The sequence below is a fragment of the Falco cherrug genome, chromosome 15 (genome assembly GCF_023634085.1).
Source record: "Falco cherrug isolate bFalChe1 chromosome 15, bFalChe1.pri, whole genome shotgun sequence".
Lineage (NCBI taxonomy): Eukaryota > Metazoa > Chordata > Aves > Falconiformes > Falconidae > Falco > Falco cherrug.
Window position 1 is genome coordinate 21892289 of NC_073711.1, and position 1135309 is coordinate 23027597.

Genomic DNA, 1135309 nt, shown 5'->3' on the forward strand with positions numbered 1-1135309 from the left:
GCAAGGCAGGCAAAACCATAGGCAACTGCATAGAAGCAATTACCTTTACAAAAGTTTATAAACTATTTTTTTAACAGCTAGGTAGTCTGGCCTTAATATAGCTAAGACACTTATGCCATATCACTTCTAAATGATCACTTATGTTCCATCTGTAATGCAGAGGCAGACTTGTGGCTTACCCTCATCCTGGGGAGAAACTGCTTTTATTGTGAACTATTAAAATTTTCTGTATGTATGAAGGAGACTTAACAGTCAGGATATTTTCTTGGAATTTGCAATGACTGTATGGAGATGTTCTTACTGCTATGACTTTGTGGGACAAAAATATATTCTTCTCAAGGAAGGAGCGTTGTGGTGAAAGCTTTAAGATCAAATCAGTACTCCATCGCTAAGTAGGGGACTAATACACTACGTCTACTCCCAGCAATTCACAGCTATGTTATGTCAGATTCCATGGTTTTGTCGTTTTTGGGGAATTCTGTAGCCACGACATGAGGCAGGATGGTCCCCCCATGTATGGGGATGGGCTCTGCCTCGAGCCACAGCCCACTCCTTGGCCGGTGAGAGCAAGGCAGTGGTGTTTACTCGGGTCAGATTGCTTGTCTTATGAAAGGTTGAACAGGTATGTTGTAGGTGCTAATCTGATAAAACAAATTTTGTATTAGCTGCAGGCTCCAGCCACTATTTTCTTTATTTTTGAGAAGTGTACTGAACATAGGGTTGTTGTTTTTTTCAGAAATCCATGTATTTTTGGACCAATCAGTATGTTAAATATTTTCTAGCATTCCATCCTTTTTTTTTTTTTTTTTTTTTTTTTTTTTTCCTTCCTGAAAGCACCACTTATGTTAGTTGGAGAATACTGCTGCCTACCAGAATGTGAAAATAGGTTTCATTTAATTAATGAACTGGAAACAGGAAGACATTACATAGTAAATGAGGTTTACATATGATAATGTTGGATTTGTCATGTAAAAGATTGCTTCCTTTCAGCTCCCTGAAAGGACTAAATTTTGCTTTTGTACAGATTGTACAATGCTAATAAAAAGAGAAGGCTCTGTGGAAGGTATAACAATAAACTAAATCTATAATTCTAATGAGCAGAATAGAAAAAAGATGATGATATTTTAATACACACACAGATCAGAGTTGGGTAGTAGCATCAAAAGCTAAAGGCTCAATCGCAGCTTTGCAATGGGCTCCATCCATAGAGCAGCATCTTTCTCCTACCCGTGACTGATGCACGTTGGCTGGGATGGGTGTGGAGGAGGAGCTGAGGTTTCACCCCCTCCTTGCCATTTTGCCCCCGTTTCAGTGGGAACAAATGACATCCAGTGACTAGAAACCAATGAGCCCCTACCCAGCTGGCTGAGAGCTGCCTGCCTGGCAGGTTGCACCAGGCTGGGCCCAAACGCTGCCCACTCCCAGGCAAGGAGCAGCTTGGGGTTTATTCCTTGTGACTCTCTTCAGTAATACATTTTACCTTTTTTTTAATCAAGCCAATTAAACTAAAGTAACAATGGGTAAATGCTCTACAATTAGTCCAGTATCATCACCTGTTATAACCCAATTTTAACTCTTGTACAGTATGTTTAGTTTTTTGAAAGTTCATATCATGAAAAGGGGTGTTAGAGAACCTTGATACTTCTTAATGTGGAAGCAGGGGAAAGATTGAAAATGTGATTTGAGGATGAAAACTCACAAAGTAGAAGGAAAATAAATCTGAAAGGAAAGTCTTACAAGATGCTGTGAGTTTCAGCTAAGTCTCACTGTGCTGGGTGCTCCAGCCTACCCCTTTCTCAGTGCATGTTGGCGATATTTCTAGGGAGTTTTGATGCATGTGTTAACCAGCATGGTAGCTAGATGAGTTTAGTTTAGTTTAACATTCATCTCTTGCTCTGCAGGAACTGTACTCTGTTTCTGTCTTTATCATTAGTAATTCTCCGCCAGTGTTTCCCATCTCTGACCTCACCGCTCCTCCCACCGACCCGGAGCACGTGATGCTCTGGTAGCCCCCGGCACCGGAGCTGTGCTGACCCTGCCCCCCTTTCTCCAGAGGGAAAGAAGCTGATGCAAGTAATCTTGCATATGTTTTTATGTCACGGAATTGCCTTCAAACCTTAAAACAAATGTGCTAAACTTTGTATACAAAATCAACAAACAAAAGGTCTCTTCTAATGGAAGACAGTTACCAGCGTGCTTGTAACAGTAGTCTTTCACCAACTGGAAGATTGTTGATGATATCGCTCCCAAATTTTCTCTTCATTAAACTGAAGAGCATCATCTTACTCCTGCAAGCCATACTTCAGCCCTGACCATGCTTGCTATTCCTAGCTGGGCTTTGTTCAATTTTTCCCAGTTTCTTCGCTCCTTTGTAAAAAATATGGGCTCAAGACTGGACCCAGAGTTCTAGCTGAGGCCCCATCTTAATTGAGGGTAGGATAATAACCACAGTGGTCTCATATAAGATGCTTTTGTTAACAAATCCCTGAAATCACCTTTTCTGGAGCAGTTTTGTTCCATGTGCTGAGGTCGTAGGCCACTATAACTTTGAAACCCTTCTCCGTGGTACAGCTCCCTTCCTGGCAATTTCCCCTTTGCACTTTTCCTCTGTAAGTATAATGCTTTACACTTGGCTTTACTGAATTTCATCTTAATTTCAGACCATCACTCCAAACTGTTAATATCTTCTTGGATTTTGATCCAGACCTCCCATGGGTTCCCACCATCCCAGCTCCTCAACATTGCAAATTTTATAAATGTAATCTCTTTTTCCCTTTAACTGAGTCATTATGAAAATATTGAATACTGCTGGAGCAAGGACAGATCCCTGAGGAACCTCACCTGAAATTTCCTCCAGATTTGACAGTGAACTATTGATAACTACTCCGTGAGAGCAATTTTTCAACCAATTGTTCCCTCCACCTTATGGTAATTTTATCTAGTTCTAGACCATATTTTCTTAGTTTTATTATAAGAACGTCATGTGAAACAGTATCAGAAAGCTTACTAATAACAAGATGTATCACATCCACTGTGTCTCCCTTATCCAAGAGGCCAGTTATCCTGTCAAAGAGGGAAATTAAATTGAAGAGCTCGGTGCATGATACTATTTTTTTTTTTAATAAAGGCATTTGAGTTATGACCCCTGCAATATTAGATAAATTTTTCAGAAATAACAAACGTGCTGGTTTTTTTCTAGGCTACCACTGTAAAACAGTTTGCTTGTTTGTTGGGTTTATTGAAATAATCTGGTGATGTGAGATTAAGAATAAATGGTTTGAAAGCCAAAAGCCGTTACCCGAGTGTCACCAAAGATAAAAACTAGGGTGGGAGAAACAAGCCTTCCTCCATAATAGTGTTTTCTCCATTTCAAGCTGATCAGTAGGAAGTGGATTTAGAAGTGCTTTAAATTATTTCACATCATTTACTGGTAATCTAACCAGCATGTACTGCGTGTACCCTAAGTGCTGATTTTTTTAAAAGCATAAGAGGAAGAGCAAAAGAACTTTTTATTCTAAGTCATTCTGTAATTTACACATTTTTGTATCAACCCACTTACTAGTGCCATACATAAGTGTTTCCTCTGAACAGATTTAATTTTTAATTTTCCTGAATCAGTGTTAACCAGGAAAAAGGTAATTGTTGTCAAGAGTATTCAAACTGTCAGAATATCATTCAATCTAAAAGCTGTTAGAATCTGTGCAAAAGTAATTACTGAAACTCTATTCAACTGTAATAATAACCTGCCACTGATGACAGCAATTACTGGGGAAAGTGTAATAGAAATCAAAGGCGCATTTTTCTCTGACAAGTACATTTCTAACTAAGGTTTACATTGGTTGAATAGTGTTGACAATGATGATGTGCTGTATCACTCTTAATCACGGTTGGCATGATGTTACAGTTTGAACTGCTCACTGTTAGAGAGGGACTAATTGCCTGTTTCATTTGACACTGTCCATGCTTTCTGTACATAGGGCTGTATATTATAGATGAGCAGAGTTTAAGTGTTGTGCCTCATTGCCTGACTCACATCCTTTTTAAGTGTAGGTTATAAGTACTTTTGCAGTTAACATAAAGGCTCCAATTAGAATCGGGATGAACCAGTTAGGTCAACTCCTTGTATGTACAAAACAGAGAGGGAGAAGAAGGAGCACGGTGGCAAAAGTCACCCTTCTTCTCCTTCCTGGCTAACAAAGGCCGCACAGAGCCCTGCTCCTGGATTTACCTCCCCAGGAGGTATAGCGTTTGGCTCAAATAGGCTTGAGAAGATGGTTCTTTGGTGCTTCACCTTAGTAAGAGGTCGCTGAGGCCAGAAGTTTGCCATTATTGTTATTATTGTCAGAGCTGAGCATCAGTGTTTCCCTTCAGCTCGGATGAAAAACAAGACCTACATTGGTACACACAAGGTGCCAGTAGGGGTAGTTTCCCTGGTTTTGGTGGACTTGTGTTGGGAGACCTGGCTGTATGCATTATTTGGAGAGGGAGAAAGAATGGACATCCTTCTTGACAGCACTTATTCCTCTGTTGGCAAACTTTGCTCACTTTTTCAGCAACAGGTGCAAAGGTTCCTCCAGAATCCTTCCCCATTGTAAGAACTCCTCAGGAACAGCTCAGTTTCAGAATAATCCATCTACAAATCTCTGTTTCAGCATCCTTCATGTGTGCGTCCCTCAACAACGCCTGTCACTGGGAACGAGCTCAGGAGAACTGTCCTTTGGGAGCGATACTGGGGCACGTGTCCAGTGCCATGTGTGTTGGTCCTGCCCAGTCATTCTCAAAGTCCAAAAACATGTTGAAGCATCACAGAAGGAGCTAAATTTAGCAGGTTTTTCAGGTTTATCAGAGTGACTTTAAGGATTGAACACATGCAGGAGATGATGCGGGGGTCTGGAGCAAAGATGATGAGAGCAGTTTCAGAACACACTGATGATCAGGTTTTTGCGCAAGAGCTTAGGTCCATTGATTTTTACGGAGTGGAAGAAATGAAGATAACTGGGTGACAATTGTACAGTTAATCGCATTGCTCTTGTGAGGGGCTGTTCTGTCCTTCCTACACTTCCACAATCCATCAGCTCACATTCATTACAAAGGCCAAAACTCATTGTTATTTCATGGCAGAGCAAGCTACATCCACCACTGAGAATCAGCAGGAAAACACAGTGTAGGATTCAGGTGTGGAATAGGGAGAGACAGAGGTACACAGTCTTTCCAAGGGCACCAGATAGGCTATGTCCATTAAAGTTAAACCCAACTACGTGCAGAACTTTTCTGCTGCTGCCAGGAGGTTTTCCAAAACAGCTTTTGGGTGGTGCCACTTCACCACAGATTCATTGACCGTCCCTGCAATGCAGTTTCCCCAAGATATTTCTAAGCTTTTTACAAACCGCTTGCGCTAATGTGTGAGTAGTCCCAGTAGACTCCTAGGATGATCTTGGGGACTTAAACACATGCCTAATTGTTCATCAAATTGGGGCCTTGCTTGGCTCCAGATAGGAGACTTCCAGGAGGAGTTCATTGTATCGTTCTACTTATCACACTAATTGCTTGTTTATGTTTGTTTTCTGACAGCCAACACTACCCAATAATTTTTATAAACAGAGGTTCTTTCACAAAATCTACTAAATAGAAGTCACAGCTCTTGAAAACCAAAATGATTTTAAAGGAAACTTGATGTTTCCCCTCTGAATTTCCTATTGATGTGTAACGGTTGTATCAGGCTGGGTCCCTGGTGTTCTGTTAACATGTGGCTCTCTTTTATTATAACATAACAATAATGCAATTCAGCTGAAAACATGTGTTAAAACACTCTTGGATTTTGTGCACACCTTATTAATTATACTAACTGCAAAATGATGGGGTCTTTGACAATCTTTTCTATAAACTCTTTGGGTTTCTAAAATGATGGACTACCTGAATGAAGGTAGTGCTTTTCTGGTTTATTGAACGGCTGCAGGCAAGTGTTTGCATAACTAGGCGATACGTGTATTTATGTACACCATGCTGATGAGCAGTTGCACTTCATTTCTTATTTGAAATAAAGACACGAGAGTGACTGAAAACAAAAACATGCCAGGACCTCCTCCCCGATCAGAGTTTTCTAGCTAAAAGAAGAATAATGTGAGCTACAGCTGAACGAAGGGAAGAAAGAGCCCGTGCAGATTCCATGCTCAGCATCACTCTTTGCTAATTACAGATGCTGGATTTTTTTTCTTAGAGGGTTGCAAAGGGTGGCAACCACAGCAAGGTGGCACAGGGTATGTGCTGTGCACAGGGTTTCTGTATGTCTCTTTCCATAGGGTGAAAGCGCCCAGGGCAGAGCAATGTCTCTGTGACAGTCGCTCCGCGGGTGCTGTGGCTGGTGTGACTGTCGGTCATCCTTTTCACAAGCTGGCAGGGGACAACATAGTGTTTGAAAACCTCATTCCTTACTGAGTGCAGGCAAACTCGGAGTCTGTGTGCTTGTGCAGTTTGCACTCCTGCGTCCGGGTGGAGAGATTAGGTGTCTGTGGGACTTGCAAAGGTGTGAACTGCGTATATAGTGGATTTTATGAAAGGGTTACAACCTCTTCCATGATACCCAAGCAAATTTGTTTGGGAATTTAGAGACTTTATTTCTACTGATGGTTTTCCCTTTATGCATTTGCCTTTCCAGCACTATGCTTGCTAACAGCATGGAAGAAATCCCCATCATCAAGTGCTTAGAAATTATTAATCAGGTCTCCCCTAGGTTAGGATCGTGGCTTAAAAGAAAAAAACAGTTGCTTGCTTTCTCTTTTTCCATGTCCTTAAAAGTTTATCTTTTAAAGCTTTTCTCTGAAAACCTGAGAAGCTTTACTTAAAAAAAGCAAAAAAGCTGAGCTTAATGAAGATCATATAGATAACGTAAACCCATTGTCTCAAGAGAGCTGAGACTTTAAGAAAAATACTAACAATCACAACTTTCTGATAATTTTATCAAGTCTGACAATCCAGTGTGTTTGCTAGAAAATTGTGAAGTGTAAATTATAAGGCTTTTCTGAAAACAGCAGATGCAAGAGACCGCATTTGAACCCTGAATCTCTTCCACTCATTCTTCCAGCTCTTTCCCCTCTCCCGCTTTGTTCTGGCTCTATGGGTTTGGGGGGAGTGTGTGGGGTGTTGTTGCATTTCACCACTGCCTTCTCTATCTGCTGTGGCAGCAAACAAAGGAACTGGTAACTGTCAAAAAAGGGTAGGAACAAAATTTGAGAGAAGCCAGAGGAAGGTGGGCAGTGACAGCACAACTGCAGCTGTTTCTCTGGCCCAGCTACGGCCGCTGCGGGCCAGCGCTGCTGCTGGGTGGGCTGGGGACACGAGTGCTTGGCTGGGTGGTCTTCTCCGGTTGTGCCACCCAGGCACCACTTCACAGTGTCTGGATGGCAGCTGTGCCCTGCCTGGAGCTTGTACCCTCCTGGTTTTGTTCAGTGGGGAAAAGAACAGGAAAACAGAGGAGCTGTGGCGGGGCTCCAGCGCCCTCCATGCAGCGGGTGTGCGCCTTCAGTTCCCACCACTTTGGGCTCCAACCTTGCTCAGAATTTTGCATTCTTTTCTTAAGGTTTTTGTTCTTTGGTTTTGTGGGGTTTTTAAAAATATTTATTTTATCTGGCGGTTAATATGAGATTTCACCCTTACAGCAATTTGTCGCTGCTTGCTAAATTCATTAACGCTGGTTGAAGCTGCCCACCTGACTCTTGTTCCAGGTGTGCCAAATAGAGACATTTTTACTGCTTGTTACTGAAATTTCTTGTCTAAGCTGAGGCCCAAAGCTGCTATGAATGAATATTTGTCCACTGATATCCGATAATGCTATGCAAGTTTACAAGAGCTGAAAATCTGCTCAAAGTAAGAGAGCAGTGGTGGAGATTCGTTATTGGAAGCCATCTTCTCCAGAGGCTTCTCTCCCTACAGGAAGAGGCTGAAGAGTAATTGAAAAAAAAAAAAACAACCCTGCCTAAAAAGCAAAACAGTGAAATGGAGTGAAAGTTGCCTACTCTATGATTAGGCTTCTGGAGACCTAGAGCAAACTGTATCCAGTGGAAAGGAGATGAGATGCGCTTTGACTGTAGATCACTTGAACAGCAACAGCCCGTTTTCTCGTGTTAAATATCACACTGGCTCTGTGGAGCTGAGGTGTCCCTAGAGCTTTACTTTCTCTTCCTGCAGAGATACACCATCACGGATGTTTTTGCTTTTATACCAAGCTTACATTTAGTCGAATTGAACACCTAATAAGCAGGAGTACCTGACTTAGACACATCATGACCATCTTCTCTGGGGTGCCCACCCACCTCCAGTGGGCAATCGCAGAGGAGGTGGCGTGCGGGCCAGCGGCGAGCTGCAGCGTGGGCAGGACGGACAACATCTGCCTTGCATACTTCTACTTGCCCACATAATTATGCATAGCTTTCTATTGTTCCAGGAGTTACTCAAGCATATAATAGAGTTTCAATGAGTTCAAACCTCCTGTTTTAGATGGTGTTTCAGTGAGCTGTTTTTCTGCCTCAGCATAAATTAGATATTAATTTATTTATTTTTTTTTTACCAACCCTGTCAGACACAGGGAAGCACATGGAGAAAGCATGAAGGAAATCGTGGCTTGTAAATGTTGACTACACAGCTGTATCACAAATTTTAAAATGTAGGGAAACCAAATATTACCTGAAATATACTTGTGACTCCTGCTCAGTAACTCTCTGTCTGTCAGTGAGAAATAACCCTCTGGCCCCCAGCACCTCCTTTGCCATTCACAGATCCTGCACCTGCAGGTGGAGTTTCAGCCTGGTGCAGATGAGCTTGCAAGGCAGAGCGAGGGCTTCACCTCGGGAATGGCAACCCCAGGCAGGATTCACACCCGGGGCTCTTGCCTGGTAGTTTGGTCTGCAGGTTTGTGATGACAGTTCAAAGATTCTGTGCAATTTTGCTGGGGTCATGTAACTAGTCCTGTGCAGTGATGCTGTACCTAAGGGATCCTGTCTCCTGGGCCACGTCCCCTGGAGATTGCACAATTTCAGTCATAATAATATAATGAGGAAAAAATACTAAAAATAACATATTAAGTGCTTCTGGGCCCATGTTACACTAAATACTTTTAATTCAAGTACACAAATGATAGACTCCTGTGAAACTGGAATGGGAAAGTGGGATGTGTGCTGGCTGAGGCAGAGCCCACACGGGCTGGTGGATGCTCCTCCCAGGCTCCGTCAGCCTGCTGGTCAAGTACTGTGTGCTCATGCTCCTAATTCCTCTCAGCCAGCTTGGTTTAAACTGTTTGAATTGCTAGTCCCAGCTAACCCAGATGAGGTTTCCTTTCTTTTTTTTTTTTTCTTTTATTTTCTTTTTTTTTTCCTGAAGAGAATTAAAGTGCTCATTTGAACTGCTTTGCCAACAGATCTGTTCAAAACCTCCAGCAAGCGGGTTTTAATGAGCAGCTGGGGGAGTAACTTCTTCCCGGCACAGGCTGCTCCTTAAGAGGCTATCTGTGCATTTTCTTAAGACATTTTAAGAGACTGAACGTTTTTATAACTTTAAATCATATTAGAAGTGACTTCAGGTGTTGCACTGCTTCAAGTCATTTGATTCCTTAAGACTGTGTGGTGCCCACATCTGCCATTAGTGCATCCCTTTAATGATCAAGGCGGGACTCTTCAAACGAGCTTAAGCAAGTTAGCGCTCAAATCCCTTGGGTAGCCAGCGGGACAGATCTGAACACATCAGTCCTGCTTCTTAATTAGATCCCAAAATCTCAAAGTAAAAATCAAGTAATGTTTTAAACAATTCTTGTATAATTGCTATCTTAGTTAATTTTTCCTAAGGATTTTCAGCCTTGATTTAGAAGATTACATCAGTTGTGCACTTAACATTAAACTTGTAAATAATCTTGCCTCTCCACAGCAATAATTTCAGCAGCCATATGAACACCTTTGGAAGTTAGGTGAATGCTTAATGTTTTGCTCAATAGATGTCTAACATTAAGCAGGTATTTATGTGCTTTGCTTCGCCAGGGTCTTAAAGATATAATTTAAGTAGATGGGTGTCTTCTTCTAATGACTATAATAAAGGATCAGTGAGGGAAGGTGGTGGGGAAGTGTCAGATGCAGTGGTGGTTCTGGAGAGTGCAGGAATGGATTAGAAAATTTTCCATCTCTCTTACTTTCATTTTCCAAGCACATAAAAAAGGAATCTCATCCTTTTCTGCAGGTGAGTAAATGAAAGGACTGCTTTCAAAACAGCTGCATGTAAATTTTCAATTTCTTTCTGTGTGTTTGGTCACTTGAAGAAAAAAATCTGTCTGGCAGGCAGATGTGAGAGACTTCTCTGTGCTTTCTCAGAGGGAAAATGTTTAAAAATAAACTCGCTGAGGGCCATACGATGCATGGTGGTTTATTAGCCATTGTTCTATTATATGACCCATCATTCTGCCTTAATACATGCACAACAGCAAGTACCCGTGTCTTAGAAACAGCAAACCTGTGCTGTTTGTCTTGCATTTTCTCCAGTGGACAGCATGCCATTATTGTCACACTCTCTGGTTATATTTAATGCAAGGAGGATACAAGTCCTTTAAAAAAAAAATGTCACTTCAGTGGTACTCTATGCATTTTTATTCCTGAATATTAAGTCTCAATTTTTATAGCCTTAGCTCAGTCTGTGGCTTCATAAAACATCATAAATTGGAGCTTAGCTTTACAGGCAAGCAAGATGATTTGATAAGTATGGGATTGCCCCTACTACATCAAATAACGTTTCCTCTCTTAGTATCCAGCAGCACTGAGTTATGGCACTGGTTCAATAGCCAGCCAAGAGATATAAGAAGCCCTATGCAATTAACTTCTTGCATCTTGTCTTTTTATTTTCCAAGGGGAAAAAATGAGAAAAGTTCTTTTAACCAGGTATTTTCTTCCAATTTTACCTCATAGTGGAGTCAGCTAAGTGCAACCTCTTGTCAGCACAATGATTATCTGTAATTTACATGCAAGAAGCAACAGAAACTTTTAGGATGAAATGAATGTAAAACCAGAAACCTCTGCCTGTTCCATCATCCAGCCTTGCAAGTACAGTAGCTATGTCAGTGACTGTATTAAGAGCTATTAAAATGGCTTTGATGTATTGCTGGGTTTTGGTATGATTTTCTAGGTTTTATTATTCCTCTGACTATCATTTGCTATTTTTAAATGGAAACTACTATTATGGGATACGAGCAGTCTGTCCTTCAGAGGAGACTCTGCACCAGTAGCCCTTCTGCTCATCTTCAGTGGCATGTACAGGGGGACGCTAATGATCCCCTGGTATTTCTGTGTCCTAGCCACCATTTATACTATTTATCATCAAAGAAGATTCTGATATTCAAGGTTGTGTGCAGGCACAGGAGCTGCATACATAATGGCTCTGCTGTTTGGTGCTGCAGCCAGAGAGCTGTGTGAGCTTAACTCTGTGCAGATCTCCATCGGGGCTTGCAAACCACGGGGTTCCCTTCGGCTCTGCCCCCGCTAGCAAGTGGTGTGGCCCAACGTCGGCCGAGGGAAGGAGCCGGTGCTGGCCTCCCCCCATTCTTTTCCTGCATCTGACCTTATTTCCTTTAGATAAACCACCTTTCTCCATCCATGGCCAGGTAGCACTCTCAGCCACAGCTGCTTTGTGGGTCTGCTGCGTGGGGGTTTGGCAATCTTCTTCCACAAAGACCTGCACAGTGCTTTAAGGCTAATTCAATACCTGGGTGACATGTAGTGGTGAGAAAAACAATGGGATTGTTGAGAAAAGAATAGCACTTAATGAACAGTAAAATGTATTATTCCCTTTTTAACAGAGCTGCCTAAAAACTATTGATTTCACTACCCACAGATTTCTAATAATAAAAATTTAAAGCCTTACTATCGTTGCCCCCAAATCAGGTTTATTTCCAGCATGCCTGAACTCATAAATTCACCAGTTAGAACTATGGGACTCGGATCCTCCAAATTAACAAATTCCTCTTCAAGTCTAACGAAATGTGCTGTTCATCTGCACCCGCATCCTGGGAGTCGGTGCTGCTTAGTGAGAGAAACAAACCGCAGCTAGATTGCCTTCTTCGTCTTTGGCTGCTGCTCTTTTCCCTCTGGCTCAGCCATCTTAACGAACCCCTCCCCGTGCATACTTATTTTTGTAACTATTTACAGATATTCTTCTGTTACATCTCTTTGACTAAAGTTAATGATAATAGGCTGTTTTATCCCTGCCTGTCACTCTGGTTAACCTCCCGTTAAACCTTTTGGGTTGCATCTGGAATGACAAGGCTCTAGTAGCAATATCAAGGTACCACACCTGGCCCTTGAGCCACTCTGTTGCAGCTACATCTGCATTCAGTTTTGTTATTCATTTGGTGCTTTTTTTTTTTTTTTTTTTTTTTTTTGGTCCTTTTCACCACTGATAAGATGCCACAAAGAGACTTTTGGCCAAGCTACTGGTTTTCCTTGCAGAGTGGTTATCCAGTGTATTGCTGGCAGTGCCTTTAGGGGGAAATACATAAGTTGGAAATCAAGCTTCCAAGAAAACAAACAGCACTTCTGATTAGTATCTCATATTGTTATCCTTCCTGCTTCATTTGTTTTCCAGATGGGCGAAATAAAGGTCAACAACCCTAGGGCAACGATCTGATTTGAAAGAAATGTGATTTCTAAAGGGAAATTTGCAAAAATAGCCATAACCAAGAAATGAGAAACATTTTAAGAAATTGGCAGTTCAGACTAATCTTCCATGTAGTTTATCTTCATGAATTGGTGATATTTTATTGTCCATGCAAATACACTGATAATCCAATCCTGTTCTTTTTGTGGCATCTTTAAATCATTTTTCTTTATTCAAATTTTGGTATTGCCATCATAGTGAGTGAGGAGATAAAGGAGACCATCATGCACTTAGTCGCCTACAACATGCCCCTTTTTTTTTTTTAACTATAGCTATAGTTTCCCTGGAGGGAGAAGTTGGAGCTGCCATGTCCCCAGGTTGGCTGGGAACTGTTCTTCCCACCACCCATCCCCTCCCGTCCCCGTGCGTGCCTCCCAGTGTGCTTGGTCCAGTACATCATCACGGGATGCGCTCTGCCGTGGGCTCCTCCTGCATCCTGGGTGGCTGCTCATAGATCAGGCCAGCACTGCCCACCGCTCCTCCAGGAGCTCCCCCAGTACCACGCATTCTTGGCAGGGCGGGGAGGGCTCACGGCAGAGCCATCGCCCGGAGCATCCCTCTGCTGGGAGCATCCCTCTGCTGTGGCTGACCGCTCGGGCACGCCTGGGAGCTGGGATCCCGTGCCTGCCGCCTCCTAAAATCTGGGTCATGTCTCCCCCTAGGGGCTCGCAGTGAGGCTGAAGCCCACCTCCCCGGCCCGAGGCGGCTTCACCGCGCGCTGCCAGTCCCCCGCGGGCAGCGAGCCTGCCTTAGAGGGAAAACGGTGTTTAAGCTTGTGGAGGCTGCAGTGTAATACTGAGGGTGTACCCATGGAAAAAACAGGTTAAAAGTTTTATGTTAATAAAATTTTCTGGCAGAAATGAAATTCCTGCCTCCTGTCACACTATAAGGAGGCTGAACTATAGGCCGAGGTGATTTTGCCGTGTGGCTAAAGGTCCAAGCAGTCTTGTCTTTGCTGTGCGCCGTGTCCCCAGGCTGGGCAGCAGTGACACTGCTCCTGCAGCCCCCGGGCAGGGCAGCGCCGAGTGCTGCTGTACCCTGTGCCCCAGACCCGCGGGGGTGCCCCTCGCCCTCCTCTGCAGCATCCTTAGGCACCTTGGAGGTGGGTGTTGCTGTCTGCTCTTCCAGAGGGTGCTGCCGGGTGCTTTGCTGATCACTGATGCATGTCCCCCCCCATGCAGGGGAAAGGATGGGGACACAGACGTGGTCCCCAGGAGTAGAGTGAAGAAGAAAACTGGGGGGGAACATCAGACTTTTATTTCAATGTTGTGTTGAAATGGAAGCCCAGAAGCATCTAATTGGTGCGATGCAATATTTAAACATAATTCATAGAGATGAATTTTGAGTTTGCAGTTTAATTTGACACCTTTGTGGACTTTCTGGATAGTTTGTGTTTTCTGTTTTTACAGTAACAAGAGCAGTGGGATTTTTTTCCCTGTTTAGTGGCCAGCCAGCCGTGGTAATTGTTCTGTGCCACAATTGACCTAATATTGATCGAAAAGTCTAGGAAGAAAAGAGGTCTAATAAATAAATATAAATCAATAAATTCAATCAAAATATAAAGGATAGTCTTCCTAGAGGCACAAGTGGGAACTGCAGAAATTGAAAGCCAGCCGATGTAATTTGAATGACTTTGCTGGTTTTGTGTGAGAAATCAAGTATGGCTCTTGAAGGTCTGGCTTTAATTAGGGGACAGAGAGATTCATTTCACTAGCTTTAATCATCTAAAATTTAAACTAAGGCTTCTTCAACAGTCAGCTGAGAGATGGGATGAGTCATCTTCTGGAGGAGTGTGCTCATCAGCTGCGGTACAGGATCAGCTGGGCAGTCAGTGCCTCATTTTTAGGTGGCCAAAGTTAGGTGCAGTTCATCTCATCCCTCTTGACAATGTCTTCGTGGGCCTTTACAGCCACTCCCTGAGAAGCCACGAAGAATCCTGTTTACCACAGCAATTATTTACATTGAGATGATTTCCCACTGCCTGAAAGTAATTCATCTTTTTTAAATTATGGTTGTTCAGTCAGCAAAACTAAGGATCTCTATAAAGATGTAGTGGCAGTGTTGCTGATAAATAATCTAACAAACTTTTGAAAAAGCCGAAAACAATTTGGGTACAATTATTTTTTTCATTGACTGCAGTGTAAATCAGGAATAGCTCCTGAACACCCAGCTTGCATACCAAAGACTTTGTGTGCCACTCATATAACACCTACCAGCTTTTGGTCTCGCAGAGTAACGTCGCTGATGCTATGAAACATGGGTATGTCAGGTATGTGCAGTTCTTACATAATAATTACTACTTGCTTGTTTGTATTAACCCTAATTAAAGATTATAGTTACACTCAAAATGAAGCTGAAGGATTTTGCTGATTTGGGGGTCTGAGGATATTATTGTAGATTCAGCCTGGTTTGGGCTGGGAGGGAGCTGACAGCCCCCCGAGCCCCAACCCCCGCCAGGGGCAGGGACACCTCCCACCAGCCCAGGTTGCCCCCAGCCCCGTCCAGCCTGGCCCTGAGCACCCCCAGGGATGGGGCACCCACAGCTGCTCTGGGCAGCCTCTGCCAGCGCCGCCCTCACGGGGAAGAATTTCTTCCCGGTATCTGCCCTAAGTCTGCCCTCGGTCAGCTTAGAGCCATTCCCCCCCGCCCTGTCACTGCACCCCCCCGTACAAAGCCCCTCCCCAGCTTTCTTGTCGGCCCCTTCAGGTACTGGAAGGTGCCACAAGGTCTCCCCGGAGCCTTCCCTTCCCCAGGCGGAGCAGCCCCCACCCCAGCCCACCGGGACAGCAGAGGGGCTCCAGCCCCCCGTCATTCTGTACATGTCTGTGCTGCCAAATGACTTTGCTCCAGTGCGAGCTCTCGCAGTCTAATGGGGAAGACAGATAACTGACTGTAAAAGCCTTGTACTGGGGCTAGAATAACAAAAAAGTACTCCATGATTACCAGAAAGTCAATCCCTATTTGCTGCTTTTGCTGAATAAGCATTATTGGTATAAAAGCAGTGTCCCCTTACCATCAGCCCTGCAAGATGCAATGGCTTTGCCCCGAAGCACCGTGTTTAGCTAATTGCTCCTGGGAAAGCAGCGACCTGCGGACCATGGGGCAGGGAATGTGATAAAGGTGCTGGGAGAATCGTCCTCATCCCACCCCAGGTGCCATCCTCAGCAGAGCCCTGCCAGGCAAGCAAAGTGTAGATGCAGGAGATTTTACTGGGCCACTTGTGTCTCTTCTGCCAGTTCCAGGGAGAATAGCTGAGGGTGAGTTTAACTCTTAAATGTCCCTTTCTTTCATTTTGACTCTTCTGCATGTGGATGCTTTGGCTGAGGTCCCCTCTCCAGGGTGGCAGGACCAGCCCTGGCTGCGAGGTCTCAACCTGGGTGTCCCCGTGGCTGCTGGTGTGCCCTGACAATTGAAAGAGAAGTATTAGAATTGACGTTGTTCTCTTTATATATCAGCTAAAGAACATAATAGAAGGATATGAAAACCTTTAACGACAAAGACCCAGGGGCTGGGGGTTTGTGAAGGGGGAGAGCTGATGGGGCTCGCGGCAGCAGGCGGCAGGCAGGGCACGGGCAGGCAGCCTGTGCTGAGCCAGCCCCAGCAGCAGCGCGGGGAGCCAAGCCTGTGCCCCGAGCACTGAGTGGAACGCCAGGCACGCGTGTGGGCATGCTCGGGGCCGCAACCCAGGGGGGAATAAATATACGCCAGAGAGAAGGATGCTGATGTTGCATGAGGGGAGGAAAGGTTTTAGGTTTTTTCCTTTTGATTGTTATTTACAGAAATTCAGAGCCAGATCTGATGAAAGGCTTCATATCTAAACTGGGTTTGGTATCTGAACTGGGCTGTCCCGCTCGGCGGTGACATTTGCATCCAGGCCTGGCAAGGACAGCGCTGGGGCTCAGCAGGGTAAGGGGACCCTTGTGGTCCCTCTGACTGATCAGGGCCGAAACCAGCCTCCGGTTGTGGTGGGCACAGAGTCCCTGTGACTTCGAGAAGGTGGCCCCAGTCCAAGTGTCTCTGGCGGTGTTTTGTGGCTGCTGTGGGTGCTTTCTTAGATTTTCTGCTGATTATGCTAGAGCAATATCACCAGGAATTTATGCATAATGGACATAAATCTCGCTATACGAGCCACCTGAGAGGCAAGAAAAATGGTCTCTGTCAAGGATCTACATACAGAAATACATTAAACAACAGCTCTCGGTAGAGCAGGAGCTTCGGTTTCGAATGTAGGTTTGAGGGAACAATGAGGAATAAAATTAGTGCTTTTATAATGCATTAAGCCTTTTGGGGAGTTTTCACTGGCAGATTTTTATAGCCTTAAAGGATAAATGGTGATAAATTTTTCTAACTTTTAAACTGATCTTCCAAAGGAAGATGCAGAAAGCTTTTCCTGCATGGTTGTGGAGCTGGAGAAGCTGTTTGGCTGGGACCTGAGACCACTGTTGTAACTTCCCATTAGCAAAACATACGTTAAAAGCTGCTACCTGCCACGACAGGAGGGCTTCTGGTGGCCGTGATGGATGGCCCTGCACCCCGCGCGATCGTTCAGATTTCTGCACGGGGTCTTAACAGGGCGGTTTGTGACTCGTCCACACAAACTTCGTCAAACCCATCAGATGGGAGATGCCTTTTAGCATGGGATTGCATCTGTTAATTACACTGCCTGTTCTCTTCCACTAGGACAGGCACGGTATTTTTTTGCAGTGACTGAGAGCTGCCAAATGGTGTTGATAAAAGGAGTTTAAAAACAAAATTGTAAAATGAAAGCACGCTTGTTTCTTTCAATGTGTTAGTTATTACAAAGGGAAGCGTGATGTTATTAAAGTGCGTACGAGCCTTTTCCCATCACATTTCTGTGGCTCTGGCTTTGTTATACATATTCTCATAAATTATTTTGTTGCTATAGCAATACTTTTCTGTGGGCCTAATCCTTTCTTATTTACAGTGAAGCCCTTTGCTTTGCTCTCTCAGTGCAAGGGGGCTTTTACTTCAGCAAATTATCTTTCAAATTACATCTTGAGGTTACGTTTGCTTTTGCTTTTCAGTGTTAATCTGGATTAAGGAATTCTTAATTTAGGTTAAAATGGATTTAGAAATTCTTAGTAAAATAAGTGCCAAGAGAACGCATCTGTAAAACTACAATATACATCATGTGTGCGTGTGTGTATGCATGTATGTGTGTCTGTATCTTTGGAATCAGAATGGATGTCATCCTATAATGTCTCTTGTTATGGAGAGGGAAGTGGTGGGGAAAACAGAAACATATGATAAGAAACTCCCCATGCTTCACATTTTACAGATTTCTGAATTGCATTCTCACTATAACTCAACTCAGCATTTAAAAATTATCTCTCAGTCCAAAAAATTTTTCCCAGCCCTGAGGCAGGAGGAACAATGGGGAGAATCTCAGATGGCACAAGGCAGAGGCAGTGAGTTCTGATGGGTCCTAGCACTAGTGGCCAAGTTCTAATCCATCATTTTTCTTCTTTTTATTTCCTCTTTTTTACATCAGTTATTTGCTTGGGTTTTTGGTTGGTAGGGTGGGTTCTTTTGCGTGTGTATATAAACGTCTGTGTGTGGGGGGTGTTTGGTTTTTACAATGCTCATGGACCAGGTATCTGCTGTCCCTCGCGCTGGGTCACTTGCAGCACTCAGCAATCCTTTGTTGTGTGGTTCATGGATCAGCAACAGGGGTGACAAGATTTAAATGACAAAATAAATACTTGTGATTACATATGTATGAAAGCCTAGTTCAAGGTGAAAGGATTAACTTGCTTGCTTTGTATTAAGTAGTACTTATTAAATAACGTTCTCTTATATTAATTTTTAAATGGGCAAATTTAGGAATGAGACCAGACTCTGGATGCTCTTTCCTTAATACCCTAAAAAAGTAATTATAAAACCAGCTATGTTGCCACAAGCATGCAAAATTAGTAATCATGAAAGGTTAATAAATGTAACTCAAGTTGTTAAGCAGCAGAAAGCTGCTATTGAAGGGCAATAAGGGGCTGGATTCTGATACTGTTACTTCAAATAAAGGCATTTAAAGTCCAGCACTACATTCATTGCAAAGGTCTGAAACTCAGCCCAGAGGGCTGTGGGTTAGTGAGGGGTAACTACCAACCACAACGGCCTCGTTAGGCTCGCAAATATTGGCATGCATTTGAATTCAACCCAATTTACTCATGGTTGCTCCTATAGGCAAATCTATTCAGATGCATCAACTCTTTCAACTATTCCCACTGGGTAAAAGCTTCCTAGCTGACAGATGCAGGTGTCTTAGTTTCTGCTGCGCTGCTTTAACACCCTCATGTACTTCTCCTGTTATGAATAAGGTCCCTTCCACCGTGAAATGAAACGCCGATATCTCCCTGTTCGAATGCTCGCGGTGACAGTGGGGTAGGATGGACGAGGTGGGCGCAGTCCGGGTGAGTGAGAGCCATAGGCACAAGGAAGGACAATGAACTTCTCAGTTCAAGAAAGAGAAAATACGGGGGGGGGGGGGGGGGGGGCGGGGCATGAGTTCCAGGCTGTTTTTCTCCTGAAGTCTGTTGTTTGTAACTTCCTCTGACTTTAAAGAAAAATGCCACCATGTAGAGCTAGAGAACCTGACTCCCATAGTGGCTGCTGAGTCCACACCGGTCTGTCCCAGTAGAGCTGTGTCTCAGAGGTTCACTGTGATTGATGTCTTTTCTGTCTTTAAATGCTATTATTAGTGTGCCTGAACATTTCACAGAATTTTAAAATTTCTTTTTCTTGCCCTTTCAAGAGACCCAGCTGGAATTATTCTGTCCTTATTTTCTGTGCATTTGTTTTTGTTCACATTCCATAACAAGTAATGCTAGATTATAAAAATCTTCCTCAGGCAGAGATATGGTTCTCTATCATTTTTCACTGAGACTGCTTTCCGTAAGTCACGTCTCTGTGCTACTTATAGTGGAGAGCTCTGCTCTTCCATGACTGAGCTATTCACATGGTAGTCCCATGTGTGGTGTCCTTGGGTCCCTCTGTAAAGCATGAACTCTTCTGGAGCCACCATGGCGTTCTCTGAAGATCTTAAATTCCCAAACTCTATTTGTTATTTAAGGCCATAGGATGTTCCCACTATGTATACAGAATACAGTTTTAATGTATTGCCTTAAGTATGATTGGAGGGAGCTCTTTCTGATATCTATTGTAATAATTTCCCCTGCTGGGGATGCATGATTGATACAGACTTTGATCAATTTCTGGATATTTGCCTTCACTCCTCCCCATGAAATGATGTATGGGTTTTGTTTCTACAATCTTAAAATGCGGACATTTTATGTAAGATTTAAATATTGGTTTAGTTTGATAAAAAGTCTAAGCAGGTACGTAAATATTCCAGAGGAATTACTGTATTTGCATTCGTTTCCCTCCTTTTATCATGCTGGTTTGTCTGGCTTTCTCTTCTCAATGTTGTATGTATGCATGGAGTGGGGGAGCTGCAGGGACCCTATTGCTTCTGAGGGCTGGAAAACAGAAGGGAGGAGAAGTCAGTGCCACGCGTGCCAGACCCGGGATCTGAGGTATCATACTGACCCAAGGCCCTTTCTGAGGTGGTACAAACAGGTTAAGTGAAAATCCAAGTGTGCTGAGTTCATACCTAAAGTCCTTTTGTTAAATTTCTGCTCAGTCTTTGCTCAGGCTCCCGTGGTACCTGATCTTGTATCCATCTCCATCAAGTACCTTAATAATACCTTAGTGAATCTGGTGCTGTGAATGGTCTTTCTAGAATAAGATCTCCAAACGTACATTTTTTGTAGAAATTTTAGCAGTCTGTTGTTTTCATACTGAGTGTTACATGTTTTGAATGCTAATTTTGGTGACCAATTAATTTTTATCATGGCCATATAAAAAACCTAAGATAAACATCATTTTTTGTTGTTTATTTCCCAACGCAACAAATCAATTTTATATTTTGAGTAGGAGGAAAACTAACTGAAGCTAGGAGAAATATAGATAACTATGTATCTTTGTTAGGCCCCAAAAATAAAGATATCTCACAGCTTTTTAATCATGGATTCTCAAGGTCTACATTTAATATCTGGGATTTAGCATAATTAATTTCATAGCAGAGTTTATCATCAAATTCATTAATATTTGTCAGAATGCAAGTGATAAATTGTTCTGGATAAATAATCATCCATCTATGCCATTGTCGAGAGAGCAGCCCGAAGCTGGGCTTTGGGGCATTGGGAATCTTCCTCCATCCAGGCTTGTCAGATGAAGGCACTGGTACCCAGCAGCCACCCCCACTGCCACCTTACACACCTCCAGCTGCTCCAGCTGCAGGTAACCCCATGCCTCGCCAGACACTGGGACATCTTCTGACAACGCAGGGGAAAGCCACCCAAGGTAGCTGAAGTCATTGCAGAATGGGGTATCTTGGTCTGACCTTCTGTTACCTCTGAGCAACGAATACATATGCATGTTGCATTATTTACTAGCAGCAAAATATAGGCCAGCTTTGAAATGCAAATAAGCTTCCTCATCTACCAGCCAAAGCATGCGGTAGACTGAGTCTACCAAAATGTACCATTTTGTTGTTCGGACAGTTTTGTTATCACTGGCAAGCCAAGCTCACTGAGACACCGCACTTTTCTTTGGGACTTCCAGGGGAAAACAACCTCTGCTTTTCATGTGGTGTTCTTCCGAAGTCTCGGGTTTCTTGCAGGTACCCTTTGCTGGTCTCCATTTGATCATGAAATCAATCCATGTTCCCACAGGGCAATCGCAGCCATTTGCTGCGTCTACTCCCTGAAGTCTCATACGACAACATCTCAAACACTAACCGTTCTCAGGTGGTGGGGCAATGTGCTCTGCACATGGGCTCAGTTGGGACTTTTCACACAGCCATCACATTAGTTTAGGAAGAAAGTTCCTTTCCAGAGCAGAAACACAGCATCGTCCTTTCTTGTGCCATCTGGTAAGAATAAATGCTGTAGCAGAGTAAATGTATTGTGCCTGTACCTCCAGGCAGAAGTTCCCACCTTACTGCACCTGAAAACATGTCTGCTGTCACGGCCATCAAATAATTTCCAGCACGTGCAGACAAGCCAGTAAGTGTTACTCTGATTCCATGGTAACTTGAGCAAAGAGTAAGGGAATCCGACAAACAGGGAAGATAATCTTGCTAACAACATGAGTATTGGAAAAGAGGGAAAATATATCCAGCAGAGCAGATGAAGACAGATTAGGAGAAGACTCGACTGGAATCTGTAAGCACAGCTTTCCAGCCTTGTAGCTCAGTGGTATGAGAAAAAAATCAGCTCCTTCCACAAATCTCATTTTACTCCCAAAATAAAATTATTTATCAGTATTATCACATCCAAAATAGTGTGTCACACTCTTATTCCCAAATGCTTAACATTGCAGTCCCAGATTTTTGGCTACACATTTTTTAAAAAAGTAATAGAGAGCCTTCCTAAGAAAATCAGTTTTTATAGCCCTGTTTCCTTACCATCCTTCATCCTGGGTGGTATTCTTGGCTGAAAATCCCAAGGAATGTCAAAATTTAATTGTATTTACATTTGACTGTCCTAATCTTCAATCGGCAAGAGCCCAGCTGTGATGCTGGATCCCCCGCAGGGCCGCGCTGCTGGAGGCAGCAGAGGAGCTGGTCCAGCGGGGCTGCAGGGCAGGGTACCCCCAGCGCCCCGGACGCGTCCCTTCCTCGCCGGTGATGCGCAGCCAAGGTGAGGTGCGGAGAAACAAACTGGGTGATGCTGCACCAGCACAATGCACCGCAGCTCAGTGCTGGAAATTAAAAATGCTTGGTGGTTAAAGCTAGAGGAGGAATTAAAGAATGCAGATTTATTAATCCCAGTTGTTCAAACCAAATTCCAGCTCGGATAACGTCTCTTTTCTCATACACTAAGATTTTTATGCTAAAACTCCTCTTTTGGAAGCGTCTGGAATATTTTTCTATTACTTAGTTGTTCATGCTGAGCTATTGATTTTTTTTTTCTTGGCTCTAATCAGATGTTATTGCTTTCTCTAGATTTAGTTTTATAGTGTTTAATGAGTGCTGTTCCTGAATGGGGGAAAAAAAATAATCCAGAGGTTTTAAGGAGCTAGAAAAACTCTTGGAATCTGATTTGTGGTGTATCTCAGGTAGGAGGGGGTGACTAATGCTAGCTCTCCAGCTTTGATAAGGCTATACAGCACTGCAGATGAGATCATTTAGTCAGTTAAAAGTCATCCTGAAGCAACAACAGCTTCCAGATGTTTCTCTAATTTTGCAGGATGCTGAACTGTGAACAGTCGTTAAACTTTATCCCTTTTGCTTCCTGACTTTTCAGAGAGAGAAACAGATAAAAGAAAGTGGAAGGGGGGGGGGGGGGGGGCAAAAAACCCAAAGCACTGTTGAGAGATAATTCTGTAAGGGAAAACTCTGGACTAAATATGTTTCTTGTGGGTATGGCCAGAGTGGAGGAGAGGAGGCAAGGTACAAGAGCAAGGCCTGGCAGCACGGTCATTGCACTAAGGGCAAGGTTAACGTCGTGTCTTGCAGCAGCTCAGTGTTGGTAAAGTCAAGTGCTGGAAAACTGCGCCGAGGAATTTGTTTAACAGTTATCACTTTCTCTATAAGTGGCTCTGATTGAGACTATGAGATTGAGATCTGTCAGCAAAAGGGGTTTTGCTTGCAAAATTCATTTTTACTTGCTGAAGAACAAGCTCCTGAGTTGCAGTCCTTCCTAGCGCTGCTTAACTACAGTGAGAATCAAGTACATATTCTCCTAAAATGCTATTTCCAGGACTATGAATTAAATCCTTCATAAAATTTTGATAAAGATCTTGAAGCTTCAACTTTAGAAAGCATGTACTTATTAAAACCCCTCTTACTAGATGTTTAATAGTATATTGACATCCAGTAATTAGTTTATCCATGATAGCCTTCAATTCATTTCTGCCAATTTGTGCTGCAGTATTCACTTCTGCCTGTCAGAGAAATAAACAGAGAAGACACCCTTAGATTTTATTCTGTTACTTTTTTTGATGTGATTTTCCTCTTTCTTTTTCACCCATTTAATTCTGGAAGCTGTACTGAGATGTGGGAATTTGCCAGTCACCCCAATGCATACCCTGCAACACCTCTTTTTTTGGGGAGAAACACGTTGGCTCTCACCTGCCCAGGTACTGCCCGTAAATCAGCGCCTGCTCAGTTTGAGTGACTTGTGTTGTTACTGCTTCAACTTCTCACATGGCTGTTGAATGGAAAACCAAGTGGGTTTTTAACATCTCATTTGTATTTAGCAATTAAGAACCGCTAAGATCCCTTCATGTGGTTGCAACACTGTTTGGAAAAGACCCAATACAGGCTTTTTCAACATTTTCCCTGTAAATGGTGTCATTTTACATTAATATCGTCTCTGGTTTTGTTGAAGCAGCTCCTGTGTTTTTTTGTCGGTTCTTTGGATTAGACTGGCTGTTATGAATTTGACAACAGTTATCAAATCTCCCCTGAAGCGGACTGACTGTCAAGGATATGATGGTCAAATGTTTCACATATTGCAATCAAACCATTTGTGTTTGGTTTGAAAAATTCCAAAAGAAAGCTGTCAGCTAAGAAATGAAGTTGAAGTAGCCTGAAGCTTTTGGAGCATGTTGATCCAATTATGATGATCCACTCATATCCTTCAGCTTTTTTTTCAAAATCAATTTTCATTTTAGCTCAGGGGACGGGTTTTTTTTGGTAATGCAGAGAAACATCTGTAAGGGTATTTCAGATGTGTTGTTTCAGGAAATTTCTTTTTTGTGCAAGAGAGCAGTGAACTCTACATGTATTTTGCAAGTGTCTTTTGTCTCCACTACACACACACGTACATTTATACTACAGGTTTTCTGCCTGTACATATATGTATATGCATGCAAGCATTATATACTAATTTGAATATGAATCTGAAATTAATTTACACATGTTCAATGCAGTTGCTTTAACACTAGGGGAAAAATCTACTGCAACATCCCAAGGGGTTAAAGGGCCAGGATATAGGGATGGATGTAAAGAAACCTAGACCACGAGTGCTGTGGACCAGATTCCCAGCTGGTGTTTAACAGCAAAGCAGTTTGTCACCAGCAAGGCCACGTCCTGGAGAGACACTGCTGCCTGTGACACATTGACACAATGAGTCAGTGGTCAGCTATCTCCTTTCATTCCTTTGGCTGAAAAATAACATTTGAAACTGCTTAACATTTGCTATTCTGCTGCCAGGGTGTTGTTGCTGGTGTGTCTTGATGTCTTTGTACCTAGTGCAGGCTGAGCGCGATGCCGCAGTGTGGCTGATGGGATGATGAGTACCAGAGCCTTGCTCACCCACATCACCTGCCCGCCATGGCCATACAACACTTACGAGTCAGGACAACAGGGCTGATCCAAGACAGCTGTGCTATTCTCAGCCTATATATGTGTTGTCACTATGTTTTCACGTTATATGGCAAGTCTTTAATAAATGTAATTAAATAAGGAGATATTCCAAACCTTTGGCCATGGTACTAGGAAGTAGGTCTGGGCACTGTCTTTGTGATGACGGACGTTGCCTTTGGGACGATAGACTCTCCAGTGTCCAGCAAAGGAAGAGGAGATCCCTGCTGCTGAGAGGGCAGCAAGATGCAAAGCAGGAGCTCCATCCTTTTGGTCAGTTTACCTGATGGATCCAGTTCTGCTGATGGTTCCCTACAGCCACAGCTAACCATCAGCGCCCACAACCCGATTCTCTTCTTGGACAGGAGCTCTATAAATTCTTCAAACTGGCAATTATTTCACAAACAATCTATACACCCAGCAAGCTGTGAGTCTGGTGACCTTTCAGAGATCCATAAATGCTGTTCAGAAACCACCTGTATAAAATCTCGATCATTTAACCCAACAGTAAGAAATATGTAAGTCCTCCAAATCTCCAGGAAGTGAAATTTGACCTTTTCTTCGTGATTCATCTTCGAGCTTCATTTAATGATGATTCTGTTATGAAAATGCACTACTGTGAGATAAGGAGAGGGAGCCTGTCTATAATATCAAGAAATATTTCCAAGTTTAGCATTGATGTTCCCAGAGAGAAAACCTATCTTAGTTTTAGTAACGACCGGGTAGGACAAAAGTTGTTTAAGGGGTACAGGTCCCCAGACACCACAAACGTGCTGTGGTCAGCAAAACCCTAAAAACCCACACCTGATACAACTGTGCCAGGGTAAATAGTGAACGTTGCAGTTCTCATCTGGCGCCTGATTCTTTCAGCCATCTCACTGCAGGGGCAGAAGGTCTTTTATGCTGTTTATCACCCATGCTGTGGGGCGTCCTGCTCGCTCACCCAGCACAGCGAGCTCGGGACGTTGTATCTCCTCTTTTGGCTTGTGATTTCCTGGAGACTGCAGAAAGCTGTTCAGTATTGTTAGGTTTGTTAAGGATTTTAAGATTTTAGATGAGGTATTTATAGAGAAGTTCATCTTCTTGACTTTTATGCCAAAGGTACCTAGAGCTGAAGGGCAAGTTTAACCACTCTTTCAGCCATGTATTTGATTAGATCCAGATATTAATATCAATTGGATTGCTTATATTTTCTGTGGTATAATGTAAGCAGAGGCATAGCTGATGGTACTTAAATATCTTTGCACCTTGCAATACTGGACTTTAAGAACAATCTTGACAAATGATGGCTTTCAGCAGAAACCAGATCTATTTTCATTTGGTTCTGAAGTCCTGGCATTTCTCAAGGAAATGAAGAGTTTATTTGATAAACCCCAAATACCCAGGAACAGGCTCCAAGTGCTGACTTTACCAGAACGATGCGGATTTGCACCAGTTGAGACATTCAGCCCTTTCTCATACACAAAATTTGCAGTAAGGCGGTGCCACGTTCCCTGACGATTTTACTGGGAAGTGGATTAGCCCCATAAAGGCAGATACCTGGACAGGAATAGACCAACAGATACTGAATACCTTGTCAAGTATTTTTATTAACTGATGATGGAGAGCTCACTAAGATCAGAGATCACCTTTCAAACCTTTTGGCCTAAATGTCCTTTATCTTGGACTTAGAGTATATCCATCAAACTTTGAAGTTAAAAAAATGAAACAAGTTAGTTTTTTGGAGTCCTTTCACCTTGTACACTAGCACTGCTGTTCAAAAGAATTATTCAAAAATCATTTAAGGTTTTATTTAACTGAAAATATTTATTTTTCGTCAAAGGAAGGGAGTCCCAGAGGTGGGCTAGGCATCCAGCTGGCAGGTTTTCAACAATGTATTAATTTTTTGTATGCATTTTTCCAAGCTGTGCAGTCAGCAAGAGTCAAGTCGCTGTTGAAGATACGGCCTCCTGCAAAGGCCAGGAATGAGGGTGAGTTTCTCATAGGTTAACACGAGGGACTGTATTCTGCTCTAAAAAGGATTTATCCCGATTTTCTTTTCCCCCCGAATGAAAGGCTTCAGTTCTTTAGAAGGCAAAGCAAAACAATGGTTTCCAGTCAAAACAAAACATTTTGTAGGCTCCTGAATATTTAATTATGAAATCATTCCCTAATTTAGGTAAATTTTGAAAATATTTTTACCGTACGATAAGAACAGAAGCTAGAGTTCAATGCTCCTCCAGGAGACACTAAACCTCTGTGTTTGCAAACAGGGTAACGGCACTGCACAGATGTTTCAGACAAGCACGGACCTGCATAAACACAGAAGAAAACCTGTCCGATCTCTCTAGGTACTAAATTGTACAAGGAGTAAAGCATGCAAAATTAATACGGCTCATGATACTGAAATAAGGAAAGTGCCAATCAAAGTCTCCAACTGCTGATATGAAGTGTCCCAGAAACACAGGATTTGGACTAAAGCCTATGTCAGCAGTTAATGACTCACAAAACGATGTGATTAGTTATTTTTCAGTGTTGCTGCGCGTGGGTGCTCTAGCTGTGGCCCGGGACAGAGCTGTGTCAGCGCTGCGTGAACGCAAACTGTAATCAGGGATGAAATACCGGGGTGCCATTAGTGTTGTACGAGGAAACACTGAGGAAAATATTAATTGCCTGCACACCATAAATCTGACCTGTGTCAATTTTTTCTGCAGCTCTTCCAAGAAAGGAAAACTTTACAGAATGTTTTGAAGAAGAATCCTGTCGCTCTCCCCACGCTCGTAGGGTGGTTTGGGTGAACATGCAAATTGCTTTTTGGAACCTGTTGGCCTTCCAACACTGAACTGGGTGAGTTGGAAAAAATCAGGTTTGATGTTTTGATGATGAGTTCCTCGGCAGCCTGCTCTGACTGGAGCTGGTGTGAGCAGCAGATGGGCCTGGGTGGCTTCTGGAGGTCCGCAGGGGTCCTGTGAAGACACAAAATGCTGGTGGTTTGCTGTATGGATGAACAGAGAACGTGTATTAACTGTATCAGGCAGGGGAAAAAAAAACAACTGAGACTTAAGAATAGCCTGGAGGCTTACATAGGAGGAAGATTTGCAAGTGAGTATAAAGTCAGTATTACATAAATACAAGCTAAAGGATCAAAAGGCAGATAGCATGGCAGTATTTTCCACAACTGTTAGGTGCTCATATGTCTGATCAGGCTCGGGAAGAAAGATGAATAATTCCGTTTAAATCATATTGAACCAGAAGAGGTGTCTCAAGATCTACAAGAAGACTTCAACAAGGAGAGAAGCAAGACGAGGAGAAGGAGGGTGTGAGGCTCAGGTGCACCCATCCTGATCTGCGCTGGCTGAAGCTCAGCGCCACGGCAGGTGCTCAGCGCCACAGCGGGGAGTGTCTGAGCAAACGCTTTGGGGTTATTGCATCGGGTTTATCTTCTGAACGAGAGCAGGAAGACCCCTAGTGCTGTCTGTATCCTTGACCCTTCGTGCTTTCTGCTCTGAGCATAACCCCCTTATCAAATTCATGCATATAAATACCGTACAACTTTTAGAGTTGTGTTTAGCTGCTGAAATTTCAGACCTGAGCAAATGGAATAATTTTATTTATTTATTTTTCACTCTGCGCTGTCGCTGCTCAGGGGCAAATACATAAAGATGATGCATTTCAAAATCGAAGCTTTTGACTCAAAGTTTAGCAGAGCCATTAGTCATGTCACACATGCCAAGTCTGGTGGAATTTGGCGTAGCTGTTTAAACTTTAACAAGGGGTAAATTAAATGAACCTTCACCTAAGATATACAGCTGAGGACAGAATGCCTATGGTTACAATACCGGTGCTAATTTGTCAAGAAGTGTTGAGTACTCAGCTTCATATTAAAATACCAGTGTCAGCCAGGATCAATCCCTACAAATCTGCCAAGAAAGATACAACTTGGATCAAACAATAACATTTTTACTCAGGCTGCACAGACACAGCTTGGCTCTGATGTGTTTTCCTGGGTGAATTACAAAAGCAGGATTTGGAGATTCTTCCGTCTCGGGAATTAAATGCTCAGAACTATTGGCTGTCAACTTGAAAAATGTTAGATCTGCATCTCTCCACAATTGTCTTAAGTTTCTTGGAATTGAGCCCAGCTATTAGCAGGGGGTAAATAAGACAAAAATTGACAACAGTGTGCATTATAGGGCGAAGCAGTGAAGGATGAGTTTTAGATGTGAACGGTTAATGGATTTCTTAGAACGGCAGTATTTGATTTGAAGCTTACTATGTTTTTGAAGCAGGTTCACCTCAGTTGCTCTCCAAAACTTAAAAATATATATTATTTTTTTTATTCCCTTTGAAGTACCACAAAAATGTAGGGTAGTGTTTATTAAAAATATGTTTTAAATGTGCAGCATTATAAGTTTGAGGTCATCCGGCTTCAGTTTGGCTGTTGGTGTAGACCAGCACAGTAAAATGGAAATTGCTTGTTGAAATAAGGGTTAAGTATCTATTATTTCCAAGTGTATTCACATTATTTCCAGACGCCTCCTTTTGTTTTCATAATATACCATGCCCATATGAGTACAACGTTGTAAGGTCAGACTGGGAGCGATTATGCCTTTTCAGAGAAATGGTTTTCTGCTTTATTATTTCTGCTGACTTACGTGTTCGGACAGTAAGAATCCTCCTCCTCTTCCATGTGATGAACTGGGCTTTCTAACCTACATCACCTTTACTAGGGTTGAAAAGCCCCAAGAAATAAATGATAATTTTACTGCAGAGCCAATGAGTAAATAGCACAGTTAGAATATGGCAAACTTGTAAGGCATCCCATTTCAACAGATCCACTCAGTTGTATGCGAGAAGCAGGGGTACGGATACTTTGACACGAGCTCCAGGCAGCATGAACAAACCTAAGTACATATTAAAGCTTAGTTCAGCAAGGTACTTCAGCCTGAGGTTATTTAAACGCACATGTAGTCCCATTAAAGTCAATAGGTATGTTTACCTCCCCGCACAGTTGTGTGTGTACAGAAACACTTTGCCAAGCCGAGGGCTGACAAGCAAAGCCAAACCTTTATTCCCTTCCCTTTCTTTTACCATTGAAGCAAATGAGTGATTTTCTGTCTCTTTCTGGGCTTCTTTTCTTAAGAAAATATTTTCAGTGGTATTTTTCTTTAGGTTCTGGACGTGTTTCTGCAATGGCAGCAAGTTCCCCCACCCATGCCCATGGCAGTGCTGCCCGAGGCTCCGTCCAAGCTGCTGGTGGAGGCTTTGGGTAGAGCCTGGCTGCATTTACACCAGCTCCAATTCTGTCCTGATGGAAACACCAGGTTTCACTTTGGAACTTGAGACAGGTTTCTACTCAGAACTCGGGTAAATCTGCAGGCAATAACGATGAATCGGGGCACAGAGGTTCTAAAAACAGTGTGCAGGTTATGCCTTTAAAAACTGACTTTACTCAGTTGGGAAACATCACCCCCCTGCCCTGTCCTGTCTTTAGTAAACTGATGTTATGTCCCAGCTATCACATTTTATACTTGGAAGTTTGCTGGCTTTTCCCATATATACAAACAACTCTTGATTTTCTCAAGAAGGAAAGGAGGATTTTTTTTAAACGTTGTCTTTCCATGATTACAGGTATGCATTATGGCATTTGAAAGGAAACTACCTCCACATATATTTGGTTGATGGAAACCATTCAGGGGTCACGACGTGTAATAGAGAAACTTCCAAACAATTTGTCAAGGCACAACTTTACTAAGAAACATAAGCCTGGGGCTGAATGTAAGCATCTGGGTTGTTCCATTTGGTGAGACCATACAGCCCACAAGGGATGGGCTGAACTGAAGTAACTTTGTCTTCTGTTTTTACCAAAATATTACCCACTTGGGACTAAGACCCTGTACCAATATAATCTCATAGCTTAGATTCAGTAGCTGCATTAACATTAGGTCACTGGGTTAGAGAAAATGTTACATGGAAACTATCTGAGTGCAACAGCAAGTCCCAGCAAAGTACAGGAACAGACAGGTTAGGTGCAGCTTCACCAGGGTTCCTGTAATCGAGGAGTTTACAAGTTCCCATTGATCATTCCTCTTTGCAACATGTGTATAAAACAGCAATCTGAAGTTTCAGGAGGTCATGTCTGGGTGATGGGTCCATCAATTTTCTTTGGCTGCAGGTTTCCCTTCGGTGACTGGAAAGTAAATTATGAGAAGCTGAAGGAGAAAGCTGTAAATTATCGGGCTCTGCCAACTTCAATATCCTCAGCCTGATGGATCCTTGATTTGACAACAATCTGCTTGTCAGTCACTCTTGCAAAATATTAACACACTCAATTATCAAATGTGTTAGCCAACTGTTAAATCTAACGGATAGAGCAGTCGAAAGTCCAGAGATGCAAAGGCTCGGTCAGACTCTGCTTCCATTCCTGCTGCAAAGCATCTGCTGGAGCTCAGGTGCTCGTGGTTGGCATGTGACAGCAGTTTCTTTAGGGCATACAGTATTTTTTAGGACATTCTGGCTCTTTCTAAAAGAAAACTGGAAAGAAGACCACAAACATTGCTCAGTTTCCCCAGGTGCAGTCCAAGTTTCTGCTTATGGTCAATGGGAATGGGGCAAGCCCATTGCTCCCAAAACCCAGCGTTTTCGAAGATGCAGAAAACAGATTATGTGCCTAAACAAAGTCCCCAAGTTGGGAGGAAGAGCCAGGTTACCGTCACTGAAGGGTATTTTATAACTAGTAAATCAGCTGTTAAGGTGTCTCCTAATAGCCAGTCAAAAAGGTCATCTTCATCTGAAAGACCCTTTGGGAAAACCGTGGGGGTTCACCGTGGTTTTACCTGTCCCTCTGTATTTTCCAGCCTGATCTGCCAGCAGCCATGGCAGCAGCGTCCTTCACTGCCTGCTTCTACAGCACCTGGGGCTGCAGTTTGCACGTGGACCGCTCTGGGGGATGGCAGGGCGTGCAGGGAACTGAGCACCAGCTTTCCCCAAAGGTTGTGTGAGCACAGCAGAAAACTTTGCTCTCTTTGGAAAAGCAGTAGCTGACAGTGCCTCTGGGAGAGCTGTGGGAGTGCGGAATAGCAAGAGGGGAAGGAGGTGGGACCACAGGGAAGGGGCCACCAGTCACTAGTTGCATCGCTCAGAGATGGGAAACAGGCATGAGGTGTTGGAGAGAAACCTGCAGTGAGGTAAAGGTGGGTTTCCTATCCCCCTCCCCCAAAAAAGTATGAATTTTAGGAATATTTTACCGGCAATAACAGAGGGAATCCCCTCTAGCATTACAGCGCAAAACGAGAAAGGTACGTGGTAACAGCCTCCAGCAGCTCATGGAGCTGCAGTAGCGAGGTGGCTTGCAAACACCTACTAACAGGAGCACTGGTCCTTAATAGGCACGGTTAGTTTAATTGCCCCCATTACAGATGTTATCAGCAGCAGGAAGAAGAAAGGAATCGCCTGTCAAGCGGAGCAGCAACACCAGGGCAGTCAGCAATGAGGACTGCTGCGCTCTGCTGAATGCATAATGAAACTGCCAACCGGCATGTAAGGAATTATGCATTTAAGCCATAAGGCCTCTCTTCAAAGATTCCCACAGCTTTTTTTGGAATGACTATATATATATATATGTAAGTCCTCCTAAAATAACGTGCCTGCAGAGCTGGTTAAATCAGCACCGACCATTGGTTTAGTAAGCTCTGAGATACATCCCACCAATTCATGTTGGCAAGCTTTTTAGAGATGTGGCATTGATCAATTATTATATTTAATTGCTTGTGTGGAATTTAAAAAGAAAGTCGTACCTTTGAGCTTGCTAATCTGCCTCGGGAAATGATGATGGGCATTAGTCTGTCTCGTGCTGTAAACTGTGATGGGCCACTGTAGGTACGGGTGTTGTGCTAAACTTTAAAAACAGTTACCTGGAAACAAATAAAAGTATGAATAATAACCAAATGCAAATTTATCCCCTGTTTATAAGGTGCTAGTAAACGCTGACATTCCGAGAGAGGGAATGCAGTGCAGGAGGATGTTGGGGTTTGCAATTACAGTTCCAATCCATTCTCGAAAGATTAAAGTTTTACACAGTGGTGGTTCTCAGGAAATTTGCTGAATCCTAATATTTAAGATGAAAGCATAATAAGAGATGATTTTTAAGTTGTCTGATAGGTTTGATTTGCCCGTTCTCACTGAAGCAAAACTTCCCACTGGCTTCAATTATCAGTAAATTGTGTTGACCTCAATAAGGGTTTTTGCAGAGCTGGACCCGGAGCATGAATAGGCTGTTCTCACTGGAAAGTGACTGCATGAAAATGGCATCTTCTTACTCATCAGTTCTGCTTCCTGAGGGCACACCGAGCCGCTGCATCTGACTCTAGTGACAAAAATGAGGGTTTGCTGCTCTGCTCTTTCCTCCTGCAAGACCTTCAGAGCTGGTGGAACCAGCTGAGAGCTGGCACAACAGCAGCAGAGTCTGGGTGAGAGCCACTGTGCAGAGTGCTCATGCCCCCCTGGCCCTACATACCCGGAGGGGTGTGAGCCCCAAGGTTGTCCTTGGGCCCCCTCCCCATGTGACAATGAATCAAACATCATTTTCCCAGTGCGCTACTTCAGTCTGGGAGCTTTAAATGCTCTCTGTTTGACATCCTCCTGATTTATTGCATTTGTAAAGGTGACCTTAAATATTTTAATGGTAATAATTCTTTCAAGGGCTTGAATCAGTAAATGTGCTGTGTTCATATTTTGGCATTATATACTGTAGGCAATTTAATCCATATAAGCAGTTTCAGTGATATTAACACTGTAGGCAAACTGATACTAAAGTTTAAATGTCAGAGAGAGTTTTCATATTACATCTAGTGCAAACAAAGCATTTTTTCTCCAAGTACTGAGGCATAAAATACCAGGAGATAGTAAAGACAGAGAGTGCCAATGAATCTGAAATAAACAGGAGGTGAAATTTATAGTATTTTCAAATATGTGCCCTATCCAAGGACTGCTGCAGCTGCACAGATCTATAAAATTAGAGATAAGAGAAAAACCTTGTAGTGCTCCACAATAAATGCACCTCCACCAGGGTATCTATCTGGATTTCTGTAACTCCTTGGAGATTTACTATTTCACTTTGGATTTATTACCCCACTGTGCATACCATAGATGGCATTTTATATTTCTTCCATTGCCTCACTCATTATTTAATGACAGGTCCCAGTTATAATCAGCGTGCAGGGATGTGCCGTCAAACCATCGCCCACCCCTTGCAGAAGGGTACGAGCAGAGAAGCGCTGGGATGATCCCACCAGTATGTATCCAGTGATGCTATGGGAGCTCTAGGATCAGGCAGCTTTCCACCCTGTGGCCCCGAAGCTCTGGGTGCTTTCTCACACTCCAAGTCTCTGCCTTATTAGGGAAAAAAGCATGGACTGGTTAAAATGAGGTGTCCTTCATGGTCTCCAGCTTGCGGTGAGGTGCCGGTGCTGCCCATGCTGGGGTAAGTGATGCCCGTGGCAGGGACGCCTGAGCCGACCAAGTGCCCAGCGGCACTGGCCCATAAACCCTGTGACAAATGGTCAAGAAGTTTATTGCCTGTGTACTGCTGCTTATGACCCCATAAACCACCAAGGATAACGTGCGTGGAAACACGGGCTGTTTGTTAGGATGTTTTCTTGCTAAATAACCTGACCAGCTCTGAAACCTCCTGCTGGCATCCCCAGGCAAAAAAGGAGCGGCTGTAGGGTGCAGCCCTCTAAAAATAGGTAAAAATAGGTAAAGCAGCCCATGTGCACGCTTAGTAGGGTATGTAAATAACATATCCTTGGTCCCATGGGAACGCTTACCTGACTTCAGCTTCTGCTTTTTGTACAGGTAAATAATAGAGGTTCAAATCAAGATAACTGCCTGTTCTGTACTTTGGACATCTTCCTGCTAAAGTACTTCTTGAGCTGTGGACATCTCCCTTTCTGCGTTCCCTTGGCAGGACACGCATCCCTGTCATGCTGTGTCTGCCTCCCCCGCCCAGCCAGCCCTGGGCCATTCACCAGCACCGCTTCAGCTTTGGAGAGGCACTAAATGTAAGCTTTTCTCTTCTTTTTCCATCAGAGGAATTGTGCATATAAGCACAAGGTAAATGGGGATGGACAGGAGAAGAAACCTGTTCCTACAAGAGCGCTCATGCCAGTATAGCCACTGTTGATGCAAGGGAGATGGGCTCCTCCCAACCAGGTTTCTACTCAAGGAGGAGAACATGAGCGTGGAAACAACCTCTAGGTCTTCACAAAGCTTAATCATATTTCAGTACAATTAGTCACAGTTTCCCAAACTGTAGTAATAGGAGTCCTTGACCTTGGACAGGCATGGGTGGTGAGATGGTGGCTGGATAATGAGGTCTGGGTGTGTGGTGTTGGTGTTGTTTCCCAATCAGCCTGCACTGTGCAGCACCTATTTCTCTCCTTTCTTTGAGACTTCGCCAGTCACTCTTATAACACTCAATACAACCGTTGATCAGATTTTTTAGAAGTGGGATGAAGCTGGCAAGCTGTCTCCCTCAGAAAGCCCACAAACATGGTGTGGAGTAAATGGCTTTGTGGGAGGACAACTCAAGGACTCAGAAGTGACAATTTTGGAATCATTTCTCCATGCTACCCCAGCGAATGATGGGTATGAAATCACAGCAGGAGGAAGCACAAGTGCTGCCACGTGGGAGGTGAAAGTGGGAGGGGAAGGACCACTGAGAATCAAAATGTGTGAGCTAATGACGCTCCTTTCTCTGACAATTTTGTCCTTTCCGTCAAACGCAGAAGGTTTAAACCCTCTGAAGGTTTGGTACAGCTGTGGTGACTGTGGCTCCTGGGTGTGTTCATCGTTACCACTTTGATATATAGGACCGTGGTACTGGACTTGGCAGTACCCCTTTACCCCAAGATATTTTGAATGTGCCTCAGGCAGCTTTAGGCATCTGTACTTAAGAAGGCAAATCCTGCCTCTGTTGCAATGTCAAAAAGGTCCTCAGCCTCCACCCTTCCCTGGCTCCTGGGGTGCCCAAGCTAAGCCCCACTACACCCTTCTGAGATGCCCCAGACCAGAAACAAAAAAAGCTCAAGACCCCATGGGTGGGAAGGAAGAGACAACCCCTGCCAGGAGTAGTTTCCTTCATTTTTAAGAAAACTTACACATAAAGAGGATCTTCCCAGCAGTGTAACTGTATCAAGGTGAACTTTTTTTGTTCCAGGCTGAAGGACTTATCTGGAACGGCGCTTGCTTTCAGGAGCCCCCAACAGCAGATGTGACCGTCGCCTTTCCTGGCCATGGAGCTTAGTTGAGCAAGCGACCTGTGCACAACTTGCAAACTGCAAGCCCTCTAAAATTGGTAAGAAAATGAATGTGCTGAACAGCTAGTTAGACATTTCAGTCTTCTGCTGAAACAGAGCCCAGATCTTTAATTAATATTCAGATCTCTAATCAATATTTCAAGAAAATCAAAGTGTAAAGATCAACCTGCATTTTCGTACTCTGTCTTCATCCTGGTTGCACTTAATTTCAACAGGGTCACGCTGAAGAGCACAGGCTTGCTTAATTCTAAGCTCCAATAACAGTCAGAGGAACCCGATTTTAGTTGCCTCTCCTTTTTTAGTCAAAAGCAATTCTTTAGTTTTCTTTGGCCTCTTTAAATTGACAAGCGGTAAATAAGGTGTTATCACGGCTTGTTTCTCCATAAAGATGCTATCGCTATACTTAAAAACATACATAGAATGACTTGTGATAACTGCTACTACATCAATAGATGATAAACCAATAAATTAAAGTAACGATGCATAAAATGATGAATTCTGATAGACTTAAGGCAATATAAAAATAATTGGAGACTTTATTGCTATTTCCATTTTTAATGGGGTACTATGGCAGTACATTCTTGCAACAGGGCTGGAAAGGTAAATTAATCTTCATGCATCATCATCAAGCAGTGTAAACATGGCCAAACTTAATTACGATATAATAGATTGTTAAGTGTCTGCCCCACAGAGGTGTGATTGCTCTCAGGCAAGTGATTACAGCAGAGATGACTATCAGACAAGGTCTTCTTTAAAAGGCTGGTAGGAGCTTTTGCACGCCTCTGACAATAAATCCGCCACGAAAGCCGTGCCGGAGAGGTAGCTTCCCAGGTTCCCAGCTGCAGCAGAACTGGATTTGAGGGACGAACACAAATTTATAGTGGAGTGTTAATGACAGGAGGCCTGAGATTGCAGTACCTTGCCAGTGAAAACTCTCATTTCACTATAAAAACACCATGGGAGCCATTGAAAGTGCAGCCTGGGAGCAGGATGGAGATGCTGAGCATCCCCAGCCGGTCTCCCTGCACCCATTGGCACCCTGTCCCACTGGCTGGGGACCTGCAGGGAGGAAAACTCATGGAGGGGGTGACTGGGATGAAGTACTTGTATGAAAAAGGCAAAAATCTTACTTGGCATATGTGCTCTTAGAGATTATAGCACATTAAGGAGAGAAATGCAATACAACGTGTATTTCTCACTTCTGCCTCAATATTGTTCTCAGTCACTAGCAGCTCGTTCCTGGCACAGATGTGTGAGTTTATGAACCTGTCGTACCACTACCTCTCTGTCCATGGTAGCAGTTTACTTTATACATACATATATAAGTATCTATTTATACTTACTAGACATACTCTGCAGTGATCTTGCTTCTTTAATGGACTAAGTTCACTAAAGGAACGCAAGGTAATAATTTATGTTTTAAACGTAGCTGCAAAATGTGGTTCGGAAGTCTCACAGTACAGGGGTTTGTGAGACATTTTGGGGAACTAATACTGCCAAGAGAATATGTTTTATCGAATAGTTTCAATCAGTCTAGATTTGAGGTCTGTACAGGGTGGGCAGCAGAAAATTCAGGTCAGGGAATATCTTTTAGTCTCAGGGAAATTGTAGTGACGTCTGCTTTGAAGCTCATGTTGTTTCATGTCTCAGCAGCACGATGCTGACAGTGGTATGAACTGGTCAGACACAGGGTGGCAGGTCTTTTTCACACTGTCAAACACCAAAAGGTAACTTCCTAACTGGAAATCAAACAGCATGATCTTGAATTCCTTGATTACTCTAAGCCACTTTTTGGAGTTGAACATACTTGTGTTTATTTCCTGATAATTGTGCTAAGAGTTTTCTGCTGCTAAATTGCCTCAGGAATTAGGATATGCTTTTGAGAGCAGTGGAAAGACTCCCCTGCTAGCACACCTCTCCAGAGCAGAAAATATCTCTCATTATGGAAATTATCATAGATGGTGGGTGAAAAGGCTGGAAAAGTCATTTTAGAGGTATGGCAATGGCCCACTCCAAATCACCGAAGAGGTCACTTGGACCCTTCTTGATAATCAGAATAAAACAGCAGAGAAAAAACAAAATATTAACATCCCAAATTATTTAGTCATTAGTGTATCTTGCAGAGGCTTTTTCTGCATTTTAATTTCTATTTTAAATTTTAATTCTTTTTTTTTCATTTATGACATCGCTTTTCTCTTTGTTTGCGCCACCTAAACCAGTTTAATCCACAAACATCTCAAAGTCAGACTGCATCCCTGCATCTTGCTTTTGCATTTCCACTCTTTGATAATAGCTTTTACTAGCAGCCCAGTTTAAATTCTTAATTTTGTCTAATTCCTCTAAATGCACAATGATTCTTCAACTGGAAAGGAAAGAGAGTAGCTCTGAATGATCCATATGTTGAAGTACTGTATTTTCATCATTTAAATGATAAACTTCCCATCAAATATCCACAAATGTACATTCATGACTCCCATCCAATGATCTATTGGCCAGAGGCACATACATTGTTTTAATTTATTTTGGAGTAAAGGTGCTTTCCTGCCGAGTTTGAATAAGCTTGCTATGTACCAAACAGATGTTCAATAAAAGAGAGACTTTACTGAATATGACATATAAACACAGGGAAAGAGGATGAAGGAAGGAAAATTACAGGATGTATGGATTCCTGGTTCATCAAACAACAGGCCACAGCTTTAATCGGGGCCCTTTTATGGATGGTGCAGTAATGAAACAGAAGGACCGGGGATGTCTCGGAAGAAGGTAACATCTATGCGTTGCTTGTGGTGGAATTAACTTTGGTGAACCCACTGTGACAGTGCACGGTTTCCCCGCCCTCCGCAGCAGCACGATGGCTTCTCTGGTTGCTAAACTGTTCCTCCCATCATGAAAAAAGCCCTAAAAAAATACAGTTGCATGATCTAGGAGAATTAAAGGTTCTGGAGATGGGCACATGAGGGTTCCTTCCCACTGTATAAAATACTCAGTTTTGCTCTTGCCAGGGAAAAGTGTTTCTTAAAATGCCCAAGTCTTGCATCTCTTCAGGCTTTTCCTATCTGGAGAGAGGTGCTGTTTAAGGAGGCACCGAGGAGAGCAAAGCTGGCCCAATTCATCATTGGGAGATCAAAGAGGGAATGCTGCCTTAGAGATAAAGATGTCTTCTCTTTGAAAGGTTTCTCCTTTGTGCAGGAGTGTTGCAGCAGGAGGTCCACCTACCAGGGAATGGCTCTCTGAGTGGGACACCTCCTCCTAAGAGAGACACAAGAGGAGAAAAGTACCTGTTCTGCCTGCTCCCGGTGAGTTTAACCTCAGAGGCAAGGTGCGTTTTTGGATGTTTCCATCAAAGCGAGACTTTGTGCCTGACCTTCTCCAGACCCACCCCAGCTTCACGGCCAGATGTGAGCAGGGCAGCACAGCTGTGCCTGTTATCTGTCTCCACCTTCTTGACAGGTAATGAGACTCAGAGCTGCATAATTTGACACTGGAAACTTTTAAAACCTCGCTGAAAACTTCCTTATTGGCAAGTGATCACAGGTGTGAATCCTGATACTGATGCACTAAGGAAGTTTTATTGTCATTTGAAGCCAAATACCTCATTTGAAACCTAGTAATTTGCTGTGCTTGTCCAGGGCAGTTCATAAACAGTTTTTCCTCACTCAACCTTCCTGTACCGATGTGTCAAAGTGATGAAAACTTGAAGTATTTTAATACTTTTGTGGGTATTTTGGTAAAATCTGATGATACAGAAGACGGACTGGTGCCTGCAGATGTCACCATGCGCGCTCTCCATCTGCATTACTTGATACTTTCAAAATCAATCCTAATAGCAGTGATAATGTCCTGACCACCTAGGTGAGCATCGTTAAGCTGCTTGAGGCTTTCAGTATAATGGAGTGGAAAGAAAAGGTAAGAAAGAGTTACTGGAACAAAGACCTTTCTCACTGGGTTGTATATTCAAGATGGGATCAGCATTCTCCATGACCAGTGCTTTGGGAGTTCGGGCAGTATCCAACTGCTTCGGGCTCAGGTGATTTTCCCCAGGGCTGTGCTCTGCAGTGGGAACTGGGTGTTGCAGGATGGGTTCCAACTATTTGCAAGCAGGAGTGACAGGGAACTAGAATCCATCAAACTACAGCCTGTCTGGCTTGAATCAGCAGGCACGGAGACTTTGGCATCCTCATTTCTATTTATTTATTTACTTATTTCAAATCGTTGCATCCATCTACAGGACTTCAAAACTCTTGAAGTTGCCCTAACCCTAGGTTACAGCATTCCTAAGCCAAAAGGAAGACTGTCGTGAGATATTTGTTGTTTGCTGTTTGATTTTTTTCATGTGATCTTTTTGAGAGTCTCGTGCTTGAACTAGAGAATATATTTGCTAGTATCTTAAGAACATAACCGCTCACTGAGTGGGAGCGGCATGTAAATGGCTGAGGCTGTTTTGGTGGGATCTGTAAGTGGCAAAGGCAATTGCTTCCGGGAGCAAAGGATTCAAACAGAAAATTGTAATGATGAAGCCAATCAGCTTCATTAAAGCTGTTACTTTAATTCCATCTTACATGACTGAGTATATTTAAAACAGCCACGGCAGAGGGACCGCTGCTCTATAGGTGAATGAAGACTCTTCTGAGAAGCCTTTTAATTCCAAAAAAGAAAAACTAACTCTGCACATTCTGAGCTTGTCACTGATACTGTTGAAGATTTGCTGCTGCTGCTGCTTCTTCCCAAAGGTCAGGCTTCTGTCCTGACTCAGAGTAAAACCATTATTATTTATAGTTACGGAACACACAATCTCAGTGTGTGTTATTGGGGTGGGAACATGCAGGCACTTGCAGTGACAAACTTCCAGTGAATTCTCAGCTTTGCTTAACTCCCCTACATTCACCTTTTGTAAAAGGAACTTCCTTTCTACAACCTACACAATGTCCATTTTCATTTAGACGTGTAAAACGATGATCAGATAGTGAGTACCTGCACCTCTGAGTTTTTCAGGGGCGGGTGCTCACCCAGATGCGTAGTTCTCAAGGAATAGCTGCTCTTAAAAAGAAAAGACTTGCCTCCTGAATAAGTCCTAAATACACTTGCTTTTTCCCCCTCTAAATCACGTGCCACTGCAAGGCCAGGGAGAAAAAGAGCATCCTCAGGCAAACAGCTTGCTGCATGTGCAGCGGTCAGTCCCAGCCAGTGTCGCGCAGGGCTGCGGGCCAGGCACAGCAGCGCACCAGTGCCTGCTGTGGTGACAGAGCTGGGCAGAGCAGGGGGAAACGGGGACAGCAGCTCTGGCTGTCGGCATCCAGCAGAAACTTCAGTTTCAGCCATTGTAACGCCGTCTCTTTTCCCTCTTGCTCCTTCCTTTTCACTTACAAAAACTCCCGTAATTTATCATGGTGTACAGATAAAAGTTTAGGTGTCAATTTAGGGCACAAAATAGCTCAAGTTGAAAAACACTTAATGCTCTGTTTGCTGGAGGGTCTGGCCAAGTGGCTGTGCTTGACAAGCTGCTCTCCCTGCTGGGAGCTGGTGAGGGGCAGGTAAGGGACCACACCAATCCGGACCAGATCAGTAGGCAGGCTGTGGTGCTCAGCATGATGAGCAGGCAGTGTCACAGCAAGGAAGATGCATGAGAACCATCTGAGGCCAGAAACAAAGCTTATTGTCAGGTCTCCTTTGTGCTATATATCAAATAACATGCCACAAAACTGCACAGAAACCGCAAATGGGTGAGTGAACCCTTTCAACCTTAGTTGCGGCACGTTGGGATGAAAAAATGGGAACACTGGTAACAAAACCCAAAACTTTTAGAAGTCTTTAAGGGATGATGAGAGGTTAAGAGAGAAGAGTTGAGGTTACTGTGAGGTTCAGAGGTTCAAGGAAGGCATTAATCAGTCAAAACCTCAATAAAGAAACACCACCTCTGAAAAAAAAGTCACCCCATTGTGGACAGTACGTCAGAATATTCGAGTACCAATGAGACAGTAAACGTGCAGCTGAGAAGTGAGTAGGATATATGGGGAAATAGGATGGTAAGTATTAACAGCAGAAGAAAAGCTGAAGGAAATAAAAAGTCCAAGTGATAACAGGCATCAGACAACTGTTCTTTTAAAGGATCCGCTGAGATGCTAACCTGGGGATCTAGAAAGCCCTTCCTTGGCACAACATGCTAGCTACCTTCCAGCTGAGGTGAGAAAGTAACTCAGCTGTAGAACTGTATTGGTTTCTCCAAAATACACTGCAAGATTTATTAATTTGCAACAGGGAAGCAATATTGCCCTTTCAATGATAGATTATTTTACATCCCAGTCCTCAGCACCACCAGCCATTCAGAACCAAGCAGTGAATAAATAGGAGTCTGCAACATGAAGTATGATATCATGTAGATAAAAGCCTGTGTAGACTTATTGCGTTGTTACTATGTGTAAGTCCCTACAAGCAGGAGCGCCAAGTCTTCTATGCCAGCTGAGGAATTCAAGCGTGATGCTGAAGTTTCAAAACACTGAAGCCTGGGAAATATTTTTAACAAGACGGATTGGCAGTTTTAATAATTCCCAGATCCCAAACACATATGAAACGAGCCCTTGATGAGAAAGGTCTGATTACAAATAACCTGCAGTGAGATGAAAGTTCGTTTTAATATCTGTTTTTTCAAGTCTGCTTTAGATTTTCAAGAGGCTTCAAAAGAAGGCAAAGACTAGAAAACAGTTTGATTTAATACTGTTAGATGAAATAAAATGCTGGACAATAAGAGATGTAAAACTAGCAACAAGTGCAAATGACTTAAATTAAAGAGCTAATTGAAAATAATGGAATTAAAACCTTTTTTGGTTGTTTTTATTCATCTGTTTTTCATCGCTGTTTGCAACAGCGTTTTTTTTTATCTTCTTTACTTTGAAGAACAAACTTTCTCTGCCATAAAAGACAATGATTTTAATCAGTATCTGAAATGTCATTTTATGGGGATGTAGATGCTAAATGCCAGTCAGGAAGAGAAGCACCATCAACATAAACCAGCAGGACAGCCAGAGAGCTATATGGCCCTTGTCTATAGAGCTTCCTGATATAACATCATGATACTGAGTTACTGGAGCTCCCATTACAGTGATCCTCACTAACATGTCTTTGTTTCCATTCTTTCTACTCTCCAAAGGAAACAGCGGGTTTTGCCCTGTTGTGGTTTGTAGCTTCAACTGTACAAGCCTCTGGCTCCGGTGAGCAACCACAAGGTAAGGGCAAACTGATGCTCGTTTCTTTTCAGAACAGTTTTTGCACAAATCGCCCGATACAAAGTTAGAACTTTTTTAAAAAAATAAATAAATAAAGGACTTCAGAGTGCGTTTAAACAACTAAAGAAAAATGAGGTTTAGACTATGCATGTGGGTTTATTTTCATAATAGCAAAGGAGTGACTCCTGTGCAGTGGGAGTGGTGTGAACGCAAGCCTGCCTGTGCTGTTGGGATGGGCTCTTCTGTGTTCCCGGTGCAATGCCACTGTTGGGCAGGAGACCAGGTGTCCCAGCAGGAATGCAGCTATCTTTGTGGCTCTTTGGTGTCCCACTTCTCCTCCCCTCTCCAGTGCCATTGCCCAGCCAGGCTGACACCTTCTTGCACTCCTCCTCCTCATTCCCCCAGCCATTTCTGAGCTCCAGGGCAGGAGTTGCTCAGCAAACGTGCATTTGTCCAAAGGGTCTGTGAAGGCCAAGACTCTGCAGTGCTTAGAAAAATGCAGTTGAGTGGCACACGATTGCAGAGTGTGTCTGCACGGGGACGTTACCTACAGCCTTTGAATGAAGCTTTGCTTTGCGAAGCAAAACTAGCCCTGAGCCCACCACCTTTAAATGCATTTTATACAGAAAACTCCACCACGAATCCCTGTCATCAGTGTTCAGAAAGTGTCCTTCTTTTCCTTGAATGGAAGCTCACAGAAATAACTTCCCTGTGGGTATCAGAGCCAGGTGGCACAGTGGGTTCAGTTGCCCCGTGGCTTTAGGGGCGATTTGTGCTTTACTCCATCCTGCACGTGAGCAAGCTGTGCTGCCTTTCTCGTGGGCAGCTTCATTTTAAATCTGCAAGAATAACGAGGGGAAAATCAACTGAGAAAGCATAAGGACAATTCCCCCGCTTGTGGGAACAGTATTTTTTAAATGAAATTATTTCCCCTGTGTACTGCTACGCTGCTTCTTCATTAGAAGGAGAGGAGAAGTGTGTGCGCTTGCCCGATGCTGAGCGCTCACGGTATGCAGGGACTGCATAAAGAAATCATTTCTGGTGCTAAAAACCAAACCGTCACTGCTCCTTAAGTTTGGTGAAATATCCAATCAGTCTCAGTGGGGTTTTGCAGGAAAAGGAATTAACGAAAAAAAAAAAAAGAGAAAAAAAAAGAAGGGGGGGCGGGGGAGGAGGAAGAGCAAAAACCCACCAACCCCAGTGCGTTCCCATAATGAAGGGTCTAAAAATGCCCCACTCATTGATGCAAAATTACAGTTATTGTTTATCCTCCTTCTACTTCACACAGCTTTATACAATACACACCACGAAAAATACAAGCAAACAACCGACACATTAGTTAAGAGACCTTCCATTTTACTTTGGCAGTTCACGATAATGGAATTTAATTGTGGAAAAAGCTGAATAATTTTAGCTGAATGTCATTTGGTTCATTCAAACTGGGAATCAGGGACATTTTTAACAAAGGTTTTCAAACTTCTTTTGAAATCAGGAAGCTGCTGTGCACAGATAAGGGGAGAGGTTTGAGGATTCTCTATCAGAAATTTCAAGGTTTTTTCCATCTGCTTTTTCACATTAACTGGTAATTATCCAGAAAGGCACATAATAGTGCAGAAATGACAGAAGCTGACAAAGGTTTTCCTAAGATATGTAAATTGTCAGTGATAGGCAAGGTGCAACAGAAAGGCTTTCTACAGCACAATTATTTATGCCAGTTTCATTTGCTTTTAGGTAGCACTGATGGCATACCGCACCGCCGCGTTTATCACAGGCGCTGCACATTCCCTTCACCACCAGCACACAAGAAAGATGGCAAAAACTGAGCTTGAAGGTTGGTGGTCTCCTCCGACTCTGCTATTTTATGTTAAATGCGTGTGTACGTGTGCCTGCGTGTATAGATATTTCTAAGGACTGTCTTCTTTGTTATAACATTCCCCTTCATTTCTCATGCTGCATAAATAAATAAGTGGGACCCTTCCCACTGAAACAACTTCCACATATTGATTACAGCTGGTCTACGAGTCCACCTTCCTCGCAGCAGCGTTATTTGAGGGAGGAAGCGTTAAAAAAGACAGCTGTCTGCATTTGGTGTTCGTTAGTCCTTTCTGCTGATTGCATATTTTCAGCGAATAGGTGAGCCTGTTAAAGATGCTCAGATAAACTCCCTCCCCCAGCTGAAGCGCCCAGCTACTGCCACGCACTGCTCCTCTTGCTGGGGTTGGAAGGGCGGGTGGTGGGACAGCCCCTCCATCTGCTTTTAAAAATTCAGTGACTGGGTTGGCCGGATTCAGATACTCTTTGCCTGTACTCCTTCGGGGAGAAAAGACCATCTCTCCTTAAATTGCCCATTCAGATAATTCAGGAATTATTATACATAGGAATGCAAAAATGCCACCCTCCATGACATGTCCCTCCATAGCATATTCTTGCAGGTCACCAGGGTGGGCTCCAGGTCTTGAACAGGGTTCTACACAGGTGTTCAGAGAGGTGGAGGATTGATAAATACCCCCTCCCAAAAGGGGAAGCTGAGCTTCTCAGTCCTTCTGGGAAGTTCATTTTTATTTAAGTAAGTGTAAGGGGCTGTGCACGGGAGAAATTCCTGCCTGACCCCTGCCGCATTCAGCTCATACCGGAATTACGGGCTTTAATTAACCTTTTCTGGGAATAGGACTTCATATGTAGCTACATATGTAACAAGAGGTTATAAGATCTTTAATGGATGAAAGGACTTAACCTATCGGTCCCTGATGTAGCTGCACCAGTGGTATCATAGTGGTATAATTACTTTATATTACCGTGTGAGTGATGTTAAGTTACTCTGATAGGAGGTGTTTCCACGTGTGGGAGTGGAATTTATTTCCTTTATGGTAATATTAACTTGTTAGTGGGGGCTGTGAGAAAGTAAATAAGGATGCAGCACAATAGATTTATAGAGAGAAAAAAACCCACCAAGATTGCATTTGAAAGTCAATGGTCTTAGCTATTTGCTATAAAGACCTTGCCTCCTATCTCAGACTTTGTTTTCGCAAATCAGGAGGCTGGTGATCAAACCCATGTAAAAAGCTTTGGGGTGGAGGGGAAGGGTTGGACCCACCAGAGTGGTGGGGCTGCAGGCTGCTGCCTGAGGAGGGTCTGTCCCTGCAGGAACCAGCCCAGGTGCTTGCTTGTTTGCTCTCTTTGTGGTTTTTTGTTTGTGTTTACTTTAAGGACATTTTCTCTTTTAAGTGCTTTCATGCTATAAAAAATAAACAGAAACCTTCAAAAGCTGCTTTATTTGGTCAGTACTTAACTCCACCAGGAGGTGCAGGCTTGGAGGCTTTGGGTGTAAGGTTCCAGCTGTTGATTTTGGGGGCTGCAGCTCCTGTGCTGGATTTTGTTCCCCCTCCTGTTATCTCACAGGACTCCCTCCCCTCCTGCCTTTCCCTGGCAGCCCCTGGCAGCGCTGGGGAGACAGAGCCACCAGCTCCAGCTGCTGACACTGGGCTGGAGCTTCACTGCGCGCTGGTGACGCCCTGACCCTCTCCTTTGCCTCTGGGCTTCTCCCTTTCATCGCAGGTTTGGGCTAAGTAGTCGCATTAATGTAAATCAAACATGCCCTTTTTTTTTTTTTTTCTTTTTTAAGTAGAAGCTGATATGTTATTAATTGCAAGGGGAGGGAATCCCCAGAGGAGACCCCAACTCAGCCCCAGGTGAGACCCTGGGACAAGACAAGGTGGGGGACCAGAGCCTGAGCCCAGGCAGGGATGGATTTGGGGACTCCCCAGGTGAGTTAAATTAGGTGTCTGAACCCGCAGCATACGTCTGGTGTTTCTATGTTTCTTTATGATATTAAATTAGAATGTTCATTTGGGATATTAAAAAAGTTGCCTGAGTGTTAATTATTTCATTAAACATTCTGGATTTGCTTTGGTTTTGCTCTTTAGTTTTGGGGATTTTTTTAATTAAGTTTAAATTAGTTAAAAACACCAGGCCTGTGAAGAGGGTCTTGGGTGTCTGCGGAGCAGAGCTGAGGGCTTCTGCTGCTGTCATGCACAGACGTCAGGTCCGAGCTGGCAAAAGGGCTTTGAAAAGGCACGAAGGCACATAAGGACAGAAACCTCTTTTACTGGGTGACAGATAGAGCTGGGCGAAGCCCTGAGGATGATCAATAAACAGTCATGGCAGCGGTGGCGTGGCTGCGGTTCCGCTGTCATTACATGTTGCTGCATTTGTTTGCAGTGACGTTTTGGCCACCAGCAGGCACGCTCGTGCCAGCCCCCAGCCCTGGGTCCTGCACTGAAAGCGAGTCCTGAGCAAAGTTTCTAAGCCTCCAACTACCAGAAAAAGCCTGAAAAAACGACCGCAGAGGACCATCTGCCTAGGTCTGCTGCCAGCCTGGAGACTGGCCCCCTCCGTCAGCCAACGCCACACGTCTGTGTTGAGAGTAGAGCCGGGAAAAAGCACCAACACAACTCAGGTGAGCAGTTGCACTTACCCAGCAGAACTTAAATTTTGACCATTAAATAAATATGGCAAAACACTCACCATCCATCTACAGCCAGAGAATTATTTACTAAAGCTATTCAGCAAATAATTGGGAGTAATGAATCCATCAAAGTAAATTGTATACTGAAAAAGAGGTGAGATTCACTGGAAGAATTATTCACTTCAACTTACTCACTCAGCCCTGCTAGTAAAGAGTTGAAATACGGGCTTCAAGGAGGCTGCACAGGCATGGGGGACTGTGTGCAATGGAAGGAAAGAAGGGTAAGAAAAAACGCTGAGGCTGCAAAAAGCACTGCACCAAAACATAGCCGTTCCCCTGGCTCTTGCTGTCGCCTAATGACCCTCATGGTGCTCAGCAGCAGCTCTGGAAGAGCCAGTCTTCTGGCAAAGCAAGGCATGGCATTAAGCCCCAAATGTATCTTTTGGTGCTTGACTTTAAGGTTGATCATAATAAGTAGAGACAAGAGCGTATGTTGGCATCCCGGCTCTCAGCAGCATCTCCCCGCAGCCTCGTTACGTAGCCCAGGCTGAGATCTGTAGTGATACAGCAGAGGTTCGTTCGCCTGCATCAATTTTCTCTGTAATGAGGTGCCAGTGGCCGGTCAGTTTGGCTCTTACGGGATTTCACTCTTGCAGACTTTCTATACATCCAATGACCTTTGTGTTAAAAAAGGAGGAGTTCAGAGTACACAAAAGCTTTGATTAAGTAATGTGCTAGAAAACCAGCCACTCTTTTTAAAAATAATGTCCCAGTGCCCAGTGTCTCCTATAAAATACCCCGCTCAGTTTTCCTTGGTCTGTTTTAATCAGAGCCCTTGAATTTCAGAAGCACTACTGATTTACCAGCATGGCAGTGGAAGGTTTGGAGCCAGAAGGGATTTCTGAAGGTGATGTGTTTTGCCTAAGTCCCTTGCTGCAAAATTTTGGACGCGCTTTGAGCAAGTGGTGCCCCTCCTGAGATGAGTCTCCCAGGGATGCTGAAAATCACAAAGTAAGTGGTCACTAGGGATAGCAGGAGCTCTGCATCCTTCTAGATCATAAAAAGATGGAGGAAAAAGGCACTGTAGAAAAAAAATGCTTTAAAATTTTATGTTTTCATTGACCAAAACCTTCCAGTTTCTGTGATGCCAGAGCTCCCAAACACCATGCCCAACATTTTGGGGGCAAAGGGGTGGGAATCAGAGCAGGCAGATGTGGGGGTCTTAAATACACAGAAATGGCCTGAATGCACCATCCGGATTATCTGGATTTTTTTTCTACAGCCTCTTGTTAGACTTCGAAAGAAAAAAAGAAAAAAAATTAAATATATTTCAGAGTAATTGAACTGTGTTCACATTAACTTACACTAAAATTATTTTTAATTAAATGAACTTCCCCTGTTTGTAGCTGGAAGGTACTTATGTGAGATAAAAACTCCATTCTAATAATGCTGAGACTCACCACCACTTAATTAGCATCACAATTCAAGGCAGACCAAGCAGGAAGGTGAGTGGGGAGGTGGGCTTGTGCTGCTGGGTGGGATTCTGGGGAGAGAGGCTCCCTCCTGGAGCAGCCCCCATCCCAGAGCCCACCCAGTGCTGCGAGGCATGCCGGGAGGGGAAATCACACCTAGTATTTGACACAGTTTGTGGCAAAAGCAATTATAATTAAAATTATATTAAATATTAAGTCAAGATCATAAAACGTTGATTGGTACTGATTAGCTGTATAATCCATAATTAGAAATCACTGCACCCTTCACCAGGTACTGTAGTGCTTCGCTTATGATTTCACCGCTAAATTAAGCGAGTGATTCAGCTTTTGCCCTGAGTTTTACTTTTGCATTTAATTTAGGGCAGAACTGCATCCAGGCAAAGAAAGGCACACGACCTGTTCCTGCTGAGGCTGTCTCCAGCCTTGCCATCCCGAGGGCAGCCCCCCCGTCACTGCCGCTCCCACGGGGGTGATGGTCTCCAGCAGCGAGTCACTGCACCGGCCGCCTGCGCCGGCATGCCGGGGTGAAAGCTTCTGCTGTGCCACCCTCAAAAGGGCAAATACAGAAGGTGGAGCCGAGGCCAGACGTGCCTCCTGGCTGTCCTCAAGACAAGGCAGCCCTAGGCAGCTCCCGGATAATGATTTATTGCTAGCAGAAACTGGGAGTGCACAGATACCTCAGCAAGGAGGGAGCGAGGGAAGACTCTTTAGTCTGGTTTGGGTTTAGAAGACCGAACCCATCTGTGCATCGCTCGTTAATAGGGTGGAAACCTTGAGCCTTTGGTAAAGCAGTTTGGGCAGGATGGTGGCCCTGGGCTGGCAGCTGCTGCGGGAGGGTGGGTTACCCCCGGTGCTCGGGCAGGCTTGCTGCAGCGCCCTGCCTCCCCCAGCCGGGCCTGCCCCTGGTTTTGTGGCCCATTCATCATAGGCAGCCACTTCCCAAGGATAACGTCACCATTGCACACTGGGAAGCACTCGAGTTTTGTTAAAGGAAAAAACAAAATCCACCAGCCATAAAATTTTATGTCTTTGCTACTAACTTCAGTCAATGCCTTGGCTGGAGACCCATCTGTGATTTTCCATAGTGTTTCTGGATAAAAATTGGTGGTTAAAATCCCAAACCTGTGGCAGCCTGGCTGTACCTGCTTGAACTCGGCAGCCTCCTTGCAGTGCTGCAGGCGAGCTGGTCCAGAGGGACCTTCACAGGCTGAGCTCGGTGCCCGCTGGCAAACCCAGGGCTAGAAAGAGAAAAAACACTCTCATAATTTTTCTTTTCTGAGAGCACTCTTTGGAGTCCTGGGGAAGAAATCTTTTCATTCCTTCTGCAACTAGGGCATGCGCTGTTATCTTTCGCACCGATTAATATTGCCTGGGATTGGAGATGAGGTGCTGGACAGAGCCTGATGCTCTCAATCAATTAAATCAATGCAGTCGTGATGCTCCACCAATTTTCCCTAACCAAGGGTTTGGCCTAAAAGGCAGCGTGCGCAGCGTTACAGAGGATGCATGGAATGACAGATAATGCGGCTGCTGGTCAGGCTGAGAAAAACAGGAGAGCTGTGCTCTGGATCTGCATTTCCCTGCAAGGGGCACCGTGGGATGCAGTCCTGGACCAGGTCAAGGAAGCGCTGTGCCCCGTGATGTTAATAAACTTGTTCTCACAATCTTTTAATTATTCTTCTTATTATATTAATGATTACATTTTTATTTAAATGATGGCTTTAAGACTGCATAGCTCATCTCCTTCTCTTTGGTTAGTCCAGGAAAACTGCTGTGTTCTCTCCTGCACAGGGACTGCCCTGGCTGAGCTCCTTGAGTACCCATGTGTCCTAGGGAGATGTTTACCTGTCCCACTACAAAGCATCCAAACCCCAGGGTCACCCACATCCTTCCCCTGGGCTTCTGGCAACCTGAAAAGAACAGAAGAGAGCACCAGCAAGCACTCCCAAAACTCCTGTACTCTTTGTTGAAATGTTTCTAGTCTTAAGTCAGGCTAAATAGGCAGCTATTAAAGAAGATTCCCATGCCACGACTATTCAAAACCAAGATATTTCAGCACTTTCATTAGAAAAAAAAAATGGTGGGGGAAAAAACCAAACAACAAAACCCCCAGAATTTCCTCCCTTACGTGGGCAGCATCAAGTGCAGGAGGCTGCCGCAGTGCTGGGCACAGGGTGCTTCGTCCTGGTATAACACTGCATTTGCTTCAGCCCTCATCTCCTATCTGTGATGTACAACAAATCTGTCCATCCAGCAGGAAGCCTTTTGGATTTTGTAATATTAAAAATGTCTATTTTTTTGCCTGCAGAACCAATGCATTAACTCGGAGAAGAGGACCAGAATGAAAGTCCAGAGATGCTGCCCACCCTGGACCTGAAATGTCGCTTGAGTAACAGTGGTGGCATTGCTGTAAAATACAGAAAAAAACCCTCCTCTCCAAAATGGCTGCAAAGAGTACATCTCTGCAGTCCCTTCTTAAACACTGAAGGTATTTTTATTTTAAAATATCTACTTAAAGGCAGGTTTAATCTCAAAACAGCGTTTCCCAGGTGTTTTTTTTTAAAAAAAAAGAAAACAACTTCAAAATGTCTCAGGTTATTTCTCCTTCAATTTTTTTCCAATTAGATTAATTTAAAATGAGTGAAAAAAAATTCATGCCCTAAGATCCTGAAACCTCTGGTGTCAGCTGAAACTGGCACTTCTGCTCTCAGCTTCAGCCCTTGCTGCAGGCACCTCTGCTTTGAAGCCTTTGAAGTGTTTGTGGCACAGGCAGAGGCTCTCTGCAGAGTAAGACAGTCATTTTATATATATTTAATGTGTAAAGTGTGCATGCATGTGCTTGTGTTGGTATATCATGGATTTTCACAGTACATGTGGAAAGGTGTAGACTTCTTGACTTGCAGAACAAAATTGCAGGAAAAAACACCGTCTTCCTCGATGGGAGCATCCATCGGGACCTTTGCCTCAGCCCAGGTCACTTCAGCATCATCCTGAAGGTGTGACTGGAATTATCTGCAGACCTTCAGAGACCGAAACAGCTCATGGAGTTGTGTCTATAGGATTCACTCGCTCTTGCCTCTCCCAGCATCAGGATTCACTCTTTTAAAGCTTAGATGAAATAATGTCACCAAGAAAGCACGGAAACAGTGGGAGCAATGTGGCAGTGGCTGCCCGCCCAGCTGGGAGCTGCAAAGCAGCTGGCGTAACTACCCTGTGCTTCTTTGGGGGATGTGATGGAAGAGCAACACGACCCATTTGATCAGTGGTTGGATTCTGGAGCTAATTATTTGACCTGCAACATAACGACCTTAATTGTGAAAGTGAGGTGAGTGGTTTGGGAGACGGCATCTCTGCCCACGTACAAAATGATCTGGTGCGAAGGCTCCACCTCGGCAGCCTGTGGGACTAATTTGGCGCCTGATTTGTCTATATTGTTAAATCTCCCTACTGTTTTGGCAAGGAGAGGTTCAAAATTGATGCCTTTCAGAATCAGCCTCATTTGTTCACCATGCACTGCAATTATTCCAGCCTGTAACCGATGAGGTTTAATCAGTAATAAGAGCTTCAGACCTTACAGCGGCCCGTTCACCCTGTGTTGTTTGAGCAACATTTCTGAATGTTTTGGTGAGCAACTTCTCCCATGGTCTGGTTTTGAGATAGAAGTGTGAAAGATTTCTTACAATGTCTGAAATGGAAAAACAGTTACATTCTGTACCTTTGCAAAAATATTTCTGAGGACACATAATATATTTTGCCAGGATAACGTCCCCGTTCTAGGAGTCATTCTTTCTTCTCAACATTTGTTGCTTTTCTGTGTAAGATGCACAGGGAAATACTGGAAAATGGGTAGGGAAAATAGAATTAACCCTGTGTTTTTCCCAAAATTGCCCTTTGTGTCGCTTTATTTTTATTTTTTTTCTAGCTTTTATGAAGCCATTATTAATCTAGTCAGCCAAGGTCAGGCGAGACTTTTTTCTGCTTTGCAGATCCCGAAGCTTATAAAGCTTCAATCTACCCTGCCATAACCAAATGTTTAGTACCCACTGGCTGGGTTAATTAGAGTGCATTCTTTACAGCTCCAATAATAATCACTACTACACCGTCATAGCAGTGGCTGAAGACTATTTTTCCTTTTGTTATTTCTTTTTAACAGTAAGCATTTACATAGTCACACTGTCTAAACCACTGGTTCTTTTGGGTTCAGCCAAGGGTTCACATGCTTATACCTGGAAATACCAGGTTCCAGAAGGTAAGAGCATCGCCTGCTCTCGTGATCTCAATGCAGCACAGCATCCTGGGTATGCCTCAAAAGGGGGTGACTTTGTGTTTTTTTAAGAGGAGGAGGCAATATTCATAGGGGGTGGGAAAGATGAGATTAAAGACCGAAGATCACTGAATGTCTGGCACTGATTTAGAAACAGGCTTTGCCAAGCAGGGTGAGAAGGAGCCTTCCCTGATCCATCCAGTGTATGGCTCTTAGTATTGGTAACAGGGCTTTGGCTCCTAAAACAAAGAGTAGGGAATGAATTAGGAAACAAATACATTTCTGTAAACAAAGTTTTCAGATTTTTTTAGGAAATGGGAAAAAAAAATCTGCTTCTCAAATGTCAAGTACTTGAAAGACTGAAAATACATCACCGGAATAAATAAATTAACCCAGAAGACAGGACTGATGCTCTGCAGGCATCAGGGATTAAATAAATGCACTAAATTCAAAGTGTTATTCCAGATAAGAGGTCTTTGTGCTGCAGCATGTACAGCTTATTGATTATAGGCTTGAGGTGCTGTGCACTCTTGTAAAATGTACTCTGGCTGATATGACTTAATCCTGCGGTAATGTACAGCCCCTTGCACAAGGCATGGAGCTGGCTTACATGTGATGTCCGGTTGATGTAGGAGCCTAGGGGAGCAGCTCAGATGGAGATATTGCTCTGCAGTTATATACGTATATGCATGTTATTTCTTTTTTTCTTTTTTAATATAAGCCCACCAAGGCAGCAGAAGTGTGTCTAACCAAAGGGAAAACACTACCTGTCCAGGTAAGATGGATTTTTCCTGATTAAAAAAAAAGAAGAAGAAGGAAAAAAAAGTTTGGTAAGTCCCAGAGGGGCGGTTACACTCCTAGCTGGATTTTGGTTAAGTCCCGATTAACCTGTTTTCCATAGCAGAGGGTGCTTTCACCCTCCTGCTCAGCTGTTGAACTGCCAACACTTCACACTAATACAAAAAGATCTTTTTTTTTTTTCCCTCCTTTGAAGCTCTCCTGCCTCTGGTGGTCAGCTCAGCTCTCTGCTGGTTGCTCTGAAGAGCCAGCAGACCTCTCCAACCATGGAATTTCAGCATGAAAAAGGAAAACCTCCGGCCTCTGGGGACGTGAGAAAGCAGCTGGGCATGGCAGTGATGTTCCACAGCCTACTGGTCTCCTGGTCCATCGCTCCCTGGGGCTGCTGCCCAGCACCTTCCCAGCCTCGGGGCATCCTTGGGTGCTGCTTTTCTGAATCACTGGTAAAAAAGTTGATCTGAGCAAGGCGGTGGGGGGGGGGGGGGGGAACTTTTATCATTAATTGTTGTCTCCCTGGTATGAGGGAACAGCTGAACAAAGGTGCTGCAGGGGCTTGGCTTTTGGGTAACCTCCTCCAAATCTCCGTATCTCCCACAGGTTTGGCAGATCTCCCGATATCTTGCTCCATCAAAATCAAGCTTCTTAATCTTAAGACATATAACCTCTACTACATAACACTGCCTCCTGAGCATGATCCACGGGGCCTGTATTTCAGCACCCGAGATTCATTAATATTTCCTGCAGTGTGCAGCGGTAAGTAGCAAATAAAGCAGGAAGTGTCCCAGATGTTGGAAAGAAAAAATGGAATTATTCATTGCTTACTAACGTCAAATGCTAATGTGAGAAAAGCATCCTTGAAGAAATCCTTGACTAAAATTCATCAGAGTGATGTGAAATCACTGTTTTAATTATGCATTTTTGAATGTATTTATTAGTCCTGGTTCTGATCTGACTTACAGATGTTTAACAGTGATAAGGGTCTACTGCAGTCTTTGGAATTACTCATGATTTATAATGACAAACTTTGGATCAGAATTAGGTCCTTGTCACCACTCTATAATATCCTTTCATCAAACTTCTTCACATTCAACAGATGAAAGAGACCGCGGTTTCTGCAATTTCAAAGCCTACCACCAAATCCATTAGCTGGTTTTTTGAAATTTCTGCTCCAGAAATGACGAATTTTTGCCACAAAAATTTTGTGGCAAACTGCTGGAGTTATAGTTGCCGCAAGAAGCTTGAGAGCAAAGGAATTAGGCTTGTTGGTCCACCAAAATTATGTGTTTGGTTAACACTTGTGCAAGCTACAAATGTTGCGTTTAAACAGAGCTGCTAATTGCTGTGGTTGTGCTGGTCTATAATCTCATCAGCTGTAGCCTTACCGTTGTGCCTGGCAGGGTATGCTCATCATCAGATAACTGTTGGACAGACTATGCTCAATACTAGATAATTTTTTTTTAAACTCCTCTGTTCAAGAATGATTCCAAGTCCTGTGTTTTTTCAAAAGAATGATGGAATTTTAAACTCTTGCTTGTTCTAGAGCTGATCCAGAATGAGCAAGTCTCCAGGGATGGTTTACTCCCTAAGGCATGCATGCATGATTAAGCTAAATGTATTCCATAAATGCCTTGATGACATTAAACTAAATTTTTTAAAGAACAGATGGAGAAAGTTAATAAATATTTCATTCTATAATATAAAACTCACTTCTATATTCACAACTTCAGGGATTCTCAGCTTCACAGATATCAATAAGTCTGATGGATTTCTTGCTGCATTCTCATTCTTCTGCCCTGGTGTCTCTTATGGGATCATCATTCCTGCATGCTTGGATTGTTTTATGGGATCAGTGAAAGGCAAGTGACTGTAAATCTTGACCTCTTCTGCTCCTGGATTATATACTTTTATTCTTTGTGACCATAAGTGTTCATCTCTACACTGAATAGATAATTAAATGACAAAAATTATTCAAAGGGAATTTATAGTGAGAAATTATCACTAGAAGAACTGATGGGGCACAGGCATAACCCAAGGAGATATCATGGGGAAAAAAAAACGTTTAGAATGGCCAAATAAAATACTGAAATATCTCTGTATTTGTAAATGTCACGAAACATCTGTTCACTGGGAAATAACATGGTTTTTTTACCTGTATATACCAGTGCTATTCAAACAAAATTTCTATTAAGGAGAAATAGTGTGAATTTTTCTTAAGAACTGTAGACCAAGCCTGGTATTCATATAAAAGAACTAATCTTTACATGTGGGAATTACAATTTCTCACTCTATGTATTCCATGGATCTTGTAAAAGAATAATTAGAACTTGCTCCAAAAGGAAAGAAATGCCAGGCTTGAATAATATTTTAGAAAGGGCATTAACAAACATTTTTATACTGCCAACAATCTTCACTGCTTTCTAGAAGAGATTTACATTACATTATTAATTAACTATACCGAGTCAAATAGCATGATATAAAGCTTGGAAGATGTATGTTTAGCACAAACTCTGACATTCATGAGAACAGCATGCATTTTTAGGAAGTTTGATTTAAAATCTACGTAAATGAGTTGAGCAAGCAAGGGCCTAACAAACTACTTCAAAGCATCACGATCTGACTCAAAAAACATGACAAGGTCAAATCTTTGTCATTTCTCAAGTGTCTTTACAAACCTCTGCATATTCACCTCCGTCACTGCGGTAGCTGTAGGTAGACCTGGCATGCATGCGCAGGACCACTGCTATCTGTCAGGCGAGGTATACCTCGGCAAGTGCAAGAAGTTAAAAATATCCAAATGGTATATAATTTGTCTTTTTGGAGCTGACTTTTGTGCTCTGTCTAGAGAACAGAAGAAGGTCCTTCACTGAGCTGGCTGACAGGGTCTATTATAACAAACAAAATAAAAATAACAGGGCAATTGTTCCCACCCCTTTCCCCCAGCCCTGACCAGCTTTCAGGTTTGGGGTTGAGAGTCCCCACAACACTGTGTCCAGGGGAAATAGTAAATGCAAAGTAATGTGGTGCTGTAAAGAAATACTAATTAATTCATACTATGTTTCATGCCACGGAAACTGGTTTATTCACTTATTGAAAGTTAGGTTAGGTCCAGGTACACTTGTATTTTCAGAATCAGGGCTTTTTACAAAAACAGAGAAAAAAATTTCTCATGTTTCCTGACATCCCATTAAAATGGTTGTCCTTTGACGTCAATTAGAGTCAGCTAAAAAAAAAAATCATCCTTAATTGCTTTTCAGAAATAGACATTACAGCGTACACTGTCACAGCCAGATTCGATTACCTTTTACAAGAAACAAAGATGCTGGGAATGCCATAAAACTCAGGGGTTTTGACTGTTTGCAGCGAAGGCTCTTCCATGGGCTGCAGAGAAAGCCGATGCAAAACCCATACACATGTCTAAATTTTTCCAAAGTATAAAAATGCTGAAGCTGGATGCTCATCTGGGGCTGGTTTTGGACTGAGAGGTTGGATGCTCACTGCTCCATCCCTGCCTCCATGTAAGGGTGTAATCACGCACCTATGCTGATGATTGTAGCTACAACAATCATCTAGTCCTCAAAACTTGTGTATATTTCATCAAAAGGAGCATTACCAATTTTCTCAGAGGCCTTCCCCAAACTTGTCTTACTCCAGGGACTTCAGAATGTCTCTGCCGACCAGGTAGAAGAGGAGTCCAGACAGCAAAACGAGGGGTACCCCCGCTGCGGCAAACATGAAGGACCACCCGTAGTACACGTGCACGGGTACGTCGTCCATGCACTTCTCACTCCTCTCCAGAAGGATGTACTTCTGAAAATCAGCGACAAACTCCTTCCACATCACGAAGAGAAATATGAGCAGGAGAAATAAACCTCCTGGAAAGAGAGACAAAGGTGAGTTTTTCTCTGCATGTGAAACACAGAAATAAAATTGGAAATCGGTTGTGAACTTTTCTCATTTATTCTTGCGGGTCCTTTGCATCAAAGCTTAGTGTTGCAGAATAATAATTTGTGACGTTGCTCTGCAGGTTCCTGTGCAAGCTAAGCCCGCGTGCCACGGGAGAGCCCCACAGCACCACGACCAGCCCCGGCCCCGCCACCGGCGCCTCGTGCTTTACCCGCCGGCGCTACCGAGAGCTCCGTTCCAGCCGGGACAGCCATGAAGAACGCGCCAGGCCAGGCTGATGGGCATGGTGGGGACCCGTGGGGGGCGAGCGCCTTGCTCCGCTCTTACAGAGCGGTTGGGTCGCCTTTTTGAATTTGTCTGAGGTGTGAGACGAGACACTAACTCTCTTTTTCCTTCTTTATATCTGCCCTTCCAAGTAGTGTCAGATCCGATTCCCAGCAGAAAGGCAAAGGTAGGGGGCTCAGTCCTGCTGACGGCGAGCGTTAGCTGGTGTGGGGCCACCTACCCCCAGCAGCAGCACGAGCAGAGCCCACCCAGGCACCGAGCGGCGGCTGCAGCTTGTGGCCGTTCCCCTTCACACCTGGTGCCCCCCTTCCTTAAACTGAGCTCTGCAACCAAGTATTAACACTCGTGGTGAGGAGTACAGACGATCCTATTTTGCAGAGAAATAACACATAATAGAGTGGAAAAGGCATGTAGCCATGAGATATTAATCTCAAACGGGCTACTAAATAACAGAATAATAAAAAGAATAATAAACAGCTTATACCATGAGGCTAGAAAGTCTATTACCAGCAAGTGAGACCTCCTTTGCCCTCCCCTGGAGCCAGGTGGGAGGAGGCTGAGGCCACACTCAAGCCTGAGCAGTAAGTGCAAGGTCAGCATCTTGCTCAGCGAGGGTCCGCTCACCTCGGAGCTCCCAAGCCTTGCAGGATGGCTGTGACCCAAATAGCAGATCTCCCATGAGACCTCGTGATCTTGTATTTCCAGACGCATACCCCTCGAAGGTCAGCGTTTGCAGGAAGAGCTCGGTCACATCTGAAAAGCACGTGGGGAACAGGCATCCCCCGGCCCTGCCGCAGCCCCCAGCAGCTCTGGGGGCTTTAGTGCCTTAATAGGAACCTCCTTTCCTTGCGATTCAAAGTGATGGTGGTCAGAGGCTGCAGGTCTAGCTCCCCCGTATGAAGCAGATGACAAAAACTAGAGTGGCCCAAATATTCTTTACCGTGTCACATTAAAGAATATATATAGTGCATGTTAAAGTCAACATATATTAAAACTGAACAGTGATGGTGTGCTGGCAGATCTGAAACCAGTAATATCTGCTCTTGCTACATCATAGAATCATTTAGATTGGAAGCTTGCTATTTTTAAGTGGTGCTGTATAACATAGATATATGCACATACACACACATATATGAAAGAAATAAATCACAGATTCTAATATTTTTTATAGTAGCAGTGAACAGTTCAAAATTAATGTACTTGAAAAGTTACCGCACAGTTCTGTGGATGTGCTGTGGCTTCTGCTGGATTTAATTTCTCCCCTTGCAATTTTTAAATCAAAGGTAGCTTGTACTGTATTTAATTATTCTTCCTGGCAGCTCATACACTACAAAATCCAACTCCCATGCTAAGCAAAGGAAGCAGGTAAAGCTTGACATTGATATGTGTTAAACATGTCAGTGTTTCACTGTGTTTCTGCTTATAATGGATATAAGCACATCTGCTGCTACAAACTTATGTGAACGTATAGAGGGTTCAAAGTCCTTCCTACGTGTTATACAAAAGTTGGAGCTACCCCTCCTAAGCTGTCATGTCTACTATACTGCCTCCTATACCCCAAGACTGCAGATTGAATCTTAATAATCAAAAATTGGTGTAACCATATGAATATAATTTACATCACCATACGCTGCTATTTCCAGCCATTCTTCCTTACATGGGAGAGTCCTTATGTTTGCTGGGAAGGCAGGCTAGGAGTTAAATAACAGCTGTTGTAACATTTGCATGTTCATTGAGATTTTGATACCACTTGAAATTAAGTGCACAAATAAATATTTTACACTTAATATGATAGTTGTATGCTTAAAATACCAATTATTCTACTATAAGAAAACGATTGCAGGTTTAAATAGTCACATGTCCTTTACAAAATACAATATATTGATAAGACGGCAATTAAGTCTTTATTACTGATGTAATTTAAAATTAAATTAATTAGATAGCAACTGAACCTTGGAAAGTGCTCTTTTAAAGAGCAATTTCTATTTCATTAACTTAAAATACCTACCGTAAGAGACGCAAATAAAACCATAGCCCCAACGGGACAGAGGACACGGGTAGGGCAGCGTACTTTTGAATTCTCGTACTTTTGAATTCTCATACTTTTCTTTAACCCAGCTGCAGGGGGTTGCATTGCACTGTCCCAGGAACAATTTAGATGGCATAAGCCTCAATGGTTGAAGAAATCGGATTAAAACCTACCAGTTCTTCCTGAGGAGGGTGCAGGGAAGCCTCACAAGCGGGTGGCACCATCCCTGAGCTCGCCAGGAGCTAAGGATGGGGAATCGGTCCCTCTCCTCGCCCCAGGAGAAGCACCAGGTCTCAGTATGGACAGATTTATTATTAAACAGGTACTGGAGGTGATGGCTCGGCCGTGGCATCTAAATTAAGAACATTTTCACACTCTGGGAAAATGACAAGAAAATGTAAAGTAAGCAGCCGCCTTCCCTGGAATAATTACAGCTGAGTGGCAAGGAGTCCCTGGGATTTACACCATCTCCTCGGCGAGAAAAGAAAATCAAAAGGCCAGGTGCAGCCGGAGAAGGACGGTGGAAGTGCAGAAAGAGCAGCTCACTGGAAACTGTTCAGCAAAAAAATGCTTATTTGGAACAATCACAAGTATTCATGAAACTGCCTAAAAATTGTCACATTTTTAGACATTAATGGACTCTTCATAATGAGAACATCTCCATATTCCACTCCCATATTACCAAAGTAAATATTTGGTGGTTTTCTTTTAAAATGCTATTTTATTTTGGATTTTTCATCTTTTGAACAGATCTCACTCTACGACCCCCTTCTGGTGGGGGGGTTAGTTTCAGCCACAGTGGAAAGGCAGCTTTGCTTCCTGCCAGCCCCCAATGGTTTTTCATGTACAGAGCCAGATTTCTTCCTGCCTTGGGCAACAAAAGGAAAAACTGAACATAATCTACTTTTTTGCCCTAGAAATGAGCCCAGCATCGACCCACATGTCCGAGATGCAGGATGTGTGTTGGGTTTGGGTAAGCGTAAGCAAAGACCTCATCACAGCAGACCATCCCCACGCTCCTCTCAACATCCCTGTGGTTTCTACTACTGAAAAATTAGCCAAGTGATCTCTTTCTTTCTCTCCCTTTCCTCTTTGCCTCTGTTCATTACGACGGGATGGAAAAATCCTTTTTTCACTTAAGCCTACGCAGCTGGTCCAGAAGTATTAGGGCAGCACAGCAAGCTCAATGATTGCCCTAGGTCTGGAAGAAGTGTGTGCTCACTTCTAAGCCTGGTCTCTAAAATGTCCAAAAGAAAAGAAAACAGAGGAACACACACACAGAAAACCAAGGAGCACCAGCAAAGTTGTCTCAGCGATTCAAACATTTCCAGTGCAGTGTTCACCCGGCCCTCTTGGTGACATTGTAGTGATAATTAATCATATTGTCATCTGACTGTTGAAACAAGGGGACAATTAGTCACCAGGCAGTATCTGCCTCCCCCTTGCAAGCGCTGGAGCTAAGTCTGGGATGGCAAACGTTAGAAGGAAAGCAGCAGGCTGGCTCTTTGCTCATGCCGTTCGGGGGCTTTGGGGAGCAGGCTGGCAAGGATAGCAGCTCAGCTGGGGCAGTAGATGTGCAAAGGCAAGCAGCAGCAAATGTCAGATGGGCTCTGGCTGTATTCCCCGAGTTGCCCAGCAGAGGAAATCAAGGGGGATGGCTCTGATCCTGTGAAAGCGCTCTCAGAAACACCCCCCACCGAGCATGTTATGGTAGCTGGCAGACAGTCAGATTTGTCCTCTTGAAAGTGCAGTAACTAAAAGGCATCTCAGAGAGGAAACCCAAAGGGATCTAATTGAGCAATAACAATCCTCACCCTTAGGTGCTGAATTCCACCACCACCACCCCGGCGACAGAGGGGCACACTAACTCCTCAAGATCATGTCAGGCTGGTTACCCATAAAATGCAACTAGGAGCGCATTTGCACCAGTAACATCTTCAGAGCCTTTCAGTGGCAAGTGGTGCATCGTTCTGCAATGATCAGCCACAGCTGTGATTTAATGGCCCCAGCGTGGGCTGCTACCAAAAGGGACAGAGGGGGCTTATGGATGGAATAAAGTTGCATATAAAGGATGCCCTGAGAGTCTGGGACATCTTGCAGCCATGGTGCTCCATCTCACCATCCAACTGCCAGACCATGTTCCCACTCTACAAATTGCCAGCATTTTCACACTTCCTCAAGGAGAGATCATTTCTGCGAGGGAGGTTAATTAACACTGACCCACAGGCCATGATTAGAAGACAAGACGCACTTTCTCCTGCGTTGTCTCTCCGCTATCCGAAGGAAAGGGATGGCTAGGGAGTTGAAGCTGTGTTAAATCTATTCTTCCTACTGCTTAGCGCAATTATGCAAAATATTTTTAGAAGGGATACCGAGAAAAATAACTATGGAGGGATGCATCCCAAATCCATCAGGAATCCAAGCAGGATCCAGAGGTCTGAGTTCAGGATACACATCACACACACACACACACACACTGAAAAATAAGGGTCAGCTGAAACTTTGCTGAAATTGCTGAAATAATATTGCATTCTCCTAACTCTCACTGAGACTGAAAATGCAGCAGGAAGTCTCTTCCAGCTGAACTCATTCCTCCTAATGGCAGTTAATAACAATGATTGCTGTTCAGATTGAAATTGCATTAATACAAACTTCAGTTTAAACAGCAGCATCTTTGTCTAATGCCAAGAGATATGATGGATAATCAGATCTTCTAAAAAGCGTCACATTCTATGCCCCAGCTTTTTAATCAAGAAGTGCAAAAACAATTTGAAAAAAGGAAGAATACAGTGATTCACTATTACTCAACACCCTTTTCTGTGGGATATTTCACTTCTCTAGCCACTGTCAGAAGGTGACTGATCTCAGTTTTTCCATCTGGGCTGAAAGCTGAGTATTTTGAAGGGGTAAGCCTTTAACTGAGGTAGGCAGGGTGTCACATCTGAGAGGATTCAAATATTTGGCCCTAGTCTCATGAGAAGAGATGGGTTCAATACACACACGTGTCGGGTGGCCAACACTACTCAGCAGAAGGCGTTGGTACCTGCTGGAGACCTCATAGCTAGACATCTTGCCTTCCCAAATGAAATCCGTGTGTATAAAACCATGTGAAATTTGCCCTTAGAAAAATTAAGCCCAACCAAGCCTTTATTAAACTATATAAGAGAGAGATAAGCAGATACCCGCAGGCTTGCTGCCCTCACTTCAATAACTGAAGACCTGGAGGCAAATGGAAAATTGGACAAAATGCAAAGCAAATTAGCAGAGGCAGGTAGGGCCAAATTGATTTAGTGCCTTCCAGAGTTTTTAGACAAATAGATAGATGTCATCTAGTTTTGTTTTAACAAGCAGCTCAGCTGGCATCACATGGTTAATTATCAGTACATCTGGAGGAGACAGAAATTAGGAAAGGAGCTATAAAATGGATAGGGAGCTAAATGATGGGGGGAAAGAGTAAAAGATAGTAATAGCAGGGCACAGTGAGACTGGAAGTTTAGGTGGAGCTCTTCCAAGGGCAATGTTGAGACCTTTCTTATTAAACACTTTCATGGATGCCTGCAGCCCCCCAAAACCTGGGCACGCCTAAAGACCAAACTGGAAGCAAAGATACTGGCTCACGTTTGATTCCTGCTGTGTAAGAGGAAGCAGGACCTGGTGCAGGACCCCTAATTAAGCAGTGGGTGTTCTGAGAAAGGCCTGACTTCATTACGAAGTTCCTCACTTGGCATGGCCCAGCTGAGCGCCAGCCTTCAGCTGCCTGTGTCGCAAAAAAGCTTTTGCGTGAGTTTGAGCCACTACTATAAATCAAGTATTTCTACTAGTTAAGCCAGTTATTCCTTCTCAAATACAGAGAAGGAAGAAGCCCAAGTGATAATTCAGTGGAATAATTTGTAATGGCAGAGGGAATAATGAATAAATGTCTATTTTTAATTCATTTTCCTGCTGTGCCACTGCTTTATCTTTTCAGGTTTTATTAAGGCAGCCCTCCCATTTTGCGTCGCTGGGTACGCCTTTCATCACTCAGTGGGTTTCCAGCGCTGCCAGATGTTAACAGCAGAGACAGGAGAGCCCAAATCCAGAGACTGACTTAGGGGAACAGAGCGTGGCTGATTGCTGCCCAGGGTTAACGCAGCTACAGACTTTACTAAAATAAAAGTAGTAAATAAAAAAACACACAGCTACGGAATTTACTAAAATAAAAGTAGTAAATAAAAAAATGCAGCTACAGAGTTTACTAAAATAAAAGTAGTAAATAAATAAAAGAAATGTTCTGTTCCTCTGGGTTGCATAGAACGGGGCGGGAGGGGGAAGCAGTTTTTGCAGATTCCAGCCTTCCTAGGACTAAGGACTATCTTGCTAAGGCTTGACTAAGCACAGAAGTTTAATTCCAGCAGGGGAAGAGGGAAATCATTTACTCCAAGTCAGTGCAGCTCCCGTCATTTACTCCAACCCAGTGCACCAGTCCCTCGCCTCCCCCCGCTGCGCCTCCCCCCTGGCTGCCTCCCCTTCCCCGGCACCACGAGGCAGAGCGCGGCTGCTGCGTTCCTGCCCGGTTACATCCTGTTACCCAGCTCAGAGCTTACCCGAGGTGAGGAGGAATCCGCCTCCCACTTTGTAGGACCGGGGGCTGACGAAGGGCACGCCGCACACCAGCAGCAGCCCTCCCACCAGCCCGGCGGCGACGGCCAGCATGATGAACGCCGTCCAGAAGCCTCTGTACACTGGGAGGTCAAAAAGAGCAAAGTCAGGGGAAAGAAGAGCAAAAGCAGTTTTCTTCAGTCCGTGCTTAACTCCTGCACCAGCAACAGCAAAAGCAATAACCTGTAACACTGCTTGTGTTAGGCAGAGCTGGAGCACCCGCTTTGCTAACTGCCTGCCGCAGCGTGGGTGCAACGTGCCTGGAGCCATGCAAGTTCAGGTTGAATGTCATGCCCTACAGAATGGGGTTGGAATGAGTACAAGTGGTTGGAAGGGTCTGCCAGGGAAGCGTGCCACAAAGGGGGGGGGGAGTAAAGGACACTGTGCTTAGCTGTGCCCTTGGGGGGTGGAAAAGCTTGGCAAGAAAGGAAAGAAAATAGCAAAATTTGGAGAGATGGAATCAGACCACATCTTTGTTCCATTTTAATTAACACTTACGGAAGGTGCCAGTTTCCTGATTTAAAATAAAGGTGATTTTTGTTAGCAGGACAGTGGGAAGAATGGGAGCTAATGATTTCCCCCATTAATGGCCTTACTTGACTCCAAGTAAGAGAACAGGGCAGGAGAACAGCTGCCTCTTCATCCACAGGGTTCAGGGGGGTTGCTGTCACTTCATGCAACCACACCAGCCCGAGCTGAACAAGCTTGTATCCATCACATCCCATGGGATGGGACATAGCCCACGGACTTCAGCCTCCCAGTAACCAAGCCTCTTCCAGTCACTGCCATAAACCTTGGCCAGAGGTGGTGGTCTTCTGGCAGAGACCCTCTGGTACCTGCCTCCTGCTCCTCCAATTACCTGGATCCCCTCAGACCCCTGCATCTCACCCTGCCCCTTGTTTTTCAGAAGTGCTAGTTAGAGATTTAAGCTGAGCACGAGCAAGTTGGTAATGCTGAAATGATTCACACTTGAAAGAAAAATGATACAGAGAAGATGCGTTTTGCTCATTTGAAACCATTTTGTCAGGAGAGCCACTTAGGGAGAGATAAGTATCTTGAACTCTCCAAAACCACAGAATTCATTTTCATGTTTAACCTCCCGTCACCCGTTTCTCTCAGGGAGCCTAAGAGGATGCAGATAAGGCAGAATTATCTCTGGAGCAGGTAATAGCTGGAGAACCCCTCTTCTTGGATGGCCTCCTGTTTTGTCATCATTTGCGTATGAGGATAGACTGATTTGAAATAAAATGAGCATTAACGATGGAAGCATCTGCTCGCTGTAGATGTCCAAAGGCTTTGCAGCCAGGACAGCGCAGCAAAAGAGCCCTGTGCTCCCTCTGCCCTAAATGTGGGTGCTTAGACATCCTCATCTCCCCAGGGATCATAGCTGGGTGACTGCCGGGACCCTCCAGGCAGAGTTCCCCAGCACCTTCCTGGGACCCAACGGGCATTTCTGAGAGGCAGCTGGAGAGGGTTTCATAGCAAGGGCTGACACGCAGGAACAGATGCCTCCAGGGCCCTTTATTTGGTAGGGAAAAAATAGTATGTTTATCAGCCAGACCATTCAGAAACTAGATGCCGTGTCTCTCCTAAGCAGAAAAAATCCCACCGCTGAACCCACACGTTAGCTGCACACAGCCTGCAACGAGCTCCTCCTCCTCCTCCGATTGACAGGTCCCTCGTATCCATTTTACACTACGGCATGCTCCCCGAGGCAGGAATCCTGCACAGCACAGCAAAAGAAACTAGCTGCTCTCCCTCACATGCTCCGACTGACAAATGTTGGGGGTTTTTTTAATTAATTCCTCATAAAATAAAAAATAAAAAATAAATAAAAAAGGTACTGCTAAAGGCTAAGGAAAAGGTCAAGATGTTTGTTTGTGCAGTACGCCTGCCCTGATCCCCAGAGGCAACGCAGAGTGATGCACACTATTTAAAGAAATCAATTCATTTCAAAAAAGATCATTGAATTAATTCTAGCTGCTGCCACCAATTTAGCAAATTAAAATTCCTAACAGCAGCTCATTCATTAAAGAACTCAGAAAATATAGAGAAACATAAATAAAAAGGGAACCAGTTGAAAGGAGAGCTCTCCAACTGTGTCATGTTCGCTGTATTAAAACTAAGCCAGTCACTTACGTGGGTCTTCTAACAATTTGGTCTTTAACTGATTTTCCAGTGTTTGTTTATCCTGTCTTACAACAAATCAACACCAGAGCTCTCCCAGGAAGCCAGGCTCTGGAAACGAGTCAGCACTGGGCTGCCACAAGCCTACAGCCCAGGAGAAATTATTTTCCTTGCTCGCCTACGGGGTCTGGAATTGGCCACAGGGCTGAAGCCCTCTGCCTCCAGCTCCTCCCAGTGAGCAAGGAGGTGGGGGAGAGTGGGTTTAGCATCTTCCCTAGCTCATAGGTGCCAAGCACCCAGCGGGAGGGTGCACAGCTCATGGCCAGGCATAGCAGGCTCTGGAGAAAGAAGATGTAGGAGAATGTCCTGATGTGCTCACAGCTCAGCTCAGTCAACTAGGCAAGGCCGTTTTGTAAGGGAGCTTTGCAAAAGTCTTGGTCATGCTTGGCCACGTGCATTTACAATGGGAGAACCGCAGCCCTGACACGCGTCGTAAATCTCTGCCCCAGCGCTTGGAAAGGAGCTGCTGGGGGAGGAGGAAAGGAACCCACCTGCGGTCGTGTCGTAGGTAGGGTGGGGGAAAGGTCCAAGAGCGATGGGCATGGGAAAGAGGTAGCCATGCATGCAGAACTTGGGGTGTGCTTGGCTGGCTGAAAAAGAACACACAAAAAAAAAAATAAATCCCGGTTTGCTTTGCTTTTCTGCAAAGTCACAGTGAGAGTATTAAGATGGCAACGTACTATTCTGCAATACCTACAAAACCCTCACTGAAAGCAGAAGGCTGGGGAGTAAAGACAGACAGTAAATTCTGGCTAGAAAGAAAAAAGAAAAAGAAGAATTATGAGAGAGGGGAGATATAACAGGATCTGAGACCGCTACCCGTACGTCTTCTCATCTTCATAACCTGAGTCTGAGGTGGACATAAATCATGAAAGCCACAGCAACTGAAATCAGTGTAAATATCCCCATCGCTGTTTTCCTCCAGAAAACATGTCAGACCGCCTGGAAGGGGCAAAGGCATTCAGGTACCCAAACAAGCTACCTCACAAGACCTCCAGTTTGTGAGAAGGGAAAGCACAATTAGAATGGAAGTGCCCCATCAATATTAATACCACTGAGGCTTATCATGATTAACGGTAATAGAATGAATGTTAAATGAATTAATTAATGGTTGGCCACTTATTTAAATATGTTCCCCAGCTCAAAGGAACACTTTATAATAGGTGGACATTAGTTCATGCTAAATTGACTATGGAATACCTATTGAATTAATTATTACATCCACGAGAGCAGCAAATTAATTTGCCATGATCAATCCTATTATAATAAATACCTAAAGAAGTAATACAAATTTGCCAGTTATCAGAGTCATCTTACTTCAGGTAACATTATATTCTATCATGTATTTTCATATAATGTAATTAGATAGCAAACTTCCTCTCGCAAGCCTGTCCTTTTTTATCAAAAATTCCTGTGTGAAAAATCTCACATTGTTCTGTTGAAAGGTGGCAGTAACCGTCCCTGCAAGATTTTACAGGAAACACAGGTCAGGGACCGGGAGACAGCAAAGTCATCTGAAATTTTAATCAGCGCAGAGTAAATTTATTGTGAGAACCTGCATTACCTGCAGTCCAGTGCCCTATGCAGCGATCACGCTGCTCCACAGGCATCTGAGCATCCTTGAGCGGATCGAAGCACCAGCGAGCGCAGGTCAAGGCCTTTGCAGTGTTTAAAACCTTTGCAGAACTGATTTAAAATCTCTTTTTTTTTTTCATCCCCAGTACTTCTCTAGGGTTGTGGCATCCCAGGGAAAGGATGACCTCTAATTACCCACCGTGCATTAACGCAGGTGAGCTGGCTGCTGGCTCGGCTACCGGCTGGTGCTGTGGGGTGGTCTCACTCCTCTGCTCTTTCTGGTGGGAGCACCTGGTTCACTGGGCCAAGACCCCACGCTTCACTGCACGTGGGCCACCAGTCAGCACCAACTGGTGTCTCAGAACAGGTTTCTCTTTCTCCTTCAATTTATTTTGAAGAGTGAATGCACTTTCAGAAAAAAGAAAAAAAATGCATCCGTCTGTGTTCATCCACACCTCTAATTTCAATGACCTTTGAAAAGAGGCAAGTTCTTAAAATAAAGGTCTTGTGTGCTTAAGAGCATAAACACATGTGGTTACAGCTCTCCAAGGTCCACCACTGCCCGCTGCTCAAGGTCCTGAGCACCCAGGGAGACCACACACGTGCATGTGCAGCCTTCCCCATGCTGAAATCGGTAGGAGCTGGCAACGCTCAGCACCCCGGTGGCTGAAAGCACTGACAGAATAGCAATGCCAATGGTCAGCCAAGGTACAGGCTCAGATTTAGCCGACCTTAGTTGAGCACAAACATGAAGAGTTATGGGAGAGAGAGCTGGTCTTGCTGGTGGAAACCACCTCTACATAACACTTTGTAGGTGATATATCAAATGGCGTCAACAGGATCCTACATTTCCGTGACCAACCCTCCAAGAGCAAAATCCAAGTCAAAAAAAGAGCACAGAAAGGGCGGGCCAAGTTTGCTTTTGATAGAGAGATGATGTGAATGAAAAAAAAATTAAATAAAGGCAACTGTCTCCTCATCCCTGGGAGCCCTTCTTGTGCTTATTTGCAATTCAAGCTGTAAGAGAATGCTGTGGTGGCACTGTACTCACTGTACCAGAAGGTCCAGATGGTCTCTGGGTGGCCCTCGCCGAAGAACCAGCACCGCCAGAAGAAGCCCTCATGATGGAAAGTGAGGATCTCCTTCCTGACCTCAGTCAGTGTTTCAGCCTGAGGAGGAAAGAAAGCCCAAGCTGATACAGGGATGATCATGGTGGAAAGGTGAAAAGTGAAATTATTTTGCTTAGACAATTGTTGCTTTCATTCTCTGTTGGGGTTTTCATTTGGTGGTTGAGTTGGTTTTGGAGGAGCTGGGGAACACAGACACAGCTGCTATCCTTAATTTTTTGTTGTATCACAGCTACAAAATGTTCTGACAACAAATTGTCCTGCAGACCTTCACAAAACAGTTCTTTCCCTGATATCTTTAAACCACTGATGGCCAGAACTGGACAGGCACGTCAGGGAGCAGAGCATTCTGGGTGATTTCTACTTCTTAAACGCTTTCCTTATGTAAATGTTATTGCTGTTGCAAATGGTAGGAAGCAGGCTGATTAACAGGTAAGCAAGTTTAGGTGTGACCCAATGCAACCATTCAGATGTCCTTGCTACTCTGCAAGATCTGTGCAAGATCTGGCTTAACCCTAGAAGACATCCCAACTGGAACACTCCCAGTGAGCCTCTTCCAAACTCCAGCCCAAAAGTTTCCTTCTTTCTCTCCCTCCGCTGAGCCTGGTAGAAGTTATGCTAAACTTAAGTGAGACAGAAATTACTCTTTTTTTTTGTACGAGGGACCACACCAGTCTTCTCATAGACCACAACAGGGATGTTGGCAGTTTTCCCTTTTCTGTGAGCCCACCTCAGCCCCCAGGCCAGACCTGTGAGCACAAGGTTTAGGCCTTTCCACAAGGGAGGATGCGCAAAGTTGAGTTGTGAACTATCTACCAAAAAACTTATTAAAACTATAGCCAAAATAAATTTTATCTTGATCACATACAGTTTGGTCAAGGAGACGTGACTGCTATGAAATTACATTTTGTGGAGGACAGAGAAACTCCATACAGGATTGGACCCTGTGAACTAGGAAAAGGAGGTGGGACTCAGTGAGGAGGTGCTAGAGGAAACTGCCCTCCCCTTGGGGTTTTTATGCATCAAATTATGACTGCTTCCAGAGCTCTGACCTGAATCTCCTTTCACTTTTGGGAAAAAATGTGAACTATGGCAACGGTAGGATGCAGCCCTCAAGCTTCATCAGCTGGGTGGCTGCTGACTGAGGGCATCTATGGCACATTTAATCGCTGTTTGGCAGATGCTCGAGCCCATCCTTATCTGTAAGGGACAGGATTTGCCAGTTTAAGAGAGGGAAGAGAAGCTAAAAACACAGCCTGTTGTACACAACGGGTAACTGAAATAGAAATAATAGAAACAGTGTCTGAAATAGAAATAAAACAGCTCAGAGGAAAGAGCAAGAGCAGTTCCTAATTCTGCCTGGCACTTCTGAAGTCACCTCTGCCTTAGCGACAGGCACACTAACAGCTGGCCAAGAGTATAGCTCAGATATTTGAGGTGCTTATTCACACGTGCCGTGCAGCATCTCTAGTCTCTCCACTTTAAAAGACAACAGCACAAACAGATATCTGAAACAATTCACACTGTCATTTCCCAAGCGCACCGACCGAGCGGCACTCCCCTGTCCGTGGCGCTCTGCCATCTCCGGGGCTTTACTGCACTGCTTGAAACAGCAAAGACAGTGTCTTCTGCCAGGCAGTTTTTCTATCATAATTTTTTTTTTCAAAAGTAATTTGGAAACATGAGTCAAGCAAACAGTGTCCTACATTTGATTATGGGATTCTGAAATGAAAGAAAATGTTTCTTGCTGGCATCATGATGCTTGCCCAGTGTGACTCACCACACCAGAAAAAAATCAAACTTAATTGGATTGAACTTTGAAGTAACAAAAAGTCTGCACACAACAAGGATCTTCCTGTCATTTTGTAATTGAAACCATACATTGATCGGCACAAAAACATTTTTGAAGAGTGGGAGGCTCAAGGAACTGATCTGGTTGTTATTTCATGGAGGAGTTAGACAATAGCAAGTGCAGCTAAAATCAAACTTTTGAAAGGATCTATAACCAAGTGACACCAGCAGTTAGCCTTAAAATAACAAATTGTCCTTTCAAAATGACATTTCCTGCTAACTAAAATCCTATATAAATCCGAATTTGAAAATACATAGGCCTCTTCTTGCGAGATGGCTGGAAACTCTTGTCTACTCTGTTCTGCCTCTGATACTCACTTTTGTTTCCTGCCTGTGCTGTAGTCGTATCACCTCAGATGGCAATGATTGCCAAGTCCTACACCTTAAAATATGAACTATTTTAAAATGAAGAAATGACAGAAGAAATCTTCTAATGGGAAATATCAGAAGATAGTGTTTGTGTTTAGAGGTGACTGCTGTCAACAAATACATCTCATTCTTACATTGTTGCCTTTCATTCCCTAATGTTCATCTCTGCCAGATTACGGAGGTGCTATCTTCACATTTCCTAGACACACCTTACATCAGTCAGAACGCTAGATAGCATGGAAAAGCTGGTTTGGATTTTAACACTAGCTCAGGCTGATGTTTGACATCAGCAAGACACTCTCAATGAGTATGCATATTATCACAGATTTAAAACTTTTTCTTCAATTACTTAAGTAAGTGAATTCTTGCAAAGGGAGACAAGATTTCAGAGTTTACCTGCCCAGTCTGCAGAGTACTATTCCCATGCTCAAAGACCCCGCAGGACTCCGTCGCCAGAAGCCAGTAGTCTGTCCCAAAAGCGACGAGGAAGAGCAAGATGCCGGTGCCACCGAGGATGCCGGCTGCCAGGGCGGCCACTCCAGCCTTCATCGGGCAGCAGGTAGGCAGCAGAACTGGAAATCAGGAAAGAAGAAAACCACTGAAGATTCCAGGATCACTGGAAGAGGCGGATGAGAGGAGCGCTATTTTTGGCCACGGATAATAATCTCCTGTCTGGTGTGAGTTTCAGTGGGCGGTGGGAACAGGACTAATAAAAGCAGATGACCTGGCGTAACCAAACAGCTGTGGCATTAAGGAACATGATAAATAGCTATTGAGACAGAGCAGGAAAATTTCCAAATAAACACATGGCCGTTGGTTTTAGCAGAGCGGTGCAGAGCCCTGAGCCCAGGCCGGCCCCGCAGCGGCTGGAGGTCATGAGTGGTTACGATGCAGAACTGCCCAGGACACGGGGGAGTTTTGGAAACCCCATTTGGGCAGGAGATCAGCAGAGAGGCTATGCGTGGCTGGAGCAGATCTGAACTCAAATATCTTTACCATGTCACAGAGTGCAAAGTTCCGCAGCCATTGCTGTGAGATACCTTTAGCCGTGCCCTCACAAGCGCAGTATGGAAGCTGCATTTCTGGAACATGCGGCTCCTTCAGCTCCTGCTTCCTCTGAACAGAGCAGCTTTCACACAAAGGAAGCCCCGAGATCCGAGCAGTAACATTAGCACATTGGCGATATCTTAAATGCCTCGGTGCTCTCAGAAGTGATACGATCGACCTATGCAAACACATTTAAATCAGGCAGGTCCACATCTGGCTAGACAAGGAGCATTAAATCAGGTGTACATACCAACATACCTGGAGTGTCTTGCTATGGGCTTGTAGAAAGGTGTTCTCTCTCCTGCTGGAGAGCTCTCCCACTGCCCAAGCCTGCTGTGGAAGAAGTGTCTCAGGGAATGAGGACATTCCTGCACATAATTTTGTTGCCATTTGGTTCCTAATGTTTTTGTCTTCTGCTGGAGCATCTGCTGTAGATCACTGCCAGGAATGGGATGCCAGACTAGGAAAATTATAATTTCTGTAGGGCAATAACTGTATTCCTACAACTTGCCAGGAGGCTGGGGGAGGAAATTCAAATTACAGTGAAAACTCAAGTTCTGATTTTCTAACCTTAGCCTAAGTCATGACCTGTTCAAAAAAGGAGGGTAGATGAAGATGTTGACTTCCTTATCCTATGGGATTTTGTGTTGCCAAATTAATTTCCAAATCAATTTAATAGATAAAGTTAACTGTGAACATATGGGTATCTCAGAGAAACTGCACACTGGTTAGGGAAACTAGAGAGGGTTGGGTAAAATTTTGACTACATTTCCAGCCAACTGTTGAGACATATGGACCGATGAATATGCTCGCTCTTATTCTATAAGCACAATAGACTTTAAATTATAATAATTCATTCAATCCTCTGCATTGTTCTTTCTTAAATGTTGCAGGGATATTATTTATATAATACATTAGCCCTCTCTTCCTCACCGTGGCAGTGGCAGAGCTGCTGTTTGTTTAACCTGACCGCAAGCACATGAAGCATCCCATAGGATCCAGGAGAGAGGTCCCTGCCTAGAGGAGTCCCTGCGCTGACACATGGAGAAAGGAGAGGTGGGACAGGTTGCAGACTTACCATCGTACAAGGTCGAAACTCAGCCCCAGTCCCCACAGCCCCATTAGTTAGAGCAAGAGTGGGACTGCCAAGGGCAAGAGCGCAAGGAGGGCAGAAGATGTCATCGCGTCTGGGATGGTAGGGCAGATGGTGGGTGAACAGGGCGACAAAGAGCTGCAGGACAGGGCCAGAGGGTTGTGTCAAAGGTCAGGTTTACATCTTGGTTGGCTGCTAAAAGTGAAGGATGCCTTCTGATGTTAGCATGAGATGAAAGTCCCCAGGGCAGGGCTGAACACTGCTCTCGGCAGGTCGGGACATCACTGTGTGGCCTTCAGACAGGGAGCGGTGGACGTGCATCTGAGGGGAGGGCTGTTCTACAAAGGCCATTTTCAGGGAAGTGAAAACATGCATCGTGCCTCCAGCCTGCTTAGCTATTCCGTTTCTTCCAAGTGAACTATGTTAGTCAGCTAAGGGAGAAAAGAAATCATTCTGACATAACACAGCCTCCCACCAAAAACCCTTGGCATGCCCGTGGGGGAACAGCAAGCAGCTCCACTCCTCCCACACCCTTTTGGCAGTGCCACCTGGGAAACGTGCCCTGCTCAGCCCTGTAATTCTGCATGGATAAACACGACCTGTCCCTCCTCGGCCACTTACCCTCCCGCATTTAGCTGCCTGCACCCTGTTACTTCAATGGCTTCGCATGTAGGTGCTTGTGGCCACCCCCCCTACACCTTCACTCGTCCCTTTCCTACACATATTAACCCTCTCCCAGCTCATCCCCGGGCAGCCCAGCATATCCACTCTTTTTCCATAGTTTTGAACTGCAATAACATACCCATCTCACAGTCGTCTGGTTACTTTGCAGGCAACGATTACTGCAATGAGATGACGTCTTTGTATTGAACATAAAATGGTTAATTAAATACAATGTGCAATATGTCTGCCACCTAAATAATCCTCAATAAGTGTAATTTCAATCAGTTACTATTTAACTAACATGTAGTACTGGTTAAACCTGGCTGAAGTGACAAGGAAAATCAGTTGCCATCTATCCTTGTGATCTATATCTCAAGGCTGAAACACAACCGACGGGGGGGCTTTGGCAATGCTGGAAGGAGCTCGGTGAAGACAAGTGTTTGCACACCAGAAGTGAGGCCTTTTTTTCTGCAGATTGCACTGCAATCGCATAAAATTAAAATGCAAAGTGGGCACTTGTGTATTTTTAAAAAAGGGATTAATGCACACTTCCACATTGATGTGTGTGCGCTTTTTAGTCAGCTGTATTTGGCATTGCTGTATTTATGCTAATGCGTATTCGCAAGTTAGCGCTGTTTGCCATTTGGAAGGTGTCCTCAGCAATTCTGGGTCCCGCTGGCAGGAAAACCCCGGCGTGGCTGAGGCAGAGCACTGCTGGTGCCCAGCCTTGGCTCCTCGCGGGCTGCTGTGCGCCCAGCCAAACCTTTTCCAAATTCTTCGGCTGTGGAATAGGAATTGAGTTTGCAAGGTCAAAAACACCTCTCCACGCAACAAACTTTCCCCTTCTCCTTGGCACACCCCCATGCACGTGCTCATTGCTATTAGGATCTGAAAAATTCCTGGACACGATGGACAATGGGGCACCGGCAGCTGCAGGGACGGGGCAGCTGCGCCAGCAGCATGTGGTGGGAGCACCCATGCTTGCTGAGGACAGCTAATGCACTTGCGTTTCCTTCCATTCTGCTTGATTCTTTTTTTTTTTTTTTTTTAATTAGACATCAGCCCCATTGCAGCCAGCCAGCCCAGAAGGTGCTGGGGCCTGACACCAGCACGCACTGGGAGCTACCAGAGGAGCAAGCTTCTGCAGCCCCGCTCGGCCAGGGTCCACCTAACCTCTGCACACCCCTTGCTCCTCTATTTCACCCATGCTTGGGGGAAAAAAATTATAAAATTAAAATTCTTGTAACAGGACTGGTTTTTTCGTAAGACTAATAAAAAAACCAGCTCCTTTACTCTTCAGTAAAAACATCTTTGTTAATTATAAGACTCAGACCCATTCTGGTTTCAAAGCATAAATTAGTTTTCTGATTTTCTTCTGTGCAAGAATTTTGTTCGTATATATTTCCTACAGTGCAATAGACAGCCTTGTTACTAGACAGGACACACATATACTAGAAGAAAAGAAAGGGATAAAAAAGAAAGAAACAGCAAGAAAGCCACCAATAAATCATTCCAGCCCCCTCTCTTCCTCTGCAGTTAGAAGGGGCTGGGGATTTTTTGATGAACTAATCAGAAAACGTGGGCTTTAAAAACCAAATCATTTCTGAGGAAGGGCTGGGTGAGTTAGTACCTCTGGAAAAAAATTTAAGCAAGCCGTTTCTTAATTTTGAACATTTCATTTCAACATTTTTAAAGAAAAAGTTACGTTCTGGATGGAAAACCATCTTTTGATGTCTATCAAAGAACTAAAGCAATTATTAAAGAAGTATATTGACGTAAAATTTTTATTAAAATAATTTTTATTAATCGTGATGAGCTCATCTGTATTTTTTTCATCTGATTGTTTCCTGGGGTGCTTTATGATTCCCTTGCATCTGAATTCTGTGTGGAAATGATGCCCCTGTACAGCATGTGTAGTGTTGGGGGCCAGACCGCAACCTGGGGTGGCACCATTAACATCCAACACCCAGCACCTCTAACTGGGAGGTTAGTGCAGTGGGGCTGTATGGCTGGCCCAGCATCTACCCAGCCTGAGCTCCACCACCCTTTGTGTGTTTGCAACATATTGTGGGACAGGGGGGAGAAAATGGGACTAAAAGGGCTGTTATTGTACAAAAACACATAGACAGTGGGTTTCTCAGTTTCACTAATGTAATGGGATTTCACTCTCCATCTCTCAGCCTTATGGAGGGCTCAGTGAGCCCTGATCTTACTTTTCTAGCAGAGGTGACCTTTAATCTAGGAGAAGGAAAGAAGAAGTTTCCCAGCCAGGAGCAGCAGACCCTGGTACCAGCACTCGCCACCGTGGCCCCAGGTCCCACAGATGCTCTGCCCGGTCCATCCCACCCCTCAGCAGGAGGTCCAGGAGGCCCCTCCAGATGGTGATGCAGCTCTTGGTTGGCCCAAACGACCATTAGGACCACACTTGTTTCTGAGTGGAAACATTTCAAACAGGCTAACGTATACACGGATGCTGGGCAGACCAGGAGCTCCTCTGCCTGTCTCCCCAGCCTGGGGCAGGTGGTTGTGTGGGGAAGCCACGAGATCATCCCAAACTAGTCTACAGCCTCCTCCCATCACTAGCCAGTGCCTGAGTTAACGTAACACCCCTGGAGCACTATAGCTATAGGCTTAGGACCTCCATCCACCCAAAAAAACCCAACAACCCCCCAAAAAAGTGACATTCTGCAACAATTTCTAAGCCTATAGAAAATAGCAATGATGTTGGGTGCCCTTTGTAGCTTGCGCTGGGATCTCTGGAGTGCTACACCAAAGCTAGGTAGGTGTATTAACTGACCATCACCTTGATCCGTGTAAAAGTCAGACACAAATACCATTTAATTACTGAGGAAAACCACCCTCCCCATCCTCCCTTACCTCTTCTGGTGCCAGGCAGGAGCTGCCTTCAGGGTCCTCTCTACCCAGAGAGGTCAAACGAGGTGCCACCACAGACAGCCCAGGACCTGGATGGAAGGAAAAGGAAGTTGTATCCTGGGCAGTTTAGTGACCTTTATTTCCTAATTGACCCTGATGATTTTTTTTCCCCTTAAGCTTTTAAACTGCAATTGTGACTCTCTCAAGCATACAAACTCTAGCCAGGCGCTGGGGCTAGCCAGCTCAGACTTTTCACAGAATCAGTGTTTTACCTTTTGATTGATCAAAGACTCCATCAGCACGCTCTGAGTTATTGCTATTTTTTGAGGTTTGATCCATGCTTGCAGAAAATAATTACATATTATGTAGATAGATCAACATATTTTCACACTCTCATGCTGAAAGCAGAGGATTTCTTGCAATTTTACAAACAGATGTGATTTCAGGGCTGCCTTCAGAGACTTCCCCGAATCCCTTTGGAGTTCTACATACCTTTCTGCCTTGGAGCTTACCCTGACAATCTGTCATGCTCTGAAAGATGTTCCATGTAACGTTTCTTTAGGAAGATGGGGTTAATATCTCTCACGGGTCTCTGCCTTTACTGTTGTCTCCACAAACCTCAGAACAAGAAGAAACCAAGGAGGAGAGCAAAGCCATCCAGACCATGACAAGCACTACCCAGGCACTACCAGCTTCGCCTTGGAAATGCCAGCAACATCCCCCGGACGGTTTTGCAAAGAGCAACCCCCCAGTATGAACAGCACGGGAAGGGAGAGGAATAGATATCCATATTGACATTTGCCCCTTTAATTCGGCAATAAAATTATAATCACCAGTTCATCTCCATCACATGGTCCTTTTTCATCTCTCCCGTCTCCATGTCTCTTGGAAGAAGCACAAAAGCCTGGATGATGAAAGATCCTTAACGTTTCTTAGGAGGTTGGATACCGCCCAGTACTTGACGTCAGGAGAGAAAAAAGCTCAGATTTGCCTCACCTGCTTCTTAAGCGTTGCCAGTACTTTCCAGGATTAAGCCATTACAATCTCCTTAAGCAGTCATGAAATAAAATAAACACAAGTGTGATTTTGTGGTCAAAGTTAAAAAAATGTCCCCACGCTAAACACCAATGCTTTTCAGAGCTGCGGGTGCAGGGGAGGTTTAGCCTGATTTTTAAATGCAGCTGCTTGACCTATGTGCCCAGACTTTTCTGATGTAGTTTTTGGGCTCTCCATTTGCCATTGAGCTACTCTCCATGGTTACAACTTTTGCCTGTTTCAACCTTAACTTTCCAAAGACTCCTGTAAACTTCCAGAGTAAGCACAGAGCAATAACTCTCTGAACTACTAAAGGAATCAAACTGATGCAATTTATTTCCACAGAACCATGCAATATTCAATGATACACTGAATCCATGTTTTTAACACTTTTTAAAGGACTAAAACCCTGGAAAGAATTAATTAGGCATGCTCCAAAGCCTGAGCATTTAACAGTTTTCCACTCGGTTGTAGAATTTTAAGACCACCAACACTGGCTACTGGCAAAGATTATCAAAGGTATTCTGGGCTGAAATACATACTAGTCAGAGGGCTTGGCCACTAAGCAACTGGAAAATACTTCATGAAAGCTTTAGCTGTGCTATTATATTTTGTAAAGAAACTTTAAGAAAAAATCCATAGTATCTAGAAGGTTAAATTTGGGGCAGTGTGACTCATTGGGGAAATATGTACTGCACAGAATATTGTCTTCTCTGCAGATCAAGCAAATTGTTAATACAGCAGAGAGGTATTTATGGTCCCAGCACTGCAAAGCAGGGTTGAAAGTGATTAACGGGCTGGGATCTGCGCAGGATGCGGCCAGTTCGTGTGCACAGGGATGCGGGGCTGGCTGGAGCAGCCTCTGCAGGAACGAGCCACCGAGATGCACACCTGGAGCCCAGCAACATCTGCAATTGCTCAAAGCATTGAAATGTCTCTTGTGCTAAAGCGAGATGAAAATGTACAATTTTGAAAAAATACAAGGAAAATGGTTGTTTTCTTGCGCCCCCTCCCCCCCCCCCCCCATCAGATAAAACATCAATTCCATTTTCTGGAAGTGCCCTGATTTATCTAACCATTTCTGTTGCCTACTACAACATTACAAAGAAATCGACACATGCCAAAACAGCCACCATTCGGTACGGTCCTTGGTAGCCCATAACAATATTGCAGAGAACTCATTTTCCATGATGGAAAACTCAGATGGAAAAAAATCATGATTTAAGTACCTGGTGCCCAGAAGCATGATGGATGCTGTACAAGCCAAAGACAGTACAGACATCCAGATGTTTCGGACAAAAGCAAGGCAGTTCAGAAGCCAAAAGGGGGGGGGGGAACAAACCAAAAAACCAAACCCAAACCAAAAACCACCACCCACCCCACCCCTTCCCCCCCCAAAAAAAAACAGTATGCAGGAATTGGCCAAGGGATTCACAAAGTATCTATCCTTGATTTTTTAAAAAAAAATTTAAAAACTCCTTGGCAAGCAACTTGATTTATTTTCATTTTTGCTCTCCAGCTACAGGATAAAAGCGACCCATCTTAGTAAATCTTTCTATAGCTATTTACTCTGCAGAACTTAAAGAGAAATTTTAAACACAGTGGACACTAAACTGGAGGTAAAGGGTGGACATTCCATCCCCAGATAGCCAAGGACCTTCAGATTCAGGGGGTTTTTCCCTTGAACTTGTATGCAACTGCTTACGCCCATGAACAGCCCATTTTTCTCACTGGTTACAACTGCTTGCCTTACTGGTGATCTTGTGATCGCTGCGCAAGGGCTGCACGGGGCAGAGCTGAATGCGCCACTGTTCAAAGCGGATCGGCCAGGCTTGCTGTGCCGGGGCGGTGGCACCCAGAGAGACACCCCCCGTGCCACTGCTACCCTGACGTCAGCCTGAGCGTGCTGCGGGTGCGAGGAGGTAATAACTGAGGGGATTTCATAATACAGCATCTTTAATTGAAATAGAAACGTAGTACATTACAACACGTTCGTGTAAGTTGTATATTACAACATATTGAAGCACAGGCAGTTTTCTAAACTGTGTAGTCAAATCCACACGACTCCCGTGCAAGGTGAATTAAACTAAGGAACAAGCCAACATTTCAATAAAGTCATAGAAGATGACAATGGACTTACACTAAAATCAATAAACACTTATATATAAGCGTATACACACACAAAATACACATATAAGGCTAAAAGGTCCAATTTTCATTTGCAATGAGGTGAATTTCCAGCAGTGGGGCAGTGAAGAATGGCCTTCACGTCAAAGCTAACTACATCAGCTTATGTCAGGACACTAAAGGAGTTTGTTCAAATGAAAATGAGACCTCCACATCATTGCAAAGCAAGTACACACAATTTTGTGTCTTTAATTTAAAATTAAAGCCCCAGAGTACTAGGCAGTGGTCTCCTCGAGTATTTCTGCAAACAGGAGATCGACTCTAGAAGTCTAAAAATATCATGGGCAGGAGCACACAAATTCCTACAGTTGCTTTTACTTTTATTTCAGAAGGAACCACTTGTTCAGATTAAATATTCTTGGATCCTTCAATGCAGAGGAAGGGAAATAAGAAAAAGAATTTCGACATTTACAATGCTAAAACTTACCCTATCAGGTTCAGCTAAGGAGGAGGATTCAAAGTCTTGAACACTTACCTGGAGTTTCAAAGAGCATTACCCAAACGCAGAGGTACCCGTCTCCCTCGGGTACTACCCCTGGAGGTCACCTGCACCTGCCCTGCAGAGGGGATGGCACCTTCCTGGCAGAAGTGCTCCACAGCAGTGAGGGTTTGGGTCCCTCTCTCTGCCGCATCTTCTGGGCAGATGCATCCAAACCTCGCCGCCCCTGCAGCTCTGGGCCACAGCAGCAGAGATCATGCAGTGAGCCCTTGCAGGCTTCCTGCAGCCAGCCAGCCGCAGCGCACGAGGCTTGCACAAGTATCACCAGCGGATTTGGAGCTTCCCTGATTTACTTTTTGAGGCGAGCCGTTCCTTAAATATTTTTTTTACAAAATCAGTAACAATACATTTCCCCCTTTTAATGCAGCTGTAGTAAGTTTTCATTAAAAGAACACCATGTCTAGGTGCAGGACAGTCCCTCTGGTATGACACCCACTTAATTACATGATTTGGCTTTGGATTTCAGGTGATGAGCATTCATAGTCAGGAGCCATCAGTTCCTGAGGAGCAGGAAAGATCTTTCACTGTTTCTGCTGCCTTTCAGATGGCATGCTCCAGCGCCCCATGAAACCCTCCTCGAGACCACAGTTTCCTTAACGTATAACCTAAACGCTCCCTGCTGTTTACTCCATCCCTGCTGACTAATGAGAAGACCCGATATCTCACCTTATTAAAACACCCTTTCTTGCAGTCATAGACAGTTTCAACAATTTTCCCAGATGTTTCTAAGAAATTCTCCCTCGGACATTACCTTGCCTTGCTAGTGCTCAGCTGTGCCCCTTTTCCCTCTAGAAACCCAGCACTGTGCAACGAGAGCACGTTCGATGCCAACCACTCAGGATGTTTTGCCCTGTCTGTGCTGTCCTTTTCAATATGCGTCTTATTTACATTATCTACATGTATAGTAGCCAGCCACGAGACAGCCAGATCCCTCGTGGGAAGCCATCTACCAGTGTTTTCACATCTCCAACGTCAGCTCTTTCTCCGTTTCTTTCTTCTCAGCGCAGGCCGTCCCGCTGGGCTGCGGCGGTGGGATGACACACACCGACTTCGACCGGTTCTCTTTCACTTCCCGGACCTTTTCCACATTCCCCACTGCAGGAAGAGAAAAACACTAACTTGTGTGAGAAATGTTCTCCTTTGTGCATCAACAGGAATGAAGAAATACCGAAAACTACGGAGGTGGCCGTTTCCTCATTGGAGATGAGCTATTCCACCGCAAGGATCACTTTTCAGTTATAAAACAAAAAACAAAGATCAGTATTTCAATGGAGGAAAAAGAAAAATAAAGACAATTCACACCCTGTTTCGTACTTTGAAATCTATTACGTATCTTGACCAGTATCATCATTCTTTTGTCAGTCCCCATCAGCAACTTTACAGAACAAAAATTCACATCTGTGACTACCTTAAAAGAGCTTTTAAAGATGCAGGTGTCATGCTGGAGCACCTACGATTCCATGTCACCACATTAAGTGATTTTTTTGCAGGGGATGTATGTGCAGTCATGATGGAAGGGTTACGGTCTCCTCCAGCCCTGTCACCAGGTATGTCAGGGCGTTGTGCCCACATTTTCCCTGGGGCAAAAAAAAGCCCAACAAACCCCACCTAGAAACACCGCTTTTTATCACTTCACTCTGCTTACACTCATGTTTTTCTTCCAGAAGAAGATAGTTTAAACATTTATAATACACTGTGGATTAAAATAGCTGCATTCCCAGCAGATGTCCATGTTATGAACACACAAATGCCACACGGTTGTGTTCCTTCCATCCACTCTTGCAAACCCATAGTAAGATAGCATCATGCAGACGACCTGCCAGCTGTTCTACGGCTCTTTACTTAGCAAGTTTTTAGTTAATTGTTTAAAGAAAATTACAAAGGAAGAAAACATTAGAAATAGAAGAACACAAAAAGATTGAAAGGAAACTTTCTCCCTTCTTAAATATTTTTCCAGTACATATATAATAAAGAAATGTTCTGTATGTTAATGTCAGACCCAGCCCCTTAAGCTATCTCAGCCCATATTGGGAGGCAACATTATTTTTTTGGGTTTTTTTCAATGAACACTGAATCTTTTCAACCACCATTCTTACAGATGAGATTGTCCTAAAAGGTGTGCCAAGCATCATAAAAATTCAGTGCTCTGCTTCCCACTGATGATGTCACTGAGGTTCAGAGGCTGAAACGACTCTGCCTACAGTTTTGACTGGCTATACTTTGTGTGACGCTTCATTGACCATTTTTAATTCATAAAAGTTCAAAAAAAAAAAAAAAAAAAGGTTTATAAGTGTGAAAACTAAGCTTTCAGTTATCTGAGTTTGGGCTTAAGAAAACATGAGGCCCTGAGCCACTGATCCTTCTGTAACAGATATTCAAAAGATAGTGCTGCTAAGGGGGCACTCAAAAAGCATTTTAATAATAGTTAGCAAGAAAAAAAATATAATTTTTTGAAAGAATTTGAGCACAAACTTCATGTTTTGAAATATCATTAACTTTTAGAAGGTTTTAGTCTATTCAGTAGCGTCACCATGGGCAGAATGACCTGCAATTACTGCCAAAAATCTTAGCACTTCATGGAATATGAGGAATGGTACCAGTTTCAAACGCTGGCCTGGCTGGACATGGGAGACAAGAAAGCTGCATGAAAACTCCCACACACCCCCTTGCAGCACACAGGTAATGAGGAGGTCAAACACCTGGACCGGGACACACTTCGCAGCTGCCCGGAGCACCTCCACTGCCAGCAGCGCATCCCAGCGCTCGGCACACCCGGCCTCAGGTGGGGCCGAGGTGGGACACTGGGGGGTGGGGAGGCTCGAAGCTCTGCTCGCTCACTCACGATGCTCGTCACGGTGCTCATTTTCCCCTGCGCCCGGCACTGGGGGGGCCCCGCGAACGCGGGGTTCAGGGCTGGGCCCCCGCTACAGGACAGACCCTGAGGGGCTGCAGCGTGTCCAGGGACGGGCACGGAGCTGGGGAAGGGGCTGCGGCACCGGCTGGGGGGGCTGGGGGGGCTCAGCCTGGAGAAACGGGGCTCGGGGGGGCCCCATCGCTCTGCGGCTGCCTGAGGGGGCTGGAGCCGGGGGGTCGGTCTCTTCCCCCAGGGAACCAGCGACAGGACAAGAGGGAACGGCCCCAGGCTGTGCCAGGGGAGGGTCAGGGGGGATCTCAGGAGAAATTCCTTCGCGGAAAGGGTGGCCGGGCAGGGGGACAGGCTGCCCAGGGACCCGGTGCTGGCACCGTCCCCGGGGGGGCTCAAAACCCCCGCAGGCGCGGTGCTTGGGGACACGGTTCAGCGGTGGGCTTGGCAGCGCTGGGTTAGGGGCTGGGCTGGGTGGCCTTAAAGGTCTTTTCCAACCTACGTGACTCTGTGACTCTGTGACTCTGCGATGTAAGGAGCCCCGCTCTGTCCCCCGGGCTGCAGCAATGGCCCTGCCCGCAACACAGAGCCCAGGTCTTCCCGCTGCTGCCTGCAGGGTGGGCAGGGGGCTTTGCCTTGACTGTCTCCCAAATCCCAGCCCTGCAACAGACACACCGCAGACCTCAGCACATCCTCGCTGTCACCCGTGGGGCCATCCCTGGGGATGCAGCAGGGTGAGTGAGGGGGGGGCAGGAAATCGCTGCCAGCACCCACCGGCTCCCCAGCTTACCGGTAAAGGAGCGGCACAGCTTGGGCTGCGTGCTGGAGTCACCCTGCGCCAGGTAGGAGTCGTCCTTCTGTGATTAAAGAAGAAAAGTACTTTAATGCATTTACGAAGATTGCTAGCAAGCCTGCTAATGACACTCCTGCTTCATAAACAAGCCATTTGCAATCCCCAAGGACTCTGTTTCCATTTGTTTTACTTTTGCCAAGAAAAACAAAAAGAACTATCACTAAAAATAGACCAAATAGATGGCAGGAAATATTTACAGACAGTGATTTGTTTCCAGTTTGTGGAAGAGGTCTGAGCTCTCCAGGAGTGATTCAACAGACAGGATGGGACGGAGCAGCCCTGGAGCTCCGGGGAGGACAGGGCAGGCGAGCGTGGGGGGCAAAGCCCATCCCCAGGCCACGGGCGCCTCTCACCTTGGCTGTCCCCCACCTCGGCTGCAGGCCAAGGAGGCAGGTAATGAGCTTGCACTAACGAGCTCCCTGTCCTTTCACTCCAGTGCTAATCTCCACCCTTCAGGGGGGAAAAAAAAATAAAATAATCAGGTGTCGTAATGCTGCCTGAATTGTTCAGTGCTTCTGTAAACTGGGAACAAGTCTCTTACGCAGCTCTGATTTGGCACCTCGGTCCAGAAACCCAGACTGCCAAAATAACTCTGGACACCTCCCAGCCTGGATTTCTGTTTTGTTTCTGTTCGTTCCCTCCCCTAACGAGGACTGATGCTCTCCATCCCTTGTTCACACTTTTATTGACCATTTTAATAACAATGCCTTCCCGGCTCCAGCAGCAGCGGCCAGCTCCCTGGAAAGCCATTCCCAGGGGCATTTAATGATTCTCAGAGCATGCTCCATGAAAGGGCTCCGACATAATTACCAAAGGCAGTATGTCATTTACGCACATGGCTTACAGGCAGCTCCAAATAAGCTCCTTCTGGGGGAGTGTGCTCATGTTTTGGCAGAAGAAAAGAGGATGAAGTTGCCTGGCTACAGGTGCAAGGATTTTCTGGGTGCTCGGTGGTAAATAAAAGCTATCCTGGGTCTCAGAAACCGCTCTGCCAGCGTACGCTGCATTGGACCCCTGCCTAAAATAAGGCAATCTCAAAATCCGGACAGCGTTTCAGAGCCAGCGTGATGCACAGCTCCAGGAAGCAGCAGCCTTCGGCAGGAATTTTGTCCTTAGGCAGAGGAAGGCGAACTTTCTGCTGGAAATAGATAGTCTTGGAGTTAATCCTCTGGGCTGCGATTCAGATCTGAAGTCACCTCGTAGTCTTGCCAAGGTTTTTCTGCCTGGTGTAAATCATTTAACCTGCGCCGTTGACTCGAGAGGGATGAAGAGTGCCCTTCTCCTACCTCCTCTCTCTGCCTTCCCTATTGACCCTCACACCTCTCCCTGGCGGGGGCTTCCAACGCAGCCTAGGAGCCATCCCTCACCAAGCGAAGGCAGACACCTCAAGGGCACCTGAAGCCACCCAGGTCAGAGAGAAGGGGCGAGTCGTCCTGGCTGAAGCCTGCTGTTGGCCACGGAGCTGTGCCTGTCCTGGTGCAGGCACTGGTTTCTCCCCACCAACTGGGGAAGGGGATGGATTGTCCATCATGAAAGGTGAACTTCATGCTCGGCTCCCGCCAAACCTGGTGGAGCCACAGACCTATGGAAAGATGCTCTTCCAAGCATACCTTATTTCGTGGTGACTGACACAGGGGGGAAAAGACCAACCAGCACATAATAAACTATGAGGTGAATCTAACTGAGCTGTAACAGCTTCGTGTTTTAATAGCAAAGCACTAACCAGCTTCACTAAAAAAGAAAAATGTATGCACGGACAGCCAGCGAGCAGAAGCAGCACTGTTTCCACTATCCAAAGGGATTTTTACATTATTCATTCAGCTTGTAACAACCTCACTGATGGAATGTATCACCAGAGCTTTTTCCAAAGACTGGCAGTAGATGTGCAGGTGTTTCAGCAGCACCAAAGGGTTTGCAGTGGCCCTTTGCTTGAAGTTTGTTTGGCAGTTCCTTGATTTCCAGCTGGCTTTACAAACACAGTTGTAATGCTTCCATCTCGTGGTGAAATGCAGAACAGGAACGTGCGTGGCCGGAGAGCATCTAGTTTTTTCTTGCTGACTCAAAACCTGGAAGGCCAAACCCTTCCTTTTGGGACTACGAAAGATGGAGTAGCTGACAATTAGAAAAATCTCAAACACTAACCAGCTATGTTTTTCATTCATCTCCTTTTTAAAACAGGAAAATGCCGTTTGCTTGTCAATCTGGCATGAAACTAAATCAGAGTGGCTAGATTTTTTCCCCCAAAATTTAAAATATTGAGCTGCTTTTAATGGGATGAAATCTACTTTTCAGCACACTGTTCCTTCTTCCTGCTGACAAATTCTGCGATCTGTCCTCCTACAGCATAAAGTAACAGCATTCACCCACCCTCCCACCTCGTGTTAATATTCCAGGGCTCTTTCAGAACATTATCCCATTGCTTTTGGGTATCGCCTTATTTCTATTTGCAGTACAATGAGGCAGCTATTCTAGAACATTAGCAAATAAGCTGCCGATCACACAGAACACGCCTGGGTTTTCCTTTTGGGTGCAGAAGGATGTTTCTTGGGCTTAGAGTCATGCCATTTCGACGTCAGAGATGCCATGGGATTGGGCTCTCAGAATTTACATCTGCTTCACTCAGAGTGGCACAAAGCAAAGGTAGCTGCTGTAAAGAGGCGTGATTAGCACCAAGAGATGGCTTCTACGACACAGCAGTATTCAGCATTAAATTGGCATTTTGCATAATCCATAGAAGCGCTCACCGCTCCCATAGGGCACGAGCCACCATCCCTGAGTCAGTACAGAAACAGAGTGAATTCTGCGGCTTTTGCAATTCCCCTCAAAATATTCCACTCCCTGAAAGGCCAGCTGTAAGCAAAGTAACAGGAGAAACCATCTTCCCAAAGGTGCTACGTTTCCTACCAACTGCACTGTAGTGCCTAAGGGGAGCAGCAGCAAAGGGGAGAGCAGGAGCGCAAGGGTTAACAATCAAATGTCCTTAAAGTCTGTAACATCGTGCTCAAAATCAGCCCTAGTTTGATGTTGTTCTTTTGAAGTTTAATTATACCAAATGTTCTACAGGAACATGCCATGTTCTTGCCTATCTATTTTGAATTCTAAGTACCAATCAGCATGTAAATGATCAAATTAAATCTTTTAAGTTGTTTGCAAGAGCCGGAACACCTTTCTGTGAATGAAGGGCTGAGAATCAGCAGCATTTGGTGCGTTACTGCCGTTCTCGGTGGGCTCTTCAATGACTGGCATTTGAACAAAGAAATCAGAGTGGAAGAAAGCCTGAGGCAGTCCCAAGTTCTTCTGCTGTTGTGGAAAATTACTATCTAAATAAAGAAAGATAAATTATTTCTTTTTAAAAGGTCATTCTGTTCTCCTCCACGAGGGAGCCTTGCTGCCCAGACTAGAGGCTGCAGTTCGCACTTGGACCGTGCTCTAGTCCAAGCCATCAAAACCTAAGATGCAGGGAAGCGGGTGAAATTTAGGAATGGCTCGGCAATTACTGCTGCTGACCTGGGGGGTGAGAGCAAAATACTGGGGGAGCTAATTGCTTCTCCTCCAGAGCAACAGTTACAGAGGATAGGAGGGGTTGAAAAGACCAAGCCTGCTCCTTCTGCACCATTCCTGGAACATTTCATCTTTCCACTGGGAAATGTTGGCCCAGCTTCTCTTGCTGATTCCCAAAGAAGCCAGCAAAAGTCTTCACCAGCCACAGACAACGTATTTACCTTGTTTCTCCTCTAATTCAGAACATGAACAGACGTGGAGCTGTGCCAGCAGTAAATTTGGACTCAAAGTGGTTCTCCCAGGAATCCAGTATGCAACACTTCCCTCTATTTTACTTTCTCCAAGTCAGCCCAGAACTATAGCTGCTTTTAAAACCAAAAAAAAAATCACCTCTAGAATAAACAAGAAAGCTCGCAGTAATGTTTCTGTCCTTTCAAAAGGGTTGGGGCAGGGGGGAAATCACAGAACAGTTTCAAATATTTACAGTCCATCTGGACCGCTGACAATGGGCGAACCACATTCCCGCCTTTGACAAAATCTCCCAGAAAAGAAAACATGGGAAAAACAGGCCTCTGAATGTACAGACTGAAACCAAATTAATAACATTTGCTCAGTAAATAACTTTCCTAGCATGGATGGAAGCCTGTGTTCACAAAGCACTGAGCAGCGCAGCATGTAGGATGGTTCATTTGTCTGTCAGGAGTTGGGTTGGGTTTTGCTTTTTTCCCCTCGGTATTTCCTACTCACTGGAGCACAACTTCGCATTGAAAGACGCTTTTTTTTTTTTTTTTAATATAAGATACCGGGATTTGCCTTTAGAAGGAAATAGCACCAGCAATAAACAGCACTATTCCTAGTGCCAGTTACACCCGCGGGGAAAGGCAGCCCGTGCACGGTCTCTGCAGGTCCAAGCCTTCCCTGCTCCCTCTTACCTCCTTCCTGCAGCTGCCCGTGCCGTCTCCACTCACTTCCACCCGCAGGCTCTTGTGCCGGAGGATCAGGATCTCCTTGGCATGCTCCGCGGGCTCGGTCTCCCCGGGCAGGGTATGCCTGTTGTACGCCGGTCCCTGCACGTTGCACCAGAGAGACCACGTTGGCCGCAGGACCATCCCTCGCTCCTAGCAGCATTCCCTCACTAGTGCCTGTGTCTGTCAGGGGTCTTCACACCCTCTAGCCATCCTGCCCAGTTATGGGGAAAAACTGATCTACCCCAGTACTGGAGGCGGGGATGGAGGGAAAGAGCCAAAGAAGGAAGACAGGACTCCAGCCTCTGCTTCTTCATGCAAAAGTGCCCAAGCAATCGCTGAACGACAAGACTGAGATGCATCTCTATTAGCCCAGGTGACACACCAACCTAGCATTAGCTACTCTATTCAAGGTGTCTTTGGCCTCAGTGCCTCCGCTCCAATGTTTTTTATATCGACCCCACCTTCATATATTAATCATACAATCAACAGGAACCATAAATCCTCTCCAAAAACCATAAACCAGTCGAAGTTAAATCTCCCACTAACATCAGTGGGAGCTGGGATAACTGTCACTAAAAGGGGTGAGGCTGGATTTAGGCAGGAGTAAGTGTGAAGAGGAGGTATTGCCTTCATCTTCATCCCGTTCACCATTTCTATAGTTGTCTCCCAGCCTTATCTATTCGCTTCTCCCGGCTCAGCAAAGGGACAGGAGGGGGTGGTTGATCTCTCTGTGCTGAGCTGCCCACACCAGCTGCACCCCCAAGGACTCAGTATTTCATGTGTAATCCATAAAACAAAGGCTTAGGTGGATTTTAAGGATAAGGCTCCATGTACCGCCACGTGAACAGCAATTATAATGCACAGTCCTAGGTGCTGCAGAAAACCTCAGGCAGATAATTCAGGAGTTGTTCTGTAAACAGCAGGTAGCTTCTGCGCTATTTAACTAGTTGTACCAGTTTCATGGCAAGACTGCCAAGCGGTTTTAAAACCTCTGCAGATTAATTCTCACTTGCAGCTCACTGACTGTGTTCTCTTCTATGGGAAAAAATGCAACATGAGGATAACCCCATCCCTGCTCTGCCCTGTAGGCAACCAGGAGCTGCTGCAACTGCTGGATCTGCTAACCTGATGCCTGAAGATCCACGTGCTCCTCCTTTCTCCTTTCTGGTTCTGGGTACTGATGCCTAAAATACTTCATGAAATTATAGGCTGACTAGGTGAACCTTTCAAAAGCTGTCATGCTGAAAACAGAAATGTGCCACTGACTTGGAAACTGGATCTGGCTTCCACAGCCAACTATTCTCTGCTCACAAAGAGACATCATTAGTAATTATGTAAATATTCATAACATCTGCTCAGGCTGTTCAGATAACTGAGATAACTTTTGTTATTGGACATCTAAAATACAGATTGAGGGAAGAGTTATACCGTTCTCCTTATTCGGTACAGGTTCCTTGCCAATATTTCCTGTATGTTTTCCAGGACATCCGGATTCAGAGCATCCACCAGTTTTTTGTCCGATATGACAGTCCTGTTGTTGCTGCAAAAAAACCCAGAACATCTTAGTTCGGTAGACGCACAGCAGCGCAACCAGCACATCCCCAAAGGCCAGAGCTTGCAGCAGCCCCCTGGGACCCCACCACCCGTGGGCATAACCCTTGCAGACAGAGCTCGCTGCAGAAGTGGCATGCGGTGTTTGCACCGGGGCTGTGCCGTCCGTCCCTGTGCTCCCTGGTAGTTAAAAGGGCTGTGGGGAGCTGTGACCGAGCAGAAGCCTCAGTGAGGGATGAGACGGCCGTTCTGACATGCAAATACTTGACGCCACTGTCTCAGCTGATGCTCACGCTCACTGTTGGTCCCTTCAGTAGGCGTGATGGTGCAAAGGCATTGAAAAATGGTGGCAGAGCCTCTTCTACAGAGCACTGTTCCTGTGTAACTCTGGGGTATACAGGTGAGCCTCCACATACAAAGTCAGAATCTGTGTCCATCAATGCCAGTAGGTTGCTCAGCCACCTGACCGTTTTTAATACCCACCTACTAATCTTTATTAAATAGCATTTACTTTGCATTTGTCCAAGCTACCTTGCTCGTTCCCATGGGCTAGCCCAGCAGGGAAGAGAAGAAGAGGCAGAGAAGTTTGCAAAAGTTTTTCATACCCGTTCCCTCAGGCAGGAGGGTTGGGAGGAGTGACGGGAAGGGGACGACTGCAGGCGAGCACTTACAGCAGGGACGGGTGAGAGGCAGCATGACCCAGCTGCCCTGCTTCTGCCAGCTCAATGGCGTGTTTCCTCTCCAGCTTTTCATAGAGGAGCACGATACTCGATTTTGGCTGGTCGTATTCTCGAAGTAGGATCTTCTGCAGGTATTTGCTGTTGAAATATTCTAATCTGTTTGAGAACAAAACAGGCTTAGCCTCTTCCCATGACTCTCCGACACCAAAATGGACCTGAGCAAGCCAGCAGGTTCCTAGCCCATGACTGCCTCATATTCTGTTATATTCCATTACCTTCTTTCCAGAAATCAATGGTCCAAGAGGTCAATCCCTAATTATTTCTGCATTATAGCACACGAGCTCAGATATTAAAACTTTGCCAAATACAATAAAAACTCCCCAAAGTGCCAGGTTTATCATGAACTCTAAGCACTACAAGTACATACAGTAGCCCCAGGGGATGCAACAGGTTTAAACACTTCCAGATTTCCTCTTGAGTCATTTGCTCTCGCTTTCTGCTCAAATGCCGCACAACATTTGGCAAAAAAGTAGCCAGTACCAAATACCGATGCTCAAGTTTGGCTGGTTTCAGCTGTTCACAAACCTGCTTGCAAGGAGCCAGGACACTCCGCAGCACAGCAGCAGTTCCCATACCCTCTAGTGGCACTTCCAAGCATGGGCATTCCTAAGAAAATCCCTACCAGCTGCATCAATCAGTCCTTACCATTAAGTTAGCTGCATATTTCTGCACAGCCATGGAATTGAACCTGGTAATTTCCATTAGTATATTTGATGTTATTTGTATTTATTTAAAAAAAATATATATCTCCTACACGTGTAATCTACCAGAGCTTAATGAAAATTGAGCACTTTGCTACATAAATCTGTAGAGAACCTCTGTAATTTGTCAGTCCACAACAAGCAGTTGCCCCTCCAAGTGATGCAAGCTCATATATTTAGTGTTAATTGTGAACAGGCGGGGCTGGGGTCCCCAGCCTGGCCGGAGGGCAGGGGCAGCACCGCTGCAGGCAGCGACAGGCTGAAGCCACAGGGGCTGTGCGCTGTGCTGGCATGGCCCCCTCGCTTCCAGCAGCTTTCTTTGTATAAGAAGGGGCAAACACAACAGGAGAAGAGAAAGGAGTGCCCCGAGAACCTGGTCTCACCTTGGCCAAGGAAAAGCTGCCCCCCTGTCACCAGCCTTGTGCCACAAGTTTGAACAAGGCTCAGCTGCCCGCAGTGGAATCTTAGGGGATAGAAACCAGCCTCACTTTTTTCTACACATGTACACAGTTGCATTTTGGCAAATCCTTACTTGTCTTTCCAGTAGTACTGTCCCCAGTGTCCAGATATATCTTCGATGCCAGCCAGCAAATGATCCAAGAACTAAACAGAAGAGAGGATTTTGCTATACACCAGTTGCACGCATCGCATACCTGATGAATTCAGTCAGCAAACATCAAAAGCCAGCAGACAAAATGGGAGATGCTTTTAGCCCAGTACACAGTGCCGGCAAACAAGGAGAAGGGATGTCAGGCTAATTCCCAATCCAGTCATCCACGTGTATCCCTTAGTCCTGGAGTACAATAAGGGGTTTGGCTGCTTGCTTTCAGGTCTGTGCGAGCAAAAAATAATCGCTGAGGGACGTGGATATGCTCTTTGTGATATGTATAGGGTGGCCGATGGCTTGCATGTCCTGCATATCAGGCCTTGATAAGCAGGAAATGCTCAAATTGTCCTCAAAAACCTCAATATGTCTCAGGAGATCAGTTATCTTCAGGATGTAGATGCAGATAACATACAAATGATGCTTTGACTTGAATAAGAAATACTGCCTTCCCCCAGACACTTCCCACTAAATGAAATCATTGGTCATATCACGCCTTATACAAAAACATTATTATTGTTTAAAATTACATTAAAAATCCCAGACAAGTCAATTTTTTCACCTAGAAGTTAAATCTCTAATTTCCCAAATTGCTTTCCCTCCTACTGGCATTTCTAACCTGGGAGAGGGCTCTGCTCTACTACAGGTCAATACCTCTCCACACTCAGGCCCTGATGTCCCTGGAGCTTCCTCCAGGTCTGATTTTTTAAAAGATTATTTTGGGGGGGTCAGAGACAGAAAAATTTCAGAGTGGTTCGCTCAGCCCTGCAGCCTGGTACAGGTTTAGAGTCCTCACATTGCAGAAATTACCTGCCCCCCTGCCTCCCCATCACTGATGATCGCTTTTGCGAGCAAAAATATCCCGATGATGTGGACAGAAAAATAAATTTGAGGAAGAAAGCTGTTTCTGGCTTCTGCAGCCCTGATTTCCAGCTACCTGCATTGATGCCTTCGCAGCTTCATTGGTACATGGGCCATTTTCAGCTCACATTTGCTAATAAACACGTTTGCAGAGATAATGTACTATTCACACACTAACAAAAGAAAAAAAGTATTCTCTGTTCGTGATAGGGAGAGACTCTTCAGCCTGTTGAACTGTTCTGAACCTCGGACAAAGCCCCGCAATACAGCCTAATTGTGAGGGTGCCAAACAGTTTTTATAAAAGTCTTCAGACCCGATGTCTTCATTTCTAGCTACCCGAAAAGAAGACAAAAATATTACTGAAGGATTCATACCTGCAGAAATGTGACTGGTGAACCAGTGTGGAAACAAAATTTTCCACTGGATGCAGATGCAAATGCAAAGCCTCACCCAGGCATGCAGAGCACCCCGCTTTCTCCTGCTGCTGACATGCTCTCTGAAGAAGTCCTCTATGACTAGAAAGGCCAATGTTTGGATGGCGAGAAGGTGAACTAAGTTCCACCTTTGGGTTATGAACTCAGAATCATGGAATCACAGCCTGGTTTGGGCTGGGAGGGAGCTGACAGCCCCCCGAGCCCCAACCCCCTGCCAGGGGCAGGGACACCTCCCACCAGCCCAGGTTGCCCCCAGCCCCGTCCAGCCTGGCCCTGAGCACCCCCAGGGATGGGGCACTTCAGTGGTTCCCTCCAACACGGTGCTAACCTTGCCCTCCCTTTTCTAAACTTTCTTGCAAAAATATCCACACTGGTGGTGGTGATGTGACTCACGAACACATGGGAGATCCCAACCCTGAAAGCAGCCAAGCCTTGTTTTCTTTTTCACTCCTTCCAGAGAAGCAGAAAAGTTGGAGTTTAGGTTAGAGTACAAACTTTTGGGTGAGTAATCATTGTTTTCTGTCATGTTTGTGCACCATTTAATGCAACATCAGCCTGACTCAGTCAGTGCTTTCTAATCCAACACAAATAACAACCCATGGTTCGGAAGCTGCATAGGACTTAAAACCTGGAAAGGGACCGAAGGGCAGAAGATTCAGGTAAAACTGCAGATCTGCAGAGTCCCTGGAGGTACCCACACTTCAGAAGGACCATACTGCTACCAGCAGAGCCTATTGGAAAGCTCTGGCCACATGTTGGCAGAGGTATCACTTACCCGAATATGGATCTGCTCTCCCACTGTGGGAGCACTCTCTCTTTTCCTCTTGACAGCCAGCAAGTCAACGAGAGGACGGATGGTCATCCCCTGCACACAATGACAAAAATCAGCCTTTCTTTGCATCAGGCTTTCTTAGCGGTACCTGCACTGGAACAAAACTCACCCACATGGCATGGTATGAGCCACAGCTTGTTTGCCAGAACAAGCCCTGGTGTCTGAGTGTCTCCCTCTGTTCCGTTTCATTAGCAAGATAAAAACCACAAAGCTTCAACAAGACTAGAAACTCTGTCCTCCCAGTTGTGAGCCAAACATTTTGTTTTCTCGTGGTAGTAGCCTGTCAACAGGAGCTCACATACAGGCTTCGGGATGGGGGTGGGCAGGGAGGGGAAACACTCTGCTCTCCTCATCTGGCATCGCACAGACCACAAAACATCAACCGCTAATTCCAAGGTCAGGCCTGCGGCTCGCTGTCGCCCGTGGCCCCCCAGCTGGAAAGGGGCTTGAAACCTTCAGAGTTCAAATGCCTGGAACAACGATAGCCCCGGCGACTTCACAGCACGCAGCCTCCACCAGCACCTGTCTGCTCACTTTTTGAGTATTATGTGTCACAGATCATTACTCCAGTGATCTTTGATGGCCAGCCGGTGGCTAAGTTTACTAATCAAAGTATCCACCTGGTGGGAAGGGTCAAGGGAAGAGTTTTAATGTCCTTTGAACCTCATGAGAGAACTTCTAAAATGCTGCTGTGGTGCATTTCTTAGCCCGACTTCAGTATGAAATGGCTTTTCTAGGACATGTTTACAGCAAAAACGATGGAGTAGTTGAAGTTTATGACTTCTGAATGTCACAAATGCTGGCAGAGAGGAGAGTTGAACACATTTTTAATTGCAGAAACAATTAATATGTCATTTTAATAGCTAATAGCAATAAAAAATGCATCACTATTCAGAGTAAACAACATAAAACCCACAACTTCAGAAATAACAGATATTAAAAAAATTAAGTAGAGACAATATAATTTGGTCTCTTGCCTTCACTGGATAATCAGCTGCATTTTAAAGTGGCACTTTGGAGTTTTGTGACCAGGACTCCCAAACTTAGAAACACCTCTGGCCCTTCCTGACCTTGGGAACGTTATGGGAATCCCACGAGTCATTTCAAGCCACAGGTGACTTCACAGCACACCTGTAGGTACCCTGTGATGCTCCTGTACCCACCAAGGATAACTCATCTGAAGTGCATCACCACACGCTGACGGCTCTGTGATGGCTCACAAAGTTTTTCTACCATCAGCAGACCAATAGCTGCTGAGTCAGTGTAGGCAGCAAACAACAACAACAAAACCTCTTCACAATTGTTGTATTTGCTAACAATTTCATGGAAGGGGTCAGAGGCCAGCAGGCTGAGAGAGCAAACTTCAAATGGAGAACATGGTATTTCATTTTTAAACCGCACTGAAAGGCGGAACAATGAGGGCTTTTTGTGACATTCCAGATGAGCCCACAGCTCCTTGGAGGACTTTCTGGTCTACATGGCACATATCCAGGCCTGCTTCGAAGTGCTGAGGACCTGACAATTGCTCAGTCAGCCTTCTCAAAGTTATTAACCAGGCTTGTTGTGGGAAGAGCCTTATGCAACCGAGTTAGAAAGGCCAAAGTAGATGAGTTTCCTGGGTTGTGTAATGCACCGATAGACCAAGGTGTACGGACAAGCCCAGCTGCTTCCACATCGGTCATTATTCTGTGCAGCGTGAGGCTTTTCAGACAGCGTGGTCAGGGTTTCCAAGAAAATGAAGTGGGTTTGTGCTCTGACAAGATGTCTTTGCTGGCCTTCATCAGCTTAAAAGGGCCCAAATCATCTCACCCAGGCTGTCCCTCCTGTCCTCACACTGAGACACCCCCCCCAAGTCTGTACTGGTATCACTGTGACTATAAAGAAAACTTACTGCGCAAAATAGCGACACTCCACTATCTACAGAAGTTATTTTGTAGTCAACATTTTGCTTGTCCTTTTCACCCAAAGTGCCCTGCACCATGAAAGATGCTGGGATGGGAAAGATGTCCACACTTCAACCCTGCATCCACCGATGGGCTGGAAGCAGTGACACAGGCTTCAGAAGCTGCAGGAATCATTTGCAAGCCCAGGTTTCTACAGGTCCCTCTTAATACCTGCTTCTGTTATATTTACCTATTTTTTCCTGTGCTGAGCTACAGCAACATCTTTCTGGTTCTGCTTTGAAGTAAGTTTACTCCCCCTGCCCCATCCTCAGGCACACACCACGCAGGTACCTGGAACCAGGTGAGAGCTGCCTCCAGAGATGCTGCGCTCCCACTGAATGGCTGAAGGTCAGGGGGTCGCCCCGCTGACACATACCCACGGGGGACCCTGTTTAACTCTCACCCTTTCGCACAGAGATGACATCATCAGTTGAGCTTTGAGGTGACACAAAAGCCCTTTCCCCAGTCCTGGGAAGGACTTTCCGAAGGCTCGGCAGAATGGAGCTGCTGCCTTAGAACAACCTTTGTCTGAGACTCAAGAGCGTCTCTGCATGAGCGGACGTGCCTAGTGACCCTATCTTTTCAATTTCTGACCCACATTTGCATCTTAAAACTTGTCAACCTCCACCTAAGTGTGCTCCCCCCACCCCGGCCCCTGCTCGCTCCTTTCAGCCTGAAAACAGTGCCCAGTTCAGCTGCCCTCAGGTCTCAGCTCCGAGCCCATCGGCACGTCACACTTGCTGACCATGTTTTGCAGCTCGTGGTGAGGGTTCGGTGGATGTGGGGATGCACAGCGTCAGCCCCAACCCTCCACATTGCCCGGGTACCCAACACCCCCCACCTGAGGGGTTCGGGGAGGCCACCTGGAAGGGATTTGCTCTTGAGGGTGATGCTCAGCCATGGGCCATGCGGCAGCTGTCACTGTGAGCTGCCGTCTCCCAAAGCCCCAGCAGCTGCTCTGCTCCCCCCATCCGAGGGCGGGAGGGCAGCCCCGGGTCCACAGCTCTGCGCGGACCTCACGCCCTGCCGCAGGAGCTCCCGGCAAGCTCTTCCGCACGGTGCCTTTCCCAGACCTCCATCCCACTTGCGTCAGCCCTACAGGGACCTCCTCTTAACTTTTTGGGATAGAGCACACCAGGCAGACATCAGCCTTGCTCACTTTGCAACCGGACAGCCCCAGTTTTTCCATCCTCTGCATCCTCCTTCGCATATGACAGCATTTGCCAGGTGAACTAAAAGGTGGATTTCAGGGAAGGGATCCTTGCCCCTACAGGCTCGCTGCTGGGCAGAGGGGAGGCACATCCACAGCCTCCAGCCCACCGGAGGAAGCACGGAGGCTTTCACCACTAGATGTCACAGCAATGCCGAGAGCTGCTGCCTGCTCCTCCCCAGCCCTGCAGCACAGGAACTCCTCACAACTCGGGTTCTCCCTCCTTTAGGCACAGCCTTTCCCCATCATACACCTGGAGGGTGCTAATTAAGAATCCGTGACAAAGGCACGTTAGTAAGGAGAGCAGTACCAGCAGCAGGCTGGCCAGCCTGGGACCCTGTCCGCTGTGTGACAGCAGGCAGGGGCAGATGTACCACCTCCCATGGGCTCCCCAGGAGCAGCCCAAGCTGCAGGTGCTCCTACAGCCTTCATATAGGATTGTGCTTTGCAAAACACACCCACGGCAAAAAACAGTCTTTAAAAAGAAAGGAAAAAAAAAACAGGAAAAAAATAGTACATTCGTGCTTGAAACAATAAATCAAATATCTCTGAGCAACAGTGCTGTGAAGGTCCACCTCCCTCTCCTACCCTGGCAGATGAACACGTCCACAACCACTCCGTGATGTGGGCAGGTTGCACTCACTCACAGAAGTTTTCCCACTGGGTGGGAAACAACCCAAGAATCGCCAGGGCAGAAGGAGAAAGAAGGTAGACACAGGGCTTAGGGTTCCTTTATAAAAGAAAAGTTAGAGGCAAATAAATCAAATGTGCTATGACTTTATTTGCTTCTGATTTTCCTTGCCTGGTATAACAAGTCACACCCCCACATTTTTTTCTCCAGTTAAAGCAATCCCCTTCCTGCTGCATCATCATAAAATAACCGCAGCTGCTTTGCTGCATGAACTTAAAAACATCTCAGATGTATATATAAAGTATTTTGATGAACAACTAAGGACTGTTGTGGCTTCAGCTCTTGGATGCCCCAATAAAATGGAACTTCTCAGAAAACATTAGGAAGTCACTCCTTCAAAATTAGGTCCCTTTACATTGTCCCGTTTGTGAGCTACCAAAACTGAGATGACCAAACCATAAACCTCTTAAAATTCTTGCTGTCAATGTTCAGAGGGTTTGGAGTGTTTCCAGTCATCCTCCACCTTCTCACCTTTGGGATCAGCAAAACTGACCTTCATTACTGCACGGCTCAGGTGGCATTTCAGTTCATGACAAGATCTACAATAAAAATTAGTTCTTACCTTGCTCAAAGAGCAAACTAGTTGTAGAGATTGGTTTGCATTGGCTTTGCTCTCCCATAGAACACGCAGAAGCACTACAGCACTACTCCAGAGAGGAAACCTATGCCAGCAACATCCTTCACCGTTTTCACCACTGCTACCCCAATACGGGTGGACCAGATCAAAGATGGGACAAGTTATCATGGAAAATGATACAGCACACGTTGTAAGTCAACAACTGCTAGCCAGCCTCATGAATGTGTGACACATTCTCACACTTCTGCCTCTTTCAGTAATAATTTTAGATTTTTACATGCCTAGCCACTCAACGGAGGGAAAGTTTTAATGACTGGTAAACCCTAATATCCATCTAATGGCTTAGTACCAGTTATTTGTCTGGAAAATAAGTCACTCTCATTCTTTACATCTCCTGGTGACACCGAGATTGTTTTACCTGTACAAACACAGTGAAGAGGATGACAACAGTTGTCGCTGCAATGAAAAGCTTCTTTCTGTGAAAGTCGGGGAGCAAGAAAACCAAAGAGAAACAAATAGCTCCTCGGAGACCCCCGTAGGCGATAATGAATTGGTCCTTGCTCGTGATGGTGTTCACATTAAATCTGTTCACAAAGAAAGTCAGCACAAGAACCCCTGAAAAGCAGGAAAGAAGATGGGAGCACATCAAACAAAAGGAGCAATTTGATAAAACTCAATCCTATGATGTATTTCACAGTGAAACATCACTGAAATGGTAAACACGGTCACAAGGAACCAGGGCCCAAAGTGGAAAGTTCCCAACATCCCACTGGAAAAGGGCTTTGCTTCCAGCCTGGTCCAAAAGGTTTGCATGTGATTTGTCCAGATAAAAATTAATCCCCAACACATTTCTGATTTGGGGGATTGCAAACACCATTGAATGGCCACAGTTCTGGGGGTTTGTACGACTGTAAGTATTTAGGTAGCACATATTGTAGCAAATTCTCCTGGTTTTTAACTCAGCCTTGTGCTTACCACAGTCCGGCTGGGAAACCAGAGTGTCTTTCGGGACTCAGCTCCACAGGGGTGTTTGTGTCATCCTGCTCCCATGACCGTGGGTCCCCAGAACACACCGTCCACCTGGTGACTCGGTGTTAAGCATCAGCTAAATGCTGAACAAACAAGAACTACTGGCAACAGAGGATGTATGAGCACATTTATTTTGATGGTAATTAATTAAGGTTTATAGGGCCATTCTATGGTCATGTGTCAGCTGAAACTTTACCCATATAATGATACGGCACCAGATCCTCAGAACCTAATTGAAATATTAATTGATTTATTCTAATTGGTGATAACAAACTATTTGATTGCTTGGGTTAAAAATGCTCTCGAGGCAAACCATCAGCAACAGCTTAGCCACAGGTTACCCTCCGATTTCCAAAAGTTTCTAAGCAGCAGCTTGGATAAGTAGCTATATTCTGCCTGCATTAATGATGTTTCTTCACAAATCTTTCACTCAAAGATTTACACTGTGCAAATTTAAGACTGCGCAAGGTGACATGGCAATTGATTTAAATTATAGTCATTTGCAAATACATAAACAGATGCAGAAAGGTACAAAAAGTCAGGCCATAAATCAGTAAGCCATGATCTTAATACCAACGGATACAATAAACATCTTCTTTCCTGAAGATATACGGCTGTTTTGAGAACTGATGACACAGGCCGTCACTGACTTTTGCTAGGAACCAGCTGGATCCACATCACTATGGTTTTTCTAAAGGGTGTTTGTAAAACAGTGCACTTGTACGTATCCAACATCTTCCCACACACATACAACTAAAAATATCTGAACTCTGACTGCATGTCAGCGCAGTTTGAAGAAAACAAAAAGCCAGCGCTGTTTAGGAATAGGGAACTCACTAACTGAACCTTGCAACACCTTCCCCAGCTCTGGAGCTCTGTGGAAAGGGCGCCCAGACCAGCAGGCATGAAGTACTTCAGTGTCAAGGTTCTTTGTAACTTAAGAACAAATAAATACGTTAAATAAAGCATACCTCAGATCACATCTGCGGCTATGGTAAAGCTCACACAGTGCCAAGGATTTAAAGGAACAAAATTTACAGGATCTGATATCCTGGCCTTTGTCTTAATTTAATCCTTCCTCATAAATTATTATTAGCATGCCCTAAACTAATTCAAGGCCAGTTTGCTCCAAGAAATTACATACAATTAATCATTTTGAGCAGATTATATCTTCTTCTAGAGAGATACCTTCAGAAAGAGCAGAAGGAAGCCTCGTTGGTGCTTGGATAACAGTTGAATGTTAGTGCTGTCATGCAATTAATGTATTTTGCTTTTTAGATGATCTCTCTGATATCAGAGTAATTCCAGTCCCCAGGCTTCAGCAAAATCATTTCTTGTTTGAGAGGAGAGGGAGAATCCAACCAAGGACCGGGGCACAGCTGACACCCAACCCCAGCACCATCATCACAAGAGTCCCCCATTCCTGCAAGCAAACTCCCTGGGCACCTCCCAGCTCTGGACCAGTGCCTCCAGCAGCTCCAGAGCTGCTGGGCACGTCGAGCAGGTAGGGCTCTCCTCCCAAGCACCATCTCCAAGGCAGGCGTTTCCCAGCCCGGCTTCATGCAGCACCCTGCCCCGCTCGCATCCTCCCGGCATGCTTACAGCTCTCCAGGAAGGCGCTGCAGAAAAGGCACAACTTACTCGGCATCAGCTGTGCAAGACTATCTTCAGCCCTGGTTTGCGTATTCTCATTTAATTTAAGGGGAATTTTGAATGGAAAGAGTGGTTTCTTTCCTGGCTGCAGTGCTGAGCCCTGCGCTAATAATGTGCTGCATAATTAGAGGATGCAATCAGAAGAGCAGCGTTTGGAGAGCTGCAGCAGTCTGGTTGCACTTTCATAATGTTACTGTGTTCCTTATGTCTTGCAATAAAGACATTTTGAACTAGAAAAAGTCAGACTCACTCAGAACTTGTTTCATTGAGCAAGTCATTTAAGAGCAAACCACTTAATCATAACAAAACATTAAAATGTACACATAACTGACTAATAAGCATGTTTCCAAGCATGTTTATGGTGCAGTTACTAAAACAAACCCTGGCCTGTATTACCAGCTAATGAAACCCATTCCGCTATGTGTTGCTAATCACGGCCTGGCCTATTTAAGCAATTTCTCGAAATGTCTATCAAATTTGAGTTCACTCTCTTTGTGGTTCATAAACATAAATCCCGTTGAATACTTTTAGCTCTCAAATTCTTTGCCAAAACGCGAGCTCTGTTCCATTTGCAGACACAGTTAATATACACAACCATCCATAACTGAGGAGCTAGGCACTCCACTCCGCACCCATATAGGTGACAGTAACTGCACAATGTTAGAGGCACTGGAGAATCAGCCTCTCGGAACACTAAACCAACTGGTACAACTGGGGACAATGGGAGAACACTGCACCTGGTGTTCTAGTCGTTTACAATGAATGAAATCAGGATCCCAGAGTATTCCGGGACCAGGACTCAGATTTTCATTGTAACTCATCTCAAGAAGGTTATCGTTAGCCATAATTATCAGAGGAGTATTTTCATGCATAGCTCTCTTCCTCTTGAGAGATAGATATAGATATATATACATATACACATATATATACATTCACACAAAAACCTTGGTCACTTTTTTACCATGAGGCTGGTCAAGGGCTGCAGTAGGTTTCCCGGGGAGGTTGTTGAGTCTCCAGTCATGGAGATACTCAAAAGCCATCTGGACACAGTCCTGCCTAGCTGACACCCTGCTTAAGGGTTATAGATATAAAAAAAAAATAAAATCTGTAATTTCACCATACCTAGTGCTCTCCAAATGAGACAGAAAATGACAGTGAAGCAAATGTATGGCCAGTTCCACTCGTGATTTTCTCCAATGGTGGAAACTCCAAGAAAGATGAAGATGAGGGTATCGCTGACACTGCTCCACATCTTCATGAAGTATTTGACTGTGGTGTGAGACTTCAGAGAGATGTTGGCCTCCACGTAACGTTTCATGCCCATGGCACAAGCAATGATGCTGAGAAAATGAAAACAAAACAATAAAATTGACACATTGTTATTTATTTAAAAACAAATCGGCTTCGTCAGGTCTTAGGTATTTGCAGGTGCTTCAATTCCTACATCAGCCCAATGGTATCAGGAGGACCACCAGGATGATAAGATACTATGCAGGTCGACCAGACTGTCTGAATCTGATTTTTAACAGATAAACAACTTGCCGTCTATTGCGCTTATTATAGCTACACAGCCATACCTACAATTAACTGCACCCAGCTCTTCCCATCACAACAACCTATTTTCAGCCCTTTAACTCCAACCACCTGGGCTGAAGAGTTTCATGCTTAGCAGTCCCCATCCCCTGTTTTGCCTGGCTGAAAGACATTCGAGGGAACGGGAGAGTTGTTTCTCAGCATGAGACATGTAAATAGGACTCCTGTGAGTTTGGATGGTGTCTGGTCACTACAACAGATTCTTGCAGGACTCTGGATCAGCATAGTCTAAGAGCAGCCCCAGTGCTGTACCCTTCACACAAGGGACCGAACCCAGTCTAAAGCTGGAGAAACTCACGACATAGCTCACGCTGTGTATTTCTAAGCCTGACGGGGCTGGCACAGTAGGTTATTTGGGCACAGCTAGGAAGCCATCGACTCCACGCAACCCACAGACAATAAAACGCTAAAGCACACTCACAAGGCTGCACAACGAGCCAAGAAATGCTGTTGCTATAGTCGGAACATCTGACCTCCTCAGGTATTGAATATCCAAGGTCAATTCAGAAGTGTGCAGCACCAATTAAAACTTCTGCCTTGCAATTTTTCATGGATAATTGGTTCTTCAAGTTGCAGGGTATATGTGGTTAGCCTAATCCATCAGCTTTTCAAATAAATACATTATCAGGCCAGCAGTTTTAAAAGGTCAAAACAATTGAGCACTCGAAGAGCCAAAGTTCCATTTTTTTTTATGTTTTTACCTGGACAGCAACATTTTGTTCTAAATATTTTACCAGCGACAGAAAAGCAGTTTTAAGTTTCTGAGACCTGATTTCCATTGGTATTTGGTAACGCCATCCACACAGTTTTATCACATCAAAAATTCCTTTCACATGGGACACAGCGGTTTCTCTTCATATCACATCAAGCGCAGACAAGGCCACAGAAGATCCTTGGCTTGCAGAACTGCACCTGGGTCTGGCAGACTGGCTTTAAACACCAGCTTTAACCTAAAGCTACAAAGCTGTGACCAGGACAGGTAAGTGACCCATATAGATGCAAATAGGTGTTAGGATAGGTGGTGGCCTCTGCACCACATCATCCATAACATATCCTCTCAGCTAAGAGCTGGTCAGAAAAGAGCCATGCGACTACTGCTTTGCAGCAAAACCATCACATTTAACCGCAGAATTTCACAAAGGAGATTCTTTGGATTTTGGGGGTTGTGATGGAAAAAAAACAGGGTTGCCCACTGGCAAGCCTGCAGATGGGCAGAGCTGCCTGTGCTCTGGTTAGAATCAGAGCATCACAGCCTGGTTTGGGCTGGGAGGGAGCTGACAGCCCCCCGAGCCCCAACCCCCGCCAGGGGCAGGGACACCTCCCACCAGCCCAGGTTGCCCCCAGCCCCGTCCAGCCTGGCCCTGAGCACCCCCAGGGATGGGGCACCCGCAGCTGCTCTGGGCAGCCTCTGCCAGCGCCGCCCTCACGGGGAAGGATTTCTTCCCAGTATCTGCCCTAAGTCTGCCCTCGGTCAGCTTAGAGCCATTCCCCCCCGCCCTGTCACTGCACCCCCCCGTACAAAGCCCCTCCCCAGCTTTTCTTTCTGGATGTGGTTTTATGAACTGTATGAAACCAAAGACCCCGATTCTCTCCTCCACAGCTATGTATTTATTTTGGGAAGATGCTGTCGTCCACTGCATTGCTGCTCCTCACCTGCACGGCCGCTACCTGACGCGGAGTGAGGGCCACTTGCCCTCTGGCTCAGCAGCGAGCCCCCAGCTCACCCTCACCGCCACTCAGCACCCACCGCTGGGCCCAGGCAGCGGAACGGGCAGCAGCGACATTCATTTCTGCTGTACTTAAAGCACTAAGCAAATCAGCAACACTATTACGGGAAAATACTTATCAGATATTTGGTTGGGAAAATAATTAAGAAATTAGAAGGAAAATAAAATCTTTTTTCAAATGAATATCCACTTCTGCCCACTGTGAGTTACTGATTACTGGGCTTTGCATCCAAACAAAAAAAATCCCCAATATGCATGCAACACATTTCTATATCTATCACTTAAAAGTAATTGTTATTTGGTTTTCCTCATTACTGTGAAAACACACCATACTTTTTTTGAAGGAGAAACATCTGGATTTGCCTGAAATTAAAACTGGGCTCCAGGAAGAGGACTTGTACTAAAGGTGCAGGACACGAAAGGTCAGACTCAGGAAAGCCACGGTAACCCTGCTGGGGAAAGAGACCCCGCTTTATCCAGCAGCATGAGTCCAAGACTCAAATCCGTTTTTCACCTAATGCTGTGTGAGTTCACATCTTTCACCTCCTAAAAAAATGTACCAATACTTAAAAATATTCTGAAATCAGTCGTTTTTGATTTACCCTTTTTTGACTGATCCACTTTGCTTAAAGCACTGAGCTAGAAAGAGTAACATGGATTGAACCACAGGCTAAAAAGAAAATAATGAATTCTGTTTCTGTGCTGGCCTCAATAAATAGTGGGTAAAATAGTTCTACCTAGGAACAAAGCAGCCCAACAAATGTTTATGGTCAAGTGAATTCCAGAGCCCTGGTTTGGGAACACTTACCAGAGAATGGATATGGGCTCACTCCGGATTCACGGAGAAGGTATAAACTTGACCTGTCCTGCCACAGCTTCAAAGATGGACACTGCTACGGGGGCAGGGCAGGGGCATCAAACTAAAAACATTTGCAGAATTGTTTAGCGGATTGGGTTGCATTCACAGATTATTTTTTTCTTTGACTACATAGAATTGATTTTTTGGCAATCATATTATTTTTCAAAGAAACAAACTGCCAAGATCTGCTTCTTATAATATAGTATTCCCTGGTCACAAATGAATGAATTGTTTGAAATCAAGATATATGAAAGAGGCATTTATAATGTGGCAATTATAAGGCCAGCGGTGCAGGATTCAGCTGCCTTTGCAATTGTTTTGCTTTAGAAACAATGCATTATTCAAAAGAATGGAAAATGGGTTCCATAATGGGTACAGTAGATTGTGATTGATAGGAGGAGACACCATTAGGATTGAATGTTTTCTGCTCTGTGATGATTATGCAGCATATTTATTTCACTGTTCTGACTTACATCCCTATAAATAGGCTTTCTCTCACCTATTCCCAGAGCTAGAATTGTTTTCAGTAATGCTAGGATATTGCTTCCATTAACCATTCAAGGAAAAAAAATCTGCAAGATATAGGAATGGTTTATATCCAAAGCAGTATCATTAGTTTAAAAATAGATCTTCCAGATACTCTGTGTCTAGTGATACCCAACAGAACAATCAAGATAAAAAGAAAATTAAAAAAAAAAAAGGTCAGATTTATAGTTGTTTCCACTGTAGCTATCAATGCAGTCTAAGTGCACTTTACAGTCTTTTGGGAAATATTAAATAGCTCGTTGTGATCCTCAGCCCCAGCTGACTGAAGTTCAGGTAGGAGAACCAAATGCAACAGATACCAGCCCACAGAAACCAGGACTGAATTGCTCTGGTTTTTGTCTGTCTCTGCTTTCCCAGGTGAGCTTTCTTTGACCATTAGGATTATTGCATTTATTTTTTTCTCAGCACCTGCTCTGCAAGCGAAATGCACGACGAGGTAAGCACGAGGTTCAATTGCATCCCTTAAAAGTGAAGGATCTGACCCAAAATTACTCGTTTTATCAAGAGACCTCCCCAATAAAAAGAAAAATAAATTAACTGTATTGTCTATAAACGACCATTTATGAAAGACTGAATTTACAGAAACAAGTCGTTTGGCTTCACGACCGGAGAAGCTGCCGGGGAGCGGGCGTGGGGCTGGGCTGTGGACAGGGGGTCCCCGTGCACCCCGCGTGCTGCCCTTGCTGCATGGCAGCTCACGGAGACACCCGCCGCACTCTGAAGCCCTTTGGAGACTGAAGAGCGTATGGGGCTGGCTGCGCTGTAGGAAGCTGCAAGCAGTTTGGTTTAGCACCTTTGAAGCCTCTGAGAACCGTGGCTGAAGCAGATTTCCAAGTGGAGATCGAGAGGACGGGTGACACTGTCACTCAGGGGACCAAACTCCAGAGCTGCACCTGAACTGCGGCAGTAAGTCAGACTCTTCAAAGCAGAGGTTTCCTCACAGCCTCCACTCCCAAACAGCAGGAGTATGGCCAGGCTTTTGGCTCTGTAGGGGATACACAGCTCCCACCCCATGACTCGCTTTGCTCAGTCCCCACCTCTGGGGCCACCACCCAGAGCCAGCTGGTGGGGAGGGGTGCGGATGGGGACGGGGGACACTAAAACAGACGTGTTGTACACTGAGACCAAACCCTTCCAAGGAGTTGTTTAAATACTTCTTGTAGCTCTTCAAATCTTGGTTTTGACTAGGCAATGTGTGGACAATAACAAAACATGCCAAGAAAGCTTCGCCTGGCTCTGCCAAATCTACTAGACACCTCACTGCTTGGATGTCCGAGGTTTCCAAACAGAAACCATGGAGCTCAAAGAAGCATTCCTCAACAGCCTCCATAAGCTGACCAGCCATGGGAAGCTTGCCCAGTGGCAGTCATCTGCATGGCTTGTGACTTGCAGCTACTGCCACTGACGTGTAACTGCAATGTGTGCAACGGGGTTACAGCTCTCTGCTCCTCCACAGGCTTTTGGACTCGCTCCTCACTGCCGTACACAGGTTTCCAACTAAGCAAACTTACTTTAAAACTTTTACAATACTTTTCAGTACATACAGCCAGAAAGCTTTCCTGGACAGGTGAGATGCTGGGACATACTTACGCCACGATCCCCGAAAGGTGGAACATCTCGGCAGTGAGGTAGGAAAGATAGCTGTACAGGAAGACAAAGAGCGGTTCGATGACCCGGATATCCTTGGTGAACCGCGTGGTAAAGGCGGCGGTCATCCCAAAAGTAAGACCTACTAACACTCCTCCTAGTCCGACCACAAAGAATTTTCCAACTCCAGCAAAAACATCCACACTTTTGATGGTTGGCATTTCGCAGAAAGATCGAAATAGCTTGTAGAGCACCTGGATGAAAAACAAGAGACAAACAGCCGTCACCAAGTTACTCACTAGACACGGGCATATGTAGCAATGACTAAAATACACTGCTGGGATGGATTTCTGCCAGCCAAGGGTCAGCATCCTTCTCTGGAGGTCAGGCTCCTACCAGGGGAGTGCTATAGCACTTCTGCCTCAAGACATACCGTTGAAGAGATGTTCACCTGAAAGCTTCTCAGGACCCGAGGCCAGAGAAGTGGGCCAGGAGTCCTCTGCTAGAAGAGGCTCTTGATGCCTTTGTTCTCCCTCTGCAGATCCCACATCCCACCTCTTGGCACCTGCCCATCTTCCCTCTAGACATTAAATACTCATAATAAAAGCTAGTCCTTACCACCGTCACCGCATCGTTCAGGAGCGATTCGCCGAAGACCAAAATGTGTAGCTTTTCGTTGACGTGTATCTCCTCAAAGACGGCTAACACAGCCACGGGGTCCACGGCGGCGATCAGGCTGCCGAACAGGAGGTTGTGGAGCAGTGACACGTCCTGCAGGCGAAACGCCTTCACCTGGCAGATCCCGTACAGGGAAAAGCCGATCCCAAACACGTTCCATATCGTCCCCACCACCGCGTACAGGAGGATAGTGCCGATGTTCTCAAAAAAGGGACGGCTGGGCATGAAGTAACCTGCGTCAAGCACGATGGGTGGTAGAAGGTAAAGGAAAAAGATATCGCTGTCCATAACGGGCGGTGACTTGTCATTTAAGCCATAGATGATTCCCCCCATGATGAGTCCTACGAATATCAATAAACAGCTTTCGGGAACAACAGAAGGCAGCTTGTTATAGAGATGGAACCCTGGAAGGGGAGGGATAAATAAAAAAAAATGTATTATCTCACCAGCCCAAACTGGCTAAAGAGCACCAACCACTCCTGGTCGGGGCGAGGAAGACCCCCACGCTCCCGCCCCCATCGGGCTCCGCTCAGAGCACCAGTAACAAACACACGCAATTAAGGTGGAGTCACTCAATCAGATATCAGCTAGAAACATCTGAAAAAGGACTGAAAAGACCAAACTGTTGGTTCAGACTGCTTTTCACCATAGCATAAGGTTAGAGATATATTTTTTAGGTAATACACATATAGAAAAAGGAAATAATCTGCACAAATAAAAAAAGTGGAATTACCTACAATGTAATCTGGTTCACAGGCTACCTTCAGCACTAACATAAAGAGCAACTGCTCATTTGAAACACAACACAGGTTCCTTCCACACATTAAGAAAAAAAACAACACAAGAAGCATTCCTATTAATTATAAATGGTGCACTTTATAATCTTAATATTATTTAATCATTAAAACTTAAAGCTAAAGGCAACACTGAAAAATGTCCAATCAAGCCAGCCTTGTGCAATGCCCAACGTTAGAGAGAAATGCTGAAATGCTGACAACCACCAAAGTACTCAAGGTGATTATTAAAAGTAATTGAAACAAATGAAACTGGAACAGAAATAATAAGGGGGGGGGCGGGGAATAATCTGTGATCATTAATTATTATTATTTCTTCAGGCATGTTAACAGAATTGGGATCTCATCATAAAAGATGAAGAACAGCAAAATAAAAAGACAATTTCCATCTGAAAGAAAATTTTTATCTGACTGAGTCTGAGAGGCTTCTCCCTTCTGAGGAAAAAAAATAAAGAAAAAAATGCTGTAAAATAACTTTTATAGCTGTAATTTAACAGAAGTGAACACAATTCCTGGGTGGCGGGGGGAGAATATATAATTTTGACTTTCCTATGCCCAGTTTTGCAAAGAGAAAAAAAAAAAAAAAGGTCCAAGTTATACAAAATATCCTTTCTTAGGTGTTGTTGCACAGATAACCTCCGCGATGCAAAGGGATTTTATTTTAGGCTGTATAACACCCTGCACACGGACTGAATTACTCCTTGCAGCTGGCCAGGCACAGGACCCTTTTATAAGAACAAGGAGGATTCATTTTAAGATGAAGATGTCAGTGGACAACCTGCATGGAGCATAGCTGGCAAGCTCATCGAGATGGAAGCACACCTGGGCACGTGCTGCACTTAAATAAAATCCCTTCTCCTGGAAAGCCTAATATTTTTTGTACTAACAGAACAGCATGCAGAGGCATGAACTCCTAGACGGGAAACCACCATTTCCAACGTTGCATTCCAAAAATGCAACCGGGTAGTTATTTTCCATGCGTGCAGTACGTTTTACACACAGTATGTGTATCCTTAGGACTTGGCACGTTCTCTCAGGCTCCAAGATTGGAGAAGAGGTGACACAAAGGCCACCCCACCCCTGCCCACCCCATCCCCACAGAGACCCCCATCCCTCTCAAGGTACCTCACCTATTTTGGCCAAGGATGCAAGCATGATCCAGAGCGTGATTTCAAAGGGGACTTGGACATGCTGATAATCCAGAGAGAAAAACGCGTGCTTTGAGGATTCGTTGCCCTGCACTTCCTCGGCAGCCCAGCTGACGTTCTCCAGGATCACATCCTCTAGCAGCGACATCGGTGGGGAGCCCTGCAGGGCTCTGACCCTGGTGGCTTGGAGGATGGAGGAGAGCAGGGACCCAGCTAGGACAGCAGCTGCAGTTTGGCACCTTGGCCCCAGCCCCTCCGTTTGCCCTGGAAGCTGTCTGCCAGGGGATTTGGCAACTGGTTTCTCCCGGCCGTTGGCTCTCGCTGCTGCAGGCAAGTGGTTGGGAGCGCTGCTGGGGACACCGGAGCTCGGCTCGCCCTCGATGTGCGGGTCACTGCAAAGAGAGGAGCAACTGCTCCGCCTCACGCTGACTCCCCTCCCTGGTCCGTTACTTTCCAGCTAGGAGACTGTGCTGGAGAATCACACCCTTTGGCACCGTGTGAGCAAACGTGTGGAGGTTCCTCCTGCAGATGCTTCCCTGAAGGAGCAGCTTGTGTGCCCTTAGCCAAATCGCACGTCTACGCATGCTTGAGAAAGAGACAAGTTGCATTTTAGTCCTAACTCGTGGCATATTTAGGCTTGTGGTCTAAATCCTTCTTGGAGGGGGCAAAAAAAAAAAAAAAAACCCACTAAAAAATCCTTCATCGCTGCTAGAGCAGCCAGGTTTGATGGAACAGGTCCCACATAACACAGCCCCATCCAGAAACGGCCTCACCTTCCAGTGGACTTCACTGGGCTTCTCCAGTGCCCACAGATACCACATGGCAGCAACATTACTGAGAGCTACAGTTTCCGTTTGGTAAATCAAGCAAAGCTTTTTTACACCAAACACAGAGCGGTAATGCTGCGCTGGACGAGTAGGTTTCAACAATTACTTAAAGCTTCTTCCTACAGTAAAGGCCACCAGGAAAAATTACTTTCATCTCCCTTCACCACTAGAAATGGCATCAAAAACTGAGTGAGCTTGCTTCGAAAAGTTGGAGAGACAGAAAAATAAAGTTATTTTCAACAGTGTTAGATGTATTAATAACACAGAGGGGAAAACCCCACACGTATCAGGCCAAATCCCTCCACTGTGGGGTTTCATTTAAGGTGATGATGTTTCAACAGGGATGAACCTGGTCCAAAGAACACATGTAATTAAAATATGAAGGCCCTGGGCTGTTGCTACGCTGATCGATGGCCTATTTGTTCCTCTTCAGCTGCCTAAACGACACCAAAATTGAGCTGCAATAACAAGCTGGTGACCCACTTTGCTGCTGCAGAGTCAGAACCCGGCATCAGGCAGGCAGAGAGCCTGGGATGCTCCGTGCCACGGCAGCTCCCTGTCCCTGATCTCGTTTGTAAAGCAGGAGGGGGATAAACTTTGGGAGACAGGAAAGATGTAGTGGTACACTCCAGGAGCGACTTCTTTCTACTCTACCGTGGTTAATTTAAATTTATAGCGTGCCTTTACCACCCCTGCTGACTTTGAAGCAAAGCAATACTCATCTCATTAGAGCAGTCTTCTAGCAAGTTCAGCTTTTTAAACCTGGTGCCACTTCTCCCTTTGTATATTAAAAAAAAACAAAAAAACCAAACCTGCAGGACAGATGCTTGGAGGACAGAAATCCCACAGGGTCTTTGTTCCATAGTTTGATTCCACAGGGTCTGGGATGGGGATGAGAGGAAGCATTGAGGAGATGGGATCCCTCATGACTCTGAAGGAGGGAGAACACAGTGCTCTTAACAGCAATAAGAAGTATTTAAGATATTACTTAGCCAGAGTTTAGAGCAGTGGAAGCAGTCCTGACCCTGTGCTTGCATGCCAAGCCATCATATTTCCTCTTTCTGCTGAAATGTTTGGTGCTGAATTTGGGCGTTTGAAGACTTGTTCGATTTGGTGGGATGGCAGAGGAGTTCTGCCAACCCCCCCTTCCCCTCCACCCTCAAATGAGCCACTTTGATTTCTGCTATTCTCAGGAAAAAAGCAAGAATGTTAATATTCACTTACATTTACCTTAAGCCAAAATTGAAATGTTTGCACCTTGTAGGGAAAAAAAATAAAGACCTGAAGTGGGGAGCTCAATGGCACCGCCTGGAAAATCTTTTTGTGCGTAGAATCAATATCTACTTGATAATGGAACCAGAAAAAAACAAACCAATAGAATTGGGACAGGATTTGAGGAAGGTCAACAGAGAGGCTAACACTAAAATATGCTCCATTTTTCAAACAAAGTCAGCTTATGAAACCAGGACCTTAAGGACTAAGCCAGTGATCAGCTGGAGCGGACAGACACACATGCGCACTGGTTGACCTCAACTGCTCACCAAAGCTCTCTGAAGGGAGCAAACCAACCGTGGTTCTTCAGAAAAAGATATAAATGTTAACCGAGGGGCACAGAGCCTGGGCCAGCCCCCCGTGCAGGGGTTTTAACGAACCCGTTTCACTTGTTTTCTTCTCCGCTCCTTTCTGTGGCGAGCGTAGCAGCCCACACAAGCTGCACGCAGATGGGTCAGCGCAGCCTCTCTGCAGCCCGGCGTTCATCCTGCAGACCTTCACACACCTCCCTGAATACCCAGTTCTCCTTCTCATCGCTCTAATTGCCGGCTTGCTCTGCCTAGACCTGCGCAAGGACAACAAAAGACTCTTCATAAATATTTTGGACATTGTATTTCATTACAGTGAGAACCTTCAAGTTTGATTTTAGAATTTTGAAACTTTTCATTTTTCAGCTTTGCACTGTTTTACCCTGAAGTTCTATAGAAATGAGCTTGTAACTTCCCTTCAATTCTTATACGTATGCCTGTTCATTACATATTAGTCGTAAATAAACCAAAAGCCAAAGACAAAACGTTTTTCTAGAGTTCTATGACAACAGAATACGTGTTGTTCCTCTTGTAATAACTATTGATATTATTGAACCGCTTTTTAATGTGAGTACCATTTGATCATACATTTATTGACAAGCTTTCATTTTTTCTGCTCTAAAGTGCTTTCCCACATTTCTAGGTTTCCGGGCTAGATTCTAATCCCCATAATTGCATTGATGGGTCCCTTGCTCCTGCTGGAATGAAGAGGATTATGAGAAGAACAAAGTGTCATGTGATACGGTGACAGGGACCAGAATTCAGGCTCCTACAATAAAAACGTTAAAATTTATTATTTTAACTTCTTACAACAAATTATTTTTCTTTACTTACTTTGAGAGCAAAAGGAAAGGTGTGAAATCTTTTCTCTTACCTTCCTGATGTATAATTACCTCTAAGGGCACTCTAACTCGCTATGTATGCATGTATCATTTAACACACACACACAAAAAAGGTAAATCTCAGTTTTCATCACCTCTTGAAATTCATATATCAACTACTGAAAATGATAAAAGATAACTTTGAATAAGTTTGTGCCTTATATAGGGGAAAGGAAAATAATCTGTTGTGTACCTTTTAGCTATGGTATCACAAAGACTTTCCATATTATTCGGGCCTCAAATCAAGAAAGCATTTAAGCATTTACTCAACTACAAGGGCTCAAGGTTTCACAGCTTATGGTTAGTAACACCTGAAAATCCTACATCGGATCGGGGCCTCCCAGAAATACCCAGCACAAAGAATCACAGTATAATCCTCTCAAAAACTGCGCCAAGCTCAACACGCGTCGGCTGTCTTCCCCTCCGTGCAAAGGGATTGCAGGATTTCCCACCACTGGGACTCCCGCCGATTTCCAGTATTCAGTAGGATTCAGGTAATCCTGGTAGAATTACTTCTTCCTTCACAGAAGAAAACCTTGCTTTTTGCATACAAAGAAACGCCAGAGCTGCGGCACCGCACGAACACGGGAGCGCCAGGGCTGCCGTCAGCCAGGGCAGCTCTACCTCTGGATCGCGGTCTGCGCCAAGAACGAAGAGGGTTTCAAACAAGTACTCGCGGTGTTTACTGACCTCAGACAGGCTAAGCATTCCTTTTCTATTTTTATACTAGGAAAGTTTAGTATTTCCAGAAATTATTTAAACACAGAGCCGCTGTGTGCATTCTCAGGGTGGTTTGTGTTTTCTCTTCACGCAGACGCCCCTCAGGGGCCCGGGGCACGCTCAGGGGGAACCTGCTTCCCTAGCGGCCCACGCTCGTCCCCGCGGGCTGCCCAACTTCGTGGTCTCCCTAGGGTGGCCGAGGCACCGCCGCGCTCCTCCGAGCTACTCACCCCCACCCAAACGCCACGGCCACCGCTCCCCGCAGCCCCCAGCCCAGCGAGCTGCTCTCCCCCCCGCCGCACCCCTTCTGCCCCCGCCGCCCCCCCACGCTCCAGAAACAATCTGGGCCCCGACTGCGTTACCACTGCTGGGACAAGCCTGCTCCCCACAGCTCCCCACTCTTCAAAAACCGCCAGCAGACCCCAACCCCTTACCTACCCTACACCCATTCCCAGGACTATTTGGCTTCGACACTCCAGGCACGGCAGAGCAATCAATTTCTCCTCTCACAGTTCTCAGCAGCAACATGGTTTCCACCCTTTCCCCCCAGGGAACGCTCACCTTCCGTCCACCACCAGCCCCAGAGGTAACTCAGTGGATTATCCCTGCGGGAGCTCTTGGCTCCCTATGGGGAAAGCCTTCGTGTGCCATGCCACACTCTGTGTATCTCGTCTAGAGATCACCCACATGATGTTTCAGTGTTATCACCTTTCCCACCCCCTTCTTTGAAGCAAACCTTTTTTTCCCCTCTTACCCAAAAAAACCCACAAAGCTTCCTTTTTGCACAAAGCAGCCAAGAGATTCGTTAAAAGCATCCCACTCCACAAGCAGATTAATAGCCAGAAACTTCTTCAAAAAAGCTAAATAGGGATGGCAGTTTGGTTTTTCTCCATCCCAAGCAAAAATCCAGATACGCATCCTCATCTGAGCTGGGTCTGCGCTGTAACAGATCCAGCGCTCTGACAAAAGCTGAAGGAGGGGCACATAGCAAAGCTCCCAAAAAGTTATCCATACACTTCACCTAGTCAGCTTGTCAAATGATAAAATATAAATGTTAATGATACCTACGTTTGGTATGTGAATATGATTTTTCCCACTGTCATCAGAACAGCCATTTGTTTACATGCATTGGCTAAAATCGGAAGAAGAAAGCCATTCTCATTTATGAACATGCAAAATCTCTTTTTCCCCCCATCAGAATGGAAACTGCTTCTGTTTTCACATATAATCACCTTATTTTTCAGCTTCTCCTCCTCATTGCCTACATTTTCCATTACATTTTAATATGCCCAGTGAAGACTGCGCACAAAATACAGATCTTTCTGAAGAAGCCAGGACAGAAGAGCACATATTGCCACCCATACACAAGCCTGCGAGCAAACAGAGCACGGGTCAAGCAGGCAGGCAGTTTAGCAAGAAGATTTAATCAAAACTGAAATTAACCCAAGCCCTTGTCACACTTCCCTTGCTGGGAAAGATCACACTTGCAGCTATTCTGGACAGCAGGAATGGAAAACCCCTTAAAATCCAAAGCCAAAGCATGGGGGGTGGGGCGAGTGGGGGGGTGGCATATCACAGCCCATCGATGTGTTGAGAAACTCACTTTGCATTGCAGGGAGCTGGATGGATTGACACGCTGCTGAACTCACTGGCACCCCATTGAACCCAGGCAGGAACGTACATTTAATTTAACATCAGCAACTTCATTCACAAATCTGGTTTCAATGAGAACCTGAATTAAAAAATCCATTGAGCAAATGTAATATTAATAAGAAATGAGTAAAGAAGAATAAATCAAAAGAGTGAGACACTCTCCCCCTCCCCACCAGGGAGCTGCAGAAGATGCACACAGTGCTGGATACAAACTCTGTGGTTTATTGCCTAACATTTCTCCAGCTTGAAAATCACAGCTTTACCACTGATGGTTTCACCTTGCCTAAACGGACAGAGTTTAACTAATAGTCCCTCCCATACCAATATTAGGACGATCCAGAAGATCCATAGTCTCCTCACTGAGCACCTACTCTTCTTCCATACAGCTTCCATATACTTCCATCCCGCTCTCCCTGTCAGCACAGCAGCCTGGTTGTGCTCCCCGCAGCAGACTTGCAAATTGGCTGTGTTACAGCTTTACATTTAACAACTGCCTAATTAGCATGGCCTTAAAGAATTCCTATAGGGTAATCCCAGACCAAGTACCACTTTAATCATTTTGGCACCGACTTCTGTTCAGATTGTTTTTGTCAAAACCAGCTTGAGCTCTTTGAGCAATTGCTTAAATGACCGGTACATGGAATGGTCTAATTTTTTCTTCATCGTTATAACAGGAGAAGCCTGTAACTGTGGCCACAATAAAACAATAATACTTGTCCTTTTTGATAATCTACAAACCGCTTTTCTGATTAAAAGTCCAAACTTCTAATACCTAGAGACAAATCCAGAACTCAAACAACTGCAGCTCAGATTCATACTCAAGTGGTGGTATGAGATTTCTTCCACTAAATCATACTTTTAAGACTCATTACTTTTTACATGATCAAACTAAAGTCCTTAAATCTGTACCAAAAAAAATAACTCTCCAGGTCACGGTGTGGTACAGTGGGTCAGTCTGAGACCCAAAGGCTGAGCCCAGCCAGCAGAATCAACAATGACATGGCAGTTGTTCCTCATTAATTAGGTGCCCAAACCAATGGGGCTTCCTAAGATCCTTCAAGCCCTCCTCATGAGGGCATAGCCAAAGATTTTTCCTGCTCTGGCCTCAGGTATTACACATAACAAGGCTGGAAGGTATTTCACGGTGCAAGGAACAAACCCCTTGCAGGAAGCTGTCCTGCTGGGATGAGCTCCATCCTTTCCCCAGCTGTGGTCTGGCTGCTGGGGAGGGGAGGGCTGCCAGCTGCTCCCCCTCCATCACGGCTCTGGGGGCTTCCCCTCACACTCACACCAGCCTCCGCAAGGGTGGAGGGAAGAAATTCTTCTCGCTCACCTTTTTCTGCCAGCTTACTCAACCCTTCCTTCCCCAGTCCAAACTGCTAACCGCCCACTGGGAAAATACGCAGGCCTGGACAAACCAAACGCTGAGTATTACTGCTGTCATGGTGTGTGGTCATGACAGTTCTGTAATCCCAAAATAAAGCAAGAGCCAAAGAGGAAAACGGCCCTGGGGATCACCGTGATTTCAGCAGGCAAACTGCAGTGCCACCTGCAATAAGCTTGTGACTGGCAATAAAGCCATGGGACGGTTTGGGTTGGAAGGGACCTTCAGGATCATCTAGGGAGATGACACTGGTCACTCTTCCCTTACCCACCAGCACTGTAACCCCATCGTAGAAGGCCACCAAATTTTTCAGGCGTGATTTGCCCTTAGTGGAGCCATGTTGGCTGTCACCTCCTTATTTCCCACGTGCCTTGTAATAAAGTCACAGTAGATCATACACACACACAATAATTCTTCACCTCAGAGGGGTGAGCACATTGTGCCTCCTGAGGATTCTGTATTTACTAGCTATATGGATATTTTAATTTACAGAGTTCAACTCTGGGTGGAGATTGGTCCCCATTTATTGACTTACTGAGCACCACACAGCTCACTCTGGACACCCACACTCTGGCCCCACATACTCCAAGGTAGGCTGGAGATGCTCTGTTAGGAGGGGTCTACTTTAGAGAAAGTCCTTTATCTGCTGAACGTAGCCTTTGCTTTCTTTTTGTGGAATAAACATAGGCAGGTGGTTACTTCCTAGGATGTATTTGTTACATAAAAATATTCAATAGATCTGGCCAAAAGCCATTTCGATGCAATGGCATTGCCTGTGACCAGTGACCTGTACTTTATGTTTGATAGCTGGGTTCCAGCGGTGCATGGTTAGCAAGGGGAAACAGAGTTGTGCCAGTTCCTTCTCTGAGCATGCAATCGCCACCAGCAAACACCCAATCATATTATTTTACAGTCTAACTTGCACAATTTTTGCATCTGCAACATTAATGTTTTCATTTTCTATTCCAGTTTTTTGCAATTCAGCTAACAGGAAAGAGGAATAAGAATGAACAAAACTTGTTAACTTAAAACTTCAAGCCAAGATTTTTTGGAAACTACTTTGCAGTTATGTTCCTTGTTCCATTAAGTTCACAAATGTTGCTATTTTGAAACAAATCAGTAACAGTTTACGTACACAAAATGAGCAACAGCAGGCATGAGTCTGGGGTTTAACTCACTCTTCTTTGTTAACTTTTGTTACATCTCAGATTGAAACATCAGCTTTATAAGGTTGAGCAATGGACGGAGCAAGTAAATGGTCAGTGTCTTAGAAATTTGGCAATGGAAAGCAGAAGTGTATACTCACTACAGATGGAGAGTGAGAAAAAAACAGCAGCATCGCATAGTGAGTTATATTATTGCACAAAACAAGAATTTTTTTGAGAAGCATCAAGGAGCACTAAATAGTGAGTCAGAGCTTACACATCAGCAATGCTCTGTGGGTGCATTTCTATCACAGGGAACTCTAAGCATATGCTGTGTCTTAGAACTTGGGAAATCTATGTGGGGCTTCCTACAGCTGGGTACAGCAGGACCTGAGAGTTTGCAGAAAAGCCTGATGCAGAGGCGTGAGAGTGAGTTAGAGCCACACCGTGCTGCTTAACGTAAAGTGAAGCACCTCAGCTCCGAGGAATAACACTCCGCGTTCACAGCAAAGCTCGGAAGTCCAGTCCCACAGAAACAGCAGAGGGACATTAAAGCCAGCAGCCCCCTTTGGGATCAATTCAGCTGCGGTGACACTGCCAAAATAAACCTGTAACCCAGGGCTGGCTGAATTGCCAGCACTGCCGATGGACGGAGCAAACAACCACAGCCTGGTTTGGGCTGGGAGGGAGCTGACAGCCCCCCGAGCCCCAACCCCCGCCAGGGGCAGGGACACCTCCCACCAGCCCAGGTTGCCCCCAGCCCCGTCCAGCCTGGCCCTGAGCACCCCCAGGGATGGGGCACCCACAGCTGCTCTGGGCAGCCTCTGCCAGCGCCGCCCTCACGGGGAAGGATTTCTTCCCAGTATCTGCCCTAAGTCTGCCCTCGGTCAGCTTAGAGCCATTCCCCCCCGCCCTGTCACTGCACCCCCCCGTACAAAGCCCCTCCCCAGCTTTCTTGTCGGCCCCTTCAGGTACTGGAAGGTGCCAGAAGGTCTCCCCGGAGCCTTCCCTTCCCCAGGCGGAGCAGCCCCCGCCCCAGCCCACCGGGACAGCAGAGTTTATATTCCCAATATAGAGTTTCACAGAGTTCAGAGCCACGTATTTCAATTTTACATAGTCAGAGCTATATTTAGGAAAGATGCTGCTTCCACTTACCCTCAAGGAAAAGCAGAGTTAATGAGACATGGAAAAAGCCTGTGAGTCTTAATGCTGCTTCTGCTGCTGCTTTTAAAGACACAGCTCTTCTGGTTCCCCGCCATTATCCTTCACCAGGTGAAGCTCCTCAGCTCCTTGCTCACTTGTCTTTCAGCACTTCAACAAACATCAGCAAATAAACCCCCAAGAAAAGTGACAAGATGCCAGATTATTCACAAGAAACAGCAATTTAACAAGATTTTAACAACAGAGTCAAATTTTCTTCCTGGAAGCAAGCCCCAAACAAGCATCCCAAGCAAAATAAAGCCCTGATAGACACAGTCAACAAAAAAGCCCCAGCACGTCTGTGCAAGTTTCAGCTCCGGACAGTCACGGTGCCGATTGATGCACAAATCACCCCGACTTGTGCTGCTGTACCAGCTGCCCCTCCAGTCTTCCCCAGAGCACAGCCCTCGTGCCACGGGGGAACATCTGCAATCCCTGCCTGGGACAGGAGGCACGAGGAAGGTGGGTCTTTGGCCTCCTGGGATTCACAGGTCAATACCAAACTCTTCCATCTCCACTCGAAGCCTGCAGGCAGCCAGGACGTAGCAGTAGCAGAATCTGTTAGCAGCTCAGCACCAAGTGGCTGCTGGCCCACACAGGTGATTTATATTCCGAATAGATTGATGGGGTTATCACAAATAAATTAACTCAGGCAGGAATTAAGTGGTAAGGATCTTCTGGTAAAGAAAAATGGGTTAATTAAAATCAAACACGCTAAACGTTGGAAACTTGTAAAACAGGAGCAAAACAGAAATTAAAAAATCAGTATTTCGATTTCATGCATAAACTAGCGGAGGAAAAGCTGGATTACCATCTTTCTAGATTTTAACCTGCAGAATATAAGAACATCAGCTGATGGAAGCTGTTATTCTGCACACCTGGGCATCCTTTTTGTGGGAAATAATCCTCCCTCCAAAGAGAGGTGGACTTTAGGATTTATTTGCAAAATGGTTGCAAAGCTCTGGAAATCCTGAACTAAAAGGTACTAAAGGAAACCACCACTAGGTATCATCATTTGACTATTGAATAGATACCAGCAAAATTGTTAACAATGATCTGGCATGTAAAAATCCTGATTAAACACCCAGGTAGATTAAGTCACCTTCTGTAGGGGCTCATTTCCCACAGCAGAGAGCAGGCTGGGGAATGATATCCCAACTACAGGTCTCAGTTAATTGGCTATAATTAGCTAAAAAGCCCAGCTTACTCCAGGGTCCTGGTCCCAGCACCTGATGAATGTTTTTCTGTGGCAACAAGGAATCAGAACCGGGTATGAAAGTAAAAAATTCCCTGCCAGCATTTCTCCTTCAATTTCAGATTTTCTGGCATGTGGATAAAAATAACCACCAGCCAGAATGTGGTTTTATATGTCTGACCTGTAAAATTCGGCACTGCTTTCATTTGTAATAAAACACATCTGCTGTCCTTCAGGAGTCTGGGAAAGCACACCTTTTAAGGGATTTTCCTTATGCAATTTGAGTTCACAGAGCTCTTCCTGCTAGTGAAAACAGGCACAGCTTCAGTGCAGCTGATGGAGTTTTCCTCACTTAAATTCAGAATGGGACTTCGTATCTTTCAAATAGAAATAAATCCAAAGCATCTCATGGATTGAAACATGTCAATTAAAATTGCATTGAAATAAAAATAGTAACTGAGCAATAAACATATGTCTCATCTTTCCAGAAATTAGCAGATTTTGCTCCTAAAATGTATTCTGCAGCAACACTGCAGGTATCTTCCTACAAAGAGAAGTTAATTTTGAGAAGTTATTTAAGTTTTGGATTAAACCAGAGTAACAAACACAGGGTGGAAAAAGTACCCAGACGACACTTTTCCACAGGCGAAACCACATAGCATCCTTAAAAAAATATCATTTGTGGTGCTTCACATTACCAACGTGCATTTATCTACATCTTCCCTTGCACTGCTAAAACAAGTGTTACTGTGCTAAGTACTGTTTATTTATTAAAATTCTAAAAACTAGGTCACCTTATGTTTTTCTGTTAGAAAAATGAAGCCCAGAAGCATGCCTGCAATAAAGCCATGTATTATCCTTACAGGTGCGAGACGTATCCTGGCTTCAGCTGTATCCACGGTACGGCTGGGTTCAGCAGAGCTGCTCTCAGGAATTATATAGCACACTTCTCGCCTCCATCACGCTGTAACACTGGCTGTAATTATAATAAAGGCTACAGATAGCAAGCTTTTCTCATCACATTGCTTGTTGTGCTGTGTTTTCTTTTCATTCTAGCTAAAATTGTCCATGTATTTGAAAACAGTAACTCAAAACCAGGTTCTGTAACCAGTCCTGGAAAGGTGTGGGACGGACGCAGCTTTGCAGTAACCTTGGATTCTGCCAAATACGGAATATTCATTTCCATACTCTCTTCTGTCACTCTGTTTCTTTGATGGTGACGGGAGAAGCAGGGCCACCACCCCAGCAGCTGATGGTGCTCAGCGGCTTGGTCAGTGTTGAAGCCGCAGCTGGCTTCAATATCTGGGGCCGGGGGCTGGGGTTAGCAGGAGGGAGAGCAGGTCTCCCCGAACGCGTTTCTCAGGACAGAAAAACGACCGGAGTCCAGACCCCAGCTTTAAACTCTGACTCGCATATTTCCTGAGGAAGCACCTTGCGCAATTAACTTCTTTTAAGACTTTAGTTCGAACTATAAATACATCCCAGGGGAAATCAAAGGCTAGGGCAAGGCAGCACAAATGCCACAGAGCACTTTATTCTATGGTTAATTGCAAACCCTTTGGTTAGTGATGCCCTTTGGAGTATTTTTCCTCTCACCCTCAGTTAACTTATTCTCTGCCCCTCTACCAAGGAAGACTTCAGAACGCTGCCTACTCTGGACTCCTCCAGAATTTAGTAAAGTCATTTCGCCTCTTCCAAAGGACTCCCAACTTGATTTGGAATGCTGAGAAGGGGATTGAGACACACGTGGAATTAGGGCAATGCACAGTAAAAGCAAAGCATCCTTCCCTATCTTCCTCTTAAAAAACAAGGACTAGTTTCAGTATTACTTTGCTCCTTGCACCACTAAGATCAATGGGAATTTTTGATCAGGCAAGGATGTTCACCTAGGTCTTGGACACGTATGAGTCTGATTTTATTTAATTATTTGCTACATACTCAGCAGGAATTGTGTTTGCCTGTCATTTCGATCAGGAGACAGGTTCTTACTTTGGCCACCCACATCGCTTTTCCCTGCAGGAGCAGGTTCTTCCCAATCCTGCTGGTCACCAAACTACAGCAATCCCTCTTTTCCTTCACCCCTCTGGAAACCCCCATCCTGCCACAACACTATCACAGAAAAAGCTACCTCAGATTGAAGGCTGCCTGCCAAAGTAACCCATTGAAAGCTGGGCACTCAAGATGACAAAGAGCAGGAATAGGATTTTTAAAGGCAGAGAAGAGCATACGCAGCTTTCAAGACAGTTCAAGAGAAGCAAAGCGCCCATCTTCCTACAGCTCCCAGATGAAAGTGTATAAAAAGCGGGGAAACACCCCAAAACCAGGGGTGTTTGCTCCGCTCAGACGCTGCATTGGCTCGACGCTTAGACAGGCTCACTCACCACCACCCATCAGGCTGAGCAGCCTCGTTGGCCAGCTGGTTTCTGTTTGATTTCAGACCTTCGAGGTTTGACCTCAAACTTCAGCACACATACCACACTAAACCCACGTGCTGCCACCCCAGCGTGTGTTAAACGTTACGTACATAGATTCATTGAGCTGTGCGCTTAAGTTCCACCCATCCCAAACGACATTGCAAGGCATCAGGAAAGGTTAAAAAAAATAAAAAATCTTTAAGATACCCAAAAGTTTTGTAGTTCCCTTTCCAGTATGCACAGTGCTGTATTTAGCAGGCTGTTTGACAACACGTGCCGTGACGCACACAGCGGCGGTCGCACCCTCCTCCTCCAAAAGCCCCAGCCACCAAGGTGCAGCCTTTACACAGGTACAGCTGACTACGGGTCCACTTCGCCTTTCCTCTGCAAATTTCCTTCTCTGTATAGGCCAAAACAGACACAATTTTAACCCAAAGCCCCATCACACAGTTCCTATTACAGTAAATACAACTAATTCATAAGCTAAATTACTTGAATAAAGAGCTTCCAGGTGAATCCCTTGTGAATTCCTGTCTTCTCAATGTTCTGAGGCATTCTTTCAAGCCTACGGATATTTTAATTGTAAATGCCAGCTCAGAGATTATTTTTAAAAATGCCCAACAACTTAAGATGCTGGATTTAAACAAACAAAGAAAAAAAGCAAAATAAGCCATCAAAACCCCAACAACTTTGATCTCTTCAAAGGACTGATTGGATGCCAAGGGCCTTCATTTACAAACATGTAAAAAATTGCATTTGATGAATTATTACCTAGAGATCACCAGATCCTTTGCATTCTCTTAAGAGGGTTGACAAACATGTAAAAAAATGCGTATTATGCATCAGAGGTTAAAAGATGCGTCTCAAAGGCAAGGAAGGTTCGGGTTTACATTAGCTGTTTCGGAGCAAGCTTCCCCAAGCAGCTCTGCTTTACACCGTGTCCCATACCTGTGCCTTGAGGGGCATCAGGACCCAGGCAGAATGATGTCACTGGCATGCCAGCGTGCATTTGGGAAGCTTACACTTATAGAAACAGTTTGTTGCTAGATTTTGGATTGGGATTTCACGATTGCAAACTCAGAACTGCAGGCATGTCAAACTACTCAGTCACAGTGGAAGGGAAGAGGTTTCCTTACCAGAAGAAAGCTTCTGCAGACCAGGTAGCAGCCTAAGTAATTCATCATTTTACACTGGTGACAGAGTGATTAATTTCCAGTTGAAATACTGAGAATTAACAGAAAAGCAAGACAATGAGTTTGAAAGCAATTTAACAAAGTTTCCATATCAAAATCTGCATTTAAGTTTCCAAACCAAGGTGAAGAAAGCTTGCACTGGCTTTTCAGGAATGTTGCAGTTGTCTTAGCTTGCTGAGGCTGCAGGTGCTTCACTTCCAAGGAAATAAAAGCAGAGTCCATTTACTAAAAATGCAAATAGAACATAAACCAGCAATGTACTGACAGAAAACCGTGCAGATTTCATTGAAAAGGTCGGGATTTATTTAAAAGAAAAACATTTATTACAGAAAATTAAGTACTTTCACAATGTTGATCAACAATTTCACCTTGATTTTCATGGTAGCATACTCCACCTATGCAGTACAAACATACCTATGCAACAATATCGGCATCTGCACTCATGTGCCATGTTGATATATTTCCTGTGTGTGATAATATATACATAATAATCCAGAGTCCTGAACACCTCCATCTGCTGACAAGATTTTCAAACCAAAGAAACATTTTTTCAGCCACTGTGATCAAGCTTTTCAAGGAACAAAATTTGAACCCGAATATCCAAAACTTGGCCTTCAACTCTATAGCCCAAAGTCCAAAATAGACAACGTGACTCTCACTGGCTGGCTCAGTCTCACAGAGCAAAGTTTTACCAGCACGTCTTGATTGATTTGTCTTGCAGAAATAAATCCGATGATACATGACTACAATTAGTAAGCCAAGGGTCCTAGGAGAAGGACATAAAAATATGGCTGACTAGCATTTTTGAGATAAATTCATTTCAAATTCTTTATTAGAAGAAAAGAAGAGACCTGTACTTCCTTTGCTAACAAAGCATGGTTTAAGCCTTAATATATTTATTTGAAAAAGTCTGTAGTGTGTAAATGTTTTCATTTCCCAACCTAATCCTTAGAGTGAAATATTCATTCCTAACCACATTCATCTCTTCAGCTAAGTACATCAGTCACGATGTAAACTGCATCCTGCCACTCTTTTTCATGCATGCTGGGTTTGAGATCTGTAAGCTTGGAGTACTAAATTCAGAGCTATTTCTATGGGTAGTGTGCAAACTAAACAAAGCTAAAGAGTGCAAGAGCACTTCTCTGGCTTTTGACGTCTCTATACTCTGCTCCTGTGATATCTGAAAGCTTAACTGATACACGTTATTCCGTATCAAACTGGAAGTGAGGAGGTTTGTTACAGAACCACACCTGGTCAAGTTCTCTTCAAAAAACTGTTTATAGAGCTCTGCCACTTTTGTTTCCATGTACTTGTTGAGCACGGAGTTTGAAAGAGGCTCCTCACAGAGAATGATACTCCTATCTCCAGCTTCATCTCCACACAGAGATTTTATATTGGGCCTTTCGGGATGCTCACACAGAGGGGACGGCCCCAGAGGAATATCTATGGACAGCAGAACAGGGCCATCGGGAAGTTCATCACACACATGGTCCAAAACACAACCTGAATCACACGTATGGCCCCCCACACGGTCTCCCCCAATATGTAAGTCAGGATAGTTTTGATAAATACTGTTGCATGACCAGGATCTGTACAAGTCCATCTGCTCAGTATTTTGCTCTCTTTTGGGGATATGTAAAGCTGGCGATACAGTTCCTTTAACAAGTGTTTTCTGATCTTTTGGAGGTGCCTCTTGTATGGATCTCCGCTGAGGACCACCCCTGTGTTCCATTTTGCTACCCCTAGCAGAGATCTCACTCTGCTTCTCACATCCATCAGCAAAGCCTTTAATTTTTGGTTTATCTACAAGTTTCTGTCTCCAAATTCCCTCTTCAACCTTTCTGGATGCATGAGATCTGCGAGGTTTATCTTGATGACAGCTTTCTTTATAGATGAGGCTGGTTAAGATGCCTTCTGCCAGCATGACGACAAGCGTGAGCAACAGTCTAATCACCAGAGTTCCATGTGGTCCTGTAAGCGAAGGACAGGCAGGCAGAGTATCTCAAACATATTTGGACAAAGAGGAATAATAATAAAAAATGAACAACGCACCTTTCATATTTTAGAGAAAAAGGAAAATTAGTCTTTATTTTCTACAATTTTAACCTCTATACCATGTCAACAAAAGTAATTCCGAAGACACAGAAAGGGCATTAACCCGGTTTTTCATCTGTAGTATCACTTCTGTTCCTAAGTATCTCTTCTGCATTGTGGCTAGTTGAAAAGCTACAAAAATCAGCAAGATTAGTTTACTTGTCTATATCACTACCAACAGTTGCAAATCAAGATTTTCCATTGAAAGACAACAATTTCTAAGAGCCAAAGAGGTGACACAGGAAGGAAATCAAGATCAAATTCAGACTTAGAGGTTGATTCTGAATTGGCCTGAGCCCTCCTGCAAGGTGCCAAGGATCTTCAAAAGATGCCAATAGTTCTTCAGGCCTAATAAAACTGCATCCAAAATGCAATTCACATACACAAATGATTTTAGAGTTCCTCTTAATGATGATTTTTAAAGATATAGTTAGTTTGTCTTCCCTAATAGTGAAGTGATGAGTAGTATGTTTCTGTATCTATAGGCTCCACAGTTACACTAAATGCACATGAGTAATTAAAGGCTAGCCAATATGTCTCAAAATAATCTGCTACAGTTAATTATTCCTTAACATTCCTTTTCAATTTGCTTACTGTTAAAATCAATGGGAATCTTTCCCTTCAGAGCCAAGTCCAACCTAGACTCTCTAAGGAAAAGATCATCACCACTCCTCTTACGGAGGAATGGGAAAGGTCAACACAAGAAAACCTCTCTGTTCTTCAAATGACTTTTTAATCTCTTCATAATCTCTGAAGTACCTTCACACACCTCTCATGGTTTGGAACAGGGGAGGCAAGGGATGAGGCAGTTTTACTGAAGAGTACATCATAATTCTCCCAAACAACTTGATGTACTGACACGCTGTTTGAAATTCACCAGAAACGCCGCTTATATCAGGGACAACTAAGGCTCAATACTTTTCACAGTGCTGGCAATTCACATCAGTAGTAATGCCATGCCAGTCACTAGATAGTTCTGTGCACAAACGAAACCACTGCAAATTTAATACGATATCTGATATATAACCAGAAAGATCCTCCTCACTCAACTCATTTGCTTCTATCAGCAACCAAACCATATACTCTGGCTTATTTGTTTTGCAACAAAACTTGATGCACAGGGTCATTTATTTTTAATCCCAGTTCTAAAACTCCGATTACTCGAGAGATGGAATTTCTCGACTTCTCTTCTAAATTTACACATTGCCACAGTACAACCGTTTGGTTTTTTTCTTTTTCGGGGTTTTTTTTGTAGCTTGAATGGCACTGTTCCCTCCCTGAAGCTGAAGGTAACACTGAAATTGCGGTATGTTTGCAAGGGAGACCAAAGCAGACAAGAAAGGCAGTACACCATGCCCTGCCTGTTACATTAGCATAACTGTTTCTCTACAGAATCATTTACATATGTAAAAAGCAGGACAACATTTTCTTAAGCATTTAAGGCATTTAGGAAATCAAGTGCCGTTTTCAAAAGAGACAACAGTACTTGGCAGTCTCAGTCTTGCTGAACCTCAATGGAATTTGCAATGCTGCATGCCTCATTTGCTTCTGAAAAGCAGGACACAGGTACCTAGACCCTTACATGCTAAATAATTTTGCTTTGAAAATGCTCATAGTGCTAGTGTAGAGCTAAAACGTGGCAGTCTTAGCAAAACTGCTGTCTTTAAAAAAAATTAAATAGTGTCTGCATTCTGGAACAAAGCATAAGAATTTTTTTAAAGGCACAAAAAGCTCAGACTTACCGATCCTAGTCGGGTGAGAGAGGCAGATAATCACATAGCCCAGAACTCTCCTACTACAGCTGCTGTAAGAGAATAGATTCTTACATACTCTTTCTTTACTGCTGTCTATGTGGAAAAAAACCTTCCATACACATGATTTAGTTCCCCATTTTTTCGCTTCTAAAACAGAAGTGATCCCACTGGAAAAGTGAGTGGTTTTTGAATACAAAGTGACACTAGATCTAAAAGAGGATGTTAAAAAAAAAAAAGAAGAGATGTTTCCGATTGTGGTGCAACGCTGATGAGTTGCTAACTGCCATAATGTCATTTAAAACCAACAAAGACTACTAAAGGATCAGAGTGCCTGTACTTTGCCAGGCTGTTCAAAACTGAAACAATTCCTCTAAACATTTCCATCTACAGAAGTTCAGTTTTGTTCTAATATCCACCTGACTTACAGAGGCGATGTTATTTACATAATTTCCCCTTTTGAAACAATAAGTTAAATTAATAGTCTTGTGACCTTCTTCTGATGGGGAAGCAGTTGACAACTTTGTTTCATCAAGATTTTGATGAAATATCATTTGTCTAGAAAACACAAATACGAGAATCTGCCTCTGAAAGCAGTAGCAATCAGACAGCTGTGGACGATCACTTTTTTTTTTGCTCATTGACCAAAGCCACTTTCTCTGGGCTCAGAAATTAACTCCATCTCAATGGCACGTCAGACATGCCCCCATGGCATTGCTAGCGTGTCCTTCTCCCACAAGCTGAGGCTGAGCTACTACACTGAGCCACACCACTCCCCCAGCACCAGATCCAGTCTACAGTTTGAAGACTTTCTGTTGATGCCTTTCTAAATTTCCTTATTTGCAGATGAAAAAATAAATAATTCAGAAGCTGAATCTCAACCAAGTACTGGACAAAAGATCTTAAAAAGACACCATTTAATGTAGTGATATGAGCAAGACACAAATGCAAAATAAAACTAGAGTGCAAAGATAACATTACAACAACATTCTGATTGCAACCCATCGTGCAACATGTTTTGGCAATTAAATAATGATGAGTCTTAGAAATGAATTAATGTAAGGTTTGATATAACTATGACCACATAGGTCTAATGAAGTCTCTAAAATTATTCCTCTTCCCTACTTATCACCTGTATTTCACAAAAAAGACTTCTGGTTTTACAGAGCCAGAATGAAAGCCATTTTTAGTCCCGCTGAATTTGTATAAAACTGATTTCATATTTAAAAGTTGTTTAAAATTATTTTTGATCACCTCACACCATTCATTTCTTCTGCATGCTAGATGGGGCTGTGACTTCAACAGAGTACTCCTGCCCCAGTCTTGGAGGGCAGGAAACAGGATGGTTCAAATTCCATGTAGTTTTAAATCTTGCCTCCATCACTGAGCTTGTAATTAGTGCCAGCTGTGGTGGTGTTTTCTGCGAGGTAGTTTCAACAAAACACAAAAGTAACAGAGAGAGGGAGAGGAAGAAATCAAATTAGGTAATTAGTCTTGAGTGATTAAAAACAAGTCACCTTTCATCTCAGTTGTACTCAGGTGTCAAATGCATCAATATGCAAGGAAATGAATGCATTTCTATCAATAAGATCTTGCCAATGTGTTTCTGTTAGTAAGATCTTACCAAAAATAAATAGAAATATTACAAAAATAAAACCAGAGCAAGGCAGAACCAAAGTAATTTCAGAAGCTGGAAACAGACTGCAGCCAGTCAGCAAGACAAGCACGTCTGAATCCCGAGGCTGAACTTAAAGGAGAATGTATAAAGGAAAAAAAAATATTTGACTGCATCATTCATGTATAGGGAAAAAATTAATATAGCAGTGCGTATTACCACACGCACTTGTCACATTTCTGAAATACAGCAGCATGTGCGCAACGCCCCTGACTTCGGCCCTGACACGGTGTTTGATGCACGTGTGGCGGTGAAGCAGCAGCTGCTGACGGTCGCTGTTCCCCAGCACAGCTGTTGCAAGGCTTTGCCACTCGCAGCAGCAGGACTCCATTCCAACAGCCCCGAGCTCCCCGCAGCCCATACGCCCCGGCACAGCGGCTCCCGGGCACGTCCCGGACACGCGCCCGCCCCACCGCCGCTCCTCGGCGCCGCCTCCCGCGCCCGATGCACGGAGCGCAGCCCCGGCCCCGCCCGGCCGCACCGCGGGCCTGCGCCGCCACCTGCCGGCACCCACGGCCTTTCGGCCGGCCGCCGCTCCGGGGGGCCGCAGTGCTTCGTGAACACAGCGCAGCCCAGCCCCCCACACCGCGGCGGGCGGGCGGCACGGCGGGGCCGCGGGGAGCCAAGGCCGCGGGGAGGCGGGTCCGGAGCGCCTCCCCCGGGCCGCACAGCTGCGGCGGGCCCCGGCGCCGAGGGGAGGGCGGCGGCCCGCGCTCGGCGAGGCCGCCGCCGGGAGAACGCTGCGGAGAGGAGTGGGAGAGCGGCGCTCCCGGCGGCGGGGCCGCCCCCGCACGCCTCACGGTAACGGAACAGGCCGCCCGCGCCCACCCCACTCCCGCCGTGCCGCCCCAGCGCCGAGGGAGGGCGGGTCTTCACGCTGACTGACAGGAGGAGCGGCCAATCGGGAAGGCGGGGCCCAGTCGCTGTATGGCGGTTCGTTGCCGCCGCAGCAACGCCACGAGGCGGCGGCCGGTGGGGGGACGCGGCCGCCATGACGGTCTGTTCCCCCGGCGGGGCCGCGGGGGGCGGCGAAGCCCCGGCCGCTCGGCCCAGCCCGAACCCCGGCACGGCAGGGGAGGCCGCAGGCACTCGGGGCTGGGCGCCACCGAGCAGCGGGGCGAGTTCTCCGGCCTGCGGGCGGGTGACGGCCCGGGCCCCGCAGCCGGAGGCGGTGGGAAGGGCGGCCCCGGCGGACGTGAATCCGGGTTTAATGCCGGTGCCTGGTCCAGTTCTGTTTGCATAACGACAAATAACCTGCCCTGCCTGCTGGGAGCGGGCTCGAAAAGGGATTGGAGTGAGAGGGGAATTGTACTGCAGTTGACATTATATTAATGATGTTGCTGGCTGTGGGTTTTTTTAAAGGATTTTGAGACGTTACACCAAGTGACTGAAAATGGAAGTCTCAAAGTTCCTGAAGATGCCTTCAATAAACCAACCTGAGAGAAGGGATTACTGTAGATAGAACCAATTCTGATACTCCGCAAATGCAGCATACTACACGTATTTTACACGGAATACTCATTATTTACAGCAACAGTGCTCACCACCTGTACCAAGAGTGATTACTTCATCGCTTTAAGCTTTTAGAATCCTATTGCATTTTCCAGAGTTTTTCCAAAAGTTTACTAACAGTTCAAAATTGTTACTGATAGAAAAGTTCATTATTAACAATTTTGAAATCTAAAACATTCTACCAAGATCACATAATTTAGACAAATCACAGACTACTTCTGTGGGAAGCTCAGTACAAGTAATTTGAGTGGGATTATTTTGTGTAGGTACAAATTCAGGTGCGTTTCATGGATCTTTTTTTTTTTTCTACACTAAGTGTAATCCATTTCCAGAACAAGCGCAGATGCTGTCATGATCCCGGTGACAAAGGGGAAAAGAAAGTAACATGGAAGAAATGCAGTGCCAGTACTCGGATCAGAAACGGGCTGTATGGATGGGAGCAACGAGTACATGCCTTCATTTTCTGCTTTCCCCTTGAACCAGCTCGACATCAGAGGCTGGGGAGATGCAAACACAGAATACCTCTCTAGGCAGTATTGTGCAGGCTCTCCCACTGTTGTATTTGCATCACACAAAAAATCCTGAAAAAGCAAGAATGGCAAAAGAGGAAAACGCTAAGTCAGGAAACGTTAATGGCTTGGTCCCAGGTAATGAGCTGTCTCGAGTTTCTTTTTAAATTGGCTATTAAAATTCTCTTACCATAATGGGGAAAACACAGGAGAGATCTGGTCTGGTAAAAGTTCTTAACACAGGTTACCGATCAATCTGAATCTATTATTACATTGATAGATTTAAATTAGTCCAAAAAAAATTACGTTGTGCTTCGCAAGTCTTATTTTTTTGTATTTCTCGAACTGTGTGCCTGAGTGCACAGGACTGGCCAATACTTTTTTCTAATGTTAAAAAAATAAACCCGAACAGAAAACCAAGCCACAGAACAGATCTTTACTTACAGCGTGTGTGTGTATATATATGTATACACACACACATAATACACACAACCTCCTACCAGCAATCGAGGTGCTCAAGAGCGACTTGTTACCTGCTTGTGCTGACTGCAACTGTACCTCACGGTAACACATTCTGGGCATTGTGAAGGTAACTGAGCTGCCCTGCTGAACGAAGAGTCTTCAGTAAGGGGCTAGCAGGCACCCATCTCCACTATGCACACCTCCAATTTGTATTGCAAGACACTTCTCGTATTTGAAATCCACGCAACAGGAGCTGAACGATACAATCAGACTTTACAGAATGTTCCATGTCATATTGATTAAGAATATTAAACAAGAAATTAATGAAATCCCACATTAGTTGGTAGAAAAGTTTATTACAGTGCACACCATTGTAAACTGAAACAGCAAGTAAACATATGCGCACACGTGGTTTGTTTTTCAAACAGATTTCTGAAAAGTATTTGTATTGAGCTTTACATTAATGAATAACAAATTGGGCTTTTTAAGACTTTTTTTTTATAAACAGGAAAACCAGAGATTTTTCTGAGTTATACAAGTGAAGTGCATATACAAGGAAAGTAAATGGGATTACCCGTGATTTAGAAATGGCATTAAAAGCCCTTTTCCCTATCTTACATTATGGACCATTTTTTAAGACACTAAAGGGCAATTAAGCATGAGAGACAAGCCACAAACACCATTAGATGACATCGGTGTAACTGACAGTTCTCGGTTGTGCTTGAGGTGGTCAGAGAGAAAAAAGTTGATCCTATAAATGGCAAAACAAGCAGCTTTTTTGAAACCACTCTTTAAAGAATTAAGTTATTGGTTTCCTTCAGAGGATGTGAATTGAAGTCTGGGATTTGGGCAAGTCAATCCTAGTGCAGTTTAGGAGCTGCGGATGCACCTTCCGTAGCTCTACAGATGTAGGTGGTGCAAAGCTTAAAAAGAATGCACCTGGCTGGATCTACCAGGCAAATAGAGGTAAAAGTGAATAGTTTTAGTTAAAAAATTTTTCCTACACTGCCCTCCGGCAACACAGATACTAAATAACATAGTTTCCCCGCTGTGAGCATAAAGCTAATTAATTACGCATTGCAAAAAAAGCAACTGAGACTGTTTGGCAAGCTCTGCAGGCATGGGGCGAAGCCGATTTGCCCTGTCCACTTTCAGTTTGTACCTGCCTTGGGGCAAGAGCAGGAAAAACGGGTTAATTAGGGAGTGTAGTCAGCGCTCTCCCAAAACCCCCAAAACCTCCAATGACTATTTTGGGTAGGTGTATCTGATGTAATCAACACCCATTAGTTGCAACAGGTGAGAGATCCAACCCAAGAGAGTTCACATGCAGCAGCAGCAGATGCATTACGTTCGCTCTGTTGAATAGATCCTGTACTTTTAAAAAAATTTTCATTTGAAAACTCCGTTCAACTTAGGGGACCACCTCAAACCATGAACAAAACATGCAAACAAGTAAATCATGTCAGAAAGCACTCTAAAACAGTTTTATTGGAATGATAAAGGAATGGTTAATATACAGGTTAAATCCTCAATGCCTGCCTTCTACATGGGGGGGGGGGGGCGCGGAGAACAAAAAAAGAACAAACTCAGTTCTTGTGCCCATCATTAAACTAACACAGGTATAGGAAACAGAAAACCAGCATATAGGCAACAGATTCCTAGCACTCCTAAATTCATGCAAGATATCCGCATCAAAATGAAAGGTTTACAAGCAGTCCCACAACAAAGAGCTACTTTCGGTGGTTTTCAGTTTGTGTCGGTGCCTTGTTCCCCAGACAAAGAAATAATTCAGTCTGTCTCAACAGAGCTTTCTTAGGAATGCTGATACAGTTTGAACGCTACCATATGGCAAGGGGGGAGACCAGATGAGGGAAGTGACTCTGCTTTCTTAAACTGGGCAATTTTCTTGACCATCAGAAACAGAGATTGACATAGTTTCAGAATGTTTTGGGTCGCTGAACTGACAGAATTTGGCAGCAACTTTCAATTACAGCTGCTCCAAAATAATTACTGTAATTCACAAAGCTTACACCATACTTTCCTTACACAGGAAACGCAGCAAATTGGCATGAGTATAGCGACCTGTGTGTCAAATTCCAATTTCTTCGCAAGACTTCACTTAGTATTCTTACTTTCTCAAAAATTTGACCACTAGTTTAGACACAGAGAAAGACAAAGCCAATATTAAGAAAGAAAAATCACCTCGTCTGGGACAGACTAAATCAGAACAAACAACAAAAACCAGACAATGGATTTAAAACGTAACTTAGCTTCCATCCCCAAAAGATCTTACAAATAAATTTCACAAAATTGCAGTAATTACTGATAAAGCCTGTTAATGAAAAAGCACAAATGCATGTGTTAAATCTTGAAGGTAAGGCAACAGTAATCTATCCCTTGTGGTACTGCGCTGGCTTTTGTAAGCACAAGCCTCAAACTGACTCCCAGGCTCCCAAATCAGCAAAGATAAAACATCAATTAAATGTAATTTTAAGGAATTTGGCTCCGTGCTTGATCCTGCTTTCTTGGACGTCTGTGACTGTTTCATCACAAGCTGTGTAGAAGCAGAGCTGCTCTCCTACCAAAGCAACTAGTTGCATTTCTTTTCTAACAAATGTTGACAAAATCATCAGTTATAGTGAACAAAAGTGGAGCAAAAGCCCCTAAGAAATGTTGGCGAGGGAAGCACTTGATTACTGCACTTTGGAACACTTTTGTAAACATAAGTTTTTACTTTTATCCGCTTCCTAATTTCAGCCTGCAAAACTATGAACTGTAATCTGTTTCAGAAAGTATTTAAAAAGCTCTGTATACATTTTACAGCATCAGTGTAAAATAACCAAACAGCAATGATGCGTTGCAGGCTTTCTCTGATCTGTACCACCTGCTTCTGTTGTCATAAAGCAAAAAAAAAGCAAGATATGTATGCACAGAGCTATTAGAATGATCCTTTAACTATAGCAAGAACTAATTATCTTTCTTACTGTGTTTTGATGCTTTTGGGGAATAAGTACATTATGTGGTGCAAACTCATTTTAAATGACCCACACACTTTTAAAACCTTTTTCTTACCCTTCAGAGCACTTGCAGTTATTTTTATTTTTGTAGAATATAGCCAAGAAATACATGCTATCTCACAAGCACTGGGGGAACCGACAGGTTAATATTGCACGTGGTAAATTCACCAATACAAGACATTTTAATAGATTTGCAATTCCTGTAACAGCTTCATGATATGGCAATAACAATGGAAAAAAAGTTTTTAAGCCTTAAGAAGTCTTGCTTAATTACAATAGTTCTCACTATTCAAACGTTTCCTCATTTGAAAAAATGCTGTATGAATCTAATGACTACTTGAACATGCAGTAATATGCCTAATGCTATAAGCAGTGTGAACTGGTATTTTTGCAGAGAAATACATTAAAGGCTTTCACCCTTACACAGGTAAGGAAATGCCATTTCTGGCCGTTTTGGCTTATTTGCAACGTTGCCTGGGAATTAGCGCATATGTGGCTGAATCTTGCACACAGACAGGTCACCGAGTCATGCATAGGCAGCTGGGTGATGAACTTGCCAATGCAAAGGCTGTCCATTGCTGAAATCCCTTTTTGTCAAGAGCCCACATGGATCACTTAGATGAGAACTACATGGCATTTTTGTTTTAATCATCTGTACAGTGTGTTACAATACAAATCTTAAATATCCATTCTACAAAAGAACAAACACAACTTCCAAAAGTGACTACAATGGCTGTACTACACAATACCACCTACAATTTCATCTGAAACCAGAAAAGACACTGAAGAATTACTGTGTAATTCAGTAACATTTTTGAGGCAACTCAGGCACTAAAGTTAGTATCTGACAAGGGTTTAGATGCTGTTTTCCATATTTTAAATAGTTGGACCTCTAGGTATAACCCCATCTGTATTATTAGTACTAAAATAGTTTCTTTAAGTTTACACAAAATGGACGGATTGCCAAGACAGTTTAAACTACATGGAAATCATTCATGTCTTAATTGCTTCAGTTTCCTATGCTTCCAACTTTGTAATAATACACTCCATGCTCTCTACCTTTATGTTCACATTTTCATCTTGTGTTCAAATCTGTGTTATGTATGGTGAATGCTGCAAGCACCAATCATATGTTAGAAATCACATCTACGTTTCTTGAAGCAGACAATTGTACTATTTTATAAAAAGCTGTGGAAATTCCCTTTACAGAACATTTAAGGCAGTTGAAATTCATGCTTGCTGCTTTGCCAGTGCTTCAGCTTCCTGAAACGGCAGAAGAGAATTACACATATTAGTACTTTATGAGTCTACATATCTGTGTTTGCATATGATGTAACAAAAACTGCAGCAGTATGTGATTAAGAAGTGAGTAGCACTGAACCCAACTCAGTAGAGAGACCTCGCTGCCTGTGATGACATTATAAAACAAGGCCCATACGGTGCTGGCTTTAGCCCCAATTCTGAGCTAGCTCAAGTAGGACCTACAGGAATATTCCAGCCTGTGCCCACAGCCAGTTTTGACCATAAAAGTTTAAAACAAAGGAAGATCAGATGTAACAAGTGATGCCTCATTTCACATTAGGACACAAGAACTATTTAGAGATCAAAGATTATTTAGAGAACTATGGTTAAAAGGAAAATGAATTCTTAATTAATAAAAGCCCCCACATTAAAAAAAAAAAAAAAAAAAAAAAAAAAGGTCTCAGCAGAGATGCACTTTACTTTCTGAACCAAACCCTATCAAACAGCCAAAAGCCAGCGTTTTGCTTTTGCCTTCCAGAACAGTGATCAGAGCAGCCTGCCAGTCCTTGGGCAGACGCAGCCCGGAGCCGCTCCAGCACAAGGCCACTGCGTGAGACCTGTCCCCGGCTGGCAGCAGGTCTGTCCTGGCACACGCGTTGCTAAGTAATGTGCCAGCTCCCTGCTGCAGAGGCAAGCGAGCCTGAGCAGGATGTGCTCCCTGGGGAGCTCCTGCCTGCCACCAGCTCCCCATGCCCAGGGCTCCCAACCCACACCTCTTCAAGGTGCCTTCGGCTACATGAAAACATCCCTATGAAGCTTCTGAGACGAAGGAACAGCTAAAGCAGTTAGGCAGACATACCAGATAACCTCTTAACAATTCTCAGGATGTTTCAGAAGGAACATTAAAAAATAACAGCCTGCATTTTGCAGTTTTCTTTTAGCCTTTGTAAGATGGTCACAAACGGGAGCAATGACAACAGAAGAAATACAAAAGGATTTTTTTTCGGAAGATGGTTTCTACAAGTGTACTTGTTACTGAAGATTCATTTATTACCTGTTAGCAGCAACATGGCCTACAAGAAGATGAACAGAGTCCCACTGTAGCACTTCAGGGTGGACAGTTGGTTTATTTTAAAGGAAAAAGTTCAACATCTGCTAAACAACTTTCATATAATGGAGTTGTTTGCTTTTGCGACTGCATAGAAATACTGACAATAACAGACTCAATAATTGCTAACATAAGCCAGTATGCTAAACAAATAAAAAACAAGAGGAGGAAGGACTAAGAAGGGAATTTCCCAGAAGCCTGTGAGACTTGTAAAAGAGGGGACACAGAGGGTGACCGCAGCCTGCAGGGCAGGAAGTACCATGCATATCTCCCTTATCTTAGACATGGTGGATCACTCTGGTTTTCCTGGCTATCTGCCCAAGCGCCTCGCATTGTGCTGCCTCTCAACCCAGGGGCGTGGGAACAGCCTCGCGCAGACCGCTGGCTCAGGTCTGCTGTGCTCCTGGCCTGCGCTCTGCTTCTCTGGCTGCACGTCGCAGGTCAAAGAGCAGAGCCCGGGGCATCACCGCACACCCATGCTGCTCATGTGAGGGCATCCTATCTATTCATGGCAGAAAAGGCAGGGGAAGAACAAAGGAAAGATTAAAAAGAACTAGAAAGCCTGGAAAAAACAAGGATGTTTGATATTCTCTAAAGGACAATGTAATTCTTTGCAAGGTAAGAAAGAGGAGATTGTTCCTTTGGCTTTGTAACAACTCCATTGGGCACTACAGAAGTGACATCCAGCTCTTTTTTTTTTTTTTTTTCCTCCAGAAAATGCAAGACAAGGTACTTGTCTTCAAAACAGGCACTGGTAAGCTGGAGAGGATTCCTGGTATTTCCCTCATCACCAGGGAAATGGGTACAAGTATCTCAAAGAGCATGCGAACCTGTTTGTCTTGAAGGTCAAGCTCAAATTTTTCACTCAAAACCTGAAAATTTCCTTGGGCGTGCTCCTGCACGTTACCTGGGAAAGCCTCAGCTCTTTGGATCTGACACCATCCCTCTTTCAAACTTGTCCTTATTTCTCCCTCAAGGCCCCTCACTGAGCATGTTCTCAGTCCTTACATCACAGCCTTTAACCCACAAAATCCTCTCCCTTTAAACCCCACCCATACTGCTTGAAGCAGGTATATTTAAGATAAACTGAATGCCACCCTTTCCCTGGGTTTGTCAGTCCAGTTGCACGCTCAGTGCCCAAAGCACAAACCAAACCACCAGGCCCAGTGAACAGTTACTTGCATTTCCCATGCTCACTCCTGAGCCCTTCTTGGTAGCGTTAATACTGGACCTTTGTGTTCAGAGTCAACTATCTTTCCAGATCTCTCCTAATGACATTTAATGGAGGTTTGCTGTTGAGGTCCTCTCTTGCAATCACACACAGGCTGATCCCAGACTCCTTCCATTTTCTGTAGCAGCATACGCAGGCACAATGTTATTAACGACAATATTATATGCAAGCTGCACGGAGCTATTCTGTAAATACCAATTTCAGCATCTACAAATCAGTTTCTCCTCCTCAGCAGCATGCAATCAGCTTGATTTGACATTGTGTAATTGTGGGACAGATACCAGAAGTCAGACCAACAGCACTGGGTACAAGGTCACTTATGCAAAGCTTATCCTCATCAGCTCAAATGCACCTCCCCAAGTTGCAGCAAGTAATACGGAAATGCAACAGAGAACTGCATTACATTTCTTTTTAAACCTCACCTTAACTTGGGTGAGGACGGACTCCGAGCACCCCTGAGGACAGAATGAGAGCAACTACTAGCCATGCAGACTGCTTCTGCAGTCTGGCAGGTTAAGTAAGCAGGAATGTTTGTAAACATTACAGAGACAGATAACCTGGTTCATTACAGCAGCAACTGCTCCCCAGCACCACTGCACTTCCCAGATCTCGACTGTGAGGGGAAATGCATGAGCTTTCCTGCATCCCATGGTCTCAGGGCTGCTTTCTCACTCCTTGGCTCCATCCTGCATACTCTCGTGCAGTGCCACACAGACGTTCCAAGTAACTTTAGTAAGATTAACGTGACTATTGCACTGTGTGCAGCTGGCCTTCGGACACTGGTGACCCATGATACTAGGACACATATCACAGGTTTTGCTCTCTGAAACCCTGTACGAGGCAGAGTTTCACCATTCACACTAGCAGAGCTAATGCTAGAAATTAGTTTGGCTCCCAAATCTGCTTCAGTCTGACCCATAACTTTTACTGCTCACTGCTGGTGGGTCATCATCCACCTTTAAAATTAGGTCTCTTAGTGATGTGCACAGCATGACCTTCAACTCTTACATGAATGAAGTTGAAAGGAAATGGCATGTTTATCCATTGGAACAAGAAAGCTGGAATTGACCTGGAGGATCCTGCTGCTGCTAAGTGAAACGTACAAAGCAGGCTTGTCCCATCCTATCAAAATCAAAGGGAGAATTCCAGCCCATTGCATCCACAAAGCAGCAACCCAGTTTGTAATTGGCAAAGGGAAACAAGTCTTCAGATAACAAGCTGGAGATAAAAATTACTCTGAAGCAAGACCACATTCTTTCAAAAACAGTGACTCTGGTTTCAAAGTATTTTCTAGTACAAAAATCTTCAAAACTTCAGATGCATGAAGTTTTTTCACTGAACTGAAATAACTCTTCAGTTTTGTGACAAGTTTTTTCACCTAAATTTCTTGTGCATTCTTCAGTGCAAATACTAACTACTCTTTGACTTATTCCAAGCATGTACAATAAACAAAATAATAAAAAAAATCCAATGGTAACATTAGTAAGAGACAATTATTACTAGTGAATAGCTTGACCCAGATCTTCTTTCCAAAGCTTGACCCAGATCTTCTTTCCAAAGCAACAAAAGCTTTTCCATTAACTTAAAAAGGAGCATCATGGCTCTGCAGTGAGAATACCAAAAAAGCATCTGTACCAAACACTTGAATTTTTCTGGTAGAAGGAGGGGGTGGAAAATGCCACCAGGGAACACAGCATCCTCCAAATAAACCAGCACGTAACAACGGTGTGTTGCTGCAATGTTAAAGCGTGAAAGTTAGTCTCTGGAGACCGAACATCAGACTAGGAGGTAAGACTGACTGGGGCAGTCAGAGAACACACAAAAGTATCCTACTATAAGCAGAGAAGAACCAGGTGTAAAATACAGGTTGTGTTCCATGTGAGAAATATGCACACCTACCTTTGAACCAGGTGGTGCAGTCAACCCTAAAAATGCATATACTGCATTGTTCTCTCGCGCTTCAAAGAAAGCTTCGTAGTCCTTCAGCATGGGAGTTGGGGTGGGGTGTGGAAACAAAAGAGAGAAGTATGAATTGTCAGAAATAACTGCAGCTCAATTTGGTGTGTTACCCAACCTACACCGAGCAAACTCCTTCCTGCAGCCAAATGCAAAATTCAGCGTGTCACCTCAGGTATTTAACATTAGCACTAATACCCCGTGAACTGTACTGTCTGCAAAGTGACAAGCTGGGAATTTCACTATCTGTAGCAACAAGATGCTGCTGTGAGGTGCTCCCACCTTTCCCAGAGGGACAGCCTCCACAGCAAGGTAGCTGTCACTGGGCTGGCACGGGTGTCCCTCCTGTGGGAACGGGCTGGGCCTGTACCTTGTCATCAGAAACATGTCATCTCCAGATGTCACTGATAACTACTGATTAGTAATGGCAACCATGCAACTATGGACATTAACTCTTAAACCTGTTAAAAGTTAAATTTAAACCTGTAAATGAGAATACACCTTTTCCCATCATGTTTCCCATTAATGATTAGTCTGTGCAAATAAAGGAAATGGGGGTAGCACTGTTCATCGTATTCAAGGTGCAATATACTTGCTCTAAATATGCACGCAGCCACTTCCCAGGAAAATTAAGGTAAAAACAATGAAATAATAAAAGAAATACCAATGCTTCCCTCTCTGCCCTTTCTTATATTTGAGGCAGAATGCAGTGCTGTACAGAGTACAAACAACTCAGCTTAGTTGTCTAAGTTAGGAAAAAGCAAGTAAGATGCCAGTGTGGCTCAGCAACAGCAGCTGCCAAACACCAACCAAACGAACCCAGGTTTGTGCAAGTCCACCGCTGTCCGAGTTACTGTACTTCACTCACTCTGATTTCCAAACTCAGCACATATCTGTCCTATGACTTTCCTTCTCTCCCTTTTTAACTGAAGCAACAGTACCAGCTTCCTTTGGCTTTACTGGGGAGTGTTTTGATGCAGGAGTCCTGGCTGAGAAACCCAGGGCAAGGCAGCAGCAGATCAGAGCAGGCTCAGTCTCGGGCTGCAGACAGGGAGGGAGCTGCCATTGAGGGCACACTGCTTCACATGCCCATCTGTCTGGTAGGCAAAAACCCAATAAATAGCCAATGCTGCTTGAAAATAGCAGCGTGTTCAGAGTGGGGCAGCTCTAAGAGGCTGCTGCAGCTGGAACAGAAGAAAGTACAGCGAACAGAGGATTCGAGCTGCCTACAGATCAGTGATGTCAAATTCTTGTTCCATTTGTACACACAACATTCAGGTGCTGGTTTGATAAAAACATGTATGATTATGTTAAATCCTCCCTGAAGCCCTTCTGTTGACGGCACTGGGGCTGCTTGATAACAAAGGGGTTGTTTATCTTGCTAGCACATAGTCCAGCAGTCTGCTTTGTGGCATCTACCAGGAAAGGAATGCCTGTGACTAAGGAGCAGGGCTCATGCCAACTTGCACGGCATCTATAGTTACAGCCTTCCTGCTGTGCACAGGCCAATAAAGTCATTTTGCTCATTCCTCTGCCAGTTATGCTGCATCAGATGAAACAAGCAGGGTAGTTCATGCTTGAGATAGATCAGATAGAAGCATAAAGGGGTTCAAGTGTGTGGGCACAGAACTAACTTTTACCTTCCTGAAAGCTAAACTGTACTAACTTGAATCCAGCTACACAAATTGATTGAACTTTGAAAGTTCAGAGTGACACCAACCAAAATTTTGGGGATGAATAAACCCACAGCAAGAACCAATCTGAAGCATTTGTACTCCTCTCTCCAAAATTACTGTATTCAGAACTGTTGTGGGTTGCAGTTGGGGATACAACAGAAACATCTCTGATAAGCAAGCATCCAGATCTAGGTACATACACAGCTTCTCCTCTTCCTGTCCCACACCACTGCATAGTAAAGCCCCGTTCTGCTGCACAGCTGCAGCAATGCAACAGAAATTTGGCAACGTTTCACTGATAAAGGACAACTGCGCAGGGATCTGCTTGCATCCCTAAAGCTGGGACACACCAAGGGGGAAGGGTGATACTGTTGCAACTGGACATTCTATGGTTACAGAAATATTTGCCTCTTTTTGATTGTTTGTTTTTAAAGAGAGATAACGAAACAGAGATCTTCAACTTTTTGTGACATGCCGCTTCCCACCTTTCAGCTGCAACTATTGATCATTACATTTGTTGCTCCAAATCAACCTTTTTCCAGGTCACAACGACAGTAAAATTTTGAGAGGCAAGTGGTACATTAGCTCACTGTGGATAATGTTTCAAGTTCTGCTCTTATTACAAGCAAGAAAAATTCCTGGCGCATTGAGAATAATTTCAGTAGCCACTGCATTGCCTTGCAAAGGTCCAGAACTAGCAGGTTATGACTTACAGGCCTTGCAGGACAGAACCAGGCTGCAAAATGACTCAGAAACCAACACAGCACCAGAAGAACGCATGCTGTGAGCTCTTTTCAGAAGATATTAAGTTTTAAAAATAAAATTAACAGTTAATCTAATAATCATTCAAGCATGGCCTGCTGAGTAGAAGTGCTGCAGGGCAACTTACTTTTGATCAAGGATTAAAATAATTACAAGTAGGAATTGTATTTGCAACATGAGTTTTAAACAGTTCAAGGCACTGGAGTAAGTGGACCGCAACAGCCTTCATTTTGCAATCAGTACATTAAAACTGATCCCAAGAAAGATCAGAAAACTGACTTACGATCGTGGCGGACATCACTTCATATAAGCACTTATTCTGGGAGATGAACAGACTACAGAGCGATCTGGGATCCACACGTATTGGCAAAGCCCAGGTAGACTGAACAGATCTCTGAACTTGCTACAGGAGACAACGTTGGTGCAACAGTACTGGTTTTCTGTGAAGTGTTAGTTCACAATCATGGTGAACATGAGAATTAAAAAACTCTGTAAACTTTCGGAGCCAAAAGAGGAGGAAAAAACCCAAAGGGGAAAAAAAAAAAAAAAAAAAAGTATCTACACTGCAAGGTGGTGGTAGGCTCAATCCAGTACACAGCACAGTGATCTGAGAATCAGGAAGTCCAAATTTTAATCTCTCCTCTATGGCAGAACTAGAATATTCAAGAACCAATTGTTATTAAAAGATCAAGAGGAGGGGAAAATGTCTAACACCTTCCACACCCTTCACGGTTTGCACACTTGAACGTAGAGCTGGCCAGGTCCTTCCCCGCTGATTACAGCAGCAAAGCACAGGCTATGGCAGGGAGTTAGAGGACTGAGAGGAGGAGAAATGGAGACCTGAAGCCACCGCTTACCCCGAGGTACCGGCTGTCATTGAAGAGCCGGGGCGGCAGGGGGTTCCCACTTGCGGGCCGGCTGTCTTCAGGGACGTTCTCACGCATCCATTTCCGATTCTCCTCGTTGGCGGCAATATCCTTTTCCTCAAATTCAATTTTGTTGGCTTCCAAGAAACCTAACACATCTTGTTGCTGCTTTTTAATCTGTCACAAAAGAGGCAGGAGGGGAGAGAAAGCAAACAAAATCAGTCAAACCATTTTTTCCACTGCTGATTATGCAATTCCAGGGTTCAATACAGAAACAAGGGGGTACAAAACAGGTTGAAAATGGAAGTGGTAAGAAACTTCTTAGAACAAATACGTATCTTCTAAAGAGCCATATCTGAGCCTTGACTTGCCTCCTATATAACTGAATAGGCTGAAGTCTAAAGACACTATCAGCATACACATGAGTGTTGTGAACCTTAAAGGTCTCCAACCACAAGCAAAGGTGCGAGTAGCCACCTTGCAGAGGCTATGGTGGTTGGGCTTTAGAGTTAACTCAGGGGAATGTTGTTTTTTAAGTGAAGTTTGCTGGCAGGACATCTGAGATACAACCTGCTTCCTTCACGTCTCTGGAAGCACAGTCTCAACCCACCCTTCTCAGAGTCCAGGTTTTTGTCCCCCCCCCCATCTAGGCTGTGCACCTCACTGCAGGGACTTCCTGACAGGGGTCTCTGAGTTGTTCACAGCAAGATCCCACAGCAATTTTGGCTCATGTTTCTTTGCACTAAAAAATCCCCCTCTTCTGCTACATTCCAGGTTTCAGCAGCGGCAGGTATGGTTTCTGGAGAGCTGTGACCCTGCACTCCCTGTCCTCATTCATCTCCAGAAGTCTCAGGGAGTGACTGCACAGGCCGGATGAGATCTCACACCTGATGCTGCCCATCCTCTGCATACTCACACAGCAACCAAGTGGAAAGCAGGGCCTATGGGGCAAAAACTGCTGGCTTTTTACAGGAAAGGTGGTTTTCATTACTGTCCTATATGAATTACAGACTTCCTGATACGGCAATGTTCTGCTTACGGTCTGTTCTTCCTCTGCATGACTTTTCCACCATAGAGGAAATTATAACCATGCACATCCTGGCAAACAATTAAAAATGAGATTTGATGGGAAATTTGTTCCCTTCAAATTATTCCCTTCAGTACAAAACCAGTCCAAGGCCCGGCTTTAACCTGATCAGCTCAGTCCAACAAAAGCAGCACTTCATACAGATGTGGCACTGCTGCTAATTCAGGTCAGCCAGCAGCCTCCCCGAGCAGCCTCTCCATATAGGGTGAAGGGAAAGCACGCAGCTCCGGCGGCACGGCACGGCACAGCACGGGCACCCAGCCACGGAGAGCTAAATGTGGTGCCTGCGGCCCCGCACGGAACGGGAGCTGCAGGGAGGGCGAGAGGTCCCGCGTAGGAAAAATGCTACTACGGGACAAAACCGGCAAGGGTGCAGTTTGGGAGAGCAGCGTGTGGCATCTCCAGAGCAACCCAGGAGAGCAGCGTGTGGCATCTCCGAGGCGGAGACCGCCATGCCTCGGCAGCCGTTACCCATCCACTGCCTTGCCGTGGAGCAGCTGCTCCGGAGCCATCCCTGCTGCCTGTGCGACAATCCAGGATAGGGGAACCGGCCCAGGTGAAACTAGGACTGGGGTAGCGTAGGGTGTTTTTTAAAAACCTGCATAGCTAGATCTTCTGCATCCAGCTCAGTGTAGTGCAAAGGGGACCAGCCCTGCCCTCCTGACAGAGGAAAAACATGCTCCCAGCTTCAGCGGAGAAGCCACCTGGCCAGGGCTGCGAGAGCCAACTTAAGTCTGGCCAACACATCAGCAGAGGAGCTGCTAAACTCCATAAGTGAGTACTCTTGTACCCTCAAATATAAGAATATTGCTGGGCATTAGCCAATTTTCATCACGGCTAAAAATAAAAATGGACAACTTGATACCACTCTAAGGAAATAATTCATGTTACAGTCTGTATAGAAAAACATTTCTCAGCAGACTCTAATCTACTGGTAAGAGATTTCTTCGCTTGCTTTTATTTTAATAACAGGGGTCACAGCAGGAGGCAACAGTCAGGGCAAGTTTTTCTACATCATGCCATACAGCTCAGAGGTTAAAAAAAGGCAAGCACTTCCTTCATGAATTATTCTGTAGGACTAAAGTAAGGGAAAGATCTTTGTAATTGTAAACTCCTCTGTCAGTGGTTGTGGGTATGTCATAGGCCACAAGTAGTCAGTATCTAAGGCAACATACTGAACTGGTAATAAACAGATATTTTTTTTCCCCAAACTAGTAACATTTTAATTAACCTTTTCCCACCATTTGTAAATGCCAGATCCAACTAGTTTTCATCAGTCTCACTCCAAAATCTGCTGCTTAGTGAAAACACACTTTGAGATGTCCCAGAATTTTCAAGAAAAAAAAAACACCAAGTTTTAACCCAATCTGCTATCAAACTACACGCTCTGCCATGTAAAACAAGAGCTCTAAGTTTGACAGCAATTAGCATTTTGATCTCCTGACAAGTCTCTTTAGTTTTTAAATCAATTTTACTATTCAACTGCCTCCTAGCCATAAAGACATCCTCACATTCCTCACAGCATCTCAGCTCAGGCTTACAGTGCAACCCCTCCACAGGCAGACTCCCCTATCCACTCCTTTCGTGCAGCACTCAGTATGACAGGGCTGTACTACCTCAGCCATTCAGATGCTTCTTCAACAGGAAGAAAATGCCTCTGGCTATCCTATGTTGCCATTATTTCATACGATGAACTTAAACAGAGTTTTCCTCTTACACATACATATGCAAAACATCTCTCTGTACACTGCCACATTGCCTGTTTTGCTCTATTTTTGCTCGTTCTCCCAGCTTCATGAAGCAAGGATAGTCTGGGTTGTTTTTTCAGCTACAGGTAGCACAACCAGATCCCAAGTTCACGACCGCAGCTCCAACGGGCTATCACAGCAGATAACCCTCTCTGCTTGTTTAGGAAGAGCTAGCAAGCTGGAAATATATTTTTTTCTGCTAGAGAAGGCACTGCATGGAAGGCAAGCATGACAGCTTGGTCTCTGTGCTGTTCTCAGCCCATCTGTGGTCAAAGGAGGTAATTCTCTGAAGAACTTTAAAGAAAAGCAACGAGCTGGTGTTGATGCATAAGTAATATTAGTTTGAAATCCTAGTTTTCAGGCCAAAGGAAAAAAAAACAAGTTGGAAGATTAAAGAGATGATGTCTTCCCCCCAGCTCCTCAGACAAGTCTTCTGACCACAGTGACAAGCACTTACACAAGAGTGTTAAATGCTCCAGCAAAACATGGCACCGATCACTGGGCTGAACAGACACCGAGCTGCCAGACTGCATTATTTTATGGGATTTTATTTAGAAAACTTCTGTTAATCTCAGGCAGCAGAATACCACTGGGAGGGAAGTGCCTAAAATAGAGCAAGAGACGGCTGCTGCTGCTTCAGGGGATTTTGTCTTAATCAAAAGGGCATACGCTGTCCTCAGGACAAGAGCCTGGAAGATGGTTCCTGCTGCCCATGTTTGGTAAGGAGCGAGGAACCCTTCTTCAGGATGCGCCTGTCAACATGCAGCACTTGCTTCCCAAAAAACCCTCTCCCAGCTACCAAAGCAGGCATGGACACCGGCCAGCGCCCTCCCTGATACTGCACCTTGTCCTACGCCAACAACTATCATATCTACGGCTATTTTGGCCTGTTAGCTGTAGCTAACCACAGTTTGCAACCATGAAAATCCTTGTTTACAGCAAGTGCTTGCGACACATTTTGCAGGGCAGAGTGTGCCAGTGGAGAGCTGGGAACATGTGTGCAGCCAGCACAGGAGCTGGGGTGCCGAGAGCAACACTGCTGAGGCCGGGTGGTCCTGAGGCTTGGGGACCAGCACTGGTGAGGCAGGACTTGTGGATAGACACAAAAGCACAAGAACAACAGAGAAATCAAGGACAGGCATGGGTAGACAACGACAAGGAAGGAAAGAGGCTACAGGCAGGAGCAGATGGAAGAAGCAAAATGGATAGATGGAGACAGGGGTGAAATCCCAGGGGTGGAGGTAGGATGGAGCCAGAGGGACAGAAGAACGGTTGGGGTGGGGAGCAGCACAATCAGTTCTGCCAAGAGGAAGGGCCGCATCCTGCTGGAGCTCACTGCTACCCTGCTTGGGGAAACAAGTATGCTCTCACGAAAGCCAGTTTTGCTCACAGATGGCTTTACCCCCACCCCAGAAACACACACCTGGTTTCTCAGCCTGAACACACTGACTTACACTTCTCTCTCAAGCCATTCCGGGGGGAAAACAGCTAAAAATACCCAAGTGGAAACATTATACTTTTTGCTGATGTTCCTAAGATAATGTTAAAAGGGAAGCTTTAACCAAATGAATCTATTTCCACTTTGTTTTGCCTTTCAATGTCTGTTCCAGAGACAGAAATAGCTTTATGGTAAGTTATTGGTGGTTAAGTGAAGTCTCACCACCAAGCTGTACTCTTCTGCATGCAGAATCTGCATGAGCAACATCAGAAGCTGATGCTTCCAGATTTTTTTTTTTGTAAGATATCCTTCTGTTTTAAGATTCTCTTCCTTTCTAGTTATAAGCTGATCATAAAACATGAAGCTTTCAACAGAGCATGTGTACAGAATAACATTATGAAAATGAGCAGTTTAGAGTTATGAACAAGTATTGTCCCTCAATTGAATGTACATCAGAAGTTTAATTTGCATCAGTGAATGATGTCAGTAATGCAAGAGAAACTGCGTCAAAGCTGCCAAGAGTAAAAACAGGTGACATTTTCCAAGGAATCACAGTCCATCAAAAATGAAGCTTTCAACCCTAAGTGGGCAGAAAAACTTCCCAGAAAATGCTGGAAACATTTTAGACTCAAGATTTTTTCTCTCCTCCAAATCTTTACTCATTACAAAAAAACCCCAACCAACCAAACAAAAAAAACTCAACTAAAAGATAACAAACAGAACGGAGGCAGGGGGTGATGCTGCAGGACCTCAGTCCAGCAAGCAGGCAATACTTCATCCCCACCTCCAGCCAGGCCTGTAAACTGGCTGACAGCCAGCCTCTCTTAGCACTACCTGCTGCAAGGCAACAGCTGTTGTAAACACTTTATTGAAATTCAAAGAAGTTTCTATCTTATTTTGTATACACAGCCATACACATAGAAAAGAATAGTCTAGTTTACACTGCTGGCCAAGAGGGGTTTGGGGTTTTTTTTAGGTTTTGTTCTTTTTTCAGTTTATAAATACATTCCTTGTTGGACAATAGACATGTTTTGGAAATCTATTTATGGACCACAGGAACCCTAAGTAAGTTTACAGTTTGAATGCTGCTTTTTTGATCCCACAACAAACTGCCCCATGCCGATAATGCAGCCGCAGCTCTGCCGTTCTGGCGCTCGGCATGGGGCGTTCTCCACCAGTTCTGTGGGTCCTGTGTCCTGACCTCCATGCAGGAAAAAACCATGGAATTTTCCCCCCCTCTATAAAGTTCCCAGCCATGGTTATATCATCACTTATAGTGTCCAGCTCCAGGTGAACATGTGGCCTGCACCGCCTCTCCCAACCTCACAGCCAGGAGCAGCAGGACAACAGAGAAGCAAAACCTTACAGCAGATCTAGATCTTGCACACTTCTCAATTTGGTTTAAAGACAAAACCAGCTTTAAAAGGGTTTTTTACCATTTCCAATTCCAACCTTCTGGGTTCTAGATTAGGAAAACCAACTACATCTTTAAAACAGTTGTATTTCAAGCCACTGATGATTTCAAACAAGCTGTTTCATCATTAGGGGGGCAATTCTTTAAACCACAGGGGGTATCCACTTTGTGCGGAAAGGTGAAAGAGTTCCAATCCCCAGATGATGCTACTGTTTGTAGCCAGACTTGTAACCATCAGTTCTTACAATGGTTCAGTACCTTTCTGAAGACTGATGAACTCAAGTTTAAACAGCAGAGTGCAGCATAAGAAATCTTCATCAAATCCCAGTGGCAGCCAGCAGTGCCATCCTTTCACTCATTTCAGCCAAGGTGAAAATATCCAGAAAATGGTTTTCCTTGGAGGGAGCAGGGCAGCACAAGGAATGCTGCACTGCTGCCAAGACAAATTAACTTGCCACAGGGTGTCCCACAGGCTGAGCTGAACACTGACTTCAGGACTTGACCACCTCTGCCACTGCGGCTGGCTAACACCACAGCAATTCACAGCCATTTTTTGAAGGAAAAAAAAAAAAAAAAAAAAAAAAAAAAGTTGGGTGGGTTTTGGTTGGGTTTGGGGGTTTTCTGGTATTTCTCATCAGATTTCTAAAAGGGTAATGTCTTCCTCATGTGTGTTGCTAATGCAGAAGTTAATACTTGCAAATTAGTTGCAAAATGCTTGTCATTTCACCTCCTAGCACAATGTAATTTGTAGGAGTTAAACAGCACAGCAGTTCAGCTATGTATTTAAATGTCCTAGATTCCTGACAGCCCCCTAAAATTGTTCTCCACCCTCAGGACACTACAGCAGGGCTCCCTTCAGAGACAAAACACCTCTGAGCAGGCTTGGTCCTGGGCCTCCATCAGTTTTCTTTGTTTTTACTGTAATATTCAAGGAACCAGATTTTTGTATGAAGTGTGTTTGTTGATTTTATTTGTATGAACAAGCCAGTTTGTTTTTTTTCCCCCCTATCAGCTTAAAAATCAGGAGGTGTCAGTTACGGTGGTGCTGGTGGTCACCATCCACTGTCAACAGTGGACAAAGGGTGGGAAACCAGTAGGCACCTACTGTCTCTGAGGTGTCTCCCAGTGATTCGTGTCTCACTCTCACTCCTCTCTGCCTGGTAGAAAACCTACCTATTTCTAGGTCTGGGCAATTATCATTACAGAACTCAAACCACTTCTTTGTTCTGGCTGTTTTAAGCCAAGCTTTACACATAGTAATGTCGTCATTCTCTCTCCCAGCACTTGGTTTCTGGTCTGCAAGGAATGAGATTGAGGACAAACACAGCAAAACCACCATGAACTTACATGACCTAAATCAAACACAAGAGGCTGGAGAAGCTCACGCTGTATTTGTGCTGCGTTTTTGGATTTGGGTTGTTGGTTTTGTTTTGTTTTTTTTTTTTTTTTCCCCAGAAATCAGGCAGTGTCCAGATGGACTCCATATGTACTTTCTCCCTCCAGGGCCCTTTGGGAAAGCCCATGCAGCCCTATCTTATTGTGGTTTGCTCCCAACAGCTTAAAAGTTGTTTATCTGGATATGGCTCTCACCACCAGGCACCCACTGACCCTGGGCTGCATTAGCATCATGTTCCAGCCTGGGACCCAGGGCAGGAGGGAATGGGCCCCAGCTCACAGTGAGAGCGGCAACCAGACTCCTGTTGCTTGCATGTGATTCTGGAAGCCCCTTTTTAAAAGCAGGAAGAAGTCCTGGAGTGAAAGGATGCAAAAAGAGCAGCACTAAGAGCAAGGTTGGGGGAAACAAATCAAGGCTACTGAAAGGTTTCTGCAACCTAACCTGGAGGTTGCGTCACGTCTGGCAGCACACGGTCTGCCTGCAATGGGGCATTATCCAGGCGTAAGGTACCACACCACAGATCAGATTTTGCAGCACAAGCCAAGAATAAAGCTAGCACAAAGAACAAAGTCTGTACTTCCCAAAACAAATCACTCCAGAAACCACAGAAAGTTATATAAATGGAAAAGCTGATTCATGAGAACAAAAATAAAAGCTTCTCTTATGGATTATAATGCATTGTAAGTGCACTTATTCAGCAACTCAAAGCCTAAAATTTTCTTAAATCCCCCACCAACAAAACCCAAGTCAAAAGATCCTAGTGTATTCAACAAGTTTTTCCTACCAGAAGAACCAAGTATGAAAGTTAATGTCACCTCCATGTACTGGAGTCCTGGGGATCAGGATTCTCAATGGAACCAAAGGCCCTTATGAACTCGACTCCCACTCAGTTTTATTTACTCTTAGACACAGACTGCAAAGAGAATAAAATCCCCAGTGGGAGTTTGGCTTTTAGTCCCCTTAGCCTGCTTTGGAAAGTTCAGCCAGTAACACAGGCTTAGCTCCTCTGTTGGGCACAGCCCAGTAAAGCAGCCTGCTGAGTAGGTTCCTAATTGCTATGGCGCTGACTTGCCATCGAATTCAAGAAATTACTTAGCAAAAACTAAGAAACTTTTTCTCCATTGTTCCAAAGGAAAGAAAAAGTAACATAATCATCATTTTGAAGATACTAATTTAGAAAACTAATCTGAGCCTAATTCTGTTCAGAAGCACAGGGGAACACTAAATGCAGTATCTCACACGTTTCACTTATGCTGTGGAAGCGCATCAAGAGCTGAAGGAACCACGCAGGCTCACTTTTCTGAAAGGCAGGTGAGCTGCCCGCTCCTTCCTCATCTTGGTCGGTGCTCGGCACCCGGATGGACGGTGCCTTTGTACCACAGACGTGTGGTCATGCACCCTGCACGTGTGTAAAGGCCTGAACGGTGGGACAGCACGCATGGCGTATGCTCAAGGCAAGGACTTCTGTGCCTTGTAAAGTATGATAAGCGTTGAGGGAAAGTAGTGGTGTAAATACACTAATGCCTGGTTTCCATCATCACTGGCTGTGCACATGGCAGTGTTACTTCCCACCCACGGGAGATCCAGGTGAGCACCAGTGTCACATCATTTCAGGCGGAGGTGTAAATACAGTGCTATGAAGAGCATGCATCAGGAGAGCAATGGTCATGGAAAGCAACTGCTCAGAAACAGGATCCCAAAGGCTCTTCACAGTTACACTACATGGTGATTTGGGGTATTTGTCATTTGGTACCTACAAAAGTAGACACCTGTTAGCAAGAAGCAAGGCTGGAGCACATTAAGCAATCCCTTAGTCATGCTGTGGGCATAATCACACCAGCACCTGGCAGAAGCAAATCTACAAGAAGTTCACTTTTGTTAGCGTTGCATCGTACCATCAGTCAAAAATATCTGGACTCAAATGGTATCAACTCTTTCATTTAAATGTATACAGGATTCAAGGTCAATGCTGCAGCAGGATTTCTGAATGTCGCTAGTTGCAATACAGCAAATTCTACCAAAGTTCTATTACAGTCAAGTTCTAATAAGAAAGATACTAAAAGGCCAGAAATAGGCCAGAACAGACTCGCCGCATCACATCGAACGTCTGTGTAGCTACTTTCCTGCAGCAGTAGCCAAAAGCAGATTCCTTTACCCAGTAGTCAAATATGAGGACAACTAACATTTCCTTACTTATATCTTCTCATCTTCTGGCAAACAGCAGTAGCAGCACTGCCTAATGAAGCCTTGATAACTTTTTAATGTGTTTTAAGTTAACTTTCTATGAAGGTACCTTAAGGATCAACATATTATCCCAGCTTAAGTCAAATTCTGCTCTTAACAAATACTATCCAAGCATGGGGGAAATGTGGGAGATTAATCCATTCATCCTTTTATACCTGCTTGTCAAGGATTACTGTGGTGCTACCAGGTTTCTAACACAGATCATCTTCTCATCAGCAACACCTGAAGACAATGTATAAAAGAACCATTTAATAAATTGCAGATTTAGTTCCAGTCCATGAAAATGATTCTCCATCAGCTGAAACACCACCCTTTTTCCTACGGAAGCCACCAAATTCAGAAGTAAATCTTTCTCTCTTTTGGCTGCAAGGAGAAAGAGTGAGATTGTGCATTCTCCTTTAACTCTCCTCCCTACTGGCCACTCCCCAGTAATTCAGTCACTCATTTAGCATTTCCTGGCCTGTCAAGGCTCATGTACCACATTGGCAGCATCCTACTCGTTTTGCCCAAGCGCCCAGCTCAGCCACAAGCCCACCAGCCAGATGCGCAAAACTCACAAGAGTGTTCTGCATGGTTGTACAGATCAGATGCAACATGCCTTTAGTCAGGGTATCTGTGTCCTCACCAAAAAAAGAAATTAAACATCCCTCTACTCTCTGCTTTAGATGCTTTATTAATTCTGTAAAGTGCTTAGAAAGAGTCACTATTGCCAAATCAAAGTTATGCAGAAGTCAGGCTGCCAGTGCTCTTCTCCATAGCAGTCACAGCCTACTAAAGGACTAGAACCATAGGAGCAATAGAAAACATTCCAAGGTTTTATCACAAATATGGATTAACTCATTGTGTAACAATAAACATGGCATGTCTCTCACGTTTCGCTTTTCTTAAGGAAAGGTCTTCCCTAGTTACCTGTGGCTCCTCTGCTGGAAATACAGTCAGAGTTCACTCTGGAGGAAGGAGCTACATGGTTAGAACTGAAACTCCAATACAAAGGAATTAAATTACTGTTGTGATCTGGTTCAAATCGCTCCATGCATGCTCATCTTTGCTCTACGCTTATAAGCACTGTGCCCAACACACTGACTTATACTGACAATCAGGTTATTAATTGCGAGGAAAAGAACCACTACACATCACGTGACTCTAAAGTGATCGGTTTCTAAATCCAAGGGGAAAAAAATAAGGCTCTCTGTGGGGTCCGCGTGACAGTCCTTGGCAACCTGGATTTACTAAACCCTGCATGACACTACTTTTCAGTTGGCAGGTAAGTGGCCTTCCTACAGAAAGCTTTCCATCTGACCAACGACTGATAGCAGTGACTAAAGTACAACAGCTAAAAAACCTTGGTTGTGCAGTACATCTGAACAACTCCTACCTCCCACCATGCGATTCAGACAGTACGAACAGTTACAACACATTTTCTGGATTTTTAAACCGTGATGCTTTTGGTATGCCAACACCCCTGAGTACGCTACTGCAGTGGCTGGTGTACTGTGGTGACCACCAGTATCTCTCCAAACACAGATCCCTCTGTACATCAAGAGATCTGCTTTTTGTTTGTTCGGGGTTTTCCATTTCCCCCCCACCCCCCCACCCCCACCCCTTTTTTTTTAAAGCCATGTGAAAAGTGACAGCAATGCCCAGTGGGATTATTTGCCTGGATTTCAAAAACAAACAATCCCCATACCACCAAAACTTCCATTTTCAAGGACTTCAATACAAGTTTTTAACATTTTAAATCTCTTTCCATCATCAGGCAAAAACTAGAGGTGTTTGCAAGCCTTTTTATACTCTGCACTTCCATGCACCTGAAACACAAGACCCCCAGCAGCTGGGCAAGGGAGTAGAGTTAAAACCCAAGAAGTCACAAGAAGGGGCTGGCAGCACCAGAGCTGTTACTAGAAGAGGCACCAAACCTCCCTATGCGAATGTTTTTTGTAGACAACCTAACAGCCCGAACACGGAAATACAGTGAATGCTAATGAAGCTTCCAACTGCTGAACACCGGGTGAAGTGTTTCAGCTCTGGAGAGGTGTCAGACTTAGATTTGTCCTCTCTCAAAAGGAAGGATCTGTGCTTCATGTAAAACAAGGGGGATGCCCGACTACTGCTTAACTCCCTGTTCACGCTGGGCTTCAGGGAGGAGTGACAGCAGCACAATTATCCCCTCCCTTCATGTGGTTTCTGCAAACAGCCCCACCAGGAGCCCTGTTTGATTAAGGATGAACTTTGTACTTGAAGCAGGCTGGTTTCTCTGGGCACTGGCTGGCAGCAGCTTGAAACTCATAGGCCCAGACCTCGCCAGCATCAAAAGCCTGCTTATCCTCACACAGGCACTCCATCTAGGCTGCTCCCAAACTTCACCTCCTCCAGCATGGGGTCCAGGGACAGTTATCCAGGAGAGAGTGTCAGAGAAGCACAGCTCATCACTGGGACCTTACACATTCAACCTGCAGAAATCAGGGTCATGGAAAGAGACCACCTCCTTGAACTCCAAAGGCTTGTCTCTGAGCACGTGTTTGCCCCTTCTTGCACCAGCGTATGCCTTGGTGCAGCTACATGGAGGTCTGAGCTGGAGAAACTCTTCCAGTTGCACAATGGTATTGTTCTGGGGGCCTCAACCCAGCTCACCGTGCTGACATGTGGATACTTGTGCCGTCACAAGGAAAAGCACAGGGCAGGGAAGAAAATGAGGCAGGGGATGCAGCACTGCCTCTCCCAGCAGCCACACCAGCTGAAAGGATGTATCAAACCGTGGCCTCAGGCCACCCTGTATCGGGCCTTTGCTTCATTCAGCAACAGGAAGGATTTGCAAGTGCAAATATTCACTTATCAGTGTTTTTTCTAGTTTCTTTTGTAAATATACTACTGAAGTTAGCCAAAATAAATGTCTTTCAAAACGAAGCTTACAGACCTAAGCCTCCCCTTATCTTGCTTTAGATGAGAATGTAAAGAAACGTTGATGTATTGCAAAGCCACAGCTTTAACCACGTGCACTGACACCACCCACAAACCATTGCAGCACTCAGAACTGTCACAATCAAAAGGAAAACACCACCATTGCAATACAAAATAAATTGACCCTTGGCAATTTTCTAAGTCAATTTTGTGGCATTTGACTTTCATAAGCCTGAAAATTGCTTGCCTGGTCCAAAACCAACAGAGAGACAGCTTCCTACTGCAGGAATACAGGCTCCATTATCTCGGTTATCCGTTAACACAGCATAAGCAGCAGCAGAGTATGAACTCTTCATTTATTACGCACGATTGTTTTCTGTGGCAGGCTTGGAGCTTGGCAGTCTGTATCTCCCTGGACTTTCAACCTGTGCCTATTCACTGCATCCAAATGCTGTGCAGGGTTAAATAAAAACAAACAGATCTGCTCCTCCCAAAAAACAGTACAAAACTAACATAGCTCCTGAACATCACAAACATGAGAGCAGCAGGAAAAGCAGACAAAGGAACCACACACTGCATTATCCTGCAGCAGTCACCAGGCTTCCAAGACTACCAGGGAGAAGGAAATGCAAACCCCAGCATCTGCGTAACAACAACTGCCCCAGGGTCTGGAATGGATGGTGTATCAGCCAGAGCATCTCCAGCAACTGCACATATCTGAGCAAGGTTTATGATTAGCAGGAAAGCAGAAATCTAACAACAAACCTGTCATCACAGCTTCTGAATTTTCCCTCATTAATCATTACTGACATTTGCAGTTGGTTGTGTGGCACAACTCAGGCAGAACAGCAGAGAACTGCAAGCCTCATGAAACCTTGTGTAATGTTCCTACTTGTACACCAACAAAGCCATTCGGGTTAGTGCCAGTACTAAGTGCCTGCTCCTGGTCCATCCCCCCAGGGAGGAGAGACATTCCACCACCACCACCGAACCTGGGAGCAGCCCCACACCCATCCACTCCCCAGCCATCAGCCAGCACTGTAGCCTCTTTGTCCATTTTTCCAAGCAGTGCCAGCTGGGTTAGGCACGACGGAAGGTGAAGTTGTTTATGCTCACTCCCTCCTTTGGGATGGTCACCTGGGATGGTCAATGGACAACTCAGAGAGGCCCTGAGCAGAGAGCAGCCTCCAGCCACGGCCTCTTCCCCTAGCACGACCGTTCAGTGTATTGCCAGTGTCTCTACAGCCTCAGCATCTCGCTCTAACTCTTATCTGAGGCACAAAACCGTCTCAGGAAACAGGAGCTTTTGCTATGTGGAAGAAAAAAAAAGTTCTTAAGTCTAAGCTACTTCTGTCACAGACTCCCTGAACAATTCTGAATATACCCTTTGCCTCCCAGAGCTTCCTTTCCTAAGCTGTTAGTTGGCAGGAGGAATTATTTTTTCAAATCACTGCTTATTTACTTTCTTATTTGGATTAGGGATCATTTTTGGCTGTTTCCACACACAGTATCAAATGCACCACCAGCCCAGCCTCATAGACACGCTTCACACACCGACTATAATGCAATTTAACACAAGACTAATCTCCCGCAAGATAATCAGGCTCAGCATCCTACAAGATGCAGAAAACTCTCTGGAACATGGCACGTTCCTAGATATTCAGAAGTTCTCAATGTGGCTGAGAATAATGGCGGGAAAGGCACTGAGGGTGCCACTGAAAACCTGACTACTTGCTCTAGAGGCTTTCAAAAGGGCTTTAGTCCTGAAAGTCTGAACTTCGCTGTTGTTGTCAGGTTCTCAGTCTGATTTTTTCAGCCAGTCTCTCTCTGAGAGCCAGAAGATTTATTCCTCCTTTACCTTCATTTTCATGGAGGGCTCCAGCACAGGTCTTAGCAGTCCATGCAATGCTGGCAGCAACTACACCCTATGAAAACTGCTGGCTGTTGTGTTACATCAGTTAAAATGGCACAGGTCCCACCTCGTTCCACCCTGAAACTTCAGCCTCCACCATCTGCACAGCATTTGGCTAGTATTTACCAGGGAAGCAGCCTGAGAAGCTAGCCTTAGATCAACATGCCCCACAGACTGCGGAGGGCTACAGTTTGGGGTGTTTTATGGAAACAGCTGCTAAGATAATTATTTCTCAGAATCTGTGGATTTATGCTGGCAATGAGGAGCCCTGCACGGCAGAGAGAGTAGAGAGGAAAAACATTTTTTGTTTTGTTTTTCTGATGAGAGATGAACTCTGGCTAGGCAAGGAGTTAAAAGCACAGGCAAGCATTGCACAAGGCTCCTGTGGCTTGCCATAAAAAGAAGGTTTATTTCCTGTATGGTTTAGCACAAGAGAGGCTAAATTAACTGACAAGACTAAAAGTTTACAGCATTAATAGTTGTTTCACTGCCAGGCATTTATTACCTTTAAATAAGAAACTACTTTAAGAAGAAATATAGTATGACCTCAGGGATCCTTCGCTAAATCCAGGTGCTTCTGATCTGTGTTACTTTCTATCTTTGAAGATCTCATACACCACTGACATTTAGCAAAAGTCTTTTTGATGATCGCTGTTCTAAAACTGAATCAAATAATTTTGTCAAGAGAAAAAAAGCTTTTTTTCCTGAACTAAAATACCTAAATACCATAATACAAAGGAAGAGGGGATTCAGAGAAAAGCTATGGATTAAATATAAGTTTTCCTCCTCTTTCCAAAAAGAGTCAGGCTGTACTGAGACAGAACAGCAGGTCAGTACAGCCACACCAAAGCATCCCAGAGTCGAAAAATTTAGCAGACAACAGTCTCTATGGGCACCAGCTTTCTGACCAGTTAATTTGCCTGGGTAACATTTCAAGTGCATGTCATCCTGGGGGCCCCTGATCCCCTCTTTATTTTAGTACAGACTTGGACAAAATACTGTAACTTCATAAACTGTCTTTAAGGGAGGCAGGGGTAGTGAGATAAATGGAAAGCTCACAAGAATTGGCTGCATTGCCGATTGTAATACTTTCGGTAGCTGAAGCAATGCAGCAGTTGGCCAACTTCTGCTTGCAGTAGCCAGGAATGCTGATGCCTAGGGATTGGCTCTCAAGATTTCTCAGGAGACATCCCAAAGTTATTCTTTACAGGAATTAAAAAAAAAGAAAAAAAGGAGCATTTTCCAGCACAGTCAGGTCCTTCCCATCAACAAGCTACTTTCCCCCGCTGCATCACTGCAGCCCAAAAAGTGCCAGCTTCCACCCCAGCCCAGAAGCACTAATCCGGATGCTGCCTACACCATGGTGGCAGGCACAGCCACCAGCACAGCCCCGACCTGGAGGCCACTTTGCAACCCCCCCACTGTCTTTTCTCAGCTTTTTAGATCACTTTTGTCACCACCGTATCTGTTGGGGGGTGGGTTTTTTTTGTTTAAACCACAAGCTTCCTTCAGCCTTTGTGCATAGCATCTGCTTACCACAATCAGAAACTAAGACAAACACACACTGCATTTTATTTTTTAAAAGACTAAGTCCCCCAGCTGTTTATTTGCTGTAGGATGGAGTTCTCTACGCCTGGGCAAGCAGCCAAAATAGCTTCATTCCCCTGATATTCTTCAGTCTCAGCTTAATGCTCGATGGCTGGCAGTATGAGGTGATGGCTATCCTAAGGCCTTCCAAGCTCCTAATTTTGGTCCCAAATCATTTTATGGAAGACATAGCTGTCTGTTGAGCTGTTCCTCAGTTTATACAGGTGTAAATTCCTGGAAGGAGCATTGCCCCAGACAGCTTTATGGAGCTACTTTGATCCTTTCACAGCACACACAACTCAAACCTTGATCCTCTGCAGGTGAAATGGAGGCTCTCATGGCTACCTCCTAATACATTTTAATGTGATGAAAGGAAATAGAACCTTAGAGAAAGACTGCTCAAGCACAAAGGTTTCATGGGTTTAGCCACCAAAACCACGAGACTTGCTTATCTGCATTACAAGGTGGAAAGGAATTTCCAGTTCATAATCAGGATTATCAAGTCACTAACAAGCAAGTTTGCAAACCTGCTCATTTTTATCTTTTTATTACTCCTCACATATATTTTCTGCCTAGGGGAAAAAAATCCTACACCTATTATCTATAAGTCAGCTTCACTTGAACTTTATTTCTGTTCAAGCCCAGTGAGAACATTTTGGGTTATATTTTTAATTCATTCACAGAGTTATTCTGCTCCTCTCCCATTCTTGCCAGCTGCTCTGCAGCTGCTGCTCTGGCTGAGTACATTTGCAACATGTGCACAGGAATGATCTTGGGTAAGCGGCATTAAGTATTTCCTACAGAGTAAAATCTTGTCCTGCCACAGTCCATGGCAAACCTCCCAGTGACATTAGCAGAGCCAAAGGTGATCCCATGAGGTGAATACAGATGCGCTTTTTAAACCTGCCTAGAAACTACTACTCTCATAAAAATGAGGTTTTATGTGCAAACTGTTATTATTTTCCCCAAAGGCTGCCAGTTTTCTGTTTACATTGGGCTTTGCCAGTTTATTTTGACCTATGCCTAAGGCAGGAGATGTTTCTGATACACTACCTTACTACCTAGGTCTAAACATGATGTATGTCAGCATCTGTTGTTCATGCTGCAAAATCATATTGTTTTTGGAATCACCTGCTGTCCGTATCACCAAATGCTCTTACGTTTTGTATATAGGAAATGTTGAGATTGTGATTGGCAATGAGACACGTGACGAACAGCCACACTCACTCCTGTAAACTCTCATTCACATCTCCCTGTCCACCCAAGAGCCCAGGAAGAGTGACCTTTCAGCTCTGATTAATGGAAACCTCTCCCAGTCACACCCGAGCGCAACATCCAACTCAAACCTCAGATGGAGAGGCTGAATTTCACCTTGCAGAGCTCGCTACATGCTGACTCCCCCAGTTACTAACAGCCCAATCCCGATCTGGATCCCACCGTGCATTTCACTGTATGTAAAAGAAGATCCAATGGCAAATCTTCCCTATGCAGAGTCATACTCAATGTCCAAACCTTGAGATTTCAGTGTTTATCTCTCAACAGAAAATTTTGAGCCTGCCAGCAGCTACTACATAACAAACAGCTTCATACAATACTTCTGAACAGCTACAGTTCGGTTCAGGAGCGGAGGGCAAGGCTGTAAGAAGGAAACCAAAGGCAGAATTACCATAATCTTCTGCTTTCCCCCCTGGTTTCTAAGATACAGGGGACAAATATAATTAGAACTTCCTCTCATACCTACAGTCTCTCACACATCTTCAGACTTTGCGAAGCAGACAGAGGTAAGATTTCAGTCACACCGGTATGTCTGAATATGAAACAGATATAGAATCTGTTGACTTTTCAGACGAACTTTCTAGTTTCGCCTAAATGCCCAGAGCCTAATACTTTTACAATTGCAGGTGTTTGTAATAACCACCAAATTAAAAACAAACCAACACACCCTAAACCCACACATACATTCTCTTCCATCAAACGTTTTTCGCAGACAACACATTCTTAAATGCAAACTGTTAACATAATTTTGGGAGCAGAGCCAATTTCATCCAGGAACAGTAGAACAGGTTTATTGGGTTACATCCAACGCCTGTCTACCCCAGTATCCTGTCTCCCCTGGCCACAGACCCCAGGGAAGAGCACGCTGATGGACTGACTGCAGAGGGCTACATCACATCACACTTTCCCAGACTTGCAGTAATCCGCAATTTTGAGTCAGAGGTGTACTAATTATGTTTAATAGCCCTTAATAGACTTTTCCCCTTAATTTGTTTCACTGCTTTCTGAGCACATGCAGTTTTTGCCATATATGATGTTCTCTGGCAGAGTTTCTCCGTTAAACTACATGTCGACAAACAAAGTACTTCATTTATTCTGAACCTGCCACCTGCTAGTCTCATTGCTCTCCCCACACTGCTGAATTAGAAGTTATGAAAAATCACTTCCTATTTGTTGTCCCATGCCTGACATGATTTTATTAATTATCATACTTTTTCAGCTCTTTCTCAGCTGCAGAATTCTGCCTTATTTGGTTGTTCCTCCTACAGTGATCATCACACCCTACTTAATACCTTTTCTTACTTTTTTTGTATCACTTAAACACAGTAATTTCAGCCTATTAAAGATACAGATTTAACAGTGGTATTGTTTGGTTCTTTTTTTCCTTTGCCTTCTCCCATTCTAAAAATTCCTGACATTTTGTTTGCTTTTTACGATCACTAATATGGTATTTTTGCAGAATTATCTCGTATGGCTCCAAGACCTCTCTGCTAAACAGCATCGGCTAATTTAAACCTCAGTTTTTCACAGGGCGATCCCACCTGGGCCAGCCACAGCAGGCTGCTCTTGTGCTGTGTAACCGCACTTCAACAGCCTCATCACCTCGCTCCCTCTGAATTGCTCAAGGTACACCACAGATGTCTGTAGGCTCTCCTTGTAACTTCTGAATATTGCAAAAAGCTGCCTATATATTCCAAAGTCTTGACCGTTATCTGTTTCACAGAACTGATGTGTAATCAATTATATAAGCCAAAAAATTGTTTTAAAATCCTTTCCTTTTCTCCCACACCAGCTTAGTTTCTTTATGGAAAAAAAAAAAAAAAAAAAGACTTAAATTGACCAAAGCTTGTCCAAAACTTTCTGTGGAAGTCCAGGGATTCAATATTAAGGCATCACCCATACTCATATGCTTGGTGGCTGCCCTGAGTAACTCTGCTGTGAGGCACAGCTTTCTTCTCCGCCTGTGTATTGATTCTTCCCACCACTCTATCTCTGTCCACATGGCTGCTGGGAAAAAGTCTAACAAAGAACAACATCAATTTGTCCAGCACAGGAAGATAGCTTGTAGCTTCCAGATTTCCCTGAGATCTTTTTAAACCGGTGCTGCCTTTGGCTCATTTTTTCAGTCTTGACACCACAGCCATTTAAACAATAGGTCTCCCAACAGGTAATAGTTAAAATTTTACACTCGAGCGCCTTTAGAACTTAAAAGCGAGGCAGTATTCATGCATGGAAAAAAAGCTCCACGAAAACTAAACTTCAGATAGCTAATTAAAGAAATCAAATCACCACATCCACTTCTCATGGGGAAACTTAAGTCCAACAGGAAGAAGTTCCAAGTCAGGATTCCAAAACTACTTCAGCTGTATCCAGAGAGCGTTTGTTAACTCTAGTCAGTCCACAGTCTGATGTTAACCCTTCGCATTTTCTTCTGGTGGCTCAAACCTCGGTCTCACTTTACTACGTTCTGAATCTCAGAAAAGGTTTCAGAAAAGTTTGCATTTAAGAAAAGGTCTCCCCTGAATATGGCTGGGGTTAAACAAATGTTGTTAACACTGTATTGTCACGTTTGAGTAGAAACATTCTTGAATAGCATAATATTGATCTAAGTTGTGGATCTGGTTCAGGTTTCCAGATCACTGATTAGTGCCAGAAACAAAGATCAGAGGTTCCAGGGCAGCTGCTCAAGGGTTGGGGGACACAGAGAACAGCTACATAACGCAGAGCTCATCCATCTCTGGCTACAGCAATGCCACATCCTTAGCTCTTATTTTTATCATATAGGGAAATATTTTAGTTCTGTTATGAGCCTGAACAGCTGAAATCTATCAATGTTTGTTTAGTTCCATTTGTCTCCTCTCTCCTCAATTCCTCCCCTTCTGGGAAGAATAAGAATAACCTTGCAGGGACTCCTGGTTTTTGGCATCCTCTGCTCATTTCACGCATGCCAACTGACTGACTCCTATAGGAATTTTCTCAGTGTAACTCTAATACCTCAGGACAAGAAAAGTTCCTTGCTCAACTTCACCAATATTTATTTCAAAAGCACAAGTGCTTAGCACTGACATGACACTATATGGATCCTATCTTAAAAGATGCTGTGGTTTGGAGTTCAAGCAAAGATTGTGCAAGCTGACAGCATTCACCTTCTTCCCCAAGTCAGCCTTTTCTCCCCAAGCAGTGCATGAGAAAGGCAGGATCCTGATGGACCAACTCAAAACAAACACTGTCATACCTGCATATACAGTCTACAGATATTCTCAGCAGAAAGCCTTTCCCAGCCTTAACTGTGGAGTATAATTTCCCACCTTTCTCATGCTGTCAGGAAACTGGTTTTATTTGAGCACAGTAGAATGTTTTTATTTTCATATATTAAAACTATTGTAGCAATTGCAGCCAATTTAATCTCTGGCTCTACTAAAAACCTGAATGTAATATTTTAAGAAAAATATTTGACTTATATGGATTTTTGAACGACTTTTAAAAAAAAACAACCCACAAGGCAGATGGAATGCATCCTAGCTAAGTGCCTCACTAGATTCACATTACATGTTTTGTCTTTCACCCTGAGAGCTCTAATACAGAACAATTCACGTGGGGTTTTTTTGAGAGAAACTAAGTTTGGTTAACACTGGGTATCCAAAAAGTACTTCATAGATATTATGTTTACACAAGAGATGGGTTTAAAAAACAACAGCAAGCCTAACAAGTCTGTTTTCACCCCCAGTATATATGCATGAGCTAGACCACAAAATCACAAAAATGCATATACACTTGTGAGATTGTTTTTCAAACTACAGGTGCAGCTTGTTTTCCCCATAATAATGGTTATCTAAAGTTGCATCATACTACAAGCCTAATTATAAGAGATTCATATCAGTATTTTCACCTCACAATAACTGCACTGATATGCAGCACCATTCGGACAGAAGGTGGCTCGTTAGCAGCTCCAGAACGTCTGCTGCCACTGCTTGGGGCTTCCGGGATGACAAACGTGACCACATGCATCTGGGCTTTGATAACACATTTGCAATCTTGAACGCGACTGCAGAACAAGGCTCACCTATTATGCACACTGATAAAAACACTGGATGCAAAGAACCACCCAGCTGTAGCTGCATTTGTCCTCAGCAAGGCTCATCACAGAGCCACGTCCTGATGTGGCCCTGCACTCCTGGGGTCTTCACGCAGCAAAGCGCCAGCCGCTCAGCAACCTCAAAGCAGCCAACCACCACAGAAACAGAAAGCATGCAGACTTTACTCGTTCTGTCTTAGGATGGCAATATTGGCGTTTATTGGGAGAAGCAGAGAAAAAAGGTTCTAGAGGGATTTAAATGCTTCCCCCCCCCCGCCCCCATTTCAATTCCTCCATGTATTGCTTCACTAGGATTGCTTCAGAAAGGTGAAGTAACTTCACCAGCCCTCCCAAAGCCCCAAGCTGTTGAACAGGAACAAGAGCTGGTGGTTACACACAACTCTGCTCACTTCCAGTCGCTCTTCTCCAAAGCTGTTCTCCCTCAGTTACAATCTGTAACGCTCTAGAAAGCACTGGCCACTGGCTATATATTCCCAGCAGCACCAGAAAGTACCCCTGTGCCTTGGTGTGTTATGTAGGGGAAAATAAAAGAGTAATTGTGAGCAAATATTCACTCTCCAGACATGGGCCACTTTCCTCTTCATTTCCTGGTGGGTGGGAAGAAGACCTAGATCCTTTCTCAAGCAAGAAAACTATACAAGAAAAAACATGAAGTACCCCACATCCCTAACTTCATGAATGAAAAAATAAACTAAAATTTCCTTTCCTTTCTAAAACCATCCCTAAACAGCGGCAAATCTGATGTGTGACATGGGATGCTGACACCAGCTCTGGAGATCATCTCTTATTTTTGCTATGTCTGCAGTCACAGTAGGAGGCGAGGAAGGAAAACCACCCACGCAGCCATCAAAACAAGTGAGGGGGGAGACCCTGGAGAGACGGAAGCACAGGCTGTAGACCACAAACACGAAGCGCCTGGCTCTGAGGAACAGTTTGAACACCAGTTTCCACAGCTCACAGCACTGGCAGCAGCACATGGGAGAGCTCAGCCCACCATCTCTGTTGCTGGCACTTCCCTTCCATAGCCACCGCCTCCAGGTTCCATCCACGCTCCTGGAGCTTGCAAGGGGACATGGGATGAGCAAACACAATTCTATTGAACTAAGTCCACAGTCAGGATCCAGGCAGTTGCTGGCAACAAATGCACACCCATAAGACCAAGAAGAATTTAAACAGCCGGCTCCTTTCCACATGAGGTCAATAAAACCGGTAACCCAACCGCATTCAGGAAGATGCACACAAGTACTTCTGGTGCTGCAGGAAAGTTGGGGCAATCTCTTACCCAAAAAACAACACAACACCTAAACACTAATTGAGAAAATCACAGACTGCACTTGTGCAATTCAGCTTCTTCCCTCCTTGTATTCTTTTTCTTTCAGAAGCAAGAATCTTAATTACTCTCTGGCCTCTCCTCTTTTCGTCTCCTGAAGGATATGAATAGAAGTCTACAGTCAAATCACTGTCACAGCCTTTACAGTCCCCGCTCAAGTCAACGCTTGGGTGCTTCTGAATGCAGCATTTGCGTCTGTCATTTTATGTTTGTAGCCTCCAACACCATCTCATACTCAGTAATACCGTTCACTTCAACTGTATGTCACACAGAAAGACTCCTGGAGAGAAGCTACACATGCATTTTCCCAGGTTTGCTGTCTACAGCTCATCTTCATAATTACAATCCCTCCTGTGTCCTTGCCCAAGCCCACGACTCACCAGTACAACATTCACATTGATGAGAAAGATGAAAAGAAAGGGCAACTTTCCATACAAGACCTCCAAATACAGCAGGAAAGTGGTGCTGTAACTATTACATTATGATTTGCAGGGTGACACTCAAACAGGAGTACAGACCAAGACTGCAATCATCACATTTGGCCAAGTCCTTAATTATGAACTTACAGCATATTCAGTTATCTCTGCTTGTGAGAACCATGGCAATGAACCACCCCAAACACAAAGTCACCTTTACCTTGACCATACAGAGGTAAAAGCAAACACCCATGACCAAGAACAAATACAAGACTTCACAACCAATGAAGCACACCAAAGATAACACTGCGCACTGAGTCCTCAAGCTGCAAAACCTGTCAGGGGGCAGCTCTACAGTCCCACTTTCGGCTGCAATGCTCATGCACTGATTCTGAATGACACACGTACACAGGAATTATGTGAACTTCACCAGAAATTCCTTGAAACATACTTGTAAGATGTCTTTGCTTAGACATGAGCTTCATAGGATATTTCTTCCTCACAGATACATATTACTGAATATAAGCCTTATGGAAAACAGTGCCTTGGGGAAACATTTTCTATACTATGATGTGGCAAATTATACTGCATAACAAAGTATGACTTTGCCAATAAAAGACCACAAAATTTGGGCACCCTCCAAGACTTACAGCCCCAGGCTGTGAGGTGTGAAGCAATCTCAACCCCTCTTCCCTTCAGTGGGAGACGACACTTCCCAGAGTCTCACAAAAGCTTCACGAACTTACAGAAATGGGGCAGTCATTTCCCAGGAAGGAAGAGAAGAGATTTTACACTTATTTCTGTTTTGCTTCTACTCAAGCTAATTAGGTTTTTAAACACCAAAATAACACTGTGCCGGGTGTCGCTGACGGCACAAAGCCAACTTAGCAGGATTGAGAGCCCTTACAGGGCTGATGTCAGCCAGTTCAGTTACTTTCCTGGGAACAGCTTTGAGACTGTTCCATCCCTCTGTAGCAACCTCCTCTGATGTGGATTTTCCATTCTTAGAGTGGGTTATTTCAAATGCAGCACCCGGAAAGGCTCCGCTGGTCCTCCAAGCAAAGCCTGTCTCACCAACATCTTATGACCCACAAAAATGACTTGTTCCCATCGAGCACATTTCCCTCCAGATAGGTGCCTCTCTGTCTTACTTTAGGTTGAAACATCCATTAAAATTCTTAGGCTAGAAAGAAAACAGCCACCTGGTGAGGTACTTGGCTGATCCCTGCCAACAGAAACACCCTTGATGAACTCAGTAAACTGAGAATGTGCAAGTTCTGCTCATTACCACAAGATTACTTGAGCTACACCAACTTTAAACACAGGCATGAGTGTGTCTATATAGTGAGAGAGACACACATATATATATACACACACACACACATCATAAAACTGGCAATTATGTGCATGGTACACTCAAATTCCACAAAAACAGGCTATACCAACACCATATCCAAATTCCACAGTCAAGGATGCACAACGGAGCTAAAAGGCAGCAGTAAGTCGGAGTCAAGCCTTGTAACACGTACAATCTACACAAGGATGAGATAGCATCGCAGAAACCACTAAGCTAATAATTAAAAACAGGAAAACACAGCCAGGATTCAGATCAGTGGTTGCACGCCTGGAGCTTAGTATCACCACACAGACAGAAATCAATAACTGCCATTAAGAGGTCACTGATAAAAACCTATAGCAACTGAATCAGTCAACTTGAAACCTATTAACAGCTGTACTAGAAAGAATTACTTTTACAATTTGCTAATGACCGCTTCTTTCCTTCCAGACGATCATTTTGTATAAACCCAGCAGAACCTCTGGACCACTCTCATGGATGAACTACTCCAGATTTCAAGAGACTTTCCAGATCAGCACCAGACAATCATCTCCTTTTCACCATCAGCATCAGCACGTCAATGTCAGCATTGACATCAAGATTAACAAAAATGAGACGGGAAGAGAGCAACAGCAGGGACACCCAAGGCACACACTCCCGTGCCATCTGCACTCCACAGCTACAGGGCTCAGCTTCTATCATTAGAGCTAAACGAGGGGTTACAGCATCACAGCCATCAATGGCAAAGCTTACCAAGGTGGTGCTTTATCTGCCGAAGACCACAGATCTGAGACTGCACTCAACCGGAGAAGGAGAATTCAGTGAGGGCTTTTTTTGTCTTCTGTACATCACTGTCCTCTGAAACTTTGGGAATCTGCACCTGAAGTACACAGCCTAAAAAGTGACTTGAAAGGTCATCACAGAGCCACTGCTTAGTCTCTTTATCTACTAGACTATCTAGTAAAAGTCACCGATCATTAACTGCAATAGCTGGCATTTTCTAAGTCTCTGGCATTTTGTATCTCTCCAGCACATTCATATCAGGTGTGAATCCCCTGGATTTTAGACCCAGAGCATCTTTCCAACAGATCAAGCAGAAATCAGATGATCTTGAGGACACCACTGCTCTGAGCTACATCTGAACCTAGGCACGAACCCGCAACATTTTTATTTATTTTCCTTTTGAAAAATACAGTCTTCTGACCGAGTTCTGCCTACAACGCGCTGGGGCCATAAAAAGCGAAACCCAGTATGCCCACACGGCCACGAACTGCGGCTACCCGGTAGCCACACACGCCTGCCACCATTAACGAACGATACGATGTAAGGGGAATCAACTCAGAAAAACCGTTTTAGAAATGAACTTCAGGAACGACAACTAAAATAAAACACACCAAAAAAAAACCAAACAAAAAATGCACAGCAGCACCGCGGGCTTCGCCTTCCCGGCGCAGGACGAGGGGCGCGCTGCGTGCCACCCACCCGGCCCCGCCAGAGCCGTGGGCGCAGCGCACCCAACTCACGGAACAAGCTGCGAAATCATGAAGCGAATGGCATTTTCAATGGCATTTTCTTCTGGACGGCCAGCTGCCGCGCACGCCATCTCCCGACAAGAGCTGGACGCTTCTCCCGGTCCGCCGCGGGGGGCGAGGCGCGGCTGCCCCAGCCTCTCCTCACGCTGCCCGGCCGGAGGCCGCCGCCCCCCGGGCGCGGGGAGCCCAGGGGAGCCGCGGGGAGCCCGCCGCCGGCCCCCAGCCCCGCCGGCCCAACTTTCCCGGGGCGCCCCTTACCGCCGTGGAGCCGGAGGAGGAGGCGATGTAGACCTTGATGACCATGCTGGGAGCGAGGCGGCGGCGTGCGGAGCCGGGCGGGTGGGTGTGTGCGGGCAGCGCGGCGCGGCGCGGCTGGGCTGGGGCGGGAGGGCGGGAGCGGGGAGGCGCGGGAGGCCTCGCCCCGCCTCGCCGCGCTCACTGGGCTGCGCGCCCAGCAGTCACTGCCGCCTGGCCCGGAAGAGGGAAAAACGGTTTAAAAAAAAAAAATGAAGAAAGAAAGGGGCGAGGCAAGTTCTCGACGAACCACGCGAGACATGCGGGGGAGGGGGCGCCGCGCCATAGCGGCGGGAAGTCCCGCTGAGGCGCCGCGGGGCCGCCGCCTGAGGGAAGGGGCAAGGAGCGGGGCGGCAGGGCAGGCCGGGCCGCGGGCCCGCCATGGCAGCGGCCGCCCCCTCCCCTCACGGCCGCCCAGCCGGGGAGGAGCGGGCCGCCCAGGAGCCCGCGGGGGGCAGCACCCTGCCCGGGGGAGCCCGGCCGCCGGCCCCCGGGCCCTCGCGTGGCGCGGCGACGGAAGCCTGCGATGGGCAGATGTTACAGCGCAATGCTATTTAGAATTGAGAATTCCCTTTTAAAATTTATTGCAGCCTGAAAGTTACAGCCAAAAGGCACCCAGTCGAGTTCTTTGCCTTCCCATAATTATCATAAAGTATCTTCCACAGAAATAAAGCATAAAAAAAGCACATGCCAGCACAGGTACTGTGGGCCGGGCCCCTCTGCAGCCCCACGCCTGGCTGTGCCAGGGCCTTCATGCCCGCTTGGCCCCAGCAGAGCCGCGGCGCCGTGCCCAAGGCCCACAGGGACACCGCCATTCCAGGCATGCTATGTCATCACTCGTGCTAATTAGAACACTAGATAAGACCTCAAAGAGTACTTAATTGCTACAGCCAGGGTGACACGTTATTTAGGGAAATTTATATTCAGCACCTGTCTTCCACTTGCCTGTGGTACTCCAAATATTACCTTCTATGTATTCTGTTATCCATTCTGATAGCACCTTCACAGAAGATAAAAAATACTTACAGTGATAAACATTGCAAGCTGAAAGTTTACCACCTACAAGCAAAGATGAAAGGAAGATGTTTGTTCTGCCTTTGGCAAAAAGGGGGGAGGTATTTCTGAAATTATTTTTCCAAACAAATTAAGCCTTCCTGTCTCAAATTCTCAGGTGTTTTTTCTAACTGCAGAAAGGATTTAAAAAAAAAAAAAAACAACACAATACCTGTTGAAGTCTATTGAATGAAGTCACCTGTATTAATTTTACTAATTTGCCAACAGCAGGAGGAAAGAACTATTTTGAGGATGACATAGCTACTTTTGATGTTATTTGTGACACCTGAACCTTTGAGACTGTTACAAGATTTATGTACATTTTGAAAAAGCAATAAACCAAAATTTATTTAGGATGATAGGACACAATAAAAATTCCCTAGTTCAGGGAGTTTTGAGATTTAATAAAAATAAATGGTGTACTTTTTAATCTCTTTAAAACAAACCGAGTTAAGTCCAGGAGATTAAAATTCTTCAAGGAATGTTTCTTCAGATGTGTTTGTACAACCCCCTTCACAGCTGCTTGAGAAATGCACTGGTAATTCCCATTTCCTCCAAAGCACCATGCTACGTGCCAGTCTGTGATCCAAGTCATGGCAAGGAACAGTAGAGGTAGAAACCGCAGCATATCAGAAAGAATGAAAAAATGCAGGCAGAGAACAGGACAGATAGGTTTATTTGAACTTTGGGCTCACTTGTCACTCTGCTGGCTGGCTGCCCGCTCTCTGGCCAGCTCGCCTCTCCTCCTTGTAACACGCTTCAGCTCCTCGGAGCTGAAATTCTTCTGGAGTGAGCTGCATGTTGTCTTTCTGCCTACTAAAAATCCTGATATAATCATTACTCTCAAAAGTGCACTTTAGAAGGCATTTTGTCTTCATGAAAGAAGATTTATTAAGTTAAAAGCAATACATGAATTGGGTATTATTGAAACAACTAGGTTTGCTTGACTCATAATAGTAAATTTTCTGTTCTATTGGCAGAAAAGCACGATGTTTTCTATTCCCAGGCTACTCATGTAAAATCCGTGGTGTTATTTTTGTTTTCACTATTAAACAGTTGTGAAGTGTTTAATTATCCTTCTCAAGGTAGACCAAAACCTCAAACAAAATTAACAAATTGATCTAATGCCTCTAAGAGGAAAATCTCCTGTTCTTGTGCAGCCAACAAAATAGTATGTATATAATACTCAGCGATGATTGTTGTTGCCTCAATTCCCTTGTGCACTTGCTGTAAGGTGTGTTTGTACAAGGCTGTCTTGACAGGATGCATCTTTTATTACTGTCACTCAAAGGAAAACTGAACAGTTGCATTTTGGTTTACATTATTTTATATATTGTGAAGCAGCAATATTGAGCAAGTGGCAGCACTGGCACTGACTTCAGTGGCAGCAGGAGCGTAAGCGATTCCCAACAGGGAACCCAATGGACTGGCTACCCTGGGGTGAAATCTGGGGATTTCAGATAAAAATTTTGCCAGTAATGGCAAAGATCTACTCGCTTTTTTCTGAAACCACACACAAGAACAAGGGCTTTGGAGTACTGGCAAATTAAGCCATTAAAAAAAAAAAAAAAAAGAAAAAAAGGTAGTAGAATCTCACAATGAAAGATATTACAGTAATAAACTACAAAATCCCTCTTGTACAAAAGGTCAGGAAGCACATGTGCTCCAAATGCTCCACGGCTTCTTTGTAAGCACAGAGAGAAATACATCCAGAATTCAACTGCAAATATTTGGCTAGTAATGTGAGACCGTGCCAGGTTTCATTCCCTGATTGCACTTGCACTATTGCTAGAGAAGATGATCTGGATCTGTCTGAACTCCCGAAATGGAGGAACGTGCTATTGGTAAGAGATGTCTGCTCAGCACTCTCAATGGGAAGTAAGGAACCTATTCTTCATCTCCAATCCCAGCCTACCGAGCTTGCAATATTGGAGCCAGACTCAGAGCCTGTCTTCTGACTTCACCCGTGCTCTGCAAGAGCCATGTCCTGCTACAGCCTGTGCCAGTGCACTGCTGATTTATGGTGGGTGGAAACTCCACTCCCCTGCTCCAACATGTCCGTGCAAGGGGGTGGGGAATACCAGGAGATCTGCTTCTCCTCCTCCTTCTCATCTGGAAGCAGAGCAAGGCCGGGTTTCCTTGTTTTTATATCTAATTGTGCAAGACACATAGCAGTTGGTTACATAAGGAAGAAATCCACAGTGCACACAACATGGTACCCTGTTACTGCTTTTCACCTGTTGATTACCTCTGATGGAACTACTGGAGTTATGCTAAAGTCCCTCACAATCCAGAGCTGCGTACCTGTATGACATAAACCACAACATAAACCAACACCTACTCCAGGATTAATGCTTGAACTGCTGCTAGTTTGTGCAGTGTCCATCGGTACTGCATGCAATGCTCAGAATTACCACTAAGAACATTAAAGGAAAGCAGAGAATAATAGAATCACAAAATCATGTAGGTTGGAAAAGACCTTTAAGGCCACCCAGCCCAGCCCCTAACCCAGCGCTGCCAAGCCCACCGCTGAACCGTGTCCCCAAGCACCGCGCCTGCGGGGGTTTTGAGCCCCCCCGGGGACGGTGCCAGCACCGGGTCCCTGGGCAGCCTGTCCCCCTGCCCGGCCACCCTTTCCGCGAAGGAATTTCTCCTGAGATCCCCCCTGACCCTCCCCTGGCACAGCCTGGGGCCGTTCCCTCTTGTCCTGTCGCTGGTTCCCTGGGGGAAGAGACCGACCCCCCGGCTCCAGCCCCCTCAGGCAGCCGCAGAGCGATGGGGCCCCCCCGAGCCCCGTTTCTCCAGGCTGAGCCCCCCCAGCCCCCCCAGCCGGTGCCGCAGCCCCTTCCCCAGCTCCGTGCCCGTCCCTGGACACGCTGCAGCCCCTCGGGGTCTGTCCTGTAGCGGGGGCCCAGCCCTGAACCCCGCGTTCGCGGGGCCCCCCCAGTGCCGGGCGCAGGGGACGGGCGCTGCGCCGCTGCCGCTGGCCACGCCGGTGCTGGCACAAGCCGGGATGCCGGTGGCCGCCGTGGCCGCCCGGGCACGCTGCCGGCTGCGTTTGGCGGGTGCCACCCGCGCCCCCGGCCCTGTCCCGCCGGGCAGCCCCCCCAGCCGCTCTCGCCCAGCCCGTGGGGCTGCTGTGCCCGGGGCAGGGCCGGCGCTGAACCCCACGCCGCTGGCCTGGCCCCCGGGTGCAGCCCCCCCAGCCCCCGCGGCCCCCCGCCCGACGGGCCGAGGGCAGCGCCCCGCCAGCCCGCCCGGCGCCGCCGCTGCCTGCCGAGGGGCGCCCCCTGCTGGCGCTGCGGGGCCACCGGCGCAGGGCCCAGCCCGGCTCCCCGGGCGTGGGAGGAGGAGGAGGAGGAGGGCAGAGCGAAGGACCGGCGCTTCGCTGGGGAGCCTGCGGTGAGCCTGAAGTTTGCAGGAGCATCCAGCAGCCCCCCCTGCGTTTGCCGACCCCTTTGTCAAGTCTGGATTTTGCTTGGGGCGAAAGCGAGCAGGGCTTATGCCGGAGGAGCGGCCGGTGCGCGGGGGATGCAGACCCTGACCCGCAGTTTGACTCTCAGCTCACAACTAAAGGCAGAATGGGTGATTTTAATTTCTGTAATAACGTGATATGGGTCTGACAGCTCAGCAGGTACAGCGCCGAAGTTGCCCGGGGTTCTGTGAACGCTGAGCTGTCCTTTGGGGGAGCAGCAGCAGCTCCCAGCGAGGCTCTGCCTGCAGCAGGCACCACGCTGCCACCCACCCGCCGTCGGTGGGCTCCTCGGGGGGCACTGGGCTGAAGCCAAGCAGGGAGGATCACTCCAGGGCCACGCACAGGGCGCTGCAGCAGCTGGGAAGCATGTGTGGGTCCTCCTCACTGGCCATTCCACTGCCCAGGTGTGTTCCTGCTGCACCCCACTACCTGCCAGGGCTGATCTGCACAACTGAGCCAAGCTTTACTCAAGACAAGGGCTGGACTGCCCTTTCCAGCATTTTCGGCAGACTACATCTTACACATAAAAAAACCTCCACATCCCAACCAAGTGAAGCCAGAGGTGCCAACTGGTCCAAGGGCTGGGGGTTCTGCATTCCCACTGCAGCAACCCATTCGCATGGGCAGTGCGAGGCTGTGCCCCTGCCAGGGCCTAGGTGGCCCAGCTCTGGCCGGCAGTGGCCACACCGCAGGTCCTGCCCCGGCTGCCTGTGCTGCCTGTGCAGCCGCCCCGGCTGCAAAACCATTACGGCAGCCTTACAGGGCTCAGCTACAGCAGACAGTGTGGGATTGTCCCCGTTCCTTGCCCTTGACACCTTCCCGTCCCTCTGCTGACTTCCACCCAGACGGGCTGGCCATGCACAACTCCCAGCTTAGCATTTCGGATCTCCCTTTCCTCGGGCCCCAGGCTGGCCACCCATCGTATGGCTCCGAGCCACCACCCAGCCCTGGCTCGGACAAGCCCTGTGCACCCTCCTCAAGTGCACTTCATTACCCTGAAGTACCCGAGGGAACTACATGGAAGGGAACACTGCAGAAACCAGGATTTCAGCCAGAATAACAGGAATAGTTGCACTTTTAACGCTGTTTTAGGCCAGTTTGTTCAACTGGGCGTTCACAGAGGATTGCTGCCCTGAAAGGCAGAAGATACAATCCAGAAGCCAACACCCTTGCCTGGTCTCTGGCTCCTACTCAGGACTCGGGCTGGACAGAACACATTTTTGTCTTCTGAACACTAAATCCTGCCTTCTCTGAGCCTGTCCAGCAAGTAACCTGCAGCTCTTGCTTGCTGTGAGCTCACAGCAAGCTGAAAGAAGGGGAAGTAGAGCTGCAAATCAGTACATGATGCCTGCCATGCTGCTGTTTGAAGTTTTTACATACTTGGAGATAGCCCTTGCATTCACAGTTGCAGAGGTCTTGGGGTTTTCCAGGACCAAGTCAGCTTCGGCTCACAGGCTTGCTCTCCCCGTTCCATCCTGTGTTCTGGGCACCTTCAAATGGCTGTTGGAAAGACCTGTTACAAAAAAAAAAAGTGCTAAAGGTAGCGCGGCTTTGTAAAATTTTGCCGTCTTTACTTAGTCAGAACCCTCTCGGGTGCTGAGACTCCCCAGGATCAGATTTTAAAAGCTGGTGGCATCAGCCATCTCCTAAGGCAGTGTGTGTGGAAGCAGCTTTAAAGGAAGGCTTACACACTTCTGCGGCGGTAAGGACCATCTGGCAATGGTTAGTTTGTTATTATTTGCTTTGTTGATTTATTCTAACCCTTACCAATGCTTCGGTACAAGACAGATCCTCAGGCAAACTTGTGAGTTCCTGTCTGGGAACTTCCCCAGCCTCCTCCACAATAAGTGCAGATGCAAAAACTTCATTTGGGCTTTCTGCTCCAATATTGTCTTTTCTGCATATTCATTTTACACCTCAACAGCAGACTGGTACTAGGAAATGTCTCTCTGGCTTCCTGCTCCTGACAAGACTGAAAAATTACTTATTATGCTTTTTAGATCTTTTTGCAAGTTATGTGTCAAACTCTGATTTTTACACAACTGTTTTTGCATTTTGCTTGTTTATGATCTTTTTTGTTTTCCACATCAGAGCACAAGTTCAACTTTTTGAAGGATGTCATCTTGCTTCTGAGAGCCTCCCATGTCCCGTCTTTTAGCTGTGTTTTATTTTTTAGCTGTTTTTTTAGCCACGCTTGATTCTCTCACATGTTTTTTTGACAGGTGATATGCATTTGGCCAGAGCTTCCAATGTGATGTCTTTCAGTAGCCTCCATGCTGCATAAAAGCCTTTTACTCTTTTAGCTACCCCCTTCAGCCTTTTTCAGGAATCCTCACTTTACAGAGTTCCCCTTTCCAAAATCAAGAACAGGGGATTTCTTTGGTTTTTGTTGCTCTGATCAGAGTGGTGACCCTTAAATCCATAATGGTCACTGATTCAAAGACTGCTTAGTTAGGTCCTGTTCTCTGCCTTCAACCAAATCAAGAGTAGCTTCTCCCTTCATGGCTTCCCTGGCCAGCTGCTCCATAAAAAGTCACTAACAGTGTCTAACCTCTCACCCTCAGATGTTAGCAGCTATGTGGTCTACATCATGGCACTGGACATTTCCCATTGCAGTTGTGTTTTCTGCCCTTGCTGCCTCCCTCGTCTTCATCATCTCTACTAAGTTAGCTGGAGTTAACCCTGTGTCATGAGGGTAGTGGACTTTTCCACTTATTTCTATGTTGAGAAGTCACCAAACCTGTTAATAATCTCCCTTGTGTTAGGCGAGGAAATGTATTTTCTGGTTTATTATGCCAGGCTGAACGTCTGTCCTACAGTGGGGTGTGCCAGACGCCAAAGGTGCCTGCTTTGCTCTGCCAGCTGTAGAGGGAGTCCAGCCACTGAACTCAAACGTAAGCATCTGCTTTTGCATAGATGAATCCTGCCTGTAGCTCCCTGGACGTCATTCTTGTTTTGCCTATTATATTATTTACATATCTCAGTATGAAATTTGCATTTTTTGCCACTGTGTCATCTTGCAGTAAAGGCATATCCCTCAGACCCTGCTCCTGAGCATAATTCCAGGCAGTTTTGGGGACAGGCTTCCATTCAGTGCTTCATGCAAGGTCAGGCACTGGCAACACTTCGCCCACATGCATGACTCCTGCCACCCTTCAGACTAGCCTTTCTCCTCTCACCTGCGCTACCATAACCTTGTATTTTTTGAGAGAAAGATAATTGTACCATTAATGGTAGTCATTATGCGTTAAGAAACCTGTAGAGCAGTGCATGCTGTGTGAGAATTGTGAGGTAAAAGGCAAATAAAAGACAGCATTGGCAACTGATCAGCTGATGAAACTACTGCTTTTGCTTTTGTGCTTTTTCTGGCTTCATTTTAGTAGTAGTCTTAGATTTGACTGCTTTTCCAAAGTACATCTTCACATAAAGAACCAAAACTGGAGAAGAGAAATAATGATAATACAAATTTGCTGTTGACGGTCAGCTTGTCTGACTGCGATGGACTGAAATGTCTTCTTATCTGTATTTTGTGTGTAATAAAAGTCCACGTTTATTTTGGTGCTTGCAGTCAACCCCTTTACTGTCGGGGACTAGGCAGGAAGCTGTAGCTAAGCCAAAGGCTTTACCAAAGTAAAGATGAGGAAAAGAAAACGGCCTCAATGAGAATCCTAAGACAACCAACAGAGTTAACACCCTCATGTTCCCAGATTAAATTAAACACTAAATGTTTCATTGCAGTCAATACTGAATTTGACACATAAATCAATTTTTACCCAGGACAAACCATAAAATTACCCAGGACAAACTATAAAATTAACCAAGCACAAACATCTTCTATAGATCAATAACCCACTCATCCCAATAGTTATATAAAAAAAGGCTAACGGACACTTTAAATGCCAGGTACATCACAGGAAAACGTGTTTTGCAGTATTTTGCCACAGAACAATGCATGTATTAATGTTATTTGTCATATGTGGCATGACTATGATCACATACAGAACCCTAATTGCCCTGAACTCGGGACTACGGAGCTGTTGCACAGCTAGAGGGGCGCGGCTGAGAGCTGAATGTGTCCAAAGCCCGTGTCGTGCTTGCTTGCTTCTAACAGAAGCTGTCATAGCAGACTTCGGCAAGGTAGCGAGGGCAGCCTCGCCATGCCTTCAGCCACGCCACCAGCACCCGCGGGTGCACCTCATCCACCCCTCTGATCCCAGAGAGAGCAGTGGTGAGGAATGGTGTAACCGCTGTACCTCCAGTAAGGCCAAGTCTTTACGCATTAGAGACAAGTGAATCAGGGAATGAAATGCCTCGAGGTCTGAGCAGCATGACTGTGAGAGCTGCAAGCCTGCTGAGATCCCATGGTGGAAAGGAATCTCCTGATGTTCAAAGCCTACGTGAATTTTAGCACAAAGGAACGGGAAAGCAACATCTATCTAACTAACTGCCTGTTTGGGGAAGGCCAGACGTCAGTCACCCAAGTGTGACTTTGGTATATTTTGACTTTATTCAGCAATATTTTGATCTGCTTCAGTTCAAGAAGAAAACGTAGGAAAACATTGATCAAGTACTACAGATCTTCTCTGATATCAGGAACAGGCTCTCCTCCTCTGCAGGACATTCCTGACTTGGGCAACAGTGGGAATATCTATATGAGATATTGTGAACCAGCAAACATCTTGAAAACCATCCAACATTTCAGCTGTGGTTAACAGCACCATGGAGGATGCTGGAGAGATGTAGATCTCTGGGATGGCTGGTTAATGCACACAGAGCAACCAGGAGTCCAACCACTGGGGCATCAACATCGAGTTGACTGAGTCTTGCCATGTTTTGCAAAGATAAGGGGAAAAAACCTAAACTGACTTGTGACAGTTTCAGTCTGAAAGTTTGTTCTTGTACTTAGGTTGTCTGCAATTTCCCATTTTTCTAAAAGTTTCTCAGCATTTGAGCGTTGTTCTGTAAGTTTAGTGTGGGCCATATTCAGAATGCTAGTTTTGTTTTGACAGAAGTCATATGTTTCTGCTTGTAGACTGGATGTTTTTTACCTCTGGAGTCAACAACCTGGTTTGAATACGGATGCTTGCAGAAGCAGAATTCAAATTTCAGCATGAAGTTTTCTCACAGAAATAGCACAAAAAGATTTCTGGCTTGTTGCTTTGATTTACTCTCTATGTAATCCAGTGATATGATATCATAAATTCAGGTTTAGGTCTTTTTGTACTGAATAAAACCAACCCATTTGACAAAAAGGCAAAAAAAAAAAGGTCACATGGTACAAACTAATGCTCCAGAATAAACTTATTCTCCTAGGCCTAATTTAACAAAAAAGTTTAGCTGGTTAGTTTTGTACCAGCAGTCTATGTGCCAGATTAGGTATATCGGTCCATGCCATTCTAACGTGTCATCATTCCCATTGATTTGATAGGTGACTTCCTATTCTTTCCAGTTACTATTGCATAAAGGAATTAAATATAAAATTAAATATAATTGCACTTTTCACTTGGCCTGAAGGAAGGGTGTTTAGAATATCCATAGGCTACAACCAGGTCTGTAATTTTCTAGAGGTCTGCATAGTAGCAGCCATTTATACTTTCAACATAACAGTATCTCACAGCAGTTTATCCTGTCTGTTCAGAGGGAAGTGGTCTTCTAACGAACAATTATTTAGTTCAGTTTGTGGTTTAATGAACATTTTTAGAAAAGTCAAAACATTTGAAAAAATATGCAGGGGAAAAAGAAGGCATAGCAAATATAATGCAAAAATTAGTAGCAAATTTTAAATCTGTGCTTAATTTGCAGCATGCATTTTGATCCAAGCTTTCAAACAAATTGCTTGTCATGCAAGTTGCTCAGGAGCAGACATTGACAGACTCTTCAACAAATTCCTGTTCCTCTTCCAGAAAGGTACAAAGACTTCTCTCTGAATACAGAAAGAACAAAACAGTAACTGCAAGGAGACAGGCAAAAACCCTCAAGGCAACTGACAAATGCAACTAAGCACAAACCTTGTTGGTAATGGAGAACTTCTGCTGTTAGACACAGACTCTTGAAAGAAGACCAAGAGCTCCTGAAGTGTGTTGCAGACAAGTTTTCGTTCTCAGAAGATGGGAGAAAACTGTTGGAAACATTATTTAAAATCTTGATTAATACAGGAGAACTTGATGGTGGCATGATTAATAGGTAGTAAGAGAAAGAAACCCATTGATGCAGGAGCATGTTCTATTTATACACATTGGAAGTAAGAACAAAACAAAAGAAAATCTTATTACTGACAGAAAAGGAGAACAAATAAAGGAAAATGCGCATACAAAAAAGCTGTGTGTTTTTGCTTCAGCCTTCATATAAAGCCACCCATTACTAAACACAGCCTTTTCAGGAAGATGACAGCAACAGGTAGCAGCAAGAAAAGACAGACTAAATTGTATTTGCCTGTGAGGTTACATGGGGGTTGGCAGTGCCTGCAAAACGCACTCCCTGGTACTTAGGCCAGTCATAGGCATTTTTGAATAATTGGTCCGCATCAACAGAGAAAATCATGTAATTTGATGGCTCTATGTTGACCAGAGGAAGGAGAAGAGAGGCAGACCTGTGGACAGAAAACTTCTTGGCTTAATTCCAAAGTCCAGGGAGCTAATAAACTATTGACATATAAGCACTTTGAGAATGAGGTAATGTAAAAAGTGACAAATCAAAAAGTCACCATGAGTCTGTCAAGAAGAGGGGGAACAGCTGTTCAGGGAGAAGCACTGAAAGGGATCCGGGGATTACAGGGGATCAGAAGAAGAATCTGAACCAACATGGTGATGCTATTGCAAACTCAGCAAATGCCACTCAGACAGGTTACCTAATTAACCTGATTATTGGATATAGATGTAGGGAAGAATGCAAAGTTGAAGAGAGTCCGAGGCAGCCTAAGAATGATAAAAGGTTTAGAAAACATGGCCTATGAGATTGTAAGATCTATGGGAATTTGTTTAGTCTAGAAGAAGGAAGTTTGTGGGAGACTATGGTAGTATTATGTGAAATGATGCAGCATCTAAAATGTTAGTGTAAATCGATGCTTACTAATTGTTCTGTCTGCTAGACACTGGGCAAAGGAACTCTTAAATTCACAACTGAAGTTCTGTTTAGATGCTGGGGAAAACTTGGTGGTTTTAAGGACAGTTGAGAGCTGATGAAGCCTGCCAAATCTCCTTCATTGTAGATTTTTAGAGATGTGACTAGCTTTTGGCAGGAACAGGCACACCTCACAGTGGCAGCTCCTGCTTCTCCAGCCTCAGTTGCTTTGGTCCTAAAGGCGGTATTAGTGAATGCCCTGTGCTTTCCCCTAAGAAACAGAGGTGGTGGAAGGTCTGGCAGAGGCTGCAGCCGGTTATGATGGAAAAGGGAGCCAGTTTTCCTGCCCCCGCGCAGAAGGCCCAGACTGGCACCTCAGGGCCTACCCCCAAACGCCAGCTCCGGCCTGGGGTGCGCTCTCGGCCGCCGCAGCCGAGGCGGAACGGGCCGAGAGGCCGCCGCAGGGCCCTGGGCCCCCCGCACAAAGGCCGCCGGCCGGGCTAACGCGGGGCCGCGACGGCCCCGCCAACAGGTACCGCAAAGGCGGGAGGCGGCGGCTGCCGGCCGGCTGCGCTCCCCGCTCCCGCCCCGGGCCCGGCCTGTGCCGCCAGGCCTCAGGGCCCCGCGGCATGGCGGCCCCCCGCAGCCGGGCGCGGCGGGAGGGCCGGAGCCGCCGCCGCCATGTTGTCGTCCTGCGGCCTGTGGTAACTTTCGTGGAAGTTTCTTTCCCGGCCTCTGGGGGAACGAGGGGGAGGCAGGCGGGGGAGCGGGGGGCGAGCCGTGGCCGCCGGGGCAGGAGGCGGCAGAGCGCCGAGGCGCTGAGGAGAGGCGGCGGCGTGGGGAGGCGGCGGGCCGGAGGCTGACCCCCCACGCCCGCCAGCGCGCCCGGCCGCCGCGGGCCGCGTTGGGGCCGCTGCCGGCGCCCTCCCCGCCGCGGCGGCGGCGCCGTATTCACCGCGCGCTTTAGGCCGGCTCCGCTGCGCAGACAGCGTAGGGCCGCCGTCCCTCCGCCTGCGAGCGTCTCTCGCGCTACGGCCGCCGCCCCGCCCCCCGCCCCCGCCCCGCCTCTCGGGCCGCTGCCCGCGCTCCCATTGGCCACCGCGGCCGTCACTCGGCGGCTGGGCCCATCTCGCGCTCCCCATTCATGCAGTTTGGTTGCGTGTTGGTGTATTTTACTGTTTGCAATAAAAGAGGGGGGGATTTTTTTTTGTTCAGTTTGTGCTGCAATTAACTCTTGGTCCTTTATACATCTCTTTTTTTTTTTTTTTTTTTTTTTTGCAATTTGGCAGAACGGTTGAAACAGTTTTTTGGTGGTTACGTTTATTTTTTATATCTCTCTCTATCTATATATTTTGCAATCAACTATTAAGGTGCAACTATGCCCAAAAGAAAGGTAAGTACAAAAAAAAAAAAAAAAAAGATTAGGGGAGACAGATGGGGAACGAAGGGGAGAGATTAAAACAGCGATTTGCAAAATTACCTGTAAATTTTCGCGCGCGCGCGTGTGTGTGTGCCTATGTGGAGTTTTTGCATTTTTAATTTTTTGTGGATATCCTAAAGCGGAGCTGGGACTGGAGGGAGAGGGCTAGGGCGTGTGTCGGGGCCGCTTGGCGCGGGCAGGGGAAGCCTGTGAGTTCACTTTGGGCTGTTTTGTTTGCAAGGAGAAGGCTGAGCAGTGTCTCCATGCTGGATTACAAACAGCCATAGTGCTGCTGCTGCCCCTATGGAGAACACAGGCAGGCAGCGCTAGGCACGGAGGGCTCTGCCGCTCGCCCAGCGCCCAAAACCCCGCCGCCGAACGGCCCCAGCACCCCCGGCCACCTCCGGCAGCATTTTAGGGCGGATCGGGCCATTCCCCGGGAGGATTTGGGTCTAAACGGTGCCTCTTTCTCCTGCGTTTGCCTTTGTTCTCCTTTTTTTTTTTTTTTTTTTTTTTTCCTCCCACTTCTTGTCATACCAGATGGTTGTGCAATGGTAATTTGGAGCCATTAGGCGGCGCAGAATTTGAAACTGTCCTTGAAGGAAAGCGGGGAAGGGATTCACCACCATAATTAGTAACTTTATAGCTCGACGGGCCCCACCGCGCACCCCCCCCTCCTTCCTCACCCACCCACCCCGCCTCTACCAACCCCGACGCCCCCCCCCCCCATCTCCAAGCTCCCCAGCCCCGCCGCCCGGCCCGGCCCCGCCACTGCCAGCCGGGCCCCACGGGCCGCCCCTGAGGCCCTCAGGGCTCGGCGGGGCCGCGCTGCCGGCGCCCCGCCGCTGAGGAGAAGGAGGAGCCGGCGGCCGCCCCCACCCGCCGCGTCCCCCCCCGCCCGGCTCGCCCGGGGCGCTTCGGCCTGGCCCCGGAGACCCCCGGCCCCACCGCGGCAGGGCCGGGGGTCTCCGGGGCCAGGCCGAAGCCCCCCGGGCGATAGCGTGGGGGGCGTGGGCCAGGCCGCCGGCATTGTCCTTGCGCGGGGCTGGCGACGACCTTGTTATGGCAGGTAATTTGGCGGGAACTTTTTAAACGCGGGGACGCCTGGGCGTGCTGACGTAGGCCCGGCGGCCCCGGGGCATTGTGGGAGTTGCAGTCCGTGAGGAGATTGAGGGAGGCGGGAGGGGACACACAGACACACACACAGACGATCGGTCGCCGCCATCGACCTTCCTGTTTTTAGCCCCCCCGGGAGACGGTTTAGCCCTGCGGGGGATGCTGGGGTTCCCCTCAGGCCCTTGGGTTCCCCTCAGGGCTCTGAGGAGCCGAGTGCAGGGGATGGCGCCACCCTCTCACCTCAGTCTCTGGCTTTCCTTGCAGGCTCCAGCTGAAGGCGAGGCAAAGGAGGAGGTAGGAGCTGCTTCTTTGGTTGCCCGTCCCCGCTCCTCCAAGAACTTCTGTGGTGCTCCACAGAAATTACAAGTTCCCCCAGGGTGGGTGCGGGCGCGGGCCCTGTGCCTGGGTTCGGGGTGCCCGGGCTCATTCCTTGGCCTGTCACCTGAGGTGGGCACTGGGTGTCTTGGCTGCAGCCAGTAGCTCCGCTGGGCTGAGGCCATTGGCTCGAACAGGAACATGTCCCCTTCAGCTTTATGGGCAGTGGCTCAGTGACAGAGCCTTAATGGCACGACACCTGCAAGTAAAGAAACTTCATCACTTACTGCCTCACTGCGGTAAACGGGCAGCTGCATAGAGTGAGAATGATTGAACTAAGCTGTGCTTTTGGGAGATCATCACCATAATGTCCATAATTTCATAAATCCCCTTTGTATGGGGCTTCGTGACGTAGTGTGCTTTGTTATTATTCTGGGTTGCAGTTCTGAGAAAGCACTGCTTTATATGCTTTCTGAATGTTAGTGACACATCTTTCTTTATGCAGCCAAAGAGAAGGTCAGCTAGACTATCCGCTGTAAGTATCTTTATTTACTTTCTTAATATTGCATCACGTGGAATGCTAAGTTCTAAGGGACAGTTACAGAGAAACTGTGTTTTTTTCCCACTGGCACTGTGAAAGGCATGGTTAGAATATTGCAGTGTTCAAAAGTAAAATTCCTACTATTCTGTGTTTCCAGTCCATGAGTATCAACATGTTACAGTCTTACTTTTAGACGTTTCACGTGAGGTGTAACCATCTTTGTTAGTTAACATTCAGTCTGGAGGCATGAGCGCCCAGAGTCAAGGAATATCGATGTCAAGATGCATTTGTTCTTTGTAGGTCTTCTCCATCCACATTCCTGCTCATAGCTCTATAGAGTGCCTGCTCTATACTTGTAATTTGCCCATTGATTTTGTGGGCCCAATTGCTGGGTAAACTGAGACCTAGAGGGTGTAAATCTGTGTCAAGCGGTAGGGTTCAGCCCAAGGCCACAGCCTTAAACAGGCTCTTGGCATCCTTTTCTACAGATGGTTAGTGCACCCAGCCCTTTTTTAAGCCATCTTAGACATGCCAAATGGATAATGGTTGCTATTTAAAAAAGAAAGTACTTAATTTTAGTGAAAGCTAAGATGTGTGTTCATACTTAGAATTATGTCCAGATGTTAATACCTTTCATTTTTTACACGCGTTTGCCTTGACAGCAGACAGTAGCACCCAGACACAGTAATGGTCCACTTACTGCTCCTGTCAGCATCTGCACGAAAGCCACCGTAACATACATGAGGAGATGTGGATTTGGATAACGAAGCATACTGATCTGCCTCTGGCAGTTACTCCTCTATACTACAGAATGAAGCAGACAGCTCTAAATTATTTTCTGTTTGAACAGTTTTCGAAAGTTACTAACGTGTTACTAAAACATATATAGCATTTGTCTCACTCTTTCTTATGTGTGTTTTGTACAGAAACCTGCTCCGCCTAAACCGGAGCCAAAGCCCAAAAAAGCAGCACCTAAGGTAAGTGCTCGAGATCTCTTGAACTGAAGTTATGCTTCTTGTTCTCAAGGTGTTTATAGGGGGGGAAAAAAGATCCACAATTGCTCATTTTGTTTTTTCATTATTTTCTTTAAAGATTTAAGATTGGATTTCATGAGTTGAAAGAATGTGAAGGATGTAAAGATAATTTTATCCAATTCCTAGTGAAGGAATGTCGTAAACTGAACAGATTGGTTGTGGTGAGGCTTTACTGCTTGCCTTGCAAGGCCATTCTGAACTTTCATATAGTGCATTGTTGGGAAAACAATGCTTTGAATAGAGAACAGAGGGTCAATTAGAGAAGGCATTGAAAATCGTGCTTTTAATTACAGTTTCTTACAATGTTTTTATTCAAACGCACTCTTGTCAGTTAGTTATCAATTTATACAATTTTAATTGCTGGGGGTAAAGTTCTACATACCCGTTACCTTAAGCCAGATAATTTTGGAAATGTCAAAAATATTGGCATATCTGACAGTATACTTAAAAAAGAATCTAAAGCTCATTGTTGTTTTGGAGCTACAATTTGAAATTCAAAAGGGGACAGTTCTGCAATCCATGAGTATTTCTTTGTACCCCCTTCCTGTCACAAACTTCCCCAGTGGTCAGTTTGCAGTGCTTTTTTCTATCTGTAAATATTCAGATCTTATGAGGACTTTGCAGCTGGAAAAAAAATTCCAACAACAAAACTTTAGCGTTCTTTTTAACCTGTTCCTATCATACATTTTCTGTTGTGGTTTTGGACAGTCATATGGGCAAAGCAGAAGTGTGAGAGATGCGGGGGATGACAGGCTGGGAACCTGCAGCTCTTTTCTGTACATTTAAAAGGCCCTGCAATTGCATATGGCACAGTAGACTTCCAGATGATGAAAACCATTCTACCTCCCAAGTCCTGCTATGTGGAGCAACAGAGATAGGAGAAATGGACAAGAAGAAGAACCCTGCTTGTCATTTTGGGGACCCGGCATCTCAGCTCTTTAATGGCAGTGGTGTGCAGAGCAAGTTTTTTCACATTTATGTCTTGGTTGTGCAGCTGGATTTCTAGATCTCATTCAGGAGTGGCAGGGGAACCTAGGAGCCCTGCTGCTCTGCGTTCCTGTGGTGTGAGCAAGCAGCTGGCACACAGTCTGGATTGCATCTCCCTGTAGTGGCTCATCCCTAGGGAAGAGGAGGGCCCCTGCCACTGGTGTTTGCTCTTCCAGCCCAAGTGGCAGAGAGCGGCTTGGGCATCTAAAAGTCTTGGGTTCTGCCTCTGCTGATGAACCATGCAGAGGTCAGTGCAGTGGCATACAATGCATGTTGTTGGTATTTTCTTTTTTTTCCAAGTTTGCTTTTTTAGTTATATGGAAACATCTCAGGGTTTATACACAAAAGCTGTGTTAACCGCATCTTAAAAGTTGTGAAAATATGCATTCAAAAGTTAAGGACTGTAGGTGACTGTTAGAACTTTGTTTGACAGTTCCCTGTGCAAGCTATATGGTGCAGTCTCCCTCTGGGATCAAAGACTGTTCAGTTCTGCCAGGAGTGGTGCCTTGGTCATTGCCCCTCACATTGCCCCCCTGTTGGAAGGGTATGGTCCTCTTGCTTCTAAGATGCTGGTTTGAAACCAGGATATTTGAGTTGCCTTTTTGGATCTCCAGAGCTTCTAATATTGGATCAATATCTCTGCAAAAGGGGATGTAATAAGAATTGTGCAGGCATCTTTAATTCTTGTTTCCCCCAAATGCTTAACTTTAAAACTTTCAGATTCTTTGAATGTTTCTTTGTGTGTAAGAATAGATTTCACCTTTTAAACTTAGACATAGTGGAAAACATAGAGCCTGGAAAAAAGTTTTATCACTTATTTATAAAACACATGACCTTATTACTGAATTGATGTTGCCATCTGTATAGAAAAGTCACTCAGGAAAACCAGCTGAGAGGATGGAAGAACCTTGGAAACTGAAATATAACAATGTCTCCTTGGGTATTTTTTTTCCTGGGCTCGCATGGTTGTGGAAGTGGGCTTGATCCCTTAACAGGATAGCCACTAGCTTGTCCCCAGAAGCCGCAGATCTTAGAATAGAGCAGAGGTCCTGGGTTCCTGCTCACAGTCCTTTGCTATGACACACTTTCTCTTTGGTCAGTCCAGTCATGGAAGCCAGTTTCTGTGGATTCTCCTCAAATGCTTTCTTCAGAGGAGCTTTACCAGTGAAGAGTGGGCTACAGAGAATTACAGTTTTAGCTCCATTAATATTTTCTTGTCTTTTTCAAATGGGGTAAAGGGAAAGATACCGTCCTTCAAACAACCCCAAGTCTGTAAATATCCTTCATGGTTTACATTGGAAGGGCAAGTGACTGACACACCTGGGCTTGTGAGTTTGGAGCTTGCTGGTGCTGCTGGAGGAACCCTTCACTGTGGACTACTTACGTATGTTTCAGAGGTCTGGTGAGGTCTGTTCTAGTGACAGAGAGCAAACCAGTACCATAGTAGCAGTGCAATTATAACCTTACTGCCAAGCGGTACCAGAATACTTGGCTGCTGACAGTACTGTGATCTTTTTCCTGCCTCTTGAAAGTTGGGAGGACTGTTCAGCCAGCAGAGGGGGAAAGAGTGAGTGGAGGCATACTCTTTCCTCCTCTGGTGACACATCTCTTGGAAGAAGCCACTACATGTCACTGCTAATTCAGTCCCCAGAGAGGAGGAGAGGTTTGTTGAGGGTGGGCACAGCCCAGGAGAAGGGGCCTTCTAACTGTATCATAGTAGAGTTTCCCAGGTGGGCTGAAACCCCTCAGCAAGGTCAGGCTGGGGAGTGGGAGGTCAGAGAGGAAAAACCTTCAACCATTTGAGTGCTACTAAGTTCCTGTCTTTAATTTTCTGCGTTATGATAGGAATTGGTGAATTTTTAAGCATCAGTATCATTGAAGAATCAGGTGACTTTGCCCCTTATACTCTGAATCTAGGTTTACCTTTAGCAAGCAGCTCATTTTTAATGTGAATTAATTTTATACATTAATAAGCAAGGTGCTGAAGTAAGAAAGTATACTTTTTGTAACTTCCAGTCACTGAGACAACTCCATCTTCTGAGAGGAGAGAGAGATATATATCTTCAGAATTTATCTGTTTATCTTCACTTACCTGTGAGGAGTAATTTTGCAGGTATTTATGGTTCCTCTGTTGGAACTAGGTTAATCAAGCAAGGAGCTAAGCTAGTCTGCTTGGTGCATTTACTTATTAGCAGCAAGAGGCAGATCCTCAGAAGTAAAACTAACGAGAGTCATGTTTGTTACTGTATTGGGGTTGGGATCTGACCTTCCCATATAGAAAACTGTTACTACAGAAGTTGTAGCATCAAGTGGTGCTTTGATTTAGCCTGGTCCACGTATAAGAAACTGAGCCTAAATAATAAATGCAAAGTTCTCGTTGTTACTGAAGTGATGCTGTTGAGCCCCCAACTTGTCTATCACACAAGTGGTTTATTATAGTAAGGAATATTTCTGGCAGCGAAGGGGGAAAGTCCTTTGACTATAGCTTTGTTACAGTTTTCTAAATAGGCATTAATAGCACATCTGAAATATTCTGGTATTTCCACTAGTTGTACATGTTCTTTTTGTTCTGTGGTACGCCTTTCAGCAGCACAGCAGAAATATGGGCCAGTTTAACATTTTTTAGCTAATTTAATTGAATGCCTATTTAAAATAGGAATTCTTTTAACCCCAGCCACAGCTTTTATATTATGCACTTCCCAGTAGCACATTCAGGACAGAACAGAAAGAAAGCACTTCTCCTTAGAAACTTTCATCTCATCTTTGTCAATAGAAGTTCAGTATGTAGGAGCAGGTTGTGTAGATGGTTTTCGAGTTCAGGATGTGCTTCTGCAGATGTACGAAGTGGAAACTGGCATTTACCATATCACGGTCTGTATTCTTAACAGAAAGAAAAGGCAGCAAATGATAAAAAGGAGGACAAAAAAGCAGCAACAAAAGGGAAGAAAGGAGCCAAAGGCAAAGATGAAACTAAACAAGAGGATGCTAAAGAAGAAAACCACTCTGAAAACGGAGATACCAAAACTAACGAGGTACTTTAGCTACAGTAAACGTGAATAAACGCAGATGTATTGGTAATAAAGCTGTGGGAGCTAACGCTTGGGCCTCCTTGTGAGAAGGTGGTGTGTGTCACTGCCATCCTGTAAAGACAGACTGACTGCAGTATCTACACAGGGCAGCTCCCAGGGAGAGCCTGAAAGAGTAGTGTTCTCCTTCAAACTTGCTCCTGCTCTGTGGTAGAGTGCTTCCACAGGTGGTCTGTGCTATCATAGTGTCCCTCTCGGGGTTGGCACAAGAGCAATGCAGAGTATTTGGGGAACAGTGAAGCTCAGTAAGATTGCTATCCAGCCCTGAGCTGACTTTGCATATCCTGTCCGGACTGCTGGATTGCCTCTGCTGCTCAGCGTGGGTTGGTACTGTGCCAGAAATCTGGTTTTAAGTTTTACACAATTCTTTAAAACAATTCTTTGCCTCAGAACAATTCAGCAAGAGATCTGCAAAATGAACTTGGGTCTTTTCTCTTGATCTGCAAGCCTCTTTCTTACATGTTTTTACTGTATCAGCTGCTTACCTGAGAGCTATGACTAGCTACAAGCTTCAGTCAGCCTCTGCTGGCCTTTTCCTAGCAGATTTCTTGCTGATAGTAGAGGAGTAACATTTGCTACAGGCACCCTTTGCCCCTGTAGGCACAGACTAGCCCGTTGTGTTTTCTGTTGCTTTTGATTTACAGTGATCTCTGTTCATGAGTTGGGTATCATTATCCAGTTAATGGGTCGTTTATTCTTTCATTTCTAAAACTAATTCAGGAGCTTCTTTGCTAAAAAAATAATATGGAGCTAATGTACTTCAAAGGATCTTTGATAGAAGCTTTGGAGTTTTGATGTGTTGACTTAAAAAAATAATAGCAGACATTTTTATAGAAAACAGGTGAGAACCAATTTCCCCAGAGTTTGGACAATACATGAGTATCGCGGTTTGATGTGTAATTCCTATACTCTGCTGCTTACGGAGATGAGGACTTGGTACTTTCCCTAGCGTATGATTGATCTTAATGTAAAATACATTATAAACTTCTGCCTCTTTGGAGGCTTTTAACATTCCAAGGTCAACTCAACAATTAATTAATACTCAACTGTGTTACAATTTTTAGAATTACCAGCTGACGTGGTGTTGTGTGGGTGTTTTCTGTAGTAGCTGTGCATTCTTGTCTGTACACAAAATGTTGTCCATGTCTGTGCTAACAAACTAGTCTCTCTTTGATGCTTGTTAGATTGGAATCCGATTAGCATTACAAATAATATTTCTATTCTTCCCAAACACCTTTATAGGCACCAGCTGCTGAAGCATCTGATGATAAGGAAGCCAAGTCCGAGTAATGTTAACCCTGCCCTATATCTCCATCATTTGGTATCCGTACCTCCATGCTGTATTGTTAACAGAGAGGAATATTTTTATCAACTATTTTATAAATGCAGGTTTTTTTAGCATGAATTTAATTATGGAACATCTTCATCTCGGTTACTTGGGAATTAAATCCCTAACAAACAAAACAAAACAAAAAAATTCATTGTTTTTAAATTTTGTGATTGTAATAGTTTGTATGGTACATGGAAAGAATAAGTGGTGGTAGCTTTTGACTTCTGTCAGTGTGTCCCTTTTTGTGTAAGTCATGCTTACAGACTTCAGACTTTAATTTTTCCCTTGTATGTGTTGTATGGTTTCTTAAAGTGGGGAGGTCTCAAAACAAATAACCGTGTTAAACATTCCAGTGGTTCTGTGGGTTGCTTTTATAAAGAAGGTGAGCTATTTTCATGAAAAACCTAAGAGCTGGAAATCTGTTGTTTCCCAAATGTAATTTTATTTTGTCAGTTTTGAAAAAAGAAATAAATAAAAGTGTAATCATGTTTTTAAATGAAATACAAACATTTCTTTTAAAAGGGCAGGTTGGTTGTATGTACCCACTGTTAGGAATTTTGCTGGATTTATCTTAATAAAAAAGACTCCTCAAAAGCTGATTGTGGTTTGTTGCTTGGGCTGCAAACGTACTGCTGGAAAGCTCCCAAATTCCAGAGAGCTGTGGTAGTGCAGGGCTTCAGGCTGAGGGAACTTATGCAGCTTTGGGCCACAGCACGATTAGGGCTCGAGCCCCTGTTGTCTGCAGTTACATAAACAAAAATGACTTTAGGGGCCAGCCTCTCAGTAGCCGAAATGGGAATAGATGATTTCAGAGGAAGCGTGCTGGCTTACCCCAGCTGGGAACTTCAGCTGGTGCTTTTGGATGATGGCTGACCTTGTAAACTCTGGTGCTTACTCAAGAAGAGGTGGCATACTTGGTGTTGTCCCATAGGCCCTAACCATTATAGAGGTTACTACAAATTCTGAAGGGTATTGTCCGGTTTTCTTTTATGTACCTATTAATTGATTATGATTTGGGGAGTGTGTGTGTGTCTTTCCTCTGAGAAATATTGCAGAAGCTTAGAGACTACTACATTTACATCAAACCCTTAACAGTATAAAATAGTTTTCTGTTAATGTAGGAATGTTTGTAGTCCTGGTTAAAGTGCATACTTCCGTAACTGTTGTTTATAGCTTTCTTCCTTACACGTGTGTTACTCCCAAAATGTTGTTTTGGACTTACTTAGCCGCTCCTGGCCTGATAGCATGTACGTGTACAGAAGTGCTTTCCATTAAGGCAGGCTTCATTATTCTGGGAAATGACAGCTAGACTAGGCAGGAGTTAAATAAGGCTTTAGTATTGTTTTTACCCAGCCTCATTTTTGTTGCTACAGCTATTCTGTGCAACTTGTATCAAGGACACTTAAAATTTTCCTCTTAAAGCTTCCTTTTATATAAAGCCTCTTCACATTGATGACCAAATACATTATATGTTTAATAGGAAGAAAAATGTCTGCAATGCAGAACCCTTATCTTGTGCATTAAATTGTTGCACAGCCCAGGAAAGTGAAATTCCAAAAGCTTGCATATTTTATCTCATATCCAAAACCTAACTCAGCATCTCTGTGCATAGTGTCTTGCATAAAATGTGTGTTTCAGGATCAGTACCCCAGGGCACTGGCTACTAGATGATGTTTAATGTGGATTTAATTTTCAAGGCCTAAAGCACTGGGGATTTTTATTCCTGCTGCACCACCTTTCATCTGGTGAAAGCATCAGGGTTAACTGAGCTAGATCTTCCTTAGCAGAGAAGGTGAGAGAGTATTTAGGGGCCTTCTCCTTGGCAGTATGTTCCCTTAATCCAGCGCAGCTTGGGTAGCAGTGACTGTCGGGTGTACGCTGTAGTCTCTCCTGCAGTGAAAACCGATGAGGTAGCTGGGATCCCTTGTTTGGTGGAAGTGTGGTGAATGCCGCTTGAAGTTGATGCGAAATACCAATGGGCCTGTACTGCCTCAGGGAGAAAATGCATATTGCAATGAAATGTTTTATACTTGCATATTCCCCCTGCCCCTGGTGGTTTCTCAAAAAAGCACTTAAAAATAGCAAATCCTGCTCTGCAAGGAAGGTGAGCTCCTTCTCCAACCCTTGGTACCATTGAGCCATTTCTCTTTGGCTTTGGCCTCTAGTCACTGAGCATTTCAAGCATTGTTATTTAAATAACAGAAGGCGCTATGAATATGCTTGATACTTTCTCCTTCACAGAGGGCTCATCCATACGCCAAGGTGTAATCAGCCCGTCATATGCTAATTGAGGTCATTCTCTGTGTCAAGTCATGTTTCTCTATTTTAATACAGAGGTTGTTCTACAGAAACATACAAGTGACTGTGTGGTTTTGTTCATTTCTTCCTCTTCTAGTGCCAGGACGAGAGTTGTTCTTAATTCTATAACTATTGTTATAATGAGATTCCTGTTTCAAATAAGTACAGAAAATTGCTTAACAACTTTTCAGACAAGCCTCACTCCAATTCGTAACTCTTCTGAGCAATGGGGTATTGAGCGAGCTGCACAACTGAATAGAGCCTGCCTTCTGCCAAATCCTCCTCATCTGTTGGTGCTGATGTCTAGACACTGGATCAAAGGCTAGCTCCACGGCAGCTAACGAGCTTTGCTTAGTTTATGGTTGTCCAAAAAGTAGAGGTTTCGAAGGGAGAGAACCTTTGCACTGACCAGTCAGTTGGGTGTATCTGCTTTCAGGTTCAGTTGGAGTATGTGGAGGAACAATCTTCACCGAGGTGCTTGGCCGGCTGTTGAGCAGTGCCCCGGGTGCCACCGGCACAGGTGTTCCTCTTCTGGTGCTGGTTATGAAAGTTTCATAGAATTGCTGGGCAGGCAGGGTGGGCTGCGGGGCTTTGGTGATCAATATTCATTTTAACAGTTATGGACCTTAGACAATGTGATGTGGTGAACAGATTCACGAGTCTAAAGACTGATGATTCTGCAGTGGCATAATGTTATTTTTAGCTAGGGGAAGAGATTTAAAGTGAGGTGGCAACACCTTGCAATGGTGAGATTCCCTTGTAGCTCATCAGTTATTAAACAAGATATGTGGGCAACTGCTGACTTGGATTTTGCAGTGAAACCTGGTGAAAGGAGGTGATGCTGCTGCTCGTAACGTTGTAGATACCATCGTCAGTTGAAGCAGTTTGACAGACCTGATGTCCTGTTTAAACAAGCAGCCAGTGAGCAGCACCGATGCTGTTACCCTGCTAAGCAGGAATCCTACACATTGTTAAATCTTACATGTAGAGAAAACCTCTGTGGCAAGGCGAGTGCGGGCTGTGGGTGCGTCCCGCTGTGCCTAAGTCACGTTGGGCATTTCAATGACCAGTGCCAGGCCCGGGAGGTGCTGTGGTGTCGAGAGGGTACCAGCGTGATTTGGGTGGGAATCGGTGTGGGCCCACATTATCCTGTCCAAACAGACACTGGTAGTGTACGTCTCTGGAGTCAGGGTTAATAGAGCAAGATGACAGCAAACAACGGCCCAATTTTGGTGCAATACTGAAGGGATCATGTTAATGCTTCAGACCCGTCTTATTGCTAAGGAGGTTAGTTATCATGTTTTTATTTGGTAGCAACCATTGGACAAAGCAAGGCTTTTCACCAGGGTTTTTGTTTTGGCATTCTTGCCAGGCTTGGTGCATTAATATGACTCATGATGTCACTTCTGGTGCAGCCTCCTAGCGCAGCATGGGGCTGGCGTAACCAGGATGGCTTTAAAGTTTAAAAGAAAGTACTGAGACTTCCCATTCCTTGCAGTAATGCGTGTTCTTACAGGGTCTTCAACAGCTTACTGTTTTGTCAGGACAGCAAAAGGCGTAGAAAAACACTGCTCACCATCCTGGAAAGAGGTCTGAAATAAGGGGAAGCACCTCTAGGCTTATTCCTGCTGTTTGTCATCAGCAATGTGCTGGAGCAGCACAGGGGCAGGAGTGGGAGAGTATAGAATCATAGAATCACAGAATCATTTAGGTTGGAAAAGACCTTTGAGGTCATCAAGTCCAACGGTTAACCCAGCACTGCCAAGCCCACCACTGAACCGTGTCTCTAAGCACCACATCTATGCGTTTCTTGAACATTTCCAAGGACAGTGATGACACCACCCAGTCTCTGGGCAGCCTGTCCCAGTGCCTGGCCACCCTTTTGGTGAAGAAAATTTTCCTGTTACCCCATCTAACTCTCCCCTGGTGCAACTTGGGGCTGTTCCCTCTTGTAGTGTCATTTATTCCCTGGGGGAAGAGACTGACCCCACCTTGCTCCAACGCCCTCTCAGGTGGCTGGAGTGAGCGATGGGGTCCCTCCGAGCCTCCTTTTCTCCAGGCTAAACACCCCCAGTTCCCTCAGCCGCTCCCCATCAAACTGGTGCTCCAGACTTTTCAAAAAAAAGCACAGAAGAAGAAAGGAAAGGAAAGGTATGGCTGCCATCAGCAAGCAGAAAATGAAAATCACAGTGAGGTCCTTGGGATTAAAAAAAAAGGGGGAAATGGAGGAAAGAAAAAAACAACTCTTAACACCTCCAAAGCACATACAAGGAAGGCTTTTGTAGGCACGTCCTACATCCACCTTTGCTCCTTTGAATAAAGTGACTGCCTGAAAAAGCCGGAAAATCTGATGGGTCTGATTTTCAGATCAAGAGCAACTCCTTGGTAGTTAATGGAGTTATATTGGTGTTAATCTGATGAAGTAGAAAGAAAATTGAATCCCCTGAATAGAAATGGATGGCTCTTCTTTCTAATTGTCCCCGTGGTGATGTTCCTTACCCCTGCAGCTGACATGGAAGCCCCTGCTCAGAAGCCTGATGCCCAGGACGGGCTCCAGGGAGTGGAGAAGACCCCTTGGGCCAGGCCACCGCGTGGCTTTCGAGGAGCCTCTCTCATTTTGAGAGAACAATGTTAACGTGGCTTCTGGCCAGAGACTGTTCCAGTGCCCAAAAGAGGGGAGCTGGTCACAAGCAAGCGTGGACGTGGGTGGCAGAAGTCATCAGTGTCTTGTTTGGCCGCCGTCCCCTGCTTTTGAAGGTGTGATTAGGACTGGGTGACTGATGGAGAGGATGGGGAGAGGACCGGTGTGCTGCTCCCAGCCTTCATCTGCCCCGATGTAGCCACCTCTGCCAGTGCCGCTGGAAGAAGGCAGCGAGGGGCCAGTGGGAGAGGATCTCGGAGGAATGAAACGTTGCCTTCCTCCTGTGGCACCGGCGGGGGGATTGCTCGAAACGTGTCACATGGAGATGTGTAAGTGATGCCCAGATGCATTAGTGTGAACTTCAGATTGAGGTGTCACCTGAAAGCAGTGAAATGAAGTAGGTGCTTCTGTGATAAAAAGGAATAAAATCGCAAATTAGAAAGCTCTGTTTCTAAAAGCCTGGCAATCAGATTGACGCCATAAAGCTCTCAAAGGCATGTTAATACAATTGGATGCATCTTAAACATTTCCAGACATTCTTAAAAAAAAAGAGGGGGGGGTAAGCATAAATAACACAGGCAAAAATGCTGTATTGACACCTAAAAATAGAGTGGTCAAGCCCACTCCTCCCTCCGGCGCAGGCGGTGGTGTCGGTGCCGTGCTGTGCCCGCGTGCTGCCCCAGGGCACGGTTCGGGGCGCCGTGTGGCAATGCCTCCTCCCAGCCGAGCCAGGTGCGTTGCTTTCCTTAGGGGTGCAGGGTAGCACAGGCCTGGAATTTGCAGTCAAAGCTGCTTGCGAGTTATCTGAGAGCCCAAATCCAGAAAAATCAACGGGGTTTTGTTTGTTTAACATTTAACAATTCGGGGAGGGGGTCGAAATACATTTCTTGGAGCTAAAACCAGATGTGAGACATCTTACCCACAAAGCTTTCTGATTCTTTTCTGTTTGTTTTTCCCCCAGTAAGATAAAAGAAACTGCAGAGAAAGTTTAGATTGTGGCAGCTCTCAGGTTTCATCCTGGCTACGAGGGTGGTGGCAGATGCCGCTCTGCAGGACCGCAAATGATCTTTTTCGATTTATTGATAACGGGGGCCGTCGTTCCCCATGGCACACGTCTTGTCACCAGAGATGGGCTGTCGCTAGGCCCAGGACTGAGCCTCGGCTCTCCAGCCGGATGGAAAGTTTGCTTGGTGTGATTTCTTCCTTCATATAACAGTATCTGCTGTCAGAGAAGTGCCAGCTGTAACTACAAGGCCAAGTCGCCGTTCTATTTTGCACAGAAAGCATCGTCTCTGCTAAGAAGGGAGAGGCTGGAGTCGCCTCTCCAAGCCTCCACACTCTAGTCCAAGGGAAATCCTGCAGGATCTGCCTTCCCCTAAGGCTGCCTCCTATAAATCTTTCCATGCTCCAAACAGAAATTTGCAAATCTAGGCCAAGCTTTCCCCGCTCCGTTTTCACCAGCCGTGCTGTTACAGACTGGCTACATCAACATAGCTCTTTGGAGTAAACACTGACTTTCCTGCGCTGTGTTTATGGCCCAGTGGGGTCCTCCTCATACCTGGAGCAGTACCCTGGGAGTAATTAAAATAATTAACAAGTGTAATTAACTGTTGGAGGGTAAAGGAGAGTTTTAGCGCATTATATCAGCAACAATTAAATAAATTACCCTTTTTGTCTTGCAAAGAATTGACAGACAGGGGGAAAAAGGAGGAGGGAGATGTATAGACTCATGCAGTGGCACAGAGAAAGTGAATAGGGGTCGATGGCTCTTGTGTTGGAGGACAAAGCAAACAAAGCGGCACCAAATGAAATTACCAAGTGGCAGATGCAAAACGAACATATTTCACACAATGTGTAATTAAGCTGAGGAACTCATTGCCCAAATGGATCCCAAAAATCGTAATGCTTTAGTAAGTGATTGGACAAATTATTGGAAGATGACCCAGTGGGGCTGTCAAACACAAAGACTCATCCACAGTGCCGGACAAGCCGAAGTGGCAAACCGTGGGAGGCTGGGAGGGGACCCTGGCGCCGTCCCCTGGTTTTGCCCCTCCCTGTCACCTCCAGCTGGGGCTGGAGGCAAGGGGACACAGGCTTGTACACACCTTTGGTCTGAGCCCCTCTGGCCATGCTCCTGGCACCCTGAAAGGAGAAAAACTTGCCCACTGTCACAGTGCACACGTCTCTGGCTGCTGGTGGGGACAGGCCCACAGCGGTGACTCCGGCGTGGACATAACCAAGGTACCACAGGCTGGCAGACTGCTGTGCGTGTCCCCGCGGCGCCCTGTGCTGCTGGACCCGGGCTGCGGGGCAGCCGAAGCCAAGGAACGCAGCTGCGGCGTACGGCCCCTGCAAGCGTCTGCACAGGAACCAGCTTCCATCGGGGCTGAATCACGGGCTCCTCCGTAACCCCCCGCCTGCAGGGGAGGCAGCACAGGAGGAAAAGGGCACCACATGCTTCTGCTCTTTGCAAAACTTCCCTAAATGCATCCCTCTGGAGTGGCAGGTTTGCTTGGTGCTGCCCTTGGCTGCTGTCGGGTAGGTGGATGTTGAGGTCAGGGCCACGACCGGGGCAGAGGAAGGTGGTCCAGATCCCCAGCTCTCCTTGTTGCTCCATTTGGGTTCACGTAAGATTTCCAACTCCCTTTTTTTGGCCCATCTTGCCTGTAAATCTTCTGAGCTTCATTTAGTGCTCTAGCCTCTAGGTGGTGGTCATGTCTGAACATTCTTGTGTAACTGCTGCAAACATAACTTGACAGCCTGGGAGGCCCCGTGAGCCTGAGGTTAATCCGCTGGCTGGGGGTGACGGCGCTGCGAGCAGCAGATGTACCACGGCTCCCCACGTTTGCTGCTGCGGCATCGGTGTATTTAGCATCGTGTCACCGGGGAGGCTTCCCTGCAGGGTCGGGCGACGTGGTGGGAGCATCTGTGTCTGAGCTCCCACAGCAGAAACACCCGGCGACGCTGCACAAGCACGGCGGAGACCACCAGGCCAGCCATGGCGTGAGCTGGGGCTGCGAGGCAAGCTGCGTCCACCATTGCCCCCATCACTTGGAAGCACGATGTCCCTGCAAAGAGCTTTGACCTCCCTGCCTGCCCTGCAGCCTCTTCAGCATGGAAATGTGGGGGCTGCATGTCCCCATCCCCCAGTCTTCATCATCTTGGACCAGAGGCTGAGCTTTGGGTGGCCAGCCTGCTTTCCCTTGGGATGCAGCAGAACCTGCAGGCACTGGCTAGCGGCCATCCGTTGGGATGCCCACACTTTCCTGCTGCCCCGGTAATGGGGACGGTGCCTTGTGCCAGTTCGGCAGTGGATAAGAAGCAAGTACTCTTGTTTTATTCTGCATGTCTTACTTCCCAAAGTATACAACCACTTTGAAAGGGTGATCAGGCATGGGAACAGGCTGCCCAGGGATGTGGTGGAATCACCATCCCTGGAAGTGTTTAAAAAACGTGTAGATACGGTGCTTAGGGACATGGTTCAGTGGTGGGCTTGGCAGCGTTGGGTTAATGGTTGGACTTGATGATTTTCAAGGTCTTTTCCAACCTATATGATTCTGTGATTCGATGGTTCTGTGTCAGCTTGGAGGAAAAGAAACAGCAGTTTGTAGAAACTGGGGTGGATACAAAGGTGAGGTCATTGCTCTGTTGCAGTCAACAGAAGTTTCTCCATCAGGGTTAACAAGGTGAGGATTTCATTCCCTAAATCTTTGTATAAATTTAATGTGATAGATAAATGGTGAGAGTTATTATTTGTAATGAGGACTATGGAAAACAGGCCAGCTGACCAGTGAGGTGACAGGCGCATCCATGAAGGACATGGAACTTAAAGCATAGCAAAGCCCTCCTGGGATTTGCATAAAAGAAACATTAAAAATAAAACAGAGTGACCATACAGGAGCTGAAAGAGAAAAACATAAAGAAAAGGGCTGTTGCAGAAAGGTCTCTTGCACGCCCAGCCCCACTGCCCCGCATGCCATGGGAAATTTGGCCCTTTGACATGACAGCAGGGTGGGAATCGCCAAGGGAGAGACTACAGCTCATCTTCCATTAGGTATTTATTGTAAAGATCCCAGTCTTAGCCTTGAATGAACTGCAGGTGCCAACGTGCCGAGCTGTCCTTTGATCTTGGGAGTCTACTCTGCCCCGTTTTCCAGAGAAGGAGCCTTTATTTTCACGTCTGCAGGGAACGGTTGGGACACACACAAGTATGTGGGCACTCGGCTCCGTAATTGAAGATGCACAGTCTGGTGTCTGGGCATTCAGAGCTGTAATTAATGGGTTTCCTTGCACCAAGAAGAGCCTGACGTTATGTAAAAGGGGCTGGAAATGATCTGCAGTGAAATACCATGAGAACATGGTCCTGAAAGAACAGCCTAATGAAACCCAGAGCAGCAGGCACTGGGGGTCCTGGTGCTGCCAGCCCCCAACAGCAGAAACAAAATGGGGCAGCGCTGAGCTGCAGGGGCTGGTGGGCTCTATGGGGGGCTGGCTGGGCCCGGGTGCTGAGGCCGGTTGTGTGGGGCTCAGCACCGGCCCTGCCCCAGGCACAGCATCCCCACGGGGGTGAACGCGGGGTTCAGGGCTGGGCCCCCGCTACAGGACAGACCCTGAGGGGCTGCAGCGTGTCCAGGGACGGGCACGGAGCTGGGGAAGGGGCTGCGGCACCGGCTGGGGGGGCTGGGGGGGCTCAGCCTGGAGAAACGGGGCTCGGGGGGGCCCCATCGCTCTGCGGCTGCCTGAGGGGGCTGGAGCCGGGGGGTCGGTCTCTTCCCCCAGGGAACCAGCGACAGGACAAGAGGGAACGGCCCCAGGCTGTGCCAGGGGAGGGTCAGGGGGGATCTCAGGAGAAATTCCTTCGCGGAAAGGGTGGCCGGGCAGGGGGACAGGCTGCCCAGGGACCCGGTGCTGGCACCGTCCCCGGGGGGGCTGAACCGCCATGAGCCATCTCGGACCCGCGGCTGCGGTCTGTACGTAGAACCATTATCTGTACGTAGAGCTGTGATGTAGAACCATTATCTTGAAACTGGTTTAATGGTGCTGCGGGACACATGCCGACGGCTGGAAGATGTCTTGCTTGGTGTTTGCAGAAGGGGCCCCAGTTTGTGCAGAGGTCAGTGGCAGTTGCTTGTGTGCCATGGGCAGCTCCTGGGGACATTGGTGATGGCCATGGTGCCAATCAATAAATTAAACTGGGTCTATGAAGGTGTCTCACCAGTACATTTTCGAAAGCCAAATAGACTTTATGGAGTGGGTAATAATTGCTCCATATATCTTTTACAAGCATGGGGTAGCCTATTCACGTTTTAAAAATGATCCAGAGGAATGTTTGGACAGGCAGCAGCGTGATTTGGCTTCAAGCCATCGCAGGACACCGGATGAGGAATACGTGCTATAGAAGCCCCCCCATCAGTGCACGTGTCGGTTAGAGCAAGTGGTTGTAATCTATGGAGCGAATACACCTCATTTCCAGTGGCTCCGGCTTTGCAGCAGGGTTTGTGCTAGGGATGGAGCTGTGCCTTCAGCCTGGGGACCCTCATGCCAGGTCACAACCCCCTCGGTGTCACACGGATCGGCAGTGCTTCCCTTTTTATCCATAGAAACCTCCAGTCATTACTTAAAATTACCTTATAAATGTGATTCAGCACTATCACCCCTGGGTTTGATCCAGAAGCACCCACACGCTGCAGAAGTCAGGAGCCGCCTGGGCTGCATGTGAGCTGGCCGGGGGATGTGCCTGGCCGGGGGGGCTGGAGCCTCATCCCAGGGAGCGCCTGACATCAGCACTTGCCAGCCTTTTTCCATGAAACTTGCTCAGGCAGTTTTTTTGTTGGGGCAACAAACTTGCCTTTTCAATTTCCCATCGCATGTTGCAGAGCAGCAGGTTTCCATGTTCCCTGCCTGGCCTCGGCTCACCCCATCAGGAGCATCAGCGCTGCGGGAGCAGTGAACTCCCGGCAGCCATGCGGGCTCCCGGCCCTGGTCTCATTGCTAGCCCTGTCCCCGGGGCTGGCACCCACCCCCTCCCCAGCTGGGACCCCAGCCGAGCTGGGATGCTCGGCACCGGCTGCAAAGTCTCCTGACCTCAGCATCCCGGGACATCCTTGGGAGAGCGACAGCGCACCCATCGGTACAGCAGCAACCGGTGTTACTGGCCGTATTTTCTTCTATTTTATATATATAAACTATATGTAATGTATAAATTACATATAATATGTTAAAATAATATTTTAACATATAAAATACACAATACAAAATACAACATGGTTGCATATACTAATAGTAATAAATATATTATTATAAATATAAAAAATATAGGTAATGTGGTTGGAGGTCACATTTCTTCAGACAGGAGCAACTCCGTGGTGCATGCTGAAAGCCCCACCTGCTGTCCCAGCGCCCCGCTGCCCAGGGGCTGCGCACCCCCCGGGTGGGTACCCCTGCAGCCACTGCTGCACCGGTGCCTCCCCGTGCCCGTTGGCCTCTCCCTTGATGAGACCAGTGGGTGCAAACCGGCAGTTTGGGTTATTGCCCGGTTCGAGCCCTCGGCTTGCTTCAGTCACGATCTGCATGACAAAGCCACCAGCTCGAGCTCATTTTGGACCAGGAACCTCATGAGTTGCATCAAAAGCTTGGATGATTTTAGGGTCTAGGTTTTTATTCATTACAGCATTGGCTGACAAAGCCCATTACATCATCCGTTTGGAAGAGAAATTCTCTGCAGCTGCTTGTGTGGCACTGAGGGAGGTTGTTTGAAAAATAAGACAGATTTTTGTTTCTTTCTTTCAGGGCAATTTTCCTCCCAATTGCTGGAAAACTGTATGCTAAAAGGCTTAAAAAGTGGAAAGGAAAAGGGCGGTGCGCAGCAGTTCAAACCATTCTCTTTTTTTTATATTATTATTTCCTTCCCAAAGACCAAGGGGGGGGAAAATAGCCCCATTACCCCGCGCATCCAGCGCGCCCAGCCAGGCGTGAAAAGCAAAGCCAGCGTCATGGCAATGGCAGATGGCACGAAGCAGGAGGGAGGGCTCTGTCCCCGACCTCCGGACGGACCACGCTCCTAATTAGCTCTGGAGCAGAGAGTAATTAAACCCGGAGGTAAGGCAAGTGATTACTTTTCCTCGGAGGGCGCTTGCAGGGGAGAGCGGGCAAGGGCAGGGTGCGGGAGCGGGGCTGCCCCGAGCCGGAGCGGGAGCTGGAGCCGGAGCCAGCCCCACACTGACGCTGGGAAAGCATCTTCATCTCAGCTCAGCCCTCCCACGCTGCTGGGCAGCAGGGAAACCTCACCAGCTACTCCTTCGTGTTCTCCACATCACCATAGGCTGCATGAAATGACAAAATGGGGTGTTGCAAGGAAATACCGATGGAAAGGAGAGAGGCTGTGTCTGGGTGCTGTGCCGACGATGCTGACATGTGACATACTCACTTATTTAGCGTCGTTGTGTTCAATGCCCAGTGTCACAGCCTTGCCTTTTCTTTCCTCCTCCTCAGTTGTTCTGGAGTATTTTTTGTTATGCTAGACAACCCCATTTCTTTTCATCCACTTTCTTTGGTTTGCTTTGAAAGAAGCAGTTGGAAGTAAATTAGTTTTGTTGCTGCCAAAATGGGTGCAAAGCTCTCCCAAAGCGAGATTTACAGAGTGAAATGCACACCGAGCACTATGAAAAAAATATTCCAGTTCTTCATTCACTGTGATCAAAAGAGTACTTGGGGGGGGGGGGAATCCCTAACTTGATAGCCGTGTGTTGCTGGCTATCATCACCACTGCTTTTAGACTTCAGCTTGAAAAATGCAGTGGATGAGATGAGGGTGTCCCTCCCAGTGAGAAGCACCAGCCCATGGCTCGAGCCTGCGTTTTGCCTGGTGCTGAGCTCGGAGCCAGCGAGTGGCAGCACCCTCACCACCGTCCAGCAAAGTATTTTCTCCAGGGCCATCCTTGGGAACTGCAGGTTTTTTGCAGCAGCAGCACCAGCAGAGCCTACAGTGGCTGCGCAGCCCCCAGGCTTTGCAAGGGGCTCAGTGCAGCTTCAAGGACGGGGTGAGGGTGAGGAGGGGGAGTGGCAGCGCGGAGGTGATGCTCCCAGCCCAGGGACCGGGCGTTAGTGTGCAGGATCCCTCGGCCCCTGCTCGGGTACCACCTGCTGATGCTCAAGGAGGTCCTTGCTGAAGGATTTCTGGTTCCATTTGAAAGAGGCCATGTGATTATTGTCCTCTTGCTTTCAGGGGGAAGCTCTGATGATAGAGAACACCCAAAGCTCAGGAAGCAAATATAAAAGGGAACTGGACTTTTCTTCTTTTTTTCTTTTTTCTTTCAAAGTATGACTTCAAATCCACGATGGGAGGCAGCTCATGACTCGGCTGCCAACCTGGGGGCTGGTCTGGCAGAGGGGTGATGCTCAGCTGGGCAGGTCCCGCACGGAGCCTGGGATCCCACAGCCCTGGGATCTGCACGGAGCTGCACACAGCGGCCGCATCCTGCCAGGGTGCTGAAGCCTGTCTTCCTGCTGTGCATGCCCCGGTCTAGCAGGGAAAAGGCTTCTCTACAGAAATTATTGCTGTGCTTTAAAAGCAGGGTAGGTGCTGGGGAATAGAGTCATTTTTATTCCGGAATAAAAGTGTGAGTTGTGGTAGAGGAATCCAAGGGGAAGAGTTTTTCTGCAGCCCCAGTGCCCCGAGCTCTAACTTCAGGCAAGCCAGCCGGGAGAAATCCTGAGAAATCAAATCAACTCATTTGGAAAAAACTTTCTAAAAGAGCCTGGAGCTCGCTCGAGGAACCTGGGCATCGCAGAGCGGCGGGGAGCCGACCAGCACCAACCCTCATGGCTGCACGGGCGGCTGCAGCCCTGGGTGGCTGCCCTGCCACGCAGCAGCCCCTCCGTCCCTGCCACCCCCCCACCTTGGGGCTGGACTGAGCAGAGGGGGAAAAGGGGAGGACTTGTTCAAGAGACCTGAACACCAGCTGAGAAAAATCCCAAAGCTCTGGGTCAGTGCTGGTTCCCCCAGCGTTGCGGCCGGGCGCTGGGAGATGCTCACAGCCGGGGCTCACGCCGAGCACTCAAAGGGCAGGAGCTGGGCTGCCCTGGCAAGCACCCGGGGGGTGGGAATCTCCTGGGTGTTCAGGGCGATGGGCCTCATCCTGCACCACCCAGCCCTGCAGAGGATGGGGAAGGGGCTGTGAGGAAGGAGAAGGATCACAGCAAGCTCTGCCCAAGGAGCTGGGTTTGCTTTGGGAGAGCAACAGGGAAGCGAGGAAGAGCGATGGCTGTTTGGAGAGGGAGAGGTGACAGCCGGGGTCTCCTTATTCCCCGCTGGGAGGAGCCAAGTGGAGCAGCAGAGCATCGTGGAAGTGCTTTATTATTTTAAGTGTATTTAATTTTTTGTGGCAGCTCATCACGGCAAAAACTAGAAGCCCAGACTTGCTTACGCAGCCGCATCTGCGAGCGATTCCTGCCGGGATATGCTGGGGTTTCCTTGGTTTTTATGAACGGGCTGAACTTTGCCAGACAAATGGGAACCCCATGGCTCTGCAGAGCCTTCAGCACTTATTTACGCGCCTGCACGTCGACGCTCTGTCCCCAGCACACCCAGAACAGTTGGGCTTTGCGTAACGCCAGCTGCCTTTCTGCTTGGCTTAAAATAGCTCCGGCTCTGGGATCTCCCATCACCCACTGGAGCACCGGGTAACCCTCCCCAGCTGAATCATTTCGGAAGTCCCTGGGGATAAGTCTGATTTTCAGAGCAACATCCACCTCCTTCAGCGTGTGACCTAGGGGGTCTCAAAACCAAATGTCGCCAGATCTCTGCTTCCTAGCTGAAACACCGGATAGCTTGTATTTCTTTTTTATATGGGATCAGTCAAGGCTTGCTGCAGGGCAAAGCCAGGGGTGCTGTGCTTTCCCGTGGCCTTGTGTTTTACCCCATATGTGCTCTCTGCCTTTGACAAGCAGGAGAGGAGCCCGACGGGACAACTCCTGCTTACTGCCAGGGTTTGACCTGCCAAGGAGCTGCGGCGCTGCTCCAGCTCGGCGCGGCACGGCACGGCACGGCACGGCACAGCACGCAGCCCTACCTGCACCACGGCACCTTCCCACTGACGTTCCCCTGACAGACGGCCAAAGTTACTCACTCTAGGCTAAAAAGCAACCAGGATTATGAGAGAGCTTGGGAACACCTCACCAGCAGCACTGTGACTAACCATCACAGTCCCAACCCGGCTGGGATGCCTGTGGGATGGAAAGAGCCTGGCAGAGTCTGGTGTTCCCAGATAAACCACTGAATTTCCACCCGTTGCTCCTGTTTAATATGGAAATGATGGCAAACCAAACCTGGCTGGAGGGAACAAACATGGAAACGGCGTTTGGGACTGTTTGAGAGAGACACAATGTCCATGAAAAATATTTAGCAATGATCAGCCCCCACTCATTGCCTCGATCTTCAGGTGTTGGTGCTCTGGACCTCACCTCTGTTGAAATAACTTTTAGTTATCAGCAACTATGAGGTTTTCCTGCTCCACAGTAAATGCGTATTAACCTCTGTCTTTAATGGTGATTTTTTCCTGAATTTTTAATACCAGAGTATAAAGGCAGAGCTGTCGGGCAGTGGCAGCGAGGGCTGGGGCTGAGCGTGGTACGGCAGATGTGGGGAGCCAGTGGCAGCTCCTCGCTGTCCCCAAAGCAGCCTACATCTGTTCCTAATGAGGGTTTTAATAGCTCGATTTATTTCAGTTATTAGAGTAGGGAATCTTAGTAAATTACATCAGATGAGTGTGCTCTTTCTTTTCCTGAAAAATAGCCACCCCCACAAAAAAAAAAAAAAAAGAAAAAAAAGGAGGGGGGCAGCAGCATGATTGGCACCACCGCACTAAGCCTATTTACTATACAAAGGGATTTAACTCCAAATTTCAAGCACAATTTAAGGCTAATGCTAAACATGAAAGCGGTGCTAGCCTCACACTATTACGAAATGGGTATAAAATGCATTGGAAGTCTAAGTCACTGATTTCTTTTCCCTCTTTACATGAAAAAAAACCCTGCCTTTAATTGTTATGTGCACAAGGTTATTTTTTTTAAAATCCAAACAGATAAGACCCAGAAAACTGAGGCAGAGCTCGGCTGCCAGCCCACAACTTGCTCCTGGCTCTCCTGTCTTCTTGCAGTTGCACCAGCAACGCCAGGACAGCAATTAGCTTAATCATCCCCTTTTTGGGTTTAGAGATCAGAGGCAGTTCCCCACTAAATTCCTAACAATTATATTCATTTTTTGTTGAGCATGGTGCTTCTGCTGCTCACCTTTCCTCTGGGAAAGGCGTAAAAGAGCAGTTGGGTCTCTCTGTGGGACTGGCTCACCCCAGGGTCGGGGTCGGGCTTGGCTGGAGCCCAGCACAGCCAGGGAGCCCCTCTGCCTCGGGGGGCTGCAGAGGAGAGGCAGAGCCCGGGGGGCTGGGGGAATGCTTGGGGGGAGCATGGGCTCTGGAAGGGATGCTGAGCAGAGATGCTCACTGAGGGACGTCACGCTTGGGGTGTCAGACCTCGTGCAGCATCTGTCCCGCAGGACCTGCTGGCTTGCACGGCGAAGGGACACAGTGGGGGCAGCAAGGGGGTCCCCTCTGCGGAGGGACCGGCCGTGCCACCTGTCTGCCAGCAGCCACCAGCCCAGCTGGGCAAGCGCTGCAGGCGCACGGGCGGCCTGGAGGCCTGTGGAGACACAGGGAAACATGTGCCGGCTGCGTTCCAGGAGGAATGCAGGGGAGACTTCCCAGGCTGGGATGGGAGATGTCCCACGAGGGCGGTGAAAATCTCAGCTGGAGTAGAAACTGCAAAACATGAGGGCAAATCGGGAGGTGCAGCTGCAACACCTTCACCCGACGGGTGGGCTGAGGGGCACGGGTGGCCGCAAGCATCGCCGCCCGGACACAGACATCACTGTGGGTGATCATCCCCAACAGCCCAAAGGGACAGGGGGGTCCCAGGGGCTCAGACGGACGGACACAGCACCCGTCTTCAAAAACAAGGAGCGGGGAATTACAGAGCAGCCAGCCTAACTGATACCTGGGAAGGCAGTGGGGAAAAAATAATAAACAGTCAACTCTGAGAGATTCTGGAGATTCATAAAATGATAAAAAAGCAGCCAGTGTGGATTTATCAAGAACAAATACCATCAAAGCAAACTGATTTATTTTTTGACAGGATAGTTGGCCCAGGAGTGAAGGGAGAAGCAGTGAGTGTGCTGTGTCTTTTGAACGGTTTCTGACAGCATGTTATGCAGCATTCTGATAATCAAAGTAAGAACTGAACACAGATTTACATATAAATACACAGGGTATATCGTACATACACAGAGCATATCTTACTAAAGAGGTGACAGAGAAAATCACCAAAGTTGGTGCGACGTGCTCCTCGGTCAAGGGAGAAGAAATGCAATGGGCACGGAGAGAGCCACTGCGGTGCCGCTGCGGTGCCGTTGCGATGACGCTGCAGTGATGCTGTGGTGACATTGCAATGATGCTGTGGTGATGCTGCAGTGATGCTGTAGTGGTGATGGTGTGGTGACATTGTGGTGATGCTGCAGTGATGCTGTAGTGGTGCTGAGGTGATGTTCTGGTGATGCTGCAGTGATGCTGTGGTGACATTGTCGTGGTGCTGAGGTGACATTGCGGTGATGCTGTGGTGGTAGAGATGTTTCCAGCAGGTGAAGGTGTTTGTTCTGGGTATCCAACCAAAGCGAGCTGTAAATGACCAAAGAGAAGAGCAGCATGCCTCTTGGTTGTACTCTGGGGCTGGAAACACTGCGTTTGCACAAAAACCTTCCATCTGCTCTTTTCTGTTCCCTGACTTATCAGGTACCTTTGCCAAGTTGGGTTTGTACATGCTCTGCACAAGTAAGATCGACCTCCCCCGAGCCATGACGGCACCAAACCCCCACCACGCGCTGGCCCCTAGACACATGGGCACAAAGCCAGGGTTCAGCCGACACCACGATGGGACCTCAGTGCGGGTCTTTTGGGTTTGGAAGAGTTACACTGTGTCATACAAACTGCAGACCTACTATTTGTAAAACAGCCAAGCCTACCCTGTCATACGAGTTGAATTTAACGTACCACAGGCTGCTTGATGGCCTTTGGGGAGCAGGACACCAGCCTCCACCAGCCGCACGTCCTCAGCACCAGCTGCCTCAGCATCTCCCTGGTGGGGCCACGACTCTCACCAGGGGGGTCATGATTTCACATGATTTCTCAGAAATAACTCTCTCCACCCCAGAGTTAAGATGATGCAACGAGGCAATGCTGCTGGATGTGGCCATGAGTTTGTGCATCCTCTGAACAGGAAAACGCTGGTTCCTGCAGCACCAGTATCTGCCTCCCACTCCCATCTTCCTTGTTTGCTGCGGCTGTCACCCAGCGTGCTCAGGTACCTGCATTTTGAGGTGCTGCAGTAATTATGGCTCTTGGATTGGCACATCTGTCCCTGTTCCCTCTCCATCATTACAAAGATCTGTGCTGATGAGCCTCTGTACTCTTATCAGTTTCTCAGAGAGTTTTTTGAGATGTTTTAACTCTATCCAAGAAAACATGGGTAACCCAATTGTTTCATGAATGTCCATGTGCTGCATTTAATCCATTGAAATTAAATATGAAATGATAGAAACTTCATTTAATTTTGGCTTTCTGCCTAACTGGCGAAGTTCACTGGAGAAGGCAAGTTTGCTTTGTCCATCTGCTGCTCGTCAAAGCCCAACACCTTCTGCACATCATCTGTCAGGGACTACAGCCCCATCACATCATCACAGCATCCAAGGAGGGGGTGGTGGCTCTGTCCTGCCTGTGATGGGACCCTGGGGCTCAGCCCAGCACCGGAGCAGTGGAAAGTCCTTCCCTCCCACTGTGACACTGTCACTGCTCCATCACCTCCTTAAAGCCTCAGGTGAGGGAAAGAGCAAAAATAAAGATCTGTGTCTAGCATCGCTAGATGGAAGTAGATATTATCCTTCCCTGTGTGAAAGAAAATGTCATTTAAAGATGAAAAAGAATGTGCTCAGATACACTCTTGTGTTCATTTTTTTTTTTTAAAAATAGGGATTTCCTTTATTCCATCTTAATTGAAAATAATCCACATCAGCAAGGAAAGGGATCTTCCTCAGCCTGGAAGGAAAAGGAAGGTACAAAGGCCTGTGCAGATCACAGAATCCTTCAGGTTGGAAAAGACCTTTAAGGCCACCCAGCCCAGCCCCTAACCCAGCGCTGCCAAGCCCACCGCTGAGCCGTGTCCCCAAGCACCGCGCCCGCGGGGGTTTTGAGCCCCCCCGGGGACGGTGCCAGCACCGGGTCCCTGGGCAGCCTGTCCCCCTGCCCGGCCACCCTTTCCGCGAAGGAATTTCTCCTGAGATCCCCCCTGACCCTCCCCTGGCACAGCCTGGGGCCGTTCCCTCTTGTCCTGTCGCTGGTTCCCTGGGGGAAGAGACCGACCCCCCGGCTCCAGCCCCCTCAGGCAGCCGCAGAGCGATGGGGTCCCACCTCATTAATGGGTTTCCTCTCGTTCTGGCTTTATTTCAGCCCAGAACAACACACTATTCTTGTTAATTGTGCGGTAATGAGCTAAGGACATTAACCACATCCCACAGAAACAGCTTGTGTGTGCTGAACCTGCCGAGGCAGTGCTCTGCTCCTCCAGAGATGCCTGTGACTTGTGCCCAGTCCGGCTGTGCGATGCAGCTGAGCCGAGGTGGGACCTCGCTCACCCCTTTAACATAAAGTTAAGGGCAGTTCAGGCACTGGGTGGTTATAAACTAACACAGTTCATAACACTGGTGGCATCCCTTGGGGAATTTCTTGTAGCACTGGAGATTTGGTTCTGCTCAGTTTCATTTCATTGCCGTTGGAAATTGAATTATTTTTTTTGTATCTGCATCAGCGTCTGGTAATAGGGCAAGAGTTCAGGAAGCCAAAAAACCAGCATCGAAAAATATAGTATCTTTCTTTATCTGTTCCCTGAGCATGTAAGTTTGCTTTCCAATGCACATTTTATTTTGAGTTATTTTGTTGCCATAGTAATATCATTCAGGTTTTGAACCGCTACTGTTTTGGTAGCCACTAGACTTGTCACAAACGGTCAGCATCCCAAGCCCCTTCCCGGACTGCTGCTTCCCACAGTGGTGCAAAATACCTTGAAACTTCAGCTCCAGTCTGCAGGGTGAAGCATCACGGCCCCCTGCAAAGGCGGGGGGACACACATGGGACCCCAGACACTTGGAGAGGAGAGTCACATGGGGCGAGGATGGCTGGGGCCAGGGCACAACTCGGACCAAAAAAAATATTCTCTCTGCTCAGTTCTTATCCTTTCTCCCCAGCCCTTCCAGTAAGACTTAGAGTCAAAGACGACCCGGTGGCCCGGTGGCTTTACTAATTAGCACTTACTAACAACACTCGTCTGGCTGTGGTGCCGTTGTGCTCAGCGGACCTCCTCCAGGCTCTGACATGGGCACAAACAAAACCATGTTTGCCCCAAAGAGATTAAAATCTCTGTAAATCCTGTTTGTTGCTACCCAGGTATCTCATTTCTTTACCCCAAGCCTAATGTACTTAATTTATTACGAAGAGAGCTGTGCTGCAATAAAGACTTCAAATATGAGGGTCTGTAATGATGCCAAGAAAGATACAAAGAAAAGGAATTCCCTGGTAAGGAAATATTATTGTGGTCATTTGGGTGAAACGGGTTCTGTAAATGTATTGTAAATTAATATTTATTCTGTATATTTATATATTAAATATTTAAACAAATGGTATCATTATGATATTACAACATTTAAATTGGAAATGCTTTTTTTGCTGTAATTCATTTAATTAAAGCAGGCACGAGGCACCTAAACTTATTACATGGGTGCCAGCTGCATTACAGGGGGCAACCACTGCACAGTTGAAAGCAGCTCAAGCAAAGCAGTTTTAAAGGTTTTCTTCTGCTTTTTTTTTTTTTTTATTATTTTTGAATAAACCGTTTCCAGATTAACAAATCAAGGCTACATGCACATAGAAGACCTGAGACCCACGTAAGCCTTCCAGAGATTGATGCATCTGGATAAATCCAGCACAGATTAAAGCAAAGCTTTCATTGCACAAACTCCCTGAAACAAGCAGGAGGCACATGACGCTGCTGTCCTTGGGAAAAGGATGGAGCTGGGAATAGTGGGCAGTAAATAACGAGTGCCAAAGTTGGGCAGAACGATGCGGTGGTGGCATCGCGGTCTGGTGCCCTACGCAGTTCTGATGCATCTCTCTTTCGCAGAGGGAATTACCGAAGCAGAGCCATTCCAGGAGCATTAGAGCCGCGGCAGTTTCTGCGGTTCATAAGATTACCCACGGCTCTCCAGCTCCCCGACAGAAACCCTCTGCAACACAACACTCTGCCTAAACACAATAGCACTCCAGAAAAAAGCAACAGGCTTAACAATGAGTTTCTTTGCTTTTATAGGTTTTAGCAAAGCCCATTGTCTTGTTTTAACACCCTTATTTGTATTTAGATTTCTAATGTCTTTGGGGGAAGGGTGGAAGGGGCAACCAATTTAATTCGATAATCCCCCTAAGCCTTGCTTAATGCAGTCACACTGGTTTGCGTCTGTGACTTTTATAGTGGTATTTTGGATGGTTGCAGCACTGCGCTGGAAAACGTCCCATCATTTATTTTGCAGCTATTTGAGGGAAATGGTTCCCAGTGCTGGGCAGCCTCTTCATTAAATCCATATTGTCAAAGAAAACAAACTCTAACACATCAGATGGGGCCGGACCTCAGGGCTGCCATGCTGATTCCTGGATAAGGTAGCTCAGAGTCTGGGTGCAAACTGCCAAAATTAATATTAAACCACAAGTAGGAGACTTTCGCAGATGGAAAAAAAATCTCATTTATGGCTGGGAAGGTGGGTGGGGCCGCAGGGAACAAAGCAAAGTCCCAGCTTGGGGTCCCTGCGCCCCCCTGGGACGGTGCTGATGCAGCAGGATGGGTCCTCCTGGCTCCCCAAGCACGACCGCGGCTCACGCGGGCTGCCCTCGGGGTGGGTGGGATGAAAGTGCTGCAGGAGGAAAGTTCCAGCAAGAGGTTTTGTCCTGTTGCTTTCTTCACCCAACAGAGAGGGAGTGCTGCAGCGCGGGTTGTTTTTCCACATGCTCATAAGAAAGACAAGATGAGACTCCTTAAAGAGTATCGAAGCATCTCACCTGCCCTTGTCCCCCTTACACCCCTCTGCCGGTGCTCAGCTCCCAGCATTTCTCTGCTGTTTGCTTGAACCTGACGCACTCAGCTAGCAGTGAATAAAAACCTGTGCCAAGAGGTCAGCATCGCCCTCGATGGGATTTATTGACGCCCCATTCAAGGGTGCACCGTATCTTCCAAGGAAGTGTTCCTTGGCTGTTTTAGAAGCATCTTGGAAAGAATCATAGCAAAGACAAAAAACACAAATGCAAGGACATGGTGGGCTGATATGGTCCATAGGCAGCAGCAACAAAGTCAGGATGGGAAGAAGGGGTTGGAAGAAAGGTCAGGGTCTGAAAGATGTTACCTGTAGCAAATGAAGTTACCCAAACAGGAGTAAGGAGCAAAGAAAGGGGGAAAAAATTAAGAGATTGAGATCTACCAGACTGCCACAGAAACAGGAGAGAGAAAGGTGTCCAGACAGACATCAGAGAACACATGGAGAGAAGAGGATCCTCAACAGGAAAATGGCAGGATCCTTGAGACTTAATAGAGAATTTGAAGAATAAACAGAAGATGCTTTTTTTTCACCTCTGCAGTCTTTGCAATCGCCTTCCACGCTTATCTCATTATAATCCAGCGATAAGGATGAAACACCTTGGGAAAATAAAGACCGATGAAAGAATTCTGTGCTTATGGCCACCATTTCCCTTCACAGCTTCGCCTCACATCTACGGGCCTTGTGTGTTATTTTCCATCAGGTACCAGCCCAGCACTCAGCCAGAGAGAACTCAGGGACTTCACAAACTCTAAAGAAAAATTATTTTATTAGTTAAGAAGAAACGAAGGGAACAGCCAAAAGGGCAAGTACTTGCAGGTGTTGAAAAACACTTCACCAGAGATTAAATTAAGTTAGTCCTTCTATCAAGAAAGGCTTTAAGGGACCTTCTGAGAATGTAACTCATCTCCACGTATTCCAGAAGGCTGTATCTCAAGCCCTAGTAAGTTAATGCCAAAAAAAAAAATGAAAAAAGGGCGATTCTGAAAACTGAACTCCTGAGGATATCAGAGGAAAGAGTTTTGCCAAAGATAAGAAGCCGGAAGGCTACAGGAGAACATATATGTCCGCTGAGTGATGGAAGTATGAGCACTAAATCAAGTACGTGGGTCACAGGTCACTACAGAGGAATTTATCAAGGCTTCCACGTGAAAGCCTTTCTTTATGAGGGATAAGAGAAGTCATCATCCTAAACTGAAGACACTAGAAGAGGCTTTAAACCGAATAAATAAAAATAACAGGAACCAAATCCCTGTATGGGACAGCATTTTGTGCTCAAAATGAGGCAGAAAAGTGCTCAAAGATGAAACCATCAGACAACCCTAGTTTGAAACCCCTTGTCTAAATCAGGCCTGAGATTTAAAGACTATGACAACAAATGAAACTAAATTTTGTTGGATGCAAAATCATACAAATCACCACAAAGCCACAGGAACGGGCTCTGACCTATGAGCGCTGGCTGAGAAGAGCTTGGCATTGCTGTGCTGACATTTTCGTGGAGCTCGGCACAGCGCTCAGAGGCAGTCGGAAGGCAAACAGACCATAAGGAATTATTAGAGAGGACACAGAATAAATAAAAGCAAGTGTTGTTATGGTACTGCATGAGCCCATGCTGAGCCCACGTGCTTCAGCCCTCGCTTCGCAGGATGGATACCCAGAAAAGGTGGAAAAACACAAGGGGAGGGAGTAGTGGTTTGCAGATATCACCCTGTGGGGCTTTCTTGTCTGGAAGAGGTGAAAGAGAATATGACAGGGGTGCCTAAAGAGCATGGCGAAGGGGGATACTTCTCCTTGATTTGGTTTTGGTTTTGTCATCTTGCTCTAAGTGCATGACTCACAGAGCCCGTTTCATTTTCCTCATCATCAAACTGAAGCATTAGTTTTATTAGTGACTTATAAAGTTCTTTATAAATACACTCCTGTAGGTAAACTTATACAAGATGGTTTTCTAATGCATCACCTCATGCAGTAATTAATATTTCATTTCTATTTCTTATAAGACTGTATTTAAAAAGTATTCATGAGCTTATTTACAATGTTATAGATCCTAATAAATATAAAAAATATCTCAAAAAGATTTAAAAGTTCTTTTTATTTCAATAGAAGTAGCACTTTTAAAAACCCAGCCTGCTCCTTCACAAAATAGCTAGTATTTTTGTAAAACTGACAAACAGAACTAAAACATGCTCACAACAGCGAAAGGGTATGGGATACACAGGGACATAATTCTATTTAAATTATATACTTAGCTGAAGGAGTTCCAGTAAAATTTGCACGTCCAGCTATGCAGGGAGAGGGCGATGAATTCCCAGTTGCAGTCGGACACTGCGTGCCCAGGCTGTAAGGCTCCCAGGTGCTTCCAGAAGTCAAAAATGCAGGGTTGGGCCCTATAAAACCACCCCAAATCACAAACCAAACATCAAAGCACTATTTAAAAAAATTCAGCAAGGTTTGGAGTTGCTGAATTACCCTCACCAGGAGATATCAGGTGGTATTTCTGGGGCGAGAGCCCCTTGGTGCATGGTGTCCCCCAGCCTGGCAGCAGCCACAGCCATCTCAAGAAAGAGGGTTCCCTAGGCGGCTGGAAAAGGTTGGGGACAGGGGGCTCAATCCCAGCCACGGGGCTCCTGGGGACACAGGGTCAGAATCGGTCCCTTAGATAAGGCGGTAGCCGCCCGCAATTGTAATACCAACAATAACAAAAACTACCTTGTCACTTACAACCAACAGTCATTTTCCTGCTTGTAAAACTTGTGGGGTTACAGGTACTTTCAAGCATAATGTTGAAATTCAGTGATGCTGAATATATACTGGAATACTGACATTATTTACCTGGTCCTTCTGCTTACAGAGCTATGAGCACATAGGTACACACATCACTGTTGCCCATCTTCATATGCATTTCATCCATATTTGAAATTCTGCGCTTCTATGTAACATACAGACACAGAGGAATGTTTACCTAATATTCACAGAGAATGAATTTATTTGAAAACTTGGCAAAGAATACGTTCCCCCAGTTGCAGCGGTGATGTACATACCGTCTAGCCGATCAACAGCTAACATGTTAATGGCTGCCACAAGAAATATGAGACATGGATCGGTCCACGGAGTAACAGATACTGTTCCAGGCAGGTGACATTTTAGGCTCTAGTAAATGGATTTTAAGATTCGCAAAAGGAAGAAGCATTGTATTTGCATCATGCAGGTCAAATAATCTATCAACTTAGATGAACTATTATAAGACAGAATTCAGAAACAAAGGACGGTGGCGTCCTGACTGTTTCTCAGGAGCCTTCCATATGGGATAGTGTTACACCCAACTCGTGGGCGTCCGGCACCATCTAGAGGAAAGACAGGTACGATGCAGCAGGGAAATTCTAAATTTTTAAAAACAGCAAAAAACCCAGAGCAGATCTTGTATAGTATCTACCAGCTATTTAATTATTATTTAACAGCTCTTATCAAGGGAGAAAAATGTATGAAGGAGTGGAAACCTGGAAATTTGCAGGATGTCGATTTGCGCACAGGACTCTATGCACTCAAGCAAAACCCATGGTTGTAATTATTGCTAAGCATTTTGCACCTCATATGTTTTTTCTGAATAAATACGCTATGACATAAACATTGAAATTTGAGGTTTCTGCATTTAGAGATCATCTTAAAGTAAACCTTAACTTCTCAATATCTGTATTTGCTTACAACTGCAGAGTACAAGGCAACTAATTCCTTCTAAACGGCACTTATTTTGTATCAGTTAAACAAAACCTTGGATTTAATTTCTGAAACGATTACTATCCTTGTTTACCATTTAACTGCATATGAAATGCCCAAGATGAGCAGGATGTACACAGAAATGTTCATGGAAAATATTAAAAAAGTTGAAAACCCTTAAGTTGCTCTAGTGTTTAAATCCAAATGGATTCAGACATAGGCATTCCCATCTACATTTACTGAAAAGGGAAGGTACCATTCAGGTACAACTCAGCACACCTGCATGATTCCACTCTGAACTTTCTGTTTTTTCAATTTGCATCTGTACATTTCTGCTGGTTGTGAGAAAATACAATCATATTTTCACGCTATGTTAAAGCAGAAGTCAGAATTTGACTCATTGGGACAGTATAATGCTAAACACAAGAAGAGAGAACCGCATGTAACAGGCGTTACAAGCTGACTATAGGGAAGTTAAGTTAATTTTGTTGTCAAATTAAACAGGGGTAACCTCTGCCAGCTTGCATCTGCTCACAACTACAGTGACAGGATGCAATGGATCACTTTGCAGAGGAGGTACGGGCTGCCTGTGGCCAAGGTATGGAAAGTGTCCCCAGTGCAAGCGCTAGTACAGCCCTGGGTGAACTGGAAAGAGGCAAAAATCTGAACAATGGGTTATTCTTAGGTGCTGAGAGTTGTCTGCAACACCAAATGGCTGCAAGTGCTGGTATTTGAGTATTACCGGTTTCTACTCCTAAAATTCATTAAAGGCTTTAATTTACTTATCTTTTTTCCAAGAGCAATATGGAAAGAAACCAGCTTCTTCCTTCAAGCGCCTCTGCTTCTGAATACCTCAGTTGTTCATTTGTGAAGAGTACCACACCAGTTAGTACATTCTTCATCACTACGCGGTGCCACTGCTTCTGTTGGCATTTACATAATGGAGCTCTGCTTTGGAGAAAGATGAATAAGCAGACCCATAAAATCTTGCTTTCACTAGGAGATTTACTGTCATCCCCCAGCACACTGCTTCTTGGATGCAGAGGATCCAGAAAGCGATGAGTCACCGAGCGGCAAGGTCTGCGTGTGGCTGCAGTGTTCTGTGGAAATGAAGCTCCTGGGGAATGAAAGCTATGCTTGAGGATGGGCATTACTCACCAGACAGATGACTCCTTAGAGGGAAAAACCCGGGAGAAGTGGGAAGAGGTATGGATCACAGTCCTTATAGCAACCTCAGGGAATAATAAAGCAACTGGGAAAATGTTAACGACAGGGAGCTGAGGTGCCAGGGAACCGGTGACATGGGAAGAGGCTTGGGAGCCACTGCAGAGCAGTAAATACACAGCCACGACCGTGCCGATGGAGCCCAGCCAAGGGAAGAGTTACACAACAGTGTAACTAATGTTTTGGGTGTGACTCATGCTCTGTTTGTACTTGACCCGAACGCGGGATGCCGTAGCCTGCGTACCTGTACTCTGCAACACACACCTAACAAATAGCTGGGTGGTTACTAACGCGCCTCTTTCTTGTTGATGCCTGGATCCATCTGAGCTGTGAGGAGGGCGCAACACGGAGCACTTCAGAGTGTTGAGCTGCAAGGTCGTGCATTTATAAGCACTGAAGCAAACAGTGTGTGGTGAGGCTTCTGGTTGGAATGGCATGGGAAGGACACAGGCCAGAGGTGGATGAGCTTACTTCGGGCACATTTTCTATTCCAGGCTTTCAACTTGAAGGCCCATTTGAGTTACTGTAGGAATTGCCATCAGCTCTAGATAAGCCCCAAAAGAATAATCCTGCCTATTGCGGTGGTGCAGCTTCATGTGTTGCCACCCCCAAGCTCAAATAAAAGCAAATCATGAGTAGGGTGATCCAGCAAGGCGCTGACCACAAGGTGCCACAGACACACACCATATTAATTAAGAAATATATAACTGTTAGTACTAGAATGCACCAGGACATGGTGCTATACAATCTTTACAGTGCTGCTTTCCCTTGACATAAAATTCTGTTTAGCTCAGAAAGACTGATATGCGCTTTTCAGGGCATATTATAAAACATCAACTGTGTTTTTTTCTTTGCATTCCCATCATGCATAAGAAGATGAGTTTGCAATTCTCAATTCTGAAGACAGGTGGGAGAAACATTACCTCCAAGGATAATGAGTATCAGCATGCTCTTTCCCTAGCTGGCAATTTATTTTGAGAACTGCAGTTTTGCACTGTCTCTCTCACAGGAAGCACCAGCACTGTAACTTCAAAGCTTCGGTGTAAGGCTCAGAATGTGGGAGAGCTGTTACTATTGGAAAGGCACTAGAACTGGGGTTTGCAGCTTGGTGAGGTGGCACCTTGCATCCCTGCTAGTGATGAGCTGATCAATGGACCTGCCTTAAAAAAACCAAGAGCTATCATGGTGAGCAATTTAAAAATAAATCAATTAAATTCTCATTAGCAGCTCGAGAACTTTAGAGGATGAGGAAGAACAAAGTCTACAGATTGCCCAGTTAATCTGAGTTCCTGGCACAAAATAAAGAATTTTCATGGCTGTACGAAGGGGTAGGTGAACAGAGGCGCATTATGTGGAGAAGCTGAGTGTCAAGGACCTGACTCCTTCTCCAGAGAGCTACTGGCACTTGGTCGGGTACCTTGAAGCATCCCGAGAAGAGGCAGCCAGCAGAAAGGATGGCATCCTGACAGCGACAGCAGGAAGAACTCTGAAACAGCACTTAACAGAAAGCCTAGTCATAAGTAGATGCTATAAATATATGCTAAAAATGAGTTTATACTTAATGTTTCAACGACATCGATTTAGGATGATTCAGCTCTCAGTATGCAAAGCATGAAGATGAGTTGTCTTTTTTTATTTTCCAGTTATGACAGTGACTGTTAACACTGCCAAGGCTTGGGGAGTTCTAATACCAAATGCCAGGTATTTATAATAGCAGAACACAATTTTACACTAAAGAGTAATGTCAATCTACTTAATATGTTTTAGCAACTTATTGCTAAAGTGACGTAAGTTTCTGGAGCTTTGACAGGATGCTTTCCATGGAAAAAAATGTTTGTTTACCTTAAGAGTATCTGCAGTGACCGATACAGAACCCTTCTTTGCTTGAAGAGAACAGGTGCTGCATAAACCCTATTTTCATTTCCTGGATGCTGGAAGAAAACAATTTTAATTTGGCATCTAAAGCCACCCAAAGCCCTCTGTTCTGTAACCTTGGCAGGACTATGCCCCTTGGGGTGTATCGCTGGCTGCAGGTGCCAGGGAGAGGACATGCTGGTAACAGCCTACTTAACACAAGATGCACAACAGCTGCTCCGAGTATCAAGACCCTTCTCTCGTTGCTGAACACCAGGCATCCACTGCTCAACACTCTGTCTTGGGCACCTTGTTCTACCTTTACAGTGGATTAAACAATTTAATGAATGCAGCCAAAGAAACGTATTTTTCTGTGCTGCCAGCACAACACCGTACAGCTGTTCCACACCTGATAACGCCTGGCCAGGCCTCTTCCTACAACTGGTCCATTCCTGACAGGAGCCAGCGAGGGTTATCGGCTCTCCGCCTTCCCCTTGGCACCCACACAATCCTCCCTTGCGTGTCCCCCTCCACAGAACACGCGTGGGCTAACGATTCCCGAATCCGTGCGCTTTCCTTTAGAAACTATTTATTTTCCGGGCCCCCGTGGGTCCCCATTTCCCAGAGCGGGCCGCCTCCAGGCCCTGCAGCTCCGACGGTGAAACCGGGCGGGCCGGGCCGGGGGCGGCCGAGAGGCAGCCAGGCTCGCCCCCTGCCGCCCCGCCCCGACGGCGGCCCCGGTGGGGAGGCCGCAAGGCCCAGGCGCGCCCCAACCGCCGCCGCCGCCAGCCGGAAGTGCCGCCTGACGCGCAAGCCCCGCCCCCGGTGCGTCACCGCCCCGCCCTTCCGGCCCGGCGCTTCCGGCCTGTCCCCTCCCCGCGCCTCCCGGCGCCGCTTCCCCTCGCGCGAAGCCGCGCACCGCCCCCGTGCGGCGGGCGGCGCGCCCTGCACCCCGCTCGGCGGCTGCCTCTCGGGCCGGGATATCTATGGGGCGACCGGCGATGCGATGAGCCCGGGCGGGAGCCGCACCGGGGCCAGTGCCGTGCACGGGCAGCGGGGGTCCTCCATGGGGGCTCCGCCGCAGTAGGAGCGGCGTCTCCCCGGGGCGCGATCCGCCACCTCCCCTCCCCCTCGGGCCTCCTGAGGAGGATGGCGACGGCGGCCGCCCCGACCCAGCTCGAAGCCGGTGGGTATCGCTGGCGGCGGGGGCTGCCCTCCGCCCCGCCGGCCGCCCCCCCGTTGTAACCGTGTCCCCTTTTCCCCCCCCCGCTCCCTCTCCGCAGAGCTCTACTACCTGATCGCCCGGTTCCTGCAGTCCGGACCCTGCAAGAAATCCGCCCAGGTGAGCGGGGAGCCGGGGGCTCCGCCGGGCCGGGCGGGGCCGGGGGGAGCCGGGGGGCGGCGGGGCCGCTGCGCTGCGGGCTCCGCACTCACGGCCTTTGTGCGTGCGTGTGTGTGTGTGTCCGTGTGTCCGTCTGTCCCCAGGTGCTGGTGGAGGAGCTGGAGGAGCACCAGGTAAGGCGGCTGCCCCGGCGGGACGGGGGAAGCCCTGGGGATGGGGGGGTGTCGGGGGCTGCCCTCCCCCGTCTAATGCAGCCCCACTCCTCCCGGGGCTCCGGGAGCCCCCGAGGGAGGCGCGGGTGCCCCCGCGGCGGGGCCGGGGGCAGCGGCGAGGGGCTCCTCCCCGGGGCGGGCTGGGACAGCCGGGGGCTCCCCTCGCCCGCCCGGGGAGGGGGCGCGGGGCCGGCCGGGGTCTGACGGCCGCCTCCGTCCCCGTCCCTCCTCCCCCTCCTCGTCTGCTTCCCGCAGCTGATCCCCCGGCGCCTGGACTGGCAGGGCAAGGAGCACCGCCGGAGCTTCGAGGACCTGGTGAGCCAAGTTTCACTCCCGACTTCCCCGACAAGTTTCCCCCACCCCCCTCGCCGCCGCCCGGGGCACTGCTCGCCGCGTGTGTCCCCCACCGCCTCGGCCCGGCCCGTTCTCCTTCCCGGGGCCGCGGGCTGCGCCCCGCCGAGGCCGTGGCTGCCGCGGGGGTGCGGAGGGGAGGGGGACCGCGGCCGGGCCGGGCACACACACCGGGGCGGCGGCGGGGGCTGCTTGGTGCTGACTGACTGCGCCGTGCTATTGTGGGGCCGGGAGGGTTATCTGAGGGCACGTACCGGGGCCCAGCCCGGCGAATGGCGCCGCGTCTTACAAGCCAGAAAGCGGCGGGAGGCGATGGAAGGCGGCAGCTGATTGGCTGCGGCGCCGCGGAGGAACTTGCAGGGAGGGCGGGATGAGGCGGGGGGCGCCCCCCCTTCACCCCCCCCACCCCGGCCCTGCGCGCCCCTCGCCGGCCGCCGCTCCTCCGCCGGGGCGGGCAGCTCCCAGCGGCCTGCCGGGCCTCCCCCGCCCGGGGCCGCAGGGCCGCCTCGGCCGGCCTCTGGCACCCGGCGCCCCCCGTGCCCCCTCTCCGGGCGGCGGTTTGACGGCGCCCCCCCATCCCCGCCCCCGGGGCTGCGGGCGGGCGGCCCCGGCAGGGCCTGTGTGTGTGTGTGTGTGTCCGCCCCCGCGGCGTGGGGACGCGTCTGCGTGGCCAAAGCGCGGCCGTGGGCCGGGGGGGGCGGCGGGAGCGGGTTCCTGCCGCGGGGCGGCGGGGGGGATTTCACGGCGACGTGCTGCCGGGCCCGTCGGCGGGCAGGGCCGGAGGCCTGGCCCAGCGCTCCCCGCCTGTGCGGAGCCCTGCGCCTCTGCCGGGCGGCTGGGCCTGCCTGCCCAGCAAACCAGGGTGCGTGGGGGTTTTTTTAGGAAATGTCATGTTGAGACTATTAAACGCCTATGAAATGTATGGAGTGGCTACTCGCAGATATAAACCGTGTGAATATCTGTCATTGGGAAAGGTCAGCTGCCCGCCGCACTGCCAAGGGGCCGGCGGCCTGGGGGTGGCCAGTCTCCCAGCCGGGAGATGGGCCCAGCCTTGCTGGCATCCGCCTGAAAGCAGTGAAACTGAAGTGTCATTTCAATTTCTTTCCGAGGGGTGCAAATGGCCTTGTTTCCATTTCTAGCAGCTCTGGGTATTAATGTATGGCGCTGATTTAGCACTTTGCCATTGCAGTGCTGTAGACTTACTAATAGCGTTTCTCATATTGATATACTGTGTGCGTGTGATCATCACTGTCTCCTGACCTGGAAGGAATTGAAAGTGTGTCCTTGCCTTTCCCATCTCGCACAGGGCAATGTTGATCTGGGATTTTGACACGGCTGTTGCTGAAACTGCTCTGTAGCTTGCTCAAGAGTTAGTTTTCCACTTTGGCAATATAGTAGAAGCTCAGATGTAGATGGGAGAGCTCCTAGTGTTGAGAAGAGACATTTGTACCTCCTGGCTTTCCCTTTCCAAAGTGTATTAAGAATTTAAGATGAATGTTATGTTTCATCATACCTCTTGTGGATAATTCTGGGACTGTATATTGAGTGAACAGACACGGAGTAAGTACTGCATTCAATAAATTTTAATGCTGTACGGTCTTTCTAGAGAGCCTGAAATCTAACTATAGGCTGTTGCAGGTTTAGCTTGTGACTGCACCTGGTACCCGAGAGGAATATTAACAGTGGCAGTATGAAGTCTGATTTCAGACATACTGGTTTTGCTTGATCAGTTACATTAGCGTATACAGTTTTTTCCCTTCATTCCATGGGACACAAATAGAAAAGCCTTAAAACTTTTTGTTTGTGTATTGATGGCATTGTTGAAACCATGTACTTTTCTTTAAAATTTGAGAAATGGGAGACAAACCATTGTAAAGTGAGGCTTGGAATTAATGGGATATTTCTTCTTGCAGTATGGTATTGTCAAAAATAAGTACGAGATGGTTTTTTCCTCTGTCTTAAGTTAATCAACAGTAATCAATTCTAATCTAAAAGATTGTCTTTTTATCTAGTATTATTTAACTGTTTATCATTATTTACAGTAAGGAACAAGACTATAAATCATTTACAGAGAGACAGGTTGATGCTAGGTAGAATGGACTGAGCTTCTCCCTTATAATCCTCAGACTGAAGCTTTCACCGTTGAGGATGTTGAAGAAGGCCTTTTTTTCTTCTCATTGCTTAGGGTCTGGTGTATTTGGAATTTGGACCTTTGGTTGCATATGATTGTATATTAACCTAAACTACCCGACTTCAGGGCTAGCTAGATGTCTGAATGTCATGTTTTGAGCAAAGCTGGGGTTGTGAAGGACACAGATAACTCTGACCTTCATTTTAATTATCTCAGGCACATAAAGAACCAAAAATAAATTATAGGTGCTAGCGATTGGAGATAAAGTTTTTTCTATCCCTTTCTCCTTTTTGAACACTTACAGATAGAAAACCAAATTCAGTTGCAATCTCTGCCTGGCGTTGCAACTACCCTGGTTAGGCAGGCCTGAGGTAATGGGACCCAGTGAGAGTTTACAGACGTGGAGAAGTCCGATATGTATGTTTGTTTGTTTTTCCTCAATAATCTGTTTTGGCAAATCTGACAAAGTATTTCTTGTTTTAATTGCTGATGTTTCAACTTCATTTTCCATTCTCTTTGACTGTTCAGGTTAGTGTTGGTATTTTTCAGAAAATACGCCTATGCTCTTGCCATTGAATACATTGTTACTGCTCTTAGGGCTTTTGGAAATGAGAAAGATATAACAACCCAATTGCCTACTAGGTGGCTTTTATCTAGGGAATGTTTACTCACACTGCACTCGAGCTTTTAGTCAAGATCTGAAAACTCTTTGTTGAGAGTTTTGGGGGTTTTTTTGTTGTTTTATTTGAATGTGGTCTTTAACTTTAAATGTCAGGTGCCACAAGGCAGAAGAGTAATTTAAGATGCACTAATAAAAATTGTACCTACCTAGCAAGCAGAGCCACTCAGAGAATACTAGCTTACGTGCATTTGTGTTCCCTTTGTCTTTTCTGCTTATTTCCACTTTGCAGTACTTTTTATGTGCAACATGTGGCTGCCTGTCTAGGTAATCATCCAGGTGTACTCCAAAGCGGTTTTTACTTTGTTATTGACTGCTGGTGGTCTTGAGAATGAAACGTGTTTGTGAAGGGGAGGGTCCTCGCTTTCCTTATGAAGGCCTGAAGTTATGTCCAACTTGCATGCAATTAGTACTCCGATTTTAAATTAACCATAGCAGTTCAATGTGGAGTCAGCTGTTGTACAGATGAGTCAAGCTGAATCAACTCGGATTATCAGAACAGTCTCCAGCGGACTGCTGTTCAAAATTATCTTTGTTTATTCCTGATAAAGATTACTGGCTCTGGTCTGGTTTTCAAGAATATCTTGATGGGCTGTATCTTCTGGCTCAGCCTGTTCTGGTCTTTGTGCTGAAGATATGTATAATTTCAGGAAAACCAGAAAATCGGCTGTTTTTGGACACTGTGTTCAAGTGGAGAATTTGCATCCATGAACGGCTGTGCTGGTATGGAACAGCTTAAGGGATTTGGCTTTGAGTTTCTGCCTTGCCCATCTGCATTGATTTAAAACTAGCTATGAGTCTGAGGTGCTGTTATTTATAGATACTGCCAATCCCAGCATTAGCAGAGAAGGGATGTTACGGTTTTGTCACCTCAGGAAAATGTCATCTTGTAGTATGGTAGTTCCAGCCTGTTCTCTCTGGGGAAACCAAGTGGATAATAGCTTTTAAAATTCAGGTAGATTTGCATACTGTTGACATCTTCTGCAAGTCCAGTATCTGAGCTTCCTTGTGCTGAGATTCCATATTTGAGGTGTTGAGTAATTTCCTGCTTGCTCAGCTGCCTTTGTCCTCTTGATCTCCTCTTTTTGATACAGTTGTCAATTGATTCTTAACTGATTGTTATTTTGGTAAACGAGAGAAGTGTTGTAGGACTGCCTAGAGGTTAGAAATCTGCTGCTGATGCCCAGCTGCCTGCCTGCCCACAGGGGACTGGGTACGAAGGAGCCTTCAGACATCTGCGTTGCTGCCTGTGTTGCTTCCATTATGCAGCCCTTGTGTCAAGTTTAGTCTGTGCTTTGAAAGCAGTGTCTCACAGGGCTTCCCAAAAGAGATATTTCAGAGCTATCTGGTTCTGATCCCTGAGAAGACAGGCTTCTTATTATAAGTAGTAATCACAAAGAGGTTTTTTGTTTGTTTGTTGAAATCTTCCTTGGAGGAGCAATTGTCAGCAGTTGTACCAGGGGGGTTTATTTGTTTGTTTCAGGGATCACCAAACTTCTTGCCTGTCTTCTTAGCTGTCCAGTGAGGACCTTCACTCACTAGTCTTTGAGACTACATGGCAATGCTTCCAACAACAGGAGTGTAAACAGGTTTAGGGGTATGACTTTCTCCTAGCCTTGACGTGACTTCCCTAATAGTTCTTTACTTACAGCTACTTATCAGTGTAGCAACTTATTTGCATACTGGTTCAAGCAGTCATGGCTGTGTTACATTCCCCTATGGTTGTTTACATAGATCTTTTAAAAAGAATAGATTAATTTTATCCAGTTCTTGAAAGTTTTTAGATCCATAAGACCTGTATGGTTACTGTGTCAGAGAACCCTTCCGTGGTACTGTGGTGTTCTTGTGCTCTTACATTTTAACCTTTATAGGGTCTTTCACATCAGGCAACAAAACAGTTTTCTCTTTACAATTTATCCCAGGGTGCAGAATTTTCTCTCATTTAGCACGGTTTCAGCTCTTCTGCGTTATTTTAACATGTTCTTTTGAAAGCCTTTGTTAAGCATTTTTTTGGCCTGTGTTACTTGTCTCTAATTTTTGAAATATTTTCTAATGTTTTAGAAATATTTTCTAATATATTTGAGGAGGTGATAATATCCTTGCCAGTCTTTAATTTTGTCATATGGGGCTTTGACTAGCACACACTAAGAGATGTGCTATAACTGGTGCTAAGCTTTGCCTTTTTCCATACTTCTTTTAATGAAAATCTGATTTGGGAGACTGTTTTTCTCAGCTTTATTTCTGCAGCTTCATGTTTCGGAAAGATACTTAAAATCCATTTACAGCTATCTCATGCAGAGGTGAAAGGAATAATTTTTGTTTCGAGTTCTTTTGGAAACCTGAGAATAGAATTGCTTGTTATGCCCCAGGCAGCAGTTTAAGAATTTTATCTGGAAGTTATTATGGAAAAAAATCTCCAGGATAATTTGCTGCTATTGCTGCTTGCCTATGTAGCTGTTTGGTAAGAACAACAGTGATAATATTCAGATTAAGGGCCACTTGTTTGGGCTGTTCTGGGTTGTAGAAACATGAAAACATGCAGGGAAGGACTTATGGTACAGCCTTTCTTCTGTAGTATGGCATGGTTTGGATTGCAGGTGGCAAATCTGGTGAGTAGGGCCTGTTAATGAAGTGAACGGTCACTTTGATATGTGCCTGGGCTGTGCAATACGCTCCACATCAAATGTCACTTAGAAAAGTTTACAATCTAATAAAACTGTGCACTAAAGTCTGGATGCTTCAGCAGCTTACTTGTGCCGATTTAACTCTGGCTTCATGATGGATTTGCCAACTTTTCTGGTCTGGGCAGCGATCAAGCAGATGTCTGGTATCCTGAGCTGCTTAACGTCTGGATGTCCCAGGCAAATTACCACCAGGCATGTGCAGATAATTGCCACATGCTCCGTGAGTCTGGTGCACGCATCTTTCTTCTTTGAATGTTGTCCGGTCTGCACATGTGTTGATGTTTGCTGTCTTTGCTGTTCTGTATATAACTGCGGCTTAATCTGCAGATCTTTAAGCAGCAAAGTCCCTTTCCGTTTCTGAGTAGGTGCGCTGAGTTAATCAGGACTTGCTTGTTGAATAACTTGTGCTCTGTCTTGACAGTAGGATATTTGCTGCCAGGCTTAATTCGGCACCTCTCTCTAGACATAGAGTAGCGGCAGTACTTCAAAAGCAGTGTGCTCCTGAGTGAAAAGGGAAGTGTTTTGCTGCATTACGCTAGGAGAATGGTTTGGACTTTCTGTGAAATTTTATATTTCCAGAAAGGGTGGTATGGTTTGGATTTGTTCCTACCCTGGAAGTAAAATGTAAAGTTCCGCAGCTTCTGGATTGGTTGCTCTTTTTCTTTTTAATTTTTTAATTTCAAGCTTGATAAATTGCTAGAATTTGCAATTGTTGACTGAGAAGCATGTTAGTAATTACCAGAGATGTAAAAAAGAATTTAATACTTGCATTTTATTAAATTGCAGATTCTCTCTTTGGAATTGCCTTTGTTTCAGATCCTTTGCATCTGAAGGGAGGCTCTGTAGCATTAACACATTTATATTATTTCAGGAATGAGTAAGAACAATAGGCAAATACAGAAGTTCAGATAATCCTTTTATCTCATTTTGAATTCTGTTATGTCACGTAATTTACAATGAAAGACAGTTCATGCTTATACACTGAACTTCACTGGCTGTGCAGTTGGGAATGTACTGATATAATTTTGGAACTCTATGATTTTGGAAAATAAAAAGAGAAATTAGAATGACTGGAGAAACCAGGCAGTGGAAGAGAGCATTCATGGGGTTATTCCTTGATGCTCACAGTATAAAAAGTCATGGAACGGGACCACGTTAATGCAGTCATCAGGTTCATCTTTCCCACAGAGATACGATTCTTCTGTTTCCATCAAAAGGCCAGAGCTGTTATCTTTAACAAGCACTGACTGAAGGGATGTGTGGAGAAGCCCGTCTCTCTTCTGTAAGGGTTTCCATTCAGAGTTTTTAGTTGGGTTTAGTTCAATGATAATTTGTATATGTTATTGGAAAAGCCTTTCCTTTTTTTTTTTTTTAATTAAAATCTTATTTGTGGGATGGTGTTGATCCTGCTTGTGATACAGGTGATTACATTATACAACACATGACTCACTGTGTTGAGCATTGTAGCACCGCTGCTGTTGCCCAACTGGAATGAACAATTTCCCAATGACATGTAGTAATAATCTGTTTGATGACATAGTTCAGTGAACAATGTTTTGGCAGCAGGTCTGAGTAAAGTACTTACCTTTTCCTCCTTTCTGATGCCTGCCGCTCCCTCAGGTGTGCTGGGGCAGGAGCTGGCCATATCCTTAGGGTCTGGGTAGGCAGGATACCTGGGCCTATCTACTGATGCTGTGAGCTGTTGGAAGTGGTCCTGTTCCTTGCTTTCCACCAGCTCTGACGCTTCTCTGAACCAAAATCAGCTTTGCTAAACCTGGCAGATAAACCTTTTCCTTCTTTTCTTGGGTCAGCATTCCTAGTGCAGGGAACTGAAACAGCTCCCTCCGCGGTAGATGAGCTACCAGAGTGGTTTTAGCCAGACTGGGAAATCGTTCTGGCTCACTGCAGCTGCACAAAAACTTCTACCCCAGCAGGAGGGAGCTGCATGGGTGGTGAGTGCTCACAGCCCTGTCACCAGTATCGGCCTGTGACTGGACACAGTTGAAATGGTCATGTAGGAGAGCGAGGTGTGCACAGGCACACACCTGCTGTTATTTCTTTAGAGTGAGCACTGTTCTGGCCCTTTCCGATCAGCTTTAGTATTATTTGGCATTAGTTTGTGGCTTGGTAAAACAAAAAACCTAGTTTCCGTTGTCAATCACAGGTACTTAAGAGCTGAGTACCTGTTACTACTGATCTTTAAAAAGGACATGGGATGTAGCTATATGTCCTGTGTTGAAGGAGCTAAATAAGCTCCAATGTTGAGTTTTTGCTGCCAGCTAGTAAATACGGTAGAAGTCAGGCAAGTGCAGGACATTCTGGATAATGAGGTAGAATTTATTTGCTATTTGAACAGACTGTTGGAAAAAAACCCATTGTCTCTCCATAGAAAACAGTCTCTGTGTAAAGGGAAAAAAGAAGAATGTTTTCCCCGACATGACAAATTAGGAGCCTACATGTGTGGGTCTTAAAGACGTCTACTCCCAGTGGCTGAAAGCAGGAGACTGGGTATTGCTTTTAGGATAATGTTTAGGGTTATTTGCTTTAGTATGTGTGCTTCTTAGAGTAATATGAATGTCTGACAAGGATTTTTCAGCTAAAGAAGAGATGTGAAAAGAATGAACTGAAGGGTAAAAAAGGCTTCTTTTTTAGGCAGTACTTTGGTCAGAGTACTGCCCTGGGAGTTGAGTTTCAGGAGGTTTTGTTTGTTGTTAAGGGACATCCTAAATTAAAAGTGTAGCTACCACCACCTAGAATTTTGGGTCTGACTTTTTGAGCACTCCATGTCACTTTAAAAGACATCTTTGGTATAATTAATTTTGAGAGTTTTTTCAGGGGTTTTAGACTTGATTTCAGTAACTTCAACACCTGGATATGAACCACGCAAAGAAGTGCCAGTAGAAGCAAAAATAAAACAGTTTTCATACATCTGCATTGTTTATATGTTTAGGTGGCTGTCAATGCACACATCCCTCCGGATTATCTTCTTAGGATCTGTGAGAGACTTGGACCCCTTTTAGACAAAGAAATCCCACAAAGTGTCCTAGGTGTGCAGACATTGCTAGGTGTCGGGCGCCAGTCTCTACTAAGAGCAGCAAAAGGTAAGATTCTCAATTTAGCTGTGACTGGATTTTATTTTAATGGTCAAAACCCTTTTTGTTTTGATTGATATTGTGGTATCTGTGTGTGTTTGCATGAACCCTGGTTTTATCTCCTATGCTTGTCAGCTTTCTTGTTGTAGTCTTGCTAAAATGTAGTTATTGCTGGCCCTGTTACGTATGTGTTTCTTTGGTTGAAAATGCCATCTTAAGCAGCTCTCGCCTACAGTTGCCTGATCTTGTTGCTTGCTTACTCTACCTCCCCTCCCCAGCATATTGGACTGGTGTTTAAATGATGTGATGAACTAGATTAGAGATTTGATCTGTCTGGAGAATAGCCATTTTTTTTGTATACTTATGCCTGTGTCTAAAATAACCCAACAGTCTATATAATTTTGCTGGGCTATTTTTCAGACTGATTTGTTCCATTTGTTCCATTATTTCATTCCCTGGCTGTGCAGACAGGTGTGTCAGCTTGAAGGGCAGGGTGGCATTTGGGGCAGCATTTAGAGAGTGGGAGAAGGTGAGACTGATTCTTCGGTGATAATTCCTGCTTGTCCTTGTTTAAAGTAATTTGAATGAAAGCCCTCATTCCTTTCATGAATAGAGCACCAGTCCTGTTGCTTTTGAAAAACTGCTCTGCTTGAGATAACGATCCTGAGAGCACAGTTCTGAGTTATAACTAAACAGATCTGAGAGCCATCTGCTATTGAAAAGAGTGATTCCTTCGTTCTCTCCTCGCTCCATGCCCCTGTCACTTCCCTGTAGGAGCCAGAACTTACTTGATCCTGTGATGTGCTGATTCAGAGAGCTAAAATGTTGCAAAATTTGTTATTGCTGTTGTAGTGAATTAAATTAGCTCATGGAAGGATCAGAGTGCTGGACGTGACACAGGCAGCAGGAGCATCACTCTGGGAGAGAAGGAGGGATGGGCGAGCAGGACCTTCCTGTTTCACCGGCAGCTGAGCATTTAATTTACTGCATCCTGTGAAGTCACACTGTGATGCTAACAAGAACGGTAGCATTATGCTACACCTGGAGGGGTGTGCTGTTTGCAAACAGATTTCCTTACGTAAAGTTTTGGGACCGAGTCTTGTTAATTTCAGGTTTGCAGGGAGGCCTGCAGAGAAAGTTCCTTCATTTCACATTGTTTCCATCTTACAAGAAAACAACAACAAAATGTAAAGAGAAAATAAACATTTTTGTGCAGGGAGAGGAAGTTTCTTAGGTGAATGAATTAAGGCGCAGACGCTAGATGAATCACTGAAAGAGGAAGTGATTAATTTTTTTATCCAAATTTTTTGCAAAGACATTTCTACTAGAAATATTTTTGCAAAGAGATTTCTACTAGATTTATGGTGGGGTTTTTTTCCTCTTCAGAAAAAGCTGCTGTGACATTGCAGCATTTGGTGTGTAAACCACACTCGCTAGTATGAAACAGCATAGTTTTTTCAAAGTTGACATACATGCATTTCCACTCCCCTTAGTTGTGTATCAGTATGAAGTTTCCATTTACTGTTAGTATTTATAGCTATTTTGATCTATTTTAGAAAGTGTGAGTGCAGTTTTTAATGTGTGTCATTGTAATACTCTGTGGTACAGTTTGAGTTTTAATCAGAAGGTGCTCTCGGGAGTCTCTGAGTCATATAAGCTTGTGCATTTCATATTCAGAGATCTAAATGGTGATACACAGATCCACCAATCTGTGGCACTGTCCTGTTTCAGTACTTACTCACTGTGGAAGCTCATTTCTCTCCTTCCAGATGGCCAGAAATGGAAGAAGTCCAGGTTTAATTTCTGAGGCGCTCTGAACAGTCTCAGAAAAATCGCTATTGTTCTAGAGAGAAGGCTCTCTGAGGCCAGTTGGCAGCAGATAGCTGGAGAGTCTTTAAAGAAAACAGTCTTCATTTTAGAAACAATGGTTTTTTTGGGGGGTGGGGTGCAGAGGACAATCTGAAAGGAGGGCGTATTGCCACCAATTGCAGGAAAACAGATTTGTTGGGGGGAAAAAAGTAACTTCTCCCCCTTTCAGGGAGAAAATGTGTGCATGTATGTGTATTCTCAAATGTACAGTTCATAAGCAGAGGTTCTGTATCTGTTGGGATTGCAGAAGGACTAGAAACACATGAAAGTTCAGTCCTGCCTTATACAAAGTGCACGTACCTTTTTCATTCTCTTTTTCTTTCCGTCAATTTAGACTCCCTCCTCACCAAAATGAAGCAAAAATAAGCTGAAACCTTTACATTCATATTGCTTAGGAAATATAAATCAGAGTAGCAATCTTCAAGTTTTAGTTTTTTAACAAACTAAAAAGACAAATCTTATTTTGGGGTGCTGGGAGTAGTGCTTGATGCTCTTGATACTAAGAAGAATAGGTCAGTTAGACCTGGTTTGGCTGATTGTTTCACTAATCCACTGTTAATCTTGCCGGTACAGACTTCAGACATACGCTATGGAAAGGATCTGCGTTTGCAGCTCTTCACAGAGGCCGGCCTCCCGAACTACCTGTAAATTATGGAAAACCACCAAATGTGGGTGAGTTCTGAAACATGCATAAGGTTTTTTTTTTTTTTTATTCTCTGTGCTTTTATTACTGCTCCAGCTGAAAGTTACTCTTATTGACTGAAACACTACTATGGGTTTGCATTAATGGCTTTTTTGACATTTCAGCATGAATTAGTCTAAAAAAGGTTTCTCACTGACAATAGAATAACCCTTTTGGTATTATTCAGGCTTGGATCTCCCATAATGTGCATACACGTGTTAAAACATTGTGGCCACATTGAAAAGCTTTGCATGTCAACCTCCTGTTTGGTGTGCAACACACTGGACTATTTTTTTTATGCTATACCTACATAATCTATACATATGCTTATAAAATTGAATTGGCATGGTCACAGGAGCATGTAGACAATCTTTTCATTCAGGAATCTTAGCCAGAACAAAGCGCCTGGCTCTCAGGGAACTTTTTGGACTCAAGAATTCATTTTAGTTCAATTATAACAAAAACCAGACTGCTTGCAACATTCCTCTCCAAAAAGGAAATAATCACCAAACCAACATTTGTGTTACTTCAGTTTCAGTTGTCCACACAGTTAGATAAAGGACTTGTATAAAACTCCGATATATGCAGGCATTCAACTTATGTATCATCACAGAGCTACTCTGTTCTGCTTAAACTGAAAAGTATTTTCCTTGTATGGTTTGAACTTTACCTGTTTTTATAGCAAACAAAATTTATTCTTGCAGGCATAAATACAAGTCCAGTTGGTCATTACTTGTTTCTCATGAGGGTATTTTATCTGTATTTACCATGTTAGTGTTTGTGCAAATGTACAAACTTTTCCTGGTTTGTTAGGGAATCCATTCACCTATGTTTCTCCCATCCCTTTGGATAAGTTGGGATGGTGATGGCAGTCTTCTGTTTCTACCACGTCTGTTCCTCTGTTTGTGCTTCCGCACTCTCTCATTACTAAAAATTAATTATTGTCAGACACGAAAGTGACAAAGCCTGGGCTGCTTGTGGTTGAAATTGATAGCACGCTTTGCATAAGGTCTGTGGTGGTGTGGCAGCAGTGTGATGGAATAGCAAAATTAATTATAGGACTTCGGTGTAACAAAAAAAATGGCTATTTGCCTGGAACTAGTGCATTAGTACTTTTCCTGCTTTTGTCAGATAATTTATGAGTCATGCTGTGGACATTAAAAAAAAGAAAACTATTTCCATATATTGGTATGGTTACTTTGGTACATATCTATGAATTTATTCTTTTAGTCTGGTTCTGCAGTTGATTGTTAGCATTTGGGCAGATGGATTGCTAATAGTCTAGATTACAGATTTATTGCACACACGCAACTTTAGTTGTCTTTCTATAAGGACTGCTGAATCAATTCTTTCATAAGAGGAGAATCAGACCATGTTTTTGAACTATATGTATTAATGAATCATACTAGCAGATTGGACTTCAGCATTTGTCATGCTTTCATGACAAAGGTCTGCACTGCTTCCTTGGTGACTATTTAGTGACTTAGAGAACAGAGTGATTTATGGGTTTTGATGCTTTCCTATGAATTGTTTTTTAAAAAATGCAAAGGTGTTATATGGAAAATGGTCTTTTATAGCCAGGAATTAATTTTTGTAAGTATTGGTTCCTGGAAGAATACAGTCCTCCTTGGTGTATATACATAAACTACTAGTAAGAGAGGAAAATATGTATAAAGATGAAAAACAGAAATTGACTATACTTAAGCTATATCAGAGGCAGGAGTTTGGTTTTGGGATTCCCCATTGTTGATGCTGAAGTGGAAGTCACAAAATTCTTCTGCGTATTATTTGTGCAAAATAGGTGGTATTTTCTGGTGAGTAGTGACAGCTGCAGATGCAACATGTGTGTGTTTGTTTTAAAATACAGGACGAAGAAGTATGCCCAACCTCTTTAATATTATGGTGTAATTGTGTATTCCTGTACTGTGCTGGCTTAGTCAGATTTGAGTTTTCTGGAATTACTTGCCAAAGTAGTTGGGCTGAAGTAATAGACACCCATAATAATGTGAGTACATGAGTGAGATGAAATGATTGTGCAATTGCCTGCACAAACTGGTAAATAAGGTATAGAACTAGCAGCTGAAAGTATTCTTATATGGTTTCCCTTCCACTGAGAAAGATGTAAGCTTGCCACCATAAGTGTGCTTTTCTGCTGCGAGAACGGATTCGCCTGTGTTTGGCCTCCCAGTTTGAAGAGTCGGTAGCTGTTGTGGTTTGCCTTTCCATCTGGTTGGGGTTGGGATCAGACCTTGTGATCTGTGCTCCAGAATAAAAGGTCATGCACAGGGGAACTGGAACAAGAAATTAGTATTACCTTTTCCTAGTATGTTTGTCCAGAGCCGGGAATCTTCTGGGTGCGGAGTCTCTGAGAAAGCACTGACCTGTGGAAGTCGCTCTCAGGAACGTGTTGTTTGTGCTTGTTGAGCCTTGGAGGTCTGTGGTAATCTGCTGGGGGAGGAGAGGAGGGGAAAATGCTGTCATAGCTTTCTGCTGCTGACAGGATAGCGTGGTGAATCCAGTGAGGATGGTCCTTTAGGCCATTTCTTTGCAGGTTTTGCAGCAGTGTTACGTTTAGGACTTCATTTGTGCTCTTCCAGTCAGAAAAATGAAAGATTGGTCATACAGTACCTGAGCAATGGGAGTTACTTGCATATGATAAACCTGCTTTTGAATGCTACTTTGGTTTTGTCAGGACTTTTTTTTTTTTTTTCAGGCAACACAAATCAGGTTAGAAAGAAGGTTGTTTTCCCTCTGGAGTTGATTACTAGATCTATTCTAACCTAAGTATGAAAATCTTTATGGGGGTAGCTGTTGTTAGTGAAAATAACACAAAATTTGGAACCAGAAAGTTCGTAGCATAGTCTCAATGACCAAGCAGTTCAGCTGTATGGAAATTTACAGTCAAGGTGATCCAGCTACCTTCGGCCTGCCAAATAGCAGTGCTCTGGATGAGGCCAGAAATCGATGATGTTTCTCTGCTGTAAATGAGTTCCATGAGGTCAGCAGCTATGAAAGCTGGAACACTTTGTTCTTTCAGTGCTTTTACTGGGTCTAGCTGTCTTTGTGGCTGCACATCCACTCTTTGAGAAGGTATTTTGCATCTGTGAGCCAACTGTGTTTATTTCCCAGTGTTCTTATGAAATCCAGACTTGTGTATCTTCTGCACACTGCAAGCAGTACCCAATCTTCATGCCTGATCGGGCCCTGCAATGAGGTCACAGCTTACTCACCACATGTCCTAGCCATGTAAAATGTTATGTCCTCGTTATGAAGTTACAGTGCTCATTTCAGAGGGTAAAATAGTATGATGTGAAGTCATCACCTTTTTAAAACAACTGTTTGTACCAGTATTCTGTTTTCTACTTTTGTTTGCAAAAGGTGGAGTGAGGCAAGGGTTTGTAGGGAGAAGAATTCAAGCAGTTTGGAAACTGCTGCAGGTAGGTGACTTTGTCCTTGCTGAAATGTTTTAATTCCTTCTGAAGTTGTGAATTAACATTGAAATTTAATGTCTGATGATTGGTTTTTTAGTTTTTTTTTCACCGATGAGTCACTGTTTCAGGGTTTTGGTTTTATCCTTCAGAGGTGAGCTTTCTTGCAAAGGATTTTATGTTTGTGCTGTTATCTCTAGTAGACTGGGTTGTGATTTAAGAATTAGTGTTGTACAGCATATGTGACTCCTCTGCCCCCTGCGACTGTGCCCGTGCTTGTGCTAAGGGCTGTAATTTTCCTGAAGGTATGATCTTCAAGGACCAAGGACTGTCAGAAAGGAACAGAAAAATGCATGCATTTTACAACATCACCCTCAGTTAGTACTACAGGTTGGTGGTTCAGGGAGACACTGGTGGATGTCTGTAAGCCAGGGCTTTCCCCAGCATGGCAGGAGATGGCTGGGAGTGCTCAGGGTTGCTCCCAGCACAGGCTAAGAGAGAGGAAAGCCACCTCTCACAGCAGCATCACGGGCATCCCTGTGCCTAGGTAGCAGTCACTTCAGCAGCTAGAAGTGAGGAACTTCATCTGAGAAGACGGCCCTTCTGTTTGTGGACAAAACCAACTTAGTTTTCTTAACAAGAAAACTAGATATGCTGCTCACTTTGTGTGTGAAACATCAGTGCAATTCTGAAAGTTTTTCCTGCCAGGGAATAGTGAGGGGGTAGACTTGGCAGCTGTTATGCCCAGTATGGCATGAAGCTAATTAGATAGGTTGCTAAAAGTTTTTAGGGCTACTGTGTTGCTAATCCTCTGTGTGGGAATCAGTTGTGGGGTTTTTTTTTTTTGGGGGGTGGGGTGGGTTGTTTTTAATGCTTTTAGGCCTTATGAGTACAGTAACTTCATTGTACTGAAGAAAGCAAACTTCATGAGGATTTTTGTCATGTGTGGGTAATTCCCTATTTAGATACTGTGTATTAATCTTCTACAAAAAAATATGAGAACTGGAATTTGGGATGATTTTTTTGTTTTGTGAGTGTTCTTTACTTTGCAGTTCCTTTGAAGGCAGTGGTAGTTTATAAAGTGTAGGACAAAAATCCCAATCACAGCTTTATGTGTGTGGCATACGTTTCTGGTGTATACCCTAAGTATTTTTATAATGAGGATCGGATACATTGGATACTTGCTACATTTTGTTCAAAAATGCTGTTGCTTTGATAAAGATGGTACTCCTTATGGCCCAACAATAGTTCTGTATTTCTCTGAAACTTGTGATTGAAGCATTTCGTAAGCAGTGCTTTTTTATTTTTTAATTATCCATGGAAGATTGAGGAGTATTGTCCCCATTGTGCAAACAGGGAAACAGACACAGAAAAAAGTGAAATTACTTTCACATCCTCTGAAGCTGATCTGATTGCAAGTCTGGGAATCAACCGGAAAAAGTTAGGTGCCAAGTGCCAAATGCAAGGCTGTATGAGTTAGGAGCCGGACTATTCGTTATACCTTTTAGCGTTTCCTTCATGTGATTTACAACAAATGGCAGTGGTAAATTTTCAGAAGGATTGCACGGGAGCACTGTAGTACACAGAAGGTATTGCGCTTATTGGGAATATTTTGAAATGTGAGTGTATCTTTTTGATTCACACAGGTCTCTGTGCGGTTAAAAAAACGTTGGAAGTAATTTGAAATTGTTTAAAGGCAGATACACTGTTACTATGTATTTAAATGGTTTAAGCATTGAAAGAAAGGCACAGTAGAATTACTATATTGCTAAATGACTCCATCTCTGTGTTGGCGTAACAGTGTCCACAGTGTGGGGGAAGGGGAGCCTTAATATTTTTAAGAACTTAGCTTTTAAGCTGGCATACTTAAATAGTAAATAAAGTAATGTGTAGGTAAACCTGATAGTACCTTGCTACAGCATTTATCAGTATGGGATCTCTATGCCCTCCTATAAGACGTGGGGGAAAAGGGCTAAAAATTTAATTTTTACTTTGCTAGGGGAGACAGTTTTATTTAATAGTTCCTTTATAATATCAGGTATCAACTGAATAGTAGGTAGATAGTAAATAACTCTGGGTTAGTGTGTTTTGCTTTTTTAGTACAGCTGAATATGTGTTTTTACATGAAAAACAAATATTGACTGAAGGTGAGGTCACACTGGGAGCCTGATGACTTTTGCAAGCATCTACACCTTTTGTGCAAGTTTGGTTTGGTTTTTTTCCTGTCTTATGTAGTGTTTCAGTTGCACTGAGTGATGAAAACTAGTCCAAATTTCAGAGCATAAAACTGAGAAATGAAAGTACTTTCTATAAATCTGGAAACAATTTATTTTACTTGTCTGTTTATCTCACTGCTTGTGTATAAATACTTCAATCTTACACATTTATAGAAGTGTTATGGGTTAGTAACCCTTTGAAACGATGCTTTTTGACTTTGATTTTTTTTTAACATATTCCATTATCTATTTTTGCATTGATAGGCAATGATATGATGATACAATTAAGAAAATGGGTCAGATTCTTCACTATACTTTTAAACTTAAAAGGCACTAGAGAGCTTCATGCCCCTCCTGTGAAACGCTGCCTACTTCAATGTGCAGTAGACGAGATAAGGGGTTTCTTCAGGGAGCCTGCTATCGCAAGGACTCAACAAAGCCCACCAAGGCAGTGGTGTTAGATCTTTTAAGTGCCATTGAAAACAACTCTTAAAACTTTAAAATCAAAAGTTCAAATGGTATAAATCAGGATAGGTAAAATTCAGTACTCAAAATGATCTCAAATTATGCATCAAATCAAATATTAGAATTAGGATCTTTCTGTATTCTACAGCTATAATGTTCTTCATTTTGTGGTGGGTCCCAGCGAAGGCACATACATGCCTGCTCTGCTTTCCTAGTAGTGGAAAAATTTGTATTTATCAACAGTGAAACTGCTAACTGCTTTTTTTACGTGATGTTTCTGTGCATTTAGATTTCAGGCTGTTCTTGTAGAGGACTATTGGATACAGCAATATGAAATACTTTGTTGCAGTTTTTTCTGGTGTCTGCTGTTCTTCTGACTGGGGCTTTTTCCACCATTGCCACGTATTTCTTATTCATCAATTACATTGCCACAGAAATGCAATGATGTTGCTGCTGTTGCTTATAATGAGGGACGTTTTGTGATGAACATGTGGAAGACCGTTGACCCTCACATCTGATCTGGAACCCATTCCTAAGAAAGATTTTTATCACAGAGAAAGCTTTTTAAATTATTATCCTCTAAAAATAAATTGGTTGTAATTTATATTAGTAGCATATAATTTCCTTAAAGCAAGTTTTCTAAATCAATATAGAATAAATGTATCTGTTGCCTGTTCATGAATTGGTCATAGGAATAAATTCCAGTTGTGGTGGGGACTTTTAATTTTGCTTTAATTCTTGTTAAGAAAGCAGGTGTGGTATGTAGTGTGCTAGGTATTGAAAGGCTTCATCAGGAGTGGACTTACTTTTTACAAGACTGTACAGAATGTTCTCATAAGGTGGAAGAAGTTCAGATTTATGGGTTATAATAATAAAGTTGTTAACAAACATTATATTTGATTTAATATTTACTTACAGTTCTGGACAAAATTCATGTCTGTCTACTTTTTGTTTTGTTTTTCTTTTCCAGTAAATATAATTTCAGCCAGGCAATTAACAGGATGTGGACGTTTCAGCCACTTATTCCCAACATCCACCTACCAACACATGAAGATGCATAAAAGGATTTTGGGGCATCTGTCATCTGTTTATTGTATAGCCTTTGATCGCAGTGGAAGAAGAATTTTTACAGTAAGTTTAAAAGTTGTACTTTTCTTGGAAAATTGCTTTGCTTGGTTTGATTTCTTTATTTTTTGAGTCCCTCAACAGCCTCTTAGTTACTGGTTGAGATGCAGATACGGCTTCCAGAAAAAGAACGGAAGAACAATCTTGAAATGTATGGAAACCCAATCTCTTTCTATGCAAATTTTCGCTTTTCACTTGACTTGGTATTTTAAAATCACTCACAGATCCGGTAGGCTGGAACTTAGCCAGCTATTTGCTTCCCCATGTAGAACCTTATAGCAGAGTTGTTCCGGTCCAGAGCTTGCAACTCTCACTTGAAACACGCGCTCGTTTTTCTTTGTTTATCATCTTTCTTACTGAATGGCACCTGCAGTATTCTGGGATTTGGAATTAATTTGCGTGCTGTTTGCTGGGATAAATCTTAATGCTTTTTCAAAACCTACATTTTACCTTTGGGTAACCTTGGAAATGCTGGCAATCCTTTCCTTACATTTCAGTAAAAATTTGATGATAATAGAAGACCTCAATTACTTCATTTGCGATTTACTTCTCTACCAAATTCACTTTCTAGAATCTGTAGTATGCCAGTGAATATATGAATATTATTTGAAGTTTTTCTCCAGAATATATTAACATACATTTCTGTGATACTGCCCTTGCTTTTTGTTGTGCATATTTAAAAAATAACGTTTTTTTCAAAATAACGATGCATCTTTTAACTGTTCATGTTAATCCCTGTCTTGTCTTACCTTTGCCCTTGTCTCTTATCAATGACGTTCAAGAACAGATTACCTGGCTGGCTAATTGATGTCTTTGTGATCTTGGTAACTTCTCCACTCATTATAAATTGGTCAAATAAAGATGCTAAGATAATTACTCTGGGTCATAGTGAGAGCCTTTCTGTTCTTGTTTACACCATAAAGAATTTTTTCTCATGCGTAGTTACATGAAGAACTCAAAGTGGTTTGTATTCAAATTTAGCTGCAGTCAATAAAATGTAATTTTAAGTCAAATGATGTTGCAATTGCAGTTAGTTTAATTGTGTTATGTTGCTGAATATATAGTGGCAATTCTTGCCACTAGTATTAGTATTCTCTTCAGTATCTGAATAGTGGAAAGGTCTGTGAACTGTGTAAAAATTCTTGGCAATATTGGGATTGAGTATGAAATTCTGTAGCTGCTACTATAGGTAAAAGTATTTCACCGTGATCTGCGTTGGATATGCTTTTGAGTTGTGTCCTGTCCTGAACTGCAATCTCACTAACATAGTATTTGGGTTGCATGATGTTGCACAGTTTGCCTGTTTGAGTGGTCCAACTTTCTTCTGTTAACAGAAATGGAACCTCGTGGTACAGCTGCCTTGCAGCTCCAGGAGCACAGCAGAGGCTCTGGGGCCCCTCAGATGCTTAAGTGCTCTTTTTCCTTAGAGCTTAAGACTTACGATCACTTTGATTTTACTGCTGGCTTGATCTGGCTCACACGGATGAATATATCTTTTGGTAGTATGTAATGAAACATTTTATGTTCTTAAATTTACCTTAATTATTACTGAACTGTACTGAGAGGAGTTTCATTAGCAGTGGTAATCATATCTTGGTATGAAACATAAGACAGTGGTTTCTGTTTTATAAACTTATAAATCCTTGACCCCACAAGATGATCCCCAAACTCTGATAGCTGTGCCTGTCTGGAATCCCAGTGAAGTTGTTCTGGCAGATTCATGGCACAACAGTGTTTTAGATACCTGTTCATCTACAGTGTGCCTGTGTATTATGTACACACAATGCATGTTTATTATTTTACATAATCTTTGGAAATTTTTGTGTGGTATTAGGGGTCAGATGACTGTTTGGTCAAAATCTGGGCTACAGATGATGGGCGCCTGCTCTCAACGTTGCGAGGACACTCGGCTGAAATTTCTGACATGGCTGTTAACTACGAGAACACGCTGCTTGCTGCAGGCAGTTGTGATAAAGTAGTCCGAGTGTGGTGTCTTCGAACCTGTGCCCCAGTTGCAGTGCTGCAGGGCCATTCAGCTTCCATTACTTCCATACAGGTAAGGAATGAATTGGTTTTTTCCTAAACCCTTGAATTAAAATGGTAATAAGAGGTGTGGATTAGCAATCAGGGATAAAGCTTCTTTTCATCTCTGTTTGGCAGCATAGATTTGCCCTAACTCAAGAGTGTTGTTTCCAGGCAAACTCACTCCTGTGCAGTGGCCAACTACGGCCTGCAGGGATGATCCTGCTTCTTCTGTCTGCCTCTAGCTATGTGATCTTATTGCTGCTTCCTTTGACCCAGCAGATGCAGGGTCACTGAGAGCACCAGATCAGCTAGCTGAGCCAGGGAGACATGGTGGCGTCTTTGGTGGTAGTCCTTGTACAGCAACTGGTCCAGCAGTTGTGTGTTCATAGAGAACAATTATTTTTCAGAAGAATACTGTCAGCTAAAAATCCTGATGCCACATTTCTTACTTGCTCCGTTATCTTAGCCTGTGCTGTAAGGAGCTGTTCTGGATATTGTAGCGTATGTAGATGCTGCAGCAGCCACTGTCCAGCACAGATCAGGGTTTGCAGAGAATCTGTGCTTGTGCCCGTGCAGTTTCAGTTGTGTGGCAAGTGCCCAGTGAACAATAGCAGAGGGAAAAAAAAGCCGCAGCTTCCAGCACTCAGTTCTCTTGTGGTGGCACAGTCAATAATGGCTAGTAATTTGCAGTTTATTTGCTTTAAAAAACCTTGCAACTGCTAGGCAGAAATCTCCAACAAAAAAAAAAAATTACAGGATAAAAAAGACAGTCCCTGCAATTTGGCAGGGTTTGCACACATTGGGGAGAATGAGTGGGGATGTTTGGCTCAGAATCCCTCTCTTCTGGAGCCTTGCTGCCTTTGCTGCATCACTGTCTTCTCCATCATGCCAACAGGCCTGGGGAGTCTCATTTCTCCCCCTCTTGCCTACGCTTCCAATTTTGTCTGATTTCAACTGTCTTGCAAGCTACTTACTTCAAGGTGATTGTTTTGGAACCATATTTTACATCCTGGTTTTGTGTTTTGTATATTATTTGATTGCATATATATACGTTCCTCCCAAGCTTTTTGTAAAACTCTAGTAATTTAGAAAATAATCAGTCATGGCTTTTTGAGGAAACTGTGCTTTATTCCTTTATCAAATTACCAGCTAGCAGAGGATTAAAGGTATTGCTGCAGTTATGAAATTAATTGCTGCAGTTATGAGAGACTTTAGAATGAAAATCTTTCCTACTCCTTAAGAGAGGCAGAGGAGAGGTTCGTGAAGAGGGGAGGGAGTGGGGGTCCTACGGTGCTTCGTTTGCCTTGGATGCAGGAACCGTTTTTGTCTTTGTTACCATGTTTGATCCGTTTCTGTCCTAGGAAGAAGTATTTCCTCGTCTTGTTGACCCATTAAAAGTGTCTAGGCTTGTTTCATTTCTCCAATTTATCAACTTTTGTGTGGTAGAGACAAAGACTTGCTAGTCATAATGTAGGTGTTTTCATTTTCTCAGCTTTATTTTTATGGAAGTTCAGCTTTTCTACTTACCCCTGATAATGCTCTCTGTACTTCCTGGGGAGAAAGCTAATATGTTTGTGAAAAAGATTCTTGCCAATGTCCATTTACAGGTTTCCAGCATGTAAGGGGAGAAATTAGCTGGTTTAACTGTTACAACTTTATTTTTAGTTCTCTCCAGCAAGGAAAGGAACAACACGATACCTCACTTCTACTGGTGCTGACGGAACAATCTGTTTCTGGCAGTGGCATGCTAACACCATGAAATTTAAGTAAGCCTGTTTAGATAATTATAATTATCTTAAATAAAGGATGAATTTATTTTGAGTTTTAGCATGCAGAGGAATGCTGAGATAATTAAATAAGGGCGTGTTCTTTCTCAACAAACAAGTTTCTTGGAAAACATTCTTCCGTAGCTGTGCTGGTGCATCACTGTGCACAAGTGCCATAGCAGTGTGTGGGGCAGGGAGCGCTTTCTTGTGTGCTGGGGAGTCTGTGGCATTGCAGCCCAGAGCGGGGGCAGAGATCAGGGCTATTCTTTCTGTGTTTTGTGCTTGGCAAGCCAGTGCTGTGGAAGAACTTTCAGCTTTTATGTTTAGGACTAAATCCTTGTCCAAAATGTACAGGCAGAAGAAATTATTTGCTTGTAATCGGAAGACAACACATACGTAGATGACATCAAACCCATACTTAATAGGGAGTAAATGCTATGAGACTAATGGTTTGCCAGGTTCTGTTTTAAATAGATTGGAATTGGTGAGTATCATGCTAAATAAGTTATATAGTCTCTTCAATTTAGAAAACGATGGTTTTCTTACTAAACTAAGGAAGAAAATCATTGAAATGAAAAATGATTTCTAGCAAGCTTAGGTAAGAATTAAAAGAGATTTAGGATGGGCATAGTCACCTTAACCTGCTGAGCTGTATATTCTTGTTGAATGGCATCACAATAAAGTAATGAAAAGTAAAAATGTTGTGTTGTTGCATATAGGGATCGCCCCGTAAAATTTGCAGAGAGGTCCAGGCCAGGTGTTCAGATATCTTGTTCATCTTTCAGTTCCGGTACGTATGCATTGTAAGTTGGCTGAGAGTAATTTATGAACTAAATTCCTTTGGTGAGAGGACTGTTACTTCTTTTTAAATACAAATGGTATTAAATCCTTTTTCAGTTTAATTATAACACTGTCAAATTGTGATTGTTTAAAATTTTACATGCTAAACATCTGCCTCAAACTGCTTTTTCTCTTTTTTTTTTTTCTATAATTTAAGCTAAAATGCCTTGACCATTTCCAAGAAAGACTGTGCTTTCAGTCTATTGTTTTGCACACCAGAGATTTTTCTTTGCAATATTCTTTTAAGGTTTTACCTTGTAAGGTTTTTGAGTGAAAAGTTCACGAAATCTGGCAGACAGGTGGCCTCTGTTCAAAGGTTATACTTTTGCTAATCTTGCAAATTTGGCTAAGCTCCAGGAGCATCAGTTCAGTGTGTTTGAAAATATCAGCTTAATAGACATCCTTTGCTGCAGCTTGGAATTCTCAAAAATAGCAATTTTCACAAACAAAATTATGTTATTTCTCATTAATTTTTGCTGTCTGCAATTGAGAGCTATTCTAGAGCTGTGTGAGCTTTGCCTACGTTCCTTTTTTAAACCCAGAAATCCTGAATGACTAGAACCATTTACTGCATTTCAGTGCAGTAAACTACACAATAGTGCCCTTTTTGTGCAATATTGTAAACAGAACAAACATTATAAGAAAATAGGTTAATCACTCCCAAGTCAGCAATAATTTCTCTGATATATGTCAAATAGATATTGAAGATGCACTTAAATATTTTATTTGATGTTTACTGGTGAGAATATGAAACTATTCCCCATTTAATTTTCCACATAGACTGAAGTAGCACACTGTGGTAATTTCTGAGGGAAAGCAGAATAGTTTGTTGGACGGATGTTGTAACTTGCAATATTCTTTTCCTTTGGTCAGAAAGATTTGCAGCTGGAAAATATTGTAGAGCTCACAGTTACGCTAAAGCTGATAAGGTCTGAGAAAATACAGATCAAAGAAGCAGCTGTCAGAGTTAACCTCTTTGTTCAGGATGTATGCTTTGATGACATTGACATTTTCTGTTTAAAACTCTAGTTTGCTGTTTTGACAATAAGGCGGTATTTAAATTTGAAGTAATTAAAATAAGTTATTCCTTTAGACGGCTTTTCTTCTCACAGAAAACACTGTCTTTCTTAGGTGGCATGTTCATTGCAACAGGTAGTACTGACCACGTGATAAGAATTTATTATTTGGGCTCAGAATCTCCAGAGAAAATGGCTGAGTTAGAATCTCATACGGTAAGAGACAAATCAGAAAGCAAATCTCATTTTTTCCCCGCTTTACCTTATTTCAGGAACTTGGGTTTTGTACATCCTATTTGATTTCTTTTCTGTCTGTAGAGTTTAGTTGGCTCTCAACGCTGTGGTATTTAAATGCCTGGAAATTTGTGGTATGTTTATTTTTAAATTCCTCTGAGGCAGGAGATGTGTGCAAAATATGTTTTATGTATTTCATTCCCTCACAAAACTGAGGAACTAGGTGATTTTTCCATATTCTAGAAGAAAGTCTGTTGTAATGAGGAATTAAAGCAGTTTTCATGCACAATGTAGTTTTTCCTACTAAATTTACTGTTGAGTATTTAACTTCAGTTTGTGACCGCAAATCCACATAACAAGTAAAAACAAAGTAATTCTGGTTTTAGAGTGTGCAGTCAAACTTTGGATCATGGTAATTTAATTTAGAGAATAAAGCAAGCTTAAAAGCATCCTTTCTCAAGTAATGCAGAAGGGTTCTCATAAAAATTCAAGCTTTTAAAAATATCTCTACGATGACTTTCAGTGTTAGTTTTCAAGTTCGTCTTGATAGCTTTTATTAAAACGGATGAATGTCTCAGTTTTAATGAAACCCCTTTAAGAAGCATTGCTAAACCAGCATCAAATCTTTCTTCGTTTCTTAGTTGTTACCAAGAGCAGGTGATGATTGCATTATTTATTATGTGTGTGGTAAACAATATATGAGAAAGGCAAGCTTATAGCAACACTGATAGGGCTGTCACTTGTGAGGAGTTTGGAGCATTTATCTTTGAACCTTAATAGCCCAACTGCCACCTTAACAATATTTTATGGATCAAGGCTGAGGTTTAAATTGATTCACTGAACTTCGGTGGGAGTCATGGGTCTCACATTCAAGTCCCAGAGCTCCAAGCCAACAAATCTAACAAGCACTTTGCTCACAAGAGTTAGATGTTTTCTATATTCAGCAGTTCAGGTTTGGAAGAAACTGTAATTCCTTTAATTTTTTACAGTCTGCTTTTCTTAATACTACAGAGTGCTGTCAGCCCACCCTTGAAAAAAATCCCAAATTGGACACTTGGTTATCAGGAGCTAGAGACATCAGTGGGAGTAAAGATAGCAAGTGCATGTAGCCAACACAAGTATAGAGCAAATAAAAAAAAAAAAAAAAAAGCAAAACCATGTCTGAAATGCAACATTTGTTTCTCAACAATTTAAAAGTGGAAATAAAGCCAAGGTTTGAATTTTTTTGGATGAAATATTTTGATGTGCTTTAATGTTAGGTCTAAAAATTGCAAACCTGCTGTGGTTATTTATTTGGTGAAGTTGTTCTTTCTCAATCTTGTTGAGTGCTGTACCTACTAGGCCTTGTGAGCTCCTGGGGTTCCTTATTCTTGCTAATCCTGTGGAGTCTAAAAGGTGCCAAGTTTTCCAGGCAGAGCTTACCCTGGGGTGTGTATGGTCCTGTGGCACTAGGCAGGAGGACTGCACACAGGCTGTTGCAGCTTTTTGCTCCTGAACATTAAGTGTCAGGGAGACTGAGTCAGAAATTGTTTCTGTCTCTGAGATACTTCTGGAGAAACCAAAAAATATTACCCATCTGAAGTTTTCTCTTTCAGTGTTTACCACAATACATCTGGGGAAATTTAAACTTCAAATATGACTTTTCTTCTTGAATTTGTAAGAATGTGTGTTGCTGGAGATGTATGGGAGGATGTAATTTGCTAAATAGAAGCTCATCATTAAGTTCTTTTTGGATGAGTGTTTCTGTTTACAGAGCACTTACTACTATTTTTTTCCTTCCTCCTATTTAGGACAAAGTGGTGGCAGTCCAGTTCTGTAACAATGGTGACAGGTGAGTGGCTGTCCTGGGATTTTGACATGAGAAATATAATATTTAATTTTCCAAATAACGTGTCAGACAAAATTTGGTGCAGCCAGAAGACTGCACATGGGCTCCGATTAATCTTAGCCAAATTATTGAAAGTGTCTTGTAGGATGCGTGTCATGTCCAGGAGCTTGGGCTTCTTGTCCTCAGCTGCAACAACAAAAACATTCTGTAACTATGCTTTTGCTTTGTATGTATTTAAACAGCAAGCTGGAAACCAAATTTTGCATCCTTGTTGTGTAAGAGTGTCTTACTTCACAGGTAGCCTTGTTAAGTACGGAAGGGGTTACTTCTGGAGTAAGAGCATTATAATAAATGTAGTTCTAAGCAGAAGTTAGAACTGTCACACATAGACAGATGGTCAGACAAGCAAGTCTGCAAGGACCTGTGGTCTGATCTTCATTAAAGGATCCTCTCTTGCAAGGTGATTTTACTTGATAAGATGGCAGTAACATCTGAGTATATTAATTGTTTATAATAGGATCAGGGATGTGGTTTCTCAATTACTTTTCTTTTTTAAAAATTTTTTTTAAACTAGAATATAATGTTAAATATGGGGGTGGAAAAAAGCTTGTTGCCTTTATCATTTCAGTCCTGTTAAAGCAAGATGAAAAATAAGCCCATACACCTATTTACTTATCTGTTTGGCTCTTGTTTGAGTTAGTGGCTTCTGGTCATCCTTTTTTCTGGGGCTGCAGGAAGCACAGGGATAGCATGGTCACTGTACCACATGTCTGTTCACCAGTGCTCGCGGCCAAGTTAGAGGCAAAGGAGAGGCCAAGTCACCAATGACAGTAGCACTTTTGGTAGCTGTTTCATTCAAAGGAGATACATTTCCCTTTTTTCTGTACTGGGTCGCAGATGAAGAGGCCACTATACTACTGTATCAACTGCTTTTGCTCTGTGCTCTTGGTAGTAAGTAGTGTGGGAATGTGACACTGACTTCCAAAGAAGTTTCAAAGAATGCTCTTAGATTGGCATCCAAGCAGTGCTGTCTGTACTGACTGAGAGGATGCACAAACTTGGTGCAGTTGTTCATGAAAAGAAGATAAACGTGAAAGGGGAAACAAGACTTGGGGTTTTCAGAACTGAAATGGAAGGAAATCAAAGAAATAATGGCATCTAAATGACAAGTATGATGCATGATGAGAACAAGGGACTGCAGAACTACCTTTTATCTTTGGGTTTGTTGTTTGGGTTTTTTTTCCCATTACTCCACTGTGCTCTTATTTATGATCTGTATGAGAATCACCTTGAAGCTGATAGTGTTGTTGATAGATTATGTATATGTTTGGGGTTTTTTGTTAAAATATACTTCTCTTGCGTATGTTATTGGTATCATTTATACCAGCTGGGGAACAGAAAGCAGCCAATGATGAGCATAACTTGAAAACATTTTCCAAATATATGATATTGCTGGTATGATGCTGAAACACAAGGCCATCCACCCTTAACTGTCTGTCTCATTTAATTCCTTGGTGAATGATTTCTTCTGCCAGTCCCTCTCTGGGCACATTGAATAAGCAAGTTGTCTCTTCTGGTGCTCGGAATTCTGAAAAATATAGGAAGAGTGTTTGTTTTCATAAACACACTCAAAATTCTTAGGAGCTCAACTTCTGTGAGGTTCTCGAGTGATAAACATGATATTTTGAATAACAAAGCCCTTGTCCCTCATCTTGTATTTTTGTAACTCTGAAATTGCCCCAAAAAATCAACTACTAAAAAGCTGGTTTATTTCCAAGGTGGAATAAGCAAAGAACAGCTCTTCAGTGGGATGCAAAGGTAAAGTTGATCCTCACATCCCAAATTTGGATCCAGTTTACTTAGTAGATAAAATTCCTCTGCTTAATTTGTCTGCATTTGAGATTAAAACTTTCCTTTAGACATGTTCTCCTCATTACAATTGTTTGGCATTTTGCAAGGATTTGGATGTTTTATGTAATACTTCAGTAGTGTCCTACCATGTTTGTGTGGTGTCTCCTTGCAACCCACCATCTTTAGTCTTCACTGAGTCGCTGGTATGTCTGGATAGCTTAACATCACCAAGTGTCATATTAAATAGGCTAATCTTAACATTTCCTGGAGTGAAGACTGTATGAGTCTGTGTTTGTTTATGTGACTAACGATGGGCTATAGTACTTACTTTGATTGGTTTCTGGAACTAAGTGTGTGGGACAGTTACTCTAAACACACACCACCTACTCCAAACACTTGCTGCCACCTGTCCAGAACCAGTTAGAGAGACACGGTCTTAAGACATTTGGGTCTTCATGATCATTTAATTGGTCAGCTTTATAATTCATAATAATGTACTTATCTCTGACAACATACCTGGCAAATATGTGAATTTCTAGGCTCATATATGAACTTCCAGTTAATTAGTTTAGGTTATAGTGGTAACCCTGTGGTCTTAAAATTTACAAAGTCAAGCATTCCACCTGCAGAGCTTTCAGTTTTTAAAACTGTGAAGTCAGGATGCTGTCTCTTACATAAGAATTAAAGCCGGGATGCTCATGATGAAATGTATGAAGGTGCCTATAGGCACGATTTTGTGTCAAACTTCTGCAGCACAGCTGTGTTGGAGGGTGGTGTGACAAGCTTTGTTTAGTGATCAACACCTTAATGTAAATGGTTTTATGCCAGCTTTTGCTCATATTCCTTATTTTGCTTGGCAGGAGGTTTAAGGGATGTGTTCAGGCAGGAGCCTTCCAAGGAAAACTGTAGTTTTGCCAGTGGAACTGCACCTGTACTTGGAGATCTTTGTCTTGTAAAATTATGTGGGAATGTACTGGTATAATTGTACTAACAATTCCTTCCAAGCAATGTGAGAGCACAGGTCTCAGTGGGGGTATTAGGTCACATAGTGGCTGAAAATTATACGCTGTAGTGATGCTTTTAATGGAAAAGTGATAGCTTTTTATTGTAGTATAAAGAAGTCAAATAAAAAGAAAATAAGCTTGTCACAAGCATTTTTAAACACTTTTTCATGATGAAAAAATTCAGATCAGGGGAACTGAAAAGGTGAAACAATCACTTAATAAAATAAAATCAAATAGGCTTGCCTTTTACATGTAATTTTGTATATAAATGGAATATACTTGTGAAGGTGTTGGCCATCCTGTGAAAATGTATTACTTGAGGAGCTTTTTTCGGATTTCTCAACAAAAACGATTTCTGTGATGTTGATAGCCAAAGCATTATGATGCAGTTAAATGCATTTGCTGGATGCTTGATTTTTTTAAACACAGAGAAGTTCAAAAATGGAAATACTTGTGTTCAACTTCACAGGCAGGGCTACCTACTTGTGTTCAGTTTGGGTACTTCCCTATTCTGTCTTTACCCTCTCCATAAGTTAATGTATTATAATTTATGCTAGACTCCTGGCATGCAGTTTCTTTTTCTTTGCTGCCACTATGAACTGCTCAAGGGATTTGCTGATGTCATTAAAAAGGGAATGTGCAGCTTGTATGAATTACGACATTGAAGTCATTCCAAGGCCATCTGCTAGCTGTAGCCAAATGTAATTAATGTTGTGGGATATAAACTCTTCTGTACCATACAATATCTGATATGAAAATTGTAACCTCACTGTCTTTTAATTATATTTTCTAGATCAGGGATGCACAAATATAAAGAATAAGTGTTGAAAAAAGATTAAATACATTCTGGCTTCTGTGCTGGTGTGAATGGGTGTGCTCTTGGCTTGCCAGCGTTTTGTAGCTGCCTGTTTCCTGTGGCAGTAGTTCATGGATATTTTATGAGTTGTTAAACACGCCTGTGTGTGGGCATACATAGAGTAAGACAAGCATATATATATATATATATAAAAGTATACACTTCCAAGTATATATATATATATACTTGCGTACATGTGCGTGTGTGCATGTTTGTGGCAGAATAACGTAAAAGTAAGTGCTTGTAGCGACCTTTCCAAAAGTGAATGACAGTACTCTGCCAAGCTCCTAAATATTCTTGCCGCAGGATTTAGCTTTCCCCCACTGTTCCTGAGGATGGAAAATGCCATAGCAAAGCTACTGAATAGTGAGAAAATAAGGTCCTAAGATGAGCATGTGGGTATTAGACCAAAAGAGCAGCTGTGACTTACCTTTATTCAGAATTTAATGATTCTCTTTTTTTCTTTTTTTTCCCATAGCTTAAGATTTGTCAGTGGAAGCAGAGATGGAACAGCAAGAATATGGCACTATCAGCAGCAAGATTGGAAGAGTGTGGTCCTGGATATGGCTACTAAAATGACAGGGTAAAACAAACCGAAATAGAGCATACTTCATAGCCACATTTACATGCAAGCCAAAATCTTCAATCATATTGAAAACAAATTTATTTACTTCCATTTTAATTTCAGTGCATGTTTCTTTTTGTATTCAAAATGCCATGGCTCTATCTATTAAGTTACACAGTTAATTTGCTCCCCTCCCCAAATATTAATACATTGGCAGTTCCCTACTCTAATGGTTGCAGAATATTTAGTATTTTACATACAAAATAAGAATGTCGGAGTTCCTCTCACAGAAAGTGGGTTTAGTAGAACCTTATTGATCATATGTTGATATGCTAATATATGTATCCAGTATGTTTCTCAACATTGAATTTTTCCTTAAGTTTTTGAGTAAGAGGTGAGACACAGTGATTTGATTCTCAGGTTCAGTTAGGGGTTTGAGTTTTTCTTTCTGAGATCTTCAAGTGACTTTTCTAAGTGGCCTTGTAATTGAATATGCACAACAACAAAAAGCAGGAATGGAGAAATCAATTAGGCATTCTGCTTCGCAGAGTTCTTCATATTTCATATGGTTACATTTTTAGTAAGTTAGCTGTCAGAGTGTGATTTGGATTCATTTAGCAGGTTCTTGCTCATTGTAGAGTTTACTCATATTGATGACTGAAAAATGCCTTGTAGGAAAAAACTAAATAGAACTGAGTAGCTTGAAATAAAGAATTGGAGTAGGTGAGGACGAATGCTTAAGGAGAAGAGAAACTTGTCCTCTTTAAGGAAATAAAACTATAAATCTTAGTGGTACTGAATATTTTCTGTATCGTTTTTACCACTGCAGAAGCCATCCTTCATTAGCCGGTAGTCACAGTGATGGCAGCTGTGCTTTCCCTAATTTCTTACTGAATTAGCACTGTTAAATCTTTCTGTATGTAGTTACTGATCTGTTTCTTCTTAAATTAATGATTTCCTTAGAAACAATGTAGCATCTGGGGAAGACAAGGTGACTAAACTGAAGGTTACTATGGTGGCTTGGGATAGATACGATGCTACTGTCATCACTGCAGTCAACAATTTCCTTCTCAAAGTGTGGAACTCATCCACAGGGCAGCTTCTTCATAGCTTATCTGTGAGTAAATCTGTGGCTAATCCCAAATGGTTATAGTTCAGCTCTGAAATTGATTTGAGGCTAAACTGCATCATCACCAGCAACAGGACATGGGGAAACAGAATGAAGCTGTGTCAGGGGAAGTTCAGATTGGACATTAGGAAAAGGTTCTTCACCGAGAGGGTGGTTGGTCACTGGTACAGGCTCCTCAAGGAAGTGGTCACAGCACCAAGCCTGTCAGAATTCAAGGAACACCTGGAAAACACTCTTCATATGATTTAGGTTTAGTTAGTCCTGCGAGGAGCAGGGAGCTGGACTTGATGATCCTGATGGGTCCCTTCCTACTTAAGATATTCTGTGATTCTATGATCATTCTCCTTGACAAGGAGGCTTTGTCTTGAAGTATGCCACCTGTCTTACACTTATTGGGAGGAGTATGTATCATGGCAAAAGGAGCTGATGACCAGAATGCTGCTAGACCCTGGTGATTGCTGGCTGACAAGAGAGCCCTTGGAAAGCCACCATTTGTGCCCAGATTGGAGAGTTGCAACTGTCCTTGCTTGCTGATTTCTCCTTCCTCCCCATCCCTCTCCATCTCAGCTGTGCTGAGCTGCAGTCTCACAAAGTGGGCAGTGATAATGCCAAGCCTCTGACAGAACTGTTGACTAAGTACAGTTCTAGTCTAAGATCCAGTAAATTGAGCTGTCGTGAATGGCTACCTGAACTGAGATGTCCTCACACTAAATACTAATGTGTTTGGAGCTATTACATGGAGAAATACTGCTTTCTTTTTCACCCTGCTTTCATTGCAGGGTCACGATGATGAAGTTTTTGTTCTGGAGGCCCATCCGTTTGACCAAAGGATTGTACTTTCAGCGGGTCACGATGGAAATATTTTTGTTTGGGATATAGACAAAGGAACAAAAATTCGCAATTACTTTAACATGGTAAGAATGACCAGGGAAGGGTGTGTTGTTTGGGCGTTGGTTTTTTTTGTCACATTTGTGTAAAACTAATCTTGAGGCAAAAGCAGATTTCATTATATACCTATTGTGACCAATGTTACAATGGGATTGGGTGGAAAACTCCTACATATTAAAAAGGAAACTCTGTACCCTTCAGTAACCAATACCAAAGTATGGGTTTGCATATTGTAAGTGTGGCAGCAAATCTTTCATGGGATCTGTTACATCTGAATATTATTTATGTGCATGGTTATACCATACAGTAACTCCCAAGGTAGAGCAATGAAAGCCCCTAAGCCTGTGTGTTGCAGCACAATGCTGTGGTCTCGGAAGCAGTGCGATGGGCTTTGTGCTGCGTTTGGTTTAATATGCCCGGTGCCAGGCTTGTTGGTTTGGTTCCAGTGCTGAGCAAATGCAGCTGTACTGCTTCAGGACCTGAGCTAGCCTCCTGGCACTTGGGGCTGTGAGACCTGCTTGTACGGAGCCGATACATGTCTGAGAAATTTGGTGCAAGCTTGCCCTATATCTTCCATTAACATAAAGTGTAGACTTCTAGGTGATTGTTTTAGAACATACATTAGAAGTTGTACTGAAATTTCAGAACAGAGAAAATGCAAGGTTTTACTGCATTGTTCAGTTTAGCTTTGATAATTAAGTAGAAAAAAATGTAAGTGTAAATTGGTTTTGAGGGAGATGAGAAATGGCACAGAATTAGGATTAAATACTTGTTGGATCACAGGTAAAATTTTTGTAAGAATGCTCTTATAGGGAACGCATGATTGTGAAAGGAATGCTCTGTGGTTCTATACAGATTGAGGGCCAAGGCCATGGAGCTGTTTTTGATTGCAAGTTCTCACCAGATGGACAGCATTTTGCCTGCACAGACTCTCATGGACATCTGCTACTATTTGGTTTTGGATGCAATAAATATTATGAAAAGGTGCGTTGAATAAATGTTAAACTCTTCTGTGTCTTGACCTGATTTTGTCTTAGAAGTATTGGTGTTAGAGTTTATTCCGTTGCACTGCTCCAGACAAAACAGTAATTAGATCAAGAAGCAATTGCTGTTTGCCTAAATCAAAAAGACTTACACAGGAGAATCTCTAGACAAGGGAACAAAACATTAACTTCTATCTATTCACCTCTGTTGGCATATTTTACTATTGAATTTTTGCATCAGGCCTTGGTAATAAAACACATTTGTTGTAGGAATCTGTTCTCTGTCATAACATTTCTTCTGTTGATCCTAAGTGTAGGAGTTGTGGTTTATGGGTGTGGGAGCCATTCCAGAGCAGCAAGACAGCTGCAAATGGCCATTGATTTATTTATTAAATTGCTTTTCTTGCAGATTCCAGATCAGATGTTCTTCCATACGGACTACCGACCACTGATCCGTGATGCAAATAACTATGTGTTGGATGAACAGACTCAACAGGCTCCACATCTTATGCCTCCTCCATTCTTGGTGGATGTTGATGGAAATCCTCATCCCACGAGATTCCAGCGGCTGGTACCAGGGAGGGAAAATTGCAAGGATGAACAACTTATTCCTCAGCTGGGATATGTAGCTAATGGTATGCTGCCTAAAACTCACGCGTAATACATGTATTGCACAGTACTGAGTACCAGCTCAGTAGGATGGTACTATAATATTTGTTTGTTTCAGTTGTCTTCTGAAACTGGTGCTTTAAATTCAGTATAGAGATAGAGGAGGAGGTAGGGTGGCTTTATGGCTTAAAGGAATTGCATGGAATCAACTTGACTGGAGGCAAGACATGGAGACAGCGGTATTCCAAAATGTGTGGGCTTCTACCACGCATATGGCAGCATGCTTGAAGAATTGTCCTGTTAACCTCGGTGTAACTGTGTGTGTGATTAAGAAAGCAGGAAGGCAAGAAAGACATTGAAAAAACAGCTTTTGTTTTTTAAAACAGGTTGGGTTTTTCTTGTAGATAGAAACATTTGCAAAATGCTAGTTTCCAGAAGAGGTCTTCCATTATTACCTATTGAAGCTTAATTTCTTTCTGCTGTTTCTAAGGGCTTGTGTTTATATTTCACGTGTGGTTTGTAATTTTAGGTTTTTATTGTAACTTCTTTTTTAAACTTTGCCTCCATTTATAGCATGAGAGCAGAAGGCCAGCCTGGTGATCAGATGTTTTGCAGAGTGGATAAACAGTTCTGCACAATTCTAAATTTGATTGTTTCTGTGTGTTTAGTAAAACAGAAATTAATCATTTTATAAGCAGCTGTGGCTTTGTTCTTGTCAAGGTGATGGTGAAGTAGTTGAACAAGTCATTGGGCAGCAAACTAATGACCAGGATGAGAGTATCCTTGATGGAATGATCAGAGAGCTACAGCGGGAACAAGATCTGAGACTAATTAATGAAGGAGAAACTCTTCCAAACCCTCCACTCAATAGATCCCACTCTGTTAACGGAGGTAAGTGTCCCTTCATTGCCTCTGACATTTCTTTCAGTAAGGTACTAATCAAACGGTGTTAATGTAAACTCTGAGACTGGGTCTTTGAGGATGCTTTTATTTCTTGTTATACACATTGTTAACCTTTGTGGTGCAGCTGGATGTTCTGCTGATGCTAGCAGAGAAATTAAAGGTTTAAGGTGCTGCTGAGGGCAGGCAATGCTATAACTGGGCTGTATCTGATTACCTAGAACTGTTACACATCATTGTTCCTGTTATAAGCCTTTTCTAAAAAATAAAGTTTGCTGTATTGTCTTGATGTCAGTCACTGCAGAGATGATACTTTGTAACTGCATCATGTCAGCATATAATTAGAGAATGTCAATGGAATACAATGTTGTGACAGGCTAATGGCTTCCTGTCGCAGCATAAATGCTAAGGCTGAGCATCAGTGTTTATAAAATAAACATGTCTACTCTGTCTTAGTGTTTCCTTAGAAAGCTTGAGATTATTCTCCTGGCAAGTGTTCTGCTACTGTGATTTTATTTTTAATACACAAACTGATTAAAAATTTAAAACAAACTCAATCAGATGTGAACAGCTGACTGAGTGCAGTTGATGTAGAAGAGCAGATGCTGTAGACTTGTGCTGCAAGTCATCCTGAGCTTTTAAAAAATTTACATCAGCTAATAAATTAGTTCTAGGTTAAATGACTGATTATACGTTTGAAACATTTCCTGGCAAAGTTCATTAGGATTGCTAGATTTGGAGTTACTTTTCTTTAAATTCAAGAAGGAATAGGAAAAATATTAGTGAAAAATGCTGAAAATACAGTTTTGCTTTGATCTAAATTTATATTGTCAAGAAGGTGTCTTAGAAGCCAGCTTCAACTCACAAGAAGTCTTTTCTCCTTCTTATGATAGGTTGAAGTGTTGTGCAATCCCAGTTCTCAATTTTATTTCTATGTCCCTGTAGTTGTGTGAAAGGGAATTTCCAGATATGAGTGGCATAGAAATTAGTTACCTTATAGAACTTGCATTGGCCAGTAACTTTGCTACATGAACTGCCCATTTGTGTGAGTTAATTAGAGTCTGTATAAAGTACCTGACATTAAAATAGCCAAATGCTTTTTAATAGGTTTGCAAAACTATGAATGCAATATTATTCATGTGGTTAACCATATTTAAGCATGTACAAATTGTGTTGATGCATTCCCACATGATAAGATAAATGATGGCAGTGATTCCGATATTATCAGCTTTTTTTTGTCTTACTCTCTCCTGAGTATGTAGCACTGTGTTGTGCCACCTGATGAATAGGCTAGAGCAGGAGCGGTGCTGGTGGCACAGTAGATAAGCATTACAAATACAGAACGCATCGAGATATATCAGAAACCTTAAACCTTGCAGCAGTCTATTATTTTACATGTCAACCTCATCTTTTCTTGTACTATAGAATTTAAGATTCATTTCAGAGCCTTTAAACAGTTGACAAGACTTTGATTTGAAGGTCACTCAACTGCCTTTAAAACTTTTCTCGTAGGTCATAATCTTTGCTTGCCTCAGATACGTCAGCCACAGTGACGTTACAGTAGCATACACATCTGCAGTAGTCCAAGGCCGATGCACAGAAATGTTTATCTGGAGCAAAAGGCAAAGCCATTTAACATAGAAAAGTGGGTTTTATTGCCAAAAAAACAATATCTCTGCACAGTTACTCAACTTTAAATTCTAGATTTTATTGATGGTTTATAGAAGTGAAAAAAAAAAATCCTTTTCTTCCTTAGCTCTTCGAAGTCCAGGTTTGGATGTTACATCTCCACCAAATGTTGGTCTGCGGAGAAGTGGTCAGATTGAAGGGGTCCGGCAAATGCATCACAATGCTCCCCGAAGCCAAATGGCAACGGAGAGAGATCTCATGGCATGGAGCAGGAGAGTGGTGGTGAATGAGCTTCCCCCAGGCATCAGCAAGTAAGACATAACTGGGACAGGAGCAAAAGATTAAATTGTATAATGTTTAATGATTCTTCCATACACCTGTTTTGATTTTTAAAAAATGATTTTTTAGAAATGTGTTGGCTTTTGGGGGTTGGTTGGTTCATTTGTTAGTTTTGAAAGGTGGATGTTAGGGTTAGAGTGGTAGCCTCTGCTGGACGGTTGTGGATACTAATTCCTTCTCTTCACAATTGAATCTTTCTTTACTAATTCAAATACCAGTTTTTCCTGAAGCTTTATTTTTTTAAAAAAACCTGAAAATAATTTTAATACATTTCCATTTACTTGAAAATAATTATGCATGCTAAAATAACAAGTTTTCTTCCTTAACTTATGATTCCAGGAGTGAACTGTGTGTGGATGCTGCTAGAAAGACTTGTTTCTTATAGCAAAGGAACCAGAAGTATTTTAATGTGTATATTAATGAGACTGTCAAGTTATAGAATGATTTATTGAATATAATGGATGTTTCCTATATGTAATTAGGGTCCAGGAAGAATGTCGAGCTGCCAAAGGCGAAATTGAAATTAATTTATACACTGTTGAAAAGAAGAGAAAACCATCCCATACCTTACAGCGGGTGAGTTAATTCAGCAGAAGAGAGAGCCAAGGTGTGAAGCAGTTCTGAGCACTGAGCAAAAAAAAGAAAAAGAAAAAAACCCCAAACTGACTTTATTAAGTGATTTAGCAGATCAATAGTACTAATTGTTTCTCTGGCTCTCTGTCTTCCTTCTGTAGCTGTAATTTGTCTGTCTTTAATATGCAAGTAGCTGTGGTAAATCTCTATCCTTCAGGCTTCAGTAGTGAGAAGATGCTGGGAAAGGAAAAGAGCAGAGCCACAGTTGGGTGTTCAGTTTGACTTTTGGAAACTAGGAGAAATATTAGAGGTGCCACGCTGATTTAAGTGACTAGCTTTTATGTTATCCAGACACTGCAGGTATTTTTTAGAAAAAATTCTATTTCTCCATAACTTCCTTTCTAAAGACTGCTCCTTTAAAAAGTAGAATTGATATTGAACCGAAAACCCACACCTGCATGTGCACTGAAATGAACCGCAAGTGTGTAAAAGATCTTTTCAATTCTAATTCTAGATTTCCTACTTGTCATTTGTAAGTGGGGTACAACATGTAGTCACTTCAATGAGGCACTCACTTTAACTGTGTCATCAATTATTAAATTTCTAATCTGTTTCTTTTTGTCCCTCCTGTGCCGTGATAAAAGAATGATTACCAGCCAGGAAGTGGAAGGTCTTTGAGAAGAAACCAGCGCAAACGCCAGCATGCCTACCAGACACGCTCGACCATAGAACACAATCAGCAAGGAGCAAGTCAAAATGCATGTGCACGGGAAGAAACAGACAGCTCCTCAGAGGTCTGAAACATCAAGCAGCAATTTTCAATAGGTCCCCTGCTCACAAATAGCATGGTTTGACAACAGATGTGCTGAGAGCACTGTTACCGTTAAGGCTCCAAGTTTCTCCGCATAGGAAGAAACACTCGGATCATTGAGTCTTTTAGATCTGTGGTGTTACTGTAGTATGTTGATCTTGGAGAGTGAAGGATCAGTTACCTGAATGCCAGTACAGTATTCAAAACTAGCTTAGAATAGGTTAGCTATTTGTGGAAAACTGAAACACTTTCAGGTAAATTTAACTAGGTTGTGTTAAACCACTGGCTATTTTGGGATTTCATACAGCACTCGTATTCTAGGTCATATTCAGTACTTCAGTTTCATCTACATTTGTAGACTGCTGTTGGAAGAGAATGAGTATTGATATTAATCATTGATACTGGCAAGGGAAGGAAATATAATATCGAAAAATATAAACTATACCAATTACATATAACTTGTTCTCATTAAGGAAGCATGCAAAGTGAAAAGAGACTGAACGTTGTCACTTTGTAAATGCATTGAACATACAGAACAGCTATGAAGCTGGTCACTTGAAACTAGAATTTATTAATCAAATGCTTAAATGACTACTCATTCCATGGTTCTAATACCATTAAAATTCACATCTCTTTCTGTAGGAATTATATAAGGATATAGTATAATATTAATTAAGATACAGAAAGATATTTTGGACTTATTTAAAGCTAAACCAGTCCTTAAATGCAAAGCTTTCCTCAGGTGAGACAGCTCAAATAACTTGCTTGCAAGCAAAAATGATACAGGTTAAACTTGACCCAAAATGAAAGCTTTTGTTTTTAATACAGGAAGATGAGACTGTTGGCACAAGCGATGCATCTATGGATGACCCTGTGGCAGCCTGGCAAAGTGAAAGCAGTTCCAGGTAGCTTTACTGGTTTTAATTGTTGACATTAGTTTATTATATAATTTAAGTAAGACCATTGACAATGTGATAGTATGACTACAAGTCAGTACACCTTGTGACAGATTGAAGCAAAGTGTTTAGTACACTTAGGTGGTTTAAAATGTTAACCAAGAAAATTTGTGGTGTCTGTGAAGACAAATACTTTTACATATTTGAATAACTCAGTAATTGTGGAAGTTTTTATAACAGCATTTAACAGAAAACCAGTGTGACAATTTCTTAGTTTTGAAGACTGACATTATTTCCAGTTCTTCATGAAGCATTTTTTGTGTGTGTGTGTGTGTGGGGGTTTTTTATTTCAAAGTCAAGAACAGTTTTGAAAGACCATTTGTAAGAAAATCTTGCCTTTAATTAAGAACTGCTTGAAAAAATCAATGCCAGTTTGCCGTATGCAATAGGAATACTGGTAGAAGTGCACACGTATCTTCTGGCCATACTTCAGCATTTCCTAATTTTTCTGTTTGTCAGTATGTATTTGTGTGCAATTTCTACAGTCTCTTTTCTTATTCTTAATGTTACGCTTTTAAGGCTGGAAGAGCCATGAGCTGATATAAATACACTATGTGTGTTATTTGGATATTAAAGAAGTCAGAGCTGTATTTTTAGAAGAGTACTCTGGCTTTCTAAGTTTTTCCTGCATTTTGTGCAGTCAGTTCTTACGAAGGCAGTCTGTGAATCAGTGAGATACTTATTTTTATACTAATTATCAGCCATAACTGTAGTTTTACCAATGAGTTTAAAAAATATGTAATTTCTGAAATACACAGATTAGAGGACATTTAGGTTTTCTTTAAATTCATATGAGAATAAAATTTTGTGCTAATCCTGACAATCCTAAAACCTAACCGGAAGAGCAGGTTGAATGTTGGACCTTTCACTCCATTATGTGAAAACCGAAGTGCTGTTTTCTTTCTTACAACTTTTTATTATCTACAGTGATTCATCAAGTGAATATTCTGACTGGACAGCAGATGCTGGAATTAATCTCCAGCCTCCAAAGAGACAAACCAGGCAGGCGGCTCGGAAAATCTGTAGTAGTTCTGAAGATGAAAATATGAAGGGAACAAAAGGACTGGAGCCAAAACGAAGGAAACTCAAGCAGCCTAGAAAAAAGGTCAGCGTTTTTTATTTTTTTAATGTCTTTTTTACTTTATGAATGTAAGGTGTTTGTTTTTGAGGAGTTGTTTCAAAAGTGAAACTTCTCACAAACAAGTATATGGTAAGAAAGAACCTATAGATATCACAGTAATTGTAATACCAGTGGTGCCAGCGTAATTTTTTTGTTTTGTTGCTTTGTGATGTAGATGTACTGCCATGTTTCATGCAGGTGGTCCTCCATTACAAGTGGCATGTTTTCTCCCAGATTTATGCTCTTCACTGCAGTTAGATTTACTCCAAGGTGATTTTGTTGTAAAATCATAATGCATCTATATTGTAGCTGCATCGTCAGATTTCTTTTTCCTCGTATTTTTTAAAGAAGACATTTAGAATATTTCTAAAGAAATAGAATCTCTTTATTTATGAACATTTTAATCTTCTATTACACTTAAAACGAACATGTCTTATTCCTTACTATTTAGTTGAGGTTTTGGGAAGGTTGACATTCCAGCATTTGCTTTGCCTTACATCTAGTTAACTCCAATAATGGCTGTGTGATCAGTTTTTCATATGTTCTGCTATAGTAATTACAACTTACGTTCTAAATGTAATATATTTAAGAAACCAAGTGGACTGCTTTCAATGGAAGGTGAACCCAGTGAAGAATGGCTTGCTCCCCAGTGGATCTTGGATACTATACCCCGCCGCTCACCTTTTGTCCCACAAATGGGCGATGAGGTAATGAATGTAGCAATTATGAAATCTCTACCTAGGCTGATAAGCTTGTTTTGGTCAGGACTGTTATATCTAGCAATATTTTCAGTGGATTGTGCTCGAGATAGGCTGAGTTTTGATAACTTCTTTTTATTCTCAGGCAATCAGTTGTTTACAGATAGCTGTCCTGTGTATCTCTTTGTGCACATGTAACTTAGTAGCAGGAAGAATCAGTTGTGTATCTTCAGACAAACCTGCACACTTCGTAACGATTCCAAGTTTGACAGCATATAGCAGGTGCCACTCCGGGGGCTTCTTAAGAGGTGTGCCTTATAATGAAAAAAGAAGTGTGCTGTATCTTCTGAAAGGGATGATCCCTGACGTGTTCATAGAAATTTTAGAATAAACCGGAAGAGAACGACCAGTAAAATAATATTTTATTTATTTTTTTTTTTAAGATCATATACTTTAGGCAAGGCCATGAAGCTTATGTGCGGGCAGTAAGGAAAGCAAAAATTTATAGTATTAACATGCAAAAACAACCATGGAACAAAATGGAACTCAGGGTAAGTTAAATACTTCAAAGAGCTGAATGTCTCTGTAATGTTAAACTGACATTAAAAACCACTATGAAAAATGTGAAGAAAGCATTAATTTAAAATGTTAATATAAAAATTAAAATTGTAAATTTTAAAATTACTGTTTCCATTAACACAAAGCTTTACATCTGTTCAGTCCTGATAATAGGAAGTCAGAAGGATATTAAAGAATGTGTGGTATTCTTGTCTGATAGATTAAAAACCATGTAGAATATTAAATAAATAAAAAAACATCACAGTAGTTAAGAAGTGGAACAGGTTGCCCAGAGAGGGTGTGGAATCTCTACCCATGAAGACTTCTCAGAGCTCAATAGGGCAAGATCCGAGTCGCTTGATCGAAATTAGACACCAGCCCTGCCGTAAGCAGGATTTTGGACTTGATGATTCTCAGAGGTCACTTTCAATCCAAATTATTTTATGACACTGTTGGGTTTTTTTCTCACCACTCATTAGTTCAGAACCCACCACTCAACAGTTGTTTATGGTTCTGCCAACACTCTACAATGACTGGAATGTCTAGGTTCTGTTTATTGTTTTTAAAGCTGTGCTAAGAAGTAAGACATCATGGTGTGAAGACCTAAATGTATCCACATACTCTGTTAAACTGTGGATCTAGCTATGCATATAATTGTGTATGTTCTTAAACTCTTGGAAGGGCAAGACAATAACTTCAAACATGTTTTTACAAAATAAGAGTATTATGAATTGTGTGGGTACATGCTAGGTTTACATATTTTGTTGATTTTACTTATCCTTTTGCTTTGAACCATGGAGTCTCCACAGTGTTACTGTATTTTTTTTCCTGCTTTACTCAGATTTCATACCAAGAGAAGAGCACATATCTATGCTAATATTTGTAGATGTCTATGCCAGTGGTTCTATTAATGAAAATAATTGCTTTACTGGATAATAGTCAGTTACTAGTCCTAGGTATTCAGTGATTCCAGCTGTAATCTTCAAAGGCGTCATCAGTTTATAAGGAAATAGCATTTCACTTAGGATAGAGAACTTACTAGCAGCTGGTGTTTGGCAGGATGTGAACATAAAGGCTATTGTTGAATTTCCCCTTTAAGAGGAAGAATTTCCTTTTATTTCCCACGTATGTTGCTGTGCAATTGTGAGAGGCCCTGGGTTTGGTCAAGTACAGCCTTTAGTGCCATCAGTGTGATTAAAACCAGAGTGGGTATGTTCCTTTGAAACTTATTACAAAAGTTAAATAATTTGTGGGCATCCTGCTCACAAATCTACCAAGGGAATGAGGACCTTATATCTCTTTCGATTTTCTTTTTAAGGTGTCTGTGACTGATTTTCCGTATTTGGGAAAGAAAAATTTTATGGGTGAAATTACCTGGGTTATGGAGTGGAAATTGGTTTTTAAGAATATGGTCCTTTAACATGGATGATTTTGTTGGTAGTGAGTTAAAATAATACTGTTCCATGCTTACTGATAAATAGGAACAAGAATTTGTGAAGACTGTAGGAATTAAATATGAAGTTGGGCCTCCTACGCTCTGCTGCTTGAAGCTTGCATTTCTAGATCCAATCACAGGCAAAATGACAGGAGAATCATTTTCCATAAAGTAAGTAACTGAAATGCTGAGGATATTCTTCAAGAGATTTTCTTAAGAGTTTCGAAGCTTCCCCCGACCCTGCCCTTTCTTTTTTCTCTTGCAAGGCATAATTATGGTATTAATTAGTTATTACACCAAACTTGAAAACAAAATGCATGAAATTTTGTGTTTGGAGCCTGTCTGTATTGTACCTATTTATGGGTAATAGGAGCAATTTTTTTGTCTGTTTCACGAAGGTACCATGATATGCCAGATGTTATTGACTTCCTCGTGCTGCATCAGTTTTATAATGAAGCCAAAGAAAGGAACTGGCAAATAGGTGACTGCTTTTTTTTTTCCACTTCCATATGTTTCACAACATACCTGGAGCTGTTTAATAGGATATAGCGTCTTTATTACGTGATGTAAAGGACTACCACACGTGATATTATAGCGATCATTGAAAACTTTTATTTGATGTTTGCTGCAATTCCTGTAGCAGAAAAAAGAGAGAAATGAGATAAACTCTTACAAGGCCTGTGATAGCAGAAGAATCTACTGTTATATTGTGATTTGAGGCAGCTGTGACTAATCACTAGAGATGTGCAAGCCCTCCCTTTAGGGGAAAGACTTGATTCCTATAGCGCAAAATGCAAGAATTCAAGTAGTGCGTTTATGAAAGATGAAGTTGATTCTCTAAAAGAAAGTATTTAACAATTATTTGTGGTGGTGTTCTGCTGAATGCCATCTTTTTTTCTTATAGGGGATAGATTTCGCAGTATAATAGATGATGCTTGGTGGTTTGGAACTGTGGAGAGTCAGCAACCTTTCCAGGCAGAATACCCCGATAGTTCCTTCCAGTGCTACTGTGTTCAGTAAGTATTTACATAGCTGATGTATCACACATGTTTACATGCTCTAGGTCTCCTAGATGTTTGCATGCAACTTAAATGTGTACCTCAAGAACTAGGATCCTTTTTTCCATTTAAACACATAACCAGCCCCTTTGGTTTTGTTTATTTAATTATTAACCTGTTCATAAAAGAGCACTTTTGGTGTAAACAGCAGTGCTGTGAGTATATAGGACATACAAGAGAAAAATAAGGAGGTGGATTGTAGCTAGTGACATATCTTGTTTTTAATAGGCATGACCTTTTTGATTTAAGTCTGGTAGAGAAAAGGTGTATTCTTATATTCAGCTCTAACTTAGGCATTGGAATGTGTGTTTTTTTTAATAGCTGGGACAATAATGAAAGAGAGAGGATGAGTCCATGGGACATGGAACCAATTCCAGAAGGAAGTAAGTGTGTGTTGAATTCATGTATGCGTACAATGTAAATAGTTTTTTGCCACTGCTAGTACTTACTGTTGTTGAATTCTTGATATCTAGCTGCTTATCCGGAGGAGGTTGGTGCTGGAGTTCCTGTGACTCCAGATGAGCTGACAGCTCTTCTCTACAAACCCCAGGAAGGAGAATGGGGGGCCCATTCCAGAGATGAAGAATGTGAACGAGTAATCCGGGGGATTGAGCAACTTCTTTCCCTTGGTATGTTTGGAGAGAAAAGGTGGAAGGATTAAGAATATCAATGTGGTGGTGAAGAGTAGATAGGATGGAGCATCGGGAGTTGGTGTGGAGTATTTGAAATGTGCTCAACTAAATCATTGGAAAGAGTATATTAAATTTCATATGGTGTCTTTTTCAGTGATACTCCCTTTTTTCTGGGGCTTGACCTGCTTCTTTTCAAATTAATGGAGGTTTTCAGTGGGTTATATCTAAATACAAATGAGCAAAACATTGAATTAAAGCCTTCAAAAAACAACCAACAAATCCTCACCAAACATCCTCGCCAACAAATACCTTGTAACTAGTTTGTGGCCATTTAATAGCATGACGTGATTTAAATTATATCCTGTATTTAAACACAGGCCTTGTCTGTATTCTTAGTTTATGTTGCTTGTTGCACTACTGCTGTTCTGAGTGCATATGCCATGTTGCTTTATAGCAATACACTTGGCTACTGGCATGCAAATCTTGGATGCATTAAACAAAAAACGTTTTTTCAAGGGTAGTTAACATGGTACAAAAGAAAGAATCCTACCCTTTGGGTAATGATGTATCCAGCTGTAGATCTGTTTTGCTTTTGCTGAATTCTTAGAAAGAAAGCCCAGAAACCATATAAGGAATCTAGTTATCTTATAACTTCTCTTCTGGTGTTTTCTGAGGTGTCTAAATTATTTCGATCTTTTACCTTTCAGACATTTCTAATCCCTTTGCTGTTCCGGTGGACCTTAGTGCCTATCCCATGTATTGCACTGTTGTTGCTTATCCAACAGACCTCGCCACAATCAGAAGGAGACTTGAAAACAGGTTTTATCGGTCAGTTGGGTTTTTATTTCTTTGTAATCTGCATTTACTGTAGCCCAATCGAGGACAATATGTTTAGCTGAACACTGTGTAATGCTGCTTCAGCAATATATTGCTTTAATAAGCCAACAGCATAAGGTCAGATTCTGTTTGGCCTTGGACAAGTTGAGTCTTCCTGAATAATAATTTCCTTCGGCCACACTGTTAAGGCGAAAAAGCTGGTATATCTGGTTCTGGAGTGTCTCTTTTGTTTAACGTACTGACCTTTACTCTCTGGAAGCACATTTGCTTCATCTGTATCTCTACTGCCTTTGAACCAGATGCTTTGCTTGTATTGCAGTTGCCAGAAGTGACCTAAATAGTGCTGTAAACTAGAAATCTCGGTTTTCCAGTTAACTTGGGGTTAAATAATGTCCTGTTCTTTTGGTTTTTTTCTTTTTCTTTTTTTTTTTCCCCTCTGAGGACCACTGTAGGTGGCTTTCTCTAAGGGGAGCAGTCAGTAGTCTTCTTCAGTAGGCTTGTTTCCACTTTTCGTTCCATTCATTGCTGATTTGAAGAGGGACATCTCTTTTTTGCACACAGCTGTTACGGTCTGGTGCATTGGGGCAGTCAGCAGTATGTGAGCAGAAATTACTTACCTTGGTCTCTAGCAGCCTGTTTCTCCTGGATCTGAATTACCCGATTCCTTTTTTTACTGAGGAATCCTACTGAACTCAAGGAAAATAATGTACATCTTCCTCTCCTCTCCATCCCTTTCCTTTTTTTTTTTTTTTTTTTTTTTTTTTTTTTCAGGAGAATCTCTGCACTGATGTGGGAGGTACGATACATTGAGCATAATGCCAGGACTTTCAACGAGCCAGATAGTCCTATAGTCAAAGCAGCCAAAATAGTAACAGATGTCTTACTCCGCTTCATTGGGTAGGCATGTTTTTTTACTTTATAGACCTGACATCTTGAGTTTCTGAGATATTTGATTATGTATTTTGGCTTTTGTTACTGTCCTGCAGGGATCAGAGTTGTATTGATATATTAGAAATATATAACAAGGTGAAAGCAGAAGACCTAAGCAGTACTGACGAAGAAGAGGAGGTAAGACCATTAAGTCTGATTGTCAGAACTTCTTGCCTTTTTAAATTCAGCACTTGGAAGAAATTTGAGCAAATATTTTTGTTGCGTTTTTATTTCATGGGTAATTGCACTGAGATTTTGAGATGAGCCTATTTAGGCCATTCGTGCTGCTCACCTGGAACAATAAGCTCCCTTAAGTAAAAATGATTCTTGAAACTGCCTATCTTTAATCTTCTCTCAGTACATAGATGTTTTGTTATGTGAGGAAGTATTAGTAAGTAGGGGAAGCTGGAGCTGTTACTCAGTCTGCCAAACCAGAAGGACAACAGCTCTCCTATTGTCAGCAAGGCAGCAGAGCTGGTTTTCTTGTGTAATTCGGTGTCATTTCCCGTCAGTTTACTGTGGAGCGAAACGACAGGTAGAAGCCGGGTTACATATGACTTCCTTTAACTTTTTCTCTGTCCTTACACCTTCTCCCCTTTAATGCAGTTTGTAAACATTTTGAAGTGTACTGTAGTTTCTGTTGCAAAGTGACCTGTTATAACCTAAGTCACATTGTTTTACTTTTTCAGTGTTGCTTTCTAATACATGAGCTAGCGTAAGATTTAGTTAGGAGGTTTCTTCCCTCCTCCCTTCCCCAGGGTATACTCGGTTGTTGTAGTAGTTTTGAAATAGTGAAGTTAAGCCTAGTGCTACTTGAACATCTGTCTGCTTGTGGCTGGTGCCATAAGCTGGTCTTAGATTGAAGCCTTAAAATTGCATTGAAACTTAAAATCTATACTACAATGTAATAACGTATTTACTTTCATAAAACTGAAGTTATAACAGCATCTATTTTCACAGACTATTAAAAGACTATTTTGAAGAAAATGAGAGATTTCTATGAATCACATAGCAGACCCTCTTTTCCCAGCTCCACCTTCTTGTGTCAGTTCTGAATCTCACCTGTTCCATGTTAAGCAGTGGTCAGAAGTATCCAAAATTGCTACTGTATCGCTTTCCTTGATCTGGTTTATAATATATTTTAAAATAAGAAAGAAATTGCTTTCACATTCTTTGTAGGAATTTTCATGTCCTCTCAAAATTATTTATCTTTAATTACTGGTAGAAAGCTGTGCACAAAGGAGTTCTGTTGTCATTTCTAAATCCAGGTTCTGAAAAGAGTATTACGTACACTTGATGTAAGGCACTATATGAAACCTCTATAAACTCAATACAGCTGCTCAGAACATGAACATTTAGGCAGGGGTATACAGCTCTGCAGTACTGGGACTTAGCTGAGTCTTACGGACTGAAGCTAAGCCATTCATATTTCTCACATGTTTATATATAATTTTTATGGAAGCAAGTTTGGAAAAGAGATGAAACAGCTTACCCACCTTTGTTTTTTTAAGTTATGCAAGTTATAGTTTGAAACTAGTTTCTGTTTTGCTTGAACCATTCATTGCATTTGAGTAGTTTAAAATTGTGTTTGTTGTTGGCTGTCCGGTTTCTAACCCGTTTCCCATTGCTGAGTGTCCCTCCAAGCCCACGTGTGTAATCGTTACCTTTGCCTTTAGGTGGCAGAAGTAGATGTAGATTCAGACGCTCCAGGAACTTCCTCTGGAAAAAGACGAGTGAGTAGAGACATTTCTGCTTGGTCTGGCTGGTGAAGGGAGACAGACCAGGGACTGAACCTCTCGTTTCGGGCTGGAATGGTTTGAATCTGTCAGCCGAGAGTCTGTAGGACTAGCGGTGTGAATGCAGTTGTATGCGTATGTATGTATGTGCTGGCAGACTAAGGAAGTTATTGTGCAGGAAAATTTACTGAATTGCTGAATAATCTTTATTTTAATTATTACCATTATTTGATTTGAAAGATACCCAGAACAGATTCAGTTTTCTGTCAAATTTGGGTGAAAGCTGATAAAAATAGCAAGGCTGGATCTGAAATACTGTGTACCTCTCATGGGTCTGAATGTTTATATATTACCAGAAAAGACATATTTCTGCAATTTGCGTACGACATATTGTTGTGCCATCAGCTATGCTTTAATCTTACAGAAATTCTGGTTTTAATTGTGGAAATCTGCTTTGAATGAGAACACTGCTAAATTAATAGGAACTTAAAGTGAAAAATTTGAATACTATGAAAAAATTATGAAATACATCTGTTTTGCTTCAGGTAAGACGGCGAATAAAAAGACAGCCCATGAAAGCAAGTCCCAATGCTTGGAAAGAGCAGTGCAAGCAGTTGTTAAACCTGATTTATGAAAGAGAGGACTCTGAGCCTTTTAGACAGCCAGTTGATCTCTTTTCCTATCCTGTAAGTGCAACTTCCATATTTCAAATTAAAAAAGCCTATTGTTCATCCTTTGGCAAAACATCCATGCTGGGCATGTTTCTAACCTCTCCCTTTATGAGCTGGAACACCATGTTCTGCGCACTGGTGTTTTCAGAGAATTATCTGCAGTAACTCTCAAGTATAAATAATTACTTGAGCACCACTGTTGTGGATTAACACTTAGGTGTTTTTATTGCTGTAGGATTTGACAGCCTTTATTATTTTCCTTTGTATTCTTACAGGATTATCGAGATATTGTAGACACTCCTATGGACTTCAGCACTGTGAAAGAAACCTTGGAAGCAGGAAACTACACTAGTCCCTTGGAATTCTACAAAGATATTCGTTTAATATTCTGCAACTCTAAAGCTTACACTCCTAATAAAAAGTCTCGAGTAAGTAATAACTGTTAATGACTTCTTTACAAAGACCCTGGGCCTGCATGAATACAGTGTGCGAAATAAGGACTGTATCTGAAGAGCAAAGCGCTGCACTGTGAAATAAAAATACGTAGTATATGTCAATTCTGGGACCTGGGGTTATAGATTTACTTTTTTCTGCTCATGCAGATTACTTCTGAATTTAATTTTCATCTGAACTTTCTGAACTTAAAGCTTCTGAGAGGCTGTATGGTTATTGTTGCAACTGTTTCTTCAAATATTTGTAGTGGAAAACTGAACACCAGTTGCTTTCATTTTTTCAATAGCCTCGTTTCCAGAAACAGGTTATCAGCTTGATGACTGCATGCATATATACATATATATTTTTAAAAAAGGTTCTTTTAAAAATCTACTATTAATGTAACTATTATGCAATATTTCTACTAGCTGAGGAGATAAGAACATTATGATACTTAATTTTTTTCTAGTTGACTTAGTATACTTGGCAGGATGTTAGCACAATGTTGCCTGTGTTTCGCAGGTGCTAATCTTGCTTTTTCCTGCATGCAGGAATAGGAATCTACTTAGGCAGAAAAAATGGATTGGATTGGAGCCCTAAACAGGATATGGCAAGAGGGAAAGAGAAGTTCAAAATGTTAGAATATAGATATTTGTGTAAAAGCTAGGTAAAATCACTGTTAAGTGTATGACTTGATCATGTAAACATGGCTATGTTTGGTATGGGTTCCTGTGCAGTACGTTGCCTGTGGGCTTTTCCTAAACTGCTAAATGTCCAAACGATACTAAAATTTTCAAATGCTTTAATGATATATTGGTTATGCTCAGAAAATCACAAGTTGGCATGAGGACACAGATGCAGTTTTTACCACTGTTGATGCAAAATAGAATTTGAGTGGTTTACATCTTCATAAAATACAAGTAGACAGAATTTTGACCGTGTTTCCAGGCATTAAACTGTAGTGACCTTATTATTATAACGAAAAGCTGCATATTCAATGAAGTGCTTAAGTTGTGACAAAATCACGTCACTGAAACATGTCATTTAGCATAGATAAGAGTGCTGGTCACAAAGCTGCCTAGTATTTCTTCTGTAGAAACAGGAGCACTTATAAGTGATTAAGAAATGCATGCCATTTGGGAGTAGCCTGAGATACTGTTACTTAAAGCACAATAATACATAGAATTTAATATTACTGTAAAATTGTCATGTGGCACCTAACATGGTGTGACACAGGACTGCATGATGCTAGGTGCTGTCAGGCAGGAAAAGGAGCAGAGTGTGCTCCAAAGAGCTCTCAGTGCATGTGTAAATGGTGCTGGATGGGAGGAAGCAGGAGGTTGTGTGACCTTACTTGTCGCTTGAGGAGTAAGTCTTAGCTCATCAGTGGAATAACAACTACTGTGTTTTATGTAAGCAGGACCATGAGAGTAAGCTTGAAGTAGGATATTGCTGTGAGAGAGGGGAGCTCCAGCCAAGCGTTAGTGAGGGAAGGCACAAAGTTGCCATCGCTGAAGGTAGATTGAACTCTTGGTGTTGAATAAGGGCTGAAAGGGGGGCTGCAGGCAAGCGCTGAAGATAAAGACCGGTAACTTTTGCTCACTTGAATAGCAGGGAAATCAATAGAGGATTGAACGAGGCAAGTGATTTGATGGTATTTTATGTGTGCTTGACATCAGAGTAATCTTGGTGAGTTATTTACTGCTGCATGCTCCCTGGGAACTTCCCTGTGTATTAATAACTGAACAGCTTGTGAGTCAACTCCCAAATTACTTTAATAGAGTGGCCCATCAATATCCATTTGCTTAAATACTGTTTAGTGCCTCAGTGAGGTGATCCTTGATCCTTGGTGGAGGGCTGGGGCACGCAGCTGGGCCTCCTGCCACTGCAGGTTTGTCTACTGCCAAATGTGTGCCAACAACCTGAGGTTTTCTAGCCCATTTTGCTATCTTTGCAACAGCATCCTGAATGGAGGCAAGAAGGGCAGGCTGCTACATACCAGAGCTAAGGAAAAAAACATTGCTAAAATACAAGGGTCTGGGCAAAAAAATTAAGTTATATGAATGTAAAGAAAACTCTACATCAAAGAGATTTTGTATTCAGATTGCCAAAAATGGAAAGAGCGAGTATAAGACGATGATAACATCTTCTTGATAGTGTTTACATAATTTTCAGAAGGGGATAGGTGTGAGTAAGGAACCAAGAGCTTGGTTTTGTATGTTGAATTTGAACTATTAGTTTGTCATAACTCAAAACACATCCAAGGTAAAATCTTGAACGGAAGTGAATACAGTCTGAAACACGGAGACTGAGTTTGTGGATGAGGCTACACAGAGGCAAGGCCTAGAAAAAGAGGATAGGAAAATGGTTTAAGGATTTTGACATCTGGCTTACGGAAATGAGGAGTGAGGACATTTTAGTTGGCTTCTGTGTGCACCTCTGTAGAGGTGGTGTAAGGACTCATCACTAGGGAATGAAAGCAAAAAGCAAAGGTGAGGGAGCAGCAAGGTTCGGTTGTTTTTCACTTGGTATTTCAGGTTATCTTGTGGTGTGCTTCCATTCTTTGTGGAAATTAAAAAAAGGAGGCTATATTTCAGTAATCTAGATAATAATCTTCCTTTATCTCTGTAAATATCTTGTACTGTGGGTATTTAAATTCTTTTATGAAAATACTTTTTGTGAGAATACGCACATGCCGTGGAAGGAAATTATCTGTAAAGAACCTTGTAGTTGAATGTCCCCATGAATTTTTCTTTTGTGCTACAAAATCTGGGCGTCTGTGATTTTTATGTTTTTTTGCTGATTGATCTTCTAGTTACTCACCTTCTAATAAGTATGACTGTGCTTTCTCACCTCAGATTTACAGCATGACACTTCGACTATCTGCCTTATTTGAAAATCATATGAAAAATATCATCTCTGAGTATAAGTCAGCAATGCAGTGTCAGAAGAGGAGAAGGCCACGGTACCGAAAACGGCTAAGAAGCAGTAGCAGTTCACCCTCAACTAGCAGAGCATCTAGGTAATGTAATGGTAGTGAGACTTGCTGTCAGTGTCATTTGAGATGACAGTGGTAGACATGCCTTCATGAGTAAGCAACAGTGTTGCACATTTCCTAATGCAGTTGCTCTTTTGGGTGATAAAATCCAAATTCCATGTTCAATTTGTATGTATTACAAGAATGTGCATAATTCTTGTAAGTAAAAACTATATAATTAGAAGTATTCCCTCTGGAGGAAATGGAAGACCAAGTTTCTTTTTGCCTTTGTTTAGTAACAGTTGAAAAAGGCGTTGTATAACACTTTCCTGACTTCTGTATGTTACATTATCTAGGTAAACTCAGTTGTGTTTTTTTTAAAGGTGAGATTAGAATCTTGTTCTTGCAAACTTACGTGCCTTTAGCAAACAGAATGATATTGTAACTATTTTTATTGTTTACTACATCTGTACAAGCCCTGGGAAAAAGACATCATTTGCATTATGCATTTGCTGCAGAGAACAAGGCACTTTGCAGGGGAAATTAGTTTTGTGTTTTGGGTCTTTTCGTGCTAACAGTTTTATCTCTTTGGGATATTTTGTGTCTTTAGCCCAAAAGGGAAACAGAAGCAAATGAAGATTCAACCTAAACCCAACCAGAATACCTCACTGCCTTTGACTAGGACTAGTTCCTCAGTTTCATCTCATGGTGAGAAGAAATTTGCTAAAATGCATCCTTTCTCTTGCAGCAACTCGTATGTGCAGATTAAAGCTTATATTCATGAGGCACATCCAACACTTGCCTGTTGAAAGAGCAAGTAGCAATGCCATGGAAATATGTTGTCTGTAGATTGCATTAGCTGAACCTGGCCCTCCAGCTATTGGTAGGTTATTGCTAAGGGTCAGAGAATAGGGAACCTGGGTCTGTCCTTGGTAAGAATTAATCTAGTGACAAGAGCTTGGAATTCCTGTATGCTGGCTTCTCTCATGCAGCAATTACACCCTGGAGGAATCTGTCTCTTCATGACGGCAGAGGCAGCTTGGTGAGATTTAACCTCCTGACTTGGGTTGTTAACTCAGATGAACCAAAACCTCCCCAGAATGCCTTCCCTTACAACCCTGTAAACGGAGGATAAAAATTACTCTGTCACATTAGCGGTGTCCTCTCTAAAGTTTCAGATACAGCAGAAGAACCTCTGGGTTCAGCCACTGGTGAAGAGATGGAAGGTCAGCCATCTTCCTCAGGCTCAAATGCACAGAACCGAAGTGGAAATACCATTGATCCAGGGAAAAGTAGACCAATTAGGAGTAAATCTACACCAGTGAAGCAAGGTGAGAAAAAACATGTATTCTGTTATCTGAATGACTGGTTTCAGTAGAAATGAAAGGTGTTGCTTCTGTCTGATGCTAATGATATTCTTCCCTGAGCCTAGCATTATACTGTATTCCCAAACCATACTAAAGAACTGAATTTACCTTATTCCTTACAGTTCTGTTGGTCTCCTGCCTGAAGCATGGCATGCACATGATGCCACATGCACTTCAGTGAGGTTCTTTAAAATTTCTCCAGATGGAAAAACTTGATTGCTGTTAAACTAATTCAGAGTAACAGTTCCTTCAGGAGTTACAAAAAGCAAATCAAATCAAAAGGATCCCCGCTCCAAAACCTTGTCCTTTTATTAATCAAGTTGAAACAAAAGATGGAAAAAGTTTTAAAAAACTTTAAGTGTTTATATCATAATCAAGACTCAGTGGTTGTGATTAGACGTAAAACACTTTGGAAACTGTGGTATTTTGTCTCTGGGACATGCTAATCAGACTTTCCACTGAGGCAGGCATTGAGTGAGCATCGGCTGAAATCCTGAAGGCTTTGTTAAGTCCGAACTACTGGGCTGTACCAGTACTGGACGTTGCAGCTGAGCTTTTCATACCTGGTGTTAAAGCAGATATTTAATCTTCATTGTCAGATTTGTAATGCTGAAAACGTGGTATTCTGACTCCCAAGCCTGCAAGATACTTACATATTCTTAAGCTAAGGCGTTCAGCCATCCTAGTGAGCTTTCTTGGGTAATCTACTGTCTTGAAATTGTGCTTGCCACAAGTGTCCCCTGGGCTAAAGCTTTTTGAGTACCTGCATTTGCGGGGGAATAAATACTGCTTGCAGGGTGTTTTTGTAACATATATAGCTTTGAAATGGATCTTAGAGTTTTTTTCCTGCCTTGGCACCCTAGGTAGGATTCATCTGACTAAATGTTAGATGTTTGTGTCTAAGCTAGTATCTCTGGGCTCTTTTTACTGACTGGATCTTCGCTGAACACTTGGTCAAGAGAGTTTGCAGTCCTTGCTTACAGATAAGATGAGCTGGTTTACTTTGATAGTTTTTCCCCTTAGAGCACCTCTTTGTCTCCACAGCACATAAAGGTTATCTGTGGTGAGTAGCTCAGAGCTGGATCATCCCCAGAGCACATCTTAAAGGCAGGTGAGGCGAATCCCCCTTTGAATCAGGTATGATGATGATAATCAATAGGGTTATTTTGTGTTTACTTAGATCACTCTCCTGACGGTCCACTTACGAATGGTGATGGCAGAGAACCTCGGACAGGGGTCAAGAGGAAGCTAGTAAGTGCATCAGAAGAGGACGAGCATCTGGAGGAAGTGGAGGAAGAAGAGAAGAAGAGAGAATTAAAGGAAAAATCTTGTTTATCTTCATCGGAAAGCGGGGAATCGGGATCCAGTTCAAGTTCTGAAAGCAGAAGTGGCTCTGATTCAGACTCTGAATCAACATCTAGAACAGATCAGGATTACATTGACGGAGACCATGACTACAGCAAAGTTGTGCAATCCAAAAAACCCAAAAGAAAAATCAAAAGAAAAATCACCGGTGGGAAACGGAATTGGCAGGGCAGAGGGACAGGGAGGAGAGGTAGATGGGGGAGGTGGGGGCGATGGAGTAGAGGGGGAAGAGGTGGCAGAGGCGGAAGAGGCTGTGGCAGAGGAAGAGGTGGCGGCAGGGGAGGAAGAAGAGGCCGAGGTGGCCGAGGAGCCTCTCGAGGAGCCACCAGAGCAAAACGTGCCCGAATTACAGATGATGAATTTGAAAATCTGTTTGGAGGACAATTTGGTGAAAGCGTGTTTGGAGGGCGATTCAGTAGACCACCTCGAATCAAAACAAGGAACGAGGGCAGGAGAACTGTCTTGTACAATGACGATTCTGATAATGACAATTTTGTGCATGCCGAGGATCCTTTGAACCTTGGTACTTCCAGGTCAGGCAGGGTGCGGAAAATGACAGAAAAAGCCAGGGTCAGCCATCTCATGGGATGGAATTATTGACAGATGAAAAACTTTGGAACAATTTTAAAAGAACTTCAATGGCCTTCTACTGCAGGGATTTTACCAGAAAATCTACCAAGCAAGTTGTGCGGGGACTCCACTCACGTTTCACAGTGGTGCTTTTCCATTATGTCAGTTTGCGTTTGTTTTAAAACTTCAGATCGCCACACTTCATTGGTCAAAACAAGCCTTATTCATTAGGCCTTAAATTACAGAAATTCTTCCCCACACACTACAAGTTCATCACATTAAAGAGGCTTCCAGCTTCTCAATAAGAACATGACATACTGAGTCACGATTATGACTTCTCTCCCTCATTTTGTTTTTATGTTATAGAAATAGCACCTTCTTACAGAGTTTTTATGTGGTTTCTGCCATAAATCCTTATACACAGTAATAATTATAACTTTTGCACAATACACCAATCCTAAAGGCAGCTATAAAATGTTTACAGTTTCTATATTGTAAGAAGGATCTGGATTATTTTAATCTTCCCAGGCCAAATGTTCATGAATTGTGCTGAACTGAAGTATGTCTATACTACAGTTAGGGGGGTCCTGATGTGCTTTCTATCGGTTCTTTATTCATGTAAAAAGTGACAAAGGGTTGGTGCCTTGTAAATATGTAGCAAACCTTTGATGTGGTGTGTCCTATGTGTGCATTAACTTTATTAAAAAGAGAATACTTGAGAAGTATGAATATCTAGACAAAAGGTGCCAAATGCAAAAGTTACTTGCATCTATTTTCTTTTTGTCCTCTCATATTTTTATAGTATTAATAGAGATTGTGCAGCTAAGGGGTAACTTCAACATTTGAAAGGTTCCTCCTCTTCAAAGCATAACGTGATTTTTAATAGTAGCTCAGCTACCTCTATTTACAACTACTGGAAACTTAAAAGAAAATAGATGCTGTTATTCAGTACGTGTTGAAGAAGAGGCAAGAAGGAGCGTAGAGGGATGGAATTGCTCACGAAGTTGTAGAGTCGCTATATCTTCATTTATTGACACAATGGAAACAAATCTAAGTAATTACCAGAGTTTTCAGCAGATGGTGGTTTGTTCGTGCAGATAGCCCGACTGTCTCCCTTGCGTTTCTGCTGCCGCTTGCTCAGTGCAAAGCTGCGTTTGGTTTCATTTGCCTGTGAAGGCGATGAGGGAGCTGAAGGGAGCGCTGGTACCTGTGGTGGCTGGCAGCACGGGTAAGCTCCCGTCCACATCCTCCAGACAGACTCTTGTATCTCAAGCTTCCAGAAAAGAATTTGTGTTGCACTGTACTCTTGTTATCCTGAAAAACGCTAACTTGAAAACAGAAATCATTTTGGTAGTAATAGTACAGTATGTGATGACATTTGTAGTCTTGCTCCTCGGTGAACAGGTGGTTGGTGTGGGCTGGGCTGGAGGTGAGCGGCCTCTTACTCTGTAGGGTCTTGCTGGAATGTATATGGGACTTCAGCTTTCTCCCATTGTCTAAATGCATCTGATCGTTCTGGCTTCGTTAAGAGAGTGAGTTAGATTACAGAGAACAAATGAAAAAAGAGACTAGGAAGTTTTGGTGGAGTTGTTCAAGGTTTTTTTTTTGTTTTTTAAACCTTCATCCAATATCCTTAAGTTCTTCTGTGCACAGCTTGGTCAATAATTCTGGAAAACCTCAGGCAGCAAAGAGTGACCCATGTATATTCTCAGATGCAGAAGGAATTTAATTTTTTTACTTTCTATATTAAGCACTAGCTATTTTATCTCGCTTTCCAAAAATTCTAGTTAGATGCAAAATGACTTGAAAAAATGCAGAGGTTTAGTTTTATGATGGAGGAGATTATATCCTAAATTGTTCAGAACATTAATACGAGTTTATGGTACAGTACAAAAATCACGCTTTTAATTTTTTAAGGAATGTTTTGAATCAGCTGTAATCCATTTCTGGACTTGATTGAGTTGTGTTTTGATGGGGGAGGGGGGGAAGTGCAGAGGCTTTCCTAGTTCTGTATTGGGCTTTAAAATATAAACACCTGTCCTATCATCTCTCATATGTATGTATATATATGTACACGCATATATATTTATAAGAAACGTATTATTTGTTTGACTGAACGGTCCTTCTACATATGGTAACCAGGAATAGCATGTATGCATCCGTTCATAGTCAGAGTCATACCCCTTTTAGATCAGTCCTGTTGAGCTAATGTAAACACTATGGTTTCTGTTCTAAAGCCTGAAAACCTTGAAATGCAAAAGAAATGCTTTTCATATATTTCTGACTGGCTGAAGATCCACTTATTTATTTTGTGTAGGGGTTGGGGAGAGATAAAACACGTGGATTCCAGAGAAATCATTTTATAAGTTTGTGTATTTTAGCAGCAATTAGAATAATATTAAATATGTTCCTAAATGTATCTTTTCTATGTAATGAAGTACTGTGAAGATAACAGTGAAGCATCACTTTGCTGTGGCGTAAGTATTAATCAAATGTGTTACAAGATTAAGAACTAGGCAGCAGGGTGTGCTAGAACAACAGAACTATTGTTTATTGTAAAAAAAAAAAAAAGCTTTTTTTTTGTGCATGAGAACCTTTTATAAGCATGACAGAAGTAACTTGTTTTTAGAGATGTTATTTTTACTTGGTTTTGTATCTGGATTATTTCTCTGAGTTAGGCAATTGATTTCTCATAGGCTTGTTCTGTGGAATAACTGTAGTTTTGTAGTAACTTGGACGCTTTCTCTCAAAACCCAGATCCTATTGGGAGCCACTTATGGTTGCAGAAAACTTATTATCAGCCCAACAGGTGCAGCAGAAGCAGTAGAATGATTTAAACCTTGTACCACCTCCTCCCTGATCCAAACCGTGCGTGTTCAGCCAGCATCTCATGAGGCTGCTGAGCTGCTCGCAGGCTGTGCTGCCTGCTGCGTTGCAGAGCCAGGACTGTAGTCTCTCCCCTTGCACTTTTAACAAAAAACTCCAGAATTCTGCCTAAGAAAAAGGTTTGCTGGTCTGGCTGTGTATCAGATTCCCAAAGGCGTGCAGGCAGGCGGGGGGCTGTGCTGCTGTAGAGCTGGTGGTCAGGCCTTGGTGCTCCGAAGCTCTCCCTAGAGGTGCAGTCCTGCACCACCCCTCGCTCCAGTTGCCGGGGCTCTTGAGGGCGTTTGGATACATCTCGGAAAGCAGGGCTTGCGCCCCGAGGGGCTTCACCCTGGGCACCCCATCCTCTGCGGAGACAGGGCTGCAAGGCTCGCCTGCATCTTTGTTCTCAGACTTCTCCTGGCTACAAACCTGCTGGCTCTGTAGCGCTCCCGTTTCTTCCCGGACCAGGGCACGAGTGATGAAGCTTATTTTGCAGTAGTGATGTGCTGTTGTCTCACTTCAGCCCAAACTTTGCCTGCTTTTCATTTCCTCTGTCACCTTTTGCTTTTCTCTTTGCCATGCTCCACCTCTCTTCTTTGACTTCCCTTTATTGCCGCTGTAGGGCATTTGTGATACTCTTTTGGAAGCTTAGGATATCTTGATGAATTTTATTTTGGCTAGATGGCTAGACTGTAAGATTTAATTCTTTGTGCCCCTTTTTTTCCCCAAGACTTTCCATATTTTTTTATATCTGCCTGACTTTGTTTACCAGCAACGTTCCCAAGTTGCTGGAGGTGAATTTAATGAAGATGGAAAGTCCGAGGGCTGGCTTGGTGGCTCCGCACCCCTGCGGCCACCCCGGGTGGGAATGCTGCGGAGGGGCCGGGGCAGCACGTGCCCCCGTGCCCTGATCGCGGGGAGCCCGGCGGCAGGGCCCCGCTGTGCTGCCTTACGCACGGCCTGGAAAACAACTTTGTTCCACCTGCTGCCCGTTCACATCTGCTCCGTGTCTCCTGATGACTCCTTTTTTCCCTCGCTATGTGAATTGCAGTTAGTGTTAACCCTTGTAGAAGGCGTGTGCTTCCAGCCTCATGAGATACTTGTGTTTGAAATAACCCACAAAACTTAGGTTGGTGCTTGAACTCAGATGGGTCTGGGCAGTTTTATTGCTCCTCTCTTACCTTCCTGTCACTCCTTTCTCCGTGAACCAAGCAGAGGCCACCCCCTTATCCCAACCAACTCCACCTTGCAGATAAACAAGCTAAATATAATCATGAAGAAATAAGTTGTGAGGGATTTTTGGCTGCTTAAAATTTTGCATCCTGTTGCATGTTTTAATTTTCCCTGAATGTTTTCTTAAACGTACGCCTCGGCTGCTTCTCCCGCACAAAAGTGGAAAGACTGTGTAGCATGTAGAGCACTGAAGAGAGCTGACTCTGGGTGCACGATAGAGTTTTCAAGTAATTTATAAAAATGTGTAAAGACCAACTACAATATATTGCCTTTGACAACGTTTGGAGGCTCTCTTGACTGCAGAAAGCAAGGTGAACCTTGTCAAGCATTTGAAAAGGTGGCTCCTGGGTGTCTCTGCAGTGTTTTTGACAACTGTTCGAAATTACACAGTATTAATACGAGAAAATAAGTTTAAATCACTAATTTTTGAGGAGAGCTTGATTAATATTTCATCTTTGATCTGAGCGGTGAGTGACAGGGAAAACTGAATAGCTGTAGGGTTAAGGATGTCTTGTCAGCCCTGACTTGGAGTGTCCTGCTATCTGTGTCACGACTTCAATGTTTTAAAAATGTATTTGTGTGTTTACATTTCTCGATTATTTTTTTTAAAAAAAAAAAATCATGCAAAGTTTTATAAAAAGCTAATTATTTACACGATAGACTGAAGGAGCAGTTAACAATCCAAGGATAAATTATATTTAGTATTTAGGGAGCTGTCATTGTGTTCTTACAAGTATGTATTATAGAAAATTACTGCGCATGTGCGATAGATAATTTTCAAATATTAGTATATCAGAGGTTTACACATTGAAAAAAAACAAACAAATTCCTTTATGTACAGTAAGTAACAGCCTGCAAAATTTAGTCCAAAAGTTGTCTTTTTTAGTATTAGAAATGCAAAGACCTGTTGGAAGCTTGTACATTTTTAATGTCATGTTCAGCCCACAGCAAACTTACAGAACTGTGCTATGAATCCCTGAAAAATTAGATTTCCAGTGGAATTTCTGTCACAGCCTTAACTCTAGTATTATAAAAATGGTGCTTAAATACATTTGTGTGCATGGATGTGGGTATCTGATAAGAGTTTGTGAGAATTTAAAGTAAAACCGAGCAGCTTAGTGCTGCACTTGGGAGTTACTACTCCTGGTAGATAACTGCAGCCGCGTTTGGGAACTGACAAATGCGTAAAAATTTGGAAAATATTTAAACCAGTGGGCAATTAAGAGCAGTTTCTCAGTGTTGGGGGGTTTAATTGGCAAGCACTGTGTATCTTCCCGATTTCTGGGTCTGTGAGAAGCAGACGGGCTGGCGAGAGGAGCTGCTCCGGAGGTGGGGGAGTCGCGGTCCTGCCTGTATATTCCCGGGAGGGGTCGGTGTCACGGCTGCACCCCTCTTTGGCAGATAAAATCAAAATCCTCCATTTCTCCTCCTAAAAATGCCTCCTCGGAGAGTGGTGGCTCTTGGATATATTCAGAAATCAAAGTGATGATTATTTTTCTGTAGAAATACTAATACAGGCTATTCATTCCTCCATGAGTCATTATAGCAGACTTCATTTAGAAATACCAGTTGATGTTGGAGCGATGAAATTCACGTGATTTAGGCTCTCCAGTTCATGTTCTGGTTGATTTAAAATACTCCAAAAATGCACAAAACTATTAGAATTATGTCTACTTGCTATATATATTTTTTTTTTTCAGGTGATATTTATGCCCATATCTTCACATCCACTATCTCAGGTCCCTTTAAATGAATACTTCAGGGATTTTGATGCCACTTGTTGGCAGACCAAATGTAATATTTATATGCAATGAGCTGTTAGTTTTTGTATTGTACAAATGTAAATTTGTAAAGATTTTTTTCTAGAGTTTTTTTGAAGTCACTTATGTAATCTAGGATGTTTCATTTTCCAGCTGTGGGATTGTCTTAATAAAAAAAAAGATAAACTCTTACTTTCGTTTTGCATTACTTACATTTTAGTTTAGACATCAAAAAGACAAAAGAAATTTAAAATTTGAGTTTTCAACATAAAAAGAAAATCACTTTTTGATTCAACTGGATAATTTTATACTTACTAAAAAGGTAACTTTTATAAAGTGGATATTGAAACATTTATAGACTGTGCAGATCTTGAGCAGGACAGGATGGAGACCCTCACCTTGGCCAAAGGCAAGCACGGGGGCTTGCTGGGCTTCTGCCACCTGCATTGCTGTCCGACCTGGCTCCAAAATACCATTTTCTTGGGCAAAAGGAGAGGAACAGCTAATGCTTTCTTGGGAAACTGGGTGAAAGATGCTCTGAGGGAGATGGGTCTTGTGCGGAGCCTCCCCGAGCAGCACTGGTGCAGGCGATGAGGAGGAGGTAGCTCCGTGAGGTCGGTGCAGGCAGTGAGATTCAGCTGGCGGAGGAAGGTGTGCCTGTCTTTGTGGGGTATCTAATGCAAAACAGAGCACTGCTGCTTTTTCGTCACTGTTCTTGTCCTCTTGTTAAACAGCAGCGATAATGTTGTTTAAACAGGTTTTTTCCTATGCGAGCGGTGCTGGCAGCCAGGGGATGGACAGCCCCAGGTCTGGCTTAAAGCTGCCTGGTGGTCGTGGCAAGCACCCCGGGCCCTCCCCGCGGGGCTGGGGGCTTCAGTCTTGGCAAGGGGCAGATGCTGACCGTCACCTGCAAGCAGGGAGATGGCAAAGTGCGCATAATGCAGCATCTTTTTTATTTAGTCCTGCTTCACGCTCCGTGCAGGCAGCCTGGGAGCTGGTTGAGCCCTGGCTTGGGTCACTGGGCAGCACCCAGCGCCAGCAGCCCTGCAGAACTGGTTGAGCTGCTCAGTAAATGATTATCCAGTAAGTGCAGGAGAAAACCAACCCCTGCGTTGGGGTCAGTGCTTTCAGCCAGGGTGTATCCAGAGGGGTTTTATGGAGCTCCTCGGGAGCCGGGCGCAGAGGCGATGGTCCCGGAGCGCTGGCTCCTGGGCTGGTGGTGCGCTCTCCCCTGCACTTAGGATTGAGAGGAAAATCGCCCTGGTTGGTGGTACAGGGGCTGGTGAGAAGGTGAAGGAGTAGGAGAAAATTATGAGGAACTTGGCACCTCAGAGCAGCTCTTCCCACCGATGGCTTGAATGGTTCATAAGACTTTCTAAGTTTATTCATCAGGTTTTTTCTTTTGATGCTTCGTTGCCTTTCGTTAAATATTGGTCTCAGAGGGAGACTGATTACTGTATAGCAAAGTAATTAATAATACTGTAATGTGGGCATGAGCGTTGGACAGGATGGGGAAGTTTCCTTTCTCTTCTGAGTAAAGGTTGGGACTTCATTTGGAGCACACTTGCTTTATGAATATTCCTGGAGACAACGAAGGCAAGGTGGAGGACCTGCTTTAATGACTGAAAGAATATACATGAGAGAGATGTTTAATTATTTCCCAAATGAGCATCACAAATTTAGGAAGTTCACATTTAAGGGGAAAATTAAGAGAAAGCCAAACATGTTAAGTTAAACTCAGGCTACCCAAACCCCTTAGCTCTGCTCTGTAACGACATGCTTAGAATGAGATTCATTGAAAGAGGAATTTTTTTAAGAAAAAATTATTAAAAGGAGCTGGCTTAAAAATACAAAGCCTTTATAACTGCTGGCAGCACACGCTGGTGTTCACTTGCAAAGTTGTTCAGTTGAAGTAATGTCACTGAAAATAATTTTTTTGAAGAGTATAAAATATTTTCCTGACATTTAGACAAGGAAATAATTCCAGAACAATTTAATCGCCCTGTAGAACTTCCTTTTTTGTTAAGACGAGGGAGATTATTACAGTTTAACAGTCTGTTGTTGCAGCTCAGAGACCCTGGGAGGGCTTGAGCATCCCAGTTTGAACACTGAATTTTTATTCCTTCAGCACTGCTGATTTTTCATGTCACAACAATTACCCCCCAAACAGAATGATTTCTTGTAAAAGCAGCTTTTTAAAAGCCTCCTGAATGTTGAATAGGAGCTAAATTCCCTGAGTTGTTTGGCCAAACCTCTAGACATGCAGGTTTGTTGGCAAAACTGGAGGGGAAAGGTGTTCCATGTTCAGGACTGTAATTCCTTTTTGTTGTTCTCCAATTGCCCTTGAATAACAAACCCTGGCATGAGAGCAAAGATAAATTCATAATTCAAAATATTTGTATATTTTAATTCAAGATGCAAGATTTAATGAATCGTATTTTCATTTTCTCCAGACTATTCCCATTGAAAATCATCACCCAATATTTTCATTTCCAGAAATTTTCCAAAAAGTGGATTTTTTGTTCAAAAAGGCTTTGCATACTGAATCACAGCTGGTATTTTTATTTTGAGTATACTTAACATCAAATCAGAAATTCATTCTGCTGTGTGGGCTACCAAGTTATTGTGATGCTTCAAACCACTTTTTACACTTCATTCACCGATACAAGCATGTTTCAGCAGCTTAAATTGACTTCATTTGTTTTTCCTTTATTTTCCAGTGAATCGACAACTCTGTTCACAGAGCTCATCAAATACCTTCTGCTGCTGCCTGGCTTTGAGAAATGTGGAGATCTGGCTCACCAGCCTTGCTGCGGGAGTAGGGATCGCTGCCAAAAAATGCAGGGGAGCCACTTCTCGTCTTTCTAGCAACAGGCTGGAAACTCTGTCCTCAGGTTTTATCGGCAAATTGGGCTCGGTTCAGTGTCACTTTGCTGCTCGCTTCAACCGGATCGCTTCGGTGTCCCAGCAGCCTGGTCTGGTGGGCAGCACGGAGCAGGTCGCCTCTCAAGTTTAGGCCCTTTTTTAAGGGCGTTTCTCTAAGCAGGCGTGAAATAGCCGGTGGTTTCCAGGGTTAAAACGTTGCTGTTGGATATCCCGGGCCGGGATGGAGTTGGAGCTCCGTGCCTCTTCCCGTGGTCAATTCATGCAAAATTGACCAGAAATGATTTCAGATGAGGCACCTTGTGTTTGTTACAGGGGTCCCTATCCTAGAAAATCCCACCCTTTGGTTTGTTGACCTGCAGCTTTTGGGAAGAGAAGTTTCTGGGAAGTTTTCTCCAACACTGCCTTCTAGTGGGTCTCCTGGGGTGTGGTGCTCCCCCAGGCGCAGCGGGGAGCTGCGGGTCTCGCCAGCTCTGGCCAAGCTCAGGGACCAGCCCGGCCTTGCACAGGGCTGCACCAAGCAGCTGCTTCCAGGGAAGAGCAAATTTGGAAAAGTTTAAGGGAAGGGAGATATAGCAAACTGCCGCCAAGGCGGTGTCTGGCTGAGGGCTGCGTCCTCGGTGGGAAACAGGGAAAGGAGAGAACAGAGCCATTGGGAATGCTCACCAAGATATTTGGACAAAAGGTCACGTTTAAATGGGGGTTGTGGGGTGAGCGGAGGGGGAATTCTGGCAAAGCTCAGACCCAGGGATGCCACTTGCTTATTCTCTCCCTAGTCTGGGGGTGAAAGCCCTTTCTGAGCTCTGAAAGGTGGCAGCACCACATCCCCGGGACCCTGAGCATCCTCACCGGCACAGAATTAACAGGGAGAGCAGTGATGAGTGCATGTGTGGGTGATGCCTCATCCCGGTGAGACTGAAACAACTGTAATTTTTTTGTGATTTTCTTTGTATTCAGCACCTTTTCAGCTTCCCCTCCCCCCCCCCCCCCCCCCCCAATTAAAAATGAACATCTTCCCATTCATTTGGTAAAATCGCACTGGCAGAGCCCAAGCAGCTCTGCATGAGCAAGATGCAAAATGAGCTGTTGTGAGTGGAGCCATGGAACAGTCATCTTGTGAGCGCTGAATTCAGGTGCCAGATCGGGAAAAAATGGACACGTAGAGGCCAGAGCCCTCACAGGTCCTTCCTGTGCCACCAAGCCCTGAAGCAGGAGGAGCTTTGCCCTGCTCTGTAAGCCCAGGCTGCGGGAGACTGTCCCCATGGGGCACCAGGGATGGGGGTGCCGAGGGCTGAGCCTGCCTCCAGCCAGGTCCAGGAGGTCCCCGAAGGTCCCTGCCCACCCTGCACTCCCAGGCGTGCCCACCCCCGGGGCTCAGATACGGTTGTTCCCAAGGGGTGATGCTGGTGCTTCCTGAACTCCCCAATAAATCCATTTATTACCTATTACAAAACCAGAACAGGAGTATTTTTCTGTATTCTTGTTTTAGTCTGTGTTGAACCTGTCCTTTTATTTTGTGTGTCAATCTTAGCATGTTAGCCACATTTTTTTTACTGTTTTCTTGGGCGAGGCTGCGTCAAGAACATACCTTTTTATAATTCTTATGGAAAAATATCTCCACAACTCCACTGACATAAATGGTGAGCCAAAACCTTTCAAACTGATCACTAAGGAACATGCAATTTTTGCTTAATTTCCTAGACTGTCTTGAACTGATTGTGTCACCAAATAATTTTAAGTGGTAAAAACAAGTCTTGGATTTACAGTAAGATTTGGATTTACGGAATTTACTTATTTTCAGTTGAAGGTAAGATGAAACTCTAAAACTTGTATTAACAGTGAGTAGGCTGGCCAGATATTTTTTTTTTTTTTTAGTACTGAGGGCAGTGGTTTCTGTTCAAGTTACTCAATCCATATGTCACACAGGAGTGTGTACATTTTAAATCCTGTATTTTCCAGTTCTTCCTCTAAAAGGGTGTTGCCGATGCTAACCAGGCTGCTCCCACAGGCAGTAGCGCTAGGCATAAATACACAAGGTAACAGCCTGTTCCAGTCCTTCTGCCTCTTTGTAACATCAGGGAAATAAATCGAATCTGGGATTTTGATGGGGCAATGCAGTCGTGGGGGCATGCAGGCACTGAGGAGGACCAGATGCTTGCACTAGCACAGCCCCCAGCTGCCCGGCTTGGCCCAGGCTGGATCAAACCATCGTACAGACAGCACGATGGGCAGCTCCGGCTGGAAATTCCTGTTTACTAAGCCTGAAGCCTTGTTTGCACAAATCTTTTTGTTTTTCCAAGCTGAGACCTAAGAAGTTCTTCAGTGGGGCTGATTTACCATCTCTGCTCAGCCGGGAGGGCAAAGTACTCATGATGGGAGAGAGAGAAAAGGGATCTGTGAGAATTTGTGATACTCACAACTCTCCCATCATGCCACTTCTGAATGGAAATGATGGATGCGCATCAGTCTGCCAGGATCTCACATTAGCATCAGATGATGAGACGAGTTGATAATAGCTTCTCCAGGGATGTTTTGGTTCTTAACTGCTATTTCTGAAGCTTCAAGACAGATCCAGAGGACAGTCTGATATTGTTGCCAGTGATGTGCATTACTGGGGCACTGGGGGCTCGGCAGTGAGTCACATGTAGGGTCAGGACGGTGACCACGGTGTGACGTATGCACGGTGGCAGCACCGCAGCTCTTCTTTGTAAGGGGCTGTGCAGTCACCTGTGCTGCCCATGGGGTGCACGATATTAACCAAGGCTTTAAATGACTCCTAAATTACAGTCCTGGGGCGATCCTAGCTTCACAGGTAGTTTTTCGTGCAGCTTCTCAGGACAAAGCAGCCCCCGGACTCCGTGGCTGGGAGCAGTGCCTGCTTCTCTGAAAGTGGGTTTGTCTGGGGAGTTCTGTCAATCCATATGCAGCCCAGGTAGCCAATCGCTATGAGATTTCCATTAATAATGGAAATCTTATAGCCTTTCTCTCACTCTGAATACATAATTTTTCAGGTTGGATTAACAGTGAGATGGAAAAAACTGACTATGAATTTCCCTTAGGAAATGGTGTTCCCGTGCCCTGACATCGGCTGATTCATTGCACAAGCCTTTGGGTAGGTAACCTGGAGCCCCTGTGTCCCATCCCAGGGTGTGACACCGCTTACTGGAGCAGAGTAGCAGCAAGCATCATCTCTTTAGTGCAGCTGCATCCCTGGTACCCCCCAGCCGGGCTCAGCCCATGGCATATGCTGCTTGTGTGATGCTCCCAGCTTGAGGGGACACGGTTCTGCTCCCTCCTATAGGACCAGGCACCTGCTGCCTTTCAGCCATCTGGAAATGATCCTGGCATAGGTATCTCACTATTTCTGCCTGGGTTCCTTGTCTGCTCCAAACAAAAGTCAGATTCAGAGCTTTGCCCCTGACTTATTTCTTCTTGAAGCCTCCCTTGGATTTGCTCATCACTGTTTGTACACAACCCGCTTTTTGTCTTTGCCGGCTATAAATCAAGTGCAGACAAAGCTGAATAAATGCCACGGTTCTCAGCTGAACCCTGGTTGATTTACCATTGTAACACATTGCAAAACAGGGTTGAAAAGAATTCCTATTTATTCACAATATGTTGCATGCTGGAGGCGTGCGAGGAGAAGGGGGTTTGGTGCCCAGCACGACTCCTCGTGCCTCTGGAACACACGGCGTTTGCTGGGGAGCTGCGTTGCATTGCCTGCTTCTTGGCTCTAATGTCAGGATCAGAGCTGGGTTTTGCTTTTTTATTTAAGTATATAGGAATGGCTTGCAGCTCACCCTTAAAGATTTGCATCCGTTTAATATGTAATTTTCTACACTGTTTCATAATGCAGAATGATCTATTTCTATGGCTTATGGGAAAATTGGTTCACAGGAGCACGGGTGTGGGAAATAAGGTTGGCAGAAGCTGAAAGAGCCTGTCAGGTGCCACGGTGGTTTTCCCTGTGAAGGATCACCAGCAGCTTGGGCGGCGGGTTCCTGTGTGAGGGGAGGAGGCTGGCACAGTAAGCACAGGAGCAGCAAAACCCTGAACAGGGAGGCCCCACCCGGCGCATGTGTTGAGATTCAAGGACCAACCAACTCGCTCCCAACGTCAGTGTTTTGTTAGTGTAAGTAGGCAGGAACGTGACTGGAGCCGGCAGGTACAAATGATCCACATCGCAGAAAACCTCAGGCAGAGGCTGGATATTGTCGTGCCTTAAAATAGAGCCGAGAGAAGGCACGAGTCACCGGATCCACAGGGCAGGATGGTCACCAGCTGCTGGGATGGGGGAAAGTACCTAGTACTGGGCTGTAGAATTTCTGTCATTGTTACTTTATTTAGCTACGCTGCTTTAAATGCATGCATTTCCTAAGAAATTCAGTTGACATAAGAATAAATAGTTTTCCAGTTTAGATGAGATATTGGGAAGAAATCCTTCCCCGTGAGGGCAGCGCTGGCAGAGGCTGCCCAGAGCAGCTGTGGGTGCCCCATCCCTGGGGGTGCTCAGGGCCAGGCTGGATGGGGCTGGGGGCAACCTGGGCTGGTGGGAGGTGTCCCTGCCCCTGGCAGGGGGTTGGGGCTCGGGGGGCTGTCAGCTCCCTCCCAGCCCAAACCAGGCTGTGATACTATGAATATTTTCAGATCCTAATGTAACATGATAACATAGCTCCGTTGATTTCTTCACTATGTATGCAGCTTTGAAACTGTAAAAAAATGATATTAAACCCCCCCCAAAACAACAACAAGTTCTAAAAATGTCAGCTATGAATTCCCTCTGAGCCATGGTACAAATATACAATATTTGCTGTATCTGTGTGTGAACTGTGAGCATTTCTGGCCACGCTGCAGCAGCGGGCACGGCGGAGAGGGGATGGGATGGGATGGGATGGGATGGGATGGGATGGGATGGGGATGCAGCAGCGCGGCAGCAGCAGGTACGTGTGGCTCTGTGCCCTTGGCCCGCAGGGAAAAGCCTCGCTCCCTGTTCCCAATGTACACCCCACCCCACCAATTTATTCTTGCTGTTAATGTCTATTTACAGCTGTGTAACGTAGGAAAGAAAATATGCCTGGGGCAATTGCAAGCTTATTTTATACCTCAATGTATGCATATTTTGGGGTGCCTTGTCTTTCGGGGGCGGCAGGGGAGGAGGTGCTTTAGAAAGCTTTGGAGGCACTGGCTGATGGCTTGTGAACTTCTGTCAGTGACTTTCAGGTGGAATTGTGGCCAGAAAGCAACAAAACAGAAGCAGTCAATATCGTAAAGCACGATTAATAGTACATCATCCCATGGGCTACCAAGAACACTTTTTACTTGTACTTAATTTTTGACAGGCAGTTAAGAGCTTATGAGATGAGACTCAAACGTGAAGCTGGAAGACTGCCGGCGCGGTTTCCAAAAGCCATCCCCATTCCCCTCTGGTGTGCGCTTGGATGCCACGGCGCAGACCTCAGCAAAGCCAGGTCCTTGGACCTTCGCTGCCTTTTTGCCTCCCAGCTATGCTCTTCAGAAGGTGGGTAGTCCTGCATTTATTGCTGATGTTGTGCAAACGGGAAGAGAAATGATTGTGTCAGCACTTCTCTGAGGGATGAAGCTGACCTGTCAGCCAGAGCAGCAAACTGGAAGGCTTTCCATGGCTTTCCACTCTGGGATGGCGTAACTGTGTGGTAAAAAGACTATTCTTCTTGCTGTTTTACACTCAGCTCAACTCTGAAAGGGCTACTTTTAAAATCATTTACTCAAATTTTAAATGGAGCTTGCCAGGCTTCAGAATAACTGAAGTGGAGAATATTAAGAATAGACGAGCAGGGAAGATAAACAGTCTTGATAGCACCATACATACGCTGCTTGTTTTGTGCTGGAACGGGAACATTCAGGCACTTTTTCCAAAAGAAGCAATTAGCACTTTTTAAATAGCTATATTATGCAGTCAAAAAAAAAAATAAATTGCTGTGTTTACTGCAGTTGGGAATGTATTAGGTTTATTCACTGTAACAAAATGGATTTTGTTTAAGACAGGGAACAGATAAAAGACATGAAAAACAAACTTCTGTTAAAAGTTACAGAATATTTAGATCCAAGTGAAGAAGGGAACTAGTTTGGTTAAGATGTACAGCAGACTTAGTAAGCTTGTTACAGAAGTTTCCATGTTTTTTTGAAGTGTTCATTGTTCTTGCCTGAGCATCCTCAGAGCTGAAATGTTTCCAGCTGTGCCGTTTCACTGTGTTTCACTATTTTCACCTTCATTTCCCAGGACGCAGCGCACACAGCGCCTTGCTGCTGGGGCTGTCGATGGGTACGAGAGGGCAGCCAGGAGCCCCTGAAAGCATCTGAGAAAGTTCCCCCGTGAGACCAAGGTCAGGGAGAAGCTATGAATGGTTAAAGCAAAATGCAGCTTGTAACGTGGCCTGAATTCTGGCTGAAGTCAGTCAGGAGGAATGCGGTTGAAGCTGATCGGAGCAGAAGTGACAGTTCATCACGATGCTTCACCGCTCCACCATGGAAGGTCACACCTGAGGAGGGCCGAGGCAGCAGAGCCCGGTACTTGCTCTTCCAGTCAGAAAAGCCTGATCAGACACACAATTTGTTCTCCCAGCAGCTTCTGGAAAGGACCGCTGGAATATCCTTACAACATGGATAATAATAGGCAACACCATCATCTGGTCATCTTAAATAAATTAACCTTGGCTTTCTAAAGCCTGAAGCTCCAACCTGCAATTAGAGTTAAGTGGCTAGGCAGCTTCAGCACACCCCATCTGCAACGTAGGCGGGACCTGGTAGCTGATAACCATCGGCAGCACACAAACCCCATGGAATTTATAACCCACACCCTTAGCAATGGTTTCGATCCGACCTTATTAGTAATAGCAGCAGCAGGAGATCACAATCATAGTGATGCTGATTGGAAGGGACCTGTGGGGCTCATCCAGACCAGCATCCCACCGAGCACCCGGCTATTGCCGGCACCAGCCCGGGGCCATTGGGGATTTGCTCAGCCAAGTCTCAACAACCTTCAGGGATGGAGACTTCACAGTCTCTGGAGAAGCCACCCCTCTGGGGGGTCTCTTAAACAAGTTTCTTTTAGAAGTTTGGTGGATACTGGGAAAATTCAAGTGCAGGTTGGCTGTAGCCTGGGACTTGAGACATTTATTTTTGTTCCATTTCCTTGTATTGTAACCATGCCTAGTTAAAGTTTAAAAAATGTAAATTGCAAATAGAGCAGATGTGCATCAGTCTCATTTGCAGGAGAGAAATACAGTATTTTTTCCTTTTGTCTCAGAGCTGTTGAGAAAGCATTGGAAGAAGATTGAGAAATAGGCTCACCATATATACACCGCCATAAAAGAAAGCATGCCCACTCTCTTGTGCAGTCACATAATAGAGTTAAAAAGAAATAAGTCTTATTTCCATACTGAGTCATTGCTTGCACTTTGTTTAGCGACTTGAATTGAGTTTCATTTCAGCTAGTTGTGAAGCAGGGACAGGTGCAGAACATCATCTTTTTGTTTTCGTGGCAGATGCGAGCAGGGGAGAGAGCGCTGGTGTCTCTCGTCCATAAAGCAGCCGCAGAATAATGTTAAATTAAGACTAAAACATTTCTGATGAATAAAGGCAGAAGCACAAAGTTCCAGGAAGAAAATATGTTCCACAAGAAGTTTTTGGAGTTTTCAAACTTGCAAACTGTGAATTTGTTCTAAAACCAGACTTCTATATTTTATTTCAATGTTTTTGTGACTTATGTGACAACTGACAACAGCGTCGGCAGGGAGAGGACAGATTTTCTTCCAGTGCCATCTATGCTCCTTTACCTACCGACTTGGGCAGCTGCCTGCAGGCGTGGGAGCAGGGGAGGCTTCGAAGGAACTCCGGCCCCACGCGCTGTTTTCTGAGGGCTGGGATGCTGCAGGCACAGCCTCGTGCTTCGAGCTCTCTGCTCCGCAGATCCAGTTCTGCAGAGGGCAGACAGGGCAAGCTGGGACCTGCAAATTCCCATTTCTGGGATGCTGGCCAGGTTTTTGCAGCCGTACCTCCCCTCCCGGGCTAGAAGAGCAGAAGGTGGCTGCTGCTGCTGCTCCAGGCACGGCCGCCCGCGGCGTCTCCCACGGGCTCACTCAGCCGCCAGGGCATCAAACGCTGCTTGCAGCCACTGGGTGTGCGCAGTGACCAGCAACCGTGTCCTGTCCTCCCCAGTCTCCACACAGGCAGGCACCAGAGGAGCTGGTGGGATCCCTTCTGGCGCCCACCAGCCAAGCTGTGGGTTCCCGGCACACGGCAGGTACCATACACGTGCGGGGAGCTGGGTGCCGGCAGCGCGCCCAGCAGAGCCAGCTGGTGCCCTCGGACCCGACACACGGGGCCACGGCTGTCACAGACATCTCTCACCTCATCCCAGTTTCTCCACACCAGCATCATAAGGGATTTGGGCAGGTGCTAGTTTTCTCCTTCCATTTCTAAGGCCTTGACATGTCCCTGGCCCATACCAGCAAGTTAAAAAAATTCAGTCTCTTTTAAGTGTTTTCATCGTAATCTGGTTTTTCACATGTCTATTAATGCTAAACGTGGGTTTTGGTGTTGTTTTTTTCTTTCTTTAAACGGCTACTTCTCATTTAGAAAAGGCTAAAACAGAAGTTTTCAGCAATTTCAAAATACTGTCTTGAGAAAAGCAGTGTAATGAATAAAATTAACCATGAAAGATTTGATTAACTAATCAAAACATTTTTGAAAGATTCCTGAGCAAATCTAACATGGGCAAAGCTGGAAAATAGTTTTCACTCTTGTGCACTAAAGCATCCTTCTGGCTTTGGGGTCAGCCAGTTTTGGGGCAAGTGGATGTACAAACACAGGCTTCGGAGTGAAGGAAAAGCCGGGGGGTGGTTTCTGGTGGGCTCCATCCTGCCTTAATTTATCTGGCTAGGGATAAACAATGAGCTGTAATTTCATGCCAGTTCAACCACTCCATCACTTTTTCAGCCAGCAACATGCAGTGCCCCAAAATTACTCTCCTGTGTAGTGACAACACATGTAGCCACTTAGCCACTTGGCAACACCGAGGACGCTGATGAGACTCCTCCAGCCCATCTGCTGTGTGGGTACCAAGGACTAATGTCTCCACCCGTGATGACACGAGATATTACTTACGTGTGGATTCACACGTACTCCTTCTGGAACAGCCACAGCAGATGGACCACTTCAGAAAGCTAGAAATTCCTCATTTAGACACCTCCTGAGCTGAAGGATGGGAAGTGACTCTTTGGGCAGGGGATGCTGGAGGAGATGAAGGCTGGAGCCGTGCCTCCTCCTGGCTCAGCGTGGCCGCAGGGATGTCCCCAGCCCCGTGCCCTGCAGATGGAAAGAAAACCTGGCCAAAAATGGGGGAAGGTCTGAAGATGCATTTTGGAGGAGAAAAAGTGTCAGGCAAGAGAAAGGAACTGGGGGCAACGTGGGGAGGCTGCACGGTCTGGCATGCGGGGTGCAAGGGAGTGACGGGGCTGAAGTCCTGGCTCGTGGGCTCAGCCTGCACCGCCGCATCGACCCAACATGTCAGGGCCAGCCTCGGTCACCCCGTGCAGCACCGTTAACTGGAGAAGCACCCACTGATTGTCTTCGCCCAGCATGTTTTAAAACAATGGGTGCAACTGCAACCACTTTTGCTTTTTTTACATGCACCTTTGCTAACTGCCCGAGTGGTTTAATCTAGAGCAAGGCAGGAAACAGCTGGAAATTGTGGTGGTATCCTAAAAATACAGGTGAAAAGCCAGCCTTGGCATTTTGTGTGCTAAAAATCTTCATTCATTTCTCCCAAACTCTGGTTTCTCTGCACCATCCAGGAGGGCCCATGGTGGCACAGAGAGGGGCTTTCAGCCGCTGCCTCGCACGCTTGTGCAAGTGCACGCTGGCCACGAGCGCAGCTGCAGCCAGCCACCAGTGAGCCACCCCTCCTCACCCAACAGCAGCGACAACCTCTTGTGGGCACAACCAAGAAGAAACTGAGAATGCCGCCCCTTCGCCAATTAAAACGCAAACCGAAGTGATTTCTGTGTGTAATTAACCTGTGAGTGAAGGCACCGAAGGCAAACCCTGTCTGCCTTCGCTGATGGCCACGTCTCAGTGCACAGGCGAGAGCTGAGCCTCCCGCTCAACTTCACCCCACACTGGCTTATTTTCACCAGCCTTCAGTGTAATTAAAGGATTTTATGCATAGTAATGGTTACACTAATTAAATGTTGCTGTTTATTATTAAATAATAAAACTCATTAGCATACACTGTGCAGCTGAGATGCTCATGGCTGAGTGCCGGTGCCTGCCTATGCCGGACCCTGCCCAGGTAACCTGCAAATGCAGTGCTCCCAAACTGGAAGATCCCCATTTTTTCCAGTTTGTGCTGAAGCTATTAATGTATTTTTACCAAAAGTATTTTAAATTGGGAACATTTTAATAGACCGTGCATCGAAACATCTATATGCATGCTGTTTCGGGTCACTTTTGATCCCTTTATAGTGTTCCATAGGCACTGGAAAAATCTGATATCCAGCACATTCCCAAGGGGAACATTTTTGCATTTGTACAAAGCTAAATTGATTGCAAGCATGCAGCCAGTACTATGACAAATTTAAGCTTGTTATTTTGCTGGTACATCATATAACAATGTTTTTATGAAAGCTGTATCGTCTCTACACGTTAATTTTCAAATTTCCTGAGCTGAGCTCAGCAGCAGTCTATTAAAGATTCATATATGTTGAAATATTCACAATATAAAAATCTTAACACACACCCAACACCAATTTAAAGCATTCCAGGCATTGGGTCAAAACAGAAGCTGGGGAAAAAAAAAAAAACCAAACACACGGCAGTGCTGAAATCCAACTTGTTTTCCCACTCTGTCACACAGAGCTCTGGTGGATCAGAAAGTCCTGTTGACTTCTCATTTCATGTAATTTATTATCAGAGGGGCCAGCTGGGACCACTGTGGCTAAAGGATTGTCAGCATTTCCATTACCACCACTTTATAGCTCGGCCATGAAGATTTACTCAGAATTGCGATGGCCCAAGTCTTTGCTTCAGAAGAATTTTTTTTTTTTTTCCCCTCGAGACTTTATTTCAAAGTGATTTAGGAACCATTAAGTTTTAGGAAGGCAAAAGGAAAATAAAAGGTTTGATCTTTGCTGACAGTAGATGCTTTTTTACACCCTCCAGATGCTATGGCTGGGCCTCCCTAAGCGCTTGCTTGCAACGCCCCTTCGCCCCGGGATGCTCGTGGTCCATTTGGCAGCTGGTGATGCTGGCAGCGCCGGGCACGGGTGAGCGCAGAGCTCGGTGCTGGGGGTGCCCTCCTGTGGGGGCCTTTTCGGGGCATTTCACTGCAGAAATTGAGGGGGCACCAACCGTGGCTCCCAGGCTGGGCGGCATGACCTGGGCAGGGGATAGTATTAGCAAAATTGCTCAAGCTCTTCCCAGTTGCACACAGGTATTTGGAAAATAGCTTTCTATCAGGAGCAAAGTGAGGCAAAAATGTGGGGTTTTTTTGCAGCAGGTTTGTTTCTGGACAGCCTGAGCACCGGGGCTTCTGCTCCTGCAGAAGGGCAGGGGCTGAGCTGGGATTTACACCCTGTGCTATGTTTCCCTGTAAGTTAACGCTGGAAACAAGCCATGCTAGAATGCCCTGAAATTGTACTGAAAGAGGGAAAAATGGGAATGATGAAAATCGGAGCTAATGCCCTTTTTCTGAAATCTGTCACTGAATGCAATAATTTCATTTGTCAAGTGACAAATAATTTCTTTTCCGTGTTGGAAAGCATTTTGCTCCAATGGTTTGCTAGCAAGGAAACAATGCATACAATTCGTACAAAAGCCAAAGGAAACATGCCTTTGAAAGAAAAGAGTTCCAGAGGCTCAGTGCAAACATGCTGAATGCTTCTTTAATTCAGCATACAGTCTCAGCACGGTGGAACGGATCGTTGCAACGCATTTGCCATGCCCTGAATCAATAGGTTAAAGCTTTCCCATTCACTTTGTACTACTAGGACAAATGAAGCTCATTTTTCCCTTCAAAGCCACCTTCCATCTTTCTTCTGTGGTATCAGAGAGGAAGGAGCTCCCTGCAGCCTGTTATATTTGAAATTATTTCGTATTTGATAGAGTACTAATAGGTGTGGAAACATACTCCGTGTTGATCTCTTCTCACTGTGAGCATCAGGAGGAGGGGAAGAGGTTTGACCCTGTTCTCCTATTTGCTTCCCACTAAAGGAGCACATTGCAGCCCATTAAATGAGATTAGAGGCCACCTCAAAATGCACAAACGATTTCTTTCACTACTAATAGACTTGATATTAGTAGAAAATAATTTTCTTCATCCCTTACCAAGCAATCTAGGTCCTAGGGCCGCCTGTGTGGGGCAAACATTTGGAAGTCCCTTACACTATGCTGACATTATCACATGGACAAATGCCAGGATGCCACGGCAAAGCCCATCTTCCAGCACTGCCTGAGACCTTGCCAAGAAAATAAAAATTAGTATTATGCCTGGCAGGGAAGGAGAAAAGGTGTTAACTGAGCCAGGCAGCAGCAGGGGCTGCCAGAAGGGATGCAGGGCTATAGCACACCCAGGAGAGCTCAGATGGCACACGAGACCCAAGGAAACCAGGGGCACAGCTTCCATACCATCAAAAGGGCTCAAACCCTGCCCAGAGAGCGCACAGAAACCACTGATGCTTCCAAGCTTCACCAGGGAGAAGGTGAAGGATTACCTGCTAGGTGGTTAATCCATCCGCCTAGCTCTGGTTATGGATTGTAATGCATTACGGACCATGTATATAACATGTATTATGTACATATATAACATTGTCATTAAATGTCTTCTGCCTAGCATTGCTCATAGCCGCAGTGTCCCCTCTGAAATTTATAATTCTGATCAGATTTTGGGGAGGGGAGTTGTGCTGCAAAATTAAAATCGATTTCTTATTTAGAATAGGCTTTCCTGGGGCTTTGCTTCTGTGCTAGCTATGTGTGAGTGCGCTGTACCACTGAAGTGTGTGTGGTTTATTCTTTCTTTAAATAAAAAACTAATGAAAATAAGAAGCTATGAAGTTAGAGGGTTATAATGATTCCATTGTCTCTGGAGAGAGGCAGTTAGCTCTGTCTGAAGCATTTTTATTACCTATAGCTGCAAAACACTTCTCACAAAAGTGGCTGCATTGCAGTTTGGTCACATATGGTAGAGTTTTGCAATTATTTGAAAGACAGGCTGATAGCCTATGTTTTCATGTACAATTCAAAACACAGAAATACACATCAAAACTGAAGAAAGACTCTTTTTGCTTCCGTAGAATAGAGGCAGCCTCATCGCCACCAACACTGTAACAATCATGCAGGAGCTGATCTCATCTTAATGGGGTTTTCTCAAGACCTGGCAAAAAAAAGTGTATTTTAAAAAGATTTCCCCTTTACCCATACATCACAGTCCTGCACCCTGGTAAAGCCTAAGCTACATGCTCTGAGCCATTAGGCTTTGGGAGCCGAAGACACACAGAGATATAGCAAACATCTGAATATAAAGAAGAAATATCAGTCAGAGAAAATACAGGAGTCGGGATCGCTTTTGCTGTATTGTCACAGGTATCCAGAGGGCTCAGGGAATTAGGGAGATTTCAAAGAAAAGTTTGGCAAAGGTTTGCTACAGAGCTATCGCACTGGCAACCTCCTTTGCTTCAATACTGCTTTGCTGTTTTATAGCACCCAACAAATACACACAAATGCTGCAGTTTGAGTTACAGCAGACAGCAAATAACACAACAGAATCAGACTAGCAAGCAGCAAAAAGCTTTACCATTGGTCAGACTCTACTGTCCATGCTGTTTCTCCACTCTCCAGAGGACAGACCACACCACTCCATCTCTCCACTTCACCCAAACTCCCCTCTCCCACACTCCTCAGGGCTATTTAACCACTTGCTGCAGGATCACAGCTGCCCATCGTCAACACAAGGCCACAGCTGCATATTAGCAATGTCAATCAACCCACTGCCTTCATTCCCCTACAGCCAGGAAGGTATTATTTCTACTGCTATTCCACCCAGGAGCTGACAAGAAACTTAGTATTTATTTTTTAAAAAAATGTAACTCCCAAGAAATGCGTTGCTTTCAGCAGCCAAGGCTGTACGTGCTAATGCAAAACGCCAGCTCTGCGCTCAGCTGCTGGGCTGTCACCCTGGCCTGGCTGCCCGCGGTGTGCCTGGCCCGTCTTGATCCTTCTTCATTACCAAATAACAGGCCCAGAAAGTATTGCTTAGTAGCAACACCTCAAAAATCGGCAATGGGAATATTAAGTTCTGCAGCAGGACTTTATCGCCTGGTTTTAATCTGCTTTCAGTCCCCAGGTTCCCAAGGCACCTGCAGACCCAGGCATCCACCCTGGTCCCAAGCGGCGGGTACCCGACCTGCCGGCAGCCCCGACGTCTGCTCCGCACATCACCAGCCGCAGGGAAGCGTCTCCTGCCCCGTTTCTTCATACAGAATCGGATCAAAAGTGGGTATTAAAGGGAATCTTTCAGGATGGGGAAACCATGGCCCTGGGTGGCTTGGGAGAAGCAATGAGGGCACTGTTAGTTGGGGAATTCCCAGTTAGAGGATCTCGGGGTCAGCAAAGCTGTGTGGCAAAGAAGAAAGAGAGGGAATAGGCTGAAAATGCAGAGCAGATGCTCGGCAATAATTCTCTGAAGTAATTCTTGCCCTGGCAGCAGTCAGGGATGCCAGCCTGAAAAAACAGGAGTAGATGGCACCAATTTCTCCGTAAGGATTACAGGTAGGGACAGGACAGTCTAGTGACAAACAGTATTAATTAGATTGTCTTTCACAGGCAAGCAAAATTGTGTAAACGGAAAAAAAGATATGCCTTATAAAGGTGGTTTATAAATAATCACCATTTACATGCTTTAAATAGTCTCATCTCCAAAAAAACACAGCAGAGGGCTGCAGCCTCAGCCTGCCACTGCTGTTCACTGCGATGCGGAGAGAGCATCTGTACTGCAATGGGCTCCACCGCTGCAACACAGAGAAGTGCCACTGCTGATGGTTAACCAAAAAATTACTGTCACTACAAGTGCTTGGAGATACCTGGGAAAGTCTCAGGGCAGGCTGGCTGCTCCTGCACACAGAGCTCATTTCGTGTCCAGCCAGGCTGGAATTTCTCCTGCTCCATCCCATCCATCATGATTTTATCACTGTAAACTTAAAAGGAGTTAGATTACTTTAAATCGATCCCCAATTAATTACCTCTGCTGAACATTGTACAAAGGACCGATTTTTTATCTCGCTCCCTGCCCATGTGACCGATACACTGGTAATGGAAATCGGTGCCTGCAGGCAGCGTATTGCGGTAACGATGGCATCAGAAGCTTCTGCTGCCCATAAAACTCAGAGAAGCTCAGAGATACTGCTCATGTTTGCCCATATTCTTTTTTTTTATAGATGTCTGCATCCCATCAATCATCGCAAACGTCTTCTCTAAGTTCCTTGTATATTTTTTGAAGGTCTGAGAGGTGAAACTCCTTAAGGAAGCAGTGGGAACATGACTGCAAACTGGCAATTAGTGGGAAGCAACATTCACTTATGAGTTTTTAATAATTTCTATGAAACATTAAGAGTCACATTGCTGAAACCTGCTTATTTGTCTTGCACTGAGAGCTCATCAGAAGCACTTACACTGCTAAATTGACCAGCAAGCCACATTTATTGAAGTAATTTAAAATGAAAAATATCAAGTGACTTATAAAATGCAGATGCTCGGGCAGAGGCTTTTACATTTGTTAGATTTTCATTTTCCTGCCACTGAAATCACGGTTAAAACCAACAGCTTTAATGACAGCAAATCATATCCCTGTGGCTTATAAGCTTATAGCAGACAGAGCCGATCGGTCAGAAGCCTGAAATATTTGTGGTATAATGAAGGACAAAAATAGGACTTAGTCACCAGCGAGCCCCTGGGGAAGGAAGCGCCGAGGAGCAGCCCTGGCCCTCCGCATGGCTCTCCAAGGGTCTCAACTCCAACCAACAGGACTTCTTCCACCAAGTTAAAGGAATTAAAATCACCTGGAAGATGCAGAATCTTCTCTCTCCCCTGCTTTTCTGAGTGTGCTAATGAGAAAGCTAATTATTCCCGATATTGGGTACCAAGAGAGCAGTCCAAGGGGGGCAGCTTCGGGCTGGGCATTCCACGAGGCATCCCTGTGACAAATGGACAAAACGGACGTCTGGTCCCAGCTCACGGCTGCTCCTGCGAGGCTGTTTCATGCCCTCGGTGGAGGAGTAAATAGAGAAACCGATACAGGTTCACAAGTCCTATTATTTATTTTTCTGGGCCTCTTAACCTCCTGTGATTCAAGGAAGCACACATAAAAGAGGGATACGGCCACCAGCTTAGGAGGGTTGTAAGGCTTAATTAAAGGCTTTTGAAATGCTTAAATTAAAGACATTGAAGAGCAAGCTGCTAATGAAAGTAGATTATTTCAGCATTATCGTACACATCTTGGTCTGGAGGACCAGGTGAAGCTTGAGACCCCCGTGGAAGAAAGGAGGGCTTGGAACGGTTGGAAGTCAGTGCTGGAGCCAAATCAGCTGCACCCTGGTCTTCACCAGCAGCTTAAGCTGGGAGGAAGACAGCAAAAATTCACACCACCAACATCAGTTCTGGTCTCTCGCTTGTGGCCTCTGCAGTCTGGACCAGACCTTAAATACTCCATTATGGTAATTCTCATCTGAAAGAAAAAGGAGTCTGTGTTGTCTGTACTGGGACATCCTTTGGAAGAGTGGAGATAACAGCCTTTGAGCTGTAGAAAGATACACACTGGGGTTAATGTTTTCTAAATGTCAAAGGGGGGCTGTGTGTCTGAATGCTGCCCAGCAGCTAGCTTGAAACGTAAAGTCCAGCCTAAACTGGCATGTATTCAATTAAACTTTCCTTAATGCAATCAGCAAGAGGTGAAAAATAACATAGACCTAATGAAAAATGTTCACCATGGCTACGGGACTAGCTCTGAAATGCCCCCTGCGCTAATGAGTCATTAGCATGTGAGTTAGCCTTTCATCAAGGAAGCTATCCGCTCCTGTTTTTGCAACATGGCTCCAAAGAGGACTCGAGAAACTGTGTCCCTGGCTGGCACTGCCACCGAATTCTGGAGAAATGTGAAATATTTCACCTTTACCAGGGAGGCAAAGGCTTTCCTCTGCGTGCCAGAGAGCGGGCGTCCTCCAGTGTGTGACAACAAACCTGAGGACTTCTGATAGTCAGAGTCCGTGAAATAATATTTCCTTGAATATAAGCCCTGTCATTAACCTTACAGGAGTCTTTTCCTTTTCATGGAAAGAAGGAATATATCTCATTGCAAAGCATCTTCTTTCAAAAGCATCTCTCCATCCCTGTTCAAAGCCTAACAGACAAGGAGGTTGAGTGACACACAGGACTTCACCACTGCTAAAGTTGAAGATGGCTAAAAAAAAAATTAAATTTAAAAAAATAATAAAAAGACCTTTGGGTCAGGAAAGAGAGGGAAAAAAAGCTAACAAATCAAAAGCAAAACAAAAAGCCAAACCACGAAACCCATTCTGAGTTGACATTTGCAGGGACAATTAACGATGTTTGATCCTGGCTTTGTGTCAGGATGAAGTGGGCTCGGTGCGGGTGAGGAGCGACGTGACCACTTGAAACCAGCAGCTGGAACTGGTGCTTGGCTGAAACGGGCTGCGGTGCTGGGCTGGAATGAAGCATCAACCTGGCCTGTGCGGGCAAGGAGAGGCACCGTAGCAGCAGAGAGGAGCATGAACATTATTTTTGGCTGCCATTTCTGCTCTGAAATCTGCATCTGGCAGTGTGCAGAGGGTTCTGAGAAAATGGAAATTATGTCTGATAACAAGGAATATAGATGATTAGTGTCTTATTGTAGTGCTTTCTCTTGCTTACATATGACTGGCTTATCAAAAGGAATGTAGCTGTAGAAAAAATACCCATGTAGTAGAAGGCTGCCAGTTGTGCCACCTAGTAATTTTTATCAGTTGATGGATCAAAGCTGCTTTCTCTGAAGACCAAGCTATCCTCCCCACGCCGGGGCTGTGCCGGAGGACTGGCTGCCCGCCGGCGGCAGGGGAGGTGTTGGGGTTGCTCCTCGCCCTGTGCCGGGCTGTGCAGCTCCAGCCCTTCCTGGGACTCGGTTATCCGCCGGGCTCATCAATAATTGAGTCATACAGGACAAGTGGGATTCGCACACGCATCCGGATAGATGCAGGTATTCTCCACTGGAAAAACCAGTTTAACTGCACTTCCATTGTCTTATTTGATCTCTTTACTGTTTATAGTGTAAATAAGGAAGGCTGGGATTTTGGAAAAGGCTCCTGAAGACCTCTGTTAAAAAGCCATGACTTTAAAAACCGCATTTGTCAATTAAGATCTTCAGAAATACGGTTATTTTGCTTGGCTGCTATAAATACTTCATGAAAAAGTCTACTCTGTCAAACAGAATATGAATTTGCTGAGTGTTGAACAGAGCTGCAGAAATGCATATTAAATATTCACAAACCAGACCACGGGCTTCATTCAGGAGAGTCTTTCTCATGATTTTTTCAGTTAATGGTGTGCTTCATGGACATGAGAACATTTGTGTCTTCCTTTGACTAAAAAGCTGGTTTCAAGCACAGCTTGATGGTGTTGTTCCCACAGATAGGACTTCCAAAGCCGGCAATTGAGAATTTGGGATTTTGGCAAAGGCATCGCATCCCCACTACTGAAATATTCAACGCTTTGTGCTCTCTCGGAGGTTTGTCTCACTCGCTAAGCAGTGAGCACCGCGTGTAAGCTCTGTGGCTCGCGCCGGGGCCAGCAGCACCGTGCGCCTGGCACATCTTCTTGCCCACGTCTGCCCCTCTGAACACAGAATCGAGTAGCCTAGAGATGCTTAGATCTACACGAATGGGAGCCGTGCTCCCATTTGGACAGTCTGGGGGTCCGCGCTATTGTCACGCCGTGTTGCTGGGGGCGGGGGGGCTCGGCCCTGGGGCTCCGTGCTGCCGACCCCCTACGCTCCTGCTTTAAACAGTACATGAGATCGATCGTGAGTTGTGTTCTGGCTACCTCGGGTATTTCAAAGGTGCTTTTTTCTCACAGTAGCTAAGTGCAACGGGTCCTAAGCGCGTGCGTGTTGTGTGCAACACAATGCATGCGGATTCTAATTAAATCCGGAATGCTATTTTTTTATTGAAGACTAAGCTACGGCTGTATCTGATTTTAAGTTGCCTAATTTTTTTCCTTAACAAAGCATGATTTATTTGAACGGATCCTGCAATCAGTTACTTGGGACAGCGTATCTCTCTGCAGTCATTTGGACTGTTCCGTGTCTTACTGAGCTTACTTTTTTTTAAGGAAAATTAAATCTTCCACATGTATTAGCATAATTTCTTGTGAAAGTGGCTGTGCTAAAGTCATTGACTAATGCAGTTTGCAAACCAGAATATTTTTCAGGGAGATTACTTCCTTCTGGGGAGATATGCAAATACAGTCTTCTTTTTATTCAAATATCTTAAGAAATATCAGTGGGAAATTAGTTTGTGATTGTTCCTGAATCATTATACAAGCCACTTGTACACTGACTGCATATTAAGAGTAGTTATTTATAACTCTTAATAAGTCAACTCAAGAAAGGTCAGATAATATAAATGGTGCTACTGGATTCACACAAACATAATTTATTAAGGATTAACATCTGGCCAGTAGTAGAAAACCACAAAAGTAGCTACTTATCCTTCACTAATTTCTTTAAGATAAGCATCCTTCAGAGTTTCATGATGTTTTATCTATTGTCTGTGTAATACAGATCCAAGGAGATACCAGGTCTTGATGGGGATGTTTTAAGGTCATAAACACGGGGTTTTGTGGAGCACGAGGGGTTGAAAGGTGAGTGAGCCCAAGCCCTCAGTTCTCTGGCACCACTACAACTGGCAGCCTGCGGCAGCCCAGGATCCAGGCGAGGAAGGTGCCCTCCTCGGAGGGTGTCTCTGGCCTGGTCATCATTTCAGCAGGTGCTTTTAACGTGTTCCAGAAAGCACAGGGCAATCACAAGCCAAACCTGGCAGCCCAGAGGGAAAGCAAGCTCCCAAAGAGAACACAACTGGACCATGAGTAAAACAGGAGCCGAGCTGAAGCGATGGCTCTTCCAAGGCCATTCGTGCACTAACACAGCCATCCCAGAGCTGGGGAGGCTTTCGGGCGAGAGGGAAAGGTGCTTCTCAAAGAATCATAGTATGCACCTGGTTGGATAGTGGTATCTGATGACAGGGTGACACAGTTCAAGTGAGATAAAACATGCCAATAGGAACATATTCTCTATGCGTTCCATGCTACACAGCTAAATAAAGTGAAACGCGACAATATAAAGGTATTTTCAATGATCGACACACTACGTGCTTTGCCATGTGGACATCATCAGCCCTGTAGCAAGTGTGAAGCAGGGAGACTGGGAGAGCATGGTCCATCTCCTCTCAGCTCATACAGCCCACGAGTGACCGGTGCCCACGGAGGATTTCCCCATGCAGCAGCACTCCTGCTTCCCCATTTCGCCACACAAGATCTCCCTGTGCCTGGAAGTTTCCACCTGACTGGCAAGAAAATGCAGGTTTATTGTTGACTTGACGACATCCCATTAAAATTCAGCTGGAGATGTATCCTGCTTAGGTAAGAGGCTTTGGTGGCATCTCACGCCCTTGGGTGTGCCTCTTGTGGGATGGACACCCTCGGGTACATCTGAAGAACAAGATCTGTATTACTACAGACAGGGCAAAGGAAGAGGAGATAAAGAAGGAGAGAGAGGCAGTCATTATAGGCTTAGCAGAGGAGAAGGAAGTATTATTAGTGACTCAAATGACCTGTCTGCCCAGGACATTGGAAGTCCACCAAAATAAACAATTGGCCAAGGAGACGTGAGTAAATAGGTAACGTAAAATTTGTGTCCCTTCAGTTTCTTCATATTTAATGAATGCAGTGACTGGCTGTTTTGGACACTGTGTTCAGCAAAAGACATCAGCTGAGCTGCTTTGAAAAAAACAGGTTGCAAAGCACGACCTGCCTCAAGACTGCAAAAGCACTTCTTCCCTGCAGACCTGCAGGACACGTGGCTTTCACAAGGAACCTTTACATGACCACAAAGTTCTTCATTTTGAAGCATTGCCACAGTGGTAAAAGGAGGAGTCGTGAAAAGCCACGCTCTGGTTAATGCCGTCAAGAAACTGTGCCCCATATTGCTGATGTAAGTTTATAGCATTTGAAATATTTGGGGGAAAAGGTTCACTTCCATGGTGAGGCTGTTGGAGTAATAGGGAAGGTCAATGGGACAGTGTCCATCGGTTGTTTGGCACATGCCAACATCCTGCTGAGTCACGGACGTGCCGTGTGCTGGGCAGACCTGGTGGCACAGGGCACGGTCCACAGCTCAGCCCTGGGGTGCTCTGCCCCGACTGGGGCATCTCTGCCTCGCCGGTCCTGTCCCTCCTTATACTTTTTGGTTTGGTTTTCTTTTTTTTTTTTTTTTTTTTTGACATGGCCAAGTTGCTGGATGTTTTTGGAAGGTAAACTATGTTTTCACACCGAAATGGCAAGTGATCCGCATGGCAAAGCCAGGTGGAGGGAGTGTGATACCCTCCCTTTGGACTTTTCCACGCACCCCCAGTGAATCCCTCTTGCCCTTGCACAGCTCCGTTGCCTGTTTGTGAGCCAATTCAGTCTCTGGCATTGGCTGAGAAGCCCCAAAGTGCAGGTTTCTAATCCTGCTTTGCGTTGCTGGGCTGCAGCCAGCATCAAGCAGAGCTGCGACGGCCCTGGTGCGGGTGGCTGAAGGTGGCGTGGGGACCGGAGCATCACTGCCAAGCACGGACCCGAGCACAGCACCTTGGTTTGGCTGGGAAAAACCACACCGATGGAGACAAGTGGGTTAGGGAGGCAGGCAGGGGTGGACGTGGAGGAAATGTGTTTCTCGGTGAAAAATGCCAACTCCTTTCCCAGTTTCATACATGGTTGAGAAATTATCTACCATGCCTTTGTCTGATTGACCTATAGGCATGAGAAAGCTGTATTGTTTTGCCACTGGAAGAGCTGTAAAAGGTTATTATCTTGGCTGTAAAACTGAACATTAGACTGTTGCATCCCAGTTGGCACAAAGCCTCACCTCGCGATAGCAGCCACACACACGAACACCAAGCCCCAGCCAGCGGAGCCGGTGGCTGCAGTGCCCACGGGCTCCCCACCAGCCTCTGCTGCCTCAGTGCCACATCCCACCTGCTGCACTGATGGTCCCGAGCGCTCCTGCTCAAGTGCTGAGGAAACTGTCCTTTCAGCATTGGCTTTGTTGCCCTGGATGGTTTCCAGCCTGCATCTACTATGCGCTGACACAGTTCAGCAGTACCGGGGCTTTCAGGAGGTGCCAAAATGCTCCATCCTTGTAAAGGCAGCATCCCTTCAGAGCAGTTCTAGTCCTCTTTTATCATTTCTGTCATTCAGCAAAGCAAAACTTTGACCAGTCTCTGGCAGACTGGCAAAAATCCCTTCCCGTACGTATTCCCATTGGCAAAACTGGTTAGACACCTTGAAATCTTTTGGGAGCTGCTCAGGCTACAGAACAGCTATCGCCAGCCAAGGGGTGGCTTGGGCAGGAGGTAGGGCGTGTGCCTGATGTGACTGCTCAGTAACGAAGCCCTGCTAAATTGCAAGAGGTTTGTAGGTGCCATGCTTGGAGCATACGGGAAGGTTCCCTGCATGTAATCCACAACACGATACAGAAATGTATTAGTAATCAAATAATTGGTTAGAAGTAGCCCATGCAGTAACTTATGGACCACGTTATGGAGCCTTACCCCTGCTGAGCCAACCTTTTGTCACAGGAGTCAATGTTCGCCTGTGTAGGGGGCTCAGCCTGTGCAAGGGAACCACACGAAGGAGCCACAGCTCAGGTTTGGCCAGTGCCTGCTCCAGAACCACTCAAACCAGTTTTGCTCCAGCATCACTGAAACCATGGGAAGTTTTTAGTCCAGTCCCATGATCCAGCTTCTTACTGTTTATATTTACTCTACAAAATAATGAGAATCCCAAATATCTGATGGTCATGCTTAAGCAAAAAATTCCAAGTCTGTTTTAGAAAAGATTTCCCTTTTTTAAAAACATTTCTTTCTTCTCAGGTGTGGCAAAACCCCACTGGAAACCACCAGCTTCATCACTCGGCCAGCCCATCCTCTGGGAAGGGGAGCCAGGCTGGTGTCCAGCATTCCACTCTGGTCACCATGACAACATGATTGCACAGGACAGTGAAAGAAAAATCCTCCAGAAACCTCTGGAGCTCAAGAGGAATCTAAATAATTATCACTCCGGACTTCTTCTGTCTCCAGGGACAACTGTGAAGGACCACGGTGACGCATGCTCTGATGTCAGCTCAGAGCCCCAGTGAACCCACCATAGGAATTTGCCGTCAGTGGCACCAACGCCGGCTCCTGGCCGCATCCCTGGTGCTATTGCTGTCACACAGTGAATGACAATGAGCAGAGAAAAGGTTTGCTCCGCGTTAGGACCTGAAGTGCTAATGAATGTTAACAGCTCGTAAAAGAGCCTGTGCTTCTGCATATTAATAATGCACTCGGAGCAGCAAGGAGTGATTGTGCAATAAAAATAATAATTGCAATATTTAAGGGAAAATAAATAGATAAGCTGATGTGAAAGTTCACTTCATTTGCATGGCATAATTTTGCTTTTTATCTTTGTATGTGATAGGACTAAAAGCAGGATGACAGGGAAAAGGCGGAGGCGCAGGTGACCTGCCATTTGCGAGTGCTAGCGTTCTGGGTACGTGGCTGTTGGTACTTTGCTCTGAATGGCGGTGCCAAGCAAACACTGGACGGGGCACACCATGTCCCTGACGGCTCCAGATGTTCTGCATCCTCGGTTGGTGCCGTTCGCTGGGTGCGTCTGCCCGAGGGCACGAGGAATGATTCACCAGGCGCTGTGAGGCGGCACAGGGGCGCCGGCTGCGCTGGGTTTTTTGGTCTTATTCAGGGTTCGGATTTGAAGAGCAGAAGGTTTTTTAGTTGCAACAACAGCCCCAAGTACAAGGTCTTTCCACAGCGGTTTTGAACATCGCTGACAAGTCATTTATCAAACTTATATGGGTGCTTTGCAGCACAAGCTCAGGCAGCGTTTTGGGGCCGCTGCAGCTATCCCAGGTTGGAGCAGCCCTGTTTGGGGGTGCGATGGTGTGTGTGGGGGTAGGCTCCCCCTGGCCTGACCCTCAGCCCCATCGCTTCGCCGTGGGAAGGGGCTGGTGTGCGCCCGCACTGCAGGCGGTACAGCGCTGGCTTAGGAGGTGAATGCGGGGTGCATCGCAGCTTAGCTCCCTGCAGGGAGAAAGAAGCAAAACCCAGAAAAAAACAGGGGAGCAGACACTTTTAGGGGAACCCCAGGTCTGAGCAGAGAGCTCTTTGGCACAGGAGCTGACTTCTTGCCCAGCCTATGCTGAAGAATTCCAGCAGCTACTCCAGCATCAGCTGCATTTTTTTTTGTAATTTTATTTTTTTTTAGCAAGCAGAAAACTAAAGGTTGCTCTCTGTCCACTTCATAATGCTCAGCTGGGAAATCCCAAGGATGTGGAGCAGAAATAATTGGATATAAAATGACAAAGTGGCATTATTATGTATTATAGACTTTTTTGCTGAATTGATATGTCAGAAAGTATTTTGTAGCCCAGAGCTATCAGCACAGAAAGTTCTCCGTGGCATTCCTCTAAGTTTAGTGGTTTTCTTTTCTCCGGGGCAGACTGCAGGTGCCGAGGGAGCCCGCACCGCCGGGGCGGCAGCCGCAGGAGCTCCAGTGGCTCCAGCAACGGGCAGTACGTTCGAGACCAGCCCCCGCAGGAAGGCAGTACGACTCCACCCTACGAAATTCTATTCTTCCTAACCAGTGTGTAAAATACTTTTTCACCCCATAGAAACTTAAGGAAAAAAGCTTTAAAGTTCGGGGGCGAACCCGACAGATGAGCAGTTCATCGGCAGGAATTTTAAACCCACGTTATCTGGCTGTTTTCCAAGCAGGTGCCTGGGAAAGCGCGGCTGTTTGTGCCCAGGTCCCCTCTCCTCGGTACATTTCCACCCCGATTAACAAATGGCTTTACTTAAAATAGCATTCTTCCTCTGAGCTCCTCTCCACGCTGCCTTTTTGCATCTAAGCCCTCAATTAAGCAGGGCAGCCGAGCTGGGCGGTAAAAAGGGCCCTGCACAGCCACTTGCATGCCCATGACATGCTTGGTATGGTGGTCTCATCCTGCCAGGTACCAGGGGGCCCTCCGAGAAATAACTAAAGGTGGGTGTCCCTCACTTTCCCCTTGGCTGAACGCTGCATCAGAGCAGAAGTTGCATTAATTGTTGTTTGATGAACCCAGGCACGGCTGCGCACCCCGAATAAGCCGACAAGCCAGCAGAGCAGGCATCGGTGTTGTTCACAGCTCTTTGAACGCTTCATCTCCTGCCTGGACTGTTCACACGATGGAGGCTCACCTACCCGCTCCTCAACAACCCTCACTTTACAACCTGGAGCAAAGCTAGCCCTATTTCACTACTTATAACCTCCACAGAGGTTTCCTGCAGCTGGCAGCCCCTGGGAGAGGGGTCTCAGCACATCTCGTTACTGGCAGATAACAAAACACAACAGCCCTACCAATGCCACAGAAACATCATAAGAAATTAACTTTCTTTAGTACTAGATACTACATCAAATGCAACCTCAGCCCCTACGAGCAAAGGTCCCTGGGCCAGCGCGGGCAGGATGCCCAGCACTGTAGCCAGGCACCCAGCGTGCTGTTCAACAGGTGCAGGTGAGAAATGACCTGACTGCTAATTAAAAGCTGATTATGTTCTGCAAGAAATTGCTACCAGGTGTTCTGGGTAAATAAAAGGAGAGGGTGGGCTGGTGCTTCTCTTCAGAGAGCTGGAGGGAGTGGAGAGAGGGCAGGAGGGGTGGCTGAGTGTAGCTGTCAGGCAGTGGGCTCTCTGGGTTCATCTCTGTCTTCAGTTTTAAAATGGTGTTTATATCATCGCAGCTTTTTTGCTTGTGTCTTGGGTGAAGTGCTGTCTCCTGGCTGGTACTGCAGGCAGCCGTCCTTTTCTTTTTCTCCTCTGGGATTCTCTTATTTGAGTGGATCTAAGCATCCTATGGTATTCCAGTCTTCCTAAAAAAAAAAATAATAAAATAAATAAAAAAAACCCCAAAAACTAGGGAAAAAGCTCTGGTACCTTAAGAGCTGGCTGTGGCTAACACTTGCCTCTGGTTAGCTACCAGGTGCAGCCCAGCCAGCAGGCTGGGGCTGTCTTGCACCCAGGGGTGGGAGCATAGGAGAAAATTCTCTGCCCCAGTACTGTGCTCGCACCTGCAGTAGTAAAAATACCTCTGTGCTCTAGGTGAGGTGAAAAAACTGCATTTCTGCTCTAAATCAGCAGAAATAATCCTCCTTCGTAGGATGCAAAACCTAATCCTGCTCTAAATCATTTAAGTAGTTGGAGCCCCCAAAGCTTGAATGAGGAAACTTTTTAGGGGGAGCTAAGCCATGGGGGCTCTGGGGCATGGGAAGCAGTAGATACCCCCCAAGTGATGAAACGCCCCCCCACCATCCCTGGCTGGCAGGGACAATACCAGGGGTCATCATATCCTCCTTGGCAGCTCCTGCTTTCAGCATCATGGTCCACGGGGCTGCTGCCTGCAGAGGTGCAGGGCCCGTATACCTGGAAATTAACTATTTCTGGCAGAAATAGCCAGAATTTTGGAAACTCTGGGTATTGGAGACACTTGGTTGTGATTCACTAATGGACATGCGGTTGTCTCCTCTTCATTTTCCTGCTTGGGTGATGGCAGGAGTGTGACAGATCCGAGCTATTCCTGCAGCAATGACACCCTTGCGAGTGAAGTTTTCACGAGCACCTGAAGTGGGTCTGAATAACACCTGCAAAAAAGAGGAATGTGAGTACAAAGTGGTGTGCATCCTCACCCTGCCTGCCCTGCAGCAGCTAGTGGGAGCTTTGCTCCTGCCTCTAGCCGGAGCAGGCAGCTGGGACCTGGCCAGAAAGCACACAGGTCTGCTGCTTTCCATTGAGTTTCATAAACTGCATCATTTATTGCGACAGCTCTGGTTCACTGTTACTCTTCTGTAATGAAAGTCTATTGTATTCTTTTTATTTCCCCCTCAGCACAAATAACCAGTTATATGATGAGTGGAGGAATTTTTCTTTTTAAATGTTGTATGTGACTCCAACTATAAAAAAAAAATTGAATGCTTTTATATTCCTTAAAATATGCTGCAGTGGGAAAAAGGGAACATAAGGGGGGAAGAAAGGGGACTGGGAAAAATCACCCTGGTATTCATAGCCCAGGTGGCAGACTTGGGTTTGGTTGGGAGGAGAACCAAGGATGAAGTTAATTTGGGGATAGATGAGAGGCAGGTGTGGCGGACGCCTCCCAGGTGCCATTCAGCATCCCTGCCTGGGCATTTTGCTTCCCCCATCACATCTGAATGCCAAAAGAGAGTATCTGGAATAACATGCGAAGTCAACAAAGACACATTTTATCTGTCACAGCCAACAGTAACCGCCTGTCAACCCGACCTGGCATGACATGATGTCCCAAGGTATTAAGAAGTTATCTTGTCCAGCGTTTTACATCAAATAGTTATTTGTCATTCAAACACTTAGTATCTGCTTGCGTGATTTGCACAGCAATGTTGCATCGCTGTGTTCGCTGTTCTGTGACATTTCAAGGAAACCAACAGAGCTTTTAAACAAGTCTTTGAGCAGCATCCATGACACTGTTCAGACATCTCCCCCCCTTCAGAGCGGATTTGTATACACCTTGTAGAGCTGGGGAGGATGTCACTTTTTAAGCTCATTTTAAGGAGAAATCTCATCTTTTCTATCACCCAGGTACTGTAGATGCCCATTTCTTTCATTCAAGTCCAATATCAACTGCTGATTGTGCCAGCCTGAGCCTTGGGGTGGGGTGGGGGGGAGCGACCAGACATCAGACAGTGCCGTAGCTGTGGATGCTCACAGGATTCCAGGCTTGGCACAGCTTTATTTGCCCCCTTTTGAAGGGCCATGGCAAAGCCACCAGCCACAGCTGCAGCCATGCGCATGTTTCTGCCATTTGTGTGATACGAGCCCCTCTTCTTGCCATCCTTAAAAGTAATTCTTGAGACTTAAAGTGGATAATTGACTGCAACTAGCAAAGCTCCTCTGATGAAAAACAAGCTGCAAGATCTAAATCAATAACATATAATTCCCCATCTTTCTTTATCTCAACAAGGTGTTCCTCCAAGGAGGGATGTAGCCAGCAAGCGGATATAAATGCTGTTTTGCTGCCAAACCTTGGGTGCCTTCGTGGGGTAAATTTTGATCCCAATGAAGCTAAAGGGGGAACGCGATTTCTCTGATAACATGATTTTACCTGCTTGACATATATGCATTGCCTTACTCTAGCAAGATGTTGTATTAAAAAATATTTGTATTAGTCACTGCAGTTGGATTTCCAGGTATTTTCTGTCCCTGTGCTGTTACAGCATGGGTCACGCTGGGTGACCAAAAAAAAAATAGAGCTTACCTGGCTCTATTCTGGGAAGGGAAGGCTTATGAGATACCTTTTATTTTGCATTGTATGTCAAATTTTAAACTGCTTTATAGGGAAACTCCCTGGGCACTTCCAGCTCAGGGCATGTCATCTCCAGCTCAGCCCGTGCTCCCCTTCATGCCTGCCGCCAGCCTGGATCACAGACAGCTCGTTCAGAAATATCCAGACGGGATCCCTCCCTGCTGGTGCCCGTACCACTCCTCCAGGGGCCCCCCAGCCTGGCAGCACCAGCACAGCTCTGCGGTTCCTCCGTGTCCCTTCCCCACGCACGAGGTGGAGCCTGCTGAGCTGCAGCAAGTTCAGGCTCTGCTGCAAAGCCTTTGTGTGTCTGGTGGGTGCTGGCAGCTCCCAGGGGCTCAGCCCCACGGGGATTGCAGTTAGCCTAGACAGGAGGTGTGCAAGCTCTTAAAATTTTGGGTGAGGAAAGGAAGGAATGTATCACCCTGTCCTTAAAAAGGTGAGAGGTGATGCTTGTGCCAGCACACACATCTTTTTTGCTCTCTTCCAATTGAAAGTAACATCTGAATCATTCATGCACCACCTCAGCGCCACATCTCGTGGCCTAAATGTAATTCTTGGGCTGCCCCACAGCCCACTGGAAGCAGCAGAGCTCCTCCTGTGCTGGAAGCAGAAGCAGGCTCGTTTGTCTTTCCATGCATTAAAATCACTTGCCATGAATGTGTACACGCCAGTTCTTACCTGACCCTGTAACAGGCCAAGTAAAGGCTGATGAGATTTCAGTTTACATAATTTGTTTGCAATTTCAGGTGCCTTTAAGCAACAAATTGACTAAATTCTTCATTATTGTGACTTCAACAGCAACCAGCAATCATTTTGTTCCTTTGTCTGGGAGCATGAAGTTATTTGCTTTTAAAACTCAGTGCACGCTTGTGGGTTTTTCCCCCAAGGTGTCTGTACTGGGTGACTGAGCACCCCAAATATTTACTGACTCATAGATGGCAAGGTGGGAAAGGCCAAGTTTATTTATTTAGCCTAAATCCCTACACAATGCAGACAATGGCCTGCCTTGTTGCCATTTAAATATTTATATAGACCTATAAGCCGCCTGACCTCTTTCCTTCAATGTTAAATATATCCTCCTTGCTAAATGAACAGGGCTTCTCCCATTTCTGTTGCAATTTCGAGCCAAGTGTGAGAGTTTGCCGTGATTTGGGGGGTGACGTTATATTTCACTATATGTAACCCTCTGGTTAGGAACTTTCCTGACCCTCTGCTGTGTCGGTATTCCAGCACGTGCTGCCTTTCTGGAGGGTGACCCCGCACCCTCCCCGCCCTGCGCTGCCTTGCTTTCGTGGGCCTTTTGGGAAACCTGCATGGGAAGATGAAAAGTGTAATATTCTGAATTTCTTAGCCTTCATTATATTTTAATGGATTTTTTTTATAGCTTTCCTGATTGGTTTAGAGTTGGGTTTTTTAATACGCTTCCCCTCTGTAATTTTTTACATCTGTCTGAAGGGACCAGGCGCGTCCCACAGCCTCTCCCCCTGCTCTGCCCTCGGTCGTTTTTCATTCAGCTCCTCAAACTGCTTGATGGATCTTTTAAATTCAGGGTTATTAATCACTCAGCAGGATCTGCGTTAGCGTCTCCATAACAAACTCACAGCAAACCTTCTCCAAGCAGAGCTCACCATACATGTTAGGTTTCTTTTTTTCTTTCATATCCTCTCTTAGGTGTATATGTAATATCACATCCTCACACCTCGACAGGAGCTGGGCATTTTTTTTCCAGCAACAATCCACAGCTGCTCCAGAGGCAGGTTTGTTAGGTTTGTTCCCATGGTCTGTTGCTTCCAGCTCTCGCTGTGTGCTGCCTCCTGCCCCGGAACCCCCCGCAGTGTGGATGTCCACCCAGGACCGAGCATCTCTCTCCTTTACCACCATGCAGCCACGGGGTGCTGTTCCTGGGGGTGCTGGGGGTGGTGTTGCCCCCCCCTTGCCCAGCTGCCCCAGCCCCACCTTGCCTTCCCCACCTGCTGAAGGGTTTTTCTCTACGTTGAGACCCAACACGCGATGACTCATTAGGTCAAGTTTTCATTAATTTGCTAGGAAAACCATCCTCAGCTCTGTACACGTGGGTTTGTAATGCCTTCTGGATTTCTGTAGCTGGTTTGGGGGATTTTTTTTGTTGCAGTTTGTTTTATTTTTCTAACAACTTTTTTTTTTGGTTTTCTGTTTCAAAACGTAACAAAAAAAGAAACGTAATTCTCAAACTGTTTAAAAAAAAAAAAAAAGGCAACAAGGAGACAAAAGTGGTGACAGTTTTATTTTTATTTCAGGACACCCGACCTCACATGCTGCCCGGGCTTGCAGGCATGGTGCTTTCCCTCCCGCTCCTCCCACCGGGTGGGCAGCGCTCCGTAACCTCACCAGGGACCACGCAGCACCTCGGGCTGGACCTCCAAGATGGACCTGCCTCTCCAGAGGCCACCAGGTGATGTCTCTTTGGATGTGGGCTCATTGTGCCTCTTCACGGCCGTTGAAAGCTCCTCAAGCAGTTTGTGAAGTTTCAAGGAAGGCTCGCTGCTGGTCCCAGAGGTGCTCCCCACAGGCAGGGAGAAATGGTTTGGGTTTGGAGGGATAAAGGCTTCTGGGTCCTAACAAAAAGGTACAACAAGGGCTGGTTTTGGACAGCAAGCTTTGCTGAATAGTGCAACTCAGGACACAGAGGAAACAATTTGTATTTTGCCAAGCAGGAGCTTGTAACCAAGAGGGGTTGAGTTAACGATGGCTACGAGGACAGGCTCCTGCTTGTACTCAATATTCCATGGATGGCGAGGGGGAGCGAGAATTAATGGCAGCAAAATATTGACAGTCCATCAATAGCTCTATGGCCCAGCTCTGAGGGTGTAAGAGGCACATTGCCCTTCCCCAGCGCTACTCGTTCCAGCTCTGTTGAATTCTGGGCTCCCCTTGCCTCGCTGGGACTCCGTGAGCTGCCTGCCGTGTGCCCCCCAGCACCCCGCGCAGGGGTCCCCTGCCCCAGGCGACACCAGCAGCATTTCCGGCACTTTGGGGTTGACCCTGGACATTTGGCCCCAGGGGGCACTGGGACACCCCAAAGGCCTTGGCTCAGTAATGTTCATGGGAGCGTTTTAGCACGCGGCACCAAGGGCAAGTTGGATTTCAAGTACCATTTGCCTGGCTTGGCTGTGGGCTCCAGCCTGAAAATCATAAGAAAATTGGTAAGTGCCCACACTTATGTTTGTTACGTAGCCATTAACTAAAAATAGCCGCTTGGTAGCCTTCATAACCAGACTTTAGACAGAAACAGCAATACGCACCTGTAATAAAAGCGCATTGCACTGGGCTGCAACTCAGCTACATCAGGATCAGAGGAAATGGTTATATTTTATTAATTTTGCACAAAATGTATGGTAGCCCCTGCCTAATGAATACTAATAGAACCTTTAAAGCTTATTTACCAAATACATACAATTAAAGCACAATGAGAGGCATTAGTTACAGAGCACATTCGAGCATTACTGAAATATCCCATTTGTTTATTGCAATAATTACAAAATAAAATACATCAATTGCTCCATATTTATAAATTCAAGAGCTATTTGGGTCTGTGTGCACTCTTCCTAATGTGTAATGAAGGTTATAAAAGGAACAAGCATCCTAATGTAAAAGACAAGGAAAACTCTAAAAGTGCATGAAATTTGAGAAATAAGACATTGTGAGTCAGTCATTTACTTGTGTTCTCTCCCACCAAAGAACACGGGCGATGATGCAAACAGGATGTGGGAGGATTTGCAGATATTTATGAGCAGGTGCTCTTCAGCTGGAGTCAATTTTGAAATAATTGAGACCTGGGGGGCAGAGTCTGCTTGGGGGATTGTGGTGGGCAGCAGAGATGCTTCTGCAAAGTATCTTTGGATTTGCATCACCCTCAGCACCAAATTTATCTTCTAGCTTTTTTTTTTTTCCCCTCCTCTTTATGCTTCCAGGAAAATTGCTGGCCAGGTTGCATCTGTCACTCTGGGTCGCTCGGGCATGGCACTGAGTGGTACATGGAGAAAACCAACAGCAAATAGGTTCTGCTGGTGTGTTGGAGACCTTCAGCCCTACCTTTGCCTGATGTCTTTTTTGTGGGAAGCTATGGTGCTGAATGCTGACGGTGCCCAGCCTCCCCTCCTGCTGGCTTTCCCAGGGATGGGGCACAAAAGGCAGGGTCGGGGGGGTTGGCAGCAGGTGTCCTCAAGCCCAAACCTGGCAATAAAAGCTTTCCAGTGAAGCTTTTTCCTGCTTCCTTTTACTTGCAGGCTTGAGTCATTTTGACGTTGTTTCATTTACAATGACAAAAAGATATATTGGTTTGCGTTTTTTTTTTTTTTTCTTTTTTCCCCTTAGATCAAGAAACAGCTGCAGCACAGAACATCAGAGGCACCTCAAGGACTTCAGGAGTGGTAAAGGGGTGTCAGAGGCACATGCGTGGCTGGGCCCAGGGATGTCCGGTGTGAGGTGATGGGCAGAGGGGATAAATATCAGCATCATCAAAACAGTAAAAAACCTCCATTGCATTTAAACCATGGAGCTGACCTCCAATCCCCACAAGAGCAATCTGAAATTACACTGTTTGTCTTCTGCTGAAAAACATCTGCCGGGAACTTGGATTTATTCTTGGGGCTTTGGGCACATCTCCACAGCATCCATCTCCCTGCTGGTTCACATCTTCAACCCCTGAGGCCCTGCTATCTCCCCGTGGCAGCCTCCAGCCGTGCTGGACGCATCGGCTGTCATCCGCTAGCGAGGCACTTCATCCCTCCCAGGTGAGGGAAAGCAGACACACGCGGGTTTCAGTGCCAGTTTAGTCATTTTCTTTATTTTTAAACTGATTTCTCTGATTCCACAAGCACATTCTTTTCAGGTTTCTCCTTTAAAACAATAACTCACCCATCCATCCCTCATCTGTTTCCCCTAACTCAGAGACCACCACCTACCACCCACCTGTGTGGGGGGGGATCAGCCTTGCAAAATGGACCTGTCACCCCGAAACCGCTGCCAGCCACAGCCGGGCCGTGGTGACTGCATCTCTGTTAAACAGCTGGATCCTGATGAACGCCTGAGACCCACCAGCTGATCCATAACAGCTGCTCCTCGGGCGAAATGGCTTGAGAGGTCTGCAGAGCCGATGTGTGCAGCCTTCAGGACAGGGATTTAATAACCTGGTGGGTTTTTTTCTTCCAAGGACCATTTATTAGCTCATTACAGAGCTGTTGCTTCTCACTCAGAAACTAAAGACAACATTCTTCACGTGTGTGTGTGTGGTTACAATGCTGTTAAACTTTGTGAAAACCCATCGGCCATTATTGGGCCCCAGGTATGTACAATTGAGGAGGAAAAAGCAGGAGCATTTTCTTGTTTGCTGTGGACTTCAGGAGACTGGCAGGCTCTTGCTGCAGCATGTCCTGGCTGCACATGGCTCTTGGACATGACCACGTCCCCATGGAGCCAGAGGCTTCTGCCAGGTGATGAATGGTTTGGACACCCACCAAAATCTGCCCCGAGCCATTCTGTAATCTTAAAATGCTGACCAATGTCACTGGGATCGATCGGGAAGTCCTGTCTGAAGTGGAAGAAAAGCTTTCACTTTGCTTGTGGATTGGGTTTTATTCATTTATTGAATTCTTTTGCTTCAGTAGATTTTGAGATGGGAGCAGTGTTGAGAAATGAGAGGTCAAAGTACCGCACACAGGGATGGCAGCGTGAAATGTTTCAGGGCAGTGTTTACAAAATTAAACTGACTTTGTGAGTGGTTTCTTGTCCCTCAGATAGTATTTTTTAGCAAATGCAGAACTTAGATTAGCCAGAAAACCTGCCCCAGGACAAGCAGCAGAAAGCTGTGACACCTCACCATGGACCTGGCGCATCTTGTGCACATCCCCACAGAGGTGTGGAGCCGGGTCGTTCCCATGGCAACATTGCCAGCGCTGGACCAGGGAAGGTATATGCCAGTTGTTAAGTGGTACTGACACTAATGATATAATTAGCTGTGTTAAAAGTCATGTCTGGTAGCATCTACTTTGTTTCCAGGGTGACTAAAACACCATAAATAATGATGTCCAGCAGCGTTTCCATAGAGCCGCTGCCCCCAGCAGGAGCGGGGCAGGGGGTTCTTCATGGTCAGCAGGCAGGAGATGGACATGTCGGAAGTTTCCATCCTGCCTCCCAAACCAGCAAAGCCAAGATCACTGAATCTTGCCCTGACAAAAGGAGCAGCTCCAGGCTGGGATCCCTGTTCCTTGGCTTTCCACAGATGGGTGGTGTGTAAATACATCCAGAGTCTGAACTCGTGAGCAGGAGCCCAAGCCTCAGCTCTTGCCTCCAGCCCTCCCTGAAGCTGACTGGGAGAGGGAGATTTTCCAGTGAAAATCATTGATTTATCAAAATGGGGAAGAACAGGGTTTCAGCCTGCTTCAGCCACAGGTTTCTGGTGGAGATCCACTTTGGCAGCTTGGAGCATGGGCAGGGGAGCTCAGACACCCGGATCAGTGGGTATCATCACCTGCCACGCGTCACACGTGGCCCCTGGCAGTCACCAGCGTGGGGAAATCCCTGCGGCTCCCCAGCTCCTCGCACCTTTGCCATGCGCTCACCCGTGGCTGTCATCTATCTTCCCAGCTGGTTTTCTCATTTTAAACTGCAGGTTTGTTTCAGAAATGCAAGCATGTATTGACTAATACACCGGTACGCAAATTCAAACCACCATGAAAGCCAACACACCCTTAGATTGTTTGCATTCTGCTGTTTAACATCACTAATGGGGGAGACTGATGAGGTTTTTTACATTTCCCAAACACTGAATAGTATTTCATGTGACGGGGTTCCCCGTAGCATTGTCCTCACAAAACCCTCAGGATGAGTCGCCAGCCCAGCTGTGTCCATCGGGTGTGTAGGAGGGAGGGCTTAGACACTGTCTTTGAAGCTGTTGGGGACCTCCCGGCACAGAAGGGGAGGTAAAAGGGGAAGCAAAACCAGGGTGGGGGGTGGGGGGTGGCGGTGGGGGGAAGAAAGTACCAGAAATTAAGTAAGCTAGAAGCGAACAAAAAATATTAATCTAAAGATGTTAAAAGCAAGTTAAATCACTCAGTGTTTCAACCTGAGGAAGAAAACCACTTCCCACTTCTAAATATATATATTTTTAGTTTTACTGTAGCTCTGCTTTCTAGTCCAACTCAAGAACCTTGCTGATACCAAGGAGAGCCAAACTTTTGCCTAAAACATGCTTCTCCCACAGGTTTTCATTAGTTTTTGTGCTATGACCTGTTTTCTCGGTATGACCTTACTTAGAAACCACGGGGGAAAAAAATCACATTTGGGTTCAGAAAAGCAGATAATGGTGCACGTGGGTGCACCCCGGCGAGCGCCGCGTGGAGCGCGTGACTGGCTCGCACGTTGGATGTGAACGCTTCTGACGCTCTTGTTTCCTATAATGAGAGCTGAGAAATTCATTGACTGAATACATTATTCAATGAAAGAGCTAATCGATGCAATAAATTATTTAGAGTTTAGTATTAGACCCACTGTGCTTGTCCCACGCTATTAAATTTGACAGCTGCGATGTTTCTTATGGTCACCGTTCTGCTGCCTGATTGAAAAAATGACTGAGGGTTTGGGCTGGAACTTACGGTTTAATCAGCTTCTAAAGAGGCGTAACGAGTTGTTTGTATTTTAATAGGAGACGTTCGCAGCTTGTCCTTCTGACCTGATGGGGTGTACAAGCCATCCAAGGCAGGCAATGAGTCCAGACCCTTGGTTGGAAAATGTCATTACCTGGGAACTGCCAGGGCCAGGCAGGCAGTACGATAAAAAGAGATATATTTCAACATCCATTTTTATCCTTTAGGCAAAATTATGAGCTGCGGTTTCAGCCTATTGTCTGGAAAATGTCAGGAGCCGATAAAGCGCTGGAGGAAGGACCTGTGCCCTAAGTGGCAGGAGCACCGTGGGGTTGCATCAACGTCTGGAGCCGATGCTGGTCCTGCTCCCACCACTGCCTGTCCTCCGCAGGGAAAACGGGACGGCAAAGCCAAGGACGCTGAAATGCCGCCGGTTGCGTGCGTGCAGGAATACAGGAACATATGGGCAGCAGCATGTCCCTGTCTACTCCAGAAAGCAAAACAGAATGAGTGCGAAATAAATTCGTATCAACAACAGGATGAGAATATTTAAAGGAAAACAAAATATCGGATGGGGAAAAGGGGCTCAGGCTGGGCAGGGCTTGCGAGGGAGCAGAGCTGCACCTCGGTGGGGTTTGCTGTGCTGGCTGTCCTCACACACCCAGCATACAGGGAAATATAATAAAAAATGACATTAATCTGCGTACATACAAGCACACGCTTGTCCGTAAGCATACACGCACGTGATCCAGTTCTCTGGAGGACCTTTTTTTTATTTTTATTTTGTAATACATGGCTGAGTGAGCAGCCTTCGAGTGTATTTATTACGGTATTGAATTGCTTTCCATGGTAACTAATTGTGATTTCAGAAACACAGGTTCTGCAATGGTACATGATGAAATGGAGCTGAATATGGAAGCAGCTGGTAAGAAGAAAATCACTTGCTTATGAAATAGTATTTAATGATGAAGACTGATGGAGCAGAAAAAATGGGGGGTGGCAGGGACTAGAAAATAAACCAGCCCTCTCTTACCTTCATGTTTTCCCTTAGATTTTGAATTCCTCAGGAAAGCGTCTACTGAATATTTAAGGAAAGGAAACTCCCCTGTGTGGGCTGCCTTCCCATTTCCCGACTTACTGTTTTATTAAGAGGGAGGGTATTTAAAAATCTGGCTGTATAAAAGAAAAGGAACGCTCAGGAAATGAAATTATGATTAAATGGTTATTACTGGTTTAAAAATGGGAAAGCTTTTACAAAACATTATCCATTCCACTTTGAAAAACAGGTGAAAGAGCATGTTTTGAGCAATGTTAAAATAATACAGAAAGGTAAAAAAGGGTTTCCCCAGCCTGTGGGTGCCCTCCCGTACCCCGAGCTGTGGATGGCACTGGGTGCCCAAGGGTGAGCCGAGCGGAGCCGGCTGCGCATGCATGAAGCAAAGTGGTAAAATGCTGAAGACCATTTTGAGTCAGTTTATGAGTTCGCTAAAGTGGAGAGGAGATTTGCAGATTCCCTGGCACGGCAGGCTGCCATTCCCATTCCCTTTAACCGCATCAGGTGTTTGATAGCAAAGGGGCTTTTCGGGGGCAGCTCTAAGGGGCTGGCAGGAGCGAGGGAGCCCCTCTGGCATCCTCAAGCTGCCCAGACACACCAGCCTCAGCTGCTTTTCCTCCCCATTTCCACCAAATGCCAGCATCTTGGCCGTATGCAAACAGCAGTGAGTTTCTTCACTGCACCGTGAACACTGCAAGAGACTAAAAGGCAAAAAACACCCAAGTCAGGAATTTCTGAGCTCTCGCTTTGGGCTAAAACCTCCAACATGTTCCTTCCCCTCCTCTGTAAGGCACCAGAGGGTCCCTGGGATCTATCAGGGTACTGACACCCCCAGGAGGAGAGAACAGTATTCACAGAATCACAGCCTGGTTTGGGCTGGGAGGGAGCTGACAGCCCCCCGAGCCCCAACCCCCGCCAGGGGCAGGGACACCTCCCACCAGCCCAGGTTGCCCCCAGCCCCGTCCAGCCTGGCCCTGAGCACCCCTAGGGATGGGGCTTGTCCTTTTTCAAAAATATGATTGAATTAATAAGCAGTAATCCAAAAACCAGCCCATGAAACAAAAAAAAACCCCACCCACCCCAAAAAAACTCAAACCCCCCAAAACCAGAAGATCCAAATAACCAACCAGAAACCCAGCTGTGATGGGTTAACGTCACCCAGCTGAATGTTCCATTTGTAGGAGTTTCTCTGACTTTGGTCCAGCATCACTGGCATTGGCTGTGTTCATACTTGACAGAAATTCTACAAGCCTGGGTAAATGTGTGCATTCAGCGTAGGTAACGGTATTTTTAGACATATGTAAAGTCAAATCATTTGTCAAGTTCAGTATTAATTTCATTTACCCAGCAGACATTCGTGGTTTTGTTATATAAATGTCTGTCTAGGCACTTGAACTGTGCCTGTTTGACACAAGCCTGTTCGATGGCCAGCACAGAGCCACTCAGGTGTATCAGAGAGATCCATGAGAATCGGCTGTTCCATCACCTTCAGAGTGGGTCTGAAGCGGATCAGTGGTAAGTTTGAGTTGGTGGTTTATTGACCTAAGGAACCGTAACTGAACCTTTAGCACCCTTGCAGTTATGATACACCAGTTTGGCTGCTAGAAGTCTGCATGCCAGAACTGGTGTCCAACCAGAATAATGAAGGTATTACAAGCAAACCATACGTTAAACAAGAAAGTTATTTTAATGATCGTTCCCCAAATACCCAAAGGCACTAGTCGACACTGTGGACTAATGACCTACAAATTTGTGTGATTAGTACACATTTTTAGCATTACAATATTTTTTCAAAAGCTTCAGATGGCACATTAAGTGAAATACTTCTCTCACCTGCAGTAGCTTTGTCCTGAATACCCTTCCGTTTGTTTAGTTTAACAGAAAAACGTACCAAACAAAAACTGAGCTGTAAGGATCATGCTGACCTGCCAAACTCTCTTTGCTGTCCTTACTCCAGATATTTCTGCATATCATGTTGAATACACACCTGTGTGATGTCAAATTTATGTTGACATCACTCCTCTAACCCCAGTCACATTACACAGCCAGAAAACCGCAGTGACGCGGTGGTACATAAGCTCCGTCCCTCCGCAGATCTGCAGGCTCAGTGCAACACAACAGACGATGTAACATCTCGACTGAGGACAATTTTACATTCCTTTTACCCCTTGTAAAACCCTCTGTCATGTGTCGAGTATAAAGCTCACAAATTACATTTTAAAGGAACTACCATAAAGTATATGCTTCAAATAGACCTTTTACAATATAACACAAAATTCAAACGACATTTTTTAGGAAAGCACTTGAAACTTTTAACACTTAGGTCCTGACAACATTAGATTAAGCTGTAAACCTTAAGAAGTTTTATGTGATTAAATAAAATCAGCATTACAATTTCCAGGTATTATAATTATTGAACAGATTTTAACAAGATATAATGCAAACATGAAGCTCAGGAGAACGGTACTGAGAAAACTCTCAATTCTTTATAGATTTATATCTGCACATAGTGAAATCAGTAACAACTGGATAAGAGGTTACAATATTTCGTCTTACATATTGATACCAATGTTTTGCAAGCAGCAGTCTATACATCATCCCCTTTTTAATATTAGATTACAGAATCACTATGACTTTGGGAAAAAAAGAATCTCCAGGTCAAATACTGCTGCCAGGTATCAATAAAACATTTGGAAGGAAATAGTTAAAACCATTAGATTTTGTTAATTGCCAGTGTATGTGTAGATATGTGAGATTCTATATATGTAAGCACATACAAAATCATAAACCTTACTTAACCTTCAAAATGGAACTACCTCTAGGTAAGAAATACAAGACCTTTTTCAATAAATTTAAAGGGTTTATTTATACCTGAGACATTTTTGCATATTGATGTCTTCGTACCTTTACCTCTAGGTACCCATGTAAGTCCTTTATTCTTTTCTGGGGTCCCACACAAAGCCCATTACAGTCAGGTGGGTTCTTCCCACTAACTCCATGGACTTCAGCTGAGTCCTTCTTTACCTAACCTGGATGTATAAACAGTGACGTAACGGAATATATATATATATATATATAATATATATATATATATTTAAATAAACAGTTTCTGTACAAGCAGACAGGCTAGTTTATACAAAACCAGAGCTAGTTCACCATTCCTGATACTTTCCACAATATCTGATTGAAAAAAGGATTATAGTCCTTTATACAGGGTGATACCTGTTTCTACTTGGTGGTTAAAAAACAGCTTTTTGAAGTTTTCTCCAGGTAATGGATCGTTGGCTATACATGACATGTTGAAAATGCTCCTTCTTGGCTGATCAATTTCCCAGTCCTTGACATCAACCCATTTCTCCACCCAGCAAGCAAGGAAACCAGGAGTGGGGGAGTAACAAGTTGATGTGGCTACACTATTTAAAGGTCACAGGGCAAAGTAAATGGACTAGAGATTTTAAAACAAATTCAGGGCATGTAGGAGCCCAGTTCCTCCTGAAACTCAAGTCATTTGGATGCCTGACTCCTACAGGTTCATCACTAATCTCATCTGTGCCCAGTCCAGCTTTCATTAGCAGGGACACAACCAGCATAAGGCTCTTCCAGAATTTCACAGTGCTATTTAGTTTGGCAAACACCAAACTAAAGTTTGCCTTTGTAATCTAAACAGCTCAACTTAAAAAACATAATGAATCCACCATGTTCCACTCCATTTTGCTCCTGTAAGAGGAAATTCCCTGGAAGTGCTTATATGCAAATATAGTGTTAGCATATCTGATAACACAGCAATTAGAATTGCCCATTTTATTAAATACAGTTTATCCAATGAAAATTACTAGTGGAAGTGAAATAAAGTGTGCTTTTAGACACAGAATTGGACATGCTTGAAAAAATCAACAAAAATAATAGTACCATATTTGTGAAAGACATCACAAAATGAATCAGCTTCCAAGGAGATTAGTATAGCCTTCTCATGTTGCAAAAACGTTGGGGGTTTTTTGCACTGTATTTTACAGAAAAGAGTTTGCTTTAGTGATGGTCAGCAAAGCTGCCTTCAAACAGCTCTTTGTTCTACTTACAGGTATAAAACGGGGAAAAGGAAAGCTACATTTCACTGGCAATAGGTCTTCATAGACCTTAGAAATTTTGGAAATGTGTCATTTAAAATAGTGGTATGTAGAATATTTCTGTGTAAAATCAATCAAACATTCTTACCAAAGTAGAAGAAATTTCTAAGACCTGACACCTGCTGTAAGTAGACAAAATGCACTCAATTCTTTTAAACATGAGGAGGATGAGGACATACAGTGATGTACCAGCAATGAGCTCGTAGTAGGACATAGCCACACATTAAGCATCAGATGTAAGAAACTCTACTGCTTGCATTTCCAGTTGGCTGTTCCCATTTTCCAACCGCATCCATTCTAAACCTCCTTTTCACACCATTCCTTCTTGTACTGCATTCAGCATCTAAGCCGGAGGGTTTCAGTGAGAACAGCTTAGACCCACCCGTCCCAAACCTGCCCAGACTGAAGGGAACAGTGCACAGCTCTCTGACCTTCAGCACTACGAGCAGTTTGCAACCCGTTGGTGGAGTACCAAGGGCATATGTTTCCCTTTCCGTAATTCAGGAGCTCTCTAGCACGATGGCCAACAGCATTACGACTTTCATGGAGCAACTGGCACAGGGAGGCACTTATGTGACATGTTTAAAACTTATCTTTGGTAAACACACGCACAAAAACCTGTAACTAATGTTTTACTTCCTGATCATAAGAGAAATCTTCATTTGCTACTAGCGTATGTGTGCAGGTATCTAAACATATACAGGACATTGCTAGTACAAAACATGTTTTCAAATGCCACTGCCAAGGATTTGTTTTAATTCACCTAAAAACAACGCAGTCCTGGGCTTTTTGGTTGGTGTTTTTTTCCCTAACTCTGCTTATTATGCATTAAAGTATCTCTGATCAATAACAAATGAACAATAGAAAGCAAGCCCTATTTGCTCAATTTTCACCTTCTTTCTCATTCTATTCCCTTGTTTTCCAAGACCAATTTAATCAGAATACTTGTATCTCTTACAGCTTTCAGTATCTGTGAGGCAGATCCTGGGGTCCCGTGCTGCAGTACTTGTGCATCCAAATCTCTCACTCACATGAGTGGAAATTTTGGATACACAAAAAGTCTGAGTCTGCTCTTGGTAGGGGTGTTTCCTGCTAACCATTACTAAACAGTACGCTGGTGAGGAGAGGGACCTCACGCCTCTAACTGGACCTGAAGAGTGATCAGACCAGAGCCTGTAAAGCAGAGCTCAAGCCACCAACAGACTGCCCATCAACGTGTATTTTCAAAATGTGCTGCAAATAAATGTTGCTGACCTGCATGGGTGTCACTGATGGATGGTCTACTTTAGTGTACCCAGAACACGAGCACTTTGAAAATCAGGTATTTCTACTGAGAGGTATTTTATTGGCTTAATTTTTAATTTTTCGTTTACACTATTTAAATTTTGCCTAAGAATTTTTTAGAACCCAGAACTTAGTGCATTTCATTTTATAAAATTAGAATAATTTATATCCTTCTCTTTTCATTGAAAAAGAAATAATGTATAGCCCAAATACATGTAGGGGTATAAATACTTCATGAATGACAGCTGTTTCACTTATTTTACGATCTGCTTAACGGTGGTTTAGACATTGCTCAACCAAATAACTTTGGCAACTTGCACAAAAATGTCCTTAAATCAAAAGTGATGGTAACGCTTGCTTTAATGAGGCCTTCATTACGAAGAGAACTGGAAAGAGAGAGGAGTGTAAGTGCTGCGGAGGTTACCGTGTCCCTAAACCATGCTGCTTTGTATTTGTATGTGAAACGGGTATGGCTGGTAGATGACAGGTGGTTGTCCGTGAGCAATGTAGTAATTACTGAAGTTTCTGTCACTGATATACGGAGCAGGCTGATAATAGCAGGTTACATTGGCTGCATTTGGGATGATATTTTGTTCTCCGAGCACTTTTAAAGCCAGAATTGTGATCATATTCAGAGTTTGTCTTCGTTCATGTCCCATGAGACAGACTGTGCTCTCGTTTACAACTCCACGCAGAGTCATCAAGTAGTCATACTTGCTTTTCTCTTCTCCAATGAAATGGTTGCGCAGATATGACTCAATTTTCCTTTGCTGCTCAGCAACATCTGGAAAATCAATGAAAAACCTGGAGCACATGTAACGTTCCAGAGATTTAATTTCAGCCTCATCTGCTGGCTTAAAGTCACGAACCAGGAGATTGCTGTACTTCAGGAGGCCACCTCCTCTGATTTCCTCTGGGTTCCTTGTGGAAATCAGCTTGTATTTTAAGTGGTCCATTGCTTCGTTGAAGTCTCCATACATACTCTCGGCGATGACAGTGGGGTGAGAGTCTTCTGTCAGTTTGCAGTCTGTTGCCCTGTAAACATTCAGGATGGAGTCCAGGATGATTTGGAAGGAGTCCACGCTAAACTCAAACTGCCGTCTGAGTGAGTTGACGAACTTTAATTCTACATTTTTGCCGCTGTTGTTCGACAGTGAGATGAGGCTCCAGCGATCATGGTCGGTGGAGACTTTGACCATCTTCTGCACATAGGCATCTTTCATGGTCTGAGCAGTGATTTTTTCCTTATTAACACATTTTGGCAAGAAGTCCAATAGGCAATTAAGAACTGCTTCCTTAACAATCTGGAACTCAAGCTCACTTGGAAGTTCCACCCCAAAAATGATGTCTAGGTCCTTGTAACTGGTTCCATTCTGCTTTACCAGGATGTGACTGGCTGTCGAACCGTTCAGGCGGATATCTCTAACATTGATTTGCTTTTCAATGAGCTGTTCCTTTACCACATGAATAATATCCTTCGGCTTTACATCCAGTGTTGGAAAATTTCCTCTGCCATGAATAGGTATGACCTCAGCTAAAACTTGATCCAGGATTTTAATCTGATCCCAGGTGAGACTACTGAATCTGTGGCCTAAGTCCTCAGTCATCGTGATGTCGGTTGGCTAACTAGGGAGAAACAGAAATTAAGAGAGAAATGTTAGAACTTGCTCAAATACGAGAGCGCCTGACATCTCACTCGGTTATAACAAACATGTATCTTCCTTCCCCAGCGCAGTGACAAAGCAGTTCATTTTCCAGAGACACAATCCCAGTTAACGGTCTGAGTCAACCACTGCACTTGTCACAGGACTTTAACTGAATTTTAATGTACTTGGGTTTTAATACTGCTGAGAAACCATTGTCATTGTATAAACTATGACTCAAAGTAAATGCAGTAAACCATATAGACTTGATCTAAAGCTACTCAAAGGTTAATAACATGAAATACTTGGTAGCTATAATGAAACTCCAAATACATTATTTCACTATGAAGAGCTAAAATGAGCAGATTTGTTCTTTCTGTCCTGCCTAGAAATCTCCCTTTATCTTCAGTGATTTCCATACTTGAAACTACTGAAAGACCAGGAAGTTTGTTGTTTTATTTTTAAAGCAGGAATGGTGCAGCATGCTCATTGTTTACCTAGCCATATGCCTTGGGTGTACTTGAGTCTCTATGGATCACCTACACGCACACATCCTTTAGTACCACTTGTTGCGGTTTAAGAACTGGTTATCCGATAATTGTTAAGCTGTTTCTACTGTGATTCTGAGGCAAAACCTTTTCCTTCTAAGCCATTAACCATGTTCCTATGTTAATGTACCAACGCTGCAAGTTATGGTTCGCAGAGCCAATAAGAAAAACCCTTCCAGTCTGCACTGACACTCCAACAACTTCTCAAGAAAGCATGGAAAGAAGCACCTATAGAACAAAATATTGTATATATATAAAAAAGTATATATAAAATGAATTGAATGGGATGAAGCTCAGGCTCTGAAATTCCTCAGCTTAAAACTATATCCTTTTATATAAGATAGACCTTAGCATGGATAATTTATTTACTTTTTACAACGAGGAGGGAAAAAAGGTGCAACCCCCTCCACATTGGTTTTAAAATGTTTCTAATTTATCATACAAAAACTCTAGTTTAATTAAATTTTTGTAATGGGAATCTGCATGTTTGATTTTTTAAAATTGTATTGGTGTGTACTGTGAATATAATTAAGCACAATCATACATTTATACAATGAGGTGTGATTACAGTTAGTAAATAAGAAGTGCATTTAAGGAACTACAAAGAAGCAAAACATTGTTGGGCATTAGGTGTCCAAGGCGTAATGAAATATGCAGATCTCCATCTTACTGTCTCCTGACATTAACGTCAGTGTTACAGAAGAGAAACAGGTCAGAGGGCTACAACACTTCCAGAACTCCTGGGCATCATTTCATGCTGTGCCCCCTTTTGCCTGCTTACGCTTCCTCCGTTCTTTTCAGGTAGCTAACGCTCAGGCGGTTAAACCAAAAAGGTTTATTGCTGAATCCTGTCATACCATTTTCAATACTCTTTCATAATCCGCATGATAACTCACAGACGGATACTGTGATTTACTGGTAACTTTTCGATTAACCTGCATGCCTGGGCTGCTGTGCTTCGGTGCATGCAGTCTGAAGTTGTGTTTGCTGCTCTGAGCTACAGGCGAAGGAAGAGAATGCTTCTGGACATAGCAGGACCTTTCTTCATCGCTCCAGAGAGCAAAAACTCTTTAGTCAATACAGTTATTCGAAGCATTTCTTTACTCTCTGCAGTCAGATGTGAACATCCCCAACCCATGGGAAGCTGCAGTTTACACAGCTTATAGATGGAGGTACAGGCGCTGAAAACAACTTTGCTTACTGAAAGGAATTTCTTTCTCCTGCACAAACATAATTTTGCTTTCTCCTTAATGTTGCGTGTGTTAGCTAAGGCTTGTTTTGAGAGTATTTCTGTTGGGTTTGTGTAAGCTTAGTTCAGAAAGAATTCAGGGAAACTAAAAATTATTTTAAAACAATTGCAATAAAGTATTTGTAACATAGCAAGGGGGTTTAGATCATTGCTGCTGAAACACTACTTGCGCACCTAAAAAGAATACAAAAATAAAGATCACTGTATTCCTTAATACTGCATACAAACAGGATGGGAATTCTACTATGCCACTGAACTTTATAATCTATTTTCCACAGAAAAACTATGAAATCCCTTGTAGGCAGACTGTTTCTCAGACAGAGCTGTGTCTCCCAGCCATGCTGATGCAAAGCTGGAGTTTGGAGGGACTGAAGAATGGGGATGCGGAACTCGGGTGTTCAGGTGGGATCTGAAACAGCTCAGCGAGTCACCAGCGGCAGGGAAGAAGTGACTTTCGGGTATTGGCCACCCCTGCAAACAAACTATTGAAACATCGAGAAACGCTTTTGCAGACAGATGGCTAAAACATATTTTTTCAGCTAAAGCTCAAGAATAAAAATAAAGTGAAATCATATTGAGTAATAACACTTCCAAAAAGTCTATGCTGTTGTTTCTTAATCAGTAGTCACTACATATGTACGTTGTCATACAGTTTCCTTCCCTCGCCTCCAGATTCCACATTCTGGAATATTTTATAATTTCAAGTAACTTGTGAACTGACAAATGAGCTATTTTTCATATACTTCTACTACAGTTTCAGCTCCCAAGTAAGCTAATCAAGAACATACATAATTTCAAGCACCTTTCTTGCCTCGTTACAAAGAATGGAACTAACCATATGTTTGAAGTTAAATGCCTGCTTTAAAATTTGGCTAAATCAGGACCAAAGTTGGGAGTTACACACAGTATGTAATTATATACAGTATATACACATATATTTATATACAGTTTTGGTTATGTGATTTGTCTGATATTGCAAAACTTTGAGAGAGCTTTTCAAGGTTAATTCTGTGATGCAAAAGAAAGGGCTTAGAGAAAGGAATGTTGAAATTCAATCCACTTTTTTAGCAGAGGGACCCTCTTCAAACACTTTTTGAAAGTTAGAAGATGCAAGTATCCCTAAATAAGCTTAGAAATCCTTCCTTTATTGCTATATGGCTTTAGTTATTTCAGATTTTATTGCAATATACTAAGATTTAAAAATGATAGGAAAAGGTAATGTCAGTAAATACTTCTTTTGTGTTGAAGAGTCATACATCAAAATGTCATTTCTCTAAAGTGATTCCTGGAGAATTCGGTGATGCTTTGTGAATTCAAAGCCTCAACATTAATGTCTTATGATATATACTAAGAATTCTGTGCTGAAATAATGCCTTCAACTTGGACAAGCAAGGAAAATGTCATAGGAAAACCAGGAATTAAGTTGGCAAGAATATAATTAATCTACAGATTAATTTCTTAATCTAAATGAGCTTTTTTATTATTATTTACCGATTTGCTTCCAGTTTGCAACTCGGTACATAATGCTGCACTTTCCTAGAAGAACTTTCTCTTGTACTTTTCCTTATTCTTGTCTGGCAACAAGAACAATTCCCAGGCAATTTTATAGTCATTAGGAACCTTATTTCTTAAAATGGTGGTGAATTTATTTACCAAGGTGCTCAGGCTAACGTCAGGAGTTGTTATTATTAATGCAAGTAAGCCTCAGTTAAAATAAATCAGCAGCAGTACTGAGGCTACGATTAGTCAAAGCGTTGTGTAAAAGAAGAGAGACCAAGGGATGAAGGGAAGGCACCTCACTGCACGTGACCACAGCAGACAGATGAAGCCAAACCCAAGTGAGTGCCGGGATTGGGTCAGTTAATGGGAAAAGAAGCTTGAAAATTGCTTCATTCTTTGGGAATTGGTGATGTTTGCAATGGAGGGTGATCCCTGGAGGCAGCTATACCTCACTGCCCCTTTGCCGGCAGCAGCGTTATGCCGTTCAGGGTACCTATATACGTGACACAGGCTTGGAGAGCTGTTACTGACCGGCACCCCCAGCCCCAGCCTTCACTACGTCTGCCCTACTGCACCCTGTCAAAAGAATTGTTTCTTCAACTTCTTCCACATGAATACCTAAAAGTGTTTCATGTGTTTCACAGTGTTTTCCTATCTTAAAGTCTAGGCACAGGCAAATGGAAGGCTTGCATAAACACTGGCACTGTGGCAGTGAGAGGAACAGTCAGTCTTTGAAACTGTGTATTGAAAAAAAGGGGGTTTTCCCCTTGGTTTATCAGTATTCGTAACTTATTGAGACTCTCTCCTATTGATTTTTCTTAGTTTTTTCATTATGGATTTAAAATGTTACTATAAACTGCAGCGGACCCTGAATCCTGCCTGATTTAAGATCTCTGCTAGATAAAGTGATGAGGAAAAGTAGTTTTCAGGGTGTTTTCTTTTACATATACTGGCTAGAGAAGCACAGAATAAGATCAATCAGACCTAGCCAAATTTCGTGATATATTATCCTTATTATAAGTTAGAAAAATATTTCCCTCACTCAAGTTCCAACTTGTCCTTGAGTGGTCACCTTCAGCTGGTGAAGTGGTTGTGATGTGGAAAAATATTTAGTTACTGTGGGATCATTAAACACAGTTTTGCTAATTCTTACTCTTCATTTTTATATTGAAATCAGAGGGTCTAATTTTCTTCAGCAGGGTTTGGACCAAACAAGTGTGAATTTGGTTTTACAATGATGCTGAAAGATTTAGTTAACCACCTCTTAGCACTGCCATGCATCAGCTGCTTCAAAAAAATAAAACTAGATCGGGCTTTACGTCTGAATGAAGAAAATCTGCCGTGCTAATGATAGCTTTCATGTTCCACACAACTTTCACAGAAACAGATACTTACAGTCTAGAGGACAGTCTCATCAAACTTAGCTCATATTTTACCGATAAACTGTTTAGGTTCTCTTTTTATATACTCTAGAATGTTGTTTCAGAGTATTTTCAAAGGGTTTGCAATGTTCTGGCATTCTCAAGCCATCTCAAGAATACATCCAAAACAGTTTTTGTGCAGCTGTGTTAGGCCCATTCTCTTCCCTTTGCTTTTATCTACTCCCTTATTTACCTGTTTTACAACAATTATATGGAATACTTTAATGCTCCAATTGTCTCTGCTTTGCACTTGAAATCAGTTGTGAAGGGACCTTTTACAGATAAAGCAAAATATCTTGTCAGCTGCCATAGTGCCTTACTTTTGGGGGTTACCCCAGAGGTGCTCAAAGTAACTATTGCAATTCTCTTCTTACATCTCCGTATTGCTTTTGCTGCATTCACATTATATGTATCACTAATGACTTCCACAATATCTTGCTAAAGCTTTATTTTAGTTCAAAGATACATTTTTCTATTAAGCCAGACTTTTAGAAGTATTTTGCGTGCTCACTGACTTAAGGACTGCAGCTGACCTAAGCTCTGAAGGCAAGAATGTCAAATATGTAAGGCATCCGAGTCATAATTTAAAGGTGTATGAGACAAGTAGAAGCAGTAAAGCATCTGGGGCATCCTAAATGAGGACATATTTAAACTGGTTTGACAGTGTTTTTCATGAGTTTTTCCTTCCATTAATGTTAATGCATGCAGTGAAGATACTGTTTATTTATCCTGTTATCATGAGGTAACGCATGAGTTGCCATAAGTTTTCAGTACAGCTACCATCTAGTTATCCTGAAATAACAAATAACTCAAGGCCATATGCTCTTCTCCTGTGAGATAAGGTTGCATGGTGTGCAAAATACACTTAAGCAGAAAGCAGTTTTCTTGGACTATGACACAGAATATCACCTTCAAGGGCAGAACAAGTAAGCAGGAAGAGAGAGACTTTATCAACAAAAAATGTATCCTACCTTTTCTTAAAACCAACCCAAGGAACGGCGAAAAGCACCAGAGTCATGTACCAGCCTGCACCAGCCTTTCTCCCAGATAAAAATGGTGTGCAGAGCAGTACAACCCAAGGGCAGCCATACCCTCCTACAGCACAACGCTGGGAGAAGGAACCGAGCAGCCTACACCTCTACTGGAACGGTACAGGATATTGGGTTGATGGGCTGGGAGTTCTCAGGAGGGACAAAATAATTCAGGAGTTTAATTTGGGCAACCGGTACAAATACATACTCCACATTATACCATCCTGGAGATCTGGGGCTTTTTGGATGTCAGTTTTTTCCATCATGACTCATGGTACACTCGTTCTTAGCTGCATGTGGGTCCCCTCGCAGCAACATTTTCAAGGCCAGATGTATCATGACTTTGTATTGGTTCCCACAACACATGAGGTTCCTTCTTAAGTGGCCTCCAGGTTCGAACAAACCAAGCCCTCGTAAATAGCATGGTATTAGGCACGGTCAATCTTCTCATTTGCTCTAAAATACTGTAATAACTTTAAAAAAAAATATGATATGCAATATTTTGTCTATTTGTGGCTGTGGTCATCACTGAGAAGTTACTGCTTGAGGTAAAGATGATTTGTACTACCGAATGCAGACTATGGACATCCTGAATAACATTTCCAGAGAGAATGCCACATCCCACAGACCTACCGTGGCAGGACGATTGGCAAGCATGTATTTCAGCGGAGTTAATAGGATGACTCACTGGATCCTTTGGTAAAAATATGAATTGTCATCTTGTCACTGACAAAAACATGAACCTCCCAGGGAAAGCTGCAGGAAAAAAAAAAAGACCAACAACAATAACATTCATTTTGAGAGAAATGTTAACTACCAGTCACCTGCTGTACATAATAAATCATGCATTACAACTTGGCAGTCCTGCAGTCATAACAATAGCCTTTTAAGTTGGAAATGATAAGGTAAAAGCAGTGGAAAGGCACAGAAGTGCTTATAAAGACTCTGGGTTTCAGGTCATACATAATTCCCTGTAAGTAAGGATGTTAACAAACTTACTATTTTCTCCCTGGGATTTTGAAGAAGAATTTAATATTATCAATAGGCATGCAACTTAGCAGGGACACAGTGGAATCATACAAAAAAACAGAACTAATAACAACTCAGCAAAATTAAACATGATGAATTGCATAGTGGCTTCATAAGCTTTCTAAAAATGCATGCAGATGACAGGAAGGTCTTGTTTCCTGGCAGACTAGGTTGTTGGTTCCTTTACAGTAAGCGCAGGATTCTTCAGCCTGTTGCTGGAATCTCCACGCACTGAATGGCCCACTGACTGGCTATGCAGGAATTACAGCTATGTTTTGCAAGTAATCCCATCTATCATAAAGGCACTTTTACATTTTTGTTTCTCATTTCGAAGACATGCTGACAGCTAGGTAGCCTTTTCAAGGCTTTCCTTCAAAGACCTCCATTCCAGCACCCCTTCCGACAAAGTGCACAACACCTACCCAAGGTTCCTTAACTATCCCGAGGAGGGCTCTGTCCACTGCCTGATTTGTGAATGTGAATTTACTCCTTGTTGCTGAGTTATGTTCCTCAACCTCAACTTTTATGCTGAAAGTATAGCTCCTTCTGAGTAAAGATAACTTTACAAGTATGACTTGAGTGTAAATATATGCATAACCTGCAGGAAAAGCTGAAATGATAGCCCAAGGAGCTACGGACTCTATTATTCTTTTTATTAAGAATATTATGGATTTTTCCTCCATGCTACAGCAGTGAGATATTTATCACTGAGTATGCCATTTTACTGCTGCCAGAAACCCAGTACCTGCTTTCCTCACTCTGTGAGAACCTGTCTCCTGTGCCAGGACCTGTCTACAGCATTCATTTGCTTTCCAACTCTTGATGGGCTACTAATTGAAGGAATGAATGTTTCCTGACTTGCTCCTCAAATCTGTGCAGCGATGGCTCATGTTTGCAGCTGGGAATGAAGGGTTAAGTCTGGCAAGGGCTGGGCTCTGGTTAGCCTGAAAGTGAGAAGCCAGTTGTGTCTTCAATGGCAAAGAAAAGAGGTTCTGGACTGCTTAGATAAAAGAGTCTCAGCATGTGGAGTCTGGCTGCCTGGAGGAAAAGTCAGACAAATATATAATCGGTTACTTAAAAAAAACCCACCGAAATACAAAATTCTTTTTAACAATGAACAATTGATATTTCTTTCTGTGCAGGGGTGGGAGGTTTAATGGATATATGATATCCATTAATGGATATATCATCATGATAGTATAGATTAACAGCAGAGTAGAATTAATGGCTTCCCCAGGTGATATTTAGGGGAAGGAGAGAGAGCTTTTTTTCTTTTTCTTTGGTAGAAGAACAACCATTATTATATAATATGTTCATAAAAGCAGCAGCTGAGACTGATGAAGTGCTTCGGCTGTTGGGACATTATTCTCAATGGCTGCCTTTTATTGGCTCCATCATTACAGGAAAAAGGCATCATTTCATTATTCTCTACTCATAGTTTCCAGGATTTTTGAATTGTGATGATATGCACCAACAAACTAATTTCAAAGCCTTTTACCCTTGTGTCTCTGTGTATAACAAGTGAAAGACTATAATGAGAACCAGCAGGGTCTAGGAGATAATGCATCACTCTGTGCCTTGGGTTTCCCCCTCCGACACGCTGTGCCACAAATACTGCTTGAGAGCACGTTCCTGGTCGGTCACTGCTTTTGGGTGTGCCTACTCCCAGGTCCCACCATGGGGCATACTGACCCCCAAACCTATTGGGTGACAGCGTCTCCCATGGGATTCAGTGAGTGTGGAGGTTGCTCGGACACCTTATCCGCTGACCCAGGGCATGTCAAGGTGATTCCCCCAAGTCAGCAAGAACGACAGCCAAGGATCCCCTCCCCTCTCCAGAGATGCTTGCCTCCCCCTCTCTGCCTGCCAGCTTCCAAGAGCAGCGCATGACTGCTCTGCTTAGCTCCTCAGTCTAATACCAAAATCTATTTACTCACTCGAGATACCAGTGACTCAATCTGAAGCTCACTTATCAAAAACTCTCATTATTATGACTAAACTGCAGCAAAAGCAGGCAAGGTAAAGAATGAAACAATCCTCCTTTTCCATCTATTAACCATCTTCATAATTATCTCTCCCCTTCAAATGCCAGAGGAAGAGGGATGAGCTATGCAGTGTGCCATTACAGTCCTAATTCTGGGCTGTTTTCAGGGGATAGAGGACGTTACAAAGTCAAGGCTTTCCTCAGAAACTCTCCAGAGGCTTCCTCCCCTCATCTACACCAAGGGAGACCCGGTGAGTTACAAACGTGGCAGAATGTTCCCAAGAACCTGCCTTGTGGGACCACCTTGGTCATGAAAGCATTGGAGGATAGTGCCAGGTTTGCAGTCATGTCTATTTTGAGTGTTCCAACAAAACACACACAGTAAATTGAATGGATTTCTTTTTTTTTTTTTTTTCCTGATCATATCCAAAAATGCTATGTCTTGCTGGAAGCTGCATTTAGTTCATTCAATCAATGCGATGCTTTTTTTTTTCCCTTCTGAATCAGTACTGAGCCATTGAAGTATCGAGGGTGGATTTTGATAGTATGATGGATTTGGAGGGTTTTCCTTGGGGTGAGCCAGAAAGCTGAAGACATACGCAGTCATGTTCCATAAAGCCCTCTCTGCATCACTCCTGCTCTGCTCTGCCTATTTCATAAAACTATTTGCTATTAAGCAATTATCCTGTTTCACTCCAGAAGTATTTTCATTTTATGGCAGAAGACATGAACCCTGGGCACAGGCTCCAGGTTGACTTGTTAAGCAGTCTAGGATCCCTCTGAAGAAGGGCTTTTTGTGGCTGCTACAGCAAGTGATGAGTTTAAACTGAATTGGAAAAAACTTCTGTATCCTGGACCAGGCTTGGCTGGCACCTCCCACAAAAAAGTGTCTGAGGGCAAGCTGGGGTCCTTTTCAAAGATTACTATGTCTTCCACTGCTCGCTTGAATTACTCTTGGTGTTTATCATGTTAACATATAATTCATATTATTATGACTTATTTCCATACTTAAATTAGAAAGTTATTCTCTGACTACACAGAGCCTCCCCCTGTGTACAGGGGCTCTCTGAATACAGTAGTGGGATTTCCTTTTGATGTTATTTTCCCAATTTTAGGAGTTACATTGTAAAAGTGGGGAAAAATACATGACCTATTTATTAACTTCAAAGTATTTGCTGTACAAGACTTTATTCTTAATTCTACATAAGTAAGAGCTAGGATATGTTTTCTAGAGTTCTGTGATAAAGTAAAACACAGCATAACTCGACTCCAGCTGCCTCAGGGAAAAGGATTATGGCTGCAGCACCAGGACCAGGGTACTGCTACTCTGTAGCGAAGGCAGCATGAAATGTCTCTGTTGACATTATTACTAAAATGCAGAGAGAAGATAAAGCAATGATAGACCAAAGAAAAAGGCTAAGGCCCTGCAGCAAAGATGTGTGTATTCGTGACTTTTCCATCACTATCAATAATGCATAATGACCATCATGTGGATGATGACACCGATTTTTGAGAAAGACTGAGTCAAGCTTTCTATCACCAAATGTGAAAAAACATTCAACGTGACATTGGATGTCAAGAAGACAGGACCTGCTAGATAAGCAAAGAGCCGGCAGAAAGGGTAATGGAGAAGAAAATCAGCTGATGTTGACATAAATTGACATCTGCTGTGCCAGTTTGTAATGTTTTATGGAAGTAAACCATTCTTTTGTTAATATGTACTGAAAGAAACAGTTTTTAGGGCCACAAAAATATCTTGGCTAGAAAAAAAATGCTAAATGATGCTTTGTCTGTGAGCAATTGTGCAACTTGAAGAAACCATGTTCAATATTATGCTCAGATTTTACAGCTATCTATGTTCTCCCTTTATGTACTGCCCTCTAATTCTGCATGGCAGTAGGCAATAGGTACATTGCTGATTCCCTGTGGTATCTTAGATTCTGTAACAATGCTTTAAATAATTATTTTTGCATGAAGATCATGGTAGCAAAAGGGAAAAGCCAGACCAGAACTTTCAAAACGTTTATGTTTGAATCCCAATGGCATAACTTCAGTCCTCAACCAGAAATTGTTCCACTGTAAATGAGAGCAGAACTGGCCCAGTGTCCATGGCTGGGCACCTGACTTCAGGAAGATAAATTCAGAGCTCACTCCCACTCTGCGTGGACCATCCCTGACTCCATTTTACCTATAGATTCATGGTGAAATTTGACTTGGAGTTTCCCTACAAATCTTGTAACTGTTCCATTAAGCTTCATCCATTAAAACCAGTGGGAGTGAAACACAGTCATGTAAGACATATGTGTGATGTGTAAGACACATGCCTTAAATCTGCAAGACAAATTCCATCCCCATACGCAGATGATTATCAAGCTACTGGGAATGCAACAAACACTGTCAATAATGTCAGGGTGACTCACTAAGGGCGGCTCAGCATGAATGGAAAAGGCAAAGCAGAGCACAAGCTACCAACATTTTCACCCCTTGCTACAGCCAAGCACTGGTGGTACGGACCAAACCCGTCCTGGCTGTGAGGAGCCCTGATTCACACCCAGGAGTTCCGGAGCTGCAGCTGAGGACAGAGTCTGATCTTCAGAGCCCAGAACTAGCAAGGCCATGAAACTAATCTGAATTAGGAGCATTTTGAAAATACGTGTAGAATTTCAATCCTTCAAGCAGCGTTAATTAAAGAATCAATTTCCACTGACAGCCTAAATGCTGCTTAATTTACTCTCCAAAATAACTCAATCTCAATGTGATTTCAATGTGATCTCTCAAGGAACTTTGTCTGCTTATCTCTCCCTGATTTATAGTGGATTCATAAATTACCAGACTCTACTGCATCAGCAGTTACTTCTGAACTTGAGCAGTAGCTGGTGATATGCTCTCCAGGGCAGGAATTTAAGTTCAGGCCTTCGCTCACAAGGGTCGACTTTAGATGTCTCTCTGGCAGCTGAATCGTTACAGAGCACAACGTAGTCCTTACCACGGTGCTGTATGTCTGATGCCTAATGAGGCAACAAAACTAAATTTGCTGTAAAGTTATGCCTGTAATGCATAGCTGAGCAGGGACAGCGTGCAAGCAACACTATCGTGAGGTCAAAGGTTTGCAGTAACTGCAAATTAAAGGAAATTATTGCTGTCCTCTTTAAACTAAGCTGTGGGAATGCAAGAGGGCTAAGGTATAAGGACAGAAGACATAATCCAGCCTCTGCTATTCTCCCCTCTGCACACAAAGCCCTTACTCCTCACTGTGGGATGCGGCAGCCACAGCACATGGGAGGATGGAAGGACAAGGGGATCGGTTTTACATTTCTGAAAGGGACATACACAAGCCACATCCGACTCTAAGGAGAACACAAGAGCGTGAAGTGTGAGTCCCTGCTCTTGATCCACTCCCACTTATTCATTTCTTGGCCTTTAGCAGTGATCCACGTCATTATTCATACCTACCTTGCTGCTTTTTATGAGAGCCATGAACAAACTATTATTGTTAACGCAGCACGCGGAAGGCAATGTGTGTGCCTGTGTAGCCAAGCATGGTTTTTTTGATGGAATAACGAATACGGTTAAAGATTTGCGGTGGATTAGCAGATGCATCAGAGACATGCTTGCGGATGGGAGAAGGCAGGGAGCACGGGAGAGTGATTCCCTGGCTGGGAAGACGCAGAATGCTGGCCCCGGGTTGCTGGAAGCCAGTTGTGCTTTGCAGGCAGGCGTAAGCAGAGCCCTCCCACAGCTGGGGCAGGAACCCCAGCTCGCCGGCTGCCACCCCCAGGCTCTGCCCCCACGCCGGGCACACGGGGGCCCCTCTCTGGACGCCTCAAAAAGGCCTGAAAAAGCCTTAGGAAGGGCTGCTTTGCCTGGATGAGATGACTGAGCTGCCAGCATGTCATCGGACAGCCAGCCCCGAAGACCACACTCCTGCCTTCTGCTATAAATTTGGTGGGGCAGGTCTTGCCCCAAATTCAAGAAATGTTTAGGATCCACGGCAATGAGTGCCCGTAGGAGGACGTGCCACCAAACCGCCCCCCCCCCCGCCTAACTGCCAAACTGCTCTTTTCAGTAAGTTGGTAAAGTTTGTATGGAAAACGCCTCAGACAGGCGGGCGGGGGGGCAGACCCGAGCCGACCGCTCCAGCTCTTACAAAGTTTTGTAACTCAGACCGACGGCTCCCAAGGGACGCGGGGGGGACCGACCGGCACAACCCCCCCTCCGCCCCAGGCACCCCCGACCCACCGCCGCGGGAGGACCCCGGCCCGGCGGCTGCCCGGCCCCAGCGCGGCTCTGCCCGCCGGGCCCCCCCGCCGCCCCGTGACCCCCCGCGGGGCTGGGGGCCGCGGCACGCCGGGCTCCCGCACCGCCGGCCCGGCCGCCGGGGGACGGGGACCGCAGGGCTCCCCGCGGGGGCACTCACCGCGCAGGCCCGAGCCCGCTCCTCCAGCGCAGGCCCCGGCGCTGCTCCCGCGGGGCAGAGGCACCGCCGAGCCGGGGCCGCCGCCGCTGCTGTCCGCGGCCGCCCCGGTGCTGAAGCGGCCCGGCCCGCCCCTCCCTCCCGCCTCCGCCGGCCCTTGTAGCGTAAAGCCGTGGCCATGGCAACGCGCGTCACGCACCCGAGGAGGGGCCGCCGGGGCTCCCGCCGCCCGCGCTCCCGCCCGCCGCCTCACGGGGGCGGCCGCGCCGCAGGGAGGCCCCGGGGCCGCCCCGTCCCCGCCGCCCCCTGCCCGCCGCCCACCGGGGGCCGCGCCGCGGGGAGGCCGGGGGAGGCCGGGGGCACCGGCGGAGGGGGACCGCTGTGTTTGGCGGGTTCCCGCGGGTGGCTCGGGCCCTGCGGGGTCGCATCGACCGGCCGGCTCTGCCCTGCCAGCGGGATGGGGCCCCCCGGGGCCCAGCACTGGCCCTCAGCCCACCGCCCGCTCCCCGGCAGCGGGGCCGGAGACCCCGGGTCCCAGCACCGGCCCGAGGCCGGAGGCCCACCGCCTGCTCCCCCGGGGCCCACCGCCTGCTCCCTCGAGGCCCTGCACCGGCCCTCTGCCCACCGCCTGCTCCCCGGCAGCAGGGCCAGAGCCCCCGGCCAGCAGCGCCGCAGGGGCCCCGGCACCCCCGCAGCCCGGTGAGGAAGGTCTGTGGTGCCCCATTTCCCCGTTCATTAACACCCCAAGAAACGTCAGGACAAAACTTGTTAGATTTTGGGATCCGTAAGGTTTTTGGCCTCACTATTTCTGTCGCAGGCACAACAGGAAGGCTCAGCTGAGGTCAGCCCCTCACCTGGCTATAGATACACTGTGCCTATATATATATATATAGATATATACACACACACACATTAGATACAAGTGCAGCAAGAAGACCTGAAGTTGCCGAGGTTTAGAACACCAGGCTTCCCCACTGCTGCAGGCTTCTAAAATGTATTATCTTTGATCAATTATTTAACTGGCTAGATGGAATAAAACCCTGTACAGGGTGAGGTTGTGGCATTTGTGCTGGTTTTGGTCATTTCCGTGCCACTGTAATACTACATACCTTGTATTTGCTGTTGTACGGTGTCAAAGTTTGCTTTTTGCCACCACACGGAACTAAAATGAGAGATAATTTACTGTTCTTAGAAATGATGCCAAATGGGTAAACCATGATTATTTTTGAAAAAAGTGTAGATTTAGTACTCAGTGACTCATAACAATGAGCATACTTTGACAAAAAAAGGTTATGGAAGTATTTTAAGCTGCATTTTATCATAGGCAAATATGTATAATAACCTTAAATAGCCGTGTCTGTACTTTAACTTACAGCACCCAGATACTTCTAGACTGGCTCTTGGGGATTACGCCAAAGCAAGATTTTAACCTTTTATCTCAAAAGAAACCACAGCAATGAAATACGACCCTTGTTTAAGATAAAAATCCCCAAACCAGCTGTTATTCTTTAGGACCCTTAAAACATTCTTCAATGTTTCTTTTATCTTGAAAACAGTTTTATGGATCTAGTGGTAAGAGCAATTGTAGGAATTACAAAGCACTTCACAATTAAAGAATCCCACTCCTGAGCCGACTTCATTTTATGTCATAGACGCCATGTTAGTTAATGTTATTTTGTGTTCCTAGTTGTGAAAAGTGTTTAAATTAATTTATATTATTTTGCTAGTTTATTAGTTCTTTATTGTTTATTACTGTATTAACTTATATTCCTAGTTGTCAGAATAGGGGGAAAAAAAGGTAATGAGACTTTTGTAACTTAAAAATCCTCATAAACTCCAAACACAAACCAATTCTCATCTACAATAACTGTATTTTCCAGCTGCCTGTTTCTGGGCCACCGTAGCTGAGCTGGAGGCCAGTGGCGCTGAACAAGCAGCACGCTGCCAGAGAGATGAACTGGACGGGTTGTACATGCTCAGCTGGTGCCAGGACAAAGCCCACAGCTCTGCCCAACCATTGCATGTAGCTATTGAATGATTAATTGGACAAATTAATTAGTTAATGGTCCTACTGCAGTTTGAAAACAGTGAACTGCTAAGTAAAAACTACGTGTCGTTCTTTTTTTCTTCACTCTATATCACTAGGTAATTGCCAGCACCATGGTATGGCTGGGTAAGGGAATCGCATTTAGTAAACGCCGAAAAGCTTATGTTCAATGGCCGATGAACCTACATAAATCGATGTCAGGCAGGGAGAGCTGGATTTTCTTGGATTTGTGCCTTTACCTCTGCGCATTTTCAGAGAGGCGGATGTAAATATTGTGCCATCGTGATGTCACCAGGCTGCTGTGCATGGCCACAGGCAGGCAGGCCAGGGACATGATCACTGGGCTGGCAGCAGTATATTCTTCAAGTTGAAAAGCAGCAGGACACTGAATGAAGGAGAAAGACGTCTGTATGATGACAACCTGGGGCCACTGAGGTTGCTGGGACTTTTGCTGCTGAGTTCAGTAAAGCTGGGATTTCACCCAGAGCACTTTGTTTGTTTTGGTAATGAGGATGTTAAAAGCAACCTCTGAGGCCAGGTGTCTTCTGCCAATGTGATGTACAGGAAACGCTCTCTAAAGCATGGGTGCTGCCTCCTCCTACTTTGGCCCTAACTCAAGAAGGCACTTAACATATACATAAATACATTTCTTGTCAGCAAAGCTTTTGAGCAAACACCTAGTTTAAAGATTTGCTTATTTCCGATTCATTGGTTAAGAAGCAAGGTATTACTCCACAAGAGTAAAAAATGAGAAAATCTAGCTGTAAATCCTTATCATTTACATCATTTATAACCAGAGCTTAGTCATCTTTTGACCAGTGATGCACAGCACTGATTTCTTGCTGAATGAAATTTTAGAAGCACAGCCAATTTTTCAGAGAGGCTTGGAACTATGCCCTGTATCAGGTGTTATGAATGCAAAACTCAAGGCCCACAACAAGTCGTGGATAATCTAACGCAAGGTCACATTTTTCCAGAATAACAGCACCTAAATCCTCAACTGTGACAATGGGGTCCAGCCTTACTTTCAGATTTTATCAAATTTCATAGGGATTGTGATGTGCAGAACAAGTTCAGACTGCAATAGCAATAAAGGCAGTTGCAAAATGTTGAAGATTACAGAGTCTGAAACTGTAAAGGTCAGATCCTGATCTACGCTTCCACACTTCTCACATGTATTTAGATCTGAGATACCCTGTGCACTTAGCTCTCCGCTCTGCAGTTCAGTGAGGTGGAAGAAAATCATCTTTACCTTTGGAAAATTCCATCACAGGACTACGTTTTCGTTCCAAAATTCCAGAATTTCATGTCATGAATGATGCATATTCTGTCTCAAAGGAAATTGTCTGAGAAAAAAAAATTCCCATGGCCTTAATTTTAAGCATATTTTTTGGAGTCAACATGAGTGTGTGTGTGCGCGCGCGTGTGTGTGTGTCTCTGTGTGTGTGTCTGTGTGTGTGTGTCTGTGTCTGTCTGTCTGTGTCTGTCCGTGTCTGTGTGTCTGTGTGTCTGTGTGTCTGTGTCTGTGTGTGTGTCTGTGTCTGTGAAAGTGGACTTTCCAGGTTAACTAGGCATTCACTTTTGCATGCACACACAAAAAGAGAAACACAACTGTAAGACATTTTCCTTTCCAGCCTGCCAGGGTGAGGCCGGCAGACTGCACATATGACTGTCAGAGCACTATAAGCTCTTCCTCTCATCACCAAGGACCCTGGACTGAGCACTCAGCCAGATTTCAGAAGGAATTTATACCATCTCTGCCTGTTTTTTCAATTTAGTAGCCATAGTGGGAAAATTGGACCTTACTGAGTAAAAGTACTGTAAACTATTTGATGTGCAAATTTCTCTTAAAGGAAGTGGAAGGAGAGAAGTCCACTGAGGACAGAGTTTTTATAGCTCCTGCTACCTTTTATGAAGTTTTACTCTTAAATGTGAAGAGGCTTGTTAAGTTTATGTGTTGCCTGAACCTAGAAATGGAGAACGTTTTAATTTTTCCAAAAATGTCTCTCTGAAGACAGAACGCAATTCACTTTTTCTTCTGCCACTGGTACTTAGAATAAAAACAATCAAACCCATGAGATGAGTCAGAATTAGCTCTTTTCCTGTACCGATGCTCAAGCTCTGGTCTATTCGAAATAATTTCTTGACCTTTGGCCAGAGAGGAAAAACTTTAAAAGTGCAAAATAAGCTATAAAAATGACCATTAAGGCATTTCCCCAGGAAATCTATTTAAATGCTGATGTAATTTTCTACAGTAAATACTTCAATTCAAAACAGCTTCCTTAACTGTGGGAAACTAGAAAGGCACCATCAGAATTATAAGGAGAGGAAGGTTTGCCGTTTCGACAGCTGACACACCATGAGACACATTGAAGGCGTAATGCATGTACAAGGTGCCATGTGAAAGGGATGCAAAGAAGACCCTGCTCCAAGATGAAAGAAGGGTCTCCCTACTCTGCAATTTGAGGTGGATTCTGGGACATTCAGCAAACTTTGCTCCAGCTGTCCAGTTTTGAAGAAGCTCACGTAAGCATAGAAATTAAATGGATATCTAATAGTCCAACAGGTGAGAGGCTGAAGAAAATCCATTCGGTATCATGACTGTGTAATGGAGTGAAGAAGAGGCTTCTAATTCAAGACACAGAGTGGTGAATGTCAGTTTATTGGGAAGCCAAGAGAAACCAGAGATGTGGCATCATAAATCTAGTTATACTTCCAAAAATACATTGTAGGAACATTAGATGCTACTGGGAACGCACATAGTAGAGCTAAGTGCTCAGCAAAGCATGCTAACCTAATTTCATCATTACATGTAAGAAGAAAACCCTGTCTCATATTTTATGAAAATTGTTATGGTGAATCAGCAAATTACTTCTGTTTATCTCCTCCAACGTCAGCACACTGAAGTCTGGAGCAACTTGAACTAATCTCAGGGCACTTGCAAATAGAATATATTCAGACCAGCTGAAGCTGGGCTAAATGGAAACAAGCAGTAATTTGTCACTGACAGCCAGCTGGGAAGCTCAGAAAAATGCTATTTCTTGACTGTCCTGTCAGAAGGAAAGACAAGCTCTGTATGTGCCTTTCAGCAATGACTCCTTTATCAGATCTCAAATAAAAAATCTTTATTTACACTTAAGAAATGTGTGGTCGTTATAACAAAATCTCTCTGTATGGCAAATGCTGGTGTTTTTACATATATGCCCATATATGCACATCCCTGTGGTGGTACAAAGAAAATAAAACTGCACAGAAATGTATAACCTGATCTGGCTTGCTTCACTGCTAATCCAATCTTCTTTCCTAGTAAAGCTCAAATAATTTGATTGTGTGTGTAGGGCACTCTGGAGCACCTGAGGGATGCAAACGAAATCCTACCTAAATACTGTAGATCAGCAGAGAAGCTACTGAAATGCCTTCCTGCATCAGTACTCAAAGTACATCATGACATTTCTGCTGGTCACCGTCAGACCCAGGGAATCTCCTGCTGTAGGGCTTTTCCAGCCACCCTGGAGCCGTGTCCTTCACACCACTCATGAGAGCGTGGCATGAAGCACAGCAGTGCTGCAACCCTCCATGGCAGCTGCTTCTGCGCTGGGGAGCAGTCTGCAACCTCACCCACGCACCTCAGTCCCCGAATGTGGGCCCGCCTGGCTGCACATCTTGCTGTAGATTTCTTGTGTGCTCAATTCATTGGTTCTGCCATAACAGCGTTAATTGGCTATAAATTCAAATTATCCACATTTTCTCTTAAAAAAAAAAAAAAAAAAAGATGTGCGGGCACCAGAGGATGTCATACCGTCTCAGCCTTTGTCTCCTGGCACAAAGATCAGGAACAAGACTAAAGGTCTCGTAAAAATGCCTCGGGGACCATGACTGCTGAAGCACTGTGGGCTCATGGCTCTGGAGTCAAGCAGCCTCTTAAACTTTTCTTTCAAGAAGAGGGACAGAGGAGGAGAACAGGGTGCAGCCCCAAAGGGCACCTGTGGAAGCAGGCAGCAGTAGAAGCAGGCAGAGGGTATAGGGGGCATGGAAGAAATCACAGGGAGTGAATGGCAAGGAAGGAAGCATTTACTGATTTAGAAGATGACTCGGAGCAAGATCTGCTCCCATCTGAGCAATGCATGTCCCAACTGCTACTCTGCGGGAAGGAGAGAGAGACCGAGATGGCCCTTCCCAGCTGTCCCGGCAGCAGCAGAGCAGCAGGGCCGAGGCTGGGGGCTCACTGTGCCTGTGCCCCGGCCCTGGAGCAGAGGCCGTGGGTGACGATGGCACTGGTGCCCCAGGGACTACGCCGTGCTGGAGCAGGTGGCCAGCACTTGGAGGTGACAGACACGCAGCTGGGCTGCACGCGCTGACTTCAGAGCACGGCTGCTGCTCCGGTGCGTGACGCCAGCAGCACATGAGTCACCCAGGGCAGACAGTAACAACGTTAGTTGTTTCCACATTTGCAAAGTGGAAAAAGCTTAGATCAGATTTCCTGGTATTTTTAACAGCGAAATGGCTTAGCAAAGCAGCAAGGCTCTTCAGTAGTATTCATGTGCTACAAAGAATCTTTTCACAGGCTTTGCATGAAAAGATCTGCATTGAAGCCTGATATTTTTATTTATTATGTTGTGCAATATTGCAGCAATTAAAAAGAATGACAAATACAGAGGAAAAGTGATTCCTTTAGAGAATAAACCATTCTGGCAAATACTGTACAGAAAGTAAAGATTTGTTTTGATTAGGATTGAGAAAACATCTTTTAAATACCCAGTAAAGCACAGGCAGGCCTGGTAGCAAAACTCCCTCAACCCATGGAGCAAGAGAGCTGTCACACAGGCTTCCTGGCGGTACCCCGTCACAGCACCCTAACTCGTGAGCTGCCAGCTCCTCCTGGCACCAGGGCTGCCGTGCCAACAGCAGCGGGGCCGGTGCCAGCTGTGGCAGGACTCCTTGCAGGACAAGGCAGCTGCCAGCTCAGCCCCAGATCTGGGAGAAGTTGTAGTAGTTTCTGCTGAGATCAAAAAGGTACAGCAGGGAGCAGGAAGGATCACATCTGCTGTGTCCTGCTGCTCTGCCAGGGAAGCTGGAAGAAGAGGATGCGAGGGAGGCTCTTCTTGGCCTCTTGCTTCCCACTGGCTTTTCCCTGCTGCAGATGACAAGGAAATGAAAGGGTCTTCTCTTCCTCCCTGCACAAAATTAGTGCTGTCCCTGCAAGGATACCCCAAACCTCTTTCTGAGCCACGTACTGTCTCCTCCTTGAACATGAGAGGACCAGGGAACTTGGGAGACCTCTTGCACTGAGACCAGCCCCTATGTAACTCCCTGGAGAGTTACCTCTTGGACAGCTTGGATCTTTTAAAATTGGCACTGGGGTAAAAGGGCAGCAAATGTTAATTCATAGCCCAAAGCGGCAGGGGATAGCTGGAGCTATCTCCAGCTCAATGGGGCACTTTTTGCTGCAGGATGGAGCAGCTGTAGCACAAGTCAGGCTATGCCCTTCTCTTCCCTCGCCCTCTCTGGTCTTTTCCCAAACTGAGATGTCTAAGCAGGGCTTCACGCTCACCAAGGCCTCCAAATCTGTAATATATTGCACTCTGCAGAAAGGAGAGAGAGATCTGTTACCATTTGCAGGCAACTTTCACAGCTCTTTTCTTACAGGCTGCAACCTGTTGCAGTGAAGCTGACAGAACTGAAAAATAGGTTTATTGCTTCACCCAGCAAGAAAGAATCCATCCATCAACATTTAAAGAGCTTGAGAGGGGAAAAAAGTCCAGATGCTCTATCCTTTCACTGTAAGAATTCCTATATAATTTCTGAGACTGATCACACAGCAATCGCTTTATGGGGAGCTGCCGGGTTGGTTTAGGATGTTCTTATTTGAATTATCGGTAAAGATTCATGCTTTTCATTGATCCCCACCGGTGGCTGGCTGCACGTAACAGAAATCTGCAGCTTCCCGTAATAAGCAGGAAGATCGTACGGAAGAGGCTGTGTTGGAATGCTGGGATCAGTAAAAAAACTTATTAACTGACTCTTAAGTAATAATGCTTATTTCTAATGGAAAAGGCTACTCATAATGATGAAGCCATCATGCCATCTGTGAGGAATTTTAGGAGGTCCTGGCACAAGCCAGGCTGACCTGGGTTGTTTCATTAAGCAGAGATTGTGTGAAGCATTACGGCTCAATCAGAACTGTGATAGCACCATGTGCCCCCAGCAGTTCCTGAGCAATATATTGTGCTCTGGTGGATGTGAGGGGCATATTTGTTCATTTGTTCTTATATTGCTTTCACCTCCACGCTTTCAGAAACTCTTGCAAAAACACAAACTCCTTTGGAAGAAAATTACTTTCAGCAAAGGAGCTGAAGGTAGATGATGTGAGCTACATCATGTGAAATACCTGTTTGACTTCCCAAAATAGCAGGTTTAGTAGCTCAGAGAGTCCGAACAACCCCCCTAAAGCTCAAGAGGCACAATCGTAACACAAGTTTTCTACTAATACAACAACATCATCCTCAGGCCACTGAGAAACGGTTTTCTTAGTTGCACTGGCTTGTTGAGAGGCATGGGGGGGCACCTACTTTGCTAAATCCTGCTCTTGTATTCACCTCACTAGTCACAGCCCTGTAACACCTCCATGCTTCCCCAGAGGAGGGAAAGTAATCATCTGTTGAATGTGGTGTTTACCCTTGGTACAGCCTTCCAGCTAGAAACCAGATGACCACCAGAAAACACCTCGTAGAAAGCTGGAGTATTGGTTAGGAATCACTTGAATTTAAGGTTTTAAAAGCTGTTCTTCAAAAACTACTAGTAAACACCATTTGGTGCATAACTTTTTATATAAAAATAAATTTGTTTTTTACTACCACCAGGTATTGGTTTTCACCTGTAGAGCAAGAAAACATTTCAGTTACATAGAAGAGTCCAACTAAATGGTGCTATGTTTATCGTAAATCTGCAAAATGAAGGCTTGGGATTTCTGGCGTGTGTATGGTTAGAAACCTCTAGCATTGTTTGAAACCTCAGCATTTGATTATGCAGGAAAGAACCACTAATATTAACACCAGTTGCGCTGACATTGTCAAAGTACACTTTGTTTCTTTTCATATAGGTATTTTCCTCTACCAGGGAGTTAAATACAGAAAGGCTGATGAAAGAAAGGATCAAAAGCTTATGCAAGCTGGATTCTGTTGGTTTATTCTTTCCATTACGATGGCATCAAGGCTGCCTCAAGGATGAGGCACTGAGCACAGCTCTGATTAGAGGTCTCTCCCCATGATTACAAACCCTATTTGTAATGGTAAGGTCTGGGAGAGAACAAGCAAAATAAACCATGAATGGTGCTCTCTGTCCCACGCTCGAATAATCAGATCCACCAAGCATGGGATGGAGAGGCATCCTGTCAAGTACAGGTCACCGTGCAGCAGATCCAGCCTGGCAGGACGGGCTCCTGGATGCACAGACAGGTCCTGTAACACACCCAGCTTGCACGTACGATGCCTCCACTGATGTGAATTGCTGCTTGTCCTGCTGCTGCCAGGTGTCCAGGGTAGCAGTAGTGCCACATGGATGTGGAAAGGCTGTGCCTACCCCCAAAGAACGAAGTGTGGAATGTGTTATGTGAGAAAACCTGTACTATACAGGGCATCTACCAACCTCAACAGGAGCTTATGGACCTGGGTCTGGAGATGGCACTAATGGAAGTTTCTGGGCTTTTGCAGTCACTAGTTGCTGAGGAAATCACTACTTTCAAAAAACCGGTCCTGAAGGATCTTAGGGTCTTCTCCCAGTTTACCCTCTGCTCCATCAATCACACTTCTGCTGCAAAACCAATGGCTATTTTTTTAAGGCAACCAATTTCAGCTGTTTTAAAACTGATTTTAGAAATATATAACATTCTCCCCCCCCTCCACTCCCCCACAACCCCCCTCCAAGCTAATAATTACAGATTAAAAATTACTGAAGCTTCAAAAACTTTTGACTAATTTAGTCAGCCCAGCTCTACAGTGTCATTTGCCTTGCAGAGGAAACAGCTAGCTGGGAAATCATAGTTTCGGCTGTGAAAAAAGGGACACACACACAGACACACCCCAAAAGTATTGGGTATGATTATTTCTCAAAAGTGCCCCAAAATTAAATGCAAAAATGTAAAGCAAGGACATAAAATCTTTTTCATTTGAAAAAATATGCTATCCCAGATAAAAGGTTTTGTGTCCTGCAGTCTCCACAAGCCTTTGGAGGTCCTTTTCTTACTCCAAGGCAGTGACTGAATTTAACCACAGCTGCAAAACCTGTTAAGCTGGTGGGGCCATTACTGGGTATTGTACTGATCTATTCTTGAAAGAAGCATTCATTTTTTTAAATAGACAATTTTTTATTTTTTATTTCTGTGCAGGTTCTTTTAACTGCCTATCTCCTCTCATCTTTTTCCAAAAGAAAAATCACTTCCCCCTCACATTAACTGAGTTTAATTTTCTCCTTAAATCTGTCGCAGGCTTCTCATTTGTTCGGTGGTTGACAGAGTATTTTCAAAGTCTAAATATTAATCTATTTAAGAAAAGAAATGAAGCATTTTGAGGAAAAAATCAACTTTCAGATCTTTTCCAGAACTAGCAGTCTATTTTCTTCAATCTGTTTTTGATTTGAGTGAAACCCCATGTCCTTATTTTAAATTGGCTATCAACATCCCATTACAGAACACAACCGTGATAGCTCAGTAGAAGGTTGTGTCAGTGCTACTGGCAGAGATAAGCTGGAAATGAAGCTTATTCAGTAAACTCATGGTAATAGAGCAGGAACAAAATTTATATATAAAAGAAATCACCCCAGTGATGTAGAGTCCTTTGGTTTTAACTGTACTACTGACTTTCAAAAAGATCTAGCTTAGATATACACCAATTCTTAGAGTGACCTGTTTTCATTTACAAATCAAGTGCATTGCTCTGGTGGACCTCAGAGGTAGAGTATCACATAATTAAGGCCCGTATTGGAGAGTTAAATGGTTTTATTGAACTGATTCTTTTGTGGCTGCTTTTCAGATCCTGGCAGGCTAGGTCTGAATACCTAAACAGCATGTCCAGTTACAGAGCTTTTACTTTCCAGTTTTCCTTCATTGTTCTCCAAAGAGACAGGAGAAATCCCTCTGCTACTTCATATAAAGAATGCCTATACTGGAAGAAGTTTTCTTCCCGTTAAACTTTGAAGGAGAGGGTGACATTTCAAAGGAGAGCCAGAAGGAAAAAGAGGGAGAGGCTGGCACAGAAGGGTGTTGGGAAGGGACACCAGGCACCTCTGAACCACTAACACAAGGTGCTGCTTTAGCGTCTACCGTAAGCATGTTCCCTGTATTCCCCACCCTGAAGTGTTGCCTCGATGAATTATTGAAGCGATAGGAAATCACTGGACATTAACCGCCCAAGTACTCATTTGCTGCTTCTAGCCCTGCGTTAAAGATAACATCTTTAAACTTATCTATAAAAGCACATGCTGGGCAGTATAAGTAGATAAGTAGATCAATTCTTGTTTCTTAGTGCTGATAGAATCATAGAATCATCAAATTGTTCAGGATGGAAAAGACCTTTAAGATCATTGAGTCCAACCCAGCACTGCCAAATCCACCACTAAACCATGTCCCTAAGTGCCACATCTACACGTCTTGTAAATACCTCCAGGGATTGTGACTCCACCGCGTCCCTGAGCAGCCTATCCCAAAGCTTGACAAGCCTTTTAGTGAAGAAATTTTTCCTAATATCCAATCTAAACCTCCCCTGGTGCAACTTGAGGCCACGTCCCATTGTGCTATTGCTTCACAGCAATGAAGGGTGTTGTGAGAAGGAGGTGGATGTCTCAGGAAAAGCCAGAGATCACAGAGCCCACACAGGCTCCCACAAGGGCTGCTGGGCACACCCCAAAGGGAAAAGTACTCGAGCAATGGTCAGGCTGGATCTATTTACCAGTGATTTTTGCAGGCTTGAAGGACTAAAATCTTACATGCACAAAATCTTTACATTTGTAGTCTCCTGATTGCAATTTTGTAATTTGTTCTTCAGCCACAAAAATATAGTTTGGTTGCATGTGAATTATGGGTGAAAATGTGAAAGTATTTACAGTGTGTCATGTGAAAAAAGCGCTATTTGTTGTCACCGGCAACGGCATGGTCTTCTAGAAGAATTGCTAAACAGCAGTCCAGGGATTTGGGTGGTTATTTGCTTATTTAGCAGGGATGCTATGTACACCAGGGTCTTCTGGTTAAATTTACACAGCTTGTTATTAAATTAATACCAGCTGTGACAAAATAAAACTCTGCTGCATGATCGATTTGACTCATAGAGCACAGAAAGTTCTCTTGTTCCCAAATTTGTTATTTTCAGTTCTGCCTCCTTCCACTCTACTTCAGCTGGCGCAGAAAAGGCCAAGACTGAGTGACAGAGCACCTCCAGGCACCTCTCAGCCTACACCGCTTTCTGCTCTTGAGGATCACCCGGGACGGCTCAGCTACGCAGGGCACGCAGCGCTGCCTCCTCTCCACGTTACGGGGTCACCCTTCCTCTCTTCTCCATGCATGCAAAAGGGAAGCCAGCTGGCTGCAGGCACGTCCCTGCTTCAGGGTGCTTTTGGTGTCGTGTTTCCCTCATCAAGAAAGTCTACAATGTTTTAAGAGCATGAAACGGGACTAAGAGGAAGTTTTTGAAATATATAAAAACATATATATTTAAAAATAATAATAATAATAAAAACCAACAGAAAATGAGCTTTTTATAAAACATGAATTGTTGGACTACCCTTTCCATGGAAAATTTTGTAATTTCTGGTATTCACGTTAAATTAGAACAATTTTTGGTGAATCTTCTGTGGAACAGAAACTCTTACAGTGGCATCTTCTAAGTCAAAATATTACAGAAGTATCCCCATGAAAGAAGAACCAGTACTTCAGTACTGAATGAAGCAATATTCATATTAAGTCACCATCACTGGCAACATCACTGCCTCCTGTTGCTGCCTTATATTAACAGTGATTGTACTGAATCATGGAAATCCTTATTTTGTGATTTATAATCACACAGTATGTGGTACAAAAGATTGCCTAGATTAACAAACCTTTTTACATCCACAGTTACATGGCCCCCTACAGCCAGAACATCTGTGCTTACCCAAGTACAGAGAGTGTGTAGACCTACATTTTGCCATTTTCTCTCTATTCTGAAACAGGACTAATTGCAATTTGTCGTTAACTCTTTGAATTTGACTCATCACAGTTGCCAACCATTTGCAATGGAAATCTGGTGTGTTGCCAATGTTTCGGGCCATCAGTAATTTCTCTGTTTCAGAGTCCATCTGCTATAATGAATATTGCTGCAAGTAGAAGAGCAAAGTAGAGATTGGGCAACGCGTGCACGTTCCTGTGCCAGTGCTCCTCCATCAGGAAAGACCGAGGAGGCCAAGCTGCCTGGCCCACCCTGACAGCTAACGTCATTCACCCTTCTGCAGCCAACCGCTTTTGCTTCAGAGATGCATTGCCTCGCCAATATCCAACATTCTATAATGTCTTTAATTTCTTTCTGTTATGTGTAGACTTTAAGTACAATGTGAGTCAAATCCTTGTATTGCTCTTACTTGGCATATGCTAAGAAAACTGCATTTTAATTACAACAGTGTTTTCCACAGCTTTAAAGTTCTCAGTAGTGTTTGTATCATACCTAGATTTACTTGTTCTAATGTTCTATCCCCTGAACTTTTGAACATTTACTTTCTTTTCCACCGCATGTGTGACTGACATTAGGAATGACTAAGGGTACAGATCAATTATTGTGATTAAAATTGATCCTCACTGCAACGCACTCCTGGCGTCACAGTTCACAAACGAACGCACATGAACTCATTTGGCTTGGTCTTCCAACCATTACCTACAGTGAGAATTTAATTGAATAGAGTAGAACTATTGCTATGTCAAAATTACAGTATTTGATCATCAGAGGAATGAAAAGCAAGCTGTGTCTATGTACTTTATACCAAGCGGTAAGGTCGTATTTAGTTCTGAATGCATTTTAGAAATGAGCCATTTTATAGCAAAAGCTGATGTTTAGGAGGTTTATGCAATATAGGACCTCAGGTATCATGAAAATAAAATGTACCTTTGTTTCCTCTTACAAAATACGAAGAGTAACACCTATTTCTGTAGGCTTAGCTGAAAGGCTATTTGTAACACACTGCATTGATGAGCTCATTATAAACAACCAGCCTGTGACAGCTACTATACTGGTCTGTACCTGAATGTCAAGATACATAAGAAAGGGAAAAAAGGGACAGAAAAGGGTCATGATGAAGGAAAAACAAGAGCAGGAAAAAGAGTGAGCTGAAACACCACTGAGAGAGAGGGAGAATTTTGTTTATGTAATGAATGTTTTAAACCTTGTTGCCCCATTCCTGTCCTGAAAGCCATCACCACCTCTAAGTGTATGCATTAAAATGGCAAACCCACATACCTCCATCGTGTCTGGAAATTGAATTCCACTGTAATTCTTCAGCACTTTTATTTAATAATTCTGAGGTTTTTTCCCTATTTTCAGTTCACTTCTTTTCTAGCTCATCCTCTTGTGCAGCTTAGTTTGTCAGTTTTATTTCCTCAAAGTGCTGTGAAGGGAACAACATATAATTCACAGCTCAATAAAATCTAAGGAAAAATAAATGTTTGCTGCATCAAAGATGAGATGGAGATTGTGTAGGAGGGAAGGTGAGGGGAGGAAGCAGTAGGTAGACTTTAAATTGCTTCTTTTGGGAGAGGTTTGAGAATTGAGAGTTGGTAACTCAGAGTACAAAATGGCTGAGGCTCTAAAATGGACATCTCAAGAATCTGAATGCAGAAAGCAGGAGGAAAGCGTTTGGAAATAAGTGGCTGCGCAGGGTGATTTCAGCCTAAGGAGAAGTAAGCCATCAGTACTGGAAATCTATGATTTGTTTGAAGTAAGGTAAACCAATTTGTTTACAATTTTATTGGCTGGGAAAAGCCAACAACAGTTTCTTCATCTTTCAAAAACACAGGATACAGAAACCTCCCTATTTTACAGAGGCAGAAGGTCTGTACTGATAGTTCAGATATTAGTCAACAGCTTTATTCATTTCAAAGGGGAGGTCACTCAGATGCCAAATAACAGTGACTCAAATGTCAAAATTATCCCTATTCTTTTTTCCCTAGAGGAGACAGGCTGGAGGATCTTAGCACCACATTACTGTCAGTGATGCTTCATTCTGCCCCCAAAATGCAGCTTCTGGCCAGCAGAAGAGTTACTAAAATAGAGCTGAATGGGAAAAGCCCAAAGGCAACGCAGCTGCACAGCACAGGTATTTTGCATCAGTATGTTATATAGAAGGCATTTATGTTGAGGGGCAAACTTGCCAAAGCAGGGCCACTTCCATTTCCCTCGCACACCTGTGACAGCATCACAGCTTTCCAGGCAGCAGCAGGGAGAAATCTCACAGGCAGGGACCCCTGCTGCCTTCCACGTGCAGTGCTCTCGGAGTCTGGCCCCGACCGTATTCCTGGCATCAGAGATGCTGCTAAGAGAAAGAGGATGGAAGAGAAGCTGTGAGTCTTCTTACAGCAGTCTGTGCTGAGGGAGTCAGTTGAATCGAAGTGCTAACACTACTGAAAGAGTTTGCTCTGGGTCTTTCAGGGAAGGCTGGGCATTTCAGACTTACACGCTTCTTCCAGTCCCCCTCCAACCCTTTAATCTGGAAAAGCAACACCGCACTGCTATCCTGCTGCCACAAAGAGTTCTTACTGTCTTCTAAGCATTGGATTTTAACTTGGATCTCCAATGAATTTTTTAAAAAATACTAAAACCTTAAATGGTTATGAAATTCAGAAGCAAATCCTCAGCTCCGTAGCTTTTGTGCAAACACTACAACTTCAATGGCAGCAATGGAAGTACCTTTGGTTGGCAGCAGTGTAAGGAGAAACAGAAGTTCCCCCATTTTTGCTGAGGGAAAATGTATCCATCAGAGTAGGCTGGAAGTGGATGGGGCTCTCCCCATATGAGCCAGGGAGGCACGGAGAGGAGGTAGCAGGTGCCAGCAAGAACTGAGGGAAAGAGTCTCCCTGTCTTTGAGTATGATGAAGAATTGCGCTCCCCTCACACCAACCCCTGCACTTGGACCTTTAAAGAGCAGAACCAAAATGGTTTGAACTCTGCCTCTTCCAGAGGCCGCTTCCCGCAGGAACGTCCAGACGGAATAGAGATCAGAATTATCCCCACATGCCTGGCAACGGCACCGGACCGTGTGCCTACAGATTCCCCCGAGCTGCAAGATCAGCATTCTAAGAAGTCTCTGCTGATAAAATTTGTCCTGCAATATTTATTCCCTTCTCCCTGAAATAGTAAATGTCAAATGAAAGCATGCAGACACTATGCAATTTATATTTTTTAATGTACTTTCAGTATATTATAATGAAAATGTTTACAAAAGTATGAAGTACATAAATTTATACACCTATATATTTTTGTGTAAACATCTTGGTATGTCTCTACATCTGTACCCACAGTAGATAAAATATTTAACTTAGGTTGCTGAAGATAAATTCTTGGTAATGCGTGTCTTCCAAATTTCTTTGTGTTTTTTTAATCATGAAAATTCAGTGGCGTGTATCAGGAAAAAACCCAATAAACTGCATTTCCCTAGTAATGCTGCTTGTCTCTTAATCACAGCAACACTGATAGGATTTGATAATAAACAGGTCAATAATCCTTAAAATCTTCTCTGCAGTTTAATCTTCTTAAAAGCAACAGGACCCTGTAGAGAATAAGCCACACCATCTGCAGGTAGGATCAACAACAATAGGTGGATGAAAGAGCGGAGACCACCTAAAGCATTCACTTCTGCACTTAGATGTGGTACTACAGCATAACTATACTTAAACAACGTGGTGCTTGGGGTGAAATCCGTCTCCCATTGAGTGAACAAAAATTCTAGTACTTCACATACTGTATGCTGATATATAGCCGACCAAGTAATTGCAAAGCAATAAAATCTATTTTTCTTGTGACACAACCACAATCACAATGTTGCCATGGCAATGACTAAGCTTCATTGGCAATATTTAATTTACAATCTTCCAGCCATTTAAAGTTTTGGTTTTTTTCCCCAGAAAAACTGAATAGAGTGAGTCAAAAACAAACAACAAAAAAGCTACTTTCTCTAGCCTTTGACTATTTTAAAATTAGAAAGCAATAATTGTAATTTTTCATAGATGTTTTACCTGGTTAAACTTATTATTCAAAGTGTTCAACTGACCAGCACTCTGAACTTTTGAGATGTTAAATTTCACTTGAACTACCACCCCGCTTTTAAAGAACATCTTCTCTATTGGTGGTGTCATGGTACTCACACGTTTTTCTGTCTGTGGGGATTTCATAGCTTGATTATCTTTCTAAATTCCCTCTGGCTCTTTAATATGGGAAGCTAGCAGTGAAGTCAGGGGCAAACATACGGATTTCTTAGGGCCGTCCATAAAGCCCTCTCCCTCCTGCCTCTGTTTTTCTAACACACATGCAGGATGTCAGGTGAAGGACGTGAAATAGTGTCCACATGATCCCTTCTGCCATGAGCAATATAAGAGAAAAGGAGGGAAAGCCGGTGCCATGCACTGGTTTGTACCTGCGCAGCTTTGCAGGAGGTTTGTGTTCTCGAGAGAATGGGAAAGACAGTGAGGAGTCCACCACCAGGTGGATATTTTTTTCAGCAGTGAAAAGGGAAGAGGGAGTTCAGCTGGAATTTGGCTCTGTTAGCTTACATCCTGAGCAGCACTGAAGAGGCTGTAGCCTACTTGGCTCCCTCCTGTGTCAGCTGTGTGAATCTGATTTATACTTTTTCAGGTCTGATCGAGGTAAAACCTTATACGTTCCTACTTCTCAGCAGTTCTTGCTTCTTTGCTCTCTGTCATTGTTGTGGATAATTAGGTCAGTTTTGCTTCTCTTCGACATCACTGAAATGAATAATTTTATTTCAAAGGAGATGATCACTATAATAGTTCCTATCTAATGTTGCTGCCACCTCCAAATCATGTCCTAATTACAGAGTGCCAGTGATATAGAAAGAGATGTGGATATTCAATGATCTTGTGTCTGTTTCTGACCCTGGAAACCTTATTCATTTAAGTAACTATTAGTCACAAGAATTATTGCACGAGCTTCTGGGAGGTTGATTCCAGTAGGACTGTTCACACAGGAGCAGCCTGCTCACAGCTAGTTCTCTAGATTAAATATGTTAAATCTCTGCTACATCTCTCCACAGACTTGGTTGTAAAACCACAGACAATACTATTTGCTTCTGTGCATTAGTGTTACCGAGAATTATCTACCAACGTGCATCAGATCCAGAATATCATAAACTGTAATCACGTCTTTTCCCATCTCCTGCAAAGGCACTTTACACAGACCCCTCCCATTAAAAGCACAGAGCAGCGCAGCTGCTAGTCACTGCACCCCCCCTCACCAGCATGTATTTCAAAGCTTTTACAGTCAGGATTCAGTGAGCTTTATCATTATGAATTCAGACTCCCAAGACACAAGCTAGAATAATTACTGTTACTAGCTTTGCTCAAAAGTGTCTTCTGCCACACTTATTACAGTTCATTTGCTGTAAGTACTCCCACATTATTACCACATCTACAAGCTATTCATATATGAATTTCACACCGTGGGGGTAAATGAGGGAGCTGTCAGTTCAGATATGTCACTTTATTGGCAGGGTTTTGCCTGAGATGCTTCAGCAGAACACGACATTAAAAATGCAGCAAGGACGCTTCCTTTCCCAGCGCTGCTGCGGCTGTGACCAGCCCGCGGGGCCATCACTCCTCTGCTGCCCGCACAGAACCTCGCCTTTGCACAGGAAGGTCAGCAAGGGAGCTCCTCTGGACTCCTTGGCCCATCTCAAACTTCAAAGTCTGGCCCCAGCTCCAGGAATTAAAAGTTTCCATTTACACATGTTTTTATATAGTGTTTTCAGAAGTAACAAAATTAAGTTATTTATTCCTGCTGACTTCCCATAAAAAGCCACAGTTAAATAACGCTCCTAGGCACATCTACAGAATCCTGTTCACTATATCCAGAATTTAAAAGACATAGAGATTGATCCTAATAAACACAGACCTGAATTATCATAAAGCAAGATTAAATTCCTTGTTCCAATACCTTTTCTGAACACCCTATTTAGAAAGAATACAGTGTTTAGGACTGAGAGGTAAGTTCGTTCTCATGAAGAAAAACTATGATTTCATGTTTGAAAGCATAGTTAGCTCTGAATTAATAAATCAGCATTTTTTCCAAAGCATTCTGGCATCCGAAGAAAGCCTCCTGACAAAAGTAATGAAGATCAACCTTCTTAGCACTGTCCAGTTTTCACCGCTTCTAGCAGCTTCCAATTACCAGCCCAAAGACCATGCTCAGTTTGGAAGAAAAATCAGAATCTTATTACCTATTTGTCTAACAAACTGACTTTGCCTTAACAAGGACTGTTGTACCTATAAAGTTTTATACATTCCATTTGAAAAATGTAGTCACTTCCCTATTCTGAAGGCTCATGGCACGCAAAGCGAATCAGTAAATAAATGAACAAGAATGTTCTTCAGGTTTTAGCGAGTTTAATCCAGTTATATTAGCTAGAAAGATTTGTTAAAGAAAAAATAAACCCAATCAGATAGTTTATTTCATCTACAGTAAACAATGAATGAAACCTAAAACCCTCTGTGGAAAAGCAGGTCTTGAAGGGAAAAATACCTTGGCCTAAGTCTGACTGCAAGCTGTACTCCTCTACAATATGGTGCGTTTAACTCTGAGAACCATCGTTACATTTACCCTGTAGCAAGCAAAGTCTGACCATGAAAAAGTTTGGGGTTTGAACTTGGGGAGCAGAACATAGTCGATACGAATAACAATACTTTTAGCTTTTAGATTGAGCAGCTGTCAATTTTGAATAAGTCAGGTATTACCAGAAATTAAGCTTATGACACTTATCAGATGTCGGATGGCAAAACTATCACTTTCAATCATCAGATAGCTGATTTTTTCTCATTTGCCGCTGTCAGATGAGATGAGAGTCAAACAGCAGTGATGGCAGCTGCGCTTCTGGGAATGATAGGGAGAGGATTATTAACTACCCCAGTGTTCTTTCATGCAGTGACAGACATGCAGATTTACTTTATGGTTAGCTGGAAGTTAATAAATGATTGACTCAAAAGGTCTTTTAGTATCATAGAAGATCAGAGCCCAAATCCTCCGTCGCTGTAAATGGCTGACAGGCTGTTTGGAATGCCAGCAGGTGAGAATCTAGGCCTGTTTATCTAAAGAAATGAAGGCAATGGGAAAAAAAAATGCATCTTAAAACACATAAACTGTATTTTGTATCTAACTAGGATGTATAACTTTTTACTAAAAGTCTTCATTTTACTTAATCCTGTTAAAAATAGTTATTTTATTAAAAGCTGGAGGCAATCAGAAATACATTCTCTTAAAAGTGATTTGAAGGGTGACAAAGCCCTTCAGCTAATGACGTGCTTGTGAACTTTATTTTTGGAAGTTCTGTTCCTATAATTATGTTCTGTGTCACAGTGAATTCAAAGGCAGAAGATCTTATTTTTGCAGTCTTTTCTGGGTGTTGAACAGTTTATTAGACATGATGGACACTGCTGTCATTTCGTTCTTTCTTTTTTGGAGAGGTGGGGTTTGGGTGGGAGCCTTTGTCTTAGAAGAGAGCTGTGTATGAATTTACACTGTTGTTAACACATGATACAATAAATGAGAGTCTTCCTTAGTTCTTTCAAAATTATTGGTTCAGACTCTCAATCTTGTACCAATTAGACATCGCAGCACTTAAAGTTAACAACTTCTGTCTGAAAGATACACCATCAGGAAAAAACTTGCATCCCAGGATACCAGAGTGACTCAGCAAGGTGACTCAAGAAAATAATTTAACTTGCTGGCGGAATCACCACTTATTAAAGCAGACTGTCACGATCTTACAAAGTAACATCTCCAGCAATTCAACAGCAAACACAACTCAACATCTGATCCTTGTGCTCCAAGTGACCTAAAGAGAAACGCTGCATGCTTAGTGGGGTATCTTTTATTTCAATATAGTAAATTACATGCAATAAACTGCAGAATTTTGGATTTTTTTGATAAATATGACAAAATCACAGTTTGATATCAAATGCTCATACTAAGGCTTTATACAGGTCATGCTTGGTGCTCTGAAGAAGATCAAGGTCTCTGTTCTTCAGAACATTAACCTTGTTCCTGTCAACATTTGCACTAACTGCAAGCCTGTGAAAGTTCTTCTAGTGACTCCAGTGGGTATTAAATTGGTATATTTTTTCAGGTTATTTCTCTTTTTCTCAATGTACTAAAATTCTGCAGTTTAGTCTAGCTCTGTTCTGTTCAGCCTCAAAGGGAAGAGCAGAGACTGCACTATCCCAGAATAGCCTACAACTGCAGGTAGGACATACCTGCAAGGAATTCAGTGGAAGGATGCAGAATTTATAGAAATATTGCGTGGGGTTTATAAACGATTCATGTAATTGGCTTCATGGAATAACATTCTGCTTCCTTTGAAAAGTAATTCCACTAGTTTCCTTTGCTATTGGAAGACAAGACAGAGTAGCAACAGAAAAATCTGATGTTACAAGTTTTCAACGCTTTCCTCAGTGCATCAGAATTTTTTTACTTGCTTGTCACGCTTAAAATTTATTATCACTAAAAAAGTATTACAGTATTATATTTCACTATATTTGAAATGAAACTTAACACCATAACCTGAGAAAGAGATAATGTAAAAACGGAACGGAATTTTAAAATGAAAGTATAAATAAATTATAGGTAAGGCCTATAAATTAATCATAGGTAAGGCCAATACTGTGTTATCCTTGCCCTACATATATCAAGATTGCATGTGTGTGTGTACACGTATAGATACAAATAGATACATGTATGACATATGTATAGCAACCTAACTTCAGCCAAAAAGTGCAGTAACATAAACTATAGTACTGTGCAGCAAATGAATATTTATTTTAAAACTTCTGAATTAGTCCCATTGCTCTCTTAGTTTGTTTGAAGGTTTGTTTACAGAAGATTAAATACATTTTCAGGTTTGGTGAGCTAAAGATACATGCTTAGCAACAGGTAGAAAAAAATACTGGTATAACATGCTTCCCTGCCCTCTTGGTGCGGTCATATACTTTGTTTATTTTGTAATTCTGTAATAATAACATAAAATTAATTTATATTGAATCTCTTTTGATATAAATAAAAATATTCTGAGCTATTCTGAAACTTGGCATATAGCATTTTTGTATCAGAACCTAACTGGAAATATCAAATCAGCATTTTTTAGCTGATTATTTTTTCATGGAGAAGGCATATTTAATAAACTTTTTCATCTTCTCCAAACAAATAAATATAATCCTGATTCTTTAACAAATATTTAGCCAGTATTTTCAAACCTTGAGGTCAAATTCTCACTAGTGAGATCCTCACTCCTCAGTTACACACAGGGAGATGGTTTATTAGCACCTACAGAGCACCTGTCATTATGCCTGTACGTAAGGGTCTACAGGACCAGGGCTTTAAAGTGCATCTCCTCAGAACAGGTATCCCATTTCATTTTGGTTTAGGCCGTATTTGGTGAGGATGTTATTTAAACTGGGAAAGAACTGCAAGGCGGCAAACTGCTCACGTCAGTATGTTCTTGGTCGAAAGGTGAGAGCGGATGGTGGAGGACCACAGACAGCGAATGCCTGCCCGAAAACGAAAGGCAGATGAAATTCAGTGCAGATTTATGTGCCATGATGCACGTGGAGAAATCTGATTTCGCAAATAAAACGAAGGTTCTGAGCTGCCTGTTCCTATCGAAGGGCAAACCCAGGAGGCCTGTGCCGCCCTCACAGCGCGCCCCAGGCCGCCGCAGCGCTGCTTTGGCTTGGCATGTGCGCCCTGACATTCGACTGGCATTAAAGATCACGCAGATGCACACGTGAGCAGTTTGATGTTATACAAGAGATTTCTCGCTGTCAGATTGAGGACTTTTTGTATTTCTCCTCAAAAGGTACTAACACCCTTTGCATTTCTTCCTTAACCACTGCTAACATCTCACTCTGTTCAGTGCATGAATGACACACTGAAGCTTCCGTGGTCGCTCCTGATACACATTCAGTGGCACTCAGACATTACAAAGCAAACTCTTCTGCTCTTAATGTCTTTATAAATCGACAGACAAGAGCTAGAACCGCTGCCAGAGGAACCGTTTCTATGTACTGGTGCTTCCAGCAGCCGCTTCCCCGCTGCCGAGGCCCCGGGGGCTGCCGGGCCCGCTGCTGAGCACGGGCTAGTCTTCCCCCCCGGTCCCTCAGGCGGCCGAGCCCCTCCAGGCCCGCAGCTGCACTGCACTGCACTGCACTGCACTGCACTGCACTGCACTGCACTGCACAGCCCAGCCCAGCCCAGCCCAGCCCAGCCCCTCCCGGGGCTCGCAACGACGGCGGGGAGCGCCCGGTGCGCCCGAGGGGCGGCGGGCCGGGTGCCTCAGGCTGCGCGCCCCGCCCCGCCCTGGGGGGACCAATCGCCGCGCTCCCGCCCCGCCCCCGCCGCGCGCCTGACAGCCGCGCCGCGCGCATGCGCGCCCCCGCCCCACGGCGGCTGCGCGTGGCGGGGCGCGGTAGCCGGAAGCCCGGAGCCGCCACCGAGCCGAGCGAGGGGGGAGAGCGCCCTGCCGCCCCGCGCCCCTCCGCCGGGCCCAGCGCCGCGGAGCCGCCCGCCGCCATGTCCAACATGGAGAGTATCCTCGGGGCGCGGGTCTCGGCCGTGCGCCCCCGCCGCGAGGGGGGAGTGGGGGGCGGCGCGGGGCCCCCGCGGTGGCGCGGGTGCGGCCGCTGCCGGTGGGTGCTGGCGGCCCGCCGGGGCTGGGCGGCCCGGGGCTGGGCGCGGGGCGAGGCCGGGGCTCCGGCCGGGCCCAGCCGGGAGCCGGCGATCCGGGGCCGGGCGAGGCCGCCCCGCCCGGGGAGGAGCCCTGAGCCGCCGGGAGGGGAGGGGGCGAGGCCCGGCCCTCGCCGCGGCGGTGGGTGGTTGCTGGGCCGCGGGCCTTGATTGGAAGGGGCTTCTCGGGGACTGGGGGCTGAGGGTGGGCGTGAAGCAGAGAGGAGCTGTGCTTTCTGAGTCGGGGGTCGCCCGCCCGGCGGGTGGAGGAGGGGGCGGGAGTGCCAGTGCTTCTTTCTAACCTTGTGGGGGGCGAGGAGGGGGAAGGTGGTCTCTCGTCTCTCCCAGAGCTGTGCTCCACGGGGGGACGGCCCAGTGCCCGAGGCAGAAAAAGCAACGTACAGTGTAGGGCAGTGCAGGCTGTGCCGCGGGGGTATGCTGCGCAAGGCTGGGGTGATGTCGGCAGTGCTAACTCAGCTGTCCCTCCAAACAGTGACCGCGGCCAGCTGGACAAACCTGGCTGTGTTTCCTGGTGTTGAAAAGAAGTTGCACGTAGGGAAACCCATTCTGGACAAAATTAAACTTTCTTGCTATATATAACTGTCTTAACACACAGGGGCAAAAAAGCCTTAAAGACTGTAGAGGTTTTGGTGGGGTTGAAGCGTGCTGGCAGTGCTCGGTGTAGCTGGTTATGGAAGGGACTGACCAGGGGCTGGAGCAGCTGACTGCGAGTCACAGCTAATGGTGGAAGGTCGGTTTCACTTGGGTTGTGGCTTGAGAAAGACACTTCAAGGGTGGAGCAAGTATGTGTTCATCAGGGATGGGTGAGCTATTCTAATTTCAAAGGTAAATGCCCTAAGTGAGTAGCTGAGGAAGTTATTTCAAAATAAGCTGCTTTGAAATGCTGCTTCAGTGCAATCAGTGTAAACAGGTGATGTCATATTTTACCTGGCGGTTCTGATCTCTGACCTGAAGCATACCTGAATGAACAACCTAAAGGTATTTTCCTGTTTGGTAAATTGCCTAATCTGTGGCTCAGTGCAGTACACTTACTGCTGCTATGAAAGGGATGGTGACCTAGGTTTTAAAGCAAAAAAATACAAATACAAGCAGCAATCTTTGTGTTACTGGTAGCTACCGTAATAGATACCCTAGATATAGGCACAGCTGTTACCTTTTTGTGGCTTGCTTGTGGTGTTAATAGGGTAACTAATATATCAGCAGACTTCCTAATGTCTTCAGGTTGCTGTCAGAGCTGTAAGATGCATGGCTGGACTTGAAAGGAAGAAGGCAATTCTGGAATAATTTATGTACTTGAAATATTAAAGAAACCTCAAGTACCTCAGAATGTTTAGCTTTATGTGCTTCCACTTAACTGTTAAGCATCTTAGTACTTGCTGCATCTTCCTCTTGAGATATCAAAAGGTGGCATGAAAGAAGCCTATAAAGCTTTGTACTTCCATTTTGTTTGAGAAAGACTGATACTATTTGGAAGCTTTCATCAACAGTATTTTAAGAGTATGGGGTTTTAATTGTTATTTTTACAACATACACTTTATTCTCTGTCAGTAACACTCAATGCAGTCATTCTAAGCCACTATGAAGGCTTGTTCTACTGTTGTCTTAGAGTTTTCAGCTTAAGCAGGACCTAGAGCTTTTTAAACAGAAGAGGTTATCTTGCTGACTTAAGTATTCTTTCCCGAGAAGTCAGATGATAGAGCTGTTGGGGACCCCAGAATCGCTCACATGACCCAGGGCTGGGAGGCTGCTCTGTAAAGGAGCTGCATGAGCAATTTAAGCCTGAGATCGTGCTGTGGCTTGAAAGGGCAGCCTTGCCTCCTGGTTTGTACCTGGGCATGGTCAGCCAAGGCAGTTTGCTGTGACGCTGTTAATTTGTCTTGTTCCTCAGTGGCTGGTTTTTTTTGGTTTTTTAGATGGAGAGGTTTCAGGTAGGCCAGTAAACTGCATTTCCATTTCACTGAGAGCTGAGGACTCTGGATGTGTGAGTGAAAGTAGCTGGCAGAGTAAGACTTTCAGTTCCTCTTAGAGGATGTTTGGTTTGTTGTATTTATCAGTCTGAAATAGGTTTGATGCTAAGTTTAGCGAGCTTGGGATCTGAACTTATTTTTTGTGGCCTTATGTTTTAGAACCCAGATAATAAATAGCATTGTAATTGTAAAGCAGCTTGGTAGATCTTATTGTGTGACATTCAAGGGCTGACTTAAATAACATTGTCCAAGTTTTAACAGCACTAACAGAGAAACACAGTATACGCTAGGTCTGATAGCACCTCAAACAGAGGGCAAAATACTGCAATGAAAGGATTGATCGTGTTCCTGAACCCTTAATGCGTGCTGCAGAACACCTCTTTAATTTGAAGTTTGCTGCAAAGGAACTCAACAGAAACTCAAAAAAATGTGACAAAGAAGAAAAAGCTGAGAAAGCGAAAATTAAGAAGGTAAGCAGTGTGTGAAACAAGCTCTTTATATCTGTTGTTTACATACTGTATCAGGAAACTATCTGGTGTTTTTTACCATTTTCCTAGTACACATGCTAATATTACTGTGGTAGATGCTTGTGATTTAAAATATACGACTTACAAATCTTCCCGTACTTATTAATAAATGTGAGGATACATTCTTGTGTATCTTCTTGTACAACTTAAGGTGTTTGCTTCCTGAGAAGATTGTCTTGCATGGATTTTGTTGGACTTTTTTCCTTAAAGTTAAAAATATTTAATGTTGATGTTTATCTTCTTGTGTTAAAAGGACTTTGTAGTGGCTTTGCATGGCAGGGTTTTGGTAGTGGGGGGGCTACAGGGGTAGCTTCTGTGAGAAGACGCCAGAAGCATCCCCCATGTCTGATGGAGCCCGTGCCAGCTGGCTCCAAGACGGACCGGCTGCTGGCCAAGGCTGAGCCCATCAGGGATGGTGATAGCACCTCTGTGATAGTGTATTAAGAAATGTGGGACACACACACACACACACGACCAACTGTGCCAGTGAGAGGGAGGAGTGAGCGTGTGTGAGAGCAACAGCTCTGCAGACACCAAGGTCAGTGAGGAAGGATGAGGAGGCGGTGTCCCAGGTACCAGGGCAGAGGTTTCCCTGCAGCCTCTGGAGAAGACCATGGTGAGGCAGGCTGTCCCCCTCAGCCCGTGGAGGTAACAGTGGACCCCATGCCAGAGCAGGTGGATGCCCAAAGGAGGCTGTGACCTGTGGGAGGCCCATGCTGGAACAGGTTTCCTGCCAGGACCTGTGGCCCTGCGAGGGACCCACACTAGAACAGCTCATGAAGAATTGCAGCCCATGGGAAGGACTCATGTTGGAGAAGTTCATGGAGAACCGTCTCCTGTGGGAGGGGCCCCACGCTGCAGCAGGGGAAGAGTGTGAGGAGGAAGAAGCAGTAGAAACCACATGTGATGTACTGACTGTAACCCCCATTCCCTGTTCCTCCCCACAAGCAGCACAGGGTGACATAGAGAAATGAGGAATTCAAGTTAAGCCTGTGAAGAAGGGAGGGATGGGGGGGAAGTTGGGTTTTTTTCTGATTTCAGTGGTAACAAATTACACTGATTTCCCCAAGTCAAGTCTGTTTTGCATGTGACCGTAATGGCTTAGTGATCTCCCTGTCCTTATCTCAACCCATGAGCCTTTTGTTATGTTTTTTCTCCCCTGTCTGATTGAGGAGGGGAGTGACAGAGCAACTTTGGTGGGCACCTGGCATTCAGTCAGGGTCAAACCACCACAGGCTTATGAAGAGGAACTTCAAAATAGTTCTTGAGTCCTTGAAGTAGCGAAGAGGGAGACTAAATTTAGTTGACTTTTGTTTTTGTCCCTGAGATACAACCATACTGACGGTATGTTTTTGTTTTGATACAGGAAACTTTTAGGAATGAGAAAATTATGTTTCTGTAGCTCTGTAAAACCTGCTACTTGAGGTGTATGTTAGATACCTTCCTTGGAAAGAAGTTAGGGGTTCACATCTTGAAAAAGCTTGAGGACTATTGGGGAGGAGGGAGCGGTTTTGTCTCTCAGCAGAAAAGATACTGTGATGAATTGATGCTTATTTAAAAAATGAAATAGGCTATTCAGAAATCATGTTTACAAGAGCAGGGAGGGTTAAAATGCTTTCTCTTTTCCTTCTTTTTTTCAACAGGCAATTCAGAAGGGTAACATGGAAGTTGCACGAATACACGCAGAAAATGCAATCCGCCAGAAGAATCAAGCCATCAATTTCTTGCGGATGAGTGCCAGGGTAGATGCTGTAGCAGCAAGAGTTCAGACCGCGGTGACAATGGGCAAGGTAAGCCTGTTTTCACAGATCTGTTGCAAGGATGAGACCTCTGATTTTAGAAGTGACTTAATTGTATCTATAATGAGCTGAAAAGTTTCAGTTTTGGTTCAGATGTAGCTAATAGTACTGGAATCCCCCTGGCAACTGCTGCTAGAAATAGATTGCTGTCCACTATGTTTTGTAGCTAGTAGCTTCTGTTAGCTGTTATTACTGGTGCTCCTTCAGATACAGTGTGTTTTACTGGTTATATGTAAGATTATTTTGCAAAGATGTTGCTCCCTTTCCAAATAAAGTCATGACATAGGACTTGTGATAGCTATGTTAGTACTGCTGTACAGCTCTTCAGCCAGAGAGTTTGTTCTGCCATGTGATCTGTATACCAAATACATCCCTGAACATTTGACAGGTCTTCAAGACCCAGAAAAGTTAATGTCCCGTACACCTCAGTTTTTAGTGAATTATAGGTCAGAATGCGTATTTGAAGTGTTTGAGTTAATTTATAGAATTTGGAGTGGTAGGAACTACTAAAAAAAGTGGTGTTATGGATGGCAATAGCGTGTGCCCTACTGCTTGATACTGTAGAAACTCTGTGGATAGGAGTAGGAGATCTTGGTAAGAAACTGCTCATTTTTTTTTCTAATAATATTTTTACCTCATTTCAGGTAACAAAGTCAATGGCAGGGGTAGTTAAGTCTATGGATGCCACGCTGAAGAGCATGAACTTGGAAAAGGTAAATAGACTTACTTTTTTTGGAGCTGCACATCAAAAGCAGAAAGGGCAATGGGCACAAGTTTTAAAAAAGGGAAATTCCATTTAAGAGAAGAGGTTTTGCAGTGAAGTTGGTAGATCCTGGAACAGGTTGCCCAGTGTGGTTGTGGAGTTCTTGTAAATGGAGAAGCTCAGAACTTGACCGGGCAGGGCACTGACCAACCTGCTTGAACTGCAGTGTTGCACCCATTTCAGAGTTGACACTGGGAGAGGAGGGGGATGGGGGCAAGCTTCTGATCTCCAGGAGCTGCTTGCCCTTGTAGTGTGATTCTTTTGCCAGTTGAGATACGTTTCTCTCCTGTTATCTGCAGATCATTGATTTAATTCATATTATTTCCTAGATATCTGCACTAATGGATAAATTCGAGCATCAGTTTGAAACGCTAGATGTTCAAACACAGCAGATGGAAGACACAATGAGCAACACTACTACGCTAACAACGCCACAAGTAAGAACAGTAAATTTTTTTAAAAGGTGATTTTAAAGTGTCTAAGCTGTACGGTAACGTCTAATTCTCCTCTTTCTGCCTACTTTGAGACACAGCAGCAACTGGAACCTTTTCACTTTGTGCTTCTTTGTGATAAAGAGACTATTTCAAATTATACTCACAAGTACAGAGGATCACATATATGTATTTTAGTTTATTTCACTTTTATAGGAGGCTTTATATTATGTCTTAAAAACTTTAACTCTCCTACTGAATAAGCAACGTTTTGATTAGTTCTTAATGAACTTCTGAACCGGAAGACACTGCAGCATTAATTATCAAGGCAGAATATGCTATGAGAAGATCAATAATTTTAACTCACTGTTATTAACAAAGTTATGTTAGTCACTACGAAATTAGTGGTAGCGTATGCAATGGAAAGGTTATTAATTGCCTACTTTCAATTTATGGACATGTTTACTGAAATAAATCTTTAAGCAATGCTTGACATAGCTAAGAATTCCCAGCAGCTGTCCCTTTGTGCGATCCTACAAGGAGCTACACGTGCTATTCTAACAGTAGTTTTGTCAAGAGAGAAATTTACTGGGCATAGTACTTTGTAAATAAAATAAACAAACCTAACCCCAAATCCAACAAATCTATTGGAGATGGTTTTGTTTCCATGTTGTGCAAAGCTAATAATCAACACTTGAAATATTCAAGTATATGTTTGGGGTTTTTTTACAGATAAGTTTGATTCTTTAGAAGCATTATTTCAGAAGCTAGACTTCAATTAATAGGATTTTAACAGGCTGAGCACCTCTACTCATTATTTTTGTGTTGTGGTGGTGAAGCACAAAAATGTTTGTAAAAGGCATTTACCTTTAAATCAGTTTTGTTAAAATAATTTCTCTTAAGATTTAACAGAAGAGGTTGTCGTAAACTACAATATGCAACAACTAGTTTTGTTTTTCTTACTCTAGAATCAAGTGGATATGCTTCTACAGGAAATGGCAGATGAAGCAGGGTAGGTAAAATTTGGAGTGACTATTTCTTGAATAAATTTTGCTGCCAGCAATCCTTTCTGGTTACCTTGAAGGTTAGATACCCTTGTTTTATACGTCTGTTCCTTGGAGGCAGAGAATAATCACCATTTTCCTTTCACTTCTGGACATCGCTTTTTTAATGGTTTAGTTGCCAGTATTTCATTCTGGTTTCACTCAAAAGCACTGTGAATGTTAAGATGCAGGGGTGGTTTTGCAAAAGCCTAAAATCAATGTTACTTGCTGTGTCAGGATAGCGTTTTATTGTTTACTTGGATTGGCTTTAGCGTATAGCAATCCTTGCTACGTTTCTCCACACTTTTCTTCCCTCCTGCCCCTTACCACATTAAAACTTCCTGTAGCTCTGCTCTCACAAGCTAGGCATTGCAAAGCAGGTCATCATGATGTGTTTAAGTGTTGGGGGTATACTGAAATATTTCAGAGAATTTTACTTGCTTTCTTGGTGATGCATAAGTTGGAAGTGTTGCTCTGTTGGCTTGAGGATAAATACCTCAGTAAAACTTTTTTTATGAATGAACTCTATTGTTTATACGTACGCTACATCCGATACACCTTTGTTAAACGGCAATCTTGCTTAGTTCTGATTAAACAGAATTTATTTAGCTATTGCTAGTTACACGACTTGTCATCTTGGTAAATTTACTGATCAAGTTGTCTTAACTAGCTGGAGTACAGTGTTCATGGGATGCTGGTGGCCTCATGCCATCTCAGTATTCCTCTGCTTGTCAATTACTGCGCTGCTTCCTTCAGCCATGTACGCCTGACTCGGTTTTTTTGTTTTGTTTCCTCCTATTAGTCTTGATCTGAACATGGAACTACCTCAAGGACAGACAGGTTCTGTTGGTACAAGCGTTGCCTCAGCAGAACAGGTAAACATTGGATTCAATTGAAACTGATGTTTTCTGGAGAAATGTGGTATGAGAATTAACGCTTTGCTCAGTCAAAACAGGCTTGCTCAATTGTAATTAGATTTTAGCTGTCCAAAAGAAATAGTGTGCAGTTAAGAGTCTTGCAATCAAAATAATTTTAACAGTATGTTTGTCTGCTTAGTAAATCCAGAAAGTTTAGATGTTTCAGGGTTTTTGTTTTTTGCATGGTTATTTTAGAGTTCCAAACAGTTGACTCTCCTACCTACTCCAAATTTAATCCATCTCCCATAGCATACACGAGGCCTTTGGGGGTTTTTTCCCCTTTAGTGTGTGAAAGGTCTTATGGGACTAGTGCAAAGGAATCCACATTTGCTGTAGATGGATAGCTTAGCATTTTTTGTGCATGAACAGACCCTGATGTCAGGGTTGCACAGATGTCTTGGTGAGCTGCTTTCCCCATTCTAGGGGAATATGTTTGAGAGAATGGAAAGAGAACAGGTTTTATTCTGTCATCCAGTCCTTGTGGAGAAGGCTGTAGGGAGCCCCATCTTAACTGACTAATCTTTGGGAAGCCCTGAGAATTCAACATTCTTTGAAAAGTTCATTTTCACCTTGTACCAGACCCCCTAAAAAGTTGGACCTACTGTCTCACTGCTCAGTTGGATGCCAGCCTTGGTCAGACAAGACTGCATCCAAGTAAGGATGCAGTTCTGTAAGAGCTGATTTGCACTTGCAAAAATGATACATTAAAGAAAAACCCAAACAGCCCTATCTCTGCTTGCTGTGTTCTGAAACTCCTTCCTAGGTATCCACTGCGGGAGGTAAGATAGCTGTATGGACCTCTGGTCTCGCCTGGTACAGCGTACAGCCATTTGTAAGGTCTTAAGCCAATCTTGCTAGAATTGTACGTGAGAGCATGTCCTGTCATCTGGACATGAGATTGCTTGACCATTGCAGAACTTGGCAAAAATGAATTTTCATATTACTCATCGCTGATTTCTTTGTGTTTTACAATTCTGCAGGATGAGCTGTCACAGAGACTGGCCCGCCTACGTGATCAAGTTTAAGTTAAAGAAAGTTGCCGTTCTTTGTAAATGCTTTCAAAATACCCCTTCTGTCACTTAACCCTCCACTACGCTAGAGAGGCGTATACAGTATGGCCTAGGTATTTGAGTATTTGTAATATAGGGTACTCCACTCCTAGCTTGCTACTCTTTCTAAAATACATTAAGTAACCCAAAAATATCAGCTCTCTAATGTCCTTTTCTGTACATTTTGAAGTTGATATATTTTTTGCAGGCTTTTTTCACAAAATCAAGTTGATATTAAGTCAGCTAGTAATGTTGGTACATACTAGCTAATAGACAAGCAGAGTGTCATTGATATATATTTTAAATTATGAAGTGATTTTTTTAAATTATGAGAACTGTTTATGGTTGGAGAACTGAGGTATTAGGTTCAGGTGATTGTTGTACATAACTTTCGTACGCAGCCAAACTCCTGGAACGCACAAAGGTGGACAGTGTGGACTTCATGGAAAATACGCTTCTTAAAACAAATGAGTGGACTTCAGTCTGAACTTTTTAGTCTGTTAAAGCTAGGGTAATCATGCTGAAATTAGTGGTTTAGATCAAAAATCAGTCACCAAAAGCTGGTTTCATATAATTGGGAACTTGTATGGCATCATCACTTTAATACAGGAAGAATAAAATATATTTTTCAACTTCTGTCAATTCTGTTGAGTGTTGCAGCTTGCTCCTTGTTTAATGTCAAGTGCTGTAGCTTCTCCATTTTGCTTTCTTCTGGGTATCCTGGAGTGCAGCCAGTTATGCCACTCACACCTCTATTCTACCGAAGTAACATCTAGTTCCTTGTCAGCAGGGAACTCGTACTATCTGTTTTTATAGATTCAAGCTGAGAAGCCTTATATGAAGTAACTGAAGCCTGCTTTTTGCATTCCTTCTTACTCTGTCTTTGCTTTTACTCTAGTCACTTTTTTCATAAGTAAGGACAAGTCTCGTGATCATATTCCATGCCTCAGTGTTCTTCCATATATGAAAAAATACAGAAGTGCTCTTCCTCGGGTTCAGATCTTCACAGTCCTTCATGAGTCACTGTCCCGACCCTGTCTTCTCTAACCGGGGCGCTCCCTTAGGTCAGCTTTTCCTCCTCTGCATCTCATGGCAGGTGAGAAGTGGATGAGTAGTGTCAGCCAGCTCGATCAGAGGGGGTTATGTTGGGTTAAGAACAGCCGCTTTATTTTGTAAGGTATAATGTTGCTCTCTACAAATGAAATAACATTTGTAATATTGCAGTTGTATGGATAAACTAGTTTGTTTTAGTGATCCCTTTATATTTCTGCACAGTAAGAGAATCTACTGGCTGCTCTCAGTAGCTTCAGACTTCTGCTGCAGTTGTGAAGTAAAGAAATGGTTAGCAATTTGTAGCTGAGACTGCTTGTGATGTGTTGTGGTAAACAGTGATGTTAAAATTATCTTGCTGACTTTTGGGGCTCACTTTTTTATGTTTTATCTTTGTAGGGGTGAGGGAAGGTGTAAAGCACTAGACTTGGAATTAGTTCTTGATATGCTGGTGTTCCAGATCACATGCGTTTCCCTAGTGTCAGGGAAATAGGAAAAAAATACTTCCCTTTTTTTAGTCAAGCAGGATTTTTTCAGTGAAAAACGTGCAAAAATGATGAAACATTTCGGAGTGGTTTCAAACTATATTTTGAATGTGTTACTTAAATCACTTTGAAGGTTTAGCAGGATGCTACATACTGAAGTATTCAAGGCTACTGTAAAAATAAGATAAGGAAAATAAGATACACAAAACAACCTAAAATATTGTGCGATTGTCTCTTACCACACTGGCAGCCTAAACTTACAATTTGTTTCACATGGGGTCTTTTCACTTGTTTACATTTATTTTCAGTGCAGCTTGCTTTTAAACACCTTCAGTGTTCCTCCTGTAAAGAGGAGAAATTGGAAGATGTTTAAAAACCATGTACTCACAGCTGTAGTCTTGGTACAATCCTTTGAAGTAATTAACAACACGTCTTAGGATAGGGGTTATGTACTACGTTTTATTTTCCCCCTTAGCTCCTTCTGCACAATACAACAAAAACAGAACGGTGTATCTATGCAGCCAGGTTGCCCACGACTGTGGTAACTGCTTGTGTGCGTGCCTTTGCCTTGCTGAACTTACTGTGTTTTGTTGGTAGTCAGTTACTTCGTATCATTACAGGACTGGAAACTTACTGTTGTGGAATAAATCCGCCTCTGAGTTTACTTTATGGCTGCTTGTTGATGGAGCTGTACCATAGAGTGCTAAGGTTTTCAGTGTTTGCTATTAGACAGCTTTAGCTACCTTGTTTGGCTTATTTTAATGTGAAAGATTATGCTGATTTTAGACTGTTCCTGGCCATTTTTAAACTATTTGAGGGGGCAGACAGCAATTCTGATCTTGGGTTTTCTGAGTATGTTGCCTTGCCGTGAGCCTTGGGGCTTTGGCAGAATTTAAAAAGACGAGACTGTTCGGTTGCTGCAAGATAAATATTAAATAAGCTTCGTTATCCTACTGGCTATATACAGCCTGTTTCATGGTTCGATCTTATCCCAGGCTTGCAGGCTCCAGTACCGGAACAGATTTCCAGTATCGTTTCTTTAAGGGATTAACAAGTAAACATAATGGCTTGACTGACATAATTAAAGTTACCTGTGCGGGATTATGATGCAAAGGAGGTAGGCAGGTGTAGCTGACTTGGGGAAGAAATACATGTTTGAAACAATGAATTCTTGCTCCACTGACTTCACTCTGCAAATCGCTGCGTATTTTAAGGGGGCCAGGATTTTGTACTGGCTGCTTCTGTGTATAGGACTCCTGCCCTCTCCTGGGGAGAATGATTGCTCTTTAGAAGCACTTTGTGAGAGCTGGCATTCATTCAGAAAGTGTTAGCAGTTAACATTTTATATGTATGTATTTTTCTCAAGCCTTTTGGAAATCCTTAAAACTGAAGGTTACTCTTGGAGTAACCTTTGAGGGTCTCCTCTTTTCTCTCATTTGCTCTTTTCTGAACAACTCTGGCTCCTCACTCCTATGTTGCTGTGTTTCTTGTAAGTTGACTGTATGCATTTATAAAGTTCATTTCATGTTAAATAAATTGTATGAGCTTTTATGTAACCTTATTACCAGATAATATTTCAATATTTATGCTTATGAGCAGGCACATCTAAAGTGAAACATTACTTGAAATGTTGCAAGATGGTTTTGGTCGACTTTTTTTTTTTTTAATTAAACCTTGTTTACTAAAACTGCTAGTGTGTGGTAGCATTAGTCTTCATTTGTTTGAATTCCAAAACAGAGAGCCGTGAAAAGCTTCAGATGAGAGGAGAGGGAAGGGAAGGGAAAGAAGAACAAGAACTTTAGCTTTCTTGATTGCAATGGGATAAAGTGATCAAGTTGCCTTTGTGGAGATCCTCAGAGCCAAAAAATAGTGAAAATTTGTTAGAATATAATCAGCAGTTGTGTACAGAAATAAATCCTGAAGCTGGTGACATGTATAGAGAAGAGAATAATTTTTGTAGCTCTGGTAGAGTTCATTTTGAAAACTGCTTTACTTGTATGACGATTTGTAAATGTAACTGCAAGTGGTAAATAAAATTGTACAGACAACTTATTTCAGATGTGTTCCAATGTTATATGGCTATTTGGTGGGTCTCAGGACATGGATAAACAAGCAGATGTCATGGTGTCACCGATGTTTTCCTGTGAGAAGATAATCAGGAAATTAAATCTTTATGGAGACAAAAATAAGAAGGTACAGTGGGTACTATTGAGAAGGATTTTGGGTAACAGTTTAGGGAGTGATTAAGTATAACAACATGAAATATGATTTAAAATCTAATTTTTTATTTTTTTTTTAATTTAGGCTGGCATGGAGTGTATCCCTCATGCTTAAACCTCTTAAGAGGGTCTTCTGTCTTTACTATATATAGCAAGGGGTCATGTGGAAAACTGACAGGAGATGGTGTGGGTGTGAGTTTGTCCTGCCCAGAGCTGAAAACCTTCCGTTTTTACTTTCCCCTTCCATCAGCGCTTGGGAACAGCAGAGGGAGCCTCAAGCTTTGCATTTCCGTAGGTCCTACATAAATTATTATTTTATTTTTTTTTTAATTCTTAAAACAAAGAGCACTTTCACAGAGTACTTACTAGCTGGTTTCAGGATCCGTCTCCCCTGTGGAACCTTTTGTTTCTGGGCAGTATCAAATCCGGGTAGGAATGGTGCTTGGGTCCCTGCTGGGAAGCTGCTCTGCTGCACAAAACACGACCTGGCAACATGCTGCACAGGGCCATCAGCTAATTGGGGTTAACACCTAGCCCTCCGTGCTAAGTGCCGGCAGAATGTTTCTTTGCTGTCTTTAGGCTTTAATCTGGGACTCTGAGATCTACTGTTACAAGTGTGATAGTAATTTTGTGCTTAAAACTTGTTTTAAATTGTCCAGTTTTCAGTTCAGTCCTGGGTTTCTTCAGCTGTTGTCATTCTGGGTTTGTCCTGTGGTAATTCTCCGATTTTCTACAGAAGGATGCACTCACTGTGTACTGATGGAAAATATATTTAATAGTCAATTTAATTTTCTTACTAGAAGCATTGCCCACACTGAGGATTGATTTGATGAAGTATTTGCTTTAGTTTCAGGGTTCTCTCTCTCCGTGTGGTGCATTGCTTTTTTGACGTTAGCATTTGCATTTGGCTGTTGCAGAGGCTGGTTTGAACTAAAGGCAGCACCCTGCTCAGTACTTTCTTTTTTGTCAAACAGTACTTTCCCGATGAAATCCTGAGAAGGGTCAGTGGCCTTACTTGTATCGGAAGCAGCTCTCTTCATTACCATTCAAATAAAGGAAAAGACCGATGCGAACAATCTGTAACTAATTTCAAGTGCCAATTGAGCCTTTTTAAGTTGGAAGAAGATGCAGTAAGTGAGTCTTACAGGCTCTTGCTTGACCTTTACTACTCTTTATTAAGAAAGTCATGCTGAATCAGCTGTGATACACAGTACAAGATAGAAAATCAATGGGCCGAGGGATCCCAGCTCTCTCCAGTTCTTAGGAAAGCCTTCCAACGGTGCCGCTTGCCAGAAGGTTGTGAGCAGCAGCCAGAACCAGACCATCTCGCAGCAGACAGGCACTTCCAAGCTCTTACTTCTCTAGGTAAGGGTGATTTGGGAGCATAAAAGAACCAAAGTATCACACATTTCTAATCTAAAAGGTGGTTTACTGTTGCAACAATGTATGCATATTGCTCAAGCTATTCTAAACATCTTAATTCCGAGTGAAAGAATCTTTTTGCGAAAGTCTAAAGCAATAAATGTTACATACTAACCAATACGTGTATCTGACAAGGTAATAACTTAATATCCCTACTATCTGGTTCATAATTCTTTATTGCAAGCAATTTCTGTCAAACTGTCGGGATAGTAAAACTTTTTAAAACTTCCTTAAAAAAACCACAATTTTTTTAAATTGTATTTTTTACAAATTTTTTTCTTTTTGCAAAGATTAGTTTAACATAATTCTGGACAAGATTTCTCACAGTCAGGACTTCGCTTCTTTTGCTGCAAAATGGGTTGGTATTAGAACCGTTAAGCTCTGGTTCTGTTGCTGGTGATTTTTCAGTTCCAGGTACCGGTATGAAGCCCCAACATTTGACTTGAAATTCATAGGAAAAGCAGGCAGTCCCATTCAGAGTGTTGTAAATTAGTTCCAGTCTCCAAGAGACTGCTGTAACTAATTGATATGACCTGGAAGTGGATAAAGTCCCTAACAGTAAGATCAACTTTTCCTCTAGTAATTTGACAAATAGAACTTTTTTTTTTTAAAAAAAAAAAGTCCCTTGTAGGCTACATACCCCATTTGTTCTTCCCTGATGGGCATCGTTTCTGCATTGAAGTGATAATGATTTTCCAGATTTCTGCTGATTTGTATAGCAGGTGCCTTTATTAATGCCGGAAGAAGGGAGAGATTGAACAGCAACAACAGCAACAACAAAAAAAGATTCCAGGCAGCAGCTGTATATTGAAGTAATTCCTTATCTGGTTACGTTGCTGTAAGTATTTGACCACCGTTAAAAACTCGGTATTTCTATACAAAATGTATACTTCTAACAACCCCTTCTGCAGAGACAATTCTATTTGCAAGGATAGCAGCAGTAGTTGTGTATTAATGGTAATTATTACATTTAACAATGGCACTGCTTTTTCATCCAATATTTTAAAAATGCACTGTAGAGCAAGGGTTAATACTTACCAAACCCTGGGTTGTCTTGTGTATAGCGTGTTTAAAGCAGCAAATATAGAACGTCCTGGGTTCTCTTTCAAAAGTAATGCTTTTGTTCAAGTTTTACAATTTCAATTAGCCTCCGGTTAGAGTATTAAACAGACCAAGTATTCCCAAGCTCTTTGTAAAGGTCTACAGTGATGTCTGGGAAATCTGGATGTTTTCTCAGGATACTATTTACTGAACCGTACAAGCATTCCTCCTCCTGCTCTATAAAAGATGTGCAGGAAGACCAGTGGTTTGCAGAGTCGCTGGATCTCATTTATTTTCTACAACCACATGGAAATCAGGAACTCCCAGTGTTTGTGTGGGGTTTGGCTCTCGCAGAGTAGGTTCATGAAATGGGACCTGTGCAATGGAAGCTATTAGAAACTCTGCATCAGTGCCTAATTAATTTTATAAGGATAATCTTAGACAGTCGCTGTAAGTGCATGCTGCTTTCTGTATGGACAGTGGTCTGAGGAGTTTCTTTGTGCATCTCTGCTCCCAGCCCCTTCAAAGCCCGTATCCCACCCATTTCCCTCCCATCCCTGCGACCGACAAGTCTGTTGGGCTCCAAAATAGTCTCACTGTGAGTATAAACCCACCAGCAGTGACTCGAGGGAGTCCAGTCTCCTATTTATTTGCGCTCTAGTGGGATGTGATCCGTGGTCTTCAAGGGTGAAAGGTTGAGGGATGTGTGTCTTGTTTACCTGTGCTTTTCAGATAACATTTTCCTTTAATCTATTAAGCAGACACAGCATTTTGTCCCACGGCGTGCAATGGCATCACTAATGATGCGCTTAATTACTACCAAACCACATATGAGTGACCGATGCCAGCAGACAAGAAGAGTCAAAGCCTGGTCTGTCAGCCACGAGGAATGCAGCAAGGCTTCCCACTTCCAGTGGTTAATAGAAACATCTTTCCGCGAGAGCACGGCAACGTCTCTCTGATTTATACATAGTTTCGGTGATGGGATAAAGTCATATCAGATGGTATGAACTCTGACTGATGGCGAAGGGGAAACTAGGTGTTCACAAGTAAGGGTGAGGTGATCCCAAACTATCAATGAGTTTGAAAATCCAAATCTGATTTTTTTGAAAGTTATTTAAAACAACCCCAAAACCCTATAGATGCACGGAGTTAATTCAACCATTGTAGCCACTGCTGCCTTTCAACGCTTTTGAGGTTTTTCTTTTTTGCTGAAGCTATTACATTTAGACATTTGCATGTCATTGCATACTGAAGAAGGCATTTGGACTTAATTTTTTGGCACTGCTGCAAAACTGTTGCATACGTTGATCAGCTGAGGTATATGGCTCGGTCACATGCTATGCTGGGGCTGGTTCACAGACACAACAGGATGGAGAAGATACAGCAACACAGCTGCTAAACATATTTACCATTGAATAGTTAGTCACACTTCTGGAGTTTTAATTGAATTACCTTTGACAGTGAACAGCAAACCTGGTGGGTGATCTACTAAATTTAACTGATGAATGGGCTCCCTAAAATCAATTAGCATCTAGGGCTGTGAGCATGAACACATCCTGTCGCTCTGCGGGGACCGGAGCAGGATCAGAATGACAGCAGCAAATGTGAGACAAAGTGAAAGCATGCATCTCCTGCCGCTGCTGACCTCTGCTACCCACATGAAAGAAAAACAGGAGTCTAACAGGAGCTGAAAGAATCTGACAGTAAATCATTTAAGCTCTGTTTTGCAGAACTGATATAGGATGCTTCTAAACTGCTTGATTAATTCTGGGCAGTATATTAAAAGCAAGACATGGCGGAGCAAGAAGGCTACTGCCCCGTTCCATCGGCGCACCGAGCTGTAAGAAATACCATCTGGTTGCTTTATTATTTTGCAGGGGTTCAGGGCAGTGGGTAGCCAGGAGGAGCTGGCTATCTTCTGTTCTTCAGCTACAGTGGTAGTGTCCTGTGTGCAGGCACAGAGAAGCCCTCAGTCTCTGGGATAGTTGTTTGTTATCTGAATAATCAACTGATGGCAAAATGCGGGCTGGAGGTTCCTCTGACCTTTGCCTCGTCGCAACCCGACCCGCGCGGCGCTCAGCTAGAGCATGTAATGAGGTACAGATGCGACAGGTCGGATAATTGAATACACACAAATATTTGAGGGACTTTCAGGTTGTGACAAACTGATGAAGGCAGAAAACTCTTGATTGGGGCTGCTATCTCTGGGCTTGGGGGCGGCTGGGAAGAGGGGAGGAAGAGGAGCCAGCAGCCTGCCTTCCTCTCACCCTGCTTGCCCAGGTGACCAGAAAAGCGCTTCCTCAGGTATAAATCTGTGCAAACACTTGATTTATTTGGTTTTAATATTGACTTAAGTGAAGACTCGGTTTGGACTATACCATGTGTGAGTTTTGGGGAATTTTTTTTATTATTTTATTGCTTTATTGCATCTCAAAATATGTTCAGATGCCCAGACTGAAGCCTGCCCGACAGCCCTTGCAGGCACCACCATGGGAGGTTACGATTCAAAAACCTTGTTTTCTCGGGGGCGTGTGTGTGTGTGTCCTGCCCCATACCCCCCCCTCCCAGGCTGGTGCCCTGGGTACCACCTTACGGGATGCTCTGAACTCAATGTAGGGCACAGTGGGGCTTTTCTTTCCTCACCTTCATCAGCAGCTAGCGTGGACAGCATTTTTTTTATTTTTAAGAAAAGTGATATTAAGTAGTACTTTTTAAGGAAAAATTCTCAGGGGCTCTGCAGCGAGTGTGGCTCTTGTGCACACCAGGCAGTACTAGCAGAGCTGACTCCGTGCAGCTGTTGCAGGTAAATAGGTACATTGAACTGGTGCTGTGTCCTCAGCCGAATCCTCATCTGCTCACCCTGCATTTCCCGTGGGATGTGGGAGTCCTTCTAGCGTCATCACCTTTTTGCTTCCCTTAAGGTAGGCATCGCCCTGCAGCACGGGTAACGTTGCTCTGGGAAAGGACAAAGCCAACAGGTTTCACTTGATACTTCCCAAGAGGGACCATGGCTGTGCCACCAGGAGGACACAGATCTGGCTGCAGGTTACCTTGGGCAGCCCCAGGTCTGCACGTCGGGAACACCCCTCACCTGCGACTGCAGGTCCCAGCGGCCTCAGCCTGGCCGTAACGCAGCTCAGAGGGAAGCCAGGAAGGCTCCCGGAGCTCCCAACAGGCAAAAGCTCATCTGAACCCCCAGAGCTGTGCAGGGAGAAGGTACAACACCACTGCCACTGGGAATGAGTGTGGGCATGGCCACCACGCTGACCTCGTACACCATTGCCACTGGGGACGGATGGGGGCATGGTCACCGTGCTGAGTACAAAATAATTCCCAGCAGCGATGCTGGGTGGGAAACGATCTACCCTCACTTTGCATGAAGGGCCCAAACCTCGTGGGCGACGTTTGACTGCAATATCGCGCAGCTATGGGGCCTTCTGGGCCTCTGCGGCTGAGCTGAGGTGCTCTTGGGAGACTTGGCACGTCTTCTATCTGACTGTAGTCTTGGGAGAAGAGCATGGCGTTCGGGCCAGACCTGGAAAAGCTTCAGCCAGGGAGACGAGAGGAGATGGAGCGAGCACCTGAGCAAGTCCGGGAGCAGCGCCAAGCTGGCTCCAAGTGTTTCATGACTGCTTTGCAAATGTAACTTTTTTCTTTTTTTTTCCCTGTAAAGCACCAAAAAAAAAAAAAAAAGAGGATGAGATCCAACATGGTCTGACGTTCTATATAAATTATTTTTTGCATTACAAACATATTTGTTAATTTAACTAATGTATAAACAAAGGGCTACTGCCCATGCAGAACAGCCTGGGAAGTCCTGCACTGTGTCTGCAGCGCTTTCTGGTCTTGCTTTCCTCCTCTCCTCCTTTCGGAGCCGCCCTGAAGTTTCCCTCTGAAGCCCAGCTGCTGGGTCAGCTCCTGCCCAGCCTGAGACAGCGCCGTGCTGACAGCCCTGCTGCACACTTCAACTTCAAACACACCATTTCATGGCCCATTCAAGTACTTGGCTTCAAGACGAATACACAGGAACGCGGCTCCAAGCACCCGGATCAATCCCCTCAATAAGATTTCATGCATTTTCAAGTGGTATCTGTCTTGATTTGGAAAACAAAAAGCAAGGAAAAGACAACAGCTAAAAACCTTCCCAGTGCACAAAGTGAGAAATGTGGCTTTAATTTAGACAACTAATCGCTTCCAGCTGAACCGGCCATTAAAAACAGTTGAAGAATTACAATGTAAATAGATTAATGCAGACAAAGCAACATGTGCGCTATTCCATGTCTTCTTGTTACCTACAAAATACTTGGGCAGTGACACACTGTTAGTCTAAGCCACTTGTTAGGTTCTGTGCTAATCAGCTAAAATTAAATAAACATGACTGATAAAAATGACTGTTGTGTTTGAAAATTGATGCACCAACAGAATTTACTCCAGGAGATAATTACAGATGATTAAGTAACAAAAAAATAATTCCTCCAGCACAGGGGAGATGCAGGGAACGGGCACCTCCTCGTGTGCCGTCCTTCCTTTTGGAGGGATGAGCCGAAGCTGCAGGAAGGTCTATGGGTGGGAAAATCCCGAAGGAGCTTTTTCTGCCCCTGGAGTCCCCAGTGACAGACTGAAAAAGGGCTGGAAAAACCAGTGTTTTGCAGTTGGAAGAGCACGTACCTAGATTGTACCTCCAGCGTCCCGCTCTTCCCACCCCAAGGATCAATCTCTTCGTTCGTCTTTTTCAATGTGAAGTATCGCACAGAAGAGCTCACAGGTGAGCCATGTAAGCGACAAATATGTTTCTAAATAAAATGATAGTTTAGATGATAAAGCCAGTTTCCTTTGTCATCAGAACGAGAGCTGATTAAGACTCACCTTCTAAAATAGAAAACATCCTTCAGGTTTTCTTTTTTTTAATTATTTGTTCTTAAAGCAATTTATTATTGGAACGATAACGTTGAGTGGAAGCCGAAGAAAGGGAGTGTTTTCCAAAATGTAGAGTAAATGGGGGGTGGGGGTGTGTGGTGTTGCATTTTTTTTCTTCTCCACAGGATCTGTTGGTAGGAGCTTCAGACACAAATAAATGAAAGGCATCACTTGCACGGCAGGGATCGTAGTGATGGGCACAAAAAGGCCCTCGCCGGTCACATCTGAACTAGACCATCCCCTATAAGGTGACCTGCTCGCCGGGCGGTGAGGAGCACGGTGTGGGCAGGGGCCATGTTTCGAGCTGTGCCCCGGTGCTGGGCTCGCTCTCAGGGGGCAGGCAGCCCACGGGGGTGGGTATCTCCAGGAGAGCACTGTGCAGCACTGACTGACTCGTCACCGACAGCCATCGCCCTTTGCTTCTCTCCCTGATGCCTTCCCACCGTTTCCAGGGGTCACTGCCTACCTCAGCCATGAGGGTGTGATGCTGCTGCGTATCTTCTCGTAAGCCCCAGCAGCGCCGCTGACCCACATACATCAGCGCAGGTTGAACAGGCACGTTCAGCAAAGCTCCGTGTCTGTGGTTCCAGCCAAGGCAGCGAGCTCTGGCTGCTGGGAACAGCCTGGCCACCTTCCCGAAAGCTTGGCTCCAGCACGGCACTTACAACCCCGCTTACACTTGCATACAAAAATACCAGTGAGTTGCTGACCTGGGACCCTCACGGATACGCGAGGAAGATAAAGCAGTTGCCTGCTGTTAGTTTTGCTGCTGTGTTTTAGAAACGCGAGCTACAGTCGGCGAGATGTCACCTGCCCCAGCAGCACGGGCACTGCTGGCACAGCCCGCTGAGGGCACCGAGTCCCTGCAGGTGACTTTAGCGGGACACGTTACATGTGCTGGTGTTCGCAGGAGATGTAATCCTGAAAGCATGCCTGCTCCAAAGGGAGAAAGCAGTTCCTGCTGTCCCGAGTGCGGCAGGCATGAAATACGTCATTTATCGCATTTTACTGTGATAAATAGAATATTTTGCTAGAATGAGCCATATTATTAAGCTGGTTCCTCTGCAGAGCTTAACACAGGCATTTCTACATAATTTTTCCACATATTTTCTTTAGCACACTCATATCCTTTAGTATCTCACCAAAACACATGTTCGAGTCGAGGTTAGCCCCTATGAAATGAAAATCACTTGGGGTGCGGAGGGGGAAGTGGAATATTATTCTTGATCCTGAATTGAAATATTAGAAGCTGACTTCTGAATTATACTCCAGGGTTACCCAGCTATAATTGAGATTGAAATTGGTTTGCTATTTTTGGTACAGCCTGGAAAGCTCCAAGTCTTATTCCCATTTGTGCCGGTGGAAATCCCCACCCATCATCTCAAATTCTGCTCTGCCCGCACCTTCGAGGTGAAGAGTGCCTCCCTGGCTCCTTCCTCCCCAAAATAATGATAAATGACAGCTGGTCAAAATTGTAGCTGGCTGTCGCTCCTCGCCAAAGAGACGAGAAGGGGCTTCACCCCCGAAAGCTGATTGACAGGCAGGGTCAGGGTGGGGGAAGCGCTGGCTGGACCCTGTCAGATCACAGGGAGCTGCTGACAGCTCGCGCCACAGTCAGCCACCTTCCCTCGCCGGTGAGATTTATGCTGCCATTCGGAGGGTGTTAATTAAACCCTGCTTTGCTTAGAACAACGTGGAAAAAAAACCAAACAAAAACCACCCCAACAAAAAGAATGGGCCGAAGTTGCGATGTGCTCTTTTAAATCTGATTTCTTGTTCTGCAGGTGCTATCTAGAGGTGGTTGGGTTTCTCTGGAGGAACCATGAGCGACACACCCTAACGCTCCAAAATATTAAAGCAAAGTTAATGTGCGTTTGCGTTCCTCAAGCCAGCACCATACAGCAGCAAACAGCGTTTCCCAGCAGATAATTAACAATCAGCTCAGAAATTTGCTTATTGATGGGGACAGGCGATACCGGGACATGCCTGGGGTGGGATGGGTCTCCTGCAGCTCCCGGGCTGGCCGTGGCAGAGGCATGCTGCAAGGAGCTCTTGGTTTCTTTTCCAAGTGCAATTTAAAGAGTGCCAAAAGGACGTGGGCACTGTGCATGGCTTCCCAGCTCTTCCAGAGCAGAAATCCCCCGGGAATTCACTCCACGGGTATATTACAGACGGTACAGTGGCTGCATGCTGCAGTGGAAAGGCCCAAAGAGCTTCCCCAAACAAATTAATCAGTGGATTAATGGTTAATGGGAGCTGCTGTCTGTGGGACTGTCCCAACGTCAGTGGCAAGAATCAAACAAGTAGTTAATATTAAATTAATAACTCACAGCAGTCAAACTTTTAAGCCTTCTACTAATTTGGTGTGTTAAAAGCTGAAATAGTATGGACATGTCGTGAAATGGCAACTTCACATATAATAACCACCACCGCTGATTATCGCTAGATATTGAACATTATTTGGGCAGAGAAAATCACTTGATCACTGCTGAGCTTCAAATGTATTTGGGAAGGATGCTATGGAGAAGTTGGTGGCTGGTGGGATAGGAATATTTTGTGCTGTAGGATCTTTGCTTCCAATCTAGACCGCCTGCCAGCACCAGGAGCACTGTGGTGGCACTGGTCTCGGCTTGGTCTGTGCTGGGGGATGGAGATAAACCCTCTGCGTGACCCCACCGGTGCGGCAGCCACTCGCTGGCTGGCAGAGCAGAGCCGAGCAGAGCTTTCTCTTTGCCGAGAGCGCAGGGGAAGGGGCAGCCAGCAGGCTCAGTGTGCCCATGGCACCATCCGTCACCCCTCGCTGTGACGGGCCACCTCCGAACACAGGGTGCTGAGCTCCTGCTCTTGCCTCTGACTCCGGGAAGAAAGGAAAGGCTGAGATCACTGAAAAAAACCTTATTGCTTCAGTCCTGTACGCTTCTGTTGAAGTTATTGGCTTTCAGCCGTATCCTAGCCAGGCTGCAGATGCAAACTGTCAGCCCTGGGCAGGTCTGCCCTCACCTTGCCCGCACAGAAACCGAGCAGGGGCTCTTCCAAACCCATGCCAGGGGATTTATACTTCCACGCCAAAGGCAATGCCAACATCACTATGTTTGAGCTCAGTTCTGCTCGCAATGGGCTTGGGTTTGGGTGGTGCTGACCCTCTGCAGCCTGGGAGCAGCTGTGGGGTGACACTGGCAAGGTGGGGTGTCACCTCAGCCTGCAGTAGCTGTCATCGCTTACAAGTGCAATGGAAAAAAATAATGGAAAGATGGGGAGGAAGCGGGTCCTGCTTCTGCCTTCTGCTACAATCCCTCTGCATCAAATTGGTCCAAAGCCAAGCCAAAAGGAGACAGAAAGGGCTGCGGTGAGGCGAAGTGAGGGGTGGGGATTTCCTGGAGGACCTCCTTGGTTTGCACCGGGAGCAAAGCAAACTACAAAGTGAGATTAAAAAACCAAAACAAATGGAAAAAAGAGGGGGAAAAAAACAACCAACTCAGGCAAATGGTCTGTGATAACCCAGATCTCATTGTTAAATGTCTACAGGTTACTGCAAAAACAAAGGGGCCAGATGGCAGCCCCTCGCCGGAGCGGGGCTGTTTGCTAAGAGCTGCGGGCAGCGGCAGCCTGGTGCTGCCCGGGGAGCAAAATTCCTCCTTAAATCTCAATTCCAGATTTGGGAGCTCCCCATGAAGGTGCCCTGGCAGCACAGTGGATGCTCTCAGGCTCCGCACGGAGCGATGAGGTGAGGAAGCCGCTCCGCTCCCCTCCAGCTTTCTCTGGTTTGTGCTTTTGATGCTATTTTCCTGATGGTTTGGAGTTTTTAAAAACTAAAATTGCTCCTGTGAGTGCTGGAAGCCAAAGGGAGGTAGCGTGCAAGCTGGCCCCGGCTGCTTTCAGCAGTCCTTGTTCTCACCTTGACGGTCATTCAAGACTATTATTTTTTTCTTATGAAATGCCTCAAATCCATAGTGGAAAGCATGTAAATCAGAGAAATACTAACCTCTGGGTTCCTGTGTCACAGAAGGTAGAAGTCCTCTACGACAAGTCAATGCTGTAAGCTAAAATCAATGAACTTTATCTTCAAGCCTGTATTTCAAAACCAAATAAAACTTTCTCTTGCTTTAACCCTCTGAACGAACAACTCCATTTTATCTTTTATTTGCTAGAACGGTGGATAATTTTCTCTCAACACCACCAGTGCAAAACAGCATTTTGATAATAAATCATTTCCACTGCTTCAGTGAAGAAGTGTGTTAGTACGGTGGGATCGGGATGCTGGCAGGACACAGAGCTGGAAACAAGTGCGCTGAATTGACAGATAATAAATATTAACCAATTAATGAAATGGTCGATGGATTTAGTCATGTCAGTGAAGGCTGTTAACGAAGCCATGATGCTATAAAGCCAAACTGACTGGCAGAGCTGATCGCTCCAGGAGATGCTGAATCATTTTTTTCATCATCTCAGAGGCAAAGAGCACTCAGTGCATGGTGGGTGAAACAAAATGCTACCAAGGACACTGATGTGCCTTTTACACAGTAACTTTAAAATACCAGAGCAGAGCAGCTGCATCCCAGCACAGAGCGCGCCACCGGGGGATGCTGCTGAAGGAGGGAGGCTGGGTGCACAGGTGCAGAACCCACAGACCGTCCACGGGAAGGGCGTTTCACCACCCATAAGAGTTTGGGGGTTTCAAGGGGGCTGCTGCAACCTGCAGGGACCGCCTGAGCTCTGTGACCCCCAGCCCCGTGGTGCCCGGGAAGGGGAGAGCGGTGCTCGCTGGCTGGGAGCCTGGGAGCGTGGCAGCAGGGATGGGGACCCACCACCAGCACGTGGTGGTGGCACTCAGGGAGCAGCGTGGGGTGAAGGTCCATCATGTGGGGAGCACTGGGAACACACCCCAGTGAAGCACGTGCTGTTCCGTAGCACTATTGGTGCACCCACACGGTGTTGGGGCTGCGCCGCGGGGACATGGAGGGACACATGAAACAAATTACGAAATTGCAGCTCTGCCTCCCTCGCTTCCCCCAGCCCCGCTCGGCCCCAGGGCTCCCGCGTCCTGCAGACGGGTTTGCAGACACATGTCAGCGAGTCGCCTCGCACAGCCCCGGCATTTCCCGGCGAAGCGCCTGAGCGGCGGCTGTCTGCTGGGGAGAGGTGTCCCCTTGCAAGGAAAACACGGGGCAGGTGCACGTGCTGGGGCGAGAGCCCGTCAGAATTAACAGCCTGAAAGAATTTGATTTACCTCAATGTATCGATCGGTGCAAACAAGCAAAAAGTATGTTGAGATGATCAAATGAGATGGGGTCTTTTTTTCTTTTTTTTCTTTTTTTTTTTTTTTAAAGTGGTGAAAAATACCAAAGGCATGACCGAGGAATTAATACGCCACTTATAAACACGCTGCGGGGAAAAGTCAAGGGGAAGCAAACAAGACCCAAAATAGCTTTATCTCCAAACGTCCCGTGAAGCGAAGGAATCCGCTGATATAAACACAGGAATTGCAACTGGCCACATGAAACAAAGCCCCGCTTTCAGTGGCACCTGGGGATGGTGAGATGGAAGTAATTCCTCTTTAATGAAGATATTGTGATGTGTCTGAGGCTTTGGGCAGAGCAGCAATCTCCGCTGCCTGGGAAAAAAGGGGATTAAGTTACAGAGCGGCCTTGCTGGAGGAGAAACCCCCTGTTTTAAGCAAAACCTTAGCTGGCGTTATCTGTTTAATGTGTTGCACGCCATTTGCGGCATAAACATTTCCAGTTCATTTTAATTTCATATCGTAGCAGAATAATAAAGACAGCAGGGTTATTGGTCGCAGCTGCGCAAATGTGGCAAATGTAACTTGAAGAATTATTCTGTCAAAGAGACAGAGCCAGATATTATTGTTTTTTCCCTTACAGTCGTGCCAGCAGTTAAATAGGGGATTTTATTAAAAATATTCATGTAATTAAAATCTATAGCCTTGAAAGCTGTTATAGGAGCTGGAGTTAAACCAAAATAACACATTTACATTCAGATGTTGCAGGTTTGTCACAATATGAGACCGCCTTCGGTTCAGAAAGCAAAAACATGAGAAGTTTTGACTTCAGTTTTACATTTCCCAATTTAGGTAGCTTGGAAGCGTGCACTGATTGATATAGCTTACAAGGACAAACTTTTTAGCAAACATTAGATTTGCTTATAGAAATTAATTCATTATGATCTGGGCGACTGGTGTGTCCTGAGAGGGAGAAATGAATTTTACTCAGCACACGTGTAGTTTTAACAGCCACTGCCCAGGTTTTCAGCCGTTGTCCATCAGCGTGATGGATCGCCCTTCCCTTGTCTCACTTCCCAAACCCCAGCCCCGGCTGGAATGGAGAATTTTCCCAAAGCGAAGGAAACACCCCTGGTGAAAAGCAGACCCAACAGCCACCCAGAGCCATTTCTTTTTTCTTCTTTTTTTCTTTTCTTCTTATTCTCGAAGTTTTGTCCAGTAATAAACAACTGTTTCAATCTGCTGTGCTGATCAAAAGAAATGTTTTAATCAGTCCCAGACAAAATATCATGCTATTATGTTATCACTGGAGCAAATCATCAAAAATACAAAACAAAAATATCGGTTTAATACGCTCCAGATCAGGAATGTCTTGAAGAAATTTGCCGTCCTCACAGGTGTGTCCTATTTTAAGGAAAAAAAAAAAAAATCTACAGGACGGGGGCTGGTGCTGGGGTGAGCGTGGCTGTCTGGGCAGGAATACTGAGATCAAAACTGACCAAGCCCAATTACTGCAAATAAACCACTTGAAAAGCTTTCCCCTACCCCAGGGATGTTTTGATTAATATTTTTTTTAACTGAAAAATTATCTGAAAATCACCCATCTGTGCTTTCTTTCACCTGCTGCAAACCAAATCCGTGGGGAGAGCTGCGGGGACACTGACCCGGTCCCTGCTACCACCAAGCCATGGCTCTGGCTGGCGAGGGCTCCAGCCCCAAGGAGACCCACATGCTTCCAAGTTTTGGAGACAATTTGCCCAGCGGGAGCCTAAGCAGGGTCCGGATCCAACGCGGGGTGATTGGAGCCATCAGTGGATGCAGGAGCATCCCTGCCCCACGAGCCTGATGTGTGATGGCTAGCAGAGGTACTCGCCATCTCCTCTGAAAAATTTCAGCTTGAGCAGAGCTGGATCTCATTTCCATCCTCTGCTCTGTTCTGTGTCCAGGAGACCTACCCAGTGAAATTCCTCCTTTTTATGGTCCATGACTCCAGCTGCACAAATGATACTCAAAACCAATTTAAAAATCAGTGATCTTTTGGTGGTTTGGGTAGCTGAGGTCTGGCGCAGGGCGCTGCTGCTGTCTCATCAGCCACCCCTGGCAGCCCCGCTCCCGGGAGCAGCAGCTGACGGGCCGTGCTCTCGGAGGGGCCGTTCATACACGCTGGATTGAAGAAATCTGGACTCTCCATAGGGTCCTCAAAGTGGTGAGAGGAGCCAGTCCTAGGGAGAGGTACACACTGGCACGCGTGCCTCTCAAGCACCCACAAACCCACCCAAACAACAACCTCAGAAAGTGGGGACATGGGCTTGGGAAGGGGGGTGAAGCCCCGGGAGCTGGCAGGATCCAGGTGAGCTCTCCCCTGGCCTCCCCTCCACATCCCTCCGGAGCCTCCCACGGGGGACGGCAGCACCCAACACGGCAAGCGGCCGCCCTCGCAGAGCGCCCAGGCTCTTGGAATGTCGGGTTTTGTTTCAGCTGGAAACAAAGTCTGGGGCTTCGCTTTACTTTGATTTCATTTAATCTCGAAAATCTCCAGGAAACTAGAGTTACATTTCTTCTACCAGTCTAAATTCTTAAATTCTGGTAGTATTGAGAAGCGAAGAAAAGGGGGCTGATGTTACCCGTTAGAATAGCCCAGATAGAGACATTATCCTGCTTTTATGAAAGCCAAAGGCCGAATTCATATTTATTTGAGCTGCAGCAGGATCTGGCTTATATCCTGGACATTACAACATGCTGTTTCAATCTATATTTTTATTAGCAATATTGATAACGTTAGAAGAAATACGATACAGGAAATAGCTTATCAACTTTGATTAATTTTACAGTAAGACTTTTAATGAAGATAAAAGAAGAATCCAGCAAAGGGCTGAAGTTAAAAGTGTTGTTGGTAAATGGAGACATGCGGTACCCGATGTCCTGAGCAGGGCTGGGCAGTCAGCAGGGCTTTTACTCCATGGAAGAAAAAAGGTTGGTGATCAATTTATTTTGAAGACGGTTGGTTCTCCACTTTAAGTTTATTAACACTTTCATACATAATGAACCACTGCAAGACTGCAGAAACGCAGGTATTTGGGTAAACCTAAATGAAACCTGTTTGTTGTACACAGGCAGCGGTGCCTGTGGCTCACACTCCTGCTTTTAAAGCTCCAGGCAAATATTCATAGGGAAAGATGCAAAATGCTCTTGTTGTGGGGAAAAAACCCAAATTCCAGCCCCTAAACCTCAAGGCCTGCAAGAGGATGGGATCTTACTTGACTCACTTGAAGGTGCCTTTGAGACAGGGAGGTTTTGCCTTCGACCGGCCCCACAGCTTTGGGGCTCACAGGACCTCTCCAAGCTGCCTTCCTTGTGCTCCATTGCCTGATATAAATTCTTAGTTTTAACACAGTATTATGAACAGTTCAGCACTTGTAATGCCACTCTGTATCTGGATTTATGCTCTTTTTTATTTATTTATTTTAAAATGGCTATCTGCATGGAAAGCATCACGGTGCCAGTTGAGGATAAACCAGTCCAGCCTCCCGGATCGCTCCATTTTGTCCTGGCACTGAAGTCACCCACGACACACAATCCCATGCCCCAAATTCACCAAACTGCCTTAAACATACAGGGGGGTTTCTGCTGTGCATTTAGCATCCCATCAAAAGCAGAAACTCCAAGTTGTTTAAAGTAACTTATGATAGAAGATGATGGTTAAAACCACCGAGTGCTTGGGGTAAGGTGGGCACAGCCAGGGCAGCATCCGACTGTGCAAACAGATATCGTGGTGTTTCCCACAGCGACGCTGACTGGTGGTTAATATCGTGTATTTGAAACCTCCTGGTGAGGGCAACAGCAACACCTCCCAAACCTGAACAAAAAAAAAGAGGATTTCTGCTGGTTTCAGGCTGAAGGTCCATGGTGAAGGGATGCAGCAGCTCAGTGAGATGGACCGGCAGCCGGGGCAGGAGGCAGCATCCATCCCTGGAGCATCATTGGAGTAACAGCAAGAGTAACTCTAAGTAACCGTGCAGGTCCATTACTCTTTTCTTCCTTTTAGAGTCGAGGCCCTGTTTTATTTGCAGGCCTGACTGGAAGCAGATGGACCTGTCAGGGCTCGCTCAGGCAGGTGAGCCCAACGGGGCGGATGAGCTGCTAAGTGCTCCCAGCTGCTGGGCAGGACCCGGAGGAAATTGTTGGAGCTGGGACCCAGCTCCAAGATGAGATCTGGAGCCAGTGCCAAGAGGGAAAAAGTGAATTTCTCCAAAAAGCCGTTCTCTAAAAACCTGAAAGAGCGAGGCTTTTAAAAGAAGGGAAAATACCTGAAAAACTTTTTAGTGCATCTAATATATCTTCAGACTTCAGAGCGCTAGAAGCCATCCCGAGCCCCTCTCTGGTTTTGTTCAGGATCTGCCTCCTTAGACAGCAAGTATTATTTTTCCTGGGATTTCTCCCTTATCGCTGGTGTTTTCCTCTTCAGAAAGGTCTTGAATTTTACTTGCTGGTTTGTGTTGTTTGATTTATAAGCTCAAAGGGTCCTTCACAAAACCTGGACTACTTCTTGTACTTAATTGCTACAATAAACTTAAAACTTGGTGCTTTAGGATAAGCGATCTGGGAGGAAATTGTTTGATGTATGGCAGTGGACGGTAGGTCCTTCTTGTGAACGTCACCGAAGGGACAGGGGGAAGAAGTGAGTTTATAAATAACTATAACATTCAGAAACGACACGACCTCGGGGAGAGCAGGGCTCTGTTAAGCACGAACAGCTTGCAGTGTCGTACCCAACATCTGCGAAAGTCCTTGCAGCCGGTATAACTCCCAACACCCTCGCCTGCTGCATCCAGGCTGTCCGACACCAGCTTTAACTCCATGGGGGCTGGGAGGCTGCGACTTGCACAGACACAGCCGAGCGCAGAAAGGGGTGCCTGGAGCTCGCACCCGAAAATGCAAACCAACGGGTGAAAGAAAAGGGGATTCACAAGTCACAAGCTTTTATTGACATTGCAAGGGAGGTGGTTTTTCTTTTCAAAATTATTTTATAAGAAATAACTCTTTATATTTTAAAAGCTGGGGTTTTTCCAGCGCTCTGTGACTGCAGCATCGGTGGAGCACAGAGGCTGCTGAGCCGGCGTGGATGGGGCTGCTTGCTGTGGCCGGGTGATGCCGTGGCCGCATGACATGACTCCAGTGCCTCTGAGTGACATGGGATGAGGAAAATTGTGAAATACATTCAGTGTGTAAACACCAAGGAACGAGATACCACTTGTAGCACTGCGAAGTGCAGTCCAGCTCGTGGCACAAGCCTGGGAGGAGTCGGGGGACGCACCCCCGTGCAGCTGGTACCCAAAACACAGCCAGGGCCAGGAGCTGCCGCGGCGCTGCCCCTGTCAACAGTGCACCTTCAGATGCTGTATCTCTCCTTTGGCTTTCTGAGCCGTGTCTTAAAAGAGTCACTGCATACTTCGTGTATTCTAGGAGGCAAACAGACACCCAAAACTAAGAAGAAAGCACACGTAAATATTGCGGAGTCATCTGTTTCCAATAGCCTGTGTTTACATATTAATGTGCAATACAAATTTGTAAACACGAGCATTTGAAACTTTTGTAGGAACCGATACCGGCCTTTTCCCTTTCTGCAGCTTTATTGGAACAGCATGTCCCCCCGGCCTCAGCCACACATGTACATCATTTTAATACTGGATGCATTTCAAATGTTCTGGGTGCTTATTTTTTCTGGTCTAACTTGCTCTCCAATTCTCGTTTGTTTTGCATAATTGTGATACAAATTATCATCTAATTACAGACCAAACCTCAGAAGATCAAATGTAAACCAAGGCACTTCGATCACAAAAAGCTACATCTGACGGTCCCTCTACATGTTTGCCTTCCCCAATAGGTGTATTAAATTTGGGTGAAACTGGATAGTAACTGCACTTTGATTAAAAACATTATCACTGGCGTTTTCTGTCTCCTTGATTTTTACATCAACCTCCCATTGTCTGAGCTCTGAGCCCATCCCATGTCCCAGCGTCGCGTACGGACACAGTGCCCTTGGTACGGCCAAATTTATTTGCCAAGCGCTCTAAATGGGATCAGACATTTCCGAGTAACTTCAAACTCCTCTTTGTTTTCCCAAATGACTAATAGCAAAGATTGTTCAGCAAGCTTAATCTTAACCTCGTTGATTATTTTCTCCCTGTTCCCATTTAAAAACAGTGCTGTGACACTGGGTGGTGTTTGCGTCCCTTCCCGAAGTCTAAAGAACTATGAACTTTTGCGGTTGCCCCAGGTTGTCAAGTAATGTCCACGGGAGGCACAGCAAAGCAGCATGTGATGTATTTGTATTTATAGGCGCGTAGTCCTGCTTGAAATATTGACTCGATTCCCCCAGTTTCCATTTAATGACTAATAATTTATTGTGCTGACTTACTCTGACGAGTTTTGCCGCTCGCCTATCACCAGCAGCCGTTTTGCAAAGCACCCCCAGAGAGCAGCGTGCAGGTTACCCACTGTATGGGGCAGAGTTTGCCCCGTGTCAGCAGAGCGACCAGTGTTACGGTGTGAACGATGCAGCCGAGCCCCCCCTGCGGGCAAGGAGCCACGGCCGGCACCGGGTGACCACGGGGAATGGAGAGAGAGAGCTAGACTGCCTGAAAATACCACCGGCATCTCTGTCATTTGTTACAGTGATTTTTGAAAAGATAAAGGTGAGAGATAAAGGCAAAGGAAATAGAGATGGACCTCAGCTAACGCGGGTCGGATGGTGCCTCTCGCGCTGCAGTGACCTCTCGTAGGGAGCACACTGGGATCCATGCGTCTGCCTGTGCCGCTCTGATGGGTGCCACATCCTGCCCGCAGCTCGGTGCTGGCACCCAAGGGACCCGCAGGTACCTTGCAGGGACCAGGCTCTGGGCATGTTTTCCCTGTGGCTGTGACCGGGGAGGGTGGCGAAAACAGGGCTCCTACGGGACCCAGGCAGGCGCATCAAAACCCAGCCCGACTCGGCTGGAGTGAGCGGAGCATCGCTGCGGGAGCGCAGCACCCCAGTGCCGGGTCTGTAGTTTCATGCCAAAAGGCACAGGATGAGCAGCGGCTCTGGGAAGCTCCATGCCCAGCTGCAAACATGCTCGGAGTAGCAATGAGGTGGGTCCCGTCAAAGAGAGCATTTGCTCAGCTGTAGTGGATGGGATGTATATGATCTCAATTTAAATAGCCATCACTGTAAAACTGTCCATACTGAAAATATCTATTCTAGTCATTATCAGTCACAATTTTAACTAGACAAACACCAATTTTCTGGATCACCAGCTCATGGCAGCAACTCTGGAATATCTTATGCAACCGCAAATATTTGGAAAATTGGAAGTTACCCATCGCATCCACCCACGAATCCGTGACTGATCTGGAAGAGCCTTCCAGCTCCCCAAAAGTATAACCACATGTGGGGGGCGGCACTTGGTCACTCGGCCCACGGGGAGCCGGGATCTGCAGGGATCTGCAGAGATCTGCAGAGCCCGTCCCAGCCCCTGCAGTGGATTCACCCACGGGAACTCGGCCCCTACCCGTGGTGAGGGATGGCTTGGAAATAAGGACTCTTGAATGAATTTTTTTTTTTTTTTTAATAAAAGTAGTGAAATAAACTGCTAAGAATCAGGGCAAGAAAGCAGGTTTGCTCATTTTTACAGTTCTACAGACCATTTAGCAAGGCAAGCACGGCCCACCATTTCATTCTGGTATCGCCAGGGGCTCTGTGAATACTCAAAGCAGTTAAATTAGGGAAAACAACATTGTCTGATTTTTAGCAAAGTCTCACGAAAGTAACAGTCTGACTTCTTGTTATTGTAACAGCTTTCGATACTGCTAGTTCTTTTCTTAATTTGCTGTCTGTTAGGGATGAAAATAAACCCAAAGCTCTGCTACCAATTTTGGTTCTTCAATCTGCACTTAATCCCTACACAGTGCTGCATTATGTTTGTAAATACAGGATTCTCTAAACTTAATCCCAAAATGCAGCCGGTCCCAGTGAATCATTATTTCCAAATCTCTGTCAAATATCAGGTAGTAAATTTGGCTTTAGGTAGGGACTGAGCACTGATCAAATAAAGACTAAAACCTGTGCCCCATCTTATTGTGGGTTATATTGTTCCCTTGGGAGCTAAAGAATATTAACAGGAATAACAAGAGTATCCACGGGTTATAATAAAACAAACAGGGCTTTCAGAAGGAATTGAAAATCTCATGTTTTGGAGCCCTTAGAGATCTCTCCAGAAGGGATCTGCATTCTCCCATGGGACCAAGCCAGGAGCATCCTTGTCCCTTCCCTCGGGCACAGGCTGGTGGATGTGATTCCAGATGGACCTTCTGTGTTCCCTGGGGCTCCCAGAGGTGTTTCATCCCACTCAGCTCTCTGAGATGTATCTGCCAGATCCCCCAGCATGGAGCTCTCGCCATGGGGGAGATGTGTGACCCCCATCCTCTGTTCCTTCTCACCTCGCCATCAGCACTGGTGCCGCTCTGCACTACCACCTCCCAGAGATCCCCGGGAGCAGGAGTGTGGAACGGAGGGCTCTTGGGGCACCGCTGCATCAGGCTCCACTTTCTCATCCCCACAAGGTAGGGACACATCCATCTTCTACCCTGTCTTTCTTTACCTTGGCAGAAAATACTTGGATTTATGTCCCCACTCTGATAACTGAGTCGTCTGGGTCCTGGAGAACAAGGCACTTTCATGTCATTAATTAGGACCCATTAAAGCCACGGGAACTTGAGAACATGCTCAAGCACTTGGCCAAATACAGCTCCTCTGCCAACTCCAGGCCTGGTACAGTCCCTTTGAAATTAGAGGAAAAACTCTGGTTGGGTGAGCAGAGGCTCGCTAGGGCTTTGAGCTAACTAGAGGCAAGCTAGAGAGACAGTTTCGAGAAAACATATTTGTAGAAATGTATACGTCTACGTTCCCACTTCAGAGTGCAAATATCAAAAAGGTGACGGTACAGTTTGCTCTTAACCTAACAACCATGACATAAATATCACCAAAAGGCATCACCTCGCTGTGGATCACCTCAGACCCTCCCAAATCCTCCACCACCACCCCACCACCACCCCACACGTTTGCCCACAAAAGAAATGCAATGCCTAGACATCCCACTCCTGTCCCATGCAGTATTTCATAGTCAATAACTAGCGAGCCCTTGGGTACGAAGGAAGGAAAGGCTTGCTTTACATATCAATGCTTAGAAATATTATATAATTCCACTAAAGGCAATGGTTAATTGTCGGGTGCCAGTTAGAGTGATTACATCTGCCATCTCTCAGAGAAGCCGGAATGCTGTCACTCACTTTGAAATGGCTCGCTGCATTCATCAGTCTAGATGGCACAGAGAAGTTATAGCCACACAAGCCATATGGAGGATGTAAGGAACAATTAAGTGCTTCCCGAGCAATGGGACTTGATGGGAAAATGTTTCCAGATGCATGTAATCCATACAGCATTTGACTAGCAGAACTGGGTACTTGTAGACACTGCCCGTTTAAGTCTTCAGCTTTAGCGTTTTTCAGATTGGCTATGCCGAGGGAGGACAGTTTGGGCATATCCACCATGAAGTGGGGTAAAAGATGCGGGTTGGTGCCTCCCAGTTTTTCGTGGCTTGGCAAAATGAGAGACTGTTGTCTTAAGAAGCTTGTAGGACAAATCTTGTAGTAGAGGGGCAGGTTGAGGTTGTGTAGGTAGCTCTCAGGGCACGACACACCAATGTTGCTTGCTGACAAGTGAAACGTAGGAGGGGAGCACGACGGAGAGAGCAAGGGGTTCAGAGGAGAGGGCGTCCCACCGCTCGAGGTCACCGGTGAAGAACTGGAGCTCCCGCCTGAAAATGAAAACAGAAATCATCCAGGCTGGGCTAGCTGATGCTCACAGCCGAGGAACCCTTGGAGCACTCCTGCTCCACACCACCCTGCTCCGGCATCTGTCCAAGCACAAACCTCCTCCAAAAATCAGCTCCTGGAAAATGGGAAGATCTGCCCATAAATTATTAGTTGTTGTTAATTGGCACTTGTCTAAGACCAATATTCACCCATGCCCAATCCCACTCATTTGACCAGGACGACTGTGAAGTTCAGCTCCACATACACAGGTACCCGCCGGGTCTGTGCCCCGCTACATGACCGATAACCTTCCCCTGCTATATGTACGTCATTGCTATTTTAAGTTTCCTATTTTTTTGTGCAAATTACAGGCAGCTTTTTCCCCTTGTATATAAGAACAAAAAAATGTATTCAGCCTGATGGAGAATATTTTTGTACCTTCCTGCTCACAGGAATTGACTAATTTTACTTGGCTTCCCATGCAATTTGAAACGTACCCTTGAATACTGTAGGTGTCTCCAGAAACTTTAAATGCACATGTCATTTTAACATTCTCCTTTCTGAAATGAATCAATGAACACTTTCATAATTTGGTAGAAAAGTGACACCGGCTCGCTTCGCACGCGTGAGCGCTGCTGAGGCCACTGGTGTATAACATCACTGTTCTGCACCGGCTCAGAGCTCCTCCGGAGCAACATCAAGAGCAAAACCAAAGAGGCAGCGGCTGCTCTGGCGTGGGAATGATGCTCTGGAGCGGCCGGCCCTGGTGCTAAACAGATGCTGGTTTCATCTAACACCATTTAAGAGCGTATGTCTCTGCTGCACATTCATTACCGCATTCTTCCAGAACCGTTTCCACCCCCCCACCACCCCCACCACCCCTTTATTTTCATTCCTTACCAAAGTCACTGGGAAAGAAAGGAAGGGAATGTGGATCCATTTTCTCTATTTACATTTAATTCCAAGTGATATACTGCCTGGATGTGATCTGGTCAGGCTTTACACGCCATCAGCAACACAGAATCAACTGTATAACCAAGCCATAGCTGCGAGTATTTCGGACCTTAGAAGAACACCAACATTTTGGACACGCTGCAAATTAATTTTGCAAACTTCCAGCAAGCAGAGTATCTTACAGGTTGGATGACCCGGCACCTAGTCGCTATAATCCAGGAATGTTTTCTGGCTTGAGCATCTCACCCTTCCCCGCTGATGTCAGCGGCTGTTACGGTACTGACATCAGCAGGGCAGGGATCCGGTCCTCCCCGGTGTACACGGCCTCACACCCTCCCAAGGCTCAGGGACTTTTGGTCATGTAACATGATGTGACCGAGCCGGTATTTGTGAGTGCGAGGCAGCGAGTGAAGCCCCACGCAGCTGGCTATAGCAGAGCAAACGAGCGTTAGTATTTGCTTCAAGGTATCCTGAGCAATAACATCGCATGACTTCCAGGACACGCTTGGGGATGGGGATCGCAGCGGGGATGACAGAGCAGCTCAAGGAGCAGACGCTTTCTGCCGTTTCTACTAGGCTTTAAAATCCTAAGTTTGTGGCCAAGTCTTTCTTCAGCATATTGTTCACGCTTTCTTTTAATTTACCTTCTGGTTTTAGAGCTTTGGGATCTCTATTTTTTCAGTTTTTCTTCAGAAATACATTTTTATTATTAGTGAGATTGGAGAACTCACTAATCATCAGCCCAGGAAACTGACCTTGAAGAAAAATACCAATTACATTAAGATGAGGGGAAAGAAAAAATATCCCAGGAAGCTCTAATATTTTAGCATCCATAGGATGAACATTGCAGTAGATTCTCTCTTATTCTCCACTGCAACCCACCCATCAGCTCCTCTCGCCGGCTCCGTAGCAGCCGGCCAAACACATTCAAAAGGTGCTTTTTAGCATAAGGTCTTTTCTAAATACGTAACAATAAAAACCCTAGTTCACTTTATAACCCGTAAACCTCTTAATTTTTCCCGAGTCTGATTTCTTATGTCTCCCCATTTCTATGCCTGTGCAGCATGATTTTTTGCGGTGATTTCTGCAGTTATTTCCCTGCGGACAGGAGTGACTTGGTGTGCCCAGCACTGAAGGGTTCCGCACAGCAATGAGAGTTAAACTGGAGAATTTAAACTCAAACTGGAGCGCTCCAGCATGCACAGGGTCTGTTACTCCCCCACCCCCCCGCGCTTTGAATAATCAGTTTCCAAATAATACCTTCCAAAAGCTGGGATTTTTTTTTTTTTTCTGGAAAAGAGCTGTAAAAGACTGACATGCGCTTGTCGGGCGGAGGGAGATCGTTTTCCCTGGAAAACGTTTCCCTCTTCCCTGCATTTCTGTGGAGCTAACGGACTGTCTGGCTGCTACAGGCTGAAGAACAGACAATTTTAATTTCCGATGCACAAGGCGTTTGCTCGCCCAGAAGCAGCCGGCTGCAGGAGGTTTTTTACCCCGTTTTTAGCTAATATTTTCAAACGGGTTGGAAACAATTAGCGTAACAGGATCAAAGCCACAACAACCCGACTTTAAATTAGCCTCCTGCATAGTGAGTTATTTTTTTCCCCTGCGCGTCTAAGTGTGGACTGCGCCAGGCGGCGACGGCAGCCCGTCACCCTCCTCCCGGGGCGGCTGCTCTGCTTCTCACATCGATTTTAACAGGACTTTTGGCCGAAAACACGTGGAATCGGCTCCCCAAAACGTTGCGCTAGCGGCCGGCTCGTTTTCTGGACCCACTTCGTTATCTTCATGGTTGAACCCCCCCCGCCCCGCGGAGCCCTCCGGCCGCGCAGCCCGGCGGCGGCGGGGATTAACGGGACGGGCGAAGGCAGAGAAGGGCACTCACCCGGGCTGTCTGCGCCGAAAGCCTTGAAGTCCAGGGCGAGGGGGGGCCGCCAGGGGTAGGTCTCCAGGAGCCCGTCCAGGACCCCCCTGCGGGGCGAGACCGGGCTGAGCGCGGCGGCGGGGGCGGCGGGCGCGGCGGGGCGGGCGGCGGGGCGGCCCCAGGCCTTACCTGTTCCTCCCGGGGTCCCGAAAACCTTTGGCGAAGGGATTCCTGTCGATCTTCAGCTTGGTGATCTGAGAAGGTGGGAGAGAAACGGGCCGTTGGGGACCGCGGCGTGACGGCACCGGCCGCCGCGGCTCTGCATCCCCCGGTGCCCTCCATCCCCCGGTCCCCGGTGTCGCCGGGGCTCTGCATCCCTCAGTCCCCGGTGCCGCCGGTGCCCTCTATCCCCTGGATCCTGATGCCCTCCATCCCCCGGTCCCCGGTCCCCTCCATCTCCCGGACGCCGGTCCCCTCACATCTCCCGGTCCCCAGTCCCGCCGGGGCTCTCCATCTTCCGGTCCCCGGTGCCGTTGGGGCTTTCCAGCCCCCCTCGTCCCCCTTCCCCGGTACCTGCTGGTTTTGGTAGGCCGTCACGGTGGTGAATTCGGTCTCCTGGAAGGAGAAGGTCTGCACCCCCTCGGCCGGCAGCGACTGGATCTGCGCCAGATCGAAGCGAGAGTCCTGGGCGATAACGTGGACGCGGGGCTTGTACTTGTGCATGGACTGCAGGATGATCTGCGGGGGGAGAGGCAGGCTGAGCCCCCCGGCACGGAGAGGGCAGGAAAACGAAAAAAACCCAAACCTGGTGCAAGAGGCGGCTGGGAGCCAGCCCGCAGCCCCGGGGAGAGAGGGACCGGCCGCGCTGCCCCCCGGGGGGATGCTCTGCCCTCTCCCCGCCCCCCCCCGCGGGGCTACCCCACACCTACGTGCCCCTTGTCGTCCATCTCGTTGTTGGTGAGCTTCACCCGGTCGAAACTGATGATTTGCCTCATCCAGGTCTCCCCCGAGCAGGGGGAGTCGGGGTGGATGTAGAGCCGGGGGGTGATGCAGGAGTGGTCCGTGTTCCCCGCCACCATCCACTGCGAGCTGTGATAGACGTAACTGGCCCGGGCCGGGCCGCGGTCAGGCGGCGGAGACACCACCCCACCCCCCACCCCCGACGCCCCTCTATAGAATCTACGTTCACGCGAGCCCGCCGGCCCCCCCGGCTGGGCAGCCCCCGTTGCACGTAGGCGCCCTGGAGCAGACGGGGCTGAGCAGAGCGCGGTCCGCGATCGCTCAGCCCGGCCGGGGGGATCCCGCGGGGGCGTGGGGCGCCCCCCCGCTCCCCCGTACCGGTATCTCTTGGAGTCCACCGGGACGACGTCGATGGCGATGTAGTACTGCTTCAGCGGCTCCAGCCCCCTCACCTTCACCCTGACCGACGGGAACATCCTCCTGCGGGCAGAGGGGAAGGTCCTGAGCAAGAACTGCCGGTTAGACGGCGAAAGGGAGTTGGAAAACTAAACGGGCGTCGGGAGAAAAAAAACAAACACAAACTCAAGCTCAATAAAAAGAGAGAAAAAACCGCAAAGAAAGAAAAATATATAAAAAAAGAGGGATGAAAGGGGAAAAAACCCCAACCAACCAACCAAAAAAAACCCCGACACGCAAGCAGAAAGGCAGGAGAAGGCCGGGCGAGCCCGGAGGTGCGGCCGGTACCTGCCGGCCTTGGTGATGATCATCTCGGTGCCGATCTCATGGAACCTCCGCCAGAGCTCGGAGCCCTGCAGCTCCACCTGCGCCCCGGCCCCCGCCTCCCGGCTCTCGGCCCCGGCCTTGGGCCGCTTCTCTGCGGAAAGACAAGCAGGAGGGGGCGGCTCGAGGGCTGCGGGGCGGGCAGGGGGCGGCCGGCCCCGCCGCCCCGGGGGTCCCGGCCGGGCTGTACCCACCCGGCTCCGGCGCTGCGCGGCTCTCCCGGCCGCCGGCCCCGCGCTCCTCGTCGCGCCCATCCGGCACCTTCCTCTTGGCCGCGCGTCCCACCAGCGCTTCCACCGAGAAGGCGTGAGCCCGGGAGCTGAGCGCCATCCCCCGGGGCCGGGGGTCCCCCCGGGCGGCCGCGGGGCTCAGGCGGGCGGCGGCGGCTCCATCCCGGCCGGTGCCCAGCGAGCCTCGCCCGGCCGCCGCACGGCTCCCGTCGGGGGGCAGCGGCCACGGCGCGATCCTCTTGCATCCAACTGAGGCAACGGGCGGCTGCAGGCTCCACTGTTTGTTTTGGAAACTGGTGGGAGCATAAGAAACATTGAGTGACATTTCGTGGGAGTAACGGGGGGGGGGGGGAAGGGGGAGGGAGGGGAGAGCAGGCGGTGGAGGGGAAGAGCGGGGGAAGAGGAGCCGGCCCCGTCTAGGATCAATAAAAGAGTTACTGTTCTCCATTAAATTGTAAAACTCTAAGAAATTTGACATAATTGCACACTAGGGGCCACTTTTCCAACAAAAGTGCAAATAACGTTTAACCAGAACCAGCACAAAAAGAAGAGGAGAAGGGGGGGGGGGGGGTAAAAAAGGAGAAAAAAGGGAATAAAGGAGAGGGAGAAAGGAGCAGGAGAAAGGAGCGGGGGAGCCGTGCCCGTGCTGGCCGCACTGGTGACCCCCAGGCCCGGGGGCATTGCCCAACGGGCTGGTCACACTTGTGTGTGTGTCCCTACCCGTGTCCCCGGCATATCATGCCACAGTGTCCCCCACTGGACAGAGACTCTGGCTTGCCTCCCCCCGCTTTTTTTTTGTGTGTGTGTATTTTTTGTTTGTTTGATTGTTTTTGTGGATTGTGGTTTTTTTTGTTTAAAGGCAGCAGCCCCCCCGCCACCCGCTCTGGCATCACCCCCGGGATATTTCCACGGCTCCACTTCAAAGTGCGGCCCCACAGCGGCAGCTGCGCTGAATTAGGGGCAGAAATCCCAGTTTTCCACTTGGGTAGTTCCTGGGAACCCCTGCAGTGCCGGGGCTGGGGCTGGGGGGCTCCAGGCCAGGGGGGCTCCAGCTGAGACCTGCAGGTGCGCAGATAAAAGGGGCTGTGCTGGATTTGCACGGTGATTTTGGGGGCCCCACCAGGGACCTCCCCACCCTGCAAAGGCCTGAACACATCACCCTGATTTATTTTACATCCGGGAGCCCTCCCCAGAGCCAGCACCAAAGGGGATTCCGGGGGGCAGTCTTTTTTTTTTTTTTTTTTTTTTTTTGGAGCGGGGGGAAGCAGTGGTATTTACGCCTCCGCCACCCATCCCCTGCACAGCCCTCATCCACTGCCTTTCCCTGCACCAGGGAGGTCAGCTAAGATAGATGAGCCTTAAGGGGAAAAAAAATGTGCAAAGGGATAAAATTCACAAGCCTGCTGAGAAAGCAGGTTTGGGGGGAGCGGGAGCTGCTGCAGGGTGCTGCGGCTTTGGGGAGGGAAGGGGATGGGGTGCAGCACCCAGTGCCCCCTTTCCAGGCACTCCCGGAGTCTCAGGGGATCACTGGTTTATTCAAATGTTCCACTTCTCAGGATTTCTTGCTGTATTTGTCAGGGTCTGTGTCCTGGCGCACACATTTCTTCCAAAGCTTGGGCCGGCAGCAGCATGAAAACGGCGTCTGAGCAGAGACAACCGCAACCAAACATCAGCCAGCCGCTCCCCGGCACAGCGCTTGGCGAGTGGGTGTTTTGCAGGCCCCAGACTCATACTGTTGTCCTCAAATCCTCATTCCAAGGATGCTCCTTGCTCAGCTTAGGGTGGGCTTTGCACGTTGATACACATTTGTACATTTATACACATTTATACGCATTTCTAAACATTTATGCTTTTTTTTTTTTTTTAATGCACATTTATACCCCAGACTCCTGGCATAGCTCACTGGGACAGGAACTTGTCTAAGGGAAAGGTCTCGGAGGAAGTGAATGGGTGCAGATGTAGGTGCCAAACGTCCAGCTGATGTAGGTGCCAAACGTCGGTCCAGCCTGGGGCACCCAGGTGGCCGCTGCCCACTCCTCCCACTGCGGGCTCTGCCCCTGTGCATGGTCCTGGTTCGGACCATGCCCACAGCCTGGCTCAGGGGTGGAAGATTTGCATCCCTGCCTGCAAACCGGGCTCTGGAGGATCCAGCTTCGGTGCAGAACTCACAGCGCCTCTCAGAATGGCCGGTGGGCCGCCCGGGAGCTGTACAGCTGGCGTGCGGCAGGGCCGGCAGTGCGCTTCCCCAGGCTGCTGCCCAGCTGAGCCTGCTGGGGTTACACGGGACAGCGAGCCCCGGCCCTGCCGAGTGTGGGCATCTCCCAGCGCAGCCTCAGAGAGCCTGGCACTGACGAGCTTTAGATTTCACTTTTATCAAGGTGGACAGTACTTCTCTTCCTTCGCCAAGTGCCTCCAGATCTGACGAGCAGCTCTGCCGTGTCACAGTGGGGCGACGTGGTGGTTTTGGCCCCGCGTTACCGCAGCTCCCCGGTGATGCCCATCACAGTGGCCCTGCAAAGCCCCAGGCTCTGCTGAAGTGGGTTTTCCTGGGGTAAGGCCCGTCCAGGTGCCCCCGCCCGATGGCTCATGGCTCGGCAGGATGGGTGCCTGGCCTGCCTGGGGGCTGTGACCCCACCGCTGTCCCCAGCCATCAGCGCCAGAAAGGGATGGAGGACGGGGCAGGGGAAGAGGCTCTGGGAGGTCGTCTTGCTCTGCCCTCGCTCCCGGGCAGGATCAGCCCCACCTACGCAGATCTTTATTTCTTCTTACAAAGAGAAATGAAACAAATTTTATAAACATGTTTATAATTATAACAGCATAAGCTCATGGTTTAAAAGCAAGGTGAATGGTGGGTCCTTGCCGGAGCCTGGCCGGGGCTGACGCTGCGCTCCCCAGCACTGATAGAAGCCAGCTGAGGGCATTAAGTGTGAACCTTTATCTCTGCTGACATGACATATTATTAAAAAGTATTTCGAGTAATCTTTTATTTCCTTAGCATTGCAACACATTTCAAGAACTTGGCCAGGGATCAACCAACCCTTTTTAATTTCCTACAATGAAAAATAAAACAAAAATAAAGCCCAATTGAGATGACATAATCAGGAACATTTTGAGGGTTTAGGTCAAATTAATATGTCAGAAAAGGGTTTTCAGGGGACTTGGAGAGCTTTAATCTGTCAAAGCCTGACTCAGACCCTTCTTGGGCTTTGTAATTTTATTGTCTTTACCAAATTATGTGATGGTATGTCACGTATTACCATCATCAGAAAATCGAGCAAATAATCATTTGGCATAAAGTTCAGAATAACTAACTTAATTTTAAAGCAAGTGTTATACAATATGCCAGAAATGTTTGCTTAACTTGAAAATGATCTTTTCATACTGTCCGTTAATCCATTAAAGCACACAGGTAAATTCCAAACACAGACTTTCCTGACCACTTTAGGGGCAGACTTTAGGAGATTTAATAGTGTTCAAGCCATGCTTGATTTTGCCAAGATTTACTTTGCATTTGTCAAAACAAAATAAAAAATAAAACAACCAAAATAAAGCAAACCCAACCTGACCTGTGGCTTAGGGGTAATATTTTAATATCGCCTGTACTCAATTACACATCTAATACTTTTCCCTTTTATATCTCCATCTGCTATGTCATAGATTTCTACAAAGCTGCGATTACAAGTTTGGTGCTAGGACATTGTCAGTTCTAACAGATAAACCTGAAGGATTGTTTGTTCTCTGCTTCATAAATTGTTAGCAAGAAAATATATATTTTATTTATTTTTTTTTAGCATTTGGAAAAATCCCAGTTTCTAATCAGAGGGATGCAGCACTGCATCGCTGTATACCATTAAGCAAGCCCTGACTCCCATAACGCAGCTTCAGTGATTGTTTCACCAGCGTTTAATTAGGCGGCGTGTAGCCAAGGCTGCAGTTGGGTGTGGGTGCATCGCTTTTCCTGCTGGTTGCACGTAGTGTGGGACGTACTCTAAGCGATCTGTTCGGGTGGTGTAACTCCTCTGCTCTCGCGGAGATGCAGCCAGAGCCAGCAAAGCAGTGACCCCTGGGCCGGTCCCTTGTCCCCATGTGCTGTCCCCTCCCTGGCCTTGGTGACACCAACCCCATCCGCCCTCACATCTTCCCTTCCAAAATCTTCCCTCTCCTGCAAAAATGTATTTTAGGATGGATTGACCACGTTTGCACACGCTACTAACTTTTTATTCCAGGACTCACAGTCCAGTTCGCACTTTTTTCCACTTTCCCAACCTTACTGTTAGTAGCAAACAAATAATCTATTTATTTCCATATCCCAGCCTCTTTGCCTGTCACGTTGGAAATATAAATGAACGTGCTGCCTCAAATCTAACAGGGTTAAATGGGACGCTGAAGAAATGCAAGCGGATATCTAATATTCCAATGTGCAACTAATATCATTTTCTTGGAAGAAAATCCCGAACCTTAGGCACGATGCAGTGTGCCACAAAGAGCTGCCACTAACAACACGGGAAGGGTGGAAGGTTCGTTACGGGTGTACGTTAAAGCTGTAATGAAACAGTTTCTGAATGCTCAGGCTAATACACAGGCTGCGACTGGCGTGGATGTGACTGCCGGCTGAATAACCCTTCTGTGGGCTGAAATAACACCACTTTGGGTTCTGTGGGGTCTGGAAACTGCAATATTCAACTTTAATTTTTGCAAATGTAACTACCACTTCACATTAGTCATTAACTAATTACTGGTGAACAGATTAACAAATATTTCTTTTTCCTAAACCCCAATTTTTTAAACAGAAACTTCTGACCACTAAGTAAATCTTGGCGGAAAACACCCGTAGTAGCTCATAACAGTGCTTGGGAGATTGTTTTCCCTTACATTCTCAAATGTCCAGTCCCACAGCAAAGCTTTAATTTCATTCTCTGTCTTTTTTTGCCCATAATGAACTTAGAAAAACCTCTGCTCTTCTATCCGAGCACAACGTGACAGCATAGCTCTGTGTCCCCATGGGGCTGCGGCACCTCCGGGCCAGCCTGCGGTGTCCAGAGCTGGAGGTGACGGCACGGTTCAGCCCGTCCTTGTTCTCAGGAACATCCCAAATTAATTTTCATGGCCAAAATTCTAAGGCTGGGAAGAAATGCCCAGCTTAGGGTGGTAGACAGCCAGTGCTGAAGTTTCTTGGTTGGTTGACCTCCCAAGCAGGTTCTTCACCACCATGTCTGCTACATTAAAGATATATTGAAATAAATCTCAGTTATGTTATTTTATACAATAACCCCCCCCAAAAGGCTGCACAGGGAATAGGATTAGACTTTAAAGAAGTGATTCAATGAAGCAAAACTGATAGATAAAGCATTTGGGGAGAGTGAAACCAAATCAGGGGACGCAGCTCATTTCATGATGAGGGAAGGATTGGTGGTGCCTCCACCCCAGCCCGGGAAGCTGGGCAAGGGCCGGCAATGTCACCTGCCAGTGGGGTAAGGATGAGACCACCGTGCGCATCTCCGGTACCAGGATGCAATGTGGCACCACCAAAATTTTTATCCAGCACCTGGCTTTTGGCTGGTGGTTGTGTAGTGAGGAGAAGCTGCTCTATCCCTTCTCCAACCACCGGCACCTGAGAAGCCCCTGCCAGCTTGTAGAGGAATTATAGAGGGATGAAGGCAGTTAATTAACATTGATAATATACAGCTGTGGGCTGGCTTCAGGGGCGGCGGGTTGGCTGGTGTGGATAAGGTGCAGCTGTGGCTGGTTCCTGCTAAGTAGTTAAACAACTCTAAGGGGTATAGAAGGGGGGCAGCTAAGGAAGAGAGATCTGGAAGAAGCAGAGGGAGGAAAGAGAGTGCCCTGGATGTAGGCAGAGGCAAGAAGCAGGGTGGACTGGCCTGAAGAGGATGAAGAAACAGCATGGATGGTAGATGAACCTTTGAAGGCTTGTGGGAGATTGGTGACTGTGCCAGGGCAAGGTGTGGGAGCTACTTTCTGAAGTTAACCTGGGATGGGGTGGAAAGAGCCTTGTTGCAGCCGGTTAGTTTCGATGGTGCTGTGACACTAGCTTGGCCACCCCACTGAGCATCTTTCACACCACCTTTCCTTCATCGTGACTTCTCCAGAGTTGAGAAATAAGACCAAGACCTGGCCCCTTCTCCCCCTAAGCAAAGGGAAAAATTCCTGCTGTGTTGAACTTTTCTCATAATATTTAAAGAAAATACTTAAAGAATGTGTAATAATAGGGGATTTAGAGAGCAAAATTAACCGCATGGATGAAGCAGAAAACCTTTAGAATTTCACCAGGATGTATCCTGACCAGCTTTACTGTGGGGAAGAGCTCTGGGGGAGGAGAGGGTGATCCCTGCGTGAGCCCTGCGAGCTGCAGGACCCCATCCCCAGGGCCACCCTCGCTCCACTCACCAGTGCAGTGTAGGCAGGAAAAAGCCAGAGATCTTGGTTTGGCTGCCAGGGAAACCACACAGGAGAAGTGAAATCAAAACAGTTATGGGGAAGCTGATACTGAGTTATTCCGTATTCCTGGGCAGGAGTGAAGCTGGGCAGACCTGGGGCCGCCTTTCCTGCTCTCCTCCCTTGGTGCCAGGGCCAGGCAGGATCCGACCATGGAGCATACCAGGGTCTTGGGAACCCCAGCTGGGGCCTTCCCAGCAGCGAGCCCTTCTACAGGCAGCAACCTGAGGCAAAAAGTCTTTTTTGACAGGAAGGTGATGCTATTTTTCAAACTACAGCTGTATTCTTGTTGTTTCACTTTTAAATGGTAATGGGATACCCTGAGACATCCGGTCAGCACTGGTGCAGAGGGGGAAGGTCCTGTGATGGCCTTGATAGCGTTGTCTGCTCTGAAAGCAAAAATGAGCGGAAGTTTCCCATGATCACCAAGATTTGGGGCCAGGGAGGATGAGGGTGCACAGCACCAGCATGTGTCCTGATCAGAGGTCCCAAACAAATGGTCATCACAGCCCCCCTGACCATGCACCAGCTGCCAAAGCCCCCGTGGGGGCTGTGCCCACACAGCCTCGCTCACTCCGTGGGGACGTGATGCCCTGGGGGACACAGCCCAGTGGCCAGCGATGCCTGGGGCAGGACGGGGATGCTGGGGACTCCCGTGGTGTCCGGCAGTGCCTTCCACAGCCCAGCCAAGAGCCTGCTCTGGGGGCTGGCTTAGAAAATCCAGCCTGTCGGGGACATTCAGGTTTATTCACACAGAAATTGCAGGTTTCTGGGGCTCACTCTGATCTCAGTAAATACTGCCCTCTGCAATAAGCTTCGCTCCTCCCTTCGCTGCCCTTAGAGAAGGTGGCTCTGAACAAGAAGTGATGATTTATGCCCGGTCCCACTGGCTCTGGTGCAGAGTGCTTTTCCGACTGTTTGGTTTTGACAGGTTCCTTTCCACCAGCACCGTCCCTGCACCACCGGCACTTTGCCGGAGGAATCGGCCCCAAGGCGGGTTTGAGGCTTTTCCATCCCTCCCTGTCTGGAAAGATAAACGCAAACCCTGGCCTTAAACTGAGCCCACACCTGGGAGAGATCAACAGGCTGCAGAGACACTCAGCTTTGTTTTGCTATCCTATCCTCAGTTATTGTGGCTAATTATTACCATAAATGCAAATATAGAGGGATGAGAATAAACACTCAGAAGGGGTGATGCACTGGAGAGAAGGACAATAAATCAAAAGGTTTGAAAGGAAGCTTTCATTCATCTTTGAAGCACCATGACGGTTTTGAGTTGTTAGCTTGCACTTTGGTTAGGAAGCGACTTTTGAAATTGAACAGAAAAGATACAATCTTAATATTTCATAAGATCTGCCAATACAAATATCTGCCAGCAGATACGTAAAATAATAGCTTTAAAAACAAGCAAAAGAATCACATGAAATTTTCTAAGGAGGGTGATGTCACCCCCCAACCAAGCTATATATTCTTTGTATTTGAAATTAAAACCGCATGAACTCTCCGTGCAAAGCTGGGTGAAACTCTGCTTTTTCAAGTATCCCCTTAGGGATGCTGGATATTATTTTATGGTTTTAATTTTAAAGTAATAAATAAATGTGATTGACTTGCCACCCAATACCACCAATTTGTGCAAATGCAATCTGTGCATATTAACACACAGGTAGTTGCCATATAAAATCTGTCAAAGCAGTCTGCCTATGCCTAGTGTTGCTGGAGCAGAAGAAAATCAGCGTTAGCTTCAGCTTCACAAGGAATTTCAGCTTAGAGAAGAGGAAAATCTGTCTCTGAGGTATTATCTCCCTTTCCAAACTTTCCTTCTGGCTGCACTGGGTCATAGGTTGTGGACTGTAAATTATACAGCAAAAATCAAACAGTCTTTTTCAATAAGGGAAGAAGAAAATCATGCAATGATTCATTATATGAAACGGTTCAAACTATGGCTTTCTCTTGCTTGCAATCGTGGGCAAATCGTTGAGATCCAAAAACCATTCCAAACCATCAAAATTAGCAAATAACCATCTGGCTTGGTGGCTCAACACCTCCTGTGGCCATAAATTCAAATCCCAGTAACATTAGCAGGGGATTTGCTCTGAAAAACAAGCTCTGTCCTCGAGTAATGTAAAAACAAGGTGAGATGGGGAAGGCTTGTGGGCGAACTGCGGCTCAGGGTGGAGCTGGCTCCGGCCGAGCATCTGTTGGATTGCAGCAGGGAATGGGACTCCTGGCTTGTCAGGAGCATCCCCTCCTCAACTCTCAGTGCCTCATCGCGTGGTTGGTGCGCCCAAGCCCTTTGCCAGGGTCTGCCACCCTCACCCAGCACCATTCCCGTGGCATTTCTCCATCCTCCTCCTCTGTCCTGGCTCCAAAACGCCATGCACACCCTTTGGGGTTCACCAGAGACATCGTGGAGATGGGCCGGAGCTTACTGGCTGTCATTCTCCATCTGAGGTCTCCAGGATCAAAGCAAGTCAAGTGTGTAGATGCTAGAGGAAAGGTCTTTCTGCCTGAAATGTAAAATCCTCCACTCTGGCCAGGGTTGTTATGATCTGCAGAGTTTTTCCATCCTTCTTTGGAGCTCAGGCTGCCGAATGGGAAGATTTGGAGGGGACAACACAGGTTTCGTGGTTACGTGCGATACATTAATCTTAGCTCCTTGTCTTGCATATCTTTTTTTTAGGTAAGCTGGAATTTAAAATTGAGAGTATGGAGATGACATCCCTGAGAAGCCTTGTCACCAGGTAGAACAGACGCTGGCAGCAGCCCTGAAACCCTCAGAACCGCTGCGTCTCTGGGCACCACGGCCCTGGGACCTCAGATCAGGCCCTTCCCCTGGAGCATCTCCTGCATGAACACCCTGCCCTGCCAGTCTTAGCCAGGGGGCTGAGCTATGCTTATAGCTCACACACAAAAAATCTGCGTCTCTCTAACCCTCAAGACCTGGAACTAGCAGCTGAGTCTGATTTTGGCTCTGCAGCAAGTTTTATCCATCGAAAAATTGTGTAATTTTTGCACATCTGGTTGTATTTGGGGGTGATATTGCCTTTCAGTGCTGCGCAAGTCTGTCTGTGCCTATTAGTTACCAGAGTAAATAGCCCCTCTGTCTGCAGAGCAGCGCTGTGGGGAAGCTGGTGGGCATTTTACATTGAAAAATAATTGGTAATTCATTAGCAATCCCATGTTCGAAGGTTTAGGATGGAGCCTGGCATTGAACCAAGCGACAGGGCAGGTTTTGCTTCTCCTATGGTAGGGCTACCAAAGGCAGATGGTTGGACGGCCTCTGTGCTGCCGGGAAAAGTAGTTTGGGTTGAAAAAACACCCTTTAGAAAATGCATCTTATCCCCAGAACACAAACCATACCCCATACCACTGACAATGAGTGGTCTTGAACCTTCTATATTTTTCAGATCACCAAAGCCCCGCGGATGTTCCCTGGAGCCGACGACCGCAGCAGATGCTCCAACCCTGGAGCAGCGTGGCAGGAGCTGCACCAGCCCCAGCCCAAAGCTGCAGCCCCTCAGGGGTCACCCGTGGGCTCCCACGCACTTGGACTTGGCTCTTCCCTCCGCTGTCTCTTCCTCCTGGGACCGGTGGGCTCGTAGCAGGTAGCACATGCAGGGGCAGGGGAGTTTGTATAAGCTGTAGGGAGAGGGACTATATTTTGTTTTCTGGATTTCTGCCTATGTTCATGTGTCTGCTCACTTTTATTGTCCCACATTCCACAAACTTAAAGCACTTCCGTGTTGAACAGAATTCATCCAGTCCACGGAAAAACAGGGTAAAGCTCAGCACCGACGACACCAAATGCTCCTGCCTGTGCGCATCCTCCCATTCCTGATGCCGACCTACCCCGGAAAGAGCGCGTTCAGCGAACAATGAGGGATCACGAGGGCTTCAGCTGCTGCACCGCTTTGCTGGGCAGAGAAGAGCTCCAGTCTTTCCTTTAACCTACTTCCACGACGGGTTTTGTTAGTGTGGTTCATCTGGCCCTACCCAGACGTGGGGTGGGGAGCCAGCGGGGAGCTGCACCGGTGCCACTGCCACCCTCCCAGCATCTCAGAGGAGAGCGATGCTCAGAGCAGGAGCATCCCACCCAGAGCTGGGAGCAGGAGGTGCTTGCCCAGCAAAGAAAGCCGGCAGACGGGAACCCTCCCGCTCACTGGGTAGCTCCCACCAGGGCTCAATTAGCTGTGGATGATGAATCCCAGTTGCCTGGGAGAGATCGTTTCCCCCTCTGAAAGGCCAGCCATGGCTCTAAGGCTGCTTGCAGACGCGCAGCCATCCGTACCATGGCATTGCCTGGCCCAGCTCAATGTGGTTTGTGTTAGCCTGTCTGGGCAGCTGGAGTTTGGAGGTAAGAGGACTGAAAAATGTGTTATCCTCTAATTGTTATAATGCAGGTTATAGCCACGAGATAAGGAGTGTATCTGTGCTCCACCGGTTTGTAAGGAATAATTATTCAAAATGCAGCACTGGGATCTTTTCCCCCGTAATTTATAACATTGATAAAATGCAAGTAGGAGGTTTAGTAAAAATTAATACAAAAAAAAAAAAAAAGCGCTCATCTTTGTGGCTGGCAAATATAGTTGAATGATAGAAAAAGCAGTATGAGCTCTGTGACTCGGTCACTGGGCTGGGCTGTGGGGCCGTGGCGTTTATGGCTGGTTCTGGGGAAGGCGTTTGCTTTCCTGCAGATTTCTGATGGTTCTTGTATGTGTGAACAAACCCTGGTTTGGAAACTATCTTGGTTTGTTTACTTTCACAAAAATCAAGAACACATTGAAAATAATTTGCAAGGCAAAAAGAAAAGCCTTAATTTACCAAGGACTCTGTTCAATGAATAATATTAAGTATCTTCTACTACCGGGAAACTTGCAAACCTCATGCTGGGATTTTGCATGTGCCGGAGCCGGCACTGCTGCAGGGAGCTCTCGGACAGTTTCTCAGTCATTAAGTTATGTAGAGTTTTAAGTTTAAAGGAAGAAAGTTAAGTTAAAAACCTGTAACGCTTTCTGGCTTGGCCTCTGTGCCTACAATTACATCTCAGTTCACTGCAGTCAAGTGGGGTTGAAGGAAAACTATTATTTTTTTTACTTTCAGTGGTTTGTTTCCCTTCTCATGCATCTTGGCTTTTCCTCTCTGTCTGTCAGCCAGGCCCTCCTCCCCTTCTGCTGCAGGTTTAAAAGCAAGGAGGGGAAAATACGGTTGGGTTTTATTATTAAAGGCAAAATAAACTGGCAAAAAATTCAAGGGGAAAGTAGAACAACCTCAATCTTTTCAATTAAGAGTTTTATATGTATTAATTTTTAAAACTAAAGTGAGGGGGATCGACTTGAGTCTGCCTGTGAGTCTACTGCCTCATGTCATCACAACAGTTACACCACAGCTTATGAAAACAAACTGAAAAATATACTTAACAATAGTCCCACTGTTTACCATTTGTTCAATTATTTGCCTTCGGTGGGTTTGGGTTTGGGTGCAGCTTGTGCAAAACTTGCACAAAAACGGTTGTGCTGGTGCAGCCCTTGCACACGTAGATCGGTCCAGCTTTGGATTGATGCAAATGGCAAAGCCAATAACCAGGTCCAGCGATGGTGTATCATTAAGGGAGGGGGGTTCCCTTAGCTGTGTCTCCCACCACCCAGCCATCTCCTGGCCTGTCTTGGATGTTTCCGCAAATAATTCAGAGAAAAGGTTAAAAGCAGCAGCTCATACAAGGTAACCTTGCTGGGAAAAAAGCCTTTTCGCTCTCATATTGAATTAGGAAATAATTTTGCAGACGGCTGGTGGGCGGGGAGGAAAGTCAGTGCTGTTCAGCATCAGCCCTTACACCCAGCTCCATCCTTTGGATGCCTTTTGGAGGCAGCAAAAGAAACCAGTTCCCAACCCTGGCAGTGCCTGCCTTGACACTAGGGGAGCTTTCAGCCTTCCTAAGTATTTTCCCTCTCTTACAGAGTGAATCTCTGGCCACTGCACAGCCCAACCCCAGCAGGGAGATGGCGGGCGGGTTTGGTAGGGGTAATACAGGATACTCAGCCTTTACGCTGTGGGATACACAAATTGTCTGAAGAATCCGCTGAATCCAGCATCTGTTTCTGAGGGCTGCTGGATGCAGGGAGATGGACTTGCTCAGATTTAAATAGCAAAAAGCATCAGATAAAGATGTGAATCCAAGGCTCATCATGCAATAAATATTATGTGTTATATCACATTGCATTACATGCAACACGTTTACAATAGCATTATAATCAGGTTGTGATGACAACTTCTACCTCTTTGTCTCGTGCCGGCTGGAAGCTTCTCCTCCAAAATCCAGGAGATTACTCCAGCAACAAATGTGAATTATCCCTAATGTTCCAGGACCTTTGAAACCAATGGGAGCTCTGGCAGTGATTTCTGTGCAATCAGGATTTTGCACTACACGAACAAAGGTATCGAAACCTGGCTTGCATGCAGAACACAAAGCACAAGCGATCCAGCAGTAATTTGTTTGAGGATGAAATATTTCTTGCCCCACTTGAAAAAAGCCCTACAGCAACAGAACAGGAGGAAGAAAGCGTTCACAATTAACCCCAGCTCAAAAAGCCCACTGCAAATGAAGAAGTTTTTAAAATTCCATTCAGATCTTTTTTTAAAAAAAAGGCATATCAGTTTACATTTATAATGTTGGTATCATCCAGTACTTTAAATCAAATTATAGCTGTATCAGGCTGCTTAACAATGTTTCTTTTTAATTAAGTTTACTAGTCCCACATGCATTTTAAAAAAAAATAAATTAAACAAACTTAATTAAATTACATGACAGGGGTTAGGTAAGACAGCTAAAAGCCCAGCAAGAATACAAGGACTGATAAATCCTTTTGGATATACTCACGTTTGGCACTTTTCCTAAACCCTGTAGCCTTGCGGACAACCTGGTGAAGGTGGCATCGCCTGCCCGTGTACCGCGGCACCCACCGTGCTGTCCGCCTGCAGCGGTGTCCAGAGCCCTCTCCCTTAGCTAAGGCGCTCCCCCTTGTATACGTTTTCCAATCCTGCTTTCACAGAGAGTTTAAACAGCTCAGGAAGCTTCTCAAAAAGCTGAGCATCCATGAATTTCCATTAATTTCCCACGTTGCAGAGGGATAAGCAGTGCATCAGGCTTGGGCAAAGAGCTGCCTGACTTGGGGACCCTCTTGCTGGACAAGCCCCAGTGGTGGAAGCTCCTGGGGGTCCCCGGGGCATCACACCCCCTGCAGCAGTCAGGGCACAAGGAGAGCTTGGGGATTTCAAGTGCCTTCCGTGGGGGCCAGAATCCAGCCCCATTGGGGTTTTGGTTTTATTTGATTGAAGAAGCCTCACCGAAATCAGGGGGTTTGTGGTGGTGTTTGCAGAAACTCCTTATTTTCACGGGAAGCAAAAGGTTCTTGTGCTGTGTAGCAACTACCAAGAAACAGGCAATTGCATTTTTACTGAGAAAATGTTAATAAAAAAGTACAGGATGAAGGAAAAGGAAGTGAAACGGGTGGGCAGTGGACTGCACGTGCAGACCTGGAGGAATTTCTGCTTTTCTCAGCTTCTCTGAGCACACATCCCAGGGAGATGCTCCATGAGCTGGGATAAGCTCCCACGAGGGCACGCACAGTGAGAGCATCTCATCGCTTCCATTTTTCTGGTGCAAATAGCACAAAAATATCCAGAGTGTCTATCTTTAAAAGATAAAAAGATTGCCGCGAGGATGGCAGCTGGAACTTATTGCAGTGGGGAAAGCCCTGGTGCTTGCACAGCACCTTTCCAAGGAAGCACGAGATACAGCTGATAGCATCGGCCTGAATTTGCACCCTGAATAACCCACGGTCACAGTAAGATTACCGGGGATTTTTATAGGGGTTAAAATCGAATAATCTCATCGAGGGAGAGCAAAGCAGCAAATCCCCCTGTCTCCAGCCCTGCGGGAAGCACGGCAATGGGAGCAGATGAGCGTAATGCTGTGCATGGCCACCAAAAAGCCTCGCGGAGCTGTGGGGTCCGGATCATCCCTAAAACAAATTTGACATCCCCATGAAGACAGACAGCCATCACGGTGCGCAGAGAACAGCCTTTTGGTCCTCTCCATAATTTCCCCGACTCCGAGGGCTCTGCATCTGGGGCTGCAAGGATGAAGTCAGCCCCGGAGCCGCTATGGGCTGGAAATGATTTCACCGAGCTGCAATGCAGATGGATTAATTCCAGTACTGTAAAGTCAACATGGTTGAACACTGGCTACATCACAGTCTTCATTACTGTGGTCTGGATCGGGTTTTGATGAAGTAATTTCCCTTGGGTTTAGCACTTAGAAAACATATAGGGCGTCCTTCTTGGATTTGCCTGAAGAGCGGTGCCCCCCCCTCCCATCCACCCCAAATTGGCCTTTATCAGTTGCACATGGACCCCTGCGATTCGGAGGGCTTTCAAACAAGGCCCGTATGGTCTGTGGCACACGATGCCCAAACAGTCGGACACATGAAATGAGATGCAGTTTGGGTGCATACGATGGATGTTATTAATAACAAATAATATAACACTCCAAGGCAGTATCTTCAAATGCAGGGAGACACGCGATGAGCGCGGGTTAGCAATTCCTCCATCCTCCATAACCAAATCGACTCCCACAGAGCTCTGTGTTAGGATTTTGGACACCAGGAAGCCAACGCTCATCATCCTGCTCAACCTACGGTTTCCAAGAGTCCTTCAAGCAGAGTAGATGTTTATTTTGTCATTTTTTTCTTAGCTGTAAACTGGAATTGTATATTTGTGCAATTTGTTTCCTTGGGAAGTAGTTGTGCAAATGTCACTGAGTTCTGCCTGGGCACCAGGCTCCGCTCCCAGCGGTGGCATCTCTCTGACACTCTCCTCGCGAGCCGCCCAGTGACATGCAGCTCTGCCTCCTTCGCTGGGCACCAGGGCCTGGGTGAAGGATACTTCCAGGGGCTAATAACGGGGTCCCCCGATCCAGTATTCATCTGTTCACTTCCAAAGACCTCTTCCTGTCACAGCTTGATGCGGAAGGCCAGCACCCAGGTCCGGGTTTGCTGGCAGGGGGCAGAAAATGCTCGTGACAGGAGAAACCAAAGATGCTCAGTGCTTTAAACCATAAAAGAGAACTTCGGCTGCAAATGGGAAGCGACACATCAGGGAGTTTTCCTCTGCATCTCACAAGTCCTCCTTCCCAGCTCGTGGCAGGGAAGGACAAGGCATGCAATACAGTGAGGTCCATGCAAGGGGATCAGCAAACATTTTTCCTCTCTTTTGACTTCAGTAGAGGTCGCGCGGAGCCCTCCGACACGCTCACCCTGCAGCTTTAGCCAGCAGCCCATAAGGCTTTCTGAGCACACTTTATAGTGCGATAAATCTCTGTAATGAACTGGCAACAATAAACAAAACTATGGAAACACAGAAAAATGCTACAATGCTGATGTAAAGCGCTGTGCACCCGTCCACATGCCACCACCTTACAGCGGGCGGTATTGCAGGGGCAGAAGCTCGGGGGGAAGCCGTGCTGGAGCTGTGCGCTGCGCCGAGCGTCCCCGAGCCGGTGGCTCTTGGCCAGGCACACTGGGGTGGACACCAGCTTTTCTGATAATAAAAATTAGAAGTATATATGGTTAGACTGAAGCAAAAGCAATTTGTGCATGGTCACAAGTAAGCAGTCTGAATGACTCAACATCATTCTTCTTAGTTATTTTCCTGCAGAAATAATATTCTGGGGAGGGGAGGTGGCAGGCAGGTCAGTGGGAAGAGATTTGCTCGCATTTAAGCTGAAATCCCTGTATTTTAATTCTTAGTAATCTTTCTAACCAGGAATTCAACCTTGAATACTACTCCACTAAATAAGCTCGTTGCTTCATTGAGGTAATTTTTATTTTTGATGTAAAGCTCATTGCCAGCCAGTCTCGGGGCTTCCAGCGCCAGTCAGCATTGCTCTCTGCCACCCAGAGAGGACAGAGCCAGGCTGTTGCCATCCCCCTGCGCCGGGGGGTGTGTGCCGTATGGATTCCACCTCTTGCCCACGGGTGTTTCACCCATGCCAGGTCCTTGTGTGCCATTTCTGTTATCTGCACCGCAGTCGAAGCTCCGGTTTTGTTGTGGGGCTGAATGAGACCCCCTCAAAAGGCACAGGCTGCTGCTGCCATTTATTTGCCGCCCATGCAGAGTGGGGAACAAAAAGCAGGGGCATGGTGCAGCCGCTGGAATGCCCGATGGCTGCAGCCGCCCGCCAGCTGTCCCTGGGACATGCACCCCTGCTGCTGTAATGGCTTTTTCCATCTCTAATGAGAAGCAGCGGCAGAAGCGGCTCCACGTGTCCATACAACCGTGGGTCGGCAATGCCCAAGATCCCCTCGGACACTCCTGCCTCCAGCACATCTTCTCTGCAAGCTCTGTCCTTCCAGCTCGCCCCTTGCCATCCCGCTCCGTAACGCTGCTGGGGGTGGCAGTGGGTGCCAGGGCTGGTGACAGCTGGCTGGCAGCACCGCTCCGGGCTGCTGGGGGGCTGGCGTGGGGCTGGGGGTGCTGGCGCTGGGGTGGGCGTACTGGTGCTGGGGTGGGGCTGCTGGGCACTGGGGTTAGGGGCCTGCTAACATTGGGGTGTGGGGGTGCTGACACCAGGGCTTGGGGGTGGTTACACTGGAGTTTGGGGGTGCTGACACTGGGATTAGGGGGTGCTAACAGCAGGGTTTGGGAGTGCTGACACGGGGCTTTAGGGGTGATATCATCAGGTTGTGGGGGTGCTAACACTGGAGTTTGGGGGTGCTGACACTGGGATTAGGGGGTGCTAACAGCAGGGTTTGGGAGTGCTGACACGGGGCTTTAGGGGTGATACCATCAGGTTGTGGGGGTGCTAACACTGGAGTTTGGGGGTGCTGGCATGGGTGTTCGGGGATGTTAACACCAGGGTTTGGGGGATGCTAGCTCATGGGTTTCAGGGATGCTGGCTCAGGGGTTTGGGGGTGCTAACACAAGGCTGTAGGGTGGTGCCAGCACCACGCACATTTTGGGACAGTCGAGTTTTTTATCACACACCTCATAAAACATCACCGCTGGGATCCAAGTCTCCTGCCTGCCATCTTGAGGCAAGACCGTGCTTTTCTTTACCTCCCAGTCCTGCGGGAGAGCAGCTTCCCTGCAGCATCTCACACGTTTTGCTGCATCTGAGACTCGGTCTGTGTTCCGTGATGCTCGTTGCTCGTGAGGTTTAACGTGAGCGCTCCCCGGCGCAGGCGAGCAGGGCCGGAGGGGCAGCGTGGTGGATGGTGATACAACCCACGCTGGTTGCCGTTGGCTGGTGAACGCTATTTTTCTATGAATCCCCAAGACCGCATGTGCAGCCCGTCCTGCTGAGCCGAGTGGAAGCAGCACCTCAGTTGGGTTATTTTTATGATCAGAAAAAAAAGATTTCTTTCTCCCTGTTTTCTTTTGCGGGTGCTCTCCAGAGTGATAACATGGAATTTCCTCTGAAATTCGAGCAGGGTGAAGGAAATTAATTTTCTCTCTCTTCCCCCCCCTCGCATATAGAAATTATTTCATATGCCTGAGACAAAGTGCCTTAATAGGTAGACCTGCAAGCTTTAAATTTAAACAAGATCATCTCAGCAGTGCCATTGCCATCGCTGGCACGGAGTGAGGAGGAGGCGGCTGTGCCGATGTGGTTCTGCAGAGGAAGGGAAGCTCTCGTGGTGACGGGTGGCAGGGACAGACCTGGGGCTGGGCTCGCTTCTTTGCAGTTTCTGCACCGAATAGTTTTACTGGAAAATATAGAAAAATAAATTGCATTCCTGAAGCATGAAGGTGAAAGGTTTACCTCTAAGAGTTGGTGACTACCTAGGTATATTTAACACCAGTTATTATTTAAATCACATTATCTAAACCAATCAGTAAGATACTGCTCTTAAATCATGTATTTTACGCCACGCAATAGAAAATCACAGGGAAAAGAAAATAGTCCTGATTTAATTCCCAAAGCGAGTGATTTAGTACTTTTGCAAGCAGAGGGAGGGAGGTGCGTTAAAAGAATGACGGTAACGGGAGGGTGAGTTCAGGCACAGCAACCACGGCAATGCTGGCTGCGGCGCGGCTGCTCTCAGCTCTCAGGGCCGGGTTTGTACAGCGGCTTCTGCTGTACGCTGAAATACTCCAAGACATTCTTTCACATCGGTACCATCTACACTATTCGGTTTAATAGAAAACAAAGGGAGGGAACGTGGGGCCGGTGGTGGAGGGTCGGCCTGAGCTGCAGCCGGCCAGGGGAGCTGGGATGCGGCTGGGAGTGGGTGGCTCATTCTTCCCCCTCCTCCTCCTCCCTCATTCCTTCAGTCAAAATTCAGTGAAATGTTTGGGGGTTAATTGCCTGTTCTTTTTTTAAACATCAGCAACTTTTATTGTTTTTCATGTTAAACTGCAATATCCTCATTCATCAAATTATATTAACAGTAAGTGCTTGGAGCTTCAAGCGATAAAAATGGTGATCATTATTGCCCAGATTTTTCCTAAAAGTACATTCATGTTGTGGACCTTTTAGGCCAGTTCTTCTCTTTCTATTTAAAATTATTTAAATTTATTCATTTAAATTATATGATTAATTGAAAGTATATATTTTCTCCCTCTCCCCATCCTTATTTTATGTCTTTTTCTTACTGATTCCAGGTTTGCTCGTGTAAATTAGAGTTAACTCCATTAAATTTAATCAGTCAAACAAAAATTACCATGAAACCCCCGTAGGACCAACCTGGATTTTGCCTGCCTTTTCCTCTAAAGCCGTATTGATTATTGCAGTAGGCTGGAGGAGGTGAAGTGGCATCAGTTTTGGGTTATATTTGTCCCAAATCAGTCACCTACCCTAATATTACATGTTGAGGCTCTGTCAGAGGTGGCCACTGACCAGCAAACACCATCACTTGCTTCTTGATTTTTTTAATTTAATGCATTTCTTTTCTTTTCTTTTCTTTTCCTTATGCTATAGCCAGTTCTCCTGCTGCCCTGGGAAAGCTTGCTTCACCCACTGCAACCCATGTCCAAACCGACTGGAGCTGCGCAGAGAAAGGCGATACGAGGCGCGTGGGTTTCCCGACATATAGTTTCCTCTTTTTTGTTTTCTTTGTCGATCCAACTCCCCGCACCGAGGGGCAGGGCAGGCAGGGCTGCGGTCAGGGGCAGGAGATGGGAATCTACCTCTGCCTTCTCCAAAGTGCTCAGCCCCAAGAATAAAATGAAAAAATACAGTATTTCCATGTCCTGGCAAAATTCCCCCGCTCCCTTTTTTGTGTTTTCCTTCAAAAACCAGTTAATGTTTCACAAAAATAGCCACTCCCGAGGAAACATAAATAATTTACCTTTTTTCCCATATTTTTTTTAAAAATTAAACTAATAGAAAATGTTTCCATTTGTCAAATCCCTGACACAGAGCAGCTGATTTGTAGGAATTTAAGTTATGGTTTATTTACCAAGTACTCAACACTCCACGAGCCACTTGTCCTGGCAGCCTGCGCCAGCCAGGGACGCTCCACCAGCATCTCCCCAGGGTTCACGCTGCAGGAAAAAATCCCAACGGGGCTATTGCAAGATTTCCTCTAGATTTTAATCATCAGCTCTTCAAAACTTCAAGCTCTTAACTCCCACATTTGCATCTTCGGAGCTGCAGGGAAGGAACGGTCGGGGCACAGGCAGCTTAATAGCTTAAGTACATAGAAAATGTCAGGATGTGCAAGATGCAGAGCCTGCTAAGTTGCCTTGGCTTTGTGCCCCAGTAAAAAGGTTTTTCCTTTCATGGCCTTTCACAATACCACAATTTTTTTCTCCTGAATTGAGCCCTGAAAGCAGTAACTCTAGACAGGGCAAAATTTTCCAGTCCCAGAGCCCTTTGCCTGCCCTTTGACAGCTTCCCTGTTATTTTTGCCCTACAACGAAATATTTTTGAACTGATGAGAACAGAACACCCACTTCTGCTGGGATCTGAAAAATTTTATTTCACAAAGTGAAGCAGACCCTGGTATTCCAGTTATGGACCCAAAACCCGGGAAGGCACATGAGCATCAGGCTTCCTCCTGCACCAATAAACGGTGATAAAAATCCATCTGCTAGGAGAGCAAGGATCACAGTGGGGTCTGCTGATAAAAAAAGTATCAGGTTTTCACTAATTTCTGGGCAGAAACAATTGTTTCAAATACTTGGTATGTGAATTATTTTACTCTTTGCCGATGTGTGTTTTTGGCAACAGGAAAACAGGAAACCAGCTTGGAAAATATTAGCGAAATGGAAACCGAGATCGTAAAGTATTTCGGTCTGGAGAGCTTTCGATTTTCCAATATGCGAACGCAGCAGAAGCAGAACTGTAAACCAATTAAAGGCAATTTAATTTAAGAGGCTTCTCACGGAGGGAAGAGATCTGGCATGTATATGGTGATGCAGTGAGCAGCGAAGACAACACAACCCCCAGCACCTGCGGAGGTTATTGCTAACAGAGATGGCGTGGGGATTCGATGCAGATGTGTCCCGGCATCCGCCTCCTGCCCTTCATCTGCGGATATAAAAGATGGTCCAGTCATGTCATGTTCTTCCTTAATTATTAGGGAATTTGAGGCAGGTTTTTAATTGTATCGCTAGATATTTTGGAAAGGTTTGGATTTAGGGCTGAGTCCTGCTTGGCCGAGGTGGGATTTTATGCCATACACAGTCTATGCACCAGCCCATGGCAGCATCCAGCCTACCACGGGGGAACACTCTCTGACAGCAAACGGGAATAGAATATTTTTTAAAAAAAAAACCACAATAAAAAGGATAGAACAGGGAAATAAAAGGAGTTTGTGGATTTGCTCCATTTGTATGCACTGGTGAGACTTCACAGCACAAACCAGAGGTGCTGGACTCGTGCTGCCCCGCAAGCAAGCAGCCCTGGAGAATATTCCTCACGTGCCTTCTCTCTTCCTCACTTCTCTGATGACTGAAACATAATTAAAGCAAAATAAACTCCTGTTCACAGCTCTGCTGTCCATTCGCATGCAGAAGGATGCAGATGGGCTGACTTCACTCGTGTTTCTGGTCGGCTTCTTGGCGACGTGATTTCCGTGCCACCTCCTGGGTGTCTGTAACACCCCAGGGAGCTGCAGCAGAGCCAGGAGGGTCGGGCTGGGCTTTGCCATTCCCGTGTGAGCCCTGGCCAGGGCTGCCCCGGTGATTTACTGCTCATCTCACACCCTCGAGAACCTTCCCTGGACCCAAACACCCTTTTGTCAGGATTTGTTCCCCTTCTCTTCAAAATTCTTCTAGCTGTAACAGCTCCCCAGCTGAAACATCACTCTTGTGTTTTTTCCTACTCAGAGTCCTTGCAGAGACTTCTTTTTCCCCGTCGGCACTTACAGCCCACTTTGCATCCTGAGAACGCACCAACAAATTGCTTCCACACTACACCCCAACTTCAAAAATTGTGCAGTACAAGGGTTAACCAACTTAAACGTTTAAAGAGTCATGAAATGGACTGTTTCCGCTTCCCATCTGGCTTTTATCAATTTTAAGTCGGTTTCAGAAGTACTGCTACACAATCAAAACACACAATCTCCCTAGTCAGATAATTCAATTTTATAAATGAATTACTTATGTGCCTATAAGTAAATACATTCCTAGGCAGGGAGATATTGACTGCTGTCAATGATATAATGAAGTCCAGGGGAAGCGGCTGTGGCTGAAGCACCGGCCCCTCGGCGACATCCTTCTGGGGTGCAGTGGGATGTGGGTGGAAAGGAGGGCTGCCCAGAAGGGTGGGACACCTTGAGCCACCACTGAGGACCATAGTGTGGACCATAAGCAATGTCATGGACATGAGGAGAGGATGGACTTGACGATGTTTGTGATTTGCAGTATCTGAGGGGAAATGTGTTGAAAGAGATAGGTGAAAGGGAGACACAGAGCTCCTGCTGAGGGGGTGCAGAAGGTCCCAGCCTTCCCATGCAGGCATGTCCCCTTCACCCATGCTGTTTTAGCCCCACCTTGTCCAACAGCATGGTAAAAAAAGGTAAAAAACTGCTCTTAGATATATCAAACCTCATGCAAGAAGACCTGATGCTGCAGGAAATTATTCTCCAGTTATTGCATTTTGGCGCATGGGGTCTTTAGCTAATGCTTACCTTGTCCCGGTACAGAAGTAGGCACAAACACACAACTACGCATCCCAGTTTAGTGGCGATCCAGCCTGATGGCACCCACTTCAGGTATCTCAGCAAAATGTTACACAAAGGAAAATACACACTCATGGCACCAAGTGCACCCTGGGGTAAGGGAATCTGTGAGGATCCTCTGATGGCTCTGCATCTTGGGCATGGGTCTCGATCAGGTGGGCCGTGGATTTCTGCTTTCCTTCTATTTTCATTGCTTTGTTTAGTGATGAGCTAGGAGTGTGACAAAGCCTCCATTGGGCTGGGAGCGAGGAAGGTTTTCGGATGGGGAACTGGTCCTGCCCTGATGGCCAGGGCAGAGGATGGATCCCAGCTGAATCAGGGCACAACTTTTAAAGTGCAAATATTTTGTGGTTGACAAGAAAATGGCAACTCCTTGGGGGTAAAGTAACAGTTGAAGCATGGTTTTGTTTCTACTTGCTCTCCAGCAGCTTGAGACTGAGGTCTGATGAGGCAGGAAAGGTTGGCAGTTCCAGCTTTTCATGTTTTACGACCAGTTTTGGTGAGTATGAACATTACATTTAAACTAAAGCTGATCCCAGTTCCTGGCATTCCTCAGTTCCCCATCACCCTGGGGTCCCTGTTCCCTTTCTTGTGGCACAACTGGAAAATATGACTGAAGGCAGCTTGGACTTGGACTGAAGTAGCCCAGGGTGAGTGGTGCCACTCAGCCATCCGCCAGAAATCCTGCCAGCAGTCCTAAAGGAGGTTGTGCTCTGCTCGTGGTGAGCCCCGGGGAGCTGCAGGTTTCTCTCTGTTCCTCCACCACAAATGGTCCCATGGCAAACCAGCCCAACCCAGAGGAATGCAAGCTGCAGAGGTGAAGAATGAGTTGGATCACAGGGACCACCTGGGGTAGGCAGGAGCTGGGGTTTGTCTTGTCTTTCGAAGGCCTGTTTAATAGCAGCTAGGTCATTGCACTACGTCTCTGGAGGAAGGGCTGCCACGAGCTCAAGCTGGTGCTGCCAAGACCTCGTATAGAGTTTCCCACTCTGGATGTGCACCTACTTGGACCAAATCTTCACCTTTTCAGTTATTTCCCTTTTCTGCAGCAGCGATTTGACACCATCTGAGCAGCCCTGGCTGACAGGATTGTTTCATTGGGAGCTTTGTGTGGTTTTCTGCTGGTGCTTCATCCACATCAGAGGCAGCACGCAGGATTTTTTAAACCCTTCGCAAGCCCCTGCAGCTAAAAGCGGGGTTGTGCTGTGAAGATCCATACCATAAGCTGTAACACATTCTTGAGAAATGTGGGGCTCTGCTGAGCAGCAGCATGCAAGCACGTCTCCTGTGAAGCAATGGCAGACCATGACCTGGCAATAAGATTTGCATCCCACTCAGAATAGACCAAAATGAACCCCATCACCAGTCCAGCAGGGCTCTGGAGCACGTGGGGTGCTGGGTTTTGCATGGATGCTCACTTCCAGTACCAGTTTCAGCTATGGAAATGGGCTCCTGTTGCTTGTACGTGCTCTTCTCCATCGTTTTGTCCTGGTCTCCAAAGCAGCTGGAAGGAGGAGAAGCAATGGAGTCTTGCAGCAAAATCCACATGGAAGTGACCACACAGCAGCGTGAGGCTCCCTGCAGAAATAGCTCCCAAAGAGGTGGAATAATTTGCTGGTTTAACCACCCTGGCTTGGGAGAGTTCCCTATGCTAGCTGAGAAAAGCAGCTACTGCTCTGCTGCGTCCTCAGGTCCTCTCTGCAGGTTGGGAGGACCAGGGCAGGTCCATCCCTAATCCAAGGGCAAACTGACCTTGAGGTTGCTGCAGCCAGGCACATCCTCTCCCTCCCAGCAAATCTAGCACATTTCTGCATAATAATGCAATAAATCTTCTTTGCTGAGAGGGGCTGGGAGCAAGGGTGATGTTTGCTCTCTTACGGGGCGAGTCAATTGCTAAATAAATAGAGTGTTGAAAGCCTGGAGAAATTTGGAGACAGGTCTTCAAAAGGACAATTTTAGGGGGTACAAATTGTAACCAAAAATCTGCATTCGCATTCTGCATCTGCAGATAATTGTAAGCATCTGTAGCGCCAAGTTTGAGAGTGGGCGGGAACAAGATAGGCAAGGGTAAAAACACACGGGCACGCTCCACCGGATCCGTGTCCGAGGTGTAAAGGTTTGGACACCGCCGGGATGCTGCGTGTGCCGGGGAAAAGCCACCACCACAAGTACTCGGTAAAGTGCTAGGCAAATGTATGCCTCAAAGGAAATATGAAGAATACTTAATTGAAGTAAGTAATTAAGTGAAATTAATAAAATAAAATACTAAAGTAAAATGAAATGGAATTAAATGAAATTAAAATAACAAACCTAAACTAAACAATTTTGTTTTAAATACAAACTCCAGGTGGGCTTCAATGCTGTGCAGCAGACTTGTAGCACTTCCTTTCCTAATCCTCTTTTACCTTAGAGGGAATCGACCTGCCAGAAAACGCAGAAATCCACACTACTTTGATCTTTTGAAAAGGACTTCTGCCTCCTCATCTTAAAAATGCCAAATCAAGAATCCATTTTCTCTTTTGCTCCTTCTTTTGGTGCTGGCAAAAAATCTTTGATGCTCAAGTCCTGTTTTTCCATCTGAGAAGCTCCATGGGCGCTGACAGCTGACAGGCATTTTTACAGCCATTATGCATTTGGAGGGTAATATGCATATTTTGGCACTTTCCCTTAGGAGGGAACTGAAGCAAGGTCTTGCCAATAGCCCACTAAATTACACCTCTAAAGACATTTTTTCTTCTGCCTTGTGATGGTGAGATTCTTTTATTATAATGTTGCAGGAAAACCTGGCAGAAGTACAGTTCAACATTGCCTGAAGAACAGCTTCCGAGCAATCAGCTCTCTGCAAAGTTCAGGAGGTCCTTATTTTCCTGGGGGAAGTGCTTTAATCAAGATTAATTTTTTCCAGTTTTCAGTAATCGGAGCTCTTCCTGAGTTTTCCTCAACTCTCCTTTAGGATGAAATTATCAAATTTCCATGGCAATTAGCAGAGAAAGTTTGAGCAGAAAGATCGTTTTGTACAATGGATGGCAGGGGACAAGTGACATTAGGTTGGAAGATCTGCATGAGGGGGTCTCTGTGTGATGTTGTCCCATAAAATGTGTCGCTCCGCAACACACAATTTTTATCCGAGGTGTAGCTGACCTCCTGGTGCTCACAAAAATCTCAGTCCTGCTCTCCCAATGTGTGATCCCTCGATATGACAGAGAAGGATTAGCAGAAGCAAGCGACTTTGACCTGGATTTCGCTTTAGCTGAATAGCTGCCAAATCTCCTTTGCCTTAAAGCCACCCCGTGGCAAAGCCCTGGTGCCAGCCACCTGCGTGGGGTGAGCTTTGCAGGTGCCGTGGAGCAGCCAGGGTGCACAGCCCGGCCTCAGCCGCAGCCACCACTGTCTCCCCGAGGTGGGAGTGGGTGCTCGGAGACATGGGGCTGCAGCCCACTGCCGCGGGGCTGCCGGGCGCCGTGCTCCGAAGGACCTCTCTGCTGACTCGGGGGCTGAATGTCCCTTGTGGATGGACCCAAAACAGTGGATCATCTGCCACGTGCCCCCTGAGGGAGAGCACGCCGAGCTCTGCAGCAGCAGCAGAAGAGGGGACTGGGGGAAATGGGGAAAGGAGTAAAGGGAAGAAAAAGTACCGATTCACAGAGGTTTGCACCGAAGCAAAGGAGACATTTCAGTTCTGTGCTTCACGGTTCCTGGGTGTAAATTATTACTTGTGAGAACCTGGAGAGTCCCGGGGGCTGTGAAACAGCTCAGGAACCCCAGGAAGCTCATGAGCCACCTGGACATGTGAGCTCCAAAATGCCATCAATTACCCGCTCCATTTCTAAGTTTTGGTCAGGCTGAGGAGGCAGCAGCACCGGCATGGTGCACAGCAGCGAGTAACCTTGCTGAGCTCACAGCCGCCACCCGGCTGGCTGACTTACGCCTGGAAGCAACAGACACAGTTGGGATCCCGGCATCAGGTCACATCTCAGTGGCTGTTTTCAGAAAATATGGGAGAAAAAAGAAGAGTCACTAATCTGTAGTTCCATGCCAGAGCCTCAGGTGGGAAAAGACGAGGTCGGGCTTCTCTGGGCTTTGCTTTGCCTGGCAGGGAGACAAAGCCGAAGCAGCGCAGGGGAAGGGTGGCTGCAGAGCTGGTGCAGGGGCTGCAGGAAGGCAGAGCACTTTCCACAGCTGCCTTCCCGCTGTGGTCCCGCTGATGTATATTAAATATAGCTAACAGATCGGCAGGGTGATTTCTCTCCCTGCCGGGCTCTATCCCAGCCAAGCCCGAGAACACCCATTACCCTCCCTGCTCCTCTGCCTGCTTCAAAACAGGGTTTAAGCCATCCCTAGTCCGCAAGGCCCGCTGAGCGGCGGCGGTGTGCGCAGGACGGCGGGGAGGGGAGGGAAGGAGAGGGGAGGCTTTCCTGGGGCTGCAGCTGTGCAGCTGATGAAGTGATAGCAGGGAGGCAGTCGTCCAGAAATAATGCAGACACCAGGTGAGGAAGGAGGACAGGGCAGCCCGAGGAGGTACCTGCCCACAGTTCAAACATGACACCTCTTCCTACTCTGCCCTGGGGAGCAGGCAGGGATGCTAAGTGCTTCAGATTGCCAGTGATGGCCCAGGAAAGCAACAAGACTGCACCAGCCAGTGCCCACATGCCGTCCCCTCAAACCAAATGCCCCTCCAACACCAGCAGGGACTGACCCCTGCCCCGAGCAGCCCTGTCCTCCATGGCAGATGGCAAGGAGGTTTAAAACACAGGCATTCATCCAAAGCCCAGGGAAACACCCTCTAATTCTGTTCTATGGCTCAGCCACTCATTTCTTCTGAAGCTGATGAATAAACACGACTGAAATATTTAGCAGAGGCAGCTACAGGAGCGTGGGTTTTCAAAACGTGGTGCTTCGGTGAGGCTTGGGTCCTGCTTGTACCCTGCGGTCCTCAGCAGCGGCAGCACCGCCCCGGCCCTGCAGCTCCCTACGGAAGAAGCAGCAGGAGGAGACTGTGGTTCTGTTCCCTTGCGTGATGCAGCATCTGGAAAGGGGGGCAACTGCTGTTACATGACGAGCAAGCCATGGAGTGCGGCTTAGGAGCTGAGAGGGAGGGTAAAGAGCAGAGTAACTCAGCGTGTACTGCACTGTTAGAAAATATATTCAAGAAAAAAGCCCTGCAGAGCCATCCGCTCAGGACATCAGGCATTTTCTCTCTGAAAGACATTTCAAAATAATAACTTTTTAAATTTAAGTTACACTTGCATTTTGCACTGTATTAAATGCCTAGAAAGGGCTTCTCATGTCTTTTTCCCTTGCCTTGGAGGAAATGGTGTCCCCTGCCTCAGGAGCCACCTGCAGATGCAGCCCCAGCCCATTGTGGGTCTCCCCAGCCATATGAAAGACATCATCCCTCCTCTGCCTTCAGCTCAGGATTGTGTTACCCTGTAGTAATTCACTTACAGTTAGCAAACGATAAATCCTTGCACAGTTAGTTGAGAAATCAGGGCTAAGAAGGATGGAAGTGTATTATTAAATCCAAATGGCTCTATAGCCCAAGCCTCCCTTATTCACTTCATAGCAAAATTAACAATATTACAGGGTATGATAAACTGCAGTGCTGTAATAGCTGTTCCCTAAGTACACCTTAAATAAAGTGATCACTTTTTCAGTGAGGTTTTTAGCCTGACGTTAACTGGATGTTAGAAGAAAAGAAATCTTTAGTATTTTTCTTCCATTTCAGTACAGATCCTTCAAGCCCTGTCCTTTTCTGTTCAGGGTGGCTGGTGGCAGGATGGTGGCTTTGGAGTGAGCCTGGGGCTGCCCCTGACATGGGTCTGAATCAGGGCTTTGCAGAGCAATTTGGAGTAGGGAGCTGCAATATCTGTAGCAAAAGAAATATTTTAAAAGCTGAATTTCAGACAACAACACTAGCTTTAAGATAGGCTCAACCGGCATTTTGCAGGTGGGACCGTGGGTCCTTGAGCATCTAGATGCAGGATGCTCAGAGGCATCATCTCAATTTCTCGTGGCCAGGAAGAGAGGTGTGAACTGTCCCTTGGTGGGTGGGTTTCTCTCAGCCAGCATCACAGTCTGGTGAGCTGCTGCCATCCGTGATTTATCATACAGAACAGAGGAGAGAGGAAAGCCACTAAATCCTGACATTTGCCCCTTTTTATCAGACATTTGTGCTGGATTATGACTTTCTGTTTATCTCCCAGCTGAGCTGCTGGCTGTATCATGACACAGTAACGTTATCTGTTCGGCCTTTGCAAAAATAGCCTGGGTTCAGGTCAGCACGAAGACAAGAGTATTTTGGCCTTTGCTTTGCGGGGAAATGAAGGCACAAGGGTGAAAACTCAGTGACTATGTTGGCTCTGACTTGCAGTGAAAATGGGTATATTTGCCTGACCTGTTCATCCCCATCTATGCTCACATTTTAGTATTTTAGCCATACAGATACAATCAGTTCCCTCAACCTGGATGACTTCTTTAGAGGCTGAGGGTCTGTCAGGAGCACAGTGCAGCCCCCAGGAAACATCAGGGCTCCTGGCAGGGTACCACCAACTGGGACCTGAAGCTCACTGTCCCCAGGGAGGCTTGAAATGAAGCCCAGTGCCTGAGGTCTGCCAACCTGCCATTCGTTTCTCCCTCCTTAGGGTTCCCTGTTCCTCCCCACTTGCCTCCTTACCCCCATACTGGGTACTCATTTCTGAGTGGGTTTGTCTTAGCAAGAGGTGATGGCATATGGTCACTGGCTTCCATGTGCTGTAGCTTCAGGAGAAGCATCCTAAGACTTATTTCATAGAAACTTAAATTGAAAAATGGAAAAATGAAAAATAGAAAACCACACCTTTTTTTTTTTTTTTTTTTTATCTGCAATTTGGGTGTGAGCTGCTTTGTTGTTTTGGTGAATGCATGATTTCCTCAGCATGACAGCAGTGCTTCAGGGGAAAAAAAAAAAAAGTACGAAAACACTAATTGGACTTTCTCAAAGGTGCAAAGGCAAACAAGAAAGATGGAGACGATGCCAGGGAGCTACTGTACAACAGGTGAAGCCTGCACAGGGGAAACCGGATTTGTTTATCTGCTTGCTTGGTGTTTCTTTTGTCAACGTGGATATCACATACAGAAGATCAGGTTTCAGATGGGTTTTCTGGGGTAAGGAGCTCACAGGGTTTGTGGCCGGTGTCATGTAGCGCTGGCCTCCCACAAGGCAAAACCCGAGCACTGCCACCCTCCTGGTTCCAGGACAAGGCTCATGTTGAGAACAGATGTGGTGAGGACATGGGACACCAGCACTGTATTTCTCCATCAGCATGGAGAGAACAAAGACAACTCCTTGAGCCAGGTCAGGTAACACCACACAGCGGGGAAGTTAATAAAATGTGTTCAGCAGGAGAAAGAGCTCATATTTGTTACATGATTACTGGAAAAACAGAGCACATCCCAGGCATGGATTTGACTACCCCACACCACAGAAGGTTTGTCCACCTGTTTTCAATGAAGAAATGGGGCACGGAGAGGTGGAGTGACCTACCCAAGGTGGCAGAGGTGTACATCCCAGACCTGAGCACCAGCGTGTCTGTAATAGCTTTCTTCCACAATGCTGGAGAGAGAAAGAAAAAGTATGAGCTGGCTCTTTGCTTCTATATTTTTGTGAAATATTCTAGCTCTGCTGACCTGTCATGAACAAAAAATGGGGATCAAGGAGACCTGCCCTGTAAGACCCCACCTTCCTGCCCAGATTTTGATCTATGCCCAGTTCAGACTTGCTATGAGGTTTCCAAGGACTTGGGTAACTTTTTCAGATCTGTTTTTGCCAGCCTCTCTGTCTTTTGGCTTGGCTCGTGTCCAGAAGGAGTCACAATGAAGCCACTGGATAGAGTATGTGTTTCCAAGGATAATCATGAGAAGATGGGATGGAAAGTTTTTTTGCCAACTTTTGGCATAAGTAGCCCGTATCTGCAGCCTGTGGAGCTCGCCCTCGGCTCTGACGTGGCAAGGTGTTCTGATGCACGCATACACTGTGCAAGGAATTTTACTTGCATCAGAAATCCCGGTGACTTTAGTGGGTCATTCTGCATGAGCAAAGCCGTCTGCATAAACAAATGATTGCAGATTTGGGATTTCACCGAGGTCGTAGCAGGTATTCCCGGATTTCTGGGAATCGGGTTCAATCCTGATGTTGTGACATCCATAGTGAGCGAGTCACATAGTGACGGAGTCATATAATGGCTGATGCCACTCCAGGATGTTTTTCATAGGAAACACCCATATTGCGGGTTGATGCACATGGTGTTGGATTTTCTGTCTGTAAGTCTTTGCTTTGTGCAGCTCCATCCTGCAGACCGCTGGCCCACACCTGGCCAAGCCCCTGAGCATGTGAATTATCGAAATATATAGTATAGTCCATCTCTGTTCAGCAAAGCACTGAGGCACATGCTTAATTTTTAGCTTAACTCACAGGGCTGTATCTTAAATCAGTGGGACATTCAATCAGTGGGATTTTTTCCTTCCCAAGGACTGTAGGGTCAGAATTTAATACGGAAAGTCACGGGGATTTTTCCTAAAGACTAAGTTTATAAAAATGAATTTTATAGCATTGTTTTCAAACTTATTAACTGTGTCATACTGTTATTGCCTCCAGTCATTTTTTTAGAAAACAAATAAACAGCAAGTATTTGTCAGTCTCAGCAATAAACTATAGTGGCAGCAAACTTAATCTGGTGTTAATTAGGCTTGTGGAAAACTAAATCAAGCATCAGAAACCACAGATTATTTTAGGCTTCCTCTAGCATAAACACAAAGGCTTGAGGATCCATAACATATTATTTTTGTTGACAGTTTTCCACTTTTCCCCCAATTTATTTCACATATCTGATAGGCTGCTCCTTGATTGCTTTTAGCTCTGTCTTCTTTTGGCCTCAGTGTGGCAGTTTGTTAATCCTTCCTATTTTTGTGTATTTAAGCAGGATTACAAACTTCAAATACATTGTAAAAGGAACCTGTATACAATCTTTCAAAATCATTTAAGTGGGCCAATGACAGAAGTACCAGCCTTGCAAGTAAATACAGAACATTTCGGAAATCATTCCCAGTGTTTATTTATAAGCCATTTTTAATTACTCAGCAGGAATGAATGAAAGAACTAGAAAATGGAGAACGACAGAGGGTTTTGCATTAAGTTACAACTCAGGAGAACAAGGGAGTGATCGCCATGCTTTCAAGTCTAGATAATTTTGGTGTGTAATTAAGCCCTGCTGGTTTATCGACAATCTAATAAAATTAAACTGCACACTATTTTGCAAATAGCATAGGGATCTCTTGAAAAGCTCCACACAGCACAGAGAAATAGTGGACGTCTCCACCCAGGGAAAAGCAAGTAAAGAAGCCAGGTAAATTTTAGATTTAGATCAGATATTAGGAAGAAATTCTTCCCTGTGAGGGCAGCGCTGGCAGAGGCTGCCCAGAGCAGCTGTGGGTGCCCCATCCCTGGGGGTGCTCAGGGCCAGGCTGGACGGGGCTGGGGGCAACCTGGGCTGGTGGGAGGTGTCCCTGCCCCTGGCGGGGGTTGGGGCTCGGGGGGCTGTCAGCTCCCTCCCAGCCCAAACCAGGCTGTGATGCTATGACGTCAATGGCAGAAAACTCACTAAAAGATGAATTTAGGGCCATAAAGGTTAAGAAAGGCAGGGCAGAGCTTGGAAGCTCACTCAGACACAGACCCAAGAGGAGGGTGCTCATGCCACCCTCAGCGCCTGCCTGAGGATGCTGCAGCATGGTCCAGCACCACTGCACCCGCACGCCCGGCTCCCTGCTACAGCTGCCCATGGTGCTACCAGAAGGTGGTGGTATACCAGCACCGTGCCAACTCATGTGAGATTGCAAACAGCAGGGATTTAAGACAGACAAATGTGAAGGCAGCTGGTGTAGTGACAGCCCCAAGCGGAGGCAGGACAGTGGGGACACAGCAGATTCCCGGGCGGGGTTCGAACTCGGGCAGCGTGTAGCTGAGCAACAAAATTGCAGGAGGTGAAAAGAGCGTGCCGAGTACTCCCTAATCCATATGAAACAGAAACCAGGAAGCTTCAGAGAGGGACTGCAAATAAAACAGAGCTGTCAGTATTTTCGTCAGCAACCGTTGGGCTGCTGAGCTGTAAGGTGGTTGGGATTTCTTCAAACTACTTCCCAAGCTTCAGCCTACAAAGCGATTCTTGCACCCGTGGCTGGAATTTGTTGCAGGTGCCACTCATTGAAGGCCCATCCCGTCAGCAAGTTTTTGTCTGGGAAGGGCCACTAGTGTGGTACTTCAAAATAAATACAGACAGGGCAGTTATTCAGGGCTTGCAGAGCTCCCAGGCATTGGCTGAAGGTTTCCCAGCAATTTGGCGATGCTGAGACCCCAAGATGGGGACAGTGACCATTGCAGAAGAGAGTTTGAGCAAGGTTGGGGTGGTGGATTTCCCCCAGATGTGGCCCCCCTGCCCTAAGAGGAAAGACATCCCTTTGGAAAGGCCCTGACCATTCCCAAAATCAAACCGGAGTGTTTTGTGAATTGATCCCAGGTCCAAAGTGATGGAGTGGGCACATGACGTGTTGGTATATGTCAAAGCATCCCTGGAACCTCTGTCTCTGCAGCCCAGCAACAAACAAGACATGGTACATAGCGTCACAGGAATTCAAGGATCAGTAAACAGGTAAAATGCATATAAAATTCCAGTTGCCACAAGACTGATGAATAATTTATTAGTAACAAATAAAATAAAAATAAAAAAGTGAAAGAAACTCAACTTAATTTCTAAAAAAAACAGCTCAGCAGACGAAGATGAAGATCAACATGTTCCCAGCAAGCATAAGACCAGCCCATAAAGACTTGTCCTGACCATTAAGGCACAAGGATGGGAAATCTCTTACAGATGATGGTGGTTTACTCAACAGCTTGAACACATTCCTTGCCTCATTATTCAGCAGCAAAGACAAAGATCAACCTGTCTCAGTCGAGCTGATGTGCTGTGGAGGCAGAAGGAGCAAAGTTCTTCATGAGCTGCTGGGAGAAGCACGTTCCAGTACGCTGGTGGAAACCAAAACTCAATGCTTGCTGTCCTTACACAATTTCTGTTATCGTGTTTAACTGCATGGCTTTATTGATTATTTATAAATAACATACAAATAGTAAGTTGTAACCGAGAAGTACCATTTAAAGCTCGCTCATTCCCCAAAGTAGAGTCAATACTGCGACCCCTTGTTCAATGAGTTTTCCTACCAGGCTGGAGGGTGAATGAGATAGTGCCAAGGACACCAAGAGAAAACCCAAGTTCTCACCTCCCAGGACAGGCAACGGCCACCCTCACCCTGCGAGGGCACCGTGGTTGCTCCTCTGGCTTCCTCTGAGCCCTCCCCTCTCACCCCCAGCATCACCTGCAGCAGCCCTAGGTGGGATTAATCCATGTCTTACCTGTTACCAGATACCACGACAGCAAAGAAACATTAGCATCTGAATTAAATGTTGGGAATTTAGAAGCTAATTAAGCATCATTAAAGGTTTTTAAGCAATAGCCCATATATTTTACGGGCTGGGAAAGGCCAGAGGTACCCACGCTTCTTTGGCACACGCACACATCCCTCTGCGCAGCCACCCCAGAGAGCCAAGCCACTGCCATGACTGCCTAAAAAGTTGCAAAAAGTGATGTAAACAATACTTTGCAAGTGTATATGCACATGCATGGCATGCTTGCCTGCCTTTAGGGCAGTTGTCTGGACAAGACTGTGAGTTCTGCCTGGCATATCTGTAGGGAACAAATGTGTGAGCACAGGAGACTGTGCTAACAGGAAAGAAAGGCGCTGCAGTGCTGCAGGTTTAGCTCAAAAGAGTTTTATCCAATATTCCCACAAGAAAACACAAGACAGAGCAGGCTGACAGAGTGGGAAAACTCTAAGGGCTGAGACCTCTACTCCAAAATCACCACAAAGTAGTAACATTACATCTTTTTTAATGGTGCCTGCAGGTTAGCTGTAAGAGTAGGGGTGGCACCCTCATGGTGCAATGTGATCTGCATGGCTGGAGCAAGCTGGGATCTGAGCACCCCAGGTGCTCCGAGAGACCCCAAAACTGCACGAGCCGTGCCGACCCTCTCACCCCTCTGGTCCTTTCCAGTTGCATGGCATAAAGCTGCTAAGATGATCCTGAAGATACACAAGGTGGTTTCCCTGCTGATGACAGTACCACGAAGCATTCAAAGGATTTTCTGGCAACTCAGTTGTTTCTTACTTTGTCATGTCTAACCTTAACTCTGCAGTTTCAAATTCGTAGCTCTTAGGCTGGAATAACTAAAACATCCATGCTTTATAGTTTAGTTTACCAATACAATTCTCTTGAACATAAGCCCACAGTGATGCAGGCCTTTTTTTTATTTATTTTTGCGTAAGGATTTCCTTTGTTTTTTTTAAAAAAATTGTTGAACATTTATGCACAGATGCTGAGCAATGACCCAAACAGAATAGTGTATGCAGTATTTCCAGGATAAAAAAAGACAGGGTTTTTCCTCACATGGCCAAAATCTGTGTCTCTTTTTGGCAGGTGAGCCAGGAGAGGTGCTGTGCTGCGCCTAGCTGTGTAAATGTGCATGTGTGGTATGCAACAGCAAGGTGGGCTTCAAAGGAAAGACCTTGGGATCTGGGCATAGGGACCAAAAAAAGTTTAAAAAAAAACACTTGGGAAAGCCCCCAGACCCATAGTGGTTTTAGACGAGCAGCTCTGCGCCACCCCTTCCCTGCCTGTGCCAGGACACCTGGGCAAGGCCTGCGGATCTGGAAAGCGGTGCCAGCTGAGCTGTGTCAGTAATGTGAGCTGTGCATGGCCCCCGCTCCTCGTGCCAGTTATTAGACCTTGACATTGACATTTTTTAGTGTAAAAATAAAAAAGTCAGTGTAGATTGTTTCTAAGAGATTTCTTATGGCAATCCCTACTCTTGCATGTTTGACTTAGGGTTAGCAAGGTACTAGGCATAATAAACCAAGACTTGTAAAGAAAAACATCCAAATAAAGTAACAGAAAAATTGTCCAAGCATTTCTGTCACTGTTTAGCCGCAGACTGATGACAGAGTGATGAAGGAGTCATCCCCACTCCCCAGGCCACGCAGCATCAAGGGTTTGCCATGGGTAGAAATTTTTGGCCTGACAAAATCACATGCCTTTGGTCTCTACAGCACACAGAGGCTACATCGCACAGCAATGTAAATCTGTATTTACATTGTAAATGTAAAAAAATGTAAAGGTATTACACATATACCTTCACGTGGGCATGGTTTTCTTTGAAATTCAGTCTGTAACAAATCTGGGTGAGGCAATAGGAGTAATAAGAAGCAGTGGGGCAATTTTCCACCTTGAGCAATATCCGATGTATGAGGCTGCTGCATCTTTGCTTACTTAAAAAGACTTGAGGATATTAAACTGGGGACTGCACTAAGAAGAAAGCTTTGCATGGATGTTTATTTCTCCCTTCTCAGCATCAAGATCCCAGTTTCAGAACAGCTCGAAACTGGTAGCTGCAAGGATATACATACAACACTCGTATGTACACTATGCATTAACACTTGCCAGACACTACCAGCACCACCATTACAGACCTCACTTTTCCCCAGTATTTATTCTTCCTTGAGTTTCTATTCCCATAAAAGTTAATATTGGATTGCCTGAGAAAGAACAGAGTGTTCATTTATTGGGAAAAGATGATTTTCAAGCTGATTTGCATTAATTTTGAAAGTAAGATTTTTATTTTGTTCCCGTTTCTTTCCAGGAAAAACTGAAGTCATATGAGAGCAAACCATGCCTTGCCTGGTTTTGATCACTTGGCATACTTAGAACCAAACTCCTCAAAGTAAATATTTCCTATGAAGATCATTAAGGGTGTGACCAACATGTAAGGAACAGCAACAGGAAAATACTGCTTTAAACCTAATACCGCATCATGTTGCATTCATTAGTTACTTGACATTGTAGCTGGAACAGGAAAAAATAAAAAGGCATAGAGCAGAATGACATTTCAATTTGTTAAATGCTTCTGAATCAGTACAATTACCACCCACCCCCCCACCCCAAACTGCAATAGTTCTCCACCTGTTTAGCAAAGGCAGAAGCTGCCTGTACCCCTTTGGGTGGGCATAGGAAGGCTGGAGGGTCTGGGAGTTTGTGCTCAGCCCGTAACCATGCCAGAAGCTGTGAGATATCCAACATGGGTACCCAAGATATTATTTGGGAGACGATGCCTTGCTCCCTGCATCATGAAAGAGAAATAATAAATGTATAAGATATAAATATATAAGAAATAAATAAGAAATAATAATTTTACCAGGATAAAACTAGCAGCCGGGACAGCCAGTCCAGGAGCTGCACCCTCACCTCCCACGTGGCACAGCCAGAGGTCCCAGGGCTCACTGGCTGGCTGGGGTGGGAGCCTAGGGTGTGCTCCTGGAAGCTCGCCAGCTCCTGCACGCTAAAACCCAGCCTTCATTTATATTTAGGGGGGGAAAAAATATTGAAAAAAAAAAAAAAGTGCACTCCCACACAGTGCTGGAGGAAGGAAGATAAAGCACACGTCCTCCTTCCTCCCTGCCCGCCCAACCAACGGAAAGCCCATGCTTTATCGGGTGAAGGCAGGGCTGCCCAGCTCCTGCTCCCTGCCAAGGGACCACGGCAGGCAGCAGGGACAGTGTTTTTAAGAAATGACACAGCAGTTTAACAGCAGAGAGAGTAGCCAAATGGCCCTGGGTGTGAGCAAGGTGATTGCCCAACCTGACTGGGCTGCAGTGCATCGCTGGCAGGTTACATCTTCCCCCTTGTAAAACAGCTTTTTAATCAGAAACTCTGCTAACTGATCAAAAATCATTCATAGTCATAACAATTTTGCTCTGCTTTACACCATTGATGCAATCCTAAATGAAGGACTTAATAAGACTAGCCAAGAGACGCTAGCCAATACTGAATGCCAAATCCTATGTTTTTGTGAGGTTTTTTCACACAAATGCACTCAGGCACAATCATATTAGACACAGATTTTCAGAAAGTCAGGATACTCGGGATATTTCATAACTTTCACAACTCTGCCTACAGCTCTGGGCTTTCAAGGGTATTAAATTGAACTTATCATGTACGTGAGCGAGCAGCCCACTTCATTGTCACTGATTATGGGAGTTGCTCAGGAAATGCATGTGTGCCTAATGTAACCGCATACAGCTTTAACATCACGCAAACAGCAAGACATTCCCTCTGCCCGGCTCTGCCTGCCCTTCCGTTCCCACTTGGGTTCGGCTCAATGTAGCTGTCCGCAGCGTTAAAGCATCATGAGGTTACAGAAGAACTGGCGGAAATTAAGGGAGGGTGAATACTAATTTCACAATAAGTGAATTGGCATTATATTGCCACAAGATGGAGCCCTGAGATTAAACCATTTGAGATTTGAGATTTAAGAAAATTGTTACATTTAAAGGTGCCTGTTTAATTCTCTGAGATTATTATCTGTGTTTTTTTAATGAATCATATTTTTCATCATCTCTTATTAGTCAGATATGAGGAAACGACGAAGACTCTGCCAAAATAGGTGCCACTCTGGCGTAACTCGGTAGAGGAAGACGAACAATGCGGCTTTTCTTCTGCAATAAGAAATCATACTCCAATACCATGCGATATTCTGGGAGGGGGCGAGGTGGTAGAAGAAAGAGCACTTTGTGGAAATGCTGAGGCATGAGTGGGGATAAAAGGCAGGTATTTGGGAGGCAGTAGGCTTGCATTTTTTTTCTCATTTACCTTCTGGTTCAATTTTACTTCTGCAAAAGCCCCTAGTTTTATATCCCACAGTGATTTCCAAAGGGCAATAGAAAATAATAAGCATAAATATTTTACTGAGTTCCAGCATTTGATATCAGCAACAGAATTTCAGCGAGTCAGCCGCCCCAGTAGCATCTTCCTCCCTGACTTTTGTTAACAGGCACTTCCCCAAAATATAAAGCCTCGTTGTATAAATTTCATTTCTCTTTTGATTTCACTTCCCTTTAGCCTTTTTGTTTTTTACAGTGCTTTTCTGGTGGGTTGTTTTCTCCTTTCTAGTTGAATTTACTGTGGAAAAACTGGGAAAAGAAGCGAGGTTTGGATTTTTCTCTGAGGGTATTTGAGCTCTAGAAAAGTCTCTGAAAGTGGTTTTTACAGGGGAAGGAAAAAAAAGTATTCTGTATTTGGCATTACTCCTGAGAGCAATAGTTGCCCAGCTCCAGTGGTCCCTACCTCTTGGTGCTGGACTTGGGCCAGCAAGGAGAAGAGATGGAGGAGAGAGCCAAATTTTGAATCCAGTTCAGAGTTCAGCAGATGGCAGGGGGGCAATAAGGCTCACTGTGCTCTCTGCGTGCCTTTTTCTATTCAGGAGTGACAAGGAAATGTCTAAATTCAGTGAGAGGAAGGCACAGTGGCAAATGTTGTTCAGTAGATAATAAAGGGATGTATAACCCCCCTGCTCTGGTCTTTGCTGAGAGCCAGGGTTTGCTTGGCTCACTGTAAAAGAACAGTGCTGCTTGTTTTGTGGGGACTGTCCTCCTCGGTAAGGTGAGCAGGATGAGGACATGGCTGCCCACGGTCTCAGAGAGCTTATCTGCCAGACCCCAGGCAGCAGAGGACAGTACCGAAGTGTCTGTGGACTTCTTGGCATCCTCATTTCTCTGTCTCCTTTTGTGCATGGATCCCAAAGAAATGGTCCAGCTCATGGATCAATGGTCTCTCTCCAGAATTTCACCCTTAGCATCACATTATCTCTAGGTCAGAGCAGAGCAGCCAAGGCCTGAACCTCAGCTGCTTGCAGTTGTCTGAGCGGAGGGAATGAGGTGCTGGATCAGCCCATCCACCGCCACGGTCAACCCAAACCTGGGTTTCACTGCTCCAAACTTCCCGGCACGCCGCAGCTCAGCCTGCTGACACCCTTTCAGCAGAACAGTTGGGTGTCTGCTGCCTGTCACCCTGCCAAGGGGCGAGCAAATTTACTTTGCCAGTATTTCACATGGAATACGCCATGGTCCTCTGCCCACCGCTAGCCAGAGCCCAGGCTCAGGAGCCCGGTGACGCTGCGAGGGGCTGGGCACCCTGCTGCGGAGGCAGGATCAGGCAGGCGTCCTGCAGGCAGCTGCCATCCCTGCCCCGCGGGCGGTGGGTCCAGCGTTGGGCAATGCCTCTCTCGGGAGCTCCACCCTCGGGGAGGTCTTTGTCTTTTTTGATGAAAAGCCAACACCCTTTCATGTGGTTTCTTGTACCAGCTTCCTTACATGACAAAAATAGCTGTAAATAATGTACTCAGTTGTACTTGTACAACCTTCACTTTCAGGCATTGTAAATAATTTCTTTCCCTTTATCTGTTTTCTAATTGCAAATGTCAGTGCTTCATTCGGGGGGGCAGGGGCTCGGGGAGGCAGGGATGTGCTCAGCTTGAGCACCCTGAGGATGCACTTCCTTAGCATTAGCAGGGCTACGAAACTGCCCTCACTCCAGTGCTGCCAGATGGCTGCAATAACTTGCACAGAGGGTCAGGATGGATACCTGGAGGGTAAAGTATTTTCAAAAGCACTGGATTTTACGTTATAGCAATACTTCCTTCCCTCTTCCCCCTTCCCCTAGTGCTGCCCTGAACCACTTTTCCTCTGGTGCCACTTGTTCCTCTTGCCTCCCCAGCCCTTCCCCATGCCCAGCACTTGCCCAGCCCCTCCTGCCTTGCTGTTCCAGCTGATTAAAACACGATGAGCAACTTCATTATCAAAACAACAATCTGTGCAATGTCTTCAGTGGAATGACCATTTCCAATGTCTGCATGACAGAAACCAGGACTGAGGCTGCACCTTATCCTCTTAGTACAGTAATTGAACAGAAACTGGCCTCAGCTAATATTAATTTTCAATATGTCTTGAAATGAACCAGACACAGTTCTGCTAATTAAGGTATAAAAGCAGCTCATCCAAGAAACTGAAGCAATGCTCTCAGCAAGCAATTCCAAAGATTTATCTATTTGTTATATTCTGTGTATTTATTATTCCCAGTAGGTTATACAGGACATAAGTGGAAGAATTTCTAATGCTGTCATTAATTTCAGTGGCATCTTTTCCTATCAGAAAACACCAATCCAACTCTGCCGAATGAAAGTAGCTAAATTTTAGGAGAGTGGCAATGTACATATGTCACAGGGTTAAATTTGGATTCAAGGAGGCACAATCTCTGGGCCTCCAGCATATGAAACAGAGTAAGGGGGACACAGTAGGGGAGATCATGTCCTTCATTAATGGGAATATTCACTTGGGAAGAAGTGGAATAAAATAAGCTAGCAATAAGGCCATCATTCTCCTGACAACCCCATGGGAAACTCAAGTAATGCTGAGACTGAACTGATTTTCTGAGTGAACATGACAGGCATGTGGGCACCACTTCACATGGCAGCAAAAGCAGCAGGCTTCAAACAGTGGAAACAGCTCTGCCTTTTTATTATTAGAAATTAGAAATAATTAGAAATTATTACAAAATATTAGAAATTATTAGAAACCCCAAGGAAAGAGTCTTTAGGCCTTTTGGGAAAATGATCCCCTGTGCATTCCCAACACATTTGGGAATAAATTTGGGGATAAATTTAAAGATTAATGTTGCATGAAGCTGTGCCATAATTTGGTTCCTGATCTATCTGGGCATTACCAAAAGATGAAACGTTGCATCATAACTGACAAGAACTGTGTTTCTCTATGATGCAATCATTAACAGAAATGGAAGTAAACACCCTGCTACTTTGGCATCGTTCTTCCTTTAGGGTGACTGCATTGCCACCTCCAAGAAACGGGTCCAAGCACTAAAACAATTGATACTTAGAAAAAGTGACTAAAATGTTAAGAAATTTCTAAATTTCAGAAGGAAAGAGATTTGTTTACTTGGACAAAAGGATTGCATTCCTCGAAACTCTTCATCGTGTACACTCTGCTGCATAGCAGAGGACCAGCCAGGAGTTGGGAATGGGGCAGTGGGAACACGGCCCCCTCCACAACATTAGAGGTAAGAAAGGTATGAAAGAAATGGGAATGGAGTCAAGGAGCAGAGCCCACAGTGCCCGACTCCAGGGCTGGGTGCTAGAACAGCCACCCTTCCTCCATGTCCCAAAGCTCTTCCCACTCATCCCCAGAGCTCTGGCTGACAGCTGCATCCTACCAGCACCCCAACACAGGACTTTGGGTACAAATATACCAACCAGTCCATAATGCAGTGGATTTATTTTTTTTTAAATACCGATTATACAGACCAGAAACCTAGAACATTTTACTTAGTAAGTGTGTCCACTGTAAAAGTGATAAGGTATTATTGCTGAGTTGGATATTCCTCCTTGTTTACCTCATTATTGAGTGACTGGTGTGACTAAAGCATGTGTTACATTAATATATAACACCTAAATAGCCTTGACAAAGGGACAGAAATGGCCCTGGGGAGGACTGTTATGAGCACAGTAAGTGTTGCATTTGTGAACCGACATGATGCAGTGAAAGGCAGCAGATGATTAGACATGTTTACTGGGGGCCTGGTGGAGTGGCCGATGCGAACAGCAGTAGAGCCGCATCCAGAGGGATGTGGGTAACCTCTGGGCTGGCAGAAACCCCGTATGGTTCGGCCAGGAAAAGTGCCAGGTCCCACACGTGGGGCAGGAAAACCCCATGCCCTGGTATGGGCTGGGAAGCTGCTGGGTGAGGAGCAGCCCTGCTGGGAAGGACCTGGGGATTACGGCAGATGCCAGGCTGAACGTAAGCCAACAGCGTGCTTCATCTGTAGTAAGGCAGACCACATGCCAGGCTACAGTAGGATGTGGAAAACTATTACCCCCTTCTACTCAGTGAGACCTGGAGGCTGCATTCAGCTTCACTGCAATAGGTGCTGGACCTTCCTGAAGCTCAAGGACACAGAGATACTGGAGAGGACCCAGTGAAGAGATACCAGAATGGTCAGGGGCCCAGAGCACCTGACCTGCAGCGAGAAGCTGCTGGGGCTGGGCTTGTCAGCCTGAAGAAGAGGCCAAAGGGTGACCCGGGGGCTGCACACAACTATGTGAAGGGCAGCTACAGAAATGTCAGAACCAAACTCCTGTCAGCAGTGCCAGAAGACAGAAGCAAGGGGCAGTGGCCACTGCTTGTGGCTCGGGAGACACAGGCTGGACATTTGAGGGGGGGGGGGGGGGGGCGGGGGCAGGGCGGATCAGAAGAAGATAGTGTTGTACCAGACTAGGTTACCCAGCCAGGCTGAGGAGTCTCCAGCCTTATTGTTTTTCAAAAATCAGCTACACAAAACCCTATCTAATGCTGGTAATAGTCCTGCTGTGAGCAGGAGGTTGGGCTACAACCCAACAAAATTCTCTTCCAACAAACATTCCCATGTTTCTGTGATCTTAAATTCAGGCCAATGCATGTCTTTAACATTACCTTGGTGATATTTCAATGTACCCTCAATTGCTTTCTTTAAAAAGACTTTATTTCTGAACTGGGGGACTTCATGCCAAAGGGCAATAGAAGAAAACTACCATTTTTCAGGGATTTCTTAATTCCACTCCTTCAAAAGGCAAATGCTACTCACTCTGCTGTCAGCTGGGGAGCCAATGCATTCAAGAATAGCGTCACATGAGGTCCCATCAAAGACTTCTAATATCACCAGGTGTCTCCTCAGTATGAAGAGATATCTGGAACAGGAAAATAAAGTACTGCAAGTTATTTCCCGTATCATGATGTGGTATCTACCATATGAACCGAAAGCACCTTCTACAGCAAAACCTGTAGTCTGTAAAAATGGTGTAGACAGTAGATTTGCTTTCCCTTAAAACCAAAAGCCGTCTTCTCAAAATTAATACATTTTTAAAAAAAAGACAGTTTTGTTAGGGTCTGTTTTAACAGCACAGTATTTAATATATAGATTAAACTTTGTGTAAGTATGTGCTTGTGTCAGTATGAGGGGGTACATGTGACCGTGTTTCTTTCTTTCTGCACTGTAAAGAGGAAACGTGTGCGGGTGTTTATGTGTGTAATCACCAGCCTCTTCCTCCCTGCGCTGCAAAGAGGAACGGCAAGCTGGGCTCCCCAGCCTGCCTCTTACAGAACCTGGCTTCATCTTCACCCAGGAGCAGACCCCGCAATGTTGCTGAGGCTTTGCATCTTGGAGCTGGCAGTCCCTTTGCTCACAGATACATACCACAACAGGATACCGCTATCGCCTCTCCTGCTACTTAACAGAAAATCTACACCCCCCTGCACAACTTCTCTAACAATCTGCAGAAGAAAAAGCAACAAATCTCTTTAACTGACAATATTTGTACTCCAGGTTGCTGTTAGGACAGGTGTTCTGCGGTATTTCTATTTTTGACAGTATAGGCTTGACAGAGATGAAAAGGGACATCTGTATTCTAAAAAAAAGCTTGTAGGAGTAGATGAGGGTGAAAGCAGGTTCATTTTCCACTAATGCTTCTTTTCCAAAAGTTCATATTATTTCATTAGGTAAAAGAAAGCAAAAGGACAGTGCAGCTGGCTGCAAAAATTGGCAATGCATCCTTACTCAAAGGCAAGTACGAGGCTGATTTCTGTTAATGTTAACGGACTGAAGGGCAGTAGGTAAGGGGATATAATAAAATATATTATTCCTTAAAGTTCTTAGAAATTAATTGTATTTTTATGATAGCTGAAATATATACTTGCTCTTATTTGGATAGAAAAGTGACAGAAAGGGGGGTGCTATTTGCAGGAAAGGTGTCCCTGTAATTGCATTATAGCTCTTTTACTAACCCGATACTCTCAGTTCCAGTTCTGATACACCTGTCTATGATTCACAAAACTCTGCTAAAGCCCTTGAAAGATTCACCTGTGGTTTTACACCCCAGCTTCAAAACCTTCTATAGCCTTTTAGTGCAGTGCTCAGACTAGGTACCTAATTACATCATCTTGTAAATAAGAAAAGTCTCCAGCTGGAATGTTGTCTAGATATAAACCCTTTATTGATATCACATTAACAGATATAGCTACTCAATATGCAACTGGTGTGCATGCAACATGCATGGATGTAAACAATCAGACAAAACCAGAGGTCTTGTTTCCTTGGCTTTATTCAGAATTGCTTCTTCGCTGGAAGACTTCATCGATGTTAAACTGATGATGTGCCTACACAGCAATCATTTACGTAGTTTGGGAGTACCGTCTCTATGGGTACTATTTTCATTAAGCCAGAAGGGAGCTGCCCTTCTGTGCACAGCCATATCAACACGTTGCAAAGTAAACCCACACATAACAAGTCAAACAAGCTACACCAGTCAATGCACAGTTTTGACAGCACATTAGGGATCTCTGCCAACACAGCTCTGTTGATCTGGGAACATCTTCACACAGCCGCAGTGCACGTACACCTCTGGCTTAACTGCATTTGTAGGCAAGCACATGGCGAGTTCAGCACAGTTTCAGACAGCATAGCCAAACAAGATGTACCCATGTCTGTGCTCATCGTTAAACTAAGTCAAACAACGACTGTGGTCACGAGCATGGTCAACACGGGGTACTTTTGCTGCCCTTGAGAAAAGGCTGGCCATTGCAGCAACGTCTGCTGGGTCTCAGGTGTAGGTGTGGGCTCTGCTGCTGCCACGCTGCATTCCAGTAGGCTGGCTGAGATGCCACCACGCAACTCTCACTAGCGAGTAGAGATTAGGACACAGAGAAAATGCCGAGGATGGCAGGTGGGGTTAACACCAGCACTTTCCCCTTTAGGGTTTCCAACGAGTAACAGCCCTCAATCAGCCCAGGGCTCTTGCTCAGTCCAGGGGTCCCTCGCCTACCGCAGCCCAACAGCAGCATGGTGCCACCAGGCAGCAGAGCACACTGGCCTCGGCCAGCCCACCTTGCCAGGCGAGAATTGCTGGGGCGTGCTCTACATGAGGGAGGTTTTGGGGGGAAGCGTGCCTGAAAGGAAAAAGGGGGAACCCCAGATGACACCCCTCAGTGCCAAGGTAAACGATAATCTGCCTCCAAAAATGTGCATTTGGTCGGTTCAATAGAAGGCAGTTTGAGCTTTGAGTGTTTATTATTTTTCCTCTAATAGCAGTGTTCAGCAATGCTTTTTCAGACGTGCCAAGACTCTGGTTCCTAACATATCTCCGGTGTAATTCTGCTTGCCTCATTGCAGTTACACCAGGGGCAAATTCGGCCCTTTAATTGTTTGGGGTTGCTGATCACTCTGGGTGTGCTGCTTGTTCGGCAGATTTTCTGGAGGACTGGAATTTCTTGTGGAATTCTGTTCTGTGAGGCAATGGCTGTGTGGGCAGTGAGTCCTCTTCAGTATCGGTCCGAGCACAGCCATTAGAGGATGTGCTTTTGGTGTTGTGGCTGAATTGGCAATCACCTCTTCATCTCCCTCTCCTTCAGGCTCCCTTTTCTGCTCATAACTTCCACATCTCTCTGTAGTTTGTCACTACAGAGCAAATGGACTCGTGACTTTCCCCAGAATGTTAATAGGCTATTTTCCATTTAACTAATATTCCTTTTACAGTACTTTTTAACAAGACAATCATTAGAAGTGAGTAACGTGCACTTGCTTTGCCACAGCTATTAACCTAATGATGCTGCAGAGAAAAAAGGCATGCCAGGCAGCAAGGGAAGTCAGTGGAGCTAACACGGCACTTGCTGTCAAGTCAAGGGCCCAAATTCATCTCAACCCAGTGGAAAAAACTTTCCTCGACAAAAGTTTATATTGGCAGCTCTCAGCATGACAGTTTCGTAGTCTGAAACGCAGATAGACCCCTTATCAACAAGAGCAAGGTAGAAACGCAAAAGAGGTCCCAGGGTCACTGGTTAGAGAAGGAGCGGAGGCAGCGTCGGAGCTGGAGAGTGAGGGCAAACAGCTTGAGGAGGTGATGAAGGAGGAATTCTTAGCAAGAGAGCTGGGAAAGGACTGGAGGCAAAAAGTAGAACTTGAGACATCTGGATAAACATAAAACTTCAAACTCAGAGAAGGGGTCCTTTCACCAAGGAGAAAGTTTGTAGTTTCTCTTTCATTTTTAACAGTCCAACATTGATGTACTTGTTGTTTACCATGTGTTGTCCTTCTTTCAGTAAATATGCTACTCATAAAACGATTCAATTGACAGATATAGTGTATGTTTAAAGCCATTATTAATTACATGTATTAGTTATTGTTTCTTTACAAGCACTACCTTGAGCCTGGTCTGGGGCTCAGCTGCGCAATGCTTTGTGCATGTATAAGGCTGTGCACACGGGACAGCCCTCCTCCCTGCGGACTTGTGCAATGCGCAGCAAAAGCATTTAGGACTTAACTATGTGCAGGAACTCTGTGCGGGGATTCAGGTCTAACAAAAAACTTAACATGCTTAACATTAAGCTGTGAGGGACCGCCGAAATGCAAAGTGTGTGCTTACGTGTCTTGCCAGACTGTAGCCCTCTGGATCGCAGCTTTGTTTGAACTAGAACAATAGACACGACTGAAGATTATGCACGTACATAGTACCTTCTACTTCAAAGTCTGAGAATACTTTACAATCTAGGACAAATATCATATTATTCCCAAAAGGTAAGGAAGTATTCTCCTGGCACGCACAAGAGGAGAAGAGAGAATAAACGTGAACGTATTTTAAAGTTTGAGGTTTTTTTAAAGTATATTAGAGAAGTTACAAAATTTCTGCACAGTAAAAATAGTGTTAATACTGGGCAGAACTGCTCAAAAGGGTTCTTCAGGTGGCATTATCCGCTGAACCAAGGATTGGTCCAGTAAAAGATGCCACCTCACCTTACAAACCTTGTTCTTTAATATTCTTAGACTGTCTGGGCTACTTACATCATCTCTCCCACTAAAAAGGGAGGTGTCAGTGTTTAATGTCACTTTTAAGAAATACAGTTCACTCCTCTTTGTGAGTAAACTTAAAGGTAACAATCATAGCCGCTATGGCACACCACCTCATTCTTTTTTCTGGCCAAATTCCTCCAGTCTCAAAGACAATCTAGTCCATGTATTTGTTAAATTTTTAAGCAGTCTTTTCTGAACATTACAAACACCAGAAGCATTAAAAGGATAATTAAGGATAAGGGGATAATCTCTTGCCTTTCAAGGTGATAAAGATGACCACAGAATAAATACCAGTAAACTAAACCCAGGATATTTTAGTAGAAAGGAAAACTGGAAATATTATGGAATCCAAAAGAATACGTGATATTACTTGTTAGAACGTCTTGAGATTTTCAGGCCTAAAGTGTAGCCAACATTGCAAAAGTCTGAAAGAAAACTGGGCCAGTACCAAGAGGCTGATGCAAAATCATTTTATAGGTGAAGTGGTGGAGTCACCCATGGAGATCTCTAATACTTATTAAGCTGTACTGCCTGACAGCTTCAGGATGGTAAACAAATCTGAATTTCCTTATGTCTACGCATCTCAGAATGGAATTTGCTTTCCTAGACCTGGTCCTTCAGATTGCGACCGCCCTACAAAACGCAGTCAGACTATTGGAGGAGGAGCTTTATTCAGAAGGAGCAGTTTCTGACTGAATTGACAGTTATTGTCAGGTGTGTAAGGTTAGGAGAAATTGTTTGATGATGCTGGAATTACTTTCTCCTAGACACTGCACATTTTAAGTAAGTTTTAAACATGTTAAGAAAAATGATTGTCTCAGGTGCCACAAATAGAAATATATCCCCCCCTCAAAAAAAAAAAAAAAACCAACAAAAAACCTGACAAATCTTATGAGAGTTCCAGTTTTGCAAATTCAGAAAGTGCAGACAAATGTAAAAAAACCTTACATTTTTTAATGTTTATCTGAGTACAGTATTTCAGGGTGTGTCCAACCCTTGCAGCAGATCACAGAACATAGACAGTGAGCAAGCCAGGATGTACAAACACTAGTCTTGATAAACAGCAAGGGTCTATTTTGGTTTTATTTCTATTCTTTTTCAAGTAAAGGTAGTTGGAAGAGAAAGTCAATTTGTTTAAGCACGAAGTAATTATACTAGATTAAGATACTGAAAATTATTTACATAATTTATAAACTGCCAAGTTATAGAGTACAGGTATTGCAGTGGCCATACAGAGAACTTAATCTGTTTTTAAATCTGTGTTTCAGGGACTTTGATGAGAGTATGGCCTAACTTACTCCTAACATGTTAAAGCTAGGAAATACGAAAATTAATTTTTTGTTGGTTTCTTGGTAAAATGAGGTAAAAGTGTTTTCTCTTACTAGACAAAGTCAGGTTAAATAGACATAAAAGATTTCGCTCTTCTCTGACTGAAGTCAAAGTCAGAATTCTTATTAACACGAAAGGGAGCAATATCAAACCTATGATCTTGAAAGGAAATAACAGTGATATTGCATCTGGGGAAAAACAGGAACATGCTTTGAATGCTGGAATACACACCGTGTTTTGTTTACACTTAGAAGAATTACTCATTGCAATATTTGCATAGCGTTCAGTTCTGTTTAATTACAGCTGCCTGTGAGGAAGAGTTCAATGGTGTAGGCCCCAGATTCGAACCAGATTTCTTTCTAGCATCGTGAAGTCAAATTCCAGTGAGATGGACACAGACTTCCATCCATAGGAAGAAGATCGTTTCGGACAGTCTAATACTTGAAGCCTTTTCTATTTCTCCCACTTTGGAAACCCTGAATGAAAGGTGAGGCCTTCTCTGTCTCCTTGGATGCTGAAGATCCCTCAGGCCATATTTCATAAGAGAAGGGAGGTAGCTTGGCTAGAAATATCTGTGTCCCTGTGCCACACTGACGTGGTCCAGAGACACCTCCTTTTCACCAGGGCTGACCTCCCTGAGTAAAATACAAAGTATTAGAAGTACGTATAATTGTCTGCACAAATAGTGCACAAAGCGTAAAGGCAAGCAGGCGGCTGCTGTGGGGGCAGGCCTGAGCAACGTGCAGCAGACGCTGCCTCCTGCCCCTGCGGGCCCTCCCCGCCTTGCCCTCCCCACGCCACAGCAGGCCTCTCCCCCGTTTTCAGGGAGGTTTTGAGGATGCAGGTCTTTTAAGCCCCTGCTCTTGCCAGTGAAGCTCCCCATGCGGCCGCAGAGCCACCTAGCCCCTAACAGGGACACCCACAGAGTTTCTAGAAAGTTCCGTGAGAGGGAAGGCCACTGCAGCGAGGCCTGTGTGAGGGGCTGGCACGGTGGGCTCGGCCAGAGCGCTGAGGACAGGCAGTGGCCATCCCTGGCCAGTCACACCCCTGAGTGCCCTAAGAGCCCCATCATCTCTTGCAGGGTGCCATCCTCCACAGAAATATGAGGAGAAAAGGCCGTTTCAGTCACCCTGAATGGCACATCTCCCTTTCGGAGTCAAGCACCCTGCCTGCCCCAATGGCGCCTGGGCATCATCAAATTTCTGATTTAGCAGCACTTTCTGAGGGGAAGCAGGAGGTTATAAGGCTGAGGAGCCGCCTAGCCTGTGCCCTGCTGCCCGGCGCGGGAAGCTCTGCGCAGGCGCGGCGGGGCTGTGAGGCGCCTGGCAGCCAGGGGGCGCGCCCGGCCCTTGCCGGGGGGCGGGGCTTGGCGGGGCGGGGCCAGCTCGGCGCACCCCGCCCCCGCCGGCCGGAGGCTCTTCAGCGGGGCGGCGGCGGCACGCAGGAGCGGCGCCATGGTGAAGATCGCCTTTAACTCCCCCTTCGCCCAGAAGGACGAGCCGAAGAAGGAGGCGACCGAGGCGCTGGTGGCCGACAAGGTGCGGGCAGCGCGGTCTCGCCGCTGCCGGGGCGCGGCGGGAGGAGCGGGGCGGAGGGACGGCGGTGTGTGTGTGGTGGGGGGAAGGAGGGGGTGGAAGCCGCCGCCATCTTCTCGCAGCGGCTGCGGGCCGGGGGAGGGCAGCCGGCAGCCCGCTGTGCCTCTGGGGCGCCTGGCGGCCGCCGCACCGCTCCCTGCGGCGCTGGGGCAGCCTTCCAGCGTGGGGCGGCCGCTCTGCGGTCTGTCCCGGGGCTGGGGCGTGCGTGTGTGTGTGTGTGTGTGGTGGTGGGGGGGGGGGGGGGGGGCGAGGGGGGTGTCGCTCACCTTGGGGCCGCCGCCGTGAGGGGCTGCCGGGCGCTGCGGGCCTGAGAGCGCCGGGACGCGTCGCGCTGCCGCAGCGGTTTGCGGTTACCTCACCACAGCCGTTTTCCCGGCCCGGCTGCGGCTCGGCCGGCCCCGGGCGGTGCTGAGCGGCGGGGTGGCCTGGCGGCCCCGGAGCGGCAGCGGGCAGGCCCAGCTGGTTATCTCCAGCTGGGCCCGTGCCAGGGCCGTGCTTCCTGACGGGGTTTTAAACCTTCGTAGCTCGCAGGCGGGGGGAGCCCGGCGCCCAGGCCAGCCCCGGGGCTCGGCTCCCTGCCGGGGGGAGGCGCGGGGGAAGCGCCGAGCCCTCGGCGCAGCTCGTCCCCTCAGCAGCGGGCAGGTTGGCAGCCGTAGCAGCGGCTTGCAGGCCAAACACGGTGGGATTAGGGCTCGTCCTCCGCCCGCTGCTGCTCTGAAACCCTCGTAGGCAGTGAGCTGGAGAGCCGCACTGTGGTGAGGTGTCTGGGCTTCTGGTATGTCGAGCTTAAATTAAGAAACCTGCCATAAAGGGTTTTAAATAGAAACCCAGGCACGTACCCTGTGGTTGGCTTTTCCTTCCTAATGAGCTGCTGTGTGACTCTAATTGAACTTTGCAAATCTGTGGGAGACTTTATTTTGAAGATGTTTTACTTAGCTGCTGACGTTCTTTGAGGAAGAAGATCAGCGTCCAGGTATACAAATCGGTAGCTCTAGAATGGGCTGAGTTTGTTTGTAATCGGGGTGAAAGAAAATAAAGAAAACACTAATAACAAAACTTGTGGTGTTGGACTCTAGTGTCTTTTTTCTTTTTTTTCTTTTTCCCTTCTAAGGTGTAATCTGGAAAGCAGCTTGCTCTCCAGCCTTCAGAGCCTCTGCCTCACCTGAAATAGCCACTGTTTAAAAGAAGGGGTGCAGAGTGATGTTATTGCTCAGTGAACTCTCTTGAGCTGTAGGACTTGTATGTGTGCACAATTAATACTGTAGCATTGAATTGCCAGATCCAAAGGAGGGAGAGAAAGTAGGGAAACAGTGTAGATGGAGGACTAATTTGTATTTTGAAAATGTCATTAGTCTGGCTAGTTTCTTGTAGGACAAACTAATCAGCTACTCCTGAGGCAGTAATACATATTTTTACTGGCCCTTTACCATGCAAGTTCTGAGCATAATAGTTTTAATGTATGCTTACACCCTTCTCTTCATGATAGCTGCTTTTCTCAATTTAGAAGCTTGCTGGTGCTGTTTTGTTATACCTGTTACAGTATTCTCTGTGTTTGCACGTGTACATGACTTTTTAGTAACTTTTCACTCCAATCCTGGGGTTTAGAGTTGCATGTAAACAAAGTTCACAATTTTACTCCAAGACAAACTTGTTCTATTGCATGTTAATGTCTCCTTTTGCTGGAGTATTTGTGCAGAACAAACAAGCTTAATGGCTAACGTTGGCTTAGACAGCACAATAAAAGTCCCCTAGAATATCTGCATAGAACACTTGAGCTTGCAGAATACTCTCTCTGCAGATTTTTTAGAGCTGACTGTGTCAACACGGTCTCTTGAGCTAGCTGCAGATGTTAACACAAGTGATTTTTCGTTTCCTCCCTTACCTCCTGGTTTGCTTTACTTGTTACTGCACAGCTTGGAGCTGCCTTTTCTTTGCAGGTTTTTTTATGATTTATTATTTTTGAGCAGAGGCTTTGTAACCTACTGGAGCAAAGTCTTGGTATTGTGTTCTCTTATCAGCTCTGTCAACTCTTTCTTCTTGGATTCAGGCTGCCTACATTGCTGCTTAATATGATAAATACCTTTACATTGTTTGAAATAGGTGTAGTGCAAGTATAGCTAATTACATGTCGACATCAGCCAAGCACTAGGATGTCTGTAGTGCTAAAACCTGCTGCAGACTTGTCATCAAGTAATCATAGGCTGGATGAGTAAGTTACTAAAAGGTGTAGATGAAGGTGGCAGAATATGGTGAGAGTCTTGGTCTTAAAAGCCAGTTAACTCTGATTGTTTTCACATAATGGCATATAAATGTGGCATAATTCTGACTTGAACCTGGGGGGGCGGGTGGTTCTGTGTTTTTTTTTTTTTTTTACAAATGCGTAACTAACTAGTTGTAGTGGTTTATGTCTTGCTGAACGAACATTTTTCTGTTTGGAGGATGCAAGAGTGGAATGTAGGAGTATTGACTCTCGCAAAACAGCTTGGGTTTTGTTTCAGTACATGCATAGCTGATGTGTTTGACTTTTATACTGATACCTTGCTGAGCACAGAAATATGTACAGCCTCATAATAATACTGTAGCTTGTTGTGATCACAGGTTGCTTAAATATATTGTGTTCTACAGGAGTGCAAATGGTAGGACCCAAATAAAGGCAGGCCATGGAAGCTACTAGATTTAAACTTTTGTGGTTTGATATTTTTTTTTGGGGGTGGGGTGGGTGGGTGGAGAGAGGAGAGTGTCTTTTAGGAAAGACCTAAACCCAATGTGTGTTTGCCCAAAGGAAATGTCTCTTAATTGTTCAGTATTAGACAGTACATCTGCTGTTCTCCTCTCAACTTGGCTTGTGTGAGCCTTTTACCTGGAAGCCTGGAAAAGTACTGAAAACTAAGAGTGTTAAATTTGCCATTCGGACATCACCACTAGCTTTGCGTTTGGTATTACACAGCTTGTCACCATGTTACATGATGGTGATGGTAGTTTCCTTTGGATGTGGTCTTCTGTCTGAGAGAACACTGGGGGGGTGGGGAACAAGTCACTGAAATAAAAAGATATGCTTCAGACTGCTAGAAACAAAACTTCCCAGGGACTTGCATGGAAGAAAGAGTATTTTGAAGCTGAAAGGTAGGATGTGTTGCAGGGACCTGTTTTTGTTTGGCTGCATTTAAGCTGGTAAGTGGCCCTCTTTCATAGTGGGCTTCACTTGTGCATATTACAAGTTCTACAGTCTGAATGTTTGACTCCTGTCAGATGTGTGTTCCCCAGCTAATAGAGTTGAACCTTAGCTTCTGCTGTTAGTCTGGTTCCTAAGGAAAAGTATTAGCTTAATCCATCTGATAGCAAGAGGAGGATAGGAAATAGGCTTTTGAGAAGAGGTGTGAAAACAGTGTGTACCTTAAAATGACCTTGTTCTACACATCTTGCTTTCCTTGTGCTATATTGCAGCTGCAGCACTGTTCTCTTTCGTTAGTTACTAAAATTTCTTACACCTCTAATAGTTTCTGGGTAAGGATTTGTCTAGAAAGCATCCTCTAAGAAAATACCCTATTTCAGTGCTGTTTGAAAGCTCGTCTTAATATGATGCAGTAGTATTTCATGTAAGTGTTTTCTTACTATGTGATGCTTAACATACATTTCTTCTAGGCATGCGGTGAGAATTGTAAGATGGTAGGTCAAAGTGAAGCAGTAGATAACTTGTTTTAAATTCAGAGCGGTTACACTTTCTAAGTTCTATCCCCCTTTATTCAAAGGATCCAGAAGTTGCCACACGTAGGGGTGAAAATTCGTCTGGAAGATGTCTGTTGACTCTGCTGGGTCTAGCATTCATCTTGGCAGGAGTTGTTGTCGGTGGAGCTTGCATCTACAAGTACTTCATGCCTAAGGTAATGTGAAAGTTCTTTTTTTCTTCAAGCATCACTGAATAAAAAAAGTCTAATTATAAATAGATTACGGAAGGTTTTCTATTACAGTGGTAACTGGGACATGAAGACTATGTCCTTTATAAAAGCTGTAGCTGTGACACACCTATGCTTCGTCATAGCATAAGTGTTAGAAATACAGTTTGAAAGCAACGTTTGCTGTAAAAATAACTGGCCTTGCTCTTGCTTTCAGCATAAGGTGTACCGTGGTGAGATGTGTTACTTTGAGAAGGAAAACCGTGATCGTGCGGTAGAACCTTATTTCCTCCCTATTGCTGAAGAAGCTGACATTCGAGAAGATGATAACATAGCCATCATTGATGTGCCCGTTCCAAAGTTCTCAGACAGTGATCCAGCAGCGATCGTTCATGACTTTGATAGGGTGAGTATGCTCCATGGAAAATTGTGGAGCAAGTGGTAACTGTAACAGCTCCAGGGTTTTCATTCTTGAGACCTTTAAAGCTTACTGTGAGTGCAAGTTTCTCTTTTAGAATGGCTTTAAGCATGGCAAATCTGACCCTTCTAACTCTGTAACAGTACACTTCTGCAAGGGAGGTTGGTTACAAGAATGTTGGAGGATCATTCCCATAGTGACTCTTAATTGGATTGTTTCTCAGAACATCACATCTCGGACTAGGCAGCTTTAAATGTTGTTGCCTGTAGGACATCTGGAAGTGACACTTGCTATCAGATCAAGAATCATATGTAAATGGAAGCGAGGGTAGGAGACCACTGTAAATGTGAGTTAAGAAACGGGGAAACTGAGGATTCGGTTGTAAGATTCTGCCAAACCGTTACAGGGAAATGTGGAATTCCAAACAAGTGCGGACCTTGGATAAGTGAATTGAAGAATCATTTCAAGTGGCTGAAACCTAGAACTTTAACATGCTGTTTTAGTTGCATATAGTTTCTCTAAAGCAAAGATGAGAGGATGGTTTTAATTTGATGCAACTTTAATGAAAAAGTCAATAGTATTAGCAGTTATCCTTAGTCAGCTGTAAAACCTCTGGTAGGTTGTTAGTAAAGCAAACCTTAGCAATGCAGATACAATCATGGCACAGATGCTATAACTAACTTGTGTACTTGCTGCCTTTAATGACATGGAATGCCACGCAGCCCAGCTGTGCTACCTGTGGTCACAGTATTTGCAGCTTTAATTTGTGGCATCTTGAAGAAACTTGGCTGTATATAAGGATAAGGCAAATTAAGAACTTCGGTTGATTCTGCCAAAGTGCTGTGCAAAGTCGTAAGAAAACAAGTAGATATGTTGATAATTTTAGGGCAAGAACTGCAGAGACTTTGTAGCAATGCTGACATGACTTTATGGAGACTAATACTTTTTCTGAAGAACTATTTACAGGGAATGTTTGTTTATCAGCAACTGGATACCTTTTGTTTGCACAGTGCTTAACTGCACTTCTTTAGTGATGAGGGCGTACTCCCAAAAACTTTCTCTGTATTAATACAAAAATTATGATAAACAGCTTTTATAGTCGGCGCTCACTTCTGTACAAAAGTCCTTTTGCAAACCATAGCTACAACCAGTATGTTTGCAAAAGTGGGAATAGCTAAGTTCTTGCACTAGATGGTTCCTGAATGCACCACCTCAATAGTAGCAGCGCATCATCTGCAGCTTTTTGAGCTCCCTCCTTAGTCCTTGTAGAACTGTGTTTTAATAATCCAGGGCCACAATTAATTGAAATCTTGTTTTCTGAATAGCTTTTGACAGCATATCTTGACTTGCAACTGGGTAACTGCTATGTGATTCCGCTGAACACATCCATAGTTATGCCACCGAGAAATCTGATGGATCTCTTCGCAAAACTGGCGGTATGTAGAAACCTTACTGTTTAGTTATGCTGACAGGATCACTTTTGATAAGAATGCTGGGTGTTGCTCCTGAACTACAGTCTCTTGCTAGAACAGTCCTCTTGCCATCAAAGTACATAATCCCCCTGGCTCAGTCACTGTACTGAGGTTAAGGCCAGCTGTCAGTGTGTATTATGGTGAGTAGATTCATGCTTAATGCTCTTATTAATACCTAGCTTTATGAAAGCTGAAAGCAACTAGCAAATAAGGTTAAATTTAGCTATTACAAAGGAATTTGATAAAGTTCCAAATATCATTGAAAGCCTAAACCTGAAAGTTACTACCAGAAAGCTCGCTTGCCCCATGAGAGTTTTAATGAAAAGAACAATGCAAACTTGTTCTTCTGTTTTATTGGCACTGTACTTATGAGCTCACTGCAAGCATTTTGACTCTTCAGTAACTAAAACTTGTGTTTTTCCAAGATGATTTGTGGGTCAAGTTGATAGAGCTTGCTGCTACTCCAAATTAAATGCAATACTGAGCTATTGTGTGCCAAATGTACTTCTCAAAAATGTCATTGGCTCCTCTACACTTAGTGCTAGAGGCCACCTGACCAAGTTTAGCTTGTTTCATTATTTTTTTTCTAGCTTTATGAAGATGAGCTTTAAGTGTGTCCCTTGCTCCTATTTTTAGGAAGTGGCCATGAGAGGTGGGAACTTGTTTCAGTAGTGCTCTGATCATCTGGTGAAGATTTAACTTCTGTAGGTTGCACTGCTTTATTTTTATTAGAAATACACTGCTTCAAACATGGAAACTCATAATACTTGTTCTGCTCTTTTAACTGCAGACTTTCTGTTGCTGTCGAATAAACTTGAGCGGGTTCTGTTTGTTTGATTCATGTGAGGCGAGCAGTGTTGAGGTTAACTGTGCTTTGTTTGGCTGTAGCTGCAACTGTTTGAAATAGCCTTTGTCAGTTTTTAACTTCTCTGGTATGCAGCTGTTGACAACTAGCATATCTTTAATATTAAAAAGAAGTAAAGCTGTAATCTAGTGCCTGAAGCCCTTCCAAAGCAGAAAAATGTGGTGATGTTTGCCCGTTGTTAGCAGAATACTGTGTCTCAAGGTCTTTTCTCTTTTAGACTGGCTCTTACTTGCCTCAGACTTACCTAGTCCGTGAAGAAATGGTGGTTACAGAGGAGATAGATAATGTGTCTGATTTGGGCATCTTCATCTACCAACTCTGTGTTGGGAAAGAGACCTTCAGACTTCAGCGCAGAGACCAGATAACGGGTAAGTTCCATTCAGTAAAAAAATGAGTCTATTGTTTGCGTAGGGAAAGGGTAAATACTTTAAACCTTGGGAGTTTTTAGACTTGGAAATTTGAGTGCTCTATGTGAGCTGGGACTACCCATAGAACTGATGGGTGTTTTCCTCTACTTTCAAGTATGTATCTGAAGTCTCATTCAAACATGCTGAGAGAGTTTCACTTACTGAATTGGAGGTTATGTGCCCAAACCAAATTTGACCTTAAACCTATTTCTGTTCCATCTTTTGGCTGAAGTTGTAAGTTAGTTTGGCACAAAAATTCATATATTCCATCTGATAATATGAGTCTCTGTAGGTGCACCTTAGTCTGTTATATCTAAAACTGGGTTACAGGAGCACCAAGTAAAAGAATTGTCTTCTGGCTCACTTGCTATGGAGAAAAACAGAGTTGAACTGCTGGCTCTGGACATCCCAGACTTCCTCTCTAAAAGAACAATAACACTTCACAGGAACTTCTGAGCTCTGTTTCTTTCTTGCCTGTCTCCTTGTGTCACCTCCCTGTCATGCTGTGAAAAGAACTAAATTTTGAGGTGTCTGTGGTTTGACATGCTGGAAGGAGACAGCCTGCAGTACAGAAATCTGATGCTTTGAATTTTAGTTCACTGTAGATCTCAAAGCACTCCATGGTTTGTTGCTGTCACCAGACACATAGCAAACTAATCCTTTGTGCATTGCAGCCTTTCAGAACTGCAAATGTTTGGTTTGTCAGAACTTTCTGCTCTGGTTTTCCTGCAAAGTTCTTAGGCAAGAGTTTCCTCTGCCGAGTTACAAGTTTGCAGCATCAGGAGTTGCATCTGCTGTTTGCCAGTGCCTACATGCTGTTGCTACATGGAAGGCTGTGTATGTGGGAGCATAAAGCTCTTCCTGTGCGGTGCAGGGCACATGAAGAAACAGTAAATGTTCCCTTTATGGGAGGGGGAGGCATGTGTCCCTTAGCTGATGTGAAGATGCTTTTGTGAACAAATCTCAGTTGAATGCTGCTGTGACTGAAAGACCATAGCCTACAGACAATCCTGCCAAGGGTCTTTATGATGTTTCCTTAAATCATCCTGCTGTAGCACGTTGTTGACATCTTTGCTGCATAGTAGAAGACTTATACAGAATACTTGCACAGAAGGGTTCTGGTAAATGAGTAATGCTGCTTGGTACAGTTTCAGTTCTGTAACTGACCTTGTTTGCCCTTGGCAGGGATGGGGGACAGGAAGTCTAGTCAAATGGAAGACTGCTGCTGAGGAGAAAATTGTGCAGGGACAAGGCTTGTCTTGCCTTCCAGGTCAAATTTCTAGCATGTCTGTCTTATAGTGTGAACAAGCCGTGCACCCATAATGAGACTAAAATGGCTAAACTTGTGTAACTGCTGTGGAGAAGTCTTCTCATTTAGCTGGTGCTGTACTGGCTTTCAGATTTCGTAGAGTTCATGGGTTCATCTGTTGGATCAAACTGACCTCAGGTTCTGCAGCAGTTCCCTGGAGTTGTAACTGAATGTGTGAGGAACAGGACAGGTTGTCCTGGCTGTTGAATTATGTACCCAGTTAAATAGCCATTGCAGGCTTCTCAGGGTTTACAGACATTAAGATTGAGGTGAGCTGAAAGACGGCCTGTATTTAAGTGTTCATAAACTAAAGTAGTGCTGTGCTGGGTTTGGTTTAAGAGCTAGTGGCTCTAGGCTTCAGTGTATAGCTTCTCTTGCTTGCTTAGAACAATTTTCTACTTAAGCTGTAAATCTGTCTTCTCTGGTGGTTGTATTTTGAAGTGCTTTAGTTGAGCAGCTTGTCTTTGATGGCAGGACTACTATATTCTGGTAAATCTAGTAAAGATTCACAGCTGATACAGGTGAACTGCCTGTGTCAAGGCCAATGCTGGCATGTCCCAAAATAGAGAAAATCACTTAACACTATTAAGAAACTTCAGTGAGATCATTGGTTGAGTGGCAAGTCCTCACATCTCATCAAGGTGAAGACTGCTCTATAGAAGCATACCCTGTGTTAACACTGGGTGCAGGGAAGTGCTGATAAAGAACTAGAAGGATGGGGAGTTTTCTGCACCCTTTCTGAGTTTTTATTCTCTTTCCCTGTAATTTCAATCTGCTTTGCTTTTCTTTTTCTTTGTGGTTTAGGGAGGGCTATGAGAAACTGCCATAAATGATCTCTTTGACACTGTCTATAGCTGAAATGGTAGCTGGGGATAACAGAGAAAAGTGCTTGCTTGCTTTGTCCTCTGTGATGTATGTGGCCCCCCCTCTTGTTGTTACCACTGTGGAAATGAGGGATGCTTTTTGATAGACAACAAACTGGTGTCAAGTGCTGGTGGCAGTTCATGGCTGTAGAAACACTGTACTGAATGATGGTATCTTGCTGCTACAAATTCGTAGTATTCGTAGTGCTACAAAACCTGTGAATGCTTGCTGCTGGGTTACAGATCTGCTTTACTTAGGTTCTCATCTTCTCTCGTCCCCAGGTCTGCAGAAACGTTCAGTGGAGAACTGTCATTCCATCAGACACTTTGAAAACTCTTTCGTTGTTGAAACAAAGATCTGTCAACAGTGAAGGGTGTTGGATGGGAGGTGACTAGTGCACACCTTCATTGAGAAGTCTGAGCGTTAGATATCGACTTCTTAAATTAACATGTGCAGTGATAATCAAAAGCCTTACGCATTTTCTGTGTACTGCTTGTATTTCAAAAGACAAAGTCGCCATTTCAGCTTTCTTTGATCCTTGGTATAACTTTTTAGTTGTCTCATGTAAAACTTAAATTTGAGTAAAGTTTGTTTGTGGGTTTTTTTTTAGAAGGTTAATACCAGTTTAGCTGTTGAATGTGTTTGATTTAGTGTAATCTGGGAATGGCAGAAAAATATATATATAAAAATGTTAACCAATTCCTTGGCTGGAACCAGTTCTGTTCACATTAACTTTCACAGAATGATTAATATTAATAATCTGTGGTTTGCACATCTTGTGTAGTTCTGTAGAATAGCTCTGCACTCCGTATCCTGCCTAAAAAAAACAAACCCATATTCTGATGTGTATCATTAAGCTTTATTTTAACTACCATGTGTGAAGCATGTAAAATCCAACCTCAGTGATCATAAACCTTTAACACTACCCTATTTCATTTTGTGCAATTACTGTATTGAATTCGTATGTATATTTGGAACCTTCCCCGAGCTTACGTTTAATTCTTCTACCTTTGTTTGGTTTTGTGGTATTTAGTTGTTAAGATTCAGATAGAGTTGCTCTTAAAGCTTGTCAGTATTTTTGGTTAAGAATTGGTTTAATCTAACTTCGATTTCAGGAACCTGTTCTGGTATAGCTCACTTGTGAATGTGACTGTAGTTGTAAACTTAAACTACTCTGGCTTATATAAACTGTTCAGATCAACTTTTTATGAGCAAGTAGCATTACTACTGCAGTCGGAGCATTGTTCTTTTTTTTTTTTTTTGAAAGCTGCAGTATAAAGATAATGAAGAGTTAGTGTCCTGCAGTTGAACTTGAGAGTTTTAATAAGGGACTTTATATTGGTATAAATTCTGCAACCCTATAATAAATGTTTCTCTAAAACTCTGGCATTTGTGTGACTTCATGACGCTCGGAGGGAAGAGTGCAGTATGCTGGTGTATGGTCCACGGGAGGGATGTGATGGTTATGGGCCTGGGGCAGCACACAGTGCTCTTCCCACTTACCCATACCTCTTTCCTAGCTTGTGAAGCCAGATTTCCTTTTCCTGTGGAAATGCTTTGTGGTGCAAAACAAACTTGGGGAACAGAGGAAGAAAAGAGACCTCGCCTTGAACTTGATCCCCCAAGGGGCAATTCTTGGTGATGTCTAGTGCTGTAAACTGAATCCATTGAGCAGACTTCTGCAGGTGGGTGGTGTCAGTTGTGGTATGGCAAAGGAGGGATGCATTCGGCAATTTAGCTGTTTGAATATTGGTGTTGATGAGGCTGGTGATTACAGGTTTGCTTGTCTTAGTGTATTTATTGCAGTGTCAAAGAGAAATCTTTTTTTAACATATCATAATAGACCAAGGGACTGGAGGGTTAATCAACATCTTGGTGTAATACCTTTCAGTGCTTACCTGCAAGCTTTGCTGTGCTTTAAGCTCGGAGCTGTGAGAGCGCTGTGGTGCTACTTCCGTGACTGGTTGCTCAAAGAGCTAAAGTGTGTACTGAACCTTCCTGGCTTTCCTGGAAAGTAATTTGGGTATACAACTGGAAGTAAAATAGTAAGCAGGCTTTCTGTGCTAAGAACTAGGGAGTGAGAAGTGACTGTAGGACTGAAAGCAGCTACTCTTTGTTTATGGAGCTCTGCAGAGGAAAAGAGTAGACCACAGCTCCGGGGCAGCAGGGGTTTTGCTGCCTTGTCTTTGTACCTAATGCAACTCTTCTCCCACGGCGTGTGGCAATGCGGAAGATGTGTCCTGGAACTAGAGCTTTGGTCTGCTTGATTCTAAAATAGTAAGCGTAGGAGAATATTTCATTATATGCTTAAATGTACTGTAACAGAATGCTGTAGAAAGCTCTAATTAGTGTCCCTGGGAGTCAGATAAGCTTTAATGTAGCAGGTATGTGTTACAGGGGAAGTAGCTGCACTGACAAGCTTCTGCTCCAGGCTTGCTGTGTGCTTGGGCAAGTTACCGTTGTGGTGGCTTCCTCCTCTGGATTGTCAGAGGATAAACGGGGTGGGTTGCCTCTCTTGTTTTGGTAGTCCTGAGTGGAAGGGTTTGGAAATGTATTAGCTGCAGAGAGCAAGAAGCATCTGCTTGCAGCACTGAGGTTTGACTTTATTGAAAACAAAACAAAAAAATAGAAATTCTTCCTTACAGCTTTGAGTGACTGTGCACTAGGTGGCTCTCACCAGACAGAGAAACTGTTTCAGCTTTACCTTTGTCTGGTAAAAGATTTTAAAAGAAATGAAGTCAGTTCCTTAAGAGCTTATTAGATGTTCTAGGCAGTATGCCAGGATATGCGGAGGAACAGATTGTTCTTACCTGCTTGGTGCTCTTGCGTTGAGAAAGTAGCTGAAGTTTCAGTTGTGCGTGCAGTATGTTAGACTTACTATCTGTTCATAACCATTCTGTGCTGGGGGCGGGGGCAGGCATCCAAATCGAAGGATTGCAGTTGTTAGGTTGCTGCTATGAAAACAGCTGGCATTCCCAGGATCTGCTAATGCTGTCTGTCAGTGTGAGTAGCCCCTGTGTTCGGCTGGTCTGTAGGAAGCAACAGAGAGGGTGAGTCAGCAGAGTCCTGTGCGCCAGTAGATGGCACAGGCAGCAAGCGCTGGGATGTAAAGTGTGTGTAACTGACAAAAGCTAGGTGTATTTATTGTAACATACAAGTTTTCAGGTATTCTGCCAAAATTACACCTAAAAATGGTTTGATGAAAGCTTCTGGGGTGGTCTTTAGTGTCTTTGCTTAGTTTTTATATATAGCAAAGAACACTTTTATAATAATAGTTTTACACAGGTTACAGTTTTAAATATCTGAGTAAGACTGTGCTTCAAACATGGGTGTGGTAGCTGAAGGGATATCACCACCAATATGCAAATGCAAACTTATTTGCCATAGCAGCTTCTGTTTAGGTGTGTGTTTACTGCAAAAGCAGCCATTGTGCACAGGACAACTGGCAGTACCTGTGCCCTTGCTTACTGACAAGTTACCTTCAGGCTAGCTTGCAGGTCGTGTTTCTGACAGTCTATTTAGATGTAAGTTTTAAATACCTCTATGAATGTGAAGCTGACAATCCAGTCCTTTGGATGATTGCTCTTCCAGCATTACACTGTGAGGCTTTTTCAAGTTTTAAGTACTCTGATCTGAAAGACACCTGAGAAAAGTCACAATTAAGAACAAACTTGAATTTGTTCCTTGGAGGAGATGCTGTTGACCTTGGCAGAAACCTGATTGCTTTGTCTGAGGGTGGCTGGTGAGGTGTGGGCTGCTGGTGGCGATGGGTGTGTGACGGATGCTTCCACTACACTAGGTGCTAGTCTACACTAGAACTTTAAAGTTTTCCCCAGCCTGACTTTGTAAAAATTTATAGGAATTAAACTGTTGTTTGCATATATGAATACCTTGAGGTGAAGATCCAGGGCTGAAAAAATGGGGACAGTCTGGAGAGCTTTGAAAGACATACTGAGGCCTTAACCTGGTGTGAAACAGAGCTTTAGTACCTCAGGCTTGATAAACTGCTTGTCTCAGTGAGACATTTTTCACAGTAAGCTCAACTCTATGCTATGCGGTGTTGCAGCACAGCCACACTAAGTACGGTAGTGGAAAAATTCTCACCTCACACCCACAGCAACAGTCACAGTGTATGTGCAGGTGCCTGGAGGACGAAGAGCCTGCTAGGGCTTCAGCAAGGCTGGACTGACTGCTGTGGGCTACATTAGTTTTTGGTATTGCAGGGAAAGCTCCCAAAAATACAGATGGGCCCAACAGGCTTTATGGTGAGTGGTGGGAGAAATATCAGAGCACTGAAATCAGCTCAGAGTTTCCCTGAGAAAAATTCTTCTTTACTATTTTTAAATCATTCTCCTGTGTTTGGGATTCGTTCTTCCCCAGTTGCTTCAGCGCTGCTGGCAGCAGGGTGGGCTGAATCAGACAGTCCCCTCCTCAACAACCAAGCAGCTGCCAGCTGTAGATTCTCTAGGTTAATGCTTTTGTTTCTTGGTCTTCTCTGAAGTACTTGGGAAGGCTAGAAAGGAAAGAAAACATGATGATGTTTAACTAGAGACAGCCTCTTCCGTTTTACTTACCACTTCCCCGACTGTTGCATTTTGTCTTGTGTTCTCCAGACATGCCCCAAACTAAAAATAAATAAATAAATAAATAGTCTCCTAGAACAGAAGAGAACATTTGTAGGGCCAGATAAATGCAGTGCAGTCCAGGAAGCCTCCGTGGTGGCACGGTAGCTAGCCGTGGGGCCGAGTGGCCACTCCAGGAAGGCTGAGTTTGAGGTCTGGCTTGGAAGGGTTGAAGCTGCTTTGGCTGTCCTAGTTCAGAGCCACGTGGGGGATAGCTTGGCTGCCAGCTATGGCATAGAGGCTAAGTGCTGGTGCTGATTAGAGCTTTGAAACTGCAACCAAAATAATTATAATATGTGTAATTACAGTCACGTTATTTCATTAAAATTATTTCTTCATTATGTGTAGATATTTGTGATATTACCTAGGCAATATGAATGGGTGTGTTGCCCATCCAGAGAATTATTAAAGTCTCTCCACCTAGTACTCCACCTCCAAGGGAAATTATTTCTTATAGTTCAACTATTTTGTTTACTTAAGCGTATTTTCTCTCTTTTTGTGCTGTAGCACCTCTGAGTTCCGCATCAACAAATGTGAATTTGCAGTCTTAAAAGTTGTTGTGACCGTGGATGTAGATGCTGTGTGCCTGTTGGAGCAGCGTTCGGGGTCTCCTGAGCTGTGCCATTTTAGGGCTTGGTGGCGGCTGAAGCTATTCTGGGTTAAGCCTGTGTGTGGACACCCAGTTCTGGAACGAGGAGCTTCCTTCCTACAAACCTGATCCTTTGCTGGAGTGGAGCCAAGTGCTTTTACTGTGGAGTGAGAGCGCCGGCATGTGGGATTAATCAAGAATAGATCCGTGGGTAGAGAAACATACAGTTTCCATTTGATGATCAAAAAATCCCTTGGGAGGGAAGTGTGGGGTTTTCTGGTCCTGTGGGATGGCCATGTCAGTGGGAATTGTGCACTTCTGATGATAAGTAATTCAGTGTCTGGTTCCTTGGCGCTTGGAGGTCGTAGCTGCTTTGTCATCTTATGTTCTGAGCCCCTTTCGCTACTCAGTGCTTAGAAGAAGAGCAGGGGTGTAGCAGCCGCCATTCAGGCCAGCCTGCCCTTGCCAGGGTGCCTTATGGCCTGGGGTGAACTTGGAAGCAGTGATGTCTTTGCCTCCTCACATCACAGTAAAAAAAACAAAAAAAAACAGGGGGAGGGGGCAACCAGACTTTCAGGCAAATGAAGCAACAGCGCTTCAGTGGTTTTGAGCTGAGCTGTAACTGCTGGCTTTTCACATAACTTTGGAGTCTGAAAAGAAATGAAAGCGTTTCTGCTTATCTGGTACATCTGTGCTGCAGCATGAGCCGCTTTCCTTGATGTCTGAGTTCTTCCTGCTCTTGTCAGAGCCTGTGTCACTGCTCCTGACCCTTCACAAACCACCGCTGAATCGGGGGGTGGCTGGGGAGCAGGGATGATGTGCCAAAGACACCGTCTGCTGTTGCCTGAAAAGTGTTTTGTGTGCTAAAGGTTTGCTGGCTGGGGGTGGCTGGGAAGTAAAGTGTGCGTGGGTTGAGGAGAGCTTGCACCGAGGTCTGCTGACTGCTGGTGGATTTCTGAGGGCCTGTTTTCACTGTAGGTTGAGACCCTTGATTTTCAATAGGGAAATGACTGATAGTAACTGGAGGGACAAGGAAGTTCCTGGCTGGATGCCTTGAGTGTAGGAGAAAAAAGTGAGCTCCAGATCTCAACAACTTTTGTGTTTCTTTTATAAATATCCAATCTGCAGATACACTGGATACGTGCGTTTATCTTTCTGCAGACTTACAGTATCTCTTGTTTCTTAATGGATCTAATGGTTTCCCTCTGCAAAACCTTTCTTTTTGCTTTCTCAGCATCATTTGATTTTCTTTCTCTTCTGTGTTTTCATTTAGTTTTTTTTTAAAAAAAACCCACCAAACAAAAAATGCTTGCCAAAAAACTCTAGTGCTCCAAAGGAAAGAGGAGACCTTGCTGCAGAGCTGGCATCTGCAACAGAACACTCATGTTTGAGCGAGCTGGTGCCTGTGCTGTGAGGTTGGGCCCCCATCCCCTCTCAGGGGAGATGGTTGGAGGGGACCTGGTTTGCCGTGCTGCCGTCGCACACCACTCCGTGTAGAGGAGGTCATGCTGGTTGTGCCTCTTCCACTGAGGAGCATGGGCACGTTCATCGAAGCTGTAAAATCTCAGCCTTGCAGTGTTGTTTTTGCATTCGTCCTTTTGCGTTTGAGCGGGCAGTGTTGTGGTCCCCCACCGGGACCCTACCGAGGGCTACTTTGTCCGATGCAAATGGAGGCCCGTGCACCCTCGTGAGGCCCTTGCAAACACGAACTGCAAGCTGCTGAAGGCTTGGCACTGAGCTGTGCGGAGCCTGTGCGTGTGCTGGCCCAGGGCTGGCCGTAGCCCTGGCCTTGAGCCAGCGCAGGGACACCTTCCAGTTGCCAGCTGTGACTCAGAGTAAGCTTCAGAAGTGTGTGGCTGTGCCTGAGCACAACAGACATCTGAGGGCAAAACCCATCAGCAGCAGTGTCATCAGCAGGGCTTGAATTGTGGATTTCTGTGCTTAGTTCAGTGCTCGTGTGCCATATTCAGCCCGCTTATTTCTATAGTTTACAGTCAGGGTTTTTATTTCTTTTCAGCTTCTAAATACCTGACCGGTTTGGTGTCAGGTTGGCTTTAGTGTCGTGCTGCAGTGGTGGGTGCTGGCAGTGCTGCCTGGGCGGCAGGTGCTTCTCCAAAGGGATTTTGATTTCTAGAAACAGTCTTCCCTTATGCTGAACTTGTGGGTTTTTATTAATTTCTTTTTATAATTATTCCTAAACGTAAGGCTTAGGAGCCTGCTGGACCAGCTGCCAAACAAAGAGCTCTTGGGTAGTGGGAGAAGACCTTAAAAATAAGCGCTCTGCAGCACTGCCCGTGTTACACGGCTGCAGAGGGTTGTGCACCAGTGGGAAGGGAGGCAGTTGTTCAGCTGCATCCCGGTGAGTAGTGGGGTTATTTGCCCCGCACCAAACCATCCTGCTTCCCCATCCATGGCAGCTCTGGCAGTTGCATCCCTCTGTGCGATGGGCAGAAGTGCAGTGCGGTGCCTCTGGCCCCGGCAGGGAGAGCACCCAGGGGCCAAGGATCTGCTCCTGGTGGGGACAGTGCCACATCCCTTTTACCAGTAAAAGGGAACTGCTCGACTTGCTTGATTGTAAGAGTTTTCCTGGAATTTGTGGCAGTGTTTCAAAGGACAGTCCCGTCCTGTGACCAGCTTGTCCCCTGGAGCCTGTCACAGCCCGTGGCTTTCTTTAAGTACAATAACGCAACGCGGGGCTGGAGGGTACATACCTCCTTGGCTGCCCTGCAGGGAGAACCTGGCCCTGTCCCAGGCTGGTGGCTGCTGTAGGAGATCCTGGACCCACAGGAGATTTGCTGGACCGGGAAGCAGCAAAGAGCTTTAGAGGCAGATGCCACCAGAGTTTTGATGTCCCAGTGGAGATACCTGGGCTGGGTCAGTCGAGGGCCCGTGAGCCCGGGGGGAGGAACTCTGAGTGAAGGAACTTGCAGGAACAGCAGCACGCTGGCATGGGCAGTGGTGCTGCTGCTGTTGTCTTTGAGTTCATGGTGGTGCTGCTCTGGGTTTTATCGACTGTTAACCAGCAGGAGCAGGCTGGGATGTAGCATTAAATCACTTAAATAAAAAGCCTCTCATTAAACAAGAAACTCAAAGCCACATGAGTTTTAGCTTCTGTTTTACATAGGTCTCCTGGGAACTTTCTCTCTAGCTGCACAAACCTCTGTCTGACCACAAGGACTTAGCAATTTCTTTAAATATCAATAAATGTCATGTAATAGTGGAGCTTGTGCAGGAGTATGGCTCTGAATCACAGGACTGATAAAGAGGCTGACAGCTGATTAGAGAAAGTCAGATTAGTCAGCCAAGACAAGAGTTTGGGTGGGTTAAAAACTAAAACAGGTATTTTGCCTCGGGACTCCTGGGAGGGCGAGCAGGGAGTTGAAGCTGCCCATGGGGGGCTCGGAGCAGACTGCTGGTGGCTGCACGTTGCGGTTGGTAAAAACCATCACCTTCACTTAGCTGGAGCCCTGCCAGGATGCTCCCTTCTTCACATCACTGTTGAGCCCACTGGGAAAATGGGTAGGCAGATGACTTAAGAGGATTGTTAGTTTTCACAATACGTTATGGCAACTGGTTACATCGCTTATGTTCATCCTACCATTGATGGTTGTTCTGGGTTTTCTCTTTTTTTTTTTTCTTTCTTTCTTTTCTTTTCCCCCTGAATTCTAGGTTTAGGTGGAAAAAATGAGTGGGTGGAAGGAAACTTGAGCAAACTGGCATCAAAAATTACAATCTTGACAATTGTAGCTCAGCTACTTGCTGACCACAGAGGTACCTACACCTCCAAGAGGCTTCATTTTCCCCCTTGCTTTAGCTTTATGTTGGCACCTGTCTGTAAGCCCAGGCAGAGCACTGTCTCTGACTGGACCAAGAACCTTTTTTTGAGGTCTAACTCAGGCTGAAATGGGCTCTGGGAACATCTGGGCATGTTGCCAGACTTGCTTTCTTAGAGGTAGCTGTTGATCAGTCATCACCCATGCGTGGACAGGATGGAGGTCCCTTAAAGTGGAGTGCTAACTGCCACCAAACACCCACCACCACCACCCCCCCCGAAGCCCTGCCAGCAGCCGGTGGTGTTTACGGAGTGAATCCCCTGTTGGTTTGACGTAAGGTACAGAAATAGAAATGGAAGCAGGAACAAGTACCTAGGTGTTCCCCTTTGAGGAGACGGCACTAACCACCAGAAGTCATGTTCGTGTCTGTTCCCCATACCCAGGACCAGACTGCCGGGCTGCGAGCTTTTCTTTTTTCCTCCCACAGCTTTGATGGAGGAGCATCCTCGTACAGACTAGCCAAGGGTGTTTTCCTAGCAAGGGGAAACAGGGATTCAAATCCCTGCTTAAATTAAGGAGGCGTTTTAACCATGTTCCTTCCTTCTTAGACAAGGGCTGTACTTACAGGGAGGGGCAGTGACAGCCTTACCCCTTCCCCGTGTTTTAGAACCAGGGTACGCTCCTCCCAGAGAGATCCAGGAGATGCCGAACTGTTAAAAACCCGTCCTGTGTTTTTGTACTGGATGAGGTTGATTTGTATCTGGGTCAGTTGCTGCGGTGGTTTTTTTCTTCAGTTACTGAGGTGTGAGGAGTGGCGTTCAGCAGTGCTGTGCGTGATGCTCTGTGCGTTCATGGCCGGTGAGCTGGTTTTGTAATGCTGGGGGTGATACTAATTTTTGGCCTCTTAACAGCAAAGTGAAAAAGGAAGTAAACAGTGAAGTATAAATTGTCACAAAGTTTCCTGCTGGTGCAGCCTTAACTGGAGCAGTAAAATCTAACAGCGGCTACAGAGAAATGGGGAGTCTTCTCAGGACATTGAGCAACGAGATGACAAAATAGCAAATAAAATCTAGTGCTGATAAAAGATGTGTAAAGGGGTGAAGAAATCTCTGCTTAAGTAAGAGGAACTGTAAATCGGCCTTTTTCACACAGAAAGGAGATCTTTTGAGTTACGGGCAGTGGCTGGTGATGGCAGAGGGGGTGAAGAGGACGCTGGAAATGTTGGAGGACCTGTGCCGTGGCCATCAGCCCCTGGCCCTGCGCCCACTGCCCTGCGCCCACCTGGCAGCCACGGGGGCTGGGGGTGGCTGGGGGTCCTGAGCGCGGGCGAGACCTCGTGCAGAGGAGGTGAAAAGGGAACCGGTTGCCGGTATGGGAGGAAGGGACACCAAAAGATGTTATCAGGTGGCCAGCTCAAAGTGACAGCAATATGTTTCCAAGCAATGCACATATAATTTAAATAGGGAATCCGTTGCCGCTAGGCTTCAGGGATCCGTGGGTTCAGGTGTGTGTTGGTCAAGCAGTTGGAGAAGTTGTTGGTGGCTCTGGAGAGCGATGCTTTCAGTGCAGCTGCCCCACGACCAGCAGCTGAAGACAGCGGTGCCCGGGCAGGACTGCTGCCCACAGCCCAGCTTTTCGATGCTCTTCCCAAGCCCACCATCACCAGCAAGCGAGTCACTTCGGTGGTCTCTGACCTGGCTCCGCAGAACCATCTTGTGATGGTGTAAAAAGGAGAACGGGAAGAGGGGCAGGCACGTCCTCTCCTGCAGCCATAGCAGCCTTCACTTGCAAGTACGGTTTCAAGTCTCAACCTGTTAAAAAAAAAAAAAAAAGAAAAAAAAAAGAAAGAAAAACTCCCCATCGTGTTTCTTCTCATGATGACAGTGACACAAAGGAAGCTGTGAGAAGCGGCACCCGAGGTGTGATGAAATCATCTGCAGCTGTTGTGGGTTCAGCAGCGCGCGACTGTGTGGGAGTCGATGGAAAGAGGGGGCTGCGATGCAGGGTGTTTGGAAACAGGCCGAGAGCTCTGCTTCCAACCAGAGCTGTGTCAGCCTCATTTGCCTTGTTTCAGGTATTGAATAAGGCGTTCCAAAAAACCTTGATGCTGTTTCTGAACAGCTTAAGGTCCTCAGAATGCCCTGAGACCTTCCCTGGGTCTGCGCTGTTGGCACAATAAATTTTCTTTTGGCCTAGCACAAATTAAACGTAACTCTGTGTGAGTCAGAAAGCCACTTGTCACTTCAGCACAAAGTCCACCTGGCGAGGTTGTTGGCAGAGACCTCAGTGCTCTGCTGCTCGGCATTAAAACCCTGTCGGGGAGAGGTGCTGCTTGAGCAGCCAGAGGAAATACTTCATGCAGAATAAAGGGGATGTTTGGGGTTTTTTTGCTCTCAGTTACACTGTCATCCAGGCTCCCAGTCCAGTGCTGCAGACCAGATTTATTACTCAGAAGGCTTTCTGGAGCAAAGATTTCTGTGGGAGTATCAGCATTTGGCTGATGGAGAACTGCAGGCAGAGCTGAGAAAGTCCAGGTGAGGAATGGATCTTGCCTCGCACACAGCCTGAAGCTGGGCAGGACGCAATCCAACAGCACTGCTGCCTGCTGCTGCGGTGGCTGGCTGGCTTCTCCACACCTCCCGTGTGCCAGTGCCGTCCCCACCTGAGGCTTGCTTGGGTGGCAGAAATGCAGGAGAGCATCTCTTTGCTGGCGCGTGATTGCTCTGGGGCTGGAGCAGGGGCTGGTGTTACGGATCCCAGGCCATCAACAGGGCACGAAAATACACCTTCTGTAGATCTAAGGAACATCTTGATTCTCCAGATGTCCATGGCAACGTCAGCCGAGGGCTTGTGAGACCTCTGCACTGGAGAGTGTGGCCCAAGCAAATCCCACCTGGAACAGAGGTGCCGAGGCAGGGGGAGGGCAGGCAGGTCCGTCCCCCCCCCGAACTGGGCTGGTGTCAGCTGCCACGACTGTTACACCTGCCTGCCTTAAAAAGGGACTGTTAATGCTAGTGTGAATAAACGGCATCGCTGTGGCAGCAGGGGACACGGCTCGGGGTGTGCCCACGGGGTTTTCTAGGTGGGAAAACTTGAGTTGATGAAGTTTGTCTAATTGAACAATTTTTGAACTTCTGACACTGCGTTTTGTAACATCTTCTCCCCTTGGAAGCTAAAAGTAGCTGGGGGGGGTTGAACAGGGCCATCCTCGTCCCCTCCTACACGGCTGGGTACAGGGGACAGTGGCCAGAAGGGATGGTGATGGGCTTGGGACGGTGCTGGCCTTCAGCGACAGGAATTCAGGGTGTCTTGGCAAATCTCCCGTGGGGCAGGTGAGCAGCTGCAGTTTGCAGCAGTGCGTTTCGGCCCTTTGCAAGCCAGGTTTTGCATTTCTCCCCAGCGCAAGGAGGAGGTTAATACAATTTTGAAAAGGCATCAAAAAAGTTCTTCAGGTGCTCAAGAGGCATCAGCAACCCAAGTGCTGCCACGCATCGGTCCGTGTTGGGCTTGATGATCTTAAAGGTCTTTTCCAACCCCAGTGACTGTGATTCTGAGTCCCTCTAAGCGTGTATTGGTGATGCAGGCGGCTACAGAGGGGAGAATGGGCCAAGAAGGGCATTTACTTTTTTTTAAAAAAAGGATGTTTTTATCATATACAACAAGAAATAAAAAACCCAAATATTTTTTCGTTGCTGTGAACAAAGTACCATGTGCTTTGTGTTTTCCGTGAATTAGCGGTGCTTACTCAGCCAACATGCTCTGGGTAGAGACACACTGGCTCAGACTCCTGCAGGGGTGAGGTGGTGGAGTTTTGTTTTATTATATAAAAGGGGTTTTAGAAAGAAAAAAAATCTTTCTGTGTTCCAACACTCTCTGAGATTCACATCATTTTTCTACAAAATATATATATTTTTTATAAATTAAATCTATAAAACAACATTTGCATTAAATAAAAACTAATACCATCACAGTATTTTTACATTTCAAAATGTAACGCTTCAAATGTTCACAGAAAAATAAATTTTTCAAGAAGGTGCAAATGAAGTACCAGTCAAGCCCAAAGCTTTCTGTTGTCTGATTTTAGAGAAATTATTATTAAAAAAAAAATAAATCCACATTTTAGCCTTTCTTAAAAGTCTTTCAGAGCCTGTTGGGTGGCACCTTTGACTGTGGCTTATAGTGAGTTCCCATTACAGTAAACTTCAGAAAGGTTTGGTTCCTCAGGCTGTGTTTTAATTACGCTGCTGTTAATCAAAAGTAGGTGTGATGGCACAGGGTCAGTTATTAGTGAAAGGGCAATAATTTGCCCCATCTCTGTTGAAACGAGGACCCGAAAGCCTCGGTGGATGTCTAGCCTGGATAAAGCCCCTGGAAGCACAGCCTCGTGTTAAAGCTTATCCGAGGCAGCGATACAGCCTGAAACCGTGTGGCTTTTGAGCCAGAAATGGGAACCGATGGCAGAAAAATAGTGTCTGGATGCTTCAGTGACTTTGTGATTTGGGGGTGTGTCGTTTGCTACACCCCAGAATGGAGGCTTGGGTAGTTATTGAAGCAGCAAGTCCTTTGGGGCCACCTCACGCTCCTCGCTCTGTGGTCACCATGGCTTGAAGCAAGCTCTGGGCGCTCCATAGATCCACTGCTTGATTGTCTGTTGTTTCAGAAATGTATAATACCATGTCTATAATACTAATTTTTATGATCAAATTCTTTCTGCATAGCAAGACTCCAGAATTTTTGCCGCCTTTTGCTGCAGCCAGGATGCGTGACCAGTACACGACCACTTAATGTCCCCACCTGTGACAATGGGACACAGCATCGCCTCTCACCATGGGTCCGTGTCCTCCTCCTACACCAAAGCTACCTCCTCCTGGCTGCCCCACTTAGGTACAGTGCCTGTGGGAATTACACAGTGTTACTTATGTTCAGAGAAAATTTGCAGCCAAAGTTTTAATGTATTTTTGGTCAGGTTTTGTTTTTGGGGGGGAGTTCTTTGTTTTTCTCCAGCCTGCACTGAAATCAGCAGAAGCTCATCTAAGTCATTGCTCTCGGTGTCCTGGGGGAAAAAAATTGAGCCAAACCCACAAATCCAGTGAACACTTGAAGTCCTGGCAACTGCTGGAGGAAGGCCAGTGTTAGCAGTCCATGGCGTCCTCCCTGAGCTCATCTCTGGAGTGCTTCCTCACGTAACTGAGGTGGTGGAGCTGAATGCTGTCTTGCAGATCCTGCCTGGAAAGGCGTCTCCTGAACTCATCTGTAGTAAAGTAGTAAATGACTGGGTCCACGCAGGAGTTCAGGCTGGCGAGGCACAAAGCTACAACATGAAACACTGAGATCACCTTCTGGACACACCCGTTTTTAATCTTTTTGGTTTTGACAAAGAAATCCAGTGGAAAGCTGATATGATAAGGTGCAAAGCAAATCAGAAATACCAGAGCGCAGGTGAGAATCATCTTTAAAGCCTTTTTTTTCTCCCCAAGGTCATGTGAAGCAGAATTTTTTTCTTTTAGTGATAAGATAGTCTTCCACGAGCAGTATACGATGATGAGTAGGGGTGTTACAAACCCCAACAATTCACCTATGGTCATCATCACGATGGAGATGGGAAGATCAACTTCCTTTACGGGGAGATCCACAAAACAGGTGTTTTTTGCATCCTGGTGAAGTCTGAGAAGGGGGAAAGGCAAACAGCCAACACAGACCACGACCCACCCAAGGATGCTGATATACACATCACAGATGCGCTTGCAGTCGCTGAATTTGAATGGGTGCATAAGAAACAAATATCGTCTTACGCTGATGCAAACCAAGAAGTAGATGCTTGCATACATATTGACGTACTTCAGGTAGAAGCAAAACATGCAGAGACCTCCTCCAAATTCCCACGTCCCGGTCAAGTAGTAGAAAATCCTCAGGGGCAAGGACAAGACCTGGGATAAATCCGCAATGGCTAAATTGATCATAAATATTACAGCCCTTTTAGTCTCTTTCATGTACCCATAGAACACCCATAAAGCTAATGTGTTCCCTATTAGTCCAGGGATCAGGATGAAGGTGTACGTAATCGCGTAGTAGGGCTTGAGGTCTGTTTCAGTGCAGGTCGAACTGTTCATCATGGTTGTGCTCCAGATCCGTGCTCAGCCTCGGCATGGTAACATGTTCCTCGCGCGTCCTGCAGCCAGGTTGTCCTCAGGTGGTCGGTGCTTAAATAAAAAGGTTCAGCCCTGGCGCCCGTGTGTGAGGCTTCGCTTACCAGACAATCGTGTCCACTCTGGGGAGGAGCTTTGTTATGGGGTGAGTTAATTAAAGTCCTGCTCATGTGCTTTGCTCATGCTTTTTGCCAGAAGTTACCAGACCTTACTGTAGTCGGTTGCAGGATTGACAGAGAGGGGATCCACACCCTGCATCATCGTGTGCCGAAGCAGTCAACAGTTTGTCACCAGAGCTGCAGCTCTGTCACCTTTTGGGAGGCATTTCAGCCACTTCTTCCAACACAGGAGCTTGGCAGTGAACGTGGCCCCACAGCTGCAAGACAGAAAGGTGCCGTTATAATGCTGCAGGGAGACACAGGTCTTACAAAGCGAAAGGTACGGGGAAGCCTGCAAGAGCGGTAGGAGCATCTCCCTAGCAGAAACCTGTTGCTAGTGACAGCTGTGGTGGGCAGCCCAGCAAAGGGAGATGCAAAACCACTGAGGAATAAAAAGTGTTTAACGGCTGCTACAAACCCGCCTCCCGTGCTGTACTGCCAGGCAGAAGTCACCTCCGATCACAGGGTGTATTTAAGATGCTGCCAGGTTTCTGCAGCTGCATCTTTCCCAGCTCCAGCTTCTCCAGATGAATCTCCCTTTGCCTCCGGCTGCGCTGGCTTCCCCGTGCCCGAGCATGCAGCCAGCACAGAGATGCTCCAGTCAGTGCTGTGCCTGCATCCCTCCTCGCTGCCCCGCTGCGGGCAGGGGGATCCTCTCGCCTCACACAGCACTCAGGAGTTTAACGCTCTTCTGGTCTTCCCAGGAAAGCCCCTCAGAAACTTCCCACCTGCACCACGGCTACAGACAGCCGAGAAGACGAGAGATTGACACCTGCCCCTCATGTAAATAAGCCAGACACACGTGCTGGACAAATGACCGCTCTCCCCAGTGCAGCTGGGGCTGCTGCAGAGGGGGTGCAAGTCCCAAGTTGGTGGTTTTTGCTGAATCAGGGTCAACTTTTTCATTTCTCTTTCATAAGTAGAAGATAAAACTTCCTTGCGTGCAAGCAGGGATGACTGGCCTGCTTATTAAACACTTTTTGCTGCAGAGCTACCTGCATTATATTAAATTCATCTTTCTCACAACTGCTTTTTCTAAGCCTTTCCTCTACCTGCCTGGCACATGTGACTGTTGTGGATGTTGGAAACACTGTCACAAAGGTGACTGTAGGTGGACTTCATTTTAAAATTGTTTGCATGGGAAGCAGCTGATACTATCTGAAACTGTCAGACAGAAGAAAAAAAAAAAAACCAGATCTGATAAATATAGAGGAAATTCAGATCTCTGTCCAAACACTCTCAGGTTTGCCTCTTGCTTCAGCACAATGAATTAACTTGCAGGTCTAAGTGGGAGAAGTTTTTTGGTACCAACCAGGATGCCAAAGGCACATATGTGAAGACAAAACTATACCCTGCTGCAATCCGTGACTTTTTTCCTGTGCTTTGAGGTATAGGTGTTAAAATGTGAACGGTTGCTAATGAAGCCAATATGAAGTCAACGTTCAGCCCTTGCCAGTGTGATTGCACCGAAACTCTGTAGTAGCTTTGGGTGAAAGCAGAAAATCATCAAAATGAAATGGTTCACAGGGGCAGCTTTTCCGTGTCTGTTTGGGCAGTTTCTCTTGTGTGCCACTGAGTAACGAGTCCAGTGAGACTGAGATGTCTTCCTTTCTTCCAGGGAGCCAGCATCTGACACAACCAGTAGAGCAAAATGGCTTGTGAAATAATCCCATTAAACTCCAGAAGCAGCAATTAATAAGCCATAGAGTGAATTAGCCTTCTGTTCAGAGGCTTCCCAATTCTTTTATTAATTCTCCACCCAACTTCCTACGCACAAACCTCCACAGCTAATATTAAAAACCTGAGTAATCTCTTAATCATGCAGGAAAGCTAATTGGTGCTCACCTACTCATTAGGTTTTATCTGTTACTGGTGGGCAACTTGGGCCGAGGGCTTCGGTTTCCATTTGCTGGAGCTGGACTGGGACAAGCAACCCGGAGAGGGTTGTGGATGTGGCTGGTTTTTGGGTACCTGTCATGCCCTGGGGTTCGTGGCTGGTTAACCCCTCTGGGGCTTCCTGACAGCGGTGCCTGCTTCGTGCGGGTTCCTCCCTTCTCCTCTGTACTGGGATCGAGCCAAAGCAGTTGGCCAAAACCAGTACATCCTCCCCAAGTAGTCAGAAATTGCCTTGCTGGGTTTGAAAAAATGCTGGATATAGGTACAGGCAGAGCAGGCTGGCTGGGAGCTGCTTAGTGGGGACTGGTACTTGGGGAGGATGGGAGGGATGCCCTCCTTCAGCTTGGTTTTCCATGGTGATGCTGAGGCCCTGTGAAGACATGTCCATCTTTACTGTTACGGCAAACTCCTCAGCGTGATGTGTCCGGGCTTCCCATCATGGTCCTGGTCCTGCCAGCATGTCTGAGGCAGACGACCGTGTCGTAGGTCCCTGGGCTGTGCACTGGCAGTGGGAGGAGGGCACCAAGGACCGGGTGCATCCCCCCACTCCCGAGAGCCCCTCTGTGCCTCTTGGCTTCCCCAGTACCAGCACTGTCCCCCACAGTGGGGGTGCCCGGCCTGGCAGAGCAAGGGTGGATCACAGGGAGCTGCACAGCTTTGGCTTGAGTTGATTTTCACATTTTTTTCACCCAGAATATCTCAGCTTCTTGCCTGAAGTTTGCTCTGAAGTGGCAGCAGCGAGGTGCTCGGGTGAGGTTGCGGTGCCCTCGCTCGCTGCCCGCGCGGGTGTCCCACTCCTGTGGTACCCAGCGCTGCTGGGGCAGGGCTGTGCCTGGCTGGGGAGCATCTGCAGGGGCACTTGCAAGCAAAAGCCTTAAACCTGCATTACGCACCTCTTCCTTCCAATCATTTTTTGTAATTTTATTTTTTTTTTAAACAATGTTGTCTTTCATCTCGTCTCTTGCCCAGGGGCTCCTATCACCCAGTCAGGGAGGCTGAATCATGCTCCTTTTCCTCAGGCTGCATTCCCAGGAGGCTAAATCCACCGTGTCTCCATCACTGGGCTGGGAGACACACAGAGGGAAGGACAAGGTGCAGTCCCAGCCCATCTGTTACAGCCCAGCACACACATACACACACACACACACACAGAGCACACTAGCATTTTTCCTGCTGCCCTCCCAGTGCCTGCATCCCCTCATGCCCGCTGCACCGCAGCTTCCCCACCACACCACCCTCTGCTCCCTCCAGCCTGGCCCCAGGGCAGGGATGCGCTTGCAGCACCATAAACCTGCAGCCCCAGGGCTCTGAGACAGCCCAGCTAAGCCAGGGAGCAGCGAGGGCGCTTGCCCAGGGCACCCAGAAACGCCCCTGCCAGAGCCGCTGCCCTCCGAGAGGGGGTAACAACACAGCAACGTGAGAAACCGTGCTTTGGAAATCCCGAGCAGCAACATTGCACAAGTTCAGCCAAACATGCTGTGTAAAAACCAGCAGTATGTTAAAAAAAACCTCCAGAAAGAGGAAATTTTGCTGCATGTGCTGTGCTCGCTTCCCTTCGGTGCAGGGGGCTGGCTGCGGTGGTAGGTGCGAGACTCTCCCCAGGCACGGCTTCCTTCTGCCCCTGAATGGTTTTTCCCCCCTTATTTTGCTGAGCAGACCCCACGGTCAGCCACGTCAGGGCACTGGGTGAACACTTCTCACTTGTACGTGATGAGTCAGAAGCCCCAGGTGAGTTTTGTAGACAGCCTTTACAACCAGGGCTCACCAATGCTTGTATTGTGTAAATGCAGGGCATGTATTGTGTAAAGTATTTTCTATATGCTGCAGGGCAGCCATGTATCCGTATGTTCCATATGAACAAGTGCAGGAGCTGGGGATGTGGGAACAGTCACTAACAGCCACAACACCTGTGAGGACCATGCCTACATCAGAGCCCATCACCCCTCTGGGAGCAACCAGGGTCCTCACCTGACGGTGGTTATAACTGCCCAGGTCCACACAAGCTCTAGTTAGTAAATCCAGCCACAGCAGCTCTTAAAACCCAGCTCAGTGAAGGAGAGACTCTTAAACCAGTTTGGGGGATTGTAGCCCATGTTTATGGGTGCTACCCCTGCTGCAGCATTGTGCCTGGTCCCCTCTTGATGACCCTGGAGGAACCTGGGATGCTGACCAGCACCTCCTGCTCCCTCCCAGAACCAGGTAAGAGATCAGCCTGGCTGGATCCTACCACCAAGCGCCGCTCTTGCAAGGACTGCTGCTGGCCTGGGTGACCCGGGCACCCTGCGTTTGGTGCTGGCCTGCTTTTTATGCTGTAAGAACTTGTAGAGCCGGTGGCAGCGATGGCCTGGGCTGTGCCTGGCAGCCTGGTGTCGGCTGCTGACTTACCCCTCTGGGGGGAGGCTTGGGAGTGCCGCGGAGCAGGACCTCGCTTCTGGTTTTCCTCTTTCTCCTCCACAGCCTAAAGAAAAAGGAAGAAGTGCGCAGGAGTCATTTCAGATGTAAATCTAGTGTCCAGCTGAGGCTGTGCAGGCAGAGGTGGTGGCCCAGGGATCAGAGCAGGGCAGCGGTGTCCAGTGCCGGGCTTCCCCCTGTAACCGCTCCTTTTCTCTGTCACCTGGACTGCTGCTGTCCTGTTTCAGCAGATATACTTACTAGTAGTAATAAAATGGGTATTAACTGAAAATAGAAATGGTAGAAATATAAAATTATGATTGCATGGGATTGATTCTAGTTCTTTTAAAAAATGTCAGGGGAGGATAAAGGCTTTTCTCCCTTGAAGCAGTTTTCTGGTAGGTATTTGGGTTTTATCCCCTCTTCCACAGGGGCGATGTTGCCTCTTGCTCTACTAACTGTGGAGAGGGCTTTTTCTAATTCTTTAGTAGCGTCTACCCACAGAGGCCGCAGCGCTTTTGTTAGGCATCCTCGGGGCCTCCTGTGTTTTCCTGTGCTTGTCCTGACACAGCAGAACCCCTGCCCTGCTGTGCGCTCTGCCTGCCCAGCCCCAGCCCGGGGGTCTCCTCGGCGGCACCTCCCAGCCCGGGTACCAACCGCCTCCAGAGCATCCCTCCCTCCCCTCACCCAGCGCCGGTTCTGCACCATGCACCAGTCATACTCTGAGTTTGCCAATGCTGTTTGCAAAGCGATACGGGTGAGAGCAGCTTTTTCATTTTGACTCTGCTGCAGAACAAGCGTCTGTTCATCCCGTCCGATTTCCATGGTTAACTGGGACTTGAGTCACTAAAGGTGCTGAATGTTTGTTCCAGTGGAACAGCCACTATTTTATAGATTAGGACTGTGGGGCAGTGGCACAGCAGAATGAAAAGGTTTCTTTCTATTTGTTCCTTCATTAATTTCTCATTATTAAGGTAACTGAGTGTTTCTGTGGTGTGCTGACCCTCTGCCTTGCTCATGCTCCCTTCCTTTCTGCCCATGTCCATGCTGGGAGGAGCGACAGAGTTGCCGTCACCTGCTGGAGGGAGACTTTTCCCCTCTGTCACTGAAATTTTGGGAAGGGGCTGTGGGGCTGGAGCCCTGGCGGGAGCTCCCTGGGCTGGGGGGCTGGCTGTGCGCTGGCAGTGGTGAGTCAGGCAGGCAGCTGGGGACACCAGGGGGGGATTTTGCCTGGGCAAATCCCAAAAATATGCAGGAAAATATAAATACTCTGCATTAATGCTGTGTGAAAGATGCTGCTTTTGCCTCTTAATCCTTAGTAAAAGCACTTGTTGTCCCCTGTTGCTATTCATCCTGGTTTAAAAGGGAAAATAAACCCCTAGCAGCAGTGTATTAGCCTAATCCCCCACGCCTCTTCTCCCCTCCCGGCACACCCTGATGTCCCTGGTAGATGTGAGTGGCAATGAGCACCAAAGCTACGAGTTTTCCACCCAAACCGCCAGCAGTCCCCCCGGCAGCGCAGCCGTGTGCCCCTGCTTGGGCCGCAGATAACCCTGCCTCCTCCCTGCCCGCTTCTGGCAGCCAAGTGGAAAATTGCCAGTGGAAAGTCAGCGTGCTGCCTCCTGGGAGGGACAGAGCGCTGAAGAAAACCCATGGGACAAATGCAGTGAGATGAACCCAAGCGAGACCCAGAGTGATGGGCTCTCTCCGGTTCTCTCTGGGCTCGCGGAGATGGGGCTGTGTGGCATCAAAGCCCACCTGCAGACGAGTCCCCTCACAAGCAGCTTGTGGGCTTTGCAAAGGCTCAGAGCGGCCACATTTGGGCTTATTCTTAAATGCGGCTTCTTGATGCTTGCATAAGTCATGAAAAGTAGGGTTTGAAACTTGATGGCTGGCTGGTCTGGGGTAAGCTGTACCTCTCCCCTCCCCTGGAGACACGGGGCATCTCGTGAGCACTCCCAGGCACTCGCTTTCTATCAGTGGGGCCGTTAGCTCCTCACCCTGGGCTTAGCCTGCGTCCCCTTGCTGCTACTCATTTACTTCTGGAGGTTCACAGGGCTTGGTGGTTACCCTGTGCCCCCCTGCCCCTCGGCAGGGTGCCTGACACCCCTCTCGGCGCTCCTAGCGCAAGCAAGAAGAGGCACCAAGTCTGCGTTGCAAAAATCGGGGGGGGGAAGTAAAATTTAAACCCGTTAGCCTGAACTGAAGACAAGCGGGGATAGAAGAGTATCAGGCCTACCTCTGCCGTCTGGGCGAGCTGCTCTGGTGTGAGACGGGGGCCCTGGCCCGTGGGTGCCGCTGGCGGGTCCCCACCCCTGGACATGCAAAGCAAAAGCACAAGTGCCGGGAGCAGCCCCAGCGTGGGAGGGACGGGGCCCCCCGGCTGGCAGCGCCCTCTCTGCTGCTCCTCCTGCCCCGCGCTGGATATCACCCTTTTTCTTTCGTTTTTGGGGTTTTTGGGTGGTGAGATATATATGTATCTCTGTTGGTTTCGGGGTGTTTTGGAAACTGCCACCGCGACTCAGCAGTCGCCGCTCACGGTGGGGCTGCCAGCAGCCTCCCCTGCTCTTGGGGTGGTGGGGGGGGGAGGGCGGGACACCTGGACCCCCAGCATCACCTGGCTGGAGCAGTGGGGGCTGCCGTGGGCGAGCGGCTGCTCCAGAGCCCACTTCTGCAGAGGAGATGGAGCTAACTAGGCTGGTGAAGCGAGATGCTTCATCCGTGATTTTCCTCACCCTTCCAGAGCTTTCTGGGAGAGGTTCCCTCGCTCCCATCTGGATGCTGTCACCCTGGGCTGCAGGTCCCAGCGCCCAGCGCCGCGGGGGGCTTCAGAAGCTGCTCCCAGTCCCGTTTGGGCTTCCCAAAAGCAGGGCGCTCTCAGCAGGCGTTATTTCCTTATCCAGTGGATTTCCACAGCTCACGTGGAGCAAACCAGGGTCACGGCTGAGGGCTCGTCTCTCCCAGACGAATGTTTGGGCCCCGGAGCGGTGTCGCCCCCCGCCAGGCTGCTGGGCCAGGGCGGCCCCGCGGGGAGCCCGGCGGGTGCTGGCCATCAGCAGGGGGCGGCGCTGGCCGCGGCCGCCCTCACCGGGTTGAGCAGCAGCACTTCTGTCCTACCCGTCTGGGGACTCCAGCCCAAGAAGTATTACAAACAATATTTATTTTTTTTTAAGATCAAGAAGGAGCAAGTATTCTTGATTCATTGGCTATTTTGAAAAAGTGACTTTTTTTTAAAAAAAAAAAACATTTTTGTAGCAATTCAACCTAAAATTACTTGTAACTTTTAATTTGCATTTATTCACCTTTCTTGCATGTCTGCTTGGGAAAACAGGACTTATTTTGTGGCTTGTGGAGAGGGTTGCAGCTCTGCAGGAGGGTCATACAGGTGCCCAGGTGCTCGGCAGCATGGTCCGCTGCAGTGTCCCCACCACAGCATCTCTGCTCGCGGCAGGTACTAGGGACTGTGGCTCCTACTCCTTTAAAACAGCATTGATTTCCTTGTACAATCATGCCAGCTGATAGCAGGGTTTTTCAGCTCTCTACATCTTTTTATTGTGGTTTATAGGAAATTAATCTCTTGGGCACATTATGGGCTTTTACAGACTCGCACTGTGCCGGGTTTGTCACCCCTGCGGTGGCACAGCTCCTCACTGGGGCTTTGCAGATTGCACTCCCCAAAACATGCGAAAACTTGCCCATTTCAGCAGCTAATACTCCTACTAGTTAAAGCTTCTAACCTTTTTTTTTTTTTTTTAAGCCTGCTGATTGCTTAATGTGCCTTAATTAATGTTGTGTGGGAGCCAGAGCTTTCAGCACTGTGGGATCTTTGCTGCAGAGTTGTCCCCATGGGTGCAGGGATGGATTAATCTGCTGATGCTTTTGGACTAAAGCAGCAGAGGTTTGGGGTTTATTACTTAAACAGGGCTTGTCGCTGTTGTGGTCTCCTGGGAGGTGTGAACCCTCGGTGGAGGATGCTGGCCTGGTTCACGTTAGTCCTGGGGCATTTCCATAATTGCAGTGGGGTCTGGGATGCCAAACTTTCCCCATGCTTGCCAGCAGCTGCCTCCGCTGTGCACTGTCACACTTTGCAAAGTGTTTTCACCATAATGATTTAAATTAAACCCTTTTTTTTCCACCCCCTCACCCCAAAATAGTGTGATGCAAAACCTGACAGTCCCCAGGCTCTGCCCCTGCCCTGTCAGCCTTTCCCTACATGATGCTGACACCCCCCTCCACGGGGACCATGGGTTGAGGGGGAGAGTTTAGATGCACTTCAGTAGACAATAAAACTGAGGCCAGTCCTAAAAATAATGGCAGCACTAAACCCCCATGGCTGAACGGCACCTGGCTCTGGAGATGACCTCCTTTTCTTTTCCTAATCAAACACGTGATGGATGCTCAATTTTGCACTTTCATTTCCACAGAAGCCAGCCTATTTATGAGAAAGCCTAGCCTGTGCTAGGGGCAGCGAGTGTATTTACTGTACAGACGGGCTTTGTTTTAAAAGCACCTTTCAGAGCATAACCATATCCTGTTTTGCTGGTGCCATGCTCTGTGCACAGCCGGTGCGCATCACCGCCAGCATCCGTCCTGTTTCCCATCCGTCCCAGAGCTGTCACGTGCGGCAGCGCTGGCTCAGCCCCTTCTTGGGGTGCGTGGATGGGAACCCGAGGGTGCCCTCCCCAGCTCACCTTTACCAGCAGCAGAGTGCCAGGCGCAGAGTTGTGCCATCCCCTGGCACGGGGTGCACGGTGGCAGCGCTGACCCTCCCCAAACCTGCCTCAGCTGAAGCCACCAAAAATCAGGAGGATTTGGAGCTGGGCACCAAATCACAAAGTAGTTATTTTACAGTGGAAGACAATTTTATTTAAAATTTAATTTTTCTCTTAATACTTCTATTTTGCACTATGTTTTTTATAAAGATCAGAAATTTTCAGTTCATCTAAGCTCGTGCTTCATAATGTTGTTGGAGATCCTCAGGCAAAACTAGCTAAAGGTCTTTCTGTCTACAATGACAATCTTTAAGAGAAGTAATTCCTGAGAATACATTGCATGTCTGTCTTCTCTCCCCGTGGCTGGTGTTATTTTGCTCGGTGATGACCCAGGAGGAGCCCAGGGAAGGGCACGCACCGGGCAGGAGTGTGTTTGGAGAGGGGGAGCCCGCAGCTGCCAGCATCAGTGGGGCTCACACGGAGCCAGGGATGCAGCCGTGCTGCTGTCACTGTGCCGGGGGCTAAGGTGTTCTGGATTTTCCTTTGCAGCCTCAGTGCCTGCCCTGTTCACCTATAGCAGGGAAATTTTCCTTAAAAAAAAAACCACAAAAACCCCACAAACAAACAAAAAACCCACAAAAAACCCCAAACAAACAAAAAAAACCCCAAAACCAAAAAAAAAATCCCCTGTTAAGAGGAGCAGCACCAAATGAATGATCGGTGTGGCAATTCCTGCTGGAAAGGACTTGCTGACTGCCAAAAGGTTGAGGCTTTGGCTGTTTCTCAGACGAGAGCTAGCCCTTAGAGTGCTGAACACGGCCAGGGCATCGATGCAGAGTTCCCAAAACCCTTCCCTTTGTGCTGTGAGCAGGACCCTGCAGCACAGGAGGGGCTGAGGACAGCCCGGGCTTGCTGAAATGGTGCTGTCCCACTGAACACCCATGACTTGGGCTTTGCAGGGTGTTGCTGGCTGAGCCCATGAATCAAAATTCAGACTTGGGTCTGATGAAATCATGACTGTCTGGAAAGCTGCTCCCTGGCTCGGCTTGCTTTAAAGCAGTGAAATTTGCTTTCTGTGCATTTAGGTTGCACTGGAGTTGGAGATGCTGGCGTGTCTGTTCCTGTGGCAGGCACAGCGCTTTCCCTCTGCTGCGCGAGGTGGGTGGATGGGGAAGCAGCTCACTGCCAGCTGTGGTGGCTGTTAGCGCCATGCCAAAAATCATGAGAGTCTGAGTCTCGCTACTGGGTGGGTGGTGCGAGCTCCACTGAGGCGGAGTGCTTTTCCAGAGGCAAAGTCACTTTGGGGCTGAACTGGAAGCATGTGGTCATGGAGGGAGGAAAAAGGTATTTTTAGCAAAGAGAAAAGCAACCTTCCCTCCTTCCTTGCAGTGCCCTAGAAAGTGTTGTGCACAAGAGACCTCAGCTTGCATATTCCTAAGTACTGCATAATTTTAGGTATATGTAAGCGTAGTATGTGTGCAGAGGGGCGTGTATGTATGGGTGGATGCAAATGTATAAAAGCAACTAAGCAGTTGTAGCCAAAGCCAGCTGTAAAGGATTAAGCCACGTGGAGGAATTAATATCACGAGAAAAGCTCAGGATACACAGATGCTGTCGGTGCTGGCAGAGGTCCGGCTGAGCTGCCTGCTTTGCTCTCGCCGCTGCTGCAGCCTCTGGCTGTTCCCGAGGTGGGGGGGGTGGGGGCTTCAGAAGGCCTCCTGCCAGCGTGCTGTGCTGGGGGGGAAATCATCACAGCTAAAATAATCACCAGCAGCTTATTGCTCTGGGCTGCTGGACTGGCTGAGGCCAGCCAGCACAGCGACCCCAGCGCACTGTGCCATAGGCTTGTCCGCAGGAAGAGCTGGGGTTGGTACGTGGGACACGGAGTGCCCTGGGGCAGGGATGCGCTCTTGGTGCCATTGCTGCTGGCCATGCTCACAGGGGTACGGCCAGGGTCTGTAATTACCTGGAAATTTCCCTTACCTGAAAATTAATGAGGCTAAAGTACAGCACTGCTGCTATTACTGGCTGGTTTTTGCCATGTGAATAGAAGGTTTAATGCCCGCAGGTAATGGCTTTGAGAAAGGAGTTTTTCAGGATTTCTGATTTACCCTGCCTCCTCTTCCCCCGCACACCAGCTCCCAGTGCCTTGCTCTTCAGCCCTGAGCTTTGCCCTGTAAGAAGTTAGCTCACACCTGGGCTGCAGCAAAGCGAATCCTCAGCGCAGCAGCTTTTAGGCACACCGTAGAGCCAAGAGACAGGCATCCCCCAGCCCGCTCTGACCTGCTCTCCCCCAGCTGCCTCTCTGCAGTGGGGACCAGCAGCATCCCTGTCCATCTGCCCCCACCTCAATGCGACAGAGCTCCTGCTGACCCCAGATCCCTGTGGTTTGTGTCCCGGCGCCCAGCCAGAGTGTTTGTGGTAGTGGAACTTGGCGGACTGTGATGATACTGGGGGGCTGGCAGGCATCTTGTGGCTTCTGAAGGGCAGAAAGCACCGGTCTGCACTAGAAAATTATATTTCCTCAGAGTCTGGGTTGCATAAAACCCAGCAAAATCCTTTCTTTCCAGAGCATCTAAACACAAAAAGGGGTTTTCCTGCCATTTTTTCCAATGCAACCTGAGGGGCAGGGAGGGCAGCCTGAGTAAGGGTTGCTGTTCTGTTTCCACGTGACAGATGAGTGAGAGTTTTGGGTTTGCTTTCTTTTTCCTGTTTTATTTTTGGAAGGGAGAAGGCTGTGTTGCAGAAATTTCAGAAAAGCTGTGCGATCTGAAAACAAGCTGGCAAAGTCCCAGCAGTAACTGGAGCTACTGGGAAACCTTGAGCTGGTGCTGCCAGTAAGGTTGGGGCTGCCATACGAGCTTTGCTGTCAGCCAGCAGGACTTATATCTAGCTGTGGTTATTGAGGGCTACCTAGGTGGCCACCCCAGCTATTTGGGGTTGCGCTGTTCCCGACAGAATTCCACAGGCTAAAACCACGCTCCCGGTTAAGGTGCTGTGGTGTGGCTTGTCCCGTCTTTGGTTGCTGCCTGAAACCAGGTCTTGCCAGCCACGGCATCAGCGAGCTTTGCTCGAGTTCCCTGTTCTGCCTGCGCACCCTGCTACCTTTGGGCCGTCTCTTCCCCCCCTAAGCAAACAAGGAAAATGTGTTTGGTTTTTTGGGGTTTCCTTGTATTTTGGTGGGTTTTGGGTTTTTTTTTTTGTGAGAGGAGGAGGAGATTTGGGACAGCACGAGCTGCAGGGCAGTGTGGTTCTCTGCCTGTCTGTTTTCTGCCTGTCTCTGGTGCGCTGTGAGTACCGCAGCAAATCCCCCAGGTTGTCTAGATCTCCCCTCGTCTTTCTGAGACTGACCTCGGCAGTGTGAGGGTAAACCACCGCCTGCTCCGTGCCTCCGAGAAACCCTGCACGGGCTGGAAATGTGCATCTAATCATCAGCAAAGCTGTTTTATATCAAACCCCCTCTGCCTATGTTTACTTATATAATTTAATTCCCTGAGGGTTTTTTGGCATTGCGGTTGCCAGTGCCTCAGCCCACAAGGAAGAAACCTCACAACCCCCGCGCTGGCCACCGTGCAAAGAGCCGCAGTGGCAGTGGAGCCTCTGAGCCCCAGACTGGGGTCCCCTTGCACGTTGTATTGTTGCTTGGAGAGCAGATATGGTCCATAATGAGACTATTTACAAGCACCTAAAATAATACCCATAATGCTAAAATGTGTGTTGAGATCATTTTATTTCCTCCCGAGTTTGAAACTTTAAGGATGTACTTGGCCCAGTTCTGTAAACTTTTCTCTGAACCCAGCAAGGGCTGGGGCTTTTTCTGTTTTCTTAAAGCAAAACTGAGAGGCTTGAATAACATCTTAATCCACAGCCACGGGCCTTAGCAAAATGCCAGATAACACAAGACTCCTAAAAATGACACACGAGATGGCGAGCCAGCTCCTAGTCCTCCCTCCTGCGGCTTGCGCAGGTCTCTGAGTACACGTGGCCTGGGAGACATCCTTCATCCTCCCGCTTTGCCCGTGGCATATCCACTCGCCATCTGTCTTCCAAATATTCATCTCCCGGTAATTGGCTGAGCATCCCGTAGCTCCTGGGAGCCAGGCAGACACCTTGCTCGGCTCTGGGTGCCTTTTTTCGGTAGGATGAGCTGAGCCCGGTTCATTTGAAAAGTCCCTTTAACACTGATGTAGATATAGATAATACTCTTTGCTTGATATATATTGTTAAAGTTATAGTCTTGCAGTCCAGATTAGGCTAGATTAGGTCCAGATGGCTGATTTTTGCAATGGAAAGAGGTTCATTTTACATAGAGATAATTGACTGTTCTGATCAACAGCCTCACATGAGCATGATGGATGCTTGTAAATAATTATGGGCCACAGGTAGCTGCAGTCAGGGCTGAAAATCCTCAGGTGCTTTCTCGCTGAGCCACCCACTTACAACTTGGGATTCAGAAGGATTTTTCAAAAATTACAAATGCATAGAAGCAATGAAACAACAGAAATGAGAGGGACCCGAACCCAGGTGCAGTTCAGCACAGGAGGTGTACTGGCATCAGCCACAGCTGTTCCAGGTGTTTTAACAGTATGATGGTGGGGAGTGTAAGGCAAACAGCCCCCAGCAGCAGCAACGCAACCGGCAAGTCTTTCTGCATCAAAATGTCCTTGTAGGTCAGATCCTGGCATCTGTTGCACACAAGGGTAATTCAAGACATATTTGGAGACCTAACGCAATCTTCGCTCAAGCTAGAAGAAGCACCTACACAGACAGAAATGGCTTATGTTTCAAGAGATGGACTCCAGCAGAAGCTCATCAGGTGGCATGGGGGGGATCTCCATGCTGTTTATTTGGCCAAAGAACTTGGGAAGAGACAAAAATTTCAAGCGTGGAAGATTTCTTCTCTTCATACGAATGTCATGGCCCTTTTCGGTGTTGGACAGGCTGCTCCTGTGGCGCATGAACCGAACTCGCAGGGCAGCGCAGCTGTGGTGCAGCAGCTGGTCCTGGAACTCGGAGGTCATGAAGTAGTAGAGGACCGGATCCAGGCAGCAGTTGAGGCTCGCCAGGCAGAGGGAGATGGGGTGGAAGCGGAGTGTGCTCCTGTGAACGGCACAGTCCTGGATGATGTTCTCTATCACCATCATGAAGAAAGGGAAGTTGATGTGGTAGGGGGTGAAGCAGATGAAGAAGACTGCCGCGCACATCAAGACCATGCGCAGAGCCTTCTGCTTCTCGCTGGTGTTCTGCAGCTGTGTTGGACCCTCCCGCAGGGATTGCCACATCTTCCAGGTGCAGCAGGCGATGATGCTGAAGGGGAGGACAAACCCAAACAGCTCTGCCACTGTCACCATCGCAATGGAGGCTCCCGGGCTCAGCTGCTTCACCCCCAGGTCTGAGAAGCACGTGTTGATGCTGTTGGACAGGGCTGGGCTCCTCACTACGAGCAGGGGGAAGCACGCTGCCCCGACAAAGAGCCAGACGGCAGCGCTGATGGCTGTGTCGTACCGCCGCTTCCAGTCCTTGGCTCTGAAGGGGTGGAGGAGGAAGAGGTACCGCTGGATGCTGATGCAGGTGAGGAAGCAAATGCTGGCATACATGTTGAGGTACTTCAGGTAGAAGCACAGTTGGCAAAGAAAACTTCCAAATGGCCACGTGTGGTTTATGTAGTAATACATCCGTAAGGGCAGCGAGAGGACGTGAGCCAGGTCGGCCACGGCCAGGTTGATCATGAAAATGACGGCTTTGCTCTTTTTGCTGATGAAGCGGCACAAGACCCACAGGGCAGCGCTGTTTGCCAGGAGGCCAGGGATGAATATCAGGGTGTATGTGGTTGCGTACAGGGTGGACTGGAAGGACATCTGGGGATCGGTACAGTTCCCAGAGGACACGTTGCTCTCCATCTCAGCTGAGTTTCTTCACTCATGGGGTGATTAAGGCAGGTGGAGTGTTTCTGTAGGGAGTAAAGGCAGGTGCTGTAAGGCCAAAAACTCTCCAGTCTCTCCCCACATGGAGTAAATGCACTTCAGTGCAGAAGAACAAGTTGTGTGTGTGCAGATGTGTGTGCAAGATGGGTGGTGTATGTGTGTTGGGAAGGGTGCAGAGCCAGACCCTGCTTACAGGCAGTGATCCTGGGCATCGTCCATGCGGCCTCTCGGATGTGCTCTGCAGGATGCCACAGTTACAGTGACATTGCAGTCGAGCTCCAGAGCGTTAATCTCATGATTGCTAATTCAGCTCCCTGGGTTTTTTCGGGACCACTTCTATTGCATACAGTTTTCTAACAAACTCCTGTCAAAATGGTGCTCTCTGATAGTGTCTACAAACAGTTTTGGTGGGACTGCAAATAAATAGGGATTTTAAGTGGATCCAGACACTGTTTTTTCAGATCCATGCAGAGATCTGATGTGAATTGGCAGTGAGGGCAATAATTAGCATCAGATAATTATCGATGGTGCTGTCAGGCAGCTGACCAGAGCAGAGGCCAGTGGGAGAGGTGCAGCCAGATATATCGGAGCTCTGGCTCCAGATTTAATGCTGGATTTATAAGCTAATAGCTGGCCAAACATATGCCAGTTGCTCTGCCGGTCCTGCTAACTCAATTCCGGCACTCATGGCACATTGTGCTGGCATCGTGTTGTAGCAACAGAAATTATCCTCCAGCAACAGTTCAGGACATGAAGGAAGATAAATACATCTGCCTTTTAGTTAGAGTAGAAATTCTTTTGATCTATTTACTTGTTTCACCTCGTCCAGCCAGCGCTGAGGGCATTAGCCAGTCACGGGGAGTTCACAGGCACTGGGGTGGCTCTCCGGAGAGGCGATGGATTTTGCCGTTTGTGAGCAGAGCCTGCAGGGAACCAGTCTGCTCTTTCAGAAGAAGGTGATTTGGCAGCAGCATGTTACAAACCAAGGGCCTGTAGCATCGTCTGCAACAAAACAGTGCAATTTTCCCCTGGGAGGCAGAGCCTGTAGCTGCCTGCAAGGTGTCGGGCAGCCTGCCCTTCCCTTCCAGGGAACCGGACCCTGCGCTGGCAGAGCCCTGAACCCCTCCTGCTGCTGCCACCGAGCCCCCAACAGTGACATTTCATTAAGAAGCAGCCAGTGGTGCTGTTTCCCAGAGCCCTGAGCCTGGCTTTTGCCAGGGATGGATTTCTAAAAAGCTAATCGCTCACAGCAGGGACCAGGCTTCTGTGCTGAGCCTGGCATCACTTAGAGGCGCAGGGCAAAGGCTCCTCTACCCTGCTCCTTCTCACCTAGGCGGTGCTTCAGAGGGCTTCCCACGTTTCCAGTTGCAGGAGGAAAGTGTTTTTATATATATATGCATATATATACAGGAATATTTATATAAAATACAGCCAGTGGCCCCTTGGCTGGCTGCCTGCCCACTGCCCTCTTCTCTGGTGCGAGAAGGGTCGGTGCATTTGCCCATGTTTCTGTGCGTGCGTGGTGCTTATGCCTGCTTCCAGAACTGGCCCTTGCCAAACTGGCTTCTCCCATTTGCTTGTTTCTCCAGGGTCTGGCTGCAAAAAAGCAAGGCTGAAGCGAAACCTGGGCTGCTGGGCTAGTGCAGCTTTTGATTGCTGACTGTGCTTGAGCCGGCAGCCCTGGGTCAGAGGTTTCTGATTTCTTTGTTAAGCAAGGCAGGGGAACAGGGACATCTGTCACAAGGGGACACAAAACCCTTTGGTCCCTGCAGCATCCCCAGGTGCTCCTCACCTGCCTGAAGACCCACATGGGGCTGGCCCTTTGCACAGAGTCTGTTTAACCTTGGAAAAGTGGTGGCAGGACACCTTGTCTTCACATTGCTGCAGAAAATAGGGAGGGAGAACTGCCAGGGAGCGTGGGGAATGCTGCTATTCCCAGCTCATCACAGCCTTCCAGTGACAGAAGTGGCACTTGCTGGTCTGGGCTTGTGAAAAGAATTACAGAGTGCCTGGTGTCCCTGTCCCACGATCTCCTCCCTGCCATGTGTCTGAGCCCAAATCCTAAACCTTGCCTCCACACGTGTGACCATGGGGAGCCTCCTTGCTGTTTTTCTCCATTTTTTGGCTCTCCCTGGGAGTACAGAAGTACCTGTTTCCCAGCAGGAGGGCTGGGTGTCGCTGCTGGTACCTTGACACTTTCAGTTTTTAGCTGACAGCACTTGTCAGGGCACCTGGCAAGAAAGCAGCCGGGACCTCGCTGCTGAGCCACCGCTGCTCTGGGTTCAGGCCAGTGCCTCATTCACTTCAATGCTCCCTGAAGGTGCAGGTTTTTATTTATCATTGTTTTTCAGTTTCTGCCTGCCTCCTCGCCTGTGCCTTGCCATAAGCCCCTCCAGCTCCTGCCATGTTCTGCTGTTGGTGATGCCGGTGTCAGGGCAGAGATGCTCCCACGGGCTTTGGCAGGGGGTTTGTTCAGTAACGTTATAAAGCTTGTACAAAATCTTCCCTGCCATTTCTTGTGTTCCTGTTTCATCTACACATGGGTTACATGCAGGCAGGTGGGGGGGCGGGCTTTTTTTTTTTGAGTGGCAAAGCTGACTTTTATCCGGCGGCAAGCTGAAATTAAGGAGGGGAGACCATATTGCTGCTGGAGGAGTAAGACCACTGGTTGTGGATGTAGCACTGAAATTCTTTAAACAGCAAGTAACTTTGCAATTAATTAGGAGGTTAAGGCAGCTATTAAAATACTTAGGTTTCCTTTTCTGAGTACATTAGCAGTATCTGGAGGCGTATGTGGCTGTCATTATTGGAAATCGCCTGGCTACTCTGAATCACTCTGCGCCCCACCCAGCCCCACACTGCTGTGCTATTGCATTTACTAATCCCAGATTCGCTGGCAGACTCGCTCTCATCTTTTCCATGGGCTGGCTGGACAAACTAGGCTGAAGCTGGAGAGCCCCCGGCTTTGGGAGCCCTGGAGCTGGGGGACTGGGGCAGAGCTGCCTCCCTTCAACCCTGGGATGCTGGAGAGAAAAGAAGTCTAGAAAAAAAAAAAATCCACCTTTGGCTTGAAATAAGCTCTGATCTGAAGTATTGGAGGCTTTTTGGCACTGGTGTTTTAAGCAATAATTTTGTTTGTTTAATCTAGGCACTAATAGGAAGCGTGTAAACAGAGCTGGTCAGTTATGGCAGCTTCTGTCAGTAACAACAAAAATGAAGTATTTTGGATAAAACGTGCTCTTCCCATGTACTGCTGCACACAGCAGCCTGCTTGGCTGCACCAAGCTCTGTTCACCCACCCCTCGGAGCCCAGCGAGGCAGAAATACATGGGCACAGCCAGAAGCTGCTGAGGATGTTACACCAGTTTCTGCCTGATAAGATATCTTGAATTACAAAAAAAAAAAAAAAAAAAAAAAAAGTCATGTTGCTCAAAACTGTGATAGCTTCAATCTACTGAAGAAAACATGCAGCGGAAAGCAAGCTTACCTTCCCGTGACTCCCATCCCTCAGGGGGGTGACATCCATGCTAGAGAGCAGGAGGAGCAAGCTTTCTGCTTTTATTTCCTACTGATTTTTGCAGTGATCCCAGCCCCAGCGACTCCTTGTTAAACTTCCACATGTTTTCGGAGCACTGGAATCCTGCCGGCATCTGCAGCCCAGTACAGCGGCTACAGAACAGGAAATCCTGTATTTTGTTTCTCTTCACTGTACAACGTATACAGCTAATGACGTTAAAACAACGGGGAAGGCAATGACGTCCCCTGATCCCACTGCCTTGTGATAAGGGACCTCAGTCGTAGATTTCTTCCCTTCTTTTTGCACAGAAGTTGTTAGGTGGCAGTGTCCTTTGGTCCAGCTGCTTCTGCTTTTCTCCAGTCACTTGCTATTTGCTTGCTAAAAAACGTAAAATACAGAAGCAAAAATCTTCCAATAAGTGCTTGCTAAAGGAAAACTGAAAACTGTCCCAGTGTGACTTACTGGAAGGTAGTAATTTTCCTTCGTTTTCTTGGAATTTTGGTTAGCCTCAGACTACCAAGGCTATAGGCTAAAGTTAAGGGTTTGGACTTTATTCCTGAAATAATATGATGGTTTAAGGTGGAGATTTTCCCAGATTACTATTGTTTTAAAAATACATCATTATGCGCATCATTCCAAACTTCTTTTCTTTTTCCTGTCTCCTTTAATTCCTTTTCTTTATATATATGCATATATATATATATATATATATAATTTTAACTTCTTTTACGGCCTGCTAAGCAGAAACTTCTTTCTGAATTGCTGAAAACTGGCAGGCATATATAGTAGTGTAACTTATTATGAGCTGCCTCATTTCCAGCTGAACAGTTTTACTTGATATACAGTGTCACATCTTATGGCCCAGGGCTCGAGGAGATAATATGGCTGTTGGCGTCTCTTCCCTACTTACTATAGGTAATGTATAAATAGAGCTATTCTTGCTGTATTCATCTTTTTTCTGTAATTGGTCCTATGACCTTGCTAAATCAACAGAAGTGTGACTGTGGAAGAGAAATGAAAGAAGGAAGCTATTATAACCTTTAATTGTACAACAAGTCGCCAGCTCGGGGTCTGGGAGCAAGCGTGCATCTCTGCCCATGGCGCCCGAGCCCACCAGCTCTGCCAGCTGTGCAGCTGCTGGGGTTTCTCTGTGCTGGCGGCGATGCTGACCACAGGGACCCGAGTGCACTCCTGTGCTGTGACATGGTGTTTCACAATAGTTGTGTAGAGAATGGAGAAGAGGATCCTTGACCTGAAGTGTCCTGTGGTCAGTGGAGGTGCAGATACTTAAATCCCTTGGTCAACATACTCACGAAGGGAAAGGCAAGACCAGTTTATATACAGTTTATACAGACACATCTATGGGTTTCTTCATTGCCACTTGCTTAGCCATCATGTAAACGTAGCCCGCTAGCAAGTAAGTACCTGTGAAGCCCTGTGCTTCTTGTCTCAGTTGAGAGCAAAGTGATTTGTGAGACACAAGAGCTGTTTCTTGTTCCCAGTTTTCTTCCTGTGCATCTTTTTCAGCAGCTGATGCTGATCCTTGGAAGAAAGAACAGTGCTTGTGTATTTGCAAAACATTCGCAGGTTTGCAGGAGGGAGGCTGGCACTGCACCTCATCTCTCTCCAGAGGTTAAAGGTTTATCCCAAAGCGAAGTGGCTGCTTTATCAGGATATCCTGCCTAGGACATCCTACTTCTGTGTCCACAGCACATATCCAGTGCTGTATCAGTGTAGCTGAGCCCTACTTTTAGCAGGGCTGCCAGGGGAGGAGAGGTCAGGGGATGTCAGGCCATCGTGAGGGTCGAGCTCGCACCTCGGGGCTCATAACCAACTCGAATCCTTCCTCTGCTCATCAGTTTTTTGAAGTTCTCTTGCAGGAGATCTCAACCTTCCTGGTCGTAAAAGGCTGACTGGTTGACAAGCCTCAAGCCTCCTCATTCACCATATACTAATCAACATCTCCGCTTCTTTCAACTGCATGCATATTTTTGTTTAGTATTGCTGTTCTTCTGGCTCATTACCAATACTAAACATGCATTTTATGCTATGCAATCTTATACTTTCAAAGGCAGAAGGCACAAAGGAATTTTTAAATAACTGTGAAACTTTATCTAAGGCCTCCAGATGAAGGTTCTCTTCGCCTTTGGCCTGGTATCCTGTGGGCAGAAGGCCAAGTGCATATGATCAGCATCTCTTTAAGCGCTGAGCATTTAGAACTATCTGACAGGATGCACCTGAAGGATGTATGAAAAACAGTGGGACATGCGGGAGGAGGAGGTCTTGTTCACACAGAGCAACTCACACTTGTGCAGAGAGTTGTTACAACTTGATCGGAGCCATCGGCACAAGACCTGTGGGGCTGGGCGAGTCCTGGTGCCCTGCGGCACATGGTCCCTCTCACCACTGCACAGTGGTCGCTATAGGGGCAGCGGTTTGTAGGAAGATTTGATTTATTTTTACAGCAAATAATTGTCTGCTGCTCCCTACCTTTTTGGTAGCCTTCATGTAATGCACAGACCCAGCTTTTCTGGTCAAAATGCGCTAGTCATAGCCCTGAAATCTTTTAAATGCAATGAAGGGTGTTTGTATTTTTGAGCTGGCTCCTAGCTGTTGAGCTGTTATCCTGCATTGACAGCATATTTTGTTTTTTCTTTGCACAGAGAGCTAGTAATTTCATCTAAGGAAAGAAAATGAAGCTGAGGTACTGGCAAGATCCTGCAGCTCACAACCTGAGGCTGCAGAAAGGCATCAAAACACCTGGGGTTTCTTTCCAAATATGTTTGCTGTCAGGCAGGGGAGGGCCCTTTCTCAAGCAGGACAGGAGCCACCAGACCTCTGGTACCAGTTAAGATGGGGTGGCGATTTGCTGACACTACGAAGAAACACATTTGCTTTTGCTAGCAGGAGGGTGGCTCATGCGCTAGAGGAGAGTATGTCATGCCGTGGTTTTGCCCAGGGCTGTGCCGTCAGGGGACATGCACTGCCGTTGGTGCAGGTGGCTTGGAGACTTCACCATGTTCCCACCCTGAGCACATCCCTTCAGGATAAGGTTTGACACAGGGTTGCCCTGGCACCAGGTGCCTGTGGAGCCCTTCACATCCATCCATCACGAACCTGTGTAGCTGTACCCAGCCTCTTGATTTGGTTAACTTCTGCCTTTCTGTGGCATCTCTGTTGGAAGTCTTCAATTTTTGTGTGTCTGCCCAAGAAGGATGGAGATGTCTCCTATCTATAGCTGGTGAGTCTGGGCAATGGGACCAGCGTAAGAGATAATCTGGGAGCAACATCATGCAATTATATTTCCTCTTGTCACAGCAATAAACATGTTCTACGGTTGCAGGAAACGGGGTGAATTACAGGAACTGGCGCCAGGCACATTGTGCCTTTGGAAGTGTGAGAGCGCTGGCAGGCAAAGCCAGCACCTGCAGCCCCAGGTCTTGTGGTGGATCCAGTACCTCCCAGCCACGAAGGCAGCCAAAACGCTGTCCTCCTCGACAGGAGCACTGGATTTCTCCATTCTTCTCTTGAGGCACACTGCTGAGGTTTCGGAGGACTTGAACTAAAGGCTTTGAGTTTCCCGTACAGGTTTTTTGTGGCCAAACTGCTGGTCTTTGACTTTCTACAGGCTTTCAGAAAATTACAAGTTTTCCTTCACCTCTTTGCTTTGAATCATTGCTCTCTAGGCTAGCTCACCATCATGACCATCTTGACTAACTTTCTGCTGGGGTTTAACCCCATCCAGCAACTGAGCACCACACAGCCAATTTAACTGTATCCCACCCAAACCCAGTATACTTTCCCACACCCCAGAAGAGACCATTAGACCAAGTTGTCTACCCTCCTGCATGTCAAAGTGATTTGACTTGAAAGGCTGGAAGTGTTGATCTTGTGACTTTTCCTTGCAGGCTGAGGCTGCAGTATGCAAAAAGGACTGTTTTGTGGGGTCTGAGGGAGTGCAGAGGGTGAGTGAGGCAGGAGGACCGGGGGAGATCGCGAGCAGCCAAGGTGCTTGGGGATGCCATCATGGTGACAGGGAATGGTGTCTCCCATAGAGCCACCAAATTTGTGGTTAAGGTTAAGGGTGGGAGAGTCCCCATCACTCTTCAGGGGTTCAGATGCTGGAGCAGGTATTCCCGTGCTGGGTCTGCGCTGTTACGTTCAGCATTTATGGGACTGTAGTGACCCACTTCTGCCTTACCTTAGCACCAATCTTGTCATCAATGGCACGAGTGCGTTTTTTAAGCCGTATAGATTTGGGTCTGTGAAATGATTGTTGAATGAGATAGAGAGATAGTTTCTGTGGTCCTGCCTGCACGTGAGGATGATAGCAGTCGCTTCTGCCCACCGGGTCACGCACCACCTGCCGCGCAGCTGTCTGTATGGAGGACCTTTCTCTCCCTTAAAGTAAGCATTGTAGTTTAAAAATAATATGAAATAAATACCAGTTATATTAGTGGGGTGAAAACCTTTCTGCAGGCAAGCAAGCAATCTGTTTAAGAATAATAGAAGTTGATGCACTTCATCACTTGAACTCTTTGATTCAAAGAGGAGCCGATCCCATTCAGTTTTCTAGGTACAAGTGATGACTATGAAATTCAGCTAACGTTTGCAAAACTGTGTTTATTTTTTTAAGCATCAGGTTTTGGAAAGAAAAATGTAGGACAAGCTACATAGTTACCATAACAGTGCCTTCAACTTATTTTCACCTGATAAGTGGAGAATTGTATGAGAAATCACAGCAAACAGCTCCCAGTCACATGCTAGCTGATCAAGGTCCATAAAAATTCTCAAAGCAACCATTGGAACTAAAGTCTCCTTCCCTGACAATATGATACAGTGTCTAGCATATAAGAGAACTTGTCAGTTCAGACAAGAATTTAATTACACATGCTTAACTGTGTACCTGAGCATGAACCTCTGCTCGCATTTTTAAAGGGACTACTTGCAGTGTGTAAACATGTACGTTTATCACTGGCATGACGAGCTGCCAGTTAAATCAGAGAAAACATTTCCATTTACTTCAGTGGGAGATGGACTGTTTGCCTTCTCTGCAGCTTTCTCACCAGAAAACTAAAGAAGCCTGCAATAATACTCTCACTGTGACAGTTTCTTCCATCAGATAGATATATTTCGATATTTTCACTTATCTACATGTAAGATCAAGCTCATCATACTGCAGCCCATAATCATCTTCTCACAAATGGGGCTTGTTGTATTTAACCAGTATGTCTTCACTGCCTTTTAGAGGAACTCCCGTGTAATGGTTATTTGAACATGGCTACTGTTTGCTTTTTCCAATTTTATTGTAAAACAGTCAAGTGGGAAAATGCAGAACGTTTTTCATTGAGTTAAAATGTAATTAAGTGGAATTGAGTAGTTACGTTTAAAATATGCCTAGCAAGTGTTTCTGGTATGTCTTCTATTTTTGTAGCAACATGTAAGATGCAGTGCTTACTGAGATTTGCACACATTCCTTTTGGAAAAGCACAAGTCGTCAAATAAATCAGCGCCTGTGTTCATCCAAAACAATCCCCAGGTATTGTGAGGATACTCTTGAAGTTACACAAACTGGTGAACTTGGGTGAAGAGCTGTCACTAATTTAACATAAGGGGTAAATGGTATCCTTTCTTGTCACTGCTTTTCATACTTTGTCACTGATTAAGATCATGAGATGAGTTGGTGGACAAAATCATGATGAATAATTTATGTAAGAAATTAGCATATGCTCTATTAGTGAAATCACCTTGGCAAGGACACCTCTTTTTTTCAAAGATGTGTCAGCTGAACCCATTGAGCTGAGGTTTTGCTGGGCAGCTCCATCGCAGGTACCTCTGGGCCTGAGGAGCCACACGTAGAAGAGAGCAAGGACCTCATGGTACCACCAGCATTGTCAAATCCATCTGCACGGATGCTGAGTCCGGCTGTGCCCAGCCCCCGGCACGCTCCCAGTGCATCTGCCCCTTGGGGTCCAAAGGTGAAGGCCATGTGCTGGTGTGCCCCTGGGCAACAGAGGCAGTTTGGGGAGGAAGAAAGTCACTTGAGCAAGGGAAGGTCCTACTCTCTGGAATGTCTGAGGAGCTGTTGGGAGAATTTTCTTGCAGAGTGTCTTGCACCAGCTGTAGGTTATGGGATGTGAGGAGGAAATAACGAGTGAGGGTGGGAGGGGGAGTGCGGGGAAGGTGAAGCAGAGGTAAGCGTGGTGACCAGCGGGGTGCACTCAAAGCTGGGAGCGGGCAGTGGCAAGCCGGGGCTGCTGCGCTGAAGCAAGGGCCAACCTTCACATGTCCGCAGCCCTGAGTGCAGAAACCAAACCAGCCATTTATTATTACGGGCCATTTTCAGGTTCTTGTATGCACTGTGTGTTTTTAGCAGAGAAGAGACTTCAGCAGATGTCAGTGTATGGGTGTGGGATTGTCTCCGGCTTGATCATAGAGCCATGAAGTTGGGAAAACAGAAGAAAAGCTTCTGGGACATTTCCACCATTTCCTAGCAAAAGCTTTGTCACTCCCTTCTGCATATTTTCTAGGCAAGCTAGGTCAGGTGTGGGTGGCACAGTGGTAGGTGCAGTCATGCCAGTTGGGTTGCTCATCACCTTCCAACATGTTGGTTTTAAAGTTTTATCTTCTATACATGGAAAGATTTCTACTACCAAAAAACTCCTCTGAATACACTTGCAGGATCTTCCACAATGGAGTTGGTAATCAAGTATCACAGAACAGTCCCAGATTCCATATGAAATATCTTCATTCTTTTAAGCTGGCTTTCTTGTCATTCCTTAATTGACGAGGCACTCTCTTTGCTCATGAGCCGACTCCTGATGACCATGCTGCTGTGCCTTGATATCTGGTCCTGGAACTCTGAAGTCATAAAGAAATACAGGATTGGATCCAAGCAGCAGTCCAGACTCGCAAGACTTAAGCAAAAGGGTTGGGCATAGAGCGTGATGGTACTGAGGAAGCAGTCTGTAATGACATTTTCTTTCACCAACATGTAGAAAAAGAAGTTGATGTGGTATGGTGCAAAACACACGCAGAAGACAATGGCACACATTGAAACCATCCTTAAAGCCTTCCGCCTCTCGCTACTGTTTTGCAGTGGTATCTGGAAGCCCCGAAGAGAGTCTTTTGTTTTCCATGTACAGAATAAAATAATGATGAGTGGGCCGACGAAGCCGAAAAGCTCCGCCGTGCCTGTCATCAGCACAGTGGCCACCTTGCTGTTGATCTGCCGGACCTGAAGGTCTGCAAAGCAGGTATTTGTGTTTTTGGCCAGGCCATAGCTCCGCATGATGGGGAATGGCAAGCATGCCACCCCAACGAAGAGCCACACCACAGCGCTGATAGCTACGTCATACCGCCGCTTCCAGTCCTTGGCTTTGAATGGCTGATACAGGAAAAAATACCGCTGGATGCTGATGCAGGTGAGGAAACAAATGCTGGCATACATGTTGAGGTACTTCAGGTAGAAACACAGTAAGCAAAGGAACCTCCCGAAAGGCCACGTGGAGTTAATGTAATAATATATTCGCAATGGCAGCGAGAGGACGTGAGCCAGGTCGGCCACGGCCAGGTTGATCATGAAAATGACGGCTTTGTTCTTCTTGCTGATGAAGCGGCACAAGACCCACAGGGCAGCGCTGTTTGCCAGGAGGCCGGGGATAAATATGAGGGTGTATGTGGTTGCGTACAGGCTGTTTTTGAACGTTATGTTGTGACTGGAGCAGGTCTGGTTGCTCTGTGTCATGACTGGGCTGCTGGAAATTTCTGTTGTGGTATAGTGTGGGTGGGTCATTCCTGTAGAGGACAAAAATAGGGGCTGTAAAGGCAAAGGCACTGCAAGAGTTGTCAATATTCACATTTGCATTTCTTATTTGACTATTCAGTAGAAAATAGAGGTTTGGAAGTGTCTTCTGTGTAAAGTGTCCTGCTGTCTTCTTCAAAGCTGCCCTTTCAGAGGTCTCCCACTATTCACACAGAGGTGGGGAACCATTCCTGTTGCGTCAGTCCCCTTGCTGGGCTGTCTGAGTGCCATAAGTATGGGTGAAGCTGGGCCGTACTGCTAATAGAGGAGCAGGAGAAGCTGCCTGTCCTAGCCATCTCCTCAAGGTCATCTGCAGTTTGGTCTCTGGGTAGCGGGGGAGGAATACGTGGAAGAGAGGTGTGCCACAGCCCAGCTTCAGCGCATGATGAACCACATGGCCCAATGACCAAAATGTGGGTGCCAACCTCTGAGTCATACTGGCCATTAAGTTGTACGTCGGGCAATGTGGGGGTGACATGTCTCCTGAACCCATCAGTGGACCTCATGGACCCATCTTCTCTAGCATGGTGGGGACTGGCCATGTGCAAAAGGGTGGCAGAGTTTGGCTGTTGTGAATGCAGCCAATGCTCCTGAAGTGTGCTGCCCGTGTATTTAATGTACTCTGCTAATGTAACAAGCAGAGACCTAATCAGATCACCAGCTTCCATTCCTCATCACCCCAGCAGCCTCAGTGTAGCACTATTTTCCATCAGATAATTTTATTTTTACATGCTGCTAATTTCTGGCTCTCCTTTGAATCAGATGAGTACGGGTGGTGAAACGTCTCATGTTTAACTGCTGGGCCATCTTTCGTCAGCTTGTGTAACTGGGACTTGTCTTCAGTAAGGCAACACAGGTAGGAGGAGTTTGGCTTTATCGGGTATTTCCCCATAGGGTTATAATTCTCATTACAGTGATTCCCTCCTGTGTCTAATCTAACTTAAAATTGAATATTAGCTTCCTATTTCATATGGCACTGCAGACACTGATTCATTCCTTCTGACTCATTTCCTGCACACTGGCAAGGGGCATTTGCCAGAATAAGTGTCTCCTTAGGTACATATTAGTAACCTGTACCCTGTTTTTTTCCTTCGTGTTACAAAAAAAAAAAAAAAAAAGAGTAGAGTTTAGAGCTCTCAAGTGACAAAGCTGTTTTCAGCTTGTTAATCATTGCAGTACTTGGACTTGGCAGCTCATACAGACACAGTTCAAGGCTGCTACGGAAGGGTTGTAAGTCAGACTCCAGAAATGTCCAGACATGGCAAGGTCCCAGTATGGGACACAGGCCACCCTCACCATGGGTGCAGTGGCTCTGGCTGACGCTGAGGGTGAGCAGAGCCACCTAACCAATGCTCCTGCAGGCTCCTCAAACAGATGTTGCTGCTAACTTTCTTGCTTTTCTTTTTAAATTTGTCTTTCATTTTCTCACAATCTTCAAAAAGCAAGGTCTGTTGTTTATCTCCTGCAGCACCCTCAGCTCAAGCAGCTGGGCTGCATCCTTCAGTTACACCAGACATCAAAGAAATGCTGCAGTCAAGAAACCCTCTGTCTAATCCCTTTCATTTCACCAAGATGGCATGGGTACACGGGGGCCAGGCGTCTCTGGGCACACCTCCCAGGCTGCTTTTGTCCCTCCCTGGCAATCCCTCCAGTCTGCAGTTCGCTCCCGGTAACCTTTGCCCCAAGGCAGCTCTGGGATGAGATGCTTTGCTCCGTGGTGGGGTGTCCCCAGCTGCCCCCCTCCAGGACACCACAGCCTTGCTGCTATCGTGAGGCCATAACGTGCCCATGGGGTGGAAAGAGGCTCAGAGGGTGCTGGAAACAAGAGGGAAAGATGCATCTGGCCTGTGGCCTTATCTCCACTGGTCTGAGAAGCAACATTGGAGGCCTGCTCTCCTTTCTGGTGCTCCTCAGGACACCAAGACAGGGAGTGGACAGGGAATGGAGCTGAGCACCGGGGTGTTCACTCAGGGCATTGCTTCTCAGAGCAGTAAATTTGGGTTATATCCCTTTCCTTGAGACTGCTGTGAATTTCTGGCGCCCAGGACGTTTGTGATCCCTTTCCATCTGGTTTGTCTGCAGCTCTAGCTGGCCGTGCTCTCTGCTGCCCTTGTCTGTGGTAAGAGCACAGCTCATTACACCTGATTTTGGCCCCTTCAAGGGACCTCACACTTTGCCAATAAGCCATTAAGAGCAACTTTCAAAGTTACTAGCTGCCTGCTTTCCCCTGCGTGTCAAGGTTAGACTGACTGGCGGGTGCTCCTCCAAAACACAAGTGTTAGATGGTTGCTGAAACCACGGAGGGTTAGGTACATTTGCAAAATGTTCTATTTTAAGGACATGCTTATATTTAAATGCTGGCCAGTGAAGACATGTTCTTCAGTTCAAATGAGTCATAACAGTCAATGTGCTAATTGAGGTCCCTAGATACAGTTAGGCTTATTTACACTTCATATGACAGCTAATGACCAGACCACAAGGTCAGAAATCAGAATAATCAAGTGCAGGCTGCTGACTCAAACTGGCCTCTGAAAGGAACCATTTTGGGTAAACTGTGTCCGGGACGTGTCTGCTATAACATGAGAGTGATGCTCAGTGCACCCGCTTGATACCAGCATTCAGCCTTCACTTTCTGATTGCAGCAAACTGATAGACACGAGCACAGGGCTGGGCTGCAAGGGCTGCAGGGTGCCCGAGACCCTGGTGGAGCTCACAGCACGCAGAGGTTCCCCCTTGGCCTTCATCTTCGTTTGCTAATTGTCCACAAGGTGTCAGAGTTAATCAAGATTTCATTTCTTTGCCCTCCTCTTTAAGGTATTTTTCTCTTTAAGGTATTTTTCTAACCCCCAAGGGACCAGGGCTGTCTGAGTGGCAGGAGGTGGAGGCGGTGGTGTGATCGTGTTCTCATGACTTTGTGTTGCTATCTTCTAGGGTGATCCCAAATGGTGGGGATGATCTTAAAAGTCTTTTCCAACCTAAATGATTCTATGATTCTATAAGCAATAGGACAAGAGGAAATGGCCCCAAGTTGCACCAGGGGAGGGTTAGATTTGGATATTAGGAAAAATTTCTTCACTGAAAAGGTGGTCAGGCATTGGAACAGGCTGCCCAGGGATGTGCTGGAGTCCCCATCCCTGGAAATATTTAAAAAACATGTAGATGTGGTGCTTAGAGGCATGGTTTAGTGGTGGACTCGGCAGTCCTGAGGTAGTGGTTGGCCCTGATGATCTTAAAGGTCCTTTCCAACCTTAAGAATTCTATGATTCAAATTGAAAAAGTCTTATGTTGCTGAAAAAGTGATATTAGGAAAAAAGTGCTGCCAGGGGTAGTCCTCGTTGCCAGTATTTACAGGTAGAAAAGTCCTAAAAAGCTGCACTTTGATGGAGACCAGGGAGCTGCTTTGACAAAAGGTTATAACATCTGATCAGTGGAAATGTGGATGATGTCCCATCCCCACCACCCCAAGCAAATGTAAAACTGTGTTTGATGAACAGGAGATGTATGGCCCGTGGAGTCAGAAAAAGCCTCTCCTTGGCATCTGAAGGACTCAGCATCAGGCCATTTACAGTGAAGTGGACTGAGCAGGATGACCTGGCTGGCAGTGCAAAAGCCTTGACGCAATTAATATATACGTGGGTGATGTCTGCTGGCTCATCAGAACAGGGCACTTTCTGAGAACAAATCAAAGTCATAAAAATATAATGAGATTAAACCATCTCTTACGACAAAATGCACCCAGGCATATGCACAGGGGACGAAAATGATTGTTTCTGTCCTTCCTCCCACTTCTCTTGTTGAGATTAAAGCTTCACCCCACACTGTCCCCTTATCTTCACACCCGTGCACAAAAGCAGACACAAAATTTCTGTCTGAAATTAGGTCTCCAAAGCTGTAAAGAAAGCAAACCCATTTGCTGCAAGATGTGTGTACAGCAAAGGTAGAAGTCTGAAAAGCTCCATCAGATTTTATCAATGCCTATTTACGTATTGCAGGGAGACAGCTCTTACTGCAACTTAGAGTATGAAATTTACCAAAAAATTGGTAGTAAATAAGTATACTGTTATCTAACTTCTATTTTTTACATTTTAATTAGAGTCTGTTTTTCTGAGGCTGTTGCGGTAAGGACATAATTAAGTGCACATGTTATTACTTGTAGCTGGAGGTGTGGAAACTAAACATGGCATTTCTAGGAAAAAGATGTTCATCTTGATAGGACTGAGAAACACTGGAATGTCATTCCAGAGTCCTGGATCTTTCTGGCATGCCCATCAGCAGACTGGTTAATTGATTTGATTAAGACACAAATTCCTCTACACTCTGCCCTCATTGCATGGCCATGAATGTCTCACACTATTGCACTCACTTCGGTACGAAACCACTGCAGTCAGGAGTGGAAAGTTCTACAGTTAAGGGTACTTTTTCTGGTTTTCATCTTCCGCAAAAAAAAAAAAAAAAACAAACAAAAAAACAAAAAAAAAACCACCAAAAAAAGGGCAGATCTGGGTTGTCTGATCGGTTGTGATGAGTTGTTTTCAGTTTGCAACACTAGCCTAATTCTCACTAATTCTCATTTCTGCAGCTCAGGCAGCTGAAGAAGCAGGGCATGCTCAGGCAGCAGGACCCCGGCAGCCTCACTGGAGCGCTTGCCCCAGGCTGGGTGTAGGGCTGTCCCATGAATGAACTTCCATCATGGATGCAGTTCCTATGGCTGGTGATGATTGCACAGGAGCCAAGGTCCCAGCACTTTCACTTGACACCAGAAAACATGCCTTTGAACAAAAAATTCAGACTCTTCACACATCCGACTGCTCCAGCCTGATGCTGAAGTCCTCTCCTACATACATCTGCAGCAAACCAGATCTGACATACTGACTCACCTTCGGTGCAATTCCCTTTCAATTTACTTTAAGAAATTTCAGATTCAGGGGCCACCCACTAGAATCCTGTCTATGAGTGCCGAACTGTGGATGTGCTACTTTGCTGAGTTCCCCTCAAAGCTGAACTGCCAGTGCAAGTGAACCTCAAGCCCATCAATAAACCACCTTTTACAAAATACAATTGGAAAGCTTCAGTCCACGAAGTAAGTTAAGTTTTAATCCAGACCCCAGTGACTGCAGTCTGAATTAGGAATTAAAACTGCCTCAGGATTCTCATTAACAAAGCCAGGTCCAAGCAATCCTGCTATTTTTGTCATCTTGTGTCCCCCTGACTAATATTTATTTCCTACTACTGCAACTCAATCAAAGAGCATTGGATGGTACAAAGACAGGCAGCATGTACATTATTTTTATGATAATATAAATCACCACTAGAAAATACAGATTTGCAAGTTTCCCTTACTGTCAAGTATGATTTTAAAATAAAATCTATTCCCTCAGAAATCAGGCAAAAGAAGGAAATTGTGCCTAGCAATGACACTGGAGAGCAGTTGGAGAACCGCTAATTGCCCACGCAAAAACATTTTGCTTTCTCTAGCAACAGCAATTTCATGCAGCCGCCGTTTCAACTCCTCCATGTGTTCATACAGAGGATTGGCGCGCAAAGAGGGCTGCTGTTTTTTCACGACTCAAAGTGCCACAAACCTCCTCCTGGCAAGAGCCAATCCCTAAAGAAAAAGTCTGAGGACAGCAACTGCTTTTGTAGGAAACAGCACAAGCCCGTTAACGTTGGTTATAGTTCACAAAGAGAGAGCTTAAAAGCAGCCTTACCTTTTCAGGCAGGAACCCCGCTAAGCGCAACTGTGCTGTCAGGAGGAAGTTCAGTGCTCTGTCTGCACCGCAGCAGCCTTGTTTACATGTGCACGGTGTCCTGAATGACATCACTGGGTGCTGCAAGGTGCTGCTTTGCCTGCGACTCAATGCTGGGGCTGCCACCGGGGTGGGTGCCCGGCTCGCAGCCCCCACCTGCTTCTGTGGGACTCGCTCGGCTCTGAGTCCTGGCCAGGCATATGCCCAGTTGCCCAAAAATCAGGTTTGTGTGCCTCCATCCTAGGTGTTTCCTCTACTGCTGCTCTGCCAGGGTGACTTGGCACCCCTTAGGCTGCTGTGAGGGAGAGGGTCCCAAGTGGAGCTGGGTGCTGCTCTGTGCAGGGCACCCCTTCCTCTTCTCCCACTCTTCCTCCTCTCCAAGCACAGCTCCAAGCTGACTGTGGAAACACTCCAGAGGTTTCTGCCTGCTTCTCCCTGGGAAGTTTAGCTTTGTTCTCACCTCCTGATCATCAAATCACAGAATCATTTAGGCTGGAAAAGACCTTTAAGATCATCGAGTCCAACCGTTAACGCAGCACTGCCAAGCCCACCACTGACCCACGTCCTCTTCAGTCCCAAGGGGCTGTGTGAGCCGCTCAGCTGGTGGTTGCTCTGTTTCACCTCGCACTAAGTCCTCTTGCTGACGGAGTCTAACTTCCCAATGGCTTTTTATAGCGCTCGTGTGAGCCTTGCTTGACAGTTCTCTTGAACGAAATAAAGAGGCAGCTCAGTTTGCACTTGGCTGGAGCTCGCTGCCAGCAATGCCAAACGGTGGCACTTCTGAAGTGGCTTAAAAAAATGGGGTGAAATCCAGCCTCACCCTTTTCCCAGGGGGGGAAATGCATTAGTGAGGATAGGGATTTATCCACTCAGAGGATCTAATTGGATTTTCAGAAGGCCACTGGGAATCTGATCTGTTTTCCCTACTCAGGATCAGCCCCTGGCTTGCAGCGCACAACTGTCCCTGTAGCTCAGCAGTGCAGCTCTGCTGTGTCATGGTTTAAGGGTGTGAATCAGCTGCTACCTGACGTGGGGACAATGTAGGCGATGCCTGACTGCTCAGAAACTCAGAAACCCAAAACCAGTGGCTCTGGTTCAAATAAGAATGCCCCACAATGAACGCCCCCTACAACGCAGTGCTGTGCTTTTATGGCAGTCCTGTTTCCATGAATTGTCAAAGGAGGTTGGGAGACTGTCAGATGTTTATTTTAAAACTATTTATATGGGCTTCATGAAAAGCAATAGTGAGCTTTTGGCTGATGTTGCAATATTTATCAGTACATCCTGTTTAGCTGATTTTTTTAAGTTGTTGATTGCAATGGAAACATTTGCTGGAATTTATCCAGTCACAAAGTTGTCTTTAACATAAAATCACCACACAATACTCTGCAGCCCAACAAGATAAGCAGAGGCTCATTTGGGAACAGTAATTCAGAGACAGTTCGCTGATTGACCTGACTAACGTTTGTGGAAAACAAACATTATCAGCTCTTCTGCAGATGCTCTCTTGTCTGTATGAACTTCCATCCATAATGCTTTCAGCCCTCACTCAGTTGTCACTAATAGACCTGACTGATTTGAGCAAAAGCCACAATCTTTGTGGGAAGGAGAGGTTAAGTTAATCACAGCTGCACCTGTACATGTCAGTACGCGAAACACTGCAGTTGGAAAAGTAAACTATAACAATAAAAGAGGTTGCTTGTGAAAAGACACTACATACTTAAATACAGGTCTACTTACAGTAAGAAGAGATGCAGCTACTGTTGCTCTCTACTCATGCACATAAATTGTTCTGGCAGTCTGGTTTAGGGCACATTGTTATATGAGAAGTGTAGGGCCAAGAAAGGGATGTAAAGGCACAAGTTATAGGGCCTGCAGAATCGTTCTGCTGAATTTCTTCATGCTTAAATTTACACAGTTGAAGAGAGGGGATAACATTTTCCTGTCTGAAACTGAAGGATGTTTGTGGCTGGGACTTTTGTAAGACTCAGCTAGAAGATTACAAACATTTTAAAAACTTCTAAGTGACCCCGTTCAGTACCATGCATGCTTGGTACTGGATGAGGACTATGGTATAGCCAGCCTGGAGGATCTGAACCTTGCTTACCAGTATTGCATATCAGTTATCCTGCAGGCAAGGAGTGAGGAAGTGGCTTTTTCTGCTGATAAAACTGAACTTATTCTAGGGATTTTGCAGACAGTTACACGGGTTATAGATGTGCTCTCCCTACAGATCTGTTTGCCCTAATTATGTAGGTAAAACGTCAGTTTGTATAGCATGCCAAAGACTGTTCCCGCTCTCGGTTATTGCTTACCAGAATCATGAGCTTGCCAGAAATATTTGCTACCATAATTACCTATATTAGAGGAGAGCTTGACTCCGGCAAAACAGCATGGGCAATATTTCCTGGAGTTCAGAGAAGGGGCTTGACCTCAGTTTTATCTGTGCTGCTCTGTGTTGGTTAAAGTCATGAGAGCAATACACACTCTCATGGCTTAAATGCCAAAAGCAGCTCCACGTTTGCCTGTTTGCTCATTAGGAAGCTTGTTTCAAGAATGAATGCATGTAGAAACGTGTTACTCTGCCTTTTTCATGCTTCTGTTTCCCTTCTGAGTTCTTTTCAAAACCCAAGATTATGTTGCTACTATGTGTCGTACCAGGCAATAACAGCATCAGTGCATTTTAGCTCATGGAATATTTGAAGCAGGGTCTTTTAAATATGCATATTTTCCATATGTATAAGGGAAGAAGTCACATAAGGAAAAAAATCAATCTCCGATGAAACAAATTACAGCTCTTTAGTAAGAACCAGGGGGAAAACAATTGCATGTCTAAATTATTATTAGTATCACTAATATTATGTAATTATTAGCATTTGCTTGAAATAAAGACTTAGAGTTAGATCTTATGTCATAGCATGGAATACAAATTTAGTTTACTGTCAACTCAAGCCTTTGTGGTACAGAAAAGCAGATATTCAGTGAAAGATACTACCGGAAAGTTATATGAGTTTCATCAAAAGTTGTACTATGACAGACAGAAAGTAAATATTTCTTTCCTGATTGTCTGTTTTCTTATGGATAATTAGACGGGCTTATTTAAAGGAGTACAATGTCTTATAATAGAAAGTGAAAAGCATACATGCAGATTCAAGTACCTAAATATGTTGTTTATTTTAAAATCCTCGTGCATGGTATAAATCAGATAACAAAAAAAGGAACACAGAATAGCAAACATTTCAAAATTCTGTACTTTTATCTGTGTATTTGGGCCTCCAGATGGTAATCATATTTTCCCTTGCAAAAAAAAACAATGAGCAGGCATATTGAGAAGGTAAAACCTGGGTGTACTGTGAGAAATAACTTCTAATTACCTGCCTGAATTTTTATGGCAACTGAAATATCATTGCTCATTACTGGCTCTTTTTGCTGTTACAGAGCTACAATTACATAGCATAGTTAAATCATGTTTTTGGTAATTTCCTCTAGTCCTAGTACAGATGCATGTGTTACTTTTGTCCAAAAGAGAGGCAGATTCTGTTTGAAATAGATAGGTTTTTAATTGAAAACAGGAGCATTTCCTAACAGAGGAGCCTGCTAGTTCTGCCTTAGTTCATCACTGACTACATCCCACAATACTCACTCCCTTCTGTGGGTTCTTGAAACTGTGAGTAGATAATGAACTGAAAACATTCGTATCCCAGTGTTTCTACAGTAACAGAAATATTCCTCTCTGACATCAGAAAAAGAATGGAAATCTTAGAATGTTTTGGAGTCTGGGGTACCCAAAACCTTGGAAGTTCACCCCAGATTTTATTCAGACCAGCTGAGCACCTCAAATTTCTGGAACTGTATGAAACTGAGATTTTCTCATGGGAGATTTGAGGCTTGCCAATACCAGCTGCAAGTGTTTACCCATCAAAACTGCTGCTCTTATTAACAAAAAATAACTTACTGTTATTTACTTCTGAAGTTCTGTTTTGTAGCAGGAACTAAAAAGGAAGAAATATGTCTTCTACTCTAACACACCAGAGCCTCTGAGAAGTGTTTTCCATGAGCTGATACTAAAATTAGTTTCATTGGTTGCCTTTGCTACAACTTCTTTACCATCCTTTACAGTTCAGAATCCCTTGACACACAGAATCCAGTAACCTATGGCCTTTTGGAGGGGATAAAAGAAAATTTTGTAGGGGAGGAACCCTGAGGGGGAGGAAGGTGTGCTTCATTTTGTCAGTGGCGATTTTAAACTCTTTGCCCAGTTTGTCCAAGAAGCATGCAGAAGTTCTCTTTCCAAGGGGTTCTGTGTAGCGGTGAGTAACCCTGCAGCAGCTGCTGCAAGCCTGCACATGTGATTCCTTTTTCTTATCTGCACATGTGTTGAACACAGCCTTTATGGGCCGTTAGGAGCTTTACGCTAACTCACTGCCTGGCAGTGTTCCCAGAGGAGAAAGACTGGCACAATTTGGTGAGATCCAACCAAATGTAAAGGCTATTATTATTTTTTAGGCTTTAGAGCTCTCTGCTTAAAGATCTTCTAGTATCAGATCGTCATACTAAGGGAACTGAAATCATAGAAGCTAGCTGCTGGAGTTGTGTCAGCTCTTACATGCTGGTGGCTAATCCCTCTTGTATTATTGGCAAGCCAATTACAAGAGTAGTCAGTAGTAATGGAAGTCTGCAATAGTGGTGTGAACTTGTACATCCTCAGGTTGTTGTCGTTGGGAACCTACCTGAAATACAACAGCTGGCCTTCAGGAAATGAAACTTTCAACTTGTATTGGAACCACTGGGGCATTCCCATGCCCACAGCTCACCCTCCCGCCCAAGCCAGCAGATAGAGTAACTGTAAAGTGTGGTAGCACCTGGGTCAGCAGGGGAAAGCTCATGAAACTGGTGTGGGAAGATTCATGGTTCTGAATTCAAGTATATTCATGTTTGCAGTACTTCCTTTCAGCAGACCAAAAGAGTTCCCACCCATTTTGCAATACTGCGTACCAGCATGTGAGAGCACAGCATGATTTAACACGCGTGGAGAGGCAGAGAAGTGGGCACCAGGAAGGCTGGAAGAAACACGAGGCTGCTTCAAAAGCCTTTGGTGTGCCAATGTCCCAAACTGACATTGCAGGCTGCTGCAGCCTGCACAAGATGGCTGTGAAGGGCAAGCATTTTCATGTGAACTGGAACACAAAAAGCAATGAACTCCATGGGGGATTGCCAAGACTGGAAAACACCCTCCTAACAAATATGAGCAACTACTGCTCATGTTCTTCATCACATGTTTTTTCATAAGGCTGTGCTTCCCTTTCACTTCAACTCGGTAGACAGCAGCAAAGGTTTCAGCAAACAGGAAAATTCATTAAATGAGATCAGTGCACAGATCAAACTGTACAAGAGCAAAAGTAAGCAAGTCGACTAAAAAAAACCAAGTCAACTAAACTCAATATATCAAAATACTGGTAGGAGCCTGGCACTAAAGCTAATCCCCTGTAAGCCCCTTTTGTGTCTTCTGCCCTGAACCAAAGCCAGCTGCAGCTGAAGGAAGACGAAATCCTTTGCAACTTGCCTGGCCATCCTTCAACGTCGTAATGAAGCGCGTGCAGCCAGCAGTGCGTGGGCTGGGGCCCAAGCAGCCGTACATGCTGCTGGCAGGCCACAGGGCTAACGGGAATCCAGGCTGGAAAGCTCTCCCTGCTGCCCAGGTGGTAAAGAGGCCAAAAGGGTGCAGAAGGGCTAAGAGATACAGGAACAGTGGGACTGCAATGGAAACACCTTCTGTTTGTGCTCCGTAGGACAAGACTGTGCTATAAATGGGGTATTTCCCAAAGGAGGTTAGCCAGTGTCTGCATCCCCAGGAACTGTGCAGAGCTGGAAACATCATGCTGGACTGGTGTGGTAAAAGGCCTGTCAGGTGCCATGTGGGATAAACAAGGCATCTTACAAGCATGAGTACAGGGCTAGGCATGTACCTTGGTATCCAGATGTAAACCTGTTCAGAGACAAAAATCAGTTCAGTGACATCAGTGACTAACACCGAGAGATCAACAGCCGTAGTCATATTTTGGGTCTACTCTGGGTAGCTCCTGCCTGGTAGAGACTCAAATGGGAATGATTCGTGGGAGATAACAGGCTCATGAAACAATCATTTTATCGTTTCACGAAGATCAGAAATAGCACTGGCAATACCTGCAAAGCAAAGCATCTACAACAAGGATTTCGCTGGTTGACTGGAATAATGAAAGGACATGGAAAGATTTTGCTTCTATCACTACTTTCCATGCATCTAACAGAGCAGGTTAAAGTCTTGGAAGCTGGTTTAATTTCCCTGCCCAAAGGCAGAGATGCAGGGATGTGTGTACAAAAAGAGAGAGCGGCTTTATCTTAGCCCTTCCCGAGAAACATTAGCTAAGCATAATCTGTTTTGGGGTTTTTTTTTGCTTATAAAGATCTTTCATTAAGATATCATCCTTGCACTCAGTGCCTAACTGCGCCTGAACCCACTGGAGCTGAACACCACCCGTTACGAACGCCAAGTTTGTGCCTTCCTGTGGGTATGGACAGAGCTGCAGCTGAAGACCTACCACACAGCCAGTTCCAGGCAAACAGGAAAAAGAGAGCTGGGGAAGGAGGGTAGGGAGGTATGGGAAGGAGCTGTGGCATCCCACAAGGAGCTGGATTTGGTCTTCTGAAACTGGTGGGAGGGAGCAGAGCAGAAGCCAACAGGACTGCGTGTCAGGCCTGGGGCCTGCTTCCCATTTTGGAGAATGCTGTCCTTTGCTTGCATCCCACAAGGGCTGTTAAAGCCAGCTGTGTGTTGGAAGGAATGAGTAAGTCTTTACTATTAAAGACAGTTCGTTTGGATAGAGGAGTCAAGATTTCCTTGGCAATAATAATTCATTGACCCTGTTGATTTTTTCAGTCGCTACTTCTCCTTTTGATGATTTCTCCAGCATCTCTGTGTTTAGGTTGTCTCCTTTTTTCTATTTTCTCTTTCAAATTTGTCTTTCACTCATCAGTGACTGTTTCTCTGACACCTGGGAAGGAAATGCAAGACAGTAATATCTTAATTACATCAGCAGCGATCCTCAGTTTTGCCATGTTTCAAGCAGAAAGCATCCTTCAGATTCTGGGATGACACAATGATTAAGCTACATCCTATTTTTCTTACTGTTTTTTCTCACTTTTTTAACTTCTCCCCCCTTTCATTTTCTATCCATAATGTGGATTGTATCAGACCACCAATTCCTTAAATGGTATTTCTGAAGCTGGGGTATTGGTTGCCATAAGGGATTTGAATCTAAGTTGGTGTTTTTAACCATATATGATCAGATATAGGATTAATGAGCTAGAGGAAGGAACATTTGTGCCTTTGAGTCAGTCTAAATTTATTTCCCCCCCTGTATTGCAGTTGTACTTGCAGAGGAAAAGCACAACTACCAGCTGCACTACCCTTGAACCAGCACCACAACCCCTATCTATTCATTAGGGCTTCAATTCAAGCTTTAACTGGCAAAATCCCATGCAAACATTCCACATCGTTTCTAGGGCTGTTTAAGTTTTTGCACAGAAATCGGGCCCATTTGAAGTGCGTTTAAGCTGTGTGTGCAAACAGTAGGGCCATTTACCACAAGCTCATCTTGCAAAAGACTTCCCACACACAGAGTGCAGGTTTAGCTATGATACCTAATTAAGGATCCAGATCACAACAGTCCTACTCACCTTGAGAACACAAGTGTCCCACAAACTTCTAATGCTTTGAAAACCTTTGAGGATCTGTTTGAGAGATTCAGAAGAAAGCTTTCAAGACTGGGATAATGCCTCTGTCTTTAAAACCTTTGAGAAACTGAAGAGTATGGTCTGGGGGGCTCCATGTGTAGAACATCTCAACGAGTAGTCGAAGAGAGAAAAAGATCAGAATTGGCTTCTTAAAAAGTCTAATTGCAGACTAAAAGTTCCTTATTCTTCCTCCTCCATGAACTCAGTGGAAGAATGTTCAACAGTCCTGTGGTCCCCTGTAAATCAAGCCATAGCTAATCCCAGTTTGTATTGGGCTCTGGTTGAGAAACAGAAATTATAATTGCCTTTGAACTAGAGCTGGACTCCACACGTTCTCATTTCAGGCTGGGTTATGGGTTTGGGGGCTTTTGTTTGACTTCGTGTTGGGGGGGGGGGGGGGGTGTTGCTTCATGACCTTTCATAAAACACTTTGGGGTTTGGGTATTTTTTTTTCTGTTTACCCCTTGTATGCAAACACAGATGTTCCCCTGATCTGTCAGTAATTCTCAGCTTCCTCTTCTGCATTGATATCAACCCCATCTTTACTTTTCCCAGCACATCTCAGCAACGTTGCATCTAGATGCAAAACATTTTTAGCCACAGTAAATGAAAAAAATGCATTCAGCTGCATCTTTTCATTTATATGCATCATATCACCATGCATAAATTCATGGTGCAATGATTTTTTTCTCAGAAGTTTTTTTTTAATAAAATTTTTTTAAAAAATACGGTTAAAAAAAAATAAACCACTGGTTTGTGGTCAAGACATGCACAGTGATGTGAGAGTTTTATTCCACTGAATAATGATCCAAAGATCAGCCATGGCAATTCCTTTTTCTTTCTTCTTTTTTAACTGGAAAGAGAGCTAATACCTGGAAGGACCACTGAACAGTCACTGTATCAGGGATTTCAAGTTAGCTCTATTAACATGTATTTATTAGATTGCTGCAGAGCAAAAGACATCAGGCTTCATCAAAGCAATGCCCTGCCTTTTGTCAGCAGTCTCAATAGATGCTTTGGAGGAAGGAAAGAGATTCCTTCCACAGTGTGTGTGGCAGTGAGGCACCGTGTATTGCAGCAGGAGGGAAATTCCAGGGAGAGCACGTGAGGGCTGCTGTGAGGTCTGGGCTGTGTTTAACCACTCTTACTCACCGCAGCAGTGCCGTGGCTGGTGAGGGCTTAGACAGCTCGGGAAAGTAAGAAGCGTCTGTGCCCTGGAAGATGGTGCCCTGGGAGAGGTGTAGCAAACAGAAAGGGATAAGCATGTCCTGAGCAGTCCATGGAGTAGCTTGCAGGAGGAGGAAGGGAGAGTGACCACATACAGTCTGGCGCTGAGATGGTGCCGGGCACAGACACCTTTGAACCTTTGAACGGCAGAACAGGCCTGCAGAGCAGTGAGGGAGAAACAGGACTGATGTCACATAAAGTCAGAACAAATCTGCAAGCAGGAAATGTTCGTTATTTGCTGGCAATATGGTTTCTTGTTAAAACTGGCAAAAGTAATTAATCCTATTCTCATGGGGAGTGAATGAGTGATGGCAATAAAATGTATTTTTGCTTCCTAAAACATAGATTAAAAGCCATTGCAGAAGTGAGAGTAGCTCTGCAGTTGAGGGAACTCAGTTTTCAGTCCTCTCTGTTTAGAAAAGATTAACAGAAGATGGAGGGAGGGCATTTGAATCCTATTGTGGTGCTGTTTAAACATGACCCTTTTCACATTAAGGTGGGAACTCATCACACACAGCTTAGCAGCCTCTTCCATTACAGCTGTATTTTAAAAATTACATGTTTCAGCCCAAAACTCAGCTACCTTTTGTCTCATAGCTGCTTCTTCAGACAAGGCTATATATAACTTTCATCTGAAACTGGCCCAGAGCAGTACGTCTGCTTTCTGCTCATATACGTTAGGGCCAGACCCACTGCATCTGCAAATCCTTGAACAATAAGCACTCCCATGCCTGACGTTTGGACACTTAAGTGACTGCAGAGGCTTGTATGCGGCTCAGGGGTTTCTCCTCCAGCCCGGGGGGAGGTAAGCTCTGAGAGAGAGGGAGAGGGAGAGCGCGGGTGCTGCAAGCAGGGAGCTCAGAGGAGGAGCTGGGTACATGATCTTTCCCTCCCTCTTTTGGCTCAGTGAGTCTTCAGTTCTTGGCTGCACAAGTGGAAGAGCTGAGAAAGGAAGGGTGGAAAGGCACCCTTCCTTTTTACAAGGAATAATTGACAGATGCAGTAGTTAGGGCAGTCTCCCTTGAGGTGTGAGACATGGGTGGGAACCCACAGTGGATGCCAGCACTGAGCCGAGCAGGTCCTCTGGCCTCGTGGAAATTACAAAGGACAGCAGTAGCACCACCACAGCTGCCAGGCATTTGGTTCCGTTTGTTTATTTTAAACACCACTGCAGCTGCATTTTGTGAGGAGCCTGATACTGTCAGTGTAAGTGTGCCTTGAGCAGAGGGACTGGGTGACCCTAGTTGTCCAAGAGGCTTGGAGGAATAGCTCTTTCCTGGATTCCTGCCAGACTAGGGCAGGAGTTTGGTGTTGAATGGCTCTGGACAGCACAGCTCCAGGCATGTGGCACAATTCCGGGAACCATCTGTAGTGCAAGTGAAAATGCAAAGTGTCTAAAGAACTTGGGCACATCCAGGGCAGTGCTGGCTGGCTGTGACTGCAGTTTTGGAATCGCTGTCTTACCATAAACCACTTTTAAGAATCCCAAATCCTTTGTTCAACCTCAGCTTGAGTGTTTGGGAGTGTGCTTGCTGATGGAAAGCTGATCACCAGGGAAGACAATCAAAAGGTTTCCCCATGTAGGTCACCAAAGGAAGCTTTGAGGAAAAAATGCTTTTCTCTTAGCTTGTTTCTCAGCAAGAGAGTAAACTTGGCAGAAGGCTGCTAACACTGAAACATTGGCCATGCAGCTGTGTGACACACAGCATTAAACCAGCTGAATTCACTAAGGTTTCACATTCATTCACAAAATTTTCACTTTGGTGGCATGCTTGGGAGCTGCCTGACCCTTTGTATAGATGTCCTGCACTCCCCACTTGTTTATCCTGATTTGTGTGACTGAAGTGTGTCTGCCCCAACAGGAATCCAAACAAACTCTGGCCTGTTGGATAATCTCATGGTGCATGGATGCCCGTGTCTCCCTATGCTACAGTTGCTGCATGATGCTTTACCCTCAGCCCTTTAAGCTCCAGCACTGAGCAATGTGGCAGGGTTAGCACGGTTCCTTGCATGAGCTGTCTGGATGATTATGCTGCTTTGTGGGGAGGCTTCATAGCCCACTCTGTTTTGTGCAGCTGTAGCTAGACTGCTGTTAGTTCCCCAGGCAGCAGATCTGAAGGCCCCCAAGCTATGAGATGAAGCATAGACAAATGTCTGTGTACTTATATAACTTCCCTGATTAATTATATGAGCGCCTCATGGTCTTTAACGTGTTCAGCTTCCTAGAGGAGGCAGTTATTGGCTCTGTTTCATGGAAAGAGGACCAAGAGCTAAGACAAAAAGCTTCTGATTTCTCATGTTGGTCTTGGTCCCTTTATCCACAGTCCTTTGCATCAGTGTTTATTTGGCTCTGCCTTTATAGCTGCCTGCCCTAATAAGAGATCTCGGTGTACAGAGGTTCATTTGCACTGCAGCCCTGCTAATGGATGCGATCCTGCCAAACCAGCTGGCCAGCCCGCAGCCCTCCAAAAAGATCCTCACCGATTTTAGGGCCTTTTAGCCTTCCTAAAGACCAGAACGTGTCCAGCAGACTGTGGAAGTCTCAAATCACTCCCTTCTGAAACAGCATCTGGTTCTCAATCCATTCACTGTTCCATCTAGAGAGGAAGGCAGCCTCTGTGTCATTAGCACATGCGTCTTGCATTGCAGGACTAATTGCTCTCCTTATTTCTGTGCTTGCTAATCCAAGCTTCACAGTCACTGGGACTGGTTTCCAGGTTGTGCTATCCTTCCTTTTTACTTGCTGGTGCGGCACTTTGTCTAGATCTTTTTTTAAGCAATCCTGGAAAAAGCTCTGAAAGGAGTAACACAGGCAAAGGCAGATGATATAGGGTTGCAACAAGCACTCTGGGCACAGCGCAGCAGGAGGTCGTTCCTGTTTGCTGTGCTTTGCCTGACAGCTGTATTGGTTTTCTTCTATCACATCAGACAAGGCTGCTTCTACCACCTAGGGCCTCACTTTTGGAGCAGCCCATATCAGAAGGGACTACAGAAGAGGTGGATGAAAGACTTGCACCAAGAACCACTGGAGAATTTTGGGAGTTGCTCAGAGGCCAGCCCCAGTGCAGCACAAGGTAGCCAGGAGGAAGCAGGGCAGCCAGGTGAACCACAGCCACCTTGTGTGTAGCTCTGTCTCTCACAAACCTCACAGCTCTTTCAGAAGCTGTTTGGACCTTGGCTCTTGCCTCTGCCAAACCCATGGCTCATGGCTTCTGCAGTGGAAATTCATGCTCCCTGCAGCCTCTCTGCTTCTGCAGGACCCTCCCATGCAGCCATATAGTGGGTAGGGCACAGAGGGTCTACAACAGCACGCAGGCATGATGCAGAGCAGGAGGGACGGGAGGTGAAGACCATCACCAGGCACATCCTGTCTTTGTGCTTGGAGGAGGCCAGCAGAGATCTGCTGAGGGGAAAAGATCAATCCTGGGTTCACAAGAGCATGTTCCCACACTGAGTTCAGCAGTTAGGGTGGTGCTGAAGTGAGGAAAGAGGCCTCTGCTCTCCAGACAGGGCACTGGTTTATTGGAAAAGGAAGAAGGGTTTTTTAGGGGGCTTCCGAAAGGAAGCTTGTGTGAGAGTGACTCAGAAAAATCATAGAAAAGTCTGGAAGGCTGCAGGGCTCCACTGACAACAATCTCATAGCAGTGTTGTTTGACAGCTGGTAAACCCAGTTACTAAATCTCTGCTAGGTCAGTGCCCCTTAACGGCCCTAAGAAGCCTCAGCTGGGGCTCCCCACACCTGCTCGCAGCTCTATTTCAGCTCAGTTCAGCCCCTTCCTCACCTTGGTGCACGTATGCCTACCTCTAGCCCTGCCTCTCGTATCTGTGCAGGTAATTTATCTCTGGGGTGGACCCTTAGATGCACATTGTAGTTTGCTTCTTTGACCAATCTTCTTGTGGGGGAGGTTTTGGAGTCTCATTGCAACCTGGTCTTTAGTCCTGCCCCTGGCTCTGCTTCCTTCTGCTCCTGTCTGGAGTGCCTGGATGGACCCTGGCTGTGTGCTTGTCCTGGCTGGCACCGTGGGATAGGCTGCTTGCCTAGGGCAGGGGGCTACAGCCGGTGGGTGAGGGCACTGCCTGGGCTGGGGTCACCATTGGCTCCCAGGTCCCTGTCCTTAGGGAGCAGCCACCCTCATGCTTGCTGGTGGACTCCTGTTCCGTCTGAAGTTGTACATAACTTCCTGAGAATGCCTGAGTAGCTGCCCTGAGTAGCTGCTTCCTCTCAAACAAAGGAGTTGGAATAAATAAAGGACTTGTGGCTTCAAGGTCAGAGTTAGAGTGCCTAATTTTAGGTTTTTGGAGTGAATGCAGAACTTGATGTGGTGTTGGTGCTTCCCGTATGTTTCCAGGGAAGAGTGAAGCATCTTAAAATGGGATCTGGAGCAGCCAGCATTCTGTGCAGATAGTAGCCTGAGCTGAGCTCATAAGGAGCACTGAGCCCAGGGACTATTTTTTGCTTTTATTTTTAAAGAAAATGCTACCTGTGTTGGAGATCCAATAGCTCTCGCTGTCGGGAGGGTATAAGCAGAGGGTGTCAGCTGGGTTCAGCCTCTCTGGAGAGTCTGTACGGCCCTTGTTAGGGCACAAGTGAGCACCAGCTGCTTGTGCTGGGCTCCTCCTTTAGTTACCAAGAAGAAATGGGTATGGTTAGGGTGTGATTGTTTTAGAGACCCCTTCTAGGAGAACTAGGCTATTGTAAGTGCCTGTTTTTATCCAGCGACTAAAGGGAAGTAAAGATGACTAATTCTCTTTAAGATTATGCAAGCTGCGTCCCGTGTCTGGAGCCATGAGAAGGCTGAGATCAGATACAGCTACAGAGTTCGGACAGAAGTATGAGAAGCTGTAGGTTGTCAGCTTGGGATGTAAGCTCCTAAACTGCACCTATGTGAGCTGCCAGAAGCCTTTTTGGATCTAGCCTGGCACACCTGATGTAAAGGGCAAAGCAGGAGCTGGGCCCCCTTCTTAAACCCAGAGCCTTTCCAGCTGCAGAACTGTTTTTCTTCCTTTCATTGATGACACCACTGGTGATGGGGCCGTGTAGTCCCTCTTCTTCCCTGCCAGCCTCTGTGACCCATTTCTCGCTCGCTGGCAGGCATGGCCATGGAGTTCAATTTCAAACAATGATATTTACAGGGTAAATGATTTTATAACTATGACTTATTAGGTTCTTGGGCTTACTTGCTATTTGAAACTTATTTTTCACCTTCAAGCTCTGGCTAAATGGACTTTCCCTGGCTGAAAATGTGCCTTCACAACAGGAAGGAACTTGACTTTGTGAAGATTTATGTCCCTTTTAACATAATTATGTGAGTATTTGTAACAATAAGCTTCAGTTCCACTTCAGATAGTAAAATTTCTGTAAGTGGTTATTTGCCCCAGGCTATAAAGTATCTACAACTGAAAGACAATGAAATGAAATAATTTGCATGTATAAAACATTGAAAATGTGTTTAATTAAAGTCTAGACCCTGTTTTAAAATGTTTGTGTGGAAGACTAAGGACATGAAGTTGGAAATACAACTTACCTAGAACAATACAAGAAAATGTTAATTTCTAAAAAAAACTTAAGGTAATTTAAAACGAGTTTTAAATGTTTCTGGCTGAAATGAAAGTAAAGGTGAAACCATTTCTGTAGATGTAGGGAAAGCAGAAGACCATTTCACTGTTATTGAGGAAAATTTGAAATGAGAAAAAGACGTTTCTCTGAAACAAAGGACCAAAATCTTGATAGAAAAAAACACTTTTGGTCTCACAGACATTTCCATCAAAAACTTTATTTTAGCAGTAAATACATGCCCAAAGGTTTTAAGCAAAGGTTCACCTCATCAAACACTTCATCTTCCTGTTGCTTCATTCCCCCCTCATTTCTTACTCTGTGCAGCTGCTGGTTTGGGTTTTTTTCCCTCTTTAATGAAAGTTATAACTAGATGGGCACTGATACAAAACCTCGCCTGCTGCCTTGGCCCCAGCCCTGGGGATGCCTTGCAGGACATGGAGGCAAGAGGGCCTGCAGTGCTGCCAGCCGCGGTGGCAGTGAGAGATGAGTCACTGGCTCTCTGGGCGCACGCCAGGAGCAAGGCGCCATCCCCGAGGGTTTGTCCTCAGGCACCTCTTGGCCCGGGCATGGTGACCATGCCGGCCCTTGAGGGACCCGCAGGCCTCCCAGGGCAGGTGCTGCGGCAAGCACTTGTTCTTAGTCAGATCTCCTCCTCAGGGTATTTCCACTGTCGTGATTTTTTTCTTTTTTGGTGTGCATTTTTCTCCAGTGTAGGATGGACCAAAAGAAGTGATAACAGGGAGGCACAGAGCCATGTTGCTCGCCCTCCACGAGGTGCCGGCAGGGTGGGCAGGCAGGCAGCAGGCAGCATGGCTCCTCTGGCCCCAGCTGGCCGTGCTTCTCCACAGGTGCCATAAGCGCTAGCACGGAGCGTTTCGGCTTCATGATGCCATAAGCTGACAGCAGCCCCCCTCCCCTGAGGGGAGCTCTGCTGGGGAGGAAGGGCCTGGCAGCCATCTTGGCACCGCCCTGATGTGCAGGGGAAGCAGCTGGGTGTTTGTGGTGAGGGCGGCTGGCAGCCCTGTCCCAGCTGGCACCCCACACCGTGCCTTGGCGCCCGTTTCTGAGGGAAGATGCCTGTTGCTGTTAACTGAACCCAGAAACGCTTCTGATTTACATCCATCTGCACAAGCGCAACAGCCCTGCGCGCCACTTCTGCCCTCCATTCTCCTGTGCAACTTCCCTGACAGTAAAGATGTCCTGCTTTTCTGCTTTCCTCCGATCACCTGGCTCTTTCCCCCACGTCTTCACCCTCTTAACCCTCATAAAATCTCCTCTCTGTTCTGCTTTTTCTCCCCAGTGCTTTTGTCTCCTTGTCCTCTTCAGTTCTGGAGATCTTTTTCTTATGCAGGCAGATAACCTTCTTTATCTTTGCATCTCCCACACTTGTTTCCACTACTATTTCTGCCAACCTGGCTCTTACTTAATTGATTTCCTGCTTTGTTTTTTTTACCTTTCCCCCACCTTTTCTGTCTCTGAAATCTTTATGTTTCTAGAAAGTCTTCATCCCTCACAGCCTCCTTGGATGTCAGCTCTCCAGGCACTGCTTCTGCCTTCCACAATGTCTATTTTCACCTCCCTCGCTTCTGCTTCCCACACCTCTGTGCACCCCACACCTCTGTGCCTTTCTCTTCTCCACTTCGTGATTGTTGATGGGGACCTTCACTCAGCCAATTTATGTAACATCACATCATGTTTCTTTATCTTCTTTTTGCAGTCTCCTCCTCATGCCTTCCATGACCTCAGTGACTCCTCTTTGACTTTTGCTCCTTCCTCATGTTGCATGGTCCAGCCTGACACCTCCAGGCTCTGCCTTTCATCCCATCCCCTTTTTCTGGTTACGTGTGTACCTGGCAAGAATGCTGTTGCCTTTCTCCCATGTACGTGTGATTTCTTTCTTAGAAATTGTGGTGTTGTACTTAGCAATTCTTATCTGGGTTAATCCCAAATACAAAGCTCTGTCTCCTCTTGGCCAGAACTCCATAGTCACCTGTTTTTCCTGACATGTCTAGTTCTTTTTTCAGACTACATCTTCCTCGCTGACTTTTTTTTTAGGTTTCCTAGAGAATGCTGTTGTTCATTCTCTTCTGCCCTCCCTCTACACCTCGTCTCTGGATAATCTCGCAAATAGAAAATCTTTGCCTGTGCTGCAAAACGTGCAGGGTGATCCTCTGTGATGCTTCTGGCCCACCTTCCTTTGGCTGAGTTACAGCCTCAGGACAGCCAGATGCTCACTCCAGATCAGCATGGTCCTTCCTCTGCTTTTCCAAACTAACCACTGCATCCTTTTTAATCCCAGGAGATAGCATAGAAATTGTATCTGCCATCTATATTGCTATAGCTATCACATCGCTTAGCAAACTTACTGGAAATTCATGACTCAACATCCTAATATGTATGGAAAGCAGCAAAAAATGGCCATCTCTTTATCAGGATTTTCACATGTTTTGGCTTTTTACTGTTAGGTTGTTTAAGAAATGGAGACATCTTCTCAAAAGAATCCTTAACAATTAGTTGATATTAATAAATAATTAACCTCTCTCCAAAAATCATTGACACAATTTATCTCCTGGACCTCCATCTTGAAGATCACGTTTCATTACTGGAAAAGGTTTTTGGTAGCTGACATCTATCTCCTGCTTCCCTGGAAAGAGATGTGCCAGCTGATCTCATCCTTTAAGTTTCCAGTAAACTGAAAAGCACTTAAACATGTGCATGACATGAACAGCAGCATGGAAGTGAGATGGGTCAGTGCTCGGAGGTGCTCAGGACTGTGCCCGTGCTTCATTAGAAAAAGAAAACCTGCCATCTGGCAAAGTGATGTTAGGGTGGGTCCAAGCAAAGCACCAGTGCTTTCAATTTGGAATTAAATAACTTTCTAAAATGTGTGAAAGTGGGGAGCAAAAAGAGCTTTGTTCTTGTAAACCTCAAAGGAGAAATAACTTGGCTTAGGTTTACGCTTTTAACAGGTGGTGGGTTTTTTTCGTTTTAACCACTTCATCTGTGTCTGTTTGAAGGTCAGCCAGTTTCACATCATTTTTTCATGGGAAGCTGAGGGTCTTGCAGATTGTCTCTGCTAGTGATATTCCTGATCAACTATGCAAATATGAAGACCTTGGTAGTTTGGCCTTCTTGGGTAAAAGAAGTTGTCTCTTGTCCATCTTGTTGCAATAAGCCTTTTATAATTGTTTGAAAAATCTGCTATAATGACCAAGTTCCCTTTGAAGCCAATGATACTCTGGATCAGAGTATTAATAAGAAAAGTTATCAAAAAGCTTGCTTGGCATCTGTATTCCAAGAGTCTCGCACTGCTAATTCTCAGCATCTGTGTGCTGCTGCTGGCAGAACTATGGCTCTGCCATCACAGTACCAAGGGGTGTTATTGCCAAAGGGTGCCTGAACTGCAGTTTTAGAGAGCAATTTTGATAATCCATGAGCATTTCTCATGACAAAGATGGAAGGTGGTGGCAGTGGGAGGAAAGCTAGAAAACAGGCACAGGCCGAGGTGTGTTACCTGCCTGAGCCTTCTTCCCAGGATGCAGAAGGCAGAAGAGGGCAAATTTCTGTGATGAGCTGGTTGAATTGTTCAGTTTAGCTCTGTTTTGGGGGGCTTTTTTCCTGCTTTCACCATCCTTTTGTTTCATTGTCTCGGTACCTATTTGAGGGCAGTGTTTTTGTGCATGCCAGTAAGTACACTGAAGAAGTATATTCAGTGTTTTCAGGAAGAAACCTTATTTCTACAGGGGTATTCTAGAGCTTTTTTTTTGGGCAAATGAGCTGACCTGCTTGGAGCAGTAAATCAGAACTGAATAGTAATGCCTAGGAGGAGCTGGTGTTATATGAAGACTTGAAGATCTTGCAAAGCAGAGGTGTTCTCACCCACCCGCTGAACTGCTTAGGCTAGTTCCTCCTCTTGTGTGTTTCTTTCTGAACGCATGATGGCACTACATGCTTTAAGCACTAGTTACAATATTTAATTTTGAAAATAACTGCATGCAAACTTCTAATCCTTTCCTTTACAGGAGCCTGTAAGAGATGAAAGAAGTGTTTATTCCCCCATGCCTAAATAGCTCATCTTCCTTTCCTTTATAAAAACGCAATCTGCTCCTTACTCTTCTCATTTAATTAAGTTCTGCCCTTATTCCTAACGCTGCTGAATTTTCTTTTGGTGCTGTGTCCTGATGCTTTGAATCACAGTGTTTTTGTGCAGGATGGTGCTTCCCTTGTGTAGATAACACAGGTTCGGGTATTTTACTGATGCAGCAATCTGTAGCTCAGGACAGTGCAATGGGAAAAGCCATTTCTGGTATTGGAGTAACAACCATTTCAACAAAGGAAGCTGTCAGTGGTGGAATAAAGAAGAGGACCTTCAGAAGCAGCTGTAGGGGGAGAAATTCTTGCTATGAATATACAGCATGATGATTTAGAGTGTCTCGTGCTAGCTTGGATAAGCAGCTTTTAGAAGAGCTGTTTTTGAAGGGCCGTTATGATTATTTTTTTCCTTATCTTCCCTCTGCTTACAGGGTTCATATGGGTGGCAACAATGTTTTTCCTCTAAAGATATCCTCAGTTTTGTCTGTCAGTAGGTGAATTTATGGAAGGCAATTCTCAGTCTGATGCGTTTTACCAATTGCTGCGAGATTCTAATTTCACCTTCCTTTCGTGTCCCATGGCTGCCCTCTGGTGTTACTGGAGCTCTGTGACTGGACTGGCCCATTATCAGGTTTCTGGTTGTCATGAAGCAGATTTGCATGCAAACTTTGTAGCTTTGCGGTACTGCACGTTTTGTTTTGGGTTGCTTATCTTTTGCCATTACTGCATGTGAGGTTATGATCTAGGACCAGACTTACATTAACAGCCCCTAATACAGGCACCGTTTTGTTCTAACAGACTTGTTTTCCCTAAAAGGTTGTATCTTACAACTGTATTTGTGTTCTTCACTAATGCTTCACAATTTCTACACCTCTTTCTTTGGTGCACCATCTGATTTGACTTCTCTTGTTAAGTTTGACATATATAACTGTTTGGTCTGTGATAGAATGAGAACTTCACATAGCAAAACCACAAGAAATGGCTCTTTTCTCTATTTTTATAGCAACCAAAACCATCCATGCCTATTCCCTTCCTTTGTGTGGGACAATGTTTTTGATGCAGCAAGCCAGGCAATCGCATTGAGTAATTTGGGAGCACCTTGTATTCATTCCTTAAAGCTTTCTGGAGCCACCAGTGGTGTGGGCAGTTTGTGAGAAGTACTGGAGCAGGCTGCTGTGCTGACCAGAGGTTCAAGTTTAACTGGAAAGTGGGTAAAAGCCTGACAAGGAGCAGAACAGATTCATTGCACTGCTTGGCTCAGAGTGACATCTGAGCAATACAGACCTGCTGTAAACAGGCTTATTTTAATTTTTTAAAAGAAAAAGGAGCTGTTTGGAACATAGATGGCTTAAATTATGAATTGTCAGTATCTAACCAGTGGAGAACAAGAAAACTTTGAGCGCCTTGCTATTTCCTCAGGCCCTTGCAATCTTTAATAGCTTCGTTAGCCTCTTAGTTAACTTCAGCAAGCCACAAAACTGAGCAGTACTGACTGCACTCCAAAGGAGTGGCTGCACTGCCCTCAGGAAAGCCAAAGAACATTTGCTTACTGTAAAGAAGATATAAATGCATAAGCCATATGTGGAGTTAGAAAAGATGATGACTGAAATAACAGGCAGAAGGCAGCAAGCATGTGAACTCAAGGCTTACAAGTGTGAGCACTCTCTCACTGAATGCGTGTGCCTAACTATATGATAAATAATACTTTATAGCAGAAGTGTGGGAAAATAAAACATTATTGGATTTAAAATGTGTCAAAACCCCACTCTTAATTAGAGTGCCTTCATGAGGGGGAAGGCTGTGGTTGTCTTGCGTGGGTCAGAGAAGCACAAAGTGATGCAGAGGGAACCCATCTGTTGCTCACAACTGATGTGCCTTAGACAGCTTCTCATGTGCAAGGGCAGAGAATAAAAAAAGAGTATATTCTTGCTTTTCTAGGCACCAGAGTAGAACTGACCATGTGGCTGCTGCAATCGTTTTCTCATTGGAGAATCCTCTCCTTGTGCACAGAACCCAAGTAATTAGATGCATAGAACTGAGAAACATCCTTTACCACCTTGAAGGGTCAGACTTTTCCAAAGACTACCTTAAATAAATGACAGGACAGCAGAGTTCTGAGAGCTATCCTTCAGGGAGAAAAGAGCAGGAATTTGTGCATGCTCTGTACTGCCTTTGGGAGGGGCAGCCCAAGTCCTGAAGACCCAAGGATGTTGAAAGCAAGTCTTAGCGAAGTGCTTTCAACCCTGAAAAGGTTAATTGAGGAGGCCCTAGTCCTAATGACAGTAAGTACAAAACTACCAGTCATTCCCAGACTTTCCTGTGGAGTGTATTGACACAGCGTTCCTGCAGCAGGATGATCGGGAGAGGAGACAAGTTGCTTGTGTGTTCTGGGAATTAAGGCAAACAAAGCATCAGTGCTCCCATATAGCCATACAAAGCATTAATGCTCCCATGTAGCTCTAGCCAACGTCCAGGTCTCATTGGTGAGAATAAAGTTTAATTGAAACTCACCAAAAACTTCTTACTGGTATTGCTAAAAGGGGTCTCCTTTTAAAAGAAACAGTCCTCCTCCTGGTTCCAAATGCTTGATATTAATTTTTCATCTAACTGTATCACCTGCAAATTAAATATGGCAGTGGACACAGTTTAGAGAACATGAGCTCGTGTGATTTGCAGTAAAGCATAAGACACATCCCTGAAAAATCCCTACTTATTCCAAATCTAGGATTGGTGCACATCTCATCTGAAGACTGCAGCACACACACTTCACAGGGCAGTGGTGAAATCAGAATCTAATCTTCAAATAGTACCAGTGAAATTATGACTTGTCACCTACTGGAGCTTTGCTGGGCAGAAAGCAGCAAGAAAGTCTTGGAGATAAGGACTGGCAGGAGCTGGGTGCTAGGGAGCAGTCCTCCCTTTATGAAAACAGCCCCATGGAGGATGCGGTTTGGGTGGGAACGGGGGTGTCAAGTCGTCCACCCATCTTTGGTCATCAGCATTTACCATAGGGGCTGTGCTGCTGCACAGCAAACAGGTTCAAGCAAGTCTCCAGAAACAGGCATTCTACAGAAACTACTCTCAGGTGCTGCTGCTCAGCAAGAGTTCAGGTGCTGAGCAAAGCAGGTGCCTTGGCCCTGAGTGATTTCTGGGCAACTCACATAATAAATTAATAGTTGCCTTCCACAGCAGTCCATAAGCTCTGTGGAGCACCCCACCGCAGGGAGTCTAAGGCTTCAGTCAGTTTGATGGGAAGAGGTGTTGTAATGCAAACTTGTAGTAATAACAGGTCAGTGACGTTTTGCTCAACAGAAAGCTGTCAAGGGATCTCCCTGTCTTCTGCCTGGTCAATATTTAGGAATTATTATATGTGTGCACGTAGTAACAAGGAAGCAATTCCCTCACCTCTTAGCTCCAATATCGTTGCGTGTGCATCTTGCACCTTGCTGGCTTTCTTGGTACTAGCAATGATGTGTTTCTCCGTCCTGACTTCTTATACTAGCACACAGTCATTTCTGTAGAAGAAAACAGGATGAGCTGGTGGTGTGGATCCTTTTTCGGCTGGGAAACTTTGGTGTAGGAGTTGATGACATCAGTGATTCTGAACCTCTCTGTCTCTATTGTAGTGCCTGTGAGACTTTCAGCACATAGAATCATTTAGGCTGGAAAAAGACCTTTAGGATCATCAAATCCAACTTTTAACCCAGGACTGCCAAGTCCACCACTAAACCACGTCCCTAAGCACCCCTTGGGGGCGGAGGGGGTGGTTATAACAAAGCAGCTCGTGCTGGTTTAACTTATCTTCCCATTTCATGCTTTATATTCTGTTTTCTTTCTTTCCTATCTGTCCTACATTACCTCCCTCTTCTGACCCATTATGTCTGCTCCCTAGCTAGCTCTCGCTTTCCCTCTAGTTCTTACAGCTTTTCTTCTACTTTACCTTTTTTTTTTTTTTGTTTGTCCGAGCCTATCTTGCCCCTTCATGTCTCTTTCCCGGTTGTCTGCATGTCCCCTTTTCATCTCTCTTTTTTTTCCTTGCATCCTTAATTTCCCTGGGGTCATGGGAGGGCTCTGAGCTCTATCTCTCTCCTCTACTTTTTAATTAGGTAGAAGCATTCAAGCCATTTAACCAATCCATATTAGCTGATCCCAACCTCAGTGCTGATTCTTTAATGCAGGGTAACACATTTCACTGGGTAAAATCAAGCTAAGGGGTAAGTTGAGGACTTGCATTTGGGGAGCAACAGCTGCTGGGCAACATCCAGGTGGATTTCCAAGGGCAGGTAGATGGCTGCAAAGCCAGTACTAGGGCTGATTTTACCTTTAAAAGTGGCAAAAGACTCTGTAAGCAGGACCTGCCTAAGGGTGGGTGACAACTCTGTATCAGCCACGTGGCAAGTGTGGAAATGCAGGCTGCTAATGAATGCATTCCTCTTCAGGGTCTCCCTCCAGATGAAAGGCAGAAAAGTGTTGGGATCACCCTCATACCTGATCCTGTATCATCAGTCCTGCAACGTGTGAGGAATATCATCTGCCCACAGCCACCAGCCAGTGTCATCCCCATGATTACATCCTGCTTCTTACTGAGCATTGTGCCTTTGGATCAGAGGTAAGGAGTCGGTGCCTAGCTGTTGAGTATGCAAACCCCTCTTTTGGGTACACCATGTTTTTATTGTTCTTGAAAGATGAAAGAAAAAGATGTTTCATGTTCTAGATATTTACTCTGAGATGGGATGCTTTGTGTTTTTGTTTCTCATGGTGTCTAATGAGCCATCCCAGTGACACTCAAGAGAACAGGGGAAGACACACGGGAGTGTGCTTAGAAATGGCCCTGGACCCTGGACCAGCCAGGTACCCTAACCTCAGCTCTCATTTAAATGTGCACCAGAGCTTCAAAGACCAAAGAGAAATACTGACATTGCCTATAAACTAATTTCTTGATATTTTGAAATAATTGCACAGCTGTTGTCCCAGCAGTTCTAACATGAAATGTGTCAGCAGTGGTTTAGCATCACATGGCCAGGCATGCTGGTCATGGTAGGATGACTGGCCACCTGAAGTGAAACCCAGCACACCTGGATATTCACAGTCAAGTAATGACCAGCTGCCTCCTTCCCACTGGTAGGTTTTACTTAAGTGTTGAGCTTTTAGAGAGGAAGAACAATGCTGTCAACATGCAGGCCATGGAAGCACTCATGCATGAAGCCCCTGTGCTAGTGCATGCAGTGGTTTGCTGCTTCAGGTGTCCAGACTGCAGGAGTTTGCAGACTCCGGATATTACGCCTTGTTTTGTTGGTTTGACTGTGCAATTCGGTGAGTGTCTGGGGTTTTTGTTGTTTTAAGGAAAAACTGTCTGTCTCATTTCCATACTTAGGGAAGAACACCCTATACAAACAGCTCCAATTCTGATACAGAAATATAGTATACAGAGAACAGGAACCTTGGCATGACCCCTGAGCTAGGTCTGGCTTCTTCCAAGTCCATAATAGCTCAGAACCAGCTCAGCAGAGAGCTCCTAAAGGCCAATTTCTTTTTTTCCCTTGGGTTTTGGGGGGTGGCTGGAGGAAGGTCTTCACAGAGCTCTCTGAAAGTTGCATTTGGGGTCAGCATCAGTCCTACCTGTGTCACACCTCTGAGCTGAAGCCACTGATGGGGGTGTACTTGTTCAGAAGCAAACAGATGGTATGCAGCATGCTGGGCAGGTTTTGTTCTTTTCTGTATATTTCTAAATAAACAGTATAAATGCCAGTCCAGCTAATGGAGAAAATCCAGACTGTTTAAAGGGAGGTTAGGTTCTGTGTCAGCAATCTGTTCTGTGTCTTCCTCTGTCAGTCGGTGTGACTATAAAAGATAACTGCTTCAACATTAGGGACTACAACAGAGAAGATTAAAAATGTTTCTGCATGATTCTCCGAAGTATACACCCCTGAAAAGAAAGCCTCCTTTGCTCTCTTGCCCTATATCTTCACTCGAAAGCTTGCCTCTTCCATTAGGAACATGTTTTAAGTGATGTATGGATATATAGGCCACCCGGGGAGAGCAGACCAAGAATTTGCAGATCCTAAAATGAAGGATTTTCACATTGAATGAGTTCTTACTTTTAAATAGATCAAGCTTAAAAATAAGCCCAGTTGTTCTTGTGTGTTCAGCATCAGATTTCCTGCAGAAGTAATAGTAATAAGGTATTTAAATAATGACCTTTCCCCACTATCCTAAAGCTAGCTTAAAAAGAGTTGGGGGTGGGGGTGGGGGCAGTGGGGAAGCTATGGAAATTCAAACTTGCCAGGCCATATGCACAGGATTACAGTTTGACTATGAATCAAGAAACAAAAGGAACTGGATTAAAAGTCTTTTTATCTGAATACACATCTTCAGCAGTGATCACTTGTAATCAAAATTCCTTGCCTGATTTCCTGCTGACGACATAAGACTGCAAGCCTGGCTGCAGTACAAGAGGAGCTAAACCGAACCTATTTTCCGTCGCTATGGTGCTAGGAACAAATAGCCTTTTTTAGGATAGTCTCCAAAATACCACTGGAGCTTGCTAGTGAACACAGTCATTCAGCTTCTGAATTACCTGCATGCCTTTGTATTTCAATTTATCTTCTGTTTCCTTAGTTAAAACATTCGTTTCCATATGGGGATGGACCTTCCTTCCTCACTGGCTTCTCGTGTTCCCAGTGTGAACAAAAGAGCATGAATCTGAAACTTGCTATCTACCACCAGCTTTTTTCCTGGGAAACTAACTGGCAACCTGGCAATCACTGTGATCACTTGGTTTTAGCCAATTGCTTCTTGAGGTCTGGAATTGTGTGAAATGCTATGCTTTCACTGAGCTTCGTCATTACAAAAATGACTGGGGAGATGGAGGATTTGTAAGAATTATTTTCTTTAGTCCTGTGAAATTACTGAGGTGGGAGGACTTTTTCCATGGTGTGAGGCTGCAGTCAGACTATGCTGTTCCGTCCAAAGTAAGATGTGACCTTGAGCTGCACAATCCGACTCTATTTGATAAGCACCTCACAGTTCTGGCTTAGTGTTATAAAGCTGAGCTGCGCAGCTTTCATCAGCTCTATAAGGTGCCTGTAGGCTTCTCAGAGCCCCTGGCTTTGCACGTGGGGCCAAGCACATTAAAAATTAACTGGCTGAATTCTTCCTGTGAATGTGCCCTTTAACATATCTCTGAAAGTTTGTGATGTGGCTCAGCCTATCCAGTGCAACATCAATGATACAGATACCAGGCCCAGTCTCTGGTACCTATCCAGAGCAGCCATGCATAGGCTATTGCAAAAAGAAAGAAAGGAAGGGGGGTAAAGGAGAGTAAAAATACACTTGATATGTTTTCATGAGAGCACGCTGTGGAATATGCTCTTTCACTTTAAACTCTGCTTTGCAGAGGAAGTAAATTTGATCTCTGCTCCTTGCCTAGAGCCCTTAGGTTTCTTTCTGTAGCAGTCAAGTGAGACAAAGCCAGCAAAAAATATATCCTGTTCTAGCCATTGGTCTCACCCTGCTCCAGCTGCAACTGTCTGTTTAGCCTTACCAGATGAAATTTTACTGCTGGAGCTTGGGCTATGAAACTGAGCAAGTTTTATGAGGAACTGCTTTAAATCACCTGTGTTACCCATCTCCCCCTGGTGAAAAATTTAGCAGAAGAGCAAGGGAAAGAGCAATCCAGGAGAGAGGTGTGAAAATATTGCCAGCAATGGCTGCTGAAAAAAGCACTGTTGGCTCACAGATCCCCCCACAGTGTTTGCTTAAATTTCCCATTTGAAGCACAGATGACTCTGGTGTTGCTCACCATTGCCAAATAAAGATGATTTTTAATGGTGAGATGGTACAGCTAAGAAGCACTGCATGAGTCAGGGCAATTGTACTGTTTATATGTAGACTGCTTCTATAGTGAAAAGCATTAAACATATCCATTAGGAGCATAGGCCATGTCCTTTCCTGCAAAGCATCCAGAGAGCACCCTTGTCTGAGACTGGTACCCATAACAGCTCTTATTTCCCAAACAAATCCCTTGTCAGGATGGGAACTCTTGCCTTGGATTCTCCCTCCCTAACACAGACAGAAAGATACAAAGATAGGCAGGACCTACTTCTGAGAGCTCCCACGCATAAGACAAGTCACTGTTGAACAGAAGGGTAATTCCAGCTGTAGCTGTTAACTCCACACACCACAAATTTCTTTATGTAATCAGGAACTTGTTCCATCCATCTGCTGTGTAGATTAGTTTGTAGCATTTCCTTTTTTACTGAGATGTCCTTTTTGTACCGCGATCCTCCAGCCGTGTGCTTTCCTGTGAGTCCTTCCCATGGCTCTGTACTGCAGCGTGTTTTCCCAGTGCCGGGGCCAGGCATTCGGCTCCCTGAAATCCCTGCCAATTCTAATCTGCAGCTCAAGTAACTTGGCACCCATTTCCCACAAAGACCCTCGGTATCCTACACCTCTGTGCACGCCTCAGACACTTATATTTATCTTTGCCTCATTAGGGCTCATCTGCTACAGAGTTTCTGCAGATGTTTCTTTATTTAAAGCATACTTTATGAAGGGAAGGAAAGGAGAGACACATGCAGAGGAAGGAGGTGTGTTTCATAGCGTTGCTTACTCTGAAGCAACTCTGATGCCAGGAAAATGTGCACGTCACTCATAATTCTTTTTGTCTAATCTGTTCTTTCCTCCTATTTCCCCCTCCAAAAAAACATCAACAGGAATTCCCTGCTTCCTTACTAATTACACCTCTGTCTACAATAAACCAAGAAGGTCTATCAGTGAGGCAGTATGTGGTCAAATGATGGTTGGAACTGCTTAGCAGGAAATTTGGTAGGAAAATACAAGTTCAGCAGCTTAGCAGGCTTTATTTTTAGGGTGCGTGAGCTTGTTTAACTCGGATGTAAACTGCCAGTTTTCTATTGTTGTCAGATGGCTCCTGTCCCACCAGGCTGAGTCAAACTGGTGACTCATGGGCAAGAAGTTGCTTTGGCAGTGGGTTGTGATTTTCTTTCCTCCTCCAGTCTGAGATGTTGAAGATGATAAAACCTCCAGCCTAAGATGACAAAACTTGTTTGCAAAACTAGTTTCCAGCTTGTTCTTGTAAAAAACAAAACAAAACACAACCTGTTTGTAATCAAAAAAACATTGCATTGCAAAACTTTTTGAAAAGCACCTGAGGTATTGAAGTTGGGTGCTTTTGCAGTTGGTGTGGGCTGTCTCTGCTCATGCTCTGGGCTGGCCAGGTGCAAGCCAAGCCCCGAATGGAAACAGCAGGGATGTGTTAGCTAAGCGTTGTTCCTTGGCCAGCAACCCCTGCCGAGAGCTGGGATTTATTAAACCTGGAGCACAGTGCTGTACTGAGGCAGGGAAAGGGATTTCAGGTGTAAGCTGGCTGGCATCTAGCCAGCTTGGCAAGTGGATGTAAAATCCTGTGGAAGATTCAAGCCTGTATGTTATTTGGGGAAGTTCATATTCCAATTCCAGCACACAACCTCTCTCTCTTTCCTCTCCCTCAGCCTTCCTCCTCCCATATCCTTTCCCTCCTCTGTAGTACGAGCTACTCCTAGAAGTCACTAAATTAGTTCCTTGAGTTACATACATGCAGGATTATCTTGGACTCCTTACTGTGCTCACTGCTTACCCTTCTGCCCTTTTGGCTCTTTAAAGCATTGTGTGCAGTCGGATACCGGCTGGGATACAGCAAGGGCAAGCTTTCAGGCCATCGCCTGTAGAGATGAGAAAACCTTTACAGCATTTCTGGTGGTTTTGTCTTACCATGTGCTCTGAAGCAGGTTAGGGAGTCTGGTGCCTTGCAGGAGAGCAGCAGCTGAGCAGTGCAGGGCATGCATCACTTCAAGCACTCCCATGTCTTACACCCAGGTGTGCAGTAAAGCCTGGGTCAGTCTGTGCGTAGTGGAGCTGGAAGGCAGCAAGTCTGACTTGTTTTTTTTAAGCTGTTTCTTCAGGCTTACAGCACCTTGCAAAGATCCTCCAAGTTCACTTAGAAGTTATGTAGAAGTAACCAGATGTGACCTTTTTTCAGTTATCAGAGTCATCAAGAGGTGTTTGGATCTAATGACTTGTCACCTTGCCTGGCAGGCATGTGGTTCAGAGCGCCGGTTCCCCTACGTGTGAGCTTTCTCCTCTGCATTAGGGTACACTAGGCGTTGCTGTGGCAGCTGTTCAGGCGCCGACAACATGAATTGTTGCTGTCAGTCTTGAATTATGCTCGACCATGCCCCTTAAAATGAGTAGCAAGTCTCTCACTCTAATACAACTTCTTGTTCTGTAGATCTCATCAATGTGGAAAAAGATGGATGGCCTTAGCAGAAGGTACAATTAGAAACTTATTTAGTAGCCTACTACAGCATGACACTTACTCCTGCTTCTGGCAGGCTTATATTGGTTTAACTCTGTGACTGGAGTACTGAAGGGTCTGTTATGAGTTCATAGTTTGCTAACTATGTAAGTTTGTTTACCCTTTATTTTACTTCTAAAGGACCTTACTCATTGTGAGTTTCTTACTGTAGCACATACTGGGCCCTTCACTGAAATGTTAGATCACACAGTGTCTGAGGTTTTGGTGTCAGACAAATCCACATGTGATTTTTGAAAAGCCCTAAATAGCCAAAATGTCCAGTTCTGCAGTTTTTATATCAAAGTCTAGCTCAAGGCCATGGCAGTCTGTCACATACAAGGACTCCTCGAGAACTCGGGCAATTGTTCTCACTGCTTGAGAGTGGTTATTCTGATTTTTATTTTTATTTTTCTCCTCTTTGGCCTTGTGACTGATCCATACACTCAAACCATTCTGCTTTGTCTAACAGAAGTGATAACTCCCCCCTCAGCTGCAGGCTTCCTGATAACCACAAAGGATGCGTTTAACAGTATTGTTTAGCTCTTTTCCAAGGTCGTGTTGCTATATCAGCAGAAAATACCCTGATGTGAGAGCTGGAGTGCAAACCCAAACAGATTAAGATAACTAAATAAAAATGGAGTATGAGTCAAGCTGTCAAAGGAAGGTGATTATTTGCTGCGGTGTGTATGCAGCCAGCTAGATTATGTAGCAAAACGACGTATCCAATGGGTTAATTTCTATATTGAACAGTGAAATAGTGTTTGAATCACCATTGATAATTTGGTTTGAACTACAGGTATGCTGCCTTTGTGCTGACTTCTAAGGATGAGGTGCTAGTCTTATCAGCTAGGGAGTTTCAGCGTTCAGGTGTTGTATTTAAGACTTCACATGGAAATCAAAATCCATCTCCACTACACATCTACCCTTTATTCTGGGAGAGGAGCTCTGGTGTGCTGACCTGAGCTGCAAAGCTGGCTTTAAGAGATCCTGTTGGTTTACCCCCACAGACACCCTCCCCTCAGTTGTGCCAGCACAACCATTGATGGTATAGAGCTCTTAACAGGAACCTGGTTAAATGATCCAGGTTAAAAATAAACACCCATTTTCGGGGGGAGGTGGTGGAAATAAGAGTTATTTTTAAACCACATCACTGCAGTGATCTGGTAGACAATGTGACCTCCTAAGCAGTTGTTGCACAGCTCAAGGGCAGTGGAAGAACAAGAGGGGTGTGGGCAGAAGAGTAGGCAGCAGCCTCTGAAATCAGTTTTTCTCCTCCACCTCTTGAAAAAGAGGGACAATTGAATTGTGAACACTGGTTTCAGAGAGTATCAATTAACCAACATGGGTTATATTTAATGGGGGAGTTGTAGAACAAATATTTGGGAATGAGTGACTGCTGCATAACAGCATCTTATGTGGACCTCCCCTATCCTTGTTTCCACCTGTGATCCCTAGCTGCTACACTGGTTTGTGATGATGAGATAATATATGGGAACAAGATAGGCATCTGAACTGCCAAACAGCAGCCGTATTTATGGCTGTACCAACTTCATGACAAACAGGTCTTGCCAATATTCCCCTTTCTCTTGAATTGGGTTGGTTCTACCATGCAGGTATGTGTTGTTTCACACATGCAAATGGGAGAGGGGTTGGAAAATGAAAAATTACTCTCATGAGCAACGCTAAGGGAAGATGCACTTCAAATTATATAATTTGCAATGTAAAATCTTTAGCGGAGGAATTTTAATAGGAACCCTTGGCCCCTTTTTCTGTGGCCTCCTAGCTGTTACACATGCCAAGTGACCACTGCCAGTAGCAAAACCAGCATAACCAGTGACCAGAAACAGAAAATGCCTTCTCCAGATACTACTGCTAGAAGAACATTTAGCAGGATGTGATTGTTGGACTTGAGGCTGAAATTTGTTCTCCAGTGTATCTGAACCCCTTTTCCTGCACAAACCTGAAAATGAATTAAGGTCACCTCAGATTACTTCCTGGGTATGGTTGCAGCCAGGTAGCTAAATGCCTGGATTTATACTGATTTTAAGAAGTAATTTTGCATACTTGATATTGTTCACATGCAGGAAACTTTGTTTCTCTCTGATAGCTCTACAGCTGTGTGAGTGAATCTCTGCTGTACACTCAAGCTCTGTATGAGCGGTGCTGATCATGCTGTTTATAACAATTTTTTTTTGCTAAATGTCTATATTGCCTTATCTGGAGCAGCATGGTCAGCATTTCACATTGCTGAATCATGCCCTATGCTTACACAGGGCTTTATTGTGGTGTGGTGTTTTTAGCCCAGGTTGTGAGTGCATTACTACACAGGTACTGCACAAAACTGGTATGGAGAGTGACAGAGCAAGCTAGAATCGGTAATATTGATAAATGACAGGATGCCACTGTTAGAACATAGGATAATTTTTTTCCCTGGGACCTGTGTAAAATTTGTGAAAATATTTCCCAACCCAAGACTACATCTGTGCAGTGGAAAGCAATCCTCCCTGTGATACCTGTGTGCTGATCCGATGCTGTGCCATGGGACACCTCTATTTAAAGCACTTTAACCTACTCCCTAATGCAGCTCGTATTGATTTAGTACATGAAATAACACCTCCACTGCGTATCTGCTGCTAACTTTGCATTCTTCAAGTGTGCCATGTGGTTCTCAGACTCCTTGTGTAAGATCTCAGTGCTCACTTTTGCCGAGATGGCTTTTCTGCCATCTCACTTCCAGAGATAACACAGCTTGATGCCAGCTTTGGAAGCAGCATAGTCCTTCCAGTGGTCAAAAGATTAATTTTCTACCATTAGCGTGAGGACACAGATTTTGTGCTATGGTTGAGTTTGAAATTAATGTGTAACATCCAAAACACCAAGTCTAGAAAGAGGTTTTCTTTTTCCCTTAGAGAAGATACCTGCCCTCTCTTCCTCTTTGGGCTGAGTGTGTGTTACAGTAGGAACAGTAAACAGATCACAACAGATAACAGTAACAGATTACAACAGTAAACAAACTCCTTCCAGCAAGGCATGGGAAACAGAAAATGTGAGGGTGAAAGAGGGACTGCAGACATGCATGCTGAAGGGAAGGGCAGTTGTGGAAGGCACAAGCGAAGACAGAAGGTGTTTTGGCAGCGCAGGTTCTGTCTTTGTCATCCTGTGCTGGAGAGAGAGATGGGAACTGGGAGAAACAAATTTATTGAATATGTTCAGTGGCAACTGCTTTGGTCTTATCTGTCTGTTGTGGTCTTAGGATGCTGAATCTCAGAAGTGATCTAGTGAGTAAGTTCCAAGAAAGGCATTCCATGACTGCAGAGACAGTTGAGGTTAATGATGCACTGCCTCAGAAGCAGCTGGGAGGATTTGTATGAAACGAGAAAAAGGAATGACTGGTTTCCCATGCTTATGGTTTCCAGGAAATTCTCCATGTGTGCTGGATGTACTCAGTTTGAGATCTACAGAACTTAAATTTAAATATTATTGCAGTTGATATATATATTTATAGAAGTCAGAGTAAATAAGCACACTCACACATACTGTTTTCCAGAAAAAACTTTCCTTTTTCATTATACACACACATGCACACACATACACACAGATACATAAAAGAACAAACAGTGCAAAACATGCATGTTGTTAAGTTCTCTACAATATTTATATTGGTCAAAATCCCCCAGGCAGAGAAAAGCTAGCACAGGAGTTTCTTAGGTACTGGACAGTGAAGTATTCTGGGAAAACATATGCACAGTGATCCTGAAGAGAAACCACCCGACTCTTTGCTTGCCCCAGTGTTTTAGGTGTGTGTGTCCTGTTGTTTTTGTATGGAAGTTAAACTTCAGAATCAAACCCACGAACAGCCGGCTGTGTTAAACACTATTTTTAAGTGACATTTTCCAGAGGAAAAAAAAAAACAGGAATGGCACTATGCTTTGCTGTGAAATGTGCCCATTTTGTAGAGGTTAAAATCACTGTCTTAAATAGCAAGCTTAAGACTGTGTATCTTCTGCCCTCCCTTTCTCCCAACTCAGCAGGGTCCAAAACTCCACCAGCCCTTTTCATTGTGAGGACCTCCAGCAGACATAGACCTTTGCAGATGTCTGCATCTGCTCTGTCTACAGCTCTGCTCCGCAGTCCTTCACACATCTGTTGGTGCAAACTCACTATGTTTCACTTCTACAGAGAGGGGCAGAATAAGTTCTTATTAATATACCCAGATATTGACAGAACAAACAGGAAAAGGAGAAGATTCCAGCAGCTGAAATCGGTACCTAGGGAAAGGGATCTTTGACCGCTGCTGTGGGGCGTAAAAAATGTGTTTTGAGTAGATCTTCCTTGCTTTCTAGGCTTTTTGAGTGGATCATCTTGAATCTCCCAGAAACTTAATTTTCCAAACAAGTCATCTCTATAGTACAGCATCTTGGGGTTGGTTTGAGTTATGGTCCTTAGGAGTGAGTCAGAGAGTGAATGCACAGCTCATACCTACACAGGACTCTCAGGGGTAAGCTTGAGGTCAGCATTTAGAAGTTAAAATTACAGCTTTTCCAGCATTAGGGGGGAAAACAGGGCTTGGACTTGTAATCTTCTGAACAACAGCTCTGCCTTTTTCTTAAATTAATGCTGAGCAACATAATCTGCTACTGAAATGAGGACTGTTTTGTTTCTGTTCTTATTTGCGGTCTGTCCTTTTGGACATGGCAACGCTGCACTCGGGGAATGCTTGTTCCGCAGGCAGCAGAGGAGGGGGTGCCTTTCCCGACCCTTTCTGCAGGACTGTCACCTTTGTGCAGCTGGCCGCCGCATGGAGCGTGCGGCATGCGGGAGCATGGCAGTGGTGTGCCCAGCATGTACTGCTCTGCCTGTTCGGCTTGGCCTTTGCAGCCTGAGTTGGTGATATTTTGAGTATCTCCGTGCTGTGGGTGGGCTGTGGAAACAGCCTCAGCTGTTCCCCTCAGTTCCCTCACACCTTTTATTTTTTGCTTTCTCTAGAGGACTGCGTAGACACACTTTCACAGGAACCGCTGTTGTCTGTGGTTGTCCCTGTTCTGAGACATTTCCTAGATGGTAATTTCCTGCCCATTTTACAGCAAATCCATCTACTGGGAATGACATGGAGTGTTACTGGGGAGCTCTTTAGGGACACCGGCCTTCAAGAAGATCATCAGAGGTGCTGTATAAGCTTATCAGTGTGAAAGGTCCCCTTTTCCTTCACCAGCTGTTTGTCGGAGGGAAGCTCTCTGGGTTATACAGCTTGGTTTTGCTGGGTAAAGGGCAGGGAGGGAGAGCAGAGAGTCTCGCTCCATCATCCACACAGCACCTCAGGGAGAACTTCCTAACAATGTCACAGGGATTTTTGTAGAGAGACCTAGAGACTGAATCCATGCAGCAGGTCTGCAGCAAGCAAGCTTTGGAGGAACAGAGCCTCGCTGTCTGAGCAGCTCTGTGCTTGCACGTACAGCACAGGAACTTTTCATCCTTCTTACTCAAGGAGCCAGCACACAACTTTTATATGTGACTTGTGCTGCCTCTTTGCCCTTGCATTTCATAAACTTGAGCCTGGGTAGTTAGCACTGATTTTACAAAGCTGGTGTAGATTTACGTTGTCCCACAAACACCTGGCATCTTTCATCTGATGTAGAGCCTGTTGTGTTACTACGAAAAGCCTGCTGTAAGAGGAGGGGCTTTCATGGTGGCTGTAATACTGGGCCCTGCTTTCTTCCCCCTATCATGACATCTACCATGAAAACTCACACTGGCATGGAATCTTGCAGATGTGTGCACATAAAAAGGTGAGTTTGGGCAGAGTGTTTTTCAGATTGCCTTTCAGAGCTTCAGCTTTGCAGCAAGGCAATGAGCTGCAAAGCTGGCGGCTAGCTTATAGTGAATGCATTGCATATGGAGGACTGGGGAATAGGAAGAGTGAACTGGCTGGGAGCAACAAATTCCTTGATTAATGCTGTATGTTTAGCATCTGAGAGGATTGCTGGGTCTGGTTTCTCAGCTTCAGCTAGATAAAGGCATCAACTTCTAATTAATTTGATTTTTGGTTTTAAACTCATAGTTCTGGTGTGTGCCATTTGCTAACAATAGCCCTTTGTCAGACACAGAAGGAACACTCAGCTGCACCTCAGCCAGAACTGTGAATCCACTTTTCTTTTACCACCATCACTCCTTCCATCTTGGCTTTACCAACATCTGAAAAATTACTCTTCCTCTCTCTGAATGCATAATTGGTTGGTTATACATAAACCGTAGAGCTTTACTTGGTATACCTGACCTAGAAAAAAAGACTAGTCAAGAACTATCCTACCAGATGTCTGTGTCAGTCAACATATGATCTCCATATAATTTATAAGGTATTAAATTACAAAATAATGAATCTTTTCAGTTAGCATTTTGGCACATGATGATGGTATTACATTTTATGTGAGAATATCGACCACAGCTCTTGCCCCATAAAACTGCAAACAGAAACTTGTAAGCATTGGCACTAGTTTCGCTTAGAAAAAGACACCCATTATGCTCGGATTACAGTTAAGCTATGTACGTTCAGCCTGGAGGTTGTCCAGTCACACGCAGTTCTTTCCCCTCTCTCTCCTTTAACATTTCCTTAAGAAGCCTAGTGGTTTCTAGGTTAGATTTTTTTTTTTCTTTTTTCCTTCTCTTGGATTTAACTAGAGGAAGGTCTGTGGGGCAGAAGGTCTTCCAGGATTCTTCCAAATGAGATATTCCTCTGCTGTCGGCTCTGAGGTGCTGGGCCAAATTCTGTTCTTGCTTACACTGGAGCAACTGAGCAGCCACCATGTGTGAAAACAGCCCTGTCCCACAAAGATCCCAAACCCCATGTAACTCGGGAATCTTCTTGCTTGCAAGTGGAAAGAAGCAGCTTTAATATCAGATTTACAAGCTGACAGTTATATGTTGCCTGTTGAGAGCAAGCTTTTTAATCTCTTTGTAAAACTGACGTAATAAGGGGGTTTGCCTTGGAGAACACTTACTCATGTACCATATTATTTTTCTTGCAAATAGGAAGATGGTTTTAAATGCGCCCTCAGCTTTTTAGTGATTCCCTCTCTCTCCCATCCCTAAAAACTGAGCTCTTGTTTCATTGCATACAATTTTTAACAAACAGTTAATGGTAGGGCAGTGGAACAGGGGTGTGCTGCCTCTTTTGCACAGCTTAGGACACATCAAAGTTTGTAGATGGTTTCACTCCCCCCTCTTCTTCATGTCACAGCGCAGTGGTGTGAAGGATACACCCAGGAAAACCCTGCCTGTATCGAAGCGGGTAAAATTCCTCTTGCCTCGCTTTGCATTTTGATGTGAAGTTATGGAAACAGCTTCTCTGAAATAGTTACATTTTATGGCAGGTGTTGAAACTGGCTCATCGGTCAAAGGAAATACGATTTTTAAGAAGCTCTCTAAACAGTTTGATTCAGGTCTGTATGGGAAGCAAAGTGGCACAGCACTTTGTGTATAGTTAAATGGCAAATACTGATGCTTCTTAAAATACAACTTATTGCTTCTGTTTGAGGCAAACCTTTCCCAGCTGCTGACAAATTCACTGTAATTGACTGTGCCCTTGTCCTGTCACATCTACCGCATGCCACCAACTAGTTTGGATGATCTGTCCTTGTTTTCATTTTGTTTCTGCTCCAAAGTGGTGTTGTCTGAGGATTTAATATACAGCAAAAACCTCCCAAGCCAGTCTTGTGTACACGTTTCTAGGAGATATAATAGTTTGGCTGCTCTCATACTCCCTGCGTATGAGTTGATCGTATAGTTTTCTGCAGTAGGAGCCAAAAGCCAGGGGCACTAGATAAGTGACAGTCATTTTAGGGCTGAAATAGAATGGTCTCTGGGGTCTGTCTTAGCTGTGGTAAGCAACTGGCTTTTTTATTCAAAGTGAATGTAGTGCTAAATAAATATTCCCATCAAAGCATTAACATTTTTTTGCAGCTGAATTCTCTTCACACTTCAAAAACCTCTGTTGCTTTAAGTAGCAATCGCATTTGATGTGTAGCTCTCAACATCTTGTGAGGCTTGATCTGACAGACTTAAGATAAATAGTTGAGTGGAAAACATCTGTTCAATATTTTGTCTGCCTTTTTTTTTGGCAACATAGTCCTAGAAGTAGCTTTGTGCTGTACTGTGGAAAATGTAGCATACTGATCTAACAAGCTGTAACTTCATACTTTTTCAAGTTAAATTGTTTTTCTCATTTATCTGTCTTACACTTAAGAATGAATCAGCCTGTTAAGGTCAGTATTGCTTCAGATATGAAACAATGGCTGGAGAAATGAACCAGTAAAATGGTAAACTAGTAAAATGCAATGACATACAGAGAGTAAAATTTCCATATATTTCTATAATATATACCTATAAAAGAAATGCAGGACATGTAATAAATTAATTGAAAAACAAGAAAACATTGCTGTAACCAACTAAGAAAAGAGTGTGGCTAATTTGTTTTACTTACTCTTCTTTTGGAGTTAGTTTGAGACCCTCTAGTTTAATTAGTTGACTGTATAGCAAAAACCAGCAAGCAATCACTTACAAGATTTTCTCTTAATTACATGCTCTGACACCAACTGTCTGGAGCCAAACAAGCTCTTTAGTGAGGTCAGCCCTCTGCGGTTCTTCAGCCCTTCAGCTGCACTCGGTTTCCATAGGAGAGATTTGCCCTTGCAAGAGCTCTGGGGTTTCAGGCCCTTTCTTTCAGCTGAGTTTATAGTCTAGCCCTTACCAGAAATAGTCACTTATATTCTCCTGGGACATAAAAGCCCAGGTGTAACAGAGTAGCAATGAGCTCTTTACTTCTCCCTAGAGGTGGCATTTAGAATAAATTAAAAGACAGCTTAATCTGACAACAATGAAACTTCTTATTTCAAAACTGCATTATTAATTATTCTCTCCTCTTATTATTTTTGTTATCATCAAGGAACTGTTTTGCCTACTGTTACAACAATTATTTACACTTCAAACCTCTCCATACATTAAATTCAGCATGACTGTGTCTAGTAAAACCAGGATGTATACTCTAGCAGTGAAGTAAGGAAAAGCCAGAAGCTTTTATTATGCCTTTTTAAGCAAACATATTGTGTGAAGTTATTGAGTTAACATATGATGTGTCTCCAGAAGGCATGAAATATTGGTAGATATTGCTAAGAAAATTAATTTTTCTGTTTCCCAACTGGTCCCATGTCAACTGCTGGGGGAAAAAATGCCAAATGTTGGCACCTTCTGGTTAAAGAAGCTGTTCTATTCCCTCCTTAGTTGGCACGTATGTCGTTACCAATCCATAATCTCCAAAGGGAGATCCATAGGGATTTTTATATTTCATGTTCACCTGTTGCATCTGATGGGACCATCCCAGTGTAAGGATTTTTTTACCTGTGTAGTTATCCCCCAGGCAACTTTTCTTCATTAACACCACGTGTGAGCCCACATATTCTGAAACAACTATTTCACATATGGTGTTAATCAAAAGTTAATGGGGGCTAACTTCATGTGTAAACATCTCGCTAGAAATGCGATTCAGATGTTGGGTCCCCTCCATTCGTAATAGCCTGGTCACTTATTTCATCCTGTGGTGCTGGTAGCGCAGTCTTTGTTAGAGGTGTCTCAGTCTTGAAAAGAGAATCCATTTTTATCTGGGTTTTTATGTTGAAAGACTTCTGGAAGGATTCTGATGTGAAGTAATAGATGAAGGGGTCAAAGCAGCAGTTCATTGTTGCAATGCACAATGTGATTGGGTACAGTGTCCTCGCAAACCTCTCCAAGGAGCAATTTGCTATCGCTTGGGACCGCACAAGAGCATACAAGAAGAGTATGGAATTGTAAGGCACAAAGCACACAACAAAAATGGCCACGTGCACAATGATCATTTTCAATACTTTCTCTTTGTTTGTCCCAATCTGAGACAAGGTGGCAGGTTTCCGGAGAGTCCTGAGAACTAAAGAAGAGCATGTAAGGTTGAGTAGCAAAGGAATTATGAAACCTACCACTTCAATAAATATGGTGATCTTAGACAGATAGGTTTTCCAGATACGTTTGGAAAAACCTTCAAAACAGGTCGTGCTGGTGTTAGAAATGTTGGTTGTGGAGAACAAGGAAGCTGAAATTCCACCGCTGAGGACCAGTATCCAAACACCAGCACAGACTATGGCAGAATTTCTCCTGGTCCTGATGGTGCGAGATTGGAATGGATAGACGATAGCAAGGAAACGGTCAACACTAATGCAGGTGAGGAACAGCATGCTCCCATAGATGTTAGTGAGAAATGCTGTACCAGAAATCTTGCACAGGCTATCTCCAAAAGGCCAATGCCTGTTAAAATTATAAAAAATTTTAAAAGGCAAAGTGAACACAAAAAGCAAATCTGAAACAGCTAGGTTTGTCATGAAAATGGCTGTTTCACTTCGCATTTTCATCCGAAAGCAGAAAACAAAGAGGGAAGCACAGTTAGTAATCAAACCAAGGATGAAGACCACGCTGTACACTGCTCCATACAAGTTGTACTTAAAGGAATCATCTGTCAAACAGGTATGATTGTTGCTGTGGTTTCCCATGCCAAGTCTGTGATGTACTTCCAAAGAACTTCAAAGTCTACTTCAGTGACATCCATAAAACAAGACAGTGATCTCTTCTCTTCCTGAAGAAACACATTCCAGGAAGGTTGCTTGACACCATGCTACACCGCGTCTCTGTCACAAGTACTTTCATCCTGAAGGAGAGAGAGAAATAAATTACATTGGTCTTGCGACCTGCTATCACCTAAAGTGGCTGTGCAAGAGAACACGTACTCTTTCCTTTCCAAATGAATGGAGTACAAACAAGGCCAGTAATTAGTTTCCAAGGTAGTTTTTATAAATTCCACTATTATTGGGATTTTTCATATTTGAACACAGCAGTTACTGTACTCAGCCTTGCCTTTCCTTCCCCCATCACTCCCCCATCCTCCTGTTGGAAGGAGAGTGATTGCTAATTCCAACTTTCCACTTAGAAAGGTTTTTCTTTAAAATTTGAGATGGAATTGGCCCAGTGTGTTTGGAAACAAATGAAATCATGGACCCACAATTTTGCTCAGGTATAGAATCAAACAGTCTGAAATGTTCACCCAAACTTGAAACAAGAGGAGAAAGAAGCTGAAAGCTTTAGCGTTCACGTTTAACTGTGCAGAAATTAAAATTCTATGGGTTTTGGTTCAAAAGTATTAAAAAAAAAAAACCAAATCTGCATTAATAAAGTACTGCTTTGCCTTTTTTCTACTTGAAAATAGGAGCATCCTTACACATGTTTTCAAAGTGAAAAACTTAAATGTTGTATTTCAGAAGCGTTTTTCAAAAATACTTTCCAAAGTTATGCTTGCCACTTGGAAAATGTTGGTTTTTTCCTCCTTAAAAATTTATGCAAAAATGGTATTGCTTTCAACAGGACCTTTTTTTGCAAATGTAGAATGATTTGCAAAAAGGACTCTTCTAAGCTTTACCAGCAGCTTCATTTCACTTCTACTCTTTGTCACGATTCAGAACCTGAAATTTGGAAAAACTCATAAACTACATTCTTGTAAGACTTTGTCCCAATTCTGCAAGCTTTAGAGAAATACATATAAAGCACGCATGCTGTTTGTTGGACATAAGTGCTTTCTGAACTGCCTTGATGCTCTCTTATTGTTATTCTAAGAATTGTTGTTAAGGCCTGTGAGCATAAGCAGTTGGAAAATCTCCCTCGTTGGAGCAAAGAGGGTTTGTGAGTTGGAACGGGCACGGTAGTCAGTACATCTTGGAAATGTGGAGCGAAGCTGGGTAGCCAAGGGAAAGACCTTTGCCTTGTAAACTATAGCAAACCAAATGCGAAACAAAGATTGTAATCTAAGAAACGTTGCAGTAGTTACAACTATGGAGGAATTCAGACAGATGAAACCCTTGTTGAAGAGTAGGATCATTTCCAGAAAGCGATTCTCTGACAATGTAGTTTCAACAGCAAACGTAACTGAGTTGTGTTAAAGGCTGAAAGGCAACATATAAACAAACTGGGGAAGCAAGCATAGAATCAGGACAATTTGGGATGCAAACTGATGAAAATCAAATGCCTTCCATATGTTTTCCTACTGGAAAAGCTCATGCTGACAATTGTTCTTGCACACAGTCTGTCAGTGAGTCAGCTGGCAAAATGTCAAGTGTTAAGAAAGATGTAATAGCTGTTAGGTGCAGATCCTGCCCTCACCTGGGAGTGCCTGCACAACTGCAGGCTCCACAAAAACCAGTGCTTTTTAAGCAATAAGCAAGTTTAACAAACTTAACAAATAAGCAGGCAGCACCTTGCTTTTGCACCTTATAGATTAGCTGGATGTAAAGCAAAAGAGCAGGAAGGGAGGATCCCCAGCTCTCACTCCTCAGAAAGATGACTTTCAAATTACTGGAACTTTTTAACATCCAAAAAGATGACTTGGAACTATCAGGTCTCTCCTGTCAGGGGGGGTTCACGCTCTACACAGGCCAGGGCAGCATCAAGACTGGGGCAGCAAAGTGGTGCTCCGTGGTTTGCTGTGCTGGTTGTGTTTGCTCTGCATGCCTTGAACTACTGCAATTCCCTGTGATTTGCGTAGGCTGGTTTAGTACACGCTCTTCACCCAGCTTTGTAAATTCTTCCTTCATTTTAGTTGCATTTTGAGTTACACATTTGCAATACCCTGCCTTAGCAAATGTCCAAACCAGAAGTAGATATGCCCTTATCTGATTGCTGATGATTTTGTGGCAATGGTAGAGCCAATCCGTGTCAGGGCCTTCCCTACAGCATACGTACGCAGGCTCTTCATTGTGCAAACCTTACAAGGTGCTGGGGACAGCCAGGCAGAGTAGGGAACACACTGTGTAGGGGAGCAAAACCTTCCCTGCACCCTTCTGTGCTTTTTGCGCTCATCTCAGTGGTTTTTTCCTACTAAATTTGTGGCTAAATGAACCTTATTGTGAAATGCTCTTAAAAAGATACCAAACATTTAAACTTATGATAAGGATAGTAGTAAAATCTCAAAGGTGCACTTTCTTTGAATGCTTGGTAATCTAAATAAGCAAAGGTCTCACCTACAAGTTGAAATGCCTTTAAGCAAGAACTCGGTCAGATTCAAAAGCACATATGAGCTCCAACAGGAATAGATGAGCCTCTTAGCTTAACCCTCAGCCTAATGCATTTAATTCTTGGCTTGTAAATCCCTTTCAGTAAAGAAAGAGACTGCATGTTATCTCCATCAGGAGCAATTTTTGTTTATGCTGCAATGTAACCTCCATAAGTAGATAGTTTCCTTCTGCAGTGAGTAAAAACCACGTGTGCCAGACTCTCCTGGTCCAGGCTTTGTGTCTGGGTCGTAACAGGGGAGGTTTCAGAGGGACTGGGTGTCTAAAACCTTACATATCCACGTCCCTGGGAGGTGGATGGAAACCCCACTTTCCAGTCTGTGTGCACAGTCCAGGATTTTGGCTGTTCCTCAAAACACAGCCTGACGCAGCAGGTTTGAAAGGCAGCTTTCAGATGCTTACCTTTACTATTGACATAAGTGGTTGTTGCCAGCAGCCTGACCCAGATACTCATTGCACAGGAGAAAAGATGCTTGATCACATGATTCTTTTTTCCCTGCTCTGCATCAGACAGCCACAAGGTCAAACGCCAGTTTTTTCTGGTGTATAAGTCTGCAGGAATTGCCTGCCAGCTATCATCTAGCTAAGTTATGGTCTTTAAAATATAGGCCCATGTTGTTTATGTATCTAACACTGAGGTGTTTAAACAAGCTGATAAGTTGCTTTGAAACTCAGCCATGTGCTTTAAATTCTGTAGTATGAGTTACACGTTCAGTTTTCTGAATGTAAAATCCACTTTCCTTCCTCTTCACTAAGGATTAAAGCAATAGGATGCTCTTTATGTATGTAACGTTCACTACTGCTATTAACTTGGGGGGGGCAATACATTTTAAGATGGTGAAAACCACTTTACTGTTCTGTATTTCAGGCCAAGACTTTTAATCCTGTATCTACAACGGGGCAGTGCATGAAGGGAGGAATGTATTTAGCTGTGGTCAGAAGTGGTACCATAACCCAACATACAGCCTGTTTAGTGTGGTAATACTGAAATAAAATAATATTAAATAATATATAAAAATAATAAACTAGTGAATAAGAATATCTCGTAGCAGGGATGGTACAAGCAAACCTACAGCAGCTGTCACTTAGGTAACCCTGTTATTCTCAGAGTTATGAAGTGGGGTTCAGCAGAGTAGCTGGCAGGGTTTGCTACCACTTGCCTTTTATTGTAGAAATATCCCTGGTTTCTATGTACTGAAAATAAAGGAAAACTTCTACGTATCGCTTCCTATGCTGCACAAGTATCCTGTTTACAATTCTTTCATTTCCTCCTCCTGGCACCCCAAGAAATCTTCAAAACAGCCAGCTTGCAGCTTAATTCAGATCAACCATTTGTTAGCACAGAAAATTACTGCAGGTAAAAACCACACTTTAAAATCAGATTCTGTAATTCTGTTAAACCCTTTCTTTCTGCTCATGCACATCCCATCCTCCACAAATCTACCAAATTGAGGTCAGAAAAAAAGTGTGATGTTTGGGACTGATGTTCTCATATGCGCACATTTTCTTATTGTCATATCAGATGTTAAGATGAATGTAACTTTATCAGTCTGAATATGTAGGACATCCTGTGTGTGGGTTCATTTAAATAACTAAACACTGTAACACCTTTCCTTGTGGAGTCTGATACAGACTAAATGTGAAAACCTTTTAAATCTGAAGGATCACTTTCTAGATTATCACTATGTGTATCCAGGTTATCTCTGAATCTTGAGATGCAAAGGTTTTGTAGGTATGGAAGCCAAAAACTGATGCACCAAAAAGTGGGAATATCGGGTTTGGGAGGGGCTTCTCTGGGTTTTTTCCAGAAATATCTCTAGGTTGTGGCAGCACTTGTTGTGTTTTGATATGGTCTCACCCTGACCTTGGAAATAAATCAGTATTTTCCTTGGGCACAGCATGCACTTTATGCCTTCTCTTGACAAGAACTGCATTCATTAGGGGGTTTTCACTTCACTGTTACTCAGGCAGTGCAATGATTGTATGATGTATAACTCATCCCCAGCACTGAGCCCAAGGTTATGACTTTGCAACCACAAACTCTCATTTCTTCAGTATCTTGGGTTTTATTTCCCTTCTTCATGTCCCTTTATTTACGCAGAACGTTCAAAAAAGATTTTGTTAGGTTGGGGGTGGGGTGAGGTAGGTGGATGTGTTTCATTTTTTGGAAGATGTTTGCATAGATGATAATTCTCCATAGGACTATAGGACCTGGATTCTTCCAGACTGGTATGAGTAGTATAGGTCAGGTGAGATACACTGCAAAAGTGTAAATATGGACTTAACAGATAAACAAACTTTTTCTACCTGAAAAAGTAAATATTTCTGACAGTTCTGTGGCAGTGCTAAATAGCAACCATAACACCACCAAACTATTGTTTCTAAAGGCTTACAAGTGTTCGCTTGAAAACCACAAAATGTGAATTCGGAGAAAGCAAAGAGGAAAACGCAATAAAACCGTTTTGCCACCAAGTTCCCCGCTGCTTTGCTACTCCTACAATACCACAGTGCTTGTAATGGGACCTCCACTTAATAATACTTTCTTCTTTTCTTTTTTCACTAGTTATTTTTGGTTGCAAAGAACTCTCAGCAGAAAGCAGTTATAAGAACAAACCTCCAGGTTGGGAGAATCTGGTAGCTGGCTTTTCCCTTCTTGAGGCTGACAGGGCATTAACTGTGCTGCACAGTGCTGCTGCTCCTTTTTCCTGGTGCCAGCAGTGTGGGCTTATGGAAAACTGTACCAGGAACAGCAGGTGCTGCTGGACCCCGCTGCTGCTGCAGGGATGTGGCTGGGAACGGGAGGTGGCTTGGGACACCAAGTTTGGGCTTGGCTTTTAAACCAACCCGCTTGGCAAGTTGCTGTGAACTCTCCATCCTCCCCAGAGCTTCTTGCAGTTTCACAGTAACCTTCGCCTATGTTTCTTCCCTGGTGTGGTAGGAGCAGGAGTAAGGGTGGGATTAGACAGTGGGAAATGAAGCAGCTGCCTGTAAACAAAGCGCTATAGACTATAGGAAGCAATGGAAAGTAGAAATGTTTTAATCTCTTTCATTTACTAATCCTAAAAGTGATGTATTTGAGAACAGTAGGAAAGAAGTAGACAGAAGTGTGACTTTGAAGTCCAGCAAAGGTTTCCTAGCTTCAAAGAGCCATTCTTCCCTGTGTCTTACCAGAGCGAATGCCTAGCCGTTATGCTGGGCAGAAGGGGGGCGTTTTCTGATGAGTAGCATAAAAGACAAGGCAGGAGGACTCTTATTCATGGCTTTGACACTTATTGTGCAAGGGTCTTCAATACCACCGTGCTTTCCTGCCCTGGTGTTTGCTGTGGGTGTAATAATGTCTCCTGCACCTGGTAGGAAGGTGAAACCCTTGAGTTACTCCTGATAGTTTCTGTCAGTCAGGTTTTACCGTCTGCTTTTCAAATTCTCTTTGATAGAAGAAAAACAAAACATGGGAGCCCATGAGGCATTTCCCCTCACTCATCCACCAAGGGCGATCCCAGGGACCTGCTGGAACCAGGTGAGAGTCACCGGCAGCTCCTTTCCTTCCTGCCTTGGTGGCTTTGGCTCTCCAGGAACCAGACCCTTCAAGTTCAACAGCTACTTTCTCTTGCCAGTGAGTCAGCGAACGAATTGCAGCAGGACCCCAATTTAATTCTTCCCCTAGGCTCAGGTTTCCATTTCCCTACTCTGTCTATCAGACCTAATCTTAAAGGTGTTCTCCTTTTTTTATTTTTTTTTTTTAATTGGTCAGCACTGCCATTGTCTCCTAACTGTCCTCTGAGACTTACAAAGCATTTCCTGCTCATGGTGACTTCTCTGTGCTGTATCTGTTTTGTATTGAGCTAATTAAAATGTTTCCTTCTGAAGAGAATAGTGAACTGACTTACCCCATATTCAGACACTGATCCTCAGGGCATGACTCTCTTTTTGTTTTCACTGAGAATGTCTCTCTCCATTTACATCACCCCTTTAACCCTTGATGTGCTTTGGGCTTCCCCATCCACTACGGCATTCAGAGGGTCTGATCCACAGCTCAGAAATGATGGAATTTGCCCCAAACTTCCCAGCAAAGTTGGTATTTTACTCTTGTGAGAGGGACTTTTTTGCTTGCAAAAGAACCTTAGTCTGATGCTGGAGCCCTGTAGGAATGTTGCTTGTTTTGACCCTCAGCTGTCTCACTAAGGGGAGATTGCATTATAATAGCTTTGCTCGATTCAACAGAGATCCCAGCAAGAGAAGATTTAGATGCAAAGAAAAAACTGATGGAAAAGCAGAGTTACACTGTTTGTCCAGGTTGTTTTCACTCAGGAGTAGAAGCTGGTATTGGAGGTAGCTGCATCTTTGATGTAACCCTGTTTATTTACAAAGTGTGGTTAAGAAAAAAAATAAAAAAATAAGAGAGTCCTGTTTCCCTGAACCACTGGGGAATCCAACAACAGGACTCAGTTTATTTGCTTACAGTTCCAGTCAGCATCCTGCCCAAAAAGCTTCCTTTCTTTGCTTTCTCTGACACAATTTCCAGTAATTCCTTGGTGATCACTTGGCTTTTTGGTTCCTTGTTGCCTTTACTCACAAGGCGCCTGCAGCCACATGAAGCCCCCCTTTCACCCGAGCCTTTTTGACTGCTCTCAAAGGCTGTGGCTCAGGGGCCGGTTCCTCTGCAGTCCCTTTGCTGAAGCAGGAGCACTGAACTTTCACCTCTGTTTATCCAAAAATTATAGGCTTTTTCCTTCCCTTTGCATACATTAGTACCGACAAGCCTCCATCCAGCTGCCAGCACCACAGTATGAACACCTATTTCAGCTTTTGCAATCTAAACTGGGTGCACAGAGGTGTGGCCAATTTCCTTGCGGGTGCTGAGCACAGTCCTTCAGTGGGGCAGAAGGCAATCTGTACTCTGCTCTGCTGCTCAGGACCTTGAAGGACCTGTGCTCTGCATTTAACTGGAGGAGCTGATAAAACAATGCTTTCTTCTCTGATACTGCTTTATTCCGAGGGGGAAAGGTTTGAGAACTCTTCTGACAGCAGTATGGACTGGGTGGGTGTTGCCAGCCTTAGTTTCATTTGCTCCAGTGGTCTGGCCTGTGAGTGCTGGAGATGCACGGTCCCTGCCCAGAGCTGCTGCGCTCCCCGTTCTCCTTGGTGCACGTTTCTCAGCAAGAAATACGGAAGTATGGCTGGGGTCTTCATGTATTCTTCCTCACCTCCCCTCTAGGGAAAAACATTAAGGTCTAGAAAAATATTCAGTGGTGTGTAATGAAATGATGCATGAGCAAGTGCAGCACACAGCTATGCTTTTTCTCAGTAAGAACTACTACCAAGGGTAAATTTGCACTAGCGTGTTAAATAAGAGATGACTTTGCAATGCAAAAATAGCACATCTCAGCCAGTGAGTGATGTTTCTTAGAAATCAGGTTTCTAATAATGAGATGAGAGAAGAGGAATGATGTTTTGGCATTGTATAAAGGATGCTGCTTTTACTGCTAAATACAGTAATTTCCATTTACCGTGTAAAAGCAAATACATGCTGGAGAGGAAGACTGTGTTATCCTCAGGTTCAAGAAATTAAAATGGGAGTATTATTAGATGAAAATAAGAGATTCTGCTGTGGCTGTCTATTTACAGGCATAATAGATATTCAAAATATTATGAGATCATGCTATGTACAGAGAAAGCAATCTGTGCTGTTGCTAACGTGCACTTTTGTCTTGGGGTTAGGGACTGATGAAAGTCCCTCAATTTCATTTGCCAAGATAGAGACTTTCCTTTTTCTGTAAAACCAAACCATTAGAAATAATTCAGAAAACTTTCCTTGTAGCTGGGGTCAGCTAAGGCTAGTTTGGCTCCAAAGCAGTTGTGAATCTTTACCCCCTTTTATAGGACTGAACTGGGAAGATGGTGCGTTAGAGGAAGTCTTGCAGGGCCACTGTCCTTGTGAATAAAGAACTCCTCTTTTCAAGGAGAGAATTTGCCTTTTGTGAAAGGTGGTGGCTCCCCTTCCCTGAGACTAAATCGGATCCTTATTTATGGAGGAGGAGCAACTTGTGAAGGAGCGGAGTGAGTCTCTGCACGCACGCTTGACCTGGAAAGACCTGTTAAGGTTGGATGTGTGCTCCAGGAGCCATCCTCACTCACCTCAGCCTGTGGACAGGATGGCTCACCGGTGTCTCATTTGTGATCCTGGAGCACTGTGGGACAATCAAGCTAGGACCACCACATCAGCCGTGTACATCTGGCCAGCAACACTCAGACATCGGTAAATCAAATATGTTTTAACCAGAGTTAGCTGCAGCCTGCACAAATACTTTACAGACACTGGCATAAATGCGTATGGCTGCAGGCAGCCATGCTGTTAAGTGCCAAGGCAGTACCAGGATACCTGAGTCCCAAAGTGTTTTGCCATTTACTGCTCTCCCCAGAGAGCAATTTTCTCTCGCCTTCCATTCCAGAAGTAACACGCTCCCCTATGTTGCACCCCTTCCCCAGGATCTGGCCCAAGGTTGGGGTAAAACTGCATTAATTCCTGCTCTTGTGCTCCAGCCATGAGGTCACAGGCTGGAGGAGGGCAACCATCTTACAGCTGGGAGTGCATCCTCTCTCTGGCACGAGCTGCAGCGTTTGGGATCGCCTGCCTCTCAGAAAACTGGGAGGAGCAGGTTTTCACATTTTTTTTGGTCTCATTACAATACCCTGAATGAAAGTGAATGGGTAGTTGCATTCAGGCCTTAGTTCTGTTTGTCTGTCTGTGTACCAGCTGAGGTCCTAACTCCAGAATTCGAAAGACGCTGATTTTTATCAGTTGACCTAACCCTATTTAAACACATCTCGCTTTTAGTCTCAAAGGTTTAAAGTGAAATGTATGCTCAGCCTCCCCCTCCCTCCCTCCCATTTTTTCAGGATTTTCTTCTGAAATTCAGAGGCTTTGAACCTTCTCAAGTACCAAGGTTGGTTCCCTGCCTGTTTTATTTTAGCTTTCAGAATGCTAGTAAGGGAAAGAAGATGGAAAAGTGCTGCAAAGCAGGGAATATCCTTATCACTGACCTGTGAACTTTGCACTTCCCATCCGCTGGGTTTCACTGTTCTGTTCATAAAGGGGAGTAATACAAAAACACACAATTGTGTCCTCTCAAGCAAAGATTAAGGACTGTCGTTAACCCCCCCCCCAAGGTTTCTTGCAAATTCTTCCACAGTGGGCTTATATTGTGTTAAATCCTATTTCTTCCGAACAGCTGCATCTTTAGATATTGTTCATAATTCATTGTACTTTTGACACCAGATTTTCTATCTGCTTATAGCTGTATTTGAATTTTTCTTCTGGAATTTTGCCACTGAGCTTAAAAGGAGTAGATTTTAGACATAAATGAAAGGCAAAGTGATAAATAAAACTTCTAGGTTTTGCAGTACAAAATATATGTTATTTACTAACTTTTAATATAGTTTGCAGGAACCAGATCTCACATTACATGTAAATTAATGACAAAGCTGAAAGCATGCATTATTGTAAGCTGCAAGCCTTAAGTTTATGCCACATTCATATACAACTCTTTCTTAAGCCTACGTTAGTGTCTTTATGATGCTGACTTAAAAAAAAAAACAACAAAAAAACCCAAAACCCTAAGGGATATTTTTCACAAATCTGAAACAAACAACAGGGATGGAAAAGTCCTTAACTTGTCATCTGCAGTGACACAATGAGAATTACGATGTGAATTATAACGATTTCCACTGCAACAGTTTGGAGGAGTAGCTCATGTAGTAATTACTTTGCAAAAACTCGGAGATCATCTTTCTCACTTTAAACAGAAACATTCGCCTCTCCCATCCCAACCACAGCACAGCTCAAGTAAGAAGAATGAGATCTGCCTGTATAGAAAAAACAGTGCTAATCTCCATTGAAATGTACAACTCGAGCCCATCCCCGGCTCGTTTTATCCCACGGACGTCTCCGAGCCTTCAGATTTCAGAAAACGCTACAACCCATTTTTTTTCAGAGCTGACATTAAATCCGGATGCTTTTCTGCTGAGGTAGAAAGCGAGGAACCAGAAACTTACCGGGGCAGAGCGGTCGGGGAGCCCATGCCCGCAGTGGCGGATCTCAGCCCGAGCCCCCCCTGCCAGCCCCCATTCCTCCTCCTTCTGTCGGCGGAATCGAGCCGCTCGGGACCGGGGTGCTCGGCCGGCGGAGAGGTCGCCCGTTCATCTTCAAAAGCCACAGCGCCCGGCAGCTGCCGGCCTCCCTTTGTTCGGGGAGGAAACAGAACTGCTGAACGCTGCAGCCATCGTGTCTTGGGAAACAGGACACAAGAATGGGCCCAATGTCTGGGCAGGGTCTGTGGGCAGGGGGAACCCCTGGGGGTCTCGGTAGGAAACGCTTTTCCATTGGGCAGGGGCGTGTTACCCGCGCCTGAGCCCGCCCCGCGCCCGCCGCCGCGCTGCCTTCCCGGCCGGAGCCTTGCCCGGCTCTAGCTCCCGGCTCCGGCTCCGGCCCACAGCTCCGGCTCCCGGCTGCGGCTCCCGGCTCCCGGGCAGCCGGCGGTGGCAGCGCGGATTGCCTGAGCCCTTAGCTGGGCCCGCAGCCTGCGGAGCGTGCCCGCGCCCCCGCGCCGGGGTGGTCACGGGCAGGGGGAAGCTGCTGCTTCAGGCACAGATTTTCCTTTGCATGGCTGTAATTGTTTTTCCTTCTAATTAAAAAAGTGAGGAGGAGAGGGGGGAGCTGGGAAGCAGGAAAACATTGGGTAGGACTGGGAAGCTGCAAAGCAAAGCTGGCCATAGGAATAAAATATATTTCTTAACAGACTTAGAAAGGGATTGGGTTTTAGGTTGGAGTTTGTTGTTTGGGGTAGGTTTTTTGTTGTTTTTTGATTTCTCACAGGAGCTGACTAGAACAGTCTGGACTCTTGTCCCCTAGCAGTTTGCTCTGAAAGCCCTGGGCTCCTGCTGGAAAATCTATAGGCATTCAAATGTTTAGGGACACAATTACGAATACTCCAGGGAAGTGTGGCTGCTCTTGCCTTTGTAGCTCGCCCTGAGAGCTGCTGCTGCTGCCTTTCAGTGGATCTGCCTTCCAGCAGAGCCACTAGCTAAAAGCTATTTATCACTTACCTTTAATATCAGCCCTTCAGCTAGGGAAGAGGATCTTCTGGCAGCAAGAGTAACACAGCGGACGGCTTATTTGCCTCAGCCTGTTTATGCTGTGGAGCAGCTGGTGCCCTTTTATTTCTTTTTCAGCCCTCTCTAGTTCCATAGGTTTGAAATCCTGAGTCTGCTTTTAAAGCCCAGCCTCCTACCTAACGTGTCTTGCTCACATTGTGTTTGTCTCTCCTTTTCCTCCACTCTTCTTGGCTGTTCCCACAGGCAGCCAAGGCTAGTAAACAACTCGCTGTGAAGCTGGAACTAATGTTATTCCTTGGGCTGGTGGCTGGTGCAGTGGGCTCGGACTCGCTTCTGCACCATGCCCAGCTGCCACAGGCTTTTATCCAGTCGATGCGAGTAACTTCCTGAATATCTCATATAACAGCCTAACTCCAGTCTGCAAAACCTCATCCTCTGAGGGCTCACAGTTTAAAAACACAAGTGTGGATTTGGATTGAAAATGGTGAAGGTGCAGATGTTTCCTGCTCCTAATGGCCAAAGGTCCCTTTTCCCTTTTTCGACTGGTAAAGATGGCAATCTGGGTAAATTGTGAAGGGATGGCCAAAGACATCAGCCATCACCATCACCCATGTACAAACGTGGGGGTGAATATGGGGGCTGGCAGAAGGCTCAAGATGCAAAATCCACCAGTATCACCAGTAAACTCGCATACAGAAATCAGTTTTGGCTCTTTGTGGCTTGTGGGCATTTTCAGGCTGGCTGCATGGAAATCCTGATCCCTCAGGCATAATGCAACTTCTTTTCACTCCCCGGGGCCCATTCTTATAGGTCTGTGAGTGTTCTCAGTGAGGACCAATTAAACACCAACTCTGCATTTGAAATCGCCCTTTTTAGGGAAAGAAGTGTGGTTTGGGTGGTTTGAAGCTGGACGTACTGATGCAGATTAGAGTGAGCATACTGAAACCCTTTGCAGATTAACGTTATGTGCCTCAGCCCCCAAAACTACCAGCTGATGGGCAAACCCATTAGAAGGGAGAATGATTACTCCTTGGAGATTTAATACAGCAAAAATCTTAAACCAAAAATTCTCTTCTTCTTACAGTATTTAGCCAGAATGTGGCAACTGTGCCAATTTTGCTGCTGTTGGAATGTAAATAGGCAGCTGTACCTACCTGGGAAGTTTGCTTTCTCTCTAGAGTTACTGGTTTAATTAGACACTCCTAACAAAAGTCTTCAGCTGTTGTGAACTTGGAGGGCTCTCAGGAACTCCTTACCTCTAACCTAACAGGAGACTGGGGGTGGTATTTTTGCTGGTTATGGACTCCATCCTTCTAAACCATCGTAGTGGTTCCAACTTCATATCCATCCATGGTTGCCATTGAATTCAAAAACATCTCTAGTGAGCAGGTTTTTCAGTCATCTGTGACTTGGGGTTTTTTCTTTTAAAAGGAGCATCTTTTTCTGCTAGCTATAGCCAAAACTAGAAGTTGGAAAAGTAGAATCTCTAGATTGACCCGTGATGCTAATCTCCAGCCTCTAGAGATCATTAAAAAAAAAAAAAAAATCCCAACCTTTTCCCCTATGGGACATAAAAAAGTTTTGGTATTGTCCCCAGAGCGATATGTTCCTGCTCCCCTCCAAGGCACATTGCACAGAGCAATACACATAGGCCTTTGTCCTTCTCCACACCAGTTTAAATAGGCCAAATGCTGTGCTATCAATGTGCACTGTGTGTTTTTTTAAATAAATAAAGTACAAACATTTCCAACAAAGTACCCTTAACATAGGTTTATTTCCCAAACATGAAAAAAGGAGGTGGCTGCCTCTCTTCTTGGTTACAGTTACAGGCAAGTGTTTTTCTTTAAAATGGAAAAACAATGAGTAGACTCCTCAGCTCTTAATCTCTGGTCTCTGCGCAACTCATTTGCTGTCCCCACCCTGATCCCATGGTGTTCAGTCTTAGACTTGGGACTGGGTGGGTTTTAGCAAGCTCTCCTTGTTAAAACATTGGCAGTACATCAATAATCTTTAGTTATTTTGGAAAACAAGGAAAATCGGACTGTTATCTTATTGGAAACCACGGCTGCTGAGAAGGCATAACATGTTTAAGCAAAAGTTTTACCCCCTGTTTACAGTACTCGGATTTTCTGCTTGTGCATAGAAACCCTACTGATGCGATACTTCTGTTATGTTTTTGGTTGTCCAATGTGTCAGTGGCCTGGTGGCTTTTGGACCGGTATATGAAATTTCCATTGATTTCAGCCAGGCAGGGATATCTGAATTTAAGGAACAGGTTTGCCCAGAAGACTAGCATATTGCATTTCTGGATGATTAATGCTTAATTCTTCTGCTGTCAAACATACTGACTAGTTTCAGTCGATTGATGCTTTATTGTGCCAGGATTCCTACTTCAGGGCACTTAGAGCACTCAAAAGGAGCCAAAGAGCAGAAACCAAATCAGCATTGCATTTTAAAGGCCACTAGAATATATATAATAGGGACATGAGTTTTTCCCTTTCCTCCTCTATTCATTGGCAAGGCTTGTTTCCTTCCTTTGCTTTCCTGCAAAAGCAGACTTAATTTGTCATTTGGTAGCTAAATTTTGCATGGCTTTAGCTCATCCTGGTACAGCGGTGCATATCAGATGTTCTGAGGCCCAGTGGAGCTCTGCCTCTTATTGAGAAGAGTCTGTGAACAAGCTCCTGTTAAGCTGCAGAGACAAAAATGGACCATGCAGGAGTGGCTTCATGGTGCCAGAGTGGTTTAGGGACCCTAGCGGGAGAAGTAGGTGACCCCACATTGCCAAGATACCTACTCTTTGAGCTTACAAACTTGGTTGTATTTAGAAATTCTGGCTGGCTGCAATACATCCATATCATGTCCTGTATCATTTGTTCATCCTATGAGGCACACAGCTTCCTAAGGTCTCATGCTGTTAAAGCACCAGCTTTAGGACTGCAGCTCCTCTGGAATAAGGTTAATGTCTGGGTGACCGCAAAGGAAATATTTGGATGACTGAACCAACAGGTTCAATTCTGTTAGAAGGGAGTATTTCATTTAGATGTTCTGCAGGAAAGCTAAAGGAAAAAATCAATAATACTGACATTTTGCTGGGCCGGGAGGGGGGGAGAAAAAAAAAAAAAAAAAAAGTAGTCACTTTACAGAAACCGCAGTCTGTGCTGGAAAAGATTTTAAAGGAAAATTCCTGAGCAGATGTAGCAGAACCCTTCAGGAGCTCACTTACTAAAGCTGCAATGTTTACTAATTCTTAATGGTTTGTCAGTGCTTCCATTTAAAATCCTTTTTGAAGAGTTTTCTAACAAAGCCATAAAAAATCACTTCTAAATCAAATGGAAATGCAAAGCCTCATCCTGTTTGTTTTTTTCAAACGTGCATTTAGAAGGCCCTTTTTAAATAATTTGAAATGCTGCAGGAGGGGGGAATGGACACAACGCACCAAAAGACAGGTGCGCAATTGAATCAGTACCCTTGCAATTTTAAGAAAGCTTCATTTAAAAGCCCTGGTTTGTTAATTTGCCAGCACTTAAAGTTCCATTGCTTTCCTACCCAACGGGACTTTTTGCTAATAAATGATAGAAATCAAAGCTTTTCGGGGGTGGGGGAAAGTGTTGCTTGTGCCAGTGGAGTGACTGAGTCCTCAGAAAGGCCTCACTGCTCTCAGTGCTGACAGTTTTCTGGTGAACACAGTTTGCTGTGTCCATCCAGGTAAGGACTGGACTAACCGATTAACCTGTGATTTGTTTCTCTGATTTTTAGACTCATCCAATAGCAACTATTTACATTCCCATGAGTCCTGAGGGCCTTTCTTTATAAAATGCAGTTAACTCGAAGAAAAAGCATCCAGTTATGAGCTGCTGAAATGTATTTCATTGTGTAGAAAATAAAAGAAAAAAATTGTACTGTTTGCTGGGTCAGGCAAATAGAAACCTCTGGTGGCACCAAGGACCTGAACCTGAATATTCCTCCAATCCATGCATTTTTTCCTAAAGCTTTGCTTTTTCTTTGCTATGTAGCATCATCAAGCTAGAAGAATATCAGTCTTTTGGACAGTGCCCTCTCCATGCCTCAAAGCATGCCTCTCTGCTTTCCGTATTTTCCAGTAATTTAATCAGGCCCTTCCAAGTGTGTCTCGGTCATTTCAGAGTCTTTAATATTTTCCTGTCAACAGAGAAGGGATTAATTTTGCAGACTCCCCACTCATCAGTCATTTTCCCCATAACTTAGAGGCTATTTCCCGTTTTGCACGACCAAATCTAGCCCATTATGTCTCCCTTCAGAAACTGTATCCAGGAGTTACTTCAGGGAAGAAAGAAATACCTGATTATTCGCTCCTCCAGGATAAGTTCAGAAACTTGCTCTGTCCTAATTTGGCATGGGATCTGTGTTCGTTGATTCTTTTTACCCACTTCAAAGGGACTGCTTTTCAGTTCTGCATGCTTCAGAGTCCCCACTTTAATAAACACGTGGTAATGTATACCATTGTTTTGACGAGAGGCACCAGTTATGCTGAAGTCTTATCCCCTGGAAAACGAAGAAGGTGTCTTCCAGCAAAGCTGTTGGGCTGCCTGTGTAAGCTGCCACCAGCACCAGCTGATGATTTCAGAGTGAAGTGACATTGCCTCTGTCGTGGTGGAGGATCATGTCTGAACGTGGCCAAGGGAAAGCTGAAATGGCTGCCTTTGTCTTCCTGTGGTGGGGAGCAGAGCAGGTTTTAACAAAAAGTGGGTGAAGTGAGTTGTTTTTTTCTTTTTCTGAACCCCAGTGATAGCCCACCAATGGCTCCTATTCCAGGTGTGGTGAAGCCTGGGGTTTTCAGCAGAGACAGCCCTGTTTGAGGTGTGACTGGAGCTGCAGCAGCTCTCGGTATCAGCAGGAGGTACCGTACCCGGATTTCATACAGCACAGCGTCCCTGGGCTGAGGCTGGGGGGGGGCTGTAGGCATGCCATACCATGGCATCAATGAGTGCTGGTGTTTTACTGGAGTACACTGAGTTTCACCAAATGAACTGGGAAGGATGAGAAGCTATGGTGCCAGGAAGAGCTGCTGCAGAGCAGTTAATGAAGCAAGTAGAGAACAACAGACGATGCAGGCCAGGGTTGGCTGACTTCCCCATGCAGTAGCAGGGACAGCATCTTGGAGCACGGCAGTGGAGGTATATTAAGTTTCAACAAAACAAACCCAAAGGACGTGAAAAGCTGGTGAATATAGTCTGTGTTCTGATGGCAAAAGATTCAGAGTTTGAAAGGAGCCTGGAGCACCTAAAACAATTGAAGGCACAACCAGGCAGGAGCTTGCAATTCTGCTGTGCATGAATAGAAGGAAGAAGCGGCTGAATATCAGGAAACATTTTCTAACAATGCAGACTATTCGGCTTGAGTGGAGACTCCCAAGGGAAGGGGTAAAAGCCCACAAGGGCTGAATAATAGAAAAGTAGTCAAAGCCATAGTGTACATATACTGGAAAGAAATCCTTCAGTACAGTGATACACAATTCACAATGCCCAGCCAACATAGCGTTGCTATTATTAATAGCATTTTTAAGATGCATTTTTTGATACACAGATTCAGCAAAGTCCTTGCAAACAGGGAGGTTTCGAGCCTTCTGTGCAGGTCCTCTCCCTGTGAGGCGGGCAGTAGAGAAGGGGAAGAGGGGACGCGCTGCCCGTCACAGCCCTGCATTTCTCAACACCACCAAGCGATTGCCTTGGCTATCCCTGTCCCTAGGAAGAAGCCTGTTTTCTGCATTTTCATAAGAATTCTCAGTTAACCCAGGTCCTGCTCCCTGTAGAGGGCAGCTGCTTCCCTTAGAACTGCTTGGGAGAGTGATCTCCCCACCGGCATGTTCTGGTTCCCAGCTTACCCGCTGTGAATTTTGGGGACTTGCAGGATTTTGGGTGGACCACAGACCGCAGGGTGATGCCAGACAATTCACAGCCCCGTCGGGCTTCCCTCTCCTTCAGTGCTGTGCCAGCCTCCATGGCTTTATCACCAATGGAGAATGGCAACAGAGCTCAATTAGTAAAATTCATTATGCTCTGTAGCTTCATGGTCTTGGGAACCTCTTGCAGCATCACAACATACAACAGCATAGCTGTTATCGGAGAATTTATTGATGAAAGAAATATACTAAATGGATGAAAAATTAAACATTGCCAGTTTTCATTATCATCCAAGTACCCAGGAGTTGGTAGAGCCTGTAGCTCCCCCCTGCCTTCTCAGGTGGGTGACACTTTGAGTATCTTAACCCAAAAGAAGACTGTTTTAAGCATGACTAATGCCCAGCTCCGTAGTGAGGTGTGTCCCAGCACACAGGGCTGCACCGCATGCCGAGGTCCAAGCCTTCATGCTGTGCTTCTCTCCTAGGGACCATGTTAGTAAAGCGTATTAACGGAACTAATCTTGCCAAGCTGTGTGCTTTTCTGTTGCACAAACTTACAGTCAGACAGTGTTATGGAAATCAAAGCAGTATTATTCGTGTTGCACCACCACTTAACTCCTGCTCTCTACCAGCCCATTGTTGATAGTACTTTGGCATCGCGTCAATCTGATTGCAATTAAGCTTTTTACAAAGCATCATTCAAGGCTGTCTGTTCTGGTTTTGATTGTTCGTGCTCTGAAAGGTTCTCCACAATGGATGTTCCAGGGAATATGCTACCACCTATGTTGGTAATGCCCTGTCTGATAGTTTTGATAATTTTTTTGTGACTCATGGAGGCTATTTTGGTACTGATTTGTTTTTTTCTGATTGAAAAGTGGTTTCTGAGGGGAGAAAAGTACATATTTAATGTCCTAGGTTTATAAATTTTTTTTCTGAAGTCTTTTTCTATGCACAAAAGACTTTCTTAAGGCTTCTTCTACCAGACACTGCAAAAAATCACCTTTGCTTCTAACAGAAGTAGGATGCTATGTGTAAAGGAGCAGTAAAGAGGAAAGAATCTGGTACAGGTATCAAGGCCTAAATGTGTTGCTAATACACAAATGTAAAAATAAAATGGAGCCTGCATTTCATTTTGGAAATACACTGTATTTCCAGCTGAAATGTGCTGCAGAGTCTGCAGTAAAGCAGTTATGACCGTGTACCAAGAAGGAGCAGTCAGTCTCTCTCAGCTTGTGAGCAAATGTGGGAAGGCAGCAGCACCCAGCCAGGGACTGTCCAGTTTGGGGACGGTCTGCACCTTGGGATCCTCCCTCCTCACGGAGAGGAGGCTGGTTTGTTAGGTTTAAGTTTGGGAGGCTTATTTTTCATCATATTCTTTCATCCTCTTCTGTCTCAGGACATTATTTTTGCATTTGGGGTGTTTGTGTGGTTGTTGATTGTTGTTTTTTATTTCTCCAAATGAGCTAAATGTGCAGGAATTAGGCTGGTCAAGTCTCTGTATTAATCAGCTTATTGAGAATACAGAAACATTCTCTCTGCTGTGCTCTGTGATTCTGGTGTCCTCCCCTGCTTGCAGTCCACCTAACACAGAAAAGATAGGAAAATGATATTTCTTTAACATTTGTCTGTTTGACCTAGTGCAGGAATTGCCTGTTCCAGACTCTCTCCAGCATTCATTTCTCTTCGTTGTCCTGGACCATTATATTTCACTTCATAAGTCTATGAACTGCTATTTGCATCTGAGCTAAAGCAACATAAATAAATGTCAGGTATGAAAATATAAGCACTGGTCAGTTTCCTTTTATTTTAAACTAAAGGCAACTTGCAATAATTTAGTGTGAGTTGAGCATATTAACGTTTCCATGACATGAGAGAAGACCCCTCCTCCATTTGATTGAAAAGCCTCATGTACAGAGAGACAGGACCCAGTATGTGGATCTCCTTGGAAGGCTGAAGTGAAGCATTTCTTTGCAGATCGGCCCCAAAATGCCTCCAAAGAGCCCATCAGGGAGCTCTGACAAACCCCTCCTGTGCACCAGGACCTGACCTTCTTCCTACCAACCCTGCCTTTCTCCAGGACCACAACAGCCTGTAGCAGACACTCAGCATCCACGGGAAGTCCAGCCTCAATCATAGGATCATTTAGGTTGGAAAAGACCCTTAAGATCATCGAGTCCAGTTACAAATTAGTCCCAAAGCTTCTAGTTCACAACCCAAAATTTATGCCCAGGCTAACACTGAAGAAACGCTGCTGACAGAAGGCGTACCGCATGCTGCACATCACCTGGTGTACTCTAGAAGGTGAATTCAACCAAATTTTCATGGAGTCACCTGGAGAGAAGTTATTAATGGGCCAAACACACCCCTCAGTGGTAACTTCCACTAGCGAGGAGGCCATGGCAAATATCTAATTTCATATATTGGTGGCGTATTGGTCAGGGCTTATCTTAACAGTGTGTGTCACTGGTACAGGACAAGCTGTGCAGCTTCTGAGGTTCAGAAATATGAATGAGTCCAAACTACAGAGTTTTGAACTGAACTTTACCGCAGATGTGGGGAGCTCAGGGCATGCACCTTAGCCCGAGCCACCCTGAAAATGATATCACTGTACTATGGTTTAGAATACAGAGGGGTGCTGTTAGCAGATAACAACAGATGGTCTCTGTTTGCTTCCTTGGAGTGCCCAAGGAAGGCTGCAGAGAAGCTCAGGGTGTGACACTGGGACACTGCTCAGCTGCTGCCATCAGGTTGTGGTACAGAGAACGCAGATGTCACGTCCTAGCCCCTGCCATGCTCCGAGGTCTGAGGGTACAGCAACAGCAGTGCCTCAGGATGCCTGTCGTGATGAATATTTCAATTTCTAGTATAAGTCTGCCAGGGGCACTTCAGCACAAGTGGAGAATTTGTTCCAACACTAACAATTTTCTGAGGTACATTTGCAGCTCTCAGCTGCTCATCACAGGGAAAGACCCAGCGCCCAAGTCACACGATGACTGAGACCCAGCGGTCCTTTAAGAGGAGATGGGTGTTTCTGCAGTGCCATCAGGTTGAATAAAAGAGTGCCAAGATAAATAAATACAGAAGATATACTGAATAAAAGCTGCTTTCCTAAAAATGTTTTTACTCCTAAAGGAGGAAGAGTTTGGAGAGGCAGCTTGCTATGCCAGGGGAAAGGCCACCCTGTCTAGAAGCTCCCTAGATAAGAATGGAAATCCTTGTATAATGTTTCCCTTGTTATCAGAGGGGAAGAAACACTTTGAAAAGCATTGTTTTACAGAGAAAAGCAACATCAACAGGGAAATAACTTTTTTTATTTTACCTTTTCTCTGTTGACTCGTGACGGCCTTCCAAGCTGAGTCTTCAAACCATCCTTTACCACTGTCCCTTCACCCATCTGTGCCATGGACTCTCTCTGGGTTTGATCATGTTCCTGTTGCAGCTAGGAGAGGGCTTTGCTTTCATGCTCTCCTCCCTCCCTGGCCTGAGCATACCCCCTGGCCGTTGCTTCCCATCACCATGGCTATCTCACATGCTCTTTTGTCTGCTCACAGGGCACCGAGTCCCTTGCTTCGCTGAATGCACCCTGTGTGCGGGTTGCTGCGCAGGAGAGGCTGGTGCTCTCTGTTTGTTCCCAGGGCTAAATGTTAGCTAATTTATTCCCTCAGCAGAGCTGGTGCCCTGCTGGGTCTGGATCAGGACAGGGATCACACCAGACTGCATCCCTCCTTCCAGAAGATGCTCAGAATTTTGACTAAAGTTTTCTTGCTGTTCAGTGCCCTGAGATTTAGTTCCCGGGCCCTTGTGAAACCAGCTGCTTCTCTGAGATTTACCCATATTCAGATGATCCCTTCCCTTCTGGTTTTATGCATTATCTGGTACCACAGCAACGGGGTTACATGTAAAACTCAGGAAGGCTGAAGAGTATTTGGATTTGAATTTGCGGTTTTGTTTTTCTTTTGTCCAAAAGCCATTTTTAATGTGGAATTTCTCAGGTTCAAAATTCAAATAGCATTCTCATCCAAATGACATCCTGACAGTTTACACTCACGAGGAGATTTTAATCTTGTAAAATTCCCCATGGCTGATGCCTTCCTGGTGACCAATGCTGCTGCCACCAGCTCAGCTCCCACAGGAGCCAGAGGCACCAAGCCCCATTGATTGTACACCCGCCACACGGCTCTAGAAAGCAGCTTTCCATGAAACTTGAGACCCTCACTCATAATTCATGAGCTTTCTATTTTATCATCACTAAGTGAACAAGGAAGGACAAACCTCTTTCTTTGACCTGGAGCAAAATACAGGATTTGCTCCTGGGTCCATGTCTTCCCTCCTTTACCGTCCTTCTCCTGTGGGAGAGGTTTTACTTAAAGGAAGGATTTTATTTAACATTTAATGGCAAGTGTTATTGACTGAAACAAATAGACAAAAACAAATAAACCCCTATAGTTCTACATAGTCTGATTAGAAGTCTTTCCTGTTGGTTGCTGAGTAGTTTCTTGTGCTGTAATTTCACTAATTACTAATCGTCATGGACTCCTCTAAGGCAAACTGGCTGTGAAATGGGGGAAGATGGGATGCTTTTTTGATTATAATAGCACCTGCTGTTGCCTGAGCTGCATCGGCACCCGCTGCCCTTGGGTGCAATGCTGTGGGCTTGAGGATTATTTAATCCATCCTGTCCCCATCACTGCCCTTGCCACAGCCCCAGATCTGATATTCAGCAAAAAGAAAGCTGGGAAGATTTTCATTTATTTCAGCTAGGTAGCGATGCAGGAATGGCTGGTGGGTTTGCTGAGGCTTTGATGGAGCCATTCTGTATTTGTTGGAAAAGGCTTTTATTAACCTCATGCAGCCAAAAAGGTTCCACATGGCCCAGTTCCAGACTCCTTCGCCCCTGGGTCTGACTGCGCTGCCTGTCCCGGGGAAGGCTGTGAACGTCAGGGAGCAGAGCACTCAGTGGGCTATGCAAGGCCGCGGTACCCGGTTTGACTGCAGTGTCTGCTCAGAGTAGGACAGCATGTCGAGGCCACCGAGATGCGTTGACGTGCAGCGAGCGCAGGGTGCCACGGGCTTTCCCCGCTCCCCTGGCCAAGGGACCACCTCTCCTGCAAATCACCCTGTCTGAGCTCTGGTTTGTAGCGCAGCTCTGCCCATTGAGGGATGTGGCTCCTGGCATGTGAGCTGCGGCCGTGCAGCTCTGCCTGCGAGGCTGGGGAGTGTGTTGCTGCTGCTGTGGCATGCTGCCCATGGCAAAGGCTGGGAGGGGAGGCTGTGCCACCAGCAGTGTCACCCTGGCCTGGCAGCAGCAGCCCTGCCAGCCTCTGGGTATCCTTCAGCATAGGACACTCCTCACTGATCACCTCTGCATGCACATCGCTGTACCCATTTCACTGCAGACAATCTTCTTGTGGAAGATAAGGACTAATCTTCCCTCCCTTCTCTGTACCCTTGGTGTGTGTGATTTCCCTGCTCGCAGTGAAGTGGCTTTCACTGTGCAGCGGTGAGCAGGGCTGCAAAGAGCAGAGCTGCAAGGCGGACCCCAGCCCTGGGGAGAGGCAGCTTTTCTGCAGGAGCTGCAGATGTAGTTTCCTTGCAGGGCTGGAAAACAATGAGTTTTCAATCAAGTCAGCATCTTCTAGCAGGCTTTTAGCTCCATGCCTGGGGGATGCAGCTCCAGCTGCACTGTGCTGTGATTCAGGACAGGAAGCAGAAAACAGCACACCCAAAGGGAAGTGCCGGAGGAATTCAGGGAGACAGAAAGCAATTAAATAGCCTGGAATTTGTCCAGGTCCTTGGGGTTGTCACCCCATCATCCTACAAAACTTTTAACGACCACACGTGGCCTGGGTCTCTGCGTTATGTCTCCTCTGAGGGACAGTGCGCAGGGCAGTGGGCCGGGAGCATTGCCTCGGTGCTGGGCTCAGACCAGGCTGCAGCTCCAGCCATTGCAGCATGGTTCCTGCAGCGGCACAGGGAGGTTTTGCTTTGGGAGCTCTCACTCGGGCAGTGGCATGGCTGGACCCTGCTGGTGCTTGTGATATGTATTCTCATGTGAATTTGAAGCGACTTTGCAGACCATTACTAGCGGATGCTATATTTATCCTGATGCTGACGTATCTTTAAATAGCATGGTTACATTACAAGGTCCCTGTTTAAAGAGTTTACCACTATCACCTTCGCTGAGTGTAGTTCATTCAGAGCAGTTTGAAAAGGAGCAGAGCTCCCCTAAGCACCACGTTGATCCTACTAACATTTTTCTGACCAGAAGTGGTTGCCAGTGACTTTCCCTTCTCTGTCAAGTCATTGCTACACCTCTTCTATAAACATTATTTCCCTTCTTTTTGTTTTCTTTAGCTTTCCCAAATCGCCTCTCCTACCATCTTCCAAATCCTGCTGAACTGCTTCCAAATTCCTCATCGCCTCCCTTTCTCAACACAGCCTTTTGGTACATACTGCCCTCGACTGCCAAGCACGTGGTCCTCTGCTTCACCTTGGAGTAAATGACTTATTTCTAAACATCCCTTGAGAAGTATGATTTCACCTCTTTGGCTGGGGTGCCCTGCTCCAGTATTGGTGGGACATCTGTTTGCAGCATGAGTGATAGAAAACTGTAGCTTTTTTTTCCTAACATCTCCTTCTTGGCTCTTCACATGTAAATTGGCTTCTGCTTATTTATAATGGTGACAGATGCATCTTTAATTACAGGAGCATGTTGCACGTACCTCTGGCAGCTGCTGGCTCTGACACCATGCCCATGCTTGGGGAGCTGCTGCCAAGGCAGAGCAGCGGCTGCTGTCCTGGCTGGTGGTGAGCACAGCCCAGGGTTCGATGCACTGCTTATGTTCCCCAATCTCTTTTTCAAGTGCTTTTATTTGGTCGTTGACTGCATTGTCTTTTAAGAAGGACACTGTTGCCAAATGACAGTCCAGTCTAAGCTTTCAGCAACACCAACAAAATGCCATCTGTAGGAAATGAACCAGAATCAAGGCCTTTTTGGGTGGTAAGCAGTGGTTGCAGCAGCTTTACAACCATTTTTAATAATGGCCCTTTATTTGGAGAGAGGGAGGAAGAATCTTAATAAAGGTACCTGATGGAAGGAAAAACTTACCCCGTGGGCTCAGCTTTGCTACCACTGCAGTTGGTTTGGGTTGCATGAGGGTCATGTGAGAGCGCACTGACTTTAAAGTCATGTATTTCTCATACTCGGACCCTTTATAGGCACCAGAGCTTTCAGCTTGTTAAACACGATGCTGCAGCCCAGCTGGCAGTGGAGAAGGGCGAGTACACAGCCAGCCCTGCAGCTAAGGCTCACTTCGAAGGAGGGGAAGGGAAAGGAGCCGCTGCAATGTCCCCTGCTTTGTTTTTTGAGATACTGCAACACGTGAAGTCACAGGAAGCACCATAACATGATTATATACCCTGGACTTCAGCTCATGTCGCCACGGGCATATCTGTGGTCAGGTGGGCATGTTCTCTCCATCCCTGGCGTGGGTCTGGAACCTGCTTTTTGCTTCTCTTCCAGGCTGCTGCTCAGTCTTTGCTCTTCTCCTCTCTAGGACCCTTTTGCCTGGCCCTTTTCAGTTTAGTTTTGCTACGAGCACAAGTTATGACCGTAGCTCTGTCTTTGCACAGTGTTGGAGTTAAACTTTCCCCTTGTTTTAGAAGAACACATGGTTTTGCTTAGCACTAACTAAGGAATTACAAGCCGTATGTCTTGAATATGTATCTGCCAAGGTAAGTAACTTCTGCTGTGAACTCGAACAATCAAAGCTCATGGTTATTTGTTTTCCTATGTATAGATTTACCAGCTGCTGGTCTCTAACATTTATTGATGTTTTCTTTTTTCTAATCAAGACGTCATTGCCGTGTTTAGCTAGGCAGCCTGTCATCGGATGTGCAGTGGGTAGCTAGGCCTACTGCGAGGCTTTTCCACCGCCCAGGGCAGCACAGCCCTCCTGCATGCCGGCAGCAGGTTGGGGCAGGATCTGGCAAGGAATCTCGATTCACTGTTTCTACCAAGTCTACTGCGGGGGGGGGGAGAGGTACAAGCAGTGCTTTACACATCCATATGGCTCCCTGTAGTCAGCCCCCAGAAAAGAATTTATGGAAATCTTAATATAGGTTGTTCAAAACGCCAGGGAATCCTGAAAGAAGTGGCTGGTTATTTTATATCAGCTTTTCTGGAATGTGCAGCATATGTTTGCTTAGAGAAAATACGGGAAAGCCTGACTTTAAAGTTGTATCTTGTGAGATTCCTGAATATTTTTGGTGATTCACTTTGATTTCTGCGTTTAGTTACATCCTGAGGGAAAGCTTTGCAGAGAGAGCCTATCCTGGAGCCGCCACCACTAGATCTTGCATCATTCATAGGTGGACAGTGGTGTTCACAACACTCATGATAACTATCAAAAGCTTCTTTGCTTGCTGTGTGTTGCTTAGCCCTGCCAGTGGATTGTATAGCTTTACCTACACCAATGTCCATGGGTTAGACACGCTGGATGAGGACAACTGGAAACCATTTGTGCTGTTTATGATTCAAATCAACAGCTCTCCATACACCTTACACTGGAAAATCTTAAGTCTTTTCAGCCATGACTATCAATCAGATTTACAAAGCCCGTGCAGAAGGAGTTTCAGTTGTGGTAGGAACTCCTCAGTAAATGATAAGGAAGGTTTTAATGTAAAAAATACTTGCATTTTGCAGACCTGCCTTGGCAGCATTGACACAGACAAGGTTTTGAGACCATTTTGTTGGCTCATACGAGTTGCTTCTACAAATAAAAACAATTTTACACACTATCATGTAGAATTTGCTTCCTACCTAGTGTCTTAACCTCAGACACGTGTGGAGAGAGCAGTGGTATCAATTTAGACTGCAAACAGCACTTCAAAGCTGAGAAATGCCACTGTTTCAGTTATATGCATTTTGCACCAGCAAATATATTGTTTTCTCCACAAGCTGCCACTCCATTTTGGTGCACAAGATGGTAAACAACAGGTTTCAGGACTTGAAAAACTGGCTAATTCTTCACAAAGAAAGAGCTTATCTAGCTCAGAGGGTTTTTTCCTTGCCAGATTTTAAAGGCTTCCTCGAACAATGACAGCAATGGAAATTCTTGGGATATTTTTTGAGACAATTTAAAAATGCAATTTGGGAGCTGTTATTACTTGCCTTTATAGTGCAGAGAAAAAGAGATTTGAAATGTGGGTACTAGCTCATAATCTGATTTAAATGATGATTTGTTTTACTCCTGGAGTTATTTGCCATGCATTCAGGCATAGAGCACTTTCAAGATCTCCCTAGCCCCAGGGATATTGGGAGCAGCCCAAGCTCAGCCTGCCCTGCAGCCTGGCTGGACCCAGCACCTTGCCTGGAAAACCCCAACCTGCGCTCGTGGCACGGCTTGCACGTGTCTTGTGTTTGCTCCAGAGAGCCACAGGCAAAAAAAACAACTGGCACAGAGCCTGGCCTAGCTACATGTGTGAAAGCAGGGCCAGAACCCAGCAAAAGTGCCTCCAGGGAGCTGAGCTGGGGGAGAGGGACCTCTGGTCTTCTGCGGGGGAGTGGGCTGTGCTTCAGTTCAGAGAGGCACAGACGAAGTAATGCCGCTTTTCCTGGCTGCAGGCAGAACTGCCTTCAGTCTGGTAGAAGCACAGAGCATGGTGCCTGTGTCCCCGTTCTCTGAAGGGAGGTTTGAGACTGGGAAGGGGGAATGGAAGGCAAGTTTCTCATTCCTTCTCCCCCAGAGAGGAGCTGGCCTTCCCTGGGAGCGAGCAGAAGGGAATGCTGCACTAACCTGCTCCACAAACCAGGGCAAATGATATAAAAACCCTGTCAAGTGCCACAGAATGAGCCCATAGATACAGCAAAATCTCTGCTCACCAAAGGTCCCTGTGCCGTCACCAAGCCGCAGGCAGGTGTCTGGCTTTCGTCCCTCTGTCCCGAGACTTTCCATCAGTCGGTGCAGCACTCGCTGTTTGGTTTTGTTTATTTGGGTGAGTTTTTCTTAATCTACCTGGGAGGATTTCTTGAGCTGCATCAGTTCTGAGCATGCTCTGAGCTCTTGAGCAAGGACACTATATTGTGCATTGAGATTGCTCTGGCTCTCAGCTGGACGGGTCCCCGCAGACACGCAGGGCACAGTGATCCTGACAGCGGCTCTGCCCGGGCGCAGCTCTTGAACCTGATGTTTAAAAATAGCCCAAACGGAGGCTGAGAGATGAAAGGAGCCCACAGCATGTCCACCAAACACAAACCCTTTAATGAAGCCGAGGGACTGGGGCTGGACCAACAACTTTGTGAGCAGAGGGAGACCTAGTAGCCAGTGTCTCTATGAATAGACTGCTTGTAAAAAGGCTTATGTGCAATTTGCACAAGCGGGGAGACTGCTCAAGGCAAAACAACGTTCAATGAAATCTTTTTAAAAGCTCTGCTTTTTCAGTCCACGTTTAACATATAAACAGCTCTGAATTTGATACCTCCAGATTCAAACTCATTCCATTACAGAAGCACATAGAAGTGGGGAGAGAAAAACTTGTTTGGCTTGATTTTCAGGTAAACTTAGACTTCTTCATGATTTTTTTCCCCCCTGGCTCTCTATATTAGTGGAAAACAGATAATTTAACACATTCTTACAGCCTCACAACAGTATCAGTGTTCTGGCTAACAGCAGTTCTGTGGATAACTGGGAGAATAAACCCCATTTTCTATGTATTGAAGAAGTAGCCACTTCTGTCATAAAGAAACCCATGTTTGTGGTTCAGAAGAGGACATTCTCTAGAGCAGGGCTGCCAGGGAGTTGCCACCTGTGGTGTTTCAGGCCATCTTACCCACCCATCATCAGGCCCCTCCCATAGCTAAGCATGGCGAAAGAATAAAATAGAATAGAATGGAATAGATAGTAGAAGAATAGAATATTTCCATTGAAAGGGACCTAAAATGATCATCTAGTCCAACTGCCTAAGAGGAGCCACAGCTCCATGTGTTTAGCTCTGCTGTGACAGTGAAAAGCACTACTTTGGTGTCTCAAGGGAATTCCTTGAGGAGGCTTTAATGACAGGCAATCTGTTAGTTTTATAAGATGATGTCTACATTTTCCAGTGGAGCCAATTAAACTGCTGGATGTCAGGCTGAGCTACTGATGGGAGCTGAAGCTCATGTAAAGTTGAGAGATTTTTTTTCCTAAAACTAAACAAGTTGGGCTTCTGGAAAAGGTACCTGAAGCTGAGGCCAAGTGCAAGCAGGTATAAATACTCAGAGATGCAGCCTGAGCAAGAACATGAGATCCAAAGGCATAGAGGAAGCTAAGCTGTGTTTTATGGCTCTGAAATGACTGCAAAGCAGTATAAACATGTCCTGGTTAACTTTAACTCTTTGGGGAACTGCAGCAAGGAGCTCCACAGCCACCAAGCCTGCCTTGAGCGGGGCGAAACCGAGGCATTTGATGCAGGCTTAAATCAAACACTTTCTAGATGCAGCCATGCCTCTGGGTTATTCACACTCCTGAGCTCATCTCTAACATGCGGTTTTTCCAGCTGCTCAAAAGAACCCCCAAAACATCAAACTATAAAAACCATCATTTTTCTCCCTTTCAGTATTAGAAAAACTCATCTGAGAAGTGCCCACAGGCTTTCTCTTGTTGCTTTTGCTGATTAACTCTTCAGCCCTGGAGGCACCAAATATCATCTCTCGTAGAGGACTGATGCAGATACTCCTGTTCTCTTCTTCAAATCTGCTTATTCCCTCAAATGAAAGATCCATCATGGCTGACATTAAGTCTTCAGGACGCTGCTCTTGCTGCTTTCTGTGACCCTGCCCACACAGCCTATCAATCAGTAAAGCCTGTGTTCTCTCGCCTCTAATGAGATACCAACCTAGTATTCTGTGTTGCTCTGCCTGCTTGGCTCCCTTTTACAAACGGCAGGGACCATTCGGTTGTGTGTGTTTGGATTTTTAGTGGTTGATGCCTGGAGTCAGTACCTAGGATAGTCAACAGGAGGTTGTGAATGCTGCGAAGACCTGACTTTCAGAAAGCAGGTGCTCAGCACATGGAGGTCAACATTTCTGTCAGGGTGGGTGCTCCAAAACATAATGAACCTTTTAAACATCTCCAGGGGTGTTTGTGGGGCATCTTCCTACCTGTTTTGTGTGCATTTACATGTTTGCATTTGCAAACATAGCCTTGAATTAGAAATAAATACTACAGATATCCCCACTTTTACTGCTGTGATGGGGGTCCTGGATCTGTCAGGGTGTGACAATACGACAAGGTAGCGCTGTGCAGAGGCCTGAGCTACTGCTCAAGAGGCAGCTCATCCTGTGCTAATTAACTCTGCCGAGAAATGAAGCCTGCCAGCCAGGAAGGACGGGCCTGCTGACAGCCCTGCACTGTTCTGAGGACTGAGGGACTTTGTTCGGCTCAGGTGTCCCCACACGGAGCGCAGCGGGCTGAGCTGGTGGGGAGCTGCAGGCACCATTTGAACCTGCACGGAAACCCAGGTCATATAGTGCAAATCAGTTAACTCCTGCAGACAGCTGGCAGATTCCCTCTCCCAGAGTGTGCTGGATGTTACCATGGAGAGCATTAGCTATTTCTCTTTTGCTTCTTGCTGCTTTTACAGCAGTGGTGCTGGGGGCAGGGAGCAAAACCCGTGTGGCAGCCCCTCTGGTTGCACACCAGAGAGGATAGTCTTACTGGTACTGCCTGTCCTCAGCCACCATCCAAGGTACGAGCATTTGTCAACTAGCTACAGCCCACAGGTGCATTTGTAAAAATAAGTTCCCCATAATAATTCAAGCCTTGTTTACCAGCTGACTGGCAAATGTGTCCAGTTGTCTCAGCTCTGCAATGAGCAGCGTAGAGCCTGTGAACAAATAGCTATCGGTCATGTAGCCATCCCGCAGTGTGGCTGAGGGGCAGTGGAAGCAATGCTAACGGTATTACATTCAATAAACTGTTGTCACCTGAGAAAAAGTCAGATTGGACCCACAAAGTCGTGTTGATGCTCAGATAAAATTCTGCGGGGCCAGGAGAAGGGAGTGGGAGATGCCGCCTACCCTTTCTCATGAGTGTGGACATTTCAGCTACTACAACAGGCAGGTGAAATGAATGTGTAATCCTCCCTGCCAGAGCTGGCTGTGGAGTTTTGCTGTTTTGTCTTAGTCCTTAGACAAGGCCAAGCAGCAGTTTGGTTAAGGAAGGGCTGACGCCAGGTGTAACTGCAGCACTGAGGGAGCATCCCTAAGCCTAACACAGCAGGAGCTGAGATTCACCCCAGTCTGAGATGCACTGGGGCTGGTGCAGACCTGCAAACACCTGGGTTAATTTGGTAATGACTGAGCCAGGAGGTGATGGGATGGTGGGGGACAGCCCTTCTCTGGCCTTGCTCCAATGAAAATCCACGGACAAGGGGCTTAAATCAGAAGTTCTGATAATTAAGTTCCCTGTTAAAATTTTTTTTAGATTAGCATTGTGATTTAAGATTGCCAATACAAAACAAAACTGACAAATTTTGGAGAGGGAGAGCAGTATTTTGTTTCTGAGCAGCCAGCACCCTCTGGCACTAAGGCTTCCTGAACAGGGTGCCAAAACACCCAGGCAGTTTGCAAAAGAAGAGCAGCAGAGTGCGGACTGCTGGCAGGGAGGCAAGCGGGCAGCGCTGTAGAGCTGAGAGCGGCCATTTGGTGCTCAGGTGTGAGCCTCTTTGATAGAGATCTTATTTCTAACTACTGTTCACATGAAACTTGATGTAGGAGGAGAGGGATGAGGTGGAGCAGGGCTGATTTGTCAGATGAGAGAATTATGAGGTTTTTTCTTAATAATCATTTCATGCTTCCATTCCAGCTCACACTGGTGCAGACCTTTGAAACCGGCTGATCGAAGCACAGCTTGCTTAAGTGGATGTGTTTTGCCTGTGTTCAGAGCTGTGCCTGTTTGCGTCCATGGCAAAGCTTGGCCTAGAGATTTGCAGTGGTGTTCATGTGAGCAGGATATGGCCCTTGCACCTTTATCCCGGGCCGAGGAGCTCTTGCTGCTCTGTCGGCAGCTGCCCGCTCTGCCGTGTGTTTATGAAGTGCTGTTTCAGCTGCGGTTGGGGCTCACCTGTGCTTTATAAACACAGGTTCTGTGCCAGTGCAGGACTTGGGCTCTGAGTCAGCAAAACATTTCAGCACGTGCTCAATCATACCCCAGCCCATTATAGAAGTTAAGCAGCTGCTCATTTTTAAGCTTGCATTTATATATTTTTGCAGGGGCTGGAGTGGTATTGCCAAGCGCTGGCCAAGACGGTGCCAGTAGCGGTGGCTCTTGCTGCCTACCTGGAGCTCCAGGTGAGCCCTGCCCAGGCTGCCTTCTGCTGTCATGCTTTTAAAGAATGAAAAATGGTCCAAAACTGTAAATATGGGAATAAACATTCCCACAAGTCATCTGCTGTTAATTTACAGTTGAATCAATTCATTTTAATCCAAAAACAGCAGAGCAGTTTTCAGTCTCTGAAGACCATTGAATACTATACTTGATATCATAAGCAAAAGGATCGCAGGGCATGTCTTTCCCTCAACTGTTTTATTTCACCAAGAGCATTTAGTGCTTTGCCAGATTCTGTCTCTGAGGGTCACTGCAAATGTATACTCCTTCTGCTTTTCATATAACACTGAAAAGTGAGCTGTGGTTGTGTAACTTGTCAACTATTCTTGCAATTTTAGCTTGGAGGCTTCTCTTTTTTAAGGCACACATATAGCTTGCTCTTACAGACTTCTCTCCCCCTAAAAAATTCAGTGTACAAGCAACCTGTGTAGTGCTGCCACAGCAGACTGTTACCTGAAATAATGTGAATTATTTCTCTCTGAAGCCAGAGCAAATGAAACAGACATTCTTTGGTGTCTTGATTCAGAGAGACCGCTCGTGGCAAGCAGTCAGCCTCCCAGCTGTCACCATGGTCAGCTTTAAATACAAGACCTTTTTGCCAGATCAAAAATATATTTTTCCAATATGTTGCTTCCTACCTGCAATATCTGGTACTCTGGGTGATCATTTCTCTGTGTGTCAGTAGTGGGAACCAGTTGCTTAACAGCAGTGAGAAGGTACAGACAAAGCAAACGAGCTTACCCAAATCACTCTTGCACTGGAAGTTATTCAGTCATCAGACAGTGACTCCCCCTCTCTGCTCATCCAACCCACTGTAACAGATGGCCCCAGGCAGTGCGTCCCTTTGTCTGATTTTATCCTCTCTTTGACAACATTTCGCTCTGGGGCTGTAGGACATGTCCAGGGCAGCTGTCAGGGGCTGTGCTCTGGCTGACAGGTTTTGAAGAGCTGTGCAGCAAGAGGTGTAGCTGTACACAGGGTGGGATCCCGATACATCTCCCTGCTGGGCTGGCAGGGACCGAGGCTGTGCAGGCACTGTGGTCCCAGCCCCTCGTGCGCTGCTCGACGCCCAGCGAGCCCTCCCAATGCACAGGCTGCTCCAGTCCCCCAGAAAAAAGGTCTCAGTCATTGCTTGACTCCGGTCAGATGAGTTAGACTGCACAAGGCACACTTCACATTAAAATTATATTGAAAAAGAGCAAATGGATGCTGCCTGATTTATGTCTTCATTTACCTTTTTTTTTTGCCTAATGTTGAGGAAAGACCTTGGTAGGAATCAGTAATGTTATGCAGCTGGCTATGAGCACTGCTGGGTTCAGTGTCTTTTGTCGTGTTTGATTCCTTGCAGCTGCTCAGGGTTTAGTCAATTATCTCCTTAAAAGAGGAATTTCTATTTTTGCAGGATAACTAGAAGGCTGATGGAAACATGCAAGAGAGTAGAAACCCAAATATTTAGGCAGACCCATAAAATGCTTCCCATAGCTGACACTGCAGCTGCAGCTAACACCAAACACTCTCTGTTTGCTTTCTGGCTAATAGATTTTTCTTAAGGGATAGGTTGCTGGAACAGCTTGAAGTGAGCATCGCCTTGCACTTGCACAGTCACACTGCAGTACAGAGCTGCACTGGAAACCAGCAACAGTGCGGTTTTGCTTCACAGAATTGTTCCCATTTGGTTGGTTTTGTTGGTATTGGGTGAAGTCTTGCTCTTCATTACTACTGCCTTGGTTCCCATGGTTAGGAAGGATGCTGCAGACCGTGCCGCAGTGGCTGTCCTTACCGGCACGGGCAGAGCCACACTGGAGCGCAGCAGGTTGTCTGGGAGAAGGGACAACTTTCTGGGTGCAGAAAAGCTCACATAGCTTGGGTGGCTGTAGGTCTCACCCCAGCTTTCCTTACTCCGTGAACGTGCTCTGTGGCTGGGGAGGGTTTCATACAGCCTTCACCAGCACATGGATGCTCACCACCCCCACAGCGAGTGGCGTGGGGCCTGAGCACGTGACAGCACAGCTCATGCGCTCGGGATTTAAAAAATATCTATATTGTTGTGGCTGGAAAGTATGAAATGAAGTCTAGTCTCACTTGATCTTTCCCTTCCTTTTAGCCTTTTTAACTAATAATAGGCACATGTAAGTGATTAACACAACCTCGTGCGACTGTTTCTTGTTGTTTGTGCAATCCTCAACATGTGCTTTATCTTCTGAGTACGAGGTGGACGTGTTTGGCATTTCATACGCGAGGGACTTTGCCAGCCTGGCCGGCCGGCGCTGAGCCACACGGCTGTCACGGCACCGCAGCTGCGGCGATAGCTCCCGGCTTCTCCCTGCACTCTCCCCAGACCCCTGGCACGCTACACTGGGCTCAGTGTTGGAGAGGATCACTTATTTTAGTCTGGTAATAAATGCTTTTTTAATTTGTGGCCTTAATATTCACGATAAGCTAGTTCTTTGCCTCTGCTATACAGATACAGTGTTTGCTTCTCTTCTCCTTTGTTAGCAGCGATGCCTGGCAGCTGCCAGGGTGGCTTTTGTCTTCAGCATGCTCTTTTGACCCCCCATGTCCCTGCCATCCATCAGCAAGTCCGGGTGGGTCCATGTCAGATGCCAAAATTGTGGATAGAGGGAAAATCAATTAAAATCTTAGAAAAACTTTCCATATGTATAAAGAAATCTTGGGTTTTTTGAAAAACATTTAATAGAAAGTTTGATCTAGGTTCCACATTCTGTCCAGCTGGCAACCAGTTCACAAAGTCATCCAAAAGATTGTTTTGAAACCATGTTATTGGCAATAGTAACTATTTAACACATCAAGTGAACCAAAAAAATAATTCAAATGTTATTGCAGAAAATAAATGCAGAGCACGTATACATTTTGTGGAAATAAAGGGAAATTAAGATTGAAAACGTCTAAGTATAAAGATGGCAAGAAATGCTGCCAGGTGCTGGTGAATTTCATCCAGGTTTCTTGTCTTGAGTTGCAAAGAAGAGGGGCCATGTTGCACTCGCCACGGGCAGCCTCAGCATGAACAGGAGCTCAGGTGCACGTGCCAAATTCCTCCCATCCCTGGGCAGGTCGCACAAAACTGAACAAATCTGAGCTTTACAATGTGGCCAGTTCCAGAGGCCACGAACCAGCCGCCTGCTGCTTGCCTAAATCTTACCTTGATTGCTTTATACGTATCTTTTTCCTTGATACGTCTTTTTGACCAAACTTAACACAAAATGCTTCTGTCTATCAAGGCACACTGTGGTTCAGCAGAGGCCCTGCGAAGTCTGCTGGCATTGCTGGGTCTCCTTGGGGTTGTTTGCATAACTTTCTACATGCTCTTCAGATTCAGAGTGCTTGTTATGATCTTTGTTTGAATAATACTTTGAAGTGTTGATCCATGATGTGGTTTCCTACAGCCTCCTAAGAGGTAGAAGATAATAAAAGTTGCTGGGTTTAGAGGGGTTTTTTTCCTTCAAAAGACTGTTTTGTGGAATAAACCTACTAGGTTCATGCTGTATCTGGGAGAAAGGTTACTTCTAGGTCTATAAAAAGTAAGCATGGATGCAAGCTTAAGCAGTGCTACAGTAGCAGGATGGATAACATAGGTCCTGCTGGAGCAGTGAGCTCCTGTAAATGGAGCAGAAATGTGATAGATCTATAAGGGCATTTAGTAGAAGATGTACCATAACTTAAATTGTTTGATTTATCTTTCTTTGTGGCTTCTGGCTGGAAGTCTGGATGCTTTTTGGCATTTCCCAGATCCCTCTGTTAACACATGGGAAGACCATCACTGAGTGACTGGGAGCTGGGGAAACTCCACTAAATGTGAAAAGCCGTGGCCAAAACAAAACGCGTAGGCTGAAGCAAAGAGTGTTGTGCTGGCAAAACTGAGGTGGTTATGGTTTCCTTTCTAATTTCTGTGCTTCTGGGATGTGACTTAGCAGCTGATAGTCCATAGTCCCTAAAAAGACAGATAACTGCTAGCAGAGGTTAGAGCACAAATGACCCCAACATACTTATCTGACCTCAAGTACCACGGGACGTCACGTCTACCCTCTTACCCTTCTGAGCTTTCCAAGTTGGAGAGACCCACATTTCTGTGCAGTTTGACTCAAAGCACATCTGCGTGCCGCTTCCCCAGGGCTGTTGTGCGGGTTCTCCAAGAAATAGCCAAGAAATAGTTTTCTGCTAAGAAATACAAGGAAGTCTGGCAGGCCCATGAGTATGGGAAAAAGAAGTCACACAGTTTCACAGCATTAAAGCCACACGTTAAATAGCCAGCTACGCTCATCTATAAGGACAAATAGGACCTTCACACCAAAAAGCTCCTCTTCCTGTCTGTTGGACCACAAAAACCATGCTGAAGAAACACAGAGCCACACCTGGTGCTCCAGGGATTGTTTTTCAGGTTGCTAGAAGAGGAAAGTAACAGTTTTTAACACACAGACAACGTATCACAGCAGCAAGCAGGTCATTACACACCTGTTAAATTAATTTTTTTGTACAAAATAAGCCTTAAAATGTGCTGAAGTTGTGCTTGTGTTTAGAAACAATAATAAGTGGCAAAGACAGGCACATGGAAAATACAAATAGAAGCAGTTTTGGTTTAAAGACAGGAAGGCACGGTGATTGGGAAAGGGCCAGCCTGAACCGTCTGTGCCCAAAGCCCGAGAACAGGGACCCCAGGGTGACGTGAGCCCCCTTCTCCCACCCCCATCCCCACCCAGGTGGCCCTGTGGTGCCAGTTTAACTGACCAGGGAAGCGGCTTTCTGCTCCTCTTAGCCAAATACACCCCCTCTACCGCGAGTTCATGGGTGGGAAACCACGAAGGATAAATGAGACTTGATACATACATATAATCCCCTGATGCCCTGCCGGGGCCCTGCACTGCCACTGGTCCCCAAGAGCACATTGTCCGTGACAGAGAGCTTTGATCTCATCTTTTGGGCTTCTCCAGGTGACCTGCCCTTGCCCAGAAGGTACAGAAGCCGATGCCTTTTGTATATTCACTTGGGAGCTTTGTCTTGAGTAGTCTTGTCTAAGGCAGATCCATGGCTCATTTACTTTGCCAACTGGACCTGCCATAAATGCAATGAGCCACAAATATCCTTTTCGTAAGTAAAACAAATTTCCACTTAAGCATCAGCTTAAGGTCTTGTTACTCTCCTTGCTCTGAGCAACTGTTTGACTCTTTGGAATAAAGTGATCAGGTATTCTGAAAATTAAATTCATTGCCAAATACATGCAGGGTCACAGAGTAATTCTAAGACAAGGAGTTGGACTTGTGTCCTTTTCCTTTGTATTTAAGATCATTTTCATTGTGTACAGAGCATATCTGAGATAAAATTTGCAGTAAACACACATTAGTACTAGATTCTGCAAGACAATGTATTTTTGTCTTTTTTTGCCCCTTAAACTAGGGCTTTAAATGAATCCTTCCACAATTCTCAAGGTCATTGTTAAATATTTTAAATAGTTGGTCAAATGCCAATCTCTTTTCATTGCCTGAATTTCTCTCCTTGGAGAATTATTGCAGACAATGAAATGTGGAATCTTCAACATTTGTGTCAAAGAGAACCCTACAATGACAAGGGATTTTGTAAGTCATGAACTTTAGTAAAGTTTTATATCGTATTGAGTAGGACAAAGAGTCTTGCAGTGTATTTAATCACCAGATCTCTGTGGCATCCTGTACTGTCATTGTTATAGATTTTATTTATTAGGGGAAAAGAGATCTCATTTCTGTGTTTTGTATTAAATTTGGGCTGAAACCATCTGTAGTCCTTAGAAATACCTGGATCAAACAATTGCATGCAGTGGGAAGGCTTGATTACCTCTCGTGCTTTCAGTGTTACAGCACACTTTCCAGGAACATCCATGGGGCTGGGGAAGATAAAATGGCCAAATCGAAAGGAAAATCAATTTTTCCTTTCTTCAGTTCCCAAGCATGGTGCATTGATTTGCAGTGAAAGCCTATTCATGACAGTGAGAGAAATCCTCAGTAGTTTGGGTCAAGCCTTGATCTACAGTGGAATATACGAGCAAGCCTCAATCTTGCCATACAGCTTGGTTTTCTGTTGTCTCAATTTTATACTGGAAAAAAACTAATTAAGGCCTTTCTATAATACACTTCTCAGCATCGCTTTCCTTATGGAAGGAGTTGAGGCAGCTTGAATGAGGCTGGCAGATACGCAGCAGTGACAGCTTGTACCAGGCAGATACCATAGCTACACTGTATATGGAGGTTGACCAAAAATGTACAAACTGATACGTCGTTTGCCTGCTTGTGAACTCTAATTTCCTTGGAGGAAGAAGTAAGTAGAATTTTCTGCAGCTGGATTATGAACAGATTAGGCGTTTGTCTTCCTCTTCCCAGAACAAGCGAGCAATATTAGCCAGAAAACAGATGAACCTGTACTTGACGAAGTGAAATGCAGTAATTTTTTTTTTCTTCAAAGCCCTACCTTTGATTTCCGCACTTGATTGGCACTGATACTCCAAGTGGCTGGAAAGAATTGGGCATTTACCCCTGTTACAAATCTGTGGGCTGGGCTGGTATTCATTCCCCTTGGCTTCCCCGTAACCATCGGGGCCAGGTTCAGCAGGTAACGTGCCCTGCACTGATCGGCGCTGGCCCCGGGGCTGCCCTGTGCTGGCCTGGAACCTCCTGCTGGCCACCGCAGCCACCAGGGAAGGGCCAGCACCGGTGGCCTGGCAGCAGGACACAGGGTGGTTCTGACCTCTGCGGGGGACACGCCGTGACCACCCACGTGGCCTCCGACAGGGGGAATGAAAAGGCTGCGTGGGGATGTCTGTGTCTGCCCCTAATTTAATTAGCGTCGGCAATGATCTTGAAGGATTTCATGAAACAGATTATGAAAGGCATTTTACTTTGTAGAGGAAACAAAGAACTTTTATTTTGCAAGTAGTTAATCCTTTTTCCCCCTCCCTTTGTTGCTTTTTCCCCCCTTTAAGGAAAGGAGAGAGTAGAAGCTGTGATTAATTTCTTCGTTCATTTCCTTGCTCTTAATGAAAATTCAGGTAGACCATAATTCAAGTAAGCACATCCCATGCAGTCAGGAGAGAAGAGTCCTTCTGGCAAAGTAGGTAACTTAGACCTTTGTGTGTGATTGCTCTCAGTTCAGCCAAGTTTCTGAAGCCACGTAGTGCATGGGCAGTACGGGAACAGCCCACGTACCAGGGTGTTTAGCTGCTGCAGAACAAATTGTGTTTGTTTCGGTACTGCAGGCAAGCGGGAAGTGTTGCCCTTTGCTTTACAGGTGCTCCTTCTGTAGTCTGAAAAGTATTTTTGAAGCTGGAAATTAAGGTTCTCAGGGAAAAAAGATAGTATAGTCTTAATACAGTCTCAACGTTTTTAACCTCACAGCTTTAGCTGTTCCAAATGCATTTACCTGATGGGTTTATATGTGACCGTGTTTGTTTGAAGGCAGCATGTTTTGGCTCCCTAGATATTGTTATACAGCAAGGATCAACATTTTTGAGCATGTATTTGTACAGCCAGTAAATAATGCAGAGATGGTGAGTTTCACAAGGTTTATTATCAGAGGGTTGCGTGGAGCCAGCCATCCCCCAGCCCTGGAGGAGGCTGCAGCGATGCCTCTGCTGCTCCCTGCAGTTCTGGGCTATTGGCGTGGCCACCGGCAGGGAGACAGAAGGTGGTGTCTGCAGACCTGGCTAGCTAAAAACGTGGCTGCTACAAGCAGTAATGCAGAGATGGTGCTCAAGAAGCATATCACTAGGGATGTTATTTTTTTATGATCTCTCTTCTGGCCTACTCAATATTTGTTTTACACAGCTGCCTCCAACATCTGCTTTTCATCTCTGCTCTTTATCCATGTAGGTATTCAAAAATGCCTTTCTTCTTTCAGCTGCTTTATGTGTCTCCTTGCCAATGTATGTCTTGTGTGTCTTTATGTATCTTGTCAATGCAACGTACAGCTAATTGAATTTAAAAATCATTTAAAAATAGGTTATTGCATATTTTACACACAAATAATTAAAGGAATAATGTCCCCTGCCTTCCACATAAAGGAAGATGGGGGGAAATAGCAAGATGAGCCTGAAATTTCTCAGGAATCTGAAGGTAGGCTGAGCCCCCATTCTGTAGGTTCAAGTTGAGATCTTTTCCCACCTTTCTACCTGATGGTTCTAAGCTGCTTTCCCAGCCTCCAACCTCTCCCTTCCTCACTTTAGGCCATTAGGACCCAAGATGTGGTTTAGCTTTTTAGCCCAGGATCCATCTTCAGAACATCAGGCTTCCTGGGTGGGCAGCTTCTTCAGGCTGAGCATCTAGCCGTAATGTCAGAAACAGCTGATTCGTTGGCTTTTGTTGTTACTTGGCAGGAAAATGTTGCTGAGCAGCACTGCTGCCCCACGACAGTGGGTCTTGGCAGCTCTTCTTTACCCAGCTATGATTGGTAAAGGAGGTCTGCACGTGCGGAGGGGCTGTGTTTAAGCAGATATCCCATACCAGTTTCAGCCTGCAGTTTTCTTCCCTTCTCTCCTCCTTCCCAATAAACGCAGAGCTGTTGCTTTTGGATAACGAGGCTGCAGCTCTGAGGAGCTCTGAGGCATTTCTCAAAAAGAAAATACAACTTTTGACCTCAGCAAGGAGCAGAGTTTTACCTGGATTGAAGGTCAGCAGCTCCACAAGCCATACAAGCTAAATACACTGATGCCTCCTTCCTCTGGTACTCACTACAGCCACCTCAGAGAAAAGCCCTTTTTCTTCTCGGAAAATCCCTCTCTTTTTGATGTTTTTTCCCATTCTTTGTTATTTATTTCCTTGGACAAAGCTTGTCCTTTGAATAACATCCCTCCGTGCTACAGTATCTATATTTCTGCAGCTGAGCTTCTTTTGCATCTTGAATCAGCCATGGAACAGGCAAATCTGCATTTTCTCACATAGATGATCGCAGTGAAGATAGCCACCAAAGCCCCACAACTGACTTTTATTAGGCAGAAAGCACTCCCACGCTCAGGTGAGGTAGTCTGAAACATCACCAGCCCTTCCAGGCTGGAGGGCTGCATGGGCTTTGCCTCCCTCCTCCTCCTCACCTTCCTCTGAGCTACCTGGGCAAACAGCCCATCGTAGGAAAAAGAGACAGGAAAAAAGCTGCCAGGTCATGGCTCTGTCTAGTGTCTAAGAAGCATAAGGAGTTTCAAAGAAAGAAACATGGAGCAGAATTGGGGCCAGGTGGGCTCAGGGTCTGCAAGCCCTGGTGGTCCCAAGAGCTGCCCTCCAGTGGAGCAGCACCGAGCTCAGTGTCCGCCTGGATTCACATCCGCCTGTTTTCTTTAGTAGACAAAGGAAAATCTGATGTGTTTATGCATGTTAGTAGATCTGAAAATGTAAACTATGGTAAAATATCTGCTTATAGTGTGACCTCTTAACCCGAGGGGGTTTTCTGTTCTGGGGTGAATTCCAGCAAACCACTGTGCTGCTCTGTTTACAAGGAAAATGCCTGCTTTCTGTGTTCTCAGGGCTACAGTGTGTCTCACTTAAAATCCTCTTTGGGAAAAGCAGGCTAGTTAGCATTGCTCACTCCAAGAAAGTTGCAGCAAATAAATATTCCTATTCCTCTACTTAAAAGAAAAAAAAAAAAAAGAATTTCACTAAAATCAGATTTAAATAATCGTGTGCTACCTCCTCGGGTTCTGTGTCACTTTCTGATACAGAATCATCGAGGTGTTTGGTTACTGTACCCAAAATCAGCGCCAGGGCTGGGAGCAGGCGAGTGCCCCTTGCAGCCGGAGCCCCGGGGAATCATTTCTAAGCGCCAGGACAGATTTAGCCCGCTGTGGGGTCTGGCCTGTGCAAGCTGGCAGCCGGACAGACAAACCACCCTTCCAGAAGGGTGCTGGCTCCCCACCGTGGCAGCAAGCGTGATTTTAGCTGGCGTGGCGAGCCACACGGAGGTAGAAGCGGGATGGAAAGGCGATGGCTGGCTGGTGGTGGCTGGCTGTGGGGTGCTGGCACCCCCAGCCTCCTGCCAGCTCCATCGCCCCTTCCGCAGCTGCTCTTACAGGAGCTGTTTCAGCAAAGGGCCAGGGTAAATTGCAGTTCTTGTAAATGACAGGCAGGGTCCCACACTTCCCAATGATGACCCAGCTCTGTAAACAGACTTCTGTGTGCCTGGCGACAGATCAGAGCCATGCTCATCAGTCCATCCAGCTCTGCAGCAAAGCTCCACAGCATACTCAAAAGCCAAAAACAATATGTTTATGAAATCCAAACATCAGAAGTATATTTTATTTACACTGCCGCCACTGAAAGGAGAAACAGATGCTTCTGGTTTGGGTGCTTGTCCAACCTAATTTCAGGAAATATCGGAGATATGAGGGAGGGAAAAAAAGGAATCGAAATGTACAGTCTGTCCCATCTCCAGTTTTAAATGTCATAATTGTTCGTGTGCTGCTACACCAAATGGAGATGAGCTTGGCTTTGCCAAACGCTGGGCTGTGTCCCTCTGTGGCCTGATGCCGTGGGTGAAATTGTTGGTAAACACCGATGCTGTGAGACAGCCGCACCAGCACTGCTGCAGCAGCTCCCTTGCATGCCCTCACGCCGCATTACCCACGGAGCGAGAGCAATCCCAGCCCAGGCCCAGCAAGGCAGGCAGTCTGCAAGCTGTTGGAGGGCTGGGCTGCACTTCAGCAACACCCAGCAAAGGAGCATGTGTTGGAGCTGAGCATTAAGGGCAGCCCAGAGCCTGCTCCCAGCAACGTGAGGGCTGCAACTGCGAGAGCACCGGGATGTGCAAAAGCATTGTACACAACTCAAATGGGCCCTTGGCACAGGGACTTTGGTTGGATAATTATCTTTACTGCCATAAAAGGTAAAAAGAAAAGATGAAGCAACATATTAAGCAGTGCTGCTGGCACATTGTCTGTCTGAGCAGTGCCTGGAGAGACAGTACCCAAAAAAAGGATGAGGGCAAGAGCCAGCCTCTTCATAGCCCTGTCACTTTTTAGAATAGACAACTGGCAGGATTTAGATCATGAAACACATTTCATTACAAATTCTCCCGAGAGTGCTGATGGGGTTAGAGTGCTTGTCTCTTGCAGGCGCATCCCTGCTGAGTGGCACCAGCACACTCCTGCATCTGACCAGCCTCAGCTCAGATGCTGTCATGTCCACGGCAGGTCAGTCCAGCACAGCTCTTGGCAGCACTTACCTGTCTCTCCTTCCTGGTAAGCTGTGGTGAGGATGTGAAATATTTGCTGTGGACTTGAACACTGTATTATTTCATACGTGCTATTTATTGTTTTAATATGCATTCTACCACAAGGTGAAATTTGACAGGAACATATCCCCATCTTTGGAAATTATCCCAAAGCTCCAAGTTAAGTCATAATTATATCTCATTCCTCTCAGCCAAATATGTGGGCAAGGCAAACAAATAACTTATTATAAAGTCATAATGTCATGCTCTCTGTCTGGGATAAAATATGTTCTCATTGCCATGTGGATGGGGATAAGAGCCTGGGTCATGCTGAGCTGCTGGGTCTTGGGGTGGCCAGGTTTTCCCCTCTAACAGGCAAGACCCTCAGTGCAGCTGAGCTGAGTCAGAGCCTCCCTGTCCCAGGCAGCATGGGCGCTGCAAGGGGGTGAAGCTTGTTCAGGCAGAGCTGTGCCTGGACCTGCCTCCCAAAGCAAGCCTTGAAGATGTGTCAGTAAAGGCTCTTCCATCAGCATCATTTACACATCGCCTTGACTGAAATGGGTGAAATGCAGAACCTCTTCCTAGGGTTTCCTGGCACTCAGTCACCAGCCCTTGGGGTAACCCTGGGCTGCAAAGGAAAGTAAAGCTGCAGAAGTTATTGGGAAATAATAAGGAAGTTCTCCCATCAGTTCCTCTGTTTCAGAGCTTTGGGGCTTGTTTAGAAGTCCTTCAAGCTGTAGTAGTGCAGCTTGACATGTGGTGGGTCTGTGAGCTTCCTACAGAGCGTGTGCTAGGTAAAGGAGTCCCCAGAGAGCTGCTTTCTGGCATGTTCAGTTGTTCAGAATTTCCTGTAAGTTCTAGCTAGTTATCCATTATCAGAGTGGAGCTAAAAATAAATACATGAAGGAAGAGAGGATTTTATTTTTTTGTCTAGATGAAATCATCTCTGTTTCCTAGTGAAAAGGATTCTTGATGAGGGACTTGGCTGAACCCTGTACATACAGAATCAGAGCATCACAGCCTGGTTTGGGCTGGGAGGGAGCTGACAGCCCCCCGAGCCCCAACCCCCGCCAGGGGCAGGGACACCTCCCACCAGCCCAGGTTGCCCCCAGCCCCATCCAGCCTGGCCCTGAGCACCCCCAGGGATGGGGCACCCACAGCTGCTCTGGGCAGCCTCTGCCAGCGCCTGGTAACTCTCACAGGGAAGAATTTTTTCCTAATCCAAATCTGTCCTCTGTCAGTTTATCGTGATTAATGTGGAGGGAATTTACACCCATTCATCAACTTATATCTTTGGGGAACAAGCAGACAAGCCCACAAGGCTGACTGACACCTTCTGAGGCACTGTAGCACTGAGAAGCGCATTGTGCCCCGAGAGAAAGATAGGATCAGGCCCCATGTGGAGCCGTAGAACCGACTGGACATTGAAAGCATCACTCACTACACCTGTAACAGGGACAGCAATGCCTGTGCTCCCCCTCTGATGATACACACTGGCACCAGCCTCAACAGGTAGCTTTGTTGCATGACTGAACCTGCACCGAGCGGGATCAAAACACAAACACAAATAGTGTTAAACATGAAACAAATCCCACAATGCCATTAACTCATCCGCTGTGTGAGGTGAGGAGCTGTTACCCCCGTGTGGTGTGGTGGCTGGAGGGGACCAGTGCTAGTAGCAGTGAGCGGAGCTCACCCCACTCTGCTCCAAGCGGTTACGTTCCTTCCCTACCCCTGTCGCATCCTCACAGCCTTGTGTGCCTGCATGCACCGCGCAGCGCTCTGGGGACAGCCTCCTGGTGCCACATCTGTACCTGCAATCTGGTTTTCCCCTAATTATATACTAAGATATATGACCAGGACACCAGGAGTGCTGGGTCATGCAGCTGGAATCGAGCACTTTTTCTTGCAAACATCAAGCCAGGGGGTGACTTCCACGCCACAGTGTCATCTGATACCCTGGTAAGCTCCTGTTAAATTGAAAAGCGTATGTCATAGAGGGAGTTTTGGGCAGGCTGTGCCCTAACTGTGTGACCCACATTGCATGTGGGCTCACTCGCAGCAGCACCTCTTGGAAAAGTGCAGCACAGGTCTGTGGGATGTGGGCAGGAGCCCTGTTCTGATGGCTGCCTGCACGGGCTCGCTGTCTGCACCCCTTTGTTTGTACTGGCTTTTCATCTTCAGGTGCAAACACGTTGTCCTGCTGTTCTGATCCATGGGAGCTCCTGGCTGCCCACAGGCACCTCCAGCAGAACCAGAATCGTGAGCAAGGGGGTTGCAGAGCAGTGCAGGAGTCTCGGGTGCCAGCAGCCCTCTGCTGCTCCTGCTTGTCAGAGCACTGCCTAGAAAGTCGCTAAGTGAGGATTCACACACACCTGGTGTATAAACCTGCTACACAGTGGTTACATCTGCCCCAGGCCGATTACTTGCTGTAAGACCCAGCTCACGCACATCCACACTTTGAGATGAGCTACCAGCTACTGCTCCAATGTGCTCTCCTCGGGTGAGCAATGCTGGACAGGATGCTGCTGTCATCCCTGTTGCTGTAATGTTTGTTAATCATGAGCAAACTCTGGGCTTTATTTTTTCCTGCAAACAGCTGTTACTGATCATTTCCCCCGGCACTAATATTCTGAAGTTGTTTGGTGCAGTTTCAGGTGTGTTGATGGCTTTGGCAGAAGGGTGTGTGCAGGAAGGTAGTTAATCACAGTCCTAGAGGTCACTTTTCATAAAAGCAAAAAGGGATTTTTTTGCCTGTGGAAAAGACATTTTGAGAAAATGAGTCTGATCGGAGAGAATTTTTGGCAACTACAAAGTTGCTTTTTTAAGGTAGCAACTTTTGTTCTCGGTTTCCAGATGAAATAATTGATTTTTCAGTTGTGCAAGGCTTTATTTAGTTGAAAATGCAGCTTTTCACTGAAAACTCCACAGAAGTTGTAGCGAGCCATGCTGTTGCACAGGCCTTAATAGTTAAACGTAAGGTCATGCATCATGAAATAGTGAATGCATATTTTCCAGCTATTAAACTTTTCATTATTTAGGTCTTTTGCAAACAACGCACATATAATAAGTAGATTTCGTATATTTCCTATATATTAAGTTCCTAATCATTTGAACACCCTGTCATTTGGAAGGAGAGCTGGAGGGGCAATGTTAGGATGCTGAGGAGAGGGCTGAACACCCGTGCAGCTGCCCGAGAGCCACACTGGTTCCGTGCCCTCCTCCAGCTGCTGGTAGCCAATGTGACCCTGGCCTCCTGCTCCCAGCCCGGCCCAGCAGGCTCCTCGCAGCCTCTCCTCCCTCGTTAATCTTGTGTGCTGTACATGGGTCCACTAATGAGCCACAACGTCCCCCAGCCCTGGGATCTGCTGTCAACTCCAGCGTCCCCGCGCTGCTCCCCGGGCTGCCACGAGTCAGGCACGTGAGCTCAGCGATTACCAAATGCAGGGAATGACAGAAAATGGCCAGTTATGTTGTATTTCTCCAGTAGCCTTCTCGATACCAGACCAACAATTCAGAGAGAAACAAAAACTGTGCTGCATTGAAGAGCCCTTCAAAGGATGGAACTGAACATCCCTTGCTTTTATAAGTTTTTCATCAAGCATATATATATATAAATTATGGGACTTGTATAAAATGCAGGTTCCAAGAAGCAAGTTTTTAATACTTTTGCTTGAAAAAAACCCCACTTTCTTCTGTAAAAGCTGTAGGTGACTCGTTGTGCTTCCCCTTTTCTCCCTGGGGTTACAGTGACGGCGCTGTTGTTTAAACCAGAGGCAGGGAACCACTGCCTGGCTGCCCGCTTGTTTCGATGCTTTAGGGAGACGTGCTCAGCTGTGATACTTCTCCCCATTTGCCCTCGAGCAGCAGGATTGACAGACCTGATAGCCACAAAAGGGAGAAAGCGTTTTTTTCTCTGAGTTTTAATCTATTTATCTTGTGGACTTGCAAGGCTCTGCCAGTGGTTTCTGCTGCCTGGCTGAGCAGCACAGCTTGCAGAGCATCTCTTAGCTGCCTCCGCAAGATGGTGCTGGCCCAGGCAGCCCCGGGCTGGGGATGCTGCTCTGCCAGGCTCACGCTGGGACAGATGCAGAGTGCTCGCAGCATCCCTCTCACCTGCACCCACCTCACAGTGGGATAATGCTGCAACCCCGCACCCTCATTCAGCTGTCAACATCTGATCAAAGTCTACTGGTCTTAATGGTTTCTCCTGTAGTGGCTTATTGGTGGTGGACTGGATGCTCGAAGCTTTGTTAAAATATGTCTCGTTTTTTAAAGTCCACCATCTACATGGATCAGTTTTGTTCTTTGTGATCAGGCAAACATGGTACCCCACCAACGTGAGCTCAGGCTCATCAGGGTGAAGGGATCAGCGCCTCTACAGCATTTTAGAAATGTCACTGGAAGCCCTGTTCTACAGCATGCTCACGTCCAGGCATTTAACAGGGCTGGTTTCTCAGGGGAGCAAAAGGCTTTACAATCTCCAGCAGCAGCAGAAACACGTTCTGACCGCGGCCGGAATTGGTCACCATGTGAAACCAAGAAAGATGTGCTATTTTTCAGCTTCTGCTTTTGTTCTCAGGGAACTGGAAGTAACACACTCACAAACACCAGAAGTCAAAATGCAAATGCAACTGGCAGAGAGGAAACCCACATCTGGATTAAAAGTTTTAAAAAGGAGTGCTCTTAGACCAAACTATAGGTCTACCCATGTTCAGTATTAATTTCCATGAATATCAGTGTTTATTTACCACAACCCAAATGGAACACATTCATTCTTCAGCATTGGCTGTCTAGCAAAGTAATTGCTTGCCCTAACTCAGATAATCCTTGGGGCAAAGGAGTATCATTGCAAAAGGAGTATCTTTGGGGCAAAGATAATCATCCTCAGTGGCATTTATTTGCCATGGCTGCAGCATGCAAGGGAGAGCTCCCCAAACCAGGTCTGAGTAAATAAATGGGCATCATATAGCAGGGGTGGCAGATGAAAGATTCCATTGTGGGACAAGGTCTGGAGCTGGCTGTGACTTGCTGCCTCCTCCCAGCATCGCACTGTGCCACAGCATCTCCCAGAGCAAACCGGGAAGATTTTCTTTTTGGCTGGCCTAAACTATTGCTTTCCCAGCAGAAGGCTTGATGTCCAAATGACAACGGTGATTACCCCTCCAGAAACAATTTCAGAAACGATACAAGAAAAAGGACAAGTGAGCAGAGCCACAACCCCCCCCAGGCAGGACGTGTCAGGGCACAGCATGCCCCTCGTGCGGCTGGGGCTGCTCCGTGCCGTGCAGAGGGTCTGGCTGCCTCTCGAGCGAGCACCTGGTGCTGCTGACTGCTCCCAGCCCAGAGCCACAGTGGCCAAGTACCTTCCGCACTTTTGAAAGCACTCGATTTCATTATAAAACACCATCAAAGCTATTTTAAATGTAATTTTGAGAAATTCCTGCAAATTAAAGAAAGCAGAGCCAACATCTGTTAGAAGGATGTTGTTGCTCCTCATTTTCCATAATTTTGAATAATAGCAAGTTAAATTAAAGTCAAAGTAGCAATATTTTCCAAGACAGCTCAATGTCTTCTAGCAACATAATTTACTTCAGGGAGCAAATTGATCTCTTGAATTCAATCTGTTAATGTGGGTTGTATGAGGTCTAAATTAAAGTCTTTTTGGGGGATTATCAGTGCTTAAGAAGACAGATCTCTGAAAGTGACCTAATTGCAGAAGCGTGCTTTCCTGTCTGACTTTCCTTCTCAGAAATTACTCCCTGGATTATTATCAAACTTTCTTTGAAAGAGGCTTCCCAGCAAAGGCATGAGGAGTGTTCCAATTCTTGCCTTTATAATTGAGACAAACATGGTGTTTAGCCTCAGCTGTATATTTGAACTGTTCCGGTAATTTCCATGACCTGGAAATTTCCCTCTTTGTGCACCATCATGTATCTATTCTGAAATTTCTTTTATTTCAACTTTCTGCTCCTATAGTACTACCACAGTGATGTGATTCCTGACTGACACACACTTAAAAACATTGAAATGTAACCTAATTTTCTTCCAAGAGGCAAAGTCTGCTCTTATCCTAGATCAGTGCAGTGACCTATTGGGCTGAACGGACAGAAGTCACCTGCTGGGAGCAACCTCTGCATGGTGAGAAGAGAAAAATCACAAAGACAAGGTCTGCTTGGTGCTGCCACCCCAGAAAGAGGGCTGTGCTGACCGCTGCCTCGGGACTCACATGCTGGAATTGCTTATCTGCGCAGGGGTGCATGAGCACTGTTGGCTGTCAGTAGTACAAGATAAACTGACTGGGCCATGAAGCTTCAGGGTGTTCAAACGGCAGATAATGAAAGGCTCGGCCAGGATTTCACACCCCTGCCCACTGGGGCTGGTGCATGTTCTGCAATTTATTTTACACTGCTTGGCAGGTGTTGAAAAAGAGAACTTGCGCCAAAGATAGGCCCTGAGCCAGGCTCACGGGCTGCTCTGCGGTGCAAAGCTCTCGGCGCAGCCCAGGTTGGTTGGGCTTTTGTTTCACCCCTGCCCTGCTTTTAGGATATTCTCCCAACAGACTGCAACCCGGCTGGTTTTCCCAGTTGGCCCATTATCTTGTAGCCAGGGATTTTTTCCAGCTTTGGAGAGATTTGTCTAAGGTTACCAATGCCTAAACAACAGCTGTTTGTGCGGATGTGCATGTGGCCTGCCTGCCCTGCTTTCTCCATCACCATCTCACGCTTGCCCTGTGGTGTTTGCTTTTGTTGACAGCTCCTTCCCAGCCCCACCACTGACTGTGCACCTGGCTGCCTTGTGCAGAGCTTCTAGCAGATCTCCCACGGACTTTCTGTCATTCTGCGTGGACCCCTGGGCCTCACATCACTTCAAAAAACCCCTTAGAAGCACCACCTGACCTGCACAGCAGGTCTTACTCTTTTGTAAAGCTCTGGAAGGGTTTTAGGTTGTCGCCCAAAATGCTGGTTTCTGTTGCATCTTCAAAATACACCATCCTCAGTAAACACAAACCAAAGGTCTGGTACCCACCGGTACACGTGCAGCAGCTGGAGGTAAAAGCATTTATGAGGGGGACATCAGGGCATGCCCTGAGGCATCACTGTTTAGCAGAGGTGTCCCCTTGCCAGGGCTGGGTGCCCCCTCACTCCCTCCAGCTGGCACAAGGGCTATGGGAAGCGCAGGACACAGCTGTTGCCAGATGTGCCTGCCTGCCTGCAGCTGCTGCCCCACACGGGGCTCTGTCCTGCCCAGCGGTGCCTTCCACTGGCCATCCCCATCGGTTTGCAACCCCGGTGCAGGAGGCCGGGTTCCTCTCCCCATGCCCCAGAGAAAGCTTCTGTGGTCAAGGAGAGGATGGACCGGGCTTCTTCAGGCACCCAAAGGAACAGCAGTGCCCGTGTAACCAGGGGAAGTGCTGTAGTTCTTTGGTGCAGAGGATAGCTCCAAGCCTGGGCAAAGACAGATGGGTCCTTGAACCCTTCGCAGAGAGCGACCTGACCTCACAGCCACAGCTATGTGAATGGTCAAACATGCGGGTTCATGAACCAGCCCAAATCACTTAGGGAATTGTACTTCAGGTGAAAAAGAAAAATAGCCCGTGTCTATTAGTAGAGCTGTAGAGAAATCCCCTTTCTTTTAAAGCTTCATAGGAGGATGCAGACAAAGGGAATGGAGGGTCTGTCATTGACCGCAAAGCTCTCTCGAGATTCCAGCTTTGCAAATCTCTCTGCAACCCAGTCTTCTGCCCCAGCTTCAGGCTGGAGCACAGAAATTCCTTGTGGAGCATCTCCATACCTTTTAGCCTGACCACTGCCCAGAAAACCCTCCTGCTCTCAGGAGGGATGCTGGCAGCAGGTCATGCACGGGGACAAGTTGTTGTGTGCACAAAGGTTGTACCAGCACAGGGAAAAGCTAAAGGCCGCTCAGCTCTTGGGGATATTTCAACCCATCGCTGCAGGGTGTACACCAAGCAGCACTTCAGCCCTGGGTGACAGGAGGAAGGTCTCCCCTCCACAGCACCCACAAGCTGTGCACTGACAGAGTGAGTAGACCCTGGATCGTCAAGCTCCCTGGTAGCTTTCTGCTGACAGGGGAAAAGGAAGGCTTTCTATTTATCAGTTTTATCATCCTGTGTAAGGTTTGTTTCCTTTACATTTGAGAATGTGATCAGAAGTGGGGCTGATGGGGACAAACTGCTGGTAGGCATGCAACAGCAAAAATATGAATTGGCTTGCACTGCTTCAATTTAGGACAGGAGGTGCAAGCGTGCAGCACTGCCTCTCTGTTATTTGCATTTTCTCTGCATTCCTCTTTGTCACCTGAGTCAAATGTGTCTACATGTTCACTAATAAAAATCTTGCAACTTTGGCTGTGATAAGGTTGAGCTCAGCTAGGTGAATCCGATACTCAACACTTTATTTTACATAAGCTTCGATGAGCTTATGACGCAACTTTGGAAGCTCTGTTCCTCAAACCATGTCAGATGGGGGAAGTTTCAAGCTCCACTGCAGGCCTGATCTGCGGTCACTGAAATTAGAGACAAATCAGGCCTCCAACTTGAACACAGTTGAGAAAGTCCCTGCCAGGCTGTTCCTCAACTTCCCTGGCACTTTTCCTGCAAATCCATCAAGGTGGTGATGCAGCAATCAAAGCAATGAGAGCAGCCATGGTTATGTGGTGTGTGGTTACTTTTGCAGAATGGAGACAGTCCCTAAGCTTTGGGTTTTTTCTTTATTATATGTTTTTATTGATGAAGTCTATTTGGGGGATTAATTTGTCTTTCAGAGGAGTGTATAGTTAGAAGATGCTGAAAAAAATCTCAGAGCTGTGGGATTACTTGTTTCTATGTGTATATTCCTCAGGTTTTGAATAGGAAAGGCCACTAAAGAGTTTGGTGGTTCTTAATACGTACAAGAGAGACAGCAGGATAACAGGTCACCCAGCTTTGGAAACAGCCAGGTTGTTTCCTGCCAGGCTCTACAGATAACCTAGTTTTCTTAGTATTTTTGCGATAGCTCTCCATCAATGACTTCCCAGAAAATAAACACTGCTGTGAAGAAGTCCCCAACGCAGTGTTCTGGGATTCATGTAAGTTTTGTTTGACTGGAGTAAGCTGATAACCATCATAGATTGCTTTGCTTTTGACGGGGAGTGCCATCGTATTAGCTTCAGCTAAAATAATTTTACTTGCTAGCTTATTTAAGATTAGTAAAATGTTCATTCATGCTGTGGAAATGAGTAACTTGGGAGGGAGAAAAGATGTCTCGACCACTTGCTTTGCACAGTGTGAGAGTCTCCGCTCTGCTTAGTCATCATTTTGTGGTGTCTTACAGTAAATGATTGACTTTTTCCAGAGCATGTGAAGTTTGGATGTTTCTGAATGTTAGAATAACAATTGCTTTGGTGCTCAAAAGCCGACAGGAAGGAGTGGATGGAGTTATTTAAAGCCTGACCTCACAGTCAGCTGAAAGACATGTCTCGGCTTTGTAAGACAGTAAGACAAACTCATTGCTTAAACGTCTCCTATCTCAAAGGTCTTGAGGTAAGACAGAAAAGGCACAGTACAGCAAAGCCCAGGAGAGCTCTCTGCAGGGAATTTTCTGTCAAGAGTTTTCCTTGAAAAATGATGATATAACAGAATAAGTAGTGAAGATATAGGAACACTGCCCAGTTTCCCATGGAGCTGAAAGCTTGAATGCAGGAGAGCTCCCAGTGGTAGGGTTGTGAGGCTCATCACATTCAGGACCACCAGGTTCCCAGTCACCAAGCAAAAGTCCCAATTCCTGGCTTTCATCAGCACTTTCAAGAGTTTCCATTTTGTTCCCTGGCTATCTCAAATTGCCAGGGCTGCAAAGCATCAGCCATTCCCTTGCCATCACAGAGCAGGAGCTGAGCAGTTAGTTAGGACAGCTTTCAAGCATTGCAGGGGGCTTGCTGACATCTCAGCGTGGTTGATGAACTCTCCATCTTCAGAACTCAGTATCACCTTGTGCTCAGTTTCCTCGCTTTTCTGCACCGCAGTACTGTTGGTTTGATTTCAATACTGCCGTGGATGTACAGTTTCATCAGACACAGAGGTGACACCCAGGAGATGAACTCACTGCAAGAACTGTTTATTAATCACTATCAATATATCTGGATAGAAAAAGAATGATTTAAAGCCTTAAAAATTAAAAAACAAAAAGGCCCTCCCTTTGCTGTTACACATTCATCACTCATCTCCCTGCAGAGCACCTGGGGAAAGCTGAAGGGCGGTGGGAATCCCGACGGGGGCACCGTATCCCCTGACCAAGGTGAGGAAACAGTCTACAACCAAGGACACTGAGCAACAACTTGAAAAAGTCACCTTCCTCTTGCCCACATTCCCTCTTGCCCACTCAGCACCTCTCTCCACTTGCTGCCCAGGCAGCATTTTTGGCCCCTTGTATCCACTTGACACCCCCCCCGGCAGAGCCAGGACAGCTTCCAATGTGCTACCCAGCAGGGAGGCAGTCCATCTTGCACAGGGACCAATTTAAAAGCTAAATCAAATTATTTTCCATGAAAAATAGCATCTCTTCTGCTGATCCACTTGTCCTCACTTCCTCAGAGCTGAGCTTTGGACTCATCTATTCACATATTCTTGCCAATGTGAAGCTCAGCTGACAGCCTGGGCGTTTGGGAGAGTAAAGCCCGCAGGCACTGTGGTTTCCCCTTGCCTGGTTTCCTTCTGCTCAGAAAGAAGCAGCACTGCTCTACAGCTGCTGCAGTGAAAGGGTTGCTCAAAGCCCAGTGTCCCCACATCCCCCTGGGCAAGAGAGCAGCAGGTACCACCCACAGCACCCGCTCATACACACGCAGCTTGGTGCTGCCTCAGAGCAGTGCTGGGGATCCTCGCTGCCAGGTACGAGTAGATACCCACAGCGTTTTGCTATGGGCTACCTCCTTCTTACGTGCTCGCTGCTTAAGCCAAGTCACGCTCAGTGTTCGCTTTCATTAATTTCATAAGAAAACGATTGTTCTAGGGCAGACACACTTGTCAGGATAATTAGGCAGGAAAAATGTGTGAGCCAAGTGGTAAATTCAAAGAATAAAATTCCAGTATGCCTTGTGTGCCAAACGTGGCTCCAGTTTGCTCATGAACGCTCATCCATCTGCATGGGCTTCTGTAGGAGGTGCCAAAAGTGTAGCAGATCCTCAGAATAAATATACACATTTGTAATAAATAATGCACACACTTTAACAAAACAAGGTTTTATTAATTATAGCACTTAAGTAGTATTTCATCTCTCCTGAAAGTGGGTTTTCAGGCTTTCAGAATGAGAACTGAGAGCACTGTATCACCGTGTGTCAAATTATTCAGATATCATTCTTGCAGAAGGAATCCGTTTTGTTAGGCAACATGCATCAAAATCTTTTCAAAGTGACTTGATTACATTTCTGTTCTGCTTTTTCTGGATACCCAGTTCTTAGCAACAGTTTTCCTTCCAGTCCTCTGAGAAACAATGTCAAGCACTCGCTTCTGGCCCTGCACTGTTCGCAGCATCTCTGACACTGCTGATATTCAATGTAAATAACTGCACTTAGTCAGATAACTTCTGTGAATTCTGATAACAATAATATTCATAGTTTTTTGAAGTTTATTGCTACAGCGAAAGGGATTAGAATATTTTTAATTATTTTAGCAGTTGTAAGGAAGAGCTCAGTATATCAATCTCTTGCATTATTATTATTATTGCTTGATTTTTGATGTAAAAGCAAAGATTTGGCCTTTTGCCCAGACAGTGCAGCAAGGATCATGAAGGAACACAAAGGAGAGGAGGAAAGGAAGCAGGAGGAATCTCTAAAACAACTCTGGAGACACTAAACTGGGTACAGTCATGTAAAAACCATTTTCATTGGAGTCCATGTCAGAAAAAATGCACTTGACAGATCTCAGAGATCCCAGTGGAAGGTGCATGCTCCTCGGGCTGGAATATTTGCCTTTCATTGAAATGGTGCACCCTTTATCTGGCTGTAAAAGAACCATGGAGCCTGGCTGCGAGGCAGACAGTCCGGAGAAGGGAAGGACACCCCGCAGCTCACCACCTCCAGCCCAGCAGCACGACCCAGTTTCACTGCCTCTTTTCTGCGTGTTGCCTTTCAGTCAAGTTCATCTTGGTGTGAGGAAAAACCACTTCTGAGGCCAACTACAAAAAGCGTGATTGCGAAATTTACAAACCGGCTGGTGAGCAGAGGAAAGAGCAGTGAACTCCTCCGTGCTTGGTCTTTGTGGTTTTTTGTGAGATCTTCAGCTGACAGCTCCTGTGCCTCTGGTCACCTTGGACTACAGGCCACTCAGGAAGGTGGCAACAGCTTCAGTTTTCAGCTCTAATAGTCTAAATGCTGAGTAACTGCTACCAGCAGGGCACATCAGGTATTCACTGGTACCAGTTTGAGAGTGAGGACCTACTGCAGGCTAAAGGAGGGAAGGTTAGAGCTGAAATCTATCATGCTTGGATTTTGTGCCCCATGTCCTTCTTGTTCTCAAATGGGCAGAGGCTTATTGCTGTGTTTAGGTGGGCAAGGTGTACTGAAGGTCTGGAAGCATGATGGAGGGAGGCTGTATGTAGTGTATTGGCGATTAGTACTTGGGGTTTGGCTTATTTCATTTTTCTTTCCACCTTTTACAATCTGTGCGTTGCAGAACATATCACAGAAGTTCAGTCTCTCAAAACCACAGTCTGCTTGAAGCTGGAGGCTATCTCCCATGCAAGGGCAAGTGTAGTTGGAAATGCTACACCCACTTGTGTGTGGGTGAGCATCTGAGGTATCTGGAGTACTTTGTTTTGCTGATAACCTCCCAGTGCTTTGAGGTCACCCCAGGAATCATCAGCTGGGTAGCAGCTCTGTTACACACCCACCCGAGCTCCAGTGCAGAGGGACATCCATGGCCCTGGTTTTCTGCACCACTTCCAAGGGAGCTAGAACAGCACCACTAACCCCAGCGCATCCCCCCCTGCCTCCGAAACCATGGCAAATGAAATCAGTGGTGGTCCCTCTGGGTACAGCACGTGGAGCCCACAGCACAGGGAGTTTCTCAGACTCTGTCCCCACCTTGTAGGACTGCAGCAAACAACTGCATTCTGCCTTTCCACCTCTTGTTTATTTCTGAAGGGGGATGTGAGAGAAGCTGTTTATTACTTTGTTGTAGCAACCTCCCAGCAATGGCTCCAGGCGTGTACCGAGGTGTGGCAGCTCGGCCCCGCTCTGTCCCGGGGACTCTCACGGTGGGGCTGATGCCACCTGCGGGACAGCCCAGCTAGGCTAGGCCAGCTTGGTGCCCACCTTGTCTCTCGATCCTTCCGTCTGAGTCTGGCGGGTCACCTGGGTTAGAAAAATTTTAGGACATAGATCATGTCTTTAGCATCAACTACACAGCTTTCAGCTCAATGGATCCCTGAGTAATACTCTAAGCACCCTTTTAAAAAAAAATATATTAAAAAAATATCTTTGGGTTGCTTTAGTTTTTACAACCATTCATGAAATGTCATTTGTTTCACCTGTACAGTAAACAAACTCTAGATTGCAAACAACCGAAGCGGTGCTGTAAGGCTGCCATGACGAGCAGCCATCGCCCCGCTTCGTTGTGTTCAGTGCCAAGGGGCTGCTCAGCCCCAAGCTCCTCACCTAAAGGCTAAAGAGCATCAGGAAACAGGCAGGTTTAAACTCAGCGGCGTGCCAAAACACGAGCCTTGGTCCTGCTTGTTTATCAGTTTTCAAACCCATAGTCTGAAAGAGCATTGAAGTGTCTGTCTTCTGTCTGGTGTCCCAGAGTGCTTCCCCTGGGACTATGCGCTACTTTGTTTTTAGCATAGATCTGTTAGACATGCTAAAAAATATTTTGTAGTAGAAGTATACATTGACAATCCTTAAAAGAATGCCCAAGAAGTAACTGAGGGACCTGAGAAGGGCCGCAGCCGCGCTGAAGAAATGCAGCAACAAAACGCAGGGGCTGCGGGTGGGAGCAGAAGTGCTGCCGGCCTTCAGGAGGCCGTCCATCTGGAACAGGGCGCACTCTGCAGTCACCAGCGTCCAGATGATCCTGGATGTCAGCCTGGCGTTTTTCACCGTCCGTAAATGTCGAGACTCCGTGGGGAAGAAGGTTATCAAGTAAGCCTCGAAGGCAACGCAGCTCAGCAGCAAGCAGCTGACGTGTGTGTTGGCAGTGAGGAGGTTCTGCAGCAGGACCGATGTGAACGCCGTAGGTGAGGTACTGACATCGAAGGTCCATGTGACCATCTCAGAAACAACACTAATAGCAACCAGGATGTCTGCCTTTGCTAGGCTCGAAATGAGAACCACAGTGGCCTTGGAGGAAACTTTTGCAGACTGCAGGATGATTATCGCGTACAAACTGCCCAGCAGGCCCAGAAAAGAGCTGATAGCATTTGAAGAAGACAGGACAAGGTATTGGATATATTTAAGTACCAGGTATCGTCTGAGATCTTTCATGTGGTCTCTCTCCATAGAAATGCCGGTTAGGAAAGAATACCTAGAATACATACAAAGAAGGACATATAAAAGTAAAATTATTGGGACAGATTCCGGGCAAATTATTATGTACCTGCATTTGTACAGACACATGCACTCCAGCATTATCATGGCATTGGTTGGTTACCCAGCTTCAGAGGTGTTCAGTATGTGAAACCCTCAGACTGCACTGATTATTAAATAAAGTGTATATAAACCTAGGCAATAGCATTTTATTATAATTAACACAGGGGTCATTGAAGGGAACTGGAATACCTCTGGACTAACACTGTAAAAATTAAGGTCAGTATAGGCTACTTTCATTTTGTAAGTTTTTTTCTGCTTGCCTTTGTGGGTCAATTCAAATCTGAAGAATCCATTCTCCAGTGTTGCAGCAAGAAAAAGATTTCCAGTTGTCCTGTGTAGAAGAGTAAATGAGATATTTTTTACTTACTCTGGGAAAAAAAGTAAGAAACCAAAGGGAATGCTATCCAGGAAATGTCCCAGCAGAATTAGCAGTTGAGAATTACCATACAAGTACCCATTTGATTTCCTTTTCCTGTCATTAGCACAATTCTTCATGCACATTCATATGGTGTCCATAGCTTCTAAATAAAATTGAATACCTGGGCACAGTGTGGGAAATGGCAATAAATTCCAGATGCTGGGCTGCTGGGCAAAGGTGGGCTCAGCAGTCCCTGCCACCACAGCTTCACAAGCACACAGCTGCTGCTTGCAGAAGCCCATGGGAGGTTTAAGTTTTGCTGGGAAGGGATGTGGTCTCTGGTTTGATGTGTGGTTGGTGACACCATCCCTGTGTGCACTGGAGCTCCCTGTCCCGGCCAGCGTTCAGCTCTGAGCGCAGGAGTGGGGCTTCCCATGCCCTGCCGGCTGCTGCATGGCTGGAAGCTGGTCCGGCTGGTGCCTAGCCCCAGCTACAGCACCATTTAAAATGTTTCTCTAATGTTCTGATTTTATATCTACGTTGGGGGGGGGGAGTAAACTAAAAGCCAAGAGCTGTTTCAAGTGTTATTGCTAAAATCATAGAACCATAGAACTATGGAATCGTTTAGGCTGGAAAAGACATTTAAGATCATGAAGTCCAAGCATTAACCCAGCACTGCCAAGTCCGCCACTAAATGTATTGTTTACATTTCTTTTTCTTAAGTACCATTAACAAAGCCTAAAAAAGCAAGAATTAGTGTAGTAGCCTTAAAACAAACAGGAGCTATTTCATATATGCTCTTTAGTGTTTGTTTATAACCAAAGAGACCATGAAACGTAGCTCAGAATTATGTCCATAAAGATAAAATTCCTGAAATTTAGCACTTAAGGTAATACCTACAAAACTGCACCTGCAAAATAGTACCATTTAAAAAATTATATGTTTAGGCAGGGAAAATCAATCTACATTTAGATCTTTGATGTCTTTAAAATAAAAATTAATTAAAATTTCATTTTAATTCTTGTCCCACCGGTGGGGTGTCTCTTGGCAACCACTAGCATTTTACTTCTTGGTCCTAACAGAGCTATAACCATGTACAACTCTAATTTTGCCCTGAGAGCGCTGTACTCTATGTAAAACAGTTTATTTATTAGTCAAATCTCCTAATGCATCCAGTTGGATGTTTTTGAACCAGTTGTGAGATCTGACCTGGAATCTGAGGGAAAGTTTATAGCCTTGTGGGAAGTTACACAAATGAGCCTGGGATGAAGGCATTTGGAGGAGGACAGCATCTGCTGCTCCTGGTGCCTCTGGGTGCCTGAAGACCTTTCGTACTCACCCATCACGGGTTGCCTGCAATCTTTTGCAGCCATAGTGTGCTGTGGGGTTGAGTTTCTTTCTTGACAGGGCTGATACAAGTCTCAATTGACTGAATTCAGTGGAAAGAGGTACCTGGGTGATCCACTTCTGCCTGGGGCTCCTTCACATCTCAGTGGGCAGCTTCAAGTGAAGTATTTTGCGTGACTGAGATTAAGTTTGCTTAGCAACTCTTCACAGTCATTTTGTGCCAACATGCTGAAGTAACCTGATAGAACAGGGCTGTATCCCACGGCTTTACTCATTTCCTATACACCCGAAGTACCCATCAACTTCAACTACAGCTTTGCATGACATAAAGAATTGGGTGGAGGTGACTAACAGCTCAGGATCTGACCTTGTATTTACATAGTCATATCTTAAGCAGGAATGATGTTTGTAAAGTGCCCAGATTTTTTTAGGTATTAGCATGATTTGTGTAACATTGCATCAAAAGGGCCTAAGTGTGAACAATCCCTGTATGGGATAAGGCTACGACGACAGTAAAAGGCTAATTTGGTTAAATCATAAGTTTTCTATCATCTCAAAAGCAAGAAAGACATTTACAAAAAAACTGAATGAGGATTATGTGATGAAGATTAGCATAATAGAATAGCATAAATGTATAAGGATGATATTGGAAAGACCAAGGCACCAGATTAAGTGCAGTGGAGAAGTGATGTATGGGTAAGGAGGAAACATTCCATAAATCCGTTGTCAGACAAAGGAAGACCAAGGGAAGAGTCTGCTCCCTGCAAAGTTCACATTACCCACCAACTGCTGGTGGCAAAATTAGAAGACAATGATTCTTTTGCTTTGAAAGGCACACTTCTGGCTGGACGTGTGCCAAGAAAGAGCCAGCCACTTACTGTAGGTAAGCTTCTTGACTAAACTAAAGGAAGAACGAGATGGATGTTGCTTAGATAAATTCTGTGGTTTCAAATTCCTGAGCTTCAAGTGGTTTATCCAAGCGCACTTAGAAAGTCTGAAGCAATTTCAGAGAGATTAATGGTTGTCACTGAGAAGTTTTAAAAGACAAACAATAGAAGTTCCAGAACACTTGAAATGGCAAAGATGGGGCTTATCTTTAAAAGACAGGAATGGGGCAAGAGGAGCCATAAAATTGTAACTGTCAGTTCCCTAAAAACTACTAAAATAACCAAGCAAAATATCTAAATGGTAAAGAGGAGATAAGGAAGAGCAATGTGGATTTCTCACAGATAAAGCAAATGTAGTGAGCCCAGCTTCTGTCTGTATCAGGATAACAGAGATCTCACGGCTGAGGAGAGAACCAGCAAGTGTCATATATCTCAAATATTGTTAAGACTTTCAGTATTATTTCATGAGGCATTCTTATAGAGGAGTAGGATAAGGAAATGTGGACTAAACAAAACTATGATTAAGTCATGTGTAGCTGGATGGGAAACTAAGAAAAGGCTAATTATCAGAAATTAGAGGAATGGTGTATCAGGTGGGGCTCTGCAGAGATGTGACATTTTGGGCATTTCATTAACTATGGTAAGGAATAGAGTTCGGGCTTAAGTTTGCTTATCTATCACCATTTAGCTATCACCAGTCTGCAAGTACAATTTCAGATCCGTACAAGGGCTGGTCCCTGCTATGCAGTAAGAGGAAAAGCAAACACGTGGGCAAGAGGAGAGTGCAAGCCAGGGGAGGAGGATGGCTGCCACAGGTAGCGATGCCGGCACAAGTGGGTATCAATACAGCCTGGTGATGGCAACACCCACAGCTGGAGTCGGCAACAGCTGTGCCAGGAAAGGCAGATGCCATCTTGCATCTTGCATGAACAGGAGAAATGTCTATAACCACATGGGGTGAGCCTCTGATTTTGCCTGGCAGAAGTTAGGTCTTGATTAAAGTACGTGACCGAATTTGAGGCCAACAGTTCAGGAAAGATCTTTCAAAGGGACTGAGAGGATCGGAGATTTAGCTAAATGGAACAATGCCATTTCTTTCATATTTGAGCACTAATTTCCTTATGCATTTTCTCAGTGTTTGTGATGTGAGCACCTTGGAGCCTGTACTACAAAGCTTTTCCAGTACGGTTACCCAACAGGTCTGGGTGGTTGCTTTAGTCCTTGCCTGTTTTTTCTTTTGATGACATGATGGGAAATTGATGATTCTGAGTGATTCCTATGAAAGGTACTAAGCCAGCTTTTTTAAGAGTGGGATTCCTGTTGCTTGTCAAAACTTGATTTGTACCAGGTTGACTCATCCAAGATTCACATGCACCTTTTCTCTCTCTCTCTCTTTTTTTTTTTTTTTAAGTATCTGAGCCAACTTGTTAGTGGAATCCTTTAGGGAAGAGGTAGGAAAAATTTAGTCCTATACAGCTGAACTGTGATACAGCTCATCTTACCCCAGTTTTCCATAATGATTAACTAGGAAAATGATTCTGCGTTTTCCATCAAAACCAAAATCTTTCTGACATCAATGGTCTGTGCTCTGTGCTCTTTCCATTCAATGGGCTTTGGCACTAGCCTGGTGCAGCTCCTTTAGTCTATATTAATGTCCCAAGAAGTGGCTTTGCTTCACTGCTGAGGTTGCAGGAGGTGATGAAGAGGAGGTTTAATCTCTGAACATTAATGTCTGAGCATTGGTTTGACCATTTCTTTCAATACAAAGCATCAACGAAATTAAGACCTATTGGAACAAAACCATCAGAATCCACAGTGTGAAAGCTCATACAACTCACTAGCCAGAAGTGGAGGAAACCAAGCTGTGATATGTACACTTGAATACAAATTTATCTTGCTTTCTTACTGCTTTAACTTGCTTGTTACTCACGCATGCTACTCCTCCTTTGGAAAGGTATATTAATAATGTTCTAGTTATTTTTTTTCCTGCAGCCTATTTCTGTGTATATTTTCATCAAGTATATTATTAAGGAGACATTATAAGCCTTGACAAAGTTCTTTGCTCATTTTACAGCAACTGATCACTGCTGTGAATTGTTGTATGCTGGAAAGCACATGTAACCTGGCCCAGGCTGCTGCGTGCTGAAGATCAGCATACCTGGCCAGAGGACTTCAGCTAAATTTGAGGCTGTGATTCCCCAGTGAGGGGTAGTAAATGAATCTAAACTGGTTTGAGCAGCTGAATGAGTGAGCAAAATGTGCAGTTCATTAACTTTGGGATTTTACATCTCTTCGGGGGAATGTCAAAATAAACCTTGTCTGGAAAACAAACTAATCAAACAGAAGTTTGCCATGCAGATAAAACCAGATATCTGCAGTGAGTCGTCTCATTCATATCATCCCACCATCCTTCTTTTTTCTCTTAAGTTCAAACGGAAGATGACTTCGATGGCTGGATTTGTGGCACAAGTTTAACTTCTCCATGGGGAGCATTTCAACTCTGAGCTCTGGGCATTGGGTACTACCTTACCTTCCCAGACTTAGTGACGAGCCCATAGGGTCTTCTAACGCTGAGCGTTAGGAAAGGATGCCAAGCCGCCGGTACAGCCGGAGGTGCCCCGAAGCAGCCAGTCCAGATGCTGAGGCACTCAGAGTGTTTTTCGTGTCTTCACTTCTTAAAGTAATCATTATACGTAATGCTGCCAGCATTTTACATACCACAATGACTCTGGAAAGGAACTGGAGTTTCTGGATGGAAGATGCCTTCCTGCTTTCTGTTAGAGAGGTGTCAGTCATTTCCTTCCTTCATGCCCCAGGAGACGAGATCATTGCTGTGGCTCCCTTCTGCCTCTCTCCACCCCTTTCACATTATGATTTAGTTGTTAAAACTCTCATCCAGAATGTAGCAGAACGAGGTTTGATTTCCTCCTTCGCCACAGGGGATTTAGCTGTTTATCTCTCGGGGTGTCCCAAGCAGCAGGCTACAGGTTGTCCTGAGGCGGGGACACTTTTCGTACCACTTAAGGAATCTGGGCATAGTGTAAGAAAACAGCTGACACTGTGAGCCAAGGGGTAGGGATCAGGAAAAGGCTCACGGATCCCCACACAGGTAGTTGCAGATGTTTGCTGGGGAAAAGGGCATTCTGGTTTCTGATACTTGCTCCAAGTGCTGTTCAGATGCACCTGCCTTAGTAAATCAAGCAGGGCTTGGAGATGTTCCCTGGTGCTGGAGCTCAGTGCTGCAGAGTCCTGAGAGAGCTCTAATGGCTCCCAGCACAGTTTTGGCCCCTGCCAATGCACACCCTCCCAAAGGCTGTACTGTACAGGGAGCGCTGCCCGCAGGCAGCATGGCTCCGCTGCCCACGCTGCAAGGATGCTTCGAGGGCACAGTCCTCCTTGGCCTAGCGGAGCTCAGTGCCAGAGATCGGGCCGGGGCACATGAATAGTCCGACATAACCTTTACATATATAAGATTAAGGAGTCATTGGATAAAGAACAGATGTAGGAAGAGTGCACAAAGCAGGGTGTGAAGCCACAGGCTCCTCCTTTGGTGAAGGTGGCTGCTAGCGTGGCTCTCCTGAGCTCCTGCTGCCAGCATCCTCCTCCACAGCCAGCCCAGCAGCTTCCCTCCAGCTGGGCAATCCTGCCAGCCGGCACAGGGCATCGGCAGCAGGCACGCTCCACCAGCAGAGCTGTCTCTTTGCCCGCACCCACAAAGGGGCAGGCAGGCAGGGCAGCTGCCCTCCCTCCGCCCCGCCTGGGCAGCAGGGATCATGCCTGGGACTGGGACGGATGGGAACAGGAACAGGGTCTGTTCCCAGAACAGCTGCTTCCATCCTGCCAGAATGGCCAGAACTAGTAAAGGCGGCAACCTGAGCCAATTCGTCTATTTATTTACAGTTTTCAACGCAGCCTCTGGCAGTATTTATTACAGATCCCCTGCAGGGACGATTGCTGCCCACGGACAGTGACACTTAAGACAGTTTTTGTTTAGTCCTTATTCCGATGAAACCTCAGTTCAAGCTCACAGGTTTCCTGAACTAGCACTTTGTGTTTTCAGTACTATTTTTTATCTTCACATACTTTGCTCTCCTGAGACACTTTACAAATTCCAGTTAATAATAATTTCTCCTTTGTCATTATAGTCTGAGAGGTACACAAAAACATCTCTTACTCTTAAACAAATGCTTCCTTTCAAAATTCCTCCTGGAATTCTGTCAAAGAGTATACAGAAAAGGAGAACAAATTGGAAACCCAGATTACCACTGCATATCCTGACTGTAATTAAGTGGTATTAGATTTTACTTAGTTTATGTTGCGACGGAGGGAAGACGCAGTCGCTCAATATGAGTGATCAGCAGACTTCGTTTATTGTACCTTACAGTCACCTTTTATGCCTTCTTATAATTAGCTCATACATATTACAAAAGTTAAGCTCATTATTGGTTAGTTGCCTAAATACCAAGCCCGCCCCTTGTTTCTCTTCTGTAGTTATCTGTTCCCACCTGCAACATTCTTTTCCCACCAAAATCTTCCTGTTACTGTGTAACAAGGACAGCCAAAGACAGTGTATTTTGCTTTACTTCAGATAAGCTGAGAGCGATGTGCATTTTTGTCCAGCCAGCTGGACTATGTCTATGTGACCCTTTTCAGCTAGCCAGTTATCCACAAGTTTAAAAGCAAAAATACTTACATTTGCTGGAAAAAGCATCCAGGAATAGTTTTCTGCATCACTGTATTCTGTGTATGGTCTGCAGCAGAGCTAAAACGTGCCATTTCCCTTGGATTGCTTCCTGGGTTTTATATAGCCTTGCATCTCCAGTACCACGTCAGAGCACGGGGCTACGCTGACAGAATTTGTTTTGCTAGGCAACATCCCCAGAGCTGGTTTCACAAGAATTGCTCATTCAAATCATAGTAGCCATAACCTTTCATCTGTCTGGAAAAAGCAATGCCTCGTGTGGAAGAGGAGTCCCAGACACTTCCTTAAATACGTGCCTCGAGATGGAGCAGGGTACAGGGTGTAATCCTGAACTCGTCTGGGTGTCGCAGGAGCTAACACAGATTATCCGTGAGTAAAAAAAAATTATTCCAAGCAAAGAAAGTATGTCCTCTGGCATGAAAAGCAGTGCTATATCTAGCCAGACTGGGCTGTCCCCAGTAAGTGTTTGTGTTGGTGTTGCCTGGGATACCCTGGTTTGGTGCTGATAATGTTTGCACTAATCCTGCTCTGTTGTTCTCCAGGTATGACGGTGGTTAAGCCAAGTTCACCCCTGTTTTGGGGCAGGGGACTCTCTTCACGAGGACTCGGTGCAGTGGGAGAGCAGAGGAGCATCCCACACACATCTTGGAGAATAGCAAACCGGTATGTTCACAGCTATGTGAGCACGTACCGCAGCTCCCGGCCTTATCGTGGGTGCTGATCTCATGCCTGGAGTCACCACCTGAGAGCAGGGAACTGAAGGCAGTGACGCCGCGTGGGTTTCTGATCAACAGGGAGGGTTTGCTGCCGGTCCAACCCCAGTGCTGCCGGCAGCATGCCGTTCCCCTCATCGCTTCTCTAAGTGATGGAAAGCTGTAGAAAGATAAAGCAGCTTGAAAATGCAGGTGCTGTAAAGGGCTGTCGTTGCAGCTGCAAGCTGAGGATCAGGCAGGGAAGGCAGCCCAGGGCTCTCCCGCCTGCTCAGAGCAGCGGCAGTCCTGGTTTGCACTGCAGTGCTGGTAAGAGGACACCTGCCAAAGCTGGAGAAAGTCTCTGAAAAAAGGGATTTGACCGGTTGGTGGTTAACATAATTTGTGCTTTTAGTGTATAAATATTTGGGGGGTTGTGTTTGACTTTAACAACAATGAGCTAGCTTTTGCCAGAGGCTCTCCATAGCAGTTTTACTTTTTAAAACTACTGTTTCTATTGCATTTGCTTATTTTGCTTGCATGGCAAGCTGATACAACAGAAAGATCAGCTGCAAGAGTGCTGCAGACAAGCTACACGCTTTCTCAGCAGCTTGAAATTTCATAATAGCTTGCGGAAAGATAAAACAAATCCTCTGTTTCTCCAGGGCACCACCCATTTGGTCAGCGTCCTTCCCCCATGGCACCCATTCTGTGAAAACAAGAATGAAATCACAGGGATGGGGGGAGGGGGTTCTGGAGCGCTTTGGACCTGAGCTGTGCCCCGCTTCACCTTGCAGGGCTGGCGGGCGGCTGCAGAGCCGGCGTGGACAGACCATGGGAAAGGCGGCTGTGGAGAGATCTTTAATCAGTTCCCCCCAGTTAATCTTTACCCACATTAGTAATTGCTCCTGATGACTGATGCCTTTCAGTGCTCCTCTTTGAACCCACCGACGTCTCCCTTAACATAGGCAGAACAAACACCTTGATTTCTGCAGTGGCATGGGATGGTTTCCAGTATTTTTCCATAACCTGTTTGCTTTGCACTACACCTTTGTTTGAAGGCTTTGGCCAGATCTGTACATTGATTGGCAGTGCTCTTTACAGCTGAGGATTTTTAATTTTTTTTCCTTGGCACGGAAGAACAATTTAATTAGAATTCAGCAATAGGTAAGAAAATTTCAGCTTTCTTCTGTCTGAAGTATTCCGTTTAAATTTGACCCCAGAGGGTTTCCAGCACTGTTCCCTTGCCATCTCATGGGGTGTCCCATCTCCACCTCCTTGTCATGCAATTCTGTACACCTCAAAACACTGCCAAGGGGCACCACACAAACTGCCCATCACCTCTACTGCCTCTTTCTCTTGCTGATACTGGAAACAATTCTATTCCTATTTCTTTTCCTTTATACTGTGCCATGAAGAACTTTGTCAAGGAAATCCAGATAAGTTACATCATGTGACTATCTTGCGGTTGTGGGAAATTTTTTAACAAGCTTGAAGACTTTGAGGAGATTGTAGAAAGGCAGTTTTCTTTGTAAATAACTGCACCTTGGTCCTACAAAACAAGTCCTAACTCTTATTCTTTGGTAGTTAGCCGATTATCTGGTCCTAAAGTTGTGCCAGGTGCTGCGATTCCCTGGGCCACCCCGATTTATGGCTATGGTACGTAGTCTGTGTTGCTCTTCTCATTTTTTACCTTAGGGTTTTTTTTTTCTCTTAGGTTGCTTGAGAAACCAGAACAAATACACTCTGATCAAGACAGGTCAAGATTTCCTGTCTTTCCCCTCAGTAAATGGATGGAGAGTCTCCTGCCTGGGTACCTGACTTTATATACTTTCCCACCTTCATTATCCTCAGAGAATACACATTTCTCTAGCACCTTTTGTGATTCCTCACTGAAGTTCTCCACAATCCTTTATCATTACCTCCTCTCCCTTGCCTCGAAGAGTTCAAGAAACTCATTCTAAAATTACAAACCAGCAAATGACTGCCTTTTCTGACTAGAAAACAGAGAAGAAGCCAGGCAGGTATTTGCAAGTGTGAGGAAGGGTTGGGTGACAAAGGGAGGAATCTCAAGGACAGCAGTGACACGTAGCAGGTCCTACAGGCACTGAGCTGCAGGCAGGACAGCCAGACCTTCACAGGCAGCAAACCGACAGGAGGGCTTCCCGTAAGCTGCTGAGCTGACCTGCTTTGTGCCCTTTCTGATGGAAAACCAGCAGAGCCTGCATGCTGGTGAAGCTGGAACTGGAGAGTTTCAGCCCTGTCCTGCTGGTCCAGAGCTTCAAGCAGCAGGAAGATTAGCATCCTTTCCAAGGGAGGGATGGACAGACTTTCCAACGCATCCTCAAATCCAGCGCAGCTGCCTCTCAGACATAACCACCATCACAGGACACAAGGGAAGGCAATTGCACCTTTGCTGCCAGAGGACAGTGGTTGTCTCTCTTGGCCATGCAAAGACAAGAACCTTCCAAGATGTCCATTACAGAGAGGATGTTTTATGTTGGCTCCTCAGTAAAATACGAAAGGGCAGGAGATGTGTGACCTGGGTGTACTCTGCAGCTTTCTCAAGAACAGAAATTTCCACTTTCCACCTTTCCAAATAGCTCATCAGCAAAGCAAATAATCAGCTCATTTGTTTTACTGCCTTTACTCTCTATTTTCACTATAGAAAAGGAAATTCATTTTTAATGAGGGCAAATGCTGGGATAAAGCATTACTAATGTAATGTTTATTCCTTGTGGACAGTGTGTCCAGCGGTAACACATCTTTGCAAGTGGATTCCAGTATTTCATCAGCCCTTTTTACATAGCTGACAGAAAAGATTTCCTTGAAGGGAATCTTTTTGTCTAAGATATTGAATGTATCATGATTACAGATAAAATGCATGAAGTAATGGTGTGATTCATAAAACAGGGGGGGAAGAACTAGGTACAAAAAGATGAATGCAAATCGCACTTGGTTTTGACTTCCTCCTTCACTAACTCACATGTCCCATCTGGAAGTAATGGTGGTAACAGCACTTTGGGAAATGCCCCTCATCCAGACAAAAGTAGCTGAGGAGTTCCCCATTGTCGCCCATAGCTGAAGTTTTAGGAATCTCTTGAATGAGTTTGTGAGTTCTCAGCTGACAACTCTCTTGAAGGAATAAAGCAGGAAAGCCTGAGCCGCCCCACAGCCCAGATTAACCGCGTCTGGGCTCTCGCCCTGCAGAGCTACCACCCTACGGCACGGATCCCTCCCTAGCGGCTGCTCACTCCTTTCTCCCTGTGCCGTGTGATGAACAAGCCTTTGTGCCTCTTGATTTTTGTCCACGACATGGTTTTACATGCAGCCTGCCATTCCTGCTCGGGGCGCGCAGCAGCCACAGCCCCCGCAGCAGCTACCATGGGCCATCCAGTCTGTTCTCAATTAAGTGTTTTCCTTTGAGTCACAGCATTCCTGCGCTGCCATTCCTCAGCTCAGCTCCAAGGAGAAGGGTGGGGGGAATTTCCCTGGCACCCACAGACTTCCTTGGCTCTGGTGCTGCAGCTTCCTGCTGAACTCCTCCACCTTCCGCACCCAACGCACCCTCACCGTGCCCCGCACCAGGCTGCCTCCATCACAGGCGGTCCTCATGGACCACACAGCATGAAGCGACATGCATACAGTGTTTTCTTCTCAGTGCCAAAAATTGAGATTTTTTTTCTCTGCCCTTGGAGGAGCATTAGAAGCAATTTTGATATCTCCTCCAAAGGCAATGCCTCCGTATGTCCCCACAATACGTTCTGCCATCTTGCATTATTCTCTTTCCAAGGCATAATATTATTACTTAGCTAATTGAATCAGAAAGTTACGTATATTTGAATTTAAAAGGTCTTACTACATTCCATCAATGCAGAAGGCTTTTTTCACTGCAATTATTTGTCCAGTATTTTGTCTTGATTAGATTTTAATGTCTCCATCTAATGACCTTTCCTCCCCTTCCTGGAAGCACAGTCTGGGAGCTCTTCCTACTGTAAATGGCATGTTAGCTGGCTAAGTGTCTCCTTGTTACTTGCCTCCATTTGTCTAAACCATCATTGATTCATATCCTATGTTCTCCCTCTATTTATTACTTTCTTGGTGTTTCTTTGTACTTAACACATACGTAAAAATGTATAGCCTTACTCACAGTCTGATATTATATTCATAAATAGGGCCAATTGTTTTGACTTTTTTAGCTTGGACAAGATATATATGACAATCAGTAAGAATATTTGGTGAATCTTTACCAGCTTTTCCAGGAAAGCAAGAGCCGAAACCATAAGCACCAGGAAGAAGTTTTCCTGTATGCGCTGCATGGCTAAGGGAGTCTGGTTTTCAACCTCAGGCCAACATACATGTATACAAAATTCTACTTTTTTGTGTGTTTTCTGCTTTTCATAACTCATCTGACCAAAAGTCTTTTGAGGCATTTATTTTCTTTGCAGTTCCTCACACCTGAGAACAAACAAATACACTGTGTGAAGCCTGTGAGAAGGCAGAAACCACAAACCCCGGCTTGCCACAAAAAGGAAGAGTGCACTCTTTTCTGTGGTCTTTAAACAGGAATTGTGTTGAATTTGGAGCTGCATCCTACATGCAGCCTCTGTTTATAATTATTCCTAACAGCAATCTAAAGCATGAGAGCAGCACTAAGGTGCCTCTTGGAAACATAAATACCTGCAAGAGTTGCACTTAACGCAGCCCTCCCAAGCAGGGGGGAAACGGGAGGGAGCCATGTCACTGGGAGCAACTGGACCACTCACTCCCTTCCTTCCCCTTAGAAATTTTTGGTTGTTAACATTCACGTCATAATGCTTGGGCTTCACTATCTGAAAGGTCTTTTCCAATCTAAATGATTCTGTGATTCTAATGTTGCCAGGAATTGAAGGCAGCAAAGTTGGACTCACGTCCCACACCACCGTGCTCAGTGTTTAGGTGTGCTCCAAGGACATCCGTAGTTTGAGTCACGCTGGAAGCTCCCCAGGAACACACTGCTGTTCTCACGTCTGTCTGCGATGCACCCGCATTTCGTGCTCCGCCAGGCACCTGCCCATGCTGCTCCTCTCCACCCAGCCTGCTTGTTTCGCTGCTTGCCTTCTGCTGCTCTTAGGTGTAGCCTGCTACAATCAGATGTAATGAGACACAGATGGTCTTGGTCCACTTGAATTTATTTGTGTGGCTTCCAGTGGCGACAGCAAATTTACTTTTTGACCTGATTTTTTTTTAAACTTTGGCAGCCTGAGCATCTCCAGCCATTGATGCTGGTGGGTGCCGCTCAATGGCCGGCACAAGAGAAAAGCAGTTTCTGCTGCATGTGAGCTCTGAGTCCCGGCTGAGCCAGGCAGGAGCAGGTACTAGCCATGTGTGCTGTGCAGAGGTGGCAAACAGGTGGGGAGAAATTGAGCTGTCTCTCAGGGCTGACAAACCCTGCAGCAGGCTTGGATGGTATCTCTTCTGTATGGGTGCAGTCCACTGTGGCACCAGTGGCAGCGTGGGCTGGACATCTGCTGGCACTGGTGAGCATCCGCAGGCAGCAAATCCAGGGAGCTGACAGGGACATGGTCACGTAGACATGTGGTTGCCATGGCTCTTCTGGAGTAGGTACAACACAGATTCACCAGAAAAACGTTGTTTGCTGTCTTTGAGACCCTGGAGGATACACTGTGTTGCTCCCCAGACTTTCTTTGGGAATCATTTCCTCCATAAAGACTTGTGATGCTTCCCCCAAATATGACTCTAATTTCTGGTTTCCCCTGAGGGGAAATAGCGAAGACATCAAGGAAATAGTTTTCCAGTAACTGGGGCTACAATAGGAAAAGATATTTGCAAATGTGTTTTTCAACTTGGCATTAGTTGTTTCCCAAGGGTATCTTGGTCTGAGATCAAGATTTTCTTTTGGGTGGGGGTGAGGGTAGTGTTCCCTGATGTCTGGGGGTTCATGTGCTTTGTTCTTTTTTTTTCTTTTTTTTTTTTTTTTTTAAGAAAACAGTTTTGTTCAGGCTTGTAAATGGAATAGCAAATTATTATTAAGTAAAGAATGAAGAAACTCTGGAACTGAAAGATCAGTCGTGAACTGAAAACAGCACTGGAGGTCTGGCCATACTGCAAAAGGCTGAGTTTAGTAGGATGGGATTCCTGTTTCCTAACAGCACCAGGAAACAGAAGATCTGCTCGGGTCTTGTTGGGTTTTAGTTTGGGGGTGGGTGACACATAGCATCAGTGCCGTTTCCAGAATGAGGTACCAGCCCAGAGCAGGCCTTGTAGGTGACATACAAGCAGAAGTAGCAGTGTCCTGTGTCTCACCAAATGCACATTTACCTGGAGTAAAGGTATTCTCCAACCTTTACACATCCGTGGCAAGAGAAAGCAGAGCAAATGCTTGTGGCAGTGGTGGGAGGTAAATGCAGTCATTGAAAAAGCCTAAAGGAGTGTTTGGGACTTTTAATTAAGAGTTTAGTGAAGGCTTGGCTGGAGCATGGCAGGCTTTGAGCAGATGAAGCCTGCGCTGAGCAGTGGGCTCTGAGAGCTCGCTTGGCAGCCGAGCTGGAAATCCCGACCTACCAGCAGCAACAGTGCTAACGCCATGATCTGTCCCCATCCGGGTGGCTGTACATGCAGCCACCCCATAATGCAGCCCTTCTACTGCCAAGGGGAGCTGGAAACGTGCAAGATTCATTGCTGATACTGCCTTTGGTGTTTGCCAATAATCTGCTTTTCTTGTATTGAAATTTAACATTAGTATCTTCAGCTGGTGTGGGGGAAAGTTAGTCGACAGAAATAATAATGTATTATTTCTTTAGAAAAGATCTTAAGAGCTATTTAGAGCTTATTGTTGCCAAAAAGAATGAAAAGCGGAAATAAATTCCGTGCAATTCCATGCAATTCCCTTATTAGTAGATGTATTTTATTTGGACAGATGACAGACATTAGTAAATTGTTTCCTAGTGGGACCACAGAGATGAACAAAAATAACTCACATAGGAAAAGAGTTAATTAAGAGAGCAACATAACTGCACCATTGCCAAACTTTTGGCAATCCGAGCAACCTCATTGACAACTGTAGAAAATAGTTTTGGAAGCACAGTTGTCCTAAGGGAGTTATTTAGGCCCATTTAACACTTAGATTGTTTAAACATTTAAAAACTGGCCATTGTCCCTCATTACCAAGATTTCTTTGTGTTCCCATTTAATGCTTTCGACAGTCAATGCTGTAACTAAGCCCGGTCCGGCTGTACCCGGCAGCCCCGAGTGGATGCAGAGGGAGCAAACCTGGGCCTGGCGGGGAAACAACTGCACAGGCGGCCCTGGGGGGTGGGGGGGCTGGGGAGGGGCTCTGCCAGGCTCCCACCCTGCTTTCCTCTCAAAAGGAGACCAACCACCTTGGGTTTTCACACGGAATACAAGCCCCAAATGCAGCACAGCAGCTCCTCCTGAGCAATCACAGGTTTATATGGTTCCCTTGGTCAAGAAAAGGCAGGTGGGGCTCTCTCTGTGGAGCAGGAGGGCTTGCTGGTGGTTGTGCAGCTGTGGGCGAGAAGGTCAATTTAGAAGAAGGGGAAAGTGGGTTTGGCCAGACCAGTTGGGATTCAGGAAAGAGGAAGGACAGAGTTGTTCACATCTTGATTACTCCTGGCCAAAACATGCTACTCCCAAGCTATGTGGAGCCTCCAGCACACCCTCAGCTCTGGTCTCCATGGAAAATTCCCTTACCCGTGTCCTTTCTTCAGCAGACCTGCATGCCTTCGTGTCGCAGCTTCGTTAGCGCCTGGCTGTGATGGAGGAGGATCTCTGCAGCCTTCTGGTCACCCAAGTGGGATTTCAGCGCAAGTGATTCCCCTTTCCTGACACTTGTTCTTGACATGACTTGTTCCATTTTATGTCACCTACTGAGTGCTTACTGCTGCTCTCCTGCCACTGCGGTGAAAATCACGCCTTTTCCTGTAAGTGCAGCCTCATATGAGGAAGCAAGCAAGGACTTAGGGGTGAGAGTACCAGCACTTCGCTATTTCCTCAAGCCTTTGCCTTTTCATAGTTGTGTTATCACCTCTTGCTTCACCTTCTCGCTCCTGCTGCAGCTCATATGTAGTGTTGCAGGTTCTCGCATGAGCCGTTACTCTTCTTTCTTCTCGCTGTCTGTAATAGCAATGCTGTAACTGAGAAAAAGCTTGGAAGCAGCATAAACACCTATTAAACAAAAATGGAACTTTGTTCATTCCCATCCTCTCTTTCAGTTGTTCTGTCTCTCCAGCTCCTTTTTTGTGTGTGGCTACTGGAGTAGATTGGTTTTCAGAAGTTTGTTATAGATATGGATAAAATTGTAGTTAAAATAGGGTTGGCTTCAGTACTGTAAGAGCCCTTTGGTAAGCCTTGGCCCCAGGCTGTGTCTGGCCAAGCAGCTCCCCAGGTCTTACACTTGGTGTAAGAAATTATTCTTAACCCACACCCTTTTTGGAGGGCACCTTTCGGCCCGGTGCCATGGCTGGGCAGAGCGGTTACGGGTCCATCCCAGTGGCCACGGGGCCTTGGCCAGCCCCCCTGGTGGTGCATGCCACTGGGTTTGCAAAGTTTGGGAAGGAGCAAGGGCCAGAACAACCCAGCCTCTCCAACAAACCCTACTTTCCCCATGAAAGAGACCAGGAGAGACTTGATGGTTCAATTCTCATGAAAATCCTCAGCTCCCTGCAAATGCCACATAGGTGGTTTTTGCGGCAAAGACAGAGCTTTGGGTAAAGCTGCTGAGGAACCGCTCAGCCTGAGCACTGGTGCTGGTGGGAGTGGAAGAGAGTTCTCTCTGAGCTGGGACAGCTGTAGCTTTTGTGATCCAGGGCAAAAGAGAGGAAAATGTTGGTTGCTGCTCAAAGAAATTCTAGCCTTAAGATCGGAGAAGGTTAGTATCAGGATTTCTGGAGCTTGTCACTTGGCAGATCACAAGTCTGTTGAATCTGATAGGATAAAAGATCTGGAGAGAGTCTGGGGGTAGGAGGAGTAATGTATCTATTAAATGAGGGAATTGCCAGAAGTTTGTTAGTTGGTTAGGCTTTTTTGGGGGTGGTTGGTTTTTTTGTTGTTTTTTTTTCAGGCCACACCACTGGTTTTCAGAAGAAAATTACTTTCGCTGCCAGCTGAAACTGCAGCTGGAGTGTTAGTGGTGTCAGCCCAGCCCAGTGTGTGTGGCTGATGGTGCTGATGCTGGTGGTTATCACCACGACTTGCGCAGAGCAGGTTAAAGGACACCCAGCTTTCAGTAGTTTTATTGCAACTTGCTTTTCCCTCTCTTTTGAAGAGAGCACTGGGCTGTGTAAAACAGGACCCAGGACCCATCTGTTATAAGTGGCAGTAGCCAAGGAGGTTGCAGAGATGCAGACGTACTGAGAGCTGGTCCTGGCAGGGGATGCAGCAGGTACTCATGCTGATTTCTGCGCTGACACAGCCCTATGGATTTTCTAGAACAGCTAGTCCTTTCAAAATCTCTGTAGAACAAAAATAAAGGCTAAAGAATGATGATCCTGTTCTATGGAGTCCTGCTGCGCCTTAGAAAAAAGCATTGTGGGAAAAATCAGAAGGCAAACACAACACAGAAGGAATAACACATACAACTAAATAAATAATGGAGCAAGCCAAGACTTCAGCTGAACTAATGGCTCATGTTTTCCAGACCCTCAGACTTTCACTGCAGGAAACATCAGCTTGGTTGTTTTTAATTTTCCTAATATAGAACTTTAAGGCAGGAATGAGAAACTGAAATCTGATTTTCGAAGGCAATGGATGAACCTGAATGCGGGTAGGTCCGTCGGAAGGTGATGCAGAAATCGGTTGTTGGGTTTAGCACTGAGTGGGCACGAAAAGCTTCCCTTGCTGCAGAAGTCATCGTCTCTAACCAGGTTGCTCTGCTTGGGTCTGCTGCCTTGCGGGGGGCAGGCAGGTACCAAGTACACGCTATACAGTAACCCCGTGTGACTTGTGTGAGGTAGAACATCAAGGTGCACATCGGGAAAGACCCTGGCAGAATGCAGGCTGCCAGGCAGGGAGCAGTCATTCAGGTTAAGCACAAGCATCCAAACAAACAGCCTTTAACAGCTACTCCTTGTCAGCCTCAGCCTGTAAGCTAAACAGAAGCATAGCAGATTTATCTCAGAAGTGCTCAGATGGCCAAAAAAGGCCAGCTTCCATGATGTAGCATGATCTTCAGGGAGAAAGCATCAGCCATAAATCTCACAGATATGCAGACAGTTTGCACAGAAGTCTGAATTCTCCAGAGAAGAGGTTGGCATTGGCTGTCCCGAGCCCAACCTCACAAAGCCAGCACGGCTTTGATGCACAAACAGCCACAGAGTAAATAGATACAGCTGTGCTGATGTGCTTTGTATCTCTGTGTACTCCAAGTGCTGAAACAAAACCTCATAACAATGACTTCAGGGAGCTCATGGAAAGCTGGGGGAAGACCTTTCCCAGCCAGTGGTACCTCAGGCCACTGACTGCCCAGTGACCTGCCTCTCAGATTAGCAAGGTGATGGACCAGAAGCAGCACAAAGAGGCATTCAAGACGTTGCTTGGCAATGGGTAATGAACTCCACAGCCTTTACTAGACAGTAACTACAGTGCTCTCTGCTTCTCAGCACTTGGAAATTTACTGGAAGCAACTAAAAAGGCATTAATTCCAACATGAGCACATCTCGGTTTTGCAAAAGCTCCACTAGTGTCTGCTGGACAGGGTATGTTATTTGTCATCTCCCATAGGAGAATTTTTCTTTTCCAGCAGTATTTTCATCTTCTGAGCAATCTTCAGATGGATGGAAATAGGCACACTGACCTTGGACGTTAAATGCTGTTGCCAAAACTCAGCGTCAATATGATTAGAAAACTAGGATTTTAATTGCTGCTGTGGTGAATTTGAGATCAATGCTAATTAATCATTTTATGGCACGTTCCTGGCTGATACCCTCAGCCTGAGCCCCATGGCATGGCATTCCCTAGAAGTGGATGACCAGGGACTGCAGCCTGGACTGCAGGTTTCTCCCAGCCTCCACCATCACATGTAGTACCACTGCGTTTTAGTTATCCGTGATCACAAGGGAGATGATCTTGTGTGTGAGATATATAGAGATAGATATATATATACGTATAATTTTATTTTTATTTTAGGAAAAAAGCTTTCACACTAGCCTCCTTATCTGCTCTTCTTTCCTTCCCAACTCTGATGGCTGACAGGGATAATCTAACCCATCTCCTCTTGGGATCAGCAATCCATCTTCTCCTGAAGGACACCTGACAGCTGAGCAAGTTTGCATGACCGAGTGCTTCCTGGGAAAGAGATCGTTCCTATCAGTAAGCGACTGGGGCAACCACAACTAGAAATGCTTCTGCTGCACGCTCTCCTCAAACATCATTAAGTGTGTGCCTCTCTGGTTTGTTTATAGATTTGGGAGCTTTCTGTGACTTTCTTCCCTCTTCCCAGCACATTGAGAGAAGGGGACCAAGCAGAGCAGCTGTCAGGGCAGAAGGGCCATGGGAGGGTCGTCTTTGTATAACTAAACTCAAGTTTTAGGGTGCTTGAAACATCTGGAGTAAGATGAGAGCAAGAATCTTAGTATGTTAAGCCCACAAAAATTAATATGTTGTTTATTCAAACTCAGGATTAATAGATCAATACAAAACCAAGGAACTATTTTCCATAATTAAAGAACAAACCATGCTCGGGCCTTTTAGGCCTTTAATGACTCTGACTCTTGAGTGGGTTTTTGCAATGAGGGCAAGTTTCCAGTGTCAAATGGCTTGAGTCTAGCAAGAGTCATTTTTTTAAAATGGTGGTCCTTTGGGGTTAGAAATGAGGATAAAGGCTCAGACTGCCCTTGAACCCTTCCAACCCTGCTTCACACCAAATGGTTTCTGAAGTTTATGCATCTCAATGAAAGGAAAGCGGAAAACAAAATAATATATTTCTACTTACCCTCCTGCCCTCAGCAGGCTTCTCAGCCCACGGACAGAAACCATCCCAGCGCCTCAGATGTATTCCTTTCCTTCCATTTCCATACTATCCTTCATTTCATCTGCTGGGTTTTTTCCTGTTTCCAAAATCGGAAAGAAGGATGGTTCCTCAGCATGGCCGTACAAATTAGTTTATTAATGTTAGAAATTCAGTTCTTGTTCATTGTCAGATATTTTGCTTTGCCTAGTATCAAAGCTCAGAAGCTTTGGTACTAAGGAGAATTAAGAAACATTATTCTGAAAAAGGACAATCAGTTGGCACAGTGGCTGTTTCATGCTTTGTCATACAGCTAGTCCCATCTTATGCTCTTCTCTTGTCACTTTAATTCAACGTTGTTCTGCTGTAATTGTTGTGTTGGCTCGACTCACCTGGCTGCAAAAGAGGAGGAAAAATAGGAGTTATGTTGAATGACTTTCAGACTGCATCTGCAGGGCTAGCCAGTCACTTATTGCCGATGGTTTTCCTCTATGCCCAGGGAGATCTTGCAGACAAGCATGTCTTGGACTGGGATGCTGGGGCTGCATTAGTAGGCAAGAGCAGCAAGTACAGAAATGTTTGGCTGCAGGCTGTAAATCAGACCAACGCGGGCAGGAGGTGCATATGTGATCTGAACTGGCACAGAAGAGCGCGCTGGTAAACAGGAAGGCAATGGTCCTGCGCTGCAAGCTTGTTGGGCAACGCTTATCGGTGGGGGGGGACGGACACACTGGCAAGGAGCAGCAAAGTAGAAAGAGCCTGAGGCACTGCCTAAAAGAGGAAGGATGACGGATTAGAGGCTTAAAAGCAATTAAATAGCTGAAAACATCTAAAATCAAACCAGAGAGGTTTAAAACACTTCACTGAATCTAACAGCCAGAGAATTGCAATGTGATTTAGAAATGCCCAAGCAAGAGAGGGGAAGAGGGAATTGGAAACAGTCAGAGGTTATTAACACCAGGAAGAGAGAATAATTATTGGAAGTGATGCTTCAGGTTAGAACTAGAAATAATAGTACAAAATTAAAGTAAGAAGTTAATTTGAAAGTAAACATTGGAATAACTTCCTGATAGAGAGGGGTCCCAAGGGGAGTTTGGTTTCCGGGAATTAGATCAACATACGTGAATAACTAGAATGTGTGCCTGTGCTTAGCTGAAGCTGAAGGGTAGACTTTGCATGCTCAGATTCTAGGGGAGAAATTCATTTATCCAGGGCTGCTCCCTATTTCTGCTCTGTGGGAAGTGGGAGCAACGTCAGGAGAAAAGTGCGTCCCACGGTTTTATTGAGATTTGAAACGTTAATGTTTTTTTCTGAGAGCCAGCAGAGGAACCTTGCCCAGAGACTTTTTTATGCCTTTAACGTATTGACAGCCTGCACATGCCAAAATCTTTTTTGCCTTGTAAGCTGGAAGAAAACAAATCCAGAGCTGTGTTAAGATCTGACATAGTACAAGGAAACAAAACTGCTCCAGTAAAGCTGCACCCTCTGCTGCCTTTGGGGTGAGCGGGGCCGGGGCTTTACCCCATCTGGGAGCAGTACGGAGACATGCTGGTGCCCTCTCCAGTCCATGTCAGGAGGAATCAGGAGCATTTCTTCCTGCAAAATTTGACTTTCACAGGTATGGTAAGACAGGTGACTTGTTTCCTGTGTGTGCTTCATTACATGAAATTCAGTAACGGGAATATATTGTGCTCTGACTGCAGAGTACCTTTTTTTGATCTACCATTACAAATCCTCTTCACTAGCCCATTAATTTTGCTGGTGTCCCCGGATGTTACTTCAGCAGCTTCCAGTGCACTTTTACTTTCTAATCACAAAGACTTTTTTCTTGCTTGACCTTTGTCCTCCATCTGTTATCTGCCTGAGAATGCTTTTTAAATAAGTCCAATGGGGGAAAAAAACATGTAATTGGTTTAAATTGGCTTAAATGCATTATCAATTCTTTCCACCATAGGAAAAAATATGAAAGTGCAAAACCTTAAAGTGCACTTCAAAATATTGAGGATTGCATTAGATAATAAATAAAGATAATGAAAAAAAAACATTTTTGGAAAGATATTACAGCATTGGATTGACAAGAAACGCTTAGTTTTGAAACTGCAACAGCCTGTGATTAGCGTTTTTAACAATGGGACTAGATTAGCGTGGATGTAGTGATTAGTGAAAATATCCAGGTCCTAAAAACATTGTTGAATGAAAAAGAATGCTTGGTTATCACTGGCAAAGCCCTGTGTGGTTTGTAGCTATTTCACATCACAGGCAAAGAGACTTGTCGTCTAAGAAGGGCTGAGCTGAGATTCTTCGCTCCAGAAATACTGGCGATCTCCTAACCCAGCTGAGTGTCCTGGTGCTTTGGGCTGGGCTGTTGTAGTCACTGCAGGTCCCTGCCACCCGAACTGTTCTACTCTAAAGCATATTCATGGCGTTTTGTGTGCATGGTCTGTAGAGGACAATTTGAGCATGTCAATTAAACAGCCCTTGCACTCGACTGGAAGAAGGATGCTGCTCATCCCACATTGGGACAGCAAGATGCCATCCATTGCAGTCGGTGGAAAGGTATCTCACGATGTCTGTCCACGTAGGCAGTCTGTGAATTTGATGCATATAGAAGGTTCCTGGAGGCTGACATTGTCTGTCCCAGGACCAGACGCCCCACAAGTCAGGACTAATATGGTCCCCTCCGCTTTGTGCTTTACATGAGCACTGGAGGTGAAAGACATAATTTCACAATTTTTTCCCAGTTTCTTCAATTCCTCCTTACCATGAAGGCTTGAGATTGTGCTGCTCTCACTCGGCCCCACAGAGCACTTGCTGAGTGCCCACCGAGCGTTAGCAGCCCAGTGCTGTTGCCAGGTGTTTCAACACTGGACTGAGCAGCGATGCTTTCTCCGGGGAGCACCACGGGTGAGCAGGCAAGGCTGCCTTCACTGGAGCAGCGGGAGGTACAGCTGCGCTGGACATCAAAGCGCACACTGATTTTGAGCTAACCTAGAGCAAATACCCATTCGTTAAAACTCTTGCAGGTGCCCACTGGCAAAGGCTTACATGACACCCACTGTAAAATCCCTTGGGTTTAAGTCCAGTGGAGAACAAATCTTTTAACCAGGGACTGGCAGTTACACGTGTTGCTGAACAAGGAGTAAGCATAAGGGAAAGAAAATTCTTCTATTGCAGGGAGATTCCAAAATCTACAAATACATGCCCAATGTGATAGCTCGCTCAGTAAAAACCAAAATCACTTGTTCATCCGCAGACAATGGCAATGCACAGAGCATCTGAATCATGGCAGAAAACCAGTCACATCCTTCCCCAATGAGTGTTGGTGAGGTTTTTTATTGAAAAAAAAAAAAAAAAAAAAGAAGCATCCACTTCTCAGCACATCAGATAAAAGCAGAGCTGCAGAGAGCAGCAGCTTATACAATTAGAAGGCTTAATTCACAGCCTGAGCAAGGCACTTTCAGGGCTTATCAGAAACATATAGCTGGCCTAGACCAGGCATGTTATTTAGGCTTTGAGACCACACTTAATTAAATCCAAGCAGAAAGCACAGGACAGACATATGGGAAATTTTGAAGCAGTGGATAAAAACTGGATGAGAGGAAAAGCAGCTCAGCGTGGCAGTATATGCCCCACAGCTCATCTCTCTGATCGAGAACATGAATTAAGGAAATAAGAGGATGTAGCTATTAAAGTCCAAAGTTCTACTATTTCATGAAATTTTCTGGTGTTATCTTCCATGATCTGTTCTAGAAGCAGAAATACAAGTGTTGTAGGTGGACACCGGTGGCTGTATGAGCATCTTTTCACGGATTCCTGGTATATCGGGTCCTCTTATCTGAACCTCAGGTTTGAACAAAGAGCCTACTTAAGTATGTCATCATTTGTCAGGGGGTTTTCTCTTTACATTTTTCCTTTTAAATCAACAGGAAAAAAAACCCCAACCAACAGGATGAGCAATTAAATGCTCAAAGAACAGGAAATTTCTATTACTGTTTCCTCTGGTGATTTTAACCAAACTACTTTGCATATCTGATGATCTGTATTCATCATTCTCACCTTGGATGGCTCGGTTTTTGTGGACTTACATTCTCACACCGCAGTTGCATACCCTACCCTTGCATTAGTTGTTAGACCAGGCAAAATGTTTATTTGTTGAGATGTTGCCATTATGTACTACAGTTTATTTTGATTCAAAGTTTGCTTGGGTCAGTTTGTGTTGACATTACCTCCCCTGATGTTTTCCTTGGCTGGCAAACCCCTCTGCACAGGTGTGGAGGTTCGTGTTTAAGCATTGCCACAGCTTGCAGCTGTCTTTCTCCTTTCTCTGAGAGCTTGGGTACGATTTTGCTATGTTAGTTTTGCTCTATTTTAAATTATATCCTTCAAAGATCTTATTTTTCTCCCTCTTCATGCAGAGTCCATCTGATACCAGTGCCTACCTGTTGCATTTGCTCCTTTGTGAATGTTAGAAGCCCAGGACTACTCAGGTCCAAGGATGCCCACCTGTGATCTCAGGTTAGACATGGACATGGGGCTCTCCTTGTATGAACCACTCAGTAGCAGCATTGTCCTCCTGACGCAGATTATTTATACCTCCTAAACTTAGTCCAGAAACCAACGGATATTATCTGAAGAAGAAATGGAAAGAAAGATGCACAAAACACTTGGCAGTGCTGGGTTAATGGATGGATTTGATGATCTTAAAAGTCTTTTCCAACCTAAATGTTTCTATGATTCTAATAGTGAAGCTGCTGTTCTAGATCTCTCACAAGCTGAGATCAGAGTACAGAAGCTACGGATACAGGACATTAACTACCCTATTCATTTAAAAGTCTGCCACAGAAAGCGCTGTGTCAAGCATAAATTACAAAAAGGCAGTGTCAAATGGAACAGGAGGGACCAGCCATGCTGGGGGCATGGCCAGCAGGCAGAGTCGCAGGATGGATCTTGGTGCCTTCACCCCAAAAGCACTCCAGTGACTGCTCCCTGGCAATCTGACACATCTCAGGTGTGGAGCGCCTGCAGAGTCTGAGAGCCAGAAGAGCAGATGCGTGATGACCCTCCTGAAACATGATGATGCTCCCTCAAGCTCCTGTTGATGCTGGGTTGTGGACGAGCATGCTCTTGCACGCAGAAGGCTGGGCACCACGGCTCTGGTCCCATGTCCTTCCCCCAAGCCCCTTCTTAAGGCCAGCACGATGCTTACAGCTCCTCTTCCTGCTGCTGGCTGTCCTGGTCGCTCAGTGACCTACATCCAGTGGAGATAACTGGCCTCTCTTCCCAGCATCTACAATGGGGCAAAATAAGCTTTGCGTGCAGAGCTTCCAGGCACGCCAGGCTGTTTATTGTGGGCTGTCTTGGTGACTGATGTGTAGTAGTTGAAGAATGAGTTTCCCTCTGGGAACGAGCTTAGTCAGCCATACCCCTGTGTTCCCCATGCCTTTCTAGGGTAAAACCGTGAATAAGAGCAGATGAGCATAGGTGCAACCTCAATGAAATGGAAAGATGCTGGTAGATAAAGGAAGCAATGAAGGGGTTAAGCCCGTGGCAGTGTATGTTTGATCAGCAAAGATTAATTGTGCAGGTTTTAGCTGGCTTAATTTCTTCTTGATTTAAATTTAAAAGAAATTTAATTTCTTCTTGATAAAACAAAAAACCAAAACAAGCAAACAAACAAAAAAACCCAACCAACCAACCAAACCCCAAACCAACCACCTTTGGCCAGTCAGGCCATTTTAAATGACCGGCTTCTCCAGAGGTGTAAATCAGGACGTGCCGATCACTGCAGAGCTCCGGGGAGGTCCCTGGGAAGTGGCTGCCCACCGCCGCTGGTGCGCAGGACCCCATCCCGCAGCCCCGGGGAGCCGGGGGATGCTGCTGAGGGCGGCCAGCACACGCACGCCTCCCAAAGATGGAGCACGCTGGCTGCAGGGGTTTCAATGCCACGTGGATGTCAGTCCCTGGAGCAGCCCCGGCATGAGGCCATCCAGCCCCAGGGAAAGCGTGGGTCTGATTCCCACGTGGGTATCCGCACGGCTAAGGTGGAACTGCACGCCGAAGGGCCGGGCTTTTTGTATCCTGATGGATGTTTCCTAAGAAAAGCTTCTTCAGGAAGCCAGTTGGCCGGGCCTACAATCTTATTCAAATACAAGTAGATTAACATGATTTCTGATGTTCTGCAGTAATTTCCTTGAGTTACGTTGTGTCATAGATAATTATCTCGCCATCTTCAAACACGTAACAGCAATGTATATCAGATGATGCTGACACACTAGGTAAGTACGGGTTTAGTTAGTTGTAAAGTGTCTCTATTATCAGTGTTAAGATTCAATGATGCACACAAATTTGCCTTTCAGTTTAGATTTTAAAAAATTTCCAAGTGATACAAGCCTCGAAATAATTTTGATGGCAAAAATCCACATTTGTGATGTTTATTCCATTCCCTTCCTAAAAAGAGAAAACCAACTTGGATATACTATTTCTGGCTGGTTAGATCACTTCCCAAAAGAAGATTAAAGCAAAATTTCAGCATGAGAAATGTTTACTTGCATACTGTTGAACTTTCCAGGGATAAGTTTGTTTTCTTATATTCCACAGAAAAAGGACCCCGGTGGTTTATGTAGTCAGATAACTCTGGTACCAAAAAATCAACATCACAGAATTAAAATGCTGCTTTGCTTTTGTCAGTGAGAAAAAGCTGTAACAAAAAAAAAATCTCTGATAGACTCATTATATTTAAAAAAAAATTGTACATCAGAATACTTTTTTACAAAAAAAAGTGGCAAGCAGCAATAAAGCTAGTGTCAGTATCTGAAACAAAACTAGAAAATCGAAGCATGACTTTTTGTTGGTTTGAAAGTAAATGCTAGTTAAGATTACCTGAACAGACTCCCAGTAAGCCAGGTTCTGAAGGCTAAGGTCACGGCTGACCTGCATAGACCCTCACGCCCAGTTCCAGTCCAAGGGCCAATAAATGCACCTTAGGTCTGCCCCATTCTGGGGAAAAAAATACTAGAACGATAGAATACTTTGGGCAAATGGCATATAATACAGATTTCACCTCCATTCTAAACAAAAACAGGAGAATTTATATGATTTCCCAGATCCTGATAAATGCAGCCTCCAGGAACGGGAAAACGTTCTTCTGCTTTTGCCTGAAAATATGTCATCCACGAAGGGACAGGGAATGTTTCTCGTTTCTTGACTGGTATGTCTGCAGCCTGACTTGTGAACTAATGGAGACACAGCGTAACAAAGCTCCATCTCACCCATCTGCTGAAGCGCTCTTTTGCTACGTGTACCGAACAGGAAGAGGAAGCAGCAATTGGCTCTATCAGGACAGCATCTCCTGACAGCGTGGCTAGTCTGTTTACTACAGGTTGACATGTTGAAACCATAAAAAAAAACCCCGAAAAAACCCCAAAAACGTTTCAAATCAGCAGTCCAGAAGTCTTCACAATGTCTTTAATTTTTCTCTTCTCAAAGGTGGTTGACCATGCAAGGATGCCAACCTGCCAGACGCCGGGAATCCCTGCCTGCCAGCGAACACGGCAAGACCTGGAGGTGTTGGGCACCTGGTCGAGCCAATCCCATAATGTCTACAGAAAGGTAATTCAAACCTTGTCTTTTGCAAACACATATGTAGTGTGCGTGTATGGAGTATGATCAGCTGGTCGCACAGGGGCCAGTTCTGACGGCTGGCTGAGGTCCTTCGCCAGGTGAAGCCTCGCAGAGGGGTGATGTCTCTGGGTCCTTGGCTGGAGTTCTGGCCTGACAAGCCCATCCTTTCATTGCGCACAAGGTGAAAGGATCGGAGCAGCTTAAAGGGTCCCTAAAAGCCGTACTTCCAGAAATCTTCCCTGGCAGAAGACCCTGAAATTACTGCTCCCTGCCCCAAAGACCCCTCCAAACCCAGGTGTGCATCAGCCAGCTGCAGGAGTGCCATGAAGCACTTTGGCTGCAGCACCCCAGGGCGGCTGAGGCAGCGCACGCCGCCCCATACCCGTGCCCATGCCCGTACCCACACCTCTGTGGTGGGGCCACACAATCTGCTCCATTTCTCAGAAAAAGCAGCACAGACTCTCACCTTTTTATTTGTGTTTTGAGTGGAAACCACATGAACCCGGTCTTCTTCGATGAAACAGGAACAGCATTGTTCCCCGGCTGGTGTCTTCTGCCATTTCTCGGATTAGTGAGGCATCCCCATTACTGCCTCCTTTTGTGAAGAGAGATTTGTGCCTGTGAAGGAGTAATGTAATTCTCCAAATAATTAGGTTAACAATGATGGAATTGATGAATGCTCTCCTTGCAGTATTTCTGGTAGTAATTTATTTCATTCATCTGAGGAGAGCAAGCGCTTTATTCAAAAAAAGTGCTAACTAGAGACAGTGTGGAAGGTGTCCTACCATCTCACCCAGGTCTGTATCTTCTCTCAGTCCTCTCTTCCACAACAGCTAGTTAAAAGGGTTGTATTTGCAGTCAGGTACGATCAACAACTTCCCGATCTGAAAGAGTGACAAGGGCTGAGGTTTTCTTCACACAAAGTTCCCCAGCTCTATTCTTCTCGCACAGAAATCAGGGGAACAGGGAGCTTTGTTGCTCTCACATGGCTGGGGTGGAGCAGCTTCTCACAGCTGCCAGCATGGGCCACACATATTAACATCAGTCCATAAAAACGAAGTGGAAGACAGGACCAGGGCTGGAAGTGTGACATCAGGTCTGCGCAGGCTCAGGGAACAAATGGAGGCAAGGTCTAGGTGACAATAAGGGATGGTCCCCTGGAGAGACAGGTCCCTCTGGGTGGGGACCCTCACAGAGACTGTTATAGCAAAAGCAGAGTGGAAAAGGGGTTGCACATCCTTGGCAACAAGCAGAAATTACTCTTCTAAATAAGGCATCACATTTGTGAGCTTGACAAAGGAGGCGGGAGGCAGACCCCTTCAGCTCCAGCCGCAGGTGTCATCATTTCTCAGTGTGGTTTTCTGCCACCCAAACACACCAACTCCACCGGCCTGGGGTGGCTCCGGGCTCACGCTGCGCAGAAACGGAGGGGACGGCCCTGGCTGAGCACCTCCTGAGTTGGCACAAAGCAAAAGCTGTTTGTTTCAGAATGACTAAGGGCTGTCAGGCATCAGGGCATTGAAACTGTTGCGTAAGAAGACTCATGTCCTCTTACACTTGGGCAACATCTCCAAACCTCCCATTTCCCTGCAGCTTTCCCATCCCTTTGCAATGGAAGTGCCCCCCATACCTGCTAGATCCAGGGCCATACCAGTGCGCTCCCTCCATTAATCCACGCCAAAAGCTTTCCATGCCCTGTTCCTCCTTTATTTCCCCCTGCTTTCCTCGTTCGCTTTATTTCTCCCGTCTCCAGGGAAGGAGGTGCCCAGGTCGATGAGCCCTCCCTCAGCAGAGCACAGGGACCGCAGCTCTGCACTTCCCAGGTTGGGACTGGATCAAGTCCAGCTACGCCAGAACAGGCAGAGCTGCGCCCGGGTCTGCATCCCTGATTTCAGGCATTGCCATGGTTGTGCTTTCCTGTAGAAATTGCATCTGGCAGGTGACATTGCCACTGGTAGTTTTCCTCCACTGTCACACAGCCCAGCCTACTGTAAACAACTCTGAGCAAGTCTGGACTGAAGTTAAGGTTGCCATCCTTTTCAGGCAAGATTCAAAGAGAAACAACCTATTTTAGGAAGTCTCAGGAGAGGAAAGAAACTGCAACATGTTCAACAGATGGAAATCCTGTCTTTGTGATTTCTCCTTCTTAAATAGCCGGTGTGAAAGCACATGCCAAAGCTGAAGAGCTTCTTCATTCAGGCTGTAAACTATTTAGGCTTTTAGGAAAATTTCCTGGAACTCCAGCAGTACAGAAATAAACTCTCCAGTGCGCTGGATTGATTTCACATCTGTGATACTTAACATAGGGCTCAACATCCTGGGAGCCTGCTGTCCGACTGGAGCTGCAGGCGTTCGGGGTCCAGGAGGAGAAGGCAATGGAGGGTCAGTCAGTGCTAAGTGGAAACTTACCTTAACCCTAAAGCATGATCGGGCTTTTTCCAGATTTGGATGGTCCCAGAAAGATTTTCAAAGCCTGTACCCCTAAATTGTGCCTTATCCCCATTGTCCTGTGAAAAGGGAACCAGACTGATTTACAGCCTAAGCATCAAACTGCTCTTATTAAGCACTAACAGATCTTCAGCCTCCAGATCTCTACCGAGTGATTAAAATTTGTGGTGGTGTTAATTATTAATCACCTTTATATCAGTTAAAATGTTTCCCACAGGCAAAAGGTATCTTATCTAGGCAAGATCCTCTGGTGAAACACTGAAAGAGCTGATGCCTCCAATGCAGTCACCACTCGCACAGAGATCTGCTGACAATTGGAAAATGTCAGCAGTTAGGATCGGCAAGGTGGCTGTGAACATCTGCCGCATCGCTTGGCTTTGTAAAGTGCTCTGAAACTCCAGAGCAATGAGTCCACAGCCCGGTGGCTCGTTCCTCCCCTCACCACGCATGTCTCTCTTACTAACGTAGCTAAACGACCCCTTCCAAAACGTGGCTGGCTCCCTAGCATAGCTAGAATTCAAATTGTCGCTTAATTAGCCCAGACTTCTTGTCACTTTGAAGGAGAGCAAAGAAATTGCTCTACACCACGTAAGAAGTGAAATGAGAGGTTACAGCTACCCTCACCCGGTCCGAAACCCTGCTGCGCAGCCCTCCTCTCCTCGCTGAACTCCATCCCACTCCCAAAACACCCTACAAGTCTCTTCCTTACCTCTTCATCTCCAGCCCTCACCCCATCCCCACGCCCATCATGGAAGTTTTTAGGGGTTTCCCTCCTCTTTCAGGCTCTGTTACCTCCTTGTCTGTTTTTCACACTGTCTCAGCTCCTGTAGTTTTCTAACTTTTTACCTATCGCTCCCCCCTCATCCTCCTCTGCTCCTACGTTCCTCTAAATTTACAGCTTCTTACCTTTTCTCCAGCCCTTGTTTCTTTGAGGTCCCGTGTCTAAGCAGGATCTCTCCCCTCAGGACACAAATGTCCCCTTGGCTGCTGCCCTAGACCAACACAGCCTTGACCCTGCCACCCTCCCTGCATCGCTCCCCATGCTCTCACTGCAGCACACCCACACTACAGACCCCAGTCTCTCTCCTCCTGACCCAGCCTCAGCCTCCAAGAACAGGTTCTCATGCTCCACACTGTGACCCTGGTCTTCCTTAAGCCTCCCCACCTCCAAAGCCCAGTCTGGGCTAATGCTGCAAGCCCGACCCCTCATGAGAGGTAGTGTGTAACTTCTTTCTCCAGACCTGATAGAGATCGCTTTGTGGGGGTCCTCGCTCCCACTTCTCTGGCAATACATCCAGGGTTCCTCTGGGGAGTCCTCCCCTTCCCTTGCCCTCCTCTGGGTATCTCTTGGACTTTATACATCCATATTCTTGTTGCTATCTCCTTCATCCTTTCCACTGCCCCCTCCCAAGTCCTTGTCCATCCTACCCTGTACCACCTTGCTGAGACTTTGAATTACCAGTCCCCATGGCAGGTTAGCTCGGTTTGGACTCCACCTTACAGGAAGGCTTTAGCAAACCAAGCAGGGGAAGAAGAGAGAGGAGATGACCTTCTGTGGTTGGACTGTTACCCACGGCCCCACAGCCAAGGAGGTCTGCTTTGTCCTCTCTTGAGGCGCCAGGTCTGTGTGCCTGTGGATCCAGCCTTTCCCTGGAGCACAGAGGTCCCCATGGTGCATCGAGGTGTCGAGGTTGGCCACCCTCCAGCCACCCAGCCCAGAGGACAAGAGGTTTCACACAGTTCCTCTCACAGTGTTGATACATTCAGTGCATACCCCACTCCTGTCCCTAGCTGTCATGTCCAGCCTCCATCAAATACCATGTCTTCTTGGCTTCATATCACAGCTGCAGTTTGACCTTTTCTTAGGAGCCCGGCGAGGAGACCCTTCCCACAGCAAAACTGGCTCTTCTGCCAGCACATCTCAAGAAGCAGCAGCCTCCTCGCTCCCACGCCAACCTCAGCCTGAGCTTGCAACTGGGAATTTTTCTGTTGTTGAGAGTAAAATGCAGAAAAGAAGGAACAGGGAAAGGAAAAAAAAAAAAAAAAAAAAAGAAGAAGAAGAAGGAGTAACAAAACTGAGTAGCAAAAAGCAGAAGGAATGGTAAAAAAGAGGCACCAGAAAAAGCAGAAGGAATGGCAGAATGGTGTAATATCAACATGTGCACAACTAAAGCGAACTGCAGAACCAGTTCACAGTGTAGGAGGCTGTTGGCAGTGAAACAGGTTGCTCAGTCTTGGAGGTCCTTGGACCTCCATCCTTGAAAGTCCTCAAGACCAGGTGGGATAAAGCCCTGAGCAGCCTGGCCAAGCCTGGTTGGAGCAGTAGCTGGACTAGAGATCTCCTGAGGTCCCCTCCAACCTGAATTATCCTGTGATCCTACGATTTGAGTGTTCCTAATACGCTGCCAAGTAGCTCTGGGGAGACAGTCAGGCTTTTCTGCACATGGGTTAGGCAAGGAGGGCAGGGAAGGCTCGCAGGAGGGCACATGGATGAAGTATGCTTCTCACACACCGTCACTGTCACAGAGATGGTGCAAAAGAGGAACTGCCACCTCCGCAGCACCACAGCTCTGTCTGAAATGCAAGCCTGCACATTCTGGATATGGAAAGGCGCCAAGGACCCACAACAAAAGAGCAAACTGCTGTGTTTGACAGCAGAAAAACCCTCTAGGACACACCAGGGTGGAAAAGATGCAAACAAAAAAGAAAGAAAAGACCTGGCATCACAGCAGGAGGAAGCAGGCACAGCTGCAATGCTGGGTGCTGCAAAGCCTCCGGGTGGGTCTCTAATGGATCTATAATTCCAGCGCCACATGGACAGGGGCTTTGTCATTCTATTCAGCCCATCTCTAAGCCTTCGCTCTCCCCACTCGTTGTAAAACAGCAAAGAAGGGAGAATAAAAGCATGGTGAATAGCAGCTTGCAGTGGCTGAGCACAGGGACACTGTTATGATTTAACCCCAGCTGGCAACTAAGCCCTGCGCTGCTGCTTGCTCATCCCCCTCCACCCTCACCACCCACCACCCCACCACCCCCAGTGGGATGGTAAAAGTGGGAAGGGTGAAAGTGAGAAAACTCGTGGGTTGAGATAAAGACAGTTTAATAGGCAAAGCAAAATATGGAATTCATTCACCACTTCCCATCGCAGGCAGGTTTTGAGCCACCTCCAGGAAAGCTGGGCTCCATCACACGTAATGGGGACTTGGGAAGACAAACACCATAGCTCCAGATGTCCCCCTGCTTCCTTTTCTGCCCCCAGTTTATATACTGAGCACGATGCTCTATGGTACGGAATATCCCTGTGGCTAGCTGGGTCAGCTGTCCTGGCTCCGCTCCCTCCCGGCTCCTTGTGCACCTGCTCACTGGCAGAGCACGGGAAACTTGAAAAGTCCTTGCTTTAAAGCAAGCACTACTTAGCAACTAAAACATCAGTGTGTTATCAACATTATTCTCATACCAAATCCAAAACGCAGTATTGTAGCCACCACTGAGAAGAACATTAACTCTACCCCAGCTGAAACCAGGACAGACACTTAAATAAAACACACAAGTACAAGCCCAGAACGGCACAGCCCGGGCAGAACGTGCCGTACCAGGCTCCAAAGCAACCATCACCCACCCACCTCCCACGAGAGCAGGCTTCAGTGTGCTGTTGATCTTACTCGGGGTTCATTTCTAGAGAGCAACGAGGAGTTTGACGTGGTGGCATTTATTCCATTGTAAACCATTTATTTTAAAGTTTCAAAATTGTAAAATGTGTGATTAGTGCTTTCCAGCAGCCTTCCCACAGGGGCTGCTCAGCTCTGCACCCTTCCAGCTCTCCCCTAGCTCAGCAGATGCCATCGCCCCACCTCAGCCCCAGCATGGGGCCACGCTCGGCCCTTTGCACCCACATGGCTGTGGGCTGCCCTTGCTCGCCCCAGTCCCTGCCCCACGCTGAGGCGCTGACACTCACCCAGCTGCCACTGACCTGGGATCTGCTCCCTGTTAATGAGAAAAGGAGGGTTTGGGAAGCCCCAGCACCTGGATCTCACTGCCAAACCATCTGTAGGGAGTTTTTAATTGTTATCACCTACTGTTGTGCCAGAATTGAAGACGTAGAAACAGCCTACAAGAAATCAAAGACCTGTAGGAACTTCATGAGCGATGCTCGCGCTGAGCCCCGACCTCTGGGAAGAGCCACAGCCCATGCTGGCCTGTGTGCAAGGGCGGTGGGGTCCCAGGGGCTCACAGGAGAGGCAGGGCTGGGAGGAACCCCTCGCCCTCCCCCATGCCCTTCCTCCCCCTCCGACCCATCCCTCCCCAGCCCCTTATGCTGTGGTGGGATTCTACCCGTGCCACACCGTGGAGAGCAAGCCCTTGAGCCAGAACGTTTCCTTCCTGCACTGAACACTCCCGAATAGCTCTGTGGCATGTGCTGCTGGGCAGAACACAGCCCGTGGCCAGGAGCAGCCGCAGGGACCCTCGCACAGGCGGGGAGGGGTCCCTTTGTGTGACCACACCACAGAGGTGCCGCGGCAACAGGAGAACGTGGAGAGACATATATCCTGTGAGCTGCGAGCAGTGTTTACCGGATCTCTTGGTTACTATCGTGTGGTTTTGTGCCTGCCACTTCGGAAGCTAATCCTTAATTCTGAGGAAGTGTATTTATTCAGTGTTGTTATTTCCCATAAGAAGCTGAAGCTTAATATTACAGTTACTACCAGAGGTCAGTTGGGAACACACAAAAGAAAAAAATCACCTTTCTGGATCCTGGATGAGAGTCAAAGCTATTCCTTGGCCACTGCAGCACCTCTGTATCCCCTCGGAGGAAGGGCTGGCAGAATGCTCGGCTCCTCCCGGTCCCCAGCATGGACACGGGGGCTGCAGGGCTGGCGATGCTGCGGGGACAGCCCCAACAGCTCTGCTGGGTGTCAGCGGTCAAGATCCCCCCAACTGTACCTTTGGGAACCCCGATTCTGCAGAAGACAGGGCGATGTCACCACTTTCAGGACAGCACAGAGGGAAAGTTTGCTTCTGAGAGCAGGAAAAAGATCTCTTTTGGAGCGTATCTTGGTCCAGTGCAACTAGAAGTCAGCACAGAACACGTTTGTGTGTGATCTACGTTCTTTAAACAGGTGAGCAGCAAAGTGCTTGGAGGTTCATCAGCACGTGGGGTGCTTTTTTTGGTAGCTGACTTACTGTGAAGTGGAAAGAGCTGCCTCCACCAGTGCAACTTCTCCGAGCACAGTAACTAGCCAAGCACACCAGAGGTTCTACTGGGGCACCTGCCTGTCCCAATGCTGGTGTTCAGCTGAGGGTGCCCCACTCGCGCTTGCCCCTCCGTGATTCTGTCGAGCTACCACAGTTCCCTAGCTGTGTACTTCACTGCTTTGGATCCCACCTGGGTGGACGGTGCAGCCAGACGGTCCTCACCCGTCTAGAGAGCACGCAGGTCTAGGGAAGCTGCAAAACCAGCCATGAAAATGGAGGTGGGGCAGAAAAAACGGCTTAGGTGTCAGTGACCACACAGCACTGCATGAAGGCTGTGGGGCTGTAGGTGTCTTTTCAGCAGGAGCACCCAGGGTCGCTGCTTACACCACCTGCTCTTGGAAAAGGAGCCGGACAAGGCTGGACCTGGGGACACCGGCGCCAGGCAGGCCCCAGGAGCCGGGGCTGCACATCAGGACAGAGCTCTTAAAGGGGGGGTTACCCCAGCAGGGGTAACTGTCTTAAATGCCACAGTAAAGTGACACGTGGAGGCATCCCCACCACAGACGGAGGCGTACAGAATCACAGGGTCACGTAGGTTGGAAAAGACCTTTAAGGCCACCCAGCCCAGCCCCTAACCCAGCGCTGCCAAGCCCACCGCTGAACCGTGTCCCCAAGCACCGCGCCTGCGGGGGTTTTGAGCCCCCCCGGGGACGGTGACAGCACCGGGTCCCTGGGCAGCCTGTCCCCCTGCCCGGCCACCCTTTCCGCGAAGGAATTTCTCCTGAGATCCCCCCTGACCCTCCCCTGGCACAGCCTGGGGCCGTTCCCTCTTGTCCTGTCGCTGGTTCCCTGGGGGAAGAGACCGACCCCCCGGCTCCAGCCCCCTCAGGCAGCCGCAGAGCGATGGGCCCCCCCCGAGCCCCGTTTCTCCAGGCTGAGCCCCCCCAGCCCCCCCAGCCGGTGCCGCAGCCCCTTCCCCAGCTCCGTGCCCGTCCCTGGACACGCTGCAGCCCCTCGGGGTCTGTCCTGTAGCGGGGGCCCAGCCCTGAACCCCGCGTTCGCGGGGCCCCCCCAGTGCCGGGCGCAGGGGACGGGCGCTGCGCCGCTGCCGCTGGCCACGCCGGTGCTGGCACAAGCCGGGATGCCGGTGGCCGCCGTGGCCGCCCGGGCACGCTGCCGGCTGCGTTTGGCGGGTGCCACCCGCGCCCCCGGCCCTGTCCCGCCGGGCAGCCCCCCCAGCCGGCCGCTGGCTCCCCCCGGGGCTGCAGGGGGCAGCGGGCCGGCAGCGGGGAGGGAGGGGGCGGCCGGCGCCGGGGCGGGCCGGGCTCCTCCCCGGGCGGCGGGGGCCGGGCGCGCCCCGGTTTAAGGGCGGCGGCGGGGCGGCGGGGCACAGCGCTGCGCCCGGCTCAGCTCCGGTAAGTGCTCGCCGGGGCTCGGGGGCGGCGGGGATGGAGCTCCGGGGGGTCCCGCCTGCACCCGGGCTGGGCTCCGCCGCACTGTTGCGTGTTAATGAGTCGGGCTGTTAATTAGCGGTTGCTGCTTATTGCTTGGGTTCTTTCTACTGTGACTTGCTGAGACCGAGCCCCGCTGCCCTGGCCGTGGGGGCTGGGGCAGCCTCCGCGCTGGGGCTGTGCCGGGGGGTGCTGGTGCTTCCTCTGTGCTGAAACGATGGTACCTGCATTGGTGGGATGCCTTCTGCTTGTGCGATTAAATGCAGTATAGTCGGCTATGAATTAGAGCAGGTTATAATCAACCTTTGCTCTAGCCATGCTGCACCGGCTCCGAGGGTAATACTCGTGCAGGAGTTTGCTTCCTTTGGGATGCTTTCCCAGCCAGCCACTGCTGCTCCCTCTCGCTCCCGTACCTTCCTAATAAGCTGAATTCACCAGCACATAAAGAAGTGGTTGTGAGCCATGACTACACACATAAAAGTGGCAGAAGTGATGTCTTCGTGATGCAAACCTAGCCTAAAGCCTCAGTTAGGAACTGATGTTTTGGGGGGGGTGGGGGGGTGGTTTTTACGGATACGTTTCTGAGCGTGAGGCTCTCTTATGCTTCAGCAGTCTGCCTCAGTCTTGAAATCAGCAGTTTTCCTTTTGGTTGCACAAGACTTTTAAAATTATGTTTAGAAATAAGACAGCGGGTTTCAGTTGTCTTTTAGACCAATTCCTCACATGGTTGTTTGCTGTCTGCTGATGTCTTTAAGAACAGCAGCTGAAAAACTGAAATTTAGTCCCCAAAGGAGGTAAAAAGTTTATCATCCAGCTCAATGCCACAGAAGAAGGGCGCACAAGTAAGTGTAGAGATTAAATAAGGAAGTTGAGCCAGTGGGCATGTGGTGGGCAGAGATGTTTGCTGTTATCTCTTGGGCAGGGTAGCTGAACTGGCCGAAGGGAAGAGCCCTGCAGTGGCGGGAGCACGGCTGTCCCTTTGGCAGCCCTGCAGCGCTTGTGCCATCTCAGAGGGCACACAGGACCCCAACCCAAAGCGTGCTGGTGGGAGATGCAGGCTCTGCCCGCGTCCCCCAGTGCTTGCGTGTGCTTGTAATTCTGTGCCTTCTTCCCTTCTCCAAGTGTTGCATCGTGTTACTGCTCTTAGGCGAAACATCATTGTTTATCACCTGGGTTGGTCCTGCAGCCCAGTTTGTCCCATTTGCTGCTCCTTCTTCGTGCTGGTCACAACTGCCTCAGCTGAGGCAGCTGAAGAAAGCCTCAATCGGCAAAAGAGATCATGCCAGCCTCTTCATCTCAAGCATCTTGGTTGTGTGTGTCTTTCTGAGTTTATTTTATTTTTGAGAAAGAACTGATAAACAGTGCCTTGGTAAGTACAGAGATTTTTATCTATATGAGGCTTATATTAGATAATTGAGCGCTAATCTCATTATCTTCTTATAGTGCATAGCACAGCAGAGTTTTGCTCGGCAGGTCTGTGTGCTAGGTATTAACCCAGCAACAACAGTAACAGCAGTAAGAGCTTTATCACCTGTGTCAGATTACCTTGACAGATAAAAACAAGAAACTGAGATCATGCAGCAACTGGTTAAAATCAGACCAGTGTTACCACAAATCTAATTTTAGCTCTGTCTTGGAGACTTTAAAACATTGGAATGTTGCTTTTTATATAAATTGCACCTCAAGTTTGAAGTGAAGACCTCAGGCAAGTGAGGATGCCGGTGGGGTGGGATGAAGGCTGGACCTCCCGGCACCTCCCAGGGGACCCAGTGTCCTCTGCACCGCTCCCCGGGGGCAGCAGCTCCGTGTCGGGGCCGGTCCCCGCAGAGGAGGGGTGGCCAGGGCTGCGAGGACCTTGCAGGAGTGATGCCTGGGGATGTTCAGACCCACTCTGGGCTTTCCATCATGTGTGTGCGAGGAGACCAGACTCATCCGAGTTGGGACTGAGGTCTGGATTCTGCCACCGCCACAGCCAGGCTGCCGAGAGGCGGCGTTTGTGGGGCAGGGAGAGGACACGGCTGCAAACTCGCTGCCTCTCAGACTGACAGGTTATTTGCGATGAGCGTTGCTGGATAAGCGGCTTCTGTGCCAGCTAAGGTGGACTGGAAGTGATGAAGTACAACATACTGATGTGCAGCTTCTGACAGAGCTGGGCTGGAGCAGTGCTGGGTCTCGGCTGCCTCTTCTAGCCACAGATCTCTGCGGTCGCTCGCTCGGGTGCTCACACGCCCCTACAAAGAGCCACTAAGAGTGTCCACAAGTGGTCCAAGGGGAAAAAATACCCCTCCTTTCCTGTCTGTGCCACCTCGCTGCTGAGTTTTAATGTATTTTGTGCGTTGCCAATAATCAAATAATTGGTTTTAAGAGTACGAACTGCCAAGTAGCTGAAACTTGACTGAAAACTGGAGCCTTGAGCATCCCAGTGTGGGGCTGAATTCCCAGTACACCTGGAAACAGGAACCTTAACGCTGCCAGGCTGTTTTTATGGATGAAAATACATACCATTTAACATCCATTTTGAGCACATACGTGGTGTGGGTTCTTAGAACCGATCTTGTCTGAGCTGTTGCTCTCATCGTTGTTTTTATGAAGTCCTGTTCCTTCAGCCTACATGTATCCTGAAGTTCTGATCCTTGGAGGTTTTGTGGTCTCGGACTGCAAGTGGGTTTCTGTATTTGAACCATTAGGAATTGAAAATGAATAGGAAAAATATGTAAGTGTGTATTTTTCTCTTGCTTTACTTTAGGACAACCTAAATTAAGTGTCATGTCTCAGTGCACTCAAATGAATACCAAAAGGAAACAATAAAATGTCATGAAAGACTGGCTGAGTGAATCTGAAAACTCTTCTTGGCTGTAGGGTGTGACTGCTCTGGAGACCCCAGACCTGCTAATGTAAATCAAAGCAACGTGCAAAAGCAAATCCCAGAAAACCCCTCTGCTAGGGAGTTCCATGGAGAGCAGAGATGTCTGCAGACCAAGAGGTTCACTCTCCTTGATGTGAGTGAGCACCCCTGCAGCTTCCCCCTCCGTCTGCTGGGTGTTGCAGGCAATGCCAGGGAAATCGGAGCCCTGCAGCATCCTCTGTGCTACAGCGATCCTTCCTGTTCGTCAGATGTAATAGGCGGTAGCTTTCCTACAGCTAGTAATTACACATAGTTATTAACAAAGCAAGTTTAAAAAAAATATATGGTGCTACCTGTGAGCAGAGGACAGCAATGCAGAACGTAGGGAGCTGACAACTGTCTGGTCGTGCACTGAGCAGCCTCTGGCTTGGAATTGTCTTCCACCTTCTGAGTGAAGTATTTGTTAGGGTGGGGGTTTTTTTAAACAGTTTTCCTTCACTGTTTCAGGAACCTTCTTGCAGACTTTCTCCTGCAGTGGCCTGTCCTTGTGCAGGCAGGCGTGGAGCTGGAGCACAGGGAGGCAGCATTTGCCAGGTGATGCGGAGAGGCAGGGCTGAACAGTTACTGGGGTCCAGATCTTGTCTTTATATTTCAAATTGCATAGTGCTATTGCCACCTTCATTATTCCTCTCCGCTGTTTGAATGAGTAGCTGCCCTGGTTTGCAAGGAGTTGGAGCTTTTCAGTAATTCGGTGGAAGAAGGATGCCACCAGTACTGAGGGCTTACAAAAATGTAGCTCTTGCCTTTACATCACCAGTTGTTGGTACCGTGTTAAGAGAGGTGGCTGTAGCAGATAGTTACAATAACACAGATCTGTGCAGCTCCACATCCCTTCATGGATGTTCTCTCCTGTACAAGAGATGATGGGTTTTTCCTCCTATTCGATAACAGGATTATATTTTCATGTGCTGCTTTACATCTCACCTGAGTTTTTTGTCCTTAGGCTTGACTTTCACCAGGCATCGGTGCCTCGGCCAGGCAGCATGATGGCCCTGTTCGATAACTTGTCGTGCCACCACTCCATCGACGACTTCCGAAACAAAGTCTACTCCACACTCTACTCCATGATCAGCATTATGGGCTTTGTCGGCAACGGTGTTGTGCTGTACGTCCTCATAAAAACATACCAGCAAAAGACAGCCTTCCAGGTGTACATGCTGAACCTTGCCGTGTCAGACTTCCTCTGCGTGTGCACCCTGCCCCTGCGCGTCATCTACTACGTGCACAAAGGGAACTGGTTCTTCAGTGATTTCTTGTGCAGGGTCAGTTCTTACGCGCTGTACGTCAACCTGTACTGTAGCATTTTCTTCATGACTGCAATGAGCTTCTTCCGTTGCATAGCCATTGTTTTTCCCGTCCAGAACATCAATTTAGTAACGGAGAGGAAGGCTAAGTTTGTCTGCATTGGCATCTGGATTTTCGTCACCCTGACAAGCGCTCCCTTTCTGCGAAATGGGACGTACCAACATGGCAACAAGACCAAGTGCTTTGAACCCCCAGAAGACTCTCAGAAGACAAATCTAGTCGTGATCCTGGATTTTATTGCCCTATTTGTGGGTTTCATTTTTCCCTTTATTGTCATAACCATTTGCTATACCATGATCATAAGGACCTTACTGAAAAATTCCTTGAAGAAGAACCAGGCTAACCGCAAGAAGGCAGTCTGGATGATCATCATTGTGACTGCCACCTTCCTGGTGAGCTTCACCCCGTACCACATTCTGCGTACGATCCACCTCCACGTGCTGCGGCTGAAGAACGCCAGCTGCGAGGATGCCATATACCTACAGAAATCGGTCGTTGTTACGCTCCCCTTGGCAGCTGCCAATTGCTGCTTTGACCCACTCCTCTATTTCTTCTCAGGGGGCAACTTTCGGAAGAGACTTACCACATTTAGGAAGGCTTCTTCCTCCAGTTTAACACAAGCCTTCAGGAAAAAGTTCTCCATAAAAGAGAAGGATGAGGAACCCTTTGGAGGAAGCCATAGGGAGAATGGAAAGGCGGCTGTGGCCCCTTCATAAGGAGGCTAAACCTTCCCCTAAGATCTCAGATGGGTGATGGAGATCTTGGAACTCTTCCAGAAGATGTGGTGGAGGCCCATGAGCCTTCGTCGCAACTCAGTATGTAATAATAATGGTGGGCAGCCCATGACTGATGCTACTTGGTAACAGAGCTGCTGCTGCGGATGGCCAGCCCCTTTCCCGGGAGCACTGCCTGGACATGCACAGCCACTTAGGAGGGAGGAGCCAGTGCCACCCAGCACCAGAAAACTGTTGATCTGATGATAAACTCTTCAAAGCCTGTATTTGGGCATTCGCTTCATTTTGCGGCTCCACAAAGAGCCTTACTTCTCTGAGTGAGTGGGAAATACAAACACGGCTTTTGCTGTATGCGGCGCTTGGACCTGCTGACTAATAAAGAGAGCAAAGTTTTCACTGAGTCTTCAAATAGCCACTGAATTATTTACACAATAGAAACCAGGATGACTCCTGCCTTGCTCCCAGCTGCTTCTGCTTTAGAGTTCAGTTTTCAAGATAATTACGTGTGTAAGGCTTGCAGGGTTGGTGCCTCTGTCTGCAAATCCAGGAACTCGGGCTTCAGCCCCTCTCTCACCTTGAATAAGCAGCTCCTCGGACTTGCTTTCATGGGCAGTAGATCTGCCAAATTTTTGGAATTTCTAGGAAAACCTTGTCTGTGAGAGCAGTTTTAAAATTGCAGTATCCTAGTGTGCATTTGAAACTTACTTCAAGGGGACTGGTCCTGCAAGTGGTGGCTGTAGGATGTGGGTTATCACTGCAGTTCAGGAGGTTTTACTGAAAAGTAGGGCTCTGGGTGCTTGGAGTCCCAGGCAGGATCAGGGCTGCCTTGCTGAACTACTGACAGAGTCCCTTGGGCGGGGGGGGGGGGGGCACGAAGCATAAATAATTTTTAAAACCAATAGCTATATATGGTATTGGATCCTGTGCAAGAACATTCACCTTGCTCACGCCTTGTAGAAAGGTAGCAGCCCAAAGCCCTTGGAAAGATCTCTAGGAAGACCTGGAGCTCAAGAGTCTGAGTGCAGATGAGACACGAGTGAATATTTTGAGTACAGTGGGAAAAAAAACAGATTGGGCTGTGTTTATTATATAAAGAAAAATTTCGGAATCTTGGACAGAAGGAAACATTCCTGTGCTTTTCTAAGGAACCCATGGCAAAGTAGCACTGCCTGCCATTTACTGGAGCAAAGCCCAGCCCAAGATGCATGATGCATAAAGACAGAAATAGAAATTAGTGTAGGATTAAGGCTTTTAGTTGGAGAAGTGGTTGATAAATTAATATCAAAGCATGTTTTGATATGGGATTTATGATGTTTCTTGCTACCTTAAAGAAAACAGTTTTAATACTGTAGAGTAAGATGAGCAAAAGGCGTTTGGCTTGGGGGCAGGGGTCTGCTTGAGAAATATCTTTGCAGATACACAGAAGAGTGGAAGTTCACTCTCTACACTGCAGTCTGCATATCCCCAGGTCAGCAAAAGACACTTAAAAAAGCAAATTCACCTGCAGGACAATTTATGGATGTGAATTTTCAACGAGATTTGAAACCCCTTTGTAGAATTTGAGGGATTTGTGAAGTGGAAGGGAGCTGAAAGCTCCTGTCTAGAAGAGCGTTACTGGTCCCTCTAAACCCACAGGAGGGCAGAGCTGCACGTTCAGAGTAGAGCTATAGCCTGCTTTGAGGAAGTGGGGAATAGTTGGCTAAAGCTTCTTTTCAGGGGTTAGCATTGACTATTATAGTTGTGTCTGCAAACATTAAAGGCGTTGTGCAACTGTAAATAGAAATAACATGGAAAACTGAGTTTCAGAATATGTAGAAATAATACACACGTTCCCAAATTTTAAAATATTGTACAGCAAAGCTTTATATGTACACACACATTGTTGCAAAGCATTTTTATTATACCAGAGATTTTATTCTTTTTTGGTTTGGGTTTTGTTTTTTTTTTTAGGCAATGATTATGGCAAGAGAAATGGCAGTGGGTTTTGTGCAATAGGAGAGACTATTTAAAAAAGGTTGCTGAAAATTAAATGAAAATGTTGCAAGTCAGACTTTAACACTTGCTGGGGTTTGTGCCTTATTTTAAAGTCTCTGCATGCAGGTTCTTCTTCCCTACAGTACGTTTTTATCTATGTGCAACACTAGAGCTTGATATTCATGTAATAATAATTTATAATGATGCAATAAAAACTTAGTCAAAGCAGCACAGAGGTTGCTGAGGGCAGCACTCAGAGTGGGCTGGGATGCTGGGGGACTTGCTGTCCCAGGCTCTGGGAGCTGGAATTTGGTCCAGCCAAACTTGCCTTTGCTATAGCCCAGCTTTGCTGGACTCGGGGCACCATCTGTGGCTGCTGGTGGGGGGACCAAACTGCTTTTGTTGGAGCCAAACTGGCTCTGGTGGAAACTGGGATCTTTGTAGGTCTTGCAGAGGTGGAGAACCCTGACAAATAGCAGCTGGGACCTCAAAAACCTTGTATTTACAAACAGCAAATGCTTGCAAGACACTTGGAGGGAAGTGATGCTGTTGGTGAGGATGCTGAGTTCAGGTGTCATGTGTGGTCACATATCACACATGGGTTCCTGCACGGAAAAGTCTGTAGAGAATGACATCTTCTGCTTAGCTTTTCCCAAAACAGGTGCAGGGTCTGCAGTGTGATATTTGCTTATAAAACTCCAGCCCCATACTGGCGTGGTGGGAGCTTTGCTGTTGGCTTGGCAGTAACCCAGCTCCCGGGGAGAGGCGAGGGCAGTTGTCCCCTGCTTGTGACTTTGCCCTGTGGCACAGAAGAGCGCTGTCCTGGCAGCAAATGCTCATCAGGTTTTGCTCAGAAACAGGGATCTGGAAAGAAATACATGCCAAGAACCAGGACCCCTTACCGTCACGCGGTGAGTTGGAAATTGGGGCGTTTGTGTGGGCTGGATGACAGGAGCTGGGCAGAGGGGCCGGAGTGCCATCCCGGTACTGCCGCGGTGGCGGAAAGGCCTGAGGAAGGGAAGGGGAAGCATTGGGTTTCTTGCTTGAAACGGGACTTTTTTTTTGCTGCATATGCGCAATTTATGGTGCAATAGTGTCCCCTAGTGCTTAGTTATTCCTGGAGCAGCTGCCTGTTGCCTGATGAGGTTTCTTCTTTTTTTTTTTTTTTTTTCTTTGACAGCGCAGATTCAGCTCCTCACCTGTAGCCTTGTCCCGTTTTCCCTGGTGTTGGTCACACTCAGTTGCCCCTGTGCCACCCCTGCCTGCATTGCATTTTTATTTTATAATCTTTGGGTCTTCCCTCTCTGCCTTCCTCTTTTTTTTTTTTTTGTTGGGGTTGGGGTTTTTTTTCCATGTTTTCTTCCTCATCCTGGAGGAATGCTCAGGCTGGGGAGGACCCAGCCACAGAATGGGGTCCAGCAGCACCCATCGGTCCCCATGGGGACCCCAGCCATGGCAGGGGCAGCGAGCAGGGTCCCTCCTCCTGCTCTGGCCTCCAACAGCACCATCCGCTGTGCCAAGCCAGCGCTGGGTTTGTGCTGCACGGCTGGCCCAGCGCAGAGCTCGGACCTGCAAAGCTTTCGCTGGAAGCTGGTGGTAAGTACAGCCCCTTGGCATCCCCTCATTGCGACCGAAGTCCCATCATTTTGGCCTTCATTTGTCTGCGAAGGTTATTTCAGGTTATTTCCGAGCCCTGGGCACAGCACTGAAATGGCGCTGCCTGTCTCCCACCCAAAGCAAACAAGCTGCCGGCTGCCTCCGCACGCCCCAGTGCTGGCCCAGCACCGCCAGCCCAGCTGGCCGCATCCCAGCGCAGGAGGAGGAGGGCTCGCCATGCAGCTGTCGGTGTTGACAGGCTGTGCCTTGTGCTAACCTTTCGCTTATGCACTGCCTGATTTGGGAAACTAATAATTCAGCGGGTAAGCGAGGCAGCGGTGGTCATACGTGTTCTGCGGCATCGCTTCTGCTTGCTCAAAGGTGGGAAAATAACTGGTGCACCATGAAGGCTCCCAGCCAGCTGCCTTGTTGTTCTCACTGGTGCTTGCTGTGCGCACGCTGTCAGCCCTAAGTGCTCAAAAACCTTGAAGCAAACCTTCCAAATCATCGTTCAGCACTGTTTTTCTTTGCTGTTCAGGGCCTGTGCCTGTAGGGTGCAAGCAGGTAACGTCTTCAGGCTTCGCTCTGCAAGCTCCACAACTAGAAAGACACTTTTTCCCCAAAGAAAGCAGGAGTGAAAACTTCTGCTCTAGACTTTTGATTTTAGCCAGCGTAAGTCAAGCCACTAAGAAAGTCTGCTTGGGGCTAGCATGTGTGCATTGCAACCTTTTAAAATTACATGTGGGGCTTGGGCAGTGTGGAAAGCGTATTCTATATGCTGAAGTATAAGCTGATTAATTGTATATTTACTGTAAAAAATAAGTGCATTAACCTACTTTTCTCACTGTTGGGTTTTACAACTGTGGAGTTGCTGGATGCAGTGTTCAGGGCTTGATGCCCCACCAGGCAGAAAACAAGCAATGCTGCAAGTGAGGTGGTGCTCACTCCCCCTGCCAGGGCGGAGGGGCGAAAAAGGGCCCATCTCAGCTGAAGCATGTAGCAGTACATACAGCCTGCAGGTGTGAGCGTAAGCAAGGGCTGAGGCTGCGAGGAGGCACACATTCCTTATTCTCCTGTCATAGTTTCAGCATGCAAACCATGTATCATAGATCTTGTGGTTTCTGGTTTTGAAAAAATGGGGAGACTGGGGGGGTCTTCCCAGCAGGTTGAATAGGCACCACCAGCTTCTTAGACCAGGAAGTAGAACAAAGTGTTTAAATACAAGAGAGGAAAATCTGCATCGTGTTGATCGAGGCAGTAATCTTTTTCTGGCTGGGGGATTACAGCGCAGCAGCCAACGTTGATTCCTTAATGGGAAGATGGGGCAGAGAGTTTCCCTTAACAAAACAAATCCTGGTCCAGCAGATGCCCAGGATACAGTGCCTCCCACATGGACAAAAACCTCTCCCCTTTACCTCTGGAGGATGGGTTTCAGGATAAACTTCTGTGCAAGCGAAGAGAACCATATGGGCGCTGTTTTGTCTTCATAGCAGGCTAAAATGTGTTTTTCTTTGTGCTTATTCTCAGAGAGGGTCCAAAGCAGCCACCTGCTGCCAGAAGCTAACCACAAACTAGATTTCTGTTTGCAAAAATAAAACAATCTTTCTGTTTCCAAGAGAACAGTACAAACCTTGGTTTCCAATAAATCCTGGCCTTGACTGCTCTGCACTCCTTTTCAGCAGCTGCCGGGTGCAGGCGTCCCCTCCGGCGTGCGCATCCAGCCCACCTGCCTTCCCTCCCCGCGCTGCTGCTGGCTGCTGGGCAGGCGTTTTCAAGCAGGACTCTCTCTTGCTCTCAGCTTTTCTTAACGTTCTTCTTCAGCTGCTGTACAATCATCTGACCCTGACTGCAGGTGGAAGGGCATTTTCTGCTTTCTCTTAGGCTGTGTGTCCCCAAACCCAATCAGCCCAAATTGCTGGTTGCTTCTGGAAATGTTAAGTTTTGGCAAGGGGGTTTCTCCTCCCTTGCAGGTATATGCTTGAATATGTTACAAATCACATGAGATGAAGCCATATTTCTAATACTCAGTGGCATGTCTGTCTACAAGCCTTCAGTGGTCTTTTTTTTTTTTTCCTCAGGCTGTAAAAATATTTCCTTTTTTTACACTTGTGTAAAAAGTTGTCATTGGGGCTTTTTAGCTCCACATGATTTTTGGCTGCTGTGGGGCCAAATTCCAATGCCACAGGCTGTGTAGTTCAGAAACTACATGTAGGATGTAACCACCCTTATTCTATAGGAAGTGTCTTCATAAAAAAATGCTTGCAGGATGTGAGAAGCAAGCAACCCCTCAGTTTAACAAGCAATAAACTGCAAGCACTGGCAATAAAGAGAGAGTTACTGCTCTGAGCAAGGTGCTTTCTGCCCCTGCTATCTATAGGAGCCTGGGCACATATTTGGGGGCTGGAGGAGCTCAGTGCAAGGGCTTGGTGCAATCCAGGGGCAGCTCCCACTGCCTGAACCCCCCCGCCAGCTGCAATAGGTGTCTGGGCACCGACAGGCTGCAGGTTCCTTAGGAGGAGCTAATTCTCACACTGAATTCTAATTTAGCACTTCTTTTTTTTTTTTTCTTTTTTCCCCATTCCTACTGTGGTCTGACATTAAAAGAGGGACTTCTTCCATATGGCAGGGGGGAGAATACTGGGCTCTTTATCCTTCGCGTATGGCAGCGGAGGGTATGACCTGATTAGTAGGGGAAAAAATAAGCAGCAAATGCAAAGCAAGGTACATCAGATTTTAAAATACCATCGATGTAAGCCATAAAATGTCTTACAGACACCACTGAAAGCAAACCCGAGGGATGAAGAGCATAGACTCAGGGTTACAAATCCATCTCCCAGCACATGGGTTGGCAAGATTGGGAACTCAACCCTACTTCTCCCAAACTATTTAATTTCAGCTCTGTGAGTGGCCACATGTGCAAACAAATATTTGGAGTATTTGCAAACTTCACTTGAGGGTGAAATGTGCCCGTTTCTCTCCTGTCAGTGCAGCTTCTTACGCTTCAGAGGAAGCCTGGCTGCTCTCAGAGCAAAGCAGGGACTCTTTGTTAGTTCAATAAATATATTCCAGATGGATATTCACCAGGTTGGGAGGGGGGGTAAAGGGGAAGAGGTAGCAAACACATCCTATTTTGGTCATTAATAAAAACTTAACTTCCAGGAACGTTGCTACATGTCTCTACTAGGGATGCTGAAGACTAAACAGAGTTTGGTTTTGGTTTAGCCCATTGAAATCCCTTTATTTGCAAGGCGTGCGTCTCTGTGATGCTCTGCTTAACTTCAACAAAGCTCCACACAGCCCCCATGAACCCCCTCAGATAACGCCTTGCGGGATCAAGGGCAAAAGACACAGCATTGCCCTGCGTGACCATTTTGGGAATCGCTTTCAGCACAAGACAGGAGGTTTCTGCAGCTACTTTGTCTAGCAAGCCTGTGCCAGGGGCGCTGCAAAGGGCTGACTTCAGGGCAGCTCACTTTTTGCGAGCAGTTATTGCAAAAGGCAAGCGTGTGGCCTGACGGCTGCAGAACTGCATCTATCCCAGGAGGCAGCCGAGGCTTATTTCCCTGCTGAGTAACCATCTGAAAGGAGACAGCCCCTACTCTCTGCCCTTTTCTCCTTCCATATTACTCACGGCAGGAAGCATGCTGGCGTGATGAGGACACAGTGCTTACGTGAGTGAGGGCTGAAAAATGCTACAGTGCCCTTTCACCACTACTTTTCAAGGAAAATGGAATGAGAAGTTCCCCACAATTGGCCTTGAGCCTCTGCCTCCTGTCAGCAGCATCTCCTCCCACATGCCTCATCCCTTCTTGTCCTTCATCACCCTGACTTACTATGCCAAAGGTTCACAGGACTTTGGAGCTGGTGCCTGTTCCCCTTGTGCTTTTCTGGGTGCTCAGGTGGGAAGGCCATTGCTGTAGCTCCTCTGCAAACCTAAAGCAACAGCCTCACCCTGGGCAGAAAAGCTCGTGGTCCCCAGCTCCAGGCTGACCCAGCACCCTGCTCCCTACCTGGGCAACGATGACCAGCGAGGCTCCGTGTGCGTGGTCCAGCCCCCGTGATGTGGTGGCCCAGAAGACCTGCCCCAGAGGAGATCCACAAGCCCTGCACAAGGTCTGCTCGGTCCCACGTGGTGTGGGACTTGAGGCAGGCAGCAGTTTTGTGCTGAATTCAGGTGGATTTTGTGCTTCGGGATGTGGCGCCATGACTCCAGTCAGGGTTAATCATATCCTGTGGTAGGAAAAACAGGCCTCGGGGATGTGAACTAATAAAACAGGCACTGAGAAATGATTGCCAAAGCCCTGGGGACGGCTCTGCACATCCTGAGCTCCTGGGTACTTTTATCCTGTGATCTACCAGGAGCCTGTTTAAATCTGAATTGTGCTGCTGATACCGAGCTGAGGTGGAGTTTGCTTTCACTGCAGTTAAAACCAAACCTAATCATTGCAATCTGGGGTTGTTCTGAAGGTTGACACATGTCCCTGGCGCACCTGTGTGGGCTCCGCGTTGCCACCGGTCCATAGCCAAGGCTGCTGTAGCAGGTCAGTGTTGGGCAGGAGAATCAACAGCCATAGAAAGTGGCACCAATGATTCAGTCGTGGTCCACCCAAATTAAATTTCTCCCATGGCGGGAAGTTCTTCCGGTGAAATAACCCCAGCAATTTGCAGACATTCAGTATGACACTGATTCCACATAACTACAAAGGCACTGAGCTCATCAGCCTCCACAGCTTCCAGCGAGGGGTGCCTGAGCCCACGGCTTCCTCCACAGCCACTGACCTGCAGAACTGTCATGTATTTTTATTTGCCCACTCATTTCTACTCGATGTTCCTCTAAAACAACTGTGCTCCAGCAAGGAGTGCTGCAGTAAGAGATACAGCTTACACTTCACGCTCACGGAGGGCACGTTTCATGGCAAAATGACTCTTCTTAGTTGGGAGTTGTGAGAATTCATTGATAGTTGCAAAGGAAAAAAAGTAGAAATACAGGGTATTCAAGCTAGAACTTCCACTGTGATAGTCCTCCTGCGTCAAGGCAGACAGAAAGGAACAAAACACCGTAGCTGTGGCCACACCATCTACAAGGAGCCTCTCAGCTTTGGTTCAGGTATCATCTCGCCTGCTTTGTCTAACCAAAGGATTCCTTGGGCAGCAAACTGTTCAACCCCTCCTCCACCCCACTCCCACCAAAAAAATGAAGAATAGTGGTAATGGAAAGTTAAAGTTGTGAATTACTCAAGAATTCAGAGCAGAGAAGCCCAACAGATGACGTTTCAATCCCAAATTTAATGGAATTACACAAAAAATATGAAATGCTTCAACCCCTGCTTTCCCTAGAAAATGGAAATCTTTACCGACGACCAGCTCTTTATCCAAATGACAGAGATTATGTCCCACAAACCATCCGGGCTGCACTCTCCCGGGGCTGTTGGGAGAGAGAGAAGATATGGGGCTGTTTGGGAAAACAGTAAATTGGGGGATTTGTTTCTTTCTTTTTATGTTATACTTCAGGGGCTTTTCTTTAAGTTCAGTGCAGAAACACTGCAGGACAGCGTCACCTTTACTATCCCAGCTTGTGTAAACACCACTTGGGCTCCTTTTGGATGAAGGGATCTGCATGTAAAAACTTGTGGCTTTTATGATTGTTTTTGCCATATTCTATATATAAATACGAACCCACTTATTCAAGGGCAGCGGTGGAAATGCAGCTACACGGTACGTGAACAGCAGCCCCCCATGTTGGCAAGACACTTTCTCCCCCTCTCTCAAAGACGTTAGGGGCCAGGGTCCGTTAGCAGGTTCACCCAGAGAGGCATCCCAGCCTTTTGTCCATCAGAAGGAGGATTTTAAAGCCTCAGCCACATACCCTTTAATAAGACAAGGGATTAGCAAGCCTCGTTGAGTGACACTGTGACAAAAGGCCAGCCTCGTGCATGTTTCACCCCTGCTCACGTGCCCCGCGCCGCGGGAGGACATGCTGCTGCACCCACGGCCTGGGGGGGAGAAGCTGAAGTGGCTGCAAAGAGGGGAAGTGCAAGGCATATTGCTTCATTTTTTTAATGAAACAAGAATCCTGCAGTTCTCTCAAATATGTGCTCTGTGGTTTTGTTTTTCGAGAAATGGCTGGAATAGATACTGAGGACACATGTGTAGGTGGGGGAGGGACGCGGGTTCCTGCTTGCAGGTGGCCCTCCTGGGGTGACTGCCCGCAGTAGCTCATTCACAGGTACAAATAGTGCGTTTTTGGAGGCTTTCCCTCGGCTCCACTTGAAATGCTGAGGATGAACAAGACCAAAGAAGGTCATTGCAAATTTTTGATGGCTAACACTATGGTAGTTCAGGCTGTGCCATGACACAGTGCTACGGAGAATCTGCTCTCACATCTCCTCCCCAACGCATCTTGCAGTGTGTGATGCTGCTTTACCCACCATCAAGTTGTAAGTGGGATGCAAAGCGAAACTTTTCAGTTTGCTGGGTTTAATGGAGACTGCGCTTTGCACCAGCCGTGACATGGGACCTCTGTAGCTGCGTGATGGCCGGGGCGATGTTCATCTGCAGGGTCTGGCTGACTTGCCCCTCGCTATAGCAGAGGAGCACTTGGCTCAGAGGTCTCAAATCGGCCCCTGGCACACAGCAGCTTCTCACCCCTCTCCTGCAGCTCTAACAGAATGCTGTCCTCCATTGTTGCCGCACTTACGATGACAACGAGAGGGCTGGAGCCCCTCTGCTGTCCCGGTGGGCTGGGGCGGGGGCTGCTCCGCCTGGGGAAGGGAAGGCTCCGGGGAGACCTTCTGGCACCTTCCAGTACCTGAAGGGGCCGACAGGAAAGCTGGGGAGGGGCTTTGTACGGGGGGGTGCAGTGACAGGGCGGGGGGGAATGGCTCTAAGCTGACCGAGGGCAGACTTAGGGCAGATACTGGGAAGAAATTCTTCCCCGTGAGGGCGGCGCTGGCAGAGGCTGCCCAGAGCAGCTGTGGGTGCCCCATCCCTGGGGGTGCTCAGGGCCAGGCTGGACGGGGCTGGGGGCAACCTGGGCTGGTGGGAGGTGTCCCTGCCCCTGGCGGGGGTTGGGGCTCGGGGGGCTGTCAGCTCCCTCCCAACCCAAACCATTTGATGGATGTATGATTATCTTGCCCGCATTATCACAGCAACAGAGTAACCCCTAACAACCCCCAGCTCCTAGCTTCCCTGTTAAGCAAGGAGTGACTGTTATTCCCAGCCTGTAAATTAAGAAGTGAGGCAGTGACTGATGCCGGAGCACCAGACCACTCGCAGCTGTGTTTTGCCTGCTGAAATGTGCATCCTGAGCTCACCCTCCACAAGACCGCGGTGGTGACCAGCAGCATCACCCAGCCAGGCTCCAGGCACGAAGGCAGCTTCAGGCCATGCCCGCAGCAACGTAACTGCTCTGTGTGCGGCTTACACCTCGCCTTCCTGGTTTTCTGGCAGGTGATCGGGAAATTCACTGCTGGAGTGTCAGAGACAAGCCCCACGGTGATCCCCATGGGTCACCTCAGCTGGCAGCTGCTCGGGGCCTCACTCTCAGCCTCCGGAGCCACCAGCCCCCTCTCCAGAGCACGGCACTTGCAGGGAACACGGCAAAGCTCCACGTTCCTGCCGAGGAGCTTTCAGGAAGGCTGTGTAAAACCCCCCCTCTTCCAGCAGTCTCCATTGCAAGGCACTCACAATAGCTGCAGCAGGGAAGGCAGTGCAGATTTTTTTTTCCATAGCAAAAGATGGGGAAGGTGGGAAGAAGCCAATTTTTTTTTTCCTGCTTTCTCATGCACAAAAGGGTCCTTATTCATTTTAATAGCAGGTTCTCTCACAGCAGTCTGCTCTGTCAGCCAGACAGCGGAGAAAGACTCCTTATGCAGCTACCTCACGCAGAATATTGCCTCTCAGACCTTCTCATCTGCTCTCTGAGGATGGGAAACTAGATCCATGACAATCTCAAAATGGAGAGCATTAGCCCTGAACAAATACGTAGATTGCAATAATGGATACAATATGGAGGTTTCCTCGAGGAGCCAATATTTGTATTCTTCACAGCTGCAACTTTTTCTTTTTCTGGTGTTTTTTTTTTCTTTTTAGCCTGAAGTGCTCCCAAATGCTTCATGCCATGTGGCTGCTTCTTATTTGCATCAAAGACCTGATTCATCACTGCTCTGCATTTTGATAGATTATGTATGCTCCTACAAAGCAGATATAAAATGCTCATCGGAGAGTATGGTGAGCCTCTTCGGCAGTGGTGCGGACACCGATCCGACACGAAGGAGACAGTGCTGCAGCCCTGACATGTCTGCAGAGTGCTGTGGCTGGAAGAGGAACCCCCAACACAAAGCAGGGCCCCCCAGGCCTCCATCAAGTGAAAAAAAAGGAGAAAAAAAAAAAAAAACAACAACCAAAACTGGGAATGGAAACAATAATGAGGAATGGGGTTATTGTAGGAGAGAGCAAGTAAAAGAGGTTGTTTCGGGACAGTGAAGAAAATGCCAGATAGGAAAGAAATAGTGCTCTGAAGAAAGACAATGGAGAAATAGAGTGAAACAATTGAAAACCCATGTTAAAACAGAGCAGGGAGATTGCTGATCACAGGCGAGCCACTTTTCATGAAGGTGCTGCAGCTTTGTTCGCTTCCACCACGTGCAACACGGGGGATGCAAATAAAACACCTTGTGTACATAGTTAAGTTGAAACTTCAGTGCTAATGTGATGCCACAAAGGAGATGGTTTTTCACTCCCTAAATGTGAAGGGGCGAGGGGGGGGGGAGTTAGGAAATGGGCAGCAGCCAGAAAAATAAGGAACCTGCATCACCTGATGAAAGGTAGGAAACCTGCACCACACACAGAAAGAAAGGAAAACAACGCAAACAAAGGGGAGAGCATCACATTACACTTGACATGAAAATATGATTGCATCAGGCCTTTATTGCTGATGGTTCACCTGCAGCTCATCCAGTTAAAAAAGAGATCAGCATTTCAACAGCTAAAGTCTCAGCCTTTTGTCTGATGGAAAAAATCCATTCCAAATGTGGAAATTTAAATACAGACTATAATTTTGTTACAATTCAGATTTATTCTGCTTGCTTTCTTTCCTTTTTGTCCTTCCCCTCCTCTCTGTTCTTCAGCAATTGGCTCTGATGCTTGGTTCTTGCTCCCCAAAGACCCTCCGCAGCTAAGTTTCATGCAGCAGGAAACAAGCCCCTGCCCTGCCTAGCCCAGGGAGCCAACCCGCTCCGTCCAGACCCTCCATCTCTGGGATATAAACACATGACCCAGGTGCTTCAGCATCTTGCAAATTTTATCTTTGCACAAAGCAACAGTAAAGAATGGCAATGATGTTTTTTTAAACATTTTCAGTCTGGTTTATAAGAGCTAGTGGTGAACTCATTTTGGCTTTCTCCTTTCCTTGCCAGAACGAGGACAAGCAGCCCCCAGCTCTAACATGTTTAAATTACAGTTGTTTTGAGCATTTCTGAGGATCCAGCTGCTTGGATTACTTTGAACTATGACTACATTCATGTCAGGCCAGGCAAGCAGACCTGACTTAGCTCCACTGGCACTGCCACCAGGGCAGCTGAAGAACCGCCTGTGTATTTACCCTGGGAGCAGCGACTGCTGCAGCAACTCGGAGCCTGAGCCTTCCCACCGCTGAAAGATCCAATGCATCCCCCGTGTGCCCTGGGGATGCCATAACGCTGGGGAGCGAGGCTGGGATGGGCTCCCTCCTGCAAGGAGAAGCTGTTTTCAAGGAGATTGTGATTTCCTTCAGCTGTAAGCTCTGCTCTGAGCACAAGGTATGGTGCCATGTTGCATGTGCTTCCCCTGGCATTTGCTTGGGCCTGCCTCTTCCCAGTGCTGTGTTGCGCTGTTTGGAGGGGGGGGGTGTTTGCTTGTTGGCTTGGGGGAAGAGTTATAAATTTATGGGTGAACACAGCTAGTGTTTGAATTGGGATATGTGACTCCTATCTGGACTCTTGCTGAATAATTTGAGGAGGAACCAAGCAGAAAGAGCTTGCAGAAGGTGGTAAAGGGAGAGACCGGGCGGGTGTCCCACGGCCATCTCCTCCCATGGTGGTGTTGCAGAAGAGCAGCAGCTCCAGGCTGGGTCTGAGAGAAGCAAGCACTGGCTTCCCAGCTCCAGGCTTTCAGGCGAGGAAAGTGTTGGTGCTGGGGCAGTGCTCGAGTAAAGGAGAGCTGGAGGGTGCCATGTTCTCCATGGCCAGAACACCAAGCAGCCCCTGCGTTTGCGATGCTTCTCCAAGGCTCTTCAGAGCCATCAGACCCAGTTGCTACGAGTCCTCTGACAACCAGCACTTTCCCACTGGACTCCGGTGGCTCAGCAAAGAGCAGATGTCGATGTGTTAATTACAGGGGACGAGTTCAGCAAGGAGTCAGAGCTGCTGCTAAATATAAGCAGCCAGTCATTCAGATGAAGACGCCAGGCAGCCAAACACTCCTGACTCTCGCAAACTAACAGGCACCTTCAGCCTCCAGGGATCCTCCTGGCTCTGAAGAGGCCCCTCCAGCCACTTTTCCCCCTCATTTCAGAAGCAGCCAGAGTGCAATTAGTTTGCCACGGCTGGTCGGCAGCCTGCGTCAAGCTCCAGAGGAGTTGCACTGCCTTTCAGTGCTCCCTGGCATCCTCTGTCATTATTTACAGGCATCTGCTGGCAGCGAGTAAGGTGGAAGCTCCAGCCATCCCTGCTCCCAGCATTACAGCAGCTTGGGAGGTGATGAGGGCGAGCTCAGATTTTTCTCCTTGCTCACAGAGAAGTCAGCAATGGGGCTGCAGCGACAAGCCAGGGTTTAATTCGCTTTTTCTAATGTGTTCCAATGAACTCAGTCGAACCTGAAGAGTGGGGCAAATGAAGGTGTGGGTGCAGCTGTAGGTCAGGACACGCAGTCTTTGTACACCGACTGTGCCATGTAGTAAGTGAGAGAATCGTAAAACAGATGTTCTGTGGCAAGTGTAAATTACCCAGGCACTGAACTTCATCCCTTGCCACTTACAACAGCCATAAACGCAAGGTATGTTTACTGTGGGTTGCGAAGGGCTTTTGTTTTGCAACTTCATCATTACTTTGTACCAACAGCATTGCGGATCCAGTGATGGTATTCAGTGAGTTCATGTGGGGTTTCATGTGAGAACTTCTCTGCAAGGAGTTTCTGGTCCGGACTGGTGGGTCCACAGCAGGGTTCTAGGTCCTGCTGGGAGAAGGAAGTGCAGATAGCGAAACACAATGCCCACCTGCATCTCCATCACCTGCCAAACTTTGCTGATCCATTCCGGCCTGTCCATACTGGTGCCAAGAATCTGTTCTTTCTTCTTAAGACATCTCTCTTTTTTTCCCCACTGTAAGATACCACCGCTCCAGTTGTGCCAGGAATGCAAACCACTGTGCCCACTGAGAGGGCAGAAAGCACTATTAATGTTACTGGACTCCAAAGAAAATCACCAAACTTGCTTAAATTTCTTCACTTGAAATGGCATTACTTTTTAACAACCTAGTGGACAAAACCACACAGAGCATGGAGCAGAATGCTGGTATAATCCAGTGCATCTGATGGTATCACCTATTTATTTAGATAAGTGTGGTTTAATGTTAAATGTAAATGTTGGTGGTGAGCTGCTTCTGGGGTTCAATGGCAAACAAAGAGCAAATTTTCTGGATTTGGGATGAATGTACCTGTACATGCAGAACAGCAGGCATGTTTCATACACCTACAAAAGAAACTCCCGCTCCTGATGCCCTACAGGCTTCTCCCATTGTGGTTCTTTCAAAACATACAACACAGAGTGCTGTTTTGCTCTTGATGGACCAGATCCTCAACTGGAGAAAACACTCCGAATTCCACTGGGGTGGATGGAGCAATGCCAATACATACTGGCGGAAAATCCGCTCCAGTATATGCTGTTTACTTTTGAGGATCTAAGCACGTACACTTCCAACAAAGTGCTGTTTGATAGAAGTTTGTTTGCCAGGTTGCCTTGCCTCGGTCCCTCCTAAAGTGTACACAACAGTATTTTGTATATAATAAGAGAAAATGAAGTGAATGTGTTCCAAGACCTCATTCGCAGGTCCTAATGAATTCAAGAGATGGGAGGCTTTGCTAAACACTAGTTAAAATAACCATAATCATCATTATTATTGCCATGCAAGTATGGAAAAAAATGTTTTTATTATGGACTGGAACTAGAAATCCAGAGCAGATGCTAATCATCATAAGTGGGTTGTTGGTGTGTAGGGATTTTGTGCATCCAGGTATTTACTGTGTGCAGCTTGTAAGCAGCAGGTTTTTGTTACTCAAGCCTTTCAGCAACCTCCCCCACCCCTGTTCAGATTGGAATATGTTGTAATTTTGATATCCATCTTATCTGTCTTTTCACCCCTTTCTTGTTAAAGGAATTACATGTCTTTAATATTTTTGTTCCTCCTTCTTCCTCCTGGCCCCCCCCCTTTTTTTTTTGTTTGTTTTGGTTCATTAACTCACCTAGAGCAGTTGAATTAGCAAAGAAAAAAGTAGAGATTACAATTCAAAATTTTCTAATGGAAGAATGAGCATGGGTTTTGGCACTGCTTCTTGCCATTGTTTTGCTAAGACGGACTCTCCTTAACTCTCCTTTTCCATTTCAGAGACTGCCCTTCCTTTATAAGCCCAGATTTCTTCCCATTTGTGCTCTCTTCCCTCCCTCCTGACGCATTTCCCCTTCCCATGTTGGCTGTTTCTTTTCTCTTTCCTTTTCCTTACTCCAAATGTTCTCTGATCTTATATTCTGCTATTTTTAATTCCTTCTTCCCAGGCCTGGATCTACCCTCGACTGGTATCACTGGTGTGTGTGCCTCTCTACCCTCTTCCTCCCCAGACTGAAAGGGCAGTCTGGGCAATCATTTCCTCAAAATCCAACTTCTAATCCGGCGACTCAAGATGAGCATTGCTGGCTTTTGTGTGTGGAACCCTGTATCACCGCTGGCCTTGTACACTCCTTATGGCTCTCCAGGAATTTAAAAATATAGTTAAGGCTCCCCTCAGACTTGTTCCATGCTGTTCTGTAATTTCTGACCCATCTAATCAGGGCCTTCTTTCCAGGCAGTTTGGTCACAATGCTGCTTGTGCCAAATATTTCTTCTGTGCAGCCTTGCCATCTGGAACAGCCTGCCTGTGTGCCTTCAGCCTCCACCAGCTGGCTGTAAAACTTCCAGCTTCAGCTGAAAAATTTTTTTCCCTTACGGTCATGCCATAGCAATCTGAATGTAGGATGTAGGCAGCAAACATTCAGTCATTTATTTTCCGTGGTGTGGGGATAGTTCTCATACTTGAAGCAATTTCAGTTTTAAAGGAGCCCTGGAGCTTGTGGAATGTGGGCAGTTTTTAGATCTTTCATACTAAGCCTCACTAAAAACTAGCTACAACTCTGTAAACTTTTCTATCAGACATGATGTTTGCTAGAACTACCACTGAATACCTTGCTAGGATATAAAGTATATTTAGAATGGAAAATAACGGAGGAAAAAATTATTTAATGAAAGGCTGGAGAGAAAGGAAAAGGATTTTTCTAAGTGCTAGAATACTGCATTATTACCTACAAAGGAATTCTTGTAATAATCAAAGCTGGGAGGTCCAATAGCCTTCAGTGCAAAGAATGCTCAGCATTCACCCCCGAAGACCTTCTTTATTCTGGGTATCGGACACAGTGTGCTCATGACGGGGAATCAGACCTTCCTATATCACACAAGACCACTAGTCATAACTGTTAAGGTTTAACTGGAAATGGATAAATACTGAGCCTGCGAAGTCAAAATAGTCCTTGAATTGCTGCCTTCAACAGCAACATTCATTTAATGCAACGTATTTCAGATTTCCAAATCACATCCTGATGGGTCTCTTTCAGAGGATCTCCCAAAAATTAAGTACAAATATTTCACTTTAGAAATTAAATCCCCAGGGCACTAGATATGCTTTGCTGCAGATTAGTTAGAGCCTGTGGAGTTATAAGATTCCCGAGATGGAGTGCTGAAGATTCCAAGAATTCTCTCAAAGGTGAAATTATTAATGGCACAATAATGCAGAAAGCAGGTCTGCATGATGGTCTTGTCTTCTACCTTTTCTGAAGTGTTCACAAGCCTTAAATCTGAGCCAGAATTAGTTTCCTTTTGGAATTTTCAGTGAAATGAAGAGCCAAATATTATTGACAAAAGTATGGCATGACTCAAAACAGAGGAGAAGCTTATTTTTCCTCTGAATCCTTTTCTGAAGACTTCAATCTATTTCATAGGCATGAAGAAGCATTAATTTCCTACAACCATAATAAAACATGTCATGTGTTGACCCACACTATTCCACAGAGCAAAAGTGCTGCTGCTGCTTTTACCAGAATCAGGCCAGTAGTCACGTGTGCAGTAAAGCTTGTGGAAGGGGTAGAAAGAAGAGGAAATGTCAGTGCAGAGACCATGACAGACATTTTGCCGACTATCTTCTTAAGAGGAAAAGGTTTCTCCTGCCTTCTCCACCTGGAATTGGCCATGGATTCAGCTACCACATTTTCCTTTTCAGATCACAAACAACATTACAATGAGCTGTTCAGACAAAGAAGCTCTCGTATGTGTTCAGAAGCTTAAATAAATAGGGGTGACAACAGACATCAGAGAATGAAAAGGTAATGGGCTCCTTGCAAAAGCCATTGTTTAAAGCACCAGCAGTGTTATTCTGCATCAAATGTACATTTTCAGTGATGGTGAAGCATAATAATAGCACTTGCTTGCTTTCTCCCCAAAACAAATGTAAAATCCAAGAATATTGGTGGTCTTGTAATAGCTAGATGATCAAATGCAACAGAAAAGAAGAAAGCAACAATGCTACAGCAAGTGCCAAACACACAAAGACACAATCTGCGGATTATTTTCTCTGTTCTTTCACTATTTGCTATCAATTTGCAGAGAATATATTCATTGCTTTATGGGCCAATATGAGTAAAATTAATTGTAAGGTTACACTGAGTGGTTTTGTGGCATTTATTTTACAAGGCAAGCTATTAGTTGCCTAGAAATTCAGCAGACCTGACCACCTCTGGCCTTCCTTAACACTGCTTGCTTATTTAAAAAGATGGATGGGAATTTATTTTAGTCCTGTTTAGCATAGGCTGTTCAGTATGTCAAATCAACCACTTCCACTAGTCCCCAGAGAGAAATTCTCTGACATAAAGGAACAAATTCTTCTCTTCATTGTAATATTTCCTATATTCATTAAAAATACATCTAAGATCAATCCAGGGGAAAACACATGGCCATTCATTTTAAAAGGTTAGTTTCTTTATATGCATATTATATAGCTTGCATATAAATGTAGAGTTTGCCCTTTTTCTTCTAAACTGCTGCAATCCACAGTTTATGCGGAGCTTGTGTAAGAGCACAGCTGTCACATTTATTTTGCATCCACACAGATGCTGACTTCCATGCTGTGCACAAAACACCGCTTAAATCACCGCTTCAAAAAAAGTGCCTCAAACTTGCTTGAAACATGCTAACGGAGGCGTACCGGCACAAACTGTCCAGTGGAAATAAGCTGAAGGGTGCAACGTTTATTGCTGCGTTAATTGCCAGAGAAAATGGATGTGCCGGAGGGGCTCCTCGGCCCATGCTGTTTTTTCAGCCCCTGCCCTTGATCCTCTCTGGAGCAGGGCTCGGTGCCCCTGAGGGCTTGGCATCATGTCTGATGACATGATGGGAATGGAGCCCTGTGTCAAGGTACCCAACTCCTCATTTTGACAAGCCAGTAATGAAATCTTGCCTTCCTCTTCGCTCTTCCCACTTAAATCGCTAGCGTAACACCCCTCAGTTCTTACAGTCATTGGCATTAAAGCTTTTTATGTTAATACACGATATTAGAGTTCAGGCCTTTTGCCTTTGCATGTGCTGTGACCCATCTATCCCCCTGCGTTGCTGGGGGACAGGTAAAATGTGTAAATTGTGCAGAACATCATGCATTGGCCGGGGTTTGGGGGGACGGGGGCCAAGGCTGCAGCCCTCTGGCCAGAGCCGGGCACGGGCTCGGTGTCCTGGCCAGAGCCTGGGCAGCAGCTGTGGCAGTGCCATGGGGTGGCGTGACAGGCAGTGGTGACAGGCAGTGGCCCAGGCAGGGCATGGCCCGTCAGGTGCCACCACCTCCACCCACTGAGAGCCAGGGCCTGGCAGCGGCCGCAGGCCCCGAGACACCTCAGGGGACAAGGCCCAGGCCTCCCTCATGGCAGGATGGTGGGTGCTGGCCAGCCACACGCTCCGGCCACCGTCGCACCGTTGTCTCCACTTGGTGCCAGCTCTGCCATGAAGAGCTGCGTCCCCTCCCTCGCCCGCCAGGCACCCGCGGGCCACACTCCCACCCGGCCAGGGCCTTCCAGCCACCTGCGGGCTCCCCCGCCGCCCCCCCGCGCCTCTTTTCGCGGGACCGGGTGGTTGAAGACGAAGATCGGCCCGGCCTGTGGTTGGCGCGCCCGCCCGCCTCCGGCCGGCGGCGGCGGTAGCGCAGGCGCAGTGCCCGCATTCCATCATGGCGGAACGGACGGTTGGCGGTCGGCAGCGCCGGGCTTGAGGCAGGGGCTGCGGAGCCGCTCACGGTCAGTGCTGCCGCGGGGCCGCCGCCTGGGACAGGGCCGCTCCTCTGGGCTCCCTCCGCCCGCCGCTTCTTCCCCCCTGGCGGGCGGGAGAGGGCGGCGGAGCCGGGCCGGGGGAGAGCGGCGCTCCCCACCCAAGGCGCGGTGGGCAGTGCCAGGAGCTGGCGGTCGGCTCGCCCCGCCGGCGGCGGCGGGGAGCGGAGCGGAGCCCCGCGGTGTGGAGCGGGGCCCGGGGCCGGGGGGCAGGCGGCGGGGTGCCGGCCCGTCCGTGGCGGGAGGCGGCGGGGTGCGGTACGGCGGCCGGGGGCCGCCGTGTGGGACGGGGCCGGGGTGTGGGGCGGTTGAGGGGAGCACCGGCACCCCGGGATGTGGGGCGGGCGTGTGAGGCGGGTCCGGGGAGGCCGAGGGGGGAGGCAGGGCAGGGGGAGGGCTGCCCTACGGGGCGCGGGGGTCTGCCCAGGGGCAGCCGGGGGGTGCAGGGGCCGGGGGCCGTGCGGGGGGCAGCCCCTAACGGGACAGCCCCGGTGCGGCGGCAGCTGCCGGGCGGGGGGGAGCCGGGGGGCGGCGGGGCTGCGGCGGGCGGGGGTCCGGGCTGTGCTTCAGCCGCCCCGCATGGGGTTGATGCCAGCGAGCTCCCCCGACTCGCTCTTCCCTCCGCCCGTTCCCGCTCTCCCCAGCCCACAAATCCTCCGTCTCTCTTGACCCCTTCCTTTCCTTTTTCTCCTGTTTCTGTGGGTAGAGGGGGTTGAGATCCGAAGTCGGCTCCCCCCGCTCCAGCTTCCCCCTCGCCGCCTCCCCCCCCCCCCCCCCCAGTTCTCCCTCCTCGGCAGCCGGAGCTGCTGCCTGCAAATGCCACGTAGCCTTCTAGTTGTTCCCCTTGGCCGATCAGCAGCTCCAGTACCAGACACCTCCCCCAGCTCCTCCTGGGGTCGGGGCAGGGGGAGGTCAGTCCTGTCATCCAGTGTTTGGGTGGTGACCATCCTTTACCCTCCCCCATTCTGCTTTGTCCCCCTCTGCCTTGGGGCAGCAGCAAGGTGGGGACCCTACTGTGACCGCTTTTCAGCGCAATCCTATTTACTGCCTCTTACAAAAGGCTGTTGACTCCAGCAGCGTGCAGTTGCTGCCCTGCGGAGGGCTGGGGGACGGTCTCCAGGGATTCATGGCCCCCAGCCTCAGCGGCCCCTCTCCTACCTCTCATTTTAGGCGCTTTGTGTGCAGCACGTCGTGATAATCTCGGAAAACAGGGTAATAATGCGTTGCTGGCAGGTGTATCCACTTCCTTCAGCATCTCCCTCTCAGCTGGTTTCTGAGTTTTGTTTCTGTTTAGAACTTGTTGCTGAGACTTCTTATTGGAATGATGGAAATTTCCTGTAAAGCTCATTTATTTTTATAATTGAGGTTTTGATTTCTAGCTATTTTTTGAATATTTCATGTTTTTTCTGTCTCGTGGTAGCTGGGTATTTAACGTGGGCAGCCCTTCCTTGCTTTACCTGATGCCTAATTGTGAATATTGACACACAGGACTGCCACAGATAAGTTCCTCATTAACCTGGTATGCATATGCCTATGGTCTCTGATTCCTAATGTTCTTCTAATGTATTTATCTTTACAACACTTGGTTCAATAGGGAAATACTATCTCGGTCACAGATGGAAAGACTGAGACACCGAAATATTTATGGCCCAAGGTCACACAGGAAGTATGTGGTGAGGCAGGGAATTGAATCTAGATTTCCTGAGACTCAGATTAGCATTTTAACCAGGGAAGCATCCTCTCTGTGTTTTAAGCCAATAAATTGACCTTGGAGTTAATATCCAGCGTGGAAGAAAGTACTTTGTGTTTTGTTCGGTATCATTGTAAGAAGCAAACCCCCAGTTGCTTCTCACACTTCCATTCTTTCCCTTGTTTTATGTAATTTGTGTGTGAAAAGGTGGTAAAATGGGAAAGATGTTGACTTTCTCAGGGCTCTTGGTGTGTGTGTGTGATCATGCACGTTGAAAAACAGCCAGCTATTACGCTGTCCTCTCTCTTAGGTCTTTCTACCTTACTGCGTTCCAAATCTCAGAAAGTTTTGGAATGCTGTTGTCTGGGAATAATTTGTTCTTAGCTAGGATCAAATAAATCTAATATTCTATAAAGCCGAGTCGAAAGCCGTCTACTTTGTGTTCATTGGTATCCTGGATCTTAGTTTGTGATTCTTAATACAGCAGTCTGTGAATAAACAGCACTTGAATTGACTGTCTTAAAACCTCTCTTGGAGCAAGCTATTACAAGTTGTTCACTTGGTTGTAGGCTCAGTATTGTTGCAGCAAGTTTTTGAAAAACTTGGCCTTAACTGGAATTAAGCAGCACTTTGACAATGAAATGGAATAATTTCAACTTCTTGGGCTTTGTATCTGCACAGATGCAGGCCATTTTCACTCTTATATTAGGACAGCCTATTTTTGTTTGTAAAATTTGGTAGTTAATTTTACTACAGTGTTTTTTGCTTGCCAATGGATTTGAGGAATTGGATGTTAGAAATGTTTAGAACAACAACTCCTGATGCATTCACCTTTAGAGAGAATAAAGATAACTTTGACCACACAAATGCGTTTCCTGCCACAACCTTTGATCACAAACTGCATCTTTCCTTGATGTACCGAAACCCGATTTGCAACAAAGTTGAATGTAAATGTTCTATATAACACTTTTAGCGGTCTTTTGTTTGGGTGGGTTTTGGAGGTTAGCATTTGCATGGTATTAACTGTGCGGGTTGTCACACCCATGCCAGCAATCTTTTCATCTGTTATGTTTATTTTTAGGAAAGGTTTTGCAAGTCCTTAAAAAATAAGATTTCCTATGTACTGTGCAAACAGTAAAAATTCCAGTGTTCTGCTCCCAAGAGAGTGTGCCTGGCCTTGGCAGATGCCCATTGGGAATGCAGTACATTTGAGTGGTACTAGGTACGTGTTTGTAGACCCATTTGTACATCCATTATTGAAAAAGGTTTTGGAATCCCTTTGGGTGAATTTCAAGCAAATTAAAATGTATGTTTTGAGCTTGGAAGACTGAAACTGGCACTTTGATGACCTGCGGTTTCCCCCAATTTAGAAGACATCTTGTCAAACGGTAGAAGTAGACTTGTAACTTTTAAGAAAATACGCAACTTTGAAGGCATTCTTACCATATTCTGCATCAAAGTCATAGGCTGGTATGAAATATTGTAAGAATTTCTTCCCTAGTTACATATTTTCTTAATTTCCTGTCATTTCATTTAATCAGAGGAGAATTTTGAACTTCTGTCTGAAAGCAGATGAGAAAACCTCAATATAAGTAATGCTGCAGCAGTCAAGAGTCTTCAGACAAAAAAATGACATTTCTTGCTTCTAATTCTGCTGTGTCACAAACCAAATGGGTCTGAACTATTAGTATTTAAAAATGTGGTTGCTCACTGCTCTAGTTTCAAGGCTGGTGAACACCATAGAAGTAACCTTTTCATTTTTTTTTCACCTGTTTTTAGCAAGTTGTCATGAAGCTTACCAAGGTCAAAATGGTTAGTTTTCAGCTGTTATCTTTGCTGCAAGCCAGACCTTAACTGAAAAGTTTTGGATCCTTGAGTGAGGAGCACACACTGAACTCTTTATTGCATTCTTGAAGAGCTTATTGTAAAAGCAGCGATAATTTATTCTTTCAGTGATGCTAACACAATCCTTTCTGTGTATTGACCAGCAAAGACAGACCACTGGCTCAGAGCCCTTAGTCCGTTTCAATCTTAATGTAAATCTGCTATTGTTCCAAGTATCTTGATTGATGTGGAAAATGCCTCCGTTTGCTCAATATTCATTTTTCCAGCATTGGGGCCTGCTGCTTTATATTTCTTTGCCCATGTCTTATTAAAAGGTTCCAGGAGGAACATTTATTAGGCTGTGACTTCAGAAACATCTGTGACTTCAAGACAGTATCACCTTTCTGGTGAGAATAACAATGGATCTGCTGTGTTTGCTGGAGGAAGCTGTGAGCTTCTGCTGGCTGGCTCAGTGCGGAGCTCCCCAGCTTAGTCTATAAACTACCTCAATGAGCTTCAAGGCCAGCAATTTCTCGGTGTGTTTCAGCAAAACTGCAGAACATACCTGCCTCTGCCTTATCTTTAGAAAGACTGTATTGGGAATTGACCAATATTTGTAAAGACTTACTAAGTTTGGAGAGACAAGCCAGTATGATTTATAATCCTGAGTGTGCAAATAGTTTAGGAGCTGGAGTTCGGTACTAGATCTAGTAGCTTGAGAAATGTGATGATTTTTACGTTATTCAATATAACATCTTGAATGGCTTCAGTGACTACTGAAGCTCTTCATTGCCTTCTCATGGTGGAGCATCTTTAGTACAACAGTTTCTAGAATAAAGCTGTGCTTCCCCGTGTTAGTAAACTGTGACTGTACGTTCCAGATTGTACAATGTATGTCTTTTTTTGGGTACCCTATCAGAGGATAACTATGTGCCTGATAGTTTAAATTTGAATAAAATCACATGCTTTTTGGAAATGGATATTTTTTTCATCACTATTGCCATACAGAGGAATACAGCAGTGAGTAGTTAACTATGTGAATACACTTAATATCCATAGAATGCACTTCATATGGGAACCATCTTCGTAGTGTTCAAGTTACCTTTCACTAATTAGATCCTAGCTTAAGTGATGGAGTGTCTTTGGCTAGTACAACATGAAATGGCAGGTTCTGCATTCTGTACATAGTGAATGAATGCAGGAGGGCTGCATAAGGTTTTCTGGTTCTTTCCTGGTGGAGTCTTCCTTGAGTTTCATTTGCTGATTCTAGTGGAGTTAATCACTGGCGGTTCTCTGCTGTCTCTCGCCGTTTTATTGGATATAGATTGTTTTCTGTACCTTTTCTTCTTAAGACTTCGCGCTTGCCAAGTCACTGAAAAGAAAATTACTGTATCTTTTTTTCTTGTCTGCAGAAAGAAGACTGAGGGCCAGTACAGCACGTTGTTCATACTGCAGCAGGTACTGACGGTGTAACATTTATCAACAGGAGCAAATTCACATCAGGAGAGTGTCAACGGTAATTAAACATAATTTAGTATTCTAGATTTTATGAAGCATTTTTTACTTGTTAAGTCTCTAAGTAACACTTCAAGGTAAAATAATATAAAAGTATTTGACAGACTTCTAAACTTAGGACTCTTTCTTCTTTGGGAACGAATCTTTGGATCATTTATTATCGGATGGAAAAAGTGAATTAGAGAAGGAAGAACTGATAGAGTTTTTGAGGTAAGAGGTTCAGTATTTCCATATAAACATTATTGGTTTTGTAAGGTAGCAACCTTATCTCTATTTTCACATTACTTGCTCTCTGTCTTTCCCCCCCTACTCCCTTAGCTGGAAGTTTTGTCTTAAACTTGCATAATTGGCCTTGGATAAAGAGAGTAAATTCTGGTTTTAGGAAAGTGCATTTCCTGTAGAGAAAACAGTGCAAGTGGGTGGTAGCATACTGATAAGTGACTGACTAGGTGGCCTTACTCAGATATATTGTTTTTAGTTGGAGCTCATGGAATTGATCAGGTCATGGAACTGACCCGATGGAAAAGCGGAAAGAAATCTGTCAGAAAATTGCCATGGTACAGCACTTGTGAGAACAAGAAATATCCAACTTTCTTTCCTTTTTTTAAAGGAAGATTCCTGTGAATTATCTTGTGATGTACAATACTGTAAGAGTTACGAAACCACGGGAATTGCATTCTTAAAAACAAAGTAGCCAAAATTAAAGACAAATTTTAGAAGCTGTTGCTAGAACAATGTGTTTTACATGGCAGGGGAATAAGCAGGTGCAGTGTAAAGTATTTGTGAATCAGAAATCACCTTTTTGATGTAAAAAGACAAAGTAGTTCTCATTTTTTTTGAAGAGTTTACGTGTGTCCTGAAGACTGTCACCAAGCATTTTCTAAAAAAGAACATTTAGGTATAGAACCACCCGCTGCACTGTTGGAGGCCTGGTCTTTCCAGTTCATGTATTTGAATTCATGTTTCACAATCTATCTGTGGATTAGAAGAGTGCAATTGTTAATATTGCTCAAAACGTGTATCTGTTGATACTATGCAGCTGTTGTATAATCACTAATTAACCCTATCCTTTGACCAGTTTTTGATCACTGTGTATGTGGTGTTGGCTCTAGATAGCTTACAGCAGTGTCTTCGTTAGCCTAACGTGAATGCTGCATTGTGGAAAACAATCACACATCAGCTATGTTAGAGGATGAGGTTGCATTTTTGCATTACATCACAGCTAACGTGCTGTTCATTGAATTGAAAGGTATCCAAGCAGATTTTCATTTTCCTGTGGTGGGGGTATATTTTTTCTGAGGTTGGGTCCCCTCTAATGAGTATTACTTTTCATGTTATGAATGCACACCAAAATTCAAGTGTAATATGCTAGTTTCAACTTTGTGAAGAGCAGTTCACCCCATTTGCTCAAGCCCTTTCATGTTTGGTTTACAATTGTCTGGTGGAACAGAAGAAATTCAGTGAAGAACTGAGTGGTAGCTAATCAATGTATAATAGAATGTGGTGTGAAACTACGTAAGTACCAAACAAACCTTTGGGGAGAAAAGTTGAAAATGTCCTGTGAGCAAAAGATCAATGAGCAGGTGGACTTCTTACGAGATACAAAGGAAAAAATAATATCATTAACTATATTATAGTCTTCCTGGAGTGAAATAGGTATTTTGGGAGGAAAATCATGTAGCAGTGTTAAATATGGGTTTATAAATTTAGATGAAGTATTTTTATCTGCTGTTTAATGTCCTTTATTAAACAGCTTTAACATTGTTATCTCTTTAGCGGGGATCATTTGCTTTCAGTTCTATTATGTGAAGTATTGAAGTGTTCCAAACTAGTGATCTGTACCATTAATGTATAACTTCATTTGGGTTTGTTATACTACAGTTACTTGAAGGAATAAAGGCAGCCTTTAGTGTTTGCATGGGTGAAAGTAGCTTTGGTACTCTCTTAAGTACTTGCAAGACAGTACGTAAGTCATATTGAACAGAATGACTGTTTTCATCAGAAGGTTTAATCTGCTTACCGATGCATATAGTTTTGTCCATTTCAAAATGTCAGGCGTGATAATCATTTAGAAGAATTATTCAGTTTTGGAAGTTATTATGTAAACAACTTTTTGGTGTTTTGTAAACTGTCATTTTGCTTTTCAGTGCCTAGATTTCTTAAAATACAAACTTCATAAAACCACATATAAATAAACTCTTGTCCTTAGATTCTTCAACACTGTGATAATTTCCACTTACACCCTTGTGTGAAGTGTACATCCCCAAACTTGTAGCAGGTTAACTGATTTACTGATAAATCTTTAAAGCTCAGATATAGAGGCAACTTATTTTATTGTGTTACCATGCATCAGCTGAACTGTGATTAATGCTTATATGCATGTTCCAGGCCTGTCACAAATGCAGAGTGAAGTGTGTGTGCTTGAACTTTGTGTATGATCTCATACTTGCATTTTCCCTTGCATTTTCCATGAACTATAAAAATGCACATGGTTTGTTACCATGAGACTGCTCAGATGTGGTAATTTAAGTAATTTATTGGTGTGTTTTAGCCCTTGGTTTAAGTATAACCTGTTTTAACTAGACTAATTTGATCCGCTGTGTAGCTAAAGCATTACAGGCTCTTCTCATGTTGCACAAGGAAAACGGTCTTCAGTTTGTGTATCAAAATTCTTTCTTGCCTGAATTTTGCATGATCTGTTACAATTTGAAAAGAATCCTTTGCTTTCGCTGTATTTTTGTGCTTGTTTTGGAACTCATGTTTTTTAAGAGAGTTCTTAAATTGAAAAGCTTGTTCGTGTCAATACATTGGCAGGATGCATCGAGCACACTTCTGATTCACAGAAGCAAATTGAGTCAGAGCTAATGGAAAATCAGCCTTTGCTTTCCTTAGTGCCTACAGAAATCTGAAAGCAAACTTCTTCTTGTATTAATCTTGTGAAGTCCTGTTTTTATTTCTGTTCTGTTGGATTAGACAACAACTGGCTGCTTTGACCGGTCTCATGGTAGGGAGCCTTTCATGGAATAGCATTGCTTTTGGTTTTAATAATCTGGATAATTGTGCTCTCCTAGAGTCAAGTTTAAATAAATTGTTCAAGATTTGAAAAATAACTTTTGTATCACATCTTGATTGTATCATACCAGTTGTACCAACTTTATGCATGTGTCTCCCATCCCATAATGCTCTCTAGCTTAATTTAGGACAGGTATTACCCAGCTCTGATACTGAAAAGGTCGGAGTTTTGGTACTTTCCTGGCCTAATCCTGGGAGGTTTTATTGGCTCTGCAAACTGACATCCACGTCTCTGCACAACACAGTGTGAAGCGTGTCTGGCACTTGGAAATACATCACCTAAGGACAAAGGCACGCTCAGAGTGCACTTAAATTTGCTGCTTTGCTGGCTGGTCCTCAACCAGCTCTTACTTGAAGATTATAAGAAACTTTTAAAAATACTTAGATATTTATTCCTTGCTATGAACTAGGTATTCCTCACCATGGGGAGGAAACTCAGATGAACAAGGTGCTGTGGAATATGTGTTCCTGTTGCAGTGAACTTGTCTGCACATACAATAGCTGTTTCATTGGACTATTTACAGTCTGAAACAGAACTTTCTCCCCTCAAATTGAAGAAAGTTGATAAATAAATGGGTAGAACTTGTTTCAGAACCTTGGAGCACGTGCAGCTCCCTGTAGAAACTTGCGGTTCCTATCTTGTAAATCTTGGCACAGTTTTAAACATTTTGCTTCATCTGTTCAGATCTGTGGTTACTTAAAGGTGTAAACTGCAGCTACCTTTTTGCTGACCTGTTAAGATTTCTCTGTGGCCATCACTGCATTATCACCAAGATGTCTTTTCAGGTACATAGAAGGGTTTGTGCTCTTAAGAGTAATAGGGTTGTCTTTCTAGAGCTGTGTATTTTATTTGCAGAGAAACACCCTGTTAGCTTTCCTGCTGTTCTTTACCGCTGTTAACATGAAGACTGCACCACGAATCCTGTGAAGACACTGTCACTGCCTTTGCTCTATGTAGGGTTTTCCTTTCTCATTTTTAAATTTTTTGTTTGTTTTTTTTGACAGTGTGTCTTGTGACTCTAGTCAGAAGAATTGCTTTTCAGTGGACCATGCTGTATGTTACTTCCATAACTTCGAAGTGATTTAGATAGACATTTGGGTATAGAATTTCAATAGTATGTTGTTAATGTGCAAATAAACTATTTCCTTCGAGGCCTGAAAAACCAGAACAGTGTTTTGAAATTCAGGGGGCACAGTTTCACACTGTGAAATCATACTTAAAATAAATACATTGTTACATTGCATGTATTAAAAGCTTTTTCATCTAAGCTTGAAAATGTCATGCTTTGTGTAGCTTTAGGATACTAAAATGAGCAATTTAGCTTATCCAGAACATGTCATCTTCCTGGCTGGTGGAAAGAAGCAGTTTTGCATTTAATTCATTATTTTATGGGGTTTTTTTAACAACATTGATACAGCTGGAAAATATCTTAATCCCATAAAGTTGAAATAAGAATGAAACACTTTAAGGGCTCAGTCCTTTCGTAGAATTATAGAATCATTTTGGTTGAAAAAGACCTTAGAGATCATCAGGTCCAACCATTCAGCCAGGAGAGGTGTTCAGCTCGTCTTTGAGGTGTGCAATTCTCTGGAACACTTATAGAAGCAGGAATAGAACATTTCAGGAACTACTGAGTTTCGTTTCATGGGGCTGATCACTTAGGAAGCAGCGCAGAAGTGTTTAGGCTATAACTTTGCTTTTCTGGCAATAAAAGTAAAGCTATGAAATAACTAAAACAACGAAGGAAAGTATTTATCTGAAAGTAGTGTCCTGGTTGCATTACAGAAACTGCTACTGCAAGCTTTGTGAGCCTCATAAATGAATAATTAAGAGGACAAACATCACCCTAATGTGACCAGTGTGTTGGGTATTTTTAATTAACAATTTAACTTTGTTAAATAACAGCTCAAATCAAGTCAAACCTAATGTGCTCTGGGCATTGGCAGATACTTTCTTCCCAGCTCACAGTTCTTAACAGTGGATTTTGTCTTGTGAAGAACAGCAAGAAGTTCTGCAGTCACTGGGAAAACGCGTATAACCCTGTAGGGTGAGCACTGCCCTTCAAACTGTGCACTTGCCTGTTTTGTCCCCATGGGCTAGAGCTCTTAAATCTCGAGGGATGTACTTTTAGCCTAGAAAACAATTTTAAGTGCTCTGGATGGTTGCCTGTGTAGTTTCTATTTGAACGTGGAGGGAAGCAATTTTTTTATTATTATTGCTTTCCTGGCACAGTCACATCAGGAACCTGATCCAGATTGGTACGGGAGGGTGGAAGCTGATATTATCACTTATGTCAGTCCCCGTGTGTCTTGGTATGTTGTATCTGCTGTTTCTCTGCATTTTTAGTGGTTTTTGGTGTCCGTGTAATGTGGGCTTTCCATCTCAATCTTACTCCTCCTTCAGGGAGAATTTTTGTGGGCCGTCAGATCTCACGGTACCCTGAGGTGAACATTAAGTTACTAGAGGTCCTTCTAGCAACTGGCCTGATGTATTTGATCCCCAGATGTTCTTTGTGAGGACAGAAGGTCTACCTGGACTTTACTAACAGGCTTGAAGTCACTTTTGTATTTTGCTGTAGCGACTATTAAGACTACTTTAGAATAATCATGTAAGTAAAAGTTAAAACTTTTTGGGAAATGCAGAGAAATGGTTTGGAATTGTCACTTTTTTAGAGGTCAAAAGAGAAAAAGATTTTAAAATAATTTCTAGAAGAAAACACTTGGCACAGTATAGAAACCTACTATGTATCTGTGGAGTTGGGGTGGGTATTTTGTTGGCTATTTTTGTTTTACTTGGGTGGCAGACCTCACCTAGGTCAAGATGGCAAGGTCCTAGCGATACCTACACCAAAATGACATTGAGCTTTACAGCTGAAATATTAAAAATGTTTGATTGAGCACATTTGTTGGGTGAGTCATGAAGGTTTTCAGTATCAAAGTTGTGCCCTTCTGGCTAGAAGCCAAACTTCATACAAGATGGCGCAGGCAAATTCACTTGGGTGTCATTATAAATTATTTCCAACATGTTAATCAAAACATATATTTAGTTTTGAACAGATGACTGTTATGGAGTGATGGTGGTCTCTTCAGAGCTAAAGTTGTAACTGAGCTTCTGTTAAGTCTCTCATTCCCTTAATCTTGCTAAAAGTAAACCAGTCCACCTAGAACGGCTCATGTGTGGTCCTGTGGCAGAGGAGGACTATTTTAGGATTGGGATGATTATCTTAAAACACCTTGTTAATACTGTTTATTTGAAAAACTTGGGTGGGAAAGGGTAGCTTGTGTCTTTTCTCCAAAATGTTTCCTACCTCAAAATTGCGTGGGGCATAAATTTCAAATCTGGAGGGGTGAAGGTTTTTTAGAATTCATAAATAAGGTTTGATCTCTTTGAGGCTGTTTCTTAGCCGTAGTTTGGGGGTGACTTTTGTTTGGGCCTCTTGTTATTAAAAACCTTTGAAGATCACTAATGCAAAAATTAATGTTGGAGTATGTTTAAAATACTCTGAAGTCCCAGTTTGCAAGAGATCTAGAGTGTAAAGCATGGTAGGGTCTCAGTTTTCTTTATCAGAGTACCTGAGGTTCATAGGTGTATGTGTCCGTGTATCCAGTCTGAGATGTTTTTCCAAAGGTAAGAGACACAAAGTATGTTGCTTTGTAATGAGATGGTTGGGTTCCCCCCACCCACAACTTAGAGAAAATAAATATATGTAAAAGTAAATATATTACACTAAGAATTATATTAATATAAAAGGTATAATTAAAGATTTAGGGTTTTATACAGTACTGCTTTTAATAAATAGCAATACTTTAGCAGTGTACTTCCTGCAATAAATATAAAGATGATCAGACTAGAAGGTTGCATGAGGCACTGAACCTAGAAATCAGGAAGTCTGAGCTAAATTTCTAGCTCTCCATCAGACTTCCTCTTTGGTCCGGGACACATTGTTTTTTCTAACTCGGGCATACTGTATTTAAAAACATAAAAGAAAAAAGTCTCCATTTACGGAATAAGTTCCTTAGAATAGGAACTTCCTATATTAAATCCAGCACTTACTAAAAGGAAAATACAGTCTTTGTGATAGCTTCTGTGTGGGATGATAAACTTTTTTTTTTTACAGTTTATGAAATCTGTTCAGCTTCTGCTCTGGACGGTGGAACAAAGCTGATCCATTCCTGTCTACAGTGTTCCTCCCATTTAGTTTCTGTGCAGTAACTTTCTGGAGAGAGATTTTTAATATAATAGGACAATATTTTAGTATGGGATAACAGGATTTTTAAAACTTGCTAAATACATAATACCTACACATTTGCACAATAGATAATCTTATATTCTATTAATATGATTAAAGGATCTAATTCCAATGAAAAAGTTACTTTCTCAGTATGATTTTTTTCTTATTTTTGATAGCCCTATAAAAGACATTTAATGAATATACAAACTTCTATTGGTTGTTACATACCCTGCACATCAATAGTTGCGAATTCATTGTTACTGCCTAAAGAGAAACCATGTCTATAAAATTGTTGATGTGGTGTTGGTGTTTGGTGACTGTTCAAAGCTGTTGATCAAACAGGACTGATGTGTTTATACAGGGAAGTTATTGTGATTTTAACTTTTTCTTAGAGGTATTACTGTTAAAATTTTGAGGTTGTTTCTGTTGTGTTGTTCAGGTAGAAGTGACTGAGTTGAACGTGGCCATATGTTGTTGGCGAATGGCTAAAGGAGGCTTTGTAATGCAGTAAGCTTTGGTGTGAGTAGTTTTAGTAAACATTTTGTTACCCCGACGTCCTAGAATTGTGTATTTATTTCACTTTGGATTGAAGCTATTTTAGACTTTAATTTCAAAACATCTCATGAGGATTGATGATGTTTTCCAGACTTAAGGTGTGATGATCTAGTATTGCGTAGATTTCAGTTAGCTACCTGTGCTTTCCTGGCTCTGTGTAGGGAGCATAATAGCTGTTCTGTATGTAAATAGGAGCCCAGCTTCCTCAGCTGAGGCGCTGACTTCAGGCGGGAGTAGGCATGAATCAGTGAACACTGAGTTCAGTGCGAATCCTCGGGAGCTGGATGGGGTCCAGGATGACTGCAGCGCTGGTTGAGAAGAATTTGGGCTAGAGAAAAGGGAAGGCCAATGTTTCAGTCTTCCAGAGTCTCGGCATTTTTACTATGTCAGGAAGTGAGGTCAGGCACAGCCACTGTATACTGTAATTGTTTTCTGGAAGGCTAGTCATTAAGATTTTCTGTTTTTCTTAGAAGCCTTTGTAGTGTGAGACTGTCAGTGGAAAATACTGCTTTTTTTTTAATATGGTTAACATGATTAACCATATTACATTAGCACAGTGTTTAATTACCCGGGGAACACTTCTCAGTACATATTTGAAATATGAACTGGTTTTATTTAGTTTTTAATGTTATGAAATGACAAAATATTTCAGCTTTTTAGATGTCTGTCTTGAGCAAATAGTCTTTGAAAGCAAAAGCTCAAGCTATTTCTGGTGTAGATTTCTGTTAACTTAGAAATGTGATAGCCACTATTAATTCTTTCAGCTTTGCTAAAACAGTGCTTTAGAAGGTTTGTTTCTGAAATGGTTAGTCCCAGTTATTTATATGGGCTGAATTCATCCTTCGGCTCAAACAAGGTTTGGAAATGACCTTTAGCTGATGATGTCTAATAGAAACCACTGCAAAGAAGTGAATCAGGCCAGAAGTACCCTTGCAAAATGTAACCTTTCTAAAAATTAATCTGTTTAATTCCATACTGACTCAGAAATCTCCAATGCATGGTGACAAAGCTCTAGAAGATACCTCTACAAATTCTGCTCTTGATTCATATATAATGAATCACTAATTCTCAGTATATTCCTTTGCAGCTCTGAAAATAACAATATTTGTCTAGGCTTTAATGCTTGCAGATGGGATTTTTGTTTATTTTTAGTCTAGAATTTAAAATTATGTGTATTAGCTCATCTTTAATGTCAATGCAGCCTGTGAATTCTTAGTGCAAATACTTTTTTTCTTTTTTTTTTTTTTGCTCAGACCCCTTGGATAGTTAGTAGTGATGATGAAACACTAGCTGCCAAGAACAGACCATGGAAAGCAGCAGTCTGAGCCTCTGTTACCAAGCATGTGGTAGAAGAAATTAGCCTTAGGGGACCGAGCAGCTTTTTGATGCAGTTCTACCCATGGGTAGGTTGTTCCTTTATGGGCTGTCTACAGCTCGCGGTGGATTTGCCTATCCAAGCTGACTTGGTCTGGGGTAAAGCCGAGGGTTCAGAGAACACCCAGCAACAGCGTAGGAGGGAAGCTGTGAGACTTGGTGGGACTTGTGGATGGAGGTGGGTTCAGGATGCTCGAATCTCCTCTCTGCCGGTGCAGTGGTTGCCCTCCATCTTTTCTTGGGAAGCAGCTGCCTTCCTCCCTGGCAGCAGTGTGCTGCATGGCTTACCCTGCCGCTGCCTTCGGGGCCGAGAGTCTGCGGCTGAGCTGGAGGACGGCGGGTTCCTTGCTCCTAGGCTACTGCTAGGAGGCTGTGGGTAATGGCTTTTCAAGATCGATGTCCATTTCTTTGTTTTGTTTTTCAGGAAATTGTGCTGAGTACATAATAACTTTTGGGGAATTTCCTTTTTATTTACCCAAATACCACCTACTTCTTTGAATAAAACAGAGGCTTTCGGGAGGTGAACCTGTTGATACCGCATTCAGAATGAGTCCTTTATTTCCCTTGGAAATTTTTTTACCTGGTAAACTGGGGAGGGGTTGAGTCCCATGCTTGTTTACCGTTAGAGGTACGACCTTTGAGAGCGGCAGTGTCTTTTGCTGCTCTCTTACCAGTATTTTCAAGGAATGAAGCTGTGCTCAAAAAAAACCAAAAAAACCCCTTGGTTTTTGCAAATCTGTTGGTATGTTGGGGGATGTTCCTCTCTGTCATTAGTGTTCTGCAGCTTGCCACCATCTGAGCCCAGCTGTACAGTGAAATGTTTTGTGTTGTGAGCCAACTGAAACTGCCCAAGAGTTATTAGAACTGTTTCATTTATGCGAGTAATTCTGTTTCCGCTGTCTGTAAGGAGATTCCTGCTAAGACATGAAATCTTACTTACTGGTTTTGGAGATTTGTTTCCTAATGCTCCAAGTATTAAGTTATTTCTCTGAAAGATGTGAAGTTACAGCACTAAGCAAGTGGAACATATGTGTGTGTAGGTGTAAATGTAAATACTGCCTGTGTCATCAGGCAGTAGATTAAGGATTCTAAAAACCATGTGGATGTTGGTGCTGTGCCCTGCAATTTGTACTAACTAGACTGTGCTGCTCACTAATACAGACAAAGCCTCAGAGAATTATACTCAGCCAATGTAGGAGGCTAGTATAGAAACTTTGAATGTTTATTTAAAATTGCAGGTGGTATTGGGACTTGTTTCAGAACATGTTTTTCTGCAGCTGGTTATTTTGGTTAGTTGAACGTTTGAGTGCAAATGTAGGTGCTTTATGGTAAAGGGATTTCCCCTTCATGTTCAGTGCTAATTTCTGTCATCTTTGAGGTTCTTAGATGAAAGAAATTGAGACTATAAGCATATATAAAATATTTTCAATCTGCTTGTGTACACTGTATTCCTATTAATAGCTCCTTAAGACTTAGATCTAACCTCTAAAGCTCTAAAAATGAGACATGTAGTGGAAGAAACTTCTGCCTTAATTTTAACATGTGTTACCATGCAGGTATTTTTAAGTGGAATAGTTATATACAATCAGATGAATTTGTTTCCCTGGCAGAGGTAATTCAAAATCTGACAAATAAGATGGAAGATTATTTTATTAGTGAAATAAATAACATGCTAAGGTAGCTAAGTATATTTAGGACAAACCTGATACAAATTTAATCTTTGGAGTTTGTTCCTAGCCCTTGCACCTGTGCAGTCATATTTGGCCTCTTAAAATTGTAACTGGAGCACACCCAGAAAACAATTGGTATGCAAAATGAGCTGGTTTCTTTGGCAGCCTTGGGTATTTTGTTATGTGGTGTTTTGTGGCAATGTGATAGTATCAATAATTTTGAGATGCTTTTGCAAATAAGAGGGGATGTGGTTTTTACCAATGGATGCTACCAGCCTCTGTAACTTGCGATGGTAATACACGAGAAATCCTTGTAATCTCAGCTTTTATTACAGATCCTTTCTGAACAAAATGAGTTAACACCAGAAGAAATTGTAACAGTCATGCTATGATATTTCCCCCACTGTGGCTAATCTGCTGAAGATTCAGTTCCACAAGTACACAATTAATCAGGAGTTTTCCTTTTTTTTTTTTTCCCCCCCAAACACTGTCATTTCTGTACTGGATATAGAGAAGTGAACAAGGGGATGGGGAAATGTTTTTTTGTTTTAACTTTGCTTTTTAATTTAATGAATTGGACTATCCAAACTGCATTTTGTCTTCTGTATGGGTTTATAGGAGGTAATGGGAAGGGAGAAGGAAATGTCAGCATTTCCTGTATCCTGTTATCTTGTGCTTTTTATGGTTGCTGAATTAACTATACGCTGAAAATTCACTAACATTTGGATTGTATTTTGACTTCTTACAATTACAGGTGATTTACTAAAGCCCAAAACTATACGGCACTTTTCCGTATGCAATTCTCCATGGTACTCACTTGAAGACTTAGTACAAAGTACTCTCTACTCTCTTGTGTTGCCTTAAGCCTTCTTTTCACTGTCAGACCTCTGTACTGATGACATGTTGCAGCACTGAAGAAACTGCACAGTTTAGGATTTCTTTTGATCATCACAAGGACTGACATGTACATGTAGTATGTGAATTCTTTGGCCTAAAACCTGGGTCATGGATTCTGGAGTACAGGCAATTTAGAAATTGTAACTACAAATATAGGAATAAAGTGCTGCATAAGTGTAAAATACACTACTGTGTAATTGCTTCATTTAATGAACTGATTTCATCACTTCTGGCATGTGAAATTAAATATGCATGATACATATTTAGGAAGCATTTTTTGGAGGAAGGATATGTATTGCTTAAATGCTGTACTTAAAGTGAAAAGTCAGATAATGTGTTAGACTACTTGAGTGTACTCCATTGTGAAGGACTCTGTTAGATGACGTAGAGTGGTTTGGGTTGGAAAGGACTTTAAAGATCACAGGTGATGCTCCATGCTTTTAAGACTGTCAGTTTGCACAAGTCTTTAAATGTGTGGTGAAGCTAAAGTGGATGTTTTATTGTAACTTTGTCTCCAATTAAAGTTAGTTTTTTTGACTTTATTTGAAAATGTTTGAGGGAGAGTTGTGGAGTGTTGAAGTCTGGTATTTTCCTATGGATTTTTCAGATGTTCTTGAATTGCTATCATTAAAGGATTCAGTTAATATCATAGTGCAAGTGTTTGCTTTGTGGAGAAGAAGGAGGGGAAAAAAAAAAAAAAGACCTGAAGGCACTGCGGTATTTTTCTTCTGAAATACTGGTACCAAGTTTGGCAAATGAAGTAGAGAATTATTTGGGGGAGGGGAGAGACGTATCTAATATTGTCACTCTCTTTTTGTTTTAGCAGGTGGTTACTGTGAGCAGTTGTCAATGAATAGTTTTCAGACATGATGGCCGACCAGCCGCCTCCATTAGAAGCTACGCCTATATTGAATGAAGTGCCACTTCTACCTCATATGGTTAATGGGGACAGCATACAGCAGGCAAGTAAATTTGTTGCACTTTTGCACAAGTCATGTAATACTGTGCCAGCGGTGCTAGTAGGGAGGTTGACATTCAAGCATACTGTAGAAAACAGAACAGATAGAAAAACTATTTGTTGTACAACTCATGATGGTGGGAAGAGGAGGAGCCTGAAATAAAGCAACTACGATACTGATTTGCAATGTTAGAAAAGCATATGGTTCTCGGCCCTGATATCATCAGTAAAATAGAAGTGCAAATATATGGAGGAAGAAAATCAACATTAATATAGTGGAAATGTGAGAAGATTACAGATTAAAAGGAATATTTGTTACACACATGTTTTTAAGTGCTTTAAAATTGAACTAAAAATCAATAAAAGGAAAAAAATAGGGATTTAATAAAGCACTAAGGTTTTGAAAGCTTTTCTGAAGCTCATGTAAAGATTTGCAGGTGGTTGCAGTGCTCAAAACCAAGAAGTCTGTTGCAAGGAAATGAGAGGAAAGACCTTGGCTTCATGATATTAAGTATCTTCATTAATAATTACAGTGCAGTGGTGAAACTTCAGATATTGAGTTGAAACTTTAGAATTTTACTGGACACAACTCTTCAGAAGTACCTAGTATGATTAGAAGCACAGACAGAAGTGAAAGCAAAACAGTTCGAGTCACAAGCTTATATAAATTGTGAGTAAACTTGAAGTGTATTTACCATTTGGCAGTGGAAGCCAAGTGCCTTGTACTACAAATGCTGAGATAGCTTCCCATCATTCAGAGGCTTTCAGTGCACTCAGAAATATTACAGGCATCCAGACATTTTAACACTGGTTCTTGATTTTAAGAAGCATCTTCCCCCTGCACTAGCAGCTACAAACATGACAGATCCTGGTAGGAGAGAGTGAGTTTGTTGATTTTAAATAGCAAAGCGGCTGTTTGTTGGCTGGCTGCGATTAGGCCTGGGTGCTAGGTACTCTGATCAGGGCTCCCTTTCCCACAAAAGGTTGAACCAGATGATCTCTCTAGGTCCTTTCCAACCCAGGCTGTTCTAGGAGTCTGTAATAACAAAACATAAATTTGAAGGCTTTATGTGCCTGGAGTTAAATAATCATTTTGTTGAAGCAAGGGACAGAAGTGCCCATCGCTTTAATCTGATCAGCGTCTAACTTCAATTAGTTTGACTAATTGAAAAAAACTTCAAGCGTTTGACACTAATTGAAATAGGAATTAAGGGGTTAATCCAGATGGGAAAGTTGCATAAAAGTTTCTGGAGGATAACTGTCATACAAAATGATTATGAAGGGTAACAGTGAAGACCTTGGCATGTTTGAATGTACAGTGGATAAACAAGGTACAGCAAAATAGTCGTGAATTGAGGATCTGATTGACCCTAAAGCTGGTTTTAAATAAGATACCATTTACTTTGTAATTGTTACAGATTGAGAAGGAGAAGTCTGCATTGTTTCAGTTCTGGTATACTTGGAAAAATAGGCTTTATTTTAAAAAAGTGTACTTTTTTTCCCCCCCCCTTTTTTTTTTTCTCAGACTCTGGAGATAAAAGTACAACGTAGATGTAGTTTGGAATAAGTAAAGCTACAGAGTCTCTGAGCTATTTCTGAAGTTCTCGCATTAGCAACATGAAATTTTAGACACTGACCAGCTGTGAGGCTACTCAGTAGGTAGTGTTTCATGTTACACAAGGAAAAGAGATCCAAGTAGATCTAATTGGATACCATCTCCGTAGCTGTATTTGTATAGCATGTATAGATCAGGGTGTAAAATACTAGCGTGTATGGAATGACTCAAAAGGTGACAGTCATTGAAATTTTCAGAACCTAGTGGAGACTGTTTGCCAATTTAGGTGAGGTTAAAAAAAAAACAACCAGTTGTATCTTGGACATGCATGGGAAAATGGCATTTGAAGAGTAGACTTGAAGACTTGTAATTGAATTATATTGAAAGTAACTAATAAGTCTTTCTAATGAAAACTCTTCACGGGACCAGGAAAGTGATTTTATGTTAATGTGCCAACATTTCTCATTCTAACATGTCTGTATGTAAACAACAATGTTGTGCTGCCATCCGTGTCGTGTTGCCATCCTTCAGCGGCTTAGTGAATACACTTGCTGCTCATTTGTGGCACTTTCCTCTAGAGAGGCTTTTGAGCCACAGTCTCTTCACATTTGCAAGTTTGCTTTTAAATAGAGTATTAACTTAGAAGCTTTATTTATGCAGATGAATTTTAATTATTTTGCTGCCAATGCTGTTGAGGGTAGGCTAATTGTAGAGTATTGTACAGTGGTTTTGTTTTCAGAAAAACTTGTGCTGTTCGGCCAATCACTTTGAACAGTCAGATGCAGCACCCACTTTGTTAGTTTCATTTCACATAAAATGTGGGTTGGAAGTTTTCTGGAAAGGTTTCTTGTTCTGAAAAAACCTTCAGCAATGGTAAGTGTGTGAGTAAGGGATAAAAGCAAAACACTGACCAGTGCTTTGAAATAGCTTTCAAACTGTGTTGATTGTACTAGTTGTGAGATGGTTGCAGGGACACCTGAAGGCATTAACAGATCTGTGACTCCTAGCACTAGTCTGTCCTCTAACTTGGCTTAGATTGACTCATTAGAAACACTCAAGCTTCCTTGAGTGAAATTTTCCTTGGTGGAAGGTAGATGGAACTGCGTTTGTTTCATTAATTATAGTGAGTCATTCCTATAACACATTGCCCCATGCATTCCTGAAATTCCAGTCTCTGAATGGCTCTACAGCCCTGTGATTACACCAGTTACTTATGATCCTTTTCACTGAGTTCAGTTAATAGTTTCCTGAACTGTTTCTGAGAACTTCAGTTAATTGAAACCTGTTCTGAAGATCTGACACGGTCAGAGGCCCTGAATTTCTAAAAGAATCACTTTCCTGTCTCTGAATTTTTTTGCCCTCGAAGATGAGGCTTGCTGTGAGGTTTAATACCTGCCTCCTCTGCCTACTGTTGTTTGCAACAGACAACCTAGCAGCCGTTTGCAGCAGACTTCATCTTTCCTGCTTTTTTGTGCTCTGGCAAACCCCCAGCCCCTTATTGTCAGTCGTCTTTAAACAATTAACATCGCTAATCTCTCTTTTTCTCCTTGAAATTCAGTGGCATAAATTTACTTTATAAGTATCTGAAAGGACAGATCTGCTTAAATTTCAGTGCTTTAATTATGCCATTTTTAAAAGTATTCTCTGACATCTGTCTTTCTCTAGAGTTGTAATAAATACTGCTGACTGGCTGGATGGCCTTTTCAGGGGGTTTTGGAGTTTTACTGATGTCCAGAAGCAACTTGTCTACCTAAAGTAAAACTCCTGTCTTGTGAACTCACTGGAGCAGGGTCTGTGTTCATAATGCTTCTGCATCCCCTGTTAAAAAATAAAAGCTAAGATTAATATAGCAATATGTAAAAGCAGCAAAATGAGTGTTAAACACCATCTATCAGTCTGCTCCTTTGAGTCTTGCTTTACACACAGGAGTTTAAATGGAACAGATCGGTGCAACCCTCACTCTCGTTCTGTGCAGAGGCTGCACACTCAAGAGCAGAGGGAGACAGAAGCAGGAGGCATAGGCTGTAACTTCAGGAAACGTGGGTATGCTCGTGCTGACTCCTTTACATGTTAGCAGGAGAAGAAATGTGCTTTAGTTGAGGCCAGCATAAGCTACTTGGCAAAGTCTTTGGAAAAGAGTGGGCAGTGAAGCTGGTCAAAATGCAGAGGCTGAATGAGGGGCCACAAGATCTCTCTAAGTCTCATTCTTTTCAGTCATCTGTTTATGACCAATACAGTAGAATTGAGGTGTACTTCATAAATCTGCAGCTGATACAAAGTGGGAGGAATTGCAAGCGTCTTGGAAGCCTGAAATTATTTTGATTACTAGAAAGATAATCTAGAAAATTAGCAACAGGTCCTGTATTTGGGTAGAGTAGTCAGCTTATCATAAGGAATATCTCGTTGGTAGTGGTCCTTAAGAAAAAGGTCTGCCAAGGGATGGGTAAAGACTGCAAGTGGAAGTCATCGGTGTTGCACTGTTTCCAAAAAAAAGGCAGATAAAAATCCCCGAAAATTTATATACAGTGTATGTCACCTAAATCACAGGAAACAATCTTTCCTTTACTGATGTTTTATTCTTTATTTCTTTGGTGGTTAAGACATGGAGTAAGGGTTCAGGTTGAAGCAGGGAATGTTGAAGTTAGATGATAAAATCTGTAACGTTGAGGATAGTGAAACAGTGCTGCAGATGCCTGGGGAGTTTATGGAGCTTCGTCATTGGAGATACAGCAGCACAAAATAGACGGGTTTATTCATTAACATCATGTGTAGTTCATTTTTACCAGGAGTTGGATGACTAGGTAATCTCTTTGGGTCGCATCTACCTGATGTAATTGTGATTCCATGAATAGTATAAAAATATTTTATAAAAATAGAATGAAAGAAAATTATACTTTTTGCGTTTTGTAACTAGTTTTACAAATGTATTTTATTTTGGTGTTTACATTGGCCTTCTTTATGTGCTAGCTGTCACCAGGGTGGAATTTGACTGTGTAACTGTGCGGTTCTGACATGGCCAAACCCCTCATTTTACCTAAGAATTAGACCTGTCCCTATGTCATATTGTGGAATCTCACTACAAAATTCTTGTAGTAAAGTTGTCATGTTAGAATAAAACTGAAGCACAGCTGCCATTATTTTACAGTAAGACTGAAGCATGTGCTGTGGGATGGAATGAGGTGATGGTTTGTGTTACCCAGCACGAGGGAAATGGTGCTGTACCCTGCCTGAGGAATAATTCTGGCAGGTGTCTACATTGATCTGTGCGAAAGTGCATGCCGTCTCTTTCAAATTGACCTGCAGAATCTCACTGTTGGTTGTATTTCTTTAGCTACGGGATTACACAATTATGTGAGAAAATACACCTGATCTTTCAGGAGTTGTAGAGTGGAGGTGGTAGGAGTGACCTGCTTTATCACCTCTTCTACCCTCTTTCCATCCCCAAAGAACTGCACACTTCATTAAGTTACTTGATGGCACCGTAAAATATATCATCAAAATACATACCAGCATGCTTTCAATGAAAAAATATGGCTGAGTTTTGCACAAAGGATCTTTTTTCTTTCCTTTTCATTTGTTTGTGTGTGTAGTCATGATTCTGTCAGTTTAGCCCTGCAACTGAAATAATCTCAGGCAAAGCTTGGAAAGCAAAGTGGATCTTAAGGTATGTATTGCTTCAGTAAAAGAAGAAAAAGCAGTGTGAAAACATTGAAAATAAAAGCTTAGTTAATTATTTCAGTTGTATCAAGGGAAGCACTTCTGGTAGTAATCAGACTGATTAAGCAACACTAATGATTTTATGTCAAAAGTATGAAGAAATTTCATTGTACCCATCAGTGTTTCTCATCTTGCTTTTTTACTCTTTTAAGGTTACCAGAGCTATATTGTTTTAATCTAATGTGGGTATAAGGTAGACACGGGGGTTTTGCACACACCCCCAGGTAATTTCTAAAATTAAAAAACAAACAAACAAACAAACCCCCAAAAAACCCACCACCTCTTCTGTGTTTTGTTTTCTACAGGTTATTCTTGTACAGGTAAACCCAGGTGAAACATTTACAATTACAACTGAAGATGGACACATTCAATGTATTCAAGGTAAAGGAAAAACTGAAGTACTGAATCCAAATATCTTGATTTTGCGAATATCACAGAATTACTACCATAATTTGTTTCTGTAATGTCAAATGTGTTTTTATATGTTCTGCAATGTAATAAATCAGATTTTTCAGTTTGTACTTAAAGCACAAATGAGCACTGGGAAATTGCCAAGATCCCCTGCGTCTCTGTAGTCTTTGCTAATTTATAAAAGGCTGGCATCTCAACTGTTTTTGTAACGATCCTTGAATAACTGTCTTCTCAGAATCTTATCACGTGAGTGTGCATGGGATTTAGTCCACACTAATCTAAACAACTTTAATAGACGCTGTGCGACCTCACTTTACTGTAAGGTAGTGGCATTAGCGGTCTGCTGATTTTGTGGGAAGCATTGCTACCCTCTGTGTGTGGCTGCAAACTACTTTTTACCTTCTGGGTAAGTTACAGAACTGCAAATCTGAGTCGGATCAAAATATCTCCTGTAAGTCAAATTGAATTTATCAGTACTTCCATTTTTGGAATATTTTTCATCTTTCCAAATGATATTATATAAAACGTGTCCATTCTGCTTTCATCAGATCCTAGACAGAAATACTTTTTCAACTTGATATGAAAAATAATATATTCTTATTTAAAACCAAAAAATGTTGGTAGACCAGCTGTGTCAGCATTACTGTGGTGCTGATGATGCTGCTACAGACTTTTAACTGTCACAAAAAAAGAACTAAAATTATCTGTGCTGAGTTTTGTACAATTAAACAAATACTGTTGGCTGTTTAAGTGTGATGGTTGGAATAAATCTAACCTGTGCTTTTTGTAGAATAAATGTACAGCCATACCTGCATTCAGCAATATTGTCTAAAATTCTGGATGCTTTCTGAAAGTTAAGTCCTACTTAATGTGTATTTTGAATGTGAAAACACATTGTCCATCGGTGACATAAATTGCATCACTTTTTCTTGGTGGCAACTTGGTACAGCTACAGCCACTCTTCTATTTTTTTTGAAACTCGCAGTCCAGATTATTTAAGTTTCTCTCCTGACTGACTTTTTAATTGGATAGTTTTAGCCTTGCTTCTAAATCTACTTGTCTGAAAGTAGTTCCATAAATACAGAGTTGGATGCAGTTGCTGGCTTTTCAGGCACCAAAGTGAGCCACCACCTTTGGAAAAAAAGGTGTCTCAAATCTGTAAAAGCCTCATTTGTTAAAAAGTGGCACCTTGTTACTTCTCAGGTCCAGCACATGTTCCTATGATGTCACCAAATGGTTCTATGCCGCCTATATTTGTGCCTCCCGGTTATGTATCTCAGGTAAACTTTAATTTATTCTTCTATTTCAGTATGTTTGTGGCGCTTTAACAATAAGGCTATTGATTATTTTATCTGGAACCGCTGTTACAAGCATTTCTCATGTTTTTTCCATTGAACTTATCAACTGTTTAACTTACTTTATTGTAGGCTCTGTCACCTTCTGTTGACTTAGTAAAATTTGATCTAGTTTACAGGATTCTTTTAATAATGCTTCCAGGCAGTAAAAATTACTTTTAGTAATCCTGTAGATGGCTCTGAATTGGCTCTCGGAGCCCCATTAGCAGGACCCACATCTTGGTTTTTCTGCAGTCCTGTTTTCAAGGTGAAAGTAGGTGCGTGGGTCATTCGAGCAATCCCAGCTGACTGCCGCCGGCTAGGTGTCGGAGGGCTATGGGTACAGACAGCGCTTGGCGTTGCTGGGAATGGAGCTGGGGGCAGCATCGGAACAGAATGTGTCTCACGCATACTGTGGATGTGAGACTCGTGTTTCTTACGCTGAGGTTATATGGGTCGTATACCAGTATCATTCTCTTTCATCCCTTGGGTCTTCCCCCCTTCCCGGACTGCATAAGATATTTCTCTTTCATGTCTTTTCATAATTCAAATTTTTCTCTCCTAATATAACTCTATTTATCAAAGTTTTCAATGCCCCTTTCTTTACCAGCTCTGATCTCCTTAACATTCAGCAAAGCACTCTGCTGTTACAGTAGAAGTGTGAAGAGGAGTGTTAATGCTAGTGACGTGTGCCTATGAAATGAGCAGGACTCTGGGCTTCTCTCCCAGCTTTACTTTTCCGTTGTCACTGATTTTTCCACTCCTCTGTGCTGTTAAGTCACAGCAGATCAGACCTGTGTGTGGTATTTGAACTGTTATCACAGAGATATTTGAAGTTGCCAGTTCAATTTACTTTAATGCATTTTTAAAGGGAATTAATTAAAAACAAATGTTTAAACAGGGCAGGCTAGGTTTCTAATTTTCTAGTGACGTTCAAAACAGGAGTTTTCTGAGTAGGCTTGAAAACGTTGTAGCTGTATGTTCTTGAGTTCTCCAGGCAGTTGTCTTTTTGCATACAGCTGCCTCTCCATTTTGTGCTTCAATTAACTACTTTCATGCAGATCCTGAAGAAAGATTCCCCAGATAATTTGTGCACCAATATGAAATTGAGTCTTCAGTGCAAACAGTATGCAAAGCACTGGCAAATGCTGAGGTGTACAAACTGAAAAATACATTTGTTGTGTGTTTGCTGTCACATGAAACTGAGGGGGGTTGTTTTCTGTGGGTCATTCTGACAGGGGTAGACAAGTTTGAAACCAGCTCTAAATCAGAGCTTGAGTTACTGTTTGTGTCGGTAGATGAGACTTGAACTTTCTGTTCCCTAATCTATCTGGAGGAGCCCAGGGATAGTTATGTTGGTTTCTGCCAAAGTGGAATGAAGTGATTCAGTAGTGGAGAATGGGGACATAGCAACTTTGGGCTGTAAAATCATAGGAAAGTCTTGCTATATTAATGTATGCCTTCTACTCAGAACTGCCACGTGTTCTTGCTTAATGTATACATAAAACAGAGTAACATAGCCATCAAAATTTGCTGTGAGTTTTGACTTGTATGTGTTAGAGCATGTGTTAGTGTTATGCAGTGTATTGCAGTTGAGTGGTGTATTTAGTTACGTTGATGAACCAGAAAGCCCCCCACATTGTTTCTAGAACAAAGTGTATTCAATGTAAGCTTAGTCTTAAGTGACTTCTTGTAAATTTTTTTTATTCTGTTTAAAGTCTGTTAAGAATTGCTAATAATACAGCTGACTCTGAGGTTGTCTCACAGCTGAACTTTGTCATAGCAGTTTGTGAGTGGACACATTCTGTTTCCCTTCAGAAGAATGGTTTCTCATTAGTTTGTCTTTTGCCGAGGAGATTTTCAAAATGTACTTTTGGAGTAAGCAGTATTTCAACATCCGTAATGTCTTCTTGGCCAGCTAGGAAATGCTACAGTGATTTCTTATAGCCAAACTAAATATGCTTTAAGGGAGGATCTTGAAAGAACTAACAGGATAAAACGTATGGCCTGTTTTTGTGTAAGTGCTTTCTTTAAATGCTTGAAAATACAAATTGTGTATATTTTTAGTAATAGTAATAGAAGTGCAAATCTTTTAAAAGCAGGTTTTATTTTGTATTATTTACTTTATGGATTGTATTAAAAAAAATTTTTTTTTGCATCTCAATTTTGTATGCCAGCCCGCAGCTGGAATGCACCCCCCACTTGAATCCACGGAGGTTTTCTGCTGACTACATGATTCATCTCTGTTAATACTAAAGCCTTGTAAGGCCCTGCCTAATAGCACTTGTGATTTGCACTTTTAAATGCACCTTGGAGGAGGTGATTGATGTAGAAGGAAGGAAGCATAAAGCTACAGACTCATTTTAAACCAATCTCAGAAAAAACACCTGGTTTTCTTACTGAGACTTGATTAAAGTGTCCACTTGTCTTTAATATTGGACATTTTTCTATCATTGATTTTCCCCGCCCTTCCCCAATTATGTTACTCATACCTATTTTTTTTTTTTTGCGTGAAGGAGAAAACAATTGATTTGTTGTCTGCCTTTAAATAGGGGTTAGTGGAGTCTAGTTTGCTTCTGAGTCAGACTTCTCATTGGGTACAATCTGAATTTTACACCAGTGGACTTCTGTCTTGTGGCAGAAGAAACAAACTGGAATATGACCAGGTGCTTTCTCTGATGGTCAGCTTGGAAGCCTTTTGACCTAGTCAGAACGGTAGATCCTGAAAACTGGAATCCCTCAGATGAGCAAAATGGACTTGTAACCACAGAATGACAACTTGTGAGCCCTACCTGGAGAAAGGACCCTGTAAGCCTCAGCCTTGGCTTGTCTGTTCTGGCTGTCTTAAAAATGAGACTACACTGGGCATAGTTTTATTTCATCATCATCATTGTTAAATATGTCTTTTTGTGAATCCTGCACTGGTGTCATTTTCTCACCTTGTCTTTCAAAGCCTGTGTTCTGTCCAAAGTCTCTCCTCAGTTTTAAGATTTAGAAAAATGCTATTGTATAAAACCTTAACATACTTTAAATTTCCTGTAGGAAAAGCAGTACATTGACTTATTAACGTGTTACACGCTGGCAGAATTTAGATTCCAGAAGAAGCCTATATATGGCTGGTTTAGGACACATGCTTAGAAGTGTGCGTATGCATGCACTGTCTTAGCATCTTCTTATCCTAGAGTTCAGACATGCAGACAGGTTCCTTGTCTGAATTCTCTTAGCCTGTGGCAAACATGGAATATTTTGACATTTGAGTTGGGTTGGATCATAGTACAAGACAGCAGGGCTGACTTGTAATGCTTTGTGCTTGCCATAGGCTAAGAACATGCATGCAGACATGTACCACAGGTGAGGTGGCATGCAGCGACCTGTACATACAGTAGCGCTGTCGGTCCGGATGTGGGCTAAAGCAGTTCTAACTGTAATTACAAGTAGACGGGAATTACACCCTAATCAATTCACAGTTCTTGTTTAGAAGAATATATACATTATTCATAAATTATAGATTGCTTAGCACTTCAGTGTGTGGGGTTCAGCTTCTTAAAACTGACTGCCTCAAACTCCAGTTTCTTCCAGCAGCAAGCATATGCTGCATTTCCACTGGAATTCATTTTGATAGGTATTATCCCTGTATGTTATATCGTGGGTATAAACATAAGCGTGGAGATTCTTCATTAAGATTGTTACTGTACTAACTTTTAATCTCTTATGTTGCATGACAGGTGGTGGAAGAAAATGGAGTTCGTAAAGTGGTGGTGTTGCCACACTCAGCTGAATTCCATCCTTCCATGCATCCTCCTCCTCCTCCTCCCCATGTGCCACATTACATGCATCATCACCATGCTTTGCTTCCCCACCCACCTCACCCAGTGTACCCTCCAGTTCCTGGGACAGGAGAGCTGCCACCACAGTTCATTCACCAGCATCCACCACCACACGTTTTTCAAGAACAAGGTGAGCGCGCAGGTGATGTTTAAATATGTGACAAGGCCTTTCACTCAGCGCATCTAGGTTGAGGGAGCCGAGTTCTGTCAGTAGCTGTGTTACACATTTATGTGGTTTTGGTGTTAGTTACTAGCCCCATAAACACATATAAGGCTCAGGGAGCAGTCTTAAAATACATTTGTGGGTAAAGTACTGTGGAGTCTGGTCTGAAGGCACTCTGTGTGTGTGAAGTATGATTTTTATGAAGTTTAAATCTTCTGCTGTTCAGTTTTTAAGAATTCAATGCAAAAACAGTAACTTAAAAGTGTTCTAATACTGTGTATATTTTTCATGGATCCACTTTTGTTAACTGTAAGTGCCACAATGATTGCTTCTACCTTCATCTAAAATTCCGCTCTCCAAAACTGCTGTGTTTTGTCACAGCTTGGGCATGAAGTATTCTGAAAATGCGTTTAATGTGACACATTAATGTATATTTTTGACTAGGCAAAGTTCAGGTATGACTGGAAAGAAAATGAGAATACCATACATCAACTGAAAAACACAGTAATCCATGTTGGAGGATGAAGTGCAAGTCCACTCTATGTTTAAAATACAAGTGAAGCAATACTTCAGTGGAAGACTGGGGTCACTGCTGAATTAAACCAAGTTGTAAGCCTTATTATATGAACAGGCATTTGACACAAAGAAATTAGAATATGTAAGACCATTCACTATCTTAAGTTTAAATTAGTAATCAAGCTATTTCAGCTCACTTCTAGGGTAGAATATTCAATAGAACCCAAACTATGTTTTAAAAAGTCAGTTTGGGTCCTAAATTTGCTTACACTTCTTCGAAAATGTGCATGGATGGCTGTGTCAGGGAAGGCAGCTGTAAGGGGTAATCTTGAGCAGCTAACAAAAGAGAAAGGCCTGAAGAATTACATTTAAAACAAACAAACAAAAAAACCAACCTGAACTCAGCAAGTGATGAAAAATAATTTTTAAGAAAAAGAAAAAAAAAAACCCAGCAATTTGGATATGCGTTAAATAGGAAAAATGGAAGTTTGCAGATATTTTGGGTGTTTTACTGTAGCATCGTGGCTAACATTGACTGTTTTAAAACCAGAATTAAACCTCCAGGTGTGTTCTTCTCCTGCTAACTGATCTTTATGGTCATACACTGATCTGAGGCCAATCCATAAACTCTTTATCAGGTGAGGTTCCTAAGGTTTAGCAAAGCTCTACCAGTCAGCAGTGCGGTACGTGTGTGTTTCTTGTCTGTTGCTCAGCTGCCCAGAGACCCCTGAGTATCAGCTGTAAAACTCCTTGGGACTTCACAGATGCCCCAAGCTGACGTTATGTGAGCCATGCAGCTCCACGCATCTACAGACTGGCAAAGCAAGCACAGTGAAGTTCTGTGGGTTTTCAAGTTCTGGTTTTACTGCAGTTATTCTTCTAACTTACAAAGCGTTTCTCAGATGTCAAATAAATTGTACTGAATAATGAAGTAAATTCTCCTTTCTCTGTAGAACCTCGTTCTCATGGAAGGACAAACTTCATTCAGCGAGATGAAAGGAGTCTCAAAATGCAAGAACACCTGAAGAAAAGACTAAAAGACAGACAAGCTAGTAGTCATACTAACAATAAACTTAACAGCCCTCCATCTTCACCACATAAAGTTGTTAATTCTTCCAATGCAACAATTCAGAATGGAAATGGAAAGGGGCAGCAAGGGGCAGGAGGACCACTAAAGCAGAAGCAGATAGGAAAAACAAAGGGCAGTCCAGATGCAGAGGTGGGAGGTAGGTTGCATTGACAGGGTAAAAAAAGAAAAAGAAAAAAAAAAAAAATCTAGAGTCTTTTGTAACAGAAGATGCTGTAAGTTCATTGCAAAACAGTTTCTGAAAAAAATTAATTTGTAGATGTCTTTAGCTGTTCAGGATTAGAGAAAGCCTGAAATACTTTTAATTATGTTTAGGTTTTTTCCCCTCTAGAAATCATAGTAATGTCAAGTGTGTTCATTTGAGATTTCTCAAATAAGATCTTCAGGAAGATTTAATTTGAAACTTTTTTTTTTTTCCTTGTGTACCTTTTCTAACCCGGGACTGACCACTACTCCAAGCAAGGATGACCTGTGGGTACTTGCATAAAAGACTTCTGGTGTCATTCTTTGTGGTACTTTTCACATGACTCTGAGTTACTTAAAACTACAGGGAATAGGAAGGTTTGAGCAACTGTCTGTACAGGTTGCTGTTTGATCAGTTGTCGTTTCAGTTCAATGCGTTATTCTGCTCAAATGAATGTTTGAGCTTTTAAAATAGCTTGTGGCTATTTACGATATATTAGTATATGCAGGTATAGCTTATATATGATATTGTTGTCTTTCCTCTTGGTTTGAAAGTGTCACTGAAATGCGGAAAGTTTCTTATCATGATTCCTTAAATCATTTGTTTGTCTTTTAGAGTTTGGGGGGGTGTATGTGTCCTCATTTAAGCGGTCTTGTTGGGCTGTGAAGTCTAGTCCTTGTCAGTGTCACTGGTAACTCTTTGGTTAGAGAAATAAAGAGAAATCTGACTTTGTATCTTGAGAAGTAAGCAGAGGTGGAAGCTTTTATCCAGCTTGTTTCAAGGATGAAAAATATACTTGATTAAAGCTTTGTCTTAATACAGATTTATTGGGGGGGGGGGGGGGGGGGGGGAAATGTGTATGTGGCCAGAATAACATCCTGTATTGTTCGACGTGGACAATTGCAAAGATAGGATTCAGCTTACAGATGTAACCCTTTCAGTACCTTTATGTATTTTTAGTGTGCAATTTCGATCTGGCTTCCAAATTAGACCGAGACCAAGTGTTTTGCAATAGATATTTAAGGAAAGCACATACAATAGAGAGATAAGAACTTATTATCATTTTTTGAACACCTTCCATTTTTGGAGGAATGTTTTTGTGTTGTCAAAGAAAACCCATTTATGCTCAGATTAGGAAAATATACCCTTTGTGCAGGATGTACTAAAAGGGGTTTTGTAACACTGTTAGTTTTGGATAGTTCATGTTTCTACCCCTCACACAGCCAAAACAAACAGGGGAAATGAACTTTGCACAATAAGTACTATTGTTAAACTCTTAATGAGGCGAACTCCATCTTGTGGTGGCATTTTTGTAACAGACTGGTTTACTCTTGGGGTTTTTGGTAATCTGTTTTGTATTTGAAATTTCAGAATCTGACACAGAATCCAAGAAATGTGATATTCACTTGAGCATTGGCAAGCCAGTCGTAAGTAATATCCTTAAAATACCCTTATTTTCTGTCTTTATATTCTTTCTATAAAGTAACATATGTCTTATTGATCTCTTTTTTTTCTTAGTGGTTTATTTTCGTAATAGACAAAACGTATTTTAGTTGTCAGAGTTCATAGCTGGGAAAAGCAACCATGCTATGGAAACCCACTATTTCTCAACTCTCTGAAAACAGTCTGGCTGACTCAGTTTCCCAGTCTGTAAGCCGAGAATATATATCCACTGTTGAAGTTGTCTAGTGTATGCAAGGGCTTCAGTACCTTGCAAACCAGGGGCCTGCTAAACTAATGGGAGTCTTATCTTCTCTTGGAACCATCCTCCCCTCAGAGGATTTAAGAGTATTGGGAATAGAACTTACAAAAGCAGATCATCTTTTTATGTTATGTTTAGAAATTGGAGCAAATATTTGAGTATTTAAATACTTTTAGTAAATTGGAGTCTGGTGATGTTAATTTCAGTGTCTAAAAGGCTAGTACTGCACTGATATTTTTGATCTTGAGCACGTTTAATGTAACTTCTTTGCATTATCTATACAGTAAGCAAGGGTTGTGGTGTTCTGCTCCAGCTTGACAGTAGCATTTGTTCATTGCTGCTTCTGACATCTGTAATTAATGCGAACAGAAGCAAAGTGTTGACTTTGTCACAGAAAATTTGGAGTATGGGCATTAAGTAGCAAAAAACTTAGACCAAAAGTTTTAGTCATAAGCACTTAAAATCAGAGCCTCTTGCTATCCTGTAGCTTAGTAGTTAAATATTAAGGTTATGTGAGGGAGTTGTGATAGAGTTAGAAAGTTAGGCCATCTGACTGCCGAAGTATAGATCTTGCGTCAGCATTCAAGACTCCAAATCTGAAAATTTGCTCTAGATGAGTGATGCAAACAGCACAGGTGAAATACAGATTTTTGTCTTCATACACGGAGGCAATGTAGTGGGTCTGTCTGTTTGTTTAGTGTTTGAAGGGAAATCCTTTAAGATGGTATTCTAGAAGTGAAAAGAGGAAATAATTTAAATTCAGATGATGACTCGGTATTTCCACTGCAAAGGTAAAGAATTCCTCCACTGAGGAACTTCATAGGCAAACTAGGGACACCGTGTTATTGACTAATATACCTTTTATTACAGAAAGCAAACTTACTTGCATTATTTATGCTTTTAATAGGTTTCTGATATACAAGCAAGATCAGCCGTTCTGTCCTGGAATCTCCCAGTTAGTTCACAGAATGGAGAGAGCCATAGTCATAGTCCAGCAGCATTTACATTTGAAGTAGCAATATCCAACAGTGGTAAAAATGGAAAATTTAAATCTGTCTATGTGTAAGTTTAGTTTCTTCATTTAAGCACAATACCAATGTTTAAAAACATTAACCGATCAGCAATCTCTCTATCAGGAGCTGTTTGTTGACTTGCAGACCTACCTACTTCACATGAAATAAATATTAAGTAATATCACTAAGAGTTACATGGACAATGGGAAACATGAAAATTAAATGTGCGCTACATGGTTTTGCTTTTCAATAAGCTTTTATTCTTCTAAAGTATAAGGAAGAGCTGTAACACTTTTTTCTTTTTTTTTTTTTTTCTTCCCCTTTTCACAGTGGGGAAGAATTAACAATTACACTCCCTGATCTCAGGCCAGCAACTGATTATCATGCCAGGTATGCTGCTGGGAATTAAATACTTAATGTTTTTGTTGATATGTGAGTTAGAAAATTGTTGTGGCTTCATGAAAAAGGTGTGATCGCAAATAACTTGAGGAATATTCTACAAAAATAGCGTAGCTATGGACACTATTTTGCTATCTGAATTCTCACTTGTCTTCTATTTTCATTAAAATGTAACCTCATTTTCTTCCCTACCATCTTCTCTGTCTCTTCGTGTTTCTCAGATACAGACTGAAGTTATTCTCTGTTGGTATTTTTTAGAACAAGAGTGGACTCAGTGAAAGAGATTGTTGTAGGCTGAAGGCAGTGGTAAATAATAATTTAGCTTTGAACATGGATTTGCAAGTCTGACTTGTCAGCTTGATTTGCAAAGTTGCTTCTTTTAAACTGCAGACTTCAGTAGCAGTGCAAGGGGGGAAGTGGAAACTGGTTGAAATTGGGAGAACTTAGATGCTGTGTTACAAGGGAACAAGACGTGACATTCAAGAATTGCCACGTAGAGTAAATAAGCATTACTGGAGATGTTTAACTGGTCAGGAAAAAGACAAGCTGGTTAAACAAGCTTAGAGAACACTGTGATCCAGTAGCAGAAGAGAGCTCCTCAAATGCTTGGGCACAGGAGGAGGCAAGTTTTAAGACTTGCTGAAGTAAACTCAGATTCTTAAACTGCAGGAGTTCTGAGCGAGTTACCCAGCACAGCTCCATTTGCACTTGGTGTGTGTTTGGTTCATGCTGTTGCTTTCCATGCAGGCAAGCTTTATTTTACCTACCATTGGCCTGATTAGATGGACAGTATTTCTGACAAATTAGTCAAGTCATTGCTCTTCAAAAACAAACATAAATGAGCAGTGCTGTTCTTGAGTTTCTATCCTGTTTAACAATTGCACTGACAAATGTGGGTTTATTGCCTGAACAGCTGATTTAGCCCATTTCAGTATCCATACTTTTGTACAAGTGTTGTCCGTATTTGAATCTCAAGGTCTTTTTATCAAAAGATTCAAGTCAGGTGTTCTGTTACCATTTGGTAATACTTACTGTAATTTTCATCATGCCTCCCATGTGTATTTCATCACTAAAATATCTCCACTGTGCTAGATAGCAATTGTAAAGTAAATGAAGGGTGCCAAATGGAGTCTTCAAGATCAGTAAGTGTACCTATGTGATCTCCATCACTCCGCTCTTGTCAGCATGCCCTTGTCTCCCTGAGCACAGAACAGATAGCAGTGTTATGATGTGGGCATCAGTTACTAGAACTTGGAGCAACATTGTAACCTCACTTTCTGTTGTTTCTTCCTGAATAAAGAGACATGAAATTGTTGTCTCTTAAAATCAATGATCTGAAAGAAGAGGGATTGGGCACTTGTCTCCTATGTCGGGAGCAAGCTGGTCTTGTTGCTGTAACCACTGCTTGTGATTAAGTGCGTTTCTAAAGTTGACAACCCTTTGCTTAAATTTTTAGGTGCTAATGCAATAGCATCATAATTAATTGTCCTTTGTTCAGAGTTTCAGCAACCAGCAGTTCCATAAAAGAATCCATTTCAGAATTAGTGAGTTTCACTACAGAAAGTTGTGAGCCAGACTGTCCAGCTGCACCGAAACTCATTAACAGAACGAAAAACAGCCTGAGTTTGCAGTGGAAGGTAAGCAGTCTGGTGTGTTCATGTGTGGTATGTTTAAATTAGCTGTGTCAGTAATCTAGTGTGTACTTTAGGTGTTGGCTTTTAAGTTGCGCAGTTGAGACTGATAACTAAAATCATGATTGTTCCTTCCTCTTCCTTTCATTGTCTCCTTAGCTTCATGTGTATGGCTTTAGTGTGACAGTTAGGAGCAGGTGTCTCCAAGTAGGAGCAGGATATTCCATAGGAAAGTTCTCTTCTGAACTGGCAGCATAGGAGAGGCTGAAGCATGTGTATTTTTGCTTGGGGTTCTTGGATGATAAATACATATGACTTAACATTATAATTCAGAGTTCTTATGGTTATTCTGACCCGTTCAAAGTAAATTCCTTTGGTTAGTTTGTAACTTTAATTTTTTTAATCTGACTTTTCAATATATATGTTATCTGTGAAGACTTCTTGGTAACTGTGTTTTCTTGTCTTTTAGTGTTTTTCTTATTACTACACTTACACCTGGAAAGCAATTTATATCTAAATCACTTCAGTTAAAATATTTGTGTAACCTGTACTTGAAAAAATGAAGGAGTTTCCCAATTTGTATGTCATAACAAGTGCAAATGTTGCTCGTCTGTTGACAGTTGGCAAACACACAGTGCTAGGACACAAGGAAAAAAGCTCTAAGAATATAATTTGGATTAATCCTAAAGTAAAACTATTCATAAGTTCATATTCTAAACTATCAGAATTAATAGAAGTAGTATAGCTGCCTGGAGAGCCATCAGGAATGAGGAATGAAACCAGTTAAAATACCTACTAGTTTTTACCCTTTCTGACTCACTTTACCGAATAATTGTGTCTGTGCCCACAGTAGACTTTCAGATCACAAGCACGTTTGTGGAAGAGAGCTATTCTCTATGCCTCCTGCAGATTCCTTTCAGCTCAACACTAAATATCTTGTTTTTAAAGGCAGTTGGAGTATATTAAACTAAATTGCTGACATGTTTTTTAATGTGCAAAAACATCAACCATTTGATTTTAACTTTTTTCATTGTTTCTTTATTTTTCAGTCCTCAAATGACAATGGTTCCAAAATAACTAATTTTCTTTTAGAATGGGATGAGGTAAGACCTTTTCTAGTACAAAAAAAATCATAATGACATCTGTAGACCAATTATACTTAAAAATACCTTTTGCTTAGGTACGTCAGCTATTTCCAGTGTAACTGTCCAGACAGTTTTAAAGGGACAAGCCAATTTAAAAGCTTGAATAAAAAAAAAAAAAAAGGCAGACAATCCTTTCAGATCCTCTGAGAGGACAGCGTAAAGCTCCTTCATTTGGTTCTTGTCTTTCAGAGCTTCATTAAGCAAAGCCTAGGCATTAAATGAATGAGCATTTGGCTTGTGTCTTCAGTAGCTGTCACAAATACCACTTGGCTTTTGAAATTCTTACTGAAACATATTCCAAAGTGATAAAAAACTTCAAAAATTTGTGTTGCTTTCAACTGTAGTAATTTGTTACCATTTTGTGAAATCTACAGTGCCGAAAAATAAACGGGTATCTCGGAATGTGGTTTTGTTATCAGGAAATCTCAGGATAACTATCAGCATGCTCAGTGTGACCGTGGTGGTGTTAGCTTGTTACATTCTTTAGGCTTACTCATATGTTGGGTTTGGGTTTGGGTGGGTTTTGTTGGGTTAGTTTTTTTCATTTTTGTTAAATTAGTGAAATGAAGTTTAGGAAGATTTAGAGTGAAGAAGTTGACCTTAGCAGGGAGCATGCAGTCCCCATGCAAAAAACCCCTCAGGTTTCTCTCACTTCTTTAAAGGGGAAGAATGGACCCTTCAAAGAATGCTACTACGGGCATCTGAAGCAGCATAAACTTACAAAACTCTCTCCTTCTACAAAATACTCGCTCAGATTAGCTGCTAAAAATGATATTGGAATGAGGTAATGAACACAATTTATCATACCATTTATTTTCTGATCAGCCACATCTGCTGCTTTTAACAATTCTTAAAATTATTTTTCCAGTGGGTTCAGCGAGACAGTGACATACTATACAGCTGGAATTGTCCCACCAGCCCCACCACCCCCCGTGCTTGTCGAAGCAGGGGTGACCTGGCTGTCAGTAAAGTGGAGCCCACCCAGTGGGGTGTCCTCAGATGACTCTCTCACTTACAGTTTAGACATGGAAGAAGAAGGCTCTGTAAGTGCTGGGGTTTGTTACGTGTGTAAAAGCGTGATACACAGTGGTGCTCAAATAAAATTAACTTTGTATTTTACTTTTAAATAAAAGTGCTGCAAAATACAGCAACAGTTGGCAAGTATTACATGTACTCAATGAAACAAAGGTGAAGTTCAAGCTAAAAATAATATTTGATCGACCTGAGCTGGGTTTTGGTTTATTGTGGAAAATTAGTGACTGTGTGTGTTCTTATTTTCCCTCGTTTACAGGGTTATGGTTTCCAGCCACAGTACAACGGAGATGAGCTCTCATGCACTTTAAGAAATCTTAGGAGGAGTACATCCTACAAGTTTAGGGTTTGTACTATATTTTGTTTCAAATTTAATTATGACTGTATGCTTTTCTGGAGTTTCAGTGTTTTCGCGCAGCTAAGACACTTTCTGTGGAGGCAGCAGAAAATTACCTGTAATACTTCTGTTGTAGTAGGTTTTGGTGAAAGCATAATACAGATCGACGGTTTTTTTGCACTAGCTAGTTTTGTTTTCTTTTAAATTGTTGCCTTTTCTTGGGATTTTGGTTGGAGGTTTTTTCATAGAAGAATTTTGTAGATCAGCAGAATATTACCTGTCATTAAATAAAGCATTTATTATGTATTCTCTTCATTCCTGAAACAGCTCTTTGCCTACAACAGCGAAGGAAAAAGTAGTCCTAGTGAGGTGGTAGAACATAGCACCAATCCTGACAAACCTGGACCACCAAGTAAACCGACCGTGAAGGGCAAGATCCATTCACACAGTGTGAAAGTTACGTGGGGTAGGTTACCTTTTGTTAGTGCTGTATTTGAGTGCTGTCTATGTCTGTGCAGTCACTCACCAATGCACATTAAAAAAAAAGAGGCGAATTCAGGCTAATTATTTGTCTCTGCAGATGTTGTTACTGCAGGAGAAAGCATTACCAAAAAATGGCAGCTTGGTTTCTTTTGGGGTTGTTGTACAAAAGTAGTGTTTTCCTTTTTTCATTTTAGAGAAGCAGGCAAGGCTGTTGTGGTAGCCACAGTTATGGTAGCCTCTAGATGTGATGCTTAAATAATTTTCATTCATTCTTAAAAACAAAAGGTGATCCCTGACATTGGCAGTATTTGCTTAGTTACTTTTCTTTCTAGCATATTCACGATTAATTGGAAAATGTACCGTGGATACAGAAGTTTTCTGTTTCTGTTTGAATTGAGTTTTCTGCTTGAATATTCTACAAGGAATGAATAAGTTTTCTGGAAAAGCTGGTAACAAAACAACGCATTGGTTTTATCTTCAGCTCAATTACAGAAGATATGTTGGTTTCTTTCAGAACCACCCAAAGATAATGGAGGATCAGACATTTCTAAATACTTCTTGGAAATCTCAGAAACATCAGTTGGTAAGCAATCATCTTTCAGTACTAATTCAGCTTGTGTGTTAATTCAGTGTACTGATGCACTCGCTACTCATTGCTTTCACAATTCCTGTTCTGTTTTCATGTGTATGTTGTGTTGCACATGTTCTCTGCATAGTTGATCATTCAAATTTGATCCTGTGGCTTGACTTAATTAATAATGGTGTGAGAGAATTTTCAAGGTTTATTTTTGCAAAAGTTTGTAGTAGAAAGTATTTTCTTTCTTTCCTCAGGAAGTAAATGGGACAGCATATACAGTGGTCCCCAGAGGGAACATGTCTGTGATCACCTCAAGCCTGGGACGTCATACAGGATGAGAGTTTATTGTGTCAGTAAAGGTGGTGAAAGCCAGGTGAGAAAAATGAAAATTGCTTCTGAAAACTGTTTCCATTTATGTTTTAGTGACATTTTGTTTTGTGTCTCCACTCTAAAATAATGTGTATTACTGCTAGGCTTCTGATGTTATGACTGTTACAACATCAGCTGTTCCTCCTGGACCGTGTCATGTTCCATGCCTGGCAGGCAAAGCTAAGCCCAAGGAAATCACTTTACAGTGGGGTAAGCTCCAGTGTTTCTGAGCAAAATACTTTCCTGATTTTAAATGTCATAACACAAATTAAAAATCTGTAGAAGTCTTCAGGGGAAAAAAAAAAAAATATATATATCTATATATTTATATGTAGTCCGTGTCCTTAGTTGTTTGGGTTTTGTTGGGTTATTTTAGGGTGTTTTTTTAAGATGACCAAAGCTTGTTAACTGCCTGTGATTTGCCGATGCATGCATGTGCAATGATATGGTGAGACTTAAGCAGACATAAATGTCTTTCAGTGAGAAAGCTTGCCAGCTGCCTCATTACTTGACACGTGTTTGGCAATTTAAAAATCAACCCTCTTTTTCTTACTTTGATCTCAGTAAAGGAGGTAATGAAAAAAGTAATGAAGATACCATGTGTTTTGAAGGAAACGTGTGGAAAATATCTGAAGAAATTATGAAGGCCATCTTAAAGTAGTCTATCAGTAACTGCAGGGGAAAAAGCAAGCTTCAGAAGTGTTTCTGCTCAGATATATGATAAAGCCTGCACTCTTAACTTTTAGAATTCATCTTGCTCAACTTTTAGCTTGAGAATGCTGATTAGAAACTACTTGGAAGAAAAAGTGCTTTCTGAAATTAATAGGGGAAAAAATCTCTTTTTGTTTTATAGGCCCACCATCTGTAGATGGAGGTTCTGACATTACGGAATATATTATAGAGATGGCAAACTCTGAACAGGATGAACGCAGACAAGTGTATCAGGGTCCAGCATCTGAATACGTAGTCAACAATCTGCTTCCAGGGAGAATGTATTGCTTCTGGATACGAGCAGCAAATAAAGTTGGGGTAACCAACCGACTGTGCTAATGGGATCTGGTTTTTTTTTTACACAAGAGATAGTAATGATACTACTGTCTTAAAAGCCTGATAGTATTTTGTAGCGTCTATTGTAGTTCTGTTGAAGGAGCACAATTTCTTGCAGCGTAAAAACCCACGATTTAAAGAAGAATCAATAAATGTCAGGGACGTTCAGTCCTTCCTTCAGCCCTAAGGGGATGTTCACGGTGTTGTGTTTCTGTTGTCGTTTACTGGGTTACTGCCAGTGCTGAAAGTAACTAGTCCAAAGTTAGTGCTAGACGTTCTCTTCCTACTTTTAGTCATGTCTTTGACTGCAGTTTAAACCCTGCATTTCTGGCTGTGAATAACCACTTAATGTTTGTGTCTTAAGAAATTGCCTCGTGTTTTACAATTAGTGTAGCCTCTGCGGATCAGCGGTGTGGGAACTCTATTGTGTAGGGAGGGGTGTGTTCAAATAATGCCAGGTTTGAAAAAGGTTGGGATGAATGTTGGTCACGTAAAAAGCTTTTTGAAACAGTACCCAGCCGCTTCTGGAAGCCAGAGCCTGGCTACAGGGGAAGGAGGACTGCGAAACCATAGCAGTGGGAGGATTACAGATACCCTGTAGGCACAGGGCCAGCTTTTAGAGTAGACTACCTGAAAGGAATCTTAAACGGTGCTGTGGAAATAAGCACTGAACTCCTCTATTTATTTATTTATAAAGTTGAAAATAATTTGTTTTCTTCAGCTCATATCCTTGCACATCAGTGTTTGCTCTACTGCAGTTGCTGTATTGATGCAATTGTATTTTCTTGCAGTTTGGCCCTCACTCTGACAAAGCAGAGATCTCTACTGCTCCAGGACCCCCTGATCAATGTTGCAAACCCCTGGTAACTTGCAAAAGTGCAACTTGTGCTGTAGTTTCATGGGAGGTAGGTGTTAATGATTTTCAGTAATGCGCAAATTAATATGTGGCTTTTAGTGGTGGTGACACATCTGATACACAGAAATGGAAGAAATAACAAATGTAGAGCTGGAATATTCTAAGCCCATTTCTTTACAGAGGTGTACATTGGTCTTGTAAATGTCAGCTGTGAATTTCCATATTAACTGAATGAACTGGGTGACATTTAATCCTCCTTATGGTAACTAATATATAATATATTTAGTTTATCCAGGTGGTAAGAGATGGTGAGTCGTTCAGCCTGGAGAAGAGAAGGCTTTGCGGAGACCTTATAGTGGCCTTTCAGTACTTGCAAGGGGGCTTGGAAGAAAGATGGGGACAGACTTTTTAGTAGGGCCTGTAGCAACAGGACAAGGGGGAATGGCTTTAAACTGACCAAGGGTAAATTTAAGTAGATATTAGGAAGAAATCCTTCCCCGTGAGGGCGGCGCTGGCAGAGGCTGCCCAGAGCAGCTGTGGGTGCCCCGTCCCTGGGGGTGCTCAGGGCCAGGCTGGATGGGGCTGGGGGCAACCTGGGCTGGTGGGAGGTGTCCCTGCCCCTGGCGGGGATTGGGGCTCGGGGGGCTGTCAGCTCCCTCCCAGCCCAAACCAGGCTGTGATGCTCTGATTCAGAATTCTGGTCTGAATTGTGGTGTTGTTGCAGACGTGTGTCTAGATGGAAACCTTTTAATAAGCTGAAGTTAAAATCATGCCCTTGGCTGTGGTGGAAAAGCCCTCAGGTTTCAAGCCCAGTGCTTCCTTTCCAGTGTCTCTATTCATTGTGACAGGGGATCACGCCTGTATGGTGCATGTGTGTATGTGCAACAGCTGAAAGAAAGTTTGTGACTTAAACCCACAGAGCCCTGCGTGCAATGGTGCAGAAATCAGTGAATACAGGCTGGACTGGGGACAGGCGGAAGGGTCGATGCATATCATTTACACTGGCCCTTGCCAGAGTTATGAAGTAAAAGGTCTCACACCTGCAACCACTTACTATTGCAGAGTACAGGTAAGAGAAGCATTTGTTACATGTTACTAAGCCTGTGAACAAGTACATACAGCTTGAAGAAAAACTTCAGCTAGAAATGAATAAAATGATGTACCGTCACCTGCTGATGAAATATAGAAGGTAACTGGTAAATATACTTTCCCTTCTCCCCAAGTCCTTCGTAACTCCATGTATCTAGAAAAGAGGTTTAGATCCAGTGTTGCATGAAATACCAGAAATTTTGCCGTGTTTACATTTTATTCAGGAGATTTTCCATTCTCTTCCAAACTGCATTTTGTTGCATGCAAAAGGAAGCATGATAGACGTGCCTGGTTAGAAAAAACATAGATTGGGTAAACGTCTCCCTTTCAGGCTGTGAATGTCGCTGGAGTTGGGTTGTTCGGTGAGGCTGCTGTGGTGACAACCCCCGCGTCGGTGCCTGCAGCAGTGTCAGTACTGCATTTACTTGAAGAAGATCAAATGGAAATTTTTCTTCCTTTATCAACGTGCCTTGCAATTCAATGGGAAGAACCGTGTTGTCATGGGTCAGAGATCACTGGATATAATATAGAATATGGGGAAAAGCAGCTGGTAACTGTTGGCAGAAATACAAGCCATGTTCTTGAGAATCTGCTGCCTGACACTCTGTACAGGTAATAATTAATCATTTTATTCTGAAACCACATTTGCAGGATTTTTTTAATCAATAGCTTTGAGGGTAGGGTTTTAAATTTTTAGAATGATTTTTCGTTCGGCTTACAGACTATTTGCCTAATTCACTCTGCAACTCCAAAAAACAAGACAGAATTGTCACATCCAGAATGAAACCACGATGTTTTAGCAGCAAGAGTTAAGATTGTTGTGTTAAGGCGGATGTTCTGTCTCGAAGTTAAGGCTTTATTCTAAGTTTTCTGGGATTAGAATTTTTTTTTATTCTGAAGCAATGCATATAATTATGAGTTTATCTCACCAAAAGAGGATGATTATAGGGACCAAGAGTAGAGCAGCTGTTCCGGTGTCACGTGCTTAGTCTTGGTTAAAGCTTAGTTCAGACCATGGACTTTGTCAGTGGGAGGCAAACGACTCGGCATGGAGGACCTGGGCGCTTGTGCACTAAACCCAACAATACTGAGAAACACTGAAGCTTCATTATGTTGAAAACAATGTAACTGTGTTGGCTTGTTTGGAAGGAGATTATTTGTATAGTTAACTTCTAACTGCATTTTAATTACTTAATTGTTTGGAGTTAAATTGTTAAATTCTTTACAAATTTTAACTGTTGCTTTATTACCTAGCAGTTTTTCAGGACCTCAGTAAATTAACCATATAGCTGCTCTTTTCACCTTTCTAGAATTAGAATACAGGCCATAAACAGCTTTGGAGTTGGTCCTTTCAGTCATTCCATTAAAGCCAAAACAAAACCACTACCTCCTGACCCTCCTCATCTTGAATGTGTGGTCTTCAGCTACCAGAGCCTTAAACTTAAATGGGGTGAAGGTCCGAGCAGAGCTTTAATTACCAACCCTACACAATTCAACTTGCAGATGGAGGACAGGTTTGGCAGGTAAGATACTCGGAACATTAAGGATATATTGTCACTTTACAACTTACCAAGTTTTTAAGACATTTTTTCTCACTTCTGTTTGCACTTTTGCATCCTATCTTTCAACCGGCAATGCTGTTAATAGCTGTTGCACAAATATTTACTTGTAAACAGTAAATACCATTTACTGTTTAAATAGTAATATCTTACCATCTTCCTGTGTTGCTGGGTTTGTTTTTTTTTTTTCTACAGTGAAGTCAGTTCGCATGTAAAGAATCGCAGGGTTGACAGCTGTTCTTTAACTAGAAATGACAACTTAGGTACCCAATGTGTGCAAGGGTTGTTCTCTGAATTCAAATCAAGAGTTTGGTCATGTAGTTTCGTTGTAGCCTGTGTATGGCTTGTAGGCAGGTTGAATGAATGCTTCGTGAATATAAATTAAGACTTCCCCACCAGTATGAATGGTGTGTGTTGCTGATTTAATGCACATCATGAACCAATTATAACAATAACAGAGGTCAAACTGCCTAACATTCATCGTGTGTGCATGGAGAAAGCTGGGGCACCCAGAATGTATTGTCACTTTTTTGTACTTAGATATGAAAGTGTTCCACTTATGGTTCTGATGTGCAAAGGTGTGATTCCTGAATAATTCTAATTTCTGTTTCTTCCAGGTTTGTAACTGTTTATAACGGTCCTTGTCACACATACAAGGTACAGCGACTCAGTGAATCCACTACGTACTATTTTAAAATCCAGGCATATAATGATGCTGGAGAGGGAAGGTTTTCTGAAGTTTACGCTTTCACTACAACTAAGTCTCCACCCGCATCTCTTAAAGGTGAGCTTCACACTGCACAAGGACCCTTCTGCGATCCATTTACGTACTAGATGGAATGCTACAGCCTGACCCTTCTCCCAGCCCAGCATCTTTCCAGGGCCTTCGTGGGGCAGAGAACAGAAACTAGCTGTGGTGGGCTTTATGTTGGTACAAGGGCCGGCATGTGGCCATCTCCTGAACTGTAGCTTTTCCCACCCCAGACAGTGAGGATTTCTTCTACCCTTTCTTAACTGGAAAGTAATTTTTCAGGGTTATTTATCACTTTATATAAGTTACAACAGCATTTGGGCAAATGAAAACACAAGTAATTCCTCTGCTCTGTGCTTTTCCATTATGAACATTAAGGACTGCCATTAGAGAAAGTCGTTCTGAAGATCAGATTGCTAATTACCTGCAGGTAATTGTTTAAAATTTTTCGTATGACTGGTGCCTCAAAGGACAACAGTTACCTTTGCATTGTTAACAAATACATTGGAAAAACCTTCAGCTTTTAGATTTACACTGCCCAGTCATTTGCATTAAACTGAAACATTTTCAATGGACAATGTAGAAAAGCAAAGCATACTTTAAGCCAGAGTGAGAAAACTTCCTTGATGTCACTGAAACCAGTGCCCCTTTGCTACATTAACTGTGAAATGAGTCACTGGTGATTTTGGACCTTTTCTTCTGATGGGAAAAACAAGAACATTTGTAGAGACCATTGTTCTCTTCTAAAATACCCACAAATCACACTTTTTTCTTTTTTTTTTTTTTCCCCCTAGCACCCAAAGCAAATCAGCTGGAAGAAAACACTTATGAAATCACATGGGAACCTTTACAGCCGATGAAAGGAGATGCCATTGTTTACATCCTTCAGCTTGCTGCTGGGAGAGAGTTTGATCAGGTACCTTTTTATTTAACGTCATGAACCTGAGGAGCTTTTTCCATACTTCCAAAAAAGATGTCTGTATTTGAAAGCTGAAATTCTGTTTGGGGACGCTTTTTATTGTGGCAAGGGACTCAACTTAACAATCTTGACTTCCAGGGTGCTTCGTTTTACTTCACAAACGGATCCTCTCAGTGAGACTTAAGTTTACAATGGGTGCAGACAGCTTCCAGCATAGGGTCCTGCCCTTCTGCCTCTTCACGGCATCAAAGGCTGCGCCAGATTAAAGATCATAAAGTTTCATTTCCCTGCTGACCTCTTGCTTGTTCCATAAAAGCAAGTGACTGCGAAGGCAGGCTTGAGAGTCATCGGGAAAGCTGGTTATCTAGAAGTGGGTTAACACTGTTTTACCCAGTTCTTCCAGCATTTCCTTTGGCTCTTTTGTTTGTTTAAATCCTACGTTTTGTGGCATCACTGCCTTTCTTAGTCGTAGACAGCACCTGCCCCACGTTTTTGTGGGAGCTATATGGAACAGGAGTTGAGCTGAACAATTGGGTTTTATCTTCTGAGCTTCACAGTCCAGGTCTGACGGTGTGAGGCATAGCAGGAAGCTTTGGATTATTCACAAGAAAATGAATCGTAAATTCTTCAGAAATAAAAGCTGAGATTTTATTGAGCTGGCTTGAAGAGAACAACTTCAGGCTGTGTCCAGCACTGCGCGCGCTCGTGAAGTGGAACAGAAAGCATTGCGTACTGTTCGTGAGATGCATCCCCTGTAAAGTGGTTCTCTCTCTTCGTCTGACCAGGTGTACAAGGGACCAGAGACGTCCTTCCGTCTGACGAGCTTGCAGACAAACTGTGAATATCGGATCAGAGTCTGCGCTGGCCGTCAGTCCCAAGACTCTACTGGATCACAAGAACTGTATGGACCTTACAGTCCCAGTACAGTGTTCTCATCTCAGAAACAAGAGCTGGTCCCCCAGTGTGCCGATTTGACGACGGAGTTGGCAGAGACTAAGAAGACATTACGTGAAGAGCGCTTCATCGCCATCGTTCTTCTCTGCGGATTTGCGGTGGTTGCTATTTTATTTGCTGTTGTTATTCAGTACTTTGTCATCAAGTAGACGAGAGCCTGTTCAGTACTCAGCTTTTTGTACAGAAGCTATTTCGGGTATTTATGGTTAGTTTAATTAAAATCCTAGCTGGAAATGTATGGTTACATGCATTTCTACTTTTGCTGCTGGCTGACAGTGAGGCTGGGTTGGCAGATCCTTTCCAAATACTGAACACAGATTTCTTGTAGAAAGGGTAATCCTGGGTCCTCTGTAATCAGGGTTAGCTGTTAATAAAACAGCAAAAAAACTGCCTTATCATGCACACTCTTCCTCTCTCCAAATTCAAAGCGGGGCCCTTTGGCCAGTTCGAGAGAGAAGGCATTGACAGAACAAGTGCTTTTCAAGTACAGCTAGAGCAGTGGTAGTCGATCCGCGATGTTTAATCAGGTATCGTTGTAGTTTGGTATACATGGAATACAGCAGCGCAGATGCTTAAGCTTAGAGCAGTACTGCATTGCAAACCTGCATTGCAATTACTAGAGCATACCACATTTAATATACTGTAGAAGGAAAGCAGAATACTGACTTAGCGATATTACTACTTTACAGTTATTTTAATACTTCGGATTCAGTAATAATCATTTCAAGTGTTAAAGTAGAGGGTGCCAGCATTTTTAAAGTTTTAATCAAAATGCTAGACAAAACGTTAGCAGGACGTGATGTACGTACAGCAAAGGCGTTCCTATGTCACATCGCAGAAAAGGCCCCTTTCGTATCGTACATTTCTGAATGAAATGCTTTCTGCTGTTGGTGAGCAGCTGTTGGCCCAATCCACATTTCACTCTCAGTGCCTGAGAGAAAAGTAATTTCCTGTGCTTCTGATTAAATCTTTGCAGTGTTTTCAGAAAAGCACAGGTATTGTCTTTAAGGAGAAAGAGTGCATTTATGATAAATGTTACACTATTTGGCTCAAACTGAGCAAATGTTTTTGTACTATTATTAACCTAAAAATAAAAAGTTCAAACTGCTTTTGGATGCCCTTCTAACTTAATCCGAATTATCAAATTGTACGTGAAAGAACTCTTTTTAGATAACATTTGTACAATGTTTTAAATTACTTGCTATCCCAGTGGTAGCAGCTTCACATTCCATTGTTTTCTAGATGGGAATGTTCAGCCTGCTATGAACTTTTCTGAAACGCGTCCTGTTTGTCTGGGGGGTATGTTTTTGTGGACACTGTGCACTACATATGACTGTTCTTGTTAAATCTGCTCGCGAATACCTGAAGACGAGTCTGACGGCTGTCCTTATAGCAAATACATTGAAGGCTGGAACTCACAGATTTCGAATGTGTTTCGGAGTGGGTCTTCCCAACAGCATTTGGAATATGCCATAGAAAGGTAGATTTAGCGTATCTTGCAAAGGCTGCGGCTACACTTTATATACTTCAGAGCAACGCACTTGTACGTGGAATGTTGGATGTGATAGTGCTACAGGCTAAGTATTTCCAGTAATTAATCACTTTAAGGGTCTTTCTCCTATGGCAGTTGATGAATAATGTTGCGTTATAGTTTGAGGCATTGTGTTGTATTTCAGATATGGAAAACCTAAATTATGACATAGTATCGCTTAATACTCTTAAAAGTAGATTTATGGTGCAATCTGAAATTAATCTTTTCAAAATGTACTCTTCATTTTGTACTGTATTTATTTTGATTAAAAGTCCTGGAAAATGTATGTTTGAATGTATTGTTCTACTTGTAGCAGAACTTTAAGTTAATCATTTATTATATCATAGAAATCTCTCCCTCCAGTGTTGGAAAGAGTTTTATACAGATACTAGTCTTTAGTTTGCAGAAGAGTTTACAATCTGTCTTTATTTCTCTTCATAGCCTACTTTTAGCAGATAAGACTGCCTTTCAGCAAATCTCTGTTGCCAAAGGGTTATTTCTTTAACTCTTAGAACAAAGTTTATAGAGGTTTATTTGGCAATAATATTTCTGATAATTGATAAATTAGGATTGTAGAGCAAATACTAACAAGTCATGACTCCTAAAAACTGAAAAAAAAGTTATTTTGTAATTGCCACAATATTCATGTTTCCAGAAAATACCTGGGGAAAGCCTACTGCAATACAGATTTTTACATCAGCTGTTATCCATTCCAGAACGATGTACCCTAGTGGCATTAATGTATTTAGGTATCTTCAGTTTTCTTGTATTGTAATTTTGAGGTATCTCAAACTTATGTTAAAGTTGCCATGCATTGTATTACTAAATTGTAACTATCAAATAGATAATATATTTAATACAGCCAATAAATAATACAAATGTATTCAAATTTGACTACAGGGCTGTGTGTGGTTTTGTGGATTTTAATCTTACTCAGGGAAAGAAAAGTGATTTGTGGGAACCGTAGTGCAGCGCTGTCCCTTCCCAAGGGCTGTGGCAGCCTGGGGATCGAGCGGTGCCACTTCTTGAGCCCCTTTACGTGGGGTCAGCAGGTGCTGGGACAGCCCCCGAGCTGGTGAGCCGGGCTCGGCGTTTGCCAGTGTTACAACCAAGGGAGATGGGGAAGTTCCTCCTGCTCTCCCTTCCCTCCCCAGCGACTGCCCACCTGTGTGATTTGTCCCTGGTGCGTTCAGGTGAGCTCTGAAGGCAAGGGCTGCTTCTTCCCGCAGAGGTTAGCAGGTACGGGGCCTGACTTTGCAGAAAGTTGGGTAAAGTTTGGATAAAGAACAAGATAAAAAACAGAAAAGGAGGGAAGCAACTCAAGAGACCTGAGGGATGAGTAATAAATCATTTAAGAAGGTGGCAATGTGTTCGTAGTCTTACAAAAGATGTAGTTTCTTAGCACTTTCAAGTACCTTACAGACTGTCTTCCTTGTTGCTGAGAGCAAACAGCTGGCCTGGCTTTGACCTCCACTTTATCTCTCTTGGCTTCTGTTGGAAGAATTATGTTTTACAGGTCTGCAATTAACAAAATGTCTGGTCCTGAAAACAGAAACAAACCCTTTCACAGGAGTCTTGTGGACAGCTCATGCTGACGGTGTGGCTGGTAAGTTCACCGAAGAGAGTAGTCCAGCCTCCCCCTGTCGCATCGTGTGTGTGTCCCCGTCCCGTGCAAGAATAACACGAATCGGTTCTAACCTTCCCGAAACGTTCGTAACGTGTCTCAGGAAACACTTGCTGAGAGGTAAGCCAAAAGGACAGCCTTAAATCTTGTTCCAGTCTCCATATGCACCATCTACCCGGGGTTTAACCCACAGTGCAGCTGGCGAAACACTTGGGTTGTGAGAGCTGCTGAACAGCTGGCACAGAAGACCCCAGTTCTGTACCTTCAGAAGAAACCTCTGCACCCCGGGTCAGGTGCCTGCAGCACTGGCTTCGCTTGTGGTGCAGGATTTTGCTCATCGCTTTCCTGTATTTGTTGTACAGTATGGGGATTATGGAAGCCCCAAGACAGAAGAGGAGCATGGCGATGAGGCTGAAGTACTGCATGAGGTCATCCAGGACAATTTCACTTCGGGCGAAGAGGATTCGGCCAAGGTGGAACGGGAGCCAGCACACCACAAAGGCAAAGACGAGGACAGCTGAGGAGGAAAGAGCACACAGCAGTTTATTCTGCCCCTTTATGTAAGGACCAAGACGTGAGCCTGCAAAGCTAAACCCAGCAAGGACAAGCCCAGTGCCTTGCCCAGCTGCTTCTGTGCTGTGGTTACCGGTCATCTCAAGTGACAAGGACTTAAGGTTGCATACAAAATTAATTGTATGCAATTAAAATAGGGCACGTTCACTCCTGGCCTGAAAATCTGAGTCACCATTGGCATGCTGCGATGGGTATCGGAGGGGAAAGACCAGGGACACGGGAGGTGGGGGCCCCTTGGGGCAGCAGAGGGGAGGAAAAGGGGAGCCAACTGGACCCAGAGGCACTGAGGAAGAGGATGGGAAAACTGAGCGTGCAATAAGCAAACAGAACCTGGCAGGAAACAACCAGTGAGTAGCTGCGGTACGTTTTGCTGACAGTATCCACAGTCGTGGGTGCTGCTGCTGCTTGCCTGCGGAAGGGGGGGGGGGGGGGGGGCTCGGGGGAGAGTGATCAGAGGGATGGGGTGGGAGGGGGGGGACCCAAACTCCTGGTCTGCACCAAGGCACAGGTACCTGCTGGCACAGGATAACGACCGTGCACAGGTCAGCCCAGACAGGTGGGTTGTTGCTGTCCTGGGTGAAGTCATCGTTGCTAAGCTTGAGAAATTTTGCAAGGGAAATGGCTTTGAAACCTTTCCTTGCTGCAGCAGGGGAAGAGCTTGGTCTGCTATGAAGTCATAGAACTTTTCAATTTCTTTAAATTGGAAATTTAAGGGTTAGAGATGGGGGGAAGAACATGAAGAATGTGATCTCAAAACAACTGAAAGCCACGCTGATGTGCTTCCCTGCGTGTGGTAAGATCCCTAGCCTGCACACGCAGTCACGGACTCCCCTCCACACCAGCAGGAGCCAGGAACACAAATTAAATGTAAATCCATTGATTCTAAATCTGTGTAACCTTGTGTGGCTCATATCTCCTCTCCATCACCCCCTGCACTGCTGTGCAGTGGCAGTGATCAAAGAGGGCAGCTCTTCAGAGCTGGTTTCCAAAATACTCTTACCCAGCACTCTGACAGTCTGCGGTGGCACCTCTTCCTTCCAGCAGCCGCTGCCCACTGCGCCAGAGCTTTCTGCAGATCAGTCCGTACAGCAGAGCCACGCACAGCATTGGCAGGAACAAGTAAACGGTGGAGACCCAGGTCATCGTCTCGAGCAGCCCCATGCGGATCACGCGCTCAATGGACCTGCGCTCCTGGCTCTCCTGGGGCAGGCTGCCGTTGGGGTGTTCCACCCCGAAAAGGAAGAGGATGGGGCCGGCGGTCAGGAGGGAGCAGCCCCACAGAGCCAGGATGACCCGTTTCACCCGGCGCTTGTTGGTGGTCACTTTGGCTTTCAGGGGAAAGCAGACGGCAAAGTACCGCTCTGCGCTCACTGTGGTGATGTGCAGGATGGTGCAGTACGTGCACGTTTCGCTCAGGTAAGTGAAGAACTTGCAGAGAAAATCCCCAAATAAGTAGGGCTTGTACTTCCAAAGGCGGTAGAGGTCCGAAGGCAGGCCAAGGAAGATCAGTGTGTCTGACAGCGCCATGCTGTCAGGAACATGGACAGGTACATGTTCACCGTCATCCTCATCTTGTGTGAACGTCTGAAAATTACTATCGTTATCAGATTCCCAGAGACTCCCAAGAAATATGCCTCTGAGTGAGAAATTTCTAGTGACAGTGTTTTAATGACATTATTAAGACAGGATGGGAAAGCCTTTGTTTGAGCATCAGTCTTCTAACTGAGACAGTCTGACACTTAGCCCTGATTTACTTTCCACTTCAGAAAAGATCAGAGATGATAAGCTGGAAAGCACCAGGGAGGGGGAGGCGAGGGGAAAAGGGGTCAGTGTGAGGGAAAAGGCAAGGGAAGGCTCTGGGAAGCTGGAGGTTAACTGCACACAGCCGGAGAGAGCACAGACACGGTGCAGGAGAGGCTGCGTATGCTGCTCAGCTCAACAGCAGGATGCCTTCAGCCACAGTCTGCGGCAATTTCTCCATAACTGGGGCACAGGCAGAAGTGAGTGGGGTACCCAATATGAAATAAACCTCCTCCATTCCCCTCAGAGCTCTGCTCTTTGCAGTGTTTCTTGTCTGAAGGACTATTCAAAAGCCAGTGTTTTGTAGAGCCAAATAGTGTGGGACTCGGGCTTGAAAGGTCAGTGCCGAACACAGTCGCTGCATTGTGTCGACAGGTCCCTGGTTCTAACATTAGGGAGATTTCTGCTGCCACTTCCAAGAGGCAAATGTTGATGGCTGCGGGTTTTCTTCAAGGGATTTAGGTACCTGGACACCTCAAAAAAAGAAAAATCGTCCATGTGCCAAGGCTTTACTTTGCTGCACCTTAAACATCTCAAAAAAAAAAGTCTAAAAAGAAATCCCCAACGCTTAACTCTGCGCTGGTGACTTGAACGATGCACCCCGAGCAGAGCTGAGCCCTGGCCGGTGCGTGCTCGCAGGGGCTGCACGGCATGCGGCCTGTCATCCCTATTTCTCCGAGCAGAGCCCTCCCAGCTGCGGGGCAGTTGCCTTTGATGAATGTCCCCGGTTTGGCGGTAGCAGACAGAGAAGTCAGCGCTCGGCCTGGCCGCGCCGTGACCCAGTTTCCTGTTTTCCAGTGCTCAGAAACCCCAGTGTCTGAGCAAAGACGAAGGGTGACCGCTCTTTCATTTGCCTGACACACGGTGCCCGCAGCCCACTGAACGCAGGCATCACAGCACGGCCGTGCCCCAGGTGACTGGCAGCGGGGACTAAGCTTTCACGGCCGGGCAGACGCGCTCCAGCTCAGCTGCCCATGAGGGTGGCATCTGTGGCCTCGGGGACATATATCTCCCCTGTGGAAACTGGCTCCCTGTGTTTTCTCCTCGCTGCTGGTTTCCAGGCAGAAATGCTGCGAGTAGCTGCAGCTCTTGGCTGTGCTGCTCAGCCTGGAAAGTCACCTGTGTGCAGCAGCGCTGGCAGGGAAGGCACTCACAGCACAGACAAAACGGCTGAGGGGGGCAAAGGGTCTTTGCCTAGTTTTGGGGTAAACCCAGAGCCCTTTGGCAGTACAAAGTACGTTGGGGTTTTTTACTGCATCAGCAATAAATGGCAGTGACGGCCAACAGCCCGATGATGCCAAGTTGCAGCCTGACCCACAGCCTGCATCCAGTACATAGTGGAAGAGCTCCCCTCCCCCTCTGCCCTAAAACAAGGGGAAAAAAGTGGATTTTGTTTGTTGTCTAAGGTCAGTGTCTGGAATTCATCCTCCGTTCCCTCCTTGCAGGATGTTTTTGTGTAATATACTCTGACTCATGCAAGTCAAATGACTTGGACTCTAACGCCGCAGTGCTTCCAGCCAAGGAGCCCCAGCAGAGGCGTTCTGCCCGCCTGCACCTCCACGCTGGCATGTGCTGGGCACAGGTTTTCCAGCTCCTCCAGCCGCCGCCGCAGCCACAGGGCTGCCTGTGCCCCCCGCCAGGCCGAGCCTGGCACCCCCGTCACCCACAAACCTGCGGCAGGGGGGTCCAGCCGCCACCTCGGTGCAGATACACGGGCCCAGTCAGACGTGAGGGTTAGTTACATTTACATCTCGGAGGGCTGGGTGTAGGGCCCGCAGGTGTCACGCAGCATCCCTGGTGCAGGTGAGAGGCAGGGAGGCTCTCCCTGCCGATGGACTGTTTTGCAACGTGTTACAGGCGTGAGTCAGAGGGAACACACGTTAACAGCTGTTTATTTCTTCTTGCTGTCAGCGAAGCTGGCTCCCCTTCCCCATGATGTCAGCTGCTCCAGCGCGGGTATCGCGCCTCCCTCCAGACCTTGCTTCATTTGGACCATCACAGCTAACGGCAACACTGCTGCAATTCCCTCTGGCATGCTGCTAATCCCTGCTTGACAGCACCACAAGAAAACATTTTTTTGGTTCTGTTTTGCCTCGGAAAGCGAGAGAGAAACTTTTGACAAGACTTGCATGGAATGTACGTGGGGACCATTTGGCTGCCACGAAAACAAGCTTAAGAAGCCCTGCTGTCGATAGTCTCATTTTTATTTAATCCTGGGAAAGCTGACAATTAAAAAAGCGGCCCTCAAAGCTGGTAACGAAGGTACGCACGCTTCTGGCTCATCACGGGGCAAACGGGGGCATCAGGCTGTGACCCCATCAGGCACGGCCGCGCGCTCCTGCAGCACGCTGTCCCCAGGAATGGTTTTGTTAACAAGAATTTCTGCCTCGCAGAAACGCAGTTTGGAACAATCGGAAGCAGAACGGAAGCCCTGCGAACCCAGCCGCCGGCGGGGCCTGGGGAGGGTGTTGGGGGACGCACTGCCCCCCGCCCGCCACCGGGCACCGAACCCCCGGGCTCGGTGTTGGTGCGGCACCGGGTGGAGCAGCGGTAGCACCGCGCTCCCCGCTCCCCGCACCGCGCACCGCCGGGCCGTGTCCCCATGGCAACCGCCGCCCTCCCGGCCTCCCTCGCGGCCCCGCCGCTCCCCGTCCACGCGACCGGAAGCGGCCGCCCGAGGCGAGCGGAAGTGATGGAGCCGGCCAAGATGGCGTCTCCCAAGAGCGCGCCCAAAGACGCGCAGGTACCGCGGGCGCGGCGGGGGCTGGAGGGGTCGGGTCGGGTCAGCGTGGCGGAGCTGAGCGGTGCCTCTCCGCCCTGCAGGTGATGGCGCAGATCCTGAAGGACATGGGCATCACGGAGTACGAGCCGCGCGTCATCAACCAGATGCTGGAGTTCGCCTACAGTGAGCGGCGGCCGGGTCGGGGGCTCAGCGGGGGCCAGGGGCTCTGCTGGGGTCCGGGCCGGGGGGCCTCTGCCGGGGGTTCTCTGCCGGGTACCGGGCCGGGGGGCTCTGCCGGGGACTAGGCCGGGGGATTTTTCCCGGGGGTTCTGCTGGGGGCCGGGCTGGGTGAGCTCTGCCGGGTCCCCTGGGCAGGGGGTGCGCCGGGCAAAGCCGAGCGGAGAAGGGGAATGCTGTCTTTAGCCCTGTTCCCTTTGGGGGGGGGGGGGGGTGTCCTGGTTTTGGCTGGGACAGGGTTAATTTTCTCCATAGCAATTGGTACAGTGCTGTGTTTGAGAGATACCGGGAGTGTATGATTTTGTGTTTGATTTGGTGTGAGAGATACCGGGAGTGACAGGGTTCTGCTGTCAGCCTTCAGAAACAATCCTGCGGGGAGCGGTGTCTTTGCTGACAGCCGGGTGGGATCGGGAGCGGGAAGGTTTACTCTCTTTTAATCCAGCCTTAATGAGTGATTGGGTGTTTCAAAGGGTATGTGACCACTATACTGGAAGATGCAAAAATCTACTCGAGCCACGCAAAGAAATCCAGTGTCGATGCAGATGACGTGAGGTTGGCAATCCAGTGTCGAACAGACCAGTCGTTTACATCTCCACCTCCAAGGGATGTAAGTAAAACTGTATTGATGGCATCAGAATACAATAAAAGACTACAGGTGGGAATGTAATGGTGTCTCTCCAGTTCTTGTTAGATATTGCAAGGCAGAAAAATCAGACGCCGTTGCCACTGATAAAGCCTTATTCTGGACCCAGGCTTCCACCTGACAGATACTGCTTGACAGCTCCCAACTACAGACTGAAGTCCTTACAGAAGAAGGTAAGGGCGTCGGGTAGGGAAGGATTCACCTAATGCCCACTCTGTTTGTCGGGAATGTTGGAATTAAGAGTTTTCCACAGCTCTGAAGGATACGTGTGGGCAAATACTGACCTGTGAGCATCAGGGGTGTTTGAAAGTCTGTCAGTGGTCTTTATCTCTAGGAATTTGCAAGTGTTCTTGTTGGTATTTAGTTTCGAATGGAAAGTGTATTATAAAATGCACGTGTGAATTGTTCAGTGTTAAAATTGTCAAGTTGAGTATCAGATTGTAAAAGGCGAAAGTAAGGCTTTAGTATAGATGTTAAAGGGTCTTTTGTACTTATACTTCACTTGATTCCGCTTTAGAGGGAAGAGAGAAGATTTAGTTTTCTTGCTGAAAAATACTGAATGTCTTGGTGTGTGGGATTTTGTATTTCTTTCCCCCATTTTAAGGAAAGAATCTGAAAAGTTGAACTTAAGGTTCCAGGTATTGACACAGGACATGCCTCTCTGCTAGGTGTAGGGTGGAATAATAATTGCTGATTAAAATACTCTAGTTTCCTCTCCAGCCTGACTGACCTGAGTGCTCTTTGCTGGTCTTTGGCATTATGTCATGTCCAGGAGCTCTGCAGCTTGCACCAGGGCATTTGCACCGTAAAGAGCCAAGAACAACTGTGTTGGCATACAGCTCGTGTATTGTCGCTGTGAAATAGGCTCTCTGTGGTTTTGTAGGAAGAACCATTTCTTTTTTTTTTTTTTTTCACGTTAAAGAACTGTTAATTTCTAATGGGATGCTAAACTGAATGTTCTCTCTCAACAGGTCTCTTCCTCTGCAGGGAGAATAACAGTCCCTCGCCTGAGTGTGGGTGCTGTGAGCAGCAGGCCCAGCACTCCTACTTTAGGTAGGAAACAGCTCAGTTGGGGTTTCCCATGTTGTTTCGATGAATGAAAAAAAAAAAAAGAGGCATAATATAAAGTATGCTCCAGCCGCTGAGGAAATGTTGGGTGCTGCCTGAACTTGGTATCATTTGACAACATCAGGAAAATGAAATTAATTTCAGAATACTCTTTATTCAGAATAATCTTTGACACATACATACATTACTGACATTCTGTATTTTTATTTCTGTATTTGTGATAACTTCTTACGCGAAGAGACTATTCAAGAAACTTATGTAAGTTTGAGGGTTTTTCCCCTCAGTGTAAGCACTGCATTGAACTACCAATAGCAATAAATAAAATCCATTTTTAAAAGGTTCACAGAATTTATGCCTGAGCATGCGCCCTTGCATATTAGTGTGTGTTTGTAGCCTACAGTTTTATAGGTCTTGAGTAAATATGCAGTTCTGCCTGAAAATATGACTCCTATAAATCTAGTATTGGTATGTTCCTCTGTATTCCCACCACTTTGAAGATAAGAGGTTCCACTTTGAAAGCACAAGTGCCAAGTATATACATTGTTTTTTTAATTTATCTTTTGACTGAGTCGGTTTGACTTTCAGGTACACCTTCAGCACAAACAGTATCTGTCTCAACAAAAGTTGGCACTCCAGTGTCACTGACCGGTCAGAGGTTCACCGTACAGATCCCGTCTTCTCAGGCAGCAGTCAAGTCAGGTAACACAAGCTGTAAAGATCAGCAGTGCTTCCTGCTGTTGTTCTTAGCAGAACAGAAATTAATTCATGGCAATAATGTGGGAAATTACTTCACCGCTTCTGTCTCTTTGTAAGATTGCTGATGTTTTGTGTCTCCTTATGTAAGGCAGGCAGTCCTCTCTCTGGGTATTTTACAATTCCCAGTTCTAGCAGTGGTGTCAACCAGAGCACACAGCGTTTCAGGCAGATTCCCCTTGCACCTTACCTGCCACCTCTGTGCTCTCTCGCTCTTTTGTGCTCACTCCACTAGTATTTTCCTGTTTTCTCTGTGTTGCCCTCAGGATTGTTCCAGGGTTTTCAGCCCGGAATGTTCTACTAGCGTGCTGCTTTATTAGGTTGGAAGTTCTCTTTCAGTGTGGGAAAATCAACCGTTGTTTTTCATTGAGTGATGACTTTTTCTTTTTTTTTTTTTTCTTCACAGCCACACCAACTACTCCGACAGTTCAGAATGTTCTAATTAATCCTTCATTAATTGGACCAAAGAACATTCTTATTACTACAAATATGGTATCATCACAGAATACACCTAATGAATCAAATCCCTTGAAAAGGAAGCATGAGGATGACGACGACTATGATAACTTGTGAAGAGACTGTCCTGCAGTGATTCGTATTGAGCCTGACAAGATTTCTGCCAAGAGTTCTTTGTAAAGGGGGTGAGAGCATGTAAATACTCTGCTAATATGCGGTTGCGTGTGGTGTGAGAGAGAGGTCCTTGCCTGTGGAAAGATGAAAAAGCACCTCGTCTTTTTCTGTGGCCCATAATGTCTTTTGAACCCCAGCAGCAGTGGTGAGTGCTGGTTACTGTTGCACAGAACAGCCCTCACACCTCTTCTGTCGCCTTAATTCTGACAGATGTGGCTGTGTCTCTGAAGCCTGCTGAGCCAGGTGCTGGTAGTACTGTTCCGTGCCTAGTAAAAATCATTTTCAGAAAACATTGGGTGGTGGACATAGGTATTCATTTCAAATAACATTAAAAACGGAGTCCTGCGCGGGGCGGGATGTAGCTGGGGAGTGTCAGCCGGCGTTTGTTGTGGTGGTTTTTTTTTCCCCCAAACACATTTGTTGCTTCTATGTTGTGTTAGTTGCATACACTTGTGCAGTTCCAGTGGGTGTGAAGACTATCTCTTAACAGTAGAAATGCAGACAAAAGGTAGAGGAGGGGTTTTCTGGAGAACACTTAGGCTGACCTCGCATACCTCTTAATCCATGGGAACATACCTACATCAGGACCCACAACTCCAGTGTAAAGTTAGAGAAGACGTAAAAACCCAGCCCAGATTTTTATTTATTTCCAAAGAGCTGCACCTCTGTCTGTTGTCATTAAGCGTGTGTTTGTGTGTGTATAAAGTGCCACTGTCACCGTGGCACTGGGGGATCTGGCGAAGGGCAAATCGCCTGAGCTTGACTTCGAGGGTCAGACTCAAAGCCTCGGGTACTTGCAGATGCTTTTGTGTATCGTGACCCCCAAGCCTGCCATACTAAGAGACTGATTAAATTTAACATTGTTGTATATATTTAAAAATAAAGCGGTGTGTGTTTGTACCAGTGTCTCTGGGTAAAGGCTTTGGCTTGTACCGCCTCTCCTAATGGCACTTTTCTCATGCTGAGCTTGGCACGAGTGGGGCGGGGGGAGCTCTTCCACAAACCCTGGCTCAGCTACAGATGCAAAACCCCTCCTTGCTGCTAAGGCCCGCAGGCAGGGGTAAGCGATGGGATCGACCAGTTCTAAGGTAATACCGAAAGGGATGGTGATGCTTTGTGACATTTTTCAGGGCTGAAGCTGGCTGACAGCCCCCCTTGCTTTGCTCTCGGCCGTCTCCTGCTGCATGGACACAGGCGGCTTCTCAAGGTGATGCCAAGATGGAAGAACAAACCGTGCTCAGCAGCACGGGCGAGGGAGCAGCGTGTGGTGGGCGCTGCGGTGAGGGCAGGGGCAGGGGCACAGCCTCCCTGCCCCAGCAGAGCCCGGGGGACCAGGGTGCACTGCGGGCCTGGACCTGCCCTGGCAGCCAGGCTGCTGGGGGGGTGTTTTATATACACGCAACATATGTGTAAGGTATTTTTATATATTTGTTTTATGTGTGTGTATATATATATGCATGTACATATACACAGACACACACATATAATTGTATTTTACACACTCAAACTCAGAAGACAGCTATTCTTTTATATATGTATAGGTAGTATATATAGAATATAGTGTGTGTAGCTAGAGAATATAGAGTAGTAAACTGTGCATGCACATAAACACACTAAGCCACCCTTTAATAAATACTTACGTCTATATGCACTTGTGTTATACACACACATTCATGCACACTTACTCTTGTAGATAGCAGTATTTATAGTTTCAGACACCCTTTTTATATAATGTGTAACATGTACAGTATATAGCATCTGACAATATATAACGTAATATGTATTTTTTTCTTAGACACATCCATGCTCTCACAGACACTGTTCTTACATACATACTACTCAAATACATATGCATAAATAAAACTATATGATATCCTTTCACACACACTTTGTCTACATATTAAGTATTTTTTTAAAGAAGCATATTTGAACATTATTTATACTTCTATATATACAAACCCCCCCCCCCCCCAGTCTCCTATTCTGTTATGTACATATGCATAGCTGTACTCTGCAGTCTCGGGTACTCTTGTTCATATCTACGATACATTATATAAAGTACACTGATAATACCTAATATAAAATGCATCTCATGTGGACACATACCCACGCTCTGACAGACACGTGCTCTTGTATATATTGTAATACTGTGATAATATATTCATTAAAAAATTCTATTGTCTCTCTATTTAAATATTTATGAGCACCATGCATACTCACTCTGGCTCTCACACAGACCTGTTCTCCTGTATGTATTTGTACCCTCTCCACACACACACCCCTCCCCCGAGAACATTTTTATATGATACCTAGCACATAATACATAATATGTAACATACAATAAAATATTATCAATTATCTAGCATGTATAATACTTACATAGTGAGTTTAAAAGACATATAAATCTATGCTTTTATATACACATTTTTTTATACTCTGTGCACACTGTCTCAGGCACCCTTTCAGGGCAGGGTTATGTGTGTATATATAAGAAGTATATTCAATATGTAATATAAACTATAACATAAAACGTATAATGTAATAGAGAAAATATAACACTATCTTATATAATGCTTTTATATCCTATAGCATAGCTATAAAACGCGTTTGTTTGCGTATGGGTGTGTATATATATTAAAAAAGAAAGGGTTGGCTACTATGATCTTAAGGGTCTTTTCCAGCCTGAGTCCATGATTCTATATTTATACATAGTATGCATATATTTATATAGCTAAAACATATAACTTAATCTGTAAAATACTATCTATTGTATGTAAAAAATATTGATACATATCCACACCCAATGTTCACAAATACCTATTCTTTTATATATCTATTCTAACATATGTATAATTTAAATTCTCACATACATGTGCACTCTTGTTCGGTGACATACATATGCTATACAAATACACACACACGCAAATATATAAAAATTGTGTTATACGTTATTCTACTCTATTTAACATATAGGAGAGGGGGTTGCCGTGCCCCCAGGGCAGTTTGCCAGCGGTTGGGCTCCCAGCACCGCAGCAGCACCAAATGAAGATGCTCGAGCACGTCCTGCAGCACCTGGTGCTGGGGGCACCTTCCCGGGGCCCATGCTGGCCCCGTGCCCGCTGCAGCTGGCCGAAGCGCGGCTGGGCACCGCTCGGGGCCCCTCAGCCCCCCTTTGTGCAGGCTGGGGGGGAGCCGGTCGCATCGCCTCCTCACGCTGGTGGGGAAAGCGCCTTTCTGGAGTCTCCAGCGTAAGCCAGTGCAGCCCCCACTAAACCCAGCACCCAGACAGGAGGAACCGGGCAGTACAAGGGCATGGACCAAAGTTGCCTTAGCTTCAAAAAAACCCCATTTTTCTGATTTATGGCTTTTCTTCTCTTACAGCTAACTAGAGCAGGATCCCCACCCCGGCACGGAGGTGCGGCGGGGCTCGGGGCAGGAGCCCTGTGCAGCCGGGCCTCATCCCTTCCCAGCAGTGGGGCTAAGCTGGCCCTGCCGGTCGGGGTGAGCTGCTGTCCTGGGCAGCTGCTCCTCACCGGTGCCTTCCAGCGGGGCAGCAGCACCTGGGAAAGGTGGGGAGAGACCAGACCTGCCACCTTGGCCGCTCCCCAAACACCGCCCCTGGCACTCGCTCCCAGCACCACAGCGGATTACTTACAATCCTGGCTACAAGTGGGACAAGCTTGCTGAAACCACAGGCATTTGTTACCTCGTGTTTCACTTGCACAAAGATTAGTTGCCTTTGTGCTGTGCCTTTGTTCTTCACATGCGAAGCGATCCTGACTCACAGCTTCCAAGCCCTTGCAGAAAGGACAGGAAGGTGTGTGGAACGGGAGACGGATGCCCTTTCAGCAGGTCGGGTCCTCGCAGCTTACATGCTTGTTTAAATCACCTTGAAACAAACATCTTAAAAGCAGGGACTTGGAAAGCAGAGAGATGACTGAAGTTAGAAGAGCAGTCAGCCAACAGCTCTTTCTTGAGCGGACTGCATGGGATCATGACTCGGCTGGCAGCTTTCACAGGCACCACTGGCCTGTGCCCCGCAGAGCTCAGCACGCAGAGGCACTGCCAGGTACAGCTGGAACCCAGCTTCGACCGCAAACGCACAGGAGCTTGCCGAGAACTCTGCTCCAACCACTCCCCATACAGGGAACAAGCTTGTAAGAGAGCAAAGGGAAAGCTACGTGTTGACTCCACGAGAAACCATCCAGTTACCCTTTAATAAGCCACAAAGGCATGCCTGAACAGCTCCTGCACCCAGCAGCCTGCTGAGCTCACACCGAGCCAGAAGCAACATAATCTTTATATGGTACCAAGCTCAAGATAAACAGAGGACTCCACAAGCTCAGGGAAGGGGCGGCATCCACCTGCAAGTCAAAGGGTAGGCCTAGGTTATTACTAGTACCACTAGAGGAAAAAAAAAAAAAAAAATCTGTTGCTTTTCCTTCATGCTGTAACTCAAAACTTAGGACCAAGAGACAATGAAGGGAAAAGGAAAGGAGTAGTGCCCTGTTTGGGCTACGTAGGTTTTGAGTAAGGTATGACAGAAAAAGAGCTAGAGCTAGTCCTACTGGCAGTCAGCAGCACAACTGCTGAAAGCTTTGAGGCCAAATTTAATTGCAGAGACCCCAGCGTGCCTGTGTGGCTCATTGTACACAATGTAAAATCAGAAGTCAGGGGTGTTTATTAGTTACTTTATTATTAAAGCTACAACAAAGTTCAAATTACTACAATATTCACAGATGGCTAGAAATTTTCTAAATTCATCGAACAAGGACAGGCCGGTGCCCCAAAGGGTACAGGAATACTGACCATTTCATACCTGCTAGCTAGTTTAAGACTACAGACACAGTGCTGCCCGAGATCAAGCGCCGCTGCACTTCGGGTGGCAGCTTGGGACAGTTCCTCATCCGTGCTGGAAGAGACACTACTCAGAGTTCCAGTGCAAATGCAAAGTTCAAGACTACTGATTAAACTGTACCCCACATGTTCACAGCTCAAGATGAAGGCAGCAGCTGGAATGAGCAACCTGGATAAAAATCACCTCCACTCACTACAGAAATTCCAAAGGAAATTCTCTCACCATTGGCCCAAGACTCAGACATACACATATTTACAAAGCATTGAACATCATCTAGCAAGAACTAGCGTCTGGCTCCCTTGCTGAGGCAGAAGCTGCCAGGCAAAACAGCCATCAGGCTTTTGCCACAGGGAGAGATCCCAACACTTTTTAAAAAAGTCACGAGCAACATCATGTGAAGAAGCACAGCACAACCCAGTCATGGAGCATCTTTTGGGCTCGTCAGTCAAGCTCCTCTTTGATAGGGGTGCAACCTGAGAAGAAGCTGGTATTGCTACTCAGTATTCTCTTCTTTCTCTTTATAAATGGTATCTGGTTCTCTTGTGACTCCTCATCTCTCACAAGCTGTGAAGCAGCAGTAGTGCTGGGCTTCTTGATGAACACATCTTGGTCTGTGATATCTTTCAGGACCTATCAGAAAAGCAAGGAAGACAGTTCTGGCATTGGTACCCACCCTGAAGAAGCCAGCCAGCTTGTGCTGGGGGCAGCACATACAGAAGTTGCCAGGCCAATATCAGGAGTTGCTTGATTTCTTTACTCAAGTCAAAATTCTAAAGACAAATTCATGGGCTGAGCAGGAAGAGACAGTATTTGGAATTGTGGGCAAAGGTACACATGGGAAAAGTGAATTTGTTCAGCTGAGACAAGATTACAGCTGCCAAGTTGGAGTACACAATGGCTTAATAGTAAGTTTGGATTTAGACAGTTTTGTCCCATGAGTTCCTCAATTATCAACAGCCTGGTTTGGGCTGGGAGGGAGCTGACAGCCCCCCGAGCCCCAACCCCCTGCCAGGGGCAGGGACACCTCCCACCAGCCCAGGTTGCCCCCAGCCCCGTCCAGCCTGGCCCTGAGCACCCCCAGGGATGGGGCACCCACAGCTGCTCTGGGCAGCCTCTGCCAGCGCCGCCCTCACGGGGAAGAATTTCTTCCCAGTATCTGCCCTAAGTCTGCCCTCTCTTATTGCTGAAGGGTGCAGCAGGAAAGCACGACAAACCTGTACGGCAAGATTTTCGTATGGAAACTCAACATACTCAAGACTTAAATACAAGCTGCTTTGACAGCTGTAGTCTGTTCAGAATTTTCTAGCCGCAGTCTATCATCTTGGGATTTTTCTCCTTTCAGATCCATCACCAGCTATAGTGTGCGCACAATCAGAACCACTGTTTGTTCTTACAGCTTTAGGCATTACCTTTGTAGTTGGTGTGACACACACAGGCTGAAAGAAAGTCTCTCCTGAAGCCACTTCAGTGGGGTCTTCAAGTCTGAAGCAGCCGTCAGAGTCCCTTGATTTGTCCTGACACAGTGCGGCATCCTGAGGGGCAGTAGCATTTTGAAGCACTTCTACAATATCCATCCCTTCCGTTCCCACCAACGGCTGAAGAAACACTAGGGGTACCTAAGCCACCTTCTTTCCAGTTGCAAAGTAATTCATAGTACAGGATGCTAGATGCCTGTCAGGCAACTGGTTTCATAAAATAGTCAATAATTAAAGATTTACTGTGGGAGGTCTCTGCTTCAAGTCTTTAAGATCCAAGAGCAAGGCAGAATTTTCCAGCAAGAGTTTTAGTGACCATCAGCTGCTCATGAACCTTCCTGCTGCTACAACTCCCTCCCCAAATGATCCCTTCCATGCTTAATAAAAGAGAATATCTGCAAATTAGTTAAGCTTTTGTGCCATCTGAAGCCAAAGATGCACTTAGTAAATAGAAGTTGTAGAAGACAGACTTAAATTGTTTGTCCCCAGATTTGTGGCTGACAAATGGCAGCAGGTAAACCTACGTGATATCTCCCAAATTGCTGTATTTAGTGCATGAGCCTGGTACTGCAGTGGAAGACTCTATACTCAGTTACCACAGATAAACACTGAATTACAGTGACAGTTAGTAATGTTTCAGAAAGGTGCATATGCTTCACCTCGACAAACTGTGCACGATGTTGGGTGAAGCCCTTTCAGGCGCACAAACACAGCACTACTCACCGGGAAGCCACGGTCTCTATTTCTACATTTTGCTGAGTCACAGCTACAGCCTTCAGTGCAGCTCATCTTCTGCTTCCTGCAGCCACACTGTCTATTTCCACACCAGCCCTTGCAAGAGCACTGAGTAAGAAAAGAATTCCATGCAGAAAGAGCTTTGGTGTTTTAGAGACCGCATCTGAATTGACACAGCTGTCAACACCTGAAGCGATCTAGTGGACAGTACCATCCCCAAGTTGCCACAAATCTTTCGCTGTTTTCTGGCCAGTCCTGCACCGCAGGAAAAGAAACAAGGTCTTTCCCCCAACAGAGGCATCTCTTGCTTCAGTATCTCCAAGATAAGCATCTTCAGTTACTCAGTCCCTGACCAAGTTATCCAAAGGGATGCCACTTTCAGTGTCAGTTAGACAAGCTACCATTTACACACTAGGAGGCAAACCTGAGTCACCACACCTAGCGTCCTCCATCTAGATGGAGGTGACCTAATTTAGCTCTTTCACGGCACATCAGAACAATGAATCTCTTTGCTAATCTGGGTATGTGAAGCAGTAGCAGACTGCACAGCCCAGCTGCTCCAAGCTACAGGTGTGAACTAGCAGTAATTTGCATTGGAGTTCTGCAGGGCTGAATTAATTTAAAATGAACTCAGAGGAGCCAAGTGTCAGGCACAAACCCTCCCTCCTGCAACATGGCCAAACAGAACTTCCCCAAACCCAAACCACTAACAGTACTGTATTTCAGGTTGACAAGCTCCACTGAGAGGAACTAAAGCTAGGTCTTAAATTTCGTAAGCTTTTCTGTGGTAACTGCTGGCATTTTCAGTCATTCAACATTGAAGTGTGTAATAATTTAACCCCCCTGTGAAACAGGAAGAACAAGGCTCACAGTGGAGATGTGGCTTCGTAGCAATTCAAGCCCAAAGATGCCTATTGGCTCACAGCAACCTGTGTTCAGCACATTCAGGTCATCTCTTCCACCGCGTCAGGAATTAACCGAGCGGCAGGCTGAAGCTCCAGGCCCAGCAGACTGATACAAACAGAAGACAGAAGCTGAGGCTTCTATCAGGACTAGGAGCCGCAGCACACCACAGTGGGAACGGTACACAGGAATACATGACAGGCCATCCCTTTTTTTCTCCCCTAAAATAGGCTCCGTGAAGGAATAAGGCTGCTGTTAGGGCTCACTATTTTGCTGCCATCTGAAACATATAGGCCAGTTCAGCCACAGGTAACAGGACAGAACACCTGTGTCTTCTGGTAGAAGACGACTTGTCCAATAAAAAACTATTTAGGAAGGTGTTGCTGACTATAGGAAGCTTTTGCTCTTTCTGTCAGAAGATCATACACAACCAGTGCCAGCAGTACCACCACATTAAGGCTTTTCAGAAAATAGTGGAGACGCTACAGTCTCACTGTTTCTCTGTACACTTACTAGATCCTTAGGGAGACAGGCATGTGAATCCCTCGTAGGTAATAACAAGTCAAAAGGTAACAGGATCTTACCCCCATCATGCTTCTCTTTGCTCCTTTGACTACTTTTACCGGAACCCAGTCTGCATCCTCCGTTTCCTCTCCAGACGCCTCCGAGTCAGAGAACAGCTCTTTGACATCCATTTCTCTGTATGGTGCATGGGGTTTTGCTGTCGTTCGCCGGCGAGCCTTTGGCTACACACAGAAATTACAAGGGTTGAAGTCCCAGAAGAAATAACAGTAGGTTTACATTTTGTTAAAGCACATCAGAGTACCACTACCACAGCCCCATTCCTCTCAAGACAGCCAAGGCGGTTAGAGAGGAGATCAACTTGTCAGGATTAAATTGACTGACTGAATTTTTAAACTGCTATAGTTGACAAACACTTGGAAATAGATTTGTGTCCGTCTTGACAAAATAAAACATTTATTTCTCCCAGCACTAAGACTTAGCTCTTCTGCAAGGCAATGATTACATCATCTTTAACAGATGCCTTGCTCCGTGATTCACAGACTAGAAACGCTACAGAGAAAACACCTGGATTACTAAGGAAGATACAGAGTCAGACATAATTACACTGAGGAAACAATTTTGGGGTTTTGTTTGCTTTTTTTAAGATTGAAGAACTACTGCAAGCTAGTTTCAGAAGTATTCTGAAAACAGAAGCCTTAAGGACTGTCTGAAGTAGGGACCCGGCTTACTTCAACAAGCAGAACAGGATGCCTTGTAAAAAGCAGCCTGGGAGAAAGACACTATTAATAGCCAACACTAACTTTTGAAAAGAACCCAGGTACAATGTAAGCATGGAAACTGGCATGCAGCATTTTTACCTTGGGTGGAATATATTCAAAAGAAGAATCTGGGGACTCAGGTGGCATTTGCTGAATGTGATGGAGCTTCTGTCCACTGGCAACTTGGAGGAGCACTAGTTTCTGTTGAGAGACAAAAAAAGTTAGCTTTGCTAAATACATTAACCCAACTGCCAGGAAGCTCTTGTGACTTACGTCTGTACAGATCTTTACCTGTTTAAGAGTGTAATTTTCCTGGAGAATTTCTTGGTTCTTCTCACACATCTCCTTCATTTTCTCCAGCTCTTCCTCCTGTTTGCAAGACAAGAGGAAATCTGCAGGCTTACGCAGGGGTATCACAAGTAGTTGTTTGGGACAGATTTTTCTGTTTGTATCTTTCTTGCAACACCAGAGGGGTTTCTTTGTATTCTCCAACGAGAGATCAGCTCTGACTTTCTAGATCAGGAAAACCATTAGTGCTACTACCTTGTTTAATGCATAACTGCTAATACAGAGGGAATTATATCTTAAATGGTCACTCTGAAAGGATCGAAAACTCCCTCTATTTCTAAGGTTTGTCTCCAAATTAGGTGCACCTAGGACTGGTTTTGCTTTAATACATCACTGAACATGCCCTTCCACAGGAGCTTGCTACACCACTTAATTCTTAATGACGAGACAAAGTGCAGCTTGTAACGTGTTGTTGTAAAACTCTCACCTCGGTGACAGAGTTGGAAGGCAGGGTTGGAGGGGTTATTTCCTGCTAAATTACTCCATTCCCCTTTAACGCAAACATATTTATAAGGTCAAGTTCTTCTGTTGCTGATAGCACAGTGGAGCTGTACAGCAAAGGATTAGTAATAGCATGTTGAATATCCTAACTAAACATGTTCTGAGCATGGAAGACGTTTGCATGAACTGGTCAGATTGTGGTGGGTTTCATTGCTGCATTTACATTAATTTAACAGAAGATATACAAGAGAAAAAATCCACAAGCTTTACTCAAACCTGTAAAGCAACTATCCTCTCTGAACAACTGCATCAAGCAATCTTAGCTACAGACAGAAGCGCTCTCAATCCTGCTGCACCTTCCTTACTCTAAAGCTACTATTCTAAGTAACAGATAGCCCTAATGAGCACACTCTCCCCAAGCCATGTTCCAGACACTTTACCTGAAACCTGAGTCGCTCCTGCAGCTGTTTCTCCTGCTCAGTTCGTGAATCTTCCAATTTCTTCTCTGCTGCTTCTTTTTGCTGAAATTGGCTAAGCAGGTACAGAACCTAAAAGCAAGTTAATATGGCAGAGGTAAACAGCTATGAATTCCTGAAGAGAAATCTGGTAACCCAGGCAAAGGCCTTGACAATTTCAGAAAGATTCTTTCTGCTACTCCCAGCATGATTCCACCCTGATCTACTTTAAAAGTTATCGTGTGTTCAGGTGGTACATCCTTGCTTAGAGCACTGCAAAAAGTTATTGAATAAGACAACTTGCATAGGACAGAAGATGAATAGGGAGATTTCTTGGGCTTTTGTTAACAGTCTGCAAGAGTAACAAATCCCGATCAGACATATAGCAACAGATTGTTTCAGCACGTCCCCTTTGCCTTTATCACCAGGCAGATCTGAGACCCAGAGTCCCAAGACAAAGGAGCCCTCAGGATTTCTATCACTTGGGTTTTACCTTTTCCTGGTGATGTTGCTCCTGCACCAAAAGCTGATTTTGGAACTCAGCCTCCATCTCTGTTATATGGTTTCGCTCTTCAATCAGCATCTTTTGTATGTCTGAACAGCTGGCTTTACTCTGCTGTAGGCTGCTCTCCAGCTTGCTTTCCTGCACTTTTGAGAAGACCAGCTGAAAAAGAAAAGCAAGTTAATTGCTTGGGTCAATGAGTTCCACATTTGATGTCTGTTGGTACAGACATGGTGGTCTGATGGCAAAGCACTTCTGTTTAACTTCCAGCCACCCTAAGAACTGGACTGGCCATCAGCAACAGGGAACTAGCCAAGAGATTCAGAGCTAGACATCTGACAGCTAGTACGGAAGTGCAAAACAGATAGCAGGAAGTCTTGTTAGCAGTTCTAGATTGATCTCCTTTCCTGCAGCACTTTGGTTTTGAGTACTGGGGGGACCCCCAAAACAAATGCTCTCCCATATTAGCTCCTTCATTCTTTTCCTTTGATTTCCAAGCACCAGGGACTGATATACGATTCTATCATTCAGTTGCTCTTTCCTTGATTCTGCATGAGCCCAATTCCTACCCTCTCCTACCATCAATCTTGTTCAGTCTGCTCCAATCTCAATATCCATCCCACTGCTTCTGCTCTGACCTCAGAGCGTATGTCCCTCATTTCCCTGCAGACTGCCTACTTGTTCAGGAAGTATTTTTAGGTACTTTTTTTCTCTTCCCTTTTCTTATTCCCATGCAAGCATTCTGTAAGAACAGCTTTAGCTCATATCTCCAGACCCACATAGATTCCATTTCCTTCTTCCTGTTTTTTGGATTTCCCTCCCCAAAGTGATCTACAGTACAGGAGAATTTTTTAATCAGAAGTTGTGAGGGAAATAAACCTCATCCAGTACAAGAGTGCTTCACTTTTATTCATCACTGCTGTCAGCCTGTTAGTAACTTCCTTTCATTCCTGGCTAAGCAGATTTACAGCCCTTGTCATTAGTAATACAAATAGGAAAATTCAGAACTTACCTCTCCAAGGAGATACTTCAAAGCACATTTAGCCTCTAGAATTGTTGCAATAGTGTCCCAACACTGTTTCGCACGATCTGCATTGTCTGCATCTAAGAGTTTCTGCTGTAGATCCGCTATCTGAGCGCTCCTTTGAGAGAATGCATGCATTCAAGGTTACAACACGAGTGAAAACCTGGGCTAAAGTTACTGTTAGCAGAATATTAGACAAACTAGTTCGAGTTAAAAGTTTTGACTGCTTAATATGGCACCTGGAGTCTGCAATGCTATACCAGGGAGTTCCTCCTCCCTGCCACACTTCCAATTAAAAGTGCATGTTTCCCTCATACAGAGATGCTCACAAACGGCTGAGAAAACAGCAATCTTAGTGACCAAGTAGTGTCCCCGTATCCCCATTCTGGAAACATTCAAACCAGGAAAACCACATGTTCTTCTCATTTTTAGTGTCAGTGTATAAGTTACTTTACTTTCTCTTCTGTTTCACAGAAGAGTTGTGGACAGATATGAGGAAAAAAAAAAAAAACCAAACACAGAGACAAGGATGTGCAAGTCAGTGTTGCCGTACTGCCTTACCTGAGCTCCATCTCAGTTTCCAGGCTTTCAATCTGCTTTGATATGGAAAGGTCCATCTCTGAAGCCTGCAAATCTGTGAGGGAGTACGTGCGTCTCTAAAGAATTGCAACAATGGACAGAAGTAAGCAACAGGTGAAGAAATGCATGCAAGACCGGGCTTTCATTTACAGACATTTCAGCGAAGAGAAGCCATACTACTCTAAAAGCCTCTAATATCTCCCTATGGCTTCAATTCCATTGCTCCTTCCCAAAAGCATAAGCCTGTGATAAGGGGGGGTGACCCACTCACATCCATCTGATTCACTGCAATAAGTAACAAGTTACTTTAGCAACTCTGTTCCCTGACATGCCAGAGGACAGAAACAACATTAACCCTTTCTTCCAGAAAAGTAACCATTGCCATCCCTACCTTTTGAGGGAAAAGGTCAAATAGGAATGAATAAGTGACAGTACTTGCTAAACAGCCAGAAGTGTGGGACAAGGAAAACAGTACTTCCCCCTCTTACTCTGAGCTTTAGAGGGGGGTTTTGCCCAGCCTCTTTCTTCTCTTTAAGCTGAAGGAGCTCCTGCGCCAAGATCTTTCTGTCCTCCAGAAGGTCTGCAAGGTGCCGTCGAGCCTCTTCAGTACTAACAAGAACCTCTACTTCGTTTGCAAGCCAGCTCTGGAGGAAGAAAAACACATCAAAAGCCAAAATCCAGTACAGTGGCTCACTGTAGTCTCAGCTTCAGGACTGAATTCTCTGAAATGCCTGCATAGATAAACTGAACAATCACAATACCTCCCTCAATACATAAATCCATATTCCTCCCCTCTGCTTTCCAGCCATCAACCCCAGCAGCACCTACTGAGTTAACAAATCTAAGCTTGCCCGTTGTTTGTTGGAATATACAACAGTCACCTACTTTTACTCGTGCAGCAACTCCTTCCATTCCCCGATTTTGACTCTCCTTCCGTTTATCTGCAGCCTCCTTTTGTTTCTGCAAAGCATCCTTTAGGCGCTTGTTAGCAGCTGCTGCCTGTAAAATATTTTACACAAAAGTTGAACGGCAGTTACTTCACTTAACCTGCAATGGTTGAAAACATGAGGTACTCAATGCAAGCCAGACATTGAGATGATGAGAAGAGAGTGTAAAGTTAATAGAACCAGAACAACTTCAGAATTAAGCCAAGACTAGAGTCCTTGACTTCATTTCCTTTGCTGAGACTCCTAGTTTAAAAAAAATCTGCTTCCAGGCCTTAAAGGTAGTATCCCAAACGATGGCTTCAAGATGGGTTTATTCTATACAGCCATCCTGAAAGAATTCTGAACTGCAGTCTAGCAAATTCACCGCCACCGAGCTCATTCTACACTCCCTAGCTCTGTCACAGCTAACTGATGTCAAAGGGTATCTTAGCCTTTAAGAAACATTTAACTAGAATCCCTCAAAGGCCACAAGACAGAAGCATGGTATTTTTCTACAGAGAGAAAAGCACCTATTTCCCGACCTCCAAACTGCTTTTATAAGAAGTTTCTGCATATTCTGTTACCACCTCCAACCACACTTTGCAGAACTTTTGGAACTGGCCAGGAGTTTCTAGCAGATACTGGCTCCTTACCTCTTCTGTTTTGCGCCGAAGTACAGTGGCCTGCTTCTGGAAATCTCGTTCCAGCTTAAATAGCTCATATTGCCTCTTGCGATCCTGCAGGGAAATAATGTGATTTTTTTCCATCTGTGCTAACATGTCACAGTAACACCTATGGCCAATTTCACGCTTCCTGGAACAGTATAATTACATTTGCTGTTCTGTAATGCAAGTGCTTCATGATAAGGATTTCAGTGATCATTACAAGCTTAAGCCTTGTAATGCCTCTGAGAACAAATGGCTGTTAGGCCTGAAAGGGCTCCACACTTTCCATTAAAAGGTTTAGGAGCCTAAAGGCTGTAAGAGATTGCAAATCAAAAGCTTAAGACTTAGAACCATGAAGCACCAAGGAGCAAACTTGTTACAGTAAGAACTCCTGTGAGACCAGAACTCAAGAACAGATGTTTGCTGTCCATTACACTTGAATGCTACAAGCAGCTGGGTTTCATTAACAATTCTGTTTATCTGCACATTCAATATTCCTTTGAAAGTTTAAATTCCAACCTTTCTGTGGCCAAATCCTACAACTTTAAATATTTAAAAATATTTATTAATTTTTGCTTTCTGCTTTAGAGCTGAATCATAACAAGTGTGTTAACAGCTAAGATCTGCAGACATAAGCAAGTCCGTTTACAGCCGGTGAAAGGTGGCAACCATATGAACTATGTTATCTTCAAAGCAGTCCCCAGATGTTTTTCAGATGCTTGCTAGTTAAACAAAGCTTTGCAGCAAACACTTTAATGATTTGTTTCACTCTTCAGAGGGAAGTACACTTTGGGGGCTTATTGTTTGCTCACCCGTTCTTTCAGCTGGATCACTTCCTTGTCCTTCTGTTGTTTCCATTGCCTGAATCTCTCAGCATCATCTTTCATTCGGCGCATCAGTTGTACCCTTTGGTTTTTCATTTCCTGAAAAACAGAAATGGCTGGAAGAATTGTCCAGTACTTGCATTCTGGTTAGTTTCAACTTATGTTCCCCTAGCACGTCTGTCGGGGTGGGAAGTGGCAGATGGGAAATACTACAGCGTGCTGCCCACTCAGAGTGCACGCCTAAGGACACTCTCAAAGTGCTAAACCCCAGGAATTCATTTCTTAAGGCATAAAGGGTAGACTAACACATGCACAGTATACACATGGAAATCAAAGTGAAGTCAAGTGCTTAGACTGAGGCAATACATGATCAGATTATAGCCAGAACACACTTTGGACTTTTTATTCCTCCAAGTCCCAGTAGTCACCTGCCTATTGTATTACTCCAGCAATTGTGGTCACATAGCGAAAGGAATTGTGCCAAAAACTGGATTTACAGTCTAACAAAACAGAAAGCAAGTGCCTTCCATCTGGAAACTGCTTTGTCTACACTGGAGCGAGCCCGAGAACTCCGTGCTAGGGTTAGTTACCCTGATCTCCTGGTTCAGTTTGATGACAGTGTGTTCTGTAGATTCCTTCAGCTTTAAGAGCTTTGATTGCTCATTCAGCTTTTTCTTCAGCTCATTGATTTGCCCTTCCAACTCCTGAAGTCTTTTCCGACGCCGTTCACTCAGTCTGTAAAGAAATCACACTTTAAAGACAGCCTCCCCAATAACTGTTATTCTCAAACAAGTACTCTCCAACTTTAGAAACACCTTCTGAAGAATGAAGCAGTTGTGTATTAACATCTTTCCCACCGATGAATGCCCACTATCAGGCTTCTCTGCAGTTCATACAACTCACATGGCATGTTAAAGGGATGCATTTGCATAAAAATAAGAGCTTTTACAAACTGTAAAAGTGCAAGACGATGAACTTGCACAGGTGCACTAACACAACTTCTAGTGCTATAAGCCACATGGCTTGCACAGTCACTCTTACTTGGCTTGGTTGACATCCTTCTTTGCCATTTGCAGAGCAAGGATCAAATCCTCCTTTTCTTTTTGCAAACTGCTGACCTCTGATTCCAGGTCCTTGATATTAGCCTAGAAAGGACAAGAGTAGTAAGCCCCCAAATAAAAACCTTGAAATTACACTCTGAGACACAGCTTTAAGACAGGAAAACTTGAGAAACCACATTCCAATAGGCTGTAGACCACCTTATCTGAAAGCACTATAAGCACCAAAAGGGCTACACTGCCATACATTGAAACCTTAGCTGGTCCACAGAACCACTGTGACAAACTAAAAGTTACGACTGAACAATTTCAGAGATGGGAGATCCCAGCACAGCTGGTGAACAGGGGAAGTACAGCTGGCTGTACTACGAGAGTTAACAATGAAGTACTTGCATTTTAACTTGGTGCAGCCAAGCAAACCTCCAAGTAAAAAGCAGAGGAGCCCATTTCACATACAACAGCTAGTAGCTAATAGCTTATTTCAGGGAAAAGACCATCTTCTGGTGGTAGAGCTTTTTGTAAATAGCTGGGCATGGTCATCCCTCCACCTTCTCTGCTGATACCTACAGTTAACTCCCCACTATGCCCAAGGGGGCAGCAAATCAGCTTAAGGAAATAAACCCATTAAGAACATGCTCATGAGAGGATAGATCTTTTCCTCCTTCCCTCCTCAGCATGGAGCAGCCACATTAACTGGGAAAAACAAACTGAGTATATCATTACAAGAACTATTTCAGAAGAGTTTACCTGGTATTGGGACTGAATGGGCTCCAGCTGGCTATCATTCTGAGTCATTTTTTTGGCAAGTGCCTCTTTCAGAGCCAGAGCTTTATTCAGTTCAAGCAGCTCTTTGGACATCTGTGCTTGACGGAGGGCATGTTGAGTGGTGAATTCATCTGATGGTCTCTTGGTATCCTGGCCCATTTCTGCTTCCTGGAGGAGACAGCAATGAGCAGGAGAGGCCAATTGAAAGCTCTATGTGACTGCTTCAAATTCTTCTCCCCCCCCAAATTATTCAGAAATGAGAACAGGTTATCGATCTGGAACACACTGAGCAAATAAAAGCACAGAAAGGCAGCACAAGTGTGACACATATTATTTACCAAACATTTGGATTAAAAAACTAGCATAAGAATGCAGATAAAAGAGAAATGATGAAGGCATAAAAACATGCCCCTGGTAAGGTCTGCACTGCTGTACTCCCCTCACTTACAGCTGTAGCATCCTGCTCAGAGTTTGCCATCTCTGCAGCAGCTTCCATTGTGGCAGCATTTTCACTCTATATAGGACAAAGAAGACGACATTGGTCAAAAGTGGAAGATTAAGTAAAATGAAGCTACTAGCAGTCTGTTGGCCTATTGGTTATTCTCCTTGTTCAGAAAGCTCTCTCTGGAAAGAGGATGCCATTGTTTTCATCCTTTAGTAAAAGTGAGCATACTCCTCCTAGATCGGCTGGACAAGCCATTCTTTCTAGTCTTCCCTGAACTCCAGCACTGGCAAGCCAGCTCCTCACAAGAGTAAGGATTCTGGGAACAGGAGGAATGTCTAGCAAGGGAGAACAGAAGTTATTAAATTAGACAAAGATTTGACAACTTCTATTTAACAATTTCAGGTCCCTGCAATTTGTGTTGCTCATTACAACTACCAAGTTTATAATTCTCCTCCCAACTTTTGAATAGTAAACCCACACTTATCTCCCACTATCAGATTCTTTTATGGAGACTCCTCCTTTTTTTCCACCACACATAGTCACTCAAGCACAAGTGGCCTTTCTGCAGCATTAAAAGCACAGCAGGACAGCTTGTTTTGAAGTGGATATCAAGAGTCATTGAATACTTGTAATGCCTGAGCTTCTTAAGCAAGGTTTCTGCAGAACTGAATCCACTGCTCAGAGGATTAGCAGAAGAACCTTAAGTTTAATTAGTAAACTCACTTGGCATTCACTCTTCCTGGATTCAGTCTTACCTGCAACTGGGCCAATACTTGCTGCAGATCACGAATCACCTCTACATTTTCTTTTAGTTCCTCATCTTCTACAGTCTCTACCAGCTTCTGCAGATCAAGCTTGCACCTGTAATGCAGATGTGGGAATAAGTCCCCAAGTACTACATGGCACATGTGTGTCACACGTGCCAGTAAGGAACAACTTCCCCACTGAACATACAAATGAGAAATTGTATTCAGTTTTTCCCAACAAAAACATTTAATACTGAAAGACATTTCCTCAGCATGAGCAGGGTGTGGGAATAGACTTACACAGCATGCTGCTGAAGTTGCTCTAGTTTGGCATTCATCTTCTCATTTTCTTGTTCTGTCTAAAAGAAGTCAGAATTATATAAATTGTAGGAGACAAGTCAGAAAACAGCTAATTTATTTGTAGCAAAAGATTTGTCAGTCTGTGTCAAATCAATGTGCTGAAAGATCTTGCATGATCATAGCTACCAGTTTGTTTAGCCTTTTCCACAGGAATATACACTGCAGTGAATCAAAACAAAGCAGAGCAGCGTGGGAAAAAGGAAAGAAAGCATGCACAAGTGCTGGTATTTAAAACATTAAAGCAACAGAAAGCTGAAATATTCAGGTCTGGGTTTCCCCACTGAAGTCACCAGATCTGTAGGCTCTGACAGGGTCTGGAAGACTTTTGGTTCTGACTGACAGCTAGAGATTTGAAATAAATGTGAAAAGAACATTGAAGAGAGATTCTTAACAGGCCATTAGTACAGGAGCTGCTATGAATAATCCTTCAAGCTAACAGGGCAAGTCATGCAACTTAAAGCTCTTCTTGGGTAACTGAACCTTACCAGAATGATCCTCTCCAACATCTGTGCTGTCTGACCAGCTGCCTCACTCAGCCCTCGGCTCAGTTTTTGATTCTCCTCCATTAGTGACTGGTTCTTCTCCATCAGGGACTGAAGGTTCTCTAAAGGTGCCGTACTACTGAAACATTAAGGACCAGTTTGCTTGTGAACTGACTTTGCCAGAGGTTTGTAACAGCACTGCAATTACCTCCAAGTTTCCTAAATAACTTACAATAAGTATAGGTTGTAGCAGATGAACAGAATTAACTGGAGGAAGTCTAATCTGAATTCAAAAAAGTACTGCAGCATACCAAAAGTAGACTTTTGCAAGAGAAGAAAACATCCTTTTGAAACAGCAATGCTGTTTAACCAATGATAAGTCTGTAAACTGCATTTACTTGGGTTTTGAAATATCCTCAGAAGACAACCACTACACAATCCAACTCTTTCCTGCATTTTGTGCTCAAGAACAATGGAGGTGGAGATGCTCTACACTTAGGGGTAGAGGGGTGAGGAAAAGAGGGATGGATGGGCCTGAGAAACACTAATACATTGCCTAGTTCCTCTCATATTTTCTACAACAGATGTTTGCAGTCGCAAGAGGTTTACTACAAAAGTAGATGAGCCATACATGCATGGAATTTTCAGTAAGCATCACAAAAAGAAGAGAAGAAAAAAAAGTCCAGATCCTATCAGAAAGCAACCAGTTTACTCTAGCCTCATACTACAGTACTGTCTAGAGCAAAGGAGATCGAGAGCCTTTGCTGATATGTGATGGCCATCAGATACTGAGCATTAATCTACAGATCTTACTTGATAGACACTGGGAGGGTCCCTCCATGGGCCTGCAGCAGTAACACCTGCAGCTGTTGAACCTAGAAAGACAAACAATTACTTCTTGTAAAACTTTTCCATGCAGTAACTAGATGGCTGTATGTGCAGGGTGTCAAGAAACCTTGCTGATCTAAAGGTCTCCCACTTTGCTGAACCACTTCTCTGTTGCTACCTTTCACATGACTCGTGAGCGCCAGATCACTTATCTTCCTAAGCTACTACAATACGTTTGAATTTACAGTACGTTAATAAACATTCACTAGGCTCTGGTGAACACTCCTGTGCAGTAAGCAAAACCACTTACTTGCTCCATTGTGGAATCAGATTACTGAGCTTTCCTTTGGAGAGGCAGCACGAAAGACTGTATCATATGCATGCTGCCAAGTGAGCACAGCAAGCCTGGTTAACCCTCACCCACAGACCAGCCCTTGAGGACTTCTGGCTTTGTGTTTAACCACTTCTAGTTTATGCAACTTATTTCCCTCTGAAGCTGACTACATAGGAACACTCTCCACTTCCCACTCCATGCTGGATACAGGCACGTGATGTCAGCAAGGCAACCAGCGCTGTATTTCCAGTTTTGCCTGTAGCTTAATGGGCAGGAGATAATTTGTTCAGTGGAAGGGAAATGTGTATCACACTAACATCACCTTTTTTCTATAGTATTGAATAACTGCTGTAGGATTACAAGAAACATTCATGTATTCCCTTCTACAGCACTTACAGGGCCATCAAGAATCACACACTAAATATTTTTTGTATATCTTGTGTAGCTAGACATCCTATGCCTTTGCTCACTGTTTACTGAACTCAGTACCAAACCAACATATCTACTCCTCTCACATGAAGTAAGCATGCCGTACCTGCTGCTTTAGATGATGCAGTTCAGCTGCCTGGGGATCAAGGTTCACAATGGGTTTATTTTTTATTTTTCTTGCTCTGTCAGCATAGCGCAAAGTATTTAGAGTTTCTTCCAGATTGGAATCTGCTGGGCTTACACAGGCAATCATGAGAGTGTGGCTGTTACCACCCAGAGAGTCTGAGAAAAAAAAAAAAAAGCGTAATTAAAGCTTTGAGAGTGAGTAAGAATGACTAGTAAGATTATCTAAGGACACAAGTGCCTCTCCAAACTACAGCTAGAAGATATCCAGCTGTAGTTTTGTGTCATTGTCATCTACTTTCTCCTCTGCCCCAGTCAGTACCATACTGAAGAGCTTTTTTTTAAAGCCAAAGTTACGTCTCAGCTCTAAACACCAATGATTTCACATCAGATGCCCCAGTAATATTGTTGTCCTGTTAAGTAATTTCTGTAATTGCTGCAATTTCTGTATGTCATTTCTGGCATAATTCTATCCCATCTCCTCCCACACAATAATACTCAAGACTTTCACACATGTGCAGACACCAGAATTCACACTGTTTTCCAATTTAAAGAATTATTGCCTAAGAACACGTTTCTTCAGATCATCAAGCTGCATGGCATTTTATCCTTTGGTTTTACACTAACACATGTTGGCTACTTAAATTTTTTTTATGAGAAAAAAAAAACCAGGGCCCCACATCAAGCTCTGCATAATCCAGTTTCTTTTCATTAGATACTTTCAGATATGAATAACATTCAAGACACTAACTTTGTGTACTGAATTATTTAACTACCAAAAAAATCCCAGTAAATTGCAATACTATATCTATGGCGATATCAAAGGCTAATTTAGAGAAAATGTATTAAAAGAACATTGCAACTATAAGAAAAATAAGTACCACTAAGACCAGATATTCAGACTAACAGAACACCACAAACATGACACACAGTGAAGGCACAGACAGCTGGGGCTTCATTCTGGTTGCTGTATCCTCCAGTAAGTAGCTATAATTAGGCTATAATAGTAGATCTCTTCTTCCAGCCTTAACTTCCTTCTCCCCACCAAAAAAAGCCCACACACTGAATCTGTCTCCTTTCCTCCTATCACATGGGAACGGCAGAAGAGCTGGACTCATAAATGAGACCATCTCAATACACTTGCAATCTAAAAATAAGCATATAGAAAAGGTCTAGTTTCAGAGAGAAGAGGAACAAAACCAATAAATGCAATCCCTTTGTCAACAGCAGCTACTGCTTTGAACTGTGATTGTATGGCTGTTGGGGTTTTTGCTACTTTGTTATTTAAAGTGCATCTATAAATTTAGGCTTTATCATCACCTGTCTCTTACCTTGCAGCAGTCTTGTTAGCTTTGAGTCTCTGTAGGGGACAAACCCACCTTTTTTATTTTCATCCCCAAGAGCACTAATTACATTCCCCAGGCAGAGGAGACCTCTGTTTATGTTGATGCCTGCATACAAACAGATGACAGTGAGTAGAGCCACCTCAATAGCTAGGAACTGGCAATTTACTGCCCTTATTAAAGAAAAACATTAAAGAAGATTTAAAAAAGGCACATTAGAGGGGTTAAATTACTGGTATGCTTTAATATTAACTGAAAAGCAATAGGAAACCCAAGGTATAGTAGCCCTTTTCTACAGACCTTCTTTTAGTCTGTCTCCCTCAGCCTTGGTCTTCTTTTGTCTCTCTGAGCCAGCAAGATCAACCAGGTGTAGTTTGCAGTGAAAACTGCAGTTCCTATGACAGAAATAAACTATTTTACTCTCTCAAGTACACATGTAGTTAGGAAAGGAGCAGTCCAGTGGTTACTATAGTTGAGCTACTGGGCTGAAAAATATAATGCATATTAGAGGCAGCCAAATAACTGCCTCCATAATAGCTCAGATGAGTTTATCCAAGACCAAGAAAGGACAACAGGATGTGCTGGTTTCAGCTGGGATGGAGTTAGTTATCTTCTTAGAAGCTAGTACTGTGCTGTGTTTTGGCTCTGATGTGAGGACAATGTTGACAATGCACTGATGTTTTTAGTTGCTGCTAGGTAATGTTTATACTAAGTCAAGGAATTTTCAATTTCTCGGGCCCTGCCAGCAAAAGGGCTGGAGGGGCACAAGAAATTGGGAGGGGACACAGCCTGGACAGCTGATCTAAACCAGCCAAAGAGGTATTCCATACCATGGGATCTCATGCTTGCTACATATACCTGGGGGGTTGGCCAGGGTGGGCAGGTCGTTGCTCGGGGACTGGCTGGGCATCAGTCAGTGGGCGGTGAGCAGTTGCATTGTGTATCACATATTTCTTCCTTTCCCCTCTGGATTTTATACTCCACCCCCCCACCGCCGCTATTGTCATCATTGTTATTATTGTTCTTTCATTTTTATTCTATTTCAATTATTAAGTTGTTCTTATCTCAACCCTTAAGTTTTAAATTCCTTTCCAATTTTCCTCCCCATCTCTCTGGGTGAGGGGGTAGCGAGCAAGCGGCTGTGTGGTACTTAATTACCAGCTAGGGTTAAACCACAACACAGGACAATGAAATTTTGAGTAAGTCTGACTCCTAACATCTGCTAGGAGTGGCTGCACGATCACACTTACTTGTCATTTTTCTTCTTCTGATCAATGCAAATGGTGAAGATGGCATGGGACCGTGAGGACTGAGAATTCATTGCTGTGGAGGCCACCGTTCTGGAATTGTTCCCTTGCTCTAGGCAGGATACAGTATCTTGGGCACAGGTGACATTTCTTTCTGTTAACCCTACAATCTGCATCCAGGAAGAAAGAATTATTTATCCTCTCCCTCTTCACCCCAACTTACAACAGAAAAATTATCCTTAGACTACAGCAGGCAAAACGAAGTCCCTGTATAGTTACTGCATCCATAATAGCCAGTCTCGCTTCAAGACAGAAGCTTAAGATAGACTTCCCCCACCAAAAATTTGTTCTGAACTTCCTAACAGTAACATTAATTCACATCCCCTCTCCTTCATCCTACTCCTATGTACACACACGAAGTTCCTCTGTGCCTGCTTGAGTGTCAACTAGGCTATGGGATGGAAGCAGAACATCCCAGTACTGTGGAGAAATTCATAGCTGCTCTCAGATATCCTCAGCCAAGCAGGTAGCTGAAAGTTGTGCCAGTCACAGGCAGAGGAAGGGGAAAACTGGCTGATGTGGTGGGGAGGCTGGTGTGAATAGAGTAGAGAGGAGGCAGGTTTTAGGGACATAAAGGACAGATTGGACCAAGTAGTAGGGACTCGTCATACTCCTTGGCAAGCCTGTGCTTTCTCTGTCTCCCTGGATCACAATGCCACTACTGACATGGATGAGTCGCACCCCAGTACTTTAGAGGCAAGTGAGCAACACAGGATTACACATAACAAAAATATTAATAGATAAAAGCTACAGGTGTCACACACACCTAAGCTGTGCAAAAGACAACTGCCAACCTATCCACCACTGCAAACTGAAACTGTATGAACAAAACATAACTGACAGATGGAAGTTTAGCTACAAAATGTGTACACAGAGCAAGCAGTAGCACAAGGTTTTTCTGCACTACACTGTAAGCACACATCTGTACAAAACTGCTAAGAAAATAATTTGGCCACTTAAATAGTTTCCCCTCAGGATCCCTTTGTTGCACCCTACTTCTGCCATACTGAAGTGTACAATTGCAACAGAATCTGAAATTTGGTGAAGGAACCTGAAGTATAACATTCTCAGTTATTCACCGCATTCAGCTTTGGAAAAAAAAAAAAAAAGTCAGAATAGGGCTTGAAAGTGGTTTTGTTGTGAATTCCTAACTTATTTTTGTTATCTGAGTACACTTAAGGATCATCAACAGCTCAGTTTTGAGAGGAGTGAGTAGTTGTGGTGATTACGTATGTACTAATACAGAGCAGTGCTCAAGGAGTCAAGACAGTTATTTCACCAAAACATCCATCCCTAGCCACATTGCCCCCTTGGGTACCCATATCTAACATGGCAACAGACCTTTATGCCTTCTTTTGGATCTTCTCGTATACTGATTTGAGAAGGCCGTTCTCTTGATGGGCACAGCAGGTCTAGAATATCCTCATTGTAGATCTGAAAACATCAGAACAGCAGTTCAGGGTTCACAGCCTTGCAAGAGAACCATTTGCATAAAGATGTACAGTTACAGTGAAATCACAGCTAACTTTGTATGACAGTCCATTCATTTTACCTATACAAAAAGATACCTGGGACTCAGAGCCCAGTTCTTGACAAGACCTTATGTAGTCTTAGGTTTTGACTTAATAAATACCTATAACTTGAAGCAGGTAGCCTCGTTAAAGCTCATTTCATCACTAATTCATAACTTTATAATAGTTTGAAAATCAAAGCAACTTTTACCTCTAGATAAGAAACTTTGAGGATAAATTCCCAATCCTGCCTTTGCTCCATCTCCTTAAATAGTAGTTTGATTACACGAGGGATGACCCCCACACTAGGGTCATGCTCTTGATTGGCAGTGTAGGCACCTCCCATAGAGTATGTTTTTCCAGATCCTGTCTGTCCATAGGCTAAGACAGTAGCATTATACCCTGGGGGAACAAAGGACACCCAGATCAGACAGTCAGCCCAGATCAGACAGTTTGAACCAGACATGGGAACCAGAGGAAGCTTTGAGGAACAAAGCTGCATTCTAGTAAAAGCATCCTTCCAGAAAAGCACTGCCCCTCACTATCAGTTCACACAATCTTTATGCACAGGTCACAGATAGCAACATCTGGGGGAAAAAAAGTCAGTGAAAAGCTCCCCAAAATGCTGATAAAATTATTCCAGCCCTTTCAAGAACGTGCTGTTGCTTTACTAGAGCTAGTCATAGAAACACAGTGTAACTTCTCCGTCATCCCAGCTCCACTGCACATCGCCAACAGGTTCTGGTATGGGATGCTTATCAATACTCATAGCGTTCTTGACAAAATCCTCTTGCCTGATCCAAAGAACACATACAAGTCATTTTGTTAGCCCTGTGGGTACAACAGGTTGTAAGCAGACAAGATCTGGCACTTCTCATGAGTGGCTGGGGTCAGTATGTAGATAGCACAGGATTGTATTTTCTGAGGAAATCAAAAAGCAAGTCAAAACACAGAATTAAACAGCACCATCTTCCACACAGCCGAGGCCACCAAACCCCCAGTGTCTGAAAACAGAGCCTGAACTCAGTTATAACAAACCTTTGAAGATGCCTCGTATGAGAGGGGAGACAGCCGTGTTAAAGACCTCCTCTTGCTCGACAGACGGGTCGAACACATAGTCATACGTGAAGCACTTATTGCTCCCCACGACCACCTGTGGAGGAGAGGAGAGCAGGCAGCGCCGACCAACCCCCCCAGCACCCCGACAGCGAGCCGGGGCAGGCACGGCCGACCCCCGGCGCAGAGAGCGGGCTCCTTACTTGCGGTTCCCCCGGCGTGAAGGACAGGCACATCTGGCACCCTTCGCTGGTCTCCTTCGGCACCAAGGGACGGCAGCGCAGCGCCACACGCACCGGGATCACCTTGTCGTCTTCCCTCACCATTTTCACCCACCGGGGCCGCCCTGCCGAGGAACACAGCCAGGTGAGGTCTGGTAGGAGCGGCCCGGTAGGGACCGCCCTGGAGGAGCCCGGCGCTGCGGCCTACCCCCCAACCCGGCACCCTGGGGCCTAGGCCGCGCCAGCGCCCCGCCCCCGCTACCGACCTCCCGGCCCGGCCCAGCGGGGAGCGGGGAAGCATAGCGACCACCGGCAGTCCCACCTGAGGGGAGGGGAGCGGGGCGGAGCTGGGGGGGGCTCACCGGCGGCTGCGGGACCCACCTGGAGCCGCCTCTGCTCTGGGTGATGGTGGCGCCGCAACCGCCAACGTTCAAACCGGGGCCGCGCGCAGCAGCCGCCAATGGCGAGGCCGCGCGGGCGGGCACGGGCGGGGCGCGGCGCTCCCGGCAGGCAGCGCGGCAGCATGGAGGGCCGGCTGCCCTACGACGACTTCCCGGTGGTCTTCCTGCCGCCCTACGAGAGCCCGCCCGCCTGGGTGCCGCCGCATGAGGTGAGGGGCCGGGGGGCGGCCGGGCCGGGGGGCCGGGCCTGGCCTGGCCTGGTCTGGTCGGGCCGGGGGCGAGTGGCGGGGATGGTGGCGCGGCGCGGCCCGGCCGGTGCCGCCGCCTGAGGGCCGCAGCGCTGCCTTGCAGAGGGTGTACCACCCCGACTACAACAACGAGCTCACCCAGTTCCTGCCCCGCACCATCGTCCTGAAGAAGCCGCCCGGAGCGCAGGTGAGACCCGCTTACCCCTCCTCCCCACCTCCCCCCCCCCCCCCCCCGGCAGGGTGCGGGTCCTGCCCGCCCGGCCCGTCGGCGCCGGGTTTGCCGTGCTGGGCTCGCGGCCGTCCTTCCCGGTGTCTTTCCTGGCGAAAAGCGGCGGGCGCAGCGGCTGAGCTGCGGGGCTGCTGTACTCCCAGAGCGGCAGCACCTCGCAGCGCGGAATACGCTGGGCCCTCCCCTCAGCCGGGGACTCGGTGTGACGGGGGGGCTAAGGGCAGGCCTTGCCGCCCCCCCCGCCGGGAAGGGCCGTGCCACAGCGGGAGCAGAAAGCTTCGTGGGCGAGGCAGAGCAGTACGGTGTTTTGGGATGTGGAGCAGATAAAGGACAGGGAACAGGGGGCCCCTCGCCTGGCCAAGCTGCCATGGTGCAGAAGGTAGCAGAGGGCCTGGTGCGCCCTGCTGCCCGGCCGAGTGCCGCAGCACTGACACCTTTGCTCCATCCAAGAGACAACGTTAGCAGTGGGAAGGGTCCCGGGCCAAAGCAGGTGACTGTGTTTCACTGCTGGTTTCTCTCACAGCTGGGCTTCAATATCCGGGGAGGAAAAGCCTCACAGCTGGGAATCTTCATTTCTAAGGTGTGTCTGTCCTTCTGTCGTTCCCTCCCTGCATTCTGTCTGTTCCCTTGGGTGTTGCTGAGCCAGCTGGGTGTGCAGGGAGACTGTCATATGCTTTATATGCACCTCCAGACTCATAGCTGTAATTTCCTACACACTAAGCAGCAATCAGACAGTCCCGCACCATTTCCTCATCTCTCCCCACCCACAGTGTTGCTGGTGTGCTGCAGTCCGTACTCCCCATCCTCCCCAGTCCCGTGTGAGTGCACTGGATGGACACAGTGGGGCGGCTCTGGAGCTGGACTGCCTTGGCTGCATGGAGGGGAGCTGTGGCACTGGCCATGCCAAGGGTCACTGCTACTGTCTCTGCTCTTCCTTTCACAGGTGATCCCTGACTCGGATGCGCACAGAGCTGGGCTGCAAGAAGGGGACCAGGTGCTCTCAGTAAACGATGTGGATTTCCAGGACATTGAGCACAGCAAGGTGAGCACTCCTGTGGCCCAGGTGCTGGAGCAAGGACAGGGTAGAGAATCCATTCACACACCATCTCTGTCCGACCTTTCAACCTGCACCAACTCAGCTGCGATGCATTCCTTTTTCCTGTTCTCCAGCACGGTCTGGTCACTGAGCAGCGACTCTTTCTGCTTTCAGGCTGTGGAGATCCTGAAGACGGCCCGTGAAATCACCATGCGTGTGCGTTACTTCCCCTACAGTAAGTGCCCGATAGCTCCAAGTCCAGTCACCTAGCAGCATTTCTCCTTGGGACGCAGATGCCTGTGCATCCCTGCTGATTCCACCTGAGCTTAGCAGTTGCAAGTCTAAGGTGGTAGATGATGTTAAGCCTGCAGATCAGAAAGAACATTAGGCTTTGATTTGGGGATAAGGACAGGTACCAAAAGGTACAAAACAGTAAGGACTGGCTTTGGCTGCCCTCATAGAAAAAACTTGTAGAGCAGGGCTTATCCACACAGTGCTAAAAGATGGGGTGACTTTTGAATGGAAATGTTAACTTTAGAGTGGTAGAAGTAGCTATTTATCCTTGAACAACATAGGAATGAGTTCTGTCGCTAGTGGATCTGTGCCAGTGGTGGACGCTGCTTGTGGCTTTTATCCCTCCCTAAGAACATTTAAATTCTAAGTGAAGGAAAAGACCATATTAACTCGGTTTCTGCACCCATAAAGTTCATAGATAGAAGGGGGGTGTGGGGAAAAGGTCAAGTCAAGGCAAACAAGGATTCTTCGTAAAATGGAAACTGACCCTTAAGTGAAGAAAGAACAAAAATAGGGATCAGGAGAAAAGAGGACTTCAAACAAACTTTTGTTCTGCGTGCCCTAAAATAACTTGAAATGACTGGCTGAGGTGCAAATATGCTATTTTAAAGCCAGCTGCTACCCAAGGGGGTAGCAAACGCTTTCTCTACTTCGTGAGATATAAACAGAATATATGTTTTCCTATAACATTTTGGCTAATGCCCTCTTGCCATCAGCGACTGCCTCTCTTCTCTTTCCCTTCCAGATTACCAGAGACAGAAGGAAAGAACTGTTCACTAGTAGGCAGCTGTCTGCTGAGTCTCCAGAGTGGTCATCCTGCAAAAAACTCCACTACTTTTCCTCAACATCTGAGATGAAACATCCTGTTTCACCTGTCACTGGAAGTACAATGTCCTGTTGGCTGCACAGGCATCAGCTCAGTTTCCTGCATGGAAGGATTCCAACAGAGTTTCATTTAGCTGGAAGATGGATGGGGCTTTATTCTGTACTCCTTGAACTGGGTGTTGAAACAAGCTGATGGTGTTGATGTGGGTATTGGAGGGAAGCTTCTCCAGCAAGATCTGTGCTTCTGTTCTAGCAGGACTTAAATTAAATGAGTGCTCTCCTGGTTCTGGATCCAGCCCTTGTTGCTAAATGTAAGGCCAAGAGGGTCTGAGCGTGCCTGAGCAGAGCATGGCCTGCGTCCTCCAAGAGATCAACCTGTTCGCTTCTCTTGTGACATGAAATTCTTTCCTTCTCCACTGTCCTACCTCTGCTCTACATTACTGGGTTTGCTTGGGACTCAAGGAACAGGAGTAAAATCCCCTCAAACTCAGTGCACATCTCTAGCTGCACTAGTCTGCCAAAGCATGTTTGTACCTCTTTGCTGCTTAATGACCCCCGCGACACAGGACCAAGACGCTTGGAGCATGTTCCTCAACTGCTGCAGGCACTTGTCCAGGTTCCCTCAGGTGTGGTGCTTGCACGGTTAAGGGTTTCACTCGCTGAACCTGCTTCTTTCACTTGGCACAGCCCTGTCCCTCTCACGACCTCCCATCAGAACTCCCCACCACTTCGAGGTAAACTCCCCTTGTCTCTCCTCTGAGAAAGGGGAGGAAGCCTGCTGCACCCTGCGCTGGCAAAGCACAGAGGAAAACATGCTCGTTACTAGCAAATCTGGGTGTGGTACGTGGTGGTATCACATTGTAGATGGCATCAGGACAGCCCTTGCTCCGGCCTTGTGGGTGGTGTTTCTGACTTCTCTGTAGTGACTGAAATAAAATGAGTGCAGCAACTGGAATTCATCTTATTCCCGCTCAGGAAATCTCTGGAGGGTTGGTTGTTACCACCCTCAGCCCTGTGCCAAGGAAACACAGGGCTGGAGCTCGGTGGTCTGTCACGTCCCTTCCAACCCCAACCCTTCTGTGATGCTGTAATTTTGCCCTTAACGGCACCTTCCAGGCCAGGGGATGACTGTGATTGGGAGACTGCTCCAGCCCAGCCTGCTCTTCACTCACCGGGTGTTTGACAGAGAAGCTGACAATGGTGTGACACCTGCTCTCGGCTGCTGGAGTTCCGGTGTTCCCACACCCCTGAGCAGGCAGGAAAGTTTCAGCTGCCTGAACAGCATGCAGGGCCTGCATGGACGCGCAGACACTCCAGAGGCTTCTGCCTGGCCCAAGTGTCCTCTAGTTTACTTGGTGTTCTCCCTGTCTCCTCCAAGCAGCACCGACCCTGCCCCTTCCCAGCCCAAGTGGTATCAACTACCTCGTGTAGTAGAGGTCCCAAGCGGTGTCCTGCACCCTAAACATCTCCCTCCTGCCAGGCAGCTCGGACTGAGTGGCCCCTCTAACATAAGCCAAGACTTTGGTAGCAAACAGCCAGTGTCGTCCCCCCCACACCCCCACTCAGAGGCACAGAAGCCCACATCAGCGTTGGCAGCCACCCAGGCAAGGTCACATGTGTCAATGACATTCCGGCGATACTCGACGTTGTGCAGCACATCACACACAGTCTCCATGGGCACATCTGGGACATCAATGTGGCACTGCAAGGAGTACTGACAGCTCAGGACAGGCTCCCCAACCCCACCCTGTGCACCCCTCCCTGGCAGGGTCCCTGTGGGAGGGGGGTCCCTGTGCCCAGCAAGCGAACACTGCCATCAGGTTCCCAAACGCCTTGCACCACCAGGGGCGGAAGGGGCTGGCAAGGGCATGGGGAGAGGGACCCCACCACCAGTTTAAAAGCCCCACCTGGCTGGTTTAAAGCCCTTCTCATGCCACTCCCGAAGCCACGCCTGGAGCTCACCCCTCTCCCACTGTACTCTACACAGGACGGACTTGTACAACCTATGAGTAAAACAAGCAGAGACAGCCCAAGGGCCCTCGCAGCAGCAGGACAGTGAAGGTGTTGGTGAAATAACTTTATTTAGTGTGATACACGGCTGTGGTCAGACAGTCCATACTCATATTAATAGTCACACTTACTCGGCTAACAGCTAGGAGACAGCAGGGCCAGACACACACTCAATATTATACACATCCATAGAGAAGACAGTGGGAAGTGAACTATTTCATTTCACTAATTACCCGCCCCATTACTTAGGGTCTCCCCCCTCCCTCCCCCCTGGTCCGTGACTCAACAACACGACAGCAGAGCAGCGCACACCTGCCTGTGAGAAGGGGACAGCAAAACCTGTTCTACGGCAGACACGGACACACCGACAAACATCAGCAATTCCCACACAACAGGGGTATGTACAGAGGAGGGGGCCGAGTGGGACCTGGCTCTGCCAGCTGGGGCTGTGTGTAAAGGGGGGAAGGACACTCCAGAGCAGAATGGGAAACCACATCCCAGCTTCCTCCTGCAGGCCAGCTCACCCGGAGGGGAAGGGACAGGGCTCTGGGGAACAGAATGTCAGTCACCAGCAGAGAGGTGACTTGCAAGCCAACGTGGGGACTGCCAGCTCCAGTCCAAGGCTGCCCCTTCCCCTCCCATGACAGCCCACAGGCTTCTGAAGCATGCAGGCTGTGTCAGTGACCAATGGACATCCTGCTAGGGGAGTGTCACTAATGACTGAATGCTGCTGTCCCCACCCATCACACTGTGGTCAGTCACTCTCCTGCCTACTACCATCCTCCCTGTCAGCATGACACAGGCCAGGAGATGAAAAAAACAGCGAATGGCTTACCATTATCTGACTGTTTTATCCTCCTCTCTGTCAACCTAACGACTTCTGGTTGGGACAGATGGATGAAAAAAAACCCAGTCAAAAGTCTCTGAAAAGCTCTATTAACATAATTAGAAACCAGGGGCAGGGGAAAGAAGAGGTATTTCCCAACCTCCAAGGTCGAGAAGTGACACCAAAATTCGCTTCAGCAGCATACAATCCCTCCATTCCTCTCCCCAGGTCTGACTATAAATCCCTGCCCACTGCTCATCTCAGCTTTGGCCATGCTGCAGCTTCAAACTACCCCAAAAATGAGAATGCTACTAGCCCCATCCTCCAGAAGTCTACTACAAAGGCAGAAGCAGCTATGTATGATTTCACCAAGCAGCAACCTAGGTATGGGAGTAGAACAGCTATCGCTGCCCTTTACTCTCCTGTAGCTCTCCTGCTCCACGTGAAGAAGCTCCCAGTCTACATGATGAGGAACAAGAGAACAGAGACTAAGAAAGGAGCCTGAACAGCATCTGTGACTCCCAGGGCAGCTGTTGCCCTGTAGTGATGGATTTTGAGCAACTGTTTGCTTTCTCTGTTGACAGACAGGTCCCAGGTCTCTACAAACCACCCTGAGAAACTCTCCCCACCCAGCCTCAAGCTGCAAAGCCTCTGTACCCTCTTCCTTCCCCACATCTGACACCCAACACTCACCGAGCGCCAGCGTCCTCTGGATGGGAAGATATTCCAACTGAGGAGAGCAGTCTGTGGGATGTCTCTGCTACACAAACGGGAGCAACAAGGCCAAAGCTATCAGAGTCTGGGGGTTTCCAGTGCTGTGTATAACACGAGGGGCAAAACTCAGAAGTCGTGAGCAATGAGTTAGCCAAGATTATCCACAGAAAGGAGAAACTAAGGAGCTATTATTGTGTGTGCCCTGCAGGAAGCAAAAGCCTAGAAACAGATAACCTGTATTGTCCAAAAAGGCAAGGCCAAGTCAAACTGACTGGTTTAAAAGGAGCAGCCTTTCAAGAGAGGAAGTCGGGATGCAGGACAAAGACAGGGCTGGAGTGGACAGGGAACTAGTTAGGATGCAAGGCAGTAAGGAAGGTGGAAAGCCCACCCCCAAGCTTTATTTTTGTCTTCCCTAACTTTGTGGCTTTTCCATTGCATTCACAAGATACATCTGAGCAGACAGGCTCGAGGTGGGGAAGAGGGGGAGGAGGAGAGGAAGAGAGAGAGTGTAAAGGGCACCACAGTGCCAAAGTGCAACAACATAAAAAAATAAAATAAAAGACAGGACACTCATTCTGCACTCAGGGCTCATACCATGCAGTAACAGGGGCGGCCGGGGCTGCTCCCCACCAGTAAACAGGGAGTTCGCTCGCTTAGTAGATTGTTTTTTCAGCCCACAAAGTAGGGTTGCCTAGCCAATGCGCGGTGATGTTCTTCAGTGAGACTGGCCGGTTGGGGAATGTGCTGCTACAGAACAGGCCTGTTAGCAGGAGCACCCGCTCTCCGTTACTGGCTGCTCAGGAGGTTTCTCTAGTTTGATGTCAATCACTGCAGCAGACAAGTTAAGGCAATCACCCAATTCAAGGAAAAACAAGAAGGAAAGAACAGAGAAAGGGATCAATATCTGAGAAGGTTGTTAGCTGTCCCTTCTTGCTAAGGGCAGGTGTTTTAGCAGAGCAAACCATATCCTGCCTGAACAGAATTAACTGCAAACCAGCAGACTTGGTATGTCATGACCTTTTAGAGAACAGAGCCCAATCAGATAGGTCTGCACAGAAGACAGCTCTGTGCAAAAAGAGGAAAACATCAACAGTATTTTAAAACTGTGCATTTTATCCTAAGGTTAAGTGGAAAAAGCAAAATTTGTGCCTGCCATTATAAGTAGTTGTGTATGTTTATATATAGACCACAAGCAGGGTCATCAATTTACGTCCACAGCTAAGCACTACACTATACTGGCGGTTTCAGACACCTCTCTGCAAAAACCCAATAAGGCCCCTCCCCACAATGTGCCAAAAAGTCAGTAAGCCCAACCTAACAAAAGACAGTTGCCAAATTCTATGAGAACAGGAAAAGTTACTGATGAGAAAGCAAGGATACTGTCTTCTTTGCTCTTCTCTGGTGTGCTGTCCATCCCAGGTAAGGCAGCAGCCACACGACGGAAAAGCTGAAAAACAGCAATAGGAAAGCTGAAGGCTTGTCAGAAAAAAAAAAATACATGTTAAAAACCCCACTGCCTTACAGAACTGTACAAACTTGTAATGTAGGTACTTCAGCAAGCAAAGATTGACAAATGCTATGAGAATTTTATCTATGAAATCTAACAAGTTTTATTAAATTATTATTCAGTGCCTATCAAACAGGCAGGTTTATTTTACCTTTTTCTGCTTGAACACAACATGGAATTAATTGCCAACAGTTCTTCCAGGGACACACAGAACAGTTCCCCTCCTGCACTAAGCATGCCATTTCCAGCCTCAACTGCTTTTGCACACAGCACCATTACAGCGCACAACTCAGGACTTCTGATGAGTGACCTCGCAAGAGGCAGATGGTTTAAGAAGCCTATGGAATGACTGAGGTTTTACAACCCATCCTTTTGGTTCAATTCTGCTGCAAAACAGCTATTTCTGAGCAGAACAGCTGGCTCAAGTGAGCTGCATTTAAGCTATTAAGGACACGCTAGAGCTAGGAAGGACTATCATATCCCCATAAAAACCAGAAAATAGTTTTGCATATATTTCCAAGTCAATGCTTAGAGCTCCTCCTGCTGACATCAATGCAGCAGCTATCACAATTCAGACACTGCTAAGCAGTCTGGTGAAACGTGCTGCATAAAGAACTAGAGGAAAGATGTCCTAATCATCATTTTTCTCACAGTAGCTTGGTAGGGGCTTCTCACCCACCCCTCCAAACTGCATTATTTGCAAAATCGAGCCACCGAGGTTCCAGCAAGGTGCTGCAGTTAGTATCTCTTTAGTCACTTACGTTCTCACTGCAAACACCCGCTAGGCAAATAAAGCAATAGTAAGTTAGAACCAAAGACTAAAGTGGATTCAATCCAGAATAGCCAAAAGAAACAAAACTGAAGTCTCCTAATCCCATTGTGAGGTTCTCCTAACCAGCTGGTGTGCAGCAAGCTGGCAAGTATGTTTCCCAGCTGCCACCAGCAGTACTTATGCTCCTTGCAGACCCCTGGACTTTACAGCTGCCTTACTCCCCAAGTTTTGCCACACTTCAGAATGATTCCTGAACTAGCAAAGAGTGCATTCACAAGCTTACAGCCAAGAGGTAATGGGCACAAACTGAAACACAAGAAATTCTGCTTAAACATAAGAAAAAAAGTTTAACTTTTTTTAAATTATTATTGTACAGATAGTCAAACACTGCAACAGTTGCCTGGAGAGATGGAGCCTCTATCCTTCGAGATACTCAAAACTCAGCTGGAGTCAGTTCTGGGCAGCCTGCTCTGAGCATGAAGGTTGGACTAGATCTCCAGAGAGCCCTTCCAACCTCAACTATTCCAAGATTTTCCTCTGCGGCTTGCAACAGAAGCAGGAACTTCTTTCTACTCTAGCGCACCAGCATCATAAGCAATTATCCCAACCAATGCCAACACTGATTTTAGAAAACAGTGCATTGACTGTTAACAAAAGCAAAGGGAATGCACAGAACTGGGTTTGCCTGGCTGCACAAAATAGTGCCACTCCTATCCATCAGCACATTCTAGTTTTAGGTTCTCCTTTCTTTCAGTGTAAGTTTGCTTAATTTAACAGGGAAGCACTGACTCGACAGGGAAGGAGCTTCCTCCAGATAAAGCAGCAGCAGTAATCATTGGGCAAAAGGCATTTCAGGGGCTGACGTTAAACAATACAAGTAAATACCTGACAGAACACAACCCCCAAGCAGAGCATACACATACAGAGCAGTAAAGTACAGATTTCCTGGCTTTAGAATAGAACATTCATCTACCTGTTTCACATTGTATCCAGTCTTTGCACTGGTCTCAATAAACATCACATTCAGCTCTTTGGCTCTCTGTTCACCTTCTTCTGTAGTGATTTGCCTGGATGAAGACGCAAACAGAAGCACAAGGACAGAAAGGAAGAACAGACAGGAAGCATTAAGAGATGTCTGTGACCAAGATGCTTTTCACTGGAGAGCTGCTTCACCACCCCTTCCAAGAGCGCTCAGTCCATCAGTGGTGTCCTCAGGACCTCCAAGTCTTTAAGACCCCCAGGTCCTCCAGCTTTGAATGAAACAACCTCAGGTAAGTTACTCGGGGAATGCCTGGACTTTGACTGTTAGTAATGGATGGTCAGCACAGGATGAAGTTTGTGCAGGATATTTCACCTCATTCATAGCATCCTCAAAGGAAGGAAGAGCCCCCATACACTGCACCTGATACAAAAAGCAGTTTCCCAAAAGTCAATAGAAGAGAATTCCATGAGGTTACAGAGAGATTTCAGAAAGGCTCCAGCAGCAAGTACACTGCAACAGCAAGTGCTAGGCTGCTGCCTGCGAGTGAGCACCTGCAATTGCATCTCTGATCAATACCCTGTACATACCTGTTTCACATTATATCCTGCTTTAGCACTGGTTTCAATATACACCATATTCAGTTCTTGGGCTTTTCTCTCACCCTCCTCTATAGAAACCTGTCTACAGCAATGAGAACAAATCACAGAAAAGAAAAACCTAAACAAAGAAAAATACTCCAAAACCAAAATGAAAACTGCACGGAAAAAATAGCCACTAAGTGAAGCAACATTAACAGGGAAGAAAAATTTAACAGGCTGTACCAGATAAGAACAGTGTTATTTTTAGTTCAGCTTTTTGGCCTCAGAACTTAACTTGCATCATCACTTGGTTTTTACCATAGAACAAATGGCTTCCAATACACTGTATTCCATTTGGCAAAACATGACCAAGCTCAGACTGATACTGTGGCTTTGTACAGCCTTAAAAGGACCAGTATTTCAGCCTAACACAAATCTAACCTCCTTTTAAAAGAAAGACAAGGCAGCTTCTTCTCCTGGAAGTTGGATATACACCATAATTCCACATTCTAACTTAGACCAGGACTACTGTCACATTAAACTTCTAAAATAAGAGCTTCTAGCACTATATGAACTTCAAACGTAGCTATGTTTCAAACAATTTTCAGGTATTTTTAATTCTTATGGCAGTGCTGCATCAGCTGTCCTGTGCATGCACTCCACTTCACTTATGTACTATCAGGAAATTGTCCAAGGCTGTAATTATCCCCTTGGGTTTTCCAGTTCCAGATAAAACTGGATTTTGATAGAAATTAGAAGGCCTCCAATCTAAATGCCAGGTTATTCATTTAGGGAGCTGCAGTTACTTCTAGCTCCCAGGAGGGCATAAGAGATACTAAGTTGTCAACATCCAGAACTGACTACAGTACACCACCTTGGATTTTGCTCTGTTGCTTTTGTAAACTGATTTCAGACTAGACTAATCCGAGGTCTTGCCACCAGCAGTTCTTAATCCAAATCAGCTACGCACATTTTTATCGTATTTCTGAAGCTCTGAGCACCAAGCTTCACCAATAATTCCAAAGTGCAAGGCACAGGACACTTAGAATGGCCTCCCACTGGAAGTGGGAAAAGCCAACAGTTGTCAAGCCTAAGGTGGTCTGCATGGAGGACAGAGAACACACTTCTCTAAGAACCATCAGTACAAAGCCCATACAGTGCCCAGCTGGAGCCTAACTTTATCCTTTTCCCCACTGACTCAAGCCACTAGCAAGTATTAGAATCGTCTGTGCTTTTCCTACTAGGCATGGCAAACAAAAACCTAACAGCATGACTTTTAAGGGACAAAGGGCAGAAAGCATCTGCTGACACCATTTTGTGCAGTCAAGGATGCTGGGTATTGTCTTGTACAAGCATTTGGACAACACTAAAACCACAAGGGAAAACTCACATCACAATACATTCTGCAGCAATATGTACACTGCAGGACTGAGTAAAGCAAGGCTTAGAATTTAAAATGTGGTAGCATCCAACAGTGAAACAGTGAGATCCCTATTTGGGCCATCATCCCAAGAAACAGTAAACAGGCAGTTCGGACAATAATGCCAGATTTTCCTGAGAAAACATTAATGTTCCACCTGTAAGGCCTTTCAATCTGTTATCAGATCAGAAGTATCTCATGAACAACCGAAGTATAAGGGTTTGATTTTTAAGACCTCATTTTGCTGTGCGATCCAGGCGTTTCCTACTTCTGTCTTTTTAAGATGCTTTCTTTTGCATCAGGTAATTCTCCATCATTTCAATACTTTGTATGTCCCATGACATACAAACCACACATTTTAGAGTACTTGGTGTATATGAAGATGTTTCAGCTTAAATTGTTTGGACTGTAAGGAACTGCATGGCTTACTCTATCTTCCCTTTGCCAACTACTACTGAAACTAACCATTAAAATAAAAATCTTTCCTTATCTACAATTTCTGATGACTTCATAAAGAATGATAAATCTCTGAAAACAAACAAAATTTTTGCTAAATCAACAATCAAGAGAAGAATCTGAAACAGAAATGCAAAAGCACAAGCCTGTGGTCTAAGAAGCCATTACATTGGTTATGTTGGTTGAAGTGGCATTGTAGGATTAAGAGTTTTAGCAGGAAAATACTTTATGACATTTTTGTGCAGTACATTGTCCACATGATTTTAAGAGTCTAATTAACTTTTTCCATCTCTTGGGGAAGCCCACTTTTGCTAATCTAGTTTCCTCTCACATATCCACAACATCTCAGTTTGTGTTACGACATGAAACTGATTCTCAGAAGGAAACCTTTTAGACTGTTACTGTAAAAGCTCATGCTTCATCTTGTAACAAGAAACTGTACTATGAACTTAACAGCTGCACATGTAGAATGATGTAAATAGGATTACAGTAGATTTCCTTGCTTTTCCAAGACATCTTTCTGGCTTTATCTCAGCATGAAAAGAAAAATCACACACTCTGTCGTGAAATGTGGTATAGAGATAAAAGGAGGGGTTTTTCAGGTGGGTTTGTTTTAACCGAAAGGGAATAACTTTCATTTGCTGAAACCAGAAAACTAAACTTAATGACAAGCCATTTATGCTTCATTTAAAATCAACAATTGTTTTGAAGACAGACCAGTCAGCCAGTTCCTTGCTTTTACAGGGCAGCTCCCCTCCATTACCTCTTGTCTGCCAGGTCAGTTTTGTTCCCCACCAACATGATGATGACATCACTTCCTCTCTCTGTCCGCACATCATCAATCCACTTGGAGGTTTGCTGGAAAGAATTCAAGTCTGTAAAGAAGAATCAAATAGGAGTGCTGAGGATAAAACTTTTTAGAGAGGGAGAATGCTATGCCTGTACTCAGGTGCTTCTCCAGATCTCACCACACCACATATAAATGACCCATAAATTGTTTTCTGCTCAGAAAAACAAGGAGGGGGAAAAAACATTTCTAATGGTAATCATCTTTTTGCAGAACTTCTGGTTGTAACTTATTAGTTCTGCTTACATGTAGCATTTCAAATAATGAGACATCAAAGTATCACTCACTTGTAATGTCATAGACTACCACAGCAATAGTGGAGTCGCGGATGTAGCTGGGAATGAGACTGCGGAACCGCTCCTGGCCTGCTGTGTCCCAAAGCTGCAGCCGAACCTGCTGGTACCAGGCCAGGGAGAGCACAGAGAAAGAGAGAGAAAGAGAGCAAGAGAGAAAAGAAAGGAGGAAACTGTCCTTTAGAGAAAAGGCCATTTCTACAATCAACTGTATGCAGCTCAGTCTGAGAAGCTGACCTTGTAATCTTACCCAAAATATCCAAACACCACAGAAGTTTGCTTTTTTGACTGTAGACAATGTGCTTTTAATTACCTCCTTTGCTCATCTAGAGATTCTGTTATTCCCAAAGAGTCCTAGGTTATGACTGCTATCTTACTGCTGATAGCAGTGCCTAACAATACAGAGCTGGTTTTCCTGCTCTACCCAGGATTATGTATGGGGTCATGACAGGACTCCTAGCATAGAGCATCTCAAATCACAGCTTTCTTGGGCAATTCCCACGTGACAGACATGCAATTCCCCCAGCCATGTAGTAAAATAGCATCTATTCTTCAGCATCAAGCATCCAGAAGATAGCAATGAGGATCTTCAGGCAAGATTAAGGCAATCAACAACCTCCGTTCCAGCTGAAACAAAAGCAGGTGTTACACACCGCAAGCTTCACAAGACACAAATGGCACAGGGCTCACCATCTCAGATAAGCACAAGAGTCAGATACAAGCACAAATGCTACGAGAGGCACAGTTTGATCTCCAGAACTATGCCCAAACACAAATTGACCTATCGTACACAGCAGCTCTAAGGTCTGGGACCTGCCTGTTTGAAACAACAATAGTCAAAACATGCCCAACTACCACACTGAATGCTTAACAGCAGCTTTTCACAACTGGGAGTGATAACATTTCCTTCCCAGTCATTACTCCACACTGTGAGCGGTACAAGTAGCACTCACTGTCAGAAAACACGATTGCTGTTGGCATTCTCAACAGGCATGAGTTTCACAGGAGGGCAGATACTGGTTCCCAGCTTAATTACATGACTTGGTTAAATGTGCTCACAAAGCCACTTATTCACCAATGAGGGAGAGCAGCTGTTTATGCACAGAACAGTAGTTAATAAGGCAGCTTGCAGGAGACTGGCTACACGGGAGAAAGCAGTTACAGAAGGACCAATAATTGGCTTGTTTAGAAAAGAAATACAAGCTCGACAGAGCACATGCCTGCAAAGTGTTTTGCTACTAGCAGATTCAAAACAACATCCTATCTACATCAGGATATGTAGATCTGATGAACTGCGGCTTCAGGAAGATTAGGGCTTATAGCTCATGCTTTGTTTTGAAGGCAGCCTTGATTACAGTAGCAAAGTCAAGGCTCTACTACCCCAGGAAACTCAGGGTGACTATCTCCAAGCACCTGGACAATATTACATCAGTGCTGAAAGATCAGATTGATAATGACAGCTCCTGGCTCTTGTTTCTGGACTTCACAACAAGCTCCCACGGAGTCCCCGAAACATTGCTGCTACACCAGACTATTCACCCAGGAAGTTTACCAAACTGATGATTTAAACACTCCAAACTTCAGACTCACAAAGAAGCAACCAGAGGAAGTACCACAGAACCAGGGAAGAACTGGTCCCAGTAATCTTGTTGTAGTGAAGGGTAGTGCTGTTTGAGGGAAGGCCTTCAGCTAATATGCAAGTACATGCAGGCACCCCTGAAGCGACCTGAGAAAGTGAGCTACAGTATTTCTGTGGCTTCTTGTTTCTACAAGTCAAAATTTGTGTGCACCCATTTTGGAGGAGAAGAGAAAATATAAACAGAAAATATAAACCACTCAAACAGAACAGTGTGCTAGTGACCCTACCAGTACAGAAAGATGAAAGCTCCTCAACCAAGAATTAACCCAGCCTCTCTCAGAAACAAAGCAACTTGTTCACAAAGGGGCCCAAGTTGCAGTATGGACTTTCACCACGGATGTCTCCACAGGCTACTTGCATTTCAAGATGCCCAGCAGATTAACAGTAACTAAGCAATTTCTCATTTTTCTTCTCAGCTCCCCACATGCTAGCTAACAGTTTTTCTCTACAAGTTAAAAGTATCTTGGCTGGCGCTTAAGTATACCCTGTGGGACTATCCCTATTTTACACTACCATGACCAGGATTAACTTACAGGAGACTATTTGAGGTTCCCACCACAAAAGACAACATACAGCTCTTCAGAGTGATAAAGGAAACTGTTTTTTTTTTAAATGCACTAGTGCTCACCATCACGATGCCCCCAGAAGTACACGAGCATGTTCCTTCATTAACACAAGAAAACTGAAAGCCTCTCAATCACTAAGAACAGAACAAAGAGCAGTAAAAAAGAAAAAATGAAATTATCTGAAAAGATTGGACCATTAACAAAGTATGATGAGATCAGCTTTCACTTAATTATATTTGACGTGTGTGGAAGCTGTTAAGAACTGCCTAGACTGGCAAGATTTTTCCACCTGCCTGGATAAACAGCATTCTGTACTGTACTGTCATAACAGTGGGGAGAGAAGATGCCAGCCTATGCAGCCTGCCTAACCTAGACGAGTTCCCAGCATAAGTTACCATGTGCACATCTCACCACACCTCAAACAGATCACTTCAGTTTTACATTAGTTTACATCAAACCAGCAATCCTCCCAAAGTCAACTACTTAAGCTACAGGACTGGGAGAAAGGCCACATGATTATCTGCCCTCAATATGCAAGATAAATCATAACAGAAATCTATTATTTGTTAAGCACTTCAGTTAACCCAAGCAAAACAAATCCCTGGCCCATAAAGCCATAGAGTTTGTGACAGAATAAACACGGGCCAGAGATTTTTCATCTGCGCTGCGTTCTTTCCTTAGACATGGTGTTGGCTCACTGGTATAAATCCCGTCTAGATATTTATGCTAATACTGTAGCTTAACCAAAAGAGCCAGATCAACTGGAATGGGTTCTAACGAATTAATATCTTTGTATCTTATACTTAAAATATTCACACTAAAAGTTATAGGGAATTTCCCTCTACGCTTGTTTACTCTTTATAAACTATGGTAGTTACATCTGTTCTCTTTCAAAAGCTCTCGTTACACATATGAATTGCCAGCACTCTTCTTCAAAGAAATGGGAGTCTTGAATCCTCTTAAGTTGCTACATATCTTTTATTTAAATGGGTGTTGTACTGTTTTACCTGCTCTGACAGTGTTCTTTTGCTTTGGCATCTGAAGCTGTTACTTGTATTACCTCTCAAGTTATCCAGAAAGGAAAAAAAATAAATAATTGAGGTTTAAAAAAAACTGAAACCCAAATCAGAAAAGGTACACAGCTTTCCAAAGACTACCAACCACCTTTCATTCCAACCAGCAGACAAACGAGAAGTCACAATCCCTATTCACCTACCTGCCAATCCTCTATGTCATTTTATCATTTTTGCTTTGAGCAGACCAGAGTTTTCCAGTTTCCCAATTTCTGTACTACGGGATGGAGTTACCACTGGTTGTGGGGGAAGATGCTCAGCTATGTCCCCCTGAGCCCATGAAACTGGGGCCAATGGTCTACCTTAACTCTTTTCAGATAACACCACTACTTCCAATGCATAAAAGGTACATGTTAAAAGCAAGGTCCCTGCAGACACTCCGGCTCAATACCTACTTGTAATGTCAAAGACAATGACAGCCACAGCAGAGTCACGGATGTAGCTGGGAATGAGGCTGCGGAACCTCTCCTGGCCGGCTGTATCCCACAGCTGCAGCCTGATCTGGGAAATGGAAAAGTGTAGGGGAAGAAGGAGAGGGAAGAGCAGGAAAATGAAAAACAAAACCAAAACTCAAGTGAAATAAAAATAATAATTAAAAAAAATTGCAAGGCAAAAATAATGCAACAAAAGGAAAGTTAAAATGGAACAGAAATGTGAAAAGAGCCAACGACACTTCTGAACACATTCGCACAGCAACCTCAGCCCAGCACATCTGAGAAACTTCCCTCCCTCTGCAGACCCATTAACAACTCACACATGTATCGTTCCATTTCATCGTAAGACCAAGATATCCCTAGAAAATACCTTCTCACACCATCTGCTGACAAGGGAAAGAAGCATACATACCTGAGGGCATCCTGCCATGTAAGGACTCTGGCTATAATGGCCTCACAAGCAGACTGCAACCTACAGCTAGTGAGATGCAGTGACTCCTAACCGTGAGGAGTGCACCACCCAGCTACTGATGAACCCACTGGAAAGCCAGATCCGGTGAAGCATAGTAGCAGGGTACAAGCCGGAACAGCAAACACCCTTGACTGGCTTATCTCATGCATAAATCCAACAAGTCTGTGAGGATATTGAGACACAGAAAAGACAAGACTACTACTTCGTCCCTCAAGAATGCGGTTGTAGCTGCAACATGGAACTGGCAGCGTGACAGTCAGGATCGAGGACAGGGCTTCTCGTGGCCCCAGTTCACTTAATGCCACAGGTCCCAAAGCACCTGAAACGTGCTGGAAATGGCACACTGACAGCTGCCTTCTGTGGGAGGCTACTGGAGATTGTTTTGAAGAAACACACTCCACATGTATTTGTCCATTCTGTTGGCTAGTACATGCTACCCAGGCCATATTTAGAGCCGAGTGATCCAGCATAGGTATAATTTCAGGATTTATCATTTGGTGTAAGGACATATTAAATACGCCGAAGCATATGCTGCAGTCAGAGGCTTAGCCATCTTCATTTCAAGCCGAGCAGTCAAAGCCTATTGCAAAACACAGCATTAGCCAGATATAAGAAGTTATTTCAATGTCTGAATTCTCCCAGCTTGTGTGCTTGTATTTCTCCCTCCTCTTATCTGCATTCAACACCTCTCTGTTATTTAAACAAGCTTTATGGGCTCTGTGGACCACTTATATAACCAGGAAAGCTAACAGTATATCCAACATGGCAAAGAAAATGGTATTTTCTGGATAGTGGCTAGCGGTTGAGGGACCTAACCTACACAACCACAAGAAATAAGACTACACTGCTGAAAACAGCATACAGGCCTTCCAACTTGCTTCCACAGGTGCCAAGCAGCATTCCCAGGATCTTTGTCTTCCTCTGCCACTGCCACTACCATTCAAGAATGTTACCAAAGTAGTTTCTCTCAAAGACTGTGCAAGGTCTTTTCTAACAGCAAATCACTGCTAAGATGGCAGAGAAGCACTCATGAAACTCACCACATGCACTGGCATGAGACTTCTTCAGAAACAACAACCCCAAAGCAACATAAACTACTTCCACCACACCACTGGCCCCTTCCTCTCTGCAACAGTTTCATACTTCCAGCCAGTAGTAAAACTAGCAAAACCTGAACTAATGAAAAGCGAAATACTGGAAGACAGGAGAGGGATGCGACGGATCTCTTTATGCAAAAAGTAGTGTCATGCAAGCTAAATCTAAAACTGCTTTATTAACAGTGCATCAGAAATGTGTTACAAAAGGAGCCTTTCTGCAAGGAGGAGGAACTTTGCCACCACTGGTAACCATGAATGACTTCAAGACTTTGAACTGCCCAGCATCTGCTTAGACCTATTTATACTAACAATCTCAGAGGCACAGCTCAAATTCTGGGAGCAAACGATGCCTACGGTACACGTAACAGACAGCCCATTCCCCAGTATATGGACATTAGCTTGCCCCAGTTTTGCATGAAAGATTTTGACTTCATTCTAGAGATAGCAGATATTAACAAGAATCAGAAATAGGAGAGTGGGTCAGCAATTTGATTCAACAAAGGCTGTCCCTCTGAAAGCTGCTGTGGGATTTCAGCAGCCATTGGAGGAATGGCCAGGTGAAACAGCACGCACAGCAACTGCTGCTCCCGTGACTGCAGTTGCCATGCTATCACACAGATGCCTCACTTACCGTGCGATCTTCAAGATACATTGTTTTTGACAGGAAATCAATTCCAATGGTTGCCTGAAAAGAAGAAAAGCATTAGTAACTGCAACTTGGCCTTCCAGCATCTGCACATCAGATCTTTCTACACAAACTTCCAGAAATGTTCACAAACTTACAATTTAGCTGCTGAAGTCATTTGCCTTCAATATAATTGATAAAAACAAAGCAATCTGGATATCTGCACCATTTTCATTTCACATCATTCTTCCAACACTTCTCAATTGCACAAGAACCTCCAAGTCTCAATTTCAGCCTGGCATTCATGCATCTTAACAAAGATCGTATCTGAACAGGCATCCCCTTCTGGTCTACCACAATTCAGTCTGTAAGAATTATCTTATTAGAAATAAACAAAAGGTAGAGCAAATTACATATATAAACTGCGGGCAACTGCACTGAAAGCTAAAAAGCACTGTTTATTTGGATCTTTCCATTGCAGAACGTGCTTCCTTTCCAGTGACATTCATTTCCCAAGCAGTTCTTCCTGTAGGTCTCCTTCCATTCACATTTCCATTGCTATACAGCAATTCCGATAAAGACATTTAAAGTCATTTACTAAGTTAGATGTGCTCCCAGGCACTTAAATCAAGCAGATGTCCTAGCCCTAACCAGAAGACAGGTTACAGATATAACAAATTTTAGTATTTTAGACAGATTATCTCCAGTATTAACAAGGGTGCACAATGTGTTGTGGAAGGTCTCCATCAGAACGCAAACCATTCCAACGCAGAAGAGACCACAACAGTCAATTTCTGTATCAAGTACTTATTTCTGGGAGTCCAATTTTCTGCAGCCAGGAGACAGTTTATAACAACTATGATAAGCAGATAAATCCATGAAAGCACCTTACAAAAGTCAGGAAAAGAAACAGAAAGCACAAGAGGATCCAGCTCCAGTGAAAGACTAGTCCTCAAGGAAAAAAAATCTTCTCTTCCTTTTCCAATTTAAAACTATCCCAGTCTAAACCAGCAACTCTTTCTGGCCTGGAGTAAAAGAAAACACCCTAGTCTCATCTTCTTTAAAGGTATTTGGTATTCTCTTGAAATACTGCTAAGTGCTTTTTATAGGACTAACCCTTCCTGAAATCTTCAGGCCTCTTACATATCTTCAGCTTTTCACCTGCAGCCTCTTCATCCCTACTCTGCTCCTTCCCTGCCAGAACTTCCCTAGCCTTTTCCATCTATAGCCTTCTAGTAAAAAAAAAAAAAAAAAAAAGGTAATAATTAAAAAAACTCAAAGAAAGAATATACCATGCTGACTTCTTGCAGATCTATCTCTCTGGACTCAACTATTCCTACTTAAATGGAAAACCTCTAAAGATGCTAGAGAAACAACGTTCATACCTTACTCACTCTAACTCCTTCCTGAGACTTCCATATCCATCATCTTCTCCATTACCAACCCCATAAACCAGTATTTCTCCCTTTTTTCCTCAAGGCATCTCACATATTCAAACAGGATCTAAACCTCACTTTTTTGTACACTGTATTTCCTGACACCATATTAGATGCTTGGGCTTAATCATGAAGTCTCACCTCCATTTCAAGGCACATTACAACCTTACATGATATTGAAATGACATTTCATGGAAAAATGCGCTTGGCCCTAACAGTTCCCACAGGCATACAATTTTATAGCAAGGAATAGATTTACCCTATATATCTATTAATAATATAGATTATTAATAGATACTACATATCTATTAAAAAAAAAAAAAAAAAGAGACTACCACATACCTGGTAAGTATTGTCAAAACTGTCATACATAAACCTGGTGATCAGAGAGGTCTTCCCAACTACAAAAGAAGAGAAAAGTTACTTTCAAGCAGCAGTGGGAAAAAATAACCACTGCTTTGGAAGCCACACACTGGTAGTGCTGATCAGAATGCAGCTGCCAATCTAAGGCTACTCCTGAAAAATAACCAGCTAAGAAATTAATTTACAAAATGACAGAAGCATGTTCAGCCAAATCAATCTCAGTAAATAAAATTAAACATGATGATAACTTGGTCCTCAAATTAGGTATGTTGTGATGCATATGACAAAAAAATAATGTCTTTGCTTCAAGCAAGCAGTAAATCTGCTTTGTTACTCATATTTTGCTACTTATGTAATCACCAGGTCTAGGACGTGCAAGCATAAACATCAAACCAAGACAGAGTGATGTCCTGAACGCTGTTTAGCCACCTCTGGCTGGATAGAAAAGCAACATTCAGGGCATAACATCCTTTCTTGATAACAAGATTTTAGATACAGAGTAAACTTTGGTAGCTTGCTTAAAAACTTTACATTTACATCTCCAAATATTATCAAGAGACAAAGTGCAGAAATGACAAGAAATGGGAACCATGGGTACGATTTCTGATTCTCTCTCGGAAAGCTGGAAGAAACCAAGAAAAATTCAAAGGACATGGATGAAAAAGAAGAGGGAAAAGGAATAAACTGCCTGGAAATGTTGTGAAATTGAGAATATTGGAGAGGGTTAAAAACAGGTTAGACAAATATTTATCAGCAGTAAAGTCGATCCTGCCTTGGTAAGGCAGGGGAATTGAATAAATTCTAGAGATTCCTCCAAGACCTACAGTTCTGGGGTCTGACGCAAGGTAAGTGGTAAGAGATCTAAAGAGTAATACAACAAAGAACACCATAATTTCAAGGAAAAGGTACAACTCATCCATATATTACGAGGAAAGGAGTACAAAAGGGAATCGACTTCAGGTTAAACAAACAAAAAGACGCTAAGGGAGGCAGCAGCCATGCCACACCAACAGCACCGCCCTGCCGCTTGTTTCCTCTCTCCACTGTACGCCACACGCGCGGTGCGACGGCCAGAGACACCGCACGCGGGGCGGAGCGGCAGCCCCCGAGCCGCCGCCGCTCCCCGCGCCCGGCCCCGCGCCTCCCCGCGCACGGCGGCGGGCGGGCGGCCCGGGGGCAGGCAGGCCGGCTGCGCGGCGGGAACGGGCACCGGGCCGCTCAGCAGCCCCGCGCTTCCCGCCGGCTGGAGCCCAAGGCCGGACCTCGGCGGGCCGCCCCTCCCTCGGGCGGGCTCCCTCCGGCCGCCGCCTCCCGCGGGGGGCCTGACGGCTTCTTACCGCCTTCCCTCAGGCGGAAAGAGGCCCTTAACGGTTCCGCCGCCGCCGCCAGACTCTCACGGCCCTCACCGGATCCTCCCCCGCCCCGGGAGCCTTCGGCGCTCCCTCGCCCCCCCAGCGCCCCCCCGGGCCCCTGACGGCTGCTCGCCGCCCCCCCCCGCAGGGGAAGGCCCACGACGGCTCCTCATCCTCCCCCCGCGCGGGGCCGGGGCCAGGGCCAGGGCCAGGCCCCTGCCGCCCCCCGCCGCCCCGCTCACCGCTCTGCTCGCCCAGAAAGACGAGCTTGAACTTCCTCAGCGGGTTCCCGAACTCGCCGCCGCTGCCGGGGGCGGACATGGCGGCGCGGGGAGGCCGAGCTGGAGCCGTGACTGAGGAGAAGGAGACACCGCCGCGCGCACACCGGCACCGCCGCCGCCCCGCCCGCCGCGTCGTCGTCACTTCCGCCGCCGTCACCCGCACGTCACTCCGCCACACCCCGGGGCGGGCGGTTGCCATGGCGCCGGGCCGGCCTCCGGGGGCGGGCAGAGGCCCGCTGTACCTGGGGCGGGGTCCGCCGGGGGCGGCCTGTACCGGAGGGGCCCGGCCGGGAGCGGCCACTGGCGGATTCTGGAGCGTCTCACCCTCCCGCCGAGGCCCGCGGCAGCCTGCCCGGGCGCAGAGGCCCCGGCTGCCCGCTTCGTGCTGCCCCCGGCCGCGCGCCCCAGCACCACCACACGGAGCCTGCACCGGGCCACTGGGGCAGATTTATTTGTAACGGTGTCACAGAGTATTGCATAACGCAGGCGAACGACGAACATGCTGGTGACGGCGCTCAGCCGGGGTCCGGCTCACTCCCCCTGCCCCCGTCTCCTCGCTGGCACCCATGGGTGCAAGGAGGTGGGAGCACCGTCCTGCACGCAGTCAGGCTTTGCAGCGTGGCAGTACCAGGGTGAGATGCAGCGGCTCCCGCCACTGCAACCAGGGCTTGGAGTCGGTGCAGGGAACCCAGGGGAGGAGGGTGTGCCTAGGGGAATACACTGCGCTGCAGGGAGAGGGCTGAGGTGTCTGCACCGTGTGCGGTACAGTGGGGAGTGTGCTACGGGCATCTATGTCCCAAACCAGGGCGCGTGGGACCGCTGGCTACCTGTGCAAGCAGGCAGCAGCAGGTTAGCTTTCCTCTTTGTCAGCCTCCTCCTTCTCATCTTCCTCATCTTTCTCCCCCTTGAGTTTTTGGCGAGCAAATTCCTCAATGACGATGTCCTCCTCACTGGAAAGGAGACCAGAGTGTGGTGAGCCCAGGAAAGGCGGCCACAGGGAGCCCGCAGTCTGGGTGCCCTAGATACACCACAGCAAAGAGGGTGAAATCCCTGCTGACACCAAAACGGTGCTCCTACTAGGGGACAGTTGTGGTGCTCGCCCTGGCCCCGTCACCCCACACACTGCAGGGAACAGTCAGGTCACTGTGAGCCATGGCCTGAATCGAAGACAGATAGCTGGCTCGACTGCAAGTGTGCGTGACCCGAGGAGCTGGGCTCTCGCCTGCAACTTTTGGCATTTTTCAAGACAGTATTTTGCATTGTCAAGGGAAAAAAAGGGAAGGAAAAGAAATTAAAGTGGAGACAAAGAGATTAGTTACCTTCTTGCGAAAGGCAAGTGGTAGATGACATCGAGAGCCACAAAATGAAAAGTGGGGGAAGAAAACGGAAAGAGTCAGCAACACAGATTCCAAAATCTTGCGAATGTGAAACAGCTTGGCAAAATCTACAGAGCGCGATGGTGGGGACAGGCCAAGAGATTTCCTCCTCTAGAAGTTTAAAAATCCTTGCTGAGCTGGGAAACTGATAGGTTTTGGTGTGACAGCCTTGCAGTTGCATCCTGAGTTTCCAGGCCCCAAATCCCAGTGCTCGTGTCCCGTTGCAGGGTGTAACCAGACACAAAAACAGCATTTTGGGGCTTTGCAAGCCAGGGCCAGCTGCAGGGCTGGTTGGCGGCTGTGGCTGCCAGGCACGGCTGCCAGGAATGGGTTTGGCATGCAGCAGCTTCCCGGAGGGAAGCAACCCCAGCTGTGGCTTCAGCTGGAATAAGCTCATGTGGTGGGAAGAAAAGAAGGGTTTGGCACTGGAGAGCGTGCGGGGGCACAGGGCTGTGACCACTGCTGCTTCCAGCAGCCAAGAGACCTCAGCGTGGGGCGTATGGGGACCAGGGCTATAGGGGACACTGAGTCCAGTGATGGCACTTGTGACTGGGTGACAGTCTGGCACTGCCGTCTGCTTCTGAGGGACAAGGTGAGGTCTGGGCTTGCAGCAGGAGAGGCTGCTGTGTTTGCAGCAAGGGGAGTTGTAAAATAAGCCCTGAAAATTGGCAGAACATGTGCTGAGCCCAGCATGTGAGTCCTCCGAGCCTGTGACAATGCTCCTGCTGCCTGTGCTGCTGTGACACAGGGCCTCAGGGCTTTGAGGCCTGGGTGATTTAATCCAAGGATGCAACCTTAAACTGGAATGGGGCATTGCGTCCATCTGCAATGGATCTGTAGGGTTTATGTCTTAGAGGAATAAGGAAACATCTCTTTACCTTGGCTTATCTGTAGTCCATTGATAAGCACAGCACAGGGAGGCGAGGATTGTAAAAGAGACAGACATGCAGGTTAATACAGAAGGGATATTTCAACTAACACCTCTCTTTAATGCTCAGGTGTGTTTTTTGGAAAGAGAGACATTGGGATGGGCAGCAGCCAGGGCGCTGCAGGGAGGAGAGCTGCTCCCGCACTGGTCCCGGACAGACTGTGGCTGCAGCACAGCCAGAGCAGCTCTGCCAGTCCCACAGCCCAGGCTGCTGGGCAGAGCAGGGCCCTTTGCACAGAGATGGCTGCATCAGCATTGCTTTTACCAGTTTCCCTCTGAACAGGGACTGCTTTTTCCTGCCCTGCGTTTCGGCAGCATCCCAGGCACTACTTACCGTCTGCAGGCTTCGGGTGCATCAGGATGACAGGCAGCTCAACACCAACATCGCTGGAAGGAAAAGCACTTCTTTCAATAAATCCGCCCAGTGCCGTACCATGCTCAGCCCCACAGGCAGCCCCCCCCTTACCTGGAAGTGAGATCGCCCAGGATGCTGTGGCAGCAGGAGAGAAGGGACAGAAATGAGCCAAGGCAGAGGAGGGGAGGTGTTAGACTTCGCTTTACAATAAGGTAGAAGATGATTTATAATAGGGGTGAAGGGCAGCGGTGATGGGGCTGGAGTCAGCAGCCCAGTGCCCAGCTGCCCCACAGCCTGGGGGAGCACGGCAGGGGTGAGGGGGCCCATGGCACGTGTCCCTCCATCATCTGCCCAGCAGTACAAGATCCCGCAGCACAGCCCAAGGGGACGGTCCCTGCCCACCACACCCGCAGAGCCTCACCCTCCTCGGGACACCACCAGGTTGACCTTCACTTTGTAGGACACCAGGATGCCCAGCACCTCCTTGTCCATGCCGGGTCTCAGGCTAGGAGAAAGGCAGAGTGGAGTGGTGAGGCAGGCAGTGCTGCCCGCAGACCCTGTCTGCTACCCCCATGGCAGTCCCAGCACTGTCACCGTGCCCCATTTTGCATGGGGTCCGCTGTGGTTTGGCAGGAGAGGACAACACAACATGGCAGCAGAAGAGAGGGAAGGGCAGGTCACTTGGCTGAAGCTACAGAGCAGTTTCCTGGAGGCCGCTCGAGCTGCCTGAGCTGGGATTTACTCCCAAGGTGAGACCCATTGCAGCTCTGCAGGGGGTATGAGGGCTTTAGATGATGGTTGGGACTGGGAGGCTGTGTCTCTCCTATGAAATGGAGAGGTGGGGCTGTGGTCATGTCACAAATTCCCTACATTTTCCAGCTGGATGGTGTAGGCTCAGGCATCGGAGGTGTGGGGGACCCTGGGTGGGAGCCCAGAGCATCCTGAGCAGTGGGAAGCTGTTGGAGTTGGGGGAAGGCATGGGTCTGGCTGTGGTGGGGAACAGGGAGAGCCCACCCAGCTCTTACACGGTGGTGGAGGCCAGGTTGGTGTCCTCGTGCTTGAGCTTGCCATCAAGAGCGAGGCCTCGCTTCTCACGGTTGGCCGAGAGTGTGGGGGTGACAGAGTACGTTTTGGAGAAGGTAGAGTTGGCTGGCACGTTCTCGCTGGAAGGAGTGGGAGAGGATAGCTCAGAACCAGCACCAGCCTGGTGGGTGCTCAGCACCTGATGGGGGTGCTCAGCATAGCACCAGGCACCTGGGCAGACCTAAACCCCCCTGCCCTGCGCTCCCCACACAGCTGCCTGGGCTTGTTTCCTCCTTTCGTTCCCTTATACAACCACTTCTTTTTTCTAGCCCCTGCCTTTGCTCCAGCCCTGCTTGTTCTCAGGGGTGCAGAGGCTGTGGCTGGCCTCCGAGATGCAAAGCAAGGAGAGGAAGCAGTCGTGCAGCTGCCCCCCAGGGACCTCCCCAGCTGACACCAGGTTTCTCTGCAGGGCATGGTGTCCACAGCCTTTCAGCTCCTCTCAGCTACTCTTCCAACCCTGATATTTTCACTGCCTGGTAGTGTAAAATCATTTTTCCCACCTCCTCCCCCCATCATTCTCTCCTCCTCCTCCTTTCTCTTCCTCCCTCTGGCCTCACTGCCATACCACCCCAGCCCCTTTTTACTTACTTTATCTCCTCGGTGCACACAGTCTTCATGTATTTATCCAGTGAGTAGAGAACCACGTCTGTGATCTGCTCAACTGAGATCTTAATTTTTTTCACAATCTTGTTGGTGGTGTTATTGATGTTGACTGTCACATTGATGGGGTCTCCGTGGTAGTAGACCTGCAATGGGAAGAGGCTCAGTTCTGTGACCAGGTATCCCAGTCCCCATCCCTGGGGATGCATGTGATGGCATGAGCCCACGGACAGCCTCTGTACTGACCTCCTTATCCAGGGAAGCTTCGAGGTGCAGGGGCTTGTCAGACATCATGAATTGCCGGGTGGTTTCCGCCTTCGGAGCTGGCCCCATCTCTACAGGTGCATACTGGATCTTGCGGATGATGAGGCGCACTGAGTTCCTGTGCAGCAATAAACGGTCACCTGCAGTGCCCCCGGCAGGGATGTGTCAACATGTCTTTTGAGGACATCACAGTGTCTCTAGACAAAGGATGCAAGCTGCAGCCTGCTCTTAGGACATGGAGGGCACTGACATGGGGATCACTGCCCCTCTTTTGGGCAAAGTACCCCATCCAAGCGTGGCACAGGCTGACAGCAGGTCCTCAGCCCAACCCCTTAGATGGCCACCCCAAAATGATCACATGGTTTGGTTTTAGGGCCATGAAGCAGGAAAGGGATCCCCTGCAAATACCTCTTGTGAATTTTCTCCTCCAGATTTTCAGCACAAAATCCTTTGACCTCGAAGTCCACGCCACAGGCCTGAGGGGACACATAGAGTCACTAAGCAGGAGGGGCTCAGAGCTGCCTGAGGTTTAGGTTCATTCCCATCCTTCCTCCACTGCAACCCCGGAGATCTTGGTCCCAACTCCAGCCATTCCTCCTTCCCAACTCTCACCCCATGGGCCACATCCCCCATGAAAGAGAAGCAGCTCTTGTTTTTGGCACCCCACAACTTAACCCCCTGACTGGGGGAACAGCTCCAGGGGACATGGGTTGGGGACAGCAGCTCACCTTTCCCACATCGTCTGGTCCCGGCTGCAGGGTGACTGAGCAGGGCAGGTTGGTGGCAATCTGGGCAGAACAGGGAAAGAGAGAAAAAAGTAAATAAAGAGTGTGCCCAGAGATGAGCCCTGGTGCACACCATGGAGGTGTGTGGTCAGGAAGGGCTGAGCAGCCCCTACCTCGAATGTGAAGGGGTAGGCATTCTCTCCAAGCTTCTTCATCAGCTTGTCCTGCAAAGGAGTGAGGGTTTTGGGTGCCTGGTCCGGCACTGGTGGGAAGATCTGGGTGGTCAGGACATAGATGTCCTTCCTGAAGGTCAACCCAATGACGTCGAGGTCGTCTCGGCCATAGCGAAAAGCGCAAGTCAGCGTCACATACACTTAAGCCAGATGGAAACGGAGGGCAGTGGGGTTAGGGGAAGGGTGAGATAAAGAAAAGGCACGGCAGGAAAGGGTTGAATAAAGGAAAGAAAAAAACCCTATTTCAGTAACTCTTCGGTAGATATATGACTCTTATCAGGACTTGGACCTCAAGCACTAAGTATAGAGTTAACACGATTCATTATGTCTTTCTGCAAGGCACAGGTAGCTTCAGAGCCAGTGCCCCAGGCAGAGGAGGTGGGAAGGAAGAGGCAGCCTTCCCCTCCCGGTCAGCTGCTGTGGCCCTGACTTACAACAAGCTGTAGACGCCCCATTGCAGCTTTAGCCTGACTACAGTCCCAGGCTGCTGGTGAGCTTTGCACCAGTTTCCATCCTTTCCGCTTATAACACGGGGTTTTCTGTATTAATACCTTTTCTGTCCTTTAGGTACTCCGGGTCAATCAGGCAGATGCCATCTGCAGACAAACACAAAAGAAGGGCCAGTGAGCTCAGCTCCCCGGGAAGATCCTCACAAAACCACAGCACTTTTTAAATTCAAGTAATCTGCTCATCAGCTGGGGAGGTGACCGAGAGGAGCTGCCGGTCAGGGGGATGGCGATGCCTCCTCCGGCATCTCCACCAGCAGTGTGGCCAGGATGTTTTGCAAAGGGACTTTGTCCCTTTCATCGCCATTTTTCTGTAAGGGTATTTGCAGGAAAATGAGACGTTTGCTCTTCTGGAGCTGCCCTTGATCTTCTCGCTCTAGCAGGATGCAGAGGTGAGCTGCCACCAGCCCAGGGACCAGTCGCCCCAGCTGGTCACTGCCTGTGCTTCCCCCTCCGTGGTGAGCATGGCCCCACTCACCTACAGACTCCACCGAACTCACATGATCCACAAAGTCTCTCTTCCCCAGGTAGATGGATAGCTGCAGGCAGCACGTGGTGAAAGGAAAGAACAAAACAGGTTAGTGTTTGCCGTTGAACCGGCCAAAATTTTCAAGCCCTTAGTTATGTTGTGGAGCTCATTAACCCTGCTGTTAGCGTGTCAGATCAGACATCGCATTTAAAGTTCATATAGGATTTTTTTCATTTCTATTTTGAAAAGCAAGCCCTGTGGTGGCATCATGGCAGGTATGGCAGGAATCATTCACATTTCAAAAGGAAGGGAAACCCAGCCTGCATCCCATCCTGTGGGCAGAGCCATGCCAGAGGGACCCCAGCACAGCCTGCACCTCTGGCTGACCCACACCCAGGGACGGGGCACATGGTCCCATCTCTGGCCTGCATGGACTCACCTTGCTGTTGGGGCTGGTCTTCTTGAACACCCTGCAGAGGAAACACAGACAGATAGGTTGGGAATGCCCTGGATAAGGCTGGATGTGGCACAGCCCGCTCCTGGGGCAGGGAGGCAGGGGGTGGCCATTTGTCTCCCTGGGGCAAGGAGGTGAGGGCTTCCCTGCAAGCATGATGCATCTCCAAGAGCTATGCCAGGGCATGCATGGGATGTCCTGGCCTTGGGGAATTTGGTGTCCTGCAAAGTCAGAGCCAACCACCCCCCTGTCTGCCTGCCCCAGGGGATGTCATGTTCCTGAGCTCAGCCTGTGACCATTGAGAGGGTGCATTCGCTGGCTGTGTCCTAAGGGCAAGGAAGAAAGCACCAACACACAGAAGAAAAGAGAAGGTGCTTTGTTGGCTCCACGATGGCTCACTCCATCTCTCTATGGTGAGCTCATGTACCAGCTCATGGGGGAGCCGGGGGGCTCGCTTTCTCCCTCTTCTCCTGCCCTACAGCACCCTGCTCCATTGCAATTAAAAAAAAAAAAAGTGAGAGAGAAAAAGAAAAAAAAAAGCCACTTACTTTGCTCCTTCTGCCATTTTAAGTCAGCAGTCACGCAGGCAGGGATCTGTGGGGAGAGATGGAGGGGAGGTGCTGGTGAGGCACTGGGGAAGGGGCAGCTGCTGGCCATCACCAGCCAGCGGGACAGAATCGTGCACATCCCAACAAACTGCAGAGCCCTTGGGCCACGGTGCTGCCGAGCCTCTCACCTCTCCCGAGCCTGGATGCTTGGGGTTCAGCTGGGGCTGCCTGTCTTTGGGGTGGCACACAAGGCACACAGCAGCAGCTGGAGACCCCGTGGGGCAGCCGAGCTAAGCAAGCCCCTTGCCCCTGGCCCAAAAGGTGGTGAAGAGGAGGTGGAAGAGGAAAAGGGAGAGTGATGCCCTAGGCAAGCAGGCTTCAGAAAATAGGAAGCAAGGGGTGACTCCCAAAGGAGCGAGTTCAAGGCTGGGAAAGGCAAGAAAATGAACAAAAGAGCCTATGGAGTTTCAGTTTTATGATTTTTCTTTTGTCTGCAGGGAATTTGCTGTCATGGCTTAATGGAAGGAACAGGCTTGTTTTGTCCCATCACTCTCAGGAGAGCAGGGAAAGCAGCAGCAGAAAGGTGGAGGGCAGCTTAACCGCACCACGGACAGGGGGGTCTCAGGGTGCATGGTCCCAAGCCACGTCCCCTGTCCCCAGCCCTGGCTGGCAGCACCAGAGCCGACCCTGGAGGTCAGTGCTGGTGGCCCTGCCCTCACGCCGGGGCTGCTCAGCCCTGCCCGGCTGTGCTGCCTCTGTTTTTCTTGCTCAAGTCTGGCATCCAGAATTAAACCTTAAATATCACGCTGATCACCAGCTGATTCGATGGGCTATTAGATGGGATGAGCTCAGCTTCTTAAAGTTAGGCAGCTCTGACATTAGCGGAGCTTAAGCCCAGGTAGGATTTTAAGCCCCAAGGGCACGTGGGCAGAGTTGCCTCTTTATGCAACTGCAGGGAAGCTGGGGAGAAAGAAGAAATTGGTATGAGGAGAGCAGATGATCCTCTTCCCCACAGGAAAACAAGGGATTAGTCCCAAACACAGGATCTTCGATGATCTCAGGTGCTGCGGGATGTGGAGTTCAGGCTTCCCACCCTGCAGGGTTTCTTGGGCACAGCAAGAGAAGGTGCAAAGGGAAGAGGAGCACAGTGGTGCCTCAGGCTCGGCCCTCTCCAGAGTCTGGGAACTGGGGACAAGGCGATGAAAGGTGGAGGAAAGCTGAACTCATCCTCTGCATCTCCCAGGCTCCAGAGAGGGGACTCCAACCTCTCCTGGCTTGGCTAAGCTCTCCCATGGTGCTACCAGACCGCTCCACCTGTGCCCACTGGCTCAGCCATGCTGGAATCCTTTTAGCCACGCTTTTCCCCCTTCAGCCCCAAACTCCCCCTCCTTCCAGGCACACCCCGGCACCAATGTCCGTGCCCCAAAGCTTCAATGAAACATCAGAATCTGTGCCGCAAAGCCCTGGCAGGGCCCAGGCAGCACTCACCTGGCAGGTGGATGGACACACAGACACTCGCCTCTTCCTCTCCCAGCACGTCCCACTGCCACCCAGTCACTACAGACTGCTCCCTGTCCTGCAGCTTCTTATACTCCTGCAGCGGTCCCTCCCCTGGCATCTGGTCGCACACGTTCGGCTTTGGAGATGCAGGGGGTGTGTGCACTGTGGGAGAGGTGCTTTTAGGAAGAATCCTATTAGTTTATTAACCAGGGAAGATGCTTCATGAGTAAGAGTGAGCTATAAATACGGCTGCCGCTGGAGCCCTGAGAAAGCAGCTTAGGGAGATTGGCAAAGTGGGCTTAGGGAGCAAGGTGATGGTAATTGAGGTGGAAGCTCTGCTCCCGGTGGGCAGGGGCACAGATTCCCACACGGGCTCTCTGCAGCTGCTCCCACAGGAAGCAGGGCTGGGCCAGCACTGGGCACAAGGGCGGATGGAGGTGGCAGAGAGGAGGGAGGGAACCTGCCTGGCTTTATCCCTCCCTGATGCACTTTGTGGATGCCTAACAGATGGACAGGAAGCACTGGCAGCTTTCTTGTGTGGCCAACATGTCCATGTGGGTGGTCACATAAAGGTGACCTGCTGTGGTCCCAGGGCACACAGGACAACACCTTGCTACAGGGATGCTGATGAACAAAGGCTGTATGCCTTTGCCGATAGGGCAAAGGCATATGGAAGGCTCAGCGCTGCAGCAGCAGCCCCCGCACCAGGCTGTGCTTCCCCACCACCCCTCAGTGGTGGGACACAGACCTGCCACCATCCCCCAGCACCCCTTGAGCAATCTGCTCAGCTCCGCATCATTTCATAACGCCTCAGGCTGGCCTCACCTGACCTGGTTAGCACATCATTAATTCAAGGTTTGCTGCTGCAAATAGAAACTGTTGAAGGCACATAGTGGGTTTGCCTTACGGTCCACCAGGAGAGAAGCACTCCCTACTGCCATCCTTCCTCAGCAGCAGTCAGCACTTGGGATCCCCTCCCACAGGGGTGGCTGCAGGATGCTCGTGTGAATGCTGCCCCTGGGACAAGGCACAGACCCCGGGGACAGCCCAGGGCAGCCTGTAAACTGCTCCAGCAAGATCCCACTCATCTTCCTCACCTCCAGCACCCCTCAAGCCCTTGCTTGCTCAGCCAGACCCTCTGCTTTGAGTACACGCTTGGCTCTGGCTTAACCCTCAGTGCTAAGCACTGAGATCAAGCTAACCCTGCTCATTACTGCACCTCCATCACAACACTGCCAGCAACCTCCTCCCAACACCCAAGATCAGCTCAATGACCTTTATTACCTGAGTACCAGCTCCTCCCAAATGCAGCCCAGCTGTGCCCCTGACCCCATGGGCCACTGGGAGCTACTGGGAGCCACGGCAGCACACCAGTCCCACCAGCCTCACTGCCCAGGGCTTTAGCTGTCAGCACATGTTGCCTGGGGCCAGGACTTGTGATCTCTTTAATTGCACACAGGAGAGCTGCTTAGTTTGCAGATTAACGGGTGCTATTTCTGCCAAGGTCAAGGGGACACGTGAACTGTGACCTTCCCACCAGGGGTAGAAGAGGAGAAGGAGGAGGCAGCCGCACCTGGATGCCCGCTGCCCAGCTAGGGGGGAGGCCGGAGCAGCTTCCCCCAGCACCGTGCCTGGGATGCCTAATCCTGAGCTCTCTGCAGCTCTTCGCTCTTCATTAGGCTTTTAATAAGGCCCACGAGACTAGTGCCACTCACAAGGGCCGTGGCAGAGCATGGTGAGGATGGAGAGCAGATTTCATTATGGGCAGCTTCAGCTCGGTTTAATGGGGTGGATTCATCCAGGGAGACCTTGCCCAAGTAGGAGGGCAGATATTTCCCCTCCCCAAAACAGTGATGAGACAGACAGACCACATCCCTTCCTGCGCTCATGCCATGCTTTGAACCACGCTCTGGGGGAGGAAGCTAGGGGATGCAGCACTGTGTTAAAAATAACAAAATGAGAGAGGACTTCTTCCTTTTTCCTGTTTAATAATGACCAAAGGCTCCTCTCTTCTGCCTCATCCCACCCATCCCTGCAGGTCCATGCGCTGTGTGAAGCACAGATCAAATGGCTGCTTCCAGCGGGGCAGGGCACCAGTGGACATGGGGCTGGTGGAGCACGTGGGGGCCCAGCTTCATTCCTGGCTCCAGATGGACAGTGTCCTGCAGGGTCCCGCCTCCCCAAGGACCAGCTGTGGGGCTTCCTGTGTCCTTCTGCTTCGGTGCCCTTGCCTGCAGGGTCTTCCCTCAAAGGGAGCCCGAGTGGAGCTGGAGCCACCTAGCAAGCTGGCACCAGTGAACCCATGTTGCCTTCCAAAATACAACTGTTCCCCAGGTGCTGGCAGAGCTCCCTGGGTGCTGGTGCATCTGGCAACATCCCAGCTCAGCCTTTAGCACTGTGCACCACAGACACCTTACGTAAATGCCCACGCTGCTGATTTTTCAAAGCCCCTCAGAGCTCCAGGGCTTCCTTCCCTGATCTGGATTAAGCGGCACAGATGGCATTAATCCGAAGCCAGGCACTTCTGCGGCTGTCGGGAATTATTGCCGTGCTGTTAAGTAACGGGAGAGAGCAGTGCCAGCAGGAGTGGGTCTCTGACAGGACAGGGGTCTCCAGTGGGATGCATGTCCCTGTGGTGAGTGCTGGTGAGAGATGTAACCGCTGCTGCTGTGCAGCCCGGAGCCACCAGCCTGAAATCAAGTAGGCTGCCCAACTTCTCAGTGTCCCAGCCACAGGTTCCTCTCGAGGCTGGTAGCCCAGGAGGAAACCTTGGCAGGGGCTTTTGGCACGTCTGCACCGGTGGGCTGGGGCAGGCATCGTGGGGCACGGACCCTTTGCTCAATGCTGCAAGGGTTGGCTCGTGGTGCCAAGGGTGGCAGCCAGCCGGCAGCGTGGCTCAGCATGGCATTCTATCCTCATCCTCCTCCAGCAGGAGCCTCTGTTCCATCTCCCCCCAGAGCAGCCCTGGTGCCCTCTGGGCACTCTGGCAGCAGACAATGGTGGCTGCTTATCTGTAATTAGTTGGAGCTAATTACCCTAGCACAGCTCCAGCCAGCCACATGCGCAGGGCCTGCTAGTGCCTTGCCACGAGGAGCAAAACCTCTGGATCTGCACCCAGGAGTTGTGGGGAACCCCGATGCTGTTTGCAGCACTGTCCTGCCTGGAAAAACCTCCCTCCTTCCCGACCCCTTCCCGGGAGCTCCTGAACCCTGCTTCCCTTCTGCCTGCAAGCAAGGCATGCACAGATGGGGGGACATGAACACCATCATGGGCGCCTGGCTCGTGTGGCCACCTGATGCCTGCAGCATCTCCATCACCACGCAGCCAGCAGCAAAAGTCAGAGCTCAGCCCCAATGCAGCAAGGTACCCAGTGGTGGGCAGCTCAGGCAGCCTGCCCACAGCCCCAAACACATTTCAGGGGCTTGCTGCTGTCCCACACGGCTGGCGGTCCATTCTCCCAGGGTCCTGCCCGAGGGATGGGGCTCTGTCCCCGCACCGCCCCTCGGCCCCGGAGAAGTCGAACAGTGGGGAGCAGGGTGGAGGCAGAGCCCCCACTCCAGGACGGCTCCTGCCTGCACCCTGCCATGCTCAGCCCTGCGTGCTGCAGGCTTCCCCCTGTAACAGGGCTGGAGCAGGAGGAGGAGCGAGGAGGCTGGTCCTGGCAGCAGGGAGAGCAGAGCACAGAGAAAGAGGAAGAGCACAGCTAGCGCCGTGGTGCCGAGCAAGCGGCACGGGGCACCGAGCGAGTGGGCCTGGCTGGTGGGGCCAGGGAGCGGGGGTGCCTGCCGGTGGGGCCAGTGTGGGTGCTGCCTGAGTCCCTGCAGCCGCCCCGGCAGGCAGCGTGTGATGGGCAGGGCTGCCAGCGTGCCCAGCAGGAGGAAGCCCACAGCTGCCGGTGCAGCATCACAGCTCCGCTCTTGCTCGGCTGCACCCTGAAAACTCAACTCGCTGCCCACAGCATCCCGCAAGAGCTGCAGGAGCCTACAGTACATCTGTGAGGGACGGTGAGTGTGTGGGGAGAGATCTGGGCTCCCGCGTGCTGCTGGGACACCAGCATGGCCTGTCCTTGCCATGCACCAGGGCAGGATGGTGGCTCTGGGGCTGGGGCAGCAGCGTGGGGCCATCCTCCCATGGGCAAGATCCTTTTGCTGAGCTGTCCCTCTCTGCCCCCATGCACCCTGCAGGCTGGAACCTCTGTGATGAGCATCTGGACCCCCAGCCTGCACCAGCTGCCCCCCTGGTCTTGCTCCTGCCACGCTGCCTGGCCACAGGGTACCCCATCCCCATGAGCATTACCTCGGTGGCTGCCCATCACCCACTGAGACCTCCAGCCAGCAACGTGCTTGGGTACCAGGGGGCTGGTGCCCCCATCCCACCTTCACCTTCCCCAACCGACCCTGTGGGGCAGCTGATGGCCAGCAGACGCTGCTAAGCCCAGATGCAGGGCTGGGACAGGAACACAGCACAGCCCGTGTCCCACCACTTTGGAGGATGGCAGCAGCAAGCTGGTACCACCGGGACATCAGCCGGGTTGTGGCAGAGGAGCTGCTGGCCAAGGCTGGGCGGGATGGCTGCTTCCTGGTGCGGGACAGCGAGTCGGTCTCGGGGGCATATGCCCTCTGCCTTCTGTGAGTCACCTGCCTGGCTTCTGCTTGTGGTTTCTCTCTTTTGCCCCTTGCCAGGGTCCCTCTGTCCCTCTCCCTGCTGTGGGCATACCACTTCTGACACTAACAGAACATGGAAAAGCCTTCTGCAGGGATGCTGGTGGGGTGAGCAGGGTGCCAGAGAGCTGGCATGGGGGTTTTCAAACGATCTCCAGGTCAGACCAGTGGAGAAGCCTGTGTCTTTGGGAGCAGGCAGAAGCGTGGGCCAGCAGCCCTGCTCAGCACCAGGGTTGCTGAGGGGAGAACCCGAAATCCAGGGCTCGCCAAGCCATTTGGGGCTGGCCTGGCTCCGTGCGTGGGAGTGGGAGAGGCTGACTTGCATCGCCCTCCCTCTGCGAAAACAAACATCCCCTCTCCCTCCAACCCCCAATGTGGCCACATCCGGACTGCAACGCCCACTCTTAACATCTCAGATGCTGGGGCTTGGAGGCTGCATCCCCTGCCACCCACGGGGACCCTTGCCATCCCTGCACCTGGACCCAGGCTCATAGCCCCTGTGAGCGCTGCTGTTGGGGCTGCCTGCACCCTTCCCCGCTGCCTGCACCCCTTCCTGCTGCTGCCTGCACCCTTCCTGCAGCCGAGCGACACATCTGCAGTGGGGAGCGTGTGGGGCGGCGCCTCGGTGGCTTTGGCAGGATGCCACCCCTTTCCTACGGCTGGCCTGGCCCGATGCACGGGACAAATTGCAAACACATGGTGCTGAGGGGTGCGGAGGGGTGCGGGGCACGCCGTGGGTTCAGCCGGCAGCTGCTCCCACTCTTCCCAGCATCCCGGCACCGAGTTGGAGGTCAGGCTGCTGCTGGGCAGGGTGGTGGCATGGGCAGGGATGTGCAGTGGCCTCTGAGCGAGTACGACTGTACTATGGCAGCCCTGGGGAGCACAGCACCGGGCTCTGGCAGGCTGCAAACCCTCACTGCCACCCGCAGCCATGGGGCCGAAGGTGCCCCAGCAAATGCTGATGGAGCCGGGGCTGCGTGCCGGGGCCATGCCCGCTGCAGGCAGGGTGTTGTTTGGAGGCAGGGGGACACTGCGCATCCTCCCCTGCAAACCACTACAGACCCAGAGCTGAGGGTGATGCTTTTATTTCCAGTAATAAGAGCTCAGTTCCTCTCTCTGCAGAGGGGCTGGGGTGTTTGCATCAGGGCTGGGTGCTGGGCACCCTCCCAGTACCACCACATGCCCACGGTATTGTGGGGGGTGCTGTGGCGGACCCTTGTCTGCTCTCTCCCAGGTTTCAGCGGCATGTCCACACCTACCGCATCCTCCCGGATGACAAGGGGCTGCTCTCTGTCCAGGTGGGTGCCGTGATGGGTGCCCAGAGGTTGGGGTGCACTCTCTGCCCTGGCTAGTGCCGCCGGGTGCTGTGCCACGGGGCCACAGGCTGTGGGCCAGGGTGCCAGCAGGATGCAGGTGTGAAGGAGCTGAGGTGCTCGCCACCCTCGCCAGCCCCCATGCAGCACCCGGAGGGGTGGTGGCTGGTGTGGTTTGCTTTTCACATGAGCTGCCTGCAAAGCCCAGCACCAGCAGACTGCGAGTGCTTTGCAGCCACCCCTTCGGCACGGGGCCACCTGGGAAAGCTGCCTCCCCACTGGCCCCGCAGCTGCCACCAGCTCACCCAGCAAAACACTTGTCCCCTTCCTGCTACTGTCCCCTGCCCCAGCCTGGCCACACTGGCCCAGTCCCTGTGACATCTGTCCCCACAATGTCTGTCCTGGCTACCGGCTTGGCCTCACTTCTGCTCTTTGGTGTCACTTCACAGTTTCTTGTGGTACCCAGATCTCTGCCTTTCTAGCCCCCTCAAAAGAGCATCCTGAGGGTCCCTAGGGAGCATCCCCATCTGCTGCATGAGGCAGATGTCTCCTCGCTCCTCTCCTTGCTCTGCTGCCCTGAAAAGAGCAGGGGTGAGCTCCCCACAGGGCTGGTATCCAGCCCGCACTTCCAGCTCACTATGGGCACATCTCTGGGGACTGACTGACTTGACTCAGCAGGCTGCTCCGTAGCCCAGTTGGGGGCTGCGCCAGCACACGGAGCTGGCAGAAGGCGGGGGATGCGATGGTGCTTCCCCTCCTCTGCCTCCCAGACCATCCAGGGCATCCAGGCCAAGTGCTTCCGCACGCTCCCTGACCTGGTCAGCGCCTACCAGCAGCCCAACAACGGGCTGGTGACGCCGCTGCTCTACCCGGTGCCCCGGCCGAGGCAGGCAGCCAGCGAGGACTCAGGTGAGCCAGGGAGGTGGTGGCGGGGCCGCGCTGGGCTGTGAGCGGGGAGGGGGTCCGGCTGAGCCGGCTGTCCTCTGCCCACAGATGGGGAGGATGGCCGAGGTGGCAGGCATGTGGCAAGCGTGGTCCCGGCTGGGGGAGCCATGGCGGGCACATGGCTCAGCGCTCCCATCGCCGGCCGGACCCACATCTCACAGCAGCTGCACCAGAGGCTGCAGGAGCAGGTTCACAGCAGGTAACATGCCCCTGCCCTCCCTGGGCTGGCGGGGGTGATGGGGCAGGCATGGCCGGGGGGAAGGATCCTTCCAAAAACGTTCACCCCACCTTGCAGCCCAGCCAGTGACTTCATGGGCTTCATGGCCGAGTACCTGAACCACCACCTGCAGCTGGACCTGGAGGCGCTGCGCCACGGGCACCCACAGCTTCGCCACCTCAGCACCGCACTCGTCACTGCCTGCCAGGCGCTGCACAGGCGAGTGGCCCAGGAGTGGCAGGCCTGGAGGGGACCACCCTCCCGGCCACCCACCTCATCCCTGTCCCCTTTGTGATGGCTGAGCATTGCCACCGAGGCTCAGGAGATGCCCGTGCCAGCTCTCACCCACTTCTCTCCTCTGCAGTGAGATTGACTTTACCCTGGCAGGTCTGGAGACACTGGCCAGGGTGTTCGACCCCCCCGTGTCCCCTCGCAGCCCAGCCAGGGAGCAGGTGAGGTCCCCCCGGGCCCCTGCAGCCACCAGCAGGTGCCTTGTTGTGCGTGGCTGGGTGAAGCTGGTCCGCAGGGGAAGCGGTTGGGGTGGTTTCGGTGCCTTTCGGCACCCAAAGGTGCTGCATGCCCCACGGCACTGCTGGTGGTCCCTGGGTGCTGTGTGTGCCAGGGTCCCTGCAGCCACCCAAGGGGACCTGGCTCCCTGTGGCCTGGGGACAAGCAGGGACTCATTCCTGCACCCGGTCCTGGACACAGTGGGAGGGGAAGCTGCTTCCCCAGCCAGACCCCAGGGACCCCCATATGTCAGGGTGCAGCCCAGACCCACAGGGAGGAATCCCGAATCCCCTGGTCCAGTGCCGCTGTGCTGCTCCAAAAATGTCTGTCCTTCCCTTCAGGGTCTCCTAACCAGTGATCCAGACCTTGAGCTGCTCCTCAACAAGATATCTACTGTCAACCATCTCCTCTCTTCGCTGGAGAAGAAGGTGCCTGCCCCGCTCCCGCTGTGCTGGCTGCATGCAGGGGCAGGCACAGTCCCTGTTGGTGGCAGCCGCTGCCTGGCTCTGCCAGTGCCCAGGAACCTCACTCTGCTCCAGCAACTCCCCCCTCACTTCAATTAAACCCTCTGGCAAAGCAAGCTGCCAGCGATGGCACAGCCCCGGGCTGCCGGGGCAGGACAGGCTGGTGCAAGGTGCCCAGGGCTACCAGCTAGCCCAGTGCCCCCAGCCCAGTGCCCATCTCTCCGGCAGGTGCTGAAGTCGCTGCAGGAGACGGTGTCAAGGCACAACCTGGCACTGCCCAGCGTGGCGGTGGCCCCCCCGCCAGCTGCCAAGACTCTGGCCATGCAGAGCTTTGAGGTGAGGGCAGGGGGGCACGGTGGGGCCCTGATGTTGCTGCTCAGGCAGGGCAGGCACGGGGCCGACCCGGGAACTGCGTCCCTGCCTGCAGGTGAAGATGGGCAAGTCTCAGCGGGCAGCCCTGACAGTGGACGTGGAGTCGGGGACAGTGGCCATCACCAAGTGGGGCAGCGGGTCCCCAGAGGAGACCATCCATCAGGAAAAAAGTAAGGGGCTGCTGACCCCCCCACTGGCCATCAATGGGGTGCTGCGGGGCTGTGGGACTCCCTGGCATGGGCCTGATGCCAGGGCGATGGGCTGCAGAACTGGTGACACCCTGAGCCCCCACCCCACGCTGCCTGCAGGCCCCATGGTGGGAGGTGGGGGGCCACCACTGCCCCCCTTACACCCAGTGTTCAGTCCTGCAGCTAATCAAATACCAGAGCGTGCAGAGCAAGGTGAGGCTGGTGTACAACCGGGAGCCACAGAAGAGCCTGAGCAGAGACTTCATCTTCCCCAACGCACGGGTAAGCAGCATCGGCTGCACTCACGGGGTGTCCTGGGGGAATACAGAGCTGTTACGCAGTGATGCAGCAAATAAGTGGTCTCAGGGCTGAGACCTGCATGTCTGGGTGTGATGTCCTCCTGATCCTGCCACCAGCACCTCCTGGGGTGCTGCAGCTCCTGGCTTCCCTTTGGGACAACCCCTAAGACCACCATATCATCCTGCAGAAGCGAGAGGCCTTTTGCCAGCTGCTGCAGCTGATGAAGATCCAGCACTCCCACCTGGATGAGCCTGACCTCATCTCAGTGTACATCGGGACATGGAACATGGGTAAGGGGCTGGGAGAAGGTCACATTGTCCTGGGAGGCTGCCATGGCTCGTCGTAAGCCCAGGTGGGTTTGGAGAGGTGAGGGCTGTGGGGAGCTGCCCCAGGAAACCCGAGGTCCAAGTTGGTCCAGGTGGGAGGAGGAGGCTGGAGAAAACACTGACCTGGCCGCTTTTGGGTTTGTCTGTCCCAACATGGTCCATTCGCCCAGTGGCTGTCAGGGAAACGGAGGAGCTGGGGTCCTGGGAGGATTCGGGGTGGTAGCAGGAAATCCCAGCATCAGTCTGGGATGTGCATGGGTGAACCGTAGAGCTGGTGCAATGCTTCTCATCCCCAGCAGCTCCTGGAGATGTGTAGGGTCTGTGGTTGGAGAGGAGCTCAAGGAGCTTGGCATGCTGTCCCCCCTGGTGATCCGCTGTCCCCTGCCCACAGGCAGCATGCCACCGCCCCGCTCCCTTGCCTCCTGGCTGACCGCGAGGGGCTTGGGGCGCACGCAGGATGAGACCACTGCCTGCATCCCGCACGACGTCTACGTTATCGGCACCCAGGAGAACTCCCTGGGTGACCGTGAATGGGTCGAGTTCCTCCGCGCATCCCTGAAGACCCTGATGGCCATCGACTACAGAGTGGTAACCGCAGGGTGCTGCCTGGACCCCTCTGGCTGTGCCACCTTTCACGGATGGGTTGGCTGACCTTGCTGCTTCCCCATCCCCACCACCCCTGGCTGTGGGGTGGTGCAGGGGAGCAGGCAGACTCACCACCCTGCCCCTCCGCAGGTTGCCCTGCAGTGCCTCTGGAGCATCAAGATCGTGGTGCTGGTGAAGCCTGAGCATGAGCGGCGCATCAGCCACGTCCACACCTCCAGTGTGAAAACTGGGATCGCCAACACACTGGGTAAGGCTGGGGATGGGGTTGGGGGGATCCCCAGGGTGAGGGGGCAGCCTAAGGGCCATCCCAGGACCTCTGGGGCCCCCCCAGCTCAGTGCCTGGGACATCCCTGCAGGGAACAAGGGAGCCGTGGGCGTCTCCTTCCTCTTCAACGGGACCTCCTTCGGCTTCGTCAACTGCCACCTGGCCTCTGGCAGTGAGAAGACCCATAGGTGATGGAGGGCCACAGTGGGACAGGGCTGCCCTGGGACAGGCGGGTGTCTCAGGGGGCTGGAGTAGCCCTGGGGGGCTGGGGGGCTGTCCCTGTACCCCTCCTGTCCCCACCTGGCAGGGAAAGGATGAGGATGAGGTGTCCCGGGGGTGGCTCACAGGGTGCTGCCATCCCCACCGCAGGCGTAACCAGAACTACAGCGACATCCTGCATTCCCTGGTCCTGGGCGACAAGCGGCTGGCAGCCTTCGACCTCACCCTGCGCTTCACCCACCTCTTCTGGTTCGGGGACCTCAACTACCGCCTGGACATGGATGTGCAGGTGGGACCCCACAGACATCGGAGCTGGGGATGGTGGCACGCTGGTGGCAGCACCGGTGCAGCCACAGGGGTGAGAGGAACCGGGCTTCCTCCCCTGGTGCAGGACATCCTCGCCCATATAACCAAGAAGGAATTTGAAGCCCTCCTGGCTGTTGACCAGCTCAACCTGGAGCGGGAGAAGAACAAGGTGTTCCTGCGATTCAGTGAGTGCAGGGGCAAGGGCACTGCTCCCCCCGACAAGATAGTGCCAGCTCCAGCACACAGTGGTCCCCAGCCCCGGCACAGCCCTGCATGAGGTGCCAAAAGCATGGGGCACCTTGATGTGCACCATGCAAGTCCCCCAGGGCAGGTCCCTGGGCTCTGTGTCTTGAGAAAATGTGAGCACGGGGACAGTCAGAGGTGGCCAGGGGTGCCAGCCATCCGTGTGAGCCCCACATGGGGACCATGACACCCATGGGGTCTCTCCTCAGTCGGTTGCCACTGTGGGGACAGACAGGGATGCTGACCCCTATGCCACCTTCATGTCTTGGTTCCCAGGTGAGGGTGACATCTCCTTCCCACCCACATACCGGTACGAGCGGGGCTCCCGGGACAGCTACGTGTGGCAGAAGTTCAAGGCCACGGGGGTGAGTTCCCGGAGACTCCTGCTGAGCTGCAGGACATCATGGGGGGACAAGGACAGCAGGCTCGGGTGGTGCTGGGGGGCACTGAAGCTGTCTGCCTTTACCCATTTTTAGATGAGGATCAACGTCCCCTCGTGGTGTGACCGTATCCTGTGGAAGTCGCACCCGGAGACTCACGTGGTCTGTAACTCCTACGGTGAGTGAGACCCTGTGGCTGGGGGGAGCCCAGGCTGGCCAGTGCTGCCCAGAACCCCAGGGCTCGAGGACCATCAGCCAGCTGCCCCCTCCCACCGTGCAGGCTGCACCGATGACATCGTGACCAGTGACCACTCACCTGTCTTCGCCACATTTGAGGTGGGAGTGACGTCGCAGTTTGTGCCCAAGAAGGGTAAGGGGTAGGGGTCTGTCACCCCTCGTGCCCAGCTGGGGTAAGCCCTGACCACGGGCACTTGGCTGGTGCACGCCAACCCACCGGTACCTGCCTGCAGCTCCCGGATCCAGCCCTGAACCCCTGGCCTGCATCGAGTGGGACAGCATCGAGGTGATTGTGAAAACCACCAGCCGCAGCAAGTGCTACATCGAGTTTCACTCCTACTGCCTGGAGGGTGAGGTGGCCCCATGGGGCCGGGGCGTTGGGGGGCCAGGGGTGTGCTGTGGGGGCGAGCTACCCCCAGCTGGAGCTGTGACCCCCGCTGTCCCCCGGCAGAGGCCCAGCGGAGTGGGGAGAACACCTTCCAGAGCTGTGACATCCCGGGCTTCCTCAGGCTGGGCTGGTCCACAAAGCATCTGCCTGTGGTACGCACCGGGGTGGGGGCAGATGCTGCCCCCGCCCCCCCCCCAGCTCTGGAGCATCCTCCTCCCTCCTCTACCCCATCCCACCTGCTGGCTCCATACCCTGAGCCCCAAGGGGTGCCGGGGGCTGACACCGTGCCTCCCCCCCAGGATAGTGACACCCCTGTGCCACCCTGCACTGCGGCAGCCCCCCTGAGCACCCCTCTCTCCTCCTGCAGTTGAACCCCATCCTGCCAGACCTGGAGTACCTGGGGGACCAGCACCTGCTCCTCAGCATCAAGGGTGTGGAGAGCTGCGAGTCCTACGGTACGTGTGGGACAGTGGTGTGGGGGGCCACTGGGGTGCCATGGGGGGTGCCAAGCATAGCACCCACAGGGCTCAGGTAACAGCCTGCTGGGTGTAAGGTTTTGTGGCTGGAACTTGGCGGAAGGGACCCTGGCACCCTCACCCACCCGAGGTGTGTCTGGGGGGGCTTACCTGCCCCCCGAGCTGCCCGGGGGGGTAACACACGCATGTGCTGCGCCTGCAGGTGAGTGCTGCATCGCGATGAGGTCAATGATTGGCAGCATGGCTCAGCAGTTTGAGACCTTCCTCTTCCACCGTGGTGAGGAGACGGGCTCCATACGTGGCTGGATGAAGGTCCGGGTCCCCAAGGACAGGTGCAGCACCCGTGAGAGGCTCTACGGTAAAGGCGGCCGCACGCCAGCCCCCTCCCATTGCCCTGGGCACGGGGGCTCAGGGCCACGCTCCCACCTGCCCATGCCTGCGCTGCCCCCCTGGACCCCAGCCACGGGCAGGAGCCGTGCGGAGCCTGGTGGGGAGAGGCCAGACTACGGTGTCTTTGCAGAGTGGATCAGCTTTGAGGAGGAGGATGCCGAGCCAGCAGCAGATGTCCTGACGTACCCCAGGCCACCCCTGCAGCGCCTCAGGTACCCCAGCTGGGCTCAGCCCCACCGTGAGCCCTGGCTGTGGGGTGATTCTGAGCCCATCCTGCTGTGTTTGCAGGAGCCGGCCCCGCAGCCTCCCGGAGCCAGCCACCGGCTACACCAACCCAGCCTACTTCATCTTTGAGGGGGTCCCCAACACATGGGTGCCAGCCCCTGGTGCCGGCAAAGCCCACAACAAGCAGGTGGAGAGCCCGCCCAGGGGCCAGTGGTGCCGGAGGCCCCTTGGGGTGCAGGTCCCGTCGCCTTCAGAGGAAGAGCGGTGGGGTGGCTGGCCGCACTGTGTGCCAGGGGGGCTGTCCCGCGGGCACCCACTGAGCCCCCCTGGCACGGGCCGGCAGAAGAGACCCAAATCAGCCATCCTGGCGAGGGACACACCGGGGCTGGGCGACTGCTCACTGATGGCGCTGCACATGGCCACCTGCCTGAGCCAGCTGGACTGGGTGGCCCCCAGGCATGGAGGGGACAGCCAGAAGACCCCACTGCACCAGACCCACAGCACCCTGGAGCCGGCCCCACAACCCTGCCAGGAGGTGCCAAGGTGCACGTCGGATGCTCACCAGCACGGCCACCCTGGAGAGGTACCACTGTGGTCCCTGCGGGGCTCTGGAGCTCAGCCAAGGGGCTTGGGGAGCTCAGGAAGGGGAGGGGACCTGCTTTTGGTCACAGAGCCACCAGATGTGAGGTCGCATCCCTATGGCAGTGTTCTGCCTGATGGAGCCACCACGGTGCAGGCAGTGGGGTACAGTGGGAAGTGGAGCAGAAATGTGGCCCTTCATGCGGGGTGAGGACGTGAAGGTGGGAGCTTTGCGGTCCTGACGTGACACTGCTGGCATGTGTCCTTGATCTTCTTTCCCCAGTGGCCCTACAACAGGGGGGAGTGGTGCCATGTTGGCAGCAGGTGCCTGGGCCATCTCGGCTTGCAGCAGGATGAAGAAGGGCTGCAGAAGCATGGCTGGGACCACCTGGAGATCTTCAGGTACCCCCAGGCCCTGGAGCTTGGAAAGGGGGGCACCGTGCAGGCCAGCTCCTGTGGCCTCAGGGTCCCTGGCAGAGCCCCACACCTCAGGGGGGAGGAGAGGTGAGCCTTGGTGTGGGGACGGGGCAGGGCAGGAGGATATCAAGTCCCCACATCCTCATGGATGCCCCAGGGCAGTGCAGTCTCCCCGCTCCCTCTCGGTGGCTCCCCGAGCACTTGCTCCCCTTCACCCCATGTGCAGAGACATCATGGAGCGGGACCTGCTGGAGACCAGGGTGCTCAGCCCAGCCCAGCCCCGCCTCAGCCCCAGCAGCCTCGGTGAGGGCACCGCAGTGACCCCGCCGCAGAGACCTGACCTCGGACCCAGTGCCTAGAGCACCTACCCCCACCCCAGCACCGCACGTGCTCTCCTCCGTGGAGCTCCCGGGGCAGGCAGCGAGCTCCTGAGGAGGACCGGGCAGGCAGGCACCCAGGGCTGGACCTACTGGCCACCGCCCGACTTGTCTGGTCTTACCAGCAAGTGATGCAGTTGGAAAGTCTCAGGAAACTCCTGCGGCCGCTGGGACGGACACTGCACAGGTGTCACCGCCTGTCTCTGTTCTCCTTCCCCAAAGCGATGGAAGGACCACGCTGGGCCCCGCCAGCAAGGAGGGATGGGGGACATGGGAGATGTCGGGAAGGGGGACTGCTGGGTGCTTTGGGCCTCGAGGCTGCAGCCTGCAAGGGCACAGCAGCATCTGTGGCCAGCCCAGCCCTGTGCGCCCTCGTGCCTTCGGCCTCGGCAGCCGCTCCCTCCTCCCCGGGCTCAGCCCTGGGCGGATGGCATTCCCAGAGGACTTCTACAGCAGCAACTCCTGAGGCTGCAGTGCCATTTCCTTGGGAGCCACTCCTTGTATTCCTGTCCAGAATAAAGTCTCAGGGACACTGGGGTGCGTGTGTGCAGTGCCTGGTTCTGTGCGAGGCCAAGAAGGGAGCGTGCCAAGCTGAGCCAGCTGGGGAAAGCGCTGGCTCCTGGTGCCCCGGCTGCCCCAGGAGCATTGCCCCCTGCCTCCCACTGTTTAATCGGGGGCCCTGCACACCCCAGTCCTCGAGGCCGCCCTTGACCATGTCCCACGGGGCTCCCGTGCTGGGCTGGCTCTGCCTTCAGCGCAGTTCCCCTCCGACTGCGTCGGCTCTGCCTGCTCAGCCCTGCACAGCTGGGGGCCCCCTCCTCTCCCTCTGTGGCCAAGCAACCCGGGGGTGCCCCTGCACCAGCCCCCCCAGCCCCTGCTCACCCCGAGCTGGCTCACTCTCGGCTGTGGTCCCCTACATCTTGGGGTGCGCCCATTCGCCCCCGGCGTGCCCCATCCATCGCAGGCGCGTTTGCACAGCACCACCTGCATGCCCGCAGCGGAGTGAACTCCCCCGGACCGGGCACAGCTCCGCAGGAAAGGGGGCACACACTGCCTCCAAAACGTGGGGACACCCCAGCCTGGCAAGGCTCCGGCTGCCGCAACACCCGAGGCGGCCCTGGTTTGGGGACACTATGCCCAGGCTGGCCTCAAGGTGGCACTGGCCACCTTTGTCCCCAGGATTGCCCTGCAGGGCTGGGGCGCAGCAGGGCAGCACCCCAGGGAGCGAGCAGTGCCGGGGCCGGTGCGGTCCCAGTGGAGCAGAGGGGCTGCCCTTGGGCTGGGCAAGGGGCCACGGCCCCCAGGGGCAAGGGGTACGGTCCCCGCGGATGAGGGGCTGTGGCCCTTGTGGTTGGGGAACGGTGATCCCCATGAGCGACAGGCTGCAGTCCCCACGGCCGAGTGTCCTTGGCCCCCACGGTGAAAGGGCTGTGACCCCATGGGTGGGATCCACACATCCCGTGTCTGGGGCGCTGCAGGTGGCCCCCGCGAGGGTGACGGGCAGGAGCACGGCATGAGCCCTGCAGGCAGCCCCTGGGCGGGCAGGGACACTGGCAGGGACCTGCGGGCTCCTGCACCCGCCTCCGCCCGCCTCCAGCCCTGCCTCCCCTGGGCACTTTGCTCCCAGCAGGAGAGCCGGAGCGGGCACACTCGGCACGGCCGGGCACGGCGGAGGGCAGCCCACAGCCCCGCCAGCATGGCCCCCAGCCCCGCGGGGGACAGGCGCTCCCCGGGGGTGCCCCACTCCTGAGAGCCACCCCAGCCCAGGTCCGCAGGTGAGCCGGGGCAGCCCACGCTTGGTGGAGAGCAGCAGCCGGGACGGCCTCGCCGTGGCCACGCACAGCCAGCCGGGCTCCGGGGTCCCCGCAGGGAGCAGCTTGGGCCCTGCAAGGGATGGAGGTGGGATTCGCAGTGCAGGGTGGGCATCGGGTGGGGGTCAGCCAGTTCTCCCCATCCCTCCGCTGTCCCCAAATCCCTTGGTGCATCCTCCTCCCTACCGTGCCACTGCCTTCCTCCGTCACCAAGGGCCTTCATACTTCCCCCTGTGGCCACCTCCTCTCCTTCATCTGCCTCTCCATCCCCCAAATTGCTGTGCCCTCGCAGAATGAAGCTGCCCTCGGGCTGCTGCAGTTTAGCTGGATGCTGTGGTCTCCTGTCCTTCCCCAGGGAGACCGAGGGACAGGGACAGCCCAGCCAAGGGTGAAAGGAAACCCCCATCTCCCACCCTGCGGAGAAAGGGGGTCACCTTGGAGCAGGAGACATGATGGGCAGCAAGGGAAACACCCGGCCCCACTGGCATCCCCGGGGAGGAGGCACCAGTGCCCAGGCAGAGCAGGCAGATCGTGCTTTGGCTGCTCTTGCAGTCAAAGGGAAGGATCGAAAAGAAATTAGGTCATGCTTTCCTTGCGCCGGGGCTTTGGCTGCATGAACCACGTGGCGATTAGGGACAAGGGTCCTTGTGCAGGATGTTTTGCATAATTTTCCCTTGTTTTGCAATTTCTAAGAGCTTAGGCGAGAAGAAAAGCCCTGTTTTTCCCATGCTCCAGCAGCAACTGGTCCCAGGCTCACCCAGCCCCATGTCCCTCACCGGCTGCTCGCTCTCCTCCGAAGTCCTCTCTCGTTTCCCCTCTCTCCAGCTCCTGCCTGCTATGTCACGATCCCCGATGGTCTGTCCCGTCCTGCCAGTGGGCAGAACTTTGGCTCCGGAGGAGAGTCTTCGGCGCTGCCTCATTCATTTCATTGGTGTCTTTTCAACGCTCCTTTAAATGCCCCATGCAGGAAGCTTAGGCCAGCTGCTGGGGCACCCTGGGTTGGGGGCACCCGGGTCTGGGGCAGCTGCTGGCTCCCACTGGGACCAGTGCCGCCTGTGGGACCAAAGGACGGGTTCAGGCTGGGCACAGCTGCAGGGCTGGGAGCCAGGGCAGAGCTCCTGTTCCCGCGGCAAAGGGCCAAGCGCAGCATGTGCCCCCAGCTGCATGGCCCCGCGGCTGGCCCCTGCCCCTTCCCACTGGCAGATGGCATCATGGATGCTCTGCAGGTCCCCTTGCTGCCTCCCAGGACGTGTGCAGGAGCCAGCCTGCGGGCACCGTCCCAGCAGGATGTTGCTTGCCACGGGCAAGGGATTCCCCAGCATCACAGCCCTCCTGCATCCACAAAACGGGCAGGGCCGGAGCAGCCATCACCTCCCCTGCTCCATGTCCTTTCCCTGCAGCGCCTTCCAGCTCCTGCTCCATCTGTGAGCCTGAACGCTTGGCTCAGACCTCACTGCACCTGCGGTCAGTCCCTCCTGGAAAAGCCCACGCTAGAGAGGCTGTGGCCAGGGAGAGCCTTGCTGGGGGTGTCAGGGAGCAGCAGAGGAATGGATGTGGTGGTGACGTGTCCTTGGGGCGGACTGACACGAATCAGCAATTTAAACTACTGATTTTGATCATGAGCAAGATGAGGAAGCAGGAAACCTACTGAGATAAAGCTTGCCAAACGTCATCTTCTTTTGCGTTATATTGTGGTGGTTATCCTCCAAAGAAGCTTGCTTAGGAATGGCTAAACTGCACTCTGAGCACTGACTCTTCTGGGGCTTCATCAGCTGCCAGAAGCCATGTACCTGTGCTCTCCTCCAAGCAGCTCAGCACCACACGGCTGCTCACGCTTTTTCCTTATCCGTTTCTCACACCAGACTTATTTTTTTTTATTTATTGGCTTCTTCATACATAGTTGTTTGTTGACCTATGCCATGGACATTGGCTTTGGCCACTGAACCCTGCAGCACCTCCGGTCCGGCTGGGCTCAAGGCTTCATGCTCACTTGCACTCAGAGGTTAGAAGAAAACAAATCTCCTGGAGCCTCGTGTCCTCAGCAGCATCACAGCCCGGGGGAGATGCAGCCACTGGGCTGGGACCGCCACGACCAGCACAGTACCCCATGGGACCACCACTGGCACCAGCGCTCAGCGGCTTGGGGTTTCCTACCAGCTGGATTTCCCTCCTGGTTCAGGGAGAAGAGAGCAAGTTCTTTGCACTGTTAATGTTTGATCAGGACCTGCCTGTTGCTCTCTGAACTCATCCTTGTAATAAAGCCAGGCAGCTGCCGGTGCCAGCCGCAGCGGGAAGGAAGCTGCAGGGTGTTTGATGTGAGCCCGAAGCTGCAGCTCAGCCCACAACTCAAACAGAGTGCGGAGACAGATGCATGTGGGGCGGAGCGGCTGGTCTAGCAGCCACCTGCCTGCTGATTCATTTGTGATCATTTCTGTAAAGCCAGGGATCTCTCTCCAAGTGAGATGGATTTCATCTCATCTCCAAGGGAGGAGATGGATTTCAGCTCAGCTGACCCCGTGGATACACCCTATGGGATATTCGTGCCAACGGTGCTTGCCATGAGAAGCTGTCAGGCTGCACATCTCCGTGGTGAAGGCAAGGGGCAAACAGGATGATGATGATGATGATGATGATGAGGGAGCCTGAAAGAACACAGCTTTCCATCTTGTACCACTGACACCAGCATCATGCACATCGTCTCCCTGAGCCCCGAGCCCTCCTCCGTCCCGGCACCCATCGCCTCCTGTGTGAGCTTTGGACCAACAGAAACTGCAGACGCACCAGCACTCCCTCCATCAGTTACGGTTTTGGCTACACCCTGGTCTCTGCTGGCAGCGTGGCTGATGCTCCTGCTCCCAGGTTACTCATCTGAGCATCCATCCTCAGCTGGCAGAACCAGCCACTCCAAAATCGCTTCACCAGGGATGGTGGCAGGCGTGGAGGGGCCAAGGTGCGAGCAGCCTTTGCTTGGACACCACGATGGCAGAAGCTCCTTCTTCCCTCTGGACGAGTGGGCTCTGAACTTGAGATGTTCCGAGAGGCAAATGCAACCCTTGGACAGCTTGCCCTCACGCCTTGGCCGGGGGGCCTGATTTTCCAGGAGGAGGCAGATCCCAGTCTTTGATCCCAACTCTGTGCGAAAGGAAACGTCCTGCCTGCCTTGTGAACTTGCACTGTCTTGAGCTGGAACTTGGCTCTGGCGCAGCCCCTCTCCACGGGGCTTAGATCATCCCTCTCCTACGGAGAATACCCAGCATCTGGAGGCCCCTCACCGTCCAGGGACACTCTCTCCCAAAGGCTCCTTTAACAGCCCCCTGAGGATCTCCCTGGGCCATAATACTCCCCCAGACAAGCCTTTCTTCTCCTCCCGCCTTTCTTCTGTCAAGGAGCCCCCTGGGACGAGCAGCATTGTCAGGATGGTGCCAATTAGGCTGAATCGGCTTCCAAGAGGCTGCGCTGGCACCGGCCAGGGGCTGCTGTTGCTCATAAAGGTCTCATTGTTCGGCGCGCCGTGGGGCTGCTGGCCGGCGGGGCCGGCGCGGTCCTCTGTCTCAGGCACGCTTCCCGGCTCCACGCGGTGCTGGTGTCACTGGCGCTGCTCAAAGGGATGATTAATGGGTGTCATTGCGGGGGCTGCGAAGGGGAGGATTTGTCAAGTCCCCCTTGGCTCCCCGTGAGGCTCGAACGCACGAGCTGAGAAAAACCAGAGAACCATCAAAGTGGCCGGAGCTCCTGGAGGGGGGGGGAAATCTGGCAGCTTTGGCTCCCTTCCATGCTTTGTGCCTGACAATGGTCGGGATCAACGACTAATACGCTTTTATTAACGTCTCCCCTAGATCTGGCTCAGAGAACATGGCCACTTCAGTGAGGACGTTCCCAGTTGCCCTGTGGACACCGACTCTGGCTCCCTGGCCAGGAGGAAACACCACCACAGTGGCAGAAGCAAAGTGCGTCTTCAACGAGGAGTTCAAGTTCATCCTGCTGCCCATCTCCTACGGCATCGTCTTTGTGGTGGGGCTGCCCCTCAACTCCTGGGCGCTGTGGATGTTCATCTCCAGGATGAGGCCCTGGAACGCCACAACCACCTACATGTTCAACCTGGCCGTCTCCGACACGCTCTACGTCCTCTCCCTCCCTACCCTGGTCTACTATTATGCCGATCGCAATAACTGGCCCTTTGGGAAATGGCTCTGCAAGATCGTGCGCTTCCTCTTCTACGCTAACCTCTACAGCAGCATCCTCTTCCTGACGTGTATCAGCATCCACCGCTACATGGGCATCTGCCACCCCATCCGCTCCCTGAAGTGGGTGAAGACCAAGCACGCCCGCATCATTTGTGTGGGTGCCTGGCTTGTCGTCACCATCTGCCTCATCCCCAACCTCATCTTTGTCACCACCAGCTCCAAGGGCAACAGCACCCTGTGCCACGACACCACCAGACCTGAGGAGTTTGACCATTACGTGCACTACAGCTCCTCCATCATGGCCCTCCTCTTCGGGGTCCCCTTCCTGGTGATCGTCCTCTGCTACTGCTTGATGGCCAAGAGACTCTGCAAGCCCAGCTTCTCCAGCCCCAGCCCCCGAATGCCCTCCTACAAAAAACGCTCCATCAAGATGATCATCATCGTGCTCACCGTCTTTGCCATCTGTTTCGTGCCCTTCCACATCACCCGGACCATGTACTACACCTCCCGCTACTTCCAAGCCGACTGCTCGACCCTCAACATCATCAACTTCACCTACAAGATCACTCGGCCCCTGGCCAGCATCAACAGCTGCCTCGACCCCATCTTGTACTTCATGGTCGGGGACAAGTACCGGGGGCAGCTGCGCCGGGGGCCAGCTCAGCGCCTCCGGCCTGTGCCCACATGTGACCTGGCCTTGGTATCCCCCTCCATGGAGAACATCCTGGGTGGCAGCCACGCTGCCAGTGACAGACGAGGGACAGCACAGAGCGGAGGCGGGTGCTGAGGGGCCAAAGGGGGTTCCAGTAACTTCATCCCTGGTCTCCACAAGGTGCAGCCCCTCTAGGCTCTGCGCGGGCACCCTGGCACCCCCAGGTCCCCAAACCCGACCCACTCTGCAGGGGCAAAGGCCTCAGGGCTGAGGGCTGGTGGCCATGGGGCTCATCCCAGCCCTGTCCTGGGCTACCATGGGAGGAGGATGCTGGTGCCACTCGGGGCAGGACAGCCACTGGGCACCTGTGGGGGTGGGAAGGATGCTGAGAAAGCCATTCTGGGGAGGCAGGCTGGCGTCCCATCCCAGGGCACTTCTGGGGACACGTGGGGGCTGACAAGTGACTAAAGAGAAGGGACACTGGTCCCTCCCTGGGCACACACAGCCCTTTCAGTTTGCTCAACAGTGACATGTGGGGACTGGACTGAACCTGGGGACAGCGTCAGTGCTGGGCCCCCGCGTACCTGGTGGAGGTTCTCGGGGACATCCCCATCACTGCTGGCCTTGGGAGAGGCGGGGAGGGACGTGGCACAGGGCTCTTGCTGCCCATCACTCCCCAATAAAGCCCCTTTCCCCTTTCTCTGTGCTCAGGCCCATTTCTTCCCACGGCAGAAGAGGGATGAGATGCCCACCCTTACCCTGGAAAGCGTTTGAGAGCAGAGAAAACCCACCCACCACCTTAAATGCTGGTGCAGGTTGAGAGCAAAGAGCTGGAATGGTGACACCCACTGTGACCTGTGACGGAAAAGTCCTCAGGAATCTGCCTTTATGGGTGTTTGCTTTCCAAATGTTTACCCAGCCCTTTTGTTTGACCAAGTGCCTGCGCAGAGGAGCACAGCAGAGATGACTATCATCGGTGCTGCTGACTCTCCCACGGGCAGGGATGGGACAGGGCTGTCCCCATCACAGGGAGTCCCAGGTGGGGCTGCCCCCCACTGCCTCCCCACAAGTCCTGCCAGCACATGCCTAGGGAAGGGATGCCCATAGCATCGTCGGGGTGCCACCCCCCGGGCACAGTCACACACAACCACATCCCACCAGGAGCTGCACAGGTCACCTGGGGAGGGAGAAAGCCCCAGGGATGCCACGTGCCAGCCCTGCATCACCATTCCACCAGACAGTGGTACCCAGTTTGCCCCTCACTCACCGCTCAGCTGAAAACAGAGGAGACTTCCCTCCTAAACCCAGTTAGCCCAGTAAGAGCAACTGCCGCCCCTCACTTCCCATTATATCCGACATGGCTTAGGTGGACCCAGGAGCTGTTCGGTTGCACCCGAGCAGTGCAAGGGTCCCCACCATGCATGCCCCCAGCTCTGGAGATGGGGGTGCCAGGGAGGGGACAGAGGCGGGTGGCAGGTCCACCCGCATGAGGAGTGCGGGGGTATGGCTGCAGTGCTGCCGATCGTGCCCCCCAGCACACACAGGCAGCCGTGGCGTGGTTGGAAATCTGTATTGGGTATAGAGGGAGCGGAAAAGGCTCAACTGTGGCCAGAGCAGCGCCCACCCCTTGCTCAGGACCACACGGTCCTGGCTGAGGCCACTTCCAAGGGTGCCCAAATCTGGGAGTGTCCCCGATTCACTCCAGGGGAGGATGTCTCCCCAGCCTGGTTCCCGGTTGCTATTGGGACGCCACCCCAAGGAGCCCATCTAATTCCCTCCTCCCATGACACCCCCCTCCCTCAGCTTGTGGTGTCCTGCTTATCATGGGGGGACCACAGCCATTGCTGGCCCCCAGCCTTGCACCAGCTCTCCCCATCAGCCCCACATCCTCGGGGGATGGCTGTGTCACCCACAGCCCCTCCAAACCCCTTTCAAGGCGGGCCCCCAATCTTCCCTTCCCCTTGCCTCCTCCCACCTCCTGCTCAGGTTTTTCAGATGGAGAAGCAGAGGGCTGGAGTGGCAACCGTCCCCCATGAGTCCCCCAGGCCAGGCTGGCTGAAATCCCCACCCGCAAGAGCCGGCTGCCCTTGTGAGCCAGGATCTGGCCACCGGCGCTGGCCATGCTCAGAGGATGTGCAGCTCGTCCGTCTCCGACAGCCCGTACTTGGTCTTGTTCTCATTGAAGAGCTTGAGCAGGGAGCAGATGTACATCTCGTGGTACATGTCCACCATCTCGCAGCTTGGGTCCTCGATCTTGGGCACCATCACCGGCTCCCCCACTGCCGGGAGGAAAGGGAGGTCAGGGCAGTAGCGCAGGGAAGTGCTTGGCTCACTGGGGACACGAGCGGAGGGCTGCCTTCCCGCACCACCCATCGTGGGGCATCCTCCTCTCTGCCCCTCCACCTTCTGGGGGGCCCCTCCGCCCCAGCGGGAAATGCTCACCCACGGTGGTGATGGGTCTGGCATAGGGGAGGAAACCCCGGGACCGGACGGAGGTGAGGCCCCGGCCATAGAAGACGCAGGGAGCAAAGCCCATCATCTTCTGGAAGCGCTGCTGAATGCTCCTCATCCAGCTGCCTTCCTCAAAGACCACCTGGCGGAAGAGGTCATTCTCCCCAAAGGAGAAGGAGGGGACAAGGTAGGCCCTGTGGAGGGGACACGGCGGGCAGTCACGGTGTGCCAGGACCACCAGACCCCTGTGGCAGCAGTGGCGGCAGTGCCCATGACGCACCCGTGCTGCAGGGCCATGCGGACAAAGCCCTTGCGCTTCTTCAGGATGAGTGTGGTGACACCGGGACGGCAGGAGAGCGACTCAGCTGCGCCGCCAATGACGATGGCCACCGCGTTGCCGGTGCCATTCTTGGAGAGCAGGTACCCAATGGCACGGCGTGTCACTGGGCACAGGCCTGCAGCGGAACAGACCGCTGGTGCTGTGGGACTGCCTGCCTGCGCTGTGCCCAGGGCCGGGGACCTCACAAGGGACCATGCCCGGTGGGACCCCGCAAAGACCATGGCGGGACCCCGCACGGGACAGTGCAAGGGCGCCCCCTGCTGCGGGAGAGCCCCCAGGGAGGGATGGGTTCCCCAGGCTCCCAGCCCTGGGGGCAGGGCGCAGGCAAAGTGCAGGCAGGGTGGGGAGAGGGTGCAAGCAAGGTGAGGGTGGAGTTCAGGCAGGGCACAGACAGGGTGCAGGCAAAGCACTGCTCCTGCCCTGTCTGCTCCTGGGGGGCACAGAGGCCAACAGTCCCAGGTTTCCCGTGGATGGGACCGGGGAGTCCCCCTGGAGCCCCTCTGCCCATGGGCATTGCCTGCAGCGGGCAGAGTTGGGCAGGAGTGGGGCAGGCAGGGGGTGCGTCCCTGGGGCACCCACTCAGCTCAAGCCAGCGCAACCAGCTGTGCCTGCAGGGCTGCCTGTGAGGGTAGGGGGCAGGCAGCTGCCCACCCTGCTGCCCACGGACACTCACCCCCACTCATCAGGTACTCCCTGAAGATGGGCAGGCGAAAGTTGCCGGCCAGGGTGGTGAGGAAGGGCCGGATGCCTGGGAACATCTCCCCGAAGCCTGTCGAGCCCGTGATGAAGTTGCAGAAGGCGCCGACGCAGAGGATGCCATGGGGGTGGGAGCCGATGATGTAGTTGTGGCTGGGGGACAGGTCGTGCGTCTTCACCAGCTGCGGGGACGAAAAGGGGTCGTGGGGACGTAACGGTGGCACATACTTTTGGGTGGTACCACCACCATCACCTGCGTGAATGTCCCATCCCGGCAGCCCAGCTCCCCGCGCCATACCTTCACAGGGAAATAATCCCGAAAGTGCCTCCACACAGGCCATCGCCGCAGGCACGGCAGCCTCCTGCCACCTGCAAACCAGGGAAGGACCCCAGGAGATGATGCCCACCCTGCTGGGCACATCTCCCCATGGATCTGCCATGTCCTTCTTCCGCCATGATGATGATGGAGAAGAGGAAGGAAGGAGCAGGTACAGTGTGGTGCTCCCCATTGGGCATGCTGGGATGGATCCGGAGAAATGGGGGACGCTGCACCCCATCCTGCTGCAACAAGGGAGGAAGGGGGAACGGTGCCCATCCCCACCTTTCTCTGGTGTGTCCCAGTCGTAGATGATCCAGGCCAGGTAGAGCGCAGAGATGGGCCAGAAGCTGGTGAACACCAGGTAGATGAGGAGCAGCAGGCTGACTGTTCCTGTGGAAGCCAGGGAAGGGGGTGAGCAGACACGCACCCACCCCACCAGGACCCCCCGCAGCCCCCTACTCACCCAGCAGCAGGAAGCTGAGCACCCACTGCAGGACAGAGAGGAGCTGGAGCCAGGAGCGGAGGTCCCGCTGCGAGGGCCAGGGTGCTGTGAGCAGGGTGTGCAGGGCGGTCTGGATGCTGGCACGGCTGCCTGCGGGGAGGGACACGGCGCCCAGCCCAAAATCGCACGGATTGCACAAATGCTGCCCCACCGTGCTGGCAGGGGGGTGAATCCAGTGGTACCCACAGCTGCCAGGGTTGGGGTATGGGGGCAAGACGGGATGTAGGATGTGAAGGATGAAGCTGGACAAGGAGGAATGTGATGGGGTGGGATTAGGTGGGGGATGCTCATGCCCCCTCCAAGCAGGGGGCAGCTGGCAGGCTGGGCACACCTAAGCCCAAACGGGCTGGGTGCACCAGGGGAGCTCAGCGCAGCAGCAGCTCCCGCACCAGGCCGAGCTCCCCAAGGGCCAGGACCTTTCCCGTGACCTCCTCGTTCAGGCTCACAGAGAATTTGGGGCTTTCTCAGCTGGCATTGCAGGGAGGTGCGGGGCAGCATCTGCCTCCCAGCAAGCAGCAACGACAGCGGCCAGGGGCTGAGCCAAGGTGGCCAAAGCTGGCCATCCCCATGGCCATCCCCACTGAGCCTTGGCTCCCGTGAGGGACAGTCCAGCAGCCTGCAGCCGCTCCACTCCCCCCACCGCCCCCTTCCCTCCGACTGACCTTGGTGAACCATTAACTGCCCCGGGCCAGGAGCCAGGATCCAAACTCCACATGCAGCCCCATCCCTACTCCCCGAAACAGGCGCACGGCACCAGTTCGGCCAGTACACCACTCCTGGTCAAAGGTCCACTGTAACTGAGACCACCTGTCACAGCCACCACTGAGACTGCAGTGAGCTACCTCTTGCGTTACAAAAGCCTTGTTTTCCCAAGAAAACAACCCAAAATCAGCATGCTGGCCAGACAGAGATGCTCAAGGTGAAATGGGAGCAGACCTTTCCCCACGGCTCCCCAGGCCAGGGACCCTCAGGCCCGCAGCAGGACCCCCAGGGCAGAGGAGAACCACCAAACCCTGGTTCAGGTGGCTGGTGGAGGTTCAACTCTTCCCAGGCTCAATCCAAACCATGAATGAGACAACTGAAATAAAGAAACACTGGAGCCACCACCCAGCACCAAAAAATTGTTTCTCCTCTCCCCCAAGCAGTGTGCCATGCTCTAAGCGATCCCTCCCGCCTGTCCCCGCACACCCGGCAAGGCATCCCCAGAAGCTCCGCCGCCATCAGTTTTCCAAAGCACCATTTCTTTTTTCCAGGGAAGACACAGAGCTCTTGTCTAGCAAACTTGTGTCTACCAAACAGTTGCTTTTTTTAGTTGCTTTTTTCTAGCTCTCCCCTCAAGCACTCCATCAATGCCCAGACCGCAGACAGAAAATGGAGAAACCCCAGGGGCTCTGCTGCCGGCCCTCGCCACAGCCTCTTCAAACCCAGAAACTCAGACTCTGCAGCCCGGAGCAGCAAGGAAAGACGAAGGGGAATTTGCAGCACTCCAGAGCACCTTGCAGGAATAACGTTACCGAACGCATTGTCAGAAATTTCTTTCCTGTTGAGCAACCGTATGTTTTCTTCTGGCGCCGCTAACCCCAAATTGCTCCGAACACCTCCCTTTCCCCTAAGCAGCCTAAAGCAAATACACAATAGTGACAACAAACGCTCATTGCCTGACCAGCTCCTCGCATTGCCGGAGCATCAGAAACCATTCAAACACACTTTGGAAATATCTTACCACTAAGATTTTGGGAACAGGCTGCAATAATTGTTTTCATGGTGGCAAGCCCCGCGCCAGACTCCGCTTCAGCAGGTTGAAAGGTGAGTTTGGAAATACCGGAGGGCGATTGATTGTGTATCCAGCTGCCTTAATCAGCTGATCCAAGGTAAACTGTCTGCTGCAGAGGGGAGTGGACCTGCTCTGGCCCCGGCTTGTAGAACAAGAAGAGCTGATGGTCCTCGGGAGGACAAGGAGTGACGACAAGCGGTGAGAGCCTGCCGTCACGAAGGGCAGTTGCTGCTCCTCAGAAAGGTACTTCTGCCAGCACCAGTGGGGGCTCCGGGGGGGGGGGGGGGGGCACCTTCCTCTGGGGAAGGGTACTGTCCATGCTTTGGGCATGTCACAAACCGCTGTCATGTTCTACTGGTGTGACTCCCCTCCAGAGCTGCCCAAAAATGTCACCCCAAAGGCTCCTGCTCCATGGTACGGGACCACGGCCCGCCAGACAGGCTCTGACCGCCATCCCCAGCACCATCCCCTCCTCTTCCACCCCCAAGGGGGGTGCCAGGGCCAGCTAGCCTGCCTGCTAGCCCAGGAAGTCTGGAGTGCTGCCTGGAGAAGATTAGAGGTGGGGAATGAGAAGAAAAAGAATGAGAAGAAAACTAGTGCGGCACAAAAGCAGCACTGAGATGGGCCTTCAGGCCAACAGCCAATGGAACAGTAAAAATGCACAGGAACTAATTCAGCTGAGCTACTTCTCAAGATCTACCTCTCCAGAAATTTTCACCAGGAAGAGGCAGCTAACATCAAATGTAAGAAAGGAATAAATGCATGTATAGAATTGCATGTGTTGTTGAAGCAGAAAATGTGTTTCACAGGAGGTCTGGAACGCACAAAAACTCATTGTCTGCTCTTGTAGATCGTAGAGACTCAGTACCTGGAAAAAAAGGGTTCGCTGCAGGCTACAACTGATGTACACCTGTGAAGCAAAGAGGACCTGCAATTGCTACATGTGAAACATCTAATCTTTCCTGCAGCCTACCTGGCCCCTCACACGTGCCTGAATCACGCTAAGAGGAAAGAAAAAATCCAAATTCCTTCAACATCCCACTGTCCCCAGAGATAAGGGAGCTGATGAACCCAACTGTGCCAAATCAAAGACAATAAATGCCTCGTGGCCTGCTCCACGTAACACTGCCACATGCACAAACAGCAGCAATAGTTTGTTTGGGTTTTTTATACCAACATTTGTAACAGGTTTAGAACAACTGCAATCACAGCTGCCAGCCCATGCTGGGCAATTTCAGAGCTTCCAGCCACAATTCCTCACTTTCTTGCCCAGTAACACGCCTGCCACGTGCCAGGTCAGTGCCAGGTACAGCAGACCAGACATACCCTCTCTTCTCACTCAGTTCAGAATTAGGGCCAGCAGCTATTTAAACTAGCTTCAGAGGAATCCAGAAAAGTTTTTCACCCCTTCATGGTTATTCTGCAAGTAGATTTCAAAGCACACTGACAACTAGTGCACTACTTTGCTTTGGAACACGGAACTGTTTGTCCCAGTGTTGGTCCCTGTAGGGCTCCGCAAGAGGGTCCGGAGTAAACACACATGTTGCACGTTACTTCGTGTATGCTATCACACCATGCAGATCCTCCATCACACTAAGTAAAAGGACAAACATTTCTGTTAAGGCATTTGTACTATGTGTAGTATCGGCACTTCAAGACATTGCCCTCAAAACACCTCATGTACTTAACACAAAAAATCCTAAACACTTCAGTGCGCCGCTCTGGGAGGAACAGTGGGATGAGCCTGCGGAAAGGCCACCGAACACCCGGCTGCATACAGACCTCCCTGCCAAGGTGAACACTGCACTGCAAGCTGCTGTGCTCAGAAGCCTTGTTCAAAAAAAAACCCTGGCCATCTGACACTGCCTATCTCCCATCCCCAGCTCCCTCGGTTGCTGGAAACCAGCCTTACGGACATGCTCTGGAAGAGCCTAGGATGAAGAGCAAGGGATTTTTACTGCAAGAACTAGGCAGCACGAGAGACTTTATTTTGCTTAAAATATAGAGAAAAAAATAAATACATCCACCCACAATACACAGAGCAGTTTCCAAATTCATGTACTTATCTTTCAAGGACTTCCTCTGACTGGGAGAACAGAGGCAGCCTGACCCCTCAGAAAGAGCTCCACCTGACAGGAGCTCTGTGGTGTCACTGTACATGACCAGTGCACTCAGTCTGACATTTAACGCAAACCAAAGCAAACGGTCATGTTTACTCCGCTTGATTCCAGTGCCTCCCAGAGAAGCCACGTATACCTCTGCATATGTACAGTGTATTTACTCCTATATCTCCAGGACACAGGCAATTCTTACAGGATTTCCAGGCCCTGCCCACTCTGCAGCAAGAGCATCAGCCCACATTCTGCCGGTTGCCATAGCCTCTTGGGTGTGTATCTTTCCAGTCATCCCAGTTCCGAGCTTTTTGAAGAGCTTCCTCATCATCATCCTCCTCTTTTTTCTCCTGCTGCTGCTTCTGCAACTCTTCATCAGTTATACCTGCTGAAGGTCAAGAACAGGAGCAAGGGGCAGTAAGACACCGGAAGGTCCCTAGTCAAGTTCTCAAAACAGAAGCCCTGCCAGTTGAGACAGAAAGCAGGAATTGCCAAAGAGCGGTTTAGCAACCCAGTTATTCTCAGCCTAATAAAGTCAGCTCTTACTCTTCCTCTGTCACTGGGTGTTTTACACCCTGAACACATGCCTGTTCACCCTCCCCCTCAAGAGACTTCCCAAATTCTCTATTCCAATCTTTGCTTTGCCACTCTGTACCTGGTGTTCTCTGAGGCGCACCCTGACCAGACACGACTCCCTGCCTCCTGCGCTGCTCATACCAGTCATCCACAGTCATAGTAGGCAGGCCAGGGTATCCAGCACCAAACACTCTACCGGGAGAGAAAGACAGTCAAAGGCAGCACTTTACGTTGCTACAAACGAGCGGAAACAGACAACCATGCACAGAACTACTCTGTAACCTGATCTGTACTAAAAATAAAAGGTGTGTTACCAAGGAGGGTTTGAGAACAAACCTTTTCCTACAGCCTGGGCCTTCAGCAACAAACCTGCCAGTAACCTAGCCACAGCGGCATTTAAAGAGTTCATCCTGCTAGTTTAGAGAGGTGAGGACTCTTATAGCCCAAAGACCTTGAACCAATTCTCCAGCCCAAAGCAGAACACACTGTGCTGGCACAGCTTGCCAAGGAGGCCTCTGGGAACCAAATTAGGCACAGCTTGGCTATATAGATATATGGAAAGCTCAGGGCAAATAATGTCAAAAGCATGACAAGAAATCTTGTTTCTATCCCATTTTGTGCTTTAGCTGCCACACTCCCTGCAAGAATCTCACAGGGCCACAAAGTGCTAGGATCTTGACGCCCTCAGGAAAGCCTTACAGTTAATTATTGTGACTGATGATTCTTGGTAGGTATCACATCTTCCCAGCCCCTAAGACCACTTATTTGAATTCACTGAAATCTTCCAAAGTTTACGTTAGATTAAGAGACCACATACGCTTTTCACTGCAGGGCTCTTTAACAGCGAAGAGCAATCCTATTATATCACACAGTGGTTTCAGAGGGGCAGATAAGCCTTGCCTCTCCACAGCTTACCAAACAGCAAGCACATGGCCTATAAACTAGCACAGTAACATTTGCTTAATACAATCTCCTCTTCTGCCACCCCAACAGCAGGAAACAGCATTAGCCAAGACACTGCAGCATGCCAGTAACAGAAGAAATCAGAGAAAGTTCAAGAAATGCATTAGACATTCCCCCGATCCCCTGCCCAGATGCACAACACGCACCATCTCGATGAACACCTGGTTCTCTGCATTTGAAAGAGTATTTTAGGCTTGATATAAGAACAGAGCACTGCCTCATACTATGTCTAAGTAATCAGAAAACAACATACTTCGCCTGAGCAGCATCCCGGGTAAGAATGAAAGGTTTCAGCGGAGCCCTGACTTGCCGAGAAGTAGCGTGCGGTGGTGCTGAAGACTGAAGATGCAAACAATAGTCACAAGATAATAGTTTAGTTGAGAACCCCCTTCTCTGCTTCCCACCCCACAACAAGTTATTAAAGATCTCATAGAAGAGAGATGCCTCTGCTGTCACAGCAACATCCTAAGACAGACAGTTCAGGCCTTAATCCAGTTTAAATCATGAACTCCATCTGTGAGCATCTACAAATCGCTTCTCTTTGTGCCTTTGTTACACCCACTGCGATCAAAGCAGAAAGCTGACAAAGCTAAACCAGATCAGCTCAGATCGAAGCATGAAATATAGCTTATTTTTCCCAGGGAGCAAGCGCAGTACATTCTGAAGCAAGCTGAGCTCGTCATTCCCAATGGTATCACCCAGGGCACTACAGAAGAGCAGAGCTCTGCAATGTCAAAAATGAACTGCACAAATGAGCTGTGCCAACCAAGCTGGACTATGGTCTATGTCAGCACATTATGATTTTTTTTTTTTTTATTTCCACGCAGATGTTTTAGGTGAGTAACATAAAGCCCAGAAACACTATTCTACACAGGAATTGCAGGTCTATGAGAAGCTTTCATCACTCAGAACGGGCATTTCTTTCTGTAGTATCTGGACACATTGTAGACCAGAAGCACAGGTTTGAAAGAAATCACTAGAGTCTCCTTTCAATTTACAAATGTACTTACTTCTTTACAGGTAAGGGTCTGCCAGAACCCAGCAAAGTGGACAAAAGCCTTTGCGCGCAGACCAGTTCAGCTCTGATATTCAATGCTCTAGCATTTCATAAGCCGTGACTGTCTAGAACACATGGTAGCAGTGGACAGCGACTAATCCAAAAATCAGACCACTGCTCATTCAGAATTGAGCCAAACCCCATCTGCTTGGGCTGTGATTGAGCTGTATTTCAACTGAGAATTCACAGAATAGAACATGAATGTAGCTCTGCTACTGAATTCCTCTAGGGTGCACTTACCCGCAATAGTGACTCTCAGCATGTCTAACTACCCACAGTCCACAGGACTTGCAGTTCAAGACAGATTTCATACCTGTTTCCCTGTACCTCTGCTCCTCAAGATGACCATTTCTTGGTCAATACTCTCGATTTCCTCCAGGCTGGTGTTGATCCATTTCTGGATTTGTAGTATGTAAAATTCCCGCATCTGATCCTCATCTGCTTGCCCACTCTCCACAAAGCTTCTCATAGAGGCCAGCCTGTTCTCCAGTTCCTTCCTCTGCTTATATCTGTCTCAAAGAGAACAAAATGAGATCATTAAATAACCTTTTGCTAGCCCAGCCCCGGTACAGCGTTTTCCAAAATATACAATTTCCTAGTTCATGAAATTCAATCAAATGTAGTTAAGAGAGATACTTCCTGCCCCGATCCCCTTTTAAATCCTCTTCACAGTAGTGCCAGTTGCTGACCAGCGCTCATTACAGTACACAAATCCCAGGCATTCATAAAGCTCCTCATGTCTTGACAAATTTCTTTGTGCAAGGACCCCCAATCATTTAACAACTGAGTAAGAGTCCTGTAGAAGTAAAGCAGAGACTTACAGGAAGGAAGTACCTGTTAAGAAAAGGAGCAGCACTAGACCATACTGGTTGTCATTTACTGATGACCTCTCACAATGCGTAAGCAAAAGGCAAAATATCAAGCAGGGGATCCATCTCCCCACCTCATCTGACAACAGGTCTTTGACCAATGAAAACTACAAAAATCAGAAGAGTTCCAATCTGCTTACAAACGATTTTGAAAATGCACAGTTATATACATACATGCAGCACCAAAACCTTTCCCCCCGCATCTTTCCCATCCCTTCCATCTGCCAACTCAAATTTAGGCATTACATAGGATCTTCACTACATCTGGTAAGAGGTTTAACATTATTTCAAGTATTTAATAAGAAAATTGTATAAAAAAAAAAAAGGGAGATGGTGATTGTTTATTGTTGTAATTTAAAGTATCTCCTGTCTGTTAAAAGCAGCTTTAAGACAACACTCGAAATTTAGAGACATCTCTATTAATTATTTTTTTCTTCTCCTAAAAGTCAAGCAATCCTTGAAAATTAAGCCTCCCAGGTCGAATTAGGTAAGCCTGGCAACGTTAATCTCCTGGAGCAAACAAAACTTTAACTCATTGGCTCCTTCACTGAGAAAAAACAATGCAATAGATATTTTGAGTTACTTCTGTAGAACGCAAAAGATATCCAGAAGCCACTAACAAGGCAGATTAAAACACTTCTCCAATTTCTGTCTCAGGTGTTTCTGTGGGTGTGGGTTGTTTTTTTAATATAATTTTGGATTTCTAGATTTTTTGACCTCTTCAGGAGTTACGTTATTAAAGGGGGGAACTACCTATATACTACACTTCCAGGCTAAATCCTTGTGTCCCACTTCCTCCAGTTACAGTGCCACCTGAAGAACAAATACTAAGAACCAAGGATTAGAAACCTACAGGAGCTGACAGGACAAGGAGCACACAAGAGATATTCTAAAAAACAAACCCATCCACAAGTGCTCCACAAGAACCCTGAAAACTACATTTTAACCGGTGAGCACCTGACTGCCCAACCCTGTCCTGCAGGGAAGCAAAGCGAACCACTCTATTCCCATTTGTCTTTACACTCCACAGTGGGGTAAGTTCTCTGCAGTTGGTTGCTGCAATCCCAACCTGCTCCTTAGGATGCTGGATTGCATGCTTATACAGAGAACAAAGTGAAAAGCAGCTAGGATGAGACAGGTCTGAAGGTAAAGTGGTGATACATGCTGCCTTAGGAAAATTTTGTTCATGCAGTCCACACATTTTACTGAAAGCGAATATCATTGCAACACCTGATCAAGTACTAACCTGCCTGCAATAGAACTCACAATGCAGGTGTGGTGGGTTGACCTTGACTGGATGCCAGGTACCCACCAAGCCGCTCTATCACTGCCTCCCTCAGAATAGGTAGCAGGGAGAAAGTAAGATTTTTAAAAAAAAACAACTTGCAGGTCAAGATAAAGGCAGTTTAATGAAGCAAGAAGTTGTGCAAGCAGAAGCAAAGGAAAACAAGAGATGTTATTCTCTGCTTCCCCTCAGCAGGCAATGTTCAGCCACTTCCCAAGAAGCAGGGCTTCAGTACCCGTAGTGGCTGCTCCAGAAGCCAAATGTCATAACTAACTAATGCCCCCGCTTCCTCCTCCTTTCCCTGAGCTCCTACATCTGAGCAGACATCATGTGATATGGAATATCCCTTTGGTCACTTTTGGTCAGCTGTCCTGGCTATGTCCCCTCCCACGATCTTGCCCACCCCAGCCTACTGGTGGTGGTGGGGTGGGGGGAGGTGGAGAGACAGCCCTGATGCTGTGCAGCACTGCTCAGCAGAGGCCACAACACTGCTGTGTTTCCACCACCCTTCTAGCTACCACTACAAGCACAGCACTATGAGGATGCCAGCCCCAACACAGCAGGCTCCTCGCGTTTGTCTCCAAGAGGAACGAGTCGCCATACAGGCAAACACCAGCCCTCAGCAAGGGGGCAGCTCACACGTAGCCAAAGTCCTACCTGCAGCTCCAGCAAAACTCACTTGTGCTCAGGAGGTGATGTGCAGCTCAGAGACTGCTGATGAGCAGCCCACGCTGAAAAGGCTTCGCTGCACAGAGTAGGTGTATTCTAGTATGTCAAACTTACCTCAGTTAAATTACCCTCTAGAATATGAATCATGCTTTTGTATTCATGCAATTTAAACAGCTCTCCAGCCCAGCTTGGGCCTCCCAGTGCTACCACAATAAGCAACAAGTTGATTGTCAAAATCCCCAGCTAAAGCATGACAAACAGGCATTAATCACCTCTTTTTTAAAGATCTAATAAGCCCACTGGTAGGTAACTTCCAACACGCGTGGCTTTACACTGTTAGCGGTGGTTAAAGAACTGACCATAAGAGCTTTTGCGCAGTTCTTCTTCAAAGACCAGAAACTGAAGACATAAATGCACCTCCTCAGTTTGCACAATCAAACACCATTAAATAATACGTGGTGCATATCTTAAAATGAACGTTTCATGACCAAACTATTCCAGTATCAAGGGAAGCAGCTCTTCCCTGGCTCTGCAATCTCGCACTGCCCGAAGCTCTCACCTTCTCTTAAACTGATTCCCAAAACCCTTTACAAAAACACTGCGAAGCAAGAGCCTACCTTTCGATTTTGGCTTGCCTACTGGACGCCATGGCCACCAGGCTGGGCTGGGCAGCAGCGGGGCCCCCCGGGGAGGGGCTCCCGGCATCTTCCTCTCCAGGGGGGCTGGTGGCGGCAGGGGGCAGGTGGAAGCTGCCCAGCCCGTAGCTCCTGCAGAGTTTGAGGAAGCGCCAGAAGTGGGCCCGGGCGCTCTCCAGGTGCTCCAGCCTCCTGCTCAGGTCAACCTGCTTCAGCGTCAGGGCCCCCAGCAAGGCGGGCAGCAGCAGGTACTTCAGGTCGGCCGAGGCGATCTCCTCCAGCTCCTCGTTCTCGCTGCAGGGGGAGAGATGAGCCCCCCCCGTTCCCGTTCTGCTCCGCCTGGGCCCGGCCAAAGCCAGCGCGCTCCGCGGCGGCCCGGGGGGCCCTGTGGGGGCGGCGGGAGGCCCGAGGGCTCTCGCACGGCCTCGCTGGGGCCCCCGCGCCGCCCAGGCCCGCGCCCGACCCTCCGCTCTCACCTGAACAGATCCAGCTGCGCCACCATGGCGGCCGCCCGCTGCAGCGCGTCCAACCCCTGCCGCACCTTATCCTGCACGGCCGGGGCCCCCGAGGACGGCTCGGCGCCGGTCTCCACCTCCTCCCAGAGCCGCCGGCCCGCCGCCAGCAGCTCCGCCAGCCGCAGCCCCGCGCCGGCCCCCTCCGCCATACCGGGCCGGGAACGCCGCCGCACAATCACTTCCGGGGCGCCCGCGTGTGACCCCGCCCCCGCCCGCCATCTTGGTGAGGTCAGCGGAGCCGCCCGAAGGAGCGGTGCCGGTATCTTAGTAGGGGCGGGCGGGAGGCAGGGCCTGGTGAGGCGGCAGCGGGCCCGGGGCTCGGGGCTCGCCCCTCCCCACCGGCCAGCGCCCGACGACCCCCGCGGGGGCGGCGGGCGGGTGGTGTCGCCCCTACGAGTCTCGGTGGAGCCGTGGACCCTCACACGCATCCGGTACTCCCAAAGCTCCTGCTGGTTCCTGCCTGATGCACCGGCCTCCCCAGAGCCCACAGGGGAGCTCCGGGGGAAGGCGTGCTCGTGACGTGCTCCAATAAATGAGCAAAAGTGAGGCTGATTAGATAAACTGATCGGATGCGCGCACCTTCCCCCTTTAGAAAAAGGAGCGAGGGGTGAGGGTGGCCTGACGGCGGTGAAATAGCTCTGGAGCCGCCAGCGGCCGGTGTGGTCGGCGGGGCCCTGCTGAGCCCACCCGCAGCTCAGCTAACGAGCTGCTCCGCACCGGGCCCCAGCGCTGGCACTGCTGCAGGGTGCCGGGCCCGAGGGAGCCAGGCCGGGGCTGGCCGTGACACCTCACCACGCAGGCAGCACCCCGGGGCCGCGCCAGGCAGGTGCGGGGCTCACGGAGGGAGCATGTCCTGCCACAGGTGCTAGGGCAGATCCTCAGCCTGGCATGGCAGGTGATGTGCTCTCTTCTGCCCCGGGGAGAGCCCGGATGATGTGCAGCCTTAGGACACCAGCTGGGTTCAGCACGGGCTTGTGCTGCTCAGGGCTGTCACTTCCTAGCCTGGGACCTACATCTGACAGATGATCCTGGCAGAACACGGTGCACAGCATGAGCACTCGGTAGCACACTGCTGCATTTTATGTTTTTAAGCACAGCACCTTCCATTTCTTCTGTCCGTATTCTTTTTCTAACAGAAGATGAGCAGCCTTTCTCATTTCTTTTTTATTTAGCTCCAAAGTCCCTTCTCACAATATCTCTGCAATTTAAACAGGCATAAGGCAGGCAAGGGCTAAAGCTGGGCTTGTAGGAACTGGTGTTGGTCCCTTAGGAGCACAGGTAATTGATCCAGATGTGAAAAATATATATGGTGTAATAATAATTCAGGGCTGGCTGGAAGCACTCAGCCTCCAAGAATGAGTCAGTTTACTATTTACTCCATTTTCTTCATACCTACCTGAGATAGCTCGATAAAAAGTTATTCATAAAAACCAGAAAAGCTGTGGATTTAGGTTCCTGTTCGCTGTGCCCTGCATACCCTTCACACTCCTCAGGGTGACTGCTTTGCTCAGGCTGCAAAGGCAGCCACGGGTAGTGTGAGGTATGTCAAGAACTGACTGCGTCATTCTGTGGTGTTCCTGCACACCAGGCAATAGGTGAAGAGCAATGCTGTGTCCAGCAGTGGGAAAATTAATTGGTATAACGATTGGGAGTGGAATGGGGCCAGGAATCTACAGCTGTTTGTTCTTCGCTAGAAGAAGATGCTTTGGCATCTCCAACAATCCGAGCAGCCCCGGCAGGTTCACGGGCTTGCTCTCCAAGTAATTGTAAACAGGCTAATGATGGAGCATGGGATCTCAGCCTGCCTCCCCTTCCCTTCAGACTGGGGGGGTGGGAGAGCCAGTTTTGACCCAGATTGTCAGGGCAGCACAGAACAGGCCTTGAGCAGCACATTATCCCAGCTCACCAGGCAACTTGTACCAAGAGAATAGGAAATCGTGTGAGGCCTGGTTTCCTTTGAGATGGAGAAGCTTTGCCTCTAAGAGCCGAGTGGCTTAACTGGCTGGAAGCCCCTGAATCTCCTTGCTAGAAGTTACTCAGCCCCCTGTTTTCAATCTGCTGTCCCAACTAGTCAAGAATAGGCTTCATTTACACCGTGGGGGCATGAAATCATAAAGGGTTAGTGACCAGAATCACGCACAGTCTGCTCTTCAACTCCGGCATAGCAAACTGCATGTACCCGCACATGTTGTTCTCCTCCTGCCTGAGGTCTGCCTGGCAGGACACAGTTTTTCAAGCTGCCCCTTCTAATTACAGAGCTAATGTTCTCAACACAAGGAAAAAATAAACGGTTCTTTGGAAGGCATAATTACCCAGCGAGTCCCTAGTCACACCACAATAAGCCTTAAGCTGGAGACTACAGGAATAGTAGCTGTGGTTAGTCCCACTGCATGTGAAGAGGGGGAGTTCCCAGGGATTCCTCAGGCCGGGGGTTGGTCTCTCCCACTCCCCAGTTCTGCCAGGTGTCTCAATGCGGTAGGTTTTCAGCATAAAGTCAATGTCTAGGGATCAGCCTCAGCTTCTGGAGGGTTCTTACATTTACACTTCCAGACATGAAACATAACCATGTGCTTTCCATTTATACAGGTAGTAAAACCTACCGCTGTGGTGTATTGCATTTAACGCACATGTGTAGAACATCTGGCCGTGCACATCCAGAAGGCCTGTCTGGCACTTCCCAGGAGCTCCAGCACATTACATGTACATCCAGTCTTCCTGGAAGGTGTTAGAGCTTCTGCATGTCACCCTACAGCACACGGGTGCTGCTCCAGCCAGCCAGAAGCATGCCTGGAAATTCCTTACTCCACCATACAGCACATGCACGGTGGTCACAGCTGACCCATATGCAAGCTGAGAAAGTCCTCAAAATCTGTATGGCCCCAGTTCTGGGCTGGTGGGAGGATGCTCCTGGAAAAGCCCAGTTGAGTGGCAGCCCCAGGATGGCTTCTGATCCGGAGAGGAGGCTGTTCTGCAGCTCCCTCCCTGCTTTAACTCGCTGTCCGATGGACCTTGCAGACAGTGTGCCCAGGGAAGCACAAAGGGAAGATGCTGCTCTTCAGTGATTCAACCAGGCAGCCATGGCACCTTCTCTGCACTGGCAGAAAAGCGATTCAAAAAGTGCACCGTGAGCAGCCTCCAGGATGCTGCCCATGCTGAACATGGATGAGTTTAAGCAAGCAAGAGGGAGAAATACAGGCTGGTGAAGGGAGGTTTGGCTGCTCAGAAGTGCCACCCCACCCCTCCAGGCCCCTGCAGACATGATGGAGATATCACAAACCTGCAGTATCTGGGATTTTCCCACTCTGATTAAGCAACTGCTCAAATACAGGGTTGAAATACAGGGTTCAGAGGTGGAAGGGATGCCAGCCTGCCCAGCCTAGGAGAAGGGATGGAGGTTTGCTTCCCCTCTGAACCTCACACAGCCATTGCCACAGCTGTCCTTTAAGCTGTGCCCAAGGGCCCTCAGTCTGCAGCCTGGTTCCCCCTCTGGTCTTATGGCTGTTACTCACCTATGTTGATTTGTCCCTTGGCTGAAGATCCCCATAAGGACAATCCCTATTATTATTTGTCATCTTTAGGGCATCACAATATTGCTGAACACCCCGGAAATAAAGGAGAACAGAGATGCAAGGGTTTTTCCTTAAATACAAGCATTTACTCATGTTTGTGTCTTGCGGTGTGACAGTGTAGGCACCAACCATCCCAAAGGTCAAAGCAACATCCCCCGAATATTTACAGCAGTACAGATGCTGATCAACAGTTGAGTGCCCAGACAGTGGTCCCATCCCTTGCCCTCTCCTTGTTCTGGCTCAGCTTTCTTTGTAAAGAGCACAAGCAAAAAGCAGGTGGAGGTCCTGACCCACAGTCCAGTCCGAGCTGTAATGCAGGGCTGAAGGGAAGAAATATCCCAACATGTTCTTGAACACAGAGTCATTCTTCCTCCAAAATGTTTACTTGATTACCAACAGTCTGTTGTCCTTGCTCAGATTATCCTCCTGGAATAAGTTATGTGTCATCCCTCAATGAATAAAGAAATAAAAGGCAAAAAAACCCCACCAAACCCTGGTGCTTTAGCAGCAAAGTCAAGAGTCCATGAAAATCACTCGCCTTTCTCCAGACTTCATTGTCTGCACAAGTCTAACCAGCAGGAGATGATCACATTCATACCAGCGTTACTCTTTTCAAACCCAAATTAAAAGTCAGGCGGTAAGAGAGAGGAGGCTTTCAAAACAAACCCTTTGCCTGGTTCTCGCCACATTTCATGTGGAGGGATGGTTTTCTTCTCTAGGCAAGCCATTTTCAGAGCCATGTCTCCCATGTCAATTCACAGCACCAGAAAGTGAAAGACTTTTGCCATGGCCATGGAGAATTCAGCTCTGGGGAGCCTCATTCCCAGAGAGGCAGATAAACAAAAAGCCACAAGACATTGGGAGAAATGGCTAATGACAGGAAAGTCAAAGAGGTAGATCCATCACATTAGCAGTGAGCCTGGCGAGGGCTTGTGAAGCAGAGGGTAATGACAGCAGCCTACCACAGTCTGGAGGGGACCGATTGTGAAAGTGGGGCAAAAGAAACACGTGAGGAAGTGTCTGAAGGGATGAAAAGCCACAGCTGTTACAGAGATGTTCTTGGTTTCAGGGACACTGCTACCAGCCTTGTCCAGGTTTATTCAGGTCCTGAAGGGCTATCTGCCCAAGCTGGGGATGTTTGGGGTGGAAGCAAGGGTGCAGAGGTTAGAGGTAAGCCTTCCTGCACCAATTTCTTTGGCAGTGTTGCACTGACTGGTGCTAGAAGCCACCGGAGGGTGATATCAGGGTCCAAGTTTTCCCATCTTTTTAAGTCAGGGGGTGCTTGTGCTAGTCTGGTCTGGGGGATGGGTCTCTGTGTTCCCCTGGCACCTTCCCGCTAGCTTTTCTGTCCAAGCAGGGTTAGAGAGAGAAAATGCATCCAGCCAGATGGATCTCCTCAATCCCTGGGGCCAAGTGCAGTGTTTATTCCCTCCAGATCCATAGCCTGATGCTGACTGCCTTGCTCTGGGTCTCGGTCCCTAGGAGACCCTTCCAGTCCAGCAGATCTCACAACCCTGGTAAATCCAGGTGTGAGCCCAGATTACACCACCTCCCACTCAGAGCATTGTCACATAACTGTCACCTCCCCACAATGGTCCCTCCTGCCAGCCTGACCCTTTGCACCCTTCAACTAATTACAGTGCTTTCCGATTTCCTGCAGGAGACAAACGGAGCCCAAGGTCCTCGCTACTGATTGACCCCTCCGGTCCTTCCCCAGCTCTTCCCGGTTGGGCTCGCAGTCAAGATGTGAGGAGGGAGAGTAGAGGACTCTGCATATTCAGCACTTGACCCTGCCTTTTCCGAGGCAGAAATTCAAATGGAACCTCTCTAGGAGGGGATCACGACATCTCCCCAGGGCATTCCTAGCTATTGTGGCTCCTCTCCTCTACCCCAGGCTATGTGTGTTTGTAGTTACCAAATGCAAATCACATTTCCCACCCTCCTGGCTGAATCTCTCACTCCACAAGATCCTTCCCCTGTTTTGTCTTTTTTTTTTTTTTTTTTTTCCTCACCAGCTAGTTTTGCAATGCTCTGCAGAGTTCACAGCCCTTCCTGGTTTCACCTCCCTCTGATCTGGTGATGCACTGCAAGGTGGCTGTAGGGAAGGTATTTAAGCAATCCTCCTAATTAAGTACCTGCATCACATCTGGGCTCAGCCTGGCTCTGGACACAGCAACTGCAGCTATTTTGCAGCCTGGCCCCTGAAGACTCCCTTTTCCGAGGAATGCCAGTGACTAACCCCCTAATTGCATTTTAAAAGAAAAACTTGAGATAGCTTTTTGGCCTTTGGCAGTTGTGATGGAAGCCTCGCAGCTGTGGCTTTACTGTCACTCTGGGAAGGCTAGATGTCAGCAGCCAGATCAAGTCAATAGCACATTAACAACTGATAATGATAGTTAACTCACTTGGTTAACTATGTGAGCATATGCTTCACCCCTGAGCATTTCAACTTCCAGCTCCCAGGCTTGTCTCAAGCCACCTTTGACTCTTGGCTCTTATTCATTGTTAACAGAGAAACCTGGAGCACATTAAGTGGAGGGGACCGTTTACAATAAAAGCTCATGACTTGATTCCGTGACCCAGCAGAGGCTATTAAAAATGATTGAATGAATATGGAAATGAGTAATTGTACAGCTGGACTCGGGGCTGAAGGCGGCCAACTCCATTCAATGCAAACCACAAATAAACCAAGGCGCACGCAAAGCCACCAGAGTCTCTAGGTCATGGTGTGAGCTGCAGGAAATTGCTCTAGGATTTCCATCATGTTTACCTGTCCTCTTTGTGCCATGGTTTCTTCTCAGTGCCTTCTCATCCTTCCTCTTGAAAGACTGCACGAACATGAATCTCTTATCCCATGCAAGCGCTTTGCCAGATTCTGCGCTAGGGGAAATGGGGGGCCATGAGAGCCCCCTTCCCTGGCTCCCAGCTCCTTGCTGTTCACACATGCACGCTTGGCTAGTCCAGCCTGCATTCAAAAGGAACAGAAATAATCCTGGACTGCCTCTGTTTCCAGCCTGAATCCCAGGAAGCCAGATTCCTTGCTGGCTGGTCAGAGACCTGAGGAAGCAGGGGATAGAAACCTTCCTTATGTGCACGGCACCTGAGGCTGACAGATTATCTGTAATTAAAGGCAAACCTGGGCCAATGAGCAGCAGAAAGAGTTAAACCCGAACCGGTCCCCTGCTGCTGCCCGTGAGGGTATGGATACTGGGCTTTATGCTCTCCTTACAGCCTTGCTTCCTCTGTGGCCAGCTGAGAAAGACATGAGGGAAAGGGGTTGTCCTAGGAAACATGCCACAGAGAGGTATGATATAATACATTTATTTTAAAAATGTACACCAGAATCCCACTTACATGAAGTGTAGAGACTAAAGGTTCATTCTTATTTCCCTAGGGTCCTGGAGTTGTGTCCTCCCTCCCAGCCAGAGTCCCAGCACATCTGGTATTAAGGGGGTGGAAGGACTGGGCTGAAGACCTTAGTGGTCTGGAAGAAGGGGCAGGAAGGACAAGCCATGGGTATGCCACAAGTTGAGCGAGCACCCACCTCCAACACTAGCCCAGAGGGCAGAAGCTACTCTGCTGCCATGGCTGCTTTGTTAATACAAGGCTTCTAGGTGCAGTTTTGCCATGCTGCCCTGTGTTGGCAGCCTCCGGGCCCGCTCCTGTCCCTAGGTCTGTCTGCTGTCGTGGACCGTCACTGAGAGCAGCAGCAATCTCCATACAGGTCATGGGGAGGATTGATGATTCTGTCTCCTGCAGCAATAACTGCTTCTGCCTGTGTCCAAGCTTGGGTTTCATTTCAGATGTTGCAAAGGGTGCTGGACCAGTATTTGCCCCTGAGGAGTTGGGTGAGCCCACAGCAGAAACCTGTCCCCAGGGCAGCTGCCCATGACCTCCTCACCCAAAGCAGCTTTCTTTCCCTGCGGCCTTCTCCCAACAGACAAGTCTCTACCCCCCTTCCCATCCATCACTCCTGGCGTTCAGGCCACTGTCAGAAACCTCCTGCAAAGAGACAATGGCAGCCCAGGGTCCCCATTCACCCCTGGAAAAAAGGGGCTGTGCTGCATGCGGAGTGATAGATGGTTTGTCCCCAGCTGGAGACAGAGGGCTGGACACTCCCCGCCAGCTGCAGGAGGGCAGCCCTTTGTCCTGCTCTGGAGAGATGGAGCAGAGGTCGGCCTCCGGTCTTAGGCTTCCCGGCATCTCTCAGTTTGAGGTCTTCTGTGGTAATGCGAGCGTCCAGGCTTCCCGCATAGCCCCCTTCTTGCCGGAGGTCGGCGCATCCCTTGCGATGATGTTCTGTCTCCAGCTGTGCCCCAGAGGATACCAGCGCAAGAGTCCTCCCACCTGCCGTGACGCCTCTGGCATTATTTACAGACGTATCTCTCCACCTTCCGCTGACACTTCTTGCACATCACGTAGCAGCACCAGTGATACTTGCAGTGACACCTCTCCACCACCTCCTCCGTGTAGGTGTTGTAGCCACGGCCACAGCACATCAGGTTGCAACTGTCACTGCCCACGGAGGTCTTGTTGCACTGCCTGTCAGGAGGAGGATGCACAAGCGGGAGCTGAGGGCATGTACCTGCCCACCCATGGCGGTGACGCTGACCACAGCTCTCTGCCCTGACCTCCTCCCAGAGCTGACTTGCCCATAGCAGAGGGCAGCGAGATGCACGGGTCTGCTTGCAGACTGGCGTGGATGTCAGCTGGTGTTATTACGGCAGCGTGTGAGCGGCTGAGGTTGGGCACACTCAGTCTGTATCACACTGGGGAAAGGAACCTCCCGGGGAGAAGGAGGGGTGGATGGCTAGGACCAGGAACTGCTTCTGCTAGATCTAACAGGGATTGCACGTCACAGCCCTGAGGCAGCCCTGGCTCAGCATTCAGAGGAGGCTTCCCCATCCTTCTAAAAACTCCCTGCCTGCCCTGCAGTCGCTCCAGAAAGTAGACATCTGGGAAGCACCACAGCCTCCAAGGTCTGCTGAACCGTTCTGGTTACCGGCAGACAGCACCCTAAGGCTTGCAGGGAGAGGCGGTATTTCCCTTTCTGACTCCTCACTGGATGGACCTGTCCTGGAGAGTGGAGCTGAGGGACTCTCGGTAAGGGCTTTCCCCTGCCTTTACACCTGCATGGCATCTGCCTTCCTGCCCTCCTTGGGGCTTTAAGAAGCAAAGATTTCACAGGAGTGCCTGTGGTGTCCCATCTGACGGGGGACTGCCCATCCACACCAGCACGCTTTCAGATCCAGTGGTACAAACACTCATGAAAACAGAGGCTGAGTTACAGCGTATTAAGTGCAGTTTCTTACCTATCATGTGTCCCCAGAGACCCCAGGTGGAGATTCAGTGTGCAGTAGTCGGGAGAGCTGATGAGATAAACTAGATCCGTCTCTTTCACTGGCCTGACATCCATTCCTTTGGGTATCAGCTGCTTCCTGGGCCCTATGAGCCGGTGGGTCACCCTGACGGCTGCCAGGTACTTGGACTTGAGGTCAGAGGCAATTTCATCTAGGTTTGGCAGTCCCTTCCAGCAGGTCTTCACCGAACAGGAGCCTGAAACACCATGGCATTTACACTTGGTATCTAGGGAGTCACTCAGCACCTGCAGAGGACAGGAAAACAGATGAATTTGCTTCTGCTTTCTCCTGGTATCCACCCTACAGATCGATTTGCAAGAGCATCCATGGGAAGTTTCAAGAGATGAAAGAGCTCAGCTGCTTACTGCCACCTTTAAATGAATATAATGGGGCAATCGAGGACTCAGCCCTGCTTCATTCCCCTTATGATAAGAACCTGATACTTGGGGAACTCCCTGCTGGAGCTTGCAGTGGGGCTGGTGGCCTCTCCAGCCAACAGAGTGCAGAATGGCCACATCCTCACCTGGGGAAGTGAGTGCATGAAAGCACAAAAAGCACACCCCCCCCCACTACTCTGCAGGGCTGGGGTGCCCAGCTGGAGAGGGTCAGGATGGGCCCCTGCTTCCCATCAGAGGGGCAGAAAGAAGTGCTGGAAGCGCTGGTGTGAAGTGATAAATATCTTGTGCTTGTTGTGGAAAGGGTGCAGGGATGTTTGGGAGGTGGGTAGCAGTGGGGGATGCCTCTGCAAACACATGTAACTCCATTTTAACCGTTTAGTTGCCTCCTGACCTTAAGCACAGCATCCCAGTAGCCTGGCCAGAGCCTACCCCCTCACATTAGGCACCTCTGCCCCCCAGGCTGCTGTAGGTGTGCTGGGCACCAGCAGTCCCTGGTGGGCACCATACCCACCTGCCTGCCCACCACGTTGTTATGCAGATTCATGGCCTTGAGCGCTTGTGTCCCCAACTTGCTGGATTTTAAAGGACTGTCAGCAAAAGCGGAGCCAAGCTGGAGGCCGTAGTGCAGGTTGTCCCCACAGCCACCCCACCTGAAGTCCAGCCCGGGGACCTCGGAGGGGACAGAGCCGCAGGAGCAGAGAGGGAGCTCTCCTGAGCTGCAGGCTTGGGCGATGGAGTGTGTGACGGCAGCGGCAGCCAGGGCGTAGACAAAGGCGGATTCCCTGGTTCCTGGGAAGAAGAGGGGGAGATGTCCTTCCTCCCTGCCCGGCCAAACACTCCTCTCAAAGATCTCACAATGTAAATGAGGGTTTTTTTTCTTGCGGCAGGATAAAACCAAGGCCCAGTGTTTTTCTTGCATATATTTTTAGCCTGTGCCACCCATTATGTTATACTGTCAGTATACAGCCTGTGTCCCCACCACTTCCCCCCCCCCCCCCCCCCAGCCTTTTTTCGAGCCTCTAGCAGCTGTTTTTGTTTGAAATGACAGTTACTGCAGGTTTAACACTGCTAGGCTTTCCGGATCAGGACTAATGCTTTGATGTGTACTGCTAATTCCAGTGTAATGGCAGCAGGTTTTCCCCAAAATATATACCTAAGGCAAAGTTAACGCCCATCAGCTGAACAGCAGGACTGCACGTTAAAAGCGCTGCCAGGCGGCCTGGAAAGCTGTGTGGGGCAGAAAGAGGAGCATGAACACAGCAGACAAAGCATCCTTTACCTTTCAGCAGGTCAGGGCCGAAGCTGGGGGCATGCTGGATGGAGGAGCAGTTCCACCTCATGTCTGCGAAGGTCTTCTGGCAGACGCTCTTGGTCCGGCGGGCAGCCCGGACGATGCTGTGCATGACCTCCAGGTTCCTGCGGCACATCTGGAACTGGTCGGGCACCAGCCCAGCCAGCAGCCGGCAGTGGTGGCTTTCATTCCAGGCGACCCCGCTACTGCTCTCCGTCAGCCCGCTGTGGGGAGAGGGTGGGTGTCAGCAGGGTGGGGGGAGCACGGGCATCCCTCTGGGGACCCAACCGGGGAGAGGGAGCCGCCGAGGGGGGCACCGGGGGAGGTGGGGCGCATCCCACTACTCACAGCCACTGGATGGCCGTGGAGAGCCCCAGATGGCAGAGCAGCACGGCAGCGGCCGTGGGGTGACCCATGACCCGGGCTGGGACCCGGGCCGGGACCAGGACCAGGGCTGGGGCTGCTCTGCGCTGCCGCCCCCTTTTATAGCCGCGGGCGGTCCTGTCCTGTCCTCCCCCCCCCCCCCACTTCCCCCCCCCCCCGGGGAGGGGAACAAAGGCAGTTTCGGTGCCATTCACAGCGGGTTAGGGCAGTGGGGGGGTGGAGGGAGGTACAGCTGTTAGCAGCAGCGACCATCCCTGAAACAGCACCTGGGAACTGATGAAGAGATGACCGGCTGAAGGGTGGGGAGCTGCGGGGCATCAGGTCTGGCACGTCACCCCACTAAGTGCTTGGATGCTGCATACCCCTTCACGCCCTGGCAAGGAAGGCGTAGAGACCAGAGCCATGGCATTCTCCACCTCTGGCATCTTCAGGAGAGCTGTCGGATCACAAAGCGGGTACATGTGTCTTTGCTCAGGATGTAAAAACATGCCTGTAACTGGCTGGCAGGAATCGGAAAGAGAGGGGGACATTAGTAAAGGACAGAAGGGGTTGACATAGGCTGGTAGTAATTTCTGGCTTTTTACTTATTTTCTTTGCAAGAAGCTTTGAACAACACATTTTCTCTGACCCAGAAAGAGTGAAAGTCTCAGCTGCCTGCCTCCTCTTGTCTCCAGAGCCCCATGAGAACAGCCAGGATGCTGCAATAACCAAAACTCCAGATGTATATGTGTCAATCAAGGGTGTGGGCACTGGTGTCTTCAGCCTGGAGAGGACCCAGCCAAAGGCTGTGCTGGGACTGAACCTGATTGAATGTGAGGAAATCCTGCCCCTAGACACAACTTCACAGCTTCAGCCCCAGCCCCTTTTCTTACAGACAAACCATTTTACTGCCCCATCCTCAGCTGGGGCATTGGCATCTGCTAGCAGGTTTCGTAACTGCGGAGGAAGAGGGTGAGCAGAAAGGGGACATGTAGAAGGGCTCTCAGCACGTAGCCCACAAGCTCATTCCAAAGCAATTGGGTTAAAGCAACCTCTCCCTGCTGCAGGAAGGTGCTGGGCTGCAGTGCAGGGACTCCCTCTGCCGCACCCTGTTCTACAGCCCTGCCCATGCAAACTTGAGAAACAGCCCTAAAACTGAACGCGCCCATTAGCAGACATGTGGCCAGAGCAGGATCTAACTCAGCGTGGGGCTGTCTTTAGCTTGTCAGCGCTTCAAACCCCAGTCTGTAGTTGGCATTGGGCTGTCTGTTGCCTTCAGTACCCCAAAGTGCATAGGGGCAGGAGGGACAGCTAAAGGGCTTCGCTTTACCTCTGTTGCTGGGCTTTCTGCGTCAGGACTAACGCTTTGATGGGTACCGCTAATTCCAGGCTCCTGAAAGCAGCATAACCAGCTTCCACAGCAATTTGCCTCTCCAGGCCAAGAAAAGGAGCTTAAAGTCCACTGGCTGTCTCACAGACAGCCCAAAGGGGAGTTTGCCCAGTGCTGTGGGCAAGCTGATGTGTGCATGTCCATGGGCCAGCACTGGGCATGGGTGTCACCTGCTGAAGTGCCCTTGTCATTGCAGGGACCAGATTACAGCTGACAGAAATGATGCAGCCAGGAAAACGGCATCTGCCTGGACAGGAGCGAGTTTGGTGTGACATTTCCATGGCTTGCACATGCTTGTCACAAGGTGTGCTTTTCTGAATCTTTCCCCTCCCTGAGCAGAAAAGCACAAGTGCAGCCTTGCTGCTGTGAAGACCTTCAGGGACCAGGTAGGCTGATATTTTCCCACTGTGGGAGGTGACATTTGAGAGACAAGTCCAGCTGACACCAGCTTCTTTTGGTAACAGCCACAAGTTGAAGACCTCTACTTTGGGCTTTCACTTTCTCCCTCGCTGTGCAACTTCCCTTCTCACTGGCAGGTGCTTTCCCTTTAAAGGGCAAAACTGGGTGGCTGGTTAGCAGCCCCTCATGACCTCCCTTTGACTTGCTATCATGTGCACTAAAACTAGGACACGCAGCTTGAATTGATGACCTTCCCACACTACTCCCGTGGGATGAAAAGGCCACAAGGTGCATTGTGCCAGAGCAATGGCCCATGAGGAAGGGTCCTGCTGGGAAAGCACCGAGGTCACTCCCAAATCCCAAGCAGAGTTACAAGGGGCTTAATTAAAGGGCAGAGAGAAAAGCAAAGAGACGCTGTGTTCAGTCCCTGGAATTGGCTGGCTCTGATCCCATTAATCTTCTTCTCCCTCATGCCTGTGGGCTGACACCAAAAGGCTCCAAAGTTACAGCAAGCTCTTGTCAGCTGAGGAATGATTTTTCAGCAGGAAGAGGAAAGGTACAGGATAAAAGCAAATTTAATTTGCTGAGCTGCTTGTCGGGGCACACAGCTTGGATGTCTCTGCAGGGGGCATGTGGAGGCCAGCAACCACCATCCACGGATTTCTGCTTTGGAGTGGCTTCAGCAGGAAGCCTGTCCCGCTCCGGACGTCCCACTGGCTGCTATGCCACTGGCTGAACATTGGCACTGTTGGGCTGGGACTCGCTGGTCTGGGGCAACAGGGGCCTTTTCTCACTGCAATTGGTACTTAGAAAATTGACCCAAGTATTTCAGGGTGTGAAATGCTTTCCCGGCTGCAGAAAGCAGAGTCTCTGTTGGAGAGGACAAGGGATAAGCCAAGTCTATATTCCCTAAACACTAAATCCTGCGTTTTGGTTTCAGTCCCCAAAATGAGGGCAAAGCTGGTTAGAATAACAAGAGCCTGCCTGTTTTTATGGGATAAGGTAGCAAGGAGCATGCCCAGTCCTATAGCACGTGCTGCTCCCAACCACTGCAGACCAAGCAGCAAGTACAACAGAGTCCTCCAGCACCTGTGGGACATCAGGGCAGGTCCTGCCCGACTGCTGCCCTCTCCAGCCCTGAATACTGCCCCATGAAGGAAGATGTAAGGGCAAGTCAGACCCTAGCTAGCACAGTTTGTGCTCCCCAGGGAGCTCCCCAGGGAGGCCGAGCGCAGGCATCTGGGCAGATTTCATCCATCTACAGGGCATCCACCCTGGGGAGCCCTTAGAGCATCTTCCACTTTCTAGGCTTCCTTATGGTCCCAGACGCGGCTCAAGCACCCTGACCGTTTCCAGAATACAATTTACTTTTTTTTATGTCACCATTAAGTGATCCCCATGAAATGACTCTCTCTCGGAGAACTCACTTGGCCTCAGAGTACCCGTGACAAAACCCACAAACGGGTTTGAGGCACAAGTGCGTGCAAAGGGTTAGAGCTGCATCGTGCGGTAGAGAAAGAGCCAGGCAGAGCTGACTGTGAAGGGTTTCACCACTGCTCAGCTCACGTCCCGTATGGTTTGCTGGAAAGACCCACTGCCCACCCCAGTCCCTGAGCTTTGAGACAACCTCAGTGCACCCCCCAAGGGCCAGAACTGACCAGCACTGTAGGACAGGAGACCATTTCCTCAGTTATCTGCAAGTCCCCGTATCTTCAGCCTGACTCAGCTGCTCCGTCATCAGCCCAAAGTCTCCTCCAGCACCCCAGCTATTTAAGAAAGCCGCTGTTTGTTTTGCTCCAGTGGTACCTGAGTCCTGCCGTCCTGTGTAAGATCAAACTCTCTCCAGCCTCCACCCCAGGTGGCATGTGGCAGAGACAAACCTGATCTCCGAACCTGGTCTGCTTCTACCGAGGGCTCTCTCGTAAGAGATAGTCCTTGTTAAGTCCCTGGCATGATGGATTTTGCTTATACACATCACAGATCCCAAGGGTGGAGGAAGAAAAGCCCCACGAAGCAGCACCTGCTGTTGGGGCCAGATGCTGGTGCGGTGTGGGACGGGGTGACAGCACCCTGGGGTGCCTGGGGCTCTGCCACGTGACTGGCAGCTTGGTGCTGCGAGACTCCTGAGGGCCTGGCGTAAAGCTGGGCTCCTTCGCCGTGAAGTTACTCATTGTCTTTGGTGAAAGACCCAAGTGAGACTGGTCTCACCACAGTGACATAGTCCAGCTCTCACCTTCCCTGAGCCGGTTGAGTCCTGCTGGCACTCACTGTGCTGTGGAAGTCCCTGGTATTTCTTTGACATCCCACCTTCCCGATCATGGCTTTTGCAGATCCTTCTCTTACCTCGACACAAAATCAGATACGGTGTCCGCACTTCTCCCTTGTGCTAGCCTAAGCGCTCCTTTCAATTAACCCTGAGGATTTTGATGTTATGAAATATTCTCTGTAAGTTCCCCTTTCAGCCTTGGGGAGTGGGGAAATGCCTTGGGCCCTGAGGGGGACATTGCGGGGAAATCTGAACAGCTTCTGAAGGGATTAGGAATTTTCTGACCAGGAAAAGCTGCCTTTGTCGGTGTTGGGAGGTGTCTGGGTACTTTTTTGGGCATCATGTGCTCAGTGGGCAGAGGGAGGGCAGCGAAGGCAGGAATTGCCAAGCAAAAGCAATCCCGTGCACTGGGCACATCTAACCAGACACCTCCTTCTTCAGACTTCAGCCAGAAGGATGCAGGACCTCCAGTGGCTTCCAGTCCTTCCCAGTTACAGTCACTGTGCCCTGGACTCCTCTGTGGCAGGTGTCCTGCATCCAGCCTGCCAGGACGAGCTGCTTTGCTGGTTGTTGCTCCAAAGTGTCCCAGCGCCACATCTCTGCTGAGGGATGAGGAGGTCTCGGTGGGACTGCAGGGTCTGTCGGAGATGCTAATCCTTCTGGGGTGATTTCTAACGTTATCTCATCAGCTGCCCACACGGCCCAAGAAAAAGTGACCATCAGCACAACTAGACCCAGCAACAGAGGATTTCAGACAAGAGGGTCAGGAGGGTCAGCAATCCCCTAATCTCTCCTGAGACACAAAGGTGGGCAAAGTGCAAGCCCACCTCTGTGCAGGTGGAGGGGGAGGAAGGTCTGGGCTTGCTACCTAGGCAAAGCTGCTTTCCAGCTGGGTGGCCCCAGCATACACTGGTTCCTGGCCCTGGTCCTCCCCAGAGCCCCCCACCGTGGAACACCCTCTTCCCTGCTGGCCATGGTGCAGTGGCACGCACAGCCCCAGCACCCACTGCGGCTGGTACAGGCTGAGCTTCAGGAGACGGACAGCAGGGATGCCCGACCGCCCGGGTGGGACGTGGAGCGTTGCCCTGCCATTGCCCAAGCTGCTCGGTCCAAAGGCTGGTCTGAGTGGGCTTAGAGCTTCCAGACCAGAATGGACCCATCCCTTGCACAAGGGGCTGACCGGGTCTCTGCTCTGTGCAGTGTGAGGCCCAGAAAGGAGAGGGGATATTGCCACCTTCTGGCCAGTGGTTTTGCTTTTAAGGGCCACCACCACCCCTTCGGGTCCCTGGAGAACCTGCTTTCACCATGCTCCTGCCTGCCGCGTTGGTGCTGGCAAGTCTCACAGGCACTTTCCCCCCTACTAACCATATTGCTTTCAGGAAGGCTCCTCAAGATGTGGATGGCGTCTTATTCTGGGACCTGGAGGACCTCAGATGGGTTGCCACAGCCAGTTCATACTGGGGTTGGATGGCAGATGGGAAAGCAAGAGCATCTGGGTTCCAAGGGGTTCAGGGGGAGCTGTGGACAAGGGTCAGGAAAAGCTGCCGGAGAGCAGGAATGCAGAGAGGAGGTGTGCGAGGGCGGTCTGGCAGGTGGAGGCATCTTGCAGGTGCTGGGAGCTGTGACCAGAGAGGCTACGCGCCACCCTGTCCCATTCCTTGGGATGCAAGGTCCCTGTGGGAGCGGGGCCAGGGCATGGCAAGCCAGTGCCAGTGTAGGGAACGGTGTCCAGTGATTTCTGAGGTCAGCCTCCTGCTCAAGCCTGCTGCCTCTTATGAAAGGTGATTTTTACCAACCCCTCTTCACAGAAAATTTTTGCAATGACTAAGTAGTAGGACACACACAAAAAAGGCTTCCTTTTAAAGCAAAAGTAGTCCTACATTTGATGTCAATTCCTCCTCTTAGCTCCATCCGTGGAGCAACTCTAGGGTAAGTGCTAAAAATACTCCTTCCCCTTCCATGTCAGGCTCTCTCTTGGGGAAGGAGGAGAGCAGGAGGGGATTCCCAGCCCGGGAGAAAGGCTTCCCTTCCCCAGCCTGCTCGTGATGGAGAGCCACTGTGGGGAGAAAGTGCTGGGGCTTCACCTGCAGGTGCTAAGCAGAGGGAAAGACCAGTGGGGAGCAGGGAGGAACACTGGAAAATGTCACCCCCGCACCTGCCTGCTTGGTGCTGGCTGCCCTGGGGGCACAGCCAGGAGGGGAAGGCTCAAGGAGGAGCTCACAGGTGGGCAAGGAGAAGACCTGTTGCTGGGTCGGGGCTTGCCTGCGAACAGAGCTTGCTCCTGGGATTAAGCTAATTAGTGGAAGAACATCAAATAGTTGTCCTGGATGGCCAAAGGTTCATGTCCTCCACCCCTGGGACTCGGACAGGGGCCAAAGCAAATGCCCATGAATGGTTTGTGACCTGCGTAAGCACATGGGGACCCCTCCCCATGCACCATCCCAGCTTGCAATGGCTTTTGTCTTCCAGGCTCAGGAGAGGCAGCTTTGTATGAGGACCTTCCAAGAGTTCCCCTGCCATCAAAGTGCCCCACGTCCCCTCAAGCCCCTGGTGACTCCCCTCAAGCTCCCCAGCCCACGCTCACCTACCGAGCAACCGCATGAAGAGCCACATCCTTTGGCCTGGGAGGCTGTGAAAGCACCTGGTTATGATGACAGCACCAGGTTGTGGTGACGCAGGTGGTGATGGCACACTGTCATGTAGCACTGACGTCTTGGCAAGGAGACAGGTTGTGCTCCCTGGCCAGCTCTTGCCACATCCCACAGGTTGTGGACGAGATCCCTGCTGCAGGGGGGTGCCAGGGAGCATCCCATCCCCTCCGGAGGCTGGGGATGCTGGTGAGGGTCTCCCTGGGTGGTAGGAGACTGTCTTGCTGCAGAGAGCTGCTTTCCTTTAGCGAAACCGTCCTCCTTCCTCTTTCTGATGTAGTGTGGAGTCTGTGACCTCACCACAGGATGGATACTGAGAAGCTGGATACTGGGGTGGTGGGGACCAGCTCCTGCCAGCCTATCTCCTCCAGAACCGCTTACACACGATGCTTCATCTGGCCCCGTGGCCTTCCAGTGCCCCAAAGCTGCAACCAGGGATGGTGGGGCTGCACCTGCCTGGGGGTTCCAACTGTAAGGAGACAGAGCACCTGGTGACATCTCGTGTGCTAATGTGGCAGTGACCCATTGCGGGCAGCACACACCAAGGCAGCTCAGAGCAAGCTCTGCAGCACATCCTGTCCCCAGGGCCTGGGGACAGCTGGGTTGGGGGATCCAGCTGCAGAACATGTGTCAGCATCTGCGCTCCCCCCACAAACCTCAGGACAACCCAGGCAAGGATGCTGCAGAAGGCAGTACAGGACTTTGCAAGGCGGAGGAGGTGCTGGGGGCTGCGTTCCCCATCTGCCCCCTGCCAGAGTCTCCTCTGGCTGAAGGTCTGTGTGCTGGAGAGCCAGTGGCAGGTCCCAGCCTGGCTGGAGCCCCACCAGAGAGGAAGAAAGTGTCATGAATAACACGCCCGACCTCACTAACTAGGCTAGAAATAGCTGCCAGGGGAGTTTTGTTGAGTCACGCAGAAGAGGCTGTGACAGTGAGTGATAATGGAAAGCAGTGGCGGCACAGCCCTACGAATGGGAGGGACACATGGGCTCATGTCCTGGAGGTGACACATGGGGATGAGCCACTGCCACCAGCCTACTGTCCCATCCCAAAGCCACAGAGCAAAGCTGCGTTAGCTGAAAGCACGTAAAAGGCATCCTGCCGCAGGGAGCCAGGCTATGGTAAGAGGACACTGGTTTATGAGATCAGCTGCATTTGGGAACACGTTGCAGCAACATCAGCAAAAAATAAAAGATGCGATACCTTCGTGATGCCTCCAGCAGCCATTCTGCTGCTGTCTGCGTGGAAGTGGATGTACCTGAGCTCTTTCATCAGGTGAAACCCGGGGCAGGAGCTGCTGGGCAGAGGGAGGAAAACGGCATTCTCTGCTGCAGCGGTTTCATGCCTTGCGATAGCCTAAAGGACGTTATGTTGCATTGTCTTGTCCCAGAGCTGGGGACATTTAGGCTGACCTGTGCTCCGTCCGAACATGAGGATGAGGAGTACTCTCCCTGCTCTGCCAGGCAGGGAAGTGGTATCAGCCAGCCAGCAACCAGGAAATTCTTCACCTCTCGAAGCAGAGGAAGCTCTGGCTCTCATCTCCATGGAGAAAAAGGGAAAAAGGGGGGGGAGGGGGCCGGGGGGAAGTGTGCTTTAATTGCAAGTTAGTTGCAGACGAGGTAATTTCCGCATGAGTTAGCAGAACAGCTAGTTGGAAATTTTTGATAAAATCTATTTTTCTTTGAAAATGCAGATCCAGTGAAATGTGAAGGCTTTCCACTGGAAAGAATGAGTTTTGCTGGATTTCTCAACTAGTTTTCTAGAAAATTTGTAAATGGTCACAATATGTTAACCACCACTGCTCTTTTTTAAGAACAAAATTTTACTCCTACTACTTTACAGCTTAACATGAAAAATGCAACACTTTTGGCATTGTCACTTTATTTGTTTAAACTTCAATATTCTACAGATCTTTTATTCTTATTTTTGATCTAGAAAAAGCTTGAGGTCCCTGGAGGGGACCGCTTCCCCTGAACTGTGGGAAGCTCAGGTGGAGGAGCAATGAAGAACCCAGAACATACCCCTCCTGTGAACACCAGCCAGTGCGGCCGCCGGGTCCCTCTCACCTCATGGGTGACTCGTGCTGGTTCCTGCTGACACCGGTGCGGATCGCAAGGGGCAGGTCTGGCCAGCCCGGTCACACCTCACCATCCCCTGTGCCAGCCCAAGCCCTGGGGGCTCACCCCGTGCCCTGCTCCTGGCACGTCACTTGTCCAGTCACTGGGGGAAGGGGGCATTGCCCTCGCGCTGGGGCAGGTTCAGCTCTTGCAGTACCCATGAGACCACAGCCTGGAATCCTGTTTTTCTTTGAATTGGGAAAGCGCATGAACATCAATAAAGATGATAAGTTGACATGCAATTTCCCTGGCTCAGTTTCCCTGCCTTAGCTACCCTTCTTTGACCTCGGGGGTTCTCCAGGCTTTCTTGTCTTTTTTAAAGCTTACCCCGCTCTCCGCCAGGCTCTGGCAGGCTCCCTGTCCCTTGGCAAGGCCAGCTTCTCTCCTCCACCCCTCTTACCTTAAGCTTTATGTGTTTTTGGGAGCCTTCCCTGCAGGGCAAAACCAGTAACAGGACCCTTTCTCCTAATTTTAGTACATTCTTTAGCAGATGCTCTAATCCCTGGAGAAAACGTAGGCACCAGCAGCCCGCTGTCCCCAAGTGCCACCATCTCCGCACAGGTCAACCACCAGCTGCTGCTGGCCCGTGAGGATGTGACACAGCCTGCGTCAGCAGCACTGGATAAACACGGCTCGGGAGCGCTGGGGAAGCTGGGGGCAGCGCCTGGCACTGACTGACCGAGCACCCAGGCACACAGCGTCCCCAAGCACCCGGCGGTACGCAGTGTCCCTGCCCGTCACCTGGCTCCAGCCCTCCGCAAGCCCAGTGCGAGGAGGATGCTGGTGGAAGCTGGTGAAGGGGGAGCACAAAGGGCAGGACATCTTACTGCGACATGCATGGAAAGTACAGCCTGGGAGGGGGTTTAAATGAGGAACAGAGGCCACTCAAAATGTACCAGAAACACCCACCCAAGGCAAAAGCAGCATTTTGGGCTCTGGCTGGGTGGCCCCAAAGAGTGTCCCTGTAATGTCACCAAGCACCTGGGCTGGGGAAGGGGGCTGGCACAGCTTTAGGGACTCACCAAAGCTGAATTTACCCACCTGCTGTTGTGGTGCTTCATGGGCATGCGGGAAATCACGTCCCTGCCCAGGGAGCTCAGGTGCCACCCGAGACCACGGCACCCTGCTGAGGATAAGTGCAGAAGGGACCAAAGTGGGCACACAGCTCCTGGCACGCTGCACTCCATGCCCCAGCCCAGCTGGCTGTGTTTCCTTAGGGACATCGGCTGGGACCTGCGCTGGAGCAGGGGATGGAGCCAGGGAGCACCAGCATGACAGAGGACGAGGGCTTGCAGTGGTGGTGGGAGGGTGGCCGGCATGCACTGGGATTTTGGCAAACCAGAGGGACACAGGAGGAGGAGCAAAAAGGGGAAGAGTGTGTGTGGAAGCGGAGATATAGCAAAAAGCCACCCTTGAGCAGGAGGCTGGGTTTTTACCAGTGGCAATGGCTGCCTGCCCATCCCTAAGGTCTCTGCAGGGTGGTGACACACAGCGCCAGGCTCCCCTGTGATGCCCCAGGCACCAGCATGGCTGATTGCTCGCGGTGACAAGGCGCAGAGTGCCAGATCAAAGAGAAACTGAGGCGGGAATGGAAACTGGGGCCATCAAAGGCACTGGGGGTCCCTCGGGAGCTGGATGCCCATCAAAGGCCAGGAAGCTGCAGCCCCAGCAGCAATACAGGCAGCATGGGGAAGGCATATGTTTTACAGCAAAAATGCCCTTTGCTTCATAATAAAACCACGATAAGCTTGAAAGGGGGAAGAAAAAAAAAGTTAAGTAATTGGGATTTTAAGTGACTTCCAAGCCCTTTTGCTCTCAGCCTCTAGCCCAACAGGTGTGGACAAGTAGGTGGCCTGGGCCAGCTGGGGGCTTTCAAGGTGGAAGCAAAGAGATGTGAAACATAAAAGGTTTCATCACAGCCGTGTTTTTACCCTTCCCCAGAGCCGGCCCCAGCCTTCAGGTGCTTGTCAGGCACCTGGCTGCTGTCCTGGGGGGGTGCAGCATTGTTCTGCCGGACACCTCACAGCCAGGACAGACGGCTGGCGGTTTGTGCACACCAGGAGCATCACATCATGCCAACAGCCATCCCGCATCACTGCTGCAGCTCACCGTCCCGCTCAGCACCCTCTCCTGCCGCCCTCCCTAGCTGGGCTCCTAGCCCCCCTGTAGATGCTCAGAGGGTGCCAGATGCACCAAGGACCAAGGCCCTGCCAGCACTTACCCCTGCGATGGAGACCGAGCTGCCCCTGCCACCAGCAATGTGGGAGTCCAGACGCTGCAGGTGGGAATGTTGTGCACCCACCGCAAAGAGCCGGTGACCCAGCATCAGCCAGGGACACGCAGGACCGCATCTCTCGTTCTCGCTGTCGCAGTGGGTGAGGCTAGGGCAGATCTCCTCCACAGCAGTGCCTGGGGTCATGTTCAGCCCTGCCAACTCCACCGCTCTGGTCAGATGACAGCTTGCCAGGAAAGGGCAGAAAGGAGGTGGGTAGGATCCTGCAGACCCCCCTCCTCATCCCGGCACCGTGACCCACCACTGCTCCAGCCACCAGCAGGCACCGCTCCCTGCCACTGCCCACCCCTCACCAGGCTGGCAAGGGCTTTGGGAGCTGGAGCAGGCGCTTAGCAAGGAATTACATCTGCTTAAAAGGCAGAGAGGGGCTGCTGGGAAAGCTGTGAAACAAACACTGAGGTAGCACCAGTGGAGACAATTCCCTTTCCACAAGGAGAGCATGATGGGTTCAGCGTGGGGCAGATCAATTCAACCAGCCCCAGCCTTGGTTTCTTGCCCCGGGTGATGAGAACGTGTGACGGCAGGGCAGAAAACCCACCCACGAGTGCTTATAGCACATTTAACATCTTGTAAGGAACAGAGCAGATGGGGGTACCATCCTTCTGGAGAAGGAGAGGTGGCCCAGAGACCACCTCTGCCCAGCCCAGAGCTCAGCACCAACCACACTCCCTTTATTTGGTTTGCAAAACACGCAGGATGCTGGTGAGGGGAGGAGACCTAAAATACAATAATATTAATATTATTAATAATAATTAGAGTTCTGAGCGATTGCTACAGTTCCTGCTCCCCAGGGTTGGGCTACACTTTGGTGACACTATCTTCTGGCCTCACCTGGGCTGGCTCTGCAATTTTGGGATGGGGGGGGAAGACCCCCACCCTGTTGCTCTGGAGTCCCGCACACTCCGGCACCTTCTGCCCTTTCTTCAGGAGGCAGCAAGCCCCGAAGCTGAGAAAGAAAAGGCTCATCACGACCACGAATGGAGCCAGCGAGATGGTGTCCTTGGGAGGCGGGCAAAGCCACCGAGGACTGCTGGTTATCTTGGCTGAGAAGTTCCTGCTCTGGTCCCGGTAGGCACAGAGGGCTTCGTCCAGGTCCCGCACACCCACACCAGCGGCCCGCAGCGTGTCCAGCCAGGCCAGCGAGCAACAGCTGAAGGGGTTTCCAGCGACGGACACGTCCTTCAGGCTGTGGGACCAGCTGACAAGCGCTGGCTTTTCCAACGTCAGCAGGTTGTTATTGCGGATGTTCAGGCTTTCCAGCGGGCAGCAGAAAAGACCTGTGGGCAAAAGGCTCAAATTGTTGCCCGAGAGGTCCAAAACTTTGAGTGTGTCCAGGCAGGGGAGCTCTGCCTTGCTGTTGTCCATCTGGTTACCCCTCAGAGAGAGTTTCTGCAGGGAGAACTCCAACCCCCCCAGGGCTTCCTTAGGCATGAACAAGTCCTTGTTCCCGGACAGGTCTAGGGAGAGCAGTGACGTCCGGTTGAAGGCATAGGGCTGCAGCCTGGCGATGTTGTTCTTGCAAAGGCTCAGATGCTTCAAGTGAGGGACATTGTAGAAGGGGGTGCAGGTGCCTCCTGGGGCTGGCACGGGAGAGCCCTCTCCCGAATTCCCTCCCCGATCACTCCCCGGGCTCTCACAAGGCTGGAGGCTGTTGGAGCCCAGATCGATTGCTTCCAGCTGAGGCAGATAATCAAAAAACCAGCGCGGCAGCACGCAGATGGCATTGCTGTGGAGGTCCAGTGAGTGCACAGACAGGGTGGCACGCTCCAGCGGCGTGGGCGAGCGGTCACTGGGCTCTGTGCCACCGGTGAGCGGCTCCCTGGCTACATCCTGGAGACAGTTCATAGCCAGGCTGAGGCTGTGCAGAGAGCCCAGGCTGTGGAAGAAGGTAAATGGGAACAGCTGCAGCCGGTTATTGCTGAGATCCAAGTCAGCTACATGTGTCAGACCAGCTGCGGTATGCAAGGTCCTATTAAACCTCGCCATCTCCATGTAGCGCGGTACAAACTCCTCCGGATGGCGTGAGCCTGGGAGCAGGGAAGCAATAAGGTTGTTGGAGAGGTTTAAGTGTGTGAGATAATGGGCTTTGGGGAGCTCTGGAAAATAGAGGAGTCTGTTATGGCTCAAGTCAAGCACTTGAAGCAGGTAGGGCTCCGCTCCCTCCTCCGAGATGAAGAGCTCCAGGGCATTGTGGCTGAGATTTAAAACTCGCAGCTGTGTGAGGCTGAAGCCAGAGATACAGTGGAGGGAATTCAAAGCCAAGTTCACCACCTCCAGCAATTCCAGAGCCTCAAAAGCTCCCTCCTCGATTTCCATGATGTAGTTGTTGCTGAGATTTAGCTCGCGCAGCTGTGGCATGCTCCAGAAGATCCCCACTGGCAGCCTGGTCATCTTGTTCCTGGAGAGATCCAGCATCCTCAGCCTGGTGAGGTTGCTGATGTACCAGCCTGCCATGTGGCTCTCCAGGTTATTTGCCGACAGGTCCAGGACCTCTATACTCCTGAGCAGTCGAAAGGCTCGCCCGTTAGCGCGGTAATTGCGGTCCAGGTGGTTCGATCCCAGGAGGAGGGAGCGCAGCTGGGACAGCTGAGCTAGGGTCGTGGCTGACACGGCTTCCAGCTGGTTGAAGCACATGTCCAGGTACTCAAGCTGCCCAAACCCTGGCAGGTAGCTGCCCGACAGGTTTTGAATGAAGTTGTTGGAGAGCTCAAGGTACTTAACTCCTTGGCCAAGCTCCTTTGGAAACTTGCGCAGGCCAACTCCTTTGCAAGACACCTTCATGGGGCTCTACAGAGAGACAGGAGAAGCTGTCAGCACAAGAGGGTCTACAAACCACAGCTCTAGCCACGCCAGCTGCTGTCCAAGAGGGTCAGGAGCAATGTGGAAGGGAGCATTGCTCCCCTTTCCCAAGCCTGGGATGGAAAGAGGCCAGACCACCTAAAGCCACTGCTCAGAGACAAGAAGCTTGTCCCCAGGGTTAAGCTGGGCTTTCCAAGACACTGTGGAGTTGTTTCTGACGGTGCAAGGAGAAGGCTCAGCCTCTGGCCCCACAGGCTGTCCTCCCATGCGTCCCAGCAAGGAAGATGGGCAAAAAGCTAGTGTAAGCACTAGAGGTGCATCAGGCTGGTGGGGCAAACCCAGCACTGGGACAGCCCAGGAACTGCTCCGGAGCATCCCTGTCCTGTCTGGGCACAGGAAAGGCACCGTCCTTTTGGGCTCCACCTTCCCGCTCCCTCCAGACTTGTTACCTCTGCCAGTTTGGAGTTGGGAGCCTCGACATGGAGCCGTGTGTGTGTGTGTGACACAGAAACCAGCGCATCCAGGCTCCTGACTGCCTCGCTAACATCCATGGCAGCTGTCTGAATCCCTGCGGAACCCTGCACTCCATCCTGCCTCTGAGCAAGCATCTCGAGCTGACACCCCAGTGGCAGGGACCACTAGAAGGTGCCACCTGCATGGGATGTTGGAGCAGGTAGGTGCTGGGGACCAGCTAGTGGGAGACCGGTTTGGAGAAAGGAGAGACAAGGCTGGGAAGGTTAAAGAGATGGAAGCTGGAGGGAGGGGAGAGCCGTGCGAAGGGGACACACGCTGTGCTGCGCGGAGGGATGCTTGCAGCCCCGCTTAGACCCAGTGATGCTGGTGGGGCCAGCCAAGCCCGGAGGCTCCTCAGAACGCAGCCCTACCTGCTGGCATGGCATGGACCTGGGCCTCGCCTCCTCGCTAGGCTGGGCTCTGAGCACAGACAGGAGCAGCCAGAGCAGCAAGCAGCCTCGTCCAGCCAGCAGGTGTTCCAACAAGAGCATGTTGGGCTGTGGGTGCTGCCAGCCCTGTTCCGCTCCTGCAGCACTCTCCGGCAAGCTGGGCTCTGTATAAATAGCCTTCAGGATGGGACAGGGGAAGGAGATAACGCATGTGGGTGTTCGTAGCTACGGAAGTGGGAAAAGAAAGACATAAGATTACAGAGGGGGAAAAACAGTGCAGAAAGCCACAAGGAAGGCACATGGCGGGATGGGGAGGAGGCAGGGTTGCACCAGCACTCAGGTGATGGGCTGCATCGGCCACCCAAACGAACTGCCAGGCAGCAGAGGTGGTACTTGGGAACGCCAAGAGGTTTTGGGGGAGTTCCCTTGCGTGGATCTGCTCTTTCTCCAGCTTCCCCTGCCCCATGCCAGGGCCAAACCATGCCCTGTGCCAGCTCCCCTGGGCAGCCAACGCCAGTACAGTGGGAGCAGCTGGCGAGGGCTCCCCGGCCACCCTGCGCTGGGGACGGAGCTGCTGCTGCAGCCGCTGGGGATGACTGTGGGGCTGCCAGCACCACCGGGGCTGCAGGTGAGCTCGCTGCCCGAAGACGGAGCAAATTCCCCTCCCGGCACTGCCACAAGCCCAGCCGAGGGGACTCTCCTGCTGCACCTGCTCCTTCTTGGGGAAGCAATGGCTCCCCAGGGTTTACCACCCATTCCCAGTGGGATGTGCAAACCTGGCGTTCCCCTGCTCCTCCTCGTCTTCCTCCCCAGGTGTCCGCTGTGCTGCAGGGGCTGAGCTCCTCGCTGCCACATCCCAGTGTCCCTGCCAGGCTGCAGGACAGCTGCTGGGTCACCTCCTCACCCAAGGCAGGAACCAGGTGGGGACTTTCCCTGCAGCAGCTCCAAGTGGCATCCGGGTGCCCAGAGCTGCACCCCACCCACGCGGGTTTTTTTGCAGTGAGATTTCCATGTCCCTGTGCCGCCTAATGCTGACACACTCCGCGGGGACATGCTCCTTGCATGCTTCATGGGGCGTTCTGCAAAACAGATGCTTTTGGGGTTTTTGGCTCACTGTGGCCGATTTCCTTCACATCTGAAGAAGCACCTCCAGGCTGCTGCATGGCTGCCTCAGGACGTGTTTTTCTGTAGTTTCAGCTCTAGTCCTAGATGTGTCTGGCAGGAAAAATAAATAAATTTTATATATACGTATATATGTCATCTATTTTTCCTGCCAGACATACATAAACATATATATAATATATATATAATTCATATACATACATACAAAATGTATATACACGTACACACCCAGAAGATGACACAGCCAGGTTTCTGCTGCTGTAGCCCCTTGCCCTGCTGGCAGCTGGTGTGGCAGGGAACACTTTGTCACCCCCGGGATGTGGTTCAGTCTGGAGCCAGACCAGCGTCACCAGCCACGGCACACCGGGTGGGGGTGACAGCCAGGCAGGCTCGGGCCAGAGGCCAGGGCTGGTGTCCCAGGCTGGCACCCTCCCCGCTCACCGCGGCAGCCCCGGGCTCCAGCGGCAGCTGTGGGTGCACAGCCTGCCATTGTTTTCGGAGGTGCGGTGAGGATAGCACATCTGTGCAGATGTGAAATTCTGCAGGCTCTGGCCAGGGAAACACCGACCTCTGGATGAACCTTCGCCTCCAGCATCCCTTGCCTCCCCTCGGCGGCCAAGCGCGGAGCCCCAAAAGCGGAAGGCGGTGAGGGAGGAACGGCTCCACGCAACTGCTCCTGCCCCTGGTGCAACCCCGGCTCCGGCGCCGCCTTGCCCGGGGAACCCCGGCCCGCTCCTCCCTGCACCCCGACTTGCTGGGCACGGGTCCGCACAGTGGGCACAGCCCATGAACTCAGCTGTAAAGTCCCTGATTTTGATCAGGGACTTTGGAGAATCCCTGGGCATTTGCATCCCAAGGCTGTGAACTCCCTTTGCAGAGCCAGCCGGGTGTGGACCGAGCCCTCCAAGGTGCCCTGCAAATACCGAGAGGCTTTTCAGGGACCGTGCTGAAGGCAGAGTGAACCTCACAGCACGAGCGGGAAGAGATTTGCTCCTGCAAATCCCAGGGCATCCCATGCTTCTTGCCACTTTGAGCCTCCAGACTGGCTCCCCAGTCTCTGGAGTGGTCTGTTTAAGAGCGATGCTCCTGCTCCCCCCCAGCTTTCATGTGAGAGGTCTCCAAAGGACAGGAGGAATGAAAGGCTTAGCAGAAGAGCAGATGAAGCCACTTGCCTAATGTCATAGCCTTACCGTGGGGTGACAGATGCTTGCTCCAGCCTGGGCGTTATGGAGGCAGAGGGCACCTGGTTACCTAGGTACATCAATTCTGTACTACTTCCCCAGGAAATAGCGATAACAACACTGTTCTCTGCACATATCCCTGACTGCAGAGAGCAGCAGGGAGTTGGGAAGCCAAACGCTGAGCAGCTCTGAGCCCGACGAGGGGGACCGGTGCTTCTCGCATCAGCGGTGGTGGCTGCAGCAGGTGCGTATCAACTACTCCCCAAAGGATGGGGAGATGCTTTGCCTTTCAGCTGCGTCCCATTGCACAAGTGCACTTGACATACTTTGCACTAGTTGTAAAGACTTTCCAGAGAAATTCCTGGTTTGGCTGAGGAAGGACGTCCCACCGAGAACACTGAGATCAGGAAAAAGCTTTATTTGCAAAGAAAATATTGACAATTTACATAAACTTACATCCTAATTTATATACATTATGTATATTTTATATACAGATAGTGTCTTGAATAAAGATGCCAAAGCACAAAACAGCATCAGTATATCACCGTGCAGCTCTAATGGGTAACGGGGGGACTCGTGTCCCTCTTCCCACACCTCCTCTACCGTTACGCTTTCATTGGGGTGTCTGAGAGAGAGTGATGGACATGGGGGGTGGGGATGGCACGGTGGGGGTGAGGCTGTAAGTGGGCACAGCCACGAGGCGCAGCTGCAGCTGTCCCTTCCCCTTTCCCCCAAAGCCTGCGCCAGGACAGCCTGGGGCCAGGACGGGAGCCAGCGGCCACCAGCCTGCAGTGGGGGGGACCGACCCCCCGCGCTCCTCCTCTTGCTGTGAAAGAGGGGAAGAAAAACGGATGAGCCAACGCACTCTGCCCATCCCCCTCCCGGGGCAGCTCCGGTGCCCTTTTCTAACCAGCCAATGCTGCGTTCGGTGGCAGGATGATGCCACGTCCCCTGATGGGGACAGGGTGGCAGGGAGACCACGGCCGCCTACCTGGGCAAGGCGGGTGCTGGAGGCGAGCAAGGGCCGGGTAGTTTTGGGCAAGGAGCCGTGACCTAAAGCCTTTACTGAAAGGAATCCTTCCCTCAAAAAGGGGCCTGAACACAACAGCCAAGCCAGCTTCCCTAGACATTGCCTCTGTAGAGAGGAGCTTGGGAGAGAGAAGGGTTTCGGACGATGCGTTACGTACCGATGAGCTGTTCGCTATGTTTCTGCAGCTGGAGTCCAGCCGAAAGTTGGGCAGCAGAGCCAAGGCACGCAGGTAAGAGCAGAGCCAGCAAGTACCGCCGGAGAGGAAGGCTGGCACACGGAAGGCTTGTGTGTCCGCCGTCTCAGATACGCAGAAGTCTGTCTATAAACGAAGCACCTCCTCCTCAACCAGACTAGGAACCGAGATACACCAACATTCAAAGACATCAGACGGAAAGACTGGAGCAAGGCCCTGTTCCTGCTGGAGTTTGCTAAAACCTCCCATGCGCATCCTCCTCATGCTCCTCTGAGCTGCTTCCAGGCCCTTTTTGGCTCCAGTTAAGGGGAAGAGGCACCAAAGATGGTGGGACACCATCTGGAGAAGCATCATATAGAAGAGTCTATACTACAGCCTAGGTAACCTGCACTGTAATACCGCACTAACGAGAACTTGTTGCTGGAGAGGCCAAAGGGCTTCAAGTATACAGACTCTTCGGCTGCTGCAGGACTGGCGATCCGCCTGCTCATCTCCGGGATGAACATGGCTCTTGTGGCACCAAGGCCACCTGCAGTCAGGTAGTCTCTGCTCTCCAACTCCATACCCGAATCCAACTCCACATCTCCAACTCACCTACACCGAGCTCATGCTTCGGTGTAACGCCAGCAACAGAAAAAGCCCATTAACACTTTCCATGGCAGGAACCTCTCCCTTCTGCTCTCGTCCCGCATTCCAGGCACATGCCAGAGAGGGAACTCAGCAACGATGTAAAGGACTTTGGTGGAGAGAAGGGCCCCTGCCTCCTCCTGCCCGCAGCCACAGTCAGGAGCACATCACAGACCCTGCCAGTGGGGGACAAGGAATGCAAACTACACCCATCGTCCTCTCCCAAGCCGCCCCTCGCATGGTTTATGCTTGCCCTAAGTCTTGCTGTTCAAGCTGTATTCTAAAGCAATTCTGTTAACGATTTGCTTAATGTTCTCACTATACACGGTTGTCCCGATTCATTCTTGTCAAAGGAACATGTCCTTCTTAATCCATTTTAAAGGAAATAAACCACAAAGGCTAGTTAAGTGCCCCTAAGGCTCTTGGTAGCCCAACATGTTAAGGCTAGAAAGGAGAAGAACATACTGAAAAAGAAATAGCAGGCAATTTTTCAAGCAGTTATTTTACAAACTGCACGCCTCCTGTGAATAGCGAGGCTGTAGCCAAAGCTGGGTGCCCCCAAGAAATATTTATCTCCCAATAACTGCAATACTTGGCAAGTGAGATCACTCACTACGGATGGGGGAAAGCGATGGAGCCAAGAATGCTTCAGCCAGGGTGGACCCTTCTGCGGTCAGATCAGTCACTACAGCACGGTGCTGAGACACGTCTGCTCCCATGGCCCTGCAGGTGACCACGGCTGAGACACCTCTGCTTGGAGATGCAGGTCATCACCGAGACGCCGGTTCGTGACTTGTCCCGTTCGCTACATAGGCTGAAACTTCATCACCCTCTTTAGTTTTCAAAGAAAAAACATGTTCTGAAAAGAAATCCAGTTTAAAAAAAACAAAAACGACACAACCAAGCAACAAGCCAAGGCATGACACAAAAGAGCAATTAGCGCTTCAGCCTCTTCCTCAGCTCAAGCACATCTTATAGCTTTAGGTCTCCACAGTTGAGGGGAGGTAACGGGAGAGAGTTGCTCAAGAAGCCAAAAGAAACAATAGCATCCCAGCTCTTCTATTAGTCACCAGAAATCGAGTTATGACTAGACTCAGCAGGGCTCAGAGAAAAGAAAAAGTGGTGACTTCATGCTGGACCAGACTTTTTAAATACATTTTTTTTTTTTTTTTGCTAGAGACTCCATCACCACCACTTAATAGAACATTTTAGGTAGAAGGGTGCCAAAAGGAAAGGGATGGGGGGAGGGAAGGATAAAAACCACATCTAAAAGTGGGACAGTTGCTATTAAAACAGAAAAAAAATTTCCTGTTTGAATATTTTATTCTTAAACATGACAAACTTCTTCAGAGTGTTTTCACAAGTATTTGTGTCTGCTCTACATGGCTGGGTGAAGCCTGTAGAAATGTGTTCTGGTTTGCAAAATATTAATTAAAAAGACCAAAAAAAACCCCCAACCCAACAAAAACCCCCAACAAAACACAAATTGCTGTAACAGCAGCAGTACTTTAAGGCAGCCCCCATTAGGGCAAGGTATACCTCTGGGGTAATGGCAGGAGCTGAAAGTAGCAGAGGCGCTGGAACCGGTAGTCGGCATTTTCTTTGGGACTTTGTGATATTTCTGGAATGTGGAGGCAGTTTCCTATCTGCTAAGCCTGCTCTATTAAGTATTCATCTTCCTCTTGCACTTACTGCTTTTGCAGCCTGCTTCCAAGCTCTAGGTAGAGGCACTTCGCCTTCTTTGCTCGCACTCCTGAGGATGAATGTAAACACCACTGACCCTGTCTTATTCACCTCCCTTCGCACCCCGCAGCCATTCCAGTTCCAACTGGGAAGGCGGAAAACCAGAAACCCCCTTTCTTGCTTTCGTTAGTGTGCAGAAGCAGGAGTGCCTGGCTAGGACAATGTGGACATTAGTCTGTCTTCTCCCGCTACCGCCTGGGATGCTCTTGCTAGTGCAACATAAAAGCAGAGACCCACACCACTCTCAACAAGCCTCGTGTGAAGATCACAGAGCAGAGTATCAGTGCAGTAATACTGGAAATACTGAGACAAGGCAGACACAATAGCCTTTCCTCCTCACAATGCTTTTTCAACTAGCTTTTTGATCCAAGTCTCCATGCAAGTCACAGAAGACAATTGTGCTTCCTGCATTCACATATAGGAATAAATAGCTCTGGATCAGTTTTCTTTATGGCCGGATTACAGAACCCCCTGAAATACTGATACGCTTATGAACAGCAGCACTGTGCAGTTCTGTGAGTATCCTTGGACATGCCAAGTTCGTCTAGGATGCTGGTGCATCTCCTAGGCGTATGGCCCCAAAGAAAGTTGTGTGCTTGCTCATGTTGATGGAGATGTCAGCATGGACCATTTTCACAGCAATCTTCTGCCTGGCTTTGAGGAGGCAGACCCCAGCTGTATAGCAGGTATTGAAGTTGGTCTTGCCGGTCTCAATACTCCGAGTGCATTGCAGAAAGGGCTTTTCATCCACGACCACCTCATAGCTGGCAAAATCTGTGAAGTTTATGTAGTATACCTGATGTGAAGCAGGAAGAAGAAAGGTATTAAGGAGTGTATTTGTGCACATGGAACAAGTCCACATTCCTTTCAGTGCGTACATCATGTACGTTCCCTCTGCTGACAATCCCTTCCTTGGCCCCGGGACACCTACACTCATGGGAGGTCGTCCTGTTTGAGGCAGAAGGAACCCCAAGCCAACCAAACACGAGGAAACTCTGTACTCCGCTTCATACTACCACAAGCATGCAAGCATCCGTGAATCCACGTATCTAAGGCTGAGCTACGAATCCTTGCTTTGGACCCTGCTGATCACAGGAAAAATTACAAACCTGCACAGGCCTAGTTACAAAACCGTGTAGACAACCCTGTCTGCCACAAACAGCTTTTCATCCAACAAACAGACAGAAATATTTTAACTGAAGTCCTCTTTCACTTACCTGGCCAGTCCTGATTTCTGGGTCCCATGAGCCTCCTTTAGTGTTGACATCAAAAATGCCCTAAGGTGTACTGGCAGTTGTACAGCGCCTTTGTAATTGGACTTGTGGTGCTTTCAAAGGCATAAGCTATTACAGGGAAGACACACTCTCAACCTCCACAGCTTGGAAGCAAGTGCCCTTACAGTGTTTCTGCTGATTTAACCCCTAGATCTGGCACCTACGTCCCCAGGGCTCCGTGACTCGTTACTTAACCTCCTCCCACACACCGGTTCTGAAGAACTGCGGGATGCATGAGAAAGACCTGTCCAAAGAGAAGTCAGTCCCAGGGAGCTGCTTCTTCCCGACAGATGAAAACCAGCCAGTTTGGATGCATCTGCTAATTCTTCTTAGTCTACACCCTGCGACCACAGAAGCTATGCGAGACTAAGCCCCCTTTCTCCTTGATGGGCTACAAATAACAAAGGTTTCAGAGGCACAATGTGGTGGCCAGCAATTAGCATTAAGCACTCGGGAATCGATTATCCTTTATCCTTTGGCTCACGTAGTTTTCCTGTCCCCATCCAAACCAGACACGTAACCAGCTCTGTGGAAGAGCCCCTAACCTGACACCCAGCGCCCACCGTACCCGACCTGGTACGGCACCGGCGGGGCTGCCGGCTGCATGGAGGCGAAGCATGAGCAGGAGGGGGTATCAGAAGCCTGGAGCAAGGTGGGAGTTGCTTAGTTGTGGGTGTCACACAGAAACTCTCTTGCCTTGCTAAAATCTGCCCCAGAAGAGTTTTTCCGTCCACAGGTGGGTGGACACCCTGCATGCCCTCGGAAGGGGAGAGCTTCGCAGCACAGCGCTTCTGGTCAGAGATTTGCAAGACACTGGCAGCAGCGTGTCAAATGACAGTCCACCTCCTGCATTTCATTTGAATGGGGAGAGGAAATGATGCCTTAATTAGCTGTAAACTAAATCCTAATACAGTGATTTATTACTTTAGCCCTTCTTTAGCCTTTTTTACAGGAGCAGGTCTGTACATCCATCGTCGGTACCAGCTAAGGCAGCAGCCGAGCCGCCCTGCTGCATGGCACAGCTGCTGGCACATCGTGTCGGTCTGAAGCTACACAAAGGTGGAGGCAAAATGGAGTTACCTGGCTGGAGTTTGGCCAAGCCACCCAGGCTGAGAGTCCTATGCTTACAAAGAGTGACAAGGCTTCGAAACAATCAGGAGGTGTCAGGGTTTTGGTCTTACACCTCATTCTAAGCACAGAGCCCAGCATCCTGCCAGGACCCTTGCCCTGCAAGGAGGTTTAGATGGGCTGGCGAATGAGTGGACAGACAATGTGGAGAATTAAAAAAAAAAGGCACTGGTGGCATGTGGGATCTGGCTGGGCAGCTGTGCCTGTGTTTTGGTAACTAATCCCTTGCAGCTGGTGTCACGGCGTGATGTGTGACCTTGCACTTCAAACCGCTAAGGTCTTCCTCCGACACACATCTCCTAGAGCACGAAGGGGTTAAAAGTACATACAAGTTCTTGGCATTTGCTAGTTGTCTGGAGCCCTCTCGTGGTTCATGCAAGGCTTCCATTGGAACACAAGAATAGGAGTTAGGCCTAGGACCGTACTCACTTCTACCTGACTATAGATGAAGTATGTGCCGTCCACCAGTACCTCCAGCTCCCCACTGCGGGCATGCAGCTTAAACACCTTGGGGTTCATAGTGATGCGAGACCAGTCATTGAGGACTCCACCTGAAAGATCTCAGTATGAGAAAACGGCAGTCACTCAGTACCCATCAGAATGAAAAGCGCAGGAGCACAGAAATACAATGACATTGCAAGGTTTCATACACAACGGCTGCACAGACTCAAGTTGAAAAGTCAAGGAACTCGGTAAGAAAATGCCAGAATTAAAGCCCAGGGTGCGTCCGTTTGGACCCCTCCCTACAGCTATGCCACCCCTTGCTGCCGGACACCCATGCCGTGCGGTGCACAGCACCACTCGTCCACATCTCTGCTCGTCCTTGTCAAGGGCAGTTCTCACCCCTGAAAACTGGCGTACGGCCTTTTGTGCTGCCCTGTGCGGGGTACAGCCCAGCCTGCTCCTCCTGACACTACGCTAAGCTTAGTATCACATTTAAGTGTTTTACCAGCCTGGAAACACATTCCCAGTATCATCCCCACGCCAAAGCAAAGACACTCCGGCACATGGAAATCAATGCCAGTACGGTAAGGTGTTTGCCAAGTTTTGTTAATCCACCTGAGAGGCCAGGGGCTGATTTTTCATGTTATTTTTTGTATGTTCAGCTGCAGATCCCAAAAGACTTCTGGCAGTTGCGATCATAACAGCACTTCTTCAGGTACCTCCTGAAGAGCATCTGTTCACAGCCCTTGTAAAAACTTTGTTACTGGCGCCTTCCCTGATAGCACGGAATAAACTCGGCAGCGGAGGTAGGACCAGGATCCAATTCTCCAAGAAAAGACCCTCAGCTGACATCACACAGCCTTGAGACTATTAAATCTCTTCCTCTACTTTCCATCCCATTTCCTCCCCTCCCCACCGCTCTCTCCCCAGCTTCCACACTAAACAAAGCGGAGTTTCAGCAGACAGCGTGCTGAAGACCAACATCAGCAGATACGTCCATGAGGACCACAGCAAGGCCAGGATGACAACGGGATTCCTGTCTGATGGGAGTGGGACTACACGTGGCCGGTCTGTCTGCCCCCGCCTCAGTGCTGCTGGGCTGGAAGATGCTCTCAGCAGAAGCATCATGATACAGCCTTCACCCCCGCTTCAAGCCTTGAGGTCATCCCCAGAAGAAAACCAGGCCTTGCAGCAAAAGAGACAAGGGTTATTACGTAAAAAAATCATGTGCAGCTACGGGACTGCACTGTCTCTTGGGACACATCTGTGCATGGAGGCCAGCTTAGGGTTACACAAACGATTTTTTTAATTCTGGTATTCCTTGACTTCAACATTCTTGACTTTGTAACTAGCATTATTGTAACAAATGCTTTGTCATTACATTTCCTAGGTTTTTAAAAGCCAAGATAACAACGAAGTATGAAATTGCATCACGTCACACCACATTATCCCCTAACTGGGATCCTCAACACAGTCAGGGATTTATAGATCCGCCACCCAGTCCTCTGGCACTGGAGTAACTAGCAAGACGAGGGGATCTCTGCTCTCTGGACGGGCCAACACGCAGGTCCAGAGGACACCTTTGCTGCGAGCCCGGAACAGAGCCATTCTCTGTAGGTGTCTCCTTTCATCAAACTTTTTTTATCAACTCTTTTCCTCCCAGTCTTCATCTGCTTTTCAGCTCCCTGCCCCCGGTCGCAAGCCAGCCCGGCTGTGCTTTCTGCTGGCTGTCAGCTGGACAGCATTAATGGCTCGCGGCGTCAGATTGTTCCTGAGCAGCAGGGAAGCACACTCACAGGGCAATTCCCCCTCTTAGAGAGTAGCGTACGCTCTGTAAACATACAGCCTTCCCATTAATAAAGGGATAATTACTTTCTGAACATAAGCAAAACAGCATCTTTTCCCTCGCATTGTTCTCAGGAACAGCCGGTTTCCTTTTTGTTCTGGGGAGCTTTCCCCCACCCCACTGCAAGCATACTTCCCTAACCGTCAGAAATTTCGGCTCCCACAGCTTGCATCTACCGAAAGAAAGGAACTGCCTTTCAGCAGAAGCGCTGGCCAGCCCTCGTCATCCCATGCACGGGACAGAGGTTGGTGGACACGGCTCCTGCAGCCCCATCCCTGCTGCACCAGCCCGTGGGAACTGCAGCCCCCCAGCTCTGGGATGGGAGGACGAGCACGGGGGCTGCTGCCCGTGCTCCCTGGGGAGCTGCACGTGGTGGCTTCGGATGGGGACAACACAGCCAGCTCCTCTCCGGCACAGCCAGACATCGTGAGCAGGGAGGCAGCAGCTAATGAATGAGACCCAGCTGTTGGCAAGAAGAGCAGGAACTCGAGCAGAAATTGGATAGGGATTTGGGGAGGAAGGAGGGGAGCAAAGAGCTGCCTGTGGATGTGAAATGGCTTGGCAGGACTTGAGCTTAAAGGCTGTCGGTGGGGACAGAGATGCACGAGGGACCATGGAGGCTGCGGGCTGCGCAGCGTAACGCAGGAGGAGCCGGTGGCTGTGCACCTCTGTGCCCTCATGCTACAGCTGTGCCTTCCCCTGCCATAAATTACTGGGGAAGCTGGAGAAAAACACAGGCTAATAGGGCCAAGCCAGGAAAAGGATACACTGAGGGCTTAAAATTGGAACACAATGGGAAAGAAGGCTGGCCATCGAGGGGCTGAGGAAGACCGCTGCTAGGACAGCAGGTTGGAGGAGGCACAGCACATGTCTGGAGATCAAGGAGAAGGGAGATTTGGCAGGACAGAATTGCTGGGAGGTCAGGATAGAGATCATCTGGGAGGTAAACAGGAGTGCAGGGGAAGCAGGGATGGAGACTCCTCTAAAGGGGTGTGGGCAGGGGAATCAGACTACCCTGGAGCGAGGCCAGCCGCGGGGATAACTGGGGTGTCGTGCTACGGGATGGACCCAGACCCAGATATGAGCCTACAGGTGCAGGCTGGGCTCTTTTCAGCAACAGCCAATATCATGAGATCCTTACCATTCTTCACTTGGATTGCTGAGCCTTGGCCTTGGAGGTGGACCACAGCTGGCTGCAAACGAGATCACAGGGGATTTAAAATTAATGGGAAACACCGCACCATTTTACAGCCACTCGACACACCTCCACAGCCCTGGTGAGCAGTACAGAGGCATGACAGTGCCTTAAGATCATGAATGCTTTTATTAAACGAAAAAAAGATCAGAGCAGCTGACAACAGCATATTTAAGTACCGGAGAAGAGGCGAGAAGCCCAAGCCAGATTAACATGGTTTTCTTTTGAGCAATAAAAAGGGTGAGCTCAGGCAGTCACCCAATGCATCTATGACTTAGCACACGCAGGAAGCAGTGGGTGTCTTTCAGAGCTATACCACAGAACGGAACGTTAGCAAACACAGCCGGTAACGCTTACAAAGATCCAGCCAAAGCTGGGCTTTTTCCCTTGAAAGGTGATCAACCAACCTGGATGTCTCTGGAGCCGGCCTTGTCTGTGGCACCTGCAAAATGCAATTTCACACCATTGAAGAGGAAGCTTGAAAGAGCTGCAGTAAACACTCCTACAAAAAAAACTTCGCTTACCCCGTAAGAACCATTAAAACCCCATTTATAACCGGAGGAGGAAAGTAGCAGGGGTATGGGGCACAGCTTTGTGTTAAAAAGTACACAAACAAGAAAAAAGATTCATCCTACTTTTTCCTGGTTTATTCCTGCATTTCTGTCTAAGATCATCAAAATTCCCCAACGTTATTCAACCAGTTTCCACTAGAAGAAAAAAGTGCACAACCCTTTTCCTGATCGGTAGTGGCAATAAAGCCTCTTGGCTGCAAAGATTACAAGTTTCACTCCGCAGTAACTCAGGTCATTCATTGCATTCAAGCTGCACGCTGAAATCTCTTTGCTCCGAGAGCCAAATCTCTATTAAAGAGGAGATGCTTGTGGGCAGCACTCTGGAGTGCTAAGGACCTCATGCTGCTCCTGGCCTCTGCTTTGGCAATTTCGGAGATAGAAACGGAGAAGTCAACCAAGTGTTCCTTTGAGAGCTGTGTGAGCTATAGGGTAATAGTCCTGGTTTCTCTGAAAATACATTTGTTAATACTAGACTGTTCATATATATCCAACCAACACCAACGTGAACTTCCACTAATCTGCACTTTAAAGAATTATTAAATTCAGGGATTTTCAACAAAATCATTGGCACATGACTCCATGCAGAAAACAATATGGTGCAGATACAAAGAAACAAAGGAAAATGAAACCAAGAACTGCAGGAGACAAATGTATTTCTAGTTGGCCGGTACGGGGGCCAAGCTGCCTGGGCTCCTGCAGTTCCTGGGCCGGCTTCATGGCTGTGCCAAGTGTCAGCCTTCCCGATGCAGAGCTCGGCCTTGGGTCAGCTCAGGAGGAATGAACCCAGACACCGAGTCACCGCTGGGAAAAGCCACCCTGCAGCCAGTTTGCGCACATGGAAATCGATCTACGGCAGACTTCAGGAGGACACCTAAAAGCTACTGAGGCTCCGTAGGTCTTTGCTGCTCCTTCTCTGCATCCCTCTTCGCCTGCAGCATCGCACCGTGAACGGCTGCACTGGGCTCCCACCGTGCAGCCCACGGGGCTGTGGAGCTTCTGCTGCTCCCCTCGTCCCCCCTGGGTGCAGGGACGAGCCCAGGAACACCCGAGTCCTACGCGCGATGCTGCACCGTCGCCTTCAGACATTCCTCTGTCCTCAGGTGCAAACCTGGAGCGTTTTTATGTGCTGGTACAGCAGCGGTGCCACCATGGCACCTCCTGCGTCCCCCCAGTGTGCAAAGGCTGTGAGCAGAGAGGGGGACACCCACCTGAGGGGCCCTGCAGTCCAGGTGGTCCCTGAGGGCCTGGGGGGCCAGGGGGGCCGGGTGGTCCCATGACGGTTGTACCGGGAATCCCGGGGATGCCGGGAATGCCAGGGGGACCCTGGGGCCCAGGAGGACCTGGTGGCCCTTGGGGACCATTGGGCCCTGGAGGACCAGCCTTCTTACCTGAAAAATAGAAGGTCAAACGTTAGTTCGTGTGCACACCAAGCGCAGGAAGGTCTTTTACCTGCAGGAAATCCGTGGGAAGGAGGAAAGCAGAAGACTGGGGATGGCTCATGGCTGGCTGGAGGGCAGGGGCAAGGAGGAGCACCCAGCCAGCTGGGGTAGGGGTCCCACAGCTCTGCACCCTGAGGACGATGCTGCTGGCAGGGAAGAGCAGGTCCCCGCCTTGCAGGCTCCTTCCAGCACATGCAATTACATTTAAATGAGGCACGTGGGCTCTCCAAGGCCTCCCCAGAGACGGAAACTCAGATGGTCTCTGCCCCAGAGCTCTGGCCACGGGTGGTCCCGCAGCCCCCAAAGGCAGCCCCCCCAGCTGGGTGCACCCCAACGGCAAGGCTGGGGTGCTCCCTCTGAGCAGCTGCACGCTGCAGCGCAGCATGGTGCAAGCTGGAGCGTTAGAAGTCATAACGAACCGCTCCACAGTTTCTCAAGTTTTCCATTTTCTGATGGAAAACAGTTGCAGTCTTTTCTACCTGCTGGATATGGAGGCATTAACACAGAATCCCCCCGGCTCCATCGCCGGTCTGAGGGAGAGGTGCCTCCAGAGGGCAGTTCCGAGCTGAGCACCCAGGGATGCAGGAGGCATCGCCGCCACTGCAGTGTGGGCACCCAGAGGATGCCCTTCACATGGACGAAGGGCTGAGATGCCACAATGCCTCCAAATAATGAAATGTGCATTTTGAGCTTTGGATGGAGGGGTATGGGAAGGACCAACCCAATTAGGTGGATGAGAGCACTGAAGAATGGCCACGATGCTCAAACACATCTCATTACGTGGTCCCAGGAAGAGCAACAGCACAAGCAGGTAAGTAAAAATGACTCTTGGGCACCATGGACTGAAATAAGGTCTGCAGGGAAAGCCTGACCTGTGCTCGTTTTCCAGACCCCTGACTGAAACTATGTTAGTTCGACATCATTCTTAAAATGCAACTTTTTAACAGCTTTTATGACAAAGAGCTCGATTAACTTAGCAAAATTGCTTCAACTGCTGAAACAAAGTCAGCTCTAAGGACAGAATTAGATGACAGCAGCAGTTAGGATATGAAGTAATGGTTATTGGAATGGTTTCTGAGTACGTTTATGTACTCATTTCTCTACTAAATATTACTCTTTGTCAGGAACACAACTATAAGGAAAGAAACATCTATTTTAGTTAGCACAGTGGTGGAAATCTCTAGATGGCCGCTAGCCATGAACAAGGGTACGTGGAAATCGGCGTGGGACAACTGTGCGGTTTAGTTTCAATGTGCAGAAAACTAAGTTAAAGAAAGCACGGGTAATGAAAGTAATGCTGGTATCCTACAAAAACGGGGCAAAGGCTTAAGGGGACAAATTGTTTGCAGCAGTATTTCTGGCCAGATTAGTAGCCGTGCTTTCAAATCTGAGCTGGCAACAAGCCAGCCTTCCTCTAATCCAGCAGTTCTCCTGTTCCTCCTCGGGACAATGATTAGCTTTGGAAATGATCACCTTGAAGCAAACACCTTACCTCTTTCCCCTAAAGCACACATACTAAGTTCTTCTCACTCACATCCCCTCTGATATAGGCCATCTGAATGAAGGATCATACGCACCACGTCAGGAATCCTGCTGCTGTCACTCTTTGCTTTCCTTCCCAGGAGGGATACACATTACAGCTGGTTTAACTAATCTGTCTCAGAAATCTGGTCTGCTACTAAATGAGCTGCTAGTTTAGCAGTAAAACAATTGCACATAATTCTGATGCCGCACAGGGACACTTTATTTTCCGTGCATTCCGCTCCTTCAAGTAATTTCAGCTACTTTACTGCATTAATAGAACCTCACTTAGGAAAGTCACAAGGCAAAAAAAATAGATATTCAGTATGTATAAAGCTTTCAATTAATCTTCTCACTGGGGGGACCCCAGCCCACCACAAGCAGCTCTCCAGGGAGGGTCTCCAGCACCCACATCCCGGTGTGCCAAGTCTCCGTCTTTGCCCACATGCACTAGGCAGGCTCCAAAACTCAGAGCAGGCAGAACCAGTAAGTCTTCCTTACTCATCATTTGCCAAACAATAAGCTCTAACTCTCAAAAAAATTACATGTGACAACACCATAACATTAAACTACTTTATACAGCACTATAGCTGTATATAATACAGCTCTGTGAGAGTGTCCTGCTACTCCAGAGTTGCTACGAGTACCACAGTCACCACTTGCGATTAGTTTGGCCGATTTAACACAGGTTTAAGGTTTCAAAGTTTTGTTAGGACAAACATAAAATTTTATGCTGCTTTTGAGAGTAAATATAAACTAACCGTGACCTGTCTCAACTTCTCAGCTGTGCATTTCGAGGTTGTATCCAAGGATTAAAGGTGACCTGACGTGCTGTTGAAGTAGCACAGCCACGCAGAGCTCGGCCACTCCTGCTCCCACAGGTCCTGGCGGTGGGCTGGAGCCCCGGCTGCCTCCCAGCACGCGTGGGGAGGTCTCTCAAGGGACACAGCAAAGCACCGAACAGCTAGCTGTTCTGTTAGTTAACTACACCTTAGGTATGTAAGGCAGTAAGCAGTGAGCTGGCATTGCACCTGCCAGTGCTTCACTGCGTAGGCTTGGCCACCAGCACGCGCTGCGCGCCCGCGCCCGCTCCAGCCCCTGTGTCGGTGCAGCTGCCCACAGCGGCTGTGCTTCTCATCACCCACACCCCGCAGCGAACAGGCACTTTAAAACATGCACAGAAATGTTTTGATGGTTACAAGGAGCAAAAACCGGTAATCTGCCTGTGCTTCCCTGAAATCAAGACTGCAGCGTGCTTTTGAGGATCAGTTTATAAAGCAACTTGGATCCCTTGACTCGCTCAAGATCCTGGTAGCAAGTAGGTGTGAGAGCGACCGTAAGCATTCCCCAGGAGTCCTACGCAAGCAAAGGTGGCATCAGACACCCCACAGAAACACAGGGCTGCCTCCTGAATAGCCCAAGTCGCAACACTCATCCACACATGTTTTAAAAAACATCCGTTGCAAAAAGCTTGAGGAACAAAATCAGACAAAACACCCATGGGGCCGAGCAAAACTCAGGCCAGACACAGAGCGATGCTCCTGAGGTTACGGCACATCCAGAAGCGAGATGCAGAGCGTTTCTGCACTGACTTTGGTGGGTCTGAAGGAGACCCCAACCTGCAGCAAGCGGCTCCCGATAGCTGGCATATAACTCAACTCTGCTCAACTATTTAATTATAGTGTCTTCAGGATTACTTCTATACAACATCATTAACGTCCTTTGGCTTTTAAGGAAGGCTTCAGCGAGCACCTGTGCTGCCCTGCCACCGCTGGGTCACACCGTCCTGCCACAGCAACATGGGGACATGGGAGCAGCGGACGGTCTGCACCGTGGGACCACGCACCACGTCAGTCCCTGCCCTGCCTGGAGAGGGAACCTCTCGCTGGCTTCTCCTCTGGGCTGGCTAAAGAGAATTCGTAGCTGGGTAACATCAGCCTGGAAAGGAAAATGAAATCAAAACTCAGACTTACCCTTTTTCTTGTTTTTCACTGAACTTGGACCTACAAAGAAAAAAAACCAGAAAACTAGTGAAATTCAGTTATCATTTCATCTTAGAAAATCCCCACTGCCATCAACACCCACTGAGCCTCGGGGTATCTTCTCCAGAGCGGGAACAAAATCGGCAACAAAACCAGTAAGCCAAAGACGGAGAGCCTTCTGCTTCCTACAAACAATTACAGCAAAGTTGTAACGATTTTACCAGGACCCAGATCTGCTTTACCCTCTCTCAAGCTAGCAACCCGTGGCTGGTGTAGCACAAGTGAGTGAGTTTTGGTGGGCAGCTCTCCCCTTTGTTGCAAAGACAGTGAAGCCACCTGCTGATGGCCAGCGGCGAAGCTCAGGTGACAGATGCTCTTCAGCTTTGAGCCAGAGCTTTCCTCCCAGATACCAGCTCAGCAGAGCACCGCTCAGAGCTTTGCCCACAGGCTGGCCATATGTACCCCCTGGGGTCGCTGACAGAAGCACAACACATCAAACCTCCAAGCAGAAGAAATCCTGAGACTCAACAGCAGCCATTTAAAAATACAACCCTGGGCAGCAGATTATTTTTCCAGCGGACAATGGACGCATCTGTGGTCTCTGCAGCCGTACCTGAATTGTCTTCAATAAGCCTGACGTGCCAAGCTTAGCATTTACAGCTGGCACACTTCACTCCCCTATGAGCACAGGGAAGAAGAAAGTTAGCATGACTCGGCCCTCAGCTGAGAGCAGTAACCCAAATTCTTGTGAGCCAAGTTGTTTAAAAATAATAATAAAAGTCTAGGAAAAACAAAAGCAAATAATTAGTATGAACTAGCTTATTTAAACAATGAGAATACAAGCTTCCCTAGCAAGAAGTGAAAACATTTATAGTGAATCTGAGAAACATGACTTCTTGAGCAGAAGCTGAAGCGTGAAACATGTTCCATCACTTCCTCAAAAATTAATCATGGATGGGGATGAACTGCAAAAATCCCCCAATATTTCCTTGCTGTTCATCAGTGAAATCCCTCTAAAACCTGTGTTTAAACACACACCAAAGACTGAAGTCACCTTTAACCGAGATACACTTGTAACGAATGGAAGGTAATGAAGTTGCTCCAGGGCTGCAGTGGTAGAGAAAGGCAACAGCACCGGAGTGCCACATTCCTGTGGCTGGTTAGAGGAAAGATGCGAGCAGGACCCGAGAAATATTCAATAACCTTACTGATGCCTTTTCAACGGGAATATGAATTCACCCACACTAAGCTGTTGGGTCACAGGAAAACTGTCATAGCATCACAGCCTGGTTTGGGCTGGGAGGGAGCTGACAGCCCCCCGAGCCCCAACCCCCTGCCATGGGCAGGGACACCTCCCACCAGCCCAGGTTGCCCCCAGCCCCGTCCAGCCTGGCCCTGAGCACCCCCAGGGATGGGGCACCCACAGCTGCTCTGGGCAGCCTCTGCCAGCGCCGCCCTCACAGGAATGTCTTTATTATGGCATTATCTAATTTACTATTCCTGCTAATTTTAATACACAGTATTAAAACACGTCGCTAGGACAACACCTCGGTTTCTAACAATGCCAGCCCCAGCATTCTGCCAGGGAGCAACACCGAAGCCAGCCAGCAGGTCCACCACCAGCAGATGATCTTCAAAACCTTTGATGTGTGGCAAAATCGACAGGCTCCTCTTTTGGCATTTTCTGAGCTCCGCCGATGCAGAATGAGCCGTGATCACACCGGTGATCTCCACCGGCCCTCATCCTTGGCATCAGCTAGTTAATAACATTTTCAGTGAAGCAAAAAAAAAAATTGTCTGGAGGATTTCATTTAAAAAAACCCAAACAACACAGCAAGCTAAATGCAAGTGCTGTGTATGTGTCTCTTCAGACCTCGGAGTCACGAGAGTTTATTTCATGTTATATATATCACACCATTAGTGCTATAACCAGAGTGAAAGTACAAATAGCTGCGGCGAGCCAAACACATTTGAAATGGATGGAACCAATTAGCTTCAAAGATGAATGGGAGGAATGAGAACCACATGCGATGTCAATGTTCACAGTCTATATTACAACACACGCATCTGTTCCAGGCACGGCAGAGAGAGATGTTACGGCTGTGCAAGTGAATCTTTCGACAAACACAAAAATACTTCTGACATGAAAAAAACACAGTATTATTAGCCTTGGGAGCTTCTGAGTCTCTGGGGTTTGCATCTGTTCGTCTCCCAATAGGAGGGGGTGGATAATTTAATTGTAGCAGGGAGCCATAAGGTTCATCCGATATGCCAGAAGACAGAATTTTCCTCATTTTTGCTCAAAATGGTAAACTCATGGGCTCTTTCTCAATTTAGTCTAAAACAGTAACAAAGCTTCCTAGTGAGTTTGAGAAGCTGAGTGCCCTCGAAATAATCAGCCCTACGTTCCCCTCAGGATGAAAGGAGCTGAGGCACAAGGCTGGAAAACTTTACTTGCCATACGCTGCCCCAATAGCTATGTGCAGAGGAGAAAAAAAAAAAAAAAAAATGCTTTCTGCCATGCTTCTCTGAGGCTGCACCCCAACATTTGAGCAATAAAGCTTGTTAAATGCTGCAGTGGTTGAACACGTACCACCCACTGGTTCTCTGTTCATTGACGAGGCAGGTTACATACCTGCAAGTCAGGCAAGCGTTAAGGCTTTCCTGGAGCGTTCTCCTACATTGTTAATCCCACCTCGCCATCCCACCTCTCCAGCAGAGGGGCTCCCCGTCACAAAGCCTTTTACACTACCCACATTTATTGACTGTCGTTTCACGGAGACCATTAGATGACCTGATTCCAAGGAAGGTCCACAAGAAGACGCTTTTTTTTTTTTTTTTCCTCTCCGAGATACAGATTATAGGCGTATGGCACTATGTTCCTCAACTGCATCAAAGCCTTATAAAAAACCAAGTTACAGGATACCTGCTGCAGCTCTGGAGTCCACAAGTAGAAGGAAACGGATTTGACTTGAAGGATTCGGTTTGACTTGAAGAACTCTCCACTGACAAATGTGGCCTGCTACCGCTCTCTGCTTTCAGGGGCTTCTCCGCGGTGCATCTGCGGATCTGTTCCAGTCCTGCTGGGACCTGAGAGCAACCTGACCGGTCAGCTCTTCCCCAGCACCTCTTTTCCCTTCTTGACAAAATGAACCTTGAGTTTGCTTTTCTGGCATCACCTTTGCTCCTCATGAATCCCTTTAAGTATCTATCATGAAGGCACTAGAGGTCAAGTTCACAGTCTTGACTGCTGGTACTCAGCGTGACCGCTACCCAGGCACGACTATTTTTCTCCGTATGTTTGCACTTGACTTTCGTACTTCTTCCTACTAATCCCCCCTGTCCCCCCACCTCCTTTCCGCGTGCTGTCTGCTCGTGTTTGGGGCCAAACCAGACCCCAGACCTAGGGAAGCCCATCCCCTTCCATATTTCCTGCCTTTCACCTGAAATTAAGTTTATGCTTATGCTCTATTCCCTCCTTGAAGGAGCTGTCAGCTATCCTCAAGCCCTCGCTCCAGCCTTGCTTTGCAGAAGAAGGGAAGTTGACAGGGCATGTTAACAGAGAGGAGGACGGGGATATGAGAGAGGACAGGCTGGATGGCTCTGGATAATAAGCATGGAATGAGATTCAGTCATACAAAATGCATAGCCCTACGAATTATGTATACGTGGGGAATAATAGACTTTTCTGCTGGGTGGTGGAGCTCCTCAGATGGAGCTGTGGAGGACAACGTCTGCACATGTTGAGCTGCTGTTGCAAAGCCAGGAAAGGCAGAAATACAGAAACATGGCTCAGTGGAAATACCTCTGGCAGACATGGGGCAATATGGAAGCTACGCAGTAGGTGGGGGTGAAAATCCTGGGAAAAATGCCGCCAATCCTGATCATCTACACACAGAAAAATGAATTTAAATGAGAACAGTTTCACAGGAGGGCTCCTGGGAAGGTCAAGAGATGGTCAGGCTGAGCTCGCCTGGTTGGCCATGAGCACTGGGGAAGGCTGTGGTGATGGGCATGGAGGGAGAAGACCTGTTAGGGCCTCAAGGACAGCGCTGGCATGTCCTCATGTGTGCAAATCACTCGCCAAGACTAATAAGCTGGGAATGAGAAGGCTTCTTTTAATCTCCAGGAGCAGCAGCACAGGTCTGGAGGGGGTCTTCTGGCTCAGAGCAAGCCCTCCGCTGTCACGGGTCACTGCTTGAAAGTCCCTCAAAAGTTCATCAGTCCCTCTGGAAAGCAGTGAGGGTACTTTTTGCCTAGCTACTAAAGACGTAGCTGCTAAGCTATGAAGCAGGCTGCTACCCCGACGTGAGAAGTTCAAGCTAGCTACCTGATATACTTCTAAAATTTATCATCTCTTTCATTGGATTTCCTGTAGGAAAAGCCCACCGACTCCTGCTGCAATAACTCAGGCCAGCTCTGTCAGCTGCCGGCCCAGCTCTGCAGGGCAGGACGGGGCTTCCCTAGCAAGAGCAGAGCAGCATCACTGCGAGCTGGCCTTTTGAAGACCCTGGCTCTGAACAGGGCTTGGGACCTAGACCTCTCCAAAAGCTTATTTTCCACATCTGTTGGGAAAATAAAAGGGCGTGATAACAGAAAGGGAGGGAATACAAAACCAGCAAGAGTGGTAAGCTTTGAGGGAAAGGTACAAGCAGGAACAGACAGCTCTGTACGATACCAGCCCCCCCCAAGCCTGCCCGCAGAGCCGTCCCGCTGGGCAGGGCTCCAGGCGATGCCAAGTCACTTCTAGCAGAAGCGCCATGGCCACGTGTTTCAGCAATGAGCCCACTTAGACGCAAGCTTCTCACTTAAGCTGAAGGAAATATTTGCAATAGATGAGGCTTTTGTTGTGTAAAACCACAGCTGTGGCCCAGCAAGCACCAGAAGACATCTAACCATGCTTCAGGGAGCAGGTTCTAGCCCCCAGCTCCTGCAGCCCCAGCATCTGCTGGATCATTTCCAAGCGCCTCAGAAAAAAAACCAGATGGTGATGCAACCCAAGGATATTACACATGACATGTTTGCTCTCATAAAGATTAATAGAGTTTACTTTCCCCCCCGTCCCCAGTTTTTCTTTCTGCACGCTACACGCTGCTATGATTTACTATAAATACAAAAATATCAAAAACTTCTTTAGGACATATGCTGATATAAATAGTATATTAAAACCCCCCTGCGTTCACTTATTAGTTGTGTGTGTGGATTAACAAGAAATAGTTTAAATTCCTGCAAAACAGTTCAAACTGGTTTTATTGATGGGAACAGATCTTTGTAATTACGCTTATTTTATATAAAACATATAAAAGGTTGACCATTATAGAAATCAGTCAAACAAAGGACGAATACCTGGGAAGGCTGCTGAGCTTTCTCAGCTTCTCAGTTGCCAAGAGCAGAACAAAGTCAACGCATGCCACCACCATGTTCTAGCAGCATCCGCGTTCAGTTCAGAGCAAAGACATCTACTGATGTCTTCAAGATGTTCAACCAGTTTTGGAAAGGTACACTGCACCCACCACCATGCCCTCTACAGGCTGTGCCATCCCGTTTTCATCATTCATTGCTTGCCCTAAGGATTATTAAGGCATCCCTTTTCCATCTTCCCAGCACTACGTTACTACAGCTTATCATCAGTCTTCTTACCTAAGCAGGACTCTGGTTTGGGGAATATGCAAGACCAGATCATACAACTGAGCCATCTCCACATTACCATCACTGCTCTACCCTTGAGAGATGAGAAGGTGGTGGTACTGAGAAGTTTTTCCACATCCCAGGTTGCAAACAGCATCAGTCACAAGTCTTGATGATTCATGAGATGCTGGCATCTTCCAGAAATGCCACATCACTTCTCACTCGTTCGTAAAATAAGCATAAGGTGACCTAAAGTCATGAAGTCCACAGCTACGTTCAAGATGAACATTTAATTTTGAAGACGAAAACAGAAGTGGAGAGCTCTATGTGACTTACCTTATATGCACATTTTCAAAACTACATTGTCTTTATGCACTTTAAAAAAAAAAAAAAAAAGAGAAAAAGCAGCTTTTTCTTTGAAGTATGAGCTTTTGGCTGTAGTTGGAAGAAGAATATTAGGTTTAATAATCACTGTTCTCAACAGCTATGGAAATTTGTGTAAAGTATTTTTCCAAACCCTGCTAACCATCTGGTTTAACAAAAAGACCACTTACTACATCCCAGAAAAGCTCTAAATACTGCCCAATTCCACCAGTAACTTCTGGGGAATAGCTAGCTAGCAGAATTTGAAATGAGTTCCCGGACATTAGCTGCGATACCATTATTAATGGGGAAGGAACAGAAGCTGAGCTCTGTAGTACAGCAGATGGCTGTCCCAGGACTCAAGCGTCTAAGCCAACAACGCAGGCTGCTTCCATCCCTCATAGAAAGCTCTGACCACCAAGTGCCCCCCGCCCGCCCCCCCCCCCCCCCCCCCCCCCCCCACTGTGACAATGCCCACCTCTCCAGGAAGGCAGCTCTCTGCCACTTGGGGCTTCTGGGAAAAAAAAAAAAAAATAAAAAAAAAAAAAAAAAGGAGGGGCTGAGCAGCTATGAAAATGCTACCGCTCCCGAGCCATGCTTGGGAATTAACCAGTCCCATCAGCTTCCACAGACATTGAGACCAGAAGGAACCACCATGAGGATTCAAGTATTAAGGAGGTGCTGCCCATCAAGCCTCCTATCAACCACTTTATCTCTATTTGACCGATCCTAAAGGTGGAGGGGGTGGAAAGAAAAGCTCAGGTGATGAAGCTGCTAGCTTCATCAAAAAAAAAATTAGGCAATGAAGAAGCTACTAGTTGCTTTGATGCAAGTTGTCCCAATGCATAAGATCAAACCCCTCCACCTTAGCCAAACCTCTGAAACTCACTTGTTTCATTTCAGAACCGGTGTAATGACACTTACTTCACTCACATGGGTACGAGATATGTACGGCTTTTCAAATATTTTTAAGTGCAGCGTTATTAATGCCAGACTATGGTGGAGTTGGGGAAAGAAGGATGTTAGCTCCCAAACACATGCTTAATCTAGAACATGTGGTTTTGGGGGAGGTTTGGAACCAATATGTTTTCAACATTTTCAGGAAATTCGGTCTATCCAGATGAAAGCTTCTTGGACCCTACTGAAATATCAGTCAGCAATACAAATACTGAAACAAGATGAATTTCTTCCCTTCCCTGAAAAAGAAAGTGCTTCTTCACCAGTTCCAGAGAAAAAGGCAACAGAACCTGAAGAGCAGCTTTGGTATTATTACTCCAGAACATTTAGAAAATATAATAAATTATAGATCAAGAAAAATATCCCAGAAGTAAAATACATTGCACACTACTTAAAACTTCTGGCATGCCTTACCAGTGTTTTCGGGGGGGTGGGGTGGGGGGGTGGGATGGGGAAGGGAGGTCTTCTGCCAGGTGTGGAGGAAAGATGCTGCCCGAATTACAGGCAGAATGGCTGAATACAAGTTAGGGTTGTGATGTCCGCGGTACAAGGCTAGTACTAATTTCCATAAATCAGAATATAGTGACTATACTACGTAACAGAATTGGGAAGCTCATTGTACAAAGTGGGGGAAGGATGAAACAGTGGTGCTTGATATATCAGTCTGGAAGGCAGAGCCCGGGGCCGTCCAGTTTTTCTCAACCACCACCGTTGCTTCTCTCTGCTTTTCTTTCAATTTTGTTGAAATAAATTCAATTTTTGTTTTTAAACTCTTCAAAATTCATGTGTGAACACAGTCACCCTTAATTGTCTTTTTCTGGTAGCATCTTAAATTGAGATGCTCTACGATGGCATCCCATAAAACAGCGCTCCCTCTGCGTCCTTCACTTAACGGCACCTTCCTTCCAGGGCAAGGCCAAGAGTCACGCCTGGAGGACACCCCAGCTCTGCCTCCGCTGCGCGCAGGCTGCGTGCACGGCAGGAACACAAGCCCTGCATTCCAGGAGCCTTTGCTTAGTGGCAAGCCCTGTCATGTTCTGGAATTATAGGCTGCTAAGTCCCTGGACGGGCTGGGGGCCAGTTCACAGCTGACACTTCTGATACCCCACCCCTGTGCTGGACCGAACTGCCGAACGCTCACGGCCAGCCTCCTCCACCCGACAGATCAAGAAGAGTTTGCAGCTCATCTTCTACTCTTCTGAGGCACTCCCTTGGCTACATCCACTTTTTGAAGCTATTCTTCATCTCTTTTAGGGACTTTTCCTGTGTCTGCCTATGTCTCCAGGGGAAGTATCCCACACAGAGGTCTCCCCTGACACTTGTGGGACCCTATGCTGCTTGGCCAGAGGGTCTGAGAAAAGCTTGTGCATCAACACCAAAGCCTGAGAATCGCTCCTCTTGTGAGCTAGGCATGAGAGTGGCCTTCTGCTGCCTCACTGCTCTTCTCCTCTGAGCAATCCGTCAAAGGACAAGCCTACATCCATGTGTCATCCAGATGATCAGATGCTGCTCCAGGAGCTCCATGGATCAGTAGCCTGCTCCCTCCCAGTTCCTCTGATCCCATACACCAGACCCCAGTTCAAGCTTATCGGTCTTAAAAAGAAATGGAGAGAAGTCACAGCTCAGCCCTGCCCCATCCCTCGAGTCCCTGGAGCGACACTAGATGCCAGAGAGCCACAATCTCTCTTCCTCAGACAGCTTCAGACGATGTAAGATCTCATCACGTAACAGGGTTTTTTTTTGTTGTTGCCAAAGTTCTGATTTTTTTCTCCTGCCAATACTCATAGAGACATTTTTGCTGGGTTTGACAATTAAAACCCAGGACTCTTCACATCTAGGAATAATTTGGTAAAACTCATAAGGAATGGGAGGACAGTTAAATGCAAATACACAGAGACAACGGCCAACAGCGACAGTAGGTTGTGATGTAAATTATACCAATTTTTAATCGTATTAAAAGGAAAAAAATCTTTAGCTACTGCAGTTCAAGATGATCGGAACTGAAGCGTGAGCAAGAGAGACAGACCCCAGAGACCACCAGCCAACCACCTGCTTTGCTGCTCCAGGGAAAGGTGCCCTGGTGAGTGACCACCCTCTGCCCCAGCTGGAAAGGAGCAGGAAGATTGGAATTGCTCTCACACATTTACCAAGTTTTTCCACCTTAAAAAGGACAGTATGACTCGTGGGTCATCAGCTGCTGTTTGAAGGGACCCGTGCTGGAGACCCACCAGCCCTGCACATCTCCTAAGGGCTTTTTGGCATGAGGAATAACATAGGGGCAGGGCTGCAGGAGAACCAGGCTGAAACAGCAACCATCCTTTAGAAGTCTGTCACCTCTGCTGCCGTGACCTCTGTCACGGTGCTGGTCCCGCTCTGGGGGAGAGGGCTGGATCCAGCCACCTCCCAGGGTCGTGTCCGTGTCCCCCCCCCCCCCCCCCATCACCCCACAACCTCAGCTCAGCTTCTCCAACAGCCAGAGCTTTGCTGGAAATCACTACTTGCTGTCTTCTCAAGTAAGGCAGAGGTATCTTACGCCCTGCAACAGGAATTTCCATCACTTTATACAACGTAAAGAACAACCAAGTTGACCGATCTCCTCAATCCCATCCAGATCCACTTTGGGATCGGTGACAAGGTACCAGGACAGCCTACTGATACCATGAAGGCTCTTGAAAAAAACTACTCAGTCTCCACTGAGTAGGTGCAAGCGCACCACAGCGCAAATGTGTTCATGAACAAAGACAAAATCCTGCTCCCAATTAACTACAGAGCCACTGTTGCTGGCAAAATAATACTGCACTGCCTTCTCAAAAACACAAAAACCCAATCAAACATAAATCACCACCCTTCTTAACTCCACTCCCACATAATCAGTCCCAGCCCAGTTCCTGGGGTTCACACCAGAACCTGTGGCCATCATATTTCATTTTCCGCACTCTCACTGGCTATGGAAGAAGAATATGATGGGCCTTTTGTTTTCCTTCAGGCATTTAGGTTGGATTCCAAATGCTGGATCTTTACAGCAGAGCTGACAAACAACATTACTATTTCTAATTCGAGTATCTCAAGGCTTTTTTTGGCTTGCTGGCCAGACTCGTAAGGCTTATTTTCTATACAGCACTGCACCCTATTGCTTACTTTATCAATACCACATATTTGAATTCAACAATTTAAAGCGTAGTATTACAGCTGTGTTTTTATTTTGTTTGTTTTATTCGGTTGTTGCTTAACACAAAACATTCTGACATTTTAAGTCATATCCCACTAAGATAAACAACTAACATATGTCATGAATTCCAGTAGAAATGATTCCCAAGTGGTGCTGCAGCAAGGTTTTAACCAAGCGTATGAAAGGCTCTCTTAAATTGTTTGCTGGATGTTTTAAATGCACTCTTCCCCACCACAGCTACCCATAAGGAATCAAGGGCAGGTGGGAGGAAATCTCTTCCGCTGCCTCACCCCTGCAGAACTTTACACGTTTTTCTTCCTCTCATACGTAACTCTGCCTAATTGGATCGAAAACCTCTGCAGTGTGGAACAGCTGTCTGTAAGCCATCGGTTTAATGACATGGAATAGCACAGGATGCACAGCCAAGGACAGATCTGTGTTCATATACGTTACTTGCATTTGTACGGATCAGAAAAGGGGTCTAAAGGACACCCAGGGAGACCGCACCACTCTTTGGGGGGCCGAAGTCAAGTCCCCGCAGCAGCCAGGACACAGCACACGCTGCCTGGCTCAGCCACCTCCCGAGTTTATCCACTCACAGCATCTCAGACAGATTAACGGACTTCACCAAATCCTGCTCATATTAACAAGATCAGTTAGGAACCCAACAATATTGCTATACATCATGGCCAACAAAGCCCTAATGAAAACATGCCACTGCCGTGCCTCATTCACAGCTTTGTCCCTAAAGAGTTTTCCAGCAGTGGCGTTCTTCAGCTTTGTGCAGCTTCAGCTAAGTGCTTTTCTTATGGCTGATGTATCTCGTCTGCTACAACCCAGCGAGTTTTTAATGGGTGCTCAGACAGGCCACAGCTGAAGACAACTTCACAATCCCCACCACCAGCGCAGCGGCTCTGGGTTTGGCTATTCAGTCCCGCCCCAGCCCCCACAGACAGAAAAAGAGAGTTATTGAGCCCAGGATGTGCAGAAGGCAGCCAGCCCGTGGCCGCTGCAGCAGGACCCTGAGCCTGGACCGCCGTACCTGGCCGTTTGGGAAGCTGTACGGGATCCAGCTCAGCACCAGTTCCTCAACTTTTGTGCTAGAGCTGGTCTGTGACCAGATGGGCTTGGAGCATGTGCTAAGCAAACTTTTGTCTGCCTGCAAAATACTCTGTGGATGTGGCCAGAGAGCCAGTTTATTCACAGAAATCAAAGCTCAGCTGCAAATGCTTCAGCAAGACAGACAATAGAGCCTCTCATACTGTGGGAAAGAAATCACCAGCTACCAGTGGAGTTCAGCATTTACAATGCTCAGTGCATGGCATCCACAGTTCAGATGCACACACAGTTCAGATGCAATCACATTCCTGCCCGGCTGCAACATCTGTTCTCCTCTCATTAGTCCTGGCCATGTTTTGTAACAGAAGAAACTGAGATTCCTGAACTTCAGTATTTGACCTGAGGCGTTATGAAAAGCCCTGGTTTTCCGAAGTGGAATTCATACGGAATCACCAGTCACTTCTAATAATGTTGGTCCCTGCTTAACATGCAGCTGTGAAAAAAAAGCTTAGAAGTTTAATTCAAGTTCCAGCAAAGCCTGCTGAAGCACACACCGTAGGCTACGCACTGGGAATCCATCAGGACGACACTGAAATCCACCTGAAAAGTGGAATCGGTGCGAGTATCTGGAAATGCAACCGAGGTGAGATTCTGACCAGAGAATTCCTTCTCAAGCCTTCCGAACATCCTTGGCATCCCCAAATCTTCCAGCAGTCACCCCACCACCTTCTCCGAACCAGATGGGAGGTACCAGGGAAGAACAAGCACACACCAAAGCAGCTCTTTGGATGGAACAAATCAACAGCACCTAATCATGGCTTTATAAATACCAAAAAATAACAAAGCAGGGTTTCTTTTGCAACAATCCAGATCACAGCTGGAGGGGCTGGTGAAGAAAATAGGTTGTGTGGTTGTGTATGGATCAGGACATAGCGACCATTACACTGTGAACCCTGTAACTTGGGACAACTCCTCATCACAGCCACCACACAATTAGGCTTTTACCTCTCCCAGCAAGTTAATTGCTTTTAACATTTGACATCCAATTGGGACAGCAACGTACCAGAGTTCAGTGAAGAATTCTGGACTCCGTCAGCTTTCAGACCCTGGTTCCTCCTTGCTGGCTGATGCAGGACGTCTTCATGAAAATACCACCCTGAACGCATGCTGCAGCAATGAACATCACCACTCGGGCTTTTGGCGTCACACAGTTTCTAGGTACAGAAAGCGGCTCCCAAATCTTTAAGCTGAAACAGCACACTGGCTCAAGCCCAGATGTTAACACCTCTGCTCTCCCAATGCGCCTGGGCTACCTGAGGCTTCCTTCAAGCCGTGTCCCACCCGGGTACCCACCGCGCCGCTGGAGCTGGCGGCCACCCGTGGTCTCCCAGGACAAGCTTCAGCACAGTCCGTCACTGCACACTGCAGTGGATTTGACCACAAAGCAATTTCAGTATTGAAAAAAATTAATTCAGAGCGGTTTGAACTAAGGATACTGAAAATGTTTCACCTGTCTAAAAATGTATTCTCCTAAAAGTTATACCACGAGCAAGGCGACCTCTTTTAACATCACCCTCCCCTCTGCTTTCACTTGTTTCCAAAAATGACACGGTACTGCTCTCCCACTGCTGTACGGGGGCTGAAACCAGGACCTTAACATCGTTCCGGGGTTTTAGCCAGTTGTTAAGCTTCTCTGCATCTATCCCAGTGGAAACACTGGTTAGAAATGAGCACAGACACAAGACCATGGTTTGAAATAAGTTACCTATATATTTATCACTGTACCTTCACGGCTGAAAGGTGCCTGAGGTGTAAGACCTTAGACAGCTACCTGCCCGATTCGCACAACAGGTATAATGTGGAGGCAGGGATCTGTACATGAGCTGTAGCCTTAATTGTACCCCAGTAATAACAAGTCCTGACAGCAATGCCACAGGAAAGGGATGGAGACTGTCCATGAAGGTTCAGACATCATCTTAATTCCCCCTTCTCCCATTTTGGGGGCAATCGCAGAGAAATTCTAGGGGAAATCAGTAAGTGCAAGCACTTCGTGGTGAGCTTTTCTTTTGGGACCGTCTCTTGTGCTCCAGTATCCAGGAAATGTTCTGTATTTACTGAGTGCTCATCACCATGGTTTCGGAGCACAATAAGGCTCTATCGCCCTTCATACATCTGTGTTTCTGGGAATGCCTGGGCTTTGGGGAATTGCACGGGCCGACACAAAGGCACCGATTGTTCTGGAGGCAGAGGGACGAACCTGCCCTTTCCAAAGGAGAGGAAGCCAGCAGGAAAAGTCGCTATTGTGATCTGGATATAAAAAAAACCACAAACCCTATTGCATCATCAGTGCTGCCAGGTCATGATGGGGGTATGGCTGAGACACGGCACCTGCAGCACTGAGGGGATGGAGGGACCCTTGGCCAAGGCTCTGGCATCAGCTACCTGCTAAACCATCCTAAACCCACCCTCAAACCACCAAGTGAACACTAACAGGGTGACATGCCGGACCCACATAGCTGGTGCATCACTTCTGAAGCTCCAGGTAGGAGCAGGGATCGAGATGAGCTTCTGCTCTCCCAGAATTTAATTTTCATTTCAACAAAAGCAATTTGCAGTGCTGAGACCCATGAGTTCTCATCAAGGACTTTCCTCAGCAGTAAGGACTGCCAAAGTAGTAGGAACCAAATTGTTGTCAGCTTAAGGACAGCCATCTGCTCAGCCTCTTCCCAGCTGCCATGCTCCAAATCAAAGAATGGATAACAATCACTTATGTTTCTCACCAAGCTCAATATGAAAAAATCTAGGAAGGAAAAAAAAACCCAAACCAAAAAGCAAAAACCAAACAAACCAGGAAAGCAGCACGGCAGGGATCTAACTGGGAACAGAGATGAAAGTAGAAGAAAAAGAAACTAGTTTTTGTTGGTTTTGTTTTTTTTTTAAACAATGTTTTTTAAAGAGTTCTATTGACATCTGCTTTGTAAATGCTCTGTCATTATTTATAACCTCAAGAGCACGGAATTGTCTCTGTAGTTACAACCATGCTACTCCCATATTTTGGCTTTGTTAGCAAAGAGCCAGCAGCATTTTTACTGGTGCTCTGGGAATAGAGATCTAACATTTCATACACAGTTTATTTAAAAGTGGACTAATTTAACATTCTTGATGGTTCCTTTTAGCACAACTGTTGCTAATTACCAGCTCCGGAATGATTTGTTAATCTGGGAGCAACAGTGGTTCCACAGCAGCATAAATACACCAAGGGAGAAAGGAAGGAGGGAGAAAGAGAAAAATACAAAAAGAGACACGGGAGAGGGTCAAGTTTTAGTGAACTAAAGCAAGTTAAGTGGCAGGTGGAGCCAGCAATGCAGAGTGGAAAGAACTCTGTGACGTGCAGCTGTAAGGGGGATAAACCTGGTCCCTGAGATGCAGAAAAAACCAGCGGCAGTTTTTAAAGCTGTGCAAACGTTGGGTTTGGTGGCATGGACAGGCAGCTGGCTTACAAGATGATCTGTGCTCCTCGGGACCGGGACAGGCACCAGCCTCCCACCAACCCCATGTGCCCGCGGCAGGGGGACACCCACTGCAGGGTGACCCACGGCAGGCCGACCCCCATGGCAGGGCAAGGCTGGAGTGGCAGCGAGTGCCCAGGCACCTCGTCCCAGGACACGACCTTGGGTTCTTTAATTGGTTCCAGGACACCGTGCGTGGAGGGACACAAACAAAAATTAAGCAAAGACGATCATAAAACATGACAAGCGGGTAGGAGGACTGAAGCCGGAGTCCTCAAAGGAAGAGCCCTTGAAATACTGGAGTTATGTTTGGAAGTGACAGCACCCAGCCAGTAACTCTGCACTATTGCACACAATTTGTCTTGGGGTTTTTCAGCAACAAAGAGGCACCGGAGCAGCTTCGCTGCTCGTGGCCTCCCGTGTCCTATCCCTGCGGCTCCACGCTCTGGGCACAGCCACGGCCATCACCCTCCCCTGGCCCCAGGGGACCTGCCCTGCCCTGTCTCAAAATCCCCTTTCTCCCAGCAAAAGCCTTGAAGGCAAATTTTCCTAAAAGAAAAAAAAAACACAACCTTTTAGGTAAGGAATTGTGTTATCTTTGACATTTCTAAATCATCAAAGCCATGCCATCGTTGGTACCAGGACAAGCAGGACTCCAACAGCCGTGGAAGGGGACTGAGCAGCCTCCCTCTGACCATGGCTTCCACGCTCAGATCACTTTGGTCTTTCACTGCATGTGTGAAAGGACTTGAAAGTTCAAAAAATTAATTCCAGACAAATATTAGTGAGGCCTCAAGTGGAAAGCACATCTTCCTTCTGGGAATTTATAGTTCATCCACTTTTATCTTCTGGAGGCTCTTTGGAGATCAAAGATTTGATCAACCTTCCCTTTGCAAAACTCACAAAGAAAATGGTGTTATCAGTACTGTGATGTGATTTTTAATTTTTTTTGATGATTCATTGCCCTTCTCTAAAAAGTGAGATACCTTCATGTAGGTCTAAAACAAAACAGCACAAGTTACAGAAGAAAGCTATTCTGCTTATTTATTGATTTTACGGCTGTTACAAGGTCAGTTCCTAGCCTGACAGCTTACACTTGTTAAATGCTGCCCTACCCAATAAAACTGCAATGGCCAAACACAAAGGAGCTGCTTGCCAATGGAACCTGCCTGGCTAACGCCACCAGGAAAACGACCTGTTGCTCTGGCAGTTGTCCCCATCTCCATTGCGCTATGGAGTCAAATCCCCTAATTTACAAAGAGATGTGTATAAGGGGTGGGAACGTGCTATGTTTCTGGAGTGACTCAGCCCTGATGCATTCAGGGAACATAAAGAAAATCTGGGAAAGGAATGCAAGTTATAAAAGTACGACACGTTTTCACCCAGGCACAAGGATGATGAGAAAAGCCCTCGTTAGCCCACCGACCTTCAGCAACCATTTCTCACTGTGCAGCGATTCTCTGCACATCTGGCAGCAGAAAGGCAGCACTTAGGCAGCCTAACAGCCTAGGCTAACAAACATCTGCCTGCAGCGCTCCATTTGCACTGCCTGCAGACAGTGGAAACTTGCTACTTACACAAGCGACTTGCGAAGACACTGGAATAGATTTCAAGGAGCTGGTGCGAAAGGATTTGGATCCTGCCTGAGCCATCTGAGCATCAGAGCGACACCAGCTCTAAAGATGATGGACCACATTTAGCTGGAATCACTCAGAGAGTCTGTACCAAATGCATCATACTTGTCAGCGTTTCGGGGAGGAGCAATCCAGCGAGTTTCACGAAGCTCTTTCTTGGAGCTGAGCCACAGAGAAACGCTTTCCCACTGTGAAATTGTGAAGGCTTCAGGGAGATGGGAAACTCACAGAGCCAGGGACTGGAAAGGAAGACTAACGGCAGCCAGGAGGTCTGCAGCGCAGTCAGGACTTGGGCTTAGCAGGCATCAAGCCTGCTCGATGCTGACCACTGCTCCATTACCTCTTTCCCTGGCATCCAGTCCCCTTCTCTCTGTGTAGGAATGGACCTGTGCAGTAGGGAAGCGCGGGAGCTCTTCCAGGAGCTCGACACGGGGGGCAGTTCTCATGTCTCAGCGTGGCTGGAAAATCATGGAAAGACAGCATTGGAAATCAAATTCCTCATACCTAAAGCAGGCAGAGGATTCAAGCTGGGGGAAGGGACTGAAAACGGAGTTAGTTCTAGTTATTTTGGCATTTATTATTTAAGTTCTCAGCAAGTCTTCAGAGTGGTTTTGGTGCAACAAAGATGTCGCAGTATTGACTCTAAATTATGCTCTAACTAAGGACTCTGGTGCTGTTCTTAGAAGAACAGAAAAGATGACATTACATGACCTCAAGCACAAAATGCAATTTTAGCAGGGTTCAGTTTCCATTTTAAAGCATGCTTCAATCGTCCAGGGGCTTTAGAGGGCACTTGCTGCATGAAGAGCCAGCCGCTTGGCACCACAGCTCCTGGAGAGCCCTGGGAACCGGCACCACATCCGCGGCGTCACACGCCACCAGCCACTCGAGAGATGTGCTCCTGGCTGCCTGCATCCCTGTCCCTTCCTGCAGCGCCCTCGGCTGCCATGGCCCCGCTTGTGTGAGCCCCTCTGGCACCCAGCTTCCTACCGCTGTGCCTCACGCGGGGCAGGCACACCGTCACACACCACCTCCGAAACCAGCCTAAACCAGGTCTAATGTAGAGACCTGTACAAGAGCAGGGCTTTGGCACCTAAGCCTAACGAAGCAGGACATGTGGAGGGTGCTGGGGACGGTGATGGCACAGGGAAGCAGCAGCTGGTGCCCTGCAGACCAGGAGGGCAGGCAGCACCGTCACGCCAGGGAGGTCCAGGGCTGTCACCCAGGAAGCCCCGACGCCCTTGGGGTTTGCATCGCACATCCTTGTTTTCATATTTATCAAATCACCGATAAATGATTTTGAATTTTTTGGTACCTTTCTGCTCTCTTAATACAAGCTCTGTACAACTTTGACTCCCTTTCACATGGGCTTTCAACCCTCCTGGGACTCCGCCGCGCTGCAGAGCCCCATTAGAGCAGTTACCGCTCCGCGACGCAGAAGTTCACAGCCATTTGTTCCACTATGAAGAGCTACTTGATGATTTTAAGCAAAGACAGTGTACAGACCAACAAATACAGGTATACAAGCACAAATTATAGCCTTAAATGAGCACAGAGCCTCACTGTCTGAGGAGTCAAGGATGAAATTACTAAGCAGCATTAATTTGCACAAAATCACTAGACCTACAGTTGCAGAAATCAGAACTACTGGAATTCCTCATCTGGAAGGCAATCAAAATCAGACAGAAACTATCAAAAGCCACAGGTGCCAGTTTTTTTCCTCCCCCACATACAGAACTCTTGTACTGCGGCCATAACCGCGACCTGAAAAAAAAAAGTCAGTCTTCTGTGTGTGAAAATGAGAAGCACAGTGGGACTCACCATCTGGCCCTTCGCTGCCTTTACTCCTCTTATTTCGACGGACACGTCTACCTTCTTCTCCAACGTGCAGCTTTTCTTCGGGGTGAAAGAAGTTCAGCAAGGCCAGCTGGAAGAAGAAGGACAAGTTTAAGGACCTTTGGCAAGGATGGCTTAGCCGAGCGGAGGGATCGGATGCCAAATCCTTTCCATCAGGGAGAGCTCTGCTGAGCTGAGGGGGAGAGCCAAGGGATACATGAGATGGCAGCTCATGGATGCTCAGCTCATCCCAAGGGAAAACACAAGGAGCTGTGTCCCTCTGGAAGCAGTCTAAGACTTGGGAAAACTCTGCCTGAAGGGTTTTAGCAGGGAGAAGCATGCCTCCAGGGCACGGGGGGCTGCAGGGGCAAGGACAGAGGCGGTGTCAGGGGAGATCTATAGCTGGAAATAATCAAACACCCAAATGCCAATGCGATCATTTCTAATTATTCTCTGCAAAACTTGCTCAATCCTGGAGCTCTTTCACCAGTATTACTGCCAGTAAGTTTTTCCTCTCTCAAGCTCTCTTCTGCAAGCCTCATTAGCTACTGAGATTCAAAGGTCTTCAGGGACCTTTAAATCCAATTCAGTACACCACATAAATTAACACTTTAAACCTAGAGCAAGTACATCTTTATAACATGATTTTTGCCAAGAGGCAAAAATTATATGTAGCGACCTCTTATTAATGAAAAAATAGTTGCTGCATTAAAAGCCCTTTGACAGTTATTAAATCAACATCCCTACCCAGAAACAGGAATTTTGGTTTAGAAACTTCACAAGTCCTCCCAGCTAGCCCAGGGCACAGCAGCTCATCACCAGTGGCATTTTCCCCAGCTATTTCCACTTCCTAAAATAAGGAATGTCACAAAAGATTAATTAGGGGCCAAACACCTTGTTCTGTGTGTTACCGCACCCACCAGCAACCAGGGCTGCTCTGGCCACGATGGGGTTTTCTTTACGCTGAAGAAACCCGATCACAGTTACTGAAGCCATAAATAACACAGCCAAGCCAAATCCAGCCTAAGACAAGAACCAGGAGGCTCCGAAAAGCATGACCAAAGGTTATCAAGTGCGTTACTGTTCTGAGAACAAAAACTGTGGCGTCAAAAGCATCTCTGAAATAGCAAAGCAGAATAAACTCCTCCCATGAATTGCTAGTTGAAAGAGTGGCTCGTTAAACTCCAGGCCATAAAGAATCCCTATCAGAAGTAATAATCACTGAAGGTCTCTTTGCTTTGGACGTGCCCCAGGGCTCTTGCCTCCCCTCTCCCACCCCTCAGGGCCCGCTCTGTGCACCAACACCTATTCCCGAGTTATTTCCCATGCACACACACTCTTCTTCCAGCACAAGAGCATCCCATTCCTGCCTCCTATGGAGCAACCGCTGGATTTTACATTTGCATCTTGCTTTACTCCAGCAAGCCCCAATGCAGCCTCACAGACGGGATCTGGGAACCCCCCAAAGCGTTTCTCAGACTCCCAAGCTGTTACTATTTAATTTCGCCAGCACACAGGCAGGTCTGCATTGACCGCAATTCCGGGTGTTTTGTCATTGCAATGACGTCATGTCCAAAAGGACCCTGAAAATGCTGCGGGATGGCCTGGGACCAGCTCTCCGCATGCAGTTGTATTTTTCAACACACCCAAAACGCAGTGACAAGTAAAAACCAGCAACTACCTACCTAAGGAAGGACTAATGGCAGTGTCAGATGAATCAAAGGCTCCCATTTACAAGTCCTAGTAAATGGAGAGAACAAGCTCCCTCCGCCCATCTTCGTTATCCTCCCGCATCCCACTGCGCTGACCCAGGCATGGAGCACAGGAGCAGGATGCTCCTGTGGATGCTGCCAGTACCTTCCCCTACACAACAAAGCAGGGCAAAGGATGAGCAAAAAGTGAATGTTTGGGGTTGGGCTTTTTTTTAAACCACTTATTTAAATCAAGCTGAAACACTGTAGAACTAATTGAAGGGACAAACTGCATTATAATTCAGGTTAAAACTTCGATAAAATCATCAGCACTGCTTTTGAATGCTGTTATTACTTGGCTCTCTTATTTGAGCTTTACAAAACAGGACTAAATAAAAGCACTGAAAATGGAGCCCTGGGGAAGCAGCCTGGTAAGATGCAGCCTCCCACCCCAAACAACCCTCCTGGCTCTGGCCAAGTGGCACACAGGATGCTCCCAGCACTAAGGCTAAACCCAACATTTCTCATATTGAGCAGATTTTGTAAAGGCACAGCCCTAATTGTGTCAAAGCAAACAGGCTGCCTTGCCCTGCTATTGCAAATACAATTTTAACACAGCATCCACAGCACAATATTCAGCTCACCCCACGCCACCTCCTTCCCCACATCTGGGCACTGACGCAGATTGGTGATAAATACACCGATAAATACACTGATTTCTATTCTTGCCAGGTGTAAGCTTCATCCTCGCATGCCACCCTCCTACCCACACTGGAAAGAAACAGAACTACTAGTGGGCTTGGAACAATTAGGAGTTTCATATGGAAAATCATAAGGATTTGAAAAGGATGGCACCCCCGATTCTCTCATTGATGGGTTTTATCGTTTTCAGTGAAACAATCAAAGTTACTCAAGAGACCTGAAAACTTTTCACAATCTGAACAAAACCCTTTCAGTTTAGTCTCAGAAGGGGAAATACAAAAGACTGATACAATGTGTTTATTTTCCCGGACAGTTAATCAAAATAACTTCTCTATTCACAAAACTAAGGGCTCTGCTTGCTTTGGTCAGCAGTGATAGTAATGTGAAACCTCTGTTTAAAAAAAACAAACCCAAATAAAAACCAAACTCAAATTATGGCTACCAAAGCACATCCCCCAGCCACTGCACGCAGCCAGACCTTCCTCCTTCTCCTCCTCACACCATGGATACAGCAAGAGCCATTGGTGCGGTCCCAGCCCTCCCCTGCCACTTCCACAAAACCAATGCTGGAAAGCATCGAAATCAGGACCAAACCCTTTCCCCTGCCCTGTCCCCTTCACTGGGCTCCTCCTGAGCCCCTCCAGGCTCCACTGCATCCCTCTGGAGCCAGAGACCCTTCCAGAAGCCACCTCTGCAGCGCTGCCACTGGGCAAGAAGGTGTCCCTGGAGCCTCCTCTTGTCCCGGTGGAAGAACCTCAGCTCTGCTACCCTGTTCTCACCCACGTTTTATTCTTACATCACACTGATTACTCAGCAAAACACTAAACATGGGCTAGAAGCAATCTACCTATTAAACCGTGTCTTCCTAATAAGACCCAGTCAGAAAGAGAAATGCCGGTGAGGGTGACTGACCCAAACACAACTTTTAATTAGAAAAAACGCAACGATGACAGCTTGTCGTGACCAGGCCAGCTACAAGCACACACTGCTTCGAGATCAACCCCCCGAAACCGAGCCTGAAACTCCCCACTTAGTCTGGTCTGGACACAACTGGTGCGAGCAAAGAGAGAGGAGCTTGTCCCAGGGACTACTGCCATTGCACTTTTACCAGCATTTAGCCATTTATTCTGAGAGGTCCATCCCCAGGTGGTGGGAGCTGCTGGGAGCACTGGGGAGCTCAGTGGCAGGGCGAGGGATGGCCACGCTGCCTGCTGGGGTGCAGCCCCAGGAACACCCCGCTCAGCTGCCAGCTCCCGCGCTGTTGAAGGTGACATTTCTCCCCGATGACTCAAAGGGGCCGTTGTTCCAGGGGCTGCAGCTGCGGGAGGCCGGGGGATGCTCGGCCGCTGGGTCAGCCTGTGAAGGGCCGTGCTGTCTGGCTGGGGACGTGGCTGGCACAGCTGTGCCGGTCGGAAGAGCAAGCGATGATTTTTCCACTCACCGCCCCCTGAGATACGATTAATGTATTCACCCACAGCTCTTGGACCCTGCAGCTTTGGGTCTGGACGTAAGGGTGCATGTTGTGGCTCAAATGAAATTCATCTACTCCCTGTTATGTGGTGTGGCCGCAACAAGGGAGAGGATTTGCAGAGTGGAATGAGCAGATGTTCGCCACCCATCCAGCAAAGTATGATGCAGCCACACAGACAGATGCAAAAGGAGAAATAACCTTCAGTGAAGTGCTGCTGGCTGGACACGAGCGCAGCATTCCGACACGGAGGTGGCTGAAAGCAACACTTCACATTCCCGGGAAACACACTGAGCAGTGAGGACGGCTTCTGCGGGCTCCCTGCCTGCGTGGGGGACAAAGCAGTGGGCTGGGCAGGAGTCTCGGTCCATCTGCTGCGGCCATTCCCATGGCTGAGTGCTTCCCAGCATTTTCAAAACACCCAGAAACGTTTTGCACAAGTATCAGTTGCATCGTTTTAGGAAAACGTGGAGCAAACATGCTCGCAGGGCTCGAAGGAGCTCTGGCTCGCTGAGCTTGGGTGCCCCATGCTTGCCCCCCTCGTTGCAGCTCGTCGTTTGGATATGCAAGACCCCAGGTCTGGGAGATGAGATGCCAGAGCTGGCGGGGCGCACCGGGAAGCTGGGTGGCCCCAGCCCAGGGGATGCTGATGCTGTGCAGTGCCGGGCGGACACACAGCTGGCCACACACCCTGCTCCAGTACAGCAGCTGGGGCAGGGTAGGGCTTGGCTGGAGCGCCCCGGCTGCGGCACCCATCCCTCCCGTGGAGGTCTGGGAGAAATCATTGCCCTGGTTCACTGAAACTCCTCATCCTCAAAGTCAGGGAGAACTGATTCTCCCCGCCACTACATGTGCAGAGTGAGAGTATTTTTGAGGAGCCCAGCAAGCACATACCTGCTCCCCTTTTAAAAAGCAGTCTCATTTTTCTCTGTACAGCTACACAACAGCAACAGAAAAGTCTGGAACAATCACCATTTCCCTCCTCCCCCAATCTAAAGCCCTCAGATTACCTTAATTTTAGAAACACCATGTAAACCCATTAAACTCCACACTCTTAATCAAGCAAATCACTATAGGATGCAAAAAGGTCACACAGCCAAGAGAGGCAAAATCCCAGGGGAAGCGGTACCTCAAAATAACCTGGGAAACAATAGTAAAGGCATGCCTCCCCAGAATGAAACAGCTCTACCTTGGGTACTCTCAGCAAAATAAAGAAAAACAAAGGCATGCATGCAAAAGCACTGATTTTCTCTACAGCCACGGGCAGAAACCGCTCTGGAAATGCAGAACAAAGTTGTGCTGGGATGTCGAGGGAGCACAGTGGGAACCCCCAAAACAACGCAGCCTGCAGTCACCCCGAAACTCATCTGGCTTGTAAGGACGGATGTACCACGCTCTACAGAAGTAAGAATAAAGAGAGGTGTGTGTGTTTATACATATACATTTTTTAAAAAATAATATTAAGGTACCATAATATAGGAAGCTTCCTTCAAGCTGTGAAACCCAAATGTGCCACAGTGTTACGGCTGGATGTACAAACCACACGCAATAAAGAAAACTATGCTGGGATGCTGAAATAACTGTTACAGTCTGCATATTTAATTGCATCCCTCTGCAAATGCCCTAAATAATGCACACCCCTCAGAAACACTTTAGAGATACGAAGAGCCACTGGACACCAAGGGGACGTGCACTTCCCGTGGTCAAACAGCTTGAAAATGAGAGAAGTGGAAATATATAACCTGACCTATGCAATTATGTACTAAAGGTGTATTTTTTTCCTTATGCAAAGCCAAGTTGGTAGGAAGAACTAGTGTTGTCTTCCTGATTAACAGCAGAATTGGGAAAAGCATGCAAGTGTTCAGGTGCACAAGCCCTCTTCAGTGAAAAGTGCATTCTTGCAAGGCCTTTCAGAAAGTATCTATCACTAAACAAAACCCCAAAAGAATTCTCTGCATGCTGTGTTACAAAGTTGGCTTCCAATTAATCATGAGAAAGCCAGACCAGCCAGCTTTAGATTTAATCAATAAAACCCACTCTCCTGCAGCACAATGTCTTAAAGCACCAGAGGAAAAAAAAAAAAAGTGCATGAAATCATCCCCTTGCATTATTGTTTAACGGTATTGTTAAAGTCGAATTCCCTCATCATTTGCAATTTTGGAGATCATTAGTGTGAGAAGAGTAATAACAAGACTCAGCTCTGCAGAAGCATTCTTTGCAAGCAATGCTGCTGGTTTTCTGGCGCTCTGAAGTTCAGCCATCGGAGGTTGCGGTTCAGAGCAGCAGCTACTTGAATATCAGCCCCATTGTCCTCCATCAGAAATTCGCCTCTGGTAACACGTGGTGCAAAAAAAAATTAAGTAGAATATTTATTTTCAAACAGACTAGAAAGAAGCTTGGGGAGTAGCTTTGCTTTATTGAAAAATAAAACCCATTCAACATATTTTAAGTCTTGTTTTTGTCATCATTATTTTTCCTCATAAAAATGCAAGAAGCGAAAGAGTGAACAATTCCCATTTCAACATGACAAAAATTTATACACGACGTCTTGTCTGCAAGACAAACCACAGCCCTGCACGCAAAACTCTTGTAACATGATATATACCGTGAGGCAGAACGGGGTCAGCGATAGCGATGGAGAGAGTCAAGATTATACTTTCTCTAAGCCGGAATTCTCCTAACCCATCTTTCTCACCCAGACCCAGTGTTTTCAGCCCAGCTCGGCTGCGTGCATCCTTTCCAGGGGTCTGGAGTACGTTACATACCGTCCTCCACCAACCCTTCCCTACACCAGCTTCTCTGCTGTATGAAAGCTCAGGTATGGTCCTCTCCTTCAAGACTGCCCATAACTCTTCTCGTCCCTACTGATTCATCTCTGCCATTGCTCCCCGGCATCCTCACCCCCCTCCGAGGTCTGCCACATCCCAGCTCTCACCAGTTGTTCATCCTGAAGCCCAGGGTCCCAGGGGCACAAACCATCAGCTTTGAGGAGACACAAAACCCACCACGATCCCTCCTCATTCTGATCTGCATGCAAGGATCCTCACTGAGCCTTCTAGACCCAACGGTGATCCCTCACAAAAGCTTTTTTCCACCCAAAGCTATGAGGCAAAGCAATTCTATAATCTAGAGAATAAAAGCACCAGCGATGCTAAGGAGCTTATCCAAAGCTGGGCATCACCTCCATCAGAGGTCACCTCCACCCCATACTCACGAGGAGCTTTGGAATGAGTGACAGCTGAGGAGCCAAGCAAGTACCTGACCATTAGAAAACAGAAATGCCCTTGGTCTCCCCAGATGGAGGTGGATCAGGGAATGCTATGGACCAGTGGCACCGCACCAGCTGCTGCCAGTGGGCAGGAATGTCCATCTCGGTCAGTCTACGGCCCTTAACGTGCCTCCACTGCTTTGAAGAAGCAGATTTGAGATCCTTTCGATCTGCTGAGCATTTCTGTCCTTGGGTTGAAAAGCCTTTCCAAAGGGGACTGCGCAATCCCAGTTTTCAGAAGGCCAGTGAGTCACGCTCCCGGGTCTTCTAGGCACTGCGGTAACAGAAAATCATTAGAGAACAATAAAAGAGGAGGGAGCATATTTTCTTTAGTTTTTATTGGTATTTTAACTTCATTACCCAGGAAAGCCACAGTATTTTTCAGCACAGAACATTAAATCTGATTGCCAATTATCAGTTCAAGCCTCACTACAAAGCAACAAACCCAGTGAATTAATTGCCTTTGCAGGGTACAACACAACTCTTAACTCTCCTTCAGAACCGAACCCCTCCCAGAACTTTCCTTGCCTTTCCTCCTTTTCATGCGTTACAGAGCCTTTTGTAGTCCTGAATCTAGGGCAAGTCATCTTTTTGCATACTGCAGCCCCCCCCCCCCCCCCCCCAGTTACAGCTACCAAGCTTCTACTGCCAGAACTGATACCCTGCCCCAACGATGGGAAACCAGAATACAGGCTTTTTAAAATTTCGTTTGAACTTCAATAGTGAAATGCCTAGATCAAACCAACCCGCCAAATGCCACGCTATTTTTCAGAAACAAGCCTATCTTTTAAACCAAAAGCATTTTTTTTCCCCCTACCAAAAAACCCTCAAAATCAGGAGCAGGTCACTCTCTTGACAACTACTACAGGTAGCAATTTCTGGCAACGCAGGCAGGAAAGGCAAGTCAAGGCTGTACATGGATTAAACTGCTTCTGAAACTGCCCAGCTCGTGACACAAGGCGTTACTTCCCAATATGAAGTGCCTCACCACGTATTTCCAACAACACAATGCTGTCTCATGATGGCCTCTCTAACTACGTCAAGTCTAGAGGCTTTGGACAGTTGGCCAAGCTTCTGCGCGTTCCATAAATTCAGCTTGGTTCGATATGCAACGCACCAAGTGTTCGTATTTCCACCCGATTCACTGCTGCTTTGCCAGTGGTTACTTGTTCTTTGCGAAGGTCCAGACCAGCGTCAGCTCTGCTCCTCCCACACGCTTCTGTGTTAATGACAGACCACAGGCACACGCAAACCCAGGTTTTCATAGCAACAGGTTTGAAATCCTCCGGGTGAACGTGGCAGCACGGCACGAGGCATGCTCTTCCAGCCCCCAGTCCCGGTGGTCCTACAAGGCAACAGGACCCTCTGCTGACCTGGGAGTCCAGGTCTTCTTCAGCAACCACCCCGTCTTGGCCCAAGGGTATACACCATTTATCCAGGCTGTGGCTGCTCTTCCATTTTTTCAGCTGCTGGTACACGACTTTAACCTAGAGGGAGAGTCTCAGCCCTGAAAAACCTCAGCCACAGCAATTAAGGCGTGAGCTTCACAGACGGTGCCGAGGAGACAAAACTCAAGGCCGGACAAAAGGCGTCCTGGGCCAACGCCGACACCGAGCTGCACTGGAGGATAGCTCCTCGTGGTGTTATTTTCACAGTTTTCCTCAGCAGCCACATCTGGGCTGCAGGTCAAGGGAATGAGAGGTGCCAACGTCCGCAGGGAATATCCCCTGCATCCGCCTGGAAGCAGGGAGTGCTGACCGCGGGCGCAGGTCTGCACCGCGCACATGGATGGTCACTGAAGGACTTTGCTGAAGTCTGTTCCACCATGCTTGACTTTGGTTTTAGATGTCCCAGGGCAAACAAGCCTACGAACAGCGGTGCTTACTGCACTTTTTTTAGAAAGAATGGGATATAAAAGTGTAAGTGTAGGGAAAATCTGACCCAAGTGAATCCATCGCTTGGTTTTTAGTTTGTGTCAACTCAGGGAACCTGAAGCAAATGCACTGAAATCCCAGGAATATGGCAGAAGCAGCAGACAGATGGGTTTGCTCTGCACGGGAGGGGAAGAGTGTAACTCTGGAGAAGAAAGGCTTCTGGCATTCCTTCAGCACAGGCGGAATAAAACATGCAACACCGAGAAACACAGCTTCTCTCTTAAAAACTCTGTATAAAACTTGTTTCTAGCATAAAATCGAAGCAGGTACACAGTCCAAACCCCTGGGTTACACGTACATCACAACTTCAACCGACTTTGCGGAAGCACCCAAGTAGCTAAACTTGATACCAAACCAGCATCACCTCAAGCCAAGAAGACCATGATGTGCTTTGCCATGTCCTTTGCCCAAGTGCTTGTCCCCAGACAGCCTTCTGTGGAGCTGCCGTGGTCTGGGAAGGAGCTGGTGCCTGCCGGGAGGCTGGCGGACGGAGGCGCGATGCTGGGACTTCAGCAGCACCAACGCTGCCCGCGGCACAGAGCGAGGGCAGAGCCTTCCGATCCACTGCACCTGCCGGCACTGACAGGGAAAGCTAAAAACACAGCCCAGATGTGCGGTAGAACAAGGTCAAAGCTGAGTTTAACACCGTATATGAGAACACCTGTAGTAAATTTTTAAATGGTAGCAAGAGTAAGGGATTCCTGCTGCAGGCGTTCCCGTCTGGGCACAGCAGACCCGCAGGAACCAAGCGCTTTGCTGGCAACACGCTGGTTAAAACGCTGAAAAGTATCAATGTCAGTGCAAGGTAAGGAACTTAAATCAGTTCCTTTCGTCTCCCAAGGAAATCAAATTTAGCTGTGAACCAGCGCCAGACAGAGATCTGCTGTCTATTAGCATGAATTCTCAGTTTTTCACGTTTTAATCAGCCTTCATAGTCTTTTTCAGTCCCATTTTCAGCCAGCTGGGCTACGTCCCCCTCCAAATGGAGGTCACGGTTTCTTCTCCTGCATACCAACAGCAATTCTTTTCTTATTTTAGTGTTTATATTATCAAAGCATTTGTGCACTTCTAAAAGGACTGCACACACTTGCATTTGGGGAGAACCCTGCAAGCTTAAGCGACTTGGTGTTAGCCGTAGTTTCTCCTTTTGCCTGTTCCTCCATCTGTGCCTTTGCTCATGCTTTCTCATGACCTGGACCTTCTCCAGTACATCCAGGACAGCATGAGGTCAATAGCACAGTCCTCCTCGAAGCCGTATACCTCTTTAAAAAATTCCTGAAATCAGGCGTTGCTCCAGCAAAGAGCTTCAGGGCTGTGCTGCTCTACTTGGAGCACCTCTGTTGCCCTGAGAAATAAAGAACTGGGCTCTTCCCAGCCTGCAAAGGCTCGCCTTCAGCCACCCTTGGGTCTCCTCCTTAGGAGAAAGTTTCCTTTTGCCGTGTTTAAAGACATTTTTAAGAATACCTGGCATGTTGTGTTAGCCATGACAGAAACACTGATCTCATCTGGCTTCCACAACCAATATAACACGAACCATAACGAGACAGAGTGACCATGCCCAGAAGATGCTGCTGGGCCACTCTCCACTGAGTGTGCTTCTCTTCTGCCCAACGCCTTCCACTTGCACCACTTCCAGACATCTGTTATGAGGCAAGAGCACTGAAGCCCCAACAGCTGAGCCAGCTGAGAAGAACAGCTTCTTGAATGAGGAGTCACCTCTCTTTTGAACCCCATCTCCAATGCAGATGTACAACCAAGGCGATAAAGCCACAGCTTCTTGCAAGAAGTGGCCAACCTGCAGAAGAGATGCAGCTGGATCCTGCTCTGGAGCTTTCCATTGAGAACGTGGTTGCGCCACCTGAATTTATCACATTTTTCAGGTCTCTGGTACTTTTCCTTTTATCTTTCAAAGTTCTGCATAAAGCATTGCTTGAGACAGGACTGGCTGCAGCAAAGGATGGGCTTGGATTCACTCCCTGAGATGAGCCCTACAGTAGAAAGTTACAGGAGAACATCTGTCAGACGCTAGAACCGATGAGCTTCATTCTGCCCTTGCTATCAGGTGTCCGCTCCTCCCCTATTTTTGGAAATCTTCAAAAAACCTTCACAATTCTGAAATCATTTTGCTATAAACTGTTCAGATCGATGAAGGTTTAAAAACATTTTTCCTTGCTCCATAACAAAACAAAGCCTTCCTGTTAGAGCGCACTTTTCCTTTCAGCACAAGGGTTTTAAAATCCTATTTTCTAAATCTGGATGTTAAAATTGGCCTTCAGCTATGATTAATTTTTATGACATTTTATTGGAAGGAGAAAAACGGAAGGGAAGGAAGTAGTCCAAATCAAATAGTATTACCATTAAAATTAAAACAAGTCCACTTTAAATGTAACATCCATGAAATAATGCTTCCAACATAAGGATTAAAAAGTCCGCTACAGCAACCAGGAAATAAACTCAATCAGATTATTACCCGTGCCTTTAAACAGTTTCCATACTTGCACCCCTAACAAAAGAGCCAGAAATCCAAGAACAAGCTAACTGCCGACCTTCCTCCGTGCAAGTGCGGGGGTTCGGCAGCGGCATCGCGGTGTGGCCGGAGCTGCCGAGCTGGCACCCGGTGCCATCAGACAACCCACACCCTCGGCCCTAAGCTGCTTTTATCAAGGCGGCTGCTTGAGACGGTGAAGGTTTTAGTGCTGATTCCCGCACCTGCAGGAGCGCATGGCATGGTGGTGGGAGTGTGCACGGTGTACGGGCGGCAGCCAGCATAATTATATAAAATTAATCGGTTCAAATAAATGATGCCTTGCTGCCTAATTAATCGGATCCACTGCAATTAATGTCAAAACAGACTATGACCTCATACAAATGGGATTAAAAGCTCTGAAAGCGCTCATTTTGCTTCAGGGCATGGCAATGCAAACAAGTCACCGCAAGGCAGAGCTGGGGAGTGGTGCTGCAGCGTGCCAGGGATGCTCCTTCCACGTGGGAATTGCAAAACACCGTATCCCACAAGGAAAGCGGTGCGAACTGGGACTCGTCGGAAGCAAACGGGACACAACGCAGGACTGGGGAAGGGAGGGAATGTCCCCATGAGCCTTGCCTCCAGAAAGGGGGGAGCACGAGGGACTGCTCAGCACCGGCACCTGCAAAGCAAGTTGCCTCCAAAGAAATCCAGTCCTTGCCAAAAATTGAAATTATGCTGCTGTTCAGCCCCCTCCTGGCTTGGCCTTCGATGGCTGCATGAGCTTAGCCGCAGCAGTTATCTCCCCTGGAAGCGCAGACACCTGCAGCACGCTTCTGTCGCCCTGGCACTCGCTGAAACCACTGGCAGGAGGTGAAATCCCCCCAGCACTTCACGTGTGCTCCAAGGAGTAAAGCCTACGGCAGTCTGAGCTTGCCTGCCGGCTGTGCCATCTCCTCACCTTACCCATGCTGTCTGGGCAGCTGAGGGAGCAAGAGGTGGCACGCAGGGACGCTGATGGCCCTGCAAAGGCAGAGGCTGTGCCCGCCGGACAGCAGTGCCGGCACCGCGGAGCCTGACCAAGTAGACGTCGCTGGGTCCTACCCGGGGACTTCATAATCCACCATTTCAGGCACAGCAGAACAGCAGAAAACTGAGCTTTGAAGAAGCTAATGGTGCCTGGCTGATCCGAATGAGGAACACCAGGATGGGCTGTAGAAATGGAAACTACAGGAAAACAGCTGGGAGGAATTCAGGAATTTGAATTTTCCAGAAGACGCTATCTCACACACTCGGTCCCAAACAGCAGCAGCGTGCACATCGCTGGCCGTGCTCTAGGCTGAGCTTCGGGGCTGCCAAACAACCCAGCGCCACTGCTGCTGTACGGATCAGACGGACTAATAATCACAAAACATTCTCCGTTTACTCCCTCCATGGAAGCAGAAGGGCTGCTTTTAATTGAAATAAAACTGCATCAAGCCACCCCACTGTCTGAGCAGCTGTCCATTGAGCAGAGCTGCAGCTGGCACCATACGAGCAAGTGCATTTCGAGGCTGAGCCAAGGAACTACATTTTCTTTTCAGCAAAGGAACCTCAAATTACGCCGCTCCGTCTCCAGCTGTGGGCATGAGACACAGCAGCACTAGACAAGAAAGGAGAGGTGTTCGTTTTGTGCAAGCCAAGCCTTTCTGCTTCAGACTTTGATGTGATGAACTAGAGAGCATGTCTTTCAAACAGGCGAGAGCAGTGACAGCAAGATGCTGCACACAGCAGCAGTCAGCACAGCGTCTCATGCCGTGAGGGACCATACATTGTCAGACCATCCAGATGTTTCCATCCAGTAAGCCAGGCCAGCTGTTACACAGCTGCCTCAAATTGGGCTTTGTTAGCTCTTCTGCAGGAGCAGCAGCTCGCCTGTGGCTCGCTTACAGGTTCTTACTTTCTGATGCAGAAACAAAATGTTTTTGTATAGTTCTACTAGTTTGTCAAGACAAGTTTTAGCATTATTTTAAGCTGGTGGAATCTGCTTGTGCCACTGTGGTAGCTGCTTTCTCCATCGCACGGACGCTGACCGAGGCACTGGAAGATTAAATGACTTTCTGAAGGCTAAAAAAGTCTGGAAAAAAATTTCATAAACATTTCTGTCCATAAAATGAGGATTAAGCTCGCTTGTAAGGTTTGCAAGCTGGCTCTCAAGTGTTTCTGAAACCCCTCTTACCCCCAATTATTTAAAGTTCAATATTCAATTGCAAGTGTGCACACTGCATGAAGGTATTGCCGAACTGCTCCCCTGAAGCAGACCCTGCTGACTCTTCCCCAGGACAACCTAATCTTGTCACTTTTTTATTTTTACAAGCATTAATTTTATCATTATCCTCTTCTTTTTACCCAGCAAACTGCTGAGTACCAGTTATGGAAGCAAAAAGTCCTCCTGCATCAACCCAAGTCCTGCCAGCAGTAAGGTTTCAAAGGCAGATACAGATAATTATATATATTTATCTGTCTACCTAGGTACCTCGGGCACCCCCAGCTCTGAACCCTGGCTCCTGTGGCTGGACACCCCCCCGCTGCCTCCCAGCTGCTGCCCCCCAGCCCCATCGGAGCATGTGTGGCAAACAACCTGCCCCAGCACAACTGGGGACCTGCCATGGCCGCTGTCCCCTCGCCATCTCACAGCCACAGAGACACAGGTTTATCCCTCCCTGCAAACCCTGGCGGGCACGCCGATGCCAGCAGAACCCTGCGGACTCCTGGAGCCGGCTGGCAGCTTTTGCCACTGGGAAACGGGCAACAAGTCCAGCAGCAGAGGCTGGGGAATTCACCAGCGTGTCCCACAGTTTTCCAACACACACCTTAGTGCAGCATGTGTACTGGGGGTCTCAACCGGGCGCTCTGCACACTCACCGTTAATGGGGAACACTACCGCAGTGACAGAAAACTAGGAAAACAACCCACTCCTGCAGCCAGGGAGAATGTTCCTGCTTTTCTGGGTGAGACGAACAGCTACATGGCTTGGGGCTCATGAAAAAAAAAAACCCTAATACTGTTTACAGACAGAATTTTGCAACTTCTCCAAATGTCACCCCAGGTCGTATTTTGCCTGCAATGGGGATGCAAAACCTGAGCAAACTCCGCAGCCTGTGCAGCCCCACATGTGCAAGGAGCAGCCCCACGCTGGCACCGCGCAGCTGCCCAGCCCCACGGCGCTGCCAGCACGGCCGCGCATGGGCAGCAACATGTACTAGAGAAGGACCCAAAAACCTTATGAAGGCTTGAAACTGAAGGATGGAAACTGTTTAACTTTTGCCAGGAAAAAGTATCAAATGTATCCTCACTGGATTTTTCAGACAGTTCGGTTTGGTTTTGTTTGTTATATTTTTTTTCTTTTCTAAAGCTGAAACTGGCTTTCTAAATCATCCTAGACAGGCAAACAAACAGAGACATCACACTGATTCAATATCCAAGCAAAAATTATTCCACTGGCCAGGTTTTGCTACAAATTAAGTGTACTGAAGCCTTTCTTTTTCCCCATCGTACATACTGAATCTGGTAAGAACTGCTCATCGATACAGCCAGGCGCACTGCCTGCAAAGCCCATGGCCAAGGGCAAGATCTGGCTACAATCCTGTTCCTGAGGAGCCACAGCATCGGTGACCAGCTGGAACCACCACTGCGTGGGTCACGTCGGGGCTCTCGGGATGATCTTGGAGTTATGACGTTGTATTCCCCCGAGCATCGGATCAGCCAAACCGGGAAAGGCTCCCACAGCCCCCCAGATGAACGAGATATTTTACCATAACCTTAAATAAACAAAAAGCAGAGGAGACAAGATGCTGCCGGGAACTACAAAGGGCAATTGTAAACACAACAGCAGATAAAGCAGATGGATGTTTTAAACAATCATTTGTGCTAGAGAACAACACATGGGATACGTCCCTAAGCCTGCAGGGAATAAACTACTGCAGCCAGAAACCATGTCACGCAGCCAAGTCTCAGTTTACGAGTGTTACCTGCTTACCCTGAAAAAGCCCATAAATAGAATCCAGGGCAGCAGAAATGCATAACATTGCAATGAGAAAAACCAAATGACTGAGGATCCCACATGGAGCCAAGGATGCTGGAAACCCTGCCACAGAGATCTCGAGGCCCCCAAGGTGAGATGGTTTTAATTACCGCAGAGATCTGACACCCAGCACCCAAAAAGAGATGGAGATGCTTGGTCTGGATCGCAGTCAGAGGCGGCTCTGGCCCTCCTTAGCTTTTCGTGCAGAGAGAACAATTTGATTTTTTTGTTAGCAGGCTGGAGAGGCGCGGGGCTGCAATGGAAAGCAGGGTGAGCACAGCAGTGGCAGGAACCCACCCCTGTGCCAGATTTCACTGTCCTTACTTAAAAAAAGCACACACACCCTTAAACAGAACGTAGCAAAGAACAGAAACTACCCATAAAACAGCCTTATAAAACAGATTATTTTGGAATTACACCATCATTTAGATGGTGGTGTTTTGGCAGCAGCACTCCACGGGGGTCGGGCCCCCCCAGCGGGTGGGTCCCGCTCGCCGGCAGCACCTTCACCTGCAGCTCAGCGGCTGAAGTTTTTAACTTAAGAAATTAAAACTGCTGTCTGACAAGGCTCAGGGCGCTGTCTGGTCCCTCGCTCCCAGCTTCCTCCCCAGGATCAGGGAAATCCATCTGCCAAACGTGCAAGTAAAGATTTAGCCAGACTGGGGTTAACCTTCCCAAAGCGTGATGCTGCTCCTCACCACCAGCTCGGGTGCTGGGTAGGTCGGCAACCCACTGCCCAGCTCAGTCCCCATCTGATCCGAATGCCACCTCCCAGGGGTGTCCCACAAGTGTCCTGTGGAAGAGCAAACCCACCGGGGAGTTAGGATGGGGGCTTTAACAAGCAAGGAACTGTCTTGATGCTCGGGCACCAGAGCAATCCCAAAGGGAGACGGCCGGGCACAGCAGGCTGGTCTGTGCCAAGCCCCGGCTGACCCCACCTCTGGTCCCCGCGCAGGGAAGCTGCGGCAGCCCCGCCATCGAGAGAACAGCAGGATGCTGAGAGGCGGCGATGCCGGGAGGAGGAACCCCGGGGCTGCGCGGCCCCTGACCCAAGGTGCTGGCAGGGTGGACAGGCTACTTGCTGCTGAGTGTGACGGCACCTCGTGTGACGCCAGGTGACATCCATGGCCGGGCCAGAGAGAGGTGCCGGGTAGGTTTGCTCAGCAAAGCGAGGGCAGGAGAGCAGAGCAGAGTGGGAAAGCTGGCTTCCTCGGGCAGCCCAGGAGGAGGGGGCAAGGAAATGCCCCCTGCTGCGTGCACCGCTGCCCAGGAGCGGGTGGGCTGGAGTTTTTAAGACCTGAGCACAGGAAGGCACTGCAGGGTCTCCAGCTCTGGGGGGGCTTTGCAGTGCAGCTCCCCAGCGAGGCCAGGCCATGTGCATCTGAAAGGGGCGTGAGGTGGGCTCCAGCCCTCACCCACCACCTCCCTTCGCACAGCAGCCCCTCAAGCTCAGCGCAAAGGGAACCCTGAAAGCATCCCAGCACGAGGGCTAATGTCACGACCAACACTGGTGACACACAGCAGCCCACCAGAACACCCAAGAGATGCCCAGGAAGGCAGAAGGAGACTGCACCGCTTCAGATCAGAGGTGAACTCCAATAACAAATGCATACATTGGACCAATTCGGATACACTCAGCAATACCAGCACACGCTAGACCCGCAAAGGGCACGTTTACCACCTGGCTTTGCCAGGGGCGGGGGGCTCTGCTGACAGCCCCAAGCACTGCAGCTCTGCATACAGGGCTGTGGGCAAAGCGGGAACACTTCACTGGTACAGCAATACTGAGAGAAGAGATCCTGAAGTACACGCACGATCTTAGTTAGAGAAATCCAGAAAAACTAATGATTAGTCCCGCCTCGTTACCAGATGCTCACATATATCACTCGCAGGGAGAGCAGAAAGTCAGACAACTTTATGCAGCAAGGTCAACATTCAAAAGGAGAAGGAACCCAAACCCTCTTTCAACTTTTAGAGTCAAAGAAAAAAGAGAAAAGGAGAAAAAGCATCTGAAAGAGATGAAATATGCACAGCACCCCAGAAGCATAAAACACAAATCCCCCAAAAAAGTCATTAACTCTGCTAAGAAACCAATCACACTCGGACTGAATGTGCAAAACACCCTGTACCTCCTGGACTCACCTTCTTCTGGGATGCTGTCAGTTTTCCATTAGCAGAAGAGAGGAGGGATTTATAAAACAGCTGTTTCTGTGCAGACACGATATCCAGCAGCATGTCCCAACACCTACCCCTTCGGTCCTGCTTTACAGTCTCACCCACGCCCCTGAAGTGGCTCTTTGTCAGGCACCCCGGTGTTGACATATCCTGTTCTGCGGCATTATGCACAAGGGAAAGCAACAAAAGGTTGGGCTGCGCGTATTTCTGTGGATTAGCTGCTATCGTTCTAGCCAGGACCAGTGCTTGTACCGCGTATTTATCAAGATAACTCCCTTACACAGGCATTAAACAGAATACCCAACAGAAGTTAGCAACAGTTTAAAGCACCGTAACAAACAGCCGTTGCTCTTGTGCTACCTGGTGATGGAGGAGAGGCACAGGTTTTCCATCAAGGCTCTTCAGAAGTGCTTCACTTCAAGCAAAACAGAAAGCAATCGCTGCTTGCTGCCTGCAGAGCGACAGGGCACGGGAACCTGTGAGCAGGCAATGGTGGAAGCTGCTCTTGCACTCTTTTTTCTAGCTTAGCATCTCCAAGTCAGCTTCCAGTGTGTCTCATAGAGCCACAGCTCTGTTGCAGTTAAAGGTTCACCCACACCCCAGCATCCCCTCTCGACACCAGTGCCAGGCTGTATCTTTTAAGAGCAGTTATTTACTGGTGAGCAGACTCTGAGACGCATAGTTATGTAGATTATGGAATCTTTCCATCGACACCATCAGGGTACCCAAGTCTTCTTGCTGAAACCAGATCAGGAAACCTCTGACCCAACGAAAAGAAAAGCATGCCAACAAAACCCCAGGTCACAAGTGCTAGAAGCCCAGAGCACCACATTGATGTCCCATGGGAAGGCTGTGGGAAGGACCTCCATGACCACACCACATCACTGGCAGCTCCCAGCCGACACGGGCTGAGGAGGGACAGTGCCCGCTCCCCGACAGCCCCGTCCTATCGCGGGGCCAGGGACACCAGGACCAGCCCCCCCTCCACCCCAAACCCTCCTGGGTGGCAGCAACCAGAAGCCAGGGCTCGCCAGGACACCTCCGCCAAAACTCCCTCAGCCAAAACCCCACCGCAGTGCCCCCGACTCCAGCAACATTGCTCCTGGCTTGTCACCTCCAAACACAGTTCCGCCAGAGTAACCGGCAGTGGGTAGAGAGGGAATCTGCTCTTAAAAAAAAAACTATTAGAAAAAACAAATCTCAAATGAAAGTCCTGTTCCTCACGCATACTGCCAGCTTGTCATGTTATCAAAAAACTTTAAGTTTACAAAGATAACACACACACACACACCCCCCATTATCAAACTCTAGGCATTAAATCCTGCATCTTCACTAATTTCGCAGCTTTTCTTTCCTTAACAACTGATTAACAGACTTACACTGCAGACCCCAGAACAGGGCCTTACGTGGACCAGGACACTAAAAACCAAAAATGTGCAAAACGAGAGGGAAAAAGCTTTATTCCTACTTCATAATCGGTAGGTAATTTTGGCATGACAAACCCCTCTTAAAACAGAAAAGCGCTCTGTTAGCAGATACTGTTGCAGCTAGCAAGGCACTCTTTCTTTCCAGTTTATCCTACCTCAAACAACTTGTGCAAAATTAATTGTTATTTTCTGTAGAGCAAACACTCAGAAGCTGCATTACCCAATATCTGAAGGGTTAGCTTTCTCTTTGTAAATCAAACAAGAAAAAAAAAAAAAGGACTTAAGACAAACCATGAGCTTTTATATAGCTTGAGGTCATCTTTGTCTTTCTTCTGGTAGAGGGACAATGCCCCTTTTAAGTGCATTGGGTGGCTGGGGCATGCAGAGGTAAAATGGAGAGGCAAGGAGGTATTTCATTATAATAAACATAAAAATAAAAATTTCGAAAAAAATTAGTAGTCAGAGGGAAAAACGAGCTCGCGCAGAGGACAATTCTGCTGAGGAATTGGCATCCTCGGTTAAGGCAGAGGAGCCTGCCGCCCTGCGCAGCCCCTTGCCATTGGAGCCTCTATCTGCAGGACCCAGTCCAGCAGTTTTTGGGGTGAGAGGCAATTACATATTGCATTTAAACAAGCTTAACTTACACCCACCCATCAGCAGATTTACAGGCTTATCGCCCGTTTTTCAGCACAGGCAAGGGAGCGATGCAGTTTCAAGAACCGTTTCAAAGACTTGTAACAAAAACACGCACATGGGTTCAAAATGCATTTCACCAGCTTGAAGTCATATGTTGCCTAAGAGACTTTACAATATAATCTGGAGAAAGAACAGCACATAAACACAGTGCCTACATAAGCAAAGAGCCTGGGGGGGGGGGGGGGGGGGGGCAGGGGGGAGAAGAAAGGTTACCGAATACTCTGGCAGGATTTGAAAGAGTTTTTATATCAGCTGAAAATCTTTCCAGATTAACATAGATAACGCACCGACACCTGAACTTTTAAAGATTTATTTTGAAAATAGTGATAAGCAACTGTTGGATGGAGGAGCACTATGAGCTTGATCTAAAAATAAAAACAGTTAAAAAGAGAGAGAACAAACCAACATGGAAAACTACCTGCTGCAGAGTAACAGAAAATGAAAAAAAAATTTTAAAAATCTAGTTTGTGCATGACCTGCCCGAGAAAATATAATTGTCATCATCATTCCTCATGGCATCAGTGCATGCTAGTTTTTGGGTTTTTTTCACTTGCTTTTAGTTGTAGCTGTTTCTAGTTCATTTACTCTCAGTTTTTCACGTCCTCGACGGTGGTTTTTGCCCCAACACAGGAGGGATTGCTGGAGGAAATGCCATTTTAAGGCTATCGAACTGCCCAGCAGCAGGCAAAGACCTGCAACTTCCAACCCGCCTCATCCGTACCCAAATATCCATCCTGCTAACCTTTGGGACAGACCTCAGTTTTAACTACTTGTAGCTTTTTCCAAACCTGTGGCTGAGCATCCTGTGACGCACAACCCCACTGACCAGGGTTTGAAGAACCGCCCCCAGGTTTGCAGAGCATCTCCCCGTGGCTGCCAACCGCCCTCTGAACCCCAGCATCACAGAAGACCCAAGGAGAGGCAGAGACACGCTACACCCAACCTTTGTTAATCTTTTTGATTCCCATAACTTTCTGCCAGACAGACCGGAGCAGTCCCCGAGAGGTCTATAAGCCATAAATCACGGCAGCCCTCACTCCGGGGAGCACGTACTCACCCATTAATCACTGCTGCAGCTCAATACCAACACATGGACAACTCAGAGCCTTGGTCCCAGACGCTACAAATTAGTTCTAACTATGCAAATCACAGCCATAAAACAAAAAAAAAAAATCAAAACAATAGAAGAGAATCCAAACCTTACCAAGAGGCCATTTTCTCGCAATATAAATTTTGTCAAAGCTTGCTCCATAAACCAGAGCAGCAACAGCCGGGGTTTGAGGACTTCATTTGAGGACGAACGTGTCCAAGCCTCTTCTACTGTAAAAAAGACTTTTCCATCATCACCTCACGTACCCTGCAGCAGGAGGAGAATGTGCTGAGGGCAGGCAGGCGCTCGCAGGGGTCCCTGCCCCCCTACCTCCAGCACCCCAGGGACAGAGGACGAAGCACAATTCCCACCCCCTTCGCTCAGGGATCAGCTGCAATGCAAAAAGGCTGGTTTTTCCAAACTATGTTTCACGTCTCAACGGAACAGCCTGCCTGTAAGTGACACTTCGGCAGGGCAGGAAGAAGATGCCTGCTGCCCTGCCCGAGGACAGGCAGCGGTGGAGAGGGGGAAGTGGCACACAAAAGAACACCTAAACAACCCCAAAATAACCCACCGTCTTTTTTCCATTTAACCTGATATGACAGTTAACCTGAGGCACTGGAGCAAAACATTCCCACGTTCAGCTAAGATGAGCCACGACCCCAGAGGACGCGCAGCTCTCGGACGAGGTGCCATTCAGGCATCGCAGCAACGCATCCCCCTGAGCAGCAGCCCTGCAGCATGGCACCACCTCACGTCACACCAGGGGAGGGTTAGATGGGATATTAGGGAAAAATTCTTCACCCTAAGGGTTGTCAGGCACTGGGACAGGCTGCCTAGGGACCAGGTGGAGTCACCATCCCTGGAGGGACTCAGAAGACTTGCAGACGCAACGCTCAGGGACACGCTGTAGTGGTGAGCTTTGCAGTGCTGGGTTAACAGTTGGACTCTATCTTAAAGGTCTTTTCCAATCTAAGTGGTCCTGCAATCCTGCTTGATCTGTCCACCTTGATGGCACCTCTGCAGGGAAAGCAGGACACAGCGCTGGCACCCAGTGACAGCACTGGGCGAGATCGCACTCTGCAACAGGACACAGCACTTGCCACCGCACGCAGATCTGAACAGGGAATAAATCTCTCTGTCCCGCTTCATAAAAATCCCTCCCAATGCCTCCAAAAGAGCTACTAGAGCATGGAAAAACAGAACCGACGGCTCTGAAAAGCCAAGCCACCGTCCTGCCCGCACGTGTCCTGCCAACAGCGGCTGACACAGGTTTTCGGGGCATGTACCTCTCCCACCCGAAAACAGTTAAGTTTCCCTCCAACAGCCTTCTGCAAGTGAAAGCTCAGCTCTTCCTCAAGCTGCTCTGGCAGTTTGGGATGCCTTTTTTTCATTAAATCACTCATTCCAAGTTGAGAGCTTTCCGTAAATTTAATTTGAGCTAATCACTTTCTTGCCAATGGAGAAAAACAAATCAAAGGTTTATTTTAATGCCATTGAATTCAATGCCTGTGAATTTAATTTCTATCTGTACTTTTGTTTAAACATTTTACAGTGTTAATTACAACAAGCAGTGCAAATTAGTCTTCCAGTGTAATAAAAGGCGTGTTATAACAGATAATAAATAGCTTTGAACCATAAGCTCATTAAGATGCTGTTGAAGTGCGTGCTCAGACTCACAGGTCAAGATCAAAACCTTCATCCTAAAACCAGGATGCGGGTCTTTGCAGCAAGTACAAGCTGCAAGCGCTGACGCAGAATGTCACATTCTTTCCAAAGGAAGATCCTGGACCTAGTAGATGGTCTGAAACCAAAAACCTCAACGGCTGGACTTATAGGACTCCAGCTAAGCTATTTTAGACAGGTACCACAAAGCACTACTCACTATTCCTTATCATCTGTGACCATTTAAATGCCAAGCTTGGTGCAAATAAAATGATTTCTGTATCTGGATAACTGGCATCCTCCAAGCCATGCTGCCCTGATCCCCTTCCTTAGCTCTACAGGGAAAAACAGCTGAAGTGTCAAACATGTTCACCCCTCGCAGGACCTGCAGGACAAGCTCAGTGTCTTTCTGATCCTCTGCATGGATGCAGTAAGGTCTCACCTTACCCTGCTCTCAGCCTGCAGCCCATGGGAGAAACCCCAGCAGTACGAGGCAGGAGCGATAGGGAGAGGGGCACAGCTGTACCGACAGCTCTGAACGCTGGCTCCCGGGCTCTGCCCAAACCTGGTGCCAGCCCACAGCACCCGGGCAGGGGCACGCGTGTTCCCCAGGGAACCAGCGCATGGGGCAGGAGCAGTGATCTGAAATGGTTCCATCTTTACAAAACCTGGGAGAGATTTGGCAGATATGGAGCTGAGCAGCCAAGTTTTCCTTGCTGGACTCCAGGCTGGCTGCAAGATAGCTACAGGATATGCAGGATTTTGAGGACATCTGGTTGATCCTCCCCTCATGATCCAAAAGCCTGAGAAAGAGGAAGGTTGCCTGCCAACACACACACATGCCTGATACACTGTTGACACGAAGCCAGAAAAGACTTACCACTTCCAACAAGGAGCAGGTGACTTGCTGATAGGAAATACAGCAGCGCTGCTGCCAGCCAAGGCTGGCACGGGATCCTGGGCTATCCCAGGGAAAACCCTTTGGCAGCCCCATGCCATGACACAAGGACACTCACGCATCCCATGGGGACTCGTGAAAGTCCTCCCACCCAGGGCCACCACATCCCAAGAGGCAGATCTGAGCCCTCGACCTGCAGAGGAGCTGCTGCAGCTACGCAGTGGGACTGAGACGTGGGGAGATGGGAACAGGCACGTGCTTAGATACAGGCAGAGACAGAGGAACACCCTTCTCCCAGGTCACGAGGAAGACAGGGCTACGAACACAAGCAGCTGGCTGGTCAGCAGGACACTAGCCCCATTCCTGGAGCTCACCATCCATACCCTGCACCCACCTCCAAACTGGCCGGGGCTGACCAAGCACCAGCACTGAGACCCCCCCGTGCTCCTTCCCTCCCGCCTTTCTGAAGGACACCGGTCCCAACGGCAGATGCAGTTGCCCCCCTGGTCCTCACAGGACGCGGGGTGACGCAGCCTCAGCCCAAAGAACGTCCCTCTCCCCTGCGCAGAGCTTCACCCTGCGGCGGAGGACACGCGGCTTCTCCTCACGGATGGCTGCCAGCAGCTGGGCAGCCGGACCACCACCTCACCGCCTGCTGGATGGAGGCACCGAAGGCGGAGCGCCAGCTCAGCACTGACAAACAGCTTTGATACTTATAGCTTGGTCCTAAGGGGAATTATACCCTCCTCACTAAACGGAAAATTTGGAATAGGTAAAAAACCCCCCAAAAAAATCACAAACCGACAAGTCTATCCTTAATACCATCACTGGCTGTTCTATGGATTCAGGCCACGTTGCACCTAAGGAAAAAGATGTTCAGAGAACAACCCTGTAACCAATATTACAGTGGTGCCTTCTGCTGAAATGCCAGCACTTTGCTAGCCAGTGCTGCCACCTGAGCCACTTCCCTGCCTGCCGCAGCTTCAGCGCTGCAGGATTTACTGCAGGGAGGAGACCTCGCTCGCAGCCCTTTCAGTCACCATCTCCTCACCTACGGTCCTCTCCGAAGATGAGAAATCCTGGGCAAACCACCACCAACTGCTCCGCTTCCACACGGCCACGGAGAAGGCAGATTCCACAGCCACACATCTGGCACACCAGTGGCTCTCCCCAGTTCCTTCTGCGTGGTGCAAGTGACATCAGCCCACTGATCTCTGAAGTGACTATGGATTTCAAAATAAAGCATGCAGGCCGGTGTTTTGCTCCGCAGTTGGCCGTTAGCCTCTGTTTTACGTGCAGAAACAGCCAGCGAGAGCTGCAGGGAAGTGGCCCGGGTCTGGCTGGAGGCAGGGGCACGGCGTCTCTGCACACCAGGCTGCCGTTCAGGAGACGTGATTTGAAAACGTGGGCTCAGCCACAAGCCCCCAGTGCAACCTCTGGTCAAGGAAGCTCCTCGGCACCAACATCTTCCATTTATGAACCACAGCGACACTGTCCCCAGCCCAACCATCGCCTGCTCTGCAGAGCTCCTGCAAGCCCACCCACACCCAAACCAGGACTCAAAACGGAAAGTAAAACCTGTATTTGCAGCTAAAAAGGAAGAGCCTTGACCAGATTCTCTGGCCATATAAAATAATCACAACGTACAAGAAAGAGAAAGGAGCTGACAGGCTTGGGGATAACAAAATAGGGCCAAACCCCAAGGAAAAATCAGTGTTTCAAAGCAAGGCGTGCAGCAAAGTGCTCAGCCCTTTTGGGGCTGTACAGAAGGTCTGAAGAAGGTTGGGCCACCTTGACCCAAGGGCATGTGGAGAGACGAGATGCCTCTAGCTCACAGTTCTGGAAACAAGCCTCATTTATTCTTCCTGGAAAAGTATGGGCAGCTAGAGAGAGATCTGGTAGGTTTACACTATAAAAAGAGAATGGCACAACACAGACAAGAAGGAATTTTCCATTCAGAATTAATTTGTTTTCATTAACACCCAATTCCATTGCTCACTATTAGAAGAAAAGCTCTTTTGTTAACATTTCTAGGGGCTGAAAAGGCCAATGAAGGGCTGAAAATGCTCCTCCCATATCAGGCTTCACACTCCTGATATTCCTGAGTTTAGAAAGTGTAGGGAAGCCGCTAAAAATCAGTCTGGTCTTCTCCTGCCACAAGTTATATACATATAATTATATGTAACTCATCCTGCAGACGAGATATTTTGCCTTCAATATAGGAAACCCAAACACCCCAGGGAAGCAGCAGCCACGCAGGGATACGAGCACCTTCGTTAATAAACTCCTTCCAGACTTTAGGATAATTACTGGTATGTGAAGAGAAAAGCAGAACCAAGCTGAGGTGTTGGAACAAGGAAGGAAATCCAGCGGAATCAGATCAGTACAGAAATAGACAGAAGGGTGACCCTGCCCTTCTCCCCTAAAGGCTAACATTAAATAAGTGAAAGTGAAACAAACGCGGAGACAGCCCTGTAGGTAAAGAGAGAGAAGCCGAACTCATCAGGCTACAAAATAAGGGCTTTTTTTAAAAAAATTAGTACATACCTTACAGATAAGAAATTTGATAGCGTAATCTCTTTCTACAGAGTTGATGCAAAACTCTGGGAAATCCAGCATCAATTGCAAATATTTACCCTGATAAAGATACACAAACAAGCGAAAGGAAATTCCACACAGAGGAACGAAAGTTGTCCGAGCTAGAGGATGCGGCTTCATAAAGCTCTAGAAACCCACGCACAGAACGCCACGTGCCTGCCTATTTCCAGCCATCACCAACGGCTCCTCCGCGGCTCCCTGCGCTCATGTGAAGCCCTTCCATGGGGGATATGAGAATTTTGCAGTAGTTTCCAGCCAAGTCGGTACAAACTTTCACGCAGCCACCGTGCCGTCCCGGCTGGGGCTTTGGCACCCCGCAGCCCCTAAAGGCACGGGGGGTTGCACCCCCCCGCCCAGCCCTCGTTCCAGCAGCAGCAGGTTGGCCCTGGGTTCTGCAGGTGATGAAACCTGCCCCAAGGGCCAGGGGGGCTCTGCCACCGCCGGGGGTGGACACAGCAACCCACCAGCTGCCTCTGGGCATCATAAACATCTAGGTCTATTTTACTTACAGAGAAGTGAACGGCCCCAAAACTCAGGTCACGGTAGCATCACTGATGGATGGAAGCGGACAAAGGATGGAGATCTCAGCAGCAGGGACACACTGTGACAGGGGGAGAAGGGACCAGGGGACCGCTGCCATCTAAACACATAGTTACAGGCAAGAAAAACCATGTACACAACATGGACCATTTTTATTATCACCCAGGAAACAACTATGGGTGTCCCATCCCAGGCAGCCCATCCCAGGAAAAGCTCTCGCTGCCTCTCACGGTGCAGGGGATGGAAAGCACCATTTCCAGCCCAGGCTGCGGCACCTGCCTGCCCTCCCCACGCTGCTGCCCGCAGTGAGCTCCGACAGGAGCAAGACATGAACTTTAATGGCAGCGTGGGCAACAAAGATGAAGTGGAGAGGAGCGAGGCGATGCTAACATCATTTCCCAGGTTCCAAGCAATGGCCTGCCCAAGTCTGCAGCTACCACGGGACTGGTGAACACGAGATGCGGCAACACGCAGAGACTGGAGGTGCTCAGCTGCCTGCGAAGAACCCGAAAACAACACTGGCTGGAAGATGCAAAGCCTTGTCGAGGCAGCCCTGGTGCAGGGCACCCTGCCACCCCTCTTCGGTGAGGCTGGGGTGGGCTGGAAATGTCCCCAGGATGGCAGAGGGGGCTGGCCACTCCGGGAAGATGACTGAGAAAGGACAGGGACATATATGAAACGTTTCCTGGAGCGGCCGTGGAGCCAGCCAGCTTTGCTAGAGCCCATGTCTCCACACTGCCCCACAGCTACGAGCACTCCTGCAGCCCAGTCACATCTGGCAGCCCGGCGTGAGCTGGCGGCAGCTCCCTCCGAACCCCGGCTTGGGGGGGCCCTGCCGCCCCCCTCACCTGCCAGGCAGCCCCAGAAAGCCACCAGGCACCCACCGCCCTCCTCTGCTCCCCTTGGCTTGGCAGGTCCCACATAGACATGCACCGAGCTGCTGCCACGTTATAGAGCTCCAAATTCTGCTTTGTTAGGGGTTTTGGGTTCTTTTTTTTTTTTTTTTTTTTTTGTAATACTATGTTTTAAGTTGTATATTGTTCCAAAGCTTCCTTGTTTCATGTCATTGTTTGTTACTGTGTTTGAAAGTTGGCACATATTTGTTCAATTAAAGATTTATTTGCACTATTTGTTGAATAAAGATTATTCTTGCTAAAAGCTAAATAAAGTTTCATAAAAACTCACACATCCCATAAACAAAATACAATGTCCTTTCCAAAAAATTGTTGCACAAAACATTTCAAAATCACTCAATTCATTATACAATAAATCCACACACAAAATAACAAGACCTTGCCAGAATACATAATAAAATCTCATTACAACACTTTCAGACCCGAGCTTCAAAGTGGGAACACAAAGCCTCCGTGAACCCCTTGGCCTCGAAAAATCACCAGCGGCATGGCTGGAGGGCCTCGCTGGTACCACCTGAAAGCCTCCGCACCTCCACCAACACCCATGGGTGCCAGCCCCCTGCCCCTCGGCCGCTCACAGCCCACGGTGGCTGGTGGCCAGCAGGTCCCCCCCCCGCCCCGTCCCCCTGCCCCAGGCTGCCGGGCGCAGCCCATCGCCATTGTGCAGCGCAGAGATGCTCTCTCATAAAAGCGCTTGCAAACCACGGAAACAGAAGGCGAGCAGGGCTTCCAGCGGCATAAGGAGGAGTCAGCACAATTGCCACACGAGCCCCGAAAGCAGAGCCCCACTCTTCATTAAAGCAACAGGCGGAGTTTCTAAAAACCACGGATCCTTCCAGAGCCCAGCACATTAATAATCAGGTTGATGATGGTTATGAGTTGGCTCTCCAGAGCCCGGCTAGTTGAGATGGGGAAGGAAATAAATAAATAAATAGAAATAAAAGGCCTTTAGGTTTGCAATGATGTTTGGGGCAGAAAGCCATGTTGCAATATGCTTAGGGAATCCCAGCCAAGCAAAAGCATCCCTTGTGCTCCTGCACTCGGCACATCCAGCGAAGCAGAACGGCAGCCTGGCTGGTGTGCTTGCACCTGCCAGCACGAGCACTGACGGCAGCAAAGCCGTGGGTATCGACAGCCCCCTGCTCCGGCATCCCCAGGGCATCTCACCCGCCACAGATGGTGACAGCGCCACTCGCCACCCTGCTGCCACCTGCCCCGGCCATGCCAAACCAAGTTTCAACTAAACCTTCTCCCACCCCACATGCCGGAGCCGAGCTGCGGGGCCAATGCTGCGCTGGGGCTGGCGGCACAGGCTCTCCAGCCCTGAGCAATCGCTGCCGTCCCAGTGCCAGCAATGCCTGGCTCATTTACAGCTCCAGAACCCCTTGGTTCTCCCCATCAACCAGAATCTGGAAACCATAGAGGGATTTTTAGTTTCCCCACGCCACAGAGGGATTTTTAGTTTCCCCATGCCCGCCCCCCCCCCCCTCGCTTTAAATGCCGAAGGAGAAGCTCCCCAGCACACAGGGCTGCGCAGAAGGTGATCGCTGTGTACCAGCTGCACCAGCCGCGCTGCGCTCCCTCCGGCACAGAGCCGAAGCTTTATGGATGCACTTACCTAGTCCCCTCTGAGCAACAGCTGTCCATGTGGATTCAGTTATTTCGGAGCAGCTACTCCAAAATGGCACTTGCGAGAAACCCCCTGCGCGGAGCAGCCCTCAGCAAATATCAAAGGGCGAAGAAAGATATGACAGATCACGAAAGCCTGACAGCAATGCCCGAGGCTCGCCTAGCTGGGTGTGACAGAGCTCTCGGGCTAGGAAAAGTCTGGAATAAGGCTAGGAAGACCCTGCTGAGAGAGACAAGGCTATGGAAGAGCCTTCCAAGGAACATGGAAGCAGAGCTGGCTCTGCCGCCCAAACAGCGAAGGGGAAATTAAGAAAAGCAGCAGAATGCAGACTGCAGCGGTGATACACGTCTCCTGACAACCCAGGTGCCAGTGGACACATTTGCCACCTGGATAAGCTCCTTATCCTTAAAACAGTATTAAATTTTAATATTAGATTTATATAATACTTTTGACACATAATAAATCATATTTTTATATAATGTCATATATTTCCCATATATATACATTCCCTTATCCCATTAAAATAAGCTGCTAGAACCCCAGGCTGCTGGACAGGGGACAAAGGGGGCTGAAGGACAAAGGCCTGTGGTGGGAAGAGCTGACATACACAAAGGTCACCCCCCCTCCCAAGGCAGGGGTTAAAAGCCGTGGTTTTTTCCTGCCATTTCAAGCGCATAATCACTTGCATTAGTTGCTAGAGACGCCTCCCTCCCAATTCTTCGCTGAATATATTGTCTCACCAGGCAGAGGAGTATGAACTCATCGTGGTTTCCCAACCCTGACCAGGGGCTCCGCGAGCTACTGGCAATACATATAATAAGTTATTATGCAAATAAAAACTGGACTCAGCCAAGTGAAATATGCTGGCTCTTAAAGTCCCATCTGCATCACAGCAAGGATCTCAACGAACTTTAAAATACTTATTGTCACCACAATAGGCAATATTATATTCTAGTTTGGATCTGTTCCTTCAGAGCACTAGCTCTCATTTGTAGATATTTTTAGATTTTCCTATCTCACTCCTCATTATGAAACACTGAGCTGCAGATTGATTTATTTCTTAAAAGCAAGTTGCTGTTTTCCCAATAACAGATTTAACAAATTTGTTCCACCTGTTCAGTTATGCTTCCAATGTCTTTTTTGTGGTTTCATTGAAGTTTTTTTTAATCCAAACCTCAAAGACTCTAAACTCAGCATTAAAAGACAAGCTCAGCATCATCACTACCACTCACAATTCAAATGCTGCTCCAAATTACTGCAAGCTTTCATTTGTAAGTCAATACAGACAGCAAGATTATTAAGCTTAATGGCTGTGGGCACAAACACACGCTCTTTGGAGGGCATTCTCCTACTGTAAATCCTACCTCTGCAGCACACGGGGGCTCGCTGCGTTATCCCCAGCCTCTTCCGTCACCCCAGCTAACCCTAGCCACCGATTACAAATAGCAAGGTATTAAAAAAATTTTAAATAAATTAAATAGTCCTATACATATTCATCAGAGTCCCTCGAGCCTGGTGTTTTTCACCGCTTTATCACACCAACTTTAAGTCAGATACCGGGATGGGGAGCGCCAGGAAAGGCAATGGCACCTCTGGGTCTGGAGGTGATGGATACGGAGCTGCAAACACCTCCCCCCTTACTGCAAGGTGCAGGGATGTGACCCTGAGCCTGGAAGGCAAAGCTTGGTGCTGTGATATTTCATTAACATAATGACAAGCAGCTTTCTTGCATTTCCAGCTCACTGAGGAACTTTATGGGTTAATATTAATAACAGCAGACGTACGGCCACCTTACCAGCAGAAACCACCCTTACGGTAGCTAACTCCTCGTAACTAGGCCATAATCAGCATTCTCCAAGCCCTGTGGCCAGTCCAAGTAATTGCCAATTCTGAAATCGCTTAAAATAAAAGTAGGAAAATCAATGCCTTCAGCCTTCACATAAGACCAAAAAATAAATCCTGATAATCGTGAATCATAAGATTAATTATCTTGGGGTTTTATTTATTTTTTAAGGGTTCAATCTAGGAAATTCCTTGCTATTGGGTATCACCACAGTCAACAGCCCCAGATAATTACAGGAAATACTCACCCATGTGCAACACGAATGCACAAAGTAACAAAAGATCGCACAAAATGAGGAAGCGATAGAAGCACTCATTCTCCAACATCCAAGACACATCTTGGCTGCGAATGAGAAGAAGCACGCTTACCAAAAGCTGAATTATTTTGTAGGTGGCCAGTTCTCTTTGCAGGTCTCCATAGGCTGGCTGGTGCTGGCTCCACCATGTCAGCCCCACATCTCCAGCACATCACCCCAACGCCAGCCCGAGCCGCAGGCTCCTTCACCACACGCTGTCCCCCCGCTGCTCACCACGCTTGCCTTCGCGTGCTCCCTCCAGAGCTGCTGGTTAACACCTCGCCTGCACGTCTGCTGGTGGGTCACGCTGCTTGGTACCTCAAGCAGGTAATGAAGCCAGCAATGACATGCTCAGAGAAGACCTGATGGCAGGTCTTCCCCTGCACCAGCTGTGCTGTAGAGCAAGTCACACGGAAAGGAACAGCAGGATGAGACCCGCGCCGAGCAGCCGGGACGAGATCCGTGCTGAGCACGCACTGCCCTGGGATCAGAAGCAGCACAATGGTGGTGCCAGTGGGAAGGGTCTTTGGGGAAGTTTCAGGAAAAGGTGCTGACCAACATCAGGGTGGTTTTAACCCCCGTCAGTGAATAGAGAGCCCCTCCTGCCAGCTGAAGTTCCAGGGGGAAGGAGCCCGCTCCAGCAGCAGAAGGGAGATGGGGCGCCGAGGATGGCGGGGCACTGACAAATCTGCCCTCGAACTGGAAGAAACAGGACCCAGCTGCTGCTCCAAAAGACCAAACAGACTACTTGTAGGAACAGTTCATTTAGTTAATCAATAAGCTATTTTCACATAGCCTTAATTCACAAATGACCATAAAAAGGCCAAATCTTAGAAGAATAATTTTTAGATTGCCAAAATCATTCCTCAGCAAATATTTTAGAAGCAAAGTTTAACTGCAGCGATTTATTGGCAGAACATGCAAGTGCACAGGTGTGCACAAGAGTCAGCCAAAGAATTCTGCTTAATTTATGTGCAAACAGTTATGTTATGGAGATATCACAGGGGGAAGGAAGAAGAAAAAAAAAAAAAGAACGAACTAGGATCCTGTAAGAAATAACCAAAGTCCTTTCAATCTGAAAATGTCAGCATTGTGCAACGATAGCAGAAACCTGAGAATAATCATCTGCATTCTTTGCATGAGGCTGGGAAAAAGCAAAATATTTTTATTCACCAAAGGGATCCTCAAAGTGGAAAACATACATAGCGACATGTTTCCAACTGGGCAGCATGAAAATTTAAAACTTAATCTGATTTTAACGTGAAGCAACTTTTTAGGAATATCTGAGGCTTGGATTACCAAAGCAATAGTGGAGAGGTGTGAGACCCAACTGAGGCTCTCCTCTGTGCTCCTCCAAGAGCCACGACCCAACCTCCCCCGACATAAATATGCAAAGAAACATTCCCATTCCCCTTGCATAGCCTTGCAGCTATTCACAAATACAGACAAGTGCTCCAAAAGCTAAAGCCAAGGCCCTGCAAGCCCCGTCTGCCGGCTCTCCTTCAGCAGCTCCAGCACGGCCAGAGCCAGCACGGCACCTCCTGAGGCTGCCCCGCACCTCTGGTATGGATGGGTCCTCTGCTCCGGGGCTGAACCGGCTTCGTTTTCTGCCAGAAAAAGGAACAACTTCTATGAAGCCCTGCTGCACTTACAGAAAAAGTCTGATTTTTTTGGGAGGTAGACGTAGCTTAAGGGTGAACCAAAAGCTGACTGCAGCAAATACCAACTCCTGATGAAAGTCATTTCACCAGGGTCTCAGAGAAAGCAGGCAACAGGAAAGGAACAGCAAAAGGGAAACCCTGCCACAGACATACAATTTGCCCATGCACCCACTTGCTTTTATCCAACAATTAAAGCAGGAGAAGTTTCTCCCCAGCCACTGCTCAGTGTGGCCATCACCCATTGAGTGACAGCTTTACAGGCCTGGAAGCTATTTTGTGACGGGAATCCACAGCGCGACACAGCCTGCACAGTGCAGACACGAGCCCCCAGCGCCCGACGGTACAGAGCTGTCAGCGTACTCCACTGATAGAATGAACTGAAAATGTATAGAACTGCCTGGAAAAAATATCCACCCCGCCAGATTACAAGCTCCGCTGCCTCCAACAGAACAAAACAAGTTTTGAAGCGTGCCAAAGTTTGAGAACTTTCAAAAATGTTACTCGCTGCCCAAAGAGCCAGACTGACCAGGAGAGTGGCAGGTAGTACCATGCTGCTGACAACGGGAGAGGTGTACCCGCAAAAGGAGGCAAGGCTTGAAAAAGTGGGCAATGTCCAAAAGATTTAACAGCTCTGCCAACAACGCAACTCACCCATTGCTAAATGCTTATTCTGCCCAGAGGTTCACTTGAAGAGGTAAGAGCCACCAGCCTAGGGGACTGCAAACCACCGTCTGCATCAAGGCTCAGCACGGGCTACCGCAGCCTCCCTCGGGATTACCCCACAGGCCACCACGGAGGGTGACGACAATGCCGGCATTGCTGGACCTCTCTCTGAGGTGGAGCTGACAGCCCAACCTGCAACGCTGCCATCATTCCCACCTAATACTCAACCCACTGCTCCTTGACTTTCCTCAACAAGACGCTGGAAGAGGTGGCGAAGTCCAACGTGCTACTGAAGCCTCCTCAAAAACAGCGCCCAGCCCTGCGGATCTTCTGCAAATGGAGCAATCGGCGCTTCCTGAACAGACTGGCACCTCTCTCTTCCCTGTGGACAGCCATCCTGGCAGATCACGTTGGAAAAAACCTTTTGGAGATGAAGAGCCCAAACTCTGCCCAAACTAAACACCAATTCATTATCTCTGAAACCGGTGGCACAATTCATCATACCTAAAGCTAAAATCGGGCACTATGCAAGACTGCTCAGCCTTCCCGCGACTCAAGCTCTCGAACACATCTTTGCTAGCTTTCAGTCAACCTACACCAATACAGCCTCCTACACCTGCTCTTCCTAAATCACTCATCTTAAGGTGTGAAAGCCATTAGTGCAGCAAGCCCAGCTGTATCGACCAACACAAGAGCCACCACAGCAGCCTGGGACATGGGACCAAAGGGGCATCGCTTACAGCACGGACAATCTCTTCCATCTCTAAACCACTGGTAACCACCAGAAAGTTTCTCCACAAAAGCCCAAGATATTCAAGCCCAGAGTACTGGCCTAAGAAAAGCTAAAAGCCTGAAAAAAACCCCAAGAAACTGCCCTGGGTTTTGTTACTGCTGTTGCATCGCAGGCGCCCACCAGCCTGACACGTACCGACACGAGTGCCCATGGGCAAGCAACAGAGCGATCCACGGGGCCGTCCCGTCGCCCCATGTAGCCTCTTGCTCTTTGTCAGACCTTTCCCCGAAGCACAATTAATCTGAGTTGCTCCTTCGTAATCAAGCTCTTTACTAGCGTGAACATTATTTTGGGTCCGTTTTGGGGCAAGAGCGAAAATAAAGATCAGGGAAGAAGAATTTCTGGAACAGCAATAACTCCAGCTCAGTCTCAGAGATGCAAGGCATATTTCATGTTAAGATGTCAGTTACTAACATTTAATGCTAACAGTGTCATTTGCCCTTCAGCTAGAAGAAAGGCATGTAAGCAACCCTAACTAAACTAAAATTTCCCCATTGCAAAGCACTTCTGCCAGGAATCACAATTTGAGTGTCATGTTTCTTGTGCCCTTCCTTGTACAATAACCCAGTAAATCCACGCTTAAAGCCAATGTTTTATTGCTCAGTATTATACGTGCCAGCGTTGACAGAGCATCCTAGCCGCCGTCTGGACCAACTCCATGCCAGTGCCTTTCTGTGACCTGTAAAATAATACTGAAATAAAGGGGAACAGCCAGCGTTACCACTTTATAACCTGAACGATCCCCACTGATTTTTCACGGCAGGGTGCCCCCGTTTCTTACAGACGCAGTATTGCTCCGTTCTCCCAACAAGCGCAAGGACCAAGACAGATGGGTGGCAGCGAACGCCGGCACGGCCGCCCACCTCCTCCCAGCAATGCTTAAGATCGATTCGAGCCCCGGCAGAAGGCGGCGCAGGCGGGAAGCTGGCTTTTCGGGGGTCACCCCTACAGCACCTCCTGCATGTGTGCCCCCAGGACAGGCTGCACAAGCCATTCCCCTCCGCCCTCTTGCTCTTTCCAAACTCAGCCTTTTAATGTCCAAAACAAATGTTTACTTTTGGTTGTTTTTAAACCGCTGCCCTGCCTGCCTCTCACAGCCTCGCCGACCGAAGATAAAAAGCATAATGCAAAAACCTTCAATTCCAGTCTTTTCCAAACTTTGTTTTAGGAATTCTCTAACTGTACTTGGCCTCGCTCTAATTAACCACTAAACGCCACGTCGTTGAAGAGCGAGCAAAAAACTTGAAGCTGCATCTGCTTACAAAACCTGCAGTGGGTTTTTTTTGTTGCTATTGTTCTCGAGGTTTGGGCTTTTTGAGAACGCGCACTGACTGATAACCGAATCACTGGGTAAATGTGTCAGCGAGACCTTCCCTGTCAGCCATAGCCTTGGGGCGTGATTTCTGTTCACGACATAAAAATTTTTGCTATTTGCCAGATTTCAGATAGCAAACTTGGATCTCCTGGAAGATACCTGGTGTTGCTTTTGTACCCCAGCAGCAGGAATATTTAACTGCTTGAGTACCCAACCCAGACAAGCAGCCTGAAGCCACGCAGGACCTTCGCTGGGACCCAACCGAAAGTTTAACTGCCCCAACTGCCCTCACCTACCATCACAATTACCATTCATAAAACTGGTTTTCCAGCATCTTCAGACATGGGAAGAAGAACTGATTTTGAGTCAGGAGGAACCAACGGCAGGGAAGCTCCCGGTCCACGAGATGGGGGGACACCAGCCTGGGGGTCCCTGGAGGTTTTCTTCTGAGCCCAGCTGCAGCCACCTGCACCCAACTGGGCTCAGGACCCCAGAAGTCTTCATGGAACAGGGACGAGCTAGTTAATATTTCAGCCAACGTCCCCCCTTGAATACTTTGGTCCAATATTTAGGTACCAGAGGAGAGGAACTCAAGTTATGCTCAGCTTGCTGTGACCCTCAGCCCTCATCTCTGCAGCGGGTTTGCAGAGGGACCCAGCGGCCCCCGCATGGGGGGCTGTGGGGATGGAGGGAAGGGGATGGGGCTTTGCCGAGCGAGGGGAAGCATCACTAAGGCACGCAGAAGCCCTAACTTCCACATCACTTCCAAACAGCTCAGTTATTCCAAAAAGCAAGAGGCTGGCAGAGTAGGGAGGAAAGAGTTGACAGCTATTTGCTGTATCTAGCGTAATTTTCTTTGGCAACTCCAGGCTGTTGTTAGAAATGTGCGCCAGACGCCTGGATCAGCAGAGCTAAGCCTGCAGGAGTGACGCTTTGTATTTAACACTTGAAGACCTCAACTTCCGAGAGCTCATCCTACCATTTCATACCAGCCAGCGCATGAAGACGGCACATATGGAACCGACTAAGGCGCTTGATGCAGCGCCTATAAATTGTCTAAGCCTTGCAGCCGCACATGAGAGTGCTAACAACAACTGTGTGGTACGCGTTTGTTTGAAGTCGGATCCTGCTTTTATTAGAGGCGTGCTACTTTCCTCTTCAGAGCGGTGCACCGGCTGCTCCCCGCAACGTGGCTTCGCCAGCTGCAACACTCACAGCCAGGGGCGATGCTGAGGTTGCAGGGTGCAGCCAGGGATCCCAGCCTGAGCATCGGTGGCATGGCACAGTGGTGCAGGGCTCCCTGCCCGCTGCCGGTGCCCAGCCAGAGATGAGAAACAGCCCCCGTGGGGGCACACACAGGTGACATGCAGGACAGAGCCTGGAGCTCTGCAGGGCTCCATTCCATGTGGGTTCTCTGGGGATTAAAAAGATCAGCATGTGTGTGAGTACCAAGCAGAGAGGCTCTCCCTCCCCATCCCCTAAGGGAAATCCACCCTACCAGCAACAGGTTTGGTATTCCTCATCGATCCAGCCTCTTGCCAGACACAGAGGCCAAATGCAGCTGGGCAAGGTCAGCACCCAGCCTCCACAGGCTCAGCTAAAGGCTGTAGTTAAAGGACCTTTCCCACACTCATCCCCTTTTCCTACTTCATTCCCATTTTCCTACCTCAGTGAACGAGTTTGAATTTTATCACTGCATCGGTAAAAGCAAAGACCAGCTGCAAAGACCAGCCCTGGCTTAGCAAACTTTCTGCTAAAGAAAATCAAGAGAAAATGTACATAGCCTAGAAGTGATGACTGCAGAAAGAAAGAGGTTTGCGTCTGTTTTCTTTCAGCACAGGAAGGCCTCCATCCTCCCGTGAGCTTTGCTACCTGTACCCCTTGTCTGCTACCAGCACTGCTGGGATGCTCTACAGTTATGGTAACGCACAGATGGGCAAACCCAAAACCACTCCCCATCAAACACTCCAAACCCCCAGGCAATACCAGGTGATAGACATTTTCCCCCAAAGACTACTTCAACACCAACAGAAGCAGCACCAGAACAAAGTAATTTGGGGTTACGTGGCCTCATGCAGCCGGCTGACTGGGTGGTTCTTCCCATTCAAATAAAAAGAAAAAACCAACCAAAATACCCACCCTAAAGCAGCAGCCAGCAGACATGCAGCTTCTGGCTACGCTGGCGGCTACCAAGCAACCAAGAGCTCTCACACATGATTAAGTCTCATTTAAGTCTCAGAACCTGCTTCTAACCCCACCCAGGAAAGCGTGAAGACCACCTTGCCCCGTGCCTGGGCTGGGGGCTGCTCAGCAGCAAGCTCAGAGGCAGCAAGCCCCCGCAATGCCCTTCTCAGGCAGGTGGTCCAGCAACAGCCCCAGCCCAGGAGTGCCTGGGACACCCACCCCACGGCCAGGAGTGCAGGATACCTGCTCCCTGTGGCACACGTCTCAGGAAGCACGACTCACCCAGAATCACTTCAGAAAAGTTTGTCTCTATTTTTTTGTCTCCATTTTTTACCATTTTTCCCACCAGGGCGATTCCACACATCCAACCCAGTTCAGCACAGCAGCACGCTGTGCCTTAAAGCCAGTCACTGCCACGTCAGGAACATTTTCCCGCAGAAGTGCCTCGGAAGCCCTGGCACATCATGAGCTCTGGCGTAGAAAACCCTTTTTTGCCCCCATTTACCTGCTCTTGGCTACCATCAGAGCTCAGAAAACTGCAGCAACGCTGCCAAAATCACTGAACCCTAGACCCGAGCTCAAACCTTTTCACATGCAGTTTACTCATACGTTTGGGCTTTCAAAATTAAGTTCCATGACCTGGAAAAGAAAAGGGGCTTTGGGAAGGGATGAGGACGGGTCAGCAGCTGCTGCAGAGGGTCGGCAGCACCACGATCCCACTGTGCTGCCAAAAGAGCCGGAATGAAAGCACAACATCGCCAGCAAAGCTGCTGCGCCCTCCTCATAAGCTCTTTCTGCTGACCACCACCAACCTCTGTGCAGCCCAGGGATCCGTGCACAAGCCACGTTCCGAGTCAGAACAGCTCTTTTCAAAAGCAGAAAAAACAGAAGAAAACTCCAAGTCGGCGATAAAGCTGTTGCTAAAAAAGAAGATACAATAATCCTTTAAAATTACAACTAACAACTTCAAATTTTACCTTCCCACCCCCACCCCCCCCATAGAAAAGGTCTCCTTTTGACCTTCAAAAGGGAAAATCTCCCACAACTGACTCCAGCACAGAGGTAATCCAGCTCTGGCGGAGTGGGTCCCTCAGACAGGATCACCCGGCTCCCCAGCAAGAGTTAACACCGCAAACTCAGCAAGCGCCAGCAAGCCTACCCATAGCTCAAAGGCAGCCAACCTACTAATTTAGTTCATTATCACTAAAAAGATAGTAACAGCTGCAGTTAAAAACCATTTTCTTTACATGTCTTCATTCCCCTCTCTAGATACACCTCATCAGCTGCACGTCCAGCGATTCCTATTTTGATCTGATTCTTCTGCCATAGGGTATGTTTTATGGGAAAGCAGGAGAATTAAAGCTTTCCAGGCAGAAACACCACCACTCCTAACTCCTGCAGCCCCAGGTCTGGTAGCGCTGATGAGACTGGGTGAAAAGCAGACAGGCAGAATGGCAGCACCCTGCCACCGCAGTAAAAAAAACCAAAAATCTCATTTTCGAGCCTGAACTATTTTGCCCTCTCAGTGTCACAGCAGGTTAGCAACAGTTCCAGCCATCAGCTTTAAACAATTTCTCCTATTTTCCTATCCCATGGGAAAATTTTAAAGAGTGCTGGTTAGGGTTAGAAGTAGCTCAGCAACTTATTTGCAAGGTTGAAGGAAATAATTGCTCCAAAATTATTTCCTGGATTAATTTCACTGAGCCCAGCACGTGGCAAAGGCTGGAAGGATCACATGAAGTCTGTTTAGGCCATTAGTGCCTGCCCCACGCCTCCCTGGGAAACGCTGCTGCCGCTCCATGGATGGGAAAATAAAAGGACAAATGCAAAAAAATGTTTTCTTCTTCTCTGCTGGAAAACGTACGCTGCATTTAGGTCCTCTCGCCCCTAAAGCTAATCAGGTATTTGCTGCGTGTTCAGCTGTGTGACATTATTTTACATTCCCTGCGCAGCCCCCTCCTTGCCAGGGCTGCCCGTGGCAGGAGCAGATGAGCATCTGCAGCCAACACAGCCTCCGGATCCACGCACCGCCCCAGCACGGGACCGACCGCCGGGAGCACTGGCCACAGCTCTTCTCCTGCTGCAAGCCCTTAGTGTTTGGGGTTTTTAACACAGGAGAAAAAAAAAAAACAAACCCACACGTGCGGGCCTATAGAGAATTGCTGACCGTAACAGAGATTGAGAACTTTGAATGCAACAACTGGAAAGCCAAAAGCCAAGGGACAGCACTTCTCTGAGATGTGGAAGTTTTATTCCTGGGGGCAGCACTGGTGGCAGAGGGTCTCTGGCTAAGGGAGCACACACTCACCTCCTGCCCCCAGCCAGGGATGGCACAGGGGCTGCGAGCGAGGGCGGGGAGGAACGGCAGGGTTAGAGTCACCGAGCGGAAGAGACAGAGAAGGGACGTAACAACAGAAAACTTGATTAAGAGGCGTGATGAGGTTTATCCAGGGAGCTGCAGCACCCAGCTGAGCGGTCAGGGGCCGCGCAGGAGAGGCACCAGCCACGGCCGTGCGGGGCCGGAGCACCGGGGCCGGTCCCTGCACGGAGCCAGAGCCACCACGGTCACGGCTCAGCCCTGGCCGCAGGGAGACCACAACCCCGACGCCGCAGGTCCCCAACTCTTTATTACATAAATATATCATTTACGATTACAGAGCTGCTACATGCTCTGAGGTGGATTTTACTCCAAGCGCTGGCTTGAGAAACTTCCTCGCTATCTTCCCCCTTCCCCCTTGCGGGGGAAATCCCCAAGAGGGATTTGAAGCACAGAGGTAAAAATGAATGTCAAAGAGGGATTAAAGGCAGGCTGACAAAGGCTGGGCACAGAGGGGCTGGGCAGGAGCCAGCACCCCATCGCCACGGGGGATCCGGTACTTAACCCTGCTTTGTCACTGACGGCACCGGGAACACGGCGTCTCTCCTAGGGGAGGTAACAGCAGAGACAAGGAGTCTGGCCTTGCAAAACCACATCTGCCATCATTGCCACGGCAGGCTGGCAGCTCTCTGCTGGGCCACATCTAGCCCATGCCTGGGCTAAACTAGGGGCATCGCTGCCCTTCCTCAGGCCTTCCTCCTCCCTCACTGCCCTGGGACCAGCCACTGCGTGAAAGCCCCACCGCAATGCCACCCCATGCAAGCGCTGCTGCTGCAAAGCCATGCAACACAGCGACAGGCGGTGACCGCAATCCCATGTAACGCAACATGCTGCAACACCATGTCGAGCAGCGCCCACCATGGCTGCAAAACCACACAAGGCAATGCCATGCCACTGAGAAGCCACACCATGCCATGAAGCACCCACCGCTGCAAAACCATGCAACGCCATGCCGCTTAGCACTCACCAGTGCAAAGCCACGCTGCTTAACACCACTGCAAAGCCACGCAACACAACCCCACACCATGCAATGCCACACAACACCCGCTGCTGCAACCCCTTGCAACGCAACCCCCAATGCTGCAAAGCCATGCAATGCAACCCCATGCCGTGCAACACCCGCTGATGCAAAGCCACACAATGCAACCCCACACCATGCAACACAATGTCCGCCACAGCGCCATGCCATGCCCACTGCTCCAAACTCACGCCATGCCTGCTGCTGGTGTCCCCACTCTTCTCAACACCTTTAGTTCTCCTGAGTGAACGTGACCAAGAACAAAGCGCTGGTGGCAGGGTTTCAGCTTTGCACAGTACGCCTCCTTACCCTGCGCAGGCAGGAGGGCACAGTGCGCAGCTACGTCTCTTGCAGATTTAGGTATGATTTCAGGTCGCTGCTCCGCACAGCGCAGGCAGAGCGGGGAGCACCCGACTCCAGCAGCTGGATGCTGGCACTTGCCATTTGGAATGCATTAGAGCACTGGCATTTCATCAGTACAGCCCTGCATATTTAGTACTTTGCACTTACAACAGAATTTTATTTGGGCTTATGGAACGAGCTCATTTTAATATCCACCCATCTGTGAGTAATTATTCCTGCTGTAGTAGCGCTCAAGCCCAACTGGCCTCAGCATCATTAGCATACAAAACCCCCGCGTTCCCCCAAAAGCTTAACGAGAGCACTTACAACTGCAACCGTCCCATAAAGGCAGTTAACTATTTTAAAATTGCATCCAAATCTCACTGTAATTTCGTACTTGGGCACAATGAGTTCTGAGAGATTATACATCTTCAGAGACACACTCACCACTTACTCACTGCGTGCACTTTACTTAGTGCTTCACATTCACAAAAAGCCCTCAGCCTCTCGTGCAGCAGTTACCTTTTGCAGCCAGACACCTCTAAAAATAACATCCTCTTTAAGTGTTGAAAGATACTAAAATACAAAGTCATTAACATATAATAAGGCTGGAATGGGAGCTTTGCATGCTCTGAAGCTCTCAGGGTTTGGCTTCCAGTCAAGAAAAATATATTGGATTAGTATGAGAGCAAAATTAGGATAGTGTGCAGTTTAATTAGCATTACAAGATACTACATGTGTATGGAAGAGCAGAGAAGATTTATAGTATTATGTGGTAAGAAAAATAATGTTAAAAGGTTAGAATAATACCGGTTTGATAAAGCACTGTGTACTCTGAGGTTAAAGTGAAAGATAACTTTGGAATGCCGCTGACTGTTCTTAAAAAACGCAGGTTTGAGCATTTGCCAGTTAACACATCTAAAAATTGTGGAAAAACCCTGCAACTTCACTCATGTGTCGGTCAAACACTCACTTTGGCAACAACATTCTCCATCAAGGAATTCAACAAATGCTGATAAAAAGTCCTAGTCCCCACACAAAATTGTGGTATTTACCCTTCATGGAATGAGCAGAAAATAAAATAAATAAATAAATACAGCAGCAAGCTCAGCTCCGGAAGGGGAAGACGGGGCAGAGCTTGCAAGAGCCTGGAGAGGAAGGAAGCCCAGTGCTCCATGCACACACCGTCCCACTGCCAGCCGCCTCGGGCGAGCTCTCCCCTGCTGCACGACGCCTATAGCCCGACGCCTGCAGGATGCCAGGGCCCACCTGGTCCCGATGTGCTGTTCCTCTTAGTTGGGCTTTTATGTTTCCAACAAGATAGCAGCATGCCCGCTTTCCTCCGGGAGCTGAAGCCTGTCCTCTCCTTCCCATATATCGTGGAATTAATTTCCTCCTCATGCCACGGAGCACAGCTGCCTGCGCCCTCCCCAGGTAGATAATCTGCCTGATGTTGACACAAGCTTTGAGATAGCGGTTGCAAAATATATTTCATATTTTCCAACTGCTCCTTCTCTCCTAGCTGTGAGATTTTTTTTTTTTTTTTTTTTTTTTTTATCTCTGCACTCCTCTCACCAGCATCCCCAGCATTTTAAGGGCATCCCTGGGGAGGGCATCCCTGGGGAGACAAGCCTGACCTGCGCTTGGAGACCCCAGAGCCACAGCTATTTTATTATTATTTTTTTTAATTCTCGCTGACCTTTTCCCCCTTTCCAAAGGGGAATTCCTAAGCTCCAGCTGCTGCAGCTGAACAGCTCAGGAGCAGTGACATCCCACCACATCCAACACTATGTCAGTCTCACCTGCTCGATGTAAGGAGGCAGAACAAAATGCATCCAAGCAGCACCCTAGATCTGTGTAAATAAGCGTGCTGGGAAGGTGCCAGGGCAGCAGCAGGGCCCAAAGCAGCCAAAGGAGACTATTCCTCCGCACACCAGGAGTTAAACCTACAGCACATGCACGGATGCACCACAAACCCTTGGATGCACCTCAAACCCTTGGGGCAAAGCTCATGCTGTACCTAATTTTCCAATTAATGCAGCATACCCAGCAGTCACTGCCATTCTCCCGACGCTCCGTACCGTTTTGAGAAGGAGGAGTTGATGGGATTCACGCCAGATTTTGCACAGAATCTTCACAGGTGTAGTAGCAGAAATATGGTTTCTATTTGACATCAGGCAACCCCGCTGCAGCCCCTTCTTCCCGGCACAGCCCCCAAACCTCACGCAGCCTCAGGAATGCCATCCTCCCTGTCCCGGGATGAGCACTATTAAGACGTGAATGAAGGTTACCAGAGCCCCGATGTGTTGTTAGCCAGATAGCACACTGCGGTCTCCCTTTATTGCCCTGTAAGAGCTTCCTCCAGCTACAACTAAGACCGCTGAGCCTAATTCGAGGGAAAACTCACCACGAAGCACACCCCATCCTTCTGTTCCGCAGCCTGCCTGCGCAAACCCATACCCTGGGATCAGAAACCCCAGAGCACAAGCCCTGAGCAGGTACTGAAGGGTCCATGCCCTGCAGGGTGCTGCGCAGAGGCTGCTCATGGAGGAGGATAGCACTGGAGAAGCGTTTCCAACAAGCCACTCTGCTCCAAGCTTTCAGCACGCTGTCAGGTTTCAGCTCGTCCCTGATCCATCACATGCCGGTGCAGCCTCCCGGCTCGGGATGCGGGAACCAGACACAGTAATGAATGTGCATGGATGAGCTCAAGGTATGCTCGGGAAGGGAGAAGTCTCTGGAGCAGCTTTAATGCCCTTTGGACCCTTTGACAGCACGTGGTGCAAATCGCACCCAAGCACTGCCTTTTACTCTGGGGCTGGAATCAAGAAGAAAGGGAAAAATCATTGCAATTTCACATGAGTCAGGCAAGAGACATGGAGGTGCCCTCCCAGCTGAGCACCAACGCTCCTCTACTTTCCCCCAGGTAAGTCTCGCCTAGGTGTTCTGACCAACCTTCAAAACTCCATTTCAGTACAGAGCCACTTACACTGGACTGATGACATTATTTTGAGAAACAGTGTACAATTATTTTGAGAACAGATGGCACCAAGAACCTGGCCACAACTCCCTGTTTTTGGTTACAACCCTTCGGTGGCAGAGGGCAGACTAAGCGTACAAGACGATGTGATGTCTACCTGTCCTCTGCAACCAGCAGACCCTTCCCACGGCTGGGGAGAGCCCAGCACGCCACATCCCTTCTCCAGGCAAACTGCCCAAATAATTCACCAAGAATTACTCTGCCACAGCATGCTGTCCAGAAACAGAAAAAAGCCCCGTATGTATTACTTCCTAAATCTTTTCCTACCTCCCCAATTATAGTTATTTTTTTAAAGTATTACAAAAAGCAGCGTGCATAGACTCGATTGCACACCCTCACTGCATTTCTTTATCCGTGACTACAAGCAGAACACTACTTTGTCTCTAACGCTTTATTCCTACTATTTCCATACCAAACGAGCAGGCTTTTAGAGGACAGATATAAATCAACGGGGTCACATACCCCCAAACGACTGCTGGAACCAGAGGATGCTGGCTGTTACTTCAGGAGATGGTGGGATACAGGTGGGAAAATGAAGAAAAACAAGGAAAGAAACAATTAAGGTATTTCTGCATCTTACTTTGGTGGAATTAAAAATACTGGCAGGAAAGCGATGATACCGTCAGGAACGCTTATGCAAGCGCACCTCGGAAGTGGGTACATCCCTCGTCCATGGGTGAAAGCTGCCAACCTGGGAGCAGACAGACACCCGAGCACTCGGGACACTCACCAGGGCATGCACTTTGCCCGGTGCTTGTGAACGAGTTTTTGCAGAAATGTGGCACGACAGGGCTCACTCGGGGAAGAAGCACAGAATCGATGCTCCGTGAGGCTCAACTATTACAGGGCTTTTTTTTTTTTTTTTTTTTTGAAAACAAAATGCATTTTAGTTTAGGCATAAAACACTTTAATGAGCAGTACACAGTACCCCGCTGCCTGTGCTCCACGAGCGGAGCCATTAGTGAGGCGCCTGCTGAACACTAACACACATGCTGGCAGAACCGCTGTTGTATTCCCCAGCACAGCCACCTGAAGGGATTATTTAGATTTGATAACACCAGTAACGGCTGAGTGGGCCACCACTCCCCAGACACGCTATCACATCTCAGAGGGACAGCCATCGAAGAGTCGGTGAATTAGAGCAGCATTAACAAACTTTTCATCTCCAAGCCAAACTAGTGATGCAACACCCTGCAGCTTCTGGGACAAAGATGTGCACTACAGTGCCTCAACCTCTGCCATGAAAAATTGCCCTTGTATCTTAAATGAGTTACATATTTGAGTACCCTGTAAGATAGGGAAGCGGGGCGTTATCGAGCTGCCAAATCTCACTCCTGTCATGAGGTCATTTCTGGCACGCAGCCAGGCAAGATTTCAGCCAAAATCTCTGTGCTGACCATCACTCCCCATTCTTCCCCACCACCCCCCGGCTCCTCTCCCTCCTGCCTCAGATCAGAAAAAGAGGCAGGAGGGGAAATAAAATATTTTTAAAAATCAGGGAGGGGAATATTTTCTTGTTTTTAAATCCACTTGTACAATTACAATACACGCAGTCGTTACTTGGACTCTTTGCTGAAAATACTTTGCATAGCTAAACACAGCAAAGGGCTGTGTGTTGAGGGCTGACAGCAGCATGTTTACTAGGCTGCTGGGTCCCCCCCAGCGCGCCCCCCACTCCATCCACTCCCCCACAGGTCTCTGGGAGAGAAATGCCATTGATCAGATTGCTTAAAACAATTATTTAGTTATTTCTGCTTAATTTACGTAAGCACCCGTCTTCCCATACACATGCATGGGACCGCACTTTGGATTGACCAGCTTGGTTGCTACGGGTCGGAAACCAGCTAGGCACCCCGGATGCGCCCTGAAGTTTTTAATGTGGTTGATGATAATTTTTTTAATAAGGCTGTTTGCAACTTGCTCGTTTCATTGCTTTCATCAAAGGAGGGCTACATTCACAGCACCTTTAGAGGCAGAAGGTGGTGGTTTTCAGCCACACATAGACCACAGTGACCGGGAACGCAGTAAAGTCAGCGAGGAACAGGAGAGCAGCACCACTACAAATAACATTAATTACACGTTGTTACAGCACCAGCTCCCAAACAGAGCGCGCGCTCAGTGCCAGCAGTCAGGCTGCAAGCTGCGTGCTGCCCACCGAGCTCAGCCTTCCGCACGCCCTTACTAGGGGAAACTTTCTCATCACAACTGACTGCTTCAATACGTCTGAAAGAATTTCTCATCTTATGCCCTACAGGCCAGATGTAAAACAAAGAGATAAATAATTAGCGTTACCTTATCTGGAGTATATCAGCTGTAGCGAGGGACACTTGGATCTTCATATGCATCCAGAGACAAATTATTTAACCCTGTAATTTACGAATGCCTCAACTATTTACCCTGGTATTTCATTATACGTTCGCTGGAAAGAAGAGCTCTAAAGACTAAACAGATCCAGCACGATAACACGAAAGGAACTTCAGCCGCGTGCTCTTACAAGACAACCGAAGAATTCCAGCATGACACCACGCCACTCCGACCCACTGCACGTTGACACTGCTTGAGCACTGAAGGGAGGGAACAAACCCCCCCAGCCGACTGACGACCACGGCTCTCTCCAGTTCAACACTTACTTAGGTTTTACTATCGGAAGCCTCAGAATCCGAACATGGAGCGGAAGGCACAAGCCTGGCTTTCCCGGGAGCAGCCGAGGCCGGCGCAGCGCAACGGCTGCCAAGTAGGAGGAAGAGTTTCCAAACTCGCAGCTTTATCAAAGCTATTTTTGTCCTGCCCCCCCCTCCCCGCACCGATAAGCAGCGAGGCGAGGGCTGCCGGGGCGCTGGCGCGGGGCTCCATGCCTCCGCCGGCTGGGACCCCCACCGGGCCCCACCGGGCCAAGCCAGCCGGCATCTTTGGGGAGCGGGCCATCCGCTCGCGAGGCTCGAAGGGGAGGAAACTCCTTCCTCCAGCTTATCCTGCTCGCAGCGAGGTTTCGTGCCTGGAAAAAATGAGCTAAGTTTGCGAGCGGAGGCCCCAGCTCCGCTCCTGCTCTCCCAGAGGCTCTCGGGACAGGGAGCGCCCCCGGGCACCCCGCTCCGGGGGCTGCACCAGCGGGGGAACGGGAGGCAGAGGCCAGCCCGCCCGGCCCGGCCCGGCACGGGCTCACACTGCGGGGGGCTCACGCTGCGGGGGGCACACCGCACACCGAGCCGCCGCTCAAGGGCTGTGCATCCCGCTCCTGCGGCAGGGGCGGGCAGCGGGGATTTACAGCACCGCAGCCTGCCCAGAGGGGAGGCAGGCAGGGGGTGCGGGCAGCAGGGTCCCCCACAGCCGGGGGCCTGCAGCAGGGGCCTGGCAGCAGCGGGGCCGCTGGCCGGGGACGGAGCGCGGGGGGTCCCGGGCAGAGCCGCCCCCCGGCACAGGCGCCGCGCTGTGCCCCGCCGCGGGCCGCGCTCTCGGCGGCGGAGCCGACACGGCCGGGCTGTCACGACGGAGCGACAGGAAAGCGGCGGGCAGCAGGTGGAGCGCAGGCGGCCCCCGGCAGCCCCGCGGAGATCCCCGCAGCCCGGCTACCCCCGCAGCCCCAGCCGGGGCACCGCGAACCGACCCTCCCCAGTCCCCCTCCCGTCAGCGCCGCTTCTCGCCCCCCCCCCCCCCCCCCGCAAAAAAAAAAAAACCCGCAACTGCGCGAGGAGGGTTGTTTTTTCTTGCAGCCCCCACGGGAGCGGGCCGGCCCCAAACCGCATACGCGGGCAGGGGCGCGGAACCACCGGGGTCCCCAGGCCGGTCGCGGGTGGGGGGACACGCGGGGCTCCGCGACAAGTGCGGTCCCGCCCGGCCGCGACCCCCCCTCCGCCCGGCCGGCACCCACCTGCTGGCGCCGCTCCGCCCCCTCGGCGGGCCGCTGCGGCCAGGCGGCGGCTGGGGAGCCCGGCGCTGCCGCCGTCCCGTCCCCGCGCGGCGGGGCGGCGGGCTGCGGGCCGCGGTCGCGGCGCAGCTCGGAGCGCAGCTCCAGGTAGCAGCCCAGCGTCAGGACGTGCAGCGCCAGCGACAGCGCGAAGAAGCCGAGGAAGAGCCGCCAGCTGCCGCCGCAGGCGCAGCCCCCGCCGCGGGGCGCCGCCGCCTCCCCCTTGCGCTCCGCACCCATGGCCGGCGGTACGGAGCGGCCGGGCGCCGAGCCGCTACTGCTCCATGCTCGGCCGGGGCGCGCCGTGCCGCCGGGGGCTGCGCGGCCGGGGCCGCCCCAGCGCTCCGCCAGTGGGCGGGGACACGGCGCGGGGCGGGGACGCGGCGCGGGGCGGGGCAACGAGCGGCGGCCCCGCCCCGCCCGCGGGCAGGGCGCGGGCTGGGTGGTGGGCGCGGGTGCGGACGGGGCTGCGGTGCGGGTGCGGGCAGGGCTGGGAGCAGGGCCGCGGGTGCGGGCAGGGCCGGCTGCGGGCAGGGTGGTGGGTGCGGGCACTCCCTGGGTGCGGGCAGGGCCGGCTGCAGATGCGGGCAGGGGTGCAGGCAGTGTGGTGGGCGCAGGCAGGGCAGTGGGTGCGGGCAGGCCCCTGGATGCAAGAAGGCTCCTGGGTGCGGGCAGCCCCAGGTGCAGGCAGGCCTCTGGATGTGAGATGGCTCCCGGGTGTGGGCAGGTCCCAGCGTGGGGCAGCCCCAGCTGCAGGCAGCCCCAGGTGCGGGCAGGCCATGGCCCCACAGGAGGAGCACAGCCATGCCAGCTGTCCCCGGCGGTGGCGGAGGGCTGCCATGTCCGCAGGCAGTGCTCGTGCAGGTGGCCTTCACCTTGTGATGCCCCGCTGGGTGCAGCCGAAGGTGGGCTCCTGCTTGGCTGCGCTGCGGGGGCTGGGAGCATCTCCCAGGCATCCCGTGCCTCCATCCCACCGGTCTGGCTCAGCACACCCGGGGCCTCCAGCACCCTCCTGGTTCCTTTCTTTAAGCAAATGGAGCAAAGAGCTGCAGAGCAAAGCTGAAAGTGGTGGGCGGGGGGTGCTTGGCACAGGCCATGCGTGGCCGTGCTGGGAGCCACCTGCCGGGCTGGGAAGCGAGGGGGGGCAGCTTGCTCCGCCTGGTGGGGCCTCGAGCCCCTGGGAGCGCAGCTGCCTTAGGCAAGGGTCTCTCGGAATGAGTTTCCCTGCCAGGGGGCTGGGTGCAGGCAGGGCAGCCCCGGGGGAGGCTGGAGGAGGATTTCTGGGAGCAGTAACAGATACCCACAGCCCGGGCCTCAGCACCACTTGGGAGGCAAATGCAGCTGGGCACTGGGTGCCTGGCAGGCTTTTGGATGTTTTACGACAACTCCCAACACCTTCTCCAGCTTTTGAAGGTTGTTCCTGATGGCTAGAAAGAAATGAAAGGCAGAAAGCAGCTTGGACAAAGGTTAACCAGGATAAAGTGTGGGCTTTGGGAGGGAAGGCTGTGAACTTCTAGAACATGGGCTTGAATAAACCATGCGTTCGGGTATGTATCCCTCAGAAAACAAGGAGTGCGGGAAGACGTCCAGGGAGTTGCTGGTTCCTTATTGGAATTAGAGTAATGGCACATCTGCAGACCATCCCAATGCAGAAGCGAGATAGAAAGAATAGCATGAGATCAGCTTGGTCATCTCGAACACAATAAGGAACACGCACAGAAAGTATAAATCAGAGCCGTCCCTAATACCCAGTGTAAAAGAATAGTGCGAGCATGTGGGGACAAGAGCGGGGTGGGGGGGGCAAGCAGTGAGTGGCATGGGAGATAAGGAGACATCGACAAGTATGTCAGTAAACAAGGAGAGAAAAACCAGGTGGTTCTTCTCAGCGAGGAGGAGCACATACAGCTGAAATGGAAGCAAACAGAAGGGTTGGGACTATTTTAGTGAGAAAGTACATTAAAAAAAATAAATTCACATTTCAGTCGGGCGACAGCTAACGCTAGTGACAGGTAAGACTAGGGAAGGGAGGGAGGAGTAGAGGTGAGAACATCAGGAGTTTTGCAAATAGCTGGGCCTAATGAAGGTGATGTTTTAGCCAAATCATTAGGGGTTATCACTGGGAATTCGTGGGGTCAAGGGAAGCGTAAAAGACTGGGTGAGGCTGAATAAAATGTTGGGAAGTAATTATATTATTACTGTATATATTGGCTAAATACCCCCAAACATGGCATATCATCGAGGCGTGTGTTAGCACCTGAACAGTGGGATGGAAGGGAGGACAGCTGGGGGGGTTTACTGAGGGTTATCTTGCCAGGCCAATCTCACCTCCTCGGTGACCAGGTACAGCAAAGCCAGCAACTGTTTTATCTTGATTTCCAGCGTGCTGTGACATTCCTGCTGCTGGCCGGTTCCCTCCCCTGGGTCACCATCAGATCCACCAGCCCCTGGGGCTTGCAAGAGCAGAGGCAGGCTGAGGGCAGGGGCCCCTCCTTGAGCGGGGCAGGTTCCTCAAATGAGCATCTGCAACGCAGCGAGCAGTTTGTCAATAGTCTATCGTCAAGGAAGCAACGTATCAAAAGGAACTCTGCAAAAGTGTTTGCTGGCTCTATTACTGACCAGTGTTCTACTTGATAATGCAAAAGAGTGAGATTAGTGAGATTCCATGTGATGCCTGCATACCTCAAGCTGCAAGGAAGTTGGAGTACAGCGTTAGGAGTTATCTTACCAAATTGGAGAGGCGGCCTGAAGAAAATAGGATACAATCTGGAAAAAGAAAAGAAAAGAACAAGGAAAAAAAAGGAGCACAAAGGTCTTAATGGAAGGAAGGAGGGCTGAGGCTGCAGAGGCTGAGGCAGGAGTGGCTAGGTGGCACTGCGGAGGAGCACTGCCAGCTGGTTTTAGAGGATCAGATAGCGCAGAACAGATCATCCGTGCGGGGAGAGCGAGCACTGAGAGGGAACGTTAGAATGGTCATCACATCGATAGGAAGGGTAGCCGCACCGAGGGCTTTCACCGAGCAAGTCTGTTGGACCCGTTGGAGCAAGTCCAGAGGAGGCCACGAAGATGGTCAGAGGGCTGGAGCCCCTCTGCTGTCCCGGTGGGCTGGGGCAGGGGCTGCTCCGCCTGGGGAAGGGAAGGCTCCGGGGAGACCTTCTGGCACCTTCCAGTACCTGAAGGGGCCGACAGGAAAGCTGGGGAGGGGCTTTGTACGGGGGGGTGCAGTGACAGGGCGGGGGGGAATGGCTCTAAGCTGACCGAGGGCAGACTTAGGGCAGATACTGGGAAGAAATTCTTCCCCGTGAGGGCGGCGCTGGCAGAGGCTGCCCAGAGCAGCTGTGGGTGCCCCATCCCTGGGGGTGCTCAGGGCCAGGCTGGACGGGGCTGGGGGCAACCTGGGCTGGTGGGAGGTGTCCCTGCCCCTGGCGGGGGTTGGGGCTCGGGGGGCTGTCAGCTCCCTCCCAGCCCAAACCAGGCTGTGATGCTCTGATTCTATGACATCCCCCAGGCTCAGGGAGTGCTGGGGAGGCTCCCCTGGGGATGGAGCTCTGCTCTTGGCCTGTGCTGGATGTGCTGCGGGAGGGTCTCGTGTAGCTGGTGGTGCCCAGGGACGTGTCCCCTGAGCCCACCCGGACACACCTGCTGCTGCACGGCTCTCGGGGCTGGTGAGCTGGGTGGTCCCTGGCAGGGCTGTTCCCATGCTCTGTCATCCTGTGTGTAAGGTAAGTTTTACACGAGGCTGGCCTTTCCAGGAGAAAGCCTTCCAAGTCCTGGAACAGATTGCCTGGGAATTTGTGGGGTCCTCATCGCTCAGTATTTCACAGATTATGGCTATAAAGCATACTATACTTGCTGTTTATCCTGCCTTTGGGAAGGAGGATGAACTAGATGACGTCTTTGTAGCCCTTCCTAGTCTTATTTTTCTGCAGTGGGTTTTTTTCCCCTTTAAGTTCTGTGTAATAGTCATGAAATTATATGAGTCTCTGTTTTCATTTAAGAAAGAAATATTTCCCTAATATTTGTGAAGAAAAAACCTGGAAGAATTAACCACTGCCAACCCTAACAACTCAAGAGAAAAAAGCAAATAAAAGCAAATGAATCCTCTGTACAAAATTCTGTAATTATTTTAGGATGATTTATAATTATTTGGATGCTTATGGTTGTTACTGTTTTACAAGATCAGGATATTTAAAAACAATCATACATTGACCTGCCGAGGCTTGCAATAGCCTAGTTCCAATTTCAAGAGTAATTTCTTACTTTTAAGATGAGTTTTAGAGGTTCAAGCCAGTCCAGAAGTCCCTGAAATACTTTGTACTGTGTATGTCCATAGGGTCTTAAAGACAGGTCTGTATTGCAAACGTCTCAAGTCCAAGCTGCGTAGCGGGGTCAATCAGTTATTAATATTAACTAAGTTAATAATATTAATTAACATTAATAACAAGTTCACCATTTCTGCTCAGATCTCATTAGGGACATTTGCCAAATCCTCAAATTGAGGTACTTCTGCCTGCTAGAGGAGATCATTGTGCAGCATCCCACCAATTAAAAAGACATCCCATCTTATGATATAAATAATATATAACATGTGTCATCTCAGACCCGAGAGAGGTCCTCACCCGTTGACCACGTGGCACCGGTCAAGCCCCACAAATGGAGGTTTCTGTTTCTGCCGAGTTTTATTTTAATGGCTCTCGTTCTGAGCATTGCTGCCAGCTTCAGGCTTTGGTGAGCGCATGGTGGGGAGATGTTTTCTTTCTGAGCCACGAGTCCTCTTTCTCTGCTGAATGCAGCCTGTGCCTGTTCTTTTCCAAGTTTCATCCCCTTTTACTATGCCATCCGTGATAAACTTTATTATATGGATGAGGAACCTCAAAGGTTTAAGTTGTCTTCTGTAGCCCAGCCTCATCGCTCCAAGGAGTCCCAGTCCAGGAGAGGCAGGACCCGAGGACAGAAAACCCTCCCACTCCTAACGGCTGCAGAAATGGCACAGATTCGTAATGCTTCGGATGGGCTGATCAAAGGCAGGGTCCACAATAGGAAAATCAAGAACAGTCCTTTTTAATCAGAAAATAACATTACTTCTTTCACAAGGAAGAGGTCCCCCCACCCAAATTTTGCCTCTTTATATCTGCTGGACTTTATTGGGTCCAGCTGCCCCTGCTTCCCCCCCCCCCCCCCCTGCCCGTGAACAATAGAGAGAAATCTAGGAAAAAAGGAAACATTCCAAAAATAAAGGCATTGTTCCCTCCAGCCCATGTAGAGCGAGAGTCCTCTGGAGGGTGGGCAGAGGCTGGAGAGGAGAAGAACGCGCAGAGGCAACATCTCTAATGCCAGGCAACTTTTTCTCTTGATTCCTAAACTTGCTGTTTTTTTCCCAGCCCCACAGTGCAACCGAGCTAGCCTTCCCATCCAAGCAGGGTTTAACCAAAGGTGGGAGGAAAAACCTGCTACAGCAGCCTTGTCAGTGTAGAAGATCTCCCTTCCTTTTGGGATGGGTAAAACTCTCTCAGCATAACACAGGGCACTTTATGGCAGGTCCAAGTGCCAGGGGCTATGCATATGTAAGGGATCAGGCAATCCTCTTAGAAGGATGTTGTAAAGAAGATTTTAGCCCATTTCCCATTTACATTTTGAAAACAGCTGTAATACTTGCAGCGGCAATAGAGTAGATTTTAACATGTGTGACCTAAAAGCTTTGGAATTCATGACTTTCCTTTGAGGAAAGCTCCGCTAAATTGCAGGAAAGCCATCCCTTACTCTCTCGGTGATGTTAGCAGCAACGTTAACGTTAATACAATAAAGTCTCCTGAAACCTGAAGTCATAGCATACCGACTGTGTCCTCAGATACATTTATAAATCCTTAGGACAAAGGATCCTGACTTTCATAAAGCCTCCATACATCACTGCAATTACAATTATTTTTCCTCAGCATGAGCCGAGACGTTTCGTACAAGCTGGTTTACTTAAGATTGCCTTTTCAATAGCTATGAGCTCTGCCTGTGCAGGAAAGCTCATTACTTGTGTCCGACTGCTTCCATTGGGGCATGGATCAAGCAACATGTTCATGTTATAAAAGAAACACATACTAAGCAATTGCATTCATGGGATGCCTCTTTCCTGGCTCTGCCCAGGACTCTTCTGAGATTTCCCCCTCCCTCAGGCCATCGCTACCTGTCTCTGATCATTCATCCATCTCTCCCACCTTACTCTGTGAATTCTTATAACTGTCATTTCAAATGACACCTACCAAGCTTCTTGTGCCTCTCCTCAAGCTCTCCTGCACCAGTATCATCCCATTCCCCCCACCTGACTGGCAGTCACTGTAACAGGCTTCCATGAGAGGCGCAAGACAGAGGATGACTACAAAACACTTGATATCCTAGCCTCAGCTGAACAGCCACTGCATTGTAAGCCTGAATTATTTTTCTTCTCATAAGCACTAGGCAGCATTTACAGAGCACAGAGCATCACTCGAGGGGACATTTTACATCATTAAACATGAAAGAAGGCAAAGCAAAACCTCCCACTATGTATTGAGAGACATTTTTTACTTTGAGAAGCAGTAACAATTATCAACGAGCAATAATAACAAGAGTAGTTATGTACGCTTGTATGCTTGCATCCTTTTTGCAGAGAGGAAAAACCCAACAGGTCTATTGAACCTTATTGTGCTTATTTTCACATGCTCTTCCCCCTGTACTACCAACTTCTAAGAATTAGCAGCATGTTGCCATCGAGCTTTCCTGCACAGACGAGCTGTGCTGTGCTTTCTGCTTTAAGGGAAGATGGAGGCCCAACTGCTCAGCCAGTTTGCTGTGTCTTTACAGAGCGTACGAGGAGGAGGTTTGGCCAAAGAAGGCTCAGTTAAGCCTAAACACAGCTTCTTCTAGAGAGGGTAACTAGGATGTTGCTCTTGGTTCTGTTGTATGTTTATTTATATGTTATTTGGTGATAATGAAAAACAAATGTTCGGAATCTATTCAGTTCTTAAACTTTTATAGACTTATTGTCTTTATTTTCAACTGTGCAACCGTCTCTCAGCCTCCCCCTCCCTCAGACACATGGAAGTGCAGTCGGTGACCAGCGTCAGCTGTGCTCTTACTCATCCTGGCTGGAACAATGATATTCCACACCACGTTATACAACCTCCCCGGTACTTGCTGCCTCATCGCCCCAGATCCCTCGGCTCCCCACAGCCCAGGTCGCTCAGGCGAGCGGGCAGCAGAGCAGCCTTCCAAGTTATTGTCCTGGGGTGCCAGTTTCAGGATTCACTGTTGCCAGTGCAAGAGGATATGATCTTTGCCTCGAGGAACACACATGATATGTGCAAGGCACCCTTCCAGAAAGCCTGGAGCCTGCTTTGCCCCTCGTATGGCCAACACTCGCCCCTCACCAGCCCACACGAATGCAGGGAGGAGGCAAAGGGAGCTAGAGGACCACGACGAGGGTGCTCCTCTCCTCTGCCTGTTGCCAGAGGATGGCAGGAGTTTCCCCAGGCTCCAGCATTCCTGCTGCAGGCATTCGCCCGACCTGTCCGCAGGGGCGCCCGGCTCTGGGTTCAGTGCTCCTTGCGGGAGGGAAGCTATCCCGCAGAGCTGCGCTGCCCCTGCCCTGCTGGGAGACCCCCAAGGTACACCCCGTCCCACCTAAACAAACAGAGTGGCCGCCCTCGGCGTGGGAGCAGAGGGGTCTTGCAGCGTAGCAGTCTTTGTCCGTACTGGGGCTCAAGCTGTGGCCCTGCTCCGTCTGCAAATAATTTTGGTCCCTTTGTCTCTGCTAATGCACAGCACAAATTACCTCTTTGGAGAAGCAGCCCTGATTAAATTGTTATCCATAGAATTTAAATCTCTACAGCAAGAGAAGCAGAAGCCAGAGAGGCTGAAATATGCACCGACACCACAAATCTAAGGCAGGGGGGTTCCAGAACATCTCCCGCTGGATTTCCCTCTGGCTGGAGGAGACCTTATGGTCATGAAACCAAGGTTACCACCTGCTCTGCAGGGACAAGCCTAAGCACAAAATGCAGTACTGGCCAGCAGAGTTAATTCTCAATGATATCAGCTCAATTTCCGTGATGCACATGAGCCCAAGTACCATCCCATGCTCGTGCATCTCTCCACTGACACAACACAGTCTGTGCAAGGCTGTTCCCAGCCCAGCTGCATGCATGGTGCTGGCCTGGCCTGTCCCATAGCTCAGCATACCCGAAGGTTTGGTACCCACTGGACTAAACCGGCTTTCTGCACCTCAGTGGAAAGCCACAGACTTCTCTTGCGCTGCTGCAGTTCCTCCTGGTATTCCTCGATGCCCATCAGGAGAGCAGCAGTGGTGTGGCTCTTACCGGAGCTCTGCTCTAGGGCATCTGTGGCACTGACTGATGTCCCATCTCCCTGTTGCTGATTCCTTCACATGGACTTGCAGGACCAGTGGCTGTGGGCTCCAATGCAGTCAGCACACGAAGCACCATCGCTTGTTACCATGGAAGCATTGTGGGCTGTGGTGTCTCTGCTTTGTTACCTGGTGGGATCATCACAGGAGCCTGTCTGCCCTCCAGAACCACCCCCAGAGCCACCAGCCCTGGGTCATAGGATCATTTAGGTTGGAAAAACCTTTAAGATCATCAAGCCCAACCCTTAACCCAGCGCTGCCGAGCCCACCACTAACTCATGTCCCTAAGCACCACATCTACACAGTTTTTTAAACACTTCCATGGATGGTGACTCCACCACCTCCCTGGGCAGCCTGTTCCCATGCTTGACAACCCTTTCAGTGAAGAAATTTTTCCTAATAACCCCTCTCTGCAAAAAGCACTCATCCTGCCCTTCCTCAGGCACATCTGGCCTGCAGCTTCTACATTTCTGATGCACTATATATAGAGAGCAATGGTGCTTCGTTATTAGCACTAAAAAGCCCAGGATCTGGAGGAGATCACAGCACTGCCCTCCTTCCTAAGGCAGCTTTAGCCCTGGTATAGCAACATGCCACGTCTCTCTGGTTGCAGCTACACAGATGATTTAGGCTGCTGTAAACAGCTGTTTTGGGTTAAGCAGATTAAAAAACATATATATAAAATTAAAGATTATTGAAGAAAAATGGAAAAAGAATGAAAAATTACCTTGATTGCAGTGGGTTTTGGTAGTGTGGTGGCCAGTGTGCCCTCGTGCCTGATGCCCACAGGCATCCACGTGGATATACCACCTCCCAGCAGCATCGCCAGCCAGTGCCGATGTGGAGGGTCTCAGCTCAGCCCTTGCCCACCACGCAGCCTCAGCCTGCCCAGCAAACACAGCTGCAGGGGGGCAGACAGCGGAGTGAAGCCCCCCACCCCCTGGCTCCAGGCATTTCCCTCTGCCCCTCCCCACACTGTGCCCGCAGAGGTGCCAGCGGGGAGGAGAGGTCAGTACATATCGGGAGCTAGGGACCAGAGCTCTGGGTTAAACTTGAACTTTGAGCATTTCAGGTATGGTAGGGTGAGCCCAGGGTAAAGAAGTAAAGCCTTGGCTTTGAGAAGGGTAAATCCAAGGGATTTATATCAAAGCAGGAAAGGTCATAAGGAGGACATATGGAGCTGTCCTTTGCTGCTCGCTTCAGTTATTGGAAACTGCATGCCCAAGGCGCTGATCCGGCTCCAGGACCTCCACATATGGGGTTTAGTTTCCAGGTGACCTGGGACATCAGTGATTTGCAACCTTGAGACTGTTAATATGACATGACAGCAATAACCAGGGGAAGGAAAACCCGAGTGTTTGTTCTTAGATGCATCCCAGCAGTCGCAGATTTAAGCGAGGGGAAAGATCACAAGGCTGAGATGTAATATCCTACAGCAACACAGCCTTAAACCGGCAATTTCCTCTGGGGATCCCACGTTGGATCAGGGCTCAATAAAGCATGCCATTTGAGCCTTGGTTGGAGGGTTTGGAAAGGGGCAGTAGCCGTTTGTTATGGTGTGGAATAGCAAACTCCAAATTGCTTATTACAAAGGCATATTTCAAGCAGCAAACAGATACAGCCCTAATGAGTGCCATTCGCCTTCATCTCTTATTACAGGTCCAGCAGCCATGTCTCCACGAGCTCTGGATTGCTAGCTTTGGGGAAAGCTGCATTTCTAGGCTAAACCAGCCAATACAAACATGTGTGTTTCATCTCAGAATGAAAAAAAAAAAAAAAGATTGAAAAATAGCAAACCATGTAATTTTTGAAAGAAGTAATTCATTTGCGATTTGAAATAACATACTTTTGGATGTGAAGGCCAGTTTCACTGGATCAATTGGATGAAGACATCTGCTTTATTTCAAAGAGATCTGAAGAGGTAAGACTTGACAGTTCTTTGTTAAGGTCTTTGCTATCTCCTTTGTATATCTAAATTGCATTTATTGATATATAATGTTGCTGTTTTGGTAATACTTCTAAATCTCATAACCTTCTGTTTCAAATTCACAGTCTTCTACCACTTAAGCTATTATTATTTTTACCAGTCCCAAGGGTGTGCTAGAGTCTCTTTGGTACAAATTAGAAAGGCTTTTATGAAAAACTTACAGTTTACATAAAAGAGGTCCTCTCTTTGGCTTCCTAACTCCACCATCCCTAATGCAAATGTAGTGACAGCTTCTAGCATAGACTCACCAAGAACGGGTCTCCATGGCATCTGGTGTTTTCGTACTCACGCTAGACTTGTTCACAACTAGGCTTGGAGGATCTGAAATGGTGTTAGAAACAGTAGCAATTTTCCCCAAGAGAAAGAAAAAGCCAAATGTTGACAAGCTTGTGAATACAAACATGTCAGGGCATCTTCTCCCGACAGCAAAGCTTTCCTTCTAGGTGGGCGTGGACTCACCTGCGGGGCTGGATGCTCCCCAGCCTGGGCACCCCGCGGCGGGGAGGCAGGGCACCAACTGACTTGGCAAGGCACAAACGCTGGGGTAGGAGTGACCCAGTGATCCCGGCTTAGAGAAGGTGTGGGGCAGTCCCCGTTGGTTTTAGAGCAAAGATCAAGTCACAGGCAAGAAGGCTGAGTGATCAAGAGGAGGGTGATAGGAAAAAGCTGAGAAGGGCCGGAGGAAGAGTGCGAGAACTTGCTAGTGCAAGCCTTGGAAAAGGCAGCAGGTAGCCCAAGAGAGACAGAGGATATAATCCTAATTATCACATACAGCGGACCCATTCCATACCAAAACCATGAAGAGGACTGGCAGGGAAGAGCAAAGTAGGGTGTAAATGTGGCGGTGGGCCACTGATCGTACAAAGATAACCTCCTGCTAATGTGGCATCTCCTGGAGCAGCTGCTGGTACCTGGTTCAGGGCACTTGTCTTGGCATTTCCACATCAAGACGAGGAAGTCTGATGTAATTTGACATCCCTCATATTTATCAGGCCTGTGATCTTTGCTTGCACTTAACAATTCCTTCTTCAAAGGAAAACCAGATCCTGCACACTTTTCCTTACAGAAAGCTGCCCAAGGGGCAGTGCAAGGGATGGATCCGTGTTGGATCATCCTGGCATGCCTGTGCTGCTCCCCTAACACACCACCAAACTTCCCGCCACAATTGCCTATTGCTCTGTTTGCCCATTAGGGAAACAGGAGGGTGACTGTGTCCAGTCCTTCCCAAACTCAGCCTACAACACCCAGCCTAACCTCACCGAGCCTCCTCTGCCACTCTTTAAGAAGTCCCCAGGACGGGACCAGCACATTCCTGCTGACAGCCAACGAATCTGCTCAGCAGCTGAGGACCTGCCCTTCTGTAAAAGGGAAACATGGTGACCAAGGTCATCCCGCTTCCAGTGCTTCACCCTCAGGCTTTTGAAATTCTTCCCCCCACCCCTTTTTTCAGAATACTGGGACCTAAAGTTTCACCTGATGTGGTTTAATTAACAGGGGTTTGGGCACACTGCTGGCTCAGGGCAAGCTCACAAGAGAGGATGGTCATCCAAGTCCCACATGGCACCAGCAACACCTTCTCCGTCTGTGCCTTCTCTCCTTGAAATATGCATCTCTACAAATATGGATGAGAAAAGAAAGGAACTTCTGCTTTCACATGAAGGCAGAAAACACACTGCTTCTAGCCCTTTCCCATCACAGGGCTTCACTTCAATACAAGTAAAGCTGAATGAATAAAAGACACTGATGTTTTCAATGGAGGAAACACATTGGTATGGCCTTGATCTTCCTCAGTTACCAAAGCAGGTCTAGCAGAATGACACAGACCGGTGCGCAGTGCCAAGGCCATGATCCAAAGTGGGCAAAGGAGAGACCAGGAAAAACAGAGCAAGACAGACATCACGCAGTAAAACCCATCTGGCTCGTAGCAGCTGACAGATAAAGCCACATAAACCCACCTTCTACAGCCCGTGCAGGCAACTCCAGCTCTGCTACGGCAAGGGGGTTGCTAATGAAAAATAGATTGTTAGCTTTTACTTAAGGGAAATTTTAGACAAAAAGACAAGAACAAAGGAGTCCTCCAGGCAAAAATGTGGAAAATTATGATCATTAATAATTTCTTCAACCCTTAACTACAAGATTTTCATCAGATTTCTGAGGTGGCATCACACTAACTTTCCAGTCACAAGATCCATAAACCTACAAAAAAATACCTGTTAGATCACATAAAAATAAGTGAAGAACTCACCCACATCAGGGCACTCCGGGACGTACAGACTTGGAAAGACCTAGAAACATCCTTGAGCTTCCTGGTAGGTGGAAAACACAGCCTGAAAGTGTACTCTTAAGGCAAGGAATAGGAGGGATGATAAAGCACAGGCTGTCTTTTCAGGATTCTTGGTCTTCCATCTTCAAATGTTGGTGTGAAGAACAGGGCCCTTGAGCATATTTTTAGATCCATGGTAACAAGTTGCCCAATTTTCATGAGCCCTAAGCACTCCTCTGCCCAGGGAAGACTGAGAAGCTTCAGGAGCTCTGAAATTGTCCAGAAATATAATTGCAGTTAGTGTGGTTTCTAGATGCATATGCTTGAAAATGACACACTGGTTTTTTTGATAAACCAGAATGCAGAACCTTTTGTGTCATTATTAAACTACATAAATAAATACAGACACAAAGGGAACTCCTAGTTCACATCCAGGAGAGATGCTGTTAGAAATCTGCACCCCACCCATGATTTCAGGGCCCAGAGAGTCCCATCTTGCACCTCAAAGCATTTCCAAGTCTGGAGTTTGATTTGGGTCTGCAGCGCTTTGCATTGTCTTCTCAGGAGTGCAGCATTTTCCATGCTCTTTCCAGCAGAAATATTTTTACGCTGCCCATTGCAGTTTTTATGGAGTCACAAGGCAAATTTATAGCTGAGAAATTTATCTCTCTCTCTCTCCACGCTGCCTTCCAGCTTTGAAGTCTGCAGGCCTATAAGCATGAAAATTTATATCCACTTAACTTTCATCAACTTCAAATCCCTGCTAATGAAATCCCTGGGAACTGACATGTTCCTGGGTGGATTTTTAGCTGCTACAATGGTTCAGGCACCATTTGAGACCCTTCCTTGTGCTGTGTCCAGTGCTCATTGCCAGCAGGAGCAGCATCACTGCTCCCCAGGCTGGGCAGCCATGTGCCGCCTTGATTACTTCTTCAGCCCCGTAAATCTTGAGGGCTCTTTATATGGCAGCCAAGCCCCAAGAGATGCCTCTTTTGAGGCATCGTGGAGGCAGGGCATGCTGGTGGTACCTCTCTTTCTGGAGAGGCAGCGACCAAGGGGAGAGATGCTCAAGGTCTGTTACACCATGAGAGGCCCAGGGAACGGAGGTTGGGGGTGTGACATCTCAGATGGTAAGACACAGAGGCATCAAAAGGAGCTGCTAAGACCAAACAGGTCCTCCAGCATGCCACATGGCACCCCAGCAGCCACTGCCGCAGGAGCAGGAATGCCCGCAGAGTAGCTGGGTCCAAGAATGCAGCTACACAAATCCAGCAGTTAACCATCAGTCCAGAGCTGTTATGCAAAGAGATATCCCTTGCATTTGGCTCAGAAATCCCATTAATTGCACATTGCTGTACGGATATTCCAGAGGCAGCAATGCCATATGCTTGCTCTGAGCATCTGCCAGGGCAGCCCACCCAAGCCACACCACGGTGTCCCTATCCATGGGCTCAGCGAGCGGCTCAGGCTTCATCTCCCCCGCCCTTGGCTGCGGTCTCCCTGCCAGCCCCGGGACCCAGCTATTCACCCTCCAGCAGCAGGCCCTTTTTGGAAGGCTTCACAGCAGGCAGGTGCTGCCTCCCCAGTGCCGAGCACGGTGCCAGCCAGTGCTTTCTCCTCGCTGCAGCAGGAGGCTGGTGGGAATGAACATGGCACGTGGCTTGCTGGTACCCATCCTGCCAGCAGTACTTCCACAGGAAAAAGTAAGCCCAAGCACCTTTTCTGAGAAGTCTGGTCCCATCTGGGTCCTGAAGCTGTTTAACAGCTTAAGCCCTTTGTAGGAGCCCAGGTAAAGCCCAGAGCTGCTCAGATTGGGGCGGAGCAGGACACACCCATGAGGAATCACTAAATTAACCTCATGAAAAACAAGTGGGGGGACTGCAGGCATTAGGAAATGGCCGAGTTGGATTTAATTGCCTACAGCAGGACATGTGCCAACCTGGAGACAGCCTGGTATACCCTTTTCTGTTTGTGGGGCTAAGCACGATCCCCTGTACGCAAGTAAGAAGAGCCACCACCCACCACCCCACCCCCCCGGCCCCATTTCTGTTAGCTGGCCATCAGGCATGTGCATTAGAAGTTCATGCTTCATCCTGGAAACCTTCTTGGCTTCGCCTTATTTTCACACTGTGGTGGCCCCAGAACATGGTACTTTCTGAAAAGCCAAACAGTAAGCTGGAACAAACGAGGACAAATGGATTTTAGAACAGAAGTCCTGCTCCTCCCTGCACACCCCTTGCTGATTTGCATCGATGTTGCTCCTGTACAGCATCCACACTGTCCCCTTGCTTCCCTGCCAAAGCTGGGAAGGTTACCTGAGAAATTTGGTGGGAACTCAGCCAGTTATTGCTGCTGGGAACCTTGTGAGAGGTTGTGGATGACTTAATGTGACTCAAGAAACAAGCGAGCAGTGTGGTTTCGGTTAAAAATGGGCTGGATAACATTGATCCCTAGTTGCCCAGACTGGGAGTAGCACCGTGATCCTCCCACCTGCCTGTCCTGGTGTCCTGGACCTCCTCCCTCTGGGTTTTTTGGGCAAAAAGGCAACCAGGCGGCTGTACCAACGAAATGGCTCCCTCTGGGAGGAGGTGTGATGCCATCTTCTACCCAGCTGGCAGATACCCTGAGCAGAGCGTTGTGGAAACGAGAATCAGGTACCGATCCATCTGCCACCATCAGCGGCCAGGGAGGAGAGATGTGTGCACCTCTGTCCACGTGTAAAAAGATGCGCATGCTGGTGGCACGGGCAGGCAGCTTTGGAATGCTTTGGGTTTTGCAGCTGAAGGGCTGAACATGGATGTTGGCTCCATGTGGGGCAAAAAGGAGAGAAGAGCCAATGGTGTCCCTGCAGGTGACGGGAGAGGAAAGGGGACGGTGCAGCCCTGGTCCACACCTGAGCACAACCCTGCCAGCATTGCCTCCTGCTCCTGGGCCAGCTCCTCTCTTTGAGAAACTCTGGTGAATATATATATATAATTTCTTTTTTTTTTTTTTTTTCCTTCTCTCTGAGACACAAAGGAAACTAGCCTCTTGTAGAGGTGATTTGGTTTGGGCAGAGGGCAACAAGAACCTCATGGAAGGCCAGGACACCCTTCTTCAGTTCCAGCACTGATATATCCCGTTAATTATTTACCCACCCAGCCCCTCGTGCAGTCACACACCAGCCATCCCCCTCCTGGCTGTGCCCTCCATGTCCCCCCTCCTGCACCCACCACTTCTCTGCTCCGGTCCTACAGCAGGGCCGATGCCGCCCAGCACCCGCCCCCCGCCCTCCCCCCCAGCATTTGCCTTCTGCACCCATCTGCTTTTTTAAAAAAATATTTCTGTCTCCATCCAATGTCATTCTTTTTTTGCTCTCTTTTCCTCGTCTTCTTTCCAAACTGAGAATTTTCAGCTCAGGGTAAGAGTGGCCAAAGTGTAACTTCAGCGTTTTATTACATGGCCTTTTGTAGCCTGGCATGCAGCATTCAATTTGGAGCGGAGTGTCCTAGCTCGTTGCATGCCGAGATCTGTTGTCCAGATGAATTAATTCCAGATTATATGTGGGTGTGGACTTCAGCTGGGCAAAATTTGGATACCCTGGTTCAGTCATTATTCTCTGATGAATCTCTTGGTGACAGTCTTTGCCCCTATTGTTCTGAGGTGAGCCCCATGGCAAGAAATGTGAAGGCAAGAAACAAAAGAATATAAAGAAAGGTTACGAAATCAAATTCAGTAAGGCAGGGTTATTGTCCCTCCATTCTGCCTCTTCTGTCCTCCATTTGAGATTGGATTTTGCAGGAGAAAAAGCACCCACAGGAGAGACAGATGGAGCTTGCAGGGCAGGTTCTGGTGGGGAGCAGGGCTCGGCAGCCTGTCCCACGCATCTCCTGGCCGGCGAGCAGCGCGCCGGGACCTACTCGGCCCAGATTAAACCGCAGAGAAAGGGAGGAGGAAGTTATCATCAATTCTTAACATTTTATTTCTTTACTGGGTTAAACAAGGAGCGGAGAAAACCTCTGCCCCAAAATACAACAGAACTGAAAGCATTACAGGTACAGAGACTATTGAACACAGAGAGTAGTAGGATAATATTTTTAATACAACTGAATTATAGCATGGTTTTGTGTTTTTGTTGGGTTTTTTTGTTTGTTTTTTGTCAAACCATTTTGGAAAATAAATGTAATAGGAACTAGTGCAAAAAAGTTCTAAACATGAAGCACAGTGTATAAAATGGCATAAGAAAACTGTCCCCTTGAGGACACAGTCACTTTCTTATGACAGAGGGGAGAAAGAGAAACAGAAGGGGGGGTGGGAACAGGGAGGGAGGGTCCGGGAGGCAGAGGAAGAAAGCTGGAAAGAAAGAGAAACCGGGCAGGGGGATTAGAAAGAGTATTTTGACTTCAGCAGTATGGTTTTGTTTTGTTTTGTGTTTTTTTTCACCTCGCCACCGTGTACTGTAAAAGGACCTTTTTTTTGTAGGTCTGAGCTCTGTAACCACCGACATTTCACAAGCACTTGAGAAGGGTTCGGTCACAAGCAGCCTGGTCACACACAGACAAAGCCATCCTGGCGGGGGGGGGCTCTGGTCCCTGCTGAGGTCCCCCATGCCCCTCGTGCCTGCCGGCGTGCCGGGACCCCCCAGCCCAGCCCTCGCCGGCAGCAGAGGGGTTGGGAGATCTCACCTCGGCTGCCAGGAGCAGCATCTCCCACGCTCCGAACGGAGCAGGGCAAGAGGCAAGGATGCTCGCTTTGGGGCTCTCCAGTGCTCTCCCTTCAAACAGCTCTTGTTAAACCGCAGCGTTGGCTTTCCTGGCTCTGTGGCATCCCTGCCAGACCGGTGCACTGGATTTCTTCCAAATCTAAACTCCCACAAACATATGGGAGTATCTCTGGTTCAAAGGCATCCCTTAAACTGTGATGTCTGGATGTATTGGAGGCTAGAAGAAGCTGGATTCATTTTGGTTTGGAAAACAGAGCTTGGTTCGAGGGATGGCTGGGGGCACCCACCACCAGCTGAGGTCCTAGGGAAGAAGAGATGCTTCCTCCTGGCAGCAGCACCTCAGCAAATTCCCCAGGGAATGTGCCCGTGCGGCTCTCAAGGTGTGTTACCCTGGACTGAAACCATCCTGGTAAGAAAGGCAGCTCTCCAGTTTGCTTTCACCACGGAGCCGCTCAGCCTACTGCCCCCAAGAAATTTGCTGGATGCTATTTTAAGTAGAGCTGGTTGGAATTCCTTACAAATTGCTATTCTCTCCGAATCCACTGCCACCAGTTCCAACTGTGCGAGCAGAAAAAGTATGATTGATTTTTTTCATTTTATTTTCTGAAAATGAAAGGTTTTGTGGGAAAGGGCTGTTCTTGATACATTTCTCAATTTGAAAAAAATTGGTCACAATTATCAGTATGGCTTGTTTTGACAAATTTCAGAATAAGAAAAAATAACTGTCTGGCTTGAAATGTCTTTTTGTTTTGCAACTCAAGCACGTACCATTCCCCAATACGTTTAAAAATGGTAAAACCAAACCCAAATTTCACAAGCCAAACCCTTCTTTTTTTTTTCTTCTTTTTTTTTCTTTTTTGAGTTTCAGTTTACAAGAACCCAAGTTGGCGACTTCCTGGCCAGAAAAGGGATCATCACAAAATGCTAACAAGACTGGAAACCACTCCCAACCTTGTTTCGAACAAAAGTACTAGATATGCAGCGTCCGAGGGGAAGGCGGAGGAATGGTGTGTGGTAACACAGCCCATCTCCTGCCGGTGAACACCCTGTCCTGTGAGCAGGGGCTGAGAACTTTGATAGAACCCCAGCAACTTCAAAAAGGAATTAATTTTATTTCTTCTTTAATGATCTTTGTTGGACAATTATTTATGCATCGTGTACGGCCACAGGATTTCCTTTGCTCCCTTCATCCCAGCAGGGCAGAGCCGAAGGTCCCTCTGCAGCCCGCCCTGCAGCAGTGGTGTGGGTGAGCTCCCTTGCGGGGTCTCACACAGCTCCGCACAACGGGGGCAGAGGCAGAACCTCCCCTTCCCCTCCCCGACGGGCCCAGCACCCACCAGCCCATGCCCAGCCCGGTGGCAGCTGCACGCCCTGCCCGGCCCCACGCATGGGACTCCCGAGGACCAGCCCATGGGTGGCAGAGCCAGCCCCGTTTGGGGGAGCCCCGTTTCTGGGAGGATGCTCTTCGTTGCTCAGCCATGCTTGGTGCTGGCTGGCTGAGCTGGAGCCTGGGGCTGCAGGAGTGGTGTCAACTGGGGCTTACAAGAAAGATGGGGACAGACTTTTCAGTAGGGCCTGCAGCGATAGAACAAGGGGGAATGGCCCTAAGCTGACCGAGGGCAGACTTAGGGCAGATGTTGGGAAGAAATTCTTCCCTGTGAGGGCGGCACTGGCAGAGGCTGCCCAGAGCAGCTGTGGGTGCCCCATCCCTGGGGGTGCTCAGGGCCAGGCTGGACGGGGCTGGGGGCAACCTGGGCTGGTGGGAGGTGTCCCTGCCCCTGGCAGGGGGTTGGGGCTCGGGGGGCTGTCAGCTCCCTCCCAGCCCAAACCAGGCTGTGATGCTACGATTCTAACCTGCCGGGATTTTCAGGAGTCAGGTGCTGACTCCTGGCTGGTGCTCAGACAAGCAGAGCAGGCTTTCTCTATCCCCCTCCCCGCAGTGTCACACAGAACTGGCAGCAGTCACCCAAAGAGCCAAATGGACCAAGAATACCCAAACAGAGCTGCTGAAAACCTTCACTTCTGAAATAAAACTAAATAATGCTTGGACCTGTGCAGTCCCACCGAGAGCTGCCATGATCCAGGAGCTCCGAACAGGCTCCTTTTGGGTGGAGAAGGGATGATCACAGGGTTTTGTCATGTAGGTACCTCTGTCACCCTGCTGAGATGCCCAAGAGCTGACTTTGATGGGCTAAAGTAGATCGTTAATGTCCAGCCTAAACTTTAGACACTGCCCTTCCTAACCTTCCGAGTATAATTTAAGAGAGGTTTACAGCCCCATGGATGGGAAGCCACAGGGCAGCTCAAAAAGCCTATAAGCGGAATTGTCTGCCACATCACATAGATTTTAGTAGGGTTTTTTGCAGAATCTCAGTACATTTCTGTCCTGATTTTGTCTTTACCAATTTCTACAGAAATTCCTTCCCAGGCTGGTGGTGAGTTATCATGTCACAGCTTATCACAAGCCGCTGCATGACTTTTTGAGGGCAGAGCCTTCAGCCCGAAGGCTGAGCACGAGGCAGTGTCCCTCCCAGCAGGACGGGACGGGGGTCCCTGTCCCACCAGCAGCGCTACAGCCTCACTCCGTGCTGTAAGTCACCCACCTCCCCAGCAAGCGTGGCACGGGGAGACCTCGCCAGCCAGAAGGCACCTACAGACCTCAGCAATGGGAAGCTCCATCGCATCGCCGAGGAGGATCCTGCCCCGGGAGTAGCAGATATCAGGGGTTTTCTGTCTTCTTTTTTTAAACGTGGGCAGAGGAACCGTCTCCCAGCGTTGCCTGCAGTCCTGAGTGGCAGTGAATGAACTGCCCTGACATCTCCTATTGAAGCAAAGCAAAATGTGTTGAACAAAAACCATTTCAAGATGTTTTCTGAGTGTTGCCAAGTTACTCAACATGTTCTGCTTTAGTTGTCAGATGCTTTCAAAGCGATTTCCCTAACTCAGAGCACGAATGGTGAGGGCTCTCCCTGGGAATCTTTTGCCTGGGGCTACCATGGATCTGTATTTTCATAAGAAAAAGGCTCAACTAATGATTAATCTTCACCAGAGGAAGCAGGGCCTTTCTTTGGGATTTTTCTTCAGTTATTTTTAATTAATTTGTACAACTGGCAGTTACATTAAAGTGCAAAACCCAGGACTAATGCTCCAGCTGGGCAGGATCTGGCTACCTTTCCTCCTGCAGCCCTGCCTGCTCTGCCCGCTCCCCTGCCTGCACCCGCTCCCGAATCTGGATCCCACAGGGACAGCATCATCCCCCTGCTCCCCGGGGCAGAGAAAGCCTCTTGCCAGGGAGGGCAAGGAGGAATTCCTGCTGTCCAATGGGCATTTTTCTCCAAGCAGAGAGAAGTTTATCCACTGAAGGGAAGGTTGAGTTTTACATATTAATCCCAAAGTGTGGTGCCTTCTTTAGGGAAAAGAAATAAGATCATTGCATGAAAAGGAGAAAACACCTTGGTTTAAATTCCTGGTAGGATAAATCCATTTAGACCTGGTGTTCTCCAAGGTCCCAGGCGGCTGCAGAAGAATGGCTCTGCAAAGGGCTCCTGCTCTGCTGGGCATAGGAGGGGCTCAGGTTGAAGCGTACCTGCATGCAGGGGGCAAAGAAACCCATCCTCTCCTTATCCCAGGCATGCTCACTCCGTGTTGTAATCAAAATAATGTCAGTGGCATTAACTGAGGCAATGTTAATGTCTCCTTTCTGGGCTTTTCTCTTGTACAGCAAAGAGAAAACTAGTATGGACGAAGGACTATGAAGGTTGTAATGTCAGACCAAAGAGAAGATTTTTATCCGATGGCCTTATAATGATGGACTGCGACATACACTGCTTCCAGCTGCTCTGTCCTGCTCTGTGAACAGCCTAGTCTGGATTCATTTAACGAGATTGGCAAAGTGTTGAATACAGCATATGGTGCCCTAAAACCACAAAACTTATTGACAGCAGCCCAGACTGCTAAATAAAAGAACTCCTTCCAAAAGCCTTGCTCTGTGAAGACTCAGCACTTTCCTTCCAGTCACACTAGGTAAAGCCCCAGCCCTGCGCCTGCCAGCACGGCTCCGCACCCTGTGCACTCCCCCTGCCCGCGGACCCGGCAGCCTCCCTGCTGGCCCGGCACGTTATCCTCACATGAACACCTCCTGGGAAGCCACAGCCTGGAAAACGTGTGGATCTCCTCCAGCTAGAGCATAACTGCCCTGCAGAGCCTCCTCACTCCCCGGCTGATGAGGCTGACGCAACTACACCTCCTCAGCAATCACGCCAAAGACCCCAGTTCTGAAATGGCTCAGCTTTCGGATTCACTGGGATGTCACATGGGCTCTCTGCCTCCTGAGATGAAGCTCGTCAGCTGACGTCATGGAAGGCAAACACATTTGTCACAGCTCCCAGGTTATTCCAGCAAAACCCTGCCAGCCTCCCCTAGTCCCTGAAGACAACTTGGGCTATTCGACCTCACTCCCTGTGGAAATCACCCGTCGCAAAACCCCCACGCTCGGTGCCACCAGAACCTCCCTGAGCTCGGGCTGCCACTAACGCGCTGGACATCACTCTGCTCGCCGGTGCTGCAGGACAGCCCCAGGGTGGGCAGAAGGGACATCCCCTCCAGCAGGGTCTTTGCACTGGATCCACACGCACATGCGTGTGCGGGAGAGCATGCCCGTACCACCACGCCATCGGCGAGCGCACAGGCTCGGGCGCTGCTCAGTGTCACCCCAGCAGACAATGAATAGGGCCAGTGACTCAGGGCCACTTGCTGACGCACCACACTGGGCTATTCTTCTCTCTCTAGATGAGTCGTTCAAAGACTGGATGTAGCCTATCTCTGAGAGAGGCGCCTGGAATTAGCTTAACTCTTGGCAGTACATGAAAAATCTAATTTCCTTAACAGCGAACTGGATCCGGCTGTCTCCAGGCAGGAGCAGGACTGTGCTCCCTCCCTTGGTCTGGCTGTATGCTTTTGCTAGTTATCAAAGCAGCTACACAACCCATTTCTTAGCAGCAGAGAAAATGGAGGAGTCAGATCCCTATTTGCTGAACTGTTGCATCTCCACATTCTCACGCTGGTGTAAACTAGACTGAAAACACATTGATGCTGTGAGGAATAGTCAAACAAGAATCGTCCTACCTTTTCTGGGTAGCAACAGCAAGGAAATCTGCTCGGGAAACACTCTGTGTCTTCCACTAACACCACCTCTCCTAGCCCGACAGTCAAGGGACAGCAGCTTCATGGGCTTTGTATCTGCGGGACTTTGGTAACAGGCAACTGATAACGTGTAAACATCACCCCAAAGCTCTGAGATTCAAGTCAAAGCAGAAATCAAAACATTCAGCTGCTTCTCAGAGCCCTCTTTGGTCTGGAAATGGGCTGGAAACATCAGGAAACCTGTCCTTCCCACGAGATGCCCGTTACTTCCTTCTTCCAGCCAGGTAGGAAGTAGCTTTGCTCCTGGGGCTCTGCTTGGTTTTGCTTCACCTCAACAGACCACAAACCACAAGACTTACAGTCCTCAGCTCTGACTTCTTGGACCCTCGCAGGGATCTGGGATTGGTTTGAGATGCAGCAGGGCATTCCTCCTGCTCCATTTCTGCCTCCCAGCAGGGCTGCGGCGATCCAGCCGGGGCTCTGCTGTAGGCTCCCCGGCAAGAGGCAGCCTAGAAACAGAGGGACCATCCCACGTCCTCTGCAGGCAACGAGCAGGTTCTCATCTGTATCGTGACCAGGACATTTTGCAGCTGACTTGTGCTAAAACGCACTCTCCTCCTTCCCCTCATCCACACCAAGCATGAACTTTCTTGTGTCTGGTCCCTGGTCCCCATGCACAGTGCCGTGCCCCATGGAGTTTTCATGCTGGGAACAGTTCCTAGTGGGTGGGTGGAGAATTTGGGAGTTTCCTAGGAAACTTTCCTAGGAAAGCAGATCCCTGTTTGGGACTGAATCCCAAGATACGCTGAGCTCAGGTTAAAAAAACCAACAACAAATGAAAACAAGTGAGCCGAATGAGGCTGCACCAGCCAGCATCTTGCCCGGCCAAGTCCAGCTGTCCCAGCTGGGCTTCTAGAAATTTTCTGATCTGGGGGCATCCACGGATAGAAAGTATTCACAAAAACTCTCTTCCCCAGCTGGGCTTTACTAACGCCTCCTCTTTGTGTAGGAGACTCCCCCTACAAGCCAGATTTCTCCAGCCGTTTTGCCCAGTCCTTCTGCCATCCAGGCGATGATTTGTAGCTGGGAAGCATGGAAAGATGCCTTCTGACAGCCTGCATCCAACTGTTACCATGCGTGATCCCCCTCCCTCGCCTAGCCTGGGCACTGCTGGAGTAACATCTCCCTAACGCCTCTTGGAGACCAGCCACTCCAGTCAGGAAAGAAAGCAAAAAAGGTTAAACCAAATCATCAGGACACTTGGCAAAGTGGAATGCGGAAACGCTGGAGATGTCCCTCCTGCTCCACGCCTCCTCCTTCCCTCTCCACTTCCCTGCACAGAGCAGGAGGAGAGGGAAGGCTGGATGAGCAGGTCAGGGATGTCATGAGACAAACCCCAAGTAGTACCACAGTGTAGCATGATAGCATCCCACTCCTGTCCCCCAAATCCCACCAGCGAGGGGAATGCCACGCTGAGGACGCTGCACCCCATGAGGGTGGCTCTGCATTGGGTTGCTGGGTTTTTCCCTGGGACAGGAGCCAGGGTCGGGGGGGCAGGCTGTGCCCAGAGGTGCTGCCCCCCTGCCTGCCTGGCCCTTCAGCATTTACAGACCAAGGAGGAAAAGAAATGGGGGCTGGTCTGACTGTCAAACCCTTGGCATGTCGCTGGTGGGTAAGGTGTGGGCGCCCAAGGCACTCGCGGCAGGCGGCCGGGAGATGCGCGGCAGTCCCACAGGGACACCTCTTCTGAAGGGACTCCCTCCCCTCCGCTCCCCCCACCCCCGTGCCGTACCTTCCTGCGCTGGCACCTCAGCGAGGCCGGGCACGCCGCGCTGCCTGGCTGCTACTGACCGAACCCTTCTCAAAGCCGAGTCCCGCAGCCCTGTGCGCATTAGAGACTCTTCATCACGGGGATGCCCCGCGGCGAGCAGCTCTTGGGGGTATGTGCGGGGGTGTGTGTGTGTGCGCCACCCCCAATCCCGTGCCTCCCATTGGAGGAATAGCATGTGCCCCCCTTAGTGGAAAAAGATCTGGCGTTCTTCTTGGAGTTCGGTTTTCCCCTCTGCATCACTCGTCCCGTGCCACGCTCTCCTCCAAGGCGGGCAGGGCCTCCAGGCTGAGCCCTCCGCCAGCCGCCCCGCTGCCGCCGTGCACGCTTGAGAAGGACACCATGGTGTGGAGAAGCATCAGGACCAGCACGCACAGTCTGATCCTGCTGCTGCCGAGGCGAGACCCTGCGGAGACCGGCAGCAAGGATGGGGAGCGGGGCTGGTGGTACTGGTGGTGGTGGTGGTGGTGGTGGTGGTGGTAGAGGTGGTAGTGGTTCTGTCGCTGGTGATGGAGGTGGGGGTCGTGGCGGTGGAAATGGAGTGACTCTGATGCTGTGGATTTGGGGGATGTGTTGTCGTTGCTGTCTGGGGGGTGGTCACAGGAGTCCCATTGCACCTCGCAGCACTTGGCCTCCTCATCCGGCAGCTGGTTCTCCAGCAGCCCTGCGGGAAGGAAACAGAGGAACAGGAGCGGGTCAGCAGGAAGCGGAGAGAGCGAGCCCTGGTGCCTGCCAGCCACGCACCGTGGAACGGGCAGAACCAGAGGCCCAGGACACCCAGTGACCCCCCAGGACTGGCCCTCAACAGGGCTGTGAGCCTGCACAGACCCCAGGCCTGGGGATCATTCAGGGCTCAACAAACGCCACTTGTAGTGGTTAAACATCCCTGCCCTGCTTTAATCCCACCACCTCCAGCCCCTTACAAGCTTGCTTTAGCTTTCAGTTAAAGGTAGGGCTCTCATTTCCTGCACTAAGCTGTCAGGCTGTTGTTGGGTCTCCATTAACCACTCACACCTCACCCCGGATGGCCACGTTTTGGCAATCATGCAGAGTGCTTCATGTATTTTCCACACTGTACCTCTTCCCACTCCGCCCCCCAAAACCTTCAAAATCTGGTGTGTGGTTTGCAAAGCGCAATGGGGCTTGCCAGCACCCACCCCTGCCCTGTCCCCCCATGTCCCTCGGGAGCCTGGCCCCGCTCCCCGGACCTCCTTACCCGTACAGATGAAGCCAGGCAAACCTCCATAGATCAGCTCGTCATTGTCCGGTAACACAAACGGGCACCTGGTCTGCACCTCCAGGCAGTATTGCTTGCATGGGATCCGGTGTCGGCACTGGTGTTGGGTCACATTGAAATACTCGGAGCACAGCCAGGCCTTGTAGACAGCCTAGGGGAAGCCACCGAGAGGGACATGTCACCTCCCCAAACACTGGGGTAGCCGAAGCATCGCAGAGACACTGGGACGCACGTGTCTGGGGGGTGCATGTGTGTGTGTGTGTGCGCCACCCCCAATCCCGTGCCTTTTCCACAGGGAAAAAGGGGAAGGGAGAATTCCTCTCAGCTCATGTGAGGAATGTGTGTCAGTGCATCAGGGTCGCTTACTGAACTCACCGATCAACTGAAATAAACCACTGGCATGTTGGGACTGTGGAACTCATCTAGCAAACTAAATCCACCACAAAAATAAAGCTAATTAACTACATGGACTAACATCCCTTACAGATAGGCACTGCAACAGACTGTGGTGACTCTGCCAAGACCTGAGAGCTTGGTTCATTGAAAGAAAAAAGTAAACACTGCTTGTCTCCCCCCCCCCCAGAGCATCCTCCTCCTCCCCAAGACTCCCGCTGCTCCCCCTGGGCAGGGTCGGGATTTACACCTTCTCTAAAGCACTCTGGTCCCCATCAGCTCTGAACACGAGACAGCAGAACAGACCATGGGCTGAACTTTATTGGAAATTTCCAGCAGGCAGCGCTTTGGAAAAGCTACTGGCCACAAGCAGGTGGGCATCGCTGGGATGCAGTGCATGCAGCTGCTGCAGCCTCAGACTCGGCCCTCTCTGCCACCAAAAAACTCCTTCCCTGCCTTCCCCACCCCTCTACCCACTTCTGGGGGAGATTCCCCATTCACAGAAGCCTAGCACTTCACTGTGCCGTTTCTTTTGGCTCAAAGGGGCAGACCCTGGGGGAAACACCTTCATTTTACAGGCATACTCTGACACTCGAAGGTACCAAACAGCATTATGGATGCCCCTGTGTGCTCCACTTGCCTTTCCACTCGTTAGAGCTGTGCCTGGCAACATTTCCTGATGCAAAAGCACGTGGGGGTTCACCTGCAACTGCAAGGCTGTGCCACAACCCCTGCCTCTCCAGCCTCCCCAGTTACTGGTCCTCCTCCCTTGGGTCCACTGCCAACAGCACAGCCACTTGCGAGCAGGGGAGAGAAAGCGGCTTCCATCTGCAGCTGGCCGAGATGGCCCTTCTCGGCACAAACCAGCTCTTCCCTTCCACCCTCCGTGCGTGCGTGCCCCTTGCAGCCGGCTGGGCACGGCCCAGATGGCTTCGGTTAAGAGCGTATCTCCCGCATCCCCCCTTATCTCCCGAGCATCAGGCATGGGTGGAAATTGTTTGTCTTCGCTGTCTGTAAAAGGGAGGGAGATCTCTCATTTCTCATGGTGAGCAGTCATTCCTCAGGCTGCAAGAAACCCGTGACACCGCTGGGAAGAGCAGCACCCTCCGTAGCGCTTCCAGCTCATCTATGAATATATCTAGGCACTAGCAACAGTGTTAAGGTCATGGTAATGACCACATCCAACTTCCTTTGAAACCAACTAGAAAGGACTCCCCGTGATTCAAAGGGAATGAATTTCCCTCCTCAGCAGGCTTGGAGAAAACCCCGTGCTCCTCCTTCCAGCTGCATTTTTATTTTCTGGAGTCTTTAAAAACATCGCTTCTTTGTTTCCCCATGTTTTCCATAGATCCTTATCATCATTTGTTTGGACCATGGTAGATGTCCAGGATTAAAGCTGGTTGGGAAATTCTTGGCAAGTTATTTTAGTCTCTTTTTTTTTTCTCCCTGGAAAATGCCAAATCATGAAAACCAGAATTTTCATGGAAGCATGTTAGTTTTGGTGAAACTTTTATCACAAAAAGTTTAATCAGGACCAGGACACAATATATAGGGCAAGCATTTCAGAGCAGTCAATAGCCCTGTGGTCAGGACTTTCAGCTGGGATGTGGGAAATTCAGCTGTGGTCCTGCTTTTTCTGCCTGGCCTGTTGGATGTTAACTACTTTGACAAAGTGGAACAGCTCCAAAGAAGGGACTGACTCTGCAATCAGACTGCAAAGACACAACTGGGAGGGAGCGCTTTGAGGCCTGGATCTGCGTCTGCCCAAGGTGATTCCCCTGGGGTGGAGAAGAGGAGGGGAGACAGGCAGGGTGAGCACAGCCCATGCTCCAGAGATGCCACAACCCCGTCCCAACGTGTGTTCTCCCCACTGGCCTCTGCTCCCGCAGGAACAGTGTAGGGAGCAAGGGGACAGTGGGGCAGTGAGGAGGACACAGAAAGACCCCTCAGCAAGGTAGCACCTCTGCAAACATGAGGAGCTTTTCTCCTTTGGGAAAGCAGCACCTATCATTGCTCTCCATGGGACCTCAACAAGGTGTAAAGGAAGGTTAGATGTCTCAGTGGACACCGACACGTTATGATAGATGGGACAGAGAACCAGAAGGTATAAAATGGGCTTCAAACCATCCACCGACAGTCCTGGACTTGGCCAGACAGGATGCATCCCTACATCAGTCCGAGGACTCGACAAACCCCTGCCTTGACACGATGCTGTTATTTACGTGTGACTACAGGCACACGGGTAATCTGGACCAAAACGGAGAGGACCCTGCCTCAAAGAGCCTGCAGCTGCAAAGACACGCTGTGTGATAGCTCGAAATCTGGGGACGTCTCTGGCATCCCATCCCCTTCTCCCTTTTAGAGGGCAGGCAGGCACACAGACCTGCCCCCAGCAAGCCCTCCTGGGGAAATTGCTAGGAAACACATTTTCTGAAGAGTTTTTAGGTCTACTGGAGACTTCAGGCATCCAGGAAGGGGTGAGTTTCCTTAATTTCAATCTTCTAAAATAAGTTATTATTGGGCTGCTTTTATAGGCAACAGAGAGAGGGCATCCTGAGAACAACGCAGCCCTTCAAAGCACTGGAGTACCCCAAGCGTCCAACAGCGAGGGGGTTGGAGGGGTTGCCCTCTTTCCCTGTTGGCTGTAGAGGATTTCTGGAAGCCAATGTAGACTAGCTGCTTGAATTTTAAATGACTGGACTTGGGTGGGATGATTCCCCAAAGTCATAAACTTTCCAGGATTAGAAACTGGATGCATTAACTACACCCCAAACAGACTGCAAATTTAAACAAGAGTTATAAGGTACGTACCACAGAAAGATAACTTGCCACTCCCTTTTTGTGATTAAGCACTTGGGCTTTTTCTATGCAACCAGTCTGCCAGTCACATAGCACCAAAAGTGTCCTGCCACTTCAGCCTCTCCCTTGCAAGTGCACTTCAATGCTCCACGGTAACGAACAATAACTAGCAAATAGGTGAAGTGCATCATTTATATACAGCTCGCAGCATTATATGTGCTCACAAAAATTCTGCTGTAAATGCGAAGTGATGGCACACGCGACAACAGACCCCTGCATCCACTCACAAAGGGGTCATGAACGGGAAAGGGATCAAAGCTGCAAGGTGACGCAGCCAGCACACCGCCCAGGGCCAGCGGCTGGTGTCCCTCCCTGGGGCGAGCAGCTGTGCGAGGCTGCTGCTCCTTGCTTCTCCGGGGGCCGAACGGTGCCAAGGGGAAACAGAAGGGCTGCACAGGGACCCCCCCAAGCCATGTCTGCAGGGTAACTGCTCCGTAAGGACAAGGTTACCTGCTCTCCCACCTGGCAGCCCTAGCAGACCCCCTGCAAGCCCGGGGCAGAGCCGGATGGGTACGGCTGGTGTGCCCGGCCCCATGTGCCAGCCCAGAGGCTGGGGGTGGAAGGATCGCATGGGACACACCGAGTCTGTCCCACCAGCTCAGCCTGTTTTCCAGGCCCTCACCTGACTTAGCATTTAACATCTCCATCAACGGGACTTCTTTGCGTTTCCTGAGGAGGCTCTTTTACCACTGAAAGCAGTTATCTTGCTGCCTACAAGATTTCCTTCATACTTGACCTACATTTTTCTATCCAAAAGTTCATTCCCTTCAATCATTCCATAAACCATTCCTCTCCCTCCTTTCTGTTTACACATTTCTGATATTTGCAGATGTCTCATGCTCCCTGTTTAGTCGTAACTTAGGCCTAAGCTCGACTGATTTACTCTTTCGCTTTCCTGTGAGTCTCCCTCCCAGCCCTTTCATCATCCTGACTCTCCCCTGCGCTGCTTCCCAGAGCCCAGTCGAAGCCCAGTCGCATTCACCACTCCCACCTGGGGACACGTGCAGACTGCTGAGGAGGGATGCTGTTACACCTGACCCCTGGCAGAGAACCGTGGCTGTCACCTGCACTGTCCCAGCTCCGGCTCTGGGCTGCAGTGTCCCACTGTTCGGCCCCGGAGGCACAAGGGGCAGCCAGCACGGGAGACTCCTGAGAGCTTGGTAAGAAGGAGCTTGGGTTGGTTCATCCCGCTCTCCTGTGGAAACGCAGCTTGCACAAGGAGATGCTGCATCGATCTGCATGTTTTCTCCCTAAAATGTTTCTGTTGATGGCTATCAGGGAAGTTTGGCAGGGGGTTGGGGTCTCAGACGAGGACATTCCCCTGAATTTAATGAAAATACTGAGTGAAAGGCTGCAAAGAGCTGCTGGTACCTCTGCCACCAGAGAGGGCAGAGGATGTGCTCTCACCCAGACAGAAACTGCAACTAGGCACCAGGACTGCCCGGGTGCCTTCCCCTTTCCCTTTTCTTCGAGGGCACCCACCTGCCCAGAGGAAAGCACCGGAGCTGTGCGGCTGCCTCGGTCCCAGCCGGCCCTCGCCTTGCTGGGCTGCGGGTCCTCCGGGGGCTGCAGCAGGCATTCCCGCAGCTGTGCGTGACAGAAACTGCCCACGTCTGTTCAAAAACAAAGACAGCAAAAACCTGCTGGTGCAACAGCGCTGGCAGCTGCCCCGCTCCACTGGGATCAGGCTGAGATGCGAGCAGATCTTTACGAGACTCCAGCATCCTCCCGTCACGCATCTGCAAAAATCAGCACTACGGGCAAGGAGCAAACTCCCTGGGATGCTCAAACACAGCCTTATGGCTTTGGTTTTTCAACAGCTTTCAATATCTCTGAGCTTACCCCACACAACCTCCTTTATCTTGCTGTTATAAAAGGTGTGTGAGAATTTAGGACAGGAAGAAATTTATTCTCTGCTTAAATCAATGGCAAGAAGCTCACTGGTTTCTTTTATGGTTTCTTCAGGAAGTGACTTTGGTTGCAATCAGAGTTTTCTTCCATTCTGTTTTTGCTTTTGGCTGATCTCCAGCCTGGCCAAGGAAATATAAGTGACCTGAACTCCAAAAAGCTCTATTTTAGTGCCCTCTTCCTGCAATTTTAGCTCAGAGGACTGGCTAGATGACTCTCAGAAAGCAAAAGTAGTTTTGCTGCCTAGGAAAGGGGCCAACTTCAGACACCTAATTTATATGTGAGGAGGAGGAGGAGGACAGGCTATCTATCTGCATCTGAATTTTGCAGGTGTGCCGAAATGCCCCATCATAAAAGACATTTAAAAGAAACAAAAGGAATTGGACTTCCAGTAACTGTCTAATTAAGCTACCTGTCTGCTCACGCTTCCACCGGTATCTGACAGCAGCAGGCAGAGGGACAGCCTTTTCGCAGGCACTTATGTGCCAAATTGAGTTCCGCGCTGCCTGCACTTCTCCCGCTGCCTGCTGTCAGTACCAGGATAGCATCCCCCATCAAACAGCTTTTCCAGAGTCTTTCTGCATTCTTAGCATTTCTGCACAAAATAACATACTCATTTTTTTCAGTACCAGTCTAGCTGCTACCAGTATTTTGTAAACACTGGCGTTTGCCTGTTAAACCACCCCAGCTAAATTTCGGGAAAGCCAGGGGGCAGGGATGGAGCAGCATCCTGTGGATGCAACACCTTTGCAGAGGATGCAGTGCTTGGGATAGTCTGGATGCCCACCAGGACCACCAGCTGTAATTAACCCAACGAGCTGCTGTTTTCCATTAGAGCAGGCATCAATGTTTAGGAAGTTTTCCCCAGGATAATCCTGCTAATGGTGCAGGGGGCCCGCACCCGCTTCTCTGGAAGGGGGATTTGCAGACCGGAGGGGGGGTGAGGATAAGGAGGGCAGAGAGGGAAGCCTTCCCCTACAAAATAACCTCGTTCTGCACAGAAGAGTCAAGACTTGGTGCTCATCTCCTGCAAGGGTGGGGAGCTCACCCAGAGCACTGCCCAGGGGCACCCCCCACCCACACTGCTCCCACTGAGGGGACGCCCAAGGAGAGTGGAGCTGCTGATCAGCAGTAATAAGTGGTTACACCAGGTGCAGGCAATTTGGATGCTCTGAGAAACAGAACGCGAGTTTATAGCTTGGCAAAGCTGCCCAGGGCTGTACTTAATTGCAATAATATTGGGCTCTGCTGACTGATCCAAGGAAACACTGGGGTCAACTCTGGAAGGAGACCCAGGAGCGTGCTTGGGCTGGTAGTTCATGCTGGAAGTTGCTGGGCTCTGCTGTCACGACTCTCCTCCTCCTCTTTGCTGCTGCTGAGGCCACGAGTACTCAAGCTGGCTGCAGCTGCACAGGGCTGGGGTGGTACGTGAGCATCCATCAAACCCCCCTCAGCCCCGCTGGGCTCACTGCTCCCTCAGACCAGACCCCACCAGCACCCCGCAACCTGCCCGAAACCTTCCTCCCAAAACTGCCCGGGTCACTGACGCCCGCAGAGGGCTCACTCGTATCTTGCTCATCAGGACACTGCATGTGCCCAGCCACCAGCTTCCAGGTGGACAGAGAGGAATCCCTGACCGCCCCTGCCAGACTCCCCTGGCTGAGAGCTGCCCCCTCCCCTCCCAGTGCGGTTCTGGGACTCACATTTCCATTATGGCCTGAGATGAGCATCTGGAGTGGCTGTGCCTCATTAATCTTGGACACAGGGAAATGAGGATTGCTAATGAGCTGCTTGGCACCTCTCCAATCTCTGGCACATCAGGGTGCAGCACAGGAAACTGGGGTGTGTGTGGGGGGGGGAGCGGGAAGAAGAGCCCCCTTGGATGGCAGAGGATTAAGGGAATGCCAACATCCACGGCCAGCCAGGAGTCACAAACACAAGCTGCAATGTCCAGTTACCACTGTATTCAATTACTGCCGCCTGTAATTCTGATGTTAACAATGTTGAGCTTTTTAAACAGCTTTTTTTTTGTTTTTTAAATTAGCCTTGCTATAGGCTGTTCTAACATCGTATCTGTAACAGCTGGTTTTGGGGTAACTTCTTTGATAGTTCTGGAGCTGTGTTATCCTTGCCTCGCCACATTCACATGCTCTGGTTTTGGGGAAGGAGGTGGGAGAAACCCAAGCCAACCCCAAAACCCAACAACTGTGTGCATTTTTTGTTAAATTATTTGATTTACTTATTTTTTTATATAAAGTTGACTTTTGCCTGGCGATGACAGCTGTGGAGCCATGGATCTTCCGTTTCACAGCTGGGGGAGGCAAGAGGTGGGGCGCCTCTGCCCACTGTACCCTGGCACCGTAGGGCATGGAGGGGAGTCAGCGTCTGGCCCCAGGCATTGCTACCAAGGCTGCCAACAGGAACAGCATGGGATGGGGACATGCACTCGGTGGGAATAAGGCTGGCTGCACGCAGGCTGCAGGGTGCTGGGAACAGCACCAATGTGAACCCCATCCACTTGCCGGAGTGGGTGATCCTCAAAACACTGCTGGAAACACCGCATCGTGCTGCTGGACCAGCATCCCGCCTGCTGCCCACTGGGGCTGGCTGGCACGTGCCCATGCCAGGCTCTCTGCTATCCTGAGGCCCACCCCTCCCCAGGATCTGTTTCCCCATTAGTTTTCCCCCAGCCATCCCATGCACAAAGCCAGTTTGCATCCTGGCTTGTCACCCCAGCGCTATGATCACGTGGCATGCCACGGCAGAATGGGGGCAGGGGGTGCTGAGCCAGGTCTGGCACCCATCAGGCTTGTCCTCAGGGACAGTCCTGGGCAGAAGACACCCCTGTGCTCCCCAGCCACTGCTTCCCACCCACGTCCCAGGACCAGACCTGCATCCCTTGACCTCAATGATGAAGTCACTCCCAAATTACCCAGAAGCAACGTTAAGTCAGAGCCACCCACTCTCAACACCTTCGATGACTTTGTGAAGAAGCTCATAGGTTTTAGCATTTTAGTTTTAATTCCTTTAATGCAAGAACAACCTGAATGCCCCTTCTTTTATAGCGGGGGGGGGGGAAAAAGCCCCCCAAAATAACCCCCTCCAAGCTACTCCAAACAAGTCTGAGATGCGCACAACTCCCTATGGACTCATCTTTCAAAACTAAGAGAGAACAGCTTTAAAGCACGACTTCCACGCACCTTATACACTCAAAACCCAGGTTAACAATCCTATTGCACTAAAGTTCACAATACCAGGTAGCTCGACACACACCTTGGGAACATCTGGAGGAGCAAAGGACAGGAGAACAAGCATCTGAGCCTGCAAACACATGCACCCCTTCAACACACCCACGAGTGTGCCGGGCCAGGGGCTGTCCCAGGAGCTGATTAGCAGTGCCAGCTCCCAGCCCCGGGATGCTATCAGGGGACTGGCACCACATTTACAGGCTTATTTCTTTGCTAATCTGCTCGTTGCAAGCGAGGGCTGTCGCATGTGGAGGCCCGGGAAAAGCCTGGTCTCATCCCAGTGGATGCAACTTGGAAAAAAACCAGGAGGAATAGCCCGTAATTGTGGTTTGGACCGAAACAGGAAGCATCCCCTGCAATAGCCGTGCTCCCAGCCTTGCTTCGGACACCGGGCAGCCCTCAGCAGCTCTGTGGCCGGGACTGCGCTTAGGGGACACAGCACTTGGCACCCCAGCGCGGCTGTGTGGCTGCTTCTATTACACAGGAAGCAAGAACAAAAATAATCACGCTAATTAACATCACAGCTTGACAAATGCAAAGGCAGTGACCACAGCTAAGCCTGCTCACTTTCTGCATCCAGTACCCACGTGCCTGTATGGCACAGGGCCCCCCATTTCCCCGCACCCCCATGCACCCCCCAGCAAAACACCCCATACAGATTCTCGCTGCAGTGCAGGGTCACAGCACCCAGTGCAGGAGCTGGCACTGCAGCCACAGCAACGCGGGGTGCAGGGGCACAGGTGTGGGACCTGGGGCCGCAGGACAGGCAGCGGCGCCTGGAGCCCCTTCCCTCCCACCGCAGCTCCTGCCTTGCCCTGCGCTGGTTTGCCACGGTGGCCCCGTGGCCATTGGGACCCGGATGGGGCTCACCCCTGCGGTCCAGCTGCCTGCCTCCAGCCACCCAGCCCTGCCTGCCCACTCCTGCGGACCCCAGCCCACTGCAGTAGGCTTTTGATACCGTCTCACTGCTTGAAAACATTGCAATCCCCATGAAATAATATTCATTTAATTATCAAACTCCACCTTGCGATAGACGCGTCCTTCCTCCAAGGGAGGATGACGACGAGGTGGAAGCATTCTGCTCACTGCAACCCACAGTGCCCAGCTCTTGCTCTAGCATACATGATGTCGGCAGCGTGTTCAGTCCCCCGCTGCACCCTGGATCTGTCCCCTCTGCTCACCCTGTGATTTCTTCTGGCAGTGACTACCCTCGCTTGGACAGTGTCTAGTACAATGTGGCCCCAGTCTTGGTGGGCTGCCTGCAGGCACTGCTGTAAAACAAATGTATTGAATCCAAACAAAATGCACATGGAGCCTGCTCCTTCTAGAAGTGCCTTGGAAGGAAGGTCTGGGCCCCATTGTGCTACAGGCTGCGCAAACACCAGCAGCAGTCTCTGTCCTGAGGAACGTCTGATGCACACAAGCCCGAGAGCACAGTAAAGGCAGACGGGACCAGCACTCCCACACTGAGCCCGTCGAGCGAGAGCAGATACAGTAAACCCAGACTGCTGCTTTATGCTCTCCTTTCAGGAAGGGTTTTGGCTGGGGTTGAGAGAGAAGACCAGCTCGCCAGGAAGATGAGGCCAGGACGGGAGGGTGAAGGTATGCGTGGGAAGGGGATGGATACCAGGAGACTGGGACAAACAACTGGGGGCCAGGGAACAAGCAGCTTCTCCTCAGCATCTGGAGGGCTTTGTCCCTCTCCACCTCCCCTGAGACACCACATGGCAGGGCCCGGGGGGAAGATGTCCCAGAGCTGGGGGGAGGCCAGGCCATGCAGACACCAAGCCCCCTCCGCGCAGCCCTGACCCTGCCAGCTCGTGAGGGCTCCAACACACCATGGCAGCCCCAGCCCAGGGTGGGAAATGGCAAAACAGACCAGCACCACCCGGCCCAGACACACCCCGGCATGGGCGCACCCACCCCTGTCCTGCTCCCACAGGCTGGCCACAGAGGAGCTGGGAGAGGGGACAGCTCAGTCATGCAGCCATCCCTTGCTGGGGATGTGCCAAGTCCTCCCTCCCGAAAACACTCTGGTTACTGTGCAGCCAGGGATGCATTTCAGCAGGTCCCCAGAACCACAGCCCTTCCCTCTCTCCTACCCAGGCAGCGATGCTGCTGGGATGCTCCAGCATAGAGCTCCCCTTCCCTGTCTGGGCACAGGAGCCCAACACTCAGTGCTTGCAGCCAGGCTGCACCCCTGCACCGGGACTAAGCCTTTAGCCTCCCAGAGAAGCTTCTGACACAACACTTTTTCATGGGAAGGCCAGTGGGAAGCAGATGAGGCAGAGAACCCCACCACTGGTGTGCAGCCACGTGGGAAGCATTTCCACACTGATCCCTGTCAAGAGCGGGGTCAAGGCAGAAACAAAACCTGAATAACCCAGTAACAAAGGATGAGCGACTCCAGCTACCCACCTACAGACTGGTCAAGTGTCATGGCAAGACAATGATGAGAAATGAAATTTCCCCTGAGCAGCCTGTCTGAGGCCACAGGAGGCTCGAGCATCTCCAGCAACACAGATGCTGGTGCAGAGTAACCGAATAACCACTCCTTAACCGCCCCCCCAGCACACGGCCCTGCCTGGCTGCCCTGCAGAGGTGACTGACCTAAACGCTAACGGCAAGAGATGGTGACAGGAGAAAGAAGAGCAGCAGAAGGCAAGAAAAAGCCAAGCAGAGGCTGGGAGAGCAGCATTTCACTTCAGCACTGCACTTCTTTAAGCAGCTATAACTGAACCGTGGCTCAGCTACAAAACCAAGGAGACAACGGGGACAGGCTGGGGGAAGCATCCCATCCCGAGCGCTGCACTCCCGCAAGCACCCGTTGGGCAGCAGGAGCCTGGCTGCAGGAAGACAGAATCTGGAGGACCATTAACCAGCATCCTAAAACAATTCCTGAGGTTTGCAGAGTGCCTCAGAAGGTGGTAGGGCTCAGGGAGGCAGGCAGGAGGGCTGCTTCCAAACGCAGCCACGTCTGAGCCGTAGTTGTCCTAGCCAGCATGGCTCCGGAAAGCCATGTGCCCAGCACTCACCGGCCAGCCCCCGGCCAGGCTGCGGGTAACCTCTGGGTTAGTTAGCAGCCCAGCCTCCTATCAGCCCAATCACTTTAAAAGTAATTAAAGACTGCTAGGAAGCTGAAGATGAACACCATTGAGTTGAGACAGAGGGAAAGTCAGGTCCCTGCAATCTATTAGCATTGCTAGAGGAATTCACTCCCATTAGATACTGCTGCAGCCAGGAGCTTAGCAGGATTCAAAAGTAGATTAAACATTCATACAGATAATGAGAACATCCTGTTATATCAGATAGGATATAAAAAAATAAAGGCTAGACACTTCAGTGCCACGAGCCATAAATTACCCACCCGCTGACGGGGGCAAGGAAGAAGTTTTTCGGCAGAGCTGGTGCTTTTACCGTCCAAGGAAGCAGTTAGGCTGGACCATCCTTTTCAGTAGGGTGCGAGTGCCCAGCCCAGCAAGGGTCATGCTGGGGTGTCACAACAGGGCTGCCCTCACAACTGGCACACGTGAGGGCCCAATCCTGCGTGCTGCCAGGAGCCCCTTGCTCTCGCTCAAGTGCTTGCATGGTACGCAGCATCCCGCACAGACCCATTTCGCATGAACAGGAATACAACATGGTACAGGGTCTAAGGCACACCCCGCAGTGGGAGGAACCTGGCCTGCCTCACACCGTGCCTGATGTACCTCACGGAGGGGATGAGCAGCAGGAACTGGCTTTTCCCAGCTCCCTTACGCAGCAAACAGTGGGAAGACAGGAGCATCCTGCCTCGGCAGCCCAGCTCGCAGGCACCCTTCGGGGTCCTGAGGGAGGTGCACAGTCTCCCACACTGATGCTGGGGTTGTTTAGGCAGCTGCAAGGGCCTGTTACACTTAACTTGTGTGCAGAGATCCCTTAAATATAGCAAACAATTTTCTAGACATTTATCACCACTCCTGGCAGCTTCTACTGACAAAGACAACAGAACTGGACATGGTTCCTGTCAGACCTGAAACCTCTTCTTTTTTTTTTTTTTTTTTTTATCCCTGGCTGAACACCACTTGCAGAAATTTCCCCGTCCCTTCCAGGTGGGGCCTTATGGCACCCAGGGAGGTGAGGAAAACCCCAGTCTCCATGGTGAGCAGCAGGCAGATGCTCCTACCTGGCACTACTCCTCCTCAGGCACTGAGCCTCAAGGGATGCGCTCCTGCAGGGAAGCCCCATCCCTGCTGCTTTACCCTGGAGCATGCCCAGGACAGGCACGGGCTCTCCTCTCCTCTCTGTAATGCTGCCACAAATGCAGCTGCACATCTGCTTGGTCCTCCTGTGCCTGCCCTGCCCATAGGCTGCCTTTCCCTCCCAAGCCAAGAGCCAGGATGTGGGCAAGCCCTGGGGGTTCCCTGGCCACTGCTGCCTGCCAGACCCTCGAAAACAGCCAGCACACGGAGCCTGTGGGCTGCGTGCCCAGCACCCCACCACCCACAGAGCAAATGGGTGCAGGAGGGAAGGCAGCAAGTTGCAGTCAGAGTGCTGCAAGACAAGGGGGTGAGCAAAGAGGCTGGCATTTTTGGTAGCATTAATACACAGAGACTTGAATTTCCAAAGCATGGTATGAAAGTTATTTATCCTCTGCAGAGGGGAAGTGCTTCCTCTGCATTTCATAGATCGCATCACAGAATCACAGCCTGGTTTGGGCTGGGAGGGAGCTGACAGCCCCCCGAGCCCCAACCCCCGCCAGGGGCAGGGACACCTCCCACCAGCCCAGGTTGCCCCCAGCCCCGTCCAGCCTGGCCCTGAGCACCCCCAGGGATGGGGCACCCACAGCTGCTCTGGGCAGCCTCTGCCAGCGCCGCCCTCACGGGGAAGAATTTCTTCCCAGTATCTGCCCTAAGTCTGCCCTCGGTCAGCTTAGAGCCATTCCCCCCCCGCCCTGTCACTGCACCCCCCCGTACAAAGCCCCTCCCCAGCTTTCTTGTCGGCCCCTTCAGGTACTGGAAGGTGCCAGAAGGTCTCCCCGGAGCCTGCTTTGCTCCAGGCTGAGCAGCCCCAGCTCTCTCAGCCTGCTGGCATAGGAGAGGGGCGGGCTCCAGCCCTCTGACCACCTTTGTGGCCTCCTCCAGTCTTGCTCCGACAGGTCCATGTCCCTTTTACATTGGGACCCAGAGCTGGACACAATACTGCAGGGAGGGTCTCACCAGAGCGGAGGGGGACAACCACCTCCCTTGCCCTGCTGGCCACACTGCTTGTGGTGCAGCCCAGGATTCAGTTGACTTTCTGGGCTGCAAGCACACGTGGCCAGGCCATCAAGCTTTCTGTCCATGAGCACCCCCAAGTCCTTCTCCTCAGGGCTGCTCTTGCTCCATTCTCTGCCCAGCAAGAAGCATCCAGAGAGCCACCCTGTGCCCTGGGCTCACTGCTGCCCCAGGACCGTGCTCTGAGCCAGCCCTCCATCCCGGCAGCTACTGCTGTTCCCCGTCAATCTCATTCTAACAGAAAAGCAATGAAAGACAACAAACAAGTAACACATCAGGGCAAATGCTGCTCTTGTATACGTATGCAGAGGCTTCTGCAGACACTGCTTTGCCACCCGTGCCGCAGAGGTATGAGGGGAACACTGGGCAAATTTCATAAACACCATTCAGTCAAATGCCTTGATTTTTTGCAAGCACCTCCTCAGGTGTATTTTCCACATGTCCAACCAGCTCAGTATCAGGCTGCAACACACCAAGTGCTTCCAACCCAGGTATGACAGCTAGCAGGCTTGCTTTGCGGGCATGGCTGGGCTCAGGGCACCGGACAGGGAAGCTCTGCTGCCCGCTTAAGAGAAATGGCCTCACTCAGAGTTACAAAGATCCAAATAACTTACAGGTGTACAGATCTAAACCACATATCTACAAACTAAGCAGGAGGCAGCAAAAAAATCACAGGACTTCGGTGTCACACATGCCTTGCCTGCACAAACATCCCTCCTCAGTAGGCAGGCAGATACACTCCCTGGACACAGAGATTTCTGATCCTTGCCAGTCCCACAGGAAGCAGGGCCAGGCTAAGGCGGACAGATGCATGGAACAGGTTACAAAATTTTGCCAAACACAAGCAACAAACAGCACTTCTACAAATGGTGTTTCTGCTAGAAGCCATGCGCTGAAGAACCCCAGGGATCAAATAAGGATCTGGAGACTGCAGACTGCATCCAGTAGCAAAATCATGCTGACTGCACCAGGCAGCCAGTGCAGGGAGCCAGCAAAACATGCCGTGCTTCTCTACCACACCAATACCTCTCCCATCACCTACCCATGCCTGCTCCCACCAGCCAGCCTGAGCAATTGGGTGGGATCAGGAAGAACAGGAGTTCCTGGACATCTCTGGGATGGAGGTGGAAGCAGAGACTGCAGGGAACATCTCAAACATACCATCAGAGCACTCTGCAAACACAAACCAGCATCTGCACACCCAGGTATCCCCTGTCCCCACACTGGGGGCTGCAGGCCCTTTAGTAACAGCTCACACATGGCAAGGGGAAGAGAGCGGCTGCTGCTTGTGAAATAACCATTGCCAACAGCTGACCTTGCTTGCCCTGGGCTCAGTCAGGCTGCCAGACCCTGCCTGCCCACCCCTCCTGCCCAGTGAGAGCTCAAAGAGCTGGGACCACCCAGGCATGGGGAATATGCAGGGGAAGAGGTGGCCATGGATGAGGACTTCTCCCTCCCTCCACAAGCATCTCCTGCCCCGGTTTGCAGAGGCAGGTCTGTGTGGTGGGCAAGCTGCAAGCAGTGGTTGGTAATGTGGCTGCCTGGGAACATTCTGGCTAAAGGTTTTATTCCCTTTTTGAATACACCACTTCTTTGAAACTGATGCATCTCATGGGAAGACATTAGCTTGCTCCCCTGGTCTAGAATGGAAGTTCTAGTGAAAGCAGGTGGAGATCCCCCAGGAGTGGGGCTGAAGGGGTCCTGGGGTGGGATGAGGGCCCAGGGAAACCAGGACCTGCCCCGACTCATCCCTAGAGGCCCCCAGAAGCAGGGGCTTTGGGGATGATGCTGGAGACCTTGTTGGGAGGAATAAACCATCCAGAGCAGAGCTCCCATCTGATCTTGGCCTGGTGGTAGTTGCTTTATATCCTCAGCCATGAGGACCGATCTTTTACAGCTTACTTCTTGGCTATGGGGTCATTCTTACTCTCTACCATCCAGCTGCACAGAATATGACACTGAAGACCAGGAGCAGGTCGGGGAGAGACCCAGGTCTGGAGGGGGCTGAAGTTTGCACTCTTAGTATGCTAAATGCAAAAATACAGCTCTTGCTCCCCCTGCACTGGTCAGCCCCTGCCGCCCTTCCTAAAACATGCCTGTTTAAAAACTTCCAAGAAAATCTCTGCTTGTCTCCACTCCCTCTGTGACAACCAATAGTGGAGACTGCTGGGGACTGCTGCAGCACGGTGCCCGCAGGCACGAGGCGCACTAGGTTCCCTGTTCTGGAGGAAACACAGATCCCGTTCCTGCCACTGGCGCTGGCTTCAGTCGCCCCTCTCCAGCTCCCCTTACCATTGTACACCCCTTCACCCTCCTGCAGCCTCTGTCCATCACAAGTGCTGCAGAAGCTGCCGTGCAGAGATAACATGTCAGCCAAGATGCCAAACACATGTATCTTTTACACCTGAGGAGATGAACAGGGCAGGCAGGATTTCCCTTCTGCAGTTGGGACAAGGAGCACTGGGATGCTTATGCAGGCGGGTCTCCGGAAAGCCAAAAACTTGCCCAGCAATGCTGTTCCATGCTGCCTTTTTTAACGCAACAGCCACATCAGGAGAGTTTGGGGGAGCCCATGCTGGCTGCCCGCACCCAGCACCACTCCTCCCTCTGACACCTCAGGAGCATGGCTGGGAGAGGCCCTGGGGAGAAGCCAAGAGCAAAAGCCAAACAGGGAAGAGGAGCGAGGCTAAACTGGTTGAGCCCCCCCCAGGCGGGCAGCTACCGGCTCTGCCCACAGGAGCTGGGGCTGGAGGCAGCGTGGACAGATGGCTACTTCTCGCCCAAGCAGCCTCCGTGTCTCATTCACAGATTTGCTGTCCCTGAGTCATTGCCCTTCAAACGACAGCCGAGCCGAGCTTCCTCTGCGTGGAGCCAGGCATGAGTCGCATCCTAATGGCATCCCAGTGACAGCAGGAATAGCCCCCGGCAGTCAGGTATACCCTGCGCTCCTGCCTCTGCTGCCTCCAACCCTGGCAGGCAGCTCCAGAGCCGGGAAGCAGGGGGAAAGCCTCGTGGGGCATCCGCAGGGCCAGGCCTGGGGCCATGGGATGTTTCCATGAGACCCCCGCTGCTTCCTGGGGTGTGGAGGGGCTGGGGCTGCTGCGGGTGGTCCTCAGGGCTCCCCCGCACCGAGCCCTGTGGTGGTGCCATGTGGTCTCTGCCATGGGGGGAGGCCAGGTTGTGCGTGACCCCCGCTGTGCTCAAAAGGCCCCTTTCCTGATGCAACAGATGCCTGCCCCCGGACAGGGACCCAGTGAAACCCTTTGTGTGAGCAGGTCCAGCGATGTCCTGGGTTCAGGCAGACATTGTGCGCGTCCTTTTGCACCTCTCAGTGCCCAGCTGTGGGGAGGGTGCTGCCTCCTCTCCCCTGGCAGTGCAAGGATGCTCACACAGCTGGCAGTCAGCGTGACACTAGCAGATCCCTTTGTCCGTGGGGACACCATGCATCACTGCCTGTTACAAAAAGCAGCACTGCAAGCCATGCCTAGTCTGGGCCACCCCAGGCAGCCCATGGCAATGGATGCGTACAGAAAAGGGGGGACCTGGGCGGGTTGTGAAATTTTAGCAGGTCACACATTTTGCCGATACTGTCGCACATGCTGCTGGGCACACTGGCTCCCAGAGGCTGCCTGCACCCAACGGGACCATGGCACACTGGACGCTTTCCAAAAAGCATCATTAGCTGCTGAAGTATCACACCGTGCCTTTGCTGCTGGAGCTGAGCCTGCTTCTCTGAGGTCGTTCCACCCCACGAGCGAAGCCTCCATGCGCATCGTGCTCCCAGGGCCGGGCACATGCAGAAAGGAGCCTGGGCGTGCGTGCATGCAGCACTGGAGGCAGCAGGCGCAGCCAGGAGCACACGGGAGCGGGAACAGGCGCTGGCGCCTGCGTCACTTGTAGCTACTTGGTGACAGTTTGATGGAGACAGATCTCTCGCCCTCCCTTGCACTCTTCCCTGCACCATTTGCCAACCTGCCTGTTGCTGCACGGAGACTTGCTGCCTTTATAAACTCCTATTTTTTTCCCTTAAGCGCCACTGACAGACGTTAACAATAGACAATGAACCAGCCCAAAGCAGGCAGGCAACCACCATGGAAATCAGTGGTAAATTGCCCCCATTCACACCCCAGGCTGCTTTGCCCCACAGCAACCATGTAGGTCCGGCCACCAGCCCACGGCACACACCCAGGCATCTTGAGATGCCTCGATCCCAAGCAAAGCTCAAGACTGTCCAAGCACCGGCTCAGCATCCCCCTTCCCTCCCAGCTTGCAGTGCTCCTACGCATCCCAGGCACCACTGGAGCATTCCTGACACCTTGATGCTTTTTTTTTAATTACAGAGCAAATTCATTTCATCAGTTCATTTTTTGGTTCTTCTGTTTTTTGATCTTTGATCTCTGTTTTCAAGCATCTAGGTGGCACCTGACACAAGGCGCACTAATTGGGCTGTGGCCACGTAACTGCATACCTAAGCGCAAACATTCCTTTTGTTCAAATTCTTTACACAATTTGCTTACATGGAATCAGTGTGTAACATGGAGCTGCATGCTTGGCTAAGCTCATGCACATGGTTTTGCTAAAGCTGCCAAATGACTTACTGCGCTGATCCACTGGAATTACTCTGGAACTTTTTTTTCACCTCATGAAATGCCAGTAAAGCTCCACCTCACCATCCAGGCTTGTTTCTGAGGAAAACCTCCAGGTGCAGATACCAGAGCTGCCCGGGTGCTTGGGAGCAGCCTCTCCCCTCCCGGGTGCCACTGCTCCTGGTGCAGCACCCACGAGTCCATTAAAGCTGCAAGAGGGGACGTAGCCCAGGGTGCAGCTTTGCTGTCACCCATCAGTGGATTCTCTGGAAGCCGTAATATTAATGTAACCCCACACTTTTTAAAAAAAAAATTAAGCAAGATTTTGGTGAAACCACTTTTGCTGTGGGTCTTGAAGGACCTCCCCTCTGTGTACGAGCCTCCGTGCAAAGCACTATCCACACTCAGAGCCAGAGTGCACCAGGTTGTGCAGCGTTTTGTATAAGCCTAGCCCAGACAAACTCAATTTGAGCTGCTTTTGTGAAGGTAAAGTGCTGCTTTGGTTCCCCCAAGAGGCATCCCTAGCACTGGGATGCCCCCAAGACATGGCCCTCCCAAAGCTGCTGGCCCTGGTGTGCTTGGGTTTCTAAAAGATGTTCTGCAGGGAGGGACGCTCAGCAGAGGCACCAATCGCTGATGCTATTTCTGGCTAAACAAGAGCAAGAGAACAGGACCCCTGGAGGGAGCTGAACCCAGACACCACAGCTGAACCCAGCTCCCCAGGTACTCAGTGGGGGCTTTGCCGCCTGGTAAAGACTGTGCCAGGTGCAATGTCAAGGCACCTTACAGGGGCACAAGCCTCTGCCTCTTACTGCATCACCTGGGCACCCACAGCAGGGAAACACCAGCACGTCCTGAAAGCCTTGGGCGTGAAATCCTGCCCTGCCAGGCTCCCCCAGACAGGCTCTCTGGTAGGTAACGGGGAAACCAGAGGTGCAGAAACAGATCTGGCCAGGGTCACAGCAGGATTCAACAGCCACCAGCCCACGCACGCAGAGAAACCCTGGTAATCTAATATAATTTGAGATGCAACAGGTCCTGTCCAGCCTTGCCTTCCCATCAGTGCTCTGTTACCAGCCCCAGCCCTGCAGCTCCTGGCTGTCAGTCCTTCTCTCTCCACAGCTTTGTTTCTTGCAACCTAATGACTCCTTAATTCAGCTGGCTTTGTCCCATAGATCTTGATTTGCCCTAGTATTGGTGGGAGCATGCAGTTTTAGGAGAGCTCTCCACAGCGGCTGTTCGTGAGGGAGACAGCAAAAACACAGCGCTCTGCCGTTGCAGAAGCAAACCTCTCATCTGGCGGTGGCTGAGCTGGAGCGACGCCGCTTTTTGCCTGTTCGGATAAAAGGGCGCAAACCGGCCAAAAGCATCCCACAGGGCATCGCTTCAGAGGGATGGGGATTTCTCCCTGCACTAAAGTCCTGCAAAGCCTGAGCTGACAGCTCGCGTGCTGCAAGGGCTGCTGCTGCCCCGCATTTCCCGAGGGATAGTCAGCTGCAACACGTACGTCACCAGGCCATGACCTCCTCCAGCCCTTCTGAAGGATGCTACCAACGTGGCACCACAACCACTCAGAGCACAAAGTTCATCATGTCTTGCAGTGCCAAAGGGTACAAGTAGCGCAGGAAGAGGGGAGATGGAGGTGGCAGATGGCTGCTCCTGAATATTTAAATGAATTTTCTCTTTTACAGACCAGCAAACACAAGTATTTTCCACCTCTTTTATGCACATCACCACTAACTAGCACCACGACCCCAGCAGCTGGCACTCGGGTCTTCATGGCAAGAGGCAAAATGTATTTTAGAAGACGGATGGACCTTGCAGATCCACTTCGTCCTCTCCCTCCCCTGTTTGCACGGTGCCAGGGACCTTGCCCGTGAGGGGCTGTGACAGTCAGCCTCCACAAAAACCCCATCCAACACAAAATGCAAGCGAACAATAAACCCAAGAAACGTGTTTTCACGTTTCACTGTTTCTCAGCCATAGGGATTTTTGGTGTTAGCTGTAGGAGTAAGAAGTAAAACATTTTCAGAGTGTGATTTGGAAGCTGACGGCATTGCACGGGAACAACAACAGTGTATGCAGAAAGTGGGATCTGCCCAGGAATTATTTCCAAGCAGAAAATAAAAAGGCCTAGGAGAATATTACAGCAATGAGTAATCTAAGCAGCTGAATTACACAGAGACCCCACCATTTCACAGTATTTTTATGCCCTGCAGTGCCCGGGGAGATTTTGGCCCAGCCTCCCCCGAGTGCTCCCCCAAGCTCCAGGCACAGACAGGATCCGGGGTTTGGATACTCGGGATGTTGCTTACCCCCCCTGGCAGCACCTGTCTTTCCCCTGCCGAGCCTTGAAACCGAGGGCAGCCCTCAGGACGATTTATTAACGGGGAACGATGTGCCTTGTGTGTCTCCTGAAACGAACCCGCAACGCTCAGCCGTTCCCAAGTTTTTAACTCGGGGTCAAACCTGCTGCTGTAAGGAACTGGCTGCTCCGGTGGGGCTTTTGTTGTTGTTTTAAAGCAGATGCAATAAAGAGCCAAAATCCCCGGGGTGACTCGGCTGCCAAAGAGCTCAGTGTGTGCTGTTTATTGAGCCGCACTGCTCCTTGGGGATGAAATTACGGGGGGGATATGCGGCTCTGCAGAGGGAGGCTGTGTGCTGGTCAGCTGGAGCTGCTTTGCTTCCTCACCTTCTATTTTTCAGCTGCTGTTACGGAATAGGAAGATGCAAATGGAAGGCAGCACTAATCCCCTGCACACAGCCATGTGGCACAGGACCCCAGCTCTCACAGCAAGTGTGGTCCCCTGCCCTGCATACTCACCTAGCCCCAGAAATATTATTTAAATCCCGTTTACTCAGCTACAGGGTGCTCTGCAACCGGACTCCCGCTACAAGGATTTTGCGGGAGCCTCTCACATTGGCCAAGCTGTCTATTATATTTTCCTTCACTCCTCTCCTATTTTGCTGTCATTTGCTCACGTATGTTGTTACCATCAAGCAGTAGCTCTCTGCTGTCACTTACAAGTGGGTGATTTTAGCATCTGGATAGGAATCACAAATTCAGACTGCCTTAAAAACCCTTCCAGTCATATTTTCCCAATGCAACGAGTAACTGCAGCCCCTGCTGAAGTCCAGGGGACTCAAAATCAAGCCAAAACTCACTCGTCAACACAACACTGGATGAGTTTGGCATTAGCCTCATTTCACAAACGGGGAAGAGCCACCCGAGAGGGCAAGGCTGAGACTCACAGTTGTGAAAGTCTAAAGTAAAGCACCTAAATACATACTGAAGCACCTTAAATAAGTGACCTGATTTTCACAACAGACTGAAACGAGTGGGAGCCACAAGGGCTCGGGTCGGTGCGTGCAGACTCGGACACCTGCATTGGAAATTTCCTCGTGGGTGGCCCAGGCGAGCGCATACATGTTGGCCCTGCTGCTCATGCCCTCCTGTTGCTTCCCAAACACTGCCCGTGAAATTGCAAAGCTGGTGCTTGCAGATGCTTTAAGGATGCAACCGTCAACATGACACAGAGCGAGTTAGGAGGTACATGTCTTGCTGCTGCTACCTGCAGCTCTGCATCTTCTAAGCTTGTTTCCTGCTTTCTCATCAAGGATGTTAAGACCAGCGATGCTTAATGAAGACTCGTCTAAGCACAGCTCTGTTTCTAGGGGCTTTGGAGTCCATGGGAACATCTTCTTGCCCAAGACCCAAAAGTAATGGTTATTTTCTTATCTCCGTCTCCTTCTCTCTGTGGGTTTCTCTACCAGTGAGCGCAAGTCAGACTCAGCGGAGATGGATGCTCTGGCTGAAGCGAGTGTGTCTGTGCGCTCTACCAGACATGGCATGGGAAGACCCTACTTGTGCTGAGTCCCTGGGAGCAGAAGCAGCACAACAGCGGGCAGCGCCAAATCCCTCCGCTCACCACGGAAGCGGAGCAGCAGGACCAAACCGCTCGGTGCAGGCTGAATACTATGTACCTTTGAAACCGCAGGGGGAATTTGGACAAGCAGATTGTAATTACCTGGCCTGGCACTGACCCAGAACGCCAGCACTAGTTCCTTTCCAAACCCGGCTCCTTACAAAAGCAATGCAGAAACGCGGGCCTGAGAGTGGCCGCCAGGATCTTGCCATCATGCCCTTGCTGAAAGACACCGCCTCGGTGTCCCCATCGCTGCGCCCCGGTGCTGTTCCTGTGCTGTCCCAGGGGACAAGTGCTGTGCCGAGAGCCACCTGCGACGCAGCAACAGCTCCAAGCGTCTCTCAAAACTCTCCCAGAAGAGCAGTGGCCAAGCCCCGTCCTGTCACCAGGGGGAAAGCTCTGCCACCACCCCTCTGGGGACGATGCTGTAACACACCCTGCCACCTCTCCCCCAAGACGCGGCTCTGAGAAAGGGAAGCAGGTTTAATCATCGAGACCATTACACTTCCCGGAGGTGACGTCTGGAGGGAGCGTGCACAGGTGAGCCAGGCAGCTTGGAGCAGGCAGAAGCTGGAGGAGCTGCGACTCATGAGGGAGCGGGGCAGCGTCCAGCAGAACCACAGCAGGGCTCCAGAAGGAGACACAACTGTGGCTCTCATTTTGGAGAGGATACGGCACTGTGCTGAGGCTCACTCTGATTGACGCTGGGAGAGGCAATCCATTCGCTTTCGGAACACCGATCATGCCACAGGGCTGGGGACAGTCAGCGATGATGGGGAAAACTCCAAGGGGGCAGGCACATCCCGGCCCCCCCAGCCCATTTCCTTGGGGAGTAGGGGTGGCAGAGCTGGAAAACTGTTTTGTGCAGGGAAGGGGCTCCAGTGCCACGGTTCATCTCAGGTCACTGCTCGTCTGCACACCTCAGCCTAACGATGGCTGGGCAGAGCCGGAGGCAGTGGCGCGGGGCCCCATGCCTGCCCCGTCCTGGCCCGCGTGCATGAAGCGCTGCGCAGGCGAGGCTGGAGGGGAGCGGGATGCCTGGAGCCTGGGTGGGCGGGAAGGCACGCGTGAGTGCACACAAGTTCGGGCCAAGCCCTCTCTGCCCTCCCGCTCCCACCATCCCCGTCCCAGCTTCCCCAGGGGCTCCGGACCCCTGCCGCCAGCACTGCCAGGCTGGGGGCTCGGGGGGCAGCGGGAGCCCCCCAGCTGACAGGCGGGAGACCGCGGCACTCATCTGAGAGCCAGGACCCCGGGGCTCGGTGGGGCTGCGGGATGGCACGTGGCCCCCCCAGCCGGCACCGGGCCGGGCCAGCGGGGGTGAGGAGAGGACCCCAGGACGGACCCTCCTACCTTGCAGTCCGTCAGGCAGGATCTGACCGAGTACTCCTCCGATTGCAAGTACTTCTCCAGCAAGAGGTCGAACTCCTCGTATTTTTCCTGAGCGTGTTGGTCCAGCCGCTGGTACGCCTGGACGCAGCTGCTACAGGCCTCCCCGCCCAGCGCCCCGGCCGCCGCCACCACCAAGTCCACCATCAGGTTGTCCACGCTGCAGTCCAGGCCGTCCGGGCCGGCCATCTCCCGCAGCAGGTCCCAGATCGTGTAAGTATCACAAAAGGAGAGGTTGAAGTTCCTAAAGTAAGCCTGCAGGAAGGTCCTCTTGGAGGAGGAGGGAGAGGCGAAGAAGGGGGCGGCGGCGGGGGGCGAGCGGAGGGGCGCGCCGGCCGGGGAGCCCCGCGGCCGCTGCAGGGCGTGCAGCCGGGCGCAGGCCGAGTCCAGGTCGCCGCGGGCGGCGGGGCAGGGCCCGGGGGCCCGGCTGAGGTTCCCCAGCAGGGCCTCGCAGCTGCCGCCCGCCGGCTCGGCCGCCAGCAGGGCCCGCGGCCCGCGGCCCCTCGGCCGCCCGGCGCCGCTCCGCTCCCGCGCCCGCAGCTTGGCCCCGGCGCAGAGCCACAGATGGTCGGAGAGGAGGACGGTGAAGAAGAGGAGCGAGGCCAGCGAGAGGCGCCATTTCTGCGCCCGCTCGGGGTCGGCCACCGGCTTGTCGCTGCGGCGCGGCGCGCAGCACACCGCCCCGCCGCCGGCGCCCCCGCGGGGGTACATCCAGGCGCCGCGGATCATGCTGCGGGGGCGGCGCGGGGGGGCGGCGGCGGCGGCGGCGGGGGGGGGGGCACGCCGCGCTGCCGCCGCTGTCACCTGCGGCCGCCGCGCCGCGCCGCCGCCGCCGCCATGCCCGCGCCCCCGCCTACAGGCCGCCGGCCGCCGCCGCCGCCGCCGCGCTGGCTCGGCCCCGCTCCCGCTGCCCGCCCCGGCCCCGGCCCCGGCCGCAGCGCGCCGCCCGCCGCTCGGGGGCATGCCCCGGCCCCCCGCTCACTCGGCTTTCCGCTTCCCCGTCGGCTGCGCCAGCTCGCGGGCCCCGCCGCGCCCGCCGCCGCCGGGCCCCATGCCCTCAGTCTGTCGCCATCTTCGGCCGCGCCGCCAACACCTTGAGGAGCCGCGCCGCCCTGCGCCTGCGCGCCCGGCCCCCCCGCCCCGCCGCCCCGCCGCCCCGCCGCCCGGCCCCGCCGCCCCCCGCCGCACCGGCAGGTGCCGTGGTGCTGAAGGACAGCTCCTCCCCGCCGCTCCGCCGCCGCGCCGGCCTGCCCCGGGGAGGGGGCGGCGGGCGGGGGCACCCCCACGCGGGACCCCGCCGGCCCCGGGGCTCCGCCGGCCCGCGGGGGCGCCGAGGAGGGGGCCCCGGGGCAGCCCCGCTGCGGCGCCGGCCGCCGGCCCGGCCGCGGGAGACACAGCCTGCGCGGGGAGGGGGTCGGTGCTGCGGCGGACGCGGCGCCCGGGGGGCCGCAGGGCCGTGCCGTGCCGTGCCGTGGCCCACCGCCGGTGGCCTCGGAGAGGAGCCCCCAGCCGCTCCGCTTGTGGGCACCGGGGCAGGATTCCAAGCAGGCACCGAAAGGAAGAGGAGGCCGGCTTCCCGGGAGCACCGCTCCTTGTGTCCCGAGCCCAGCCGGTGCCCCGCTCAGGGTTTCTTGGGCAAGTTAACCGGGAGGCTGTCGGCTTCCTGAGAGCGAAAAATGAACGGAGCTCTGCCACGTGAACCCGGCTGTCCGCCAAGCAACAGGCAGAGCCGGCTCTGAGGCTCCTCCGCACACACAGCCGTCCTCACCCCGGGGCACCAGCCCGGCCGCGGGAACTGTGGCAAGTGTTCCCGATTCTGGGGTTCCATCCAGCTCCGTCCCAAAGCCAACCAACCCTTCCGTGCCACCCAGCCGTGCTGGCAGCGTCAGAAGTGCTGGAGCCGGTTGTCCGGGCTCCCTCAGCCTGGCGTGGGTGGGATGCTGCGGGCAAGGGGAAAGTCACTAGAGGCTTTGTCCTTCTCCCGTTTGCCAGCCTGACCTGTGAGGAGCATGAGCCCCACGGCAAAGGGGAGCTTGCAGCGTTTCTGCCTGCTCGGGAGGGCTGTCATCTCAGCCAGTGCCTGGGGCACTGCTCTAACATAAGCACAATGCACAGAAACCCTCCTGGCCGCTGCGCTGCCGAGCCCAAATGGCCGGGCCCAGGCCAGCCAGGCAGGATTTTGCTTTGCTATGGCCATCCCTTGGGTCCCTGCTCCTGTTTAAAGCCACCCTCCCCTGAACGCAGGCCCTGCGCGACAGGGCACGGGCCACCGGCCTCCGTCTACAACAGCAAGGGCGTCTCAGGGGGCGTACAGCCGGCGCCGAGCTCCCACCCCTCCTGCTGTACAGCACAAAGGGTGTACTCGGCATGAAGGCACCGTGTCTGAGCTGCACATACTCCAACAGTTAGCTCTGCTCTGGCTGAGGCACTGAGGTAAGAAAATATCTGGTGTTGAGCCAGGAGAGGTTTTACAGCCGGAACGAACAAATGTCGAACATCACTGAAAGTGATATAAGGAAAACTGCAGCCCAGGCTGGAGGCTGAACTCCTCTGAGCCGTGGCACAGACACCTGCAGCTCCTGGAGCAGAGGGCAGAGCTCATGGGGCAGCTTCCCTCTGGCTCTTCCACCGCGTCCCTTCCTGCCCCTTCAGCATGCCCATGGCCCGGCTGGCATGAGATGCTGGAATAGCTGAGCACACTCTTCCTGCAGGGCTGGGGTGTCTCTCCTGGGCCTGCCAGTACTTGCCTTCTGCACGCAGGATCGCAGCAATGGCTGTGGCACTGGAGCCATTATTTTGGAAGTAAATACTAACTGTGCTCCCTTTGTATTCACAATGAAGTGGCTCCGATACCTTGGGCACAAACGCCTCACTGACCTGTGCATGGTGTAGGAGCAGCATCCCCCACAGTTCCGGTGCCTGTGCTGTGCAGGCAGAGCTCCTTGGGGTACAAAGCACAAGGCTGTGACCGCAGCAGCTCCTTGCTGCTGGGAATGGAGCCCAGCACCCTGCTTTCCAATGGGAAACAAAGGCACCGGGCACCAGGTATGGAGGGAAAAACTCAGGCAGTCTGAGCACACCTGGTACAGGCTCTGGGCACACCAGCAAGGACCACGGCTCCCTAAGCTGTGCTGCCGAGCCAAGAAGCAGCGGCCGTGGGACTGCAGTTTTTCACACTCTTGACAGGCTGTGTTGCCCAAGGGCTTTCACTTCCCCGCGGTGAGCTACTGCTGTTTCAGCCCGGGGGTGTGTGTTAAGTTTTGTGCTGCGCGAATCCAAAATGTCTCAGGGAGAGCCCTGCAGGCAGGAGGCCAGCAGTATAGCCTGCTGTCAGGCCTAAAAATTGTGAAGAGATAATAATGGAGCCCCTCAAACCTTTGCACACCCTGTTGTTTATCTGACACGGAGCACTGCTGGCCGCTGGCCCTGGCTGCTGGCAGCAGCTTCTTCCCTTCTAGTGCTCCACGTGCCGGCGCTGGGACACTCAGCGCAGGAAGGGAGACAGCATCCCGCATTCCCAGCAGAGGGTTTGGTGACCCCTGCTGAAGACTAGCTGGCTCCCAGAAAAGCCCAGCGCTTTAGGTTGTGTTTGTGTCAGCAGAGTGGATCTTCCCTTCCCTCTGCCTTCTGTGGGGAGCTGCTCTTTAAGCCTTTTCTCTCTTATCTCCCCAAAGCCCCGCTATCCCCATCTTATTTCAGCTCTTCCCCCAGGCAGAGGACTCCACTTTCCCCTGCACTCCTGTCCCTTTCCTGCACCCGGGGCAAACACATACTGGTGGGCTGAATGCAACCGAAAGGTGGGCAAGCAGCAAGCAGGGAGGGCATGGGGAGGGCTTCCCGGGGAGCCCACCCGTGCAGGCACACGCTGCGAGGCTGAGCTCAGCCCCGGCCTCAGCTTCCCCACATGCTCACGCAGGGCTTTGATGGGAGCTTGTCACTCCCATACCCACTGGGAACAGTTCTCCACTGCAGAGCCTGTACCCTGCTCAGCATCACCCAGCTGAGACGAGGCTGCACAAGCACTGCCCTGTTTGGTGAAGGGCTCCGTTTCCAGGGTGCAGCACTATTTCCACCCAGGAGTTTCCCCTTGCTGGGAAAACATTAACTGCTCCTCCCACTCCCTGCTCTTGCATTGCAAAAACAGCAGTTTACACTTGGCCCTTCATGAGATAATGGGTGCATTTGCTCAGCCTTCCCGGGTTTCTCTCCATTTACTGCTGCTGCTGGCATTCAAAGGGCAATGTGGTTTATTGGTGATGTTCTTACAACCAAGCAGAGATGGGTGGGAGAGGCAGCTCTGGGCCAGCCTCTGCTCTGGTGCTCAGGAGGCTTCCCCGGGGAGGGCTGGCACCTACAAGGATTTGGAAAGTTGCTATCATTACCTGATGCTAATTAGCCCACTGACTAATTAGGCACACCCTCTGATGGGGATAAACCAGCAGGCGAGGAAGTCACCACCAGCATGAGGCCAGTGTTTCCTTACTGCACGCTGCAGCTGACAAGGCTTTGGGCTGGTCTTTGCGAAGGGCTCTCCATGATGCGCTTTTATGGGATCTCGGTACTCTACTGGGAAAGGCAAATTAATTAGCTGCTACAGGAGGGGGCCCAGGCACCAGAAGGAATGATGATGAGGAGGACCCCAAGCTCCAAGCAGCTATCAGAGGCACCAGGGCACACACATTCCCCAGGCACAGTCAAAGCACCTTGAAGAGACCCTGGGGGCTGACACAATACAGTGGCAGGAGGGATAATTGCACCAGGCCTGCATGTGCACCCATATCACCCTGCCGACATGTGGGTTTTGGCAGGCACACACAGCACCAGTGATGGAACTGCCTCTGCACCCAGTCAGCATTTGGGAAGGACCACTCTAGACTGGCCCTGGGTACCCAGGGTGCAGGGAAACCTTTGCTTTCTGTGATTAAAGTCACCTGGAGAAGAGAGAGAGCCTGGCTGGTGGCTGACTGCTCTGGGGCCTGAGCCAGCAAGAGAAAAGTGTGGGGCAGGGCATGCAACTTCATGTGCCCCAGCTCCTGCAAGAGCCCTTGTTTGGTGTAGCCCTAGAGGAAAGCCCAGAGTTGGGGGGCCACGGCTGGCCCCTTGTGGGGCGGAGGGAGGACCTGCAGCCAATGCAGTCACTGGGGTGGCGGTCCTGCCCCAGGAGCAGCCTTGCCCATGCTCATTCTGGTGCATCCTGCAGCCAAGCCTCCAAACTGCAGGGCTCTGCCCTCACCCCCTGCCAGGGCTCAGCACACGGTAACTGGGCTCAGGCTTGTGCTCACCTCTGTTTGTGCGTGTGTGCACGTGAACTCTCCTGCCTGGACCCCTTCACCCCCCGCCCAGTGCCACTCCACAGCCCTCTACCAATGTCTGGCTCTGAGTCACTGAAATCCCACCCTGAAGCAGAGCCCCTGTGCCCCTGCTGGAGGCTGACAGCAGGAGATACTTCACCCATCGCAGGAGCGATACATGCACAGAGTTGGAATCAGCCTTGCACTGTGGTCTCGTTCATGATGCAGTGACAGACCTAGCAAGCCCTGCTGCTCACCATCTCCCAGCCAGGTGGGAGGTGGAGGACCCCACAGCTGGGGCAGGCACTGCAAGGGTTTCAGGGAATCTCCTAAGGGATGCCCCTGGTGTGGGATGTTTTGCTGCAGCCAGAATGCAGCAGAGGTTGCTTCATACAGAGGCCCTGAGAGCTCCCCAGCCACAGCAGCCCTTGCTCTGGCAGCGAGTAAATCAAGTGCAATCAGATGTAATAGCCAGAAGGCAGGGAAGAAGTGGATGTACATCCTGGACCTTCTTGCAATGAGACTGGGAAAGGCAGGGAAGCCATGCCCCAGTGCCCAGGGTTTTCCACTTTGATGTCAGACCTTGGTAGTCCCCTGCCCAGCATTGCCCATGGGACCCACTCGCTGTTGCCTGGCGCCAGGCTGTGAGGGGATGGCTGCCTCCAGGGAGAGGGGCTCAGGGAGTCCCTCTCCAGGGGACACACCACAGTCTCGCCCCACTGGCGCTGCCTGTACTGCTCTCATTCACAAATCCTCATCCCCAGGCTGGCTCCATGCCCTCTCGACCCCAGTGGCCCTCGTACGGCGCCGCTTGGCCGCGTTTCTAGACATACCCGGGATGATGTCAACAGCGTCCAGCCCTGCTTCTATACAGCCCTCCTGGGAAAGCCTGCAGACCACATAGCCAAGCTGCTGGCCAGGCCTGCCAGGCTCCCGACTCCTTGGGCAAGGGCTCCTATTGCTTCAGCTTCCAAACAATGGGTGGTGGCAGGGGCTCTCAGCTAGCCTTCAGGCCACGGGCTGGTTTTCCCATCAGGTCCTACGGCTGGTGCCACCACATCACCTCACAGCACAGCCCTGTGCCCAGGGACCTGTGCTGCATAGCCCGGGAGAAAACTGTCCTGCACTTTTTCTGGGAATGGCCATGTTTGCATCCCGCTCCTCCCAGGGAAGAGGGGAGCTGCTGGGTGCAGGTTGCAGCTGCAGCAGCAGTTGATCATGAAAGAACCCACAGGACTGGGCTCCCAGCACCACCAGTGCTCCCAGAAGGGGGGCTTTAACGGTGGCACCTTAACAAGAGCCTGTGCCACTGGTGAGAGGGACTCACCAGCTGCCCGAGACGACCTACACGCATGTTGTGCCAGAGCAGCACCGCACCAGACTGGAGAGGAGGGTATGGCTGAGCTCCCCATCTCCCTGCTACCTGCCTCATTCCCTGTCCTCTTGCTGGGTCTTTTTCTTGCATTATTGATGAGAGATGATTTAATTTTGGTTTCTGTCCTACATTTGCAGGAGAAAAGCCATTCTGACCCTCCCTGGGGCCTCTCCCTTCTGCCTGCCCCACGGCTTTGCTGGGAGCATCTTGGCCCAGCAGCCTAGAGCTCCTGGGACTCAGCTCTGCCAGCTACATGGGATGGTCTTCTCTGCCCAGCCTGTCCCAGCCCCTCACTCTGTGGCCATCATGGGGTGAAGCAGCCAGCCTGGCAGCTCCAGAAGGAGTGGGGACGGGCAGTGAGCATGGAACTCACTGCTTTCCCAGTGCACTGCCCTCTGAGTAGGTGCATCCTATGGGTCCTTCCTGTGTAAACCCCAGCCTGTGTCCATCCCACACCAGGTCCTGCTTCCCCGTGTCCCAGTATGGACCTCAGCAGGCAGTGGGGCTGGGGTGGGATGCAGCACCCTCTGCTCTCCCTGCAAACTTCCACCCCATGGCTTTCCCATTCCTTCCCTGATGTTTCTTACCATCTCCTGGAGAGACCTGTGTGCACACCCTTCACCAGGGTTCCCGTGCTTACCTGGTGTGAGAGGTCTCCCTTTCGGGCTCCGTCACCCCACGCTCTGCATCCTCCCCCACAGCCCCCTGCCCCCCAGCCTGCTTTCCCCTCCCTCAGCTGCAGTCAGGCCCTGGATCCAAGGGGTCAGGAGAGCAGTGGCAAAGGTGGCACAGCATGCCGTGCCGGCAGGGCAGCTGCCCAGCTGGGACAGCCTCTGCGGCTGCCCAGCAGAGCTCCCCGGCCCTGGCTGGCTGCAGCCCCATGCTGCTCCCAGCTGTGAGCGCTCAGAGCAAGGGAGGGGAGCAGGGAGAGGGTTTTACAGCCCACAAAAGCAGATGTTGCTAATTGAGCCTTTGAGCTGCATGCCAAGCCGTGGCATGGAGGCTCTGCCCGCGTTTTAGAACCACTGCCAGGTCGCTGGCTTTGAAGACTGTGGGGGTGGGAGAGGGGGCTGGCAAGGGGGAGGCCGTGGGTGCATATCAGACTCAGCACACAGCCCCAGGCCGGGATGATAGACCCATCTCTGCACCAGTGGCCACAGAGACCAGGAAGCTCATCCTGCTGGAGCAAAGGAGCCCTGTGGTGAGGGTCCTCACATCTGCTCCTCAGCAACAGCCGGGCCAGGACACATGAATGCCTTGGCATAAGAGGGAAGGTGGGACCTACAGACACTGGTGACTATTAATTTCCCTTTTAATTTCTGTAATGGTTAAAGATGAAGAAGCCCTCATTAGAAGTGGCAGGTCCTGGAGCTGCCTAGGAAGGAGAGAGAATCTGAACACCTGACTCGATCAGAGCATCCTCCCCACCAGCCTAGATGCTTGCTAGCAGTCACAGCCTCTGACCAGCCGGTTTTCTGACCACAGAGCCATTCCTTGGTCCCCAGACCCTCCGATTTCCCTTTGCTCACCCTTCTGGCCACACTTCAGTGGTTAGAGCCCTGCTTTACTTCACCAGTGCCCAAGTCCGGCCAGGGAGGTGGCTGCATTGCTGCTTTTGTTCTGTGCCAGCGGCAGTCGGGATCTATCCCGGCAGGGCGGCCTGGGTGCAGACAACATCCTGGGACAGTGGGTGTCACCAAGTGCTCGCTGATACACGGGGCCAGGTCCTGCATCTGGCTGCAAGAAACTCTTGCCGTAGCATCTCCCCGTTTGCTCTGGGCTCATCGTCTTTGCCTCAAGCAGGTCAGGCACCAGCATGGTATCTGGCCCAACTTTTTGGGGCTGCGGAGCTGAGCACCCGACAGAGGCATTTGCATTTTCGAAGACAACTTCTGCAAAAGCACTTTGGAGCAATCACGGCTACCTGGGGCCGGGGCCCAGCCGCCTCGCTGGGTTGCTGTGGAATGGGGAAGTTGGGGGGGGGGGGGGGGGGGGGCGGTGGCAGGCTCACCTGGACGCCTGCAAAGGGGGTGCAAGCATGTCCTGCGGGGCGGGGGGGGGGGGGGGAAGCAGGGGCAGGGGGGGTGGGGAGCAGGGGCAGGGGGGGTGGGGAGCAGGGGCAGGGGGGGGTGGGGAGCAGGGGCAGGGGGGGGTCATCCCTGTCGCTCTGCTGCCCCCTCGTGGGCTGCCGCTGCGCCCCTCCTGCGTCGGGCTCCGCGGGCGCGCAACGGGGCTGAGGCTCTGCGTGGGGGGCTTTGGGGGGTGGCATCGGGCTGTGCACCAAGCTTTGGCCGTGCTCCGTGCCTGGGCCGTGCACCGAGCTGCACACCATGCCCCACACGCATGTGCACACACATGTGCAGGCAGATGTGCCACACTCCCTCCCTCTCTGTCCAGACACAGTCACAGAACCGCCCGCTCTGTTTTCTGGTTTTCCCTTTGCCTTCAGTGCTGCCGTCTGCCTCACACACATTCACGCCCGACTGCCACTCACAGTGTGCCCAGGGCTCACAGCTCCTTCAGGGTGGCAGGCACCCCTGCACCCCACTGCGCCCCTGGGCTGCCCACCCTCTGCCCTGGCTGCCCCTCGAAGGGCCAGAGCACTCACCTCGCTCTACAGTCTTTTTTGGCTCCTGTTTAATAAAAGGCAAAGGATGCTATGCACGTGGTCCCAGGAGGAAAACTAGAAACAAGGCTTTCTTGCAACGCAGGTGAGTTTCATCAGGAGTTGGGCTGAGGGATGGAGAAGACTATGGTGAAAACAACCTCTGCAGGAAGGAAAAGAGGGGATACATGGCTAGGGGAGCCCAGGGTGCTGCAGTGGGGAAGGGACAGCAGGAAGAAATTACCTTTGCCTCGCTAGAGAGGCCGCAGGCTGGCCCAGCCCCATGCCCAGACAGGGGAGGGTGAATCTCTGCAGCATGCATCATACCTGGCAGCAACTCACTCTTCCCACTGCAGCACAGGCAGCACCCTCACGCACAGGGTGCAATCCCCCCAGGGCAGGCAGAGCCAGGTGCTGACAAGACAACTCATCCCATAAGCAGTCCCAGCCAAGGCAAGCGCAGAGCCAGGCTCAGGATCCACCCAGGCAGGAACAAAGGGATGCAGAGCTGGAGGCTGCACCATGGCTCCAAATCCCCCAGGAGCCAGGGTCAAAGCCGAGGCTGGAGACAAGCATCCTCTACCCACCTCAGAGACACATTCCCCACACTGTACAGCTGAGTCTGTCCTGGAGGCTGAACTTAAATGGAGTGGTGGGCAGGTGTGGGGAGCCCCAGGTGAGGCTGCTCAGGGCCTGACAGCCCCGTCCTTCCGCCCTCACCCTTTCCACTCCTTGCCCTCACTCTTTTTCTCCTTTCCCCATCCCTCGTGCCTGTGCTGAGTCCCCAGGCACTGTGCTGGTGGTGCTGCATTCCTCTGGCCACCTGTCAGCTGCTGGAAAAAGAGACCACCCCTCACCCTCCCCCCCCAAGTAGGAGACAGAGATAAATTGGAAGTCAGAAAAGATTGGAGGCTGAAAAAAGTAGGAGGACAAGCAAAAGTGAAGGGTTAAAAAAAAGGAGTGGTGCTCAAAACCCAAAGAGATGGCCAAAAAAGTTTGAGGCTGAGAAAACTGTAGGGGGAAATGGAGTCTGAAGCTGGAAGAATCTGACTAAGAGTGGAGGCCAAAGAAGAGAGGGAGGCTGAAAAAGAGTGGGAAACTCAGTAAAGAAGGTAGAGGCCAAAGGAGATTGGAGATAGAGTAAACAAGGAAGGCTGAAAAAGAAATGGAGACCAAAAATGAGGAGGAGACTGGAAAGGAAATGGAGTCAAAAAGAAGATTGGGGGCAAAGTAGAGGCTGAAAAGGAGTGCAAGACAAAAAAACCCAAAACGGTGGGAGGTCAGGAAAAATAGAGGCTGCAAAAGGGTAGGAGACTAAATAAAGTGGGAGGCCAAATGAGAAGTAGAGGCCAAACAAAGTGGAGGCTGAAAAGGGGGAGGGCTGATAAAATTTCAGGGTGAAATGGAGTCTGAGATTGCAAAAGACTGATGAAGAGTGGAGGCCACTGAAGAATGGGAGACTGCGAAGGAGTGGGGGTCTAAAGAAAAAGTGGAAACCATTAAAAAGAGTGAAGGCTAATATAGAGCAGAGGCCAAAAAGCGGCAGAAGACCAAGGCGGGGGGTGGGAGGTGGGAAAATAAAAGAAGGGCAAAGAGTGGGGTGCTGACAAATAGCAGAGCCCCAAGAAAATGTGGAGGTTGACAGGGAGTGGGAGGTGGGTCTCACTGGGACAGGGCTGCCCCCTTGCCTTGCCTTGCCCCCCCTGCCCGGCCGTGGCCCCACCGTGCTGTGTCATGGAGCCGGGCGTGCGCTAGGGGGCAGCCGAGCTCCACGCAAGCGGCCCTGGCAGCCCCTGCCCTGCCTGCCAGCCAGCAGCCCCAGCCCCGAGCGCCCCCAGCCCCGAGCGCCCCCAGCCCCGAGCGCCCCCCAGCCCCGAGCACCCCCAGCCCCGAGCAGCCCTGCGGTCCAGAGAGTGCCTGGCAGCTCCAAGCGCCCCTGGCAGCATCCCCACAGCCCCCAGCATCCCCACAGCCCTGAGCATCCCTCCTGGTCCTGAACACCCTGCAAGCCCCGTGCGTCTCTGCCAGCCCCAAGCTCTCTTCCAGCCCCGAGCAGCCCTGCAGCCTGCAGAACCCCTGGCAGCCCCAAGCACCCTGGCAGCAACCCTGCAACCCTGAGCATCCCCACAGCCCTGAGCGTCTGTGCCAGTCCTGACCATCCTGCCAGCCTCAAGCTCTCTTCCAGCCCTGAGCAGCCCTGCAGCCCAGAGAAGCCCTGGCAGCCCCAGGCCCCCTTGGCAGCATCCCTGCAGCCCCGAGCATCCCCACAGCCCTGAGCATCCCCCAGCTTTCCGCAGGGCTCACAGGTCTCCTGGACCTGGAGGCAGACAGGCTTGGGGCTGTGTGCTAAAGCCCTGCTGAGCAAGCCATGGCAAAGGTGAAATTTGGGGGGATTCGGTACTTCTACTTATGCATGGGGTTTAGAGATCCTTGCACTTGATTTAAATCCAGAACAGGGAGCGTTACTTTGGGGGAAGCAGTTGTGAAGGTTCCCGCTCATGCACTGCCCCGGAGCTCATGCGGTTGTATAGGAAATATGGGAAGTGTTCCCTTTCTCCTCAGTTTCAGGTCAGACGGGGTGGGGAGCTGGGGAGCTGCAGCAGGCCCTGCTGCCAGGAGTTGTTGCTGCCGGTAACATGAAGGAAAAAGAAAAGGACACGGGAAATCCCAGCCATGGTGGTATGATGGGCATGCAGCTCATGCCAGGGGTCCCCACAGCCAGCCCCTCACTAAGTCACCGCCTGTTCCCACAGAGGAGGCTCACAGCTCAGCCCGGGAGCCAGCTCTGCCGCCCAGATCCCATCTAGAGCTGGAAAGTGTTTCCTGAGGTTTAACCTCTACTTCAGCCCATCCTTCACATGGACATGGGCAACCATGTCCTCCTGCGCCAGTGCGAGCCCATCCTCTTCCCACACACTTGCTGCATCCTCTGTCCCTGCTGCCCATGTCCCCAGGCTGCCAGGGCTGGGTCCCTCGCCCCATCACACTGCCCTCCTCGGCATCTCCTTCCCAGGGGTCTACTCATCCACTCGTTCCTGCAGGGAATGAACAGAGGCCAGACCCGCTGGGTGGGCACCCCTTTAGGATGTCTCCTCAGGGCTGTGGCATGCCTCCCCATGCACCTGTTCCCTCTCCAGGGCAGGCAGCACCGCCCCAGTGCCTGCGCCCATCAGCCAGCGTGGGAGGCTGGGTGTCCCCAGCCCACACTGCCACCCACTCTGGGGGCTCAGGGCTCCCGTGGGATCAGGCCCGTGGGCATGCGGCTGTCCGGGCAGTGCATCCTCACTGGCTCGGCATGCAGACCACCGTGGGGCAGGCAGGGTGCGGGGGCTGGGGTGCACAGATGCTGCTCGGGGTGAGCAAAGCAGCTGTGTTTACTTTCCATCTGCTGGAGGGAACAACAGGAGATTTTTTAAAATTATTTATTTCATTTTATTTTTTTGAGGCTTTGTGTATCCTTGACCAGCCAGAAACCATCATGTAAACATCCTGTGGCTTCGCCAGGAGGGGAGAGCAGGGTGACAGAGGAGGTGTCCCGCCTCCCATTCTGCAGGGCTGCCCCTCTTGCACACCTACCCACCACAGGGCCAGGTAGCACAGGAGGGTGCTGATGTTCCCCCCAGCTCGGTGTGGCCCCTGTGGCAGTGAGGCCAGGCTGGTGAGGGGTGCGCAGGTGACCCCATGGGTCCCCAGAAAAGCAGGAGACATCAGGACTGCAGCCTGCTGCTGGTGCCAGCCTGGGGGAAGAGAGAGGGGGATGTCCTGGAGGCAGTGGGCTGGAATGCCCCAGGGAAAGCCACCAACCTGTGTGGTGCGGGCTGTATCCCATGGGCTGCAGAGGCTCAGTGGGAGAGCAGGTGGGAGGCAGAGCAGAGCCCAGCGGGAGGCTCAAAGAGAGACCAGAGCAGCACTTGGGCTTGGGACTGCAGTGAAGCTGTGGGGTTTGCTCCAAGCATCCCACAGGGCTTTCCTTTCCCGTGCTCCAAGCAGGGTCACCGACACTCTCCGCTCTCGTGGCAGGGTCTGCGGCTGCGTTAACCATCTGGGTGCCCCAGGCAGCATCCTTGGGTCCTGTGATCTGAATCGCAATGAGCAGGGACTCCTGCTCAAGCAGTTTCCCCCAGTCCATAGACAGCAGAGGGGTCTCCAGCACTGCGGGGTCTGATGGAGAGTTTGGAGGTCATCAGGAACATACCCCGCCCCCCAAGCCTCACCTCCCAGCTGTCTCCCTCCATCCATTGGGTCCAGCTCTGGAGCGCAGGGCTGCTACCCCCTGCAGCACTCCCAACACCCCACTGCCCTCCCCTCCGTGGCAAAGCTGGCTCCTGCGTGCCTGGTCCCTGTTGCTGCCGGGGTGGGGGACATGGGGGACACAGGGGACACAGGGCAGGCAGCTGCAGCGCTGGTGGCAGACGGCTCCAGAAGAATGCAGTCAATCGCTTCGTAAAGATTTCTGATCCCTCGTGCTGTGCCGTGCAGGAGGCAAAAGGAAGGCCCTTAGCACACACTGCCGCCTCTGCCAAGGCTTAATCAGCAGGTTTGTTCCAAGTTGTGGCCAGCCTGATTAATCCAGGCTGTCTCTGCTGGGATGCTGATTTCAGAGCCTGCTGCTGAGAGCAAATTTCTGGCTATTATGCACAGAAAATTGTTCAGGTTCTGGCTGAATTATCGGTGTCCAGGGAAACAGAGCAATACCTCAGTGGGACTGATGCTAATGGCATGCAGCGGTGGCAGTGCCCCTCTGCGGGTGCCAGAAGGGCTCAGGGGACCTGGGACAAACCCCGAGGCTCAGACACGCACCCGTCATCCTGCCCTGTCTGGGAGAGATGAGACCCACCACTGGCCCAGAGCATCATCATCTCCAGTGAGGTGGAAAGGAAACATCTGACTTTGAAGGAAACATTACCCTCCCGACCCCAGCACTCAGGCCAACTGTTGACTCATTTCACATCATCCCCTCTTTGGCCAAGGAAACTTCGAAGAGTGCAGTCAGGCAATGCTGTAGCCCTGCTGCCTTCGCTCCTCACAGCCCGGAGAGGGGCAGGGGCTTTGCTGAATGCAGTGTCTGCTGCTGAGCCATGCCCTGGCAGCGGGGCTCTCTGGAGCGTGCATCGCACTGCCAGTGCTGGGGGTGATGCCTCAGCCACCGGCAGCAGAGCATCCTCTGTTGGGGCAGGGAGCATCCTTGGTGAGCACCCAGGGGCAGCCCCCCAGCTGGGGGCTGGGATGAGGGCTGTGGGGCCATCCAGCCGCCGGCGGGGCCAGGAGCACAGCACCAGCGCCCGGGTGAGGCGCGGTGGCGGCGACGGCTTTGCTTTGTTTACTCTGCAACTTTGGCTATGGCTGGAGTTTGTTAAGGGGTCAGGCTGATTGGGTTGTTTTCCTGTACTTTACAATTTCCTATGTGGTACTTTAATAGACATTAGGGCGCCTACAGCTACAGAGAGGCACTTTATTTTATTTTAGAAATGGAAGTAAATAAAGAAATAAATGCACCCAGGCATTGCCTCCCCCTCCCTGGCCGCCTTGCTCACTTGCCATCTCTCCGCAGTCCCTCACTGGCTTCCTCTGGCTTGGGGAAACCTCATTTAAACCAACCACACTATATTTTTAATGAGGAGTGTTAATTAGCCCCGGCCCCAGCCCGCTGCGCATGGCTTCCTCAAAGTTGGGCCAGGGTTTTCCAGAGCAGCATGGCAGCTTGGTGGCAGCTCTTTCCTTGGTGCAAACACCAAGATTCTGATCAGCACCAAGCAAGTGGTTTTAAGCTTTTTCCTAGAGGATGCTCCTCTGGGAAGGGTTTTGCTGGGATTGGGTGGAAGAACCCAGGATGGATGTGGAGGACCTGGGCATGATGCTGGCACACCCCCAGGGCATGTAGCGCTCTCCCCTCCCGCCACTGCATGTTTAATCCAGGATGGCTGCAACCCGGCAGGTGCCAGCCCCATGCCTGTGCCCTGTCACAGCCCTTGGTCCTGCTGCCCACTGCTCTGCCCCAAGATGAAGCCATTGCCAGGTCCACAGCTCCAACAGGCAGAAGCGATGCTGCTCTGGTGGATGGACTTGGAAGCCTCACAAAAACCATCACTGCTTCAGTCACACTGGTACAAAACTGCAGCGATGAGCAGGAGGGAGATGGATCCTGAGGAGCTGCACACCCCACATCACATGGCCGGCTGCCACTGCTCAGCTCTGCCGTTTCTGCCCCTGAAGCACAGGCAGGGCTTGAGCACGGGCCGTCGGCAGGCAGGTCCCCCACCGTCACTGGGGTGACGTGCTCCCCATGGCACACCAGGTGCCTGCAGGCTTGGTGGCACCACTGGCATCCTGCTTCAGGCTGCTGGCAGCTGCTGCCCCAGGGACCTGCCGCTGGCACTTGTTTTTGCACAAACAGTGGGACTGGTGTGTTGATAAGGTGCCAGTGGTGCCTTTCTCTGGGCCTTTCCCTGCTCTCCCAGGCCCTGAGGGCAAACATTCCTGGCATATTTGTCATGTTCCACTCAATACAGCATCCTTCAGAAAAGAAAAAAAAATCAAAAGAAAATCCGGTTCTTCCACTGCTCCCTTTAGTGTTCTTTTACGCTTAAGCTTTTTAATTCCAGCACTGAATAACACCCTTTATGGAAAGGCCTGAAAAGCTGCAGCCTTTGCTCAGCCGGTGCAGGGGTAGAGGGTGAGTGCAGCCGACGGCGGGGCTGCTGGGGGGTGCGGGGGGAGCCCCGGCTGTTGCCTCTGTTCCTGGCACCCAGAGGGACCGCGCTGCCACCCAGCCCTGCAGAGGGGAGCGGGGAGCTGGAGGTGTGATGGGGCTGCTGCCCGGCTGCGGCGGGCGGATAACCGTGGGGCTGGCAGGGACATAGGAAGGGTGGCACTGGGTGGCCTTAAACTAGACCTGGGGAGCAGGGACTGATAAACACAAGGGTTTCACATGCACATTTTTGTTGAGGTCAACCCAAAGGTGCCTGGATCCCAAGGCACCCCTGGTGCCCAGGGTGCTGGGCGGGGGCAGCGGCTCTGGTCACCCTGTGGCTGAGCACGTGCCGTCGGTGTGTGGTGGTCTCCGACACAGCTGCACACCACTACCCCTCACCCCCTTGCCTTTTCACTTTTCCATTCCACTGCTCTCCGCGCCTTGCCTGCTGCCCTCCTTTTGTGCCCTTTCTTCCACCAAAGCACTAAATCCCACCATCCTGCATGTTTATAAATGTTTGTTTTCCAGGCTGGGGCTTTGGTAGCAGATAAGCTTCCATCTCAAAGTCCTGCAATAAACCACCCTTTCTGGCCACCCGCTCCCAAGCAGCCCATGCGTGCCGCCCGCTCGCCCTGCCCCGCCACGCGGGCACTCCCCGGTGCTGCCCATGCCACAGCTTGCCGGGGGCCAGGGCTGCCTGCTCCCTTTCAAAGGACACCTGGGTACGGGGGCGAGTGGCGCGCGGCTTCAGAGAGCTCTGTGAGCTTGGGAAAAAGCCTCCGAGGCTCTTCCCCAGCTGTTTGCTTCCCCAAGACTTATGGTTCAGACCACGCCGCTGGCACGCTGCCTCCCCACTGCACTCGATACCACCTCTGCAGCGGACACGCACAAGCCCAGTCACTGCCGGGAGCTGCTGTGGGGCAGGCTGGGCTGGGGACCACGGCTGCCCCTCATGTACGGGGGGCTGGGAGAGGGCAAGGGTGGCGAGGGGGTGGCAGGGGCAGCTGGGAAGCAGTGCGGGCAGAGCCCCGCTCCCCACATGCAGCTGGCCGCGACGCACGGCTGGGGGCCCGGCGATGCTCACTTCTTTCCCACTCCCTCCCCCTTGCCCCCCTGAGGAAAGTGATGTTTTTGGAGAAGAATGAAAGGAAAGCTGGGGAACACTCACTGCGCTAATTCTGTCAGGGAGCCAAGAAATATGAAGCGCCCCTTTGTTTTTTCCGAGCAATTATCCTCCACGATTTGGCTTTTTGTATCTCTGTGTGTGTAAAACTAGTCATTATATCCTCCCTTATCTGCGGGGAGCACGCTGCCTCCTCTCCGTGCTGCCCTGTGCTCCCACCCCTCTCTTCTCACCCGCCTCCCAGCCAGCACCAGCTGTGTTGCACTGGGCACCCGAGCCCAGCTCCCCCCCTCCCTTGCTGTGTATCAGGTCAGAAAGATGCAGAGCATCCCTACAATCAGTGTCTGTTTCCCTGGAGCCGTTGCCTGCACCCCCCCCAAGAAGCTCCCTGGAAGAGGTCACCCTCGCCCCAGCTTCTAGCCCAAAGTGACCCGTTGGGTAACTTAGAGCAGCCTTTGGGCTGCCCCATCCTGCACTGGCTGCCTGTAGTTCCACCAGCCTTTCCCTAAAGTGCCTGCTGCTCCACTCATCCCAGCTGCAGGTACCCCCAAAGGTACCCCCTAAAACTGCTCTGCACATGGGGAGGGCGCAGGGGGCTCTGCCAGCTCCTGTGCAGCATGGAGAGCAGGGCCACTGGCCCTGGACTTGGCCGGGGCTGCCCCAGCTGCTCTCTGCCCCAGCTGCTCTAAAGGGAATTTACCCCACCCCAGCTTTTATGGCTGTTTAAACACGTGAAGCTGCCTCACACTCCACCCGGCCGAGCCTGATGCCAGGCAGATGAAGAGCGGCTGTGTCTCGCTTTGCAATTTTGCTTCCTGAGACTTCATTTGATGGGAGATGCTCCCAGCTCCCCCACATGCTGCTATTTCCCGCAGCTGATTTCCCCTGCAACACTTGTCCTATGAGACTCACTCCTTCCTTTAGCTTATCAGCCCTTATCAGCCTGTGCCAGAGCCTTGCAGGCAGGTATGGCTGTGTTTGCCCGAGGGAGGTGGAGGGGGACACCAAAAGGGGGGGGAAGCTGCTTTCGATCTCTCATCCAGCACCTCCAAATTCAGGTCAGGGCTGTGCCGTGAGCCACAATGGCTCTGTGTGTGTGTGTGTGTGTGTGTCTTTGTGCTGCCCTTTGGGTCCTGCTCTAGAAACCAGTGATCAAGCAGCAGCTGTACCACCCTGGGGAGCCTGATGCTCTGGGACCGCAGGCGTGAAGGGGTGGCATGCTCCAGGTGCTGCACTAGATCCCACCACGCAGCTTTGCACAAGGGCTTCAGAGACGGGGTTGGGGCTGGCAAAGGCTCTGCAATGGCCCAAGTGCATCCCTCTCCTTCAGCTGCTCTCACACATGGCTCTCCATCACAGAGGCTCCTCCTGCAGCACCTTTCTGAGGCAAGGGCTCCCTGGGACACTGCTTATCTCTCTGCAGGGCTGGCAGATTTTACGAGGGGCTTTTCTTTAAGATGCAGAGCAAATCTTATGCTTATAAATGCAGAGCCTGGTATGCTGCAGGTACTGAGGGTGCTGCAGGCGCCAGCCCTGGCTGGTGGCACAGGTCTGGGGTCCTCTCCACAATGCTACCAGCATAAAATGTGGCATTGGAAATAGCTGCCAGATAAAACCGTGCCTGGGTTTGCCTGCTGAAGGATCCAAGCTGCCTTCAGCAGCCCTCACATCTGTCCTCCCGTGGAAGGTTTTGGCCAGGGAACCACAGCAGGATAAACAACGCTGTGCTCCTCAGGCCGCCTGCACACCCAGCTCCAGAGAGCATCACAGAACCCCCCTCCCGCATCCCTCCTCCAGCTGCAGCTGCCTCCGGTTTGCAGAGGGTCCGGGCGGGCCGGTAAACACTGCTGGCGGTCCGTAAATAGGCTGGGGCTAAACAGGACGTGAAGGATTGCATCCGTCCCTGGGCTGCACCAGGGCCAGCACTGCCGGTGCATGGACACGGCCCTTCCCAGGGGAACAAGGGGAACTGGGATGGGTGCCAGTGGTGCTGGGGGTGCTGAGCCCCCGCTGGGTCACAGCACAGAGCACCCAGCCACAGCATCCCGCTCCTGCAATCCTGCACCCCCCCAAGTGAGTGCCCCCTGCACAGGGGTGTGTGCAGATGCTCCACGTTCATGCCGCACGCAGCCAGCATGGTTTGCCTCCGTTTTCTTGCCATTGCAAAGGAAGGCTGGAAAGCAGCAGATGCAAAAGCTGCTGGTGGAAAACAAGGAACCTGTGACTTAAATTTGCTTTTCGTATCTGTCTGAAGGTGCTTTGTACAGGCTTGGAGCTAGTGATCCTGTGCAAGCGCTAATGGGAGCTGCTGCTGTGATTCTGGGAGAATTCAGCAGCCGTTATGCATGGGGTTTTGTCCCAAAGACAACAAGCAGCTGGCTTGGTGCCGACAAGATGAGCCCTGTAGCTTTCTCGCAGACTACCTGGAGGAAGCGCTGAAACCCATTTTGTACTGCGATGCCTTGTATTGGAAGAGCAGAAGCCCCTGCCCAAGGCAATGCTGGGCTCGTGCAAAGTCTGGACAAAAATTAGCCTCCTTGTTTAATGAGCTTCCCACAGGATGAAGACATGAGCAGAGCTTGGGTTTCCAAGCCAGGGAGGGGGAGACAGCAGCACCAGTGGGTGTTGGGGGGTCCAGCTGCTGCTAGGGCAGGGCTGGCCCCTGCAAGCAGGCAGGGCTGCACCCCGCACACCCCACATCTGCACAGAGCCACTTAATTTCTTATCAGCAATGACCTGGCAAAGCCCCAAGTGCTGGCGAACTGCTTCAGCTCAAATAAATGAGCTGACAGCTCCATGAGGCCGGGGTCTCCTGGCAGAGGGCGGCAGGGGGACAAGCCAGCCGCTTGGGTTTTGGCTGTTCCTTGGGAACATCTTTGCCTGAAGGCTTTAATGGCAAACACAAATATATGTGACTAGGTGTAAGCCAAGGAGCCTGTGCCAGGTCTTGCTACCTACTTAATACCTGGGGCCTGTTCAATTATGACTACTCCCTCCTGGGTAATGAATATTTTTAGCACTCTGCTATAGTGATTTTAGTGCCCAGAGAGGCCGGTTCCTGGCTGGCCTCGGAAGGCGGTGCTGGGGCTGCTTATGTTATTCCAAGGATGTCTTCCCCTATACAGATCCTAAGGGACCTACAGAATATCCTGATCTCTTTCTCTTTTGGTTTTTGGGGTTTTTTTTGTGTGGCTTTTTTTATATATATATATATATATCTTTCTCTGATGTAAGCGGAAATAAATCTACTGCTTTGGAAGCAAGGGAAACTGCTGATCCCCTCGCTGCTTCAGCGTCAGGCTCAGAGCTTGGACAAAGGGCAGATCTGTCCCTCCTCACCCCCTCCGGAGCCTGGGGCCAAAGAAAAGGTCCGTGCTGAGAGCAGAAAGGGGGGTTTGCCCCTACCCTTTGGTCTGTGCGAGGGGCTCCATCTGGAAGCACTAAGGACAGAGGGGAAACTGAGTTTCTAATATTGTGTTTGGCTACAATCTTGTTGTAGCGACTGCTGTTAATGCAAATCCCGTGTTGATTTTCTCCAGCTCACTTAGATCGGTCGCAAGGCAAAAAGCAGGATTTCTCTCCAGCTGGAGCCAGGAGACAGGGCTGCGGAGGAGGGAGGAGGAGGAGGAGGAGGGGGAGGAGGAGGACGGGGCTGGTCAGGAGGGGGTGAAGACATCGGGGCGTTGAAGCCATCCCTGGCTTCACACAATGCTGCCCTGGGCGGTGTGGGGAGGAGCTCGCTGGGGTCTCCTTGTGCCCCCCCCACATCCCTCTGGCGTATTTGCTGGGCTCAGGAAACCATACCCCCAGAACTGCTGGCAGTTGTTGTGCCCAGGGGATAAATACCCTCCCTGTGCCCCAAGACAGAGGTGGCACAGCTTGAGCTTCGGACTGCACCCCAGGGAGGGTATCTGAGAGGTATCCCACCTGGTGGGCACCCACTCGAAGGCTCTGCTTTATTTATTGCTGTTAGAAGACTTTTTTTCTTTCAGGCTTAAGTGGAAATATGGGACAGTTGATGACTCCTGAAGAGAAGTGTTGAGAATGATCACGGGCAGCTCGCCATGAGTACCCGCAGCCATTCGAGGCACAATCCGCTTTTCCAGAAGCAATCTGTGGCTCAGTCACCTGTTGATTAATACCACGGCTCCGCACGGTTTTGTCATGCCTGCAAGCCTCCCGGGTGATATCTCCTCGAGTTGCTTGAGTTACTCTGCTCTAATCCCTTGGCAGACGTGAGCAGAGCCGGTGCCACTGGCAGCTGGGCACAGAGGGATGTTTCCTGCTGGCCAGGGTGGGGGGACGCATCGCTGGTAACTCGGAGATGGTTTTGGGTGGGAGATGGCTGGGTGTGACTGAGCATCCAGCCGGACCATGCTGAGGAGGGCATGCGTGGCAGCCCCAGGGTCACTTCTCACCTTGGACTGAGCTCTGGAGAACTTCAGCCAGGAATGAGAAAAATTCATCTGACGTGGGGAGCGAGCACCGACACCTCTCCAGCCGTGGTCTGGAGCTGCTGATTGCGGGTGAGGGTTTTCCTGCTCTCAAAGGGACCCGTGCTGCATGTAGCTGCTCCACAGCCTCCCCTCCCCGCACCGAGGGTAGGCGCAGGGTCAGCAGGTGACAATGTGAGCAAAAACTGATCCCATTCCAGGTTCTTGAAGTCATTTTGCTTTTGTAATGTGCTAATTCCTGGGCCCAGAGAATAATTGATTCCAGATCCTAGAGCATTTTTGCAGAAGGGCGATGGATCTTGGCAGCCCTTCCCACCTCCAGTGCGAGCAGTACAGGGAACCTGCAGCTGCGGTGGGACCATGTCACAGCTGCGGGAAGGATGGCAGCGGGGGGGCACTGGCTCCCTGTGCCACTGCAGCACTTGGTCCTGCAGAGCCAGAGTGGCTGTGGGTGGCCATCGTGCATGCCACACCACCCAACTGCCCGCTGCGACTGCGGGTACACCCCCCCTATTGATCCTACCCATCCTCCCTGGCTGCTGCATATGTCCCCCACCACAGGGGACATCTGCTCATGCTTTTCTCTTGCCCCCAGCTCCCCATGCCAGAGGTGCAGGTTCAGTCCTTCTGAGAGTTCAGGAAGGTCAAAGACTTTTTCCAGTGGTTTTCATCGGGCTGTGTCTTCTCCAGATTGCATTATTTGCTGCATCTGAGCCCGTGGTTAGTTCATTCCTTGGCTGGGATATTCCCACCCTGGCTGGATTCATTCACCCACCTGCTGATCCCACAGCATGCTGATCCAAGGGGGTGCCTTTGGATCCGCCCTCCTGGACGGCCCCGGCCCCAGCAACTGCAGCGTATGTGTAGCGAGGAAGCTGCCCCTGCCCATGCATCAGTGCTGGGGGGGTCCCAACGGTCCCCAAAGCCTGGCTCGTCCCTGCTGCAGGGCCGGGCTGTGGAGCCAGGAGAGATGCATAGCGTTGCTCGTCCTGCAGCATCGGCTGCAGCTCATCCCCTGCCCATCCCCAGGGATGTCCCATCTCCCGTGCAGGGGTGGAGGGATGAATGACCATTGCTGGGAAAAGGAGGATGGGACCAAATCCATGCCTGCAGCCCCACGCTGAATACAACTGCATCTCTCTTGAACCTTCCCTCTGTGCAACCTGGCAGCAGGGATATGCCTTTTGCCAGCTCGCCACAGCCTGGGGCCAACATCTGGTTGTCTTCCTGGCTCCAAGAGCAGGGCAAGGTGGGTGCCCTGTGGCAGCCCCCACCTGCATCCTCAAGTGAGGGATTGTGCACCCACAGTGCGTCCTCCATGGGCTGCAGGCTGTAACCTGGCCTCATGCTGTGGTTCAGGGATGATAGGGAAGGGGGAACATGGGGGGTAGCCAGGCCCAAAACACTCAAGAGCCCGAAGAGAGCCTCTGCACAGCCAGGAGCTTTTCTGGTGAAGATTGCACTCGAGCAGAGTCAGCTTACGTTTATTTTTTCCTCTAATAAAAAACTAATAAAGGAGAAAATGAAAAAATAATTTTCTGGAATTTGGCTGTGTCTGCCCAGTTTCCTTTGTCCGATCCGCAGGGGTGCAGATGTGCCGGCGTGTCAGACGCAGGTCATTGCGGCATGGGTGCTGCAGTGCAGAGCATTGCGTCGCCTTCCCCTTCCCCTTCCTCTTTTCCCTTCCCCTTCCCCTTCTTTTCCCCTTTCCCCCTGCCCAGGCCCCTGCTTCTGCAGATGGGCAGGGTCAGCCCATGGTGCTGTGCCAGAGCCCAGCATCGCAGGGTCCCCATCCCACCCGCAGACCTCCTTCCCTGGCTGCCTGTTGCTGTGCCTCCTGCCCACCCTGCCCGTGCTGCCCGCCCTCGCCACAGCTTCCTGCACCCCTTCGCGGGAGACAAACCTCCCTCTTGCCTCCCTTGTTGTTGTTTTGGGCTTTGTCTCTCTCTATGAAAACTGCCCGGTGCAAATCTCTGCAAAGGGCCCATCCTGCATTATTTATGCCCGCAGCGGGACCTTTCGCGCTCTTTTATCCTGCTTCTTTAATATGAACCAGAGACTTTTTTGGCTTAAAAAAGTCTGCTGTGTTCCCGCTCCTTCCCCTGCCCAGCCCCGCTCCTTGGAAGTTCAGATAAGGGGAAGATTTATACCGGCGAGGAGGCAGGCAGTGAGCAGGGGGTTAAGAGCGAGTCGCTTTTGGGGGTTCTTTGAAGATAAATTTAACTTGTTCTTATCTGGGCTTCGTGTACTCAAGAAAATGTTAACACCAGGGAGGCTGGCCGTGGCTGGGGAAGGTGGGGGCTGGTTTTAATCTTTAGCCTGTTGCATTTTAGGTTCATTATAGTGACATTCATCACTCTGGCCAGGTAAATAACCCAGGTCCTTGCTATTGCCCAGTGTGGCAGCGCGAGTGATGCTGGCAGATAAAGGTGGGCTCCCCTGCCCTGGCTGTTAATGGGGTGGTGCCGAAGAAGCAGTAAGCTCTCACAGGATGCGCTTTTATTTCACATCTCATCTATTAGGGGCCAGTGGGCAGGATTGGGGGGGGTCCTGGCCCCGTGGGGCACTAATCAAACACACACCCTCGTGTCCGCTGACAGCAGCCGAGAGCGTGGCCCTGGCCCCGCAGCTGGGGCTAATGAGCACTGGGGCTCATTAGTGACCCACGGACTCACAGCGCAGGATGGCCGGGCTCACCCGAGCTTGGCGCCAGGGGTTATTAAGGCACTGCCAGCCGGGGTGACACAGGAGGTGGTGGGGGGATCCCTTCGGTGACGGGGGGTGTCTTACAGACTGGTTTGCTGGCAGCTTTACACTTGCCTTCTCCGAAGCTGAGAGGCTGCCTTTGCCTGCAGGGTCTCTGCCTGGACCTTGGGGCTTCTCATGGTGCAGAAGTGCCCTGACACCTTCAGGGGAGCACTGTTTGTGGGGTGGCCTGAGGAGGCTCAGGTGATACCCAGAGCGAGCTGTGCTCACTGCCCTGGGCAGCCAGCAGCACCTCTGGGCAGAGGCTGCAATTGCTTTTTTGTTATTTTTTTCCATGCAGTTTCCTGTGGTCGGGTATTTCTGGCTAGAAGGTTGAAGTTTTTAGCAAAGGAGGGACATGTGGAGCAGAGAAGTGATGAGGAAAAGAGGGTTTATGGGCATGCATAGGGAAAATCTACCTCCTTGTTGCCTGGCCTTTAAGAAAAGGAAGACATGGGTTTGCTTTTCTCCAGTTCCAGCAGGTTGCATCCCTTCCCAAGAGGCTGCCTGGCACCCAGGGACCACCCTGGGCCCAGCGCTGCAGGGTGCCGGGGCCCCAGCCTTCGCGGACTCCCCCTCCCAGCATGGCAGCGGTGCCTCGGGCGGCTGCGTGTCACTGCAAAGGCCACTTCCCCCAGCTCGGCGGGACGGTTTGGTGCCTGACCCATGACCTCAGTGTCAGCAGGTATTAACGATCCCCTCATGCCTGGCGGAGAGCAAACGCCCAGCCTGCCGAGGAGTTCCCTGCCTTTGGGGAGGCAAAGAGCATCCCTGTGCTGCCACACCGGGAACGGGCACCCACAGCTCCTGGAGCGCTCTGCTCCTGGCCCCTCCGAGCCAAGGGCTGGCTCCTATCTCGGATATTCATCACTAATTTATGTCCCGGGTTTTGGCTGCCAGGGATGCTTTAATTCACCGGAGGGAGGGCAGGTCCCTTCAGCCCAGCCGTATATCTGCCTGGGTTATCTAGGAATTCAGCCTTGCTATCATGGCCCTTTAAAGAGCTGAGCATCATGGCAGCTGTGCCCTCTCCTGCCAGGGTCCCTCTCATCACCCCTGTGCACTCCAGGGTCGTCACCTCCCTCCCCGGGGTTGCTGGCTGTTAACTCGGTGCAGGGGTGTGGGGCACAGCCTTTGGGGCAGGAGCACATATTCCTGCATGGGGACACAGGGAGGGAAAGGGTCGTGACCAGCACTGGGGTTGGGTGAGGGTCCTGGTGGTTTTGCTTCCCAGCTGGGGTTTCCTATGGTGTCTTCTTTGCCTCTTTGGCACAAAAGCTATTTAACAATGCTCCAACCAGCCACAAACAGTTAAAAGCAGCTGCAAAAGTTTAAAATCTAAATAGAAAGGACAAATGGTGAAAAGAAAAGCTGAGGTAGAAAGGGATGAAATAAATTACTTTCCTAAGACCATACCAGCAGGTCTAGAAGGCAAATCGGTATCTTATCCACAGAGCAATGATGTTTTCCATGTGCTTTGTGCTCTGTCCATGCAGTGAGCTGGGTGGAAAGCACATAGGAAACCATTTCCTCTCCTTTGCACTCCCCCTAAAAGGTAAATGTTGCGCAGAGCAGAAGCGATTCATCAGGCTGAGGACATGTATTTATGTTTCAATCAACTGGAAATGAGTAAGTACCTGGGTAACAGGAGTGGGTATTTTGCATCTGGCTGTTGAAAGGTCGGGGACCCTGGGGGTCTCTTTGCTTCTCCTGATATATTGAGGCTGCGTGTTCAGATGCTGTCCAGTGTCAGCCCCTCTCCACCCGGGAAGGTGAGGGGGCACCGTCCTGGAGCCGGTGCCGGCTCACCGGAGCATCGCCCCTGGGTGCGCGCAAAGGGAGAGCATGGGCCTCCCCTTGCCCTTGCTGCAGTGCCCCCCTCATTAAGGCAGCATGTGTCCTTAGGAGTTGAATCCCCGATAAGGCAGGAAAATCTCCATGTCCCCGCATCTGACGTGCTCATCAGTGACCTTGTTTTCTGAATCCTTTGCCACGGCACTGGGGGCTGATGCCCTGCCTGAGCCCCGTGGCCTGAGCGGGCTGGGAGCCCCGATGGGGACTGCAGGTCCTGACCCCACAATGCCGAAGGACAGGATCCTCTGTGGGGGCCCTCTCCCACTCACCAGCATCCTCCATGTGTGGTCTCATGCCCTAACTGGGATGAGCTGCCACCATCCCAGTGCAAAGGAATGATCCAGGTAGGATTTCGGCAGTGGCTTTTGGTGGTGGTTGCAGCGCTCAGGCAGGGATGCTGAAAGCCACAACACCTTGGGAAAGGTAGAGTCCTTGAGCACTGGCAGGGAGGACATGGGAACCCGAAGCCTGGCTGGAGAGCAGCGAGCACAGCCCTGGAGCTCCGCTGGCAGAGAAGGGATGTGAGCGGCAAAAGGAAAGGCAAGGCAGAGGGCAGGAGCCCACAGGGATGCCAGCTAAAAAGGCTTCTTTCAGCACTGAGGAACCCAGCTTGCCTGAAGGCAAGAGAAAGGAGCAGAAAATATGGTAGGTTAGTTGTAAGATGTGGCTGAGGGGGGATACGGTGAGACTGAGGCAAGGGTAGGGAACAAAGTCCTCTAGCACATCAGAAGGAGAAGAGCTGCAAGGGAATTCATGCATTGATGAGAAACCCACAGGCAATAAAAGAAAAATGAAGGAGGGAAGGACACTGCAGAGGAGAGAGAGGATTTCTCTGCGCCAGACTCCTTCAGAGCGAACGTACGTGCAGTGGCGATGCCGTCCAGCCCAGCCGCGGGCAGGGCAAGGGAGCCGCGCTGCCAAGAGGGTCCCGAAACCACCGGCACATCAGAGAGCACCAAGGACGGGCAGCCTCCTTCAAGACTCCAGAAGGATGAAGCAGCTCAGCTGCTAGACTAAATAGATTGGGCTGGGAACTGGCCAAGGAAAAAATTTTCTGTTAAAAATGCCGATTCATCAACTTTGTCATGAACAGATCAGCAATGTTTTCTTTTTTTTGCTGCAAAAAAGAGAAAACCTCTCCAAATTACTGAATGTTTAGCTCTTTTCTGTTTCAAAAATCCTGAAATTAAAGTTAATGATAGGAAAACATATTTAAAAATAAATGGTCATCATGACTGAAAGAAAAACTTATGAAAATACGGGGAGAGCACGTTTTGATTGTCCTGAGCATATCTTGGCAATTATTTTCCCTTCCCCCTCTCTTTTTTTTTTTTTTTTTTTTTTTTTAGTTGTGATGCCCAGCTCTGCAGCTCACAGAGGACAGATCCTGGCACGTTGTGTTGGGTGGATGGATCTGTGAGCTGGTAATTTTAGCTGCACCTCTTGACTAATTTCAAGCCAACATTGAAGCCATTCGGTATTCTGCTCCCGTGACTTTTTAGAGAGGGATTACAAAGTCTTTGAAGCGTTACTAGGTGCTAAGGTTATAATGAATAACGTTTTAATTAAGCTTGTGGTCCCTAAAAAAATACCTCAGTGAAAGATTGGAGAAAATACTGCAGAGGAAATATCTCCTGTACAAAGAGCAAGGCTGTGCGTTGCTGGTAATGGGTCTAGCAGAAGTTTTCTCCGCTGGATATAAAGTGAGAAAAGATGTCTAATTGCTAATCCAGAGAAATTCAGAGAAATAGCTGAAATGTCCCCTCCCCAGCGTGAAACAGATCTGTAGAGGATTCTTGGAAAGATTAATCATGGGACAAATTCATTATAAACATATAGATGAACCCAAAGACTTGAGGCACTTCACAGGGCTCCTCTGGAAAAGGGATTTTTAGTGGAGGAGAGGAAGCTGAAAGAGGCATTTGATCAGCTCCAAGCAGCGATTGCTCCTGGATGACCATGCCGGTGGCTGCACGGGGCTGACCCAGGAGAAGGGCAGTGGTGGCACTTGCCAGCTGCCACGGCATCACCACTGAGCCTGCTCCAAAGGGAAAAGCCCTGCTGCAGCTCTCCATCCCAGCAGCCTGGAGCAGCAGGCTCTATGACCTGGGGAGCAGGTGGATGCATAGCTGGCCGCGCCACTGCTCAGAAGGCTGCAGGGCTGGGAAACATCCCGTACAGCAAGACCCAAGTCCCTCATCTCTGCTGTCCTGTGCAAAGGAGGGCACGTCACTGCAGGCCCCAGGCTGCTGGGGTGGCAGCATGCCACACGGACATCTCAGCTGGGTGCAGCACCCCGGCCTCCACTGGGAATGCTGGTGGGGAGAGGGGCAGGGTGACTCCAGTGGGGGACCTGCTGAGGCACAGGGACACAAGCCCGGTGGTCCTGCACAGCACTGAGGGGCATTTCTGCGGTAGCAGCCGGTGGGAAGCTGCAGTTCCCACAGGAGGGAGGTCAGTCCAAGTGGCTCCTTCCTCCTCAAAATGGGAAAGGGGGAAGCAGAGCAGAGAAAGCAGCTTCACCCCATCCGTGAGGGTCTGTGCCCCAGCTATGAGTCCCCCCACCTCCGACAGCAACCCATCCTTTTTGCTGGGAAACCAGCTTCTCTGGGAAGCTGAGAGTGCAGCTGCAGGTGCCTGGCAGCACTTGCAACCTGAGGCTGCAGAATAGGGACCCTCAAGCTCTGTGAACCTACGTCAGGGCAGCGGGCAGGATCCTGCCTCACCAACCCACTCGCTCAGCAGCGATGACCAGACACTAAAGCAGAGCCGGGCTGGGGTCTTGTTTTCCCATCTTTGCAGTGCTGCCAGCGGGGAGGCAGGGAAGCTGCCGGTGCCCTGAACTGTGTCTGGAAGCACTTGCACAGCCCCAGCTGGGAGGGGGTGGCCAGGTGCCCAAAAGGATGCGCGGGGCTGGGGAGGGAAGGGGTGATGAGCAGAGCAGCATGTGTGGTGGGGATGCACGATTTAGCACAGCCGTCCTTCCTGTGCTGCTGCTGACAGGGTCCTGACCCATGGGGGAAATTCACACGGCAGAGACCTGATGTTGGGGAGATTCATATGGCTGCAAAGCTGATTAAACCGCCCCGTGCGAATGTGTGCACTCAGTGAGTGGGGAAGTGGCCAGGGCAGCCATGCCCTGGCCCTAGGAACCCATGCAGGGCTCATGTAGGACTATGTTTATTTTGGTGCAAAGCTGCGAGACATTTGCACGACCCGACTTCGCTCCTGAACCGGGTGGATGCAGCTGGGAGGATGCGGGCCCTCCTGTCTCGCAGCTCCTGGGACTTTGGTGCCTTGGAAAAATGCGCCTTGCTCAGCTGCTTGTGCTGGCCCCATCCCAGTGGTGCTGGGACGCTGCCACAGCCCTTGCACTACCTGACACAGAGTGTGAAGCCAGGATCTGGCCTCTCCAGGGCAGCTGGTGAGCTTTGCGACTCCACACTTGTCACACATGAGCCCAATGTCATCACCTGGTGCTGAGCAAGCGATGGGCTGCAGCACCTTGCCATGGGGCAGCAATCGGGTGAGCACCAGAAACCTCCCACAGGAGCTGTGTAAATGGGGGGGGCATCCTGCAGACCCCAGCCACAGTCATATGGCAGCAGCTGCTTGCTCTGCCCTCTCAAGGGTCCGGGCCATTTCCTTAGCTATTGCAGTTTGAAAAAGCATCTTGTTTCATGGGGCTGATGTCTACAGCCAACTGCTCAGAGCTTCAGCTGCTGCTCCCAGGAGGACAGGGTGTGTAAGAGCCCTTTGTGTAAGGGCACGGCAGGAGAAGGTCCCCATGGGATGTCCTAGGAGATGACCTGATTGAAGGGGGATGGGATGCCTCTGCATTGAAGCAGCTCTGGGTGCAGACAGTCCCTGAAGCACCGTGCCGAGTGCTGCCCTTGCGCACTGACCCAGAGAGGCTGAGAGCTGGGGCTGGGAGGAGCAGGCAAAAATCATGATCAAAGATAGGTCACTTGTAAACACATCTGAAGCCACCCCATCGCTCCCCTTCCCACGGAGCATCTGCTGGGTAATGTCTTTCAGGTGTCCCAGAAGAAGTGAGCCTCAGGGGGAGGTTCAGAGGGAGAGCAAGGGCTCCCCGTGCAAGCCCAGGGGGGCAGCAGGGTGGTGGTGCTGGCAGGAGGCTGCAGCATCGGCAAGGGACAAAGGGTGATGTTAAATGAGCCCATCCTCCATGAAGCTGCCACATGCAGTCCTCCCTGATCTTGCAGCCGAGAGAGGTTGGTGTTGAAATCTCATTTTTGTCAGTCCTGATACAGAAGAGTTTGGGGGATTTTGGGAGGAGTTTTTATTTTTCCTTATGAGGGTCCATGAAACATTTTCCTGCTCTCTGTCCCCCGCAGTTTCAATGAAGGGTTCTGAAAACATGCTGTTTTCCATCTTTCTTACATGTGGGGGAGGTGTTGGCCGTTTTATGACCAGTCCCACCCCCCAGTTTTACCTCACCCCTTTTATGTGACTGAGTCACTGGTGCCCGTGGAAGCCCTGCCCGCGCTGTGAGGGTGTTATCATCGCCCAATGAGTTACCCCATGTTGGCAGGGCTGCCGCCAGGCTGCGAGCTGGCAGAGCCCATGGCAAGCATGAGGTAAAGGAGGAGATGAAAGTGATTTCATCGCCCGGGATGGAAGCGAACATGTTTCACCCCATATTCACCCTGGCCACAAAACGCTCAGATGCTGCGGCTGGGTTAGGCTGGGGTAAGCACATGCAAAGAGCCCGTGGTCACGGCAAGGGGCACCCAGCACTGCCAAGGGCACGGTGCAGATAACTAGGGTGGACCTGGGGTGCTGCTGGCCAGTGCCGGTCCCACTTGGCAGGTGCAAACTTTGGCTGCTCAGGCATCTCGGGGTGATGGGGCTGATCTCGGAGCAAACACCTGCAGGGCTTGGCACAGGGAAAACAAAGGTGATGTGTAGGTTGGAGGGAGAGGGGCTCGGTGGGTCACCAGGCCTCCTTATCTCCCACAACTGTTTGCTCCAAGATTAAGTCACAGCCTGCAAGATGCAAAAGTCCAAGGAAAGCCAGCCTGGAGGAGGCTGGATCAGGATGATCAGGGGCCTCTCCCCTTCCCGCTGTGGGATTGCTGGGCACCTCCACCGAGGGCTGGTGTTTAAAGTCCAGGCAGATTGCTGGCATGATTTACAACTCATTATTCTTGGGTGCAAGAGTTGGTTAATGAGCAATGAGGGGTTGGGCAGGCTGCAGGGGCAATGTGAGGAGGGGTCAGGCTGGCTGCACCCATAGAAACCTGTGAAGAAAGGGCTTCTCCTCCCCGGCCGACCCTCGCAGCTGCCTGCCTGCCCCCTGCCCAGGTAGCCCCTGGGTGGGCAGGGGTACACCCTGGGACAGGGCATGGGCACAGCAGCTGGGGGGGCAGGCTGGCAGGAGACCCTCCTCTCCCCGAACCTGGCCAAAACCAGCTGGGTCATGGTTAAAACCTGGGTGAGAGGGAACCAGCTCTGCTTAGCTGCTTGCTTCCAACCAGTCGGCACTTCGTGCCTCATGGGGGGGGTTCAGTGCAAACCTGGCTGCTGGGGGATGGGGCAAGGGGGTCCCTGCACCCCCAGCCCCGGGGCTGGCTTGTCACAGGCTGCCAGGAGCTGCCTCTGACCTTGGGCGTAGTGCAGCATAAACATTAACAGATGAAAAAACCCTCTATAACTAAAATTCTGCTGAAACTAAAGCACTCCTCAGGGGGAGGGGAGGGAGACTAAAGGTGGGCGAGGTTGCGTCTTGGCAATGCCTTGGGAGGGTGCTGCAGGGAGCACCTCTGCCCGCACACTGCTCCCATTGCCTTGGGTGCATGCACCCATGCTGGTCCTTGCTCAGCACTTGCCTTGTTGGCATCCCAAATCCCTGCCAGTTCCCAGGGCAGGAGAGGGGCCAGGAAATCCCTGCCTGAATCCCAGCCCTCCTGCAGGACCATGCACGTGCCTGCCTGGGGGACTCTGGGGTCATCCCCCCACCCCGGCCCCATGGGTTTCTGCAAGGGCATTTCTGAAGCTTTGATTCATGTCTTCCAGCCTGCCTGAATGCAGCCCCTCACCCCAGCCCTGTCCCAGCAGGGTGGCGAGGTGGTCAGGCAGATGGTCTCTGCCTGCTTGAGGCAGAGACAACCATAAATCATTGCCCGAGGAGGGATCTGCAGCCTGGAGCTCTCTGCAAAGCCCGGGCCACCACAATGTGCTACCCACAGGTCACCAGCTGCGGGCAAAGGGCACTGCCCAGGGTCTTTGTGTTTGCTCTGGGAAGTGGCTCAGCAATAACAGCTTCTGCTTGACTCATGCCACACGTGCCTTCACGCTCCCCTAGCATCCCACCTGCCAGGGAGACAGGCAGCATATCTGTGTACCCAGCACAGAAGCTATGACAGCCCCAAACCCCCCATCTCATGCAGGCTGTCGTACTAGCAGGCTGTCACTCATGCCACAAAGTGTTTCCAGCACCCTTGGGTGCAGACGCTGCAGGCAGCCCTGCTCTCCCATCACAGGAGCCATGCACTGGCCAGGGCAGAGCTTCTCCATCTGCAAGGGATGCTCTCGCAGGACCAATGGGGAGCGATCTGTTTGTAGAGAAGCTGAGCAAGTGTTCCCATCTTTCCCTTGAAACTGCAGTTTCATTAAAGTGTATTCAGCTGAAAGGTCAGCATGAAACCCCCAGACTGAGCTCACCGCTCGGGACCCCCCATGAGCCGCCCTCAGAGAGCGCCACCGCTGTGGGGTGTGTGCAGCCCACCTCATTCCTACCCCTGCGCTCCTGCAGGGTCTCCAGCTGGTGCTCAGGGTGGCACAGGCAGGGACTCTGCCTGCTGCCAGGGCTGGGGGATGCACCACAGCTCCAAATCCCCCAGGGGCAAAGCCGAGGCTGGAGACAAGCCACGATGTGCATCCACTACCCACCTCAGAGACACGCTCCCCACGCTGCACGGCTGAGTCTGTCCTGGAGGCAGGGCAGAGGTGGGCATGCCCACACCGAGGTGAGGGAGGGGCTGGGGGCCCCAGGCTGAAGCTTAAATGGAGTGGTGGGCAGGTGTGGGGAGCCCCAGGTGAGGCTGCTCAGGGCCTGACAGCCCGCAGTATCCAGGGCTCTGACGACAGCTTAACCCAGTGTCCCGGCTGCAACATCCCCAGCCATCCCAGCTCGTCCGAGCCATCGGGGTGACAATGGTGACACCAGAGCTGCATCCACCCACTCGCACGTTCTTCTGCTGGCAGCAAGTGACTGGCCCTGGGAGAGGGAGCCCCCAGCAGAGCCCGTATCCTGCGGTCCAAGCAAGCTGCGGAAGGCAGCCAACTCTGTGTCTCCAAATCCCTTCTGTTTTCTCAGTGACACAGATTCAGGGAATTGAGAAGAAAAAGTGTCGGAGAAGGGGTGGAGGGTCCAAATCTAACTTAAGTCAGTGCATTAGGCCAGGGGCTTATTTGTCCCGGGGAGTGCTGGCTGCAAACAGGATCCTGGGGAAGGCGGGGGATGTCAGGAAGAGCTACCACTCCCGGGGCCTGGTACAATAGGCTGTAATTAATATCTGTGAGGAATTAGGAAGGATTTGGAGACAAAATGGCCTTAGATTAAGTTAAACAGCAATGTGATCTCAGCTTTATTAGAAATCTGCTTTCCTAAATGGTCGGATGCTTCCTTGCATCAGCGGTGCTAGGTGGCCACCAGCCACTGTCCCCCTCTCCCCACTCACCCGGGCAGCATTGGGGCCATGCACAACCCTGGAAGCCCACCCTAATCCTGCACCCACAGCCTGAGGCATCACCTGCAGTGTCAGGGCTCTGGGAAGGGCTTAGAGCTCATCACAGGGCTGCTTTAGCCCTGCTCAGTCACCAATCTTAAGGCCCCTCTGACGTGAGCAGATGAATCCTCTCTTCCCCCCCAGGGATCTGATATCAGGGGAATTAAGGAAGAAAGAGGATCCAAATGCTCCAGTTCCTCTCTTAAGCTGCCTCTTGCACAATCGGGTACCTCTGGGTCAGTCCCATGGGTGCAGCACCCCTCTGCCTGACCCAGCCTGTCCCCAGGCCCAGGCGTCACCCCTTGCCCATGTCCCCACGTGAGCTGGCAAAGCACCTGAGGGTGGCTTTTCTGGGGTCAGAGAGCCAGTGCTGCTTTTGGGGTCCTTTGGGCCACTTTGCCATCAAAGGGGTGACTGTCAGCAGAAAGCCCAGACTGCAGGTCCAGCAGCAGGAGAGGAGGAGGAAGGTGGGCACTGGGGCTGCTTCACATAGAGGAAGCACCATGTTTGCCCCCCATTCACCCCTGGCCCTGCTGCCCTTTGAGCATCACTGTGAACCACTTGCCTGAAGAATTAGCCCCAGCCCTTGGTTCTGCTTGTGCTCCCTGGGGCATCACAACCCCAGTTGCTGCAAAATGGGGCCACAGGAACAATTTCGCCATCTTGCCACTTGCTTGTGCCCATGTTCTCTCCCCACAGCCTGGCATCCCTGCTCCCGGGAGACCCGGATCCAGCCCTCCCTCCCTTCAATGTCACAGCTCTGCCTTCTTCTTCCTTGCCTCCTCTTCCTCGCCACATGCCACTGCACACCACAGCGGTGCTTTGCATCCCGCCCAGTGCAGGCTGGCCTGGGCTTTCCTTCCCTCTGCCAAAGTCAACATGGCACCGGTGACGTGTTCAGCCCAGTCCTGGTGCTGACAGTCCCCCAGCCTCCAGTCGACAGGTAGGAAATAAATAATGTCAGAAAGATAAACAGAGCAAATACGACCTCGGCTATTTCATTTCAGAAAATATTTGCAGAAGAGGCGCACCCATCCCGCCCGGTGTGAGTCAGCGGCCAGGCAGGGCGGCTGGCAGGGGGACGGTGGCAGGACCCTGCCCATGCCCGCGGGGCCTCCCCATAGCTGGCTCTGGGGGTGCAGTGCCCACCTTTCCCCAGAACTTCTCTGTGCCCGTAAAGGGGCACCTGGTGCTTTCTGCCCATTGGGCTGTCCATTTGCACCACAGTCCTTGGGCCGGGGTGGGTGGTGGGTACCCATGGGATGGCTACCCACTTCTGAAGGACCCGCTTCTCCTCTCTGTGGGTCACCCCACACCAGAGTGGTTGTCAGGACCCTTGGGTAGCCCACCTAGTCCCCCAAGGAATCCCTGGGAGATGCTCATTCTGCAGCCCCCAGCTCAAAGCTGCAAAGCAATGGGATGCTTACTTCAGAGGTTGCTGAGTCTGTCAAACCAGAAACCCAGAGACCGGCTTCCAGGGCACCCAGAGGGGCTTGTGAAAAGCCCTGAGCACCTCCAGGGACCTCAGCAGGGGCAGACGGCATCAGGAGCAGCAAGAAGAGCCAGCCAGCCCGGGAGATGTTCTGCAGTAATCTGGGTGCATAGCACCATGATTTATCTTGCTTTGCTCACAACTTTGTTTTTTCCTTTCTCCTCACATCTGGCCACATGTGTCTGTGACAGCGCTGGCTGCTGCAGCACCCCCATGCCTGCAGACCATGTGCGCCCCGCTAATTGGTGGTGATGAATGAGGGAAGGAGCAGAAGTGTGGCTCACATCCCAGAATACTGCTCTTGGTGTGACAGTGACAGATCGACCTCCTCAGACCCAACGGAGAGCTCAGGCAAGGCTGCTCACTCAGCCACAGCCTCTGGGGACTTGCAGAGGACGTCCCAGCACAGCACCAACCTGTCCCATGGCCCTGCTAGGGGCAGACAAGGGGCGAATCCAATTTGCAAGGGCAGGTTGTGGATGCTGCTGAGATGCTTCTCCTGCTCCCTCCCAGCCCTGCAGGGCTTGCGGGCTCAAGCCCTCCATGTGCACTGACACAGGCAGCATGCAGAGCTGGTGCGAGCAGGTGGGGCTGCACCAGCACCCACGGAGTGAGCCTGTTCCACCACAGCTGTCTCCTGGGATGCTGCACCTTCACTCCCACCCAGACATTGGGATGGTTCAAGAGGGTGGGATAGCAAAGGGAAACCTCCCTTCCTCTGTGCTGACTTGGGCTGTCCGGGAAGGTTGGTACCCCAGTGGGTATGCTGCAGGAATCAGAGGGCTTGGGAAAACTCCCACGAAACAGGGGTAGATTCCTAAAAAGGAATTTGAGAAATTTCTTGAAGCATTGGGAGTGTTCCAGAAATGTAGACAAAAACATCCTAGAAAGCATAGAGAAATTTTTTAGAAATCACCAGGAACATTGCTAGAAAGGTCCTAATCTGAGGAATTTCTAAAAAGTAGTGGAAAAGTCTGAGAAAAGTGCTAGACTGAGGGTTTCCTAGATGAGGAAATTTCTGAAAAGTGTTTGGAGAATTTCATAAGAAAATTCTAAACTGAGGAATTTATTGAGAGCCCTTGTAGGATTCTTGAAATGCATTGGGATGTTCCTAGACAGGTTGTAGATAAGGAAATTCCAGAAAACTGAAAGACAGAAAACTCCAAGGAAAACTGGAAATTTCCTGGGAAGTTTCGAAATGGAGGAAGGTCAATGAAGCTCTAGGGCATTCCTTGAAATGTTGCAGGTTGGGGATGTCCTATGAAGCCCTTGAACATTCCTGGAAATGTTCTAGACACAAGTCATAGAAAGACCTGTGAAAAACATAGAAAGGCTTCAGACTGAGTTTTCCTGAGAAGATACAGAAAACTCCTAGGAAACAGTGGGGCATTGCAAGAAAGGATCTATATGAAGGATTGAAGAGGAACACCCCCTCCTCAAGTTCATAGCTCTAGACAAAAAAACCAAAACTCTGGAAACCTGTGGATCCCTAGAAATTCCCCGGGAGGTTGCAGGTGAAGGACTCAAAATGGTGCCCACCTTGATCCTCTTCTCTTTTCTTTTCCGCATCCGTAAGCTCTCCATCTTTGACAGAAGGCTGTGCAGGACTCGTGGGACATGACTTTCTTGCCTCAAGGACCTCGACGTGTTGTTTGATTGTGCTGGTCAAACAGACATGGCACATCAAAGGGCTCTGCCGTGGCCGGGAACAGCTGCCGCTTGCAGGGGCCGGGCAGGCTCTTGAGCCGCCTTCATTGCTCGGTGCAAGCACCAGCATGGCCCGAGCCCCAGCAGGATTTATTTGGAGCTGATCCTTTTTTTGCCTGCTGCCTGTTCTCAGGCTGCTGAGCTGACCCCAGAGAGCCATCAAGATGACAAGGAGTCTCCTCTGGGGGTGAGTCCCTCAATTCAATGAAGCCACTTTGTGGGAAACTTATTTCTCCTCCTTTGCATTAAAGCTGTTGCCTAATGATTGTGTGTTCAATTTTTCCACTCACTCTTCTGTAAACCTGTATAATTTTAAGTTATTTGCCTCTTCATCCTCTTTCCTGGGCTGTGAGGTCCTGGTCCATTTTAAGTCTCTCCATACAGGTGCTATCCCAAAGCTTTGATCAGTGTTGCAATGCCTTTCTGCACCATCTCTTTGTTTTACGGCATAGGTCATTCGGAGCCGAGCTGCAGGAGCTCCACAGCTCCAGATGAAGGAAAAAATGACATTTTCTCTTTTATTCTCTCTTCTGGCTCTAAGAATTCTTTATATACCACTTGCCTTTTTTGACTCTCCCTGATTGTTGAAAGGATGTCTTGAAAGAGCTCTCTGCAATGTCTCCAAGACCTCTTTAAAGACCAGTAATTGCTGATACAGAACCCGTTGCTGGGCATGTACAGTGGGGGCAATGCTTTTCATGCTCATTACTTTGTAATTATGAACAGTGAAGTTCATATGCCATTTTATTGCTCTGTTCCACACGGTCATTACATTTCTCTGCATTCTTCAGTGTCAGCATTAGGTTTGGCTGCCTTGAATCACTTGGTGCCACGTACAAGCTCACTGCCGCTGCACTGTCCCCTCTCCCAGATCATTTCTGGGAGGGGACCAACAGAGGTCCCTGGCCAGACTCCTGTGGGACCTTCCTGAAAGTCCTCTCCTCTGCAGACACAGGCTGTTCATGCCAAATCCCTGCCTGCTGGTTTCAACCAGTGATTAATCCACAAGACCTTCTCATTGAACCTGGGGCAGCTCTCTTGCCTCACCAGCCTCTGCTGAGTGACCTTGCAGAAAGCTTTTAGAAAACCCAACTATTGCACAGCAACCTCTCTGCTCAACATTTCTTCCAAGAGCTGAGCTCAATTACGCTAATTGCACTCAAATTACAGCACAGCTAGGTGCAGACAGACCTGCCCCAACCCTGGCAAGGTGCTGCAGGGCAGCCAGGCTTGAGCAGGGGCCACCACGCGTGGAGCAGAGCTGCTCAGGGACAGCTCCATCCCGGTCAGGATGTGGTGTTCACCACACTTTTCTTCCAGAGCACCTAAAGCTGGAGAATTTACAGGTCTCTGTCCCAAACAGTGCATGAGCTAAGTGGCCTGGAAATTCAGAGAACAAGTGCTGTGCTTCTCAGGGCTCTGCTATACCTCTTCAGCCAGGCCAAAGTGGAGCTTGGCTGGCCAGGAGGGATGCTCCTTCTTTAACAATTTCCAGGAACAGCAGCACAAGAATGGGAGAGGGCAGAAGAAAGTAGAGGGGGTTTTGGAAAAGCTCCTTGAGCTTAACAAAAGCTCTTGTGATGCTTCCCCTGCTGTTGATGGGTACCTACTCCTTTGGGCAACACCCCACCCAGGTCTGACAGCTGGGAGGAAAGGGGTGGCTGAAGTGCCTCTTATTTCAAATTTCTCTCTCTTTTTGAATGAAGAGCTTGACAGGAATCAGCTTAAAGTAAACAGAAGAGTCCTTGGGGCAGGGATGGCCAGCAGTTCTGCAGAGCTGGCAGAAATTGCTGAGGTTGGCGCTGCTGCGGACAGGGAGGATTAAGCGTGGGATAGTTAGCTGGGCTTCCCAGCATCCATAGGATGTTAGGTTTTGGACTTCATCAATAAGACTCTTTTCCTGTGGCTCCCAAAGATGTTTATGAAAGAGATACAGGAAGGGAAGAAGATCAAACCTGCTTGAGCAAGGCCTTTCTGGCTTTATCTGTGGTTTATGAGGTGACCAGACCTTGGCGGCTCTGTTTTAACTTGTTTTGATCTGGCTGTGCTTTATGACTATTATTCTGAAATGTTTAGACAGAAGCGAGCCTCACCCGTCTGGGCTCCTCTGTGGGAGCCACATCTCCCCACCGCAGGGAGTCTTGGGGCCACGCTCCCTGGCTGCGGCCGGGAAAGTGCTCTGACAGCCCGGCTTTTCCCTAAAAAAAGGCAAAATGCATGGGAAGTCGCAGGGGAGAAGGTGCCAGCCCTGGCGATGCTGCAACCTGCATCTGGTTTCGCCAGAGAGGACCTGACATACTCATGGCGCTTCGCTTCCCCTCCTCACTTGTGCAGAAGAGCCAAGGGTGCATCAGGCTTGTGCCAATATTCTGCATTTGGGTCAATTTAGCTTTTCTTCTTATTTCCGCTGACAGTGGGGTGACTGCAGTTAACTGGCTTGAGTGATGTGGGCAGGGAACTCAAGGGACCTGGGTGTCCTGGGTGCAATTGGTGTTATGGGTGAGCCCACCTTGGGCTGGGGGCCTGGGGAAGGGGCACGGGCAGGTTGGTGCTCACCTGGCCCCTCTGCCCGGAGGCTGCTCTGCCAGAAGTGGATTTACCTGCTCCAACCCAAGTGTTTGGCAGCCTTTTTCTTCGTGGTGCTAACAAGTTTTTTGTTGGTGGGGCTTTCCGCGCTTCCCAGCAATGGTTTTCCAACAGGTATTCGGGCTTTCAGGTTGGTGGGGTTTTTTTTCCCCCAAAATTGACTTGTGTCTGCACTCATTTCATACTTTTTTTTTTCAGTTAAAAAAATCTCCAGCTGCAAAACACATTTCTGGGAGGAAAAAACTTTTGTGTTTTCAGTGAAAATTGGAACATTTCTATAAATCACTCTCGTTTTTAAATTCTTTTGCAGACAATAGTCCAAGATGGCATCAGAGCTGCTGGCTGGTTTTAGAGAAAAGTATGATTTACCTGTCAGCTGGGGCAGCAGGGAGGGCTGTGCTGGGGTCTGCCAAGGCTGAGGGAGCTGCGGGGAAATGTCAGTGGTTCCTGGGGAACACTGGGGACATGTTAGCAGCAAACACCTTCCCCATTTATTTGCAGTCCTTCAAACCACAAGCAGCACAGCACAAATAACTGTACACCATGCACAGCAAGTCACCAGCACGCGCTGCAGCTGCATATTGCACACCTGAGTGACGTAAGGAATCCTTGTGCGGTTTCGAGCAGGTCTCCAGCTCGGCGGATGGGATCCCCAGGGGCTGGAGCCACAGGGGAAATGAAGTTCATCGCATTTGCCCATCAGCAAAGGCTGCTTATGGCAGGGGCCGGCACCTCGGCACTGGATGGAGGCAGGCAGGAGTGCTGCCAGGGCAGCGGGGACCAGGCTGCAGCAGGAAAGCAGCCTGGACCAGCATCATCTGAAGAAGCTGGGACACAGGAGGGCTGCAGGTAGCAGGGGGAGGGCTTGACACCACGCTGCAGGGGTGGTCCTGCCTGGAGTGCTCAGAGCCCTGTGCCTAGAAAGCTGGCATTGCCTTATCCGGATCAAGTACCTGCTCCCTGGTAATTAAGGATGTGTTGACATTAAAAGCCTGGTATCTCTATTTTGTTTAAGCATGCTTATGGACTAAAACCACCCCACTTTGTTATTAGCTTTGTGGAGTGGCTTGTGCAGCGGGTGATTAGAAGATGAGTGTAAAATTGCTTCCTGCTAATTTATGTAGATTTCCTCCTCTCTTTCTGGGCGCTGCACCCGCTTCCCTCCCGGCCGTGCCCGCTGCTGGCCCCCTCCAGCCTGCTGCCCAGTGCCCTGTTCCAGGGATGCCCTGCTCTCTGGTGTGGAAAGACCCGTGACATGGGATTTGCAGCGACCTTTCTGCATCACCGATGCCTATGGCAGCCAGCAGCTCTGCCGCCGGGGTGCTGCATGCGGCTGCAGCAGGGCGGTTAGCCGCATCCCTGCATGAGGCAAGGTGGAAGGAAGATTGTCAGGCAGTGAGCTGCGGCTGCCGTTTACATCTCAGTGGGTGTTTTCTTCATTAACATGCTGTGGGAAGAGGTTACCTCTCCTGCCTCGGTGTTTATTACTGCTGGGATGGAAGTAGAAACCCTTTGTCAGAGATACTGTAAAGTAGTTTTGGCTGAAAGGGCTTTCTGTCTGCTGGTGAGGGCACTTGGGCATCTGGCCGTGTCCGTATCGGCTGTCCATGCTGGTACAAAGGCTTGACCCTTTGGCAGGGGTAGGATGGGGAAGGGGACCCCACCCAGCCCCCACCCTGCCCACCCACCCCAGGCGGCAGAGCCGGCTCCCTGCCTGCTGCGCTGGTCCCTGAGTCTATGCTGCTTCACCCTTTCGGCAGGTTTGGCTCTTGGACAGTCTGGCTTTCAAGTGGGCTGCTCTGTATGCGAAGCTGACTGTCTTTTTTGATGGCCAAACCCCTGTCTGTGTCTGTCACCTGGGTTTCTGAAGACTCCTTCGACCCCCCATGTCTCGCTCAGCATTGCATCCCCAGCAGGGGCTGCAGGGAGGTTATTGCCAGTAATTATCATCTGCCTCGCAGATGCAGTCGCTTTTGATCCATTGCCTCATCGGAAAAGAACACCCCACCTTTCTCTCTATTCATTTTGCTTTAAGCATCGTTTACCAGAGGAGCAGCACCTTCTAGCGAAGGAGCATGTGGGCAGGGCCCCTGCCGGCCACCCACCCTTCGAGCAAAAGGCTTGGGGGCACCAGGGAGGGCAGGAGGGCTCAGGCTGGGGGCAGCAGGGACCCCCCATACCCCCCAAGCCATGGGGCTTCGCACAGCCAGGCACGCAGCCGGGCTCCCCATGCCCTCCTGCTGCCTTCCAAGCAGGGCTTATCTGGGCTGGACATGCTTTAGAGGCACTGCTGAAATTGATGCTGCTCACTGAACTCCTTAATTGCTTTTACTTGTAGACTTATTAAAGAACAAGATTTAAATAATGTCGGGGCGGGGGGTGGGGGGGAAGCACTATAAATGAGCTGAAGGAGCAAGCAGAGAAGCTTCCCGTAGCGCCGAGATGAGTCTTAACAGCAGCAGAGTTACGGCGAGGAGCTGTTGGCAAAGGCTTGTTGTGCCACTCCCCCGGTGCTGCCTTTCAGAGACTTGCAGGTTTTCTATTTTTCCTCCAAATCTGCTTTGCTTAAAAGCAAATACTCTGAAGATCGTCCATGAATAGTCATGCGAGAGCTGCCTGTGCTTGTGAGCTGCCTGTGCTTCGGCTGCTTTCGCTTCCCACAGGTATCCCAAAAAATGAGTTTCCTGGCAGAAAGGGGATGAGAAAAAGTGCAAGATTTTCCTTGAATATTCCTTATTATTCACAGAAGACTTGTAGACACTAGTCAGTGCTTGCACTGGAGATCTGATAGGGAACGAGAACCTGCCCAATTATGGAGTGGAAACGATAGCGGGGGGTTCGCAGCCGGCTGGAGGCAGCTCCCGCGGCTCCAACGGCCGAGCCCGGTGGGAAACACCCTGGCGGGCAGGGGGAGAGTGCTGCGGGAGCAGGCTGCCTGCACTCCGATCCTGGCACAGCCTCCCTTCTGGTGTGCGTGTGGGTGTCTGCATCTGAGAAAAAAATCATGCTTATCTGGGGGAAATCCAAAAGTGAAAAGAAGCCAAAATCCTTTGGAAAAACTTCCCTTGATCAAAACTCGGCATGCTCAGAGGGTCGGAGAATAGGCGATGAATTACGGGTGCGCCTTGACTGATGGAGGCAGATCATAAGATTCATACTAAGCAAACATGCTGAAAAGGGCATTAGAAAAAGGGCTCATTATTTGCTTCTCTGGAGTGCTAATTGGGGTCATGGCACAGTTTTTGGAAGGATGGTGCTGTGAAACCCGGCATGAGCCAATTGCTCTTTGCATAGCGAACAGTTCTGTCTGGGTGATGGGGGCTCTCCAGCGAGGTGACAGATTCAAGGCTTGAAATTCCTCCGAAAATTGTCTCTCCTAGCAGAAAGGCACTTGGTGGAAAAGCCATTTCCAACACCAAGGTTTCCAGAAGTTGCTCTGGAGCTGAAGGTTGATATTTCAAGTCTCAAATGAACACAAAGCACTTGGCTGCACCTTTCTGCCCGCTGTGTCTACTGGCCTTGCCAGCCATCCCGTTTCTGTGGCATGCTTGATTAAAGCAGGGAACTCAATTCTTTCCGTGGAAATGCAGGAGTAAAATGCCTCAGAGAGGAGGAAAATGGGAAAGAAATGGGAGAAGGACGGGTGATGCTCACAGGGCAGCATCTCCTGTACCCTTGGCGTCTCTCCTGTTTAGGAACATGATGCTCTGGGTCAGGCTTCCCTTCCCTGTGCTGAACCAGAAACTGCCCAGCCTGATCCCAGGAATGCTGTCGCCCATGTTTGAAGCTGGGCAAAACCAACAGCAACAAAGAGATGAGATGCCTTGAGGAAAAAAAAAAATAATATCAACAACTCTGCTGTTTCCTAAGATTATCTTTACATTTCCAGCAGCACCCCAGCAAAATCTCCTCCATCCCCGGGCCTGGTGCAGCGTCTGGCAGGGGAGATGCAGCACCTGTGGCACCTGGGCAGCTCACAGCCATGTGGCAAGGCTGGGCTGGGGAGAGCCGTGGCGCCGCGGGGCGCCAGTCATGGGAACCGCTGCTGGACACTGGCGGGGAAGGGGCTCCCCTGAACCAGGCAGTACCTGCCATAGGATGCAGCTCGTTAAACGACTGGCTGGAGGCGAGACAGATCGCTTGATAAAGATGTAAAGTGAAATAGAGGGTAAATATAGTCATCTCCAGAACTTCCCACCAGGGTGTTAGCACTGAGGTTGTAAATACGCTGAAATCAAAGACTCATAAAACATGCAAATTGCTCCATGTGTGTTTGTCTGTCTCCTTCCCATGTCTTTGCCCCTCACCCCCTTCCTCTGAATTTCTATCTTTCTATCTCTCTTCTTTCCATGATCTCTTCTCCACTCCTGATGAGCCTGTTAGGGCAAGGGAGGGAGTCTTTAAAAGACATTTTTGTGGTTCTGGGCAGCGAGTCAAAAAAAATCTGCTTTTTTTTTCCTGCCACCCTGCCCCCCTCCCCGTTCCAGACCCAGGGACACGTCACCCCAAACCTACACAGCCATCAAAATAAACATTAATTAAGATATTTTCAGTGATGTTCACTGTCACAAATTACCAGCCCCACAAAAGAAACGCTGCTGTGCAACTACTCATGATGTCAGTTTATCCCTTTTGTGATTGCTGAGATAAAGCATCATTTCTCCACTTTCCTCTTCTGCCTTTCGCTGCGTCCTGCTTCTTGCCAGGAGCCAGCATCTCAGCATGGCTGGAAAAGTCGCACCGCTGCTGCGAGCTCCCGGGCTGCACGGGCAAAACCTGCGGCGGGAACAATGGAGCGATGGTCCAAGCAGGCAGCATGACACCATGAGCTGCCTAAATGAGAAGATTTTATAGCCTTGGTGCCCTGTGGGAAACTGGGGTCTCCTCCCAATTCCTGGGGTGGGTGGGGATCAGTTGAGGGGTGCAGGGGTGTCAGGGTAGAGGGGTGCAGGGGTGTCAGGGTAGAGGGATGCAGGGGCACAGGGATGCAAGGGTGCAGGGATGCAAGGATGCAGGGGTTCAGGAGCACAGGGGTGCAGCGGTGTGGGGTGCTGGAGCGCACTGGCCCCGGGCAGCGCAGACAGTGCTGGCAGGGCCGCGCAGCCGCACGGGAAGGCAGCGTGGGCTGCCGGGCGCAGGACCGCTGCCAGCGAGCCAGAGCTGGCAGGGCAGGGTGGGGAAGCAGGAAAGGGAGCCCCGCTCCTCCTCCCCTCGGGGAGAGCTGTGGCTCTCGGCGGGAGGGTTGTGAGTACACACAGACTCTCTGGAGCCTCCCATGTAAATCCTGGCAGGACCCAGCCAGCTCTTAGCTCATTCACGTGAGATCACCGTCTTGTTCGGGGCACTTGCGCGGGTAGGTACGTGCCAGGATTTCTGCAGGGACCCTGCCCTGGGGGGCTGCCCACAAGGTGGGAACTGGGAGAAGGGTTCAGCCCGTCCAGCTCTTCTCCCTCCAGCTCTCTCTGGCAGCAGCAGCGTGGCCATGCAGTCCCTCCTTTTCCAGCTCGCTGGCAGAAACCCACTCACATGCCAAGACACAGGCTCTGACCCTGTGGATGGAAGGTCTGGTCCTGAGACAGTAGATCTAACATGGGGGACAGCAGGTCTGACACTGGGGACAGCAGATCTGGCACTGGGGACGGCACATCTGGCACTGGGGATGGCACCACTTTTATCTGCTGCCCCAGCCAAGGGGCAGAGGCTGCGGCAAGCAGGGGAGCAGCCCTGGGAGCAGCCACCGTGCGATGCCCCAGGCACCTCCACCGGCAGCCGCGTGCCCCGGCACGACGCCGGCGTGGTGTGAAGCACGGCCTCCAGGCTCCCGGCAGTTTCCCCTTGGGTAGGATATGGCCTGAGGTCGCCTTCTGTTCTTCTGCCACCCTCAATCATTTTTCCTTTAGTGTTAAAACCTTGCGGGATATTTGCATGCAGTTGTGACTTCCCCTAGCTGCTACTGGTCCAAAGAAAACAGATCCATGTGTTTTAAAATCTCGGCTTACATACCATTCCTCCAGCTTCTGCTCCTTTTTGGGGCTTTTCCTTCTTTTGGTGGATCAGTGACCTGAAAATGCACTTTATGTTTTCCCTGGGAGAGGTAGATGAGAAGAGCTCCGGCATAGCTGCATATTAAACCCGACCTGCCGCCACTGCTGTCCCCAGCAGCCTTTGCTAAGTGCTCTCCCCCCTCAGACAAGTTTTTAATCACTCGCCCCCAATAGATTCAATTAGAAATTCCCCCTCACCCCCCAGCAAAATCATTAACTTTGCTGTGTGTATTTGTAGCCATTTAGGCCCCTTTCATGTTTCTCTGACTGTGGAAGTATGCGCAGCCCCGTGCATTGGGGTATCTGCGGGAATTTCATTGACAAGCTGCTTATCTTCTCTGCCAGGTCATTAACATGCTGTTTATGTGTTCTGCCAGGTCATTAAGGAAGATGTTAATGAATGACCTTCGCAGTATCCCTTTAGATACTCCGGACTCCACCTCCTGCCTCCTCCAGCAAGCTCTGCACGAGTGGGTAGGTTGCTACCACATATATATATACACACAAATATATATATTCCCACCATATTGCTGTTGGGATATATTACTGTGCAGCTTAGGGCTGCTCATGCTCCAGCCAATTTGAGTCATTTTTCTTATGTTTTCTACAATATTGTTCAAAGACCTAAAACCAGCTCCCTACCACATCCCACCCATTACCATTACTCTTTAGAAGAGCAAGGCGATCTGCTTCTGGTGGGGGCTCTCAGTGTGCACAGCTTGGCTTTGCACACGTTGGGATGCTCGGGACCTTTCTCCCGCCGGTTGCCCTCGCTTTGTGTTTTGGGGCGATGCCAGCCGCCCACCAGGGATGCAGTTTTGGGCATCGCTGCCCTCTCCCCCTTGGCGGCGCACCAGCTCTACCCCTTGTCTAGTGACCTCGGGAGGAGCGTGAGTGCTGCGTGCAGGACCGGCTGCCGCCGCCTTCTCTGCCTCTGTTCGTCCCTCGCAGAGGGTAGAGCAGTGAGTTCAGTCGCTCTCACCCATTTCGGAGGCCTCATTAATTTAAGCCAATATTCTTTCCTCCCCAGAGGTCCTGATGAAAGAGAGCAACTCCACTGAAGATGCTTAAGCATTAAGCCAGTACTCAAGCTCCATTAAAGTGCATGATTAAAGCGGTGAATGGCTGGGCTCGGGACAATGCTAAGTGCTTTCCTGAATCAGGTTCCCTGACTTCCCAGAGCCTGCGGCTGCACAACGAGCTCCTGCTCTCTGCCACTCTCCTTCCCTGCAGCCCCTGGCTGGACCCTTCTTCAGTTGCCTTTTACATTTTCTTACAGGGTTTTTTTTCTTCTCCCCCCCCCCCTTTTTTTTTTTTTAACCTCAAATCCATGAGTGGCCACTTCTGAAGTGATAAAAATCTTATTCCTTGCCTTTGGTTTTTTTTCCAGGCAATTGTAGCTTACAACACCTTAATTATCGCGTCTCTGAAAACTGGTTAAAGATTTTAATACTTCCTTCCTCGGACCATTATGCAGTAGACTTCTCAGCCCCATAAAATGTGCCTTCTGGAACCCAATCGCCTTGTGCTGCTGCATTTCCCTGCTTGGTCCTTGCCCCAACGGTTCCAGTGCCTCCAGCTCTCCCCTGTCGCCTCTCCTCCCATCCTCCCTAGCACCCCAGGCAGGTGGGAAGCACCAGAGGTGGTGGTGGGGCTGCAGGCAGCTGTAGCAGATTTTCAGTTAGAATATGGGCCTTTTAATTTAAATCATATTACACAGCTAGCGAATCTGTTGCATCATTTTAATCAGCCAGCACATCTGCAGAAGGTGCAAGTTTCCAGGAGCCTGAGCGCAAGAATGATGGTATAAATCATGGCGAAGGCAAATCCTTGACATCACCTTCATTTCTGAATTTGATCCTCTGATTTAGCAGTGCAACGCTGGCTTTCTGGCACCCATTTTGCCTGGCTGTTTGCTATTTAATAGGTACAAGGCTTGTCAGACATCCCTTTGCATCTGATCTCCTGGCATTTCAAAAATCTCTGGGTTTTTTTTTTTTTAGAGGGTTGGATTAATCATGAAGTTTGGCCCCAATCTGCATGAGGCTGTCTCCCCGCAAAAGCTCTTCTCAGGGAGAGGGGCTGTGCCCCTTTGCAAAGCCATTTAGGATACACATGCTGCCTGAGCTCAGCCTGGTGAGATCTCATCCGTTTCATCCCAGAAAACAGTTAGGGGGGAAGATCTACCAGGTCCCATAGTGCCCATGCCTTTGGGATGAGTGAAGTTTATTCCCCACCGATTTTTATTTAGGTGAGTTTTAAATAACTCAAACGCTTCCCTGGGGGAACCATCCCACAGCCGAACAGATTTCAGCACTAAGCAGTTTTTCCTGGTGTTCAGCCTAAATTTTCTTTTGCTCTGTTTTATCCCAGTACTCTTTTGCTATAAAAATTTTCAGATAATTTAAATATGAAGTGGCTGTGGAATACATTTTGGGATGCAGATCGTCATTGATGAGGGTGTGATTGTGCAAGGTAGCACACTGCAAGCCACAGCCACTCGGGAGGAGGCAGGGGATGACGGTGAGCTGCTGAGAACCGCAGGTTGGGGTGATGCTGGATCCTGCCAAAGGGCGTCCGGTAACTTCTTTCTCGCCTTGTCCCTTTAGAATGAAGCAGGTGGGAGGGAATCCCCCAGATCACCCCCTGAAACTGCATTATCATTTTAAGTTAGATTTCGAGGGTGGAGATGGAAGCCAAAAGACCAGGGTACACATGTACCGATGGAGTGGGAAGGAGACAGCATGATGCACAGGCAGGGGAAGCACTAAGATGCGTGTGCATGTGGCACAAGGCAATTCCTGGGCCCCAAAAATATGAAGAATGAGGGAATAAAGTGATGCCCTTTCCTCTCCCACAGGGTTGTAAGGAAGGACTCTGAGGGAGCAACGGGTCAGTGGGCTGCTGGAGACCCCCTGCACCCTTCCTGGAAAGGGAGCCCAGCGCAGCATTCCTCTCCTGGGTGCTGGGAGGAGAGCCTGGGCAGGAGCTGAGACCCTGAAACTCATGACACCTGCAGTCATTTAATACGTAGGGCAGCTGTCCTTGCTCAGGACATCAAAGGCAGCTGGAGCTGCCCTTTGCTGCAGAAACGGGGAGCACGGGCCAAGTCCCACATCGCCTCTTGCAGCACACTGCACCTGCCTCTTGCCCTGCGGCCGCGGGGCGCTGGGTGGCCGTGCCACAGGAGGATGCCTGGCGCAGCTGGTCCAGGGCTGTGCTGCGTGGGTAGTTATATTTGCCCCCCACGCCTGCCTGTGCATATGTGCCCTTGGCATGGGATCTTTAAATGTTGCTTCCCCTGATGTATGGCATGCGAATCCTCTGGACAGGTGGGAGGGTCTGGTCACACACTGCCGTGGCAGCGCCTGAACTTCAGCCAGTGCTGTTAGCAGGTGCACCACAGCCGTGTGCGCTCTCCGTGCGCGATCGCTCCCTGCACACTTGCCCCTTGCATGCTTTCTCTGTGCACACTCTCCGTGCACGCTGTCTATGCGCACTCTCCATGCATGCTTTCTCCATGCACTCTCCATGTTCACACTCACTCTCTGTGCACCCTGCATGCACTCCCCACGCATGGTTGCTCTCTGTGCACTCCCTGTGCTCGCTCCCCAGGCTGTGCGAGGTGGTGCCCATGGCCAGGCGTTGCGTGCGGGGCATCCATGCCGGCTCGGGGAGCGCGCTGGGGAAGCAGAGGGGCAGAAAAAGGGAAGGGAAACCTGAATTCCTATCGCTCCCTGGGCTGACAGGTGGGCACGAGCAGGGTAGCAGCTTTCTGGTGACTTCTCTCCCACGTCCAGCTCCGTGTGAAGGCTCGAGGGTCGCTCCCAAAGCCCGGGACTTTTGGAGAAGTATGCAGTGTCGTCGCTCCCCTGCACCTGCCCCACAGCTGCTTACACACCCTTGCTTTGGCCCTCCAGGAGAGCAATCCCTCTGGCTGCTGCCGCTGCTGCTCCCACCTGGAGCTCAGCCCAGCTCCCCAGTGTCACTGGTGCAGCTGAGGCTGGGAACCATTTTCCAATTAGTCGGTTTTTTACCCAGAACTGTCCAAGGAATCACCCTGGTTCGGCACTACCAATTCCAGGGCTGGGTGGGAAAAGCAGGATTATGTCTCTGAGTGACTGTGCTGGGTGGGTGTTTCCTGCCACAGGAGCGACGCTAGGAAAGGTTGGGAAGGGGGTTTTGCCGTTCTCCTAGAACAATGCTCACCCCTCCGAGGTGCCCCACTGCCATGAACGAGACCCCTCCCCTTGCCACGGTGCCTTTTCCCACCTCGCGGGGTTTGGTTTGGTTTGGTGTCTGCTGAGACACTCTGGTACTGGCACCGGCGGGCAGCTGTCCCAGTGTGCTGGTGGGGCTGTGCCACTGCATCCCACAGGACTGTGGCACTGGGTGACCTTGGGATGCTTGTTGGTGCCTTTGCCAATCCATGGTGCTCGCCTGGCTGGCACATTGGTTCCCCTCATCCCTGGGATGTGCCAGCACCCATCAGCACCCAGCTGGGCTCTGCTGGTGTGAGGGGGTCCGATCCCAAAGGAAACCCACAGGGATCCTGCCTCCTTCTCCTGCCCGTCGGGGCAGTTCGGGCACAGGGGGCACATGGGCACAGCATCCCTGTTCAGAAGGATTCCTGGGCTCTAGATCCCCACCTAAGCCTGTGCCGGGAGAGCCGGCATCGCCATAGCAACCGATCGTGATGTCATCGGCAGATGATGGCAGGGCAGGGACACGGGCAGGCAGCAGGCAGCAGAGCCACAGCACCCTGCCAGGCCAGGGCAGCTCGCCGGCTCAATCCGCCCTCCAAAAAATGGGAATTGTAATATTTATTTTTTCTCTTCCCTCAGTTATTGTCACCTCTGTTGCGTTACGGTGTCACCAGAGCAGTGCCAGGTGCACTGCCTGGACCCAGGGTTTGGGTTAGAAATGGCAGAAACCCGCGGAGCCTCTGCGAGTTGTGCTGCGCACGGGGCAGCGCAGAAATGGATAAATAGAACAAGGAACAGAGACGGATGCATCTCGGGGTGTCGCAAAATGAGGGCGTTTAGGGTCTCGGTTGGAAGCAAACCGACTCCAGAGGTATTTCTTCGTCAATTTTTGGAATTTTTAGATCTTCTCAATAAAAAGTGAACAGACTCCAAAGTGGTTTTTTTTTTTTGTATATATATATTGTTTTTATTTTTGTAACAGAAAGCAAACTGACTCTGGAGGTTTTTAAAATTTTCTTAATAGAAACTGAACTGACTCTGAAGGGTTTTTAAAAATTTTTGTAATAGAAAGTGAACTGACTAGAGCTCTGATTTGAATTTTCTTAATAGACTGAGAACTGACTCTGGAGCTTTTTTTGTTTATTTTTGTAACAGAACGTGAAGTGACTCTAGAGGTGTTTATTTTAAAATTTTCTTAATACAAATTAAACTCACTGCAAAGGTTTGGGTTTTTAATTTTTGTAATATCAAGTGAACTGATGTGACTATTTTTATTTTCTTAATAAAAAGCGAACTGACTCCGGAGGTGGTTGGTTTTTTTAATAATTTTATTAATAGAAATCAAACTAACTCCAGAGGGGTTTTTTATTATTTTTGCAACAGAAAGCAAACAGACTCCAGAGGTTTTGTTAATTATTTTTTTTTCCGAAAGCGGGCTGATTCCGCCCGCTTCCTTTCCCCCCCAAATCCCCCAAAACTCAAAAAACCCTGTAAAAACTTCCAAAAACTTTCAGAATTTGCAAAAACCTGCCAAAAAAAACCCCACCTTCACAAAAAACTTCAAAAATTGTAAAAAATTTTGAAAAAATTTAAAAACCTACCCCCAAAGGTGACTATTGAGTATTTCAGGGCAGACCCACCGCACGCGGAGCCGCGCGGCCCCCCCGCCGGGTTCCGCCGATCGCTTCCGCGCTCCCCAGCAGCGGGCGGGGGCGGGGCCACGCGCGACCGCTGGGCGGCGCTGTTGGACCGCGGCTGGATCCCGCGCCGAGACAGGGCTGGGGGGGGCGCGGGGGGGGCCGGGCCGTCGGGGAGCTACGGTACCCCGACGGCCGCGCCCCCCGTCCCCCCCGCCTTCCCCTCTCACCGCTTGACTGGGGGGAGATGGTAAAAGGGAGGGGGGTGTCTGGAGGAAAAAAAAAGGTACGCGCGCCCTTTAAGAAGCGAAAGTGGGCGTGTCCCCGCCCCGCAAGGCCCCCCCCGCGCCGCTCAGCGATTGGCCGTGCCGCGCCGGGCTGCCCGCTCCGTTGCCTGCGCGGAGGAGTAGAGCGATCGTCGCGGCGGGCGGCGCCGCTGTGCGGGAGGGGACGGCGGCGGAGGCGGCGGGACGGGAGACGGAGGCAGGCGGCGGGGAAGCGGCATGGGCGCCTGACGCCCGTCCCGTCCCGCCGCCGAGGGACGATGGCGCGGCCCCGCGGCGGGCGGTGGTTGCTGGGCGTCCTCCTCGCCCTGTGCCGCTTGGCCGCGCCGCTCGCCAAGAGCCTGGAACCGGTCTCCTGGAGCGCCGGGAACCCCAAGTACGTGCGGCGGAGGGGGCGCGGGGGAACGGGGGGGGAACCCGCCTCGCACCCCCCCGGCAAAAAAAAAAAAAAGTAGGCCCGGGAGAAATTAAAAAAAAATAATTAAGCAAAACCGCAGGATTTTTGAGGAAAAAAAAGCCCTCCCCGGGAAGCGGCGCGGGCACCGCGAAGAGCTTTGGTCGACGGACGGAGAGGAGCGACCCCCGGCTGGAGTACGGACCTCGCCGAGCCCCGGCTGCTGCGGGCTGGTGCCTTCGGGTTCTGAAAACAATGTACTTCTCGTTTTTACCCCCCAATTTTTAAAAAATTTATTGGCTTTTGAAGGTTTTCTTACCTTTCAATTTTTTTTTTTCATTTTTCAAAAGGTGTTTCGTTTTTTAGATTTTGCCTTTTTTTAACATAATTTTTACCTTTACATTTTTTATTATTTCCTTTTCCCCTGGATGGGGGGAGGCTCCGCCGGCGCCGCCGCCCCTCGCCCGGCCGCGCTCTGGAGGGTGCCGGGGGCCGGATCGCCGCACTCTCTACCTCGCCGACGCTAGAGTTGGATTTATCCCTTTTTTTTTTCTTTTTTTTTTTTTAATTATTACTATTTTTTCTGGCTTTTCTCTTTCCAAAGCAAGCCGCGGAGGAAGGCGGGGGGCGGGGGTTGGGCCGGCGTGGGACCCCCCGGCCCGGGTCCGAACAAAGCGGCGGGGCCGCGGCGTGCCTGCACAGCCCCGCTCCGGCTGCGCTGCCGCCCGCTGTACGCACGTATAGATCTGTATGTGCTGTGTGTGCGGACGCGTCTGCCCCGGCGGAGGTACAGGAACAATGAGAAGGAGCTTTTCCAGCGCGCCGGGCTGAAGGGCAAGGAGGAGGAGGAGTGGAAGGATCGGCCGTGGTCCCCTGACCCGGGATGCTGGTGTCAGGGTGGTGCTGGTAGCCCCTGTGCTGGGGGGCTTGTAGATCTTGTAGATCACAGCGTGTTTGTTGGTGTCGGCCCCTTATCCGTTTAAAAAAAGAAAAAAAAAAAATCCTGCTTTTGGCTTGATATATTTTCCCCACCACCACCACCACATTTTTCAAAAAAAAAAAAAAAAGAGTTTTTGAACAGTTGGAGAGAACTGAAACAATCTGGACGACATTCCCACTTGGACACTTATATTCCAACCAAATAATTTTTTTTTTTTTTTTGGTGAGGGAGGGGAAAAAAAAAGCCACTTTGCAGGCACACGCGTGTGCAGGCACGCTCCCGAGCTTCAGCCAGTGCGTTGTGAAGGCTGGGACGAGGGCTGCCCGAAGTTAAATTCTCCTTCTTGGTGTGGGTTTTTTTTCTCTTCTTGGAGCTGTGGCTGTGAGCAGAAAGAGCCTTTACCGTCGGGAATCGATCTGCTGCTTTGTGACTCTGAGGTGTCAGTGAGAGAGAGGCAAATCCAGAAAAATCCCTTTTGATTTGAAATAAAAGGGCAGCTGGAGGTGGTAGTGGCCTTGGCTGGGTGGCATTGGGGGATGCCATGTCACCCCAGTCCTCTTTACCGTTGGCCTGGGAATTTGGGGGCAGGCGGCCGGCAGGCTGGGAGCCGGAGGGTTGGCATGCCAGTGGCTCCCCCCGTGCTCCCCATCTGCTGGGTGGCTGCCTGCGGTGGTCTCCTGGTGGTACCTCAAGGTGTGTATCCCTCAGTTTGGAGCTGGGTGGCTGCCCGCCCTCGGCACAGCTTTCTGGGTGCCCACCACCCGGCATGGGGACGGCTGCCAGTGGTACTGGGCGCAGGGCAGTGCTGGTGGTGCCCCAGCCCAGCAGTACCCACGGGGATGGGAGAAGGTGGGAAGTGCCCAAAATGTTGGCGTTCCCACCCAGAAATGGCTCAGCCAGGGTGGGACGGGCGCTGGGGAGGATCCCAGCGGCGAGGTGGGAGCCGTGGCTGGGTTTTGCCTTGGTGGTCGCTGTTGATGCCCAGCTGTGGTCCTGCTCGGTCTGACCCTGGAGCCTCATTTTTGGGGTCTGTCTTTTAGGGTCCCCCATTTTCTTTTAGGCCTTCATGCCCCCGCCTCTGACATTTGCAGGTTGCATGGTGTCAAATGCAGTTGAGGAAACCAGTCTGGGGAGTTGCGCGTGGTGTGGGGTCTGGGTCCAGTCTGGGGAAGAGCTGTGCTCTTTGTTAGACCAGGACAGCTCTTCTGCGGAGATCCACGGAAGCCCCCACACGCGCTCACCACCATCCTTGGGGCTCTCCAGCCCTTCCTCCAGCGCTCTGTGGGCAGTGCCGTGCCTGTGCCAGCCCTCTGCCCCGCTTTTCTGAGCTCTAACTCTTGTTTTTAGAATAGAGTGCTAAAGCCTTTAAAAATAACGTTGCTAAGTGGAATTTTCCAACAGATAGAAGAAGAAAGCGTTGCATGTCTGGCATTGGTGGTATCACTGTAAATAAGGAAAATATTTTTCTGCCCTTTCCTCCCCTGGGCAGCTTGGGGCCGCGCGTACAAAGCCTGAGCTTATAACTTCACTGGGGCATCACCGGCAGGTTCCTGATCTCGTGGTGGTTATCGGAGGGATGCTGATAACACGTCCGATGGAAGGAATGATTTCCTAATCGAGTTAAGACTGGCTTAAGCTGTAGCGCCGTGTGCTGTGCTGGGGAAGCGTTCCCCTTGGCTCCTAGGTGCGTGGCCAAAAGCCAGCCCTGGAATCATCACTGTCTCCTTATTGTGAATAATTCTGTGTTTTTTTAAGGGGAAAAAAGTAGGCCTGGAGATGCTTTTGCCGGATAAAAGGTGGTAATTGTCACAAACCTGTGCTTGGGACCAGCTGAGGCTGAATTAGATCCCCCTGAGTGAGCTTTCCCTAGGATGGCTGTGGAGCCCCAGGATGGGCTCTCGGGGAGCCAATATGGTTTTAATTTTATTCCACTGTGTCACTGGGGGGGTGGAGGGTGCTGCTGGGATTTAATCGGCCCCTTTGCTGCTCAGCTGGGGGGTTGGTGGAAGCGTGCTCTTGTTGGACAGCCAGGAATTGCAGGAGAAATTCTGGCTAAATCCTTTCTGTACTCCCTTGGCTGTAATTTTGGAGAAATATTGACCCTGGTGGGCTCCTGTGCCGACCGTTAAAAGGAAGCATTCCTAATAAAATATGGTTTGGAAAATTCATTTCAGGCTGGAATTTGCCTCTCCAGAAAGTATTTTAATAAGGAGGTGGGGGAAATGGGACACATCATCTGCGCAGCTCTGAAGAGCGGGTCGTTTCGGCTCCGCTTTTCTCTCTTTATATGAAGTTTTACTCGGCCCCACTTGCTTGCTAGCTGTGCGGAGCCGCGCTGCAACTTTCTAAAAACAAAATAAATGCATTTATGTAAAAAATAAATAAAATAGGCAGGGCGAATAGGGGAAAACCAGACAAAAGTCTAATCCTTTGTGGTATTTTTATTTTGTCTTTAATGGCGTTATGGTGTCCTATTGAATTCTGTAAGCACTGAGTTTGAAGCCTGGTGTATCTTTGCCGTTTTTAATGCCTTTTACGGGAGACAAAGTGCTTGCTGGAAGGTTGTTTCCGAGGGGAATGGCTGGCCTGGAGCTCTGCATCGGTGGGCTCACACTTGTCGGAGCAGATGTAATTTAATTACTGTACCAGTGGGCACATGAGGCGCTTCACAGTATAAGGAGTTGGGAAATAATGAAAGCATGCTGCTTATTTTTAATTAAGAGCCACGTTTGGCTGGCTGAGCCATCAGAGACTCCCCCTTCCTGGGGAGAGGTGGGGGCTCCGTTGGGTGTGGATGGTACCGAGAGGGATCCGATGGCCCCTGCGCATGCCTCTGCCTCCCTGGCTCTTGGCTCCATCTCCAAAGGCTGCCGGGGGCTGGGCGAGCCTGGGTGCTCTGTGTCCTGGTTGGAGTTGCCCTCTGGAGTGAGTGGAGGATCCCTTTCCAAGCCTGCCAGGCGGTTGTGGCTGGGTGGGTGCTGGGGGACCCTTTGCTGGGTGCTGGGCTGAGTGCACCCCCAGCATGGAGGGCTCCTGCTCTCGCTCTCCGCAGGGCAGAGCCCCCGTGCCTGGCCATGTGGCAGTGACGAGCAAGGTTACTCTTCTTGCTGTGCCTGGGGAAAGGAGCACCCAGGGCTCCTTGCGTGTTGTTTAGGAATGACTTCATTAACTTAAATTAAAAAAAAAAAAAAAAAAGTGAAGGCAGCGCTGCGGCTATTGCAGTAGCTGGGTAAATACCACTGGATTCTATAAAATGGATTTAACTGCTTCCTTTAAAAGAAAAAAAGAGCCGTGATGGGGTGGCTGATTGATTGTAAAAGGAGCCGTAGCTTTCTCCAGAGCAAAACAGCTGCTGCAGCTCCTGGAGCCGCATGGCAGCGGGGACGAATGGGGCTTTTGTGCCTGTTCTGGCTGTGGAGGGCTGGAGGGAGCTGGCAGGGGGCTGCTTCCCTCCGCGGCCGCACCTGAGCGGCTGCATCGCTTTTAGTTTTATAAGCTGCTCCAGGGATCCCTATTCCAAACAGGCTGCGTGCAGCAGGGTGGGATGTGCCCTCATGTGGTGCAGCCCTGGCTGGGTGGGCAGGGGTCCCCCTGCCGAGCGGCTTTACGGGGTGGGCAGGGGTGTTTGCCCCGAGCAGCTCTACGGGGTGGGCAGGAGTCTCCCCCCCCAAGCAGTTTTATGGGGTGAGCTGGGATTGTCCCCCCTGAGCAGCTTTATAGGTTGGGTGGGAGTCCCCCCAAGCAGCTTTATGGGGTGGGTAGGGGTCCCCCATGAGCCCCGCACATGTTTATACGGGTCATGGGGATTGCAGCCAGCCAGTGTGCATGTGCAGCCTCTTGCACGACACGTCGGGAACGTTTGGGTTGTCCCCTGGAAACTGGGGGCTTGGCGATAGGGAAGACCCCTTCTATCCACGTAGGATTTGTGGGTGCTGCTGGCCCCACGGATCCCTTGTGGCTCTCTGGTCCCTGCCCCGCTGGCAGGGCACCCCATCATCAGCACAGCAGCGGCAGCACTGCCGGGAAGCGCTGGGGTCCGGTGGGAATACATCTTGTACCGATCAGTAGCACATGCTACTTGGAGTCTGGCAGCTGAAACAGGGTGGGGAGAAACAAAGCTGAAATCCATTCTGTGTCTAATTAATGATTGCTTGTATCGGGAGAGCAGGAGGAGGACTCTGGGCTCTGCGCTATCTCGGCGTCACATCTGGGCAGGAATGTGGCGGCCATGCTGCGGGGCTTTTGTTGTGCTTGCCTCAAAAGAGCCGGGGTCCTTTCTGGTGCTTTCTGACGCTTTTTCTGCTTCCATCCCTCTCTCTGGGGCAGGTGGTGTGGCAGAGAAACCTCCTCCGGCAAGCAAGGAGGGGTGCTGGGGGCGTTTCGCCTGCTCACAGAGAGGTTCGGCACCCCTTGGCACGCACCCGGCATCCTTCGCGGAGGTTTTTCTTGCCCCTTGTGTATTGTCTCCGGTCGGAGCACTGGTGCTCTGCTTGTGGCTGTGCCGGAGCCTCGGGATCCTGGTGCTCCCGGTTCCGCCAGCCTGTCTGGGCTTGGTCCCTGATGAGTTGGACAAGCCGGGGCTAAACGTCCTGCTTGGTTAGGCTGGGTTTGGGCACGGGGTGGGGTTTGCACGGCCCCCGCGCTTTCGGGGAGCAGGGTTCTTCCTCTGGGGCTGGAGCCAAACCCTGTGGAGGCTGTGGGTGATGCCTGGAGGGGAAGGTGGGCTCCAGCATCCCCCTCCCTGGGGAGGGCCAGGGGATGGGGGGACAGGTTTGGGGGGTTACTCGCAGTGTTTCAGCGAGCGGTGGCTTCTCTGCTGCGAGTTCTCCCCACCGGCACCCCCGGGCAGGATCAGAACCCGGCTCAGGTGCCGGCGTGGCACCCCGGCCAAGCAGAGCAGCTGCGCTTCAAAAATGCCAGCTATTTATAACCCTGGCTTGGCTGCTCTGGAATAACCTTTTCCTAGCCGCAGCCGGCCCTTCCCAGGTGGGCTGCTCCGCCTTTCCGAGGCCGTGGCACTGGGCTTTGCTGTGGGGGCTGCATGGAGAGCTGGAGCAGGGGGGCTTGTTAGTGTTCATCCGTGAGCTGCCCTCAGTGTTTTCCAGGGGTCTGTCCTGCCGCGATGCTGTGCTTGTGCGTATGTCCATGTGTGCCGTGTCTGGTGGGCTTGGGCTGCAGTGAGAGGCTTCGTGCCAACGCGGTTGGATGCGGGTTGGCTCTCGGTGATGCCACCATGGAGGTGCTGGGGACAGGATGCCCAGGGGATGCTGAGTGACGAGCTCTCTGTCCCAGCACCTTCAGGCTGGCGTTGCAGAAGTGCCTTCCTCGTGATGGCCAGGCCCCTCTCCCCTGCAGAGGCCTGGGGTGTGTGCCGTCCCTGCGAGGGGGGTCCTGGCTGGTTTTGGTGGCACCTGAGCCTGCCTCAGTGCTCCACGTGCCGTGATGGGAGATGAGTGTCCCTTTTCCCGGCAATCCTTTCCTTGTGGCTGGTGGCTCCCTGGCTTGCAGCACGATCCCAGCCTCAGGAACAGTCTGCTCCGCCTGGCTTTCAGCATCAAATGGCTTCTAAGTAGGTGCTTCAGAAAAAGCATTTTTGCAGCTTATCAGCTATAAATACCCTTACACCATTAATATTGATCACTGAGCGTTTGTGTGTTTTCCTTCTCGTTAAGGCTGGGAAACGTCAGCGGCTGCACGTGCATTAGTGCAAGGCTGAGGCTCGACACTGTCCTCTCTTTGCTCCCGCTTTGAGTGTTTTAATGGGTTTTTCTGAAACCTGTAGTGCAGTCTGGCGCGTGGGCTGTCGCGCGGGGACGGCAGCCTGGGGTCTGGTGGCAATGCGGAGTGATGCTCGGGGACGCAGTGATGCTTGGGGATGTGGTGGTGCTGGGCTCTGGCGTTCTTTGTCTGGGCTCACTGTAGTATTGCAGCCGAACGCGAGGGGGAGGTTTGCAGCCCCCCCGACTCCCACTGGCGTTTTGGGGAGCAAATTACTGACGGGCGTCGGAAGGGGGAGTGGGCGCAAAAGCACTTCCCGCCTTAAGACAGGGTGTGGCCGGTCCTTGCCCGGGTGGGGGTCCAGGGTGGGCTCCCCCGGTGCCAGCAGGGGTGATGGCGTGCCCTGCCTGCAGCCGGGCAGGCAGCATATGGAAAGGATCTGGGTGTAATATCCCGGGCTGTAGCGCGGCTTTGCTGAAGAGGCCACTTCAGCAGGGGACGCGGCGTGGTTAGTCCTCCCGGCTGACACATCCCAGGCTTTCCTCAGACTTGAAAGAGCTCGAGTTCGCCTTTGAATCTGAGGATTTATAGCCCTTTTAGGCTCTCCAATAAAAGCACGGCTCCTTCCTCAGATAGAGCCCACCGTCTCCCTCCTCCGGGCTCATTATCCTGGGGATTTGTGTTGCTTGCTCTCGCTCTGTTGTTCACTGCCGCTGCTTTCTTCAGATGTGCGGCCGAGAACTTCAGAGCATAAAAGAAGAGCTGGAGGAGCTGCGGGTCCTGGCCGCGCTGCCAGGATGTGGTCCCTGCCATGGTGTTGAGCAAAGGCGGCTCTGGACCCAGCAGCGCGTGGGGAGAGGACCCCTCACCTGACGGTGCTGGGGGTATGCCAGCATCTTGCCCTGCAGCTGGGGAGCATCACTCCCCCGGGCCCCGTCTGTTCCCGGTGGTTCCCCTGCCATCCCTCGAGGGCTGTGAGCAAACCAGGGTGCGATGCTGTCCCGCTGGGTGCAGGGTGTGCACCCAACCCCTCGGCCTTGTCTTGGCCCATGTGGGCACTTAAGCATCCTCAGCCCTACAGATCATGTCTGCTTTATGCAGGCACGTCAAGCCTCTAACTGTTTAAAGAGAGGCTTAGGAAAGAGTCCAGAGAAACGACATAATAATTATTGTATTACAAATTGTTTCCTTTAATGGGCCCTGTTGGATCGCTCAGTCTGCTAAACACATTGTGCCCTCCCCCAGCCCCGTGCTGCCGCGGCCCCTTTCCACCGCTCCAGCCTCCCCTCACAAACCCAACCCTGCTGGAAAATTCCTCTGGCCGAGGAGCCCGGCTGGTGGGGGGCTGTGTGGGGACCCCCTCGGGGGCTGCGCAAGGTGAGGGGTGGCCCTGTCGCTGAGGAGGGGTCCTCTCCCTGCGGAGTGGGTGGTGGTCCCAGCCCCTTCCCGTGCTCTGGGGCATTGTATTGCCTTGGACCGTGCCGTATCCTAAGGGATTTCAGGGCGGTGGCACCTCCAGCTGATGCTGGGGGCTGAAGGGCATCTACTTGCCATGCAGAAACCTCTGCCGTGCCGGCACCGGTGCCATGGGATAGGCAGAGCAAGCTCCCTGCCCTTCCCCGGCATTTCGGTGCTGGCGTGGGGGCGGACGGCTCCCAGGCAATTTTTTGGCAGCTCCCACCCCTGAGAGCTGTGGGGTGTAAGGAGAGGAGCCACCAGCGGCAGCGCGAATTTCTTTGTTGCCCCCAAAGAATAAACGTGTTGGAATTAAGCAGCAGGTTACGTTTCTTCAAGGCCGAGCAGCAAATATGTTTTAAATTTGGCAGCCGGCAGCGGAGAGCGGGTGGGAGAAATTTTCCAGGTATTGCGTTACACTTTCCCCTAAAAGGGCTCTGCTTTGGGGCTGGGGATTAAAGGCAGGAGAGGAGGGGGCAGCCGTGGGGCCGGGGGAGCAGACCCCCTTCTTTCTTACGTGCTCAGAGCCCCGTACGCTCCGGCACGCTCCGGTGGGCACGGGGATGGGATGCTCACCCTGGCTGACTCGGGCCCTGCTCGGGGGATGGCCGGGATGGATTTTTGGGCTTCCTCCCTCTGGGTGTGATGGGAAATTTCCACCTGGCTGTGGGCACCGCCCCGCTCCGACGGCCTGCCGGGCTCTGCCTTGCCCTCCTCTCCTCTGATGTCTTTAATAAATGTTTCATGCAAGAGTGAACCTGGGTTCCACTCCCAGCACGGCACTGGGGCTTGGCCAATTAGTCAGTTATTTTGGAGGAAGAGATATTAAATTATTTATTTTTTTTTTAATCTCAGGCCAGTGCATCAGCTGCAGCCCCTCTCCTGTGGGAAGCGCTGGGGTGGGGGGCGAGCTGCGGGGGCTTTGCATGATCTCTGCCGTAGTGACCTCTCCCTGCAGCCCATGAGCTCCGGTGTGTCCCCACTGTGTTCGGGATGGGGAGCTGCCCCTTGCAGCAAGCAAGAGATGGGGTCTTGGCAGCTGCCTCTGCTCTGGCTCGCACCCTGTGCCCCCTGCACCTGGCTGTCCCCCCCGCCCCAGTGTGTCCCTGGGCGGCCAGGCGGGTGGTCCATGAGCATCCCCTCTGGAGCTGGCACTGGTGCATCCCATTGTTCCCAGCTTCCTTCGCAGTGGGAGGAGGAGATGATGCTTCCCCAGGAGGTGGGGAAGAGCTGTCCCCGTGCCGTCTGGGGGTGCAGAGCCCCCTTCCCTCTTGCTGGGCAGAGCTGAGGGGGCCAGGGAGCAGGGGCCCATCCAGATTGGGGTTGCGGGAAGGTGTTCAGAGGTGTGAGGGACTGGAGGCAGCTGGAATTTCCCCTTCAGCTGTGTTTGGTTTTAGATTTGTATTATTCTTCTTCGTGTAAATTCTGCCAGGGCACGGTCTGGTTGCGCACCCCTGCCTGCGCATCCCTGCCGGTGTGTGCTTGCCGGTGGCGTGCCTCGCTACCCCTACGCGCCCGTTAGCTGTAGCTAATTGCCGAAATAATTTGGGCAGCAGCAGCCCGGCAAGGAAGCAGTGCCAGGCCAGGGCTGGTGGAGGAAGGGGAGAGGAGGGTCCCTTGTGCAGCCGTGTCTCCTGGCCTTGCCAGCCCTCTCCCACCCCTCTGTCCTGCACCGGTATGGCCGGCTTTGCGCCTTTTGGTAGTGTTGCTACAGTAGAACTTTTTCCTATTTTCTTTTCTTTTTTTCGCTTGCCCAAGCTACAGGAAAACTTGTTGTTGGGGTTAGGGGATGAAGGAAAGCCTGCTCGTGTGATGTTGGGGATGGTGGCACTGATTTGGCTTGGTGTTCCCTCCCTGCCAAACGATGGGTGCCGCATCCTGGGGGGAGGCTCTGCAGGGCCACCCTAAGAAGAGAAGGAGTTTGGCTGCGAGCACTTGGAATGGCACGTGATGGTGCACAGGCCAGCTACCTGGCTTCACGTCTTGGGCTTTTCCCTCCTGTGTTCTTTTGCAGAATTAAAATTTCTTCCCCAAAAGGCCAGGGAGGATGGCACCCTGGCATAACAGTGGGGAGCAGCCAGTGCCCCCCCAGGGACCGGGCTCCAGTGACCACCTCACATGGCTGGGGACAGAGGGGGTCCCGTGCGAGTTCCTTCCCAGGAGTGGTTCCCAATCCCAGGGAGGTTTAACATTTGGTGATGCTTTTGATCTCTGCCCTGACTTGGTTAGCGATGGGTGCTGCTTCCCTAATTACCCCCTTCATGTGGGGCTGTGCTGGTTGTTTGTGCTTACCTGGTCTCTCTCTCAAGAAAAAAAAAATACCCTGCAAGGGTGTGTGCGGGGTGGGGGAGCACAGCGTGCTTTCCCATAGCATGCAGGAATCCTACAGTGCTCTTCATATAGCCCTGGGTGCTCCCACCCACGGCAGGCAGTTTCATGCTCCTTGGCTGGTTTCATAACATCCAGGAGAGGCACGAAAGCCTTCCCAAACCACCTCCCTTTGCTGTGCGTGGAGCCCATGCGCTTGGGAAGGCAGGTGGGGGTGCCCCCACTTTCAGGGTGCCAGGCAGGCAGCGGTGCTGGGGGTTCGCTGGTTGTGCCACCCGTCCAGGGAGCGCCGGTGCCCGCCTAGCATCCCTTCTTGGCTGGGTTTTACTCCTTTCGGGGTGCAGGCTGCTCGCTGTGCCTGGGCAGTGGCAGGGAGAGTGGGGGCATTCCTGCTGTCCCCAGCCTGGGGAGGGGCATCAGGGATGGGGAAGGGCTGCGTGGGATCCCCCCGGTTCCTGCTTTCTGAGACGAGGCCCTTTCCTCCTTAATTTTCCTCTTTGAGGATGGAGCCGCGTGGGTTGAGGATGGAGGCGCATGGACCATTCCCGCAGAGCTCCCAGGAGTTCATCCGTGCCTGTAAAGCAGCTGGGGGTTTGTAAAGCATCAGACTTGCAAAGTAAAGCATTAATGTGCTGCTGCATCATACCAGTGCACAGATGGAGCAGAGAAATTTTTGTATTGCTTATCCGAGAGCGCTTTCTCCTTAAGGTACCTGCAAGTGCCTGTCCCAGGTGTGCCCAGTTCACCCCGTGTGCCTGCAGCTGGGCAGGAGGCACCTTGCCTGCCCTGTGCTCTGTGTTGGGACAGCCTCTGCTGCCTACTTCGTGTCAGGGAGGGGGTGAGAATCCCTTCCCTAGTTTGTTACAGAGATTTGTTGATAGTACGAATGGTTTCCTTACATGAGGGTGGGGAGCGGGTGACAGATACAAGAGCAGTGGGATAATTGCTTCCAGATGCTGCCTCCCTTCCTTGCTGGGACTGTGGGTGTTCCAGTGCCCTGCCAGCTCCAGTGAGCAAAACCAGGGAGTCAGCCCAAAAAACAGGGCTGGCCTGAGCAGTTTCAAACAACTTGGGATGCGATGGCCCTTGATTTCACGGCATCTTCTGGCAGCCGGCGTGGTCCTGAGCGGCGGACACGAGGCTTTCCTCGTTCTGCCCACCCCTGAGCTCGGGCTTGATGAGAAATGCATGGGATGAGAAATGGGAATGGGGACGCGATCCGGAATTGGCAGCAGCGGCTGCATTGTGCACTGCAGGCGGCTCTCCCGGATCCGCACCAGAGGAGACTGCCTCTGCTGCGCCCGGCTTTGCCGCGGCTCGCTCCGCCTTGGGATGCTTGTGCTGTAAACACCGCGTTTTTTGGCATCCGGACTTACTTGCAGAGAACATCCTTGCTAGCGATACTATTAATGATTATTTATTGGTTCTTAATGCCAAATAATGTAAACATCTAGCTAACGCAGCACACGTGTTGCCCATGCAATGCAACATCTCCGAGTGCTTGGTGTTGGGTCTCAGTGCTTTATGAGTTAGAAGGAGGCAAATGGTGGGTTGTTTTGATAAACTCCCCTGAAGGGATAGATTCTTGAAGGGCTTTGCTGCTGACCTTCTTGTTAATTACTGCTCTGCAGCGCCGGGAGGACCAGCTGAAAGGGAGTAATGAAGCATTGTCATCCGGCGCGCTCAGCCTGGCCAGGGCCCCGTGAGGAAAACGCCTCCTCCCTGTTGCACCGGGGATGTGTGCGCCTCTCTGCATATTTATCAAGCTGGTTCCCCGTGCCTGGTAGATCTGAGACTCGACTCATAAGACCTCTTTTAAGGTTACGGTTCTGACCTTGATTTACACCAGCAATGGGTGTCGATGCAGGATTTTTTTTCCCCAAGGTAACCGCAGTAGAGGTAAATCTGGCTGATGATAAAGGTGCAGTGGAAGAAAAGGGAGCAACATGTCTTGCCAGCGTGTTCTGGCGATGGGCACAGGTTTGACTTCCTTGTGTTTCCCCCTGCTTTTTTAGCCCCAGACAAACCTGGGTAGGAAGGAGAAAGGAAGATGTGAACAGAGGAAAATTCCCTAGTCCTGTGATTTCTGTAGTGCTTCTGAAGGTGAGAGTTGAGTCACTTTGCCTGGTACCAGCTCAGCAATTCCACCTTGTCCCCGGAGTGTGTCTGAAGTCACGCAGGGAGAAATAATGCTCGGGGTTAAAAATAGATGCTGACAATAGGAAAGGAGGACTGGAAAAGCTCCGTGTACAGGGGAGGTGGACAGAGCCCAGCAAAAGGCATCAGGATTGTGCGCTGCTCGAGCTGGGCTTTAATGGCTTAGGCTGGAATTAAACCTCGGTTGCACTTGTTGTAACCTGGAGCGGATTTTGCTCTTGGGCTTGGATGTCAGTCAGTCAGCCTGGGGGGAGAGTGCCTCTGGTTTCAAGGGTCTTGCAAAAGTTTGTTAGTGAGGGTGCAGTGCTGTTGGGGCCAGGGCTGGGAGGAGAAAGCAGCTCGTTAAATCCTAATTGTTCGAGGAGGGCAGGTGGGACAGGGCTTTGGCAGAGGAGAGCCTGGCACAGAGTGGCAATGTTCCAGCTCCCCTGGCATTTTTTAGGACTGATCCGGAGAGGGAGGGACTTAAACTCCATATGCTTTGTTTTCCAAGCTGGGATGCACAGTCCTGCCGGTGCCCAGAGTGCTTTGTCAGGCTGTCCCAGTGCCACCAGCAGCCGCCTTGCTGAGAGTGGGGTGTGCAGGGTGCTGCTTGGCCGGGGATGGCGGCGGTGCCAAGGAGAGGGTGCTGAGCGGTGCAGAATTCCGCAACCCTTGCCTTGCCCGAGGCTTTTGTTAAAGCTCATTAAAACCATCTGTGGTTACCAGAGCCTGACCAGAAAGCCTGGGCGGCAGCGGAGGCTGGGGCAGACCGAGTCCCTGTCCCCATGGTGGGGACACGGCCAGCGCTGTCCCCCCGGGGTAACTGCCAAGCAGCGGGCGGGAGGAGACGGGGTCACAGCTCCTGCTGGAGCGGGACCAGGAGCGATTCCGGCTTCTCTCTTAAGGCTTTTTTCTTTCTCTCCTGTTTCTTTTCCTCTGGCAGCCTACTCTGCCCTCTCCACCGCACGAGATGCTGCGAGTACAATAGGGCTGCGAGGTGGGGCGGGAGGGTGGAAGGAGATGAAAGGGGAAAAGTAAAATTGAAGCATGTCTGGAAGGGCATTTTGATGTAAATGGGACTTTTTGATAGACTTTGAGAGACACCGGCAGAAAGGGCACCGGCCCCCTTCAGTGCGCTGAGCGCTGGGCTCAGCTCTTTCATTTACTTGGAGAAAAGGGCATTTTTTCATCCCCTCTTGGGTGCACCCACAGCTCCTCCCCGTCCCCATCCCCGCGCGCGTTCTGGTGTGGAGCAGCCCTGTGTGCGTTTCTTAATGAAGTCAAACAAGTAGAGAGTCCTGTTCAAAATGGGAAAGTAGCGGCAGAACCTCGGGAAAGGGAGATGGCTTCTTGCCAGCCGAGTGGGCAAACCAGGGGTGGTGGTGGGGGGCATGGCTCCATCCCACCTTCCTTGCTCCAGCAGCTGCTGCCAGCTGGTCCCCTCCCTGGGGAGGGCGCGTGTTTGATCCGCTCTCATCCTTTTGATCCCAGCCCTCGTCCTTGGCATCGTCTCGGCAGCTCTCCTGTGTTCGTGGAGTTGTGGCTTCATTGTGAGTCATCCTCCTTCCTCTCTGCTGCTTTTTTATTTTTCCCTTTTCCTTCTCCTAAGAGAGCACTTACTGAAAGGAAGCAGCACATTCATCCAGGAAACAAGAGCACAATAAACACCCGCCATTTATAGTTTAAAAGGCATCTCCGTCGTGGTTGTCACTGCTGCGTTGATAGACAGTGGTGAGGGGTGGCTGCTGGTGTCGGGGAGCCGGGGGTGCTCCCTGTGCGCATCAGCCCCAGGGTCCCTGGTCCTGCCCAGTGGTGGGGAGCCCTCGGTGGGGGGTGTCACTGGTCTCCTGTTGCCTTCCCATGTGCTCGTATGCTTCTGCTTGGCAGCTAGTGACCCTGCCAAGGCGAGAGGAAGAGGAATGAGGACAGCGCTGCTCTCTGAGTCTGACAGGTCCAGGGGACTGGGAGGGGAGAACCGGGAAGGTCGGTCGGAGCTGGCATCGCATGTCCCCGTGCCGTCGCAGGTGATGGGTAGCCCAAGAGGAGACCTGTCACTTCTCATCTCCATGTTGTCAGCTGAGCCCGTGGCTGAGCTCGTGTCCTCCCTGCACCTCCCCGCTGCTGTGTTCGCCTTCCTTCAGTTGTTGTCCTGCGCACCAAGCTGTCGGCAGTCCGAAAATTTACTACTGGTATAAAACCATCAAAAACCAGAACTGTTAGTCTGTAAAAATGGCAAGGCGATTGCAGGGAAACTTGTTTCTTCCTCTGACAAACTTCTGAGTCAGTCCTTTAATCTCTAATGTAGGTTTATGGTCATCTTTATTGAAATGCTTGGCTCTGCAAAGGATTGACATGTATGACCATCATAAACCAGGAGTTATGGGAGCCCAGAATTGCCTTGATGGTCCAAGTGTCTGCAGGAAGCATTTTTAAAATCCGTAATTGGGATTTATTGGCCATTGTGGCTGAAACTGTCAGTAGAAAATAAAATAATCAGCTCGGGACTTTCCCCCCCCCCTCCCCCCCCCCCCCCCTTGGCATGTGACTCCTTCCACATATTCTTAAATCATTCTCTGTCTTGCCTACATACTTAATGCCTTTGTACCTGGGGGACTGTGGGTGAGAGGAGGGGTGTCCAGCCCTGGTTGGTGCTGGGTGCCTTGGCTCCCATCCCTGCCTGGGGCAGGTTCCCCATGCCCTCCTGTTCCCGCACACCCCCCTGCCTCCCCGTCCTGGGCAGGCTGAACATCTAGTTGGTGCGGTCACAGCCATGGGTGTGGTGGATGTGAACAGGGGGACTGGAACACTGTGTGTGCCTGGAGGAGGCACCTCAGCTGGTTTCTCGCCTGCATTAGCTGGGTCCTGTGAGTGACACATGCTTTTTGGGGTTGTTTTGTTGTTAGAGATGTACGTAACAGGAACAGTATGCTGTGGAAAGGCGGCCTCCTTGGGTCGATCAGGAAGGGTGCAAAGAGGCTCCTTGTGCCTGCTTGTGGGAAATGGAGACTGCCAGGACCTTTATCACTCAAACTATCAGTTTCCATCGAGTTACAACAGTACTGACACCAGTGCATGAGGCCAACTGCACATTCTTCTATAAGACAAGTAATCTATGCCAGAGCCGCAGAGGAGCCTGCGTGGTTCGCTGGGTGGCATGGGCTATGCTACAGCTGCATTAGCCCCGCTCGGTGTTAAAGCAAACCTCAGTGCTCTGTAGCTTCTCCTTGCGTAGGACCTTGGTGTTAAATCTCTTGCTTTTTCTTTTTTGGATAAGCTAAACCCCAATGTTTTATGGGTTTTCCCCCCAGTGTTTTTCCAGTCTTTGAATCATTTCTGTGCTTTGCAGCTGTTCCCCATCCATGTCTGATGTCTGTGGCTATGGGTGGGCAGCATCACTTGTCCAGGCTGTGGGTGGGCAGTATCGCTCTTGCTGGTGCCTGGTGGTTCCCTGCTCGTGGGTGCAGGATGCATCCTGTGCTCCCAGCATCCAGAGGCAAAATTCTGACCCAGCCCTGAGCATCTTCCCAACCCTTCCCTGTTATCTGCAGCTGCCAGTTTGCTCTCCACTAACCTGTGACCGCAAACAACACCCGACAGTGCCGGGTCCTGAGTTAGGCTGAAATAGTCTGCTCGAGTTGATAAAAATCTCTGTTTCTGTTTTGTTTAACAAATATCTTCCTTAATGGCAGAGCTTTTTGTTAAGCTTTCTCATATTATCATCACGCTTAATCATGCAGGGTGTCTTCTAAAAGTACTTTTTTAAAATGCCAGTTTTCATCCAGGTTTTAAAATTGAAATTCATTTTTTATCCAGAAGCAGGATATAAATGACTCTACTAAAATTAGATTAATCCTAATAAGAATGTCAGTTATCATTTCTGAATACATTAAATTTTTTTTTGAAATTTTACATGCCTCTTTAGCTATAATTGCTAGTGTAATTTCTTACATAGACATGGTGTGTCCTCACGGTTGACAGAAATACTTAATGCAATGTCGACACCGCAGTAAGTTCCAAATTAGTGCGTTGCAGTCGCTGAAAACGTTTTGAACTTTCTCCTTAATAAGTTAAAAAGAAAAAGCACCTTAAATGCAAGCAAGGCTACAATGTATTTAGCTCGTCCGAGTAAAGCAGGGCGGTTGGAGGGTGGAGCCCTTCAGAACGGAGGACAGAGGACAGGAAGGGCTGAGGGTCCCCGGGGGACTGCAGGGGTGATTTGGGGTCCAGCAAGCAAGAGCAGGTGGTGAGGTTTGTGTGGAGTGGGGGCAAGTCCTGCCTGGGTCCTGGGGGCTGCAGGGCAGGACTAAGGGGGTTCTACAGCAGCACTTGTGCTCAGTTTAAGGCATGGGAAATAATGAAACCCTTTCCTGATGGATGTGCCGAAACCATCCCTGCCCGGCGCGTGCACGGTGGGCGTTTGATCTCTGCTTTCGCAGCTCCGGTTGCTTGGAGTGGTGGTGCTCAGCGTTGGGGTTTGCTGGGAGCGTGCCACCCGGTTGCAGCCCTCTGCGAACATCTGCCGGTGGCGTGCGTCCTCTCAGCACCCAGACCCCCTCGCCCGGCCTGCAGCTGGGGGCGTACGGGGGGGGACAGCGGGGGGACAGCCGCGTGCCCGGAGCCGGGCAGACCCCAGCAGCCCCATTCATGCAGCGGGTGCTTTGCAATAAACTCCCTGCTGCAGTAAAAGGGTTGGCAGCATCAGCCCTCTCGTGGCTCCCAGCACTGTGGCATGGCTGCGATGTGTCCCCAGCTTGGTGGCACAGCGTGTGGTGGGGTGAGGACCGCAGCGGGAACGCCTGAGCTAGCGGGATTTTGGGGCAAGGCTCTGGGGAATCGCATCTGGCAGCAAAGCGGAGGGGGAGGATGTGGTTGGGGGGAGACTTGGGTTTCTCCTGCGGCATCTCGTCAGCCTTCTTCCATGTGCGTGGGTGGCAAGTTGGAGGTTTTCGACTCTAGGAGGGGGAGGGTGGGAGCGCTCCCTGTCCGCAGGCAACTGGAAACTGCTGCGCGTTGGGCCGGCGCTGGAGCGGCCGGCTGGTGCTCTATCCTCCTCCCCAGGCCCAAGGGCTGGTTTATTTTTAGGTTTAAACCCCGAGCTTTCCTTAGCATCTTGTTAAAGCTCCTGCCGGGAGCAGGGGCTGGGTGTCCCAGGAGGGCCTGGGGACATCCCTGGGGAAGGGGCTGGAGAGGAGCACCTGTCCCAAGATCTCCGGGTCTGGCAGTGTCTGTGACACCTGAGACAGCAATGGCCTTTCTGGTTCCTCTCCTTCTCCTCTACCCAGCTGGAGGTTGTACATTTTATTAAAGTTCAGCTGTATGTGTATCTGGCCTAAAAATAAAGGCAAGTACGAGCCAGCTCTGTCAGCAGGAGAGGCTTAAACCTGACACCCGAGTGCTACGCTGGCCTCTCTCCTGGCCCCTCTCACCGCTCTGCTGTGCCGACCAGCCCTGGACTGGGTAAACTGGGAGCAGCGGAGGAGCGGACAGGGGGAGCACAGGCCATCCCAGCACCTTCCAGTGGTGAAGCCGTTAGGAGGGTCTTTCTCTTCACTGCAGGCTGTAGATAACATAGAAAACTGGGGCTTTTGTGCCTGAACAGGACTCCTCAGTAAAGAGGGAATGTGGGCAGCGCTAGGACGATGTTTTGGGGCGAAGGGGACACCTTTGTCCCCTGCTGAGTGACACCCAGGAGCCCAGCCTAGAGTAGGAGCTGGATTCACGCTTTCTGGTGGAGCTTGCTCACTAGGCTTTGGTGACCTCTCACAGTTTGTGTGCAGGAGGAAAACAGGCGGAAAAAAAGAATCTTTTGAGGTCCCGTGACTCATCTTTAGCTTTTTCTTTGAGACCTAAACCAGACCCCATCCACCCCCATGGTGTGGAGCTGGAGGTCCTTTACAGCCCAGCGCAGCGTGAGGGTGGCAGGGCTGACTCAGCGGTGAGGAATACTGTGTGACCTGGTTACTGGGGCACCTGCGGCACGGCCGCAGCGGCAGCTCTCGGGGCAGCTGTACTCGCACTTCCTTCTGATGGGGTGGTTGAGAAGGTCTTAATAAGTTACAAGGCGGGCTGCTGTTGAGCGAGTTCCCGGTAATGACACGAGAGTTGAGGGCTGGGGATTTGCAGCTGCCTGGGAAGATGGCACTTCCAGACCGAACCAGGACAGAACTCGTTTGGCCACATCTGGGAGCCGGGAGATCAAAGGGCCCAGCAGTGAGTCACGGCGGCGCGGTGAGGGGTGATGCTGGGACCAAGGGGGCTGGCAGCTGCCACCGGCGAGGCTGGTGAAACCCGGGAGACCTGTTGGTGCAGGGCAGGGCATTCTGCAGCCGGGCTGCAGGTAACCATCTGCAGGGATTTCTCCCTCCCCAGTTCCTAATGTTGGGATTAATCCTTCAAACCACAGCATTGCTTCCCTGGGGCGAGCCTGAGCCCCAGTCCCCCCGTGGGACCTGCTGGCAAGTGGGGTCGGTGCCCTAGGGCTGTCCCCTAGCTCTCCGTGGGGTCTCCGGGGATGGAGGCATAGCATCAGGGGCTGCTGGGGGCTGGGGAAGGGGCTTCCTAGGGACCTGGCCACAGCCGGGAGGTCCCCGCTGCCATTGTTTCCCAGGGCACGCGTGGGCTTTATTTTTGTGGAAGTCCTCAGGAAAATGGGTGAGGCTGGCTGCTCCTCTCCCTTGGTTCAGAGGTGGCCGTGGAGCCAAGGGGTCTGGGGACCCTTGGTGCTGGCTGGGTCGGGGTGCAGGAGCGTGGGCAGGTGGCTGATTTGAGGCTCCCAGTGTCAAACTGGGTTTGTGGGGTGCAAAGTTGCCCGGGATATCACTACTGGGGTGCAGGGAGGAAGGGGCTTCCTCTTGCCCAAGGACTAACCACAGGCTGTAACTTCATCTCTTGGCTGTTTGCTTTCAGTTCTTCGTTTTTCCGACCGGGCTGGAAAAGTGAGAGGTGGGAAGGGGGAAGGGTCTTCGGAAAACACTGGGGTTGGTATTGGGTCTGGTGGGCAGAGCCGCTCCCCCCCCCCCCCCTTCCCCTGCGCCCCCCAGCCCCGTATTGTGGAGGGCTGCAATTTGCCTCCTTTCTGTCCCGGCTGGGGATTAATCTGCATGACAATTAGTGGGGCTTGGGTTCCTTGGGCATATTCCTGCCGCTTTCCCTTCCAACTGGGCGCCCAGCCGTCGCCGCGTCCCCTGCCAAAGTAATTCTTTGCTTTGGAACTGGGAGGCGAAATCTCCTCCATCTTATTTCGGAGGGGTCAGGGAAGGAGCGGGAACCCTGCTGATCCAACCTTGTTCCCTTTTAACCTGCCTCCCCCCCTCCTGGCCCCCTGTCCTCCAGATGAGTGGGGCTGCAGCCAGGGCACCAGCATCCAAACCGAAGCGGGGAAACACGCGGGGCCGAGCGGGGAACCCGACTGGGTTGCGCTGGCTGGGTGAGCAGCTGCAGCATCTCGCCTCAGCCACGGGGCTCGTGCCGCTTCTGGTGCCGCCTGGCTTCAGCCATGCCTGCTGGGCTGCTGGGCTCTGCTTACTGTTTGCCCATTTCCTTGGGGGTTTGGGTGGCTTTTGGGGGGTGTGGCGGTTGCGGGTGCAGCATCCAGCTGCCAACCTCTGGCCAGGCAGGCACGGCGGGGGGCTCGTGGTGCGGGCAGGCAGAAGGTGAGCGCAGGCTGCCCACGCCTCGGCCCGCCGCCGCCCGCGCCTCATTGTCTCACTTCTCTCTCCATTCCTACGCCAATTAAAGAGCCGTGTTGCCATTCATGGCCCTTATGGTTTTGTTCAGTTGTCTGTCAGCTCTTGTCAAGCCCTGTCCCCTTCCCCTCCCCCGTTTTCAAAAACAAAACCCCTGACAAACCCCCCTTTGAATCCCCTCTTACCTCACTCCCAGCGTGGGGCCCCATTGACGGGGATGCCGGCGGCGGCGACGGGGAGACCGCTCCCCATGCTGCCTTTGTGGGCCGCCGGCAGCCCCCCGGCCCCCGGCCTCCCCACTTCTTGCCAGCATTAATTAGATAACCCTGCTCGTCTTTATTTCTCCGAGGGGAGGTGCGGGATGATATTACTTGAGGGAGAAAATATAGTGCTTTTTTTCCCCCCCCCCTTCACTCTTTATATTTTTTGGCCAAGCTCTTGGTTCCATCACTGGCCGAGTTGCTTATTGCACTGAGAAATAATGACTGCGCAGGGGGGAGCCCAGGGGAACCCCAGCGCTCCTTATTCTGTCCAAACGGCACCTGCACCCCGGGACGGCGCCGGCAGGAGCCTGGGGTCCCCGGAGCCGCACGCCACCGGCTGCGGAGAGTGCTGCAGGTGGCAGCAGCAGCCTGCGCCACTGCTCCGGCCCCAATTAAATTTCTCAAACTCGCTCATTTACCAGCTTTATTTATTTATTTATTTTCTAATACCCCCTCTCTTGCCGGGTTTGAATTAATATAATTTGTTTGCATGGTTTGGGTGCAACATCTGAACACATGGGGTGCTGCGCGAAGGTGGGAAGATGGAACAGCACGTGGCTGCTCACATCAGCGCCTGGCTGCAAAGGCTTTGAGCCTTCCTCCTCTTCCTCCTCCTCGGGGCATTGGGGCGGTCAGCAGCCATCCCCCTTCAGTGGTGGTCGAGTGTCGGGAGGCAATCCTGGCTGAGCCTGTGAGGTGACAAAGGAAAATCTTTGCCTTTTGGTGGGTGCTGCCACCTGCCTTTGGCAGCACCCAGCCCTGTTGCCGTGGCAGGCTGGGGGTCCCCGTCAGCACCCACCACCAGCAGGTGCCTGGGCAGGGTGCTGGGAGGTGGTAAAAGCCTCGAGCTCCCCATCCTGCTTGAGAGGGTGTATTGACAGTGTGCAGGGGGCACCCAGTGGCTCAAGGTCTGGAACGGGTACCCCTCTCCGGCGAGCCCCGGCATGGCCACTAGTTTCTGCAGTGGCTCTGCTATCGCTGGGGCATGCTTTGGCCTCTGTGGGGTAAAGCCCAAAGCCACCCAACCTCTTCTAGGTGTTTGTGGGTGGCCCATGGGCCGCAGTTGGGATGGGGCAGGAGGAGAGGCAGCTGGAAAGGCAGACTTGACAGTCCCTGCCATGAGAGGGGATGGCAGAGCTTTCTCCCCAGGTTCCCTGCCTGGCTGGGTGCTTTGGTGTCCACCTGTGGTCAGCCAGTGCCATGGGTCTCCATCGCCCGTCCTCCTTGGGGCCAGTGGGGGGGTCTTTGGCTCAGATGCTTTCCCGTGGCCCGTACCTTCGCCACGCTTTGATTACCTGGACGGCTCAGGGAGAAAGCCCTTCTGTGGCACAGGAGGGCTCCAGAGCAGTGGGGCTGGCCATGGGGCTGGGGCAGTTGCTGGCTGCAATGGGAGGCGCCGGCCATGGGCGCCGAGTTATGGCCCGTGCCTGTGCTGCTTTCCTGAAGCCTGGCTGCTGCCCTGTTCTCTGCAGCATCTTTGGTGGCTGGAGCCGACTTCTGCTCGGTTTCTTCTTGCTTCGTACTAACCATGGTGTCACCGCTGCTGGAACTGCCGGGTCCAAAAGCCCTCGACAGCAGGGCAGGCTGACCCGCAGGAGGGCTGGCGTAGAGGGCAGAGCAGAGCCATGGGGATCGTCCTTTTGCCCTGGTGGCCTCTTTAGCCTCTGCTAGTTGTCCCTCATGTACACCTCCCCTGCTGTGGCATCTGGTGCGGGGACACTGAAGGCATAATCTGTACAGAGGGGCAGTGTTGCTGCTCGGTGGGTGGCTTTTTTGGCTGAAGGGCACCTCTGCTAGTGGATGCTAGCATGCTGGGGTGTAGTAGCAGGTGAGGTGTGCAGCTGGCCCTTGCTGTTGCTCTGGACTCCTCCCCAAGGAGAAGGGGTCTGGGCTGAAGGAGGGAGACGAGCCCCTTCTGCAGGCTGCAGGTTTGTAGTTGTCACCTGGATCTTCCTGGCTTCCCATTGCAGGAAGACGCTGCAGGTAATGTGTGTTGTCACGATAAAATAGGTTGGTCATTGGAGTTATAGCAGTGCCTGTGGAACTTGCGAACAGAGCTCAAAGAGCCACGATGGGATCTCTCCTGCTTCCCGCCTGGTGTGGGCAGCTCCGCATGGGTTAAGCGAGATGCTCTCCTGGCCTCCAGTGACTGAAGCCGGTTAGGGAGAGTTACGGTGCAAAGCATTGACTGTGAGGCTCGTGGTTACCAAACCTCCGTGCAAAGCATTGGAGCGGCCTCCTGGCATGGCCAAAGCCACTGGCTTCCCTGTGGAGACACAGGGAGCCAGGTCTGGGCTGGCACTTGAGTGTGGACTCACCTGCGCCGTCTGAGCATCACACCTCTTTGGGCAGAAAGAGGGGTGTTTTGGTTTCATTGCCCCCATGGCTGGTGTTTACGTGCCTTCTGCTTAATTGGAACCCCAGCCTGACCGTGACCCAGAGCCACTCATGGTGCAGAGCTTGCTGGGGTGCCTGCGCCGGCATGGCACTGCCTTGAGCATCTCTTAGCTCCATCTCAAAAAATGGCATCCCTGTTATCCGGGGAGGGAGGTCACTTTTGGGTGGGTGAGTGGGTGTTTTTACCAGCCGGTGACGAGCCTTACAGCTGGCATTAAAGCAACAAAGGGTTTTTGGGGAGCAGCGGAGTTAGAAAATGGCATCCCCGTGCTGGGGGGGGTTGGGGTGTGGGTTGCCATGGCGACTCGTTTATGCCTCACTGATGCATCGTGTAAATCCGTTTGGAAACGAGAAGGGCCTTTTGTCTTTGGGAGGGTTGAATGGGCCTCATTAAACCCAAGATGTGGAAAAAGGGCCTTAGAGTGTACCCAGGAGGGGGATGGGATGGGACGAGATGGGCCCGTGGGGCTCAGCAGAGGCGGTTCCCCCTGCCTGGGGGCAGAAAGGGAAGCTGGGGGGGCTACAAGGTGCCGTAAATAGCTGGAAAGTGTCTTTTTGAGGGAGGCCAAAGGAGTGAAGGAGATTGGAGGCAGTTACCAGAAAGAGTTACCTGAAATTGCCGTGTTCTGTGCTGGCCACCTCGGCTCCAAAAGAATGCAGCAGAAATAGAAGAGGTCTGCAGAAGGGCAATGAAAATAATTATACATAGATCAGCAGGGGGAAAAAAAAAGATCGAAGTCTCTTTTTAAAGGAGGCTAATAATAGAAGATCACATAAAAGAAGTGGGATCTAAAAGTGTGGGGATTCGCGTGCTTCTATTTACCCTCTCTTGCAGTGATGAGTAACTCAACTGAACGAGCAAGAAGGAGACAGATACAGATGGGAGGCAGAGGAGAGCGGGGAACCTTTTTATTCAAGCTGTAATTAACTTCCTTCCGCGAGTTATCTTTGTTCCCAGGAATTTAACAGGAGTCAAAAAGGAGAAAAAGGGTCCTCTGCCTCAGGGTGCTGGCACCGCTCTGGGACAGGGCTGTGGCTGCTGCTGGTGTACTGGGATGGTGTGCTGGGATGCGGTGGGCCATTGGGTTAAGTACGTAATTACTCTGTTTTGTCCTCAGCTCTTGAATGGTGAAGTGAGTTGGGTGGTGGGCTGTGGTGTCCTGCAGGGCTGGCCAGGGACCCCCACTGATGTGCCAGCATGTGCGGGCAGCCCTGCTGGGGGTATCGTAGGGAAAACCTGTTCCTGTCACCATGGAACGGGATGTCTGATGTCTCGTTTGAGCTCAGGGGGGACCATGCAGTTGTCCCTGTCTGATGCTGCTGCTTGACTTCAGCCACGGTACTGAGCAAGGTCCCAGTATTTGCTGCTAACCCCCTGATGTCTCGTGTGTGGTGGCAGTACAGGTTTTGGCAAGTGCAGAGGTGGCTGGCATCACCGGAGGGGCTTTGGAGCGATGGTCAGACTGAGCTCTGGAGGGACCCTCTGATGGCTGGAGCGTGACCTGGCTCTGTGGCACCAGGGGATCTGGAGGTCTCCTCCGGGGATTTCTCCTAGCTGTTAGCCAAGTGTCCTGGGCAGAGAGTCCCCTGTGCCTGGCAGCTGCCATGAAACAACGATGCTGTGCCCTAGAAAAGCAAACAAGAATAAGGCAGAGAGGCAGGCACTTTATTGTGTGTGTGCAGTTGGGCACTGGCAGCGCTCTCGCAGGTTTCGGAAGTGTTTGTCAGGAGTACGTGCCCAGTTTGTACAGGGAGTTTTGGCTTTCGAACTGGGTTTCTGTAGTTGCAGTGGCTCGCAGGAGCTGTGGTCCTGCTGGAAGGACCCGTACGCTCTCTTGGTAGGAGAGCGGTGCCAGCCTGCTCTCCAACTGACCAGGCACCAGGAAAGCGCATGGCTCCTGCATACTAGAAAATGCCACATGCACCTCGGTTATCACTGCCCTCCCCTCACAGCGCCGCGCTTTGCTGGGCATCAGCAGCCTTCCTGCAGCCTTCGCTGCCAGAAGGAGATGTCCTCTTGTAAGATAGAGTTATTTTTGGATTTCTTTGAAGAAAACAGCATTTAGCATATGTCGTCTTGTATGTATGTCAACGTTAATGCTTTAGAGCATCTCTTCCAAGGAGGAGACTGTTGTTAGATGTTGTTCTGTTTTCTGCAAAGTCTACAGTAAGGTGAGGTACATCGTGTTTCTTGGGCATGGAGGAGGGTGATGCTGCCCCAAAGATTTTGCAGTTCATGTGGTGCAAGGAATGCCTGGGCTTGGGGGGAGAGAGGTTGTTGGAAAGTGCATCAACCCATTCTTTTTAAAAAAATTAGATTTTCAGGCAATTTACTGCTCGTGCTCTCCCTGAGGAATAGCTGAAGGACTGCTAGCATGTTTGTAAAGGTGCTGATATCGTATCTGCAGGACACTTGTGTCTGCAGCTATTGCTGTGAACGTGTTAGCTTGTCCATGTTTAACTCTGACCCAGCCTGCTAGCCCAAGCGTGCCTGCATGGAGAAGAGGAGCCGGCATGGTGTGTGCATCTGGAGGAGTGAGGTATCATTCCCAGCACGAGTCCTGAGCTTGCTCTGACCAAACTCACATGGTTTTCCATTTTACCCCATGTTCCTAGGCTTGTTGATCCTCGAGCAGCAGCGGGATGGCGCAGGTCATCCCTGTGCGATGCCCACTGGGATGTGCCGGTTGCAGGAGCGCCACTGCTGCCCGAGATCCTCAGTGTGGCTGGTGCATGTGGGCCAGCCCGGATAGCTGTGGTCTTGTGATCTGGCAAGCAGTTTGCCGGGAGCCCTGCCACCCTCCCACATAGCTGCTCTTCCTCGGAGGTGAGGCGTGAGCTTCTCAGCTGCCCGTGGAAGGATGGCATCTCTCTGCTGGCGGTGGCACCGGGGTCCCCGGGCACCCTCAGTGTGCGGAGCTGTCGGGTGGGTCTGTGCCCAGCCACGTCGGGGTGGAACTGAAGGAGAAGTTGGCACCGTGGGGCTGGTCTGTGCTTGCCCGGGGACTGTGCCGGTGCTGTGGGGCAGCTTGACCTCCTGCCTAGGCACAGCCCAGGGGTGTGAGGGCTGCAGCCCCTGCCTGGACCCAGGGCAGGCCTTCTGCATATTTCAAGGGATTACAACCTCTTAACCGCCCGCTCTCCCCCTGCCAGCAAACTGCCTCCGTGCTGCCAGGGCGGCTGCCTCTGATAGCAGGCACTGGCCAAGTGCGTGGCCCTTCCAGCAGGTTCCACTTGTAGCCCTTGGGTCACTCCATCAGGCCCCACTGGTGCTTTTGGGACCCCTGAAGGGAGCCTAGCCTTCTGTGCTGTAGAGAGGGGGGGCTGCCTGCTTCGCAGGGGGTTGGGGGCCCCTCCCTGGTGGCCCCCCAACTTGGGGCAGGGGGAGAGGCTGCTCTTTAATCCCTTCTCTCTGCTCCGGCATCCCGCTGCCAACAGAGCTCCCCTTGTTTACCCAACTCGGAGGAATTGGTTTACAAGGCTCACAAATACCCTTTTCACCTTTCCCATCAGAAAACACCTCCCGAAACAATAAGGAAATTGGACGCTGCCATCTGATCGCTCCCAAGGAACCTGCGGGGCCGGGAGCTGGAGGCCGGGGGTGCAGCAGCGGGGATGCCTGGCTGGGATGTTCCTTGGCGGGTGGGCAGCCGCAGGTGCCACCCCAAAATCACCTTGAGGGGCTTTAAGTTGCTGCTAACTGTTGGAGGCTGGTGCTCCCCACCTGGCACACTGCTCAGCTGGCTGCAGTTTGCAGCAGGGGCAAAAAAAGATAGATATATATATATATATTTAAGCTTTAATGGCTATAGTTAATCTTTCCCACCACCTTTGACATCGGGAGAAAGGATGCTTGTCTGTGAGCTCCTAACTGGTGATAGTACTGATGCTAAATAAATAAAACTAGAGCTACCATCCTCATCCTCCTCCTAAGTGGTGGGGGAAGCAGAGTGGTTTGGGGGAGACACCGTGGCTGGTTGGGGTGCACCCAGCACCCACTGGTTGCCTTCCACAGCAAAGCTCCAGCACATGCCATGCAGGATTAGCCCTGAAAGTGCTGAGCAGCCACTGGTGGTGGGTCACTGTGCATCCCATTGCATGGGGCAGGCCGGGCAGGGGCTTGCTGGGGCAGGTGGTGGGCAGGGAGCTGCTCGTGTCCCAGGAATGGGATCAGAAACTGGGGTTTTGGGAGGTTACTGCTTGGAGCAGCAGGTTGTCCTTGGTGCCCTGCCACGCTGCTGGACCTGGATTCGAGTTGTCTAATAGAGTGTGTGTCTGGGGCTGTGTCCCGCGGCCTGTTTTTGTACGGGTGTCAGTCTTAGTTTCAGCATTAAGGTTGATTTGAATTTTTATTTTTTCTTTCTTTCCCCCTCCGCACCTTAAAACGGGGAAATCAAACTGTAATGTGTGGAGGATACAGCAGATCCTGCCCCCCCGCCCTGAAATTACAGTGTGTACTCTGAGGGCACGATGAATTTCCCTATTAATTTAAAAGGAGATCTGTTCATTCCTCCCAGTTAAGATAAATTTGAAGATGTGTCCTTGTAAAGACAAGTCAAGACTGTAATTCTTTTTTGCCTTCAATGGTCCTTCTGAAGTAAAATTTCTCATGCTCGGAACTTGCTGTAATACTGCGTACAGGCAACTTGTGACAATTTTTGGGTGCTTTTATTTCCTCTGCTGTTCTTGCGATAAATGTTGCTTTTCACCTTCTGTATTTTAAAGGAGAATTTCCTGGAGAGACGGATTCTTGTGTGATGGGAACTGTTGTCAGTCTTCCCTAGGATGGTCATCATAAGCTGTTGCTTGTGACAAAGCAGATTTTTTTTTGGGGGGGGGAAAAGGGAAACCTCCATGTGTGGTTAAGAGCCCAAAGAGCAGCGAGAGGGGTTTCGAAGGCATATGCGTTGGGGGTTTATCTCCACCGCTTATGCTGCCTGGACTGTCAGCTGGGAAAGAGCCCTACTTGTAGAGAGGAGAGGGAGGACGCTAAGGGGGAAATGGAGGAGAAAAAAATCAGGGAAATCGGAGGTGCAAAGGGTAAAAGACATGTGTGCGGGCAGGTGTGCAGCTGAGGGGGCGCAGTGGTGGGAGGACCACCCCAAAAAGCCCCGTGCAGCATTGCAGCTGTGTGCCGTGAAGGGCTGTCGGCTTTGGCTGGTAGTCTGTCTTGCTTGGTGTTGGTGTTGGGAGATCTGGAAGAGGTTCCTGGGCTGATTCCCAGGCAGAAGCTGTGTGCTTCCGAAGCGGAGACTGAGTGTTCGTAGAAGAAATGCGTCTCGTCATTTTATCCTTGAAACAAATAACCATAGGCCACCTTTCTGAGTTTTCTAGGATGAAGGAGTGCCAGCAGGATGTGGTGCTGGGATGTTCTCAACTGCCTTGATTGCTTTATGGCCTCTCCCCTGGTTAAAACTCAGCTTGACCTGGTGCCAGCCAGCCATGCCGTCAGCGCAGGCTGGTGTCGCGTGGACTGGTTGGTTTGCAGGTGTTGGGCAAGGCTTTGGCCAAGGAGGTGTGATAGGTCCTGCTGGTATGGAGATGGTGGATGGATAGGAGCCTTCTCCTCCTGCTCCGGCGTTGCAAGACATCTGCTTGACTTGTTTGTGGCTTCCTGTTTGGCATCTTCTGGGCAGGAGGGAGCTGGCAGGAGGGGCTGGAGGAGGGAATTTGAGTCACTTGGGAGTCCTGTGCCAGAACCTCTGACTCAGCCCAGCCGTGGAGAAACGAATGTGGGATCCAGCTGCCTCTCAGGGTGGGAACCCGTGAGCGAGCGTGCAAGTGTGCACTTGTGCTGCATGTCTGCGGGCTGGCGCGGGGTGGGGAGGGAGGGGCAGGGGCTCCTTTGCATCTCCTGCTGCACGGCTCCTGGGATTGCGTCAGGGCTCCGGCTGTGGGTGGGGGAAGCCTTTATCGCTCCCAAGGCTTTGGAAGCCGTGTGCTGGCCAGGGGCCAGCTGACCTACTTGGTAGCATTCAGGCAAAGTGCGTGGCTCACCTGCCGGCAGCGCCGGGATCGGAGCCGGGCTCCTCCGTGCCAGCAGCACGCTGCAGCATCCCACCTGCACCGAGTTTCCTGCTCTTCCATCAGGCTGCTGCGTCGCCTCCTTCCAGAAGTCACGATTTTTACAAAACTTAATCACTCCCACAAGCTTGCGTGGCAAAGGCACAGCCACTCTGCCGGCGGTGCTGGGTTTAGGATGATCCCGACTGTCCCCGCCGTGCCCGATGCCCCGTGGTGCTGCTTTGGGTACCGCCGGAGCCGGCGTGGTGGAGGGGGCAGAGCCGCAGCCAGGCATGGGGCAGATAACCCACCTGAACTCAGCTCATGGTTGAGGGGGATCATACCCACTGCCCCTCTGCCTTGCCTCCTCTGCTGCGGCTGCCCCCTCCGACCCGACGAGCTGACGGAGAGGGGCAGTCAATGTCTGTCTGTCTGTCCGTCCTGCCCATCCCTCCCGCTGTTACAGCTGGCACCGATCTCTGGAGCCATTGCCAAGGGCATCGGGGTGTGCGTGGGCTCAGGCTGTGCCTGCCTGCTCCCAGCCTGGCCGGCTGGCGTGCAGAGCTGCCGGGGCTCCTGCAGCCAGAGGCCTGGAGCCTGGGCTGCTCAGCGCTGGTGTCAGCTCCGTGGCTTCTTGCTAAGACTTGTACCAGAGCCACGGAGCAGGTTGGTCCTGTGTATTTGATCTTCCTTCTGTGGTGCCTGCAGCCCCAGCCGGCACAGCTGGCTGGTGGAGAAGCTGTCCTGTCCCCCCATCCAAGTGCCAGGGTGGGATGGGGCAGGGCCCGGCCATGTCTGAGAGCGGGAAGGGAAAGCCGCGGATGTGCAGCCTGCCAAAACACATGCTTCGGTTTTCGCCGTGCCCAAATTACATGAGGGAGTTGCAGGAGAGATAACTCTGCGGGAGCATCCATTCAACCTTATCTTCCATCAAGAACGTGCTACGTTGCCTACATCAAAGTAGATGATCTGCTGCTTCCCTCCTTGTTGCCCTAATCCTCTACTTCACACTGAAAAAAAAATAAAATCAGAGTGTTGCTCCACAATAATGAAATCTGAATGCTAATTATCAGCATATTGCCTTCCTTCCCTTTGCAATGCCCTGCCTTCCAGCCCCAAATAGCTTTCCTCCCTCCTTGCTCCTCTCCATCCGGTCCTCCCACGCTCCTGGGCACGCTGTTGAGCCTGGCTTGGTGGAAGTTGTCCTGCAGGATGCTTCCCTCCCTTCCATTTAAGGACAGGAGTTCCTCGGGGAGCCGGGGCGTGGAAGGGATCCCTCCCTGCACCCCATTGTCAGGACTTCTCCCCATACCTAATTATTGCCTGTCCCTGCAGGAAGCTCCTTGCCTGGCCGTCGGGCAGAGCCACGACGTCTCCAGCCCGCTCCACAGCCCTTTGTGGGAAGACTCCATTCCCTTTCGGGTGCCAGGCTTGGGGCTGGGAAGGGCGCTCGCCCTTGTTGTGGTGGGAGGGCTGGGGAGTGGCACCGAGCCAAGCAGGCCCCTGTTTTTGTCGGTGGGAGCCTGATCTGGCTCCTTGCGTGTGCAGCGGTGGTGAAGGAAGAGGAGGACTTTATTCTGGTGTCAGAAAACATCCTGCAGAGGGAAAGCGGTGGAGTTTAAGCATGACATAAATGGTGTGAGAGTGGGGCTCTGCACGGGGTGGGACGGGCTCCGCTGTGTGGCTAACCTCTCGCCCTCCTCTCTTCCAGGTTCATGACTGGGAAGGGGCTGGTCATCTACCCGGAGATTGGGGATAAACTGGACATTATCTGCCCCAAGGCAGAGCCGTCCAAGCCTTACGAGTACTACAAGCTGTACCTGGTAAAGAAAGACCAGGCAGATGCCTGCAGCACCGTCATGGACCCCAACGTGCTAGTGACGTGCAATCGGCCGGAGCAGGAGATCCGCTTCACCATCAAGTTTCAGGAGTTCAGCCCCAACTACATGGGCCTGGAGTTCAAGCGGCAGCAGGATTACTTCATCACATGTGAGTCGCCCTCCTCTTCCTCGCTGCCGTCCCTGGCTCAGGGGGGCCGTGGGGGCCTGGAGAGTGTCGCCAGGCGCTTGTTCACAACTTGGCCAGTGCAGAGAGCTGACACGTACGGAAAATATTTCCTGCTGGATGGGAGAAAGGGGAGGAATGTGTCACTGGCCAAGCGGGTCACCAGCCCGTATCTGGCTGCGGTGCTGTGTCCCCTGCCCTGCCTGCAGCCGGGAGCGGGAGCAGGAGCATGCCCCCCGGCCGGGGTCAGCCCTGGCAAGGAGGGGCAGCCTGTGTCTGGAGCACCATCACACCCGGAGCTTCATTTTCGCTGCCGTCTTTGCTGGAGGTGTTGCAGGGCATTTCTTGCAGGGCTTTGCCCTGCATCTGGGGAGCTCCTGGTGGGATCAGTCAGGATCAGGAGGAGCGGTGTCTGAGGAGATGCTCGTCCTCCTCCCTGGGAAGCCACCGGCGGTGCTCAGTGCTTGCTGTGGTCTAAATGGCTGTAAAATTCTGCATACTGGCCTGTTCCTCTTGTTTCTTGGAATACCATGGCTTTATGGAGTGGAGAGGGAAGGAGGGCTGGATTTTCTTGGAGCCGGTGGTCCGAGTGTGCAGGGGACCATTGCCCAGGGATGTCTCTGCCTGTGCCAGCTCCGGTGCAGATGGAGGGAGGACACCGGGGAGCTCGGCCGTCCCTCGGCAGCACTGGGCTGGGCAGTGCCTGCCAGCTCGCGCTTCCCTGGCTCATCTTCTCAGCCTCGCTCAGCACATCGCGTGTGAACCCGCGGCGGAGCAACCGGCAAAGGGCATGGTGGCCATGCGGCTCATCTCTCCCCTGGCCGTCACATGCCGTGGGCTCGCCGGCAGGCGGCTGGGTGCAGAGGTCAGCTGCCCACGTGGGAGGTGAGCGCCGAGCTGTGGGAGCTGGTGCTTTCCAGTCGGTAAACAATGTATTTTTAGCCCGAAATCTTCACCCTCGGAGGGGTGGCGAGGATGTTGTGGGCAGCGGGGGGCAGGAGGTGCTCTGTCGTAGCGCGGTGCTGTGGTGATTTGAGCAAACCCGGTGCACAGAAAGCAGCCGGGATGTGCTCCGGCAGGTCAGCCCTGAGCCCACCCTTGCTTCCTTTGTGGTAAATTTTGCTTAGTGCTTCTTAGCGTGTGGCTGAGTGCAGGGTAGTGACAAAGGGGCTGGCAGGGGTTTCTGGTTGCCTGCGCCTGGCACCACGTGTCTGTAGGAGGGGTGATGGTGGGGAGGACCTGGTGCAACAACCCACTCAGCCGGCTCAGCATGGTGGTGGTGCCAGCAGAGACCGCGGGCTGCACAGGGCTGAGTCACTGTTTGACGGGGCCGGTCTCTCTCGAGAGCTGCCATCACTTGGTCATCCTTGCTGCCCGGATCTGAGGCCGTCTATCCAGTGTCACTTGGGGGGCACAGGTGGGGTCACCAGCTTTGCAGCTGTCGGGGGTGCAGGAAAACCCTGGCTGCAAGCCCAGGTGCCCCGGGGATGGGCTGGGGATGCCAAAAGCCCTGGCATAGATCCTCGGCAGGCTCCTGTCTCCCTCACCGTGAGTAGCTGTGGCTGGTACCAGCCTGGTGGCTCTGGGACCCAAAAGGTCAGTCCGTCTGCTGTCCCTCAGCTGAGGCAAAGCTTTCCCTGCAGTGTGGGCAAAGAGGGGGGAGAAGGGGCTAAGAGCACAGCCGTGAGTCTGCCTTTTGTATGTCAGGCAAACATCTTGAAGCACTCGGTCAGTGGCTCCTCTGTGCTTAGGGGTCAAGTTCAAGCAGCAACAAGGGCTGAAAGCAGAGTCCCACCTCACGCCCCCACGCTACATCCTGTGGGACCCTCAGGCTGCAAATAGTCTCCAAAGACAAATAGATTCCCCAAAACAAGCTCAGGAGCCTAATGAAGTGCCGGGGTGGAGAAATGTGGGGTCCATTGTGTTGCAACGCAGTCCGGCAGGGAGGTGCAGGCATAGCAGGCAGGAGGATTTACCAGGCTCTGAATTGCACAAGTTTTAAGGAGCTGCTTTGCATTTCACATGAAAGCTCTTGCTTAAGTTAAATCAACCTCCTGTAGCTTTTAGTGGCGTTTCCACAAGCGGCCGACGGCACGCTGCCGAGTACAGACGGGGCTCCCCAAGAGCCCCCATGGCTTTGAGCTGGTGCCAGCTCCTGGCCAGCGCTGCCAGCACACCTGGGTCACCATTGCTCCGGCTTGTTGCAGCTCCGACGGGATGCACAGCCAGGATTTTGCAAGCTCCGCCGTGCTGGCTTGCCGGCATGGCGCAGCTTGCAAAATCTCAGCTGCACATCCCGTCGGAGGTTTGGCTGAGGCTTTTAAATGCGTTGCATTTTTGCCCAATCTTTTTTTTATGACTCTGCTACTAGCAATGTGGATCTTCTCCCATATCTAGAAGTTTTTTCTATATGTGTAATGCAATCCTGCTTTCTTCCCAAGGCGGGAGGATCTCCCAAGAGATGGCCATAAAATCCCATTTATCTTTTTATTTCCCCATCCTAGTCTCCCATTGCAGCATCTTGGAGCCTGACTAGGGCTGGAGTAGAGATGCAGTGAGTGGGGTGCTCAGAGCATCCCTGTGGGGTCCCCCCTTTCTCCGGCAGCCGGCAGTGCCCTCTGCCCCCTCCATGGACCGTTTCTGACTTTAATTTCTCTTGACTCCTCTGCGCTTTGATGCGAGCCCCCTCAGTGCTGGGAGCCAGCAGCCGCTGCCAGCTGAACTTTGGCCCCTGGGTGGGCTGAGGATGCTCCTGTGATCTGGCTGTACCCTCTGTTGAGTAGCCCCAGGAGCTCTTTCTGCCAAGAAATAAAATAGCCAAAAAAACAAAGTCAAAAGTCTCCTGAGCAGACCACCCACGTGTTGTCTTTTTTTTTCTTCTTTTTTTTTTTCCCTTTTTTTTTTTTTTTTCCCCTTCCCCTCCCTCTCCCCAAGCTTTGCCGTGACACACAAAAGATTTTTTTTCTTCTTTTTCATTTGCTGGCGGCCCTAAGCTGGGGAAGCGATGCTGAAGCAGAGGGGAGCAGGGCAGCAGCAGGACGTGTGCCGCTTGGCCCCCACCTTCCCCAGGCGGCTGGAAAGCCTCTCTGCCAGAGCCAGGGGGCTTCCTGGGGTCCCTCCCCATTCAGGGCTGCTCCCCGCCTTCGCCTTGGATATGCCAAGCTTTGTTTGGGGCCACTTTTATCATGGAGGGACACAGCCCCAGCCCTGGGCTTAACAATGAAAAAAGCTTTTGAAAGAGAACGTAACCTCTCCCCGTCCTCTCCGAAGCCTTGCACTGGGCTCCTCCGCGCCAGCCCCAGGCTTTCATTAAAAGCGTCTTTTCTCCCAGGGCTGGGCAGGGGAAGGTGATGCTTCTTCCTAAGCCTTTTTATAAAGAACAAGATGTGGTAGCTCCTGGAATGAATTCTTGCTTTTTGCCCCAAAAGAAAGTCCTTTTGGGGGTTCTTGGCCAAGCACAAAGCTGCGGGCAGGCTGCTGGAAAGGTCGTTGGGGACCCCAGGGTGGCTTATACTTGCAGAGCTGTGTGTGGATGAGAGTGCTGCTGCCATTCCCTGGGCCAGCAAGGAGGGCTGGATCGCTCGCACCGTCCTCATCGAGGCAGAAGGTGCTTTTGGCTCATCAGCAGGCGTGTGGTCGCTCCTCCCTTTGCCCCTGCAGAACTGGTAGAGAAGCTGGTTGCTTGTGAATGGCTGAAATGGGAAGGAAGAATGTGTCCAAGTGCTTAAAAATTATTTGTCCCATTGCTTTTTGGGCTAGCAGGAGCAAAAGGCAATGGGAAGATGAAAACTGAAGGCTGTTTTGGGAAGGTGCTGTCCTAGAGGTGGGCTGGGGGTCCAGCTTTGTGCCTGCAGGTCATCTGCCCCAGCTCTGAGAGCCTGACCGTGCCAACATTTCTCCTCAGCTTTGGTTTTTACCAATTTCTGATGATTCTCTCTGCTTCCTTGGTTGTCTGTGTCCCACTCAAGTAGCCTTCCCCCCGTCCCTGGTGTCTATGGTCTATGCTTCTGGGATGCTGGTGGGCAGCTCCAGGCTCCCCCCCCCCCGCCCCCCAGCTTAGCCAGCCATGCCGGTTTGGCTTTCTCCACCTCCCCTCCTAATTCACTCCAGCTCTTAATTGCATTTGCTGCTACTCTTTGAACTTGCTCCAGTTTTACTATCTCTGGTAATGAGGTGCCTAGATAGAGATGCATTAATCCTGCTGTCCTGGCAGCGGGCGGGCGGCGTGAGGAGGAGCTGCCTGCGCTCCCAACCACGCAGGAGCTGTGGATGCGGCATGGCCGTGCCCTGTCTGTGCTGTGCCACGAGCTGCTCCTCAGCCCAGTGCTGGCTTCATCCCTGGGCATGGGTCTCCAGTTCGTTTGGTTTGGTGGCTGGGAGGCACTGGTGCCATGGAGAGCGCAGACCCTCAAGCAAAGCCTTTCCAGGCAGCTGTTTGCAGATGTGATGGGCAGTGCCTTGGCCAGCCAGTGCTGTGATGGTTTTCCAGATGGGATCTCTTGCCCACCCCTCTGCCAGGTCCCTGGTCATGGCCGCAGTGCCTCTCCTCTCCTGGGAGCCTGTTTAAGGCAAGGAGACCTCGTTTGATGAAAACGCTGAAGTAAAAGTGAGGCCCTGGTACATGTTTGCCCCATAAATCTAATACATTCGCTGTTTATTGTTAGTCTTTAAGCCCTTCAATCCATTTTTGATGTAATAATGTTCGTAATCCAATCTAATGCTTTTTGGCAGCAGGATTCAGTGAGACCAGATATATTACCCTGTTTCTTTAAACCTCTTGTCTTGCATTTCTGTTTTTAGATGCAATTAGACTTAACCTGGCAAGAATTATTTGTTGTAAACCATTGCTGCGTCTGCGATGTGGGCTTTGTCCCTGGACCTTCCTGCATCAGCATTTTTCTACAGCTTGCACTTCAGTGTGGAGAAAAGGGTCACCTATGTGCTGCCAACTGCCAAAATCATCCTCTTTTTTTTTTTTTTTTTTTTTTCTTTTTTTTTTTTTTTCTTTGGGACATGTTGCCATACTTGCTTTTCTGGCTGTGCTCCTCCAGCTTCCGAAATAGCTGTTTGGGAAGACTTTAGCTCACGCCAGCATGTGTGAGAGTGGCTGCGGAGCCACTTGAGCTTCTTTTCTGCAGCCCTTGGTATTTAATCATTTCCTCCTGGTTCCTTCTTCCCTGATGAGTGCCGTGCTGGCTGCCCATACCCGATGGGTGCTGTGCTGGGGGGGGGGCCAGGCGCAGCCCCCCAGGGCGGTTTGTCAGCCTGCCAGCTCTTTGCTGGCTTTCTTTGCTGATTGCATTTGAATGTGGCCACTTTCATGTGCTCCTCATCTTCCGTCCCACAACTTGTTTGGTGAAGATGAGTTGAAAGCAAAAGTGCCGTTTGATGCTGTGATGAGAGCTATGAACTTCTGCTGATAAAAACCAAATTAACCAGCTTCCTCATTCTTCACCCAAATGGGCTGGTGCTCTGTGGATGCACGCATCCTCATCCCAACAGCTTGCAATATACCTGCGGCAACACAGAAAGCCTGGGCAAAGCAAAGCCATCCTGGTGGCGTAACCATTTGGGTTTGGGGGCTGGCTTTCCTCTTCTGTCCCTGTCCTGCTGGGAGCTGGTGGCTGAGGGTGGATGAGACCCTCTGCCCGTGGGAGATGCTGTGTGGGAGCCGGCGGGCTTGCGCTGTAGACAAACGGGTCTCTAACGGTGTCCCACTCCCAACTTCAAAGCCCGGGCGCTGGACATGTCAAACCCAAATAATGGCCCTTAGACAACACGCGGTTCCTTGTCTTGGAGGCTTGTCTGAAGACCGTGACCACAGTAAATGCGATTTTGTTGAGCCCTGTCCCTTAAGCCTCTGCCTCTTTTCTCTTCTCCTCCTCCCTCCTGACCTTTTCGGCTCAGCGCTGTCCCCGGACAGCCCCTGGCAGCTGATCTCATAGCTCAGCCTTTCACGGCTCTAATAGGGATGAAAAGCGCTATCAGAAAGGGCCAGTGTCCCGCACCCGGCCAGGAGGTAAATACCCAGCGCTTTGATCAGCTCCTGGGCCAGGGAGAGGGGGGCCCTGCCTGCAACAAAGACCGAGGCCGGGGTGCCGGTGCCCACTTAACTCTCTGGCTGCTGGGCAGCCCGGCCCCTGCCTGTACCCGGCAGGCAGCTGCCCGCAGCTCCGGCGTGGACAAGGGATCTGCCGGCTGCAGGGAGCCAGCCACCGGGCTGTGTCTGGCTGGGGAGTGGGCTGCCTGCATCCCAGGATGCTCTTCCCCAGGAGAAATGATTTCCAAGGGTGTCTCTTTAACTCTGACACGACCCATTAGCAGAAAATAAAACGTATTTAACTCCTCAGTGCTCCTGAAAACTGAGGTGACGTGCAGAGGTGACACGCAGCCTGGGCGATGGCAGCAAGGAGGTGACATCCAGCTGGCACCCGTGCATCGCCTCTCCACGTTGCTGGTGTAGGGTGCCTCCGTCTGTGTCCTGTCCCCCCCACAAAGTTGCTCCCCTTGCATCTGTGGTGGGGGGCCAGGGCTAAAACAGTCTGTTCGGTTTCATGGTGCATTACCATGGTTGTACCCCTGCCCCTGTCCCCTTCCTCCTCTTCCAGCCCCTGCTTCCCCCAGCACCTCTGCAACGGCGGGGTACAGGGACCCCAGGGAACCTCCTGGAGCTGCAGGCGCACAGACCATGGGGACCCTGCTCTTTAGCGATGGTCATCTCCGAGGGCTTCCTCTGTAATGCTGGAAGAGATTAAAAGTTGGCTTCCTTTGAACTAAACTTCCAGTAGAGACCTGAGCTTTTCCCCTGGGGTGCCCGCTGTGCTCTGCTGTGCCCATACCTACGGTGCTTTCTTGCTGCCCAGGTGCTGGGAAGATGCTTGCAGGCACCTCCACAGCTCTGCCCCGGTGTGAAAGGCTGCATCGTGTGCTGGGCTGCTGGGCAATCACTGGGCTGTGCCAGCGCGGCGGAGGATGCTGCCTCTTGGGACCAAGAGCATGCTGGGGGCTCCAAAAAGCATCACCACGCTTGGACTGTGAGACGTGCAGGGTACAAGCGGGTTTGGCGTTAAGGAATTGCAATGCGCAGTCCTTCTCCATCCCTGATTTCTCATGACGGGTGTTTTGAATGCCACTCGACAGGCTGGCTGTGCTGGGGAGGGCTGCCCAGGTTGCGTGCGGCACCTTTAAGAGCCTGCCTTTCTGGGGAGAATTGGTTTTACTGCCATTTGAAGTTTCTTTGCCCTAGGAATGATGGTTTTTCTGCTGCTGCTGTGTAATGACTGTGCTCTTTGATCCCACCTGGCAGCATGGAGTTGGTGTTAACACAGCTAATTGAGAGCCAGCTGTGGTGGGCTGGCGGGGAGCAGTGGGGTCTGGGGGTGGCTGCTCACTGCTCTGCAGGGGGGGGCAGCCATGACCTGGGGGGCAGAGAGGCCCCTTCCTCCAGCCTTTACTCAGTGAGGGGGCAAGTCCTCATGTGGATAGTCGGCTTTATTTAGCATATGTTGGAAATGTCCGAATCCCGTAAGTCAGAGTGTTGCTGGAGACCATTAGGTCCACGTGCTGGTGTCCTCCTGGAGCAGAGGGCTGAGACCACCTGCTGGGGTCTTGCTGGGACCCGAGGGCGATGTGTCAGCTCTGCAGCTGGTGCCCTCTGGCTAGGGCAGCGTGGGTGCTGCCGTGCTTGCTGCCCGGGGAGCTGTGGGCACTGCTGTGCAGAGGTGTCCGGCGAGCCCCTCCTCGCTGCTGTGGGATGTGAGCCGAGGGGGATCCTGCTCCCAGCCGGGCTCAGTCCCTGAGCGGGTGCTGCACCGGTGGGTGCGTGGCAGCACGGCCGCTCCCCTGGCAGGAGCAGTGCCTGCGCTGACTCCATTCCCAGCTGTGGGGTTATTTGCAACTCTGAGCCAGGAGTTGCACCAATGTGAACTTCCCTGCTGCCGGCAGATTCCCGATGCTTATGCAAAGCTTACCTTTAATTGCAGTAGGGTTTCCTCCCAGCTGTCCCACAGCACACCCTGAGCTCCTGTCTGTCCCTCCCCACTGCCCTGCACCTCCTCGGCTCCCCATGCTCTCTCAGGCAGCTTGAACTTGCAGAAGATTTGCACGTGGATCAGCCTCCCTGGTCCCTGATAACTTTGATTTTTCTCTGAGCCGCCTCCATTCCGGCACCTGGGCAGCGAGGGTGTAGCCTAGGCTGAGCTGTTGCTGCAGCCACTGCCCACCTCCGTGCCGCATCTCACATGTGAGGAGCTGGTGTTTGGCATTGGCCTTGACGATGGGGGGGGTGGCACTGTCCCCCTGCGTGTCCCTCTCCATCCCCGTCACAACAGATTCCTCAGTCAGGGTCGCAGATGTTTTGCTACCTAACTGAAGAGATTTACACCCTGTTAAAATGCAGTAAGTGCTTTCCTCCTCTCCTGCTCCCAGCGGGGCCCACAAATGACTCTGGCAGAGCATCAGGTGGAGAATTACATGGCACTTTTTTTCTGACCTGTAAGCAGTTGCTTAGGGCTACCGCAGAAACTGTGCAAATAATCTTTCTCTTCCACTGACGCTCTTTTTTTTTGGAAGGGGGTGGGTAGACCTGCAGGCAAAGGCTTTATTGAGCGCCCTGGTCCCCCTCCAAGCTGTGTGGGGAGCGAGGCTGTGTGTGCTCCCCGGCATGGGATGGGGACACTGGGAGCTTGCACACCTTGTCTGCGCGGATGTCTCAGCAGCGTTGGTGCGAAAGGGCTTGCAAGCAAGCAGTGGTCTTGTAACCAAGAAGTGCAATGGAGCTGTGACTCTTAATTATGATGCTAATTAGGGTTGGCTATATTTTTTTTCCATCGGAAAGCTGTTTTAATGAGAAATCAGGGGTTTTATTTAAGCATTACTTGTGTTAAAGTGTCTTTTTTTCTATGTAGTGCTTCAAGGTTTGTTCTGTCACCCCAGGGAAGCACCCTTGACAGTCCCAAAGCAGTGCTTTGGTGTGGCAGTGGTGCTGTAGCACACGAGGATGAGTGTGGGTGTGTGGTGTCCTCCCTCCTGACACTCCTTTAACTCGGCTGGTGCTGCTGGACCCTGCCCTTCGCAAATGTAGCTGCTGTTTTTTACAAGGGATGGGGCTAATGTAATAATTTTATTTATCTTTCTGGGCAGCTGACCCTGGCCAGGAGAAGGACGACTCCATCCCAGCTAGACCCAGTGCTGTCATTTTCAGTCCTGTTTCCAGAAGTGTGTTTGAACTTGGTGATTTTTCACATGAAGGTGTGTTTGCTGGAGCAGCAAGCGTGGGCTGGGATGTCTGGTTTCCCCAGGGTGTGTGACAAGTGGTCTGTCTTCTGCAGTCACGCCGTGTGTCCCCACCTTGCCACATGCTTGGGGAGGATGGAGGTGAAGCCCTGGGTTCCTCTGCTGTGCCTTGGCCCTGGATGGCAGGAGAGGACCAGAGCAGCACACCAGGTTCTCCCTTCAGCAGCAAAAATCTGTAGGGTTTTGCAACAACACAAAATAAATACTATAGTAAATTCAGCCTGAATCGGCACCACGAGGTTGTTTCCTCATGCCTTGCTTTGGAGACCCACCAGGGCTTGGCCATAGCTGCTTGCTCCCCCTTGACGGAAGGGCTCAGTCCAAGGCTGTGGGATGGATGCTGGCATTTCCCTCCCCCGTGCAGCGTGAGTCATGTTGTTTTTATATATAACATCTATTTATTTAGCCAGGCGGTTCCAGGACTGAGTGCGCAGTGCTGGTGGGTGTTAGCATCCTCCTCCTCTCCAGCCGCACTTGGGTGCTCCAGGGCTTCCCAGAAGGTTGTGGCACTTCAAGGAACCAAAATCCCTGGCAAAACCCACAGCCATAAATGGGACCTTTGTAACTGGGTTTGCCGTGTGCCCCTCCAGCCCCGCACCCTGCTCAGCGTGGGTGTACGCTGGCAGATGGGCTGGTGCAGCTGCGCCCGCAGGAGGTGGGTTGGGAGTGTGCTGCGCTGCGGCGGCTCCGGCCATGCCGGCTGAGCCCTAAGAGCCACTTCTGCTCGCAGCTCCCTGCTGCTCCAGGGTCTTGAGGCCATCAGCAAAAATGGAGCCGTGGGCTGGAGGGGGCTGTGGAGGCAATCTGCCTGCGCCCATGAAGCGGTCTGTAGCGGTGGAAGGCTTCATGGCTGTGCCAGAGGAACAGTGTGGCCATGAACCTTGGCATGCCACCACCCAGTGGGCACTGGTGTGGGTCCTGCTGCTGCTTCTCCAGCAGCCTGCAGTGGTCAACACTCGGTTCCGTGGGCGCAATGTGCCAGGACCCCTGTTCATCCCTGTGGGAGGGGAGGACACGAGCTCTGTGTCCCTTCCGTGCTGTTTCCTTGACCTCAAGAGCTGCCGTGCTGCAGGCGGAGGGAACCTGGTACGGATTGCTGTGACATGAGGAGGGCTCGGTGCTTGGAAACCCCAGCAGCCCTGGGATGGGCTGTTTTCTAGCAAACACCCACATATTTCTCTGAGTGATTTGTGGTTTTGGGACCTTGAGACAGTAAACCCTGAGGAGCAAAGAGGAGGATCCAGATAGTGAACAGGGAGGGTGTTGCTTCTGAAACTTTGGTTTGGGTCTTTGGAAGGTCAGAGCGGGAAGGTCGTGGTGCTTGCCCCCAGCTCTGAGGATCGCTGCGTGTTTCCCACCCCTTGGCAGCAGCCAGTGCCGTGCGTGGAGCAGCCCGGAGCAGAGGTTTTTCCTGCCAGAAGGGTTTCTTTGGGTAACGGAGTAGGGGATGGTGGCAGCTGCCAGGCAGGCAGGATCCCTGTTCACGGTGGTCGTCTCCTGGTGCCCACTGGAGATGGGCAGAAAGGTCCAGGGGCTGTGTGGGCTGTCTGCAGGCTGGCCCGCAATACCAGGCTCTTTTGCCTGTCCAGTATAGGTGTGGGGGGACGGAAGAATCCCAGTTGTCACTGTGGCATTGGTGGTCCTGGCTGGCTGCATGAGCCCAGCAGTGCCCTCTGATGCTGGGGCGGTGAGCTGGGGAGGGGGCAGCCCCTGCACCCCAAGCACCCGCAGGGTGTTTTTTCTTTCTGTAGCAGACTGGGAGGCTGGAGCAGCTCTTGAGCAGCCGGGAGGGTGTGTGAAACCCTAGCCTTGCACCTCCTGCAGCCGTTTAGGAACGGGACAGGGCTGGGCTGGCTAGCACACGCATTTCTGGGGCTTTAGGGCCCCTTCCCGCTGCAGCTGCCTCTGGGCTGGAAGGCTGCTGCTGGCCTCGCTGGCAGCGTGACAGCGTGGGGCTCGGCTCCCCCCGCGCAGCCCCTGCCCTTGCTCTGGCAGCTGACCCAGCGAATGTGCCGGAGCTGATGGGAAGGGCTCGGGGGTGGTGTGTGTGGGGGGGGAGCGGCGGGCTCGCCTCCCTTCAGCGGGGCCCAGCAAGGAAATAATAATAATATTAATAATAATGGTGATACCGTCAGCACAGGCTGTGTGCTGCCTCCCAGCTCAGCCGCAGAGGAGGAGAAGGGGCAGCCACCAAGCCCCCCAGGGTGGCTGTGTGTGGTGCAGCAGGCGGGTGCCTCTGCTCGGTGACTTGGAAGTGGCTCCATGGGTCCCCCCCGGAGTGCCAGCCCTGGCCAGGACGGGGGGAGGAAGGAGCCTGATGCCCAGGATGAGGCTGGGCACCAGTGCAGCACCCATACTGGTACACCACCCATACCAGCGTGGTGCTCGTACTAGTGCAGCACCCATCCCTCAGTACTGGGGGTGCATAAAACAACTTGAAAGACTTGGTGGATAGGGAAGGTGGTGTGAGCTAGATTTTCATTTTAAATAGAGTCTGGTTGTGGATTCGTGTGAGGGTCTGCTGGTGCGGTGTCTGAGCGCAGCGTGGATGTGTGAGGCACAACTTCAGGGCCATCCCTGGGTCTTTACCTGGGTCTTTGAGCCTGTTGTGAGTGTCCTGGCTGAGCTGTGGCTGCTCTGCACCGGCTGCCCCTCGGCAGGGTCGGTCGGGATCGGGCTCAGGCTGTGGGGGCACCCGGAGCCCTGGCAGGGAGCGGCGGTGGGTGCCGGCGGGATGCTGCTGCCTCCGCCTAAAGCCCTGCGGTGGAAACGTGAATCTTGGACAGGTCCGGGGGTGAGGGGGGATTGTGGGGAGGGTGTCCAGGCTGCATCCACGCAGCGCCTGGCTGCGTCTGGAGCAGGGCTGTGGTGCACAGATGGAAGAGTAATTAAGAATAATAAAAGGAAAGAGACTTGGATTCGCTACAGTCTCAGCACTTTAATTGTGCTTTGGGGCCCAAATCATAACGGAGTCCTGCTAGAGGGAATCCAGAAGAGAAACCAAACGTCTCGCTCTGTCCAGAGCTGACCATTTAAGAGACCCTTGCCTTCATCTGCTGCCAGGTATTACTTCCAGAGTCTCCCATCTGCCAAAACCCAAGTTCTCATTTGAATTATTTTTAGGGGAGGAAGAAAAGCTGCAGTGACAGTCTGAGTGCTAGCAGTGGGCAGGCAGGGTGTGACGCAGCGAGGACAGCACACTGCTGAAGGTAGAAACATGGGGTTGTTGGGACTCTCCTCCCCGCAGGGACATCTGTCCCAGATGGGTTGCATGTCACCGGGCTGGGACTTGGTGTTCTGCTGCTTTGATGCCTGAAGACCGGGATGAGTTGTGCCAGCAATTGGAGGTCTTGCCTGTGCTTCCATGAAGGCTGAGCATCTCTTCTAAACTGACAAGCAATTACATGGTTAATGGTATCAATGCTAAGTCCTCATCACTCAGCAGCCTGAGGCTTAATGCTTCATTAAGGCAAAGGCATCTAATAGCTCTCAGGGCTGGGAGCTGCCTTTTCTTTAAGCCTCAGTAGAAGTCATCTGTCCAGAGGCTGCTTTTGCTCTCCTGGTCCTGCAGCCAAACTGTTAAGTCCCGCCCAAATGGAAGCGGGGCAGGAAAATGCTCCGGTACACTCTGTGTTGCTGGGGCTGGCCAGATCGAGCCTCGCTGGTGTGGTGGAACCACACGTTGCAAACGCGGCGTGTGGAGATCACGGCCATTGTTCGAGACCTGCCATGTCCTATTCCCTTGGCTATCCCCAGCTCCCTGCCTGTCTTTGTTCATCATCTTACAGCTCTGCATCATGCTCCTGCCCTGCAGCCATCCCTCCCAGGCTCAGGGCTGCCTCTCGCCTTTCCCTGCAGCCCACTGTCATGCCTCTGGATTTAACATTTCTCTTCCCTGCGTTACCATCCATTTGTTGATGCTGGATTTCATCTGCCGTTGAGGATCAGTGGTGCCTCTGCCACCCTCCCGTGAGTGCAGCAGCAAGTACCGCAGGTGCTTTGGGCTCACCGCTCACCATGTGCCTCCTGGATCGCACGTCTCTGCTTGAGCAGTGCCGGCCAAATCGTCTGGCCTTCTGCTGGTGAATCTTACCCTGTGAAAGCCAGAAACAGAACGGGAGGATCAGCTCTCCATCTCTGACCTTGCAGTGGAGGACGATGGAGAAGCCTGCAAGTGCTGTCGCCGCAGCCCCCTGCCCATGTGCCCATGGGTCAGTGGGGACCCCCTGGCCGCAGCCCCCCTGCCCACCTCTGGACCTGCTGCTTAGCAACACATCAGTCTGTCCTGTGTGTCTATATAAAACCCACCTGAAGTTGTACTCTTTTAACCGTTTGGATGAGATTTTGACTTTTGGAAGCCCGACCAGCTGTATGGAGTATCTTGCTTTGCTTTGCTTTGGCCCATTTTGGATCTATACAGAGTGTGGCAATGTGTGTCCTTGTTTCAAGAGGCTGTACTGGAGACTATCGCCATGGTTTTTGCAAGCGTTTTACCCTTTTAGCTGCCCCTTTTTATGTTGCCTCAGATAACTGTTTCATGCTGTTCCCTTTCAAAGCTGCTTTCTCCCCTCATCATCATTATGATCAGAACAAGAAGAGGCTTCTTGAACAAAGTCCTGTGTGCGGCATGGGAGGAAGGATGCTCAGCTGCATCCTCTTGTCCGTCCCTGCGACTCCAGCTGCCATTCCTCTGTCCTCTTTGGACCTTTAATATTTTTGTCGTATCTGAATGCAATGTCTCCGTCGTCATTTTGGACAAACTGCTCTTTCCTGTTACTACCATGTGCTTCACCTTTGCAGTATCTCCTGGTTCCTCACACTTGAGACATACTTTGTAAATCGTTCTGATCTAACTAGGTTGTTACCTTAAAAATAAGACCTCATGAGGTCTCGCTGGTTTTTACAGACTGCTCTGTTTTCCCCTGCTGCGCTGTGTTGCAGTGTGAATGGGTGAATTCTGTTTGAGATGGAGCAACCCCATGGCATGCTGCTAGGAAGCTGGGAAGCTGCTCATGCAAGTGCTTCAGGGCCATGAGCTGGGACGTATCGGCTTATTTCAATCCCAAACCAGTGCCTCTGGCCTGGGAGAACTGGGCTGCTGTGCCTTCTGCCGGAGTTGGCTCCATGAGGTGATTTTATGGGGAGTTTGAGCTCAGGCCCCTGCTGTTCAGGTTAAGCAGAGCTTGTGCTGTTAAGGGGCGTTTCTCTGCTTTCCCAGGCGTTTGCACTGGGATTTGTGCTGACAGTGCTCCTGTCAAAACACCCGCCAGCGAATCCCAGATGCGTGGATGTTAGCTCCGTCCAGGGAGCTGCTGGCAGGCGAAACCCCGCCACGGGAGAGGTGATACCTCAGCAAACGACCCAATGATTTTCTGATTAGTAAAACATTTGGTGGTGTTTCACACGAGAGCCTTGATTGCACAGAAGCGTTTGGACAGAGCCGATGGACTTTGAGCCTGCATTCCGGCATGATCCAGGCTCACTTGCCAGCATAGCCCAGCACTGAGTCCTCATCGAGGCCCCAGGGGTCCTGCTGTGGTAAAGGGAGGGCAGAAGGAAAAGAAAGACCTTGCACCGTAACCCGGCCTCTTCCCATCACCTCCCCAACACCCAGCAGGGTCTAATGGATTCATCTCCACTGACCACCAGTCACCCGCCTGCCCCAAACCCAGGGTTTTTGCGGGCTGGAGGCAGGAATTGGGCTGCACAGGCAACCTGAAACCCAGGGCTGAGTTTTGGCATTGAGGCTTGGGGTAGGTGTTGGCTGCGCTGCGCTGGCCAAATCCTGCTTTATTTCACTGCCTTGTCTGTAAAATTATCCCTGTAGCTTCGTGATTCTCCATTGCATCGCCTTTCCTGAGCCCTGCTCATGCCATATGCCATTGCTGTGCTCCTCCCAGGTTTTGTTGCTTCCCTGGGTGAATAAATCCCCATGCCTGGATTCAGTGGGGCACTGGGATGATTTGCGTTGGCCTGATGGAGGGAGGTACCGGCTTGAGAACCATCCCTGGTGAGTGGGAAGAGCCAGCTGTGTGCCAGAGCCGCCCTGTGCCCGGCGCATCACCAGTCTGCTCACCACAGCATCATCGGGGAGCTTGCTGCAGCCAGTGGCCTGGGTTCTTTTGGGGTCAGAAGCCAGGTTTTTGAGCGTGTTTAACAGAATCTGCCATTTAGGTGCTTAATCCTGTAATCTGCTGGTTTTGGTTTTTTTCCTTGTGTGTTCCACCCTGTCCTGAGCCTTCCGTGCTGTGGCAGAGCCTTGGCGGGCATGTGGGTTGGGGGGTCTTTCCTGCGTGGTGGCAGTGGGAGATGTGCACTCCCTGTGCTCCTACAGGATTTGAAAGACTTAAAAATCTGTGCCGGCTAAAGCGAAAAGTTAATGTGAATTTAACTGACTTCTGCCCTGCAATTAAAGCCACTCAACCCCATTGGGGCTCTGAGTTTACATTCTTTACTGAGGCACAGTGTGTAATTATATATGTATAATTTAAACTGTGCATATGCATGTGTTCCTATTATACACCAAGGAGCAAAGGAAATTATCCAGGAATTAAAGGGGGAGAGGCGGGTGCAGGCACGGAGAATGGCTCACTTGTGTGGATGTGGCAGCAAGGGGAAGCTGGAGGGATCACATCCTCACCACTGCAAACATCTTTGGAGGGTGCAGAAAATGAGAACTCGCTGTATTAAACGCTTGTGGTGGGCTCCGGACTGGGACATGAAGAAGGTGCCTACAGTGGGGGGTCAGGAGTGAGCCCCCATGTTGAGAGGTGCCAAGCTCCTGCCAGGTCCCTCATAGTGCCTGGGGACAGCAGGGACCTGCCCAGCAGTGCCCTTGCAGCTCCCAGGAGCCCTGCCTAATGTTCCCTCTTTTCTTACAGCCACTTCCAATGGGACGCTGGATGGCCTGGAAAACCGGGAAGGAGGGGTCTGCCAGACACGCTCCATGAAGATTGTCATGAAAGTGGGGCAGGGTGAGTCCCTCTGTGCCCTGGGGTCTGCTGGCACCGAAACGCCTTCGCCCTGCAAAACGGCCCCTGAACCAGGACCCCTGACCTGCTCTGGTTAGGAAGGGGTCTGGGTTCTGGAGAAACAGAGGCCAGGTCAGCTGGTCCCGGGAGCCCGGGAGGCCCCCAGGATTAGTTCAGCAGAATTTCATTTTTGGATATTTTTTTTCCTCCCTTTTTTCTTTTGCCAATGCTTGCACATGTTTTGTGCATTGGATTAAAATGGAGTAATTGTTCTGTGTTACCTCCTGGTTTGTGTCCTGGTGGGAAGTTAGAGCAGTGCGGGACCCGTGAACCATGCAAGTGCATCGGCGGGGGAGTTGGCACAGCAAATGCCCCTGGGACTTGCTGGGCACCTGAGGGGGGGTTTGAGCTGGGCAGGCATTAGTGCTTGGGCTCAGCGTGGTCCCTGCAGCTCTCAGCAGTGGTGGCTGCCATGCTGTGGGGAGAACACTGGTCAGCAGTGGGGATGGGACAAACACCAAGGGACAGACATCATTGCTGCCGATGGTGCTGCTGTGGCAGAGTCTGGAGGTGGCCCCGCGACACCTCCCATCCCCAGCTGCCTGGTGCCTCCCAGCCCCAGCAATGCTCCCAGCTCATTTTGGCCCCCGACTCGGATGCACAGCTCCTGGTGGCTGCTTTTCATTATTGTGTTTTCATTTTGAGGCCAATATTTATAATAAACAGAAGAAGCAGTGCTACAGCCTTGGCAGGCTGCCTTCCCTTCCCTTCCTCCTGCTGCCCGTGCAAGAAATTTGCCCCAACCTGCGCACGGGAACTCAGAAAACATAAAAGTGGGGAGGGGGGGGTGGTCAGGTGGGGAAGCTGCTGCCCACAAGCCCTGAAGTAGCTCAGCCTCGCTCTGCTGCTCTTGGCATCCCCAGTTGCTCCTGCACCTCCCTTGCGCCCCGGGAGGGGGGCCAGCTGGGATTTCGGGGGCAGTTGTTCTTTAGGCGGAGGGGTGAGCTGCTGTCGTCCCAAGATGAATTGAGGCTTCTCATCCGTCCCTTCCCTCTCTGCAGATCCGAATGCAGTAATTCCAGAGCAGCTGACAACGAGTCGGCCAAGCAAGGAGTCCGACAACACCGTGAAAATCATCACGCAGAGCCCACGCAGCAAGGTCCCCGCCGTGGAGGAGCCCGGCAAGCCAGGTGAGTTTCGCTGGGGACAACACCCCAGGAGAGGGATGGGGGCTCTGCAGGGTTAGGAGGGTGGCAGGCAGCTGCTGCTGGCAGAGCGTCTGTGAGCTGGGCTTGTTACATGGATGCTGGGGATACTGGGGGCTCCAGAGCAAGGATCCAGATGGGTTCCCATAAGCGTTGCGCCTGTTCCTGCCAACCCCGCTGCTCACAGCATCTCCTCACCTCAGCCCTGCACCTTCTGGCTATGGACTGCTTGGGACATGGTGCAGACAGCCAGGCTGCGGTGCAGAGCAGCTCGGGTTTGTTTTCCCAGCTCCGGTATGTCCTGGCAGGAGCTTTGCAGGGAAGTGCTGTTTCAGCACTCTCCTCCTCCTCCTCACTGCCCATCTGTTCTTCCGAGTACATCTGAGATGGCTTGGGGGAGGTGAGGTCCTCGAGTTTTTGAGCTGAGCCAGTGTGAAAGCCCTTTGAAGGTGATTTCCTGAGTTCCTGACCCTGCTGAGAGGAAAGTGAAATCAGATGATGTAGGGAAGAGTTGCTCTTTCTTCTCGCCCGGCATGGCCAGCCAAGTGCTCTCCCCTTGGGGGGCTGGGGCTTCCCCAGCTCGGGGGTCAGTAATCGGATATCACGGGGCTCCGGGTATCAGAACCCACTTTCACCAGGGCATCCAGGTCTGTTGCGGAGAGCGAAGGCTCCCAGGGTCCAAGCTGGTCATCACCCGGACGCAAGCAGCGCTCTGCTCCATTGCCTGGGAGATGGGAAAGGGGAGCAGCAATATAGGGTGGGGGAGAGGGTGCACGGTCCCTCCTCTGTGGGTGCCCAGGGTTCCTGCCCAGTGCCTGTGGGCTGGCCTGAATGGAATGTGTGGGTCTAACTGGAGTGGGAAGGTGGGGCAATGCTGCTGTCCCCTCGGAGGTGAAGAGGCTGCTCCCCTCCCCAGGCAGCACCAGGGGAAGGTGCTGTACCAGACTTTGGGGGCAGAGAGGGGCTCCAGTGGATGGCTTGCCCTCAGATGTGATCTGTGCGTGGATGGAGCACAGAACCAGCTGCGCAGAGCCCCCTGCAGAGAAGGGGCGCAGGCTGCCTGCCAGGGTCTGACGCCGCCTCCCCTTGCCTTGCAGGCTCTGTCAACCAGGACGGCCAGGAGACCCAAGGTCCCAGCGACGGCTTCTTGAGCTCCAAGGTGGCTGTCTTTGCAGCGATCGGTGCCGGCTGCGTCATCTTCATCCTCATCATCATCTTCCTCGTCGTCCTCCTGATCAAGATCCGCAAGCGGCACCGGAAGCACACGCAGCAGCGAGCTGCAGCCTTGTCCCTCAGCACCTTGGCCAGCCCGAAATGCAGCGGGAACGCGGGCTCTGAGCCCAGCGACATCATCATCCCCTTACGGACTACAGAGAACAACTACTGCCCACACTACGAGAAGGTGAGCGGGGACTACGGGCACCCCGTCTACATTGTCCAGGAGATGCCCCCCCAGAGCCCAGCCAACATTTACTACAAGGTGTGAGGAGCAGCCTGGGCAAGCCGCCGATGCAGGAGCACGGGAGTGCCGAGTGTGGGGGGCAGCCACCCCCCGGGTCTCCCCACGGGCGGTCTGGCGCCGGCAGGGAGGAAGCGAAACGAACCCCACGGCACGGCGCGGGGAGCAGCAGGGTCCGGCGCTGGAGAGCGGATGGCTCGCTCGCACGCTCGTGTGCTGATCCTCCCCTTTGTATTTAGTTTTGTAGTTCTCAGCTTTTGTAATCCCGAGACTCGAGGGTGAGCCTTCAGCATCCTCCTCTTCTTCTCCAGACTGTGGCCGGCCAGGGGGTGGGTGCCGCGCCTTCCGTGCTCACTTGGACTCCGCCGGCAAACCTGGAGACTCCACTTCCCCTTTTCATTTTGGGATTTCCCTTCGTCACCCCTATGTCCTTGCGTGAAGTGCCCGTGTGCCTGGCGCCGCATCGGCCGCCACTTGGGTCCCGGAGCCTGGACCGACGCTGGGGCCGTGGCGAGGAGCCGCGGTCCAAGGAGGAGTGAGCAGCCGTGGGGGGAGGAGGAGGATGCTTTGCCTAGGTGCCAAGATGCAGACAACTGTGCAGGGAGGAAGCTGGCAAACCCGATTTACTACTACTACTATTATTATTATTATAATTATTTTAATTTTTTGTAACAATTTTATTTTTGTGAATTCCGGGCGGGACTCCGGCCCGCCGCCTCCTTCCAGCACACCGGCCCGCCGGCCGTGGGGCAGACCCCGCTGCTCCCGCCGCTGCCCTTTTAAACTTTTGTGTTCGTAGCTGTTGACTCTTGTTTTAGTCTCTTTATAAAAAGAAAGAAAGAAAAAAAAAAATATCTATACCATGTCTGAAGCATTCAGTGCGCGAGAGTCCGGGTGCTCCTCCTGCCCCATGCGGAGCAGCAGCCTTGTCCCGGCAGCTCTTCCCGACCTCCGAGGGGGTCCCACTGCAGAGAAAAGCCTTTACTGAGGGGTTCCACCAGGCTGGGGCTGAGCCTGCTGGAACTGAAGCGGAGGGGGGCGGAAGGGCAGAGGGTAGCTGCAGCCCCCAGTCCCATTCCCCGGCTGGTGATGCTGCGGGTGGCAGTCCTTGGAAAGGAAAACTGGAAAACAAATGTTCCCGACCCGCAGCTCCTGCTGGGGGGCTGGGGGTGCCAGGCTGGAAGGCCCCTGGGAGGTGAGGTGTACCTCGGGCTGGCCGTGGCACCAGGCTTGGCTTGGCTGGGAGCTGAGCCGAAGGCTTCTCCACCCGCCTGATTTACCAGGACAACCTGGTGTCCATCTGCGGGACCTGCCTTTGGGGACCGGCCCCCAGCAGCGCCTGCCCCTGCCCACGGTGCTCCCGGCACAGGAACATCCCCCCGCTGTGCCCCCTCCCGGGGGTCGCGTAGCCTGGGCTCGCTCTGCCCTTGCCTTGCCCATCTCCTGCCCAAAACTGGAAGGGGTTGAGCCTTGCGCTCCTCTGGTGGGATCATTCTCAGATCCCTCTTCCCAGGAGGACCCACCAGCGCTGTAGGTGATGCCAGTGAGCGTGGTGGGGCTGACGGTGTCGTGCCACCTGCCTGTCCTCGGGCTGTCCCAGCCAGGGGGCCGGCGGCCACCCTCTCCTTCCTCGCTTTCTTTTCCTTTCAGAAGTAGCTGCTTTTGCTCAGGGAGCAAGCGTGGGGCAGGTGGTGCTGCTCTGCCAAGGTGGCTCGCCATGCTGCCAGCGGTAGGTTTGCAGTGGCACGGGGCTGCCTGGCCCGGTTTGTCCTCACCTGTCGCCAGGGCCCCGAAACCCACGCTAGGAAGTGCCCAAAGAGCGAGAGAGCTGCTCTGCAAAAGTGCCTTGATGAGGAGTGGGCAGGGGCGGCAGGAGGGGCAGAGCAGGGGACAGTGAAACCCAGCAGCTCGGGTGCTGTGCTGGGGGTTTGGCTGTGGTCCTCAGTGGGATGGGAGCATCCCTTGGAGTCGCATTGTTGGTTTTTGTTTGTTGTTTTTTTTTAAAGGCAGGAGTTTGCGCTGGAGAGGAGCAGGCTGCCCAGGCTCTCCTCCCGCCCTCAGCATCCCAAGGCGAGGATGGCTTCCTGTGCCCAAAACCAGCTACTGTCCCTGGGAGAGAAGAGTCACAGCCGGTGCACCCCCTGCCCGGCTCTCGTCCCTGCTCCCCCGGCCCCCACTGCCACAGCCCCCCTGTGCAGCACCTTTCAGCCCCCTCTCCGCAGCATTTGTGCCAGCACTGCCCACCCTGGGCTGCTGCTGAAGGGCCGGGAGCCACCCCAGCTGGGACCCTATGCTCCCTGCCGGGCACTGGGGTCTGCTTTCAAAAATCACGGAAAACGTTGTCTTAAAGAAAATCCCCCTTTCCCTCACTGGTGCCCTTTTCCATCTGCCAAGTCCTGACCTGCAGTTCCCAAAATGGGCACAGCCCCAGCTGGGCGGTGGTGGCAGCGGTGACGGTGGCGGTGGAAGATGCTTTATCAACTGGGAGATTCTTCCCGCAGCCCAGGGAGCGGCAGCTGGCGTTGAGGAGGCAGTTGGGGCATGATTGAGTTTTGGTTTGGTTTTGGAGGAGAAGGGGCAGATTCTGGCCTTGGGTTGTACCAGAATCAAACTGATGGCGCTGGGTTGCTTCCCATGGTGGCTCCCCTGGCATGGTGGCTGTCCCCAGCTGGGCTGCAGCTCCGCGGCCCCGTCAGCTCCACTCCTGTTGCTGGGGGCAGCTGAGAAACCTTGTAAATATGTGAAGAAAGGGTGAAATCTGAACTCTTGGTTTTTGCTGAGCACCTCGGTCTGCTGGGTCCTGAAATGGAGTGTGTCCATTTGGTTCTTTTCATTGAAAGCATTGAAGTTTGGTTGTTTTTTTCTTTTTTTTTTTTTTTTTTTTTTGGCCCCCTCCCCCTCCCGTCCCCCCCCCTCCTTTTGTTTGTGTAAATACTAGTCTTTTTTGGAAGAAATAATGTAAAGATGTTTTGTATAAACTCTGAATTATTTTCTGGTTGCTTTTTCTTAGAAAAACAAACAAGAACTAAAAAAAAAAAAAAAAAGAAAAAAAACCACAAGAACGGGTGTAAAACATTGTCATACTGTGCTCAGCCCTGGAGCTGCCCCGTGGGGCTGTGCTGGTGTGCAGGTGCCACCGGGCAGAATGGCTGTGGAGGGGCTTGGCCGCCCCTGGGGGGGGTCAGGTCAGGGTAGGGGCTGTGCCCTCAATATAATGCAGGATCTGCCGGGCGCCAAGCAGAGAGCGAGGCCGGGAGCACCGGCTCTGTGCCCGCCACAGGGTTGGACCTGGCTAATTCCCAGCGAGTTTCTGGCTGCCCTGGGTCTGGGCAGAGCTTTCAGCCCTGGCCTGGTCACGGGCAAGAGACTTGGTAACATGGGGTGAGCTAAAGGAGCACCAAATTTATCTCCTTTTTGTAATCTTTAACCAAAAAACCACCCAAACCTCAGGATGTATAACTCGGTGCAGCATCCTGAGATCCTGATCCGCTTTTCCAGACCTGTGGAGCTGCTCTTGTTGCAGATCCTTTTTGCCCGTTATCCCTATTTTCCAGTTGCCAATGACAAGCACCCCGTAGCCCAATCTCTGCTTGGTGCCTGGCTCGGGGTGGCTCGCTCCTCTCCAGCAGCCCCCACATTTTGTGCCAAGGGTCCCTGCCCTCAGGGAGGTGGCCGTACCCACTGAAGCCATCTCTGGTGTCACCGTCATGCCTGGCAGCTGGAAGGCAGCTGGAAGCTCCTTGTAGTTTCAGTTGCCCACAGGAGCCCGGGCAGTTATCTGAGAATCCGCATTATATCAGCAGGGAGTGACTGGGGGCTGCCACAGCCTCTGCTGCCCTGGGGGGGTTGGAGGTGCTGGAGCAGGGCTGGTCCTCCCTCCCTCCGTCCCGGCTGCGCTGCGCACCAGCACACCCGCTCCACACGCTCCCACATTTCAGAGCTGTGACCACATCTACATCCCACAGTGTCGCATCCGCACCCTCGCCGTGGTCCCGCATCCCGAGGTGGGGAAAGTCCCAGCGTTCCTGGGCGGCTCAGCATCGCGCGATCAACCAGCCGTGGGGCTGCTGCCCCAACCCAGTGCCTGGCTGCCCTTGCTACGGTGCTGGCACCACTGGACCATCCGGGCTGCTGGATTTCTCTTGTCTGTCCTCTGAGAGGTGGATTTGGACTTGGAGCCCGGATGCAGCTGGTCCCGCTGCCGGTGCAGGGCACGTGGGATGGGGACTTCGGCCAAGGGCTGGGAATCGCCGCTGGTGGGCAGCAGGAGCGGTTTGGGCACCTCACAGCTCGGTGGTGCACGGGGACGCTGGGGCTTCAGCTGTGGCACGGAGGGAATGAGGACCCTCGGTGCCAGGACCTCTTCGGGGGGTGGCTGGTCCCCAGGCTGCTTCAGGGGCATATCCCAGAGTGGGACTCGGCAATCCCACGCTGGTTGATCGTCCTTGGCTCCCGGTAGGGCTCTGGCAGTGCTGGGCATCGGGGTCCCGTCGGCCGTGCTCCCCGGCGCTGCAGACTTTTCTTTCTTGGTGTCATGTTCCTCTTTTTGATTCCTTTTGCCTTCTCCCTGGCTCTCCCGCCCAGTAGCATATCATCGGCATCGGTAACCAGCTCTGTGGCATCTGAACTCCATGGAGCCATGATGGAACCTGATATATTGTTAAATAAAAGGGTTTTTTTCCTATGGAAAGCTGGCTGTGTCCTGTGTGCTTTTTTGCTGCCCCAGGTTGTCTGTTGAAATTGCAGCCTGGTCTGAAGAGATCTGGGACAAGTTAGTTCACACAGTTCATCGCCGGCTTTTTCTGCTGGTGTCGGAGGGAGCTGTTGGGTTCGTTTTGGTCAGCTTTAAAAATTTGGAGATTTTTGTCCAATAGTTTCAGCATCTCACATGGCCCCAGTGACTGGATGGACTTAGGGCTGGATATGGATGGATATGGTTGGATACTCAACGGATACAGTTGCATTTGATGATCTTAAAGCTCTTTTTCCAACCTCAGTGAGTTTACGATTCTGTGGCTCTGTCCCTGCAGCTGGAGGTTCCTCCGAGGCCGTCAGCTCCCCTGGGTGCATGCCCCCTGCCTTGCTCCTGGGAGCAGAGCTGCCTGCCCAGCCACTGTGCCAGCACGGTCCCTGGGCTCGTGGGGTGCCCGGTGGCCCCCATCCCCCGGGAGCTCGAGGGACTGCCTCTGCCCTGGGGAGCAGGCAGAGCCTCACAGGAGCTCTTTGTGGACGGCTCAAGGCAGTCATGTTCGTCCCATCTGGTGATTGATACTTATTTAGTCACTCCTCAATGTACCTTCATTTGATAAGTTATTAAAAAGTAATTTTAGGAAATGGGATGGTAATAAATCCTTAACAGATGGTGCTTTTGCTGGCTCCAAAATGGGCCTCACCACAGTCATTGCTCTTGCTTTTTATAACCAGCTTTCCTATGGCATTTTGCCTCGCTATAAAGTACCACGCAACGCAGGACACTGAATGAGAAGTGGGGAGTGGATGGGGAACGCTTGGTGAGAGTCTGTCCAGCCATGTTGCTCAGCCCAGAGCCTGGATTTCTGATTTTGCTGGACTTTGGACATCTCTTTGCTGCAGGGATAGGACCACGCCTCTGCCCTCTCTGCCTGTTCTGGTGAGTGCAGCCCCTTGGTGACAGCTGATGCCTCCTCTGAAGATGGCCCTTCCCAGGGACAGTAGTTGGGCAGCCCAGGACAGCAGGTAGCATGGAGGCAACTTGGGGAGTCTGGGACGGCTGAAGAAGGAAGGTCTTGGGCAAAGGGCAGTGATGGAGCAGTTCCGTGTCGTCCTCATTGCTGATGTGAATCTGAGATGTAGAATGTGGGATGTGATGTGGGATGCAGGATGGAGGATGCAGGATGCTGGGTGCAGGACACAGGACATGGGAGGTGGGATGCAGGCTGGGGATGGAGCAGAAGTATGGGGAAGGGGTTGCGTTGCTTCCGCGTCAAGCTGGGCTCGAGGCAATGTGAGAGTGTGAGTGCTGGCTGCTGAGGTCCTGGGCAGAGGCTGCAGTCTCTGGGTGCTCCCTCCCTGTGGATCCCAGGGGACCGGCATGATGGTGCGGAGGCTGGGGCACCACAGCCTCGCCAGCCTCCAGTCCAGAGTAGAGGAAGGCTTTTAGCAACCTGCTACAACGATCAAGCCTCCTCCAGGAGAGGACAGAGGACTGTAAGCTCAGCCCGCCTGGTGTAAAACACGTCTGCATCAGTCCAGGTTGTCCCATCAGGGGTTGCAGATGCTGGATTGCATGGTTACTGCAGAGATGTGTGAAGGGATGCATCAGGTTTATGGGGTCTCAGAGGAAAAGTGAGGTTGAGGCACCAAGAGAGGGTGGGGAATGGACTTCTTCTTGGCCAACATGTGAGGGGTGAGAGACAAGGTGGGCCGAGGAGATCAAATGCAGCAGGCTGTTTCAGAGGTGCTTGGGTGCAGCCCAAGCCGCAGGGACCATGCCAAGACGTCTGCAGGAGCAAGCAGGGGCTGCTTGGGATCGGGGTCAGGGTGAGGGGAGTGGGCCTTTGGGTGTGACAGACGTGCTTATATGTGGTTTGCTGGTTTGAAAATCATCCTTCTCTGCGTGCTTTGATCCCAGAGTGAATTAAATAATGCTTTTAATTTTAAACAGCTTCTCTGGTCCCTGATGCCCAAAGGGTAAAACTGTAAGTGCCAAACTTGCTCGGACCTGCCAGAGAAAAAGAAAAGCACTTTAACAGGTTCCTGTAACCCAGCACCCGGCCAGGGAGCAGGAATGCAGCGGGTTCCCCCCGGCTCCAGGGCTGCTCCGGCTGGGCCCAGCTGGGGACCCAGCAAGGGCTCAGGGACACCCACATCAAGGCCTGGTGGGACAGACCCTGTCAAACCCGTGGGACGTCCCCTGGTGCCCCTACCTGTGTGTGTCCCAAGGCTGCTGCAGAGCAGGGTCCCATGGGGCATGGATGCAATGGAGCTGCATCGTCCCAGTTGCATGGGGCTCGGGGAGCTGCCACACTCCCCTTCTGCTCGCACCCTGGTTCAACGTCCTGCAAAAGCAGCCGGGCTGGGAGGGGCGTTGCTGGGGACCATCATTGCTGTTGCTGGTGGTGGGGAGAGAGGCGGTGAAGCCACAGGTGCCAGTGCCCACAGGGACATGGGAGCTGAGGGCACACGAGCATGCGGCAGCTCTGCTCCCCAAGGCCGGCTGGCAGCCAGGGGGATCGGTGGGATCTCACCCAGGAGCCTCCAGATCTGGAAAGTTCATTAAAGCTGCAAAGCTGCTGATGTTTTTGGATGTCCATCAGGACCGGAGAAGTTATTTTAATTATTTAACATAAAGGAGCTTTCTGTCAAGTTTATTAACTCACCCTTGGCCAGATCCCACTTGGATCTGAAGCAGCTGCCAGGTCAGCAGAGCCGGAGCGCGTGTGACGGCTGCGTGGTGGCTGCGGGGAGGCTGGATGCTGGGGTGCACCGTGGCCCTGGTGCAGGAGCTGGCCTGCTGGGTGGCACCCCATGTGAGCTTGCCGTGTGCCATGGAGGGGGGAGCCTACATGGGAAGCACCTGTACAACCTGGTTAAATGACGGGAGGTTCAAAGCACCTGGGTGGCAGGTGATCAGGTCCCAGCCCCGGTTTGCGACAAGGCTCAGCAGGATGCAGGAGCTGCCATGCAGCCGCAGCCCGGGCAGGCACAGCCCGGGTGGCCCCCAGGGTGCCCAGGGCACCGTCTGAGGCTGCCGGGTGCGGGGCCGACGCTTGCGTGGGGCACAGCTCCCGGCACCAGGGCTGCAGCATCACCTCTCCGGCCGCACACCCCGCAGCATCCCTGTGCTGCCGAGGAGGGCTGGGCTGTTACGGATGGGGAGATCAGAGCGGAGGCTTCCCGGGCCACCTCTGGCCTCGTAGCCACAGACTCGCATACCAGCGGGTCCATGTAACCTGGCAGCAACCTCCCTGAATGGAAAGCAGACCGCAGAGAGAGACTTGATGCTTTTCAGATGTTTTTGGTGTATTCTGATCTCTCCGTTTATGTAGGCGTCTCCTGAGAATCGCCCAGTTTGTCCCGGCATGCTGGGGGGGTGCAAGCAGGGGAGGCAGCAGCACTGGGGGGACTAAGCCTGCAGCAGCAGCTCCATGCACTGGTGCTGTGCTGGTGGCACTGGTGCTTTGCAGGGTGCTCTCACAACTGCACCCACCCTCCCCGCTGCTCTTCGCCCTGCTATTTCCAGTACTGCCAAGGTGTCGCTTCCCCTGGAGCTTCCCTTTCCCTGCAAGGCCCTGAGCAGCAGTTTCTGCTGCACATGCGTGCGGTCAGCCGGCCCCGGGAGGCAGCAGGGATGGAGCTGGAGCACCAGTGCCTCCAGCCCTTTGCTCATCCCGGCCTCAGCTCTGCTGCCTTGATTCTCAGCTGGGTCAAGGGTAAGCAGCATGGTGGAGCCCCAGTTCTCATGGATGCTCCAAGTTCCCTTTCCGTTATCACACTCCATCACCCTCACTTGCTGCAGCCTTTTCCCGGCCCTTCCCAGCCTGCTCAGCCTCCTCCTTCCAGCGTTTCCACTCCAAGGGGAACATCTGAGAAACCCCATCCTGTAAGAGACTATATAACAGCAATCCCTTTTAATAAACCTTGGCTGGGCCAGCTGCTGCAATGAGGATTGGGAAGTTTATCCTTGTTTTCCCTGTAGTATATCCAAAATAACTAACAGGTTCCCCTGGTTGAGGCGATGGGCTTTTCTCACAGCCACGGTTTCTGCGGCATCCACAGACTCGGCTGCACCTGGTTTCCACGCTCACACGGAGAGGAGCCTGGAAGATCCATTAGGCTGTCGTGGTATGCAATGAGTCCCGCGGGCTCCATAAGGAGAGCAATAACGGCAATGCACTGGGGGGCTGTTTGTCACCGGCCTGTCGTGTGGGCAGCAGGGAAGGTGCCGGGGCGTGTGGGACAGCGGTCCCTGTCCTGGGACTGGCCACTGCTCCGGGCTTGCTCTGCACTAGGTGCTGCATGGGAGGGGAGGAGGAGGAGGACGAGGCAGAGAAAGAGGAAGAAGAGAGCATGGTTCACGCTGGCAGGGCACTGAGTTGGGATCCAGTTCTTGCTCGGTGCTGCTGTGCAGCAGCCAGCAAGCAGCACCATCCTTCGCGATAGTCAGGCCATCTGTGCCCCAAGGCAGAGCAAATCTGGGACGAGGAAAAGCCCAGCCCAGGCTCGACACAAAGGACCGGCAGTTTTCTGTAGCTAAAACCAGCTGATCTCAAGTGCTCTACGAAAAGCGTCACATGCTGCCAAGGTTTTTTTCTCCACAGGCAGGCCCGATGCCAGGGTGATGGCTGCAGCCGTGTTTCCCTGCCAGGGCTTCCAGCATCCTGAAATGGCTTTTCCCTGGATGTATCCCGGTGGGGAGCCTGTGCATGGGGAGGGAAGAGCTAGCCAGCTGGGACACACACAGCCATGCAGCGGCTCCCATGCATGTCCCCCCAGGTTGCCAGCACCCTGGTAGGGCAACCATGAGGAAAGGGATGGGCTGCAGGGACAGCAGGGCTGGGAAAGGCAAAGGACCCTTGGGAGCGTGCTGGAACGCTGGGGAGAAACAAGGAAGGGAGTTTGCTTCCAGCAGCATGAGGCCCAGCAAAACAGGGAGCTTCGGGATAAATCCAGTAGTTTTTCATTCATTAAAAAGGAATGAATACAAGTTTTGCACTACAGCAAACATAAATTAATTATGTGCAAGGTTTTAATGTTACTGAAACACAACCCTTGGAGAGGGTCCCCTGGCTGCTGGAGCAGGGTCTGAAGGAAACAAGAGAGATTTTCCTTTCTCTTGTCTTGACAGAGGATGAGAGGTAAACATGAAATGTCACACTGCGGCCGCCCTGTGAGCCGGGGTGGGGGTGGATCCAGCCCCTCAGCCAGCCAGCGGTGGTTGCTGCATCTATTTGGTTGCTCTGCACTTCTACCTGCGTGGCAGTGACCTATCCCCAGGGGCACAGGGGAATAAGGACTGTGACTGTGACTGCAGGGTGGACGTGTCCTGGGGCGGTGGTGTGAGCCATGCACCCATCACTTCATCCCACCCCATAGGGAGATGTGGGTGAGCCTTTCCTGCCACCTCCTGCATCCCCCAAGGCCAGCACCCAGAGCACAGGGATGCAGTTTGGGCAGAGCCATGACAAAGAGCCCTGTGCTAGGGCAATGCCTGGTAGGTCTCCTGCAGCCCCTGTCCCCGTCCCAGCCATCGCCTCCAGCCTTCAACCTACACTCCCTGCCCTGGCTGGGAAGGGCTGAGAGAGGCTTCGGTTTCAGCCGGGCTCCCCCCGCCTCTAATTCCTGCAGCCTGGTGTAATCCTCCTGAGTGAGCCCAGCGCCAGGTTCCTGCTGGAAATTGGCTCTTGCTGTGGCTCTGGGGTCTTTGTAAGGTAGCTGAGCCAGAAAGAAAAGAGAGCCGACAATTCAAAAGAGCAGGGGCTGGGGGGGGGGGGCTTTGCTCACTTCCACCCACGCTGAGGGGGGAGACAGAGACAGGAGACCTCAGGTGGGGATGTGGCCCAGCTGGTGTCTGGCATGGGGTGGAAAAAGCCCTGAATGCTGCTGGGGGGCTGGTGTGGGGCCAGCCCTGAGGTGTGGGGCAGGGGATGGGATGCCCGTGGTGTGCCAGCCCTGCCCAGCAGCAGGAGCCAAGAGGCTTCTCTCGTTGCCTGGGACATGGCCCAGCTGGAGGTGGGCTTCTCCTCCTCTCCGTGGTGTCTTTGTCCTTCCCATCTTACAGCAATGCAATGCCACGGTGGTGAGGGTGGAGGTGGGGGAGGGATACAGGGAAAAATCTGAGGAGATGAACCTGTGGGTAAAACTGCAGCATGTCGGCCGGAGCCAGGAGCAAAAAGGCAGCTGCTTGCAGCATTTATTTTCCTTTGCATTAATGAGAGAAAAGCACCAGGAGGCTTCCTGCTGCCCTGGCCCCGTGGCAGGGACTGTCTGGGCTGCTGGCAGGTGGCTTGTGCCCAGTGCTGCCTGCTGCCCTGCCTGGGGGCTTGGCTCTTAGGAGCCAGGGTGGCTCCTGTGGCCACTGTCCCCTTGGGACCCCCAAGGGCTTTGCTGGCTGTGGATGTGGCCCCTCTCCATGAGCAAAGCTGGGGCTCCCTCATACCTTGGATGGGAAAATCTGGGCGCAGGCTTCCTCTTGAGAAAGAAGGTGCCGTTTCCCTGGCTGGCCCTGGGATGATGCTCTTGCAAGACCAGCTGTGGTCCTGGTGCTCAGCTGTGGGCACTGGAGCTGGCCAAGGAGCAGGGGCTGGGGGCCGTGCCCTCCCACCGCTGAACCTGCAGCTCCTGGGCAGTGATACCCAGCTCCATGCCTGCAGCATCCCAAAACGCTGATCCTCAGAGCTGCCTGTACAGGCTGCAGGCCAGCGCTGCATCGCTCATCAACACTGGAGCTTCCCCTTGGGCAATCTTCCTCGCTGCCTTGGGACCATGGAGAAACTGATAGATGAATGCCAGACAGTGCCGGCAGCAGCCACGGCCCTGAGCAGTGATGGCGAGTGCAGGGCATGGCACAGGGCAGTGGAGGAAGCCACCTGGCATGCTCTCCCAAGGAGAGATGTCTCAGTGCATGCCAGCGGCACCCTGGCCACAGCTTTTCAGCCATTACCTGTGGGCAGCCCTGTTCCATCTTTTGTGTGACCTTGGCAGGTGCGCAGCTCACTCTGTGTGCCGGTGCTGTGCCAGTTCTGTGCCAGCGTTGCAGGACCTTGCAAGGATGGCAGCTCCTGTCCCTGCATTGCTTTGGACTGGCTCTAAATGAGAAAGCAGCCTGCAAGAAAGATGTGTGATGAACTTTGGCATCCTACTGCTTAATGTAATAAGGTGTTGGCCATTAATTATGTGCTTAACAGGCCAGCCTGGGGAGGAACCTCGAGGAGCCAGTGACTGGATCATGGAGAGGGCTGAGCCATAAAGCCAGAGCTGTGCTGCAAGGGAAGAGGTTTTCCAGGGGATGCATGGGAAGGGCTGAGCTTCGTCCCAGCGGGAGAAGGCAGGTCTGGACAGCCAAGGGGGGGAAGGTGTGGGTCCCGCTGCTGCCCCCAGCCCTGCCCTTCCCCCTCCCCACACCACCCACTCCCACCCTCCCACCGGTGAGGTCCCTCCCACGAACCCATGGCCGTAGCCTTGCCAAAACCTGATGCGTCTCCTTGCCCTCCCCGGACTTCCAATAATAATCCCGGTGCCTGCTGGGCTTTGCTGCTCTTGGACGCCGGGAGTGGGGCTGGAGCGCTCGACACGAAAGGCGATACTCCGTCAACAGCCGCAGCCTGCGCGGCCGAACAAAGCCCCACTGTCTGCGGCTGGCCGCGCTCCCCTGGGCGCGCATCGCCCAGCACAGGGTCAGCAGGAAATTAATCCCAGGCTGGGGTGAAAGGGTTAATGAATGCTGATTTTACAAACATCACCACTATCCTTCCCCAAACTAATAGAGGCATAATTAGCTCTTAATAAAGGGAAAGATGAGCCCTGCCATCCTTGGAGGGGATGCCAAGTGGTGCAAAGCGATGGGTGTCTGTGGGGTGTGCAGTGCCTGGGAGCCACAGGGCAGCTGAGGGCTGGGGAGCTCATCCTGCACCCCAATAATATGCCCAGGCAGTAAGCATCTCACAGCTCAGGCAAAGGGAGTGAAGCCTTGAGGTCGGGAAGATGGATTTTGTTCTGTGTCCTACAGGGTTTATATGTTGCCAGAGTCAGGTTTGCACCTTACCAGGCAGTCCCAGCTGCTGGAGGTGGGTTTGCGGGAGCAGGACCCTTGTGCAGGCTGGGAGGGGCTGCAGGGCTTTGCTCCAACCCATGAATGCACTTTGCATGTTGGCAGCCCCATCATTCAGCTGGGCATGACACAGGGGGCTTGGCAGCAGTCAAAAAGGCTTCCCCGGAGCGGCGGTGGGTTTCCCAGTGTGCCCTGCCTTGGTGAGATGCTCTGGTGTTGCTTCTTCCCGTGCTCCCTCTGCTCTTCCCCACGGCACTGCTGGCTTGTGTGCAAGCCTGGATGCGTGCGTGGTGGGGAGGGCCTGTGCACAGCAGTGACCGGGTGAATCCTGCCATGGCCAGTGTGAATGGGAGAGAAAGGGCCTTTCAGGGAACGCAGCCATGCACGCCATGCGGCTGGGGCCCGCGGGGAGGTCCCCGTGCCCAGCGCGGTGTGGGCAGAGAGGTGGGTGCTGGCCTGTGCCCCCACCACCCTGCTGTACCGTGGCTGGATGCACAGAGGGGGTTTTGTGAGCCCCAGGGGGAGTAACATTTGCAAAGCAAGGGAAGATGGAGGCCCCTGACTTGCAGCTGGCATGGGTTAGCTGGACGCTTTGCAGCATCCTGACTCAGCACCAGGGCTGTTCTGACTGTGGATGGGGTGTCCCCCCTCCATCCTCCTGCAGCATTGCCACATTCCAGTCATCTCCTGCCCACAGCCTCCCTCCAGCTCAGGCAGCGGCACAAAGCTGGTGCTGAATGCCATCGCAAAGGCCAGCCAGGCTGGGCATTTCGGTGGTTCACCACAGCCTGTGGGTCCCCTCCAGCACGGCAGCATCATGTGCTGCGGGTAGGATGCTGGTGGGAGCGAGCAGGCTATTCAGCTGCCTGGGCTTCGTCTGCCAGGTCTCTGGAGCAGGACCAGGCAGCTGGGATTGCTCCCAGCATCACCCCAACAGCTGGGAGGTGCTGGGGCAGCAGCAGCAGGGGGTCTCTGTGGGGTGCTTGGCTCTCCCCAGCTCTCAGCCTCCTCACCAGCAACCAGCCGTCGGCAAAGCGATCCTTCTGCCTCCCTCCTCCCTCCCTCGCCTGCAGGTTTTTAAATAAATGCTTCTGCTGTATAAATCATATATATTAAAATTTCCTACCAGCCCCCTTTACTGTGTCACTACCCACCTCCTCGCTCAGAGAAGTGCAATGGGCTGCAAACAGCCAATTTACTGCCCAGCACTGGGGCTGCTTTGCCCATCTCCTCCCCCTTCCAACATGGACGATGGAAGCGGCTTCACTGCACCCGCTTTTGTTTCTAACAGAGCAGGGTGAAACATTTCCGATGAATGCTTTGCTCAACAAAAATATGCAGTTTTGGACCAGCCTAAAGTATTCATACATTCTGGGTTTGTTGCCAAAATAATGGATTTTTAAAAATATAAAAATGTCTCACACTGACATGTTTAAAATAAAATATTTTGGCTTTGCCTTTGGAGTAAAAACTGGGAGATCAGGTGAAGGTATATGGAACATTTTTTAAAAGATAATTCTCCCTTCCCCTTTTTTCCTTTGCTTTTCCTTTGGCTCTATTTAATGTGCATTTGTTTGTTTACCCTTGTGGAGACAACAGCGTTTGCTTTTGTGGTGTGTCTTGTTTGCTCTGGGTTACTCAAAATTATTTGGTTTTTTTATTATTTGGTTGCTGAAGGAAACCCCAGGTCAGTTATTTTCACAGTTCTTGTTGCAGTGGGATTTTCTGCTGTGCTGTTCCGTGGTGGCTCATTACCGCCTGGTATTTATCAGAAGAAGGGGTTCGGAGCATCGCCTCCCACCGACAGCCCCCTGGGGGGGTTGGCTGGTGTTTGGAGGGCGGTGGGATGCGTGTCCTCTGTGGCAGAGGAGCTCTCACCTGGCAGTGCTGAGCCCCAGGGTGGGGGTGGTGAGCAGCAGCGGTGCTGGGGAGTGGGGGCTGGTGCAGGGTGGCTGGGGGGCTCAGGCGAGTGGCGTTTTACCCCCCACCACGTGTGAAACCTCCTGGCTGGGAAGATGCTGTAGTAGCAAAGCTGGCAAGGGAGACAGCATTGGCCGTGGGGATGGGAGTCCCTAGGGATGTGCCCCACTCCACCACTGACTCGCCCTCTCTCCTTGGTGGGCTTCCCAGTGCCCCCCTTCCCCACCGGCACCCCTGGGGCCAGGCTGGTGGCAGGGTGGGTGGCAGAGTGATGCTCCCTGGGGAGAAAACAAGGGGCTCCCATGTGAGCCAAGCCTGACCCCCTTCTCCCCGCTCTGCCCCTGCCTGCACCCTGCCTGCCTCGACGGGCACAGGCAGCGCTGCCTAATGCGTGCTGGCAGCTGCTGCCGCCGGCTCCCGGGGGGGCGACGTGGACGCACGGACTGACGAGATGCAGCCTGACGGCCCAGCCATGTTATACAATGGGGCTGCGGTGGGGAGGCGGGGGGCCGAGGCACTGCGGGGACTGGGCCCCCCCTGCACAGACACACGCCCCGGGTTGTGCCAGGGCCCATGCTGCACAGAGAGGGCTTCCTGCACCCGGGTTGCAAATTGGTGTGCATCATCTTGCTTGGCTGCTTTGCTTTCTGCTCCTCTCTGTGGGGCTTTCCACGAGGATGCTGTGGCGGTCACTGAGGATTCTCTGTCGGTCACTGGCCTTATAGGCTGGGACCACCTGAGCCGTGGCTGATGGAGGTGGTGGTGGAGGAGGAAGCTCTGCTTGTGCCTGGGTTACACGACCCGCTTTGTACCCACTCCTGACTGTTGCCCACGCCTCGTCCCCACCAGACCAGCACATCCTCAGCACTCCCCAGCACCTCCAGGGCAGCTGTGTCCCCCGGGACTGGCTCCGCTGGTGTGACAGGCGTGAATGCTGCAGCAGTGACATGGCTACGTGCCCTCATTCTTCACAGTGGCCTCTGTGTGCAACTTTTAATTGCTTTTGTGCTGTGGGTGGTGAGCCGGGCTGCCCAGGATTTGCGGCGCCAGTGGGAGCCAACTCTTCCTCACTATTGTTAGCACTGATGGCGTGCTGAGTCCCAGCGAGCCCAGGCACAGTTTCCCTCTGCCAGCCGGGAAGGTCCGGAGGGGCCCCGGAGCCAGGCAGAGAGCAGTCCTCATGACCGGGGTGCCTGGGCACTCAGGGCAGAGATGCTTCTGAGTCATTCCAGGTATGGGAGAGTATTTACAGCCCTTTGCATCCTCCCTGTCCCCACGTCTGCTCTCCTCCAGCCCCAAGCTGACAGCAGGAGCCGAGCAGGTGATTCAGGAACTTGGAGCAATGGGGGAGATGCTTGTGGCCAGCTGAAGATCTCTCTCTTGAATGCCTGGTCAGGCTTGGCTGAGCTGCAGGCATAAAATATTAATTGGAGGCAGCAGCGCAGCTCTGTCCCGCTGGCCATGGGACAAGCCATCAGCTGGCAGGGGACAGAAATGGCAATCGGCTGACGTCCCTCACTGCAGGGACAGGGGGACAGCACTGGGTGCTGCCGGCACAGCAAGCCCCAGCAGCTCTCCTCTCCGGCCTCCAAATGCTCACACCTGGTGTGAAACTGTGGTTTCTTTCCGGGAGGAGCAGAAGGGTCCTGCAGCTCTCAGCATCCTCCTTGGCTGGCAGCTCGGCCACCTGGAAGACAACGGGAGTCAGCCTGGTTTGGAGCAGGTTGGATTCCTTCTCCCCACCCATCTTCTCGCATATGCACCAGGGTAGAGGGGGTCCAGGTCCTGCTTGCCACTGTCAGGGGGGGATCTGGGGGCAATTGTGCCCCAGGACAGGGTCACCCTGCCTTTGCCGGGGAGTTGAGCCTCTCCTTCCCTCCCTGCTCAGACCCCTCTCTCAAGAGGGAGTGAGAAGGCAGAGGCAGCGTGGGAAGGACAGAGCCCTGCCTGCAGCACTGCTGATTCTCTCCTTGGCAGAGGATTCCGGTGGCTGGCAAGGATGGGTGATGGTGGGACATTGCTGTCCCATGTCCCCAGCAGCCTGGGACCTCAATGAGCCTGTAAGCATGGAGACAGACCCTGCCGACATCCCTTGTGCGAGGTGATGAGCAGGATGCTCCTGCACAGATGTCTCATGACACAGTCCCCATCTGTACCATGGGGCCATCAGTCCTTCTGCCAGTGAGTCTGGCTCCCAGTCTGTGCCTCGAGGTCCTGCCACCCCTGTGGGTTCCCAGGTCCCCAGGGAGAGCTAGCAGCCCCAGCCAGGAGCTTGCATGGCAAATCTCCAAGCTCACCAGGAGCCTGGGGTGAGAGCATGCTGTGGCGTGTGGTGAGGAGGCTGAGAGACCTGGAGGAGCCCCTGGAAGATTGTGACAGCTCCTGAGCCCCTTGCAGCTTTGTGATTGGTGTAATTAGTGTTACTGGGGGTTTCAACCTCCCCTCCACCCCCTGCTGCTCTGCGAAGCGTCTGGGCTCCTGGATCTTCAGCTGATGGCTTCCAACTTGCACTTCCTTGTAAGGCTGAGGCAAACAGGTCTTTTATTGTTATTTATAGCAGAGAGCTGGTACTGACCCCCCCACCCCCACCCCGCTCTCCCTCCAGGGCTTTGTGCAATGGCTATTTGTCTCAGAAAAAGCAGAGCTGCGGCGCACTCTGCATGCAGCTGCCCAGCCCCTGGCCCTGCTCTCCAGTCTCGGACAGCCACTGGCAGGGAAGGTGCCATTCCCCATCGCAGGGACCACAGGGAATATATTCCCTCTTGGCTTTTTCAAGCTGTGTCGCAGTCATTCCCGGACCTGGAACACAAAAGCTCTGGTGGCAATAACAAATGTGGTACAGCCACGTGCTGCTCTCTTGCCACCCTCTAGCTGTGCCCACCAGCTGGCACTGGGCATGCTGCTCCCAGGATGGATCATGCTGGAGTAGGATGCCAGCCCAGGTCCCTCCCTGCTGCAGGTGGGCAGCAGCCCGGTACCCTCAGGGCAGGATGGATGCGGGAGAGGATGCACAGAGCTGGGAGAGATTGGCTGGGTGGCTGCGGGGAGGGAAGCCCTGCCTCTCCAGCATTTTTAAGGGAATGAAAGGGGAACTCGGTTAAGATGCTGTCTTGGCCATGGGGCAGCTGAGCCTGGGGTCTGGGTGCTGCTGGCCCTGGGTGATGGCCCACCTGCCCAGCAGCACCAAAGCCGAATAGCAGGAGCTATTTTCACCTGGGAATCATTAAGAGGCAGTGCTAGGCACCCTGCTGAGGAGAGCCATGTGTTCCTTGCTGTGCTCATGCCATCCTGCAATTCTATGTAGCAGCTTTTGTCCAAGCATCCCAAGGTGGCATGGGCTCCTGGCTGTGTGACTCACGGCAAGCGAATAAAACCTTCCTGTCCCCAGGTCCAACGCAGACGATGGCGCACAGGGAGGGAGCAGGGTAAGATCTGCTGGGAACTGAAAAGAGAGCAGAGGAGGCACGGGGAGCTCTTCCTTTCTGGAGGCAGGCTGTGGAAGAGCAGGCTTATCCCGGAGCAGAGGTGGGAACGAGAGGGAGTGCCACCCTTGAATCCCCTGCAGCCCTGGCAGGGAGGTTTCTCCCCCGGCTGCAGGCAGGGAGTGGGAGGCAGCGGGACCCCCTTGCCCAGGGGATGCTGGCAGTGGCTCCATGAGGACCGTGCCCGGCGGAGGGGCTGTCGGCAGATGCTTGGACTGAGCTCAACATCTGCCTCTCTGCCTGTCCTCGCTGTGGCTCCCGTCTGTTCTGGCCGGGCCCTTGGCTGCTGTGTGAAGGAATGTTAATAAGTGCCGAAACGAGAGAATAAAAATATAATTGTTCCCCTCTAGTGCACGTCGGCTGCTGAGTTGATGTAAGGGCTTCTTTGTGCTGAGTCGGGAGCAACACGAGCTCTGCTGTCCTCTGCGCTTGGAGCTGCTTTGCTGGTAATTGCAGGTGTATCGCGCTCGCCGGCTCTCTGGAGATGGTAATTGGAAACACTTGCAGGGACTGCGGCAGGGAGGGCACCGGGCTGCTCTGTGCTCCCCAGCGCCCGTGCCTTGGCCACCGCACTCCTCCTGTGCCGCTTGCTGCCAGGGAAGCTCCGATTCCTGCCTTGCGGATGGGAGCAGAAACCTGCGCTGCCCGCAGACCCAGCTGCTTCCTCATATTTATTTACACCTGAGCATGGAAGGTTTTTATTCTCGCCACCTTCAATTTGCACAAATCAAGAAGATAATGAAATAAAAGAAGCAAAGTCCTCAGGTCGGTGTGGGGGGGGCTCTTGAATGGCCTCTGGCTCCTGGGTGGAAGCAGTGCTGGAGCAGGAGGTGTAAAGCCAGCGGCAGCCCCAGCTTTCTCCAGAGCCTTGCCACCAATTCAGTCCTCAAGAACAGGTCACAGCATCCTTGTCCTGTTTCCATCACTCAAAGCCAGCCGAGTCCTGTGTTTCCCCATCCTTCTGCCCTGTCTGCTGCAGTGGGTGCTGGCAGCAGGCAGCTCTCCCCAGAGGGATGGTGGCCCTGGCCATGCCACTCTGTGCCTGCTCTGCCCCTTCTCCTGGGGTTTGGTGCTGCTGTGGTGCCTCTCCCACCCGGCTGCAAATCTGGCTCTGTTCCAGGCAGCGCAAGCCTCCGCCGAGGCTGGGGGCTGTGATTTACCATCACTTAATTGACACGAGCAGTGCTACCCTCACCCCCTTCCCTGCAGCAGCTTTAATGACCTACTTTTAATCTGGGGACTGGGATAAATTAGAAGCAGAAAAGGCCTGGGAGAGGTTTTGTTTGGCCTTTCGTGGTTTTTTTTTTTTGGGGGGGGGGTGTTCTTTTTTTTTTCTTTTTTTTTTCTTTTTTTTTTCTTTTTCCCTAACTTGGGCAGTGCATCTGGGAGCCCCCTTTGCTCTCGGGGACTCTTTAAACCCTGCTCCTTGAAAGACTCCCCCAGAACAGCTTCTCTCCCGCTCTCTTTATTGCTGTGATTAAGCTCCTCTCCCCACCCCTGTATCAAATCCAGCTGCAGAGCTGAAGAGATTCTTGGCAGGAGACTGAAGACAGAAACAATACTGCAAGTGGAAGAGGGGGGCCAAGGGCCAGAGCTCTTCCTAAAGCCCTGGAGAGCTGTGGGGCTTCATTAAGGGGATTTTTGCAGCCTGTGGTCAGAAAATCCTTCAACTTTGTAGCTGTAAAAAGTAAATTTCTATAATCTGTTTTGCCCAAGAAAATTAACATGAGTGTTTCGTGGCTGGCGCCTTGGCTGTACTGATCTGTGCATAACCTGAGTGATGTGGCCCGCTCCTGCGGCAAGCTCGCTCCCAGTGTGTCCCTGTGTCCCCATCCCTGGGGACTTCCCTCTGCCCTGGCTTGGTCCTTGCTGGGCTCAGACGGGCAGGAGTGCTGGTGGAAGGTGGGAAGTGGGGGGAGCGTGCTGAGCACCCACCGCATGGTCCCCCCTGTACCAGTCCCTGCAGTATTCCCCAGCCATTTGCTTCAGGCACATCTCTGCTGCTAAATGCCCCTGGGATGCTGAAAGCACCCAAGGACCGAGCAGATGGGCTGGTTTGGAGCAGCAAGGATTCCCCCAGCTGCCGAGGTGAGGTCCCTACCCACGTGCTGGGCTCTGCTGAAGGCTCCTGCCCAGGGAGCAGCGGCTCGGGTGGCTGCAGGGTGCCAAGGGATGGGTGCCACACTCTGCACATCACAGCAAGAAGCCTTGAGTTGCTTGGGGAGATGGTGCCTACAGGAGCTTTCCGGGCATTGGGGCTGCAAATGGGAAGTCATTAGTAGTTGGGTGGGGGGGGCGAGAAAGGGTAATTAAAAGCCATCAGTAGGCTTGGTGAGGAGGGAGAGGGGTAGGTCCCTCTCAGCTGTTGCCCATCATGGCAAGACCTGGCTGGAGGCAGGAGTGGGTCTGCTGTGCTGTGCAGCAAGCCGTGCTCCTTGATGGGACATGTGGCTGCCAAAGAGGATCAAAAGGTAACTGCTCAATGTTATGCAAGAGGAAAGCCAGGAAGGTTTATAACTATGGCAATAGAAATATTGGCCAGACTAGCAGGATGGCATGTGCTTCTCGAGGTGCTCGTGTATTTGTGCTAAGTGCCTCTCTTGGGGGAGGGCTTCAGGAGGGTGTCTGATGGCTCTGGAGAGAAGGGGAACTGGGGAATGAAGATCCAGGGTATCTGCAGACTGTTTTGGAGGTGAGGCTGCCTCGGGCAAGAGGCAAGAGCCGACCCAGTGCAGGAATGAATGTGAGAAAAGCAGACTTTGCTCTGGGTGGGGAATCACCAAGGGATTAAAGGTTTAATAAGATCAGAGGGACAAAGCAATAATTAGCCTAAATTATGCTGTAATTTAGGAAATTAAAAACAAAGCCTCTAATGTCAGAGTAATAACTATGCCAGCAAACAGAGGGAAGAGATGAAGAGCAAAGGGGGGCGTGACATCTTGGGGTGAGGAAATCAGAGGAGCGGCTGCCGCTTGGAGCCAGGAGGGGTGATGGAGGAGTAACAGCAGGGAGGAAAGCACAGCTTGTCTGGGGGGCTCAGCTCTGGGCCCCCCTTGGTGTCACGTTAGGTGTGCAGGCTGGGGCAGGCACAGGGCGCAGCCTGCACCTTCACTTCCCTGCCTGTGAGGAGCGGGTGCCTCGCGGGTGGTGGGGCTGCAGCTCAGCCCCGCATCTGTGGGACTGGGACCCCAGGGCTACATTTCTGCTCCCCATTTCTATCGGCCTGGCATGGCATCTCCCCTCCACACCGTTATCTTTGGGGGGGCTGCTGGCCACTGAAAGCCTTCTCTGTGCTTGGGAAGCCCAACCCTCGCCCACCACCAGCAGAGCTCAGCCAGGATCCCGGCAATGTTCAGCATGGGTGTTTGCCTAGATCCCACACCAAGGGCTGCCTGGGGATGCTATGGGACCCCCACGCCCCCTGCACACCTGGGCAGGGACCTGGGGCAGCCACCCTTGGCTTGGAGCAGCATTTTCACTAGTACTCAAGAATTTGCCTGGAGAGAATCAGCTCAGACCCCAAGACTTAGCTCATTACAATAACATCAAGATTAAATGGGATATAGAAACAGCTGTCCTAAAGCTCCTTAAAGGATCTGAACAGATGTAACAAAAATAGATTTACATTCAATTTATTAAGTTTTTCCTCCCATAACGTTTAGATCATTTAGTTTTTTAATAGTGTTTTATCTCTGCCCAGGCATCCCCAGCTACTGCTGTCTCCCCTGTTAAGCTGAGACCCTCATTCTGCAAGACAGTCATGAGGAAAAGACCCATTTCAGGGGACCAGGGACATTGAACTGGCTGTTTTGGGTACATATGCATTTGGATCAGATGCCCAGTTGCAAATGAGATAAATGTGAAGAGAAGAACTAGGGCAGCGTGATGCTCAGAGCAGCTTTGGATTTGACCTTGCTCAGGCTGGGCTGCTGAAGGCAGTTGCCTGTGGCTGAAATAGCTGATTTCAAGCTCTGTATCTGCTGGGAGATGAAGAGAGAGTGGTTTGTTCAGCCCTGCCAGGGGAGGTGGAGAGAGGATATAATGACTCTCAGTAAGCATATTTGGGGGAGCAAATGCCAAGGAAGGAGACAAACTGTTTACCTTAAGCGATAGTATCAGCAAAAGATCAAGTGCTAGTAAATTAGTGAAGAATTAATTCAGGCTGGAAATCAGGAAAAGGTTTCTGACCAGCTGATGGGTAAAAGTCTGGAGCTGTTCCTGGGGAGGATGACACACTGGCTAGGCACCAGGACCCTGGCTGGGTCCAGAAGGGAGCTCAGTGGGTTTATAGAAGTGTTCATGGAGATGCCCGGGTGTACCCAGGGAGCCAAGCCCAGCATCACTGGCACATTGCAGCCCAGGGGTCCAGACTTGTGCAAACAGCCTTGCTGTGCAGCGTGGGAAAATCTCCTGCCCTGCCTCTGTTCAGCAACAGATGAAGGATGTGGCACGTGAAAAGTGTCTTGAGATTCTCGGAGGGATGAAGTCAAGGTGAAGCCAGATGCTATTTTTAAGTAATATTTCCCCTCTACTCACCTATGAAGGCATGCTGTGGCTGCTGGGGCGCCTGCACCATGCAGCATCTTGCAGAGCTCACAGGTGTCACTAAACCCCTCCTGCCCTGCAGAAGCCGGGTCTGAGGGCGGCTGAGAAGCAAAACACTCAGCTGGGCCCTGACAGAGCTTGGTCCCCCGGAGCCCTGCACAGCGTGGGCACCTGGTCTGAGCGTGGTTGGGCTGCGGGCTGGGCAGTCAGGGAGCTGTGTGCCCGTCCTCTCACTTCTCCAAAACACTGCTTCCTTCCTCGGGACCTGGAGGCAGCCCTCAGCTGCAGGGTGCAGCGCATCAGCGTGCCCGAGCCTGGCTGTCAGCTCCTTCGTTCCCCTTTTGCTCTCCCAGGACCCCGGTGCTGCTGCCCCTGCCTTGCCCAGCGCACGCCCCTGCTGCAGAGCAGAATGTTTTCCTATGAGTTCCCCTGTTTGTGTTTTGATGCCGTTTGTAGCTCGCTGGTTGCTGGTATTTCTATAGGCACACGGCCTGTCTTCATTTACTAGGATGCTGGTTTGGACTGTATTTGCCGAGGTGCTGGGGGGTTCAGGCATACAGAACCTGCAGAATAACATCTGTTAGAGCTTCTCCTGCCTTCCCTTTCTTTCACTACCTAGGCTGCATTTCCCCCTTTCCTTTCTTTGTCTCTTCCTTCCCCCTTCCCCTTGCACTCCAGCCTTTTTCCTTATCTGTTGTTCACTTCGCCCCTTGAGGAGGTAATTTTGCTCGGATGTCCTACGCATCCATCACAAGCACAGCCGTTCTCCCAGGCCCCTCAGTGGGACTCCGCTTTTGCTGGAGGATCGGCTGAGTAAATTGCTTGGATGGGAAATGAGCACCTGGGCTCATTACGACCAAGTCCAGGAGATGGTAATTATCTGCCTGCGAGGGAACGGGGCGTAGGACCTGCCAGGAGAGCGGCACCGGCTGATGGGCTCCAGCAAAACCAACAGCTGGGCAGTGCAGGGCAGGTACCTGCGCCGGTGACTGGGGATGCTACCAGGGACAGATACAGGCTTAATGACAGGCCAGCGCAGAGCGACACTGTGAGGGACTGACAAAGGAGAAAATTCACAGTCTGATGCAGGGGCCTGACCTGTACTCCAGCAGGCAGAACCCTAGCAGCCTGTGCTGGGAGGACAGTTGGGATTTTCAGCAGCCCCAGCACAGAGCCCTGCAGAGAGGTTTTCCAGCTTGCACAGCCCTGGGGTGAGTTGTCTGCCCTGTCTCTCCCCTGCGTCTCCCCTTGTGCCTCCCAAGCAGCTTTTCTCAGCCCCTGGAGAGGATGGTGGAGGCATGCTGCCCGGCCTGGGACACTGCCCGCACATGGGCTATTGTCCTTCCTGATCCTGCAGCTGGCCATGGGGAAACAGGACGAGGTTATCATTTCTCACAGTTATTATCAAATGACAGGCTTTTCTGCTGAGCATTTCTTTCTCTCCTTGATGACGGCTGCTAAAAGGCTGGCAGGCTCGCCCTCTTCTGCTCCTCTATGAAGGATTTCAGGAGCACCTTCTGTGGCTGGGCTCATCTGGAGCAGACCCTCTCTCCTCTGGCAGGGGAAAGCAGCAACATAATGCGCCGTTGGGTCGGCTTGGGGCCAGCTCCCCCCAGGACAGGTTTTAGCCCAATTTCCAACCCCTCTGCCACAGACACCATCTGCCAAGCCCACCCCAGCATGTCTCACAGTCCCTGCTCAGCCTCCAGTCCCGCGTCCTCTCTAAGCACAGACTCGCTGCGGTTGTTGGAGCTTGGTTTCCCAGAGCTGTTGGGCACACGCTGCATGCTCAGTGTGTGCATGAGCGTCCATCTGTCCCCCGGTAATAACTTTGAGTCCACTGGCTAATTTTAACCAAATCTGACGGGTCTCTTGAGCACGTCATTCCAGCAAGTTTCCAGCGAGACAGATGCATGATAGCAAGGCAGCTACCTGATGGGAAGCTCCAATGCCCAGGCTCGGGAAAACGTTAGGAGGGGTTTGGGGTTAGAGCTGCTTTTTAAAGGCAGGGGAAGGAGCTGCATGGAGACAGACCCCTTGTGCCCCATGGCTGGGCGGTCTGGCTAGACTGTGCCAGGGCCCCCCACGGGGCAGGAACTTAAAAGAGGACTTTGGATGAAGACAAAGGGTCTCAGCTTTCCCGCAGCTCCCTCCAGTCCTCCCCACTTTCCCAGCCCCCTGCCCGTCTGTCAGCTCCTCTCCCCTGGCCAAGGCGTTCTTCAGCACCAGCCTATTCCTTGGTGATGAAACGGCCACTCAGTCACAGCCGGGCGAGAGACAGTGACCTTGTGTCTCCCTTTTCAGTCTCCTGAAACAGCAGCTGAAAGATGGGGACAAGGTCAGTGACTCCTGCCGGCAGGTTTATTGCTGAGGAGGACTGAGAGCCCGTCTCCAGGCTTAGCTGTCAGTGCTGGCAGGGATGCTGTCTGAGATGCTACAAGCACACACAGAAGCGTGCCTGCAGCTCTCCAGCTTGCAGGGTGGTGGTAAAAGGGGGAGCAGTGTTTCGTTGCAAGATGATGGGGCTGGTTTGGGATTCAGACCTGGATAAATGTTTACTCCCCCCCCCCCCCATTCCTCCATATTTCTGTGCTTTTCTCCACCCTTCATGGCTGCTGCTATGGAGGACCCATCAGCTGAGACACCATGGTAATGGCAGATAGCACCCATTGCCTGCCTTCAGGTCACTCTGGGCTTGGTGGGGCAGTGAGCTGGGTACAGCAAGGTCTGTGACACCCCTGTGCGTCTGTCCCCATCCCTCTCCTTCTTCCTTCACCTCCCTTTGCATTACATCAAAATGATCTCAGCCCTTCCTCCCCTGTGGGCATACATGGTGTCAGCAGCATGATGGCCGCGGTGGATAATCTCACCAGCTTTTACAGGTAAGGTGGGAACTGGCTGAGCCACACTGCGATGGGAGCTGGGGTGGCGGAGCTGGTGCTCTCAAGCACCGGGCTGGTGATTCAGTGGGTGGCGGTTGCTTCCACTACGTCGGGGCTGATTCAGCACTGCCAGGGGTGCTGCACTGCTGCAGGCCCAGTTTTTTGGCCATCCCCTTTTCATTGGAAATAAAGGGTTTGGGTTTTTTGTAATTGTACCCATTTAAAGCAAAGTGACTGCTTTTATGCTAGAGAGGGACTGCAAAACCCAGCGTGGCAGCCAAGCATCCAGTGCATCCCCTGCTAGTACTGGGCTGCATCCCGCCGAGCCCAGAGCATCATCCATCTGCCTGGGGATCAGGCATCACAGGAGGCCCCGGGCAGAACAAAGTGATCTGGTCCTTGCAGTGATGCTCTCGCTGGCATGCATCCCCAGGTGCCACCACGCCCCCTCTGTATGTCACAACGCAGGAATGTCCTCCGAGGGACCCCCCCTCCCTGGCCACGCCTGTCACCCACAGCCAGGTATGGACATGGCTGTGGTGGGGCCTCGGGGACAAATACTGTTTGCAATAAAACCCCGCTTCAAAGAGTTACCACAACTCCTGTGATAAAAAAAGAACTCGACTGTCTGTAACAGTTTTAAATCCATCACCGGGAGATTAAATTCTAAAGGGATTTTAGCTTTCAATATAAACAGCAGATTCTTAAGTACCTCTTCATTTTCTGCATTTAGGAAAGACACAGAAAGGCCTAAAATCCTCCCAAATCCCTTAGCATCATTGCAGCCCTGTGCAGAGATGGGCTGGGCGTTGGGCGATGGTCTTGTGCCCGCGGCAGGGTGCTCCCCAGGGAGCTCGTTCATGACTGCGCTTGAGGCCGTGATGATGACTGGGTTGTGTTTCCTGACTAACCGCATTGGGAACAGAAGAACTGGAAGGTCCCCAGCTCCCTCGGGGCAAAGACACATCAGGAATACCAGGAGTATTATGGCTGCATCCGGGAGCTGCCTGTCTGGAGCAGAGGAGAGGTGAAAGGTGTTGGGAAAGCTGCTGGTGAGGAGGGACCAAGGATGGAAAGTCAGCACAGAGCATCCCAGGGGGTGAGGAAGGTGTGGGGCAGCTGCCCCCAGGGTGGGAATGTGTGGGGTGCTGGGTGCCTCCAGTGATCTGGCTGAAAATTTCCCATGAGCTGTGCACATCCCAGACGAGGCCGGCATGACGATACCTTGACGAGACATCAGCCTGTAGTCAAATTCCTGCTCAGGCTCTTTGTCTTCACCTGGGTGCGGACCCGAGTCAGAAACCAAGCCACCGGGTGTGTCGGCATCCCGCTGTCTGTGGGTGCCTTCCACTGCCCCACTTTCATCTCCTCCCCCAGCTACGCTCTCATGGCTGGTGGTTGGTGGGCTGACAGGCTCAACACCTCCTGCCGCAGCCTCGGAGGAGGCGAGATGTCAGACATTCCCCCCAGGCCAAGGTGAGCCGGCTGTCTCACATCGCCTGAGTCACCCCAGGCTCACGCTGGTGCTGGGACTGGCAGCAGTGAGGGCAGAGCTGGCATCTCCACCATGACCGCCACTGCCATCGTGCTGGCATTGGCTGGTCCTGCCGGTGGGGAAGTAGCAGGCATCAGGAAATGAGGGCTGCTGTCCTGTGCCTGGGCTACGGCAGAGGTTTCCTCCCTGGCCACTGGTTCTCTCAGTTCCTCTTCTGGCTTCTCAGAAGTGACCCTGTTTAGACTTTGGGGGTTTTTTTTACAACATTTTCTTTGTTGTTTTGGTTTTTTTCAAAACTGAAGAATTATAATAAAACTGCAGCAGCTCCCCACAGGCCGACTACAGTGCCCATCTCACCTTGTGTGGCCAAGACTCTCCTTGTCCATATCTTGGATGCTCTAGCCATCCCCAGCAGCAGAAGCCACCGTGGAGGCTCAGAGGGTTCCCTTGATTTCTGGGGGGGTGAGGGGCTTCTGACCTTCTCCCTCATGGTTGCCTGCCAAAAGCCACCACTGCTGCCCCACTGCCTTGCTGCATGCCAGAACTACCCACAGTGCAGGGACTCACAGACAGCGAGGGGTTAACGGAAATAATGCTTTGAAGGTGATTTCTCTGTTATTAAAAAACAAAACAAAACAAAACCAACAACCAAACAAAGCAATGTAGTTCAGTATGAAAATAACCCAAACAATGAAAGAGGAACCACCTGAATGCTAAAAGCTTGCTCTGAATTCCTTTCCCCTTCCCAAGCAGCTTGCTTTGCATATTTGCCACAAACCCAGCCACAAAGAAGAACTGTTGGGTCATGTAAAATCCTGCACCAGTGGCCAGAGCCCAAGTCAGAGCTGCCCCTGGGCAATGTTACCCCAGACGCCTCGGCTTCCCGGGGCACGTCCCAGGCTGGGCCTGCCTTGCAGTCTTGCCTGAGCCCGGAGCTGCCTGGAGGGATGGAGCATGGGCTGGGGGAACTGAACCCTGTGGCTTATTGTTCCTTCGACCTCCTGGCTGGTAGGCCAGTGGGACCTGTCCACAGAGTGCAGTGAAAACGCTTCTTCTCATGGAGAGGCTGAACATAATGCAGCTGGAATGAGGATTTGCAGTTGAAGTCGGGTCCTTGGCTATCCTTCTGGTTTGGAAGGTGGAGCCCTGTCCTCCCTCCAGTGCTCAGGCTGCTGGGTGAACCCGGGCTCTGGTCTCTTTGTGTTGCTTGGGCAGTGAAATGGGGCTGAAGCAGCGATCCCAAGGCTGGAAGCAACAAAAATAGCGACTGGATGTCATGGAAGCTGTTTGCAATCAGCCCGCGCACTGGAGTTGATGCACATGAAACGTATTTTGAGCAATTATGAAGAGCGAACAAATTAGTGAAGAATCGGAGCCTGTTCATGAACAATTCACAAACAGGAAGAAAGAAAAAAGGGCAAAATGCTTTGAATAAGTTGTTTGCTATAAATAGTTTGCCCAGTTTGAAGAGCTAGTGACAAACACAGTCAAGGGAAGGCAAGGATAATACATCACAAAATGTACTTTGTTCATTTATTTGACAAGTGTAGCTAAGTTTTAATTATTTATGATTATACTTCATAATGTGCTAGCACATGTTCTGAAGCATATTTTAGTCTTAGTAATCTGAGACCTTGCTCCAGCACTGTCCAGGCTATTAAATCCCCACGGCTCAGCGGGGAGTGGAGAACCTTCCATGCATGTGGAGCCCGGAGCGTGGGAATTAGTGAGGAGCAGATAAAGTCCCACTGTGTTTGTAACCCAGGTAAGGAGCAGCATTGTTTGAAAATACCAAATTGTGAACCTGACAATATGCCTTTAATCTTTGTCACTTCACATGCCAAATCCCAGAAGTGCTGAATTATTAAGTCTAAAGTTCCAAAATAAACTCTCACTCAGAAGATTATTTCCATATAATTTGAAATTTCCTGCTCTAATAACTCCTGCACTCGGTCTGTCTCTTGCCCTAATCCTGTTTCGAAAGGCTGAGCCCAGCCCTGGGCCAGAGCAGAGCCCCTGGGGTGGGCTCACCTTCCCCTTCCCTCCCCAGATAAACCTCCATCCCCCAAACTGCTGACGGCTTAATTATTGCATGGGATAATTAGCACAAGGAACCAGACTGAGTCCTCTCCAAACTCATTTCACTGAGGAAATCAATCTGATCCCTCCCAAAGGGGTCTGCTGCCAAACTTAATTCCAAATAATTTAACAGAAAAGTTCTTTAATGTTTCAAAGGGGTAAAGGCAGTGAGATGGTGACTGGCGCATGGCACTTGGCAGATGCCGCTGGCCAGATGCCTGTGCCCACCTGGGCCGGGCAGCCCCTTGCAGGGACCACAGAGCACTGGGGACTCTGGTCCTGGTGGACAGCGGGTGCTGGGAGTGAGCGAGCATCTGGCTCTCCCTGCTCCAGTAACCCAAATCCCAGCCAGGGCTGGTCCAAAGTGCAGCCGTGAGGGGCTGGTGGAGGGGCTGGGGAGCAGGATGGGCAGCGCTGCAAGCAGGCAGGGACCAGGCAGGAGGTAGGCGCAGCGGGACGTGGGTGGGCGCAGGGAAGGATTGGACCCAGACAAAGCTATTTTTTGCCATGAAAAGGAAAACTATGCCTTTGCTTCCTGGATTATATATATTTGTATGTTTTTCCCCCTGCAGTAACTGGAGAATAGAAATAAAATACTGAATTATTAACTCTAATTACCCCCAGAATTACTTCAATAACAGTGCAATTTCACAGACGGCTGCTGTGAAGACAATATGCAGGGATAAAAGGAGGCAGAGAATCTACTTCCACCACAGGAATGTTTGCAATTTATTATTTTCACATTAGCCCCCTTTTCTTCTCAGTTTCCTCATCTTTTCCTTCGTGGTGGTCAAATTTCAAATGCTCTGAAGCATCATCCCAACGTGTGGCTGCATCTCGGGAGTATCCCGACCCTTCCGAGCTGCAGACCCAGGCTGGAGATTGCACAGGAACTGGCTTGCTTGAGGGCGGCAGGGATGAAACAGCAGGGATGCTCCTGCACTGCATCCTTCCCTGCTCTGCTGCCCATCCATCCTGGCAGCACTGGCGGGTCTGGGGGCTCCTGGCTGCAGGGGGACCTGGCTCTTTGCAGGCCAGCTGCAGCTCTGGTGAGGCAGGGGACACAGAGCAGCATTTCTCAGCCTTATGCTTCAGCTTTCCTGGGTTTCATTACAAATCCAGAACCGATCCTGTTTAATACTATTTTGCATATGTCATAAAGGGAGTTGTGTTAAGGCTGTGCGGTAGTCGATCCCCTCCTCCCTCTGTGTAGGTGCAGCTGATTTTATTTTTATTGGCTTTCTGCATTTGCATGGGCTCTATGAAGTTTTTCAACAATGAGAAAACTTCAGGAACTTGAAAAGATTAGATGCTGAACTGGGGAGAATGTCCCCTGGTGCTTGTTGTCCAGCCTTGACAGCAGCGCCAGGTCAGAGACAGCCTCTTTCCTCACCGGGCTCAGGGGTCCCTGGCACTGCCTCTGCCAGCGCCTTTTCCTGCACCGTATACTGGGATGTCTCAGCCAGCACTTGGGGTGTCCAACCCCTGTCTGGGGGGTTTGAAGCAGGTGCTCTTGCTTTCAGCCCGGCTTGCTGGCAGGTACCGGGGCATAAGCAGCACTTGGCATGGCAGGGATGCTCAGTCCCCATTTCTACAGGCAGGTCTTCCGTTCACAGCAGTTTGTGCTCTGCTCCGCTGCTCTGTACCTGAACCACAGCTCAGGGCCATGTCCTGCAGCTTTTCACAAGCACTAAATCAAAGGGGGCTTCTGGAAGGGGGACAGGGAGGGGGAAGGGGAAGAGAGGGGAAAAAATGCACTTTACACTGGAATGTGACCAGCCCGGGTAACTCAAACCAGAAGGCAGCCAGTGGCAAGCAGGCAGCTGGCAAGTGGCTTGCTGGGCTGGCATGGCTGAGAACTGACCTGCCAAAAGCCTTTTAGTACTGTATGAAAAAAAAAAAAAAAAAAAAAAAAAAAAAAGGAAACCCAGACCAAAAAACACGCTGACTTGGAGGGCAGCATCGCTCTCTTCTTTCCGCTCCATGCTGGTGGCTTGGGGCTGGGAGCCCTACTACGGTGGAGTGAGTGAGTTCTGTGCGTCTCCCAGCGACAAGGGTGCAGGGACTGGAGGGGGGATTTTGGGGTGGAAATGTGGTGGGTGCTGTGTGAAGGTCACAGGGTGGGCAAAGAGGGCTGCAGAGGGGCAAGCCAGCTTCTCAGCCCTGGAGCTGCCTGCATGTGACCCTGGCAGGGCTTCGAAGGACAGCTGAGCTCCCAGGGCTATGGGGGACAAGGGGTGGGATGGGAAGTGGCATCCCACCTGCACACCTACCCCTAGATGCTGGGGAGCCACCTGGTGTCCCGGTGCTGTCTCAGTCCCTGTAGGTGGCATGACAGTGGCAGTGCTGTTGCATCCAAAGCAGCTCGTACTGCACCACAGCCGGGCACTCCTGCCACCTAACCACGGCGTGCCCACACCTCGGGAGCAGGCTCCCAACCCAGCATCTGGCATCCTATCTGGGCCTGCCCCCTTTCCCCTCCCCTCTGCCTATTTTTACTTCTCCAGCTCCTGTTCTGGGTCCTGGCAGGTCTGAGGGCCTCTGGACGCTGAATGAGCCACTGGGATGGGGGCAGGTATCACACCCATGTGGGTGCTGGCAAGCTCCATCCCTGGCTCCCTCCTTTTTGTGCTGGTCCCAGTAACGGCAGGTCTCTCCCCCTCCACGTGCACTGCCCTTGTTGTGCTATGCGTCACTCTTGCCAACAAACACTGAAGTGGAGTACATCCAGCTTTCCCCAGGGAGCAGGCGTTTCGGCAGGGATCAGCTATTTGAGTAGCTGGCTTTGAAACGGGAAGGGAAATCCCCAGACTCTGGCAGGCTGCTGCGGATGCTGCCGAAATGCTGTGAACTCTGCACTCCAGGGCTTTCATATAGTTTTCTCTTCTTTGCACATTTTCCCCTTCAACTGCTGGTGAGCAGCCGCTGCTCCAGAGGACACAGCTGGTTCTGGGAGCCCTTCTGCATTAAGAGGAAGGCTACTTTCTTTTCATGAAGAGAGTAGGTCTCCCTTTCTGCCCATGTCCCCCCTTCCCAAATGGAAGTTAATTCACTCCTCTGTCTCTCCTGGTGTTTCCTTCCAAAAGCTTGCCCAGCCCCTCCAGCAGCACGCATGCCCACGGATCTTCCCAAGGCAGCTCCCGGCACCCTGGGGCTGCCCCAGCTGCTCTAGCCATGACACTGCCTCTCAGGGGATGCTGCACGCTGCCTTCCCACAAGCCCTGACAGCTTCACTTCAGCATCCTTTTGCCACTAGGAAATAATTGTGCTTGATAATGCATTAAAGTGATTGTTATTTTAGTGATTGTGCTCGTATTTCCCCCTCTTTGTTTTCCTGCCAGGCTTCAGGGGAAACTTAAAATAGATAAATCAGTGCTGCAAGCAGGTGTGGGATAGCTTTTCCCCTGCTTCTGGGAGTCGGATGGATGCTTTGAAGCACGGACCACTGGATTCAGCAACACCTGCACATCTCCTTGGAGGGACAAGCATTCCCTCTGCCCAGCAGCCACCTTTGTCACTGTGAGAGATGTTTTCCTGCAGCTCTACCCCACAGCATGCAGCTGCCACGCTCAGCTCCACTGCCTCATCCAGCCCATGTGGGGCAGGGGATGGGGCTAAGCTCCTACCGTGGGGCTGGACAGGCGTCCTCCCCACCAGCTGCCTGTCCCTCTCTGGGATCCACAGTGGCAGGAACCTGCGGTGGGTGGGAGCAGTGGTGTTTGCCCCAGGGGCTGCTGTGAGATGCTACATGGCCTGGATGCCACTTTCCTTGGAAAAAGCAGCTGGTTGGGGTGGGAGGCAGCCCTGCAGCCCAGGCGGGAGCAGCCAGGGAACTGCTGGGGCAGGCGCATGCACAAGGCACCGGGATGTGCCGGTGCTCCCCCACAGCCAAGCGCTACCCTGGAGTCAGCCCGCTCAATGGGAGCTTTCACTCCTTCCTTCCCTGTCCCTTCTTGCCGTGCCCCGCAGCCAAGTCAGAACCCCGCTTTTGTTCGCATTTTTTAAAAGAAATCATTTTGGGGGTGAATTTCATGCCAGTGAACAATACCAGCCGGACTGCGGCAGGGACTATAAGGGCTCCGTGATTCCCAGCAGACATCCAGCACTGCTGAAGGCCAGAGACAGGCAAAGCAGCTCCCCGGGATGCTGAGCACCCTGCCTTGTCCTTGTGGTCGGGAAAGGCTTGTCCCCTCCCCGGGGTCTGCTGTCACCTGCCCTGCGCTGCTGGTAGGAGCCCAGGCTGTGCCCTCGGGGCTGGGACCCAGCAGCGCTCGCTGCACCCAGGGCTCAGCTTCCTGGCAGCTGCTTCCAGTCAAGGCTGGCATTGCTGGTGCTTTACTGGGAAGGACTGGGATACACTGGAGGGAAGGCTGGGACTACAAGGCAGGGTGGAACAGGGAAGGGGCCTAGGAGTGAGGTCCCCTCCCGCAACACAGATAGCTTTGATAATTAGCCAGGACTGTGAAGGGAAATGATGAAAGGTAGAGAGGATTTGTTTAAGCATGGCATATTTTATTGCTTTCCTCTCTCAAAGTCTCTCTTTAAAGTGGTTGGAAGAATTTTGCTCTGACTTTGCTTCAGATGTTGAACTTTAATTACAGCCAACACACCAAAATACCTGCAATATGAATAAATCACATAAAAGATTCTCCCAGGCAAGCTCTCCCTGCCTCGCTGCCACACATGCGGGTCACGGTGGGGACTCCAGCACGGCCCCGTGGGGTGCCTGCACATCTCAGTGCTGCCGTGGAGCTCTTGCCCATCAGCCAATGCCGAAGCTGAAGCCGGGCAGATCCTGGCAGCCAGGTGCTGCCTGCGATGCCGTCAGGCCTTCGCTCCCTCAGGGCGCTGGCGGTGCCGGGCTACGTTCGTTAGGGATGAACTAGGGGAAATCTTGCCAGCCTTTAGCAGGCCAGAAATGCTGTGGTGTGATGCTTCACCTTCCTTTGCCTCTCAGTAGTGCCTGGAGGCGGCAGCAAGACTGAACACAAACCATGTTTTCTGGAAGCCAGCACACCTCTTCCCAGACCTGCCATCCCCTCCAGCTGCTGCCACCCAGGGATGGTGGGACAAACCCCTCTGGCACAGGGCAGCCCCCCAGCCCAGCGGTCTCAGCACCTACCTTCCCACACCTCTTTCCTGCCCGCAATTATTTCAAGGGATCATTACAGTCTGTGTGTGCTAATCGCTGCAATATTTCCTTTCCTGGGAGGAAATCCGAGCGATGGACCATGGTTTGTTTCTCTTCCCCTTGTGGTCGGTGAGGATGCGGTTGAGCCTTCCGGGTCAGGGCCAGGGAACCAGGGCAGTGATGATGCTGCTGGGCTCAGGCTGTCTGCTCCCACCAGGGACAGCCAGAGCTGGCAGGGGAGCAGCAGGCCTGCTTGGGACAGCCACTGCATGCTAGGCTGGCAAGGGGCTGCTGGGCTTAACTGGTCCCAGCTGGGACCCTGGGGGATGGGGGTTGTGTGTGTGTCTGGCATCCAGCGAGTGGGAGGCTGCAAACAGTTGCAGGGCAGTGGAGTGGTGTCAGCTCTGCTGTGGACAGTGAGTCGATGTCCTGCCTTGACTTGGAGAGGGAAAGGCATGGAGAGAAGAGGCATGATGCTGTTGCATGCCCTAGGCAGCCCCAGCCTAACTATTCTCCTGATATCTATTATTCTTATGTATTTATTATTCATACTGCACCATAAGTGCTCAGGGTTTTTATAGGCAAACAAAGCTGGTGGGGGATGCCTGGAAGTGCAGTGCTCCCATAAATGACTCTGATAGCTCCCAATGCTTTCCCAGACTGCCCCCCCAGCCTGCACTGGGGTGCTCACAGACAGGCATGGGTGACCCCAGCAGCCAGGGGACTGCAGCTCAGTGCTGCTCACTTAGAACCAGGAAGATGCCGTAGAAGGCTGAATAGGAAAAGAGCCCAATTAAGATAAAATCACAGGGAACTGATTAATAATTAGTGGGTAATTAGTTATCTCTCTGCCATCTGGAGGGCTGAATCTGCTTTATAACAAGTGGCTGTCTGCTGGGTGTCCCCCACCACCCAGGCTGTCCTGTGCTGTCCCTGCAGTTTTGTCCTGTGTTGCTGGTGGGAGGCCTTTGCTAGCACCCACATCTCCTCTAGCATCTCCACTCTGGGCACCTCTTATTCTCTGGGTTGCAGGAGGAGGCACAGAGGCACCTACTTGCTGCTTCAGCTCTTATTTTCTGGGTTTCTTCTGCCAGGCTGTGGAAGGAGAACTCTTCCACGGACCCATCCTTGGTGTGAGGTGGCCTGAGTTATCAAAGAACATGTGTGCAACTTCTGCTTGAAGCTGGAACAGCTGATGCTCAGCCTCTTCCCCCAAGAAGTGTTCATCTGTGCCAGAGCCAGTGTTTTACATTTTCAGCTTCCACTGTTCGAACCAGCAAGTTTATATATTAGGTGGGATGGCTGGGGAGGAAAGAAAAGATGCCAAAGCTGGGACCCCTCCCCTTTGCTGCCTGATGTTTGCCGGGACTCAGCCTAGCGAGTGCCCCTCGCCTGGGAGGTGGTGTGGCCAGCAGCAGCCGTGCCAGCTCCTCTGCTGTCATGCCATGTATTTTAAATGTGATCCTTTCTACACCGCTGGCTCTCTATCCTGCCTGTGCTCCAGAAATGCCATCAGGCACGTGACTTGCCTGGCCCCAGCCTGTTTCCCCTCCTCCGGCTGAGAGAGCATCCCACCTCCCCACGGCCTCCCGTGAGTGCTCTGGGAGGCTGGGCTCGCCTCTGATGTGAGGCTGTGTTGTTTCCATGCACATGAGCAATTGATACTACACCCGAGAGTACCCATGGAGCGGGGAGGTGAGCCAGCAACAAGAGAGTCTGATTTCCCTTAGAGGACTTCTCTGGAGGGGATTTGTCTGACAAACATCACCAGTAAAAAAACCTGAAAGCTTTCCTTTTAGGAGGAGGAAATCAAGGGCTTTGAAGACACAATGAAGACAAACACTATCTGCAAGCGTCCGGAGGGCCTGTGAGTTACAGGGCGCAGCCTGTAAGCTGTGGGGCTGGAGATGTGAGCCATGAGCAAGGGCACTGAGCGGGGCTGGTGGGGCAGGAGGGGGTCACCCTCGGCCAGGGACCAAGGGTGAGTCCTTAGGGAAAGTTGGCTTTCTGGCTGGCTCTGTCTTTCAGAGACTGGGTACTGAGAGCATCGTTTCATCCTTCCCCAGCCTTGGCAGATGTCTGAGAAGTTTTGCTACAGGTGGCTCATCCTCCATGGGCCCATGGGTGTCTTACATGCAGGAGCAGGATTTGATGCTGGCAGAGCTGTGCATTTCTGCAGCACTGGGGAGCTCTGGCTCTCCCTGCCTGGTTTCAAGGCCTGCTGCAATAAAAGCAGTCCTGAATTGGGGCCAGGGAGTTTTCTTTGGCTTTCCCTGTGGTAAGAGCATGCTGGAGAACTTGAGGGCTTTGCAAGACCTTCCGGGGGCTTTGCTAATGAACCCCTCCCCATGCCACACATTTCATCACAAACCCAGAATGAAACCACAGAAGTCCATGGAGAGGCATTTCTGCTGCTCCAGAGACAACAAAAATGTTCACATGCAAATATGTCTGGTTTTTGCTTCCATTTTGGAGCCCAAAGTAACTTTGTGCCTCCTATTTTCTGGGTAACAGCCGCCCTGGGCAGAGGCTTGAAATCTGAAGACATGTACTGTCTTTCTTCTGGGAAGAAAACAGAAGGGAGCAGCTGACTTGTAATTTGGAGGAAATCAAAGCCCTACCCAAAGGGAAGGAGTGAGCTGTGCTGCCTTTCTATCAATCTCTGCATTATCTCTGTGTCTCTTATCCCCTGGATCAGCGGCCCTGCGGACATCCCCAGATGAGACTTGGGATTTTTCCACCACCACTCCAGTCTCCCCACAGCAAGGCACACGTTGGCCAGCTGGTTATATACTCCGTGTCCTTGGAGATCTGCTGCCCCAGTTTGAGAGCCTTTTGACATAACTTCAGTGCTGTAATGCTGCATGTCCTTGGGCAGCCAGAGCCTCCCTGTGTCCTGCTGATGGACTCTCTGGCACATTTGCATCAGTCCTCCCAAACTTTCCAGGCCCGTTAGTATCCCGTCATTGTGAATCCATGGGGTCCCTCTATCCCTGCTCCTCTCCATCTTGCAGTGTGCTGCTCCAGAGACTGTGCTCTGCCTGAGGTCCCCTTGTGACGTCCTTCATGGGGTGAGGGTGCATAGAGGATGCTCAGGGAGTCACATGCATTGTCCCCCATTCTTGTGCTAAAGGAGTAACAGAAACCTTAAGTTGTATCCACGTCTTATTGAATAATGATCTACTATTTTATATTAGTTACTGCTCCTCCCAGTTCCTCCTCCTTTACTCCACGGCTGGTTGGTGCTTTGCTGATTATTCAGCACCTTCTTCCCCTTCACTGGACAGGGGACAGTCCGTGAGCTGCTGTTCAGGGACCATGAACACACACACACACAGGTAGCTCTGTGGTCCCAAAGGGAGAGCAAGGCAACTGTTTCACATCCCTCTCTGGCTCCTGGGCTCAGGAAGGTCCTTGCTGCCAGTTTGTCAGCCTGGAGAGGTCACAGAAGAGAGGAGATGAAGGCTGGCTCTCAGCTTCGGGCTGGGAGGAAGCCACGGTGCTGGTGTTGGAGCGATGCTGGTGTTAACCTGCCTTTCCTTCAGCAACGCTCTCAGCCACTTTCTGCTCTGCCTTTAATTTCTGCCATTTGTAAAATCTGAGTTGTGCCAAAGTGGTCGCGAGACTTAATGCATATTTATTACTCCTTTTGAAGGAGAGAAACGGCTCCATGAATACTGAATATTAGCAGCTCAAAGAGATGGACTGACGCCACGAAAAATCCCTCAGCTGGCGAGGATGGGGTTTGTGAATGCTGGGTTGCATCCTGCCCCACCACTGCTCCAAATGGTCCAGTATGGCTGAATTCCTGTGCCTGTATGGATTTGCTTTTATTTTTTGGCTATTACTTCACCCCTGACTAAGTTTTGCCCTCTGCAAACAGAGCAGGGCAGAGCCAAGAGCAGGTGGCAGGGCATCGGCTAAATCCATCAAATAAATGGGAAATTTCCTGCGAGCACCAGTGAGCCTGGGCTGGAGCCAGGTTCTTCTGTTGATATTTTAATGACAATAAATGCAATCAAGGATGAGAGAGAGGAGCATTAAATTCGATAAAGTATCAAAAGCTTGAAGATTCTTAGGTGATGGGGTCATAAGCCTCTCTCAGGTTTCTGTAGGCAATTGGCAGGTGTTGCTGCATTGCCTTCTACTTGTAGAGCCGTTGTCCTGTCCTTCTGCCTGTTTGCTGCCTGCCATGGTGTAGATTGCCTAATCCTGACCTCATAGCACACCTACATGGAGTGCAGAGGCACAGCACCAGGTAACCCCAAGTCCCCCAACATCCCACCCTGTTGAGGAGGGGTATTTCAATGTGTGCTGCCTCGCTGCTGTCCCTGCCAGGCTGAGCCTCATCCCAGCTGGTGATGGGATGTCCAGTAACTGGCCACAGGCATTGTTTCACAACTGGGAAGCTCCAGTGGTTTACTGGATGGGGTCTTAATAGTGCATCTCCATCAGTCCCAGGGCTGTGGTGGTACCAATGACCAAACAAACTTGGCTCCTGGAGGAGCTGAAAGAGCCAAGGACACCCAGCACCCAGCCGGAGCTGTGATGGGCCAGTGTCCATGTAGGCCAGTAGCATCATGTAGGGGAATCACTGGTGGTCCCGAATGGTTGTGGGATTGGCAGCTTAGCATCTGCTGGATCCCACCAGGGCTAGGCAGCTGCTGAGAGCTGGAGCACTGCCTTCTGGCACAGAGTCTCTGTGTCTGCCCACACCATATCACCTGTACCTGCTCCTTGAGCCTTACCAGGGGGCAAGGATGGGAATAAGGGCTTTTTTGGTGGTCCCATGCTAATTGCCAGGCTTTGCTCATGCCGGCACATGAGGCGTGCTGAACGACAAGCTTATGATCAACATTAGCATTCCTAACGAAGTCCCATGGGCTTCCCACCTTCCCTTACCCCTTTTATAACAGTTGCTGCTCCTAAAGACTGTAAAGCTCCTTTTGTTAGGGACTAAAAGCAGCCATAAAACCACTATTAAAAATGGAATTAAATTAATTTAAAAGGGAGCCATTCAAAGCTGGCTTTCTTCTAGCGCTGACAGATTTTCTACCTGGGTTTGCCTCACCTTAGGTGGGCCAAGCATGAGCTCGCACCTCTCAGACCTGCCCAGGGGAGGTTTCTTTGCCCAGCCCCTTCAGAACACGGTCTGTAGGGATATTCTGGAGGGAGAGCTGCTGTCCCCCCGCATGAGCACTTCTTGTGGTTACTGGCCACGGGGACACAGTGGAGCAGAAGAGATCCGCTGTGGTGACCCAGGAGCATTGCAGCAGCCAGTTGCACCAGTTGCTCCAGCCCTTGCTTGTCCTTGCCTTCCCAACACAGGCAGCTCTGCCCTGGGTAGCAGGACTGAACTGCATCTCTGAGGCTTTGCATGCAACACCCCATGCACAGCGTGATAAATGCACCAGCCTGGTTCTGGGTTATTTTTTGCCCATTTCAGAAAATTATAGCACAACTGATGGATTTTCAGGCCAGAAGGGACCACTGTGACCAGCCAGGCTGACCTCCTGAATTCCACAGCCCGCTGCCTTGGCAGAAAACTCATCACTTATGCTCAAGCTGAGACATATTTTTTAGAAAGATACTCAGTCTCCATTAAAAGACTTCGAGTGATGGAGATCCCGCTCTGTCCCTGGGGATTCGTTCCAAAGCTTAATTGCTCTGACTGCTAAAAATGTGCTTCTTATTTCTAATCTGGATTTGTCTTGTTTCGGCTTCCAACTAGGGATGTTGTAATGCCTTTTCCTGCTAGATTAAAGAGCCGTCTGCTATCAGAAATCTCTTCCCCATGCATATGCTTGTAGACCGTGAGCAAGCCACCTCTTGGTCTCCTCAATAAACTAAACAGCCGGAGCTTCTTCGCTCTGTCACTGTAATGCATATTTTCCACTGCCTTGACTCATTCCCAGCTCTCTTCTGAACCTGTTCCAAGTTCTCCTGCTCTGGTTGGAAGCGTAGACGAGAGCATTGAAAGCAGCATCCTTGCAGCGGGCTTCTCGTGCCGTGTGGCTGGGTAGCAGTGTTTCTCCCTCCTCCTTGGCGGATGCAGCCAAGGCTAACGCTCATCTCCTGAGCCCGTGTGCCTGCTGCTGGGGCTGTGGGGCACGCTGCTGCTGAGCGGCTTTGGCTGCCAGGGTGCCGGGAGCCACAGCCAAGCTCTGTCCTCATGGCTGCAGGCTCCAGGGTGTTCAACCATGTGAGCAGGACAGGGTGGCTTGTCTGTGGATGTTTGTGTGCCTGCCAGGTCTGTAGGACCTGACTGTTTTGGATCCATCGAGCCAGAGGCAGGGATGCTCGGAGCGGGCTGAAATGTACCACCAGCTCTGCTGGAGGCTTGGCTGCGTGGAGGGCTGCTCAGTGTGGAGGGGAGAAAGGAGAGGGAACTCACCCACCCATGTCCACCCCCGTAACTGCCTCCCAACCCTGTCCTCTTTCACCTAGTTTCCCAAGTTCGGTGCTGAAATGAGGTGGGATTTATAAGGGCCAAGCACAGCTTGGCAGGCTGTGGTAGGGGTGGCTGTGGGAACAGGGAGGGGGAGAGGAAGAGCTGGCTGCTATCCAGCTTGTCGTTAAAAGTCAGTGTGGTGGGATTCACCCACAGGCTCATTAGCACCGGGACTCTTGTAGCTCTTGGAGCTGTGAGAGCGACTCCCTGCGAGATTAATCATCTGTGACCCGTCCAGGCAGTGTTTTGGTCTCCTTTCTGAAGCCTGTCTTGTCCCTGTTCCCTACCCACCAAGCAGGCTCGGCTCTGACGCCGGCCAGAGGTCGGCATTTCTCTTCCCTTCAGAACAATGGAGACTGGGCTGCAGCAGCCGACACATAGCAGCATGCTGATGGTTGCCAGCTGTGTTGCCTCAACATCTTCCCATTATCTCCGTATTGCTGTCTAACCCTATCTTGGGGGAAGCTTCATCCTGACTTTGGCAGAGGAAGGAGTCTCCCTCCCAGCATGGAGATTTGGCCGGGTGCTGGCTCGCTCTGGCCTGAACATCTGTTGCCGGCTTGGCAGGGAGCGAGGCTGCATGCTGGCGCTGACATGGGGGGTGTGCAGGAACACACACAGCCCCGCCACGCCATGCTGTGATGTGCCATGCTGTGCCACGCCGTGCCGCATGCTGTTTCCCTGCACAGGGCTGGGGCACCGCACAGACCCTGGCCCAGCCACAGCCCGAGATGGGGGGCTCCAGCTCCTCGCAGACCCCAGAAAATCCATCCCCAGCACCTGCCCCAGCACATGCTCCACATGCACGCACCAACTTGTCTGCATTCCCACTACACACACATCTCTCCCCTGCTGCAGGCACTGTGCACACGCACACATGTGTGCACACGCATGTATGCACATGTGCACCCCTCACTGGTCACATGCATGCACTTCTGCTGAGCAGAATTGGTCTCTGGGTGCATGAACTGCTTTGTGTCAAAGCAGGAACAGCCAGAGCCTTGGATAAGTGCAAACAACACCTTTTTTTGAAGCCCTTGGTGCTTATGGGTGCATGTATTTCCTCCTGTTACTTTCTCATGACTTGCTTCACCATGTGCAGACTGGGGCCAGACTGAGAAAAGCAGAATTATGTCAAGAAAAGCCCTTTCTGCTCAACGCAAACACCTGCAATGCAGAGGGGCTGAGTCTGTACACAAATAACAGGGTGGCCTTTGCCAAGGGGAAGGTCGTTCACCTGGAATATCCTTTGGAAGGACCCTGGCGTTTATCTCAGCCCCTTGGCAGCAGTCTGCTTAGTGAGGACTCTCTGGACAAAGTGCCATGGCCTGAATCAGTTAAGGGAGGAATTAAGCCCCGGAGCTGGTCCTGGCCAGTGAGCTGCAACATGAGGTGGGACACGTCATGACCAGACCAGCAGGTCCGGATAAACCGGCAATGCCTCTGGCCACGTGCCTGCCGATGAGGCCAGCCAGGTGCTGGCTGAGCAGGGTGGGGAGCACGAGCAGTGTTATACCCCCATGGGAAGCAGGGGGCTGCAGGGACAGGACCCATGGGCATTGGCTGTGTGGGGCAGCTCGTTGGTCTCTGCTGCAACACGTGGGGGGATTTCATGTGCTGAAAATGCAAGATGCTGCCCATAGCTGCAATGCTGCTAGGGCCCGAGACACTGTCTTGCAAGAATGCCATGTGCTCTTTGCGCTGTGTTACAGAGCAGGGCCAGATCTCAGCAGCCCTGGTGCCCTGCCCTGCCCTGCCCTGCTCATGATAGGGATGAGAAAGCTCGAGCTCATGGACTTGATCTCCAAGGTCTTTTCCAACCTAAATGTTTCTATGGAGCCAGCCCTGCCTCTGGACATGGCACCTTTGCTGGGGCAAAGCAGCAGTGCGGAGCCTCTCAGCATGGCTTTCCAAATCCATGGGCCGTGGAGGAGCCGTGCAGTGGGAAGGAGCGGGGGGAGGCTGTGCAGAGAGGCCCTGCCAAAGTTGTAGCATGAAAGGGAAAACGAGAGTCCCAAATAATTTGAGAACCTGAATGTCTCTTGCTGTTCAGGTTTTGTGAACATCCTTAACGGAAACACATGTGAAACACGCTCTCTGTGGATCTACCCGAGAAGCCTTTTCCGTTTTTGCTGCGTTAGCAAACTTCAGACGACTCTTTCTCTCCGCTGTGAACTACTGAGCAGGGACCCTGGACTCTCTCCTCCATTTTCATTCAGAGCCTCTGCCAGCGTCATAAACCCAGTAAAACGTTATGGCACTTTGCACCCACTGGGAAACCAAATGTATTTTAATGTATATTTAATAGATTTCAGGTCTTCTGTTATTAAATTTGCTTTTCATTCGCCCCCTCCCCCTCTCTTTGGTGCATGAGACTCAATGGGAAATTTTAAGTGTATTAAACCAGCATCTCACAGAAACAAATCCAGATGGCCTGGTACAAATCAGGAAAAAAAATCGCATCAGAATCTATTAGAATCTCAGCCCAAATGCAATGCACATTTCACCAGGCAGAGACCGCCCCGTTACTCAGCTCCTTGCTACATGACAGCCAGGAAACATGTGCTTTCTTTGGGCTTCTTGGGAAGGTGATGGATTTGACAGCCTGGAAGCTGCAGGCCAGATTCCCCTTTGGTGTGTGTTGGTGGAAATAGGCACTGAAGGGGTTGAGGTTAGCTGGCGTATTCTGGTTTTACCTTGCTCTAACTGGGAGCTGATTCTGACCCTCAGCTCTGCCTGCCTTAGAAGAGGGGAAAGGATGGTGCAAACCTCCCGGTCCTGCTGCCTGATGCCCCAGGGACTCTTCTTCCCTCCACATCTGGAGCAGGACCAACCTGCCGGGGTCAAGTCCCACCTGTCCCCTCCAGCCTGTACCAGCAGACTCCATTCCCACTGGACTTTCACCATCAATGGCTGGTGCAGGGTCTCAGGTCCCAGGATGCTGCTTTTGGGATTGCAGAAACAGCTCAGAGAAGAAGTGAGCCCGAGGCAGGAGTGTCAGTGGCTTTGGCAGGGGTTCCTCTCCCCTCTGAGTCCCAGTAACATGTTGTAGAATCATAGAATAGTTCAGACTGGAAGGGATTTTTAAAGGTCATCTAGTCCACCTCCCCTGCAATGAGCAGGGACATCTTCAGCTAGATCAGGTTGCTCAGAGCCCTGTCCAACCTGACCTTGAACTTTTCCAAGGATGAGGCATCTACCACCTCTCTGGGCAACCTGTTGGAGTTGGAGATGGATGGGAATCACCATCCTGCCCGGGGCTTTGCTGCCCACAGAGGCTCGGCAGCTTGCCCTGGCCATCCGCTGCCAGCACGTGTCCCAGGAACGAAGGTCCTCCAGGGCATGTGGCGTGGACAGAATTGCTCACAGATGCTTTGCAAGGTAAATACAACCGCTGCTCCCCAGTAACTCATTTTTTCCATGTTTTATTAGTGTTTGAAACCACAACTCCTTCCGCTCTGGTGAGGAAGATCAGCCCAAATTACCAGGTGAAAACAGATTGCTTTCCTCTCTTCTGGAGCGAACGCTGGCAGCCGGTGTGTCGCAGAGGCAGGAGGGAGCAGACGTGAGGGCCTGGAATGGGCACGGTTATTTATTTCACCTGCACTGACATTTGTGGAATTCCCCCCCGGTCTCCGTGCCCATTCCTCCAGCGCGCTCAGCTGGACTCCCTGCACACCCCTACTCTGTTTGCTTTCAGTTAATATTCAAGCAAACAGAATGAGTTACAAGGAGGAATGTCTATGGAAACAGTGAATTGTAAGGCACTCTTGTAAAATATTCATAGAAAGCAAATTTTGAATTAATACAAAATGTGTGCACTGAAGACCCAGTGCTAAGAGTCATCTACTCAGGGAACGGAAATAATCCCATATGACCTATACGGCCAATAAAGCAGCTTGACTTTTGAATTCTTGCAGTAAACTGCCTGTGAACAAGACACAGGCCAAGAATTATTTGCAGAAATTATTCATTAAGGGCCTAATCCAAAACCCAGCTAAGTCAGTGGAAAGATCCCCTTATGTTAGGCCCCAAATAATTTTGGATAATGAATACATTTGAGAAAACAGTGATCCTTTCCTGGATAACTCAACAACCAGACAAAAAGAAGCAAACTTCACCGAGCAAAGTTATGGGCTGTAAATAACTGGCTGAGCAGCTCTTGCCCCCGCTGCATCTGCTCCTCCCTGGCCACGGGAGACGTGTTGGGTGCTGTGGAATGCTCAGCATCCCTTGCTCCATGGCTGCAGCTGTCACGGGGACAGGGACCAGCAGGAGACATGTCCCGCAGGGACAGTGCCAAGCTGGCCCCGTGCACCCCTTTCCACAGGGTGCCATGGGGCTCCTGAGAAAGGCAGGTCACAGAGATAGATAAGGCCAAATCCTGCATGCTTGCTGCTCACCGTAATACCCAGCTCACCCCTTCCCGAGTAAATCAGGCTGAAGAGATGGTTATTTGTTGTGGCTTCTCCACTTATCTAATCACAAAGTACCCTGGGAGAGTCATGAGGAATAGTACGGCAACAAAATATATTATTACTGTTATTGTTATTATTATTATTACTATTCCTATTATAACATGGCAGTAATTCCATCAGCAAAACGTGGTGACACTGTAAAACTGAAGAGCAAGGCTTGAAATCGCCTGAGGCCCTCAGTGGCACAATTAATAGCTGTATATTTTTATTGCCACATTTAATACCATACATTAAGCCCCACAAATCTTGCCATATTATTAAATGCTGCTTTTTATCCTGCTTTGGTTTTGTTTGCATGCATTTGTTGTTCAGGGCAATGAGTGGATGGTGCCAGCAGCTGGGGAAGTTTGCTTTGCCTCAGAAAATTGTGTCCCCTCTCCGGCGGTGATGGAGGGGAATACAGCTGGTGCTGAAAACAGCCAGACCACGAGAGTCGTTGTGGCGTTGGAAGGTGGAGGGAATTGTTCCTGAATGCCCTTGTCCTAGCAGGATGGATTTGGGGCCAGCTGGGAGCCCCGAGCGGACAGTGATGGGGAACCAGAGACATGGGAATTGCAGCACCGTAGGGACTGGCGAGGGAAATGGCTTAGAAAAACTCACCCGAAACAACACTGCACTATATTTGTAAGCTATCTATACAAAACATATCTGCATTCAATACCAGTGTAATGGGAAGCCAGTGTCAGGGAGTGTGACCCCGAGTCCATCTGGATGCAATTCTAGCTTAACATCTGAAAATCAAATACATATTCTTGAAGCCTATCAGACAGAAAGGGCTCTTTTTTTTTTTTTTTTTTTGCTTCTCCCTCAGCGTGTGCATGGCTCTGATGTGCATGCACATTAATGGGGTTATTGTCGTAAGGGTGTGACACCACCGTTCGCAGGAGACCGAGCTGCCTTTCCCTGTCTGGGTCAGCCTTGCGCTGGCCGAGCTCTCAGCTGCGTGGTGGGGGCTGGAGGCCCCTGCTCCCCCCGCTGTCGACTCACTTATGGGTTCACAACCAGGGCAAGGCACCCCTCCGGCTCTTCTTGGGACCCAGGACTGGAAAAGGTTTCCTTTATTTTACTTGAGGTCATGGATATGCAGTGAGAGTGGAAATTCACGTTTGGAGACTCCCTTGTGCTCAGTATAGCTCAGAAAATTTGGAGGAAGAAAGCTGTTCCAGTGTGCAGCGTTGGCAAGTCCTCCCCAGCTCTTCTTCCAGCACTGCCCCCAGGTTTTATGGGATTTCATGCATTTGAATGTTCACAGAAATACGGCTTCCTTGCTTGCTGCGCCGAGTGCCTGACTCAGAGGAGAGCCGGGAGGAGCGAGGTGAGTGCTACCAACAGCGGGAAATATCCGGAGCTGGGGAAAGGCTGCGCGGGTGTGTGTGAGCATCCATGGCGAGCTGCGCTCCGCCAACCCGGGCATGGCGCAGGCACCACGTGGCTGATGGCAGGCGGCCAATCCAAACGCCATGGTACATGAACTACAAGTAAACACAGCTTGAGTTTCACATGTCAAATATGCTCAACAAACTGCTGGCGGATAATCTACAGGCCAAGAAACCAGACATAAAAAGTAGATGATGAATCAGTTGCAATGATGAATAAATTAGGGACTGTAACAGTTTGCCCATAGGCGGCTCAGAGAGG

At 48.1% G+C, this 1135309-nt stretch overlaps 32 protein-coding genes and 5 long non-coding RNA genes across 84 annotated transcripts; 13 read left to right on the top strand and 24 right to left on the bottom strand.

Annotated features, from left to right (window-relative positions):
• The first annotated feature begins 47239 nt into the window (after positions 1-47239).
• On the top strand, positions 47240-54108 carry LOC114016328 (uncharacterized). Its single transcript, XR_003560731.2, has 5 exons — positions 47240-47350; positions 47805-48042; positions 48898-49062; positions 51853-52032; positions 52489-54108. It is a non-coding gene; the product is annotated as an uncharacterized LOC114016328 (long non-coding RNA).
• Positions 54109-57677: 3569 nt separating this feature from the next.
• Positions 57678-76380, bottom strand: LOC102059703 (transmembrane protein 182-like). Its single transcript, XM_005440991.3, has 7 exons — positions 73876-76380; positions 73611-73795; positions 72967-73142; positions 70275-70392; positions 68140-68238; positions 65407-65544; positions 57678-58478 (listed from the first exon to the last, which is right to left on the bottom strand). Exons 1-7 carry the CDS (start codon positions 74040-74042, stop codon positions 58249-58251), a joined length of 1113 nt encoding a protein of 370 aa, XP_005441048.2. The 5' UTR covers positions 74043-76380; the 3' UTR covers positions 57678-58248.
• A 4320-nt stretch (positions 76381-80700) lies between these two features.
• LOC102050061 (sodium/hydrogen exchanger 2-like) lies at positions 80701-121696 on the bottom strand. 2 transcript variants are annotated; one of them, XM_055727746.1, is made up of 15 exons: positions 121258-121696; positions 114392-114576; positions 113552-113670; positions 111895-112304; positions 109911-110374; positions 109296-109546; positions 104103-104320; positions 100717-100913; positions 95821-95910; positions 93678-93748; positions 92376-92540; positions 91582-91693; positions 90118-90252; positions 85622-85688; positions 80701-83063 (listed from the first exon to the last, which is right to left on the bottom strand). In XM_055727746.1, exons 4-15 carry the CDS (start codon positions 112058-112060, stop codon positions 82927-82929), a joined length of 2073 nt encoding a protein of 690 aa, XP_055583721.1. In that variant the 5' UTR covers positions 112061-112304; positions 113552-113670; positions 114392-114576; positions 121258-121696; the 3' UTR covers positions 80701-82926. The 2 variants fall into 2 exon arrangements, with proteins under 2 accessions (XP_055583721.1, XP_027663665.2); XM_027807864.2 differs by lacking the exons at positions 113552-113670; positions 114392-114576; positions 121258-121696 and having other exon boundaries at positions 111895-112505.
• Positions 121697-126384: 4688 nt separating this feature from the next.
• LOC102059534 (TLR adapter interacting with SLC15A4 on the lysosome-like) lies at positions 126385-132403 on the bottom strand. Of its 3 annotated transcripts, none has more exons than XM_027807851.2 (3): positions 131204-132403; positions 129941-129999; positions 126385-128075 (listed from the first exon to the last, which is right to left on the bottom strand). In XM_027807851.2, the coding sequence occupies exons 1-3, from the start codon at positions 131215-131217 to the stop codon at positions 127108-127110; spliced, it is 1041 nt and encodes a 346-aa protein (XP_027663652.1). In that variant the 5' UTR covers positions 131218-132403; the 3' UTR covers positions 126385-127107. The 3 variants fall into 3 exon arrangements, with proteins under 3 accessions (XP_027663652.1, XP_027663650.1, XP_027663649.1); XM_027807849.2 differs by having other exon boundaries at positions 129941-130002; XM_027807848.2 differs by having other exon boundaries at positions 129941-132401.
• Positions 132404-134443: 2040 nt separating this feature from the next.
• Positions 134444-172097, bottom strand: SH3BGRL (SH3 domain binding glutamate rich protein like). The gene is made up of 4 exons (XM_055727150.1): positions 171933-172097; positions 145957-146142; positions 142605-142685; positions 134444-138387 (listed from the first exon to the last, which is right to left on the bottom strand). The coding sequence occupies exons 1-4, from the start codon at positions 171975-171977 to the stop codon at positions 138355-138357; spliced, it is 345 nt and encodes a 114-aa protein (XP_055583125.1). The 5' UTR covers positions 171978-172097; the 3' UTR covers positions 134444-138354.
• A 9926-nt stretch (positions 172098-182023) lies between these two features.
• Positions 182024-183918, bottom strand: LOC129737416 (uncharacterized). Its single transcript, XR_008735247.1, has 3 exons — positions 183565-183918; positions 182505-182614; positions 182024-182419 (listed from the first exon to the last, which is right to left on the bottom strand). It is a non-coding gene; the product is annotated as an uncharacterized LOC129737416 (long non-coding RNA).
• Positions 183919-184607: 689 nt separating this feature from the next.
• HMGN5 (high mobility group nucleosome binding domain 5) lies at positions 184608-193983 on the top strand. Its single transcript, XM_005440989.3, has 6 exons — positions 184608-184948; positions 186356-186385; positions 186912-186941; positions 187874-187924; positions 191857-192000; positions 193297-193983. Exons 1-6 carry the CDS (start codon positions 184934-184936, stop codon positions 193342-193344), a joined length of 318 nt encoding a protein of 105 aa, XP_005441046.1. The 5' UTR covers positions 184608-184933; the 3' UTR covers positions 193345-193983.
• An 18406-nt stretch (positions 193984-212389) lies between these two features.
• On the bottom strand, positions 212390-223861 carry LOC129737401 (uncharacterized). 3 transcript variants are annotated; one of them, XR_008735193.1, is made up of 3 exons: positions 223642-223861; positions 222336-222424; positions 212390-221653 (listed from the first exon to the last, which is right to left on the bottom strand). It is a non-coding gene; the product is annotated as an uncharacterized LOC129737401 (long non-coding RNA). The 3 variants fall into 3 exon arrangements; XR_008735192.1 differs by lacking the exon at positions 223642-223861 and having other exon boundaries at positions 222336-223147; XR_008735194.1 differs by lacking the exon at positions 223642-223861 and having other exon boundaries at positions 212390-221649; positions 222336-223130.
• Positions 223328-282088, top strand: BRWD3 (bromodomain and WD repeat domain containing 3). Its single transcript, XM_055727154.1, has 40 exons — positions 223328-223533; positions 223631-223689; positions 223833-223862; positions 224157-224216; positions 232697-232847; positions 235281-235379; positions 242469-242629; positions 244458-244679; positions 246314-246414; positions 247134-247204; positions 248386-248486; positions 250295-250335; positions 254522-254626; positions 255572-255725; positions 256517-256651; positions 257481-257609; positions 258018-258243; positions 258938-259108; positions 260874-261057; positions 261568-261661; positions 262303-262452; positions 263298-263374; positions 264353-264530; positions 265136-265252; positions 265687-265794; positions 267283-267407; positions 267635-267717; positions 268141-268252; positions 268616-268677; positions 268768-268923; positions 269634-269754; positions 270535-270660; positions 270750-270831; positions 272370-272426; positions 272975-273115; positions 273376-273528; positions 276391-276554; positions 277120-277217; positions 277682-277840; positions 279057-282088. The coding sequence occupies exons 1-40, from the start codon at positions 223497-223499 to the stop codon at positions 279839-279841; spliced, it is 5385 nt and encodes a 1794-aa protein (XP_055583129.1). The 5' UTR covers positions 223328-223496; the 3' UTR covers positions 279842-282088.
• Positions 282089-331698: 49610 nt separating this feature from the next.
• TENT5D (terminal nucleotidyltransferase 5D) lies at positions 331699-346282 on the bottom strand. Its single transcript, XM_055727826.1, has 3 exons — positions 346163-346282; positions 339366-339488; positions 331699-332966 (listed from the first exon to the last, which is right to left on the bottom strand). The coding sequence occupies exon 3, from the start codon at positions 332945-332947 to the stop codon at positions 331772-331774; it is 1176 nt and encodes a 391-aa protein (XP_055583801.1). The 5' UTR covers positions 332948-332966; positions 339366-339488; positions 346163-346282; the 3' UTR covers positions 331699-331771.
• Positions 346283-369862: 23580 nt separating this feature from the next.
• CHMP1B (charged multivesicular body protein 1B) lies at positions 369863-382260 on the top strand. The gene is made up of 8 exons (XM_055727447.1): positions 369863-370019; positions 372517-372614; positions 374315-374461; positions 375115-375183; positions 375563-375670; positions 376633-376676; positions 377510-377582; positions 378605-382260. Exons 1-8 carry the CDS (start codon positions 370004-370006, stop codon positions 378647-378649), a joined length of 600 nt encoding a protein of 199 aa, XP_055583422.1. The 5' UTR covers positions 369863-370003; the 3' UTR covers positions 378650-382260.
• A 20364-nt stretch (positions 382261-402624) lies between these two features.
• Positions 402625-410010, bottom strand: TBX22 (T-box transcription factor 22). The gene is made up of 8 exons (XM_055727755.1): positions 409651-410010; positions 409421-409550; positions 409055-409156; positions 408646-408820; positions 408290-408454; positions 407906-407970; positions 407738-407823; positions 402625-404900 (listed from the first exon to the last, which is right to left on the bottom strand). The coding sequence occupies exons 1-8, from the start codon at positions 409784-409786 to the stop codon at positions 404290-404292; spliced, it is 1470 nt and encodes a 489-aa protein (XP_055583730.1). The 5' UTR covers positions 409787-410010; the 3' UTR covers positions 402625-404289.
• A 1047-nt stretch (positions 410011-411057) lies between these two features.
• LOC129737418 (uncharacterized) lies at positions 411058-446781 on the bottom strand. Of its 3 annotated transcripts, none has more exons than XR_008735253.1 (4): positions 446422-446781; positions 423014-443376; positions 422412-422668; positions 411058-414902 (listed from the first exon to the last, which is right to left on the bottom strand). It is a non-coding gene; the product is annotated as an uncharacterized LOC129737418 (long non-coding RNA). The 3 variants fall into 3 exon arrangements; XR_008735254.1 differs by lacking the exon at positions 411058-414902 and having other exon boundaries at positions 421335-422668; positions 446422-446578; positions 446704-446781; XR_008735252.1 differs by lacking the exon at positions 411058-414902 and having other exon boundaries at positions 421335-422668.
• A 13089-nt stretch (positions 446782-459870) lies between these two features.
• Positions 459871-470717, top strand: ITM2A (integral membrane protein 2A). The gene is made up of 6 exons (XM_055727379.1): positions 459871-460046; positions 463853-463984; positions 464214-464402; positions 465740-465850; positions 466969-467119; positions 469613-470717. The coding sequence occupies exons 1-6, from the start codon at positions 459963-459965 to the stop codon at positions 469699-469701; spliced, it is 756 nt and encodes a 251-aa protein (XP_055583354.1). The 5' UTR covers positions 459871-459962; the 3' UTR covers positions 469702-470717.
• Positions 470718-480158: 9441 nt separating this feature from the next.
• On the top strand, positions 480159-483876 carry LOC129737404 (uncharacterized). The gene is made up of 2 exons (XR_008735209.1): positions 480159-480849; positions 481137-483876. It is a non-coding gene; the product is annotated as an uncharacterized LOC129737404 (long non-coding RNA).
• Positions 482112-491331, bottom strand: GPR174 (G protein-coupled receptor 174). Its single transcript, XM_055727290.1, has 3 exons — positions 491146-491331; positions 488901-488973; positions 482112-484837 (listed from the first exon to the last, which is right to left on the bottom strand). The coding sequence occupies exon 3, from the start codon at positions 484426-484428 to the stop codon at positions 483448-483450; it is 981 nt and encodes a 326-aa protein (XP_055583265.1). The 5' UTR covers positions 484429-484837; positions 488901-488973; positions 491146-491331; the 3' UTR covers positions 482112-483447.
• Positions 491332-491435: 104 nt separating this feature from the next.
• On the top strand, positions 491436-724541 carry LOC102058672 (fibronectin type-III domain-containing protein 3a-like). 5 transcript variants are annotated; one of them, XM_055727293.1, is made up of 27 exons: positions 491436-491446; positions 680599-680702; positions 693325-693463; positions 699037-699112; positions 700346-700422; positions 704202-704433; positions 705936-706208; positions 707625-707680; positions 708863-709017; positions 709299-709358; positions 710866-711004; positions 712048-712101; positions 712806-712927; positions 713012-713186; positions 713435-713521; positions 713840-713978; positions 714510-714578; positions 714827-714945; positions 715046-715151; positions 715795-715970; positions 716780-716893; positions 717764-717913; positions 718265-718545; positions 719244-719456; positions 720110-720276; positions 721038-721159; positions 721948-724541. In XM_055727293.1, the coding sequence occupies exons 3-27, from the start codon at positions 693368-693370 to the stop codon at positions 722263-722265; spliced, it is 3576 nt and encodes a 1191-aa protein (XP_055583268.1). In that variant the 5' UTR covers positions 491436-491446; positions 680599-680702; positions 693325-693367; the 3' UTR covers positions 722266-724541. The 5 variants fall into 5 exon arrangements, with proteins under 5 accessions (XP_055583268.1, XP_055583269.1, XP_055583266.1 ...); XM_055727294.1 differs by having other exon boundaries at positions 693328-693463; XM_055727291.1 differs by lacking the exon at positions 491436-491446 and adding an exon at positions 675495-675642.
• On the bottom strand, positions 497332-507527 carry LOC102049017 (putative P2Y purinoceptor 10). The gene is made up of 2 exons (XM_005441012.4): positions 503030-507527; positions 497332-499568 (listed from the first exon to the last, which is right to left on the bottom strand). The coding sequence occupies exon 2, from the start codon at positions 499516-499518 to the stop codon at positions 498403-498405; it is 1116 nt and encodes a 371-aa protein (XP_005441069.2). The 5' UTR covers positions 499519-499568; positions 503030-507527; the 3' UTR covers positions 497332-498402.
• P2RY10 (P2Y receptor family member 10) lies at positions 507663-517311 on the bottom strand. The gene is made up of 2 exons (XM_014281343.3): positions 516572-517311; positions 507663-510856 (listed from the first exon to the last, which is right to left on the bottom strand). Exon 2 carries the CDS (start codon positions 510852-510854, stop codon positions 509832-509834), a length of 1023 nt encoding a protein of 340 aa, XP_014136818.2. The 5' UTR covers positions 510855-510856; positions 516572-517311; the 3' UTR covers positions 507663-509831.
• LPAR4 (lysophosphatidic acid receptor 4) lies at positions 554943-568141 on the bottom strand. Of its 2 annotated transcripts, none has more exons than XM_005440986.4 (2): positions 567849-568141; positions 554943-556336 (listed from the first exon to the last, which is right to left on the bottom strand). In XM_005440986.4, exon 2 carries the CDS (start codon positions 556179-556181, stop codon positions 555135-555137), a length of 1047 nt encoding a protein of 348 aa, XP_005441043.1. In that variant the 5' UTR covers positions 556182-556336; positions 567849-568141; the 3' UTR covers positions 554943-555134. The 2 variants fall into 2 exon arrangements, with proteins under 2 accessions (XP_005441043.1, XP_027663634.1); XM_027807833.2 differs by lacking the exon at positions 567849-568141 and adding an exon at positions 566799-567368.
• LOC114016325 (P2Y purinoceptor 6-like) lies at positions 610526-621329 on the bottom strand. Its single transcript, XM_027807841.2, has 2 exons — positions 621142-621329; positions 610526-613791 (listed from the first exon to the last, which is right to left on the bottom strand). The coding sequence occupies exons 1-2, from the start codon at positions 621222-621224 to the stop codon at positions 613095-613097; spliced, it is 780 nt and encodes a 259-aa protein (XP_027663642.2). The 5' UTR covers positions 621225-621329; the 3' UTR covers positions 610526-613094.
• Positions 633041-657663, top strand: CYSLTR1 (cysteinyl leukotriene receptor 1). 7 transcript variants are annotated; one of them, XR_003560719.2, is made up of 4 exons: positions 633041-633167; positions 638220-638319; positions 641290-641412; positions 645739-647925. XR_003560719.2 is itself a non-coding variant. In XM_055727296.1 (4 exons), the coding sequence occupies exons 2-4, from the start codon at positions 638267-638269 to the stop codon at positions 655440-655442; spliced, it is 1254 nt and encodes a 417-aa protein (XP_055583271.1). In that variant the 5' UTR covers positions 633153-633167; positions 638220-638266; the 3' UTR covers positions 655443-657663. The 7 variants fall into 7 exon arrangements, 5 of the variants coding, with proteins under 5 accessions (XP_055583271.1, XP_055583272.1, XP_055583274.1 ...); XM_055727296.1 differs by lacking the exon at positions 645739-647925 and adding an exon at positions 654365-657663 and having other exon boundaries at positions 633153-633167; XR_008735210.1 differs by lacking the exons at positions 633041-633167; positions 638220-638319 and adding an exon at positions 638326-641182.
• Positions 724542-725157: 616 nt separating the features above from the next.
• LOC102048496 (growth hormone secretagogue receptor type 1-like) lies at positions 725158-727371 on the bottom strand. The gene is given in 4 exon segments (XM_014281335.1): positions 725158-725189; positions 725534-725788; positions 726845-726863; positions 726865-727371. Coding segments are annotated over 4 exon segments (813 nt in total).
• Positions 727372-730297: 2926 nt separating this feature from the next.
• TAF9B (TATA-box binding protein associated factor 9b) lies at positions 730298-734597 on the top strand. Its single transcript, XM_055727693.1, has 7 exons — positions 730298-730387; positions 730468-730549; positions 731074-731210; positions 731285-731419; positions 732218-732299; positions 732900-733013; positions 733474-734597. The coding sequence occupies exons 1-7, from the start codon at positions 730337-730339 to the stop codon at positions 733638-733640; spliced, it is 768 nt and encodes a 255-aa protein (XP_055583668.1). The 5' UTR covers positions 730298-730336; the 3' UTR covers positions 733641-734597.
• A 3777-nt stretch (positions 734598-738374) lies between these two features.
• On the bottom strand, positions 738375-760206 carry KIF4A (kinesin family member 4A). Of its 4 annotated transcripts, none has more exons than XM_055727806.1 (31): positions 760105-760206; positions 759706-759848; positions 759485-759599; positions 758658-758848; positions 758277-758369; positions 756879-757045; positions 755929-756023; positions 755617-755736; positions 754269-754444; positions 753385-753446; positions 752575-752710; positions 752030-752088; positions 751739-751844; positions 750987-751052; positions 750521-750706; positions 749757-749860; positions 749306-749450; positions 748704-748814; positions 747880-747963; positions 747186-747299; positions 746789-746944; positions 746283-746377; positions 745710-745839; positions 744689-744859; positions 744181-744288; positions 743243-743320; positions 743051-743152; positions 742253-742414; positions 740754-740873; positions 739965-740087; positions 738375-739185 (listed from the first exon to the last, which is right to left on the bottom strand). In XM_055727806.1, the coding sequence occupies exons 2-31, from the start codon at positions 759826-759828 to the stop codon at positions 738997-738999; spliced, it is 3687 nt and encodes a 1228-aa protein (XP_055583781.1). In that variant the 5' UTR covers positions 759829-759848; positions 760105-760206; the 3' UTR covers positions 738375-738996. The 4 variants fall into 4 exon arrangements, with proteins under 4 accessions (XP_055583781.1, XP_055583780.1, XP_055583779.1 ...); XM_055727805.1 differs by having other exon boundaries at positions 752575-752707; positions 760086-760157; XM_055727804.1 differs by having other exon boundaries at positions 760086-760157.
• Positions 760181-763047, top strand: PDZD11 (PDZ domain containing 11). Of its 2 annotated transcripts, XM_055727816.1 has the most exons (6): positions 760181-760333; positions 760476-760559; positions 761125-761181; positions 761545-761643; positions 761812-761872; positions 762677-763047. In XM_055727816.1, exons 1-6 carry the CDS (start codon positions 760184-760186, stop codon positions 762709-762711), a joined length of 486 nt encoding a protein of 161 aa, XP_055583791.1. In that variant the 5' UTR covers positions 760181-760183; the 3' UTR covers positions 762712-763047. The 2 variants fall into 2 exon arrangements, with proteins under 2 accessions (XP_055583791.1, XP_055583792.1); XM_055727817.1 differs by lacking the exon at positions 761125-761181.
• A 1771-nt stretch (positions 763048-764818) lies between these two features.
• RAB41 (RAB41, member RAS oncogene family) lies at positions 764819-782713 on the bottom strand. 10 transcript variants are annotated; one of them, XR_008735314.1, is made up of 9 exons: positions 782461-782713; positions 780846-780904; positions 779074-779127; positions 773156-773261; positions 772785-772896; positions 769559-769652; positions 767687-767753; positions 766901-767134; positions 764819-766407 (listed from the first exon to the last, which is right to left on the bottom strand). XR_008735314.1 is itself a non-coding variant. In XM_055727811.1 (8 exons), exons 1-8 carry the CDS (start codon positions 782696-782698, stop codon positions 767070-767072), a joined length of 795 nt encoding a protein of 264 aa, XP_055583786.1. In that variant the 5' UTR covers positions 782699-782713; the 3' UTR covers positions 764819-767069. The 10 variants fall into 10 exon arrangements, 5 of the variants coding, with proteins under 5 accessions (XP_055583786.1, XP_055583789.1, XP_055583785.1 ...); XR_008735317.1 differs by lacking the exon at positions 769559-769652; XR_008735318.1 differs by lacking the exons at positions 769559-769652; positions 773156-773261 and adding an exon at positions 776835-776940.
• A 215-nt stretch (positions 782714-782928) lies between these two features.
• Positions 782929-791659, bottom strand: ARR3 (arrestin 3). 2 transcript variants are annotated; one of them, XM_055727809.1, is made up of 17 exons: positions 791529-791659; positions 790041-790086; positions 789478-789508; positions 789048-789108; positions 788615-788659; positions 788004-788203; positions 787834-787893; positions 787514-787581; positions 787088-787223; positions 786830-786987; positions 786184-786321; positions 785580-785663; positions 785270-785293; positions 785138-785190; positions 784754-784763; positions 783819-783821; positions 783350-783449 (listed from the first exon to the last, which is right to left on the bottom strand). In XM_055727809.1, the coding sequence occupies exons 2-17, from the start codon at positions 790055-790057 to the stop codon at positions 783350-783352; spliced, it is 1188 nt and encodes a 395-aa protein (XP_055583784.1). In that variant the 5' UTR covers positions 790058-790086; positions 791529-791659. The 2 variants fall into 2 exon arrangements, with proteins under 2 accessions (XP_055583783.1, XP_055583784.1); XM_055727808.1 differs by lacking the exons at positions 783819-783821; positions 784754-784763; positions 785270-785293 and having other exon boundaries at positions 782929-783449; positions 791529-791656.
• A 3561-nt stretch (positions 791660-795220) lies between these two features.
• Positions 795221-806478, top strand: LOC102048151 (phosphatidylinositol 3,4,5-trisphosphate 5-phosphatase 2-like). 5 transcript variants are annotated; one of them, XM_055727279.1, is made up of 27 exons: positions 795221-795544; positions 795725-796168; positions 797436-797499; positions 798285-798423; positions 798508-798658; positions 798755-798899; positions 799045-799611; positions 799876-799983; positions 800075-800189; positions 800383-800489; positions 800695-800797; positions 801225-801421; positions 801569-801686; positions 801796-801892; positions 802074-802212; positions 802315-802414; positions 802749-802837; positions 802949-803030; positions 803133-803222; positions 803323-803439; positions 803541-803629; positions 803845-803932; positions 804156-804311; positions 804474-804555; positions 804632-805151; positions 805431-805651; positions 805791-806478. In XM_055727279.1, the coding sequence occupies exons 2-27, from the start codon at positions 796032-796034 to the stop codon at positions 805921-805923; spliced, it is 3954 nt and encodes a 1317-aa protein (XP_055583254.1). In that variant the 5' UTR covers positions 795221-795544; positions 795725-796031; the 3' UTR covers positions 805924-806478. The 5 variants fall into 5 exon arrangements, with proteins under 5 accessions (XP_055583254.1, XP_055583255.1, XP_055583251.1 ...); XM_055727278.1 differs by lacking the exons at positions 795221-795544; positions 795725-796168 and adding an exon at positions 796197-796900 and having other exon boundaries at positions 799045-799128; positions 799525-799611; XM_055727280.1 differs by lacking the exon at positions 795725-796168.
• Positions 806479-807584: 1106 nt separating this feature from the next.
• On the top strand, positions 807585-813286 carry P2RY4 (pyrimidinergic receptor P2Y4). 3 transcript variants are annotated; one of them, XM_055727283.1, is made up of 2 exons: positions 807585-807716; positions 809653-813286. In XM_055727283.1, exon 2 carries the CDS (start codon positions 811605-811607, stop codon positions 812721-812723), a length of 1119 nt encoding a protein of 372 aa, XP_055583258.1. In that variant the 5' UTR covers positions 807585-807716; positions 809653-811604; the 3' UTR covers positions 812724-813286. The 3 variants fall into 3 exon arrangements, with proteins under 3 accessions (XP_055583258.1, XP_005441037.1, XP_027663619.1); XM_005440980.3 differs by having other exon boundaries at positions 811589-813286; XM_027807818.2 differs by lacking the exon at positions 807585-807716 and adding an exon at positions 807731-807840 and having other exon boundaries at positions 811589-813286.
• Positions 813287-814143: 857 nt separating this feature from the next.
• On the bottom strand, positions 814144-818826 carry LOC102057990 (diacylglycerol O-acyltransferase 2-like). The gene is made up of 8 exons (XM_027807820.2): positions 818620-818826; positions 816858-816986; positions 816677-816784; positions 816374-816444; positions 816053-816257; positions 815320-815494; positions 815031-815233; positions 814144-814867 (listed from the first exon to the last, which is right to left on the bottom strand). Exons 1-8 carry the CDS (start codon positions 818657-818659, stop codon positions 814713-814715), a joined length of 1086 nt encoding a protein of 361 aa, XP_027663621.2. The 5' UTR covers positions 818660-818826; the 3' UTR covers positions 814144-814712.
• Positions 818827-820637: 1811 nt separating this feature from the next.
• IGBP1 (immunoglobulin binding protein 1) lies at positions 820638-827793 on the bottom strand. Of its 2 annotated transcripts, none has more exons than XM_055727282.1 (6): positions 827312-827793; positions 826818-827129; positions 823691-823886; positions 822574-822659; positions 821437-821549; positions 820638-821166 (listed from the first exon to the last, which is right to left on the bottom strand). In XM_055727282.1, exons 1-6 carry the CDS (start codon positions 827776-827778, stop codon positions 821021-821023), a joined length of 1320 nt encoding a protein of 439 aa, XP_055583257.1. In that variant the 5' UTR covers positions 827779-827793; the 3' UTR covers positions 820638-821020. The 2 variants fall into 2 exon arrangements, with proteins under 2 accessions (XP_055583257.1, XP_055583256.1); XM_055727281.1 differs by having other exon boundaries at positions 820638-821169.
• Positions 827794-831003: 3210 nt separating this feature from the next.
• On the bottom strand, positions 831004-845877 carry LOC102047808 (protein Wnt-11b-like). 3 transcript variants are annotated; one of them, XR_008735265.1, is made up of 6 exons: positions 838317-838430; positions 837957-838192; positions 837189-837466; positions 836232-836524; positions 834274-835461; positions 831004-834171 (listed from the first exon to the last, which is right to left on the bottom strand). XR_008735265.1 is itself a non-coding variant. In XM_055727628.1 (6 exons), the coding sequence occupies exons 3-6, from the start codon at positions 838102-838104 to the stop codon at positions 835287-835289; spliced, it is 894 nt and encodes a 297-aa protein (XP_055583603.1). In that variant the 5' UTR covers positions 838105-838192; positions 838619-838852; positions 844975-845877; the 3' UTR covers positions 834225-835286. The 3 variants fall into 3 exon arrangements, 2 of the variants coding, with proteins under 2 accessions (XP_055583603.1, XP_055583602.1); XM_055727628.1 differs by lacking the exons at positions 831004-834171; positions 838317-838430 and adding exons at positions 838619-838852; positions 844975-845877 and having other exon boundaries at positions 834225-835461; XM_055727627.1 differs by lacking the exon at positions 831004-834171 and having other exon boundaries at positions 834225-835461.
• A 1018-nt stretch (positions 845878-846895) lies between these two features.
• On the bottom strand, positions 846896-853716 carry LOC102047640 (transforming growth factor beta activator LRRC32-like). 3 transcript variants are annotated; one of them, XM_055727626.1, is made up of 3 exons: positions 853125-853716; positions 850273-852228; positions 846896-849607 (listed from the first exon to the last, which is right to left on the bottom strand). In XM_055727626.1, the coding sequence occupies exons 1-3, from the start codon at positions 853242-853244 to the stop codon at positions 849530-849532; spliced, it is 2154 nt and encodes a 717-aa protein (XP_055583601.1). In that variant the 5' UTR covers positions 853245-853716; the 3' UTR covers positions 846896-849529. The 3 variants fall into 3 exon arrangements, with proteins under 3 accessions (XP_055583601.1, XP_055583600.1, XP_014136822.2); XM_055727625.1 differs by having other exon boundaries at positions 846896-850158; XM_014281347.3 differs by lacking the exon at positions 846896-849607 and having other exon boundaries at positions 850021-852228; positions 853125-853714.
• A 2132-nt stretch (positions 853717-855848) lies between these two features.
• Positions 855849-937592, bottom strand: EDA (ectodysplasin A). 5 transcript variants are annotated; one of them, XR_008735283.1, is made up of 9 exons: positions 937217-937592; positions 888580-888685; positions 870431-870460; positions 866706-866885; positions 865333-865367; positions 864872-864923; positions 861870-862000; positions 857909-859834; positions 855849-857471 (listed from the first exon to the last, which is right to left on the bottom strand). XR_008735283.1 is itself a non-coding variant. In XM_055727680.1 (8 exons), exons 1-8 carry the CDS (start codon positions 937490-937492, stop codon positions 859583-859585), a joined length of 1047 nt encoding a protein of 348 aa, XP_055583655.1. In that variant the 5' UTR covers positions 937493-937592; the 3' UTR covers positions 855849-859582. The 5 variants fall into 5 exon arrangements, 4 of the variants coding, with proteins under 4 accessions (XP_055583655.1, XP_055583654.1, XP_055583653.1 ...); XM_055727680.1 differs by having other exon boundaries at positions 855849-859834; positions 861876-861991; XM_055727679.1 differs by having other exon boundaries at positions 855849-859834; positions 861870-861991.
• A 16236-nt stretch (positions 937593-953828) lies between these two features.
• Positions 953829-987467, bottom strand: NALF2 (NALCN channel auxiliary factor 2). The gene is made up of 3 exons (XM_005441004.3): positions 986323-987467; positions 962780-962951; positions 953829-962227 (listed from the first exon to the last, which is right to left on the bottom strand). Exons 1-3 carry the CDS (start codon positions 987319-987321, stop codon positions 961803-961805), a joined length of 1596 nt encoding a protein of 531 aa, XP_005441061.2. The 5' UTR covers positions 987322-987467; the 3' UTR covers positions 953829-961802.
• A 50863-nt stretch (positions 987468-1038330) lies between these two features.
• Positions 1038331-1093150, top strand: EFNB1 (ephrin B1). The gene is made up of 5 exons (XM_055727513.1): positions 1038331-1038581; positions 1069239-1069516; positions 1085707-1085799; positions 1086858-1086986; positions 1088099-1093150. The coding sequence occupies exons 1-5, from the start codon at positions 1038466-1038468 to the stop codon at positions 1088485-1088487; spliced, it is 1005 nt and encodes a 334-aa protein (XP_055583488.1). The 5' UTR covers positions 1038331-1038465; the 3' UTR covers positions 1088488-1093150.
• The last annotated feature ends 42159 nt before the right edge of the window (positions 1093151-1135309 follow it).

Coding starts and splice junctions, on each gene's coding strand:
- GPR174 (XM_055727290.1), bottom strand. CDS start 484,428: ATGATGAACAGTTCGACCTGCACTGAAACAGACCTCAAGCCCTACTAC.
- HMGN5 (XM_005440989.3), top strand. Junction 186,386..186,911: donor AAGGCGAGGCAAAGGAGGAG/GTAGGAGCTGCT, acceptor TTCTTTATGCAG/CCAAAGAGAAGGTCAGCTAG. Junction 186,942..187,873: donor GGTCAGCTAGACTATCCGCT/GTAAGTATCTTT, acceptor TGTTTTGTACAG/AAACCTGCTCCGCCTAAACC.
- LOC102048151 (XM_055727276.1), top strand. CDS start 796,335: ATGGGGGTTTTCAAACGATCTCCAGGTCAGACCAGTGGAGAAGCCTGT. Junction 798,424..798,507: donor GGCAGCCAGCGAGGACTCAG/GTGAGCCAGGGA, acceptor CTCTGCCCACAG/ATGGGGAGGATGGCCGAGGT. Junction 803,031..803,132: donor CGTGGTCTGTAACTCCTACG/GTGAGTGAGACC, acceptor CCCACCGTGCAG/GCTGCACCGATGACATCGTG.
- RAB41 (XM_055727811.1), bottom strand. CDS start 782,698: ATGGCAACCGCCCGCCCCGGGGTGTGGCGGAGTGACGTGCGGGTGACG. Junction 780,905..782,460: donor CTTTCTGGGCGAGCAGAGCG/GTGAGCGGGGCG, acceptor CTTCTTTTGTAG/TTGGGAAGACCTCTCTGATC. Junction 769,653..772,784: donor ACTGACCTGGCAGACAAGAG/GTAATGGAGGGG, acceptor GTCTTCATCCAG/GCAAATCACTACAGAAGAAG.
- P2RY10 (XM_014281343.3), bottom strand. CDS start 510,854: ATGACCCACCCACACTATACCACAACAGAAATTTCCAGCAGCCCAGTC.
- TENT5D (XM_055727826.1), bottom strand. CDS start 332,947: ATGACTGAGGACTTAGGCCACAGATTCAGTAGTCTCACCTGGGATCAG.
- NALF2 (XM_005441004.3), bottom strand. CDS start 987,321: ATGCCCCCGAGCGGCGGGCGGCGCGCTGCGGCCGGGGCCGGGGCCGGG. Junction 962,952..986,322: donor CCTGCCTGACGGACTGCAAG/GTAGGAGGGTCC, acceptor GGCTTCCCCTAG/GCTGTCTACAAGGCCTGGCT. Junction 962,228..962,779: donor GCCTGGCTTCATCTGTACGG/GTAAGGAGGTCC, acceptor TCCTTCCCGCAG/GGCTGCTGGAGAACCAGCTG.
- P2RY4 (XM_055727283.1), top strand. CDS start 811,605: ATGGCCACTTCAGTGAGGACGTTCCCAGTTGCCCTGTGGACACCGACT.
- EFNB1 (XM_055727513.1), top strand. CDS start 1,038,466: ATGGCGCGGCCCCGCGGCGGGCGGTGGTTGCTGGGCGTCCTCCTCGCC. Junction 1,085,800..1,086,857: donor TGTCATGAAAGTGGGGCAGG/GTGAGTCCCTCT, acceptor CCCTCTCTGCAG/ATCCGAATGCAGTAATTCCA. Junction 1,086,987..1,088,098: donor GGAGGAGCCCGGCAAGCCAG/GTGAGTTTCGCT, acceptor CTTGCCTTGCAG/GCTCTGTCAACCAGGACGGC.
- LOC114016325 (XM_027807841.2), bottom strand. CDS start 621,224: ATGGCACGTTTTAGCTCTGCTGCAGACCATACACAGAATACAGTGATG. Junction 613,792..621,141: donor GGATGCTTTTTCCAGCAAAT/GTAAGTATTTTT, acceptor TATGTATTCTAG/GTATTCTTTCCTAACCGGCA.
- CHMP1B (XM_055727447.1), top strand. Junction 375,671..376,632: donor CTACGCTAACAACGCCACAA/GTAAGAACAGTA, acceptor TTCTTACTCTAG/AATCAAGTGGATATGCTTCT. Junction 376,677..377,509: donor GAAATGGCAGATGAAGCAGG/GTAGGTAAAATT, acceptor TCCTCCTATTAG/TCTTGATCTGAACATGGAAC.
- LPAR4 (XM_005440986.4), bottom strand. CDS start 556,181: ATGGGAAACCACAGCAACAATCATACCTGTTTGACAGATGATTCCTTT.
- CYSLTR1 (XM_055727296.1), top strand. CDS start 638,267: ATGTTAGAAGCCCAGGACTACTCAGGTCCAAGGATGCCCACCTGTGAT. Junction 638,320..641,289: donor ATGCCCACCTGTGATCTCAG/GTTAGACATGGA, acceptor CTCTTCTCAAAG/GTGGTTGACCATGCAAGGAT. Junction 641,413..654,364: donor CCCATAATGTCTACAGAAAG/GTAATTCAAACC, acceptor TTTTGTCCTTAG/GCTTGACTTTCACCAGGCAT.
- LOC102049017 (XM_005441012.4), bottom strand. CDS start 499,518: ATGGAGAGCAACGTGTCCTCTGGGAACTGTACCGATCCCCAGATGTCC.
- LOC102058672 (XM_055727293.1), top strand. CDS start 693,368: ATGATGGCCGACCAGCCGCCTCCATTAGAAGCTACGCCTATATTGAAT. Junction 712,102..712,805: donor TTCTTTTAGAATGGGATGAG/GTAAGACCTTTT, acceptor ACTTCTTTAAAG/GGGAAGAATGGACCCTTCAA. Junction 719,457..720,109: donor ATGGAGGACAGGTTTGGCAG/GTAAGATACTCG, acceptor TGTTTCTTCCAG/GTTTGTAACTGTTTATAACG.
- LOC102047640 (XM_055727625.1), bottom strand. CDS start 853,244: ATGCTCTTGTTGGAACACCTGCTGGCTGGACGAGGCTGCTTGCTGCTC. Junction 852,229..853,124: donor GGTCCATGCCATGCCAGCAG/GTAGGGCTGCGT, acceptor GTCTCTCTGTAG/AGCCCCATGAAGGTGTCTTG. Junction 850,159..850,272: donor AAATTGCAGAGCCAGCCCAG/GTGAGGCCAGAA, acceptor ATTGTATTTTAG/GTCTCCTCCCCTCACCAGCA.
- TAF9B (XM_055727693.1), top strand. CDS start 730,337: ATGGAGCCGGCCAAGATGGCGTCTCCCAAGAGCGCGCCCAAAGACGCG. Junction 730,388..730,467: donor GCGCGCCCAAAGACGCGCAG/GTACCGCGGGCG, acceptor TCCGCCCTGCAG/GTGATGGCGCAGATCCTGAA. Junction 731,211..731,284: donor CATCTCCACCTCCAAGGGAT/GTAAGTAAAACT, acceptor GTGTCTCTCCAG/TTCTTGTTAGATATTGCAAG.
- BRWD3 (XM_055727154.1), top strand. CDS start 223,497: ATGGCGACGGCGGCCGCCCCGACCCAGCTCGAAGCCG. Junction 224,217..232,696: donor GCCGGAGCTTCGAGGACCTG/GTGAGCCAAGTT, acceptor TTATATGTTTAG/GTGGCTGTCAATGCACACAT. Junction 268,678..268,767: donor GGAACCAATTCCAGAAGGAA/GTAAGTGTGTGT, acceptor CTTGATATCTAG/CTGCTTATCCGGAGGAGGTT.
- LOC102047808 (XM_055727627.1), bottom strand. CDS start 838,384: ATGGGTCACCCCACGGCCGCTGCCGTGCTGCTCTGCCATCTGGGGCTC. Junction 838,193..838,316: donor TCCACGGCCATCCAGTGGCT/GTGAGTAGTGGG, acceptor CTCTCCCCACAG/CGGGCTGACGGAGAGCAGTA. Junction 835,462..836,231: donor TCTCTGGGGACACATGATAG/GTAAGAAACTGC, acceptor TCCTCCTGACAG/GCAGTGCAACAAGACCTCCG.
- LOC102050061 (XM_055727746.1), bottom strand. CDS start 112,060: ATGTCGCTGCTAGAGGATGTGATCCTGGAGAACGTCAGCTGGGCTGCC. Junction 93,749..95,820: donor GAGAGCAGATCCATATTCGG/GTAAGTGATACC, acceptor TCTTCTGTTTAG/TTCTTGGATCATTTGCTGGC. Junction 91,694..92,375: donor GCCTCTCACCCGTCCCTGCT/GTAAGTGCTCGC, acceptor GTTTTTTTGCAG/CAACAACAGGACTGTCATAT.
- IGBP1 (XM_055727281.1), bottom strand. CDS start 827,778: ATGCGTGTGAGGGTCCACGGCTCCACCGAGACTCGTAGGGGCGACACC. Junction 827,130..827,311: donor GCGCAGCTGGATCTGTTCAG/GTGAGAGCGGAG, acceptor CTCCCCCTGCAG/CGAGAACGAGGAGCTGGAGG. Junction 823,887..826,817: donor AGGCAAGCCAAAATCGAAAG/GTAGGCTCTTGC, acceptor TCTTTGAGACAG/ATATAAGCAGAGGAAGGAAC.
- LOC102057990 (XM_027807820.2), bottom strand. CDS start 818,659: ATGAAAACAATTATTGCAGCCTGTTCCCAAAATCTTAGTG. Junction 816,258..816,373: donor GGGATTATTTCCCTGTGAAG/GTATGGCGCGGG, acceptor TCGTCCCCGCAG/CTGGTGAAGACGCACGACCT. Junction 815,495..816,052: donor GGAGTACCTGATGAGTGGGG/GTGAGTGTCCGT, acceptor GTTCCGCTGCAG/GCCTGTGCCCAGTGACACGC.
- KIF4A (XM_055727806.1), bottom strand. CDS start 759,828: ATGGTGAGGGAAGACGACAAGGTGATCCCGGTGCGTGTGGCGCTGCGC. Junction 750,707..750,986: donor CTGAGCAGGATGCTACAGCT/GTAAGTGAGGGG, acceptor TGTCTCCTCCAG/GAAGCAGAAATGGGCCAGGA. Junction 744,289..744,688: donor AGCAACATCACCAGGAAAAG/GTAAAACCCAAG, acceptor ACTTGCTTTTAG/GTTCTGTACCTGCTTAGCCA.
- ITM2A (XM_055727379.1), top strand. CDS start 459,963: ATGGTGAAGATCGCCTTTAACTCCCCCTTCGCCCAGAAGGACGAGCCG. Junction 460,047..463,852: donor AGGCGCTGGTGGCCGACAAG/GTGCGGGCAGCG, acceptor CTTTATTCAAAG/GATCCAGAAGTTGCCACACG. Junction 463,985..464,213: donor ACAAGTACTTCATGCCTAAG/GTAATGTGAAAG, acceptor TCTTGCTTTCAG/CATAAGGTGTACCGTGGTGA.
- SH3BGRL (XM_055727150.1), bottom strand. CDS start 171,977: ATGGTCATCAAGGTCTACATCGCCTCCTCCTCCGGCTCCACGGCG. Junction 146,143..171,932: donor CCTCCTCCGGCTCCACGGCG/GTAAGGGGCGCC, acceptor CTTTTGTGACAG/ATTAAAAAGCAGCAACAAGA. Junction 142,686..145,956: donor ATGACAGCCGGTACCTCGGG/GTAAGCGGTGGC, acceptor CCCATGCTGAAG/GACTACGAAGCTTTCTTTGA.
- TBX22 (XM_055727755.1), bottom strand. CDS start 409,786: ATGGCGCTCAGCTCCCGGGCTCACGCCTTCTCGGTGGAAGCGCTGGTG. Junction 409,551..409,650: donor CCGCGCAGCGCCGGAGCCGG/GTGGGTACAGCC, acceptor GTCTTTCCGCAG/AGAAGCGGCCCAAGGCCGGG. Junction 407,971..408,289: donor CGGCCTACCAAAACCAGCAG/GTACCGGGGAAG, acceptor CCACCTTCTCAG/ATCACCAAGCTGAAGATCGA.
- ARR3 (XM_055727808.1), bottom strand. Junction 788,660..789,047: donor GAGTTCGGTGGAGTCTGTAG/GTGAGTGGGGCC, acceptor GTTTGTCTGCAG/ATGGCATCTGCCTGATTGAC. Junction 785,664..786,183: donor AACCTGGCCTCCACCACCGT/GTAAGAGCTGGG, acceptor CCTTTCTCCTAG/CCTGAGACCCGGCATGGACA.
- PDZD11 (XM_055727816.1), top strand. CDS start 760,184: ATGGCGAGGCCGCGCGGGCGGGCACGGGCGGGGCGCGGCGCTCCCGGC. Junction 760,334..760,475: donor CCTGGGTGCCGCCGCATGAG/GTGAGGGGCCGG, acceptor GCTGCCTTGCAG/AGGGTGTACCACCCCGACTA. Junction 761,873..762,676: donor TGTGCGTTACTTCCCCTACA/GTAAGTGCCCGA, acceptor TTTCCCTTCCAG/ATTACCAGAGACAGAAGGAA.
- LOC102059534 (XM_027807848.2), bottom strand. CDS start 130,247: ATGACATTATGGCAGTTAGCAACTCATCAGCGTTGCACCACAATCGGA. Junction 128,076..129,940: donor CTCTCACCCGACTAGGATCG/GTAAGTCTGAGC, acceptor CTTCGCTTACAG/GACCACATGGAACTCTGGTG.
- EDA (XM_055727676.1), bottom strand. CDS start 937,492: ATGGGTGCGGAGCGCAAGGGGGAGGCGGCGGCGCCCCGCGGCGGGGGC. Junction 866,886..870,430: donor AGTGAAAAACAAGAAAAAGG/GTAAGTCTGAGT, acceptor TCTATTTTTCAG/GTAAGAAGGCTGGTCCTCCA. Junction 865,368..866,705: donor TGGACTGCAGGGCCCCTCAG/GTGGGTGTCCCC, acceptor TGCATTTTGCAG/GTGCCACAGACAAGGCCGGC.
- LOC102059703 (XM_005440991.3), bottom strand. CDS start 74,042: ATGCTCCAGCAGAAGACAAAAACATTAGGAACCAAATGGCAACAAAAT. Junction 73,796..73,875: donor CCCATAGCAAGACACTCCAG/GTATGTTGGTAT, acceptor GTGTTTGCATAG/GTCGATCGTATCACTTCTGA. Junction 68,239..70,274: donor CATCTGGACCTTCTGGTACA/GTGAGTACAGTG, acceptor GTTCTTTTTCAG/CCAGCCAAGCACACCCCAAG.